The sequence below is a fragment of the Schistocerca serialis genome, chromosome 9 (genome assembly GCF_023864345.2).
Source record: "Schistocerca serialis cubense isolate TAMUIC-IGC-003099 chromosome 9, iqSchSeri2.2, whole genome shotgun sequence".
In the NCBI taxonomy this organism is placed as follows: Eukaryota; Metazoa; Arthropoda; class Insecta; order Orthoptera; family Acrididae; genus Schistocerca; species Schistocerca serialis.
Genome location: NC_064646.1, coordinates 239,207,177 through 240,360,609, shown reverse-complemented (window position 1 = coordinate 240,360,609; position 1,153,433 = coordinate 239,207,177). Strand labels below are relative to the sequence as shown.

At 42.4% G+C, this 1,153,433-nt stretch overlaps 2 protein-coding genes and 4 non-coding genes across 6 annotated transcripts; 3 read left to right on the top strand and 3 right to left on the bottom strand.

Moving 5' to 3' along the window:
- Window positions 1-229,103: 229,103 nt before the first annotated feature.
- Window positions 229,104-959,579, top strand: LOC126419513 (uncharacterized). Its single transcript, XM_050086703.1, has 23 exons — window positions 229,104-229,260; window positions 262,060-262,223; window positions 343,799-343,951; window positions 363,322-363,452; window positions 466,172-466,252; window positions 491,234-491,292; window positions 560,122-560,272; window positions 627,011-627,116; window positions 658,712-658,866; window positions 718,887-718,970; window positions 732,799-732,924; window positions 738,609-738,797; window positions 784,599-784,761; window positions 803,821-804,084; window positions 815,355-815,473; window positions 815,583-815,730; window positions 823,164-823,363; window positions 834,200-834,479; window positions 876,082-876,182; window positions 902,063-902,302; window positions 947,124-947,361; window positions 950,554-950,716; window positions 959,335-959,579. The coding sequence occupies exons 1-23, from the start codon at window positions 229,104-229,106 to the stop codon at window positions 959,577-959,579; spliced, it is 3,717 nt and encodes a 1,238-aa protein (XP_049942660.1).
- Trnas-cga (transfer RNA serine (anticodon CGA)) lies at window positions 320,698-320,772 on the bottom strand. The gene has a single exon. It is a non-coding gene; the product is annotated as a tRNA-Ser (tRNA).
- Window positions 959,580-961,777: 2,198 nt separating the features above from the next.
- Trnat-ugu (transfer RNA threonine (anticodon UGU)) lies at window positions 961,778-961,851 on the bottom strand. The gene has a single exon. It is a non-coding gene; the product is annotated as a tRNA-Thr (tRNA).
- An 11,764-nt stretch (window positions 961,852-973,615) lies between these two features.
- On the top strand, window positions 973,616-1,006,691 carry LOC126419512 (uncharacterized). Its single transcript, XM_050086702.1, has 2 exons — window positions 973,616-973,962; window positions 1,006,520-1,006,691. Exons 1-2 carry the CDS (start codon window positions 973,616-973,618, stop codon window positions 1,006,689-1,006,691), a joined length of 519 nt encoding a protein of 172 aa, XP_049942659.1.
- Window positions 1,006,692-1,028,079: 21,388 nt separating this feature from the next.
- On the bottom strand, window positions 1,028,080-1,028,153 carry Trnat-ugu (transfer RNA threonine (anticodon UGU)). Its single transcript has one exon. It is a non-coding gene; the product is annotated as a tRNA-Thr (tRNA).
- Window positions 1,028,154-1,028,591: 438 nt separating this feature from the next.
- Trnat-ugu (transfer RNA threonine (anticodon UGU)) lies at window positions 1,028,592-1,028,665 on the top strand. Its single transcript has one exon. It is a non-coding gene; the product is annotated as a tRNA-Thr (tRNA).
- The last annotated feature ends 124,768 nt before the right edge of the window (window positions 1,028,666-1,153,433 follow it).

The window sequence follows — 1,153,433 nt, the reverse complement described above, 5'->3', positions numbered from 1 at the left end:
CACGACTATATCCAGAAGCGATAGCGGATCCAGTACTACAATCAGAATTTAAAAGAGCTTTGGACGACTTAAGATTAAATAAGGCAGAAGGGATAGATTACATTCCATCAGAATTTCTAAAATCGTTGAGGCAAGTGGCACAAAACGACTATTCACGTTGGTGTGTAGTTCGGAAAAATATCATCCACACAATTCCGAAGTCGGCAAGAGCTGGCAGGTACGAGAATTATCGCACAATCAGTTTAACGGCTTATGCATCCAAGATGCTTACGAGAATAATATACACTCCTGGAAATTGAAATAAGAACACCGTGAATTCATTGTCCCAGGAAGGGGAAACTTTATTGACACATTCCTGGGGTCAGATACATCACATGATCACACTGACAGAACCACAGGCACATAGACACAGGCAACAGAGCATGCACAATGTCGGCACTAGTACAGTGTATATCCACCTTTCGCAGCAATGCAGGCTGCTATTCTCCCATGGAGACGATCGTAGAGATGCTGGATGTAGTCCTGTGGAACGGCTTGCCATGCCATTTCCACCTGGCGCCTCAGTTGGACCAGCGTTCGTGCTGGACGTGCAGACCGCGTGCGACGACGCTTCATCCAGTCCCAAACATGCTCAATGGGGGACAGATCCGGAGATCTTGCTGGCCAGGGTAGTTGACTTACACCTTCTAGAGCACGTTGGGTGGCACGGGATACATGCGGACGTGCATTGTCCTGTTGGAACAGCAAGTTCCCTTGCCGGTCTAGGAATGGTAGAACGATGGGTTTGATGACGGTTTGGATATACCGTGCACTATTCAGTGTCCCCTCGACGATCACCAGTGGTGTACGGCCAGTGTAGGAGATCGCTCCCCACACCATGATGCCGGGTGTTGGCCCTGTGTGCCTCGGTCGTATGCAGTCCTGATTGTGGCGCTCACCTGCACGGCGCCAAACACGCATACGACCATCATTGGCACCAAGGCAGAAGCGACTCTCATCGCTGAAGACGACACGTCTCCATTCGTCCCTCCATTCACGCCTGTCGCGACACCACTGGAGGCGGGCTGCACGATGTTGGAGCGTGAGCGGAAGACGGCCTAACGGTGTGCGGGACCATAGCCCATCTTCATGGAGACGGTTGCGAATGGTCCTCGCCGATACCCCAGGAGCAACAGTGTGATCATTGCTTGTACAGCCCTCTCGCAGTGTCCGGAGCAAGTATGGTGGGTCTGACACACCGGTGTCAATGTGTTCTTTTTTCCATTTCCAGGAGTGTACAAAAGATGATATGAAAATTCAGGATGCGCTAGAAGACGACCAATTTGGCTTTAAGAAAGGTAAAGGCACGAGATAGGCAATTCTGACTTTACGATTAATGATGGAAGCAACACTAAAGAAAAATCAAGACATGTTCATAGGATTTATTGACCTGGAAAAAGCGCTCAACAATGTAAAATGGTGCAAGATGTTCGAAATTTTGAGAAAAATAGGGGTAAGCTGTAGGGAGAGATGAGTCATATACAATATGTACAGCATCCAAGAGGGAATAATAAGCGTTGACGACGAAGAACGAAGTGCTCGTATTATAAAGGGTGTAAGACAATGATGTATCCTTTCGTCCTTACTATTCAATCTGTACATCGAGGAAGCAATGATGGAAATGAAGGAAAGGTTCAGGAGTGGAATTAAAATTCAAGGTGAAACAATATCAGTGATACGATTCACTGATGACATCGCTATTCTGAGTGAAAGTGAAGCAGACGTAAACGATCTGCCGAGCGGAATGAACAGTGTAACGAGTACAGAGAGTGAACTGTGAGTAAACTGAAGAAATAAGAAGGCAATGAGAGGTAATAGAAACGAGAACAGCGAGAAAGCTAATATCGGGATTAATGGTCACGAAGTATATCGAGTTAAGGAATTCTGCTACTTAGGCAGTAAAATAACGGAACAAGGAGGGCATCAGAAGCAAACTAGCAATGGCAAAGAGAGCATTTCTGGCCGAGAGAAGTCTGCTAGTATCAAATATCGGCCATAATTTAAGGAAAAAATTTCTGAGAATATACGTCTGGAGTACAGCATTGTGTGGTAGTGAAACATGGACTGTGGGAAAACCGGAACGGAAGATAATCAAAGCATTTGAGATGTGGTGCTACAGACGAACGTTGAAAATTAGTTGGACAGATAAGGTAAGGAATGAGGAGGTTCTGTACAGAAAAGGAGAGGAAACGAAAGTGTGAAGACAATGAAGAGGAGAAGGGACAGACAAAATGACATCTGTTAAGGCATGAGGGAATGACTTTCATGGTACTGTAGAGGGCAAAAAAAGTAAAGGAAGACAGATTGGAATACATCCAGCAAATAACTGAGGACGTAGGTTGCAAGTGCTACTCTGAGATGAAGAGATCAGCACGGGAGAGGAATTCGTAGCGGGCCGGATCAAACCAGTCAGAAGACTGATGTAGACTGAAGAGAAAACAATAAAAAAAAAATAAAGTAAATACATTTTTATCGATATGCAATAGAAGGGAACACATCGGCGAATGATGTAAAAGCAGAAAAAATTGTTTACAATCAAAATGGTAGTAATCTAACTACATCGTGTAAGTGGTTGTTAATATGTACGTAATGGCCATTCATATCATATCAAAGAAGCACATTGTGTATCAATGTATCTGGAAACGTTGAAATTCCATTAGTTTCTATAAAAGTTAGCAACGACAGTAAAAAGAGAATTATATTGTAACCTCAATTTTAATTGCACCACTATGCGTACATGCTTATCTGAACCAGTCACCTACTTAGGTATTGTGATTTCCGTGATTATGTATCGCTAAGAGTACTAAAACAAAAATAAAACACAAACAGATCTTGATTTAAAGTATGTTATATATAGTTTAATAAACAATGGGACACAATTCATCAGAAACCGACCAGGGAGTGCAGGAGAATTAGTTACAGCGCAATTAAGGAGCTTAATATGGGGAAAAGCGTCTTCACATCCGAATCAATAGAAGGGTGCATTGACGTGAAAGCAAACTATCAGATAAAGCGCTTTAACGATTTTAAATTCAATTATAGAAGCCCGCGAAGAATGCGTACTCCTGTTGGAGTACGCATGCTGTCCTTTGTTAAATTTTATTGAAACCAGTGGATGTGTAATATTTAATGGTTCATTTACACACGATGTACGTCTCCAACAAACTGTTAATAGCAGTTATGTACATATCAATAGCGATAGACACGAAGTAGTTTAAATAACTACCACATTGCTTGCAAAGGACCTTTATTGCTTTTGCATCACTCACCGACGTAGTCGCTTCTATTGTATATCGATAAAAAATTTATTTTCTTAAAACGGCGATTCTTCTCATAATATAAACAACCAATTACTAGTACCATATACATTGGAAAAAGTGAACGGATGGTATTGTTTGCCGGGAGGCCCCATGCGGAGGACTTCGGCCGCCGTATTGCAGTTCCTTTTTAGTTGATGTCACTTCGGCGACTTGCGGGTCAATAATGATGAAAGACACACAACACCCAGTCCCCTGCCGGGAATCGAACCCGGGTCCCCTGCGTGGTAAGCGGAAACGCTACCGCTATGCTATTTTTTAAATTTTTTTTTTACAGGCGTTGGCCCCTATCACCCATACTACCCCCAAAAACCTATCTAGCCTAAAAACAAAAACAAAGCTAGTGCCACCGCCCCTTTCATCCTAAAGCTAACTAGGACGGAAGTTCGCCACCGCTTCAGGTTCTGCCCACGAACAAGAATTAAATATGCCTCTGAATATTTTATTAAAAAATAAAAGGAGAAAGGCAAAGGTATAATACTTTATTATATTTTATTTGCTAGAAAGGCAAGGGTATAATACTTTATTATATTTTATTTGCTACTCATTTTGTTCTTATTTTGTTCTTGTGTATTTATTTGGATTCGAACGCAGGTCTCCTGCTCACTTTTTTTATTTTTGGTTTTTTATTTTATTTTATTTATTTTTTGTTCATTTATATAGATATCAGTGTGCGAACAGTCATAGTTAATCAAGCCCGGAAAACTAAAACAGAATGAGGACACCATCGAAGATAGTAAACAAAATTTTGAAATGTATGTGAAATATTATGTGACTTAACTGCTAAGGTCATCAGTCCCTAAGCTTACACACTACTTAACCTAAATTATCCTAAGGACAGACACACACACCCATGCCCGCGGGAGGACTCGAACCTCCGCCGGGACCAGACGCACAGTCCATGACTTCAGCGCCTGAGACCGGTCGGCTGATCCCGCGCGGCAAATGTGTGCCTCGAGCGGGATGCTACGGAGGCGAGCCGTATACAGTGCATTATTATAATATGACATTTGTATATATGACACCATATTCGTGAATGACGTACACTCAAGCCGACTATAAGATTACTGTGAACAGCGGCCACAGTGAATATTGAACTTTTGACATATATATAATCCAAGAGGAACTATACAAAATAACGGCTTAAAGGTGTTACCGTAGCTTTATCTGCTGGTTTGTACTGCCCACTTAAATGTGAAATTTAAGAAGATTGTATTATGTTGTTACATATATGGTATCCTAATTAGTTCCTAAATTACTTCTAGTACAGAATATGGTCACTCAGTGAGCGAAATGTAGATCTGATACAATAAACACAAGCTGCGAGTTAATGCCGTACCATCTTTCACTAACTGACATTAAATTACTGAATGTAGCATTTTCTCTAAATGTTTCAATAACTAATATCTCTTCTTGCAATTGTAATACAATTAACAGTTTTAGCACAGGAAGTTCACACTACGTTAGTTTACCCGAAACATTATGACCCCGGCCCAAATCGAGATTCCCTGCCACCTGGTGGCACTGCGGGCAAGTGACGCAGTAAGAAAGTATGTAAGCAGAGCAGAGACGAATGGCAAATAATTCTAGCGACGATACGGGCTGCAAATGGGGAAATCGATCGACAGAAACAATTTCGGCAGTGTGCTGACTACTATGGTCTTGCATCTGGAATGGGGCGTCCCGGAAAGCTGATCGGCTGTTTGTGCGGTACGGCCATCAGCAGCTGTGGAAAGAGTTTGAAGGACGGTGCAACCACTGGAGAGCCACTGGGTGTGGGACGCCCGCACTGGAACATAGAGCATAGAGGTCAGACGCTTGCCAGTTATGTAGTGCGGAATAGTGGGCAATATGTGTCACATCTCACGATGGAGTACAGTGCTAGAGCAGACACAAGTGTTGAAAATGTGACTTCGCAGCGGACAACTCCAACGAGTTCCCATATTGAGCCATCATCGTCAATTACAACTTTAGAACGCACGGCTTTGTATACACGACAAAACCTACAAAATATTTGTCACGAGTAAATAATATCCAAATTTGATCAGGTCTGGTCAAGAGTAGTTTGTATTTGAACACATGTGTATGCAATAGCAGTCACCTCCTAGTGGCAGCCAGCGAAGCTCTAGCCCTGTGCATCTTGTTCGTCACTAAAGTAAGTGTGACTGGTGGGTCGTTTCCCATAATAAAACGGCTGATCTCGTTCGAAAGTGAAATGAGTGTGACAGTGGTGTTCTCTTTCTATAGCAATGTGGTAGACTGGGCTCTAAACTGAAATAAGTGTGATATAATATCCATTTCATTCTAGTCTCAATTCATTTGGTAGCCAGTGGCTAATTGCGACATCTGTGTGGGTGACTGGTCGGAGTTCGTTCTTCCAAACTGCCCGCGCTATCGGAGTCCTGCAGCCACACAGCTCAGAAAAGACGAATGAAGATCACAGGAAGCCTTAAATGTTAAATACGCCATACTGTGTATAAGTGGTTTTTGTCTGTGCACAATATCAGCCGTATTATATATCCACCATATATACTGGTATTCTCCAATGCGACAACTTGTCTACAAGACGAAAAATATGTTTTTTCAACAATGAATTGTCACCGACACTTCAGACATATTTTCACTTTCAATATGCATTTGACAGTGGCTATAAGGCCGAAATCATGATTGTCTAAAATAAATGAACAATTAACCGTCAAATGGTGGAAATTTCTTTGGAAAAGTTTCTCTGAGTGTTTCGCTTTCTTTTGAGAACCAAGCTGTCTTTCCATCTTTGATTTTCTCATGCACTGCGTCTCTCTGATGATGTTCGTGGATCGAAAAATAAAATACAAGGTGTTGCATCTTCAGAAAATGTGAAATGAATGAAGACGTGATTATGATAGTCTTCCCCTTGTTTTTAAAAAGAAAAAAAGGAGAAGAATTTATGTTAAAAATCATACCCGAAATAAAACCAAATCTGCTAATTATTAAATGGTATTTTAATAGCTCGAATTTTATTTACATGTCAGGTTGCAATGACTTGCGTATCTTTTGAAATATGCTGGAGCAACTGTATCGAACATCAGGGTCAAGCGTTAACAGTTAGACGACGTACATTGTCTTCAGTTGGATAATGTTGTCCATATTTAAGGAAATTTAAACCGGTAAAATACAGGCTCACGTTTATATTTCGAAGTTGAGTTACTTTTTTTTGTAAATCATCTGCAGCCTTACTTCAATCGACAAGTCGCACATCGTCCAAATTCAATACTCGTATGTGTTACTGCGTATACCTGCTCTCTTCAAAATAAATTTAGTTCTGCATTAATAACTATGCATACCTCGCAAGACAACTTACTTTTCTTGTGGCACAGTAATTTCGTCCTGTGCGAAACATTCAACGAAACATCAGCGATATGGGCTTTCGGAGCCGACGGCCCACTCGTGTACCCTTGATGACTGCACGACACAAAGCCTTACGCTTCGCCTGGACGCTTCAACACCGGCACTGGACTGTTGATGACTGGAAACATGTTGCCTGGTCGGACGAGACCCGTTTCAAATTGTATTGAGCGGATGGACGTACGGAGACAACTTCATGAATCCATAGACCCTGCGTGTCAGCAGGGGACAGTTCAAGCTGGTGGAGGCTCTGTAATTGTATGGGGCGTGTGCAGCTGGAGTGATGTGGGACCTCTGATAGGTCTAGATACGACTCTGACAGATGACACTTTCGTAAGCATCCTGTCTGATCACCTGCATAAATTCATGTCCATTGAGCAATCCGACGGACTTACGTAATTCCAGCAGGACAATGCAACACCCCACTCTTCCGGAATTGCTACATAGTGGCTCCAGGAACACTCTTCTGAATTTAAACACTTCCGCTACCCCCAAACTCTCCAGATATGAACATTGTTGAGCATATCTGGGATGCCCTGCAACGTGATGTTCAGAAGAGATCTCGAGCCCCTCGCACACTTACGGATTTATGGACAGCCCTGCTGGATTCATGGTGTCAGGACCCTACTGCATTACTTCAGACATTAGTCGAGTCCACGCCACATTGTGTTGCTCTCACGAGCCCTACACGATATTAGGCAGGTGTACCAGTTTCTCAGTGTAGACTGAACAGTAGGGGCGAAATACTGCATGTCTGTCTGACATCATTTTTAACACGAGCACTTCTTTCTTGGTCTTCCACTCCTATTGTTCTCTCTTAGTTATTATTTATACTATGTAGCACCCGTCTTTCACAACAGATAAACAAAATTTTTCTGAGAAATCCGAACATTTTACACCATTTTGCACTGTCAAATACTTTCTTTCGGTCTTGAAATCCAATGAACATGTCTCGATTTTTCTTCAATTTTACTTCCATTATCAATCGCCGGGTCAGAACTGCCTCTCTAGTGCCTTTAACTTCTTTATAACCAGACTCATAGTTCTCTAACCGATCCATAATTTTCTTTCCTATACTTTTGTATATTACTTTTGTAAGAACCTCGGATACGTGAGTTGTTAAGCTGATTACGCGGTAATTCTAAGAAATATCGTCTCTAGTAATCTTCGCAATTGCGTGGATGAGGCGTTTTTCCCCGAAAATCTAATGTTATATCGCCATTCTCATAGTTCCACTTATCAAAGTGAATATAGACCTTTTGTAGCTACTTCCCCCCCCCCCCCCCCCGGCTTGAGAAATTTTTCTTCCTATTTCTTTCACCCTTGATGACTGCATGACACAAATCCTTACGTTTCGCCTGGACGCTGATTTTAGGTCGTCCTAAGCACTTAAATTCCGATTCTAGAACTACTACCGTATTCCCTATCTCTGCCCTATCGACTCATGTTTCTTTTTCTGTCTCTCCTTCCTGGAGGCCTTCAGTGTACTATTTCTATCTATCCGCTTTCTCCTCCACATTTACCAGTGGAGTTCCCATTGCCCTTCCTTTTAATATCACCAAAGGTTGTTCTAACATTTCCATATGCTGCCCTTCCGATATTCACTTCTCTTTCGATTTCTTCACATTTTTCATGCATCCATTTCACCTCTGCCTCACTGCACTTCCTATTTATTCACTCCTAAGTGAATGATTTTTTCTGAATTTTCCGTATAAGCTCTTTACTCCCTGCTGTTGTCGATCAACTGAAGCACTTCTTCTGTTACCCGTGTTTTCTTCGCAGTTATCTCCCTTGTAATTACGTTTTTCTTCCCTCTCTCAGTGACTGCCATTTTTAGAGATGTCTATTCCTCTTCAGCTGAACTGCCTGCTGAGCTATTAATTTTTGCAGTATCTATAATCTCAGACAGCACCAAGCGTATCTCTTCATTCTTTTTTTCCGTTTTCCACGTCTTTGCACCACGATCATTCCTGACGAGTCTCTTAAACTTCAGCCTGCTGTTCTTCATTACTAAATAGTGATTTGTGTGTGTATCTGCACCTGGGTATCCCTTACAATCCACTATTTGATTTTTGTATCTCTGCCTGACCATGATCTAATCCAACTGAAATCTTTCCATATTACCCGGCCTTCTCCAAGTACACCTCTTCCTGTAGTGAGTCTTGGACAGAGTATTCGCTGTTACTAGCTGATATTTATTGCAGAACTCAAATAATGTTTTTTGTCTCTCATTACTGCTATGCCTTCCTCTGGAACCGCATTTCAGTCCTCTGTGACTATTAGATTTTCGTCTCCTTTTAGTTAATGAATTACTTTCAGCATCCTCATATAGTCTCTCTTTCTCTTCATCTTCGGATTACGGCGGTGGTATGTATCTCTGTATAATTATTGTCGGTGTTGGTTTGTTGACGATTCTGATGAGAACAGCGCTGTTACTGAACGGTTCACAGTAACTCAATTTTTCCCATACCTCCCTACCCATAAAGAATACTACTCTCGTTATAGCGTTGTCTGCTGCTGTTGATAATATTCTATACTCATCTGACCAGAAACCCTTGTCTTCTTTCCATTTAACTTCACTATACCTACATTGAGTTTTAATATTTTTCTTTTCAGGTTTTCTAGCTTCCCTGACACGTTTCTTCTGACACCCGACATTTTCTCATTCTCATTCTATCTCTTGGAAACCATTCGGAGGTCTGAGTGGCGGACTAGTCCGAAAACATTTTCTAATGCAGACATTTTCATGACACTTCTTTCAACTACATGCCACATGTCCTGTGGATACACATCATGCGTTTTGAATTCAGTGGTTTCCATTGCTGATTCTTCCGTCCTTTGATGTCAGTTTCCCACCCCAAGGGCAAGAGTGTGCCCTGAAGTTCTGCCTTCTCTTCCGCCCTCTTTGACAAGGCCGTTAGCAGAACGAGAATGGCTCCTTATGCCGAAAGTCTTCGCTTGCTATTGCCGATGATTTTTATTCCGTAATAAAGCAGTGGCGGGGTTAGAACCTGAGAACTAGTACGTTTTCATTACTAATGAAAGCCGCTACCCGTAAATCACTGGTGCTTAAATTCGTTGAACTGGATATAATAAATGGCTAGTCTTTACGTACTAAAGGCAAACCTCAAAGGTCTAACCAAAACCAAGCGGTCGGAATTTCACCCTGTTTAGTACAGTATGCTTTTTGGCAATGTGATTAGTTCGAACAGTTGACTGACTCGAAAGATGAACTCTATTAATCGTTAGAATTGAGTTTAAGTATTACTATAATATTATAGCTTACAACTAATGAAAGAAAACAAGTACTGAATACATGCATATGATATAGTGTTCGTTTGGATTATTAGAATGACTTTGGAAGTACAGCGTTACACGTATAATACTAGGTTATGATACAGGGTGTAGAGTGAGGTGATGCAGTGGTAAGACACAGGGCCAGCATTTCGGAAGATGGTAACTAAAAAGTCCTCACGGCCATCTGGATTAAGATTTTCATTGGTATTCCAAAACCGTTTAAGGCAAATGTCTCAATGGTTTTTTAAGTAGTACCCAGTCTACAATTACCTCCTGAAGTCTGAACGTAGTAGGAAACCTAAATCACCTGGAAAGAGAAACGAAAAGAGTTAGTCTAATTGTGTGTGTGTGTGTTTGTGTGTGTGTGTTTGTGTTTGTGTGTGTAAGTGGCTCTTTGGACATCGTTGCACTTCAGCAGTCGTCAGAGATTTGCAAATGAACCAAACTAGTCAAGTAGCTGCAGCAAACGGTGATTACACTCAACCTTCCACCATCGCTTCGACGGATGTAGACCAGTCTCCTTCAGAAGCACATATAATCTGAATACAAAGTAAACACAATAACTAAAAACTCGTAAACATATATGTCAAAATTACGCGTCATACAGAGACTAGATCCCCACAAAGCGTTTGGGATATCACTTGTATCGTAAAACGTAACCAAAAGAATGGAAACTAGTAGTTACTAAAATTTCACATTGAAAAAACACAAATTAATGAAGCTATCTGACATCTGTTCAATTAAAATTTGCTGTGAGCGCAAGTCGTAGTATATATTACTAAATATATTGACCCCTATTATCAGGGGTTGTAAAGTAAGAATAATTAAATACCAGAAATGCAACCAATCAAATAAAACGTCACATGATGTTATGAGCCGCACGCCGAATGATAGGAAAGGCACCTGCGCCAAGATCGAACGACACCTGGGGCTTAAACAGCAAATGTGGAAATACATATGGGGGAGAGGGAGGGGGGAAGGAGGGGAACGCTGAGAAATAAAGAAAGTTAAGCGATGCTGTAGTAAAGTAAAGTGTACTAGCTTACATTAGAAAGCTTATAAAGTCACAAGTACATTATTGTACGAGAAGCAACAAAAGTTAATGCGTGAACACTCTGTGATGGTTATCGATGGTCTGTTTTACCTTATATAGAGTTTTGATGGTCGTTGACTGAAACCGGTATATAGCTCAAATAAAATATGATAATTAAAATGCATTATCTAAAAAAGATCTCGTAGCCGACGGGTTGTTAGGCCCTTGTCTTCCTTCCTTGAGATATAATGGGGAAAGACAGACGTAGATATAATTCACATGGATAACATCGTTCCATTTGGTATACCAACGAACACTGGTCTAATTTTTGTCGGGTTTCTGATGCCAGTTTAGGTATTTTTCAAGTATTTCATCTTCGTTTCACAGACTCGATAAACAAGCGGCTAAATCTTAAATACAAAATAAAGAGAATTTACCTGAATTACGTATAAGTGGCGTTAAATACCTGTCCCATTCAGCATAGGCTGCGATTTGACATAAGAAAGGCGAAGCAGCCAGAGAAACAGGTGTCAAGTGAACGGAAAGTAGAGACTCGGCAATGCAAGCAGGATAACGCTGGAACAAAAAGAAGAAAAGCAGCTTTGAGAGGATCGGACATTCGAGATCTTATCGTTGGTTAGTACGATCCAACCGCGCTACCATTCCACCGATAGCAATCCGATTCACGACTAGCAGTTTGCTTTTACAGTGGAGATCACTCCTAAAGTCTCGATTTGATGACCGTGCTATCGTGCCGTTGTTCAGTATGGCCGTGAAAGAGTTGGCGGCATCGGTAGCGAGAGGAACAGCTGAGAGAAACGGATTGTTAGTCTGTCTTTGGCTACCGAGAGTACTACGGCTAAACCTATCACAGATACACAAATAATTTCTGAACTACTTTACTAGAAATGCATACTATTCCTACAAATGTGTGTGGTGTTTGGCATACAAGCGCAAATATTTTTATTGATGGTTGAGGTCAGTGTACTGAACAACTTTACATCAGCATTTACTTCATTTGTAGGTAATTAACTCAGGGAGAAACATAATGAAATGGAAATAAATAAATAAAAGCTTGAAAATAGAAATATGTCTAGTAGATGGCACCGTAAGCGTCAGAATATGCATACCAACATTCGAGCGGCATACGGCTGTTCCTCAGTTTGCGTCCAAGGCGCCCAACATGACTGTCCCCGTGAGAGATCACGCGCACCTCCGTACGGCGACTGTGCACCAGTAGTCCCGCAGAAGCTGCGGATACTCAGGGATATAAAAAAGGCACTGTTCCGATGTCTTATTAGGATCTGTAGAAAATGATTACAGAATTCAAAAGGACTGATTCTTGTGAATTACAGTGTGGCAGAAGGAGCAAAGCAGTTGATGACCGACTGTTGCAGATGTGGCCACAGCATTGCAAGAGGGGTCGCTGTGGATTGCCCGAACGCTGGATATCCCTGCGAGCACGGTGCATAAAATCCGAAGACACAGTCTGTACAGAAAAAGCCCATTTCCGTCTGCAAGTAATATGCAGAATATGGACAACGTCAATTCCGCACGTACATTAACATTATCCTGCAAAAGGGTCTGTGTGGTGCAGCTTGACGGAATCGTTTGTCGTAGGGCCGTATCATTTAGAGAAAATTAATCCTGCGGGTCGTTCCCTGTACCGTCACGGGAAAACGCTATGAGGGACTTTTGCGAACCAACTTGATTCCAATCCTTCAACAGCGTGGATGTGTGGGTAGAATAATTTTTATCAAAGATGGCACTCCAACGCACATTGCACAGCCTGTGAAGCGGCTGCTGCAGAGGCATTTCGGAAATGCTACAATTATCTCTACAGCCTGGCCATCCTGACCATGTGTTCGTAATCCATGTGATTCCTGGCTGCGAGGCTGTCAAAAAGATAATGTGTTCAGTGGTGCAATTACGAACGTAGCTGAATTGAAGGCATGCATAGAGCAGCGCATTCTGAGCGTTACCCCAGAGCCACTCCGATCTGTTGCCGGACATGTTTCTCGATTTCAAATTGTGGCAGGAACAGCGTATTGAATATGCCGTTTGTCGTCCCGGGACAATAAAAAATTATGGCATTTAATTTTGATGGTGATTTTGGCCTCAGGACAATTAAAAGCCGGTTTTTCCCATCCGATTTGGTGCGAAAAGTACCACGAATGTTGACTGTGACTTGTGAAGTCACGCAAAAAGAACAGAACTTACGGTGTAATGTGCAACTCAAGTCATAGCGATCGTACTGTGATTCATCTGTCATGTATAGCCGGCTTCCTTTACATTAAGATTGCACCGTCTACTGGTAAAATTTTCGTAATATTGCTTTTCTTTCTACGGCGTTTCCTCCTGTGTCAATAATGTACTGTTTAAATTTGACGTCACATCTGGGCGTCTCTTCTCTTTCTACAACATCCTGAAACTGGAACTTTAATTGTGGACACCGTACGAAACACCCCGTAATTGATGGCAGAGCTGTGATATCAGTATTGTAGACCCCGCCCAAGCAATATGTCTCTGCTGATCCATTGCGCTCCACGGACAGCGGCTGGTCAAATATTTATCAAAGAAGATCGGCAAACAGATGTATCTATTTGGAAAGTTATTTTATTTTGTTTTGACTACCAGTTTCTGCATTCGATTAAGTCATATTTAGGCCGCATTTGCACTTCGTGTATATACTCAGATGTATCTGTATTGGCATACATGAGCCATCGGTGCCTGGATATCTTGAATCCGGCAACAAAATCACAGACGAGCCTAAAATTATCCCAAGACGTATGTGTTCTATTGGCGAATGTTGTGTTGAAAGAACATCTGTCTTCAAGCCACGATGACGGCCCTAATCTCTCTTTGCGGCCCCATCAGAAGCGGTTTGCAGCAGCCTATGCTCTCCCAATGTTCCCATTAAATTTCTCAGTTGGTTCCGTTTGCCGTTGGCCTGTGGTAAGCATTTCCGTAACGAACCGATGTGTGCAGCTCTTCTTTGTACCTTCTAAATGTCCTCTATAAATCTCAGTAGGTAGGGATCCCATAGTTATCAGTGATACTCCTGAATTAGTCCAACGTAATTTCTTAAGCCACATCTTATATGATTGAATTGTAGTCCCACAGGACTTTTCTTACGTACTGTCTCCACTTTAAATCACTTCAACAGCGACTTCTACGAACTGTCAGCGCTTCCAGGTCAATCACTACGTAATAGTTCCCCCCGCCCTATTTATACCCATTATATTACACATAATTAGTAATTAAGTCGTTAGATAAAATAAAATAAATTCTCAAACTTGCCGCCTCTGATATCAGATGACAATCAACTCACTAGAAGAAATTTACCTTTAAAACAGCGTAAACGCAGCTTTAAAAAGGTATTCCCTGTGCTTGTTGGAACATCAAGTCACACATATGTTCCTATTTATGGGTCAATGTTTACTGCCTGCTTTTCAGAGAACGTTTAATGTAGACTGAAAGTAATCAAATGTCTCGAGATACAAAAGAATCTCATCATTCTCTGGTAACAACATGCAATGTGGCTTCAGGCATTTAACATTTTGATGCATCTACATCTACATTTACATTTATACTCCGCAAGCCACCCAACGGTGTGTGGCGGAGGGCACTTTTTACGTGTCACTGTCATTACCTCCCTTTCCTCTTCCAGTCGCGTATGGTTCGCGGCAAGAACGACTGTCTGAAAGCCTCCGTGCGCGCTCTAATCTCTCTAATTTTACATTCGTGATCTCCTCGGGAGGTATAAGTAGGGGGAAGCAATATATTCGATACCTCATCCAGAAACGCACCCTCTCGAAACCTGGCGAGCAATCTACACCGCGATGCAGAGCGCCTCTCTTGGAGAGTCTGCCACTTGAGTTTATTAAACATCTCCGTAACGCAATCACGGTTACCAAATAACCCTGTGACGAAACGCGCCGCTCTTCTTTGGATCTTCTCTATCTCCTCCGTCAACCCGATCTGGTACGGATCCCACACTGATGAGCAATACTCAAGTATAGGTCGAACGAGAGTTTTGTAAGCCACCTCCTTTGTTGATGGACTACATTTTCTAAGCACTCTCCCAATGAATCTCAACCTGGTACCCGCCTTACCAACAATTAATTTTATATGATCATTCCACTTCAAATCGTTCCGCACGCATACTCCCAGATATTTTACAGAAGTAACTGCTACCAGTGTTTGTTTCGCTATCATATACTCATACAATAAAGGATCATTCTTTCTATGTATTCGCAATACATTACTTTTGTCTATGTTAAGGGTCAATTGCCACTCCCTGCACCAAGTGCCTATCCGCTGCAGATCTTCCTCCATTTCGCTACAATTTTCTAATGCTGCAACTTCTCTGTATACTACAGCATCATCCGCGAAAAGCCGCATGGAACTTCCGACACTATCTACTAGGTCATTTATATATATTGTGAAAAGCAATGATCCCATAACACTCCCCAGCGGCACGCCAGATGTTACTTTAACGTCTGTAGACGTCTCTCCATTGATAACAACATGCTGTGTTCTGTTTGCTAAAAACTCTTCAATCCAGCCACACAGCTGGTCTGATATTCCGTAGGCTCTTACTTTGTTTATCAGGCGACAGTGCGGAACTGTATCGAACGCCTTGCGGAAGTCAAGAAAAATAGCATCTACCTGGGAGCCTGTATCTAATATTTTCTGGGTCTCATGAACAAATAAAGCGAGTTGGGTCTCACACGATCGCTATTTCCGGAATCCATGTTGATTCCTACATAGTAGATTCTGGGTTTCCAGAAACGACATGATACTCGAGCAAAAAACATGTTCTAAAATTCTACAATAGATCGACGTCAGAGATATAGGTCTATAGTTTTGCGCAACTGCTCGACGACCCTTCTTGAAGACTGGGACTACCTGTGCTCTTTTCCAATCATTTGGAACCCTCCGTTCCTCTAGAGACTTGCGGTACACGGCTGTTAGAAGGGGGGCAAGTTCTTTCGCGTACTCTGTGTAGAATCGAATTGGTATCCAGTCAGGTCCAGTGGACTTTCCTCTATTGAGTGATTCCAGTTGCTTTTGTATTCCTTGGACACTTATTTCGATGTCAGCCATTTTTTCGTTTGTGCGAGGATTTAGAGAAGGAATTGCAGTGCGGTCTTCCTCTGTGAAACAGCTTTGGAAAAAGGTGTTTAGTATTTCAGCTTTACGCGTGTCATCCACTGTATCAATGCCATCATCATCCCGGAGTGTCTGGATATGCTGTTTCGAGCCACTTGATGATTTAACGTAAGACCAGAACTTCCTAGGATTTTCTGTCAAGTCGGTACATTGAATTTTACTTTCGAATTCACTGAACGCTTCACGCATAGCCCTCCTTACGCTAACTTTGACATCGTTTAGCTTCTGTTTGTCTGAGAGGTTTTGCCTGCGTTTAAACTTGGAGTGAAGCTCTCTTTGCTTTCGCAGTAGTTTCCTAACTTTGTTGTTGTACCACGGTGGGTTCTTCCCGTCCCTCACAGTTTTACTCGGCACGTACCTGTCTAAAACGCATTTTACGATTGCCTTGAACTTTTTCCATAAACACTCAACATTGTCAGTGTCGGAACAGAAATTTTTGTTTTGATCTGTTAGGTAGTCTGAAATCTGCCTTCTATTACTCTTGCTAAACAGATAAACCTTCCTCCCTTTTTTTATATTCCTATTAACTTCCATATTCGGGGATGCTGCAACGGCCTTATGGTCACTGATTCCCTGTTCTGCACATACAGAGTCGAAAAGTTCGGGTCTGTTTGTTATCAGTAGGTCCAAGATGTTATCTCCACGAGTCGGTTCTCTGTTTAATTGCTCGAGGTTATTTTCGGATAGTGCACTCAGTATAATGTCACTCGATGCTCTGTCCCTACCACCCGTCCTAAACGTCTGAGTGTCCCAGTCTATATCTGGTAAATTGAAATCTCCACCTAAGACTATAACATGCTTAGAAAATTTATGTGAAATGTATTCCAAATTTTCTCTCAGTTGTTCTGCCACTAATGCTGCTGAGTCGGGAGGTCGGTAAAAGGAGCCAATTATTAACCTAGCTCGGTTGTTGAGTGTAGCATCCACCCATAATAATTCACAGGAACTATCCACTTCTACTTCACTACAGGATAAACTACTACTAACAGCGACGAACACTCCACCACCGGTTGCATGCAATCTATCCTTTCTAAACACCGTCTGTACCTTTGTAAAAATTTCGGCAGAATTTATCTCTGGCTTAAGCCAGCTTTCTGTACCTATAACGATTTCAGCTTCGGTGCTTTCTATCAGCGCTTGAAGTTCTGGTACTTTACCAACGCAGCTTCGACAGTTGTCAATTACAATTCCGATTGCTGCATGGTCCCCGCATGTCCTGACTTTGCCCCGCACCCGTTGACGCTGTTGCCCTTTCTGTACTTGCCCAAAGCCATCTAACCTAAAAAACCGCCCAGCCCACGCCACACAACCCCTGCTACCCGTGTAGCCGCTTGTTGCGTGTAGTGGACTCCTGACCTATCCAGCGGAATGTGTTCAGTTCTAGGATACATTGTAGCAACGAATTTGATAGGCCTCAGAGTACTTAATACGCACTTCTACCAACGTGGCAAAGACTACTAACGGACTAATCAGAATACCCTCCCTCCTCCTCCTCCCCCCCCCCCACGATATATTTTTAAATCAGATATCTACAGTGATTTTAAAAATTAAAGCAACAAACTGCTATTTCTCCGTCCTGTGTCTAATTCACGATATAATCATACAAACTGTCATCAGATGTCGTTACGATCGTGGTCTGCACGGAAGATAGCATTCTAATCAAGAGACAACCACGCCAGCAATGACGTCAGCGCGCTAATCAAGCGGGATAGTGTTTGCCGGGTAGTCAAACATCCACAGTCGCAGTGCACTCAGTCACAGACGGTGCAGTATGGCACAGAGAAGACACCTGCTGAGTTTGTGAGGGCCATAGGCAGAACGGAAGCAGCAGAGTCGCAAATTAATGCGGTCCGTCGGCTTAATGTGAATCGTTCTGTTGTTTCTCGGCTCATCCGTCTTTATAGAGACCGAAACTGTATCGCGCAGACCAGGACAGGGTCGACCACGCGTGACATCAGAAAAATTGGACCGTTGTTTTGCTCTAAGGGCACGACGGTACCGCCTTAGTAATACACTGCAACTGGCATCTGACCTCGCAGCATTCCATGGACGTGTTGCATCGAAGCAAACGGTGTACAGAAGGCTTCAGCAAAGTGGTCTTTCTTGTTGGAGACCTGTTGTCTACCTCTTGCGTGCCTTCACTGAAGGGAATGTCTGGAGTGGAACCCTCAACATGCCACTCGTATGGTCTAACGGTAGGCCCATTCCCTTTTCACAGATGAGTCCCGATTTGGCCTGGAGAGTGATTCTCGACGGATTCGCATCTGGAGGGCACATGGTACACGATTTTGAATTTTGAAACCCAGACATTCTGGAAAGAGACCGATATCGAGTAGGATCCCTGATGGTGTTGGAGTGGATTATGTTGGCCACTTGAACACCCATTCATGAAATTGTACGGGTGAATCATCAATATCTAACTGCTGTCAGGTACCATGAGGAGATCTTGGAATCTCATGCGCTGTTATTGAGAGGTCTGTGGGCCCACACTTTATATTGCTGGACAATAATGTTCGATATCTTAGAGCACAGGTGGTCGATGTTTGTTTGGAAACGGAAGAAAATGGCTCTGAGCACTATGGGACGTAACATCTATGGTCATCAGTCCCCTAGAACTTAGAACTACTTAAACCTAACTAACCTAAGGACAGCACACAACACCCAGCCATCACGAGGCAGAGAAAATCCCTGACCCCGCTGGGAATCGAACCCGGGATCCCGGGCGTGGGAAACGAGAACGCTACCGCACGACCACGAGATGCGGGCGGAAACGGAAGATATTGCACGCTTGACGTGCCTGCTTGCTCTCCCGATTGGAATCCCATAGCGCATGTCTGGTAAGGACTAGGAAGACGGATTGCATCACGTCAGCATCTACTAACCACTCTTCAAGACTTGCGAGCAGCTCCTCAGAAAGAATGGGCGCGCCATACTGAGCACACTAACCAGTTGTCATAATGTGTGCAAATCCGTCAAGTTGGAAAAAAAAACTAACAACTTTTTTGTCTACCATTATATATGTTGTTGTTTGTACGTTATTATCATTTGCTTATTCTGTTTTGTAGCAAAGTAAGCGCAACTTTGCCAAATTTCCGTTTATTGCTTTAATTTTGGACAGCAGTGGACAGCAGTTCTCATTTCTAGAAGGTACGACGCCAGGTATAATATCTGACAAATATCCTGATATATGTGATCCCAGTCCATGTGGTAGACACTTTCAGTTCTTCTAAGACCAATCACGGCGCGATGATCTAGTTGACTAGTTGCGGCAGCCGAAAATGAGTTGCGCATTGTTGCCAGCTGGCTTTTGTCGTTAACCTGAATTCTAGGCGAAGGTTCCGGTAGAAGACCCGCCGATTGACTCTCCTGTCGACTGTTATTGTCCGACCATTACAGTCCACATAAATATCCAGCTGGCAGAAAACGCCGAGCAACGTTCTGTGTCCGCCTGCGTGATAGGCGATGCAAAGCAGTGCGCAAAGTTTTCTTTCTCTCTAGTCAACAAGAAGAGCGTCATTCGCACATCGTCTCGCCGCTTAACGCCTACGGCCTGGCAACCCAGCTCGCTCTGTTGTACCACATGGCGCATGTGTGCCCCCTGGAATATAGCACTTTCCCATCTTAAATACGCTGGTGTGCAAACCGTAAGGACGAAAGTAACTTCCACACGATGTGTCACTGCAAAGTATCATAGCTTCTTGAACCTTCGACCACGCATAAATAGAACTGCTACAGAGTTTCACAGAAGGTAACCGAAAGAAATATGAAATAACACGAACAGAAATAACACCTTTATTCAGAGACGACAATTATACCAAAGTCCCCGCGATTTTTGATTGTCTCCTCGACATTACAAAATGCGAGGTATAGTTTTTATTAGTTTGTGTGATCAACACAGCTGGCAATGCATGCTCTGCGAACTGCTCCCATGTTGGCCACAAGGTGAGTAAGTTCTTGATGCAGTTTTTACGTGCCCGTATACGGCGAGAGGTTGGAACACGTGAGGCACACAGGAGCCCTGGTGTACTGATTCGTTCTAATGGTCTAGATGTTGTCATGCGGGGAGACATAATGTTCAATGGACATACTGACCTACAAATCATTGAACACAGTTCACACACACTGGTCAGGGTTACTGTACCACTAATACCTTTCCCACGTGGTTTTTTTTTCAGGGGCGTAATCGGCCCTGACTTAATTTTTGTGGATGACAATGTGCAATCGCATCAAACGGCGTAGGTGGAAGGTCTCTTGGAGCAGCAGGATATGCGGCGATTTTACCGGCCTGCCCGTTAAATATCGTCGATCACGTGAGGGCTTAAGGGATGATTTTAGGCAGACGAATGGCAGCTAGTGACCATCCAGTAGTTGTCAGAGGAATGGAACATCATATCACAAGAACTCTTTGCCAACCTTGTGACCAGCATACGTGCACGCTGCAGAGCACGCTTTGCTGGCCGTGTTTTTTCATACATCATTTTAGAAACCTCTTTCTGCCTTATTTAATATTTAGGATTATTATGAATCGCGGTGGCTACATTAAAATAATTGTTTCTGAATAAAAATGTCATTTGTGTTGGACTCATTGTGTATTTACTCGTATTTAAATTACATTCATATACTGTAACAGATCTATCTGTGGTCCAAATTTCATCGAGCTACACTATGTTACCAAAAGTATCCGGACAACCCCAAAAAAATACGTTTTGCATATTAGGTGCATTTTGCTGCCTCCTACTGCCAGGTACTCCATATTAGCGGCATAAATAGTCATTAGATATCGTGAGAGAGCAGAATGGGGCGTTCCGCGGAACTCACGGATTTCGAACGTGGTTGGCTGACTGGGTGTCACTTGTGCCATACTTCTGCACGCGAGATTTTCACGCTCCTAAACGTACCTGTGTTCACTGTTTCCGATGTGATAATGAAGTGGAAACGTGAAGGGACAAGTACAGCACAAAAGCGTACAGGGCAACCTCGTCTATTAACTGACAGATACCGCCGACAGTTGAAGAGGGTCGCAATGTGTATTAGGCAGACATCGATCCTGATCATTACACATGAATTCCAAACTGCATCATGGTACACTGCAAGTACTATGACAATTGGGCGGGAGGTGAGAAAACTTGGATTTCATGGTCGAGCGGCTGCTCATAAGCCACACATCACCCCGGTAAATGCTAAACGACGCTTTGCTTTGTGTAAGGAGCGTAAACATTGGCCGATTGAACAGTGGAGAAACGTTGTGTGAAGTGACGAATCATGGTACACAACGTGGCGATCCGATGGCAGGGTGTGGGTATGACGAATGCCAGGCGAATATCATCTGAGAGCGTGTGTAGTGCCAACAGTAAAACTCGGAGGCGGTGGTGTTATGGTGTGGCCGTGTTTTTCATGGAGGGGGCTTGCACCCTATGTTGTTTTGTGTGGCACTATCACAGCACAGGCCTACATTGATGTTTTAAGCACTTTCTTGCTTCCCACTGTTGAAAAGCAATTCGGGGTTGGCGATTGCGTCTTTCAACACGATCGATCACCTATCCATAATTCACAGCCTCTGGCGGAGTGGTCACACGACAATAACATCCCTGTAATGGACTGGCCTGCACCGAGGCCTGACCTGAATCCCGTAGAACACCTATGGGATGTTTTGGAACACCGACTTCGTGTCAGGCCTCACCGATCGACGTCGATAGTGGGCCAGCATCATATTGAATTCAAGCATTACCGTTGGAGGGCGCCACGAACTTGTAAGTTATTTTCAGCCAGGTGTCCGGATGCTTTTGATCACATAGCGTACGTTGTTTGGCAGTAACACATTATGCTGAAGTTCCTTTCGTTATTACGTTAGGCATACCATTCTAATTTTTGACTCCTTAGGGCTATTTTTAATCCCTTTCAACCAAGACGAAGAAGAATCAAGGGCACTTGAGACAAAGGCCAACGAAATAAGCGTCTTTCGAGACAAGAGATACTTCATAAATGGTTTTGACCGTTGCAAGAGTTGACTTGCGTTCAAAGGAATCACAATCTACGTAGCTCTGGCTTTTTAGGAGGAATTTTCCAATGTATATCAAATGTGTTCTTAAATACACTAATGGCCTAATCGTTACTAGTACACGCATGATTTTCTGGAGAATAAGGCCATTCATATTATTAATTTATCTATATTTTCTAAATTTACGGAGAATACCGTCGACACATTTCAAGAGCAGCACAGCTGTATGAACTTTCTCTTACCTCGGCGACGCCGGATTCCCAGGACAGAGCCGTAATCATGACGTGTCGCTTGCCTCGACAGCTAGTTTGCATAGAGAGTGGTGTTATTTTCCATGGAGAGAGGCGTAAAATGTCCAGGCAGCGCACCACTGAAATGACCGCAAAAACTCCACAGGAATCCCCGCCTTCAATGTGTTTCTATTCCATAATTTCTCGTCAGAGCCAAAAATGTGATAACACTGAATTTTGTTCACAGCGTTCTACTATGATGACGCAAAAAATCCATAATTAAATTAAAAAATAACAATGTAGACACCGGTAAATCAGTGATTAATGGGATTTCGAAAACACATTGGTTTTTATTTCACGAGTCACTCGTAGCTATTCATCTAGGTTAAAAGAGGTTCCCAACTTCATTAACGAGCCAATAGTTATTAGAGATAACGTGGTCAGGCATCGTGTCCTTTTTCTTCAGTGTCCGGCGGGATACATGGAAATCCTTGTCAATAGAGCTGAACTAGGTATTGTTAACAGCTTCGTTTGAAAATAAAAAATATACTGTAAATGAAGTTCTGGGTCTCCCATTCTTATTGCTCCCTGGCCTTTCATTTACTTAATGTAATTTATTCTTCTTTCCCTACTACTTATCCTTATTTTAATGAAAATTTCGAATATCTTCCAGCTTACATTATCGAACAGTTCTTCTAGGGTGATAGGTTCTATGAAGGAATGTTGAGCTTTCTTAAATCTTCCTTCTCTTATGATGTAAAAAAAAGCACTTCGTCTTCAGGCCACAAGTGACCCATCGGGACCATCCGACTGCTGTGTCATCCTCAGCTGTACCTGTGATTACCTGTAAATACCACATTAATGCAATAAATGCTCAAAATGATATCCATCAACCTCAATGCATTTGATGATACGTGTAACGACATTCTCTCAACAGCGAGTTGTTCACCTTCCGTAATGTTCGCATATGCATTGACAATGCGCTGACGCATGTTCTCAGGCGTTGTCGGTGGATCACGATAGCAAATATCCTTCAACAAATGGTTCAAAAGGCTCTCAGCACTATGCGACTTAACTTCTGAGGTCATCAGTCGCCTAGAACTTAGAACTAATTAAACCTAACTAACCTAAGGACACCACTCACATCCATGCCCGAGGCAGGATTGGAACCAGCGACCGTAGCGGTCGCTCGGTTCCAGACTGTAGCGCCCAGAACCGCACTATCCTTCAACATTCCCCCCAGAAAGAAATCTAGGGACGTCAGATTCGGTGAACGTGCGGGCCATGGTATGGTGCTTCGACGACCAATCCACCTGTAACGAAATATGCTATTCAATACAGCTTCAACCGCACGCGAACTATGTGCCGGACATCCATCATGTTGGAAGTACATCGCCATTCTGTCATGCAGTGAAACATCTTGTAGTAACATCGGTAGAACGTTACGTAGGAAATCAGCACACATTGCACCATTTAGATTGTCATCGATAAAATGGGAGCCAATTATCCTTCCTCCCATAATGCCGCACCATACATTAACCCGCCAAGGTCGTTGATGTTCCACTTGTCGCAGCCATCGTGGATTTTCCGTTGCCCAATAGTGCATATTATGCCAGTTTACGTTACCGTTGTTAGTGAATGAAACTTCGTCGCTAAATACAACGCGTGCAAAAAATCTGTCATCGTCCCGTAATTTCTCTTGTGCCCAGTGGCAGAACTGTACACGACGTTCAAAGTCGTCGCCATGCAATTCCTGGTGCATAGAAATATGGTACGGGTGGAGTCGATGTTGATGTAGCATTCTCAACACCAACGTTTTTGAGATTCCAGATTCTCGCGCAATTTGTCTGCTACTGATGTGCGGATCAGCCGCGACAGCAGCTAAACTACCTACTTGGGCATCATCATTTGTTGCAGGTCGTGGATGACGTTTTACATGTGGCTGAACACTTCCTGTTTCCTTAAATAACGTAACTATCCGGCGAATGGTCCGGACACTTGGATGATGTCGTCCAGGATACTGAGCAGCAGATATAACACACGCCCGTTGGACATTTTGATGACAATAGCCATACATCAACACGATATCGACCTTTTTCGCAATTGGTAAACGATCCATTTTAATACGGGTAATGCATCACGAAGCAAATACCATCCGCACTCGCGAAATGTTACGTGATGCCACGTACTTATACGTTTGTTACTATTACAGCGCCATCTGTCACAAAGCGAAAAAAGTGGTCCCACTAAAACGTACATATTTATTTACGTACTACACCAAAATGTAATAAAAAATGGGGGTTCCTATTTTAAAAAACGCAGTTGATATCCGTTTGACCTATGGCAGCGCCATCTAACGGGCCAACCATAGCGCCGTCTGGTTTTCTCCTTCAAGCTAGACGAGTTTCGTTCCTTGTAGTTTTTTCGTTTGGTGCTTATTTCGTGAAATATTTGGCCCGGTCACTATCAATGGACCACCCTGTATAGTGTCCGTCAGGGAAGTATAACGTGATCCACACGATGTAAGTGTCCCAGTCACCGCAGGCGACGTTCCTTAAGAGTGGTGGTGATTCCCGGTAGCTTCACAGTATTCTGGACCTTCTTATTTGTCACATTCTCCCTCAACGTTATGTCTAGAACATTTCGTAAGCACTACAGATGAAAGGTGTTAAGTTTACGTTCATGTTTGACGTATGATGCTCAGGTCTCAGCACCATACAGAATGTCATTGAATTACACATTTAATATACTAGTTTCCTTGTTCTATTTTTGCCACTTTTGTTTGTGACGTCGGCACATATACCTGAACAATCCCTGCTGGCGTTGCTTAGCTGTCGATTCTGAGGAGAATAATCAGGTCTCCGAACTGTTCGCAGCCTCTCACCGTCTGTCCTACCTCATTATTCATGACGAATCATACTCCCTATACATTTTTTGTTGCTGTTGATGTTAGCATACAGTCGTCTGATCCGAAATCAATCTTCTATTCATCTCACTTGACTGAACCACACTGTATCAATATTAAGCCCCTGCAATTTCACTTTGCTGATTTTATACCTTCCCTATCACGTTCAAACTTCTGACATTTCATGCTCCGACTTGTGGTATGTTTCCCTTTCCTTCATTATTCTCCTCCCCGAGGCCTGAATGGGGGACTAGCCAGGATTATTTTAACCATAGAGAGACCGTCAAGAGAGTTATTCAGTTACAGGCCACAAATTGTGTGTCTCTAATGCAGTGGTTTTCATTGGCTTTTGAATTCCCACGTCTTAGATGATTGTTGGTACTTCATTCTTTTGGGGACTATTTTCCATCCCAGTGGCAAATGGGTGCCACGCACTTCTATCCGTCATCTTTGGCATGTCCACAGGTAGAACTAGGGCAACTCCTTATACCGTAAGTCTCTGGACACCATTGCTGATGATTTATGCAGTGTCATTGCTAGAACCCAAATCCGAGAACGTTTTTGATTACTAGTTAAATACGCTACTTTGGATCAAACTGCACGGTTATTCGAAAGAGTGGGTGAAAAATGAAGTATGGTTTTGTCTGAGGAGTCATCCCGGTACTCAACGCAATTATTTTCGGAAATATTAAATTTGCTTGTGCGGTGGTAATCTGAGCCGCTCCTATCCTGAAAATCTCTAACCAGCGTGGCATGTTGGACATTACGTTCTCAATTAGGCCTACTAATCAACGTAGTATTCATGAAACACTCGCGCGAAGATATGAAATGAAAGAAACAAATCACATCTTTCTGAGAAGCCGCCATTGATGAGTGGTCATAGAAAATACCTTGTCATAATCTATCGAAATTTCCGAAATCGGCAAAATATAGGAGACGTGCTGTATGCTTGCACCGCACAGTGAGACACAGCAAGAACTAATTTCGGTACAACAAACACTGATTGTCCAAAATTTTCTCTAGCACCCTAAGTTTACCTATTCTCTTACATGTTCTTCACATGACTATAAGGTCTTTATTCGAGTGCGAAATAGATTAGATTTCAGGTGACACCCTTAACGAGACGAAGCAAAATAACATCCTTTACATGAGCTATGAGAGTTCCTGAAGCAACTAGAAACAACTAATGATGGGAAAGGTGGCCGGCGTTGAGGTACCTGACGAGGAGGAGAGGGGAAGGAAGCTGAGAGATATCTGGCTGGATGTGAAGAGAAAGAGATGGTTTGTCCCTGAATTTAGTTCTGCAGGAACTAATTCCAAGTTGATATCACCTCGAGGATCAGTGGCGATCTACTCGGCAACGTAGAGATTTGTGATAATTCTCGGGTATCCGTAAGGCTGAGGCTGCTTCACAGAAAGAGATGCTATACTGCCTCTTCTGGTGTCGACGCTGTTCTCAGCATACTCTTCTTGACTTTCCAGGAACCGGTAATAAATCATAAGGACGTTCCCTAGCACTTTATAGAGGTTTATTGAAGTATAATATCAGTCTCTTTATTTAGTCTCTTAAACGTGGTGCCCAGTCCGCTGCTGGCTGTCGTTTGTCTATACGAACGTACAAGACGGGTGTTCTGCATCACGGTGTGGTCTACTATTAAAATTCTGAGCGTATGAGTCACTAGAAGAACATAACAATATATTGCTTCCTCCTAAGATAATGTAGTGAAAAGACCGTCGAGAGAAAAGTGATTCGAGCTACCAACAAACGCGGACAATTCGGGCAAGCGACAGGGGTGGCAAAGTACACACCTCCACACACCATAGTATGTCTTACGGAGTTCATATATAGTTGTACAGCTCCCTGAAGTACCTTGAGAGATTTTCCTTGAAGTCTTAAGATATGTCCTATCAAGCTATCTCTTCATTCTAGTATTTACAGTATTTCCTCACCTTGCCGAATCTGGAGAGACTTTATCTTTCCAGAATGAAATTTTCACTCTGCAGCGGAGTGTGCGCTTATATGAAATTTCCTGGCCGGACCAAGACTCGAGGGCAAGTGCTCTACCAACTTTTTTTGCGAGCATTCGCATTACCATTCTTTTCAATTTTTTTTAAATTTTTATTTTGTTTTTAAGGAAGGTAGGAGAAACTGAAACCTTTATTACTCACAACACCATAGTACGTCGTTATATATTGTAACCGTCCTTGAAGGAACATCCGTGCCGTCCTACCATGCAGCATGAAATAACAAAAACGTGAAGCCACCTTCGGCACCATTAAAGTATTTATAGACATTAAAACAAAATGGAAAGAAATATTCCATTGCTAACTGTCCAAGTGGGTGGCATACTCGCGTAGTTTTCCTTAGCTAAGCACTTTACTTGGTCGGTTTGCACAACGGCAGCCCCGCCGCTCATCTTTGAGCACCCGGCACGCCCCAAGTATATGGCGGGTCCGTAAAAACCGTTCCTAGGAAATTTGCATACCAGTCCATGTACTTTCGTAGCCGTAACAGTTTTGTGTCGCCATCTTGCAAGTATTGCCAGTAATCGAGTACGTTCAGACGTGGGTCTCTATATATGTAATGGACCGTCACACCTGTGATCCACGCCACAGCGTTCGTCTTATGACGCGGAAAATACGTTTCCACTGGAAAAAATATTGTGTCGGAAGATATTGCTGTATATATAGTGAGCCGCATGAGCACCATTATCTTCCTTTCTACAGTCCAGACAGGCAACGCCCCGCCGCAGACCAGCCGGTGGTGGACCCTATCCAGCACGCCGCATTACTGACACATGGGCGAACCCGTCAAATGTATTGCGTACATTTTTTGTCATTCGTTGGGTATTCCCGGTTGACCTGACTGTTGTAGGTAGGTGGGGGTGGTGTACCGTGCGCCACACCACGTGCCAATTAACGGCTGGATGTTTCCGTTCCATCCTGTTCCGAGCGATCATTCGAGGAAGCAGAGGGTACGCATCCTCCGATGACGACTGTCGGTACATCACTAAACGCTCTCGAACGTAACAGTGTTCAACGATGGACGTGCGCACATACGTTAACGGGAGTGATATATGGCCGATACTGACCGGAAGAAGATGCGATTTTGGTACTAGTTCTTCGATGATCGTCTCCGTAAGAGAGTGATTCCCACTGTGCCACCGTTTTAGCATAGTACTAATAAATATAGCTCATGCACGTTCAATAAACCAACGCCCCCTTCTCGCGCTGGGAGGGTAAGCGTGTTGTGATGTATCTTAAAGAGCTGTTCCAGGCTTATATAGTACCGGAAAGCCGCCTGAATCCTCATAGCCATCGTGCGCGTCAAGGGGAGACGGTGTGTCAAGTGGCACACTGTGGGAGCGGTATAAGGCTTGACGGGTGACACTCGCTGCAGCATATCCATCGACCATAGGGAGTTTAGTCCTACTGACTTTCGGACTGGCCAACAGCCGTCGGTAGTTGCCCGCAGCCGTTCCCGCCGTCCCCTTATGAAAGGTGATACCGAAACACCGGAGAGTTTGCACCACAAGTATGGGTCTTTCCGTTTCTGGTTCTAGTTCACGCCCCACATGCATTAATTGTTATTTTCGGAAGTTGACCCCTGTGCGAGCTGCCATCCCATATGTCTGTAGCACATCCAGTGTTTATCGAGTATCCGCCTCATTCTGGACGAGGAACACAATGTCATACACGTATGCTCTACATTTGAATGATAGACGCCGCATTGAGATCCCGTGAGACGGTGCGAAGGCCTGCGAGGCACGCTTCTAAGGGGCAACCCTGTCTTAAAAATTGTTCTCCCTCCGATGATCTGGCGTGCAGCAGCCGCATCACTGCAGTGGTCAAGAATGGCGAGACACTCATCCTATTCATCACCGCCGCGAGGTACACATGATCCACTCGATCAAAAGCATGATCGAAATCTGCAGCAACCAGTGCCTCACCGAAGGAGGCACGCAGCAGCGAGGGTGACGACTTCACGGTAGTCTCCCAAGGCTGTGTGGACATAATCACAAGGTCGTCTGCCGCCACGTGGCTTTGGTATCGGGATCATGACCCCTTCCGTGAATGTTATGGGAACCTGTACTTCTTGCTGCAGAAGCTCATTAAACATGCATGACCATATCGGTGTCATGATGGTCACAAAGGTACGGTAAAAATCCAACGGTAATCCGTCTGTACCTGGGGCATGTTGGAGGCACCTCGTGTAATCGCTTCCTCCAGCTCCTCACACTTAATTTCAGGTAACACATCCGCTTCCCCGTTCACACGCGTCGCGTCTGGGAGCTATTCTAGGACGTTCCCCAGATCTCTCTGGCCCTCCCCGTCGCTCGCATAGAATCTGCTAAAATGATCGGCGAACGCCTGTGCTATACCCCTTTGTGTTAAAAAAACAACAGCCACCGCCGAGACCTATCTATGAATTAACATCCTTCGTCTTCTTCTTCTTTCCTTTATCACATAATGCATCGAGGGAACTTCGTTCGCCAGGCAACCCTGCGACCTCACGTTTATCATCGTACCCGCCATCCTTAGCGTCGAAAGTTGTACCAGCTTCGTCTTAACTCGATAGACGGCCGTCTGGCGTGCTGGTGTAGTTGGTTGAGCGAACAGTTCCCGGAGAGCCGTAAAGTAAAAGTCAGTGGTCGTGCGCTGCCATCGAGAAACCTCCTTCCCATAACCGATCAACGTCCTTCGTAAAGTTAGCTTCGCGTACTCGATCCACCACTGTAGGACAGAACCGTAAGAATTTCGTCGACGGTGGGAGCCATGCCACGCGTCCTGCACCATGTGTCGGCATTCTGAATCACGTAGGTGGGAGACGTTCATCTTCCAATTACCACTCCGTCTCCATACCTGCTGTCTAGCAAGTTTAACCGTACAAATATATGCCTCATGGTCTGTAAACGCGGTCGTCCAGATATCCGCGTCCACCGTCGACGTCCCTGAAACGTATATCCGATCCAAACGGCTCGCAGGGAGGCTCGTAAAAAATGTATATCCTTGTTAGTTGCGATACTTCACGTTCCATGTATCGACTAATTCCATGCCGTTGACTAGCTCCCAGAGTTCTTGGCTAGGGATATAGTTAGGATGTTGGTCCTTTCTGTCGAGCACACAATTAAAATCTCCAAGTATGCAAGCATCGTATCGTTCCCGGAACAACGGTGTAACCTCATGGACGTAAAAATCTGGTCTGTCCCTTCTCTTATCCGAGTCTGACGGTGCATATATATTGATAAAATGTATTGCACCTATGGTCACGGCCGTATCACGGGAAGAAGGTAAATACTCGACTTCGTCTGCTCGCATCCGATCCTTTAATAATATCGCAGTGCCAATGCCGCTCTCGTCACACGGGGAACAGCAAATACTATAACCGTAAAAGTCCGAGGGGGGAAGCACCCGAACTTCCCGTAACAGCGCTATTTCTAAATCTGCAGCCTTTATGAAGTCACTGAGCATCTTGATTTTTACCGGCTTTCCAATGCTACTTATATTAACATATCCTATCCGATAAGCTTGTTGCACGGCTGTCAACGTGGATAGGACACCTTACGGTATCTAATTCTTCCTTACACAAGCTGCTTTCTTTCCAACGTTCCCCTCCGTCCCCTCATATGGTCTGTCGTTATTCCGTGCACTCTTCCGGTCTTACACCTGGAGAGTGTGTGAAAACGTTCTTCCAGCATCATCTGTTCCCCACGGGGGTGGGTCTTCCGATCAGTCCCCTAGCGCCCCATCGTTGTCGTGCGTTGTAGGCTCCCTAGCCTCCTCAGTAGCCTGTTGCAGTCGTTCGAACTCTTCCGCTGTTTCTGGAACATCGTCATCGGAAGGTCGTGGCGCCGTACCGCTGGCCACCCTTGCATCCACGCTAGGCAGTCGTTCTGTATCCATGGTCGTCTGCTCTTACCCCATAAGGCCTCAGCATTGCCTGCTGGATCTGGTTGGTCGTTCCCCACCTTGAGGCGCCACTTCTTCCGACGTTTTGGTGATAGCTGTTTTCGTTGCCGAGCCTCGTTTCAGAGGTCAGCATGGCCTCTGGATGCTCGTGGTGGACGTCGGAATCGTGCGCCGTCGAATTATCAACGTCTGCAAGTGCCTTATCTGAAGGAGCCTCAAGCGGCACCGAAGAGGGGGCGCCCTGTGACTGCTGCAGGCTGTGCAGCGCAACGTCGTCCTTCTTTGGCTCGCCTCGAGCTGCCTCTGTCTGAACGTTCCAGTACCTTTCTGTCGCGCGACCTACATCATCTCGTAATGTGGCGACATAGGTCGTGGGGAGCGTAGTTGGATGCGGTGTGGGTTGTGGATCATCCGTGGCAGCTGTAACAACCTTCGTTGAGAACACTCAGAACGTTCGTGTCCCTCTTTCCCACACCCAGAACACGTCCTTGGTTTCCGTCGTAGACAATCGCCCTACAACCAGCGATGTACAAGTTGACGCAACATGTTTTCGGAGTTAGATCCGTATTTGTCTGACGCCATTGAGGACAGGATAGGTTTTTAAATTAGCCCAATTTTTCAGTCACATGGGATAGGACTGTTCTGTATGGACACAGGACGTCTGTCACCAATTCTTCTTCTGGCACTTCGAATGGAAGCTCAAAGACGCGGATCGTTCGTAGTCCCATGCTGGCGTGTTCAAATGGTTCAAATGGCTCTGAGCACTATTGGACTCAACTGCTGTGGTCATAAGTCCCCTAGAACTTAGAACTACTTAAACCTAACTAACCTAAGGACATCACACACATCCATGCCCGAGGCAGGATTCGAACCTGCGACCGGCGCGGTCGTGCGGTTCCAGACTGTAGCGCCTTTAACCGCTCGGCCACTCCGGCCGGCGTGTTCAAATGTAACCGCTCCAACACTCCCTTCGGAATGACAGAAACGAAGTCCTTTCGGCGCCGGAGTAGTAGTTCGTCACATGCCGCTTCTTTGATGAACTTGACGTAGATCACGCTGCTGACTATTGATAAGTGTATTCCAACTAGAACGTCAGGTTAGATTTTTATCTCGTCCCGTAAATAACGTTCTATCTCGTAAACCTTCCCTCGAGCATATTCGTTAACAAAACTAAATTTCAGTGTGGGTTTGTGGAGCGACAAAGTGATGATTCGTTCTATGTATAACCGCGACACACTGCTACACACTTCACGTAAGCACCTCTCACGTACACGTGCGGTAGGGACGTAAACACCGTCCGAACCGCTGCGCCACTGAAGGCTGACTATTGACTGAGCTACCAAAACATGACTCACGACTCGTCCTCACAGTTATAATTCCGCCGTACCTCGCCTCCTAACTTCCAAACTTCACAGAAATCTTCTGCGAAACTTGCAGAAATAGTACTCCTAGATGAAAGGACATAGCGGGGGCATGGCTTTGCCACAGCCTAGGTTATGTTTCCAATCTGTAAAGCACTGGACCGCTAAAGGCAAAGGTCCCGAGTTCGAGGCTCGGTCCACCACACAGTTTTAATCTGCCAGGAAGCTTCATAACTTTATCTTTTATTGCAAGAACAGGTAATTTTCACCATCCTCTAGAAGTATCATATCTAAAGAGCTTCGATTCCGTTCCTTTATGGTTTTGCCACTTGCACTCCGTATAGACTCAGGAACCTTGTCGAAGCTGTTATTGCCAGTAAATGAGCGCCTTTTTCTTGATGAAATGTTTTCGGCATCCGGCCACGTCATAAGCGCATCCACGTGGACTGTATATCAGGGAAGCAAGCGGAAATATCCTCTGTTAGACATAGTTTGTTATTTTCTAGAATGCTAGCCACTTATGGGAATCTCGTTTGGATTCTACTTTCTTCTCGAGAAGAAGGTAATAAATTCGGAAATTCACATGTTTTGTTAAATGTTTTTGAGAGGGGTAAGGTAACTGCCATTATGAAAATTCCCCATATTGGACAGACGCCTGCCAAAGACCTAATTCACTCCTTGACGCTAGTTATTCTGTGTGAAATAAAGTACCTCAACGAAGAAGTGAAATAGAATAAGACGTAGTCGGATATCAATGCAGCTTCGTACATTCTACACCGTCGGCGTTTACGAGAATTATTAGAGCTGCAATTCTCTGTGACAGGTAGAACGCTCGCCCAAGTTCATTACTATTGCTGGTGTTTAGTGCTATTTTCAGGATATATAAAGGGCTTCAACAGCGTTAAGTGATCACCGTAAAGGACATGGAAATTTCGCGTTCTCGTGTGATACAGCGTTATCAGGACGTGACAGAGACTGAAAGGCGTCTCATTGTAGGTCTCCATTGGGCCGGATGGTCGAATCGTATAATATCCAGGTTTTTAATATCCAGAGACATTCAGAAGTGAGACAGGTCCGATGTTGGTCTGCGTGTGAACACATGTGAACGTGTGCTAGGGAATTAGCGTTCCATGTGTAGGCTGCCGTTAATACCACAACACACAATGCTGCGTTTAGAGCGGTGTCGTGACCGAAAAGCGTGAATTGTTGATGACTGGTGCCGCATTGTTTTCTGCGATGGAAAGCTGTTCTCGGTTCTGCTTTACCCTGCATGAGCGTCGTCGGCGAGCGCGGTTCCAACCTGACGAGAGATCCCATTTTTCCAATGTTTTGGAGATAATATGGCGGTGCTGCTCCTGGCGTAGAGATGTGCGGAACCATCGGGTATGACTTCAGGCCGAGTTTGGCAGTAACTGAGGGAATCCTAGTGGAACAGCCGCAGTCTCGGACATCCTGCGTCTTGACATCCCCTATGCAACACCACCGTAGTGACATTTTTCAACAAGATAATTCTGGTCCACGCATTGCACGTTAAGGTACTCCGGCGGCCAGCAAGATCCCCATACATGCCATCAATAGCAAATTTCTGGGACTAGCTAGAACGTAATTTCTATCATAATGGCAATATCTACGGTATCGAGAGCAAAATACAGCAGTTGTGCGCCAGTCTGCCTCGCGGGAGAGTATAACTGTCACGTGACATCCTTACCAATCGGATCAATACAAGCATACACGCCAGATGGGTTGTAACGTCATACTGATAAGTGGTTTCATATCGCCAAATTCTTTTTCGACATCGCAGTCACTGAAATATCATCACTTACCTTCTCGACCCACGAAGTTTCATTTCGTTTGCCCCTTATCTTCTGGGTGCTTCTCATTTACAAATCACGAATCTTGCCTCTCTTCTCTGGACCTTCTAAATATCTTTAATCAGACCCAACTGGTAAGGGTCTGATACAGACAACCAATAAGACTGGAGAAACTAATGTATGGTAAGCAATTTCCTTTGTTGAAGGACTGCATCGCTTCAGTATTCTACCAATAAACCGCAATATAGAGTTCACCTTACCCGTTACTTGTATATTCTGATCGTTCCATTTGAGATCATTTCCAATAGTCACACCCAGATACTTGACGGATGTGACCGCTTCCAAAGACTGGGCATTTATTTTATACTCGTACATCAATGGGGATTTTCGCTTTGTTATACGCAGTAGGTTACACTACCAGTTATTACACCGCAGATTTATTTTATGCAAATCCTTATTGATTTGTTCACAACTTCCCTGTGTTACTACTTTCCTGTAGACTACAGCATCGTCGGCAAAAAGTCTAATGCCGCTGACAATACCATCAACCAGATCGCTTATGCAAATCGTAAAAAGCAGCGGACCTATTACACTGCCCTGGGGCACACCTGATGTTACTCTTGTTTCTGTTGAAGTCTCCCCATTCAGGACGACATACTGTTCTCTGTCTGTTGGAAAGCTTTCTAGCCAACGGAATATGTCATAGAATAGATCGTAAACACGCACTTTTTGGAGAAAGCGACAGTGCGGAACTGAGCCGAACTCCTTTCGAAAGTCGACGAATATGGCACGAACCTGGGAGCCGGTATCTAGAGCCTGTTGTATATCATGCACAAAGGGGGTCAGCTGTGTCTCGCATGACCGCAGTTTCCTAAAACCGTGCTGGTTTCTGCAGATGAGCTTCTCAGAGTCTAGAAAGGTCATTATGAACACAAAATATGTCCCACGGTTCTACAAGAAATCGATGTCAGTGAAATTGGCCGGTAATTACGTGCATCCGATTTTCTACCCTTTTTATAGACCTGAAAACTATGCTACAAGATAGAAATTGTCTAATAAATACGACTTATAGCGACGAGCCTAGACCGGATCGTAAAAAAGCAAAACCAAAAACTCATGTGTGATTTTCGTTGCCATCGCCAGTATATCGCACGTGGTGGGTACTGAGGTGCCTCGCTGCAAGCAGGAGAAACACAGCGGAAAATCTCAAACAGACGGTGCTGGAGCGTTTCTCCTGAAGGCTAAATTCCGCTCTGTAGTTGGAGACACCGCCTCGCGAGCGGTCGTCTTGGTGCGGGTGCGGGCGGCCGTTTGGCTGGGACGTGGTGGCGGGGTTGCGGAATAGCCTGGCAGCCGGACCTACATAAAAGATGATCGCGGAATTTCATCTCGGGCGACGGCCGGCCCAGATGCGCTAAACCGTGGCACACTCCGAGCCGCCCAAGGCGGAGACGCGGGAGGGTGGGTAGCGGTGTGGCCGCAGCGGGCTGCACGGTCCAGGCTGCGCCCAGCGCAAGACAGCGCTGCTCACCTTAGGGTCTTAGATATCAACTCGTTCATTCATTCAGTGAGTCAGTCAGTCAGCATCGTGTTCTGTAGTTCTCTTCAAGAAAGAAAACATTTAGGGCTGTGAAACGGTCATGGGATACATTAGCACTCGATTTGTATACAATATTAAGAATAAGCCATCACTTGTCTTCCTACTGATATTCATGCTTGTGCCACATGAATCGAATGAATTAGTGAGGGACGTACTCCTTTGCGACGAGTTTTACTACACTGCTGAACAATCCTTGGAGACGAAAGTAAATTTCGCATGGTGTGTCACTCGATGTAACTTCTACCACACACAGAAAGTACTGCTACAGTGTAGTACATACGCAATGTGATGAACGGAAATGACAGTTTTGTTAAAAGACAATAACATTGAACTCACGGCGCTTTGTGATGGCACCCTGGACATTAAAAAGGGCGGAACACGGTTCTGAACAGAGTATCGGACTACTAAGGGTTACAATGCGAATTCCTGAACGTGCTCCTATGTTGGCCAGAGAAGTGGCAAAGTGTTCTTGTGGTCGTGCGTTCCATTCCTCCATCAGAGCGGTCGACAACTACTGCACAGTCATTGGCGCATGTGGACGTGCTGCAGTTCCTCTCCACATCGCAAGCCATACGTGTTCGATGCGATCACAGTCGGGGGAATGCACAGGCCAGTCCATGTCCTCTCGATCCTATAGCTTTTCCACTTTCGCTGTTCGATGCACATTGTCATCCATGAAGAACCCTGACAAGTACATAGAGGAGTCGCGCACCGGGCGTTCCGTACAAACTTAATTGTGCAAAGAGTCCTCCATGTGGGGCAGCCACAACTGTAAAAAACAATTTAGTAAAATTTATTTATTTGATCGTATGCATGTCTCACCACGAGCTATTTCACGTGGAATGGCGATTTCTACGAACAGCTGGAAGTCGTCGCCATGGGTAGTCCTGTCAGTCCAGTGGTGGCCAACTTCTTCATGGAATAATTCGAAGCACTGGCACTGGACTCGGCGACTTGCAAACCTAAGGTGTCGTACAGGTACGTCGATGATACTTTCGTGGTGTGGAGCCATGGTGAAGAACAGCTCGGTGACTTCCTAAGACACTTGAACAGCCTCCATGCCAACATAACATTTACCATGGAAGTACAAAAGGACAAGAAACTGCCATTTCTAGATGTGCTGGTCACAAGGGACGGCGAAAACCTGGGACACAGCGTGTATCGAAAACCGACTCACACGGACCGATACCTGCACAAACTGTCAAACCACCACCTGAGCCAGAAAAGAGGCATGATTAGTACGCTCGTAACGAGAGCAGGACGAATATGTGAGCCGCAACACCTCAAACGAGAAATGCAACACCTGGAAACTGTCCTGAGGAGCAATGGATACTCCACAAATTATATTAGAAGAGTAACAGAGCCAAACACTCGGCGAAGTAAGGAACCAGAAAAAGAAATGTCGGGTACGGCCTTTCTGCCATACATTCCCAGAATGACGGACAGAATCGGCCGTATATTGCGCAAACATGGCGTAAAGGCGATTTTCAAACCGACAAGGAAGATTAAAGAGTGTCTCAGATCGGCGAAGGAGAAAAGAGACCCACTTGCAATGTCGGGAATATACCGCATACCATGCACATGCGGAAAAGTTTATGTCGGAGTGACTGGACGATCCATTAACATCAGGATCAAAGACCATAAGCGACATTGCAGGTTGGGGCAGGTGGAGAAATCGGCCGTGGCAGAGCACGCACTGAATGAGACCGACCACGTAATAAAATTCGCCGACACGGAAGTTTTGGCTGTAGAGAGCCACTATCACACGCGTTTGTTCAGAGAAGCTGTAGAAATACAAAAACACGCGAACAGTTTGAAGAAGAAAGAGCAAATCCTTAAGGTAAACGGATCCTGACTTCCCGTACTGCAGCGAACGACCGTCGCAGGTAGCAAGAGGAGAACCGCACCGGGAATGACCGCGGAGAAGCCCTCGGACGTTGGCGCGCCAGGTACATATAGTCTGCGCCCACGAGCTCGGCTCCAGTTCACCACCGGCAATGGAGGGTGAAGCTTTGACAATGCCAGCCACTCGTGCTGGCGAAACGTCAGAAAAATCATTAGATGAACGTCGGCCGAAGAACCCGAAACAGAAGCCAATAGGCAGTTTGTCAATATTTCGTTAGATACACAACTTACCTTGCTCAAGTAATGTCGTAATTAAATGTGTTGATGCAAGCCAGTGTGTTGATTAATCGTAACAAGAGGATGCCGCAGATATAAAATTTCAAAGTCAAATATTTTCGACTACGGCTACAAACAACGAAATTGTATTGCGAAATACTGGGTAATTAGGACTAAAGTGCATCCTTTCACAGAGAACCAGTGTGGGCTGCAGCTGTCGCATGGAAGTGAAACTTGGTAGATACGCTAACACGTTAAGGTGGAACCGATTTACGTTGCAAAAAAATAGTTCCATATTTTGCCGTCAGGTGGAGATCTGGCGCTGTGAATACAAGAAAAAAAAATGGCTCTGAGCACTATGGGACTCAACTGCTGAGGTCATTAGTCCCCTAGAACTTAGAACTAGTTAAACCTAACTAACCTAAGGACATCACACACATCCATGCCCGAGGCAGGATTCGAACCTGCGACCGTAGCGGTCTCGCGGTTCCAGAATGCAGCGCCAGAACCGCGCGGCCACTTCGGCCGGCGAATACAAGAAAGACGCATAGAAAAGTGAGCAAAGTATAATGTTGATTTTATTACTAACTGCCGCTTATTCAGTTTGTTCAATACGAGCACCGAAGACGTCCATGAGATGCTTCATCCGTTAAAGTTGCTCGTAGCAGTTCCAATGTAATCTGGGTGATGTATTCCTATGTACTTTCTTCAGATGAATTAAGAGAACGAACGTTTCCCTGGTAAACGCATTTTTTTAGATATACCCAGAGCAAAAAGTCAGATGCATTCAAATCACATGACTCTGCAGTCCATGCACCTGGAAAACCTCTGGAAGTAACATGTTCGTGGAAGGTTGCAAGAAGTAGTTCTTACACTGGGCGACCGACATGAGGAGTTCCCTCTTCCTGCATGAAAACAGAGATCTCCATTGAGCTGTGCTCTTCCAAAGCAGCAATCACATGCTGTATAAGGGTGCCTCAAAAACATGCAGACAATATGGTACAGCTGGAAGGCCCTCTGGATGTATTCTTGTCAAAGAAGAGCGGACCGAAAACAAAGGTAGTTGTGTATTCGCACCACGCAACCACATACGGCGAGTGCAATGGCTCTTCGAGCACAACACGCGGTTTAACAGTGCCTCGAGTTCGGCAGTTCAGTGTATTCACTGCAGCCTTTAGTGTAAAAAGTGCACCGTCACTCCATTGGCCGGTCACATGCACACGTCATCAACTTTGATCTGTGCCAGAAACCGAAGAACAAATTCAGATTGTTGCTGCATATCCTGAAGTGCCAGTTTCTGCACCGTCTGGACCTTGTACGGGTACCTGTGTAGCTCTGACCGTCAAACTTTCCGTACTGTTCACCATGGAAAGCACGATTTTCGTGAGCTGCACTAGCACTATTCGGGACACGTGCTGCATAGTCAATACCTACAACCGCTATGGGACGTCTTTCCCATCCAGATGCCATATCGAGTTCACCTGTGTTTTATAATTTTGTTATCTTCTGCTTTAAGCCGTTTAATGACATCGCGCCTCTCCTCAGACGTTTCACTATTTCAATGCAACACTGTAACTTCTGCCTTTCACGTAATACAGTTCGCTACCAGTGCACGGTCTCTCTTCTCGATAGCCATACAGTTCACGCCCGTTATGGTTGGTCAAAAGACAGTTTGGATGTCATACCGTCATACAACCAGTGCACAATGCCAGATTTGCACATGGTGCCCATAATTGGAAATAATATTTTGTTTCAGTTTAAATCTGTTCAGCATTAACGTATTAGCATATCTACAAAGTTTCGCTGCCATATGCTAATTAGGACACAGACCAGACCTCCGTAAGTAGGTGCATTACTTGAAGCCTCCTCATTGAGACTAATACAATAAAATCATACTGTGGCGCATTGTAAATAATAAAAGCATCTTAGACCAGGATCTTAATAGTGTATACTGAGAGACAGTCAGAACTGGCAGGCGGACTGTGAAGGGAGTGTTGCAGAGCGAGTCATTTGCCCGGCGGGCAGCTCCCGGTACACTGCAAGGAGCAGGCCAGCGGTAAGTGTCTTTGGACAGTTGACAGTGTTGCTCAGAAGCCGAGTCTTATCAAAGCCGTTATCAGTATCCCTACTTGAATGTAACAAGCCTGACATGGCTGCTTGTCCTGTTCCAGAGTTTGCCCCTCAGTCTGCAAGATCCGGGCGGTCGCAGAGGGTGGGCTTACTGGTAGTTGGGAGCTCCAACGTCAGGCGCATAATGGGGCCCCTTAGGGATATGGCAGCAAGAGAGGGGAAGAAAACCAATGTGCACTCCGTGTGCATACCGGGGGGAGTCATTCCAGATTTGGAATGGGTCCTTCCGGATGCCATGAAGGGTTCAGGGTGCACCCATCTGCAGGTGGTCGCTCATGTCGGCACCAATTATGTGTGTCGCTATGGATCGGAGGAAATCCTCTCTGGCTTCCGGCGGCTATCTGATTTGGTGAAGACTGCCAGTCTCGCTAGCGGGATGAAAGCAGAGCTCACAATCTGCAGCATCGTCGACAGGACTGACTGCGGTTCAAAAAATGGCTCTGAGCACTATGGGACTCAACTGCTGTGGTCATAAGTCCCCTAGAACTTAGAACTACTTAAACCTAACTAACCTAAGGACATCACACACACCCATGCCCGAGGCAGGATGACTGACTGCGGACCTTTGGTACAGAGCCGAGTGGAGGTTCTGAATCAGAGGCTGAGACGGTTCTGCGACCGTGTGGGCTGCAGATTCCTCGACTTGCGCCATAGGGTGGTGGGGTTTCGGGTTCCGCTGGATAGGTCAGGAGTCCACTACACGCAACAAGCGGCTACACGGGTAGCAGGGGTTGTGTGGCATGGCCTGGGCGGTTTTTTAGGTTAGATAGCCTTGGGCAAGTACAGAAAGGGCAACAGCCTCAACGGGTGCGGGGCAAAGTCTGGACATGCGGGGACCAAGCAGCAATCGGTATTGTAATTGTTAACTGTCGTAGCTGCGTTGGTAAAGTACCGGAACTTCAAGCGCTGATAGAAAGCACCGAAGCTGAAATCGTTATAGGTACAGAAAGCTGGCTGAAGCCAGAGATAAATTCTGCCGAAATTTTTACGAAGGTACAGACGGTGTTTAGAAAGGATAGATTGCATGCAACCGGTGGTGGAGTGTTCGTCGCTGTTAGTATTAGTTTATCCTGTAGTGAAGTAGAAGTGAATAGTTCCTGTGAATTATTATGGGTGGTTACACTCAGCAACCGAGCTAGGTTAATAATTGGCTACTTTTACCGACCTCCCGACTCAGCAGCGTTAGTGGCAGAACAACTGAGAAAAAATTTGGAATACATTTCACATACATTTTCTCAGCATATTATAGTCTTAGGTGGAGAATTCAATTTACCAGATATAGACTGGGACACTCAGTATTTTAGGACGGGTGGAAGGGACAGAGCATCGAGTGACATTATACTGAGTGCACTATCCGAAAATTACCACGAACAATTAAACAGAGAACCGACTCGTGGAGATAACATCTTGGACCTACTGATAACAAACAGACCCGAACTTTTCGACTCTGTATGTGCAGAACAGGGAATCAGTGATCATAAGACCATTGCAGCATCCCTGAATATGGAAGTTAATAGCAATATAAAAAAAGGGAGGAAGGTTTATCTGTTTAGCATGAGTAATAGAAGGCAGATTTTAGACTACCTAACAGATCAAAACGAAAATTTCTGTTCCGACACTGACAATGTTGAGTGTTTATGGAAAAAGTTTAAGGCAATCGTAAAATGCGTTTTAGACAGGTACGTGCCGAGTAAAACTGTGAGGGACGGGAAAAACCAACCGTGGTACAACAACAAAGTTAGGAAACTACTGCGAAAGCAAAGAGAGCTTCACTCCAAGTTTAAACGCAGCCAAAGCCTCTCAGACAAACAGAAGCTAAACGATGTCAAAGTTAGCATAAGGAGGGCTATGCGTGAAGCGTTCGGTGAATTCGAAAGTAAAATTCTATGTACCGACTTGACAGAAAATCCTAGGAAGTTCTGGTCTTACGTTAAATCAGTAAGTGGCTCGAAACAGCATATCCAGACACTCCGGGATGATGAAGGCATTGAAACAGAGGATGACACGCGTAAAGCTGAAATACTAAACACCTTTTTCCAAAGCTGTTTCACAGAGGAAGACCGCACTGCAGTTTCTTCTCTAAATCCTTGCACAAACGGAAAAATGGCCGACATTGAAATAAGTGTCCAAGGAATAGAAAAGCAACTGAGATCACTCAACAGAGGAAAGTCCACTGGACCTGACGAGATACCAATTCGATTCTACACAGAGTACGCGAAAGAACTTGCCCCCCTTCGAACAGCCGTGTACCGCAAATCTCTAGAGGAACGGAAGGTTCCAAATGATTGGAAAAGAGCACAGGTACTCCCAGTCTTCAAGAAGGGTCGTCGAGCAGATGCGCAAAACTATAGACTTATATCTCTGACGTCGATCTGTTGTAGAATTTTAGAACATGTTTTTTGCTCGAGTATCATGTCGTTTTTGGAAACCCAGAATCTATTATCTAGGAATTAACATGGTTTCCGGAAACAGCGATCGTGTGAGACCTAACTCGCTTTATTTGTTCATGAGATCCAGAAAATATTAGATACAGGCTCCCAGGTAGATGCTACTTTTCTTGACTTCCGGAAGGCGTTCGATACAGTTCCGCACTGTCGCCTGATAAACAAAGTAAGAGCCTACGGAATATCAGACCAGCTGTGCGGCTGGATTGAAGAGTTTTTAGCAAACAGAACACAGCATGTTGTTATCAATGGAGAGACGTCTACAGACGTTAAAGTAACCTCTGGCGTGCCACAGGGGAGTGTTTTGGGACCATTGCATTTCACAATATATATAAATGACCTAGCAGATAGTGTCGTAAGTTCCATGCGGCTTTTCGCGGATGACGCTGTAGTATACAGAGAAGTTGCAGCATTAGAAAATTGTAGCGAAATGCAGGAAGATCTGCAGCGGATAGGCACTTGGTGCAGGGAGTGGCAACTGACCCTTAACATAGACAAATGTAATGTATTCCGAATACATAGAAAGAAGGATCCTTTATTGTATGATTATATGATAGCGGAACAACCACTGGTAGCAGTTACTTCTGTAAAATATCTGGGAGTATGCGTGCGGAACGATTTGAAGTGGAATGATCATATAAAATTAATTGTTGGTAAGGCGGGTACCAGGTTGAGATTCATTGGGAGAGCGCTTAGAAAATGTAGTCCATCAACAAAGGAGGTGGCTTACAAAACACTCGTTCGACCTATACTTGAGTATTGCTCATCAGTGTGGGATCCGTACCAGATCGGGTTGACGGAGGAGATAGAGAAGATCCAAAGAAGAGCGGCGCGTTTCGTCACAGGGTTATTTGGTAATCGTGATAGTGTTACGGAGATGTTTAACAAACTCTAGTGGCAGACTCTGCAAGAGAGGCGCTCTGCATCGCGGTGTAGCTTGTTCGCCAGGTTTCGAGAGTGTGCGTTTCTGGATGAGGTATCGAATATATTGCTTCCCCCTATTTATACCTCCCGAGGAGATCACGAATGTAAAATTAGAGAGATTAGAGCGCGCACGGCACGTAAAGTGCCAACCGCCACACACTGCCGGGTGGCTTGCGGAATATAAATGTAGATGTAGATGTAGATAACTGAATCTCACCAGGGAGTGGCTTCATTGCCGTCATGAGGTCAGATCTCTGCCTGCGTGTAACCGCACACGACCATCAAGGACGTTATTCGAGAAAGCCTTGCCACGCTTGACAAGTCGCTCCTCGTCTGTTGTTGCCGTCCTATACCTTGTGTGGACGTGTCGATTCATCATTTCTCCCATCGAAAAGTGCCTTTAAACCTGCAAACATCTAGTTTCTCTCCAGCCTGACGACATAGGTGTCGTTCAGACATGCATTATCTGACACATTTTAGTCGACATTACTATGGATTGTGTTGACCCTTGGCATTTATGACTGCCTGAACTGTGCTGGGAACACTTTCAGTGAGGTTGCTGAGCGTATTAGGAAGAATGGTAGGCGCTTCTTCCTCAAGAGCCGAGCTCAGAGAATGTGGTGTTGTGGGGCGCTCTGTTCTCGATATAAATCGAAGTTCTAACTAATCCCAAAGGTGTTCCATAGGGTTCAAGTCGGGGCCACGGCTTGGCCAGTTAATTCCAGGAATTTATTGTCTACAATCCACTGCCGCAAAGATGTTCGTTTGTTGCAGAGTGTGTTGTCACGCTGTTCCTCTATTATACACAGAGCACAATGCTGTGAAATTTCTTTATATCTTCCACAGTTAGCATTTTATTAAGTGCAGTAAGGAGAGCACACCATAACCACGAAACACACACTCATACCGTCGCTTTACTCTAAGCATTACACATGCTGGCAGCTAATGTTCCCCAGGCATTCGCCAAACCTAACGTTCCTATCAGACAGACTCGTTTACAGTCATCACTGTCCAGTGATGTTGTTCTCTACTTCACCTCAAACGTCACTATCAGTAACTACAGACTTATGTGGCTTATGAGGAATTGCGCTACCACTGTACCCCGTTATTTTTAATTCCTAGTCACAGCTGTTGTGCCAATTGGAGCGCGGCAGCACTTTGGCACTTTAATTCCTTCTGTTGATTTTATGTCATTTTTTTTACAACCAATCTCCGCAGTACTCGACAATTCCCGTCCGTCACTACATGAGGTCTGCAGGGTCTTGTTTTTAGCCGTGGTTGTTCCTTCTCGCTTTCGGTTTACGATCACATCCGCAACGTTCGACTTGGGTGGCTTTAGAAGGATTTGGTACTCACAAGGGAGAGACCCCACCGTACACCATTCAGATTTAGTGATAAGATAGTCGAGTGGACAACACGTCATGATCTGAACTCAGATCAAGCATGAAAGCAGGAAGAAGGTGTACTGCGCTATGAAAAAAAGAAGCGAAACAGAAACAGTGAATAAAGAAGTGCAGCTTCGAGCGAATTTGAATTGCCTACGTGTCGTGGTTGGGTGGTGACGGTCTGGAATGCGAAAGGGGGAGAACCGTGTTCAAATACTCCCCGTGCTCTAATTTTTTCTTTTCATTTTTTTTACAAAAGATACCTGAATGGCGCCAACATTAGAAATTGACGCTAAATAATGAAAAGTGTGAGGTCATCCACATGAGTGCTAAAAGGAATCCGTTAAACTTCGGTTGCACGATAAATCAGTCTATTCTACAGGCCGTAAATTCAGCTACATGCCAAGCAGCTACAGTTACGAACAATGTAAATTATAAAGAACACATAGAACATGTTGAGGGGAAGGCAAACCAAAGACTGCGTTTTATCGGCAGAAAACTCAGAAACTGTAACAGATCTATTAAAGAGACTGTCAACACTATGCTTCTGCGTCAGCTTTTCGAGGACTCCTACGCTGTCTAGGATCCTTCCCAGGTAAGATTAACGGAGTAAATCGAGAAAGTTAAACGAAGAGCATAGCGTTTCGTTTTGTCGCTAAATATGGGAGACAGTGTCACGAACATGATACAGGATTTTGGATGGTCACAATTAAAATATAGCCGTTTTTCGTTGGGGAACGTTCATACGATATTTCAGTCGCCAACTTCCTCCTCCGAAAGCGAAAATATTTTGTTGACGCCGACCTACATAGGCAGAAACGATCACCGTAATAAAACAAGAGAAATCAGAGCTCACACGGGAAGATAGAGTTGTTCGATTGTTCCTCGCGCTGTTAGAGACAGTAATAGTATAGAATTATTGTGAAGGTGGTTCAATGAACCGTCTGCCAGGCACTTAAGTGTGATTTACTGAGTATCCACGTAAATGTACATGTAGACAACTGCGAACTCTCCGTCCGATCATTGACGTGTGCGTTCGCTGTATTCAAATTTGTATATGTGTCGTGGTGTAACGTCCGTTTGCAACAGTGACGTGTAGGGAAATAACCTCAAGATATACATACTTCCGATTGTTTCTATTCAAGTACCACTTGTTATCGCTGTAGCGTTGTGTTTTGGAAATTATGATTGCTGAATTCTTTGTTGTAACATAGTTCACATTTGTTTATTTGTTGTTTTCATTTCTGTGAGAAGTCTATGCGGCATCTCAAATCAGGCCGAGCTCGGCCCCGTTGCGAGTCCACACGGGGACTAACGTAACAGCAAAAACTAGCAGTAGCTGAAGAAGACGGATGGGTCGTCCGTGGAAATATTATGCAGAAAATGGAAACAAAAAAGAGTGAACAGCCGGAAGCACGCTATTAATCAATCGCGCCAAGAAAATCAGAGAGATCACACCACTTTCAATATCACTTTTTGCAGAAAAAATCATCATATCGACACGAGGTCAAACATACAAGACATACATGATACTAGCGGCACAGGAAACATTACATTAAACACAGTACTTCAATGTTATTCCAGTGGTTTCTAAGTCAACATTTAAATAGAAAGTAAGTTATCCGACAACATAATTTTAATTTAGTTTTTCCAAATGTTATAATATTCAGTGTCGTTACTAATGACTATGGTAACAATAACTTTAAAGTAATCGGATACAGGAAGAGACACAAAATGATGCACGGAAGTTTTCAAACATCACTTCAATGCAAACATCTACATCTACATACATACTCCGCAATCCACCATACGGTGCGTGGCGGAGGGTACCTTATACCACAACTAGCATCTTCTCTTCCTGTTCCACTCCCAAACAGAACGAGGGAAAAATGACTGCCTATATTCCTCTGTACGAGCCCTAATCTCTCTTATTTTATATTTGTGGTCTTTCCGCGAAATATAAGTTGGCGGCAATAAAATTGTACTGCAGTCAGCCTCAAATGCTGGTTCTCTAAATTCCCACAGTAGCGATTCACAAAAAGAACGCCTCCTTTCCTCCAGAGACTCCCACCCGAGTTCCTGAAGCATTTCCGTAACACTCGCGTGATGATCAAACCTACCAGTAACAAATCTAGCAGCCCGCCTCTGATATGCTTCCATGTCCTCCCTCAATCCGGCCTGATAGGGATCCCAAACGCTCGAGCAGTACTCAAGAATAGGCCGTATTAGTGTTTTAAAAGCGGTCTCCTTTACAGATGGACCACATCTTCCCAAAATTCTACCAATGAATCAAACACGACTATCCGTCTACCCCACAACTGCCATTACATGCTTGTCCCACTTCATATGGCTCTGCAATGCTACGCCCAAATATTTAATGGACGTGACTGTGTCAAGCGCTACACTACTAATCGAGTATTCAAACATTACGGGATTCTTTTTACTATTCATCTGCATTAATTTACATTTATCTCTATTTAGAGTTAGCTGCCATCCTTACACCAAACACAAATCGTGTCCAAGTCATCTTTTATCCTCCTACAGACACCAACGACGACACCTTCCCGTAAACCATAGCATCATCAGCAGACAGCCGCACATTGCTATCCACCCTATCCAAAAGATCATTTATGTAGATAGAAAACAACAGCGGACCTACCACACTTCCCTGGGGCACTCCAGATGATACCCTCACTTCCGATGAACACTCGCCATCGAGGACAAACAGTTTTTACGTGCGTTATTATATTAATATATATCTGTCATGCAAATAATACGGTACTTGTAGAAATTTTATTGCACAAGAAGTTATTGGATCGTGTTATTTATTAAATCAGCGTATCGTATTTTTTCAATGAGAGTGTATCATTGAGTTGTTTCATTACAACTTAAAACCCAGTCTCTTGTCTTAAAGTTGGAATTGATGTTTCCGTTAAGCCATATGAGCGCATGAAGTTTTTGTCGACTCATTTCTCTTCTTCGGTTATTTCTGTGTAGTGAGATACGAGTTATAGTTTTTATACCTTAAACACGATTTTCTTGAAGGGTCTTGTACAGAAGCGTTGAGCGGCTGGGCCGCGGTCATCTGCACAGTGGCTGCGCCCGCCGCTTTGTGGCCTGCCGATGCTGGTCCGCTTCCGCCTCCGGCCGGAAGCCCCCGGAGGCGGCCGGGAAATTGACACCGCGCGCCCCGCTCCGCTCCCTTATTGGATTTCGCTTCCGCCGCCGGTCACTCCTACAGGTGATGCGGCCCCTTGACTCTTGCCTTCCGCTCCCTGACGGTGTTTGGGGAAACAGGCAGAAACTCTGTGTCACGTTTCTCCCGTACAACCTCCAATGCCAGGACGCAATGCGCTCTGGATACGGTGAAGTGCCAAATGCTTGATACGTGCCATAAAATAAAGATATTGGCCAAATGCGATTAGAAATTGCTGCCTGAGGTATCAGTTCAAACTTAATTATGTGTATAGATATTCATTATTTCCGGAAATGTCCGCCCCCGGTAGCAGAGTGGTCAGTGCGACAGAATGTCAATCCGAAGTGCCCGGGTTCGTTTCCCGGCTGGGTAGGAGATTTTTCTTCTATGGGGGACTGGGTGTTGTATTGTCCTCATCATAATCATTTATTCCCCATCGACGCGCAAGTCGCCGAAGTAGCGTCAAATCGAAAGACTTGCACCCGGTGAACGGTCTACGCGACAGGAGGCCCTAGTCACACGACATTTCCGGAAATAAAGAAACTTGACAGTTTGTGCCTGTTATCGATATCAATGTTGGCAAGATATCAGTCCCGGGAATTCGAAGGCTCTCGAGAATTTTTATTTTTCAGTTCTAAGTCGGATAACAAATGTCCAAGACTACTACTTCGCTACGGCAGGAAGACGGCACAATGACAGTGGGATGGAGAAACACAGCACAATATCTGCTGAACAAACTCCTCCCGGAAGATGCCACAGACTCAGACACACAGGAACAGATCACACTCAGACAAGAACTTCATGAACAGTATAACACCGACGCCGTCACCTGTCCCTTTGCGCACGAGGAAGTTGCGGTAGCGATAAGAGAGCTAAAGAATAAAAAAGCACCTGGACCCGACAGGATCCATGCAGAAGTGCTTAAGAGGCTAGCACCACAGATCACCCCATACTTAACAGAACTACTAAACGACGCCTTAAGGCTAGGCCGTGTACCGACAGTCTGGAAAACCTCAAATGCAGTCATCATACGAAAATCATCAGACAGAGACCAATCAGATCCGAAATCCTACAGACCAATATGCCTCATAAACACCATGGCAAAAATCCAAGAGAGGCTACTGTGTGACCGCTTGCAGGCTCACAGAACCCTACTTGGAATGAATCCCCACCAGTTTGGATTTCGGAAAGGGAAAAGCATCGATGATGCAATAAACAGAGCTTTAGAAATCACACAAAACACAGATAAAACATACTCTTTGGCAATCATGATAGACATCGCAGGAGCATTTGACAACCTGTGGTGGCCAGCACTGTTTATGAGGTTACGCCAGATGGAAGTACCCGCAGCCCTATACAACAGTCTTTTAGACTACTGCAGAGACAGAATAGTGGAATGGCGCGTGGGCAACCGGAAGGTAATAAGGAAAATTACCAAGGGATGCCCGCAGGGATCGATCTGTGGACCCATCTTCTGGGACATAATTTTTGAACCTCTCCTGCAACTGCTGGAGGAGGATATGAGGACAGACGGTGCTGTCGCCTATGCAGATGACCTACTGGTGGTCATCTCAGCAAATACAAGAGCCCAGCTAGAGGAGAAGGCGAGTGGCACACTGCAGACAATAACACAATGGTGCAACACAAACAAACTCAAGATAGCGGGCAACAAAACAACATACACACTGCTCAAAGGGCAACTCAGACGCAATCCATCTATTAAAATACAGAACAACAACATAAAGAGAATGACGGTAACCCGCTACTTGGGCGTATACATAGATGAGAAGCTGAACTTCCATGAACATATCAGAATAACAACAAACAAGGCAGAAAAATTACTACATAAACTGGCAAGGATTAATTCAGGACAATACAGACTTCCTCTGTCAGTCACACGAACTTACCACTGCGCACTCTTCGAATCAGTGCTAAGCTTTGCGGCCAGTACATGGGCGCACAGACTCAACCTCGTCACAAACAGAACAGCGGTTAGGCGAGGGCAGAGAAGCGTCCTTCTGCGACTATCGGGAGCCTTCGGCACTACATCAGTTGAAGCACTGTGTGTCGTGCTAGGAATTTTCCCGATAGATATCACAATCAAATATCGGGCCGCTCTGTACTGGTTAAAGATGGGTAGACTAGACCAGGTCAACATATTGACTGGTTCCCCGCTGAACAATAAGCGGGACCTCAAAAAATGGAAAATCGACACATGGCAACAGGAATGGGGCACAAGTGATAAGGGACGGAGAGTCTATACATTTTTTCCGAACATAACGGAAAGATTAAGAATGAAACATGCCGATCCTAGCCGCGGCATGGTGCATTTCTTGACTGGCCACGGACCTTATCCCACGCACTTAAATCGCGTGAGTCTTAGAGACACATCAACGTGTACATGTGGAGGTATGGGAACCCCCGAACACACAATCCTATTCTGCGGGAAATACAGACAGCACAGGAACACACCTGGGATACAACACTTACAGACAGAGGAACACATATACGACGCGATCAGAACACCTGAACTTTGGGACATACTGAACGCACTAACAGACAAAATTTCTGACGAATGCCACAAAGAATACAGGAACAGAAGACCACACAGACAATAAACCTATATGCAGCACCCAGACAGACACCATAGTGTGGAAGAACTAAACTAAGTCTCAATATAAAACAACTGACATGCAATAGACTTACATAAGTAGACCTAAAACTGATAATAGATTAATGTATAAAATTAGACATAAACAGTGTCGGCGCACCGTCGCAATTGCCATCAGCTACCACGGCACTCTAAACCTGTATACAAGTAACCAGATAGAACATAAATAGAGATATCAAACGCCACAACTAGAATAGAATAGAACTTCCTAGGCTAAGGTTAGGGGACTGAGGATCAGAGGCTTGAAGATAAATCCCAAGACGCTCATCCTCAGTCCCCTACGGTGGTGGGACTATCATCTCTTCCTTTCCTATCGTCTTTTCTCCTCTTCAGACTAAACTATTCCTTGTATTTCCTTCTTCCAATTCAAAATTAATTTTTGTAAAATTTTTGTTAAATCGGTTTTGGGAAAGCTGCCAAAGTAAAGAAAAAGAAAAGAAATAAAAAAAAAAAAAAAAAAAAAGCACAGACCCGCCTCCACGTGGCGGGACACGGGCAACGGTGCGACCGGATGCGGGAACTGGTGTGAGTTTCATCAACTACATCAGAGTCCGCACACCGGTCGTAGCGGCCAAGTGGTCAAAATAGACCCACCTTAAGCACTTAGGTGGTGGGTCGTAAAATCAGGGCGGCAAGTGAAAAAAAAAAAAAAAAAAAAAAAAAAAAAAAAAAAAAAAACTTCGCGAGATACAATTTTAAATTAACAATTATCGGATATTTCCCTTTACTTGCTTCTGGCCACATTTCGTGATTGTAGGTTACCGGGAAGAATCCCTTAGGTTTTGATGAGTAAGTTTTCGAGTTTCAAAATATGTGACATATGTGGCCGTATCTTTAGACTGCGTTTACTTAGAAACTTAGTTGTTTTACACCATTAAAGGACCATAGACTTTAGTGTATGACATAAATTTCAAAGTGATACGTTTGCCCGTTCCTGAAACAAAGGGGTCTTGAGGTGGGTAGGACGTCAAATGGGCCGACTTGGAGCAGGAGAGGCACCACAGGACATTTTTACAAGTAAATTCATAAAACTTTGGCAGCATGACCAGGAAGGATTCAGGATTCACACTCGTAGCAGCGGAAGTTCAAAAACATAACAAAATTATTTTTTTACTTGTAAAATTTCATCATTTCTTCACTTACTGTTGGCAGCATTTGTTGCTATAAGTAAACTTTTCTTCATAAGTAACAGAGACTGTTCGATGGATTTTGCACAGCATACAAACCATACTTACTGGTGTCTGATACTCTAGAATCTACTTAATTTATGAAAAAATGAATGAGCTGTTACGTTTTAAACTTTACGTTTAGAAAAAAATCAAACTATCTCAATTTTTACCACAGTTTTTAATAGATTTGGAAAATTCTAGAGTTTCATACACCTGTAAGTATGGTTTGTATGCTGTGCAAAATTCATCACTCTTACTTGTGAAAAAAATGTACCTATAGCAACAAATGCAGCCAACAGTAAGTGAAAAAATGATGAAATTTAATATCTAAAAAAAATTATTTTGCTGTGTTTTTGCACTTCCACTGCTATGAGTGTGAATCCAGAATCCTTCCTGGTCATGCTGACAAAGTTTTATGAATTTATTTGTAAAAGTATAGACAGTAGAAAATAAAATGTCCTGTGGTGCCTCTCCTGCTCCAAGTCGGCCCGTTTGACGTCCTACCCCCCTTAAGACGGACAGACACACAATCGGATATCAAATGACAAAATAATTCTCTCTTCCCATAATATAATTAAAAGTAACAACTGTCGGACTTTTCCCACACTTTTACTACGAAACCTTGCTGCTTGCGCAATTTCATGATTGTAGGTCAACGTGAAGTACCTAATAGGTTTCGAAGAGTAAGTCTGCGACATCTAAATACGTATTTGTGACATAAACAGCCGTGTCTTTTCTTGCATTCACCTAGAGACAACGTCCATCAGTTCATGAGAAAAGGGGAACATAAGAGTAGAATAGAGAGACGGACAAACACATGCGTCTGTAAGGGTTCCATTTTTTATCGACTGAGATATGGAACCCTAAACAAATGATGAAATAAATCTCATTTACAACACAGTTGAACAAGAACAGCGGATCCAAAAAAGAAAAGGACATTTTACTGTTGGTGGTTGCAATACGTTGCAGCATCGTTAGATCAGAAAAAGTCAACGTGGACGGTGATCCCCAACCAGTAGAATTCGAGACAGCGACTTACTTTATCACCGACGACACAAGTCACATGACTGCCATACGCAACTTTTCCTCAATCGGCTACTCCGTAGAGATACATACCAGTAACTTGCACCAGACATTCAGTACACCTCATTATAATCGAAGCAGTTTTACTTGTCTAGTGCCCGCAGCTGTGACTATCCATAGAACAAAGCCATTCGCAAACGCCTTCTCTGCTGCTGCCGTTGCCCCTTGAGTAAAGTACACTCCATTATGCTCAGAATTAAATGACCTGTTGCTTTCAAAATGCTGAAACACTTCCTTCCGCCACCCTCATAAAGGTTCTCAAAAATTTAACTCATATGGCCAGATTTTCCCTTTCTCAAACTGTAATGTAAATGCTCCCACCTTTTTCCCATTTACGCTTCTTGCTCTTCTCATTTCCCAACTAGTCATGCCACTTTTTGTTCATAATACTGCGTTTTATCACGTCCCTATTTCTCTTCCTCCTCCACCCATCCACTCTTCTCCATTACAGCTGGCCTCCATAGTGTAACCCGTAACTTGTCTCTGTTCTCGTTCCCATGAACGAACTGTTTATTTTGTTTTCTGTGTCTGTTCTAGTTATTAAATATTCTGCCACAATGCATATTAGATGAACTTGTAACATGCTTATAGAAATGCCTTTAATGCTAAACAAGTAGTAAAGGTTACAGCAATCAGTCGCAATGATGTTTATTGCATATCTAGATTTCAGTTCAGTGTGAACTCAACATCCAACATGAATAGTGCAATTGGGACTACATGCATTTAAAGTGTTTTTAATGTGTTAACTTACATTTAATGTCCTAAAGATGGCCACGCAGTGACCGAAATTCTAGATATGCAATAAACATCACTGCGACTGATTGCTGTACCCCCATACTACTTGAAATGAATTACGTCGCTGGCCACAACTGTTTCCCTATGGAATGAAACCTGGTAATGTTATACATTTAGAATGATTAATTAGATCTTGCTTAATCCTGCCATTCTTCTTATCACGGGCCCTCTTTCGATACTGCATCAGAGATTCAGTATCTGTCACCACATTGTAATCGAAATACAAGGTCTCATTTATCTAGTACCTTGCTGTGTCCACCCATAAAACTCATTTCCATGGCGTAAACCTACCTACCTGTAATCTGTCTCTATGGTTCTTCTCATCTGTTAAGCCTCCCAGGAACGTCACAACAATAAATATGCGATATCCAAGATTCCTCGAAATTTTGGCGCAGATATTCATTGGTGTCGCACTGACGTCGAAATTTAAGCAGTATCTTGTCTGTGAGCTGAGACATGAATCAAACATAAATCAAATATACAGCATGTCCAAATGACAGTTTCCATTCACATAGTCTTACGCAAATGTGGTCCGAACAGACATCATGATGACATCCCGGTCCGTACCATAACATGAGGGGAGATACGTTCCAACTGTTGCATGAGGGTTTTCCTTACATCACGGAACCACATTCCTCTTGTGCGATATGTGATTTGTCGTACATTCATCAGCAAAAAACACACGTAAAAAACGGGATTGGAAAATAGTGCCCACACAGCACGCAGGCTACAGCTAACTGCTCCATGTCATCGTGAGGTAACAGATCGCAAGCATTGGTCTCTATCTTCATATCTTTTTTAGAGTCTTCATACGTTTTTCTGTAACTCAATTGCACATTCATAAATGGCTTTCATTGGAGACTGTTGAGCTGATTGAACGAAGACACACGCGTCACCTTTCGCATTTCCTTTTGTCCAATACACGATATGTTCCATCGAGTCCAGATTAGGCGAAATTGATGGCCAAGACCACTGTAGCACGATTATGGCCTTATGATGCGAACTGACACATCGGACCTGCCACAAATCGCCGTCTATCCTGCTTTCAAGAACGAGCAAGCGTCCGAACTCAGCATTCTGTGATGAGGTGTGTACGTTCAACTCCTTGTCGACTACTCGTGGTTACTCAGACCTTCAAGCATTTTCCACAGTTGCTCACGATAATTGTACACGAACAACCGCCGCTTCGCCGCTTCCGAGATGCTCGACCTGAAGCGCAGAGTAATAATAATGCGGCCCTTTGTCAAATTCGCTTATCTGAGCGGATTTCTCTCTTTGATGTCATATACACGTGAGACTAAGTATGTTAACGAGGCAATAAGAAATTACTCATTTGGTATGTTTCCGCAACAGTGTTCCATCGTTGTAATTCCAAAGCAAATAATAGTCCCAAATAACGAAATAGGAAGGAAACTTCAGTTTTATCGTCCCAGTCGACGTTGATATCATCGAAACAACGAGGAAAAAATGGTAAAAGGAATGGGCTTTATTCCTTTCAAGGACACCACTCTCCCGTTTTCTGTGAGTGTTTTAGGGAAACCAAATCCCTCGCTGCTGCTGGAAAGGTATTGCGCTATGACTACTACTTTTATTTATTTATTGACTTACTGATTTTACCTACCTAGATTATGGCCCCTCTTACACCTAAGCAGGGAGTAAACATTACATTTTGTATAGTAAATGAGCAATATATTATTGTATAGTAAATGAACAATATCTTATTGTAAATACAGTTATTATAATAATGCTATTATCTACAAAAATGATTACTTGGAATTTAAGAAATGTCGTTTTTATTAACATTAAGTAATTACGTTCTTCCCAAAAGTGAGTAGTATTATCTGACAGAATTGAATGACAACAGAAGGGGAGATGAAGTTGACTGGTCAGTGGAAGTCCAAGAAAAATTGAGTCATATTAGTAGATGAGGTGGGAAAAAGGAAACAGAAGCAGAAACTGATGCTAAAAGCATAGCTAGTATACAGTGTGACGCAGATACTAGTTTCCTGTTGGACGAAGAAATCAGCTGATATATGGTGAGAGGGAAGCTACTACGATGATAAAAGTTCAAACCTTTTTACATATTAACACTCTAAGATGGGATGAAAGTTGTTAAAAATTAAAATTTATTTATCAGGTGACCGGTTTCGATCGTCGTACCATCATCTTCAGACCACTAATCGTTTCAGAGAACAAGACCTGGGTGTAAACTAATTTAAGTAATGTAAGTAATTTAGCCGCGCGGGATTAGCCGAGCGGTCTAGGGCGCTGCAGTCCTGGACTGTGCGGCTGGTCCCGGCGGAAGTTCGAGTCCTTCCTCGGGCATGGGTGTGTGTGCTTGTCCTTAGGATAATTTAGGTTAAGTAGTGTGTAAGCTTAGGGACTGATGACCTTTGCAGTTAAGTCCCATAAGATTTGGCAAACATTTTTTTTGTAAGTAAAGTACGGTTCTATAACTAGCCATGATGACGGCTGGAGAGAGTGTGAAGAGGAACCGCCCGCTATGTAACGCCGGTGAACACCGCCGGCTAACACATGGCCTATTGCAATTAAGCAGCAAAGGCTCCTACCACCGTCTCCAGGATAACGCAATTTACAGTAAATAATTACAGAATTTGATATATTTTCGTCATTAGATTGCAATGCATTGTAGTTGTTATAGGTATAACAGAAAAAAAGACACAAATGAGACGGTATATGAATTACGCAACGAAAAGAAATTTTAAACACGATATAGAGTCAAAAGGAAGATACTTCCAGTAGCATACCGTATTTCAACGTGGCCTGCCGTCTGTAGGAGGTTACAATAGCTACACGTATTCCAAAGACAGCTAACAGGACGTCATTTGGTTATTTAAGAGACGAAACGTGAATCGGTGCGAACTGGTACCGATGAGTGATGGTATGGAATCAGGGATAGCCTGACGCAAGCTAAAATAGATATATACGATCGTACTCCGTTACTAATAACAAAGTTAAGCTTAAGATGCGCATTAAACTACGTGATACTTCCTAAAATGAGAGTGAACTTGCGTAAGCTAAAATATAATCATTAACATGATAAGCAGAAGTGCAGATTATATACTCCTCTGTCAATTTAATAAAATACATGTAATGAAGCATACATGAGTATTTGACATAATATAATTATAAGAAGTGGCAATAACAGCTAAAAATGTGCGTCAAAATAAATGATGTATCGTAAAATAAAAGTGTAATGGCGTAAACTAAAATGAATCTGTAACGTTATGAGCAGAGGTGCAAGTTACATGTTCCTCAGTCAGTTTAATAAAATATGTGTAATAAAACATACATGAATATTTTGCATTTTACAGTTATAAGAAGTGGCAATGATAGAAATCACGAAGAGGTCAACAGTTATTTAGAAAACAAGAACTAAATTGATGTATTGTTTCTCATAGACTGACAGAGCACGTACAATCAAATTTACATAAGCATTTGTGGGAATGTGTCACGACGGATCAGTATACAAAGAAGTCGGGTACGGAAGTACTGAGGAATGACGGGATACGCTTGAAGTTCTTTGAGGCTGTAGGTACAGCAATAAGTGTTTTTGCAATGGGTTGTGATTATCTGTGCTGTACTATCCCTACTGGTTGCATCTTTTCCGAATGCCTCCACCTCGGCACCATTTGGACACGTGCCGCATTTATTCCCTACACTCGCCACCAGTAAAGATGTGCCAGACGGGCAACACACAAGTATTCGACACTGCAGTACTGTTAACGTTTCAGGAGCACCGTGTGCACATTACACTTACGTTCAGCGATAGGCACACAACAACTTCCCCCACTTGCCATTTGTGACGCTGAACACGAAATCCCTTCGACTTCCGGCACCTTCTCCGCCAAGTCGTCTTCTCGGATATCCGCAGCGAAAGCTCTCTGTTTGTTTTCCGAAGCGAGGTTACCCTTGCGGAGGTGAAACTTGGGACAGTTCTCCTAAGCTGCAAGAACAACAAAGTCTCCGCCGCGCCGTGGAAATCGTCTGCCCTCTTAGCTCTCTTTACACAGCCAGTTTTCATTTTACTAGCTGCACAAATTCCAGTAAGAAACGCACAAAATTATGAGAAGTTTGTAGTATGGTATGAATAGAATTTTGTCAATCATTAGTCTTTATAATTTGGCCATTTCGGACCATTTTTGAGTATTAATTTATTAGCGATGTAAGTTTCGGTGTCGTAATCGTCATCTCTTCTTCTTAGAGGCGCTTCAGTTCTGATTGTGTATGCAATTACTTGGAATCCTAAGTGCTACAAGTGCAGTCAGAACATTGGCTCATTAGCCAAAGATTTGGAAGCTTAGAGAGAAGTTGGACGACGCACAAATTGTATGTTAGAATTATTAAACCCATCAAGTTTCAGGCTAGATCGTAGAAGTGCCCTCATACTTGTAGTGTCCGAAATGTAGTAAGAACGCTAGCTAGATGTGGTAGCGAAATTCAATCTACAGAAGTTTTCATGTAGGATTTTCTGAGCTCACAAACTTCATTTTATATGAAAGTTGTTAAGTAGAGCCGAAATAAGTTAAAGTTCTTTTACTTTAAAAGTAACAAACTTTTAACTTTCATCATACGTAACCTGATGCTGTGTATCCAACTCATTTTGTTTCGATTCATTGAAAATTCAAACAGTTGGTCTCTTAAGAACGCTGGAAGTTCCCCTTAAAATTAAGTCAATTTATGATAAACAAATTTTGTGAAATATCTGTTTACATAGAAATATAGTCCTTTAAGGACCGTGAATCATATCGTACGTCTCACGAGTTTTTGAACATTACTTGCCTCATTTTACATGAACAGTTCATTCGGATTTTAAGCATATAAAATGTCTCTCGTCCATATGTTTTATCTGACCTACTGCTCTTGTGACTACACTGTCGACGAGTCGTTATACTATTATATTTTCCCTTCCACACACTTTGCTGTTTGCGTAATATTCAAGTACATCACAAATGTGTTGAGGAATCATCATTTTAATAAAGGAAATTACGAATACGCTGTCTGGATCAGTCCCGTCACAAACAAATCATATATATATATATATGTAGACTGCAGCAGGGATTTTGCTTTCAGACAGGAGGGAGTACTTTAACTTAGAAGACCGTTTAATGCAGTCAATACTATACATAGCATGAAATAGAGGCTAGGAATAAACGAAGTACTAAATGAGTCAGTAGTTAAGAAAATAGATTCGTGTCGTTGAAGTACAGGTTTCAAATAAGTTTTCTGTCATGCTGATTAATTTTTTCGTGGATTCCATAAATCGCATAAGTCGCATTTCCAGAGGTTTCCTTTGAAAAGAGCAACGTTGAGTTCCTTCCTCCTACTTGAAACATTCGGGTTTCTTCTATGCCTGTAAAACGTAATGATTGGTTGATGTACCCAAATCGTCCGTCTTCCTTTCATTAAAAACTTCAAAGGTGATAGAGCTGAACAGTAAAAGAAATCAAAATAGAGATTTTCTTGATGTAACAGTTGCAAAAGAACGATACATTGAGCAGGTTTGAACAAACGTAAATGGTGTGTCGGCATCTTTCCTGCCTTTCTCTCGACAGTTTTCTTCTGGATCTGCTTTCTCCGTCGTTGACTTTTTGTTTTGTTTAGTGAAATCAAAGTATACTGTTTCGTTAGTAAAATCCTTTACTTCTGAAATAAAACGTCTTCGTTAAAATTTAAAATTTAAAATTTAGATCTTCCTTCGTAAAATGGAATGTCTAAATTTCATCTCTCATAAGTGTGACGATTCTTTCTTCATTAATTTAATTCTGAATCGCTCTTTTAAAGAAATAACAACAGTGAGTAAATAGAACGTTTAGAGAGAAATTATGGATTTCCTGATTAAACACTTCCTTTTTTAAAAAAAACAAAAAAAAGTGATCCACTGTATTTAATTTTTTCACAATTACAATACCTTTTATGATTAAATTTTAAAGGTTTTACCTTTTCCAGAAAACAGAAAATAGTATTTCTTCTTATGTGTTCCTTGATTTACATTTCAAATTTTTGTTTATATTTGAAGAGAGGAAATGTTAAACTACCCAAGTGTAATTTTTCTAGAAAACGCGTTTCCAGTGCTGCTGTTTTCTTTATATCCTGTTGCATGTTCTTACACTTGTTCCATGTGGCAAACCACGTAGAAAATATTTCAGATATTCGTAACAATAGGGTCCATGGTCTTTGTACCAAGCAGTGCTTTTCTTTAGAATTCCAAGTGGCATGGGTCATGCTTTCTTCCATTTGGTTGATGCCAAATTTCTGTGGTAAGGAGGCTGCATGTAACCTTTTGTTTGTATCAATAAATAATCTTTCTAATGGAAAAAATTTGGTTTCAAAAGTAGTAAACTAGAACGGAGAACTGTGTCTGGAAAACGTTGTGAACAGCCGTTCTTCCTTGAACAGCACAGTGAGTTCTACAGTAAACTCCGTACCATCTGGTCCCAGGAATGTGATGTACAATAAACAGAAGTCAGTATTCAAAGAATTTTCCGTGAATTTTACTTTGGTTTTCCTCCTGCAAAAAATTTAAAATGTGGCTTTTGATGGTTACAGTTCTACCAGTCAAAACTTGCTGCTCTATTTGTGTTTTTGTATTATCACAAATAAAACATATTTCCTCAGTATTTATGGCACTTGAAACAAAATCTTCCGTGTTGATACTTAAAAGCAATCAGAGCTCTAGTACGTCACAGAGAAATTTCTTAGTAAATTTTTTATTTTCTAACTTTTCTCGCCTTTTTTGCAGTGCTGAAGCGAGATGCACAAAACTGTGGTATCCGAATATCTCCTCAATTTTTTTGATACGAAAAAGTTACGTACAAACAGCGACACTTAGTTTTTTCATTATACTGACAAATGTGGGATTTATCACACAGAGCGTCTACCATTTACACTCCTTATCTTACGAATATCAATTCTCGACCATGATAAGATGATTATTATGTAATATTTAAACATTATATTGTATCTCTCACGCTTCTACAGAGTACGATTCTTTTCCACAGTGTTCTCCATGCTTAAAAGGCAATATCATGACTAACTCGTCATCGCCCAGCCCAAATCCTTAAGGATGCATACTTGAAGTTTGGAGAGGGTGTGAGCCTTATACTGTAGGCATCGTTTAAGAAGAGATTGTCCGAAATTCCACTCCTAAGAGGATGAAACATGGGATGAAAGACTTTTTGGAAGTATGTCGCTATTAAGGAAATTTTGAAGCTAGAACTAAAAAAAGTGGTATTTGGTTTTTCAGTCAGAAAATAAAAATTACGTGTTTCAGCATTTCTGAAAATTCAACTACTGATGGGGCAATACGAGGGGCATGATGGGAATTAATACGCACATGCATGGTTTCGTTTAGCGACGAAGCCCACTTTCATTAGGATGGGTTCGTCAATAAGCAAAATTTGTGCATTTGGGGGACTGAGAATCCACATTTCGCGATAGAGAAGACTCTTCACCCTCAACTGGTAACTGTGTGGTATGCAATGTCCAGTCGCGGAATAATCGGTGCGGTATTCCTTGATGGCACGGTAACTGCGGAACGGTACGTGAGGGTTTTGGAAGATGATTTCATCCCTATTATCCAAAGTGATCCTGAATTCAACGAAATGTGGTTCATGCAAGACGGAGCTTGACACCATCGAAGCAGAATAGTGTTTGGTGTCCTGAAGGAGCACTTTGGGGACCACATTCTAGCGTTGAGGCGCCCAGAGGCCACTGGCATCGGCATCGATTGGCCACCATTTCCTCCGGATTTGAACATAATGTGACTCCTTTCTGTGGGGCTATATAAAAGACAAGGTGCACAGAAATAACCCCAAAACTATTGCTGAGCTGAAAAGAAGCCATTCAGGAGGTAATCTACAGCATCGATGTTCCGACACTTTAGCGGGTCACGCAGAATTTCGCTACTTGTCTGCGCCACATCATCACCAATGATGGCAGGCATATCGAACATGTTATAACCTAAATCCGAATACATGGAGTGACGTTTATTAGTTGAATGAAGTAGTTTGTTACTAATTTACTTTTTTTCGTATAGTTCAATAATTGTTACCCTGTACATTTAGATCCCACTAATATCACCAACTTACATCTTAACACATCGGTCCTATTGTTTCCTTTCGCTCCACAGACATGCAAGTCATTTGTTATACCCACGTCGTTTGTTCATATTAATTCAGAAGCGTGATCTTGCAGTAAGGCCTTATATTGTGCCTGGACATCTGGATTCAAACTACTCTTCCTTTTTTTGTGTAGCTCTTCAGTCTGGAAGGTAACCTTAATATCCTTTCTTTTCAAACATAATAACAGACTGGAATTGTCGTTATTGCTCCAATGTACTGTATTCAGATGAAGATATACATTTAAATAAATTCTGAGTTTGGAAGCCTGTTTAAGGATCTACATCTACATACATACTTCGCAAACCACCATAGGGTGAGTGGGGGAGGGTACGTTGTAACACTACCTGTCCTTTCTGTTCCTGTTCCACTCGCTAACACGGAAAGGGAAAAGCGGCTATCTATTTGCCTTCGAGCCAGCCCTAATTTCTTTTCCCCCAAGTTCCTGGTCCTTTGGCGAAATTTACATCGGTTACAGTAGGATCCTTCTACAGTCAGCTGCACATGCCGGTTCTCTAAATTTTCTCAATAGCGTTCCTCGAAAAGAACGTTGCCTTCCTTCCAGGGATTCCCACTTGAGTTTCCGAAGCACCTAGCATGTTGATAGAACCTAGCAGTAGCAGATCTACAGCCCGCCTCTGAATTGCTTCGATATCTTCCTTCAATCCGACCTAATGAGAATCGCAAATACTTAAGTACAGAAGAAGTAATTAAGAATGGGACGCACCAGTGTTCTGCGTGCGCTCTCCTTTACAAATGAATCACACTTTCCTAAAACTACCCCAATAAACTGAAGTCCAAATTCGCCTGCCCCCACTAAAATCCTTACATGCTCGTTCCTTTTCATATCGCTTTGCAAAGTTACGCCTAGAGATTTAATCGACGTGTCTGCGTCAAGTAGCACACTGTTGATGCAGTGTTCAAAATTATCGCATTAGTTTTCCTTCTCAGCCGCGTTAACTTAGGTTTTTCCGTAATTAGAGCTAACTAACTGCCATTCATCAGACGAATTACAAATTTTATCTAATTCATCTTGTATCCTGGTACAGTTATCCTGTAGACCACAACATCATCAGCAAAGAGACGCAGATTGCTGCTCATCCTGTCCATCATATATATATATATACATATATATATATGTGTGTGTGTGTGTGTGTGTGTGTGTGTGTGTGTGTGTGTGTGTGTGTATGTATGCATGTATATTATTAGAGGTCCTATCACGCTTCGTTGAGGTACTCCCGACGATACCCTTGTTTACGAAACTCCTTCGGCATAGAAGACGAAGTAAATATTCCTGAATTCCAATCAAGAATAACTGACAAGATGAGAAACATAGAAGTAGATATCCTCGGTGTAACAAAGAAGCTTAAATCACTTAATAAAGGCAAGGCCTCCGCTCCAGAATGTATACCAGTCAGGTTCCTCTCAGAGTATGCTGATAAAATTGCTCCATATTTAGCAATTATATAGAACCACTCGCTCACAGAAAAATACGTACCTAAAGACTAGAAAATTGCTCAAGTCACTTCAATACCCAAAAAGGGAAGTAGGAGTAATCCGCTGAATTACAGGCCTATATCACTAACGTTGATTTGCAGCAGGGTTTTAGAACATACACTGTATTAGAACATTGTGAAGTACCTCGATGAAAACGATTTATTGACATATAGTCAGCACGGATTCAGAAAATATCTTTCTTGTGAAACACAACTATCTCTTTACGCTCATGAAGTAATAAGTTCTATCGACAGGAGGCTGTCAAATTGATTCCATATTATTAGATTTCCAGAAGGCTTTCGACACCGTTCCTCACAAGCGTCTTCTAATCAAACTGCGTGCCTACGGAGTATCGCCTCAATTGTGCGACTGGATTCGTGATTTCCTGTCACAAAGGTCACAGTTCGTAGTAATAGACAGAAAGTCATCGAGTAAAACAGAAGTAATATCCGGCGTACCCCAAGGAAGTGTTATAGCCCCTCTATTGTTCCTTATCTATATTAACGACATAGGAGACAATCTGAGTAGCCGTCTTAGATTGTTTGTAGATGATGCTGTCATTTACCGTATTGTAAAGTCATCAGATGATCAAAACGAGTTGCAAAATGATATAGTTAAGATATCTGTATGGTGCAAAAAGTGGCAGTTGACCATTAATAAAGAAAAGTGCGAAGTTATTCACATAAGTACTAAAAGAAATCAGCTAAATTTCGATTACGCGATAAGTCACACAAATCCGAGGGCTACAAATCCAACTAAATTCTTAGGGATTACAATTACAAATTACCTAAATGGGAACGATCACATAGATAATATTGTGGGCAGAGCAAACCAAAGACTGCGATTCATTGGCAGAACACTTAGAAGGTGAAACAGGTCTACCAAAGAGACTGCTCACACTACGCTTGTCCGCCCTGTTCTGGAGTACTGCTGTGCGGTGTGGGATCCGCATCAGCTGCGACTGACGGATGACATCGAAAAAGTACAAAGAAGGGCAACTTGTCGTATATTATCGCGAAATAGGGGCGATAGTGTCACAGATATCATACGTGAATTGGAGTGGCAATCATTAAAACAAAGGCGTTTTTCGTTGCGACGGGATCTTCTCATGAAATTTCAATCATCAGTTTTCTCCTCTGATTGCGAAAACATTATGTTGCCACCCACCTACATAAGGAGAAAAGATCATCATGATAAAATAAGAGAAATCAGGGCTCGCACGGAAAAATTTAAGTGCTCGTTTTTCCCGAGTGCCATTCGAGAGTGGAACGTTAGAGAGACAGCATGAAGGTGGTTCATTGAAGCCTCTGCCAGGCACTTTATTGTGAATACCAGAGTAATCAGGTAGATGTAGATATAGATGTCTATGATGAACCCTCGTCTTCGAAGACAACGTACTGGGTCGTATAACTGAAGATGTCTTCATGTCATTTGCATATCTAGGGACCTATTGCTTATACTCTTATCTTCGCTAACAGCCTGCAGTGGGGCACCTTGTGAAACGCTTCTTGGAGATCTAAGAATCTGGAATCTGCGTGTTGCCCTTCGTTCATAATTCTCAGTATATGATGTCAGCAAAGAGTGATGCTGATTTGTGGACCGGAGCTTTTCCGTCTCAATGAACTTATTACATTCCAGCTGCGAATATGTTCAAGTATTCTGCAGCAAAACGATGTGAAGATTATTGGTCTGTAATTTTGCAGGTCAGTTTTTGTACCTTCCTTAAACACGTAAGTGACGTACGCTTTTTGCAGTCGTCTGGGACTTTTGCACTGGGCAAGAGAATTTCAGGCTAAATGAAGGGGCAAATATCATACTCTTTGTAAAATCGAATTAGTATTTCATCTACGCCTGGTGACATATATTTTCAACTCCTTCATTTGCTGCCTACACTACGGATATCTGTTACTATGTCCTCCATACACAAGTCTGTATGGCGGTGAAACGACGGTATGTCTGCACGATCTTCCGTCAACGATTTCTTAAAAGCGAAATTTAAAACTTCATCCGTCCTTTTGCTATCTTCCATTGCCACACCAAGCTCGTCAACAAGTTACTGAAAAGAAGTCTTCGACTCGCTTAGCGATTTAACGAAGGACCAGAATTTTCTCGGGTTCTCGGCTATATCCTTTGCTTCGGTATAACGCTACTAGTTGTGTGCTTCGAGCATGGATCTTTTGACGGACGCACGAATCTGTACTAAATTTTACCTGTCGTCATTTGTACGTTTCCTTTGAAACCAGAGTGCAACACTCTTTACTTCCTCAGCAGCTACCGAGTTTTGTTATTTAACCTCTGTGGGTCCTTATAGAACTTAATCCATTTACTCATCATATACTTCTCCAGAGCGCAATTTACAATCCGTTCAAACTTTCCAGATAATTCCACTACTTGAATCATAGTGGAACCGAGTGATCGTCATTCATTGTCTAAGTGGGACCAACTGATTCTCTGCTCTTTCTACCAAAACCTCTCGTAGGCTTCTTGACTGATTTGTTAATTCTAGCAAGCATCGTTGCTATGATGACTTCATGATCACTAATGCCTGTCGCTATACTGACACTCGATAAGGTCTCGCCCTTTTGCAGTTTCAACAACTAAAATATTTCCATACAGTATCGGCTGCCGTACTAGCTGCTCAAGCAGTTTCAAGAAAACGAATTAAAAGTTAATTCGCAAACTGCCTGTCCGTGCCGCTGCAATGGATCCGTAGCCGTCCCTGTCCAAACTCTGGAGGGTAAAGTAACTTCCTCAAACAAACGTTGCTTGATTTGGGCACTTCCATGCTACTCATTATGAATTTTCTTTGAATGACTCTAAAACGGTCACGGTACAATCGGGTGGCCAGTAAGAAATCCAACAATTTACTTGATTTCACCTTGTTACACTCATCCAGATAACTTGACAGTAACACTCAAAATCGATCTGATTAGAGATAATATTTTTGTCAACTACAATGAACATCCCCCTCTTACAGCGTATAATCTGTCTTACCGATATACTTTCCAAGACACGCTAAGCACTTTGTATCATACCTTTCTATGCCGTGTTTCAACCAAAAGTGTTGCGCTCCTTTAAAGATACGCGTGTAACCTGCAGCTTTCACTCTAATTCTACATATATACCACTCAAGCCTCCTTAGGATGCGTGGCTGGCGGTACTTTGTGAACCACTGTCCTTTCTCTCCTTTCTTGATCCAGTTGCGAATTCTTCGCGGGAACGAGGATTGCTGGTAAACCACCGTGTTTGCTCGAATCTCTCTAACGTAACGTTCATGGCCTCCTCCCGAGGTACACGATTCCTCTAGGAACATACGCTCTCGGCATTTTAGCGGCAAACCAGACCTTGATACGTAAAGCCTCTCTTGCAGTGTCTGATACTGCAATTGCTGAACCTCACCGTCACGTATCCGCGCCTGCCAAGTACACCTGTAAAGAAACGCGCTGCTATTCTTCGGATTTTCTCTATGTCCTCTTTGAGTCCTATCTGGTACCCAACCGAGAACGACGAACAACATTAAAATGTCGGTAGAACGAGGGTTTTGCAAGCCGCTTCCTCTTTGGATGGACTACACAATCCGAGGCGTCCTCCACTGAATGTCAGTCTAGCACCAGCATTACCTGCCATAAGTTTTATGTGATCGTTCCAATGTAGATATCCAATTGTATATTATATTGATATGATTCTACTAGTGATTGTTCTGCAATCGTCTAATCATTCAGTAATGAATAATGGGTATTTCTGACTATTTTTGCGCTAGTAGAGCCACTATGGGGATGACAATCAGTTTTACTTGACATACGCGCTGTAACGGTCGTCAGCATAAATAACCTTCGAGAAAGGACGTGGTAAGTTGGTATTAGTCAAGAATGCAACAAAGACGCCATTTTCTACACCTCATTGAGTTTGAACGAGGTCTCGTAATATGGCTATGGGAAGTTGGATGTTCCTTCTGCGATATTGCAGAAAGAAGTGGCTGCAATGCAGCCGCTGTATATGATCGATGGAAGCGGTGGTAGCCTGAAGACCGGGCTCCGGACAGCCACGTGATCCTTTTTTTTTTATATCACTCTTCTGACTGGTTTGATGTGACCGGCCACGAATTCCTCTCTTGTGCCAACCTCTTCATCTCAGAGTAGCACTTGCAACCTACATCCTTAAATGCTGGATGTATTCCAGTCTGAGTGTTTCTCTAGTTTTTGCAATCTATAACTCGCTCTAGTACCACGGACTTCCCTTCCTGGTGTCTTAATAGCTGTCCCTATCATCCTGTCCCTTCTCCTTGTCAGTGTTTTCCACATATTCCTTTCCTCTCCGATTCTGCGCAGAATCTCCTCATTCCTGACCCTATCAGTCCACCTATTTTTCAACATTCGTCTGTAGCTCCACATCTCCAATTCTTCGATTCTCTTCCGTTCCGGTTTTCCCACAGTCCATGTTTCACGACCATACAAAGTTGTGCTCCAAACGTACATTCTCAGAATTTCTTTTCGTTTGAACTAAGGCCTATTTTTGCTCCAAACGTACATTCTCAGAATTTCTTTTCGTTTGAACTAAGGCCTATTTTTGAATAATAACAGACTTCCCTTCGCCATAAATGACCTTCTTTGCCAGTGCTAGTCTGCCTTTAATTTCCTCCTTGCTCTGTCCGTCAGTGGTTATTTTGCTGTCTATGTAGTAGAATTCTTTAACATCATCAACTTCGTGACCATCAATCCTGATGTTAAGTTTCTCGCTTTTCTCATTTCTACTACTTCTCGTTACCTTCGTCTTTCTTCGATTTACTCTCAGTACACATTCTGTACTCATTAGACTGTTCATTCCATTCAACATATTATGTAATTCTTCTTCACTTTCACACAGGATAGCAATGTCATCAGGAAATAGTATCACTGATATCCTTTCAGCTTGAATTTTAATACTACTTCTTAACCTTTCTTTTATTTCCATCGTTGCTTCTTCGATGTACACATTGAACAGTACGAGTGAAAGACTATATTCCTTTCTTATACCCATTATAATCCGATAACTTCGTTCTTGGTCGTTAACTCTCATTATTCCCCCTTGCCTCTTATACAAATCGTACTTTACGCGTCTGTCGCCATAGCTTACCTCTATTTTTCTCAAAATTTCGAACATCTTGCACCATTTTACATTGTCGAACGCTTTTTTCAGGTCGACATATCCTATGAAAATATCTTGATTTTTCTGCAGTCTTCTTTCCACTATCAGCTACAACGTCAGAACTGTCTCTCTGGTGCTTTTATCTTTCCAAAGTCAAACTGATCGTAATCAACCCGTCCTAAATTTTCTTTCCCATTCTTCTATACATTATTCCTGTAAGCAGCTTATATGCATGAACTGTAATGCCGATTGTGCAATAACTCTGGCTCTTGTTTGTTCTTGCAATTTTCGGAATTGTGTGGATAATATTCTTCCAAAAGTCGGATAGTATGCCGCCAGGCTCATACATTCTGCACACCAACGTGAATAGTCATTTTGTTGTCATATCTCCCAATGATATTAGAAATTCTGATCTTATCCATCCCTTCTGCCTTATTCGATCTTAAGTCTTAGAAAGATCTCTAATGCTGGATCCCTGATCTCTTCTAAATCGACTCCTGTATCTTCTTCTATCACATAAAGTTTCCCCCTCAAAGAGGATTTCGATTTATTCTATCCGCTCTCTCCTCTGCATTTAAAAATGGAATTCACGTTACGCTCTCATTGTTACCAACCTTGCTTTTAATGTCACCAAAGGTTGTTTGACTTTCCTATATGCTTAGTCAGTCCTTCCGACAATCATTTCTTTTTCCATTTCTTCACATTTTTCACACAGTCATTTCGTCTCAGCTTCCGTGCACTATCTGTTTATTTTATTCCTCAGCGAGGTGTACTTCTGTATTCCTGAAACTCACTGATTAATTTTGTACCTTCTCCTTTCGTCGATTAACTGAATGATATCTTCGGTTACCCATGGTTTCTTCGAAGTTACCTTCTGTGTACCCATGTTTTAGTGTCTAACTTCTGTGATTGCCCGTTTTTAGAGATTTACAGTCCTCTGCAAGTGTATTGGCTACTAATCTATTTCTTATTGCTGTATTTACAGCCTTAGAGAACATCAAATGTATCCCGTCATTACTTAATTCATTTGTGTCTCACTTCTTTCCTGACCAATTTCTTAAAATTCGTCGTACTCCTCATCACAACTACATTGTGATCTGAGTCTATATCTGGTTCTGGATAAGCCTTAGAATCCAGTATGTGATTTTGCCATTTATGTTTGACGATGATGTAATGTAACTGAAATCATCCCTTATCACCTGGTCTTTTCCAAGTATATCTCCTCCACCTGTGATTTTGGAACAGGTTATTCACTGTTACTGAGATTTATTAGAGGACTAGCTTTTCTCCTCTCTAATTCCTTGTCCCAAACACATATTCTCCTCTAACTGTTTCTTCTAATCCCTCCGCTACAACTGCATTCTCCACGACGATTAGATTTTCTTCTATCTTTAAGTACTGTTTTACCCTTTCAGTATCCATACATGCTTTCTCATCTCTCCATCTTCAGCTGGCGACGTTGGCACGTATACCTGAAGTATCGTTGTCGGTGTTGCTTTGCTGTCGCTTCTGATAAGAGTAACCCTATCACTAAACCGTTCACAGTAACACACCCTCTACCCTACCTTCCTATTCATAACGAATGTTACTCCCGTTTTACCATTTTCAGCTGCTTTTGATATTACCCTACGGATCAGAAATCCTTGTCTTCTTTCCATTTCACTTCACAGCACCTACTATATCGAAACTGAGCCTCCTCATTTCCCTTTTCAGATTTTCTAGCTTCCCTACGTCGTTCAAGCTTCTGGCATTCCACGCCCAGCCTCATAGAACGTTATCCTTTCGTTGGTTATTCAATGTTTTTCTCATGTTCGTCTCGCTCTTGCCAGTCCCCTCCCGAAGATCCGAATGTGGTACTATTCCGGATTCTTTTACAATGGACAGATCATTATGACGCTTTTTCAGTTACAGGCCACAAGTCTTGTGGCTGCTCGATATGTGTCTTCAATTCAGTGATTTCCATTGCCATCTGGATCCCCAGGCCGTGATTATAGCTGATTGTTCCGCCTCTAGGAGGAGTTCCTCTCTGCAAGGACAAGAGAGAGCCCTGAACCTCTGTCCACTCCTCTGCCCTCTTTGACAAGGCCGTTGGCAGAATGGGGTGACTTCTTATGCCGGAAGTCTTCGACATGCATTTCAGAGCTCATATTTACTATAAATTTTTTGCTTATCTCTGTACAAGAACTCTGTCTCTAAAGTTTAAGGAACCGGCCCCTAACGTTTGGCGGTGTTTGTGATACCACTGTAAACGCTAATGATTCCTTCAGAGCATTCGCTTTTAGTACCTATTGCTATCGCACTTTCGTTAGATGTGAACCACCTGTAAAACGAAATTGTCTTTCTATCCCATATGCTGGTTTCCATGTAGTATTTAACTGAAGTGGACCAAAGCTTTTCTCCTCTGTAACCTACAGTACGCTTCGGATGCGTATAATACCAAAGGAAATGTGCGTGTAATCTCAAATGTTTCAGTTTGTCACTCTTTTCGTTCGAAATTAGAATCAGACAGATACTGATTGGTAATGAACATATTATGTTATTTTTAATATGTTTCATTTATTCTACTGCATTATCTGTACGAGGTACTAACTGCTATTGATGCTAAAACGTTTCTACGATCTCACGTATTCTAGACGACATCACACTAAGGATTAAACAGTGTGAGCTGGACCTGGCACAAACCGAAGATAGATACTTCTAATAGGACTTTTATCGGTTCATGCATGATCTATTCCATTAACAATTCCAAGCAGAGTCGCGATATGTGAATAATGAATTAGAGGGTAGTCTGTCGTCCAGTTTATTGGCTGTTTTTGTGTGGACAGCACGTGTTCTGTTAGCTGTCGCGCGCGCAAACAGATCGCTGCCAATAATGCAGATCTCACGGGCAACCCAGTTATTTACTTGGCTTTCAGCAGCACTTGGCGATTCCAGAAAATCACGCTGTAGCTAACTGGATCGATAAACTGAGACTCAGTAATCACATCATCCCAGAAAGAGTGTGAAGCTGTTATTCACCCTATGCTAAGGTGGAGAGAGTGATACACATTATTTAGGTTTATTTTGTTTGGTGTAAACTGGCAAACTAAATAACAAATTATTATCTGTCTGCCACCTGTATCACAAGACAATTTAAGCATTTTCATATGATACATTTCGATAATTTGATGTTATGAGGACGCTACTCTTTAACGGTTTTGTCGTCATCTGTCTGTCGATTGGTTTCACTTGGCTCCCATACTTCTCTGTCTCTCGCCATATTTCTAATAGCAATAGTACTCTTCATTGCTTAGCACAGAAAATTTCTTGGAACCCATAAAACGTAGCCGGCCTGTGGTGGTTATCTGGGGAGGGGAGGACTGCACCAGGGAAACTGAACATCATTAACCATGAAAACCCAATTTATTGTTCTCACGTGTGGCATTAACCAAAAAAAATGTTCTGTAGTACAGCAGCAGATAGAAAATGATCATGCTAGCATCCCTGCGCTGATGACCGATAGCGCCTCTGACGAAAGTACTCAAACTCTGGGCGCGATACAGTACGTGCTGATCACTTAACGCCAACACCAGATGATTCTGAAGTATATACGGAGGTGTCTTAAGCAACAGATCTCAAATTTTAAAAAGAAACTGACAGACGAAAGTCGTACCAGTCAATTAGTAATCACCTCAAGCACAAGCTAAATTTCGTTAGAAATGAAGAGACCCAAACAGTTTACGCACAAGGAAAGTTTCATTACGAGTACACAGAGGACACCAGTCATGGGAAAGTGATGTCCACATAAACAGACGTCAGTAGTATCGCGCACACAATGTATAAAAGGGCAGAGCATCTGTACTCAGGTAATTAATGTCAAAATGTTTCTGACGTGGCTGCTCGACGGGAATTAATAAATTTTGAACGGGGAATGGTAGTTGGAGCTACAAGCAAGGAACATTAAATTTCGGAATTTCAGGCACTTCATCCCACCACGGATAATGCAGTGGCCGACGGCTTTCACACGATGACCAAGATTAGCTGTGTTTGCGTAGAGTTATCGGTGCAAACATACAAGCAACAATGCATGAAATAACCGCAGAATTAAGTGTGGAGTGTACGACGGGCGTATCCATTAGGACAGTGTGGCGAAATTTGCCGCTTAGGGGCTATGGCAGTTGAACCTTAGACGACTGGAAAGCCATGGCTTTGTCAGATGAGCCCCGATTTCCGTTGGTAGGAGGTGATGGTACGGTTCGTGCGTAGCGCAAATTCCACGAAACCCTGAACCCAAGTATTTAACAAACATATTCGCCAAACAGCCGTGTAATTCAGAAGTTATTTCATTTTATTTTCGCAACCAGTTTCAGCAATTCATTATTCCCTCTTCAGGCCCCATAAGCACCTATCAGAAATAATCGCTACTGGCATGCTGGGGCCATATGTTTCTGGATGTCGTGAAATGTGAAGTGCTTTTTTCAAAGACTTGACTACAGTTGCAGTCTTGCCTTCGAAGGAGGCACTTTTTACGAAAATGGTAGCGAAAATAAAATAACTTCTCAATTGCACGGCTGTTTGGCGTATTCCTTCGTTAAAAATCGGACCACCCGCTGTCCCATGTGCACAATAGATCAACAGAGAATGGACCTATGTTGCTAAAAAGGCACTGAGCAAGCTGATGGTAGCTCCATAATTGTGTGGGCTGTGTTTACATCGAATGGAGTGAGACCTCTGGTCCAAGCGAACCATCTGAGACCATCTGTCGCCATTCATGAACTCCATGTTCCCAAACAACAATATGTGATGAGGTTCGAAACAGATCAGAGAAGCAGTTAAATGTCAAATGACATCAGCCGATAGGACGTAACCATTCCCACAATGACTACTGAGTTGCATACCTACCTAGCAAACATATTTTCAAAAAGGCAAGTTTACACACATGGGTTCTTGTTCAAAATGTATGTACTCACTTCCCTACACAAGCCAAAGAAGTTTGTAAGGAGAATTTCCGAAGAACCTGTTGAGTGTGTGCCGGCCGGTGTGGCCGTGCGGTTCTAGGCGCTTCAGTCTGGAACCGCGCGACCGCTACGGTCGCAGGTTCGAATCCTGACTCGGGCATGGATGTATGTGATGTCCTTAGATTAGTTAGGTTTAAGTAGTTCTAAGTTCTAGGGGACTGATGATCACAGATGTTAAGTCCCATAGTACTCAGTGCCATTTGAACCATTTTTTTTGTTGAGTGTGTCAGCTGACAAAATAACAACCTCGCGATCGGCTGCTCGGGAGGGTGGCTGAATCTGTTGCGTCGGCCCCTTGCTGCCCGACGCTGCCACGTCCTCTCGTCGTGCCTAACCAGCCTGCTCGCCCCTGCTAACGGTGAACCCCGGACCTCAGAGCAGCAGAACGACGGCGACGTTATGGATGCAAAGAACATACCGCAAGCTATCGATTCTCATGGAACAGCGCAAACTAATACTTTCTTCCCGTACTGTTTATCTGCACCCGCTACTAGCCTTCACTTGGTACTTCATATATATACATAAGGTGGTCCATTGATAGTGACCGAGCCAAATATGTCACGAAATAAGCATCAAACGAAAAAACTGCAAAGAACGAAATTCGTCAAGCTTGAAGGGGCAAACCAGATTGCGCTATGGTTGGCCCGCTAGATGGCGCTGTCATAGGTCAAACGGATGTCAACTGTGTTTTTTTTTAAATAGGAACCCCCATTTTATGTTACATATTCGTGCAGTACGTTAAGAAATATGAATGTTTTAGTTCGACCACTTTTTTCGCTGTGTGATAGATGGCGCTGTAATAGTCATAAACGTATAAGTACGTGGTATGTCGTAGCATTCCACCTCTCCTTCCCAAATCCCTCCCTACCTGGTCCTCTTCCGCGCGCCCCCCGCTCCCCTCCCCCATCTCTTCCCCTCCCTCCCTTCTTCAGGTCTCCCTCATCTCCTTGATCCTGGCAGATCCTCTGTATTGATCATCATCAGTGTGCCACATTAGTGTCGTGTTTAGTGCTGTTTCTCGTGTGCGTCAAGAGGTGTGATTTTAATTGTGTACTGCCTTGAGGTTCGCCGTCAGTGTTACGTTATGTGCTATGCCATTCGTCAACACCTTTATGCTCCAGTCATACTGTGCCTTGTGTTCTTTTAATCGTCGCAGTGTGTGGCGTTTTGTGTGTGCTACTTTTAAACAGTTTTTTATCTCCATTTTACAGTCACCCCGTTTTTTGTCTATTACCTTCCATGATGTTCCCCCTTTTTTATATCTATGTTCACCTTATTCTCTCCTTTGCTGTTTTTAAATGTCTTCTATTGTTTTGTTCTCTGTCTTTCGGCTGAAGAGCAGCGCATATGCTGCTGCCAGCCCGCCCCGATGGGGAATTGAAATACAATAAAGAAAAAAAAATAGCATTCCACCAGTGCGGACGGTATTTGCTTCGTGATACATTACCCGAGCTAAAATGGACCGTTTACCAATTGCGGAAAAGGTCGATATCGTGTTGATGTATGGCTATTGTGATCGAAATGCCCAATGGGCGTGTGCTATGTATGCTGCTCGGTATCCTGCACGACATAATCCAAGTGTCCGGACCGTTCGCCGGATAGTTACGTTATTTAAGGAAACAGGAAGTGTTCAGCCACATGTGAAACGTCAACCACGATATGCAACAAATGATGATGCCTAAGTAGGTATTTTAGCTGCTGTCGCGGCTAATCCGTTAGACCTATGGCAGCGCCATATGGTTTCCCCCTTCAAGCTAGACAAGTTTCGTTCTTTGTACTTTTTTCGTTTGACCCTTATTTCGTGAGATATTTGGCCCGGTGATGATCAATGGACCACCTTATATATATATATATATATATATATATATATATATATATATATGTACGCGGTACTGCCGCCATATATATATATATATATATATATATATATATATATATATATATATATATGGCGGCAGTACCGCGTACATAAGGTGTATATATATATATATATATATATATATATATATATATATATATATATATATATATATACCTTATGTACGCGGTACTGCCGCCATATATATATATATATATATATATATATATATATATATGGCGGCAGTATCGCGTACATAAGGTATAAATGACAGTGCACTGACGGAGCTGTGATTTGTACTCGGATGATATATGCGAAAATATTTTCGACGTGATTACAGTCACACGACTGGAATTAAAATAATTCCAACGCGGAATGTAGTTGCAACTAGACGCAAGGAAAGATTTTATTTCGGATGTCGTTAGGGAGTTCAACTAACTACAAGCACAGTGTCAAGAATATCAAATTTCTGTCATTGTCTCTCATCACGGACAACGCAATGGCCGACGGCCCTTACTTAAAAACCGAGAGCAGCAGCTTTTGAGTAGGATTGTTGCACTAACAGGCAAGCAACACTGAGATATAACCGTAGAAATTACTGTGAGACATACGACTAATTTCAAGATTTTAAACATGGCTGCAACAGCAACTGTTGAAATTCTTCACGATTACTGGGCGACGTAGAGTTGCTTCATGAAGCTAATAAAGGTTACAAACTGGACTTGCTCGAAGAATTAGAGATTTTCAAGCATCTGTCTCTAAAAGATGGTTTTGTTCTTAATGAACAGGTGCAGCTTAGAAACAAATTTTTTTAGATAGTTTCAAACCCCTCCTTGCCTTAATATAATATAGTCTGGCTGACTAGAAGTTAGTTTCTTGCTTGTTGATGCTGGTGAAATGCGCTTTTCTTGTCTTGTTGGGATTTTACGTATCTATTTTTGATGTTTGTTGTTGTGATTTTCGATGTGTATGGGTGGTTAATCGACTAGTATGTTTTTATGCAAAACGACAGATGGTTTCGTTTTATTATAACATTTTGGTTGTTATCGCTAGTATGTATTTCATAGCCTACTTTACACGAGATTCTCGCGCAATACACTAGTGCCCTCTCTCGTTAGATGTTCCATAGCGCAAGCTTTATCTGTTTGACACTAGGACACAGGTAAATTGTTTCTATATTTTTATTTTACATAAATGTTTTTAAAATGGTCTGATATGTTTTATTTATTAAGACAGAAAGTTTGAATTAACACAACTTTTAATAATTTTTGATGCGCTTATGTATGTATTCATGGATTTTAATATGCGTGAGTGTATGGCACATACAAGTGCCCTATCTCGGCGAAACCATCTGCCCTAGTGCTTTCACACTCTTGTCTCGATAGTTCATAGGCGAAGTAATGGTGCTAAACTGTTCGCTTTGACCCTGTGCCTATAGTCATGTTGTACAAATGGAGAAGATGTCTTAATTATTGACGACGCCTTTGGCACAATTGTCTTATTAATCTCCATTGCATGATGTAATTTTAGTAAGTAACTAAAGATTTTATGCCTGTATTACTCTGGTAATTTCACTATTACTTAAGCTTTTGTGTTTCTCACTTCCGATGCTAAGGCTTTTCTAATGAAAGTGTCTTCCTATTTAGGATTTTTACTTCTGATGAAGGTATATTTATATGTACCGAAACATAGGTCAATTTGGCGTTAACGGACTATGGCAGACGACAAACTCACGTACCTATGCTAGCAGTACTACATCGCCTACAACACTTTTCCTGGGATCGTGACTATATCGGTTGGACCTTAGACGATTGAAAAACCATGGCCTGGTCAGATGAGTCGCGATTTCACTTGGTAAGAGCCAACGGTAGGGTTCGATTGTGGTGCAGACCATACGAAGCAATAGACTCAGGTTGTCAACAAGGCACTGTGCAAGATAGTGGTGGCTCCATAATAGTACGGTCTGCGTTTCCTTGGAACGAGCTGCATCCCCAGTTACGTTCGGCTACTAGGAGACCATCTGCAGCTCTTCATGGGCTCCATGTTCCCAAATAAAGATGGAATTTTTATGAGTGACAATGAATGCCTCATGTTACTGGACCACAACTGTTGGTGATTATTTTGAAAAACCTTCTGGAAAAGTGAGTGATTTGACCACAAAGATCGCCTGACATGAATCCCATCGAACACTTATGGGACATAATCGAGTGGCCAGTTCTTGCACAAATACTGCTATGGTAACAGTTTCGCATTTATGAAAGGTTACAGATGCAGCATGGCTCAATATTTCTTATTTCTGTATGGTAGTCCCAACGTCTTGTTGAGTCCATGCCACATCGACGTAATGCACTACGCACGACAAAAGGACGTCCGACACGATATTAGGAGGTAGCCTATGACTTTTGGCACCTGAGTGTACTTGCTTACTTACTACGATGGCCACTCGAGTCGAAGGACTGAGCAAGTTTTGGCAGCGGCTGAGACATATGGCTGGTATTCACGAAGACCGCTGTTCAGTACCCGTCGAGTCTCCCAGGTTTAAGCGAATAATGGAATGATTCCTTTTAAAGCGATTTACAGTACTTTCCCAATCCGAACTTTTGCTCAATAAGTAACGAACTCGTCATTGACGGGAAATAAATCTTAATCTTCATTTTTTCTGCCGAATCGAAAGTGGTCCCTTTCTTTATCAACGAGCCTCCCACCATTTCTTCCTGTATATATTTTCCACTTCATCTATTTCCAGCTTTGCAATGTCTTTTCTAGTGTTCTCAAACCAGCTTTGAGATGATCTCCATCTTAGTTCTCCCAATCCATATTTCTTTTCGATACGTCTCTACCAACCGTCTTTCTTAGATAGAAAAATACTTTCATTTCTGCGGATGTATATTCCATAGTTTCGCTGTTCAGTACGTCACTATTCTTTCTTTTACGCTTATAAATTAAATAATACTTTTACATAAGTCTCAGCATTGCAATTCAACATTTTGTTACAGTGTTTAATAACAGTTATCCAGATTAAATGAAAATATCACGTACGAAATGTACAACCAGGTAACGTCGCAAAGTGAAATACAATCGCCTGTTAGGGTAACAAAACCTCGGTCTCTTAACTGGGACGAAAGCCACTTTTGTAGCTTGTTATGTGATATGTGAATGAAACGAATACCATTCCTAGAAGACTACACTTAATGTGGAGCATTAGGCATAGTCTGCTGCGAAGCAGTGTGAATGTTGAACAACGCTAAGAATTGTGAAATATCAGAGATTTATTGCAATCTTATTGAGGTTCTCGAAATACTGGGAATCCTCCATTCCATATGTTCTAAAGCCATTTCAGTGTTTCTTTCTGAGGTATTTTCGTTAAAGTTCCTAGCCTCTAAGCCTCAAATATCTTTCTTTCGTCCCAGTACACTACATTTCCAACAAGTTATTCTGGATCTCATAACTTCCTCTTATAGTGGGAAAATAAAGAAAACGTATTTCTACAGTGGCCATAAAAGCTAAAACGTCTTAGCAGAATTTTAGAAAACGAAGGATGTAGGTATCCATAACAGGTGACTAGCTCTGATTCTTCAATGTCTCCCTCATAATTCATGACGGAATAGTTCAGGGGTGATCGATCGGATATCAGCGCCCAACGGTCAAAACATTTCGGCAAATAAACACGTTAGCTTCATCGGTTGCGTTGTTCTATTTGCTTTCGTGCAAGCAACATACAGATTGTACACTGCAGCAATAGTCTTGAAACAATAATAAATACAATGAAATATTTCTGTTTAGATATTACTGTCTATTTAAATGCAAATATTTTAGGTAGGCTCTACAATGACTGTTATTAACAAATGAGACAACAAATTTACTGTTACCAATCACTGGCCGGCCGCTGTGGCCGAGCGGTTCTAGGCGCTTCAGCCCGGAACCACGCGGCTGCTACGGTCGCAGTTTCGAATCCTGCCTAGGGCATAGACGTGTCTGATGTCCTTAGGTTGGTTATGTTTTAGTAGTTCTAACTTTTAGGGGACTTATGACCTCAGGTGTTAAATCCCTTAGTGCTCTGAGCCATTTGAACCAACCAATCAAAGCTTCTCCACGACGCCTTTCAAAGGTTTAAACGTCCATCAGGTGTGTGAGTGAGTGTGTGTGTGTGTGTGTGTGTGTGTGTGTGCGTGTGTGTGTGTGTGTGTGTGCGTGTTACAATTTTCGGAGGAACTTATGGCACTGTCTAGTAGAGAGACAAAACGCTATTTCAGAACATAATTTTAGGTTTTTTGACAAAAGAACTGAACGTATATCTGCCGATAAAAATAAATAAATGCAATAGAGTACCTCCAGTGGTCACAGGTTGTATTCACTGTCGCCACACATCACATGCACAGTGTCATATTTTGTAAAAAAAATATGGCGTATGGAAACTATTTGGTGCAAGCACTATATAGCAGACGAGAATCATTATCACAAAGTACAAAAAATATACACCTTAACAACATTCTTACAGAACACGTTTTAAAGGAAATTGGAGATCTTTATTTTGAGGTATTAAATACATGCGTTGGAATACATATTTCAGGTGGTATACAAATCCGAATCTCTCTAGTATATGTAGCGTAAACTTCATGCTCGTTTACATAATCAGTTAACATGTTGCAAACTTTAAGTACAATAATTACGTGGGCTACAATGGTAAAATTAAGCATATATAAACATTTTGGTTGGGATTTACAGATAGGAATGAAGGACTGGTGGCAGAGAGAGAGAAAGAGAAAGGTAGAGAGAAGGTGATATGAGACTTTGGGTGAGAGCTAACTTTCCAAACCATTGGGATCTTAAATTACATCTGTTGCATGTAATAACTGACAAACTGCTGGAGTAATACATTCGTTAATACTTTAATATCCACACAGATGTGCAATTTCTGACATTAGTTGCTGTACATATAGTTTCAAGCTGACAGAGGTACAAGCCGTTGGTGCAATGGTATATTTGTAAATGAAGTCAAATCCCTTGCACGTTTGGGAAAGTCATGGTAACATAACTAAATATTTATGGAAAATATTAGGGTGCATGTGTGTGTGTGTGTGTGTGTGTGTGTGTGTGTGTGTGTGTGTGTATGTGTGTGTGTGTGTGTGTATGTATGCATTGCAAATTTCATAACGTAAGCAGTTGCTGAGAACACAGATGATACTATTGTAAATATCGTCATTTTTGTCATTTAGGTGGACTCAGGCTGTTTTGTTTGGTGTTTGTATATTTGGAGTGTTTCAAGGATGTCAACTTTTTTGCCTTTAAGTTGGATGTGTAGGATTTCATTTGTTGACATTACATATTCCACCACGTTCTGCATACTGTATGTTACTCAGAAGAGAATAAGTTGTCGGTTTCTATAACTCGTATTTATGATTCCCGTCTTTCACCTTAAGTTTAGCTATCCACTGTTTTCGTCATTCTTCATTTTTCGGAAATCGATTTTTATAGTCAATAGCGGAACAGCCTGTAAATGCTGCACAGTGTCCACAAAAACTACGTGATCCGTGACACAACTACGTAAGCTTCCGCGGCAGGTGTCATGATGATCAAAATTCTTCTGTGTGTTGTATTTCATCATTGTATGAAATACTTTCGTTATAACCTTAAAACCAACGTTTCGACTGTATTAGGAGGAGGAGGTTAGTGTTTAACGTCCCGTCGACAACGAGGTCATTAGAGACGGAGCACAAGATCAGATTAGGGAAGGATGGAGAAGGAAATCGGCTGTGCCCTTTCAAATGAACCATTCCAGCCTTTGCCTGAAGTGATCTAGGGATATCATGGAAAACATAAATCAGGATGGCCGGACGCAGGATTGAACTGCCGTCCTCCCGACTGTGTTACAACGGACTTTCTTATAACAAGATTGGTTTTTGTGGAGGTGAGGTGGCTCTATTAGAGATTATCAATGTCAATACGTCACATTTTTAAACTTTATCGGCCTTAGAATATAATAAGCTATTTATCACTAGGAGGAGGGTGGAAAGGAAACTATTGGTGGACTAGCAGGCTTGTCTGTGATTGTCGACGATCGATCGCGTCCCGTTGAACAGGGATAGTCGGTAGCCAGGACACTGGGAGCTTGTAGGCGTTCCCTCTGTTAATGTTGTCAGGCTGCTTGATAACTTCAATCGCCTCTCGAAATTTACGTTGGCACGTCCAAACTCTTTCGCCAACACACGGACTTCTTACAACAAGAAAGGATGCCCGCAGTCAGGATGGTCTTCCGCTATCGCTGATTGTCATGGTGCGCTAATCGCGCTTAGCGTTCATGTTTTGTTATTTGTGTGCTAACTGGTTCCCTGTCTTCCCTATATAGGCAGCTACGTACCCACAGCTTAGTTCATATACTCCTGCAGTATTTAGTTATTTACTCTGTCGACTGAATCCTTGGCAGAACCTATCATGTTGTGGATTCTATGGGTGCTGCGAAAAGTCGGTTCGAAACCTCGTCGGCGGCGGACATCGCCTAGCCGTTTACTGACGCCTTTCACGTTTGGTAAGTGCACTAGCAGAAACTTCTCGTCCTTGCTTTCTGCTCTTGTTTTACTTAGTTTGACCTTGTTCGTCTTTCTTACAAGGTTGTTGTCACAGCCGTTGGCACGAAACGTGTGGCATAGCCCTCTCAATTCTTGTTAGTTTTTGCTAGCATCACTCATCTGGTAGGCACGAGAAGCCAGTGTGTGCAAAAATGAATACTTCTGAGCCGGATAATGGTGGCTCTTCGTGGGTAGGTACCGATTTGCGTGGGTTGACTAAGGGCACAGTTTGTGTCGCAGTGATCCATCAGCTAATATCGAAAGCGATCTACACTTTATTAAACAGAGCAACAGTTTACACACACACACACACACACACACACACACACACAAACACAAACAAACAAAGGAACATACACAAAACCAGCCCCCGCCAGCAACAGAGTCATAAATAAGGAACAGAAGTCGTTGGAACTCCCGATACAATTTTTATAACCTTCACGCAATGTGAGATATATTTCTCGCAACACACGCGAAGAACACAAGATGGCATAACGTTTTGGATTACGAACAGGGTGCGATAGCTATGTTTTTCTGTGTCTAGAAATAGCTGTAAGGCTCCAACGAACGTGAGAACATGTCAGTCTATGTAACAAACTGGTATACACCGAAACTCTACGCACAACATTACCGCAGTCTCAACTGCATAAAAAAATGGTTCAAATGGCTCTGAGCACTATGGGACTCAACTGCTGAGGTCATTAGTCCCCTAGAACTTAGAACTAGTTAAACCTAACTAACCTAAGGACATCACAAACATCCACGCCCGAGGCAGGATTCGAACCTGCGACCGTAGCGGTCTTGCGGTTCCAGACTGCAGCGCCTTTAACCGCACGGCCACTTCGGCCGGCTCAACTGCATAACTCCGACAGACATAGGTTCACGTTTCTGTGTTTAACAACAGCCACTCATACAGTGGCAGACGACATGATGCAAGCAGAGAAAAACGGCAACGAAAGTCGCAGAAAATGTGTCGGAAACAGTGACAACAATCGTAAAACCATGCTGTGACGTATTGTAAATAAGATATTATGAAATTATTGACAGAAAACTATTTGGAACCAAGCAACACAGAATTGTAACGACGTTTTACAATGATTTACAACTATGCTATTTATCCATGATTTAGAATAAAGAACCAACTGCTGATGGCGAATAAATAAATAAAAGAAGTGTTTTGCATCAAGACGGACACACTGTCCCATGCTGCTGTTTAATATGGTAGCGGTTTAAAGCACCGCTCGCCGGATCCAACTCAAACCACTTCGTGCTCGCGATGGTGTTTACGCTGCTTTAAACCTCTGACGTGTGCCGCCAGGGCAATGAATATCTGAGCAGGCTCAAGTCTGGCGAGCGGAACTAGTCAAATAAATGAAATGCAATGCTACCTCTGGCGGTTTTATTTGTGCATTAATTACCATGTTCGCTGTGTCCCTTGCAGGCAATACCTGCGTTTGCTAACGTTTCTACGTTTTTCACACCACAAGAGCGAATTATCCGTTGCTGTACGTTCGCTAACTTGATAATCAACGTTGTCATGTTGAATTATCGGGTTTATGACGGCTATTCGCATCTTTGCTGCACCATATATCAACTGCGTGACCTGCTGTCTTCGTGTGCTCTCTGTCAGTACCCGACAGGACCTGAAGAAGACGGTGAGTCACGCAGATGAAATATTGTGCAAATAACCGTCAGAAACCCTATTGTTCAACATGACAATGCCTCGCCGGGAGAGCCTGAAGAATTACGTGATAAGCAGCGTTGAAACAGAATAAAAACCCCTCAGTTAACAAAACAGACAGAAGCGATTCGTTGACACTATCAGCTATCGTCTGACGTAGAACATGCACTTCTTCCTCTTACTGAACATTTACTCCTTAGGTGATCACTAGTATGTGACATTTTTTTGGCGTTAGTGCGGTTAAGTGACTAATTTTAGTGTCACATGAAGGAATGCGCACTAAATACCACCATAGGCAGTTTGCGCCATTTTCAGCAGTTTTTGTTGTTGCTAGAAACGAGGTTGTGTTTTGTGTAGCACTTGTAAAAAGTTTCTACGCATTTAAGTGTTGCATAAAGTATTAAAACTACTTGGAATATATTGTTAACTAGCGAACCTAGTAATGCTACAAACTTGCTAAATAAGTATGTGAATTGCATACACATCCTATATTCCTTGACCCCTTTCTCTGTCCACCTTCTCATTCCCCCTACCTCTCCGTACATCTTCTCCTTCCCCCCCCCCCCCCCCCCCCATAATATTCTGTACATGACCGCCCGCCCACTCTCTCTGTCCATCTGCTCCTCCAACCTCTCTCTGTCAATCTCTTCTACCCCTCCGCCCCCCTCTCTGTCTGTTTCCGTCTGATGTTGAGTAGAGTATCGTGTAAAAATTTGAAGTAAGTCTGCCAAGATCTTCTCGATATTTTCGCTATCAACGTTTCCCCTCTACATATTACACATGTATTTACCATTCATAATTACGAACATAGGAAAAAAGTGAATCGAATCGATAGAGCCGCTCTCAACTGATTTCAATTTCCGACTTTTAAGGTGGATTTTCCAAAAAATTTATTTCATACAAACCTTGTCCTGACATTTATGAAAACAACGAAAACAAAAATCAAACAAATCTGTAGAACCGTTCTTAATTATGATACCTCATACATGTAGCAATTGATATTAATTTCCGACAATTCTGGTGGATTTTCCAAAAGAATTGCTTTCATACAAACCTTGTCCTAACAGTAATAAATACGACAGAAAGAAAATCCATCAAATCGGCCACGCCGTTCTCAGGTGGTGGTCTTTCACACATGCTGCACTTGGTTGTTATTTATACAGATTATTCAGGTTCAGAATTTTGAGGCAAGTAAGACTGATTAAGCTTTCGTGGCCACTTGTCGACAAATTGTCTGATGGCTTCTGCCTCGGGTTCTTCGGTCGACGTTTGTTTGATGATTTTCCTGTCGTTTCGCCAGGACAAATGGCTGGCATTGTCAAAGCTTCACACTCCATTGTTGGTGGTCCACTGGAGTTGAGCTCGCGTCACCAGATTATATGTACCTGGCATGACAACGTCCAAAGGTTTCTCCGTGATCATTTTCTGTGCGGTACTCCCCTCGCTTCTTACAATCGTTGTTCGCTGCAGCACGGGATTCCATGATCCGTACACCTTGAGGCTTTCTTCTTTCTTGTTGAAGCTATTGACATGTTTGTGTACCGGGCGGCAATAATTAAACTTTTCTTATTTAACACCTTATAACGTGGAAATCAACTGCCGTATGAGTACTAAACTTGTTACAATTAATGTCAAGGACACGGGGAAGAGAAATAGTGCAGAATCAAGCTCGTGGTCGTGCGGTAGCGTTCTCGTTTCCCGCGCCCGGGTTCTCGGGTTCGATTCCCGGCGGGGTCAGGGATTTTCTCTGCCTCGTGATGACTGGGTGTTGTGTGATGTCCTTAGGTTAGTTAGGTTTAAGTAGTTCTAAGGTCTATGGGACTGATGACCATAGATGTTAAGTCCCATAGTGCTCAGAGCCATTTGAACCATTTTTGCAGAATCAAAACAACTGAAACACTTTTAATGTGCTGCTACAAAAGGGGCTCAATATGGCGACCATGAGTGTCGAGAAGAATTGAAAGCGCAGTATCGCATTCTGAATAGCAGACTAGGCTAGCAAAGGAGTATATGTATAATTGTCGTCAGAAGAAGAACATTATTCGAATATGTGCTTCGACGATCTGTAAAAGTTAATTGAATTTGCCACAAGAGGATGCAACAGGTGGAAAAATTATAAAAGTAGGTGAGAATTGTAGTATGTAAAGAAAACAATGGAGGGGTACTTATATAGACGTAAGGGTAAAAAAGCTATCATAGATAAAATTCTGGGAACTAAGTATTATTTACATCTTCTACAGATACCAGACTGCAGTTGTAAGACGAAGGACATGAAAGGTAAACTATAATTGAGAAGGACCGGCCGGTGTGGCCGAGCGGTTCTACGCGCTTCAGTCTGGAACGGCGGGACCGCTATGGTCGCAGGTACGAATCCTGCCTTGGGCATGGATGTATGTGTTGTCCTTACGTTAGTTAGGCTTATGTAGTTCTAAGTTCTAGAGGACTGATGACCTCAGATGTTAAGTCCCATAGTGCTCAGAACCATTTGAACCATTTTTTGTAATTGAGAAGGGAGGGAGACAAGGTTGCAGGCTATCCTATAAGTCACTCAGTTCGCACACTGAACAACAGGAAAGGAACAAATGATAAATTTTGGAATGAAATTACAGTGGAGGGTGAACATAAATGAAAAATTTGAGGTTTTCCAAGATCTTTGTAATTTGTAATTAAGTCAGAGATCGCAAGACTTCCGTAAGCAAGCTGGAAAGCTGCAGCAAACAAATCTCTGGATTGATAACTACAGCGACAATAAGCTTGTGATATGACGAATACGAAGGTAGAATCAATATTGCTGATTAGACTCATTATGTTTTCGAATGGGAGGTCCACATCCGTATAATACGGAGGAAATTTTGATAAATTTTTATTTTGTTCGTCTCAGTTGGATGAATATACAATTTACTGGTGCAGTGGTTACCTGTTTGGGGCTGAATCACCCACTTACAAAACAAGCATCTGCAGTTACAAAGTACATATGATGTTGTTGTTGTTGTTGTTGTTGTGGTCTTCAGTCCTGAGACTGGTTTGATGCAGCTCTCCATTCTACTCTATCCTGTGTAAGCTTTTTCATCTCCCAGTACCTACTGCAACCTACATCCTTCTGAATCTGCTTAGTGTATTCATCTCTTGGTCTCCCTCTACGATTTTTACCCTCCACGCTGCCTTCCAATACTAAATTGGTGATCCCTTGATGCCTCAGAACATGTCCTACCAACCGATCCCTTCTTCTGGTCAAGTTGTGCCACAAACTTCTCTTCTCCCCAATCCTATTCAATACTTCCTCATTAGTTATGTGATCTACCCATCTAATCCTCAGCATTCTTCTGTAGCACCACATTTCGAAAGCTTCTATTCTCTTCTTGTCCAAACTGTTTATCGTCCATGTTTCACTTCCATACATGGCTACACTCCGTACGAATACTTTCAGAAATGACTTCCTGACACTTAAATCTATACTCGATGTTAACAAATTTCTCTTCTTCAGAAACGCTTTCCTTGCCATTGCCAGCCTACATTTTATATCCTCTCTACTTCGACCATCATCAGTTATTTTGCTCCCCAAATAGCAAAACTCCTTTACTACTTTAAGTGCCTCATTTCCTAATCTAATTCCCTCAGCATCGCCCGACTTAATTAGACTACATTCCATTATCCTTGTTTTGCTTTTGTTGATGTTCATCTTATATCCTCCTTTCAAGACACTGTCCATTCCATTCAACTGCTCTTCCAAGTCCTTTGCTGTCTCTGACAGAATTACAATGTCATCGGCGAACCTCAAAGTTTTTATTTCTTCTCCATGAATTTTAATACCTACTCCGAATTTTTCTTTTGTTTCCTTTACTGCTTGCTCAATATACAGATTGAACAACATCGGGGAGAAGCTACAACCCTGTCTTACTCCCTTCCCAACCACTGCTTCCCTTTCATGTCCCTCGACTCTTATAACTGCCATCTGGTTTCTGTACAAATTGTAAATAGCCTTTCGCTCCCTGTATTTTACCCCTGCCACCTTTAGAATTTGAAAGAGAGTATTCCAGTCAACATTGTCAAAAGCTTTCTCTAAGTCTACAAATGCTGGAAACGTAGGTTTGCCTTTCCTTAATCTTTCTTCTAAGATAAGTCGTAAGGTCAGTATTGCCTCACGTGTTCCAGTGTTTCTACGGAATCCAAACTGATCTTCCCCGAGGTTGGCTTCTACTAGTTTTTCCATTCGTCTGTAAAGAATTCGTGTTAGTATTTTGCAGCTGTGACTTATTAAGCTAATAGTTCGGTAATTTTCACATCTGTCAACACCTGCTTTCTTTGGGATTGGAATTATTATATTCTTCTTGAAGTCTGAGGGTATTTCGCCTGTTTCATACATCTTGCTCACCAGATGGTAGAGTTTTGTCAGGACTGGCTCTCCCACGGCCGTCAGTAGTTCCAATGGAATATTGTCTACTCCGGGGGCCTTGTTTCGACTCAGGTCTTTCAGTGCTCTGTCAAACTCTTCACGCAGTATCATATCTCCCATTTCATCTTCATCTACATCCTCTTCCATTTCCATAATATTGTCCTCAAGTACATCGCCCTTGAATAGACCCTCTATATACTCCTTCCACCTTTCTGCTTTCCCTTCTTTGCTTAGAACTGGGTTTCCATCTGAGCTCTTGATATTCATACAAGTCATTCTCTTATCTCCAAAGGTCTCTTCAATTTTCCTGTAGGCGGTATCTATCTTACCCCTAGTGAGATAGGCCTCTACATCCTTACATTTGTCCTCTAGCCATCCCTGCTTAGCCATTTTGCACTTCCTGTCGATCTCATTTTTGAGACGTTTGTATTCCTTTTTGCCTGTTTCACTTACTGCATTTTTATATTTTCTCCTTTCATCAATTAAATTCAATATTTCTTCTGTTACCCAAGGATTTCTACTAGCCCTCGTCTTTTTACCTACTTGGTCCTCTGCTGCCTTCACTACTTCATCCCTCAAAGCTACCCATTCTTCTTCTACTGTATTTATTTCTCCCATTCCTGTCAATTGCTCCCTTATGCTCTCCCTGAATCTCTGTACAACCTCTGGTTCTTTTAGTTTATCCAGGTCCCATCTCCTTAAATTCCCACCTTTTTGCAGTTTCTTCAGTTTTAATCTACAGGTCATAACCAATAGATTGTGGTCAGAGTCCACATCTGCCCCTGGAAATGTCTTACAATTTAAAACCTGGTTCCTAAATCTCTGTCTTACCATTATATAATCTATCTGATACCTTTTAGTATCTCCAGGGTTCTTCCATGTATACAACCTTCTTTCATGATTCTTAAACCAAGTGTTAGTTATGATTATGTTGTGCTCTGTGCAAAATTCTACAAGGCGGCTTCCTCTTTCATTTCTGTCCCCCAATCCATATTCACCTACTATGTTTCCTTCTCTCCCTTTTCCTACACTCGAATTCCAGTCACCCATGACTATTAAATTTTCGTCTCCCTTCACAATCTGAATAATTTCTTTTATTTCATCATACATTTCTTCAATTTCTTCGTCATCTGCAGAGCTAGTTGGCATATAAACTTGTACTACTGTAGTAGGCGTTGGCTTCGTATCTATCTTGGCCACAATAATGCGTTCACTATGCTGTTTGTAGTAGCTTACCCGCATTCCTATTTTCCTATTCATTATTAAACCTACTCCTGCATTACCCCTATTTGATTTTGTGTTTATAACCCTGTAGTCACCTGACCAGAAGTCTTGTTCCTCCTGCCACCGAACTTCACTAATTCCCACTATATCTAACTTCAACCTATCCATTTCCCTTTTTAAATTTTCTAACCTACCTGCCCGATTAAGGGATCTGACATTCCACGCTCCGATCCGTAGAACGCCAGTTTTCTTTCTCCTGATAACGACATCCTCTTGAGTAGTCCCCGCCCGGAGATCCGAATGGGGTACTATTTTACCTCCGGAATATTTTACCCAAGAGGACGCCATCATCATGTAATCATACAGTAAAGCTGCATGCCATCGGGAAAAATTACGGCTGTAGTTTCCCCTTGCTTTCAGCCGTTCGCAGTACCAGCACAGCAAGGCCGTTTTGGTTATTGTTACAAGGCCAGATCAGTCAATCATCCAGACTGTTGCCCTTGCAACTACTGAAAAGGCTGCTGCCCCTCTTCAGGAACCACACGTTTGTCTGGCCTCTCAACAGATATCCCTCCGTTGTGGTTGCACCTACGGTACGGCTATCTGTATCGCTGAGGCACGCAAGCCTCCCCACCAACGGCAAGGTCCATGGTTCATGGGGGGGGGGGGGGGGGTACATATGATAGAGGAGATATTTACATCGAGCTGATCCATACAGAAACGTCAAACTGTGAGCAAAAAATACGCTCATTGATATGACAACCTACATTTAACTGTTTCATCTGAACGGCGCAATCAAACTGATAAATATAAAATGAAGTGGTCAAGAAGACACGCTCTCAAACATATATGGACTTACGCATGTGGCTGCCCATTAGTTTGCTATGGTATGGCTGTATGGTAACATTGTTATAATATAGAAAATGTCATGTCTAAATTACAATAGATGTTAACAGATTTAACTGTAAAAAATAACCTGTCATCTAAATTAAACATAAGAAGCTCAGAGGCGACGTCTAGTTCTCTCTCCCGTGGAGAAGATTGATGTTTAATGTTCCACCGACAACGGAGCCATTAGAGACGGAGCACAAGCTCGGATTAGGGAAGAATGGGGAAGGAAATCGGTCGTGCCCTTGAGGCGATTTACGGAGCTCACATAAAACCTAAATCAGGATGGTCGGACGCGGGTTTGAACCGTCGTCCTCGCGAATGAAACTCCAGTGTGCTAACCACTGCGCCGCTTCGCTTGGTGCATACCAATGTACAACCTTGTATTGTAATTGCAAGCTAAAATATCGTCGACCTATCTCTTGAAACAGTAATACATTACCAATGATTGTTACATCCCGCACAGAAATCAATGCCATTTGTATAAATAATGTAAATAAAAAAGCTGCTACTTCTTACGTCTTTCACCTTGTTATTTCATTTGACGGTACGTGAATAACATAGAATAGAAATGGAAATAGCATTGACTTCCTGTATGAAACGTAACTATATTTAGTGTTGTATCATTATTTGAAGAGGCAGGTCGATAATATTTTACCTTGCAATTACGGTACAGAGTTGTATAACAGAGGGCTTGCCAATCGGTGCCTCCTGGCTCTGTATGTTTAATTTAGATGCCAGGCAGGTAGAACCGGTATTTCGTGTGTTATAAAACTGTTATCAATTAATGACTGTCGGTGCGACAGCATCATTGAAAACAAATAGGAACCGTATGCGCATGAGCATAAGTATGATGGCGGCACCTGCGGATCGATAAGTATTGTACACACCAAAAAAAGTTTTGCATCACCTCAGTTACGAGGGTTCAGGAGCCAGTACAGAAAATTGGAATAGAGATCAACATAAACATCATTTCCGCCCTTTTTATTGCTCATGAAAGCCACACATTGCATGTTGGACCACCATACAGCGAGACCGTCAGAGGTGTTAGTCCAGATTGCTGTACACACCGGTACCTCTAATACCCAGGCCGGTAGCTGTGCCGAACGGTTCTATGCGCTTCAGTCCGGAACCGTGCTGCTGCTACGGTCGCAGGTTCGAATCCTGCCTCCGGCATGGATGTGTGTGATGTCCTTAGGTTAGTTAGGTTTAAGCAGTTCTAAGTCAAGGGGACTGATGACCTCAGATGTTAAGTCCCATAGTGCTTGCAATTATGATAGACATCTCAGGTGCCTGCGACAACCTCTGGTGGCCGGCCTTGTTCAAGAGGCTCAGACACCTGCAGGTACCGGAGTCTCTGTATAATAGTTTCATGGACTATTGCAGAGACAGAACGGTCGTTTGGCAAATGGACAATCAGAAAGTGATTAAATGAATTACAAAAGGCTGTCCACAAGGGTCGATCTGCGGTCCCATCTTCTGGGACATAGTTATAGAACCGCTCCTACAGTTACTAGAGGAGCACATCTTGACAGATGGAGTTGTCGCATATGCTGATGATCTACTCGTCGTAGTTTTAGCAAACAACCGTGCCCAGCTAGAAGAAAGAGCCAATGGAACACTTCGGACAATAACCCAATAGTGCACAGATAATTAATTAAAGATAGCAGGAAACAAAACAACTTATACATTGCTTAAGAGTATCCTGCGCAAGAACCCAACAGTCAAAATCGGGGACACAAACATAAAACACTAGCAGTCACACGCTATCTATGAGTGTACATTGATGAACGATTGAACTTCCACGAACACATGCGAATATGCACACACAAAGCAGAAAAAGATGCTACACAAGCTGGCTAGGCTAAATTCGGAACAAATCAGACTACCCCTGTCAGTCACACGAACATACCATTGCGCTCTCTTAGAGTCAGTACTATGCTTTGCTGCCAGTACGTAGGCCCACAGATTAAGTCTCTCAACCAACACAACCATTGTACGTCGAGGCCAAAGAAGTGTTCTACTTCGACTAACAGGGCCATTCAACACAACATCAAATGACGCACTATGTGTCGTCATGGGAATCTTCCTCATAGATATCACCATCAGGTACCGCGCAGCAATGTACTGGCTTAAGATGGGGAGAATTGGCCAGGTTCGGCAGATCACTGGTGTACCAATTGAGAAAACACGCCAACTCAGAGCATGGCGAGTGGATACCTGGCAGAGCGAGTGGGCCAACAGCGATAAGGGCCGCTTTGTATACAACTTCTTCCCCGACATTCGGGAAAAGCTAAAACTAAAACATATCGATCCCAGCCGCGGTATGGTACATTTCATCACAGGACATTGCCCTTATCCCACGCACCTGTACCGCGTGAGTCTGCAGCAGACTAATAGATGCACATGCTGGGAAGAAGGTTCCCCTGAACATACTGTCTTCTTCTGCGGACAACGCACGAACACAAGACACACAGAACGAACTACATGCCATAATACGCAACCCGGAAAGGTGAACTGAACTCAACAAACTAACTGACGAAATCTCGAAGATCCATCAAATAGAATACTTGCGCAACAGACCCTACCGAAGGCAAGTCGGTCCAAACAGACATCACGATGCCCAGGAGGACACAGATATGACTAGCACCACGAGTGCTGAAGAAGAAACAGATACAGACCAGGGCACCAGCATAGATATTGAAGCGTCCAGCGCGGATGTTCCATAGTGCCAACGAAGTAAACTTCAAAGTACAGTCTGGAACAACCGACAACAGGTGCACAAGTCACACACAATCTTAAAAACAGATTGCACTTTATATGTAAATAGTTAACAGCACCTCCATGTCTACTAAGAGCTTAAAGCTAGGTACCTCTTCAAGGGACCTACGCCCTCCGTTAAGAGGCAGCGCACAGTCTGGATGGAAGGATCTTAATTGTGGTCCCTCTCTTATGAGCCCAACGTGACGGATACCTATGGTAGATCGGGGAAAACCACCGTTCAGGCTGTGTTGCTGGCGGGGCCGGAAGGTGCTAACTGCCACACCACATATCATTGTAAGTCTCCCTGGCTCAGCGTGAATTATTTGTACAACCAACCTACATAGCCTATACCTCAACCTCCATTACACTAATAACTTCTGATCTGAAGCTTAAAGTTAGGCACCTCTTCAAGGGACCTACGCCCCCTGGTAAGAGGCGGCCCACGGCCTGGATGGAAGGTTCTTAATTGTGATTCCTCTCTTTTGAGCCCAACCCGACGGATACCTATGGTAGATCGGGGAAACCCACCGTTCAGGTCGTGTTGTCGGCGGGGCCGGGAGGTGCTTGCGCCTGATGTACTCTACTAGGAGCCTTGTAGGCCCAGCACAAACCGTTAGTGTCATTACCTTTATTACTTTTACCACAAGTACCCTTTCATTAGCAACTTTGAGCCAAGCACAAAATCAGTTACCTCGGTATTGTATATCGTAAATAGTTTAGCAGGCTGCACATGGAGGTCTTAGTTTCTAGCTTTAACGTACCCTAATCTCTTCTAGTTAAGTTAGTTTTTAGGATGGTAGATGTTAAAGGCAAGGCGAGCGACGGCCAGCGTCTTGAGGGTCATTCCAAGACCCGGGCCGCCGCCCACAACCAGGTGACGGGCAATATTATACCTATCTCTTCTCTATTCAATTCTCTTCCTTCCTTCTTTCTAAATATTTAATTTCGTTCCGTTTATTAATATCTCGCTTGATTTTGTATTAGTTATAAGTTTTTCTAATGCTGCACAAAGAGATATCAAATGGATGTAAACAAATAGAGCCCGCCTCCACGTGGCGGGACACGGGCAACGGTGTGAGTGGGGACGGGAGCCGGGGTGGTGTTACTTTATGTCACACTGGACCCCGGACCCAGTCACAGCGGCTAAGCGGCAACATACGACCCACCATAAGAAATTAGACGGTGGGTCATAAAATATAAGCAGCTAGTGAAAAAAAAGAAAAGTGCTTAGAGCCATTTTATCCATTAGATCTAATACCCATTTCACGTCCTCTTGCATTGATGCATACCTGTATTCGTAGTGGCATAGTATCTAAAAGTTCATCGAGGCACTGTTGGTCCAGTTTTCCCACTCCTCAACAGAAATTCGGCGTAGATCCCTCAGAGTGGTTGGTGGGTCACGTCGTCCATAAACAGCGCTTTTCCATCCACCCCAGGCATGTTCGATAAGGTACATGTCTGGAGAACATGCTGGCAACTCTAGTCGAGCGATGTCGTTATCCTGAAGGAAGTCATTCACAAAAAGTGCAGAATGGGTGTGCGAATGAAGACGAATGCCTCACCAGTATGCTGCCAATATGGTTGCAATATCGGTCGGAGTATGGCATTCACGTATCGTACAGCCGTTGCGGCACCTTCCATGACCGCCGGCAGCGTACATTGGCCCCACATAATGCCACCCCAAAACAGCAGGGAACCTCCACCTTGCTGCACTCACTGGACAGTGTGTCTAAGGCGTTCAGCCTGACCGGGTTGCCTCCAAACACGTCTACGATGACTGTCTGGTCCGAGGCATATGCGACACTCGTCGGTAAAGAGAATGTGATGTCGATCCTGAGCCGTAGATCGGCATGTTATTGGGCCCATTTGTACCGCGCCGCATGGTGTCATGGTTGCAAAGATGGACCTCGCCATGGACGTCGGGAGTGAAGTTGCGCATTATGCAGCCTATTTCACACAGTTTGAGTTGGAACACGGCGGGGTTGGACGAAAAGCATTATTCTACATGGTGACGTTGCTATCAGGGTTTATCCGAACCATAATCCGTAGATGGCGGTCCATTTCAGTAGTAGCTCTTGGGTGGCCTCAGCAAGGCACGTTATCGACAGTACTTCTCTCTCTGGATCTCCCACATGTCCGAATAACATCGCTTTGGTTCACCCCGAGACGCCTGGGCACTTCTTTTCTTGAGAGCCCTTCCTGGCACAAAGTAGCAGTGCGTACGAGATCGAACCGCGGTATTGACCGTCTAGGCATGGTTGAACTGCACACAACACGACCGTGTACTTTCTTCCTGGTGGAATGACTGGAGCCGTTCAGCTGTCGGAATCCCTCCATCTAATAGGCGCTGCTCATGCACGGTTGTTTACATCTTTGGCCGTGTTTAGTGACATCTCTGCAAAGTCAAAGGGACTATGTATGTGATACAATGTCCACGGTGGAACTGTAGACACATAGGCTGTGATATCGATGAGCGTATTAGTTGCTCACACTTTGTCTCGTATGAAGCACTTCGTGTCTTTTCTGGCCATGTTCTGTAGCCTTTTACGGTTAGTAAGAAAGTATGTGTATAATCATACAAGTACTTGTAATATGGACACGCATACTGTAAGTAAATATCTTCTATATGATACGTACTTTGCAACTTTAGGTGCTTGATTTGTGAACAGGTGGGTCAGATCGAAACAGATAACCACTGCAGCAATAAACTGTATACTCATGCAGTTGAGACGGACAAAAGAAAATTTAATCAGATTTTTAAATGAAAACACCTCCACTTGTATGTGTTGTTGTTTATTTGATTACAACCCACGATTCGGCCTTTTATGCCATTTTCAAATGATGACATAGAAGGCCGAATCCTGGGTCGTAGTTAAATAAACAACAATACAGACGAATGATGGTGTGTTAATTTAGAAATTATTGTATAACTTTTGCTCAGAAACATCTAAAACTGTTTAATCAGATTTTCGTCAAGATAGCAACAAATCAATGTTAAACTGGTAACTCAAAAATCTTTTGTAACCTTCATGTAACCCATCTCAGCTTTTCAGTGTTCTTTACAGTGGCGTTTCTGGGAGCAGATGATTTAATTTCTGTTGTTTGTAAATACTTCGATGAATCATTCATTTAGGCGCAGAATGATAATTTTACAAAAAATGGTTCAAATGGCTCTGAGCACTATGGGACTCAACTGCTGTGGTCATAAGTCCCCTAGAACTTAGAACTACTTAAACCTAACTAACCTAAGGACATCACACACATCCATGCCCGCGGCAGGATTCGAACCTGCGACCGTAGTGGTCGTGCGGTTCCAGACTGTAGCGCCTTTAACCGCTCGGCCACTCCGGCCGGCGATAATTTTACATACGCGGATGATGCTGTGTATTATGACACACTCCTATTTCGCATTTCACGGCAGCATTGCAGAGAGGTTGTACAGTTACTGAGAATTTTAGGAGTGTGTTGTACTTTCTTCAACCAAACATAAACCCTTAAGAGTGTCAAATGATCGTTCTATTGAATATATTAGTACTGTACAGCTACATCTACTCCGCAAGCCAACTGTTCCTGTCACGGCTCTATCCTCTCCCAGCTGACAAAACTGCGTGCTGCGTGCTGCGTGCTGCCAGCTCCACGCTGTACCCAAACGTGTAGTAAGCATATTCACTTCCACGTTAAATCCATACAGAATTTCTTCTTTGCTGTAACAGTGTATATTAGAGAAATCAACTTAGCGTACTCTTAGAATCACGAAGGCACAGCGGTGGGCAACAAGGTTCGTAATCGGTTGCAATTATTTCGGATCCAAGCCTTGTTCAAGTGATTTGCATTTTTTGTAGTTTCCATGAGTTGCTCGATAGCGTAGGCTTCGCTCTTAGTGTCTGAATCACCATACTGTGTCTTTAGCCAAGAAAGTAAATCTCAGTTCCTGATATACTCTTCAAAATCGAAATACGCAGTTAGTATAAAAACCTAAATTCATACGTCGCATCATACAGTGCAAGAAAAAAATGCACTTTTCACCTAGTCTGCGAGTCAGCGTAAAATTACCTTTAGACTTCAACAGATGGTATTTTCAAATTTTATGACAGCAGGACTGGAACACACACCACTGGTTGGTTAGCTCATTCGAGTTGTACAAATTTCAGTTACTCTGGAAGACTGTTCGTTTTCGTTGACTTTTGTAAATGGACAATTCGGACTGTCTTAAAAGGAAAAAACCTGTTTTGGAGTGACTTAAAGTAACTGTAGAACAAAATATTATTAGGCATAAGAATTTGTTGAGTTTCGCGCAATTGGCAGCAGATTACGGCGGCTTGCTTTTACTACTCAAGCCTCCCTCTCCGTTTCCAGCCTTGCATCAGTTTCTGAAGAAGGCGACAGGAAATTCTTTTTTCTCTATTGCAGATTGAACTGTGTGAGCCTTGTACCACACAGTATTCAGAGATAGCAAACAGCTCAGTCGTAATGTCTGTGGAAAGGAAATTTGACAGGCTACTTTTGTTATTTCGATGATGTATAGTGCATTTGATAAAGTTCACTTCAAGTAAAGTACTGATGATCTCTCCTTCTGTTGATTATTGTGGTGATGTCTGACGTCTACGTACCAATTCTTACAGGACAACTACTGTAGGACCTCCACATAAATGATAGGGTTCGCTATGTAGAGTTTTCTAATTTTATCATCGGCAGGAGAGCAGAGGACAGTTGTTTCCTGTCACAAATGGTGTTTGGTGATAGGTAACTTTCCATTTAACGCCTGTGGACCTAACGTGAGTAGAACTCGGGCAGCGATAGTCAGATGAATGGCAAATGAGTCGTGCTCATGTTGTGCGTAAAAACTCGTACCTACCATTGCGGTTTCTGTCTTCTGTTGGAAAACATGTGGACTGGCATTGCCGCGCGGGTTTACCCGAGCGGTCTATGGGCGCTGCAGCCATGGACTGTGCGGCTGGTCCCGGCGGAGGTTCGAGTCCTCCCTCGGGCATGGATGTTTGTGTTTGTCCTTAGGATAATTTAGGGTAAGTCGTGTGTAAGCTTAGGGTCTGATGACGTTAGCAGTTAAGTCACATACGATTTAACACACATTTGAACATTTCGGACTGGCATTGTGCTGCCATATAGTTTCGAATGATGAACTATCTGTACTTCGCCGCAAAGGTTTCCAAGTTGCCATTCTATGGTGAGTTTCATACTGCTTTTGTCTGCTCCTGTATCTTCGTTGCTCACTGCCAGCATTCTACGCAGTTTTGACACAGAGAATTTCAATTATGGCGATTTGAATGGAATGGGAGAAGAAATCGATGTTTCTGTTTGAGATTTCTGTATGCCGGGAAGCTCAGGTAAGCAATAAACAAAAGAAAATAATGAAGTGAAATATTTGAAATATTGTATCACTTGAAGAAACATTCGTAAGACAAATGTGGTAATAAGACGTATCAGAATTTGTTTGTAAGCGAGGAAGACTCTCGAACCGTCAGTTTCGAAACTGTTACTGTCAAAGTGACTCTAGACAACAGATGACAAATTCTGATGGCATACAGCAGACATTCCACCTCCTGTGCTCCTTTTCAGGAAATGTCTCATGTGAAGCCACTACTTAACAGCACTTCCTTGTTGATTGATTATTTTTCATTGTTTGCGCCAGACGAAATAATAAAAACAACAACACTCATTAAAAATGGCTCTAAGCACTATGGCACTTAACAGCTGAGGTCATCAGTCCCCTAAACTTAGAACTACTTATACCTAACCAACCTAAGGACATGACACACATTCTTGCCCGAGGCAGGATTCGAACCTGCAACCGTAGCAGCAGTGTGGTTCCGGACTGAAGTGCTAGAACCGCTCGGCTACAGCAGCCGGCCAACACTCATTCATATGTACTTTCGAAAATAGTCAAAAATTAGTGGCTATTGGTCAAAAGCATCAGTTAGTCATAATCCCTTTCCTGCAACAGGAACGATTTCAACCAAATTTGGTACACGTTTTAGATAAGATCTGGAGAGAAGAAACACCAAACTCTGATTTTATCCATACTGGATGAGAGGTCGTGGTTGTGAATGTCAATGTTAAAAAATATATCGGCTCAACAACTTGTTTATAGTGTAAAACACTGAGATTGCCGCGTTTCGGAAGTCAAGCTTCCATCATCAGAATAATAAAAAGTAAAAGAACCTGTTAAAACTCGCTAAAATGGAACATGCACCAGGCACAATAAAATTGGTAATAAAACTAAAACATCGTGGCTACTTCCCTTGTTACAGCCGTGTCTTCCCAGGTGCATCTCCACATAGTCGTCAAAATGTAAATAACTCTAAAATGGTGTCGCCTATGGTGTTCAACATCTAACCACATGGCTCTCTCCTCTATCGTCGTAAACCGCCCGTGCGTCTTCGTTCATACCACACACCACGTAGCCAAAGTCCGCAGCTCGTGATCGTGCGGTAGCGTTCCCGCTTCCCACGCCCGGGTTCCCGGGTTCGATTCCCGGCGGGGTCAGGGATTTTCTCTGCCTCGTGATGACTGGGTGTTGTGTGCTGTCCTTAGGTTAGTTAGGTTTAAGTAGTTCTGAGTTCTAGGGGATTGATGACCATAGATGTTAAGTCCCATAGAGCTCAGACCCATTTGAACCAACGTAGCCAAACACGACACTGAAACGCGAGTGAGCTCAAGCGCAAGTAAACAAGGAAGTCACAGAGATATCTATACAAACAGATAAAGTATACATGTTCCAAGGACCTCATGAAATGATGGTATCCTGCCAATTGCTAAAAATACAGTTATTAAAATAAAGCAGTGAAATGTTTGAAAAAGTTATTTGTATCACAAGTTAGCTGTTCATTCAGTGTGTTCTGATTATTCACGATATGTATCGTAATTTCCAATTGTTCTAGTAGATCCAGCTTTTTGCCTTTGTCCTGTCTATGTAAACTAACGAGATCCTGATCTATTCCCAACATGAGGTGTCCCGTTTCCCAAATATGCGTGGCTACAGCTGACTTTTCGAAATTATTAAGCTGGAAAGTATCGCTTTGTTATTTGTAACGTACTTTAAAGGACTAACCAGTTTGGCCTACATCGTGAAACAACTAGCCAGCGCAAACGGATATCACCAAAACGTTGTCAATAAATTAATACGACAGAAACAGCGCGCGAATGCAAGGAAGAATACCGCAAATAATATTAGGAGTGTCACAATACCATACTTCGGTGATATTTCGCAAAAAGTGGCTAACATTTTCAAACCTTTTAAAGTTGATACCGCTTTTCAGACCAATAATACGCTGCGGTTTAAACTAAGAAATAAGTTACAGCAGGAATGTGATAAATATGAGAGAGCTGGGGGTCTATAAAATGCTATGCTTTCCGGCTTAATAATATCGAAACAGTAACACCAAACACCTATTGGGGTGGGGATGATAACTTGGAGAGAGAAATAGGAAGGAGGACATGGACACAGATAGGGGGAAGGAGGAGACGAAAAGATCGAGAAAAGGCGGGTAAGGGGGGGGGGGTGAAATACGAGATTGACAGAGAGAGGGGAATGCGCAGGGAGGGGGGCGAAATGGACAGAGATAGGGTGAGAAGGAAGCGCACAGAGAGAGGGAAGAGGAGGAGGTGGGCAGCGAGAGGGGGAAGGGGATGTAGACAGAGGTGGAGGAGGAGATACAGAGAAGGGAGGACGTGGAGATCTGCAGAGAAAGGGGGTGTATCGTTGCTCTAGGGGGACGAAAATAAAAAGAATTGTTACTTTTTTTAAATGTCGAAAAAGTAAATATTTTTGGTGGGCCACTTGGCAACAGCATCAGGGATTTATTACGCTATTATAATAACATACGTTGACCATTAAATACCTGAATAAGAGCGGCATATTGATATATATATTTGAGATCGCTCGGAAGAAACGTTATCATTTCTGTGCATTTTTTTTTATAGTCGCGATGTAGTCATACCCGGAACAACACTAAGGGACCAGAAGATTTATAGACTTTAAAAGAAATGCAACACTACACAATTAAAAAAAAGTTGGTTCAGAAATAATAGGAAAACGATAATGTTCCTTCTGCCTCATGCTGCGTTCGGCCCATCAGCGTTATCGTAATTTCTGATGATGAAGTAACACAAACAATAATTATCATTCAGTTAAATAAGGAGATGGAATCATCAAGGTTAATTTACGAAAATAAGCACACTTATCTTTAACACACTTTTTTTTAATGCTACGTACCTTTTCATATTAAATTACAATAGATGACCATTGTGGTTAAATACTTTATACATAACAGTCAAAATGTCCTCTTGACGCTGTCTGTTCGATATCAGTTACAAGAAACTACATCTTTTTCTGATTGGAAAAAATAACAATTAGCATATTCACTCAATATTTTCACATAAAATATAAAATACAGTTGCGGAACGCAGCAAGTCCGCGTCCGCCTCTCATGGAATACAAACAGTAAAAGGTGAGGCGCCAAAAGCCTCATTTGTCCTGAAAACAACAGAATTCTTTTTTATACCATTAATCGATACATGTACATAGAGATTTACTGGCACCGCGCAAGAACGGCAAAGATAAAGAATAATAGATTCTGTCGCTGCTATGCGATGGTTCATTTCTTTTACTTTACAATTGTTCGATAACTTTAGGCCATCAGGCGTTTACTATTGAGCGTATATTATTGTTTGTGAGGCGAAAATTACTAATATTACAGGGGGGAGGAAATCTACATCACGTCTTTGTTGTAGGAGGTGTACAGAGAGGACAGAGGGGATGGACAGAGAGGGGGAAGAAGGAGATGAACTAATAGAAGACTGGAATAAATACATAACAGGCCACTTTTTAAAAATAAATAACTGTTCACCACAGGTAAAACCACGGGGCGAAGCTAGTACAGTCATAATTACGTCATCCGTTCCCTTCTGTCCACGATCCATTCGTATAGTATTAAAGGTTTCCTCATGAAAAGTCTACATTTCACTGCAGTGTTAAAAAACTGGTAACACACACTGTCAGAAACTTCATGTTTGAGACGCACTAGAAGCTATGTTACGAAAAATTTATTTTGAGTACCACACCCAGTTCTGCCTGTTTACACTCTTCTACAGATTTCCTTCGCTGCCCTTCCAGTTGTGGTAGGCTGCATATTCGTCACTAAACAGTTCTATCAGTAATAACTTTTTCGACTTTGAAAACTGACATTGCTTACTTGAATTCGAAGCGCAAGTAGAGTTTCTTGTACTTTGTGAGGACAACTCAATGGCTGGTAACATTTTGTCGAATGCTTGGTGCCAGATATTCAGCATTATGAGAAGAGATCTGAAGAATGACTATTCTATTCGCTGCAGTTTGCTGGTGTGAAAGTATAAATTTCCCGGGTTCGATTCCCGGCGGGGTCAGGGATTTTCTCTGCCTCGTGATGGCTGGGTCTTGTGTGATGTCCTTAGGTTAGTTAGGTTTAAGTAGTTCTAAGTTCTATTCGACTGATGACCATAGATGTTAAGTCCCATAGTGCTCAGAGCCATTTGAACCATTTGAGCCAAAGTATAAATGTTGGTTTTCCACTATGGTAGGCATAGATGCAAAAGCGAATGAAGTTGGAGCAAAACATCGTGTGCATCCGCCGACACCAAATTCAACATTAACAAATAGGAAGTAATAAGTAACACTGTAAGTATTCAATAGGTGATCATTAAGTTCAATTGGGCGAGCTGAAGACAAAAACCATGTTCGAAACTAGTAGTGTCAACTAGTATCGCGAGTCTCACTAGCAGTCTCGTTGTTACTGATGTCTGTTGCCGGCCATTTGCCCCATGCGAGCATGCGTCATGCAGTGATTCTGAAGGCTCAGATGACTGACTCTAGATACCATTTCCGATGAACCATTGAACAAGGTGAATAAGGAAAACACAGCTCACTGAAATTGACCTCTATAGCGACAAGGCCACATACTCGCCATGTGTCTGCTGGATCGCACGCTAGCAGTGAAAAACAGCTCTTGCGCCACCGCTGCCCTTAAGCCGAGTTGCCCTAGATGCAGAAATTCTGCGTAACGCTGGCAGGACAGGGCGTTTTGCGTCTGCTGGGACACGAAACTTAAGCACGTTGCGCTTTTGTGTTTTCTAAGAAAATAAAACCGCAAGCGTATTCACTTCGCAGTCCACACGTGCTGTCTGGGAAGAGCGTCCAAACTACGCATTGTTACTTATTCTTAACGATTTCTGAAGAAAGATACAGTCGTGACGATCTTACAGCTGTACTAAATTTATGAAATTTATTCGCAATTGCAGAACTTTTCTGCCATTAGCTGCATTAGATATTAGGAAGTTACCTATTTGTGACTCTTGGAAGTCCTGGTCTCCCACACATTTTTATGTGCCACCAGCAGGTAATATTTTCATACTTAATGTAACTATTGACAGAAAGATTCCACAATTGCGTATGTATTTCACAAAGCGGATTGTTACATTAACCAACGCGCTAATAAGGGGTGATTCTGCTGCCCCTACCAGTGGGTTTTATGTAGCCTGCAACAACTTCAAAGACCATGTGCAAGAGTGCTAGATTTTCTCTATTCTCTCGCTCGCTATGTGCAAGAAAAAATTAATCGGGCCTTTTTGTAGAAGATTTCATGTAGTTAAATTTTTCACTGGAAGATGTTTTCACTGGAGGCCATGGTTTTCGAGTTAATTAAGAAAAACCCATTTGAAGGTTATTTTGCTACATTTTTCTTTAATACTTCCAAAATTATGGCCTTTTAGCGAAAACGCATCTTAGTACAAAATCGAACTACATTAAAATGTCTACAAAATAGTCCTGTTCATTTTTTTCCACAGAATCAGTAGTTTGCGTGTAGCGAGCGAGAGAACTTGAAAATCTTGTACAGGGTATTTGAAGGCGTTTCAGGTAGCTTAAAATCAAGTGGTAGGGGCAACTGAATCAGCATGTGTACTGTACAGCACAGATGGCTTGCACAAGTGAAAATAGAAGTAAGGTCCTGGGTTTGATGATAACTAAACGTATGATGGACGGTGAGGAATACCATTATTTGCTCCAGACTGTGGGCTCAGAAAAAGCGTCAAAACTATTCTTTCACACTGTGGCAATTGAAACTTCCTGGAAAATTAAAACTGTGTGCCGCACCGATACTCGAACTGGGGACCTTTTGCCTTTCGCAGGAGAGCTTCTGTAAAGCTTTGAAGGTAGGAGACGAGGTACTGGCAGAAGTAAAGCTGTGAGGACGGGGGGTGAGTCGTGCTTGGGTAGCTCAGATGGTTGCGCAGCTCTGGAAACAGTCCTCACGCGGCTACAATTTGTCGACACGTGGTGACATGTTCACGGTGATCTTATGGGTTTTACGTACTACACGGCGCATTCCTCTAGCCGACTGGATCGCATCTACATCTCGCGATCCCTAATTCAATGCACTCGACGGGCTGAAATCTGGCCTGTTGCCTTCTCAGGTCATGAGGCTTACTTCTGTGATGTTGTTCTCACAAGACAGGCAGTATGGCACGGACGTGGTTTATGGAAACTGAACACGGCACTTCTTAATTCACCTGACTGTCGACTTCTAATAGAAGACACTTGGATCACATGTATCTGTCTACCATATCCTGGTGGATCCAGTGTGTAAAACCCGCTCTTCGAAAAACTTTGATCCGGTATGGCAAAGATGTTATAGCCTGGAGGAAGAGCACTATGGACTGTTACTGCAGGATCCTACGAGAATGCTCCACGATGGCAGCCTCCCCTGAGCGCCCTACACGGATGAACCATGCTAAGGGACAAATCTCCCATCTCATGCGGAGGCATTTGGAAGGAGCGATAGTACGATCTCGTTCTGCTGATCGCATGCCTCATGAACATCCGTCGATGTACCATATCATCCAAGAACGCCAAAATCGACACCGAAAATTGATTCACGTCCTAACAGACCAAGAAGGGCGTCGCTACGTAACCCAATCTGCAATAGGGAATGTGCTTCACGCCCACTACAGGCAACTCTACGCCGCAATCCAATATTCCCCAGAGTTGATCGAGGAAGTCTCACAGCTCAACTTCAGTGGTATCCTAGGAGATGCGGCGATTGACTTGATATCAGAGGTGACTGATGATGAAGTCCGCGATGCGATCCGGGCAGGAATCATCAATCGCTCCCCAGGACCCGACGGTCTTCCCCTCGAATTTTATCGCACCTTCCGTGATTTGTTAGAGTCCACCTTCACCTCCATCTGTCGGGAACTGATGTCCCCGAAAGTACCTGTGCCGGACGCTTTCATGGAAGGAATTATTATTCCTGTACATAAACCGCATGGTGGCAACAGTGATTATCGGCCCATCACCCTCCTTAACAGTGATATGAAAATCTTCACTCGCCTTTTGGCGGCACGACTTAAAAACGTTGGCCGATATGTTGTGTCGCCAGACCAAGCATCTTTGGGAGGGGATAATAATATCCTCACGGCTTTATGCCGCTACAGGGATATGATCGCCGTTACCCAGGCACAACGCCTCTCTGGGGCACTTGCGTCTTTGGACTTTAGTCAAGCTTTTGATAGGGTTGACCATTCGTTCCTTACGGCCGTTCTCCACCATATGGGTTTCCCAGTCGCCGTTATCATGGTAGTGATGCGCCTTCTGCGGGGTTCCTCATCCAGGATTATGTACAATGGCAGACTCACTCCTCCGATAAAAATAGGTCGATCCGTACGTCAAGGTTGCCCTCTATCAGCGATTTTGTACGCCTTTTCCTTGGAATCCTTGCTATGTGGACTAAGACAACGTTTGGTAGGGTTGTCCATAGATCGCAACCGATTCTGTTGCACGGCCTATGCTGACGATGTAGTCATCTGTTTGCGTAATGCCGACGAGGTTAGAGCTGTTTTGTCGTGGGTAATGACTTACGGTGAGGCATCGGGTAGCTCTTTAAACGTACGTAAGTCACAAGTTATGTTCAATGGCACGGGACTTCCCGTGGAGTGCGTTACACCTCTCACCACCGTTGATACCATTTGTTGTTTGGGAATAGATTTTTCATCTGATCTCCGGCGTTCAGCCACCAACAACTGCCGACCCCTCCTTTTAATGATCAGAGCAGGTCTTACGGACCATCGCCTTCGATCCCTAGATATTCTCCAACGAGCTCGATATGTCAATATCTATATCGCATCCCGAGTTCCCCATATAGTACAAGTTCTACCTTTCCCGCTTACTGTGTCACGTCGCATGTTGGCAGCGATGGCATGCTTCGTCAGATCTGGGCTGTTGTTCAAAGTTAACTTTGCAACCCTTACTCTTCCCCGTGAACGAGGTGGGATAGGTCTGTTTCACGTGCCGGATAGAGATCGCGCCCTATTTGTCAGCTCCCAGATGACGGTATGGACACGTTGCCCAACGAGCCTCACTGGTCTCCTCCTGTCGGCATATACGCCGGTCTCACTGTCAGCCCCAATGATGATCTCGGTTGTTCCGGACCAGTTCCATTATATACAATATTTCTTTCTTGAACTCAGTTATCTACGCTTCACCTTACCAAGACAGCCTTTACTCAAGACAAGGGCAGTATACAATGTCCGCCAATTAGGTCGTCCACCTAACCCGATTGAACAAAAGTTCCCCCAGGTTGACTGGCGTCATGTATAGCGCGCAGTGTCCGCCTGTTACCTTGACAAGAATCTTCAGTCTGTCTGTTACCTAACTGTCAATGGTAAGCAAAACAACCAGTTTCGCCTTCAACCGTATCCACCTCTCCCAATCACCTCTATGTTCCACGTGTGGAGTGCCAGACAAGATGAACATCGGTTTGTTTGCGGACCGGCGGCGGAGGTTTGGCACTTGGTTCGTCGTATTGTGGCTTTTCTAACGCGGGACATTCCGGATCGGATTACTCCCCTTTCATTATTATTCCCGGAACGTGACTATTTTCCTCTGACAAAGACCAATGCTGTGAATTTGATTCGGGAACATGCCATTCACTACCTGTTTGGACAAATTGTAGACTCTGTACTCGATTTTTGGACATACTTCAATGACCGTCATTATGTCCTTGTCCGTCACCCAAAATACAGACAATTTTTCTCGCACTTCCTTGGGAGTGCTTTCCACGACCCGCCTCGCAGCTGGAATGTGTTAAGCCAAGAGAGAAGAAGGTTTTATGTTTGAACCAATGAACATTTCTGAACAATTGAACGGAACACATCAATTTCGAGAAGACGCGACTCAACATATTACCAGCGGGGCGCAGAAGGCCTCTGATCAATTACACAACAAAACTAAACAGAAGAATAAAAAAAACATAAACAAAATAAAAAAATAAAAATAAATATAAAATTCAGAAAAAGGAAGATTTTGTTTTGTTTGTAAGGATAGCCCTAACCTTGATTTCCATATTTCCCCTGGTATATAGGTAGCTCTCTGGAGTAGATTTAGTCAGGAGCCAACGCCTGAAGTGGACCAGGCTTTTTTGCTATAGGATGAAAAGTGGGGGTGGCACTTAGGTTTTTTTTTTAGTTCCATTTTATTAATTCCCGTTGGTGAGGAGGCTTGCGTGCCTCAACGATACAGATAGCCATACCGTAGGTGCAACCACAACGGAGGGGTATCTGTTGAGAGGCCAGACAAACGTGTGGTTCCTGAAGAGGGGCAGCAGCCTTTTCAGTAGTTGCAGGAGCAACAGTCTGGATGATTGACTGATCTGGCCTTGTAACATTAACCAAAACAGCCTTGCTGTTGTGGTACTGCGAACGGCTGAAAGCAAGGGGAAACTACAGCCGTAATTTTTCCCGAGGGCATGCAGCTTTACTTTATGGTTAAATGATGATGGCGTCCATTTGGGTAAAATATTCCGGATGTAAAACAGTCCCCCATTCGGATCTCCGGCGGGGACTACTCAAGAGGACGTCGTTATCAGGAGAAAGAAAATCGGCATTCTACGGATCGGAGCGTGGAATGTCAGATCTCTTAATCGGGCAGGTAGGTTAGAAAATTTAATAAGGGAAATGGATAGGTTAAAGTTAGATATAGTGGGAATTAGTGAAGTTCGGTGGCATCAGGAACAAGACATTTGGTCAGGTGAATACAGGGTTATAAATACAAAATCAAATAGGGGTAATGCAGGAGTAGGTTTAATAATGAATAAAAAAATAAGAGTGCGGATAAGGTACTACAAACAGCATAGTGAACGTATTATAGTGGCCAAGATAGACACGAAGCCCATGCAGGGGGGTACAAGTTTATATGCCAACTAGCTCTGCAGATGACGAAGAAATTAAAGAGATGTATGATGAGATAAAAGAAATTATTCAGGTAGTGAAGAGAGACGAAAATTTAATAGTCATGGGTGACTGGAATTCGACAGTAGGAAAAGGGAGAAGAGGAAACATAGTAGATGAATATGGATTGGGGCTAAGAAATGAAAGAGGAAGCCGTCTGGTAGAATTTTGCACAGGGCATAACTTAATCATGGCTAACACATGGTTCAAGAATCTTAAAAGAAGGTTGTATACATGGAAGAACCCTGGAGATACTAAAAGGTATCAGATAGATTATATAATGGTAAGACAGAGATTTAGGAACCAGGATTTAAATTGTAGGACTTTTCCAGGGGCAGATGTGGATTCTGACCACAATCTATTGGTTATGAACTGTAGATTAAAACTGAAGAAATTGCAAAAAGGTGGGAATTTAAGGAGATGGGACATGGATAAACTGATTAAACCAGAGGTTGTTCAGAGTTTCAGGGAGGGCATAAGGGAACAATTGACAGGAATGGGGGAAAGAAATACAGAAGAAGACGAATAAGTAGCTCTGAGGGATGAAGTAGTGAAGGCAGCAGAGGATCAAGTAGGTAAAAAGACGAGGGCTAGTAGAAATCCTTGGGTAACAGAAGAAATATTGAATTTAATTGATGAAAGGAGAAAATATAAAAATACAGTAAATGAAGCAGGCAAAAAGGAATAGAAACGTCTCAAAAATGAGATCGACAGGAAGTGCAAAATGACTAAGCAGGCATGGCTAGAGGACAAATGTAAGGATGTGGAGGCTTATCTCACTAGGGGTAAGATAGACACAGCCTACAGGAAAACTAAAGAGACCTTTGGAGAAAAGAGAGACACTTGTATGACTATCAAGAGCTCAGATGGAAACACAGTTCTAAGCAAAGAGGGGAAAGCAGAAAGGGGGAAGGAGTATATAGAGTGTCTACACAAGAGCGATGTACTTGAGGACAATATTATGGAAATGGAAGAGGATGTAGATGAAGATGAAATGGGAGATATGATACTTCGTGAAGAGTTTGACAGAGCACTGAAAGACCTGAGCCGAAACAAGGCCCCCGGAGTAGACAACATTCCATTGGAACTACTGACGGCCTTGGGAGAGCAAGTCCTGACAAGACTCTACCATCTGGTGAGCAAGATGTACGAGACAGGTGAAATACCATCAGACTTCAAGAAGAATATAATACTTCCAATCCCAAAGAAAGCAGGTGTTGACAGATGTGAAAATTACCGATCTATCAGTTTAATAAGTCACAGCTGCAAAATACTATCACGAATTATTTACAGACGAATGGAAAAACTGGTAGAAACCAACCTCGGGGAAGATCAGTTTGGATTCCGTAGAAATGTTGGAACACGTGAGGCAGTACTGACCTTACGACTTATCTTAGAAGCTGGACTAAGGAAAGGCAAACCTACGTTTCTAGCATTTGTAGACTTAGAGAAAGCTTTTGACAATGTTGACTGGAATACTCTCTTTCAAATTCTAAGGATGGCAGGGGTAAAATACAGGGAGCGAAAGGCTATTTACAATCTGTACAAAAACCAGATGGCAGTTATAAGATTCGAGGGGCACGAAAGGGAAGCAGTGATTGGAAAGGGAGTGAGACAGGGCTGTAGCTTCTCCCCGATGTTATTCAATCTGTATATTGAGCAAGCAATAAAGGAAACAAAGGAAAAATTTGGAGTAGGTATTAAAATCCAGGGAGAAGAAATAAAAACTTTGAGGTTCGCCGATGACATTGTAATTGTGTCAGAGACAGCTTAGGACTTGGAAGAGAAATTGAATGGAATGGACAGTGTGTTGAAAGGACGATATAAGATGAACATCAACAAAAGCAAAACAAGGATAATGGAACGTAGTCGAATTAAGTCGGGTGACGCTGAGGGAATTAGATTAGGAATTGAGACACTTAAAGTAGTAAAGGAATTTTGCTATTTGGGGAGCAAAATAACTGATGATGGCCAAAGTAGAGAGGGTATAAAATGTTGACTGGTAATGGCAAGGAAAGCGTTTCTGAAGAAGAGAAATTGGTTAACATCGAGTATAGATTTAAGTGTCAGGAAGTCGTTTCTGAAAGTATTTGTATGGAGTGTAGCCATGTATGGAAGTGAAACATGGACAATAAATAGTTTGGACAAGAAGAGAATAGAAGCTTTCGGAATGTGATGCTACAGAAGAATGTTGAAGATTAGGTGGGTAGATCACGTAACTAATGAGGAGGTATTGAATAGGATTGGGGAGAAGAGAAGTTTGTGGCACAACTTGACTAAAAGAAGGGATCGGTTGGTAGGAGATATCCTGAGGCATCAAGGGATCACAAATTTAGCATTGGAGGGCAGCGTGGAGGGTAAAAATCGTAGAGGGAGATCAAGAGACGAATTCACTTAGCAGATTCAGAAGGATGTAGGTTGCGGTAGGTACTGGGAGATGAAGGAGCTTGCAGAGGATAGATTAGCATGGAGAGCTGCATCAAACCAGTCTCAGGTCTGAAGACCACAACAACAACATTTTATTAAGGGACTTTATAAAAAAAATTAAAAAAATTAAAAAAAGATGGTAGAGCACTTACCCACGAAAGGCAAAGGTCGCGAGTTCGAGTCTCGATCCGGCACACAGTTTTAATTTGCCAGGAAGTTTCATATCAGCGCACACTCCGCTGGAGAGTGAAAATCTCATAGTGTGGCAATTAACAGTTGATCTTCTTCGGCACTAAAACACCTTCGTAACTTTAAGTGCAATTTGTATTCATTTTGCACACGAACTCTACCTGACATGCAACAACTGCTTCACTACAAATCAGCGTACAACACATTAGACTCGTCCAGAACCACTTCGCCAGCAACATCTGGCGATAAAGCGCTGCCTTACTAAGCAGTGCGCTCTTATGGTGTTTACCTTCACTGTCTTGTCACCGTCGACAGGAAGACCGACTACGGCGGTTGCATTACATATCATGCGGCGCAAAATTCCTACTTCTAGGAAAACCAGGCTTTATTTTGCGAGTGTTCTGGGTAGAGTGCGCAGCCAACACAGCGCGCCGCGGTTCCGCTGACGTGGCGACTGGCCCGTGGGGCGTCGTGTCCGGCTCAGCGTCCGCTATCTGACGCTACATTCCGGCGCGAATAGCTGCCCGTTTCCGAGGACCATACAGCTAGAGTGTTTGGCCTGGCTGACAGATGCTAAAACTTATCTCGTCCATATCAAGACATGGTGGCAAAAAGGAAAAGAGAGGACCGCTTCACTCTCTCCAGTGACGGCACCCCCAAACACACACACACACACACACACACACACATATATATATATTTATATACACCACACACAAGCGCGCACACACACCGAGAACGATTTTTTGTGGACGAAATTCCCAGCAGCGTGCTACAACTTTTCGTCATTAATCTTCTGACTGGCTTAATGCAGCCCGCCAAGGAAGCCTTGTCCTGCACCAAGATCTGGTATGCAAATTACACGCTGAAGTCTTAACTCATGTTCTGTACCCTCTCCTTACTAATTTATAGTTTCTTTCCACATGTTTCTGTCCTCGCCTTTAGTTCGAAAAACCTCCTAATTTCTTATGTTATCAGTCCACCTACTTTCAAGTTTCCATCTAACGCACCACGTCTCAGCTCTTCGACTCCCTTTTTTTCGGTTTTCTCGCAGTCACCATTCCCTTTCACACTATAGTATCCTCCATTGGTAAATTCATGGAAACTTTCTCCTCACACTATAACCAGTATTTGATAATAGTAGACTTCTTTTCGCTTGAATTCCCCTCTTTTCCTGTGCTATTCACCCGGCAACAGATCTCCGTAAATTCACCTAGCACGTGTATAGAAGATAAGAACAACTAATCAGTAACATATAGTAGTTATGACAGTACAGAAAAATTTTCGTCGTGTTCTATTCAGAATTTCTGCGTGACAAATAACATTCAGATTGTAAAAGAACATGACTCTTTCATTTTGTCTCATGTGTCAGGCGTCGTGCACCGATGGCTATTATTTCTTTTGGTTCTCTATTTCGTACATCATTTGCAGCCTGTACTGAATAGTACTTAACAATCAGTTTCGTTATGTAAACAAAGAAGTTGAAATCCATATCAAAAAATGTTCAGATGTGTGTGAAATCTTATGATACTTAACTGCTAAGGTGATCAGTCCCTACGCTTACACACTATTTAACCTAAATTATCCTAAGGACAAACAGACACACCCACGCCCGAGGGAGGATTCGAACCTCCGCCGGGACCAAAATCCATATCAATATGCGTTTGAAACTGCTCAATTTGTATTTAATGAGGCAGTGTCCATATGAGTTCCAGTTGCTTTTCGAAAGTTCTTGAGCTGATGTAACATTATCAGTCTGATAACGTACCACGGACGCCCCACTGAGGGACGGACTCTCTGCACGATACTGCTGCAACAAATTACAGCGTATGTGTGCGGGAGAACACCCTTAGAATGATGAAACTAGTTAGTTCCTCATGCTGCCTGCCATTAATGTAGTGAACGAATTTCTGGATTTCCGCATGATGGCAAGATGTTTAATGTTCTGAGTAAAACTATATTTGGTTAAACTATTGAGCTTAATAAACTTATTTAAGTCAGTGACGTATAGTAACTACAAAATTGCACTTGGATAAAATCTTCTCGGTTTCCAAGCAGCATCAGTTCCAACATTGGCACTGGCGCAGTTTGGAAAGCGATAAGGTTTCATCCAGTCATGCCCCCGCGAAAGACTCCGAGGACACTAAATTGCACTTCATTGCAACATTTGTAGTGAATATCAACTAAAAGAATAGCTATGGCAAATACAGGGCAGAAATTTAAGCATAATGAAGTTGATTTTATTTCTACAAATAGTTCTTCTCTGGGTCACGCTAGACTGATTACAGTTACATGTAGCACAATGCTTTATGAAATAACATCTTTCCAATACAAGCTAAAAATTGAAAGGAAACGATGTCATTCCCATTGTAGTAAAAATTATATCAAGGCAACTTTCGTGGATAACATTAATCTGATACAATCAAAACAATACTAAGTCAACCATGACAAGAGTACGTCATTATCTGCCATTATCATCATAGTGAGTCGACATATTGCTGTCAGCAAGCGACTTCCTACAGTTGACAACAAGCATCAGCGTTTGCATTCCTGGGGCTCTAGCCTTATGTGGAGTGGACCTCTAGGATTGGCATCATCGACTCTGATAGCCATAAGTTGCGCCGATAGCCAAAGTCACGAGCAACTCCTCAGCAGATGTTGCAGCACCTTATATGGGGTCCCCACACTAGGAGTACCTACCTCCGTAGTGTTCTGCAAAATTCGCTCTCGGCATGTACTTATATTTGAGTGACGAACTAATATCAGGGATTATAGACTAGCATCATTTTTGTGTAGAGTTAACGTGGGAAAAGGAGGAACTGTAACTTATGTAAAAGTTAACACAAATTAAAAAATATCGGAATAAACAGGTTTTGTGCAGATAAGAACCTATAAGCATTTTCTTGTGAGTTCTTACTGCAGAATACTTTTCTAGTTATTTTTAGAGTCTACAGATCTCCTCTGCGAAACTTACGGCTAGTTGGAAAATGGAAATGTCGTGTGGCTAGGGCCTCCCGTCGGGTAGACCGTTCGCCTGGTGCAGGTCTTTCGATTTGACGCCACTTCGGCGACCTGCGCGTCGATGGGGATGAAATGATGATGATTAGGACAACACAACACCAAGTCCCTGAGCGGAGAAAATTTCCGACCCAGCCGGGAATCGAACCCGGGCCCTTAGGATTGACAGTCTGTCACGCTGACCACTCAGCTACCGGGGCGGACTGCGGCTAGTTATGAGAAATGTACTGCGAGCTACATGTTAGCAAGAAGAAACAATTAATAGTTTGGGGAGATTTCAAAGAAGTTTCATTAAAAGATATGAACAGGGAAAATGAAGTAGAATCATTATTTGGGTGTTTCAATCTATAATAATTTCAACGGTCAGTTTTCAAACTCCTATACAATAAAACAGTAGGTCCCTGATTTATAGCATTTTACTGCAAGTGCTCCAGCTGAAATTATTAATATGTACCGATCTGTTAATGAACTACCTGATCGTGATGCACAATTAAAGAAAACAAACAATATAGCACATTGAAGCCCTGAGGCAAACACATACAAAGCAGAGACGTTTATTAATGCAAACAGAATACAATATTTCAATAGTTAATTAAAAGAGGGGGTATACATAGAAAGACATGCTGATTTCATGTATTTTTATTCCAGTGTAGACTTGTGTCCATATCTGAAAGCTGCTGTGCTACAGAGTCATTCCGAGGATCCGTTAAAAAAGAAAGTATGCCATGAATAACTAACGAAATTAAAATTTCATGTAAAATGAAGAGGTAAATTTATATAAAGGTTAGAATAAGTCAAAATTCGTCATAACTTGCAGACTACAAAAGAATCTGTAATATTTTAAGGATAGCTTTTAAAATCAAGAAGTATTTATGTCTCCTCAGCCGTTAGTAATGTAATTAATAAAGTAAAACAGTTTGTTGATGTTGTTGTTGTGGTCTTCAGTCCTGAGACTGGTTTGATGCAGCTCTCCATGCTACTCTATCCTGTGCAAGCTTCTTCATCTCCCAGTACCTACTGCAACTTACATCCTTCTAAATCTGTTTAGTGTATTCATCTCTCGGTCTCCCTCTACGATTTTTACCATCCACGCTGCCGTCCAATACTAAATTGGTGATCCCTTGATGCCTCAGAACATGTCCTCCCAACCGATCCCTTCTTCTTGTCTAGTTGTGCCACAAACTTCTCTTCTCCCAATCCTATTCAATACCTCCTCATTAGTTACGTGATCTACCCACCTTATCTTCAGCATTCTTCTGTAGCACCACATTTCAAAAGCTTCTATTCTCTTCTTGTCCAAACTAGTTGTCGTCCATGTTTCACTTCCATACATGGCTACGACTTCCTGACACTTAAATATATACTCGATGTTAACAAATTTCTCTTCTTCAGAAACGATTTCCTTGCCATTGCCAGTCTACATTTTATATCCTCTCTACTTCGACCATCATCAGTTATTTTACTCCCTAAATAGCAAAACTCCTTTACTACTTTAAGTGTCTCATTTCCTAATCTAATTCCATCAGCATCACCCGATTTAATTTGACTACATGCCATTATCCTCGTTTTGCTTTTGTTGATGTTCATCTTATATCCTCCTTTCAAGACACTGTCCATTCCGTTCAACTGCTCTTCCAAGTCCTTTGCTGTCTCTGACAGAATTACAATGTCATCGGTGAACCTCAAAGTTTTTACTTCTTCTCCATGAATTTTAATACCTACTCCAAATTTTTCTTTTGTTTCCTTTACTGCTTGCTCAATATACAGATTGAATAACATAGGGGAGAGGCTACAACCCTGTCTCACTCCTTTCCCAACCACTGCTTCCCTTTCATGTCCCTCGACTCTTATAACTGCCATCTGATTTCTGTACAAATTGTAAATAGCCTTTCGCTCCCTGTATTTTATACCTGCCACCTTCAGAATTTGAAAGAGAGTATTCCAGTTAACATTGTCAAAAGCTTTCTCTAAGTCTACAAATGCTAGAAACGTAGGTTTGCCTTTTCTTAACCTTTTTCTAAGATAAGTCGTAAGGTTAGTATTGCCTCACGTGTTCCAACATTTCTACAGAATCCAAACTGATCTTCCCCGAGATCCGCTTCTACCAGTTTTTCCATTCGTCTGTAAAGAATTCGCGTTAGTATTTTGCAGCTGTGACTTATTAAACTGATAGTTCGGTCATTTTCACATCTGTCAACACCTGCTTTCTTTGGGATTGGAATTATTATATTCTTCTTGAAGTCTGAGGGTATTTCGCCTGTCTCATACATCTTGCTCACCGGATGATAGAGTTCTGTCATGACTGGCTCTCCCAAGGCCGTCAGTAGTTCTAATGGAATGTTGTCTACTCCCGGGGCCTTGTTTCGACTCCGGTCATCCAGTGCTCTGTCAAACTCTTCACACAGTATCTTATCTCCCATTTCGTCTTCATCTACATCCTCTTCCATTTCCATAATATTGTCCTCAAGCACATCGCCCTTGTATAAACCCTCTATATACTCCTTCCACCTTTCTGCCTTCCCTTCTTTGCTTAGAACTGGGTTGCCATCTGAGCTCTTGATATTCATACAAGTTGTTCTCTTCTCTCCAAAGGTCTCTTTAATTTTCCTGTAGGCAGTATCTATCTTACCCCTAGTGAGACAAGCCTCTACATCCTTACATTTGTCCTCTAGCCATCCCTGCTTAGCATTTCGCACTTCCTGTCGATCTCATTTTTTAGACGTTTGTATTCCTTTTTGCCTGCTTCATTTACTGCATTTTTATATTTTCTCCTTTCATCAATTAAATTCAATATTTCTTCTGTTCCCGAAGGATTTCTATTAGCCCTCGCCTTTTTACCTACTTGGTCGTCTGCTGCCTTCACTACTTCATCTCTCAGAGCTACCAATTCTTCTTCTACTGTATTTCTTTCCCCCATTCCTGTCAATTGTTCCCTTATGCTCTCCTTGAAACTCTCTACAACCTCTGGTTCTTTCAGTTTATCCAGGTCCCATCTCCTTAGATTCCCACCTTTTTGCAGTTTCTTCAGTTTCAATCTGCAGTTCATAACCAATAGATTGTGGTCAGAATCCACATCTGCCCCTGGAAATGTCTTACAATTTAAAACCTGGTTCCTAAATCTCTGTTTTCCCATTATATAATCTATCTGATACCTTTTAGTATCTCCAGGATTCTTCCAGGTATACAACCTTCTTTTATGATTCTTGAACCACGTGTTAGCTATGATTAAGTTATGCTCTGTGCAAAATTCTACAAGGCAGCTTCCTCTTTCATTTCTTCCCCCCAACCCATATTCACCAACTATGTTTCCTTCTCTCCCTTTTCCTACTGATTAATTCCAGTCTCCCACGACTATTAAATTTTCGTCTCCCTTCACTACCTGAATAATTTCTTTTATCTCGTCATACATTTCATCTATTTCTTCATCATCTGCAGAGCTAGTTGGCATATAAACTTGTACTACTGTAGTAGGCATGGGGTTTGTGTCACAATAATGCGTTCACTATGCTGTTTGTAGTAGCTAACCCGCACTCCTATTTTTTTATTCATTATTAAACCTACTCCTGCATTACCCCTATTTGATTTTGTATTTATAACCCTGTAATCACCTTACCAAAAGTCTTGTTCCTCCTGCCACCGAACTTCAATAATTCCCACTATATCTAACTTTAACTTATCCATTTCCGTTTTCAAATTTTCTAATCTACCTGCCCGATTAAGGGATCTGACATCCCACGCTCCGATCCGTAGAACGCCAGTTTTCTTTCTCTTGATAACGACGTCCTCTTGAGTAGTCCCCGCCGGAGATCCGAATGGGGGACTATTTTACCTCCGGAATATTTTACCCAAGAGGACGCCATCATCATTTAATCATACAGTAAAGCTGCATGTCCTCGGGAAAAATTACGGCTGTAGTTTCCCCTTGCTTTCAGCCAGTAAAACAGTAAGGGATATTATTCAATGGCAGACATGTCAGCCATTCAGTGCGCATCATACCATATCAGTTATATTAACTACGCGATGTGACTGATAATTCATAAGTTGCGACTACTTTTGACAATCACTTTGCAAATACAGCAGCAAAACTAACATCAAATGGTTCAGCTGCAGACAAGAGAGTATGTTAAAGAAGTCAGTCCACAAAACTTTAAGCAACTTGAAGAAGCACCAACATTCTTCACTGAAATAAAAAGAATTCTAAACATTCTAAGAAACAAAAGCTGACTTGGTACTGATGGAATTTAAAACAGAATTCGGAAAAGCTTTCTAACTTAATAAATAATTTCCTTAGTGACATATGTGATGCATCAATAGCTCATGAAAATTTTACATACTGATTAAAATATGCAATTGTTAAACGTAGTTATATGAACGATGACAAGAAAGACTTAAATCACTGTAATTCAGTTTCCTCACTGACACTTTATTCCAAAATACTGGCAAAAGTAATGCACTCAACAGCAGCCTCACACTGAAGTAGATACAATTTAATTAGCATTTCATACTTTTGATTCCAATAGGGTTGCTCGACTGAGAATGCTAGTTATACGTTCACTCACCAAATACTACGAGTTTTAAGTAATAAAATACACTGATCGCCAACTGCTATTTTAAAATATTCAACTGTTAAATGGCCATACATATTTATAATATCCGTAGATTTTCCAAAATAAATTTAGGTGTCGGCAGGCATTGTTTCCACCGATTTAGAAAAATTCGGCAAGCAATTACAGTGTTCAACAATCTTCTCACTGTCAGGTACAAAAATTTCCCAGCTTACTGGCGGACGTCACTGCACATTTAAGGCTAATGACTCAGTTTAAGACAGATGATGGATATGCGAGAAGTACACAATATGATGAAATGGGGTTCTGGCAGTATCTCCTCCTCCCCCACTCCACCCCTCCCTGGATTGTATAGAAGCTATCTCCTCAATCACACACATCCGTCTGAGCACTCACAATACCCTGCCAGCGAACTGTACGATAAGCAAGGCAACGCACAACTCGATTGTTCCCAAAAGATGTCAGAAGCTCGAAATTCATAAAGCAAAAATTTTTAGTACATGTGCTAACTGAAAGATCTCAAAAATTTTAACCCTATGAACTGTGAAAAAACAAACAAAGCCTAAGGATTACCACAGTAATGACGTATGGACTTCTGTTTGCTACAGCTCCCCCTTTGCCGCGCTGCGAGTTACGAGCGACGAATTGCGGCTGCTTAGTCCAATTATTGTCGAAGGCCTGGTAGAACCAGAGAGTGCGAATCTCAAAATATCAGAGCCCACGTCCCTCTAAGAAGTTACTGGCTCCCATTACACTATGAACTGAGAGATCGTTGAAACCCGTAGGAGAGGATGTGGAAATTTTGGCCAGAGCGTATATCGGAAAGACAGTTTAGAGTCCCAAAGATGAAGAGTGTTTATAATGACAAGCAGAAGTGACGGCCAAACGAGACCCAATTGCGTAAGTTATCGGTTGTAAGGGCAAACAGTCTTGAAAAGTACTACTAAAGACTGTCTAACAACTGCTTCGAACATCTATTCCGACAGCCTACACAAGAAAGTAATATTCTATATATCTGCTTAGCTACGAAGAGTCCCAGTCTTTTAGAGAGTGCCACAATTTAGAGTGGGATTAGCGATCATGATGCTGTTGGAGAATTGATGGTTACCAAAGGCAAAAAGATCATAAAGAAAGCTAGGAGAGTATTTTAGTTTCTGTGAATTGTTAGTTTGTCACTATTTAAAGGAAAAACTGTGGATGTTTATTTAATGTCCGGGAAACATAGAGCAATTACCCTTAATGCAGACCTCGTACATACAGAGACGTACAGCAGATAAAACGTACCAAGAAAAGTAATAAAAGAAGGTGCATACCCACCCTGGTTTACGAGATCTTCCAAGAACGTTGCGAAAACAAGGACCACTACATTTTCGCTACAAGAGTCACTGCAGAGGAACAAAGAAAAGTTGATAACAACTTCGTTCATCCGTGAGAAGTGCCTTATGTTGAGATCATACACAAAGTCAGTAAATGGATATAGTCTCTCGTTGGCCTATCTGATGCTGACGGCGGAGGTTCGAATCCTCCCTTGGGCTTGGGTGTGTTTGTTTGTCCTTAGGATAATTTAGGTAAAGTAGTGTGTAAGCTTAGGGACTGATAACCTTAGCTGTTGAGTCCCATAATATGAGACCTGAATTTCTCCTGGCGTATACACTTTCAAATAACTTCCGAGAATTCAGTCAGGTAACACTTTCAGCGACCGCCCATATTTCGGCGGGAGAACACCCCGCCATTTTCAAGGCAAACTACGTTGAAAATGGCGGGGTGTTCTCCCGCCGAAATATCGGCGGTCGCTGAAAGTGTTACCTGTCTGAATTCCCGGAAGTTATTTGAGAGTCCCATAATATTTCACACACATTTGAACATTTTGATGCTGACGCTAAAAACAGCAGACAGAAAACAGAAATATTAAATTCTGCATTAAAAATGTATTGAGGCATGAATATATTATCATACAAATGATTGAACTCAGCTGGCAAAAGGAAGGCAGGTTGGGGTTTAACGTCCCGTCGGCAACGAGGTCGCTAAACGGAGCACAGGGTCGAATGTTTCGAGGATGGGGAGGGAAATCAGCCACGCCCATTCAAAAGAGCCATCTTGGTATGTGCTTGAAGGGGTTCAGGGAAAACAGGGAAAACGTAGATTAGGATGGTTGAGCCGTTGTCCTCCCGAAAGAAAGTACGCTGTGCTTACTACCATCTCGCTTGGTTTTTAAGCTCCACACAAACTCGCAAACGATAACTGTCGACATTAATATTCCCAGTAATGCAAAACAAGATCACTTAAAGCAAACAAGGCACAAGACCATCACGGAAGGCCAGTTAGACTTTAAATTGAATACTATGCGCAATTAGCTTCTTTCGTTAATCGCATATCTTCCGCAGCGAATAGCTCCCTGTCACTACAAAAGAGCGCATGTCCCTTCCGTAAAAGGGTAAAACATAGGATGGGCAGAATCACATACCAGTATCGCCGACCTTCTTCTGTTGCAGCACCATAGATCTAGGGCAAATCCTAAGCTCAAATATTATGAAGTTGCTGGAGGGAAACAAGTAGCTACATGTTCTGGAAAAACACTCATATGAAATACAGCTTGCTTTTTTCCTAAACGACATGGGGCAAAGAACAGATGTAACAGGTAGCATCTGTCTTCCTATATTTCCCGTAGGTGTTCGACACTGTGCTGCGTCATCGAGTACTAACAAAGGCATAAGTGCCTCAAGAATATTTGATTAATATGACTGAATACGTTACTCTGGACAGTAAATATTCCACAGAAGTTAAAGTAACATTGCACGACCCCCGAGGAAGCTTAGTAGAAGCTTAAATGTCGTCAATATTATTAACGAATTATTACATCAGATCAGCAGCAATACAAGATTCTTCGTTGAAGAGACTGTTATCTACAGGGAAGTATTGTCGTAGGCCGATAGGAGGAGTATGTTGAAAGACTTCGACAAAACTTCCACTTGGTTTCATGAAATGCAGCTTTCTTGAAATGTGGGTGTACGTTACATAATACCTACAACAAAAAGGAAATAACCGTTTACAAGACAAGTGATTAACATGTTAAGCAAGTTACATCGTACAAGTATTTCTGAATATTACTAAAAACAGTATGTAATAGGGCGATTACGTGAAATCAGTATTACGGAAGGGGAATGCAAGATTTTGATTTGGTGTAACTGTTGTGGGAAATTACAGTACAACGCATATGTAAAAAAACTAATACAAGATGGCAGTGCTACCAAATCCAGAGCATTCTTCAATTGTTTTGAGCCATCAAACAGCCATACCAACAAATTTTAAACGAATAGGAATAGCCGCTGCTACGATTTTAATAGATGGGTATAGCTATTATAGAGATACTCGGGGCACTTAATTGGAAAGCCTTGAAAGAAAGGCAATTTATTTGTACGAAAGTCCTTTTAGTTAAACATATTTAAGGAAAAGTGAGGTCATTATACAGTCAAAAATCATTTATCTTGAGTATGGTCATGAAAATAAAATAAGAGACATTAGGACACATTTCCAGATAAATAGTTGTGTATCCGTCGCTGTAGGCGTGAATGGAATAGGACAGGAAATCGATATTACTGGTGCTGTGTATCCTTCGCCATGCGTGTGTCTTTCGGAGTGTGTATGTATAGATATATATGTAGATGTTGCTCCAGGCATATTTTTTCTGCATTATTACGTTGGCTCCACCTCCATAGCTGAGTGACTGACGGTGCGCTATCTCAACGCGTTTGGACAGGCGACTTACTGATCTCACTAATAAAAAACTGACTAAGGTTTTCATTGAGATCAACGTGAAAGACAGGCTGCAGCGTCTGCTTCACAGCACATGACATTATAGGTCATACGAGCTGCAGCCACAGTCCCCATCACTTAAGAAATGCTGCTCATTTAAAATGGACACTCACTCTCGATAACATATGACAAAGTCAAGGAACTTAGTGGGTGCCATTTTGTTGACATACTGATTTCACTCCTGGCCCCTGACGTAGCCGATCGTTCGCGATGTATATCGAAGAATCCAACTTGTGAGAGTCACAAATTCGTTACGGGCACTTATTTCCCATGGGCCCAGGTTTTCCTCTGTAGTCTTTGAGAAGGCATAATGCGAGTTCTGCACAGAACCGATCTCATAGAAGAAGAAAGACGACGAAGAGAAACAGAGAGAGAGAGAGAATAAAGAAAATTGAAAGGAAAGAGGTCAGCGTAGCTGGTTACAATGTGGAGGACAGTGGTTCGATTCCCGATGCTGCAGGGAATTTTTCCTTGGTGAGAGGAAGTGGGTGCACTCAGCCTCGTGGTGCCAATTGAGGAGGTAATTGAGCAAGTGGTAACGGCTCCAGGTCACGGGAAATGACAACGGACGCGAGAGCGGCTTGCTGACACTCCCCCACCCGTCCACCAAATCCCTTCCATCGACGGGGAATAACATGGCGGTCGGTCCATACCGATGGGTCCCCCAGAGCCTATGATGAAATTTACTACTGTTTTAGTACTCCATTACCCATTACAGTTTGAAAATTGGTTGGTGCTGAATTTCCTACCTCCACTCTTCCTTTTCGGTGACAAAGACTTTTCGCAGACTTCATTGTTGTATATTATCCCCAATAACTTTTCATTCTGTGCTTAATTTTTACAATTCTCCTCATAGATTATATTCGGGATTTCTTTTCTTTTTTAATTTCAACTTTTCCTCGTGTGAATATGTAACTTCTGAGCGTGGTTTGCACAGATTTAATTTCGAAAACATAGTTACCGACAGATGTATTTCTTGGTGTGAATTTTTTTATTTGCTCAAAACGCAGTTTCCATTCCGCTTCATGATTCTTTTGAATTTAAGCGTTTTGTAACAATTTCCCTGCCCCTTAAAACATTCAAACCGTAATTTTATTCGCGACGGATTCAAACCACTCTTTAAGAATTATGAAAGTTCCTCTGAACACTAAAGACAGTAACAGATAAAACTGAATATGATGTCGAAAGGGCTGTAGCTTTTTTCCCCATGTCCCGAAACAACATCTCAAAGCGTCTCCATTTGACGAGCGCAGCTGACGAACTGTGTGATTCGAAAATGCTCCCCTTACGCGTACTACACGAACAACCACTAGGAATTGCGAAACATCGTCGTCGTTGATCAGAGATTACTTCCGCTGCTGCACACAGTTTAACCAGCAGTTTCTGAGTGCTATCGATAGCTTCGGGCTCGACAGGCAGCCACGCGAAAGAATAAAGTACCGGAAGCAGAAAATAACTGCGACTCTTGAGGGAATAGGTGCCTCACAATTAGCGTGAATTACAACTAGTAACATTTTATCAATTACCCCAGAATACTTACAAATATGTAACTATGAGAATTCTTTTAGAGTCGGAACCTCTCATTCGAATTACAGTGCAGCATATTCATCAGCTACTGGAGAGTGTGGTAGAAATTTTGAACTACATATTACAAATTACCACATTGGACGCCAGCTTACGGAGCTTCATCTCACATACTTGTCCGAGGTGTATTACAGGCCACGGCCGTAATACAGTTTAGCTGATAACCTATTCACCTGATGGGGATATTATAGCCGGTTGCACCTTGTTATCACGCTGTATAGTAACGTATGAACATCCACATGATTTCGGTGTTTCTGTCCCTCCTTCGCTTCCTTTGTCAACCCTAGTGACGAACAAACCCGTAGCATTTCTTTACATAAATAATCATTCCAGATATGAATTGAGAAATATAAGATGTTAGTGAGATCACTAGGTGAACGATATTAATTTTCCACTTCCCTGACTGGAATATCATCAAACTGCGCTTTTAGCTACTATTCGAAGTAATTGTGATTCTTTATGTAACAAATATGGCTACCTGTCAAGGCAGTGTTCGATATCAAATCATCTAAACGTACTTTGCAGATACATTGATCCAAGTGTGCTAGGTGTTCATTCTGACATAGCCCGAATAACAATGCTCTTCTCGTTTAACAATTTCATATCTATAAATTGTTAAGAGCTCTTGGAGTTAAGATCATCCTTGCACTGCAGAACATGACTGGCAAAAATGATTTTCTGTCAGAAGTTATCTTATATCTAGGCGATACTGGTGTCCAGTTTGGGATCTTAGACTGTCACAAAAACAGAAATTCAGCTCCCTACTTAAAAATTCGTGAAAAATCATTAATCTTCAGCAGTGATATACAATGTTGACGGAGCTATGTATTCGTCCTGCCGGCTCACTAGGCCCACAAAACGACACACATGTGAAAATCTCTGTTTTACGTGATACCGATCTACTCCTCGCTCCCATTCGCTGACGATGCTCCTCTGCCTCCATACGAAGAATGTAAATAGCTGAGCAAATTTCTCACACTAGTGTGTTTTTTGCAGTATTATTATTAATAATAATAATAATTATTATTACTAATTTTTAAAAGAGTCTGTACTCCCGACGCATTGCAATTCGGGACATTATCCCTATCTTACTCCCCTCACGTCTTTATAAAGGGAGTTTATTTTGGAACAAATGTTGTGTTTCACATAGAAAATAAAATCAACATTTGGACAACTCCTGCTACATCATGACCTCCGTACTTTCACCCGAAGTTTCAAACAGTCCGCCATCCACTGGGGTATGCTGAGATTCAGCAGGACAGTCGAGATGCGATATAATGTCTGCATATACATCAGATCATCAACAAGGCTGGAAAGCGTTTTCCTGGGTAACACTTGGTCACGTAGAATATAGAAATAAGTTCTGTCGTCGACTGCGAATAATACACCGATTCTTGTAGATCCGTTGGTGGTTTGGTCATGGGAACGACAACTTCTTTCTGCCATTCGGTCGCCTCTAAAAGTCGTCCCATGTTACTGCGCTAATTCCACACCCCTGTCTGGCACGTACACTATGTGATCAAAAGTATCCGGACACCTGGCTGAAAATTACTTACAAGCCCTCCATCGGTAATGCTTGAATTCAATATGGTGTTGACCCACCCTTAGCCTTTTTGACAGCTTCCACAATCGCAGGCATACGTTCAATCAGGTGCTGGAAGGTTTCTTGGGGAATGGCAACCCTAGCTTCACGGAGCGCTGTACTGAGAAGAGGTATCGATGTCGGTCGGTGAGGCCTGGCACAAAGGCGCATTCCATAACATCCCAAAAGTGTTCTATAGGATTCAGGTCAGGGTCTGTGCAGGCCGGTCCATTAAAGGGATGTTATTGTCGTATAACCACTCCGCCACAGGCCGTGCACCATGAACAGGTGCTCCAACGTGTTGACAGATGCAATCGCCATCACCGAATTGATTTTCATCAGCGAGAAGCAAGATGGTGCTTAAAACATCATTGTATTCCTGTGCTGTGATAGTGCCACGCAAAACAACAAGGGGTGCAAGCCCCTTCCATGAAAAACACGACCACACCATAACACCACTGCCTCCGAATTTTACTGTTGGCACTACACACGATGGCAGATGATGTTCAACGGGCATTCGCTATAGCCGCACCCTGCCATCGGATCGTTACATTGTGTACCGTGGTTCGTCACTCCACAAAACGTCTTTCCACCGTTCAGTCGTCCAATGTTTACGCTCCTTACACCAAGCGAGGCGTCTTTTGGCATTTACCAGCGTGATGTGTGGCTTATGAGCAGCCATGAATTCCAAGTTTTCATACCTCCTGCGTAACTGTCATAGTACTTGCAGTGGATCCTGATGCAGTTTGGAATTCCTGTGTGTTGGTCTGGATAGATGTCTGCCTATTACACATTATGACCCTCTTCAACTGTCGACAGTCTCTGTCAGTCAACAGACGAGATCGGCCTTTACGATTTTGTGCTGTACGTGTTCCTTCACGTTTCCACTTCACTATCGCATCGGAAACAATGCACCTAGAGAAGTTTAGGAGTGTGGAAATCTCGCGTACGGACGTATGTCACAAGTGACACCCAGTCGCCTGACCGCGTTCGAAGTCCGTGAGTTCCACGGAGTGCCCCATTCGGCTCTCTCACGATGTCTAATGACAACTGAGGTCTCTGATATAGAGTACGTAGTAGGAGGTGGCAGCCCAATGCACCTAATATGAAAAACGTATGTTTTTGGGGGTGTCCGGATACTTTTGATCACGTAGTGTATACACCACTTTAGCGCCATGACTTACGTCAGCTGTGGAAGTTTACGAAAACTCATCTTACCATTTCAGCACCAGGTACAGCGTCCACTTTTAAGGGTATGATTCGCAGTTTGTATCGTGAGCATATTATACAACAGGAGAGAATAAAATATTTTGATAATAGACAAGATAGTTTATGGTAAGTTCATTGGATCTGACGATCTAAGAAAGACGTGCGATAATGCAACACATTGTAAGATGTTCAAAATGTCAGGAAAATAGGTGTAGAGGAAGGCGGCGAATATACATTATATGTACAAGATCAAAGAAGGAAAAATTAAAATGGGAAACCAAGAAGAAACTTCTTGGATTAGAATGGTGCTGTTGATATTACCCGATACTCATCTGACCAGAAATCTATGTCTTCCTTCCACTTCACTTCACTGACCCCTACTACATCTAGATTGAGCCTTTGCATTCCCCTTTCCAGATTTTCTAGTTTCCCTACCACGTTCAAGCTTCTGACATTCCACGCCCCGACTCGTAGAACGTTATCCTTTCGTTGATTATTCAATCTTTTTCTCATGGTAACATCCCCCTTGGCAGTCCCCTCCCGGAGATCCGAATGGGGGAAACATATATTTTGCTAATTTTCTACTGTTTAATCTGCATATCGAAGAAGAAATCACTAAAATGAAGGTATAGGAGTTGGATTAAAACTCGGCGTGACAGGATATCAATGATAGGACTCGCCAAAGACAGTACAATTCCCAGTGAAAGTCAAGAAGAATTCCAGGCTCCGATGAACAGGGAGAACAGTACAACGAGCACGCATTGTGGATTTAGAGTAAACTGGAGAGTCACTTACTACTGAGTATTAGCAAAAATGAGATTGGCCTATTTTTCTTGTGTCTTCGTCTCTCGTAAGCGTGGGAATGGCGCACCTATTAAGGGATTTGCATTTTTAATTTAAGGAATCGGCTGATAGTATCAAACATCGGCCTTAATCCGATGAAGAAATTTGAGAAAACATACATCAGGAGTACAGCATTGCATTCATGTGAATCATGGACTAAAGGAAAACAGGAAAAGATGAGGGAATGCAGAAGAATGCTGAAAATCGGGTGGACGGATAAAATAAGGAATGAGGCTGTTCCGAAGAATCGGCGAGGAGAGGAACATCTGAGCATCACAAACAAGGAGAAAGAACTAGGTGATAGGGTAGTGTCTACGACATCTAACAATCATTAATCATTCCCATAGTACTTGAGGTAGCTGTAGGGGGTAAAATGTGCAAGGGAATGCAGAAGCTGGAATATATCTAAGAAGTAGTTCAGGACGTCGGCTGCAAGTGCTGCTTTGCGATAAAGCGGTTGGCACGGGAGAGGATTTCATGGCGGGCCCCATCAAACCACAGATGTGAAGAAAATCGTATCTCGTCCCCCTGCCCCCCCCCCCCCCTCCCCACCACCGCCAAGGATAAGAAAACGAGATTTACGCCAGCAGTCACCCGTCAGAGTTTTCATGATGGGCGCTTCCGGAACGTCAGTGGCTGGTCCTCGGCTAGAGGCGTCGCATCTTTCTTGCAGGCCAGTGGGGCAGCGTGGCGGGTGCAGCGGAGCATAACTAAAGGGGTGACGCGGGCAGCGGGCGCCATCGACCTCCGACCTGCCCCGCGTCTCACCCTGATTGCGGGGCATACGTCTTCTCGCGCGTCCTCACAGGCGTTTTCCCTCCGTTCGAGTCAGGCCGGGAAACTGAGCAACGGCGAGAAAGTGGAGCGTTACAAGCTAACGGCTCGTCGTTGTCGAGGCCATTACACGCAGCGTCTGCCGGACGAGGGTGGGGAAAGATAGGGGCAAGGGGCAGTTGACTCACGCAGCTCACGTAGTACGTGCTACGAGACCCTAACTGCCTGTAGTCCGCTACTTCTGAACACACGTGACTAGAACGGTATTGGGGACTGCTACTTCTTGGCATACACAGCAGCTCTATGAACTGTCTGTATAGGTCGTCAAAGAGCCACTGATCTGAAGATGGTCGCTTACACGAGACGCTTACCAGGATTAATACATCGGTTCGCAAGCGACAGTATGCGCTACCTAATATGTTCCAAAACGCCGCGAATGAAAATGGGATAGTTATGGGGCTCCTACTTCGCGTCCGATTGGTGATAGAGATGTAGGCTTCAGTGTTTCGGATACACTTAGGGCTAGTGACCATTTTCTCACGCAACTTTAACTAACATATAGTACTGGGTCCCCGTCTGAATATTACGCACTTCTTATAGCTTTTGTAAATGGAGCAAATTAATTAGTTCTTCTTCGTTATACACTGAAGAGCCAAACAAACTGATACACCTGCCTAATGTCGTGTGGGGCTCCCGCGAGCACGCAGAAATGCCGCAACAAGACGTAGCATGGACTCGACTAATGTCTGAAGTAGTGCTGGAAGGGTCTGACACCATGAATGCAGCAGGGCTGTCCATAAATTCGTAACAGTACGAGAGGTGGAGATCTCTTCTGAACAGCATGTTGCGAGGCATCCCAGATATGCTCAATAATGTTCATGTCTCGGGAATTTGGTGACCAGCGGAAGTGTTCTTGGAACCACTCTGTAAAAATTCTGAACGTTTGGGTTCAAATGGCTCTAAGCACTATGGGACTTAACATCTGAAGTCATTAGTCCCCTAGACGTAGAACTACTTAAACGTAACTAACCTAAGGACACATCCATGCCCAAGGCAGGATTCGAACCTGCGACCGTAGCAGCAGAACGTGTGGGTTCCTGCTGGAATTGCTCAAGTCCGTCGGAACGCACAATGCACATGAATGTATGCAGGTGATCAGACGTATGTGTCACCTGTCAGAGAAATATCTACACGTACCAGGGATCCCATATCTCTCCAACTGCACATGCCCCATGCACTGTCTCCACCACTTTCAGCAGTCCCTTGCTGACATGCAAGGCACAAGGATTCATGAGGTTGTCTCCATACCCATACACGTCCATCCGCTCGATCCAATTTGAAACGAGACTCGTCCGACCAGGCAATATGTTTCCAGTGATTAACATTCCAATGTCAGCATTGACGCGCCCAGGCAAGACGTGCCGCGCAGCCATCAAGGGTACGCGAGTGGGCCTTCGGCTCCGAAAGCCAATATCGATGATGTTTCGTTAAATGGTTCGCACGCTAACACTTGTTGATGGCCCAGCATTGAAATCTGCAGCACATTGTTGTCACGATGAACGATTCTCTTCAGTCGTCGTTGGTCCCTTTCTTGCCGGATATATTTCTGGCCACAGAGATGTCGGAGATTTGATGTTTTACGGGATTCCTGATATGCACGATACACTCGTGAAATGATCGTGCGGGAAAATCACTAATTCATCGCTACCTCGGAGATCCTTGTCCCATCGCTCGGGTGCCGACTATAACACCACGTTCAAACACATTATATCGATAACCTGCCATTGTCTCAGCATTAAATGATCTAACAACTACACGAGACTCTTGTTGTCTTATATAGGCTGCAGTGCCGTATTCTACCTGTTTATAAATCTCTGTACTTGAATATGCACGCCTATACCAGTTTCTTCGGCGCTTCAGTGTATGTGGTCTCAGATGTGCCTCAACTAACTTATCGAGGAAACATTTAGTTCACATGCGGTCCTTGAGAAAACCCGAAAAACATGAGTTTTTCATACCAAGGTAGCTATGCCCAGAAAATGGCTGAAAGTCTTACAATAGATTCCTAAGATCCCGATCTCTAACAATCTTGATAAACGTATTGATATCTTTACCCGCTCCGAGATTTAGAGTTCCAAAATCACCGTATATTTAGGCAAAAATACTCACGTGATATCCAATATGAGACGTAAACGTAATTTATAAGGTAACGTACCAGGGAGAAATATGCTGTGAATTGTCTCCATTATCATCAGAAGGACTCTGGGAATACTATGTTGTAGCACTGAAGCACAAGAAAACCTTTTGAGTACGGTAAAATCCGGTCTCAGGTGTTAATATGTATTGCGTTATTCCATTTTCACTTAAGTGAACTACCAAAATTTTACTGTCTCACAAAGTTCTTCTCATAGAGTTACATGCCCTGTTGTACGGGGGAAAAGAAGGAACCAGCGGAAAAATACTCCCATCGGAGCAGAAAAACCGCTAATATGCTCATGTTCTAAAATACTCTGACCGAAAACTGGGGAACCAGGTGCCTCATTCCACCTTTCTCAGCATCTATAAAAATGTTCCAAGAAATTTTTCATCAGAGCGACAAACTGCTGTTTATCCGTCCTGCGTGTAATTGGCAATATAATTATACATACTCATGTCCGTACGGCAGTGTTCTGCACGGAAGATGGCACTTCGGTCAACGGGAAACCACACCAATGATGGCGTCAGGGCACCTATCAAACGCAGTAGTGTTTGTCGGTTAGTCCCACATCCACAATCTCTGTTTACACAGTTACAGACGGTGCAGTACAGCACAGAGAAGACGCCTGCCTAACTCACTGCGGTGGAGGGTCATACGAAGAATAGAAGTAGGTCCGTCGGAAACTCTTGTGACCCGATAGCTTAACGTTGGTCGTTCTGCTGTTTCTCGGATGTGGTGACAGTTTATAGAAACAGAAACTGTCTCCTGCAGACCAGGGCAGGGCCGACCACGTGTGACATCAGAAAGAGAGGGCCGTAATTTGTCTGTAAGGACATGACGGTATCTCCTAAATACTGCGCAGGAAACTGACATTGGACTTCGCAGCATCCACTGGACGTGTTGTATCAAGGCAAACGGGGTGTAGAGAACGTTTCGACGTAATGGACCGAGCGAGGTGGCGCAGTGGTTAGACACTGGACTCGCATTCGGGAGGACGACGGTTCAATCCCGCGTCCGGCCACCCTGATTTAGGTTTTCCGTGATTTCCCTAAATCGCTCCAGGCAAATGCCGGGATGGTTCCTTTCAAAGGGCACGGCCGACTTCCTTCCCCGTCCTTCCCTAATCCGATGAGACCGATGACCTCGCTGTCTGGTCTCTTTCCCCAAACCAACTCGACGTAATGGCGTTTATTGTCGGAGACCTCCTGCAAGGGTGGCTCTAACACGCTTTCACAGAAGGGAACTTCTAAAGTAGAATAGTCAACGTAACACCTAGACGGTAGAACATTGTGGAAACAGACCAATATCGAGGAGGAACACTAATGTAGTGGCCAAGGATAATGTTGACCACCCTAACACCTGTTCATGTAATTGTACAGGTGAACCTGAAAGCCTGAACTGCTGTCAGGTATCGTGACGAGGTCTTTGGAAATCATGTAATGTTGTTGCGACGTACTTTGCGTCTAGACATCGTACTGAAAGACGACAGTGTTCGACCTCATACAGAACGAGTGGCTGATGTTTCCTTGGAAACGAAAGTTTTTTGGAAACGGAAGATATTGCAAGCATGGCGTGGAGTGGCCTCCTCGTTCTCCCGATTTGAATCACATAGAGCATGACTGGGATGCACTATGGAGACGGGCTGCATCACGGCAACATCCACCAATCACTCTCGAAGACTTGCGAGCAGCTCAGCGGCAATAACGGGCGTTATCGCCCCAACATGACGTGAACACGTTAACCAGTTAAGCTGTTTAAAGAAGGCTTATTGCTGTTCGTATCTTCCTAACGAACAGAGACACGAGACAGGCAAAAACGATGATTAATATCCACCTGATAGCTAAAGAACATTTGCTTGTTACACTTCTTTTACTTTGCGTCCGGACGAGGGATCAGAATAAATGGGGACACCCTTTATATGAGCTAGTGGATAACTTCGGTGGTTTCATATAGGTCTTTGCGGCTGGTACTGTTGTGTATACAGAAGTCGCAACGATAGAATTATGTAGAAAAATGGAGGAATACTGCAATGTATCGGTAATTTGTACAGGACCTGGCAGGTGTTTCTCAATATAGACGAAGGTTACACTTCGCACATAAATAGAGAGAAAAAAGTGTTAGTGTATGATTACAAGATTACAAAGCGATCACTGGTAGAATCACATCCATGTAATACGGGAGAAATTTTTTGCATCGCTCCCTTATTTTAAATACGTGGCACAGAAAACATGGGACTTGACTATAGATTCATTTGCAATGTGTCCATGTAGGTACCACAGAAAACAAAATTTGGTACACAGACATGCGTATAGATTCATTTTCAATGTGTCCACATCACCAAATCAAAAAACAAGCATTTGTGAAACGACAAAACCGTCTGTTTCCCATGGAGGGTTTTTCACAGCATATCCACCTTCAGTACTTGGTGGAACGTCCTCTTGCTCGGATGCGGCCTTGCATCCGTCGTAGCACACCATCGATGAGATCATCAAGCCATTCCTCGTCCAAATTTTCCCACATTTCATTGGTGATTATACACACGTTTCTCAGAGTAAACGGTCGTCGTCGACGTCCAAAAATGGCTTTTTCCAATAGATCGCACACATATTTGATTACATTCTTATGCGGTTAATAGGCAAACCATGCTGAAGAAACGTGTTTTCGATATCAGCACGGTGAGCGCGCGACTTATCTTCGATCAAGATGAAATTGTCAGCAAAAGGTGAGCAGAGAGATTGCCCTCGACAACCACGATACATGCATGGAGGCCCCGTGTAATGCCACCCCAGGATATCACTCCCACATCACCTTGTGGCACAGGTTGACAGAGCGTAGGAGGAGTTCCGTATTACCGGATCATACTGTCTGCGACTCTTAGGCAACTAAAAGATCGGAGTTTCGTCCCTAAACAAAATCGGATGCGAAACTTGCGGTGTGTGTAATGGAGTCCATGGTATCGCAGTGTATGACATTGGGCTCAACATGGTCGTCGGGACTAGAGATTTGAATCGTGAAATGGTCCCATAACAACCGGAAGCGATATATGACATTCTGCAACCTCTTCGAACGCCGAATTTGATTCTGGAACACTGACATCATGGTTCCTACCGTGCGGTGTATGCCGCGGTTCGCGCGGCTCCCCCCGTCGGAGGTTCGAGTCCTCTCCTACTGGTACTGTCTCCTTCACACTCTTCCTAGCACTGTTCTACCACTGCCAACTATCTTCTACTCCCTTTCTTTCACACCGCCATTGTCTCCTTTACTTTTTCTATGCCACAACCACTGTCTACTGTCTTCGAGTGAGTATATTTCACTTTTCCATCTCTTTCCCACTGCCACAGTCTTGCTCTCTCTCAGAATAAAGAAGCGCGAATATGTTCTCACGCAGAAATTTTTGGGTGAATTTTTAAAGGTGCTGACGAAGGTAGTATGAGGTAACTGGTATTCCATTTTTCGGTGAGACTGTACTAAACAGCCGGCCGCGGTGGCCGAGCGGTGCTAGGCGCTTCAGTCCGGAACCGCGCGACTGCTACGGTCGCAGGTTCGAATCCTGCCTCGGGCATGGATGTGTCTGATGTCCTTAGGTTAGTTTAAGTAGTTCTAAGTTCTAGGGGACTGATGACCTCAGATGTTAAGTCCCATAGTACTCAGAGCCATTTTTTTTGTACTAAACAGTAGCATATCTGCCTCTTTTTTATTCCGAGAAGAGCATGTTTCTGCTGGTTCCCTCCTTTTCCATGGTACGTCACTCATATGAAAAGAGCTTTATGGTTCAAATGACTCTGAGCACTATGAGACTTAACTGCTGAGGTCATCAATCCCCTAGAACTTAGAACTACTTAAACCTAACAAACCTAAGGACATCACACACATCCATGTCCGTAGCAGGATTCGAACCTGCGACCATTGCGGTCGGGTGGTTCCAGACTGTAGCGCCTAGAACCGCTCGGCCACTCTGGCCGGCTGTTACGCTTTACACCAGATATTACGTGTATATTCTACTCGTACAATTAAGGTAATTTTGAACATCTTGAAAACAGATTATAAAATTAAGAAAATATTCATGTTTGTTCGAGATCGGCATCGTAGTTATATATCGTAAAAATTCCAGCGATTTGCTGTGTACAGCTGTCTTGGAATCCGTTGCTCGGTTCTGGACCCGAAAACGCGAGTGTTGCGGTGTTTTTACATAAAAGATAAATATTTTTGGAAAGGTAAGATGGCCCTTGGAGATAGGTGCCTCAACAGAAGAATATACGATACAATTCGCGGAACTTGCTGCAGTTATTTATTAATTATTTATATTTCGCCTCACATTGGATATTACGTGCTATTGTACTTGTACGTGTAGGGTAACTTCGAATTTCTGTACAGATATGAAGAAAATTAAGTCTATTCGAGATCGGCATCTTACGTATATACCGTAGGATTTTCAGTCATTTGCTTTTGAAAGCCGCCTCGAAGCCCGCAGCTCGATTTCGGTACCCAAAATTCAATTTTTTCGTGTTTGCTCAGGAACTGCCCATGGCCTAAATGGTGCCTCCATAAGTGACTTAAGGCGCACCATGACCAAAAATATTTAACGGATTTGATCTGTTTGCCTAAGAGGTAGGAAGCGTATAATATTCAAACTTTGAACTGTAGTATAGTTACAGTAAGATGATCTTTTGTTTGGTATACAAATAGTCCAAGAGCTATCCAAAACACTTGCCTCTAATTTTCTTTCACCAATAGAACCCTGGATAGGAGCCCCGAAAAAAAATCCCGTTTTTTTTCTTTTCGTGCAGCGTTTTGAGACACGTTAGGTAGCGCATGCTATCGCAGCTGTTTCGACGGAGAGACAGCTGCACTACGTATCTGGGAGATGCAAAACTTTTGTTGATATGTTTATCGAGGAGGATGCGTACGGAGCGATAAAAGAGAAAAGTTGTTTGACGGGGTGCAGATAAACGGGCACCCTGTACGTGAGGTGAAATGCCAAATTTCAGGGGAAACCCTCGCATCGTTCCGCCATTCCTCGACCTACTCCGTTGCTAGGCAAGTGGGTTTTGCAGCCCGGGGCACACGGGCGGTGCGCCGGCGCCGGCTCGGCAGCAGACCCGCTGCCTCGCGTCGGCCCGCCTGCCTGTGTCGCGCGGCGCTGATGGACGAGTGGGGAGCGCCCGGCATCCATCAGGCGCGCCTTTTTACGGCCTCCATCCTCCGGCTGCCGCCCGCACCTCGTGCCGAACGGCCGCCGCGCGTAATTGATTACCCCTCTTCCTCGGCACTGCAGGCACGCCCTGCCGTAATACACACACTGTAGCTGCATATGCTCTGCACGAGCTACTTCCACATACGCGCCCCACCTTACGGTGTCGCCTTCAACCCACTGGGAAACGTCGAAGTCTTTCACGTTACAACATTTCGAGGTTCGCACTCTCCACCATAAATTATTGAGAGTTTAGTTTACGTACGTTGGCGTCACCTTGGTGGGCATAACAGCCTCGATAAATTCAAAGAGTGAAATCATTCACACAAACCCTTTGTAGAAGTCCGTGGCTGGGACGTCGGCTGATCACTTTGAAGTAAACAGCACTGTATATTCTGCCGCAAATTTTAAACTCTTTATCACGCTACCGGTTTCAATGCCACACTACACGGTCATCAGGTCCCTCCACAAAAGGAGGCTGGATACAATCTGCTCGTTCTTCTCTTTCTTGTTCAAAGCATAAATTTGACAGCAATAGATGAACTCATAGGGAAAGTAGGAATTATATGAAGAACTAAAGCACGTGCTAGACATATATTTCTTCAGCTTTTTCAACAGATGAGTATAAGAAATATTACTTGACTGTGTTATAATTGTATTGATACACTCAAAATTCGATAGACATCTTTTGTTGTGTACACACAGACAGACACTACAGTACGTCAACCTGATCATGGAGGATAACAGGTGCGCCACCTGCACATCTCTAAAGAGGAACACCGAATGGAAAAAAGCACTGCGAGCTGCTGCTAACCTAACCAACATAGTAGTTGAAGACCTAAGTAGAAAAATGATATCTCACAATATATCTTGATATCGTCGCTATTTGATATCGTCGCTATTTTTCTATGTACGAGGGCGTGCTGAGAAGTAATGCATCAGAATTTTTTATACTCTTAAAATTGGTTTGAATAAAACCAACGTCATTAACATTCTACATCTTTATTCTTTATATCTACATATTTGCAGCCCTCTGCCTCTAGAGGGCTCTTAATTGTAGCGTGTAATATTGCGGTGTGTAATGTAACTACGACACTGCGAGAAAAATAGCGTGCTGTAGTATAGTTTCTAACGATCGTCCGCACATTGCGAGACCGCAAACGAGCGCTACGATATCTGGAACGCCTCGAGTTTACATCGATCTTCCTCCATAAAGCCCATCACATTGTCATCTGTTTCCAAAACTTAAAGAACACCTTCGAGGACTTCACTTTGACGGTGATGAGAGGTGCAAGTAGAGGTGAGGTTGCGGCTCCATCAACAAAACCAAACATTCTATAGTGAAGGCATCAATAGACTGGTCTCCCGTTGGGAGAAATGTGTTCGTCACCAGGATGACTAAGTTGAAAACTAAATATGTAGACATGCAGACGAAAGACGTAGAAAGTTAGTAACGTTCGACTTGCTTAGAAAAGCTTTACGAGTTTTCGCAGACAAAACTCTGAGGTATTTCTCTTCAGCATGTCCTCGCAATTGCCGTTTAAATTAACCCGTTTATCGTAGCACTGCACAAGCTACCCTGTGTCATCAGCACACACACTTTTCGCGAAGTTGTTGAACCAAAAACTAACGCTCTTTTCAGTTCGTAGTCATTTTATTACTATTTTCCGTCTGGAAAAAGCTTCAGTGTCATATAAAAATGATAATCACTCTTTCCCAAGTCCAAGCTATTAGGCGGAAGTTCAGAAACTTCCCACGTAATCTTCCGAGGTAATTCCTTCGTCGGTGCGGCAGAATGCGGGCGAGGTTCATCGTGAAGAAGCGCCGTGCAGCCGGGAAACATTCCGCACCATTTGTTTTGAAGGGCGTGGCATAGTCGATGCAGATTGGACAGTAGACTGCTGCGTTTAAGGTCACCCCGTTAGGCATAAATAAGATGAGTAGGACGCTCATTCCATCACAAAACAGTACACCTTTTCGGCGCTCAGAATTTGTTTGCCTTTCTTTACTTTAAATGCTAACATTTTAGGTTAGGCTTTACCGTGACTTATTGATATTAAATGGGACGATTAATTTACTGTTAACGGTCAATGACATTTTTTATTTTGTTCGGATCATGAAATCCAGATCTCGTCTTCAGTACCAGTGTGGTTCCATAATTGTTTTTTGTGTTCATGTGTCAAAAGTAGAGAAACCCGAATGGCATACACTTTTCTATAGTTCAAATCACCACTAACGATTTTGATAAAGTTTATAAAACAATACATAGCCCTTAGGCTGTAACGAAAAGTTCTTCCGATGAGGTAATTTTGACCATTAGGCATTTTAGAGCATCTGCGAAATCAACATGGAAGAGCATCACACTGTCTGCATACATCTCCACACATCGTCATGTTTAAATAAAACATTCAACAACTCACAATAACATACTACATTACCGTGCAATATTGCTACTTACATGCTTGATGTTACATATCGTATATTGCAGTTATGAGATTCTTTTACTCTACACATATAAAACCGGACATCATATTGCGTAGTCACATTGGGAATAAACCGACATCAAGAACGTAACAGTCTCACGTCACATTAGTAATTGTATTGTTAGTACTGAAGTTGCACAACTAATAGCTTCTGTCGAGGTGTCATAATACACATGCATCCAAACATTGCACAACTATCGGCAGCCAATGTAAAAGACAACTTACATGTATTTCTGGTGTGCCAGACATAGATGGTGTATTGCACATCAGTTAATCAGCGACTAAAGCCCATTTAAGAGCCTACAAACGGATGTAATAAAATATTTCATGGAGTAAGTCAGAAGTAGTATAAGAAGCAAAAACAAATATCACAAAATATTTAAAGCTGACCAGTCAGTTAATTGTTGGTATGCCAGATTTAACGAATACATTATATCGGAGCTCATCAGTGCCTGAAGGCTACAGGTAGACGCCCAGGAACCAAACCACTGACATTTTATATGGAAGAGTAAACCATAAAAGCACAAATTTCATGATATGTCAAAATTATGTTATCACCAACGAGCGAGCAGAATCCTTTGAAAGAGGACAATTGATGAACATAAACACTTGTCTGCATATCGGCCTATATTTCACAAAAATGGTAACTAGTGAAAGTAGGCACCAGAAGTGGAAGACTGCGAATGTTATCAACACTCATTTCCTGCTGTACCTTACTAGACACCTGAGAATGCCACCAAGATTCTCTCAAAAACATATGCACATATCTCACACTAGCGAATACACAGTAACACGTCACATCATTTTAATGAATGTATAGAACCAATTGGTAAAGTTAGAAAGCCCCATGTAGAAATTATTCCATAACGTACGTCAGGTAAAAACATGCCCTAATACAGACTACTGAAGAAAAATAAGTGATAAATACAGCATTCAATAACATTTTTTTTAAAAAGTACACAGACAGTACCGAAGGATAAAAAGTTTTTTAAAACCTAGGAACCGACATAAAAAGCAGGACAGAGTAGCAAAAGAAACGTAGAAGTAAAAACTGTGTACAAATGTAAGTCATGACTCATATTATATTGAATTATCATAATATAAAATAAAATATAACACCTTAGGCATCAGTTCAATGTCAATTTAAAGTCAGAGGAAAGATGACGTTTAAAAAAATACTTTGATAAAGAACACTGCTGTACTTGTTACCTCCGCAAAAGCGATCGACCATCCTTCAGGCACCTCGGGCATGCGTGCAGCCTAACTGGCCACTGAACTTGCAGCGTCAAGAACTCGCTCAGTCGCAGTAACGGACGGACACCAGGTGGCGGTACCAACGCTAGCAGAAGCCGCTACTTCCAAGGGTCCTATTCGCGTCTGCCACACACGTGACCAGAAAATAGTGCCGCGAGTATTCCGCCACCGACGTTTGTGAACGTCGGCGCCAGAACTGCGCAGGTCACTGTGAACGCCATTTTTGTGCTGTTCGTCAAGTTCCATTTTAACTATATGTACATTTCATGTCAAAGTGTCTCGTCAAACTGCCCCCTTTTTAATGTATATTTTAACTCCAAATATTTCCCCCCTCTCGTATGTGAACTTCTTCTTTTATCCCCATATTTTATGCATATACCTTTCTCATGTGATATTTTATATAATCTCTTGGCTGAAGAGCGACGAATCACTGGTACAGTCAAGTCTTCATGCCTGTGAGACGCTGTAATTGCGACTTTGTTAGTATCGTCAAAGCAGACGTTTGTTTCCTTAAAATTTTTGAACACTGTTTTTCGCATGTCGGTGTGAACGACACATCAAACATGTGAAATTTCAAGAAAACACAAACTCCGTTCATAAAAACTGAAACGCCTATCCTGCTAAAGATTTTCCTCAGTTCGTGACTTGAGTTCGTCAGTCGGAACTGAAGGTCAGCCTTTAGCTTTCAAGACTTTGAATATTCGTTAGTGCACCATTAAACACGAAGAACATTTTAATACACTTCACTTATCTGTCTCCAAATTGCGATAGTTTGGAGTTTTTGAGTTCCAGAAGCCGTATTACAGTACGAGCTTCACACTTGGAGGTGCCTTTAATTTCGTCACACATTTTAAAACCGCATATTTAAACAGGAGCCGACTGTTAGTATTCGCATTTAGCGTCATATTAAGGCAACGATTGCGAAGGTCTATGGTGGCGGGGATTTCAGGGAAAATTACGTTACTCGTCAGATCAAAGCGTTCTGTACTTATACAATGACTCTCCTGTCATTCTCGTCAGTAAAAGACAAAAATCACATGCCATGCCCAGGTACACATGGCACTGTCGTCAATGACCACAACCTCGGAATAAGTATCATATTTAAAACCCACGGGTGGAGAACAGGTTGCATTTAAGCCAGATGTGATCACTAGGAAATGAACACGCACTTTAAATTAGCTTGTACTGCTTAATGGAGTACTCATTATTTATAGTTATACGTCTCTTAGAGCACATTTACGACTAACGTAGTTATTTTGAACTGTCAACGGAAAACAGTTCGTTTATACTTCTTAAAAATATCTTTCTGTAGCTACAAGCTGTCAATTTACAAGTTAGTATCTACTTTATTCCATCAGAGAATTGACAGGGAGCTGTTAAGGAAAAAAGACTTTAAATTATTTGAGGAAATACATAAAGCAGGTACCTTTTAATCTTCTTCTTCACTTCATGGAGTATCCTTAAAGCTTGTTCCTTCCTCACTGAAGCCATCCCTGTGGCGGTCGTCCTACAAATCTCTTTCCCATTGACTTATATTTCAAAGGTTATCATGAAAAATAAGTTAAGCAACAAAATGTATTTTAAAGGTTATTTAGAAATAACTTCATTAAAATAACTAGAATGTAAATATTTATTCTAGACCGCAAAAATGGGCTAAGTCCACCACATAAGTGTTGTAATATTTCTGCCTCTAATTTTCACATTACTATTTTGCTGCTCCGTCTTGACGCAAATCACTGTAGAAGTGTATGTCTATCTCGGGTATGTATTGCTCTCTGAAAGCACATTTTTGCGGCACTAACCTCACTGAATCTGATCGTTTTTTAGACATTCATCATTCCACCCTTTTTCCAACGCCCTTTTCACTCCCCATCCCTATCCTTCACCAAATGTCTTTCTTATCTGAATTATCCCAAGCTTGGTGGTTTCAGTCCATAATGCAGAACTTATATGAAATTTATTTGTATTAATGCCAATATGAGCTCCGTTTTGAAAGTATTAAGAAAGAGCTCCCTTTCATCTGAACAACTTAAAATGGATATTTATAGCAAGCTGTTGTTATAGTGTTCATTACACCATCAGGAAAAACACGTTTCTTAGCCTTTGTTCCTGTTTAATTTTCGAATTAAAAATTTTTCTTCTACTTCCCACTGCCGAATTATTCACATTATTTACATTACTCATTGTATTGTCAATGAATACATGCAAGAAGCGGACAAAAAAACGGCAGGAGCGCGCGGAATTGTACAATCTCTATGTCCAATATTTACAACGCGAGTAATACATTCTGCACTTACCCCACCTAGCAAGTGGACGTTGTAGAAGTACCTCTCATGCCCTCTATTGGTCTTCATTACCCACCACTGAAGATATCGTTTTTAGTACGTAAAAGCCCTGTTCACATTCCACTTAACGAAACGAAGAAGAGCAGGCCGGGGTGGCCAAGCTGATCTAGGCGCCTCAGTCTGGAACCACGCGACCGCTACGGTCGCAGGTTCGAATCCTGCCTCGGGCATGGATGTGTGTGATGTCCTTATGTTAGTTTGGTTTAAGTCGTTCTAAGTTATAGGGGACTGATGACCTTATAAGTTAAGTCCCATAGTGCTCAGAGACATTTTTTTTTTTTTTTTTTTGAAACGAAGGAGAAAACAGAATTTATGCACAAATGACGCTTCACCTCCTTAGCATGGTGACACTTCAGTTGATTAGTAGCTTAACTACCCTGTCTCCCCGTTCTGTTGATATGTTATTTTCATTTTATACAGGGTGAGTCACCTAACGTTACCGCTGCATATATTTCGTAAACCACATCAAATACTGACGAACCGATTCCACAGACCGAACTTGAGGAGAGGGGATAGTGTAATTGTTTAATACAAACCATACAAAAATGCACGGAAGTATGTTTTTAAACACAAACCTACGTTTTTTTAAATGGAACCACGTTAGTTTTGTTAGCACATCTGAACATACAAACAAATACGTAATCATTGCCGTTTGTAGCATTGTAAAATGTTAATTACATTCGGAGATATTGTAACCTAAAGTTGACGCTTGAAACCTCCGACGTTCAGTTGCGTGTTGTAACAAACACGGGCCACGGTCGGTGAGCAGCATCTGCAGGGACATGTTTACGATGACGACCGTGTTTACGAGTGTGGCTGTAGTGCACTGTTGTGGTTTGGTCTAGCTGTCGCAGTGTCCGCATGTAGCGCTTGCTGCTGTTGTTATTCTGCATTCGGCTCCGCACGCAGACCAACTTTAGTACACCGTGTTACCAGACGTCTGTGATAGTGTAGTGTTGTAGGAACTGTGACCATGGTGTATTCGAACTCTGAAAAGGTGGAGATGATACTCATCTATGGCGAGTGTCGACAAAATGCAGCTGAAGCCTGCAGGTTGTATGCAGAACGGTACCAGGACAGAGAGCATCCAACGTGCCGCACATTGCAAAACATCTACCACCAACTGTATGCAACAGGTATGGTCGTAGCACGCAAACGGGTCCGTAACAGGCCCGTTACAGGAGAAGCGGGTGCAGTTGGTGTGTTAACTGCTGTTGCCATGAACCCACACATGAGTACACGGGACATTGCGAGAGCCGGTGGGCTGAGTCAAAGTAATGTCACGCGCATACTGCATCGTCACCGGTTTCACCCGTTTCATGTGTCGCTACATCAGCAATTACATGGTGATGACTTAAATCATCGAGTGCAATTCTGTCAATGGGCATCAGCAGAGAATGCGTTGCAGGTCTACCTGTTTACCGATGAAGCGGGTTTCACAAACCACGGGGCAGTGAATCTACAGAACATGCATCACTGGTCCGTGGACAATCCTCGCTGGCTCAGACAGGTAGAGCGACAGCGACCGTGGACTGTAAATGTATGGTGCGGAATCATTGGCGACCACCTCATTGGTCCTCACTTCATTGCAGGGGCCCAAACAGCTGCAACATACATCACGTTTCTACAGCATGATCTGCCAACGTTGCTCGAAAATGTCCCACTGCAAACGCGTCGACGTATGTGGTATCAGCATGATGGTGCACCTGCACATTCCGCAAATAACACTAGGCTGACCCTTGACAGGATGTTCGACGGGCGTTTCATAGGACGTGGAGGATGCATAGATTGGCCAGCCCGTTCTCCTGATCTTACACCTCTGGACTTCTTTCTGTGGGGTACGTTAAAGGAGAATGTGTACCGTGATGTGCCTACAACCCCAGAGGATATGAAACAACGTATTGTGGCAGCCTGCGGTGACATTACACCAGATGTACTGCGGCGTGTACGACATTCATTACGCCAGAGATTGCAATTGTGTGCAGCAAATGATGGCCACCACATTGAGCATCTATTGGCCTAACATGTAGGGACACACTCTATTCCGCTCCGTAATTGAAAACGGAAACCACGTGTCTACGTGTACCTCACCTCTCATGATAATGTACATGTGCGTCAGTGAAAAAGACCAATAAAAAGGTGTTAGCATGTGGACGTAATGTGCTGTTCCAGTCTCTTCTGTACCTACGGTCCATCACCGTTTCCTTTGGATCCCTACGTAATTCGGTGCTCTCCGATACACACGATCGAACAGCGGAGGAGTGGTACTCAAGCGTCAACTTTAGGTTACAATATCTCCGGATGTAATTAACATTTTACAATGCAACAAACAGCACTGATTACGTATTTGTTCATATGTTCAGATGTGCTAACAAAACTAACGCGGTTCCGTTTAAAAAACGTAGGTTTGTGTTAAAAAACATACTTCCGTGCATTTTTTTATGGTTTGTATTAAACAATTACACTAGCCCCTCCCCTCACGTTCGGTCTGTGGTATCGGTTCGTCAGTATTTGATGTGGTTTACGGAATACACTTCTGGAAATTGAAATAAGAACACCGTGAATTCATTGTCCCAGGAAGGGGAAACTTTATTGACACATTCCTGGGGTCAGATACATCACATGATCACACTGACAGAACCACAGGCACATAGACACAGGCAACAGAGCATGCACAATGTCAGCACTAGTACAGTGTATATCCACCTTTCGCAGCAATGCAGGCTGCTATTCTCCCATGGAGACGATCGTAGAGATGCTGGATGTAGTCCTGTGGAACGGCTTGCCATGCCATTTCCACCTGGCGCCTCAGTTGGACCAGCGTTCGTGCTGGACGTGCAGACCGCGTGAGACGACGCTTCATCCAGTCCCAAACATGCTCAATGAGGGACAGATCCGGAGATCTTGCTGGCCAGGGTAGTTGACTTACACCTTCTAGAGCACGTTGGGTGGCACGGGATACATGCGGACGTGCATTGTCCTTTTGGAACAGCAAGTTCCCTTGCCGGTCTAGGAATGGTAGAACGATGGGTTCGATGACGGTTTGGACGTACCGTGCACTATTCAGTGTCCCCTCGACGATCACCAGTGGTGTATGGCCAGTGTAGGAGATCGCTCCCCACACCATGATGCCGGGTGTTGGCCCTGTGTGCCTCGGTCGTATGCAGTCCTGATTGTGGCGCTCACCTGCACGGCGCCACACACGCATACGACCATCATTGGCACCAAGGCAGAAGCGACTCTCATCGCTGAAGACGACACGTCTCCATTCGTCCCTCTATTCACGCCTGTCGCGACACCACTGGAGGCGGGCTGCACGATGTTGGGGCGTGAGCGGAAGACGGCCTAACGGTGTGCGGGACCGTAGCCCAGCTTCATGGAGACGGTTGCGAATGGTCCTCGCCGATACCCCAGGAGCAACAGTGTCCCTAATTTGCTGGGAAGTGGCGGTGCGGTCCCCTACGGCACTGCGTAGGATCCTACGGTCTTGGCGTGCATCCGTGCGTCGCTGCGGTCCGGTCCCAGGTCGACGGGCACGTGCACCTTCCGCCGACCACTGGCGTCAACATCGATGTACTGTGGAGACCTCACGCCCCACGTGTTGAGCAATTCGGCGGTACGTCCACCCGGCCTCCCGCATGCCCACTATACGCCCTCACTCAAAGTCCGTCAACTGCACATACGGTTCACGTCCACGCTGTCGCGGCATGCTACCAGTGTTAAAGACTGCGATGGAGCTCCGTATGCCACGGCAAACTGGCTGACACTGACGGCGGCGGTGCACAAATGCTGCGCAGCTAGCGCCATTCGACGGCCAACAACGCGGTTCCTGGTGTGTCCGCTGGGCCGTGCGTGTGATCATTGCTTGTACAGCCCTCTCGCAGTGTCAGGAGCAAGTATGGTGGGTCTGACACACCGGTGTCAATGTGTTCTTTTTTTCCATTTCCAGGAGTGTATATCCAGCGGGATTGTTAGGTGACTCACCCTGTATATCTTTGCTCCATTTTTTCTTATTTATACAGGATATAGTTTTCCCTCCTGTTTTAGTTTTGATCTCTGAGGGTACATACTTTAACTTTATTTAACAGTTTCATTTCAGTTAGCTGTATTTTTGTTATTATCGAAGATTCGCTTCCCTGTGTTATATTTTTAACTTCATATAATTTCTAGTCATGTTACTCAGTGTTCTACCGGGTGATCAAAAAGTCAGTATAAATTTGAAATCTTAATAAAGCACGGAGTAACGTAGATAGAGAGGTAAAAATTGACACAAACGCTTGGAATGACATGGGCTTTTATAAGAACCAAAACCGTTATCGGGCCTTTTTTCTTCGAGGAAATGCGTGATTCTGGTTTTTTAACTGCTACCGTGACGGGTGAGAGGTACGCCGATATGTTACAGAATCGCATCAACCACAGCCTGGCTGATAAACACCTTCTGGAACGTACGATGTTTATGCAGGATGGCGCTCCACCCAATACTGCTAGACACGTGAAAGATCTCTTGCGTGCGTCTTGTGATGATCGTGTGCTCAGCCGCCACTTTCATCATGCTTGGCCTCCCAGGTTCCCAGACCTCAGTCCGTGCGATTATTGGCTTTGGGGTTACCTGAAGTCGCAAGTGTATCGTGATCGACCGACAACTCTAGGGATACTGAAAGACAACATCCGACGCCAATGCCTCACCATAACTGAGCATTTCCTGTAAAGAATATCATCTTTGCTTTGTCTTTCTTTCTTATGCTAATATTTGCTATTCTGATCAGATGAAGCGCCATCTGTCGGACATTTTTTCAACTTTTGTATTTTTTTGGTTCTAATAAAACCCCATGTCATTCCAAGTATATGTGTCTATTTGCACCTCTCTATCTACATTATTCCGTGATTTATTCAGTTTTCAAATTTATACTGACTTCTCGATCACCCGGTATTTATCTGCCGCTTGAATTTAGTAGGACGCCATTTTCATATTCATAGGTAACATCACAACATAGAAGCTGAAAATGTGACACTTGTCCTATTGATTGCTCAGCTAGTACAGCCTACTGGAAACTTCTCTTTGAAGGCCATTAGTTTGGTGTTTTTCAACATTTTCTTTTTTAGGTATTAGTTCCTACATATTTCAGTTTGGTGATGTATTGCAAACTGGAGGCTGGAGGTCGTATTCTGTATTCTGAATTATTAGTTGGTCATTGCCGGCCGGTGTGGCCGAGCGGTTCTATGCGCTTCAGTCTGGAACCGCGCGACCGCTCCGATGCTGCCTCGGGCATGGATGTGTGTGATGTCCTTAGGTTAGGTAGGTTTAAGTAAGTTCTAGGGGACTGATGACCTCAGACGTTAAGTCCCATAGTGTCCAGAGCCATTCGGTCCTCTCTAAGGAACAAAGTATTTGTGTGTCTGTCCTGGTATTGGCCGGCCACGTTGTGTCACTTCCGCTTCGACTGTCTAACAATGTCGTGTAACTAAATATTGAACATACTCATTGAAGTTGAAAGGCTACATCCTTGTCACACTTCTCTGCTGATGCTTATTGGTCCTGCCTTCTCAGCAGTGTGTGCCAGCAGTAATTCTTTGTTAGTTGTTGTCTTCGATATTTTCGTTTTTCCATGAAGTTCCAAAGCTTGCTTCTGTTCTCTCCCTTGCCGACAAACACGGTGTTACCTAGGTGTTCATTTTGACATTTTTTAATCAGAAACAAACATATTTTAATCAGAAACGAAACCAAAAAATTAACCGTGTTTGTAGTCTAACATTCCGGATAGCTCCTGTATGCTGGGCGCCGCTGCGTCTCGTGTCTACAACATAGTTTTGTAAACTCTATGGCAACGTTTGATTATAGCTCTAAACATGGTGACTGTTTCCGGTGACAGTTTTTTGCATTACGCAGTGGAAAGCTGTTAAAAACGCTGGCAGGTGTCAGGGGTTTTCGTAAGTTGACTCGTTTTTGTTGCTGTTGTTGTTGTGGTCTTCAGTCCTGAGACTGGTTTGATGCAGCTCTCCATGCTACTCTATCCTGTGCAAGCTTTTTCATCTCCCAGTACCTACTGCAACCTACATCCTTCTGAATCTGCTTAGTGTATTGATCTCTTGGTCTCCCTCTACGATTTTTACCCTCCATGCTGCCCTCCAATGCTAAATTTGTGATCCCTTGATGCCTCAAAACATGTCCTACCAACCGATCCCTTCTCCTAGTCAAGTTGTGCCACAAACTTCTCTTCTCCCCAATCCTATTCAATACCTCCTCATTAGTTACGTGATCTACCCACCTTATCTTCAGCATACTTCTGTAGCACCACATTTCGAAAGCTTCTATTCTCTTCTTGTCCAAACTGGTTATCGTCCATGTTTCACTTCCATACATGGCTACACTCCATACAAATACTTTCAGAAACGACTTCCTGACACTTAAATCTATACTCGATGTTAACAAATTTCTCTTCTTCAGAAACGATTTCCTTGCCATTGCCAGTCTACGTTTTATATTCTCTTTACTTCGACCATCATCAGTTATTTTACTCCCTAAATAGCAAAACTCCTTTACTACTTTAAGTGTCTCATTTCCTAATCTAATTCCCTCAGCATCAACCGATTTAATTTGACTACATACCATTATCCTCGTTTTGCTTTTGTTGATGTTCATCTTATATCCTCCGATCAAGACACTGTCCATTCCGTTCAACTGCTCATCCAAGTCCTTTGCTGTCTCTGACAGAATTACAATGTCATCGGTGAACCTCAAAGTTTTTATTTCTTCTCCATGGATTTTAATACCTACTCTGAATTTTTCTTTTGTTTCCTTTACTGCTTGCTCAATATACAGATTGAATAGCATCGTGGAGAGGCTACAATCCTGTCTTACTCCCTTCCCAACCACTGCTTCCCTTTCATGTCCCTCGACTCTTATAACTGCCATCTGGTTTCTGTACAAATTGTAAATAGCCTTTCGCTCCCTGTATTTTACCCCTGCCACCTTCAGAATTTGAAAGAGAGTATTCCAGTTAACGTTGTCAAAAGCTTTCTCTAAGTCTACAAATGCTAGAAACGTAGGTTTGCCTTTCCTTAATCTTTCTTCTAAGATAAGTCGTAAGGTTAGTATTGCCTCACGTGTTCCAACATTTCTACGGAATCCAAACTGATCTTCCCCGAGGTCCGCTTCTACCAGTTTTTCCATTCGTCTGTAAGGAATTTGCGTTAGTATTTTGCAGCTGTGACTTATTAAACTGATAGTTCGGTAATTTTCAAATCTGTCAACACCTGCTTTCTTTGGGATTGGAATTATTATATTCTTCTTGAAGTCTGTGGGTATTTCGCCTGTCTCATACATCTTGCTCACCAGATGGTAGAGTTTTGTCATGACTGGCTCTCCCAAGGCCATCAGTAGTTCTAATGGAATGTTGTTTACTCCCGGGGCCTTGTTTCGACTCAGGTCTTTCAGTGCTCTATCAAACTCTTCACGCAGTATCTTATCTCCCATTTCATCTTCATCTACATCCTCTTCCATTTCCATAATATTGTCCTCAAGTACATCGCCCTTGTATAAACCCTTTATATACTCCTTCCACCTTTCTGCCTTCCCTTCTTTGCTTAGAACTGGGTTGCCATCTGAGCCCTTGATATTCATACAAGCGGTTCTCTTCTCTCCAAAGGTCTCTTTAATTTTCCTGTAGGCAGTATCTATCTTACCCCTAGTGAGACAAGCCTCTACGTCCTTACATTTGTCCTCTAGCGATCCCTGCTTAGCCATTTTGCACTTCCTGTCGATCTCATTTTTGAGACGTTTGTATTCCTTTTTGCCTGCTTCATTTACTGCATTTTTATATTTTCTCCTTTCATCAATTAAATTCAATATTTCTTCTGTTACCCAAGGATTTCTATTAGCCCTCGTCTTTTTACCTACTTGATTCTCTGCTGCCTTCACTACTTCATCCCTCAGAGCTACCCATTCTTCTTCTACTGTATTTCTTTCCCCCATTCCTGTCAATTGTTCCCTTATGCTCTCCCTGAAACTCTGTACAACCTCTGGTTCTTTCAGTTTATCCAGGTCCCATCTCCTTAAATTCCCGCCTTTTTGCAGTTTCTTCAGTTTCAATCTGCAGTTCATAACCAATAGATTGTGGTCAGAATCTACATCTGCCCCTGGAAATGTCTTACAATTTAAAACCTGGTTCCTAACTCTGTGTCTTACCATTATGTAATCTATCTGATACCTTTTAGTATCTCCAGGGTTTTTCCAGGTATACAACCTTCGTTCATGATTTTTGAACCAAGTGTTAGCTATGATTAAGTTATGCTCTGTGCAAAATTCTACAAGGCCGCTTCCTCTTTCATTTCTTCCCCCCAATCCATATTCACCTACTATGTTTCCTTCTCTCCTTTTTCCTACTGACTAATTCCAGTCACCCATGACTATTAAATTTTCGTCTCCCTTCACTACCTGAATAATTTCTTTTATCTCGTCATACATTTCATCAATTTCTTCATCATCTGCAGAGCTAGTTGGCATATAAACTTGTACTACTGTAGTAGGCTGGGCTTTGTGTCTATCTTGGCCACAATAATGCGTTCACTATGCTGTTTGTAGTAGCTAACCCGCACTCCATTTTTTTAATTCATTATTAAACCTACTCCTGCATTACCGCTATTTGATTTTGTATTTATAATCCTGTAAGCACCTGACCAAAAGTCTTGTTCCTCCTGCCACCGAACTTCACTAATTCCCACTATATCTAACTTTAACCTATCCATTTCCCTTTTTAAATTTTCTAACCTACCTGCCCGATTAAGGGATCTGACATTACACGCTCCGATCCGTAGAATGCCAGTTTTCTTTCTCCTGATAACGACGTCCTCTTGAGTAGTTCCCGCCCGGAGATCCGAATGGGGGACTATTTTACCTCCGGAATATTTTACCCAAGAGGACGCCATCATCATTTAATCATACAGTAAAGCTGCATGTCCTCGGGAAAAATTACGGCTGTAGTTTCCCCTTGCTTTCAGCCACTCGCAGTACCAGCACAGCAAGGCCGTTTTGGTTAATGTTACAAGGCCAGATCAGTCAATCATCCAGACTGTTACCCCTGCAACTACTGAAAAGGCTGCTGCCCCTCTTCAGGAACCACATGTTTATCTGGCCTCTCAACAGATACCCCACCGTTGTTGTTGGACCTATGGTACGGCCATCTGTATTGCTGAGGCACGCAAGCCTCCCCACCAACGGCAAGGTCCATGGTTTGTTGTAAAGAGTAAATGAATCAAAACTTCTTGCAGGATGCGCCCTTTTTCCACGCATCTCAGTGTTTATGGTGTCACATCTGTTGAAATATGTGACGTACAATATTATATATTTGGGTAGGTACATTCAGCATTATGTGTGGATTCTGGCTGTAAAATATGTTGCGAATATAGTAGTAAAGAAGTAATAAATTTAATTGTCATGCACAATGTGGCAGTTTTTCGCTCATAACACACACATGCTCAGTTTTCCACATATGTCACTGCTTATGACGCCATGTCTTCTGAACTATGGTAGACAGATGGTTCTTATCCTGAGAGCTATTCTTGCCAACTAGTAAGTGATATGTGCGTCATGTTTGGCTGAAAAGGCCTTATACACTACTGGCCATTTAAATTGCTACACCAAGAAGAAATGTAGATGATAAACGGGTATTCATTTGGATAAATATATTATACTAGTACTGAGATGTGATTACATTTCCACGCAGTTTGGATGCATAGGTCCTGAGAAATCAGTACCAAGAACAACCACCTCTGGCCGCAATAACGGCCTAGATACGCCTGCGCATTGAGTCACACAGAGCTTGGATGGCTTGTACAGGTACAGCTGCCCATGCAGCTTCAACACGATACCACAGTTGATCAAGAGTAGTGACTGGCGTATTGTGACGAGCCAGTTTCTCGGCCACCATTGACCAGACGTCTTCAATTGATGAGAAATCTGGAGAATGTGCTGGCCAGGGCAGCAGTCGAACATTTTCTGTATCCAGAAAGGCCCGTACAGGACCTGCAACATGCGGTCTTGCATTATCCTGCTGAAATGCAGGGTTTCGCAGGGATCGAATGAAGGGTAGAGCCATGGGTCGTAACACATCTGAAACGCAACGTCCGCTGTTCAAAGTGCCGTCAATGCGAACAAGAGGAGACCGTGACGTGTAACCAATGGCACCCCATACCATCACGCCGGGTGATACGCCAGTATGGCGGTGACGAATACACGCTTCCAATCTGCGTTCACCGCGATGTCGCCAAACACGGGTGCGACCATCCTGATGCTGTAAACAGAACCTGGATTCATCCGAAAAGATGACGTTTCGCCATTCGTGTAGCCAGGTTCGTTGTTGAGTACACCATCGCAGGCGCTGCTGTCTTTGATGCAGCGTCGAGGGTAACCGCAGCCATGGTCTCCGAGCTGCTGCTGCAAACATCGTCGAACTGTTCATGCAGATGGTTGTTGTCTTGCAAACATCCCCATTTGTTGACTCACAAGGGGAGGCCGCCAATTGTGAAATTCAGATTCGATTCATACTGCGCATAATAAAAGCTCATGGCCAGAGGTGTAATGTGGTAAAGCACCAAGATGCACTTCTCAGCCTTTGTCGAGACAATCGACAGTTAAAAGAAACCGTTGCCGTGAAATACTCTCTACGATTAATAATTTTCTACAGCGTCGTGGCGCAGCGGTAAGCGCTCGGGTTCGTAATACGAAGGTCGCCGGACCGAATCTCGCGCCATGCAACTTTTCTTATTATTTGTTTTTTGTAATTCAAATGTATATATAATTCCCGCAATCAGTTGCAACAATTATGCATATAATAAGTTGTTGAAAGTCGTTTGTCGTGGAAAAATAATACTTGAAATAAAACACCAAGTGGATACAATGTATATATATATATATATATATATATATATGTGTGTGTGTGTGTGTGTGTGTGTGTGTGTGTGTGTGTGTGTGCGTGCGTGTTTGTGTGTGTGTGTATATACATTTGAATTGCAAATAGCAAATAATAACAAAAAGTTGCATGGCGCAAGTTTGGATCCGGCGACCTTCGGATTACGAACCCGAGCGCTTACCGCTGCTCCACGACGCTGTAGAAAATTATTAATCGTAGTGAGTATTTCACGGCAACGGCTTCTTTTCACTGTCGATTTTCTCGAAAACGGCTGAGAAGTGCTTCTTTGTGCTTTGCCGCATTACACCTCTGGCCATGAGCTTTTATTATGTGCAGTATGAATCGAATCTGAATTTCACAATTGGTGGCCTCCCCTTGTCAGGGATCGAGACGTGGCTGCTCGATCCGTTACAGCCATGCGGTTAAGATGCCTGTCATCTCGACTGCTAGTGATACGAGGCCGTTGGGATCCAGCACGGCGTTCCGTGTTACCCTCCTGAACCCACCGATTCCATATTCTGCTAACAGTCGTTGGATCTCGGCCAACGCGAGCAGCAATGTCGCGATACGATAAAACGCAATCGCGATGGGCTACAATCCGACCTTTATCAAATTCGGAAACTTGATGGTACGCATTTCTCCTCCTTACACGAGGCATCACAACAACGTTTCACCAGGCAACGCCGGACAACTGCTGTTTGTGTATGAGAAATCGGTTGGAAACTTTCCTCATGTCATATATAATACCTTTTCAGCCAAACATGACGCACATATCTATGCCAGGGCGCGTTTCGGGTTGTCATCCATCTTCAAAAAGATGGTTCAAATGGCCCTGAGCACTATGGGACTTAACAGCTGTGGTCATCAGTCCCCTAGAACTTAGAACTACTTTAACCTAACTAACTTAAGGTCATCACACACATCCATGCCCGAGGCAGGATTCGAACCTCCGACCGTAGCAGTCGCGCGGTTCCGGACTGCGCGCCTAGACATTCATCTTCAGTTGAAGTAATATACTTATAAGTTCGCCAGCATAACATATGTTCAGTACTTACGGTTCTGTCTTCGGTCTTTTTTATGCATAGTACAAACACGCTTAGGTTCATAGAATTGCTGGTGCAGATCAACATTCGCTATGAGGTCGACTAATACGTTTGTGCGTTTGTTTGTGTCGAAAGTGTAGATTCGGGATTTAACGATATGTTTGAATAAAAACTATTCTGTTACAGGATATGTAACATTTCCTCATCTCTACAGCAGTATGCATGCGTCATCAGTAGTATGAGGGAAAGGGAGCCGTTTTCTGTACATTGATGCGGAATTTCTGGACTCGACGAAGAATGTTCGCAAATGCATTATTCGTATGTTACGTCTCCATCAGGCAAGCGCTGCACAGAGTGCCACACGAACGGGTAGGTTTGAGACATAACAGTGAGTGAATGAGTGTGCCAGCCCTGCAAGCTACACAGTGAGCGGAACACATTGTGCTTCACATCATTTATTAGTATAAATATCCTGTTCTGTGTTCTATTATTTGAGCAGATATAAGAGGAAGGCAGTTAGACCTTTACTGTTATACACTCATCAGTTAAGTGCAGCAATGCGGGAACTAGAGCCCGCCAACTCAGCAGTTGCATACATACAACGAGGGACAACACGAATAGTTACGGGTTTATTGAATGCAAGAGCGGTCTTGAAGAAGTTTAATTATCAGACATTCACAGACATTCATAGAAGCCCTACTTCTTGTTAGAAGTCCCCCCCCCCCCGAATACACAGTCCACTCACCCACTCACATTAATGTGACCACCGCCTATGTTCGACGTCAACGAGCAATAAACGCTCACAGACGGCAGATGGCAACACTGGCAGTGAAGGGTATATAAAGCGGGGTGGAACGCGGAAACAGTGTAGTCGTTGTAGTTAAAATCTTCTGTGTTATTAGGAGTCGTCATATTTCTACTAAAATGATCGACGTTTCGACCCCTCTGCTGCGATCTTCCTCAGGATCTTCTGGTGTCCACTGCTGCTAGAACAATGTCAGAGACGAGTGTCACGTCCTCTTATAAAGGGGAGTGTTTTCGCGTTCGTGCTGGAGAAGTAATAGTATTGGTTAAAATTCATATGGCTACCATTGGTGAGCCATAGTAACAGGCTAATATTCCCGCTCTGATGCAGAAGAAGGGGCATTGTTGGCTAATCTCCTGTGCAGACCATTGGTGGCCCTTCGTTATAGGATAGAAAGGCACTGTTCCACGCTTACACTGGAGAAGGGGTATTAGTTGAAATTCCTGCTACTGCTATTGGTTGGTTGTCATCACTAGCTAGATTCGAAACGGACAGAGCAAGAGAGGGGTAATGTTTACCCAAAATAATATTGTCCGCCGAGGTGACTTGCAGAGTGTTGTTTATGCCGCTCACACACCGCGGCCGCGTATTCACTTCCTTGATGGCGGGAAACCACGATGCTGGAAGCCTATAGCCGTCCTCTCAATTGAAATTACGTGCATTCTTGGAAATTTCAAATGCTTCTCGGACTTTTCTTCTATAAATGTTTGTTTCCTGAGCCACTACACGTACATTATTAAAATCGATGTCAGAGACACAGTTCTCGTGATGTTCCGCTACCGCCGACTTTGTGCTTTGTTTTAGCCGTATGTGCCGTTCGTGTTCCTTAATGCATTCCATAACAGTTATTCCCGTTTCGCCTATATACACTTTGCCGCAACCACATGCCACTTGATAGACGCCTGCATTGTGGAAAAAATCTTTTATTTTGTTTTGACTAAAGAAAAAGCCTGAATACCAATTTTTCCTTAGAATTCTGCTTATGCGGTTAGTGACCCATAACGGAGTCAGTGACGGTAACCTAATGGAGTGAGAAGGCGGTTCCTCGTCATTCTTATTAGCGTTATAAATATTCGTCCTTAAAGCCCTGTCGATTGAATAACTATCATACCCATTTGCCTTCAATGTCCTCTTTAAAAAATTGAACTCCGACTTCAAGTTGTTGCCATCGCTTATATGGAAGGCACGTGAAGCCAGAGCGTTGAGTACTTCTTGCTTCTGGGCTGGGTGGTGGTGCGAAGTGGCATCTAAATACTTGTTTGTGTTAGTCGGCTTTCTGTACACTCTGTGACCTAGAGTGTTATCAGATTATCTGTGTACCACCACATCTAGGAACGGGAGACCGACCTTACTCTCAACTTCCAAGGTAAATTTGATTTTGGGGTGAATTACATTTAAGAAATTGTGGAACACATGGAGTTCATCTTCGCTGTGTGGCCGTATAACAAATGTATCGTCCACATAGCGGAGCCAGCAAGAAGGCTTCAAAGGAACACTACTTAATGCCTCTTGCTCAAAATGTTCTATGAAAACGTCACCAGCAACGGGCAAAATGGGTGAGCCCATAGCAAGGCCGTCAGCCTATTGATAGAATTCACGATTGTATTTAAAATAGCTCGAACTAAGACATAATCCAGTTATGTCGCAAACATCTGGAGCAACATCATCCCTTATGATCTCCATTGTATCCGATAGTGGGACGCTAGTAAATAACGATGTCACAGGGCGGCCGCGGTGGTCGTGCGGTTCTAGGCGCTCCAGTCCGGAGCCGCGCTGCTGCTACGGTCGCAGGTTCGAATCCTGCCTCGGGCATGGGTGTGTGTGATGTCCTTAGGTTAGTTTGGTTCAAATAGTTCTAGGTTCTAGGGGACTGATGACCACAGCAGTTGAGTCCCATAGTGCTCAGAGCCATTTGAACCATTAGAACGATGTCACATCGAAGCTAACAAGAATGTCACCTGCGGTTGTCCAAATGTCGAAACCGAGTGACATCCAGAAGGGCATGATCACTGACTTTCACACCAACGGTGGGGAAACATTTCCGAAACGGTTAGCTTCGCAAATCGTTCACACGCCGCCATGGCTAACGTAAGTAGTGTATGGTAACAAGGTGTTATTCTAAACCGGCACCGAGACAACTGTCGTTCAGGGAGCACCATAGATGACGACGGTTTCAGAGAGATGTACGGGCGAATAGACGTGCAACTCTTCAGCAACTGACCACCCAGATGAACCAAAGGTCCACGAACAGTGTCTCCTCAACGACCATTCAGTGAATGACGCTGCGTATGGGCCTCTGCAGCAGATGCCTGGTTCATGCACACATGCTGACTCCTGCTCAAGGCGACGAAGGCTGGAAATTTCATGCCAATACCTAAACTGTGTGGCGGCAAGTGGTCAGATGAATCGCGTTTTGTGCTCCATCGGGCAGATGGCCATTGACATGTACAGTGTGAAAAGTCGGAAAGAAAACACCCGTCATCCGTTATGGGGCAAGGAATGTTTTCGTGTCATTCCCTAGATGATATGATCATTGTTGAGGACACGATGTATGAACGCAATGCATCTGTCCTTGAGGGGGAAGTCCACTCTTTCATGCAGTTTGGTTTTCCTCAGAAAATTGGCATCTACCACCAGGATAACGCAACATGTGACACAGCTCGCAGTGTGTGTGTGTGTGTGTGTGTGTGTGTGTGTGTGGTTCGAAGAGCAGCAGGATGAGTTTACCGTAGTTCACCAACCACCAACCTCCCAGGATTTAAACCCAATCAATAATATGTGGGAACAATATAAAAAGGCTGTTTGCACCACCGGCAAAGCTATCGCAGCTGGCCACAACTTTAGAGCCAGCCTGGCCCCACATCTCTGTCAGTGGCTTCCAGAACCCCTCAGACTCTCCTCCTGCACGTCTCACGGCGGTCTACGTTGCAGAAGGTGGTTGTTCAGGCTTTTGACCGGTGGTTACATTAATTTGACTGGACGGGACTGTCTTTCAGGGCAGGTATAGTTTTTCTTCAGACTCTTACTCATCTATTTTGTAAAGATCGCCTAGATAAAATTGTGCAAGTAACTGCAGGCACAGACGTGAACAATATGAAGAGACCTAGCGAACCGTGGTCGCTACACGTGCAGCATGAGAAGCTTGGAGTGCGGGAGTGTGGCCCAACGGCACCACCCGAGAGGGTCAGTAAGACAGTGCAGACTGTGAATACATTAATTTTCAGGATTTACAGAATGCAAAGTAGCTTCTCCGTGTCGCTGATTGGCGGCGGGCGGAGCGGTGCGCTTGGCTGGGAGTTGCTAGCTCGTCCGGCTCACGTTGCTTGGCGTGATCAGTGGAGGTGTCGTCATACGGTATGGCAGTCCGGAGATCCATCCAGACGGGACGCTAACAGCTTGAAGAATTATTCCACCAAGACACTCTCGTGTTCATCGTAGTTTGCACCCTGAGCGGTACCAATCCGCTCTGCAAGGAATGATGGTAGTCAAGTAGAAGTATTTCATAGGCCAAGAAAGCCGTAGCTGCTAACACGTACAGCCAGGGGCAGCATGAATGCGCTTGTCTCAGAAGGTGTGAGGTCAACAGCTTGCTTGTCATCTTCGATTCATCGTCAGTGAATCGTTGGCCAAAAGCGCTCAAGTCCTCACATGAGTGGCGGCAAGGATTGCAGAAACGGCTGTCCGTGGCGGTGGAGTGCATCGGGCTGGCTGTTTCGTGTCTTGTAGTTGAAGTCATCAGATGGATGACTAGCGGTACGTCACAGTTTCGATGCATCCACTGTAACGAACAAGACGGTCATAACGACTGATCCTCTGCTTCAGAATAATTCCGAGTATTTATACTGGATAACTCGTTTCTATGACGTTACCGCGCTGTGCGAATGAGCAAATTTACCCGTATTTCAAAGCTTACCAGTTCTCTACAGTGTTCCAGCTGTTGCTTTCAGGCCTTCCATGTGGCACTTTCTGCGACGTCTGTATACTGTGCTGGCACTGATGTGACGGAGTTACGCTTAGTTCGCCTTGCAAAACTGGCTCTGGGCACTATGGGACTCTGAGGTCATCTGATCCCTACAACTCAGAATTACTTAAACCTAACTAACCTAAGGACATCACACACATCCACGCCCCAGGCAGGATTTGAACCTGCGACCGTAGCAGTCGCGCGGTTCCCGACTGAAGCGCCTAGAACCGCTCGGCCACCGCGTCAGTGAATGCTACTTTAAAAGGTTAATTTGCAATGAGTATCGATTAGTATGCAGAGCTTGTTTTTTATACTAGACAAACGAAAACCTTCTACATCCGTCATTACAGCTCGGCTTCCCGTAAACATTATCTCTCTATACTGTGTAACAGAAGACAGTCCACTATCCTCCTGTTTTCACTTAATGTAAAGTTTACCGTTTGATAATTTAGAATAGAAAATTGAAAGAGATCTTTCAAGAAAAAATAAATAACACCTATTAATATCTACTTAGTCTATTCATTCATACTTCATAATTTAACAGATTATCTGTGAAGATAACGACGCCATTCAATTTTTATATCCAGGGATAATAATAAAAGTATTTATTAATTATTTATTCCTGTTACTTAATGTGAAAAAGTGCTAATACTATAAAAAACGCTGATATTTAAAAGCTATAATAAAAGCAACTATCAATTACCTAACTACGAATGCTGCTGTTAATATACATATATTGAAGTGATAAAAGCCATGTGATAGCGTTAAGGATATATAATATGGCGGTTGCATCGCGTACACAAGGTACAAAACGACAGTGCACTGGCGGACCTTAAGTACAGATATATTTTCGTCAAATGCTGCCTTACCACTTGTATCTGTGTAGTCACCAGCAAATAATTTTTTGTACTTACACAGTGATCTCCAACAGTAGGAACATGTACATGAATGTATAAATACCTGAGGATGGGCGCAAGCCCGAAACCGGTCGTGTGACAAATAAATAATCTTTTATTGTGACTGGTAGCGGATATTTTTCTACGCCCTATAAGGGTGGAAGTGTTTTAGAAGCGTTGAGATAGGTGTGTCAGCTCTGTAAACTGACCAAGAAGTGACAGAAACCAAGGAGACATCTAGAATGAGAACTGCACTTCAGTGAGAAGAAATTAAAATTCTGACTTTCTGCTATGACACTGTAATTCGGTCATAAACGACTAAGAACTTCCATCAGCAGTTGAACGGAACGGATAATATCTTGAAAACAGATTATAAGATGAATATCAATAAAATCAATATCAATGTCAATAAAATGAGCAGTTGAACGGAATGAGCAGTGTCTTGAAAGGAGGATATAAGATGAACATCAACAAAAGCAAAACGAGGATAGTGGAATGTAGTCGAATTAAATCGGATGATGCTGAGGGTAATAGATTAGGAAATGAGAAGCTTAAAGTAGTAAAGGAATTTTACTATTTGGGGAGCAAAATAACTGATGATGGTCGAAGTAGAGAGGATATAAAATGTAGACTGGCAATGGGAAGGAAAGGCTTTCTGAAGAAGAGAAATTTGTTAACATCGAGTATAGATTTAAGTGTAAGGAAGTCGTTTCTGAAAGTATTTGTATGGAGTGTAGCCATGTTTGGAAGTGAAACATTGACGATAAATAGCTTGGACAAGGCGAGAATAGAAGCTTTCGAAATGTGGTGCTACAGAAGAATGCCAAAGATTAGATGGGTAGATCACATAACTAATGAGGAGGTACTGAATAGAATTGGGGAAAAGAGGAGTTTGTGGCACAACTTGACTAGAAGAAGGGATCCGTTGGTAGGACATGTTCTGAGGCATCAAGGGATCACCAATTTAGTATTGGAGGGCTTGCACAGGATAGAGTAGCATGGAGAGCTGCATCAAACCAGTCGCAAGACTGAAGACCACAACAACATCAATAAAATTGGAGCGAAGGGAATGGAATGTAATCGGATTAAATCAGATCTTGAGGGTAGAATTGGATTAGAAATTGAGACAGTAAAAGTAGTCGATTAGTTTGGCCGTTTGAGCAACAAAATAACTGACTTTGACTGAAGTGGAGATGGTATAAAATGCAAACTAGAAATAGTAGGAAAATCCTTTAAAGTAAATAGATATTCGTTAACATCGAATAAAAGTTTAACAGTTCGGGTGGCTTTTTTTAATGTATGGTGTGTGGCCTCATATGGATGTCAAACGTGGACTATCGACAGCTCAAACAACAAGGTAACAGGAACGTGTGAAACGTGGTGTTACGAAAGGATTTGAAAATTAGATGGATAATGATAGGTGAAAAAAGTCATGGGATACGTCCTAATCTCAATTGGACCTTCTTCTGCCAGGCGTACTGCAGCAACTCCACGTGGCTTTGGCTCAAGCCGTTGGAAGTTCACTGAGAAATCCTGATCCGTGATGTCTCTACAGCCGTCCGTAATTGTGATACTGCTGCCGGTTCAAGATTTTGTTCACGAACTCACGTATCAATTGTGCCTCATAATTCTCTTTTTATATGGAATTCATGTATGGCCACCTGAGAGGCCAAATCGGTCCCTCAAATTTTCCATAATGTTCTTCAAACTAGTCGCGAACAACTGTGGCCGAGTGACGGCACATTGTCATCCATGAAAATTCCAACGTTGTTTGGAAACGTGACGTACATGAATGGCTGCAAATATTCTCCAGGTAGTCGAACATAGCCACTTCCAGTCAATAATCCGTTCAGTTGGATCAGAAGACGCAATGCACTCAATGCAAACACAGCTGATAATATAATGGAGCCATCACCAGCTTGTAGAGTGCCTTGTTGCAAACATTGATACATGGCTTCGTGGGCTCTCCGTCCCACTCAAACGATACCATCAGCTCCTACCAGCTCAATTCGGTACTCTCCTGACTAGGCCACCGTTTCCCAATCGTCTATGGTCCAATCGATATGGTCGGTGCTGGCATGCTGTTAGTAAAGGCACTAGTGTCGGTCTTTTGCTGTCATTACCCATTAACCCCAGATTTCGCCACATTGCCCTGACGGATACGTTCTTCTTACGTCCCACATTGATTTCTGCAGCTATTTCACCCAATGTTAGCACTAACCACTATATGCATACACGACCGCCGTCGGTCGTTGGGTGAAGGCCGTCGGCTACTGCGTTGTCATAGGTGAGAGAAATGCCCGAAATTTGATATTCTCGACACACTCTTGACACTGTTGATTGCGGAATACTAAATTCCAGCCGGCATAGTAGCTCAGAGTGTCCGGTAAGAGGATTAGCTGCCCTCTGCAATACCAAAAAAGAAACTTAGTTAATGGATCAACAATGAACTTGAACAAGCTTCATGAGACGTCTTCCCCGAACAAACAGAACGAACAATGACGAACAAAACGAGATAAAAACAATCCCTAGCTATTTCCGAAGCAGAATGTCCCAAACGTCTAGCTCCATCTTCCATTCCGCGTTCAAAGCCTGTTAATTCTCGTCATTTGGCTGTTATGCTTTTGAAATTAATCGTTTGAGTAGAAATAACTGTTTCTCCAACGCAGTGTCCTTTTATATCTTTTGTACGCGATACTGAAGCAGTTTGAATATCTCTATTCTATGACTTTTGTACTGTGTAATGAGTAGTTACTGAATCATACAGGGGAGGAAAGAAATTTATTGCACAGTTTGCCTGAAAGAACACATAGGTTGACAGAACCATCTTCAGGCATCAAGGAATTGTCAGTTTGGTAATGAAGGGAAGTGTGGGGAGCATAAATCTCAGAGGAAGACCTAAGTAGAATACAATACACAGGTTTAAATGGACATGAGTTGGAGCTGCTATGCAAAGGTGAAGTAATTTGCAGAGAATGGACTAGCATGGATAGCTTCAAAAGTCTTCACATTGAACGTCACACAAACAGCTGAGAACTTCAGAGATCTCTATCGCAGAAGTTCGTCGCAGTTTCATTGCACTGCGCATACATGGTTATTTCTTTGAAATGTGAAGAGGTTTCTACATTTCTACTCGCTGACTTGGTTACTAATTACTGGCTCTGTTCTGTAATGTGGCCATATACTCTAACATGAGGCTAGGTGGTTTTCCATCCTCCTGCATGTTCCCTCGATACGCAATTGGCAATTTTTGATACTCTTGCTCAGTTTCTACCGTTAAATTTGGGATCTGATTCGGAAAGAAGAATTTGTTTGTGTGTTATGTACTGTGCGTCGTATCCACTGCGTGCTGCCAAGCAGAAACGCAAGGAAGGTAGGGAAGCTGTTCAGCGGCCATTTTCGTTGCCTGCTCGCTTTGAACGTCGTCTCTCGTTCCCCCGTCCTCAGCGCCCCTTTGTCAGCTCGGCCGTGTTTTCTTACGACGCTCTTTGGCGTAAGTTACTCCATTACGGAAGGGCAAACACGAAGTAATGAGGCCACAACCGCGTAGCGTATACTTTTTTTTGTCATCGCGGAGTATCATAACGTAAAAATTCACAGACGAGACTAGCCACGGAAACGACCGTCCGCTTCAAATTAAGAAGAAAAAAAATCTCGAATAACATCCTGTAGCCTTTCTGTAAAACTATTTAACCTTAATAACATTATAAAGTGATGATACACTGCTGTAAGCTTTGTAAAAATGAGGTATAGCCTTCTTGCAAATAGATGAACTTATTACGTCTTAATGTAGGGTACACCTGGTGGTAACATCGCGGAACTACTTCAAAGTGGAAGGTTTGGCGATAATTTAAAGTTGTTTCCCTGTGGGAGCACTGCGCTGAGTAGTGTACTGCTGAAGAGACGTTTTGTTATTGTTATTATTGGAAAATGTTGTCTCCTGGGTCTTACTGTGACCCCCATACAGTGATGCCACGCAATTATATCTATAACAACATCTACATCTACATGGATACTTTGCAAATCACATTTAAATGGCTGGCAGAGGGTTCATCGAACCACCTTCACAATTCTCTATTATTCCAATCCCGTATAGCGCGCGGAAGAATGAACACCTATATCTTTCCGTATGAGCTCTGATTACCCTTATTTTATCATGGTGATCGTTCCTCCCTATGTAAGTCGGTGTCAACAGAATATTTTCGCATTCGGAGGAGAAAGATGGTGTTTGGAATTTCGTTATTTAAGGTGAACTGCCACTTTTCGCACCATTCCGATATTTCTTCTAAATCGTTTTGCAGTTTGTTTTGATCTTCTGATGACTTTATTTGTCAATAAATGACAGCTTTATCTGCAAGCAACCGAAGACGGCTGCTCAGATCGTCTCCCAAATCTTTTATGTAGATCAGGAATAGCAAAAGACCTATAACACTACCTTGGGGAACGCCTGAAATCACTTCTGTTTTACTCGACTTTCCGTCAATTACAACGAAATGTGACCCCTCTGACAGGAAATCACAGATCCAGTCACATAACTGAGACGATATTCCATAAGCACGGAATTTCACTACTAGCCGCTTGTGTAGTACAGCGTCAAAAGCCCACCGGAAATTCAAAAATACGGAATCGATCTGGAATCCCTTGTCAATAGCACTCAGCACTTCATGTGAATAAAGAGATAGTTGTGTTTCACAAGAACGATGTTTTCTAAACCCATGTTGACTGTGTGTCAATAGACCGTTTTCTTCGAGGTAATTCATTATGTTCGAACACAATATACTTTCTAAAATCCTGCTGTATATCGACGTTAACGATGTTGGCCTGCAATTTAGTGGATTACTCTTACTACATTTCTTGAATATTCGAATATTCCTGTGACCTGTGCAACTTTGGGTACGGATCTATCGTCGAGCGAACGGTTGTATATGATTGTTAAGTATGGAGCTAATGCATCGGCATACTCCGAAAGGAACCTAATTGGTATACAGTCTGGACCAGAAGACTTGCTTTTATTAAGTAATTTGAGTTGCTTCACTACTCCGAGGATATTTACTTCTACGTTACTCATGTTGGCAGCTGTTCTCGATTCGAATTCTGGAATATTTACTTCGTCTTCTTTTGTGAAGGCATTTCGGAAGGCTGTGTTTAGTAACTCTGCTTTGGCAGCACTGTCTTCGATGGTATCTTCATTGCTATCGTGCAGAGAAGGCATTGATTGTTTCTAGCCGCTAACATACTTCACATACGACCAGAATCGCTTTGGATTTTCTGCCAGGTTTCGAGACAAAGTTTCGTTGTGGAAACTGTTATAAGCATCTCGCATTGAAGTACGCGCTAAATTTCGAGCTTCTGTAAAAGATCGCCAATCCTGGGGATTTTGCCTCTGTTTAAATTTAGCATGTTTGTTTCGTTGTTTCTGCAACAGTGTTCAAAAAAATTGTTCAAATGGCTCTGAGCACTATGGGACCTAACTTCTGAGGTCATCAGTCCCCTAGAACTTAGAACTACTTAAACCTAACTAACCTAAGGACATCACACACATCCATGCCCGAGGCAGGATTCGAACATGCGACAGCAGTGGTTTAGCGGTTCCAGACTGTAGCGCCTAGAACCGCTCGGCCATCACGGCCGGCTGCAACAGTGTTCTAACCCGTTTTGTGTACCAAGGAGGATCAGCTGCGTCGTTTGTTAAGTTATTTGGTATAAATCTCTCAATTGCTACCTATACTATTTCTTTGAATTTAATTCACATCTGGTCTACACTTATAATATTAATTTGGAATGAGTGGAGATTGTCTCTCAGGAAGGCGTCAAGTGAATTTTTATATGCTTTTTTTGAATAAGTGTATTTTTCGCTTATTTTTCGAGGATTTGGGGATTACAATATTCAATCTTGCTACGACAGCCCCGTGTTCACTAATCCCTGAATAGGTTTTCATGCTGGATATTAACTCAGGTTTATTTGTTGCTAAGAGGTCAAGTGTGTTTTCACAACCGTTTACTATTCGCGTGGGCTCATGAACTAATTGCTGGAGATAATTTTCAGAGAATGCGTTTCGGATGATATTTTCTGCGTACCTCCGGAATTAAACATGTATTTTTGCCAACATATCGAGGGTAAATTAAAGTCACCACCATCTATTATCGTTTGATTCGGGCACGTGTTTCAAATCAAACTCAAGTTTTCTTTGAACCTTTGAGCAACTGTGTCATATGAATTGATAGGTCGGTAAAAGGATCCATTTATCATTTTATTCCGGTTGCCAACAATGGCCTGTGCCCATACTAACTCTCAGGAAGTATCTATAATATGAGCGAATTCTAGATCCCTTAGACAAACGAAGTACTATCTAAGATAAGAAAGAACGATGCACCACGACGGAAGTACCTGAATGGAATGGAAATCAGTATATAACCCACTAAAGAGATAGCCTACATTACACTTGTCCATCCTCTGCTGGAATATTGCTGCGCGGTGGGGATCCTTACCAGGTGGGATTGACGGAGGACATCGAGAAAGTGCAAAGAAGCGCGGTCGCTTCGTCTTATCGAGCAATAGGTGTGAGAGTGTCACTGATATGATACGTGAGTTGGGGTGGCAGTCACTGAAACAAAGACAGTTTTCTTTGCGGCGAGATCTATTTACGGCCGGCCGAAGTGGCGAGCGGTTCTAGGCGCTACAGTCTGGTACCGCGTCACCGCTACGGTCGCAGGTTCGAATCCTGCCGTGGACATGGATGTGTGTGATGCCCTTAGGTTAGTTAGGTTTAAGTAGTTCTAAGTTCTAGGGGAGTGATGACCTCAGCAGTTAAGTCCCATAGTGCTCAGAGCCATTTCAATTTGAAGATCTATTTACGAAATTTCAATCACCAACCTTCTCTTCCGAATGCGAAAATATTTTGTTGACTACGCAGGGAGAAATGATCATCATAATAAAATAAGAAAAATCAGAGCTCGAACGGAAAGATTTATGTGTTCCTTTTCCCCACGGGCCATTCGAGAGTGGAATGGTAGAGAAGTAGTACGAAAATGGTTCGATGAACCCTCTGCCAGGCACTTAGGTGTGAATTGCAGAGTAACCATGTAGATGTAGATGTAGGTATATGACGTACATGTACAGACAAACAAATGGGTACTTTCTCAGAAAACTTGCATGATTTATTCACCAGAAAGAGATCCACAAACTGAGCAAGTCAATAGCATATTGATCCATCTCTGGCCTTTATGAGTTCCGTTATTCATCTTGGTATTGATCGATAGAGTTGTTGAATGACCACATGAGGGATATCGTGCCAGATTCTGGGCAGTCGCTGGGTTGCTGGGTTGGATCGTAAAGTACTCGAGATGGTAGGAGGGCCCTTCCCATAATGCTCAAAACGTTGTCCATTGGGACGAGATCTGGAGAGCTCACCGGCATATTTGGGGTTTGGGAAACACGGAGGCTAGCAACAGAAACTCGATGTCTGAGGGGAATATGGGAATCCATGCAGGGAAGGCGACTTCTTTTCGAGAAACGCTATTGAGAAAATTTAGAGAACCGGCGTTTGAAGCCTACTGCCAAACGATTCTACCGCTGTCAACAGGCATTTCGCGTAAGCACTACGAAGATAAGATACGAGAAATCAGGGCTCATAAGGAGGCATATAGACAGTCGTTTTCATCTCTCGCTATTTGCGAGTGGAACAGGAAAGAAAATGACTACGCACCGTGGCCTGCTGAGTACCTATGTAGAGTGGTGGTGGTGGAGAGGGTTTTATGTGCGCACGACGGCAAGGTCTTCTGCGCCCGCTCAGTTACAGATTTAGACAGGTGTCAAGCATATACTCAGAACAGTAAGATAAAACAGAACGTAAAACACAGGTAACAAGGTTGGAAAAATATGTGCCTACCCACATCGAAGCGTGGGACGAAGCAAGCTGTCAGCAGTAAAACATGGACAACACAAGTAGAAAGTGGTAGAGGGAGCTAAAACAATATAGCAGCTGGCTGACCGTAAGAAAAAAAGGGAGGAGATAGCCACTTTGCAATACACTAAAACCGCCAGCCTAAAAGTTTAGGCAAGAGTCCAGACACATCAGAAAACTTTAAAACACTACACACACACGTCTCATCATTAGCTAAAACACAGGGCAGATTCCCATCAACTTGTGCTTCTGCCCTTGCATCACGGTATAAAATGCAGTATCTTAAAATGTGGCGGACAGAGATGTGCACACCACAAGCATCACAAAACGGGGGAGCCTCCCTCCGTAATAGAAAGCTATGGAGAGAGGATAGTGCCCAGTCCGAAGACGCGTGAGGGTCACTTCCTCTCACCTGAGCAACCGACACGAGGGCCGGCCGCGGTGGTCTCGCGGTTCTAGGCGCGCAGTCCGGAACCGTGCGACTGCTACGGACGCAGGTTCGAATCCTGCCTCGGGCATGGATGTGTGTGATGTCCTTAGGTTAGTTAGGTTTATGTAGTTCTAAGTTCTAGGGAACTGATGACCACAGATGTTAAGTCCCATAGTGCTCAGAGCAATTTGAACCATTTTGAACCGGCACGAGGAACGCCATGGTCGAGTTGTTGACTTCACCAATCGCAATTCATTGGCCGTCACCGCAAGCCATTCATCCTCCCACAACTCCATGCACTTGTTGTGGAGTGCAGAAATGACACATTGGAAGGGAATAGGACACTGGACCACATCCTGCTCTCTGCAGGCCTCCTTGGCCGCTCAATCGGCCTGTTCATTCCCCATACTACTACATGACCAGGTACCCAGCAGAAGGACCCCTCCTTACCCCGCCGTTGGAGCAACTACAGTTGGTCATGTATCAGCTGGACCATCTCCTCAAATGGGTATAGATTCTGTAAGGCACTAACAGAATCGGAGCAGAGGAGAAATCGATTGCCACGAAAACAATACATCTGCTCTAGTGCCATCAGGATCGCGTGGAGCTCCGCTGCGAAAACGGCATGTTCATCAGGGAGGCGAATCCGGGTAACATGATCAGGCAACACTACAGGATAGCCAAGGAAATTCTCTTGTTTGGAGCAATCAGTGTAAACGACGGTTAAACCGTGGTGCACATCTAAAATGTTAAAAAACTGAGATTGGAATGTAAAATCTGGTGTACTATCTTTCTTAAAATTAGTCAAATCTAAAATAAGTCTGGGTCTCCGGAGGAGCCTAGGTGGAAATCTGCTCCAACCGCGACGGAAAACATGAAGACCAGCCATATCCATCGCAGAGAGGCAGTCCTGTGCGCGAATCCCATATGGCCGCGTCGCTCGTTGCCCGTTATGATATAGCCGTGCCAGAGGAAGCTGAGCAACGGTATGGTACGTAGGTGTGTATGGTGTGGATAAAGTTTTATACGCCTGGCGCACCGTAAGTAGCCATCGCCGCATATGAAGTTGCGGTTCACCAGCCTCTACACAGAGGCTTGGTATGCGGCGAGTTCTGAATGCCCCAGTGGCCAACCGAAGCCCTTTATGGTGCACAACGTCCAACACCTTTAAGTAAGAAGGCCTCGCAGACCCATACACCGTGCATCCATAATCGAACCGAGATCGCACAAACGCTCTGTAAAACTGGAGCAGACAAGTCCTGTCGGCTCCACATGTACAGTGGCTAAGAGCTAAGACATTTTAAAATACTTAAAGCCTTAAGTGACCATCGTTTCATGTCTTTAAGATGCGGTAACCACGTAAGCTTCGAGTCAAAAATGAGTCCCAGAAATCTCATCGTGTCTTTAAAAGTAACGATAGTGTCCCTCATCCTCAACTCAGGAAAGGTTAAAACCGAACGAGAATAGTGAAAAAGAACACATACGGACTTCTCGGTGGAAAACTTAAAACCACTCTTCTGCGCCCAGTCATCCAACCGTCTAAGAGTAAATTTCAACTGACGCGTTGTCGTTGCAAGGTTTAAGGAAGAGCAAAACAAAGAGAAATCATCCACAAACAAGGAACACTGGACAGGACTCTTCACTATGGAGGTAATGCTATTAATAGCGATGGCAAAGGCAGTCATACTTAAAACGCTACCCTGAGGGACACCGTTCTCCTGCTCAAAGCGGTCAGACAGGACGTCACCAATTCGGTATCTAAAATATCGTGGCGAGAGGAAAGACTGAATAAAAAGAGCAAGACAACCACGAAAACCCCATCCGTAAAGCTGCTCCAGGATGAGACGCTACCAAGTGGTATCGTAGGCCTTCTCGATGTCAAAAAATATACCTATAAGGTGATGACGGCGTAGGAAAGCTTGTTGTATAGCCGCCTCCAGGAGGGAAAGGTTATCGAAGGTGGAACGAAACCTCCACAACCCACACTGAAAGCGACTAAGGGGTTGCCAGGATTCTAACATCCAGACAAGGCGGCGGTTGACCATTCGCTCCTATGTAGATGTAGGTGTAGATGTAGATCCGCGACACCTATACAACATAGTCATAGTCATACGTTCTTCTGCATCATCGCGGGAATATTCGCCTGTGGCGATGACCTACCAATGGTAGCCACAAGAATTTTAACCAAAAGACAAAACACGTGTATAAGACAAAGTGACATTGGTCTCTGACAGTGTTCTAGCAGTAGTGGACACCAGTTTTTACGACTAATACAGAAATATGCAATGCCCACACAGTCCAGGTTTAAAATAATGGAGACTTGACAGCTCCAGAGCCACTTAAGCTGCCTGTATGTCCAGGCTGACCTGTCTGTGTGTTACGCCAATGTGGATGATATCAATCTGTTAAAAAAATCTGAATTTGGAGTGCACTTCACGTATGAACAAGGAATTTTATTAATGAACTATACTAGTGTTTATACTACTGATTATTTAATGTATTTTTGTATTGACAGCAGTGGTGCAGGATGGTTTTTATTTCCATTGATTCCAGAGTAAGAATTAGGCCACACAAGCTGTTATAAATAATTTCGTATTACATGACGATGTTCAAATGAATGGAATCGATAGCTATTAAAGATTTATTTCAGTATTTTTTCTTGACAGTTCTGAAATATGACTTTTAAATAAGTACATGCTGTTGGGCACCAAGTAGACAAAATAAGTCTCTTGTATGTATTAAGTAAACTATGATTCCATGTCCAGGATCTTCTCCAAGAAATCTTCATTAAGTTCAACCACATTTGGCACAGAAACAGCCTCATAACTGCCAGTAGCGCAAGGTTTATAACCTCCTAGTTCTAATAGGAGCGGAGATATGGGCAAAAATGTGTTTTTGGAGCACCTGATGCATAGGCTGCCCTTCATGCCAGATGTGTCAGCGGAAAAGTATTGGCCTGCTTTATTGATCTTTATTTTAGAGACTTGACACGCCAATGAACACGACTGGGGAGAGTTTGAGATTGATAAAGGAGCCAAATGGACAGAGCCAGGCAGAAGGAGGAAATGGACACAGAGAAGGAAATATGGGGATATGCATGAGACGGGGGACATGTAAAAAGGGGGATGGAAAGAGGTGGACGTGGAGATGGAATGACAGAGTAGGAGGTAAATAGGTGGTGGAGAAAATGGACAAAGGCAGGAAAAGGAGGAGATAAAGACGTGTAGAGAGTGAGGTGGAAGAAACAAAGAAATAGACTGATAAGCCAAAACATTAAGACCATTGCTCACTGCGTCGTTGGATTCCGCCTGATGGTATAGCGGGCACGTGACACGGTAACAGAAGTTTGTAAAGGTGGAGATACAGACGGTGGATCACTCTAACGAAGATATTGGGTGCTAATGGGGAACTCACTGAGACAAGCGACTTTGACGACAAAAAAAAAAAAAAAGGTCCAGTGGTACTGACCGGCCGCCGAGTCATCCTCAGCCCTTAGGTGTCACCGGATGCGAATAAAGAGTGCGAATAAAGAGGTCTGCATGTGGCCAGGACATCCCTCTCCCAGCCGTTGCGATTTTGACAAAGGGCAGATTAATGTTACACAGAGTTTGTGAGAGAGTATCTCTAAAACGGCGAAACTGGTCGAATGTCCATGTGCTACTCCAGAGAGCATCTATGGAAGGAGGTAGAAAGACAGTGAATCTACCACTAGGCGCTAAATGGCTGGATGTGCACGACTCTTCACAGAACGGAGGTTCAAAAATTGTTCAAATGGCTCTGAGCAGTATGGGACTTAACTTCTGAGGTCATCAGTCCCCTAGAACTTAGAACTTCTTAAACCTAACTAATCTAATGACATCACACACATCCATGTCTGAGGCAGGATTCGACTTGCGACCGTAGCGGTCGTGCGGTTCCAGACTGCAGCGCCTAGAACCACTCGGCCACCCCGATCGGCACAGAACGGAGGGTTCCGAGGCTCGTCTGTCCTGTAAAGTAGGACAGATTGTGATCTGTGGCGTCTCTGCCGAAAGAGCACATTGTTGGTGCACACACAAGTGTTTTGGGGCACACAATTTATCGTACATTGTTGGTCATGGTGCTCGGCAGCAGACCACCCCTACGTGTTCACATGTTGAACGAACGACATCGTCAGTTATGATTGCAGTGGACACAGGGCCATCGGAATTTGACCGTCCGTCAATGGAAAAGTGTCGGCTCTTTGGGTGAATCACGTTTTTGCTACTGTAGGTCGATGGTCGTCTCCACAAACGCCGTCATTGAGGTGAACGACGGCTCGGAACGTGCAGAGCCAGCGCGCCATGGACACAGACTGTTGGGAGCAGTATTATGGGAGAAATTCTCCTGCACTTTCGTGGGACATGTCGTAGTAATGGAAGCCACGCTGACAGCTGCGAACGACCTGCATCACGTCAAGTTTAATGTCTTCCCCTGTGGAGATGTCATCTTTCACCTGTATAATTGTCCGTGTCTCGAACCCAGAAGCGTGCTACAGTGGTCTGAGGAGCATTATAGCGAACTTACGTTGATGTTTCGGCCACCAGATTCGCATGATATAAATGCTATGGAACCCATATGTTGCGCCATCACCGAATACGCACATCAGCGGCCTGTTGTTTACTCGAATTAGGCGACCTGTACGTAGACAACTGAGGCGGCATCCCTCCACAAACCTACCAACAATCTGTCGGATCCCCGTGACGCTGAATGTATTTCGTTGCAAAGGCGGACGAAGAAGCTATTAGGCAGGCGGCCGTAATGTTTTGAATCATCAGTGTAGAGGCGGGAAGATGAGGGCACAAACAGAAGGAAGAAGAGGTGGTCATAGAGAGGGGGAGGAGGAGCTATGATCAATATATGTGTCTCATAAAGATGCGGGCGAAGCCCTGGGGAAAATTATAGTTAAAAAATAAAACTTGAGGTGACTACTATCTATAAGCAAGAAATTTGGTTTCAACTTTCGGTCAGACACAAAATTTTCAGTTCTCAATGGATTTATTATATCGCAGCATCCATCTACAACTTGCACTGATGTCATTTCGTGCCATATCCTCTTCAATGTTTTATGACTATCAGTGCGCTGAAATAATTCCAATGAATTACAACGTTTCATACAGTGTGTTTCAGGTTTTCCGCTGTACTCCTAAATCACTTCAAGGGACTACAGAATTGATTTCTTCGAAAAGTCTAAGGTCGATTTCCAGTCCCTCTCCTTTTCATTCATAAGTTCTATTGCATCTCTAATAATCTGGACAGTGACGTCAGACGAGACGTTAAACCGCAATATTTCTTCAATGTTTCGATTATCAGATTCCACTGTCTTTTCTATTCTTACTATCAATACACGTACTTGTCATCAGAAGTACACCGCCCAGTGCAAATAGAATATACCTATAAACAATATACCATATTTTCATTGTGACACTTGTGGCTGACAATCTGAAACTATCATTTAAATTGGCGGTTTATGTTGATATGATATGTAACCATTTACTTTTAAGATTTTGTACTATTTATTATATTGTTAACGAATTTTCGAGCCATTGAAGTAATATTATTTTCTAGACCTTATCCAGTTGGACGCTATGCTCGTGGTTTTGCCGAAAATAACGGAAATTAAGGCGCAAATCAAAGAACAGTGTACGAAACGAATAGATGGTTATATTGCATTGCATCTAGGTATCAATGATAAATTCATTCCATAATGAATAGGTGCACTTGGTTTTGCAGTAAACAAAACACATAACATAATTACACATAGTATGGAGGTGGTCGACGTTACTCTCTGCCATCTTCGACAAAAGGTACGTTAAATTACAGAATAAAATATTTACAAGCAATGGACATTGCAAGCTGCTGGTGTGTTCGAACATTGGCACAGTGCACGTACTGTCGATTTGGTGAAAAGCCTGCAGTGGTTCAAAAAGTAGCACATGCTGCAAAAAATCTTCTCAAATTCGAAAAACGACTGGTTAGCGTGTCATACCTTCATGAGCCACCAATGACCTTTTTACTTGAATCGTGCCGGAGATAGAGACGGCGTTCCATTTCTGTTACAAGTTCGGAATCATGGCAGAATATCAATCGATAGTAACGCAAGTGCAAATATGTGTAAGACAAGAATACTCCGAGCTGATATGACGTTGGTGACGAGAAATATTAGGGTAGCTTCATGTAGAATAACATGATTATTGATAGAAACGTGTGATTTTTACCTGTACGCCAGTATCAGGACAGCACATGACAAAACAGTATTGCAACATGTTAAGGTGTATGCCGACAGTTGCACGCAGCCTGTAATAACCAAGCGTTCGACCACAGATTATTCATGGTGTGCGCATTGTGGGCCTATAACTGAAATCCCAAGACACAACAGCGTGACGGGTGGCTGCAGTGCGGAATGTAGGGTACACTAATTAGTTTTCGGAAGTTGTCTCAAGTATTCCACAAATCCCCTCTTTAATTACGTATAGTTTGTTGCCTGTTAATCGGCTCTGTCTCTTCCATTGTGCTTACATGACACTTCGCAGTTTGTGCCATTTAACTTTTCGCCTTTTACACTGAAGCGCCGAAGAAACTGGTATAGGCATGCGTATTCAAATACAGAGATATTTAAACAGGCACAATACCGCACTGCAAAGAATATATAAGACAACAAGTGTCTGGCGTAGTTGTTAGATCGGCAGGTTGTCAAGATTTAAGTGAATTTGAACGTGGTGCTATACTCGGCGTTTGAGCGATGGGACACAGCCTCTCCGAGGTAGCGATGAAGTGGATATATCCCCGTGCGACCATTTCACGAGTGTACTGTGAATATCAGGAATCCGGTAAAAGATCGAATCTGCGACATGGTTGAGGCCGGAAAAAGATCATGCAAGAACGGGACCAACGACGACTGAAGAGAATCTTTCAATATGACAGAAGTGCCACCCTTCAGCAAACTGCTGCAATGTCAATGCTGATCCATCAATAAGTCTCAGTGTGCGAACCATATAACGAAACGTCATCGATATGAGCTTTCGGACCCGAAATCCCACCTGTTTACTCTTGATCACTGCAGTTCACAAAGCTTTACTCCTCGCCTGGACCCGTCAACACCATCATTGGACTGTTGATGACTGAGAACATGTTACCTGATCGGACGAGTCTCGTTTCAAATTGCATCGAGCGGATGGACAACCTCATGAACCCATGGACCCTGTATGTCAGTAGGTGACTGTTCAAACTGGTGGAGGCTCTGTAATAGTGTAGGGCGTGTGCAGCTATAGTGATATGGGGCCTCTGACATATCTAGATACGGCTCCAATAGGTGATACGCACGTAAGCATTCTTTCCGATCACCTGCATCCATTCATCTACATTGTGCATTCCAAAGAAATTCAGCAATTCCAGCAGGACAATGCGACACCCTATACATCCATAACTGCTACAGAGTGATTCTAGAAACACTGTTCTGAATTTCAACAGTTTCGCTCGTCACCAAACTCCCCAGGTATGAACATAATTGAGCATATCTGGGATGCCTTGCAAAGTGCTATTCAGGAGGGATCTCCACCCCCTCGTACGCTTACGGATTTATGGATAGCCCTGCAGGATTCGTGGAGTCAGCTCCATGTGTGTGTGTGTGTGTGTGTGTGTGTGTGTTGTAACCTCCCCACAAAAATTTTAAAGATATTATTTTTAAATGCTAATGCACATTGTGCTAAGTGTAAGCTCCCCAGAGAAATTTTGAAACACAATAGTTGAATGTTAACAAGAATACAACCTAACGTAACCTCCCAGCAAATAAATTCAATGACAATGACAATTAAACAAAAATTAGCAATATGACCCAAGTATAAGTTCCTCACAAAAAAATGAAAGTCAATTCAGTGATAATAAAATCTCAGTGATAATAATAACTCAATTAAACCAAAATATCGGTCTTTGGCCCTGTGCAAAAAATCATAATTAATTTCTTACCTCATTCAAACTGCATGTCAAATTTCTGCTCTTATTGTTGGCCACGGCTTGGAAGAACTGCATCGCAAGTAATATTTTTTTTTTTTTAAATTTAACTGAAACTTTTCTTTAAAGGAAATGGAAGGAAATCGTTCGTTCAATTAAATAGTTCTTTTGTTAAAAATATTGCTTTGAAAACCAAAATTATTATTGGGGCGATTGTTGCACAAATTAGTTACAGTTAATTTACATTATTAGCTGAGCGCATTTAAAAATAATATACCTCATCCTGAATCTTGACCAGAGTGCCATGTCGACGCCCGCCGACTCCTCACACACAACTGTACTCGACTACTACCGACATACTGCACTGCTCGCAGACTGCCCACTGACTACTGCTCGCAACTGTACTGCACGACTACTACTGACAGAGTACCGCTCGCAACTCTCACGCGGTCAAGCGCAGACTAGCCACGATAAATGGGTCTCTGGTCAGAGACTCTGCAATGCCTCGCCATCGCCGCCACACAACATACGTGTTTCAGTGTGTGTGTGTGTGTGTGTGTGTGTGTGTGTGTGTGTGTGTGTGTGTGTGTTTGTGTTTGTGTGTGTGCGTGTATGTTCTGTCGGTCATGTCCAACAGACATGTCCATTCTTGGTTGATACAACGGCCGTAAATATCAAATTTCGAACGAAAGTCGGGCATCGAAAAATAATTCTATGGTTAACCTCGTACATAATGCGAGCGACTGCCTTAACTGTCACTGCCATACGGATACGCTTCCCGTCCGACCCAAATTGTCAACTTGTCATACGCCAGTAGCGTCCACCGTCCGTTCACCCACTTGCTCGCAGCTAGTCCTGTCCAAAAATGGTTCAAATGGCTCTGAGCACTATGGGACTTAACATCTACGGTCATCAGTCCACTAGAACTTAGAACTACTTAAACCTAACTAACCTAAGGACATCACACAACACAGCATTGGCACTGATGTTATCGAGACAGTAGCGCCTGTAGATGCACTACGTATATATGTGTCTTGTCTGTTCTGTGAGACAGACACCACACCACATGCTTGAAGGATACTTAGCACTCCGTCCTCAGGCCACGAGTGGCCTAACGGGACCATCCGACGGCCGTGTCATCCTCAGTGGAGGATGCGGGTAGGAGGGGCGTGGGGTCAGCACACCGCTCTCCCGGTCGTTATGATGGTATGCTTGACCGCTACTATTCGGTCAAGTAGCGTCTTTGATTCACAATCAAAACGTCTTCGATCCCGGGTTCGATCCCCGCCACTGCCTAAAGGCGGAAGAATCACCAATGATCAACGACATGAGGATGCAGAAGGCAATGAAAACCACTGCATTAAAGACACGTAACGTGTATCCACAGGACTTGTGGCCTGTAATTGAAGAAGTGTCATGATGATCTCTCCATTGGCAAAAGATTCCGGAATAGTCCCCCATTCGGATCTCCGGGAGGGTACTGCCAGGGGGAGGTTACCATGAGAAAAAGATTGAATAATCTACGAAAAGGATAACGTTCTACGAGTCGGGGCGTGGAATGTCAGAAGCTTGAACGTGGTAGGGAAACTAGAAATCTGAAAAGGGAAATGCAAAGGCTCAATCTAGACATAGTAGGGGTCAGTGAAGTGAAGTGGAAGGAAGACAAGGATTTCTGGTCAGATGAGTATCGGGTAATATCAACAGCAGCAGAAAATGGTATAACAGGTGTAGGATTCGTTATGAATGGGAAGGTAGGGCAGAGAGTGTGTTACTGTGAACAGTTCAGTGACCGGGTTGTTCTAATCAGAATCGACAGCAGACCAACACCGACAACGATAGTTCAGGTATACATGCCGACGTCGCAAGCTAAAGATGAAAAGATAGAGAAAGTGCATGAGGATATTGAAAGATTAATGTAGTATGTAAAGGGGGACGAAAATCTAATAGTCATGGGCGACTGGAATGCAGTTGTAGGGGAAGGAGTAGAAGAAAAGGTTACAGGAGAATATGGGCTTGGGACAAGGAATGAAAGAGGGGAACGACTAATTGAGTTCTGTAACAAGTTTCAGCTAGTAATAGCGAATACCCTGTTCATGAATCACAAGAGGAGGAGGTATACTTGGAAAAGGCCGGGAGATACGGGAAGATTTCAATTAGATTACATTATGGTCAGACAGAGATTCCGAAATCAGGTACTGGATTGTAAGGCGTACCCAGGAGCAGATATAGACTCAGATCACACTATAGTAGTGATGAAGAGTAGACTGAAGTTCAAGACATTTGTCAGGAAGAATCAATACGCAAAGAAGTGGGATACGGAAGTACTAAGGAATGACGAGATACGTTTGAAGTTCTCTAACGCTATAGATACAGCAATAAGGAATAGCGCAGTAGGCATTACAGTTGAAGAGGAATGGACATCTCTAAAAAGGGCCATCACAAAAGTTGGGAAGGAAAATATAGGTACAAAGAAGGTAGCTGCGAAGAAACCATAGGTAACAGAAGAAATACTTCAGTTGATTGATGAAAGGAGGAAGTACAAACATGTTCCGGGAAAATCAGGAATACAGAAATACAAGACGCTGAAGAATGAAATAAATAGGAAGTGCAGGGAAGCTAAGACGAAATGGCTGCAGGAAAAATGTGAAGACATCGAAAAAGACATGATTGTCTGAAGGACAGACTCAGCATACAGGAAAGTCAAAACAACCTTTGGTGACCTTAAAAGCAACGGTGGTAACATTAAGAGTGCAACGGGAATTCCACTATTAAATGCAGAGGAGAGAGCAGATAGGTGGAAAGAACACATTGAAAGCCTCTATGAGGGTGAAGATTTGTCTGATGTGATAGAAGAAGAAACAGGAGTCGATTTATAAGAGATAGGGGATCCAGTATTAGAATCGGAATTTAAAAGAGCTTTGGAGGACTTACGGTCAAATAAGGCAGAAGGGATAGATAACATTCCATCTGAATTTCTAAAATCATTGGGGGAAGTGGAAACAAAACGACTATTCACGTTGGTGTGTAGAATATATGAGTCTGGCGATATACCATCTGACTTTCGAAACAGCATCATCCACACAATTCCGAAGACGGCAAGAGCTGACATGTGCGAGAATTATCGCACAATCAGCTTAACAGCTCATGCATCGAAGCTGCTTACAAGAATAATATACAGAAGAATGGAAAAGAAAAATGAGAATGCGCTAGGTGACGATCAGTTTGGCTTTAGGAAAAGTAAAGGGACAAGAGAGGCAATTCTGACGTTACGGCTAATAATGGAAGCAAGGCTAAAGAAAAATCAAGACACTTTCATAGGAATTGTCGACCTGGAAAAAGCGTTCGACAATATAAAATGGTGCTAGCTGTTCGAGATTCTGAAATAAGTAGGGGTAAGCTATATGGAGAGATGGGTCATATACAATATGTACAACAACCAAGAGGGAATAATAAGCGTGGACGATCAAGAACGAAGTGCTCGTATTAAGAAGGGTGTAAGACAAGGCTGTAGCCTTTCGCCCCTACTCTTCAATCTGTTCATCGAGGAAGCAATGATGGAAGTAAAAGAAAGGTTCAGGAGTGGAATTAAAATACAAGGTGAAAGGATAACAATGATACGATTCGCTAATGACATTGCTATCCTGAGTGAAAGTGAAGAAGAATTAAATGATGTGCTGAACGGAACGAACAGTCTAATGCGTACACAGTATGGTTTGAAAGTAAATCGGAGAAAGACGAAGGTAATGAGAAGTAGTAGAAATGAGAACAGCGAGAAACTTAACATAAGGATTGATGATCACGAAGTCAATGAAGTTAAGGAATTCTGCTACCTAGGCAGTAAAATGACCACTGACGGACGGAGCAAGGAGGACGTCAAAAGCAGACTCGCTATGGCAAAAAAGGCATCTCTAGCCAAGAGAAGTCTACTAATATCAAATACTGGCCTTAATTTGAGGAAGAAATTTCTGAGGATGTACGTCTGGAGTACAGCATTGTATGGTAGTGAAACATGGACTGTGGGAAAACCGGAACAGAAGAGAATCGAAGCATTTGAGATGTGGTGCTATAGACGAATGTTGAAAATTAGGTGGTCTGATAAGGTAAGGAATGAGGAGGTTCTACGCAGAATCGGAGAGGAAAGGAATCTGTGGAAAACACTGATAAGGAGAAGGGACAGGATGATAGGAGTTCTGCTAAGACATGAGGGAATAACTTCCATGGTACTAGCGGGAGCTGTAAAGGGCAAAAACTGTAGAGGAAATCAGAGATTGTAATACGTCAAGCAAATAATTGAGGACGTAGGTTGCAAGTGCTACTCTGAGATGAAGAGGTTAGCACAGGAAAGGAATTCGTGGCGGGCCGCATCAAACCAGTCAGTAGACTGATGACCGAAAAAGCTCCTCAATTGGCATCACGAGGCTGAGTGTACCCCGAAAAATGGCAACAGTGCATGGCGGCAGGTTGGTCACCCATCCAAGTGCCGGCCACACCCAACAGCACTTAACTTCGGTGTTCTCGTGGGAACCGGTGTATGGAAGGATATTTAGCAACTGGAAAAAGCTACAGATCATTTCCGTTTTCAAGAAGGACGGTAGAACAGATACACATAACTATAGATCAATATCGTGGTAAAATGGAATATGTTTTCCGCTCAAGAATTACGACATTTTCGGAGAACCAAAGTCCCGTCTAAAAAAAATCAACGTGGGTTGCGAAACTTGGCTCGCCCTTTTCCTCCACGAGAGCCATAGGGCTGTAGACAAATGCGCTGATCCCGTGTTGCTTGGTTTCAGGAAGGGATTTGGCACCGTCCCGCCTTGCCGATTAGTGAAAAAATACGAGGTTGTGAGGTAACGGACCAGATTGTAGACTGGATTCAAGACTTTTTTGTCGACAGAGATCATCACGTTGCCTTTACGGTACAAAATCAATAGATATGACGATAATTTCCGAAGTACACTGAGGAAGTGCGATACGACCGTTACTATTTACAATGTATATAACTGACCTAGTAGAAAGCGTCAGGAGCTCATTTAGATTGTTGGCAGAAGAATGACCACATGAAACACGTAGCAGGGAAAGCAGAGTCCAGAATGAGATTCGTAGGAATAACCTTAAGGAAATGTAACTCATCCACGAAGGAACTGGCTTCCAAGGCGCTTGTTAAACCGATTCTTGAGTATTGTTCATCAACTGGGACCGATACCGGGTAGGAGTGATGGAAGAGATAGATAAGATCCAATCAAGAGCAGCGCGTTTCGTCTCTGGATCGTTTAGTTGGCGCGAGAGTATTATCGAATGCTCAACAAACTCTAGTGGCAGATGTTGCAATAGAGGCATTGGATATCACGTAGTGGTTTACTATACAAATTTCGAGCGAGCACTTACCGTGAAGAGCCAGACAAGATATTTCCTCCCACATACGTCTCACGAAATAACCACGACGAAACAATTCGAGAAAATACAGCTTACCGATAATAACTTTTTTCTCATGGCATTCGCGAGTGAAACAGGGAAGGAGGGACCATTTAAAACATACCACAAGCACCCATCATCACAAACCGTCATGTGTGTTGCAGAGTGCGATGTAGACGTAGATGCGAGTGGAGATCCATAAAATAGGTTCGGTGTTTTTGTGTACTTTCAGCAGTTTGAAACTAACAGTTAACTAATCGCTAGCACTAAATACTGTCGAAAAATATTTTAGCACTACAAAATTACATTTACATATAGATAAATTTGTTAACTCGCTAATGAAGCGCACAGTAAAATTATTTAATTGCAGCCACGCGGGACTAGCCGAGCGGTCCAGGGCGCTGCAGCCATTGAATGTCCGGCTGGTCCCGGAGGAGGTTCGAGTCCTCACTCGGGCATGGGTGTGTGTGTTTGTCCTTAGGATAATTTAGGTTAAGTAGTGTTTAAGCTTAGGGACTGATGACCTTAGCAGCTAAGTCCCACAAGATTTCACACACATATTTAATTGCAGATGCAAACCTACCAATATAGAAATAATGTACAGACAGTCCTACATAATCCAATAATGTAGGAAAATTAAGGTAAAAATAACAACAAACAAATACTTTTTTTACTGATTTCAGTAGAATAATGATTACTTAAAAGTTTTCACATCTTACTGAACTGAATAAGGGACAACCATTGAAGATTTCCTTAAGGTGTTTGCTAATATATAAATGGTTTTTTACTTAACACGTGCACCTGATATCCAGTAATTTTGTCTGCAATGACGGCTACCGAAAGAACTGCAAAACATGCTTATTTTAAATGGAGGGTTTAACGACGGCTAGAGATTAAGAAAAATGTGTTAGTTTCTGGTAAGGAAGAGAAGTGCTCTTAAATACCGAATTGCAGTGAGAAAGGAAGAATGTTGCGTTCCGACCGCTGTCTGACCTTCATAGGTCGAACATCTGCTGAGTTGGAAGGGGGAGTTAAGTTCTGTGTCGGCCCAGGCTCATACTTAGCGTTGAAGACTTAGCCACCAGGCGCTGCATACGAATAAGTTTCTCAAGCAGGCCGCGCAAGTCTGTTGACAACTGGAAAACAGTGCCGTCTGCTCGCAGTCAAATAGTAAGTAAGTCGTAAGCGAGAATTCGTCTCTAAGAGATCGTACTAGTTCCAAACCAGGTTCTGCGCAATTGATGAGTTCGCAGTTCTGAGTATAGCGAACAGCGTTACAAAATCGTCAGTTTGACCACAACTAACGTGCGACGAACAGCTAACAACACCTTGGCGCTATTACCACTTGGTAGTCCGACGTCACGGCAGCGGTTCCTTTGAGAGGACGCGTAGGCACTGTTTCGGAAAGAGGAAAGCTACGAATAAATCTATTCTCTATTGAATATCTATCTTATTCACACGTCACATGACCCCGTGAAAATCACAAGTAGCATCTGAGACATGCTTCCTCAATGGTATTTATATTGCTAACATAGCTTTACATGTCCTTCCTTTCTCCCATCCCATAAATGTTGACGTTTAAGATTTTTTTATTTACCAGTTTTCGTTTTAGGAGGGAGTTTCCATATCTTTGGACCACCCTCCATAGTTTTCCAAGCAGAGTAAAAGGGAACACAGTGGAGGTTTGAAAGAACATTTGACGGTAAATAACGAAAAAAAAAATATATTTTCCGTAATTTTTTTGGTAGTGCAGTTCCATTTTAATGTTGAAAACTAATTGCCTTTTTACAGTAATATTTGCTTCATACGAACCGGTCTTCAATTTTTTGACTCAAAAATGGTTCAAATGGCTCTAAGCACTATGGGACTTAACAGCTGAGGTCATCAGTCCCCTGAACCTAACTAACTGAAGGACAGCACACACATCCATGCCCGAGCAGGATTCGAACCTGCGACCGTAGGAGCCGCGTGGTTCCGGACTCAAACGCCTATATCCGCTCGGCCACCGCGGCTCGCTGACAAATGACTAGCTTTCACAAGATACCCCAATGTGCAATAAACCGATTCTTTCAAACTAAAGATACAGTCAATACACGGAAATCTTTCGCCATGGAATTACGTACGAAATGTCAAATCGGATGCCCTTCAGTCATGTTGAACAGAAGCCTAAAGACCTGTCTTAGTGTGGTACAACTGCATAACAAAGAAGTTAAGGGTGGAGAAATTGCATTGTAAATATTTGCCGCTCCACGATAGTCAATCCTCAAACACACACATATCTCTTGCATTCTACTTACTAGTGTTACATGCACGTCGACAGAGATATTTTTTACAATAAGGAGGCACATTGGGGTAATAGTAATTAAAGCGAAGCTAGTTTCAGCATTCCAATAAGAGGGGCCATCTTCTTCTTTCTAAAGGCTAAGCATTATCTCGGCAGCCATAAGTTTCTCATCATTTCTACCCTTTCCACTGGTCATATTTCTTAAACTGGAAGTCCTCGGTAGTCCAGTCGTTTTAAGTATTCTCTAGCACTTTGTCTTCCAAAATGTTTCATACAAAAGTCCAATTACGGGTCCAGTGAGTTTTGCTTTGCGTTGTCATATAGCTTTCAATAGTTATTTCTTCTCTTTCTTGCAGAACGATATGTAGAGCTACATTCATACTGCGCAAGCTACATTTTCGTGTTCAGTAGAGGGTATGTATGATGTATGTACTGAACTGGGGCCCTAGAAACGATGGAGTGTCTTCGTCCCACCGCAGTCCTCAGTGGTTCACAACCCTCCAACAGGTCACAGCAGTCCACCCACCCCAGCGCCGCCCCACGCCGAACCCAGGGTTATTGTGCAGTTCGATCCCCAGTGGGGACCGGCACGCCTTCCAGCTCGGGAAACAGCACGTTAGACAGCGCTGTTAGCCGGGAGGGCACGGTGGAGGGTACTTCGAGCACCATTATCTCTTCACTCCTTTCCTGTTCCAGTTCCTTATAGTTCGCGGGATGAACGATTTCCGGCAAACCTTCGGTGGGCTTGCATTTCCCTGATTGTATCTCTACTGTGATTTCGCGAGATATACGTAGTAGTAAGGTATGTGTTGGTTGACTCTTTTATGAACGGACGCTCTCGGAACGTTAACAGTAGACCATTGCATTGTATTGTATGGAGCTGGGGATCTGGAAACGACGGAGAGGATTCGTCCCACCTAGTTCTCAGTGGTTCACAATCCCACAACAGGCAACAGCAATCCACTCACCCCACCGCCGCCTCGCACAGAACCCCGGGTTATTGTGCGGTTCGGCCCACAGTGGACCCCCCACCCCAGGAACGTCTCACACCAGACGAGTGTGACCCCTATGTTTGCGCGGGAGAGTAATTATGGTGTTCGCGTACGTGGAGAAAGTGTTTGCGCAGCAATCGCCGACATAGTGTAACTGAGGTGGGATAAGGGGAACCAGCCCGCATTCACCGAGGCAGATGGGAAACCGCCTTCAAAACCATCCACAGACTGGCCGGCCCACCGGACCTCGACACTAATCCGCCGGGCGGATTCGTGCCGGGGGCCAGGACGCTTTCCCGTGTGTTAGACCAGATGGCTAACCGAGCGGGCTAAGAGTAGACCAAACCGTGATATAGGATTTCTCTCTTACAGCACCGGTCACTGGAGTTGGAGGACCATCTCCGTCACAGTTTCGTACTTACTAAGTGCGCGTACTACGAAGCGTGTTGCTTCTCTTTGGATCTGCTCTTATTCCTCTACCAGTCCTACACGGTACGGACCCAATATTGACAATAAATATTCAAGTAATTTTAATTAGCGTTTTGTAAGTCACTTCTTTTCTTGACTGACTACATTTACTGAACATTTTTCCAACAACTCCCTCTTCGGCAACTGCCTTACTCATGATTGTTTTTATGAGGTCGTTCCACTTAAAGTCGCTCTGTACGCATACTCATATAAACGAGGGGCGTTCAATAAGTAACGCAAAATATTTTTCCTCTCCGCCAATATCGGTTGAAAAAATGTGGAGTTTGTCGTGAGACATGATGGAATATTCCCGCTCAGTCGTAGTAGTTTCATGAAGTTCTATAAGGTGATGACGCTACACGTAGCCTTCAAAATGGGATCTGTAACGACGGTACGCTCCAAGCAGAGAGCTCTCATTTAGTTTCTTTAGGCGTAAAACCAGAGCATTGCAGATATTCATAAGCGCTTGTAGAATGTCTACAAAGACCTGCCAGTGAACAAAAGCACAATGAGTCGTGGGCGAGGCGACAGTCTTCTTTGCTATAAGGTTTCTCAAACTTGTCTGATCTCTCGTTTGGTGGCCAGCCACAAACAGCTGCGACCCCTGCAGTGTTGGTATCTGCTGGCACTCTTAACCGACGCGATCGACGGATCACCACCAGACACCCCGCTGCACGTCTGGACGTTTCCCTTGGTAGTGCCGACATGCTTGTCCACCAGTTGGTGTATGCTCGCAACGAAGGATCTATGCGGAACTGCCTGCATCTTACGAATCTGATCATGAGAATTTTTTGTCGAACATCGTCACGGGCTATGATACATATGTTCATAGCTTCGAACCGGAAACAAAACGCAATCCATGGAGTGGCGTCACACCACATCTTCTCCGAAGAAATTCAAAGCCGCACTCTCAGTCGGCAACGTCATGGCGAAGTTCTTCTTCTGAAGCTGTTGACCTGTTTCATGTCGTCCTTCATGATGCAACGATCAACTCTGAATTGTACTGTGCTACCCTCAGGAAATTGGAAAAACTAATTCAGCGTGTTCTTTGTCCATGATAACCCAAGGTCTGTGAACTCGAGGGGAGTTTACGAAACTACAGTTGGACTGATCTTTCTCTCAATCCTGCAGACCAGATCCCATACGTTCCGACTTTCATCTGTTTAACCCAATGAAGGATGAAGTCCCTGGGAAGCAGTGCGTGGATGGCGGGGAGATTGCTAATACACCAAGACGTTGGCCCCAACGTCAACCAGTAGAGTGGTATCATGCAAGCATACACGCCCTCCGAGTAAAGTAGCGGAAGAACATCACATTGAACGGAGATTGTCATGAAAAATAGAGTTTAGCAGCCAGAAGAGTGAGAAATAATGTGGTGTATTGGAATCCTGAACAAAACCAACCTGCTTTCAGAAAAAAGAAATGTGTAGGATTTCATACTGAACACCCCTCGTATTTTTTGGAAGTAACAGCTTCCAGTGATTACTCTGAAACTGTGTAGTCATACAATAAAAGACATTTTTGTCTATGTGTTTGCAATGTTAATGTTGAGGATCAATTGCCACTCCCACCACCGAACGACCGTCTTTTGCATTTCTTGCATTTCTCTACAATTTTTTAGCTTTGTATTTTCTGTGTATACAACAGCATCATCCGCGAAAAGCCTCATGGAATTTCCGACATGAGCTACTAACTTATTTATATTTACTGTGGAACGTGATGATCCTATAACATTGTTCTTCGGGCACATCCGATGTTTGTTCTACGTCTCACGACTTTTCTCTGTTCAGAATGACTGTTTGCTAGGAACTCTTCATTCCAGTTGCACAGTTGATCTGATAGCCGGTACGCTCGTATTTTGTGCATTAGGAGCCAATGAGGAAGTTTTTGAACGCCTTCCGAATGTCAAGCAACATGGCACCCACCTACCCACTTGCACCTACCACGTTTTGGGTCTCATGGACGACTGGAACTAGTTGGATTTCCCGTTATCGCTATTTTCGGACCCATTTTGGTTCCTATAGAGGAGAATTTCAGTCCCCAGAAATTTACTATTACACGATCATAAAATATATTCCAAAATTTTCCAACAGACTGATGTCAGAGATATAGACCTATAGTTTCGTGCGTCTCTTCTACCCTTCTTCGCTCCTCAAGAAACGTATGCTACACTAAGTAAGAATAGGAGAAAGTTCTTTGCACATTCTGTGTAGACAAGGCTTGGTATCTTGTTAGGTCCTGTGGTCTTTCCTCTGTTGAGCAATCTGAGTTGTTTATCTATCCCTTCTTCATTTATTTCGATATCTGTCAGTTTGTCGTTTGTGCGACGGTTTAAAGGAGGAACTGTTCTGCAGTCTTCTCTGTGAAACCGTTTTGAAAAAAGTCATTTGGTATTTTTCCCTACTCTGTGCCGGCCGATGTGGCCAAGTGGTTCAGCCTGGAACCGCGCGACCTCTACGGTCGCCGGTTCGAATCCTGCCTCGGGCGTGGATGTGTGTGATGTCCTTAGGTTAGTTAGGTTTAAGTAGTTTTAAGTTCTATGGGACTGATGACCTCAGATGTTAAGACCCATAGTGGTCAGAGCCATCCGAACTAACCCTACTCTGTGTTCTCTTCCCTTTTAGTACCAGTGTGATTACAGTGGGTCTGAACAGATGGGTTCTATTTATTTAGTGATTTAACATAAGGCCAAAATTTCTCATGATTTTCCGACAAGTCGGTAGATAGAATTTTACTTTCGAATTCGTTGGAGGATTTACGCATAGCCTTTCCCTCGCTACTTTCGGCTTCGTTTATTTTGTATCCCGCCTGGATAGGTGGCGCGTGGGTCTGCTCCTGAAACTTGAAGGGTAGGCCGAATGTAGGAAACTAGGAGGAGATGGTGAGGTAGAACACTTGTCACTACAATTGAAAGTGGTTTTACTATGTACTTAACTTTGGCTGAGATAAGCACGTAGGGGCGAAGTTGTACCTCAAGTTACAAAGTTTATAGTAGTGGCTCCCCACTATGAAATAGAAACAATGCTGCATGGTCGTCTGCTCGGCATCAAATGAGCAGAATTTGGAGCGACGCTCGTAGAGCTGCACAGTCCCGGCTAGAGGTCGCTGTCGTCGGTGTAGGTGTCGTAGTGCCAACCTAGCAGGGCGCACTTACGTTGTGGCATCGGGGCTATCGATACCACAGTTTGGTTTTTGTTTGTCCGTGGGACTTCGGCTACGTTTGAATCTGCAGTGAAGCTCTCCTTGCTTTGACAGTAAATTTATTACACGATTGTCGAACCATGTGGGTCTTTTCCATTCCTGCTACATTTGCTAGGCGCATACCTGTCTAAAGTGGATCGTAGAATCAACCTTCTATGTGCTGGAAATGAAATTTTCTTGGTGACCTGTCAAGTAATCCGAAATCTGGCACTCGTCGCTCTCGCTCAACGCAAGGCTCTTCCTACCACTCTTTTTATTCGTTCTTACAGCCTAATTCAATGATGCTGCAACGGACGTATGATCGCTCTTTCCCTACTTTACCCTGAGCCGAAAAGTTAGGGTCTGGTCGTCATCTGCAGGTCTAAAATCCTATCTTCTAGAGTCGGACCACTGATTTTCGAATAAGGCACTTACAACAGTTTAACACGATTCTCTGTTTCTGCTACCCGTCCACTTGAGACTCCCGGTGGACAACTGGTAAGTTGAAATCGCTACCTGGAACTATAACCAGAAGACTTTGAAATATTCTCCAGATTTCCCCCTTAGACGTTCCACCATAACTGCCGCTGAGAGGGAAGGTCTATGAAAGCATCCGATGACCACGTCTGATCCACCTTTAACAGTCTCATTCGTTTTTTCTGGTAGTCCAAATAGTTCTTGTAATTCTCCCCCAGAACCGCGATCCCACAACTTCGAGACCAGCTTCCTCCTGCTTTGCTAACATCCAAATTTCAATTCCGGGTATCAGAACACTCCACACAAAGGTCTTTTGAGCTCTTTTATTAGTGTCGAATCCCATTTGCTTGTTCAATGCAGATTCTTCATATTGTGGAAGGCAATGTTGGCCGGTACTATTCTTCTCGTGATTTTCTTGAGACAGCCATTGTTTCCGAGCGGTTCTAGGTGCTCCAGTCTGGAACCGCGCGACCGCTACGGTCGCTGGTTCGAATCCTGCCTCGGGCTTGGATGTGTGTGATGTCCTTAGGTTAGTTAAGTTTAAGTAGTTCTAAGTTCTAGAGGACTGATGACCTTAGATGTTAAGTCCCGTAGTGCTCAGAGCCATTTTGAGCCATTGTTTCCTTCATTGCTATCGAAATAGTGAAATTCGGTTTCGTGATCGAATTTCTCACTACCTGTTTTTATTTTTTTCTCTCACTTCTTTTCTTGACTATAGTCATGACTTTTATCTTCTTAATATTTAATTTTAGTTTTCCTGTCTCTTAAGAACTCAAGCATTTTATATAGTTCCTTTTCCGCGTCTGCCGCTATTGCGATATCATCGGCAAATATGATGTAGTGAATACCAATACTATTCATTTTTATTTCAGTCATGTTTCCTTTCACTCTTGTTTCCGCCTCCTCTACGAACATATTAAATAAGCAAACTGTTAAAGGACACCCCAGTCTTACTGCCCTTCTGATTTTTGCTTCTTTCTTGCTACCCTTAATAAGCAATTCAGTACTCTGACTTTTGTGTATACTCAAAATTAATCGCTTCTCCTTCCAGTGAATAGAGCACTAGTTCTAAGACTGAGAAATGTAGGGAAAAGAAGCAAGGCACATATAATACTTGCATTGTAGAATAATTTGTTTGGTTTAAAACAATAAGTTGTTTGGTTTAAAACAATGCCAGCTGATACTTAATAATAAGTATTAGTCTATCAAAACGCAGTTAATTTGCTTTTAAACCTTAAAAATATCTTTGAATAAGTTGGAATGTTGCCTACACACCGACCTACAAAAAAAAGAACTGTTGCAGAAGGAAAAAAGTAGTAACGGCGTGGACTTAATTCCCCAGTACCTTCCTATCGATCTGACTACTCCATATCTCGTACATTAACTCAAACAGAAGCTGCCTCTGACTTTTTGTTGGGATGAACAGTCAGTATATGGCACCGCCACGTCGTGACGATATGGGAGGTCGTAATGGTCGCAAGAAAAATAGTCATACGTTACGTGAAAAACTATTGCCTTTAGAATGGATGTTCCAGCTGTAAGCCAAGTTCCGGGTTCGATTCCCAGATAGGCACGAAATGGCTTCAACATCTGTTCTTATTTAAAGTTAAATGAAAGACTGTCGTGAGTGCTTCGATCAAATCGTTTCGGAGATCAAGATAGTTTTTAGTCTGTACCTGGAAAACATACTTTAATTTTAACTTTTCCGTGTCCTCCACGTCCCTGTGAGTTTCTGCCGCTTGAGGACGTCACGGAAATAAGAAGCAAAGTTTGCCAGAGAAAGAGAGATAGAGATGGCGGTTTTCCAGATCTCATTTCACTCCGGAATTATCTGAGAAGGTTGGGGAGAGAGTGGACTGAGAGGGGCGGAAAGGGGAGGACATGTAACACGGACTTCTGAGGAAAGGCTCGGAGGCAATTCATCAAAAACTCATTACGACAAGACATCGTAAGGCGCCCGATTGGTCCTGGTGACGGGCTGCGAATATCAACCTGAGCAGCGACTGCTCTGCATTACTATTCATCGACTGGCATCGTTTCCGTCAACAGGAAATTCCAACCGGGACGCGAGGGGTTCTGAAAACGCGCTCTACATCATTTATCCTACCAATGCACGACGAACTTGGACTGGCGAAGTTCTACCAGAATGTTTAGTATCTCATTTGGGCTGATGGAGCAATAAATTTTGTAGCTACATGCTCACACGAGTTCCATTGCCTATCAGAATGCACTTTCAGGAGCCGTATTTAGCATATGTAAACCTTTGACCCGAACCTGCGGTGCAAGATACTGCCAGTGGAAATTTTGTGGTAATTAACACTCAAAAATGCATTTTCACAATTAAATATATATGTGAAAGCAGACATATTATTTACTTCTATAAAATTTTGCCATACACATTTTCATTTAATGAATAATGATACTAGCAAAAACGAAAACAATTAAAATCAGTAAGGGGCAACGTTAGGAACATCTATAAAAAAAAGGAACGTACAGTTGTACTATTTTTCACGCAAAAATCTTTATTTAAATTCTGTAAACAACATGATGTAATTGTGAGGGCTATTCGCAAGTAAACTTTCATTAATTTATTACAAAAGCGTCAATACAATAAGAGATATTTTATTACCTGCAACTTCAAGTTGCAACTTTCAGCTATTTTTCTACATATCTACCACCTACGTTAGGGCATATATCATATAGACAATAGATTTTTTCATTGCCTTCATTGTATAATTCTGCAGCCTGAGAGCTAACCCGTACTATCACACATGCTCACACGAGAAAGACCACTTCCTTCCTAATCGTGTGATAATGCCCGATCGTTCATCTCTCCTTTCCCCGTCGCAATATATGAGAAAGCTTGTGTGTCAGTATGTTTGTTACTCCTCCACGCTGAAACAGCTGAACGGTTTTCGATCAAATTTGGAACAGAGAACAGAGGTAGCTTATGTCCCGACATAGCACAGAAGCTATATGTACATCAAAGAATTGAAAGGGAGTGGGGGGAGGGGGGGGCGGCGAAACAGCGTATCCCATGATGTGCAAGCTATACTTTATTCATCTGGTATTTGAGAATGAGAGCACTTCCTGACCTGCAACACACTTTAAACATAGTATTAAACCTTTACAAAACTTTTCTCACTGACAACTCCGACAAAATGATAAATGACAAAAATTAACGCTGACAACGTTTTCTCTGTTTTTGCAGTACAACTGCTGCATCGGGTATGTTCTTTCAATTTATTACTTCTTTATTACTAATTTTGTTCACAACACATTTCGTACACAGCACCAACATATGCCAGTTGATCTACACTATGTGATCAAAAGTATCCGGACACCCCGAAAAACATACGTTTTTCATATTAGGTGCATTGTGCTGCCACCTACTGCCAGGTACTCCATATCAGCGACCTGAGTAGTCATTAGACAACGTGAGAGACGCGAATAGGACGGTCCGCGGAATTCACGGTCTTCGAACGTGGTCAGGTTATTGGGTGTCACATGTGTCATACATCTGTACGCGAGATTTCCACACTCCTAAACATCCCTAGGCCCACTGTTTCCGATGTGATAGTGAAGTGGAAACGTGAAGGGACATGTACAGCACCAACGCGTACAGCCCTACCTCGTCTGTTGACTGACAGAGAACGCCGACATTTGAAGAGGGTGGTAATGTGTAATAGGCACACATCTATCCAGACCGCGACATAGGAATTCCTAACTGCATCAGGATACACTGTAAGTACTATGACAGTAAGGCGGGAGGTGAGAAAACTTCGATTTCATTGTCGAGCGGCTGCTAATAAGCCACGCATCACTCCTCGCTTGGTGTAAGGAGCGTAAACATTGGACGATTGAAGAGCGTAAAAACGCTGTGTGAAGTGACGAATCACATGTCGAATACGCGGTGGACGTCATCTGCCATCGTGTGCTGTGCCAGCAGCAAAATTCGAAGTCAGTGGTGTTACGGTATGGTCACGTTTTCCATGGAGGTGGCCTACACCCCTTGTTGTTTTGCGTGGCACTATCACAGCAAATGTCTACATTGATGTTTTAAGAACATTCTTGTTCCCCACTGTTGAAGAGAAATTCGGTAATAGCGATTGCATCTTTCAACACGATCGAGGACCTGTTCATAATGCACGACCTGTGGCGGAGGGGTTACACGACAATAATATCCCTGTAATGGACTGGCCTGCACAGAGTTCTGACCTGAATCCTGTAGAACACCTTTGGTATGTTTCAGATAGCGCATACTCGTGCTCAGCGAGTTTCGGGAATTAACATTTTTTGCATTACTGTTGAACCACGGGTAAAACTGCGGGATGCAACTAGTAGGACATGAAAACGCGGTGATTCATTCACAGGGGGCTGATTTCGTGTTAGGGCACTTGATCAGGAACCAGAGAGCACTGTAGCAGATAACAGTGGGCAAAGAAACTTTGCAAGTAACCATTCTAAGCCACTGCTAGTCTCTGTAGCATCGACAAAAAGCTGCTTGGGTTATTGTTACAGAGCATGATAGTGGGCACCGGAAGGTAACACTGACTTTCAAAGTAGCTCGTTAAAAAGTCAATAAACATGTACAAATTATTTAATTAACTTGTAGATCTTTCTTATTAGTATATGTACCATCAATGGTATTCGGAAATGGAAACCCGAATATATGATATACATTGACATAATCGCTGTGCTAAGTCGTCCTTTATGTTACCAATGCGCACACAATGTAATGACACTCTAGGAAAAAATACTTACAACTTTTCAGCCAAATTATCAAGCAACGTAACTCAAAATTATGCTAGAAAACAAATTTACGTTCAGCTGAAAAGACCCGAAACTAATAAATAGTTGCTGATGATAAACATATTAACTATTCTCTGAATTACGTATACTAATAGCACTCAAATGAGGCTGATGATATATTTATAACTTAAAAGATAACTTGAAGAACAATTAACAGGTATTTAATAACCGAAACACAAACCAGGATGACAATCATAAGACTGGTGGTCTGGCAGCAGTATAGTCAGAAACTGTCTTAGATACCTTAAGTTACAGAAAATATGAATACATATTCAAAACACAAGAAAGTGTTTCAAAGGCGGCAGTAGGTGGATGAACAATTCTGAATATTAAAACTATCAATGAAAAGTGTATTGACGCCTGGGCAGAACAAGGAACCAATTGTACACATGGTAGTCTTACGCCGATAATCTGAGCTGAATATAACGGTGAGGTTGAACTGAAGATGGTGCATTACATATTTATTTGATCTGCATTTGCTAGTTAGTGTCGATGTTTGTATTTTTGTCAAAAAATATACCGTTTCATACAACTGAATGTAATCTGAAGAATCTGTCGACTAACAGTGTGTCCGAAATACAGATTACATTCCTCAGAAGGTGCTGCTTTTGCAAACAACATAAATGTCTGCACTTCTGTACCTCGGGAAGTTACCATTTCACAGGAAAACACACCCTTTCCCCGAACCATTCTCACTGCTTTAAAGACTCGTCACAGTTTCCTCTGTGACCCACGTTTTATTCTTCTATCACTCAACCACTGATGCTAGAATAATAATTAACTAAATTCGAAAATAGAAGAAGAAAATGGCTACGTCTTTGTAGCAGAAATTCACTGAAAGATATTTGAGGCGACGGTGCTAAAATGTTGCTCTTGCATTTTAGAAGACTAGCGATCGATTTTCTCTTTGGGCTTTTAATCTGAAACTTTCAGAGGCCCTCTTAATCACTTCATCCGAAGGCGGACACCGCTCCTAACAAACCTGGAGCTTACTTCATTCCCAGACCTTCTAAAACCGCCTAAAAGCGAGCACTCTTTAATGAATATATTGATGTCTCTTAAATACAACACGTCACTGAACACATTATAGCTACCATCGACCAAATCGTTATTATTTTCTAGATTTACATGTACATGGATACTCTGCAAATTATACTGAAGTGCCTCACAGAGGGTTTATCGAACCACCATCACAATAATTCTCTGTTACTCCTCTCTCGAACAGCGCACTAAAAAAACCAACAACTATACCTTTCCGTACGAGCTTTGATTTCCCTTATTTTATTATGATGATCATTTCTCCCTGTGTACGTCGGGGTCAATAAAATATTTTCACATTTGGAGGACAAAGTTCAATGACGCCCACCCCAAATCCTGTTTCATCTCATTAACACTCTCTCCCCTATTTCGTGATAATACGAAACGTGCTGCATTTCTATTAACTTTCTCGGTGTTCTCCTTTAATCCTATCTGATAAGGATCCCATAACGCGCTGCAGTACTCTAAAAGAGGACAGACAAGCATAGTGTAGGCAGTCTCTTTAGTAGATCTCTTACATTTTCTAAGCTTCCTGCCAATGAAACACAGTCTTTCGTTTGCCTTTCCCACATCAATTTCTCTGTGTTCTTTCTAGTTTCAGTTGTTCGTATTTGTAATACCTGGGTATTTAGTTGACTTTACGATCTTTAGATTTGTTTGAATTATCGTGTAACCGAAGTGAAACAGATTCATTTTAGCACCCGTATGGATGACCCCACACATTTCCTTACTTAGGGTCAATTGCCAATTTTTGCACATGTCGATATCTTTTCTAAATCGTTTTGCTATTTGTTTTGATCTTCCCTATGGTTTTACTAGACGATAAACGATAGCATCATCTGCTAAAAACCTAAGACGGCTGCTCAGATTGTCTCCTAAATTGTTTACAAGGATAAGGAACAGAAGAGGGCCTACAACACTGCTTTGGGGAACGCCAGAAATCACATCTGTTTTACTCGATGACCTTCCGTCAGTTACTACAACTGTAACCTCTCTGATAGGAAATCACGAATCCAGTGACATAACAGAGACGATATTCCATAAGCACGCAATTTCACTACAAGCCGCTTATGTGGCACAGTGTGGAAAGCCTTCTGTAAATCTATAAATGCGGAATCAATTTCAAATCGCTTCTCAACAGCACTCAACACTTTGTGTGAGTAAAGAGCTAGTTGTGTTTCACTTGAACGATGTTTTCTAAATCCGTGTTGACTGGGTCAATAGTAGCTCTCTTCGAAGTAATGCATAATGCTCGAGCACAATGTATGTTCCAGAAACCTGCTGCTAATCGATGTTAATTATATGGGCCTAGAATTTAGTCGATTACGTCTACTACCTTTCCTGAATATAGGTGTGACCCGTGCAACTTTCCAGTCTTTGGCAGCCGGCCACTTTGGACGAGCGGTTCTAGGCGCTTCAGTCTGTAACCGCGCTACTGCTACGGTGAAGGTTCGAATCCTGCCTCGGGCATGGATGTTTGTGATGTCCTTAGGTTAGTTATGCTTAAGCAATTCTAAGTCTAGGGGACTGGTGTCCCATAGTGCTTAGAGCCATTTGAACCATTTGAACCAGTCTTTGGGTACTGATCTTTCGCCGAGCGAACGGTTGTTCATGATTGTATGGAGCTATTATGCCAGCATACTCTGAAAGGAACCTAATTGGTGTACAGTGTGGACCGAAGACTGGATTTTATTAAGTGATTTAAGTTGTTCCACTACTCCGAGGATATGTGCTTCTAAGTTACTCATGTTGGCAGCTATTCTTGATTCGAATTCTGGAATACTTACTTCGTCTTCTTTGGTGAAGGAATTTAGGAAGGCTGTGTTTAGTAAGTCTGCTTTCGCAGCACTATTTGATAACTATTCATGTACACAGCGAATAACCACATACTGTCAAAAATAGAGTAAAGGAGTACAAACAAGTTACAATACTCTCTAAAAATATGCGCTATTTTAACAAATGAAACTGTTGGGAGGCAGGAGCGTATTTACTAGTGATATACGGTGTAGGTAAGTCCATTTATTGCGATTATACTATAGTCCCGAAGGCACTCAGGGCCTACACAGTAGGCACCAGATTAGTTCTTCTAGAAGGATTTCCCCTGAAATCCTCCATTCCTTGACTGTGCAGCATCTGTTCTGCTGTACAGACGGAGTACAGAGCCATTTGAATACGAAGGCAAAGAGAGCGACAATGATCATTTAAACGTAACTAAAACCAATAGACAAACAAAAAATGAACAAAGCGAAACTATTAGCGTAAGCAAAGTCGCGTGTGAAGTGTTCAACGAATTCGAAAATATAATTATATCTATCTGTCTCACACGAAAACTTACAAATTTTTGACCTTACGTTAAACTGTTGAACGGATAAACGTCAAATGTCCGCAAAGTCAGTAACGATAATGACATCTAAACGGAGGATGACAGAGAGAACCCCGAAATACGTAATTGCTTTTTCCAGAATTATATTACTGAAGTAGAATGTACTGTGGTTCCCCTTTTCAATAGTCCCACGAATGTCTAAATGACTCCCGATTTTAAGAAGATTTGTTGAACTGATTCCATTTCGATACCGTTCCGCATTGTCGTCTAATAAACAGAATACCAGCGTAAGGAATACTACGCCAGCTTTCTGACTGAAGAGTTCCTAGCAAATTGAACACATAAAATACATTTGTAATATCTTTAAATTGGGAAGTAACCGCAGCACACCACATCTACATCTACATCCATACTCCGCAAGACACCTGACGGTGTGTGGTGGAGGGTACCTTGAGTACCTCTATCGGTTCTCCCTTCTATTCCAGTCTCGTATTGTTCGTGGAAAGAAGGATTGTCGGTATGTCTCTGTGTGGGCTCTAATCTCTCTGATTTTATCCTCATGGTTTCTTCGCGAGATAGACGTAGGAGGGAGCGATATACTGCTTGACTCCTCGGTGAAGGTATGTTCTCGAAACTTCAACAAAAGCCTGTACCGAGCTACTGAGCGTCTCTCCTGCAGAGTCTTCCACTGGACTTTATCTATCATCTCCGTAACGCTTTCGCGTTTACTAAATGATCCTGAAACAAAGCGCGCTGCTCTCCGTTGGATCTTCTCTATCTCTTCTATCAACCCTATCTGGTACGGATCCCACACTGCTGAGCAGTATTCAAGCAGTGGGCGAACAAGCGTACTGTAACCTACTTCCTTTGTTTTCGGATTGCATTTCCTTAGGATTCTTCCAATGAATCTGTCTGGCATCTGCTTTACCGACGATCAACTTTATATGATCATTCCATTTTAAATCAGTCCTAATGCGTCCTCCCAGGAAATTTATGGAATTAACGGCTTCCAGTTGCTGACCTGATGTATTGTAGCTAAATGATAAGGGATCTTTCTTTCTATGTATTCGCAGCACATTACACTTGTCTACATTGAGATTCAATTGCATTCCCTGCACCATGCGTCAATTCGCTGCAGATCCTCCTGCATTTCAGTACAATTTTCCATTGTTACAACCTCTCGATATACCACAGCATCATCCGCAAAAGGCCTCAGTGTATTTCCGATGTCATCCACAAGGTCATTTATGTATATTGTGAATAGCAACGGTCCTACGACACTCCCCTGCGGCACACCTGAAATCACTCTTACTTCGGAAGACTTCTCTCCATTGACAATGACATGCTGCGTTCTGTTATCTAGGAACTCTTCAATCCAATCACAGAACCCAAGGGAACGTTGTAAGACCATACCGTGGACATTATATACAAAATGGCCCATTGGATAATGTACGTTTCGTGAAGCTTTCCGCTTTTGTTTCCGCTGCTCACGGAGATCTCAACGCTAGAAAATTGTAAAAATATGTTATTAGAAATGTTGAGGATCGGAGCTACGTACAGCGATTGACAATTGACCCTCACCACAAACAAATGCAACGTACTACGCATAGACCGGCGGAAAGGCCCTACTGTATGACTATAGGACTGCGGAACAATCCCTGAAAGCAGTCACATCAATTAAATGACTGGGACCATGAGTACGGAGTGTAGACAGATCTTTGGAAGAATCCTCAGGAAGTACTTGTGTCCAAGCAAAATGTAACTCGCAAAACCCTCGTTCAACTGGTATTTGAATATTATCCGGCACCCGTGGACCCGAACCCGACGGTATTTATGGAGGAAGCAGAAAGTACCGGATTTAAGGTTACCAGGCGTCTGCCTTTAGCCAGAGGTGCCCGGCTTTTTACGGTCGTCTCTGGCCAAATGTAGACAAGTGCGGCCTTTGATAGGCTTTTTAGCGATGAAGTAGACAGCAGACATCTAAGGCCCTTTCCAAACTAGTGACATAAGCATGAGGTATAATGTCGTATATTGACGACGAGTTTGCTTGTACATCGCTAAGCTTAAGGCTGTTGGAAGCCAGCTAACGCACTCCATGATAGGATATCAGTGACGGGGTGCGTTTACGTTACCGGAGGTGAACAGCAATGATAGAGGTCTGCGAAATTAAGATGCTCTGAGCAGCTGTTCCACAGGAAAAGTTTCACTTCAGAGAATTTACTATAACTCCATCCACTGCCTGGACGCTGTTTCAAGGCGTCACAGTAGAGGATGATAATGACAAGACATCTCCTAGCAGAGGCAGAAACTTGATACTTTCCCCTGAGAACCGCTACGTCAGTGGGTTTACATAGGTTGGAGTGTTGCAACAATAGTCCACACCCACGAGAGGTCTCATGATCTGACCAAGTGAATTAAAACACTGTTGTTGGTAGCTGTAAAAGAAAGAGCAGTGACATTTAACCTTCAGCTGACCGCTGTTGCTATGAAAGTGGTTTTCAAATATAAGGTCAGAAACACGCCTACCTACCCAGTACGAGAAGGGAATGAATATGATTGTGGTTGGCCAGAAGCGAGATGGAGGTGCAGAGTCCCTCGTCAGATTGGTCGAAGCTTGTAAAGTGCCCGTGGATTGATGAGCGAAGTCATCGGCCCCATCGGATTAGGGAAGGATGTCGACCGTGCCCTTTCAAAGGAACCATCCCGGCATTTGTCTGAACCGATTTCGGGAAATCACGGGAAACCTAAGTCAGGATAGCTGGACGCGGGTTTGAACCGTCGTCCTCCCGAATACGAGTCCAGTGTGATAACCACTGCGCCGCGCGGGATTAGCCGAGCAGTCTAGGGCGTTGCAGTCATGCACTGTGCGGCTGGTCCCGGCGGAGGTTCGAGTCCTTCCTCGGGCATGGCTGTGTGTGTTTGTCCTTAGGATAATTTAGGTTAAGTAATGTGTCAGCTTAGGGACTGATGACCTTAGCAGTTAAGTCCCATTAGATCACACACATTTGAACATGGTTTTTTTTTAATATGTAACCACTGCGCCACCTCGTTCGGTCGCGCCACCTCTCTATCGCTGATTGTCAGCCTCGGATAAGCTCTGGCAAGTCTGTTTTTCTCATTTGGAGTGCTCCACTCAAAGTTTGTGCTTTACTGGCTAGTGGCTGCTATTTCTGTTAGCTCACAGCCCACGGACTCAGGTACTGACCTCTATTGTGTAACCAATTTGCTTTTCCTAATGTTTGGAATGAGCGTTCAGTGTAGTAGTTAATCTGATTGCAATAAATACTGGTAATCAGAACCCTGGAAACCCCTGAGTATCCTGCTGCAAGCATCCTCTCGAGTACTAAATTATGCATCTCATGTAGGTACCATGTAACAGTGTTTAGCACTGATCCGTGCAATCAATCTGCCTTCATGGGAAGTTCGTCTCCCTGCCGTTTCTCATAACCGCTTGTAAGTCGTAGACTGGCTGTAACCCCCTCTCTTCCTCTACACAAGGTGTTACGAAAAGGCACGGCCAAACTTTCAAGAAACATTCCTCACACTCAAATAAAGAAAAGATGTTATGTGGAGATGTGTCCGGAAACGCTTAATTTCCATGTTAGAGCTCATTTTAGTTTCGTCAGTATGTACTGTACTTCCTCGATTCACCGCCAGTTGGCCCAATTGAAGGAAGGTAATGTTGACTTCGGTGCTTGTGTTGAAATGAGACTCATTGCTCTACAGTACTAGCATCAAGCACATCAGTACGTAGCATCAACAGGTTAGTGTTCATCACGAACGTGGTTTTGCAGTCAGTGCAATGTTTACAAATGCGGAGTTGGCAAATGCCCATTTGATGTATGGATTAGCACGGGGCAATAGCCGTGACGCTGTACGTTTGTATCGAGACAGATTTCCAGAATGAAGGTGTCCCGACAGGAAGACGTTCGAAGCAATTGATCGGCGTCTTAGGGAACACGGAACATTCCAGCCTATGACTCGCGACTGGGGAAGACCTAGAACGACGAGGACACCTGCAATGGACGAGGCAATTCTTCGTGCAGTTGACGATAACCCTAATGTCAGCGTCAGAGAGGCTGCTGCTGTACAAGGTAACGTTGACCACGTCACTGTATGGAGAGTGCTACGGGAGAACCAGTTGTTTCCGTACCATGTACAGCGTGTGCAGGCACTATCAGCAGCTGACTGGCCTCCACGGGTACACTTCTGCGAATGATTCATCTAACAATGTGTCAATCCTCATTTCAGTGCAAATGTTCTCTTTACGGATGAGGCTTCATTCCAACGTGATCAAATTGTAAATTTTCACAATCAACATGTGTGGGCTGACGAGAATTCGCACGCTATTGTGTAATCACGTCATCAACACAGATTTTCTGTGGACGTTTGGGCAGGCATTGTTGGTGATGTCTTGATTGGGCCCTATGTTCTTCCACCTACGCTCAATGGAGCACGTTATCATGACTTCATACGGGATACTCTACCTGTGTTGCTAGAATATGTGCCTTTACAAGTACGACACAACATGTGGCTCATGCACGATGGAGCTCCTGCACATTTCAGTCGAAGTGTTCGTACGCTTCTCAACAACAGATTCGGTGGCAGATGGATTGGTAGAGGCGGACCAATTCCATGGCCTCCACACCGTCCTGACCTCAACCCTCTTGACTTTCATTTATGGGAGCATTTGAAAGCTCTTGTCTACGCAAGCCCGGTACCAAATGCAGAGACTCTTCGTGCTCGTATTGTGGACGGCTGTGATACAATACGCCATTCTCCACGGCCGCATCAGCGCATCAGGGATTCAATGCGACAGAGGGTGGATGCATGTATCCTCGCTAACGGAGGACATTTTGAACATTTCCTGTAACAAAGTGTTTGAAATCACGCTGGTACGTTTTGTTTCTGTGTGTTTCCATTCCATGATTAATGTGATTTGAAGAGAAGTAATAAAATGAGCTCTAACACGGAAAGCAAGCGTTTCCGGACACATGTCCACATAACATATTTTCTTTCTTTGTGTATGAGGAATGTTTCCTGAAAGTTTGGCCGTACCTTTTTGTAACACCCTGTATTTTGTTAGTACACAACAATACGTGAAAAAGGAGTTCAGTAGATATACCATAAGGGTTTATACAAACAATAGTGCAAATCACTGTTTTAGGAAAATTAGACTTACCGGTGAGAAGAGTTGCGCACAGTGCATATCCAGTAGTATGAGATCCAGTATACCGACGTACTGTCGGTAGTACAGTATACAAAAAGGTATCAAGGATTCAGTTGGAAGAGGATGGAACTCGGTATGAAGGCAGTCGGCTCTGTGACTTGCCAGTGTGTTCGTATGTGACTTTGCTGAAGACAGGGAACAGGCACCATTAGAGCCAGTGCGTGTTGTGTACATGAGCGACAATTGTGAAAATGCCACGCGGAAAACAGTTCTCACATGACGAAAAAGCAAATATCGGTGCGTACAAGGAAATGGTACTGTCTAATCGTGAAAACGTCAAGATGTTGAACTGTTAAGGTACAGCGATTGATAATTTTGTTAGAGTGGGCGCATGATATGGACAGAACGGAATACATCGGCAAATCAGAAGATTATCTGAGGCACTGAAACGGTTGCTTCTGCGCAATGCACGGGCCACAAACCTTTATTCTTCTCAAGTTGTTGCTGATTTACAGTTGCCAGCAACCGCCATACGTGAACGACAAATACTTCGCAAACAGAAAACCTGCTCTAACACCAAAACATAAACAGGCTAGATTAGAGTTTGCTGAAGAACGTCTGTCATGAACTTAAGAATGTTGTAAATTGATCATTAGTGGTGAAAAGAAGTAAAATTTGGGTGTTGGAAGGATTTCAATATTATTGACCTGATCTGAGAACAGAGCAGCAGGTAAAAATGAGTAGAAATTTCGGTGGTGGAAGCGTTAAGATTTGGGCAGCCTTCTGTGATTAAGGTAAATCGCTCTTCAATTAGCTGTTTCAACAAGATAAAGCATCTGTGAAGGTTTCTGCTGCACTCCGAAAGTAGATAAAGATATCAGTGCCTTGCCCTGGCTTACACTTAGCCTGCATTTGAACCCCGCGGAAAACCTTTGACGAATACTTTCAAGGCGTGTTTATCGCAATGTTAGGCGATTTGAGGCTGTATATGAGCTGAAAAGAGCGATACGAGTAGCTTGGGTGACAATTTCATTGATCTATACACCGTAACACTGTCGATGCCGATGAAGATTTTAAAGGTAATTAGAAATAACTGAGTTGCAGAAAGTACTCACAGCGCAAAATGGTTCAGATGGCTCTGAGCACTATGAGACTTAACGTCAGAGGTCATCAGTCGCCTAGAACTTAGAACTACTTTAACCTAACTAACCTACGGACATCACACACATCCATGCCGGAGGCAGGATTCGAACCTGCGACCGTAGCGGTCGCTCGGTTCCAGACTGCAGCGCCTAGAACCGCGCGGCCACTCCGGACGGCCTCACAGCGTAATAACACAACAGGACAGTAAGTGTCTTTATACCAATTTCCATCCATGAAAAGGCAAACGCCTTATTTTGATATCCCTTTCATGAAAGAACCTGTGTAATTCCGTCATGATTGTAAATATCTTATATGTACCCAATACTTTCATGATAAATTCAATACACGTATGCTGCACATACCGTAGTATTACTTTCGTAGAAATTGTGCCTTTATACTCATTTCCACTACTGTAAACCGACCAGTGCTACTCTAGAAAACACGTGTAGTTGGGTGACAGCAAATTTCTTGATCAGTGATAAAATTTCACGATATTCAGAAATAAAAGACGACTTTGGCTTTTTTGGTTAGTGAAAGGTGGACAGTTTGTTTCAAATCCCATCATGATGAAGAATTTTATTCAGAATTATTAAAATTAGCAGTTTATTCCAGGCCATAATGCGAACGTCGAAAGCGTTTTATTTTTCATAAATGCCCAGTAGACGAAGAAACACAATAAATTCCAAATGGATACAATTATAAAGATGATGTGGTTATTGTTGAGTAATTTAAAATTATCCTCTCAAGGGTTCCAGAAAATGATTTCCAAGAAAGACAGCATCCTTAATAAGGTATGTACAAATGAGAAATTATTCTTACTTAACTAGAGATTATTGTTGTTTATTTATAAATCTATTTAAATGTCACGAGTTGTTGAATTTCTTTTTGTTTTCTGTTCGAGAAGAAAGAAACTTCACTTTACTTTGATGTAAGTTTGTGCTAGGAAAAATATTGAGCATTTAGTTGCTATCGTAAATGCCAAATGATAAGAAAATGGTTCAAATGGCTCTGAGCACTATGGGACTTAACATCTTAGGTCATCAGTCCCCTAGAACTTAGAACTACTTAAACCTAACTAACCTAAGGACATCACACACATCCATGCCCGAGGCAGGATTCGAACCTGCGACCGTAGCAGTCACGCGGTTCCGGACTGCAGCACCTAGACCGCACGACCACCGCGGCCGGCTGCCAAATGATAAGACTGTTTACTAACTTTCGTTGGTACGTTTAAGGTCGAGCTCGCAAAAAACCGGCAGTAATTAGTCATTGATAAACGGTTGAAAATACTCAGCTGACTCTTTTCCTGCTCTAAATATTAGTCCGTATATTAGGGAAAACTGTCGGGGTAAATATAACGCCGAATCCGGCTTTTACACTTATCGACTGGGCAGCCCTAACCGGATTCGTTGTCGTGCTCCTTAGTGTATCACATATTTTGTAACTACGCGAAAGCTTATTTCTGGAACAATTTATCGAAACGCATAGAGAAATGGTTCTTCCGAAAAGAATAAGCCTAATTTCGTTCTAGTTCTTGTGCGCTGCAAACTTGCCATCAGTACGTAATGCTCTCGAAGTCAACTGGAAGTTAAAATTTGAGTTTCGTTACTTCCTTGCTGCCTCAAATTCGTACTTCGATGTCCAGCTTCACTAGTAACACTTACACTCCGCTCCTACCAAACACATCTGTCAACATTGTTCCCTGCTTTTTCCCTGCTTTTTCCCGTTTCTCTTTGGTGTCTGATTGCTTTATGGTTTGTCGCATTGTTAGAGCTACTGTGTTGTCGGAAGCCTTTTCTGATGCCACCACTTCACCTAGGACAGAGTCTTGTGTAACACATCTGTATGCTTCTAGAGTAATTCTCACGTTGAAATTTGAGAACATTTTTCCAAATGTTTTCGTAGCCTGTAACTGAAGCAACACCTAGGTATGTGCCCGGTACTAGATGTGGGAAACCACCGAAAATTAGTATCCGCGGATTCGATCCATCTAAGACTAGCCTTCCTGGATCCCGAAAGTGGAGCATTAGCGCGTGCTCCTGTACGGGCGGATCCACAGACATCCGCTAATCACAAAGTTCTTTTAACCGAAGTACAATTTAATTTCGTTGAGTGATAAGATATAAAGTGATCAGAATTTGGCGGAGAGTACTTAATAATGTCTGCATGGGCTGAACAGTAACCATCCTGCTACATCTCTGGCCGTACTCCGGAAATTATCTTTACATTTGCCGATTTCGTTCCGTTAACGGCGACGTGTTGATTCCATCTGTAAGGAAATCTTGAATCATTCGCAAATCTGTTCCTATTCTCGATAAGTTCGTGTTTTTTTTTCACTAAATGACACTGCGGGAAGGTGTGGTATGCATTCCTGAAGTCACGAAACACGGCATCAGCCTGAGCGGCATTGTCTGCAGCGCTATGGATCTCATGAAGGAATACAGCGAGCTGAGTTTCGCAAGATCTCTGTTTGACGAATACATGTTCATTATTATAAAGGAGATTTTCGTTCTCCAAACCCGTCATAATGTTTAAGCACGAAAAACGTTCTATAAATCTACAACAGACTGACGTTAAAAACACAGGCATATTATTACATGCATCTGTCCTACGACCCTCATCTTATGAACTCAAACGCTGGTTGGATGCAGATCATTAAGATACTAGATACTGACATCTGTGGTCACAGTTACTAACAGAACATAAATGTGCGGAGACTGATATGCTCATCTGCAAGTAAGACGAAATCGTATAACGAAGTATGCTTCTTATGGTATCGTGCTTCAGTCGGAATTATTCAGGGATGTTGTTGTTCTACATCTACATCTACATGATTACTCTGCAATTCACACTTAAGTGCTTGGCAGAGGGTTCATCGAACCACAATCATACTATCTCTCTACCATTCCACTCCCGAACAGTGCACGGGAAAAACGAACACCTAAACCTTTCTGTTCGATCTCTGATTTCTCTTATTTTATTTTGATGATCAATCCTACCTATATAGGTTGGGCTCAACAAAATATTTTCGCATTCAGAAGAGAAAGTTTGTGACTGAAATTGCGTAAATAGATCTCGCCGCGACGAAAAACGTCTTTGCTTTAATGACTTCCACCCCAACTCGCGTATCATATCTGCCACACTCTCTCCCCTATTACGAGATAATACAAAACGAGCTGCCCTTTTATGCACTCTTTCGATGTCCTCCGTCAATCCCACCTGGTAAGGATCCCACACCGCGCAGCAATATTCTAACAGAGGACGAACGAGTGTAGTGTAAGCTGTCTCTTTAGTGGACTTGTTGCATCTTCTAAGTGTCCTGCCAATGAAACGCAACCTTTGGCTCGCCTTCCCCACAATATTATCTATGTGGTGTTTCCAACTGAAGTTGTTCGTAATTTTAACACCCAGGTACTTAGTTGAAATGGCAGCATTGAGAATTGTACTACACTCCTGGAAATTGAAATAAGAACACCGTGAATTTATTGTCCCAGGAAGGGGAAACTTTATTGACACATTCCTGGGGTCAGATACATCACATGATCACACTGACAGAACCACAGGCACATAGACACAGGCAACAGAGCATGCACAATGTCGGCACTAGTACAGTGTATATCCACCTTTCGCAGCAATGCAGGCTGCTATTCTCCCATGGAGACGATCGTAGAGATGCTGGATGTAGTCCTGTGGAACGGCTTGCCATGCCATTTCCACCTGGCGCCTCAGTTGGACCAGCGTTCGTGCTGGACGTGCAGACCGCGTGAGACGACGCTTCATCCAGTCCCAAACATGCTCAATGGGGGACAGATCCGGAGATCTTGCTGGCCAGGGTAGTTGACTTACACCTTCTAGAGCACGTTGGGTGGCACGGGATACATGCGGACATGCATTGTCCTGTTGGAACAGCAAGTTCCCTTGCCGGTCTAGGAATGGTAGAACGATGGGTTCGATGACGGTTTGGATGTACCGTGCACTATTCAGTGTCCCCTCGACGATCACCAGTGGTGTACGGCCTGTGTAGGAGATCGCTCCCCACACCATGATGCCGGGTGTTGGCCCTGTGTGCCTCGGTCGTATGCAGTCCTGATTGTGGCGCTCACCTGCACGGCGCGAAACACGCATACGACCATCATTGGCACCAAGGCAGAAGCGACTCTCATCGCTGAAGACGACACGTCTCCATTCGTCCCTCCATTCACGCCTGTCGCGACACCACTGGAGGCGGGCTGCACGATGTTGGGGCGTGAGCGGAAGACGGCCTAACGGTGTGCGGGACCGTAGCCCAGCTTCATGGAGACGGTTGCGAATGGTCCTCGCCGATACCCCAGGAGCAACAGTGTCCCTAATTTGCTGGGAAGTGGCGGTGTGGTCCCCTACGGCACTGCGTAGGATCCTACGGTCTTGGCGTGCATCCGTGCGTCGCTGCGGTCCGGTCCCAGGTCGACGGGCACGTGCACCTTCCGCCGACCACTGGCGACAACATCGATGTACGGTGGAGACCTCACGCCCCACGTGTTGAGCAATTCGGCGGTACGTCCACCCGGCCTCCCGCATGCCCACTATACGCCCTCGCTCAAAGATCGTCAACTGCACATACGGTTCACGTCCACGCTGTCGCGGCATGCTACCAGTGTTAAAGACTGCGATGGAGCTCCGTATTCCACGGCAAACTGGCTGACACTGACGGCGGCGGTGCACAAATGCTGCGCAGCTAGCGCCATTCGACGGCCAACACCGCGGTTCCTGGTGTGTCCGCTGTGCCGTGCGTGTGATCATTGCTTGTGCAGCCCTCTCGCAGTGTCCGGAGCAAGTATGGTGGGTCTGACGCACCGGTGCCAATGTGTTCTTTTTTCCATTTCCAGGAGTGTATTTATTGTGTAATCGAATTCCAACAGATTTCTTTTGGAACTCATGTGGATCGCCTCACACTTTTCGTTATTTCGCGTCAACTGCCACCTAACACACCATACAAAAATCTTTTCTAAATCGCTTTGCAACTGATACTGGTCTTCGGATGACCTTACTAGACGGTAAATTACAGCATCATCTGCGAACAACCTAAGAGAACTGCTCAGATTGTCACCCAGGTCATTTATATAGATCAGGAACATCAGAGGTCCCAGGACGCTTGCCTGGGAAACACCTGATATCACTTCAGTTTTACTCGATGATTTGCCGTCTATTACTACGAACTGCGACCTTCCTGACAGGAAATCACGAATCCAGTTGCACAACTGGGACGATACCCCATAGACCCGCAGCTTGATTAGAAGTCGCTTGTGAGGAACGGTGTCAAAAGCTTTCCGGAAATCTAGAAATACGGAATCAACTTGAGATCCCCTGTCGATAGCGGCCATTACTTCGTGCGAATAAAGAGCTAGCTGCGTTGCACAAGAACGATGTTTTCTGAAACCATGCTGATTACGTATCAATAGATCGTTCCATTCGAGGTGATTCATAATGATTGAATACAGTATATGCTCCAAAACCCTACTGCAAACCGACGTCAATGATATAGGTCTGTAGTTCGATGGATTACTCCTACTACCCTTCTTAAACACCAGTGCGACCTGCACAATTTTCCAATCTCTAGGTACAGATCTGTCGGTGAGCGAGCGGTTGTATATGATTGCTAAGTATGGAGCTATTGTATCAGCGTAATCTGAAAGGAACCTAATCGGTATACAATCTGGACCTGAAGACTTGCCCGTATCAAGCGATTTGAGTTGCTTCGCAACCCCATAAGGTATCTACTTCTAAGAAACTCATGCTAGCAGCTGTTCGTGTTTCAAATTCTGGAATATTCCATTCGTCTTCCCTGGTGAAGGAATTTCGAAAAACTGCATTCAATAACTCCGATTTAGCGGCACAGTCGTCGGTAACAGTACCATCGGCACTGCGCAGCGAAGGTATTGACTGCGTTTTGCCGCTTGTGTACTTGAGATACGACCAGAATTTCTTCGGATTTTCTACCAAATTTCGAGACAACGTTTCGTTGTGGAACCTATTAAAGGCATCTCGCAATGAAGTCCGTGCCAAATTTCGCGCGTCTGTAAATTTTAGCCAATCTTCGGGATTTCTCGTTCTTCTGAACTTTGCATGCTTTCTCCGTTGCCTCTGCAACAGCGTTGTGGTATTTAGTCCTGAGACGGGTTTGATGCAGCTCTCCATGCAACCGCTTATCTGCAAGTAAGACGAAATGATATAACGAAGTATGCTTCTTACGGTATCGTGCTTCAGTCGGAATTATTTAGGGATGTTGTTGTTGTTGTGGTCTTCAGTCCTGAGACTGGCTTGGTGCAGATCTCCATGCTACTCTATCCTGTGCAAGCTTCTTCATCTCCCAGTACTTACTGCAGCCTACATCCTTCTGAATCTGCTTAGTGTATTCATCTCTTGGTCTCCATCTACGATTTTTACCCTCCACGCTGCCCTCCAATGCTAAATTTGTGATCCCCTAATGCCTCAGAATATGTCCTACCAACCGGTCACTACTTCTTGTCAAGTTGTGGCATAAACTTCTCTTCTCCCCAATTCTATTCAATACCTCCTCATTACTTATGCGATTTACCCATCTAATCTTCAGCATTCTTCTGTAGCACCACATTTCACATGCTTCTTTTCTCTTCTTGTCCAACCTATTTATCGTCCATGTTTCATTTTCCACATATGGCTACACTGCATACAAATTCTTTCAGAAACGACTCCCTGACGCTTAAATCTATACTTGATGTTAACAAATTTTTCTTCTTCAGAAACGCTTTCCTTGCCATTGCCAGTCTACATTTCATATCCTCTCTACTTCGACCATCATCAGTTATTTTGCTCCGCAAATAGCAAAACTCCTTTACTACTTCAAGTGTCTCATTTCCTAATCTAATTCCCTCAGCATCACCAGACTTAATTCGACTACATTCCACTATCGTCGTCTTGCTTTGTTGATGTTCATCTTATATCCTCCCTTCCATTCCGCTCAACTGCTCTTCAAAGTCCTTTTCTGTCTCTGACAGAATTACAATGTCATCGGCGAACCTCAAAGTTTTTATTTCGTCTCCATGGATTTTAATTCCTACTTCTAATTTTCCTTTTGTTTCCTTTACTGCTTGCTCAATATATAGATTGAATAACATCTGGGACAGGCTACAACCCTGTCTCACTCCTTTCCCAACCACTGCTTCCCTTCCGTACCCCTCGACTCTTATAGCTCCCATCTGGTTTCTGTACAAATTGTAAATAGCCTTTCGCTCCCTGTATTTCACCCCTGCCACCTTTAAAATTTGAAAGAGAGTATTCCAGTTAACATTGTCAAAAGCTTTCTCTAAGTCTACAAATGCTCAAAACGTAGGTTTGCCTTTCCTTAATCTTTCTTTTATCTTATCGTAGGGTCAGTATTGCCACACGTGTTCCAACATTTCGACGCAATCCAAACTGATCTTCCCCGGGGTCGGCTTCTACCAGTCTTTCCATTCGTCTGTAAAGAATTCGCGTTAGTATTTAGGGATACATGTTGACTATTTACGAACTCAGCAGGGTGGCGCAGTGGTAAGGCACAGACTTCGTACCCAGGATGCTGGCAGTTCAGTTCCCACGCCCGGCCACGCAAATTTAATCTTTCCTTGTTTCCCTATATCACGTAAGGCAAATGTTGTAAAAATTGAATACCTATAGCCGTATTACGATGTTATTCATTATATGGTGCTTCAGTGATGCATCTTCAGGTCCACATTCAGACCTCAACACACGCCGGGGGGTTAGCTGCAATCATATACAGGGTGCGTCAATAAAATGTGTACACACTTTGAAGCGTCATAGAAAATTTATTTCCCGTTCTACAATGTTAAATTTCTGGAAATGGAAAGCTTAAAGTGCAATTGGTAAAATAAATGTACTTTGCAAATGTGATTAATGTTCAAACTGGTGGCCTTCAGCATCAATATATTTCTGAGTACGAGTCACCACTGATTTCGTACATCGTACCAAAGTGTCCAATGAGATTTCTGCGCACATCGCCTGAATCTCATTCCAGAGTGTGTCCAGGTTACGTGGTTTACGTTTGTACACCTCATCTTTTACTGTGCCCCATAAGAGGAAATCCAGCGGCTTGAGGTCTGGAGAGCGTGCAGGAAACTCGATTGGTCCCCTTCGTCCTATCCACTGGCCCGACACATTGTGATCCAGGTATGCTAGTACGTCCCTATGACAGTGCGGCAGGGCGCCATCTTGTTGGAAATAAAACTCATCATTACCGCATAATGCACGAATGGCAGGGAATATGGAGTCAGCAAGCATTGTTAGGTACGTTTCTCCACTAACAGTAAGCGGAAAGGCCAAATGAGTCCCCTTGCAGACAAACCACATCACACACTTACACCAGGCAAATTCACAGCCTTTTCAACTGTAATGTGAGGATTTTCTTCAGCCCAGTACACACAATTGTGTCTATTGACAGTTCCATTGAGCTTAAATTGGGCTTCATCCGACCAAATTATGCTACCCATAAATCCCGGTTCACGTGTCATCATCTTCTGAACCCATTCACAAAATTCTAACCTTCGATCTGGATCGTTGTCACTTAACTGTTGCACTAGCCTTGGAATGTAGACACGGAACTTGCCTTTCTTCAGAATGCATAGCACACTACTAGCACTTACATTACTCTCACGTGCCGCTTGCCTTGAAGATTTTTGAGGCAAACGCTGAAACAGTTCGAAGACCGCAGTTGTGGAATCATCACTTGTACCTGTACGAGGTCGCCCTGATTGACCTTTATGCACATCACACACTGTTCCATGAATTTCGAATTTGTCTCGTAGACGTGTAATTGTTAACATTGAAGGTGGTTCTGTACCATACTCACTTCTCCACTGTCTTCGAACCGCAGCTACATTCTCAAACATCCAGCACCACTTAATTATCTGCTTCCGCGCTTCAATGGTCAAACGCACGTCCGCCATGTTGCAGTTACTTCCTTGCCACTGCTACCACCTGTTGAAGAAACATAACATTACTTTCTCACAGATATTTAACCTTGTAGAACGGGAAATAAATTGTATATGACAGTTCAAAGTGTGTATACATTTTTTTGACGCACCCTGTATGTTCGATCATCATCTATGAACTGGTTCCAAAATGCAATTTTCGCTCCTCTGCAGAGCGAAAATTTCATTCAAGAAAACATCGCCCAGGCTGTGACTAAAATCTCCGCAATATCCTCTCGTGGTTCAAATGGCTCTAAGCACTATAGGACTTAACATCTGAGGTCATCAGTCCCCTAGACTTAGAACTACTTAAGCCTAACTAACGTAAGGACGTCATACACATCCATGCCCGAGGCAGGATTCGAACCTGCGACCGTAGCGGTCGCGCGGCCCCAGACTGTAGCGCCTAGAACCGCTGGGCCACAGCAATCGGCAGTATCCCTTCTTCCAGGAGTGTTAGTTCTGCAAGGTCGGCAGGAGAGCTTTTGTGAAGTTAGGAAGGTAGGAGGCAAGGTACTGGTGGAATTAAAGTTGTGAGGACGGATCGTGAGTCGTGTTGGACAGCTCAGATGGTGTTTGTTTACTTCCGCGTAACGGCTTGTCTCAGAGTCCGTCTTCATCGAACATCATGGCGTTTTCTTACTTCAAGCTACAGTTAAATGAACTTTTTCAATGGACCACGAACGAAGGCGTCTGAAGTAGGTTTTATACGGCATGAAATACCTCTCTCCCGAAAGATGTTCTCGGATCTTCGAGCACTCGACATTCTGCAACGGATACAATACGTAAATGTATATTTGGCGTCACGTATCCCCAACGTGGCACAGACACTTCCCCTTCCGCCCCCCTGTCCCGCCGCATACTCGCGGCATTGGGTTCATTTGCTTGCCACGGCTTGCTGCTCAAGATAACGTGCGACACCCTTACCTTCCCACGGTGTAGGGAGGCTTAGGTCTGTCTCATGTGCCTGAGAGAGCGGTAGCCCTTTTCATTGGCTCTCACAAAACGCTCCCAGTCCTACGTGTCTTACTAGCCTATTGCTGAAGGCCCCTGCACCGCACTCTCTCTCATAACCTATCCAGCTTTCGGAAGTCCCGCCGAACGTCTTTTGCTTCCGCCACATATTCCTTGATACTGTGACACTGCCAGCGCAATTAACATCCGCGTACGCCGTCTAAGGTATCCTTCAGCACCACAGGTCACCGAATGCGGTTTAACGGAAGCATCGTCACGTCGACTGGCGTGCCTTTTGGCGATCGGCGTGCGCTCCTTATCTTGACACTTACTTCCAATCTGCATTCTACCTTACTGTCAATGGGAAGCAAGTATGCCGGTCACTCCTTCACAGGATTCACCCCGCAGATACTACGTTATGTATCACCAGTGTTGTTTTGAACACAGACCAGCACCGCCTGGTATGTGGATCGGTAAGAGGTGTCTGGTTCTTGGTGCGATAGATATTGTCCCTAACCATCTGCACGTCTCCTCACCAGATACCTGCTCAACTGCTCTCCTTTCCGGACGCGGGATACTTGCCGCAACTGATGACGGACTCTGTCGATTTGTGCATACGTAGCTCACTACTTGTTTGCTGATGGCGAGAAAAGTATCCCTGATTTTTGGCGGTTTCTTAATGAGCGCCATTGTGTACTTGACCGCAATCCAAACTACAAACAATTTTTCTCCAGTTTTCTTTACAGTGTCTTCCTTAACCCAACACAGATTGGGCAGTTACTGTCATGAACGATTTGATCCCCGCCTCTTCCACTCTTAAAACCAATATATTCTCTGGTCATTGGAATGTTCTTCTATATAAACTATACGTTGATAGCCTCCATGAGTCTGACGTTTTGCTGCGCCCTCCTCCTCATGACGCCGCTTTCCTGCTATTCTCGATGGTATTAACGTTAAACAAACTAAATGCAGACAAAAAAATAGAAAGAAAAGGTAAATAAATAAATAAACGATGTTCATTGCACATTTACTCCACGTTCCCTACGCTTTCTTTGGTTCCTGGACGGTCGGAACGGGACATGATGTCCTGGTCTCGGATAGCGACCTCTGACCGCTTTGCCCCATCCTTCCCATTGGGCACCTGGAAAGTTCCTTAAAAAAAAAAGATGGTAGAGTATTTGCCCGCGAAAGTCAAAGGTCCTGTGTTCGAGTCTTGGTCCGGACACAGTTTTAATCTGCTAGGAAGTTTCATCTATGAACTAGGTTTCGCTGACTGCCTGTAACAACGATATTGTGTCTCCAACCATCAAGTTCTTGCAAGTCATCTGCGAAAACCAGTTCATAGATTTATGGATATCCATCTTACTGCAGGGATAAGGGCTTCAGCTGATGATATATACGAGAAAAACTACCAATACAGCTGTATCTTGAGAATGCCTTTACTCCATCACACGACTAGTTTCGGCGGCACGTTACCGCCAACCTTAGGCCTCACCTTTGCCAGAAGAGAATTTGATTTCCTTCGCCCGTTTATTGTGGTGTCCTTGTTACTAGGACACGTAGGCTAGATTCGTCAGCAGTATACACTCGATACCGTGTTGTCTTCAATGCACGGGAGATAAGCTAGTAACAAGGATCCCACAGTAAATGCGCCAAGGAAATCAAATACTCTTTTGGTAGTGGTGGCGCCCGAGGATGGCACTAATTTGAGGCCGAAACTAGTCGTGTTAGAGAACAAAGACATTCTCAAGATACAGCTGTGGTGGTACTTTTTCTCATGTAGTTCATAGATGTTGGCCACTGATGAATTATGTTTACGATTGGAGTTAACTCCCTCAGCTTCAGTTAAGACCTGAAGATGGAGCACTGAAGAACCGAAACTGGTAGTTTTACAACAAATAACATCGTAATGACGGCTGTAGGTGTTCAATTTTATGAGGTAAGTAAATGGCCGATACCCCTCAAACCTCCTTTCAGAAGGATGGACATACAAAAAAACAAAAAAAATAGTCGGCGTGGTTCCTTAGGAAAGGACAAGGTCAATTACATTTCCCACCCTTTCCCTTTCTAGATCTTAAACAAAACAAAATCCAGCACAGGATTCGGTGAACTTAATATGTCACAAGTACAGCCTCGCAGGCGCGTCGGAATCATATCTACCCCTGCAAAGCTGTGTTAAATTTTCGAGCTCAGAGCAGAAATACATCAAAGTATGAGGAGATGTGCAATTAAATAGCATCACAAAAAATCTACTGTTTTTGTTCCATCCAGCAGCGATAACGTTCGTCTTTGTTGCTTTTTGTATGTAGGTATTCTCCGAACTTGTTTTCATTGTCACGTTTTAATTGCTGCTATCCCGCGCAATACTGTTACACTAGCTGCTATCGCGTGCTAAAGCGTTCAGTCGCCGACTGAAACATAATTGTCCTCATGTTTCCCCGTACGCAGTGCGAGGGAATAAACAGAGCCGCCTAGGGAACACACAGCTTATCCTACCTGCGTGGGAGGGAGCCTGTGCGTGCTCGTGCTTAGTTTTAGTTGCCCCTACCACGAGAACACGCATCGCGACGCAGCAACGTGCGCTTAATTAGCGAAGTTCCGGACTGAAGTGCCTAGAACCGCTCGGCCACAGCGGCCGGCCTCTGCCCTCAGTTGCAGGGTAATCGACATCCAAAAGGGATTACTTCGCCGCCCCAATATGGCTGTTGGATGCGCCATCATTTTGGCTTTTCGTATCTCGTCTTTAGTGATGAAGCACCATGCTAAATTCGACTTAACTGTGACACAAAAATTAATTACAGCAACAGAAATGAGAAGTGCTACGCCATGAACCAACAGTCCAATATTTATCAAACTTCTTGGAGACGTTAATCACGCCACGGGTCTTAATTTATTATCCACTCCACTCGGGAAAAAAAACGTAAATCAAATGGCTAAAATGGCTCTAGGCACTATGGGACTTAACATCGGAGGTCATCAGTCCCCTATACCTAGAACTACTTAAAAGTAATTAACCGAAGGACATCACACACATCCATGCCCGAGGCAGGATTCGGACCTGCAACCGTAGCAGCAGCGCGGTTCCGGACTGAAGTGCCTAGAACCGCTCGGTCACAGCGGCCGGCTTCCAACGTAAATCGTCAACACCATTATGGTGTTCAGTGTCACAGGTCCGTGCAGCTATCTTGTATTCACAGTGGAATGAAAGCAAATGGGTTCCTAACATCAGCTTCAGGAGCTTTTGGCCTTGACTGAAACACATGTTGTTTCGTATCATAAATATTATTGGCTATCGACTGTTACGAAAATACAGGGCTACCCTTCCCCCGCGGTCGGGGTCAGCATGTATTTTCAAATGGTAAGCCCCATTTCATTGCACGTTCGTATTCTACGCCAAAAAGTATGTACGGCTTAATCCAACCGTTGTTTACGGGCCGTTGTAGATGGCGTTGCAATCGCCAGATATCAGTTCGACATTTCGTTTACAATGTAACAGTAAACCTTTCTGTTCTAACGGTTGATATTGATATTCAAACGTTGCCTGTGATTGTACTGTGCGAGTAATACGGCTGACATTTACATTTCTCGCAAATAAGCTACTTGCATGGTAACGTAGTTTTCTGTTCCCTACAGACTTCACTGTGGTGAGTCCCGAACCGTCAGAACGCTTAATGCCGGTAACTGTCCTCAAACCCCGCTATCATGCTGAAGTCCCATACTCCTCGACAGAGCGTAGGGGACGATGCGGGAGACCGGCACTGCTGTGCTAGGCAAGGTCCTAGTGGAAGTGGTTTGCCATTGCCTTCCTCCATCCGTAATGAGGATGAATGATGATCATGATAATGATGATGATGAAGACGACACAACAACAACCAGTCATCCCGAAGCAGGTGAAAATCCCTGACACCGCCAAGAATCGAATCTGGGACCCTGTGCTTGGGAAACGAGAACGCTACTGCGAGACCAGATTGACTGACTTCAGTGTGTGTTTCCATCCAACCGCCATAACTTTTACGCAGGCCGCTGCACAGCTGCCGGCTGAAAGCAAACCTCAGCCATTGTAATAAAGTAAATTGTCCATGACATGATAGTGACAGGCATACCCGCATGGATACTCAGGGAAAGCAACAATGGTGAGAGGCAAGGGGACGCACCGATATCATGCATCCTGACTGTAGAAGGAAACTGTTATACCCAAGTCGTTGTTACAGGATCACGCTAAACATAGTTTTCAACCAGACATTGAAACACGTAACCGTATTGTACTGTACAATGAAATTAGCAAGATTTAAATTAAAACATTTACATCCTAAATGAAATGTAAAGTCAGACGTGTTTGGGTCTTAATTACAAAACCAGGCACACTTGGTATTTGTCGATTACAGCGCCATCTACCACAACTGAGAAAAATTGTTTGAATAAACCATAAATTTTTGGCGTAGCATACGGATATGCAATAAAAATGGATGGTTCCCATTTGAAAATTCAAAGTTCACCCCGCCCACGCAGGAGGTGGTGTAGGAGGTGGCAAGTTATAGCGCAGACAGATGCCCCTTTCAGTAATACTAAATCTCCATCTAGAATTTTTTTTTTCGTGCGATGCGTCAGTTCCCAGACGTTTAACTGTCTCAAGTTAAGACAAGTACCCTCTATGTGTCTTCGCATCGAATCCGAGACATGCTACACACGTGAAAAGAAAAGGAGGCCGGGCAGGCCAGTCAAAGACCCATACGTTCCTCTAGGTGTCTGTGGTGTGAGACGCACTGTGTCACCTGGCATCATCCTACTGTAATGTGTCATTTGCTGCACTTATCATCACAACCGTGATTACCATTTCTTCCACATATTGACGAGCGCACACTCTTCTTTCATTAATCACAAAATAAGTTCTATTGTCACGTCCGATAGCTACCCTCACCAGATTCAGGACATGTAAAGGTACGGGCTTGAAAATTGATGTTTACTGTGCCGTTTCACCAGGTCGTCGATGGGCACATTGACGACGATGTCACTGCCACAAATAGAAGCGTGTCTCATTGCTGAAAATAACACTGTCTCTTTCAGTATCCAAGTTAATCATTGCTCTATATCGCGCTGGTCTTTTTGTGGTGTAGTGTCGGTAGTATATGATGCATGGCAACTCGAGATTTCAACTGCGCCTCCAGTAGTTTCTTCCCAATGCTAGATAGTGAAACTCTTTATCGTCCGAATGTGTAAATATTTTGTTGACACCGACCTACATAGGAAGAAACGATCACCACGATAAAATAAGGGAAATCAGAGATAGTACGGAAAGATATAGGTGGTCATTCTTTCCGCGCGCTATACGAGATTAGAATAATAGAGACTTGTGAAGGTGGTTCGATGAACCCACTCCTAGGAACGATTTGCAGAGTATCCATGTAGACGTAGATGTAGATTCTGCTGCCCTGTCTAGAAACTGCAAGTGAGATTTTCATTAAAAATTACATTGCTACAAGGTTCGTTGAATTGGGCAAACTGAAATTTTTTTACGTATCCTTTGGTTGTACCCATCTCCTCCAAACTGAAGATGCACTGTGCGTTTCCCAGGTTCTATAATGTGACGTGTAGTTTTTTTTTTAATATCCTCCGTCACCTCTCAAAAAAAAACGCAAGCAGTAAACATACAATGAAAAATAGAAATGCAGTTTTGGTGTTAACGATCACTATCCAATGACAGACTAATCTCTACTCAGACTATTACTTCGCACAGTCTTCAGAAGTGTTGCACAGTAGTTAAGGATACAGGGCACTGTACAAATACATCACTTCATCAAGACGTCTACATTACTTGTCACTGTTGCCTCAGAAATGCCCCAGGTCACGACACTATTCCCGATATCATTATGTCTACTACAATGTGATCTTCTTACAAGATGTTGATCACAAAACAGTATTAGCGATAAAATGGATTAGGTGTTCATGATTCTTTTGAATAAACTATGTCTTTTTACAGTGCTATTAATGATGGAAATGTTTCTGTAGATTAGTACAGGTAATATGACTAGAAAGTGCTTTTGACACTTTCTGAGCAAAAGTGTATTTCAAAGTTAGTTTTCTTATAGATGTGACTCAATTAATTTAACAGTATAAAAACAGAAATGTAGTTTTGGTGTTAATGATCGCATAAATCAGTTACGTTTTGGAGTCGTAATTTATCAATTGTGTTCAATAGGTAATGAAACACACTCTTTTTTCCAGAAATCAGTTTGTTTTTATTCATGATTTGAATACGACATATCATTATCCACCCTTTTGGCTACAAAATCCTATTTATCAACATAATTTCCGTTCTTTGCGGCCGCCTTCACTCAGCTCCCTGAGAGGGCGTGTATGCCAGCATGTCACAACTCTACTGTTCGATATGGGAGCCAACGACTTGCTGCATCAGAAAAACTCCCCATTATCGAAGCACTGCTTCCCGAAGAGTGCATCCTTCAAAGGGTCAAGCAGATGGAAATCGGTTGGTGCGACATCAGGGCTGTAGGTTGGATGAAAGAGGTCTAATGAAGTTTTGTGAGCTCCTCTTAGGTGAGAAGTCTTGGGCAATGCCTTACGTTATTATGGAGAAGAATCCTCGTAACGCGCAGGCGCACTGCCAACCCGTGGTTTAATGTTTGACAATTACCATAGTGCATTATTTAAACAAATATAGTCCTACTACGTAGCTACATAATCTTATGATAACACACTCCACAGCACTTGGCTAAAATGTACCTTTTAACGCATGGATATGTAAAGCAGACGTCATCCATTTCAGTTTCTTAATAGTATGAAACATCCTGGCAGATTAAAACTGTGTGCCGGGCCGAGACTCGAACTCGGGACACTTGCCTTTCGAGAGCAAGTGCTCTACCGACGAGCTACCCAAGCACGACTCACTCCCCGTCCTTACAGCCTTACATCTGCCAGTACCTCGTCTCCTACCTTCCAAACTTACGGAAGCTCTCCTGCGAAACTTGCAGAACTAGCACTCCTGAAAGAAAGGATATTGCGGAGACATGGCTTAGCCACAGCCTAGGGAATGTTTCCAGAATATTATGTTTGCAAAATACACTCCCTGTTACGATTTGGCAGTTTCAGTATTTTTTCACATTCTGGCAGAACGATAATAGGTACTGAAAGGATTTTTCGTAATTGTCAGTAACCAATTCTTGCTAGTTTCTCACTGTTTTTTGTGTAGAGCGGAACACTGTAGTGAGAAATCGTTCTGTAGTCGATAACCTGAATTTGTGTATGGGTGACAGCATTTAGCTGTTCGTGTTTTTCAAACTTACTCCATGCACTATGTTCATGATGTTATTTTTCATTATTTTCAACTTCACATCTGATACCAGTTCGCCTTTGTTGATGACGGGAGTCTTCTCCGTTTCAATTTCACAAGACTCACATCATCTGCGTAGGCCTTAAAAATTATGTTATGTCTGTGTATGAACAACCCTCACAGCTGATTCTCCAAGTGGCTATCAGCGATTCAATGGCAGTGTTAAACAAAGCAGTCAACACTGGATAACCTGACTCACTAAACTCGTGAATACAAATTGCCTAGTTAGTTACGATTGTGAATGCACAGTTTTATTTGCTTTTTTTTATTATACCAATGACGTTGACAAATTATTGAGGAAAACCTACTGTAAACATTGTGTTGAGAAGGTACTGGTGGTTCACATTATCGAAAACCTTCTCCAAATTAGACGTCATAACACCGCACAGAAGTACTAAAACGTATTCTGTCGCTATGATACGCCTACATTCAGAGTTTCAATAATAGATCTTTCATTACCCACACTAGTTTGATATGGACCAGTTACCTCTTGCGTTATCATTTTTAATCTTCAAGCAAGTATGCTCATTATAGTTTTGTGAACAATGTTCAGTACAGCAATTAGTCTTTGGTTTTCTGATTGACAAACTGTGTCGGTGTTTCGAAATTCCTTCTAGAATGTGCGAGATTATAGTTCACTACTGAAAGGCCATCAGGCCCCGGAGATTTAGTTTTTGGACTCTGAACGATTTCAGTTATAAGATCATCGACGTCAGTCTCCAATATAGGACTCCGAGATGTCACAGTTCTAAGTCTGCCTTCACGATATTGTAACACATTTTCTTGAACTTCGTAATTAACGGCACTGCCGCACTTAAGGTCAGCAAAATGGAAAACATTCCCTCTTTAACGTCATTATATGTTGTGAGAACAGTACTGTCACTTCTTTTAGTTTTGTGAATATTTTTCTGTGTCCTCTCTTCCAGTCGCGTATAATATGAAATATCGAAGTTCCTTTATGGAAAACGACATTCTGTGTTCTTGCACAGAGTTGAAAAGGTTCGCTTCAGAGCTACGAAACTTTCACTACCAGATGCATAAATTTGTAGAGGTCCCAGAGGCACTGGAAGTAAAATTCGGCTGTTTGCCTGTACCAATAATTCTTGCTGCTTATACTCACTTAACTTTTTCCTTGATTTCGGTTTCACACATTTAAGCCAGCAAGTCAAAGCGGAATTATAGAACGGGAGCTTACCGTCACAGTCCTAGCACATTTAGTTGAAACGTTCGCAGCATTCGACATCTTGCAAGTGTGAGACGTTTAGCATCCATTAACTCCCAGCTCCGTAGGTTCCCTGTTTCTCCATGTTAATTGTGTGGTGTCACTGCCAGACACCACACTTACTAGGTGGTAACGTTTAAATCGTCAGCGGTCCGTTAGTATACGTCGGACCCGCGTGTCGCCACTATCAGTGATTGCAGACCGAGCGCCGCCACACGGCAGGTCTAGTCTAGATAGACTCCCTAGCACTCGCCCCAGTTGTACAACCGACTTTGCTAGCGATGGTTTACTGTCTACACACGCTCTCATTTGCCGAGACGACAGTTTAGCATAGCCTTCAGCTACGTCGTTTGCTACGACCTAGCAAGGCGCCTTATTCAGTTACTAACAGATAATACAGGGTGATTCAAAAAGAATACCACAACTTTAGGAATTTAAAACTCTGCAACAACAAAAGGCACTATCTGTCGGCGAATTAAGGGAGCTATAAAGTTTCATTTAGTTGTGCATTTGTTCGCTTGAGGCGCTGTTGACTAGGCGTCAGCGTCAGTTGATGCTAAGATGGCGACCGCTCAACAGAAAGCTTTTTGTGTTATTGAGTACGGCAGCAGTGAATCGACGACAGTTGTTCAGCGTGCATTTCGAACGAAGAATGGTGTTGAACCTCCTGATAGGTGGTGTATTAAACGTTGGTATAAACAGTTTACAGAGAATGGGTGTTTGTGCAAAGGGAAAAGTTCTGGACGGCCGAGAACGAGTGATGAAAATGTAGCACGCATCCAGCAAGCATTTGTTCGCAGCCCAGAGCTAGCAGAGAGCTGCAAATTCCACAATCAACTGTATGGAGAGTCCTACGAAAAAGGTTAGTTATGAAACCTTATCGTCTGAAATTGATTCAAGCACTGTCTGCAGCTGATAAGATTAAAAGAATCGATTTCTGTGATTTTATCCTTGCTCAAATGGAAACAGATGAATCTTTCGTTTCAAAGATTGTGTTTAGTGATGAAGCAACTTTCCACACTAACGGGAAAGTCAACCGTCACAATGTCTGTATATGGGGCACTGAGAATCCGCGGGAAACAACTCAGTATGAACGTGACTCGCCTAAGGTGAACGTTTTCTGTGCCATTTCAGCCAATAAAGTTTTTGGACCCTTTTTCTTCGAAGGTGCTACTGTAACTGGACTACAGTATCTGGAGATGTTAGAGAATTGGCTGTTCCCTCAGCTCGAACAAGAAGCACAACAATTCATATTTCAGCAGGATGGAGCGCCACCACATTGGCACTTATCTGTCCGTAACTACCTGAACGTCAACTACCCGAGGCGATGGATCGGCCGCCAGGCAGCCCGTGAGAGAGCACTTCATCACTGGCCTCCAAGAAGCCCTGATCTTACCCCCTGCGATTTTTTCTTATCTAGGTATGTTAAGGATATGGTGTTTCGGCCACCTCTCCCAGCCACCATTGATGATTTGAAACGAGAAATAACAGCAGCTATCCAAACTGTTACGCCTGATATGCTACAGAGAGTGTAGAACGAGTTGGAGTATCGGGTTGATATTGCTCGAGTGTCTGGAGGGGGCCATATTGAACATCTCTGAACTTGTTTTTGAGTGAAAAAAACCTTTTTAACTACTCTTTGTAATGATGTATAACAGAAGGTTATATTATGTTTCTTTCATTAAATTCACATTTTTAAAGTTGTGGTATTCTTTTTGAATCACCCTGCATTGTGAATCATGTACCGCCAGGAGCGACGTTCATCATTAATGGATTAAAGTTAAGTATCAAACTAATTACGTCCGCTTTCTGAATTCTCATTCCTTGACATGTTCCAGACCTCACGTCAGTATAGCTCTTCCCTCTTCACGCCAGCCTGCGTGAGCTAAAACGCGTGCATTTCGGCCTCCACTAGTAACACGGTGTTGGCTCTTCTGCCAACATAACATATTGTGCATATAAATGTAGCATGGTTAGTAAATCTGATGGACCAAACTTCCGTTTGGTGTTAGAATTATTAGAAACAAGGCAGTTGCCGATTTTGTACTCCCAAGCGTCAATTAAAATGAAGGTGGGTTAAAATTAGGGACCTGTCCTCCGGGAATGAAGAAACAGTTAAAAATCACGCATTAAAGTAATATTAGACTGGTAGATTTCAAAGAGGTGGACAAACTCATATTTAAAAGAACTCTGCTCTGTTGTTACGTTTGCTACTATCAGATGGGGCACATGCATTGACGATCTGGGTATTGCGTGCGGTTCAGGCGATCCCTCTATTATTTATGAGCTTTTATACGTGCTTCACTATTATACCCTCCTTTAACATAATTTCTGTCTTCAGTTTGCTTCCGGCTCCCGCATTAATTACAGCATTGTACTCACGTATTTCGTATAGTGCAATCTCTGCTTCTTCTTGAAGTAAATATCAATACCTGCCACATAGCATGAGTATTGCAAGCTGCCTAATTTCAGTAAACTGCAGACGCTGTTTATGTTCGTATATGCAGTTCTGTAGGCTTGAGATGGGTCCTCAATGTTCTGCGCTTAATGTGTTCAACTTCTGCATCACAGGCAGTCAGTATGGAGGCTGCCAGTAAGTGTCAGATGTTTACCCGCTCATACCTACTTTTGGAGGAGACAGGTAATGCCTCCGCGAAAATTTGTAGGCCTTTATCTCATTTTCTTCTCTTACTTCGTATCATTCGTACATTTCTTTTGAAACTTAGATGTGAACATGCCATTGCTGGTTGCTTGGAGATCTGTGATACCTTTGTGGGGAGTTACACTTGTGTCATATTATCTTGCGTAGGGGTGAGTACACTATCGCCGACTCAGCTTTGAGCGAGTGCAAGCTCAATGAGGCCGTGAAATTCCTCTGGACATACATTTAAATTATTGGCTATTTGCTCGAGTTTATCTTGTATTAGTGGAACAATTTGCTCGGTAGGTGGATATGCGATTCTTCGCTTCTTGTTTTTCCTGGGGGAGCGCCTTTTCGGTGAGGTTTCAGATTTTTCTGTTGCGGTGTCTTGTTGGGGATGAGTGATGTCCTCGTCAGCAGACGGTCCATCCGGTTTGGGAATACTTACCTGAACTTACTCGACTTAGAGCTGCCTTGGAATGTCTATTGGAATAGTGTTACCACTGATGTTGCTTGATGAGTGAAGAGGACAGTGGCTGGGAAGGGAAGTAGAGCAACAGCCAAACAACCACCACTTCGTAATCGGCATGGTGGATGTAGTCGCGGGTCTAATAAGAGGGTTGTCCAGAAAGTAAGTTCAGATCGGTCGTGAAATGGAAACCACTGGGAAAATCCGGTAAAGCTTTGTACAGATGGGCTGGGCTGTGTCTCTTGTATGCCCGTCGACCGTGTCGCGTCGCTCTTTTCAGTTCTGAGTGAACAGTGTGCACGTAAAGATACGTAAGTAATAGCGTCTCCCGCCAAGTATTAGGGCCTGGTTAGAGATTTCGCCTGTGTCATGCAGCCCTCATAACACAACTGTTTAGCTGTTCCTTCTTCATGCCAATTCTCGGCCGCACGCTGCAGGGGCAATGGAGACGCTCCTGCAGCGTTTCCGATGAGAAGTGTTTGATCACCCACAGTACAGTCCGTAACTGACTCCCCCTGAGTCTCATATCTGCTCCCAAGAACCGCTGGCTATGAAGACAATTTTTTTTCATAGACAACGTGCTTCAGACCAGTGCAGAGAACAGGCGAAAAGCACAGGTGGCTGCTTTCTATGACGAGGATATTGGAAAGTTAATACAACACTACAACAAAACTCGAAGTTGGAGCGGCGACTATGTAGAGAAGTAGGTGGAAGGTGTACCTAACTGTTGCAAATAATACATTTCTGGTTTTCGCTGTGGTTTCCATTCCGCCACCTATCGGAACTTACTTTCTGGACAACCCTCGTAACTTCACCGGCCGGCAGCTGGTCTACCACGAAGTGCAAGCACGTGATACGCTGAGGCACACCCTGCACTTAATGCAGGGCTGCCCTCCTTACATGACAACAGCTCGGTAGCCACAGATGTCCATACACGACGGAATATGTTAATATCATTTGACTTAAAATTGTTTGCTACCATTCAGTGTAGCAAACGTACATGGTTTCGCTCACTAATGTGGAATATTACCGATCACTATCCAGTAACAAGATACTAAGGCACTTATTTGTTCTTTTGCAACGTCAAATAGTAGTTAAAGGAGCATTTCTATTTTATACCAAATCCGGTATGGGTAACACTAACTTCACCAGTGTTTCCTTCAGAATATTTAAATTTACTCGTTCCTCCACTAAATAAGACAGTTCAATCACATAGGTCGGCGTTTAACAATCTGATATACCAACGCTGCTCACAATCGTCATTCGGTACCAACTATATCATCACAACGTATGTTCACAACTTCTTCAACAAAAGATTTGAATTAATAGGAGTTCGACTTAACAAAGTTACAATCGACGTAAACATGAAGTTGCCTGTATTATTAGGTAGACTTACATTTGTAACTTCTAAGATTCGCACAAACACTACTGCATAACGTTGCAGTCAGCGCTCAGACTTACCATGAGCGAGCGCGACGACCGCGGTGCACAGATGATGTCCACAGACGACCGCCGCCAAAGGCATAAGGTATGGCGGGGGTATTTGAGCATAAGGTTAATTTTGCCAATCGAAATATCTCGGAAAGTACTCCCCGCAAGCTAATGCATCAAATTGCGGAAAGAAGCGGTCATGGGAGGGGAACCTATCGCGCGACCGCCAGAAGCAACTTGTCGATCTAGTGAAGTACACGCGTGCATTCTTTATTTTGTGATTGAAAAGTAAAATACTCTTAAACCGGAATATTTCTTCTGTACTAGTCAAATGTTATCAGTTTTCGATTGTCAAATTTACATAAATGTAGTACATTTTTGATATGTGCAAAAGTTCTGATTATAATTCTAACTGTTGCTTCTTAACCACACTTTTGTTTCAAATTTTTGTGTTGGGGTCTGGAACCGCGCGACCGCTGCGGTCGCAGGTTCGAATCCTGCCTCGGGCATGGATGTGTATCATGTCATTAGGTTAGTTAGGTTTAAGTAGTTCTAAGCTCTAGGGGGCTGATGACCTCAGAATTTAAGTCCCATAGAGCGTGGAGCCTCAGCACGCTCTTCAGTCGTGCTTTGACTGTGTTTTCGTGGACTTTTGTAGCTTATGTTTATTTTGTTTGAGGGAAAAAGTGTGAATGCCACCGACAAAGAATTCGGTATCAAACGAATGCTATGACAAGAAATTTGAAGAAATTAATTGAAGGTGCTAATTAAAAAATAGTTCAAATGGTTCTAAGCACTATGGGACTTCACATTTGAGGTAATTAGTCCCCTAGACTTAGAAGTAGTTAAACCTAACTATCCAAAGGGCGTCACACACATCCATGCCCGAGGCAGGATTCGAACCTGCGACCGTAGAAGCAGCGCGGCTACGGACTGAAGCGCCTAGAACCGCTCGACCACAGCGACCGGCGGTAGTAATTAATCCATGGGTTATACAACGCCGAGGCAGGTATTTTCTTCAACGCAAGAGGGCTTTTTAAGAAACTACTAGTTACAATTGCCATCAGTCTTCTATGGATATTCCCCAAATGATGTTCGTCGCTCTACCTACGAGTGCCACCGGCCGGCCACTGTGGCCGAGCAGTTCTAGGTTCCGCACTCCAAAAGTGGTGCGATAACGCTGAATGCAGTTACAGTCCCACAGTGTCCTTAGAGAAGAGCTGGAACGTCTCGGGTGTGAGCAGCGTCAAAGATTCTCAACAACATCGATCTGTCGCTTATCGCGCTACGAAACGTCATTTGCAACCCTGAAATGTTTGGGAATCAACTCCATAAGGAAAGCGATGGTTTCATTGACGCCCTTTTTGCCACAGCCTGATGCACTTTCGTGTAGGGTCGCGTGTCAGAAATGTTTTCCTCGGCCACCCACAAGAGGTCGACGTGATTTTAACGCTGGGAGCCACGGTTCTGGGTTTCATCCGAAATGCGTCACCAGAAGGGCTGAAATAAGGCTATGAGGGGCTGCGATAACCTTCCTACCGTGTGGCATGCTAAAGTTGCCGTTGAGCACGTGGCAGAATCGTGTTGAAATTGGGGACCAACGTGTCATCTTTAACGCAGCTTGGACGTCAACTGTGAACTAGTGAGCTCAATCCTTCTTTTCGCATGCTTCTACACATTACTATTTGGACTGTCGTAGAGCGCTAGGTTTGACGTCGCAGTGCGCTCCGCTTTTGCAATTTTACAGGGGAAGATTGTATTCACGTTTGAGCCCAATTTGCAACTTCTGCGTCGCACTCGGAGATAATTACGGGGGTTCGAAAAAGTGATCCTTTCATTCTGTTGACAGAATTTACTGCCTCACGTCTCACGACACGAAAAACTGTAGAAGATGGCAGAAACTGCTTACGGCACTCTCTTGCGTGTAAAAAGGGTCACAAGATCACAACACCGAACAGGAAGTATTATCTGTTCCTAGTTTCACTATCCTCAGGGTACAACACTCTCCCCTACAGTCGATGGTGAATATTATGTCTTTTAATGATGTGAAATTGCCCGCATCCGGGCGTATGCCTGTAGGGTCCTTTTCCTAGATTTGACCAGTGCCACCTCCTGTAAGAATATGGACCACCCCATATAGTAGGTATGTTCAAAAGAACAGGTACGATACAACACTGTAGGGTATAATTGAAATCTTTATTCAGAAGTAATCTTCAGAAGCCTAACCGCCACTAGCCCACTTTTTCACAAACCGAAAAATCCCTTTTCCCATATTTCCTCTGGTTGAGAGGTTTCTTTTAGCAGACTAAAAACTTAAAAGTCGCGGGGCGACATGTCTTGGCTGTATGGCAGATGCTCAAGCTGCTCCCAATTGAAGGTGGCCATTATACTTCATGTGACCTTGGAGGCGTGTTCACGCGTGTTATTGTGGAGCAGAATCATTTCCTTCATGAGAAGCCCAGGACGTTTGCTCTTCGTGGAGTTATGTAGCCTACAGATTGTCCCACAGTACACTTCAGTTCTAATTGCTTTTCTGTAAGCGACGAATTCGATGAGACTCGAATCTCTGACGCTGAAAAAGAATTAGCGTCACCTTGTCTGCTGAGGGCACAGCATCATATATTTTTAAGTGGGAGATGGTAACACTACTTTCGCGTTCCTGGATGTCTCACTACTTTATCCCAAAGCGGCACATGCAAATTCCGACCCGTTTGGTTATTACGACGCTTCGTAGCTTTTCATTTGAACGCCCGCTATAGTGCATTGCGTAGCGCAGTCGGCGCCGCCGGCTGGCCGGTGGTTCGCGCGCCTCCCCCGCTCCTCTGCCGCAGGAGACGGTGGACACGGGCGACGACGGCGACGGCGGCTCCAGCCCGACGGGCAACGCGACGCCGACGCGCCGGCGGCGGCGGCGGCGCGGCCAGCAGCGGCTGCCGCGCACCGTCGTCAACCCGGACGAGAACTTCTACTTCTACTGGCTGATGCTGCTCACCGTCTGCGTGCTCTACAACTTGTGGACGCTCATCGTGCGCCAGAGCTTCCCCGAGCTGCAGCAGCGCGCGCCCGCCTTCTGGCTCTCCTGCGACTCCATTAGCGACGCCGTCTTCCTGCTCGACGTCGCCGTCCAGTTCCGCACAGGTCAGACACGTCGCATAAACCACCTTTGTTTTACACTGAAGTGACAAAAGGCTTCTAATATCGTGTCGGAGTTTTCTTTTGTCCGGCGTAGTGCAGCAAATCGACTTCACATGGACTCAGCATGACGCTGGAAGTCCCCTGCAGAATATTGAGCCTGCTGCCTCCATAGCCGTCCATAAATTCGAAAGCGTTGCCAGTGCAGGATTTTTTGCACGAATGATCTCTAGATTATGTCCCACGGCCGGTTCTGTCCGTATATTTCGCAAACATGTGTAAAGACGATTTTCAAACCGACAAGGGAGATCAAAGAGTGTCTTAGATCGGCGACGGAGAAAAGGGACCCACTTGCAATGTCGGGAATATAATGTATACCATGCACATGTGGAAACGTTTATGTCGGAATGACTGGACTATCCATTAACACCAGGATCGAAGAGCATAAGCGACATTGCAGGTTGGGGCAGGTGGAGAAATCGGCCGCGGCAGAGCACGCACTGAGTGAGACCGACCACGTAATAAAATTCGCCGACGCGGTAGTTCTGGCTGTAGAGAAGCACTATCACACGCACTTGTTCAGAGAAGCTGTAGAAATACAAAAAGACGCGAACAGTTTCAAAAAGAAAGAGGAAAGCCTTAAGGTAAACGGATCCTGGCTTCCCGTACTGCAGCGAACGACCGTCGCAGGTAGCAAGAGGAGAATCGCAACGGAAATGACCGCGGAGAAGCCCTCGGACGTTGGCGCGCCAGGTACATAGTCTGCGGTCGCGAGCTCGGCTCCAGTTCACCACCGGCAATGGAGGGTGAAGCTTTGACAATGCGAGCCACTCGTGCTGGCGAAACGTCAGTAAAATCATTAGATGAACGTCGGCCGAAGAACCAGAGACAGAAGCCAATAGGCAGTTTGTCCAGTCACTTTGTTCATTTCCCTTTTTTGTATGCAGCGGAATGTGAAAATCACGTGTAAGTTGGTACAACTACTTTCAGCTCAGCTTTTTGAGTCTCCTGGAAGCCCATAAACAGCTGCACTCCGTTGAGGCCACGCTCCTTCACCTCAGCCATATGAGTCTAATGGGCGTCTCAAGATACACTCCTAAGATATATTACTACCTGTTTCAAAAACTTCGCTCTCTATTAAATATCGTGAAAACCTTTGACTATCATTATTAATACCGTGTGCAAGATATTCTAAATGTATTCTGATAAGTTAAATCCTGTAGCAAATGCTTGAACATTTTCAGTTGGTAGCTTCTTTTTCTTCATCAACTGCTTACGGATTTCCAATTTTCATCATCATGCCCTTGATTTCGCCACACATATTTTCCGTAAAGGCATACGATATGTAGATTGCTTAAGTATCCTGACCTTCGATATAGGCATAACGTATTTCTTCCATTCTTTTATGTTTTGTGCAGTTTTCTCTGTTATAGATTTCACACCTATTTGTGCTCTCACTTAGATATCCCTAATTTTTATCTTTCATGATTAAACCTTTTGACAGGTCTAAACCGTTATCTATGTGATGTTTCCAGATGCGTATCTTTTTCCTAGAGACAAAAATTAAGCTTATTTTATAATAGAGGGACCTGCCCTTAATTTCTAAAATTTCTTCTCTCTTACTTTCCATTTAATGGTTCAAATAGTTTTCTCACAATTTTTTGATAGGTGCTCATTCAGGTGGATTATTATCTTACCCTCCACATACGTTACGTGGCACCCAAAGTACTCATAATCTGAAATTAGATGCAATGTTTTACCACCGATTTCATCGTTGTGGTATACAGTACAAAGATTGATTCGCTGCACTTCCCGTCTATCCTGTGCTAGTATCTTTATCTCTGCATAACTACTCCAACCTACTAACATTTGAACCTGATTACTATAGTCAAGACGTGGTCTGCCTCTAAACTTTTGACCACTTCGCACTTTCCCCAGTTACTAAAATGACTGTTCCTTGATGCTTCAACTTGTGCCATAAATGTTTTTCTTCCCATTTCGAATCAGAACCTTCTCACTAGTTATCCTATCTAATGTTCAGCGTTCTCCTATAGCACCACATTTAAAAAGATATTCTCTTTTTGTGTGAACTGTTGATCTTCCATCTTTCATTTCGCTACAGCACTGCATTCCAGGCAAATACTTTCTAGCACTTACTTTCGTATTTAAAGTTAACAAATATCTCTTCTTCAAATATTCTTACCTTGCTATGTCACCCAATTACTTTACTGTCCAAATGATGGAACGCGTCCCCTGCCTTTAGTGTCTCGTTTCCTACTGATTGACTCAGTATCACCTGACGTAATACAACTGTGTGCATTACCCTTGTTCAAAAAAAATGGCTCTGAGCACTATGGGACTTAACTTCTGAGGCCATCAGTCCCCTAGAACTTAAACTACTTAAACCTAACTAACATAAGGACATCACACACATCCATGCCCGAGGCAGGATTCGACCTGCGATTGTAGCGGTCGCGCGAATCCAGACTGTAGTGCCTAGAACCGCTCGGCCACTCTGGTCGGCTTACCCTTGTTCATTTCATCGATTTTATTCTCTACTCTTTTCAAGGCACCGTCAATCCGCTTAACACTTCATCCATGTTCTTTGACGCCTGTGACTAAAGTACAGTGTCATCGGCGAATCTAAAGGTTTTAATTAATTCTCCGTCAACTTCAGTTTCATTTCGAAAGTAATCCTTGGTTTCTTCGCAGTTTGTACGATGTACAGACTGAATAACGTCAGATATAAGCTACATTCCAGTCTCTCTCTCTCTCTCTCTCTCTCTCTCTCTCTCTCTCTCTCTCTCTTCCCAACTACTTCGACTCTTATGAGTACAGTCTGATTCCTGTACAAATTGTAGATAACTTTTCATTCCCTCAGTTTAATCCATCCCACTTTTAAAATTTCAAAGAGTGTATTCCAGTCACCACTTCAAAAAGTTTTCTCTATAGCTACAAAAGGTACAAATGTTACTTTTCTTCAGTTTATGTTCGGAAACATTACGTAAGGGCAGCATTGCCTCACGAGTTCCCTCTTCTCTCAGGGACCCAAACTGATCTTCCGCGAGATCGGATTCAGTCAATCCTTCCACGTTTTTATAATTCCTGACAATGTCTTACAACAACGGCTTGTTAATATCTATCAACGACTACCGTCTTAGGAACTGGGATTATTACGCGATTAATGATGTCTGAGGGTGTTTCGATTGTCTCATAGATCTGGAATACCAGGTGGAACGCCAAGAATAAAAATTTTGATGGAATATCGTCTACCCCAGGAGAATTGTTTCGACTTAGTCTGTCCTGCTCTTTCAAATTCTTCTCGCAATGTCAGATCACGCATCCCATCATAATAAGTTTTCTCTTTTCCTTCTACAATATTGCCTTTAGACCTTTTCTCTTACACAGACGAATTATATATTCCTTCCCTCATCCAATCGAGGTCATTCAAGAAATATCACGAACATATTACCCAGACCATAACGCTCCCTCCTCGGGCCTGGACTTGCCTACTTTCTGACGTTTCAAGCTTTACACGATAACGACCATCTGTCCGATGGAGCATCAAGTGTGAGTCATGTAACAAGGCCACATGTCGCTATTCAGTGGACATCTGTGGTACTGGCGTGTAAATGCCAGACTTCGTCGCCGATGAACGGCAGTCAGCGTGGTTGCATGAATCAGGCTCCTGCCGCAAAAGCCTATTTGTTGGACGGTCATAGAGGTGATACTGCTGGTAGCCCCTTGGCTCATCTGATCGGTCAGTTAGTCAACAGTTCGCCTGTACACATCTCTGCAGCCGTCGTTCACCTCTGTCATATCAGGCCCGTTTTGCAGCCCGTTATGCCTCGGCTCCGACTTTGGTAGCGTCGTTTTGCCATCCACGGTACACCTTTCCCTCGGCGGCACCCGAACTCTTTAAGATCTTAACTGTGTGTGAAATGCTTTCACCCACTGCCCGAAGGACAATGATAACGTTGTTTCTGATTTGCCATCCACGGTACACCTTTCCCTCGGCGGCACCCGAACTCTTTAAGATCTTAACTGTGTGTGAAATGCTTCCACCCACTGCCCGAAGGACAATGATAACGTTGTTTCTGATGTCAGATAAATCGCTCCACTTCCGCATTGCTAGAACAACGTCACTGTTGTAGGCGTCCCCTAGACACGCTACGTTTTCCTTCCACGGTTGGTGCTGCCACGTGCTGTCTGTGAGAGTTTATTGCACGTAGACGTGGAACATATGTGATGGTTACATCAATGTGACTGGACTGTGTATCAATATATATTTTCTCCAAATTTTAGTAAATGTGACTTTTATCTTTCTTATAGTCATACATGCTTTAAGCCTTGCTTTGTCTTCTAACTATTTTTGCCTTATCATTTTGTACATTATGTCGATCATTTTTAGACAGTGTATCGCTTATTTCCTGATTTTCTACGAGTGCTGTATTATTCCTCGGCCGCGAATTTGAAACCACGGTGAAGACCAAAATTTTTTTCTTTGCAACATTTAGTTATACTTTCAGTTAGTTCTCAACATAGTCCCCCCTCCTACTTAAACATTTGTCGTAGCGTGATACACCTTTCCAATGCCCTCGTTATACAAGGAGGGGGCATGTGTGTCCAGCCAGTTCTCTACGCTAGTTGCAACTCCTTATCTGTGCCAAAATGATATCCTCCTACACAGCGTGTCATTTGAGTAAGTAGACGAAAATCAGACGGAGCCAAATCCAGGCTGTGTGCTGGGTAATCAGGCGCTTCTCATCTAAAACGCTGCGGGAGCGTCTTTCTTTGCAGCTGCAATCTACGGTCGAGCATTGTCATGGACAAGGACAATACCTGATGACAACATTCCTCTTCTCTTGTTCAGAATTGCCCTCCGCTGACACTGGAGAATTACGCTGCATGAGGCTTCAGTGACGGTCTTTTCACGTTCCATGAATTCCACGAACTTAACTCCTTTTCGGTCCAGAACACAGTAGCCATGCGTTTTTTGCTGTAGTAGTTTCGCTTGCTGTTGTTTAGTGTACTCGAGAATAAGAATACATCCACTGTTTTGACTGCTGTTTCGTTTCTTCGTTTTCGATATGAACACATGTCTCGTTCCCTGTGACAATTCTGGTCAAATGATCATCTCCTGCATCATGTTAGCGCTGGAGGAACTTTAATGTTCGTTTTGTGACGGTCGGACAGCATCTTAGGAACACATCTCGCATAGAGTTTGCGATAATGTGTCTCACTCACGATGGTATGGAGGAGGAAATTAAATTTACGAAGACCAACACAGAAACACTGATCTACTGGTGGAACAATATCATTGGTTGACACCTTCCCTGACCGCTTGTATCATGAACATCTGTACATCCTGCTTCAAAGTTCCTGCACCAATGCCGTACTTCTCCGTCATGCATAAAAGTTTCGCTATATACATTACTCATTCGTCGATAAATATCCGCTGCATTACACGTCTCAGAATGAATAAATCGAGTGACAGCACGCACTTCATACTTGGCGCGAGACATCATTCTCCCTGCGCTTTCGGAACTGATTAGTACAGCGTGACGCCATAGATTGGTATACTAGAGACACTGCTCAATACATCTGCGCAGAGCTTAATCGGAGTTTCACTGTGGTTTTAATGTCGCGAGGCAACGGCCTTGCTGCAGTGGATGCGGCGGATCCCGTCAGATCACCGAAGTTCTTTCGGACGTGACCGACAGTTGGATGGGTGACCACCCAGGCCGCTATGCGCTGTTGCCATTTTGCGGGGTGCACTCAGCCTCATGATGCCAATTGAGGAGCTAGTCGAGCGAATAATAGCGGCTCTAGGCAAAGAAAACCATCGTAACGACCAGGAGAGCGGTGTCCCGACCACACGCCCCTCCTACCCGAATCCTCAACTGAGGATGACACGGCTGTCGGATGGTTGCGATGGGCCACTTGCGGCCGGAAGGTGGTGTGCATACATTTAATGTCGCGACCTACTGGACCTTCGAATAAAAACATTGTTGCCCTCGTTCGTTTCGACAGTTAAAATCAGCACCTCCTGTCTTTTTCAGGGGCTTAACTCCGCTTTATGTTTATGCCCATTTCATTCTCTTTTACCTTCATTATTACATTTTTGAAAGGTAATCATTTGTCTTGTATTGTATTCCTCTGTTTCTGTCAATTATTGTCCAAAGCTCCCTCTGATACTCTCAACAATCTGTGTTTCTTTTACCTTACCCACGTTTCATCTTCTTAGCTTTGTATCCTTTTCTGTTTCGTAAGATTTAACCAGCAGTTCTTAACCAATACCTTATCATCAGAAACCTAATCTGCATAATGTTTTGCACTGTAAAATTTGGTTCCGATATCTCTGTTTTATCAATCTATCAATCCGCCCCGATAGCTGAGTGGTCAGCGTGACGGATTGCCGTCCTACGGGTCCGGATTCGATTCCCGGGTGGGTCGGGAATTTTCTCCGCTCAGGGACTGGGTGTTGTGTTGTCTTCATCATCATTTCATCCCCATCCGGCGCGCAGGTCTCCCAATGTGGCGTCGAATGTAATAAGATCTGCACCAAAGCGGCCAGACCTGCCCTGTAAGAGGTCTCCCGGCCAATGACGCCAAACGCTCATTTCCATTTCCACCTATCTATCTTATCCATCAGAAACTTTCCCACATCTGCATAAATACAACCTTCTTCCAAATTTCTTAAATTACCTGTTAGCAATTACTGTATTCTGCTCTGTGTAAAATTCTAGCAGATAACTTCCCTCTTAGCTCTCCTTATCGCTTCCCTACTTCAACTCCAGTCACCCATCACTTCAACTTTTCGTCTGCCACAATTAGCTCATTTTATCTCATCATACATTCTCTGAATCTCATCATCATCATCATCATCATCAAAGATAACAATGAGATAAGTTTGTGCTTCCCATCTAGCTTCGCTACTGAACGGATTTACTACGCTGGTCCAAGTAGCTTATCTGCATTCTTATATTCCTGTTTATTTCTAGGCCTAATAGTGTAGAAACCGTATATGATTTCGTGTTCGTAATTCTGTAACCACCTGGTCAGAACTGCTCTTCGTCCAGGCACTCTGTTCAATAATATGCATTATATTCAACTATCCCTTTCTCTTTTCAGATTCTTTAACTTAAGGGCTCTAACATTCCACGCTCTGACCCCTAGTATTCCTGTTTTGTTTTATCTGATAACAACGGCCTCCTGGTTAGTTCCAACCCGGAGGTTCGAATGGGAGACGATTTTACATCCGTAATCTTTTACTCAATAGGATTCCGTCATTATTAAGCCTGGCAGTAGACCTAAAAGTCCGTGAGAAATATGAAGCATTTTGCTTCGCCTTGGTTTCAATCTTCCGTAGAATGGGTATCGTAAAATCATATCAGTCAGCGATCCAGACTCTTGTCTCTGCAATTACTTAAAAGGCTGCGCCCCTCTTCAGTAATCATGTGTTTGTTCACGCACAACCCTCCGATATAGTTCCACTACAATGCGGCTATCTGTATCGTCAAAGAACACAAGCCACCACACAACATCTATGGTTCATGGAATATGTGATAGATAATCAAGTCCATTTTCCGGGTCATGTGATGTAGATTCTGTAATATGTAAGGTCCATAGCGATCACGTTTCTGGAGTGATCTCGGCAACTGAATACTGTTCTTACGAATGTAGGAAAAGGGCGGTTCAAGTTCGACGATAATGGAGGTAACTTTTTAAGATAACATGTGATCATCAAGATTTGTTAATGTAAGATGTGGTGTTATTAGGCACTGATGAGACGTAATAACTCGTGGCTCTACTATCAGATTTTTTTTTTGTCAGCTGCATCACAATATTCCGATAACGTAGCTCGTTGTCACCAACAGGTGTTCGGTGACGCACTGAAAATTGAGGAGGTTGCTCTCCCATTTATACATGCCGATTATCGTCCCCTTCCGTCTATCTGCAATCGTGGGTTTGGTGTTCCGTATTCCGTCAGCTCTCGAGCGCTTCTCCCCCTGTCTGACGGTCGCTAGCACTGGAGGTGATTGGCGTCCAAGTGCTGTGCCAGCGGCTGATATCCCCATCTGTACGTTGAGCTTTCTGACTACCTAAAGATGTCTTCGACGTCCGAAAGTGAGGAGCTTCGATCATTCCTCATCAGTATGGTATGTCGTAAACCAACAAATATCTGGAACAGTGGAGGTAAGAGTACGGACTCCACACTTACATCTGGTACAACCAAGCAAGCCATCTGTAGCAGAAAAGTATGTATAACTTAATCACCTCATGGATTATGGTTCTGCAAAAGCCCTGGCTCAGATGCCAAGGTTCTGGCACAGGGTTATTAATGAGGTAATGCAGATCAATTTGGATGAAAATCCTATAGAGACGGTCTCTAGCTGCAATCTGAGCAGGACATGGGATCCCGCGTTAAAATCGATCAAAGAGCGCCAGAAAGCTTAGTCCAAGCCATAAACGGAGAAATTACCTACTTATCTGCCACCTCGACGCCAGTTATTGCCGGTGGGACCAATTGCGGAACGCTTCGAACGAGTTACGTGCGCTCGGGTGCGGGAGGGATACGGAAGACCGGAACGATAATGATACAAAGGTGAAGAGAGGCGTTATTCGGCAGGAATAAAATAAGAGTATTTTCTCGCCTGGTTCAGTACGCCATGGGGCACCTGGTGCTGACAATTATCTATATTATCGGCATATTGTATCAAGAAGACAACAATCCGAAAGCATGCCTACCAGAACATTACAAAAGACCTGTTAATGGTAGACGATACGTAGTTGATATTGATAATGGTGTCTTGCTTCACCTCTCTCTGGGATAAAGACTCTAAGCTCTCAAAGCTTAGACTCCACAAGTCACTGGAACTGGACCTGTATAGTACACCAGATGTCGACCAAACAGATTACATAATTACTGTCAGTCTCAGATGTAGGTTCACGAGATCTCTATTTTCCTTCCGTAGTAATGTGGCAACACGGAAGAATTCCTCGCAGAGGTTTCCTACAGTCATATTCTCTACAACAGATCAAAAAATATATATTTCAACCACAGAGGCGTACATAATGATTTTGCTCGTGTATGTCCAGAAGAGATTTTCCTGTCTTTAATTTTCTCTATACGAAGTTAGCGCCGAATTTGTTTATTTCAGCTGGGATTATCACTTAATTAGGTATATGACAGGGTAATGCTTTATCAAGTCATCAATCATTGCGATATTAATTACGTGTTATCTTTCCTGTGAAATGTGACAGGTTCATAATGCCATGTAGCTAGGTCGTCGTTGTTGCATTTGTGGCGCATTGAGTCGAATAATAAAACACTCATCAAGAATGGTTGGTATAATGGCCTAAACACAGATCAGGCGGGTGGGGGTTTGGTTTCTCTCATCATCAGAATTATTAAGGTTTTATCTGCTATTTTATCCTAAAATCTGATCACCGAAAGAATGACATATTTCTAAGGCTGGTAACATTAGTCTTACAATCTGTGCAGGTAGCGCCCCACAGCTCGTAAGTGCTTTTAAGAGGGCGTGTCTTAAAGAATTTTTACCCTGGCGTCAAATTTATATATTTTGTTTGACACCAAAGTAAGAACTTTGCCACTTGGGATATTTTAAATAAGTTTATGTAATTTTTCACTAGATTAAAAATCAGTCGTCCGCTTCACAAAATTTTTATTAGATCCATTTTGCCTGTTTCAAAGGCCTGAACATTCATCTTCAAAATCTTGACCCGGCGTAGACGGAAAACTACCTGACAACTTTGCAGGAATGATGTTCAGACTGTGCGCTGTGGAGCTAAAGCGTTAGTGTCATGACTTGCCGTTAGGCAACGGTACCGATACGGCGACGGTATCCGTACGGCAACGTAGGATATGTAGAGTGAATAGCACACGTTATTGTTATCTGCTTCGCCAATATGTAGACTCAAACAGCAAATAGTTAACTACAAAAAAAAATGACAATAGAGAGACAAATCCATAACAACCGGAATACTAACAAGCAAAACAGAAACGTAATGAACTTAGGGACCAACGTAATACTAGCTCTGTGGCAGTAGCACAGGCCCGCCAAGCAGCCGCTACAGCATGTAGCAGAACGCTGCGTTTCTAGACAAGCAGTATTGGAGCACTAGGAAGCTAAATTATACAAGTGGCTCGCCCTCATACACCTGGACCGACGGCTGTGGCATCCCTGAGACCGATGCCGCAACATAGAGTACTGCTCCAGTGTTTGTTTCCTTTATCACGCAGGCTTGATAACGGACATCGACCAGTTCAGAGATACGCCACCTGGATCTTAACATATTGTTCTGGGCTATAAGAAAGTGTAAAAGAGACAATGATGAAACTCAAATGGACCTCTTTGGAAGAAACACGACAGTTTTCTTACAAAACAGTGTTGAGTAAATTTCTGACACTTCACTCCTTTTCATGTTTGTCAGACATCAACTAAAACACCCTGTGAGTGTGCTAGCGTGGCTACAATGTGTGATTTGGGTTAGGAGTGGACCCTTATTCTACGACAGAGTACATTGGTGTTCAGCTATAAAATTGGTTTATTCCTATTTTGTTGTTAAAGAAGCACACGAGTTTACATAGATTGTGACATGACAATTTCAGGACAGATGCCAATATAACGTATTAGATCCTGTTTAGCAGAAACAACACTGAACACAACAATATCAAATTTAAATAGAAGGTTCTCTGCAAGTTTTTTCTTAGTTATACACAGCGAAGTTGGCCAACATTACGACAAATCATCCGATTCCGGTTGTAAATTCGGTACCATTTAGGATGACAATCAAGTCTATAGAGGATGGTTCGTTTTTGTGACAAGATGAGCAAAAGATTACTTAACATTGCTCGAGTGGATGCGAGCTGGTTAGATTAGATTAGATTAATACTAGTTCCATGGATCATGAATACGATATTTCGTAATAATGTGGAACGAGTCAAATTTTCCAATACATGACATAATTAAGTTAATTTAACAACATAATTAACTTAATATAACAACTTTTTTATTTTTTATTTTTTTTCTTAATTTATATCTAAAAATTCCTGTATGGAGTAGAATGAGTTGTCATTCAGAAATTCTTTTAATTTCTTCATAAATACTTGTTGGTTATTTGTCACACTTTTGATACTACTTTGTAAGTGACCAAAGACTTTAGTGGCAGTATAATTCACCCCTTTCTGTGCCAAAGTTAGATTTAATCTTGAACAGTGAAGATCATCCTTTCTCCTAGTATTGTAGTTATGCACACTGCTATTACTTTTGAATTGGGTTTGGTTGTTAATAAAAAATTTCATAAGAGTATATATACTGAGAAGCTACTGTGAATATCCCTAGATCCTTAAATAAATGTCTGTAGGATGATCTTGGGTGGACTCCAGATATTATTCTGATTACACGCTTTTGTGCAATAAATACTTTATTCCTCAGTGATGAATTACCACAAAATATGATGTCATACGCAAGCAATGAGTGAAAGTAGGCGTAGTAAGCTAATTTACTAAGATGTTTATCACCAAAATTTGCAATGACGCTTATTGCATGAGTAGCTGAACTCAGACGTTTCAGCTGATCATCAATGTGTTTCTTCCAATTTAATCTCTCACCAATGGACACACCTAAAAATTTTGAATATTCTACCTTCGCTATATTTATTAATGGCGTCATACCATTTACTGTACGGAACTGTATGTACTGTGTCTTATCAAAATTCAGTGAGAGTCCATTTACAAGGAACCACTTAGTAATTTTCTGAAAGACATTGTTGACGATTTCATCAGTTAATTCTTGTTTGGCAGGTGTGATTACTATACTTGTATCATCAGCAAAGAGAACTAACTTTCCCTCTTCATGAATATAGAATGGCAAGTCATTAATATATATTTAGAACAACAAAGGACCCAAGACCAACCCTTGTGGAACCCCATTCTTGATAGTTCCCCAGTTTGAGGAATGTGCTGATCTTTGCATATTATAAGAACTGCTTATTTCAACTTTCTACACTCTTCCAGTTAGGTACGAATTAAACCTTTTGTGTACTGTCCCACTCACGCCACAATACTTGAGCTTGTCTAGCAGAATTTCATGATTTACAAAATCAAAAGCCTTTGAGATGTCACAAAAAATCCCAATGGGTGGTGTTCGGTTATTCAGATCATTCAAAATTTGGTTGGTGAAAGCATATATGGCATTTTCTGTTGAAAAACCTTTCTGGAAACCAAACTGACATTTTGTTAATACTTCATTTTTACAAGTATGTGAAGCGACTCTTGAATACATTACTTTGTCAAAAATTTTAGATAAAGCTGTTAGAAGGGAGATTGGACGGTAATTGTTGACATCAGATCTATCCCCTTTTTTATGCAAAAGTATAACAATAGCATATTTCAGTCTATCAGGGAAAATGCCCTGTTCCAGAGAGCTATTACACAGGTGGCTGAGAATCTTACTTATCTGATGAGAACAAGCTTTAGTATTTTGCTAGAAATGCCATCAATTCCACGTGAGTTTCTGCTTTTAAGCAAGTTTATTACTTACCTAATTTCAGAGGGGGAAGTGGGTGAGATTTCAATTGAATCAAATTGCATAGGAATGGCCTCTTCCATTAACAGCCTAGCATCTTCTAATGAACACCTTGATCCTACTATATGCACAACATTTAGAAAATGATTATTAAAAATATTTTTAACTTCTGACTTTTTGTTCGTAAAGTTTTCATTCAATTTGATGGTAATACTGTCTTCCTGTGCTCTTGGTTGACCTGTTTCTCTTTTAATAATATTCCAAATTGTTTTAATTTTACTATCAGAGTTGCTGGTTTCGGACATGATACACACACTTCTGGATTTTTTAATAACTTTTCTTAATATAGCACAGTAGATTTTATAATGTTTGATAGTTTCTGGGTCACCACTCTTTCTTGCTGTCAGATACATTTCCCTTTTCTGGTTACAAGATATTTTTATATCTTTAGTAAGCCACGGTTTGTTACATGATTTCTTACGAGTATATTTAACTGTTTTCTTGGGGAAGCAGTTTTCAAATGCATTTACAAACGTGTCATGAAATAAATTATATTTTAAATTGACATCAGGTTTACGGTACACCTCATCCCAGTCTAACTGCTGTAGGCTTTCCCTGATATTTGCAATTGTTAAATCGTTGACTGAACGTACTACTTTGGAGGACTATTTAGTAGTGCTGAATGGAGCTATGTCATATATTGAAACTAGCTGTGCACCATGATCAGAAAGACCATTCTCAACAGGCTGAGCATTTATCTGGTTAAACTTATCTTGGTCTGTAACGAAGTTATCTATCAGTGAGCTGCTATCCTTTACCACCCAAGTGAAAGAACTCAGTAATACTTCAAGGTCATTTTTCCTGTTACCCTCTTTCAGAGAATCTACATTGAAGTCCCCACAAATAATAATTTGCTTCCCCCTGTCTGACAGATAGCACAACAAGGAGTCCAAATTTTTCAGAAATAGATGAAAATTTCCTGATGGGGACCTATGTACGGTTACAATTATAAATGTGCCTTTATTTAATTTAAGCTCACAGGCACATGCTTCTATATGTTTCTCTACACAAAACTTTTTGTTTTCTGTACTTTTTGCACAATGATAACTTTTGACATATATGGCATATTTTCTCTAATTACATGTGCACAGAGCTTATATCCACTTATATTTACCTTATCCATATCAGTAACAATGTGATGCTCAGACAGGCATAGTATACCTATTTCATCCTCAGCTTCTAAATCTTCTAAACGAACCAGAAGTTCCTCTATTTTTTTTTTAACTCCAAATATTTTGGTGAAATATACTTACATTACTTTTAATTATACTTTTATGAGAACCTTTCCTTATTCTAACTTTTGCAGTACATTCCTGTCTGAGTTTCTCATTGTGCTTAGGCCTAGTTCCTATACCAGTGGTCACATGGTGTTCATGTCAACTGGGTTGGGTGATTACCTAGGACTGAGATACAACTTGGTGGAGATAAAATTTCTGGTAATTGGTGAAAATTTATAATTGACAGCTGTGATTGGTGATCCAATGTGCTAGAATTGTGCTGTTTAATTTCTTTCCTAAACTGAAGATTTGTTTCAATCCTGACCTCTCGTAGAACTTGACATCTTTCTGTCTTACCGATCCTAAAAAAAGGTGCTGCTCCAACACCTGTAACCACCGGTATTTTACCATTCATGGCAGTGCCTCCCCCCCTTAAATTTCCTGCTATTACCCCAGCCAGTTTACCCTTCCCATTCCTGTTGAGATGTAGGCCGTGCCTGGTATAGTCCCACCTACTGAGATAATCAACAGGAACCACACCAATATGAGCCCCTGCAGCCGACCCAAGCAGCCGTTCCTATTCCAAATTTACTCTCCCAACAGAAGAGTTCAAATGAGGCCGGTCATGACGTTCAACATTGGTGTGTCTCGATGCCGACGCAATCTTCACCGGGTCACACTCTATACTGCACCCAGGATCTCTGTCGATACTGTTCCCTGGCCCTCCCACAATTACCACTGTGTCTTCCCTGGTAAATTCTTTACAGAGTGAACCTAAATCCTCTGTCACCTGATTCAGACTAGCACTTGGTTTGAAAAAATTTGTGACTTGGTATTCTGGTCCTAATTCCTCCTACAGAAGTTGGCCTACACCTCTGGCATGAGAACTGTCTAACAACAAAAATTTCTTCCTTTTCGATGACTTTCCTACATTCATTTACAATTTCCTGTTGAAAGGTTCTTGTGTCCTGTCTACACCTACCTTTACTCGAGGCTCATCAGTTTCTAACTGAAGCAACAGGTCAAACTTATTTTTGACATTCATCACAAAACTGTCAGACTTAGTTCTAGGCCAGTTCCTTCTGTTACCTGTAGCCACTTCCCACCTCTCTTTGACCTTCTCCCTCCTTAACCTGTCCAGATCTTCCCTAGCCTGATCTAGCTCAGCCTGAAGGGCAGCAATTTTCCCCTCCTGTTCCACTATCTTCCTATCTCTGCTGCAAATCCTACATAACCACTGATGAGCCTGATCCACTTTCCCGACACCCACGCCACTGCAGTCCCACCAATGAAAAAAACCACTGCATCCATCACACCAAACCCCGGAACTGTCAATTCTATGGCAAGTCAGGCACTTCTCACTCATGGCAAAAATAATACTTTAGCTAGAATAAATCAATTAAATTACCGAATATCATAAAAGACGTTACAAGAAATAAGCCTATTCACAAATGTATATAAGCAAGTTTCTGATTTAAAATTCCGCTGTTTTTCTGAGATCTGTATTAAAACAATGAAGGTATACGCTATTTATTATACACTCCTGGAAATGGAAAAAAGAACACATTGACACCGGTGTGTCAGACCCACCATACTTGCTCCGGACACTGCGAGAGGGCTGTACAAACAATGATCACACGCACGGCACAGCGGACACACCAGGAACCGCGGTGTTGGCCGTCGAATGGCGCTAGCTGCGCAGCATTTGTGCACCGCCGCCGTCAGTGTCAGCCAGTTTGCCGTGGCATACGGAGCTCCATCGCAGTCTTTAACACTGGTAGCATGCCGCGACAGCGTGGACGTGAACCGTATGTGCAGTTGACGGACTTTGAGCGAGGGCGTATAGTGGGCATGCGGGAGGCCGGGTGGACGTACCGCCGAATTGCTCAACACGTGGGGCGTGAGGCCTCCACAGTACATCGATGTTGTCGCCAGTGGTCGGCGGAAGGTGCACGTGCCCGTCGACCTGGGACCGGACCGCAGCGACGCACGGATGCACGCCAAGACCGTAGGATCCTACGCAGTGCCGTAGGGGACCGCACCGCCACTTCCCAGCAAATTAGGGACACTGTTGCTCCTGGGGTATCGGCGAGGACCATTCGCAACCGTCTCCATGAAGCTGGGCTACGGTCCCGCACACCGTTAGGCCGTCTTCCGCTCACGCCCCAACATCGTGCAGCCCGCCTCCAGTGGTGTCGCGACAGGCGTGAATGGAGGGACGAATGGAGACGTGTCGTCTTCAGCGATGAGAGTCGCTTCTGCCTTGGTGCAAATAATGGTCGTATGCGTGTTTGGCGCCGTGCAGGTGAGCGCCACAATCAGGACTGCATACGACCGAGGCACACAGGGCCAACACCCGGCATCATGGTGTGGGGAGCGATCTCCTACACTGGCCGTACACCACTGGTGATCGTCGAGGGGACACTGAATAGTGCACGGTACATCCAAACCGTCATCGAACCCATCGTTCTACCATTCCTAGACCGGCAAGGGAACTTGCTGTTCCAACAGGACAATGCACGTCCGCATGTATCCCGTGGCACCCAACGTGCTCTAGAAGGTGTAAGTCAACTACCCTGGCCAGCAAGATCTCCGGATCTGTCCCCCATTGAGCATGTTTGGGACTGGATGAAGCGTCGTCTCACGCGGTCTGCACGTCCAGCACGAACGCTGGTCCAACTGAGGCGCCAGGTGGAAATGGCATGGCAAGCCGTTCCACAGGACTACATCCAGCATCTCTACGATCGTCTCCATGGGAGAATAGCAGCCTGCATTGCTGCGAAAGGTGGATATACACTGTACTAGTGCCGACATTGTGCATGCTCTGTTGCCTGTGTCTATGTGCCTGTGGTTCTGTCAGTGTGATCATGTGATATATCTGACCCCAGGAATGTGTCAATAAAGTTTCCCCTTCCTGGGACAATGAATTCACGGTGTTCTTATTTCAATTTCCAGGAGTGTATATTTCACTCGATGGAATGAAAAAAGGACAATTAAACAAGATACTTTAAGTTTGATTCTCCAAAAACGTTACGAGAATTTGGCCTATAAACAAATGTATATAAGCAAGTTTCTGATACAAAGTTACGCTGTTTTTCAGAAATCTGTATTAAAACAATGAAGTTATACGCTATTTACGGTAGTTTACTTATTTGTTACCGAGAAACTAGTCAAATTACCGTGAAACAAGGAACAAACACGTTTACAAAATTTAAGCCAAACGCGACTAAGCGAAGTTACGATCTTTTCGTGTTTTCTGAAAAAATACGCAAAGAAAAGTCAAACCTTTAACGGCAAGACTAAACGATACACTAATGCACGGATTTAATTTGTTGTCGGTGTTAAACTAAATCGTATTCCTGTCTAAATCACTTAACTTTCTGGAAATAGTTTCTGGCGTCACTTACTCGGCGGCCATCTTGGAACCAACAAGTTTACGCCTCTGCCAGTGGCGTTTACCTTTAGCCACGACGTGCTGTCGGCTGCACAGCTGCTCTCACCCTCTGAAAATCCTATAAAATGCTAATCAAAATATTTTCTGATTTTAGTAGCTGAAACTGTCCTGTGTTTCTCGTTAGGCGACAAAGCATGCACTCATCCCCAATCGGGAAAATATGACGACATACACGTGCATAGGTGGAGCAGCGTGTATGCTTAAACTCCCTCATAGTTCTCGCATGAACAATTAACTATGTGGCTGTTCCGTTTCTCCGCTATTGGGGCTCAAAGACTCTTCAGCTAATTTCTAGCTGAATGTCAGCCAAACTGAAAGCAGTGTTCAAACCAAATTCCTCCTTTGCCGTCATACAGAGCGTGATGCGCCCTGTTCTACACTTGACGCTGGTTCAGAGGAAAGTCTCTGAAGTTTTCAGTCTTGCGTCTTTCGTAGCCAACTGTCCGCAACCTGGGTCCCTCCTTGCTTCACGTCATGGCTTTTTCAGACCAATGGGAGCGTTCTGTTCATCTTGTGGAACTACCTATGCCTATCGCAAAGGGACTATCTTTAAACTGTGTCGCAATATCGGCCCTTTTTACTCCTTCCAAGTTTATTTCACCCAGTCGGACATTTTGTGCCATCTCCTGATGCGTAAAAGTTATTCACGTACATTATGAGCGCACCTTGGGTATTTCACGTGATCCATAGCTAGCAGCGCTGCGCCGCTATCTGCTCCCCTCGATGTATCCCCGGCGCGTTCTTTATCCCTCTTGCTGCAGGTCACCACCAATGCTAGAAGCCTTCCGTTGTATGTGTGCCGTGACAGCACAACACACGTCTTTAACAGAATAATAAAGCTACAACATTTCATTTCGTAAATTAAAGAATATAGTGTTATTGAATGAAGTCACATTACATATGTAAAATATGTTTTCTGTGATAAACTAGTACTCGTACCTATGTACTGAATCATTTGTTAGATTTCTTCCAGTCTCTATCGTCCCCTACAGTTTACCGCTTTCAGCTTCCTCTAATACCGTGGAAGTTATTCCCTGATATGTTAACATATATCCTACTATCCTGACCCTTATGGTTACCAGAGTTTTCCATACATTCCTTCCTTCACCGATTCTGCGGAGAACCGTGCCATCATCCTTGTATAGCAACACATCTCAGACGCTTCGATAATCGCCTTTTCTCATATCCATGATTAACTCACATACAATGCTGTACTCAAAACGTACCTTCTCACTAGTTTGCAACTGTAAGGCCAACATTTGAAATTAACATACTTCTGTGATTTCCCTAAATCGTTTCAGGCAAATGCCGGGATGGTTCCTTTGAAAGGGCACGGCCGATTTCCTTCCCAATCCTTCCCTAACCCGAGCTTGCGCTCCGTCTCTAATGACCTCGTTGTCGACGGGACGTTAAACACTAACCTAACCTAACCTAACATACTTCTCTTGGCCAATAACGTCATTTTGCATGTACTAACCTGCTTGTTATGTCACGTGTTATTTTGCTTCCAAGGTAGTAAATGTTCTTAACTTAGTCTAATTTGTGGTTCCCAGTTTTGATAATTTCATCACTAACTTCGTTTCTACTATTCTTCCTTAATTGCCTTTTTCTTTGGTTTTCTCAACCCATATTCTGTACTCATTCGACTGTTCATTACATCACTAAACACGTCTGTGCTTCTTCTTCGCTTCCACTGAGGATAGCTGTGTCATCAGCGTATCACTGACATCCTTCTACTATGAATTTTAATCCCTCTCTTGAACCTTTCCATCATATCTTCTTCAATTTATATATTGCACAGTAGAGTCGAAAGACAATATCCCTTTGGTACGCAATTGTTATCCTGAGTACATCCTCTTGGTTTTTTCCTTAGAGTTTGCTCCTATGTCTCTCAGAATTTCGAACATCTCGCACCATTTTACAGAGTAGAATACTTATTCCAGGTCGATAAACCGTGTCTTCATTCTTCTTATGTTTTCCTTTCATTATCAGTCACAACGTCAGCATTGTCCCTCTGGTGCCCTTATGCTTCCATTTTTCTGTATGTTTTTGTCAGCAACTTGAGCGCATGACCCATTAAGCTGATTCTACGATAGTTTTTGTATTTATTTTCGATGTTATTTTCGAAATGTGTGGATGATATTTTGTCGCCAAAATCTAAACAGCAACTAGAAGAATCACCTGGTTACTACTTCCTCAGATGATTTCAGAAAGTCCGAAGGAACTTTGTCCATCCCTTTCGCCTTATTTGACTGAAAGTCTTCCAAAGTTCTGTCAAACTCTGACCGTAATGCTGAAGTCCCTATGACTTCCACATCGACTCGAACGTGTTTCTCAGTCACGTCTTCTTGAAAGTCCTCAGCCACGTAAATGCCTTCAGTGCAGGCTTTTCACTCACCCCTTTCTCCAATGAGCTTAACTGTGGACTTATTATTCCATCATAATGTTAGAGCCCTTGTTTCCAATTTCTCCGAGGACTGTTTTGAATCGGTCCTGTCGACGACCATTTCATTTTCAATTTCTTCACGTCTTACAGCAGTTTCGCTTTGAGTTCCCTGCAGTTCCTGTTTAATCCATTATGATATACTTCTGTAATCATGGATTATTGTGAACATTTTTAAGGCAAAAACTGCGGTCAAATCGAAGGCCGCCGCTCAAAATGTTTGCAACACACCTGCTTCGAAATTTTTGTATCCCTGTTCATTCACACTGTTCTTCGTGTGGTAGCTACGTTATGAACGGCATACGCACTTTTCAGTAACCACCACCAGCCGTTATCACAGCTTCTTTGAATATGTCTGTGGATGTGCCTACAGTTTCAATCATTTTTAGGAAGACGGAAGATTAGAATTATGCGTTCCAGTGTCGGTTAACTCATAACAGCTGGAGACCAAGTACGGATTATACAGGGATGCAATGGGAATCAGTTTTCCCTTTTCTCCATGGAACGATCCGAGCGTTTACCTTACACTAGTTGGAGAAGAACCATTTCAGACAAAAATAAGTGAAGTGTCATGGAGAAGTGGAAATGAAATGAAACTTGTCGGGCTCCGAGGGTATGTGATGTTTTACCACTGATGATGAAATCTTGCCAAATTTACAAAGAACTTGTCAGTACGAGCCCACTTACCAGTATGACTTTGCACACCCTATGACTTGAATGCATGCACTCGTTCTTCTGGGAAGGGCATCATAAAACTTTTTTGTTCTCTTCGGAGGCAAGGGGACCCACAACAGTAGTAGCAAGTCCTTAATATCCTGGATATCGTTGCTGAAATGAAGTTGACGTCCGAAATGGTCACACACACGTGTCGCATTTGGGACCTTGCTGGTCACGGTAGTATCTCAACATCCGTTCATAAAGACATGTACAGTGTGAGGAGTGCATTGTCCTGTAGAGAAATCTCATGATAATTAGCTCATGAAGACGTAGTACGTCCATGAAGTATCTTCAGGGTTCTCCCAATCAATACCATCCGTGACCCTAAGTCATACCATTTCACTCCCTACATCACGACCCCAGGAGTAACAACGCTGTGTCTCTCCAAAACGTTGGAACAATGGGATCTCTTCCCTGGTCGCCGCCATATTCGCCGACTACGGCCATCCTGGGTAGTCCAGAAATGCGATTCATTACTGAACACAGTGCGTCGCTGTTCATCAACAGTAAGAGTCCCCGTTTGCCAGTCGTGACATCACTCTAAACGCGACAGTTGGTGTTGTGGTGTTAACGACAGCCTAAGCATGCGACGGTAAATCCCTCGTCTGGTAGCTGCTAGTCTCTGACCAATCATGTGCGATGACACAGAATGTTTCTGGGAATCGATCACTTATCCTCATATTGCAGACTAAGCTGTGTAGAAAATATGGTAGGACTGGCGCAGAACACGACGATTCCCCCTTTTTGTGGTAGGACACGAAGTGTATGTCTGCCCTTACGTTCCCATTCCGTTCAAAATCGGGTCACTGTCACATCCTCATGCTCCTCAAAACATTGTATTGGACATTTCGACCAGCCGTCTAATGGAGATGCACCGTGAGGACACTTTCGAACTCAGTTAGGTGCTGCCAACGCTGTCTCACACGAAAATGCAGCGAGTCAGTGTCCTTCACAGTGATCTCTCAACTGACGCTGCTCATGCCCTTTAGACATCCTACCATGGCTGATAGCAGCACTAAACACTAACAACACTTATACATTGGGATGGCAATACCAGTCAGAGAAAGTTGAAACATATACCCGCCGAATATGTGTACATGTATAAAGTGACATTGACATCCGATCATATCATCTGCCTTCTTCACATTTTTTGTCAGGAAGTGTTTAAATTCGGACAGTGGACGGGGATTTCAATCCCAATCCGGCCGAATAGGAGTCTCAATGTTTTGTCCTCAATGGAACTTTGTTCGATGTTACGGCTGGAGTCAGTTCAGCAACGTCTTATCGATACGTTTCATTAGTTGAATCCAGGTGAATGTCCTAAGGATCACCATAACTACCACATTCTGTCGTGCAAACACATCCCCGAAGAAGCACCATTCAAGGCTGTGAAAACATAGCGTCTCTCAGATATTGGAACTTATGTCAAAGCTCTTCATTGCATACGCTGACGATTCTTTTAAATCAAGTAAGCGTTACTTTTCATATGCAATCCTTCTCAGCCTGACATCACGCTGTTATTTCTTTAGATTCCTTTGATAAACGGTTCCCAGCCAGCGGAGTCGTCCATATTTCGTAATCGGTGATGTTACTGCACTGGGTCTTGGAAAGAACTATTCGGTTAGTAATTCTACTGTTTACATTCTATTTTGGAAACGTGCAGGTTATTAGCCTCTGCAACGAGAGGGTATACTCCCCTACTACCCACCAACAAAGAAATTTCTGTAGACTCTTAACACAGGTGCTGGTGTATGGAATAGGTTCGCAGACTTATGATTCGCTCGAATATTATTGGATAACAGAACAAAATTCGTTTTCCTCCAATGCTTCTCTTTGTCAGACCCCAAAGTAGTATGAGGAGTGCGTCAGGGAAGTGTGAAGGGAATTTCCTGTTATTCATTTGCATAAGCGATATCTCGGCTAGCTCATGACACTGTCATGCGCGGAAGCCCCTTCGTCGTTAGCTGAATGTGTGGGAATTTAGGAGGACTTTTGCAGAATTTCTGTTTGGTGCGATGCTTCATGCTTTCACTACAATTTTTGTATCAGCATTTGTGACAGAGTGCAAAATAAGGAACACAGAAGAGAGAGATTAGGGCTCAGGCCGGGCGTTTAGGCCCCATTTGCAAGTGGAATAGAAAATGGAATGCCTAACAGTGGTACAACGGACCTACAGCTACGGACTGTAACTTGACTTGTAGTGTATATACGATGATAATTCAAAACAATACGAGCGCTGCCATCCGTATAGCTAGTTAGCTGTACACCTGCCCTTCTCTCGAGCATCAATGGATGATACGGGCAGCAAGTGAGAAAATCGTCTTACAAAGAAGGATTATTATGGCTGCATGCCTTGAAACGAGCATAGCGGAAGCAACGGAGATGTTCGTCTGCTACTGTCGTGACAGACTGTGGAAAATGGTTGAAGGAATTTGATACCATAAGTAGGAGACAGTGTGGACAGTGTGTTGGAGGTACATGCTGCATCATAGAACCTGGTACTCAGAGGATTTCTGTGTCTGTAAAGTAGAATCCCCACCTGTCAATAGCATCAACTGGAATAACACTCATGTGAGATTTTGCTGGTGTCTGGAGCATTCTTTTCAGCTCAGTGTTAATATTCCTTACAGCAGTGTTTACCCAGGGCCGATCATGGCACTAAAATACCTCCACAAACCCCACATTCATGTTCCTAGTTTCTGCTCCTATTTTGTCCGTGTCACTCCTAATACTATATCTTAAATTCACAGCCAGGCTTTTTGCTGCTTCCCGAACTATAGTTACCTGATCTTTCTTCTCAAAGTCCCTACATAGCCGACCTAAGTTTTCTGTCACCTGGCTAAGGCTAGCACTTAGTTTCACAAAACTTGTGACCTGGTACCACTCACCCAATTTCTCCTGAAGCTGCTGGCCTACACCCCTTCCATGACTGCTGCCTAGGAGCAGAATCCATCTTTTCCTATTCTGATTTGATCCCAACCTGTCTTTTTTTCTTCAAGCTAATATTCTGCTTCAACCTACATTCAGCTACGTCTGGATGAAGCCCTTCCTCCACTACTTCAGATAGCAAGCCAAACTGATTTGCTAACGGTATTTCTAGAGTTTTTTTCTACAGTTTGCCTTTTTTGCCCTTCGCTTGCTACCTTTTCCCAGCACCCCATGTCTTTTTCCTCTCTTAACCTACGTAATTCCAAATTCGCGTTTTTTAATTCAGCCTGAAGGGCATAAATGTTTGCCTCCTGTTCAGCAATTTTTCTGTCATCTCTTCATAACTTACATTGCTATGGAAGGGCCTCATTATCTAATCCCATATGCTCGCTGCTACATTCGCCCCAATGAAACCATAACCTTCAATCTTCATAGAACACTCCCTCTTTCAGATTTCTACGGCAACTATCAGGTTTGTCAAACACGGTTTAATAGCAAAATTTAAACAAAATTTATACAAAAGCAAATGAATAATTTGGCACAAGGTCACTGAAATTTCTTAGCATGTACTAATACGTAAACGTTAATGTAAACAAACTTTTAAACTTACTTTCGAAAGTTCTAATTAACTACCTAAACTCTGTATGACAGACACGAATTAATTTAACTTTGAATAGCTAAGTCTAGTCAAAAAAATAAATAGATAAAGATCTACACGCGCCCGAAATTTACGCTTAAAATGTAAATAAAACTAATTGGGCTTTACGAAATACGTTCTTTTCGATATAAATTCGCTCAGAAAAGCGAACCCTTCAATTTATAGCCTATCGAAGAAGTAAATGCACTACTCTAGAATGTAATATTAACTAAATTAGCTCTTATTTCAATATTAATCACTTAACTTAGCGAGAGCTTCGTGGACGTGCGTCTGCCAGAGATATTAGACTCTTGATTTTTTCCTGACATATGTACAAGATTTCTAAGAGATGCATTATTCCACTAACTTACTTCCAGGCTGAAAATTAGATATTCTTACGCAGCACCCATAAGGCAACTTACGCTAAGTGTACACTTTTCTTGTTAAATGTTCGCTTGTAGTCACTCTTGTTTGATTTCGTCACTCTCTCAGTGGAAGGAATCGTTTTCGGAGGCCCTAGTTTTTTTGCGGATTACTTTTCCTGGTAATTTACTTTTCTGTGCCCAGAATGAAATTTTCACTCTGCAGCGGAGAGTGCGCTGATATGAAACTTCTTGGCAGATTAAAACTGTATGCGGGACCGAGAATCGAACTCGGGATCTCTACATTTCGTGGGCAAGTTCTCTACCGACTGAGCTACCCAAGCACGACTCGCGAATTTTCCTCATAGCTATACTTTTCTATTAGCATTTAAAATAGATTCAACGTAGTTTATGTTTACACCGCATACGAAACCGATTTTCGCACAGTAAACAACCAACTCCAAACAAAAAGTGCCGTTTGTGGAAATTATTAAACTCAAGAGTAATGTCTACCAACATGGTCACTTGACTAGAACACAGATGAGGCGCTGAGATCCATAAGGACCTAAGGCATACATCTGTCGATCCCACATTTAAATTAATATCAGAGAAACCAGTGATACAGCTTTTCGTGAATTTTCATTTACCTAATGTGACCTACTGCACATGCAAACCTGACTCTCCACAAGACCAAGAGAGTTCAGAAGCATCAATGAATGCTAAAATCTCACAACGGTCTGTGATGTGCTTTAGGCCCTCATGATTCTCAAGGGAAACTCCCCATCGCAACCCCCCCCCCCCCCTCACCATCAGATTTAGTCGTAAGATGGCCCAGTGGGTAGCCCATAAAAAACTGAACACAGATCAAGCATGAAAACAGGAAGAAATTGTACTGAACTGAAAGCAAACTAGGAACCCTAAAAAGTCTAAGATTAAGAAATGCAATATAGCGGGGAAATGAGCAGCCGCGGCATCATGGGTAATTGGGTAATTGGCCACGGTAATAGACTGTTATGAAGGCAAGCCGTGTTCAAAACTTCCTCATTTTCCTCTTTTTTTTTTTTTTTTTTTTTTTTTGACAACATTATGAACTGTGCGTCCGGGTTTGTTTTCTTTCTACAATCTTGGCAGCTGTCATAGTATGCATTAGTTATAGAATACGAGTCACGTGGTGATAATACGTTACCGTTGCAAGTAAGCGTTATGAATTGTGCGAGCAGGCGAGATACAACATTGATGTTTCATAGAAACGAAAACAACAACAAACGAGTGTGAACTATGTTACAACAAAGGAATTCGAAAGTCAAAACTCCAAAATGTTTCGTCAGAGCACAGAGAAACTGTGTGATTGTGAAACGATTGTGTTCATTTGTTGCGGCTTATGTGACAAACTATAATGTTTTCTTCATTTCCTTGGTAGTGACCACGTTCACCTTCATATGAACATCTAAATCGGGCAAGGAGGCATATCCCAATCACTTACCAGGCTGAAAATTAGGTGTGTCTGTAAAAGATTCCTATCACATGACAAACTTACTGTCACTAATGCCGAGTATGACACGCCAAACGTGTTTTCCAGGAGGATTCGATTGACTTGTCCCTTGACATCAAACGTTTGCGGGTCCCATTTGAAAGCCTCATAATTTCAGTTGCTAAGAGAGTAGCTTGCTGTTGCAAACGGACGTTACAGCATAACACAGACACAAATTTGAACACCATGGAAGAGAAAGAAAAATATTGCCTAACGTAGTCTCGAACACTGCTTGCCCAACATCGTAACCACTTAACCCTGAAACCACTGGTTGGCTAAGTTCCTCTACACTGCACTTTTTCGACCTTTCACTGCTTCTATTTTGATTTTTTTCACAGTCCAGTACACCTTCTTTCTGTTTTCATGCTTGATCTGTGTTCAGTTTTTGACGGGCTGTTCACTGCACCCTATTACAGCTAAATCTGAGGGGGATGCGGGTTCCATGTGAGTTTCCCACGTCAGCGCCTCAAGTGGATTATTTTTTTTTTTTTTTTTTTTTTGTCGTCGGTCTACTGACTGGTTTGATGCGGCTCGCCACGAATTCCTTTCCTGTGCTAACCTCTTTATCTTAGAGGTAGCACTTGCAACCTACGTCCTCAATTATTTGCTTGACGTATTCCAATCTCAGTCTTCCTCTACAGTTTTTGCCCTCTACAGCTCCCTCTAGTAACATGGAAGTCATTCCCTCATGTCTTAGCTGATGTCCTATCATCCTGTCCCTTCTCCTTATCAGTGTTTTCCACATATTCATTTCCTCTCCGACTCTGCGTAGAAACTCATTCCTTACCTTATCAGTCCACCCAATTTTCAACATTCGTCTATAGCACCACATCTTAAATGCTTCGATTCTCTTCTGTTCCGGTTTTCCCACAGTCCATGTTTCACTACCATACAATGCTGTACTCCAGACGTACATCCTCAGAAATTTCTTCCTCAAATTATGGCCGGTATTTGATATTAGTAGACTTCTCTTGGCCAGAAATGCCTTTTTTGCCATTGCGAGTCTGCTTTTGATGTCCACCTTGCTCCGTCCGTCATTGGTTATTTTACTGCCTAGGTAGCAGAATCCTTAACTTCATTGACTTCGTGACCATCAATCCTGATGTTAAGTTTCTCGCTGTTCTCATTTCTACTACTTCTCATTACCTTCGTCGTTCTCCGATTTACTCACATACCATACTGTGTACTCATTAGACTGTTCATTCCGTTCAGCAGATCATTTAATTCTTCTTCACTTTCACTCAGGATAGCAATGTCATCAGCGAATCGTATCATTGATATCCTTTCACCTTGTATTTTAATTCCACTTCTGAACCTTTCTTTTATTTCCATCATTGCTTCCTCGATATACAGATTGAAGAGTAGGGGCGAAAGGCTACAGCCTTGTCTTACACCCTTCTTAATACGAGCACTTCGTTCTTGATCGTCCACTCTTATTATTGCCTCTTGGTTGTTGTACATATTATATATGACCCGTCTCTCCCTATAGCTTACCCCTACTTTTTTCAGAATCTCGAACAGCTTGCACCATTTTATATTGTCGAACGCTTTTTCCAGGTCGACAAATCCTATGAAAGTGTCTTGATTTTTCTTTAGCCTTGCTTCCATTATTAGCCGTAACGTCAGAATTGCCTCTCTCGTCCCTTTACTTTTCCTAAAGCCAAACTGATCGTCACCTAGCGCATTCTCATTTTTCTTTTCCATTCTTCTGTATATTATTCTTGTAAGCAGCTTCGATGAATGAGCTGTTAAGCTGATTGTGCGATAATAGCTCTTGCCGTCTTCGGAATTGCGTGGATGATGCTTTTCCGAAAGTCAGATGGTATATCGCCAGACTCATATATTCTACACATCAACGTGAATAGTCGTTTTGTTGCCACTTCCCCCAATGATTTTAGAAATTCTGATGGAATGTTATCTATCCCTTCTGCCTTATTTGACCGTAAGTCCTCCAAAGCTCTTTTAAATTCCGATTCTAATACTGGATCTCCTATCTCTTCTAAATCGACTCCTGTTTCTTCTTCTATCACATCAGACAAATCTTCACCCTCGTAGAGGCTTTCAATGTATTCTTTCCACCTATCTGCTCTCTCCTCTGCATTTAACAGTGGAATTCCCGTTGCACTCTTAATGTTACCACCGTTGCTTTTAATGTCACCAAAGGTTGTTTTGACTTTCCTGTATGCTGAGTCTGTCCTTCCGACAATCATTTCTTTTTCGATGTCTTCACATTTTTCCTGCAGCCATTTCGTCTTAGCTTCCCTGCACTTCCTATTTATTTCATTCCTCAGCGACTTGTATTTCTGTATTCCTGATTTTTCCGGAACATGTTTGTACATCCTCCTTTCATCAATCAACTGAAGTATTTCTTCTGTTACCCATGGTTTCTTCGCAGCTACCTTCTTTGTACCTATGTTTTCCTTCCCAACTTTTGTGATGGCCCTTTTTAGAGATGTCCATTCCTCTTCAACTGTACTGCCTACAGCGCTATTCCTTATTGCTGTATCTATAGCGTTAGAGAACTTCAAACGTATCTCGTCATTCCTTAGTACTTCCGTATCCCACTTCTTTGCATATTGATTCTTCCTGACTAATGTCTTGAACTTCAGCCTACTCTTCATCACTACTATAGTTTGATCTGAGTCTATATCTGCTCCTGGGTACACCTTACAATCCAGTATCTGATTTCGGAATGTCTGTCTGACCATGATGTAATCTAATTGAAATCTTCCCGTATCTCCTGGTCTTTTCCAAGTATACCTCCTTCTCTTGTGATTCTTGAACAGGGTATTCCCTATTACTAGCTGAAACTTGTTACAGAACTCAATTAGTCTTTCTCCTCTTTCATTCCTTGTCCCACGCCCATATTCTCCTGTAGCCTTTTCTTCTACTCCTTCCCCTACAACTGCATTCCTGTCGCCCATGACTATTAGATTTTCGTCCCCCTTTACATACTGCATTATCCTTTCAACATCCTCATACACTTTCTCTATCTGTTCATCTTCAGCTTGCGACGTCGGCATGTATACCTGAATTATCGTTGTCGGTGTTGGTCTGCTGTCGATTCTGATTAGAACAACCCGGTCACTGAACTGTTCACAGTAACACACCCTCTGCCCTACCTTCCTATTTATAACGAATCCTACACCAGTTATACCATTTTCTGCTGCTGCTGATATTACCCGATACTCATCTGACCAGAAATCCTTGTCTTCCTTCCACTTCACTTCACTGACCCCTACTATATCTTGATTGAGCCTTTGCATTTCCCTTTTCAGATTTTCTAGTTTCCCTACCACGTTCAAGCTTCTGACATTCCACGCCCCGACTCGTAGAACGTTATCCTTTCGTTGATTATTCAATCTTTTTCTCATGGTAACCTCCCCCTTGGCAGTCCCCTCCCGGAGATCCGAATGGGGGACTATTCCAGAATCTTTTGCCAATGGAGAGATCATCATGACACTTCTTCAATTACTGTGTGATAAAATATAGACTTAACATGCTGTAACTCATTCAGAAACCCGCGAAATAGGTTTACTGTCAGTACAAATTTAACGTATACTATTGTCCGACCTAATTTTACTACAGTATATAGTGAATTAGCATACCGGAGGAATGTGCTATCATCTAGCAGGATTTACGCCTAGCGAACGGGGATAAAAATCTGTGGCAGTGTGCTACCATATGGTGGCACTGACGCAAACGTCTAGTTGAGTGGCAAGGGCTACCTGTGCATATCGTGAACTGTGCACGTTGTTGATTAAATCCGAATGCATTTGATACGTAAGGCGATTACTCCGTGCATGCGCCAAAGCTTCTTAAACGTGCACAATTGAAGGTGCGCTCACGACCCTCTTGCCAAATTTCACGGAGTCTAGCAGAGCAGTAGCGTGGTAGATTTTTAAGCGCTGTGTCTTCCAGATTGCGGTATCTATCTCACGTTTAACAGCATTCAAAGGAAAATAATCTATAAATCTTCAATGTGTAGAAAGTTAAGGTGTTCACGTACCCTTGCGCTCTTACACAGCAGCTCCCACTGCACACCAATTCAAATATGGTGATCTAGGTGGCCACACAGTTGAGGACGATTGAGCATCGATTCTGTTTTCTCAAGACGTGTTACGCAGTAACTGAGTGATTTCACGAGCAGTGTGAGTTGGAGCTTCATCGTATATCAAAAAAGTTGAGTCAAAAGCACCTCTTTTCTCTATAACAGGAAGCAGTATATGTGACAGCGTCCTTTGGAAAATCACCCGGGGCGTTGCTGTGGAGCAATATTCCCTCTTAAACTGCTGCTGTGTCGCTTCGTCACTATAGAAACGTATAAACTCGTCAGGAAATTTCTGTAGTAGGCATCTGTGAAGTTTACCCTTACGAGCATGATCTATTAGAACCACACCATAACAGTCCGACAAAACAGTCACCATCTCGTCCAGTGATAACTGGATCGTTACCATTTTCGTCAGTGATGAATCAGTAAGTTTCCTCTACTTGATTTTGTTGATGTCGCTTGTGATGCACAGGGATAAACTCTAGTGACCAACAGAGCAAGAAACCACCACAAATGATCACGCTAATTAATCTAAAAACCGAATACTGCCACGCAACAGAAACACCTTATTTGAAGAAATATTAATAAGGATGGTCCAATCAACCATGGAACAAATGGCTACCACAATACTCACAAGATGTACTAATGGGAGTAGGGATCTTCTAGCTAAGAACGGATACAAATAGTGTCTGTTACTGGTTTACTGTCTTTAAACATCAAAACTACTCACTGTCATATTAAAGGGAACCACTGAAAAAATGGTCATGGGATTACAACTCTAACATTAGCACAGCTGGGTGCAGAGGACGAACGAAGTTACCTTAATAATTCACTAACACAGCCAGTGTTTGCGTAAGGTGTGAATTGACTATAAAAAGCACACAGAAAGATAGGAGCGAACACAATAAGATTGTTGCCAAAATGTGCGTTGAGAGCAACAAGCTGTAAACGAGACCTAAAACTGCGTATTTGTGTCCTGAACGAAATGAGTTAACTTTCTGTCTAAACGGCGACAGCGTGTGCAACGGACGCTGATGTTACCACGGGCGTAGAATGCGAATAAATTGAACGGCTGCAGAAGCAACTAAAATTTCAGATTCAGCCATCGCCTTGTACATGATACTTACGTGCGGACATCGTTCTAGTGATAGCAAAGGCTCGTCTCTTCATTCATCTTTCCTTTCGTAAACTGAAGTGTTCACTCTGCTGAAGCCTAGATGGACGTATTTTCCTTCTGGATGGTCTGAAACTCTACTTTCTCCTGAAAGCAGGAACACGCTGACCATTGGTGACAAAGCTTGTGAGCGCCGACGAGTGAAATTCAAATGAATCTGTGTCAAAGCAATGTGCTCTTCGATGTGGAGGATAGCAAAATATCTCCCTCCCCGCATGGAATAGTTCTGGAAAGGACCTGTCCGATGCATGTATACGTAATAAAACACCGTGGTCTCTGTAGAAAATAACGGTATGACCCGATGAGAAGGCTATATTCAGGAAGTTTCAACCAGACGTTATTCCAAGGCATGTAAACGAAAATTCACATTGCCTCTGGGAAGCCACATCTGTCTAGAGATCTCTTATCTTGCTGAAAGCCTTCTGCGAAGAATTCCATGTTCCCATCAACAGAAAAAGATGTGTTCCATGTCCTGTATGGAGAGTGAGCCGGAAGAGGAGAATTTACGCAAATGATTGGCTACCTGAAGCAACAACTCTAAACGTGTGTGTGTGTGTGTGTGTGTGTGTGTGTGTGTGTGTGTGTGTGTGTGTGTAAATTCCTAAGCGACCAAACTGCTGAGGTCATCGGTCCCTACAGTTATACAATACTTAAACTAACTAAAACCAACTTATGCTAAGAACAACACACGCACGCATGTCCGAGGGAGGACTCGAACTTTCGGCGGAAGAGGCCGTGCAGTCCGTGACATGGCGCCTCTAACCACGCGACCAGTCGACGCGGCGCAGCAACTCTAGTTAAGGCTCAATATTTTAATGCTGGCTAACACCTCTTAAAAGAATTCGTATGTGATGCAGCCAGTATACTAGAGAAGAAACACTGAAATGAAAATAGCCACTGGGTATGCTAAACAAAAATCGGCGGTCACAGCACGACTACTTGGTCCAGGGAATTTGGATATCATCCTCTGAAAAATGTTAGCGGCAGTTTCAGAAAAATGACCACGTTACGTTTATCTCCTTTGTGTCGTGGTCCTAGTAATACTCCCCCACTCGAGCATGGTGAAGTTATCTGAAATACCCTTGCTTAGCTTCAAAATTTCCACTGCTGTCTCAGTTAAGCAGGCCTTTTGAAATAGGTATGAACAGTCACGTAACTAGCGGATGGCGATTTCTGTAATGTTCAAAATCATGTGCAAGATGTTTAAAACTAATCCGTGACTGATTTTCATGCTGTCCAATATCACCTCCATTGTGATACTCACGTCTTCGAGTAGCAGATTGTCAACTACTCGCTCATCGTCATTCTGACTCGTTTGACCACACTGGAGGTGTCACCAAACTACATATGATGGTGTATTTGTAAAGTGCCTTTTCACCAACTCAGCACAGACAGTTGCAAAGTTGTCCTCCTTCAAATGCGGAAAACTAATTTCAATCCGATTCTCTACTTTATCAATAGGCAGCACCAGTTTGTCGGTGGTTGTTGTAATGGCATGCTAGGGAACTACAAGGCAGGTATTTCAAAGTATACGAGAACTGTAACAATGTCTCTGCAAATAAATAACAATTAAGTGACGTAAAGTTTTTGAGTTGATAATAGAAACTTTATGATTAACCGCCATGGTTTTGGGGGAATGCGGCTACCTGACAGTGTCTGTGTTCTTTGCTTGTGCAGGTTACCTGGAGCAGGGCCTGATGGTATACGACTCCAAGAAGCTGGCGGGCCACTACCTGCGTTCGAGGGCCTTCCTGCTCGACCTGAGCGCGTTGCTCCCACTAGACCTGCTCCAGATCAACCTGGGCACCAACCCCATCCTCAGGTTCCCAAGGTTTCTCAAGGTAAGACGCCAGGGTAGCTATGACTTTACTAAGTGTCATATAATACTACAGAGGCTTTCGAGCACCTGCTAGGATGGCCCAATTAGAAGTCTCTGTCTAACTGGTCAGCGTACTTACTCTTCGTCTCCAGGTTATGGCTTCAACTATTAGAGGAACACTTTAGAATGGCCCAACTTTTGTTTTACGAATAACGGCATACGAAGGGGTTACCTGCAAAAGGTATGTAACAGCTGAAGTATCAAAGCAACCTACTTGTGTATCACCATCTTAACAACAAGGTATTTAGTTCAGAGGGAGCAGAATACTTTATCTAACAGTGTGTCGCTGCCTACATTCGGGAAACTTTCAGCATTGTTTGCCTCTCAATGCTATCACAGTGTCGAATAGTAGTCGTAGTGCCTTTCTGTAAATATGAACATTAAGAAAGAATATTTCTTTTGTAAATTGAGGGTGAACAGGGGAGAAAGGAAAGGGAAGGAAATATTGATTCCGCTTAATCGGGATTTTATGTGGAATCAGAGGGGACTCTTCGTCTCCAGGTTATGGCTTCAACTATTAGAGGAACAATTTAGAATGGCCCAACTTTTGTTAGACGAATAACGGCATACGAAGGGGTTACCTGGAAAAGTGATGTAACAGCTGAAGTATCAAAGCAACCTACCTGTGTGTCACCAACTTAACAACAAGGTATTTAGTTCAGAGGGAGCAGAATACTTTATCTAACAGTGTGTCGCTGCCTACATTCGGGAAACCTTCAGCATTGTTTGCCTCTCAATGTTATCACAGTGTCGAATAGTAGTCGTAGTGCCTTTCTGTAAATATGAACATTGAGAAAGAATATTTCTTATGTAAATTGAGGGTGGACAGGGGAGAACGGAAAGGGAAGGAAATATTGATTTAGCTTCATCGGGACTTTATGTGGAATCAGCGGGGACGAGTCAAAATTCTCTCTTGACCGGCACTCAAACCTGAGATCTCCTGCTTACGATGCAGCTGCGTTAACTACAGCGCCACTTGGATACAGTTTATTGCAAATAAGCGGACTACTTCGATACGCCCCTCGGCCGACCCACATTCCCACATAGTAACACTTTTCCACCGACTTCGTCCATGTCCTCTATACTAGCCAATTTTAGATTCCCGCTGGAGTTCGAACAAAATCTACATCCGCACGCGATTTAACTTGTCGCCGCTGATTCCGCATAAAGTCCCGATGCAGCTGATATCAATAGCTTCTTCCCTTTCCTTTCCTTTCTCCCCAATCCACCCTCAATTTACATAACATTTATCACACCTGCGGATTTCGCATGGTGTCATTCATATAAAAGATAACGTTTCACCTTATTACAAGAATACAACTGCAAAGTTGCAGCATAATATGCTAAGAGTTGTCTCGCAATTATCTTATGTCTGTTAAAATTTACATTCACGTGATATGCAGAAAATCACTGTACACTCAGCGGGCGAGGTACTTCCTACTTACATTAGCGATTTTCTATCCTATTGCAGTCGCATATAGAGAGAGGAAAAAATTACTGCCTGTGTGCCTCTGTAGGTGATCCGATGTCTCCTATCTCATTCTTTTGAGCCCGACATCAGATGTACGATGGTGACAGGGTAACCGTCGAACAGCCTTCCCAAATGCTGATCTTCCAATTACTCAACAGGGTTATGTACAAAAAAGGTAATTTTTTTTCCAGAGATGCCCATTCAGATTCCATCTTTGTCTCTTTTACGAGGTGCATTCAAGTTCTAAGGCCTCCGATTTTTTTTCTAATAAACTACTCACCAGAAATCGATGAAACTGGCGTTACTTCTCAACGTAATCGCCCTGCAGACGTACACATTTTTCACAACGCTGACGCTATTATTCCATGGCAGCGGCAAAGGCTTCTTTGGGAGTCTGTTTTGACCACTGGAAAATCGCTGAGGCAATAGCAGCAAGGCTGGTGAATGTGCGGCCACGGAGAGTGTCTTTCATTGTTGGAAAAAGCCAAAAGTCACTAGGAGCCAGGTCAGGTGAGTAGGGAGCATGAGGAATCACTTCAAAGTTGTTATCACGAAGAAACTGTTGCGTAACGTTAGCTCGATGTGCGGTTGCGTTGTCTTGGTGAAACAGCACACGTGCAGCCCTTCCCGGACGTTTTTGTTGCAGTGCAGAAAGGAATTTGTTCTTCAAAACATTTTCGTAGGATGCACCTGTTACCGTAGTGCCCTTTGGAACGCAATGGGTAAGGATTACGCCTTCGCTGTCCCAGAACATGGACACCATCATTTTTTCAGCACTGGCGGTTACCCGAAATTTTTTTGGTGGCGGTGAATCTGTGTGCTTCCATTGAGCTGACTGGCGCTTTGTTTCTGGATTGAAAAATGGCATCCACGTCTCATCCATTGTCACAACCGACGAAAAGAAAGTCCCATTCATGCTGTCGTTGCGCGTCAACATTGCTTGGTAACATGCCACACGGGCAGCCATGTAGTCATCCGTCAGCATTCGTGGCACCGACCTGGATGACACTTTTCGCATTTTCAGGTCGTCATGCAGGATTGAGTGCACAGAATCCACAGAAATGCCAACTCTGGAGGCGATCTGTTCAACAGTCATTCGGCGATCCCCCAAAACAATTCTCTCCACTTTCTCGATCATGTCGTCAGACCGGCTTGTGCGAGCCCGAGGTTGTTTCAGTTTGTTGTCACACGATGTTCTGCCTTCATTAAACTGTCGCACCCACGAACGCACTTTCGACACATCCATAACTCCATCACCACATGTCTCCTTCAACTGTCGATGAATTTCAATTGGTTTCACACCACGCAAATTCAGAAAACGAATGATTGCACGCTGTTCAAGTAAGGAAAACGTCGCCATTTTAAGTATTTAAAACAGATCTCATTCTTGCCGCTGGCGGTAAAATTCCATCTGCCGTACGGTGCTGCCATTTCTGGGACGTATTGACAATGAACGCGGCCTCATTTTAAAACAATGCGCATGTTTCTATCTCTTTCCAGTCCGGAGAAAAAAAATCGGAGGCCTTAGAACTTGAATGCACCTCGTACACTTTCTTATGATCTAGATCAACATGTTAAGATCCTGGTAGCTTATCTCTGAATAAGTTCGACATCCATTGTCATGCCTACGTGACAAGGGAACCAAACACTGGAGCAGCACTTTGTTTTCGGCATCGGACGCTGGCATGCAACAACAGCAGTCAATCAAAGTGCATGCGGGCCAACCACCTGTGTGATTTAGCTTCTTGATGCTTTAATAATGCTGGCATAGCACCGCACCGTTCCACTGGAGCAGTGGACCAGATTCCTACGTGCTGTAGCATAAAGTACTGTTTCACAGCCTGCCACAGAACAAGTATTAAGATGGTCCCTTAAGTTCGTAGCAGTTTTGTTTTGCATGTTAGTATTCCGGTTGCTATGAATTTATTTATCGATTGCCATTTTTTATTTGTAGTTAACTGTTGCTGTTTGACTCTACATATGGAGTGTGGACGCTAGAAAGTGGAGTGCAAAGTGGAGCACTCGGAACATTTCCGTCATGTTCTTGTGTTTGAGTTCAGTAGAGGGATGGCTGGAGCGGAGGCAACCAGAAACATTTGTGCCATGTATGGGGATGATACAATTGCACAGAAAACGGTAAAAATGGTTTTTTCGTTTTAAAGAGAATCGTTTTGACATTAGTCAGTCTCCACTTTGAGAAAGGCCTTCAAGTTTGGATGAGGATCGTTCAAATGTACTAATGCACAATGGTCCACGTCAGTGTACTGGAGAACAGCCAGATGTGATTTACTGTGATCAGTACATCATCGTGCGTCATTTGCATGCAATAAGGAAGTTTCAAAAATTATTTGTACCGCATGCTCTAAGCCAAAATCACAAAAATCAGCGGCTGGCTATAAGTGCATCTCTGCTTGCTCATCATAAATTTTCTCGTGGACAACACCGACCATCCATCCATTCCTATGCTGTATCGTTATTGGTGATAGGATATGGTGTGTTTAAGCTAAAATGAGGAAATGGAAGGAATGTTTGAGCCCAAGCAAAGCAGCAACTCCCAGTACACAGACTTGCGCACTTTCTCCAAAGGTAGTGTCACGCATCTGGTGGAACAACAACGGTGTGGTGTGTTACAAATTGTTTCCCCGCAGTCTAACGACTACTGACGTTTATTGTCAACAACTGAGACGCCTTGCAGAGGCAGTCTAAGAGCAACGATCAGGAAGACAGCTTGAAGTGATACTACTCCACGATAACGCCCGCCCTCTTTCTACTATACTGACAAAAAGTGCTATTCAGGAGAGGGGTTGGGGAATCATTCCGCACTCATCTTACTCATAGCTTCTTGCGATCCCAGAATTTCACCTTTTCTACTCTCTTTTCGAGTATTCTTCAGGTTATTTCCATTCCGGATGAAAATGCACTCCGAACATGGCTGGACGAGTACTCCACCTCAAAACCACGTGATTTCTACAGTAGCGGAATCGAAAACTTACCCCAATGTTGGCAGACTGTTGTAAACCGTAAAGTAGAATACATTATTGATGACATAAGTCTCTGTTACGTGTATATTGTGGTTTATTAAACTTGAGGAAAAACGCTACAAACTTATGCAACAGCCCAATATGTAAGCTTCCACTTCAGCTGGTTGGTTCATTTCACCTTCTTCGTGCATTCATCGGGAAAAGTTTGTGTTACCAGTTAGACGTACACCCGAGTCTCTTCAGCTTTATTCGCAACCAAAAACATGTAGGTGAAAGGCATCAGCTGGCCATGGTGGTTCCAGGCTTCTAACTGGTACCACCGAGACAGATCTCTCAATAGATGCCATCGCCTGAACTCCAGCCAATCTTCGAGAGTCGTGGACTCCGGTCGCAGTGTATACCAACCACCTTGGGCCACGAGAAGAGTGCGCCTGACTAGCCGAAAACGTAGCGCGCAGTGGAGAAGACGACCCTCTTTTGTTAGCGAGGCTGTCGGCACCCCAGTCGCTGGTATGCTTTTCAGCACCCCACTGCGCCAGCAGACTCACTGACAGCCGGTAGCCAGCGTCCGCACGTGGGTCGAAGCCGTCGACCTACTGTATGAGAAATGTCGTTTAATAAAAAAAACATTTTAATGAGCCAACATTCGTGACTCCGCTCTCGCCAATGCACTGGTAGATCCATTTAGCCCCCCCCCCCACCCACCCACGCACAAACATACACACACACACACACACACACACACACACACACACACACAGGCCATCCTGTAGCAATGGTGTGTGCGTAGCAGACAACACGAACACTCTACCATCACATCTACAATTATTGACAGTAACGTTTCGCCTATGACGTCTTTCACATGACGTCTTCTATATAACGTCTTTTATACAACAAAAGATGCACTGCACTTTCACAGGAGCCTTCCAGCAAGGCCGAGTGGTTCTAGGTGCTTCAGTCTGGAACAGCGTGACCGCTACGGTCGCAGGTTCGAATCCTGCCTCGGGCATGGATGTTTGTGCTGTCCTTAGGTTAGTTAGGTTTAACTAGTTCTAAGTTCTAGGGGACTAATGACCTCAGCAGTTGAGTCCCATAGTGCTCAGAGCCATTTGAACCATTTTTGAACCTTCCAGCAAATATAAATTTTCAATTTGCTGTATCTTCTATTGATTTAACGTATTCTCCTCATTTCACATCGCTTCTTAGTATTACCCCAAAATAATAAAGGATGTGACATTTCCCAGATGTTAGCCACTAATATTCTCGACGGATACTATCTATATCATTTCCTGCACTAATCCAAATTTAAAGAGATTTCCACTCATTAGACCGAATAGATATCTTATCGACATTTCAGACAGCAATGGAGATACTTCTGCAGAGAACAGCATCATCAGCAAACAATGTAGTAGTCCTGGTTACTGCCAACAACAGATGTCCTATTGAGCTTCTTTGGGAACATTCACAGTCTAATATAGCGAATTAGTTTCTACACTCCTGGAAATTGAAATAAGAACACCGTGAATTCATTGTCCCAGGAAGGGGAAACTTTATTGACACATTCCTGGGGTCAGATACATCACATGATCACACAAGACAGAACCACAGGCACATAGACACAGGCAACAGAGCATGCACAATGTCGGCACTAGTACAGTGTATATCCACCTTTCGCAGCAATGCAGGCTGCTATTCTCCCATGGAGACGATCGTAGAGATGCTGGATGTAGTCCTGTGGAACGGCTTGCCATGCCATTTCCACCTGGCGCCTCAGTTGGACCAGCGTTCGTGCTGGACGTGCAGACCGCGTGAGATGACGCTTCATCCAGTCCCAAACATGCTCAATGGGGGACGGATCCGGAGATCTTGCTGGCCAGGGTAGTTGACTTACACCTTCTAGAGCACGTTGGGTGGCACGGGATACATGCGGACGTGCATTGTCCTGTTGGAACAGCAAGTTCCCTTGCCGTTCTAGGAATGGTAGAACGATGGGTTCGATGACGGTTTGGATGTACCGTGCACTATTCAGTGTCCCCTCAACGATCACCAGTGGTGTACGGCCAGTGTAGGAGATCGCTCCCCACACCATGATGCCGGGTGTTGGCCCTGTGTGCCTCGGTCGTATGCAGTCCTGATTGTGGCGCTCACCTGCACGGCGCCAAACACGCATACGACCATCATTGGCACCAAGGCAGAAGCGACTCTCATCGCTGAAGACGACACGTATCCATTCATCCCTCCATTCACGCCTGTCGCGACACCACTGGAGGCGGGCTGCACGATGTTGGGGCGTGAGCGGAAGACGGCCTAACGGTGTGCGGGACCGTAGCCCAGCTACATGGAGACGGTTGCGAATGGTCCTCGCCGTTACCCCAGGAGCAACAGTGTCCCTAATTTGCTGGGAAGTGGCGGTGCGGTCCCCTACGGCACTTCGTAGGAGCCTACGGTCTTGGCGTGCAACCGTGCGTCGCTGCGGTCCGGTCCCAGGTCGACGGGCACGTGCACCTTCCGCCGACCACAGGCGACAACATCGATGTACTGTGGAGACCTCACGCCCCACGTGTTGAGCAATTCGGCGGTACGTCCACCCGGCCTCCCACATGCCCACTATACGCCCTCGCTCAAAGTCCATCAGCTGCACATACGGTTCACGTCCACGCTGTCGCGGCATGGTACCAGTGTTAAAGACTGCGATGGAGCTCCGTATGCCACGGCAAACTGGCTGACACTGACGGCGGCGGTGCACAAATGCTGCGGAGCTAGCGCCATTCGACGGCCAACACCGCGGTTCCTGGTGTGTCCGCTGTGCCGTGCGTGTGATCATTGCTTGTACAGCCCTCTCGCAGTGTCCGGAGCAAATATGGTGGGTCTGACACGCCGGTGTCAATGTGTTCTTTTTTCCATTTCCAACAGTGTATTATTCAAAACTTCATCGTTGAATCGTTTATCTGTGAAGATACTTTCTGTGAATTTATTTTGGTTGTTAGTCGTCGATACAGCACAGATCCGTCATACTTTCGGAATGACTGCCACAATATTTTGGTGAGTAACCGTGGCGCCACGCTCAAGCATATACTCTGAAATTAAGAATACACTATTCGACAGAATCCTTCCAATCATACAGAGGGAGACGGGGCCGTACCAATGCGGATTTCTCCCCGGAAAGTCAACTATAGAACAAATATTCACCTTAAGAATAATCCCGGAAAAAAGAAAAGAATTTCGCACGCATAATCTCTTTATAGCTTTCAAAGCAGCTTATGATAGCATAAATAGAGAGCAGCTACATCAAGCTCTAGATGAACTTGGAATCTCGAGAAAGTTGGTAAAGCTGGTGAGAATGACAGTGAGCGAAACACAAGGAGTGTAAGAAAAGGAGCAATGATGTCCAACACATTGAGTATTAAAAACGGAGTGCGACGAGGGGATACACTGGTATGTCTTCTTTCTAATGCCGCCCGGGAGAGGGTGATGAGAAACGCAACGATGTAGGGGGAACGATCTTCCATGAAGCAGTGCAGGATAACTTAACTGGCCTAAACGGATGACGTAGTAGCAAGAACCCAAAATGCAATGGAAGAGACATATACGACCCGCGAACAGGCTAGTAGGAGCATGGGGTTAATTATTAAACAACAAGAAACAAAATATGTGGCAGCTGGAAAAGCACATAGAGGAAATATGCTAAATGCAATAACAATGGGCAATTAGACGTTTGAGAGGGTTCAACATTTCAAGTACCTGGGCTCAACAGCTACTCATCTAAATGATACCTCCTATGAAACTGGGAGATTAATACTAGCCAATAGAGCCTATTTTGCCCTAACAAGACTTCTATCCTCAAGGCTCCTGACTCGTACCACTAAATTATCTATCTATAAATCACTTATACGACCAGTGCTTACATGTGCCTCTGAAACCTGGACATTAACAACTAAAGAAACTCAAATATTGGATGAATTTTAAAGAAAGGTACTAAGACGAATTACCGGCCCAATCTGTGAAAGGGAAAGATGGAAGAGGAGACACAACCATGAGTTGTATATCATATACAAAGACTGACCCGTCAGAAGGACAGTGCAATCATCCAGAATGAGGTGGGCGGGACATGTGGCTCGCATGAATGATACAGAAGTACCAAAAAAAAATATTACAAGGAAAGCAAGGAGGGCAGAGAGGACGTGGTCGACCCAGAGCCAGATGGGAAGATGGAGTAATCGATAACTTAGGAAGAAGGGCTATAGAAACTGGAGAGTATTGGCAACGGACCGAAAGAAATGGAAGGAAATTGTAGAAGAGGCCAAGGTTGACCATGAGCTGTAGAGCCAAGAAAGAAAAAGACTGAGAGCAATGTTTGATTCGATGCTTTGTATGAGCTAGAATTGCTGTGGCACAGAACGTAACTCGACCTTAGTTGTGTTTTAGTAGACACGTGTTGAAATGGAAACAGTCCATTCCACAAATGTCTCCTGGCTAATCTATACGGGAGAATATAGCCGAACTGACCTAAATTATAAAAAGTGTGTTGGTTACGGAGTTCAGTGACAGTGTGTTCAGTGCTTTGCTTTTTCGTAATAATTTATCGCATATGACTGCATTGCTTAAATCACTGCCGATTCTTTACGACTACAAATAAAAAACCTGAAGAGCTAGTTTAGCATCGTGGTGTGTTACGTCCAGTGCAATAGCTGTTGTGGGGCTGAAACGTTGTAATTGACAAACACACCATTCAGCTTTTAACTAATCATTGTTTTGACAAATGTATAATGTGTCTATTTTGGGTGGACCACAATAATACTTTGCGGAAACAGTGTTTAACTTATCCAGTTAGAACCAAGTTTTATTGGAGCATACATCGATTTAATTCTAAAATCTTGTATTAAAACAATATGCTTTTTATTAGTGGCCCGTTTCGTCTCAAGCGCCCTTCAGACGCTATTCGGTGCTCTACTGAGAAATGCTAAGGACATCTGAGGCAGGCCTGACTAGGTCGAAAATAGTAAGAAATAATGAAAAGTCGTGATTTAGATGTGTGAGTAGACTCTCTTACCCCCGTCTTTGTTTCAGTTGAACATTACCTGAGAGTTTGGCGGTGAAAGTCTCCGTTTAATGCTCCGAAAAATACTTCATTCAGTTTATATACTTTATGTGTGTGATGATTTCCGTAAATAAGAACGGCGCGGTTTAATCTTAGCTTATGTAATGAACAGTTAGGCCACTGACCATATCAACTAGTGAACACACGGGCGTTACGATTTCTGAAGCACCACTGCTATTTCGATATTCTCCCTTTAGTGAAAGTTGATCTTCAAAAAAGAAAAAAAAACGAAAGAGAATGGTGTAAAGTTAGGACGTTAGTACGATAATCAAATAAAAGGAAGATAATTCTACGGTTATTATTAGTTAACAGTTTTACTCTGAAAAGAACTGCCATTACGTATTGGAAAATTAAGTGCAGTTTTAAGGCGTGATAAAGTTGTAACTGTAGTGTTGACAGAAGAGCCAACACTGTGTTTCTAGAGGAGGCCGAAATGCACGCGTTTAATTACACGCTGACTGGCGTGAGGTCTGGAACAGGATAATATCTTGAGAACTGCAAATAAAGTACGTAGTTGATATAATACTTAACTTTAATCCACAATTGTAGAACATCTCTCGTTACGGTACATACTTCATAATATTAATTATCAATTGAATACGGCGCCTTGCTAGGTCGTAGCAAATGTAGCTGAAGGCTATGCTAACTATCGTCTCGGCAAATGAGAGCGTATTTGTCAGTGAACCATTGCTATGAACGTCGGCTGTACAACTGGGGCGAGTGCCAGTACGTCTCTCTAGACCTGCCGTGTGGTGGCGCTCGGTCTGCAATTACTGACAGTGGCGACACGCGGGTCCGGCGTATACTAATGGACCGCGGCCGATTTAAAGGCTACCACCTAGCAAGTGTGGTGTCTGGCGGTGACACCACAGTAACATAACAAGCGCTTGTGGGAAACGAGATGGTAGAAAGATAAGTAAGCACATGCAAATGATACATCTGACTAGTCAGTGATAAGTGGCCGTTCACTAATATGGCAAATGACAACGGTGCTTGGTGCAATAGGTGCGTGATCGACTGTATCAATATATATTCAACAAAAAATTACAAAAAGTTGAGAGATTATATTTTATTATGGTGTGAAATGTCGATTAGCACTGTCACAACGACGTTGAGAGCAGAGGAATCGAGAACAATAGGCTGCCAATAAACTTGAAGAAGACGATGACGCAACAATCCAACAGTTAAATGAATCGAGGAACACACTAAAATAATGGTCCAGGAGGATAAAACATTTTTTAAGAATAGAGTTCTGCTCGTACCAAATATTTATTTGGAATTCAGAGAAGAGTTTCTGGCTTCATATATTTCGTACTTATGTGCAGAATAGTGGTATGTGAAAAATAAAACTGGACAGTTGAAGACGAGAAAATAAAGAGATGTTAGAAAGAACCGAAAATTTGGAAAGTAGGGGTTAAGTCTTATGGGACCAAACTGTTGAGGTCATCGCTCCCTAAGCTTACACAGCTCTTTTGCTGGATTTACTTCGTACCATCAATAATATAATTGCACATTACGATTTCAATCAGCCTCAGATCATTAATGTGCTCATTCTCGTGGATATGACATGTCCACAAGATACTAATGCATCCAAAACTATGTTAATTCAGGGACGTTGATTTGCTTGACAATGACAGTTTTTGATATTTTTTTAATGTGCCGCCGATGCAGGTCTATCAACGGAACACGATATGCTGGTCGTCGAAAAACAGACCATCCCCACGCAATTGCCGTGACACTGTGGAGTATGAGATTATGTGGGTCCCCTCTTGCCTGCTGCGCAATGTGGCCGTCACTTACTACTGTAGTTGACCATGGCCGATCACCTCTTCTCCTACGGGCAACTTTGCCTCTGTTTCGGAACGCTCCCCAGGCACGTGAAACAATGCTGTGAGCGATACAACACTCCTGGCATACAGTCCTAACACTTCGCCCTTCTTCCAGTTTCTCGAAGATTCTTCTTCGTGTGAAGTCATCCAAAAGTTGTCTCCGGACCATGTTGTAATATCACCGCCACTGGACCGTAACTGCTCCTTGATCGAGACACACTGTCTTTCCTCGTTTCTTCAATACCTCGTGTAGGGGGGCCAGCCCCATTTGGACTTACAGTCAAGCTGATCTCAGACATAGAGCTTTCTGTGAACGACTCTGACACATCTGGAACGACGCTCTCGCACTTTCATTCATTTCTATCCAGTTGTCATCATGTTGCCTTACGTTATCTGTCTCATTTTTAAGTTTTTCAGAGCAGTGTGTGTTTACTTTACCACGTCACATTCCGGAACTTCATCAGGCAGCATTCAGTCTAGCGGTGGGTTGAGGTCAAAATGTTTAATGCCTTCTAAAGCCAGCCTGTAACATCCACAGTGTTGGGCACAGGTTTGGTAGCCGCAATTTCCTTTCTCTTATTACAGACTGTGGTATGGAGAGCCTTGCACAAGTATGTGACTTCCAGGAATTAGTGACTCTTCCAGTGTGGTGCTTTGCCTCCGCATCGCACACGCGTGGCTCCACAGCAGGGGCCGCCAGCGCCGTAACAGTGGAAGTTTGCCAACCAGCCGGTGCTAATCCCCTGAGAGAAAGACGAGGGTGTGTGTGTGTATCTGAGCGAGTCGCCCACTCTACGTAATGGCTGTCCTCTCTCTGGACAATGACAGCGATCACAAGAAGTCTTGTCCCTCGGTGCCGGCACTGCTGGCAGAATGGCCAGTTCCCGTGATACTTTGCCGACGTTACAGCAAGCACCTTTTACGAAATTTCCTTTCCGTCGGAACAGCTCGTGGCGAAATTCCGCTGCCAAGTAACGTCCGTCCTTTCGATTTCCTCGTATTCTCTGTAATAAATGGGAAACTACTGTAGTAAAAACAGAGGCTTGGCACCTATGCTGTTACCGCGAAGAATTTAGAAGAATGTGAGACACTTATTTACAGTCTATCCCCAAAACTTTAGATTTACACTGAGGTAACGAAAGTCACAAGATAGTGACATGTGCATATACAGACGGTGGTAGTAATGAGTATGATGAATGATGAGGTCCCATGCTCCGAGGAGCGTAGGGGACGATGCGGGAGAACCGCACCGCTGTCCTAAGCAAGGTCCTAGTGGAGGTGGTTTGCCATTGCATTCCTCCGACCGTATTGGGGATGAATGATGATGATGAAGACGACACAACAACACCCAGTCATCTCAAAGCAGGAAAAATCCCTGACCCCGCCGGGAATCGAACCCGGGACCCCGTGCGTCGGAAGCGAGAACACTACCGCAAGACCACAAGCTGCGGGCATTAATGAGTACAAAAGGTATAAAAGGACAGTGAATTGATGGAGCCATCATTTGTATTCAAATTTACGACGTGATTATGGGAACATGACGGAATTAACGGACTCTGAACACGTAATGGTAGCTGGAGCTAGACGCAGAGGACATTCCATCTTCTAAACCGTTAGGGAATACAGTATTCCGAGATCCACAGTGCCAACAGTGTGTCGAGAATACAAAATTTCAGGCATTACTTTTCACCACGGAGAACGCAGTGGTCGACAGCCTTCACTTAACGACCGAGAGCAGCGGCGTTTGCGAAGAATTGTCAATGCCAACAGACAAGCAACACTGCTGAAACTAACAGCAGAAATCAATGTGGAACGTACGACGAACTTATTCGTTGGAATAGTGAACCCAGATTTGGCGTTAATGGACTATGGCAGTAGACGACGCGAGTACCTTTACAGCGTCGGCTGCAACACCTCTCCTATGCTAGTCACCGTATAGTTTGGACCTTAGACGACTGGAAAACCGTGGCCTGGTTTGATGAGTTTCAATTTCAGTTTATAAGAGTTAATGATAGGGTTCGACTGTGGCACAGACCCCACGAAGCCATAGATCCAAGCAGTCAACAATGCATTGTGGAAGCTGGTGGTGGCTCCTAATCCTGGTGCTATCCACATTGTTTGCCACGTCTGTCGCTGTAAGTGTCCAACTGATCCAACAATGTATTCAGTACTCATTGTTAACAATTGTCTTTCCGGCTTCGTGTATTATTCCAGATGAGCTTCTACCTTGTCTGGGATCTGAGGTCAGGTTTCTTTTTATCATAATTTGCATGCACTAAGTTCAATTGTTGTTCAATGAATAGAGCGCAATGTAATGAGACACTGAACATGAAACACGGAACGTGTGTACAGCAATATTGACCTGGAGAAGTCTCCTGGCGAGTTTGGCCTCCTAATGCAAATCCTTTATTTGACGCCACTTCGGCGAGATCTCTTAGTAATTTCAAAAGAAAAATCAAATCTCCTTTGCAGAAGGCTTCTTTACTAATAAAACATTGCCAGTAGTTGACGCAGGTTCAGATAACATTAGCCAACAAAATTTTATTCTATAGCTGGCAAGAAAACAGTTAATATCCACGTTTTCGGGTGTGCTGATAACGAAAGTCTTAATGAAAATGCGAGAGTATCTCCATTTTTTCTCAAGTACGACTACGTTATTGCATATATAAGCTTATGCATGTATTTATCTTGGTGTTGTCGCTCGGAGGAAGGTCAGTGACGGCGCAGCCGCTTTGCCTGGCGTTTGTAGATTTCCGCTGGTAATTCTCTGATTAGTGTACACCAACAATCGGCTAACGTTGATGCACTCCACTGTCCCTGGTATTTGATTTCCATGCCAGAAATTTGCTGGTGGAAGTGTTCTCTGTGGTCGTCGGTTATAGCGCCACAGTTGTTGGGAAAAGAAAAGCAGGTGGGAATGTAGGAAATGTAAATTCAAGTATGTGTTTCACCCCAGTCTACTGTAACACTGAAGAAGATTTTCCACAATATTCTTGTGGGTTTCTTCCCTCTTATTTCCTGGAAAGTTTGTTGGCAGGTGAGCCGACCACTGTGGCCGAGCGGTTCTAGGCGCTTCAGTCCACAGCCACGCTGCTGCTACGGTCGCAGGTTCGGATCCTGCCTCGGACATGGATCTGTGTGGTGTCATTAGTTTAGTTAGGTTTAAGTAGTTCTAAGTCTAGTGGACTGACGGCGTCAGATGTTAAGTCCCATAGTGGTTAGAGCCATTTGAACCATTTGTTGGCACGTGAACAATGACATCCCAAGCTAACTTTTCATAATCTGTCAGGTTGGCGGTGAAATGCTCATGCCTGTAGAGGCTGCGTATCTGGGGATCCACCTTTTACATTTTCCTCACAAAGACGTGGGAATTTCTCGCGAAAATAGAAAAACGCTTCCTCGGTTTCGTCCGCCTCTTCACGAAATTTTCCATTGGGTCTAATTTTGTATGAAGAGCATGGAGAATTATGTTCTTCGTTGCGACAAAATGCTTCACGCATAACATTGCGAGATCCTGGTGCAGGTGATTGAAGCTTTTTATAACGAAGTGTTTTTTTACGCGTCATTCCCAAAGGCACTGCAAGCAACACAGTTGGGTGTAGCCGCATTGTAGTCCAAGTGATATCCCTATGACTTTCAAAACCCCGGAAATCTGCCATTCAAACTTGCATCGTTCATTCGCAATAAAAACTGTTTCATTTTACCACTTATTTCTTTCATAAAAGGTTAATACCCGATTTGAATCGATTGTAACACGTTGTCATTATGCAGTAGCATACATTTTAGACTTAACTTTGGAGGAGTCGATGAACAACCACCACTGATCGTTTTAACAGTCAATGCCCATAGCAGCCATTAATCCCTGCTCATCGCTACAAAATACCAAGTTCTTTTCTCTTTCCAAAGATTGAAGTAATGGAATATGGCGATTACGGAACGCAGTCACATTTACCATCTCATCAAGACTTTGCGGTAATTCCAGATCTCACACTATAGTTAATTAAGTTCACACTGTGTTACTTTGTGAATCTCTGTACAATCATCGCACCACACAAAATCAGGAACTTTTGAAGAACCGCGTGTTTAAGGTGATGTTGCGGCGATAGTTTCACTACCACGATCAGGCGGGACAGGAACAGGCAGTCCGCCTACGTTAGGCCCTGGTCGCATGGGGGACGGTATGTTAGGGTATGTTAAGGAAGAGTTTTTCGTTTTGGAAGTACTATGTGTTAATGGAATTATCATACAAACGCAATATTCTACATGATTTGATGTTTCTATCAATACCATGGGTTTAGCAAAGCCCATGGAAGGTCTTTTAAGATTTCTCTGCGAATGAAGACTCGAGTCCCAACATGCCCAGCACACATGACGAGCCCAGAGCTCTTCCTGATCCCCGATTCAAAGTTGAAGTACAATCGGTACGCCTTACGAATATGTGGCGTTACTAGCCTCCTTTGCGATTACAATTTAGCCTGTCCGCAAATGTAGCAAAAATTGTCAGCACTGTTGAAGCATTTAGTAGTCATATTGAATCGCAGGAATTACACTAACCACACACACTAACTACACTTCAGTAACACGTTCTTCCAGTACACGAACAGAACACAGGTTGAAGTCTGAAATTACGCTTAAATGAAACACGGTCCGTTCTCCCTCTCTCTTCCCCTTCCTCTTGTTGCTACGAGACCGGGAAATAAATAGCGACAAAATACACACATATATTACTGCCTAAAACTTCATCACTCTATCTACCACCAGCGGAATTTCGAAGCTTATTGTAAGGTTTCTATAAAAAATTGTTTGTATGTGAGGTAACTGAATGTATTGATTTAAAAACTTTCTTTTCATGTAACGTGTACTCTAAACATCGTGTTTAACTACTTAGCAAAACTATTTTTTGGCCGTATGTTGCGGATGTGGACAGTCTTGTGAAATAAAACTTTAAACTTCGTGAAATTCTAAATCTGAAATGTAGAAAATCTGTCCAATTAATTGCCAAAACAAAATAATCAAACTAATCAGGGTTAAATATAAACTACATAACGAAAACTCAGTATCGAAGAACATTATGAAGGCCGCGTAACATGAAGTAAGGATGTCTGACTTTGAACATCCACAAAAATAAATTACTACTCTACTAGGAAAAAAATGGTTGTTTGAAATCACGAATACTGTTCACTGAAAACGAATCTGCTCGCTAGCAAGACACCTGACAATTCCGGCTACAGATCGTTTGCTCAAGAATGCAAGGCGATATCCGTCCAGAAATAAGAGTGACACCACTTGCTCAGCATGCCATTTTGCATCTGATGTACTGACGTTCCCGAAAGCGAATACAGAGCAGCAGATGCAGCTAAGGGGAAATTCACTACTCACAACTAATTTCTTTCTTTTTGCTTGTCAGGAACAATCTGCGACTTCGTGTGGCTTAAGGTGCTATGAGCACTCCACAAAATCTTCACAACTTTACTATGAATCATGGAGGTGGGTTTTACTCTACACAAATGAGAAATCAAGCTCTGATTATTAACAAAGGGACTGCACAACATAAGAAGACTCTAACAGTTACAAAATTCTCTCATTACAAAAAAACTACAAGCAATTCAACAAACTGAGTTGTGAGTGATGTAATCAAAAAGAAGATCAAATTAACACTAATCGTGAATGTTCTTAGTTATCCGAGGAACAAAGATTTCCTACAATTAATTGTTCTGACAACATTTCATTTTTACGCATGATTCCGTTGCTTTAGAATTCCTCCAAAATCTTCCCCATCAATATAAAGAACGATAATGCAGGCTATTATAAAAGAGTTTTTATCTCCACAATAAAGTAATCCAGATAGCTTCTCCCAGATTCACAAGAAACAGATCTCATTCTCTGAAAAACTCAACAACTCGCTACTCTGCTCAAGTAGGAATGCCGCAGATCCACAACTGAATGACTAGCAAGACAGCCACAGATAATACTAAACAGAGAGTCAAGGATCTTATTCACTACTTGTGCAGGACGCTCATTTATTTTTGTCCCAGCTCAGTAAAGATCAGTGACTTGCGACAGCCGGAAACATGAAAATCTTGTATCTTGTATGGGAGGGTATTAACAATGAATACTAATAAAATGTAATTACAATGAAATGCCCCCCCCCCCCTTTAACTTCGAAACTAGAGCTAACTTGACGTTTCATTGGCGTTTTCGTTACCAATTAACAAACCTTTATTTCATCTCAGTTAAATTTTCACTGATGGTTAGTGTGACCTGCAAACAACAAAAAAAGTTTTTGTTGCACGAGCAAACGCCTACCTATGTGGACGGGCTCAACAAAATTTTTAACTTTTCAAGTATAATTTTACTCACTTCGTCATTCTACGTCTTCCGCCGACTGCGTTTTCCGCTTTAACCTTATGTTACGCAGGCTTCCCATTATCTGAATAATGCGGCTTTCGCTGTTTTAAGATGAGTACAATAATTTCTATGCATCATCATTAGCTTAATCACGGTGACTGACGTTGCCAGAGACGTTCACATATTTTCATGTAACGAAAACTTTTTTTTTTGTTATTACGTGAAGATAATCTGAAGATGAGCGAACCGGACAAAAAGCGTCATTAGCAATAAATTATTTTCCAGCACAGCTTCTTTCTTTTTGCAATAATCAGTTACTGTTGCTGAACCAGTCTTCTACTCGAGTGATGTCTTTGACTAAGGTATGGCGGTGAATACTTCAAGCATCTTCCTCTTTATATATGCAGGAATTTCTACTAACTTTGGACTGTCGTCATTTGGGCGTTCCTTTTTGAACCGTGAGTGCAACAGCTACAGCTTCAGATTGCTCTGAGAACTATGGACTTAACTTCTGAGGTCATCAGTCCCATAGAACTTTTTTTTTTTTTTTGGTCATCAGTCTACTGACTGGTTTGATGCGGCCCGCCACGAATTCCTTTCCTGTGCTAACCTCTTCATCTCAGAGTAGCACTTGCAACCTACATCCTCAATTATTTGCTTGACGTATTCCAATCTCTGTCTTCCTCTACAGTTTTTGCCCTCTACAGCTCCCTCTAGTACCATGGAAGTCATTCCCTCATGTCTTAGCAGATGTCCTATCATCCTGTCCCTTCTCCTTCTCAGTGTTTTCCACATATTCCTTTCCTCTCCGATTCTGCGTAGAACCTCCTCATTCCTTACCTTCTCAGTCCACCTAATTTTCAACATTCGTCTATAGCACCACATCTCAAATGCTTCGATTCTCTTCTGTTCCGGTTTTTCCACAGTCCATGTTTCACTACCATACAATGCTGTACTCCAGACGTACATCCTCAGAAATTTCTTCCTCAAATTAAGGCCGGTATTTGATATTAGTAGACTTCTCTTGGCCAGAAATGCCTTTTTTGCCATAGCGAGTCTGCTTTTGATGTCCTCCTTGCTTCGTCCGTCATTGGTTATTTTACTGCCTAGGTAGCAGAATCCTTAACTTCATTGACTTCGTGACCATCAATCCTGATGTTAAGTTTCTCGCTGTTCTCATTTCTACTACTTCTCATTACCTTCGTCGTTCTCCGATTTACTCTCATACCATACTGTGTACTCATTAGACTGTTCATTCCGTTCAGCAGATCATTTAATTCTTCTTCACTTTCACTGAGGATAGCAATGTCATCAGCGAATCGTATCATTGATATCCTTTCACTTTGTATTTTAATTCCACTTCTGAACCTTTCTTTTATTTCCATCATTGCTTCCTCGATGTACAGATTGAAGAGTAGGGGCGAAAGGCTACAGTCTTGCCTTACACCCTTCTTAATACGAGCACTTCGTTCTTGATCGTCCACTCTTATTATTCCCTCTTGGTTGTTGTACATATTGTATATGACCCGTCTCTCCCTATAGCTTACCCCTACTTTTTCCAGAATCTCGAACAGCTTGCACCATTTTATATTGTCGAACGCTTTCTCCAGGTCGGCAAATTCTATGAAAGTGTCTTGATTTTTCTTTAGCCTTGCTTCCATTATTAGCCGTAACGTCAGAATTGCCTCTCTCGTCCCTTTACTTTTCCTAAAGCCAAACTGATCGTCACCTAGCGCATTCTTATTTTTCTTTTCCATTCTTCTGTATATTATTCTTGTAAGCAGCTTCGATGTATGAGCTGTTAAGCTGATTGTGCGATAATTCTCGCACTTGCCAGCTCTTGCCGTCTTCGGAATTGTGTGGATGATGCTTTTCCGAAAGTCAGATGGTATATCGCCAGACTCATATATTCTACACACCAACGTGAATAGTCGTTTTGTTGCCACTTCCCTCAATGATTTTAGAAATTCTGATGGAATGTTATCTATCCCTTCTGCCTTATTTGACCGTAAGTCCTCCAAAGCTCTTTTAAATTCCGATACTAATACTGGATCTCCTATCTCTTCTAAATCGACTCCTGTTTCTTCTTCTATCACATCAGACAAATCTTCACCCTCGTAGAGGCTTTCAATGTATTCTTTCCACCTATCTGCTCTCTCCTCTGCATTTAACAGTGGAATTCCCGTTGCACTCTTAATGTTACCACCGTTGCTTTTAAGGTCACCAAAGGTTGTTTTGACTTTCCTGTATGCTGAGTCTGTCCTTCCGACAATCATTTCTTTTTCGATGTCTTCACATTTCTTCTGCAGCCATTTCGTCTTTGCTTCCCTGCACTTCCTATTTATTTCATTTCTCAGCGACATGTATTTCTGTATTCCTGAATTTCCCGGAACATGTTTGTACATCCTCCTTTCATCAATCAACTGAAGTATTTCTTCTGTTACCCATGGTTTCTTCGTAGCTACCTTCTTTGTACCTATGTTTTCCTTCACAACTTCTGTGATGTGATTTGAGTCTATATCTGCTCCTGGGTACGCCTTACAATCCAGTATCTGATTTCGGAATCTCTGTCTGACCATGATGTAATCTAATTGAAATCTTCCCGTATCTCTCGGGCTTTTCCAAGTATACCTCCTCCTCTTGTGATTCTTGAACAGGGTATTCGCTATTACTAGCTGAAACCTGTTACAGAACTCAATTAGCCTTTCTCCTCTTTCATTCCTTGTCCCAAGCCCATATTCTCCTGTAACCTTTTCTTCTACTCCTTCCCCTACAACTGCATTCCAGTCGCCCATGACTATTAGATTTTCGTCCCCCTTTACATACTGCATCATCCTTTCATTATCCTCATAAACTTTCTCTATCTGTTCATCTTCAGCTTGCGACGGCGGCATGGATACCTGAACTATCGTTGTCGGTGTTGGTCTGCTGTCGATTCTGATTAGAACAACCCGGTCACTGAACTGTTCACAGTAACACACCCTCTGCCCTACTTTCCTATTCATAACGAATCCTACACCTGTTATACCATTTTCTGCTGCTGTTGATAGTACCCGATACTCATCTGACCAGAAATCCTTGTCTTCTTTCCACTTCACTTCACTGACCCCTGCTATACCTAGATTGAGCCTTTGCGTTTCCCTTTTCAGATTTTCTAGTTTCCCTACCACGTTCTAGCTTCTGACATTCCACGCCCCGACTCGTAGAACGTTATCCTTTCGTAGATTATTCAATCTTTTTCTCATGGTAACCTCCTCCTTGGCAGTCCCCTCCCGGAGATTCGAATGGGGGACTGTCCCGGAAACTTTTGCCAATGGAGAGATCATCATGACACTTCTTCAAATACAGGCCACATGTCCTGTGGTTACACGTTACGTGTTTTTAATGCAGTGGTTTCCATTGCCTTCTGCATTCTCATGTCGTTGATCATTGCTGATTCTTCCGCCTTTAGGGGCAATTTTCCACCCCTAGGACAAGAGAGTGCCCTGAACCTCTATCCAATCCTCCGCCCTCTTTAACAAGGCCGTTGGCAGAATGAGGCTGAGTTCTTATGCCGGAAGTCTTCGGCCGCCAATGCTGATTATTTATCAAAATTTAGGCAGTGGCGGGGATCGAACCCGGGACCGAAGACGTTTTGATTATGAATCAAAGACGCTACCCCTAGAGCATAGAACTTACAACTACTTAAAACTAACTAACAGAAGGACATCACACACATCCATACCCGAGGCAGGATTCGAACCGGCGACGGTAGCGGTCGCGCGGTTTCAGACTATAGCGCCTAGAACCGCTCGGCCTACCCGGCCGGCAGCTAAAACTTCTACAGCAGCTACAGAATTATGTTACTAAACCACAGCGGTCTTTTGTATATAGGCGTTTTGTTGCTATTCTAGCACTTATGAAACACACACATGCTAGAGCAACGAAAGTCTTCAATTTATTTGGTCCTTTCTGTAAATGATCTCGTTGACTAGCCACTTTGACTGTGCTCCATTTTTATTAACACCAGTTAATTATGAAATTTTCTGAATCTGCGTAGAAAAGAAACGAATTGTAAAAAAGTAGTTTTACAAGGGTCAGGGGGTTTAAGGGCAGGGGTAGGGTGGGCGGGACGAAGAAGCTTACACAGTTCCGTTGGAGTTGGTGAGTCACCATGTTACGGCTCGGCCAAGAGCTGCTTTTGGAGCTTCATCAGAAACCATTGAAAGCTTAAATGCCCACACACCACACATAAATTCACAATTAGTGTAACTTCTGTAGTAGCGTTCGGTGAGCTGGCTGTATCTCCTAAACGTTTGCTGGACAAGTCGAAATTGTGAAGAATTTGCGACAGTGGGTCTAGGACTATACTTTTCACCTCATGCGGGAGCATGGAATGAAGGATGAGGCGAGATAGTGACTCAGGCACAAGACGATAAAGTCTACGTAGAATACTGCAGACAGTATCGTTAGTTCCAGGGCAAAATAATTAGTTACTTGTTTCGTCTAAAGAATTAACAGAACAAACATAGAATACACACACACACACACACACACACACACATATATATATATATATATATATATATATATATATATATATATATATATATATATATGATTCTCAGAAACCGTCTACATGCCCATATGAAACGTTTTATTCAGAATCATCAATGTTATCACTCCTCAAAGCATGTACCTTTATGCCTGATTCACCTTATTATACAAATATATTCATTCTAGCGCACAGAAATTTCAGGAATTCATTTGTCGGAGTAACATATTTTCGTCATTAACAGTGTAAGATCACACGTAATTGTAAGCGCGACATAAGCCATCGCAAGCGTGAACTGTTGGTACATTACTAACCGATGAAACCAACAGAATGTTGAATGCAAACAGGCAAACGTACGTGCATTGTTTTGCACAGCTTTCGGATGTTGGTTTGCGGGATTGAATTCCATGTTTGTTGTATTTGGTCGGTCAATACAGGGATGATGCTGTTTGTGAATGGCGCGGGAGTTGTCGTCCGATCATCTCCTATATGAGATCGATTGGAGACGGATTTGATGATCTAGCAGGCAAACACACATGTCGACACTGTGCAGAGAATGATGGGTAGCACGAGCGGTATCTGGGCGGGCGCTATCCGTTGGAAAACACCTCCTGCAATGCTGTCATGAATGGGAACGTAGCAGCTACGTTCACGAGACTGACGTACAAATTTGCGGTGTGGGTGCGCGGGAAAACCGTGAGAGTGCTCTCTTGTCGTACGAAATCGCACCTTCTACCGTAAGTCCAACTGCAAGTCCAGCGTGTCTACCACGCAGACAGGTTGGTTGCATGACCTCCTCAACTGGCCCCCTTCTAATCAACACACGGCCAACACTGACACCGAGGAGAACCAGCTTTCATCAGAAAACACAACAGTCACCCTACCCTCCAATGAGCTCTCGCTTGACACCACTGAAGTCGCAGACCGCGGTGGTTTGGGGTCAGTAGAATGTACGCTACTGGCTCGGAGCTGTCCTTGAAGTAATCGATTTGTAATAATTCTTTGTGTCACTGTGGTGCCAACTGCATCAGATGCAGTAGGAAGTATCACAGCCATACGCTGAATACGATGGTCTTTCCTCTCGGTAGCACCGTGTGGCAGTCCGGAGCACGGTCTTCTTGCGAGAGTACATTCTCGTGACCACCGATGCTAGCATTCACGTACAGTGGCTACATTCTTGCAAAACCTTTTTTCAATACCGCAGAAGAAAAATCCAGCACCTCGGAACCCAGTTACACGACCTCTTTCATACTCACAAGGGATCCTCCCCATCGCACCCCCCTCAGATTTAGTTGTAAGTTGGCGCAGTGCATAGGCCTTGAAAAACTGAACACAGATCAATCGAGAAAACAGGAAGAAGTTGTGTGAAACTATGAAAAAAATAAGAAAATATACAAACTGAGTAGTCCATGTGCAAGATCAGCAACATCAAAGGGAGGGTGGGCTCAGGAGCGCCGTGGTCGCGTGGTTAGCGTGAGCAGCTGCGGAATGAGAGGTCCTTGGTTCAAGTTTTCCCTCGTGTGAAAAGTTTACTTTTTTTATTTTCCAAAGTTATGATCTGTCCGTTCGTTCATTGACGTCTCTGTTCACTGTAATAAGTTTAGTGTCTCTGTTTTGCGACCGCACCGCAAAACCGTGCGATTAGTAGACGAAAGGACGTGCCTTTCCAATGGGAACCGAAAACATTTGATCGCAAGGTCATAGGTCAACCGATTCCATCACAGGAATACACGTCTGATATATTCTATACGACACTGGTGACGGCATGTTCATCACATGACAGGAATATGTTGTCGACCCACCTAACTTGCGCACTTGGCGAACGGGTAAAAAGATTCTTCTACCATGCCCGATTTAGGTTATCTTGTGGATGTGATAATTACTCCCAAAAAAGCGATGAAAACATAAGAGTTTGTCAGATAATAATCGTCTGAAAAAAAATTAAAATTTTCACTCTATGGAAGACTTGAACCAAGGACCTCTAGTTCCACAGTTGCTCACGCAAACCACGAGACCACGGCGCTCCTGAGCTCACATTCTCATTGATGTTGCCTATCTTACGCATGGATTACTCAGTTCGTATATTTTCTTATTTTTTTCATAGTTCCACACAACTTCTTCCTGTTTCCTCGATTGATCTGTGTTCAGTTTTTCAAGGCCTATCCACTGTGCCAACTTATAACTAAATCTGAGGAGGGTGCGGTGGGGAGGTTCCCTTGTTAGTGAGATGCTGACAATAGCGTCTTTTTCGGGCGAGGGGCATTCGTAACTAATATCAGCTCACCACGTCCCATTTCAGAGGTAACTGACGCTCCTGATCGTTACAGCCTGATCTGCATTCTCACAGTGGCGCTATTAGCACCACTCTTATGCGACTGGCGTGAAACTTTAATAGACATCATCTTTCAAATGTAGAAACACACCTACGAACATTAGTTCATTTCACTCAGCTCATTCCCTTTACTGTGATTTTCTTGCTGTCGGTGTTTATTGGCCATTTATAGGTTTTTTTCAGTAAAAAATTTGATTCTGGCCATCCAGATTAATTCCCTAAATCGCTCGAGGCAAACGCCTGGACGGGTCCTTTGGCAGAGCATGTCAGACGTCCGTCCCATCCTTGAAACAATCCGAGATAGTGCTCCGTTTCCAATGACATCGAAGTCTTTTTTTAAAAAAAATTGGTTATTTATGTTCAATAATTATTTTATGGTAAGAATGATTTGTCAAGGAGAAACATTTGTAATGCGTCTCCGTTAATCTTAAACTAAGAAAGATGGTTGCTAACAAATTTTATGAGTCAATAATATATTGTGAGATTGTGCTTAATATTAGCCAGCAAGGTGTAACTATATGAATCCCTCACATAATCCTAATTTCTTCCTTTGTGCAATGAATTCTTCTGCTATTTTCCGCTGGTTATTATCCCATGTCCGCCCCGACAGCTGAGTCGTCAGCGTGATTGATTGCCGTCCTACGGGCCCGGGTTCGATTCCCGGCTGGGTATGGGATTTTCTCCGCTCAGGGACTGGGTGTTGTGCTGTCTTCATCACCACTTCATCCACATCCGGCGAGCAGATCGCCCAATGTGGCGTCGAATGTAATACGTCCTGCACCAATGAAGCCAAACGCTCATTTCATTTCATTGTCCTATAAGACATCAGAATATTAGTATGCAACAGACTGCATTAAGGTCTATATCAATAAAGTTGCCAGTTACTGTTATCGCAAAAGTGCGCGAATAATAAAGTTTAAGTAGGTCTGCTATAGAGTTTCTGCACTTTAACTTTTCAGTATGCGCTGCTATTAATAATTTATCAACCTGTTTATATTTCTTGTTCGTATACTCGGTTAACAGGAATTAAGATATTTTTGTAAATAAAAAATTGAATAATCTGTATTTTTTCAAACAAGATTTGTGTAAAGCTCATTAGTAACTGCCATAAAAATCGAGTTCACAATTTTCTCTGATGATGCTCCTTCGCTCAGCTTCACAAAAATGCTTATACGACGATTGGAACTTTAATAGTGGCAACTATTTATTTACAGCTCGTACAAAATAGATACGTGTTTCAAAGTTTTACTGACTTCACAGTCGTCACCAGCATTGTGTATAATCCGCTGCCAGCGATGTAGAAGTCCGAGGATACTCTTTGTAGTGCCAGTTGTGTTGACAGTTCGAGCGGCGCGGTCTGTTGTCTGACGAATTTGTAGCAGTTCTGAAGCAAATGTTGTGAAGTGTTTCCTTCAGTTTAGAAATCGAGTTGAACCTACGAGGACTTAAGTCAAGGGAGTGCAGTAGGTGGTATAGTACATAGCAGACCGATCAGTCAAACAAATCAGTAACGGCTTGCACTGTATGTACTTGAGAATTGTCCTGCAAAATTATGGTTAGGTCCTGCAGAATGTGTCATAACTTTTGTCTCTAAGCTGGTCGTAGGATGTGTTCCAAAAGTCAACAGCATAGAGACAGAAGTGATGACACTTTCTGCAAGACCTGACCATCATTTTGCAGGACAATGCTCAAGCACATGCAGTACAAGCTGTTACTGATTTGTTTGACTGATGAGTCTGCTAAATGCTATACCACCTACTGCACTCCCTGACTTAAGCCCTCATAAGTTCAACTCGATTTCTAAACTGAAGGAAACACTTCAGGACATTCGCTTCAGAATTGCTACAAGTTAGTCAGACAATAGACTGGGCCACTCGAACTGTCAACACAACAGGCATTGCTAAGAGTATCCTACGACTTCCACATCGCTGGCAAAGGGTTATACACAATGCTGGTGACTTCTTTGAAGGTCAGTAAAACTTTTAAATGTGTAACTATTTTGTACGAGCTGTAAATAAATAGTTGCCACTATTAAAGTTCCAACTCTCGTATCATCTGTATACAGGAATAAACTTTTCTCCTGATTCAAATAAAATGGCAGATGTTAAAGTAAGAGCAGCAGTGGGGCAATGACGCATCGTTGTTGGATTCTTATTGTAATTTCGTCCCATGCAGGTGAAGTGGCATATCTCATTGTATTACTGGATATAAAACGATATTCTATCGTTTAAAGGTTTTAGTGTGTACTCAGTAAATGTATAAGAAGTGATAAAAATATTTCCGTTCGAAGACGTGTAGTACAGAATCGGTATACCAGTCAAGCTAAACAACCGTGAGCACTGAGGCAATCATCCCATCGACTCACCAATTTGAACACTGTGTCCTACGCCGTGAAGAAGTCTGTAATAGTCTGTTGCACATCCTCATCAGACAGGAATCGTCGTTCGTTTAAGGTCTTTATAAGTGACTGGAGGCCTGTTTTCTGCATGGGAGAGATCGGGACTATAGGGCGGCTTTACGGGCGACTGCCACTTGTCCGTACAATGGCTGAGGCTGGCTTCAAAGATTGACCGGTTCCTTGTTTCCAACCGCGATCAGCAATGAAGTGGGCGCACCATTCCACAACGATGGTTTTTGACGGACATAATGCCCAATACACATTCTTAATCCACCGATGGATGTCTGCCGGCCGTCGGTGGCCGAGCGGTTCTAGGCGCTTCAGTCTGGAACCGCGCGACAGCTACGGTCGCAGGTTCGAATCCTGCCTCGGGCATGTATGTGTGTGATGTCCTTAGGTTAGTTAGGTTTAAGTAGTTCTAAGTTCTAGGGGATGACCTGAGATGTTAAGTCCCATAGCGCTCCGAGCCATTTGAACCATTTGATGGATGCCTGCCGGTGTTTTTTCGTCAGCAGTCAAGAAAAGAATAACATCACCTTGGTCTTGTTTGGACGAATTTGGTATTAACGTCGCTATAGTCACGTTTCCGCATATATCGCACGGACGTTCCAAAGACAAGAATGGCACACTAATTCCTTGCCTACGTGTCGGTGCTTATATACTAGCATCAGATAGCGCAACTTTGCATGTCCACCCTCAAACGGACGATTTTTGATCGCTTCTTATATAAAGAACTGATTCAGTCGAATGCTCCCTTTGGAACCCAAACAGTTATTGGATATGTAACCTATCACTTAAAGCAGAATATACTGCAATACAAGATGGATACATAAAATGACTTGGTCACAGCTACGCTTCATTACAGAGCAGATGAACTTTCGTGAATGCTGCTGGAGAGGGGGGACACTAGGGGACTGATGCCTTTCGCAGTGTCGGCGTGGATGACTCAGCTGTAACAGAAATCAGGGTCGTTCTCAGAAAAGGCAAACAGTTTTGGCCAAGTTTCATGCCACGCTGCAGAACGGCAGACTTCTCTCGCAAAAAGCCGCATTCGCCCCGCTTTCACGGAATTCAGTCTCTCTTCCAGAAGTGATTTATCGGAAGCCGTGCAAGACGATAGCACAGGAACTAAGAACAAGAAAATATCAGTCTCGCTATAAATCAATCTCTTCGGTCTCCTGTTGCACAGTCAGACGTGAGACCAATAAACAACAAGCAAAGAACTCACGCTACTTGTCACGCCATCTTCGTGTTCTCGTTATGTTCATAGTTCCAGTTATGCACTTTAAACATCGTAGTCTAAAGTATATCAGTGAATTATAACATAATGTCACCACTTTAAGAGAGACTGACTTTTCTTTTACTATGTGACCCTTTCTTCTCCTTCCTGGCATTTATCCCGTACCTTCACGGAATCAGTATGTTAATTACTGCATTTTGCTATGTTTCTTTTATAGGGTGGCCTGTTTCCAAACCCGCTCCTCCCCTCTCAGGGACTAACTGAATCAGTGTACAACCACTGCCCATTGTGAAAGTCCGCGAATGTTTTGTAAATGTTGGTGAAACGTGTAAATGAGGGTCTACGTGTGTATCAGCCCAGTATTCACCTGGCTGGAACTGAGAAACGGCGTAAAATCCACACCCAGGCTGGCAGGCGACCCGGCCCTTGTCATTAATCCGCCGGGAGGATTCGATACGGCACATGTTGACTGATCCGACCAGTCTCGTTTCAAATTGTGTTGAGCGAATGTATGTGTACGGGTATGGAGAAAATCACATGAATTCAAGGACCCTGCCTGTCAGCGGGGGAGCGTTCAAGCTGGAGGAGACTCTGTAATGGTGTTGGGCGTGCGCAGTTGGAGTGATATGGGATCCCTGATACGTCTAGATACGACTCTGGCAGGTGACACGTACGTAATCATTCTCTTTGATCACCTGAATCCATTCATGTCCATTGTACATTCCGACGGACTTCGGCAATTCCAGCAGCACAATGCGACACCCCACACGCAGAGAATGTCCTTCAGAGTAGCTCCAGGAACAAAGTTTAAACACTTCCACTGGCCTCCAAACTCCCCAGACATGAACATTATTGAGCATATCTGGGATGCCTTGCAACGTGCTGTGCAGAAGCGATCTCCACCTCCTTGTACTCGTACGGATTTACGGAGCCCTGCAGGATTAATCGTGTCAGTTTCCTCCAGCACTACTTCAGACATGAGTCGAGTCCATGCCATGTCGTGTTGCGGCACTTCTGTGTTCTCGTGGGGCCCCTACACGATATTAAGCAGGCGTGCCAGTTTCGACGGCTCCTCAGTACATTTATCCGTTATATTCTGCTGTCGACTTTTTAACTTTTGTTTGCCAGTGTACTGTGTCTTGATGTTTTCGAAAATGTGTCCACTTATTGCTGTAAGGAAATGTTAATAATGATGGACTTTGTCAATTAAAGAATGTTTGAGGACCTGTAAAACTTGTTTTTACTTTTTTTGTGGTTCCCATGTTGTCATGATTATCTTGAAATTTCGCTCGTAAACACGCAGTATATCACTGTTTACAAAATGTTCAACGGCTCCACCACCTTGATTTATGTATTCTGCGCTGGAATTTCGAACTTTTTTTTGACACACACACACACACACACACACACCTACCGCCGGAGGTTCGAGTCCTCCCTCAGGCATGGGTGTGTGTGCTGTTCTTAGCATCAGTAGTTTAAGTTAGTTTAAGTAGTGTGTAAGTCTAGGGACCGGTGACCTCAGCAATTTGGTCCGTTAGGAATTCACACACACACATATACACACACATACACACACACACACACAGAGAGAGAGAGAGAGAGAGAATCACGGGAACGTGTGGTACTGAGGAAGACAGGAACTGAGGATGGACGGCGGTGGAAGGAGGCATAAGAAAGAGAGAGGCTATGGGGTGGGTAGAGCAGGACGTCGAAAGGGAGAGCGGGCGACTGCGCCTCATCTCGTGAAAAGAAGAAAAGAATCCCTTGTGCTGAAACCACGTGAAAGTTCTCTCTAGCTTGTGTGAGACTCTGTACTCCAGTTATGTTCGTAAACTTGCATCTTCTCCCATAGACAACAAAGTTCCGCGACCTTCTCTTTTTTTACGTTCTATTTCTGACACAGAGTTTCGTAGAAACGTGTCCTTTTATAAATCTTTGACTCCGATAGCATGTTCAACTTCTTTGAAACTTTTCCGTCTGTATTCATAAGCATCAACTTCAACCGCCTGCAATAAATCTAACGACTTCTAAAGTATCCTGTATGTCAAACAGGCAGCAAAACTTATTGGGTGAAAAACAAATTGAAATACTGAATATGAGGTACTATACAGGGTGTCCCATTTATCTTGACCACTCTAAATAACTATTTGTCCAAATACAAATTACAAAATGTTTCAAGCAAAAGTTTTTAGCCGTCAAGGGGACATCAATCAGCATTATTTCCTTCGTTGTAACTTTGTATTTTACTGTGATATAAACAGCGGTATGACTTTTTTAAATGGCACCCTGTATTTTTTATTCAGTAATTCATTTCCTCTCCTAAACACCTATTCAAAAATTTATCACAGTGTACCATTCACTGAAACACGACGTTATCAATTACATAACACTACACTGACTTTGAGCCCAGGATCACAAACTCGTCCACTTGCTGGAGTTGTCAGAAAACAAATGAAAACTAAGTAAAATCATAATACAAAATTGACTTTGACTCACCTGTACCATTATCCACGAGTAGAACATTCAAAGGTGCTCAAAGTGGTGACCCTGGACACCGATACACTGGTGCACTCATTTAATGAACAATTATGTACAGCTTCCAGTGTTGCCTGCTGAAGACAATTACAAACAATCACGATAAGTTCCTGCATGTCCTCTGGAGTTGTGGAATATCGCGATAGACAATGTCTTTAATGCATCTCCAAAGAAAAAAGTCCAGAGGATTTAAATCAGGAGACCTAGCAGGCCAAGTAACAGTTCCTCCTGGCAGGATACCTTCCGATCAGAACACGACGTGCGCGCGAGGCATTAAGTGCTGGCTATCTATCGTGTTGATACCACATAAGCATTCTGGTTCCTAGCGGCACTTCATCCAGAAGAGGAGGAAGAATTCGTCTGAGGAAGGTGGGATACTCTGAGCCGTTTAGGCTATCATTGATGAAACAAGGGCCAATAATTGTAGTACCAAGCATCCCACACCAGACGTTAACTCTCCATTGACGGTGATGTTTCACCTGTCTAAGCCATCGTGGGTTGTTGCTGGACCAATAATGCATGTTCCTTGTTTGAGAAGGGACATTCGTCGGTAAACAGAACATTGGAGAAGAAGTTCGGGTTGGCGAGGATTTTCTGCTGTGCCCACTGACAGAACTGTGCACAATTCTGGGAATCATTCCCATGCAATTCTTGATGTAGGTGTACATAGTAAAGATGGACCTTCGTTGGTGTACATTCTACTCACACAACTCTTCAACTGACGATTGTTGACGGAATGACGGGTGTGCATTCTACCTATGTTTACATTTGTCCTCTGTCAACGTCAGCACGTGGATGTGTTCCATTACCCCGAGTACCTGCACTAAGCGCTGGGAGCGTCCACGTCAATGTGTGTTATATAATTAATAACGTCGTGTTTCAGTAAAAGGTACACTGTGATACGTTTTGCAATAGGTCTTTAGGAAAGGAAATGAATTACCGAATGAAAAATATAGGGTATCATTTTAAAATGTCATACCGCTGTTCATATCTTTGTAAAAAAAACAAAGGTACAACGAAGGTAAAGAATATTGACTTGAAACATTTTGTAATTTGCATCTGGACAAACAGTTATATAGGGTGGTCAAGATAAATGGGACACCCTGTATATCACAAATCTGATGTACTGCTTGTTCTAGGAACGTTAATATCATTCCGTGCTCGCTTACTGAACGGTTGTTTTCGTAATTCCAAAGCCGCATAATCCATGACATCTTAGCACGAATTTTGCGTTGTTAAAAAAATCTATAAAATAATGAAAGACACTGCCCAACCACCATTCCTCTAAGTTCTTTGCTGTTTTTTATATTTCCATTATTACTTATAGAGCCCGTATTGTCACTTCCTGCACATTTATCAGTGCTGCTCCAGAATACTGTTTTTTTGTGTATTTTTCCGTATGTACTGCATTCTTCTTAGGAAAGCTACTTTTTCGTACTTTCCAGTTTGAAACAGTGTTTGCTTCCCGGCCTCTGATCAAAGCTACCGCTGAAAACTTATTCTAAAAAAGTAGCAATATTTATTTTGATAATGTGTCATAATTCCTTAAGGATATACTAAAGACACCAATATTTGCTCTGACATTCCAAAATATATGTTTCACTCTACCGCAGAGTGTGCACTGTTTTCAAAATTCTTGGCAGACTAAAACTGCGAGTCATATCCAGAGGCTTGCCGTTCATCCTCGACAGAATCACCTACGCTATAACTAAGGCATCTTTTCAAAATATTCTTTCTTGTAAGTGTGTAGAACAGCGAGATATGGAGGAGAGCTCTGTGACTTTTGGTAAGTATTGTAGTAGCTGTGAATGCGGGTTGTTAGTCGTGTCTGATTCGGTCGCTATGGAATATCGCAGAAAGACAGGCGAAAAGCGAATCATTCCATTATACATGGTCCAGTCACATTAATGTCACCACATGTCGAAAGTCTGAATAACCACATTTTGCAGCACGGAGGTACAGGAAGAGAATTAATGAGGTAGTAAATGGTATCGACCGGATTGAAGAGCAATGCCGGCCTCTGTCTAGCGGCCAGCTGCACTAGCTTTCACGGTTGTGGATCCATGATGGAAACAGACCGCTCGAGGTGGTCTCACGGATTCTCAACTGGCTTTTAAATCCTCAAGGTGGGGGAACAGCTGGTGGCCAGGGGCGTAAGGTACACTCAGTATGGTGCTCTCGAACCATACACGTATACTGAGAGCTGTGTGACATGTTGCATTCTCCTGCAGGTAGATGCCATCATGCAGAGGAAAAACAAGCTGCAAGTTGGGGCCGACATGGTCTCCAAAGATAATAGCTACTTTTGTTGATTCAAGACGAGACCACCCAGAGAATGCCACAAAAACATTTTCCAGTCCATAACTCTCCCTCCTCCAGTCTGTACCCTTCCGGCTATTGCCACAAGTCCGTACACGCCAAGGCCATACGTCCGATGGCGCATGAAACGTGATTCATACGAAAAGGCCACCATATCGCTACTCACTGAATGTCCTGTGCAGGTATTCACGTGGAAATTCCGGCCTTAATGGCCGATGAACTGTAGTCATCATGGGTGCGTTACCCAGCCGCCTGCTGCGGAGACCTATGCGGAAACATCCGCTGAATGGTAGTTGAGGAGACACTGTTGTTTGCCCCTAGGTTCATATGGACTATCAGTTGCTCAACAGCTACACATCTATTTGCCTGTACACACCTCCGAAGCCATCGTTCACCCCTGTGATCTACGGCCCGTAGTGCACCACAGCTCCTTCCTCTCCAGTTTTGTCATTTTGCCATGCATGGTATACTTCAACCACGGCAGAATGCGAACAATTTACAAGCTTAGCTGTTTCGCAAGTGCTTCCACCCTTGGTCCTAAAGTCAGTGATCATATCCTTTTGAACGTTAGATAATCTGCTTCGTTTCTGCCCTACAACGACTTTTTTTTTTTTTTTTTTTTTAGTCATCAGTCTTCTGACTAGTTTGATGCGGGCCGCCACGAGTTGCTCACCTGGGCAAACCTCTTCATCTAGGAGTACCGCTTACAACCTATGTTCTCAATTAATTACTAGTTATAGTCCATTCTCCATCTTGCTCTACAACTTTTACTCTCTACAGCTCTATGTAGTACCATGGAAATTATTCCCAGAAGTCTTAACTGTTGCCAGACCATCCTGTCCCTTCTTCTTGTCACTGTTTTCCATATGTTCATTTCCTCGCAGATTCCACGTAGAGCTACTCATTCCTTACCTTATCGGTTCACCTAATTTTTAGCATTCTTTTGCTGCAAAAAATGTCAAATGATTCGCGTCTCTTCTTTCCAGTTTTTCCACAGTCCCTGTTACATTACCATATATTGCTGTACTCCAAAAATACATTCTCAGACATTTCGTCCTCAAATATAGGTCTATTTTTGATACTATCAGGCTTCTCTTGGTCTGGAATGCCCATTCTGCCAGTGTTAGTCTGCTTTTAATGTCCTTCTTGCCTAATTAGCTGAATTCCTTAACGTCATCTACTTCGTGATCACCAATCCTGAAGTTTAGGTTCTCACTCTTCTCATTTCTGCTACTCGTCATTACTTTAGTCTGTCTTATCAAGTCATATTTTGTACTAATTGTAGTGTACATTCTATTCAGCATATCCTGTACAAAGTAATTCTTCTTCTCTTTCACTAAAATAAAATGTAAATGTCGTGTGACTAGGGCTTCCCGTCGGGTAGACCGTTCACCGGGTGCAAGTCTTTCGATTTGACGCCACTTCGGCGACTTGCGCGTCGATAAGGATGAAATGATGATGATTAGGACAACACAACACCCAGTCCCTGACCGGAGAAAATCTCCGATCCAGCGGGGAATCGAATACGGGCCCTTAGGATTGACATTCTGTAGCGCTGACCACATTTTTATTTATTTATTTATTTTTTGCAAGATCTCTACTCCTTTTTGTGGGGTACCTAAGAAAAAGAAATAAAACAAAATCTTAGCCGTCCCTACGGGGCACTGCCACTTGTGTCCCTGCCAAACAAAAATGAACGCTTACCTCTTCAGGCATGGCCTACCTTACTATAAGGAACCACCCCCCATCTAAAATTTGAAGAAATTATACTATACGGGACTAACGTGTGTGCGGCAACCCACAAAAACACAATGAAAGGAAGGGGGAAGGATATTTCTTGTAGGGTGCGGAAGGTTTTTTTTTTTTTTTTTTGTATAAATATCAATGTGCGAACAGTCATAGATAGTCAAGCCTGGAAAACTAAAACAGAATGAAGACACTATCGAAGATAGTAAACACAAATAACATGAAAATATAGCCACCACTTCGTAGTCAGGCTTCCCAGCGACTGCGCCACATTGATAAAGATAGTTCAATGTATGATCCTTTGCCTTTCGTTCTGAATTCATCTACCATTGCTTGGAACATTCCAACTACACGGTGGGCTGTGAAAGGCACTCCATAGGTAGTTTGCGAAGCGTGGTCGATATCTGGTATGCCCGGCAATAGCATGATGTCTTTCTTGCAAATAGAGCCAGAAATGAAGTAAATTCTTATGTCCGTCATGACAGAGGTAATGGACCGCATGTCCACTTATCCAGGTTACGGAGTTGGTCCAAGTCTTGGGGTAAAATGTCTCAACCGGAAACAATAACGTGCGTGCAGATATATGCTCCGGCGTAATTCGCAAGAGATAAGCCAACATCTGCCGCACTAGGTGCCAATCCGGCTCCGCCTCTCCACATCTGAGGCGGTGCTCGTCAGAATCTACTGTATTAAAACCCACACAATTGGGAGATTCTGCCATGTGGATATTGTAGAGACGTTCTTGCGTCACCAGCTTCCCAATAACGACTACGTACCATTGGGAACCAACATCGGAATAAAGCATGGCATCGTGTACAGTCTTCCACACCACACATCAGGGTATTTTAGTTCGACCCCGTCTAGGGGTCGGCGTTGCAGCATGTCGTGATATAGGCATCGAGTTGTGGCATTCGTAGTGTCGAAAGCGCTACACTGGAATAACTTTGTGCTAAATAGAAACTTGCTATATAAAAGAGGGGTGCTGGGATGTCGTGTAGCGGTCGCAGCGCCATCAGAGGAAGACTCGTGAGGCTTGTAGGACAACGCTGCAGCAGGTATGAATCGGAGCTAACATAGAGGGCAATGGCCCTGTCATGTACGTTAACTAGGCCGAGACTACCCTTTTCCTTGGGGGGCGGGGGGGTAAGAGACACGTATCTGATCTTCAGTAACATACCAGCGCTGACGAAGTATCCCAGTGCTTCCTTAATGCTACGCGCCAAGGGTAGCGTTTGGGCGACATGCTGTAGGCGGGACGCAAGGTATAGATCGCCATAATGCGCCCGCTGAACGATGTTGATGGACCACAAGCACTGATGTTGAATTCCGGCCCGAATTACGTTTAGAAGGCGTCGATAATTGATCGCCGTCGCGCGTCGCATGTCGTTCATGAAATCTAAGCCCAAGCACCCGGACAGTATCACTGAAGCGTAAGGAGGCAATGTGTTCCTGCGGTAGCCCAATCCCGATGCTCAAAGTGACGGACTTGACAACACTGGTTGGCTCTGAGCACTATGGGACTTAACATCTATGGTCATCAGTCCCCTAGAACTTAGAACTACTTAAACCTAACTAACCTAAGGACAGCACACAACTCCCAGCCATCACGAGGCAGAGAAAATCCCTGACCCCGCCGGGATTCGAACCCGGGAACCCGGGAGTGGGACGCGAGAACGCTACCGCACGACCACGAGATGCGGGCTGTGTCAACACTGATTTGGCTACCAGAAGCGTATTTGGTATAGTGATATAGATGGAGCCACCAAACTGTATCCCACTGAGCCTGTCTCGGAGACCACACAACAAAGGTCCTGCTTTTCCTAAGAAACCTTCAATTTTTGAACTTCTTTCTTCCTCACTAGGACTTTCGTTTTCCGCAAATGAGGAGTCCACTAACGTAAATCTACATTAAAAATAGGAGAGCCTGTTATGGACCGGTGAACTGTTGCCAAACATATCGGAAACGCCGAGAATGGTGGGTCCCTGACGAGATATCTACAGGGTGGGGCAAATAAAAGTGGCCAGGACGAGTGGATACAGTTGGACGTGAATATGTGGCAGCGTTATCGGACGGGTAAAAGAGCTGCAGATACTTCCAAGAGGATGGAGCAACAGCCCATATAGCCAGCGGAACCGTGGAGCACATTTATATAGCCCTCACGCCAGACAGAGTTGTTAGCAGAGGTCCGTTTGATCGCTGCCTAGCTGTCCAGTCAAGTCAGCTGATCGGTCAATGAGCGATTACTTTGTGTGGGGAACAGTCAGGTCTAAGTTGTATCCTAACAGCCCTCATAGTTTTCAAGAATTGCGGCAGAACATTTGGGATGAGATTCTAGCAGCCCAGCTTTCACCCACTTTCAACAGCTTGCTGACCAAGGCCCAGAAGTGCCAAGAGATCAATGGAGGTCACTTTCAAAATCTGCTATAGTCAGATTAGTACTGTATTTCGTTTCCTGTCGTGTCTTTGTACTCTGTAACTTTCTTCTATGGACCACTTTTATTTGCCTTATCCTGTATAAAGGGGTTGAAAGATGGTGAAAACAAGACTAGGCGACAAGAACGCCCAAGCATCGTCAAAGAATGTGAAGATCGGAAGGTTGCCTGATCTGTAAAACTGTTGCTTATCATAGGTACAACACTGATGCAGATACAAGTAGTTTGGAGCACACCGTTCAGGGAACGACATGGTCGGTATCGCCGAGTTTGAGCCCTGAATCAGTGGAAACGTATAGACTGGCATCTTGTTACAACAGATCAAAGGTTGTGTCAGAGAGGAGAATGGCTGTTCGGAACATGCACCACAGAAGGTCCGTAGGCCAGTGGGGGCTTTCTTATGGTATAAACAAGATTCACCTGAGTCTCCTGCTGTTCTAATCTACTGCACCATGACAGCTGTAAGCCACGTGAACTTTACTGCGGATCAACAGCATCTCTTCAAGCTTGATGTTTTCCCGATGGTGGTGTCATCTTCCAGCATGATAACTGTCCGTATCACAAGACCAGAACAGTGTTACAGTGGTTTCAGGATAATGATAATGGACTCATATTAATGTATCGGTTGCCATATTCGCCTTATCAGAACCCGAGTAAACACATCAGGGATGCTATCGGGCATCAGCTCCACTCCCTCAACTTACCAGCTCGTACGATATGGAAATTGCTTTACCTGTGCGCTTACATCTTACTACCGATCTGCTGACTCCATTGCTACGCAAAATCGTTGGTGTATTGCATACCAATGGTTGCCCAAAAAACTATAAAGCAGGTGGACATAATGTTTGGCCATCATTATATATGTTATTGCAATAATATTATAACAACGAATTCAGTAAAAGTGAGAATATATGAGCCCTTTGATGGTGACCCTTCCATATGATAAGGCAGTAAGTTAGGTAGACCCTTTGCTGCTGTTCAAGAGGTGCATTGTACCTTACATGGTGGTACTGGGCTACATTCTTCACCCTCATCAATACCACACGCTCTTCACGAACTGATTGTGGACACCTACACGTATCATTTACACTTATGACTGCTGACATGGACGCCGCCAAAGTAATGGAATGTCGGAAGATGTTCACAGAACCATGGACTACCATTAATCAATAATCTCAAAGCAGAGGTATGCACAAGTTAAAATCGTGCTCCCTTTGTTGTCGGTGTAGTGGCACACTCCTGTTTAGGGAGTCGATCGTTATGTACGCAGTATATTCATCATGAAAGGATACAAACAAGAGTGTGCAATTAAAACATAACTGGCATCAACATTAACAATTCTTCCAATGCGTTCCACCATTACCCACCTCAAACTGACACTCACTTAATGCGTGTTTATACATTAAGAATCAAACACCAAGACCGTAAGCCCAATCAAACAGTTTGGAAACATTATTAATAGACTCAACAACAAACAAACAAACACACACACATACACGCCTCCGCTTGCGGGTCAGCAATTTCAACTGTACAGTACTTTGTGTCTGCATTATTTTGCTATTAGTTTCAGTCACATGACTTACAATAACTTTCAGGACATTCCAAGGGTAGACAAAATATAAAAAATATGAGAAGAACAAAAACACAACACATCACAGTGCTTCACATGACGTAGGAAAATCGTTCGCGTACAGAACAGCTTCCAATCATCTCGGAATGAATAAATACAGGTCCTCTATGGTTGGTTTAAAGATCTTATACCATTCATTCCGTGGAATAGTGGCACGTAGAGGTAACGAAGAAGGTGAGTAGCGATCAAGCACCCTTCTCTCCAAATTAGGTCACAAAGGCTAAATAATATTGAGACCTTGTGACAGAGATGATCAGAGGAGGATCGACATTTAATACTCGAGCACCAAAAACCAGTCCTGGATGACGCGATCTGTGTGAACAGGTGTTTTATCTTCGTGGAATACAGCATTACTATTAGCTAACAAAACTGTATCATGGAATGGACCGGATGAGGCAAAACGGTCACATTCTCCTTCGCAGTAACGTGACTTTGCAAAGTGACAGCAAACCATGACCGAACCCCCGCCATGCTTCGCTCTTGGGACGTAAACTGGGCCAGAAGTTGGAAACAGTGTGAATCAAGGCCCATTCGAGTAAACGCTCTCTTCCAGGATTCCACAGTCAATGTTTGATGGCTTAAGCACCACGTTTTCATGTTGCGGGCATTTTCATCACTGTTGGTTTTCCAACTCGCCGTGCTATTCCCAGCTGATGAAGCTCCTTTGGTGTTGTTTCGGCGACATTCACGTCTGCAATGACTTGTGCAGCTATCGTTCTCTTATTTTTCGTCACAATGAGGCTCTATGACAACCGTCACAGCCACTCGCCTCAAACTGCCGTTCGTGTTGTGATTTAGCGGATAGCGCTCTTTCGCTTTTCCATTTTGTCTGTCATTGAGAAGGATGAGGTTGAAATTTCGCTCAGAGGTGCCTACAACATTCGTCTGTAATGGTGCAAAAGCTTGCGGCTCTGCTACGACGTCCTCTCCCCTCGGTCCCTCGCCCTAGGCGACGCTACAAACAGCTAGGTGTCGACACATGCAAAAAAAAAAAAAAAAAAAAAAATGTTCACGTGAGCTGTAAGGTGGATTAATGATGTCACATTGCCACCAAATTTCACCACGAATCCGCCCAACGCCAGCGTTGGAATCAGGTTATCTTTTTACGTGTGGCCGAGGAAAGCATTTCAGACATATCGCCACTCAGAATCGAAACCAAAATCCCTCAGGACGCGGCACAGAGGACGTCAGTGGAGCCACCCCTTCCCTTGCGGCGTTGAAACCCACACCTTTCACGCTCGATGACGACAGTTAGCGATGCGGTGAGCAACAGTAGCATGTTCTTCACAACGTTAGACACTACTGACCCGCCTCTGCCACCCCCCCCCCCCCCACCCGGATGATTCAAACCCACTGACGCGGATCTAATCCCTTTGTGAGCGAAGGGCGACATCAGTTTTTTCTCTGCTATTCATGGAGGAAGCTCTAGAGATCATACAAAAGCATTCGACGACATTTGACTTTATCCGATTGTTTATTCTTTTCCATCCTTCCTGTGGTGTGATCCTGGAAATGTTCGTGAAAAAAATGGCAAAAGGTCAATCTACGACCACCCAGAACAGATGCGCCCTCGATACCAGATTAAAAACGTACTTGTCAGAGACTCCGACATCCTTTCAGCTGAGTAGTACCTTGCCGCTGCTATACCGCCTAAAGGCAGGCAACTCCTTCGACATCACTTAGGTGATGTCGCCTGCTATCAGGCACCACTCAGCTGAATGGATGCCCAAGTCTCTGATAAATACAGTTGTAACATGCTCAACTATGGCGTGTGTGTGGTTGCTATGGTGTGTTGTCAAACTCGGATTTCTTATATGGACCCACTGCCGTTTTGTTCATGCACGTGTCAGTATTGCACCCCTCCGTGACAAACCTACAGGAAGGCACAAAAAAGAATGGATAAAAGGCATAAATACCGCTTTGCCTTTTTTTAGCTCCTATGGGACCAAACTGCTGAGGTCATCGGTCCCTGGGCCTACACACTATTTAATCTGGCTTAAACTAACTTACGATAACGACAACACACACATCCATGCCTGGGGGAGGACTCGAACCTCCGACGGGGGGAGCCACGCTAACCATGTCAAGGCGCCCCAGACCGCGCGGCTCTTTGTAAACTTGAGATCTTTTCTGTTGTGTATATTTGTGAATGTTGGATGTCAGTCAGCTCTGACATAAAGCACATACGACACAAAACACTGTTTTGACCACGACTGACACTTGCAACTTATCGAGGACATTGCACAGAGCCTTTCGTGATCTAATACAACAGCGCAACTTGCTGACTTTGCTAGCATTTGCATTATTGTTTAAGCATATATTTCTCGCAGAGTTTTCAAAACAATGGTTCAAATGGCTCTGAGCACTATGGGACTTAAATTCTAAGGTCATCAGTCCCCTAGAACTTAGAACTACTTAAACCTAACTAACCTAAGGACATCACACACAGCCATGCCCGAGGCAGGATTCGAACCTGCGACGGTAGCGGTCGCGCGGTTCCAGACTGTAGCGCCTGGGACCGCTCGGCCACCCTGGCCGGCCGCGGAGTTTTCATATAATCCCAAATATTATACTTCAACTACAATGTCAGTTACATGCTCTCTAACCAATGGCGTCCCTGAAAACTAACAACGTCTCCAAAGAAGTTAATAGTTTATAATAAAGCTCAACAACTTTTTTATGAGTTTACTGGTTTCCGTTAACAATTCATTTGCATTCAAGCATCATTTATATATTCCTCTCCTGTGTTGGAGGAATTTGATGAACGTAGGGATTTCAGAATGGAGCTATACTTGGCCTCTCACTTTAATATCATTACTCAACAAGAATGCCACATCTTCTCAGCAGAGAGTAGACGTGCCTGGTTTCAGGCAAGTACAGTCCTGCTACGGTATGGCTAACAGCTCCGTTGTAGTATGCGAGGAAAGTGGCAAGGCAACTGGAGTCTTAGGCCTACCCCAAAATTGAAGTGCGCGAGACAGTCCCTGTGAACAAAATGTCTAACTTGCACACAGATTCATCGAGAAATTCTGGCGGTATGTGGATCAAATGAAAGTCGCGTCCAAACGTAACGAAATGGGGCCAACAATATGATCAAGGCCGCAATGATGTTGTTGTTGATGATGATGTTGATGATACTCCGCCATGCAGTCCAGATCTCCCATCATGCGACTTCCACCTTTCCACCAAACTGAAAGGACGTCTGTGAGGAAACGATTTTCTAACGATAAGGGCGTTTACGTAGTGGTTCTCGAACGGGTTGGTGACTGAGGAGCGGATTTCTATCGGCTAGAGAACTGAGAGATTTGTATAATGTTCCGACCGTTGTTTACGGAGATTTGCTGAAAAAGATTCTGACGTATCTTGACACTTTTAAGTGTAGTGCAGTATTCAATAAAAGTTACCTGGTCTGTTATAACAGTGTGTAACTTGCTGTTCGAAGTTACCTCGTACGACGATAGTCACAGAGTTTCGATTATCACCTCGAAAAAATCACGTGCCGGCCGAAGTGGCCGTGCGGTTAAAGGCGCTGCAGTCTGGAACCGCAAGACCGCTACGGTCGCAGGTTCGAATCCTGCCTCGGGCATGGATGTTTGTGATGTCCTTAGGTTAGTTAGGTTTAACTAGTTCTAAGTTCTAGGGGACTAATGACCTCAGCAGTTGAGTCCCATAGTGCTCAGAGCCAAAAAATCACGTTGTGATTATTATACTTGGTGATGGTGTTTTTTATTGCTTTTCTAGCCGTAGCATATTAGAGCCTGAAACGCGTACGTCGCGTGTGTATTCAGTACAGCGATGGCGAGGCATGACAGAATCTCTGACCAGAGAGTTATTTATCGTTGCTAGTCTGCGCTTGACCGCGCGAGAGTTCAGTTGCGTATAGCGAGTCGCCAGGAACAGTAGTTGTGTGTGAGGAGTCGGTAGCACAAGTAGCGAGTGGACGGTTGTACTGAGAGGGCGTCGACATGTGTCGGCGGCGTGCTCTCCTTCCATCTCTGGTCACGATTCAGGACGAGGTATATTGTTATATAAGGTAATGAAGCAGCATTGCGCTCAGCTAATAACAGATGTTAATTGTAATTAATTTGTTCAAGAATTGCCCCAATAATAATTTTCTTTTAAAGTAACTGTTTTAAACAAAAAGATTCATTTCAAGTTAAATAATATTTCCCATGCATTCCCTCAAAGAATCAAAAGTAAATAAGGGCCAGCATTGCACGGAGCTGTTCCGTAAAATAAGAGCAGATATTGATGCAGTTTTACTGGTTTTGTGTTCAGGTTTAATTATTGCACAGGGCCGAAGGTCAGCACAGCTGTCCTTATAAAATTTATCAGGTTCATCTTAACGTTAATTTTGTGGGGACTTAACATTTTGCACATTATTATTATCATTGAGTTTTATTACTGTCAGAAGCTAACATTTGGCCCTATTTGCATTTTTATTCAATTACGTGACTTTTTTTTTAAATTTTGCGGGGAAGTTACAGGCCTCAAAACCATCTCTTGCATCTGACCAGGAGCAACACATACCGAAGGTATTACAAAAACCTCCAAACAATAACAACAATAATGATGATGATGATGATGATGATGATAACAATAATAATAATAATAATAACGGTATAGAGCATTTAGACTGATCCAAATTAGCTTAGCACATTTGTAGCCATGTTTAGTATTATCCGAAGCGGAATTAATAACGGAAGAGGAGACAATTGAACTTACAGTGACTACTAGAAAAGAACAGAATATGAATAAAGGACTCTGCCGGCAAGGGGCAGGAAACGTTGTGGGGAAGGGCGACTGATGAGAATGAGCTGCACAGATTCTGGGAGATATGGTTACTGTGATAGAAGATGAACCATTAGCTGTCTTTCGAAATTCGGAATGAATTTAATTTCTCCGATATTTTGAGGGAGATTGTTCCAAATCCGTGTTCCTGATTCAGAAAATGATTTAGAAAGCATATGAATGCTACTCCGTGACAGTCAGAAAATTTTATTATGTTGAGAACTATTATTTCTGCTGTGCTATTCAGATAGCATAGTAACAATTGAAGACAAATCAGACTTAGAGTAATGATTCAGAAGATGATAGAGTAAACATTAAGTATAATAGTCTCAAGTAGTAATGGGGTCTGTTTAGGACAAAATAGGACAGCCAAAAATTTAAGCAAAATTAAGTGAGCAAAGCCAAATTGTCGAGCGTCGCGCCCCTCAAAGCACATAGTTAAAAAGTATAAGCACATAACAAAACTAAATCGAAATAAATCAATCAAATCGTAAGTAAATTCAACACATCGATGAATATCAAAGAACATATACACAACTAAAGAGTCTATATTGTAGACTCTCTTCTAATATTCAACCTCACGTTATCTTTATCAATGAGTCTGGCTTATAGTCTCTAATTTTAAACCAATGAATGAATTAAACTGCACCGACATACACACACAATTAAGGCCGACTGATTTGGTCGGTCTGACATACAACGAAAAAAGAACCATATTTATATTCTATAATTTTAGACCAATGAATGAATTAAAACGTTAGCTTTGTTACTGTTGTTGATAATGATGATGCTAAGATATAGGGGGCTCCGAAACAGGCCCCCCTTCTTCAAACCAACATCCACATACTATATTTATCAATGAAACTGATGAAATGAAGCTGAGTAAGTATAACTACCACGAACAAGCAATAATATTACATGATGACAAAGAACAATTCAGACCCGTCAAAACGACTGGGTTAAAATTTAAGACCTGGCAAAATGACGGTTCTAACATATAATTAAAAAAATATTTATCAATATGGCTAATGAAATCTGAATACAAAAACCAAAAATCATTATCAAAAAGCGCAAAACCTTCGGCGCCATCTGAAGGAAACCCCAGAGGGAATTATTCCAACTTCTCTTTATCTCATCTTTACCCTTCGGAGTTTTTTCGAAGTCTTCTCGTAGTCCAATTTCCATTGCCAGGTTGTCTTCCAGCGACTTGATGGTAGCTGCCCTTCCACGTATGTCGCCCGTCGTCTATAATTGAGAGGGCAGAGCTTCTTCAGCAGCAGCGTTTTGATGAACGATGATCCCCATTACTTGGGCTGACCACACCCTACTCCCAGCCTGGGGTAACCGGAAGCACAAGCAATCCTTTGCAGTTTGTATATATAGTTGGTATTCTAGTGATAAAGTACATTCTACAAGCGCTACTTTCATCAACAAATTATGGACGTATATATGTGATATTCTTCGCATTATTGTATATCATTTGAAGAGACGAAATGCAAACTGTGTGCAAATGTTAGTATGAATACTGAAAACAGCTTTAAAAATAATTAATTATAGTTTAAAGTGAAAAAATGTTTTCCTATTACCTCAAACGGAACATAGATCAGACACCTGTTGACAGAAGTTCAAAGCAGGTACATGTCTCAGAGTATGAAACAGCGCCCCGCAGCTGTGAGAGATAGCGAGGCTAACGAGGTCACTAGTTGGTTGCATCATACATAGCGGCAGAAACACGCCAAGGCCTACAGCTATCGTTTCCTCCTACCGATTACGCAGCAACACATTGTAGCGCCTCTAATTAAAACCAGCTTTTATGGATTCAGCCATAAAAACATCGCAAACTAAACTTAACAAACAATTATTTACAAACCCCAACTCATTTTCCTTTCCGTGTACATAATACCAGCGATGCCAGCCGATGCTCACTTTTCATCCCAATCAGAATCTTTACTAAAAACATTAGCCAATGCTTTATCTTGTAGGACTTTATCTGCCTCATGTCTCTTACTTAAATCTTTATTCTCGTGATAAGCTATATAGTGTTCTTTACAAGCTTCATCTAACCTATTAATTCCTTCATCTCCTTTGTTTAATCGTTCTTCCAGCTTTGTAAACGGACCACAGTAGTTATAACCAGGAATGTGAAGCTCAGACATTTTAAGATTATTCAAAGCCCAATTTATTATTCCTTTGCCATATTTCTTATTTTCCCAGAACGATGGTGGTAACGTTTAAGAATTTTATTACGTATGACGTACCTTTACGGCTATTAATCACAAAATAGTTTAACTTCGACGTTAACATTTTCATTTTGCAACTTTCTCATTTCGAAAATTATTGTTTCCGGCTTTCTCTTCGCCATCAATAATAGCCAGACGATCAATTAAGTCTCTAACATCGTTCATCCAAACGTATTCAGTTGGTAGATCATTATATTATTTTACAAAACCTTCACCTCTTTTTGATCTTGGTGTACTAGCTTCAGAACTTGATTCTGAGCTGCTATCGTTTCTACAGTGCTTTCCAAGAATGTGTTTAATTATTGATTTGTATTTTGCTCCTCTACTCGATTTAGGCTTCACATTACAAAAAATTGCGTTTGATTCAAGTAAGATTTCTGCATAATTTTGTAAATCATCTTCATCAAATTTATCATCAAGATCATCCAAAATAATATACTTTTGGGTAAGAAGATTCATTAACCCGTCAGTGGCTTGATATTCTTTTCTTCGTACAGTTAAATAATCGTAGTGCCTTCCTCCAATAATTAACGTGTCAAATTTTACAGGCTCATCACCAACATATTTTTCGGCACCAAATGATTTTAAACCAAAAATTCCGTCATTGCATTTGTTCAGGTATCGCAGTAAACGTGTTCCTATAAAAGTTTGTTTTGGTTTTGGTTTTGGAGTTGCTAGTCCTTGTGACTCGTTGTCTTGTTGATAATCATAGGCCATTTGACTTGCTATGTATTTCATTTCTCTTTTCTTAGTTTCTTCATCATAATCACGAAGCACATTATCTATGTCCGATTCGTTTAATGTTCTGTTGTCTCCCGAATCTTCACATGTATTAAATCTAAATGGAATAAGGTCTTTACTTTTATTTTCAAGAGCTTTATCTAGTTTGCTTTCAAGTCGTTCACCAATGTTACCAATGGCATCAAACATAGGTTGTTCCTGTTTTTTGTATTTGTCATATTCATCAACTCTTTTGTTTGCAAATCCTCTAAACCTATCCCTTAAATATTCTCTCATTTTAATTGCTTCTCGTCCTTTACTTACATCAGAAGGATTTTTCATTTTACTAACCATTTATTATACAAAATAATAAAACCTAAACACAACGTAAATGTAACGGAAACACAACGTGAAAAACGTAACCACAACGTAAACTTAACATAAACGCAACATGAAAAAACGTAAACACAACGTAAACGTGACACAATCTTGAAACTTTTCTGATTATCGTTTCTTGTTCCATAATTAATTAGTGTAAACCAGGTTCTTGCAAGCTTGATGGTTATACAGGGTGTTACAAAAAGGTACGGCCAAACTTTCAGGAAACGTTCCTCAAACACAAATAAAGAAAAGATGTTACCTGGACATGTGTCCAGAAACGCTTAATTTCCTTGTTAGAGCTCATTTTAATTTCGTCAGTATGTACTGTACTTCCTCGATTCACCGCCATGATTTCATATGGGATACTCTACCTGTACTGCTAGAACATGTGCCTTTACAAGTACGACATAACATGTGGTTCATGCACGATGGATCTCCTGCACATTTCAGTCGAAGTGTTCGTACGCTTCTCAACAACAGATTCGGTGACCGATGGATTGGTAGAGGCGGACCAATTCCATAGCCTCCACGCTCTGCTGACCTCAACCCTCTTGACTTTCATTTATGGGGGCATTTGGAAGCTGTTGTCTACGCAACCCCGGTACCAAATGTAGAGACTCTTCGTGCTCGTATTGTGGACGGCTGTGATACAATACGCCATTCTCCAGGGCTGCATCAGCACATCAGGGATTCCGTGCGACGGAAGGTGGATGCATGTATCCTCGCTAACGGAGGACATTTTGAACATTTCCTGTAACAAAGTGTTTGAAGTCACGCTGGTACACTCTGTTGCTGTGTGTTTCAATTCCATGATTAATGTGATTTAAAGAGAAGTAATAAAATGAGCTCTAACATGGATAGTAAGCGTTTCCGGACACATGTCCACATAACATATTTTCTTTCTTTGTGTGTGAGGAATGCTTCCTGAAAGTTTCGCCGTACCTTTTTGTAACACCCGGTATAACCATAAAGCACTCATCTTTCAATTGGTCTAACATATAACAAGAAAAGAAGCATTAGACTAAAGATTCAAGCTGAGAGAGAACAGTTTTAAAATTACTAACTACTTGTGCTAATGTTTCAGGTTTTTTTTTGCATTCTATGCCAGATGTTGAGAAATTATATTTTTCAACATTAACCAATGTGTTTGTAAACTCATTAAAGAGGAATACTCTGCCATCTTTAAGAAAATACAATAGCCAATCAACATACCTAAATACAGACTCAGTATTCGCAGGTATGCCTGGGAAGTCTCTAAGAAAACCATATCGTTTAACCGTATAGCTACATTCATTCAGTTCAACGTAGTAAACAGCATCATAGAAAACAAAAGTTCTTCCTGTGTTCTTATTTACAATCCCATTTATTTTTGTATTCGTTTGAATTACCATATCAGGCAGGGTTTTTGGATAACCACTTACAAGACGTAAGTCTGGAAACGTTATCATGTACACCATGTTGTTTATAAAAAGAACAACTTCGCCAGATGGACGTTGATAAATAGCGGTAATCTTTTCAGAGTTACCAGGTAAAAATGTTAACCATTTGCGAATATTTTGAGGATTATTGAAGTTTGATTCGCTAATTTGTTTTATCCAAACACACTCTTTATGAAACACATACATCATCACTTTAACAAATAAAAAAGTGTTGTTGTTGTTGTTGTTGTTGTTGTTGTTGGTATGGTCTTCAGTCCTGATACTGGTTTGACGCAGTTCTCCATGCTACTCTATCCTGTGCAAGCTCCTTCATCTCCCAGTACCTACTGCAACCTACATCCTTCTGAATCTTCTTGGTGTATTCATCTCTTGGTCTCCCTCTACGATTTTTACCCTCCACGCTGCCCTCCAATACTAAATTGGTGATCCCTTGACGCCTCAGAACATGTCCTACCGACCGATCCCTTCTTCTAGTCAAGTTGTGCCCCAATCCTATTCAACACCTCCTCATTAGTTATGTGATCTACCCATCTAATCTTCAGCATTCTTCTGTAGCACCACATTTCGAAAGCTGCTATTCTCTTCTTGTCCAAACTATTTATCGTCCATGTTTCACTTCCATACATGGCTACACTCCATACCAATACTTTCAGAAACGACTTCCTGACACTTAAATCTATACTCGATGTTAACAAATTACTCTTCTTCAGAAACGCTTTCCTTCCCATTGCCAGTCTACATTTTAAATCCTCTCTACTTCGACCATCATCAGTTATTTTGCTCCCCAAATAGCAGAACTCCTTTACTACTTTAAGTGTCTCATTTCCTAATCTAATACCCTCAACATCACCCGACTTAATTTGACTACATTCCATTATCCTCGTTTTGCTTTTGTTGATTTTCATCTTATATCCTCCCTTCAAGACACTATCCATTCCGTTCAACTGCCCTTACAAGTCCTTTGCTGTCTCTGACAAAATTACAATGTCATCAGCGAACCTCAAAGTTTTTATTTCTTTTCCATGGATTTTAATACCTACTCTAAATTTTTCTTTTGTTTCCTTCACTGCTTGCTCAATATACAGATTGAATAACATCAGGCAGAGGCTACAACCCTGTCTCACTCCCATTCCAACCACTGCTTCCCTTTCATGTCCCTCAACTCCTATAACTGCCATTTGGTTTCTATAAAAATTGTAAATAGCCTTTCGCTCCCTATATTTTACCCCTGCCACCTTCAAAATTTGAAAGAGAATATTCCAGTCAACATTGTCAAAAGCTTTCTCTAAGTCTACAAATGCTAGAAACGTAGGTTTGCCTTTCCTTAATCTAGCTTCTAAGATAAGCCGTAGGGCCAGTATTGCCTCACGTGTTCCAATATTTCTACGGAATCCAAACTGATCTTCCCCAAGGTCGGCTTCTACTAGTTTTTCCATTCGTCTGTAAAGAATTTGCATTAGTATTTTGCAGCCATGACTTATTGAACTGATAGTTCGATAATTTTCACATCTGTCAACACCTGCTTTTTTTGGGATTGGAATTATTATATTCTTCTTGAAGTCTGAGGGTATTTTGCCTGTCTCATACATCTTGCTCACCAGATGGTAGAGTTTTGTTAGGACTGGCCCTCCCAAGGCCTTCAGTAGTTCTAATGGAATGTTGTCTACTCCCGGGGCCTTGTTTCGACTCAGGTCTTTCAGTGCGCTGTCAAACTCTTCACTCAGTATCATATCTCCCATTTCATTTTCATCTACATCCTCTTCCATTTCCATAATATTGTCCTCAAGTACATCGCCCTTGTATGGACCCTCTGTATACTCCTTCCACCTTTCTGCTTTCCCTTCTTTGCTTAGAACTGGGTTTTCATCTGAGCCCTTGATATTCATACAAGTGGTTCTCTTTTCTCCAAAGGTCTCTTTAATTTTCCTGTAGGCAGTATTTATCTTACCTCTAGTGAGATAAGCCTCTAGATCCTTACATTTGTCCTCTAGCCATTCCTGCTTAGCCATTTTGCACTTCCTGTCGATCTCATTTTTGAGACATTTGTATTCCTTTTTGCCTGCTTCATTTACCGCATTTTTATATTTTCTCCTTTCATCAATTCAATTCAGTATTTCTTCTGTCACCCAAGGATTTCTACTAGCCCTTGTCTTTTTACCTACTTGATCCTCTGCTGCCTTCACTACTTCATCCCTCAAAGCTACCCATTCTTCTTCTACTGTATTTCTTTCCCCCATTCCTGCCATTTGTTCCCTTATGCTCTCCCTGAAACTCCGTACTGCCACTGGTTTAGTCAGTTTATCCAGGTCCAATCGCCTTAAATTCCCACCTTTTTGCAGTTTCTTCAGTTTTAATGTACAGTTCACAACCAATAGATTGTGGTCAGAGTCCACATCTGCCCCTGGAAATGTCTTACAGTTTAAAACCTGGTTCCTGAATCTCTGTCTTACCATTATAGTCTCTCCAAGCTTCTTCCATGTATACAACCTTCTTTTATGATTCTTGAACCAAGTGTTAGCTATGATTAAGTTGTGCTCTGTGCAAACTTCTACCAAGTGGCTTCCTCTTTCATTTCTTACCCCCAATCCATATTCACCTACTACGTTTTCTTCTCTCCCTTTTCCTACTACCGAGTTCCAGTCACCCATGACTATTAAATTTTCGTCTCCCTTCACTATCTGAATAATTTCTTTTATTTCATCATACATTTGTTCAATTTCTTCGTCATCTACAGAGCTAGTTGGCATATAAACTTGTACTACTTTAGTAGGTGTGGGCTTCGTGTCTATCTTGGCCACAATAATGCGTCCGCTATGCTGTTTGTAGTAGCTTATCCGCATTCCTATTTCTTATTCATTATTAAACCTACTCCTGCATTACCCCTATTTTACTTTGTATTTATAACCCTGTATTCACCTGACCAAAAGTCTTGTCCTCCTGCCACCGAACATCACTAATTCCCACTATATCTAACTTTAACCTATCCATTTCCCTTTTTAAATTTTCTAACCTACTTGCCCGATTAAGGGATCTGACATTCCATGTTCCGATCCGTAGAACGCCAGTTTTCTTTCTCCTGATAACGACGTCCTCTTGAGTAGTCCCCGCCCGGAGATCCGAATGGGGGACTATTTTACCTCTGGAATATTTTACCCAAGAGGACGGCATCATCATTAACCATACAGTAAAGCTGCGTGCCCTTGGGAAAAATTACGGCTGTAGTTTCCCCTTGCTTTCAACCGTTCATAGTACCAGCACAGCAAGGCTGTTTTGGTTAGTGTTACAAGGCCAGATCAGTCAATCATCCAGACTGTTGCCCCTGCAACTACTGAAAAGGCTGCTGCCCCTCTTCGCAAACCACGCATTTGTCTGGCCTCTCAACAGATACTCCTCCCATCGGGTTGCACCTATGGTACGGCTATCTGTATCGCTGAGGCAAGGTCCATGGTTCATGAGGGGAAAAAAGCGTTAACATTCTTTAAATCACATAAGTTTGGTTGTTGGACAGGTGGTTTAGGTAGTTGTGGATGTTCAGGTGGTGGGCTTGGTACTGGGTTTGGTTGAGGTAATTTATTTTTAGTTCGATATAGATTTTGAATTGCTAATATATCATCAAGATCCAACCCGCTACTTCTATCATTATAAAAGGCATACATTGCAGCTTGAGGGTTATTTGAATGTTGAATTCCAAGTGCACGACCAATTTCGTGAACTAATACCTTAAATAAGCTAATTTGACCATTTGATCTGTTACCATCATTTTTCAAGTCCCATAATTCATTAGCATCCATATGAATTTCAATAAGGCAGTTTTGAGAATTAGGAAATTAAGCGTGTGTGAGTGAACCGCCTCTTCCATTAAGTATGGTGTTGTAGTATTCTCTCTTCTTCCAAAACATATGTTGACCTTGCTTGTTAGATATTAGAATGTCTGGATTGTTTTTGTCATGGTAGAAGACAAGATTCGTATATTGCGCCCACAAATCAAATGCTTCCTGAGTCAATTTTAATATTTCTCCACTTGCTAAATAATAATGCCATTTCAGAGTGTTCTTTAATCATTTTTCGCGATGTACATTAAATTCAAGCTGATCTTCAACACCACATCTTGGCGAATGAAGTAGTTTTAGTGTGTCAGAATACATTTGTCCGTTTATATTTAAATTATAGAATTCTTGAAAAATCGATAAAGAGTGGCATAATGTAGCTGCATCAACCTCATTTAAATTTGTGGAATTATCTTTTAGATAACCATAAGCGTGCAGTTTATTGATAACACATAAGATCTGGTTTGCATCACAGACTGTAACAAAGAAAATCATGAACAAAAATCGTAACATATTTATTATAAAACATATGAACAACAATTTGCCCTTCTCTTCTAATATACAATCAAAAAGGAGGGATAAATCACCCCTCCCTTCTTAAGATATGGTTTAAAGGTAAGGATGTTGCAACGATACTTGGATATGAGAACTCGAAACATCCAATCGAGAGACATGTAAACGATGAAGATAAAATTAGATATGAAGATCTTATAAGAGAAAAACAGGGTGCATCTTCTAAATATGACAAACAAGAGGCCCTGAAATGGGGCACCTCTTCTACATATGACAAACAAGGGGCCCTGAAACAGGGCTCCCTCTCAAACATGCAATGACATTATGTATTTATTAATGAATCAGGTCTGTTTTCAAACTAAACTACCATCAGCTAAACAGTTTAAACGATGGGTAATAGTGAGGTTTTACCTTCAATAATCGAAACATGTATACGACATTACTGTTGTTGAGAAAAACGACGTTAAGATATGGTTTAAAGGTAAAGACACAGCGAAAATACTCGAATATAAAAACACAGATGAAGCAATAAAATTACATATTGACGAAGAAGATAAACAAACATAAGCATGATTGAGACCAAGAGAAACACGGTGTCTAACCCATTATGAAAAACGAACGATATTTATTAATGAATCGGGCTTATACTCTTTAATCTTTTCATCAAAACAACAAAAGCTAAAGAGTTTAAAAGATGGGTCACAAGCGAAGAATTACCATCAATCAGAAGAACAGGACAATAACAACTAACAAGCAGAATGAAATAACTAGAAGAAGAAAACAAAACATTAAACAACTAACTAAGATCAAAAGAAGCAATACGTAATGTTGTTACAACTGATTTAAATGCTTCATCTCTTCCTGTATCACGTATTTATTTGTTTTCATTGGGTACTGCAGAAGAATGTAGAGAAGAACTAAACATAAAAGAAGACATAGGAGATATTTGTGGTGTTTACAAATATGGTAAGACAAAAAATCTGGAAGAAAGAACAAAAGATCACACAAAAACATTTTCCAATATAAAAGGTTTCAACTTAACTCTCAGATGCTTTTCTTATATCGACCTGCGGTACATATCCAATGCTGAAAGGTCAGTCTCTAAATACTTTGAATCACGTATGCGAAGATCAAATATAATAGAAGTACTTAATAAAAAACAATACAAAAAACACTATTAAGAATTAAACATGATGTACAACTCAGACATTCAAGAACTATTAAATGAACAAGAAGCATTCAAAACAAAACTAAAACTAAAAACTTTAACAGCAGCTAAGAACAAAGCAAAGATGGAAAAGGAAATAATGAAACTTAAGAAAGATCTCGAGATGGAAAAACTGAAACATAAGAGAGAAGTAGAAACATTAGAGCTTAAACACAAGATAGATCTACTTCAACTTATAAAATAACTACTTAGCTTTTATGGTTAAAAATAGCAGAAAAGAACAAACTTAAAATTAAAATTATTTAATCATCTTCACCACTGCTCATTTCTGGTTCTGATTGTTTTTCGTTTGATTTTCCTGTAAATTCAAACTTGTGAAAACTTCTACTGTCACTCAAATTGATTTTACCTTCATAGACAAGATATAATTGTTCTTTACCATCGTTAATTACTTTTCTGTTTTTTAATCAAATGCTTCAATGTAATGATCAGGTGAAATTACCTTGTAGTCATCTATATAAACAACCACCTTAGTACCAACTTTAGATTTGAGTAGTTCAGTCTCTTTGATCAATAGTGCTTTGTTTAGTGAAAGTTCATTTAGGTTCTTGAATGGAATATTTGGTTTACCTATCTCATTGAGTTTATTAATAATGGATCCCATGATCCTATTTATTATGTAATTAAAAATATTTTTTAGAATCATTTTCCTTCATGTGGTAATCTAGTCAGAATCAGATTCATATCGAGTTCTAACATGTATTTCACCTTCTTCATCAGTGTCCCATTCACATTCAGAAATAAGTGGATTATTAAAATCATGCTCAACATTGTTATTCATTTCTAATGGTGCACATCTTAGAAAACGTCTACATATTGGACAGGTGTTGTTATTGTGTAACCATGATTCACAGAATAAATGATAACAAACTGTTTCTACTTTGAAACTTCTTGGCAGATTAAAACTGTGTGCCGGACAGAGACTCGAACTCAGGACGTTTGCCTTTCGCGAGCAAGTGAGCTACCCAAGCACGATTCACGCCCCATCCTCATAGCTTTACTTCCACAAGTACCTCGTCTCCTACCTTCCAAACTTTACAGAAGATCTCCTGGGAACCATGCTAGACTAGCCCTCCTGAAAGAAAGAGGATGTTTCCAGAATGAGATGTTCACTCTGCAGCGGAGTGTGCACTGATATGAAACTTCCTGGCAGATTAAAACTGTGTGCCGGACCGAGACTCGAATACGGGACCTTGGTGCTTGGGTAGCTCAGTTGGTAGAGCACTTGCCCGTGAAAGGCAAAGGTCCCAAGTTCGAGTCTCGTCCGGCACACAGTTTTAATCTGCCAGGAAGTTTCATATCAGCGCACACTCCGCTGCAGAGTGAAAATCTCATTCTGTTTCTACTTTATTAGAACGACGATTTTCGAACAAACATATTCTGCAAAGTTTTTAGTTTTTCCCAACACTTTTATACATACAACGATTGATTCTTTCAATTAAAAATTTAGACACCTTGTTCTTAGTTATTAAAGTGCACCAATTAACTTTATTTGCAAACTCTATAACGAATTCATCTGAAAGTTCTTGGTTAGAGCAAATAACATTCCAGTCAACTTGGTCTTTAAAGTCTCGAATGAATTGTTCACTTAACTTTTGATATCGACAAAAATGTATACCACATATTGTTGTCATAGTTGTTACTGAAATCTCTTAAAAACTATTCTGAAAAGTCTTTTCTGAGCGTTAGAATCATTGACCAACTGCTTGGGGATTTCTATATATATATATATATATATATATATATATATATATATATTTCAACAAACTCTCTAATGAAATCTTCTGACACTTTTTGATATGCAATAAAATGTAACCAATTGCATTCTTTATCTTGAAACTCTCTGATTAAATCTTCGCTTAGTTTTCATGAACATCCAATACCATGCCAATCGACTTTGTGACTGAACTCTCTTATAAATGCTTCTGTAAACTTTTGACTATATGACACCTTGGACCAATGTAATTCGTTTTTAAATTCTCTCATAAAGTCTTCTGAGAGATTAGGATATTCTGATACATTTCTCCATTTAATGTTTTTAGTTCTAAGTGTTTTCACTACATCTTGTCTTAATTCTTCATCATCATAGAACTTCACTAGTTTGTAGTCAGGTTGTGTCATTAGAAGCTTATTAGTAATGCTTTGTTGATTCTTTACTAAAGCGTTTTGGTTGTCTGTCTTACATTGATCTTGTGGTTGTTGTTGTTGGTTTGTTACATTGTGTCTTTTGATTAAGGCAATTAGATTTGTTTTTCTAAGGTTTGCATAACCACGGATTCCATTTTCTCTGCAGTATTGTTTAAGCTCAGTTATAGTTTTATTTTCCATTATATATTGTTTATTATATAAGAAAACTTATTTATAGTCTTTCGATTTTTATCTTCACACAAAATAAATTAATCCTTTTTGATCATTTTTAGGGTCTAAGGGAGTACCGTATGACATTTTTAATTATTTTAATTTGATAGTACATACATACACACATGTTCTTTTATAAGCACCACCTATAAAAGTACTAATACTAAAACACACACATACACACTTAAAAACTAGCTTGTGATTTGAATTCATTTAATTGTGTTAACAATATGCTACTTTCATTTACTAGTTTTATTTCTTTATAAAGGATTTCGTTGATGATATGAAATATAATTATAATGAATATTAGTGATAACATATATATCAACAATACAAAAATTTTATCAATACATGAATCGACCATACAACACTAACCCATTTATTATAGAGAAACACTAGTTCCTTATAAAAGCAATAGCGATTTTCAATTTCATTTTAGTTATGTAGTTTGATTTCTTTAAGTTGATTAATATCCATATGGTTTTGTGTCAATTATGTTACTCATTTCTGGTAATATGACTTGTTTGTTGTAATCCATTTTGAATTCTTCTTCTGTTGGTTCGTTAACTAGTTCCTTTGTTTTCTTGTTTCTGTTTATTTGTTTATAGTGAAGTGTTATTTTCTCTTGTTCTTTGTTGGCAATATATTTCATACATTCTTCATTGAGGACTGTAGAGTTTTCGTAGTTTAGCGTGAAGCCTTTGATTTTCATAACTGTTTTGTTGTTGTTGGTTTTGTAGTAATAACTTTTAGGACTGGTGAGTACCATTCAGTGATGTAGTTTCCTTTACCTAATTCATCTGTCCATTCGCCAAGTTTACAACCAGTTTTGACTTTGTTGTTGTTGTTGACTATATAAACAATTGAGTTGGTGTCATAGTAAACCACGTTTTTACACAATTTATCAAACATGTCGTAAAGTCTTAATCGTGCATGTGCTGTGGTAAAAGTTGCTATGTGGATGTTTGTAGGGTTATAATTCTCAATGTAGTGGTCTTTGTACTTGTAGTTCACTTGAACCATATCATCCATTATAAACAAACATTCTGATATTTCAATTTTATCGTCCAAGAGCAGTTCATACCAGCGTTTTACATCTATAACGTATTCAGTTTGAGCTAGGTTTTGTCTTTGTCCGAACTTAACCCAAAGTGAGTTTAAGTACAACTTGGTTACAGCTCTCTTACAGGGTTAGGTTCCATTTTATGTGGTTCTAAATCGATGTTAAGTGTTTGCTTAATATCATTTATGTAATCCTGTTTTGTTTTGTAATCGTTTTGCCATGGTGACGTTTCAAGTTTTATTTTTATGAAGTCTCTTATGTAACCTGTAAAGAGGTCGTTGCTTTTTTGGTGGAAATGTTGTGCCTCATACGCTTCAATTAATTTGTAACCTATCTCAAGTGCTTTGTCTAGTTCAAGTGTTGTCCAAGAACCAGTTATCATTCTTTCTTCATCAGAGTGTGTACAGCTTTTTGTTTGGTCAATCATGCATTGGTTACAGAGAGAAAACATTAGTTTTTTTATGTTGTTATCTTTAACATGTAAAACAGGGTGATATAGTTTTCTTGGCGGTAGGACTTTACATTTCACATAACCAAAGAAGTCTTTAAAAGGATAGGTTTTAGGGCTTAAGTTTGTTATTGTTTTTGAGTGACGAATCAGAAATTGATCATAGTAGAGAACCATTGGATACAAACTACAAACATCGATGTATTTCATTTCCTTGTCGACAACTTTTAATTTGGAAGCATTTGTTATACCACCAAAGAATGCGTCTCTAAACTTAAGGTTTTCTATAACATTAGTTTTGTTCATCATTGTTTTGTATTGTTTATCTTTAGTCCATTTACATTCCCAGGTGTCAATAACTTTGTAACCAGCGTTTTCGAGTTGTTGTGTTCTTAAAGTTGTTTTATAATGCAAATCTTCTTTGTAACATTCTTTACATACGTGCCAAAAACATCCATGATATTTATAGAATGAAATTTTCATTCTACAGCAGAGTGTGCGCTGATATGAAACTTCCTGGCAGATTAAAACTGTGTGCCGGACCGAGACTCGAACTCGGGACCTTTGCCTTTCGCGGGCAAGTGCTCTACCAACTGAGCTATCCAAGCACGACTCACGCCCCGTTTCATATCAGCGCACACTTTGCTGTAGAGTGAAAATTTCATTCTAGAAACATCCCCCAGGCTGTGGCTAAGCCATGTCTCCGCAATATCCTTTCTTTCAGGAGTGCTAGTTCTGCAAGGTTCACAGGAGAGCTTCTGTAAAGTTTGGAAGGTAGGAGACGAGGTACTGGCAGAAGTAAAGCTGTGAGGACGGGGCGTGAGTCGTGCTTGGAGCTCAGTTGGTAGAGCACTTGCCTGCGAAAGGCAAAGGTCCCGAGTTCGAGTCTCAGTCCAGCACACAGTTTTAATCTGCCAGGAAGTTTCATCCATGATATTGATAAACAGTTCTGGTTGTAGAATCAAAACCATAGACTTTTGAACCACAAATTGTTACTTCACTGTTATTTAATGCGTGTTGAATGTTGGGGTTTTCAAAAGAGTTAAGCCAAGCTTTCGATTGTTTGGAAAATGTTTCTTTTTTGTTTTCTTTTATCACACCTATGGTTTTCTCTTGAATATATTTTGATCGGTAAATACCCATGCAAACACTAGCTATTGTTAGATATTGGAAAGGATCAATGTTAGTAATTTCAAGGAACTGGTTTCTTAGTTCAATACAACCTCTACGTAAGATGTCTACAACTGAATCACAGTATTCTTTAAGTTCTTTCTTAAAATCAAATATGTAATTCTCTTGTTTCTTTTCTTTGTACCATTGGAAGAATTTTACTCTTTGTTCTTTCTTCATTGTTCTTGGTCCACAGTATTTAGCAGCAGGTATTGGTCCGAAATAATCTTCATTTTCAGGTGTGTTAAACAGGTGTGGAAAGTAACCTTTCTTTAGTTCTTCAAAACCAAATGTTTTAGGAAACGAAGCAAGTGGTTGTGGAACGAAAGTAATGCTGTCGATAACTTTTAAGTTTATTTTCTCTATTTGTAGCAACATGAGTTTTGATCCTTGGTAAATCGTGTAAGGTTTCAAACCATTTTTTATACAGTACTGAAGGACAAAATGTGAATCATAAGCTTTGGAGTTTTGTGCTATACATGTGTAATTCTTGTGTTCTTCGGAAATTAACCATTTGCAAAAATTAATTGTTCTTCTGAAAGTAGTATTTGTTACCTTCAAAGTCGTGTGCAACTACATAATTAGCTATGTGTATTCCTGTTTGTTGTTGTGCTTTGTAGTCAAAGAAAATGTACTTTTCAGTGTGTTTACACCAGTTTATTAATTTTATTCGCTCAATAAGAACCTCTTTAACTCGTCGTTCAAATTCGTCTTGTGTTATGTTACCTGATTTTTTTTTTTTTTTGTCTATAAAGATTTAAGCTCTTTCCAGTTCAACATGCGTTCGTACTTCTTACTGCTTTCAACAATTTGTTTACCAAGACTTGATTTGTTACAACATTTAAATAACAATAGAAACAGCTTGGTAATCGATGGTTCTTCAGTCATATTACATACACATGCAATTTCGTCATCACATCTGGAACCTTTTTGTCATCTTTTGCTTAAAACATTGGTGAGATCCTTCTTTAGCCGTTTCGTTACAATTATGACAGTAGTAATAACCACACGTGTGTTTCTTTGATCGATCGAGAATTTTATTACAACCTTTACACTTATAAATTTTCTTGCATACTTCTTTACGATTATTTTTACAGGTTTCGTTGTAGCAGTAGCGATTGCAGTCATTGAAGTAAATCTTATTTATTTCTCTTTCTTCATGTTTTGTTTTCTTGCACATGTAACAAGCTAATATTGTTGGTTTACATTCTATGTGTCTCTCTTTGGTGTTATAAGCCTTGTCACACTTGTAGCAATAATAATTAGAACCAATAAAGGCTTGCATACTATTGATTACATCAAAGTGGTTCCCATTCTTGTACAGATATATTTGTGTTTCACGATTTTTTCCGGTGTAAATGATAGAATTAAAGTTTTCAGCACACACGATTTTTATTTGTACGTTCAATAGTTCTTCACATCGTTTAATGTCTTCAAGTGTAAATCCTTCTTCATTATATTCACTTAAACGATTACAAAGTTCCTTGGTTAACGTTGTTTGTATCTTTCGACCTCTTCTTATGTCTTTAATGTTTTGTTTTTAGGTCTTTGTCAAATATGATGTTTGTTATGTAGGTTAAAGCTGTAATTATTGCACGTGGACAACAGAGGTTATCTTTATTGTTAATAAATGTTATACACTTCTTGATTCTTTTGTCTTCAGTGATATTAAGTAGTTTTTTGTTAGTTTTAATTCCTCTTGGTATTTTGATCACTTGTATGATTAATGTTGTTTCTTCTATGTCGACTGATTCGTCTGAAGTTAAAATTCTTTGTATATGATCCAAAACGTTTCGTGCATTAAGTTCAGTTGTTACTGGTGTGGATATTGCTTTTGTCCAGAATCTACATCTACATCTACATTGATACTCCGCAAGCCACCCAACGGTGTGTGGCGGAGGGCACTTTACGTGCCACTGTCATTACCTCCCTTTCCTGTTCCAGTCGCGTATGGTTCGCGGGAAGAACGACTGTCTGAAAGCCTCCGTGCGCGCTCTAATCTCTCTAATTTTACATTCGTGATCTCCTCGGGAGGTATAAGTAGGGGGAAGCAATATATTCGATACCTCATCCAGAAACGCACCCTCTCGAAACCTGGCGAGCAAGCTACACCGCGATGCAGAGCGCCTCTCTTGCAGAGTCTGCCACTTGAGTTTATTAAACATCTCCGTAACGCTATCACGGTTACCAAATAACCCGGTGACAAAACGCGCCGCTCTTCTTTGGATCTTCTCTATCTCCTCCGTCAACCCGACCTGGTACGGATCCCACACTGATGAGCAATACTCAAGTATAGGTCGAACGAGTGTTTTGTAAGCCACCTCCTTTGTTGATGGACTACATTTTCTAAGCACTCTCCCAATGAATCTCAACCTGGTACCCGCCTTACCAACAATTAATTTTATATGATCATTCCACTTCAAATCGTTCCGTACGCATACTCCCAGATATTTTACAGAAGTAACTGCTATCAGTGTTTGTTCCGCTATCATATAATGATACAATAAAGGATCCTTCTTTCTATGTATTCGCAATACATTACATTTGTCTATGTTAAGGGTCAGTTGCCACTCCCTGCACCAAGTGCCTATCCGCTGCAGATCTTCCTGTATTTCACTACAATTTTCTAATGCAGCAACTTCTCTGTATACTACAGCATCATCCGCGAAAAGCCGCATGGAACTTCCGACACTATCTACTAAGTCATTTATATATATTGTGAAAAGCAATGGTCCCATAACACTCCCCTGTGGCACACCAGAGGTTACTTTAACGTCTGTAGACGTCTCTCCATTGATAACAACATGCTGTGTTCTGTTTGCTAAAAACTCTTCAATCCAGCCACACAGCTGGTCTGATATTCCGTAGGCTCTTACTTTGTTTATCAGGCGACAGTGCGGAACTGTATCGAACGCCTTCCGGAAGTCAAGAAAAATAGCATCTACCTGGGAGCCTGTATCTAATATTTTCTGGGTCTCATGAACAAATAAGGCGAGTTGGGTCTCACACGATCGCTGTTTCCGGAATCCATGTTGATTCCTACATAGTAGATTCTGGGTTTCCAGAAATGACATGACACGCGAGCAAAAAACATGTTCTAAAATTCTACAAGAGATCGACGTAAGAGATATAGGTCTATAGTTTTGCGCATCTGCTCGACGACCCTTCTTGAAGACTGGGACTATCTGTGCTCTTTTCCAATCATTTGGAACCCTCCGTTCCTCTAGAGACTTGCGGTACACGGCTGTTAGAAGGGGGGCAAGTTCTTTCGCGTACTCAGTGTACAATCGAATTGGTATCCCGTCAGGTCCAGTGGACTTTCCTCTATTGAGTGATTCCAGTTGCTTTTCTATTCCTTGGACACTTATTTCGATGTCAGCCATTTTTTCGTTTGTGCGAGGATTTAGGGAAGGAACTGCAGTGCGGTCTTCCTCTGTGAAACAGCTTTGGAAAAAGGTGTTTAGTATTTCAGCTTTACGCGTGTCATCCTCTGTTTCAATGCCATCATCATCCCGTAGTGTCTGGATATGCTGTTTCGAGCCACTTACTGATTTAACGTAAGACCAGAACTTCCTAGGATTTTCTGTCAAGTCGGTACATAGAATTTTACTTTCGAATTCAATGAACGCTTCACGCATAGCCCTCCTTACGCTAACTTTGACATCGTTTAGCTTCTGTTTGTCTGAGAGGTTTTGGCTGCGTTTAAACTTGGAGTGGAGCTCTCTTTGCTTTCGCAGTAGTTTCCTAACTTTGTTTTTGTACCACGGTGGGTTTTTCCCGTCCCTCACAGTTTTACTCGGCACGTACCTGTCTAAAACGCATTTTACGATTGCCTTGAACTTTTTCCATAAACACTCAACATTGTCAGTGTCGGAACAGAAATTTTCGTTTTGATCTGTTAGGTAGTCTGAAATCTGCCTTCTATTACTCTTGCTAAACAGATAATCCATTGTTAAGTGCCATTACTCTAATTTTATCACCTGCTTGAAACTTGGAGGTGTGTTTAGCTTGATCAATCATGTTGTCTAAAGTACTATGTAAACGGTTCATGGTTTGTGTTATTGTTTCTCCTTTTATATTTTTTAATTTTATTTGAAACTCTGTTGTATAAGTCTTAAATTTGTGACTGAATAGTGGTTCACTTACTTCTACTACTTTAAAGTTCTTCTTCATTTCAAATAACATACTGTCAAAGGGAAAGTTGTTATATAACTAATTATTACGTTCTTGTCTTCCAATATGTCGGAAAACTTAGATGCTGGTCCTCCTAGTAGTTTGCTTCTGTAATCTGCTGTTGTTTTTATTAATTTGGGTGTGTTGAACCTAGAAATAACATTTATATTTTGATCCTTTACCATTTTTTTTAGCTTGTCAATTGTTCGATCTTTTATGTCTTGCTGTTCATAACGACTTTCATTCATTAAGAATTTGTTCAGATAGTTCTTGTTTGTTAAATTTGTAGTAATACTTAATTCTGTATATCTTACCAAACTCTTTAGTTGTTTGAGTTTATATTGGGAGGCAAATTCTTTAATCACACGCTCATTTTCACTCACACTCTCATTAATTTGTAGATTATTATTCGACATAATATTTATTATATAAAAAACATATTTTTGCTCTTTCAATTTTTATCTTCACCAAAAATAAATTAATCATTTTCGGCCATTTTTGAGGGTCTAAGGGGTACCCTATGGATTTTTGAAATTTTATCAAAATTTTCATATTTTTGATTTATTTCCTGGTTTCCTCCTTTAATTAGATGTGTAGAGCGATTGCTCATAAGTGATCCAGCGGTTTTTTTATTATAATTTTTCTTTGTCATCATGTAATATTATTGCTTGATCATTTACTGAGCTTCATTTCACTATCTTTATTGTTAATGTACATTTGTTATTTGGTCGTGGTTCGTTGGGCAATTTGGTCTAAACATATCTCAGGGAAAAAGTGGTCCATACAGACCCCATTACTACTGTCTCTATGTTTATCGACAGGTAGCCACGATAATTGCTCGTACACTGGTGTTACGTGATCGAGAAAGTGTACGTCACAAATGTATAGTACAAAAGCATTCATTATCAGTGACAGCCTGCATGAGCTTTCATACGAAAGTGCTTGGTGATTAGCTTCACCGTAGTAGATTATGGGGAGTATTGATGTCTTTATGAACTTCTTTTTAAGCTTGAAAGGACGTTATTTTTATATTACTGTTGCGAGTACACCTTCTTACAGACTGCAGTTGTGCGTTCAGTTTAATGACGTTCAACAGTTATTCCGAATTTCTCTGCAGAAGAAGAACAGGCTATATCTATGCCACTTAGGATTATTTGTGGAAGAGAGTCTCTGAACTGAAGGGTAATATGTGTTTTGTGAGCGTCTAAAGTTATTGATGGGTTAAGTTTCAAGCCTATGCTTAGTATCCACATTGATACGGCAATTAAATCGGTATTTACATGCTTGTAATAGACTGTCGTCACTGTATAAGTGATATTTGCAATGCGAGAGAATAATTGACATATCAATAACATTTAATGAGAAGAGTGATGGGCATAATAGTGTACCCTCTAGGACCCCTAATGCCACATATCTCGTTTACGACCTTTTTGTTCCAATCATAATACAGTGTTTGCGAGATGCAGGGTATGAGTGGAACCACTGTACGGCACCTGAATACGACGCCTGAGCAAGAAATCTGACTTTCGTCCTTCCTTACACTTTCTGTCTCCAACGCAACACAGTTTCACAACTACATACAACTTGGCGGAGGCCAACAGCCCTTATGGCTGATAAGGAAACGTTCCATCTTGAAAGTCGCCTCGTCGTCTTTCTGAAAATGACTGTCACGAAATTCTTCCTTTTTCTGAGGAAACTGGTGCTAGTCACTGTGTGCAATGTTAGGAGGATAGAGAGGAGAAGAGGAGCGTCGAAGCAAAATCCGAGAGCGAAAAGGGTAGCACTGGTGAGTGTCCTGTGCCAAATGAATTGGGGTGTCATCGTGGTGCAGAAACACCCCCTTGGGCAGCTTTCTGTGAAGTTTCGCCTTCACAGCCCCATAACCCAATCAGGAGGTTTCTATTCTACACTCTCTGACGATTTGCCTCTTACGAAAGTAATCATGTAGCACCACTTGGTAACAGCTCCTGGCGTACTCAGCACCACTACGCCAGATGATGACTGTGTCTTCGCCTTTTTCTGCGCTAGTGGATCCATGTGTTCCCTTTATTGCCATTTGACTCAGGGTCGCTCTAACATACGCAGCACTCGTCCATGGTAATTAGGCAGCTCAAGACGCCATCTGGATTTTATTGATCCAGCTTCAACATTTACATTGGACCCTCGTTTGGGCGGGCCTTCTGAGTAGGTGTCATCCGTCATGGGGCCCAGCTGCAGGAAACATTTGTCATCATAATTTGCAGATCTACAGCATACCGGAGGTGAAGTGAGCCTGCAACTTTATCTTTGATGAAAGAAATCACTAGAACACCGTTGTAAGTATCATAAGTATGTCTCCAAATTGCATAATTTATTCATTCATATAATCAGTGACAGTAGCTAGACCCGTATTCCAAGCAGCACGGTCTCATTGCTGTCAAAAAGGCAGGCAGTGGATATATACACCATGTGCGAACTCTCTCATCGTGGAAATTATGACAAAGGAAAGAATTATCATCAAACTACTTTGAAGATAAATCAACAGGAAAGTGGACACAAGTGAAACACACTTGCATATATCTTTATCAGTGCAGACACTGCTGGTTAAATGCTAAACTCGATATCGAAGTTTTCATAGGTGATTTTTTTAAAGAAAATAATAGAGTTTCTCATAGAAAACAACATGCACTTCTTTTGTGAATTATTGGCAGAAGACACTGCAAAATACAAGTCACTTCGTGGTTTTCAGACTACAGATTTCAGTAATGTGAAACTAAAACGACCACAAGGCACCTGTAACAGCTTAATCACAGCGAAGGCTCGTGAATGAAACGTGTAGTTTATGAGTTCATAATTGATTTTCATCGCTAAATTAAGGTAATGAAATCCCACGTGTAATAGAAGCCAAATGGTCGGCTTATCAAATAATATACTGCTAATTTATTTATTGTCAGTGGGTTAATTGAAAGGTTTATTTTTTAAATTTTCAGTCGTATTTTAATTAGTTTCATTTACAGGACGACCGCGAACATTGTTTATATCGTAATACTGGGCTCACAAAATTCGCCTACATGAAAAACGCCGTCAGTTTGCGTTCAACTTATTACATAGAAAATTGATTTACGTTACTTTTACTACTTTCTGTGAGAAGAAGAGCAACATTAACGGTGGCGGACCAACCAAACTGCATATTTCTGATAATGACACAGACAACATAACTACAGAAAAGAAGAGAGATAGAGAGAGAGAGAGAGAGAGAGGGGGGGGGGGGGAGGGAGAGAGAGAGACAGATGCAGAGAGGAAGAAAATGACACATAGCATGTTATATTTAACTTTCAACCTGTCAGAGCCCTTTCTCTGGTTTCGCTGTAGCACGTTGGGCCCCTATGGCTTACTATATATTCTATATTATATATGCTATACTCTAAAAAGAATATGGTGATGAGAACAGAAACATATTGACCCAGGAACAAATACAAAGTACAGTACATTGTACTTACATCAGAAACGTGTAATGATAACGTGAGAAACATAAAAACATTCTTTCCACATTTCTATCTTCTCTTTCTTGGCCAGATAAAACACAAACAGATACAACCTAAATATGGTTAAATTATTATGTTCGAACTTCTATACACGTGCCCCATCATAGAATGTCGAAAAATAAAACTGGCCCAGAAAATACTTTATGCACCTTAAGATAGGCAACCCAACACTCATCGTCCAGTCCTGATGCAGGTGATTTGCATAAAATATTTTCTGGGTCAGTTTTATTTTGCTCACATTTCATGTTGGCCTATGATGGGGTACCTTCATTTAGAAACCAATCATGTGAAAATTAACTGACAGCTATAACATTCACCCAGAGTCTTCTATTTCTTTGTTCCATAACTTTTACTCTCTTCTTGTCACTCCTGTTCATCGTCCATTTTCTACATTCCTACAAGGGCACCGTCTACTCTAGCCAAATATTGTATGAAAACAGTTCTTAACGCTTCCATTTATATTAGACACTACATACCTTTCTTTCAGAAAATACTTCCTTCGTATTGCAAGGCCGTATTTAATAACTTTCTTGCTTTTGCCATCGTCAGTTATTTTTCTCTCCAACTAGCAAAACGTTCCTCATTAAATTTCCTATACATAATCTGATTTAATTTCACTACACCCCATCATTCTTGTTTTACTTTTGTTGATGTTCCCCTTATAACTTTTTTCCAAGACACTACCTGTACGAATCGATTAATCTTAGAAGATTTTTCCATCTCTAACAGAATTACAGTGTCGTCAGTAAACCGCAAAAATTTTTGTCTTCTCACTCAGCTATAATTCCTTTTCCAAATTTCTCCTCGGTTTACTTCATTCCTTGTTCAGTGTACAGATCTAATAACATCGACGATAGATTAAAGCCATATATTATTCCCATCTCAACTACTGCTTCCCTTTAAAGTCCTTGGGCTATAGTCATTCTTATAATTGCCTGCCTATCTTTAGAAACTTTATACAATCTTCCACTCACTGTATTGTGTTCGTACTATCTTGAGAATTTCAGAGACTGTATATCAGTTTTACCATTCTTCTGTAAATAATTCTTGTCAGTAATTTGTAACCACGAATTATTAAACTGATAGCTCGGTAATGTTCAGATATTTCACCTTTTTCACCTTTTTGTAACTCTAATTATTACATTCTTCGTAAGTTCTGGGGATATTTTTGGCTGCTTTACATATCAACCATACCAGCTAGAATAGCTTTGCCATGGCTGTTTCTCCCAATCATCTCAACAATGTTAAGGGAATTTTGTCTACACACAGGATACTTGTTTAGGCTTAGGTGTTAGTGCGTTGTTAAATTCTTTTCCAAGGAGCACATCCAGTACCTCATCTCCTTCTGCTTCTTGTTCCCTTTCCATAATATTGTTACATGCTTCTTTGCTTTGTAAAGCTCTTCTGTATTTCCTTTCATCTTTAAGCTCCCACCACCTTGCTTAATACTGGCTTGCCATCTGAGCGCTTAATATTCATACAGGTGTTTCTCTTTTCTCTAATGTCTCTTCTATAATGTCTTTATAGCATACAATAAGGAATGTCGAGGTTCTCTAAAGATTGCATGAAGAAATGAACATACGGAAAATCCTGACAAGAAAAAGGGAGAGTATGATAGGCCATGTGTTAAGATATCAGGGAATAACTTGCATGGTATTAGAGGAAGCTGTAGTGATCAAAAACTGCAGGTGAGACAGAGATTGGATCACATTCAACAGACAATTGAGAATGAAGGTTGCAAGGGCTATTCTGAGATGAAGAGGTTGGCATAAGAAAACAAACCGCGGCGGACCTCATCAAAACAGTCGTGAGATGGATGTCTATATGGAGGTAGCACCTTTCCAACAGTCCTCGTTTTTCTTCTAGCTGTACACGCTTTACCATTTTGCACTTTCTGTAAATTTCTGTTTTTGAAGTCTGCATTCCCGTTTGTTCCCTTCATCTGTTATATTCCAATTTTCGTTATTTCAACTCACTACCTGATGTGTTATTCAAAACTTCAATTTGGTCTTCAATTTTCCCAATTTCATCCTCTCCAGCTTTTGCTTTTTCGCCTCTCATCTTCATCTTTTATCATAGTCCTTTCCCCATTGCTCTCACCAGTTTCCTATTGCTCCCTTTGAAAATCTCTACAACCTTGAGTTTTTTCAACTTATAAAGGCCTCATATACTTAATTACCTAACTTTCTGTAATTTGATTGAGCTACATTTCAGCAGACATGTGAGTCTCAACTTCATCTTCGATAGCAGTAGACACGGAAGTAATGATTAAAATTTGTGCCATGGCCACGACTTCAACGCACGTCTCCTGTTTAGTAGGCAGATGTGCTAACTACTACGCCACCCTGGCATTGTGACACACACACCTACACAGACTGCCCTAGCCCAATGCCCTTAATAGGACAAACTTCAGTTCACGCCTTTAGCCCATTTTTCCCCTTCTTAATTCATCAGTATTGCCAAGGCTCTCCAATATTGCAACAGAAACCCAAGCTTCTGTCCTTAACTAAAATAAATTTGAGAGTCATATGTCTCCAGGAAAGTGTAATTCCACTACATCAATAGATCATCTAGGTACAGACAGGAGCTTCCGAAAACGTAAAAAGCCTGGTGTGTTATTCCGGTATCAGACATCCTGGGAAATACTGACTATTTAAGAAGGGGAAAAATGGGCTGAAGGCGTCAACTGAGGTTTGTATTAGGGAGGGCACTGGGCAAGAGTAGTCCATTCGCTTGTGTGAGCCACAATGCCAGGGTGATATAGCGCTTAGCAAACCTGCATCTACATCTACATCTACATCTACACCTACGTGATTACTCTGTTATTCACAATAAAATGCCTGGCAGAGGGTTCAATGAACCACCTTCAAGCTTCTCTCCACTCTCTGATATCTCTTATTTTATCGTGATGATGATTTCTTCCTATGTAGGTGGGTGGCAACAGAATGTTTTCACACTCGTAGGAGAAAACTAGTATTTGAAATTGCATGAGAAGATCTCGTAGCAACGAAAAACGCCTTTGTTTTAATGATTGTCATTCCAATTCACGTATCATGTCTGTGGCACTATTTCCCTGTTTCCCAATAACACAGAACAAGCTGCCCTTCTTTTTACTTTTTCGTTGTATCTGTCAGTCTCGCCTGATGCGGATCCCACACCACACAGCAATACTCCAGAACAGGTCGGGAAAGCGTAGTGTAAGAAGCCTCTTTAGTAGACCTATTGCACCGTCTAAGTGTTGTGTCAATGAATCGCAGTCTTCGGTTTGCTCTACCCACAACATTATCTATGTGATCGTTCCAGTTTATGTTATTTGTAATTGTAATCCCTAAGTATTTATTTGCATTTACAGCTTTCAGATTTCTGTGACTTATCGCGTAATCGAAATTTAGTGGATTTCTTGTAGTACTCATGTGAATAACTTCATACTTTTCTTTATTCAGCGTCAATTGCCACTTTTCGCACCGTATAGACAGCTTGTCGAAATGATTTTGCAATTCGTTTTGGTCATCTGATAACTTTACAGGACGGTAAAGGACAGCATCATCTGCAAACATTTTAAGATGCTAATGATATTGTCTCCTATGTCGTTAATGTAGAGGCTATGTGTCAACAAATCGTTTCCTTCGAAGTAGTTCATAATGTTCCAATACAGTATATGTTCCAAAACCCTACTAGAAATCGACGTTAGTGATATGGGCCTGTAATTCAGTGGATTACTCGTACTTCCCTTTTTGGGTCTTGGTGTGACTTGAGCAATTTTCCAGTCTTTAGGTACGGATCTTTCTGTGAGCCAGAGGTTGTATACAATTGCTAAATATGGAGCTATTGTATCAGCATACTCTGAGAGGAACCTGACTGGTATACAATCTGGACCGGAAGCGTTGCCTTCATTGAGATATTTAAGCTGCTTTGTGACACCAAGGATATCTACTTCTATGTTTCTCATTTTCACAGTTGTTCTTGATTGGAATTCTGGAATATTTACTTCGTCTTCTTTGGTGAAGGAGTTTCGGAAAACAGTGTTTAATAACTCTGCTTTTGTGGCTTTGTCACAGTGACTTCACCGTTGATATCGCGCAGTGAAGATATTGATTGCGTCTTGCCACTGGTGTGCTTTATCACCATCAGCAGCATCATCGATAGAACCGACTGTGGTCCTTTGGACCAGAGCCGAGTGGAGGGTCTGAATCAAAGGCGCTGCCGGTTCTGTGTCAGTGTAGGCTGCAGATTTCTTCACATGGGTCATCGGGTGGTGGGTTTCCGTGTTCCACTTAATAGGTTAGGAGTCCACTACACGCAGGAAGCGGCTACACAGGTAGAGGGGGCTGTGTGGAAGGGACTGGGCGTTTTTTTAGGATAGAGAGTCTCAGGGAACCACAGAAAGGGTGTCCGTCTAAAAGGGGGCTGGTAAAACACAGTAAGATAGTTGTAGAAACGATTGGTATTGTAGTTGTAAATTGTCGTAGCTGTGTTGGGAAAGAACCAGAGCTCCAATCCCTAATAGAAAGCACTGAAGCTCAAATAGTTATAGGTACAGATAGCTGGCTAAAGGCGGAAATAAGTTCAGCCGAAAGTTTTTTAGACGATCTAACAGGGTTCAGAAAGAATAGATTAAGTACAGCTGGTGGTGGAGTATTTATTGCTGTCAGAAGTAGTTTGCCTTATAGTGAAATAGTATGGGTAGAGGTTATACTTGACAATCGGACTAAAGTATTAAGTGGATCGTTTTACCAACCCCCGTCTCAGACGATACAGTTTCTGAACAGTTCAAAGAAGACTTGAGTCTCATTTCAAATGGGTACCCAGCTCATACAATTATAGCCGATGGTGACTTCAATGTGCCCTCGATATGCTGGAAAAACTATACCCTTAACGTCGGCAGCAGGCATAAAACGTCATCCAAAATTGTACTGAATGATTTCTCAGATAATTATTTTGAACAATTAGTTCATGAGCCCATTCGAAGCGTAAATGATTGCGAAATCATACTTGACCTCTTAGCAATAAATAATCCTGAACAAATAGTGAGTATCGTGACGAATACAGGGATCAGCGACCACAAGGCAGTTGCTGCTAGGCTGAATACCGTAAAACCTTCAACTATCAAAAAGAAATGCAAAGTATATATATTTAAAAAGCTGATAAAAATGTTCTTAACGCCATTTTAAGAGACAGCCTTCACTCCTTGGGATATGATCATATAAGGGTAGAAAAGTTGTGAAATGATTTCACAGAGATAGTATCGAAAGCAATTGAGAGATACATACCAAATAAATTAATAAGTGATGGGTGCACAAAACGGGTCAGATCGCTGTTGCAGAATCAGCGAAAATCATGCCAGACTTAAAAGAACGCAAAATCCCCAAGACTGGCAAAGTTTTGCAGAAGTTCTAAATACAGCGCGTACTTCAATGCGAGATGCTTTTAGTAATTTTCACAACGAAACTCTGTCTCGAAATCTGGCAGATTTCTTATAAATAGGAGACCTGGGCTGAAGTCTCAGCCTTGGCGCCAGTTTTAATTCATTACTTCAGCTTCTTTCCTTTTCGTAACTTTTTTAGTTTTAATCTGCAATTCACTACTAATAAACGGATGCCAGCGTAAGTATCTGCTCTTGGGAATGTTCCGCAGCTTAAAATATGGATCCTGAATTATCATTATCATTACATAATCTGTATGAAATCTTGTGGACTCTTCAGAACTATTATATGTACACAACCTCCTACATGATACTTAATGTATGTGTTAGTAATGATTAAATTCTGCTCAGGTGGGTTCTCCTTTCATTCCCTTCCCCCATTACAGTTTGTCCAACGATTTCTGCCTCTCTTCTTTTCTTAATCATCTTCTTCTAGTTCATCATCACAACTGAATGATAATTTCCTATAACAATTTTTCTTACCTCTTACGCAGTAGTTTTTCAATTTCTTCTTCTGCAAAACTAGCAGGCCACTATTGTAGTGGGTCTTGGCTTCGCGGCTATCTTGGGTAAGGACAACGCGTCCACTATTACGTTCGTATACATCAAGTTAATTCTGTGTTGTTACACTAATCTCACTAAACCATATATCCTGAACTTCCTGCCATAGCACTAGACTAATTCCCACTATGTCAAACATCAAACTATAAATTTCTCTTTCCACACGTTCTGTACCAACGTTATTACTAACTGAGCTTTGATTACAAGTTCTGACTCGTATAAAACTAGATTTATTTTCCTTGTGACGATATATCCAGAACAGTAATCAAGCAGAAACCTGCTGAATCTTTTTTTAACACAGAGAATGCTATTGTAATGTAACAATACAGTAGAGCTGCATGTCCTAGGATTATGTAACAGTTGCAGTTCCCCTAGCTTTCAATCTTTCACAGAACCAACATAACAAGTCGATGTTGGCGAAGGTTGCAAGGTAAGATTAGTCAGTCATCGCGAGTATAGCTCCTGCAGCTATCGAAAAGATAACGGTACATCGCAGTAGCCATATGTTTGTGTAGCCTATTACAGAGATCTCCTCCGATGTTATCGAATTTGCAGTATGGCTACCAGTATCGTTGAGGCGAGCAGGGCATCCCACTGCTGCAAGGTCCATGAGCACCAATGTGGTAGAAGGTTTATACGATTTTATTTCAGTGATCACAAAATCCTTCTAACGGAACAATGAAACAGGCAGCAAAAGCCATCGCTAGGCCCTTGCCTGGTCGTACTGACTGGTATGGTTGAGAATGGTGACGTACTACCACTGCATCATCTCTTCTACATCTACATATGTACTCCGCTAGCCATCAAGCGGTGTGTGGCGGAGGGCAATATTCGCGCCAAAGTCATATTCTCTCACCCCCCCCCCCCCCCGCCCTCCCGATCCCCTCGCTTATCGAACGAGGGAAAAACAACTCTCTGAAAACCTCAGTATGAGCTCTAATTTCCCTTATCTTTGAATGGTGATCATTGCGTGATTTGAAAGATGGCGGTAATTATAAATGCTCTAAAAGCTCGGCGAAGATCGGATTTTGGAATTTAGTGAATAGCCCTTGCCGTTTAGAGCGTCGTCTATCCGCAAGTGTGTACCACTTCAAACTTTCTATGAGGTAAATTGTAACTGACCCTCCATACCCTGAAAACTGCCAATGGGTTAAGGTCCAATCTGGTCCCAAAAAAATTCTGTGGTGACAGATCAAGGGATCTAACTAACCAACCGAGTACAGTACCACACTGTCACGCAGCTACCACTCCACAGGCAGCCAGCCTCATCTCTCGTAGTGTTGACAAAAGTCTACTCATTGCATGGCGACTAAGTGGCCTTGTTTCTATTAGTCTCCAGCCCATGGCGGAGGATGAAACGAGGTGCTGGAGTGAATCCACCACTTGTGACCAAATGGAAGGTCCAGATGTGAAGGGGCTATGACATGTTTGGAGCACAATAGGCCAGTTCTTTCCTGGTATCGACAGACTTCGTCAAGCGCTAGAGCGTCTAATGCTATCATGTGGTCATCACTCACTACAGCCCTTCGAATGGCTTACTAACCATCTGGCACACTACAAGGCCATTATACAGCCTGTCACAGCTGACAGCAGGATCACGTAAGGACGTTATGACGACACTAAAGCGCCTTGGTAGCCATCCCAGCCGTCACAGATCATTGCAATCTGACGTAGTACATTCTAACGATATATGCGTATAAGGAACTGCACCATGCAGCATTTCTTATTAATATATTTATATTTTTCAGTACATGTACTTCCATTCTTCATACCTGAAAAAGTAAAGGACAAAATAGAATAGTATAAAAATTTAACTAATACAGAAAGATTAATAACATATTAACTGAAAATACTGTATGGTGCAGTCATCTGAACTAATGTGTGATTTCCAGTAAAGGATAACTGGATTGTACCACAAGGAAGTCTTTCAACTTGGAATTAAAAATGTGTGGTTGACCCCTCAAAAGCATTAGTTCACCTGGATCACTATTGAAATGAAAATGTTTAGAAAAGTGCACTTCTGTCTACGTAGTGTTTACCAAAGTGTATTTCAAGCGCAAATGTTGCTCTTTTCTAATGTTTACTGTTTGAATACAGCATTTAGACACTGCTAGCAGTCTGAGATTCTTTTGGGAAAAGCTTTGATAAAGATCATCCTCAGTACCCTGTTCTCAACTAAGAATATTGATTGTGAATCCACAGAGGCCCCTCAATATATATTTCCATAGGATGCAAAAAAATGTCCAAAGTAAACTAGAGGACGTGGAGGCAGTTGAGATTGTTCTTATAGATAACAGCAGTTAATTCCTCAAAACACCCTGAATTTAGTGCTTCCAAAAATCTTTTCACGTATCTTCAGTCTTGACAGTTCAAAATTTTCAATTCGCCTAATTATTTGATCACCTTGACACAGTATAATCTCTGTTCTACAAGTGTTCCACTTCAGAAATTTTAAGCACTGAACTTTCTAGTTTTTAGGCAACATTCTATATTTTAATTTCATCGAAACCTGATTTGCTGAAGGGGAGACTCCAACCTGACACTTAAAAAAAGTACACTTTAATGGCTACTTTACATCTTTGAGTGCTTACTTGTAGATAGAAAAAGTATTTGGCTGTATTTCTATTACAAGTCTGTCGAAGAAACACTACAAGTATGAATCGCGAGAGGGGACGTGGCACGGTGACACCTGCCAAGTGGTCAGGACAGTACCTGTATATCAAACACTTGCTTCTCAGGCATTAGTGGCAAAATACGCTGATGGCGAGACTGAAAATGCAAATAAAAGTTTGCACAGTGTCATTTGGTTCAAGTGTCCCAAAGAAGGAAAAAAAAAATACTTTTTGGGGGGTCTCGAAGGAGCTGTTTCCCAGTTCTGTACGAGAAGTTTGAATTCTGAAGGAAAGTCCCAGCACTACTTTATCACCCACACAGAGGATGATCTGCTTATCTAGAGACGAACGACAGGTCAAGTAGTCCACAAGAAGCTGCTATGAAAAGGAAAAATCCAAGAAAAAGGCTACTCCTGTCTTTAAATTATAAGAAGAAAAAGGCTTAAAGGAGCAGGGAGGGGAAATGTGTGATGCTACTGGATCTGTGTCTTGTACCAGCATTCATCTTTTAACTAAATTTTAAAATCCATTTTACCATAAGTTTGTTTTTCTAAGTTAGATGCTACCTTTTTTTATCTGGAACAGTAACCAATCTTAATTAAAATTTTTCAGGAAGTAATTTTGAGGTATTTGCATACTTTAACGCATAAATACTATCGAAAACGTCATTAGTCTATTTTATTACCACATTTATGTATCGGTAATGAAGAAAATTTAAGTTTGGAACTTGAAAAAATAGAAAAAAGTTTATAGTGTTTCTCATAAAATGATTGCATGGAACTGTTCAACAATTTTTTGCAAATGTACCTAAAATTCTGGAACGTGAAAACTCAAAACTGATTACCAAAAATTGCTTTCAAAAATACCATTGACATATTAAAAATTCAGAACTCAAAAACCAGTGAAACTCTGACTTCATAGCTTCGATATTGTTACATCTTTACTTGATTAATATGTTTTTAAAATTCAGTTGAAATTAGGAAAGTATAAGAAAAGTTAAATGTTCAGGTGGAGCCCCCATTAATCTTTTACGTTACATTTCACATGTTTTACAATGGCGTGTGTCTTAGCTGCAGACAAAGAAAAACTGGTGAATTAGTATGTCTGATATATCAACTAATTAAAGGACCCAGAACAGAAACACATGCAATCACGTCTTTGTTGAAGCTGATATACATTCTTATATTGCTTGTTTCTTAGGTTCGCAATGAACCATTTGCAACATTACCTCCGTACTGCTGTCCCAGTACGAAACAGCTATATAAACCTGCAGTCAGCTTTTATAATACCACAGCATCTAGCTGGCAGACTTATGGGTGATACATCTGTGAGAGCTGGTGCTGGACATGTCATGTTCAGCGCCATACTTATCTCCTTTTCTCTTTATCCCTGCAAATGGAAGTACATATTTTGTATCTGCGATGCTCAAGAAATCGGCTCAAGAGCCATTCCCTACCACGAGTACCATAGCGCTCACCCTAGCTGCAGGGTTCCCCCTCCACCACGACATGGTGTCTGTACGTGAGGAGGGGGAAACTGTGAACATGCCACAATTTAAATGACAATGTAGTCGTTACATATGACTTGCTTTTATATTTAACATTTCTCAACAGCCCAGATCACAAATAAAATTAATTTTGATTATTATTCAATGGTTTTTTGAGTGATGAAGACATGGTATAATTGGCATCTGGCACAACCTGTCAGCATACGGAGAGAGAGTTTCACAGATTTTCGCACTGAGGTTGTCTTGTAATTGTGACTTATTTCGTTTGATACTCGAATAAAAGATCTTTCACACACGAATGTTGAGCGAAATATTTTTAGCACTTTTGCTGCCTCATTAAGGAGATAATAGATTTTATCTGAGGAAAACAATATAGACATCCTGGACAACTTTACCGTAAATTTATCGTGGCTGAAATAGGTGATTTATTATCGTGGTTCAAGTGTCGTTGACAAATGAAATAAGAAATTCATGACGCCATTTGAAAGTATAGCTGGCACAGCAATCTTGATAAACTCAATGATTTACAACACTTTCAAGTTACTAGAAAAGAATACTGTGCATATGCGTGTTGTAATGCGCACTGTAACCAAGCCAGCTAAACAAAATCTTCAGAAAGGGCCGCATGCAGATATGATCCGAATCCACTGTGAATGCTGACTCAATTGTAGCTCATTCAATCACCGGCTCAGCTGAAATTGTTCTCTGTCGATCGGCAGAAAGATAACTGTTTCCTCAAGATATTTTTCAATCCTGATTCTAAACAACATCCAAACTTTCGAATGAAATCGTTGCCGTAATTTAGCTTTTATTATTCATTTGTTTCATTTACTCGATTTCCGCATGTACACTTGTTTTCAAAGGCAATACTGAAAAAAAAACTCAGTAAATATCAAATACGTCTTAATGAGATGTCGCCGTCGAAAAATTACTAAACAATCGTCTCATCATAAGGACTGAGCAAAAAATTAAATACAGGGATTACAGCGACGTTACACGATTCAAACGATTTAACATACTATGATAAGGGTCGCTGACATACTGCTCTGGTAGGCCCAAACCATGTTCATATATGAAAGTTTTATTTTAAAGGCTTATTGTGACTGTAATGTGGAACCAAAGGAGAACCAAGCAAAACGTCACTGTTTTGATAAAATAGCATGTTTACTATTTATTTCATCTATACTACTATACAGTGACCGAATGTTGTTTAAAGCTGTTACAAAAAATCTCGACAAATTTTTGAGTGATATACTTCCAATGGTACAATAAAAGACGGGACTAAAAAATTTATACTCGATACTCTAATAACGATTCAGACGGACATTGGCTACGTATTTTTAAACAACGCTGTATAGGTCTTCTGTTGAAACCGACTTTGAAAATGGAAATTCTTTGCTTTTCTGGACAGTGAAAATGCGTGGTTAAGTTTTATTTCCGGCAGTCAGTTTTAACAAGGACAGCAGAGAATTTAAACTGTTATATAAACTATTCCGCCCTTACGTATTTGTCTTCATACGCGGTACTAAACGATCATTGTACAAACAAGTATGTGCGGTTTTGTTTTATTCCTCTGTAGTCAGTTTTGACACAGAACAGGAAATTTGTATTTACGACTCATCTTCTTATGATTAGAATACTACCACAGAATCTGAATTGTCCAAAACTTTGTAATCCTTCCGCTTTCTCCGATTAAAACCGTGCGAAATAGAGTCACTGAAACTACTATCCCAACAGGTCCAGCAACTGGTAGATGTCTTTCATATCCCGTATACCAATGGTCCCAACGGATTTATCCACTCATTTTATGTGACTGCAGTTCCAAATCAAGGTTTTGTTGCAGTAAAAATAAATAAGGCTCAAGATTAGAGGGGGGGGGGGGGGGGATAAGAGGAGATGGACAATGAGTGACGGGAGGAGAGGAGATAGAGAGGAGGAGATGGATAGAGATGATGTTAACACATCGTCATAGTATAATAAAAATGCTGAGAGATTTAAACTGATAAAATATTAAGACGGTAGATATTTGAAACAATTAATATCAGTAAAATGTTAGAAACTGTGCTCATTGAGTAACCGAGAGATAATCCGCAGATGCTAAGCTGCAGCTCACATAACAGAAGAAAGAAGGAAGGAAGATTGGCTTTAACGTTCCTTCCACATCGCGAGTCATAGAGACGGTGCATACGCTCATTTTGTGCCAAGGACGGGAAAGGAAATCGGCCGCGCCCTTTCAAAGGAATCATGCCGGCATTTGCCTGGGGCTGCTTAGGAGAATTCACGGAAAACCTGAATCTGTATGGCCCGACGCGGGTATGAACCATCGTACTCCAGAATTCGCGTCCAGTGTGCTAAACACTATGCTACCTCACTCGATCACATAATAAAATAATGTGTGTTATTAAATGTAGTGCATAAAAGTGATGAATGTAAAATACCTACTGCTACGAACTTCGCTTCACAGAGTGAACATGTATAAACGGAAAGCTAAGCACATACTCCCAGCAAAGTGGTTTCGTAACGAAGTTCTGCAAAAAATCTCTATCGCTTTGTGCTGCCTACAGCTATTCGTGCTGCGATTTTGTAAGTGCAATATGCACAGTGTTGACAAAAGTCAAAAAAGAATAAAGCAGTTCTTAGAATTTTTGTTTTATTTTACAGATATGTTTTACCATGTGACAGATACTTGCCGCTTTCAGCAACGAAAATGAATCTAAGGAGTAGTATTTCCCTAATTTTAATTCTAAAAGGATTGACTTTGCAGTGCATCGTCTTTTAACTGGTGAACTGGTAACTCAGATTTACTGAATGGCGATCTAGTTCGTTCGGTAATCAAACATTCTTGTAACTGCCAAACTTACTACTCGTTCAAATTGTTGACATCGAATTTCTGAGTTGTTAGTGAGTTAACCATCTAACACACTTAAAATTTGTGATTCTTCAACATATTCTCTTCAATGGAGAATATTTCGAACAGACGAAGGGAGCTGCAAGAGGTAGCCCTCTCTCACCTGTGCCTGCCAATCTCTACATCGAACACTTCGCGGAGAAAGCCTTGCAGTCATCAAGATGGAAATCTACTTGCATTTTTCGTTATGTGGAGGACATGCTCGTAATTTGGCTCCATGGAAGACAAAAATTATGAAGACAGAGAAAAGACTGCCAATCCTGGACGTCATGGTCAAGAAACGAGCGGATGGCCCCCTGTATGACAGTGTATACCAGACGGAAACGCTAACTGCACCCAGCTAGCTGCCACCACCTTGCTCAGAGCAGAGAGGTGCTCCGAGTGCTATTACACAGGTCGCTCACCAAATAGGATGCAGTTTCTCCCTGTAACTGTAACACCTCAGAACTGCATGCACCTACAAAAATATATCATTGTACGACGCATAGTTCAGCAGGTATGTTGTTATAAATACTGAGTTGCATGACAAACTTACGCATCATACCATAAACTTTAATTTATTACTTCTTTGTTACTTACTCTATTCACAGCAAATTTCGGAGACAACGTACACGTATACGACTGGACAAACCAGCAGAATTATATTGTACGACACACAGTTCAGGCGATATGACGTCATAAGCATTCGGCTGCGTGAAAACGAAACTGCAGGGCTAAATTCGCTAGAGATACAGATGATATATCTGCACAAATATGTTAAATATATATGTGAAACATAGGTAACATTTACCTACGCTGCCAAAGCTGTGGGCTGAAATCTCCTCCTAAACGCCAGGATATGTTCCGAAATAGGTACAATTATTACTTGCTATCTAGAAAGAAATGCAGTGTGGGTAAGAACCAACGACTGCCTATGGGAGGGGAGAGATAAAGTGGAGAGAAAAGGGGGGAGGAAGAGGTTGATAGAGTGGCGGATGGAGAGGATGAAAACAGATGTGTGTCAAATGAAAGGAGGAGAAGGGAAGAGAGTAGAAGGTAAGGGGAGTAGGAAATAGACACAGAAAGGAAAGAGGAGGAGATGGATGGAAAGAGGGTGAGAAGGAGATGGACGGAGAAACCAAAGATAAAGAGATCATAAGAGAGAACGGGAGCAGAAGATGGACTGAGAGAAAAGGGAGGAGAAGATTAGAGAGGGGAGGAGGAGATAGGCAGGAAGAGGGGGGAGGACAGAGAGAGGGGGGAAGAGATGGGCAGAGGAAAGTGGAAGAAGGAGACGAGCAAGTAGAATTGGAAAAAATATGTACCCGGGCAATACCCGGGCAGGCCACAATGGACCACTGAGAATCGCGGCACTTTAATTATAAAGTGCTATGTGATGAGGCTAGTGCTTGGTTCCTCGCTCCCTCTCGCTTTCTTACTCAAACAGGAACACACACATACACAAACACACACACACACACACACACACACACACACACACACACACACACACAAACAAACGAAGAAGAAAGAGGGGTAAGAGAAGGAGGGAGGCAAAGCGGCAGAAAGGAAGACAGAGACTGGAGCAAGAATACAGAAAGATAGAGAGAGACAGGAGTGAGAGCGTTGGATGAAAAGAAGTCATGATGTTGTATATAACACGCGTGCTTTGGCACATCTTTCGTGTCTCTTTCTTTACCAGTAGTGGTGACTCATTGCGTATGAAAGCATGCAGCCTGTACCTATGACGTCAGCTAGGAGAGTCGTTGTGTGTTACAGGTGTACCGCGTCTACGACTACTACTACATGGTGGAGTCACGCACCGTCTACCCCAACCTGTGGCGCGTCGTCAACCTCATCCACATCCTCATGATCCTGGCGCACTGGTTCGGCTGCTTCTACTACTTGCTGAGTGAGGCCGAGGAGTTCCAGGTACGCAACAGGTTTTGTTTCAGTAGTTTCCAACACTAAAGTATCATTTACCAATGCGAGAATACTACACAAATGCGAGACGTGCTAAAAATTAGTGCATCCGAAATTAACTATCGAAGATTTTCAGATAAAACAAACGTTATTAGCATTCTACATCCTTATTCGCAATGGTTACATATTTACAGATTTCTGCTGCTAGAGGGCTTCGAATTGTAACATGTATGATACTGGTATATTTGAGAGAACCAGAAGAGATCGAAATCAAACTGAGCACCATAATCTTCCGCATGGTACTGCCGGGCCACACAAGAGCGCTTGAGTTCACTGTCATCGCCCATTCCCCATACATTCCCGACTTGACCCCATCCGATTTTCATCTGTTTGCAGAACTTAAGGAACACCTTCGAGGATTTCAATTTGATAGTGCTGAAGCGTTGCAAGCGGGTGGGCGGTTGTGGCTCCCCAGTGACGGCATCAACAAACTGGTCTCTCGTTGGGAGAAATTTGTTCGTCACTAGGGTGATGACGTTGAGAAATAAACATTTAGACATGAAGAATAAAGATGAAGAATATTAATAACATTTGCTTTAATTAAAAAGTTCAACATAAAAATTTCGAAGGCATTACTTCTTAGCACACCCTCTGTTTGTGTAAAACAGATAACAAGTCAAACACAGAAGGAGAAATGCTTTGCTATAAATTTTGTGGCAGGAAACTACGGAAAGTTTTGCAGATATGGACTTAACCAAGTTCTCAATATTGCGAATTTGTAACCGCAGTTTTTCAATTATTTCATTCTGTTCTGCTGACGCTTCTTTTCAGCCTACCTTTGGATTGTAAAAAATCCCGTATTCATAGTCTAAACGAAGCACATGCACTGAAGTCTCACAATTATTTCTGAACAGTCTAAACGTCTAAAATCAAGACAGGAAGATTAGTGTGTAACGTCCAGTCGACGGCTATGTAATTAGCGACAGATTACCGACTCAGAATGTGTGTGTGGGGGGGAATTGTGAAGGAATTAAGTCATCTCCACTTGAATGTAGCCATCGAGCTATTTGCGTTAATCGATCTGGAGGAACCACGGTAAACTTACAGCCGGATGGCCGGACGAAGATTTAAAACATCACCCTCAAGAATGCTGTCTTAAGCAGTGGGCCATATCGCTCGGTGTGTATTGTCACTTATTAATGACCAATGTAAAGATATTGGTACTGCACGCTGTTGCTGTAACCGCCTGTGGCGAGAATCGAAACACACGATGTCGCAGTTTAATCTTCAGTTTCAGTTTCCTGTACGCCATGGTGGTCATAATTTTGAGCAACTGTTGAGAGGGACGAAAACGTAATTCATTAGCTCATGGATGTGAGTCGTAACGCCGGTTTACGTCTGCAATGTATACGAGAGACGTCTGTTCGTGTCACATAAGGTGTATGAAGACGGAGATATGATCCAAATAGTTCGTGGAATTAACGACCGTCGGTACACCGTTCAGTCAGGATGTGAGTTCTAGGCGATTTTTCACATCCGTCCTGGGATATGCTGATCAACCAACTCATTTCAATCACGTCACGCTGATGTTAAAAGGCCAATGTACAATAAACAAACCTCACACAAATTGCAATTTAATGGCCTATACAAGATGTTTTAAAATTACGTATCACTTACTACTACAGGAAGTAGTACTGAGTCACTCAGTAAACATCTTGGTGCCGAAAAGGAAGATAACAAAGAGAAGGCCGAAATACTGAATTTGGCCTTCCGAAATTGTTTCCCCCTGGAAGATTGCAACACGGTCCTTCCTTTCAGTCATCGCACGATTGCCGGACTGGCGGAAATTGAGATACTCGATAGTGGAACATAAAAGCAACTACAAAATGGTTCAAATGGCTCTGAGCACTATGGGACTTAACTTCTGAGGTCATCAGTTCCCAAGAACGAAGAACTACTTACACCTAACTAACCTAAGGACATCACAAACATCTATGACAGAGGCAGGATTCGAACCTGCGACCGTAGCGGTCGCTCGGTTTCAGACTGAAGCGCCTAGAACCGCTCGGCCACATCGGCCGGCGAAAGCAAATACAGACGCTTAGTAGTGGAAAACCATCAAGACCTGATGAGATAGCTTTATGCTGATGAACTTGCTCCTCTACCAACGGCAGTTTACCACAGATCGCTGCAACAACGAAGAGTACCTACCGACTGGAAAAAACCGTAGGTTATTCCAGTCTCCAAGAAGGGTCGTAGGATAGCTGTACATACATTGAAGATCCGAAGAAACTGGTACACCGGCCTAATATGGTGTAGGGCCCCGCGAGCAGAAGTGCTGCAACACGACGTGGCATGGATTCAAAAATGGTTCAAATGGCTCTGAGCACTATGGGACTCAACTGCGGTCGTCATCAGTCCCCTAGAACTTAGAACTACTTAAACCTAATTAACCTAAGGACATCACACACACCCATGCCCGAGGCAGGATTCGAACCTGCGACCGTAGCAGCAGCGCGGCTCCGGACTGGAGCGCCTAGAACCTCACGGCCACCGCGACCGGCGGCATGGATTCGACTAATGTCTGAAGTAGTGGTGCAGGGAATGGACACCATGAATCTTGCAGGGCCGTCCTAAATCCGTAAGAATACTAGAGGGTGGAGATCACTTAAATCTTGATAATCTGCCATTGTAGCAGCAGTAACCGATCTAAGAACTGCGCCCGATAGTTGTCTTATGTAGGTTGGTTGGTTGGTTCGTTTGGGGAAGGAGACCAGACAGCGTGGTCATCGGTCTCATCGGATTAGGGAAGGACTGGGAAGGAAGTCGGCCGTGCCCTTTCAGAGGAACCATCCCGGCATTTGCGTGGAGTGATTTAGGGAAATCACGGAAAACCTAAATCAGGACGGCCGGACGCGGGATTGAACCGTCGTCCTCCCGAATGCGAGTCCAGTGTCTAACCACTGCGCCACCCCGCTCGGTTCTTATGTAGGCGCTGCCGAACGCAGCGCTGTGTTCTGCCTGTTTACATATTTCCGTATTTGATTACGCACGCCTATACCGGTTTATTTGGCGGTTCAGTGTAATTATAGACCAATGTGGTTAACCTCAATCTGTTTTAGAATTGTGGAACATGTTTTATTCTCAAGAACTGTGACGTTTTTGGAACGGAAACTCCATAAAAATCAACACGTATACTGTAAAAAGAGATCCTACGAAACGCAGTTCGCGCTGTTATTCCTTGAGATCCATGGCGCTCAGATGACGACGCTCAGGATGATTCCGTATTCCCTAGCTTCAGCAAGGCATCTGATACCGTCCAGCATTGACGTTTATTGACAAACTACGAGTTTACAGGGACAGAATTCAGCGCATCTATCTGAAGTGAACAAAATCGACAGATTTACGTAAAGGTACTTTGGTGAGTACCTCAAGGTAATATGATAGTTTCTTTACTGTTTGCATTGTATATAAATGATCTAGTAGAAAGCGTAGGAAGCTCTTTAGAACTGTTGGCACCTGATGCGGTAGCTATAAGAAAGTACAGCGCCAGAAGACAGTATTTATTGGCAGAATGATCTACAGTGGTTTATTAGTGGTGGAGGTTCTAGCACTTGACACTGAACGTAAATAACTGTGACATAAAGCGCGGACATAGGAAAACATATTAACCACCAAACAACTACACTAATTACGACAAATTGTTGCAAACAGTATCTACGTATATCTAGGAGTAACTATCCAGAGCGATCTTAACTGGAAGGACTACGTAAGACCAACAGCAGGAAAAGCAGATGCCAGACACATTCATGGGAATACTCTTAAGGATAATTAACTCATTCACAGAAGAAGTGGAGTACAAGAAGCCTGTTCGATCGATTCTTGATTACTGTCCATGATCCTTCCCAGATACGACTGATGGAAGAGATAGAGAAGATCCAACAAAGAGCGGCGCGTTTCGACATAGGATCGTTCAGTCAGCTCAAGGGCGTTACAGAAATGTTCAACGAACTCCAGCGGCAGAAGTCATATAAAGGCACTGTGCATTGTGGAAAAGTTTACTATTGAAATTTCGAGAGAGTACTTTTCAGGAACAGCCGGTCGACGTACTTCGTCCTCCTATATACTCTTCGCGAAATGACTACGACGAGAAAATTTGAGAAATTAAAACTAATATTGAGGCTTAGAGACACTTATTTTTCCTGCACGCCTTTCGCGAGTGTAACAGGGAAGGGTGATCAGTAAGTGGTACCAAAAGTACCCTCCACCATACACCGTTAGACGGTTTGCGAAGTATGATGTCGACGTAGATTGGTCAAAACTAAAAGAAAAGTTAATATACTGATGTGTCTAGAAACCAATAACTATTGAGATATAGACCAATCTGTTCTCTCATTCCCATCTGTCCGTCACGCAGAAGCAGACACTATAACGGCAGCTATCTGATTACCACGCATCCTTCAGCCCTCCTTCCCAGTGAATCACACACCCTTTCAAATGCAAATGGCTGTCCACGGACTGCACGACACGCATCGATGACACTCCCCTGTAACGTCTCCAAGTTGTCGGTGGGTTGGACATTCCCATTTAAATGTCCCCATAGCCTGAAATGAAAAGGATTCTGGTCCAGTTAATGAGGAGGCCAATCCATCAACCGTGAAACGTTGCGGTGAGCTAATGTCGCACTTCCTGTAGAAAATGGAGTGGTGACCCATCGTGCATAAGACATAGCCGTCCTGTCTCTGCAAGTATAAGTTTCTCTTGTAGCGCTGATAATTCAGTGCTCAGAAATCGATGATACACAGAATCTGTTGACCTGTTGGCAAAGCGAATATCCGTACGAGTCTGTCACCGACGTTTTCTACCCGTACACTTATACGAAGCTGTCCTGATGCCTCACCTCCATGACTGATCGATGATTTGCATCTACCCACACGTGTGTATTGGGGTAATTTGCTACCTCTCGTGAAACCTGCCCTATCTCACATTTCTTGCCACAAGTAAAACGTCCCATATCTCAACAGGTATTGCTTTGTGGAGATTCAATTGTAGATTTTTGCTTCGAGTTTTGCAGGAATAACTGACATTTGCAAGATCCCAGGACATTTTCGATCACGTCAGTTTAAGAGAGACTAGTTGTGTATCCTGTGATTCTAGTTTATTAATTTTTCGTATCTCTGATACGAATGGAAAAGAAATGTCTGTCGTGGAGAAAAAACTTAAGTATATATTTTTTAAAGTATATGTAAAGTATACACGTTATGAAGTAATTTCTTTTGTAGCTTGATTGTAATATTAATGTAACCCAAAGACGGATTATACAACATTTGTACTTCGCATTCAGATGAAAGAATACATTAGTTATTAAATCAACCCAATCTTGCTCCACAAATCCTGACTTATGCTTCGCACGCCACACCACTTCTTCCTTCCACACCTAGAGTATACCTGTGGGTCAGTTGTCACATTTAACCTTCCAACCACCAATACTATGGATTCGACACCATTATTCGTGGTTTTTATATTCTTACGCCACTAAACATTCCACGCATCCACTTCAATTCCTAGGATCTGTGATGGTATTCTAGCCTCACATGAAGTTTTTGCCGATAGTACGTGATATGTGTATCAAAACTGGTTGAAATTGCTCTAGGCAGTACAGAGTCATACTACAACACACACACACACACACACACACACACACACACACACACACATACACACACACATCCGCACTTTCATATGTACATTTGCTACTTCGTTTTTGGAGTATATAGACTCAGTCAACCCCAGCAAAATGTTTCTCATCATGTGTTGCATCGTTCTCCTGGGTCACAGGAATATTCTGTTCTTTTTCGTTATAAACAAAAACTTTTTTGTAAAGTATAGTTTCGTGGCCGTTCTTTAGGGCGTCCTCAAACTAGTCAACTGTGATATCTATTCAACGATACATTCTCAAGAACATATTCTGTCGGCAAACAGTGTTTCTGATCATGAAATCCTTATCTAACATGCACCCTCTCAAGCACCGTTCTGTGTGATCTCGCCACATATCTGTTAACAGACATCGTAAAACAGAATATCACACTGTACTAAGTTGGGACCATTGTCAGAAATGAACATATAAAATTTCGCTTAAAATAACTTTAAACAAAAAGCAATGAAGAAAACGAATCGACGTTTTCTGTACATACAGGAGTCTATACTTAGCGTGTAGTAAGTCCTTGGACTGCCTCATTTAAACATTGTGTAAGAGGGGTGTGTTTCTGTGCAGTGTGTGTGTGTGTGTGTGTTTGTGTGTGTGCATGTGTGTGTCTGTGTGTGTGTGTGTGTGTGTGTGTGTGTGTGTGTGTGTGTGTGTGTGTGTGCGAGTGAGTGCGTGTGTGTGTTTGTGTGTATTCAGTGGACGTGGAATGAACCTACAAAAAAACTGACATTGATACGGAATGGTATCGATAAGTCCACCGATGAGAAGTTAATATCTATGCACCTTATGTACAATATCTTACTAATATTACCCAGACTCCAATTTTGAGTCATCTGTCTTCTGCTGGTTTAATGTGACCCACCACCTCTTCATCCCAGAGAAGCACTTGTAGCCTACGTCCTCAATTACTTGCTGGATATATTCCAGTCTCTGTCATCTACAATTCTTGCCCTCTGCAGCTCCCTCTAGTACCATGGAAATTATTCCCTGATGTCTTAACAGATGCCCTATCATCCTGTCTCTTCTTCTTGTCAGCGTTTTACACATATTCCTCTCCTCTTAGATTCTTTGCAGACCCTCCTCGTTCATTAGCTTATCAATAGACATAGTTTTCAACATTCGTCTGTAGCACCACATCTTAAATGCTTCGGTTCTCTTCTGTTGCGATTTTCCCCACAGTTCATGTTTCACTACCATACAAACGTACATTCTCAAAAATTCTTCCTGAAATTAGGGCCAATGTTTGATACTAGTAGATTTCTCCAGGGCAGGAATGCCCTTTATGCGAGTGCTAGTCTGCTTTTGATGTCCTCCATACTCCGTCCGAAAAAAAAAAAATGGTTCAAATGGCTCTGAGCACTATGGGACCTAACTGCTGAGGTCATCAGTCCCCTAGGACTTAAAACTACTTAAACCTAACTAACCTAAGGACACCACACACATCCATGCCCGAGGCCGGATTCGAACGTGCGACCGTAGCGGTCGCGCGGCTCCAGACTGTAGCGTCTAGAACCGCTCGGCAACCACGGCCGGCACTCCGTCCGACATTGGGTATTTTGCTGCTTAGGTAGCACAATTATTTATCTTTATATACTTCATGACCATCAGTCCTGGTGTTAAGTTTCTCATTCTTTATCATTTTTGCTACTTCTTATTACTTCTTATTAGTCGCAATCCATATTATGTACTCATTAGCCCATTCACTCCATTCAGAAAATCATGTAATTCTTCTTTCCTTTCATTGAGGATATCAATGTCATTAGTGTATCATACCATCGATAACTTTTCATCTTCAATTTTGATTCCACTTCTAAGCCTTTCATTTATTTTCGTCATTGATGCTTCGATATACTGACTGCCAATCGTCTAGGATCCAACCGATATGGACAAGAGTCCAGGAGAGGCGTGAAGGCGACCTCGTGCTGTTAATAAGGCGCCAGCGCAGGTCATCTGTGCGATAGCCTGTTAACACCAAATTTCTGCGCACAGTCCTAATGGAGACGTTCGTCACACATCCCAGACTCATTTCTGTGGCTATTTCACGCAGTGTTAATTGTCTCTTAGCACTGACAACTCTACGCAAAAGCTGTTGTCCTCGTTCGTTAAGTGAAGGCCTTTGTCCCCTGTTTTGTCCGCTATAAGAGGTAATGCCCGAAATTTGGTATTCTCGTCAGACCATTGATACAGTAGATCCCGCAGTATTGAATTCCCTAACGATTTCCGAAATGGAATGTTCCATGCATCTAGCACCAACTACCATTCCGCCTGGCCCGCCGGGATGGCCGTGCGGTCTAACGCACGGCTTTCCGGGCGGGAATGAGCTCCTAGTCCCCGTCCCTGGCACGAATACATCCGGCGGATTTGTGTCGAGGTCCGGTGAACGGGACAGTCTGTGGATGGTTTTTAGGCGGTTTTCCATCTGCCCCGGCGAATGCGGGGTGGTTCCCCTTATTCCGCCTCAGTTACACGATGTCAGTGAATGCTGCGCAAAGAAGTTCTCTACGTACGCGTACACCACCATTACTCTAGCACGCAAACGTAGGGGTTACTCTCGTTTGGTGTGAGACGTTCCCTGGGTGGGGTCAACCGGGGGCCGAACCGCACTATAACCCTGGGTTCGGTGTGGGGCGGCGGAGGAGTGCTTTGGACTGCGGTAGTCGTCGTGGGGTTGTGGACCACTGCGGCTCCGGCGGGGACGGAGCCTCTCCATCGTTTCTAGGTCCCCGGTCAACATACATCATACAACATACAACCATTCCGCCTTCGCACTCTGTAAATTCCTGTTGTGCTGCCATAATCTCAGCGGTAACCTTTTCATATGAATCACCTGAGTACGAATGACAGCTCCTACAATGCACTGCCCTCTTATACCTTACGTACGCGATACCAAAGCCATCTTTATACAGCTTGTTTCAGAAGTGATGGTGAATATTCAGGGATAGGACAGAATTGCATTCGAAACAAAGAAGTGAGGTAAACCTGGGATGTAAAACTCATACCTTAAGAACAAATCTTTATCTTCGATGCTGCGAAACAAATCTCTTCTATTGCAAGCACTTTGCTTTCTATATTTTGGGGAGTGGACCAAAACAAGAAAAAATGTCCAGTAAACATGTGCCCTAAAATGCTTACCGTAAAAGCTATGAGCACTTGTTCATTAGTAGAGTTGTGTTTCAAAGTAGTGAAGAAGAAAAAGGGCTCATAGTTCTTAAGGGATGCATTTTAGACCACTTTTTCTTGTTTTGGTCCATAGTACCACTTTGCGAACTATGGAAAGCAAAGAGCTTACAGTAGTAGAAATTTGTTTCACAGTATCTTAGCTCTCCAGGTATGCGTTCCAGAGAAAATTTTTATTTGACTTTTGGTTCCGAATGATCACACCTGTCGTATCTGTGAATATTTACCATCACTTCTCAAACATCCTTTATGCCCATATCGCTATCCGATTTCTTGCCTCAGTCCGTTACTGTGGTAGAAGCCACCGGTGAGTGCAGATTTCGTACATCAAAATACTAAGAAAATATCCCTGAATAATTCTGAAATTATGTAACTGGCGTTCGGATTCATTTTGCGCATATTGCAATGTGACAACCATTGTGGCACCTCGACAGGAGTATACAATAATTATCAAACGCTATGTGGGCTAAGTTCAAGATGTTTGGATCACGAAAACGGAATCATAGGATACAGAGAGAATTAAAAGTCTACGTGTCTCTCTCTTCTACGCTGTTCCCACTCTTCTTCCCAAGACCTTCACATCATGGTCAACAGTTCACCCAGGAGTAACCATTATTAAACCTCATTTATAATGAGATGTGAGCTAGAAAAGCGGTGCACGGCCTGCCAGTAATGCTTGTACATTCTGTCCTGAGTATTTTCACGTGTATGATAGTGTGGGGCCTAAATTTTGATGAGCTTAGTTGGACAACCAGCCTGACATTTGTCCAGATGGGTGTGGAAACCAGTCTGAAATCCACTTTCAAAATGGCCAGTGTTTCACACCATCAGTCGTTGACAAAGCTATTGGCTTCGATGCAAAGCCCACTGTTCCACGTAATGCATTGTACGAGAGGGAAAATTAATTTGTGCGAGTTCTCAAAAGTAATTACACGCCCATAAATAGAAATAATACGTGCATGTCATTGTTACAAATAACGACACAAAAGGAATGAAATAATGAAATAATCCGACGACAATTCCGCGTGTCTGGCAGCCATATATAACCCACATTCTCTAACGCTGTACTAATATGTCCCCACGTACAATGACTAAATACGTTTATCAGTTTTGCATTTAAAGTATAAATTTTATAATCAGTCACAAAATGGACAATCGACATATTGGAAGATAAATGTTTAAATAGTATCACTCTTCTGAGGCTATTTTGGCAGACGGTGTACGTCCACCACAAGATTATTGAAGCAGGGACTGAAGGCGCTTTGGTCGGCTTACCGTGACCTTTTATCATGATATTACACTAGGACACACTGAATTATATGCACAATTGTCCTGAAAGCATTCACAGTGTGGTGCGGTTTCCTTTGTGACACTGTATTTGTTTAGTGTAACGTCACTCCTTGTTTCCAATAACAGCCATAGAAGGTCAGGTGCAATAATATCAAATGGTTCAAATGGCTCTGAGCACTATGGGACCCAACATCTTAGGTCATAAGTCCCCTAGAACTTAGAACTACTTAAACCTAAGTAACCTAAGGACATCACACACACCCATGCCCGAGGCAGGATTCGAACCTGCGACCGTAGCAGTCCCGCGGTTCCGGACGCAATAATATCGCGGTAGGGTAGTACATAATATCATATTATACCAACGCTAATATCCGTTAGGTAAAATGAGACAGTTCCAATAACCAGTGAAATCCTCATAATGCAGTGTGTGCCGATTTCAAACTTCATATCGGATTAAAACTTTGTGCGCGGCTATAGGAAACTAAAGTTATTGAACTAATAACAATTCTTTATTGTCATCAGCGTTTTAACGCCCTTAGAGGGAGGTTTGAATTTGTTCCCGTAGTTGTAATAGCCTTATACCTTGTGTTTAAGGTAGACTGGGCTGAAAAGAACCTATATAGTAAAAAAGAGAATTATCAGTTTACAGTACTCGGTTGGACAGACTACACAAGCCATTTATGGTCTCTCTTATTCACTATTCTTTGTAAAACTGTGTGCTAAACACTTTACGTGTTACACAGCTGCTTAAAAATTGTTTAATAGCTTTTGTAATTCGTCCATATAGCCAACTTACAACATTTTAACATTTCCAAATCATGGGATATTAAAATAGACATTCAGGAAGCAAGTTACTTAAATTTATCGAAAGGCAGTCTCTATAAATTTATGTAACTTAGTTCCTGAACGTTCATTTTAACCTTGCATTATTGCGAAATGTTAAAAAAGGAATAAGGAAGCCAATTCTACAATGGTCTTGTGAACAAATTCTCAAGCTGTTGAAAGATTTTAAAAATTCAAGTAACCGTAATGCAACATATACGTACCTCTTAGTTCTGAGCAACAGAAAGCACGCCTCATCTAGTCGCCATCACAATCCATGCTTTTTTATAAATGGTTAGGGATTACATTGACCTGTCTATCGTTTCCGTTTCACCACCTAGAATTCGCGTTGTGTCATACTACAGCCTTTCAACTGAGGTGAATTTAACCTACTTGGCCGGATAGAATGAAGGCGAAAGACAGGAACTACCAATTTGTCACTGTGAAAGTTAACTTTTTCACTGTCAACTTTTGGCTTAAATCTGCGTGTCAGTCACAGGACAATAACTTCGAATAATATTTCAAACAACCATAGTGATCCAGCGTAATAGTATACTTATTTAATTTTAAATTTTTGGCATTGTGTTTCTCGGGAGTAACAAAAGAAATACTTCTGTGCATCAACGTAAGAAGAAAGAGCAAAGGGAATATATGAAAACAAGTCGCTCAGGAATGAAATAAATAGGAAGAACAGGGAAATTAATGTGAAATGGCTCCACGAAAAATGTGAAGAAATCCAAAAAGGAATGATTGTCGGAAGGACTGACTGAGCATACAGGTAAGTCAAGCAAGGGCGGTAACATAAATACTAAAATGGGAATTCCACTGTTAAATGCAGAGGAGAGAGTGGAAAGGGGAAATTGAAGATCTCTATTAGGAGGAGGACTTTTCTGATGAGGTGATAAAAGAACAAACTGGAGTCGCCAGGGAAGAGATAGGGGAGCCAGTACTATAGTCAGAATTTAGGGCTTTGGACGACTTGTGATCAAATAAGGCAGAGGTCAGAAGCGATAGACAACATTCCACCTGAATTTTTAAAATCATTTAAGCAGTGACAACAAAACGACATTCACGTTGGGGTGTAGAATGTATGAGACTAGCGATATACCATCAGACTTTAGGCAGAACATCATCCACACAATTCCGAAGAAAGCAAGAGCCAACGGGACCGAGAACTATTGCACAATCATCTTAGCAGCTCATGCATCCAAGGTGCTGACAACAATACACAGAAGAATTCAAAAGAAAATTGAGGACCTGTTAGATGACGATCTGTTTGGTTTTAGGAAAGGTGAAGGCACCAGAGAGGAACGTTGCGGTTCATAATGGAAGAAAGACTCAAGAAGAATCAAGACACGTTCATAAGATTTTTCCACCTGAACAATCCTTCGACAACGTAAAATGGTGCAAGATGTTCGAAACTCTGAGAAAAATAGGAGTAAGCTGTGGGGAAGGACGGGTAATATACTACATTTACTAGAACCAAGAGGAAAAATAAGAGTGGAAGACCAAGGACGAAGCTGTCTTTCGACCCTACAGTTCAATCTATATTCGAACAAGCAGTCGCGGAAATAAAAGAAAGTTATAAGAGTGGGATTAAAATTCAAGGTGAAAGGATATCACTGATAAAATTCACTGATGACATGCTATCCTCGGTGAAAGTGAAGAAGAACTATGGGGCCTGTTGAATGGAATGAATGGTGTAATAAGTATATGTCTTGGATTCAGAGAAAATCGAAGAAAGACGAAAATAATGAGAAATAGCAAAAACCAGAAATGGGTATCACAAAGTAGACGAAGACAAGGAATTCTATTACCTAGGAGCAAAATAACCCATGATGGAAGGAACAAGGACATAAAAAGCGGGCAATCACTACAGAAAGGGCATTCTGGGGCAAGACGAATCTGTCAGTATCAAAAATAGGCTTTAATTTGAGAAAGAAGTTCCTGGGAACGGGTATTTGGAGCACAGCGTCGTATAGTAGTGAAACATGGACTATGGGAAAACCGGAACAGAAGAGAATCGAATAATCTGAGATGTGGTGCTACAGAATAAAGTTAAAAATTATAGTGCGTTTAAAATTAGTTGCGACTTTTGACGTTTGGTTCACCGGAGGTGACTTGACGCCGTTGCTCAGGTAACACCAATGGCGAGCCAGCTTTTCCTACCACGACGAAAACAGTTCGGTTGGTAAAGCGTCCCTGTTGCCAAGCCGTGAAGAGACAGTACCACTTGGTGTCGCTCATTAGAGGCATCTACGTTCATTAGCTCACGTTGTGAAGTGATATTTTCTGGCGTTGAAGCGTTATACAGTCGTCAGGTATTCGTTTTGGCGCTGCATTAATAATAACAGTGCAGCATGTCTGAACACGAGATTCGCCATATAAGTGGGCGTCCAAGAACACATTCACCGGCTGTTAAGATAATGTTCTGTTGCAAAACATTCCTCTGAATTCGACAATAGTAATGGACAGTGAGCAGTACCACTCAGCTGTGATGGATGAAGCTCCAGCAATACAGTGGAGGAAGACAGTTATTTTACTCTAGGCACAAAGAAATGTTCGTTTGGATAAACTTCAACCTAGCTTATATAAGGCGAAGTGAATGGAACTTGTAGTACTTTACAAGCTAAAAACTCCACGCTATCAGGTCGTCGAAATGGCTAACGTTAAAGAGCATAGTTTAAATAGGATTCCTCCGCATCACGCTCATCTAAAACCGATTGAGAATATATGACGTTGCTGAAAAGTAAAGTGGCAAGAAACAACAAGAAATTTACGCTCAGCGAGGCTGAAATGCTAACAAGAGAAGCCACTACAAATGTTAAATCACAGGTCTGGTCTGAAGTTGTCAACCATACCAAGAATGCAGTTAGTTTTCATTTCTTCCACTATAGTCTCGATTGGGATATGATGGCCTTCGGGCACCTTGATCAACACTGGTGTTGCCGGATCTTCTCACAGGGATGGTCTGCCACATCATACATCGCCACTCAGGCCTATTTGACCACAATATTACCGTCACCGCCATGGCTGATTGTTGCCGTGAACTTCCACCAACTCTACATGGACTGCTGCAGCGTTGTTACCCATCTCAAGACAGAAAAAGATTTAGGACACGATATTCGGCTTTGTCAACGGTCTGAACCATTTCGTTTCTTCTCCTTTAGTGGTGATACCAGTGCCTACCACATCTGCAGACATTTACCTTGCGAGAAAGAAAAAATAGCACAACTATATGTTTTCGAGGTGACGATTGAAACTTTGTGATTGAAGGGGGTGGATAAAAATACGGTGACACCAAAAACCCAAAACATTATCATGCTAATACGGTGTACGAAAAACGATGGCATTCGAAGCTACATCCAGTCATCTCCGAATGGATAAATGCAGATCATGCACTGTTTTCAACAGAATCTTAAAACATTCCTCATCAGTTAACTATTACGGCGATGGATAGCGACCACACACGCTTCTCTCCAAAATAGACCTCAAATGATCTGGCGGCTGTGACGGCCAGGGGAGATGCCACAATTTATCCTCGTGCTCACAAAACCAGTCCTTCAGGCTGTGTGAAGAGAGGACCTGTCGTCTTACAACACAACATCACTATTTGGGAACAAACGTAGTGTCACTGATTGGGCCTTATCAGCCAATATGATGACGTCTTCCTTGTTAGTAACGCAACCTTGCAAAATAACCACGTGGCCCATGCAATTACAGCAATATGACTGCCCAAATCATCATCGAACACCCACCATGTCTCACCCCTTCGACGTAAACTCGAAGTTGAAAATACTGCGCAAAAAGGCACATCCGACGACATGAATTTCTTCGTTTTTCCCATATTCCAGGCTTTATGCCTGGAACTACGTTTTCCTCAAAAGCTCATTTCCAACGGTAATGAGCGGTTTTGGAATTCCACCACGCCCTTTAAATGCCTGCTTATGGAGCTGGAATCAACTTCGTGCAGTTTCGTTGCCGACAGGTTTTGTGAGTGCGACATTCAGTTCTGCAGTGAGATTTATAACTATCGTCCTCTTATTTTTCGCCCCAGTCCTATTCAATGACCGTCTGTCACTATCAGTCAACATACACTTCCATGCACGTTGTGACTTAGTGGATGATGTTTTCCCGCTTTCCTTGTAAGCGGAATAAATCTTCGGTGTGGAGCCTCCTCAGTCATCAAACACATTGCCTGTCTTGGTTCCAGAAGCACCCATCACGCGAGAACCAACAGTCTGGCCACTTTCGAATTCACGAAACGCTGAAAAAATGTACGCAATCCACAGAACACTGTTGAGACTATGAGTGACAGTTGCAACGGACTGCGGACGTTGCATAGTCTCCGTTCGTGTTGTAATACAACAGTGGAATCTGCAGGCTTCGCTAGCATGTGCATTTATGTAGCTTGCATTTCTCGCGGCGCTATTCATGACTGATTCGGTCGGTGAGTTGTGTTCTTGTAGTACGTGGGACATGCTATTTGAGTCCAAAAATACGACAGGAAGCAGCAGAGCCATTATTCCCACACACACACTGCTTGTGTTAAACAGTGTTTATTAGCTTGTAAAATTTAAATACAATGAAATCGATCAATTTAACAAGCACAATACAATGTTTTCTTAAATCCCTGTAGAAATCTGCATAGCAAATGCATAAAATATGAAGAAAATTTCTGTAGATCTAAATTTTTAATACACTCAAAACTGGCCAAACTCTGAAACCGCAAGGCTATCCTACACAATGACTTGTCTTTTGCAATATTAATTCATAGCAAGCTGTAACATTAAGGCGCTGCAGTCTGGAGCCGAGCGACCACTACGCTCGCAGTTTCGAATCCTGCCTCGGGCATGGATGTGTGTGATGTCCTTAGGTTAGTTAGGTTTAATTAATTCAAGTTCTAGGCGACTGATGACCTCAGAAGTTATGTGGCATAGTGCTCAGTGCCATTTGTAACATTAAGGCATAACATACTGCACACAATTAACAATAAGGCATCTTCTAAAACTTGAACTCTCGGCAATGAAAACACCGAGCACACGAACTTCTGACTAAGGAATAATCCTGTTTTTGCTAGTACAGATAGACGTTAATTAAATAACAAACAATTAATAAAAAACAGAGCCTTGGCATCTAAATATCCCCTAAGAACATGCGCACATGAAACTCTCCTTTATAAGAATTTAACTTCACAATCAGCATACAAAGTATAAATATGATAAAATAGCTGATAAGAGAATACAGAATTAATAAGGCGGAGCCTCCAGCAATCTGATCCGGCACTGATTACAGAGTGACCCAGTTTTGCAAGTTTAAATTCATACTTCGAGCGAAAGGTGTGTCCGCCGAGGTAGCGGAGGAACGAGCTACGGGGCTTAACGACCCGACAGAGCCAGAAACAAAGAGAACAGCAATACTCAACTCAACAACGACATCGAGCCAGAAGGCCAGGAACATGGAGTCCAGTCTAACGAAGCACAGTTCCACTGGCAACGGCTAAGTCGTCAAGCCCCGGTGCCACGCCCCACCGTACCGGAGGAAATACACTGCGCTCCGCCCAACTGAAACTTAAATCAACTACAACAGCACATTTCAATTGCACATTCATCTACACAGAAGAATAAAACATAACATGAAAACAGAAAGGCTCGTCAAATAGTTTTCTCTTTTCATCTTAATCCTTAAAAATTGATTCAAACATTACAATTCACTCGTAAATAAGATTGTTCCTTGAAACGTAATAGCAACAGTTGAGCATTACCTTAACCCGGAAAGAGCCCACCAGAACTACACCTTGATGGAATCTGATGTAGTTTCACAGATAGTATTTCGTTATTCGTTAATTAAGATGCAAAGTTTGGTACTTAATCACCAAGGTTACAACAATTTTAGATATACCATCACTCAGTAATGAGGAGCTCACCCGGTTTCCTTGCGTATAGCTGCAGATCCGTCATCAAGTGGTAGGAAACCAAGATGGAAAGCCCAACCCCGTTGTCATGTCACGTGTGAAACACGTTTTACGTGTTAAACTCGTCACTGAAAACAGTAATTAACCATTAACAAATATACATAAGCACACAATTGCAGCTGTTTAAATGGAACGCACACCATATGCGCAGGCGAATGGCTAATGCTAGGTGACGCTCCGGCAAGCTCTTCTTCTCAACATGCAGTGCGTGGCGAGAAAAGCCAAACACTACGCCTCGTGCCGTAACCCAAAACCTTTTCGCCGTCTCCGGCCGTAGCACTCCAGTAATACCACATGCTATGAGCATCCGCACGAAGTAAGGGCCAATCTCCCGACCGTGTTGTAACCGCCGCAACCGACAGACACCACATTGAGCGCTGCACATTGAAGGCTGCATCACCAGCCTTCCGCGGTCTAACTGTGTTGGTGAGCCAGTAAATATAAACCATAGGGCAGTGACACTGCGTCACTGCAATACTCTTTGGAGGTGAGGCGGTGGGACTTGGAGTCCCATGCCACCCTGAAACGGTGACAGTACTATTCTGTCCGGCATAAAAGCTTAGTCCGACATGGGCAGGTAGGATTGGAAAGTAGTGGACGAGGAATGGAGCGCTAATCCTGCCAAAGGAGGCAACCGTGGTGTGCATGCCAGGCCCAGCGCTAGTCCTTTTCGGAAGCCGATTCCTATAGCATGGTCAATGGAACCGGTTGGCGATGCCAGCGCCGTGGATGTGTAGTCCTAACGTGGCGTAGCCCATGGACAGTGGCAGCCACTTTCTCATAGAGCCGCCGCGAGTTGTTGCGTATGGTCTCCTTGAGGGGGACGATATTTGCTTCCTCATGGAGAGTCAAAATCCTCCTGAGTGTCCGCGCGTGTAGGCTCCACCTGAGGACCTTGTTGTGCAGGCGTTGCAACGTCCGCATCCTGGTGACACTAATCGTAGCCCATGCAGTGGAGCCATACGTGAGGGCAGGTAGGATAACTGACCGGTAGATACGGAGCTTGGTAAGCAGGTTAAGTTCCTTACTGCGGAAGAGGGGGCACAGGACCCTGGTCAGCTTTTGCCCCTTGTTGGCGACATACTCTGCATGACAGTGGAACAGCAGCTTGTGGTCCATCCGGACTCCGAGATAGGTGGTCGTCGGAAACCAGTGCACCTGCACGGCTGCAATATAAATATTGCGGTGGAGGACTGGGCGCCGTTTCGTGAAATAGACTGCCGCAGTTTTGGCGGCATTAAGAACGATTTTGTTTGTCCGGCAACAGGTGATGGTGGCGTCCACCTGTCGTTGGAGGCGGGCGATGACGGCGTCAGTCATACGTTCAGTGGTATAGAGTGCCAGGTGGTACTCGGGGATGACCGGCAAATCATTCACGTAGATGTTAAAAAGAATGGGAGACAGCACGGATCCCTGTGGAGTGCCTGCTGTCAGTGACCTAATGCCAGAACGCATTCCCCGGTGAGCCACGAGGAAAGTCCTACCGTGGAGGAAGTCATCCACAATCTTCACATAGATACCCAGTATAGGGGTGTCAGCATCTTGTGGGCGAGGTTGTCGGTCCAGTACTTATCGTAGACGTTCTGCAAGTCCAGAAAAACGGCAGCTGTCGACCTAGCGGCGTTGAATCCTTTTCTGACGTGTTCAGTGATTCGGAGGACGTGACGTTCGGAAGAGAGGTGCGAAGTAAAACCGAACTGTTCAGGTCGGATCGTCCCAGCCGCCGCTAGAAGTTGGGAAAAGGTGGAGGAGCACCGATTAAAGGACCTTCGCCATGGTGTTTAAGAGGCTGATGCGCCTGTTGTTGGTGGGGACTGAAGGGTCTTTGAACCGCTTGGGGATCGCAATGAGCTTGCTTCAACTGAGAGGGGAAAAGACCAGACGTGAGACAACCACAGAAGATCTTGGCAGGTGGCAAAGCTGTTCATTTAAAATTCCGTCCAATCCAGGGGCTGACCGGCCACGTTTCCGTCGTAGGATCCGCTGGACTTCTGCCATGGACTTCAACTGGGGGGGGGGGGGGCAGACTGAGGTGGACGTGGACGGGTGCGAAAAGCGCTGCTGCCTCGACGCTGCAGACTACTTAAATAGCAGAGCTCGCGGTGAACAACCGACTCGCTGCCGGCCAAAGATGACACTACAAGAAAAGGGTACTGGCGCCAGCCGCGCGTCGTATCAGTACCCTCGTTGTGAACTGTTGAATCTGTGGTACCCCTGATCTAGTTCCCATCTAGCACCAAATTTTAGCATGTGAGTTGTACTACACTGTCACGTTATTGCGTGATTGACAGCTTTATGGCATTATTTTTGTAGTATAAGCGAGTTACGAAGTTGCATCCGTGACAGTTTTGCACAGTGGAGGAAGCAGTTGGTATCTGACGGAAGTCGCGCTCCTTTTGAACTGCGCAGGGCGACTGGGTGTACCCGTACCGGCCGGGAGAGTACGCGACGCTGACGCGCAAGTACCTGGGCTCGCTGTACTGGTCGACGCTGACCCTCACCACCATCGGCGACCTGCCCACGCCGGAGAGCAACCTGGAGTGAGTAATCGCCGCGCGCCACCTGCACCACGCTTGCCTCGCAACCCGCTCGTAGCTGACACCCAGCTCTCTCTTTGCATGCCCTAGACTTCGCTCAGCGCATTCATTTGTAGCTACAGTCTTTTGCAGTGTATTGCATGCTCAGCCACTTACCGATTTCTGTGAAGTGAATACCGCAACGTAAGATGTGAGCAATTAGAGTGTTTTCCTCGAGAAGGCGTGAGGAAGGGATAGGGATGGGCTACAGTGGTCAGAACTGCATTTAGAGTCTGGCGTCCAGGAGCTATGAACAACTATATTTTTAAAAATTCCAGATACAAGCGAGAAGGACTTAACCACCGAGTGTCCCGTACAAACTTAATTATGTACATAGATGACTCATCCGGCCCGGAAATCGAGAATTTAGAAGATTCTTATGTGTTACCGACATTTATTCTGGCAAGATATCGGTCTTGGGAATTTCAAGACTTCCGGGAATAATTTAATTTTGTGCTTGAACTGGAATTTTTTCCTTTACGTGTATTGTGAAACCTTTCCTCTTCCCATATTTCATGGTTCTACGTTAGCGGGAAGTTCCCTATAGGTATTGATGAGAGTGTTTTTGAGTGTCAAAATATGTGATAAATAACCTGCAAAAACAATATATTAGAGAGATTTGTGAATTAACGCATCACTTCGATTGTGTTATTTCTTTGCAAAAATTTTATTTTTTTATACATCTTGAGGTTCAGTGAGTTGAGGAGGTTAAAAAATGACAAGGCTTGAGGTCACTCTGGCTTCAACACTATTTCTTGAAATCGCTATGAACAAATAAAATTAAGAAAGAGAGAGACAGAGAACAAAAAGTTGAGTCATGTTCATGCTAAATTCAGAATTCCATTAATCATCGTTTGGTTTTGGATGAAATTACCGACAGCTCACTGCACAAAGGTGCCGAAACATATTTGGACGTTAAAAAGATCACATGTTTATTCCAGAAGTGTTAACTATCAAGTTATGTGGAAGAGACTCTGCGTAGTTAGTAACGCAGATGAGAGCTACTGCCAAAAGTGAAAGCGTGAGAGCGGGTCTTGAACACCGTGCCTATGTAGCGCAATCGGCAAAATAATTTCCGTGAAAGGCAAGGTTCCATGTCGGGATCTCGTTCCGGTAGACAGTTGTAATGGGTCAGAAAGCTCTCAATCCTTTGCAGAAGAAACATTCATTCCAACTTCTCTGATTGGCTGCTGGCCGCAAGAATTGTCTTAAGCACTGGCTGTTATCCGTCTCTGTAATCACATAATAGTGGCTTTGTTATGATGAACGATGGTGAATATGTAAGTACAATATTACGACTATCAGGTCCTTTACTTGCCTGTCTGTTCCGGCACCAACAGCTCGTTATGTGCACGCGCCGAGTGGTGCGTGCAGTCGGATGCAGGCATGATCACGTATCTACGCACCGCGCTGTTCAAGTACCAATACATTATACGACATGTACATTATGCAACAAAATGAAGTACTTTATCAACGTGGCATATGTTCATTGATGTAAAGAAACATGTGCCCTCCCCCACTTCACCAAATTAGCGACTGACTTTTTATTTTTACTTTCTAAAGTAACCTATGTTTTGCTCAGGGTTAAAGGTATCTCCATTCCAAATATCATCGAAATCGGTCAAGCGTTTTACAAATGAAAACATAAGACACCCCCTCCCCATTTGCAGTCAATATATTGCAAGACTACCTCCCTTCCTTTCCGGGCTTTCCACCTGGCTGGTCTGACCGGTATAATTAGGCAACTGATCCCTCCTCAGGACCCAGTGTTGATTAATAAAATTAATAAAAACGCAATCTGTTATAGGGGATCCTAAGCACTGTATCCTGGGTGCATCTCAGTGGACTTTCTATTACTCCTGTCCGTGGACATGCGGTTCACTGACTAAGAAAGTAAAATCATAGCGGGAAATAGCTTCAGAATTTCACAAACAACTCATTAAACCTTACAAGGATTGACCATTTGTTACCAACAATTTAATTTCAATACTGTGTGGATAGTTACACTACATAACTGTAACTAGTTTTCGACACGGTTCAGAGATGGATGGGGATGGCGATTTGGTTCTGACGATTCACTATCATTGTTATTAAATCATGGAGTAGCATGGTAGGTATGCAGCGACTGCAAGGAATGAGGTTGATAGAGAATGAAGACAACTATCTCACTGGGTCAGATTGACCATTGGGGAGGTAACCGCTTCTATCCAAATTAGCATGTTATTGTACCTATCCATCCCAATCATGGCGTTACTGCAATGTAATCTAACCATAAACTTCAGTGGTCGGCGTCAAAGCACAGTGGTGTGACATGAGGGGGCCCTCTATGTATAACAGTTGGGAGTATGCCCCTCCAAATCCAAGCGTCTCCTCATCTCCAAACTCTGATCCCACATTCTCTTCGACTCCTCTCTCTGACTGTCCTTCTCAAAAAGAAGATTTGGATTTCTATAAAGAGCACTCCTCCGCGCTCAGTAGCAACTTTGCTTGCACCTGAAATTCCCTAGCCATGCACTTATTTTCTGTCATTTTTGGCCGGTGGCATAATTTTGTAATGTCTTCAATCCTTCCTTCATCAAACCTATAAAAAGTACTCTCCCAATCAATTCTCTACTGCCCTTTTCCATCATTTAATTGCAACTGACGACTAACGTCACAGTCCACCTACCAACGATAGAGCGTGCTGTTCCTGCCAGCGAGATTTCGCCACTGTGAGAAAACAAAAAGGAGAAAGAAACGTTTTACTCACTCGGCTTTGAGGGCCAGCAACCACGTAACAAAGACCCAGTCGGTGGAATTTTCTGAGCATTTTCTAAAGATATTATTTGCGGCTGGGGCCTACGCTTTTGCGAGCTTCAGATAGTGCTGCTCTGAAATCCCTCGCACCACTGACAAGTTTTTTCGTCCACCCGAGGGCGTGCTTTCTGGTACACAGACTGGACTAGGGAAAACAGTGAGGACTGCATATTTAATACCGCAACTCCATCCTGTCATTGTTCTAGAGATGGGTAGTCTGTGGTACCGATGCTGGCTTAATAACTGTCTGTCCACCGGCACAGAGCCCGTACTCCTCTTATCTCTCTGCTGTGCGTACGCCGCTCAGCTTATGAAAGGACATCACTGCATGTGTCCCAAGGGAAGGACCCCGGTGGCGGTCCCTCGCTCCCTAGCGGTCATCTGCCCCAGGCGGTGTAGCCTCCACGTCAACCGTCATGGTATGACATGCATGAAAGCCCAGCAGTCCCATCTGAACTTACGACTCTAAGTGTTTTTGTCTCGTCATATGTGTCATTAACATACTATTCCGTTCCATCACTACTTACTCGGATGAGATGTGGTAAGCTGGAAAGGTTAGCCATCTCCAACTATTGGTATGGCTTACCCATAATTCCAGTGTTACGAAAATAATTTGGATATAAATACTTGAAAAAATTACAGAAGTTTATTATATTCTAACATCTTCATATTAGTTGCACTAGCTCTTTTCCGAAAGTTCATTATCAGTCAAATGGTTTCAAATGTCCGTCCCATATCCAGAAAATTAGAGCTACTGACATTACAGGAAACAAAGACTGCAAACCTTGGAAATTTCCGAATGCAAATGTGTTTCACATTCGTACTAAGTGTGGGCTCGGTCGCTCTAACGTGAAAAGAAGTAGTGTACTGTAGTGTTTGTTTTGTTATAGACGAGTACACTATGTGATCAAAACTATCAAGACCCCCCACAAAAATATGTTTTTCATATTAGATGCATTGTGCTGCCCCTACCGCCAGGTACTCCATATCAACGACCTCAATAGTCAATGGATATCGTGAGAGAGCAGAATGGGGTACTCCGCGGCACTCAAATGGTTCAAATGGCTCTGAGCACTATGCGACTTAACTTCTGAGGTCATCAGTCGCCTAGAACTTAGAACTAATTAAACCTACCTAACCTAAGGACATCACACACATCCATGCCCGAGGCGGGATTCGAACCTGCGACCGTAGCGGTCGCGCGGTTCCAGACTGTAGCGCCCAGAACCGCTCGGCCACTCCGGTCAGCGCGGAACTCACGGACGTCCAACGTGATACGGTGATTGGTTGCCACTTGCGCCATACGTCTGTACGCGAGATTTTGGGTACTCCTAAACATCCCTAGGTCCACTGTTTCCGATGCGATAGTGAAGTGGAAACGTGAAGGGACACGTACTGCACAAAATCGTAGAGGCCGAGCTCGTATGTTGACTGACAGATACCGCCGACGGGTGAGGAGGATCGTAATGTGTAATAGTCAGACATGTATCCAGACCATCACACAGGAATTCCAAACTGCACCAGGAACCACTGCAAGTACTCTGACAGTTAGGTGCTAGGAGAGAAAACTGGGGTTTCGTGGTCGAGCAGCTGCTCATAAGCCACAAAGCACCCCGGTAACTGCCAAACGACGCTTCGCTTAGTGTAAGGATCGTAAACATTGGACGACTGAACAGTGGAAAAACGTTGTGTGGAGTGACGAATCATGGTACACAAGATGAAAATTTGCTGGCAGGGTGTGGGTATGGTGAATGCCTGATGAACATCATCTGCCAGTGTGTGTAGTGCCAACACTAAAATTCAAAGGCAGTGGTGTTATGGTGTGGTCGTGTGTTTCATGGAAGGGGCTGGCGCCACTTGTGGCGCGCGGGATTAGCCGAGCGGTCTAACGCGCTGCAGTCATTGACTGTGCGGCTGGTCCCGGCGGACGTTCGAGTCCTCCCTCGGGCATGGGTGTGTGTGTTTGTCCTTAGGGACTGATGACCTTAGCAGTTAAGTCCCATAAGATTTCACACACATTTGAACATTTTTTTTTTTTGCTGGCGCCACTTGTTGTTTTGCGTGGTACTACCACAGCACAGGCCTACATTGATTTTTTCAGCACCTTCTTGCTTCCCACTAATGAAGAGCAATTCGGAGATGGGGATTGTATCTTTCAACACGATCGAGCACCTGTTCATAAAGCACGGCCTGTGGTGGAGTGGTTACACGATAATAACATCCCTGCAGTGGACTGACCTGCACAGAGTCCTGACCTGAATCCTATAGAACGCCTTTGGGATGTTTTGGATGGCCGACTTCGTGCCAGGCCTCACCGACCGACATCGATACCTCTCCTCAGTACACAGTCCGTGAAGAATGGGCTGCCATTCCCCAACAAACCTTCCAGGCACCTGATTGAACGTATGCCTGCGAGAGTGAAAGCTGTCATCAAGGCGAAGGGTAGGTCAACACCATATTGAATTCCAGCATTAGTGATGGAGGGCACCACGAACGTGTGAGTCATTTTCAGCCAGGTCCCCGGATACTTTTGATCACATAGCGTATGAAACGAAATTCTGGAAAGTTTTGAGATTAAACCAAGTGCATTGACGCAGAGTTTGGTGAATAACATCTTTGGATTAGGAACTTTCCTCTTGTTATCAGCCAAATGGACTCCAAATATTTACGCAACCACCATGATTCCAATGAGTCTTTTCCGATTAAGCAGCACCGCAAAAGCTACATTAGCAATAAGCGATTTTGTTTCCAGTTACAAACTTTTTCAAATACACTGCAATGGATTTGTTCGTTGTCATTTATTTTTCTTACATGCGTGAGCCGGCCGGAGTGGCCGTGCGGTTCTAGGCGCTACAATCTGGAGCCGCGAGACCGCTACGGTCGCAGGTTCGAATCCTGCCTCGGGCATGGATGTGTGTGATGTCCTTAGGTTAGTTAGGTTTAAGTAGTTCTAAGTTCTAGGGGACTAATGACCTCAGCAGTTGAGTCCCATAATGCTCAGAGCCATTTACATGCGTGATGCTGTTGATATATTTTCTTAAAAACATTCGTGATATGTGGGGATAAGTCCCAATTTTCTTTTATTTGTCTTAAGAGGACATGAATCTCACAATAATTTCTATCAAATATACTTCTCCGCGCACTGGGGTGAAGGATTGCGCACAAAGAATATGCATAAGTTTTCTGCTATAAACCATGATCATTTTGTGCAATATGTCTACTTTCTTGACAGCTCATACGTTATAAACAGTTACCTCTCCATTAGGTGTAATATGATACCTGCAATGCCATCGGAGATACGAAAACCTTACCTCTTCATTATGTCTGTCGTGGGGTTTCTTAGATGAGGGTAGTACAAGCGGCCCGTATCACGTCTCGGTGACATTAAGAAAGTGAATTATTGAATATCTTTTCTCAAACAATTTTTAAGTGATTGATTTTTTCACTTTGCTCAAACTGAAAAATTCACTTAATAAAAATCGATATTATTTACGGAAGAATTACGTTTTACCTACCAGATCACTTTTCTTGGGTGTCTCAAAGCATGTGTTGAGACATTCAGTGCAGGCTATTCCTCTTTTGCTGTATTCAATTTTATCTCTTTACTTTTATAGAGGGCAGTTGCTAAACTAGGGAGTCTTTCTCGAGTTATCTGACAACGTGACAGCATTTTTCAAAGGATGGAGGAGAGTTTAGGGTTTAGTGCGACGTCACTGCCAACGTCCTTAGAAGCATTGCATAAAAGTGGGGTTGCACAAGGATGCGGCAGGAAATCAGCCATAACCAAGTTTTATTATCTTTTGTTGTGTCCCGGCAGCTATCTAAAGTCGCTTCGCGAAATCTCAGAATGCCTAAATCCATAGTATGGTCAGCCGTTATGTAAAGTCCCACCCTCTCTTGGATACTGTGTATGTCAAGAACTGTAAGACTATATCGTCGTAACTACCCCCACCCTCCCTTCTTCCCTCCGTCCCCTAAGCCTTTCCCCGCTATTCACAGGCTGATATTAAATAGTTAATGGATAATTGGTTGTTTCGACCAAATCTGTCTGAATGGTTCGTTGAAACAGACGAAGAAAAAGCAGTCATCAGACTACTGTTACTCGATGATTCCTCAATTTAATTGAAATAATGTTCACAGAAATGCTCTGGAACAAATGTCGGTTCGATCGCACTTGCAGGGCTAAACAACAATATTACGGCTATAGATCCCAGAACTAGAGATAGAGACTAAGGTTCCCACGACGTGAAGGTGTTTTAACAACCGTGTGGTGCAGGTCCTTAATGAGCTGGACGTTAGGAAAGAGACAGTGTGGCACATCAACCAGCTTGCCGTACCTGAAATTGTATCCAAAAAGGAACTCTCCTATGGTGAATAGCTGTACACCAAATATTTTGTGCCAAATACAGTAGGTCAAGATTGAAATTTATTGCCTTGGAAAGATACAGAAGCAGCACGTGAATTTTATCTCACTTTGTAGATTATGTCATCACGATTTCGAAATCCGGAATTTCAAGCATTATGACAATGAATCCGCATAACGTTTTAATACGTATACAGAGATCCTAAAGCTGTGTCCATTTGCAGCTCTTTCTTAGATCAGTACCCAACACACAGAAATTAGACGGAAGACATTAAGAATGTAGGTTGATGAGCAGAGGGAATCACAATGCAACCGACATTTCATCTAAGTTTTCTTTTAATTATTTGTGGCTTTTGGACTTGATACACTCAGTCAGATTCCGATTCATGACATGTTACAAATTATAGTGAGTAACACTATTTACTTTTATTGAAGTTCAACAATTCCTCAATATTTATTTTGATGAGTACGAATTTCAGATAGAGCAAGTCATCATGGTTTCGAGATTATTAAATACTGTATGATTTCATCTTCAATTACGGAGCATTGGAAAATGCGAGGAATTTTAATTTCTTAATTTCATTGTGTTGTTTCCGTGAGGTAATCTTTTTAGTCACTTGAACGATTGTTGTTCCATTTAGATAGAACAATTTTAATGTTTTTTGCAAGATAAATTTTTAATCTTGCTGCAAACCGATACTTGCCGTAGGAAGAACAACTAGTAGCAGTTGACGCTTTCTCAGTCCTTTAGAGGAAAAGTTGGGTTGGGTGGATTTGGCGGAGGAGACCAAACTGCTGGGTCATCGGTCTCGTCGGATGAAGGAAGGAAGTCGGCCGTGCCCTTTCGAAGGAACCATACCGGTATTTGCCTGTAGCGATTTAGGGAAATCACAGAAAACCTAAATCAGGATGGCCGGACGCGGGACTGAACCGTCGTCCTCCCGAATGCGAGTCCAGTGTGCTAACCACTGCGCCACCTCGCTCGGTAGAGGAAAAGTATTTCGAAAGAAGAGCGAATACATAGACGAGGACATATATTTTTAATCTTTTATTAAAACAACTTTTGATGCCTTCCGAATGACATCCTTTCGAACAACGCCGATGAAGCTCAAAATGAGTTAATGGCCTGAGTCTAAGAATGCGATATAAAGACGAGCATGTAGTGGGGCTGAAGGGGTGCAAGGTGACCCCATTGTAAATAATCAATTAAAAGGGAGAAAAGAGAAAAAAATATTGGAAATGACTAAGTTGACTGCTCGCCGAACACAGCAAATCTGGGATCGAGACTTGGTTTCGTTAGTCACTTTATGTTCTTACAATTCATGTTCAGAATTTGTGATAAGTTTTCAGTGACATCATTTCATGTATTTACATATCCAACGATTTCATCATATCAGTTGCTGATTTCATTTTAGAGACTCTTATTCAGTTACGTAAATTGTAAGGCCCTGATGACAACACACTTTGCCACGGATTCCTTCCTGCAATGCTCTACGTTTGGTGATGTAGGTAGCCATCATCATATTGTGGCCTGTATCAGCATCAGGGTTATGAGGGCGTGCAAAAATATAATGTCTCCAAATTTTTTAAAGTGGAAACTGTGAAAGCTTTTCAGATACAACAAAAGTTATTAACATTCTAAATCTTTATTTTTCATGTCTACTTATTTATGTCTCAACGTAGTGACATTTATTCCAAGAAAAGACCAGTTTGTTGATACCGCCACAGTAAGATGTCTTACGTTGTTAATGGAACCACAACCTGACTTCTGGTTTCACCGCTTCATCACCATCGAAGTGAATTCCACGAAAGTGTTCTTACGTTTTGGAAACAGATGAAAATCGGACGGGGCCAGTCGGGACTTTATGGAGAATGATTGCTGATAGTGAACCCAAGGCGCTGTATTGTTCCAAATGTCGCAGTGCTCGTGTGTGTTCTGGTATTTTCATGCTGAAGGAAAGAGTGTTCCTTGTGTGGACGAACCTTTCGAATTTCGATTATAGTTTCTAAAGAGGAAGATTAGGCTTTAACGCAGCACGTTGTTTCTCACGCATCGACATACTTATGTCACACACCGAAATGTTACACTCTAGCAGCAGAGGGCTGAGAAGATATGAAGGATAACGTTGCAGACGGTTAGTAACGTTTTTTTATGTAAAAAGATTTAAGAAGTTTTACCCAAAAAATTCGGAGCCATTAGCTTTCACCGTGCTCTCGTAATACCGAAATAAAATATTTACTTCCTCGCTTGAAACGTGAGTAGGTAATTGAGCGGACTGAATCACTGAGTCATTCTGCCGATCATATCTGGGTAAAAAAATTTTAAGAACACTGCTATACAGGGTGAAGTACTGGGTGCAAGTATTGTCACTAAAAAACCGGTTTATTCTGAATTTGTTTCTCTTACCTGTCTAATTACAAAGGATTGTTCCATAATTACTTCCGAAACTTTGATCTGTTTGTATTAGAAATGGTGTCACTCGGCATTACTTTTTTCGATTTTTGACCGATGTGGCTGTATGTATTTTTTCTAAACAGTAGTGGTAGCTCTCAATTAATGAACGATATACTACGAATACCTAATGGAGCGAAGCCATCCGCTTGTTTACCCAACTCTATCTCCTCACGTGAGACATCTTGACCCACAAAATCGAGTTTAGTTACTTCTGGTTCCAGTTCGGCAAATCGGTTTTTCTCCTTGTCGTGACCCTCTGGCTTTTTGTCTTCCTCCCGCCTGACTTTACGCTGCCTCTCAGCGGAGATGGCCGCTGCGCTCCTATCTTTCCTTTTCGGAGACGCATTTGTCCAGCCCGGTGGAAGTTCACGCTCGCCTCGGCAACATTTCCCCAACTACCACGCTATCTTCACCCCCTCCCTTCTCTCCCTCCCACCCACCCGCCGTCCTTCCCCCACGCACCCAACAGGCAACACTGACCGCAGGACCCGGACAAACTTCCAATTGAGTCAGTAAATCGCACTGATTGTCAAGTATCTGCGTCACAGAGTGGACAATTGACGGTCGTGTCCGGCAGTGCGCTTTCCTTTTATTACAAACATACACACCAAACATTTCTATCCTTGATTTTATCTCTGAGTCCCTTATCTTTTTGTGAGATTGCTTCTTCTTATCAGTGACCACCTTACATTATTGCTTCAAGCAAGTTTACTCGGTGCATTTCACACGTGCCTCAATCATACCGTTTGACTATCAGTTTTTCCTATTCATCTTGTATCGAACGAAATTTGAAAAGAGCCTTACAAGTAAAAATTTAGGCTGATGTTAAAATACGAAGAAATTCTAGTGTACCACAAAATCAACTCTGTTGTTTCTAAAAATTTTCCCATTTCTTTACCTTTAAAGTCCACGTATGCATCTTCCTCTCTTTTCTTTTGTCTTTCTTTGAAGGGCATATTTTTCCTCTTGTAGTTAAATAAGGAATCTTTGCAATGCTTCACCTTCAGTAATGAATCTCATTCCCAAATTCTCCCAGGATCTCTTTCATACTAGTGTCACAGAATCAAAGAATGATTTCTTCCACTGTCATTTTCGTGATCACATCCTTTCTCTCAAACAACTGCTATTATTCCTCTTAGCTATACAGTAAACGTAACTAATTTCTACTGTTCCCACCCATTGCCAGAATCAAGATACTAAACCTTTTTCGGCCCATATACATCAATTACGGAATTCAACGATATAAATTTTTCTTCATTTCCAACAACAACACTTTCAGTGTGTGGCAGCTCTCATCTTCAGGTTTTGTACAAGAAACTATATAATTAAATACCTCCTCCTCTTGTAACTCCATAAAATCTAAAACATAATCCATTAACTGCCTTTGTCTCATTCTGAAATTTCTGTCATTGCAAAGAGTATTGTGCCTCAGAGTCCAGATATTCTCTGCGGAGTAGCACAAGTGGACGTTTCGGTACATCTTTATGCACTACTCTCAAATGAATACAAAACTTTGTGTCTGTCCGAATATGTCTCTCACCGCTAATCAAATAGCTCCATACCCTCGCAGTAAACGCGTAAATCCGTTCAGGAATCTTCTGTATCATTATCGTTTGTACGCATGCAGTGTCGTCAATTTCCTATTATGCCTCATAATCTCTAATTCCTTTAAATAAGACAGTGGCAACTGCCCGGCCATCTCTTAGCTCTTATGACGTAACAAGGTGAGAAGAATTTTGATGGAGTAGTTCCTCGGACAAAACAAATTCTTACTGGCAGAGTAGAACAATTTATGTACTTTACATTTAGATGCGAACAAATTACATTAGCTTGTAGACTTAGACAGCCAGTATCATCTTGCCTAAAATAATTTTGGGTATTAGGCCAAGTTGTTGTAAAACACTAAAACAACTAAACTGCTGACGTTTATATCGAGTCGATTTAGTGTTTTACAATGACACGTCCCAAACCCGAATTATTGAATGAAAAATTTAGATTAGTTTTTGCCTGTCTGTCTGTTATGAACTAATGACTGGAACACTAAATAAATGCAGCCACTTATAATTTGTTTTATCAAATGGAACTATATTGTATTCAGAGACCTTTTCAGGTCTAAAAATAATGTCTATATGCAGACTGAAGTGACGAATGAAAATTTGTTCTCAGGCCAGGATTCGAACCCAGGTCTCTAACCACTACGCCTCTCTGTCATAGTGGCTTCGCACAGCAACAGAGGCTACCATAGCACGCCTCCTTCATCAGTCCTAACTCACACTCACATCTCATCCCACTCAGTATTCCCCCTAAAGGCAAACAGCGTTGCAGAAGCTCTCCACCTATGTTGGAATAGCATCGAATGAAAGAAGAGACCTTGCTTGAAACCCAGGTTCAGATCGTTTATACAAATAAAACTGTACTGTTGCAGAACCTTTCATCTCTCAAACATCAATGATGTACATATGGAGACTGAAGCGACGAATGAATATTTGTACCAAGCCTGGGAATCGAACCTAAGTCTCCTGGGAGACGTTTAAACTACAGTGTATGGAGAGTGTTATTCAGACTAGGGGTGGTTCTGTGATATTTTTTGGGTATTTTTAGTACGTTAAGTTGGGCGCAGACATTCATGTTGTCATGCTCATAAGACAGGATGCTTGTTTCTACGTTTTCAGAGAGCAAGTCTTATCCTTGTGAGGTTCGTTCTGATTTTAATTTATTTTATTTTCTAAATTTTACATTTACTAGAACTATGCAGATAGCAGAAGTAAGCTGCCGCCTTGTGCAGCGCTGCAAAATACGATGGCTGTGAGTGGACTATGTGGTATGCTAGTGAATCATCGAAATTGGGAGAAGTACGCCAGCTTTGAGAGCGAATCTTGCTTGGCAATCAATTCGTAGGGGATCTATAAGCGTTCTGGCGCCAAATTCAGAACTTTCTTTGTTATATGTTAGTAATTAAAGCCTACTTTTAACGTGGCGTAAACTAGCATGAGTTAATTCAATAGAATACTCGTTGTTAAATTATCGAAAAAGTTTTAAGAGCTACGAAGTTCTACGATACGAGCAAGAAATTTAGGCCGTGCATCAATCTCGCCAGTAATCCATAGGATGTTGTTATTCGGTGTCTGTTCTTATGTGATAGTAGGTATTACCATGCACTCGAATTTTATTAACTTTCTGAGACGAATCGTTTCACAATATTAAACCGTTATTGTTTTACGCTATTTGTTAATAAACCCATCGTACTGACATCCCGGGATTGATTTCAAGTAAATTAGCTACCGGCACGTTCATTTATAATCGCCGACACACTGTCTGCGTCTTATGAAATCCAGTGAGCCATAAGAACCGTTTCGTCGGACAACTTCTACGAGAGATTCACAGAAAACAGGTGCGTAGAAATCCTAGCCCAGTCATTAAGGTAATCGATGACAAGGTTAGCTTAACTAGCAAAACCTCTGGTGAAAAGGCCTGACCATTAATACCGTACATCACCTATACCACCTTTTACAAAATTACGGCTAAATTAAGAAACTTGCATAGTGGTTTAATAGATAGAGGTGATTTTGCATCCTGTCTTCTACATTTTCATGACGAGTATGATTGAACAGTACGGTATTTCAGTATGACAATAGCTCACCTCAAGGGTTTGCATGGATGTGTTCTTGGTTCGCCATACGCTAGAACCTAGACTAACCTGTCATAATACTATAGAAAATGAAACTGTGTCACCCTGGTCGCAACCGCAGGTGAAACTGTGCCGTCGATATCTCCGCAACTTTGTATTTCTAGGAAGAGAAATGCAGCATTGTGCTTATAATATCGGTTAAAAACCTACTACTTTTCATCTTATTAGCAAAAGGCGTTATTTTTGTTTTATTTTTGTTACGGCACAGTGATTACTGCAGCATAACAGCCGTTCAGCCTGCGACAACCTCACGGTTAGCAGAAAAGCTTCTGTGAAGTTTGGAAGGTAGGAGACGAGATAGTACCGGAATTAAAAGCTGTGAGTACGGGTCCTGAGTCGTCCTTCGTTAGCTCACTTGTTAGAGCACTTACCCGCGAAAGTCAAAGGTCCCGAGTTCGAGTCTCCGTCCGGCACTCAGTTTTAATCTGCCAGGAAGTTTCATATCAGCGCACACTCCGCTGCAGAGTGAAAATCTCATTCTGGAAACCTCACGGTTGCTGGATTGGAATCTTCGGGGGAGCTACCAAGTTCAAATGACTGTGATCTTGCCTCGTAAGAGATAAGACTGTGATAGACGGTATAGTAAAGTGCTATTTGAAGACCTAAGTGAAAAAGAGGATGGCCTCAAAAGATGCTAATAGATTGTATGTAGATAAAAGCTAGAATGGTGGTATGAGACGGCACAGAAACAAGTAAAATGAATAGAATATAGAAGATGCCATCATTCAGCACTGGCTCAAGAAGACGACGGAGTAAAATTTTCGCTCTAGCTGATTTAAGGCCAGTTAGATGAGACACATATATTAAATAAGGTCACACATCTAATTTATATGGAGTTGCTGTAAGTGGCATGTGCCCAGTATCTTATTTCATACTTAGTACATCTGATGATTAAAAAACAATATCGGCACATAAAAAGTACGTAATAACTGGTAAAATATTATAAAACATCTTCGTAGTCGTCCCCACAGACCTTTTATTAAATAAAGGTGCCACTTTTATACTTAGGCTTTATTTATTACGATCTCTTTGCTCCATAACTAGTCGCAGATTTCTAAATTGTTTTTATACCATTTTACATACAGATAACCCGAATGAGAGAAGTTTTCACTCCTTTCTCTCCAAGGCGATTTTTTCCCCTCAGTTATTGTATTTGAGGTGACGAGGCGCTTATGTACCACCAACTGTTCTCCACGGGAGTGAGTTTTCAGCAAACAATCCAGAGCTAATAGAGAGCATCATGACTGATACAGGGATTAGTTGTCACAAGGTCGTTGTAGCTGGGATAAGTACCGTTTCTTCCAAATCCACCAGAAACAAACGCAAAATAATTTTATTTAAAAAAGCAGATAAAGTGTCACTAGAAGCCTTCCTAAGAGACAATCTCCATTCCTTCCGAACTGACTAAGCAAACGTAGACGAGATGTGGCTCAAATTCAAAGATACATTAGCAACAGCTATTGAGAAATTCATACCTCATAAATTGGCAAGTGATGGAACTGATCCCCCATGATACACAAAACAAGTCCGAAAGCTGTTGCGGAGGCAGCGGAAAAAGCATGCGAAGTTCAGAGGAACGCGAAATCCCGAATATTGGCTAAAATTTACAGACGCGTGAAATTTGGCACGGACTTCAATGCGAGATGCCTTTAATAGGTTCCACAACGAAACATTGTCTCGACATTTGGTAGAAAATCCGAAGAAATTCTGGTCGTATGTAAAGTACTCAAGCGGCAAGACGCACTCAATACCTTCACTGCGCAGTGCCGATGGTATTGTTACCGACGACTGTGCCGCTAAAGCGGAATTATTGAACGCAGTTTTCCGAAAATCCTTCAGCAGGGAAGACGAATGGAATATTCAAGAATTTGAAACACGAACAGCTGCTAGCATGAGTTTCTTAGAAGTAGATACCTTAGGTGTTGCGAAGCAACTCAAATCGCTTGATACGGACAAGTCTTCAGGTCCAGATTGTATACCGATTAGGTTCCTTTCAGATTACGCTGATACAATAGCTCCCTACTTAGCAATCATATACAACCGCTCGCTCACCGATAGATCTGTATCTACAGATTGGAAAATTGCGCAGGTCGCACCAGTGTTTAAGAAGGGTAGTAGGAGTAATCCATCGAACTACAGACCTATATCTTTGACGTCGGTTTGCAGTAGGGTTTTGGAGCATATACTGTATTCAAACATTATGAATCACCTCGAAGGGAACGATCTATTGATACGTAATCAGAATGGTTTCAGAAAACATCGTTCTTGTGCAACGCAGCTAGCTCCTATTCGCACAAAGTAATGGCCGCTATCGACAGGGGATCTCAAGTTGATTCCGTATTTCTGGATTTCCGGAAAGCTTTTGACGCCGTTCCTCACAAGCGACTTCTAATCAAGCTGCGGACCTATAGTGTATCGTCTCAGTTGTGCGACTGGATTCGTGATTTCCTGTCAGGAAGGTCGCAGTTCGTAGTAATAGACTGCAAATCATCAAGTAAAACTGAAGTGATATCAGGTTGTCCCCAGGGAAGCGTCCTGGGACCTCTGCTGTTCCTGATCTATATAAATGACCTGGGTGACAATCTGAGCAGTTCTCTTAGGTTGTTCGCAGATGATGCTGTAATTTACCGTCTACTAAGGTCATCCGAAGACCAGTATCAGTTGCAAAGCGATTTAGAAAAGATTGCTGTATGGTGCGGTAGGCGGCTGTTGACGCTAAACAACGAAAAGTGTGAGGTGATCCACATGAGTTCCAAAAGAAATCCGTTGGAATTCGATTACTCGATAAATAGTACAATTCTCAAGGCTGTCAATTCAACAAGTACCTGGGTGTAAAAATTACGAATAACTTTAGTTGGAAAGACCACATAGATAATATTGTGGGGAAGACGAGCCATAGGTTGCATTTCATTGGCAGGACACTTAGCAGATGCAAGAAGTCCACTAAAGAGACAGCTTACACTACACTCGTTTGTCCTCTGTTAGAACATTGCTACCCGGTGTGGGATCCTTACCAGGTGGGATTGACGGAGGACATCGAAGAGGTGGAAAAAAGGGCACTTCGTTTTGTATTATCACGTAATAGGGGAGAGAGTGTGGCAGATATGATACGCGAGTTGGGATGGAAGTCATTAAAGGAAAGACGTTTTTCGTCGCGGCGAGATCTATTTACGAAATTCCCGTCACCAACTTTCTTTTCCGAATGCGAAAATATTTTGTTGAGCCCAACCTACATAGGAAGGAATGATCATCAAAACAAAATAAGAGAAATCAGAGCTCGAACAGAAAGGTTCAGGTGTTGGTTTTTCCCGCGCGCTGTTCGGGAGTGAAATGGTAGAGAGATAGTATGATTGTGGTTCGATGAACCCTCTGCCAAGCACTTAAATGTGAACTGCAGAGTAGTCGTGTAGATGTAGATGTAGATATAGATGTAGACACACCTACCATTACAAGTGACTGCATCTCATTCGTGCATCATTGACTTCACAACAGAAGTCTCCTCGCATTCGAGACAGTGCTTTGCTACTTGCCATTATTCTTGACATTTTTATTTTATTTGAGTAAATCAGTTTTTCACTCACATATATGTTCCCTAGCAATGAAAGTATTCACAGACGAAGAGTGTAATATCTTCATCTGGTAGAGGAATGTTCGTCAAAATTGCATTACAACTTCCTCGTCCTCCATATTTTCACAAGTGAAACTGGAGAAGTCTTTTAACGAAAGCCTTTTAGCGAGCTTGAATACGCGAGTGCTTTTCACCGGAGGAGCTCTGTCTAACATTTAATTATACCTTGAAAAGAAACTTTTAATGGTGCGAACATTGTAATTTGAACGCACAAAAGAATTTCGGATATTTTAATGTGGTTATAATTTATCATTTGAGGTGTAAAGTGATTATTCATGTGAAAGATATAAGAGTAGGTCTGTATAATATAACCCGTAACACTGAATGTTTTTGCAGACACTACTAGTTCACACCATTCCGAAAACTGCAAGAGCAGACAAGTGCAGGATTATTGCGAAATCAGCTTAAGGGGACGCGACCCTGAACGTGCTGCATTTTTAGTATTATCTTCACCCTCATAGTGCAACTGATCTATAAATGAGAGATAGCTCAAAATTCTTACACACAATTCGGGTCATTAGTCAAAGCATTTCCCAAAAAGTCATTGAGGTATTTATTATATTTTGGTACTGACAACAACATTTATAATAGTGTAAGAACCGGAACGCCATTTCACTGCGGTACCATTTTCTTAGGAACCACTGACTGCACAACTGGGAAAAAGATTCAGAGAACAGACAACATTCGTGTTAGTGTTTCGTGCCTTCAGTTTCCTTCCCTGATGCTGATCTGTGAAAAAGACAAGTAATTTATTTTAATACAACAAAAACATTGAAATATGTAGCTCAAATATCACCGACATCATCATCATGTTATAAATTTTTCAGGAAATAATAGGCAAGGGGAATAGAGGTGGTCATCGTAATATCTGAGCAATGTTTGTGAGTTTAACTTCAGTCACTTAGGAGAAAAGTGTACCTGAAAGATGAAAATTCAAGTTTTCGGTTAATCGCAAAAGAAGATTTACAGATTTATTAACTTAGCACTATGCTCGTTTAGAAACTTCCAGCTGCATACTCAAATTGTCCTCCTGTTTCCTTGCCCTCCATACTCTTTCTCTTCATTTTTTTCTGTATCCTTGACTCTTTGGTAGCAGCTTCTGCAGCTCTCTCCCCTTCGGTTACCCGCCAGTTAGAGCTGAAGCCATATTCCTTCCTGTCTGGATGTTCAATTTCTTCATAACATTGATCCTTGAAATGGCACAATCATTGAATGTTATTACTGCATGCATTATACCAATCTTCATCACTGTTAGCCCAACAATTACAGTTTTGGGTATCCCTCTCCCATATACTGCTGTTGAAGCTTTCATTTGCATTATGAGAGAGACCATGCATACATTTCCTAAGTAGATTTTCATTTGCCAGATCCCGATGTATAGGCCTAATTGTCTCCATTACAGCAAGTGGTAAGAAATACTTGTGGGTACATTGTATGCCTGTAGCATTGCTCAACCAGTACTTGCACCACGAATCTTCCCCTTTTGGACTCAAACTATGCTGTGCGGTTTCGTCTTTTTACACTCTGTGAAACCATGTTGCTCAAACAGCTCGTCTCATGTTCTTCAAATCTCCCACATTTCTCCTTATTGCTAGTCCATAATATTGAATCAAAGAATAAATTTCACTTTTTATAAGACGACCGGGACCTCCTATGTGTTTTCCGTGTGACAGTCTTTATCCACTGAAGTCTTTACATAATTTTCTCAGCCGAGCTCCAATTCTTTCTTTTACGTGCCCAAAAAATTCAAGCTTTTCTATGAGTGTGTCCCCATATGATTTGTCATTAACAACAGTAGTGCGTTCTTTAAAGTCTCCATTCCCAAGGTAGCCTACCTACCTCAAACCACGACTGACCTCTGATCTTCTAAATATGTTTAGAACCCTTTTCATTTCCATGTTCTCACTTGGGTCATGAAAGTTCTTTACACAAACATGGGTGCCAATGAATTTACTTCAAAACCCTGGCAGTGCTTTGTTGGACATTCATAATCTAGCATGTTACCTGTTTCAATAAATGTGGCGGTTACAACCCCATCCAGAGAAGTGTGACCCCTCTTCTTCCAAGATCCATCAAATGCTGCTACAATGTCTGTATTCTCAGGCAAGGCTACTGCTTCTTCTGCTGCTCCTTTCATTGAATGTTCACTTGCACCACATAAAGTACGATGTATTAATTTATTGTATCTATCAAACCTCAGTAGAGGTGGAGGAAAATCCATCACTGCAAAAAAGTTTTGGCAGCTCTCCTTCACCTTCCAACACATCGCATTGCATAAGCAAGCTGAATATTTGTACTGTAATGTCGACTACCAGTTATTGGCCATGTCATATTATCACTGTGCATCTTACACAAGTTACAGGTAGTCACTAAACGACTTGAAAGACCCTTCCTTGCTGATATGTCCACAGAAACATCAATACTATCTTCACAATTGCAGTACTTACATTTCAGAGCACTCTTCAAGTCTTGACAGCATATTTAGGTTCACAATAACATTTCTGTCGTTACTGCTGCTCACTACTAGGCCTGTTCTTATTACATTCAGAAAGCGAAAATTTACATATAGAAGCACCGCCTGTAGACACAGTTTCCGCGGTCGACTTTTGAAGCAACTGACGTGTATTATTCGGTTGTGTTTGAAACTGGTTGCAGCGAAACTTTCGTTTGGGGCTAAATTTCCTTACTCTCGGCGTTTGTAGCACAGGAAACACACACACAGAAACAAAACAACACACAATAACTACAAAACCATACGCGTATGTAATTCCGAAATCATATATTCTCAGATCTTTAAAAAAAATGTGTGTGAAATCTTATGGGACTTAACTGCTAAGGTCATCAGTGCCTAAGCTTACACACTACTTAACCTAAATTACCTTAAAGACAAACACGCACACCCATGCCCGAGGGAGGACTCCAACCTCCGCCGGGACCAGCCACACAGTCCATGACTGCAGTGCCCAGACCGCTCGGCTAATCCCGCGCATCCCTCTCAGATCTTTGTTTAAATTCGAACCATAGCCTTCTAGACATGCCTGTACTTTGGTTCCGGGAGTCAGTGCCTTCTATAATACACCTGTGTTAACGATCCGTAACTAATGGTTGAAATAACGGGAGAACAAAATAATACATCACGTATTCTGGCACACTTGAAACTGACAGATGGGCGTGGACACTGTGCAACATTATGTTCAACCTCAATTTTAGAACTAACGGAAAATGATAATACCCATATGCTATACATTTTTGAAATCAGCATGAAATATGCTTTTCTACAGTCCAAGAAAATTTTATTTTTCAAATTTTTCTTCATTTTTACGAACATGCCCCCTAATAGTTCATGCATCAAACTTGCGTACAAGAATAATATACACCATAATGGAAAAGAAAATTGAATATGTTAGAGGGCGATCAGTTTGGCTTTATGAAAGGTAAAGGAATTAAAGAGGCAGATCTGACGTTGCGGTTCGCAATGGAAGCAAGAGTAAAGACAAGCAAGACATATTCATAGAATTTGTCGACCTGGAAAAAGCATTCAACAGTGTATAATGTCACAAAGTGTTCGAAATTCTGAAAAAAGTAGGGGGTAAGGAGTAAGTAAAAAACGGATAATATACAGCCCGTACGAGAGCCAAGAAGGAAAAATAAAAGTGGAAAACCAATAACGAAGTGATCGGATTAAGAAGAGTGTAAGACAGGCATGTAGCCTTTCGCCCCCACTATTCAATCTACACATCGAAGAAGCAATGAGGAAGTAAAATGAAGATTCAAGAGTGAGATTGAAAGTGAAGGTGATAGGATATCAATGAAAAGATTCGACGACATTGCTTTCCTCAGTGAAAGTGAAGAAGAATTACAGGGACTGGTAAATAGAATGAAGAGTGTATTGAGTACATAATATGGACAGGCAGTAAATCGAAGACAGTTGAAAGTAATAAGAAGGCCAAGAGAAGTCAGCTAGCATCGAAATAGGCCCAAAGCAAACTCGAAATAAACGTGTACAGGAGATTGCATTAATAATTAATACTATAGAGGAATCCACAGCCGTCGGGAACATGACGATTCTTGTTATCTACCGAACTGCCAGTCAATCAGACCTCGTGCAAGAATTATGAAAAAAAGATAGAGTCGCGCGTACAGTCGATGAATGCTATGACACATAGACATACAATAATGCCGGTGACAAGGATGAGCGGATTACTGTTTCCGTAGCTGTATATCTGTCTTCAGGATCCTCAAGGGAAATTGGGGCCAAAAATAAAGGAAAAGGAGTGTTTACTAATCCAAATCTTGTAACCTACGTAGAAAAATCTGCAAATATTGGGGAGAATAATATCAGCATAACATCCGAAGTGTCTTCTTACCAACTGTAGAAAATAGTTCATTGCTTTCGTTGGACTCTTTCGCTGTGCGTAACAACACTTCTGTTTTTAGGAAGACAGTAAGACTGTTAATATAGTTCGGATTCCACCCGGAATTAATAATGTGATTCGGCCTCACGATAAAATAAATTTTTCGACAGTGAAAGCATTTTCCTGGAAATTCTCGGAAAATATAATTTCCGACAGCTCTTTCTCATCAGCTGAACAATACTGCTAAAACTCAGTCAATGTTGCATTGTCAGTTTGCATCACCATGTACGAATTGAACTAAGTGTGCGTGGTACACAGCAAAATACGCAAAGAACGTACACTACTATTTCTTACATCGTCCTAATTCTGTCTGAAGAAAACTAGTAATTACTGTGAACTACCTGAATGCATTAACTTTGCTTCTAACGGTTGTGCCTGGTGTGAGATAAATGTTCGTTTTCAACATACAATAGACACTTCGCATTTTTCTTTTTTTGGCATCTACAGGGAATAAATAGGGAATTGTTTCATTGTTCGCCGATTCATTCGCTATGCAGGAAGGGCTGAATAAGCCGCTGTTATAAGTGTTTCTTCGTGAGGCAGAAATGACCAACTAACATTTTATTTTTTTTTTTAAATAGTTGCAGTGTACCCTAACTGAGAAAATTTCTACGGTGAATTTCTTTCAATGTATTCTTTCTGTGCCAAATATTCCAAGGTAGCTATCATCGTGTCCTCAAATGGCTCTGAGCACTATGGGACTTAACATCTGAGGTCATCAGTCCCCTAGAACTTAGAACTACTTAAACCGAACTAACCTAAGGACATCACACATATTCATTCCCGAGGCAGGATTCGAACCTGCGACCGTACGGTCGCTCGGTTCCAGACTAAAGCGCCTAGAACCGCTCGGCCATCATCGTGTCCTATTGTACCATCCCATTGTAAGTGTCCCGGCACTGCAATTCCTGTTTGAAAAAAAAATTGTGAAACATAGGCTGCATTGATTCTTTCTACTGTAGGATCCTACAGTATATCCTAAGCTGAGACATTATGAAGTTTCCGAAGGTAAAGAAACTACTCTGAAAGAATTAGCGTGCACTTAGGAAAAATCACTTGTGCTTAACATAGCATGCTTTATTCATACATGATATATTATTAAAAGTAGATGCAAGTGAACAGTTCCTCTCCGTGTTCCTAGATTTGAGACAGGAGTTTGACAATCACATCTTCCACTTCAAATCAAAATATGATTACACTATTTTGGAAATAAGTGATTGGATCTGTTAATATCTATCTAAAAGAACGCAGCAAGTTTTACCTCACAGCAAATTAATTAGCAGTAGTGTAACGAACAGCAGTTCTCTTTAAATGTAGCTAAAGTGCTATTAATGACTCTACCAAAAAGAAACCTATAATAGATAATCGCTAAACATTAGAGGGGAACATGTTGAGCAACACTAAGATTCGATTTGAAATGAGAAAAAGCAAAGTTAGTATTAGGTAAAGCGAGTGGAAGAGTTAGATTTGTTGGCAGGATTCTGGGAAAATGCAGTGCAGTTGTGAAGGAGATTGTATAGAGGACACGAGATCTGCCGTTCCAGTGACTGCTGCCCTTATCAAGTGGGCATGACAACAGACATCAAACAATTTGAGAGATGTGCTGGTAGATTCGTAAAAGGTCGATATAGCCCGCATGACATTGTAACAGAAATGGGAAAAATGGGAAACATTGGGAAATAGGCAACGTAGTCCTCAAGAAACTATTATGGGAATATTTAGAGGACCTGTATTTTAGGAAGACTGTGTGACTATTCTGGTGCCGTAGTCGTTCAAGGGCGTTTAATAAGTAATAAAATACTTCTTTCCTCCGTCAGTTCCGGTTTTAAAAATGGGGACTTAGTTGTGGGACATAATGGAATATTCCGGCTCCAGGCCCTGTAATTTAATGAAGTTTCTATAGGTGGCAGTGTTATACGTAGCTTTCAAAATTTTGTCTGTAATGGAGATGCGTTCCAAGCAGAAAGCTGTCACTGAGGGTTTTTTTTTTTTTTTTTTTTTTGCGGAAAACAAGAGAATCGCAGATATTCGCAGGCGCTTGCAGAATATTTTCAGAGACTGGCAATAAACAAAAGCACGTTCATTCGGATCGACGGATCACAATCAAACACCTCGCTATACAACTAGAAGAGTTTGTTGGTAGAGCCGACACACTCTTCCATCATTTGGGTTACTGATATCCGTCAGCCTACTGGATTCCTCGCCGCCTAACAGAAGACAACAAAGAGAAACGAAGGATCATCCTAGCGGAATGTCGTGCGCTTTACGAAAATGGAAATGAAGTGGCAAGCTGCTTAACAGAGCGTAGGGTAACGATACGGGAGACCCGCACCGCGATAGTAGGCAAGGTCCTAACGGAGGTGGTTTGCCTTCCTCCGACCGTAATGGGGATGAATGATGATGAAGACGACTCAACAACAACCAGTCATCTCGGGGCAGGTGAAAATCCCCGGGACTCCGTGCTCGGGAAGCGAGAACGCTACCGCGAGACCATGAGCTGCGGACAGCGTTATGAAGCTGATCGTGACAATGTTTTGTCAAGGATCTTGATAGGCGATGAAACAAGGGTACAGCACTTCGAATCAGAAGCAAAATGGCAATCCATGAAATGGCGCCACATCATCTCTACTTTAAAATATAAATAAATAAATAAATAGAAACTCCGCCGGTAAAGTGTCACGGCGTCGGTCCCCTAGGTTTCCGAATGGGTTAGTCTGTTTTATGTCCTCCCCACTGTGCAGCGATGTGTGTTGTGCTTACGTCAGGAAACCACAAAAATGCAAACGAACTTCTTCTCCATGACAACGCAGGGCCACAAATATGAGCATCCGAGAAGACCTCACAAACCTTCACTGGACCGTTCTTCTTCATCCACCGTGCATCCCGGATCTAACGACATCTGACTTCCATCTATTTGGCCGAGTGAAGGGTGTAGTACGTGGATGAAGGGGAGGTTGCTGATGCAGAAAGGCGTTGGTCCGACGTTGACCAGCGTAGTGGTGTCATGCGGGCGTAAATACCTTTCCAGTAAGGTGGCGTAGGGCCGTTGCATTGAACGGAGATTATGTTGAAAAATAGGGTTATATAGCCAAAGGAGTGGGGAATAAAATGGTGTATTGGCATCCTAAATAAAACCGTACTGTTTTCAAAAAGGAAAGCACTGTCTTGCAATACTTGTTGAACTCCCCTCATACGTCTCGCGTAGGGATGTTAAGTATAAGATGAGAGAGATAATGGTGCCTCGGAGACATATAGTCATTCTTCCCTTACCAATTATGCAGTCGGATATTCCAGCAAAACTCTGATAATGGTATCTATTATCAGGGCTTGCGGAGTGGATGCGAAAGTGGCGCAATGAAATAATACGTTTCCAATTCGCCACCCTGTTATTTTGTAGATGCGCTCGCGCCATCCAGTGCATCTAATGTGATTCACATAGTATGCCATTCAGTTCAGTAGGAAACGTTAGCCAACACAGGTGTGCACTGAGGCAGTGAAAATAGTCCTGTCGTGTGCAGAGCGTTCCGGTCGACCAGTCCGAAATGCGCTGTAGAAGAGAGGCATTCGCCTTTCAGGAGGAGGGACAAACTGTAGGTGGAGAAAACAGTGTCATGAAACTGGTTATACAGACTATGTGGAGCATAAAGGGCCTGAAATGACAGTTCGAGCTCAGGAAAATATCCGACGAGATTGCGCAACTATTCAACGAAGCTGACAGCGTTTCCAGAATATTACAAATCCCTCATACGTCTTTGCAGAGGATTGAGAAACGGGATTTAACGTTTCGTCATTATAAATTGCAAGTGGCTCAACAGTTACGTTTGGAAGATAAGGTGAACAGGCTCAGGCCGGCCGGAGTTGCCGAGCGGTTCTAGGCGCTACAGTCTGGAACCGTGCGACCGCTACGGTCGCAGGTTCGAATCCTGCCTCGGGCATGGATGTGTGTGCTGTCCTTAGGTTAGTTAGGTTTAAGTAGTTCTAAGTTCTAGGGGACTGATGACCTCAGCAGTTAAGTCCCATAGTGCTCAGAGCCATTGGAACCATTTGAACAGGCTCAATTTCTGCACAACGTTACTGAACATACTTGACTAGGGTAATGCATTTATAACAAATCTTGTGAGGTCTAGTGAGGAAAACTTCCATCTGAATGGGTTTGTTAAAGCAAAGTATTTCCTATATTAATCGGAAGAAAACGCGGAGTTGTTTCATGAAAATGCCGGGGGCAGCCCAAAGGTCGTTGTCTGATGTGTTACTGGATAGCCTATTGGAATCTCTGGGCCCTTTCTTTTAAAACAAAAATGGTCAGGCAGTGACTGCATTTCCGACCGGTATGAAGCCATGATTAACAATTTCCTTATTCCATAGCTGCAGGTACATTAGTGTGTAAATGCGAAATGATTTCAAGACGGCTAGACTACACCCCATACGGCTCGTAATTCAATGACTACACTGAAGTGCGCCACTTGCCACATCGCCACATCGATTGCTCTAACGATTCAGTGACATCCCATAGCTAGTGACGTCACCTCATCTTCCTGATCACTTTTTCCCCACGATGTCTCCACAATACCGATGAATGCTGCAATCTCGAATAGATAGTCATTCCTCAATAAATAATTTAGAACATAATGATATGCTTCCGAGGACGTCTTCACCAATGTGTAGCCAATGACGGAAGTCATTTTGTCAAATACTTTTTAAGAAATGGTCTTGTGCTTGGGTTTTCAGTAGTAGCAGTGTGTATAGAACAGTTATCTATACGTTATATTAGTGAAAGTATGCGTGAAATCGTATAATAACCTAAACTGAGATGTACTGATTCCCGTGAGCCAGCCTGTATGTAGATGCATAAACAATGCCCTGTCTGTATCCGTTTAGAAGCACTGCAGACAATTGACGGTTGACTCAAAGATACAGGAGTTTTCAGTGGTTTTTCGCCTTAAAGCTTAACAGAGAAAGCGCTACTGCCGCACTTGTGTTATCTGACAAACCTGACCCTTTGTTCTGTGTCGGTTGTTGTCCGTGTACTGACTGTGCCCAAGGACAGATGTTGGAAGCGGCGGCTGCTCCGCGCCTGCAAGGCGGCAACCAGGCAGGCACATCAGCCAGCCGGGAAGCTGACAACTCAGGCAAGGCCGGGGCACAGACTAACGTCGACCCTCTCCTACCCCCGCTCAGCTATCCTGTTGCTGTGTTGACAGACCACTCGAGCAGATCACTCGCTTCTCCACCGCCTCAGAGAAGAACAAACACAACGGCAAGTGTCTCTGCTGCTGTCCTATTCAGCGTCGCATTATAATTTCCATTTCCTTCTCCCCCGAATACACACAGAAACAGAACACTGCAAAATAAGTTTTGAAAACATTCGAAGCATCTGAAACATCTGTTTCCTTTTTGGACATCTGATTATTTGCAATTAAACGCCAATCAAAAATATTTTACAACATTTTTTTACAACTCGTGTTTGCAATTTACTTCGTTAGTGCATTTAATGGCAACGTGGTCGCTTACCGAAATACTGTGCCTTTTGGACACTGATATCCGACCGATCACCCATGATCTACTTCGTCAAGAGTTAGAACATAAAAAACCACTGTCTTAATCTTGTCACAGGAGTCCCTACGACAGCGATATGCGGGCAGTTATTGTACTTTCTTCCCTTCCTTACTTAATATTGGTCTGCCAGTTGAGGCTTTTCGTTATTTCTGTGCGGTCCTTCTCCGTGTACGTTCAGTATCCACAGACATTTGTTTTTGGAAGTAGAATTCTAACATGTAGGCTTTGTTTTTATTGGAGTAGTTTTTGTGTCACTGTCCCATTCTCAAACATTCATTTACGTCCAGAACCAAGCTGACGAACTGAAATCTGACTTTCTAGTAGAATTTGTTATGCCTTCCAAACACTTCGTCAATTTTCTGTGACTGATCGTACAAGAGTTTTATAAGCAACAGCCGGCCGAAGTGGCCGTGCGGTTAAATGCGCTGCAGTCTGGAACCGCAAGACCGCTACGGTCGCAGGTTCGAATCATGCCTCGAGCATGGATGTTTGTGATGTCCTTAGGTTAGTTAGGTTTAACTAGTTCTAAGTTCTAGGGGACTAATGACCTCAGCAGTTGAGTCCCATAGTGCTCAGAGCCATTTCAACCATTTTTTTTTTATAAGCAACCTCCTTTGCCGACAGACTATCTTTTTCAGTATCCAGTGAACCTTAGCCTGCCACTTATTTCACCTAAACGATATGAAAAACGATAACTTATACGTCATTTACTAGTGGAACGCCGAAGTGAAGCTCAGGCTTCCTTCAGTAAGTGATCTCGTATTTTAAACGTGATAGTTCCCGTCAGGAATATACAATAATCTGTATCATTCTGCAACAGCTGTGCACCACACCGCGTGCTTTTACTTCAGATCCACAGACAAAGGCAGGACACGGAAAATTTACAACACTGCTGACCTGCATTAGAAACGTTTATCTGAAAGTGAATGGCTTATCGATTCATTTTCACTATTTATCGGTCAAGAATTATGTGTTATTTGCTGTTTCCTAAATGCACTCATGTTTTCAGATCACAGGTGGTATTGATAGACTTGATAATGGATACAGCACATATACTTCACGTTATCGAGTTAGGTTCATTGTTCGTATTATTGTTTTGTTTCCAAAGTAGACGCTATAATTTCGAACTGAAATGTCTTTGCACAAGAGCCTGCATAATCGGATAATTAAACTCTTATTCACAGTAAGAAACATAACACAAGGTGCAAACACCTGTAGATAAGGATCATGATAGTCACATGGTGCACAATCACAGCCACAAGTAGACATCTTCGCTTCTTTTTAGTCCTCTGGAAACTAAACTGGAGAGAACCTAAGAACAGCTTAATTTCTGCAAACTGCAATTGTCAGGCCCGTCCATGTAGCAAGTTCAACGTAATGATTTAACGCATCGAACATGATGATGTGGCTTCTAAGCTACGAAACCGGTCGTTTACAAGAACAGCCAGTTGGTTGTTATTCAAGATAATATTGAATTATAGGATAACAAGGGAGCCTGGAAATAGTCCGCAGATGGTAAATATGTGTGGGAATCGAATATACGTACTAATGTACTTCCACTATCTGTCCATCTTCTCCTGCCCCTCCTTGCTGTCCATCTCCTCCTCCCCTCTCTGTTCACCACCTCCTTTTACTCCTCTGTCGATGTATATTACTCGTCCGCAGCTCGTGGTCTCGCGGTCGCGTTCTCGCTTCTCAAGCGCGGGGTCCCGGGTTCAATTCCTGGAGGAGTCAGGGAATTTCACCTGCCCCGAAATAAGTGGGTTTTTGTGTTGTCCTCATCATTTCATCATCATTCATGAAAGTGGCGAGATTGGAGTGAGCAAAGATTGGGAATTTGTACGGGCGCTGATAACCACGCGGTTGAGCGTCCCACAAACCAAACATCATCATTATGAACTGTTATCAGAATTACGTGTAAAAATTTGAGGTTTATCAGTCTAGAGCTTTTCCAGGTTTTTGGAAACGACGTTAAACAATGTCTTGTTTTTACATTCACCAGCCAAAAGATTACGACCACTGCCCACTGCGAGGCTGAATGCCTCTTGATGGTGTTGCGGGCACGTGACGCAGTAAGGAAAGACTGTAAGTGGAAGAGAGAATGGGAAATCATTATGTCAAAGATACGGGCCGTAAATGCAGAAATCCATTGCTATAAGCGGTTTTGTTAAAGGGCATGTCGTTGTGTCGCTGCGGCTGGAAACAAGGATCTCTGAAACGGAGAACCTGGTCGGGTGTTTGCGTACTACTGTCGTGAGCACCTATGGAAAGTGAAGGATGGTGAAATAACGAGTAGGCCCTATGATATTGGACGACCACATCTCATCACAAAACGTAGAGGTCGCAGGTTCCCCCGCTGTGTAATCAAGGATAGGCAGCCATCTGCGGCAGATTTGACGACAGAGTACAGTGCAGGTGCAGGCACAGGTATTTCTGAGTACAGCGTTCAAAGACCGTGTTGAACGTGGAGCTGCACATCACACCCTTCTGTGTTCTTGTGCTGATCCAACGACATCGTCAGTTTCAATTGTAGTGGGCAGAGTATCACTGAGTTTTCACCGTGGATCAATAGAAACGTGTCGCTCGACGAATGAATGGCATTCTTGTTACACAAGTTCGATGGTTTGGTTCTTACACGCCGTCATCCACGCTAATGGCTGCTTGAAACGTACAGCGCCCACAGATGCAAGCCGGCGAGAACAAAATTACGCTATTGGTTATATCGAATTGGGCTTCTATGGGATCTATGTTGTACTCGAAGACACCACGACAGCTGTGGACTATGAGAACATCGAAATTTTAAACATTTTTACTAGCTGAGGACCAGCATCCATACGTTAACTTACATACAGAATATATACAGGGTGAGTCACCTAACGTTACCGCTGGATATATTTCGTAAACTACATCAAATACTGACGAACCGATTCCACAGACCGAACGTGAGGAGAGGGGCTAGTGTAATTGTTTAATACTAACCATACAAAAATGCACGGAAGTATGTTTTTTAACACAAACCTACGTTTTATTAAATGGAACCCCGTTAGTTTTGTTAGCACATCTGAACATGTAAACAAATACGTAATCAGTGCCGTTTGTTGCGTTGTAAAATTTTAATTACATCCGGAGATATTGTAACCTAAATTTGACGCGTGAGTACCACTCCTCCGCTGTTCGATCGCGTGTATCGGAGAGCACTGCAACATACATCGCGTTTCTACAGATTGATCTGCCAACGTTGCTCGAAAATGTCCCACTGGAAACGCGTCGACGCATGTGGTATCAGCATGATGGTGCACCTGCACATTCCGCAATTAACACTAGGCTGACCTTTGACAGGATGTTCGACGGGCGTTTCATAGGACCTGGAGGACGCATAAATTGGCCAGCCCGTTCTCCTGATCTTACACCTCTGGACTTCTTTCTGTGTGGTACGTTAAAGGAGAATGTGTACCGTGATGTGCCTACAACCCCAGAGGATGTGAAACAACGTATTGTGGCAGCCTGCGGCGACATTACACCAGATGTACTGCGGTGTGTACGACATTCATTACGCCAGAGATTGCAATTGTATGCAGCAAATGATGGCCACCACATTGAACATCTATTGGCCTGACATGTCGGGACACACTCTATTCCACTCCGTAATTGAAAACGGAAACCACGTGTGTACGTGTACCTCATCCCTCATGGTAATGTACATGTTCGTCAGTGAAAAAGCCCAATAAAAAGGTGTTAGCATGTGGACGTAATGTGCTGTTCCAGTCTCTTCTGTACCTAAGGTCCATCACCGTTCCCTTTGGATCCCTACGTAATTCGGTGCTCTCCGATACACACGATTGAACAGCGGAGGAGTGGTACTCACGCGTCAAATTTAGGTTACAATATCTCCGGATGTAATTAAAATTTTACAACGCAACAAACGGCACTGATTACGTATTTGTTTATATGTTCAGATGTGCTAACAAAACTAACGGGGTTCCATTTAAAAAAACGTAGGTTTGTGTTAAAAAACATACCTTCGTGCATTTTTGTATGGTTTGTATTAAACAATTACACTAGCCCCTCTCCTCACGTTCGGTCTGTGGAATCGGTTCGTCAGTATCTGATGTGGTTTACGAAATATATCCAGCGGTAACGTTAGGTGACTCACCCTGAATATAGCCACCTCGATTGCATAAAATTGTTGTCAAATTGGCAATGGTTTCGACAGCACTAAGGCGGTCTTCATCGGAAAAAATTACGTAGGATTACCTAGAAAACATAAAGACATGGCTCCAAAATACAATATACTTAACAGGATTACTTCCATAAAAGGTACAAACATGGGTGAAAAACATCTGAGCAAAAATGCTATAGTCAAATATAAATTGTCACAAGAACATAAATTAAACTTTAAAAATGTAACATGTTTGTCAACTGGAATAAAACGTTACATCGAAATACAATGGCAGTCGCGAGGCCGCTTAGCGCCAAGAACTGCATCAAACAGCAGCTACCATCATACTAGACGGCTAACAGGCCAATGCAGCCACGAGTTGGACACGAAAACAGGTTCGCGCCATCTAACAAGATGTGATCGAATTACACATAACAGAAAATGAGGCACTGCACAGACAATTTTAAACATTACAGGCAACACCAGGAACCAATGCATGGAAGTTACAATATACCTTAACGGTTTTATTTTACAAAAGTAATACAGTTCAAATAATGTACATAGAATATATGAAAATGGAAAGGAAAACGATGTTTAGGAGTCTACATTTAGGAGAGTATCGCCATTCAGGCCATTTTAATAAGCGGCTCTATACCATGTAAAAAGTTTTAGTTGCGTAACTGCAACTGTTTGTTAAAAATGAGACCGTCCTTCGATGATAGGTGTTTAAATATCTCTAGCTCTTCTAAGATGTTAATATTAAAGCCTTCTTTCTCAGAGTGCAAGATCTTGCCGTCTTTTACATCTTTATGAGTATGTCCCGTGATTAGCAAATGGTCAGCGAAAGATGAATTGTGAACATTGCAAGATATATTGAAAAACTTGTTAGCTTTCCGTAGCAATTATTCTGTTTCCAATAGTCAAGATTTAGTATATAAAATTTCCTTTGACATAAACAATCTTTACACAAATGTGCCGGTACTTGAAGCCTTAGACATAGTAGAAAAGCCGGCCGGGGTGGCAGAGCGGTTCTAGGCGCTATAGTGTGGAACCGCGCGACCGCGACGGTCGCAGATTCGAATCCTGCCTCGGGCATGGATGTGTGTGATGTCCTTAGGTTAGTTAGGTTTAAGTAGTTCTAAGTTCTAGGGGACTGATGACCTCAGAAGTTAAGTCCCATAGTGCTCAGAGCCATTTGAACCAGCCTTTCCATTTTCATATAAGCTATGTACATTATTTGAACTGTATATCTTTTGTAAAATAAAACCGTTAAGGTATATTGTAGCTTTCATGCATTGGTTCCTGGTGTTGCCTGTAATGTTTAAAATTGTCTGTGCAGTGCCTCATTTTCTGTTGTCTGTAGTTCCATCACTTAACTTGTTAGATGGCGCGAACCTGTTTTCGTGTCCAACTCGTGGCTTCTTGGCCTGATAGCCGTCTAGTATGACGGTAGCTGCTATTTGATGCAGTTTTTAGCCCTAAGCGGCCACCCGACTGCCACTGTATTTTGAGGGAATATTTTATTCCAGTTGACAAACATGTTACATTTTTACAGTTTAATTTTTGTTCTTGTGGCAATTTCTGCTTGACGAGAGCATTTTTGGTCAGATGTTTTTCACCTATAGTGTTATTAAGTGTAAGCACACTGTTTGTACATTTTATGGAAGTAATCCTATTAAGTACATTGTAATTTTGACACATATCATCACACTTTCTACGCCATCCTATGTAATTTTTATTCTGATGAAGATAGACTTAGTGCTGTCCAATCCATGGTCAATTTGATAACAATATTACTCAACCGAGATAGCTATACATACATTCTGTAATTATACGAATATTACTGTGGACCACCTGCATCCTTTCGTGGTTCAAGTCTTTTCTGATGGCGATGACGTCTTCCAGGACGTCTTCCACGACACAAGCCCACAACCATGTTGCAGTGCTTTGAGGAGCAAAGTAGTGAACTCACATTGATGTCTTAGCCAGCAAATGCCCGTGATCTCTACCTAGCTGTGTGCCCAGGAAACACCGTCCCGAAATCTGCGAGAATTTTGTGACCTGGTGCCACATACCTCTGGAAACCTATCCATAATCTGCGGGGTCCATTCCAAGCAGAATCGCTGCTGTACGGCGTTTGAAAAGTCGACAATTACCCTATTAAACAAGCGGTCATAATGTTTTGGCTCGTCGGTGTACGTAATAGTATAGGTAAGACCTTTAAATGAAGAACAAGACTTTTGACGAACTTCTTCATCCCAACAGTACGATTCATTTCCCGTTCTAGTGAAAATTAAAACAAAACTCAATTGCAAACAGATGAAAATTGTGCGAGATCTGGTTTTTTTTTCGATTCTTTCGTTTGGATAATTGGGAGCATCATTTTAAAGCATTAAACTGTACTTGATGATAAAATTTTGGCTTCGGCTCCGAACTACACGTTTTATGTGCTATAAGAATTTGAGAATGTAGCTCACTCAGTTCATTGAATTCCACTCGAGACTATGGTCTGTCGCCAAATGAATAACCTATAAAGGCCACAGAAACAACAGCGGCATCAGCATTAAGGTCTTTGTCAACAGATGAACATACTACTTTACATATCAAAGACGTACTGAGTTCAATGCTCCTTCAACAGCTCTGCACCGTTCACAACCTACGAGCGATATGTTAGCACACTGTACACGAAAGGACAAGCAGTATCACCGTGAAAGACTTGACGAGCAGCGGCTTGGCCACGAGAAGTTTTATGTGTCTCCCAGCGCCCCGTTTCTGGCTAGAATTCTCCAGGAAATCGCGGCCGCTGCCGATATTGCGTGCTCCTCGCGGGCCTCCTGGCTTCCGTCCAGACGCGTTAAAGCCGTCCAGCACACTGGGCAGCGGAGGCAGCAAAACAGTCGCTCCGAGACGCCGTAACTCACGCCGGCAACTGCAGTTCGCAGAAATTAAGCTGGGCGTAGGTTCTCACCAGTTTAGTTTCCAGAGGACTAAAAAGCAACGAAACAAGTTCTTTGCAGTCAAGTTTATGCTGACTCAGAAAGAACTTCGCTCTGCATAATCTGAAAAACTGTTGAAGTAGTACTATGCACACAGTACATTTAATAGCTCAGTTCTGACGACGTTCCAAGTGGTTATAATTAAAATGCAACTACCCACAGTAGTCTAACGTGCGCTGTTACCGAATCTTGGTAGATATGCTAATGCGTTAATGCGGAACCGATTTACGCTGGAAAAAATTTGTTCCAATTTTGGCCACTAGGTGTAAATCTGGCGCTGTACAAAATTTCGACGATGTCTCCAATGCTGATATTGTGTAAGCGCTGATTAATTATAAAATCATCCTGTTATTTGACCGTTTCTGCCCACATCCCATTCCTAATCCGTTACATATTTCCGAAATGTTTCCGAAATATACGTCTTTCTTGCATTCACAGCGCCAGATTTGCTCCTGGTGGGCAAAATTGGAACTAATTTTCTTTTCCAGCGTAAATCTCTTTTGCGGTGTAGAACATCTACCAAGGTTCACTGCCATACGATAATTGTAACCCACACAGGATCTCTGTGCACTTTAATTATATCAACATGGTACATATGTGACGAGGGATGACCGTCACTATGTAGGTGACAGCCATTCAGTGTTACTAAACTACGTAAATAACACAACAGTCTCTGATCTCAAATATCTGTCTTATCTGTCTATTCAGTTTCAATCATTATGATCATCTTCATGTTGATCTAAAAAGAGAAAATATACGTATCTCTGAAAAAAGTTTGCAATAGTAGGCTGTCAAATATTGCAAGTAGTATCATAATATACATAGTCTAGGAGGTTAAAAAGCATACCTGTCTTCATGAAGTTAACAGAGTATGCAAATAAAATATATAGCCAGACAGTAAAATCATGATAAAGTGGTAAACATTCCTGACCCGCAATGTCGGGTTGTCGCTGGCGTGTTGTGCTCACAACTACCGTTCACACAGCTGAGGGGGCATGGTCGCTAGATGTCACTGGCCGAAGACAGTTAGCAAAGGTGTGATACGAAGTCAGAAATGTTTGACCTTAGACAGTCTGCATAAAAGTTGATTGGATACGTCAAAATGGAATTCAAGAGGGAGTGAGAGTTTTAATATGGGTGCAGAGAGAGGTATTAGTTTAATTACAAAAGCTGGTTGCAAATAAATATGTGAAACATGCAGTACAATAAAATTAATTGACAGTAGCATGTCAAAGGCTTAAAAAGTCACGGGCACAGGTGCAAAGCAAATAGTATCATTTTGGCTGTATATTTTATTTGTATATTTGTTATCTTCATGAGGATAGGTACGTTTCCTAATAGTACATATGTATTTTACGATATTGCCTGTAATAGCTGAAACTCTATTATTACGCCCATTCTCAGAAACATGCACAGTTTCCCTTTCTAGATCAGTCTCAAGATGAACATAATGATTGAAATCGGTAACTGAATAGTAAAAATATTAGTGATCAGAGACTGTTGCCGTATTTACAAAATAACAAACTTCTTTGTTCCCAGTCTCACTACAGGTTTCTTTTCCCTGTAGAAGATCTTTTGATATGACTCTTTGATTGGTGGTGAACTAAGGAGTCAGAAGAAAGCTTTCGAGCGAGTACTTCAACAGCTGGCGAATTATTCTCGCTTCCATCAATAGGAAAAAACAACAAAGCAACGGTAATTCAAGGTATTGACAGTCAACTTATTTATCACATTACCTTAACAGTTCCACACAGACGAACCACGTTATAATCTCCAGCTACCCATGAAAGTCCAGTATGGTCGGTATTTATCTTATGGCAGCGAAACTTGGCAGACACTCTAATGCGTTATTGCGGAGTCGATTTACGCTGAAAAAAAATTAGTTGGAGTCTTGGACACAACATGCAAGTCTGGTGGAGTGATTGGAAGAAAGACGTATAAAAATGTTTCCATGTGTAATGGATTAGATACCGCACGTGGTCAGAAACGTTAATCAAGTGAGAAATATTGATTTCATTAGTAATCGCTGCTTTCACAATTTGTTCAATATGACCACTGGGGTCGCTTATGAGAGCTGATCAGCACCTGGCGGCCAAAACTGGAACTAATTTTTTACAGCGTAAATTCTATCCATCGCTTCCGCCTTGGTCCCGCATTGTGCGCGGTGTTGGCATGGTTAAATCGGATTTGGCATGTTAATGTGAAGGGGTGGCCGGATGCCCTTCCTGCTGCCACCCGTCCCCCCCCCCCCCCCCCCCCACCGGGACGGAATCAGAGTACCCCATCTGTCTGCGTCTAGTGTAAATCATGGAAAAGTGCGGATGTGTGTCAAATGTCTGTGAATCGTGTAACTGAGGCGGGACGTGGGGACCAGTGAGGTATTCACCTAGAGGGATGTGGAACACCGCCTAAAATCCACATCCAGGCTGGCCAGCACACCGACCCTCGTCGTTAATCCGGTGGGCGGATTCGTTTCAGGGCCGGCGAGCCTACCCGAGTCCAGGAAGAAGCGGATTAGCGCTCTCGGCTAACCTGGCGGGTGTTTTTGCACCGTAAATCTGTTCTGCATTAATCCGTTAACACATCTACTAAGTTTTGCTGCCATGTGATAATTATAGCCCATATTGGACCACCGTGAGTGGCTGCACTTCAATTATGACCACCAGTTATTTGGATAAGGCGGCTACGTGTATTATGAGCCTCCATCTACATCCAAATTTGTACTTAGAGACACGGGAACATTACACGTAGAGATCACACGGATGGTTGGCTGTAGCGTAGTTACTGCAGGAAGAGTCGTGACGCTGTGGCGAACAGTGCGACAGGAAGAGTAGGCACGCGTCTCTCCAGACGATTGTAGGATTGTCCGACTGGCTCTGACGAATAAGGCGGATAACAATTGCTGAAATCCGGGCAGAGGTTACAGGCAGAATGTCACCACTAACCGCCGGGAATGCATGACTGGAGCTGGATTGAGACGCCGATTTTCCATGCGTAGTTTACCGCTGACACCTTACCATAGACAATTACATGGCGTAAAGTCAAGAAAAATTACGACAGTGAGTGGGATTCTGTGACATCTGTGAGTGGCTTTCAGATCGAATAGACGAGCTAGGGATAGATGATGATGAGTTGGGTTGAGGGGGCGCTCAACATCGTGGTCATCAGCGCCCTGACGGGAAGTCAACATGCAATCTCATGGGTGGGGACAAAGGCTGTCCTCACATGCAGAGATGTTTATAACGTACTTAAGTCTGCCGCCCTTCCCCACCAGTTTAGGGATGAGGCCTGATAGTTCACAAAATTTCACCACTCTGTTAACGCTGGTATCGGTATCTGCGAGGACGGTGGGCAGATCTCCAGCGAGACCAATGGCTGCCCTATTATCAGTATAGAGGACATACGTAGCCACAATATGCTGAACTGAAAGTGGCACGCCACAAACTTCACAGAAAGGTGGATTCTCGCCCCGGAGGAGGAAGCCATGTATGAAAGGGCTATGCCCGAGGCGCAGTCTGGTAAGCGAAACCTCCTTCCAGCGGCGAGGCTTACATGAAGTCCGCCAAGCTTTTGTGGTCGGTTTGAGTGACCGCAGTTTGTTGTCCGACACCTGCAACCAATCAGTCTCCCACTGACGCTTGATGCATCTGTCAGAAAATGAGATAATGGCATGCAACGCGATACGGGATGGGACAGTGATGGACAGCACCATACCGACATGCTTCCTTGGCAGCTGTATCAGCCATTTCGATACCCTGTATCCCAATGTGGCCAGGTACCCAGCAAAACATCACCTCCTTGCCATGGCGTTAGAGCCGCTGTAAGCAGTCATGGATGAGCTGAATCAGCGGGTCTACCGGATACATTTGGCGAAGCGCTTGCAGTGCATTAAGGGAGTCGGAACAGACAGGAAAACTCGTAAGGTGATGTCTGTGAACCCTCTCAGGCTGGGGATAGGTCACAGATATAATTAATTCGTGACATTCATATCTCTCCACCTTAGACTTCAATGCAGGGCGAATAATTGACAGAATATAAAAAGAAGCCACCTTCCTCACAGTCTTAAGGATGCCAGTAAGACGCAGCTGCCGTCTGTTGGGATTACTCTGCTGTGGTCGCCAACTGTAACTTTCCAGAAACAATAGAGCACTTAATACTCATTGTGTACTCACACTATTATTCCTTCTTTCTTAGGAATGGCTGTTTTGTACACTGAAACTAGTGTCAGTAAGCTCTCGTAATGATATAATTTTAAACAAAGTATCAGAAAGGCACGGAAATACTGGATTATCTGGTTAATAGCTTCCGATCAAATTATTCATGATGTAACACTTTCAGTTTGCCTCTTTGTACAGTACAAGCAAAGACGGAACAGAAATCAGTAGATGTGACGTCAGATGTTGATTTGACAATTTCAGAAAAACGAGATGACTTATTCAAGACGAAGAGCTTCACAAATTGGGCAAGGCAGTAGCGAGTTGGTCCACCTCTGGTCCTCATGCAGACAGTTATTTGGCTTGGCGTTGATTGATAGAGTTGTTGGATCACCTCCCGATGGATTTCGTGCCAACGTTTTTCTTACTAGCGCGTTAGATCGTCAAAACCCCGAGCTGTATAGGAGGGCTGCCTATGCTGTTTCAAACGTTCTCAATTCGGGAGAGATGCATTCTCTGGCCAAGGAAGAATTTGGCAAACAAGAAGGCATGCAGTATAAACTCTCACCGTGCGTGATCGGGCGTTATCTTGCTGTAAAAATAAGTTGAAATGCAAGCCCAGGATGGTTTTCCATAAGGGAAAACAAAGCTGGGCCTAGAATATCGTAAGCGTACCGCGGATGACAACCAAAGGGGTGCTGCTGTGAAAATAAATGGAATCCTTGACCATCACTCTCGGTTTTCGACACGTATGGTGGCAGATAGTCTGGTTGTTACCCCATCACTGTCTTAAGCGTCTACAGGCACGTGTTCACTGGACGTTGGAGCTCAGTTCGAAGCGGGTCTCTTCCTTGGAGACAATTCTGTTCCAGTCAATGACATTCCAGGTCGAAGCCGTCGTTGTTGTTGTTGTGGTGGTTGTGGTGGTGGTGGCGGAGGAGGAGGGGGAGGAGGAGGTAGAGGTAGTGGTGGTGATGATTGTTCATATGTGTGTGAAATCTTATGGGACTTAACTGCTAAGGTCATCAGTCCCTAAGCTTACACACTACCTAACCTAAATTATCCTAAGGACAAACACACACACACACCCATGTCCTAGGGAGGACTCGAACCTCCACCGGGACCAGCCGCACAATCCATGACTGCAGCGCCTTAGACCGCTCGACTAATCCCACGCGGCGGTGATGATTGTGGTGGTGGTAGTCATCATTGCGAAGACTGGTTTGATGCCGTTCTCCGTGTTAATCTATCGTGTGAAAGCCCTTTCATCTTTGCATTACAACTGCTGACTACATCCACTAGTACCTATTTAGTATACTGATGCCTTGGTCTCCCTCTACAATTTATACTATCGACATCACCATTCATTATTAAATTGACGATTTCTTTATGCCTCACGATATATCCTCTGAATCAACCACTTCTTTTAATCACGTTGCGTCATAAATTTCTTATTTCCTCAGTTTCGTTCTGTACATCCTCATTACTTATTCCTTCTACCCTTCGAACATTCCATATTTTTTCACTGCGCCACAATTCAGAAGCTTTTATTCTCTCTTTGTCTCAGCCCTTCATCATCCACGTTTCACTTCTGTTCAAGGATGTATTCTTATCAGTACTACAGTCTGGCCTTAACCAGTGATCATGAGCGTATTTGAAATGGTACAAAGAAAGCGATCAGTGATCAGCGGAAGAGAAACAATAATCAAGACCGCGTTACGATGTCAACATGTCTGCTTATCGAAATTTCACACCATCTGGACAACGCCACAAAATTGAAAACCCGACAAGAGAAACGAAATTGTCCTCCGTGTGCGACATACTAGTTTTTCTCATACTGCCTTGCGGGTAATGTGCAGAAGAAATGTGTATTGGAAGTGAAATGGCAAATGTTCGTATTCGGACTGTGTTCAAATCTTCTAATGCGTGTGAATTCCTAAGGAACCAAACTGCTGGAGTTAGCCGTCCCTAGACTTCCACACTACATAAACTAACTTATGCTAGGGACAACGCACACACCCATGCCGGAGGGAGGACTCGAACCTTCGGAGGAAGGGGTCGGACTGTATGCTCAGGCTTATAGGTAGGTGCTTTTCTTGCTTCTACGTACGTAATCTACTAACTACTGTGACTGCATGGTACGATGTACGCAAATGAAGTACGGGGAGAATGAGTACTTTAATGTCTCCGTGCGCACCCCCCAATCCACATGGGAGCGACTATTCGGAGGCTAAATAATATCACTCGATTCAACGCGTTAATGGTTCTCGAAATTTTGTAAGTAGGCTTTCGCTGGAGAATTTGCGGATAAGCTCAGGAGCCCACCAATAGATATTTTTCATCATTTTAGTGGCGCTCTTTTGTGATTCAGACAAATCTGTGACCATTCGCGCTACACTTCTTAATACGTCTTCAGTATGCCAAGTCCTATTTGATACGGGTCTCACTCACCTGAGCAATATTCTGAGATGGTATGGGCAAACGATTCGAAAGCAGTCTTCTTTATACACTGATTGCGTTTTCGTGTTATTTTGCCAGTGGACCTAAGTATCCAGCTGCCTTACCTACGACTGATCCTCCGTGATCCGTTCACATCCCTACAGACTTTGAAAACAGGTTTGTTGTTTGATGTGAGGGCAGTGGACGAAACAGCGAGGTCATCGGACGCATCGGATTAGGGAAAAACTGGAGAGGAAGTCGGCCGTGCCCTTTCAAAGGAACCATTCCGGCGTTTGCCTGAAGCAATTTAGGGAAAACTAAATCAGCATGGGCAGACACGGGTTTGAACCGTCGTCCTCCGGAATGTGAGTCCAGTGTGCTAAACACTGCGCCACGTCGCTCGTTTGCTATCAGGTATGTATTTGTATATTTTTACTGCTGTGGCAGATAGATTTCAGCTACTGTGTAGCTATCTTCAGTGCAGTTACATCAGTTATATCCAGTTCACGATTACTCACCGTAATCGTAAATAAAATCGCTCATGGTACCGCATTCCTATTATAGATAATAAACAATTTATATATATGTCCTCTCAATCAACCACTTCTTTTAATCACGTTGTGTCATAAATTTCTTCTTTCCTCAGTTTCGTTCAGTACACCCTCATTAGTTATTCCTTTTACCCATCGAACCTTTTATATTTTTTCGCTGCGCCATATATATATATATATATATATATATATATATATATATATATATATATATATATGGTACCATATGTGATGTTATTTACAATGACTCATCATGAATTGGCTATAACTGATGTAATTGCATGAAGACGCTGAGACGCTGTCCTTCCTCCCAACTTGAATTTTATTAGGTGTTTCTATGGAGTTATGCTGAAAATTTGAATGAGACGTAATTACTGTATATAAATTAATCAAAATGCCCAGTGCTCTCAGATTTTCTTGAACTTGGTAGACGGTAGATGAGTGCATTACGTAGCTTGGTATGCGTGATAAATGCTGCTGTGTCGGCGCCTATCGAATTTGTGATGCGTCTGGTTCATTGTGGTAATTTGTGGTAACTTCCTATGGGATCAAAATGCTGAGGTCATTCGGTCTCTAAGCTTCCACACACTACATAATCTAACTTTAACTTACGCTAATGACACACACACACACACACACACACACACATGCCCGAGCGAGAACTCGAACCTCTGACGGGGCAGCCGCGCGGACCGTGATACGGTCTAAGGCGCTGCAGACGTGGACTGTGCGGCTGATCCCGGCGGAGGTTCGAGTCCTCCCTCGGGCATGGGTGTGTGTGTTTGTCCTTAGGATAATTTAGGTTAAGTAGTGTGTAAGCTTAGGGACTGATGACCATAGCAGTAAAGTCCCATAAGATTTCACAGCACATTTTTGGACCGTGACAAGGAGCGTAGGACCGCGCGGCTCTGGCTCATTGTGTCAGAGGATAGTCAGTAATCCAACTTTATGCCTGAACTCGACCGAGCTATGTCGCTGGTCTTGGGCCTGTGCGCAGGGTCTGCGTGTGCTGCATCTGTGTCTGGTTACCCAAAAATTCGTCGCAGCAGCTGTTGCACGTCGTCAACTGCACTATTAGCGGTACCTGAATGTTTATATATGCATGCTGCTGCTGCAAGGTGAGGCTGCCGGCAGAACCAAGACTTTGTCAATCCCTGCTAGTGTCCACCTAAATAAAGAACATCACTGGGAGAAGCATTCATTTCTATGACGTCATCAAACTGCAATCACGCAGCTGTTACCATGACAATTATCTTATTTTCTGCCGCAGTATGCCTACGGGTAACACAAGACCACGAATGATTTAAAGAATCAAAATTCCACACACAAAACAGCTAAAAACGTCTAGTTACTTTAGAAAAGAGACAATGCAATAAATTTTTTACTCCAAAAATGGAAAAGCTTTATGATTGAACACCTTAATTACATTGGTTATTCAGTCGTAGACTACTGAAAAAGCCGAAATAAAAACCGCTAAATTAAAAAAGTGACAATTACTTTATGTGTTCATGTACGACCTTTTTAGCAAATATGGTATAGTGGAAACGGTTTATTTGAGGCTGTGTTATGGCAAAAATAAGTTGTACATCGTACCCGACGCTTAAGGGTTACGTCATGAACAACGCGAATTTTGTAACGGATAATTTCTTTTTCCTTTCATTATTCTGTAAGAGGTGTCAGCAAGAGATCGTTTGATATTACTTAACAAGTTTTGTGGAAATCGGTAAATGGTCTTATTGTCAAATACTACATGATAAGGTCGTGGTAATTTGCGCGGTAGCTCAAGACGTGTGAACAGTTTCTAAATTTAACACTTGATTTGTTGTGTCAAACCATTCATGTAAGATTACATCCCTTAATGTGTAGTTTACAACAGCATTTTAAAGTTTTAATTGGGACAATAAATATATGAAATACTCAGAATCAAATTTTTGTTGCCACTGTAATGTTAGATAGGTAACCTGTAACTGGATGTGGATTATCGAGGGACTGTTGACTGTTTTAACTATTTACTGATATAGATATTCTCTTTTTACATTTTCTTCTTTTTTCTTTTTGCTTTATTTTAATATACGTCTTTGCATTCTTTCATACAATTAAGCTTTTAACAATTTTTAGATCGTAGTCGATATAACATAGCATCCCAAATGTAAGAATTGTAACAGGTAATGCCTGTACACAAACTTTTTACATTTTAGATCTGACTTGTCTTATTTTCCATTTTGTCATGAATGTACTTGTACCAAAGAAGTACATTTAAATACCCACATATCTTCGCTACGACACGAACGCCAACTTTCGGAATCATCACATTTATGGAATCAGTCAGATACCGCTAAAAGTTCAGTTACCAACCAGCACAGTTGTTGCGACTAGTTTTTCGTTAACCAGATACACATTTACGGTCTATTCTATTTACTTTGTTTCCCACTATATTCGTTGTTTGTATCATACAGCAAATTTTCATTTTTAATTCGTAGATCTGAAGATGACCTTTATACTGCCATCGACAACAAAAAAAACCTAAACAGTCTACTTACACTTTCTATTTCGAGTTTCAACCAGCTCTAGGTCCCAAGAATAATATGAGCTCGAGAAGTTTGCTGAAGGGTAGTAAATTCGGGAACTTTGTTAAGAATACTTCGACAATTCACTGATAAAATTTTGGCAGTCGAAGTGTCTTTTCTCTGAACGCGGTCCGACTTATCTATCTGCGAGTGGTTTGGCGAGTATTCATCAGAGGACCTCAAATCCCCGACTAGCCTGAAAAAAACCGCGTGCACTCCATTAGTACTCAGCTGCCTATGTAGCTCCTTGCTTTGGTTAGTGCACCCGTGATCTATCGAGGGGAGTCCCACAATTCCCCACACAATTCCAGAAATCTGCAGCCAAGACGGACACAGAGTCTGCGAAGACGTCGGCAGAGACCTTTCACATGACTCCAAACCAGAGGATACAGATCAACTCTGAGACCAATGCTCCTAATTCCGAGATCCGCATGCACCCTGTGTGCGAGGCCAAAATCCTTTACCACGTCCGTCAGCCGCCTGTATGAACTGAGGATGGCCTCAAAACCTAGGTGGCAGACGTCGTTGGTGCCGACTCGCACTGATACTAACCCTCAGCGGAATGCCAATTTCTTGCTTACACACACTTCAGTATGAAGGCGAGTGTCAACTGTATCACAGCTGTGTGTGTTTGGGCTTCAAGGGACGTGTTCTGACTTTGTACTTCAGCAAGACACGGTACGGAGGCTGAGCACCGTTACACGTTTCGGGCGCGGTATCTTGTTATGATAGAGATGCAACTAGCCTCCGTGAGAGACGGTGCCTCGATCCGATTACGGAACGAGAGGAAGTGCGTGGTGGGGATATAGTCAGCGGAGCGCGAGTGATTCCTCTGCGACCAGCCACTGGCGCGTGGAGGGCCCCCCACGCGTGCGGGATGTTGCCCCGGGGCGCCCGGTCCGCCGCCGTTGTGCGAAAGTAATGGTGCGTGAGCGCCTTCCGCCCCCCAAAGGCGAAGAGAGCATGCGGCGCCGGCGCCGAAGTCGCAGCGCGCTTCCCTCTTTTATGCGGCCGCCGTCCTTGGCAGAGCACAGCCCTGCGGCTAACCACCCGTTAACTTCATTCGCTTCTCCAAACTAACCTACCGCACACACACACACACACACACACACACACACACACAAATCTGCATCGACATGTATGCTCCAAAAGCCATCTTATAGTGTGTCACATTCCACCTTTCCACTTCCGGCCGTGGATACTGCACAGGAATAAAGACTGTCGGTAACCACCCGTGTCAGCTCGATTCTCTCTTATCTTACGTTCCCGCCCTTTTCGTGACATATATGCTCGTTTTATCCATATACCCTACCTGATAAAAAGTATCCAAACAGCCCGCTGTAGTGCGAGTTCGCACAGAAGAAAGTAATCCGAAAGTAAAATAGTATATCGCTTATCATATTTTCGCTGTTCATGCAGTAAACCTGACTCGTGAAGCATGATATTTTAATAATCCTTTGCTAGTAACTACATTCGCGACATATTTTTCATAGAGTATTGACAAATACCACTGACTATACCGGCAAACTAATTCAGCGTTCGATACATACACACATCAAAAAATGTTTTGCATTACCTCGGTTCCAAGAACTCCGGTACCTGTACAGAAAATTGGAATAGAGATCAACATAAACATAATTTCCACGCTTTTTATTGCTCATGAAAACCACACATTGCTTGTTGTACCACCATTCAGCGAGACCTTCACAGGTGGAGGTCCACACTGCTGTACACACCGGTACCTCTAATACGCAGTACCAAGTCCTCTAACATTGATGCATGCCTGTATTCGTCTTGGAATACTGTCCACAAATTCATCAAGGCACTGTTGGTCCAGACTGTGTCCCACTCCTCAAACGCGATTCGGCGTAGATCCCTCAGAGTGGTAGGTGGGTCACGTCGTCCATAAACAGCCCTTTTCAGTCTATCCCAGGCATGTTCGACAGTCTTCATGTCTGGAGAACATGCTGGCCACTCTAATCGAGCTATGTCGTTATCCTGAACGAAGTCATTCACTAGATATGCAAGTGGGGGCGCGAATGTCGTCCATGAAGACGAATACCTCGCCAATATGCTGCCGGTATGGTTGCACTGACGATCAGAGGATGTCATTCACGTATCGTACAACCGTTACGGCACCATCCATGCCCACCAGCAGCGTACGTCGGCCCCACATAATGCCACCCAAATACAGCAGGGGAACATCCACCTTGCTGCACTCGGTGGACAGTGTGTCTAAGACGTAGAGCCTGAACGGGTTGTCTCCAGACACGTCACCGACGATTGTCTGGTTGAAGTCATATGCGACACTCATCAGTGAAGAGAACGTGATGCCAGTCCTGAGCGGTCCATTCGGCATGTTGCTTGGCCCATCTGTACTGCGTTGCATGGTGTAGTGGTTGCAATAATGGACCTCGCCATGGACGTACGGAGTGAAGTTGCGCATCATGCAGGCTATTGCACACAGTTTCAATCCTAACACGATGTCCTGTGGCTGCACCAAAAGCCTTATTCCACAAGGTGGCGTTGTCAGGGTTCCTCCGAGCCATAATCCGTAGGTAGCGGTCACCCACTGCATTAGTAGCAGTTGGGCGGCCTGAGCGAGGCATGTCATCGACAGTTACTGTCTCTCTGAATCTCCTCCATGTCCGAAGAACATCTTTGGTTCACTCCGAGACGCCTGGACACTTCCCTTGTTGAGAGCCCTTCCTGGCACAAAGTAACAACGCGAACGCGATAGAACTGCGGTATTGACCGTCCAGGCATGCTTGAATTACAGACAACAAGAGTCGTATAGCTCCTTCCTGGTGCAATGACTGGTACTGATCGCTGTCGGACCCCCTCCGTCTAATAGGAGCTACTCATGCGTGGTTATTTACATTTTTGAGCGGGTTTAGTGACATCTCTAAACAGTCCAAGGGGCTCTGTCTATGATACAATATCCACAGTCAACGTCTATCTTTAGCAGTTCTGGGAATCGGAGTGATGCAAAACTTTTTTTTGGTGTGTGTATTTCAGGAGATATAACGTCATAAGCATGACATGCACGAAAAACAGCAGCATCTAGCAAGACATTTAAATTTATTACTTTGTTGCTACTTACTCTATTGGCAATACTTTCGCAGATAGTGTCCACATATGCCGCTGAATGTATCTACAAAAATATATCATCGAACGACACATAGTTCAAGAGATACGACTTCAAATACTGAGATGCGTGAAAAACTCCTTCTTTATGTTTGACGTTTTAATTATTTATTTTTTACTATTAACTTTATTCACAAGGCATTTTGCAGACAGTAGCCACATATACCAGCAAATGTACCTGCAAAATTATATCAGTGTACAGCACATAGTTAAGGACTTACGTCATAAGCACTGCGCGGCGTGAAAGCAAAATTGTAGAGCGAAATTCGCTAGAGATACACGTGAAATATGGCTACAAGCAAAAATGATATAAAACTTTCCGGCAGTTTATTATGTATGACATATCTTAATTATATTTCGAATATACTTGGCATCTGCGTACATGGCCGAGTCACGGGTAAAAAGCTCATCCTAAACATCTAGAACGATTTCAAGTAAATTTAGTACATATTTATATACGATCTATAAAGAAATTCTGTGGAGGAAAGAACCACCAGTCTCCTATGGGAGTGACCGTGGTAACGTGTAAAGTGAACGGAGAAAGTAGAAAATAGACGAGGAGGAGGACGAGATGGACAAACAGAGGAGAGAATGGGATGGCATCGGGGGGTGGGGGGGGGGGGGGGACGAGGAGATGGAAAGAAGGTGATGGAGCAGAGGACAGAGGACATGGGAGTAGATGAACATAGACGTCCAGGAGGCGACAGACGGAAGGGCGGTGGAGGAAGTGGGCAAAGAGGTGTGGAGGAGACGGAGGATATGTAGTGACGGAGCTGATGGACTAATAAACGACTGGAGTAAATACATACCCAAGCAATGCCGGGTACTCAGTTACTTACAAATACTAATACTGTACAACCGTCAAATTAGTCGGTACAACCATTTGGGAACAACCTGGTACACAACCTAGGTCTTCGTCTTTCTCGTTTGTCACGTTGTGTAGATACAGCCATTGGACTACAGACTGAGTTCCTCATACCCTACTACAGTCAGTCTACTGTGTCAAACTGAATGAAGTCACCTCGACGGTTCAAATGGAAACTCGCTGATGAGATCAAGATGTCTGCAAGTGAAGGGACTGTTCTCGTGGGAGATGCATGAAGATAAGCTATAATGCTGCCATACAGTGCTGGGCTTTGACCCTGTCCGTTTCTGTAGTTCATTATAGGCTGTAGAATGAAGAGAGAAAAACAAAGTAGAGATAACCTACAAATGGTGGACAAAGATGTATAAATATCCAAAAATACAAATATTTTAATGCCTAGTACGGTGCAAGAAAAGCGTTGCCGTTCAAAACATCTTCCATTTATCTCCGAATGGATGCATAAAGGTCTTATACTATTTTCATAGGAATCTTATACCATTCTTCCAGCAAAATGTAACGACGATGGAAGTGGGTAGTAATCACGCACAATTTTTTTTCACATATAGACCACAAAGACTCAATAATAGTGACATCTGGTCCATCTTCCCGCTCACGTAAGCCGCCCTGGACGATGCAAGCTGCGTGAGCAGGTGTCCTGTCGCCTTTGTGCACGGCATAGGAATATGGTATCAAACACTGTAGCATGGGAAGCACCTTATCAGTCAAAATGGTAACATAATTTTCAGCAGTAATGCGACCTCTCTGAGAAACGATGACACCCATGGAAAACCACGATGTGGCTGCCCAAATCATCAGTGAATCCCAGCTATATTTCACTCTTGCGACGTAAACTCGCTCAGAAGTTAGAAATGATGGTAAACAAGACTCCCCAGCCAAACGACTTTCCTCCATTGTACTACAAACCAGTTTTTATGGCTTCGGAACCACATCTTCCTTTTAAGTGCATTTGCATCACTGATGACTGATTCTGAAATTCCAGCTCTCCCTGAAATTCTCATCTTCTGGAGCCCCCTTTGTCTTGTTTCCATGCTAAACTGTTCACGAGTGCGACATTCTGTTGAATAGTGACTTTTGCATCTGTCGTCTTAGTTATCGTCACCATCATCTTTAATAACCGTCTGTCAACACACATTTTCACCCGAGTTGTAATTTAGCGGATGATGTTTTGCTTCTTTTCCTGTACGCGATATGGATCGTCAATGCGATGCCTCTTGAAAAACCAAACACTTCGGTTACCTTGGTTAAGAAAGCATATTACCATATTTACAGCAACAATTTGCCCATGCTAGAGTATACTAAGCTCCGATGTAGTGAATTACGGCTATACAGAACGCCGTCCTGCCGATGACTGACGCTCGCAACCTATTAAGACCATTCTACAAGTGCCGCTCGTGATCCAATGTAACGGAGCAATCATCACGCTTATCTGTCATTTGCATTTATGTTCAAGCACGAATTTATCGTGGTGTTAAAATGTATTTGTCCAATTCGTGTGTTCTGAAAAGCCTCCCCCCAACTCTACCCCCCCCCCCCTCCCCACCCTGCGCCAGTATTGCAAAGCAACGCCGAAACCGGCGCCTTAAAAAGAGAACAGTATAATATCCTGTGAGAAACCTGGCACCCAACCAAACATTGGAGTATTTCCTAATCTCCGTCTCAACCCTCGCATGCGGTTCAGTAGGATCAGAGAAAACCATTTCTACAAATAAGTGAGAATTTTGAAATTAATAAAACGTCTATCACATGCTGAGGTGCGGGGCTGGTTCCAGCCACTTCCCCACCTCCACCACCCACGCTTTCGGTCGCCTATAACTAACAGCAGAATTGGTCGGCAAGGAGAGCTCAGTGGTCTAGAAGGGACTAGCCATTTGAAATCAATAACTCATCTATGACGGACGTTTAAGCCTTTCTGAAGATGCCCTAGTGGACTGTCGATTGGTGGTGTGATTGTAAAGTGGAAATGGAAAGGAACAACTACAGTTAAACGAAGACCAGATCACCTCACGTACTTGTGGGCAGGACCGTCAGCAATGCGGAGCCTGGTTGCAAAACATAGCATGCAATTAGCTGAACGAATCAACCCTGAGTTTCAAAGTGCTACAGCTGTCCAGGGAGCACAATGATTGTGGCCAGCTTACCGGTAGGCAAAGATGTTGCACGAAGATCGATAAAAGACGCTGGATCAAGCACCCCTATCACCAGAGAGGCCAGAGGCACACCGACAAGCAAGAGGCCGCCAATATCCCCTCAACAGCAAGTAGTTACGCCGCCGTCGCTGACCAGAGGATCTCACTGGCACACGCTTCCAGTTGGCGTCTGTCACTACAAATGGCTCTGAGCACTATGGGACTTATCATCTATGGTCATCAGTCCCCTAGAACTTAGAACTACTTAAACCTAAGTAACCTAAGGACATCATACAACACCCGATCATCACGAGGCAGAGAAAATCCCTGACCCCGCCGGGAATCGAACCCGGGAACCCGGGCGCGGGAAGCGAGAACGCTGTCTGTCACTACACTCGTGGAGTGCATCATAGGCTACGACAGTACATAGCGTCCGAGTATAGCGACGCTAAAGTTTGTAAAAGCAAGATTTCCAATATTGTCTGCAAGAGAACTATTACTGAGGAGCTTGTACCACAACACATGGACTCTATTCAAGTTAATATAGAATCGTGTTAATCCATGTGTTCATTTGTGTTGTAGAAAGAGGATACTAGCCACCCATAACAATATCCTCTCCCTTACTTCCTTCCGGTAGAAGGCGTTACTGTCGCGACGATACTACAATGATCATATCTAAGGAGTTAAGAAGAATTGGCTATAATGGTGGAATAGCCCCTCGTAAGCCACAAATATCTGTAGCCAGTGCTAAGCGACGCATCAGGTAGTGTAGAGGGCGACGTCACTGGAAAGTTAATGACTGGAAACCAATGATTTGGAGTGATGAATCGCACCGTACCCTGTGGCAATTCTATGGATAGGTTTGGCACTGGCGAATCCTGGACAACGTTACCTGCCATCATACGTAGTGCCAACAGTGAATTATGGAGGAAATGGTGTTATGTTATAAGAGTATTTTTTTGTCAGATTATTGTCCTTTTATTGCGTTTAAGAAAACGATAAATGGGGGAGAATATGAAGCGATGTTAGAGCATTGTGTACTGTGCACAGTAGAGGAATATTTCAGTGACGATGATTGTATCAGCAGGACAATGCACCCTGTCATAAAGGGGTATCTGTAATGCTACGATTTGTAGATAGTAAGATTCCTGAAATGGACTGGCCTCCCATGGGTCACGAACTGGACCCAGTGGAACAACTTTGGAAAGAGAACGTCCAATACAGATCCAAGTGTCCAACATCGGTACCTTCTCTGGTTTCGACTATTGGAGAAACACTTGCTGCCATTCCTCCACAGACGTTCAGACAAATCACTGAAAAGGTCTCTAGCAGCGTCGAGGGCCTCATATAGCAAAGGGTGGGTACATTAATGCGCACTAAGAAGTTCAAATAGTTCAAATGGCTCTGAGCACTATGGGACTTAACATCTGCGGTCATCACTCCCCTCACTAATAAGTGTCCGGACACTTTTGATTAGATAGTGTATCGCTAAACTCTTATAGGCGCGTACGCTAACCGAATGTTAGCAGTAGACTGCACTGATATGCACAACACCTCTCTTTTTGATTTAGCCACTGGAGTTAGAAGAACATTTCCGTAACGTTTCCGCAGACACTAATGAAACTGTGACGAAACCCACATCTCTTCTGTCAGTCCTATCTGGTGCAGACCTAAGACAGACGAGCAATATTGAAAGTATGTCCTACACAGGTCGACTACACTTCCCGAGGATTCTTCCAATGAATCTTAGTCTGGCAAACTCCTTACCACAGATTAACTTTACGTAATCTTCCCACGCTAAACCGCTCCCTACACATACTGCCACTCACTTAATATATGTTGTACAATCCTGTAGTCATGCTGAGATGAGTATTTCCGATTGTTTATACCCAGTGTGCTACAATTGTTTATGCTGCGTGTCAACTGCCAGTCCCTACACCACATGTCGATTATCCGTAAGTTTTCCGGCATATCGCCACAATTTCCTGGCGTTGCGATAAACTTACTTAAGCGAAGAATTCCTTTTTTACTTCTGATTGTCTGCTTCTTAATATCCTCTTTGCTTTGCTTTTCATCTGCTCTTTCGCTTCGATTCGACTACTAAGTGTTTTCCAGTTTCATGTTAAGTTTATCGCTTATCTCATTTATGCTCTCCCCTCATTATTTTCGGTTTTCTTTGTTTATTCTCAGTTGGTATTTAATGCTAATTAGACTGTTGCTTGCAGTATACAGATCACGACTTCTCCGTCGCTTCCACTGAGGACAGCAATTCCATTACCTTCACTTATTATTGACATTATTTCACCTTGAATTTTAACTCCACCCTGAAACTTTATTTTACTTCCATACTGCTTCTCCAATGTATATAGGGTGAAAGACTATGTCCCTCCAGAATCAGGTTTGGGCGGTACGAGATGAGTTACTGATGGAAGTTGTGAGCGTGGATCGTGAGTGGTACTTAGATAACACAGTCGGTGGTAAATTTTTCTGCTAAAGGCGAAAGCCTCAGGTTCGATTCTCGGTCCGGTACACAAATTTGCCAGGAAGTTACGACTACATCCCTGCCATACTGCCTTTCCAATCTGAGCATTTCTCTCTTGGTCTTCGACTTACTCTTCCCTCATGGTTTTTGTACGTATTGTATATCACCCGTCTTTCCCTACAGCTTATACCCAGTTCTCGAAGAATTTCAAGTTGGCGAATGCTATTTGTATGTCGACAAATCCTATGAAGATGCCTTCGTTTTCTAAAGTCTTGTCTGGAGATAACCAGTTATTAACTGCACGTAAAAGACGATATCGAGCAGATATTACCACATTGGACTCACTCGTAACCGACGAACGGCGTTCAGTTCTTCATAAGATTATCTTGACTTCTTTTTCTTTGACTCCAGGATGGTTCCATAAGTAAAATGCGGATACTTAGTACCGAACTATTTTTCAGGCTCATCTGTGGCTTCGCCCCGTCTCTATTGACATCGACATCGACTTTATGTTGAACTCTAACCTTCATTCCTGTTCTTCCCTCACAACCACACAGAAGTAGGAAGAGCACACACAAGCGACGATTATTTCATAAAGAACAAATGTTAGCACACAACACCTCTATAAGGGATTCAGAAGACTTACAAAATCAAGCCTGCAAATGCAATACTCTGACTGTACAAGCGAAAGAAAGAGATCTGTAAGAGATAACACCGGACGTGACCTACAATAACATCTGGCTGGTGTGTTCAAGGCTGCCAAATTAATCTCCAAAAACAGGAAATATGCGGCTCTTTGCAGTCACAGACCGAAACTGAATTAATCATTGTTAATTAACGCTGTTATTAGAAACTTTGATTCCCGCCTGCATGAACCGCTGGAAACGTGGATTCGTGTTTGCATACAAAATACCTCAGCTGCATTCATGATATAATTCATGTAATTAGAATGCGTGCACTGCTCACATCTTATGCGATTGAGCTAATTTATCAGTAGCGTGATGTCGGCAATAAATGAATAAGTTTTTCACTTATTTTTAGTTATCTATGCATTACGTTCACTTGGAATGGCTGCATCTAACCAGGCATTCTTAAATAATCTGTTTACAGTTAACACTGGTTATTCATAGGAAATAAGTTACAAAAAGTTATAATAATAATAATAATACTAATAATAATGAAACCAGTGATGTCTGTTCTGGAATAAGAAAATGATGATGGAGGACTTGGAAAGCACTGACAGATAGAAGTTAAAAATAATATTAGTCTTAATATACGAAATATAGAAAAGACGTCATGAGACTGAACTTCATGCACATATTGTAGAATTACAGATATTATGAAGAAGAGGATATTTGCCTGTTATGGTTATTTTTAGAAATAATGGACCCTAACAGACTCACATGGAAATTATGTACTTATATTGCAAAATTGTAAATGACTAACTCGTGGATCAAAGAAACCAGAAAGAAAATGAGAGAGCACAATGGTACTCGAAAAGTAATCGAATTACTGGCATCACTTAAGAGATGCAAAATTCTGTAGATCTGAAGGGAAACATTAAAAGGAATTGTAAAGAAGAAAACAACAACGTGAAAGACCTAATTAAGTGTGGAGCAGAGGAAAAGAAAGAAAGAGGTAGCAGGTGAATGAAGAGACGTTGTAGCGGTAAACGTAATTCCTGCAACAATACCAGTCCTTCCAACAATGTAACAAGTATATTTGTCCTAACACAGCGCCTCTGTTCAATATACGTAATGCTGTATTTACAGAATGGTGTGGCAGCAGTGCTGAAAAAAATCAGGTCAGGAACACAAGATAGTTCATCTGAGGAAGAGATGTACTGCAGAGCAAAACTTAACGATGAATTAATTTTCGCATTATGCGTCACAGCAAACTAACATACCGCGATTAAAGAGGGGGGGGGGGGGGGGCACATAGAAGCAGCTGAAACAGTATACTACATAAGCTTAGTGAAAGACATATGCAATCAGACGAACAGAAATGACATTTTTATTCATACACAATAATAATGCTCAAGGCATCGGGATTTATGAAGGTGCCCGCGACATTACAAAAGGCGCGGCATGGTTATTTATTGGACGTGTGATCCCCACTGACGATAAGGAATACTCTGCAGTGTGCTCCCATGAAAACCACATTGTTGGTAAAGAATTATGGTGGTAGGGCATTCAGTTCCCCATCCCCACACCCCCTCCCCGAGGGCGGTTGACAGCTCCAGCATGGTCGATGGCGCATGTGAATGAGCAGCAGTACATCTCCCAAACGCATACCACATGTGTTCGGTGGGATCTGAGCAACGGGCAGGCCAGTGCATTCTTGCAGAGCTCCTCCACCTGAACTGTCTACGCAGTCGTGAATTGTCATTCATAAAACTGAAGCCATGGCTGAATGCTTCCCTGAGAATACACCCTGTGATCAAAAGTATCCGGACACCTGGCTGAAAATGACATACAAGTTCGTTGCGCCCTCCATCGGTAATGCTGGAATTCAGTATGGTGTTGGTCCACCCTTAGCCTTGATCACAGCTTCCTCTCTCGCATTCATACGTTCAATCAGGTGCGGGAAGGTTTCTTGGGGAATGGCAGCACATTCTCGACGGAGTGCTGAATTGAGGAGAGGTATCGATGTCGATCGGTGAGGCCTGGCACGATGTCGGCGTTCCAAAATATCCCAAAGGTGTTCTGCAGGATTGAGGTCAGGACTCTGTGCAGGCCAGTCCATTACAGGGATGTTATTGTCGTGTAACCACTCCGACACAGGCCGTGCAATATGAACAGGTGCTCGATCGTGTTGAAAGATGCAATCGCCATCTCCGAATTGCTCTTCAACATTGGGAAGCACATAGTTGCTTAAAACATCAATGTAGTCCTGTGCTGTGTTAGTGCCACGCAAAACAACATGGGGTACAAGCCCCCTCCACGAAAAACACGACTACACCATAACACCACTGCACCATACCCACACCCTGTATCGGATCGGCACATTGTAAACCGCGATTCGTCACTCCACACAACGTTTTTCACTGTTCAGTCGTTCAGTGTTTATGCTCCTTATACCATGCGAGGCGTCGTTTGGCATTTACCGGCTTATGAGCAGCCGCTCGACCATGAAATCCTCACCTCCCGCCTAACTTTCATAGCACTTGCAGTGGATTCTGATGCAGTTCGGAATTCCTGTGTGATGGTCTGGGTAGATGTCTGCTTGTTACACATTAGAATCCTCTTCAACTGTCGGCGGTCTCCGTCAGTCAACAGACGAGGTCGCTCTGTATGCTTTTGTGCTGTACGTGCTCCTTCACGTTTCCACTTCACTATCACATCAGAAACAGTGGACCAAGGGATGTTTAGGAGTGTGGAAATCTCGCGTACAGATTTATGACACAAGTGACACCCAATCACCCGACCACGTTCCAAGTGCGTGAGTTAGCGGAGCGCCCCATTCTGCTCTCTCACACTGTCCAATGAGTACTGAGGTCGCTGATATGGAGTACCTGGCAGTCGGTGGCAGCATAGTGCACCTAATATGAAAAACGTATGTTTTTGGGGCTGTCCGGATACTTTTGATCAGTACGTACCAAGTGAAGGAGTACAGCGACACAATAACTTTGCCTGATGAGTCTACCGTGTTCAAAGATTAGGTGGTAATAATGCCAATGGTACCCTATACGTTCCCACACAACAACACATGGTCCACCAAAACGATCATGTTCAAGAATGTTGTGGGTGCATCACGAGTACCCACATGTCACCACAACTAACCAGTCAACGTTATTGTAACACGCTACTCTTCCTCGTGTTCGTCTTTTCAGCATTACATTCGGCTCTGACTCCATTTTTGTCTAAGAAGAGGAGCGACCGCATCGTACACCGCAGATGGAGAAGCTCTTCGAACAAATTGATATTCGCGGGATTAGGCTAGCCTGCACGTTTCCCGACATGAAAGCAATCGAATTAGTGTGAAATGGGATGGAGAGACGTACTGTGGAATTTCCACGGGCACCAGTCACCATCCAGCAGTTGTAAAACGCGTAGGTGGAGGACTGGAATGCCCAACCACAAGAACTCCTTATCTGTCTTGCGGCCAGCATGGGAACATCTTGCGGAGCTCTCATTGTCATCTGTGGTGATCACACACCGTATTAACAATCATGTCTTGCCTTTTATAATGTCCACGAAACCATCATAAATTGCGAAGTTATTGTGTTTGAAGATCATTGTTCTCTCTGTTCGTCTCATTATGTCTATCATTCAGTTACCTTCTGTACTGCAATATAGCACTTCTTTCTATGTGTGGCCCAAATTTCATAGACTTACGTCTTGACAGTCAAACATCACTCAAAAATTACTATTATTCTTAACTTTTACACACCGCAGTGGGATAGTTAAATATCATCAGAAGTGATAATATGCACAAGACTACAGACAACCAACAGCGATGCAGCTATGTCAGATTTCAGGAAAATGCTCAATTTCGCTTCGACTCCATCACCGCGCGCTCACCAGGACGACGCTACAGAAGAGCAACATTTCAAAGTCGAAAAGAGCTGCCATCCTACTACGGCCCATGGACATCAGTCCACACTCATACTCATAAATTAAACGTAATTGCAGAATGTGGTGCCACACAACGTGGCACTACACAAAACTGGTGCTATTATCATAGGCACGTATGGAACACACACGACACAGATCTCTAAGTTGAGAAAACCGTTCCGAAACACATACGCCACAAAACGCCACTGTTTCCTGCGCATGTAAACAGACATCAATATGGGATAAGACCACCATGCCCACGTACACAGGCCGCACAACAGGTTGGCATACTCTGGATTAGGTGGCCGAGCAGCTGCTGCTGGAGTATAGCCACCCATTCTTGCACCAGTGACTATCAGAGCTCCTAAAGTGTCCAAGCGGTTTGAAGACGTGCAGCGATACGTCGAACGAGAGCATCCAAGATGTGCTCGGTGGCGTTTAGGTCTGGAGGACATGCAGGCAACTCCATTCGCGTGATATCTACTGTTTCAAGGTACTCCTTCACGATGGCAGCTCGGTGGAGCCGTGCGTTACCATCCATCAGGAGGAAGGTGGGACCCCCTGGACCCCTGAAAAGGTGCATATACTGGCGCAAAATGACGTCCCGACACACTTGACCTGTTACAGTTCCTCTGTCAAAGACATGCAGGGGTCTACGTGCACCAATCATAATCCCATCCCACACCATCAAACCACGACCTCCAGACAGGTCCCTTTCAAGGACATTAAGGGGTTGGTTTCTGGTTCCTGGTTCACGCCAGATGAAAACCCGGCGAGAATCGCTGTTCAGACTATACCTGGACTCGTCCGTGAACATAAGCTGGGACCAGTGGTCCAATGACTATGTACTGAGTTCTTGATACCAGGTTTTACGGGTTCTCCTGTGACCAGGGGGTCAGTGAAATGTACCTTGCAGGTCTCCGGGCGAATAAACCATGTCTGTTCAGTCGTCTGTAGACTGTGCGTCTGGAGACAACTGTTTCCTTGGCTGCGGTAAGGTCCCAAGCAAGGCTATCTGCAGTACTCTGTGGCCGTCTGCGGGCACTGATGGTGAGATATCGGTCTTCTTGTGGTATTGTACACTGTGGACGTCCCGTACTGTAGCGCCTGGACACGTTTCTTGTCTGCTGGAATCGTTTCCATTATCTTGAGATCACACTTTGTGGCGCACGAAGTTCCCGTGCTCCGACCTGCTGTGTTTGACCAGCTTCCAGTCGCCCTAATACTCTACCCCTCATAACGTCACCAATATGTGTTCTTTGAGCCATTTTCAATACACAGTCACCATTAGCACGTCTGAAAACGTCTGCACACTTACTCGCTGCACCTTACTCTGACATGCACCAACACACCTCTGCGTACGTGGACTGCTGCCTTGCTACCGTGCGACGACTGCAGGTCAAATGTACCGCATGGTCAAACCTGCAAACCGCCTACAATAGCGTTGTTTCACCATGTATCAGCATTATCCTTAATTTATGAGCATATGTGTAGTGGCAGCAATGAACTGATCGACCACACGTCTGATTGCTCTCCTGCATTCATCTGTAGAGATACACCAACATCACATCTGTAATACCATCCATTTTGTACATCTACAGGAACTTCAAATGATAGTACCAGTTGGCAAATTTCGGCGTAGTGCTCCTCTTCAGCCAGGATACCACTAAAGGACTCAATGGACCTGATAAAAAATGAGAGACCGACCTGAGGAGACTATTCGTGTTTGACCTCACCCCTCTTACTTCCTGTTTGATGGAAATTACTCGTATTATGAATAGACAGACATGGGTGCCTTGAATGTTCTCTGTCGTCGGTTTCCGTGAATTTGTTCATGGAAGATTTCTAGGAAAAGGCTCTAGAGCAATTCCAGCTAAAACCAAACTGTATATGACGTTATGTGAATGACACGTTCGTGGTTTGGCCTCATTCGTCGGAGATGTTAGCTGATTTCTCCATCACATGGACTTGATTCATCCAAACTTAACGTTTACAATGGAGGTGGAAACTGATGGCTTCCTCCCGTTTCTTGAGATTCTGGTGGAACCAAATGGCAGAGCTGGGGCACAGTGTGCATAGAAGGACTAGACACGCTTACCTCCTTTTACACGCCATCAACTGTCCCCACAACTTCCAGAGCGAAGGTGTTTTGTGCACAATTGCTCACAGGGCGCGATCCATCTGCGACTAAGACAGCCATCCAACTGAGCTGAAATACATGGAGACGACATTACGTCTACACATGTTGTATCCAGACAACAGCAGGAAGAGAAAAGTGCAGCACAAGCCATTAACGCGTATCGCAATAATTCCAGAGAAGTCAGCAGAGTCTTGGATCGACAAAATGTCAGATGTGTATTTCGCGCACGCTCTAAGATCTCTACACTGTTAGGTTCAGTAAAGGATGTTACGTCAATACCAAGATACTCAGACAGTTTTCCTCTCTTTGAGATTGCGTGACGAAACAGACCTTTGGTATTAGTATTCAAGATTGTCTAATTAACAGAGATAGCAGCCTACAACTGAGTCAGACGTGAAACCCTGCACTTATCCGAGAAAAGGCAAACCGTTCCCGAACCGTCCTGTTGGTGGCTAATGCAAAGACATTTGCTTCATCTTGTGTACTGGATCACGTCCTCTCATAGGTCTTTGAATATGTTTTCCAGCTATTTTCCACCATTAAGAAAACAGTTTGTGTTAAACTGAAATGTTACCTTCCTTAAGGTAACCTGATGTTACTTACGTTTCAGTGGAACTCGGTTGTGATAGCCCAATATTCATCGGCACAACAACGTATCTGCGAAGATAATCCTTACAATCGTATCATCATTAGTAGTCGACAGTGTAGTATTGTGTCGAGCACCTTAGGGAATCTAGGAAGATGAAATCCACCTGTTAGACTCCATCTATTGTTTAAAAGATATCGTGTACGAGTAGTTTTCTTTTTTCCGAATTTGAGCTGACATTTTTAAATAAGCTTGTTTCCCCGTGGCAACGTCGTAATGTTTTCAGCACAGAATGTGCTGTTGGATCCTGCAACAACAGGAGGTCAACGATGTCGATCTACAACTTTCTGCATCTACATCTACATAAACTACATGCATACTCCGAAAGCCACCAAATTGTGCGTGATCAAGGGTGTAAAATTTTACCGCTTATCATTTCCTTTCCTGCTGCACTCGCAAATGGAGCGAGCGAAAAACGTCTGTCTACAACCCTCTGTAAGAGCCCTAATCGCTATCATCATGTCTTCGAGGCTCTTACGCGAAATGTATGTTGGCCGAAGTAGAATCGTTCTACAGTCGACTTCAAACGTCGGATCTCTAAGTTTTCTTAACGGTTCCTCGCGAAAAAAAGTCGTCTTCTATCCAGGTATTCCCAACTGAATTCAAGAATCGTCCCCATAATAGTTACATTTTCACCGAACCTGTTGGTAACAAATCTAGCGGTACGTAACTGAATTACTTCGAAGTCTTCCGTTAAGAAGACCTGGTGGGGATCCCAAACACTCGAGCAGAACTCAAGCATGGGTTCCACTCGTGTTCTATACCCCATCTCATTTATACACGAACTACTCTTTCCCAAATTCTTGCAGTAAAACGAAGTCGACCATCCGTCTTCCCCATTTCCCAATTTAATCAATTTAACTGTACCAAGTAGCACACTAGTGACGTTACATTCAAATGTTACAGGATTGTTCTTCCTGCTCATCCGCATTAACTCACATTTTTTATACATTTGGAGCAAGCTTCCATTAATGACACCTACCAAAAATTCTGTTCTAAAGTCATTCTGTGTGCTGCTAGTCATCTGGTGTCCTCCTAGTCATCCTGCATGCATCCATTCATTACCCCACCCCTTGTTTGGTTGTAAACAGTTGTGACACTGCTCTTTTCCAGTCACACTGAACTATTCGCTACACAAGCGATTCACCACGAATGTGAAGTAGAAGTGCAGCTGATTACGAATATTATTCAGTATACAATATAACTGACATCCTGTCAGGGTCAAGTTCCCCTTTTCATTTAACCAGTCTTAAATGTTTTCTTTAATACTGTGGTTGTTAAAATCGATACCGTTTTTTTCTGAGTCTATGTGGCAGTCGAAAATTGTTACTATAGTATTCTCTTGCGTGAACACATTTTCAGATACCGAATTTTGAAATACCTGCTTTCTGCCTATCGACTTGAGGTTCGACATCGGACGGATCGACGATAGATTAAAATTAAAGTATGCATCAGCCGATTGATTTTACTTATGACCAGGACTTTCTTCGATTTTCTTACAAATCTTTCTCGTGTATCTGACTGCGAATTCACCTGCGTGGCTAGAAATCAGAGTTGCAGCAGAGCGGCTATGCTCGTGATTCGGCCTGCAGCAGCAGATACAGCAGGGGTATGGAGGTATATTGCGTTATACAGCGGCGGCGGCTGTGGCCTGCGCCGTCTCCTGAAGACGGGACCACGGCGTGGCAAGATGCCTCGTGCAGCCAGCAGACAGGCAGGCCGACCCAGTTCCCGCGGCCGTCGCCATGACAACGGCGCGACGCCAGATCCATATCGCCTCCCACTGCGACGCGCCGGGGCGGAATGGCTGCGACTGCACCGCTGACAACTGTGGGTCCACTGGGAAAGCCCGCCACTCCTTTCGAAACTCAGCCAGTGTACTCGCACATGATTATGAACCCGATTTCTGCCATGAAATATACCCCCAGGCGCTGAACACGCCCGAATAATTACCAGTCTGACTACTATAAGGGGCAGTCAAGTGAAAACGAGAGAGATGGAAACAAAGTTAGTAAACTGTTTATTGCAATGTTCAAAAGAATCAACTTCCGATATGATAAAACTATTGTTATACAGACTATACCTGTCGTCTAATTGTATGGCCTGAGTTCTTAAATTTCAATGTGGGCGTCAATGAGAACCTCTTGGTTCTGTTAACCTTTAGAGAGTCACGTGACCCCTCAGAAGGAAGTGAGTAGCGGTGTCTCAGTGTTTACCAGCCTGGTACACGGATGGCAGGTGTCATTTGTGGGTTTTGTATTCAACCAAGCACATGCAGAGCGATCTTAAATGGTTCAAATGGCTCTGAGCACTATGGGCTTAACTTCTGAGGTCATCAGTCCCCTATAACTTAGAACTACTTGAACCTAACTAACCTAAGGACATCACACACATCCATGCCCGAGGCAGGATTCGAACCTGCGACCGCAGCGGTCGTGCGGCTCCAGACTGTAGCGCCTAAAACAGCTCGGCCACTCCGGCCGGCAGAGTGATCTTAAAGCATGGCCAGTTATAATAGCAGTCTGTTTTATCCAAACAGGATTTGCTTTCGTGTCGTGTTGCTACTGATACCAATACCTCTTCATGTATCATCCATAGGTCATAGACACGCTACAGGGAGACAGGAGGACCCAAGACGAGTTGGACAAAGTCGCCGACGCACTACAATTTCATGTGAAGACCGATGTATATTTATCTCTCTATTACGGCGTCGTAAGGATACCGCCAGAGCATTGCAAGACGATCTCAGAGCGGCCACAGGAGCCGCTATTTTGAACACGGTGTGAGAAAAGACCGTACGACCCAGATTCCTTACTCGAGAATCCCGCATCAGACGACAACATCTCACGAAACGTGTTATTTACACACAAGTCTAGGCATCCTCTGACGCAATGTGGTGGCTGTGTTCGTGTGCAGGGACCCGTGGTGAGCGGTACCTGCTAAATGTTTCCCAGGAAATCGACAGGTATACAAGCTTCTGTGACGTTTCCAGAATCAGATTTTCACTCTGCAGCGGAATGTGCGCTGATATGAAACTTTCTGGCAGATTGAAACTGTGTGCCAGACCGAGACTCGAACTCAACGCAATAACCTTTCTTCCAGAAGTGCTAGTTCTACAAGGTTCGCAAAACTGCTTCTGTGAAGTTTGGAAAGTAGGAGACCAGGTAATGTCAGAACTGAAGCTGTGAGGACGGGTCGTGAGTCGTGCTTGGGTAGCTCAGATGGTAGAGTACTTGCCCCCGGAAGGCAAAGGTCCCGAGTGCGAGTCTCGGTCCAGCACACCGTTTTAATTTGCCAGAAAGTTTCTGTGATGTTGTGCGGAGGCATCGGTTCTGTCAGCCATATGAAACTTGTCACTGTCGATGGTCGCCGTGCCGCCAGACAATACGTCTAACAGATTATGATGGATGATGCGACAGCTGTTGCATAAGGTGGTGGCCCTGAATTCCTTCTAAAGCCGTGGATCGTGTTGCGGTCGCCAGCAGGGATGTTTTGCGAAGCTTGGACATTGAAGCAATGGAATGACCAACCTAGAACCCATATTTCATATGTGGGACATGCTTGACAGGCGAGTTCATGGTCGTCCTGTTCCCCCAGTCTCTCCAAGAACTAGGCTCTCACTGGAGAATGGGAACGGATATTACAGGGAGGCCTTATATGGAGCATACCACACGCCAGGCAATGAGTAACGCTAACGGAGGACATACATGCTATTGAAGTTCACGAAGTCCAAAAAAGGATCCACAGCGACGGGATGAACGATTGTTTCCACTTTGTTTCTATACCCGTCGGACATTTCAGTTCCTTTTACGCAAACGATCGAGGATGTATTTAGTTTATGAAAGATAGAGTTTGGTAACATACACACGAAGTGCATCATGGAGGAACAGATCGATCTGAGTTTCTGAAGACGTTCCTTAGCAGAATCCATGTTGATATTTATAGAGGATATTTACGTTCTTCAAAAATGTCATAATTATTGAGCATAAAATGTGTTCCACAATTCTACAACAGATGTCTGCTCCTGGTACCAGGTGTTTAAACTGTCTGCATCATCGCCTCCCAATCCCTCAAGGAAGTATAAGGGTGCGTGAATTGACGTAGAAAATGTATATGGCTTAGATTTGCAATCACATTTCTGAATAGCATTGACACGGTTCCGGAATGGGAAACAATGTCTTACTGAACTGTCAAAACGGAGGAGCTTATTGTGCGTCCCGTCAACGCCTGAAGTAGAAATATATATTCTGAAAAGGTGAAACCACATTGGTCATCTACATCAACACTTCACAAGCCAGCTTATGGGGAGTGGTGGAGGGCACTTTGTGTGCCAGTCTTTCCCCTTTTCGTGCTCCAGTCCGTATGGTTCGTGTGAAGAACGCTTGTATGTGAGCATCCGTGTGGGGACGGATGTCTAATTTTATCTTCATGACCTTTTCGCGAGATATGTATAGGACTAATGAATTTAGTGGTTCACTCTTCTAGGAACGTAAGCTCGTTGATCTTTAACAGTAGAACGCCTCTCTTGCAGCAACTGAAACTGGAGTTTCAGAGCGTCTCCGTGACGCTCTCACGCATCCTCAATGAAGGAAACGTGCTGCTTGTCCTTGGATCTTCTGAATTTTTCCTGTCAGTCCTATACTGACAAGCAGTTTCAAGTATTGGTCGATCGAGTGTTTTAAGCTAAGTCCTTTGTTGATAGACTACATTTCTTGAGGATTGTTCTAATTAGTCACAGTGTGGCTAATGTCAAAATTGCGATTAATTTAATGTGGTGGTTCCACTTCAGATCGCTCTGCACGCATAGTCCCAGATATTTTAAGCTAGTAACTACTTCCCATGATTGTTATCACACAATAAAGGAGCTCTCTGTGTACTTGCAAAACATTACATTTGTTTACGATGAGGGTGAATTGTCTTTCCCTGCAGCAAGCGTCCATCCTATTCCTGCATTCCGCTGCAATTTTCTAGCGCCGCGACTTCACTGTACAGAACAGCATCATCAGCGAAAAGCTTCATCGAACTATCGACATCGTTCACTAGTGTTTTATTAGCAGATTGAAAAGTAATGGCCCTATAACACTGCGTCTGGGGCAACCCCTAAGCTACTTTTACGACTAAAGAGTTCTCTCAGTTCAGAATGAAATGCTGTGTTGTGTTTGCTAGGAACTCTTCGATCCAGTCACACAGCTGGTCTAAAAATGGCTCTGAGCACTATGGGACTTAACATCTATGGTCATCAGTCCCCTAGAACTTAGAACAACTTAAACCTAACTAACCTAAGGACATCACACACATCCATGCCCGAGGCAGGATTCGAACCTGCGACCGTAGCGGTCACGCGGTTCCAGACTGAAGCGCCTAGAACCGCACGGCCAGCCCGGCCGGCATACAGCTGGTCTGATATTCCATGCGCTCGTGTTGTGTTCGTTAGACGGCAGTGCAGTACTGTATCGAATACCTTGAATAAGTCAAGGAACATGGCATCTACACAGCCTGGGAGCCTGTGTCTGCTGCTTTCTGGGTCTCGTAGACGAACAGCCTGTGGCTTCTAACCGAGCACCGATTGCCCTACTCCCCGCCTTGATAGTGACCAGAGATTCCAATTCATCTCCTCCTACTGGCGTGATTGATCTTTCATTCACGCAGTCGATTACACACTGAATGAAACTATAGTATTTTAGTAAACGACCGATTGATGCATTAATAATGAACCTCTCGCAAATCAAAAGACATTGAAATCGGTTGTAAAGATGCCAGGATGCGAAACAGTTCTCACCGTAATGGAATATAACGGTCGATCAACCAAAAAAGAAAGTTATTCCATTATGGTGCTTCACTATTGGGACGAAGTGGACTTCAGGCTCACTTTAGCAACCACTGAAACATGTATTGATAGCACAAGAATTCGGGGCCTTGTGAGCTCTTGCTGCGGGAGTAATTTGAAGCCTCAGGGTTTAGCACAGCCGACTGTGCTGAGGGCTCTGCTTTTCATATCCAGTATGCGCTCATCTGCATAGTTTTGGATAGACCAGACACCAACTTTTTCGAATGGCCAAAACGAGTTCTCTAGCGCTTCTCCGGTGCATTCAAGAGCGAAGGACCGTTCATCGGGCTCTTGTACAATGGAAAGTGCTATTTTGGGGACAACTACTATTGTCTGAATCAATAACAATTGCGACTAGCAAAAAGTATCGACACTACCTTTATAGCGGGGCACTACTAATAGCTATTTGGTATGTCGCGTCCCCTGTCGCAGCACACATTATACCACGAATCACATTAAAATTAAGGTTAATTATTTCATATAGTTGCATCATTACTGCCCTCAACGGAGTTGCTAATGTTCAATTAATCCAATTTTTGCGTGTTGTTGTTGTTGTTGTTGTTGTGGTCTTCAGTCCTGAGACTGGTTTGATGCAGCTCTCCATGCTACTCTATCCTGTGCAAGCTTTTTCATCTCCCAGTACCTACTGCAACCTACATCCTTCTGAATCTGCTTAGTGTATTCATCTCTTGGTCTCCCTCTACGATTTTTACCCTCCACGCTGCCCTCCAATACTAAATTGGTGATCCCTTGATGCCTCAGAACATGTCCTACCAACCGATCCCTTCTTCTGGTCAAGTTGTGCCACAAACTTCTCTTCTCCCCAATCCTATTCAATACTTCCTCATTAGTTATGTGATCTACCCATCTAATCTTCAGCAGTCTTCTGTAGCACCACATTTCGAAAGCTTCTATTCTCTTCTTGTCCAAACTATTTATCGTCCATGTTTCACTTCCATACATGGCTATACTCCATACGAATACTTTCAGAAATGACTTCCTGGCACTTAAATCTATACTGGATGTTAACAAATTTCTCTTCTTCAGAAACACTTTCCTTGCCATTGCCAGCCTACATTTTATATCCTCTCTACTTCGACCATCATCAGTTATTTTGCTCCCCAAATAGCAAAACTCCTTTACTACTTTAAGTGCCTCATTTCCTAATCTAATTCCCTCAGCATCATCTGACTTAATTAGACTACATTCCATTATCCTTGTTTTGCTTTTGTTGATGTTCATCTTATATCCTCCTTTCAAGACACTGTCCATTCCATTCAACTGCTCTTCCAAGTCCTTTGCTGTCTCTCACAGAATTACAATGTCATCGGCGAACCTCAAAGTTTTTATTTCTTCTCCATGAATTTTAATACCTACTCCGAATTTTTCTTTTGATTCCTTTACTGCTTGCTCAATGTACAGATTGAACAACATCGGGGAGAGGCTACAACCCTGTCTTACTCCCTTCCCAACCACTGCCTCCCTTTCATGTCCCTCGACTCTTATAACTGCCATCTGGTTTCTGTACAAATTGTAAATAGCCTTTCGCTCCCTGTATTTTACCCCTGCCACCTTTAGAATTTGAAAGAGAGTATTCCAGTCAACATTGTCAAAAGCTTTCTCTAAGACTACAAATGCTAGAAACGTAGGTTTGTCTTTCCTTAATCTTTCTTCTAAGATAAGTCGTAAGGTCAGTATTGCCTCACGTGTTCCAGTGTTTCTACGGAATCCAAACTGATCTTCCCCGAGGTTGGCTTCTACTAGTTTTTCCATTCGTCTGTAAACAATTCGTGTTAGTATTTTGCAGCTGTGACTTATTAAGCTGATAGTTCGGTAATTTTCACATCTGTCAACACCTGCTTTCTTTGGGATTGGAATTATTATATTCTTCTTGAAGTCTGAGGGTATTTCGCCTGTTTCATACATCTTGCTCACCAGATGGTACAGTTTTGTCAGGACTGGCTCTCCCAAGGCCGTCAGTAGTTCCAATGGAATATTGTCTACTCCGGGGGCCTTGTTTCGACTCAGGTCTTTCAGTGCTCTGTCAAACTCTTCACGCAGTATCATATCTCCCATTTCATCTTCATCTACATCCTCTTCCATTTCCATAATATTGTCCTCAAGTACATCGCCCTTGTATAGACCCTCTATATACTCCTTCCACCTTTCTGCTTTCCCTTCTTTGCTTAGAACTGGGTTTCCATCTGAGCTCTTGATATTCATACAAGTCGTTCTCTTATCTCCAAAGGTCTCTTTAATTTTCCTGTAGGCGGTATCTATCTTACCCCTAGTGAGATAGGCCTCTACATCCTTACATTTGTCCTCTAGCCATCCCTGCTTAGCCATTTTGCACTTCCTGTCGATCTCATTTTTGAGACGTTTGTATTCCTTTTTGCCTGTTTCACTTACTGCATTTTTATATTTTCTCCTTTCATCAATTAAATACAATATTTCTTCTGTTACCCAAGGATTTCTACTAGCCCTCGTCTTTTTACCTACTTGATCCTCTGCTGCCTTCACTACTTCATCCCTCAAAGCTACCCATTCTTCTTCTACTGTATTTATTTCCCCCATTCCTGTCAATTGCTCCCTTATGCTCTCCCTGAATCCCTGTACTACCTCTGGTTCTTTTAGTTTATCCAGGTCCCATCTCCTTAAATTCCCACCTTTTTGCGTGACGACAGTAATTTTTCACCCACGCATGACACTGCCTAGTGAGCATAGTGCCAACACCATATCGAAAAAACCATCTGACGCTGGTATGAACTGTTGTTCACATGTTGCACGGTGACCGAAATTTTAATTTTGCATGTATCTACAATGTTTACGCAGACTTATTTCTTAGTAACAGCAGTGGTGTTGAATTGTTGCCGCTGTGGATGCAAATCGAATTCCGTCAAAGGAGGGTAAGCTATGTTTCACAACTAAGCAAAACAAAGGAGTAATGATAGCTGTCGTCGTAGTAAGAGCGCTTTATGAGTTGATTAATATTTGGCACAGTGTACCATTTTCTTTACTTTCACGTGGTCTGGCCCAACGGACCGAGCGCTGCTACAAGTTTCATTCTCCGTTGTCTTATATCTAGGACTGCTGATATTTATAAGAATATCGGGTATCCGATCCATCGATATTTAGAAAAATATCACTGTCGGCCCTCAGTATATCTAAAAAATGTATCGTTATATCGACGGAAAAAATATCAACGTACTGGCCTACAACAATACCGGTTGAAAATTGTAAATATACTGCGTGTTTTGGAGCTGTATATTTAAGTACGAATTTATTATTAGATATTCTGCGTATCAACCTGCTTATCACCCTTAGAGCAAGAAATGAAATGAAAACGATGCACGTTCACGCTTGGCGAAATCACTTTGCTAACAATGGTTACTGCATGTAAGTAGCGCAATAAAAGGTTTTCAATGGGTCCGTCGTACGGTCTCGACACATATCAACGTGGTTCGGTTTAGTCACATATCCGATTTTTCCAGATCACATCATGTTGACTTCCTTGTATTTTCATTTCAGCAAACGCCAATGAAGTAGCACTTGTGCCAAAATTGCGTGGTGAGGTTAAATGTTGCATGTTCTGTTGGTAGCGTCCAGCACCGATTACGTCGGCATTTTCCCTCAGACCTTCCCCCCCCCCCCCCCCCCCCAGGCCAGTCTTGTCATTTAGATTTTCGTTCATAATTTTCAACAACTGTTTTTGAAGATTACCCATGTGAAGAAATAGCACACTAGTTGCATTACAAGTTTTTTTGAACACATAAGGTGTGCTATTTCTTCACATCGGAAATCTTACTATTCCACTCAGGCCGCCAGTCTTGTGTTTATGTGATCACTCTAAGCTTGTGGTTATATCTTGATACCAGTGCCTACCAATTTTAATTGTATATTACAGCACTGAGGATGGTCACTAACTGACTGAAAATCGATTTTGCTGACAATAACAAAATACGGCCAATGCCGATTTTCCTTCCAATTCTATCCACTATTTGCTCGGGAACACACAACACTCCATGGAGTCGCCAATCAACAGTTTAATATGGTGTTGGCCCACCCTTAGCCTTGATGACAGCTTCTACTCTCACAGGCATACGTTCAGTCACGTACTGGAAGGTTTCTTGGGGAATGGAAGCCCATTCTTCACGGAGTGCTGCACTGAGGAGAGGTATCGGTGTCGATCGGTGAGGCCTGGCACAAAGTCGGCGTTCCAAAATATCGCAAAGGTGTTCTGTAGGATTCAGGTAAGGACTCTGTGCAGGGTAATCCATTACAGGAATGTTATTGTCGTGTAACCACTCCACCACAGGCCGTGCATTATGTACACCTGGTACATTGTATTCAAAGATGCAGTCGCCATCCCCGAATCGTTCTTCAACAGTGGGGAGCAGGAAGGTGCTTAAAACACCGATGTAGGCCGGTGCTGTGATAGTGTACGCGAAACAACAATGAGTGCAAGCCCCACTCCATGAAAAACGGAACCACACAATAGCACCACCGCCTCCGAATTTTGGTGTTGGGGCTACACACGCTGGCAGACGACGTTCATCGGGCATTCCCCATACCCACACCCTGCCATCGGATCGCCACATCGTGTAAGTGATTCGTCACTCCACACAATGTTTTTCCACTGTTCAGTCGTCCAATGTTTACGCTCCTTACACCAAGTCAGGCGTCGTATGCCATTTACCGGCTTGATGTGTGGCTTATGAGCAGCCACTCGACCGTTATATCAAAGTTTTCTCTCCTCCCGCCTAACTGTCATAGTACTTACAGTGGATGCATTTTGGAATTCCTTTGTGATGGTCTGGATAGATGTCTGCCTATTACACATTACGACCCCCTTCAAGTGTCGGTGGCCTCTGACAGTCAACAAACGAGAACGAGGTCGGCCTGTACGCTTTTGCGCTTTACGTGTCCCTACAAGTTTCCACTTCACTATCACATCGGAAACAGTGGCCCTAGAGATGTTTAGCAGTATGGAAATCTCGCCTACAGACCTGTGACACAAGTGACACCCTACCACCTCACCACGTTCGAAGACCGTGAGTTCCTCGGAGCGCCCCATTATCCTCTCTCACGATGTCTCATGACTACTTAGGTCGCTGATACGGAGTAGCTGGCAGAACAAAGCACCTAATACGAAAAACATATGTTTTTGGGTGTGTCCGGAACTTTTTGATCACATAATGTTTAAAGAGGACCGTGTACAGAAGTCTTGTACAAATATTTATTGAGTACTGCCCGAGTTTGGGATCCCTACAAGGCTGATTTAAAGGAATACGTGTAAGTAGTTCAGAGACGTTGAGCTGGATTTGTCGCCGGTTGGTTAGATGTTACAAAAATGTGGCTCTTTGGGAATCCCCGGAATGGGAAGAGGCGTTCTTTTCGCGAAATACAGTTAAGAAAGTTTAGAGAATCGGCATCTGCGACAGACTGCAGAATGATCCCACGGCCACTAATAGACATCTCGCCTAAGGATCGCGACGACAAGATAAAAGAGAACCAGGCTCGTGCCGAAGAATATAGACAGTGGTTTTTCCCTCGCTTCATTTGCGTGTGCAACAGAAAACAGAATACTAGAGAAGACAAAAGTTACCATTCGCTACCGAACGTAAAGTGAGCTGTGGAGTATGGATGAAATTGCAGATATGCATGTACAAAATTCACTCCAGTTTTGAATTCAGTCAGCTGGTACTAGTAACGTAATGACACTTAATATCCACAGACAGCCTTCCGACATATATCACGCCTTACCATACTCACGCCAGATTTTTGTCAATGCACACTGCGGGAAAAAAATGCAACAGCCTCAAGAACAAGGCCATTTCAATGACAAATGGTGTGAAGGATAGTTGCTCACAGTCGGGATGCGCAGCCACGAATTGAGACCAAATGAAATACACGTCACAGTAAAGGACATCTTACCAGTCGCATCAGTACACAGTGTACTTACTACCTCTGACGGGAACGCAGGCATGTATTCCCATAGGCAAATAATCACGTGCCGAATGGCATCCTGCGATTGTTGGTGCCCGGTATCTTGCACCTTCTGTTACAATTAAGCAGTGATTCTTGCAGGCTCTCGAGAACGGGTAAGTTACAGCTTCATCATGTCCCATACGTGCTAAACTGGTAAGAGATCTGGTGATCTTTTTGGCCAGGGCAGTTGTGTTATATCACGGAGAGAATTCTGCGTCGTAACAGTCATATGCGTTCGCGCAGTTTGCTGCTATAAAAGCACATCACGTTCCTGTGGAAGAAATGGGAGCAGCATGGAGATAATAGTCTGTGCAATCTGGCGGGCACTGGTTGCGTTACTCTGCAGAAACACTAAACGTCACCGTAACTTTTGTTTCATCACCCCCCACTCCCTTCCCCCCCCCCCCCCCCCCTCCCAACCATACAATGAAGCCTCCGATGGGAGCTATGGGTCATGGGGCAATGCACTCCGGACTAGGCAGCTCACCAAATCTACGACTCATCAACGCATGTGCATCACTCACAAGCAGATAGACCCTATTGTTATCACTGACGACAACAGAGCGCCATTTCACTCTCCGGTCGTCTCTTTCAGGATATCACAGCAGCCATACTTGGCGGTGTCGTGGTGTCATTGGTAGCCCGGCTAGAAGCACACGTGATCTGCTGCAAGCAGACGGCTTCCAATGGTCCTTGGTGACACAGCTAGTGCGACATGTGTCCGGATTTCGTCCCTAGATGATGTTCGATCAGCCACCACTGTCGCACAATGCGCTGTATACGCAGATGTGCAAACCTGATCTACAGGTGGTAAATGTTCCAGAGACCACCGCCGAAAGCAGCGACAAACCACTGATACAATGTGTGCAACATGTACAACAATTCGTCGATAGTCCATCCAGATTGCTGCAACCTACAATTTGATCCCGTTCAGATGGTTCAAAATGGCTCTGAGCACTATGGGACTTAACTGCTGTGGTCATCAGTCCCCTAGAACTTAGAACTACTTAAACCTAACTAACCTAAGGACATCACACACATCCATGCCCGAGGCAGGATTCGAACCTGCGACAGTAGCGGTCGCGCGGTTCCAGACTGTAGCGCCTAGAACCGCTCGGCCACTCCGGCCGGCGTTCAGATGGCTGAAGCTGTTCAACATCAGTGCGTACTCGTCGTTAAGAAATCGTTGTATCCTAGAATGACTGTTGCAAACACTGCTCACCTCTAAATTCACAACAGTTGCTGCCTGCAAAGTCAAAATGGAGGGGGGGAGGGGGGGGGGGTATTACAGACAGGCCTCCTGGGCACCATCTTGTCACCGATGACCATGACAAACGAATCATTAATACTACAGCACCTCTGTAAACACATACAGGCTGACAATTATTGAACAATGTGGAATGAAATCGTAGTAACTTCAAAACTGTTGCTTTAGGTCGTTCAAACTCCACGCTTTGCCGCGGGACATGATGGAGATTAGTATACGCATGTGTGGTTTTCTTTAGCGACTAAGCCCACTTTTATTTGGATGGGTGGTCAATAAGCAAAATTAGAGCATTTGCGAGACTAAGAATCCACATTTCGCGATCAAGAATTCTCTTCACCCTGAACGGGTGACTGTATGGCGTGCGATGTCCAGTCACGGAATAATCGGTGCGATATTCCTTGATGGCACGGTGACTACCGATCGGTACGTGAAGGTTATGGAAGATGATTTCATCCACACTATCCAAAGTGATCTTTATTTCGACAATATCTGGTTCATGCAAGACGGACCTCGACCCCATCGAAGCAGGAGAGTATTTGACGTCCTGGAGGAGCACTTTGGGGACCACATTCTGGCTCTGGGGTACCCAGAGGCCACTGACATGGTCCTTGATTGGCCAGCGTATTCTCCGGATCTGAACACTTGCGACTCCTTTCCGTGGGGCTATATTAAAGACAATATCTACACCAGTAACCCCAAAACCATTGCTGAGCTGAAAACAGCCATTCAGGAGACCATCGACAGCATCGATGTTCCGACAATTCAGCGAGTCACGCAGAATTTCGCTGTTCGTCTGCGCGACATCGTCGCCAATAATGGCAGGCATAACGTTCAAGTCATAACCTATTCGGAATAACTGTAGTGATGTTTACGTGTTGAATAACATGTGTGCTCGCCGTAGTTAGTAACTAATTTACGATTTCTTCACATAATACAAGAATTGTCACCCTGTATTGTAACCAAGTGCCACTGAACACAGTCCTTGAGGGTGTTGCATATTTTTCCGACAGTTTGTGGTGGCAACAAAAATTCCGTTTTCTGGATCTGATCCGATGCAGTGACAGCCAGATAAGCAGTACCTAAACGAGAAGAAGACGGACTTAGACTGGCAGTGAATCAGTGGCGAGCGCGCAGAAGTTTATACGGTAATCCCATGCAACATTACGACCACCAACAACATAACAGCTGGACCACTAAAACGATCATGTTGGACAATGTTCCTGAGTCAATTACGCGTACTCACCTATCGCCACGTGAGGGTACGCCCAGCGTTGTCAAACATGACGCCCTGCAGGACGTACACATGCACCAACGGCTATCCAACGGTTGTCAACGGCTGTGGTGAAGGAGTGAGACACCCTAGCACGAGAACTCCTCACCATCTCCGTGGGCAGCACGAGAGCACGCTGCATAGTGTGCATTTCCATCCGTGATGGTCACACATCCTATTAAGAACCATGTCCTGCCTTTTGTAACATCCAGTAAACACCATAAGTCGCGGTGATGTCAGTCTAATTACTATCTTTGAACAAAAGTGCCATTTCTGGTCGTCCCATTGCATATTTCTTTCTGTTATCTTCTGTACTATATTGTAGCAATTCTTTCTATGTAAGGCTCAACTTTCATCGAGCTGTGTTGCTTGACAGTGACACACAATGCGAAAGTTACTTCGTCTTTAAGTTTTGTATAGTAATGTAAGATCATGAACATCACGAAATTTTCGTATGTTCGGACGGCGATAAGGATCGTTGAGGCTTATAATGTACTATTTAGTCGCCTCGCCTTGAACATTCGGATATGGGACACCGGTTTTTGTTGCCAGTCAGATTTTCAGCGATAACAAAGCCACTGTTACCGCATAGATCATTTTCCATCGACGGTCCAAAGTTGCGTATACCGGGGCAGTTCATATCATAAAATAACAACCCCCTCCCCAGCGGGTGAAACCATTCGACATAAAGAAAATACTGATGAAGAAAAAGTCAACTACACGGTCAGAGCTCTATAACGTGTTGACAGAGTGCGAATGACGTATTGTCTGAGTCCTCGGCAACCACGCAGCATCATGGACGTACTCCTCGCACGCTGCAGCTCTGTCTAGACGTCTATGCCCATGTACAAATTCATCATTGTCCGAAAGCTACTCGAAAGTGATATTCTGCATCATAAACTCTTTCCTGAGCGGCTGCTTTTAACGGCTCTGTGTTGTTGATGAGTGGTGAGGCATACTTCCATTACCATGGTACTTTGGTATCGTTATTAAGCAATTCTGACGATTTTCCTCATCAGAAAGCTAACAATAGTTACATCCGAGGCCCTTCTATAGCCTTGAAGTTTGACTCGGTATTTGTCATGTGGGGATCACACGATCTTGGTTACATGTGGAAGAGATATTTGCAAAAGTTGCACAAAACCCAGCCTCACTTCAAACATCAATAAAAACTGTAGAAAATGATAGAAACTGCTGATGGCGGTCTCTAGTGCAAGATGAAAAGCATCCTGTGTTCCTAAGTTAACTGTTCTCTACATACAGCTCTCTCCCCGACCTATTAGCTGTATTGTGGGAACACTTAACAATCAACAATCGCGCCAAACATTCACTTTAATTTGAAACTAATGTCTAACCTTTCTTGCATCGGGTGATCTGCCTGAGTCTGTTGCTACGGGTAGTGAAAATATGGGACAACTTCTCTTACAAATATTGCATTTGAGAATTTATAGTCTGAGCAATACACGGCTGGAGCAATTCTCCAGTGATGGACTGTGACCAGATGAAGGTTCCTAAGCGTCTTGAAAATTATACAGACATCGTATGTACAGGTTAATCTCTCTCCATGTGGTACTAAAACCTGTTATTCTGCTCTGCAGTCCGAAGACTGGTTTCATATGGCTCTCGATACGAATTCTGTCTTTCGCGTGCCTCTTCATCTCTGTATACATAAAGCTATCTGCCTCGATTTGAATCTCCTAACCGTAGCCAAGCCGTGATATCGTTCTACCGCCTCAACACCCCGCGCCTCCCTTCCAAAATTGCATCCCTCTCCTGTTATCAGTCTGCGGATACCTTGATTCCTCATAATGTATTCTGGCAACTAATCCTTCGTATTACAAAAGATTCTTCTCTCGACAGTTCGATTTACTGTCTCTACACTGACATCTACGTTATTACTATGCTATTCACAATAAAGTCCCTGGCAGAGGATTCAATGAACCACCTTCAAGCTGCCTCTCTACCGTTCAATTCTCGAACGGCGCGCGGGAAAAACGAGCAATTAAATTTTTCTGAGCGAGCCCTGATTTCTCTTATTTTACCGTGATGCTCATTTTCCCCCATGTAGGTGACTGCCAACAGAATGCTTTCGCAATCGGAGATTGAAATTTCATGAGAAGATCGCCGCAACGAAAAACGGCTTTGTTTTAGTGATAGCCACTCCAATTCACGTACCATGTCTGGGGCACTATCTCCCCTATTTCGCGATAATACAAAACGAGCTGCACTTCTTTGAACTTTTTCGATGTCATTAATAATCAGATCCACCAATCTAATCTTCCCCGTTTCACTTCTTTATAGTACCACAATACAGACATCAGAAAATACTTCCCGACCCTTAAATGAATATTTCATGTTTACATTTGTCTCCTACTCGGAGCGCTTTTCGTGATGGTGCTAGTTTTAATTTTAAATTTTCTCTACTAATGCCATGGTCTATTAGTTCAGTTGGTTCAAATGACTCTGAGCACTATGGGACTTAACTTCTGAGGTCATCAGTCCCCTAGAACTTAGTACTACTTAAACCTAACTAACCTAAGGACATCACACACATCCATGACCGAGGCAGGATTCGAACCTGCGACCGTAGCGATCGTGCGGTTCCAGACTATAGCGCCTAGAACCGCTCGGCCACTCCGGCCGGCGGTCTATTAGTTTGCTGCCCAAACAGCGCAGTTATAAAAGTACGTGAACAAGACACAAATATTCATAAACAGCAGATGTAGACCTATTCCAACGGAGTCACAAAAAGCCACAACGTATCATTTTGTATTACGAGACAAGCCTTTTCTGTTCACCAGAACTCTAATTGTCTGTGTAGTAGTGATCTTTTGCGCCCAGTGTGAATCGTGTTCGCTGCTGTCAGTCTTTTGTTCGATTCTCTTACAAGAAAGGTAAATACTGAGACTCTGTATTGGCCATGATAGAAATTATATGAGTGTAAAATTGAACAAAAAAGTTGTCATAACTATTATTCAAGACACATATCGTGGTTTCTTGGTTATAATCGAAGACACAAATAAATGTCTAAACTGGCTTATTGTGCAACTTTACTCTTTATTACAGCGTTCGTGTCATTATTTGAGATTGGAAGATTAACTATTTTTCATTTCAGGACAAAAACTTTGTGGCATGTTTCGTACTGATAGCTAATGGTGCAGCGATATTGAGAGTTTGCCATCGGAGATGACTTTAAATTCATTTTTTCCTTCCAACTAATTTTTCATCCACGCTAACCTTTACCTGCACAATCGAGCGAGCATTGCTCAACGCTCCATTATTTTCTAGTCACTTGATGCAAGATCATTTAACTTAAAGAATAGGGAGGTATTCTTTAGCGTTCGGCATATGTTTGGCTAGCGTCAATAGAATCAAAGGAAATGCAAGACTGTGGGCTACTCGAGGATATATGATTAACGGACATTCTTTCGTTGTGCCGGTTTGACGACATCACAGCGTTCGTACCAGTATTTCTTGTACAATCAGTATGTTCAGTTGCACTGTAAAAAGATAAAACACAATGGAATCCCCAAGAAACTGCAAAAAAGCGCAGATGACTCACGTGTACAGGAGGTGTAAAAGAACGGACACGCAGAGCTATAGACGAATATCCTTAACGTCGGTGTGCTGCAGAATTTGCGAGCTTATTCTAAATAATAAATTTCATTAACATATAAAAGATTCTCTCCACAAATGAACATGCTTTAGAAAGCATCGCTTGTGCAAAATTTAACTTGCCATTCTCCCCCACGATGTACTGCGAACTGTAGATGGAGGGCCGCAGACAAATTTCACTTTTCTAGATTTCCGGAAAGAGTTTGACAGAGTGCCACACTGTAGAATGTTAACTATGGTTCGAGCATTCGGAAAACGTTCTCAGATAGACGGATGGGTCGAGGACTTTTTAAGTACAAGTGTAATCCCAAAAGTAAGGTCTCCTATTTTTTTATAAGTACGTAGACATGTTTATTTCTATAATGGTTTACATCAGTTTAGAGCTTGAACATTTAGCTATTTTTCGACATAATCACCATTTTTGTCGATGCATTTTTGAAGATGCTGTGGCATTTTTTGTATGCCCATGTCATACCAGCTCGCCGCCATTCTGTTCAGAAAGTTACGAATCTCTCCTTTCACCTCGTCGTCGGAGCTGAATCTCAGGCTTCGTCCCCGTGAAAACTGTGTCCAGAAAGTTGTCCTGTTCGGCTATAAGGCAGTGAAGAAATGTGCCGGAAGCGTCAAATCGTAGCCACATGTGGTCCTCAGTCAGCATGCGTGGCACCCATCTTGCGCACACCTTCCGGTAGTTCAATGTTTCCGTTAAAATTCTGTGAGTGGTGCTTCGGGAAACCTCAGGAACAAACGTGCAAAGATCATCCAGGGTGATCCGCCAATCTTCACGCATTCTTTGCTCAACCTTCAACACTGTCTCCTCAGAAATTGACGGTCTCCCGCTCCTTTGTTCGTGGTGAATTTCGGTCCGATCAGCTGCAAACTCTCTACACCACTTACGAAATTTTTGACATCCATGCACGACTCACCATACACTTCTTTCAATTGGCGATGGATTTCAATCGGCACAGTGCCCATTGCGGTCAAAAACCGAATAACTGCGTGCAATTCGCACTTGGCGGTAACCTCCAATGGGAGCTCCATTCTCAACGGCTGCCTCAGCGCGGCGTGCGGATGTTTACACAAAGCGCGTGAAGCTCTCTTCATAACAGTGTGCCCAACTGCCACACAGAGTTCTGTGCTTATAAAAAAATAGGAGACTTTACTTTTGGGATTACCCTCGTATTAGGCTCCAGTACGTTGCCCTGTCCGCAGCTTGCTAATCGCACATAGAAGTATAGTCAGCAGTGCTCCAGAGAAATGTGGCAGAACCGCCTTTCTCCACGGCGTACATAAAGGATGTGACGTATAGAGGGTGCATCAATCTGCAACTTCTGATGATGACTCCTTAGTGTACGAAAATGTATCGTCGTTGGTTGGCTGCAGCAAGATATGGGATAACTTGTATAAAATTTCTGCGTGATGTGATGAATGGTAGCATGGTATAAAAGTGGAAAAATGTAAGTTAATGTAGGTGAATCGGGAAAATAATCCTATAACGATGGATTACAGTATTAGTGGTCTGCTGCTTGACACAATTACGTCCATTAATAATCTAGAAGCAACGATGCAAAGAGGTAAGAAATGGAACGGACACGACATGTCAACAGCGGGGAAGATGAATAGTCGGTTTCGGTTTACTGGGAGATTACTACGGAAGTGTAGCTCGTGTAAGAAGCAGAACGTGTGCAAAATCCTTGTGCGACAAACTCTTGACTAATGCTGGAGTTTTTGGGATACCAGTCGAGTCGGATTAAAGGAAGATGTCGAAGCAACTTGGAGGCGTACTGCTGGATTCGTTACCAGTAGCTCCGAACAACACGCGAGTTTCACGGAAGTGCTTTGTGAACTCAAATGGGAATGCTTGGAGAGAAGATGTTCATTTCACAGAAAATTTGTTGGTTGGTTGGTCGATTTGGGGAGAGGGGACTAAGCACAGTTCTCATCGGTCCCATCGAATTAGGGAAGCGTGGAAATGAAATCGGTAGTGCCCTTTCAAAGGAACCATCCCAGCATTTGCTTGGAGTGGAAATCACAGAAAATGTAAATCAGGAGGCCGGACGTGACTTTCAGCGTCATCCTCCCTAATGCGACTCCAGTCTGCTAACGACTGGACCACCTCGCTCCGTGCAGAAACTGTAGAATTAGTTTAGAGAAGCAGCATTTGCGCCAGACTGCAGATCTATCTTACTGCTATCAACATTCATCTCGCGTTAGCACAACAAAGACAAGATAAGAGAAACCGAAGTTCATACGGTAAGATATAGATCAGAGGTCGTTGAAGTGCGGCCGGAATCAAATATGCACGGGGTCCGTGGTTCTCAGTCGTATTTCATAATAATATGCAACTAGCAACCGAGTGCAGAGGACGTCAATTAACGCCGAGAGCTTCTTTGAAGCCTAGTTTTCCTTCTCTCTAACAAACAGAAATATTTGTGGAGTCAGTAATATTTTAAGATGCGCTTAATTTTAATTACGTTGGTGTATTCGGCCGTAAGCTCAGTGAAGTTTGCCGCCTATCCCAAAAGCAGAGGCAAAAGGACTGCGGTTTTGTAGGCTGGCAGAGGGGGAGTATTTTATTGTTTGTCTCTCAGCCTCCCAGCACTGTTTACTCATCTCGCGCGTGGCTGACTCGTGCCATGAGCTGCCACGGCATAAATTTTTACACCGTAATAGCTTGGATCCATGAATGCAGATTACAGAGACAATCACTTATTTGTGACACGGCGCATCATATTAATTAAGGCTGCCGTAACACATCACAATGATTAGAAGCAAACAGACGTTAATATCATTTATCAAACTTACGTGATGGTCTTATCTCAGTAATGCATTAAAATATAAATACAAACACATTCGCATGCGTTGTGTGATTTCTATCCCGTAAATCATTTCAAAATAAAGATGGAATGCTAGATTGTATTGTGCCTCAGAATACACATTTTTCTGGGGTGGAATAAATCACAAATGTGTAGGTACGAGTGAAAAATTATCATGTTTAGTTTGCAATTAAGATAAAATTTAAACAAAACTTGCCATAAAGCTGATTTTTCTCATTGCTATTCTTACTTTTCCCGTTACAGTTAAATCAGGTGCTGAGATTGCTGCAGGAGAGTGATAAGTTGCGTGATGGTTCACCATGTTAAAATGCAACAAATGCGATGTCGCAGTGCACAGCAAGAGCAATCAAACCTAGTATAACAAACAATGCAGACTGCAGATTCTAAAAGAAAAAATACAAATATGAATACCATAGCATAGCGCGTAATCTTTACAACACCTAACTTTCACTTCCCAGCGGAACTGATCTACTGAAACATGTAATAAAGTTGTACAGACAATTGGTGACATTTACGGTATGTAATCAATAAATAGTAATCCACTTTAAATAGACGGCAAGGTCATTATTTATAATGAAAGCTACAAGCATGGCGATCTTACGTGCATCTAGACCCCGGGCAGCTCTGATCTCCTTCTCGCTAACAGGACCGAAGACTCCCGATAATATACAATTTACAGCCAACGCTCGAGTATGCAGTCACGTTGGTAATATTTATCACCGTACCACAATGCAATGAATATTACGACACGATATAAGATGTGCACAGCATTTTCTGAAGTGTTACCTTAACGACCATTCTTCTGTTACACAAAAGTGCCATCAAATTAAAAAGTAATCATAGTTACCTTATAACAATTCTGACGTTAAGAAAAGCAAATGAATTTACGCAAGGGCGCACTATTTTATGTGCCTCCTCGTCCCATAAGACTTTGCATGTATTTACACAAGAGGAAAAAACATTCTAAAACAACACCTCGACACGACCAGCGTGCTCACAAAAATATGGCACATCGACATAACCACACTCCTGCGGTACCAGGAAGGATTGAAGCCGGCCGTGGTGGCCGAGTGCTTTCTAGGCGCTTCAGTCTGGAAACGCGCGACCGCTACGTCGCAGGTTCGAATCCTGCCTCGGGCATGGATGTGTGCGATGTCCTTAGGTTGGTTAGGTTTAAGTAGTACTAAGTTCTAGGGGACTGATGACCTCAGATTTTAAGTCCCATGGTGCTCAGAGCCATTTGACCCATTTTTGAAGGATTGAAACTACCGATGTACCAATCCGTGCTATCTCGGTTTATTAACTGTTTTTATAATGCCCATGGCACCGCTGGCCGTTGTGGCCGAGCGGTTCTAGGCGCTTCAGTCTGGAACCGCGCGACCGCTACGGTCGCAGGCTCGAATCCTGCCTCAGGCATGGGTGTGTGTGATGTCCTTAGGTTAGTTAGGTTTAAGTAGTTCTAGGTTCTAGGGGACTGATGACCTCTGATATTAAGTCCCATAGTGCTCAGAGCCATTATGTGTTAGCCCTTGCCGACCGCGGTGGTCTCGCGGTTCTAGGCGCTCAGTCAGGAACCGCGCGCCTGCTACGGTCGCAGGTTCGAATCCTGCCTCGGGCATGGATGTATGTGACGTCCTTAGGTTAGTTAGGTTTAAGTAGTTCTAAGTTCTAGGGGACTGATGACCACAGATGTTAAGTCCCATAGTGCTCAGAGCCATTTGAACCATTTTTGTATTAGCCCTTGGCGCCACTTATTTTCGTTAATTTTGCTCGCAGGTTAGCGCGATGCCTACACAGTGTGTTGCTGGTATATCCTGCTGGATGCTTACTTCTTTCATTTGCTCCTTATCAGAGCGACCGCACCATACTTTTGACCAGTCATTGGAGGAGCTCCACCAGCCGCAATCAACGTACGTTTCCCCAAAAAGGGTCAATAATGTTTTCTAAGCAAGAAAATATGTCGTCGTCTGCAGTTGCATTGTGCATTGGCACTAAATCATGGGTTTCCTTCATGAAGTCAAACTCAGCGTCTACCCCTCTCACTAATATCGCAAGCTGAGCAACATCCGTTACATCCGTGTTTTCATCCAGAACCAAAGAGAAAAAGACGTCTTTAGTCTTTTCTTTCAGTTTCGTTTCTACTTCGATCGCCATTTCTTCGGTACGTCTGCAAAATGTTCTCCGTGAAAGAGGAACGGTTTCGAAAATGGGAAAGGTCGCTGCACAGTAGATAGTTGGGGCAACAACAAAACTCTCTTTAACAAATTCTCCATCGCTGAATGGGTCCGCTGGTTTGGTTATTCTAACAGACATGTGACAGCTCACATCAAATGCGCCGCCATTGTGGATGACGTGTTTCTCTTTCTGCAAATAAATTAAAAGGGACAGGGAAAATAGAGAGGGAAATATTACTTAAAGCTCAATAAATAACTGGCTTAGCGCCCACTGCTTCGCTCGCGTAGACTATATGGCCTGCACAAAAATTTAATTTTCTTTTTTCCTTAATTGAATTTTTGTGTTGTTCACAAATTGCGACACCATTTAAATTTTCACTATAATTATGGCCTTAAAAGTACGGCCTCTTCCGATCCTACTAATGACCAAAAAGCGCTTCTAATAGCTGGAGTCCAAATTTTTGTTAATCATGCCTTTTACGTTCTTATGGTGATATTTACATACAAACTTTCATCCCGTAAAATACATTTCTTTTTATTTAACGAAGAAGGGAAACACCAGTGTCCATAGATTCAATGTTAATTTTTTTGTATGACGAAATATTTTATAATAATTTTTCATAACCTGCTTCACCCCCTTTGGAGCTGAATTTCCAAAGACAGTGAAACACGTATAATAAATATTTTTGTTTCTGGCAGAGAAGCCAAATATAAATTTTCATAGATCAAGTTGTGACATTGCTTTCATAACGAAATAATTTCATAAAGCTTTTCATTCCATACTTCACTGTCTTATGGGGACGAAATTTTCAAAAACACTGAACCTCATATTTTATTATTTATAACTGAGGCATCAAATATCAGTTTTCATAGACGTAGCTTTAAAAATTCTGTAATAATCTTTTAATAATGATTTATCTTCAAAATCACTTTCACCAGCTATTTTACCCCTTAGTGACTGAATTTCCAAAAATTCTGAAACACGTAATTTTTTATTTCTGACTGAGTAATGAAAAGCCAATTTCCGTAATTCTAGCTTCAAAATTGCATTAATAGCGACATTTTTCCAAAAGTCTTTCATCCACTGTTGGATCCCCTTAGAAGTGGGATTTCGAACAGCCCCTTCTTAAACAATGCCTACAGTATAAGATCAACACCTTCTCCATCTTCTCCTCAGCTGTTTGGGCTGGGCGATGATGAGTTGGTGTATCACTAGAGCTCTATTTCACCCACTTAGGGGTCGAATTTCCAAAAAGAGTGGAACACGTGTTATTTTATTTCCGATCGAGGAGCCAAACACCAATTTTCAGAGATTTAACCTTAAAAATGTTTTCACAGAGAATGATTTGTATAGAACATTCCCCCCCCCCCCCTTTAAGGGTTGAATTTTCCAAAAACCGTAAAATGCGTGGTTTTTTTTTTATTTCTAGCAGAGAAGCCGAGTACAAATTTTCACAGATTCAGCTTGAAAAATGATTCGATAGCAAAATATTTTCAAAAAACCTTCCTCCTAAGGGGGTTGAATATATAAAACAGTGAAAAACTTTTTTTTGTTTCTAACCGAATAGCCATCTAGCTTTAAAAATTCTTTCAGGATGATATATTTCATTTCAACCCCTATTTCGCGCGAGCAAGGTGGCGCAGTGGTTAGCACACCTGACTCGCATTCTGGCGGACGACGGTTCAAACCCGCGTCTGGCCATCGTGATTTAGGTCTTCCGTGATTTCCCTAAATCGCTTCAGGAAAATGCCGAGGTGAGTCCTTGAAAAGGGCACGGCCGATTTCCTTCCCCAAGAGCTCGTATTGTTAGCCAACAAACGGACTGTAATAATACTTAGAAAGTGTATTTTTTGTGCAGACATACACTGTTTTAAATAGAAGATGGCTATTCACATTAAAAAACTAAAAGTAATGTAGAGTGTCAGTAGCGTTTGTTCAAGGTTTCTAGCGCGGGCCGTTTACGAGATTTAGTATTAGAAAAGTTTCCGCACCAACACTTAGTTCATGGCATTCAACCTGCGTAATTGCTAGGTATGATGTTGTTACGTGTGATTACAGTGTGCTTGTTTGTTTCTTGAGGGAACAGGGACTTGCTAGTCAGTTGGTGTGTGACAGTCCAAGCAGTAAGTCGTCAGTCAACAATGGGATTTACCAATCCAGAAGCAACCGACATGCTCATAGTCTATGGGGAAAACAGGAAAGATGCAGTTCGTTCTCCAGCGAGGTACACTGCAGGATATCCCAATAGAAGTCAACCATTTCGGCAATTATTTGTCAACCTCTTCAACCAATTATTGAAAGCGATGGTGTAACACCTAGACAACGTAACAGAAGCAAACAAATGACGAAAGGAAAGGGGAAAATTAATGTTCAACTTGCTGTTGCAGTTGATCCGCACGTTCGCTCCCATGGAATAGCACCAGGAAATGGCATTAGTCAGGCAAGTGTCCTACACATTCTCCATCAGCACAGGTTCGATTCCTACCACATCTATTTCCATCAAGAGCTGCACGCAAAATATTACGAGAATCGTGTTAATTTCTTCACATGGGCATTACGACATAATACTCCAGATGAATCATATTGCTTGTTTAGTATAAAGCCACATGTACCAATCTTAGCCAGGTATACTGCTAAAACATGCTCCACTGTGTGCTGACAATCCCTGTTGGCTTCGCCAGGTGGAACGTCAGCGCCTGTGGCGTGTAAACGTTTGGTGTGGGATAGTGAACCATCAGCTCATTGGCCCATTTTTCATAGACGGAAAGCTGAACGCGCACACGTATCGCAGCCTCTTAACAGATTACCTTCCACGGAAGCTGCAAGACATTCCTCTATAGATTAGGAGGAACCTGCAGTACCAGCACGATGGCTGTCCAGCCCACAGTGCACGAAGTACTACAGCATGTCTTCACGAATTGTTTCCAAATCGTAGTGCTGGACGCAGAGGACCTGCACCTTGGGAAGCCCGTTCCCCGCGTGTGACGCCTGTAGACTTTCTCCTGTAGGGATAGGTACCCACACCGGATGACTTGGAACGACGTGTTACTGAAACCTTACTCTGACATCTCCGCAAAAATGCTGACATTTGTGCATTAGTTGTTCCGTACCAGACTGAAGCGTGTGTTTTCGCTGCCGATGGTAATTTTGAACACAACCTGTGATACTCAGCTGTGTCATTACTGGTCAGAATCCACATAACTGGTGTACTCACTTGCATTGTTCTTTAGCGAGTGCTACGACAGGTATTTTCAAAATACTCTGCTTTAGTTTGTCAATGTCAACAGGCATTGTTCCATATAAATATAGTATGTTTGTCCAAAAATGCCCTTTCGAAGTATTATTACAATCTGTTGATTGGCTAAAAATACGAGCCGCTGACTACCAATCCATTGCCGGCCGCTGTGGCCGAGCTGTTCTAGGAGCTTCAGTGCGGAACCACGCTGCTGCTACGGTAGCAGGTTCGAATCCTACCTCGGGCCTGGATGTGTGTGATGTCCTTAGGTTGGTCAGGTTTAAGTAGTTCTAAGTCTAGGGGACTGATGACCTCAAATGTTAAGTCCCATAGTGCTTAGAGCTATTTGAACCAATCTATTCTGTGAAAATCGCATATAAATAGTACTTTCCATTTCCGGAATATTTTCGGTCCAGGTTTTATATGATTCTCGCTCTAAACAAATAGTAACATTTTCAAGCAACGACATGTGTGTAGATGAACATTCCTCTTTTTCTGTTTACTGTTTTATCTCTAGAAATTTGGCCTTACTTTCCTCAGTATCCAAAGTGATCATGAACTTCTCACGAAGGAGATGAAGAAGCCACTTTCACATCATACTTCTTCCACGTCTGTAAAATGTCATTGCAAAACAGATCTGAGGGCCACTTGTTCAGTAAAAAGTACTCTTCTTCCCGGGTCAAGTTTTGTTTTGAGGGTCTTAACTCCCAGTCAGTCATTTTCCTCTCTCGTATTTTGTTCTACCACGAATGCCAAAGAGACTTCGACACTGACAAAAATAGCAACACGGATCAAAGAGGCCATTCTCGGCGCGCTAGCATCGGTAATAAATTAGCGATCTCAGCAGACAGGTGGTCGGAATCGACAGCGGCCGCAGACAAGCAGTGTGGGCAGTACGGGCGGCCGCGACCGCGATCGCATCCGCAGTAACGCATTTACCCACCCTTGACCTAGACAGAAGAAAGACTGTGAAGTAAGCACAACTCTAAAGAACTTCCTTTGCTTCATGTAAAAGACTAACGAAATTAATGCACCGACTCTAGCACATCGAGCTCAAGCTTATACATATCTCTCTGCATATTCATTAAAGGATAAAAGGCAATTCGTTATAATAGTAAAACCAACAGGATTTTACCACGCAACTACAGTGTCACAGCTGTTAGATCTATGAGGTTGGCAGCAATCAGAAATAGAAGAGTCGACGCGCAATGTTCTGAACGGGACAGACTTTTAACGGTCATTGATTGGGGGCTGGCGGTCAACTTATAGCGCCCTTGAGGTTCATAACACACTAATCTGCGAAGCTTACAAGTTAACAGTAAGAAGGGAAAACTTGCGGCCCAAGGTGCCGCACCACATTGTCGGTATTGGCTCTCAAGTAAAAACTTTTGAGGACCACTTATATAGATAATAGTTTTTTCATCGCTCCACTCGCGAGTGGGACAGAAAAGAGACCGACTAGGAAATGTACAAGGTACCCTCCGCTATGCGCCATATGGTGATTGACCTGCAAATGTGGATGTAAACGTAAAAACTAGGACAGAGATGAACCATTTAAGCTCAAGGCAATGGAGCGTGGCAGACGAATCTCACTTCCGTCTTGGCAATCGGGGACTTTGGAGGCCGAAGCAGTCCGTGCACGCACTTGATCCTCTCAGCACCTCACACAAACTCTACATTGCTGTGACAACAGTGCCGGTAGTTAATTAAACTCTGGAAACCACGTTGCTGCTACTAATCCGGCTGTATACTCTCCGTCAGGGAAGTGGCCGTTGTTCCTCCCGCTGAACGCTAAGCTCTTTTTCAGAAATTTAATTAACGCCGCCCACAGGGAAGTACTGTAGAGGCGAAGGCAGCCGCTACTTGCTCCTTCTGTGTCGCACAAACCACACACGACAGAAGTTCGGGCGTATCACTGCCACCAATACCAGTTCACTCTAATAGGAGCTCCTCTTCAAAGTGGTGTTGAAACCTTAAACGTGACGCTGTAGATTACTGTCACACGACGCTTCTAATTCGCGATACGTCTACATCTACTCACATATTCCCTAATCCACTATACGGTGCGCGAAGGAGAGTAGTCAATTTCTTTTAGGAATTTTTTATAATTCTTTTATTAGGTTTACCGCGTTTAAAACAATTTAGTCGTATAAAATGGTTATTAAAATACAACTCGGTACATACACCTCTAACGTAACACAATATTTAAGGACGTAAAAGAGTTTTACATTGGCTCATCCTGGATCAAGTCGAGAGTGTAAATGTGTCCCAGGTAGGGGTCAGGTTTACGCAGTTATGGGGGCAACTTTCTGCATGGAACACAATAATGACTAAACAAAACTGCCTACAATTTTTTAAAATATATATACATATTTATGCAGACAAAGCATAATGTGTTTCCTCTGGCACAATCGTCGTGAGCCAACATTTTAAATCTACGGCACTGGAACCATTCTCGGTTTCTTTGTCGTTGACTGTATCGTTTCAAGCAGTAAAACACAGGCATTTTCATCTTCTTCATCAGGCTGCTGCAGGTTATACGAGAAAGGATGAACACGATGCGAGATTCATTGAGACGGGAGACGCTTTGTACGGACTATTCTGTGACAGCAGATTGAGCCGAAGGAGCAGATACAAGATGGTAGACGACATAAAAGCGAAATTACGCCGACCTGAAGAGCGTGGCAGAAGACATGAGAGCATGGAGAGTAAGCATGCGAATAATCTGTCTTTCAGCAGAACTCTAAGGCTATCAGAAGTAGGCCTATCCACATTTCACCTTGTTCTTACTTTTATCAATTTCTTGTCCTTATCAGTCCTTGTTTTCATAGAATTAACTTTTTCTGCTAGAGCGTCAAATATTTTTTTAGCAATTTCTACCTTTTATTTTCCTGTTGCTTTGTAAAAGGCTTTTCCAACTGCTTTTATCCTACACTTTCCTTGATCTAGGTATCAGTTAGGATGGCAATGCAAAATAGTGGGTAAGCATGCCCCAACAGAACTGCACAAACGCGTCCCATCGCCAGGTTTCAGTTAGTTTTGAAACAACAGTTGTATTTTCAGGCTTTCAAATTATACAAATGCATTTTTCAAATTAGAACAATCTTCTGTAAACGAACATACATTGATCCTCCCTAGGAGCTTCGATATTTGAGTATCAAAATTTACTCAGCTCACACAAAAACATAAGTACGTAACCAAAATAAAAAATAGCAGACGGTCTTAAAGGTTTCCAATTCACTTAGCATTTATTGCTGCATCGGTTCACAACGAGTACATCTACATCTACATCTACATCCACACTCCGCAAGCCACCTGACGGTGTGTCGCGGAGGGTGCCTTGGGTACCTCTATCGGTTCTCCCTTCTATTCCAGTCTCGTATTGTTCGTGGAAAGAAGGATTGTCGGTATGCTTCTGTTTGGGCACTAATCTCTCTGATTTTATCCTCATGGTCTATTCGCGAGATATACTTAGGAGGGAGCAATATACTGCTCGACTCCCTGGTGAAGGTATGTTCTCGAAACTTCAACAAAAGGCCGTACCGAGCTACTGAGCGTCTCTCCTGCAGGGTCTTCCGCTGGAGTTTATCTATCATCTCCGTAACGCTTTCGCCATTACTAAATGATACTGTAACGAAGCGCGCTGCTCTCCGTTGGATCATCTCTATCTCTTCTATCAACCCTATCTGGTACGGATCCCACACTGCTGAGCAGTATTCAAGCAGTGGGCGAACAAGCGTACTGTAACCTACTTCCTTTGTTTTCGGATTGTATTTCCTTAGGATTCTTCCAATGAATCTCAGTCTGGCATCTGCTTTACCAACGATCAACTTTATATGATCATTCCATTTTAAATCACTCCTAATGCGTACTCCCAGATAATTTATGGAATTAACTGCTTCCAGTTGCTGACCTGCTATTTTGTAGCTAAATGATAAGGGATCTATCTTTCTATGTATTCGCAGCACATTACACTTGCCTACATTGAGATCCCCCCCCCCCCCCCCACATGAACCATGGACCTTGCCGTTGGTGGGGAGGCTTGCGTGCCTCAGCGATACAGATAGCCGTACCGTAGGTACAACCACAACGGAGGGGTATCTGTTGAGAGGCCAGACAAACGTGTGGTTCCTGAAGAGGGGCAGCAGCCTTTTCAATAGTTGCAAGGGCAACAGTCTGGATGATTGACTGATCTGGCCTTGTAACAATAACCAAAACGGCCTTGCTGTGCTGGTACTGCGAACGGCTGAAAGCAAGGGGAAACTACGGCCGTAATTTTTCCCGAGGGCATGCAGCTTTACTGTATGATTACATGATGATGGCGTCCTCTTGGGTAAAATATTCCGGAGGTAAAATAGTCCCCCATGCGGATCTCCGGGCGGGGACTACTCAAGAGGATGTCGTTATCAGGAGAAAGAAAACTGGCGTTCTACGGATCGGAGCGTGGAATGTCAGATCCCTTAATCGGGCAGGTAGGTTAGAAAATTTAAAAAGGGAAATGGATAGGTTAAAGTTAGATATTGTGGGAATTAGTGAAGTTCGGTGGCAGGAGGAACAAGACTTCTGGTCAGGTGACTACAGGGTTATAAACACAAAGTCAAATAGGGGTAATGCAGGAGTAGGTTTAATAATGAATAGGAAAATAGGAATTCGGGTAAGCTACTACAAACAGCATAGTGAACGCATTATTGTGGCCAAGATAGATACGAAGCCCACACCGACTACAGTAGTACAAGTTTATATGCCAACTAGCTCTGCAGATGAAGAAGAAATTGAAGAAATGTATGATGAAATAAAAGAAATTATTCAGAGAGTGAAGGGAGACGAAAATTTAATAGTCATGAGTGACTGGAATTCGAGTGTAGGAAAAGGAAGAGAAGGAAACGTAGTAGGTGAATATGGATTGGGGCTAAGAAATGAAAGAGGAAGCCGCCTGATAGAATTTTGCACAGAGCACAACTTAATCATAGCTAACTCTTGGTTTAAGAATCGTGATAGAAGGTTGTATACATGGAAGAACCCTGGAGATACTAAAAGGTATCAGATAGATTATATAATGGTAAGACAGAGATTTAGGAACCAGGTTTTAAATTGTAAGACATTTCCAGGGGCAGATGTGGACTCTGACCACAATCTATTGGTTATGACCTGTAGATTAAAACTGAAGAAACTGCAAAAAGGTGGGAATTTAAGGATATGGGACCAGGATAAACTGAAAGAACCAGAGGTTGTACAGAGTTTCAGGGAGAGCTTAAGGGAACAATTGAAAGGAATGGGGGAAAGAAATACAGTAGAAGAAGAATGGGTAGCTCTGAGGGATGAAGTAGTGAAGGCAGCAGACCATCAAGTAGGTAAAAAGAAGAGGGTTAGTAGAAATCCTTGGGTAACAGAAGAAATATTGAATTTAATTGATGAAAGGAGAAAATATAAAAATGCAGTAAATGAAGCAGGCAAAAAGGAATACAAACGTCTCAAAAATGACATCGACAGGAAGTGCAAAATGGCTAAGCAGGGATGGCTAGAGGACAAATGTAAGGATGTAGAGGCTTGTCTCACTAGGGGTAAGATAGATACTGCCTACAGGAAAATTAAAGAGACCTTTGGAGATAAGAGAACCACATGTATGAACATCAAGAGCTCAGATGGAAACCCAGTTCTAAGCAAAGAAGGGAAAGCAGAAAGGTGGAAGGAGTATATAGAGGGTCTATACAAGGCCGATGCACTTGAGGACAATATTATGGAAATGGAAGAGGATGTAGATGAAGATGAAATGGGAGATACGATACTGCGTGAAGAGTTTGACAGAGCACTGAAGGACCTGAGTCGAAACAAGGCCCCCAGAGTAGACAACATTCCATTAGAACTACTGACGGTCTTGGGAGAGCCAGTCCTGACAAAACTCTACCATCTGGTGAGCGAGATGTATGAAACAGGCGAAATACCATCAGACTTCAAGAAGAATATAATAATTCCAATCCCAAAGAAAGCAGGTGTTGACAGATGTGAAAATTACCGAACAATTAGTTTAATAAGCCACAGCTGCAAAATACTAACACGAATTCCTTACAGACGAATGGAAAAACTAGTAGAAGCTGACCTCGGGGAAGATCGGTTTGGATTCCGTAGAAATACTGGAACACGTGAGGCAATACTGACCTTACGACTTATCTTAGAAGAAAGATTAAGGAAGGCAAACCTACGTTTCTAGCATTTGTAGACTTAGAGAAAGCTTTTGGCAATGTTGACTGGAATACTCTCTTTCAAATTCTAAAGGTGGCAGGGGTAAAATACAGGGAGCGAAAGGCTATTTACAACTTGTACAGAAACCAGATGGCAGTTATAAGAGTTGAGGGACATGAAAGGGAAGCAGTGGTTGGGAGGGGAGTAAGACAGGGTTGTAGCCTCTCCCCGATGTTATTCAATCTCTATATTGAGGAAGCAGTAAAGGAAACAAAAGAAAAATTTGGAGTAGGTATTAAAATCCATGGAGAAGAAATAAAAACTTTGAGGTTCGCCGATGACATTGTAATTCTGTCAGAGACAGCAAAGGACTTGGAAGAGCAGTTGAACGGAATGGATGGTGTCTTGAAGGGAGGATATAAGATGAACATCAACAAAAGCAAAACGAGGATAATGGAATGTAGTCGAGTAAAGTCGGGTGATGCTGAGGGTATTAGATTAGGAAATGAGACACTTAAAGTAGTAAAGGAGTTTTGCTATTTGGGGAGCAAAATAACTGATGATGGACGAAGTAGAGAGGATATAAAATGTAGACTGGCAATGGCAAGGAAAGCGTTTCTGAAGAAGAGAAATTTGTTAACATCGAGTATAGATTTAAGTGTCAGGAAGTTATTTCTGAAAGTATTTGTATGGAGTGTAGCCATGTATGGAAGTGAAACATGGACGGTAAATAGTTTGGACAAGAAGGGAATAGAAGCTTTTGAAATGTGGTGCTACAGAAGAATGCTGAAGATTAGATGGGTAGATCACGTAACTAATGAGGAAGTATTGAATAGGATTGGGGAGAAGAGAAGTTTGTGGCACAACTTGACCAGAAGAAGGGATCGGTTTGTAGGACATGTTCTGAGGCATCAAGGGATCACCAATTTAGTATTTGAGGGCAACGTGGAGGGTAAAAATCATAGGAGGAGACCAAGAGATGAATACACTAAGCAGATTCAGAAGGATGTAGGTTGCAGTAGGTACTGGGAGATGAAGAAGCTTGCACAGGATAGAGTAGCATGGAGAGCTGCATCAAACCAGTCTCAGGACTGAAGACCACAACAACAACATTGAGATTCAATTGCCATTCCCTGCACCATGCGTCAATTCGCTGCAGATCCTCCTGCATTTCAGTACAATTTTCCAATGTTACAACTTCTCGATATACCACAGCATCATCCGCAAAAAGCCTCAGTGAACTTCCGATGTCATCCATAAGGTCATTTATGTATATTGTAAATAGCAACGGTCCTACGACACTCCCCTGCGGCACACCTGAAATCACTCTTACTTCGGAAGACTTCTCTTCATTGAGAACGACATGCTGCGTTCTTTTATCTAGGATCTCTTCAATCCAATCACACAATTGGTCTGACAGCCCATATGCTCTTACTTGGCTCATTAAACGACTGTGGGGAACTGTATCGAAAGCCTTGCGGAAGTCAGGAAACACGGCATCTACCTGTGAACCCGCGTCTATGGCCCTCTGAGTCTCGTGGACGAATAGTGCGAGCTGGGTTTCAAACGACCGTCTTTTTCGAAACCCATGCAGATTCCTACAGAGTAGATTTCTAGTCTCCAGAAAAGTCATTATACTCGAACATAATACATGTTCCAAAATTCTACAACTAATCGACGTTAGAGATATATGTCTATAGTTCTGCACATCTGTTCGACGTCCCTTCTTGAAAACGGAGATGACCTGTGCCCTTTTCCAATCCTTTGGAACGCTACGCTCTTCTACAGACTTACGGTACACCGCTGCAAGAAGGGGGGCAAGCTCCTTCGCGTACTCTGTGTAAATTCGAACTGGTACCCCATCAGGTCCAGCGGCCTTTCCTCTTTTGAACGATTTTAATTGTTTCTCTATCCCTCTGTCGTCTATTTCGATATCTACCATTTTGTCATCTGTGCGACAATCTAGAGGAGGAACTACAGTGCAATCTTCCTCTGTGAAACAGCTTTGGAAAAAGACATTTAGTATTTCCGCCTTTAGTCTGTCATCCTCTTTTTCAGTATCATTTTAGTCACAGAGTGTCTGGACATTTTGTACATGAAATGATGACATTTACAGATTAACAGCACAAGCGGTTCTTGGGTACCATGTATCGACCGATGCTGTAACACCCATACTACATAGTAAGTGGTGTAGCCTCCACGGGAGGCAATGCGGTCGCTAAATCTGACATCCAATTGATCGTACAGATGGCGAATACTGTCCTGGGACACATTATGCCACGCCTGTTAGACCTGTTTACGTAGTTCTGTAAGAGATATTGACTGACATGTTGAACGAGTCACTTCTCGTCTCTTCGTATCCGCACATGCTCGACTGGAGACAAATCCGAAGAATGTCCGAAAGGACAGATACCATCTGTGACCGTGCAACTCTCTAGAATGAAATGATAATTAAGACCCTAAGCTGCCGACAGGAGTTTATATATATCGACGGGGACAGTGGAAAATATGTGCCCCGAGCGAGACTCGAAACCGGCATCTCCTGCTTACATGGCAGACGCTCTATCCATCTGAGCCACCTAGGGCACAGAGGATAGTGCGACTGCAGGGATTTATCCCTTGCACGCTCCCCGTGAGACCCTAATACCCATCTTAATGTCCACACACTACATTCCTAGTGCCCCTGCCCATTATACTCATTACTCGCGGCAGATAATCCTACCGAGTGTGTGGACATTAAGTAGGGAATGTGGGTCTCACGGGGAGCGTGCAAGGGATAAATTCCTGCAGTCGCACTATGTTCAGTGCCCTCGGTGGTTCAGATGGATAGAGCATCTGCCATGTACGCAGGAGATGCCAGGTTCGAGTCCCGCTCGGGGCACGCATTTTCAACTGTCCCCGTTGACGTACATCAACGCCTGTCGGCAGCGTAGGGTCTTGAGATAATTATCATTTTTAATTCGAAGAACGGGCTGGCCTGGGAAATTGCTGCACGTCTCGCAGAGCTCGTTGACTTTCACGGGCAGAACGAGTGTGAGCATTATCCTGTTGGAACAACACATCACCTTCGTATTGCAACCACCACCAAAGAACACATCTAACAACATGCTGCACGTACTGAGCGCAGATTAGCGTGCCCTCCAGAAACAACAAAGGTGAAGAAGAGTCGTAGCTTATTGCACCCAAGACCGTAAGGCCTGCGGTGGAGCCAGGGTGTCTTTGACAAGTGCACTCTACGAGACAGCAGTCACCAGGTATACGACAATAACTTGCGTACAGGCAGGATTTGATTTCATTGCTGAGGATCACGTCGTGCCATTCCATTTTCCAAGGGATCCTGTGACATCATTAATAGAGTTGTGCTCATCGATGCTGTGGCGTGAGTGAAAGACAGGCTAGAGGTGTGCGTGCCCATAGTTCCACAGTAAATAATAGCTCCCAACAGTGCGTGTTGACACATATGGGCTTACATGCCCTCTTATCTGTGCTGTGGCAGCTGTACGATCTACAGTTGCTGCCCTTACAGCACAACTTTCATAGAGGGCGTGTCTGCTGTATAGACGTCCAGAATCTCTCCTATGGGTGTGAAAATGTTCACGTGACCACTGACACAAACATCATTGCACAAGTGACTGATGCAGAATGTCCAACTTGTGTGGCAATTCTCCGAAAGGACCAGCCCGCCACTCGGAAGGCTACAGGGTGACCCCTTTCAAACTCGCTCAGTTGGCTATACGAACAGAGTGCATCTCCGTGGTATCACTGCATCCTTGAAGCACACATTTTTACCACACTGTTAGCACTCCCTGTTAAAGGGTATACACAGATGGCGCTCTGGTAGCTATGACACTACGCTGTCTGCCGGCGGAAGACGAAGAAACTATTATCATTACATCTACTATCCCACAGGTGGCACATTCCGACACCGGATCAAAATCGACGACTTCGTAAATTCTGGTTCTCTAAACTTCCTCTATAGTGTGATTCTTCAACTTCCCCCAGGGTAATTCATTACGAAATAGTTCATGTGTGAATGTATGGGTGCCAGTGTCCCAAGGGCGAAATGTTTCGGGAAGCGATCACGATATCATCAGGTGCGCTCCTTTCCTTCCATGATTCGTGCCCATGCGTATCTCTTCCCTCCCCCTCCCCCTTCCCCCAACTCCCCGCACCCAATACTACCTACTTCGCTCCCAGAATTTCTCTTACTCTGATCTAGCAACATTAAAGGCCCCCTTTAATGTATATTAAATACAAAATGCTACAACCTAGCTTCACAAACAACCTAACTTTTAAAACAACTTATTTATCTGCATTTCACTGTAAAGTAGCTTCTAATATTGTGAGTAGTAGCCCAGACATCCCCAAAAATTATAGCTCATGTGTAATGTATTGCAACAACTTCCTGAAATATGCGGAAATGGTGTGTTTTAACTTAATTTAGTTGGGAATTATACAACAAAACAAAAGCAAAACGTAGCAATTAAAATGTGATTAACATTAAGTTTAGTGACTGAGGTCATAGATAATCTAGAAGATAAGAAACAGTGTAAGAAGAAAAAGTGGAAATTAAAATAAAAATTTACATCAAATTCCAAATAGAGAAGATCTCTCAGTAGTTCGCCCACCTCTCTGACAAGAGAATGAAACTTAACAACAAATAAATAAAAAGAGAAAAACAGGGAAATACAAAGACAGACAGTTCATCAGTGCACCTGATGATGACAAAGTGAATGACTGCCGAAATTTTGTGTCCAGCGACGCCGACATTCAGCCATTCACCACTGAACTGTTTCGGCGTTCCTCAACAGCGTTTCGAGAACATAACGTCTTCTTATCTCAAGGTCACACAAATCATTTCTGTCGTACTGGTGATTTGATCGGAACTGTCGGTAATAAATCTCGCAGCACGCCTCTGTATTGTTTTACTGTCTTCGTTTTCTCTGACCCGTCTGGGCTCCGCAACACCCTTACAGAATACAATAATGCTACTTAGATGAACCACACTTTCCTAGAATTCTCCCAATAAACCAAAGTCGATCATTCTCATTTCCTACAACCAACTTAACAAGCTCGTCCTGTTTCAGGCAACACTGTGCCTACATAATCAAATGACGTGACTGTGTCAAACACTACACCACCAATACTATATTTCCGGATGACTGTAATTTGCTACCTGTAATTTGCTGTAATTGTAATTTGCTACAGTGTTAGCGTAAGATGTTTAATAATTTTTTGCACTGGTACTTCAGCGTTCTTATTGCACAATGGCTGGCCGAAGCTTTATCACAGATCCGATCGCTAATAGTGTAGATCAATTATTGTTTTAACTGAGAAACATGGCATCGTATATACCATTTGGCAGTTGCGCGCGCCTGTGCTTGTTTCACGTGTATCGTATTACAAACAGTGGAAGCTACAGTACCAAATAAAAATACGTAATGCCGAATTGACCGCTAGATGTCACGAGAGGCGGATCTGCCGGTATAAAAGAAGACGGAGAGTCTTGTTTTATATCTCGAGTAGTGTAAACAGCAGAAAGGGTCGGACAAGTAAACTCAGTGACTTCGGAAAAATCCATCACATTGTATTCCTTCTAAAGTGACCCATTTCGTTTGCTTGTTATTTGCCTGTGGCGTGGAAAGGTGGGGGAGCAATCACGACTGTACCAAGATCAGACAGACCTTATGTTCTGTCGGACAACGACCGTCGAGTATCGCGGAAGGTGATTGTTAAGATTCGTACGAGATCGGACGAAGGGGTCGCTTCTAAGTGCCAAAATGCTGCCAGTATCCAGCCACCACTACGGCTCTGCATAAGGATGTTAAAGAGAATGTGGGTTAGTCGTCGAGCGGCTCCTGATAAGACTCACATTCCTGCAGTCAGCACTAAGCGACGATTGAAATGGCGTAAAGAGCGACGGCTTTGCATTGAAACAAGTGGTGTGGGGTGATGAATTACGCTGTGACACTCCGATGATAGCGTTTGGGTTTGCCGAATGCCTCGATAACGTTATCTGCCATCATGTGTAGTGCCAATAGTGAAGTACGGAGGAGATGGTGTTAAGAAGTGGGTTATTTTTCGTGGTGTGATCACATTATTGCGCTTAAAAAAACACAAAATCCGAAGAATATGTACACATTCCACAGCTTTGCGAACTGCTTGCAGTAGAAGAACAGTTAGGAGATAATGGTTATTTGTATAATCATGACAATGTACTCGGCCATAAAGCAGTGTCTGTGAGGCAATGGTCTGTGGACAAATTTTTCGTGAAATGACTGGCCAATCCGGAGTCCCAACCTGAACCCAATGGAACCCCTTCCTTTGGGATGAGTTACGTCGAATTCGCTCCTGACCCCCCCCCCCTCCCTCCCCCCACTGGTGCGATACGACTACCTTGACTGATTTCGTTTTGACGAAGAAGGCGTTGCCATTCCTCCACAGATATTCCGACACCTCACTGAAAGCATGCCCAGCAGAGTTCAAGCTTTTACAACTGTGACGGCTGGGCACACCCCATATTAATAGCCATTAGCACTTCTTATCAGACTGCAGGACTCATGCTAACCTGTAGACGACAGTGTTCACGGAACTTCAACGTCTGTGAGATGTGACGCTCACCTATCAGCATATCCTGTATCCCAGATGACCCGAACGTTTCTTCATTCTCTTTTATTTACATTTGTTTGAGGCAGCCGCTTCTACTAACCGCCCTTCTGGAAATCTTTTTCACGAAAACTTTACCAGGAAAATATGAAAACTTGCCACATATATAAAACCTGAGTCTTAGCTGACTGATCTGATTCGCTTTGCTGTGACTTCTCTCCTCCTCCAACTTCTTCACCCTAAAATGGCAGACTGTTTTCCTGTACAGCTTCTACCGTCTACGAATATCTCTAGTACCATCTGACAGATCTCTAATTTCCTGTTCCATTCTTCTGTATATTATTCTTGCCAGAAACATGGATGTATCAGCTGTTAAGTGTTCTAGCATTTATCTGATGTCTTTGCTAATCTTTGGCAGATATTTATACGAAAACTTGTTATAAATCTGATCATTCAGATTTACCCTTATTTCCCTTATCCACTTTGGACGGCATGCTTTGGTGATTCCTTCAAAGCGGCCACAAGCGTCTTGCTGCCCCAGACCCGTCCAATCCCAGGTCATGGTAGATCTCTATCGAAGATGCAAGGAACAGAATATTACCTAGACTATGGGGTTATTAGGGACAACTTGTCCGCCTCCGGTAGCTGAGTGGTCAGCGCGACAGAATGTCAATCCTAAGGGCCCAGGTTCGATTCCCGGCTGGGTCAGAGATTTTCTCCGCTCTGGTACTGGATGTTGTGTTGTCCTAATCATCACCATCATTTCATCCGCACCGACGGGCAAGTCGCCGAAGTGGCGTCAAATAGAAAGACTTGCATCCGGTGAACGGTCTACTGGACGGGAAGTCCTAGTCACACGAAGGGACAACCTGCCAGCTAAAACTGGACAGTGATGGTCAAAAAATAGTTTTCGAAGGATCCAACGCCTGAAGCGATTTAGGGCAATCATAGAAGAATTGAATGTGGGTAATCAACTGGCTACTCAAAATCAGTATGTTACCTCTAATGACACCAGTGTTCGCGAAGACGGTGGTTTAAATGTTCCTCACACTATGTACACTTATGTTATGCTCGATTTTCCTAAATCACTTCCACATCATCTGTATTTACACACATACGCCGCAAGCCACTGTATGGTGCGTGGCGAAGGGTACCTTGAACAACTACTGGTCATTTCCTGTCCTGTTCCTCTCCCAAATAGAGCGAGGGGAAAATGAATGTCTATATGCCTCCGAACGAGTTCTGACTTACCTTACGTTCCTAGTCCTTACGCTAAATGTAGGTAGCAGAATCGTTCTGCAGTCAGCTTCGTATGCCGGTTCACCGAATTCTCTCCAGGGATTCCCATTTGAGTTCACGAACAATCTCCGCAGTGTTTGCATGTTGATCGAGCCTACGATTAACTGATCTGGCAGCGCGTCTCTGAAATACTTCGATATCTTCTACGAATCTGAACTGGTGGCGATCCCAAGCACTCGAGTAGTACTCAAGAATGTGTCGCGGTCTTCTTTACAGATGAACCACACTTTCCTAAGATTCTCTCAATAAAACGAAGTCGCATTTCCTACTACAATCCTTACAAGCGCGTTCCATTTCATATCGCTATACAATGTTACACCTAGATATTTGACTGACGCAGGAAAGCACTACTGATGCTGTGTTGGAACATTCATCATGATGAGCTTTCTGCCATTTGCTGTGTGTGCTGCCGTCAATCACATCACCCAGGATCTAAAATCTCTTTCTCCTTCACCTCCTCTTTCCTTCCACGTAACCTTGTAAGACAGTTTTTGTGAGCCCCTCCTTGTTTCTTGACATATTTCCAATGCAGTTTCAATTTCTTCTTCTAGTAACTGGCCTTGCCTTCCCACTACTCTCAGTATCTCTTCATTTTTCACTCTCTCCATCCAGCTTATTCTTTCCAGCCTCCAACACGTCCACATTACAAAAACTACCAGCCTTGCTCTATCTTTCTTCCTTAGTCTCCACGTTTTATCACCATATATAAGGAAACAGTATACAAAATATTTCATTAGCCTTTTCCTCACTTCTTTGCGGTAGAGAATTCTCGTTTTCTTATAAAATGCATCTTTCGTCACAGATATTCTGGTTTTAACATCTGTAATGCTCTTGTAATCCGTTTCTATTATGCTTCCTAGATATTTAAAGCTTTACTCATGTTCCATTACTTCTATACTCAGCATTAACTTTACCTTTCTTACTTCCTTCTCGTGTCATTACTTTTGTTTTTTTTCCATTGATTTTCATTCCATGAGTCTTTCCGTTAGCTTCAGTAATATCCACTATATCCTGTAGTTGCAACATTACATCACATTCTTCTTCATTTAGAGATGCATGTTATTCACCACATGAACTAGAAATTTGGTCGAAGGCTTTTTGCGTCATCCTAGTTACTCAAGAACACCACTTTCGGGTACATCCCAGTACCATCAGCAAACAGCCGCACATTCACGCTCACCCTCTCCGTCAGATCGTTTATGTATAATTATAGAGAATAATTGAAGTTTTATCACACTTCCCCTTGGCATTCCTGACGATACGCTTGTCCGTGCTGAACGCTCACCATCGTGGACAACATACTGGATTGATCTGCTTAAGAAGTCTTCGAGCCACTCACATATCTGGGAACCTATTTCGCATGCCCCTACCTTCGGTAACAGGCTGCAGTGGGGCACGGTGTCAAACGCTTTTCGGAAATGACGAATATGGAACCTGCCTGTTGCCCATCATCCATGGTTCACTGGACACCATGTGAAAGAAGGGCAAGTTTAGTTTCGCATGACCGATGCTTTCTAAAACAGTGCTGATCTGGGACAGAAGCTAAGGATATGCATGAGTGGTTCCTCTGAAACGGCATGGCAGGTTCTCTACTCAGTCAGAATTTGTGCTCCATCTCTAATGCCTTCATCGTCTGTTCTTCGTCCCTTTGCACGTCGTTAAATCCAATGGCAATCACGCAACGAAGTAAGAACTCATGCAGATAATGACGTAAGAAGGAAGTATGTACAACGTAAATTATTTCATTGGATCAAAATAAAATTTCATCGTTGTATGAAAATTTTTACTACAGTACGTACTGTACGTAGCACTAGACTCTCTGCAATTGGAAACGTTCTCTCTTTATCTGCTTTCGTAAGTACGTTACTGACGATTTTCATTAGAATTACTCATATTTACATGATGTTTCGTAAGTGTGTCAAAAACTTCGCTTATGTTCAAACCTACACATATGTAGTCATCATGTCTCCCATCTCTGAATCATGTACATATTATTTTATAAACTAACTTAAAGAATTTTTTACTGAGATCCTTTATTTTCTGGGATTTTGTACCAAATGTCCTAGCGGTAAGAACATCATAATTAATAACTTTCTTGAGAAACAGAGTGTCGGTGTAACTTAGATGGTCGCTAATCTTATGAGACCTCACGGGGAAGAACTATTTCATTTCTGCTTTATTCTAATGGGGATCTTTACCGCCGTGAACCGTGCAGTTGGTCGGAAAAAATAGTTGAATAGGGAGCCATGCAAATAATCTAATAAAGTCCCTGACATACTAAGCACATTTTGCCCAGTAAGTTACACCAGCAATGGAACATTTATATAAAGTAGCAGACTGAATTTCAGATCCATAATTACTATCTTGCTAACTTTACGTGAAAGCATGCTTAGTATTGTTAAGGCACGTAGTATTGCATGTTAACCACTTTGACTGTGTTATCTCTGAACTTGTTAAGTAGTGTTGCACCACCGAGAAGCTAAGTACTGGAAATGTTATGCAGCCCAGCACGGCTTATGCTGTAGTGTGCCTACTCACTGTAGTTTCCAGTAAGCACAATAGCCTTAGCGGTCCTTCGACAAATGGTTCATTCTGTGGCGCTTCACTGAATTGTGTTGTGTGCTCCTGTTGCAGCGATGGATCGCCGAACGGCCCCAAACACCTGCCCAGGCGCGGTCTCAAATCCCGAATACTCCAGTTCAAATCCAACCGCGGGTCAGTATACTCAACAGAGTACTGTGTCCGGAGGCAGTGGCAGCTCAAGCGATGAGGCGAAGCTGGGATACTCTCCGATCTAGGACGAAGGATAAGCTGCTCTGGAAGCCACGCGAATTTGTGGGAATCTCGAGGGAAAGCGTTTTCGTGAATAATATTAATATAGTAACATTAGAACGCATGCACTTGACACGCGAACAGCGACACAGCGTTGACACCAGTAAATCTTATCAGGCTAACAGAGTTCATCTTTGAGTGGAACCCTAACAGAAACATTGTGGTTGTATCGATATTAGTAATTCTGTTTCAGAAAATGTCTGCTATTAATTTGTGGGGACAACTGCTATACAGTTTTCTAAAAATAATTCACTTACGGACATAAACTATTTTAAAATATCACTGATGAAATAGGTAGGGAAATGAAGTTGTCATGACATAGTTTTTATACAATGAGTTTGCGAAATATATGGGTAGTGATGCCAGACTTCAATCGACCATACTGAAATACTGCTGCTACTGAAGCTATATACTTAGGCGAAAATTTCACCCTGAGAAGAGTCATAGTCCTTGCCAACAATAACTTTTTACATAATGACCGGAAAACATAATGCTTCGAAGCAATATAAAATTATTTATTGCTCCATTATGTTTACACGGGAGCCTCTGTATTTTCAATAACATTACAGTTCCTCCTTGTTTTAACAAGCTTGAAAACCAAGGCAAAGCGAAAGCGTAACACCATTAAAAACGGAAGGGAGCGAGACAAGAGGAATAGTGACACAGTACCCACATTTGGAATGGTTACAGTATGGGTACTGGTCGATTTTGTGGAAAGAATACGCATCTCCATCAGTCTTTTATTAAGATCCAAAAACCTCCATGACGTGTGATGTGGGGAAGACCTAAAATCCGTTGCCAGATTTCACACATATTACGTTCATCGAGAAATACATTTTCCTACGATTTGAGGTTGACTTAGAAAATTCACCAAAATTTGCTGTGGGACGATCTGGACGTTTTTTTAGTTTATAACAGATTCCTTTTTCAGAAAAATAATTAGTTTTATGATTAAGGAAAACGTTTTGGAGCAAAAATTGTTCGCAGTTGACGAAGTGTAGTCGACATTGTAGACATCTAAAAGGAGATGCCAAATAGCACTGAGCAGTTACTACAAGGCCAACGAAAGGTTTGAGTAACAAAAAAGTACTTGTGTCATAAAGTGAACTTTGTTCCACAAAGTTAGTCTTATAAACAATGCATTTATTCGAGCTATTAGTTTTATTTTTCCACTCCATTGCAACTGCAAAAAAGAATTATTATTTTATTTTGCGCAAATTAGAGCACAATGTGGTCGATTCCTCAGATATTGTAGCATGTGATATAGGAATCACAACTTCATTATGTACAACCGCTGAACACTAACTTGGAAAGCTTAAATATATAAAAGCGTGAGCTAACTAGAGAGTTGTACAGACATCCTACTACACAGATTCAAGATCGAGCCATCAGAGACGAAACAATAGTTTGTCGGGAAATGATGGGAGAGCGAAATAACTTCAGTTTCTTAATAGAAGCATCCAATCATTCATCTAACGTGATTTAGAGACATGGAAAACAACTTCAAACTTTATGATTGGAGAGGGATTTAACTTGAGCTTCTCAAGTGGGCGTTCAGTGTCCTAATAGCAGCACATCAACACTCAGTAGTGATTCGATGGAGCGAATGTTCCCGAATACTTTGATGAAAGGCCTACACTAGTGGTTTCAAACCAGGAATATTCCCCCTGTGGAGTTAAATTAAATTTTTCTGCGGGATTAACAAAAGACTCGAATTGTGTTTTAATCACAGTATTAAATTATCCTTCAAAATTATCCTTCAAAAATCTCTAAGTCAACATTTTAATAGTTTTATGGCCGTCAGTATATTGTCACATACATTCAAATTCTTAGCTAAGAGCATTATGACTGGTTTGTGATATCATGTTTGCATCTTTCGTTAAGTTTTCTTATCGGCATTTTCATAGAGTACAAAAAGACTTCCCTGGCGAAACTACTATCCCTTTCCCTGACTACATTTGCTTTCCAGTTTAATTTCATTGTCATTGCAGTCATAACTACGTCTCCAATCGGTTTCCGGGTTCATTTGTTTGTCTTCTTGCCTCTGCTACTAAATCCTCCACGTTGTTCGCCGAGCAAGCGTGACGTTTTGAAATGTTTTCGCATTAACAGTACATGTCTCATTGTCGTAAGTCAGAGATAGTAAAAAAAACACTGATTTTGAATCTTCAATTCCATAAGCTTATAGGTAGGTCATTCGGCTTTCTCCCTTTATATATGTTGTCTTCGGCCAGTCGTAGCAGTAAGCACTTGTCTTTAGTCATAAATTTTACTAGCAGTTATGTTTCCGATTTGGAAAATGCCTGGCCCTTTAAGACCATTATCCGTTACTGAAGAAATATTTTCAAATAGAGAAAGTGGAGCCAGTGTATGATGTCTAGGATTCCTCGAGGAATACGTGTGAAAACAATTACGATAAATCATAACTTGTAACAAAATTTGATGGCAAGTATGTTATTATTACCCATGTCGGAAAAGATATGAGGATACCAGTTCTAATCGCCATAACTTGCAACTGTTAAAAGATAATATCGACTGTGCTAACACTGAAAATACAAGCTAAGGAAGGAATGAAAATATGCCATTTTTATGATACCCGTTGAGATTTACCAAGGGAATATAGATAATACTGCTAGAAATTATGAATAAAATGACAGCAATAAGACTCATTGATGATATTGACTTCCTCGTTGTGAAAAAGAATTTCAGGAGTTTCAGAATAAAATTAACAGTCCAATGAATGCCAAATATGAATGAGAGTGAACCGAAGAAAACCGATAGTGATGAACAGTAGCACAATTGAGATTAGCTACAAACTTAACATTAAAACTGGTGATCAAGAAGTAGACGACGTTAAGGAATTCTGCTACCTTGGGGGCAAAATAGGGCATGATTGAGGGAGGAAAGAGAACTTAAGAAGCAGACTGGCTTCAAAAAATTGGATATTCCTTGCCAAGGGAACTCTGCTGCTAATTTGGTAATTAAATTTCTGAGAATGCACTTTTGGATCGCATTGTAGTATGGTAGTCATGGACAATGGTAAAATCGAAACAGAAGACAGTCGATGAGTTTGAGATGTGCCACTCTCAAGAATGTTGAAAATTGAGTGGACTGATAAGATAAAGCATGAGGAGGTTCTCCGCAGCATCAGTGAAGGCAGAAACATATGGTAAAAACTGATAAGAGTAGGGGAGAGGATGATAATACATGTGTTACAGCATCCGGGAATAATCTCCTTGGAGCTCGAGGGAACTGGAGGGTAAAAACTGTAGAGGGAGACAGAGATTGGAATACATCCAGAGAATAACCGGTGTAGGGTAGGGTGCTATAAGTGCTACCCTGAAATGAGAAGGTTGGAGAAGGAAATGAATTCGTGGCGGGTTGGCAAAAAAATAAAATAAAATAAAATAGAACAAAACAACACAAAATATAAAAAAATAATAAAATAAAATAAAAAACCTCAGTTTTTCCTTCCTTCATATGACTCTGTGCTTAGTTTGGTGTCGAAGTGTATTGGTTGGTATTTCATCTCTCTATTCTTAACATACCAAGCATAAGTCGTCAATGTTGTTTACCAAGCTGGTATCTTTTGGGGACCCTTGTTTTCTTCTTAATTTCTCAGCACAGTAGTGTAGAAGGCTACTCAGATTAGGGTCTACGGACGTGTAAAAGCGTATTTAAATTAAATAAGCGTTGTTGATGTGTTGCTTTATCGTCAAACCTGAGAAACTGAAAACGAAGCGCATATCGATTCCGTGCCATGGCAACAGTAAAAACTGCTCTACGAATATTTTTGTCTGCTGTCCTCTTTCCAGAAACTGATTTCTTTCGGCAACGAAGAGCCCTGGCAGTCACTAGTGCTCCACAAAACACTGTCAATTTGGCAAAATCTACGTTAGTCCTAACTCTCATTCTACTCAGAGTACCATTTGCATTGTAATACTAGGCAATACTCGACGCTTCATCATTAGGGAAGTTGTCAGTATTTGCAATTAAGTAATCAGAACACATGTTGAAAACTTCAGACACTTTGGGTGCAAGAACACTTCCATTGTCACTTGCATTCGTTAGCTTGGGAGATCCTTTGTCAGTGTTATATTCACGACAGCCAGTCACGAGGACACTGAACTTGTCCGTTTTCACCCTGCCTTTGCAATAATCTCTTTTCCTTAATCGGAATCCCCATAAGAATGCTCACTAACGATACCACTTTCATCTGAATTAATGGTTATCTTCTGATTCTGATTCATCATTCTGGAGTAAAGTCTTTGTCAGGTTCGTTCAAGACATCTTCTGGGTCACTGAGATCAAATTCATCTAGCACCCGAAGCATTGTACAAAATTCAACACTACCGTCAACTGTAATCTGAATATCAATTTATTAGCAACCGGTCTAGATGGTACACTTCGTCATGATCAATGCTCTAAAACCAGTTACATTAGCAACGGAATGACATAAAAAACAAAACTGTACCTAGAATTAAAGAACGTAATACATAGCTATTCTACTGTTTCAGAACGAGCGATCTATATACAACCAGATAAGTTTACTGCATGTTTATGGGGATCAAATTGTTGTACTTTGTGTCAGTACTGCTACGATCTCTCGCCTATAGTAAAACTCAATCACACCAATGTAACGTGAATATAGAAATGAGTACCTATATACAATTAAGACCCATTACAGAACCGTTCACGTATGTGCTTGCAACGTTAAAATAATGGAAACAAATATATATCACAATGAAAGGCTTAGTTAAAAATGTGAGGTTAATGACATCACGTAAATAAATATCCACTAATCTTGGGCAGGATCATGCATACATCATAGTTACAAACATTATCTTGTGGTTTGAGATACATACACCTGTAAAAATGATTTATGTTCAACCAGCAATAAAGACAGAAATGTATATCCGTATACGGTACAGAAGTTAAAATAAAAATCGTAAAAATCTAAGCAAATACATAGGGCAGAACTAATCTTAAGACTATATCAAGAAGAAGACCAAATAATGAACTCACTGTGTTGGCTAATGAGCTATAAGTGGCTCATGTGGGCATGACCTTATAACTACAGTATCAACACTATTGGAACACAGTAACGTATGAACTCTACAATGTGAAAGTCCACATTAATATACATTAATGATAACACATATGAATATACGAAATGTGCAAGTCATAAAATTCGAAGGGGTTTGATCAGGTGAAAGAATAAAAAACACGAATGAGTGTTGGAAATATACAAGTCACGAAATTGAATGGGACCTGATCAGGTAAAACTAAAAAGCGGGATGGCTGTGTATTATGTGACACAAAGTATTACCAAGGGAACCAGCGTCGTAAAACTCCTCACAAATATACCAAGGAAGAAGGACATATCAATACTGGTTTGGCGTGTTAAGCATTTAAAACATTTATCGTACAAAATGGACATGTAGTGGCAGACATATATTATGAAAACAGTGGACAAACGGATCCAAGGATTACCCAAGAAGTAACTGAGTTTTACTATAGGTGAACATGTACATAGCAGTGCTGAAACAGAGGTACTACGTGATGATTACACTATTTGGTGAAGAAGAAGTCACGCATTCGAACTTCTCAGCGCGATTCCTAACATACTAGCAAGACAAAAATGTATCTCACAAAATTTCGTCCTGCACATATATCCACCAGTAAATGGACGATAAATATTGGCAATCTGGCAACACTGTAATGACTTGCACAGTAACTACCTCTCTCACCTCATCGGTACAGTGCTGTGCAGTTGGCACAGTAGATAGTGTTTTCGATTAGAACGCAGAAGGTCGGCGGTTTGATTCTGGGTAGATGCATATTTGTTTTTATTTGCCAATTTCATTCAACCATATAATACTGCAGTATACACAGTTTCTTAAGCCACAAGTATCTGACATTTACATAGTATGATTTCTTTTTCAACGGTGGACAAAAGTAATAAAATCGTTGTCAGACAAGTCATTTCCCTGCACATCCACACACTGCGTGACCCGCTGAATCATGCAGCTCTGAACTCTTCGCAACATGGCTGCATACACACATACAAGAGCAGTATGAACACTAGCTATCAGTTCTCCCACATGTGTAGGCGGAATAGAATACATGTGCTCCTTCAAGTGTCCCCACAGGAAGAAATCCAGGGGATTTAGGTCAGGTGAACGCGGAGGGCTTACAATTGGCCCTCGCCGTTCGAGCCATTTCCGTGGAAATGCTACCTGTAGAATGTTCGTCTCCGAATTACAGTGTCAACCGATTTTTTTTTATTAAAGATCCACTGCAGTCGCTGTGAGACGACTAAGACGCTAGATATCGTGCCACGTAGACTACATTTAGCAAATATAAACAAATACGACTCGACCCAGAATCGAACCTTCGGCCTTTTGCGTGTTAACCCAAAACGCTCTCCATTGTATCAACAGCACAGAGAAACCCCCAAATGCTGAGGGAGGTACTTACTGTACATGTGATTATAGTGTTGCAGACTGCCAATCTTTAACATCCATTTACTGCCGGAAATAAGGGCAAGACGAAATTTTGTGAGAGACATTTTTGTATGCTTGACTCTGCGTAGTCGCGCTGCGAATATATATACAGGGTGGTCCATTGATCGTGACCGGGCCAAATATCTCACGAAATAAGCGTCAAACGAAGAAACTACAAAGAAACAAACTGGTCTAGCTTGAAGGGGGAACCCAGATGGCGCATTGGTAGGCCCGCTAGATGGCGCTGCCATAAGTAAAACGGATATCAACTTCGTTTTTTTTTTTAAATAGGAACCTCCATTTTCTATTACTTATTCGTGTAGTACGTAAAGAAAAATTAACGTTTTAGTTGGACCAATTTTCTCGCTTTGTGATAGATGACGCTGTAATAGTCACAAACATATGGCTCAAAATTTTAGACGAATAGTTGGTAACAGGTAGGTTTTTTAAATTAAAATACAGAACGTAGGTACGTTTGAACATTTTATTTCGGTTGTTCCAATGTGATACATGTACCTTTGTGAACTTACCATTTCTGAGAACGCATGCTGTTACAACGTGATTACCTGTAAATGCCACATTAATGTAATAAATGTTCAAAATGATGTCCGTCAACCTCAATGCATTTGGCAATACGTGTAACGACATTCCGATCAACAGCGAGTATTTCGCCTTCCGTAATGTTCGCACATTCATTGACAATGCGCTGTGGCCTGTTGTCAGGCGTTGTCGGTGGATCACGACACCAAATATCCTTCAACTTTCCCCACAGAAAGAAATCCGGGGACGTCAGATCCGGTGAACGTGCCTGCCATGGTGTGGTGCTTCGACGACCAATCCACCTGGCATGAAGTATGATATTCAATACCGTTTCAACCGCACGCGAGCTATGTGCCGGACATCCATTCTGTGATGCAGTGAAACATCTTGTAGTAACATCGGTAGAACATTACGTAGGAAATCAGCATACATTGCACCATTTAGATTGCCATCGATAAAATGGGGGCCAATTATCCTTCCTCCCATAATAAAACACCATACATTAGCTCGCCAAGGTCGCTGATTCAAATGGTTCAAATAGCTCTGAGCACTATGGGACTTAACATCTATGGTCATCAGTCCCCTAAAACTTAGAACTACTTAAACCTAACTAACCTAAGGACATCACACAACACCCACTCATCACGAGGCAGGGAAAATCCCTGACCCCGCCGGGAATCGAACCCGGGAACCCGGACGTGGGAAGCGAGAACGCTACCGCAAAGGTCGCTGATGATCCACTTGTCGCAGCCATCGTGGATCTTCCGTTGCCCAATAGTGCATATTATGCCCGTTTACGTTACCGCTGATGGTGAATGACGCTTCGTCGCTAAATTGAATACTTGCAAAAAATCTGTCATCGTCCCGTAATTTCTCTTGTGTCCAGTGGCAGAACTGTACACGACGTTCAAAGTCGTCGTCATGCAATTCCTGGTGCATAGAAAAATGGTACGGGTGCAATCGATGTTGATGTAGCATTTTCAAGATCTTTGATATTCGCCGGCCGTTGTGGTCGAGCGGTTCTAGGCGCTTCAGCCTGGAACCGCGCGACCGCTACGGTCGCAGGTTCGAATCCTGCCTCGGGCATGGATGTGTGTGATGTCCTTAGGTTAGTTAGGTTTAAGTAGTTCTAAGTTCTAGGGGACTGATGACCTCAGATGTTAATTCCCATGGTGCTCAGAGCCATTTGAACCATTTTTTGAGATTCCCGATTCTCGCGCAATTTGTCTGCTACTGATGTGCGGATTAGCCGCAACAGCACCTAAAACACCTACTTAAGCATCATCATTTGTTGCAAGTCTTGGTTGACGTTTCACATGTGGCTGAACACTTCCTGTTTCCTTAAATAACGTAACTATCCGCCGAAGGGTCCGGACACTTGGATGATGTCGTCCAGGATACCGAGCAGCATACATAGCACACGCCCGTTAGGCATTTTGATCACAACAGCCATACATCAACACAATATCGATCTTTTCCGCAATTGGTAAACGGTCCATTTTAACTCGGGTAATGTATCACGAAGCAAATACCGTCCGCACTGGCGGAATGTTACGTGATACCACGTACTTATACGTTTCTGACTATTACAGCGCCATCCATCAAAAAGCGAAAAAAGTGGTCCAACTAAAACATTCATATTTCTTTACGTACTACACGAATATGTAATAAGAAAGGGGAGTTCCTATTAAAAAAAAAAAAACTCAGTTGATATCCGCTTGACCTATGGCAGCGCCATCTAGCGGGCCAACCAAAGTGCCATCTGGTTTCCCCCTTCAAGCTAGATGAGTTTCGTTCTTTGTAGTTTTTTTTATGCTTATTTCGTGAGATATTTGGTTCACTCACTATCGATGGACCACCCTGTATGTATATAGCTCCACCCTATATATATAAGATAAATAAATTGTACCCAAAATTAAAATCATTAATACATAACTACTCTATTTTTCAAAAACGATCTTTATACAACCTTGATAAGTGTACTGTAACATATTGTATATATACCGGATTATCAAAAAGTCAAAATAAATTTGAAAACTGAATAAATCATGGAATAATGTAGATAGAGGGTACAAATTGACGCACTATATATTAAGCATTTTTAATTCTAGGCACAGTTTGGCTTTTGATGTCATGCTGTTGTTGACGTAGATGCTTTTGTATTACTTTTACGGCCAGATGATGACTAAGTGTATCGTCGAAACCGGTTGGTGCTAAACTAATATTGAAATTTGAGCTAACGGTTGTGTTGAAAATTGTAATATTCCTGTTGGCTGGCTTTCACTCCTGCTTAACAAGGATGGACGTGGCGAAAGTAGCATCTGAAGAATGTCAACATCTGAGATTTGCTTGAGGGCCATTTTTTGAAAATTTACGACTTGCACATTTCGTACACTCATTATGAAAAAGAGAAAATATAAATCTATGAAAATATGTAACGTTGCATATGAAGCAGTGTCCTGCCAAGACGCCAAGCGTGCTTTTATTGTCTATTTTTTTTAACAAACGCAGTATAACAGATGCAAGACACACATAAAAATAAAGAATAAATTAGTTCGCACAGTAGCAGCAGTATCACCAAAAACCGTTTCTCGGGTTCCCAGAAAACCCCACTTGTTATATTGAAGGTTAACCAGGTAAACGTATCACGGGGAGTTCTGAACCACTGGCCTAGGCTGTGTCGTTGACGGAAAGTTGTTCTATAAATGTCATGAATAGCGTACGACCGGACGTCTAGTGTAATGCTGGCATGAGCCAGCGGCCACGGTAATGCCAGTTACACGGCAGCAGCTCTGCGTGCGCCGGGCACACACACACACACACACACACACACACACACACACAGAGGCAGGCAGACAGACAGGCGCGTTAGCGTGCCGCCCTGCGACGCGTCCCTTCCGCGCGAGCGCGCGCCCGCCGTGACAGGCGCGCCCTGTACAGCCCTGCAAAGCTGCCCGCCGCCTCCCACTGCCTCCGGACCAGCGTCGTCTCGGACACTGCCGCGAGTTTTCGAACAGTAAGCCGTCAAGCAGCGGCTCCCTCATTCCCGTTCTCGCTCCCGACTCCCCGTCTGCATTCCCACTCGCTCTCTGCCTGAGAAACTCCTCTGAACCTCAAAGTTTTCTCATAATTTCTGTAACACTTCGTTACACTCTCAGATGACATGTTTACACGGATTCAAACCAGATGCATGAAAGGTATCCTGTTAATAGATGGAAATATAACTATAACCTCCGTGTTATCATGCTGAAATGGGACGAATATGTAATATCATTATTAACCACTCCGTCTACAGGCCACAAGTGGCCCATCGGGACCATCCGACAGCCGTGTCATCCTCAGAAGAGGATGCGGGTAGGAGGGGCGTGGGGTCAGCACACCGCTCTCCCGGTCGTGATGATGGTATTCTTGACCGAAGCCGCTACTATTCGGTCGAGTAGCTCCTCAATTGGCATCAAGAGGCTGAGTGCTCCTCGAAAAATGGCAACAGCGTATGGCGGTCTGGATGGTAACCCATCCAAGTGCCGACCACGCCCGACAGCGCTTACCTGCGGTGATCTCACGAGAACCGGTGTATCCACTGCTGCAAGGCCGTTGCCCCAACATCAGTATTAGGCAAGGCAAATAGAATACTTGTTGGAAGGGTTTTTGGAGAGTGCAGAGTTTCCATAAAGGCAATTCCATACAAGATTCTTCTGCGACTTGTTATAACTGTTCCAAGCATTTGGGGTCGTTACTAAGAAACAGGACAGCAAACATCGAACAAATTGCAGAAATGAGCTGAATTTTTCCTAACAGTGGCAACGGCCTTGCCGAAGTGGAGACACCGGTTCCGGTGAGATCACCGAAGTTAAGCTCTGTCGGGCGTGGCCGGCACTTGGATGGGTCACCATCCCGGCTGCCATGCGCTGTTGCCATTTTTTGGGGTGCACTCAGCCTCTTGATGCCAATTGAGGAGCAACTCGACCGAATGGTAGCGGCTTCGGTCAAGAATACCATCATAACGCCCGGGAGAGCGGTGTGCTGACCCCACGCCCCTCCTATCCGCATCCTCCACTGAGGATGATCCGGCGGTCGGATGGTTCCGGTAGCCACTCGTGGCCTGAAAACGACGTGCTTTTTTTTCCCTAACAGATCTTCGTAGTATATTTGAAGGTTTGACAGAAAAGATCGATCAGGTTTGATTGTTCATTTCTCCCACGTGCTGTCGAGAGTGGAGCCGTCGAGACATAGTCAGAAAGTGATTCTGTGAAATATCTACCAAAACTGAATTATCACTTGCAGATGTAGATGTAAATGAACTCTTAATACTTTGATAAATCATATAAGAATAATAATTTACAGATACACAATCGAAATGAGCAGTCGCCATATCCATCAACACATCAGATAGCACACAAATACTATATCAGAGATGCTCAGGAAATTTAAAAGGTAATCCTCGGAAGAGAAACGAATTAGGTCTGGTGAAGCTCTGCCACATAAATGTGGTCACCTCGTACTAGAGGAAGATTCTGTAAGTATTTTCTGCTATCACCAGCATAAGGGTCTGGGTATTTGTGGCCTGCCAGAATATAGTAGGAGGCGGCATAGGACTCTACACGGATTTGACAAAAGTGATGATTGGGGTATCCCGAAATGCGTAGTAATGACTTGTTAATAATCCTGATATTGGTGACTAAGACTAGTTTATTTTCATTCACTGGTGCATAAACGGTGAATCTAAAGTAACTGTGCACACTTCGTGGATGTAACGTATGAATCGAAATAAGAGTAAAATATTAAATAAAATTGGGTCTGAAACCGCTTTATTTTCAAGTTGCGTTGCATAATGTGAATTGTGGTAGGCATTACATCTTGGGACCGTACAGGCTTTTGGCGTGTCGCGTCCGCCTGCATATCGCCTGATGTTCCTTTGTCGACGGTGTCCCTGCATATTTCAGGTAGGAGGCAAGAAATATTCTCAAAGTTGCTGATCCTGATAAGTGGACATGTCATGCAGGACCAGTTGCTTAGCTCGCCAGGCCGGCCGCGGTGCCCGAGCGGTTCTAGGCGCTTCAGTCCGCAACCGCGCTGCTGCTACGGTCGCAGGTTCGAATCCTGCCTCGGGCATGAATGTGTGTGATCTCCTTAGGTTAGTTAGGTTTAACTAGTTCTAAGGCTAAGGGACGAATGACCTCAGATGTTAAGTCCCTTAGTGCTCAGAGCCATTTGAACCATTAGCGCGCCAGACCCCTGGACTTTCATCTTTAGGGCCGTTTCAGGGTGCTCGTGTATCATGTTGCAAATGATAACGCAGCTCAACTACAGCAGCGAACTAAAAATATCAGTGCACATGTGCAGAATGAGCTGAACGGAGCCTGACAGCTCCACCAGTTACAATAAGTCTTTATGCATCTAACACCTGGATCATCATGACTATCCGATGACGGGTTAAATACATTGCTTTTTTTTTTTAACTAGTGGCATTTCGTTTACCGACAGCAATTTTGCAGCACTCATGTTAGCACGCGTTATATCCACGAACTGTGTACAGTTACTTTTGAATCACGCTGCACATACGAAAAAAAATAAAAAATCCGTTTTTGGAAGAACTCTGCGACCGTCTTTACCAGTGACCATATACTGTCTACAAAAGAAACGATGCATCACGAAGCAGTTACGCAAATTGGTCATCGATTGATATTCATGTTGGTATCTACGGAAAACGCAAAATTGTGTACTTTGTCAGCCGATGGATGAACGTGTTACGCTGTTGCGCAATTTCATTGCACTGGGGGCTAGCCTAGTAATCAAGTGGCATGTCATTACCAGGCACAAAGTCTCCTCAAATTTCATTCCGGTTACTCAGTTGGGAAGTAACTATGCCTCGGAGACAGGCGCATAAACAAGATACGCCGATATCAGCATTTGAGATAGGTCGTGTAGTTGGGCCCAAAGAAGTCGGTTGCAGTAATCGACGTATCGGTCATGTGAAAAGGACTCATGCCACTATCGACGATGTTGGTACCAATGGATGAGCCATGGCCGAACACAGCGTCAAGAAGGAAGCGGTCGACAGTGAGAGATGAAATAACGAGGACCAAGCATTCGTCAAACAGGCAATCAGAACCCCGCATTCATCATTATGTAACTGGTGCTTCAGTGACCACAAAGACGATTAAAAGGCGGTTCACAGAATGGCGTACGAGCTCATGGCGCCCCTTGCACCAACTACCATTATTCTCTGTACACCAACAAGTCCGTTTACTGTGGTGCCCAAAATATTCAGTCTGGAATCTCATTGATCGAAGTAGAAATGGCGCCAGTGATGAGTCTCGCTTCAAACTGAGCTCCAATGTCCAGACAGCGGTGGGATACCAACTTGATTGTCCCACGTTAAACTGCCCGACAACCAGACGTGGACTGCGATGGTATCTCATTTCATAGCAGGACGCCTTCAGTTGTCATCCATGGCACCCTTACAGCACGGCGACATGACGACGATATTCTACGCCCCGTTTTGTTTCCCTTCACGGCAAGCCATCCTAGGCTGACATTTCAGCAACATAATTGCCTCCCGCACAGGACGAGAGTTTTTACTGCTTCTTTTGGTGCTTTCCAAACTCTACCTTGACCAGCAAGGTTGTTAGCGCGCTCCCAATTTGGAACGGTCGGAGCATTATGGTAAGCGCCCTCCAACAATTTTGGGAATTTGACGAAATAACTCACCCAATTTGACAAAATTAGGCACGACGTCCCTCCAGAAGGCATCCCACAATTCTATAAATCAATGCCAAGCCGAATAACTATTTTATAAGGGGCTGAAGTGGATCAACTCGTGATTAACGTGCTCAATTTGTGAGGCTCTTGCTCCTGAATATATCATCCAATTTTTATGAAATAGTAATCATTTGTTTTTGTCTGTGCACGTACATCATATCAACCGATTTCCGTCCCCTTTTTGGTGCGTCGATTATGTCCTAGAGTGTACATACGAACACAATATATGGCCAAATCCGTGAATAGACAATTGGCGCACACTCTTTGACTAGTAACTAGAAAGTGGAGATGTAGCTACACCAAAACACAGTCCGTGTTTTTATGTGAAGCATACATGCATCACGGTCACGATTCACTCCGTGATTCCCATTTGGTTGTGCATAACTGGTCCGAAATAGTTATTCGTTCCCGTAAGATGAGGCTGCACCCTCTCCACAATCCACAGAATAACAGGCTCACCATTGCTCAGTGTGTGCGGCTGGGCCGATAGACAAGCGGCACTCGCAAACTGCGATAAGACTCCTCCAGAACGAGCGAATAGCCGCCTTTCCTCGTGGCTCCATGCACCAACTCATTGACAGCTTCCATGTCTCCACTGCCAAGTACAGTGAGCATACCACAAGGGATCAGGAAGTATAGCTACTTTCTAACTTAGGCCTGATAGTGTCAACCTGGGCAATACTGCCACACACGGTATCCAGACACCCGACTGAAAATAACTAACAAGTTCGTAGCAATCTCCGTTGCTAATGCTGGAATTCAATATGGTGTTGGCCCACCCTGAGCCTTGATGACCGCTTCCACTCTCGCAGGCATGCATTCAATCAGGTGCTGGAAGGTTTCGTGGGCAATAGCAGTCCGTTCTTCACGGAGTACTGCACCCAGGAGAGGTATTGATGTCGGTCGGTGAGGCCTGGCACGAAGTCGGCGTTCCAAAATATCCCAGATGTGTTCTATAGGATTCAGGTTAAGACTCTTTGCAGGCCAGTCCATTACAGGAATGTTATTGTCATGTAACCACTCCGCCACAGGCCGTGCGTTATGAACAGGAGCTCGATCGTCTCGAAAGATACAGTCGCCATCACAGAAATGCTCTTCAACAGTAGGAAGGAAGAACGTTCATAAAACATCAGTATATGCCTGTGCTGTGGTAGTGCCACGCAAAACAACAAGGGGTACAAGCCCGCTCATGGAAAACACGACCGCATCATAACACCACCGCCTTCGAATTTTACTGTTGGCACTACACACGCTGGCAGATGTTCACTGGGCATTGGCCATACCCACACCCTGCCATCGGATCGCCACATTGTGTACCGCAATTCGTCACTCCACACAAAACTTTTCCACTGTTCATCGTCCAATGTTTAAGCTCTCCCGCCTAGCCGTCACAGTTCTTGCAGTGGATCCTGACACAGTTTGTAATTCCTGTGTGATGGTCTGGATAGATGTCTGCCTATTACACATTACGACCCTTTTCAACCATCGGCGGTCCCTGTCAGACAACCGAAGAGGTCGGCCTTTACGCTTTTGTGCTGTACGTGTCCCTTCACGTTTACATTTTTCTGTCACGTCGGAAACAGTGGACTTAGGGGTGTTTAGAAGCGTGGAAATCTCGCGTACAGACGTATGACACAAATGACACCCAATCACCTGACCACGATCGAAGTCCGTGAGTCGTGCGGAGCGCCCCTTTCTGCTCTCTCACGATGCCTAATCACTACTGACGTCACTGATATAGAACACAATACACCAAATATGAAAAAGGTATGTTTTTGAGGGTGTCCGGATACTTTTGATGATAACGGCAGTATCCAACGAAATAGTTACATCAAGTGGCAAAAAACAATACCACACCACCAAAAAGAAGGAAAAACATGGTGAACAGTGTGAAGAAGGTCAGAACACAAAGTTGCGCTTGTATGTCAGTAATAAAGCGGTAGTACGATCTCCAGGCCAGATGAGAGGAAACGCAGATCACCAAATCGTAAGTAATTACTTTTTCACATAAAGAATCGCGAAGTGAACTGTTTAATGATTTAAAAATAACAAAACGGCATCTTTATAGATCCCACTGATGATGCCTTAGAACAAGAAAATGTCGAAACGCGTCTGGGATAAATAAAATAAGTTGCAGCAGGAAAAGGCGGTTTTACTTAAAATAAGTACAGACAGGACATACGCAATAAGTTGTTCATTCATTCAAACTCTTTACGAGTCAAAGTGACAACCTAAGCTCAAGCCAAGTATTCAGTGACGTCCTCGAGTGTCTACAATTTCATGAGAACGCCACATTAAATTTTGCTATTCTCTCTCAGACAAGCCTGTTGCCTGTTGCACAATGAAACAGACGTCTAACACCCAATCAGTTACTTCCCCGTCAGCTTCTACTATTCTTCGATGTGTGCAAATAATGGGCGAAGTAACGAGGGCTTACTGGTACTGGTGTGCTTTGCCAGCCAATTAAGTGCAGCGCCCAGAAGGGAAGAAGGAAACGAAATCAAAATTCATGGTTTGAGAGGGTATGTGATGCTATTTCAGTGATAAGAACATCGATTCAAATTTACATAGAACTTAGCAATCTGAGCCCACTTATCAGTGTGAAGTTGCACCAACTCTGTCAAGCGTCCACGCACAGATCTGGTTGTGAAGGGCGTCATAAGGCCGTTGTATTTCTCTCCTAATGGAGACTGACGTACAGCAGTTAAACCTGATACTTGTTTCCTGTATATCGCGAATGGTACGGAGTTGACCTACGAGCTGGTCCTGGTCCCTCACATGTTCTATATAGTACATATCTGGCGATCTTGCTGGGCACTCTATGACGTGATTGCGTGACGTACAGCATTCCGCAACCGTTAAGGTCAAAATCACACAACCAAAAGAGGTTCAACAAGTGAGTGTCAGAGATGAGGAAGCGAGCGTCAGCAATCAGTATCTGAAACTGTATAAAATGTTTTTATGACGAATGTGTGTGACGCATATTTTCTAAACTCCTTATGGTTCATGACAAATAAGTGTCTGGTGCATCGACACTGATGGTGATACGTTGACATTCAGCATGTAAGGCCCTGTCGTGTGTTCACAATGGAATCTGTCATTGTTTAAGACTGAGATGGCGTATTACTTGTTACAAGACATTGCAGGCATGCACCGAGGTGACGAAAGTCATGTAACACCTCCTAATATCGTATCGGACCTCCTTGTACCTGGCGTAGTGCACCAGCTCAACGTGGCACGGACTCAACAAGTCATCGAAACTCCCCTGTAGAAATATTGAGCCATTCTGCCTTTATAACCGCCAGTAACTGTGAAAGTATTGCTGGTGCAAGCTTTTGTGCAAAAAATTGACCTCTCGATTATGTCCCATTAATGTTTGATGGGATTCATGTCGGGCGATCATGGTAGCTATATCATTCACTAAGACTGTCGAGAATGTTCTTCAGACCATTCTCTTTGGACCGGTGACATGACATCTTTGGTTGGGAACATGACGTTCTTGAATGGCTGCAAATTGTTTATAAGTAGCCCAACAAAACCATTAACAGTCAATAATCGATTCAGTTGGACCACAGGACCCAGTCCATTCCATGTACAAATGGTTCAAATGGCTCTGAGCACTATGGGACTCAACTGCTGAGGTCATTAGTCCCCTAGAACTCAGAACTAGTTAAAACTAACTAACCTAAGGACATCACACACATCCATGCCCGAGGCAGGATTCGAACCTGCGACCGTAGCGGTCTCGCGGTTCCAGACTGCAGCGCCAGAACGGCGCGGCCACTTCGGCCGGCTCCATTCCATGTACACACAGCCCACACCATTGTCTAGCAACTCTGGGGACCGCATTCAGGCTCTGGGGTACACAGAATTCACTGCCATGGGCCTCGATTGGCTACAGTATTTTCCGGATCTGAACACTTGCAACTCCTTTTCGTGGAGCTATATGAACGACAAGATGTACAGCAACAACCCCAAAACCATTGCTGACCCGAAAACAGCCATTCAGGAGCTCAACGACACCATCGATATTCCGACCCTTTAGCGAGTCTTTGCGGAATTTCGCTATTCGTCTGCGCCACACCGTCGCCAATCATGGCAGGCATATCGAACATGTCATAACCTAAATCTGAATATCTGTAGTGACGTTTACATGTTGAAAAAAGTGTGTACACGCCGTAGTTTGTAACTAATTTACGTTTTTCACGTAGTTCAATAATGGACACCGTGTACTTCACAAATGTAATGAACTAGATCCTCAACCCAAAAAACAATAATTGAATAGGACGCTCTTTACCTTAATGAACAAACTCTCCCTCAGAACCTGTGCACATAATTATTTTAAGGACCACATTCTATCTATAACAGCAAGGCGCAAGGCGTGGTATGCCATGCGACACACGCAGAAAATGATGGTCGACTTAGCAAATCTGGCGGGAGTTTCTCTAGATCGTCAAGTGGAGATGCCGTGGAGAATTCCTGACGCTCGCTAACTTCGGTTTTCCTGGGCTCATTAACCCACTGACCGCTATCCAACCGTAAAGCGTTCAAACAATCTGCAGATTGACCGTCCTGATACAAAGCCAGCCAATCTCAGGTTTGAGCTGCAGATCGGTGATCACTGTTTTTGAACCCTCAACCATTGCGGAGTTTGCGGCTGCATTCAGTACACGTGGGCACAGGATGGTTCAGTGGTTTTTAGGAACTGAAGGATTTGTTGCTGCTCAGATAAAAGCGGCACAGAATTCAAGGGTCAAACTGACTCCACCATCACTCGAAGTCCCCATATTAAGTTTATAATTACATGTAAAAAGGAACGAACCTGGAACGCAAATTTCAAAAACATCAGAAAATGTGTCTGAACAGAAAAGATACAAAACAGAATATTAAACTATAACTAAATGTAGTAACACCAATGATGCTCAATAAGTTCCTAACCTTCACCCAAAAACACCCACACTCTGCTACCAGAATGGAACTCAATAGCTGCGTCAGGCTGTTTGCAGTAGGAACACATTCGTGTTATGAAACCTTTGTTTATGTCAACAGAACACACTAAGTTAGATTTCTTAAACATCTACTGGGAAAACACCTCCAGTAGTTCTGACTACTAAGAAACAGAATATTTTCCAATCATAAAACAATGCCACATTGATTAAAAACAAAGAGATTAAATGCAATAATAAATAATTTAGCAGTGTAACATAAGAGCTAAAAATTCTTTCTCAAAAGACACTTTAACATTACAATCCAAAATAGAAGTATACTCCACAAATAAGAACCATATAAGAAAATCACTATACCGCCGGATAACGAAGTTGCATAAGACGCACAAGAGAAATATCCAGACGAAACTGATGTTAAATACTGCGTCCCGAATGCTAGAAATAATCAGTGAAAGCCTTCATGAAATCAACAAATCTTCAATCTCCTAGCGCTTGGTCAATTCAAATACCGACAGTGCACACAAGGAGTAAGATTAGTGACTATTCAGTTGGATTAGGCACACTTGCATAAACACATTTAAGTAAATATATCAAGTAATTATGAATGCATAAGGGTTCAGGCCGGAGGATGGAGCGTTATGGTTTGGGGAATGTTATGGTTTGGGGAATAGGTGGTCTCGACATTCTGGCAGCCACAACAGAGCAACAAAAGTACGCATCTGTCCTTGAGAAGCATGAATACCTCTACATGCGGTTTGTTTTTCCTCAGCAAGATGGCATTTACCAGTAGGGGAATACACGTGTCACACGGCTAGTGGTGTAAGTACCTAGTTCGAAGAGTTATAGGATGAGTTTACCGTCTCAACCTGGCCACAACCCCCCTGGATGTAAACCCACGAGAATCTGTGGAATCTCACGACGCCATGGATTCTAAACCGTGAAACACAGCGCAGCTTGTCACGGCGCTGGAGACAGTGCGGCTCCACACCCATGTCGGTACCCTCGAGGATCTTCCTGTATGTCCGCGCTGCGAAAGCAGGTTATTCATGCTCTTGACAGGTCGTTACTTTAATGTGAATGGAACGAACAGTATGATATTGCTCCATGAGTATCGAACGAGTGGTGCCTCAGGACAAGTGCTTGGCAGTTATAGAGGCACTCATCTCTCAAATGATTGCGTCACACTAGATCGTGGGATTCTTCGATTCACTCTCGAATAGACGGATGACGAGAACTGAGATCGGGGCAGAGCTTACAGGCTGAGTGACACCACAAACCGTGTGGAACAGGTTACCGAGAGCTCAGTTCAGATCCGAGTTGCCACGTGTCCTTTAACGCTGACACCGTACCGTAGGCAACAAAGCTGTATATGGTGTTCCGCCAATCAACTGGTACACTGAACGGCATTTTGTGTTCAGCGTTGCGTTTCGCTTCCGTTTATAGCGGCCAATCTGACGCTAACGCGTCTACAAACGACCTGGTTAGAGGCCACGGAAGCAGTGACTCTCGAAACCCAAATCATGCAGTTGCTAAAACTATTATTTTTTTAGTTGATAAACAGGTCAACAGCTTCGATTCGGTGACTGCTGAACGAAGGTTGAGTGCTCACCAGTATATTGCGTTGTACCGGGTGGTTATAATTGAATTTTAACACGTTATGACACGGAAATAACTACCGTACGAGTACCAGACTTGGTAGCATTAATGTCAAGGATATGGGGTAGAGTAATAATGCAGAATCAATTCAACTGCAACACTTCTAATGTGCTGCTACGGTACATCATACCATTACGTAACGGCACCATTAATGCTAGGGCTCAATATGGTGCCCATCAATGCCCAGAAAAGTCTGAAAGCGCAGGATTGTATTCTGCAGGGCATAACGAAACATGTCCGTAGGTGTGCTGGCTATGTCTCTTGATATGCCGAGCTTCAGATCAGCGCATGTGTGAGTGTTCCACTGGTAAGCCCTGTCCTTCGCGTAGCCCGATAACCAGAAATCACAAAGGGTGGGATGTTGTACAGATACCATTTGAGAATGGTTCGAAGCACATACCGTACAGTAGACCATGGGATGTTCAACTGCGTTGTCACAGCACGTGCACTGCCTGACATACGGGAATTGCGTGCAGCGTTGTCTGCCATAGCAACAGTGATTTCGTCAACCACCTGTGGTGCAATCCGTCGTCGGCCTCTTCCCGGAGCGATACCGAATTCTCCAGTTGATTCGAACTTCTACATCATGCTCCGCTCAGCCGGTGGAGAAAGAGGACCCCTCCGTAGTCCTTCTAGGCGATGATATCCTCGAAGTGCAACTGCAAAACCCCTGTCTTTTTAATAATAGAGCTTCACCAGTAATGACCCCCTCCTTTTGTGCAAGCTCATGGGACATGTCAACAAGTGCACTGCGATTGAATCACGATGACTGGTCATGGCACCTGGTGGCCATAGCTGGAAATGGACGATGGCGCTGTGACGCATGGAAATCATGCACCCCATACTCTGGATGGTAATTAGTTTCCGTGTTATACCGTCTGAAGTAGGGTAAGTTTAATTATAACCACCCAGAACATCCTGTCGTTGTACTTTTCAACATGGTATCAACTGCGTGCTCCAGCGGGATGTTTCAAGTCATCACACTACAAATTACTTGTGGAACTTACAGATCCCTTGGTGGACTGCCCGGTTGCTTAATTTTCCACTTCCATAGCACGTCTGGGATGTGATGGTGACACGTGCTTTTACAGTAGTCTCCAGGCAGTAATCTTCAGGGGCATAGCATGTGTTTTGGGCGTGGCAGTAAATTTCTCAAGATGATATTCAGACGGTTTGCTACCATGTGACGACCAATACAAGAATGTATTTGTGCCCCTGTGATCACACCCCATATAAAAGTTGATTATGGACATCGCTTTTCAACGAATAGTCATTTTTTTTTTCATCCAGAAGACCATGTGTCGGTGGGTGCACTTGAGGAATAATAAGAGGTGTTCTGTGAAACCTTCAGCGGGACCGTGATGAGTTGAAGAAGCCGGCCATACAAGGCACGGGACATTGTCCGTTGCCACTCAAGGATTTCCCTTACGTTGCGATGAGCCCCCAGTGCGTCAGAGGCGTGAAACACAGCTGTCAATACGACATATTTTAACTGAATATATTTCGTATGACAACCTAAGAACAGATCTGGGTTCCGCACAGGACTTGCCGTCAGTTTTAAATGATAATGAGACGAGTGTGATTCGTGATCTAAGATTCTGTGAGATGTCTAGACTTCTTCCCAAAACACTGGGTACACTATGTTAACAGAGTGCGTGGGTCATCTATTACATCTCAAGTTGTCATCCAGCCACAGAGTCCATTTTTAACGGTGTCTATGCTGGTATTTTATCGTTGATTTTACATAGTAACTCTTCTGTGTTTTGTCTGATTTCTATTGTTGGTTTTCTATAAACTTCACAATGGCTCCGAGCACTATGGGACTTAACATCTATGGTCATCAGTCCCCTAGAACTTAGAACTACTTAAACCTAACTAACCTAAGGACATCACACAACACCCAGTCATTACGAGGCAGAGAAAATTCCTGACCCCGCCGGGAATCGAACCCGGGAACCCGAGCAAACTTCACAATGTCAGGGTTTCTTTCAATAGATGTGTGTGGATACAATTTGGTTTTAAACCTGATTGTCCATCCTCGATCGTTTTTGTATCAACCAAGGACGCTGATGACCTCGCCGCTTAGCGCCCTTATTTCATCATAACCTGTGTTGCGATGGAAGTCTTCGCAAAACTTGATAAATACCGAACTTTTCCTTCATGGAATAGCGCTTGCTATTTCCATCAGTGAGCTTCTGAGATACTGTCTGTGAGAGGGTTTTGGACCAAGTCCTATATCAATCTTCCATACTCTTAAAGGAACTCATATCTCACATCCAGTCAGCATAAAGAGCAGGCCGGTCAGTTATTGGTCGGCCACAATAATCCTTCATCTGGGAGGGAGGGCGTTTCGTTCGGCTTATTGTGAGTCTGGGCGTAATCGGGATTGATGGTGCACGCACTGTTGACCTGAAAGTATTGACAATGCGATGCATGCTACTTACTCAACATCGTAATTGTTTACTATAACGTTACCGCCTGTTTCCGATAACTGGCAATGCAATAACATCGTGGTTGAGTAGTGCAATGTTTTTCCTGCAGCTTTGCGTTCGACTCTTGGACGCTCTGACCCTGGCACAATTTTTTTGGTGTTCTGATGCAATTTATTAAAAATATACAGCTGCAGAAAGGATATGTAATTGATCTCCTGGTGCCGACAATAACAAACTGCATCGAATAGCGGAACACGTGACTTTTTCCCCGTACACCCTAACCTGGAAGTTGTTCTGAGCCTTCATCACCTTGGGCTCCAATCATCATAGTTTGGAGGGTTTGGTGGTAATTCACCTAATTCTGAAAAGACATGCTTAACTTGGATTCGAGTGATGACGGTTGTAGCAATATGAGGCCACGATGACCCTATATACAGTTTCGATAATTGTTCTGGATCTATGGTAGCACTGTCTCATAGTAATTCGAAGAGATACCTCTAGAAAAATCAGAGGAGAAAATCGTACACTTAGTTCAGCGCTCTCATGGAGCTCGCTTGACAGAAAAATAATGATCAGCAACACAGTGCCTGAAATGTGGGCTCCTCACTCAAAGGACTGCAGCTTAGGTCTGGCTACTCCCATAAATTTACTAATAGGTCCATCGCTGTTCTCCAGAACCCAATACCTGTGATTTGTTGATTAAAAGAAAGGATGGTAGCTATTAACACAAAGCCGTTAACCACCGCTGTGTCTTGATGCCTTGACGTAAAGCAATTAATCATTGCGCGAATAGACGTTACAAAAAGCCAATACCACAGCCTAATCCCTCATCTTCTGCTGCCCTGACTCCCTCCATGGTGTTCAAACTTTTTGTCAGGCAGCGTATATTTCACGCAAAGGAGAAGTGTTACGAAAAACATTGTATCTTAAAGCTATTCCTCGTTAAACTGCACATCGACAGAAAGTTTCCGTAGTAATTAACGTAACAGCTAACATGAATAAAGCATTACAGCAATAACGCAGTAACAGGCAGAAATATATGGTTATCTGTCAATATAACGGAAACACGCAATAGCCGTTGTGTGACGAGGAAACCTTGACCTTTGCAGACAAGTACTGAGTTCAGAAAAACAGGTATGAGAGATCTTTTGCCATTGTCTGCTGCGTACATGTTGCGCTGTTATTAAAAGAAACACCTACCCGTGGAGTTTTATTTACTTCGCCGACTCCTGCAGTGATTCGACATCTATGAGACTGTCGATTTCCTTAGTGTTTTCATTGAAGCTGTTTGCAGGTAGATTTTTCATAAAACATCCTCTACCACGTACGGAGGAACGCGAAAGATTTCTCCGTCGCTGTGAATTCATAATTATGAGACAAACTTTGTATCCTATTCACCACTTTTCCATTTTGAGATACAACCTAAACTATTCATTATTTTTTCAAAAAATTATAAAAAATGGAGCAGGATTTTGGAGGCTGTTCGTCGGTTATTCAGGATTCGATACAAATCATTTGGTCAAACGTTTATTACAAAATTTCATTCGGGAAAATATTGGCTTACAATTTAAAGCCATTAAATAAAATCCAAAGTTTTCGAACAGCCTCTTATCCTGAACTAATTTACTGTTCGAAAACTTTGTGTTTAGCCTTAAATTATGTACACTACTTCAGTTTTGCGACAGTTAACTAGCAGTAATATTTTTTTTTAAATTTTGTACTGGTTAATCATAGTTTATAGTTTATGACTGTAATTTATGAGACTATTAGATGATAACTATAACAGGAACTGATAAGTGTTCAGCTAATTATATTGCTTTTTGTTTAGTTTTTATACTTTCTCTTACAAATTATGCATTTTTGTAAGTATGCAATATTCAGGCAGCAAATGCAAATGCAAGGTATGTCTACAAAGCAAAAACCAATTAAGTACAGTTCTGGCTTATGATTATATGAAGCTCTTGTTCCTAGGCGAGACTCTGCCATAAGCGTGCTCTAGACACTGTCTGCTTATCATTCCAGGTACATCTTCACCATCGTCAGCTATCTCATCGGCGTCTTCATATTTGCCACCATAGTGGGTAAGTCCAGCAGCACACTCACGTCTAGCGTAGTTTCCTCATTGCTGCTGCCTCTATTACACAGACACCATTACCTCTCCGAAAATCTGTTCCTCGGTTTCCGGCTAGCATATCGGTAGGTGAATTAACTTTCTTTTGTAGATGTCTTAACTATTTATTTGATAACATTTTTACTGCTCTTAACTCTAGAAATTTGTTTAAAGTATTCGTTTTGAATACACACAAATAAATAAATCTTATTACACTTCATTCTTAAAAACACCCCAAGCTACAACAATATGGGAATATGGATCCGCCTAGATATAAAACACTTCTGTTTTTATTTATTTTATTTTATTTCTCAAAGTAGTTTGAGCACAATATCGCCATCATCACTGGGTTTTTATTTGCTCTAAAACATGAAAAAATATCATCATTATAAACATTAAAAAACGTTATTACATGTGTACTGACGGCCGTTATGACCGAGCGGTTCTAGGCGCTTCAGTCCGGAACCGCGCTGCTGCTCCAGTCGCAGGTTCGAATCCTGCCTCGGGCATGGATGTGTGTGATGTCCTTAGGTTAGTTAGGTTTAAGTAGTTATAAGTTTAGGGGACTGATGACCTCAGATGTTAAGTTCCATAGTGCTTAGAGCCATTTGAACCACTTGTGTACTTTTTGGTTCCATTTATTTATTCTGCGAATAGTTTCACAATACGAGGGTGGTTTGAAAAGTTCTCGCAACGGAATAGACAAAGAGTACTTACATCACTGAAACGTTTTTTTATTTCTCAATGTAGTGTCCTTTTAGATTAATGCACTTGGTCCAACGGTGTTCCTGTGCCTTGATCCCATCTCGAAAAGGAGTTTCCTCCAGCCAGCAAAATAGTTGCAAACTCCGGCTATCGATTCATCGTTTGAAGTGAATCTTCGTCCACCAAGAAACACTTTCCGTTTTGGTAAGAGAGGGAAGTCTGACGGAGGCATCATATCAGGTGGATAAGGCGGTTGTGGCAACAATTCATACCTTAGTTCGTGTAATTTCGCCATGGTGACGGAACATGTTTTTGATCCAGCATCAAGAGCCGTGGCACCCATTTGGCAGATAAAATTTTCATTTCTAGTTTTTCGGTTAAAATGTGATATACCCTTTCAGATGACATCTGGCAAGGTGAGCAATTTCACGCAGTTTCAATCGGTGATCTCCCGTGACCATTTTGTGCACTGTAGCAATGATTTTCGGAGTAATGACACATCTCGGCCGATCACTGCGCGGATCATCTTCTAAGCTCTTCCAAACAAATTTAAATTCATTTGTCCACTTGGCAACTGTTGAATATGAAGGAGCAGAGTCCCCCAGCGTATTCTGGAAATCGGCATGAGTGTCCTTTGGTTTTATACCTTTCTTTACGAAGTACTTAATCACTGCTCGAATCTCGTTTTTCTCCATCTTCGTAATCACTACACGGGAACAAAAACTGAGCCACAGCTCTCTTCCAAGAGCACTGACGAGGCACGTGTTTACAGGCAACAGTCCAGTGAATAACATGTGGACAACCCGTTGCGCTAGCGCTAATCTCTCGTGGTGATTCCAAGAACTTTTCAAACCACCCTCGCACCATATTTACTTTAAGTTACAGGATGGTTTTTGCTTTTGTTGCAATATGCGAAATATTTTCGTGACACAAGCGCACAATAAGATGGCGTAATGTTTTGAATTACGACCAAGGTGCAAAAGTTTTATCCTGTGTTCAAAAGCAACTGCAAGCTGAACAGCGTACGTGAGTACAAGACCAATTACGTAACACCCTATTGAACACCAAGACTGTATTCAGCACACTACCGCAGTTCCCAACAGCCTAACGTTGACTTACATGTGTTGACTTTCTCATATTTGTTAACAACAGGTACTCACACAGTTAGAGATGACATGCTGTATTCCGAAGAAAAGGAAACAAAACACAGAGGATATGCCGGAAATAACGGCAAAAAAAGGAAAAATCATCATCTGACTTGAAGTAAATAAAGTATTATGAAACTATTCATAGAGTACAACATTAGGAATCAAGCAGCACACATGTAATAATGTTTTGTAATGCTTATAGCGATGCTATTTTTGGATGTTGTAGAATAAAGAAAAAATCCACTGATGATGGCGATATTTTCTCTGAAACCAGGTTCCGAAAAAAATATCAAAATAAAAACAAAAGTGCTTTGCATCGGGGCAGACCGCACAATCCTATGTTGTTGTTTTTATGCAAACAAGGGCCTATGAAAGAGTTTCAGGATAAAACGATTGTGGGCACAAGATGTAAAATATGACGTACACCTAAAAACATGAATCCTGTTTCAGGAACGACGGTATAAATCAGTACCCAAAGAAAGCAGTGTCACCGTATTGTCTGAAAAAACGTACCTTTTGATATTCATCACCACTTCTCTTTTCCTACACTCATGTAAAATTTTTTTATTAATTTGCGTAAAATAAAAACTTATTTTCCTCAAGCTCTAACACATTTAAATAACTTACTTATTGGGCACGCTTGATAAGCAACAGCACTACGACAAAGCGTACTGGGAAACGCAGACGGAAAATTCTGTAGACGATATTACCTTTCGTAGCGCATAACAGACACGGCAGTTGCGCAGTTTCTGCGTATAAGTATTTTGCAGCTGTAACATCGGGCTCTTGAAACTGTGGGTCAGTAGACAGCTAACAGCTGATGTATTTACAGCACTGGTTTTTTTTTTTTTTTTTTTTGAAAAAGCCAACAAATATTTTGTGAAATGACTGGCCTAAAAGTAAGAAATAAAATACATTAGTGCAACATATGACGCACCTTTGAAAGACGCTCGAAATTGTTTAGAGCAAAAGAGATGCAATTGAGAATTTGAAGTTCAGTGTTTAAGTTAGAATGCTGAATTTTAAAGAGTGCTAGAAGACATCTGTTAGATGTATTACGTAGATTGTGCAGTCTCCAGCTCTTGTATGGCCTGAAGATCATTCAAATGCCGTCAAATCTTTCTCTAATCTGTTTTACTTCCTACTTTTAGATGAATCATTCAAAGAAATACTTATTGTTAAATATGTAGACGACGCCACACTGCTGCTGGATAATGAAGATGACCTACAAAGAGAAAAAGAGTTATTTGGTAAGGTTCATGAAGAATGCCGTTTGACTATTTCAGTAAAGAAGACCAAATCAATGGCTTTCGAAGAGATATATAATGTACGGACAATAATTGTGATCTAGAATAGAACAGATTCGATCTGTATTTAGATTGTGACGCTACATATGAGTATGACGAAGACGTAGAGCAGAATTAGCGAAGTCTGGGTATATATGTAGAAGAATAACCGAGATTTTATAAGACAATGGCAGCTCTAGTGTTCTTGTCTACGGAACTGATTTGTGGGGTACAAGTAAACTTCAAGGAAGTCGCATACAAAGTTTTCTAAGAGCAGCAAAGGAGTGCACAAGAGGCGACAGATTTCGAAGTTCGGAAACTGGAGAAGAGCTAAATGTATTTAACACCATCAATAAAATACAAGAAAATAAGATAAACTGGAGTGAACATTACAAAAGAATGAGTGAAGAGTAGAAGATTTAAGCCAAAGAAGAAGACAAGTAAGACGCAGAGAGGGATGGTACCTTAACAGGCAAAACAAAATAAGGCTTAAAGCCTTTTTTTTAAAAAAAACTGAAATTTGAAACTCATAGTTGACTGTTACCATATACGGAGTCCTCCACTGCGTGGTAATGAAATGTGTACGATAAGAGAGTGGCAACAACTATGCGACACAATGGAAACATTTATGCGGATTGGAGAAGAAATGATGTGACAACATAAAGAAGAAGAGTCTGAAAATTCAAGTGCACATGTTATGGTTGGTTGGATGGTTCGTTGGTTTTGGTGAAGGGGACCAAACAGCGAGGTCATCGGTCCCATCTGGTTAGGGAAGGATAGAGAAGAAAGTCGACCGTGCCCTTTCAAAGGAACCCGATGTGATGTAGGGAAATTACGGAAAACCTAATTCAGGATGGCCGGACCCCGGATTGAACCGTAGTCCTCCCGAATGCGAGTCCAGTGTACCAGCCGCTGCGCCAGCTCGCTCGGTCCGCGCAAGTTATCCAAACAACTGTTGTTTATAAGTGAGCATGCATATTTCAGCACATTTCTACCATCTTCAATGAATACATTTACTCAGTTGTGTAAAATGTGAATATGTTTTAAGTAGTAATAATTATAATGAGATTAGGCCAAAAACAATTCATATTTGTTGTTGTTATTATCTAAGTTTTCTACATTGTTAAGTTTTGTAGGAACTTCTTTACATTATTGTATATTGGTAGCTTATCATCAGCAACTAAATAATGTCATTATGGCTCTGGTTGGCGAGTAAATAGGTCACTTAACGTATAAAACTAATTAAGTTGGGCGAAAAGTTTAGCATCTTTATTTTTCGATTACTTGTAGTTAGTTTCGAAATATCTGTTGTGATCTGTATGCTCATCTTTCATGAAAAATCGCACACAAATAACTACAACAGACAAACTGTTTTAGGCCTAAGTTACTTAGGGTAATTACACTACTGGCCATTAAAATTGCTACACCATGAAGATGACGTGCTACAGACGCGAAATTTAACCGACAGGAACAAGAGCATTCACACAACGTTGGCGCCGGTGGCGACACCTACAACGTGCTGACATGAGGAAAGTTTCCAACCGATTTCTCATACACAAGCAGCAGTTGACCGGCGTTGCCTGGTGAAACGTTGTTGTGATGCCTCGTGTAAGGAGGAGAAATGCGTACCATCACGTTTCCGACTTTGAAAAAGGTCGGATTGTAGCCTATCGCTATTGCGGATTATCGAATCGCGACATTGCTGTTCGCGTTGGTCGAGATCCAATGGCTGTTAGCAGAATATGGGATCGGTGGGTTCATGAGGGTAATACGGAACGCCGTGCTGTATCCTAACGGCCTCGTATCACTAGCAATCGAGATGACAGGCATCTTATCCGCATGGCTGTAACGGATCGTGCAGCCACGTCTCGATCCCTGAGTCAAAAAATGGGAACGTTTGCAAGACATCAACCATCTGCACGAACTGTTTGACGACGTTAGCAGCAGCATGGACTATCAGCTCGGAGACCATGGTTACGGTTACCCTTGACGCTGCATCAGAGACAGGAGCGCCTGCGATGGTGTACTCAACGATGAACCTCGGTGCACGAATGGCAAAACTTCATTTTTTCGGATGAATCCAGGTTCTGCTTACAGCATCATCATGGTCCCATCCGTGTTTGGCAACATCGCGGTGAACGCACATTGGCAGCGAATTCCAATCCCAAAGAAAGCAGAAGTTGACAGATGTGAAAATTACCGAACTATCAGTTTAAGAAGTCACAACTGCAAAATACTAACGCGAATTATTTACAGACGAATGGAAAAACTGGTAGAAGCCGACCTCGGCGAAGATCAGTTTGGATTCCGCAGAAATGTTGGAACACGTGAGGCAATACTGACCCTACGACTTATCTTAGAAGCTAGATTAAGGAAAGGCAAACCTACATTTCTGGCATTTGTAGACTTACAGAAAGCTTTTGACAATGTTGAATGGAATACTCTCTTTCAAATTCTAAAGGTGGCAGGGGTAAAATACAGGGAGCGAAAAGCTATTTACAATTTGCACAGAAACCAGATGGCAGTTATAAGAGTCGAGGGGCATGAAAGGGAAGCAGCGGTTGGTAAGGGAGTGAGACAGGGTTGTAGCCTCTTCCCGATGTCATTCAATCTGTATATTGAGCAAGCAGTAAAGGAATTAGATTAGGAAATGAGACACTTATAGTAGTAAAGGAGTTTTGATATTTGGGGAGCAAAATAACTGATGATGGTCGAAGTAGAGAGGATATAAAATGTAGACTGGCAATGGTAAGGAAAGCGTTTCTGAAGAAGAGAAATTTGTTAAATCGAGTATAGATTTAAGTGTCAGGAAGTCGTTTCTGAAAGTATTTGTATGGAGTGTAGCCATGTATGGAAGTGAAACATGGACGATAAATAGTTTGGACAAGAAGAGAATAGAAGCTTTCGAAATGTGGAGCTACAGAATAATGCTGAGGACTAGATGGGTAGACCACATAACTAATAACGAAGTATTGAATAGAATTGGGCAGAAGAGGAGTTTGTGGCACAACTTGACTAGAAGAAGGGACCAGTTGGTAGGACATGTTCTGAGGCATCAAGGGATCACAAATTTTGCATTGGAGGGCAGCGTGGAGGGAAAAATCGTAGAGGGAGACCAAGAGATGAATATACTAAGCAGATTCAGAAGGATGTAGGTTGCTGTAAGTACTGGGAGATCAAGAAGCTTGCACAGGATAGAGTAGCATGGACAGCTGCATCAAACCAGTCTCAGGACTGAAGACAATAACAACTTTCGTCATCGCCTTACTGGCGTATCACCCAGCGTGATGGTATGGGGTGCCTTTGCTTACACCTCTCGGTCACCTCTTGTTCGCATTGACGGCACTTTGATCAGTGGACATTACGTTTCAGATGTTTTACGACCCGTGCCTTTACCCTTCGTTCGATCCCTGCGAAACCCTACATTTCAGCAGGATAATGCACGACCGCATGTTGCAGGTCCTATACGGGCCTTTTTGGATACAGAAAATGTTCGACTGCTACCCTGGCCAGCACATTCTCCACATCTCTCACCAATTGAAAACGTCTGGTCAATGGTGGCCGAGCAATTGGCTCGTCACAATACGCCAGCCACTACTCTTGATGAACTGTGGTATCGTGTTTTAGCTGCATGGACATCTGTACCTGTACACGCCATCCAAGCTATGTTCGACTCAATGCCCAGGCGTATCAAGGCCGTTATTACGGCCAGAGGTGGTTGTTCTGGGTACTGATTTCTCAGGATCTATGCACCCAAACTGCATGAAAATGTAATCACATGTCAATTCCAGTATAATTTATTTGTCCAATGAATACCCGTTCATCTTCTGCATTTCTTCTTGGTGTATTAATGTCAATGGCCACTTGTGTATTATTTGCAACCTATTTACATTTTGCAGAAGTGAATGAAAGTATTCACTCATGATGGGACAAAGGTGCAAAAACAAATGCGGTCACTTATAAACGACAGTCATTTGCATAATAGACCTATCTGCATCCCCATAATTTTGTCTCCAAACGCGTCTACTTCTAGAGCTTCAAAAACCATTTACGAATAAGGAAGATGAAGATTTGCTTTTTAATAATTGAGGTCTTTGATGAAATACTGAACGAAGAACGTAGTGGCTCATGGTGAGGCATAGACGAATCGGTATTTTTCGTCGGAGAGTGCAGGGCAGAGTTTAGAGAAAGGCAACGGTTACAAAGTAATCGCCGTTTTGCTTAGTGGTTGGGACACTGGTTACATTGAGTACAAAATCACACCGAAGATAATAACGACGCAGACCAATAATAAACATGATATTCGGGGGTTGACTGAAAAGTAATGCCTCCACCCTCGTAACTCTTCAACAGTTGGCAGAATTGGTTTTCGGCGTGTATTGGCATGTTCCGTAGCCTCTTCTCTACAGCTTCAGTTGGCGGGAAGCCTTAGCATTGAACGGTTGTGCTGTTACAGTGTAATGTATGGAACTCTGCAATGACGGTCGGTCAATGCGATTTAAGGAAGTTGCATTCAGTGAATTTTTGACAGCAAAAGGTGTCATCCCAAAGGAGATTCATCAGAGAATGAAAGCATTTTTGGTGATTGTGTTGATGTGAGTACTGTGCATCATTGGGAGAGTGAGTTTAAAGACGTTGATGCGGGAACGTCTCACCCGCGTGGCAAACAAAGAGTTGGACGTCCTGTGACAGCAACCACCGAGTTTCACAAGCAAAATGTTGACGGATAGATTCAGGACGATCATCGTATCACTCAGGGAGAAACTGCAAGCACAATCGGCATTTCACAAGAACGTGTGGGTCGCATTATTGCTTTGCTTGGCAATCAGAAGATCTGTGCACGATGGGTTCTCCGCATGCTGACTCCTGAAACGAAAGCGCACAGACTTGAAATTTGCCCGGAACTTCTCTCGCGTTACGAGAATGACGACGCACAGTGCTGACATCAACACAATCGCCATAAACTGCTTTCATTCTCTGATGAATCTCCTTTGGGGTGACACCTTCTGCTGTCAAGAATTCAATGACTGCAAGTTTCATAGACTCACCGTCTGCACAGGTTTCCGTACTTTACACTGTAGCGACACTACCGTTCAATGCTAAGCTTCCCGCCAACTGGAGCTGTAGAGAAGAAGGTATAGAACAAGCCAGTACCCGCCACATCCAATGCTGTCAACTGTTGAAGGATTACCACAGTGGAGGCATTACGATTCAGTCAGCCCCCTATAGGATTCGGGTAAGGACTCTGTGATGTTATTGTCGTGTAACCATTCCGCCATAGGACATGGATTTTGAATAGCTACTCAATCGTGTCGAAAGATGTAATCGCCATCCCCGAATTGCTCTTCAACAGTGGAAAGCAAGAAAGTGCTTAAAACATCAATGTAGGCATGTGCTGTGACAGTGCCTTGCAAAACAACAAGTGGTGTTAGCTCCCTCCATGAAAAACACGAACAAACCATAACACCACCGCTCCGAATTTTACTGTTGGCGCTACTCACGCTGGCAGATGATGATCACCGGGAATTCGCCATACCCACACCCTGCCATCGGATGGGCACAATGTGTACCGTGTTTCGTCATTCCACACAACGTTTTTCCACTGTTCAATCTTCCAATGTTTACGCTCCTTACACCAAGCGAGGCGTCGTTTGGCATTCACCGGCGTGATGTGTGGCTTATGAGCAGCAGCTCGACCATGAAATCAAAGTTTTCTCTCCTCCCGCCTAACTGTCATAGTACTTGCAGTGGATCCTGATGCAGTTTGGAATTCCTGTGTGATGGTCTGCCTATTACACATTACGACCCTCTTCAACTGTCGGCGGTCTGGGTCGGCCTGAACGCTTTGGTGCTGTACGTGTACCTTCACGTTTCCACTTTACTATCACATGGGAAACAGTGGACCTAAGAATGTTTAGGAGTGTGGAAATCTCTCGTACAGATATATGACACAAGTGACACCCAATCACCCGACCACGTTCCAAGTCCTTGAGTTCCGCGGAGCGCCTCATTCTGCTCTCTCACGATGTCTAATGAGAGGTCGCTGATATGGAGTACCTGGTAGTAGGTGGCAGCCCAATGCACCTAATATGAAAACCGTATGTTTTTGGGGGTGTGCGGATACTTTTGTCCACATAGTGTATATTCTACAGCAGGAATGAATTACAAAGACACCAAGATTTAGAATAGGTCCACAAGGCGACCTCGATCGCACACAAAAAAAGCATACAAGCTAAACCTGCGTTGATGAGTATTATGAATCCAACATCACATGTGGAGACAATCCTCAATGTTTTGATAAGCGATTTTCTTCATTTTATTCCTTCGATCTACATTTCCATATACATCCATGTTCTGCAAACCGCTGTGTAATGCATTGCTGAGGATACTTCACAATCTACCAGTTATTAGGACTTGGTCCCGTCCCAGTCATATGTGGAACGTGCAAAGAATGATTTCTTAATCTCCTCTGTGCGCTCTAATCATTCTTATCTTGTCTTCGCGAGCCCTACGGGAGCGATATGTTTTATAATATCTCAATATTCATCACTTACATTTGATTGTAGAAACTCTGAAAGGAGGCTAGAGCCGTCTCACAGAGCGGTTTTTTCAGCCTCTCCGTGGTGATGACACATTGGTCAAACATATCTGTGACCGTTTGCGCTGCCCTTCTTTGTATGCATTCATTTTACATCAACGTAAATACTCCGCAAGGCACCGTACAGCGCATGGCGGAAGGCAACACGAAGCACTACTACTCATTTCCTTTCCTATTCCACTCGCAAATAGAGCAAAGAAAAATCGACTGCGTGTAAGCCTACGTGCGAGCCCTTATTTCTTCGTGTTCCTGACGAGAAATTTATGTTGGCGGCGGTAGAATCTTTCTGCAGTCACCTTTAAATGTCATGTCTCTAAATTTTCTCAATAGCGTTCTTCGAAATGAGAGTCGTCTTACCCCCCCAGATATTCCCATTTGAGTTCAGGACTTACGAGCGGATGTGGTGGGCAAGACGTGGGCGTCCCGATGTGGGCGATGGTGAGGCGAATAAGAAGACAATACACCTTTTTTCCCCATAATTCTACCGCTAATGGCACACAAGCCTGAATTTACGGCATCTGGAGGCTACCGACAGATAAGCAGAGGGCGTGCTGCCCTGAAGAGCAGCAGAGCGCTGTGACTAGGTCGGACGACGAATGGCTGAGAAGAGAGCTAGCGGTCGGAGCTGCAGCCCGCTCACCAGTGTCCCCAGTGTACTCCAACGTGACCAGTTTTGTCAATCTGATAGATTAGCATACGTGCTTTAGACGAGCGCGCCTGCCTAGGCGACCATCTCTGAAGGTGGCATCCCACCAGCAGTACTAATCTGAGAACCTGTTCACGTGAACTGAGCATAGGTATGTGGTGATATCCAGTCATACCCGATGCTACGCCGGTCCACACCGAGGCAAAATTCTGTAGAGAAGCCTTTCTACGTCGCACAATAATCAAGAGTTGAAAAAATTAAACATTTTAAACCAGGAAAAAAACTCACTTTCCACTATCTCTTTCTATTCCACATGCGCAGCATTTTGATAATTCTTGCGTGCTGGTCGAACCTATAAGTAACAATAGAAACATGCCTCCGAATTTCTCCGATGTATTGCTTGAATCTGACCAGCTAGGGATTCCAAACAATCGAGCAGTACTCAAGAATTGGTCGCACTAGTGTTCTATACGCCATCTCCATTATAGAGGAGCTACATTTTCCCAAAATTCTCCAAATGAAACGAAATTGACTATTCACCTTGAAAAAAAAAAAGTTCAAATGTGTATGAAATCTTATGGGACTTAACTGCTACGGTCATCAGTCTCTAAGCTTACACATTACTTAACCTAAATGATCCTAGGGACAAACACACACACCCATGCCCGAAGGAGGACTCGAACCTCCGCCGTGACCAGCCGCACAGTCCATGACTGCAGCGCCATAGACCGCTCGGCTAATTATTCACCTTCCCTAGTACCAACGTGGCGTGTTCGTTCCATTTCATATTGCCTTGCAGCTTTGGGTCTAAATGTTTAATCGACATGACTGTATGAAACTAAAGCAGTACTCGAACATTCTGGGTTTGTTTTTCCTACTCATTCGCTTTAACTTATATTTTTCTACGTTCAGAGCAAGCTGCCATGCATCATAAAAACTAAAAAGTCTGTGTAAGTCAGTTTAATCCTCCTATAGTCAATCAACGACGACACATCCCCGTACACCACAGCTTCATAAGCAAACAGCCGCAGATTGCTGCACTCCCTGTCTGTTCAAATGGCTCTAAGCACGATGGACTTAACATCTGAGGTCATCAGTCTCCTAGAACTTAGAACTACTTAAACCTAATTAACCTAAGGACATCGCACACATCCATGCCCGAGGCAGGATTCGAACCCGCGACCGTATCGGTTGCGCGGTTCAGACTGATGCGCCTAGAAATCTGTCAAAAGCGCGCCCAGGTGTCAGAGATTTCTTTAAGTTAACTGGCTTGTAGGAGTTAAACAATTTAAGAATAAATGTATTAAACCTTCATGCATGATGTGGGTTTTTTTCCATCCATCTCAGTATTTATGACGTCATATCTATTGAACTACGTGTCGTACAATGATATATTTATGTAGGTACATTTAGTGGCATACCAGGTATAGAAGTATGAAACCGGGATTTGCGTGTAGATGGTGCGTTTTCAGCGCCATCTGCTTCCTGTAAAGGCTGACGACGAATGTCAACATACAATAACCCAAGTTGAATGCATCGGTATCTGTTTCAAACCTGTAAGTATGTCGAGTTTTGTGCCTACGAACTACGATTTGCGGACAGCATTGGATTTCTGGTATCATTCGAAAACAGCTGCAGAATCGCATCTAATGCTTGTTGAAGCTGTCGACGAACATTCTCTTGAGAAAACACAGTGTTTCGAGTAGCTCAAAAAATTCAAAAGTGATGATTTTGATGTGAGAAACGACGAGCACGGGAAACTACCTAAAATGTTCGAAGACAACGAATTGCGGGGCTAATTGTATGAAGATTATACTCAGACTCAACAGAAACTCGCGGAACAATTGAATGTGACGCAGGAAGTCGTTTGTCATCGGTTGAAAGGTATGGCAAAGGCGTAGAAAGTGAGAAAATGGGTTTCGCATGAAATGAATGCAAGACAGAGAGCAATTCGAATGACCACTTGTGAAATGCTGCTCACCATATACAAAAGAAAGTCGTTTCTCCATCGAATAGAGACAGGTCACGAAAAATGGAGATAGTTTGAGAATCCTAAGATTCGTAAATCATGGGTGAATCCAGGCGAACAATCTACATCCACTGCAAGACGAAATCGCTTTGTAAAGAAGACAACGGTCTGTGTTTGGTGGAACCAGAAGGGTGTCGTCTGTTATGAGCTGCTAAAACCTGGTGAAACCGTCAACATTGATCGCTGCCAACAGCAGATGATCGATTTAAATCGAGCATTACATGAAAAACGACCTGAATATACAAAAAGGCAACACCCATCACACACAGCAAAACGGGTCAGGCAAACTATCGAGGCGTTCAGTTGGTAAATACCAGGGCATGCGTCTCAGTCTCCAGACTTGGCTCCGTCCGATTATCATCTATTTGTATCACTGGAACACGTTCTCGCTGAACAACGCTTCAATTCGTATGAAAATGTACGAAAATGGCTCGCTGACTGGTTCGCTTCAAAAGAAGAAGTGTTTTTCTGGCGTGGCATTTATAGCCTGCCGGATATGAGGGACAAATGTGTAAATAACGATGGAGATTATTAAGAATAAAATATTCTTTATCGGTTTCAAACAACAGACATGAAATTATTGCAACCAAATTCCGGTCTCGTACTTACACACCTGGTACGTGGATTCTGTCTGCAAATGCTGTTGCGAATAGACTTAGTAGCAAAGTAGTAATAAAGGTTAACATCATGGTCAGTGCGGCAGTTTTTCACACATCTTATTGTTTTTGACGGATCTCATGAACTGTGGACTCGCATTCGGGAGGACAACGGTTTAAAACCGCGTCCGGCCATCTAGATTTAGGTTTTCCGCGTAAATCAGATGCCAGTATGGTTCCTTGGAAAGGACGTGACCGATTTCCTTCCTTATCCTTGACTCAATATGAGTCTGTGTTCCGTCTCTAATGACGTAGATGTCGTTGGGACGTTAAACCCAATCCTCCTTCTGCCCTGAACTACGGTAGGTAGGTGGTTCTTAACCCCACAGTGACTGCTGCCCGAAGTAACGATTTGTGTATTACGTTTGGTTAAAATTGGCCCCGTGGTTCAGGAAGAATTGTGGAACATACACACATATAAGGATACGTTTCTATAGTATGTATGGATTATGACCTTTTCCACCACTCTTATCATGACTGAATATTTGTGCAGCTTTTATCATGCAATACGTCATTACAGATCATCTTTTAAAAGGCACGATATTACTGCTGTCTCTCAGGTCATTGATACATAACATGATTAGCAAGGGTCCATAGAAACTTTCTTAGGGCATACATTAAGATTCTTCACGTACGCGTTGTGGTGCAGCAACGGAGGACAAGGTCCGCGGTGTCTAGAAAATAGGAGGGTAAAGACAGTAAGAAACTCTGAGTGTAGCTGAGATACGTTGGCAGAAAGCTTTGTTGGTAAGAACATTGTCCGTGCAAGACAATGGTCCGGGTTCAAATCCCAACACGCCACAAGAATTTTAATCCGCCAGAAAGTCTGGTTACAGCTTACACGCCCGCTGCAAGAACCATTCTGAAGGCACAAAGAATGCTCCGGCTGCAGTATCATACGCGTGCGTCCGGTTCCTCTGCGAGCCGGTCGCGCGTTGCACCCATCTTGTCTGTGGCAGGCGGCGAGACGTTAACTGCGAAGTGCGGGAGCGCCTACGTACACACAGCTCGAGCCGACGAGGTCCGTATTTCAAAGCGGGCCGGCGCGTCTGCCGGTGCCTTAGCCTGAACGCCGGGAGGCGAGCCGCGAAACAAGGCAGCAAACAGCGGGCCTTCGTGCCCTTTGCCACTCCGACAGCTGCTGCACGTCAGCGCCAGGAGTCTGCCGTCGCTCGTGAGACGCCACGGAAAACCCTTAGCGCTGCTAGCGAACTTGCCCGCATCTCGTGGTCGTGCGGTAGCGTTCTCGCTTCCCACGCCAGGGTTCCCGGGTTCGATTCCCGGCGGGGTCAGAGATTTTCTCTGCCTCGTGATGGCTGGGTGTTGTGTGATGTCCTTAGGTTAGTTAGGTTTAAGTAGTTCTAAGTTCTAGGGGACTGATGACCACAGCAGTTGTGTCCCATAGTGCTCAGAGCCATTTGAACCATTTTTTTTTTTGCTAGCGAGTTTCCTACTGCCCCGACGCGCCGGTGTATGGGAATACAAGGAAGAAACACGCACTAAAGGAAACCTGCACATCTGCCACTCCCTTTTGTTAACTTTATTCCACAGTCTACGACAAACAATCGCGGAACTCTTTAGGGCAATAAAGCAAGTCAAGCTTATGACAGGTGAAGCGATGCTCGCGCTCCGAGCAGTGACAGCAGAGTCTCAACATGTAACACAAACTCAGTGTAATCTACGGTAATATATACGGCTCACAGTAGAAGTGCTGTAATTTTGTCATCGAAAATCCTTTAAGACCAGAACTCAGTTGCAAAATGTTCTAAAAGCACTGATTACGCGTATATCATTGGGCTTGACACATACTTTCTTATGCGTTGCGCCGATTGTGGTTCATTCACGAGTTTCTTTGCGGAACTTAGAATCATTGAAAACAATGCATGGTTTTTACGTTCTTGGAGGATTAGCTGTAACTTCTTGTTATAAACACGCTTTGACCCTTGTCCTCATATGTACCCAGGGCCGGTTGGAAGATATTCTTACAAGCAAGGGACTTGCTGAAATGATAATTAAATCGTCACCGTAGCTGCAAACAGGAGTTGATATACATCATTGGTGAAATGTTGAAAATGTGTGCTCCAACCGGGACTCGAACCCGAGACATTCTGCTTACATGGCAGGGCAAACATCTGCAAGGCGCACTACGAATGTAGTGGTGTGGACATGTTGGGAATATGGGTCTCACGGGGAGCGTGCAAGGGATAGGTGCCTGCAGGTGCACTATCCTCTGTGCCCTCGGCACGGTAGCGTGTTCAGTCAGAGGGCTGCTCGCACTTTTTAATAACAAAAAACGAGTAAAGGAATCAACCACCAACTTCAACGGATGTCTTGTGACCTCCCCCTAGACCAAACGCAACGAACAATACCGAACAAAAGGAAAAAAAGGAAAGACTGTGTGGCCGTGCGGTTTTAGGCGCTTCAGTCGGGAACCGAGTGACTACTACGGTCGCAGGTTCGAATCCTGCCTCGGGCATGGATGCGTGTGTTGTCCTTAGGTTAGTTAGGTTTAAGTAGTTCTATGTTCTAGGGGACTGATGACCACAGTGCTCAGAGCCATTAAAAAAAATAAATAAAAAAAAAAGATGGATAGAATGTCTGCCATGTAAGCAGATCTCGGGTTCGAGTCCCGGTCGGGCCACACATTTTCAACATGTCCCCAATGATGTGTATCAACGCCTGTTTGCAACTAGGGTATCGATTTAATTACCATTTCATTCTAGAGCAACTGAACGGTCATCAATGGTATCTGTTCTTTCGGGAACACATACTACTTTCATACAACGGACTTGCTGGTTGATGCCGACACCTCAGCCTCTTTTCCCTTACACACTGTCACACGTGTTAGTTGTCCATACAATTAATCAAGGTAACTTCATACTGGTCACGGTATCTTTGTATCACTCTTCTGTCTCAAATGTATGCTGCTCCACCTACTTGCATTAGTTTTTTATAAAATTAACAGTTTTACTACCTTAGTCATTTCTGATTAGTGCTTTAGTTGTCTTTCCACCTTCCTACAAGCTCTTTGGCCTCTGATCATAATTTAATTTAATTGGCTGTGAAGAGAGGGAATGGGGACAGTGATTTAAGTTGAACACTGTCGGGTCTGTAGGAACAACTTGATACTTCTGTGTAAGCTGGGACCACGGAAAATTCGTGGATTCCTTCTGGCATGACATAAATTTACCCACAGTATTAGATATAGAAATAATAATATGTTTTTTAAGACTGATCTAAAGCAACCGTAAATGGCCGTGTAACTTAGTACCTGGGTTAAAATAAAAATTTTACTCTAATAGGCCATAGCTAGTGTAAATTTTCACTTTCTCAAGCACTCAGTAATTACATATGTAAATGCTACAATATATGTTTTAAGTTGGTGAACTGTTCCCGCATAGCCGTGGTTAAAGTATACTGTGCATAGGAAAGTGGCGCTACGCAAAACTAGCAACAAGGCAGCTGTAGTACACAAAGGCCAACAGATGACAGGGGTTGATGACGGCTTCTGATAAGTGTATGGGCGAACAGACGTGGAGCTGTAGAACAACTGACGGGCCCAGACGGATCAGGAATCTGCCAACAATGTCTCCTCAACGGCCATTCAGCAAACATTGCTGCGTATGGGCCGCCGCAGCGGGCGACCGGTTCATGCTCCCAGGCCAGCTGCTGTTTATCGAAAACGGAGGCTGGTATTTGCACTCCAATACCTCAACTGGACGTCCACTGAGCGACGACAGGTAGCCTCTTCATATGAATGACGTTTTATGCTCCATCATACGGAGGGCCATTGGAGTGTATGATCCTGCAACAGTCGCTGGAAGGATCCAGATGGGAGGAGAAAGCATTACGATCAGGGGAATGTTTTCGTGGCATTCATTTGGTGATCTCGTCATTGTGGAAGCCGTAGTGGGTCGGTACACCTACGCATCTGTCCCTGGGGCTATTTTCACCTCTACACGCAGTCTGTTTTTTCCTCACCAAAATGGCATCTGTCAGCAGAATACTGCAACGTGCTTCACAGCTCTCAGTGTACCTGAGTTGTTCGAAGAGGTTACCGTACTCCCCTGGCTAACAAACTCCCTAAATTTAAACCCAATCGAGAGTCTGTAATTCTTTTTGCATTTTATGTGGTCTCTGTACGTCTTACTGAGGCATCATCAGTTCATTGACGGTTCCTGTGAAAACCCCAAGAAGAGGGTTCTTTACTGTATTTTCACCGTCACCAGCTGACCAAACAGCAGCAGAGGATTCCAAAATGGCTACGCACAGCGATTGACTGAAATTTTTATAACATATTCCTAAGATGTCGATGTCGAACGATTTCCTTGATATCTTGAACCGTTTCCAAGATACATAGGTTCAAAGTTACCCTACTTCTACACGTAAAATCATGTATGAAGAGAAATCTAAATAATAAACTACCGCATCAAATTGTTCTAGTTATTTATCAAGAAGACCCATCACTCCGTTTTCAAATATCTTTATTCCTTATCGAAAAATACTCCAAAAACTTGATTTTTGGGTACAAAAGCTAGCTGTGGATTTCGAGGCGGCTTTTCACGTTAAATAGCTGTAATTTTTGCGATGTACTCCTAAGATCACTACTTCGAAAAAACCTTCAAAAATTTTCTGCAAATCTTAATCCGTGTCCAAGATACATCGGTTATCTTACTTGTGAACGTAAAATACGCACGTAAAATCCAGTGTGAGGCGAAAACGTAGTTTGTAAAGTGATATACAAACGGTTCTAGGAAAGTTTTGCTATATTTATTTATTTAATTGTTTCGAAGTACTTTCCGCAACACTGAATAAACCTCTCCATCCTCCGAAGCCAATCCCTAAAGCAGTTCTCCCAAGTTTCTGTAGGGAGTAAGACACACTTGCTGTCCCGAGCCCTGAGGAGGTCCTCATCACTTGAAAACTGCTCTCCTTTCAGCTTCATTTTCACTCGCCGAAACTGTGCGAAGTCACAAGCAGTAAGGTCTAGACTGTAAGACTGCGTCACGCAGTATGTGAAGGTTACTGTATGTGGACGGGTTACTCCTGGAACCGAAATTGCACATCTGAAGACGGTCATGTGAATAAACAATTTTGCAATAAAGGCGGGTTATAAGTAACATTCTATAACAAGTGATTGCGGTATCCCATCACACATTATGCCTGTTTTTGAAAACCTTTCCGAAACATCTGTGTTTGTAAGTTGTTCCGATGCCGCCATGCCTAATGTATACCGTGCGTGGCGAAACAATGCTACCCAAAACCGGCACCGAGTCAGTTATGGTGCACGTTGGGCCATAGATGACAGGGGAGAATGATGGCTGCAGAGATGTATACTGGAGAATAAGCAGCAACTCTTGAGCAACCGACCACCAAGAAGAATCCAGGGGCTACCGATAGTGTGTCCTCAAGGACCGTTCAGCGAACGTTGCGGCATGGGGCCTCTTCAACAGGAGCCAGGGTCATTCACCTACGTTGACTGCTGTTAATCGACGACGAAGGCTGGAATTTGCACGCCAATACAGCAACTGGACGTCTACTCAGTTGCTACGTATAGTGCTCTGTCGTACAGATGGCCTTTGGCGTGTATGGTCCTGCAACAAACGTCAGAAGGTGCCAGACTGGAGGAGAGAGCGTTATGGTCTGTGAAATGTTTTCGTGGCACTCTCTGGGTTATATCATCATTCTGGAAGCCACAGCGGATCAACACAAGTATGCTTCTATCCTTGGGGGCCATGTACACCGCCAAATGCAGTTTGTTTGCCTCGGTATGATGGCATCTACGAGTAGGACAACGCAAGTTGTCATACAGCTCGCTGTGTGCCAGCATTGTTCGAATAGCAGCGGGATAAGTTTAGCGTACTGCCATGACCGCCACACTACCATATTTAATTCCAATCGACAATCTGTGGAACCACTTCGCTCGGGCTTTTGTTCCATGGATCATCAACCGAGGAGCCTAGCACAGCTGGCCACAGTATCGGAGTCAGAATGGCTCCACAACCCTGTTGATACCTTCCAGAATCTTACTGGCTGTGTTCCTGTCCGTCTGTGCTGCGAAATGTGATTGTTGAATCATTTGACAGGTGGTCACATTAATGTGACTAGACCGCGTAGTAGTAGGCTGTAGTGATAAATAGGTTTGCTTTGTATGATTTGGGAGGAGGTAGCAAGGACAAAAACAGGAGAAATGTGTCCTCTAAACTTTGGCTCTAAATTGCATACTTTAATAGCTGTGAGCACTTGTTCATCACTATTAGTGTGAAACCCATCTCTTCTACTGAAGGAGTGCTAATAGCTTAGAGCTCATAGTATTTTAGAGCCGATGTTCTCTAGTCAACATTTCCTTCTTTTTTTCTGTACTACCTCCTACCAAAATACGAAAAGTAGTATATTAGGTCCACTTCACATATATCAGAAGGATTTTCACTTATAACTTTAGATTCGGTCTTTTCTGTACTAGCGTTCCTTATTTCATATTGATACATTTACGCTTCTCCATCACTCCAGTAAGTTTTTAACCTCATCACGGAATCGACCTGCACAGTAAAGATTTTCTTTCCTGGCAGCAACAGTTAATCCTCCATCCACTTGTTATGCACAGTTATTATTTATGAACATATTTAAACTACACCTATTATGTGTTCCATTACATGTAACACAAAATTTAAATCATATTCCTAATTAATCGTATGGCGCTAATTTTCAGTCCCTGATAAACATTAACAATCCTTTGTCGTATGCCAGATTCAACTGAAGCTCCTACAAACCGAAATACGAGCTCATTTGCGTTTCGAATGTGCTTCTACACTATATCTACCCAATCGTTTCTCATACGTGCCACCCACTTGGCGGCGCTGTAGTAGCAAAGCTGGATAAAAGCATTAGGTGTTTCGTGTAGGCATGTGTAGCTCATGAACGCACTAGTTCCTATGGACTATTCTGCGAAAGGAGCTGTTCACAGTGGTATTTTCACAGTGGTCTTTTCACAGTGGTCTTTCTATCAGTGAACTGTAGTTCTCTTACTCCTCGCTTCCGCTATCTATTTGGAGTTGAACGTTTGAACGAATTTATACTCCATTGATACCCAGTTCGCTCCACTCACCAGGACCTACGAGCTCATAGATCTGAGCTCCTACGAGTGGATTGTGCGAACTGCGTCTGATTAGTAGGCCGAAGCCATTGCGTTAGTTCTCTTAATGTAGCTTATGTCGGACCCCAGGGCCGCAGTATGAACTGCTTTATTATAATGAACTCACATAATTGAAACTTCCTGGCAGATTAAGGCTATGTGCCCGAACGGGACTTGAACTTCGAACGTTTGCCTTTAGCAGAGAAGTTGGTAGAGCACTTCCCAATTTACCTACCACGAAGTACCTGAGGTCCTGCGAGTGAAACTGTGACTGCTGCTCACCAACGCAAAACGATGCTTCAGTGGCATAATGGTGAATACAGACAGAAGATCAGTATCTACGGATTATGTGCCACTGCCGGCCCAGTCAAAGAATGTAGTTTTTTAATGTAAGATAAAAAAGGAATCCACGTTTGACTTAAAGACTAGACCTCTCTCTTTTTCTTCTTGCGTCAAGTCCTTCTGTGGGCAACATTATTGTTTCCAAATCCTTTCTTGTTCTTTCCTTTTCTTCCAGTGTTCATGTATCACTAATTTTCTGTCTTCAGACGAATTTGTGCCTGTTTCCTTTTCCATCCTGCCTTAGAACCCATACAGTTTTAAAACTTTATCTCTAAAATTCCCTCTTTCTAAAAGTACATGTTCTCTTACATGTTCTCTTATGTTAGTCCTTTCCAGACATTACATGAATGCGCAATTGCGAATAAGGACAACCATCATTCTACAGCTGATGGTTCTCCTTACCAATTGGATTTCATTTAATGTATTTCGTAAAGTCTCTAGTCCCCGCAGTGCATCCATTTCCAAAGAAACTTTGCATCGTAATCAGAATAGCAGAGGAACTGCAATATCGGACTTTCTTAATCGCTTGAATCCAAGTGGTTGTTGATTTCTATTCCATAAGATATTTTTGCAGATCTGCTTGTGAATCTATTGTCCAAAATGTAGTAATCGCCACTTCTTTATTGCCTCCGATACGTCTTCTTAAATTCCGAAATTCTAAATTATCCTGAAGACCTAATATTTCCCGTATAATTTTCCTTCCCAATATTTGTAATTTATCAGCCTTATTATATAATATTAGACATTCGCTAACAAACACTCATTCTGGTTTTAAGTTCTTGTATTAGTGCTTTATTTTGTGTGTTTTTGATAAACATCTACATTTACATCTACATGGATACTCTGCAAATCACATTTAAGCGCCTGGCAGAGGGCTTCAAAATTTTCTATTATTCCAGTCTCGTATAGCGGGTGGAAAGAATGAACACATATACCTTTCCGTAAGAGCTCTGATTTCCCTTATTTTATCTGGTGATCTTTTCTCCCTATGTAGGTCGGTGTCAACAAAATATTTTCGCATTCGGGGGAGAAAGTTAGTGAAAGGAATTTCGTGAGAAGATTCCGTCCAGCCCAAATCCTGTATCATTTCTGTGACACTCTCTCCCATATTTCGCGGTAAACGTGCTGCCTTTCTTTGAGCTTTTGCGATGTACTCCGTCAGTCCTATCTGGCAAGGATTCAACACCGCGCAGCAGTATTCTAAAAGCGGACGGACAAGCGTAGTGTAGGCAGTCTCCTCAGTAGGTCTGTTACATTTTCTAAGTGTCCTGTCAGTAAAACGCAGTCTTTAGTTGGCCTTCCCCACAATATTTTCTGTGTGTTCCTTCCAATTTAAGTTGTTCGTAATTGTAATATCTAGGTATTTAGTTGAATTTACGGCTATTATATTTGACTGATTAATCATGTAACCGAAGTTTAACGAGTTCCTTTTAGCACTCATGTGAATGACATGACACTTTTCGTTATTTAGGGTCAACTGCCACTTTTCGCACCATTCAGATATCTTTTCTAAACAGTTTTGCAATTTGTTTTGATCTTCTGATGACTTTATAAGTCGATAAACGACAACGTCAACTGCAAACAACCGAAGACGGCTGCTCAGATTGTCTCCCAAATCGTTTATATAGATCAGGAACAGCAAATGGCCTATAACACTACATTGGGAATGCCAGAAATCGCTGTTTTATTCGATGACTTTCCATCAGTTACTACGAACTGTGACCTCTCTGACAGGAAATCACAAATCCAGTCACATAACTGAGACGATATTCCATAAGCACGCAATTTCGCTACGAGCCACTTGTGTGGTACCGTATCAAAAGCCTTCCGGAAATCCAGAAATACGGAATCGATCTGAAATCCCTTGTCCATAGCACTCAACACTTCATTTGAATAAATATTTTCCACATCGAAATTCTATCTCCAAATCTGGCCATAAACCCAAAGTGACTCAGGACATACATAAAGCACACCAGTGGCAAGACGCAATCAACACCTTCACTTCGCGATAACAACGGTGAAGTCACTGATGACAGTGCCACTAAAGCATAGTTATTAAACACGATTTTCCGAAACTCCTTCAGCAAAGAATACGAAGTAAATATTCCAGAATTCCAATCAAGAATAACTGCCAAGATGAGAAACATAGAAGTAGATATCCTCAGCGTAACGAAGCAGCTTAAATCACTTAATAAAGGCAAGGCCTCCGGTCCAGATTGTATACCAATCAGGTTCCTCTCAGAGTATGCTGATAAAGTAACTCCATATTTAGCAATTATATAGAACCCCTCGCTTACAGAAAGATCCATACCTAAGGACTGGAAAATTGCTCAAGTCACGCCAATGCCCAAAAAGGGAAGTAGGAGTAATCCGCCGAATTACAGGCCTATATCACTGACGTCGATTTGCAGTAGGGTGCGAGCCCTGATTTCTCTTATTTTATCGTGATCATCATTTATCACTATGTAGGTGGGTGCCAACAGAATGTTTTCGCAATCGGAGGAGAAAACTGATGATTGAAATTTTATGAGAAGGTCCCGTCGCAACGAAAAACGCCTTTGTTTTAACGATTGCCACTCCAATTCATGTTCATGTCTGTGACACTATCTCCCCTATTTCGCGATAATACAAAACGAGCTGCCCTTCTTTGTACTTTTTCGATGTCATCCGTCAGTCCCACCTGATGCGGATCCCACTCCTCACAGCAGTACTCCAGAATAGGGCGGACAAGCGTAGTGTAAGCAGTCTCTTTGGTAGACCTGTTGCACCTTTTAAGTGTTGTGCCAATGAATAGCAGTCTTTGGTTGGCTCTACCCACAATATTATCTATGTGATCGTTCCAGTTTAGCTTATTTGTAATTGTAATCTCTAAGTATTTAGTTGAATTTACGGCCCTCAGATTCGTGTGACTTATCGCGTGATCGAAATTAAGCTGATTTCTTTTAGTACTCATGTGAATAACTTCGCATTTTTCTTTATTCAGGGTCAATTGCCACTTTTCATACCATACAGATATCTTATCTAAATCATTTTTCAAGTCGTTTTTATCATCTGATGACTGTTTTGCTTCGTGTGGTCATTCAACTTGTCACTCTGGCTAGATACTCCTATATGTTGCACGGTAGGTATTGTTTCCAGCAGTTTGTCATCAACGCCTCATTTGTAGTGGATTTATTTCCCTGTGTATGCACAATATGTTACTTCAATTTACGATCACGGTCAACGTCTAGAGCCTGCACCATTCATCGGTCCTATGCAGCACATTCTGAAAATCTAGACTGTCTTTTGGCGTTGTTACTTTCTTATAGACAACCACATCATCAGCGTTCTGTTTATCATCATCCTTTACATTACCCGTACTATCACCAAGAGAAGGTATTGAATATTTTGTAGTGTTCATAGATTTTACATACGACCAAAATTTTTTGGGGTTATTTTTAGAATCTGCACATAAAATACTGCTTTCAAATTCGTTAAAAGAATCTCTCATTGACCTTTGGACAGCTGCTTTCATTTCGCATAATTTCTGTTTCTCAGCGGGACAGTGAGTACGTTTAAGACGACTGTACAATATTCTCTGCTTTCTCAACAACTTCCTAATATGTTTGCTGAACCAAGGTGGATCCTTTCCCTCCCCTATATTTTTGGTAGGCACTTATTTCTCTAGCACGTGGTGGACAATAATTATAAATTCCGACCAAAGATTCTCAGTACCTTTGTGTCCCGCGGTGAATGCTTGGAAATGACTATGAAGATATTCATTAATGACACTTTTATTTGCTTTCCCAAACAAGAAAACTCTACTCCGCTTCTTTGGTTTTTTGCTACTTCCAATGACATAGAAGCCACAACGACATTATAGTCACTAATGCCTTCCTCTAGATTAACGTCCTCAAAAAGATCAGGTCTGTTTGTCGCCAAGATATCTATTATGTTCCCATCTCGAGTTGGTTTCATAACCATTGCTCAAGGTTGTATATTGAGAGCGATCCTAGAATAACTTCACATGAGTCTTTGCTTCTGCCCCCTGTGATAATCGTGTGATTTTCCCAGTCAATGGACGCCACCTCCACCTATAACTAGTGGATAATTTGGATAATTGTTTTCTGCGTACTCAGGACTTTCCCTGAAACGTTCTGCGACGTTTGTGACTGTTCGTAGTACCTTACCCAGGCTCCTATTATTTTATTCATTGTTAAACCTACTTCTGCATTACCTCTGTTTCACTAGTTCCCACGATATCTAGCTTTAAGCCATCCATTTCCCTTTTTAAATTTCCTAACCTACCTGCCCGATTAAGGGATCTAACATTCCACGCTCCGATCCGTAGAATGCCAGTTTTCTTTCTCCTGATGAAGACATCCTCCTGAGTAGTCCCCGCCCGAAGATCCGATTAGGGGACTATTTTACCTCCGGAATATTGTGCCCAAGAGGAGGCCATCATCATTTTACCATCACGAAAGTTGCATGCCCTCGGGATAAATTACGGCTGTAGTTTCCCCTTGCCTTCAGCCGTTCGCAGTACAAGCACAGTAAGGCCGTTTTTGCTAATGTTACATGGCCAGATCAGCCAATCATCCAGACTGTTGCCCCTGCAACTACTGAAAAGGCTGCTGCCCCTCTTCAGGAACCACGTGTCCGTCTAGCCTCTTAACAGATACCCCTCCGTCGTGGTTGCACCTACGGTACGGCTATCTGTATCGCTGAGGCACGCAAGCCTCCCCACCAACGACAAGGTCCACTGTTCATGGGAGGAAGATACAAGGTGTTAAACATAGATAAATGACTAAGTTCAAAGATCGCTTTCATAAGGTTCACCTACGAATTTTGAACACATAAAGGTCTTGTGAGATCGTCTTGGCGTTCCTCTATTAGGGCAACACTGTTTAAAATCCGATCGCTTCGTCTCTTATGTTGATAAGCATCTAAACTGAGACTCGAACAGTGAAGTGTGATCGGTGCCGGCGAAAATAGGTCTTCCTCTTCCTTCCTTTTTTCCCAGCAGAAGTTTACATTGATTGTGAAGAACTGAGTCGAAACTGAGAATGATTTTTCTAGAGTGCTTCGCACACGGTCGCAGTTTTGTGTGAAAGTTAAAGAAGCGAATATTAATAACTGCATGGAACAAGCTTCGAAAATCTGAACCGTGATCCTTCAAAAATACAATAAATTAAGAAGTATCAGGTGCTATAAAGCTGGCTGCAGTCATGAAAAATATAAAGCAGGATTCTTTATAACAAAAATCTTTATCGTAACACCTTAAAACAAACCACTAAAATACACACCACGTGAATCTTTGTTAGTGAATTATAAGTTAGAAAAATTAAAAATGTCGAAAAAGATAATTATAAGGAAACTACCGTTGACATACATCATCTCGTATAAAATTTAAAATGAACAGAAAGAATGTAGCGCCAAATATTCCTTGATCGTACCTACAGCACTGGTAATACCAGATTGAAATGCTGTAGGAAGCGAGGATCTGCGAGTGATAAAGTGGCAAGTCCCAAAAACACAACATTCGAACCACAACAGTCATTTTTCATTTTCAAAAGGGTACTCCAAATACGTGTTATGTATTTCTTTAGCCCGTAAAGTCTGAGAAACTCTACTGAATTCAAGGAAATGGACAATATAATTTTAGAATCCTAAACTGAACAGTTTAACTTCAGATATGGCACAATTTAGTTTCACACTACTCCTGTGGTTCTGTTTCAATCTAGATCAAATTAAGCGCAGCATGAACTAAACTAGAGAAAAAAGCCTTCAATTAACAACTTTTCCACAATAGTAAATCTAACAGGAATAAACGTTTAGTTATCAGATCAGAACAGGCAATGACCCACTAAAAAGAAAAAGTCACTTTGAAATGAATGAACAACGATGAAAGATGTACAAATAAAATTTGAAGAACAGCGCCCAGTTGTCTTCGTCAAAAAGTAATAAAATTAACCATGAGTGCCAAAGCCAGCACAAATAATACTGATAAATTACAAACCAGGTTCAAGCCCGATACAAAGGAATGCCCGTAACATGAACAGACAAATATTTATAAATGTACATAGTCTGATTTTAAATTGATATTACTGAGAATAGTTTCATAAAAAAGTGAATAAATAACATTTGAACGAGAACGCTCAAATGGCTTCAACTAAGACAGGAAAACTGATCTTTTGTTTGTGCTCAGCACACAATAGATTACAGAAGCAACTAATACAACAGGGCTCAAACCAAATAGACACAAATAACAGTGACGTGTAACAACTTTTGGAATGTAAGTTAGTGCGATCGGCAACTTCCTTTAAGTAAAACCAGAGTTAAGTTCATCCTAAGACACACAATATAAAGAACCCTATAGCACTAGGACTAGCTCCAAATAGCAGTTTGTACAATTTATACATTAAGGTGCTCACCAAACAAGCCAAAACGGCTGTCAGATACCAAACAACAGACAAAATACCAAGGCCGTCTTCCATCAAATCCGATTGAAATGCTTCTCAAGTACGTTAACTGACAGATTAGCAACACTCTCTCGCTCAAAGTAATATTCAGTTCCGGAAATTTCTTATAGCCTCCTCGTTACACGTAACTGCCAGCACTTGTTGTTGGATGGCCGTCCTCCAGCTCCCGCTGGTCAACGACTAAGAGAGAAATCATCCGAGATGCCGTTAAATCCGCCCGACCGAGAGATTGTCTGCCCCGTAACGGGACGCGAAAGAGGCTATTGCTTAGCTACGGATAAAGATGTTATATCGCTCCTTCGATCTGGTGCCAAAACAGGGAACGGACCACATATTAACTTAACATGTCATCAGGCACCTCTGATGAAAGAAGTGAACAACAAGCTGACTTCAAGAGGGTTAAGAAAATTTTAAAGGGAGTGTAAATAAGAGAAGAAGAACAACAGAGACAATTTTAAATTACAAGTACCACATCTGGAAAGATTCCAAACACATGGGGAAACAATAAAAACATTGGAAGTAGATCTGGGAGAGTAAGAAGCAATACAGTGACAGAGTGAAGGTATACTTGAAGGAAAGGGAGAAATAATGACTGAACACAGAACAAATGTAATTGGATCGCAGTCGTCAAAAGTTATCGACGAGAAATGATGAAGAAAAAAAATGGTTCAAATGGCTCTGAAAACCATGGGACTCAACTTCTGAGGTCATTAGTCCCCTAGAACTTAGAACTAGTTAAACCTAACTATGCTAAGGCATCACACACATCCATGCCCGAGGCAGGATTCGAACCTGCGACCGTAGCAGCCGCGTGGTTCAAGACTGAAGCGCCTAGAACCGCTCAACCACAGCGGCCGGCCACGTGTGTACTGAAAAGAAAAGTACACAGAAACTAAATAAAATAGTACAGCATGGCTGTTCGGTGCAATAAAAAGGATGAGCATGCGACTGTGCAATAAAATGTCGAGGCTAAAAGCTTACTATGGAGTCCAGGTACTTAACAAATTTGGAAGTTTTACCACAATAGTCTTGTCGTTAGCTAAGGGACAGATCATCGCTTCACTTTGCTTTTGCCCTCTCATCGAGCTATGAAGTGCACTCGGCTAAAATGTGGTGTAGAGTCGGTAGGGTGTGGGGGCCTTGAGTCCTCTCATTGCAGGTATGAAACCACGAGTTTGAGGCCAGTTCCCTGCTACGACGGGGGTCAGCGTTACTTCATCTCGCTGCGGTGACCAGTATGAGTTACACCACGGCCAGAGGGTTGGCTTCACCAGCCACAGTTGATTGTCTCCCACGGCCAGAAAGTCCACGTTCCACAACTGACTCTCTGACTCAACAGCGCAATGACTGCCCGCAGCGGAATCGCAAACTGTATCATGGAATGTTCCCTGCTTCGCTGCATGGCCTGCTTGTTCTTTTCCAGAGATCTGCTGCAGATTTCATTCAAATAATTTATTAGTGGACCAAATGTCGAATGCTGCGCAGCCTAACAGAATTTGTGATATGCTTATAAACGATGAAAAAAGGAGTCAAAAATTATATGGATATGTATTTGCAAGTTGAAGATGGGTTAAAACCCGAGACGAATCCTTACATTAAAACACGGCTATACCCTGAAAGATAGCTGGTTGCTGTATTACTTCAAGTAATTGAATCCCTCATTGAGCTCAAGTGCTATTGGCATAGGTAAATTACGATAGTTAACTTAGCAGAAGGAAAGGATTGTAGGCGCACACCAAGATTAGAATACATATCACAGCCAAGGTTATCTGCAGCTGATAGTGACATAACTGCAAGAAAGTCAAAATCAATAAAAGAAGCCATTACAAGTCATCAAAGAGCTAATATAAAGGCGAACCTACGTACATGGTGTTAAAAAAAAAGTGTCACAATGTCGTACAGGACATAGTAATGGTCATAGCTACAAGAAAAGCTCCTACAATGCCTGTGTACGAATAGCTGTTGAGATATGGGATGTTTCAGTTGTGATGAGTGATACTTCAAAGAGAGATCTTGTATAGCCCTCTGGGACAGTGAGAAAAAACGGTGTCTGAAGGAGCAGTTCATTTATGAATCATATAATGTATGCAGGGTGGTTTTGCTAAATGAAAGACGCTGAGAGGAAAAGGACATATGGCCGGAAATGCATTCAAAGGGAGGTACACCCACTGGAGGGTGGAGACGAAAGCTGTTGAACACGACACTGGTACCAGCGCGTGCAGACCTTATTATCTACGGACCTGACTCCATGGCGATGGCATTGTCTCTGGTTCGTTTCACAGGCCGCCACAGAGTCGGAATTTCTATCAACCGTCTTGTTCACCGATGAAACTATATTCATGCGGCGTAGTATCGTCAACTTTCCGAACAAACACCTGCGGGCTACGGAGAATGCCCGTTCCATGGTGATAGCGAACTATCAGCGCGTTTCAGCCTTAATATTTGGCGATCACCGAACGAAATGGTGCGGCGGTTAGCACAATGGATTCATATTCTGGGGGCCGACGGTTAAGACCCGCACCTGGCCATCATGATTTGTGTTTTCTGTTATTTCCTTAAATCGCTCCACGGAAATCCCGGGATGGTGCCTTTAAAAGTGCACGGCCGATTTCCTTCTCCATTCTTGTAACAATCCCAGCTTGTGCTCCGTCTCTGATGACCCCGATGTCGGCGGGACCTTGAACGCTAACCTTCCTTTTTTTTCATTGTATGGGCAGGAAATATTGCTGGCCGCCTCTTGAGTAGGGAGCTAAAACAGACGGAAGATTTCCACTTATATGGAGTGTTCTCGTGTGTGATTTCACTCAATGAAACCTACACTGCCAAAGATCTTTCATCTCCGCCTTCAAGTGGATGTACCTGCCTTAGCCCTTGGAACGCATTTCCTCTGTGCTCGATTTCCACAGTTTGTCTCCTTTTAGCGAACACCCCAGGAGGAATAGTCAGTGTTCGAAGATAAGACATCAACGGTCATTTGAAGCAAAGAAGACTAGTACACTGGGCTGTAATCTGTACATCTTAAGACATATGAGCAATTCTCCATTTTCGATACTCTGAAACAAATCTCTTCCATTAGAATCTTTTTGTTTTCCATATTTTACGAGGTGGTGGTATGGACCAAATCAAAGAAAAATGACAATTAACTGGGCTCTAACGAGCCTACCGTAACAGCTATGAGCACATAGTCATCTCCGCTATTGCGAAACACATCTCTTCTACTGGACAAACACACATAGTCCTTAAGGTCAGACTTTTAGAGCTCCTGTTTACTCGGGTTTTTGTTTCGAATTATCGTTTCTGTCGTATCCCTGAATACTGACTACACCTTATAGGACATAGTATACGAAGAAACAGATTGTCAGTTGATTTAAAATTAAAATACCAGAATGGATAGGATAAATACTGACAGCCAATGATAGCATGTTTAAGAAAGCAGTCATCACATGTCTGGAAAACCACAGTTAATGAAGGACAATGGTGCCAAAGAGTTCAGAACTAGAGGTGTTCGGTACTACACTGGAAATAACAGAGTAATTTTCTGCGGAAGGCTAACGCTCACAAAGGACTGTCGTGCCACTATATTTACACCTACGTCTCCATACATACTCTGCTACTCTGCAAGCAACTGTATGGTGCGTGGCGGAGTGTACTCAGCACTGCCGCTAGTCGTTTCCTTTCCTGTTCCACTCGCGTTTTGAGCGAGATAAAGACGTCTGTCTACATGCCTCCGTATGAGCCTAATTTCACGTATCTTTTCCTCGTGGTCCTCACGCGGAATGTATGTTGACGGCAGTAGGATCGTTCTGCAGTCAACTTCAAATGCTGGTTCTCTAAATTTTCTCAATAGTGTGCCTCGAAAAGTAGGTCGCCTCTTCTTCACGGTTTCCCATGTCAGTTTCCAAAGCATCTCCGTAACACTTGCATGTTGCTAGATCCTACTGGTAACAAATCTAGCAGCATGCCTCTGAATTTCTCACATGCCTTCCTTTAATCCCGCCTTTTGCGGATTCCAAACGCTCGTGTAGTATACGCAGTCACCCTTATCGATGAACCACACTTTCCTAAAATTCTCCCAATAAACCGTAGTCGACCATTCCCCTTCTCTACCACGATACTCACATAATCGTTCCATTTCATTTCGCATTGAAACGTTACGTCTAGATATTTAAGCAACGTAAGTTTGTCAACCAGGACCCTACTAATGCTGTATCCGAATATTACGGGTTTGTTTCTCCAACTCTCAGGTTCGCAGAATAGCTTCTGTGAAGTTTGGAAGGTAGGAGACGAGGTACTGGTACAATTGAAGCTGTGAGGACGGGTCTTGAGTCGTGCTTGGGTAGCTCAGTTGATGCCGGCACGGTAGCTCAGCGTGTTCGGTCAGAGGGTTAGCAGCCCTCTGTAATAAAAAAACTGAGCTAATCGATCAACAACGAACATAAACGAATGTCTTACAACGTCCGCCCCGAGCAGATGCATCGAACAAAAGCGAACAAAATGAGATTTTAAAAAAAAGGAAAAAAAAGTTGGTAGCACACTTGCCTGCGGAAAGCAAAGGTCCTGAGTTCGAGTCTTGGTCCGGTACAGTTTTAATCTTTTAGGAAGTGTCATCTGTATTAACTTATATTTTTCTCCATTTGGAGCGAGCTGTCTTTCATCACACCAACTATAAATTTTGCATAAATCACTTTATATTTTCCTACAGTCAGTGATTTTCGGCACCTTCCCATACGTCACAGCATCATCAACAAACAAGGCAGATCGCTTCGCGCCCCGTCCCCGGACCATTTTTAAATATAGAAAATTACAGTGGTCCTATCACACTTCTTGGGGCATTCCAGAACACTCGTCGTCAAGGACAACATACTTGGTCTATTATTTAAGAAGGCTTCGAGCTACCCACATTTCTGGGAACCTATTCCAGATACACGTGCCTTCGTTAACACTCTGCAGTGGGGCACGTGTCTAACTATTTCGTCACTGATGATAACAATAATGATAATGATGATGATCAAGATCATGATAACGAAACACACATTATCGTAGATATCGGGCGCAAACAAGTAGAGGTACGAAGATTAGCACAAGGTGAGAACGTTGGAGGACGGCCTGAAACCGTCAAAGATCGATTTTCTCTGACTAGTGGGGCGGTAGCGCGGTGTAGACTGGGGATGCGCCATTTACCGTCGTGGCGCGCACTGGTGACCGGGGATCTTGCGAGAGGGGTCCCGCAGGGGCTATAACTCAATAACAAGCCGGACGCCGCCCGCCGCCCACGCGCCGCCCACCAATCTCGGCCGTGGCCCTTCCCGCCTTCCGTTTTGCCCGCGGCCGTCGGTTTGCCCGGTGCCAGCTGCCGCAGAGCTCGCCTCCCAAAAGCGAGGCTGCAGCTGCCCCTCGCTGTCCTGAGGGCTCACCGAAGCGAGGCAACGCCAGCTGACAAGCAGAGGTCAGATGCGAGCCGACGTCTGATTGCGTGCCGGCTGCCCCGACTTTGCGACGCAGCTCGGGAACCACCAGAATAGTCCTCGTGCATCAGGTTTCAGTGCGACGACAGTCTCAGGCATTCTGTTCTACTTGGGAGGCAGCAGGTTTGGCGGGATGGTGAGAGTATTAATTGACACCATCTTATTACCACTGTAATAGCAAGAAATTTTCTTTAATTAAAACTTAAATCTGAGTGGACTATAACTTCTCCAGTTAAGCCTTCCGGGCTGAGAGGCCCTGGTCGATGTATAAAACTGCTTCCTGAGGGTGACATCTTCCCAGATAAAACGGCTACTGCCACTAACGACTTGAAGGGCTCTCACAATTATAGAGCGCATAGAGTGCATCATCATACGTCACATGATGCCTAGTGTGATATTATCTCTGGATGGTGTCACCAGTCTCGCCGGCCACGTGGCCACGCGGTTCTAGGCGCTTCAGTCCGGAACCGCGCGACTGCTACGGTCGCAGGTTCGAATCCTGCCTCGGGCATGGATGTGTGCGATGTCTTTAGGTTAGTTAGGTTTAAGTAGTTCTAAGTTATAGGGGACTGTTGACATCAGAAGTTAAGTCCCATAGTGCTCAGAGCCATTTGAACCATTTGTCATCATTCTCGATTAAAAATGATCGTATTGTCATTGTGTTGGAGCAAAGTCGACATCGCTATTTTATCCAGCTGCAAATCTTTTTCTTTTCTATTAAAATTATTATGGTTTTTCTCAGTCTGTGTTGCTTTTCTTTACAGGGTGAAAAGTATTTAAACCGACAAACTCTGGGAGGTTGTAGGGGACATCAAAACAAATATTTTTCCCTGATGTGATTTTTTCCTATGAGGATTATTTAAACCAGTGGAGGCCCTATTACGCTCTTCAGTTGTTAGAGACCGTATTATGGTCTTCAGTTGTTAGAGGGCGTATTACGCTCTTCAGTTGTAGGCAACTGCTGTCCACCAGTGTAGTGGTCCATTGTCTCTTTTTACTAATGGAGTGATACACCTGGAATGAGTACACAGACATGGTTGGTGCGTACTACGTAGCGCACCACAACGGACGAGCTGCACAGCGGATTTATCAACAACAATATCCTAATCGCCGTATCCCGCAACATACGACCTTTGCTGCTGTGTACCAACGTCTGCGTGAGACCGGGTCATTTAGCAGATTACCTGGACAGGGACACCGTCGCACGGTAAGAACGCTGCAATTTGAGGAATATGTCTTGCAGCATGTGGAGCGGGATCCTTCAATCAGCACTCGTGCAATTCCACGTAACATGGGGACGAATTAGACGAATGTAAGAACATTCCTTCGAGAGCAATTGATACGTCCATTTCACTTACAGCGTGTCCACAACCTGGAACGAGTTGATTGTCCACCCAGAGAAAACAGTTTTCGCAATGGTACCTGGAACAATGTGAAATGCAGCCTACATTTCCATCCTCTGTGTTATTTACCGATTAAGCAACGTTCGGGCGTGATGGAGTCTTTAACATGCACAATTCGCATGTTTGGAGTGAGGATAACCCGCATGCCACAGTTACTAGCGCTCATCAAGTCGGTGTTGTTGGGGACCGTTTAATTGGGCAGTATCTGCTGCCTAGGCCATTAAATGGCAGGCACTACTACAATTTTCTCGTCAGAGCATTGCCAGAATTGCTGGAAGACGTCCAGCTCCCTACAAGACAACGGATGTGGTTCCAACATGACGGGGCGCCGGCACATTTCAGTCGTCGTGTGCGTCGACTCCTAGACCAACAGTTCCCAGAAACGTGGATTGACAGAGGTGGTCCTGTACCATGGCCTGCTAGATTCCCAGATATGTGCCCTCTGGACTTTTTAGCGAGGGGAGAGATACGCAACCTAGTTTACGCAACCCCTGTTGCATCAGAAGAGTATCTGGTTGCCTGGATAGTAGCAGCAGCAGGAACAATTCTGGATACCCCTGGGGTTTTTGCCCGTGTGAGAGAGAACATGGTCCGACCGTGTAACCTTTGTTTACGTGTCAATAGAGGCTTTTTGAAAATCTACTGTAATTTAATTTGGGTAGTGTTAATGTGTTGTCACTTGGTCATAAAAAAATGGAAAAATGTTTGTTGGTTTAATTAATTTGCCGCCAGAAAAATCTTCCTCTACCAGTTTAAATACTCTTCATAGAAAAAAATGACATTAGGGAAAAATATTTGTTTTGATGTCCCCTACAACCATCCAGAATTTGTCGGCTTAAATACTTTTCACCCTGTAGAAGCGTGAATCATTATGCGATGACACTGCTAAGACGCTCGTCTCACTGAATTTTGTTTCATAGTTCCCATCTCGAAAAACATCTACTATGGCCGATTTTCCAGTATTTTTCCAGACGTCGGTTCTTTTTGTGTTCTGCTATGCGGGTTTTCACGCTTATTTTCATCTTTCCAATACACACTTGTCCGAAACTGCTCGGAATTTTATATAGCCCATGTGTTCCTATGGGGTGCCTTGCATCTTTTGCGTTCTTATATTTTCATTAATCTTCTTGGTGGGACTAAAGATCGTTTGCACCCCACTCTTGGCAAAAACTTTCCTGATGCCTTCCGCAATTTTATTAACGAAACGTACAAAACCTTTACCAAATGGTGGCCCTTGTTGCTGAGTATTTCTGGCTTCTTCTCTTCTCTGATGTAGTGCTCTATCAATCTCCTTTACTAGCACACCAATTTTTCTTTAAGGTGGACTGTAAGTGATTTAATTAACCTTGAAAGTAAATCGTATCTCCGATTTGTTGTCTCTGTTTATCGAGATTTCAATGACTCCTCCTTCTTATCTAGGATGACGATTTGATTCCTTGTGGAGGTATCAGTCAGTGTGTGTGTTCTTACTGAATACCTTGTGGTCCAGAGTCCCGTCTACCCGTATAATTACAGATATGCCAGAAAATTAAGTTCACCATTGCTCTCTCTCTGTCGTAAACTGTATCTTTGGATTAATATCAATGAGATGCACCAAGAGCCAGCCGTGGTGGCCGAGCGGTTCTAGGCGCTACAGTCTGGAAACGCGTTACCGCTACGGCTGCAGGTTCGAATCCTGCCTCGGGCACGGATGTGTGTGATGTCCTTAGGTTAGTAAGGTTTAAGTAGTTCTAAGTTCTAGGGGACTGATGACCTCAGAAGTTAAGTGCTCAGAGCCATTTGAGATGCACCAAGAAGATATCCAGCTCCTCTTCACCGTGAGTCCATACTACAAATATATCATTCACATTGCGGAAACACTTAACCGGCCTTTTCCTGCCGTCTGCAGCGCCCGCTGTTCGAAGAACTCCATAAATAAGATGGGGAACAAATGGAATAAGAAGGCTGCCCAAAGCCACCCCGTTGACCTGTTCGTAAAAGTCATTGCTTTACTGGAAATAAGTTGTGGTAAAGCCACAATGTCAGCTGTATAAAATATCCAGTTAAGTATGAAACAGATTTTTTTACAGGAACCATAATAAACAAAAACACTAAATCAAAACTGACCACAATATGGCTTGGGCTGACGTTAATCTCCTTTAGCTTTTCAATAAAATGCGCAGAGTTTTTAATGTAACAGTCAGTTCCGCCAAAACAAGGCTGCAGCATGGAGGCGAGATATCGGGTCACCTCACGGGCACATAAATGTACTGTACAGTATTTGACCTTTCTCTTTAAAGAAATGTGCCGTCCGATACCTTAAAGCTTTTAATTTGTCATTGCACACGTGCCGTGACTACTACCTTAAAATATCAAAAACCGGAAGGCCTTTTCTGTCCTACGTATACTTTCTGTCAGATAAAACGAATTGTGTTTGCCCAAATTATTTTACTGGAGTGGTTGATCGATTCTCTCTTTTGGAAATCCATACCAGTGCATATGTTAATTCAAGATTTAGGGTTGCGTTTTTACATGACTCCTATGACTCCCAGACCTACTTACAGGGAGGTGAATGGATGTCTTTCGAAATATGGTACCTCTTCCGCAAACTGCACTCCACAGATCTGGCAACCTGCTAGTGTTAGTAGCATTAGTAGTATTATTACGGTGAGAGAGCGCGTCATGGTGCATCGAAATTTTGGGCAAAATTTATCTTTCGCCGTGAGCTCTGTGCAGCACAGCCGCCTCCACTAAACGGATGGCACGCGTAATGGACTTTACATGGAAATTGTTTTACGCCGGCGTCACTTTTTATTGGACGACTGCGACACTTTTATTTCGCATATATATTAGGTTATCGATTTTGCATCATGTCACTAAGGGAGGTAAACATATGACATCTCTGGTTAATAGATCTGCTTGCAGTCCATGTAAGAACAATAAATTCTATGTGTGTCTGTGTTCCTACAGTCAACACTGCAAACTGATCTTTTCTGGCAGTGCAGACGGACTGCAACAACGAATGGAACAGCTTAATAGACCATCATCAACGTCATATTCACATCCAGTGGTAAAGCTAACTGTCTTATGTCTTCAAGGGCTGTAGCCGAGCCTATCTCGTTTTGGAAATCCTCTCGGACTGTATCTCAAGAGTTGCTTCGTCAGTCTTTCTTCTGCGATTCGGCTCACGTGAACGTTTCACATATTTCTATATTATATTGTTTATCCTCATAATATTCAGTTCTTCTCGAATTTGTTTATTCCTAATTCGATCTTGGCGTGTGCTACCATTCATTGTTAGAAGTCTCATTTCAGCTGATCTGTTTTTCTCGTACTTCACTTTATAATAACGCAAGTTTCACTCCCGTACAGCAGACACGTCACAGTCATAGTCTTATAAAACTTCATTTTTCGTTTTCTTTCCTACTTAGTTCCTTAAGATGCTATTAATAGTGCATCTCCCACCCCCACCCCCACCCCCGCCCCGCACGCACACGCACATACACACGCACACACACACACACACACACACACAATTCCAATTCATCTGTGGCATGAATCTGCAAACCAGAGTTTAGTAATATCCTGTGAACGTGAACGCGTTACGCAGATCTTGGAGTCACTCGTGTCCATCTAGAAAGTATGTACTGAGGTTAACGAAGCCAATGTTGGCCTGATGTACTCGACGATGCCCTTTAGCTACACTGTCTACAGGATCGTACTAATGAAATACCAAATTAAGATCAGGCTGAAGATGCCTAACACACACACACACACACACACACACACACACACACACACACACACACACACACACACACATTATATGAAGAGGCTTGTTCTCTGTAAGTTTATTATGCTGGCAACTTACTTAGATCCCAAGTAATCATATCATTAACTTGTTCGATTACTCTATTATTGATAACAAATTTGGACGTGATTCAACTCCTTTCATTTCTGTTATTTCCTATTTATTATTTGTGACTTCTATTTTATACTATTTTTTGTAGTTTATGTATGGCACATCATTGGTTCAAATGGCTCTGAGCACTATGGGACTCAACATCTGTGGTCATCAGTCCCCTAGAACTTAGAACTACTTAAACCTAACTAACCTAAGGACATCACACACATCCATGCCAGAGGCAGGATTCGAACCTGCGACCGTAGCAGTCGCGCGGTTCCGGACTGCGCGCCTAGAACCGCGAGACCACCGCGGCCGGCGGCACATCATTATGGCACATTTTAATCGTCAAATACAATAAACTGTTCGTCTGCGAAAAGGTAGGTATTTAGGGTTCCTTACTGTGGCACCTGTAACTCAGAATTTATTTATTGTTTCCATCTTCAGGATGTTAATATGTGTATTAAATAATATCGGTGATAAATTGAATGCACTCTTGCCTGGCGCCCTGATGCAATCGTTACAACTGTTTTAATAATTATTTTAGCGTCTGTGTACATACCTTTCAGGACTTTTATTATATGTTGCGACAACCTCTTTTGTCTAGTATATTCGACAGCATTTTACACTGTATATGCCTTTTACCTAATTTGTAAGAACTATACACGTTACTGTATTAAATTTGTGTCTTTTGCCTATTAACTCTTTTGTCTGGCCACGACTTTCCCTTATTGAAACCATTCTGTTCCTCTAAAAATAGAGTTTCACTTACACCCTGTAGTGTCTTGCCACCACAGACTTGTGGTGTAGGCTGTGATAGTGAAATGAGAATACTTTAGTATACAAATGGCTGAGTACTTATACGCTCCAGACTGTTCCTTTAGGGCGTAAGACTTGTATTCTAAACACTTCCATAGAGGCAAGTGAGGAAAGGCTTCCGTCCTTCGACCAGAGTATTGCAGTATCTGCAGTTGCAATACCGCGCCCAGCTGGCTCTGCTTTGCAACGGCTGTCAGCAGTGTTTTGCTTCGCAGTGCATCACACTCTTGCCTGCCTTTTGTAACTGACTTCCGCTCTGGCGTACTTTCTGTCCGAATACGTTTGACAAGCTATATTTGTATATAATATAGTATGAAAGTTGTTCCTTCATAAGGCTACACTGTTCACTTGGTATTCTCATACGTAAATTAGAAGCATTTTTACAGCTCAACTACGAGTGTTTGTCGGTCACTTTCTCGTGAACATGATCAAGTTCTTTCTACTGTGATAACTACACGCATCGTCTCTAAATATCACAGTTGTTACTGAATAATAGACAGCCCGTAAATTCTAAAATATTCATTTTGCAAACATAGGGCTGAATCAATGCAGCGTCGTACATGTATTCGAATATACACTGTTGTGTACAAGTATGCACTGATTTACTGAAGGATTATAAGAAGTGCCCACCAGAAGACAGAGCACCGCCTGCTGGCTTGGTAACTTGAGTACATGAATGGAGCATAGACTGATGGGTTCTCATTCTAGCAATAACATGGGCCGAAAATCGGGAAATCCATTGACATAAGCTATTCCGAAAAAGAGCTGATTTTTGTGTCCTTGAAGTATGAAAAAGGATCCCAGAACTGGCGAACTTGATCGGCTTCTCGCGTTCTACCACTCTAAGAATCTATGGTAAGTTCATTAAGGACCGTGAAAACACGAGTACGCGACTAGTTTTAGACATCCATGCCCCATCACAGATCGTGGAGGTCTGAGGTTTGACCGATCTATGAAAGAGAATAGACGCCAATCTGTGGCAGATCTGACGACAGACTACAGTGCTGGGGCAAGCACAAGTGTTTCGGAGGACACCGTTCTGTGTAAATCGTTGACCATGGGGCTCTGCAGAAGCTGACCTTACATGTTCCCATGTTGACTAAACGACATCGGCAACTACGACTGCAAAAGGCACAGCATCATCGAGACTGGATCGTGGAGCAATGGGAATGTGTTACCTGGCAGCATGAATCACGTTTCTTTTACAGCAGACAGATGGCTGTGACTGGATATGCAATCATCCAGGAAAACGGCTATTCGAAACGTGTACTGTTCCACAATGGATGTCCATGGTAGTATTATGTTATGGGGGATATTCACCTGGGATTCCATGGGACAGGTCCTATCACGAAGGCACCATGACACTTCAGAACATTAATGCAGGCCACCTGAATTCCATCATGCTTGATGTCTTTCTTGATAGCGATGGCATCTTCCAGCAGCTGGAATCAAATGGTTCAAATGGCTCTGAGCGCTATGCGAACTTAACTTCTGAGGTCATCAGTCGCCTAGAACTGAGAACTAATTACACCTAACTAACCTAAGGACGTCACACACATCCATGTCCGAGGCAGAATTCGAACCTGCGGCCGTAGCGGTCACTCTGTTCCAGACTGTAGCGCCTAGAACCGCACGGCCACTCCGGCCGGCCCAGCTGGAATCGTCCAGCAAGATGGTTTGAGTAACATGACAGTAATTGCACGTTGATGTCTTAGCCACCAGGTACACCTGATCTGAACCCAACAGAACACACCTTGGACGCTACCAGGCATCAGCTCTGCACCCACATGCCACTGGCGAGTACTTTACGGGAATTGTGTGACCTGTATATCTGGAAAAATACCAAGGAACTGTCAGATCCATGCCACGCAGAATGACTGCTGCGTTGCGCTAGAAAGATGGACCAACACGCTACTATGCATGTGGTCATAGCCTTTTTGGTCATCAGAGTAAATTACACAGAGGTGAAAAAAAGTCATGGGATAGCCGTATGCACATATACAGATGGCGATAGTATCACGTACACAAGGTATTTAATGGCGGTGCGTTGTTGGAGCTGTCATTTGTACCCAGGTAAAAAAATGTCTTGTGACTAGGGCCTCCCGTCGGGTAGACCGTTCACCGGGTGCAATTCTTTCGATTGGACCCCACTTCGGCGACTTGCACGTCGATGGGGATGAAATGATGATTATTAGGACTCCCTGAGCGGAAAAATACTCCGACCTAGCCGGGGATCGAACCTAGGCCCTTAGGATTGACATTCTGTCGCGCTGACCACTTTTTTTAAATCTCATTTTGTTAGTTTTCGTTCGTTGCATCTTCTCGGGGCGGACGTCATAAGACATCCGTTTAAGTTCGTGGTTGATCCATTAACTCAGTTTTTTATTACAGAGGGTAGCTAACCATCTGACCGAAGACGCTAAGCTACCGTGCCGGTGACCATTCAGCTACCGAGGGCGGACTGTACTCAGGTGATTCGTGTGAAAAGATTTCCGACGTCAATACGGGCGTACGATGGAAGTTAACAGAGTTTGAACCCGGAATAATAGTTGGAGCTGGACGTATTGCTCATTCCGTTTCGGAAATGGTTAGAAAGCTCAATATTCCAAGATTCACAGAGTCAAGAGCGTGGCGAGAATACCACATTTCGGGCAGTACCTCTTCCCCACGGACGGCCTTCAATTACCGACCGAGAGCAGTGGTGTTTGTATAGAGTAGTCAGTGCTAACAGACAAGCAACATTGCGAAAAGTAACTGCAGAAATCAATGTAGGACGTACGATGAACTTATGCGTTAGGACAGTGTGGCGAGATCTGGCGTAAATGGGCCTTGATAGCAGACGACCGACCCGAATTCCTTTCCTAACAGCACGACATCTCCTGCAGCGTCTCTCCTGGGCTTGTGACCATATCGGTTGGACCATTGACGGCTGGAAAACCGTGCTATGTATAAATTATACGTTGTCGTGTTGGAAGTCAGATCCGGAAGCTGGAGAGATCTGTAGACATTGAATAAGAGTCCCTAACCGTTCTTTCCACCAACCTGTCATACTGAAAACTGGTTTAAGTACAATGAAAAGTATTTAAATAATTAACAAAAGAAGTTAGGCGTTTTGGCGCCTAATACCCGAATGTGCCGACCAATCAGAAGCAAATTCAGTACAATTGGCGGACTCTCCCACAGCAATAGTGCATACTGTACCATCTGCTGCTTGTACCTCACTCCACTTTAGTACCATATGCTACTTCACGTGCATCAAGCTGCATCAAGGCGAGCTTCTTGCAAGATAAAATACTGGCGGCCACGGCCAGGAAAATCACATCTGGTCAGCTGAGTCCCGATTTCAGTTGTTAAGAGCTAATGATAGGGTTTGAGTGTGGTGCAGACCCCACGAAGCCATGAACGCAAGTTGTCAACAAGGCACCCTACAAGCTGGTGGTGGCTCCATAATGGTGTGGGCTGATTTAACATGGAATGGACTGGATGCTCAGAAATTTTGGTAACCTGAAGACAATTTACAGCCATTCATGGACATCATGTTCCCACACGACGACTGATTTTTTATCGATGACCATGCCGCATGCCACAGGATCGAAATCGTTCGAAACTGGTTTGAAAAACATTGTGGACAATTCGATCGAATAGTCTGACTAACCCCCGACCGCCCAAACATCGAACAGTTATGCGACATTGTCGTGAGGTCAGTCCATGCACAAACTCCTGCATCAACGATACTATCTAAAATTATGGACTGCTATAGAGCCAGCATGGCTCAGTATTTCTGCAGGGCACTACCAACGATTTGTTGAGTCCATGTCACGGCGAGTTGGTGCTCTACGCCGGAAAAAAGGAGGTCCACCACGATACTAGGAGGATCCCATGATTGTCACCTCTGTGTGGTGCTTGGGGCGGAGGATGCGGCGATGTGCTGGATACAAGATCTTTCCTGGATTCTGAGGAAGGACTTGCAGCCTAGTGATAGGTGGGAAGACTGCAGTAGAAAACCTTCTGAAGCATCCGAAACGTAGGGAAAAACAGCTATATTACCTACCCTACCTGAAAAGAAAATACTCTGATCTTGGTAAAAACGGACTCACATCAGTTTGAAGAAATCCAGAACCTGTAATGAAAATTGACTCTTAGGAAATATACTCACTACCACATACCGTAAAATCTAATACTCGTTTCGCCCTTCGCCGTTATTCTCTTTGAAGCGGAGACTGGTAACAGATTGTATTCTGAAAGATTCCAGAAACGCTATTCCTTTAATCAACGATGTTTTGTCTCATCATCTAAAATTGATGCCATTTACAAAGTGCTAGCATTAGTATGCAAAGTGATTAATGAATACAGCTTCTTGCTTTGAGTCTTTTCTATATTACTGATGGGCTCACTCGGGCCTATTTGCAGGCTGCCTGACTAACGACCTCTAGCCTCATCTGTAGGCCGGCCGTGGTGGCCGAACGGTTCTAGGCGCTGCAGTCTGGAACCGCGTGACCGCTGCGGTCCCAGGTTCGAATCCTGCCTCGGGCATGGATGTGTGTGTTGTCCTTAGGTTAGTTAGGTTTAAGCCATTTGAACCAATTAAAGTTACGTACTGACTATATTTCGCTAGCCAGCGTAGCTGACGGCTCACAGATTACTGAGACTAAATTTACCCAGTATTTCGGAATGAGAGCAATTTGTAACTTCCAACGAACTCCACTTATAATTTCAAATTTATTGAAAACAGTTTGTCGCTGATACCTCACATAGTGTAACGACAGAAAAGAAAGATTATCACATTTTCGCTGTTAAATGCAGTGAAGCTTAAGCATCAAGCACGACGTTTTAATTTACTGCTTCTTTAGTGTTAACTTTCTTCGCAACACATTTCAAAGACACTACCCCACATATAGCACTCAAAGTACCTGCAAAATTATAAATTGTATCATTCTACGAACCATAGGTCAGGATATAAGACGTAGTAAACGTTAATGTCCGTGGAAAAGCAACATCTCTTAAGACGAAGCGCACATTACGCAGATTACACTCATCCGATGTTTGAAAGCACTTGGACGGAGCAGGGTGTTGCTGGTATGTAAATAGAAAACTTTTGCAGCTGTAAACAGAATATACGTCAAAGAGCCGCTACGTGGTTCCTTTTGAATAATTACGATATACTGAGGAAGTGATCCACCTAAGGTACTAATCGAGATCTCATTTTGGCTGAAATAAAGCGAATAATGCTCAGAAGAATGGAAAATAAATTCGAGTATCTTCTAGATGATGATCACTTTGGCTTTAGTAAAGGTAAAGGCGCCAGACAGGCAGTTCTGAAGCGCTTGATAGTGAAAAATCAAGACACCTTTATTTAATATGGTTATGCAAGAAACTGTGCTTCGTTTCCTGAACCCGTCGCTCAGTACCCCTCTTCCTACCTCTGATCCCGGGTACGTTCTTGTACTAGGGCAACAAGATTGCGCGTAGTTGAAGAATGTAATATATGGAGCTGCATGGAGGATGCCATTGTACAGAAATGAATACCAAATGGCCGAGATATTACAGAATTCTTTACAACATTATGATGTTTTGTACATGAAGGGCTATGCCTGCTGGGAACAGTGAGGGGGATGTCATTGCTACCAGACTATTCCCCTTCACACTGCCTCCGTCATAGTTGCGGTAGAAAGCTGTAACTAAGCCGCTTACATAAATACGTCCCGTAACACGCACTTATAGTAACCATGTACGTTTTTGACTCGACGCATGAGATCATTCAGCGGATCTGGTACAATAAAAAAAATTTTTTTGTTCACAAATAGCTACAAATTCAGCCAAACCAAAAATTATGGGGATCAGCCTTTACTGAATCGCCAAACTGATGAACGTGTTTATTCGCCGGCAACCGATGCGACTGCAGTACGCCGCATACGGGCTGTTTTAACGAGCAAACAGCGGCCACGTCGGCAGCTTTCCGCTTGCTGTATTGCGTTTAGTTCTCCAATAGGGCCGCGGCGTACAGCAAGCTTGGAGGCTCTGTTTAAAAACGGCAGAGCCGTGTCGCCGGTTAACTGCTGTTGTTAAGGGGTTCCGGAACGCCCTATACTTGCAATGTTAAAATAACGCTTATAAATTACATCTTTCCTCACAAAGTATTTGAGGTAGGAAGTTGAACTTTTTACAGATTATTTATTGGAATATGGGCTACAACTTAACACAGGGATTTTACAAAATTTTAGTTCAGTTATTAAAGATGATTTTTTTCAATTGTAATGAAAATTCTGATGATGAAATTTCATGAGAATATCCGGTCGCAAAGAAAAATGCCTTTGTTTTAATGATTGCCACTCCAATTCAAGTATCATGTCTGTGGACCTATCTCCCCAATTTCGCGATAATATAAAACTAGCTGCCCTTCTTTGAATTTTTTCGATTTCATCCGTCAGTCCCACCTGATGCGGATCCTACACCGACAAGCAATACTCCAGGATAGAGAGGACAGTAGTGATGTAAGCAGTCTCTTTAGTAGACCAGTTGCACCTTCTTAGTGTTCTGCCAATGAATCGCAGTCTTTCTTTTGCGCTACCCACAACATTATCTACGTGATCATTCTAATTTAGGTTATTTGTAATTGTAATCCCTAAGTATTTAGTTTATTTTTTAGTCTTCAGATTTGCGTGACATACCGTGTAATCGAAATTTAGCGGATTTCTTTTACTATTCGTGTGAATAACTTCACACTTTTCTTTATTCAGGGTCAATTGCCACTTCTCTCACGATACAATTATCTTACCTAAATTATTTTGCAATTTGTTCCATAGGCACGCAGTCTGGTTAGAAGACGCTTGTGAGGGAACGGTGTCGAAAGTCTTCTGGAAATCTAAAAATGTTTAATCAATTTGACATCCGCTGTCGATAGCACTCATTACTTCATCAATGTAAAGATCTAGTTGTGTTCCACAAGAACGATATTTTCTGAATCCGTTCCGACTATGTGTCAACATATCGTATTCTTCCACGTAATTCAAAATGTTCGACCACAGTATATGTTCCAAAACCCTACTGCAAATTAACAGATTACTCCTAATTCCCTTGCTGGTTATTAGTGTGACTTCAACAATTTTCCAGTCTTTAGGTACATATCATTGTATATAATTGCTAAATATGGAGCTATTGTATCAGCATAATCTGAAAGGTACCTGACTGGTATACAATCTGGATCGGAGGCCTTGCCTTCATTAAGTGTTTTAAGCTGCGTTGATACACCGAGGATATCAATTTCTACGTTTCTCATTTAGGCAGATGTTCTTGATTGGAATTCAGGAATATTTACTTCGTCTTCTTTGGTGAAGGTGTTTTGGAAAACAGTGTTTAATAACTCTGCTTTAGTGGCACTGTCGTCAGTGACTTAACCGTTGTTATCGCGCTGTGAAGGTATTGATTGCGTTCTGCCACTGGTGTGCTTTATGTATGACCAGAATCTCTTTGGGATTTCTGCAGATTCAGAGACACAACTTCGTTGTGGAAATTATTAAAAAAAACTCGCATTGAAGCATGCGCCACATTTCGAACTTCTGCAAAACTCGGCAAATCTTGCGGATTCTGCGTTCTTTTAAATTTGGCGAGTTATTTTCGTTGCTTCTGCAACAGCGATCTGACCCGTTTCGTGTGCTATCGCGGATCAGTACCATCACTTATTATCTTGTATGTATATCTCAGTTGCCGTCGATACTATCTCTTTGAAATCATACCACATCTTTTCTACATTTACATGATCAGTTCGGAAGGAATGGGGACTGTCTCTTAAAAAGGCTTTAAGAGCATTTTTATCACCTCTTTTAAATAGATGTACTTCGCGTTCGTAACCATTTTCTGAGAAAGTGTTCAGTACAGTTCCGGATGACGTTTTACATCTGCCGTCGGCTTTAAGCATATAATTTTTCCAGCATATTGAGGGTATATTGAAGTCACTACCGACTCTAACTGTATGAGTGGGGTACCTATTTGAAATGAGACTCAAGTTTTCTTTGATACAGCCGTCACAAACTCATGTCCTGTGGCCACCACTCCTCAGTAATATAGATATTTTAGTTTCTGTCTTTCCCTATAATTTTTATCCTCTGAAGTTCCCTCAAGTATCAGGAAACTTATTACTTGTTATCTTAACACACGTTCGCTCATCCTGACCCCAATTCCTGTCATTGGTTTCTGAGTCGTCTTCTCCTCGCTGATTCTGCGGAGAACTCTTTATTTTCCATCAGTCAACGTAATTTTCAATGTCCTTCTGTAACATCACATCTAAAACGCTTCGATTCTCTTCTTTTCTGGCCTTACCATCATCGATGGTTCACTTCCATACAAAGTTGCTCTCGAAACGTACACTCTCAAAAATTTCTTCCTTAAATTAAGGCCTGTCCTAGTCTGCTCTTTACGTTCGTAATACGGCATTTTCCTTCCAAAGTAAAAGAATTTTTTCATTTCATCTACTTCCTCGTCACCTAATTTCTGCGTCTCATTACTTTCGTCTTCCTGAAGTCTACTATCAATCCATCGAGTGTAGGTGAAAGTGATGTTCCTGTCGCTTAATGTACTTAGAAACACATGATATTCCTGGCCGCTGTTTCAATCTAACGACTGGTTTTCGAGTCACGTGAAGTAGATCGTCTGTAGATCCGGTAACAACTGATGTGTTGCAGTCTACAGCATATCATGGCGCTCGTTGCTCTCCGCCAACTCAGTGCTGAATATGGTGAGAAACCGCAACTTGGCGAGCAAGGTATGAGAATCACCGTGCGTTTTTAGACGCCTTCTGAAGACTAGGCTCAATTCGCGAATCGAATGCATTTTCTAGTGACTAAACGCTCATTCATGACACGATCATTGATGTTATTTGCGTGCGTGGTTTCTTTTATTCTTCTGGCAAAGTCAGACTGTGTGTCCACCGCGCTTTTATCTTCTCATAATTCATGCATGGCTTAGGGTTTTATCCCAGTGACCAAGCTATCCGGTATTTACGATGGTAAGTGATAGATTAGCACTGTACCGCGTCAAAAATTGTTAATTTTCTTATTCTCTGCATTTCTTGTGATCGAACATATCCGCTAATAATTTGTTATTTAATCATATTACCCTGGAACTTGATAATCAACAGGGATTATTGTAGACCGCTTTTTCATTCCACCATTATTTGATCACCCCGTTTGTTGCCTTTTGTGAAGAGCAAACCCTACCTCTCATGTTTCTTAGGTCCATCCCTGCCCTGTTAGTTATCCGTTTCATTAAGCCTTTTATTAAATGGCTATGAGCCCTTGGAGAGATATCTGTCGGCTAATCCAAGCGATGAGGATCGTTCTGTCATCCACAGGAGTACTGCTCAGCTGTACCGTCACAACAATAGCACACCAAACTCAGCCGTTTGTATTGTCGTGTCAACAGCAGAGTACGTAAGAAGGGTAATTCCCTAGTCCGACTGCTGAAGGTATCCGAACAATGTTACGGGAAGACACAGAATATGTAGTACAGACGTAAAGGGATTACGATGTGTTTGGTGTACGACATGGCGATCCTCCCTCAAGGCTGCCTAACATGATCGACGAAAAACGTCTTTGTTTTAGTGACTGTAGTGATTGCCAACTCAACTCGAATGCACATTGGTGATACTCTCTCCCCTGTTTCGCGATAATAAAAAGTGTGCTTTCAACTTTTTCGATGTCCTCTGTGCCCGCATCTCGTGGTCGTGCGGTAGCGTTCTCGCTTCCCACGCCCGGGTTCCCGGGTTCGATTCCCGGCGGGGTCAGGGATTTTCTCTGCCTCGTGATGGCTGGGTGTTGTGTGCTGTCCTTAGGTTAGTTAGGTTTAAGTAGTTCTAAGTTCTAGGGGACTGATGATCGTAGCAGTTAAGTCCCATAGTGCTCAGAGCCATGTCCTCTGTGACTCAATGATCAACGGCATGAGGTTGCAGAAAGCAATGGAAACCACTGCATTAAAGACACATTACGTGTATCCACAGGACATGTCGGATATAATTGAAAAAGTCTCATGATTACCTCCCAATTGGCAAAAGATTCCGTACTATTCCCCCACCTGAATCTCTGGGAGGGGATTGCCAAGATAGAGGTAACCACGAGAAAAACAGTGAATAATCAACGAAAAGGTAACTTTCTACGAATCGGGCCGTGCAATGTCAGAAGCTAGAGCGTGAAAGGGAAGATAGAAAATCTGGAAAGTGGGAGCCAGTGAAAAGAAATGGAAAGAAGACCAGAATTTCTGGCCAGACGAGTATAGCGTAATATCAGCAGCAGCAGAAAATGATATAGCGGGACTAGAATTCGTTATGAATAAGAAGATAGAGGATGGAGTGATTTACAGAGAAGAGTTCAGTGATAACACCAACAATATAGTTCAGGTATACACGCAGAAATTCGAAGGAGAAAACTAACAGAGGAAATATAAGAGGATACTGAACGTCGTTGATAGCCCTCTCACCGATGGCGTTATTCGGTGTTGCTGTAGTTAGTTATATGCAGCAGCACTATTGTGCAAATTGCGACGTATCGTCTCTTGAGAGAGAGAGCGTTGTTAGTTATCTTGCAAGACAGCTTTGCGAATTTTCTCCGGCTACTTGTAGACTGAATTTTCATAAGGAGAGGCTAACATATCATCATATGGGACCGAACGAAGTATCGCAATGGTTAAGACACTAGGATTTGCATTCGGGAGGACTAGAATTCCATTGCATGCCCGGCAGTGCTGATTTTCTTTTTCTGTGGTTTCCATAAACCTGAGGGAGGGAGGGCAAATCCGATTTCATTCTCTATCATTATCCAGGTCGAGCCCACGTTCTGTCTCTAATGACCCCTTCGTCGACGAAGCTTTAAACCACAGTCATCCTTGCTTCGTCGAGTAGTATCCGCAACTCAAATCCGATTTCATTCTCTATCATTCTCCAGGTCGAGCCCATGTTCTGTCTGTAAAGACCTCTTTTTTCCACGGAGCTTTAAACCTCTGTCATCCTTCCTTCGTCGACTAGTTTCCGCAACTCATACGACAAAAGTTACTTTTGGTCCTGCTGATGATCATACCGGTTACTTTCCAACAATTTTCACGGTAGTACGGCGTGGATTCATTCAAGATCTGGAAGCCGTTTACCTCTATTGTAATATTCTTCCTTGCGTTATGGAAATAACGCCGACACTAATTTGAAGGAGAGCAAACGTACAGTCTTCACGTTACCTGCGGTTCTATACAAACATCTACCAACTATAGCCCGACTGATTTAAATATGGTTTCATAAAAAAATCTGCAACGAAGATGTGGCGTTTCCTATTCTATGTCACTGTATTATGACAGCGTGCTCCACCTTACCATCCATCCATAGCTTATCTTCGGCAGGACTCTGATATTTTCGTACATGTCTAATTTATTGATTTCTATTATCACTGAAAAGTGAATAAAATAATTGAACTTTTCAAAATTACCAATTATGCCCCACGCAATCAGAAACCTTAGCCAGGCTAGAGGCCTTTTCCATTTTTGCTAATATTCTCTTATATGCTCTTCACGTCTAATGTCTTCACATGTTATTTGTTGTCTTACGAACCCCTACTCATACTGGACCTGCCTCCCTGCTCCCCTGAGTAGAAGCTTCGATACCGTGAGCCTGATCTTCGTTCTAGCAATACTTTACGCTACCCACTTTCGCTTATAAGGCCTACCCCCTACGAGATTTATTCAATCTTCCTCCATCTAAAATAAAATAAGCGAAGGCTCTAGAAACTTCATATATTTTCTAGGGTGCGAAAAAGTGGAGGTAGTTAGAAATAACGATTTTTTTTGGAACATTATTAGACGGCAATTCCAAAACCGTGGCCCACACAGTAGGCCACTGGCACTTTTCAAAAACTGAATGCGTAATATTTCAATAATTACTTTCAATCTATGTATTCACTACAACAATAATAAAACACTTCATATGTAATCATTAAAATTAGAATACCTTACATACACAAAACACAAAACCGTCAACATTTTTCACTAAGAAGGGAACAGTGCCCGACACATTTTAAAAAAGTCTCCTTACTGACTGTAAACCCTCCATCGTTTGAAAAAGAAGGTTTAGGTGCAATTTCCACTCAAAGAGAAACTCGTAGAATTTAAGCACCCACAAATAAGGATCTCTGCTTACAACTCCATTATCTTAGCTACCTGATCGCACTGCAACTAGTGCTGACCTCGTTAAACAATAAGATAAACAAAAACAGAAATAATAACAAAACTATAGTATAAGAATTTGCTTCGATTAACAATTTTGTGCAATCAGAATGGAAAGGCATGTTGTCTGATTAGAACCGTTATTAGCAATTATCCCGACATTCACTACAAATTACTGAGAAAACTTAGCTAACCCGAAGCAGTATGGCTGACTGAGGTAAGCATACCTGCATCCTCAATACATAAACAGCTATCTTACTTTCTGATACTTTTCAGTGACTGATAGTCTCAATTATACACACATCAAGAAAAGTTTTGCGTCACCTGAGTTCCGAGAGTTTCGGCACCTGTACAGAAAATTGGAATAGAGATCAACATAAACATCATTTCCGCCCTTTTTATTGCTCATGAAAACCACACATTGCATGTTGCACCACCATGCACCGTGATCTTCAGAGGTGGTGGTCCAGATTGCTGTACACACCGGTGCCTCTAATACCCAGTAGCACGTCCTCTTGCATTGATGCATGCCTGTATTCGTCGTGGCATACTATCCACTAGTTCATCAAGGAGCTGTTGGTCTAGATTGTCCCACTCCTCAACGGCGATTCGGAGTATATCCGTCAGAGTTGTTGGTGGGTCACGTCTTCCATAAACAGCCGTTTCCAATATATCCCAAGCATGTTCGACACGTTTCACGTCTGAAGAACATGATGGCTTCTCTAGTCGAGCGATGTCATTATCAAGAAGGAAGTCATTCACAAGATTTGCACAATGGGGGCGTGAATTGTCGTCGATGAAGACGAATGCCTCGCCAATATGCTGCCGATATGGTTGCACTCTCGGTCGGAGGAAGGCATTCACGTATAACGCAGCCGCCTTCCATGACCACCAGCGGCGAACGTCAGCACCACATAATGCCACCCCAAAACAGCAGAGAACGTCCACCTTGTTTCACTCGCTGGACAGTGTGTCTAAGGCGTTCAGCCTGACCGGGTTGCCTCCAAACGCGTCTCCGACGATTGTCTGGTTGAAGTCATATGCGGCACTAATTGGTGAAGAGAACGTGATGCCAATCCTGAGCGGTCCATTCGGCATGTTGTTGGGCCCATCTGTACCGCGCTGCATGGTGTCGTGGTTGCAAAGATGGACCTCGCCACAAACATAGAGAGTAAAGGTGCGCATCATGCTGCCTATTGCGCACAGTGTGAAACGCAACACGACGTCCTGTGGCTGCACGAAAAGCATTATTCAACGTGGTGGCGTTGCTGTCAGGGTTCCTCCGAGCCACAGTCCGTAGTAGTTGCCCTTGTAGTAGTAGCCCTTGGGTGGCCTGAGCGAGCCATGTCAGCGGCCGACAGTTCCTGTCTCTCTACATCTCCTCCATGTCCGAACAACATCGCTTTCGTTCGCTCTGACCCTCCCGTCGGAGCTTCGAATACTCCCTCGGACATATGTGTGTGTGTGTTGTTCCTAGCGTAAGTTAGTTTAAGTAGTGTGTAAGTCTAGGGATCGATGACCTCAGCAGTTTGGTCCCTTAGAATTTCAAACACATTTGAACATTTGGTTCACTCCGAGACGCCTGGACAGTTCCCTTGCTGAGAGCCCTTCCTGGCACAAAGTAACAATGCGGACGTGAGCGAACCGCGTTATTGACCGTCTAGGCATGGTTAAACAATAGACAACACGAGCCGTGTACCTCCTATCTGGTGGAATGGCTAGAACTGATCGGCTATCGGACTCCCTCTGTCTAATAGGCACTGTTCATGCGTGGTAGTTTACATCTTTGGCCGGGTTTAGTGACATCTCTGAACAGTCAAACTGACTGTGTCTGTGAAACACAGCCAACGTCTATCTTCAGGAGTTCTGGGAGCCGGGGTGATGCAAAACTTTTTTGATGTGAGTACAATAATTATAGTCTAAACTACTCACATGTTAACAGTAATTCATTACATTGCATTAGATTTCTGTAACGCCCTTAAATGGAACTAAGCATTTCTGCAAGGACCAGAAGGACTTCGTCGGAAGGAAAACTTTCAACTCTTTTATTTGAAAATGTGCATTGTGTCAGAGACAACTCTGAACTCTCGTGCAAATCTATTGGTGATACATGTTCCACAGTGTTGCACGCAAGTTTGAATACCAGTCATCGCTGACCTCACAATGTCTTGTAGGTACTGAATGTGTGTCGGTGGCCATTTTAAACAAGTTAATATTGTCAACCATATATCTCACTAAGGAGTAGATAGGCTACACAGTGACATCAGTGTCTCGAATACCCAGCTTATAAATGCTGGTGTACATGAGTTTAGCGAACTTCCAGCAAGTATCGCCCGAATGACTCTTTCTGACACTTGTCGTAGGATATATGAAAATATGACGAAACTGCACATGGAAACAGAAGATAAATAACTGCAAAATCCATATCATGCCAACAATTAACGCACCCCGAAAACGAGAAAGTTTCCAGGAAATGAAGAGACTATAATTATGAATGATGCATTTTTCTGAACTTTCCTACATGAACTTGCCTTGTTTTCATATATTACAAGCACACAACTATGCTGAAGGTAAAGAGATTTTATCATGAGCGTAAATATCCAACAAAATAAAAAGTCTGACGACTCATTTCGAACATCTAACTGGTAACGTGAGTGTAATGTTATATCAGGATTTCAGCCACCTACAGGCATAAAAATAAATCAGTGGTGACGGTTGAACGTTTGTGCTGGACTAGACCTGCAAACCCGATGATCTGCCGGCCGCGGTGGTCTAGCGGTTAAGGCGCTCAGTCTGGAACCGCGCGACTGCTACGGTCGCAGGTTCAAATCCTGCCTCGGGCATGGATGTGTGTGATGTCCTTAGGTTAGTTAGGTTTAAGTAGTTCTAAGTTCTAGGGGACTGACGACCACAGATGTTAAGTCCCATAGTGCTCAGAGCCATTTGAACCAACCCGATGATCTGCTTTTCTAGAATTGTTGCCTTAACTACCTTTTTTTCTTTTTTTAAAATAAAAAAATTCTTGGAAAAGTAAATAAGTGGACTTGCTTTTTTTTACATAAATGGTTTAACAACAACAAACCTGAACCGCTTCTTTCAGTACAAAACAATAATGGACCGATCCCTCTTCTTGGGTGCGTTCCTCGGTAATCGCGTTGTACGTCTTCTCGTATGGTGGTGGATCCTCTCCACTGTCCTGGTCCTTTCTTGTTCTGTATATTTATATGCAAGAATTACATTCTCCTATCCGGTACACCCTAACTGGCTGGGCGATCAAGCAAGGCACTCCCTAAATAAATTTGCTTAATGTATTCGATATCACGGATTTTTCATAATCGGTGAATGATGTTCTTGTAGTAAAGCCCAAAAGTCTAGTACATTCTTACTGCCCTCTCGGAAAAGGTAAAGTACAGTCAAACCTCGAATCCAAGTCACTGCGTTCGCCTTCGTTTGGGGACAATTGATATCTGAGAGAAGTAGTATAATTGGTTCTATTGCTTGTGACACCACCTGAAGGAGGAAGGCAATCATTTTATGAACCAAACACCACACTTCCGCCGAAGGCCCGGATATCAGACGATGTTCCTCTGTGTCTATAACATTGCACTGTGGACACAGTGGCGTATCCGCCATATGAATTGTACACTCTTGGAAATTGAAATAAGAACACCGTGAATTCATTGTCCCAGGAAGGGGAAACTTTACTGACACATTCCTGGGGTCAGATACATCACATGATCACACTGACAGAACCACAGGCACATAGTCACAGGCAACAGAGCATGCACAATGTCGGCACTAGTACAGTGTATATCCACCTTTCGCAGCAATGCAGGCTGCTATTCTCCCATGGAGACGATCGTAGAGATACTGGATGTAGTCCTGTGGAACGGCTTGCCATGCCATTTCCACCTGGCGCCTCAGTTGGACCAGCGTTCGTGCTGGACGTGCAGACCGCGTGAGACGACGCTTCATCCAGTCCCAAACATGCTCAATGGGGGACAGATCCGGAGATCTTGCTGGCCAGGGTAGTTGACTTACACCTTCTAGAGCACGTTGGGTGGCACGGGATACATGCGGACGTGCATTGTCCTGTTGGAACAGCAAGTTCCCTTGCCGGTCTAGGAATGGTAGAACGATGGGTCCGATGACGGTTTGGATGTACCGTGCACTATTCAGTGTCCCCTCGACGATCACCAGTGGTGTACGGCCAGTGTAGGAGATCGCTCCCCACACCATGATGCTGGGTGTTGGCCCTGTGTGCCTCGGTCGTATGCAGTCCTGATTGTGGCGCTCACCTGCACGGCGCCAAACACGCATACGACCATCATTGGCACCAAGGCAGAAGCGACTCTCATCGCTGAAGACGACACGTCTCCATTCGTCCCTCCATTCACGCCTGTCGCGACACCACTGGAGGCGGGCTGCACGATGTTGGGGCGTGAGCGGAAGACGGCCTAACGGTGTGCGGGACCGTAGCCCAGCTTCATGGAGACGGTTGCGAATGGTCCTCGCCGATACCCCAGGAACAACAGTGTCCCTAATTTGCTGGGAAGTGGCGGTGCAGTCCCCTACGGCACTGCGTAGGATCCTACGGTCTTGGCGTGCATCCGTGCGTCGCTGCGGTCCGGTCCCAGGTCGACGGGCACGTGCACCTTCCGCCGACCACTGGCGACAACATCGATGTACTGTGGAGACCTCACGCCCCACGTGTTGAGCAATTCGGCGGTACGTCCACCCGGCCTCCCGCATGCCCACTATACGCCCTCGCTCAAAGTCCGTCAACTGCACATACGGTTCACGTCCACGCTGTCGCGGCATGCTACCAGTGTTAAAGACTGCGATGGAGCTCCGTATGCCACGGCAAACTGGCTGACACTGACGGCGGCGGTGCACAAATGCTGCGCAGCTAGCGCCATTCGACGGCCAACACCGCGGTTCCTGGTGTGTCCGCTGTGCCGTGCGTGTGATCATTGCTTGTACAGCCCTCTCGCAGTGTCCGGAGCAAGTATGGTGGGTCTGACACACCGGTGTCAATGTGTTCTTTTTTCCATTTCCAGGAGTGTATATAACGTGGACCGAGTCACGTATTTCCCATTTAATACCTGATACTACAGTGAGCGCGTCCCCGTCTCAATATGTACGTGGTCCACTGTATGCAATACCGTTGACAATGTCACTGTTGGTTGTCGCCTCTCTACGGCATTATTTGGCCGTCGTCGAGTCAAGATGCGGTATAATCAAGTGCCGTTGCCGTCCTGGTAGTCTGTAGTTCCATAAGTACGTAACTGTGGTCCACAAGAAAAATTCGTACGTGGGCAAGCGATGGTGAGATGTGAGCTACCGCTGCTGGTGTCAGACGAGAAGGTGGAGCCGTTCGTCTATCAAGGTGCCTGTCAGACTTGTCTAGTGTAGTGTCCACGTCTTTATCATCATGTTTACTTTAATAGCCACTGCTCGGTCGTGGACGTGGACTAGTCAAAGACCTCCACGACTACTTGGAAGCCAGCCTGTGTGGCCGAGCAGTTCTAGGCGCTTCAGTCTGGAACCGCGCGACCGCTACGGTCGCAGGTTCGAATCCTGCCTCCGGCATGGATGTGTGTGATGTCCTTAGGTTAGTTAGGTTTAAGTAGTTTTTGAGTCCCACAGTGCTCTGAGCCATTTGAACTACTTGGAAGGGTTAGGGTTTCGTATCAGACCTTAAATAGCAACCCTGTGCTCACAATATATCCTAACGCCGCCAGTATTCTGCAAACCAATACTACCGGCGTAGGAAGAACTTGGGCCACGTGGGGGATGCGAGAAGCTAAATAGGTGTTGGCAAAGGTGATCCCTTGTATGATGACCAGAGCCCTTAAGCTGTGACTTAGAACACTCGCACGAGCTGTTGGCAGAGTATGTCTTTAACTCAGTGCCGACGTGCGTCGAACGTCTGTAGTGAACATAATTACCAAGCATTTTCTCTTGTTTATTGACTGTAATGGTGCCAGACCCTCCCAATGTTCGTCGCTCCCGACTTTGCCATGTTCATACGACTTCCCGTAGCCATACCATACAAATTGATTCAATACAACGCCGCTGTTGCCTCGTCGCCCGACCGTGCTAAAAACACTAGCTATGCTCTGCATATAAACTTCTTGTACCATATCTTCATTCCTTGGAGTCGTTTCCGGAGCCCACAGAGCAGCGGCGTGACAGCGAAGGCGTACAGTATCGTCGACAGCGGGCACCCTTTTCAGAAAGATCGTAAGATGGTGATGGTCCCCACCGTGCCTCCATTGATGAACACTCTGGATGAGGCGCCGTGGGGTAGTCGCATAATGGCGGTGACAAAGCTCTCTGGAAACTTCATTTGCGTCATCACTTCCACGAGATAGGCGTGGCTCACCTTGTCAAAGGAGCGATCGAAATCTATCGAGAACCACGTATCCCGGAGACGACACGTCGTTGCTAGTGCGATAGTCACTGAGTGCCGTTTGTATAATGCTATCCCCTCTTAATTGGTCGAGTGATATCACTTGGTGCACGCGTTTAAAGCGTGCTGCAAGTATCCTGGTGTAGATCTTGTAGTTGCAATTATGAAGGGTCAGTGGCCGGTAGGCCGTAGTCTTCGCCGTCGGATGGGTTGTGGATAGGGATGAACATTCCTTCCACGAAGGCGGATGGAAGAGGCACGCTGGAGACATCAATTCGCAGTACATAGCAATCCATCGCAGAGTCATGAGATATTTAAATGTTCGATAAAACGTTAAGGGAATCTCGTCGGGCCCCGGCGACTTGATCGACGCTCCCTTATCGAGCCCTTCTATTACGTCGTCGTGTGTGACTTCCCTCGTTAACTCTGGGTTGGCCGTCGCATCGAGGCATGCGGACAGCGTTCGTGGGACATCATGGAAGGCCGCCTCATCGTATTCCGCTTCTGAATATAGATGGCCGTATTATTACACAAAGGCGTTGGCAATGTCTTTTTCCGTTGTCATACAGCAACCATCCGGCAATACTGCCGTCTGTATTAAGGTTCTGCGGCTACGTTGCTTTTCTCTGATAACGTGATACATCGATGGTGATTCTCCATGGACTCGTTCAAAGGCCCTTGCGCAGACAGCGACACCCTCCAGACGGCGTCGCGATATGGAAATTATTTGGGCCTGCACTCTGATGCTGTAAAGGCGCTTGTACAAAAAGTTCGCGGAGCATCGTGGAATAAAATTCCATCGTGTAGCACCTCCACATCATCAGCTCCCTTCCATAAGCAATTAACACTCGGCGGAATGCAGGCTCAACGCATTCCAGCCAACATTGCAACGTCATCGGATATGTCGGGAGGGGTCGTTCACATACACTCCTGGAAATGGAAAAAAGAACACATTGACACCGGTGTGTCACACCCACCATACTTGCTCCGGACACTGCGAGAGGGCTGTACAGGCAATGATCACACGCACGGCACAGCGGACATACCAGGAACCGCGGTGTTGGCCGTCGAATGGCGCTAGCTGCGCAGCATTTGTGCACCGCCGCCGTCAGTGTCAGCCAGTTTGGCGTGGCATACGGAGCTCCATCGCAGTCTTTAACACTAGTAGCATGCCGCGACAGCGTGGACGTAAACCGTATGTGCAGTTGACGGACTTTGAGCGAGGGCGTATAGTGGGCATGCGGGAGGCCGGGTGGACGTACCGCCGAATTGCTCAACACGTGGGGCGTGAGGTCTCCACAGTACATCGATGTTGTCGCCAGTGGTCGGCAGAAGGTGCACGTGCCCGTCGACCTGGGACCGGACCGCAGCGACGCACGGATGCACGCCAAGACCGTAGGATCCTACGCAGTGCCGTAGGGGACCGCACCGCCACTTCCCAGCAAATTAGGGACACTGTTGCTCCTGGGGTATCGGCGAGGACCATTCGCAACCGTCTCCATGAAGCTGGGCTACGGTCCCGCACACCGTTAGGCCGTCTTCCGCTCACGCCCCAACATCGTGCAGCCCGCCTCCAGTGGTGTCGCGACAGGCGTGAGTGGAGGGACGAATGGAGACGTGTCGTCTTCAGCGATGAGAGTCGCTTCTGCCTTGGTGCCAATGATGGTCGTATGCGTGTTTGGCGCCGTGCTGGTGCGCGCTACAATCAGGACTGCATACGACCGAGGCACACAGGGCCAACACCCGGCATCATGGTGTGGGGAGCGATCTCCTACACTGGCCGTACACCACTGGTGATCGTCGAGGGGACACTGAATAGTGTATGGTACATCCAAACCGTCATCGAACCCATCGTTCTACCATTCCTAGACCGGCAAGGGAACTTGCTGTTCCAACAGGACAATGCACGTCCGCATGTATCCCGTGCCACCCAACGTGCTCTAGAAGGTCTACGTCAACTACCCTGGCCGGCAAGATCTCCGGATCTGTCCCCCATTGAGCATGTTTGGGACTGGATGAAGCGTCGTCTCACGCGGTCTGCACGTCCAGCACGAACGCTGGTCCAACTGAGGCGCCAGGTGGAAATGGCACGGCAAGCCGTTCCACAGGACTACATCCAGCATCTCTACGATCGTCTCCATGGGAGAATAGCAGCCTGCATTGCTGCGAAAGGTGGATATACACTGTACTAGTGCCGACATTGTGCATGCTCTGTTGCCTGTGTCTATGTGCCTGTGGTTCTGTCAGTGTGATCATGTGATGTATCTGACCCCAGGAATGTGTCAATAAAGTTTCCCCTTCCTGGGACAATGAATTCACGGTGTTCTTATTTCAATTTCCAGGAGTGTATGTGCCAAGTGTCTTCGATGAAGCGTCTGCACTCAGGTTCCCTGAGGTGAGCTGTATTCAGTTTCCAAACACCGCGACTCTTCCACACGTCTTGACGAGTTAGGGAGACCGTGCATATGTATGATGTGTGATCCGAAAAGGCGATAGACCACAATTCTTCATCAACGATCGCAGATTCGGGACGCCGTGTTACGTAAATTCGATAGGGGCGACTTGCAGAGTGACTTGTGACATAGGTATATCTGCATCTGTCGCCATGTATCGTCTCCGATGTTTAGATTAGATTCACGTCTTGTGTGTTCCCGCAGCTCCTGGGTACTGATCCTTTAGTGTGACGACGCAGTTGAAGTCGCCTCCAAATAAAACGTGTTCATACCAGCGTAAGAATAGTGGCGCAATCTCCTCTGCGTAAAATCGGGATCGATAGCGCCTTCTGCCGAACCCCGATGGCGCGTAGATATTAACAATCCGTACTCCTAGCACTGTGAACGCCAGTACTCGCGCTGACGGCAGGTACTCCACGTCCTCGGTTACTGTGTCGTCACGTAGAAGTATCGGTGTTCTGCTGCCGCCGTCTGTAGCGGCTGTAATGTATGTATCCTACTCATACATATCAGGGAAGCTCTGGACACACACTTCCTGCAGAAGGACGAGGTCGACGTATGACGCATGCAGCATGTCTCGTAATAACTGCAATTTGACAGGCGTTTTAATTGTGTTAATGTTAATAGAGGCTGTTCGAAACGCCTGCCACTTTTCCCTAGTTCGTAAAGTGCACGTGAATGCTTATGTCAATATGTGTGCTGTTGCTCGACGACATGCCGTCTGTGCGACAGTCTGCATCGTCTGCGTGGTTAACATCCGGTGGACGCCGCATCTGCTGTTGCTGCTGTGTCGTCGATCTGCGGATCAGTAACGTACCATCGGCCCAGTTCCTGCGCTGGAGGCTTATCTCTCGTCATGTTTCTCCCGCCGGGTTGATCGAAGGCGAAGGTGTTGCTGCCGTGGATGGAGGGCTCTCCGTCCAGTGGGTCTGCATTCAGCCCCTGTCTCGTGTGATCCGCGTCGTTCTGTAGCGCCCTCCCGTTGAGGATCGTCGTTACACGCAACTCTGTCTGCCATATAATGCCTTAAGCAGGTGTCAGACGGCGCTAACTGTCGTTTCTGCTGGCGCTTCGGCAATGTTTGTTTGCGCGCGTGCGTCTTGGGCGAAGGGTAAATAAAGTTACAGCCTCAGTAAATGCAGAAACAGAGCTCCATAGTCAGCCACGCTCGGGACGTCCTGTCACAGCCACTGCTCCTGATATGCGAATCATGCGTATGCCCTTATTCGTGCCGACCGGCGCAACACAACTCGGCAATTGGCTCTACAGTTGTCAGTCAGCATTGGAAGTGCGCCTGCAATGATAGAGACTCTCGGATATTCAAAGAGGCGCTCAATTTGGGTTCTACGAATGCTCACAGCCGACCGCGAGATTCAAAGGCTATTTCATCTGGGTTATTGGAGCGTTTTGAGACCAACGGAGAGGACTTTCTGTCACGGATCGTTACTGGGCACGAAAGCTGGGTGCATTACTTTGCGCCGGAAACAAAAAGGCAGTCCATGGAGTGGTATCATCCTCATTTACCACAAAAGAAGAAATTCAAGACAACCTCCTCTGCCGGAAAAGTCATGGTGATAGTCTTCTGGGATTGTGATGGCATTGTTCTCGTGGATGTGATGCCAAGAGCGCCAACCATCAATTCAAAGGCATACGTGAAGACTCTGAATAAACTCAAGAACCGTTTCCGACGTGTTCCATCGGATAAGAATCCAGTACAAATCTTGCTCGAACACGATAATGCAAGCCCACACTCAAGTCTGAGAACCAGAGAACACATCGCCAAATTGGACGTCATTGTCTCATCCACCCTACAATCCAGCACCCTCGGACTTCCATCTCTTTGGACCGCTTAAAGATTCTCTACCGGGAACTCACTTTGAAGATGCAGTGAAAACATGGATACGCCTACAGGATAACAGCTTTTGCCAGCTGGGAATACATGCTCTTCCACAACGTTGGGGTACGGCCATAGACCGTGAAAGAGACTACTTAGAAGATAGGGCGTAAACAAGACATGTTGATGTATATTGTCACTAAATTCTGACTCTTAACAGTAAGTACGTTCTGAGAAAAACAAATGGGAATTACTTATTGAACGACCTCCGAAAATATATAAACATATAAATATATAAATATAATGGAAATTAGTTTGAGAAGCTTTTAAACAGACTCGTAATTCCACCTTTCCACCTGTTATACCTTCGTTGGTAAATAGCAGTTTGGCATTTTCATGTGGCAGGCGTACGTAAACAGTCTTATTGCATTCCATCTTATCTGTGTGAGAGGAGGGGCAGAGACACAGGAAAGAAAGCGCCACGCTGGAAAATAGAGCTCCAGGCAAGCTTCGTCTGGAGCGCAGTTCTAGTTGTGTGAAGGATTGTTTGGGCGTGAAGCATGCGCTGTTAGTGCAAAATGGACCACCGTGAGGAGAAGTAGTTTTGCATCTCAATGGAACTCTGAGCTGATAGATTCTGGCTGAGATATTGGCAAGCAACGAATTACTCTACAATGCTTTTAGAAGGGTTGTTATTCACAAGTGAGAGTTGTTTAGCATAGGAATAGAGGCCATTACTCAAGAGCAACGAATGCAGCAAAGAAATAGTTCAACTGGATAGGCGAAGAAAACAAGATGATTAACTAAATATAAGGCCTTTATCAGGAGCAAGAGGAGGGAGAGAGGAGATGGTTTTGTATTCCTGCTGTAGGACACGTTGTTATCAGTCCTGATCCAAAGATTAGGTGATGCGGAATCTGATACCGTGACGCGAACACTTTACGCCCAGTTCTCATGTGAAGCTCTGCATTTACTCAGGACTCATATTTTTAGTATAATCTGTGGCAATCTCTCAGATATAGTTGCCAAACATATGGCCCAGTTCTGGTACGCTTCCTCCACACATAAGCAACGTCCAGCACTTACTATTTCTGCTATACTTTTCAGGCAGCTATTCGACGACAGCATGTCAAACACACACCACCTGCTAATAACTACAGGGTTTTGGCAGTCGGTTTTCTGGTTGCAGCAAAGTAGCAACGGAACCCAGGCTGACCTATGTTTTAAGGATGCATGGCACATTGTTTGCTGTTACAGACAAAAAATATTTTGTAAATATTCCGTAATGGTTTATGCCCCGTTCATGGTGCCTGATACTGTAACTTGTAACCAATAGGCAAAATAAAAATTGGACTATAGACTAAGGCAAATACATTGTTCATTACGCACTTATACACAGTTTTTTTCGATCTCGGTCACATATCATCTTTTAAAAAATAAAGCGCGACCTAGGCAAAAAAAAATTTTCATAGAAACTTGTTTTCCATTATCAAGCTTGTGCCTAGTCATGTTTTAAAGGAGGTAATGTCCTTTTGCTAGGCAAAAATGAAAATTATGAGCAGCTTCAAGAAGGTCAAATTAATGAACTACATGTTACACACGCAATGAACATAAGTTACGCAAGATTAAAATCATATTCCACCACTGATGTTAGCAAATGAAGTGCGACCCAGACAAAAAATATTTGTGTATAGCTCTTGACAAAACGAGCTCATAATTGTTTTCTCTGCCTCTGAAGGAAAGATGATTGTTTCACAATACGTCTTTAAGTAACTTTATAAACCTACCATTAAATCAACTATAAAGCAGTTTTGTGCAAGTGAAAACAATTTTAGTAACATTCCTGCTGGTGACACATCTAGTTATTTTATTTGCTACTGCTGATTGATAATGCCACACTCTAGTGTTCTGTTAAGAATATTATAAATATAATTAACATAACTTACTTGCTCCTAAGTGAGAAACCATTCTAAATATATCATCACATTGATAGTCTAGGTACACATAACAAAGTATACTAGATAAATTTAAGTTCCCAACCTGAACATAGCGTAATGTGTTTTAAAAGTTTTTGAAGTCTATCAGTTCGTAATGATTGAAAAATCAATAACCACACTTAAGCAATCCGACTGGTATTATTAAACTAAATTTATCCTCAATAATATTTTATGAACGAAACAGTCTAGATCGATAAATACAATTTTTTATTGCGTTTCGGCATCTTCCATCATCAGGTATCTGCAGTTAAGCTGAAAGGAACGTAAAGAATTACTAACGTTGTCTCCAACAATTTAAAAAGTCAAACGAAAATATTTCAAAGCCTTCAATCACAAAAGAACTTTGTACTTTCGAAATAAGGTTTACTGTCAATATAAAAATGGAATCTTAATCGGGGTGTCAGCTAAAAACTGGCCTAATAATTACACGCAGATGTAAGTTCTAGCCAATAGATGGCGCTAGTTTGGAGGAAGTGGCCTTAAAATTTTAGTTATATTTTATTATTATTTTATTTTTCCCTTCCACCAATAAAAAGACATACATTAAATTACAAATATACACTGCTACATTTTTGTAATAAAATGAGTATAATGGCATACTAATTATATTAACTTTTTATATTGAACCATGTAGTCCATGTGGAGTACACCTAAACTTGACTAAAATATGAATACGACCTATACAACACCCGTAAGAGACTTTAATGTCAAATGCATTTCACATGAACAGGAAGTTTCTATAATGAAAGAAGTATTTATGTATTTGTGTATAAGATGTGAAAGAACTGTTTGTTATGAATTAAAACTTTAAAAAACAATACCTTGAAATATAAATACTTTTACAGGGTGGTCCATTGATAGTGACCAGGCCAAATATCTCACGAAATAAGCATCAAACGAAAGAACTACAAAGAACGAAACTCCGCCAACTTGAAGGGGGAAACCAGATGGCGCTATGTTTGGCCCGCTAGATGGCGCTGCCATAGGTGAAACGGATATAAACTACGTTTTTTTTAAATGGGAACCCTCATTTTTATTACATATTCGTGTAGTACGTAAAGAAATATGAATATTTCAGTTGGGCAACTTTTTCCGCTTTGTGATAGATGGCGCTGTAATAGTCACAAACGTACAAGTACGTGGTATCACGTAACATTCCGCCAGGGCCGACGCTATTTGCTTCGTGATACGTTACAAGTGTTAAAATGGACCGTTTACCAATTGCGGAAAAGGTCGATATCGTGTTGATGTATGGCTATTGTGATCAAAATGCCCAACAGGCGTGTGCTATGTATGCTGCTCGGTATCCTGGACGACATCATCCAAGTGTCTGGACCGTTCGCCGGATAGTTACGTTATTTAAGGAAACAGGAAGAGTTCAGCCGCATGTGAAATGTCAACCACGACCTGCAACAAATGATGATGATGATGAAACTCCGCTACCACCTCTTACTATGGCAACGGTGAACCATACATTTCCATGTGAGAAAGTGTCGTTTATATCCAGGCTGAAATTAAGAGAACATCCAAGAAATACACAGGGTCCATCGACGAGGGCGTCGGCTGCAACACTCTTCACTGGAATGCGATTCCTCTTGTCTCCAGATGTCGTTGTAAGTTCGATATTTTCTATCGTTTTGTAGACTGTTGTGCGGGTACGACGATACCTCCTGTAGCGCATGTTGGCTGACGCTACTGTGTATTTCTTGGATGTTCTCTTAATTTCAGCCTGGATATAAACGACACTTTCTCACATGGAAAAGAATGGTTCGCCGTTGCCATAGTAAGAGGTGGTAGCGGAGTTTCAAGTGTACCTGGACTTGAAAGTTGTAATGATAGAGATGTAATCGCCTATAGTACCTATCGTATATTTGAAATTGGTAGTAAAGATTTTGGTAAATCAGCTTATGACTCAACCTCTCCTCTTGTCTTGTATACTCGTAGTAAAAGAAAAATTAATCAAAATGAGTCTGTATTTTTATGGCTTAAAGGTAAAGGTGTATGTGAATATGTAAAATTTGTAGCGCCAACGCCAAGCGATAAGAGTGTTTTCATAAGAACACTGTTGCATCCTTGAACCTCCAGTTCTAGATGTACCCTTGACCGGTTAGTGGCTGACGCTACAGATCTTTGTTTATGAAAATATACAGTACAATTAACAACAAATTTTACATATTCACATACACCTTTACCCTTTATCCAAATAAATACAGATTCATTAGGATTGAGTTTTCTTTTACTACGTGTATATAACACAAGTGGAGACGTAGAGTCATAAGCACATTTACCAAAATCTTTATTAACAATTTCAAACATATGATAAGTGCGAAACGAAATTACATCTCTATCATTAAAACTTTCTAGTCCAGGTACACTTGGAACTCCGCCAGTACCTTTTACTATGGCAACTGTCAACCATCCGTTCCCATAGAAAAGCAACTGTAATCACTCAACAAAGGAAAGTCCACTGGACCTGACGGGATACCAATTCGATTCTACACAGAGTACGCGAAAGAACTTGCCCCCCTTCTAACAGCCGTGTACCGCAAGTCTCTAGAGGAACGGAAGGTTCCAAATGATTGGAAAAGGGCACAGGTAGTCCTAGTCTTCAAGACGGGTCGTCGAGCAGATGCGCAAAAGTATAGACCTATACCTCTGACGTCGATCTGTTGTAGAATTTTAGAACATGTTTTTTCCTCGCTTATCATGTCGTTTTTGGAAACCCAGAATCTACTCTGTAGGACTCAACATGGATTCCGGAAACAGCGATCGTGTGAGACCCAACTCGCTTTATTTGTTCATGAGACCCAGAAAATATTAGATACAGGCTCCCAGGTAGATGCTATTTTCCTTGACTTCCGGAAGGCGTTCTATACAGTTCCGCACTGTCGCCTGATAAACAAAGTAAGAGCCTACGGAATATCAGACCGGATGTGTGGCTGGATTGAAGAGTTTTTAGCAAACAGAACACAGCAAGTTGTTATCAATGGAGAGATGTCTACAGACGTTTAAGTAACCTCTGGCGTGCCACAGGGAAGTGTTATGGGACCATTGCTTCTCACAATATATATAACTGACCTGGTAGATAGTGTCGGAAGTTCCATGCGGCTTTTCGCGGATGATGCTGTAGTATACAGAGAAGTTGCAGCATTAGAAAATTGTAGCGAAGTGCAGGAAGATCTGCAGCAGATAGGCACTTGGTGCAGGAAGTGGCAACTGACCCTTAATGTAGACAAATGTAATGTATTGCGAATACATAGAAAGAAGAATCCTTTATTGTATGATTATATGATAGCGGAACAAACTATGGTAGCAGTTACTTCTGTAAAATATCTGGGAGTATGCGTACGGAACGATTTGAATTGGAATAATCATATAAAATTAATTGTTGGTAAGCCGGGTACCAGGTTGAGATTCATTGGGAGAGTCCTTAGAAAATGTAGTCCATCAACAAAGGAGGTGGCTTACAAAACACTCGTTCGACCTATACTTGAGTAATGCTCATCGTCTGGGATCCGTACCAGATCGAGTTGACGGAGGAGATAGAGAAGATCCAAAGAAGAGCGGCGCATTTCGTCACAGGGTTATTTGGTAACCGTGATAGCGTTACGGAGATGTTTAGCAAATTCAAGTGGCAGACTCTGCAAGAGAGGCGCTCTGCATCGCGGTATAGCTTGCTCGCCAGGTTTCGAGAGGGTGCGTTTCTGGATGAGGTATCGAATATATTGCTTCCCCCTACTTATAGCTCCCGAGGAGATCACGAATGTAAAATTAGAGAGATTCGAGCGCGAACGGAGGCTTTCCGACAGTCGTTCCTCCTGGGAACCATATGCGACTGGAACAGAAAAGGAAGGTAATGACAGTGGCACGTAAAGTGCCCTCCGCCACACAACGTTGGGTGGCTTGCGGAGTATAAATGTAGATGTAGATGTAGGTGTTTAGCTGCTGTCGCGGCTAATCCGCACATCAGTAGCAGAGAAATTGCGCGAGAATCGGGAATCTCAAAAACGTCCGTGTTGAGAATGCTACATCTACATCGATTGCACCCGTACCATATTTCTATGCACCAGGAATTGCATGGCGAAGACTTTGAACGTCGTGTACAGTTCTGCCACTGGGCACAAGAGAAATAACGGGACGATGTCAGATTTTTTGCACGCGTTTTATTTAGCGACGAAGCGTCATTCGCCAACAGCGGTAACGTAAACCGGCATAATATGCACTATTGGGCAGTGGAAATCCACGATGGCCGCGACTAGTGGAACATCAGCGACCTTGGCGGGTTAATGTATAGTGCGGCATTATGGGAAGAAGGATAATTGGCCCCCATTTTTATCGACGACAATCTAACTGGTGCAATGTATGCTGATTTCCTACGTAATGTTCTACCGATGTTACTACAAGATGTTTCACTGCATGACAGAATGGCGATGTACTCCCAACATGATGGATGTCCGGCACATAGCCTTCGTGTGGTTGAAGCGGTATTGAATAGCATATTTCATACCAGGTGGATTGGTCGTCGAAGCACCATACTATGGCCCGCACGTTCACCACATCTGACGTCCCCGGATTTCTTTCTGTGGGGAAAGTTGAAGGATATTTACTATCGTGATCCACCGACAACGCCTGACAACATGCGTCAGCGCATTGTCAATGCATGTGCGAACATTACAGAAGGCGAACTACTCGCTGTTGAGAGGAATGCCGTTACACCTATTGCCAAATGAATTGAGGTTGACCGGCATCATTTTGAGCATTTATTACATTAATGTGGTATTTACAGGTAATCACGCGGTAACATCATGCGTTCTCAGAAATGGTAAGTTCCCAAAGGTACATGTATCACACTGGAAAAACCGAAATAAAATGTTCAAACGTACCTAAGTTTTTGTTTTTAATTTAAAAAACCTAACTGTTACCAACTGTTCGACTAAAATTGTGAGCCATATGTTTCTGACTATTACAGCGCCATCTATCAGAAAGCGAAGAAAAATGGTCGAATTAAAACTTTCATATTTCTTTACGTACTACACGAATATGCAATAAAAATGGGGGTTCCTATTTAAAAAAACGCAGTTGATATCCGTTTGACCAATGGCAGCGCCATCCTGCGGGCCAACCATAGCGCCATCTGGTTTCCCGCTTTATGCTAGGCAAGTTTAGTTCTTTGTAGTTTTTTCGTTTGAGGCGTATTTCGTGAGATATTTGGCCCGGTCACGATCAATGGACCACCCTGTATATAAAATTATTTCGCCTATGAGATGCAGAGCCCACAAGGTGAGTATTAAAGTGAACTTTCACAATGCTGCCAGTGACGAATGTGGTTTTTGCAGGCCAGGTGGGCAACGTGATAACCAACCGGAACGCTAACCGGTTGGAGTTCGAGCGGCTTCTGGATGGCGCCAAGACGTACATGCGCCACCACAAGGTGCCGGGCGGTATGAAGCGGCGGGTGCTGCGCTGGTACGACTACAGCTGGTCCAGGTAACTACGGCGGCTCGCGACTGGCAGTCGGCGCCTACATGTAGACTATCCTGCAAGCCCTCTGTGCGTTGTGCGGGTTGCATTCGTATAGTGAAAACTGCATCTGTTACAAGGAGTAGACTATTCTCATCACAGGTTGACAGGGTTCATGATACTTCCTGGCAAGTTAAAACTGTGCGCCGGACCAAAACTCGGACTCGGGACCTTTGCCTTTCGTGGGCAAGTGTTCTACCAACCGAGCTACCCAAGCACGACTCACGCCCCGTCCTCACAGCTTTACTTCTTCCAGTACCTCGTATCCTACCTTCCAAACTTAACACAAGCTCTCCTGCAGACCTTGCAGAACTAGCACTCCTGAAAGAAAGGATACTGCGGAGAGAAGTTTCATATCAGCGCACACTCCGCTGCAGAGTGAAAATATCATTCTGGAAACATACCCCAGGCTGTCGCTAAGCCATGTGTCCTAAGTGAAACACTGCCAGATCCGAACTGCACTGCTAGCACCTCGCAACTCACTGGCACATCTGAACTAACTTGCTGTAGCGTTCCAACTCACTGCCAGATACGAACTTCCCGAACACACCACAACCGGGAAGTAATAGCAGTCAGTAAAGATAAGACGCCAGGGCTTATATCGATAAGCGCCGCTGCTGCCGCTCACGGGCAGGCAAGATGGCAACTCAGTGACACCAGTAATTGAAATTAACATAACGATGTGGTCGTGCAGTGAAAACAGGATGTCAGATGAGATATGGCACGAACACGAGCCACGCATGGCTCACTAGTCATTACATGCTGTCCCGTAATGAACACGCTATCTTTCCACTGCTGATAGTTATGCAAATTTGAAATTCGCGGCGGTAACGACGACTGTGGACTCGACGTGAGAGGGTGCGCGATTTGCGGTCTGCGAAGCAGTGAGGCAGTCGCGGATAGAATGACTTCTGGCGCCGGGCAGATGTGAAGAACACTGCGTGGGCGGCCGACCGTGATCGCTGCTGGCTCTGGGAAGTTTTCGAAGTCTTTGAACTCTTATCGAGTGTGGCGGGGTTTTTCTATGCAGCACTCAACAGGGCTGCTCAGGCAACAGTCATTAACCCAAGAAGACGAAGGCTACATTTCCATTTTTGTAACAGGTGCTCAAGAAAACACTCTTCAATCGCAAGATGGGCGTTCAATATGCGACGCAACGCGTTTTTTATTATCCACCATTCTTTTAGCTACAAAACCCTATTTTTTCAACACAATCTCCGTTCAGTGCGACGCCCTTACGTCACCTTACCGTCAGGACCTTTATGCCTGGAAGGTAACACTCCACTGGTCGACATTGGAGTCAAGATCTTGCTGCATTAATAACCTCCTCATCAACCAAGTACTGCATCCTTTGCAGTTCATCCTTCATATACCGAAACAGATGTAAGTAGGAAAGTGCGAAATACGGACCGTAGGGTGGATGAAGGAAAACAGTGTAGCTGGCCGGAGCATCCGAGCAGTTCTAGGCGCTACAGTCTGGAACCGCGCGACCGCTACGGTCGCAGGTTCGAATCCTGCCTCGGGCATGGATGTGTGTGACGTCCTTAGGTTGGTTAGGTTTAAGTAGTTCTAAGTTCTAGGGGACTGATGACCTCAGAAGTAAGTCCCACAGTGCTCAGAGCCATTTTTGAAAAACAGTACAATGAATTTCTGTGCGCTCCTCTCGGGTACACAGATTTGAGTGAGGCCTTGCGTCCTCACGGAGAATGAGAAATTTGCTTACATTTTTGTGTCAACGAATACGCTGAAGTCGTTTTTCAAATTTCCTAAGGCTAGCACAATAACTTCTGAATTGGTCGCTGTACAAAACAACCCCTTCAGAATATTTTATTTGGAGGAGAGGTGGTATGGAGTCGCTCCATGGATTGTCATTTTGTTTCCTCTGACGTTGTTCGAAAAAAACATGTCACGATCAGCCTCGCAACGAATAAGCAATTCCGCACATATGGTCCTTCGTTGCTCTTTATGGCCTTCTGTTAAGTAGCGAGACACCCAGCAAGCATACATCGTTGAGTTCCCCAACTGGTGCACGAGGGTGTCAGATCTACCAACGGAGACGTCTAGTCAAGCTGTGGGGTCGTTGAGTCTGATCCATCGGTCACCTCGAGGGAGAGTGTCCGCATGTTCCAACACTGCAGCACTCACAGATATGTGCGGTCGGCTGGCACACGGGAGATCGAAAAGGTTTATGTGACTTTGTTGCGATCATGACAGACGCATCTCCCAACGAACTCACCGTGCTTCTGTTCGTTGCCTAGTATCTGTAGCATTCAGCAAGCTGCGATGAATATCTGTGATGCTCTGGTTTTCCGTCAAAGAAAACTCAGTGACAGCTCTCTGCTAGGAACGCACCTCCGTTACAACCTATTGGAAGTCATGGAACTACAGGGGCTGAGGCCAGAATATTTCACGATGTCCCACAACAATTTTTTTTTTTTTTACGAAGTAGACTTTGGGCCTAACATTGATTCGAATTGCTTCCTGTTTTAGAGTCCCTTGTTTTCTTATTAAATTCAATATGTAATTTTTTTCTGGTAAGTATCAATTGTAAGGCACTGCGTCTCAGAATGACTCTTCGTTTTATTGATTTCAAATAAGAGATGTTAAGAATAACCCACGTAATCAAGCGGCCTTCCACTCTCTCTATGCTCTTGTTCAGCTGAGAGCTAATGAGGAAAGCTATAGAGTATAGAGCATGTTGAGGATTTTGTATTCTGCTATTTTTTAAAACAAATGTTTTCTTTACTCCAGAGTTGAACAAAATGTTATTCGCTTTTCACAGAATTTCATTTTTCTTAAATGAAGCAAAGTTTCATCAAACATAAACTGGCTTTAACATAACTTCAGTTTCACTTTTAAATCAGACAGAAATTAATCACAAGTTATCTTCCTTCAGTACAATATCTTTTAGTCTTACATCAAGTTAGCAGTGAAGAAAAATCAAATCAATCTCGATTTAGATGAACAAAAACTATGTGACTAACACTATGGAAGAAGGACTGCATGGAGACTATAGCACTAAAATATCCTTATTTATGCAGCTCGCTGAGGTAGGATTAAAGAATACAAACTGAAACTGGAGCTATGACAGCAGTTTAGGTTGCAAATTCAAAACATGTAAGAAGTGATGCAAAAAGAGACAGCCAGAGTTGCAATTAAAATGGATGTTTATTTAGTCGGTGACCGATTTTGGGTTATGACCATTCTCAAATCAACCAATGTTTGATAAGTAAAATGTCCGTCCAAAACAGCAGCAAATATAGTGATTACATATGCGTATGGTCCCAACTATTGTTTGTTAACGAATAGGACCCTCCCACAGTTCTAAGTCAGCGTCAAAGAGCTGCGTTGCGAGCCAGGTTTTCATCGCTGAAAACAATCGATAGGCACTGGGTGCAAAATCTGGACTGTAGGGCGGATGAGGAAACGCCTCCCATTTGAAAGCATCGAGTACTTCTCGAGTGCGATTTCCCATGTCTGGTCGAGTGTTGACGTGCATGAACAAAACTTTGGGGCTCAACCGACCTCTACGCTTCTCTGAATTACTATTCTTAAGATTTCCAAAGTTTGGCAATACCTCCTAGTAATGCCACATTCAAGCAAATCGACAAGAAGCACGCTCTTTCTTGTACCAAATAACAGTCGCTATAATCTCTCTTGCAGACAACGGTTACAAGCATTTCCTTTTGTCCTTCGGTGGAACTCGTGCGTCCTCACTCCATAGATCGCAACTTTGTCTCTCAGTTCACATGTTTAAGCCAGCTAAGTCTCCAGTTACGATTCGATCAAGTAATGAGTCACCATCTTTTTCGCAAGAAGCGTAAGCTGGCTTTTGTGGGCTTCTGATAAGATTTTTGGTCGGCATCTTGCACAATTTGTGGTAGCCTGATTTTGTGCAACGATTTGATGCAAAAAATTTTGTGAAATTAGTGGAAAAGTGAACGAGAGCTACATCATTGTGAATCGGTGATTTTCTTGGATCTTCACGTAGGCTTCTGCGACGAGTTCATCAATGACAATGTTTGATCGTCCATTTCGCTCTTCGCCGTAAACATTACTTCGGCCACTTTTAAACTTAATACACCATTGGCGGTCTCCACTCTCAGTTGCATCCATACATTTCCCACATTTGGGGATAAATTAAATCGGTTTACGACTTTTGTTATCAAAAACCTTTTCACTAACCGCATTTCACAATTCGCGGAATTTTCAGTGGCGGCACACATTTAAAACTTTCTTTCTGAATTAATGGGGAAACAACACGTACCTCATGCAGGCGCGGCTGGATGCCGAATGAAAGAACAAAAGCTCAGACAACGACATGACCACACTGGCGCCGACCATTGCTACTGCAGGCGGAAACTTTATCCACTTTCTGTATAGCGCTCCTACATTTTCCTTCAATTAACACTGCAGTGTAAATGAGAAAAATCTGAAGAAATTTCAAACTGTGCGTCATTATAAACAACCGTCTCATTGCCAAATTCGACTTCCATTAATTAAACCGCGTTATAAATGTTGCAGTTTTATTATATCTTTGTACTACGTATTACCTTGACGGATATACTACTTGCAAAAATAAATCGTATTCAGTGAGACGTTTTTCTGAATTAATGAACACAGCATACCGAACATCAAAATTCTATCACGTAGTATTTACTTCTTCAGCATCGATGTCAGCAATGAAGCTTTTTTTAACGTGCGTTTTTAGAACTGTAATGTAAGGAGACCCATAAAAATTTGCAAAACTGTGAAATTTTCCAAACAAAACATTTAACAGCTGGAATTCATTATTTTAAGGAATGACAGAAATATACGAAACACATTCAGTCTCCTGCACGGCCCACGTAGCAATTGAAAAAAATGGTGATAAAGTGGCGGATATGGAACTGCGAAGTTATCTCTGCATAAATATTGCTGTTAATTGGTTCGCTTCGCATTCGTCGAGACCTCCAAGCGAAAACGTAATTAATATTTTGAAGTATTGCTTTATATTCGTATTAGTGTGCCTTTGAGCAATCTGATCGATATTTAAAATTTGCTTAAAACGAAATGAGTGTCCATACCGAATAGTAATATCGCCTCATTATCTGTGTTCATTCTCTCTATAATTCTTCCATCATATTCCCTTTTTCAGTTTGTTGTGGTATTAGGGGTAAAATACAACTTGTACAGAATCCAGACTGCAATTACAAGAGTCGAAGGACGTGAGAGGGAAGCACTGGTTGAGAACGGAGTGAGACAGGAATGTAGCCTGTCCTTGTTGCTATTCATTCTATACAATGAACAAGACATAAAGATAATGAGCAAGATATTTGAAATGAAAATTACAGTTCTACGTGAATAAAGAAATAATTTCAGGCTGGCAATCACTTTGTAACATTTAGAGACGACAAAAGGCGTGGAATGACAGTTGAACGGAATGGTTACTATCTTGAGAAGAGTATAAGACGAATAACAAAGCATGTGAGCAACAGTAACCAAATTAAATCAGGCGATGCTTGGGGAAGTTTATTAGAGAATGAGGTACTAAAAGTAGCAGATGAGATTTGTAGTTTGTGCAGGAAAATAAGGTAGAATGGCCAAAGATTAGCAAAAGCTAGGGAAATGATCCTTAAAGAGAGAACCTCTGTAACATATATAAATTTCCAGAATGAGATTTTCACTCTGCAGCGGAGTGGCTAAGCCATGTCTCCGCAATATCCTTTCTTTCAGGAGTGCTAGTTCTGCAAGGTTCGCAGGAGAGCTTCTGTAAAGTTTGGAAGGCAGGAGACGAGATACTGGCAGAAGTAAAGCTGTGAGTACCGGACGTGAGTCGTGCTTCGGTAGCTCAGTTGATAGAGCACTTGCCCGCGACAGGCAAAGGTCCCGAGTTTGAGTCTCGGTCAGGCACACAGTTTTAATCTGCCAGGAAGTTTCATATATAAATTTGTTGTGAGTTAGTTGCCGAGGTTATTTGTTTAGCACATAGCTTTTTACGGAAGTAAAACGTCAACGAAAATCAAGGAACACAAGAAGAGAATAGAAGCTTTTGAAGTATGCTGCTACGGAAGGATGACGCAAATTAGATGAGTAGATAGAATAACGTATGAAGAGGTGCTACATCTAAATGGGGAGAAAATAAATTTATGCTAGGAGTTGGCTGAAAGAAGGGATAGTTTTATAGAAAAAATGCTGACTCATCACAGATACTTCACTTCGGTGAACGGAGGGTGTGTGAGGTTATGAGGCTAAAGAGTTCAGAAGGACACCAAGGCCAGAATACAGTACACAAGTTGAAGTAGATGTATACTGTGATAGTTACGCGGAGACGAAGAAGCTTGAGAAGGATAGACTAGCATCGAGAGCTACATCAAACCAGTCATACCGCCCCAAGTCCATCACTACCAACGATAGTAAGAGCAATAAATCCTCAAACATTCAAAATATTAGAACTTCGTTCTTTGTGGTCCTTCACCAAAGACAGACAACAGTCACAAAGTAAATCTTTGGTCAACAAAGCACCCTACTGGAAAATGGAAAGCATAATTGGGAAATACAGCAACTAGTAGCCTATGGAAAAACAGGAATACAGAATCTAAATCTTCTGTTGTTGCCTTCTAAGATAAGTTATAAAGTAGAGAAGACCATTTGTAGAGGTGTTTTAGAGTCAATAACAACGTACAGATTCGAGTGCTGGGAGCTTACTGGAAAAAATAAACACAAATTGAGAGCTGTAGAAATGGGCTGTCTCAGATGTAGAATATCTCGACAAGACCGCGTAAGATATACCTCTAGTAAAGAAGTGATCCAGAATCAAGAAAACACCGTAGATAGTATACAAGAATGTGAGCTGGCCTGGTACGGACAGCTAATGCGAATGACAGATGACAGATGGTCAAAGAAGATCTTGATTTGACATCCTCAGGGAGAAAAAGCGAAAACCGAAGGTTTCGATGGCGTGAAGAAGGCCAGGGAAAAAAGAGAAATAAAAGGAGACTGGGAAGCACGGCACTAAAACATGCGAGATGCGGAGACAGCTGTAGGGGTACCACATGTAGGAGGACCCGGAGGTCATAGGAAGGGTTGTCCCAGTTTGAGACGTGCCGTGTATGTCGCCTGAATATTGGGGCTACATGCAGCCTGTGCTGCGAATGACGATTTCATGTGTCGTGTTTTGTTTTCTAGATTCTGAATGACTTTGAACCCATTTAATATAATTTGTAGTTGTGGTCTTCATCCAAAGACCGGTTTTATAACCACTGCAAGCTACATCCACTTCAACCAGCTTACTGTATTCAAGGTTTTCTCCCTCTACAACTAACCCCCTCTCCCCTCCCCCCCCCCCCCCCCCCGGCGTACACATTTGCCTCCATTTCCAAACTGATGAATCCTCGGTGTCACAAAATGGGTGTCATCAACTAATAACTGATCCATCCATCTAAGAAGATGGTGCCATAAATTTATTTTCACCCAAATTCGATTCAGCACCCCATGATTAGGCATTCGACGTACCCGACCAATTTTCAGCATGCTTCTGTAGCACAATATTTAAAAAGTTTCTATTCCTCTCTGATGTGTTTATTGACTGCGCATCACTTCCGTTAAAGGCTACCTTCAAGACAAATGCAGTCAGAAAAGGTTTCCTAGCACGTAAATATACTTTTATGATAAGAAATTCAGAAATGCATTGCTTGATATTGCCCGCCTTCATGTCGCATCCTGACTACTTCGAGCGTTATAAGATATTTTACTGCCCTGTAAGCGAACTTCATGAACTAGTTGTAGTATGTCACTTACGAATCTAATTCCCAGAGTATCGTCTGGATAAGTTGTTAACGTGTTTCTTCATTAGTTCTTGAAACACAAGTTGAATTGAATTTTCAGAGAATCCATTACTGCAAGTGGGAAAGATATCGCAGAACGGCAGGGAAAGATATCGCAGGACATCAGATACACCAAATCAGAGCATCTTTTATTCTCCATTATAAACGGATTCTCTAACGCAGTGTTTGCCCTGTCTCAGGGTCCTAATTCAATGTCAAAGTGCGCTATATTCTCAGAGTGTTACGACGCCATAACATGTTTTACAGCCTTTTCTGGCCGACAGCTACAACAGGTAGTTCAAATTCCACTAAAAATATTTCATCCTAGTACCCATCAGCCATTGCCAAGTGGTACCTCATTATTATCGTGTTGTGAAACAAGTTAGTCTTTGAGGCATGGAATACAGTTCAGGTTTATCGATGAGAGATGATACTGTGATTAAAGCACTGGACTCACATTTCGAAGGAATAGAGTGCTAAATCTCACAGAGTCGTCTGGATATTTGCTTTTTCTCCCCCGTCTCCTCAAGCACCTAAGGTAAATAAGAAGATGGTAGCATGCTTGGACAGTCATCTGTGGTGAGCGGATCGGTGGCTTATGATGCGAACCACAGCCGTGGATGTTGACGTTGTGGTATGTCTGTACCCTTCTGTGGCGTTGAGCTGGACTTCACATTTCGTTTCGAGTCAATTATATGAAATGCAGTGCAGATGTAACTTAATGGTAAAGATACTCAAATGTTTATCTCCGATCAAAACCTCGTGAAGCCGAATTCGTTCGGAGTTCAATCACGGATAGACGAAGTCGTGAAAACTGAACCTCGTGACATCACAGACGTCCACTTCACTGTGGTGACATCACTCTGATTACCTGAAATTGAAAAATGTAGAATCGTGTGTCAAAATTAGAAAATGTTGTGGTGGTATCATAAAGATGAAATATTTAAGGTTATTTATTATTACTTATTTATCTTACGGAAATACAAATGCAGTTTACAGCTATATTTACACAATACAAAAGAAATGGTCATACATAACAAAAGGAATGTACAGGAGTTACGGTCACTAATTGTATCACAAACTGATATCCAGAGAGTATACCCAATCCAGTGCTGTTGGCGAGGCGTTGATTATGTCGTTCCAGCTTCCACTAAAACATCTATTGGAACATTCCTCTACAATGTGTTCGACAGACTGTTCTGCTGCTCCACAGTCGCGCAACGTGGAGTCTGAGAGTCCCAATTTGTACGTGAAGGACATAGTTCTTCCATTTCCACATCGGATTCTGTTGAGCACACACCAGGTTCTTGCAGGGTCTTCGAGGCCACGGTGAAGTATGATGGTGTCGTTTTTCCACTTCTCCTTCGACACATCTACAATCTTGAATTGACGGGTTCTCCAGCTGTCCAGAATGGTTTTCTTGATTTGAGACGCTTGCAGGATTAAGCAGTATTTACTGAGCGCGTAGCCTTTGGAAATGTTTTATGTTATTAATCTTTTCCCATTTGCGGGCCGCTGCTTCATGTCGTCTCAAATAAGGTGGGGCGGTGCTATATTTAAGGTTGAAAATCGAGTCCGCTAGTTTTGTTCTAAGTTTTTTTGTTTGTTTCTAACTAGTTTTTGGGTTATTTGGCCATCTTCAGGAAACAACTTCCCGCCGTCTGCTAGGGACGCTAGCTCTTAGGTAACCAAACATTATAAGGAAATATACAAACCACATGTACATGATGTTGTGCACCAAAATTGTTTTTTTAACGTTGCAGTTGCACTTTCGGAAATGGGAAGTATGGCCGTAACGCTAAACTTCAGCATTATAACCACATATTACTGTAATAATGTGTACTTTTATTATTTATTGCGCTTAGTATAAACCGTTGCGTAAAGCGTAATGTCAACAAAAAATAAGTATGGTGCACATTATTCTGTGCAAGTGGCCTGTATCTTTGGTTATAATGTTTGGTTGCATAACAACTAGTCCCTTTCGGACGCCAGTCGACTTTTCCTGAATATGGCTCAATAAGCCGTAAACTAGTTAAAAACAAAAACAAAAATCGTCACAACAAAATCAGTGAACTTGTTATTCAACCTTAAATATGATATTGTTCTTACAACAAGTAACGGAAGAATGCATAAATAAAATTTTAAATATTGTGGTGGTAATGTTCGTAATGAAGAGGTTGCTCACGATTGACTTAGCACAAGAACAGTTGGAGTTTTTGATCTTTCTTTCGACCCAATTAATTTAATGGTATTTCCATATGGAGAAGTTATCAATAATTTTGTTGATAAGTGCTCTAGCATCCATAAATATCCGGTATTACATGGAGGTAGATCTCTGGAAGCGCACACGCTCCCTGCTATGTAAACAAACGCGATTGCCGCGGTAGTGTCATTTCCGAGCGTGCCCACGGGCGTGCGTCGCCATGTAGCTCTCCCGGCCACGTCCGTGTTCACTGCATGCAGCATTGTGTGACACAAATACCACTTGGTGAGCCTGTGCCCCCCCCCCCCCCCTCGCGGCGGCCGGCCTTTGTCGTACGTCGTACGTATCTGTTGCAGTCTGGCACACAAACAATGAATTTGGAACCAGGAGACCACACCAAATGACGTTGCCATTCATATCACGAGTGCAAGGGAAACGAACGTCCCTACAAAAGTGATTCGATCATATCCTCATGAAACTGAGGGGATCTCCACAGCCAGAACGGAAGTAGTACTGACAAATGGTGCAAAGCTTGTAACACTATCTACAAGTGACGGAAATCCTGTACAAGATTAAACCTGATCCTTCACACTATGTAATAACTACGCAGGGCGCACTTCACTAAGCAACAAGGAGAAGAGACGGAGGCTACAACATATCGGTGCTGCACATCTAGGACCCCTAAAGCGAAGTAAATTAGTAGTAAGCTAAATGCAAAGTCTCTCAAAAATCGCGACTTGCGGAAGCTTTATTCACAGCACATGCACACCGAAATGAACCTGACCATCAAAGCTACCTCTAACTAGGAGTCTCGAGGGAAGGTTTTGAAAAGGAAGAGTGAATAACTGGGCAAAAACCCTTCCGATGAAACTCTGAACGTCACACTAGTCTCTATGCAACCGAAAGACTGTATAAATGACATGGATGGTATTATGGCAGTCAAACATATGGTGGAGCTATCATACTGCATAACAGAGACGTCGTAAGTTCACAAAGAAAAGGACCACATTTCGCTAGATTTGGTAATGAATAGAGGAGAAACACCAGATTGTTTTTCAAATGATGAATATTATTAGGAAAAACATGAAAAAAGTACTAATGAGATATTTCATGAACCATCTTAACATCAATAACACCCAGAACCTACTAAAGCTAAACATTTTGCAAGAGTTTCTGTATTATAACACCCCAAATATAGAGCCTCTAATGGCATCCCTCTTGACAACAAAAAATAAAAAAATAGTTGTCCTGACCTTGACGGTAGCTACTGGCAACAAAATATTAACACTGTTGAAAGTTCGACCAACATAAACACTAGGGAACCAACAACATCTATTCCACGGAAAGAACCAAATGAAAGACTATCAGATGATCACTTAATCTACGAAGCATGAAACTCTAAATAAAGAATTCAAATTATATGCTTTACGAAGGTTAAGACCCAGACGAGATAAAGTGATCAGAGATAACATTTATCCAAGAAAAGAGCTGTAGCCGCATCGAGCTGTAATTTCGCTGCTACTACAATGAAAAACTTCAGTGGAGATGTTAATTCGCTCTCTTGTCACGATAGAAGCACGCTTATTGTTACAGACCGATCTGGAATTTTAAGTTTTTTCAAGTATCGTCTTGACGTATTAGTCAAAGTTTTGAAAAAAGGTGATACAACATTTACCGTTTAGCCAGACAACGGAACAGATACTATACGCGAGGGAAAAATAACTCGTGTGATACTTAATCAATTCTGGGACTTAGTCGTCGTGATCTGTGATTGTCATGAACATTGAAGGACACAGCAATGTACCAGACGCCGACATAAACTCTACAAATAGACTTGAGTAGGAAATATATACACGCAATCATGAAAAATTCCAAGGTACGCCGTGTTGTCGGACATCATTTAACTGAACTTTATTGTGTAGCTGTGAATAATTATTTTCTTGATAGAAGGCCGAAGCTAAACGTGATTGAGTGTCATTGTTAACAGGGAACAGTAATTGAACATTGTATTACGACGCTTTCTGTACGTTACTTAGAGAATACATTATCTCTGGATTTACGACGTAGGGGTTGTTGAATTAGCACCGTAGCGACGCATTAACGACGCTTTAATACTTAACAATTCAACATCCTTGCATGATTATAATGTGACATCGGCTTGAATGGTGGAACTTATAATTCGAGATATCATATTATCTACATTTGAACATTCTTTTTCAAATCGGGCGAAACACTACTGATATCAAGTTTCACGTAAGCTTATAAGCCCGTCGCGAACACGCGAAGGATATTTGGCTTATTGCTTCAGATAAATCGAGTTGTTGCGGTACCGAGTGGTGCAGTCACTGTGTGTAGCAGTAAAGAAGACGGACATCTTTCGAACACCATTGCTTCAATTATAAGCGAGGGCCGCTTATCCATTTCGGCGTGCTCCTCCATCGATACGCAGATATCTGTTAAAGGGAGATGATATCTGAAACTAACGATACAAAGCGAGGAGTTTGTTTCAACAGTTACGGATCGGAGTAGTCGCGATCGAAGGACGCTGACCTGTGTCAATCAGACTTGAACATCCATTGTATGCAGCAGATATTGATATCATATTGTTGCAAAGGGTTGCTGACCGAACCGGTGCGAATAGTCAGATATAATGCTGCAAAAGACGCGTGTATTGAAACTGAATTGAGAAGTGCAACACTCAAAAAAGAAGGCAACCTCGTCCACCTCATTGAAAAGTTAACAAAAAGCAGGGGGATAGCCAGTGCAATTAATAAAAACAGAATTATTAATGTTTATGCAGGAATTAGTAACAGGCAAAGAAGACCTAAGTTTATCAAGCACCAGGTTGTACCACTGCTTGGAGCACAGTGGACAGTCCAAATTTGCAGCTGATTTTAACTACTTAATCAATCCTGCTGACCAAAACTGGCATTTTAAAATACCGTCGGAACTGGAAGATCATTAAGAGACCCCACCAAAGCAATACAAGGTACCACAAACACAACACTGTACCTACATTTACTCATGTAACAAAATCACTCAGCAATATCTTTGGACAGGACTTCCATTTCACCTCATTTCAAGAGCCACGTTCTTGAAGCAGAAGAGGAGAGGAGGTGGCTGATCTTGAAGATAGCAAGAAAGTTTGCCTCAGCTGATACTGGAATCTTAACCTGATAATCGAGGTCAAGGTCACCTAGAACTGGTAGTATTACCCTTCTTATAGGTAGTATCTTATAACGCAATACCAAAATCTTATATGGATCAAAAACTACATATCATGCTGATTTTTACAATGAGAAACAACTGAGGACAACTGGAAAGAAAGATATTTAAGATTTCACCAAATATAATTATTAATCCAATCGCTTGAAGGAAATTTTAAATGCATTCGAAGGTATGTTTCTAAGGAAGAAACGTTGGCTTGTACTTCTGTGTTGTAACGAAGAGATACAAGAATTCAGGGTCCTTTTCCTTCAATTTTTTGTTGATAAAAGAAAGCAACTTCAACTTTCAGAAGAGAGTAGTTTTATACAAAAGGTTTCAATGTTACATGAAGAAGAAATATAAAGCCCCCCAGCAGAATAAGACACCTTAGAAGGATACTAAATTCAGCAGCCAATAAGCTTCGTTATGGGAAAACATAACATTCTTTTAAAAGGACCAATTTTAAAATTTAAACCACCACAAAAATTTTATATTTCTTAAAAGATGAAAGATGTTTAGTTTCTTTTTGTCAATCTGTAAATTCTTAACACATTAATGGAAACAGTTTTTATGAGTGACGTTTTCTGTGGCAGAAGGAACTTCCATTTCCTTATTAATTAAACAAAAATAAACAACACACGTACACAATTTTTGGTAGCAAAGGTTAAAATTTTTTTCAATCAGAGGAGCGTAGAGTAGCGACGAAGCAACACCAGTAAGATAAAAATGGAAAAAGCGGTAAACTACGTGCTTGAAAACCAGGTCGAGAGATCGACTTCCTGTCTGACCACTGATTTTTCATCCTATGTTTTAATCTAGTGTCTCAAAAGGACAAAGAGGTTCTCTACTGGTAAAGCTCATATCTTGGTCTTGAGAGGTGGCGGGAAAGAAACCTCATCGGACCACATAACATTTCAGGCTGCTTTTAACTTAGCCTTAATCTCAGAACGACACGTTGTTCCGATTTCTCTTTAAACGGCAGACGCCCTTTCCACAGTAGGATTATTCGGGCAGGTTAGAGAAACCTAAGTCAGCCAAGTGGTGTCCACTAGAAACACTTCCACCAGGCTGCTTTTCTCCGTCTCCACTGAGCTTGTGGTCCACGCACGTCAAAATGCTCCTCTTCCTTCCTTCCTTTCACCAAGTAATGAGGCAGCGACCATCAAATCAATATTATCATACAGAAAGCGATATCAGTTTCGTTTAGCGACAAGTAAGTTCAGCTATTTCTGTCTTTAGGACAGCAAACATTAACAAAATTAATCAAGTGGCAAAACTAAATCCTGCACATATTTGAGGCTGCTTGTTGCACGACAATAAGCCATACAAAAGATCTCACAGAATGATTTACATCTGTTCCTCGAGGTCCATTGGTTATAGAAAGATAGAGTCAGCTATTCTGGATAGTCCATGAATTAGGAAACATTTTTAAAAGCAATAGAAGAATCATCTTACTGTAACCATCCTACAGTATTGGGTCAAAGTTGGAACATTATACACTTCCTCGAGTTTAGTCAAATGGAGCAAATCGGTATAGGTTGTGGTCATCGATGCGCCTTAAGCGGATTGTGAACAACCATTTAATTCATGGGCTGTTCCTGAGAAAACACCAAAAGAATATTTTTCACCAATTTTTCGCAGGCAGCAGCCGATATCTTAATAACTAACCGCAACAGATTGCTCAAATTTTAACGCTATATTCTCTAGGCTTTCATCTGCAAGCAAAATGTTTTAATTTTTCAAAAATCTTTATTAGTTATTGAGTTATTAGTTTTTGGATATCAAATCCGGATCCCGGATTCCAGGACGGCTATCAGCACGAAATGGCCGTAGTGTACGATATATCTGTACGATACCGGTCTGGAAGATCGTTAAAAATTTTCTTCATATCTTTATCCGATTCCTAACTACAAATTTTCAGAGTTATCCTACTTGTACACTTAAAATTGGCAAGTAAAATCCGGTGTGAGGCGAAAATGTAGCTTATAAAGTGATCTAGCATGGAGAAATATGCTGTACAAAGTCTCGGTTATCATAGAATTGTTCTGCGAACCCCATATTGTAATACTGGAGCCACGAGCGAAATTTTTTTGTACTAAAATCCGGTATGAGGTGTAAAATTAGTTTTACGATATTTCAATTTCACCTACATATTTGCTGACTCAAAGTTTTTTTCACGCGGGTGACATGCCCTGTTGCAGCAGGGAAAACAAGGGAACCAGCGGAAAATTTCTCCTGTCGGAACACAAAAAAGGCGAATTTGCTCCTGTTTGAATGATTCTGACTGACAAGTCGTAATCTCCTCACCACATTTAAAAATTTTCCCAAAACTTTTGGCGTACGCACATACTCACGCTGTTTTATGCTGAGAGAGGAGGAGGCAGCGGCAGCGGTAAAGAGAAGGAAAAGTAATAAATACTGCAAGACACAAGATTGTGATAGTGGTATAGAAAGAGCGAAGGGGACTATGGCAGTACGAGATGAAGAGAGGGACAGAGTGACAGTGGAACATAGTTGACTGTGACAGAACAGTGCTAAGAAAAGAGTGAAGGTAGTAGTGCCAGCGGCAGAGGAATAAGAGGAAGGAGAAAGAGGAAGTGGGTGACAGCTCGTGATAATGAGAGACAGGCACTATGAGAATGACAACGAAGAAGAGAGATTTAGTGGCAAGAGACAAGTGCGGTGGGAAGGAATGAATGGGATAGTAGAAGTAAAAGAGGGCAGAGGGGAGACAGTTGTTACGTTTATGTTTATTTCGGGTAACACTTAAGTATTCCACATCACTTCTTTTTTAAATGAACTGAATTAACGTAAAGTTATTTCAGTCAGAAGATCGATGAAATAAAAACAGTCTGTACGGGTGTTATAACTAAGAATACTTATCCTGCGATATACTAGCTGTCCTGGAGTACTTATCGTGAACTAAAGTCACATTTTAAGTATAATGTATGTGTGATGTGAAATATGAAACAGGAGCGCCTTAATACTTCTCACTGTAGATTTATTGCACACAGTGACGTAGATGTTGTATCACAAAACCTCCCACCAACAATGATCGCCCGCGAGCTGGTTTTCTCGCTTACAGTATATGATTTCACACAATATTTACATTATTGCTATTACTGATTCTCGCTACTTCAATTAAAAATAATTGCATCAGATTAAATGGACTGGCGTAAATTATACTTCCGAGTACAGTGATAAGTTTTTAGTCATAAAATTCAGACAAATTACTAGGTTATTAAGGTAATTTTCATAAAATATTTAAGTGTTTTCCTAATTACATGAAGACGAAAGTAGACAGAAATTTTCTAGCATATTTTTGACTTCATGCGATTAGATTCTTTTATTATCATGTACAGTAAATGTATTCTTTAACATACAAGTTGTTTTTCGTAATTTTTACACATTTCAGGCTGTATTATTACGAAAATTATTATAATTACTTTAACAATTAAAAATTTTCGTTACGTATATTTATTTACAGATTGACAGGAACAGTTCAGTGTTATATCAGGTATTTAAAAAAAAACAGATGACAATTAAATAGCGCTCCATTATACAATTTCATTATTCAGTAAGTAGGATAGAATACGATAATTTCAGATTTTCCTAACAATTAACCGAGTTCTATACGTTTGGTGCACTGCTGTTTCAAGATCATTAATATTTGATATTATTGATAAGGTAGAGATTACAGTGTATGTACATTATAATTGTACTGTTAATTGGAATCTGGGTTATCACATGTGGTATTGATTGGTGCCGTAAACCTGGAGTGTTAGCATCACAATGACTATGAGAACAGATAGTAGTATTAGGATAGAACACAGCGGACTATGGTTGTGAGACAGCAGACAGTGCTAATCTTCTACTTGGATGAGGCATGAATTCCTCTTCTCCTTCTCTGCAAACCTCTCCATCTCAGAGTAGCACTTGCAACCTAAATCCTCAATTATTTGCTGGATGTATTCCAATGTCAGTCTTCCTTTACAGTTTTTACCTTCTACAGCTCCTTCTAGTACCATGAAAGTTATTCCATGATGCTTTAACGGATCTCCTATCATCATGTCCTTTATGTCACTGTTTACCACATATTCCTTTCCTCTCCGATTCTGCGCAGAACCTCCTCATTCCTTACCTTTTCCATTCAACTGATTTACAATATCTCTCTGTAGCACCATTTCTCAAATGCTTTGAGTCTCTTCTGTTCCAGTTTTACCACAGTCCATGTCTCACTACCACACGATGCTGTGTTCCAAACGGACTTTCTCAGAAATTACTTGCTCATATTAGGACAGTGTTTTATACCTGTTTACTTCTCTTCCCCAGGTACGTCCTTTTTGCCAGTGCTAGCCTGCTTTTCATTTCGTCTTTGCTCCGTCCGTCATCGGCTGTTTTGCTACTTAGTGACCATCAGTCCTGATGTTAAATTTCTCGCAGTTCTCATTCCTGTTACTTCTCATTTCTGTTACTTCTCATTACTTTCGTCTTTCTTCGATTTACTAAAAATCTACATTCTGTAGTCATTTTCTGTTCATTCCATTCAGCTGATCCTGTAATTCTTCTTCAAATTAACTGAAGATGTCATTGTCATCAGCGAACCTTATCATTGAAAACCTTTCACCTGAATTTTAATCCCACCCTTGAACCTCTCTTTTGTTTACGTCATTGCTTCTTCGACGTGTAGTTTGAACAGTAGGGTGAAAGGCTGGATGGCTGTCTTACACCCTTTTCAATTCGAGCACTTCGTTCTTGAGCTTCCACTCTTACTATTCCCTTTTGGTTTTCGTATAAATTTATATCACCCTTGTATCTCCGTAGAGTACCCGTATATATTCCTCACAATTTCCAACATCTTGTACCATTTGACATTGTGGAATGCTTTCTCTAGGTCGGCAAATCGTATGAATTTCTCTTGATATTTTCTATAGTCATGCTCCCGTTATCAAACTCAAAGTCAGAACGTCCTCTCTGATGTCTTTACCTTCCCCAAACCTAAACTGATCGTCATCTAACACATTTTCAGTTTCTTTTCCATTCTTTTGTGTGTTGTTCTTGTCAGCAACTTGGACAGTTAGAGAAAAAAGGAGATTATGGCAGTGGGGTGAGACCTAATGATTGAGGAAGGCAAGTGGGAGTGGCGGGTATGAGCAGCTTACAGCAAGGGACTAAAGAGTGTTGACTAGTCACGGTTGGGAGAGCTTGCGGACGTGAGAGGTGAGTCGCATGTTAAAAACAGCACGAGTATGTTCGCTTGCGAAAATTTTTTGGAAGATTTATAAAAGTGCTTCGGAATGTACAATGAAGCAGGTGGTAAGTCATTTTTCAGCAAGGGTCTTTTAAACGGGAGCATATGTGCCTTTTTTGTGCTCCGGTAGGAGCATTTTTCCGTTGGTACCTAAGACTCGAAAAAAGACACCAAAAATTGTTAAAATATAGTTGACCAGAAACGTAGATCTGTGTCACAAATACAGAAAATTTGTGGAACTAATAGTGGAATAACGAGTGAAATGTAGCAATAAAATACCAGAATTTAGGTAACTCTATGGGACCTAATCGTTAATGAATGCTTTCAGTCCCATGCGGCATGCCCGAGGAAACTTGTAGACTCTCCTCCTCGTCGAGACGTCTGTCAAGACGACGTGCAGTGTTATACGATATTAGCGTGATGCCTCCAAGGAGTAACTAATGATTTCTGTGAAACACAGAACAGACACCATATCCATATAAGTATATAGTTCTGGCAGTACTGGCCATGACCTTCTTCTTCTGTGCGGATGCACACATATTCCCCAAACTCTTACGGGACTTGGTAAGATTGTCTTCCAGCAGTAATGACTGTGTTGGCGTGGGACATTACGAATATAGTGAGTGGACATACAAGGTGAGAATGTGGGTCTCGCGGGAGGCGTGCGTGTGATAGTCCCTGCAGTCGCACTATCCTCTGTATCCTCGGTGGCTCAAATGGATAGATAGTCTGCCATTTAAGCAGGAGATCCTGGGATCGAGTCCCAGTAGGGGCACAAATTTTCACCTGTCCCCGTTGATATATATCAACGCCCGTTAGCAGCTGAAGGTATTAATATAATTGTAATTTCATTCTAGACGGCTGCAGATCATCAGTGGTGTCTGTTTCTTCTGACATTTCCGAAAGAACAGACACCATATCTACATAAGTATAATGTTTTGTGTGGTGAGCTTGTTAATATCGTTTCAGGCGTTTAACTATGGTAAAAGTTTGATATGGTACACAATTTGCCGAGTATTTAGTAGCAGTTTCGTGAAGGCCAACGCCCGTATGGTTCTTCCGCAAAGATAAAAGCTGGTTCCTGTTCCTATTGCGGCGGTATCGACACTATGTCTCTACTTCACAGTATACGATAGGCGTCCGTTTTAGGTTTGGTCACATTAGTGATGTACATAAAATAACTCGTTCGTAAGCAGATGCTGATAGTATCATTCCACAATATTTGTATCCAGCTGTGGCATCTTCAATGGATCGTAATAAGACTATAACTTTTGGGTTTTTTTATTTACGCATCACGTTCCGTAGGATCAAATTGACGAGCAAATCTCCAACGTCATGGAACGTGTCAGTACATGGCATTACAACATAAAAGTAATAACAGATAAAGAGAAAACATTTATGAACCCGAAAAAAGTCAACCCATAACTTAAAGTAAACGCAATCAACAACACAACAAGAACCAGATTAATTTTTCAAGGTATAAGAATAAGAGTGACTCATGAGGAAACTCTTCAGTTTCGATTTGAAGGCGCGTGAATTACTGCTAAGATTTTTGAATTCGAGTGGTAGCTTATTGAAAACGGATGCAGCAGTATACTGAACACCTTCCCGCGCAAGAGATAAGAAAGTCCGATCCAAATGTAGGTTTGATTTATGCCGAGTATTAATTAAGTAAAAGCTGCTTATTCTTGGAAATAAGCTAATGTTGTTAACAAGAAATGGCAGTAAGGAATGTATATATATTGAGAGACCAATGTCAGAAAACCCATACTCGTGAACAGGGGTCGACAAGATATTCGTGAACTTACCCAACTTATTGTCCGAACCGCTCGTTTTTGAGGCAAAAATATCATTTTAGAATGGGGAAAGCTACCCTAAAATATAATACCACACGACATAAGCGAATAAAAAAAGAAAAGTAATTTTCGTGTCGAACCATCACTCACTTCGGATACCGTTCGAATATTAAAATGGCAGCGTTAAGTCTTTGAACAAGATCCTGAACGCAGGCTTTCCACGACAGTTTACCGTCTATCTGAACACCTATAATTTTCAACTGTTCAGTTTCGCTAATCATATGCCCATTCTGTGAAATTAAAACGTCAGGTTTTGTTGAATTGTGTGTTAGAAACTGTAAAAACTGAGTCTTACTGTGATTTAGCGTTAGTTTATTTTCTACAAGCCATGAACTTAGGTCATGAAGTGCACTATTTGAAATCGAGCCAATGTTGCATGCAACATCCTTTACTACCAAGCTAGTGTCATCAGCAAACAGAAGCATTTTAGAATTACCCATAATACTAGAGGCATATCATTTATAAAAATTAGGAACAGGAGTGGTCACAACACTGATCCCTGGGGGCACCCCCCCCCCCCCCCCACTTGACTGTACCCCTCTCAGACGCCACATCGCACCCATTCTCAACATTGTGAATAATGACCTTTTTCTGTCTGTTGCTAACGTAAGAGGTGAACCAGTTGTGAGCTACTCCCCGTATTCCTTACTGAGACTACTTCTGGAGCAATATTTCGTGATCAACAAAGTAAAACGCCTTAGTTACTTAGTTAAATCAAAAAATATGCCTAACGTTCGAAACATTTTGTTTAACCCATGCGTTACCACAAAGAGAAAAGAGAATATAGGATTTTCACTTGTTAAACGACTTCTGAAGCCGAATTGTACATTTAATAGCAAATCGTGTGACATAAAATGATCATTCATGTGTACATGCACAGCCTTTTCAGTAACTTTAGCAAACGCTGATGGAATAGAGATAGGCCTGGAATTGTCTATTTTACTCCTTTCTCCCACTTTATAAAGCGACTTTACTACTGATTACTTTAATCGTTCTGGAAACTGACCATTCCTACAGGAAAAATTAAAAATATGGCTAAATACAGGGCTAAAATGTGTAGCACAGTTCTTCCATATTCTGCCAGGCTCTCCATCATCACCATTAAGGTCCTTAGTCTTCAGCGATTTAATTATTAACTCAATATGCCCCTTGTCTGTATCACAGAGATGTATTTCAGACGACAGTGTTGCAAAGGCATTTGCAAGAAAGTTATGATTCCCTGTAGAAACTAAATGTTTATTTAATTCCCCAGCAATGTTCAGAAAATTATTGTTAAATACTGTACATATACCTGATTTATCAGTAACAGAAATATTTTTACTACAAACTGACTTTATACATTCGACCTTGTGCTGTTGACCAGACACTTCCTTCACAACTGACCCTATGGTTTTAATTCTGTCTTGTGAATTAGCTGTTCTATTTGCATACCACATACTCTTTGCCTTCCCAATAACATATTTAAGCACCATACAATACTGTTTGTAATGGGCTACTGTAGCTTGATTATGACTACTTCTAATATGTTGATATAATTCCCACTTTGTTCTACATTATATCCTTAACCCACTAGTCAGCCATCTGGCTGTCTATTACTGCTAATACCCTGTTAAGAACGCTCTAATGGATAGCAACTCTCAAAGAGCATGACAAATGTGTTAAGGAAAGTATTATATTTATCATCTATGTTATTGATACTATATACATCCTGCCACTCTTGTTCCCTGACAAGGTTTAAAAACTTCTCTGTTGCTGTTGGATTAACTTTCCTACATAGTTTGTAATTACAGGTGACATTTGCTTGAGTACAAAAGCTTTTTAATGTTAAAATTTGTGCATCATGGTCCGAAAGGCCACTTACCCTTTTACTAATGGAATGATCATCTAATAATGAAGAATGAATAAAAATATTGTCTAATGCTGTGCTACTGTTCCCTAGTTGGAAAAAAACACACTCTTCATCAGATCAAATGAATTTAGGAGATCTACAAGCATCCTTTTTCTTACACCATCATACACAAAATATATATTGAAGTCACCACATATAACTAATTTCTGGTACTTCCCATAAAGTGAATCAAGTACCTTCTCTAACTTGAGTAGAAATGCTCTGAAGTCAGAGTTAGGGGACCTATAATCAACAACAATGAGAACTTTAGTTTCACTAAATTCAATTGCCCCTGCACAACATTCAAGTTTGTGTTCAGTGCAGTGCCGTGATACGTCTATGGACTCAAATCGAATACTATTTTTTACGTACATACCCATTCACTCATACTGCAAGGAACTCCTTGAAAAACAGCCAGCTAATCTGTATCCTGATAAAGGAAGCCTCTGATTGTCAAATTACTTAAGTGGTGCTCCGACATAACAATAATTTCAGAGTCAACATCCATATGCAGTTCACTAACTTTTATCTCTAATACCTCTTATATTTTGATGAAATATGCTAATTCCTTCTCTACTTGGAAACATAACGTCCTCTGAAGGCGAGCCCTTAGTTAGAGGGACTTCCTTGAAGCAGGTATACCTATCAGTTGACTTCAATCTAATAAAGGTGCAGCTCTAACACCAGCTACTACAGGAATTTTTCCATGAGTGATCCCACCACCACCTACTACACTGTCACCTATAAGCTTTGCCACCCTCCTCTTTTATACCTACTGAGGTGCAGGCCATGTGTAGTGGAACCCGATCTACTGGTAGACCCAGCCTGCTCCATTAAGATGTGACCCATGCCCTCTGCCATCAGCACCCTCCCCAGCCCTAAGTTAACGCACCTAACAGCCGCATTAACACGAGGCCGATCATGACGCTGAAACAATTGCACGAAATGCACATTAGTGCCACCAGTTTGAGTAGTTATCTTTATCAGGTCACCACATACATCATATTCCCCGTCCCTATCAAGACTGTTCCCTGCTACACCCACTATCACTACCTGATCCTCCTTTGTAAAATTCCTACATAACCCTTCTATGCTGTAAGTCGCCTGAGATAACCCTGCACTAGGCTTCATATTGTTGGTGACCTGGTACTCACTCCCCAACACTTCCTGCAACTGCTGGCGCACACCTCTACCGTGAGAACTACCTAGCAGCAGAACCTTCTTCTTCCTGTTAGACTTTGCAACTGACCTAGGCCTCCTAACTGCTGAGGACTGCTGCATGTTCCCTACATCTACAGCTACGAGAGGCTCCTCTCCACTCAACTGTGACAGTTGGTCAAATCTATTGCATATACGCAAGGTATGACTGTCTCAATACCTCCTTCTCCTCCTAGCTGCCTTCTTGCAAAGTGCCAGTTCCCATTCCCCACCACCCTTCACCCTCCTCAACCTATCTAGTTCCTCCTTTTGCGCTTTGTAACTGCACCTGAAGGGCACAGATTGTATCCTCCTGCTCCTCTATCAACTTATTTCTACTACATATTCTGCATTACCAGGAGAGGATCTCGTTAGAATGCCCGCTAGCTTCCCAATTGCATTCCCCCCAACGAAAATACTTTGAAAAAATCCCACACAGTAACCCACTACTGACAAACCTACGACAGAGCCCACAGTTCTCACTCATGGTAAAATTTTACAGTTACTGAAAAAACTGTAAGTCTACGTTACCTATGTTCACTTACAGCAGTAGAACTATTTATAGTAACAAAGCGGTCTCAAAGTCCTCTGTCTACTAAGAAAGCAACTACTTGTATTAATAATACTACATCACAGCTAATACTAATACTAAAAATACTTCACAAAATTACTAACTAAAACCAAAAGTTCAAGTGGCAATTGGAACGCTAAACGAAGTTAAAAAAATGAATGAAAATTTTACTGAAATATTTCACTAGAAACAATAAGAAACGTCAGCTGAAAATTAAAGCACAAAATTTACTGAACGATTTCAAAGCACAGAAAAAACTAAAAAACACAGAGAGCGAACGTATGTCTATTAACTCGTTATTTCACTACAAACGGCACAAAACACGGCTGAAAACTATTACATTTAATAACTGTACAACAGTGCACAAATAACTTTGTCAGTACTTAGCTTTATAACCGCTACAGCTGCAACTGCACGCCGCAAAATGTAAATACACTACTCAAACACTTCGGCTTCTATGCGTAACGTCTGTGGTCTCTCCGCAGAAATTTCTAATATTTCACATCCTACCTTCTACGGATCAGGGGCACAAACTTTTCTATTATTGTTAATGACCAATATTTAAGAAGAAATGTGGCATTATCTACTGTCTCTCAATGTGAAACTCGCTGGGAGGCTTTCTCAGTGGGGTGACATGCGATTTTTCATAAGAGTCGCTACATGAAGGCAACCCGCATTGATGATGGACAATTTCTTTAGATACCACCGTGCAGTGCAGTTCATTAACACTTGTCTTACTTGAACTCAAACATTACGTTATTATGGTCCATCGTAGAAAACTCTTCTTTTTATTGGTATATCATTGGGCTAGTGAGAAGGTTGGCCGCTGTCATTATTCGAAGGCGGTAACTCATCAGAACCACGTAATCCTAAAAATAATACGTACACCAAGAGAATGACCAGATAAAATACCTTTCACTGGATTTCACTTTCTGTTGTAAAGCACTTAATGAGAGAACACCGACAGTTTTCGGGCGTCCATCTCCAAAAAAAAAACACCGCTAGCCTCTTCTACATTTTTTACTGAAACTCGTTTAAAAGATACAGTATAAGCGAGTAAATGAAATGGAGACAGGATGGTTGTCCTTGTGAAATAATGACCTCGAGTAGTAATGGTGAACCAAATAATTATTAAGCCAGAAAAATTACAGCGAACCCAATTTACAATTGTTCCGCACAAGCTACCATCAAGGGAAAAAAAATGAAAGGGCGAAGGTAAGTCAAATGGTCTGTCTTTTTTTCCAGTGACATTACTTTCATTTATGATACAGTTCTGGAAGATACTCAAAGTGTAAACGTTCACTGCAACTAAAGAAGTGTTCACGGAGTTCTAGATAATGACACATTTGATCACATTTATTAAGAATCACTTAGCCCATATTTTAAAATAGAGTACTATGGACTTAGATGAGAAGAAAACAATAACAATAAAAGGAAACACTTCAGAATCTCGTTATGTTAGCGTAATGGAGACTCGGTTTCTCTACCCTTGCTTTGGTCTCCAGAGATCATCCATTCTATACCAAGGGCGCAACTCTCAAATTAATGTCTCCGGTGCAGCCTAATGTCTAATTAGTTAAAGAACTTTCTCTCTGGTCTCTGATAATATTTTAGGCTACTATGACTTAAACATTCGTCTTTATCGTCAGAATCTGTGTAAATAGCAGCACACTTGTCTTCTACAACCAAAATGTCAACATGGCTTCAAAGTCGGTTTCCATCTCTGATGAAGTCCTTGTCGACCGGAAGACAGAATGTAGGTTCCGCATCACTGACTAGAAAGTGACCTACAGATTCGGCGCACCTGTGACTGAAGCTGAGCAAAGTGTCTATTTAAGAAGCCATGGCTTGGACCTCTCTTCGGGACAATCGGCCATTCACAAGCGACAGAATTTTTTAGAGCATCACGAAAATATCCGAACTGGGCTGGTCACCCTTCGTATGACACATTTTTGGAATAAATAACCTTAACATCTGTCATGTATGGCGTTTAGCCTGGGCGGTGCTGAGTGTTGGCTGCTTCTCCTTTTCCGCAATGGCGACCCGTTAATTCAATGCCTTCGCTCAGCGTACCCTACTCTAAAAAGTTGCTGGATTACGCATTTGCACGCGTGGAAGCTAACACCCACGTGTTTACTGCAGGCATTACGCAAATCACGACGCGGTCAACACAGGTTCATCGTTTAAAGGCGCGTTAGTCGGGCAGTTCCTGGGATGGAACTGTAGTCGGTGGGACCCACAAGAGCGTTCGCGTTTCTACAGTTTCTTCATCCGCATCAGTTCACCCTTCTGATTACGCCTCTCGGTCTCCCCCACTGACGACTGAAGTAGCAGATCACAACACGTTACAGTAATAGAAAGCTGTAGCATGACTAATGCTATTTCTGATAATTAGTAAAATATTAGAAATTGAAAGCTTGTGCCATAACAGGATCACAGTACCATCTCCGAACTGAAGTCATGAGTTCTTCCGCTCTTCGGCCGGTGTGCCAACATCTGTCTGTGGCGTATTGCAGTGTCATTCATCCCAGTCACTGTATTGTCTTCAGTGTAGCTTGTCGCGGGCAGATGTGGTGGAGAGGATGTTTCGCCGCGGAGCCGACCTCTTCTCTCAGACACTGCGGCCATTAGCATCAAGTAACGAGCAGTGCATTAGTGAGTCGCGCCCAGCCTTAGTTACGGCTGCGACAGATCTCCTCCCACTCTCTCTCTCTCTCTCTCTCTCTCTCTCTCTCTCTCTCTCTCATACACACACACACACACACACACACACACACACACACACACACACACACACACACACATATACATACACACACACACACAGATCACGGTGTCACGGCCTCCTGCAGACATCGTTCCTCGACTTCTTTCAGAGTCAGGTCGCGGCGCGTTTGCCACATTAATATTCATTCGCGCCTCTGGTTCAGATCCTTTTTTTTTTATCTGCGAGCTCCTCGGTCCGTTTCTCGCACAATCTCCTCTCTCGACCTCTCGTCGCCTTCCGCTCACGCATTCCCGTTGCATAAATTACTGAATACTGATGTGACCTGAAACTCCTACGTCATTACATTGAGCGATGACCTGGTTCCTAGCTTTCAGCGACTGGAAATCGTGTCACACGGTATTTGTGTCAAATTTTCCTTTTTAAATCGGTTCCTACAAAGAGATCTGCATTTTCTGAACTTATCTTCACCATGTATCACAGATTGCTCAAGATCTTCTCCATTACTTTTGACATTCAATTGAATGAAGCAGTTTTGCGAATTTAGTCTTCTAGGTCGCTTTATACAGGGCGAATCACCATAAACTGGTGCCGCAAACATTTGGGAAATGGGAAGTGCTATTGATGTGCTGTTTTCACACAATGGGTTGGTAGCCAGAGGCTCGTATTGTTAGACAATAAACAGACTGTAATAATACTTAGAAAGTGCATGTTCTGTGCAAACGTATACTCTTTTAAATGAAATAGTGCCTGTTGACGTTAACAAACAAAGAGCAGGATATATTAGAATATCAGTGGTGTTTGCTGCAGGACACTAGTACGAATCGGTTTTTTCTCTTTTTTTTTTTTGTCATCAGTCTACTGACTGGTTTGATGCGGCCCGCCACGAATTCCTTTCCTGTGCTAACCTCTTCATCTCAGGGCAGCACTTGCAACCTACGTCCTCAATTATTTGCTTGACGTATTCCAATCTCTGTCTTCCTCTACAGTTTTTGCCCTCTACGGCTGCCTCTAGTACCATGGAAGTCATTCCCTCATGTCTTAGCAGATGTCCTATCATCCTGTCCCTTCTCCTTATCAGTGTTTTCCACATATTCCTTTCCTCTCCGATTCTGCGTAGAACCTCCTCATTCCTTACATTATCAGTCCACCTAATTTTCAACATTCGTATGTAGCACAACACCTCAAATGCTTAGATTCTCTTCTGTTTCGGTTTTCCCACAGTCCATGTTTCACTACCATACAATGCTGTACTCCAGACGTACATCCTCAGAAATTTCTTCCTCAATTAAGGCCGGTATTTGATATTAGTAGACTTCTCTTGGCCCGAAATGCCTTTTTAGCCATAGCGAGTCTGCTTTTGATGTCCTCCTTGCTCCGTCCGTCATTGGTTATTTTACTGCCTAGGTAGCAGAATTCCTTAACTTCATTGAATTCGTGACCATCAATCCTGATGTTAAGTTTCTCGCTGTTCTCATTTCTACTACTTCTCATTACCTTCGTTTTTCTCCGATTTACTCTCAAACCATACTGTGTACTCATTACACTGTTCATTCCGTTCAGCAGATCATTTAATTCTTCTTCACTTTCACTCAGGATAGCAATGTCATCAGCGAATCGTATCATTGATATCCTTTCACCTTGTATTTTAATTCCACTCCTGAACCTTTCTTTTATTTCCATCATTGCTTCCTCGATGTACAGATTGAAGAGTAGGGGCGAAAGGCCTCAGCCTTGTCTTACACCCTTCTTAATACGAGCACTTCATTCTTGATCGTCCACTCTTATTATTCCCTCTTGGTTGTTGTACATATTGTATATGACCCGTCTCTCCCTATAGCTTACCCCTACTTTTTTCAGAGTCTCGAACAGCTTGCACCATTTTATATTGTCGAACGCTTTTTCCAGATCGACAAATCCTATGAAAGTGTCTTGATTTTTCTTTAACCTTCCTTCCATTATTAGCCGTAACGTCAGAATTGCATCTCTCGTCCCTTTACTTTTCCTAACTCCAAACTGATCGTCACCTAGCGCATTCTCAATTTTCTTTTACATTCTTCTGTATATTATTCTTGTAAGCAGCTTCGATGCATGAGCTGTTAAGCTGATTGTGCGATAATTCTCGCACTTGTCAGCTCTTGCCGTCTTCGGAATTGTGTGGATGATGCTTTTTCGAAAGTCAGATGGTATATCGCCAGACTCATATATTCTACACACAAACGTGAATAGTCGCTTTGTTGCCACTTCCCCCAATGATTTTAGAAATTCTGATGGAATGTTATCTATCCCTTCTGCCTTATTTGACCGTAAGTCCTCCAAAGCTCTTTTAAATTCCGATTCTAACACTGGATCCCCTATCTCTTCTAAATCGACTCCTGTTTCTTCTTCTATCACATCAGACAAATCTTCACCCTCATAGAGGCTTTCAATGTATTCTTTCCACCTATCTGCTCTCTCCTCTGCATTTAACAGTGGAATTCCCGTTGCACTCTTAATGTTACCACCGTTGCTTTTAATGTCACCAAAGGTTGTTTTGACTTTCCTGTATGCTGAGTCTGTCCTTCCGACAATCATATCTTTTTCGATGTCTTCACATTTTCCCTGCAGCCATTTCGTCTTAGCTTCCCTGCACTTCCTATTTATTTCATTCCTCAGCGACTTGTATTTCTGTATTCCTGATTTTACCGGAACATGTTTGTACTTCCTCCTTTCATCAATCAACTGAAGTATTTCTTCTGTTGACCATGGTTCCTTAGCAGCTACCTTCTTCTGTGATGGCCCCTTTTAGATATGTCCATTCCTCTTCAACTGTACTGCCTACTGCGCTATTCCTTATTGCTGTATCTATAGCGTTAGAGAACTTCAAACGTATCTCGTCATTCCTTAGTACTTAGGTATCCCACTTCTTTGCGTATTGATTCTTCCTGACTAATGTCTTTAACTGCAGCCTACTCTTCATCACTGCTATATTGTGATCTGAGTCTATATCAGCTCTTGGGTACGCCTTACAATCCAGTATCTGATTTCGGAATCTCTGTCTGACCATGATGTAATCTAACTGAAATCTTCTCGTATCTCCCGTCCTTTTCCAAGTATACCTCCTCCTCTTGTGATTCTTGAACAGGGTATTCGCTATTACTAGCTGAAACTTGTTACAGAAATCAATTAGTCGTTCTCCTCTTTCATTCCTTGTCCCAAGCCCATATTCTCCTGTAACCTTTTCTTCTACTCCTTCCCCTACAACTGCATTGCAGTCGCCCATGACTATTAGATTTTCGTCCCCCCTTTACATACTGCATTACCCTTTCAATATCCTCATACACTTTCTCTATCTGTTCATCTTCAGCTTGCGACGTCGGCATGTATATTTGAACTATCGTTGTCGGTGTTGGTCTGCTGTCGATTCTGATTAGAACAACCCGGTCACTGAACTGTTCACAGTAACACACCCTCTGCCCTACCTTCCTATTCATAACGAATCCTACACCTGTTACACCATTTTCTGCTGCTGTTGATATTACCTGATACTCTTCTGACCAGAAATCCTTGTCTTCCTTCCACTTCACTTCACTGACCCCTACTATATCTAGATTGAGCCTTTGCATTTCCCTTTTCAGATTTTCTAGTTTCCCTACCACGTTCAAGCTTCTGACATTCCACGCCCCGACTCGTAGAACGTTATCCTTTCGCTGATTATTCAATCTTTTTCTCATGGTAACCTCCCCCTGGCAGTCCCCTCTCGGAGATCCGAATGGGGGACTATTCCGGAATCTTTTGCCAATGGAGAGATCATCATGACACTTCTTCAATTACAGGTCACATGTCCTGTGGATACACGTTACGTGTCTTTAATGCAGTGGTTTCCATTGCCTTCTGCATCCTCATGCCGTTGATCATTGCTGATTCTTCCGCCTTTAGGGGCAATTTCCCACCCCTAGGACAAGAGAGTGCCCTGAACCTCTATCCGCTCCTCCGCCCTCTTTGACAAGTCCGTTGGCAGAATGAGGCTGACTTCTTATGCCGGAAGTCTTCGGCCGCCAATGCTGATTATTTATCAAAATTTATGCAGTGGCGGGGTCGAACCCGGGACCGAAGACGTTTTGATTATGAATCAAAGACGCTACCCCCTTTTTCTTGGGGGGTGGGGGGGGGGGACAGGAAGGCAGGGTAAACAAACAATCTTTATTCGTACAGGGATAAGAAAAGGATCGAGACAGCAAAAACAATTTGGAAACCAGAAAATCAACGTAAAGGCCGCCCTTTTTTTTGTGTAACATGAATAAAGTAAATGACAATCCTAGTCACGGGCGGGAGTGAAAATGAAGTTATCATCTGCATCACAATCCCTGCAGCACACGGTGTCGCATCATAAATCTGGCAGAGAGCCATATAATCTTGACCATTTCTGCCTTTGTGGGCGGCATGTATTTCTCCTGCGTTGACCAGGTAGGGGCCAGTGTTCTTCTCAGTGTGGTATATGCCATATAACTGAACCGCGCAGTATTGTCTCTAGTCGTTCTGCTGCAGTAGTCTTCTCAGTTCTGGGACACCCCAGCTGTCGGGCGGATTGTGAAAAACACTTCCTAAAAAATTGGAAAAGTAAGTCCTGTATTTAGTATGACTCCGTATGAGCTCGTGTTGTTCTTGTAAATACATCCAATAATCCATCACGGACTTAATATCGTACGAATACAAATATTTCGTCGCATTTCCAGCGATCCAATCGACCGCATACGTCTTTTGTTTGGGAAAAAAGGTCTTGTCCGGTAGAAAAAGTACATCCGATGTGATTTCTGTGTAGTTAGTGCGCCGAAGGAAGGCCAGTATTCGACGTGTCAACATCCAGACGTCCCTCGCTGCGCCACACACTAAACCATGTTCTTCCGTTGCTAACAGGCCACAGTTTGTGCAAAGAGGAGAATCAACCATATGATTTCTATGTAATCGACTCCTGGTCACAAGTTTACGGTTTATAAGAATGTACCACGTCGATCTCGCTGCTGTTGACAGTAATGGAGTATGCATTGCACACCAAATGTGGTTCCACGTTCTCGACGGGTATTTGAATTCCATTACGTTGCAGGCATGGTGATCCATCAAGCACCTGTAGACCTCTCGAGTCGTGAGTATTCTCGTCGAAGGTACTTTCAGACGAACATAACTGTAATCAACAAGAAATGAGGCAATGTGTGCAAGAGAAGGAGAAATGTTGCCCACCGCAATAGGGGGTTCGTACGAAGGCGGAACAAGTACTTCTATCAGAGCTGACGTTATGGTGTGCTTTCGTTGTTGCCAATTTCGTATCATCGCTCGCATGTAAAGCGCCAGAGCTTTGTTTCGCACGTTTGTGAGGTTGAGGCCACCGTTCCGGAATTGTAGCGTTAACGTGTCATATGTGATCTTAAATAACATCCCAGTACTAACATAGTAACCAAAGGCAGCCATGAGGCGGTCTGCAGTACCCTTCGGTATTGGTAGGATCTGCGTTAAATGGGGCAGTCGTGACGCTATGTGAGCGTTAGTGTATGCCACACGCTGGATCATGTCAAAGGCTCTCAGTGAGTTGTTTCGTATCGCCAGACGAACATTTTGCAGAAGCCGCCGAGAACTCGCCGCCGCTGACCGCCGTAGTGAACGGGTAAATGTTATCCCCAGACATCGCAGCGATTCCACCGTCTGAAACGGTCCCGGTATGTCTTCCAGACCCCGTCCAATGTGCATAATTTTGGATTTCGTCATGTTAATGACACTACCTGCTCCCGTCCCGTAAGAGTCTAGATGTTCAACAGCCTGACGCACTTCATGACCTGATCTGACAAGAAGGATCAGGTCGTCCGCATATGCGCGACAAACGAAAGACTTCTCATTAAGCGCTATCCCAGTAAGTGAGCGCCTCATAACACACATCAGCGGCTCAAGCGCTATCGCAAACAGCATCATGGAGAGTGGGCACCCTTGTCGGACGGAGCTGTTAATATGAACCGAGCCCGCTTCCCGACCGTTTACAATCACCTTCGATGTAGCCCCTCGTATTAGCCTCATAATTATGGAGATGAAAACAGGTGGAATCTCCATTCGGCTCATGACTGACGCCAAGAAGTCATGGTTTATCCTGTCGAACGCACGATCGAAGTCCACAGATATCAACGCTGCTCGCATTTTACACGTTTACGCAAGGGCGATAACGTCACGGTATTCACTTAACGCCGAGGAGATGTTGCTTCGCACCCCTATGCAAGCCTGATCAGGGGATATTGTCCTGGATATCGCCAGCTTGAGACGAGACGCTAGTAGCCGTGCAAAAATTTTATAATCGGTGTTTAGCATAGTGAGAGGCCGATATTGACTAACACTGCGACTCCCCGCCATCTTCGGGATGGGAAGAAGAAAGCCCGTCACAAAATCCGACGGTAGGCGCATGTTCGGACTCGTCGCCTCATTGTACATCGACACCAACTGTGGCATCATCATGTCCACGAATTCTCGATAAACCTCTAGCGTAATCCCATCTGGCCCCGGTGATTTATGGGCCGCTCCTTTTGTGAGTGCCACCTTTATATCGTCTTCTGTGAGTGGCTCCATAAGCGCTGCCTTATCCGTCTCTGTCAGTGTCGTTTGCAAATGTTGCAGTATCTCTTCCCCTACCTGACGGTCCGTCAGTGTACCGGCATAGAGATGGCGGAAATGCTCTAAAAATTCATTTGCAATGTCCTGTTGTGTTGTCAGTTGACGGCCATCTAAACCGTGGAGCACTGTTACCAATGCCCGGCGGTAACGTTTATGTTCCCGCGACACATGGTGCATCGAGGTACGTTCCCCAGTGATGTTGTCAAGACATCTTGCCCGTATTGGGATGCCACCCAGTCGTCGTCGCGTGATCGATAGGATTTGTGCCTTGACACGATGAACTTCCGCATGATGTTCTGCAGACGGCACCTGGAAGGACAGCTCACGAAGCATGGTGTAATAATAATCAAGAGTGTCTCTCTGCCATCTCGTCTTATCCTGACCATACTGTATTAGAGCTCTTCTTATTGCCGGCTCAGTGCACTCGAGCCACCATTGAAGCACGGAGGTATACGTTGGTAGGCGGCGTTGACATGTGGCCCATACCTCCTCGACTCTCTGACGACATTCTGGGTCCGCCAAAAGTGACGAATTGAGCTTCCATCTCCCGCGGCTTCTCCATACACTTTGCCTAGGGAGTGACATGGTACAAATGTAAGCCAGATGATCAGTAAATGCTGCAGGCCATCGTTCCGCGTCGACCACCTTATCCTGTAGGCCAACCAAAACATATATTCGATCGAGTCTGCTCGCCGAGCGACTGGTAAAAAATGTATATCCCTCACGGTTCCTATGAATCATGTCCCAGGTGTCGCTTAACTCCAGATCCCGGCATAGCACATGCAATTCACGACAGGTATTGTAATGTGATGTCTGATCTTTTTGGGCTAAAACACAATTGAAGTCACCACCTATAATGAAATGATCGAATCTGCCGGTAAATAAGGGCACAATCTCTTCCGAATAATATCTCGCACGCGCCCGCCTGTTGTCTGTGCCGGAAGGGGCATAAACATTGAGAATGCGAATTCCATTAACAGTTATCGCCAGTCCTCGTGCCGAAGGTATATAAGCCAGGTCTCGGACCGGAATCCCGTCCCGGGCCAATATCGCCGTTCCACTGTCGTTGTTCGAGTGCGGAGAGGTGTAGGAGATGTATCCATGTACTTCCTGGAACTCAGGAATGTAAATTTCCTGCACCATCAGTATATCCACATCCGACGCGTATATCATGTCCCTAAACAACTGCTGTTTCACGGGCGATCTAATGGTATTTACATTCACTGTCCCTATTCTGTATGCCTGGGGTCGAGTAGCTGTCATCTCCACATGCTGTTAAAATGACAAAGTTTCACCGTGTCGATAGTCCCTTTGCACATCCGCTGATGGTCGCCCGAGGAACTTGTCCCTGCGGCATTAGGTTTCTTGAGATGTGGACGGATGCAAGGCCCCACCAATAGAATGGTCCGCATCGGTGATTTCGTCGTCCTGCTCATACCAGCTGATACTATTGGTGTGCTCCAAAGTTTCCTGTGCGGCATTGATGTGTGACATCTGTTGTTCTTTCGCAGCTGCAGACTCCACCGCCGAAGGGGTAGCAGGCCCCTGAGCGGATGCGTCGTCTGAACGATATGACATCATTTCACTGTCCGAATTCATATGATCTGCGACATACGAAGCTTGTGGTTCCATGTCAGACAGGTCCATAGTGTTAGACTCATCTGGGCTCCCTAGAAGAGAAGGGAGTGTCTCCGCAGAGTTTAGTCGGCGCTTCTTGCGGTGCTTTGGCGAGCGTTGTTTGCGGGCCCTAACCTCGGCCTCTGGTGTTGGCGAATCTTGCATCTCCTGCGTTCCCGCCGCCGCTACAATGCCCTGGGGCCGTTCCACTTCAGTTTCCATGCCTATTGTGATGCTCTCATCCTTTTTCTGCGCCACCTGTAGTGTCTGAGATTGGAGGTTGGTCGGAGCCATTCCTTCTTCAGTGGCGTCCGAAGGCGCCTCAATCAACTGCGGCGTCGGTTCGATGGTGCGCTCCGACCTCGGCGTCAGCTCCCCGCGAAGTGCCGTCACGTAAGTCATCGGCAGTGACGTTGGTGTAGTCGGATTCTGGAAGTCTCCGCTGGGGAGTTGCACGAGTCTCCTCTGCATACACGCTGATCGAAGATGTCCTTCACCACCATACCCGGAGCATGCCCGGGGCTGTCCATCATAGATGGCAATAGCTCTACAGCCGCCGATGTTTATGTACGATGGCACATGTTTCGTAAGGGCAATTCGCACCTGTCGGACACCATTGAGCACTGGATACGTGCTAAAACTTGCCCAACGTTCGGCCGTATGACTAATAACTCTGCCATATGGCTGGAGTGATTCAGGCACCAACGATTCGGGTACCTCGAAAGGCAGCTCGAAGATTCGAATCGTACGCACGCCCAGGCCCGAATGAGCGACTAAAACTTCGCCAATACGACCATCGGAGTGTCGAAACTGGAATCCTCGTTTGGCGGCTTCAATGATCCTTTCACATGCTGCGTCGTCAATCATCTTTACGTAAAGAGTGCTGCTCACGATTGATAAATGAATTCCAATTATCTTCGTGTAATTGAGATGCAGATTGTCCCTCAAGAAACGTTCGATTTCGAAAGCCTTCGGTCTTGCATACTCGTTACAGAACGTGAACTGTATCGTGGTTTTTCGGAAATTGTGTGCCATTGCGTTCGATTCAAACAGTAACACACGCGAGTGACGACGGTGTAAACACCGCTTCTTACGCGAACGTTCGCAGCCGGGACGTAAACAAGTCCGAGCTGCTCCGCAGCGAAAGGCGGACTGTGTATAGACCACGGGTTTACGAGATATATTATTTTGTAAAGTTTCCACATCGACACTTCTTTGTGCCATTCGGCCTGCGTGGTTGCTGAGTAAGATGCTACGTTTGCTTACAGTGCGGTGCTGTGTGCCTTGAGTGCATTGCGACTTGCTAGTCAGTTAGTTTGTGACAGTCCAAAAAGTTAGTTGTCAGTGGACAATGGGATTTACCAACCCAGACGGAACGACACGCTCGTAGTCTATGGGGAGTACAAAAAGAATGCAGTTCTTTCTTCAGCGAGGTATGCCGCTAGATATCTCAATAGACGTCAACCATTTCGGCAAATATTTATTAACCTCTTCAAACAAATACGTGAAAGTGGTGGTGAAACACCTTGAAACCGTACCAGAAGGAAACAAATGACGGCAGAAGAGGGGGAATTTAATTTTCTTGCTGCTGTCACAGTTTATCCGTACATTAGCTTACCCACAATCGCACAAGGAAGTGGCATAAGTCAGCAAGTGTCCGACGTGTTCTCCGTCCAGATAGGTTCCATGCCTATCACAGCTGCATGGGAAAGATTATGAGAATCGTGCTAACGTCTGTACATGGGCATTAAGAGAGGGTACTCCAGACGTATCACGTGTCTTGTTTAGTGATGGAGCCACATTTACCAGTCATGGGCAGGTAAACCGCCGGAACATGCGCTAATGGACTGTTAACAATACTCGTTGGCTTCGTCAGAGGAACATCTGTGTGCATGGAGTGGAAACATGTGGTGTGAGATAGTGAACCGTCAGCCCATAGAACCGGTTCTCATAGGCCGAACACTAAACGCGCACGAGAAACGCAGCCTCCTAACGGACCATCTTCCGTGGATGCTAGAAGACGTTCCTCTGCATACCTTGAGGAAACTGTGCTACCAACATGATGGCTGGCAGCCCACAGTGCACGAAGTACTACAGCGTGTCTTCAAATATTGTTTCCAAATGTGGCCGGCCATTTCCACGGATTTGACTCCTGCATATTTTTTTTGGTGGGGAAAGCTGAAAGACGCTGTCTACACGGAGATATAAACTACAACCGAAGATATGCAATGGCGTATTACTGCAGCCTTCTCGCACGTCTCCGCTCAAACGCTAACACGTTTGCAGCAGTCGTTCCATACCAGACTGGAAGCATGTACTGCAGCTGCCAGTGGTCATTTTGAACACAACCTGTGATGGGCAGTTCTCTTGCTGCTGATCAGAATCCATTTGTTCTTCGTGCTACCATAGGTATCGTACAAGTGCCAGTGTAGGCACTTTGCAAAATACGATACCTCGTAAACGACTCGCTCTAGATTCCTGAAGAAAACACCACTGACATTCTAATTTACCATACTTTTAGTCGGTTATTGTCAACAAGCATTGTTCCATTTAAAAAGTGTATGTTTGTACAAAAATTCTGGTCTTATCCTGCAGAAAGGAGACATCGCCGTCGAGGAAGACATCAGGCGTGAAATGATGCATGTGATATGCAATAACGACCAGCACCCGTGATTTGGGGTAGCGTCGTTAGCCAATAAACAAAAATTCCTTGGTCCCGGAATCTACACGAGCCACTGCTTAAATATTGAATAAAAACCATCAGCAATGGCTGCCGAAGACTTCAGACATAACAAGTTACCCTCGTTCTGCCAACAGCCCTATCAAAGAGGACGGAGGAGCGGACAGAGTTTCAGAGCTCTCTCTTTCCCTTGGCGTAGGAAACTTCCCGTAAATGGTGGACGAGTCAGCAATGACCAACGTAATGAGGATGCAGGAGGCTATGGAAACCATTGCATTAAAGACAAATAATGGCTATCCACAGGACATGTGGCCCGGATTCGCAGAAATGTCATAATTATCTACCCATTGGCAAAAGATTCTGGACTAGTCCTCCATTCGAATCTCTCGGAGTGGGCTCCCAAGAGCAAGATGACCATGAGAAAAAGAAAGAATAACTGATGAAAAGCTAACATTCTCCGAGTCGGGGCTTGGAATATCAGAAGCTTTTCAAAGCTGTAGGGAACCTAGAAAATCTGAAAATAAAAATGTCAAGACTCAACATAGATATAGTGGGAGTCAGTGAATTGTAATGAAAAGAAGGCAAGGATTTCTGGTCAGATGAGTTTACTATAATATAGACAGCACCAGAAAATGGTATAAAAGGAGTAGGATCCGTTTCGAATAGGAAGGTACGGCAGGGAGTGAGTTACTGTAAACACTTCAGTGATACGTTTGTTCCCATAAGAATCAACAGCAAACCAACACAGACAACGATAGTTCAGGTACATATGCCGACGTCACAAGCAGAAGATGAAGATATAGAAATAGTGTAGGAACATCTTGAACGAGTAATATAAAAGTAAAGGGAGATGAAAATCTAACAGCCCGCATCTCGTGGTCGTGCGGTAGCGTTCTCGCTTCCCACGCCCGGGTTCCCGGGTTCGATTCCCGGCGGGGTCAGGGATTTTCTCTGCCTCGTGATGGCTGGGTGTTGTGTGCTGTCCTTACGTTAGTTAGGTTTAAGTAGTTCTAAGTTCTAGGGGACTTATGACCACAGCAGTTGAGTCCCATGGTGCTCAGAGCCATTTGAAAATCTAACAGTTATGGGACTTCATAATACTGTTGTAGACGAAGGAGAAGAAATTGTTGCGGAGAATATGGCCTTGGCAGTAGGAATAAGATAGGAAAAAGACTAATTCAGTTCTGCAATACATTCCAGCCAGAAATAGTGAATATCATGTTCAAGAATCACAAGAGGAGGAAGTATATTTGGAAAAGGCCGGAAGAGAGGGGTAGGCATCAACAGAGATTTCAAAATCAGATATTGGATTGTAATGCGTACTAAGCAGCAGATATAGACTACAATTTTGTAATTATGAAAAGCAGTCTGAAGTTTAAGTCAAGAAGAGTCAAAGCGCGAAGAAGTGGGATACGGAAATGCTAAGGAATAAAGAGATACGATTGAAGTGTCTGAGACTAAGGATACTGCGATAATGAATAGCTCTGCAGGCAGTTCATTGAATATGAATGGACATCTCTAAAACGAGCAATCGTAGCAGTAGAAAAGACAACCATAGGTAAAAGGAAGGTAGCTGCGAAGAAATCGTAGGTAACAAAGAAATACTTCAGTTGATCGACGAAAGAAAGAATTACAAAAATGTGCAGGGAAATTCGGTAACACAGAAACGAAATCACTTAGGAATGAAATAAACGGTAAGTGCAGAGAACCAAAGGCGAAATGGCTACATGAAAAATGTGAAGAATTCGAAATTCAAGTGTTTATCGAAAGGACTTATTCAGCATACTGAAAAGTCGAAACAGCCTACTGTGAAATTAAAAGCAATGGTGGTCACATTAGGAGTTCAATGGAAATTCCACTGTTAAAAGCAGCGGAGAGAGCGGATAGATGGAAATGCACTGAACGCCTCTATGAGGCCCAGATAGAAAAAAAGTCTAAGGGTGTCAAGTCAGGAGAGCGGGGTGCCCACATCCGTGGAGAGGCACGGCCAATTCATCTGCCGGGAAATGCTTGTTCAGATAATCCCGAACAACGAGGGTAAAATGGGGTGGTGCACCATCCTGCTGAAAAACAACAGTATCCACAATCCCATCAGATATCAACTGGGGCTCCATAAACTGTTCCAACATATGTGGTTCGAGTAACGGTTTGTTCTGCGAAGAAGGGCCCGTACACTGTTGACCTCGTCATCCCTAACCACACGTTCACTTTTGCTGTGTCCCGTTGCCACTCCTGCAGCACACTTGGTTGTTCGTCTGCCCAGATCCTGCAGTTGTGTGTGTTCACGTGTCCACAGGTATTAAATGTAGCTTCATCACTGAACAAGACATCTTGCATCAAATTATCATTTTCCACAGCTTGTAGCAGGTCATGACACATAGCTTGTCTGGTTGCGTAGTCCTCCGCTTCAAGCTTATGTACGGTCTGGATATGGTACGCACGTTTGTGCAGCTTGTAACGAAGAACTCTCCATACAGTGATCTGAGGAATACCAAGCTCCCTACTAAGTCCCCTGGTAGATGCGGAAGGGCTACGTGTGATCGCATCCTGCACACTTCGCACGGTGTCTGGCGTTATGACAGGCCTCCCTGGACGTTCTTCATCTGCAACACTACCAGTACGCTGGAATTTATTGACGAGGGTCTTGATAGCAAGCCTGGTGGGGCCTGTTTTCCGGAATCGACAGGCAATGTCTGTCCGCACCTGTTCATACGTCATTCCACGAAGACGAGTAGAAACAACAGCTATTCGTTCTTCTTTGGTTAGCATTCTGTCGTAGTACCTGCAAGAAACAAATATTCCGTAGCTATATCACTGAAATGTGTAGTGACTTACTATATCACTGAAGTGTATAATGACTTTAGAATCACCCTGTATATTATCCGTGCGAAGTCAGCGGTTCCGTCGTCTTGCGGCCGTCGTTGAGTCCTGGAGCGATGATGATCTTAGACTATCGATCTCCCTATCTGAAGACAGAGGAACAGCATTTTCGTGGTCAGACGCTTCTGAGTATCCAACTGAATAAGCTCTTCATGGTTTCATACTTCTTTTTGATCAACACTCCTCAGACAGGTTTGACGCGATTCGCCGTGACTTTCTCTCCTAAGCCAATCTCTTCATCTCAGACAAGCATTTACACGCAGTGTTCTCAAGTATTTATTGGTTATATTCCGATATCTGTTTTACCCCGCAATATTTATCCTCTACAGCTCCCTCTAGTTCCGTAGTAGTTATTCCTTGAGGTCTAAACACGTGATCTATCTTCATATCTCTTCTACCTGACAGTCTATTAAACACTTTCTTTTCCTCTCTAACTCTTGTCACTCTATTTTTCATCATCCTTCTATAGCTATACGTTTCAAATACTTCGATTCTAATCTAGTTTTCGCACAATGAGTGATTCACTGACATACAACGTTTTGCTTCAAATTTTTATTCTCAGAAGGTTCTTCGTCAGGTTAACGCCTATGTTTGATACTAGTAGATTTCTGCTGGCCAGAAATGTCCTCATTCCTGTGCCATCCTGCTATTTTTGTCCTCTCTGCTTCGTCCATCATGTTTTATTTTTCTTCCAGGGTAGCAGAATTCCTTAATCTACTTCGTGGTCTCCGATTTCGATTTTAAGTTTATCGATAATGTCAGTTCTGTCACATCTCATTACTTTCGTTTTTCTTCAGTTTACTCTCATTCATATTCCGTACTCATTTCACTGTTTGTTCCAGTCGGCGCTTCCAGTAGTTCTTCCTTACTTGCACTTAATAGAAGTGTCATCAGTGAATCTTATTATTGATATCCTTCGACCCTAAAATTTAATCTCACTCTTGAACCTCACTAAGCTCCCGAAGTTATGCAAGGTCTTGCGGAAGAAACGCAGCACTCTCGTATTAATAGTAATCTTTACTTTTTGATGTTCAACTGTTGTCAATCATAAACTGTGCCCTCACGCTCTGACAAGTTCCATTAAGATTGGTCAACTCAGTGGGAGTGGACGAGGAGTTTATCACAGCCCTGTTATTCTGCTAGAAAATACGCAGTAGGTGGTCTGACTGAAACATACTAGACTTATGCTACTAGTTTACTTCTTATCTGTGTTCAACTAGTGGTTCCCCTTTTTAACGTATAGCCCGTTTCTGTGGCTATTCGTGTGTGTTGCTTTCTTCCACTACTCATGTTTCCGTACGTCGTTTTCCGCGAAACTGCGATGGATCTATGCCGTTTTTACCCTCCGGTACAATACACGCAAATGTGTAGTAAACTGCATGTCCATCGCAACTTAGTTGATACATATTAATTAAACATGTCACAGGCCAAGGACAGCGGTTTAGTTCGAAATTCGGTCGTGTACTAATATACCACGACACAAATGTCTTAAATTACGAGAGCAGTTTTTTTAGTTTTCTTTCCTTTCGTACAATACGTAACAAACAGAATGATTTAGGGCGAGCAATTATTGTCTCCGTACATCCGATTTCCCATATATCACGTGATGGAGGCTGTTACTGTATGTTTACGAACTAGGTACAACACCTTCGGGTTTATTTATAGATCTTATTTCAACAACAATCGATTTCATTGTTTCATTACACCATCTTGATGCCTCTCTACAGTACCAGATGATAATGCGACATTGAATAATTATCGTTGTACGCTTTACGAGATGTATGATTATGATTCCCCGCTGTCCTCATGATACCTCTGTGAAAAGTTTAATTAGGATTACCCGGCATTCACATGCTCACCTGGCATCACAGAGGGGGCCGTGAATATCGTGCAGTGTAACATCAAAATCGATTGCAAACAAAATAAGACTGGCTGTATTTGTAGGTGCTGGGGAAGTTCGGAGCACTTGCAACGTCCACTTTTGGGGCAATCAGTGCTAGAGTGGAGGGTAAAGAAAACTGCTAAACAAGATCATCTAGCCGACAGGCCTAAAGAATTATCTCAGAGGGACCATGGAACACGAAAACGTTGTGAAACAACAAATTTCATTCATTGCTCTGAGAAGATGGAACGAGCAAACGTTGTGTGTAAGATACAGAGAAAGTTGCTGTACCTAACCTGCCCTACACTTCCAGTAGCACGTTAAGTCCATTACGTCTAGCCGCAAAAGTATCTTAAACGATCCTACTTACATGCATGAATCAAGCAGTCAGCTGTTCCACATATCAAGCTTGGGGCGAAAAGCAATTGAGTGATCACCTTGGCTTCGTCGTAGATAAAGCAAATAGTACACCTCAGGTTATTGGTAGGATATTGGGAGAATGCGATTAGTCTACAAAAGAGACTTCACAAATCATTTGTGCGACATTTCATAAATATTGGTGAAGTGTGTGGAATCCATACCATGTATGTCGAACACGGAATGGCTTTTTAACGAAAACATTGTCTTTCAATACATTGAAAAATCACACAAACTGAGGCTCGGTTATCTTGGAGGCAAATCGATTTTACCGCACCCTCCTATCCATTCTGGACATCTGTCACCTAAAAATTCAAGAACGTATAATCTGATGAGCGGTGAAACACCGTCTTGCTGCCAAATGAGGTTTTTTCGTAGAGCCCTTAATACAGAGGTATCGTCCAATTCAGTGACAACATCTCGTAACATTTCATGGTCCCTTCCGCATTCACCGTCCCATCGAAAAACTATAGGCCAATTACTCCTTTGTTGCATGTACCAGATCAAACAGTAACTCCAGAATCATTTAATTTCTTGTCAATAAAATATCGCGAATTTTCAGAAGACCAATGCACTAAGTACTAAAAGAAATCCGCTAAATTTCGGTTAAATGATAAATCACACAAATCTAAAGACTGACGTTCAGCTAAACGCTTACGGATTACAGTCCAGAATAATATTGCAGTAGTCACATAGATAATGTTGTGGGTAATGTGAACCAGAGTCTGTGATTTACTGGCAGAACACTTTCGAAGTGCAACTGGATTACTAAAGAGACTGCTTACATCACGTCTGTGCGCCCTATCCTGGAGTATTGCTGTGCGATGTGGGATCCTCATCAGATGTAACTGACGGAACTCAAGGAAGGGCAGCTCGTTTTGTATTGTCGCAAATTAGGGGAGAGAGTGTCAAGGACATGATACCTGAATTGGAGTGGCAATCATTAGAACAAAGGCATATTTTGTTGCGGTAAGATCGTCTCTTGAAATTTCAATCACCAGCTTTCTCCTCCGATCACGAAAATATTTTTTTGGCGCCCACCTACACAGGGAGAAATGATCATCATTATAAAATAAGAGAAATCAGAGTTCGTTCAAGAGTGGAACGGTAGAGAAATATCTTGAAGGTTGTTCGATGAACCACCTGCCAGGCACTTAATTGTGAATTGCAGAGTAATCATGTATACGTGAACTGTGTTTTTTAACTCTTCCGTTTAACTTAAATCTTGTTTCATTAGACCACAGGATAGTTTGGTATAAGTTAGAGTCGTTTTCACTGTGGACTGCATACCACTCACAGAATTCACGTCTGTAGCCAGATCATCCTCACTTAGGGCACGTAGTAGTGTAGGCATACAATACTTCAGACGGAAGTTTTTTAACATTCTCTTTAAAATTCTGTCTGAAAACTGTAGTCTTAAAAGACCTTCTTGCAGATTTCTCGGGTGTTTGAACGAATACCTGTGCAAAGAGCTGCACATTTTTTGTTTTTAGTGGTTACTAATTTTCGGTGGCCACTGCGTTGTAGGTCAGCTGCAAAACCTGTTACCTCGAATCTTCAATTTGGTTCGTAAACAGACTACCTGCATGGAGACTGCACAAAGCGGAAATTTTTCAAAGGCAGATAATCTTACTTCATAAATTTCCTAAAATCTGTGAAGCAACTCGCGCTGTTCTATAGACAATTTTCTGTTCATAATGTACGCTTATAGCAATTAAAATGAAAAGACAAATGACGACCAGGTTCAGATCGTCACTTGTTAATAACAAACCAGTTCTGTCATCACTCTAAACATGTCACTCCGCACAGCTTTAGCGGGATATCGCTTAATTATTTATCTAAAATTTGACCGTGAGATAAATGCGCGGTGGGAAAATAAATTATGCCGCATCCGGTATTACTTCAAAAATGAGAGGCATCTGGTCTGCAAATAGAATATGCTGGTGTTATCTCTAGAGATACAGAATATTAACTGAATAGATGTGAGTCGTAAATGATCATTGTAACTGAACAATCAACGTGCAGGCTTTATATGTAAAGTGTCTCATGTTCGATTTCATGGGAAATTCTGTTTTTTTCCGCCCTTCACTTTATGAAAGACGTTTCAGTTATGTACAGCTAATTTCGCACTGAAGATGGGACAGAATTTTGGCTATAAATCAACGAGAGTCACTGAAGAACGAACTTCATGGAATCGAAAACTGTTTTCACCTCTATTTGACGTAATACATGAGAATTACACAGTTTAGTTCATATTGCACTGTAACAGAACGACATTCCGTGGCGGAAAGTCTGGTTAGCAAGCGTATCATTCGTTCTGCAATAGGCTAGCCAATGCCAACTAACGCATCGTTTCCAGTCGAAGCAACATTATTCATGCGCCAAGCGTTATCGTCAGCAGGGCATTCTTGGGCTCGTTATTGGTCTTGGTGCAGCAAGGGAATTTGAGAGAGTCGGAGGAAGGGGTCCGGTATGCCGCTCCAGAGCGCATTGCACCACGGCGGATATAACGTTATCGAGATACTGCAGAATCCATTAAGTGTGTGGTAACTGCACTTTGGCGTGTAGCACTGCTTGTCCAGGATAATGAACTTGTCAACATCTCACGACAAAATAATGTTTTCAACAAGGTGCTGTTGAAACGATCAGGGTCGGTTGCTGTAGCTCGGCGGCGGGTTCCGAAGTCCGGACTACTTTTGAAAGGCGCGACCATTAAGGAAAAGTTCCATGATGATCAGCGACTCTACCGACTAGCGTTTGCCGAAGACAGTGTCAATCGTGACAGGCGGAACGGAATATTTTTCAACGAATAGTTATCGTCCTCAGCGAGTGCTAGTCCAGTACGAGTACACAAATCGCAAGGCGACCATTTAAATCCCAAATACATCCATAAGTTATCTCGCAGTGGGCATGTGATGTGGCAGTATGGGGGTATATATGTTCCTGTGGACAGATAGTTGACTTTATGCTGCCCAGTGTAACCACGTTAAAAAGTTATAAATTTCATTACATAATATAATATTATGATCTTACCAGTGCGAAAAATATATTTCACGTAGTAATCTGTTTGCAGGAGAACTATTCTCCTAAGCACATGCCAGCGATGGTACTGAAGTGATCTGCAAAGTAGAATGAGATTTCTCTTCTCGATTGGCCTCCTTCTGCACCAGAAATAAACACTATCGAAAAAGTATGTGCCGGGATGAAACGATAGTGCTATAAAACTGGCCCGACCCTGCGATAAGAACACTTGACGATCCTTGGAATGATAGCCTAGCTGCGTGATAGGAGGTACATTCAAATAAGGTACTTATTACTCATCCGACAGACTCTTTTTCCTCGCAGACTGCAGACAGTCATTGAAGCTGAAGGCCTCTGGATACGTTATTAAGTTGTAAGCAGGCCACACAGTGTGCTCTTTTAAGGGCGTAAATAGCTTAAGAAGAACCGTGAACTGTTCTTACATTTCATTTCTACAGATTAAACAAATTAACGGAATTATGCAAACATTCGCACTAAACCACATATGAAGCAGATCGTATCTCAAGGCACTTGTCTATTAGAACGTCGTCCACTCACTGAGATAGGAATGCTTTATGCAGCAGCTGCCGATGTTTAGATTCTTCCTACCGGTGTTGACATCGAGAAATGTAGTGCCTTTACTAGGTCTGCAGTACTACGAACGACGCGGCACTGTTTTCTTACGTGTTTTTAGTGGGTGCGTCCTGATGCTAAGTGTCGGAAAGGAGGTAATCCTTCTACTTCACACACAATTGCAAGTTTTATTTACTTTTGAGAGCAACGCGGTACATCCAGTGACGTGAGTGGCGCCTGCGTAACAAGGTGGGTAAATCAAATTCCAGCCACGGCAAATTTTCGCGCTGTCTAGTGTACTAATGCAAAGAAGAGCAGAGGTTTGTTTGACTCATTCTAGAAAGCCTGAGTTGGCAGACGACTGAAGATAGACACCAAGCTTTGCGGAATAACCTGTATTATATCTTCATCGCTACAGAAACAATGCCATTCCGTTCGTTGACAATAGCTTACCGAACGATGTGCCGCTGATATGTCTTTGTAGACAGTGACGCTACTTTCAACAAACAGTATCAGGTACGCATACATTCAGATATTACAACTTCTGAAGTAACTAGAAATGAATATGTCCGAAATACTACACTCAACTCTCGTGTGAGTGTAATGCCAGCGTCCCGTTCAGATACTAAAACCGTATCATTGTATATGACTGTTTTCTTCTCGGCCTAGACATTGCTCCATGGCAAAGTTTTGCGAAGTTTTTGGGCTGCTGATTTCCCGTCGGACTCAACTTAGGCATGTTTGGCGATTCCTTCAGCGAACTACTTGAAGGTTCTTAGAGCTGCAACAGAAATTATAAGCTCCATGGAAGTGGATCCATCCATTATACTGCGTAACATGGCATATGTCCTGGTTTGCGCTCTGATAAGCAACTGTGCAGCATTTGTTCCACGTGATTACTGACGTGCAAATTATTTCTACTTAGGGTGGTGACTTGTACGACACTCGAATTGTTAGCTGTCTCACTCCGCCTCGTGAGTAGGCTGACCCGCGCAATCGGCGTAGCTAGAGGTTATGTTAGCTTGCAGTGGAGTTGCGACTATGCGACTCGCGGCCACAAAAATGACCAAGGCGTGAATGCAACAAGCGGGGTGAGTTGGACGTAGGTTGCGGCCGTTATGCAGAGATGAAGAGGCTTGCACAGAATAGACCACGTGGAGTGCTGCAACAAACCAGTCATCGAAATGAAACGACCTAATAACTACCATCTATACCACACAGAGGGCGTTATATGCTTTCGCAGCTATTCGTTAAAGTTTGTGTTTTAGGACAAGGGCAATTTTCACCTAATTTCAGCAGCGAATAAAGTAGACAATCGGATTACAGTAGCTTGTAAGAAATTTTATGTGGGCTATTCCGAAATGACATTTCACCACCCTAACACGTAGAACGTTCATTTAATCTCGTTGTGTTTCATGAAGTGTATTATGACATTATAACATCATTCAGTCAAATATAGATATTTACTCGTGCTGAATATTCCCATTTGGTTTCTTAGGCACGCATGCCAATGAGAAATCTATGTTATTGTTTCTCCTGCTCTCTTAGATGTGTTTCACGTTCCATGAATCCATGAATCACTAAAGACGTTCAATATTTTACTTAAACTAGTGCGTGATTCAGTGGTGGCATCCCAGGAAGCTCAATTTCTTTCCTTTTTGGAGCAGAATTTAAGTAATAATTACTTTCCACGTTAGAAATATGCGATTTAATTTCCTCCGTCGCCGTAACAGATCTCACAGCCAAGTCTTAAGAGGCACGGCTTAGCATACAGACCATCACTCCAGCCCATCACATAGGTTAAGTGAACAACCGCCTACACAGCAATGTGTAGAGAAATGTAGATTTCTAAAACCCCATGCTGGCGACCAGTGTACAATGCCCGTTCAAAAAGTTGCATCACTGACTCCAGGGGCGTAAAGGACGTCAGTGCAGTACTACGTTGGCAGGCTGAACTAAACGCAAAGAACAAATATGCTTTCGACCAGTCAGTTGTGAGCAGGGTGGTTTAACTAATGAGTGTGCGACTATAGTGTGTTAACGTTACATGTATGCTTCGGCGGCCGTTGTCACTGTCAATAAAATTTTTCGGGGTGTATGACCGGATTGCCAATGCATAAAATTACTATTTTCAACAGTGGTTGAAACGTTGGAGAATTTTATATATTGTCAATGTGGTCACGTACATTGAAAAATTTATTGTGTCACCGTCGTTATGTCACAAATCAGAATCGAGAAACATCTGTAAACAAACCGCTCAGGATAGTAGATAGTAGATTTCATGAAGAGAAAAGTGTGTTCAAAGTGTGTCCCTCACAACTTTACCCTCGAAAGAAAACAACGACGCGTGGACGCGTCTCACAAGTTGAGTGAAATGCAAAAGCCGGACAGTTCTTTCCTGGAAATAATCGTTACGAATGACGATACTTGGATTATCAATGCGAACCTACTACAAAACGATAAAGAGCAGTAATTCACATGAAGGGTAAATGCTTTGACGACTTAACGGATATTCCAGCCAATGTGATGCGAGAGTTGAACGATATCCCAAAACAAGGACTTGTTTGACAGTTGAGGCATTAAGACCACCATCTTAACTGTTCTCTAAACGGATATTCCAGCCAATGTGATGCGAGAGTTGAACGATATCCCAAAACCAGGACTTGTTTGACAGTTGAGGCATTAAGACCACCATCTTAACTGTTCTCTATTTTTTATTAATCCATTCTTTAAACTTCTTTGGACTGGTGGGATATGCTCCGAAACTGACAGAATAGGTAATGAACTCAAATACTGATTTTTCTTTGAGGTTGAGTCCACTAGAAACCATAAACTGTATCGTCAGTTTTATTTGAATTGTAAGAAGTATAGGTTCTATATGATCTTATGCGTATTAAAAGGAATTTCAGTACGAAAGTATTTCCCGGCGAGGCTCACAGTTTTAATCCGTCAGACAGTTTTATTCAGGATATTATAGTGCTACTGTTTTTATTAGCTAGTTGATTTCTGTCTGGTGCCAAACTACACTCCTGGAAATGGAAAAAAGAACACATTGACACTGGTGTGTCAGACCACCATACTTGCTCCGGACACTGCGAGAGGGCTGTACAAGCAATGATCACACGCACGGCACAGCGGACACACCAGGAACCGCGGTGTTGGCCGTCGAATGGCGCTAGCTGCGCAGCATTTGTGCACCGCCGCCGTCAGTGTCAGCCAGTTTGCCGTGGAATACGGAGCTCCATCGCAGTCTTTAACACTGGTAGCATGCCGCGACAGCGTGGACGTGAACCGTATGTGCAGTTGACGGACTTTGAGCGAGGGCGTAAGTGGGCATGCGGGAGGCCGGGTGGACGTACCGCCGAATTACTCAACACGTGGGGCGTGAGGTCTCCACAGTACATCGATGTTGTCGCCAGTGGTCGGCGGAAGGTGCACGTGCCCGTCGACCTGGGACCGGACCGCAGCGACGCATGGATGCACGCCAAGACCGTAGGATCCTACGCAGTGCCGTAGGGGACCGCACCGCCACTTCCCAGCAAATTAGGGACACTGTTGTTCCTGGGGTATCGGCGAGGACCATTCGCAACCGTCTCCATGAAGCTGGGCTACGGTCCCGCAAACCGTTAGGCCGTCTTCCGCTCACGCCCCAACATCGTGCAGCCCGCCTCCAGTGGTGTCGCGACAGGCGTGAATGGAGGGAAGAATGGAGACGTGTCGTCTTCAGCGATGAGAGTCGCTTCTGCCTTGGTGCCAATGATGGTCGTATGCGTGTTTGGCGCCGTGCAGGTGAGCGCCACAATCAGGACTGCATGCGACCGAGGCACACAGGGCCAACACCCGGCATCATGGTGTGGGGAGCGATCTCCTACACTGGCCGTACACCACTGGTGATCGTCGAGGGGACACTGAATAGTGCACGGTACATCCAAACCGTCATCGAACCCATCGTTCTACCATTCCTAGACCGGCAAGGGAACTTGCTGTTCCAACAGGACAATACACGTCCGCATGTATCCCGTGCCATCCAACGTGCTCTAGAAGGTGTAAGTCAACTACCCTGGCCAGCAAGATCTCCGGATCTGTCCCCCATTGAGCATGTTTGGGACTGGATGAAGCGTCGTCTCACGCGGTCTGCACGTCCAGCACGAACGCTGGTCCAACTGAGGCGCCAGGTGGAAATGTGGAGGAGGCCCTTCCGGCAGCTATTGAACGCACTGGGTGTGACCGGCTGCAGATAGTAGCACATGTCGGAACGAATGACGCCTGCCGCTTGGGTTCTGAGGCCATCCTTGGTTCCTTCCGGCGGCTGGCTGATTTGGTGAAGACAACCAGCATCGCACGCGGAGTGCAAGCTGAGCTTAATATCTGCAGCATAGTGCCCAGAGTCGATCGCGGTCCTCTGGTTTGGAGCCGTGTGGAGGGTCTAAACCAGAGGCTCAGACGACTCTGCGACTATAATGGTTGCAAATTCATCGACCTCCGTTATTGGGTGGAGAACTGTAGGGCCCCCCTAGACAGGTCAGGCGTGCACTACACGCCGGAAGCAGCTACTAGGGTAGCAGAGTACGTGTGGCGTGCACACGGGGGTTTTTTTAGGTTAGAGGGACCCCCCCTTGGGCGAAACGATAAAATACCTGACGGCTTACCAGAGAGGACATTATCATCGTTGATAAAGAACGTCCGTCCTCAGAGACCAAAAACAGGAAAAGTCAACGTAATATTGGTAAACTGTAGGAGTGTCCAGGGCAAGGTTCCTGAATTAGTATCTCTTATTGAAGGAAATAGTGCGCATATAGTATTAGGAACGGAAAGTTGGTTAAAACCGGAAGTGAACAGTAACGAAATCTTAGACACAGAATGGAATATATACCGCAAGGATAGGATAAACGCCAATGGTGGAGGAGTATTTATAGCAGTAAAGAATTCAATAATATCCAGTGAAGTTATTAGCGAATGCGAATGTGAAATAATCTGGGTTAAGTTAAGTATCAAAGGTGGGTCAGATATGATAGTCGGATGCTTCTATAGACCACCTGCATCAGCAACCGTAGTAGTTGAGCGCCTCAGAGAGAACCTGCAGAACGTCGTGAAGAAGTTTCGTGATCATACTATTGTAATAGGGGGAGACTTCAATCTACCAGGTATAGAATGGGATAGTCACACAATCAGAACTGGAGCCAGGGACAGAGACTCTTGTGACATTATCCTGACTGCCTTGTCCGAGAATTACTTCGAGCAGATAGTTAGAGAACCAACTCGTGAAGCTAACGTTTTAGACCTCATAGCAACAAATAGACCGGAACTTTTCGACTCCGTGAATGTGGAAGAGGGTATCAGTGATCATAAGTCAGTGGTTGCATCAATGACTACAAGTGTAATAAGAAATGCCAAGAAAGGAAGGAAAATATATTTGCTTAACAAGAGTGATAGGGCACAAATCGCAGAATATCTGAGTGACCACCATCAAACGTTCATTTCTGAGGAAGAGGATGTGGAACAAAAATGGAAAAAATTCAGAAACATCGTCCAGTACGCCTTAGATAAGTTCGTACCGACTAAGGTCCAAAGCGAGGGGAAAGATCCACCGTGGTATAACAATCATGTACGAAAGGTACTACGGAAACAAAGAAAGCTTCATCATAGGTTTAAGAGTAGTCGAATCATAGCTGATAAGGAAAAGCTGAACGAAGCGAAAAAGAGCGTAAAGAGAGCAATGAGAGAAGCATTCAACGAATTCGAACATAAAACATTGGCAAACAATCTAAACAAGAACCCTAAAAAGTTTTGGTCATATGTAAAATCGGTAAGCGGATCTAAATCCCCTATTCAGTCACTCGTTGACCACGATGGCACCGAAACAGAGGACGACCGAAGAAAGGCAGAAATACTGAATTCAGTGTTCCGAAACTGTTTCACTGCGGAAAATCGTAACACGGTCCCTGACTTCAGCCGTCGCACGGACGCCAAAATGGAAAATATTGAAATAAACGATATCGGAATTGAAAAACAACTGCTATCACTTAGTAGCGGAAAAGCATCCGGACCAGACGAGATACCCTTAAGATTCTACAGTGATTATGCTAAAGAACTTGCCCCCTTTCTATCAGCAATTTATCGTAGATCGCTGGAAGAACGTAAAGTACCTAGCGACTGGAAGAAAGCGCAGGTCGTTCCCATTTTCAAGAAGGGTCATAAATCAGATGCGAATAATTATAGGCCTATTTCGCTTACGTCAATCTGTTGTAGAATAATGGAACATGTTTTGTGTTCTCGTATTATGACGTTCTTAGATAATACAAATCTCCTTCATCATAACCAACATGGATTCCGCAAACAGAGATCATGTGAAACTCAGCTCGCCCTATTTGCCCAAGAAATTCACAGTGCCGTAGACACTGGCGAGCAGATTGATGCCGTATTCCTGGACTTCAGGAAGGCATTTGATACGGTTCCGCACTTACGTTTAGTGAAAAAAATACGAGCTTACGGAATATCGGACCAGGTTTGTGATTGGATTCAGGATTTCCTAGAAGAAAGAACACAACATGTCATTCTTAACGGTTCAAAATCTGCAGATGTAGAGGTAATTTCGGGAGTACCGCAGGGAAGCGTGATAGGACCTTTATTGTTTACACTATACATAAATGACTTAGTTGACAACATCGGTAGCTCCGTGAGGCTATTTGCAGATGACACGGTTGTCTACAAGAAAGTAGCAACATCAGAAGACTCGTACGTACTCCAGGAGGACCTGCAGAGGATTAATGCATGGTGCGACAGCTGGCAGCTTTCCCTAAACGTAGATAAATGTAATATAATGCGCATACATAGGGGCAGAAATCCATTCCAGTACGATTATGCCATAGGTGGTAAATCATTGAAAGCGGTAACGACCGTAAAATACTTAGGAGTTACTATCCGGAGCGATCTGAAGTGGAATGATCACATAAAACAAATAGTGGGAAAAGCAGGCGCCAGGTTGAGATTCATAGGAAGAATTCTAAGAAAATGTGACTCATCGACGAAAGAAGTAGCTTACAAAACGCTTGTTCGTCCGATTCTTGAGTATTGCTCATCAGTATGGGACCCTTACCAGGTTGGATTAATAGAAGAGATAGACATGATCCAGCGAAAAGCAGCGCGATTCGTCATGGGGACATTTAGTCAGCGCGAGAGCGTTACAGAGATGCTGAACAAGCTCCAGTGGCGGACACTTCAAGAAAGGCGTTACGCAATACGGAGAGGTTTATTATCGAAATTACGAGAGAGCACATTCCGGGAAGAGATGGGCAACATATTACTACCGCCCACATATATCTCGCGTAATGATCACAACGAAAAGATCCGAGAAATTAGAGCAAATACGGAGACTTACAAGCAGTCGTTCTTCCCACGCACAATTCGTGAATGGAACAGGGAAGGGGGGATCAGATAGTGGTACAATAAGTACCCTCCGCCACACACTGTAAGGTGGCTCGCGGAGTATAGATGTAGATGTAGATGTAGATGTCATGGCAAGCCATTCCACAGGACTACATCCAGCATCTCTACGATCGTCTCCATGGGAGAACAGCAGCCTGCATTGCTGCGAAAGGTGGATATACACTGTACTAGTGCCGACATTGTGCATGCTCTGTTGCCTGTGTCTATGTGCCTGTGGTTCTGTCAGTGTGATCATGTGATGTATCTGACCCCAGGAATGTGTCGATAAAGTTTCCCCTTCCTGGGACAATGAATTCACGGTGTTCTTATTTCAATTTCCAGGAGTGTATAACTGCAGTACTGTTCTAGATTTAGTCTGTAATGTAAAACTGTGGTATATTATTCTTTTTATACCCATGTAATTATCATTTAATCCTGCATCGCACGACAACATTATTTTGTAGTAGTCTGACTGTGTAACTTTCGTAAAACATACTTTGCAATTCAGGGTCCACTTACGAACTTTGAATCTCGTTGTATTGATATTAAGTGTGTGTCTTGTTTTGCTTTTTTTCCTTATATATTTACACGACTAGTTCCGTAGGACCAAGTTGAGGGGCAAATTTCCAAAGTCGTGAAACGTGTCAGTACATGAAATTACAACATAAAAGTAATAACAGATAAAATAAAATGTTTATGAACCCATAAAAAGTCAAGCCTTAAGTTTAAGTAAACGCAATCAACAATATAAATTAAGAATCAGCTTAATTTTTCAAGGAACTCCTCAACAGATTAGAAGGAGTCACCTACAAGGAAACTCTTCAGTTTCGATTTGAAAGCCCGTGGATTATTGCTAAGATTTTTGAGCTATTGTGATAGCGTATTGAAAATGGATACAGCAGTATACTGCACACCTTTCTGCACAATGGTTAAGGAAGTGCGAGTATTAACTGAGTGAAAGCTGCGAATTTTTTGGAATCAGCTGATATTGTTAACAAGAAACGACAAAAAGAATATATATATTGAGAGGGCAATGTCAAAATATCCACACTAGTGAACAGGGATCGACAAGAGGTTTGCGAACCTTATACCACTTATTGCCCGAACTGCACGTTTCTGAGACAAAAATAATGTTTTGGAATGGGAAGAGTTACCCCAAAATTCAATGCCATACGACATAAGCGAATGAAAGTAAGCAAAGTAGACTAATTTTCATTCGAACGATCAATTACTTCAGATACCGTTCGAATAGTAAAAATGGCATCATAAAGTCTTTGAACAAGATCCTGAACGTGGTCTTTCCATGACAGTTATGTACCTGAACACCTAGAAATTTGAACTTTTCAGTTTCACCAATCATATGCCGATTCTGCGAAATTACAACGTCTGGTTTTGTTGAATCGTGTGTCAGAAACTGTAAAAACTGAGTCTTACTGTGATTTAGCGTTAGTTTATTTTCTGCAAGCCATGAACTTATGTCACGAACTGCACTATTTGAAACAGAGCCAATGTTGCACGCAACATCGCTTACTACCAAGCTACTGTCATCAGCAAACAGAAATATGTTAGAATTATCCGTAATACTAGAGGCCATATCATTTATATATAAAAAAGGAACAGGAGTGGCTCCAACACTGATCCCTTGGGAACGCCCCATGTGACCGTACCCCACTCACACCCCACATCACAGCCGTTCTGAACACAGTGAATAATGACCTTTTGCTGTCTGTTGTTAAAGTAAGAGGTGAATCAAATATGATCTACTCCCCGTATTCCGTAGTAGTCTAACTTCTGGAGCAATATTTCGTGATCAACACAATCAAACGCCTTAGTTAGGTCAAAAAATGTGGCTAGTGTTCGAAGCCTTTTGTTTAATCCATGCAGTACCTCACATAGAAAATACAATATAGTATTTTCAGTTGTTAAACAACTTCTAAGGCCGAACTGTACACCTGAAAGCAAAGTATGTGACGTAAAATAGTGAATTATCTTTACATATACAGCCTTTCCTATAACTTTAGCAAATACTGATGCACCCGAAACGATGGATTCTGCAGCTTGCCAATAATGGGCTCCGTTTGCCTGTATTATGGTAACGAATCCTGGTAGAGTATGTTTGCTCTAATGATGATGACGCCACTGTGAAACTTTTACACCATATTCGTGAAAAGGTACTCATGTTAAATAGGGGAAACACCATTCTATTCGTTTTTTGAGTTACTACTTATTTTTAATGACTTAGATTTTTTAATGCTCAGAACTAGTATCGAGTATATAGTCTCTAGCAATCACCTTGGCTTCTCCAGCGATCACCGAAATAGACAAAATACTCTGTCTGTTAGTCACTCGTGGTACTTGTGTTTTTCTTACATCTTCGACAAGATTTTCACAATTGTTAAATTTTGTCAATTCTGAGCACGCACTTCCAACTGTGACCACACGTCATTTGTGATGCTTCTCGGTCGCCGCTAGCTTCCGACTGCTTGTGATCGCGACCCTCGGACTACCACGGGCCTCTGTGGGATTTGGCCAGCTGCATATCGCTTCCCTTTCCCGTGAACACACATAGGTCACAATAGCTAAAAGGACGTTACTCACGAAATACTCTGACGAGCACAACACCTTTCTGCGCATTTCCTTTTCTCGCAGTACTTTCATAACCGGAAAATTAAATTAAAGCTGCACTTAGTCGACGGTAAACTTCACATAGTAAGCCACATATTAAAATTTAATAAAAATATGTGTAAATAAAAGTATTAGGTGACATCTGAGAGATCAGGATATGACCTCCTTATATCATGTGTACGTTCACTCCCCTTTGCGATAGCGCGCTCAATGGACACTGTATGTCATGTCAAGAAATGTAGTTCGAATAAGAAATTGGAGTATAAAATAAGATTTTAAATGATAAATCGCTGCACAAAACAGTAATGTATATTTTGTTATGAATATCATTGCTATGTTAAGAAATTAATCTTAAATGTTAATGTATTGGCCAGAATAAGACACCAGATTGAGACCTAGCGAAATTATTCAAGTGTGAGAAAAACCAATCGACCATTTTGTAGAAACCTTATTCGTATTTCTACTTCGCCTGAACCTTCCAGGACATATTAAACTTACGTCTGTTTTCATCTCTTAAGAATTCAGCGACCAAGGGAGGTGTCGCAATGCTCAGACAATGGACTCCCACTGTGCGGGACTGCGGTTCAAATCCCGGTACACCCATCCAACTGAGGTTTCCTGTAGTTCGCCTAGATAACTTAAAGCGAATCTCCGGACGATTCCTTTGAAATTGCGCTGCCGACTTCCAACATCCTCTCGTTCTAGTCACTGCTCTGTCTGTAATGACTCTATTGTCGACGGGACGTTCAATTCCGGACCTTCCTTGTTTCCCATTTATTAGAGATTTACTACTGCGCCCACAACTGATGGCGCAAATCACATGGAATGCAACAATACAATTTCCTGCAGTATAGCTCAATCGGTTTCTTTCACACAGGTGTCTTCCAGTTTCTTGCGAATGATGAACACTATTTTGCACCACTACCAAAATTCTTCGTCCTTAAACTCTACTGCAGGACTGAAACACTTATTCTTCCATTGTGGGAGTGAGCGGTGGGTGGTACCGATGTGAACTTTCTTCAGTGTTCAACCAGACCTCAACACGCAACATGAATTCACTGAGAAACTCAACAGCACAAGATTTATACTCGGCATAATAAGCTAATCAGGAATATTAGCAGAACAATCTATGATCGGCCTGCCGCAAATGAAAAGAGCTGTTCCTAAATCTGTTCTGCTGTCATTGGCAGGAATCCTTATTTTTCCTACCAAAGATGAGCTTTATTAAGTAAACTTTGATGTCTCTTCTCGCCGAATCCCCTAAGCTTTATACCGTCAGTTTACCCAGACTTGTTTTCAAATTCCCCAATAATATGCACACTCGAGGGATCGGTTCTAAAATAATTTTCCCCTGGGGAACTATCGTTTTAGTAACAGTTGCTTGCTACGGTCACCCGCTGTGAAGAAAGGCAAAAGACAAGATCTTTTTCCATGACGGAAAATGTGTGACCCCCCATTGCCGATTATCTTCAATACAAATAACTGACACTGTTCTTATTGCAGTCTCCAGTTCGAAGACTAGTTTCATGCGGCTCTTCACGCTTGTCCCATTTTCTGTACAAGCTGTACAAGTATCCCACTTAACGTAGGAGTACCTTTCTTTAACCTACACTGGTGTCCAAAATTGTCCGCAGCTCGTGGTCGTGCGGTAGCGTTCTCGCTTCCCACGCCCGGGTTCCCGGGTTCGATTCCCGGCGGGGTCAGGGATTTTCTCTGCCTCGTGATGACTGCGTGTTGTGTGCTGTCCTTAGGTTAGTTAGGTTTAAGTAGTTCTAAGTTCTAGGGGACTGACGACCACAGATGTTAAGTCCCATAGTGCTCAGAGCCATTTGAACCATTTTTTTTGTCCAAAATTAAAGCAACAAACCACTATCTCCCCGTCCTGTGACTAATTCACGATATAATCATACAAACTGTCAACAGATGTCCTTACGATCGTGTTCTGCACCGAAGATGGCATTCTGGTCAACGAACAACCATCCCAACGATGACGTCAGGGCACCTATCAAACGAGGTAGTGTTTTCCGGGTAGCCCACACCTGCAATCGCAGCGTACACAGTCACAGACGGTGCGTTGTGATACAGTGAAGACGCCTACCAGGCTTGAAGGGCCATGGGAAGAATGGAAGCAGGACAGCCGTAAACTGATGTGGCCCGATGGCTTAATGTGAATCGTTCTGTTGTTTTTCGGATGTGGCGACAGTTTATAGAGATCGAAACTGTATCCCTAAGACCAGGGCGGAGCTGACCACGTGTAACATCAAAAAGAGAGAACCGTTATTTAGCTGCAAGGGGATGACGATACCGCCTTAGTACTGCACGGTAACTTGGCAGCATCCACACATGTTGTATCGAGGCAAACGGTGTACAGAAGGCTTAGGATAGTGGCCTTTACTGTCGCAGACCTGTTGTGTGTGTACCTCTGACGCTCCTTCAAAGAAGGGAACGTCTAGAGTGCAACCATTAAGACGGTCGAATAGTGGGCCAATGTTCTTTTCACAGATGAGTCCCGATTTGTTTTGGAAAGTGATTCTCGACGGATTCGTATCTGGAGAGAACGTGGAATGCGATTTCGGGACCCAAACATTATGATATGAGACCGATATTGAGGGGGTCCCTATTGGTGTGAGTAGGAACTATGATGACCACTCGAACACCTCTTCATGATCTTGTACGGTTTAATCGGCAAAGAATTGCTGTCAGGTAGCGTGAGGAGACTTTGGAATCCCATGTGCAGCTGTTGCAAGGTGCTGTGACCCAGGTTACGTATTGCTGGAAGGTAGTGTTCGATCTCATAGAGTACGGGTGATTGATATTTTCTTGGAAACGGAAAAATTTGCACGCATGGCGTGGACTGCTCGCTCCCCCTGATCTGAATCCCATAGAGCAAGTTTACGATGCGCTAGGGACACGGGTTGCATTACGTTCTCGTCCACCAACCACTCTCCAAGACTTTCGAGCAACTCTGTAAGAAGATCGGGCGTTACTGCCTCAACATGACATTGATGACATCATTTACAGCATGCCCCATCGTTGTTAGGCCTGTACTGAAGCCAGAAAGTAGCCACGCACCATACTCAGCGCATTAATCAGTTCCCGAAATGCCCGACTAAATCTTTTAATTTGGGAGAACTGGAAATTTGTGGTAAGTTCCTATGGGACCAAACTGCTGATGTCATCGGTCCATAGGCTTACACACTACTTAATCTAACTTTAACTAACTTACGCTAAGGACAACACACACACCCATGCCCAAGGGAGGATTCAAACCTCCGACGGGAGGGAGCCGCGCAAACCGTGGCAAAGCGCCAAAGACTGCACGGCTAATACGGGAAAAACGAGGAACGTCTACCGCTATATACGTTGTATTTGTATACGTTCTGTATTCTTTACATTGTTTCTACTTCGCTACCGCCTGATAATACTGTTTTGTGGCAAAATAGGCACGATGATGTTACGTTTCCATTTGTCCTTCAGTTTAGGATTTTGGGCACCAGTATATGTTCTGAGAAAGCAGTAAGGGTAGTAAGACCTAGCGTATTCCCACACTTCCTCTGAATCCAAACTGATCGTCCGAGAGGTCGGCTATTATTAGTTTCCACATTCTGCTGAAAGTAATCCGTGTCTCTTCTATAACCATGACCTATTAACCTGAGTAATCAGTAATACAAGTGACATCACTCACCTTCTTTGGAATTGGAATAACTCCCTTCTTCTTGTAGACTTAGGGTATCCGCCTCTCTTACGTATCTTGAATATGAGGTGGGGCAGTTTTAGCATAGCTGTCTTAACAATCACAATAATTCTGTGTCCTTTTGCCTCTACTGGACGACCTTGATGGTGTGGTTTGATTGGAGGAACACAAAAGGTATAACTAAAGCCTGAATAAATTATTTTTACAATTAAATTTAATTTCTCAAACAAAATCTCAACTGATAAAACCTTATACGCCTTTATAATTAAAAACAATTCAACTCCTATAAAAATAAGAACACTTAGGATTAGGAAGATATTTACATATTTTAAAACTTAAGTATTCCAATATGAAATTTTGTCATTTGTTTTAAGATAAAACCGTAAAGAATTTGACAATTACTCTTTATCCAGGATCCACCTCTAGCTGGATCAGAAAAACCGACAGTCAAAGCCTTTTTTAATTCGAGCAATATCTCGGTATATAGTTTATCCTGGTATTGCTTTGTCAGCACACAGCAAACTCCTATTTCAAAACTCTGCATTTCATTAACACATTGACGATAATTATTTAAAGAAATTAGGCATTTTAACCGGACCACTGCAGCTTCCCTCTCCTGTTGCCAAGTTTGGTAGACGTGCAGCCTTACCACAATATCTGCGCGTGTGTGAATTCACTTAAACAGTGCTGTAGACTGTTACGAGGATTCTTGGAAGGCAATTAGCACCCTGGATTCCCCACAGAGCTGTGCGGATTTTGGTGTGGCCGGCAGTAACTTTCACAGACCGCAAACAGACACTGCACGGGACGAGCACTAAAATTTTCACTCTACTGGTCATGGTACGGGTACAACGTCCCACTTCACAACCATCGCCAGCCAGCACTTGGCCCAACTGACCGTCCAGAAGCCACTGCCTTTCCCACTGGCCATACAACCTCTGTCCCACAGAGACAACACTTCGCCCGCACTCCGGCTAAGCAAAGAGCTTCCGCCTACATCGTAGTGCCAATCTTCAACCATATAGTGCTACCATTAGTGCATCCCTTGTAGAGCGTTTTTTGACACTATAAGTGATAACTAAACTTTGTGTTCTGCCATATGGTAGGTCTTGTCATGGGGGAAGCCTCGTCAGAGAGGTCCACCGCATTGGTGTCTAGGGAAGCGATTCCAGTGGTGAGTTCCCGTTGCCTTCCACTGATGATGATGAAATGATAATGAGGACAACGTAACACCCAGTCCCTGAGCGGAGAAAAACTCCGACCCAGGGGGAATCAAACCCGGGGCCCTTGGCATGACAGACCACCGTGATGACCACTCAGCTATTGGGACGGACATCAATGGTAAAGTCATCGATATTTGTTAAGATTCTCAAGAAAGTTTGGGAAGACCAAGTAACATTATTGCTGTGTGGAAGCAAATTGTATGGGCATTAGAGCACTTGCGTAATATAGCATGCTGCGAGACATACCAGACGCTGTGGTGGGGCGAGATCAGTAATTAATAGTCGTCAGATAACAGTCAACCACTATACAATTTCTTCAGGAAGCATTCCCCTCTGCAGGCCAACATGAGTAGGTCGACGGACTGTTTTCATACGTGTAAGGCGGCTGTGATACGGTAAACAATTTTTAAATTGTTGTAGTTTAAAATGTGTTCTGTTGTTCTTCAAAAGAAAACCTGAATATCAGATACAGGGACGTATGAGGCTGAGGTACTTGCATCCAAAAGGACTCTGAACAATATAGTTGAGATACTGATCTATTTCTCAAGTCAAAGGACATGACAGCGAGTAAGCCGTGTTTGCAAGGTGGACGCTGCAAGGTGCTGACAAGTCAGTCAGCCTCCTGGGTGCCTATTCTGTATCTTTCTGCCATTGTGCCGATCGTTTCGGTACTCAAAAGCACCGAACGGTCTCGTACTCGAATTAGAGCTCCTGCGTTATTCAGTATGCATTTCGGAAGCGATACCGTTCGGGTCTAGAGATCCGAAGCGCTGTTGTCGTTTCGCGTCGCGCAAGCCAATCAAAAGCAAGCGGCCTTAGACGTGCGCATGCACACTGCAGCGCGCACAGCGCCACGAACACAAAGCGGCTAGCAGACGACAAAGGCGCGCTATCCTTCGAAGTACCCAAAATTGCATTTACGTTGCCATAGCGCATGACGCAGCATTCCATCGAGCTGCCGTCCCCTCCTTCATCACTCTTGCCTCCTCCTTAACTGTATCAGGCGCAGTATATCCATTTCCTTGATTCTCAGCTGAAATGCATAGAAATTTTTAAGTTTCCCTGACCACATGTTCCCAGGCTGCATAATAACGACTGCATTCTGCAGACTGTCGTAAATGCCTCATTATGTCATCTTATTCTCATTCACTGACATCGTGTTTTGTACTTCACGTTTCTGAAAATGAGTTAGGAATAGTGTGTAGTACCACATTGTACTAATACAACTATAAAAACACCCGAAAAATTGATTCTGAGATTTTCAAAGAATAAGAAGATAAACAGAATGTGGTTACAACTCGCTCCCAAAAGATCCAAATAATTAAGTAGCTTACTTCCCTATATGATACGTCAGCGATTTGGGTCTTAAAAACAAAATTGAAAAAAGTCATTTTTGAGAGCTCCTGCAGTCCGTCGAAGTTTATAACATGCATCTCATGAGTGAAAATATTTCGTATATGGTGCTACAGTGTAAAAATATTATGACGGAGATCTTTCATCTCTGTCTACTGTTGTTGAAACTATCGCAGATAAATACTTGTGACAAGCAAGATAATGAAGATGACTGCTGCTGGTTACATTCCCAGTAATTTATGTTGTGCTCTTAGATTCCTGTCTAACCGCATACTCGGTAATCGCTACATGTTCGGAAAAAATGGTGAATTATTCCTGACAAGAAAAAATATAAAGGTCTGTTGTTTCACTCACAGCAATTTCATATTTCGTGTTTCAAACACACAGAAATCACGAAATTATTACTGACGAAGTGTGCCCTTACATGTAATAACGAATATTGCAGAAAAATCTTAACTTACACGAATAACAATGTCTCAGAAAATGTTGCATATATTAAGAGGAAAAACAATTTGTTATCCACTTATGTGCGAACCCGCGTCCTTACATTTCGCATTCCCGCGCGCTAACTACTTTTTTTTCTTTTTTTATTGGCCACGCCAAACAACAGAAACATACCGCTCAATTCTTGTACTATAGCGTAGAGGAACGTAAGCTGGCTTCGTTGCCAAACGGTGCTGCATGAGTCATAAATGCGTGATAGTTTGGAAGGTTTTCAGTATCAGGCTTCACATGATTGCTTTACTTTTTTACTTGAAAGTTATAAACGTGTTTCGATAATTACTAACCAAACCATTTGTTGGAAAAAGTACACAAAGTCACTAGTAACGTCAGTTCACACTCATGTAATATACGTAAGCATAGCCGATGTCTTGATATTTATTGATCTTTAAACTCTTATTTGCACAAAAATAACATATATTTTGAGAGAATATTGACCGAAAACGGTTTTTTTAGGTGTAATCATTCACACTAGTAACTTAACCTAACCAAATTTCTAACAAAGGAAAAGAGTCTATTATGAACTCGGTTTCCAACCGGATGCGTCCTCTGGTGATTCTTTAGTTACACAGTCACTAAATCCAAAGCTAAAACCGCTAAATATGTTTGAAATAACAAATTATAGGTGTACATAAACCACAGCTCACCGATCGACAGGGCCACACCGAAATCCAAAACCTCTCGGTACAATTGTCGTAAAATCGGTGGGTGGACCGTTCGGTAACAGGTCTCAGAAGCTTACTGAATAGGATATTTCGGTAAAGAACCGAAAATGACGTAACTACCCAGACAAACCTACTACACCGATCGGTATGAACGATACAGAATAGGGCCCCTGGTCAGATACCAGAAACCGCAAACATATGCACCTAAGCAGCTGTCGAGATTTTGCAAGGAGAGAAAGCAATGCCACTTGCCGCACTCCGTCCACATGTTGCAGGGGCTGTAATTACTGGCTGTGACGACCGAGTCACCGGTTCGATTCTTTACATGTAACTGATGTAGCGTTTGATATTCATGATTTCCAGAAGAAAAAATGGGATATAGTAATTTATTGTAACATTCTATGTATGTATGTCTTCTGGGTCAGACCGTTTAGCTCTGTATGTGTTTTCATGTACGATCAGTAAATACGTTTGCATCCACATCTACAGGACGGTCGGAAACAATCTGGAGAACTTTTAAGAGTGTTGCAGGTTACGTTGCTCTGATAAATAATTGTAAAGAAAGAAATTCGATAAGTTGCGCAGTTTGCGAGCTAATTAGCAGTGAAGGTAGCCAATCAGGCCATTGAGCTCCCAAATTCAAGCAGCCTGCCACGTACTACAATTAGTGCCAGTTGTTATACCGTGGATTCTAGCACACGAGACTGCTAGTCTTTGATTCGGGTTCGATACTCACTACCGTCCCATGCCCCAATTTTGTATAGCTCTCTTGTTCGGGTTTAGGAAACCAAACGAAGTATATTTTTTGAGAAACCATCTCTGGCGGACCGCTCGAATTTGCTCGAGCAACGGCCTGACTGGCTATCATCACTGCTAATTATCTCAGAAGAGGTGTAACGTATCGAATTTTTTTTCTTAACAGTTATTTCTCAACGCATCCAACGCCTCAGCACTCAAGCTTTCCAGACTTTCTGATCACTCCGCATATTCCGTACGCTATCACACGGTGGAAAGCGGAGGGTTCCTTGTTCGATTGCAAGAGATTTCCTTCCTTGCTCCATACGGAAACGTGGCGATGAAGAAAATGGCTATCTATATGCCTCCGTACGAGCCGTGACTTCTCTCGTCTCGCGGTCATTACGCGAGATGTATGTTCCTCGCAGTAAGAGCTTTATGCGGTCTGTCGCAAACAACGGTTCTTTAAACTTCCTGAATTTTATTTCTCGAAAAAAAAAAAAAGTCTTCTTCCCCATCAGAGAATTCCGTTTGAAGTCACGGAGCATTTCCGTATCGCTCGCATATTGATCAAACCTCCTGGCAAGATATCCAGTAGCACGCCTCTGAATTACTTCAGTGCCTCCCTTTAATCCGACTTCGTGAGGGTCTCAAACACGAGAACAGTCCCCAAGAACTGATACAGCAAGTCCTCGCTATGTGGTCTCCTTCATAGGTGAGCTACACTTTCCTATAATTCTCCGATTAATCCGGAATCGAACATTCGCCTTCCTTATAAATGACCATACTTCCACATTCCATTTTCATTCTCTTTGCAGCTTAACGCACAGATATGTAACCGACCTTACTGTGTCAAGCAGCAAACCATTAATACGGCTACCGTGCTTGAACGTTAAAGGACTGTTTTTCCCACTCAACTGCATTATCTTACTTTTTTTCCAAATCTACAGCAAGATATCATTCACCACACCAAATACAAATCCTATCCACTCAAAGACGACATTTTTCACACCCTGCAGCATCCTCAGAAAACAGTCGCAGATTGCTGCTCAGCGTGTCCTCCAGAACGTTGATGTGTACACAGAAAAAGAGCGGTCCTATCACACTTCTTGGAGCGCTCCTAAATATGCCTTTGTTTCTGACGAACACTCGTCGTCTGGGAAAACATTTTGGGTTCTTGCTTAAAAAATCTTCAAGATACTCACAGATCTGAGAACTTCCTCCTCGTGCTTGAAAATCCGTTAAAAGTTTGCAGTGGGACATTCTGTGTTGCTGAAGGCCCAACTCTTGCAACTGCTATTTGACTTTGGACTCTACGTGGTGCGGTTTTCTTACACTGTTGTAAAAATTCTAAATCTCTTTGTTGTGAATATTAACAATCCAGTTAGTTCGTCTCAGAGGTCAACATGGAAACTGTGGTCTTTAGGATATACATTCCAAGACAAAAAAAAGAGACGCACCAAGAAGGAATTATCCGAACGGAACGGAAATCGGTAGATGTGAGTTACATGTACAGGCAAACAAATTATTATAATTTCAGAAAAATTATATGATTTATAAAAGAGGAAAACACAAAGTGGTTGGTCCACTTCTGGTCCTTGTTGGTTGTCCTCTATAAAGTATCGTGTCAAACGCTGTCTAACTGCCGCGTTACAGCGTCAAAACCCGGAGCTGGCAAGTCCCTAAAACCAGCTCCGGATTTTGATGATACAACGCTTCGATTGGACAGCATTTGGCGCTATACGTCCAGCAACTCTGTCAATCATTGCCAAGCCGAACAATTACTTGCATAAGACACAGAGATGCACCAACGCGTTATTGACTTGCGCAGTTTGTGAAGCTCTTTATCTAGACTAAATCATCAATTTTTTCTGTAATTGCAATAATTTGTTTGTCTATACGTGTGCGTCATATCTACTGATTTCTGTCGAATTCGAATAGTTCCATCGTGGCGCCTCACTATTTTGTTATTTTTTTCCTTAGAGCGTATTTTCTGCCTTTCTCTTCTGCCCTTCTGCGACACAGGACCATCTCTTAAAAAGGAAAACACGTATCTGACAGAGATGTTTGTTGTGTGGTTGCAGGGGGCGAATTCAGGGCGGCGGCGACATCAACACGGCCCTGGGTCTGCTGCCGGACAAGCTGAAGACCGAGCTGGCGCTGCACGTCAACCTCAGCGTCCTCAAGAAGGTTCGTACCTGTCCACCAACCCCAACTCCACAGGCAACCACACACTAACACACAGTTATTATTCAGCGTTGCCTGGCGACCGTCACGTTATATGATAACTACCTTCGGCTTCAACATCATATCATAATATGATACTGAGTCGCCAGAAGATATGGGAATGTGCTGGGACACGATTAGGGCTATGGTCACAGCGGTGCCGGCAGTAGGGTGTTCCGCCGACGATCGACATCCACCGAAGACAGCCTAACTTTTGAAGTTAGTACTCCAGTATGTGCGCAGTCTCGCTGAAACTGATCCCAACGCCCGACCGTTCACAATACGACCGACAGTCGGCTTAATTCAAATGAGTTTGTTTTCTTCAATTGAATCGACCGACGTTCATATATGCAAATATTGGACTGTTTAAAATTTTTTAAGTATAGTAGAAGATAGAAGGCGATTGCTGTATCCTCAGGACGAGCGGTATTATAACAGGGATATGTCTCTGAATCTATGGTCTGAAATCTCTGCTTCATTGTAATCCACAAGTTTCCAACAACTTAAAAATTTAATCAATCAGTCGTTACCTAATATTACACATGTTCTGTGCCGGCCGGTGTGGCCGTGCGGTTCTAGGCGCTTCAGTCTGGAACCGCGTGACCACTACGGTCGCAGGTTCGAATCCTGCCTCGGGCATGGATGTGTGTGATGTCCTTAGGTTAGTTAGGTTTAAGTAGTTCTAAGTTCTAGGGGACTGATGATCTCAGATGTTAAGTCCCATAGTGCTCAGTAGCGATTTGAACCATTTGAACCATGTTCTGTGGCTGTCGCGCCATTTTTGCAGCATGTCTATATTTACTGCTGGCAACGGCCTTGCTGCAGTGGATAGACCGGTTTCCGTCAGATCACCGAAGTTAAGTGCTGTTGGGCGTGGCCGTCACTTTTATGGGTGACCATCACGGCCGCCATGCGCTGTTGACATTTTTTGGGATATGCTCAGCCTGGTGATGCCAACTGACGCGCTACTCGACCGACTAGTCGAGTCTCGGTCCGGCACACAGTTTTAATCTGCCAGGAAGTTTAACCATCATAACGACCGGGAGAGCGGTATGGTGGCCACACGTCCTCCTATCCGCATCCTCAGCTGAGGATAACACGGTGGTCGGATGGTCGATGGGCCACATGGGGCCTGAAGACGGAGAGTCCTATATTTATTGCAGTATGTAACCTACAACGTAAGTGAAATCGGAAATTTTAGACCCATATAATGAAATCGAAAATCCTGTGTTCCAGTGAGAAAGGTGGCATATGTTAATTGTTGATGCTTAATGCTACTGTAGTAGTAGTGGTTTAAGGTAATTACTCATTAGCTGTGTACGAATTATTATTACTGCTCACTAATGTTTCGGTGCAAGTACGGTGGTGACTGTGTTGGTGGTGGTTTGCAAATGTGATGTACGTTTTTCACTTTTCAGTATTTTTGGTGTTCAGAGTAACTTATTTTGAAATTTGTGTTCTCTTCCACACATGCTGAAGGGCAGTCATTGAAATTAACTAGGGTCTGTTTGTTTTTCTGAATTTATTTGAAGGTGTGCATAGTGTTCGCCATCTTGCTTTCCTACTTCACTAAGGATCACCGCAACGTTTCTCTCTTCATCTCAAATAGTCGTAAAACTTGTCTGGTTATTTAAAACTTGTCTGGTTATTACAGTGACCGGGGTAAGAGTATACAGAACTCGCCACGTACATTTCGAACAGATATAGGATAGAATAGATTCTAACGTTATTGGCTCTGCCATAAACTGACGTAGCTCATCGGACACACCGCTACCAAACTGACGGCCGATGTTATTGGTGCCAGTGTGAATGTAGCCGTGTGGTGCCTTTTGACTCCCCAAAGCCCTGACAGAAATAGGTTTCGACATTCAAATCGATTGCCATCTGACTCACAGTACACAATACACTGCCTTTTTTGTTCCGGGAAGGTGACAAGACTACATTCGTCACGTACATGTGGTAGTCCTGTGCAGCGGTTGACGCATCTGGAAATAGTGTCTCTAAGTATTGAACATCCATCCCTGACGCTGAGTACCTCAAATACTCAAAGTTTAGTTTTATCTTTGACAGACACTGATAAGTTAAAGCATCTACATCAACATGGATACTCTGCAAATCATATTTAAGTGCGTGGCAGATGGTTCATCGAAGCATCTTCAGAATTCACTATTATTTAAATCTCGTACAGCGCGCGGAAAGAACAAACACCTATACCTTTCCGTAAGAGCTCTGACTTCCCTTCCGATGTAGTTCAACGTCAAAAAAGTATTTTCGCATACGGAGGCGAAAGTTGGTGAGTGGAATTTGACACATTGCATTATCCTGTTGGCAAATGCGATGTGCTGAGGAAAACAAACAGTTGAATGTAGGAATTAGTTTGGCCGCGAAGGATAGAGGTACATTTGTGCTGATCCGTTATGCCTTCCAGAATGGCGAGAACATACAGGAAATGACACGATAACGTTCCCCAAGTAATAAAGCTCTCCTCTGGTCTGGACCCTTCCGGCAAATGTTTCAGAGGTTTCACGTTGTACCCTCCAGCGGCCGGTAGAGTATAAAACGCGATTCGTGTGATTAAAACACCAGTCGTCACTCAGTCGACGTCCAGTTATGGTACTGAATGCTAATTCCAGCCTTTGTCACCGTTGAAGAGCAGTCAGCATAGGTGCTGCACAGGCCCATAGGTCCCTTGGTTCACACTGGCGGTCAGTTTCTTAACTGTTACATGTCTCTTTGCCAGTCCACATCTCCGCAGAAGTCATTATGGCCCGTGGTGCACCACAATTGCCTCGGCGCGTGTTTTGAAAAGCGCCATTTTGCTTTAACCGTGATGGCACGGGGAAAGTTTACAAACTTAGCCGTTTCAGAAATACTTCCACTCTTGGCTCGAAAGCCAATGATCACACTATTGCCGGCCTTGGTGGCCGAGCGGTTCTAGACGCTACAGTCTGGAACCGCGCGACCGCTACGGTCGCAGGTTCGAATCCTCCCTCGGGCATGCATGTGTGTGATGTCCTTAGGTTAGTTAGGTTTAAGTAGTTATAAGTTCTAGGGGATTGATGACCTCAGCTGTTAAGTTCCATAGTGCTCAGAGCCATTTCAACCTTTTTTTTTAATCACACTATTATGGACGTCAGATAAATCGCTCCGTTTCCGTATAACAACAACTACTGCGCTGTTACGGGTATTTGCATCACTGATGACTGGTTTTGGAATTTCAGCTCAGCCTGAAATTCCATGAATATGCGGCTCCCTTGTTGTTGTTTTTTGTGCTGACAGTGTTCGTGAGTGAATATTCTGTTCTGTAGTGACTTTTGCAGCTGTCTTCCTCCCACTTTTCGCCACAGCCCTCTTCGCTGACCTCTTCTCATTCAGTTCTTCCGCGTTGTGCCTTAGCGAATGATGCTTTTTCGATTTCCCTGAATGCTGTATTAACCTTCGATAGGGTGTCAACATTTCAGCTACCTCGGTTACGGCAGTACCTTCAATTGCTGGGGCTCGAGTTGTGACAGAAGCCCCAACACTTTACCCATACGAATTCAGTTAGCTCCGACAAAACACGCCCACGACTATACGGAACACCGTTCCGACCATGACTAACACTTGCAAAGTATTGGACACATTGTACACTGCCATTCGTGGTTCAAGTGCAACAGCGCAACCTGCAGGCATGGTTACCATCTGTATTTGTGTTCCGGCATTAATTTCTCGTGGTGTTTCCTTATTTTTGTCCAACCACTGTATGTAAGTTACAATAGTCATAAGTTATGAAGAGACCTGCACAGAACAGACTACCACAGAGAGCTGCACCAAACTAGTTTAGATTAACACGATTCATGAAATTCATTATCACTTCGCATGACACCTATGATTTGAGTTAAATGTGAGGAGTACGCACTGACAGAGTTTAAACACAAGAATCACTACTGGTAATTGCGTGTTTTGTCGCTATCTGGCGCGGAGGAAAGTATCACATTAAAATCTATAAAATGGCTAAGAAAACGTAACATCCTTGTTTTTATGAGGGACAGTCAAATTAAAACTTAACACCCACCACAACAGGACCATGGAATGGTTCAAAAGAGTTTTGTACCCGCCAATCCATTAGTGACACCAGTTCACATTCAACCAGAATGATATTTCCTATTTGCATATGCAATTCTACGATCAATTCCTAACAAAACATTTGTCCCACTAAGAGACGAGACGATCAACTACTGTTTCGTAGAATGCGGTCGGTCGCTGCATTTCCTCGTCCGACCGAAACCGATGTCTATGCCAAAGATGTGAAAATCACATGGTGAAAAATCCAGGCCGTAAGGAGGATGTTGCAGTGTTCCGCAACCACATCGCTAAAGCTTCCGGGTGATAGTGTGCGGGCGGGCGTTATCGTGCAAGTGGATGATTCAGTCCGACAGCATTGCTGGGCGTTTTTACTTAATGGGGTGACGCAGTTTGTGCAAAGTGTCTTCATATTGCTGAGCATACCGAGTGAGGTGGCGCAGTCGTTAGCACACTGGACTCGCATTCGGCAGGACGACGGTTCAAACCCGCTTCCGGCCATCCTGATTTAGATTTTCCGTGATTTCCCTAAATCGCTTCAGGCTAATGCCGGAATGATTCCTTTGAAAGGACACTGCGACTTCCTTCCCCATCTTTCCCTAATCCAATGGGACCAATGATCTCGCTGTTTAATCCCCTCCTCCGAATCAACCAACCAACCAACCAACCAACCAAGTGCAGCGCAATGATTTGGTTCCATGCTCGAGGATCTCTACGAGCATAGGTCCCCTATAGTCGAAGAAGAAGCACATCATGGCCTTACTGGAAGCTGCGTGAACAGCTTCGGATTTCTTTGCCGGTGGATATGTGGGACGTTTCCACGTCTTTGTCGTTTGTCCTCGGACCGTGACAGAATCATCCGTTGCACGATAACGCCCGCCCCCATACTGCCGATCAGACGCTTCAGTGATTTGATTGGGAAACTCTGTACAACCTGGATCTTTCAATATGTGATTTACACGTATTTGGCTACGTAAAGAAATAAATACGTAGATGTCGGTTTCAGCTGAAACGAGGGAGTGCAAGAGTTGAACGGTTGTGGAGCCGTCAGCGGCCGACTGTATTGTACGAAGTAGGGGTTGAGTATCCCGCCTCCCAGTGCTATAAATGTTTTAACGCGTATGGTGATTACTCTTAAATGGAACAATTCCATTGTCCCGTTATGGCAGGCTCTCACATTACATAAAAATTCCTGCTAATGCATTCTGTGGGGATTCCCAGTATACTAAAATAATTGCATGGCTTTAAATGGGATCTTGTCGTACGATAATCACAAACTATTTTACAGTAGACATTCTAAAAAAGGATTTACTCCTTCCTGTGTCTTAAGCGTGACTTATTAGACTAGGTACCGAGTGAAGTCACGAATCTAAGTAAGTTAACGCTGTTGCTGAATAAGAAGGGAGAGATTGAAGCCCTATGGTGCTATACAGCTAAATCATATAGAATAGCACACATCGAGCCACCTATCTTAAATCCCTATCCAGTGAATGAATTAACGTCAACAGTGACACGTTCCTTCGTTTCATAACATACTGCTTGAAGGTTTTGAAATTAACCTAGGTCGTTGGTTACGATGATCAGAAACTTTATTCCCCTATTTCTCCTCTCCTTGGTCACCAAAAGTCTGGAGGTGAAAATTTTTTCCATTAGCTCGTTTTGAACTGGCATCCATGGAGTATATCATCGTTGTACATGCGAGCATTATCAGCGCCTATTACAGTATCGGGGCCCAATTCAGAAGTAGTACTCTACAGCAAATAACTTTTAAAAAAACAAATAAGTACATTACATGCCGTAGCAGGCAGAATTCTGCTATAGTAAAATTGGTCAATTCCAACCTCTTTCTGTGAAACGTTTGATCGAAAAAATGGTTCAAATGGCTCCGAGCACTATGCGACTTAACTTCTGAGGTCATCAGTCGCCTAGAACTTAGAACTAATTAAACCTAACTAACCTAAGGACATCACACACATCCATGCCCGAGGCAGGATTCGAACCTGCGACGTTTGATCGAGAACATACGCAACTTCTCTCCTGTGATCAACAAGTCTGAAACTTTCAGAAAGGCGTGTGGTGTATTAGCTTATCAAACACGATAAATATAAATTGTGGAAATATTCTCGTAGTAGTTTTATTGATACGTGGAACAGTTTTACAAGGATTCTGGACACGTTATTGCATTACAGTTTAAGAACAAGAAAAAACATAATTCATATATAAAGGTATTTACAGACTTTAAAGTCTAGGTTGACGAAGATGGGACACATGGGCGGTGGTCTTATAATAATAACCATTCCGGCATTTGCCTGAAGTAATTTAGGGAAGGCACGGAAAACCTAAATCAGAGCGTCTAGACGGAGAGGCTCCATTCTCCCGAGTACAATGCCAGTGTATTTAAGGGGAGACAGTGGCAGTCTCGCACTGATATTTTTGTAAATCCATATCTTTGCCATTTTTTTTCAATCTCACTGAAATTTTGCACACTTATGTTTTGAGATCTAATATGATGTTTTAAAAAAATTCACAATTTTTAATAACAATCTAATTCAGTGAGATAATTTTGAATTTTTTTATTGCATTATTATTTTAAGGTACACTTTTTCATAATTTCGAGGGAAATTTGGTACATTTTTTTAATGGTAAAATAATCAACGCAAATAGGTGTACAATTAAGTTCTGTAACTTTTTGGTAAATTAATGCTACTACTTTCTGTGATATTTTGGATTCGAACATCTTTTACAAGCAGACTTTTCAATATATTATTAACCACAGAACTGTGTATAATATCTCGATTAAAATTTTGTTCCACTTAGATATTGCTCAAAGTAAAAGAAAAGGTGTGCCAAATATCATTGCAATCCTTCCAGTAGTTTCTGATGTATGTGTTCCTGAAAGCAGAAAACCTTAAGTTGCAGAAAAATCATTTTAATATTTGGATGAAATGTAAAAAAAAAGAAAAAAAGAACTATCATACCTTAGCTAAAACTGCCCATATCCATATTCCATTTCTTCCTCATCATCCTCTACAGCTCTTTTAGCTTCTATGCTCCTTTGCCTAGCAATTCTTTGTATGTTCTGGACTGAAGTCTCCACCTCACGATTCTATGCTTATCGATGATCTGCAGTATCTGCTCAGTGAAGACTCCAGGTGTAAGGCCCAACTTGCTGAGGATGTGAAGTCTTGCCACATTCCCATCATTAAATACTGCTCCAGCTTCCAAAGCAGACATATTCACCACCAAATTGGAAACACACAGTCGTTGGACATCTTTTCCAAATAAGAGCATTGAAACTTTCGTTTGGGTTCTGTGTTATCCCACGCAGACATTTTTCTAGCAGTTCTGGTGAAGCCAGTGCTCTATAAGTTGGTTTAATGGCCACTGAAACCTCATAAGGAAGGCTATTTTTATGGGTATAACCTTCCCCACTGTCCTTACTTTTCAAAAATTTACACCATTCATTAGAACAGAGGCCATGTTGAGGTGTAGTGTCTGTCGACAAGTAATGAAACCAAATGGTCCATACTGCTTTCCTCATACTGTCCAAGCTTGTGAGGTTACTTCTAATTGCAGCACCATAATAGACTTATAGGCTGTCAATTCTCTTCTTTGTTAGTCTGTTTTTACCTCCCAGTGGCTTCCGATCCTCTAGTAGCTCGCCTTAATTGTCTGCAACAAGTCTTTGGAGTCGTCTACCCATCCTCTTCTGAATATGGCCTAAGCACTCCAGTTTCTCAATAGTGCAATCTTTTCCATAGGGATGACTTTCAACTACATTCTTGAAAGCACTAGAGTCTCCATCTCCTAAATACTGTACGTATCTTACTCCATACCTTTGCAAAGTTCTATGGAAAATGAATTTCATACCTGCAGCTTCCATCCTACCACTGGAGCCTGCATAATTTCTGCTACAAACAGCTTTATGGTCTTCTTGCCATTCTGTTTCTTTACCAGCATCAATAGATTTCTTGTGCAAGGAACATGCAGAACAATATTTAGACATCACCTCTAAGTCTAATACTTCTCCAATGTCGACACTAACGAGTGTTGAAACTCCATGCAGTGAAGTATGCCCCCTCTTCATCCAGGAACTGTCACAGGAAACTGCCATATCGTTGCTATTATTGCTTCACAATTTTCTTGAATTGCCCCCAGGACTGCCATTTTCATGCTCTCTTCACTTACTTCTGCAACTGCATTGAGGAGAGCAGTATTCATTGCAGAATATTTTAGGGGAGGAACAAGCATGTTCATAATACCACATAAAAGGTTTCCGCCATCTCTTCCAATCCCTATACATCTTAGTCCATAAGCAAATCTCATATTGGCTTCATAGATTCTATTACTGGCCTTTGATGTCTTGAATGGTCTGTCAGCATCACAGTTTTGATACAAAATGTGCAATGTGCAAACCAAACCTTCTCTCTATCCATCATCAACCAAATCTGCATTTCCTCCACAAACAGAGCACTTGCATGCTTTTCTAAGTGCTTCTGCCACCATTTCCAGATCCACAATTCTGAAACCTGTATTTCTGTCATGATTTGTTTCTTCTGACAGAATCCCTGCCCCAAGTTTTATTTTAGATGCACTCGGAGACAAGCTAATGTTTGCATATGCAGGCCAGACCCTAACCTCAATGTCAGTTTTCGCTTTATATTGGAAATATTGGACTTACTATATTTTTAAATACTTTACCAGGCCTAGGCATTGTAAAAAGGGATCAACAGATTCAACCTTGCACAAATAATGGTACAATAAATCAAGCGTCACTCGAATTCCCTAGAACAGCGCAAAACTTCTTTACAACACTCCACAGCCTTCTACACCACACTGATTGAACCAGAAGATGGCTCCACGGCCTTCTTTACAACACTGCTGTTATGTATACAAAAAGTCACAGCCTTCTAAAGCTATATTTTGTAGGTTCACAGTCCAAATTCTGCAATAAAAATTTTCCTGCATTTGGTACATTGAAAAGCGGGCTTGGCGCATTAGGGTTTTAATTTTTTTATGCCATTTGTAGTTCGAATTTCAGGGGAAAAAATTCGGCTAATAATCTCAATTATATTTACTCTCAAATAAGCAAATGAAAATAATTTGTAAATTTTTCATTATTTCTGCCACCGTCTCCCCTTAAGACAACACAACCTAATTCGGGGTTACCCCTAATGTACAATAGTATTCAACAAAAAAAATTATTTGATAATGTAAAATGCTGATGTTACTGTGCACATTTATTTATCATATCAGTCACCTTTAACACATGCACATATTTCACAAACTATGCATAAAGTAATTAGTAATGTAACACTACACACGCTATCAGCTGACTTCTGGACCATAGTGACTACGTTTGTTTTCCGTGTTATCTAGAGAGCTTCCCATTTGTTTGTCTATAAATTGAACTCAACATCCCTCCATAATGAGCGAGATGTTGTGCTCAGACTAGTGAGTATTACACATTGCGCAGCTCCTGGAGTAATGTTTTCCGGAAAAGGAACAGAAAGAAACTGTAGAGCGGAAGTGTTGCCTGAAGTGATAGATACATTATACAATTATAACTTTTTTTTTTTTGGTCATCAGTCTACTGACTGGTTTGATGCGGCCCTCCACGAATTCCTTTCCCGTGCTAACCTCTTCATCTCAGAGTAGCACTTGCAACCTACATCCTCAATTATTTGCTTGACGTATTCCAATCTCTGTCTTCCTCTAAAGTTTTTGCCCTCTACGGTTCCCTCTAGTACCATGGAAGTCATTCCCTCATGTCTTAGCAGATGTCCTATCATCCTGTCCCTGCTCCTTATCAGTGTTGTCCACATATTCCTTTCCTCTCCAATTCTGCGTAAAACCTCCTCATTCCTTACCTTATCAGTCCACCTAATTTTCAACATTCGTCTATAGCACCACATCTCAAATGCTTCTATTCTCTCCTTTTCCGGTTTTCCCACAGTCCATGTTCCACTACCATACAATGCTGTACTCCAGACGTACATCCTCAGAAATTTCTACCTCAAATTAAGGCCGGTATTTGATATTAGTAGACTTCTCTTGGCCAGAAATGCCTTTTTTGCCATAACGAGTCTGCTTTTGATGTCCTCCTTGCTCCGTCCGTCATTGGTTATTTTACTGCCTAGGTAGCAGAATTCCTTAACTTCATTGAATTCGTGACCATCAATCCTGTTGTTAAGTTTCTCGCTGTTCTCATTTCTATTACTTCTCATTGCCTTCGTCTTTCTCCGATTTACTCTCAGACCATACTGTGTACTCATTAGACTGTTCATTCCGTTCAGCAGATCATTTAATTCTTCTTCACTTTCACTCAGGATAGCAATGTCATCAGCGAATCGTATCATTGATATTCTTTCACCTTGTATTTTAATTCCACTCCTGAACCTTTCTTTTATTTCCATCATTGCTTCCTCGATGTACAGATTGAAGAGTAGGGGCGAAACGCTACAGCCTTGTCTTACACCCTTCATAATACGAGCACTTCGTTCTTGATCGTCCACTCTTATTATTCCCTCTTGGTTGTTGTACATATTGTATATGACCCGTCTCTCCCTATAGCTTACACCTACTTTTTTCAGAATCTCGAACAGCTTGTACCATTTTATATTGTCGAACGCTTTTTCCAAGTCGACAAATCCTATGAAAGTGTCTTGATTTTTCTTTAGCCTTCCTTCCATTATTAGCCGTAACGTCAGAATTGCATCTCTCGTCCCTTTACTTTTCCTAAAGCCAAACTGATCGTCACCTAGCGCATTCTCAATTTTCTTTTCCATTCTTCTGTATATTATTCTTGTAAACAGCTTCGATGCATGAGCTGTTAAGCCGATTGTGCGATAATTCTCGCACTTGTCAGCTATTGCCGTCTTCGGAATTGTGTGGATGATGCTTTTCCAAAAGTCAGATGGTATGTCGCCAGACTCATATACTCTACACACCAACGTGAATAGACGTTTTGTTGCCACTTCCCCCAATGATTTTAGAAATTCTGATGGAATGTTATCTATACCTACTGCCTTATTTGACCGTAAGTCCTCCAAAGCTCTTTTAAATTCCAATTCTAACACTGGATCCCCTATCTCTTCTAAATCGACTCCTGTTTCTTCTTCTATCACATCAGACAAATCTTCACCCTCATAGAGGCTTTCAATGTATTCTTTCCACCTATCTGCCGGCCGCGGTGGTCTCGCGGTTAAGGCGCTCAGTCCGGAACGGCGCGACTGCTACGGTCGCAGGTTCGAATACTGCCTCGGGCATGGATGTGTGTGATGTCCTTAGGTTAGTTAGGTTTAAGTAGTTCTAAGTTCTAGGGGAGTGATGACCACAGAAGTTAAGTCCCATAGTGCTCAGAGCCATTTTTTCCACCTATCTGCTCTCTCCTCTGCATTTAATAGTGGAATTCCCGTTGCACTCTTAATGTTACCACCGTTGCTTTTAATGTCACCAAAGGTTGTTTTGACTTTCCTGTATGCTGAGTCTGTCCTTCCGACAATCATATCTTTTTCGATGTCTTCACATTTTTCCTACAGCCATTTCGTCTTAGCTTCCCTGCACTTCCTATTTATTTCATTCCTCAGCGACTTGTATTTCTGTATTCCTGATTTTCCCAGAACATGTTTGTACTTCCTCCTTTCATCAATCAACTGAAGTATTTCTTCTGTTACCCATGGTTTCTTCGCAGCTACCTTCTTTGTACCTATGTTTTCCTTCCCAACTTCTGTGATGGCCCTTTTTAGAGATGTCCATTCCTCTTCAAATGTACTGCCTACTGCGCTATTCCTTATTGCTGTATCTATAGCGTTAGAGAACTTCAAACGTATCTCGTCATTCCTTAGTACTTCCGTATCCCACTTCTTTGCGTATTGCTTCTTCCTGACTAATGTCTTGAACTTCAGCCTACTCTTCATCACTACTACATTGTGATCTGAGTCTATATCTGCTCCTGGGTACGGCTTACAATCCAGTATCTGATTTCGGAGTCTCTGTCTGACCATGATGTAATGTAATTGAAATCTCCCCGTATCTCCCGGCCTTTTCCAAGTATACCTCCTCCTCTTGTGATTCTTGAACAGGGTATTCGCTATTACTAGCTGAAACTTGTTACAGAACTCAATTAGTCGTTCCCCTCTTTCATTCCTTGTCCCAAGCCCATATTCTCCTGTAACCTTTTCTTCTACTCCTTCCCCTACAACTGCATTCCAGTCGCCCATGACCATTAGATTTTCGTCCCCCTTTACATACTGCATTACCCTTTCAATATCCTCATACACTTTCTCTATCTGTTCATCTTCAGCTTGCGACATCGGCATGTATACCTGAACTATCGTTGTCGATGTTGGTCTGCTGTCGATTGTGATTAGAATAACCCGGTCACTGAACTGTTCACAGTAACACACCCTCTGCCCTACCTTCCTATTCATAACGAATCCTACACCTGTTATACCATTTTCTGCTGCTGTTAATATTACCCGATACTCATCTGACCAGAAATCCTTGTCTTCCTTCCACTTCACTTCACTGACCCCTACTATATCTAGATTGAGCCTTTGCATTTCCCTTTTCAGATTTTCTAGTTTCCCTAACACGTTCAAGCTTCTGACATTCCACGCCCCGACTCGTAGAACGTTAACCTTTCGTTGATTATTCCATCTTTTTTGGGTATACGATAAATAGTACAGATATAAGGGCTGCCAATTCGACTAAATACCTAGGATTTACAATTACTAGCAACTTACTTGCGTCATATTTTTATCGTCGAACCTGCTGGTGGCATCAGTCTGCTTTGGTCCGTGACTTCATCACGATGGTGGTCGCAAATTACACATCTAGGAATCGAATGTGCCTACTCTGCCTTCACTCTTCTTTGGTATCACCCATGTCTTAATACCATGGTAAACTCGTTGTTCTCGACAAGTGACCCGTGTCGACGCAAAAAAAGACAAGAACAAAAAGAAAGGATAAACGAGAAAAAATCTGTTTGGCAGTAATCTTGGCGCAGCTGACAGAGAGCGGGTCGCTGGGAAAGCGCCAAGGGATTTGGTCCGGCGGTCGCCGCTGCCCGCCCCCGCAGTAGCGACTCGCTGTTGCCCTAATAGGCGGTCAAACAAAGATCAATGTGCCGCCATATATTGCGGTGTACGGCCTGTGTATGCGGGCTCAAATGCTGCATGAAGTCAGATCCGCTTCTGGCCGAAAGCCAATGCGATCGCGGGTACGGCGCCATTTTGTTCCGCTCACAATCGTGCTCACGGTTTATCCTCTGAGGGCGTCTAACAAACCGGCGGCAGTTCACGGCTGGTCTCGGGAAGCAAAAAGAGTCACGCACGGATCGCTCGAATCCCGTGATATATCACAGCGCAAATTAGAAAGGATACGTCTTTATGTCTTGTTTATACACGTACGACACGTATCGTATTAGTATACGCAGTTGCGCAGAATCGCTTTCACGTAGCATCACTGCACTTGCGGGAAAAGTGTGCCTTTCGTTCACGGATTTACAGCATAACGAAAGAAACCATATGGGTAGATGATGCAGGAAACGGTTAACGGTTTCAAAAAAAATGCCGATTAAGTCTTCTACGGGAAATCCTAACCCAAAAATCAGTCAGGCTTGTGGAAATCGTATTAGGCATGTCGTAGCAAAAGAAAGAAAGTCGTATGACATGTTCAACAACCTCCTCGGAAAGAATATTCTTCTTCCAGGCACAATGTCTTCTTTTCATGTGATTAGCGTGAGCTGTATCTTAAGTGTATCACTGACAGGGAGACTCAGCGACCGTCTCCTGAAAGTTTTTGTTATACACAAGGCCGGAAAAATGCAAAACCCTCAGAGACAAGGTCATTTTATTGCAAGTGACGTGACAGATAGTTCATCATTGTAGCAGTCTATGATAACAAAATTCTGACCAAAAGAATCACACATGTCAGAGTAAAGGGCGCCGAAACAGTCGCATCAATACACATTCGCATCAGTACACAGCGCAGAAATGTATTCTCGCATCCAAACGCTCTTTATTCCCATGAAGTAATGAGTGTTGTCAACAAGGTATCTCAGTTGGATTCCATATTCCTAGATTTCCAGATGGCTTTTGATACCGTTCCTCACAAGCGACTATTAATAAAATTGCGTGCATATGGAGTATCGTCTCAGTTGTGTGACTGGGTTCGTGATTTCCTCTCAGAGAGGTCTCAGTTCGTAGTGATAGACGGTAAATCATCGAGTAGAACAGAAGTGATATCTGGCCTTCCGCAAGGTAGTGTCATAGGTCCTCTGCTGTTCCTGATTTACATAAATGATCTAGGTGATAATCTAATCAGCCCCCTTAGATTGTTTGCAGATGACGCTGTAATTTACCGTCTAGTAAAATCATCAGACGATCAGCTACAATTACAAAATGATCTAGAAAGAATTTGTGTATGGTGCGGAAAGTGGAAATTGGCACTAAACATAGAAAAGTGCAAGGTCATTCACATTGGTACTAAAAGAAATCCGATAAATTTTGGGTATACGATAAATAGTACAGATATAAGGGCTGCCAATTCAACTAAATACCTAGGATTTACAATTACTAGCAACTTTTATTGAAAAGATCACATAGATAATATTGTGGGGAAGGCGAAACAAACACTGCGCTTTGTTCGCAGAACACTTAGAAGATGCAACAAACCCACTAAAGAGACAGCCTACATACACTTGTTCGTCCTCTGCAAAAATATTGCTGCGCGGTATGGGGTCCTTACCAGGTGGGATTGACGGAGGACATCGAAAAATTGCAAAGAAGGGCAGCTTGTTTCGTGTTATTGCGCAATAGAGATGAGAGTGTCACTGATATGATACGCGAGTTGGGGTGGCAGTCACTGAAACAAAGGTGGTTTTCTTTGCGGCGAGATATATTTACGAAATTTCAATCACCAACTTTCTGTTCAAAATGCGAGAATAATTTGTTGACATCCACCTACGCAGGGAGAAATGATGATCATAATCAAATAAGAGAAATAAGAGCTCGAACGGAAAGATTTAGGTGTTCCTTTTTCCCACGGGCCATTCGAGAGTGGAATGGTAGACAAGTAGTATGAAAATGGTTCGATGAACCCTCTGCCAAGCACTTAAGTGTGAAATACAGTTACGAAGTAGATGTATATGTAAGGATGCCGAATGGTATCGTGCGGTAGATTGTCCCAAGCATCTTACGTCTTTTGTTGTAGTTCGGAAATGATTTTTACACGCCCCGGGGAACGAGTAAATACCCGCTTCATGATGTCACGTACGAGTTCAATTGGCGAGAAAGCTAGGGATCTTGCTGGCCAGCCTAGTTGGTGTACTCCATGAAGAGCACGTCGATTCACAGCACCAATATTTTACGTGCTTTGTCCTGGTGAAAAAGCACATGCACACTACCTTCCAGTGGCTGAAACGTTGGTAGCACGAAGATAACAGACTGTGCTACTTAACAGATGCCGGTTACTTTACTCTGGGAAAAATCACCAAATGCGACTGGTGACTGCGAGTGGCAACTGATGCCTCCCACGCCATGATGCCTTGGAAGACAACTGTGTGTCGCAGGGCAGTGCAATCTGGACTAGGTTGCTCGCCAAGGCTACGCCACACATTTGTCCTTCCATCTTCTCATCACAGAAGAAAACGGAGGGCATTACCACTCTCCAGACGACTCTTTCCCGACATTGGAGTAGCCGTGCTTGTCGGTGTCCTGGGGTCAGTGACAGCCTTTTCAGACGCACACTTTACCTTAGTCCTAGTACAAGCGGACGGTCCTCAATGGCAACACGTGCTTGGATTTCGTTCCTGGATGATGTTCGGTATGGCACTACTGCTCACACAGTGCATCGATCTTGATGTACGTCTGAACTGTAAGGACGTGCAGAACGTGGTCTACGGGTGTGGGAATGTTCTACAGAGCACTGTTCAAAGGAACGACACACCAGCGACACATTGTGCCCAACATGTGCAGCAATCCGTCGATACGCCCGTCCACGTTTCTGCAGGCACACAGTGCGACTCTGCTCCAATGGCTGAAGCTGTTAAGCAGGAGTACGTGAATGTGGCAAACACTGCTCACTTCAAAACTCAGCACAGCTACTGCCTGTCGAGTCAAAACAGAGCTGTACAGACTTGCTTATGGCCGATGACCGCGGCAGATGAATCATAAACACTGCAACCCCTCAGCATTCACATATTATACTCTGGTGTCACTCAGCATGATCCTTGAGTGTATTGCATTTTTTTGCTCTAGTGTATTTCAGCTTCAGGTCACACAGATAGTATCATTATGGGTAGATATAGGTTCTTAGCACAGCATCATCCAGTTACTTTCACACTCTCAGTTTCAGCTTGTAAGCCTGTCACTTTTCTGAATGTGTCACATACACACATGGGGAAGGGTCAGCAGCGGACCAGTTCCCTCCCATACAAAGAAAGAGTGTTTAATGACGTAAAAATTCTAATTATGGATTAATAGAGTTTACCTAATCATAATTCCAGTTACAGTAATCAGAGGCTTATTGCATAATTAACTGAAAAGTCGATAAACATAAGTTTCTACATTAATATCAGTTTTACTGAGCTATCTAGACCATCGGTAGGTGGTTGCATATGATTTTTAACATCCACAGACCAGATAAACTAAGAAAGTCATAAGGTGCCGTGATTCAGAAAGGATCGGTAATCGTTGCGTTCAAATTTAAGTTGCACACGCGCCTTCGTGGATTAGCCACCATCCTCTTGCGGTCGTTCTCCTGGCGCAGGGAAAGTTAGCAGATGCTGTTATTTCGGCTCAAGAAATGCTGCTTTAAAATTTGTCTCACAAATTCTTCGTTCCTTTAGCTTTGTATTTGTAAGCTTTCAATACAAAACCTTTATTAGTTGTAGAGCTACAGAGGAATATATATGTTGCTGCGCGTGTGACATTTGCATGTTCTACATTCACTTCATCTGTCACTTTCTAACAGTTTTCTGGCTCTAACTTTTTTTTTACATGATTTCTCCTACTTCTGTGTCACAGAACAGCAATGTAAATTTTTCGTATCTATTGGGCATAGTCCAGTCCTTCGATTGCTGTGATATTGACTCTGTGGGTGTTTTAATGCGGTCACTAAGACGATTCTATTTTATTTGCAAATGGGAAAGCTCAAAGTATCTTATAAAACGAAAGGAGCATGCTTTCATGGAAGGAGACATAGGCGTACAGCAGATTCTTCAATGAAAAAATGAAAAACCTATTTTAGTCCTACGGAATCTCGAGCAAATTGAGGAAATGGGATTTGTATCATGAATATGACTTTCAGGGGAAAAAATTTATGGATGGATTCACTCAGTTCGCAGATGAAGTTTGGAAAATATTTCCAAGGCATGCTTCTTTTTGGAATAAAAATTGTGCCAACTCGGACTTGTGATTACTTTTAATGGTGGAGTGGAGAGCAAATTAAAAGTTGTTTGGAAACTAAAAATACTTTGGAAGCACATATGATGAAATATTTGAGGAATGAAGGCGTGCGAAGAATAAATTCGTACAAGTAAGGTGCAGAGTGATGCACCAAGGAGGTAAGGAATGCAATAAAGCGACTTAAACTACAAAATTAAGTAAGTAAGTAAGAAAGAAGAGCAAGGAGTATACTATTTATTTTGGCAGTTTTAAATCACAGAACTCATCGTATCGCATAGTAAAGCATTTTTCAAACTTCAAACCTCATTTATTTTCAGTTTACTTATTTACAAAATGGTTTCCCCGGTAATATTTTGTCACATTCGTGAATCATAATTTTAGGAGCGTACTTTGCTTACGATGGTCAACAACATACACTAATTTTTCCTAAATATTCAATACCTTTTTAAGACACAAATTTTTAATGAATGCGAAAATACTTCAAAAATTGGTTAAGGAACTTAATTTATTGTAAATCAGTTGCCACAAGGAATTACATGGTAATCCTAGTGAGTATTCAACCCATGAATTGTAGCTATAAAAACAAATTTGAATAAATGTAAAATGTTTATTATTTGTTATCAAGGAAACAATGGAAACCAATTTTGTTGCAAGATTGAAGTTTAATTGTTAACAAAGACCTTTGCGAACTATTTGCTATCCAAGTGTCTCTTTTTCTCCTTGCCCATATGCCTATTTCTTCATACAATAAATTGCAAGGAATTATCTCTCACGTATTTTTAAGAACAAAAATTAGAATGTACCCCAACTTCACTGTGCGATAACTGTACCTACTACCTACCCCCTTAATGCCAGAAGCTCTGGAACCGTTTTCACCGACCTCCCCTCCCTCCTCCGGCCCCCTGCGTAAAGTTAACTATAGGGACTACATTCTCTCGGAGTAGGCACACTACTGTGCTGTCTACGAGTCCATAAAACCACCGAGAGACGCTCACCGACATGTGTTCTGCTGAAGAACTGGGACGTTACCACTTTCTTACAGATCTTACGACGATAGGGCGGAAGTTTCTTCCATCTCCGTTTGATATGAAACAGTTTCCAGTAGCTTGGAATGAGACTTGAGGTAAATTCAGATAAGCAGTAGCTAGGTTGCGTCGCGATAGAATGCTCGTCCACATCTCGCCCGCTGTTATTAAGCGAGTAAGCAGGATGCGTCGTGAGCTGACGAATACGCGTTCATCGATGTTGATGTGATAAGAACTGTCGCACGTGTCCATATCCTGTATTTCTCAAGATCCAGCAAGACCTCTCTCGTTAGGTGCTCCAAATAGTTCATCGTGTTTCACTGAATATACCTCTCTAGAGACGGGCCGATCAAGCTCTGTTGTCCAACATAACAATAGCTTACCGGCGAGTAATCCAGATTCACGGATTGTCAAGAACCCCCACACTCGTACTAAACCGCCATAAATGTCCCAGTTTAGCCAGTGAGTCCGTAGATGGTGGTACAAGTGGCGTACAGTATGACTGGCCACGCTTTCCCATCCGAGTTTCGTAACAATTAAGTCACTCCGTCCTTGAACTAATTTATTGAGCTGCCGCATAGGAACTCTTCCTGTTTGTTATGTGAAGATACTCTCCTAGTTTTACGTTCCCTTGCAGAGCTGTAGCGGTGGCGTCGGATTCTGCAAGTGCATTCCTATTATGTTTTACATAATGAAGTTGGAAGCAGTTCTTTTTGTGCAAATAATGTTTACACTAGATGCCATTACGGTACGTTTATTTAAGAAACATCGTAAAATAAACTTATTCACACAGATAACAAGCCAACTATTAACGGTAGAGTACATGGTCTACCGCCTGACTAGATCGAAAGACATCCAATCAACGACTGCCGACCATAGCGCACAGTCTGTAACTTGAAACATAGAATCGGTAAAGTCCGTATAAGATCTTACACCTTCGGTTATGCCAAAATCATCCATTATTTATTAATATAAATGTTTCTTGGCATTGTAAAATTATTAAAAGTTATTATTTATGACCCGTAGACTCCTCCTAATGTCTGAGTGGCAAGAGGCAACATTTGTTAACAAATACTTATTAATAACAATTATTCGATTCGCGCCAGAAGAAATATACTTTCCCTGCGTATCACTTTGGTGACGTCACGAGCGATTCTGCACCGGCACCTCATCCCACTGGCTCTGAAAGCGCCAGACGGCTCTGCTAGCCAGTGTGGGAACCTACCACTCGCTCCTTACTCTGTGCTTATAGCAACGCTGATATATTCACATCACATATGTGAAATAGCAAAACTGGACATAAAGTTAAATGCGCTCATATCTGCACATAAATGGTGCCTTACAGTTTCACGCCGTTCATCAGTGTAGCATGTTCTACATAATCAATATAATTTGAGTCTTTTTCCTCTTTGTCTGTTACTGTTTTGTAGCTTTCGCTCTGTCCCATTTTAATATCATTTATTCTTACAGCGGAAGTACCTGTAGTAGAAAAAGAGGTTCAGGTCTCTCCGGTCAGTGGACGGAGATGAATTCTCGTACTTGTTGACGGGGAAAGTGTAACAGTCAGGGCAGCTGATCATTTACTTAAACTGCATCTCTTCAAAATACAAGCGTTACAAGTTTCAGGATCTTTTGAACGGTGACCTGACTAGGAGAAAACTTAGACAGATAGGTCATTGTGCCTTAGGATAACAAAATTTCCTGAAGCAAAAGTCCGACGAACATAATCCGATGAGAGATCGAAGCCGGTAAAGATACCATTTACATAACTTGAGGCAGAAGCATAAGAACTCCAACAATAAAGTATCGGAGGTTGTTCAGGGACATTTTCTGAGCATTTTGATAACAGGCCTCCGGTGTTTCGTTACATGATTTATTCAGTTTGTCACCACAGTTACCTTTAATTACGGGCAAATAGCTTCAGAATAATGACAAAATCGAAAGCAAAATACAGAGCAATGCAGGAATGCAATAGCCCTCGAACAGAAGCTAAAGCAGCGTAATGTGGTTGCCGTCGATGGGAAACCAACATAGCGTCGTTGTAACACTCTTCCATTGCTTTCACAGATCCCATACATCAGCACACTTATCCGTACTTCTGTGTATCACTGTTAACGAAAACTAACTCAGCCAGCAAAAAAAGAAAAGAAAAGGAAAGATATAACAGATCACCACTGAATGCAGTCTTGAAATTGATGGGAAAAGTGTGGTTTACCACTGTTATGCAGATATTTTCACTGAAATATAGATACAAAGACAGATGAGGGTATCACATCACACGAAATGCGATCAGTCCGTAACGAGTCACCGAAGACCACGGGCCACTTATACCAAAATACTCAGAAAGTATCGCTGAACAACTTCCGAAATTTTGTCGTTTGAGATCATTGTATCATTTAAGTGTAGCGTTTTGTCATGTTTGTGTTGTATGATGATGAAAGATGGAAGCTGGCGAAAACCTGGTCTGGCACATTCCGTCAAAACATTGATAGTGAAAATACGTGGAAGAGAATTTCTCATCAATGTTGAACCATTTTCTATAGCGTCCAACTCCTATTACGTGGCTATTTCATATATTTAGTGAGACATTGCCACAATACACCAGAAACGAAGTAGAGTGACAACAACTGGCGGAAGCAAGTAACCCTCTACCCTGATGGTAAAGTGCCTTTCATTAGTCGCAATGGTTATGTCCACTGTTTTCTGGAATGTAAACCGGAGTCCATGTTGTCTATCACGCAAATGGTTGAAACAATAACCGACGAGCATTGTACAAGTCTTCTAGACCTCTGAGATGAAAAAAAATTCCGGGAAAACAGACCTAGACTGGAGATGGAAAAAAGCACCTTCAGAGCCATACAGCTACACACGAAGCTATTTTGGTAAAGATGAAGCGGGGGGGGGGGGGGGGCTTTGACGTAGGAAATTGTTTAAACATCCATATTATTTGCCCACTCGATTTCACATCTTCTAACTTTCACCTGCTCTCACAACTAAATTTCCTTGTGAGTAACGTCATTAACTTTAATTGTATTATCGTCCGTAGTATGTCAATAACTGCCACTTTAGGTTCGTCTAAAACTGAGCGAAATGAATTTTTCCTGTCACTGACGTTTCGCTTCGCCTCGTTATCTGAATGGCATATTCAAATGGTCTTACTATAATTCGGTTCTTTCAGTTATAATTGGACAACCTAAAATAATATTATTTGTGGCTGGAGAAATCTTTGAATTCAATGGAGATTTGGATATGTACTTAACAAACTTTCCAAAACGGCATTTTGGAACTGTCATATACACGGTGAAGAAACCTTTGAGAAACCCTTACAGGCACTAAGTCGAACCACAAGTTTATGTTCTTTAACGCAGAAGTCACAGTCTTTCAGTACTACTTTTCGTACTTTATTTTCGAATATGAAACTGACAGAAAGAGAAACAGTGTAAATAAATGATTTGTGTATTTCAATGTCAATATTTATTTACAAATTTTTGAAATGCCTATAAAAACTTCAGTAAATTTTGCATCTACTGGAGACAAAGGTTGTGCTCCCAAGCGAATCTGATGTCTGTCTACTCAGAGGCTCGCGTAAAAATTAAAAACGCAAATAAACATTTTGTCCAAATTTTTGGAGGCTTCAGGTATTCGGCAATTAAATTACGTTGTGTGGTCGTCTTACAAACTCCCTCGTGTACGTCACATAACACTCGATAGTAACCTAAGACAGCTTATGACAGTCGCTGTAAGCTCCGTTTGATATGAATGCAGCAGGACTTTTACTCGTACATTGTATTCACCAATTATTCGTCGCGTCCAGCATAAATGTGCCAGGAAGAGAGCCCCATAACATCGATGGTAACTGCTGTCACTGAGGTGGCTTTCATGCACGCAGAAACTGTACAGACTCGTCACAGGGCCCAAATAGGGTTATGCAACCTACGGCAGAAGTTATGACAGCACAGATTAACAACAATTCACAGCAGTTTAATAAGATTAAGTATACATTACGTAACTTGAGAAGGAACATTACACATGGAAAGGTAGTGCAATGGCCACATGAACACGTAGCGTCCTGATCCAGTAGACGGTGAGTAGCATAACTAGAAGGATGTCCAGTTGGATTCTTCTAGGTACCAAATGTAAACAATCCAGATGCTGCCTTGAGGGCCAGACTGTCGTACTAACTTTTGATACGCTCTGAATGGAGCTGTGAGTCCCTGATGGGAACTATTTGAGTGACGTGAGTTGGAAGCGTAACATGCTCCGTGTTGCGTGCGCCCTCTGTGACGTCGACCGTATCTATGTTGCGCCATTCTGGAGGCTGGCCTTGTTGTATGGCACCCCTCTATGCGTGACTGACTCTCGTATCTTCCGGTGCACACAGTAAGGAGAAAAACTAGTACCGAACGAAGCACCTTGTACCGTCTACTAAACGGTCATTGAAGAGTGTACGAGTATATACAGAAATTACAACAGTTACCCTAAAAAAAAGAACGGCTAACTACAGTGACTGCTACAACAGCAAGCGGAACATTTACTCAAAAATGTGAATCGCGAAAGCAACTGAGCAGTCATAAAACAATACAGCTACACTCGAATGGACCAAAATTTACATCCTGAACAAACCATCCTGCTTTTGATCTTTTGTGTATTCTCCAAAATTGTCCATCAATATGTCCGTATGGTCCTGTTTAAGAAATTAGGAGCAATTCCAACACAGGGTCCTTTAAGCAGGCAGGTACAGGAGGCACTTTTTTCAATAACATTACTGCCTCCAGGAAATCAGACGCTACCGAAACAGGATAAAAAAGTAATTTTAATAAAGCATAACTACTTGTAACTAGGGAGCTTAGATCGCTATCTTGTATCTGACATCCCAAAACTAATATTGTAAAATTTGAAGGTGAAAGGATAACATTTAAAAGCGGGGATTCTTTAGTAAGAATAGTGGAGACGGAAAACAAATAAAGATCAACATCTAATTCAAAAACTACACAGCTACGTCTACAAAAGATGATAATTTTTGTGAGAAGGAGTAAATATACCATTTGAAGAACCGAAACAAAAGAATTGGATGACGGATAGTTCACGAAAGTGCCTTCTCCAAAACACAAAAGAAAAGAAACAGTACGGGAGGCGACGTCGTGACGTACACTAACTACTGCACAATAACCAATGCTGTATGAGTTATTCATTGTACAAAATAGCAGATGTTTGCTGTGTACTACATCCTTCTCCAACGGCGTACTGTAGAATGTTTTCATTCTTTTCAGATCTTTAAATTCAACGCAGATTCAAGGAGTGCTATGTTTTATTTATTCCTGATGCGTGGAACTGTTGTTCTTGCAACCGTCCATAATTTCTCTGCCTGTATTGTTTTCCACTAGGGAGGAATGACGCTGGTGATTCTTTAGGTAAAATGAACCATATAAAGTGACATGGTATATAAGCGGCTTTGTCGTAACTCTTCGTGTAGCTTCCAGTACAGAAAAATAGCAGCACGGAGTTAGCTATCCTCAATGAAAGCCAATAGCCAGTTGTCGCATGGCCGATTTTCCCATACTGCCCGATTTTATGGGGGCAAGATCGATCCTGCTACTAAACGAAAAGAATACATCATGTACTAAGCGTAACATGTTTAGGTTGTCGTCAGTTAACTCACTGATTTCATAGTGTCCACTACTATTTATTTTCTTGTGCTAATTTACTCATTTCAGCCAAGGTCCACACGAATTTGTTGCGCCGACTGCCCATTAAAACTGCAATACCAGAAAGGATAATAAATAACAAAAGTGTCCTTATCAAGCGAGTATACTAGACTAGGAAGAAAACATACCTTCCTCATTTCAGTTGGAAGTCTGTGTGTCCTGCGAACCAAAACGTATGTATCTGACTTTCTGTACTCGTATTCATGTTCTCAAGTTTCGTTTCATTGCTTCCATTGCATCTTCGATAAACAAGTTAAAAGGCGCTCGCCAACCAGCTTCAACGCGTAACAGCTTTCCTTTCTTTTTCTTTTCCTCAGTACACACTGTAAATTGTTCGTCTGTCTCTTTGTTGTATGTTGTGCTCATAGGCGAACGAGGTGACAATGACACCGCAACATCTATTAAGTGAATAACACGTTAGCATATTTATTTAGACGAGCTTCATTAAGTACGGATGAATAAAATAAATACATAACTTCGTTACTCTTAGGTGAAACTGTTCCACACTGACAGTTCGTTAGTACTGCGGACCATTGGCTGTGAGTTCGGTGTTCAGTCATTTGCTGATTACTGTCAGAAGATTTTTTCCCCTGCAGCTTCGTCCACGTACGCAATGGACACATATATGTTGAACACACTTCCTCCTCCTCCTCCTCCTCCTCCTCCTCCTCCTCTGTGTCCATCTCTTCCACCCTCTGTCTGACCACTTCATCCTCCCTCCTCTATCAGTCGGTCCCCTCCTCCCTACTCTTTCTGTTGCCTCACCTCCTTCACTTCCCTTTATCCATTTCATCCACCCTCTCTCTGTGACCTATCTTCGTGCTCCCCTCCCTCTGACTATATCCTCCTTCTACCTCCTCTGTTTTCAACTACACCTCCCCCTTTTCATTTTCCAAATGCCCACTACACTTCTACAACTTCCACCTGTCGCATGCATCTCCCCCTCCATCCCTCTGTCTGTCCATTTCCTCCCTCCCCTTAGCTCTGTCCATCCCCTCTTCTACCCATATCAACATGACTCGAGCCATACTTATTGACTCACGTAGCCCCTGCAGTACAGGTCAATTACTCCCACAAGATGCCTGCCATGCAGCCAGGGTGCGAGGCAGGGGCTTGGAAATCATTTATTTGCCCCTGTTGTACAGGTTGCCATGCAGAGCAGGTCGATAAAGTAGGCTGCAACACAACATTCCTGTCATGCAAGGCCGACTACCTATCAGGGCCCTAGAGACACTGACCTGTAGGCTAGCACACGAAGCAGGCTGATTTGGCAACCGAATGTGTCTGTCATGCATGGCAGCCTATATGCCTGGGACTGGGAAAAAAATCACGATTTTTTCTTATTGAAGGTAGAAAGTTATAAGCCCCACACTGCTGCTACTCATGAGGGCTGTTGTTTCTGTGCCAGGTTTGGATGAAATCTATCTACGGTTTTGTGAGGAGATCCTGGGCGTTTTCAGGTATGCTTACATATTTTTATACGGTGATGAGTGCGGCTCACCAAGACAACAGTATTGCATTTAAGACAGCTAACTACTTCCAAACTTTTATGTAGCTCATAAATACAATGATGACACTCAGCTTCTTTTGTTAATACTGTCTCCCATAAGAAAGCACAAGAGTTGAACTATTGGGACAGATGTCCTGTGAGTTATTTAAAACCCTCAGTTCTTTCTTCCCAGCAATTTGGAGGAATCTGATGACAAAACTGTCTCATTGTCCTCTTTCTCATGTGAAAGCCCCACCAGTAAAAATATAGTAATATATCTGCTTTTTCACACAGATGTCCTTTTTCCTCTGTCTCCCAATGTGAAGCACTTTTCTCTTACATCCTCATGTTTAGTGTCTCTATTGTCTGTCATTACTTACTACTCGATCGCTCCAACTCCTTGCTGGTCTACCTATTGAGCTTCTCCCTAGTGGTTAATAATTCATTACTATTTTAGGCATTCTATTTTCGTTCCTTCTTGTGATATGATTTCTACCTTTATTTCTATTCTTCTTGATCTATTCATTTATACTTTTTAATCTCGTTCTTTTCTGACTGTTGTGCTCCATAACATATCACATATTCTGTAGCCAGCTGCTCTTCTTAAAAATATTTCGCAACTTGTATTGTTTCATTTCCGGGTGTTATTGTTCAAGTCTCACGACCAGTATGTGTTTCTCGTCTGTGAAGGATGTGGTGTTTCCCAAGAAGTTCAATCCATTTACTCTCTCTGGTATCTGGCCTTCTACGCAATTTTGATTGTGACGGTCTGTTGACCATTAAAAACCATTACATTTGTTTTTTTGGTCGAGATTGTTAGGTTATTTCCTCTTGGCAGTGACATTTAATTTATAAGTGGCTTTTTGAAAGTTTTCCTCGCTGTGACCTATGAAAAATTGATCATCAGAAAAAAGTGTTATCGTTGGATAAATGGTTGTTTAAGGTTATCTATTTCTTTAAGCCTTTGTCTCAACATATTATCAATACAGATTTTAAAAAGTAACACAGACTTTCTAACTGATAGAACTCCAATGAATTTAAATAGTTTCAGAAGTATCGTAACAGCTACTGTGTACTTGTTTCAGCTTTTTGCTTTAACGAACTTTTCCCACAGTTCTGAATCCCTGATTTTTCGTCGTCTTGGCCTACCTTAGAAATATGAGTTAGTGATCGAGGGTAGCACTAGAACGGAAAAGAGAAAACATCCTTGATAGTGATAGTTTCTGAAGTTTAACAGAAAAAAATTATGTCAATACTTCTAGGGGTACTGCCTTGGCATTGCAAGTACGGTCTTTGAATTGTAATTTGGCTATTACTCATGGTATACTCACCTTCCATGTCTTCACTGGCTTGTTTTATTTCCACAGATCAAGCAAGATTCAGAACTTTTTCCAAAGGACGATGTACAGAGTTATCTATGAAATAAAGTCAAAGCATTATTAAATAATTCGCATCATCTAGTATTGACATCTTCGGAAATGTCATATACGTATTTTAACTCGGTTTAAAAAATTGGTATTTTAGATCACGTTCGTAAAAGTTATATGGTTTTCTTGTAGCAATTTCAACCAACTGTGCACTATAACCTTTTGTTCTAGACACGACAATATTTCTGGCGCAATATTTACAAAACTTAAGCTGCTGTATTGAGAGTGTATTTTTTGCAAGATGAAAGGGGCTTTTTAAAAAGACGTACTGTTCGTAATTATACATGGTGTTCGGAAACTTCCCTTACAAACTTCTAGGATTTGTAGAGGGGAGTGAGTACATAATATTTTGAATAGGAATCTTAGTCCCGAAAAGTCATCCAACGAGAACAGAGCGTCAAAGTTATAGACGCAGGTGTCTGTAAACGTATGTAGATGAAGGATGATACTATGATGATGTTACAAGCTTTCAAGCATGATGGAAACGGTAAATGTATCAATTTGAATTTGGGATTCCTCTACCGGAAACGAAAGAGTCGAAAGCTGTAAGCGAAAAACGTTGTGTTACCTCTGACAGTGGAATACATGTGCCATTACCGTTGCCGCTAAGAATGTGGGGTACGCAACTTTCATAGGTGGTGGTATGGATCAAAACAAGATAAAATGTCTAGTCAGCAATGGCTCTAAAACACATACCAGAGAGGTTAAGAGCACTTGTTTATCTTCGCTAGTGTGGAACACATCTACAATGTTGAACAAGTGCTTAGAGCTCTTAAGATATCATGGAATTACTTGTTATATACAAACGTTTACAAGCGCCTCCACCTGTAGCATCGTTGAAAGACGTTTCTGGAGATGAGTTCCTATTCAATATATTATGTACTCATCTCCTCCTAAAAGTCCTAGAAGTTTATAACGGTAATTTCCGATCTCCCTATGTCAGGTTGCCTATTTCGAGATGACGGATAACAGAACGGTATTTTGAAGAAAATTATATTCGTATCACTTGATAAATGTGTGTCTAAGTGCTACTGGAGTTGCGTGGGATCTCTGAGTCTACAAAATGTGGGATTTTATTCAATTAAATCGCCCCAATAATGTCTTTAATATTATGTCTTCGCGTAGCGGGTAACCACAGTATCAGCACAGAAGATCAGTGGTACTTGGGGATGCATGGAGCAGTCCATCATTTCCTTTCTAAAACAGGGATTAACTTTGGGGAAGGGATGAAGGTTGGAATTATACGCGATATTAATCAAAGATGGGGATCAGTAATTAGAGAGAATGGCAATTTATTTGTTCTTAAGACATGGCGTTGCTATGAATATTTACAAAGGGTAGATGAAAACGTATTCTACATAGGATACACCGTTAACATCGATAATTATACAATCTCAATTAGATGCATACTTAAACCAATTAATAAAACAAGATCATGGACTTGGGAGTGCTCTAGCAGACATTGTTTGCCTCATGTACACGGCAGAGATTGAGGATGATATGGAACAACGATAAATGGTGAAATCCATACAATATGTCAGAAATACAAAGAAATAATAAGCAACCAGTTTCATAAATGAAATTTAATTTCATTATCGGTTTGGGGTACTTGGTGTCCTTCTTCAGAAGGTTACGCAATCGAATTATTTGCTAATGGCAACAGCATACAGCAAAATGCCGTAGTCATATGGTACATAATGTCTGCACTTTTTCTTCTTCACAGTTACCACGGCATTTTGCTGTATGCATATTATTGTTGACACTCACAAACAATGCAATAGATATAACCTTCTGAAAAAGGGCACTAAGTGCCCGAAGGTGGCAAAGAAAATAAATTTCTTTCGTGAAACTGGTTGCTTATTATTCCGTTGTATACAACTACACTTGCTGAGGATGGATAATATACTAAACTGACAGAATTATGCATGCTAGTATTTTATCGATACTGAAGTATTGTAAAAAATCACTGGAGAAGGCAGACGGCGAACAATTGCATGTAATCAACGTATTAAAAATGAGAAGGAGTTCTTCATGCATCGTGCAAACGTTAAGCCTCTAATTTCACGTATTAGAATAATAGACTCAACGTGACTCTCTAGATACAAGGAAACGTGGCATGGTTTGGTCTTTACGACTACGTTCACCATTGAAAAGGAACATGTTAACCAGCATAAAATATTCATAGGATGAGGCGCGCGAGATAATTAAATTCCTATGTTGAAGGCGACAGTCTTTTCATTTAATCAGCTGCAAATCAACTTAGACTACCTTTATTGTTACGTGGCACGACCACGGACAAGAGATCAAGGTCAAAGCTACTGTTAAGATGTTAAAATTACTCGAACATCAAAAGAAATCTTCGGAAATAACTACATGTTTAATTTAATAATGAACCAACTCATGAGAGGCTAAATTCGTGGATCTGTAGACACACTTGGTTATATTTGACCACGGGCAAAGGCTTTGACTCTAAACCGCGCCTTAAATGCAGAATCCGAATAAATACAACCAAGAAATATAATTGCAAATCAATCTACTGAATTACGCTTCGAAACACACCGAAGCTCGCTACATGTAGAAAGGAATCCAACTGTTATCTAATTCCAAGATTACTTGAAATCTCAGAAGATTTACCGTCATATACGCACATGTTTCCGAAGCAAAGTTAAAAGACACCCAATGTATACTGACGACCTAAAACGTTTAAACATTATTTCTTCAGCAGAACACTCTTTCTCTATACACTATGGACTTTTCAGAGCCACGAGTTTCATGCTGAACAAAGCAGCGCTTGACATCATCATCTTCCCCTGAGTGCCAAGTCGTATGAAGTTCCAGAAATATTAATTAAATTTAGCCCTATTGTCAATCCCAAGAAAACATGTAACAGACATCTAACTATCAGACTAAAGATAGACCAATCAGGGATTGAACTTTACTAAATGTTTCCTAGTATCTTTCTCTTACAGGTTAGTGATCATATCAGGAGGGACGGCGTACTGGTATGCACATTGGAGCAAAGTTTGACCAACTAAATTGATGCTTAAAGGGCAGTTATTGACAATGTAAAGGGTATTCCTGAACTTCATTAAACATGGTTCCGTTAATGTAAACTATATTAATGATCGTTGTTCAACGAGGAATAGGTTGGTTCAGGGACGCAACATGGACGCTCATACACTCACGTACAAGATAATATTCACCATTTCCTAGCAAAAGTGGAGGTGTCATATATGGCTTGAGATCGGCAGAGGAAAGAAAAACGAAACACAGTCGGGATCATGATGCGTGGAGTGGACCATCACAGGACGGGAAACAAGTTAGGTTCCATCCGAATCTAGTTAAATGCTAGCTAAATTATCACTCGTGAGGACCCCATAATGCTACGAACATATGACTTTAGAATTATAGAACGTTCCTAAACCAAGATGTCTGAACTACTTTCATCCTAAATCACCGTCTATGTCCGCAAGGAAACTCCACATCACACTCACCACACACCAGGTCAGCGACTCGTCTGCGACTGACTGACTCTGTACAAAATCCAACCAACCTCACCTCTGTGCCTAGAGACCGAAAAACTACCGGCAGGTCGCCTTTCCCGTACAGTGGTGGGAAACACCGAACCATTAGTCACTCACTATATCTGTTCATTGGCGTTTAAGGAAAACGCTACGTCCTAGATTAACCCTGCTTTTTACTTCTAATCCCTAATTACTAGAATACATCTACGTTGGTACAGTCCAGACATACAGGTGATAACTCCCTGGTCCCTCGTGGAACTTTCAAAACAGACTGACTCATTCATAAAATCACGCAGAAATTATATATAGGAAGGAGTTCCAATTAAGAAGGTACCATTACATAACAGATAAACACATTTCCCTGCTCATTTCTGCTCCAGACGCTCATCACATGAGTAAAAGAATGAGAATCAGTGTGACTCGCCTGTTAATACCACGCTCGGGAATTCCAAGTGACGAACCTTATGAAACAAAACTGACAGTACCGCTTTAAATGCACTAGATTTTCAAAATGTTAAACGCGCTTAAGAAGGTAGAACGTTGTAACGTAGTCCCACAAAAAATAAAAACCGATTGAAATGTTGGCAAAATCAGAGATCCAGTGCTGTCCGACCGTTACTCAATATGACGAATAATTGAAGAATCACTAAATTTTCTCACAGTATCATTTATTTTGGTAATTGAAATGTGAATGACGATCGTCATTATATAAAAAGAATGACTGACAAAAGTAGATCGGTCTATTAAGACGGACTCAAAACAACCTTAGGGTTATTATTGCTGTCCAGACATAGATTTTGTGATTCACTTCGGGGAGCATGTAGCTGATGCATCAGTACAACGTCCCTTTTGTAACAAAACATCGGGTTAGTGGTTTCACTTACTCACCACACGTTCCCACCTATCCTTTTGCAGGTGACCATCTTCCAAGAGTGCCAACCTGAGTTCCTGCATGACCTCGTGCTGAAGATGAAGGCGTACATCTTCACACCGGGTGACATCATCTGCCGCAAAGGCGAGGTCGCCAGGGAGATGTTTATTATCGCGGACGGCATCCTCGAGGTCATCAGGTGAGTGGAGAGCTTTTGGCAATGTTCTAGTGCTCAAAGGAAGATTCAAAATTGACGCAGCAGCGAGGATCTGCAAACTCTCTACTAGTAAACTTTTATTACGATTTAAGCAGTTGAACTGTTTAATTAGTGGTAGAGCTCACATCCATTGGTCATGTTAACAACGGTTACAGTCATTATTACGAGTACGTACTATTACTGACTCAGAAACTACTCGATCTTAACAGTTCAAGTGAAGTTTACTGACTCGGAAACTACCGAGTGGTAACAGTTCAAGTCAAGTTTATTTTAATTTATCAATGATGTTTGGAAATCACCCGTAGAGCCAGCCTCAGAATGTTTCTTAACATTTAAATGTATAGCACCCAGAGACAGTTAAAAAGAAACATGCGAAACAGGTACCATTAAAGCAACAACTGTCATTTACCCTGATGTTCCATATTATAATGTAAAAAAATTACTTCACCGTATTCTGTATGTCAGTCTCCTATAAAATCATATAGGAGTTTATCACATTTAGACCTTCTGCTGCTGTAAACGTTTGAGTTCAAATGGTTCAAATGGCTCTGAGCACTATGGGACTCAACTGCTGAGGTCATTAGTCCCCTAGAACTTAGAACTAGTTAAACCTAACTAACCTAAGGACATCACAAACATCCATGCCCTAGGCAGGATTCGAACCTGCGACCGTAGCGGTCTTGCAGTTCCAGACTGCAGCGCCTTTAACCGCACGGCCACTTCGGCCGGCTAAACGTTTGAGTGTTTGTCGGTAAAATATTGCCACAGGACATGTGACGCTGCATTAGTTTTGTAGTGTATTGATATCTTCTGTCGTAGTGGAAGAAAATGTGGTAAACAATTCCCTCACTGCTGGATTTACATAAAGAATATGGGATGATTTTGAGACGATAGAGACGTTTCCGGAATCAATTGCGACTAAAACGAAGGCATGCCGTTGTCACTATAAAGTTGCTTTTGTATTTGCAAATTTGGTGCCAGGGAAATGACGGTAGATTAGATGTAACTGCGACATAATGTCTCGCTTTAATTTCCTAAGAGTAGTGCAGGTTTTCGTTCCATTGTGTCCCGATTGTAGCCCTTATGGCATGTAAGTGGCACCCTAATCGTATTTCACTAGAGCAGTGTACACATCGCACCCCGACAAGAACAGTAACACAGCTCGGAAATGCAATACCTGAGAAAAATCGATTGAAAGAATTCTACATAACTTACATTGAAACAGTATAAGGTTCCTTGTAATTTCAGGCAAGTATTTTTTGCAGTTAAGTCCATTACATTCTATACAACAGTACACTAACGTGACAAAAGTCATGGGATACCTAATAATGTTGTATCGGACCTTCTTTATCACGGCGTAGTACAGCAGTTCATCGTGGCATGCACTCGATAAGTCTTTGTAAGTTCTCTAATAAAATATTGAGCCTAGCTGCCTCTGTAGCCGCCATAGTTGCGAAAGTGTTGCCAGGGCAGGATTCTGTGCACAAACTGACCTCTCGATTCTGTCCATTAAATGTTCGATGGTATTCATGTCCAATGACGCAGATAGCCAAATCATTCGCTCGAATTATCCAGAAAGTCCTTCAAACAAATCGCGTACAATTGTGGCTTATGACATAGCACATTGTCATTCACAAAAATTCCGTAGTGTTTTGTGAACATGAAGCCGAACATAACCACTTCCAACCAGTGATCGGTTCAGTTGGACCAGGGGACCCAGTCCGCCAGTTTGCACAGTGCCTTGTTGACACGTTGGGTCCAGTGACTTCGCCGGGTCTGCGACTCACTCGAACTCTACCATAATCTCTTACCACCTGAAATCGGGACTCATCTGACCAAACCACGGTTCTCCTGCCGTCTAGTGTCCAACAGATATGGGCATGATCTCAGGAGAGGTGTTGCATTAGATGTTGCGCTGTTAGCAAAGCACTGTCATAGACCAGATTCCGTCACACTCCCCTAATGGATACGTTCATCTTACTTCCAAGATTGATTTCTGTGCTTATTTAAAGCAGTATCGCTTGTCTGTTAGCACTGACTACTCTACGCAAAAGCCTCTTCTCTCTGACGTTACGGCCGTCGGCCATTGCATTGCCCGTATTGAGCGGTAATCCCTGAAATTTGATATCCTCGTCACACTCTTGATACTATCGAGCTTGGAATATTGAATTCCCTAACGATTTCCGAAATAGAAGTCTAACTCCAACTACCATTCCGCGTTCAAAGCCTAAATTCCCGTCGTTCGGACATAATCATGACGAGAAACATTTCATGTGAATCACTTGAATATAAATGACACCCTCCCCAATGCACAGCGAATTCATAACTCGTGTACGCAATAGTACAGTCTTCTGCATATGTGCATATCGCTATCCCATGACGTTCGTATGGACGTGTAGTTGAATTGATTCTATAATGCAATATCTTAATTGGATGGAGTGTTTACTTCTTAGTTTCGGTTCATACTGTTGTGCACTTTCAATCAAAATATAAAGCTAGTCTTATTGAGGCAGCAACGCTCCTGAACTCATTCAATAATGCAGTACACGCGACGTTTTGGTTTTATTGACAGCGTAGTACTTTAACAGAATCAAATCAGAGCGTAAATGATTAAATAATGATTGTTTCCACTTTAACTTCTAAAAACGCTGTAAGTGCGTCAGTGAGTATGAGCACTACTTCGGCATGTATGAATTTACCCCTTCGATTAGTCTTGCCCACGATAAATGCCTTTCCCGCTCTGTCTTTTTGTTTAGTCCAATCTGCGTAAATCTGTGTTGAAAATGTCCATACTGCTAAATTCTCAGCTGAAATTTCCTCATACACTGTGTCTTTTATGTATAGAAGGTGCGTCTTAATGTCCAGCGTCACTAAAGTGTAACAGTAGGGCGTGCAGAAGCATTTCGAATTACTAGAAGTAGTGACGTATTGACACAAAGGTAAAGCATCGAAGTAGAAATCTACTAAGTGTGGTGGTTTCTTGTTGAACCAATACCTACGTGGCACTTCGTAGTGAGTTCCCTAATTTTCGTTATAAACTATCATGTAAGAAGTGGAAATATTCCGACAGGAATTTGGCAGTTCTGTATTTCCTGCGTAGTTAATAACAATATTGCATTTGCTTCCATGAGCAAAGTGTAAGTTGGAGTAGTTCAATCATACTACTGATTACTATTAAATATCAGTCACTACGATTTCTAGTTCTCACACAGACACTGGAATCACCATTCTACTTTTCATAACATGAGAGAATTGCCAGTGATGATCTTCTACTTGTATTAAATCATAAATAATCCATTTGTATTAAATAAACTTCATCTCTCCCTTGTTCACTGACTGTGTTACATCCACACTCGCGCTTTTAACACGACTACGTGCCTCATGTCGTCACTTCAGCACCAGACTCGACAAACTCCCTCCTTTTGACTCAAACTATATCTGTCGGCCGAACTAGTCCAGTTGCAGTTCATAGAGAACAAACGGTGGAAGAAGGGCACAATAGTGGCCACCGTGAAGGCAGTCCGTGGTGCTCTGGATGTCATCGCATTGTCCATGTGGATTCTTGTCTTGCTGCAAATAGGACATTTTCTCACTCTAGTTGCGACACGTGACTATTGTCCTGCAAGATCGACTGAACAATACGTCTGTCCTCTCGGGTGCTAGTCGTACGGAGCTGATGAATTGCGTACGACACAACGATTTCACTTTTGAATAATAGTCACGGGATCCCGGCCAACGTGAGCTGGAATATCGTGGATTTTCAGTCTCCCTGCGCCACGATGCTGCCACCATCGAATTCCTACACGTCCTGATACACACTTTTTCTCATCCGAGGCATAACACTATCATCTCAGACCAAACAACCTTTAAATGCGATTTCTGAACGAGAAATTCCCGCCGTAATATTTCCTTACACAGGTGAGGTAGCTGAGACCCAAATATGCCCAGCATGAATAAATATATCGCGGTGTGATTTTCGTCAAGTTACAACGGACAATATGGCGAATTTCATGATTTCATGACATTCGCAAGTAATTTTCATCGTTTGTCGTCACCGAATTACGACACCGATCTTTTTTTTTTTTTTCTAATGGAGCTATACACTTTTTCTGTGCCATTTGAAAAAACTTCTAAGAGGACTTCATGACATAGCATGTATTGGCTTGGTCAAATTATATCAAGATAACAGCGCCGTAAATCATTGTCCCTCTCTCTCAGGAGAACAGGTTCTAGAAACGTCTGCTCTGTTGTACTGAATGCGAGCAAGCACGTAACTCAGTACGGTTGTGTTTATCACGGCTGTCACACCAATAGCTCAAAATGGTGGCCTTGGCCATTGGTACACGCTACAGAGTGATTCTGGAGAAACAATGTAGCATGTTGAAAACATGTACCAAACGTTGACTGCACAAGACCTTTCTGTTTACCTCTTCTTTGTGTCAGCGTAGATTTTCTGCTGAATAATAGTGCATGTTTCTAGGGGTGATTTGCACGTGATTTTTAAACGATGCCTCTTCCTTAACAAAATTTTGCAGAGGTATGCCACACGATTTTGCACTTTTCGTAGGTAATATTCAGAGAACTGTAACCAATTTTGGAAGTCATTGCCAAGAACCTGTAGATGCTGCGAATGTGTAGAACATGAAAGGCGAAGGAATGAAGTGTTCGCAGAACACTCTTTTCGTTGATCCCTCTCGTACTTCCGGGATGTCTCTTGGTGGCATTGTCACTGTGTCTCACTGCTGCCAAAACGTTAGTTCCATTTCTTTCATCAGTTGCCCTTCTTTTCCCTTAGCGTATTTCATTCTCCACATTTCCAGTTCCTAGAAGTTCTTTATATAGTTTTCAAATACAGATAATGAGTGTTGGACGATTTGGATACTCTTCAGCATACAACAAAACTGCTGCTCTAACAGTTTGTCGACATTCGCCATTAGCGATGTTCACTTTTTCGACTATCATATACATTGTGAATGTCTCAACAGCTTTTCGGGCAAGTTATCTGATTGCTACAACAGCGGAACACAGATTGATGGGCACCAAGCTCGCAGGTAAACATAGTAACGATATCTGAGTTATGTGTTTGCTTACATTTGGTATAATACGGTAGACGTTTGCGGAACCTCTTCTCCTGCCAGCGGGACAATGGCTTTCAGAGCTGTGATCTTCATACTGGCTGATCAAGTCCCGTAGATATAATGTCGTTGAAGTTCTCTTAGAAGTTTTTTCAAATGTCATAGAAAAATGTGTATAGTTCCATTAGGAAAAAAGTCGGTGTCGTAATTCGGCAACTATATACGATAAAAATTACTTGCGAACGTCATGAAATTCGCCACATTGTCCGCTATAACTTGGCGCAAATCGCACATCGATATATTTAATCATTCTGGATATATTTGGGCTGTCCTATCTTAGCTGCTTCGTCCTGTACACAGGGTGTAGACAGCGTTATGCCGAACTACTCTGTGCGGTTGTGCTCAGACGCTAATTATCTGTATATGCAAGCTAGTAGTACTCTCACGCCCATTTGACTTCTGTTGCGTGCCACCCTCATAGTGCTGCTACAATTTTAATGACCAGTAATGTACGCATCAGTCGAATAAGTTTCGATACTGGATTAATGGAAGCAAAGAACAGTTAATATGGTGGTTCTAACGCTTCTGGTGTTCTGCGTAGTGTCTACCCACTAGTGTACAACACACAGAACGTTCACACAGCCATGCGAAACTGTCCGAAAAGCTCTTCTTTGGGATACTGTTCAACTAGCACCTTACATTAGCTTGAATGTCGGTTACGTCGTCAAAGCGTTGACCCTTCGTACGAATTTCTGTATTTTGTCGTTTTGTGGTAGGTTCGTACTGATAATACCAAATCTCGTCACCCGTGATGGTTTTTTTCTAGGAAAGAACTGTCTGCATTTTAGTCAAGTTCGCAGCAGTCGTCCACGCGTCGTTATTTTATTCGGGGGTCATGATGGGCAGGACAAACTTTGCACTCAATTGTCTCTTCTTCAAAACATTCTGTAGAACGTCTTTAACACTTGACTTAGAAATGCTGCATTGCAATTTGTGAGAGAACTACGCTGATACTCTACAGTCGCACATACGGCACTTAACACTGTCTGCTCCCAACTGACTGTTTGAACCAAAATGTTCTAGATACAGTTGTTAGCTATACTGCCGCCGTGCTTATGCTCTACGCCCCGGGGCTCTTTGAGCCGACACTGTAGTTATTAGTTCCTATGCCTGATTCAGGAGGCTAATCACATCGCTATGGAGCACACTAAATCGCCAAACATTGCGGCATGTTGTTCATTGTTGCAATGACTCCAGTCATGTAACTAACATCTTTGAAAACTTTGTTAGTATTGCAGCATTTAACCTGTTAGCAACCCTTTACTGTGAACTGCTATACAAGAAACAAGCAACAGCACAGTGAAACATGGACTGTGAGGAACAGAAGAGAATCGAAGTGTTTGAGGTGTGATGCCACACAATAATGTTGAAAACTGGGTGGGCAGGTAACGTAAGTTATCAGGAGCTTCTCTGCAGAATCGTCCAGGAAAGGGGTGCACGCAAAACACTCACAAGAAGAAGGGACAGTACGAAAGCACCTCTGTTAAGACATCTGGGAATAACGGGCATGGTACTAGAGGGAGCTGTAGAGGGTAAAAACTATAGAGGAAGACCTTACATCTATGAACCTAGCATGGAATTACATTGTTGTATCTACCATCCATTAGTGTAGCGGTCTTCCTCATCGAAAACTATTTTATTGTTTTCCTAGTCCCCTGGCTATTTCCCGACATGCATTTCTCACTCGCTGGGACACCGTAAGTTTCTCAGTGGTTTACGCATTAAAAGTCTGTTTCTTATTGCCGTGAGTCGAAATTAATGACACACAAAATCCTGTTTAGTTTAAGCTACCGTACTTTTCCCAGAGGTTTTCACATTAAAACTGTGTGTCTTACTGCCGTAAGTCAAAACTGGTAATACACAAAATCCTATTTAATTTACCAAAACCACTCCAAGATCAGTTTTATTTTTATTTATTTCGTTCTTCAACCGGTCCTTGTTGTTAACTGTCCTATACATGAAAACTCATCAACCAGTTCTAAGAATTAGTTGTTAATTCATACTATTTTCTTTTCGATTTGCTGGCTTTAAATTAATTTCTTCTTACTGACTTTCAGGCTCCCTGTCGCTCAATTACGTTCTTTCACTGACTTATGAAATTCACCTTCACAAGCAACAAACATGATAATGTCATAATCAGAGAAAAATTTTGTTTAGATACGTTCCATTAATACCCATTCCTTCTTCGTTTTCCCAGTTGGAGGATATGAAAACTACTTCTAGGGTGGTTGAGCAGAGTTCCTGGCTCACCCCATCATTCAGTTTTGATTCCTCACTATCACAATGAACTCTCGAGGAATCTGTATCACTAATGTATACATTCCTCACAGAGATACCTTGTTCTCAATGGCTTTCAGAACAAATTTGGTTGAAATTTGGTCAAAGGCTTTCTCGAAATCTTTGAATCACAGATTAAGTGGTAATTTATATTCATTGCTCCGATTTGTTTGTTCGTACACGATTAGAGGCTGGTGCATTGTGGCATATTCACTTCTAACGCCTCTTCATCATTTGCCTGATCAAAACTAACTCTTTTTCTTAACGGTGCAGGATAATTTTCATCAATGCTTCGTGCATTAGGGATAGGAGGCTTACTTTCTTCTTCGGTATTCAATTCATATTGAACTCCTCAATAGAATGGTGGTCGATCCGTTTTAAACGCAGTATGGCAGCGAATTCTCCTTGCGTCCATTCGATGAGTCCTTAGCAGGATTCGGAAGTATTTGGCTGAAGAAGTAAACACAGAGATCACACAGTTCACGTAAATTACAGGCCAGTGGTCTCTGGGCGCGAAGCTAGAATCAGACAGTTTCCCAAAAGTGATCCATCGGGCACAGGTCAGTCTTAATTTCTCTATAATGATCCTCAAACTACACGATAGTTATCATGCTGGAAGTTGCCATCGCCTATGGGGAACACATCGAGTTCGAAGGGATGAAGATGTTCCGCAATAATGCACATGTAATGCTCAACTATGATGTTCCCTTCCATAATCACCACACGCTCCTTAGAAGCTCACCCGAAATTCTTTGTAGTACAATAGCGTCCCAACGCCCTGCTTCCGGCGCCGCAGTGCATGTTTCGAGCAGTGGTTCGTCTGGATACCGGCGTACCCGCACAGGACCACCGACATGGCGTAGCAAGAAAAGTGTTTCATTCGTGCAGGTGGCACGTTTCCATTCCTCAATGGTGATGTCTCAGTGATCCTGTTGTGGAGGGGCCGGTATAATTTACAGTCGTTTGTTCTTTAAGTTACAACTTGAAATGTTTGGTAGTCTTGGGCGAGTTTCGGACACCGCAATGTCTTATAAGGGCATGAAAATTAATAGTGCGAACAGCCAGAAAGTGATGGAGAATAGGCTGCTGGGTAATCTTCAGTCCACAGGTCCATAATTTAACTCGCCGAGATGAAATTCAATGCAGAGGAGCTATGAACCACGATGTTAAATAAAAGTCTACCCTCGTTTAACTGGTCAGTATATTCTGTCTAAGTTTCTGGCGCACAGCTACCAGTTTTGAAAATCATTAAAAGCTTATCTTAACATACTCAGCGCTCGACACAGTCCAGAGAAGATTTCTAGTCTTTTTCCCCAATTACGAAAAGTTCTTGAAATTGGGGAATAATCTCGAGAGCTTGCCACGTTGTTTTCTACGATATAGCGGGTTGCACACAAAATAGAACATTCAGGCGAAATACGGCTCTTCCATGCAAATCATTCGTCCATGCAAGTTCACCTTTACACAGTTTCACAAGAAATACGCGATATATCATGTCTGAAACACAGTAATGTCAGTCATCCGAGGCTTAAGCGGCCACTGTAGCGGATAAAAACACTGCACATTCTGTAGCTGAGCATAGCACATTCCATATGAGTGAGAACGATCCATTAACCTTCTTTACTACAAACACAACAATCTTTATACATGCTCTATGCTGACCGCGAAACAGAACGCCTGTTGTAAAACGCTTCCAGTGTCGGCAACAGAACGCAGTTATTATTTGTATTATTTTTAGTTGAAGGCTCATAACGATCTCAATTTTCTCCAAAGTAAATATGTACTTTATTTATGTTCTATAAAAAGCTTAGTCGAGTCACTCTTTAATTTTGAACTCCAGAATTTCTCAATAGGTACCGAGGGTAGATCGTGACCTCTGAGCTGTGCGTTTTCATTTCCGTACCTTTGTAAAATTGCAATATTGTCTCGAAATTTAGCACAGTTTCATTATTACATGTATAGAAAACATAGTGCTGTCTTTTTGGGGTTTGTATCTTAATAAAAAAATATTAGTTAATCTAAACCGATTTACAAAATTTAGGTATGAAAACAGATTTATTTCTTAATAATCCAAAAAGTAGATGAGGTAGTTCCTTGAAAATTTCTACCATATACACATCCAAACAAGTTATGCATCACCCCGGATCCCAGAACTCCTGAAGATAGACGTTGACTGTGTATATTGTATCACAGACACAGCCCCTTTGACTGTTCAGAGATGTCACTAAACTCGCCCATAGATCAACCATGCATGAGCAGCGCCTATTAGACGGAGGGGGTCCAACAGCGGATCACTTCCAGTCATTCCACCAGGAAGGAGATACATGGCTCGTGTTGTCTGTAGTTCAACCATGTCTAGACGGTCAATACCGCAGTTCAATTGCGTCCGCATTGTTACTTTGTGCCAGGAAGGGCTCCCAACAAGGGAAGCGTCCAGACGTCTAGGAGTGAACCAAAGCGATGTTGTTCGGACAAGGAGGAGACACAGAGAGACAGGACCTGTCTATGAAATCCCTCGCTCACGCCGCCCAAGGGCCACTACTGCAGTGGATGACCGCTACCTACGGATTTTGGCACGAAGGAACCCTGACAGCAACGCCACCGTGTTGAATAATACTTTTCGTGCAGCCACAGGACGTCGAGTTAGGACACAAACTGTGCGCAATACGAAGCATGATGCGCAACTTCACTCCCGACGTCCATGGTGAGGCCCACCTTTGCAACCACGACACCGTACAGCGAAGCACAGATGGGCCCAACAACATGCCGAATGCATCGCCCAGGATTGGCATCACGCTCTCTTCACCGATGAGTCTCGCATATGCCTTCAACCAGACAATCGTCAGAGACGTGTTTGGAGGCAACCCGGTTAGACACACTGTCCAGCGAGTGCAGCAAGATGAAGGTTCCCTGCTGTTTTGGGGTGGCATTATGTGGAGCCGACGTACGCCTCTGGTGGTCACGGAAGGCGCCGTAACGGCTGTATGATACGTGAATGCTGTCCTCTGACCGATAGTGCAAACATATTGGCAGCATATTGGCGAGGTATTCGTCTTCATGGACGACAATTCGCGCCCCCACTGTGCACATCTTGTGAATGACTTCCTTCAGGATAATGATATCGCTCGACTAGAGAGGCCAGCATGTTCTCCAGACATGAATCCTATCGAACATGCCTGGGATCGATTGAAAATGGCTGTTTATGGACAATGTGACCCGTTCTGAGGGACCTACACCGAAACGCCGTTGAGGAGTGGGACAATCTGGACCAACAGTGCCTTGATGAACTTGTGGATAGTATGCCACGACGAATACAGGCATGCATCAATAGAAGAGGACGTGCTACTGGGTATTAGAGGTGCCGGTGTGTACAGCAATCTGGACCACCACCTCTGAAGGTCTCGCTGTATGGTGTTACAACATGCTAGGTGTGGTTTCCATGAGCAATAAAAAAGACAGAAATGATTTTTATGTTCATCTCTATTCCAATTTTCTGTACAGGTTTCGGAACTCTCGGAGCCAAGTCGATGCAAAACTTTTTTTTATGTCTGTATATTTTTGTGATAAACTGATAAAACGAACCTAATTTCTGAAGTAGAGCTCTCCAGCTTTAATATTATGTGCTTCTCAAATTTTGACAAAGGTGAATAATTAAAAAAGTAAAAGAGGTAGTTTCTCGGAAACTTCTACCATTTGTTCTTACGATAAACTGCTTCCAATTACAAAAGTAGAACTTTCTAACTTTATTATTACGCACCATTAAAATTTTACAAAACTCTGCTTTTTAAAGTAACTAATAGGCGAAAGTTGTTGAGACTCACAGTATTTAACCTTTTCATACACTTACATAATTGGAGTAAGTTTTAAAATAATATGCAAACATTTATTTTTAAATAATTAAATTGTGCAGCTCTTTGTTAGCAGCTTACGACATTCTAATCTCTGTTCGACCTTGTCCACGGGTCTGGGAAAATCAGTACTTTGCTCTACACACCAGTCCCTGCTTGCTTAACCGAGCGAGGTGGCGCAGTGGTTAGCACAGTGGACTCGCATTCACGAGGACGACGGTTCAATCCCGCGTCCGGCCATCCTGATTTAGGTTTTCCGTGATTTCCCTAAATCACTTCAGGCAAATGCCGGGATGGTTCCTTAGAAAGGGCATGGCCGATTTCCTTCCCTAATCTGAGCTTGTGCTCCGTCTCTAATGACCGCGTTGTCGACGGGACGTTAAACAGTAATCTCGTCCTCCTCCTCCTGCTTGCTTCTCCATAATACGCCAACTGCAGTCGTAACTGACGATGTCATTGGGTAAACGTGGAAGCACGTAGGGTTAGTGCTGCCAGTCACCAAGTTCAACAGTGTACGCTGAACGGTGTGTTCTGAAACACTTGTGCCTACTTCAACACTGTTCTCTGTTGTCAGATCTGCCACAGACCGCCATCTATCTGTTTTAGAAAGCGCGCAAGCCTCCGGCCTTCAAGATCAGTGGCGAGGCATGGAGAACAGTTTGTTGCCTACTCGTGGCGTTACCTTCTTTCAATCTCTCTCCAAAGAACGTGCGTTTACCTATCTTGTATTTAAGATGGAGAGTAAGACAACTGTGTGTTTAAATCTCTTTATTCAAGTCCGACAAATTCAAGTGCGACAGGTTTCGGCCCGCCATCAGGCCCACTAGAGGCAAAAATTGGACCTGTAACCAAAAACATGGCTCTGAGCACTATGGGACTTAATATCTGAGGTCATCAGTCCCCTAGAACTTAGAACTACTTAAACCTAATTAACCTAAGGACATCACACACATCCATGCCCGAGGCAGGATTCAACCGTAGCGGTCGCGTGGTTCCAGACTGAAGCGCCTAGAACCACTCGGCCACACCGGCCGGCTGTAACCAACTTTCCGTATGGCCATAAAAGGGGAAAGAAATCAAACTCGGCGTTCACAGACCAGCTCGTGCACGAAATGCCCGCTACCCACATCAAACAACTACTTGACTGGCTGAAGCTTTATAGGGGAAACTGGAACGCAAACACTATTTCCACAAAAGAAAGCCGGACGGATCTCAAAGGGAACAATCAAAGCAATACAAGGGCATACCATATGCAAGCTTGGACAGGATAAAAACAGGAGCTGGCATAAAAAGAGCAACAACAAAACAAAGAGTTAACGACCCGAAACCTCCGTACGGCTGTACTAACCGAAACGAGAAAGAAACCAAAAGGGACAAAAAGATTTTGATGATTACGTAATGGTCCACTGTGGAGTGCGTCGAACAACTAGAGCGAAGCAATAATGATTAACAACAAACTGCTATACCTTCAGAAACGAAAGAATAGTGTCAGTAAGGCTAAAAATAGAAAGAGGCTAACTCATAATAATATAGGTATGTGCCCTTGAATAGAATAGGGAAGCAGAAACTTAAGTATTCTATGAAGAACTTCATAAGAAACTAGACCGAAACAAGAAAGGTTATCTCATTATTGATGGAAACCTTGAAGCACTTGTTTGCTAGTACCTGGAACAATAGAAATCTATGGAGATCAGGTAATAAATAACAGTCGGCATTTAAAAAGTCAGTCCGTAGCATATACGAAATGAAAACTACTAATGGTTTCTTTAGATCGAACTATACTCATAAACTTATAAGTACATGGAACGCAAGGGGGGGCTTTATAGCGTTTACTAACTATGTCGTAGTGCACAGAAAGCTCGGATAACTAGAACAAGATGTAAGAGTAAGTGGATGTACCGACATAGTCAGCTCAACTTCGACTGCTACGGTCGCAGGTTCGAATCCTGCCTCGGGCATGGATGTGTGTGATGTCCTTAGGTTAGTTAGGTTTAAGTAGTTCTAAGTTCTAGGGGACTGATGACCACAGATGTTAAGTCCCTTAGTACTCAGAGCCATTTGAACCATTTTGAGCTCAACTTCCGGCTATTTCCTAAGGACACCTGATTTCTAGATGGAAGAAACAAACTGTTAGGAGTAGTAAACCAGAAGACGATGTTTTAAAAGTCTACCTTCTGTTAATATATTAATAATCTTCAGTGGATACAAAAAAAGTCAGATATGATAAACAGTCTCGTCTTCGATGAGCTAATACTTCACTCATTTACAAATTTAACGGCATGGGAGTGGCGCAGGCTGGAGGAGAGGTGTATTTGTATTTTGTCAGTAGCGTACGGAATTCGGTTTTCGCTTACAGTGGCTGACAATTGTATTCATTGGAGACGGCTTCATTCAGCGGCATACAATTTTCATAAGAGGAGCCTGAGCAAGAGCACAATGCCGTCGCCATCAGCAGTTCATTGTGCCTCGCAGACAGCGCAGCTGTGTCCTGTAATCAACCGCAATTCATCATTTTCGCAACAGCTAGTTAATTAAACTCGGTCCGTCGCTACAGGTTTGTCGGAAGCAGTGTTTGGGGAGAACTAAACACGGCAGAGAGAGCTCCGTAAATACGGAGCTGTTACCTTGCCTCGGTGCCGACGCCGAATGCGTTCGTTGACCGAACTTTTATTGGTTTTATGGAACGTCATAAATTGCAAACAAGCCGCCATCGACAGCCACTAAAAGCACCATTCATAAAAAGTTAAATTCTGCCTGACCGCCGAGCTTTCACCCATTTCACTGTCTCTCCACGGACTTCCCACCACTTTCTATAATGTTTATCTTTCTCCTCTTATACCATAACCATAGCGACGTTTTCTATTTTTCCCACTACAGCTCTTGAGACAACTCATCATCTTTTTCGCAAAAAAGTAAACTCTTTTCCTTGATGGTCCTTGTTTGTACAAATCATACTGAATGTGCATTGACATCATGAAATGGCTTAAACATATTGTTCTAAGTAAACGCCTTAGAATAGATAGTTTCTCCAGATAACTAAGGAAAAGTATAACGCTTTATTAAAGCGACACAATCTAAACTACGCCACACACATCCACGACAAATGAGTAGACAATAAAATTTAAAAATTATTTTACAGCACGAGTTTCCTTCATCATATAGTTCCTTGTTTCAAGGTGAATAATTACAATTTTATTTATTTTTTAATAAGGCGATAACGGTTATATTAGATTACTGATGCTGAGGGGATTAGATTAGGAAATGAGACACTTACAGTAGTAAAGGAGTATTGCTATTTAGGGAGTAAAATAACTGATGATGGTCGAAGTAGAGAGGATATAAAATGTAGACTGGCAATGGCAAGGAAATCGTTTCTGAAGAAGAAAAATTTGTTAACATCGAGTATAGATTTAAGTGTCAAGAAGTCGTTTCTGAAAGTATTTGTATGGAGTGTAGCCATGTATGGAAGTGAAACATGGACGATAACCAGTTTGGACAAGAAGAGAATAGAAGCTTTCGAAATGTGGTGCTACAGAAGAATGCTGAAGATAAGGTGGGTAGATCATGTAACTAATGAGTAGGTATTGAATAGGATTGGGGAGAAGTTTGTGGCACAACTTGACTAGAAGAAGGGATCGGTTGGTAGGACATGTTTTGAGGCATCAAGGGATCACAAATTTAGCACTGGAGGGCAGCGTGGAGGGTAAAAATCGTAGAGGGAGACCAAGAGATGAATACACTAAGCAGATTCAGAAGGATGTAGGTTGCAGTAGGTACTGGGAGATGAAGAAGCTTGCACAGGGTAGAGTAGCATGGAGAGCTGCATTAAACCAGTCTCAGGACAACAACAATAGATTACTGATCAAAGTGATGAAGTAAATTTATATATAAGTAATTAAAAAATACGTTTCATATTTCGCGGGGAGTACTAATAAGCTTTTTGGTAGACCATAAATTGGTTGAAACTTGTATTTCATTGAAAACACAGATAGTAAACTGCAGTAACGAAGAATTTTTCACATACGTCTCTGATTAAAATTGCAGTTGGAGGACGTTGTGAAACTATGAGAGGCAGCTTAAATTAAAATTTTTACTGTTGCATTATAAATTTATTCTGAAATTTGAGTTGCAAGGTAAGGTTGCCGCATTCATACTAGCTGTTTCCTGGGTTGCTGAATCTGTAGGAAAAGAAGGTTCGCAGTTCAGAATCATCGTCTTTGAAGCGAGCGTTGATCAAAAATTAGTCTACTGGTCTTTTAATATCTACCGGTTGTATGTAATTATAGGAAATAGAGATACATCATTATTATTATTTTAATAAAATCACTAGTTGAGTAATAAATTAGTTTCTTATACAATATTTACTTTTTATTTTATTTTATGTATTTACTGTTCATTTGTTTGTTGTACATAATAAGATATTTATCTTTAGATCCTCTCTTACATCGGACCAGAGTTTTACAGAAACAAAACTCTTGTACAGTTAAATTAAATAATATTGATTACTTTAATATCGTGAACAGTAATGTTGGTAACAGTAATGATGGTAACAGTAACCTTGCACGCTGATGGGGCTGTATGTACCTGGAGGTTCAGTGGTGGAAGCAGGTGTGACTGGAGGTGTTCTCCTGGTTTTGTGAAACATATGTCGTCATAAACCGCTGATGTATTTCGAGAATTAGCACGAGTTCTAGAATTAAGTACATTATAAACTAAGAACTCAGCACTACATAGGACCTTTGGTCATACAGTTGAGGGTTTGGTAATCTTCTACAATACGAAGCCGCATATGGACAGAATAGCAGTGCAAATTCTTGTGCAGACTTCTGATCGTTTTGAGTACATTCCACTTGTACTAACTATACCTCTCAACAATGTACTGCTAAATTCGTCCTATTACCCTCCGCAATAGCTAGTCAATGAAGTACTATTAGACGCACTTTCGTTTACCTTTTTAGATGTCTTTCATTTTTACCCACGCGGAACACCGTAACTTGTCACCCACTTGAGTTTCTTTATCTGTTTACCAGCGGGAAACGGCCTATTTCTGAAGACATGCAGCGTCAGATTGAAGCACGTTGACCCACTCTGCATCACATGAATAGTACAGCACAGCCAACGAAGCGACAGATGCCTGAATCCAACACTAAACTTCGTGCATGTCCCTTCAAAATTTCACTGAATCTCGTACTGTGTTTTAACGTTTTCAGTCGAAGCTGTGAGTAACTGAAACCGTTCCTATTTTATCAAGACACCGATCGCGTCTAAGCAATTGTACCACGTTTTTGTTTGGTAGTGTCAGTTTATGTTCAAAAGTATTTCGAAAACAAGTTTCTCAAAGTAATTTAACAGTCGTTATTAATACGTTCGACGACATTTTATTAAGTTTCTTTCGTTTTCTGCGAGTTGCTCCACATGTATTTGTTATCGTCCATCATACTAACTGAATTCTGATTTACATTGTATTTCATCAGATGTTTTGATGTGCTGTGTGCATACTCTTTATATTTGATACTACATAATCCTTGTAGTCGAGATATATAGCATCTGGTGCCTAATTGTATCACTCCAAACAATTACATCTACATGTACATCTGTATTTGTACTGGTGTCCAAAATTAAATCAACAAAACACTATTTCCCCGTCATGTGTCTAATTCACGATATAATAATAAACACTGTCAACATATGTGCGGACGATCGTCTCCTGCACGGAAGATGGCATTCTGGTCAACAGATTACCACACCAATGGTGACGTCAGGGAACTTACCAAACGGGACAGTGTTTATAGTACGAAAGCTTTCACGACCGGATGACGTATCTTCTGGTAAACCTTCCGGGATGTAAGGTCGTGGTCCATGAAACTCTTCAGCTCCTAACGTTTCGTCCAGAGCTGCGCTAGACATCTTCAGAGGGGTGTTTCTCCTCCGGAGGAGAAACACCCCTCTGAAGATGTCCAGCGCAGCTCTGGACGAAACGTTAGGAGCTGAAGAGTTTCATGGACCACGACTTTACATCCCGGAAGGTTTACCAGAAGATATGGGACAGTGTTTGCCGGGTAGTCCCACATCTACAGACGGTGCAGTATGGTACAGAGAAGACGCCTACTAGGCTCTCTGCTGTGGAGGGCATGGGAATAATGGAAGCAGGACAGTCGCAAACTGATGTGGCCCGATGGCTTTATGTGAATGGTTCTGTTGTTTATCGGATGTGGCGACAGTTTATATAGATCGGAACGGTATCCCGAAGACCATGGCGGGGCTGCCCACTTGTAACGTCAGAAAGAGACAAGCGTTATTTGGCTGTAAGTGCAAGACGGTACCGCCCCAGTACTGCACGGCAACTGGCATATGACCTCGTAGCATCCAGTAGACGTGTTGTGGCGAGGCAAACTGTGTACAGAAGGCTTTGGCAGAATGGCCATTATTGTCTGACACCTGCTGTATATGTACCTCTGACACGTCTACACAGAAGGGAACGTCTAGAATGGCCGTCAATATGTCACCTGGACGGTCAAACAGTGAACCAATGTTATTTTCACAGATGAGTGCCGATTTGGTCTAGAGAGTGACTCTCGACGGATTCTCATCTGTAGGGGACGTGGAACGCTATTTCGGGACCCAACCACTGTGGAAAGAGACTGATATCGAGGATGAACCCCAATGGTGTGGGCAGCGATCCTGTTGACCACTCGGACCCCTCTTCATGAAATTGTACGGTTACATAGGCAAGGTTTAATTGCCGTCAGGTACCGTGACGAGATCTTGGGACCTCAAGCGCGGTTGCTGCGGGATGTTGTGGGGCCCAGACTTCGTAGTGATGGACAATGATGCTCGAACTCATAGTACACGCGTGGTTGATGTTTTCTTGGCAGCAGAAGAATTGCACCCATGACGTGGTCTGCTGGCTCCCCCGATTTGAGTCCCATACACAAAGTCAGGGACGCACTAGGGACACGGGTTGCATCACGTCAGCAACCACCAACTACTCTCCAAGAGTAGCGAGCAGTGCTGCAGGAAGAGTGGGCATTATTGGCTCAACATGAGACTGATAACATCATTGACAGCATGTCCCGCCTTATGTCAGGTTTGTATCGCTGCCAGAGGTGCCCAGTTGTCGGAATGTGCGTGTAAATCTGTTAAAATGGAAAAAAAACGAAGAACATTTTTGTCTGTCACTATGCATGTTGCCTTTCTTTACGTTCTGTATGTTTTATATTATTTCTACTTTACTATCACCTGACAATACTGTTCCGTGACAAATTAAACGTGACCCTGCAAAATTTCTGTTTGTTGCTTTAATTTTCAGATACCGATGTACATGACTACTTCGTAATTCACTCTGAAGTAATTGGCAGAGGATTCAAAGAATATCTTTCAGACTACTTCTCGGCCGTTCTGATATGAAACAGCATATGGGAAGAATCAAGACCTAAATCTTCCAATTTAAGCTCTGATTTCCATTTTATTACGATGGTCATTCCTCCCTATGTTGCTGGAAGTCAAAAAGTATTTTTGTATTCGAAAGAGAATGTTGCTGATTAACGTTTCATGGAAAGATTTCACTGCAAAGAAAAGCTCTTTGTTTTCATCATTGGCACCCTGTCTCGTGTATCTTACCCGTGACACTATCTCCCCTGACACACAATAACATAAAACTGGCGTTCTTTGGCATTTTTCAATCACTCGGAGTAGGGAAGCAACTTAAATAAATAAAAGCAAGTCTTCTGCTCCAGACTGTATACCATTTAGGTTCATTTCATAGTATACTGACGAAATAGCTCCATACTTAACAATCATATACAACCGCTCGCTCTACGGAAGATCCGTACCGAAAGACTGGAAAGTTGCACAGGTCACACCAAGAAAGGCAATAGGAGTAATCCACTAAATCATAGGCCCATATCATTAATATCGACAAACAGCAAAATTTTGGAATATATTTTGAGCTCAAAAATTATGAATTTCCTCGAAAAGAACTGTGTATTGATACATAGTCAACACGAATTTAGAAAACGTCCTCTTGTGTTCCCCATCGTAGTGTTACAGGACCTCTGCTGCTTCTTATCCATATAAACGATGTAGGAGACAATTTGAGTAGCCGTTTTAGGTTGTTTGAAAATGATGCTGTTTTTCTGGTAATGTCAACAGAAGATCAAAACCAATTGCAAAGGGATTTAGATAAGACATCTCTTTGGTGCGAAAATTGACAGTTGACCCTAAATGATGAAAAGTGTGAGGCGATCCACTTGACTGGTAAAGGGAACGAGTTAAATTTTAGTTACTCGATAAACCAATAAAATCTAAAGGTCGCAACTAAATACCTAGAAACTGCAATCACGAAAAACTTAAATTGGGAAGAAACACAAAGAACATATTGTGGGTAAGGCGAACCAAAGAGTGTGTCTTACTGACAGAACACTCATAAGGTGCAACAGATATAGTAATGAGACTGCCTACAATGCATCTCTCGGTATTCTTTTGGAGTACTGCAGCGCGGTATGGGATCCTTCTCAGACAGGGTTCGCGGAGTACGTCGAGAAAGTTCAAAGCTGGAGAAATAGGGGAGAGCGTGTCATGGACACGTGGAAATTATTAACACAAAGGCGTTTCTCCTTGTGGTGTTATCTTCTTTCTAAATTTCAGTCACCAAGTTTTTCTCCAGAATGCGACAGTATCGCTGCCCTACAAAGGGAGAAATAATCGTCGTAATAAAATAACGTAAATCATAGTTCGCACGGTGTTCGTTTTCCCCGCGCCCTGTTCGATAGTGGAATAAGACAGAATTAGTGTGAAGGTGGCTCGATGGAACCCCTGCCAGGCACTTAAATTTAATTTGCAGAGTACCCATGTAGATGTAGAAGTAGTTGGTAATGATCCCATACGGCTCAACAATATTGCAGAAGAGTGTAGATAAACATAGTGTAGGCAGTCTCTTTAGTAGATTTGTTGCATTTCGAAGCGTTCCGCCAATAAAACACGTGTTTGGTTCGTCTTCTTCACAACATTTTCTATAAAATGGTTCCACTTTAAAGCAGTCATATTCCTAATCCCTATGTATTCTGTTAAATCGAAAACTTTTAATTTAGTGCAGTTTAGCGTGTAACCGTAATATAACGGATTTTCTTTAGTACTCCTGTGGAAAAAATCAGACTTTCTTTGTTTAGGGGCAGTTGGCAGTTATCGAAATATGAAGATATCTTGTCTAAATCATTATGCAGTTCGCTTTTATTTGTGATGATTATCACCTAGTAAATCACGACGGCATCTTCTGTAAACAATCTGTGAGGGCGGCACAGACTAACATCTACATTGGATTGTCACCTAGATTAAGAAGAAATGAGGCCATATAACACTTATTTGGGGAATTCTAGAATCAGTTTTGATTCACTCTATGACTTCCTGCCAACTACTAAGAACTGTGACTTTCCTGATTGCGAATCCAATGGCATAACTGAGACAATACTCCATAATCAGGCTATTTTATTGGAAGCCGCTTTCTGAGGAACGGTGTCAAAAGAATTCTGAAATTCTGTAAACAGTGGATCAACTTGAGATCGACACTCGATAGCACTAATTATTACGTGTGAAGAAAGAACCAGTCGGCAGATGATGGTTGAAAGTATCGCTATAGCAAGCAGAAATCTACTAATACCAGTATTGCTGGCCGGCCCCTGTTTTGATCAGAACCGAGGTGGAATCTTCCTATACGTCGGTCATGGGTCTGAAGATGGCGTAGTAAATCACCGAAATTGATAGCCAAATAAAATAGGTTTGCAAACTAGACTGCTGAAAGGTGTTTGCCATTCTGTATCGAACAGCCGAGACCCGCAACCGTCTCTGAAAAGATGGACATACAGAGGAAGACCCACTTGTTTATCACAAGAACTATATTTTCTGAATTCGTGCTGGTGTTTTGATATTGCTCGTAATTTTCGTATGCAGTGTATGTTCCAAATATAGATGTCAATAATATGTGTTCATAATTCAATGAACTACTTCTATTTCCGTTCTTGTGCGTTGTCATGGCCTGTGCAACTTTCCAGTCTTTAGGTACAGATCTTTCGTTGAGAAAGCTGTTGTACGAGTATGCTATTACTAAAAACGGAGCTATTTCGTCAACATACCCCGAAAGTAACCTAAATGGTATTGAGTCTGGACCGGGAGACTTACCTTTAGTAAGTGACTAGATATACGCACGTGCTTCGCTGCGGAATTTAAAGAAGGGTCTTCTCATATCATCATCGCTTTCTACGATTCCGTGCCTCAGTCGGTACAAATGGTGCCATTATGGCGAGGAACAATGGAGACCCTGATTCTGCGGAACGTTGGAGCGTTTGTCGCCAATGCATTGGCTCTTCATCCTCACCAAGCAAAGGGCCAGGGGTTCAAGGGATTCGCCCGGGGGGAGGGGGGGGGGGCAGTTGATTCTGATAACTTGCCGACGCTGCTCCACTTTTTTATTGTTGTAAAGTAACGTTTAATTAATGTTTCACCGGCCGATATTATAAGCGAAGAAGAGGAATTAGCAGTCGCTGCATGTGCAGCTTTTATTTTGCTGCAAAAAGCTGAGCATTAGAAGAAGAGCAAAAACAAAGAAGAAACGACACTGGTGTACGATCTCTCTTTTAAAAAGTAGGGAGCAGTGCGGTGGGACGAAATTAATGTCTGACCTTGAAACTGGAAAATGAACAAAATGAACTATTTTATATTTCTTTTCCGAATGAAAGCTACAGATTTCGAATTGTTATTGAGTTGTATATACCCTGAAATTTCCAAAGATAACACCTCTCTTAGGAGAGCTGTACCTACAGCAGAAAGATTAATAGTCACTGCCAGTTTTATTTGTTTCTCTTTGTCGTTCGTGACGAAAAGATGTGAGTAAAGACTCCATTTCCTTTTCCACATCTTCCACATTTCCTTGTAACTGATTATTTACTTACTTCCAAGCATCTAATCTTTTCAATTTCGTTTCATAATCGCAATTCGTACGTGCCCATATACATTCCCATCACGATAAAGATCTAGCAGCTTTAATTCTATTTCCATATTCCACTCCATACTCCAGTATATGTAAACGCAATAAATACACACCCTTAGCGAAAGCAGGAGAAACATCACCCTTGAAATTAAGTTTTTCAGGACAGCCACAAGTCGCACTCAGTATGTTTTATTGATCGCTTTAGCTCTTTAATAGCCAGCTACTGTACTTTAAATTGTAAACCCCAGACTTTCTGATATCGTATTTCAGTAAATTGAGTGTGACTTGTGACTGTTGTGAAAAGAGACACAGCAAATCGCTACTGAACCAATGAACATCCGAACGGGCGTCCACAATAGCAGAGGGGTTCCAACGCCAACCAACGACTAACGCTTTGATGTTACCGCCAGCTGGTCGAACTTCAATGGGCTCAGATTTGCCGCCCGTGCACACTGAGAAAATATCTAGCACCGAAGCGGTTGGCTGTCGTTCCTTGGCTTTTTTAATGGCCTAGTATGAATGAGCCTTTATAGGATCACTTCGTCAGTAAATTCGCTTTCTCCTGCCAAGAAGTCAAATACGAAACCTATCGGGAGCAGAAAAGTAATTTCATTAGTTTTTTAACACACAAAGATATATATATATATATATATATATATATATATATATATATATATATATATATATCCTAGCCAAAGAAATTCGATGCTCGTTTGTATTCGTAAAGATAAGAATGTGGCGCTTAATTCTGTCCGAAAATACTTCTGTCAGAGGGGGAAAAAAACGGTGGCAGCGACATCTGTTGGTACTTTCGTATACAACGAAACTAACTGCGCTACCTATTGGTTCTTAGGTGTACTAATCTGTCATTGACGAACATCCGAATTACTAAGCTTAGAAGACTCAAAGTTACGATATTTTCTTTCCCGTGATCCGATTTTGATGATAAAGAACCTAGACGTACGTAGCTCCAAGCTACACTCAATTTACTCGTGGAAAAGTCACGAAAATTTGTCTAGTGCTTTTAGAGATTAGTGTGTTCGAACACACAGACGCGACAGTTGTGTAGTTTTAGTAACCGGGGTACCGGGCTTCGCTCAGGGAGTTGATATGACTTTGTGCTGTAGTTGGATTAAAAGGATAAACTCTAAAGTTCAATAAGCAAAATAAATTATTGAAAACATATTCTAATTATTTGCAATACTTGTTAAAATATAAGAGGTAAAAATTTTTCACCGAAAACATAACTATTTACAATACTTATTTTTAAACAATATTTTTCATTTTGTTATCCTGAATATATATATAGTCAACAGAGATCATTTGGTCTAGTGCTATTTTGGTATGTGAATCAGTTGATTGTATTCGTATACGATGGTTTGTAAATCTCGGCCTACTTCTCGTCTCAATCCACTGATGCATCGTCAATCAATTTGTGCTTCTACATTTCCAATGAAATATACTTGCAGAAATTTATCGTATTCGTTGGGTAGTGGTAGTAATGATCCCATGTTAAGATAGATCTGTCCTCAGATGGAAAAAATATATCGATTTCTTCTCAGTGTTGAACGAAGCGACATCAAAAGAAGCGATCTGGAAGCAGGCGTTGTGCGCTTTCATACTCTTAAGAAATTGTTTTGATTCTGGAGTTTCGCTGGTCATGTAATGCAAAAATTACTGCGGACATGCTGTCAGGGATGGCAGTCGAATTTTTACATTCATGCAACAGAATAGTGGTGTTTCTCCACTGAATTTTTTCGCGTTGCAAAATTAGCAGATGTTATCTATTTTTCCGAGTACGGCGTGTTTTGTTTGTTATATTCTTTCGTCGAGTCGTAATGGCATGCTTCATATGTTAGGTTGTACTGTTTATTTTCACCGCTAGCTTGCGTTTGCAGTCTTTTGTTATAAGATTGTGTAGCCAGTGTTGATTCTTCAATCCATTCACTTCGTTCGGTTTCTATGCTCTTTTCGCTGTTCCTTTTGTTTTCGCCGTTCTGCTTAATAATTGCCAAAATCTCCTCTTTTACGTTGGAGCATTGTCTAAAAATATATCGTACCAACTTTTATTTTAAAAAATACACTAAGTACACTTCACTCACTTTATTTTCCATTTATATTCAGTCATTATATCACTTCGAATACTCAGACTTCGCTGTTTGTCTTTATTCTTTCACTGCACTACTTTTTAGATTCCTCCCTTTGTCAATGATAAGAAACTGACCCTCGAACCCGCGACTGGTCTTGCTTCATATATCCCGACCAATGGGTAGCCCCACCAGTGGCGAAATCCAGAAGATACGTTGAAAGTTTTGAATGATCCATAATCTTCCAGAACATTCCACGACATTCGAGTGTGTTCTAGAATGTTCAAAAATGATCTGGGATGTTCTGTGATGTCCCCAAGATAATGAAATCTTCCCGAATGTTGTAGACTATTTTCGAAGATTACAGAACGTCCTGGATCATTGCGGAACGTTTCGGAACAGTCTGCAATGTTCTGGAATTTTCTCGAATACTCTCGAAAGTTCCGTAATTTTCTCGAATACTCTCGAAAGTTCTGTAATTTTCTTGAATATTCTCGAATGAATACTCTCGAATGTTCTGAAATGATCTAGAAATTTCTAGAGGGCGAAACTTCCCAGCCCTTATGTCTTCAAAAGCGCGCCCTTCAGGTAAAAACCGCAACCGTCTTCTTTAGTGGGGTATAGAGGGCTACCATACCATATAACTACTTGATCGTACCGGGACTCTTTTGTGAGTGTTAGCGCTATGCAAATTGTACACTTACGCTATTGGTTTAAGCTGCCTCTCTACACCGAAGTTGCCTACTTCTATATTAATTATATTGGCAGCTGTTATTTAATCTAATTGTAGAATATTCACTGTATCTTCCATGGTGAAGGACATTGGGAAAACCGTGTTCACCAAATCCGCTTTAATGGTGCTGCCATTGACCATCGCTGTTACACAGTAACGTATTGTTTGACTCGTTGAAGACATTTGTGATTACGTTTCACGTAGACGAGTCACCTCGCAGTTTCGTTAATCACTTAGATCCCAATAATAACTTCGTTTAGTTTCTTTAATTTAGTAATGTATTTGATTACATGAAACAAAATTCGACATCATAACTCTTTTGCAGGTCCGATGAGACATCGAAAAACATTCCATTAAATATGGGGATTTTTGTGCTGCTGAAGCTGCAGTTTCAATGGCGTGCAGCGTGGACATTTATTCCATTTTGCATTGAGAGTGATAAAAATATCACGTATCGCTTGTCGCGGCAGCGCTAGTTTCCGTGAAAACTGGCGTAGCCCTCCGATTGGCGCCTTATACAAATAGCCACAACAACCGCAACAAAAACGTCCATATTCAGTCTGTTTTTACTCGGTAATTTCTTGATATAGTTACAGAATAGATATCATGGTTTCATACAGATCTATTCTGATGCGAGACAAACGTAATTGCGTGTAAAAAACAAAGTTAGTGTTTTTATTTACTTGAGCAATGAAATTGCAAATGTTTGTGGTTTTTTGTTTCATGTGCATCGGCCCATTATTAATCTAGGTGAAAATAGATTACAGATATTTGTGGCAAGCTAATACTTTTTGCAGACAAAAAAGTTGGGCATCTAACCCTGTGTAACTAACTAGAAACCACGAGGGTAATACCAAAAGTAAGGTCTCCTATTCTTTTATAAGTACAGAGCTCTGTTTGTGTGACAGTTGGTCACACTGTTATGAAGAGTGCTTCACGCGCTGTGTGTAAACATGCGCACGCCGCGCTGAGGCGCTCAGTCTTGACTTGGTAGCCGTTGAGAATGAATCTCCAGTTGGATGTTACTGCCAAGTGCGAATTGCGCGCAGTTATTCGGTTTTTGAACGCAAAGGGCACTGCGCCGATTGAAATCCATCGCCAATTGACGGAAGTGTATGGTTAGTCGTGCATGGACGTAAAAAATGTTCGTAAGTGGTGTAGAGAGTTTGCAGCTGGTCGAATCGAAATTCACGACGAACAAAGGAGCGAGAGACCGTCAGTTTCTGAGGAGACAGTGTTGAAGGTTGAGCAAAGCATGCGTGAAGACTGGCGGATCACCCTGGATGATCTCTGCACGTTGGTTCCTGAGGTTTCCCGAAGCACCGCTCACAGAATTTTAGCGGTAACATTGAAGTACCGAAATGTGTGCGCAAGACGGGTTCCACGCATGCTGACTGAGGACCACATGCAGCAACGATTAGATGCTTCCCTCGCTTTTCTTCACCGCCTTGCAGCTGAACAGGACAACTTTCTGGACTCAATTGTCACGGGTGACGAAACATGGGTATACCACTTTACACCTGAGACCAAGCAACAATCACGCCAGAGGCGGCATCCTTCTTCGCCAAATCCGCGGAAATTCAGACAAACAGATTCTGCTGGTAAAGTCATGACAACCGGTTTTTGGGTTCAGAAAGGGGTATTATTGGTCGACTTCATGACCACCGGGACCACAATTAACGCTGACAGGTACTGTGAGACTCTGAAAACACTCAAACGGGCAGTTCAGAACCGGAGAAGAGGAATGTTGCGCAAGGGCATACACATTCTCCATGACAACGCTAGCCCACACATCTCTCGGCAAACCGTTGCTCTGCTGCAACAGTTTCAGTGGAACATAATCACCCATCCACCCTATAGTCCTGACTTGGCGCCCAGCGACTATCACTTGTTCCCTAGGTTAAAAGAACATTTGGCCGGAAAGCGATTCAGCTCCGACGACGAGGTGAAAGAAGAGGTTCATAACTTTCTGAACAGCACGGGAGCGAGCTGTTATGACATGGGCATACAAAAACTGCCACAGCGTCTACAAAAATGCATCGACAGAAATGGTGATTATGTAGAAAAATAGCTAAATGTTCAAGCTGTAAACTGATGTAAACCATAGTAGAAATAAACAGGTCTATATACATATAAAAAATATGAGACCTTACTTTTGGGATTACCATCGTATTAACGTGACATGTCAGGCCTGGTGTAGCAAAAGTGCAATTACGATGTTCACAACTTTTCCGTTTCTTTCTGCTGTTACCAAATCGTTATCGTTGGTCTTAATCAATCGGGTGATAGTATATGGTGGCCAGTGGGAATCATTCAACCATATAATTTTGATCATCGTAAATTTGTGGCTGTTTTCTCCGAATATGTCAAAACTTCCGGGCAGCGGTTAGGTTGGGATCCAATACAACAGATTAAATTGCAGTGACTGAAACGAGCAGCAGCGAAATTTATAATCTTAGTTGTCATCGACAGTTGGATGTTCTTTCACAATTTACGAGGTTGTGATTAAGTAGGGACCTGATATCTCAGCTTAAATGCGAGTGAATTAAGTAACAATACTGCGAGTGAGACTAGCACCATGGAGGTCTACAATCACTTTTAGACCGTATACGTTTCGCTATTTATTATTTATAAGGGGACGCTCTTTCTACGTGCTGGCTAGTGTGCTATCTAATAACAGTAGAAATTGCTCGAGGAAAACAAAATACCAGCTATCTATTTTTAAAACGGATTATAGGAATCTACGAACGAGCAATGTTACTGGCTATCCGCATCCGACTCTTGATTCGTTGTGTTCACTTCCAATCATTAATCATGCTAACCGTTATGAATCGGAAGGTAGGTCAGAGACTGAGTTACTGTGACCAGTTCAGTGATAGGAGAAGGGAAAAAAGTCGAGAAAGTACATGAGGATACTGAAAGGGTAACTCAGTATGTAAGGAGAGATGAAAATGTAATAGTCATGGGGGCATGGAATGTGGTTTTAGGGGAAGGAGTAGAAAAAACAGTCAAGGGAATTGGCTCGTTAGCAGGAGAGAGAGAGGAGAAAAAATAATTAAGTCCAGCAATAAATTTCAGCTGAAAAATCACAAGAGGAGGACGTATACTTGTAAAAGGCCAGGTAACTGGAAGACTCCAGTTTGATTACATCATGGTCAGGGGAAGATTCCGAAATCTGAAATTAGGTTGTAAGGCGTACCCAAGAGCAGATACAGACTGGGGTCACATTGTAATGACGATGAAGAGGAAGCTGAAGTTTAAGAGACTAGTCGGCAACAACCATTGCGCAATTAAGCGGTATATGGAAGTACTAAGGAATGAAGCCATGCTCTGAGGCTCTAACGCCACAGAGTCTATGATAACCAATAGCTCAGTAACCAGTTCAATTGAAGTTGAATGGCTATCTCTAAAAAGGGCAGTCACAGAAGTTGGAAAAAAGAACCCAGATGCTAGAAAGATAACTGCGAAATACCCGTGGATAACAGAACAAAGAGTTGATCGACGAAAGAAGGAAGTACAAAAATGTGCAGGGAAATTCAAGAAAAGAAAAGTACGTGTCACTTAGGAATGAAATAAACAGTAATTGCAGAGAAGCTAAGGCGAAATGGCTGTGTGAAAAATGTGAAGAAATCGAAAAAAAAAATATTGTCAGAAGGACTCAGTACCTTACATGAAATTAAAGGCAAGGCGTTAACATGAAGAATGCAGTGGAAATTACATTCTTAAATACAGAGGAAAGAGCGAATAGGTGGAAAGAGTACACTGAAGGTCTCTATGAAGGGAAGGACTTGTCTGATATGATGGAAGATGAAACAGAAGTCGACAAGAAAGAAGATAGCAAGAGACAGTAAGTGCGAGAATTATCGCACAGTCAGATTAACAGCTCGTGCATCTAAATTGCTGACAAGAATAATGTACCAAAGTACGGGAAAGAAAATTAATGATCTGTTAGAAGACGATCAGTCTGGCTTTAGGAAAGGTAAAGGCACCAGAGACTAAGCTCTGATGTTGTGATTAATAATAGAAGCAAGATTGAAGAGAAATCAAGATACGTTCATAGGACTGGCGACCTGAAAAAAAGCGCTCGACAAAGTAAAATGATGCAAGATTGAGAAGCAGCCGAAATGTCAACAGAGAGAAAGTTAACATTAGCATTGCGGATGACGAAGTAGATAAAGTTAAGGAATTCTGCCACCTAGGCACCAAAGTAACCTGTGATGGACGGGGAAAGGAGAACATGAAAAGCAGACTATCACTGGCACAAAGGGCATTTCTGGCCAAGAGAAGTCTACCAGTATCGAACATAGGCAATAATTTGAGGAAGAAACTTCCGAGAATGTACGTTTGAATGTATTGCATTACGTGGTAGTGAAATATGAAGTATGGGAAAACCAAAACAGAAGCGAATCAAAGCATTTGAGACGTGGTACTACAGAAGATTGTCGAAAATTAGCTGAACGGCTAGGGTAAGAAGTTTCGAGGTTCTCCGCAGAATCGACGCAGAATGAAATGTATGGAAAACACTTACAAGACGAAGGGGCAGGCTGGTATCGTAGAACATCTATTAATACGTTAGGGAAAGACTTCCAAGGTACTAGAGGGGGCTGTAGAGGATAAAAACTGTGATGAAAGACAGAGACTGGAATAGGTCCAGCAAATAACTGGGTACATAAGTTGGGACAGGAGTGAAATTCGTGGCGAGTCACGTCAAATCATTCAAAAGACTGATGACGTTAAAAAAATTCTGAGGCTGGAGAGGCATGATGACTTTCCTTATTTCAGGAAGGTAAGAAAGTAACATTCTCCTTCCGCCTGCTATTACAGAGATTACTAAAACATGGCTTAGGGGTTTGGTAAAGAATCTAACACAAGTATGTAATAATAAAACACCTTTGTCATTTTCGCAATATAATGTTTCTTTTCACCAGGAAAAACCACAAAAATACTATCCACCTCATAACAGTCTCATGTAATTCTCTTTCTGAACACGTATTACAAGGGGAACCTACTTTACTTTTATCGGGCAGGCAGATAGGAAGTTGCGACACAGAAAATGAAAATCAGATACCATCGTCATGGTCCAGATGATAAAGTGCGTGTATTATCTGTAATGAATGATGCCGAATAATGGATGAAAAGTGTAGTATTACCTTTTTGCATTACATTTATTTATTTATGTATTTGGCGGTGGCTATTATGTCGTCACACAAGGGAACTTTCTTTCTTTAACAATACACATACAACTATTTAATATACAGAAAAATGTTCATTAGCATAGATTAATTAACTTTACAGTATTTACAAAGCAGAGAATGTCAGACAAATATCGAACTGCAGAATATATTCAACTGATGTCTTTATTGCCACCAGGAACTACTCCAGACCGCCAGAAATCATCTCTTAAGCAAGAAATTACGATATGCTGAATATTTTGTCGTTCTGCACAAAAATAATAGCTAGTTACGTTGTTAATCCCTGTTTGTAGCCGGCCGAAGTGGCCGTGCAGTTAAAGGCGCTGCAGTCTGGAACCGCAAGACCGCTACGGTCGCAGGTTCGAATCCTGCCTCGGGCATGGATGTTTGTGATGTCCTTAAGTTAGTTAGGTTTATCTAGTTCTAAGTTCTAGGGGACTAATGACCTCAGAAGTTGAGTCCCATAGTGCTCAGAGCCATTTGAACCATTTTTAACCCTGTTTGTAGATCGATTCTCTATATTGATTATTTTGTCGAGCGCAGACCAGATGCTCCGATGCTCTTCTAAACCTTGTGGCCTGGACGAGATGGAGGGGATCTTAAGTTGCTCCGGGTTAGGATTTTTCACTCATATTTCTGGCTATCGATATGTTATTGTTACTCCGTTGTTCACCAAACAATTTGCACCTTTCAGAGGTGGATAACGGGAGCGAAGTCTGTTTTTATTGAGTGCAGAAATGTCCTTATGTGCGGGAAGATGGGAAGATAAGGATTCCCGAGTTAATTCTTGCAAGCTCCCGCTTGAGAGCAGTTTCTAGCCGCAGAAATGAGAGAACTGTACAGCTGAACACAGGTAGCCATAAGTCCAGGTGTTTCTGATTGTCCCTGTGCTGTTGCGCATAGTCTGCTTGGCTGCGTGACGTCTAGTCTGTTGTATGGGCTGTGGATATAGACTACAGCGCAATATTCTGCCACAGGGTACACCTTTCCTAGAGCAGATGTTCTTAGCGTCTCCTTAATGTACGAGCTAATGAACCCCATGTCGTACACAAATTTTCTGCAAGGTGTAGTTTCTTCTCTTCATCTCAGCTGCAGTTCTCAGCAAGTGCTCTTTAAAGCTGAGCGTTAGTCAAGAGTGACCACTAGATAACGTGGACTTCTGTTGTACCGCAGCTGTTCCCCTTCAAAATGTACATTTTTTTCCGTGTTGGCGAGCTTGTTGTTAGGGTGGAAACTGGTGATCTCTGTTTTGGCAGCATTTGGCTGTAACTTCCAGTAATAAAAGTATCTGTCAGTGATCTGTAGCTCTTCCGTCAAGATAGACGCAGTCACTCCTTTGTGTTTGTGACTCGCATCAAGAGCCCAGTTGTCGGCATAACCAAATTTCCTTGATGTTGTCTTGGACATGTCTGCTATACAGGGGGAAGAAGACCATTATTAAGCTTCGTTAGAGGGCTCACCTTTTTCCCCCATTGGATCAAGGATCTTTTGTTGTGTTACATATCATTGATGAGGTTTTGCAATTTTAAAACATGACATGACTGGTAAAAGTTGGAATATTACCCCTTGCTCCACACAATATCATTATCCGCTATTATATCTATAAACACAGTTGAGTATTTGTTTGTTCCGAAATCCTGCTTCAGTAAAAGTTGACAGTGGAAAGACCTGGTCGGTGCAGCTGACGTTTGGGCGGAATCATGAGGTAAAAACAACTTGTTAGCAAACAATGCCTAAATAATGGTGGACACCAGGAGTAAACAGAAGGAAGTTGCGCAGTTCTTACCCACTGCCCCTGTTTTCGCGAGGATTGAGAATCTAAGACCCGTCGTGCCATTTCCGTTTAGATTTTCCGTAGTTTCCGTATACTTATTCAAGAAAATGCCGAACTGATTCATCTACACTGTCTCCGTCTACTACCATCTTTGACATCATTGGGTGTGTACGTGTTCAAAATATCTTGTTAAAACTGTGATATGCGTAATTTCTTCGTAAAATTGACTCATAGACGAATAAAACGACTACTACTACTACTACTACTACTACTACTACTATTACTACTACTCTGATTATTCTTCCTATGTATCTATCTTATTACCCAAGCTAAAAAGTAGTTGTAAAAAAATTGCTAAATGTGTACTGTCTTTTGGTTTCTTCCCATTACTCTTAAGCACGTATTTCGATGTCGGCTTTTACTCGTCTTACTTTTAACAGTAATTCGCACGGGAACATGATGCGCACTAAAGATCGTAAGTGCAGCCGTACAGACAAGTATATTGCGTACGATAGTTGTAACACACTCATGTTCAGAACAAAACAGAACACCTTGAGCAACTACAGACAGGACGTTCATATTCGCAGGACATGTACATCAGTACGTTCAATTGAAACGATTAGCTTTTCTGTCGCCTCAGTTCTGCATGGTCTGTTAGGCTCAGAGTCCGCCTGGTAACTTGTTCCATGCGTGATGGCATCGACACGTATAAGGCGCCGGTTCAAGATCAACTTCGATATCGCGGCTCAAAACTGGCTACCGGTAAACTGTACCTGAGGCTCTCGTTGTCGCTGTACACAGAAGGTAATGAACCAATGTGACCTGAGCAGACGTGCAGGAAGCCTTGTAGACGTGTGCGCGAACCGTACCATCAAATCAGCGAGCTTGAAAAAGGGTCATTATTGGCAGGTCGCACCACCCACACCACCCCCTGAGAAAATCGACACCTCATCCGAATGGCATTGTAGGACATATCTGCGTCCTTCTCGCCTCTGGCGCAACGGTGGAACAGTGTAACACATCATACAATATCAGGGGTGACAGTCCGCTGGCCGTTGTGGCCGAGCGGTTCTACGAGCTTCAGTCTGGAACCGCGCGATCGCTACGGTCGCAGGTTCGCATCCTGCCTCGGGCATGGATGTGTGTGATGTCCTCAGGTTAGTTAGGTTTAAGCAGTTCCAAGTTCTAGGGGACTGATGACCTGAGATGTTAAGTCCCATAGTGCTCAGAGCCATTTGAACCATTTGGTGACAGTGTGTCGCTATTTCTTATGGCGTCGGTTACGTACGCGTCATCCACTTCTCCGCCTACATTTGACGACTTTTTAGAAACGTGCTAGACGGCAGTGGCGTATGGAACGACGTCACTTGGACAGAAATAGCAGCAGATAGTGTTAGTGTTTTCGGATGAATGCAGGTTCTCTTTGTTTGAAAATCATGGCCGCATTTTGGTTCGCCACTGACAGTGGGACCAACATCACAGATGTTGCATTCGCACAAGACATACAGTGCCATCTCAAGGCCTTATGGTGTGTGGGTGCTATTGGGTACAACCACAAATCACAGCTGGTGCGTGGCCAGGGCAGTGTGACCTACGCGAATGACATCCTACGACCCGTAGCTCTATCCTTTCTGCGCGACACCCCAGATACCATTTTTCAGCAAAATAACGCCCGACCACGAGTCGCTGCAAGAGCGCGTGCCTTCTTGGTGTCACAGGATGTCAGCCTTTTGGTCCGGTCCGTCTGATCACCAGACCTGTCGCCAATCGAAAATGGGTGAGGTATGATGGAACGATGGGTGGAGTGCTGTGACCCAATACCTACCACCACTGACGTACTTTGCAACCAGGTGAATGCAGCATTGCATGGCTTTACCTCAGGACGCCATTCACCCCTTGTATGTATCGATGCCATCACGCATGCTACAAGTTATTAGGGCTCATGACAAACTGCTATGCAACAGGACACATGTTGAACTGAAATGTTATCGTTACGGCAGAATATACTAATGTACATGCCTAATGAATATTGAAAGTCTTATCTCTAGTCGTTCAAGGTGTTCTGTTATTTTCTGAACATGAGTGTAATTAGACGGGAATAAACGTCGTCTCTGTCAGTAATTCATTACCCCTAGCCTCTAGATTCCACATAGTTGCTCACTAGAGTCCACATCTGATTTTCTCCGAGAACTGGCTCTCGTGGGAAGTCCCAGCCGACTGTTATATCCTCTACTCGAACGCGGCCGGAATTTCTTCCAATAACAGTCCTCTATATTGGCTCTGGCACGCCGGCAATGTCGATTCATATCCCAGGCACGACTCATATGTATATCTCACATTCGTCGCTAACTCAACCGTGTCCAGACTCTCGTGGATAACACAGGAACCGAAATGGAAGGTAGCAAAGCAGTACCAGAAATGCTGAACTCGTTTCCAAATGTTTCTTTGTAATGAATAACCCCTAAGTGCTGCAACAGTTTAACTCTCGTACCAGCGTAGATGATATAGACAGTAGTGTAAGTAGCGCTGAGAAACAGCTGAAATCCATGAAATTTAAAATGTCCTCTGTATCCGTTCAAATTCATAATCTCTTTGTACAAAAATACGAGTAAACATGCTGACTTTCTCGCTGACTCATCGTCACCCAGCCGAAACTGTTAAGGACAGAAACTTCAATTTTTTACAGGGTGTTGAACTTATACTTAGAAGGGATTTTCCGAAATTCAACACCTAAAGTGTGAAATGGCGGATGACAGCCTTTAGGGAAATGTTTCATTATGAAAGCGTTTTTAAGGTTAAATCTATGAATATTCGTATTTGGCTTCTCGTTAGAAATAAGAGAACACATGGTTTAGTGTTTTTGGAGATTCAGCACCTAAGGGGGTGAAATACGGATGAAAACTTTTATGAAAGGATTTCGTTATATTAAAACATTTTAATGCTAAATCTATGACAGCTGGGATCTGACTTATCTGTTAGAAATGTAGAAACATGTGTTAAGGGAATTATCAACACAAGAACACGAAAGACAGGATTAACAAAAACCTCCGACTCCAGCTGACATAATCGCGTTTTGTGCAGAAGTACATCGGAAAAGTTCATACTTCTATGGTCTTAATTAGCGTGAAAATTTAGGTGATGCACTTCGTCAACTAAATCAAAGTAAGCTATTTAACAGCCACAACAACAAATCGACTTTGTCAGAATGGCATAGAAAAGAAAAGCGAGTGAAACAGCGGGTGCCAACCTAGCTCCATATAGAATTCACAGCTGAATTAAGTTTCTTTTTCAACTGTAACAGACTGCAGATCCCTCGAATAAACAACTGGGCCCAGTGACTGGTAGGTGCCCAGGTTATCCTCTTCTGTCAGAAGGATAGCAGACGTGATACACAAAACGTTTCACTGACATCCATCTCTTGTAGAACATCTTAGAATATATTCTTAGCTTAAGTGTAATGAGTTGTCTGGAACAGAAATTCCGAAAAATTCAATTAAAAACCTAAATCGCGAACTTGTCACCTGAAACCCGGAAAGCGACGGATGGAGCCGCTCAGAGGGATGCAGTATTTCGTGACCTACGAAAAACTTTCGACTCGGTAGCACACGAACGCTTTTTATCGAAAATGCGATCAAATCGGTTATCAAACGAAATTTGTGACTGTACTGGGGATTCCTCGGTAGGGAGCGCTAATTCCCTAACGCTTACGATTATGATTTAATTACCTTACGCTTACGGTTATGGTTTAATTGTTTTACACGATGGAAAATTTCTATTTACAGATGTGATTTTATTTTTAAACTTTTTTAATATTGGCTTTTACACAATTGTGTATCTTACTTTGCCAGGCTACGAGTTTCCCATTATTACGATTTGCGCTTTTTATATGGATTTTAAGTCTGGATCTAATTTCATATACTATATTCCAGTACATGTTTTATTGTCTGACGCTTATATTACCACGTGAAGTCCTTTTAATTAATGACTATGCATACTGCATTTTAAACATTTAATTTACTGAGTACACATGTGCGACAGCTATAGTAACCTCTTCTGGCCTGAGTTATTTATATAAATATTACACGCATCCAGATCATCACGAGCACTTACCACGCACCTGCATGTATAATGTGACGTTGATACCTACATCAGAATATTTCATCGTACGTATGGCTCGTATGCATGGCTGTTACTCATAGAAATACCTTTTATTTTTGTTGCGTAGCACCAGGCTTTCTATAGATTTAACTTCAGCAAATTGAACTTTTTTGGTTATACCCATCTGAAGATGGCAGTAGCAGAAACTGGTAATAGTGAAATGTGAAAGTTCATGTAATCAAGACAGACCTATAAAATAAAAAATTGTATATAAAAAAATCTTTTATTGGTTGATACGTTCTACGTAATACGAGGTGGTGAACACGGTGCTTATACATTCCTCGACTTGCTTAATCCTTACGTCCAAGTCAATATTTTAAATTTCAGGAGTAATTCTCTCTGGGAGACTCATCTGTAAATTTCTTGGACCTTATAGATATCAGTTGAAGAAGATACGTATTTAGGATTTGCATAAAAAACAGAGCTACTCATACCGTAATCCTGCAAGCTCCCAGCGTCCATACAGCCACGGACATGCAGCTTTCCATTCAATGGTACATCGCCTCTTTTCTATTCCATTATCCGAATCAGCTTTTCAGGCAGAACTACAAGCTATCAAGCAAATCGCTTACAGTAGTGGCTATAGCTCTGCCCTGACTGATAATATTCTACGAAAAAAGAAAACGGAGAAAATTACTTCACTTTTGTACGATCGTCAACAATAGTCGCTCAGTAATTACAAAGCCTGGTTCAAAATTCCAAACTTTGGCAACATTTCAGTCAATTTTGGAAAAAATTTTAAGTCCCACAACTGCAGGTGTGCATTTTATAATACCAGTAACATACCAAGATTTTTATTCAATAGTTAAGGTAAACTGCTACCACTGAGACAGAGTTGTTTGTTGTTGTGGTCTTCAGTCCTGAGACTGGTTTGATGCAGCTCTCCATGCTACTCTATCCTGTGCAAGCTTTTTCATCTCCCAGTACCTACTGCAACCTACATCCTTCTGAATCTGCTTAGTGTATTCATCTCTTGGTCTCCCTCTACGATTTTTACCCTCCACGCTGCCCTCCAATACTAAATTGGTGATCCCTTGATGCCTCAGAACATGTCCTACCAACCGATCCCTTCTTCTGGTCAAGTTGTGCCACAAACTTCTCTTCTCCCCAATCCTATTCAATACTTCCTCATTAGTTATGTGATCTACCCATCTAATCTTCAGCATTCTTCTGTAGCACCACATTTCGAAAGCTTCTATTCTCTTCTTGTCCAAACTATTTATCGTCCATGTTTCACTTCCATACATGGCTACACTCCATACGAATACTTTCAGAAATGACTTCCTGACACTTAAATCAATACTGGATCTTAACAAAATTCTCTTCTTCAGAAACGCTTTCCTTGCCATTGCCAGCCTACATTTTATATCCTCTCTACTTCGACCATCATCAGTTATTTTGCTCCCCAAATAGCAAAACTCCTTTACTACTTTAAGTGCCTCATTTCCTAATCTAATTCCCTCAGCATCACCCGACTTAATTAGACTACATTCCATTATCCTTGTTTTGCTTTTGTTGATGTTCATCTTATATCCTCCTTTCAAGACACTGTCCATTCCATTCAACTGCTCTTCCAAGTCCTTTGCTGTCTCTGACAGAATTACAATGTCATCGGCGAACCTCAAAGTTTTTATTTCTTCTCCATGAATTTTAATACCCACTCCGAATTTTTCTTTTGTTTCCTTTACTGCTTGCTCAATATACAGATTGAACAACATCGGGGAGAGGCTACAACCCTGTCTTACTCCCTTCCCAACCACTGCTTCCCTTTCATGTCCCTCGACTCTTATAACTGCCATCTGGTTTCTGTACAAATTGTAAATAGACTTTCGCTCCCTGTATTTTACCCCTGCCACCTTTAGAATTTTAAAGAGAGTATTCCAGTCAACATTGTCAAAAGCTTTCTCTAAGTCTACAAATGCTAGAAACGTAGGTTTGCCTTTCCTTAATCTTTCTTCTAAGATAAGTCGTAAGGTCAGTATTGCCTCACGTGTTCCAGTGTTTCTACGGAATCCAAACTGATCTTCCCCGAGGTTGGCTTCTACTAGTTTTTCCATTCGTCTGTAAAGAATTCGTGTTAGTATTTTGCAGCTGTGACTTATTAAGCTGATAGTTCGGTAATTTTCACATCTGTCAACACCTGCTTTCTTTGGGATTGGAATTATTATATTCTTCTTGAAGTCTGAGGGTATTTCGCCTGTTTCATACATCTTGCTCACCAGATGGTAGAGTTTTGTCAGGACTGGCTCTCCCACGGCCGTCAGTAGTTCCAATGGAATATTGTCTACTCCGGGGGCCTTGTTTCGACTCAGGTCTTTCAGTGCTCTGTCAAACTCTTCACGCAGTATCATATCTCCCATTTCATCTTCATCTACATCCTCTTCCATTTCCATAATATTGTCCTCAAGTACATCGCCCTTGTATAGACCCTCTATATACTCCTTCCACCTTTCTGCTTTCCCTTCTTTGCTTAGAACTGGGTTTCCATCTGAGCTCTTGATATTCATACAAGTCGTTCTCTTATCTCCAAAGGTCTCTTTAATTTTCCTATAGGCGGTATCTATCTTACCCCTAGTGAGATAGGCCTCTACATCCTTACATTTGTCCTCTAGCCATCCCTGCTTAGCCATTTTGCACTTCCTGTCGATCTCATTTTTGAGACGTTTGTATTCCTTTTTGCCTGTTTCACTTACTGCATTTTTATATTTTCTCCTTTCATCAAGTAAATTCAATATTTCTTCTGTTACCCAAGGATTTCTACTAGCCCTCGTCTTTTTACCTACTTGATCCTCTGCTGCCTTCACTACTTCATCCCTCAAAGCTACCCATTCTTCTTCTACTGTATTTATTTCCCCCATCCCTGTCAATTGCTCCCTTATGCTCTCCCTGAATCTCTGTACAACCTCTGGTTCTTTTAGTTTATCCAGGTCCCATCTCCTTAAATTCCCACCTTTTTGCAGTTTCTTCAGTTTTAATCTACAGGTCATAACCAATAGATTGTGGTCAGAGTCCACATCTGCCCCTGGAAATGTCTTACAATTTAAAACCTGGTTCCTAAATCTCTGTCTTACCATTATATAATCTATCTGATACCTTTTAGTATCTCCAGGGTTCTTCCATGTATACAACCTTCTTTCATGATTCTTAAACCAAGTGTTAGTTATGATTATGTTGTGCTCTGTGCAAAATTCGACCAGGCGGCTTCCTCTTTCATTTCTGTCCCCCAATCCATATTCACCTACTATGTTTCCTTCTCTCCCATTTCCTACACTCGAATTCCAGTCACCCATGACTATTAAATTTTCGTCTCCCTTCACAATCTGAATAATTTCTTTTATTTCATCATACATTTCTTCAATTTCTTCGTCATCTGCAGAGCTAGTTGGCATATAAACTTGTACTACTGTAGTAGGCGTGGGCTTCGTATCTATCTTGGCCACAATAATGCGTTCACTATGCTGTTTGTAGTAGCTTACCCGCATTCCTATTTTCCTATTCATTATTAAACCTACTCCTGCATTACCCCTATTTGATTTTGTGTTTATAACCCTGTAGTCACCTGACCAGAAGTCTTGTTCCTCCTGCCACCGAACTTCACTAATTCCCACTATATCTAACTTCAACCTATCCATTTCCCTTTTTAAATTTTCTAACCTACCTGCCCGATTAAGGGATCTGACATTCCACGCTCCGATCCGTAGAACGCCAGTTTTCTTTTTCCTGATAACGACATCCTCTTGAGTAGTCCCCGCCCGGAGATCCGAATGGGGGACTATTTTACCTCCGGAATATTTTACCCAAGAGGACGCCATCATCATGTAATCATACAGTAAAGCTGCATGCCCTCGGGAAAAATTACGGCTGTAGTTTCCCCTTGCTTTCAGCCGTTCGCAGTACCAGCACAGCAAGGCCGTTTTGGTTATTGTTACAAGGCCAGATCAGTCAATCATCCAGACTGTTGCCCTTGCAACTACTGAAAAGGCTGCTGCCCCTCTTCAGGAACCACACGTTTGTCTGGCTTCTCAACAGATACCTCTCCGTTGTGGTTGCACCTACGGTACGGCTATCTGTATCGCTGAGGCACGCAAGCCTCCCCACCAACGGCAAGGTCCATGGTTCATGGGGGGAAGTGAGACAGAGTGGTGTATATAAAATCAAGTGCAAGCTGTATGAGAAAGAGTATGTTGCTCAACTAGGCACAGCTGTGACTGTTAGGCTACGAGAACATGGGAGAAGGATTCGACATCTGCTGCCATCTCTTAGCAGAAAACCATCCATATGACGTAGAATGTGAAGTACAACAATCTGTCAAGAAAAGCAGAAAGGTGATCCTGCTGGAAATACTGAAATTTAACAAATACATGGCACAGAATTCCAGTCTAGTATTAAATGATCAGACTCACTTCTCTGCCTCGTGATGACTGGGTGTTGCGTGCTGTCCTTAGGTTAGTTAGGTTTAAGTAGTTCTGAGATCTAGGGGACTGATGACCATAGATGTTAAGTCCCATAGTGCTCAGAGCCATTTTTTGATCAGACTCAGTTTCCATTTCTCCTTTGTTAATTTAAGTTACTTTACAAATACCAGATATAAAATGTAAATTCGTCATATTTCTCATTATTTGTCAAATGTATCTCCACATAAAACTTTGTTTATACTACCGTTATTCGTTAATGTAATTATTGCAGTGTTTTCCTGTGTAGAAAATTTGTCACTTTTGTTTCTCATGTACAAATAATATATTACTTTTGAATGCATTATGGGAACAGCAGTGATCAATAAAATTGTAAATAATTACTATTAAAAACAGTCTTGATCACAATTTATTTTATAAGGTGACCGGTTTCGACCACTGCTGTGGTCATCTTCAGACCTACAAGATGTATACAAAGCATTAATTAGAGGGCTACAGGCATTAATGAAAATTCATAGAGTTATACGGCTATAAAACGTTGAATTACCATTGAGTGGAAACCCCTTTCTGTTGGAGAATCACAACTGGAGAAACCAGTGCACGTCTTACTTTATATAATGGAGGCTCCACCCACTTCTGACTGCATGATGTCATTATTAACCAATGAGTTATAAGTCGAATTACAATTTAAAATTTCTTAGTTAAAAGAACATTGTCAAGAATTAGAAATAAATATACATTAAACTTTGCTTATTTAACAGCTATTGTCAATTAAAAAGCGTTAAAAATATTTAAAAATGTAGGAAAATGAACTTCAGTTTGGCAGTACATGGGTTGCCCTCTCGTGGCCTGTCAGTGAACCATTTGAAGCCACTGGTTGCTATGGTGAAGTTAGACGCCGTTACAAAGATGAAGGAGCAAGCTTTTTCCACTGAAGTTGTTGTAGAGTCGATAGTTGAACTAGTGGTTGCCATGGTGAGGACAAACGCCAATGCAAAGATGTGGCAGCAGGCTTCTTTCCAATGAAGTTGTGGCGTCAGACGATGTATTATTGAGCAGCAACTTGTCTTTATTGAAACGAAAAGAGTAAGCTACAATAATCTGTAGCTGATATATATATATAACTCATGCTGCACAAATACGCTATGAAGTAGTTGACTGTATATATAAAATATTATCTATGAAGTTAGTATGTAGATTACCAGTGCCATTTTTTTTTTTTTTTATAAGGCATTGCTATTCTTCAAGTTACATACCAGTCATATAAGCAAATAAAATTGAAAGAATTTAAAAATATACAATTATTAAATTATGAGCCATTGTCAATAATAAAATAAAACGATGTGAATTGGCAGTCTAAAAGCATAAAAGCAATAATTCTAAAACAGGTAGTCAATCATAAAATAATGTTTGGTAAAATACAATTACAATGTAAAGATAAAATTATTTGCTAAAAGTCTTAATAATTAGAAAGACCTTTTTTTTTTTAAACAAATACAGAAGAGTAGACATTCTAAAGCAGATCATCGAAAAGCTCAAAGAAATGTTTGTCTTTGAACTGAAGTTGTTCGTTTAAAACAGATAATGGATTACTTTTGTGAAGTGAAAAAATTTCAATTTCTTCTAAGGTATTTAGCAGTGGTCCTTTTGGCACAGTATGTAATATTTTCAAATTCCTAGAAATGCAACCCTCAGAATGATTGTATTCATCAAGATGTTGACCGAATATTGATTTGATACGTGCAGCACCAGTAGTATGTTCTCTGAAACGTGTTAAAAAGTTTCGGCCAGTTTGGCCAATATACTGTTTCTCACAGTCATTACATATTATTTTATAAACACCTGACTTTTGGTATCTATTTGAGTCTCCAATTGTGTGTTTCAGTTTCATCTGTAGGGGGTTATTAGTTTTAAATGCTATTGCCACGCTTGTGTTCTTAAATAATTTATTTATTTTATCTGAGATAGGTCCCATGTATGTCATTTGTGTAAATCTCTTCTTGGAATTTATAACGGCATCATTTTTTTCTTGTAATTTTTTATATAACAGATCAACTTGATGGGAATTATAAATGTTAGCAACGGCTATCTGTTTTAATGTATCAATTTCCTTTTGGATAGCATCATGTTGGAGAGGTAATTTCAGTATCCTATGTATCATAGTTTTAAAAAATGCCATTTTGTATCTTAATGGATGGCATGATGTAGCATTTATTATTACGTCGGTTGATGTGGGTTTTCTATAAATAGAAATATTATGTCTTCCATTCTGTTTTGTAATTGTGAGGTCAAGGAAATTAATTTCCTTGACCTCACAATTACAAAACAGAATGGAAGACATAATATTTCTATTTATAGAAAACCCACATCAACCGACGTAATAATAAATGCTACATCATGCCATCCATTAAGATACAAAATGGCATTTTTTAAAACTATGATACATAGGATACTGAAATTACCTCTCCAACATGATGCTATCCAAAAGGAAATTGATACATTAAAACAGATAGCCGTTGCTAACAATTATAATTCCCATCAAGTTGATCTGTTATATAAAAAATTACAAGAAAAAAATGATGCCGTTATAAATTCCAAGAAGAGATTTACACAAATGACATACATGGGACCTATCTCAGATAAAATAAATAAATTATTTAAGAACACAAGCGTGGCAATAGCATTTAAAACTAATAACCCCCTACAGATGAAACTGAAACACACAATTGGAGACTCAAATAGATACCAAAAGTCAGGTGTTTATAAAATAATATGTAATGACTGTGAGAAACAGTATATTGGCCAAACTGGCCGAAACTTTTTAACACGTTTCAGAGAACATACTACTGGTGCTGCACGTATCAAATCAATATTCGGTCAACATCTTGATGAATACAATCATTCTGAGGGTTGCATTTCTAGGAATTTGAAAATATTACATACTGTGCCAAAAGGACCACTGCTAAATACCTTAGAAGAAATTGAAATTTTTTCACTTCACAAAAGTAATCCATTATCTGTTTTAAACGAACAACTTCAGTTCAAAGACAAACATTTCTTTGAGCTTTTCGATGATCTGCTTTAGAATGTCTACTCTTCTGTATTTGTTTTAAAAAAAAAAGGTCTTTCTAATTATTAAGACTTTTAGCAAATAATTTTATCTTTACATTGTAATTGTATTTTACCAAACATTATTTTATGATTGACTACCTGTTTTAGAATTATTGCTTTTATGCTTTTAGACTGCCAATTCACATCGTTTTATTTTATTATTGACAATGGCTCATAATTTAATAATTGTATATTTTTAAATTCTTTCAATTTTATTTGCTTATATGACTGGTATGTAACTTGAAGAATAGCAATGCCTTATAAAAAAAAAAAAATGGCACTGGTAATCTACATACTAACTTCATAGATAATATTTTATATATACAGTCAACTACTTCATAGCGTATTTGTGCAGCATGAGTTATATATATATATCAGCTACAGATTATTGTAGCTTACTCTTTTCGTTTCAATAAAGACAAGTTGCTGCTCAATAATACATCGTCTGACGCCACAACTTCATTGGAAAGAAGCCTGCTGCCACATCTTTGCATTGGCGTTTGTCCTCACCATGGCAACCACTAGTTCAACTATCGACTCTACAACAACTTCAGTGGAAAAAGCTTGCTCCTTCATCTTTGTAACGGCGTCTAACTTCACCATAGCAACCAGTGGCTTCAAATGGTTCACTGACAGGCCACGAGAGGGCAACCCATGTACTGCCAAACTGAAGTTCATTTTCCTACATTTTTAAATATTTTTAACGCTTTTTAATTGACAATAGCTGTTAAATAAGCAAAGTTTAATGTATATTTATTTCTAATTCTTGACAATGTTCTTTTAACTAAGAAATTTTAAATTGTAATTCGACTTATAACTCATTGGTTAATAATGACATCATGCAGTCAGAAGTGGGTGGAGCCTCCATTATATAAAGTAAGACGTGCACTGGTTTCTCCAGTTGTGATTCTCCAACAGAAAGGGGTTTCCACTCAATGGTAATTCAACGTTTTATAGCCGTATAACTCTATGTATTTTCATTAATGCCTGTAGCCCTCTAATTAATGCTTTGTATACATCTTGTAGGTCTGAAGATGACCACAGCAGTGGTCGAAACCGGTCACCTTATAAAATAAATTGTGATCAAGACTGTTTTTAATAGTAATTATTTACAAATAATATCTATACGAGTCGCATATCATGTATTTCTGTGTTTGCGACATTCAGTTGTCACCCGGAGACGGCCTGAAAAGCCGGAAAGCTGGTTCGTGAGCAAATAAATATTATTTTGCAGAACGTTATGAACTGTTTTCCGTATTAATATTATTATCACGTTCTGCACAGCGCCGTTGGGAAATTCAGTTAATGTACCTCTGTCTGTTACGTTTTCACGACCAAATCGCTGAACCCATAACCATCAGATTGGGATGGAGATAAATTAAACCCTGAGAACGATCATAGGCTACTTTAGGAAGAAAATATATATAATTAAATAAAATCACTCCCTAAGAGGGTGAAATATGCTATGGAACATCTTTTTTTAAGCCAACCGTGTTAAACAATTATTAATTTTTTGTTTCATAATGTGCAAGCAAAGATCTACGAGGGCGCACAGAAAAGTCATGTCTCCGAATTTTTATATGAAAGCTCTTAAATAATTCTAAATTAAAAAAGTTATTAACATTCTACATCTTCATTCTTCATCTTTACGTGACTAGGTGGCTCCGAATCGTAGCGTGTAAGATGTTGATGCGTGAGAAACAGCGTGCCTCAATCCGGTTTCGAATTCGAAGAGTTCGTCCGCGCACAGAGTACCCTCTCCTTCGCCATGACAACGTCAGACCACACGCGTGCGCTGACACTTCTTCAGCAGTCCGACACCTTGGTTTCACCGTCATCGATCAGCCTCCACACAGCTCCGATACGGCACCATCCGATTTTGATATGTTTCAGAACTAAAAGAAGACCTTCGAAAACTTTACTCTGAGAGTGATGAAGCGGTGCAAGTAGAGGTAGGTTTTGGCTCCGTCAAAAAATTCAGACATCCTACGGTAACGGTTCGACAAGCTCGTCTCTTGAGGGGAGAAACCGGGGTGACAATATTCAGAAATAAATATGAAGACATATAGAATAATGCTGTAGAATGTTAATAACGTTTGCCTTATTTCAAAAACTGTAAGAATTTTCAGATGAAAACTGCAGAGGCATCACTTACCAGCACTTGCTCGTAGAATGCAATGGAGAGTCAACATTGTAGCAAAAGTGACACAAATAGAACAACTCTCCGACGTTTTTCGAAAACCAAACCATTGGGACATGGGACATGATAGTCCGTAAGAAAATTACGAAACGTAGGGTAAAATAATAAATACAAATATTCACGTCAACTTAAATACATGGATGTTCTTTTTGTGCTGGTGTATAAGCCAACTTTAGAGAACCACTTACAGACAATATTTTTAAATGGTACCTGCTTGAAACAAGACAGAATATAATTTTAGTTTTATTATCTTTGTGCGGGCATCTATATTCTACCCAAACGTTAGGCATTACTTCTAAAAGAAATTCGGAAATTGGTTATCATACAAGTTCGCATGTGTACTACCTCACCTTCAACAAACCACATATTGTTGAGTAACTAAATTAAGGAAGCCACAGTCGCTAATCGTTGGCGTTAGCCTGAAATCGTAAATCTGTCAAGTGACACCCCTCGCTCTTACTTTTGAGAGGATTCGTCCTATTACGTTGTTTCCGTATGGATATAGATTGAACCCTGAGAAAGAATATAGGCTGCTTTGGAAAGTGTGTAGTACAATACTGGTACATTTATTTACAAACATCAAAAAAAGTTTTGCTTCACCCCTGTTCAAAGAACTCCTGAAGACAGAAGTTCACTGTGGATATTGTATCACAGACACAGTCGCTTTGACTGTTCAGAGATGTCACTAAACCCGCCCAAAGATGTACACAACCATGCATGAGCAACGTCTATTAGACGGAGGGGAGCCGGCCGGAATGGTCGAGCGGTTCTAGGCGCATCAGTCTGGAACCGCGTGACCGCTATGGTCGCGGGGATTCAAATCCTGCCTCGAGCATGGATGTGTGTGATGTCCTTAGGTTAGTTAGGTTTAAGTAGTTCTAAGTTCTAGGGGCTAATGACCTCAGATGTTAAGTCCCATAGTGCTCAGAGCCATTTGAAACAATTTTTTTTTTTTTTTTTTTTTTTTTTTTTTTTTTTTTTTTTTTTTTTTTGAGACGGAGGGGTCCGACAGCCGATCAGTTCCAGTCATTCCACCAGCAAGGAGGTACATGGCTCGTGTTGCCTGTAGTTCAACCATGTCAGTTCGATCGGATCGCGACCGCATTGTTACTTTGTGCCAGGAAGGGCTCTCAACAAGGTAAGCGTCTAGGCGTCTCGGAGTGAACCAAAGCGATGTTGTTCGGACATAGAGGAGATACAGAGAGACAGGAACTGTCGATGACATGCCTCGCTCAGGCCGCCCAAGGGCTACTGCTGAAGAGGATAGCCGCTACGGATTACGGCTTGGAGGAACCCTGACAGCAATGACACCATGATGGCGCTTTTCATGCAGCCACAGGACGTCGTGTTTCGACACAAACTGTGTACAATAGGCTGCATGATGCTCAACTTCACTCCCGACGTCGATGGCGAGGTCCACCTTTGCAACCGCGACACCATACAGCGCGATACAGATGGGCCCAACAACATGCCGAATATACCGGTTAATACTGGCATCACATTTTCTTCACCGATGAGTGTCGCATATGCCTTCAACCAGACAATGGTCGGAGACGTGTTTGGAGGCAACCTGGTTAGGCTGAACGCCTTAGACACACTGTCCTACGAGTGCAGCAAGGTGGAGGTTCCCTGCTGTTTTGGGGTGGCATTACGTATGTCCGACGTACGCCGTTGGTGGTCATGGAAGGCGCCGTAACGGCTGTACGATACGTCAATGCCTTCCCCTGACCGATAGTGCAACCATCTCGGCAGCATATTGGCGGGCCATTCGTCTTCACTGACGACAATTCGTGTCCCCATTGTGCACATCTTGTGAATGACTTCCTTCAGGATAACATCGCTCGACTAGTGGCCAGCGCGTTCTCCAACCCTATCGAAAATGCCTAGGACAGATTGAAAAGGGCTGTTCATGGACGACGTTACGCACCAACCACTCTGAGGGATCTACGCTGAATCGCCGTTGGGGAGTGGGACAATCAGGACCAACAGTGCCATAATGAACTTATCGATAGTATGCCACGACGAATACAAGCATGCATCAGTGCAAGAGGACTTGCTAGTGGGTATTAGAGGTACCGGTGTGTACAACAATTTGGACCACCATCTCGGAGGGTCTGGCTGTATGCTGGTACAACATGCAATGTGTGGTTTTCATGAGCAATAAAAAAAAGGCGGAAATGATGTCTATGTTGGTCTCTATTCCAGTTTTCTGTAGAGTTTCCGGAACTCTCGGAACTGAGGTGACGCAAAACCTTTATTGATGTGTGTTTCTGAAGAAATTTACGCAGATCAGAGACAAAAATTTGCTCTTTTAGTTTTAAAATTTATCATATTTATGAATTTTCTACGCAATACGATTCAACGTGATGAACACAGTGCTTATACACTCCCCTACGTGTTTTAACCTTACTCCCGTACCTATACTATTAAATGGAGAAGTATGTCTGTTACGTTTTCACGACCAAACCGCTAAACCGATTTCGGAGGAATTTTGTATGGAATAAGCTTCGACCCTGAGAAAGAATATGGTCTACTTTAGAAAGGGAAAAAAATGAAATCGACCTAACACTTTCTTTTTGTACCAATATGACGTTTAAAGGCAAAGGCGCATTGGAGACTTGTTACATACACGTCAGCCTAGGTACGATCTGTTGTAATAAAACGACAGTTACAAACACAGCGAGTGTCAAAATCTGTAGAGGATTCTAACATGAACGGTAGTAATGTTCGAAATTTTATGCGATCGCTGTGGTTATGCGGCTGGACACGTGGAGGTATGAGGTCGAAGAAAGTACGTTCGCGTCCTGGTTCGTTGATTTTCTTTTTTCTTTTTTTTCATCTTCACGCTACACATTCTGAGACTTTCTATTTCGTGTGACAGAAGTATGTTCTGCTTTATTCGATGCTATTTACTTGTACCAGCATGCTATATTAGGAATGAGTTTCTTCAGTTTCGTAACTTCAGTCTGATGAAAAAACGAAAGATGAAATTGCTGCAAGTGAAACAACCAGCAGTCACATTTCTATACTTTCTAGTCACAAATCTTCGACGATTTTCTTTCGAATATGTCGCGATTCCCGTGGGTGTGGTTAGGTAGGAACATAAAAGCACAGGTTAAATTGCTGCAAATGAAGGTGCAGCAGTATTGCTTGTCACATATATCTGGCTGCGATCGAATCAATAACACTGCTTACGTAAATGTGGCGGTCAAAACAAAGATCGCACCACACGGCGAGCGATGGACGTAACTTGATTGAATTGTACTTTAATGCAAACATTAGTTGCTTGCCGTGGTACTTCCTCACTTTAGTCACTGGTAAACAATGACTTCGAAAATACGGCGCATAATAGTACAGCGTGGCACCGCAGGGAGTGCTAAATAACGTGCAACAACCGCCTCTATGTCTAAACTGTGTCTTTGTGTACACGTCACATAATTTATAGCAACCTCAATAGAACGGCACACGGACGCGCACGCGCGCTCCTACTCGCGCCCCAACGCACGCACGGAAGCACGGCTCGTCGTGTGTTGGGATAGTTGCGGGGGCGGGGGGGAATTGAGGGCTGCGGAGAGAGGGGAGCACATCAAAAGCTATGCTTACCTCAAACATGTAGATACGCGAGATCAGCTGACATTACTGCACCTTCAATAGCTTAACTACACATCTTCACCTAACATAAGAAAGCTACTTATAGGTGAGTGCATCTGCGGGTAACATCTGGTAATCTACATTACTATTACGCCTATAACGCGGAGCAGGCGAAAGATCCCAGTGACCAGTTGTCTGCCTAACAGCTTCCACTTCCAGGGGCAACAAAACTGTGATTTTCAGTATTTCATACAATTTTCGACCAAATTTAAAATTTCAAAAAGCTCTCCTAATCTACTCATTAAGTGGTACTTATATACCTTACATTAACGGTTTAACATAATAAGTATTAAAGTTAGCAATTATTATGTATATTTCTTGAGGCATCAGAACTAATAGCACACATATTACCCAGAGTATATTCAATCATTATTTCAGAATGGAGTACTGAGTGAGTTTGCGGCGGAGCGGTGTTAAAAAATTCGCTAGCACTGAGTGAAGCAATCTGCTAATTAATGTAAACCTACCTCAGTACAGCATTCGCCCAGTATTCGTTGCTCTGCATCCGTAGGTACTATGTAGACGATGTTAAAAGCAGCGTTGAAGAAAACCATCGTCCATACTTACGATTGCATAGTCCGAGTAACTCAGGTAAGAAAATAAACCTGTAAATCTCTGGTAATAACGGGCAAAAGTGGATGCTTCCTTCCTTCATTGAAAATGTCCGCTTCCCGATACTAATGTTTTTTTATTGTCTTTTACTTATGGTGTCAACAAGCCCACATTTACGTCGATAGCACATCTACTACTATTTCATGCGGTTTATAGCACATGCAAGGCAGCGAGAAATGTACAAAGCCCAAACCGAAATATTACGAGATTAATACAGTCAATACTCTGCTACGAAATGAGTTTCACACTCGGTCCTTTTCAATGGATTCTTCAAAGGAAGATTCTCGCCAAAAAATGTTCTGTACATGCATACTGAACACGCCACGCAGAATTCTTCACAAAGCCCGATAGTTCCACACGCAGTTTTCTCTACAACAAACACTCCAAAATCTCCCAAACTGTTTGCAAATCCATCTACTTGCACGGTGATGTAAACCGAAAGAGAAATAACAGTCCTTCATTTTACAAATAACTGTTTCGGACACGTCTAATATGACCTTCTCGTTCGGCAGCTAGTCCACGACTCTCCGAATGCCGTTGCTTTCAGGGCATATAACTCATTCCAGTGCGTGGGAAAGACTTTACTCTGATTGGTTGATCAAAACGAACGGCCAATCAGGTCAATCTTTCAAGATCATATTCACGCTTAAACTGTTTTACTCCAATCAACATTCGCAGATGCATTTACGTCATTTCACGCTGCAAATATTAACAAAATGTTCCACCAAGCCAAACCAGACGAAAACTAAGAGAAAACTATACTTGAAATATACTTTAGAACTGATTATCCTCTTATTACCTTTCTGGCTGCCTTATTACAAAAGCAGACACTCGTAGACAACCAATTAGGAGGATTTACAGTTTTGATGACACCTTGGTGGCGTGACATTTGCCAGTTATGTAAGGTGTAATACAATATAGAAATGAAATTTGACGTATGTCCCACATATGCACTCACATTCACTCCTTTTTTAATCTCACCCTAACACAAAATATAAATATTAACTTTTAAACTGTTATTTTCATTACGAAAGAAAAACTATCGTAAGTTTAGAATTGAAAATCTTTATAAATAAAATCAGCACAATGAGAGTGCTATTACTGCTTTCAGATAACAAAAGAAATATAAACTGTTGTTGTTCCTATCTTAATTTACCTTCTTAAGTGTCGGTTAAGTACTTCTTAATGGGTTTTTGTATCTCCGAAACTATTATAGGTAGCGGTATCAAATTTTAATACAAATTTCTTCTGAATAACAAAAGGTCATGCACCAAATTTGGAATAAAACACATGATATTTAACATAGTTATTTAGTTTCTTAGGTGAGGTGAGTAAGTGATTTTAGTACGTGCCACAGTGAGCATTCTCACGGTCCGCTTTAGCGACAGGTGTGGCTATGACGCATACGGCAGGTCCCAAGTCGGCCGCCGCCGAATGCTACTATACTGCAGGCTTCCAAAACAGCTTGCCATAACGTAACAAAACTTACTGCAAAACTCTGCAGTCGCGTAATAGCTGCGTCGCTACAACTTCCAAAAAATATTATACTTAATTTCAATCATATCTAAAGCTTTTTCTCGCTGACGCCTGCCACAAAATAATGAAAAGGAAAAAAATTTATCACCTACTACGTTTACGATATTCATGCAGTAAAACTTCAGCATCAGGGGTGACCCTTTAATGTATTATTTCTTTAGTACTAATTCTATTCATAATACGTTTATCAGGTGGTATGCACATGTGCCACTGGATTTACATGCAAAATTGTATCACTGCGTGAAAAATAGTTCAGGAAATAGGATATGATAAGCATTAAAGTGCTTTCTATACAGCGTACTAGAAGAGAAGTCTGATGCGATTTTTGTTATATACACATCAAAAGAAAGTTTTGCATCACCTCAGTTCCAAAGGTTCTGGAAACTCTACAGAAAATTGGAATATAGATCAACATAGAGATCATTTTCGCCCTTTTTATTGCTTATGAAAACCACACATTGCATGTTGTACCACCATACAGCGACACCCTCAGAGATGGTGGTCCAAATTGTTGTACACGCCAGTACCTCTAATAACCAGTAGACACGTCAACTAGCATTGATGCATGCCTGTATTCATCGTGGCATACTGTCCAAAAAGTTCATCACGACACTGTTGGTCCTGATTGTCCCACTCCTAAACGGCGATTCACCGTAGATCCCTCAGAGTGGTTGGTGCATCACGTCGTTCATGAATAGCCCTTCTCAATCTGTCCTGGGAATGTTCGATAGGATTGGAGAACATGCTGGCCACTAGTCGAGCGATGTTATCCTGAAGGAAGTCATTCACAAGATGTGCACGATGGGGACGCGAATTGTCGTCAATGAAGACGAATGCCCCGCCAATACGCTGGCGAGATGGTTGCACTATCAGGCAGGGGATGGCATTCACGTATCATACAGCCGTTACGGCGCCTTCCATGACCACCAACGGCGTACGTCGGACATACATAATGCCACCCCAAAACAGCAGGGAACCTCCACCTTGCTGCACTCGTAGGACAGTGTGTCTAAGGCGTTCAGCCTGACCGCGTTGCCTCCAAACACGTCTCCGACGATTGTCTGGTTGAAGGCATATGCGACACTCATCGGTGAAGAAAATGTGATGCCAATCCTGAGCGGTCCACTCGGCATGTTGTTGGACTCATGCAGCCTATTGCGCACTGTTTGTGTCCTAACTCGACGTCCTGCGGCTGCACGAAAAGTATAATTAGACATGGTGGCGTTGCTGTCAGGTTTCCTCCTAGCCATAATCCGTAGGTAGCCATCATCCACTGCAGTAGTAGCCCTTTGGCGGCCTGAGCGAGGCATGTCATCGACAGTTCCTGTCTCTCTGTATCTCCTCCACGTCCGAACAACATCGCTTTGGTTCACTCCGAGACGCCTTGACACTTCCTTTGTTGAGAGCCCTTCCTGGCACAAAGTAACAATGCGGACACGATCGAACTGCGGTATTGACTGTCTAGGCATGGTTGAACTACAGCCAACACGAGCCGTGTACCTCCTTGCTGGTGGAATTACTGGAACAGATCGGTTGTTGGACCCCCTTCGTCTAATAGGCGCTGCTCATGCATGGTTGTTTACATCTTTGGGCGTGTATAGTGACATCTTTGAACAGTCAAAGGGACTGTGTCTGTGATACAATATCCACAGTCAAAGTCTATCTTTAGGAGGTCTGGGAACTGGGGTGATGCAAAACTTTATTTTGATGTGTGTATTTTTTTAAAAGTTTGACACGCGCTGAATTGTAGTCTTCCGCAGTATACCACTTTATAATGACTTAATGCCGAAATTGCATGGTTGAACTACAGGCAACACGAGCCGTGTACCTCCTTGCTGGTGGAATTACTGGAACAGATCGGTTGTTGGACCCCCTTCGTCGAATAGGCGCTGCTCATGCATGGTTGTTTACATCTTTGGGCGTGTTTAGTGACATCTTTGAACAGTCAAAGGGACTGTGTCTGTGATACAATATCCACAGTCAAAGTCTATCTTCAGGAGTTCTGGGAACCGGGGTGATGCAAAACTTTATTTTGATGTGTGTATTTTTTTAAAAGTTTGACATGCGCTGAGGTGTAGTCTTCCGCAGTATACCACTTTATAATGACTTAATGCCGAAATTGCTATAGTAATAATCAGTAATTTACAAATTCAGTATTTATAATGTTTTAAATGACTGTGATCCCTAAGGGATGAGAAGTTCGATTCTTTGAAGAATCAGGTGTGGAAGGGTTACTGGTGAACTGTTATGCTGAGAAAGCTCCACAGATATCGAGTTAGATCTCGGTTAGATTTCAAATTAATGCCAAGATTGACACCTTGCTGTAAGTGTTCAGATCGTTGCAAAGATTGACTTCTTACTTTAAGTGTACACAAATTTAAAATTGTGCGCGTTGTCTCCTTTGCCTTATAGCCTTTTTCTTCCGCAGTCCCAGTATTACAAGTTATATAGGCTAATGCCGTCTTTCGCGACTGCAATAGGACTTTTATTAAAATCAAACCACTTTCGCTTCATTTTGAAGCGTCTTCAGTAGTTACTGTACTGTTGTATCCTAGCCAAGACACGTAACCGTGGCTGATACGCGGAAACAGTTTCCAACTGGCGCCATGGACGGCGCTTTGCAGATTGCTGCCAATCACAAGCGCGGCCCAGTCAGCAATCTCTACAACTCCCCTCCCCCCCCTCCCCCACCAATGATACGGACTTAGACGATGTGATAAGCTACGCCCACAGGCGGCAACAGTTCATTTTCGGCGCTGGTGTTCGATAGTTCTAGTACAGAGTTCCAGGGTTGCCACTCGTAGCTGTTCGTAGTGGAGATCGACCCGCGAGACGTAGTCTGCATGATGAGTCGCCTATGGTCTTCGCATAAGGGCAAATGTTTACTACAGTGATTGACAGATTGGCACCCAGGACGGACAGTCATGTAGACATTCAGTAATGCTAGCTTGACAGGCAACTGCTCAGTCGTATCTGTCCGTGAACACACCCAACAAGTGTCTGTACAACTTAAGTATCGCAGCATAATAAAGAGTATATTTGTGCGTCACTAATTTTGTTGTACTGTCACATTCGCCCCCTCCACCTCGGAGCACCTGAACCTAATACAAGAAGTGCGAGGCATTCGTACCCAGACGACCCATACACATCAGTAACAGTATGGTTCTGTTTCCTAGAATAATGAACAGTTGTCTTGCTTTAACCTATTACCAAAAAGAGATTAAATTGCTATCTTTAAACATGTGTGCAACTGTCTTCTGCATATGTTGATAAGGTTGTTAAGAACAGCGCAAGAAACAAAACAAAAAGTGAGTAACGATAATAATTCTATACTATTTGTAGTAGTAAGTTGAGGCACAATCACTGTTCAAGACCCAAGCAAACAAAATTGTAACAAAAACTATATTGTTACAGTGATGACCGAAGCTGCTTTAAAATGAAGCGAAATGCGTTTAGTCATAATAAGACTTTTATTACAGTCGCAAAAGATGGTATTGAACTATGTAACATATTACACACTTCCCAAAACGCAGAACTGTATCATCCTACGATTACGATTGCTGTTAGTCATAATCTTTCCCAGTCAGCTTATAAATTTGTGAGAATGTGAAATAGGATTATCACTTAGTCTCAGTCGTACGTGAAGCATGTGAAAGGCCTCGCCCGTCTGGTAGGCTACAGGGAAATATAATGCGACTAGAAGGAACTGAACTGGCAGGTGCTAGAAGAGAGTTGTCAACTCTATGAATAAAGTAAGTTCCCTTACTTATATTTCCTGTTTGGACTGGAAGTGAAAATTACACTAGCTTCATGGCCTGCGGGTCATGTTTTCCGCGCTCCACACACTTAAGCAACGGGAAGAAATGCTAATACCGAATATGGTTCAAGGAGTCTGGATCTAGGTATTTTTTTATCTTTTTCTGAAGTCATCAGTTTCCTGCCTGGTTTGATGCGGCCCGCCACGAATTCCTCTCCTGTGCTAACCTCATCATCTCAGAGTAGTATTGGTAGCCACGTACTCATTTATTTGCTGGATATATACCACTCCCTGTCTTTCTCTACAGCTTTGCCTTCTAGAGCTCCCTCTAGTACAATGGTAGTCATTCCCTCATATCTTAACAGATGTCCAATTATCTCTTTTCCTTGTTAGTATTTTCCACATATTACTTTCCTCTCCGATTCTGCACAGAACTGCCTCATTCCTTACCTTACCAGTCCACCTAGTTTTCAACATTCGTCTGTAGCACCACATCTCAAATGATTCGATTCTCTTCCGTTCTGTTTTTCCCACAGTCCATGTTTCACTACCATACAATACTGCGCTCTAAACGTACATTCTCAGTAATTTCCCCTCAAATTAAAGCCTTTGATACTAGTAGACATCTCTCGGCCAGGAATGCCCTTATTCCCAGTGGTAGTCTGTTTCTGATGTCCTCCTTGTCTCTTACGTCAGTGGTTATTTTGCTGCCTAGGTGGTAGAATTCCTTAACTTCATCTACTTCGAGACCATCAATCCTCATGTTAAGTTCGCCGATTTTCTCATTTCTGCTACTTTTCATTACTTTCGCCTTTTTTCGATTTACTCTCAATCCATATTCTGTATTCATTCGACTGTTCACTCCTTTCAGCTTCTCATGTAATTCTTCTTCACTTTCACTCAGGATAGCAATGTCATTAGCGAATGGTATCTGATATCCTTCCACCTTGAATTCTAATTCCACTCCTGAATCGTTCTTTTATTTCCATCACTGCTTCTTCGATGCGCAGATAGAACAATAGTGGAGATAGTCTACATACCTGTGTTACACCCTTTTAAATCTGAGCACTTCGTTCTTGGTCGTCCACTCCTATTATTCCCTCTTAGCTCTATTGTAAATTACTCGTCTCTCCCTATAGCTTACCCCTATTTTTCTCAGAATTTCGAATATCGTGCACCATTTTACATTGTCGAACGCTTTTTCCAGGTCGACAAATCCTATGAACTCGTCTTGATTTGTCTTTAGTCTTGCTTCCATTATCAACCTCAACGTCAGAACTGCCTCTCTGGTGTCTTTACCTCTCCTAAAGCCAATCCGATCTTCACCTTATACGTCCTCAATTTTCTTTTCCATTTTTCTGTATATTATTCTTGTCGGTAACTTGGATACATGAGTCTTCGGAATTGTGTGCTTGATATTTCTCTGAAAGTCAGATTAATACATTCTACACACCAATGGGAATAATCGTTTTGTTGCCGCTTCCCCCTATCATTTTAGCAATTCTGATGGAATGTTATCCATCCCTTCTTCCTTATTTTATCTTAAGTCCTCCAAAGCTCTTAAAGTTACAACCCTTGCTTTTAATTCCATCGAAGGTTTTTTTGCTTTCCTGTATGCTGAATTAGTCCTTCCGACAATCATTTCTGTTTCCATTTCTTCACATTTTTCCTGCAGCCATTTCGTGTCAGCTTCCCTGCCCTTCCTATTTATTTCATTCCTCAGCGACTTTGTTTTCTGCTTTCCTGAATTTCCCTGAACATTTTTGTACTGCCTTCTTTCATCGATCAACTTAAGCATTTTTTCTGTTACCCATGGTCTCTTTGCAGTTACCTTCCTTGTACATATTTTTTCCTTTCCTATTTCTGTGATGGCCCTTTTTAAAGATGTCGATTCCTTTTTAATTGTACTCCCTGCTGAGCTATTCGTTATTGCTGTATTTATAGCCTTAGAGAACTTCAACGTATCTCGTCTTTCCTTAGTATTTCACTATCCCACTTATTTGCGTATTGATTCTTCCTAACTAACCTCTTAAACTTCAAAATACTCTTCATCTCTAGTACATTGTGATCTGAGTCTATATCTGCTCCTGGGTGCACCTTACAATCCGGTAGCTGATTTCGGAACCTCTGTCTGACCATGATGTAACCTAACTGAAATCTCCCCGTATCACCAGGCCTGTTCCAAGTATACCTCCTCCTCTTGTGGTTCTTGAACAGAATATTCACTATTATTAGCCGATATTTTTTACGGATTAGTTTGGATTACTTTTTCTTCTCTCTCATTCCTTGTTCCAAGCCCGTATTCTCCTGTAGCCTCATATTCTACCCCTTCCCCTACAACTGTATTCCAGTCACCCATGACCATTAGATTTTCGTCTCCCTTTACGTATTGTGTTACTCTTTCAGTAACCTCATATAGTTTCTCGATCTCTTCATATTCAGCTTTTCAAGTCAGCTGGTATACCAGAACTATCGTTGTCGGTATTGGTTTGTTGTCGTTGCTTATAAGAACAACCGTATCATTGAACTATTCACAGTAATACATTCTCTGTCCTACCCTCCAGTTCATAACGAATCCTACTCTCGTTCCATTTTCTGATGATATTACTTTATACTGATCTGACCAGAAATCTTTGTCTACTTTCTATTTCATTTCACTGAGCGCTACTGTATCTAGACAGAGCCTTTGCATTTCCATTTTCAGATTTTACTTCTTCCCTACCACGTACAAGCTTCTGACATTCCACGTTTCTGACGTTCCATGCCTGATTCCTAGGACTTTATGCTTTCGTTGGTTGTTCAGTCTTTTTCTCGTCGTCACCTCGCACTTGGCAGTCCCCTCCTGGAGGGGGAACTATTCCGGATAATTTTCCACTGGAGAAATCATCATGAACCTTCTTCAATTTCAGGCCACATGTCCTCTGGATACGCATTATTTGTCTTTAATGGCGTGATTTACATTGCCTTCTGTATCCTCGTGCCGTTGATTATTGCTGATTCTTCTGCTTTTAGGGGCAGTTTCCCACCCAAGTGACTGCCCCGGTGGCCGTGCCGTTCTAGGCGCTTCAGTACGGAACCGTGTGACTGCTACGGTCGCAAGTTCAAATCCTGCCCCGCTCATGGATATGTGTGATGTCCTTAGGTTAGTAAAGTTTAAGTAGTTCTAAGTTCTAGGGGACTGATGACCTCAGATGTTAAGTCTCTTAGTGCTCAGAGCCATTTGAACCCACCCAAGGAAAAGAGAGTGCCCTGAACCTCCGTCCGCTCCTCTGCCCTCTTTCACTATAGGCCGTTGGCAGAATGAGGGTGACTTTTTATGCCAGAAGTCTCTGTCCACCAGTGCTGATTATTAATCATGGATATAGATACAAATATAAATATAAGGACTGACCATAAATATAAGTATAGGAACACTACAATCCTGGAGGTTTGCAACACAACCGTCCGGCGAATACCATTCTTCAGCAAGGTCATATCAGCTTATTTAGGCCTCTTCGTCCAATACGAGTTTGTTCTTCATGATCTCAACGTTGACGGGACGTTAAACTGTTTCCTTCCTGGCTAGATTTCACTATTTGCCCACTGCATGTTCCTGATGTTACAATATACACGTCTGGTAAACATTCCTCCTACCGCTTTGTTCGTGCACCAAGACACAGTGGACAGCACTTATCTCTGTTTAAAGGAGAGATCAGTAGCTTCTTAGCTTCTCGCCTTAGTTGTTCTGCTGTGAAATCGTATTCTGCTTCTTTGTATTAGCATAGGACTGATTACGAAGCGGAAAGTTGTCTTAAAAAATAATACGAGGGGCGTTCAGAAAGTAAGATCCGATCGGTCGCGAAATGGAAACGACTATGAAAATCCGATAAAGCTTTGCACAGATGTGTTGGATAGTGTCTCTAGTATAACCCCAGTTAGCATCACGTCGCTCTTCTCATTTCTGAGCTCGCAGTGAGTGCGTAAAGATGTCTAGAAAATAGTGTCTGCCGCCAAGTAAGAGGGCCTGGTGAGAAATTTCGCCTGAAGCTATGCAGCTAACATTACATAACTGTCGTGCTGTTTCTTCTTCAAGACAATTCTCAGCCGCATTCTGCAGGGGCAATGAAGAGCATCATTTTCAAATGGAAATGTGAGATTACCCACAATACAGTCCGCAATTGTCTCCCCCTGAGTTTCATCTTTGGTCACATGAACCGATGTCTTTGAAGACAACATTTTGACACAGACAACGAGGTGTAGGCCAGCGTGGAGAATTGGCGGAAAGCACTGGCGGCTGCCTTCTATGATGAGGCTATTGAAAAGTTGGTACAACGCTATGACAAAAGTCTAAGTCAGAACGGCGACTACGTAGAGAAGTAGCTGAAAGGTGTAGCTAATTGTTACAAGTAAAACATTTCTGATGTTCACTGTGGTTTCAATTTGGCAATCAATCGGAGCTTACTTTCTGAACAGGCCTCGTAATATTTGCAATAAAGAAATATGTCATTCTGGAAACAGAACTATATTATATTTCATGCAATCATTTTTTGTCCTTACAGCGAGACCGGGAGGGTGCTAACCACGATGAAAGCGGGGGACTTCTTCGGTGAGATTGGGATCCTGAACCTCGACGGTCTCAACAAGTAAGTATTTTTTTTTCAAACAAAATTACAAGTGACGACGTCATTAAGGGCTGTGGATGAAGTACTACATTGCTTAAACTGCCAGCTCATTGTACTACTTGCAGCTGCTGACTACAGGCATTATCAATTTGTTCGAAACATCCACACCGAAAGTACTTAATGTTTGTTGTAGAGGGTTACATCTTAGTGCCAAATTCATTCTGGATCTTGCATTTCTGTGTTGTCTACTCTTTTGTAATTCTAATCATTTATTCCATGTATGGTTTTCCCTCAGATATTCGTCACACGTAAGCAGGTAAACGAATCACTTATATTTATGACATGTATCCCGCGTCACTACTTGGTAAGGTGTCACGCCGTTCAACATGCGCTAAGTCTGAGATTTTTTAATGTTTTCCACAACACATTTACTCCATGTTCTCCTGACCATTTACTAAATGCGAACCTGCACTTGGACTTGGAAAATTTAGTGAAGTTTTCTAAAACAAAACAGAAAATCAGTATCTCACTTAAATGTACAAAAATCGGAATATTTACCCATTTTTATGATTGATTTGATTACTTTTCGTGTAGAGAGTATTTTATTTCTGAGTGTCTTAAAAGGTTGATTGCTCTTGTGTAATGGAGTTATCTACAGTCGTTATGTGTCTGATTGCCAGATAGTAAATATATAAATAAATAATAGACATAATATTATTTTAAGGAGTCGACCACCAGAGTTTGATATTGTTGTTACATATCCAGAAAGACGGAAACTAATCATCATAGGCCACAAAAGACTTCCAAAAAATTGGAAAGACAACCCACAAAGATACTATCGATAGAAAAATTAAGTAAATTATTGACTTTCAGCTTTCATGAAGGTCGCAGTATCAGAAACTTTTCCTCATCCAATTGCACTTATGACAAACCTCATGATAGCCTCTCCTCATGGTTCAAGTATAACAACAAATTGATGGACTGTATAGAAAATCTACCTAGTTTTGCCCACACTTTATTTTTCAACCTTTTCTCATTAAAAAATATGACTGGTTGCTATTCTACAGTTGAATACAGTTATTCAACGAAATTCTTCGTAATATAACCGCTATGAAAAAACTTTTGCTAAGAAACCCATCCTCGGCGCTATCTGTTTTATCGTACTTTCAATCACAGGAGATTTTACTAGTCGCCACCCTCAAATGTTTGTAGTGCACTGACGGAAAAACTACGAGAGTAGAACGAGGTGAACTCTGAAAACACTGAAAACGATAATTGGCAAGAACACACTCCTTTATTGACGAATACTCAACTTTGTACAAATCAGCTCAGGCAGCAGATCCGGATGTTCAACTACTATTCCAGAAGCTAAGACTGCGTAGTGAACAGTTCCTGACCCACTTGAATGTTCACTGAAGTCGGGCTGGTATGGACTCGTTAGAAGCAGACGATGAGGCGCGAAGTAAACGAGTAGAAGGCGGTCTTCTCGGTAGTCGAGCTAACTTGGAACGCCCCTTCCGCTGTGGCGTCGGCGCGTATCACTTCTCTGACGGCGCCACTGTTGCAGCTTCTTGGAGCGGCAGTCACTGGGCTATACGCCGTCTCCGGAGTGGGTTGTCGAACTGTCGACGTCTAAGGTGCCGCCTGATATTGCGTACTGTGCTTCTTCCTACACCACAGTTTTTAATGATACCAAACAGCTCATTTATAAATTATATGCTTTACTTAGAAACATTTTATGTAAGCATTTTTTCGGTCCACTTGGGGCACATTTGAGAGCTACTGCCTATGTCGTTAATATGTGTCACAGATGACCACCTTCCCTGTTTTACATTGCTTGCTGGCTTCCACCTTCTGTAATGAGATGCAGACGTCAACAGCTTGTGACTTACTTGTGGTTTCACTGTCTTTCAACCACGTTCCATAGTAGGACAACAGCACGGTAACAGACGAACAGCTTTGCCGTTCCAAGAAGCTCGTTCCCAGGCTTTGCGCCATAACGGTGTGCCCGTTTTCAAAGTTGCTTAAGTCAGTGGATTTCCCTGTACCGTCTCTAGAATAATTCCCTATTCATCTCGTCTTTGCTTCACTTACGTAATTTCTCAACTACGTCACGTGTCGGCAACCAGGACCCACAGGAAGCACAGGCCCCGCATCAAACTTGTGACGTCACACTAGTTGCTTTGCTCGCGTCGCCAGGTACCCAATGCTGTCCTTGATTGTTTCGTATGTTACCGCGAGTGTGAATATAGTTAAACGGTCAGCTACAAAGGATTAAACTGGTGTGAAATAGTAAACCTCGCTCCCACTGGAGACATCGCAACAACTCAGAAACCTGTAGCGTCAGTTGCTGTGACGTACGATACAGGACCCATTTATCTCGTCGGCTCCACCCGCAACGCAACCAGACGCCATTCATTCACTTCTGCGCTTGTCGGTGATCCTAATGTTTCAGCTCATTAGCGTATGTTTTACAAGTGGGTGCTGGGTAATACTAACCTCACGTGCTTCTGGCAAACTTCATGAGTATCTTATGCTTTCATGTTTCTAATTTAACTCTGGACTATGGGAAGTAACATCGGGTTTTGGTGGATAAACTTTCCCGACAACTGTAACTATACAGTATGCCTGGTTGATTGATTGGTTGAGTGTGGGGAGAGGGCCAAACAGCGAGGTCATCTGTCCCATCGGATGAGGGAAGGAAATCGGCCGTGCCCGTTCAAAGCAAACATCCCGGCGTTTGCCTGAAGTGAATTAGGGAAATCAAGGAAAACCTGTATCTGGATGGTCGGGCGCGGGTTTGAACAGTCGTCCTCCCAAATGCGAGTCCAGTGTACTAACCATTGCACCACCTCGCTTGGTACACACTACATGCAGAGTGAAAGCGCTCATTACTTTACAGCATGGAGCAGTAGCAAGTACAAAGAAGATGTAAACAAACTCTCTCCAGCCGCATTAGTTCAAAATGTTCAAATGTGTGTGAAATCTTGTGGGACTTAACTGCTAAGGTTCAAAAATGGTTCAAATGGCTCTGAGCACTATGGGACTTAACTGCGGAGGCCACCAGTCCCCTAGAACTTAGAACTACTTAAACCTAGCTAACCTAAGGACATCACACACATCCATGCCAGGCAGGATTCAAACCTGCGACCGTAGCAGCCGCGCGGTTCCAGACTGCAGCGCCTAGAACCGCTCGGCCACTCCGGCCGGCTAACTGCTAAGGTCATCAGTCCCTAATCTTACACACTACTTAACCTAAATTATCCTAAGGACAAACACACACACACCCATGCCCGAGGGAGGACTCGAACCTCCGTCGGGATCAGCCGCACAGTCCATGACTGCAGCGCCTTAAACCGCTCGCTAATCTCGCGCGGCCGCCGCATTAGTCCCCGCCCCTTTACAATTGCTACGTGTTCCAATATTGAATGTTGAAGGAAACGGTGTGTGGTAGCTGAAGTGTGCTTACACTGGTAGCACAGTGCTACTGCGAATTTATTAGTGCAGCGCAGTTCTGGGGTTGAATCTTGAATGTCGTCGCGAAGCAACTTGCCTGCAGTAAAAGCTAGCAACGGTCTCCGCGGAGCCATCCCGTGGCCGTCCCATTACGCTAACGGAGTCGTAGGGCGAAGGCCGTGTTTATAGACGGCGAGGCACGAAGCCATAATCACACAGAAAGCACCGCCTGCGCTGCTGCTGCTGCTGCGGCTGTCAGACCAATCTGCATTTAGAGCTTCTATTCCCCAACAAAAGAGAAATGAATCTTCTAGAACATTTTAACGTTACTTGCTAACCAGTGGTGGATATGACGTACACAGTGCATTCTGAAACAGGACGGAAGAAAGTGTGGAAGAGGTCTTGGACATGATATTTTTACGTAATGCATCTTCCCGAACGGTGCTAGTAAGGCGGCGCAGGAGTGAAATTCTGAATGTCTTGAAATAAAACTTCTCGTTCGTGTCCTTTCACTTACTTTTTCAGTCCGCTGCAAGGGAAAAGCCTTCCTTCAACGAAATTGTATCACGTTCATTCCTATTCAGTCTGGACATTGAGCAAGCAGCAAAGGATATCAAAGAAAACTTTGGAGACAGAATTAACGTTCAAAGAGAAGAAAAAAAATTTTGAACTTTGCGACGACATCATAATTCCGTCAGAGACAGCAAAGGACTTGAAAGAGTAGTTGAAAGCAATGGAGTGGGTCTTGAAAGGAATATATAAGATGGCCGGCCTTAACTGCTAAGGTCATCAGTCCCTAAGCTTACGTACTACTTAACCTAAATTATCCTAGGCCGGCTGTGGTGGCCGTGCGGTTCTAGGTGCTTCAGTCTGGAACCGCGTGACCGCTACGGTCGCAGGTTCGAATCCTGCCTCGGTCATCGATGTGTGTGATGTCGTTAGGTTAGTTAGGTTTAAGTAGTTCTAAGTTCTAGGGGACTGATGACCACAGATATTAAGTCCCATAGTGCTCAGAGCCATTTTAACCAATATATAAGATGAACATATATGATGCGGAAATGACAACCAGAGGTCACAAGAGGTGGACTCGCCGGTGAAAAAGGAGGCGGGGAGTATTTTGCTGTCAGTACAGAAGCAGTAACAGCAAGATGGGACTGTCGCGAGAGTTCTGTGACTTTGAACGTGGACTAGTCACCGGGTGTCATCTGAGTAACAAATCTGTCACGAGAGTTCTGTGACTTTGAACGTGGACTAGTCACCGGATGTCATCTGAGTAACAAATCCATCAGGGACATTTCAACACTTCTAAAACCAAGTCGATTGCTGGTGAGGTGAAACGTGAAGGACCAACTACAGCTAAACCAAGGCGTAGTGTGTATATATAACCTGTTAATGTGTGTTATTGAATGGAATGTGAATGTGGAGTTTCTTTATTTTATTTTATATATATGTTATTTCTATTTTTACTTTGATTTTGGTTTCACTGTAAAGATATGAGAAGGCACGGATCGTTCTTAGATTTTACAGACACAAAAATGTATCGTCGGACTCTGTATAATTATTGAAGTTACTCAGACGAATCCGTACTCAAAACAGTTAATCATTATAGGCTATATGCACAAACAAAAAAGTATTTCACCGTTTTCAATACGTAAGGACCTACGTGTGATTTACCAGGTGTACCGGTATGAAACGAGCGTTAAGATACAAATGTGTCAATAGGGAACATTTGTTGTGAACGAGCCCTTTTTTTGTTTGTTTGTTTGGTATGACATCTGTCAAAGATATTTAGTACACATCAAGACATGGAACAAACAACATCATATGTTTTCATCGTGTTAACAATGTCGAATTTTGTACCATAAAGTGATGATTTGCGGAAAGCATTAATTTTTCGTTTTCATTTGAAAAAAAGTGCTGCCGAGTCGCATCGAATGCTTGTCGAGGCATATGGTGATTATGCTCTTTCAGAAGCAACATGCAAAAGATGGTTTCAACGGTTCAGAAATAATGATTTCAATGTAAGCAATGAAGAACGTGGAAGACCACCAAAAGAGTTCAAAGACGCCGAATTGCAAGCAATATTGGATGAAGATCATACTTTGAGTAGGAAGAAAATGGCAGCAATGCTAAATGTTGCACAACAAACAATTTCTGACCCTTTGAGAGCTATGGGAAATATCCAAAAGCGTGGAAAATGGGTGCCATATGAATTGAATGAAAGACAGATGGAAAACCGAAAAACCATTTGTCAAATTTTGCTTCAAGGACATGAAAGAAAATCAATTTTGCATCCAATTGTTACTGGCGATGAAAAATGGATTTATTTTAGGAATCCTAAACGGGAAAAATCATGGGTTAATCCGGACAACCATCAACATCGACTGCAAAATCACATCGATTCGGCAAGAAGACAATGCTCTGTGTTTGGTGGGATCGGAAAGGTGTGGTGTATCATGAGCTTCTAAAACCCGGTGAAACTGTGAATACTAATCGCTACAGACAACAAATGATCAATTTGAACTATGCATTGATCGAAAAAAGACCATAATGGGCCAGAAGACATGGCAAAGTAATTTTTTGACACGACAATGCACTTGCACACAAAACAAAACTGGTTCAGGATACAATCAAAACACTTTGATGGGAGCTGCTACCACACCCACCAGACTTGGCCCCTTCCGACAATCATTTGTTTTCATCAATGGGACACGCATTGGCTGAGGAACACTTCGATTCCTACGAAGAAGTCGAAAATTGGGTGTCTGATTGCTTCAAAAGACGAACATTTCTATTGGCGTGGTGTCAAAAAATTGCCAGAACGGTGGTCAAAATGTATGAAAGCAATGGTCAGTACTTTGAATAAATTTTTTTTACTTTTCAATTCAAAATTAGTGTTTCATTTTCACAAAAAAACGCTCATTTCATACCGGAACACCTGGTAATTATGTCTTAGTGCCGGCCAAGTCTGTGTCCTATTGCAAGTAACATAAATCGTCTGAATAAATCGTGAAGTGCTTTGAAAATTTTAGTTTCCTATAGATCATGAATGAAAGAAATAATATCGCCGATCTCCAGCGTCGCCTGTGGAAATAACGGGACAATAATTACGATAATTTGGAATTGCCACTTAATGGTGGCCAATTGCCGCCGTCCAGCGATGTTCAACTTGTTTCCGGCGCAGATTCTGAAATTCTTTTAACAATGACGGGACAAGCAAATGGAATACGTGGTGCAGTTTACTGTGAAATTAACAACAGCAATACTTTAGACATATATTGGAGCTCACTGCTCAAATAATAAAATATGTACACACTTTATTATGTAGATTGCGCACAATGGCGTCCTATCCGAACAAGACAAAGCAACAGAGAATCTGGCGCTTTTTGTTTCACGCCTATGCCAAAAACAACAAAGATGATACTAACAATTAAGTTACAGATAATAGTTTTTCTTTATAATCGCATTATTCCTTGACTTCCAGTAGAGTTTCTTTTACGTATGACAAATATAATTGCTTAATATCGTGGAAGAATATTTAAGAACTTATAGTTCCCCTAATCTAGTCCATGGGACGTCATAAAGGCCATACAGACTTCATGTACTGACAGACGTGGACCATAGAGCATTTTAGAGGTGGTTTTAAAACATCTCGTGAAATGAATAGCTCAGATGCAAGAGCCGCTAAATGCATTTTTTGTCGATTCTGAGACGAACACACCGCCGTATAGATTTTTTCTGCGCCTACACGATGTAATAGGTTTCAGGGTGCAAAACCCATACTAAACCGTTGAAAATGGCTGTAGAAAATATTGTTCAGTTGCAAAAGCCGCTAAATGCACGTTCTCTTCTTGTGCAAAGCCCGCTAAATGTCCAACGTTTGCAAAACCCACCAAGTCCAACAGGCATGTCAGTCGCCGTTCTATGTCCGGATGCAAATCACGCCAACTGACATCAGACTTTCCAGTCTAGACATTCAAAGCTATATTTCAGTTTGTTGGGATTGGAAGCGATATCTTTCTTATTCAGAGTTAGGTTGGCGCACGTAACACTGATGCTCTCGCTACCCATGAATAGTCGAAACATACGCCCGGAAGCACAGTTCACCTGATCATTAGGGTGTATGTTAACATATTTGCGTGGATGTTTTGAAGACCAGAGTGATTTTGTGGACAGTTTAAATGTAGAAGATGGTACAAACAAAGTGGTAGTAATTGAAATAATAGGTTCAAAAATGGCTCTGAGTACTATGGGACTCAACTGCTGAGGTCATTAGTCCCCTAGAACTTAGAACTAGTTAAACCTAAGGACATCACACACATCCATGCCCGAGGCAGGATTCGAACCTGCGACCGTAGCGGTCTCGCGGTTCCAGACTGCAGCGCCAGAACCGCGAGGCCACTTCGGCCGGCGAAATAATAGGTATTCTGCAAGAGGTCGAACCCGTAGTAATAGTTTAAAATGACCAGAACGAGACAGAGAGCGGCGGTTCCTCCCAGATAAGGAAGTGGCATCCTGCTCAGTGCAAAATAAATGTTCCCAAAACAGAAAGACAAGAACATGAAAAGCTTTATTAAAGCAATGTTATGCAATGAAAACTGAGTTACCATTAATTGTTATGACATACACGGAAGGTCTAGTGAAATTGATTTGTAACTGGCATTTCCAGAAAGCAAAAAAGTCATTTTCACGAAAAGCAAAAACAGAGAGATTTGTCTAGTTCGTACAGAGCCCTTCTACACTCATGCTCATAAATTAAGGATAATGCTAATACATGGTGAAACAACGCTCTGGTGGGCGGTTTGCGGGTTTAAATCATCTCGGGGCATGACCATGCGGTGCGTTTGACCTGCGGTCGTCGCACGGTGGTGCTGACAGCAGTCCACATACTCAGAGGTGTGTTGGTGCATGTCAGAGTACGGTGCACCGAGTAAGTGTGCAGACGTTTGCAGACGTGATAATGGTGACTATGTGTTGAAAATGGCTCAAAGAACACATATTGATGACGTTATGAGGGGTAGAATACTAGGGCGACTGGAGGCTGGTCAAACACAGCAGGTCGCCGTAGCACGGGCTATCCGTGTGCCACAAAGTGTGATCTCAAGATTATGGCAACGATTCTAGCAGACAGGAAACGTGTCCAGGCGCTACAGTACGGGACGTCCACAGTGTACAAAACCACAAGAAGTCCGATAGCTCACCGACAGTGCCTGCAGACGGCCACGGAGTACTGCAGATAGCCTCGCTCGGGACCTTACCGCAGCCACTGGAACAGTTGTCTCCAGACACACAGACGACTGAACAGACTTGGTTTATTCGCCCGGAGACCTGCAAGGTCCATTCCACTGATCCCTGGTCACAGGAGAGCCCGTAAAGCCTGGTCTCAAGAACACAGTACATCGTCATTGGATCAGTGGTCCCAGGTTATGCTCACGGACGAGTCCATGTACAGCCTGAAAAGTGATTCTCACCGGGTTTTCATCTGGCGTGAACCGAGAACCAGATACCAACCCGTTAATGTCCTTGAAAGGGACCTGTATGAAGCTCGTGGTTTGACAGAGGAACTGTAACAGGTCAGGTGTATCGGGACGTCATTTTGCACCAGTATGTCCTCATTTTCGTGTGTGCAGTGGGTCCCACCTTCCTCCTGATGGATGATAACGCACGGCCCCACCGAGCTGCCATCGTGGAGGAGTACCTTGAAACAGAAGATATCAGGTCAATAGAGTGGCCTGCCTGTTCTCCAGACCTAAAACCCCATCGAGCACGACTGGTATGCTCTCGGTCGACGTATCGCTGTACGTCTTCAAACCCCTACGACACTTCAGGAGCTCCGACAATCACTGGTACAAGAATGGGAGGCTATATCCAAGCAGCTGCTCGACCACCTGATCCAGAGTATGCCAACCCGTTGTGCGGCCTGTGTACGTGTATATGGTGATCATATCCCATATTGATGTCAGGGTACATGCGCAGGAAGCAGTGGCGTTTTGTAGCACATGTGTTTCGGGACGGTTTTCTCAACTTATCACCAATACAGTGGACTTACAGATCTGTGTCGTGTATGTTCCCTACGTGCCTATGCTATTAGCGCCAGTTTTGTGTAGTGCCACAATTATCCTTAATTTGTGAGCATCAGTGTTCAATACTGAAGCTGGAGAGGGGAAGAGCATCCAAAATAGAGAAAAAAATTTCAGCAAAGGAAACGGCCCAACACTAATCATAATAGGTGTTGAACTTTCAAAAGCCAAACCTAGGGACGTCAAAAACCTTTTGGAACTCCACTTTGGTGAAAACTCAGTGACCAACGACAAACTCAAATTCCACACCGAGGTGTTACACATGCAGGAAGGCACTCCTAGAGTAGCTCTTGCTGCTGCCAACCCTCAGGACGAGGAAGAAGCCGGAAGCGATATTGAGCCGATGGACAGTGTGAGGTCAGTGTCATTTAACAGCAGTTTTCAGTCAATTTCATTTTTTAGATTTCTTGTCGCTGTTGTAACTAAGAAGCAAAATCTAAAATTTTGTCGATGTTTTGGTAAGATGCAATTTGGAGCTTATTTTGCTTTCTAAAATGTGTTTGATGTCGGAAGCACGATGGATTATTTAAAGAAAAAAAAGTACGCTAATGATGAACATTCATTTCCTTTCTCTTTTTGATGTCAAATGAGTCAGTTTTTCCTCGTAAAATAATGTCATCTTTTTTTTTTGTTTTGTATGCCAGTTTTGTAGAATTTTCAGACTTCAAACCAGCCGGAACCACAATGTCAGACTTCCCCTTGAAATAAAACATAATTTCGTTTACATTCGCTATAACCTCATTCCATACTCCTGTTATTCCTATGATCACCGAATATCTGATTTTGCAACCGAATGTTAGTTTCGCAATTGGTTCGATGCGTTTTCAAAACCTGCTAACTCCATAAATCGGGTGAAAAAAACCGCTAAGTCAATATTTCACTTAAGATTATAGCGCATAAAACATAATCGAAGATTTCAGCCATTTATACCCAGCAATTTTGCTTGTTTTTGCAAAAGAAATGTACTCCTTAACTTTAATAGCTTGTCTGAGACGAGTTTTTCGCAATTATTTCAGATTCGCTTATCATGCAGTTAGCGGCTTTTGCATCTGGACTACCCATTAGGGTGACGAATCATTTCTGAATTCCAAAGTGCCGCCAACTGTCCATCTAACACAATGACTGCGCATAGGGAGTTGAACAGAATGTGGTACAACTGTCAAACAGCTCCTCACAAGCCACTCACCCATTTCTGTCATCACAGCTAGGCGAAGCTTGAGATGGTGTGACGAGCATCGTCACGGGACAGAGGATGACTGCAAACAACCGATTTTGCGTAGTGAACGTTGTCTCCGTCAATGAAGTATGGAGATGATAGTGATAAGGTATGGGTGTGTATTTGGTCAGAGTATAGTTCCCTTATTGCGCTCAAGAAAATTCAAAATGCGGAAGGATATGAACACACATTCCAGCATTGTTTGCTGCAAACAATAGGAGAACAGTTCGGAGATAATAATTTTATCAGCGCGACAATGTGTCCTGTCGTAAAGTAGGATCTGTGAGGAAAAGGTTTCTGGCCAATAACATTTGTGCAATGAACTAGGCTGTTCAGAGTGCTGTTTGAACCCAATCGAAATCTCCAGCGTCCGACTGTAGTGACAATAGTGTGACTTTATTTCCAAAAACGAAAACGAAAGTAATATTAAATCGATAGGAGACCCTATTTGAAGCCGACTCCTCACAAATAATTACAATAACATACTTTTGTTCTGATTGAAACCCAGTAGATTCCACAGCAGACTGTAAACAATAATTGTGTGACCCCGGCGCAGTCTCTCACAAACCTAAATAAACAAGAATTTGAAGCCATTTGGACTATTTTTCGACCGCGACTGTCTCAAGAAATATGTAAAGGTTTTTTTTTTAATTACCGCTACCAGTCACAAACTTTGTCAACTATTGTATTGCTTATTTATTTTTTAGCGATGTGTTTCGAGGGTATAACTCATCTTCAGGCTAAATGGCAATACAAAAACAACTTTACAGTAAGGTCATACTGATGTTACATAGTCTTTTCGTAAATCCTCTGGTCATCCTGTGCAAGAAGAGAAAACTTAATATGAGGCGATATCACTTTGGAAGCTGGACTGATGTTTGCACGAAAATGTTTTGTAACCGTCGCTCACTTTGTTCTTCTGGCTTGGCAGTCTCGTTGTGATGCGCCGAGGTGTTTCATTTCCATGGCTCTCTTGGTTACTGTTCACAAATAGTTGCTAATATAGCAGTAACCTGAAAACACGATCACAAACAGATCTGTAGTGCAGTGGACAAATTGCTCTACTGAAATCAAGTATTTGTTTCTGTTGTGCAACTTTGGCTGTATAGGGCTTCCCAGTTCTTTGGTTCACCCTTCATCATAAGATTTTGCGACATGTACGACATTAAATTGTATAATAACGGTCTCAAGTTAAATTGTTCAGTCTAGCTACGCATGACACCGACAGCCTGAACGTGTGCTGTACCGTGTCCCTCCATCTCTTATTTCGTGTTTCAACCGGTGACCATCGTGTAGCTGTCGATGGCGTACATTACTGGACGCCTGCTGATGCTGCATGTTTCTCCTGTACAGATATCTGAGAACAGGAATTACGTAGGCAGCTGCAGGGCAACATAATCTCCTGAATGTGTGAGGAGGTGGAAAGGGACAGAAACATCACTGGGTTCTCTTAAATAGTTCGCTGGCAATCGTATGGTACATAACTAGAGAGTTGGGTGGCGTGTATTTATGAAGATTACACAATTCGTCGACGTAGTACCAACGCTAGAACATTTATACTCATTAATTCTAGTATTTCTTCAGAATCAGTTACGTCTGGGAGTTAATGTGTTCGGATATTTAAGAAAATTTTCTTACATACGCTGATGCGAGGAGATAGCGAAAGGCACCCTAGCTCGCCAGCAGTGGCTTATTTACGAAGTAGGTCAGCCAGTGAGAGGGGCGAGGTCACAGCAGCAGGGACACTAACAACTCGGGGCGGGCGTCTTCGGTGGAAGTCTGTCCCAGCGATGTTAATGTGAGCCGCCTTTATGCGCTCGGCATCGGAAACTTTACGACCATCAAAAGATACTGCCTGGCATTACGACGTAGCGGCCGTATTACGCCAACTAAATCCATCGATTGCAAGTCTTTTAACGATAGCACTTTTGTCACATTCATTTCATGAGCCTGCCAGCTACGTATATAACAGCTAAAAAAGGAAAACAATCACCGATGCGAACCATGGTGGTTCAAGTGAAAGTACAGTTGTCACTTATATCTCTGCACAGCACTCTTCGCCTTTCATTGTTCCGAACTTACGAAAGACAAATGTTTTTACTATGCAGAAATTAATCCATCACTTGAAGTCACATGTACTTTAAATCATAAGAACTTCATCGAGCACCTAGATAGTATTAATCTTACGTTTCACCATGACCCTAGTGAACTTCGCAGTATTAGCAACTTAGTCTTCCATACAGACTACTGCAGAGCCACTGAGTGAATATCACAACACCTCGGGATGAAGGGTGTGAAATAGGGGCTTAACTTTCTGACGGTGACGACGTCATTAGGAACAGCACACAAACTCGGATAAGGGAAGGGTAGAAAAGTAAATCTAGACTACGACTTTTCAAAGAGACAAGATTTATCGTCGGTTTGAGCTATTTCTGTGCATAGCGAAAAACTTAAAAGTAGATGCTAAAATGGGAAATTTGAGCCATGTCCTCCAGTTTGAGAGCCCAGAATTTTAACCACTGAGCAGTCTGTCTCTGGGGTAATGGGTATTCGTAAGTGATGTCGAATATGTGCTACCTCAAATTTCAGCAAAAATCAGAATCTCCAGGACCATTTGGAGTGGCTATACAAGAAATGTTCTAGTCATTATGCGTCTGACGGAATTAGCTGCGCAGCGATGCTACTTTGAAGGTAAGTAAAACTTACGTATCTATTTTGTACGGGCTGTAAATAAACAGCTGCCACTATTAAAGTTCCAACTCTCGTAACTAGTTAAGCATTGAAGACAGTTGCACGCTAGACAACCGGCAGATTTGTCCGTATTTCTTAACGATAGGTTTACAGCGGCGACGCGCCTGTGCCGGCCGGAATGCCCGAGCGGTTCTATGCGCTACAGTCTGTAACCGCACGACCGCTACGGTCACAGGTTCGAATCCTGCCTCGGGCGTGGATGTGTGTGAAGTCCTTCGGTTATTTAGGTTTAAGTAGTTCTAAGTTCTAGGGGACTGATGACCTCATATGTTAAGTCCGATAATGCTCAGAGCCATTTGAACCATTTGACGCGCCTGTAGTCACGGAGCTGGTTCTTCTGTCGCAGGCGGACAGCGGACGTGCGCTCTGTGGGCTACTCGGAGCTGTTCAGCCTGTCGCGGGAGGACGTGCTGGCCGCCATGAAGGACTACCCGGAGGCGCAGGAGATCCTGCAGAACCTCGGCAGGAAGAGGTAAGTCTTACCGCAGTTTTCTTAACAGCTCATTAGCCTGTCTCCCTCCTTTTCTTTGCTCCGTCACTGGATGACGCTTTATTCCATTTTCATTATGTATCAATTTTCACTCTTTCTTTGTTTTAGGTCCGCTAGAGATTCTTATCTCCAGCAACAATGATAAAAGCAAAAAAATAGTTGAAGTTCTTTATATTACTGTTTAGTGGTTCAAGTCTAGTGTTTCCAACTATATTGGGGTCATATGGGTGGGTGTATCACACAAGCTATCTTAAAACTTCACTTTTTTTGTATTAGGGTCCACGAATGCCTAGAAGAAATAGATAAATATTCAAGCTTGACTAATTTAGCTAGAATTAATTAGATACCAAGTGAGAATAAAACCGTGCAAGTCCAGTTGCACAAAAAATGCCACTTGGTTTGGTGAAAAGTTCCGTAGTGGAATCTCCTTTGCCGCCATTACCATTGCAACAAGTTTTTTGAGCTGATCGTCTCTTCTATCAGTGGCCTGAGGAGAGGTGTAATTTCGTACCACCTTCGGATGCCCTAAGGACTACCCCTGTCATTCCGTTACTAGTATTCCTTTGCAATAATTGAGCAAAACGACAAATAGAGGATTCTTATTGGCTTCTTAGAGAAGATCTAGATATGATCCACACTGCTGCTGACGATGACATGATCAATAAATACCAGCTAAAGCATTGGCAGATGGATGCCTGGCGACTGGATCGAAACAGTTATGATAAAGACCATCATGCATACATTGCTTATTAAATCTTCTTAATTGTTACGCCTTGTGATATTCATCTACAAATTTGTAGAGCGCTCGATATTTCGAGTCCTCTGCAGCAGTGTTGCTTAGGATACTTGTGGTACCCTTGGGTGACCGATCACTGAACACTATACGTGAAGGAAGTCCAAGCAGAGGGGGCGTCCAAGCAGAGGTGGCGTAACTTCGAGTATTCCAGAAGTTTGAAGTGGAATATGATGTGGCGCAAGAATACAGATTTTTCCAGGGAGGACAAAGGACGCTAACGCCTGATGCCTTATATTATGTGTACAGTTCCTTCTTACAGACGTGGAGAGCGGTTAAAAATGGACCATGCGAACCTTACTTGGGGCATACGCTTTGTGGTGTTTATCGCATGTACAGAAAACTCAGTCGCTACAGCGAGGCACATGTGACTATGAAGATCGCAGAGTGGAACCATATAGGTCCTATTGCGTTGTCATTCTCCGTCTTCTGTCGGCCTAACTGATGACGAAATAGTTCACACGCAACAGCCAGAGTCAGTGTCCATTGGGCACAATATTTCGACAAGCGACCGATTTACCATCATCACGTGTGCTGCCGAACTGATGGACTGGAAGCTGTTGCAGGAATTATATATCTCCACCCCCCCCCCCTCTCCCCATCCTCTCCAACCTGGCATTCTATGCGGTATCTGACCCCAGATATTTGGGGGGGGGGGGGGAGGTGGGAGGGGGCTAAGAGATCCTGGACACAAAGGTGTGCCTGGACGTGGACCGCGTACAGAATGCCAGGCTGCAGGGGCAGTGACGGGAGAGGAAATATAAGCCCCCCCATCAGCTCCTAGGCAATTAATTCTTCAGCGCACCTGATTATGGCAACGTGCTCACTTGTCGAAATATTGAGCCCATCGTTCACTGACGTCCAGCCGTTCACCCGTGAACTATTTCGTCATACATCTTTTTCCTCTCAATTGCCCAACCTACCTGTACCTTAGCTGTTTTCATCTACCAGGCTTACTAGTCCAGACCTGACATTATGGTCCGGCATTAACGCAATAAAAATAAAATATCAAACATAAAACAAAATTAATGTTTAAGCATAGGGCGTGGATAGGTGGTTCAAGGGGGGGGGGGGGGGAGGGAACCGGGAGTCTAATCGTCGGTCGGTCCTACGGTATTTACACGCACTTTTCAGTCTTTTAACCTATAACAACGGTACACGAAAAACCTCAAGTCGCACTATGATTCGTAGTCGATGTTATTTTTAAATGCCCAGGTTACTCATTTCAGGGGAGAAAATCAATGGCCTCCCAACACCAAGAAGTCCATAGATAGTAAAGCGCAGTGGTGTGAGAAACAACCTTCAGTTGCTGACAGCTTTACTTACTATATAAATAGGATTGTGGCGGATAAGAAAGTGTGTTCAGTTGTTTCACTATACTGTGTGTTAGTGCTAACAATGTTCGAGTGACTTTCAGCGCTTCAGCCGGAGGCAACGGCAACATCCGCGGCCGTGGGTCAACTGTCACGGGGCACTTCGGACGCATCAACCCGGATCATGCGTAATGCCATACATATAGTGTTTCCAAATACCACGTATTCCTTGAAAACCGGGGGCCGTATGCTGTTGCAATCACACTAGAGTAGCAGCAGTAGAAGTACATATAGGAATAGTAGCATAATGCGAGCACCAGCCACCAGTATCAGCTTGGAGCCGAGAATTCCTGGGGTTGAAACCAAACCAGAGGGAATCATGTAAGTTTGACACGTAGTGAGTGCAGCATTCGATTTTTATTCCCAAGCTAAAACCCAACCAATGTATGGAAATATGGAGTAGAAGCACTTTTGTAACCTGTTTAAAAAAAATTATTTAGGTATATGCTAGCTGTGTAGGTGTATCTCATTTCATGCATCACAGCTAGCTGCGTAACTGAATAATTTATGCTGATGGTAACACATTTAGAGCTTTGCATAAAATTTGAATAATTATTCGGTGAGCCCTCTATTGAATGTTGTGCAAGTAAATAACTTCTACAGCGATTAAAAGACATCGTAGTCTTCATTGATTTCATAAACTATTTATTTTCACTATTGTAGTTTTAGGCTTAAAGTCATTACCAAGAGATACCCTGCAAAACAGTGTGCTTTAGCACATGTCAAACTTAAAAGGGTCGGACACTGTATTTTAAATTAACATGGTTCTGGACAAGCAGATATATCAGAATTCCACTATTGTCAGACTTAAAGCCCGGAGGTAGATTTAAAAGGAGGTTTACGTGTGTGGTCATTAAAGAGTATGGGTGAATGAAGACGTTTCCTTTCCAAATGCGACATGCGTTCTGTAAGACATTAGTTTCAGCTAAAGATTAAGTTCCGTATATACTTTACATTTACATTCGTATTTTGAGACTAAAATACCGGGGAACTGTACAAAGCTGATGCAGATCGTTTTCAATTCTTTGTCTTCCAAATAGTAGTAGTGACGCTGAACTCACTGGCATTGTTGTCTGGGAGCTTCCTCAGAATAACTTCAGTGCTCCACGTTCAGTGGCACCTTTCATTTGCAAAGTATGAGACTTGTGTTTTCAGTGTATGTCTGTGTGACGAGAGACTGCGAAGTTCAAGTGCCGCTTTGTGTTGTTATGGATAATGAGTGAGGCAAAGCAGAGGATGAAACCCACTGTCAACGTATGACTGCATCCCTCGAATAGCACCCAATGGATACCAATTCTGAAGTTCCCGTCACAAGGAGCGCTAATTAGCAACAGTGTCACAAGACGCCATCTTATGAGATAACGCAAAAGGTTCTGAATTTTAATATGGACAATATCGTAAGTTCTGATGATCGTAAATACTGAGACCATCTTCATCACCTCTTTTTAGGCATCAGTATCAACAGTTCAGTTGTTATAAAAAAATTTATTTACGCGTTTCGGGCATAACCCACCTTCAGAATACGAGATAAATGAAAATACAGAACGCCCACTGATGTTTGTCATAACACTATACTCTCTGTTAAGTTCTTTCATTTGATATTCTGCATATGGGCTATCCCCAAAATGCATAAATAATAAAGTTTCACAACAAGAGGACTCTTGTTATTAGCGACCAAAAAGAGGGAAGAACAATCCACTCTGCTCCTGCAAGTAAAACTGGTGGTCAAAAAGTTGCCTCTCTTCTCTGTCCACGACTAACGCTGGAGGTGAAAAGTAGGATGTTTCATATACGACACAAGTGCTGTCCTCCTCCTCCTCCTTCTCCTCCTCCTCTTCCTCCTCGCGTGGGGACCGATATCCCTGAAGACAGGCCACGATGCTACAGTAGACTATGCGGTCAGTGTAGGAGGTGGCGTATCGGTTTTAGCCGAGTAAATCTACACAAGTTTGAGCGGTATCTATAGTACAAAGCGACAATCCTGGAACCTTGAACCCACTTCCAGTTTTAAGTTGTCTATCTAGCGTCTCCCTGATGCAGTACAAATTTTGTTTTCAATATTTCGCGGACGTACTGGCCAAATTGAAAAATTTAAAATGTTATCATGCTGCCATAATAGCGACGGCATATCTTTATGTTAAAAGTTTAGAACAATAAGACAAGTATTATAGTTAGAAACTGTGTATATGTCTTGAGTTAGCGTAAGTGAGGATGAGCTGATATCCGCAACTTATTCATCCAATATTTGTTTGTGAATGTGGGCACTTATCGATTCCAGCAAACTTGACACATAACTTCCGTCCTTTTTCTAAACTGTTTGTCGCTTATATGCTTAACTTAAAATATTTAACACATTAATTCATCGGTATATTAATCAGAAGCCTGAAGTTGTTTCATACACGGGAGTTCGATTTTTTAAAGAATCAGGTGGTTCCAGAATTAGATTTTCACTCTGCAGCGGAGTGTGCGCTGATATGAAACTTCCTGGCAGATTAAAACTGTGTGCCGGACCGAGACTCGAACTTGGGACCTTTGCCTTTCGCGGGCGAGTGCTCTATTACTTACCCGCGAAAGGCCATTGTCCCGAGTTCGAATCTCGGTCCGGCACACAGTTTTAATCTGCCAGGATGTTTCATATCAGCATACACTCCGCTGCAGAGTGAAAATCTCACTCTGGAAACATCCCAAAGGCTGTGGCTAAGCCATGTCTCTGCAATATCCTTTCTTTCAGGAGTGTTAATTCTGCAAGGTTCGCAGGAGAGCTTCTGTAAAGTTTGGAAGGTAGGAGGCGAGGTACTGGCAGAAGTAAGGCTGTCAGGACGGGGCGTGAGTCGTGTTTGGGTAGCTCGGTTGGTACAGCACTTGCCCGCGAAAGGCAAAGGTCCCGAGTTCGAGTCTCGGTCCAGCACACAATTTCAATCTGCCAGGAAGTTTCAGACGGGTGGTTGCTGGTAGGATTGAAATCACAGGAAATTGTTAAGTCATTTAGGCGTTGTGACTCGTGTGTTGGTGGATTAATCTCACAGAAATGCGCACAGACTCGTACTAAAGCAAATGAAAGCAGCAGCAGAGATTCGCCAGACCACTCGGCTAGTGTGGTCTGAGAGATGGGTAGCGATCGGGGTCTGCATCTGGGGTTCTGATTTCCGCAGATAACACTTGTACCGTACTTGAAACACCCCGTATTTTCCGCCTCCGAGCTGTAGCTCGTCGTATGAGCATCTGATAGCGTCTTCCGGTTGGGAGGTTCCACTAAACAGCTTTAGATGGGTGCCACGATGTTTTCTTCGGTGAGCCTGTATCAGATTCTTTCCCACAGCCTTGGCGAGCACTGACTTTTGCTCCAGTTGTAATGACCTCAGTACCAGCGGGACCCTAATTTCCGCCCTTCTTCTTAGTTTAGCGGAAACTGCTCCTGTGTAAGACTGCTGCGTGGTGATAAGGAGATGTGACGCGCAGCCTGCGGCTGCGCTTTACGGGTGTGTGACGGATGTCGGCAGGTTGATGGAGGCGCGCAACATGAACAAGCCCAAGACTGCGGCCGGCCACGGCAGCGGCCACGGCCGCCACGGCGAGCACGGCGGCGGCGAGGCGGGCGACGACAGCGCCGGCAAGCGCATCGTGGACCGCCTGCGCTCCGACGTCAAGGGGCTCAAGAACGCGCTGCGCAAGAGCCGCAGGGGCCACAGGTCAGCCAGTAGCCGCGCGTCCCGCGCCGCACCCTGCCTGCACTGCACGCTCCAGTAGACGGCGCAGCAAACAGAATGTTGTCAGTATGCTATGACCCTTCAGTCCAGCCACCAATGTACAGTCGTGGACAAAACGAGCGAGACCCCTCGCCTTTTCGTTATGCTGATCCACACAGCTTTCAAGTCAGCTACACATGATAACAGGCAAGGCGACGAAGTGCTACCTGCATACTGTGCACAGGCGTGAAATTGACAAACTATCAGAACTTCGACAAACTGCCTATTGGCTTCTGTCTCGGGTTCTTCGGCCGACGTTCATCTAATGATTTTTCTGACGTTTCGCCAGCAGGAGTGGCTGGCATTGTCAAAGCTTCACCCTCCATTGCCGGTTGTGAACTGGAGCCGAGCTCGCGGGCGCAGATTATATGTACCTGGCGCGCCAACGTCCGAGGGCTTCTCTGCGGTCATTTCCGGTGCGGTTCTCCTCTTGCTACCTGCGACGGTCGTTCGCTGCAGTACGGGAAGCCAGGATCCGTTTACCTTAAGGCTTTCCTCTTTCTTGTTCAAACTGTTCGCGTGTTTTTGTATTTCTACAGCTTCTCTGAACAAGCGCGTGTGATAGTGCTTCTCTACAGCCAGAACTTTCGTGTCGGCGAATTTTATTACGTGGTCGGTCTCATTCAGTGCGTGCTCTGCCACGGCCGATTTCTCCACCTGCCCCAACCTGCAATGCCGCTTATGCTCTTTGATCCTGGTATTAATGGATCGTCCAGTCATTCCGACCATGTCTGCGCCCGCGAGCTCGGCTCCAGTTCACCACCGGCAATGGAGGGTGAAGCTTTGACAATGCCAGCCACTCCTGCTGGCGAAACGTCAGAAAAATCATTAGATGAACGTCGGCCGAAGAACCCGAGACAGAAGCCAATAGGCAGTTTGTCAGCAAGTGGCCACGAAAGCCTTAACAATTTTGTATCAGAACTTCGTCAGACTGTTTTCAATCATGTGTAAGACTATGTAAATGCTGATTAGTGTGTTAAACACAACACGTAAATATAAGACATAAATGAAAGAAGAAACGCTAACTAGTATTAACTGTACTAATAAAAATGAATTTCAGCTTATCGAGATAACACAACTGTTCTAGTAAGACAAAGTACCCCAGATCGTTACGAATTAGCAAAATATCACGCGCACTTTCAGCCCAGTCATAGTGGATTACCGTTGCTGACCTACCATGAAAGTGTGCAAATTTAGCAATGCCTGAAGATTCACAACGAAATTCAGTTAAAAATCAGTCAGTGCCACACGTAAGTCAATTCAATTATTGAGGGAAGCGGAAAAAGGAAGGCAGTAACATGTAAGAAATTCTACAAGAGGTTCATATGGACATCCACAGAGCACCAGTACAGAATAAATTTAGCAATAAAACGTATTGGGGGCGCGAGAATTTTTTATAATTGCTTTACTGATTGTCTGTCTCCATCGAGATTAAAACCGAAAACAAACCAGACCTCCCTTGCAGCAGCAAACACCTACGCTAGCAGACAACCCAGGCAAATAGCCCCTATTATTACCCCAGACATGAATAAGCCGGTGGTTTCGCAAAGAAAATGGCAAAATGATCTGCAGTTTCTGTTGCATAGTGCTTTCTGGACTCTAAAATATGAATTTTCTACCTTTATGTAACCGCTTATGTGACAATCATTCGGGATGTTTATCGAAATAACAAAATACTGTTAATAGCGAGTAACGGCAACGGGTTCTACACAACGCTGGTAACTACTTTGAAGAACAGTAACAGGTGCAAACATGTAACTCTTTTGTATAGGTTGTGAGTAAATAGTTGCCACTATTTAAGTTCCAACCCTCGTATAAAGTCTTACATATGATTGAAAACAGTCTGACAAAGTTTGGATAGTTCGTCAATTTCACGCCTGTGTATAGTATGTTGGTAGCACTTCGTCGCCTTGCCTGTTATACTGTGTAGCAGACTTTAAAGCTGTGCGGTTCAGCAAAACGAAAAGGCGAGGGGTCTCGCTCGTTTTGTCCACGACTGTACTGCCTGAGCATTTAGTTCTCCCTGGGCACAAAAAATTGTTTCTAAGGAACCACTCTAGCTACAGCTGTGCCTTTGTTGCAAATGCTTGCTTTTTTTTAACGTTAGCTCACTTATTGCCCGTGGAACGTCTAGGCGAGACTCAATTTCTCCCCATGTCTTTGCCAAACTTTCCTCTATTCCGTCGCGTCAGCATCTCGTATTCGTGACTTAAGAGCCTACAGGCCGGGAGCCGATCAACTGAACACTAACATGACACCACAAAAAGGTCAAGAGACGTTATGTCAGGTAAACATGGTAGCCACGATGTTGGACCGTCGCTACTAGGCCACCTACCTGGAAAGGTTTCATCCAATAACTGGCGAACACGTAACCCTATTGCGGCGGTGAGCCATCTTCCTGAAACGCTTCTCATCGCTGAAATTTCTACAACTGTGATGCATGAAGCCACAGCACACTTTCATTTTCTGGTTGCCTCTTACCTTCTGTACCATGATATGTGCATTTTCTGCCCCCCAATCACCCCCCCCCCCCCCCCGCCCCAATTGGGCGCAGCCCCGAATCCTCCTGCTTTCTGAAAAATGGTACCGAATCCTCGCAAGCCCGCAAGAGTCTGAAAAACTATGGGACCGAATCCCCCCACTTGAAGCAGATAGCAGTTCTAAACGATATGAATACTCCAAGCAGGCAAAGCATATGAAGATGTAAAATTTTCTTGCTTGTATTGTATGTTTATAAGTTTTATCTTTTATGTTATTGAGATAAAGCCCAGCCGGCACAGCGCCAGCTACTAAGTCTCGTCCAAGGTCACGTGCAAAGCGTGCATAAGTGAATAAATATTTTTTGTTTAAAACATGGGAGGGGTAGGGGAAGGAGATAAGGAATATGGCAGAGATAATTATATTATTGTCCATAATACAACATACAAAGTGTTAGTTTGGGAGGATTCGGTCCTGTTACCTGCTTACCTACCTGGTTTCGGGAGGATTCGCGACTGCCGCCCCCCCCCCCCCCCCCGCCCCCCTCACCGCCGCAATTACATATTGGTTGTTTAGTTTCCGAGAGATGTGAAACGTCACTTTATTGGAGAAAAGAAGAGAAAGAACCTGACAAGTGCGAGTAGGAATTGCAATCTGGGTGTTCCGTACATGCCTAATTATGCACATAGAAAATTTTCGTGTGTCTCAGTGGCCAGGTCCAAGTCTTTCTTCTGTACGCTACTTCGGCTACTTGCGTGTCCCTAACCTGGTGAAAGGGAACCTACTGCTTAACGTGGAATCCGAAGCACTGGTTGTTTCTGTCGATCCCTCACATCGTGGAGAGAAGAAGCCTTGGTTAAAACGAAGGCTGAAAAATCCATGGTCCAATCGAGATTCCATCCCGCGATCTCTCTGTTTCTAGACACGCTCCTTACTGCGATACCACCCTGCCTGAATTGTTTATAGATAGCTGATCTTCAGTTTTTGGTGAGTGAGTTTGCGAGTATCAAAATTTCTCACACATACTACCATTCAGTTAGCAGCTTCAGTTAGTTACTACACCAAGGACCATACATATTAGTATTGGACCCAAATTTAATTCGGATACCCCTCTCCGTGCGTTATAAAAAGAGGTCTTAACAGATGGACAGACAACAAAGTGATTCTATGAAGATTCCGTTTTTACCGTTTGAGGTTCGATACCCTAACGACTGCGACGTTTTCAGGATGTTCCTAACACACTCAGCACCTCTGACCATTTCATCTACCTACAAAACTTGCAGATATTGCACTTTGTATGCATGGAAATGTAGCCATTTGTCGGAAATCTTCATCGCGGTACTCTGAGATATGCCTGTTCCCCTAAAAACATGACCCATCGATTTCCTCGGATTGTGCTGAAATGCTGCACGCACGGAATCAGTGATGTCGTCACTCACTCCAGGTCTGCTGCTTCTTCCCTTGTCGCCAGGACTTTTAAATTTTTCACGCCACGCTTTGATGCTCTTCACATCTTACGAATGTAGACCACAGGCAATAAAGAACTGTTACTGAACTCGAATAGGCGACCGTGTTTCCTGAAACCACACGACACATAGCGCTTTCTCCTGCATAGACGTCATTGTGACAGCGACAGTCCTAAATTACGCTACCTGTAAAGAGAGATACTTCCAGAGCACATTTAGAAGTGTATCCTTAAAAAGCTTTACGAGTTAAACTACCATTTGTATTTAGTACAGTTCCTTAGAAACAACTTTTTGTAATCAAGCAAAACCTTCATGCTTTCCCTGCAGTAGTTGTAGTGCTCGCACCTTACCGTGGCATTCGCTCGCGGCAGTAAACTAACTATAACTTAATCCACCAGAGTGTTGCCAGCCTACACCCGTGTTTCGTGATTTTGTAAAAGCAGTGGCATATAGTCATTGGGATCGCCTCATACTCTAACTACGTGATGGAGCAGGATTAGTTCCTTCACTCATTTGAAAAAAGATTTGTCAACACACAACTAAAACAAAAGCGGTGCACACAACGCATATGGTAACGGTTGCCGCTCAATGGACTGCTAAGATTGATTGACAGTTTCTTAAACAAAACATACACCCCCCCCCCCCCCCTTTCCCAACTACACTACTGGCCATTAAAATTGCTACACCAAGAAGAAATGCAGATGATAAACGGTTATTCATTGGACAAATATAATATACTAGAACAGACATGTGATTACATTTTCACGCAATTTGAGTTGCACAGATCCTGAGAAATCAGTACCCAGAACAACCACCTCTGCCCGTAATAACGGCTTTCACATGCCTGGGCATTAGTCAAACACAGCTTGGATGGCTTTTATAGGCACAGCTGCCCATGCAGGTTCAACACGATACCACAGTTCATCAAGAGTAGTGACTGGCTTTTTGTGACGAGCCAGTTGTCTGGCCACCATTGACCAGACGTTTTCAGTTGGTGAGAGATCTGGAGAATGTGCTGGCCAGGACAGCAGTCGAACATTTTCTGTATCCAGAAAGGCCTGTACAGGACCTACAACATGCGGTCGTGCATTATCCTGCTGAAATGTAGGATTTCGCAGGGATCAAATGTAGGGTAGAGCCACGGGTCGTAACACATCTGAAATGTAACGTTCACTGTTCAGAGTGCCATCAGTGCGAAAAAGAGGTGACCGAGACGTGTAACCAATGGCACCCCATACAATCACGCCGGGTGATACGCCAGTATGGCGATCACGAATACACGCTTCCAATGTGCGTTCACCGCGATGTCGCCAAACACGGATGCGACCATCATGATGCTGTAAACAGAACCTGGATTCATCCGAAAAAATGACGTTTTGCCATTCGTGCACCCAGGTTCGTCGTAGAGTACACCATCGCAGGCGCTCCTGTCTGTGATATAGTGTCAAGGGTAACCGCTGCCATGGTCTCCGAGCTGATAGTCCATGCTGCTGCAAACGTCGTCGAATTGTTTGTCCCCATCTGTTGACTCAGGGATCAAGACGTGGCTGCACGATCCGTTACAGCCATGCGGATAAAATGCCTGTCATATCGACTGCTAGTGATACGAAGCCGTTGGGATCCAGCACGGCGTTCCGTATTACCCTCCTGAACCCACCGATTCCATATGCTGCTAAGTCATTGGATCTCGACCAACGCGAGCAGCAATGTCACGATACGATATGCCGTAATCGCGACTGGCTACAATCCGACCTTTATGAAGGTCGCAAACGTGATGTTATTCATTTCTCCTCCTTACACGAGGCATCACAACAACGTTTCACCAGGCAACGCCTGTCAACTGCTGTTTGTGTATGAGAAATCGGTTGGAAACTTTCCTCATGTCAGCACGTTGTAGGTGTCACCACCGTCGCCAACCTTGTGTGAATGCTATGAAAAGCTAATCATTTGCATATCACAGCATCTTCTTCCTGTCGGTTAAATTTCGCGTCTGTAGCACGTCATCTTCGTGGTGTGGCAATTTTAATGGCCAGTAGTGTACCACCACAAACTCTTAAAACTGTCATGTAAAAGGGTACGCATAATACACTGGAGCACGAAACTTAAGGCCGTAACTAACTTTCGCACGTTGTGTCACTAGCAAGTAACATTGTTCGATGAAACTTGCACTATACATAAAGAACTACTACAGTGTAGTACGGAAGTTAACTGTAATAAATACGCAACGAGACGAACGGAAAAGTCACTTGCACTCAAAGGCAATAATTACACTAAGGTAGATGGTCTTCTGGATATTTGAGAAGACACGACATGGTTCTTAATAGGTTGCGATACGTGGTACTTACTGGAACTAAGGAAAACGTGGATGGGAGGACCCACCAATATAACTTCCTTTTCACACAACGTGTATAATCGAAGCATTAAACCATAAAAATTTTCTTTACCAAAATGAACAATTTTGCAAAAAATCTTTTGACGTTAATCTTCGCAAAAGAATTCTGAAATGCTGCATTTCAAAACAGCAAACAACATGACAGTGATTACAAAACGGCCGGACCTGCATCCCGCTCGATATCAGGTGAAATAGCATTGTTTACTACCGCGCTGGACATAATCTATCTTATTAAAAGCCCTTCTGAAACACATGAAAACTATATAAGCACCATTGATGACAAGATTGATTCAACTACTCAGAACAGATGAGTTAACTTTTAATTTGAAAGCTGTATGTCGAAAGGTTTGGGGTTAAGATGCGCACCTGTGTTTAAAGGTGAAACAGAGTAGCAAACAATATGACAATGATAATGCTTACTTCAAAGCGACCATCCTCTTAATTTCAATCGGAAACCAAGGTGCGACTGGATCCCAACCAGTCCCTTCTGACAATTTTGTTTTGACTAAGGCCCTGGTGACAGTTGGCTGTTAATATTTTCAAAGTTAAACTGATTGTCAGTTATTAAAACCGCTCTGAAGGAACGTCTTAAAACATTAATTGTGAACACTTATCGCAAGAGAAATCATTCGGCGGAACCACAAGATCCAGTTAAAGTACAGCAATAATGACCCGGTCTTTCAAACGCAGAAACGAACAGCTTAGTACAACAGGTTGTTCAGATTATAACTAATGACTGAGAAATGCAATTACAATCAAAGAATTGAAGTGGTTAACAGCTAAATCTAACCACAAGGTCCCTCTTTGATTAATGGCAACCTGTGTCTTAGTACAGTTGTTCCGGCTGTATTTACGACCAAGAACTGTTTAATTAGAACAATAACGATCGGATACAAACCAGAAAGGAAAGGTCATATAATAGAGGGACAAATTTTCAAATGACAACTAGTGTCTTAGTACAATACTACTGCCTATATTTACGACCAAAGAGCCGACTGAGTAAAACTCTGAGGGCCGGGTACAAACCAGAAAATAATGAGGAGGCAGGTAGGCAATGACACAAATCACCATTAGGATTACAGAATGTTACTTCCCTTTATCAGCAAGCAGTTCCATTGATCCACGATGCTTCGCAGCGGTTACTGAGTGGTGCCGATGAAAGAGGGTGGAAGAGGGCCACCAGGCCACCAGCGGTCGTCCGACACGAATGTTGCCGACCAACTGACGGGATGTCGGCCTGCTGCTTGTAGTCGACGCTGACGCCAGTGAAGCACTCCTGTATCCTCGCTCTACGCAGGCCCTACTTGCGCAGCTCGTGGCTTCGGCCGCTCGGATCTCGTGACCACCTCTTGTCGCGACGCTAGCGCCAATCCCCAAACTTCGTGCCTCCCTCTCTGGGGCTTTTTTTTTCCTTTATTGTAATTTTAAACACCTATACAGGCGGGCTGTCAGCAGCATAGTACGCTTCAGCCTTAAGTGGAACAATAAACATGACAGAGAGGTGATATATACAATACAAAAAACGGCGCGCAAAAAATGGAGATACAAAAAAAAACAATAAACAAGAAGCCGTTCACGTTGGACGAAAAAAACACTAACACTTGGAGACACGGCGCACAAAACACAGAGAACGGCGACGGCACATGTGAACAGTTGAGTTGTAACTGCACGAAACACAAAACGATGCACACACACTAAACACTGATGGCGATGATCTCCGGCGCGCGAATGTTCACTGAGCGTGTACGAGTCCGGGGACCTGCCAAGAGAGGAGGTGGAGGAGGAGGAAGGGGAAATGGGAGAGGGGAGATCAGAGATGCCATGAGCAAAGGAGAGAGGGGGAGGGAGGAAGGGGGAGGGGAAGCCCAGAGGAGAGGGTAGGAGGGAGGGGGGAAAGGAAAGAGAAGGGAAGGGAAAGGGGGGGAGGGAGGGTGCCTAAAGGAAAGGACACAGGAGGTGGGGGGGGGAGGATCAAAGTTGATAGGAGGGGTAGATGCAGGGGAGGAGGATATCATCAGGGAGGGGGAGCTGGCGGAAGCCACCTTGGGAGAGGGTAAGGAGGGTTGAGAGATGGAGACTGGGTGGGACGTGGGAATACAGGAGCGGCAGCGGGCGGGGGTGGGTGTGGATCGGGGAGACGAGCGGGGGAGGAGGGTCGAGTTTACGGGAGGTGTACAGGATCTGTATCCTTTCAAGGAAAAGGAGGAGGTGGGGGAAGGGGATGAGATCATAAAGGATCTGCATGGGGGAGGGGAGACGGATGCGATAGGCGAGGCGGAGAGCATGGCGTTCAAGGATTTGGAGGGATTTATAAAAGGGAGGGGGGGCGGAGATCCAAGCCGGATGGGCATAACAAAGGACCTCTCTCGGGCCAGATATATATATCGGCAAGCAAACACATTCTAAGGACACAACCCACAAATACCAACTCTTCCTCGTAGATATTGGCAATGGGGCCGCAAGAGGGTGAGTCGATACTGCACCTGAGCCAGTGGCGCCAGACAGAACAGTCTACTAACTCAAAGGCGCCGTAGCTCAGGTTGTGTGATCAATACAGATGGCAATGTATGCTCTCCAACGTGCCCCCATGCTGGATACAAGGCTGGTAACGACTTCCATTCCTCCACCAGTGCTGCTGGCAACTGCCGAATGGTGGGTCTGCTTCAAAACGTCTCCACAAGGCATCCCGCAAGTGCCTGGTGGGATTTAAGTCAGGGGAACGAACATTCGTCGAATAACCTCTCGTTTTAAGAGCTCCTCCACGTGTTCAATGCTGAAGTACATTATCGCCCATAAAAATGAAGTCCGTAGCTCAGAACAACCAAGCAGATGCAGTCTACTAGGTCTTTCAAAATCATTTTATTGAATATTACACCACGCTTACAGCACAGTAGAAATCTAGAAATACACAAATATAAAGCTACTATAAAATATAAAGAGTTATAAAAATAAAAATAAAATTTAGCGTAAAATCTTTGAAAGTCTGGATCACAATTTTCGTATTACAATTAAAGGATGATAACTAGTTTCGGTTGCTTTCTTACAACCATATTCAGATCTTGAAACAAATATAGCAAAGTGGCCTAAGAAAATTTTGTGCAGTCAAGCAGAATATAAAAGCATTGTATTAAATGTAATGGATAGCCACTTGCAATAGGAAAAGCGAAAACTTGGCAGGTCCAAAATATGTTAATGCTAACGATATAACATATAGTTACATATATAAAAAATGGCAGTGAATATGCATTGGAAAGCATCATTAGCTGTAGTTATGCAACGATATGCATTCGCAAATACCACGATCATGACAGTACATAAAACTTCCTGGCAGATTACAACTGTGTGCCCGACCGAGACTCGAACTCGGGACCTTTGCCTTCGCAGGAGAGCTTCTGTAAAGTTTGGAAGGTAGGAGACGAGGTACTGGCAGAAGTAAAGCTGTGAGTACCGGGCGTGAGTCGTACTTCGGTAGCTCAGTTGGTCACAGTCTGCTTTAGGCAGTGGCGTGGCACGGACCTGCTGTCCCGGCCGCGGGCGCGCGTGAACGAGGAAGTGTTTACACCGCCGGTACTCGCGCGTGTTGTTGTCTGACTCGATCGCCATGGCACACAATTTTCGAAAGACTACGCTCCAATTTACGTTCGACAACGAATTTGCCAGACCCAAAGCTTTCGAAATAGAGCGTTTTTTGAGGGAAGAAGTTCGTTTACCTGCTGCAGACATAATTGGAATACACCTGTCCATTGTAAGCAGTACAATGTACGTAAAGATGACCGATGAAGCTGCGTGTGAAAGAACTCTCTCCGCTGCTCAAAGAGGATTTAAATTTCGACACTCTGATGGCCATATCAGCGATGTAACAGTAGCTCCTTTAGGATTGGGTGTGAGGGTCATTCGGATCTTCGAATTGCCGTTTGAGGTGCCAGAATCGATGGTTACTGAATCGCTGCGACCATATGGAACGGTACTTAGTCATACGCCTGAACGCTGGGCTAGTTTTAATACCTATCCTGTGCTAAACGGTGTGCGACAGGTGCGGATCGTCCTTACTAAACATATCCCGTCTTATTTATACATTGGCGGATGTCGAGCTATTGTGATCTACGATGGCCAGCCACGCACCTGTTCTGGCTGTGGTGGAGAAGGACATATCCGCTCGGAGTGCATACAACGCCGCGTCGTGCAACTGCCCCGTGGAGAAGCGTCACAGCGAGAAGTTCCCACGCAACTGCCGATAACGTACGTGTCGGTGGCCCGCCGGGAAGTGTTGCCAAGTTCGGAGCGTGACAAAGACGTGTTTATGCAAGAGCAGACCGAGTTACGGGAGCATGGAGGTGACTCGGAGAATGTCCCTGCACCCATGTCACGACAGTTGAGGGAGGAACCTTCCGAAAACTCACATGTAGCAAGAGACGTGGAAGTGGAGGTCCAGACGGTGGCGCCGGCAACGGTCCAACGAACGACCGACGAACACAGTGAGGCAGCAGAGGGCAGGGCACGCAAACAGCGATCGCCGAAGCGTCGCAAAAAGCGACGCCATAGTTCGGGTGACACGTCCCCCCCTAGCCTAGGGGACACGGAAGGTATCCTAGCCGAAGAACTGTCTGACACAGAACACGTGTCTTCAGAGGACGCTGACAGGATTCCGTCCGATGGTGACCGGATGTCCTGCCTTTTAGATGGTCCCTCTTCATTGACACCGACTGACCCAGCGCTGCCGACGAAGGAGTCAGGGACACCAATGTCCCGGCAGCCACGTCGAAATACATCAGAGGACGTTTCTCGGATGGATGACCACTGCGACTGGGCGGAACCAGTCGAAGACCTACAGGAATTCCCACCCCCAAATGATGACCACTCACCTACAGAATGCACACCACGGAACGACAACGAAGGAGGGCAGCCCGTTGGCGGGCACCCCTCTGAGCACGAATAGTGGACTAAAGCCCTTGGAGTTCTCAATGACATGACACGAGCATGACAACGACAACGTACCAAGCATATAAGGTGGGCACAGTGAACATTAACACCGCACGTTCGCTTGCAAAGATGCAACTTCTCCGGGACATGATTTACGCCACAGACGTTGATATTCTGCTGATGTAGGAAACCTTCAATGCTGCTTTTCCCGACGTGCATGGATACAACACTTATCTAGCGCCGACTCCAGATGGAGGACGTGGCACAGCGATACTAGTCCGGGAAGGGATTCCGATGTGTGACCTCGATTACCTTCCTTCGGCTCGGGGTTTGGCTATGACCGTGAACGGCATTCGTATCGTCAACATCTATGCACCCTCCGGATCTGACAATCGACAGGCGCGTGCACGATTCTACTCGGAGGAGATTGCCCCCCTATTCCATGGGAGGTATGACCACATCTTGGTAGGGGGGGGATTTTAACTGTGTACTCACACCGAAGGATCAAACTCCTAATTTCAGCTCCTGCCACGCATTGAACACGATCTGCCGGGACATGGCCCTTATGGACACGTGGGAAAAGATCCATGGGCAGCGAGAGGGCTACACGTATTTTACTAGCCACTCGGCGAGCAGGCTGGATCGGATTTATGTTTCTGACGGATTAAGAGATCACGTGTTGGCTGCTGAACGTTGGCCCACAGCTTTTACGGATCACCTTGCGTATTTATGCACGTTAACCCTCCCACGGCAGCGGGTCTGGCGGAGTCGTAGTTCCTGGAAACTTGATTCCTCCTTATTGGTGGATCTCGAATGTCGCCAGCGGATCGAAGAAACATGGCAGACTTGCACTCGCCGTCTGCCGCTGCACCGTACGGTTCTTCCGTGGTGGCTGCAGTGTGCAAAACCGGCGATACGAAGAGCTCTCATAACGTATGGCAAGGAAAAAGCGAAATGGCTCCGAGATACACTTGTCTATTACTACATGGTGCTCCGCGACCTGTCCTCCAGGGCCCCATCGCCCGAACGTCAAGCGGAAGTCCATCGCATTCAGGCCTGCATTTTATCGATCACGAGACGTCGACTGGAGGGACTTTCGATCCGTGCTTGGTGCTTGGACAACGTCGATGGAGAACGTATTGGCATGCATCATGTGTCCAAGGGACATGCGCGTAATCGCCGATCCCTAATCACAGTCATCCATGATGACGATGGTCGACCCTTGACGTCACAACAGGCCATTGCCGCCTCATTTTCACTGGGACGCCGACGGACAATCGGACAGAAGAAGAAATTTTGCGACAGATGCAAACGGAGGTGGATGGTCCGGATGCAGAGGTGCTATTGGCACCCCTAACGGAAGATGACATTCGGGGCGCACTCGCGAAGGGTGCGGTGCATAAATCCCCTGGGCCAGATGGGTTGACACTCGAATTTTACCGCGCATTTGCGGATTTAATGATGTCCCAGTTGGTATTGATGTATAACGAGTTATTGAGCTCTGACACGGATGTTCCGTCGCAGTTCATGGCGGGACTGCTTATACCATTACCGAAATCGACAGCGAGTGACAGCGCCCATCAATTTAGACCGCTCGCGATGCTCAATACTGACTATAAGATCTTTGCGCGAATGTTGGCGGCGAGGCTCAAGATTGTAATATCCAAAACAATACCACCAGACCAGGCTTGTCTAGGGGTTCGGATCAACATACATTCTATCCTCGGCGAATACCGTGACGTAATTTCCCTGACGGAAGCTTGTCGCATGCGAGCGGCGTTCGTATCGGTGGATTTTGATCGTGCCTTTGACAGGATCAACCATGATTTCCTTGACTCGACCATGCGACGCATGGCGATACCACAGGATTTTATTACCGTCCTCATGCGCCTCCTTCGCGGCGCTTCTTCGACGGTGAGAGTCAATGGCAGGGAGGTAGGAACGATTCCTGTTCGCAGCTCAGTTAGGCAAGGATGTCCCTTGTCGATGATACTGTTTACAATAGCGCTCGAACCATTGATGCAGACTCTTAGACGGACTCTAACAGGCGTCCGACTCCGTGCGAGCTCCTTCACGTGTCGTGCATATGCCGACGACTTGATGATACTCGTCCGGTCGGAGAACGAAGTAAGTCAGGTGGTTACCCTTCTTACTACGTACGGGGTAGCTGCGGGAAGCAGGGTCAACATGAATAAAATCAAGATCATGCACATCGGTCGAGGGCTGGACGCTCTGCGAAGTCCGTTTACGATGGTGGACATCTTGCGATGCTTAGGTGTCTTGTTCACCCGATCGCTACGGCAATCAGCGGCGGCGAGCTATCGACGTCTCCTCTAGAACGTCCGACTGCACATACGCAACAATTCACTCCGAACGCACGACCTGCTCCAAAGGGTGGACTACACTAATGTTCACCTGGCCTCGCGACTGCCGCACTTGGCACAGGTACTGCCAATGCCACATGGTCTCGCTGACAGATTAATGGCGGCCTTTGGATACTATGTCAGCCAAGGAATGTTGTTTAAGATCAAATACGAGACTTTAACTCTCCCATACCACTCTGGAGGACTTAACCTCACGGATGTGCGGAACAAGGCTCTAGCTCTATACCTGCGAGCGACACTACGAACTTGGAACCAGCGGCAACACGCCATCACGTCGGCCATCCTGGATGTGCTTCTTCCCACGTCCTTTGAACCACCGGTAGCAGTAGGCACCATCTCGCCCTCGTTCTCTCACGTCGCGCGATTTTTTGTTGATTTTAGTTATGTTCAGTTACAGATACCTTCTACCAGAATCTCCACTACCCGTGAGATATATCGATACTTGCGGCGTCATCATGGCAGCAATGTTGTCGAACTTAAATACCCAACACGAAACTGGCGACAGATTTGGCGAGCTGTCCACACACCTCTCCTCACCACAGCAGCGCGATCGTCATGGTATACACTAATCAACCGCAAGACAGTCAACCGCCAACGATTGTGCGACATTCGCATGGTAGATTCCCCGCTCTGCCTTATATGTGGCATGCAGGACACCGACGAACATTCTCTGCAGTGCGGTGAGGCAAAGGATGTTTGGCGGCTGACGCAACGCATCATGGCCCTCCTCCGACTCACCGACGAATCCACGATCACGACGGACGCTTTATTTTTCCCTGACCTTGTATTTTTCCCCTCACACAAAACATCGGCAATCCGATGGATTGGAGGACACGCATCACACTACGTGCTCTCGCGGACCTTGATATCGGTCATGGACTATTGGCATTATCTACTAGAACAACACGAAATCATCAGACGCCACTCTAAATATAAAACGCATTTTGCGAACTTTCTAGGCAGCATGTTTCATAACCCCCCGAAGCGGTGGGGAGTCCCAGGTTTACGTTGTTTCGAGGGATAGGATTTACTCCCAGTGAAGTGACGAGGATGTCACTTCGGCCCTATATTTATTTCCCTTCTTTTTTATATATGATTTTTCTTTTGGGACATTAAAATTAAATGAATAAATAAAATATTTTTGTTACTAAAAAAAAATTACAATATCAATGTTTCCTTCCTGCTGCCTCTCCCTTATCCTGTCAGGAGACGGGGACACCGTGGCCAGGCCTCCAAGTACGACCCCTGCCCACTCTGCCCCCTGACCTACTAAAAAAAAAAAAAAATATAAAAAAATAAGAAAAAGATGGATAGAGCGTCTGTCACAAAAAAAAAAGTTGGTTGAGCACTTGCCCGCGAAAGGCAAAGGTCCCGAGTTCGAGTCTCGGTCGGGCACACAGTTTTAATCTGCCAGGAAGTTTCATATCAGCGCACACTCCGCTGCAGAGTGAAAATCTAATTCTGGATGACAGTACATAATTTAAAAACATCACCGTGATCAAGCTGGGCAGCAGACCTGACGAAATAATTTTGGATCAGAAATTTTAAATGGCTTTTATCTACAAGAAAGCGAATTTCAAAATTATAAAGGTAACAATGGAATGAAGATCAAATTACAAGGCAGGGATGCTGTATTACATCGTCAACTGGTAACATCTAGGCAAATCCTACGTAACTGTAAATAATCGAAGAATAAAATCCTAGAAGAATATATCTAAAGCCAAACAATTTTAAAACATCAAAAATAATAGGCGAACGAAGTTAAAAATTATAAGACAGGGAAGCTGCCTTATATAGCTAACTGGCAACGTATCCTGTGTAAAATATAGATCATACGTGAGAGTCAAGTGATAAAAAAACAAAACATCGAAGTACAGCGTAGTGCCAAAAATACGAATAATATACCGTAATCTCGCAAGATGTCGGTAATAATGAAGGGAAATACCCAGTTGCATGAATGAAAAATACGTCAAAAGCTCATTATACCCAATTGTATAGCTGGTATTATAGTGAGAACAGCAAATACAAACGTTCCAAAAATTGTCAGCTTTTCCGTACCTGTAAACATGCAAATCAAGTCCGTAGTAATTTTATAAATAAAGCTAAATGTTCTATAATCACGAAACGAGAGAAAAATACCGTATTCTGGCTTACAGATAAATGATCCTGCGTGGCGTATGAAATATTCTTCTTCATAAAATATGCACAGGTTGTAAAATAACAGGAAAATCCTGCTAGCCGAACAGCCTGACGGCTGGAGAGGGAGCGCTTGCATTTACAAAGACTGAGACAGTAAATAATAAATTTTATCTTACGTGTAATGACGACCACACGTGCAGGTAATGTTTAACTTATACCTAATGTAATAACACAAGGAATTGATTACAATAAACGACTAGAGACCAAATCGTCATTAATGAAATATAGATACAAATAAAAATAGAACACTCAGATAGTCATGAGGCTACAAACAACAGAGATTACAGTGTTACTCTTCACGAGAGTTTACAACGAAAGGTGACAATGTTCGTGGCGATGAAGCGACAGCTGATGGTGATGGAGCGCCACCTCGCCTGGTGCAGGAGTAATTTCGATAGGGCAACAAAATGTGCGAACGGCGGCGGTGTTTTCACAGCCCAGGCCGGAAGATGTGCGGTCGCAGGATTAGCAGCTACTAAATTCTCTATGACTTTTGTTGTGTACATAGTTCCACGTAGTCAGCGCGTACACAACTTTCACACTAGAGCGCGCCCCGCTAAGCACAACAGTGCAGGCGCAGCGCTCGTCCGTCTTCGCACTGCGAGATAGTGCTGTCATAGAGACGGACCAAATTCTGCTTCCGCCGATCCGCCTATTAATATGTAACGCAGCCAATGAGATTGCTGCTAACGTAGAACCTTTTCTCCTCGCGGATCTCACTCGCGCAGTGATACCTCTACGCGCGAGCTATTATAACGAGTGTACAGACCTCCAATTAGTCAGTCTGCATTAGTCTGCACCTGTCTGCATTAGTCTGCATTCATCTGTAGTCAAGTTTCAGTCTGCGACTAATAAGTTATCATATTCCTGTACATAGCCATGAAGATAAATGAATAGACACCACTTTGTCAAGTATCAGAGATATGTGAGAATAAGATTAACGTACCAAGACCAAAGGAACTTCAGATTGTCAATTGTAAATAGTATCCAGAACCAAATTAAGTTATTTTTATGCTTGTTATTATTTTAATAAATGTGCGTGAAAATTAATCAAGTTCTGTTTAAAGTTGGTCACCGTCAATCTGCTACTCTAAGCGTGCAACTGGCATTTCTATCGTCTGACCTAGCGGCAGAAGATAAACACGCCACGATAAGATCACGAGACATATTGCTGACACTCGCCTACTTCGCTAGAGCTACAAGTCAAATAATCTGATGGTGTGTGCACCGAAGGTCTTACAGTACGCACACCACACATTTCATCTTAGATACTGAAAAAATAATTCTTCGTGAACTCTTCTGTTCGTTCCAAACCCTATCAGGGGCCTTCTTCATACTGCAATAAATCTCTAATTCTTCGAGCAAATCGTCTTCCCTTTGGAGCATAATGCAATATTTCTATCCTTTGAACAATGTCCTGAACCGTATGTCTTTCAGTAATATGAGAACCAAAAGCTGTTTTATTTTGAGAATTATAGTAAATGTCGCAGCCATTGCAGTTAATTCTGTGAACGCCCGATTTATGGAAATTACTAGGCTTTGGCCCTATCCGGTGTCAAAGTAAAACAGTTTTTGACTCCCAAGAGAAAAATAAAAATATACCCATTATCTTCCTACGAAATTAATACATTAACTTATCGTTAAACATTCATTGGGGCCGTTTAAAATCAACTTCCATGTATGCTCATGGTTCGTACTTTAAAACTGGAGCTATTATGTTCGTAGAGAATGCGTTTCTGTCATCTATAAACCGTTCCTGTTTATTGTGTTGCACGTGCCGTTGCAAATCGATGCACGTGAATGCCGGTCGCGCGACAGAAAGAGGATTCTCCTGTCCAAACATCAACCGGACACTTGTAACACAGCCAGGCACCAGGTGTCGAACTACACAGTCAGACCGCACGGTCCTCGGCTGCTCCGCCGTACTCCACTACCAGAACATCCGATCATTCGATACGCATTTCACACGACAGTCTCTCTGGTCCATTCTCCTCTGACAGTTCTCTTCAACCAGCACTTCGATTCACAAAAAATGCAAATCTCTGCTCGACACACACACACTTTGCAAGGAATGATCATAATTGCCTCGCAACTACATTAACATAACACCGAACCTTTACAATTAAAAACGTTACTCAACAACATTTTTTCTTACGAAGGATTTGAATGGAGACTTTGAGATGTCGTATGTGCTGAATTCGCAAATCGAATCTGTTTTTGGCTGTCTGTCGCGCGACCGGCATTCACGTGCATCGATTTGCAACGGCACGTGCAACACAATAAACTGGAACGGTTTATAGATGACAGAAACGCATTTTCGTGTGCCCTCTACGTTGTCCCCTACATATGGAAACTCTTGTAAATGATGCTTCTCAGTTCTTCTGTGGCTTAGCTGAAAAGTTTAACTGTTGAAAAATAATTGAAACGATGCCTACCAGTTTTTCTGTGGCTTAGCTGACATGTTTAATTGCTAAAAAATATTGAAACGGTGCTTATCAGTTATTCTGTGGCTTAGCTGAAATGTTTTATTGTAGAAAAATAATTGAAATACGTCCAGCGAATTAGCACTCATGACCCTAGGTTCATAACTCTGCGCAGAATGAAACTATGTTTCTTGCCATTTGAATTTCAGCGGTGACAGTTTTTCTTCCCATCACGAAAGTGACTGTTTATCGTCATAGAAGCGCTGTTTTTTCTGAATATTTATCAGTGTAAGATGACGTAGTGTTTTCTTGTGATGACGAGACCGTTATGGAGTCTCTTGGCCATAATATCAGAGTGAAGATTGCGCTGGTTCATAGAGTCCAACGACGTTAATATGAAAGCAGTAATTCTCCACAGTGGGATAAATTTCCTTTGTTCCTGATTGATGAGTTGATGTTCTTGCGAAAAAGGTTTCCAAGGATCATTGAAGCCAAAGAAAATAATATTTATAGCATCGTAAACTAGGGAATTAGTGACCGATTAACATTTCCTTGGTTAAAAATGGAAACACACAGCATAGACGTTCCACAGTAAACTGGTTTTTAGTATGTCTGTATTCTTCGAAGTACCGACGGACTATTCCATGAATTTCCTTGATGTATTGAATGATGTCGAAAAAACGGCATTGCTGTCTTTCACAGTTGTCAGCACAAACTTTTTTAGGTAACTATGGTGCAGAGAACTCTCGCTATCCAACCGATACTGAGACCATACCACAGTATGGGATGTAAAATGTAACTTAAAGTACATTTGAGAATGACCGTTGAGATTTCTCAGCGGATAAACTTGGCGCCGTTAACAACAGACATTGAGAACGGTTCCAACACGACATGTCGCAAACTGAAGAAGCATTTTCAAGACAAATGGGTTACCACAATGTTGTCCGGCTACTGATGATTACTACGAACGAAGATTCTCGAGGCAAAGTACAGCAGGAAATTGGAAAGGAAATGTTTTCTTAGGTATAATTCTTTACGTTTCGTTACTCCCATGTTATTCATTTTCTTTGATTTAGAACTTAGAACTAGTTAAACCTAACTAACCTAAGGACATCACACACATCCATGCCCGAGGCAGGATTCGAACCTTTGACCGTAGTCGGCTCGCGGTTCCAGACTGCAGCGCCTAGAACCGCACGGCCACTTCGGCCGGCGGGGGAGGGGAGGGGTTCTGTATTTGTCTGTATCCTACATTGTGTTTAATGTGTAGTTACAGCCCTCCAATGAAAATGGTTTTGTGAACCGAAAACGGTAGAGGAATAAAGCTTTGTTGGTACCGCTTGTGGTTTACAATGCTTTATTTCAAGTATTTGACAGCTGTAGACTGTTAATTCTAGAAAACTGCTGAATATAGATATAGATGTGGACAGAACGAGTGGTATGTTCTTCGAAACAAAGTTTCAGCGGATAAAACATTAGGCACCAAGAAGGACACTGTTTGCCGTCTAGAGCTGTACCAAACGGACGAGAGGTTCTAGGGGCATGGATGTGTGTGATGTCCTTAGGTTAGTTAGGTTTAAGTAGTTCTAAGTTCTAGGGGACTTATGACCTAAGATGTTGAGTCCCATAGTGCTCAGAGCCATTTGAAACATTTGAACCAAACGGACAATAAACTAAGCATGTACCTTGTTGTATTGAAGTTGTGTGTGTGTGTGTGTGTGTGTGTGTGTGTGTGTGTGTGTGTGTGTGTGTGTTTGTATGTGTGTCTGTGTGTATGTGTGTGTGTGGTGGCCGAGCGGTTCTAGGCGCTTCAGTCTGGAACCGCCCGACTACTACGGTCGCAGGTTCAAATCCTGCCTCGTGCATGGATGTGTGTGATGTCCTTAGGTTAGTTAGATTTAAGTAGTTCTAAGTTCTAGGGGACTACTGACCTCAGATGTTAAGTCCCATAGTGCTCAGAGCCATTTGAAACATTTTGTGTGTGTGTGTGTGTGTGCGTGTGGGTGTGTGTATGTGTGTGCGCGCGCGCACTGGTCGACGTCGAGATGTGACAGTAAGGCAGAAGGGAATTATCGTGTTTGAGGCTGCCCTGTGAAAGAAGTCTCCGATTTGTTGATGTACCAATGCGAACTGTTGAGCGTGTCTACAAGGGATGGTGTACCACTGTCAACAAAGTAACAAGGCATGAGAACAGGGATCGGAGATCAGTATCGATTTCAAGCCCGACAGCAACTGCTGCCGCCATTGCATGCAAGTCTATCTCCACCAGTTCCCGAACCACCGTTGCGAGCAGAACTGGTTGTAATAGCCGTTTGGAATCGGGTACCTCGCCAAAGGCCATTGTTACAACGGCAAATAAGATTGCTGCCTGACTAACAATCACGACCACTAAATCACCAGATCTTAATCTCATCGAAAGTGTCTGAGACTATTTGGAATTAACTTTCTCGAAGACTGGTAGATCTTCGGGATCCGGTGCTTTTTTCTGGAAAAAAATGGTGCCGGTACTAACAAAGAAGAAGTCATTCCAGCAACTTCCACAATTTTAACATATCCTTCGATGTACACTCATCGTTTCTAGACCGCTTCTTGCTTTTGCTATCAACTGCAGAATGATGACCTCGGAGAAGCCATGAATCTACGTATGTTTTAGGTTTGAACTTAGTGAGACTATCCTACCATCCTGACAAACAGCGATGCAGAAATTGTCCGTCCAAGCATGTGTGACCTAGATGTAGCTATAGAATTAAATTGAGAGCAACCCCTTTCACATTCGCTGGACGATGTTGCAATTATGCGCAATGCGCGCGTCAGAGGAAATTGTATCTCTGGGAACTTATTTTCCCGAAGATATTCACGCGCACAACAAACTGCTTCTCTTTCATTTAAGCAAAATTTGTGTACTAAACTTCCTAAATTCGATTTCAACATATGTCAGGTGCTTCCCAGTATTTTCTGATCAATATTTGGAACCTAAAACCCGTGCGATTTAGACAAGTCAACGTCATCGCCTTGAAGCAGACGCTTTCCAGCAGTTTATTTAAGACGTTTGTAAAAATCAGGTGAACTGTGTTTTCCATTTATGTGTTCAGTCGTTTTGTACTTCATAATCTCCATGTTTTGAAGCAATATACAGTAATATGGTCCGGGATGTTAAATTTTTCCTTCAGAAATTTGAACTGCGTTCATTATCCTCCTGTGCGCATTGTACAAGTCAATGTTTCTGTTGTAGATCTAAGTTATTGCAGAGCATCACACATAAGACCCAAATCATGAACAAACTCACATAACATTATTTGGCTCAGAAGACTCCCACAGAGACAGTGATCTGTTTCACTTATTCTACTGTCTTCGTTTGCCTCATGAAAGTGATGGATGAGTGTTGTCTTGCTACACTGCTGAAACGGCGCGAAAGCTAGATTCAATCTAGCGAGTACTTAAATTTCTAACAATTTTAAGAATCTGAAGCTCTAGAGTCACTGGTTAAGTTTGTGGTTCCCTAGAATTTTTACGTGAAGCATGATAAGTTATGTAAAATTTGTCCATAAAACTCTTGAGTCGGTTCGTTCCTGCCATTGACTGAAAACTGAACAGCTCCCAGACACCTTTTTCTGACAGTGAAAACACCACAGAACAAGAATCACTGAAATTGCATCCGAGCACGGCGCAACTTTCTGTCCATAAAACTCTTGAGTCGGTTCGCTCCTGCCATTGACTGAAAACTGAACAGCTCTCAGACACCTTTTCCTGACAGTGAAAACACCACAGAACAAGAATCACTGAAATTGCATCCGAGCAGGGTGCAACTTTCTGTTCCTGACACCTGAATGTGAACCAAGGAAAGTGTGATGGCAACTTATAAGGAATAAAACTGAAAATTTCATTCCGAAGACAGTGCCATCTACCGGGATGTTTATGCTGCATTGTGCTCTAAAGAAAAAAAGATGCACCTACTGCTTACCGTTGCGTACCGCCAGGAGAAATGCGCTGATTGAAACTGCACACCAATGAGTGGCTTAAGCTGGGTACAGCATACGATAAGAAACTGGTGAAGTCTGTTCATCGCCGAATTCGGGCCATTATAAATGTCTAGAGGCCGTTTAACTGGTATTAACAAGATGTCTCCTGGATGTTTTTATTATTTTTTCCGTTAAGATTCCTTTAGTCCGTTTATTACGTCAAAATCCGTGTGTGTGTAAGTCAAACAACTGCTTACATTAGGCAAATAGCTTTGAAACAGACTAAACAGGGGTAAGTACTGCTTCTATGTACGTCTTTGGGGTGCAGTCCTCTGACGACACTGACGACACTGCTTTGCAACTGTCTGGCACAAACATTATAAGTTTGTAGAAAAATCTCAGAGGCCTTTGTTCTTGTTCAACGAGACAAAAACCCAAAGAGCACGACCGAGCTAGCTGGTGCGGTGATTAGCACACTAGACTCGCATTCGGGAGGACAATGGATGCGGCCATCTAGATGTAGGCTTTCCGTGCTTTAACTAAATCGTTCCGGGAAAATCCCAGGATGGTTCCTTTGAAAGAGGGACAACTGGTTTCTTTCATCTTCTTTCTTAATCCGAGCTTATGCTCCGACAGCAATGATCATGCTGTCGACGGGACGTTAAATTCTAATCTTCTTTCATTCTTGTTCTCCCTGGGAGAGCACTGCTAACTTGACAGTCACCATGCGCACATTATCCAGGAAGTGAGCTCTATTGAACCTTGCAGTGTAGGCAATTTAAGAGAAGGATTTGCTTGTGACACCAGTACACGTAGAAAAAAAATCCAGTTAACGTAGGTCCTTAGTCGAGCGATATAGTGCTGCGGTTTAAGGCACTGCAATCTCATTAAGTAGGATAAAGCACAAATCCCCGTCCAGACGTCACGATTTACGTTTGCCGTGGTTTCCCTGAAGTACCCCAGAGGAATACCGGCGTGGTTACTTTGAAAAAGCCAGATTTAAAGTCCCACGTGGTCCTAGCTGATGTTGTTTGTCATCTCTAAATGTTTTCGTGATATACTCGATGTTATATTTGACCGCATCTTATTCCTTTTTAGTTAATGTGGAGAAGGGATAGTGCTAAGTTGAAGTTATAAGTTGGTCATGGAGGTGACTGAGTGCGGCACACTTATCAATATATTGTCAACAGAAGGTAGGCACTTGAACCCAAAGTCCAGTCAAAATATACTTTTAAAATTTTACCTTCCATTAGCATAGAGTATACAGGGTGAGTCAAGTGCCTCTACTGATATCGTTTTATGCAACACGCAGTGTTATATCTGGTCTTCAAAACTACACACGCGACTTTCATGTTCTCTCATTCGCTACGCGCATGCTATTAGCCGTGTAGAAAAAACGAACAGCACCCTTTTGTAGGAAATTTAATGTAGCTAAATTTTATATCGGGATATGTTTTCGCTGGAGGCCATGGTTTCCGATTTATTCAATGAAAACGTACAAAATTGACCTTCATACGCACCTTCACCCCTCACATACATCTCTCACCACTCAGGACTTCTACTATGTTGTTTGTTGCACTTCCTCCTACCACTGTACAAAAATTTGCGATCACACGACCTATCCCCAATATTCGATCTTTTTTGGCCTCTATTGATTGGGCTGTTACGCCACCAGCATTGTCGGCTATTTCACTTATAATATTCATTTAAACGTGCTCATAAAGGTAATGAAACAAAAACGACTTTGTAAATGTTACGCTAAAACTAATTACGTTGACAATTCGATCCAGACTTAATCCTTACAAGCACTGTAGTTTCATAATTAGAAGACCTGACGAATACAAAATTGCTGTTAAAATTCGCAATATTGTTAGATAAAGTTTACACAAACGTCAGCTTCACAGTTTATAAGTGCTCGACTAATCCCTTGGCGTAATAAGGACAGTCTGTGAAGACCAAAAAAGGTCTAATGTGGGAAATAATTCATGCAGTCCCAAATTTTTGTACAGTGGCAGGAAGAAGTCCCGAGAACTACATACTACAAATCTTGACCAGTGGGGGCTGAATGTGAGAGTGGGAGTGCGTTTTAATGTCACTCTTCTACGTTTATCTTGAATAAATAAAAAAGGTATCACTGTATAAAATTTAACTATATTAAATTTCCTGTAAGAAGGTTCTGTTAATTTTTTCTGTAGCAATAGTAACCTGTAATGAACATCTCCATAATGGTTTTTGAATGTCAGATATAATATTGCGGGTTGCATAAAATGACATCGGTAGTGGCAGCAGAATCAACGTGTATTGTGCAAAATTAATAAAATTCCAGATGTAGGTAATTCGTTATTTTTTGTAGTAGCTTCAGGTTGTATCCGGGCCATCCTTGCCATCCCCTTTTATGGTATTGGCATCAGAAAAAAGTACTTCGTTAGTTCTGAAACTATTATCCACGGTTCGTTCTGTCGATATAACATAGGAATTTACTCCTTTTTCCATAAGTGTTCAGACTGGTAAAACGCCACACGCTACGACTTCCTTTCCTGCGCCCATCTCTTCACCTCACTCTTCACCTCAGACTAGCACCGACAGCCAACATCCTCAGTTATTTGTTGGATGTTTTGCAATCTTTGTCTTGTCCTACAGTTGTTACCATATGCAGCTGTCTCTAGTACCATGAAAGTTATTGCCTGGTGTCTTAACACGTGGCGTACCACCCTGTCTCTCTCTTTCTTGTCAGTGTTTTCGTATACTTCTTTCCTCGCCGATTCTGCGGAGAACCTCCTCATTTCTTATCCTATCAGTCCTCTGAATTTTCAACATGCCTCTACGGCACCACATCTCAAACCCTTCACCAACGTCCTTTCCACGTTGAATACATTAGTTCCCTTCAGATCACCGAAGTTAAGAAACGTCACGTGTGACCGGTCTTTGGATGGCTTAAGGGCTGCTGACACCGCGTGCTGTTGCCTGTATTCCCTTCACCTTTCCGGCAAAGGGAAGGAAGGGTCGTGGCATTAAGTTCCCTGCCACCAGGCTTTCCGCCACACTGTTGATGGTGATGCCGCCGTCGGCTGGGAAGTTAAGCTCGGGGGTGGTCATCGTGCCTTTTGAGAGGGCTCAGCTGTATTCCGACACCATCTCGTCTCATCATCCTACAACGCGAACATGACACCACACTACACACACTCCCAGCACAGTCATTTATACGTATCGGATACACTTAACGCACGAATCTCACACTCTGCGAAGGAAATGTGGCAGTGTCCGCGAATGATAAGAAAAACCTTTTCAAGTATACGGTTGGATCAGCCCCTCTGTGTGTCCCAGTCAACTGTGATACTGAAAATTACTTTTTTCAAACTATTCGTTTTCGGTTTCCCCAAGTCCATTCAATGATGTGCTCCAAACATACATTCTTAAAAATTTCTTCTTGAAATTAAATAAAACAAAAAATGTCGTGTGACTAGGGCCTCCAGTCGGGTAGACCGTTCGCCTGGTGCAAGTTTTGCGATTTGACGCCACTTCGGTGACATGCGCGTCGATGAGGATGAAATGATGATATCAGGAAAACACAACACCCAGTCCCTGAGTGGAGAAAATCTCCGTCCCAGCCAGGAATCGAACCCGGGCCCTTAGGATTGACATTCTGTCGCGCTGACCACTCAGCTACCGGGGGCGGACATTAAACAAAATGTTTGTAGAAGATTTCTTTTCCCCAAGAACTCTCTCTTTACCTTCTCTGGGCTGCTTTATATGTTCTCCTTGCTACGTCCGTCGTACGTTGTTTTCTTTCTAAGGCAGCAGGATTCCTTCATTCAACGACTTCTTTGTCCTCAGTTTTGATGTTAAGTTCCTTACTGATCTCATTTCTGCTACTCCTCATTACTTTCAACTTCCTTATTTTAATGTTAATACATATTCTGTGTTCACTAACATGTTTATTACATTCATTATGCACTGTTATTCTTTCTGCCTTTCACTGAGGACAGCAATTTCATCAGCGAATCTTATCTTTGATACTCTTTCGCTCTTAATGTTAATCCCACTCCTGAACCTATCTTTTATTTTCGTGATTGCTTCTTCGATGTACAGACCGTATAGTGGGGGAGAAAGTCTGAATAGCTGCCGCATACATTTCGTTCTTGAATTCTTATTGTTTCCTTACATTTCGTTCTTGGTCTTAAATTCTTCTTGTTTCCTTAATTGGTTCTCATACATTTTGTGTATTACCGGTCTTCCCTAAAGCTTACAACTACTGTCTTTAGAATTTGGAACAGCTTCCAGTATGTTATATAATCGAATTCTTTATCTAGATTGACAATTGCTATGAAGATTTCTCGATTTTTCCTAAGTCTCGCTTCCGTTATCAAGTGCAATGTCAGGAACTGTCAGGTGCCTTTTACTTTCCTAAACACTAATTGGCATCTAAGAGATCCTAAGTTTCTTTCACATATATTACTGAAAAGTGATTGTCAGAAAGACAAGACCGAGAAAAAGCGGACGGAAATTTGCCAGAGGAGAGTTACCTGGATACAGCTACAACTGAATAAGTATTTATGCCCCCCGTCCCCCGAACTGTTGGAGGCCTGCCCTTGGCATTACGGATTAAGTAGGCGGTGCTGCCCCGGTTTACCACGTAATGCCGGTTATCCGCTGCGCGTCCATTGCCTTAATTAACACCAGCGTGGGTAGGCTAAACTCTGAGCTGCTCTTACCCAGACGCTGCCCCCAACTTCGTCCTACCTAACTATACCTCGCAAAACGCGGGGGTGACGCCCGCATCGTTTAGCTACAGATGGCATTTCCTAGGGATGCAGTCTGCCCCCCATGTACAATGAGCCAACTGTGAAGGAAACCAAAGAAAAATTAGCAGATGAAATTAACGTTCACGGAGAAGAAATTGAAACTTTTAATTTTATCGATGATATTGTAATTCTATCGGAGACGGCAAAGCACCTAAAAGAGACTGGGTAGTGTCTTGAAAAGAGGTTATAACATGATCATCAAGAAAAGTAAAACAAGGGTCATGAAATGAAAGTGGATTAAGATAGTTACGAGGATGAGTCAAATGAAAACCTTAAATTTGTAATAACAAATTGAAATTTTGCGCCGTTATCCTGGAAATTGGTAAGCGTGCTACAAACGGCGTACAGAATGGCCTGTAGGTGGCAGCATAGTGCAGATGCACACATACTGTCGCAGTATCAGTATAAAGAAAGATGGCCGTACCACTTGCGACTTGCACCAGGGAAGAACAGCGTTCTGTTATTCGGTTTTTGCGTAGTGAAGGTGTGAAGCCTATTGAAATTCATCAACGAATGAAGGTTCAGTACTGTGATGCATGTTTGTCACAGCAGTAAGTCTACTATTGGATTAGGAAGTTCGCAAATGGTGTGACTTCAGTGAAAGATGTTCCTCGTCCAGGTCAGGCACAACGGGTTGTGACTCCACAGAACATTGCAGCAGTTGAAGCCATAGTGAAGGAAAACCGCCGAGCGACACTGAACGAGACTGCACCATATTTACAGATTATACATGGGTCAGCACACCACATTGTGCATGATGTGCTCCAGTTTCACAAAGTGTCTGCAAGATGGGTGCCACGACAGCTGACTCCTGAAATGAGACAACGACGTGTTGATGCTTGTAAAGAAGTTCTTCGCAGCTTTGAACGAGAAGGTGATGGGTTCCTTGCAAGAAACGTTACTACGGACGAAACCTGGGTTCACTTCCACCAACCGGAAACGAAGAGAGCGAGCAAGGAATGGCGCCATTCCTCATCACCAAAACCAAAGAGATTTCGAACAGAACCATCAGCAGGGAAGGTTATGCTGGGACAAAAAAGGCGTCATTTTGGAGCATTACATGCCTAGAGGGATCACTGTCACCAGTGCATCATACACAGATCTCCCAAAAAATCATCTGCGGCCTGCAACCAAATCAAAGCGGTGTGGGTTGCTGTCAGCAGGTGTCCTTTTGCAACATGACAATGCAAGGCCCCACATTACCCGTGTAACAGTTGCAACAATCACAGACCTGCATTTTGATTGTCTTCCTCATCCACCATACTCACCAGACCTTGTCCCCAGTAATTTCCATGTGTTTGGACCACTCAAAGACGTGATGGGAGGAAAGAAGTTCCGTTCTGATGAAGAGGCACGCCACGCGGTGCATGAGTGGTTGCGCGGACTACCAAAAGAATTTTTTTCTAAAAGTTTTTATGCACTTTGTAAGCGCTGGAGGATTTGCATTGAGCGTGGCAGAGATTATGTTGGAAAGTGATACAGCTTTGTACCACTTCTGCGCAATAAATAATGTTTAATAAAATAATTAAGGTTTTCATTTGACTCACCCTCACCGGCCGGAAGGGCCGAGCGGTTCTAGGCGGTCTGGAGCAGTGCGACCGCTACGGTCGCAGGTTCGAATCCTGCCTCGGGCATGGATGTGTGTGATGTCCTCAGGTTAGTTAGGTTTAAGTAGTTCTATGTTCTAGGGGACAGTTGACCACAGCAGTTAAGTCCCATAGTGCTCAGAGACATTTGACTCACCCTCGTATAATGATACACCCCGTTTGAAAACACAGTAAAAAAAGAAACCGCTGCTCAGAATGACGTCAATACAGGTCTTATGTGGTTTTTATGGGAATGTTATACATTCTTCCTGCAAAATAATGTCAAGTTCAGGTAACGACGATGGAGGTGGACAGCGATTATTCACCCTTCTCTCCACAGTGAACCACAAAGGCTAAACGATATTGAGAACTGGTGACTGCGGTCGCAGGAGAGATGCGACAGTTCATCCTCGTACTCACGAAACCTGTCGTCCATGATGCGTGCACTGAAGAAAATCTCTGTCATCTTCGAACACATCATTAACCATTGAGGAGCAAACACTAAACCATGTGAAGGATCCGATGCGCCAAATAATCACACAATACTTGGCAGTAATACGAAATTCGATCTTGCAGAGTACCCATAGGGCACATAGAATGCCACGATATGGCAGTTCAAATCATCACCGAATGCTCGCCATGTTTCACTTTTGGGACGTAAACTTGGCCAGAAGTAGGAAACAGTGTGAAGCAAGACTCTTGAGACCAAACGACATTCTTCCATTGCTCTACAGGTTTTATGGCTTCGCCACCACGTTTGCCGCTAGTGGCATTTGCATCACTGATGGAGCTCCAGCACGCTCTGAAATTTCCTTCTTAGGGGATTCTCTCTCCGTTGTTTTGGTGCTAACAGACTTCGCGAGTGCGACATTCAGATCTGTAATGAGTTTTGCAGTTCTTGTTCTCTTGTTTTCCGTGACAGACCTCTTCAGTCACCTGTCACGATCATTCAAAACACTTTTGTCCGCGATGTGTCTTAACGGATGATATTTTTCCGCTTTACCTGAATGTGGTATCAATCTTCGATACAGTACCTCGTGAAATAGCAAACACTTCGACTAACTCGGTCACGGAAGCACCGACCATACGAGCACCAACAAAATGCCCACATTCCAGTTCACGAAGCTGCGACACAGCGCATTCACAACTACACAGAACTCTGTTCTGAACACGATTTTCAGTTGCAACATATTGAGGACATTGCACAGGTGCCATTCACGATCAAACTGCAGGCTTGGTTAGCATCTGCATTTATGTTCATGCATGTATTTCTGTGCAACCCCTGTGTAATTGTTAGGAAGACTATTTTAAAGTATTTGTCCGTAGTATAGCCTTGTATGAAAGCGAAATGTGAACTATCAGCGGTAAGGAGACGAGGAGAACAGAAGTTTTTGAAATGCAGTGATATAGAAGGATTCTTTAAATTAGAAGGGTAGATCGAATAACTATTCAGGAGATACTGAATCCAGTTTCAAAAAAAGGTAGTTTACGGCAGAGCTTGACTAAAGGAAGGTATTGGTTGATATGACCCATCATGAGGCATCAAGGAATTGTAAATTTGATAACTGAAGGAAGTTTTGAGTGTAAAAACTTTAGAGAGAGATTGTTGTAACTTTTTCGCGAATCAACGTGACTAATGTCAATGCTGTAGACAGACAATTACCTACGAGGTGCTGCTGATATATCTATACCAATAGGTGCGCAACCACCAACAAACTGTAGCAGGCACTCATGCACATAAATATTACAATTACTGAAATAAGATGTTACTTATAATCCGTCTTGATCGCAAAAATGTTTATTCACATGACTAGTTTCGGTTCCTCTAGAACCATCTTCACATCTGAAACGATAATAATACTAATTTACTATTTCACCAATGCAAACCTCTTTCATCCTATCCGATCAACATCAAATGTACCAGAACGTACCTGCAATTTCGGTTACAAGAGTAACCCGTCCACACACAGCAACCGTCACATGCTGCGTCACATAAAATTAGTTGGGAGAATGCACGTCATTTATATTAATTATAAAACTATTACCGACAGGTGCCTTCTGATACATTTGTTACATTACATATGCACATACTGTATTAAGTAGATTTTTATAATTTACTTTTATCTCTAAAAATACTTAATTAAAATCTATAGACGTCAAGGTTAAAATCTGTACTTGTCATTGCGTATTTTAATTTTGACGAGTACAGACTGTAACCTAGACGTCCATAGATTTTAATTAAGTATTTTTAGAGATAAAAGTAAAGTAGAAAAATCTACTTAATACAGTATTTTGTGTATTTTAATTTTGATAAGTACAGATTGTAACCTTGACGTCCATAGATTTTAATTAAGTATTTTTAGGGATAAAAGTAAAGTACAAAAATCTACTTAATACAGTATGTGTATATGTAATGTAACAAATGTATCAGACGCCACCTTTTGGTAATAGTTTTATAATTAATATAAATGACGTGCATTCTGCCAACCAATTTTATGTGACGTAGCATGTGAAGGTTGCTGCGTGTAGAAGGGTCATTCTTGTAACCGAAATTGTAGGTACGTTCTGGTACAGTTGATGTTAATCAAATAGGATGAAAGAGGTTTGCATTTGTGAAACAGTAAATTAGTATCATTATCGTTTCAGATGTGAAGGTGGTTCTAGAGGAACCGAAACCGGTCATGCGAATAAACATTTTTGCAATCAAGACGGATTGTAAGCAACATTGTATAACCAATGATTGCGGTATCCCATCAGAGATTATGTCGGTTTTTTGCAAAATACTAAAATAAGTACGATTGTCTGTATCCAAAACACAGATTTATTCAGTAACACAAATACTCAACTCTCATGTGGTCGTTGTACGACGTAGCCTGCGCCATTGCTTCATTCAGACACAACGTGTGAATTGTTCACTACAACTGTGTTCTTCTCGGTGTAGACGGCGATTCGTAGCGATTTCTTGCCATGTCGTTGGGCAGCTTATTTTCCGTCAGATTCGTCATAGGTGCGCATAATGATTTGTGCTGCGAAGTGGTCGATGCTAGTTGACATTAGAGTTGCTATAAAAATGCTCAGCTGGATGCAGCTGGAACTCCAGGTTAAGACGCGGAACGCGGTTTATATCCTAAACTGTGCGCTATTTGCTCCAGGTTATAGCCAACCGGAACATAGTTCCTGTTATCGTGGCGACCATTGTTGCAGGCCGCTCGAATTGGTAGTGGTCTCGCTCCAGCTGGCGACTATCCTAATTGGTGCAGTGTGCGTTGCTAGAGGTAACGCTAGCTTGCAGTGAAGTCGACCACGTGCCTTGCGGTCGCAGTGAAAAGCACGGCCTGATTACAGTAAGCAGCTCGTATGGACGTAGGTTGTGGCAGTTATGCAGAGATGATGAGACTGGCACAGGATAGACTAGGGTGGAGAGCTGTGTCGAACCCGTGTAGACAACAACAACAATCACACTCCACACCCACCAGTTTATAAAAGTCCATCACAAATTACATGGTGACACAACCAATAAGCTGAAACATATTCGAAAACAATTAAGTTACAGTAACATAGCGGAAAAACGTTAAAAGGTATTTACCACAGCAGTGTTAATAGAAGAAGTTAACGTATAATTACAATAAAAGAATACAAACATCGGCACACCCATTTAAATATAATGTTAAGGTTCAGTGTAAGTAACATACTAAGGAGAAATCACCATTAGTTACAGCGACAAGCAGAACCACAATATGATGAACGTACTGCACACGACGAACAGCTACCTGAACGTGAATGTGTACTGTTAAGGTATATACTCTTCCACGAGTGTAGTGATCATAATCCCGAACTGTATACATGAGGGTAATTTTTTGCAACATCCGATCGGTCGAGAAATTAAAACCAAAGTGAAAATCCGGTGAAGCCTTGCGCAGATGTGTTGCGCAGTGTCTCTACTATGGCTATCTAACGCGCCACGTCGCACCTCTCAGCTCTGAGTACACAGTGCGCTAGTAAATACACTCCTGGAAATGGAAAAAAGAACACATTGACACCGGTGTGTCAGACCCACCATACTTGCTCCGGACACTGCGAGAAGGCTGTGCAAGCAATGATCACACGCACGGCACAGCGGACTCACCAGGAACCGCGGTGTTGGCCGTCGAATGGCACTAGCTGCGCAGCATTTGTGCACCGCCGCCGTCAGTGTCAGCCAGTTTGCCGTGGCATACGGAGCTCCATCGCAGTCTTTAACACTGGTAGCATGCCGCGACAGCGTGGACGTGAACCGTATGTGCAGTTGACGGACTTTGAGCGAGGGCGTATAGTGGGCATGCGGGAGGCCGTGTGGACGTACCGCCGAATTGCTCAACACGTGGGGCGTGAGGTCTCCACAGTACATCGATGTTGTCGCCAGTGGTCGGCGGAAGGTGCACGTGCCCGTCGACCTGGGACCGGACCGCAGCGACGCACGGATGCACGCCAAGACCGTAGGATCCTACGCAGTGCCGTAGGGGACCGCACTGCCACTTCCCAGCAAATTAGGGACACTGTTGCTCCTGGGGTATCGGCGAGGACCATTCGCAACCGTCTCCATGAAGCTGGGCTACGGTCCCGCACACCGTTAGGCCGTCTTCCGCTCACGCCCCAACATCTTGCAGCCCGCCTCCAGTGGTGTCGCGACAGGCGTGAATGGAGGGACGAATGGAGACGTGTCGTCTTCAGCGATGAGAGTCGCTTCTGCCTTGGTGCCAATGATGGTCGTATGCGTGTTTGGCGCCGTGCAAGTGAGCGCCACAATCAGGACTGCATACGACCGAGGCACACAGGGCCAACACCCGGCATCATGGTGTGGGGAGCGATCTCCTACACTGGCCGTACACCACTGGTGATCGTCGAGGGGACACTGAATAGTGCACGGTACATCCAAACCGTCATCGAACCCATCGTTCTACCATTCCTAGACCGGCAAGGGAACTTGCTGTTCCAACAGGACAATGCACGTCCGCATGTATCCCGTGCCACCCAACGTGCTCTAGAAGGTGTAAGTCAACTACCCTGGCCAGCAAGATCTCCGGATCTGTCCCCCATTGAGCATGTTTGGGACTGGATGAAGCGTCGTCTCACGCGGTCTGCACGTCCAGCACGAACGCTGGTCCAAATGAGGCGCCAGGTGGAAATGGCATGGCAAGCCGTTCCACAGGACTACATCCAGCATCTCTACGATCGTCTCCATGGGAGAATAGCAGCCTGCATTGCTGCGAAAGGTGGATATACACTGTACTAGTGCCGACATTGTGCATGCTCTGTTGCCTGTGTCTATGTGCCTGTGGTTCTGTCGGTGTGATCATGTGATGTATCTGACCCCAGGAATGTGTCAATAAAGTTTCCCCTTCCTGTGACAATGAATTCACCGTGTGCTTATTTCAATTTCCAGGAGTGTATGTCTAGAAAATACTGTCTCCTTCCAAGTGTGAAGTGCCTGCTGTGAAGGATCGCGTTATTTCATCCAGTTCACGTAACGTAACTGTCTTAAGTTTCCTTCTTCATGATAATTCTCCACCACACATTGCAGCGACAACGAAGATGAAGCTGCTATGTTTTCTACGGGAAGTATTTAATCACCGACCATACAGTCCGGACTTCGCTCCCTCTGATTTTCATCTCTTCGCTCACATGAACAGCTGCCCATTAGTATTTTCGCAGTGCAGCTTAGGGACATTGCGAAAATCACAGGCGGCTGTCTTCTGCGGCGAGAATCTGGGAAGTTTGTAGCCTATCATTATACAACAAATGTCTAAATCGGGGCGGCGACTATGTAGAGAAGTAGTTGGAAGGCGTAGTTAAATGTTGCAAATAAAACATTATTGATTATAACTGTGAATTTCCATTGAGAGACCGATCGGCGGTTGAATAAAAAGTAGCCGGCGTATTGTCATTCAACTCTTACCTGTTGTTCGACAGAAAAAATGAACTCACTGAAACTAAAAGCTGTATTTGCTCAATACTGAAATAGTTTCACACGATAATTTTTTGAAAGGGAAGACCGACAAAAAGTCAACTTAAATCTGGTGGTATTTAACCTGTACACAACTTATCAGTACAGAAGCTTCGCACCAGTCACCGGATCACATATCTCCCCTCAGACCATGTTAGCTCTTATGAATGCTGCCAGGTGCCTCGATTAACGCGAGGTGCTCCCGTTTATAGGGGCGTCATAAGATGTTCCGAGACCCCTTTCGCCAACCTTCCGCTGTGGGGCTTTGTAGACCAAGAGACACAAAATATTGGCGTCATTAATTGGAGTCTAATAAAGAACTAGTAAGGCTTTTCCTACTACTCACTAAGGGTATTGGCTGGTTTTACTAGAATGACAGCGAGAGAAACAGTACAATAAACTCAATTTCGATGTGGCAACAGCAAGCTAAGATCGCTATTGTTCTGTCTCCTTGCTTAAATCAAATGAAATCAAGCCTAACGTGATATGTCAAATGTTCCAACTTCTGTTGACTGCTAACAATGGGAAAAACACGATGACTACATGGTAACGTTACTTACATTCAGGGACAAAGGAGAAGGGTAAGTGATCAGTTTAGGTAAGGGACCATAGTTCGGAAACGACCGAGGCAAAAGTTACAAGCGAAAATCGTTTTGACGTCTCTCACGGCGGGCTCCTGCTAATGAAAACTCTTTGCCTTCAATATTTTGGAAGGAGGTAGTATGGAGCGAAACAAAAAAAAATCTCTACTAAACATTTTTCTTGTTTTGCCTCATACTGCCTCCTCTCAAAATGTGGAAAGCAAACAGCTTTCAATAGAAGAGATCCACTTCAGAGACGAATTTCGCTTATAATTTTCGTCTCGGTCGTTTTCTAACCAGGATCCCTCACCACAAATGTGTACATTTACCCTTAATCATCCCTGAAACTTTGTAACATCATCACGGGATCACCCTGTACAATGTGTATATTCTTAAAACACGTTCGAGTACGTGAAAGTCCCGACATGAGTTTCTACACGCGTTGATGAAGTTAATCAAGGAAGAGGGAATACTATGAGCCAGGTGGTCGTGATCAACCGATTAACTAAAGAGACGCATTAGCTGATTCCTTAGCTGCTCGTTTCGAATGCACTCTGCCACATGGCTTACAGTGATGTACACTATCACCACTCCGCCGTTTCTTTCTTCCCCTTTCTCATCCATTGACTGACGGCGATTTCTCTTTTCGCGCCAGTTGATGCCTTGTTAACTTTTCAGAAACTGTTCGTTACTGTCCAGAAATTGTTGCTTTTGATAACCAGAACACCACTTTCGACTACAGTTGTACATGTGTACCAACTTTATTTATTTTTGTCTTTTGCGTCCATGCTTTAGATCCTTATCCTGTCAACTTTTGAACCACCTATTCCTAAGTTCCGATCGTCTGCGAGTTGGATCTGTCAATACTATTCAGTAAGCTCTGTGACTGCTGGACAAATTCCTCTTGCACAAAAGATTCGGTGAATGAGATCTCGTACCCACTTCGAATGGACCCAAAAGTAATGAGGTCATTGTTTTGCCTGGAGAGTAATCGCCGATATCTGTTCATTAAGCGCGTTCCTGGGACAATATTGTGCTAAAGGGAACGACACAGCAGTGTCAGTGTTCGCGTTTTGGCAGCGTCATGTTAGGACCACCAGTGCCACTACACGTATTTCCTATGAGTACTGTGCCAGCTGCCGTTTATGCTGCATTTCCGCTGGTGGATACGTATGTGGTTCCATGTGATGAGTGATATGTACAACCCCTCCCCCCCCCCCCCCCCCTGGGATGGCCTGGTGGACAGTCATGTCCAAAAAACGGTTCAAATGGCTCTGAGTAGTATGGGCCTTACCATCTGAGGTCATCAGTCCCTTGCCTTGGAACTACTTAAACCTAACTAACTTAAGGGGCTCCGGAAAGGCTCAAAATCATGAAAAGTTCAATTTTTACTTTTTTGCGTTTTCTGAATCTGCAGACTATTACCTTTTAATAGATATATATAGTTTATTCAATTCCGAAGACTACAACTATTTTTAAATTTTTTTTGAAATGTGTTCTACATGGGCGTGACCCACTGTGGCGCTGTTAAACTGCTGTCAAATGGTGTTATTATTAACGTCCGCGTTCATCAGGTACATTTTAGTGATGTGAGATAAAGTATGTGTTGTGGCTAACCTGTGATGGTTCAATATATATCGCTGGTGTGATTGTCGATTGTTTCATGTTTATTTACTCTGTCGTTATCTCGAAAATATTCGTAATTAATTCTGTTTCTTGAGTCTCTGTTTTGTTGATGTATAATAATGAGTAAAAGAAAAGTTATTAGAAATCCTCTGAAGGCTTTTAAGAAAAGGAGAAATGTTGGAAAGCCAAAGGTATGTTATTACTGTAAACAATAAAGACGATAACCAAGTGAGTGAACCTAACCTCTCAAGTACACCTGCCCATAGCAGTCAAAGTGGGAAAGAAAATACTTCACAGAAGAAGCTTGGTTCAATGAGTGAAAACTACGAATATTTTATGGGCGAATCAGATGTGAATGAAATATTTGATATGTCGGTTCTCAAAGGAATTTTTTCAAACTGTGTAAGATGTATTCATTGTAGTGAAGTTGGTCTGGAACTCTCCATAATAAAGCACGTAGGACTTGCTAGTGAAATACAACTGAAATGTGATAAGTGTTCATACATGACCACCTTTTGGAACAGTGTTGCAGTAACTGCAACTGAAGAAAATGGTAGCAAAATCTACGAACACAACAACGAGCGATGCTTGCTTTAGACAAGGAACGCCTTCGGGCTGCAGACAGGGCTGTAAAGAGTCTAGAAATACAAGCAAGAGTAAACAGGAGGAGTAACAAGAGGAAGCTGGAGGAGGAGTTTGCAGAGGATGAAGATAATCCATCCTATGGACCTGGAATGCACGAAAAAGTTAATCCAATCTTTGTCGCTCGATTCCCAAAACTTTTATTTTCTCACACTAATTACATGTTTTCTAAGGATCTTCCAAACATATTTGTTTCAAACTTTCAGTAAATGTTACACAGTACCTTCTGCATAATTTAACACAGCCTTTTTCCAAAAAACTGTATATTTTTGAATATATAAATAAAAAATTGCAAAAAAATGTTGTGAATTTTCATTACAATTGAAAAAAAATCATCATTAATAACTGAAATAAAATTTTGTAAAATCCCTGTGTTAAGTTGTAGCCCATATTCCAATAAATAATCTGTAAAAAGTTCAACTTCCTACCTCAAATACTTTGTGAGGAAAGATGTAATTTATAAGCGTTATTTTAACATTGCAAGTATAGGGCGTTCCGGAGCCCCTTAAGGACATCACACATATCCATGCCCGAGGCAGGATTCGGACCTGCGACCGTAGCAGCAGCGCGGTTTCGGACTGAAGCGCCTGGAACGGCTCGGACACAGCGGCCGGCATATGCAGTACAGAGTATTTATCGATCGCGGTGGTGCAGTAGTTAGCACACTGGACTCGCATTCCGGAAAGCGGCGTTTCAAATCTGCTTGCGACCATCGAGACTTAGGTTTTCAGTGATTCCCCCAAATCGCTAGAGCAAACGCTTTCAAAGGTAACAGACTATTTCCATCCCCATCCTTGACACAATCTGAGCATGCCCTCGTTGAAGAAATGTATGATGAAATAAAAGTATTGGAGGGCAGCGTGGAGGGTAAAAATCGTAGAGGGAGACCAAGAGATGAATACACTAAGCAGATTCAGAAGGATGTAGGTTGCAGTAGGTACTGGGAGATGAAAAAGCTTGCACAGGATAGAGTAGCATGGAGAGCTGCATCAAACCAGTCTCAGGACTGAAGACCACAACAACAACAACAACTTCCCTTTTCCTCATAGTGAACGTAGATCCGATTGCAGACAAATGGATCCACTGGTTTGAATAATTAAAGCGTTATCACCACCATCACGGACCTTTTCTCTCTACCAGAGAGCGCTTATCCACCACTACAAGGGGTTAATTTATATCTGTTATACCAATATACCATGTTGACTACCCTTAAACATTTTCTTCGACATATTAGCAACAAAACTCAAATTCTTCTGAAATCTAAATGAAATCTTGCAGTGGGGTGGTTGAGAACACGATAATACTCTCCTTTGAGAAATTATATCCCTCGAGCCAATTAGAATTTGCGATATTTATTAAGCTCATTTGTAGCACCGTCGAAAACTGCATCTTTCACAAATATCGTGACATTCTTCTAACCTACGTCATGTATCATCATCTTACAAGGCACTCCAGAAATGAAGAGAGGTTCAGAAGTGGAATTAAAATACAGGGTGAAAGGCGTCAGTCATAAGAATCGCCGATAGTACTGCTATCCGTAGTGAATGTGATGAATAACTGAATAAAACCTCTAATGAGCAAACACTTTGGATTAATGTAATTAAATTTTCCTCGATAAATTTGAGTCTTATAATGATGGAAGCCGAAGATATGAATTAAAATTTGTGCCATGGCCCTGATCTTCTTCTTATTAGGCAGGTATGCTTGGTATTACTACGGAGTGAGAGTAAGCCAAAGACAAGTAATGACAAAAGTAATGAGGAGTATTAGAGGTGAGTTTACCAATGCGCTGAGGCCCTAACTTCCAAAATGGGGACCACAAAGTAGATGAAGTGAAGAGATTCTACTTGTTATGGTTCTTGTCGTCAGTTGTTATGATGACAGGTGGACAATGCTAAATAGAAATATATATTGCAGATTTGGCAGTGAAGTCGGTAAGGAGCTGGCTGCATAGTCTGTATCTGCAACGACTGAAATAATTAGTAGTCGTTGGTAAAAAATAATATATTGTACTTAACTTATGTTACAGGCTGCATACATATGCTGCATACATATAATTACAAACATATCTAGAGAGGCATTACTTATGCCATACGTTACTAAGCGCCTTGTTAGAGGTTGCTTCCTATCAGCTGAAGGCTATGCTACATTCCTAGTTGACGTCCCGAGCAAGACTGGACGAGAGCTCGCTAGATACTTGTCACAAGCCGCGGAGGGGCGCTAGCGGCGCTAGTCGCGACTCGCAGGTCCAGCGATGTCTATTACGGACCGCGGTCGATATCTGCAACCCCTAACGAGGGTGGTATCGAATGTTGATACCACACTACTACCTTGGAAACAATATGACGTTTCACGGCCCTCCGAAGAGGATATAATAAGTAGGACTGCAACCGCTATTGCTATCGGTTCCTATGGGTCGGCTCTCTTGCCCTCAGATTCGGCTGTAACGTGACACTGTAAGAGTTCACTGTCGAAGTTTTAAACTCACTATTTGAAGTCTTTGTGATACTGATTTCGGTAAGCCGGCTCCAACAGGCTCCAAACTTGTGCTATAATTGTTCCTCACTAAGTCAGTGGTAAGTAGGTTCGTAAATGAGTCGAATTTGTGAAGATAGCAATGGCAATGGTGAACATGTTAGCAAATAAATGTTCCAATAAATTTTAAGCGAAGATAGCCATATAAGACACACCGCATAGTGTTGAAATTGATCTCTTAACCATCTCTAGATTTCGTTGAGCAGTTACTGACACGCTCCAGATATTCTTTGAATCTACATGTGTATCGTATGTTAACTGGGCAACTAGAAACGAGAGGCTCCGTCCCCGCCGCAGCCGCAGTGGTCCACAACCCCGCGACGACTACCGCAGTCCACTTCACCTCTCCACCTCTCCACCGCCCCACACCGAACCCAGGGTTATTGTGCGGTTCGGCCTCCGGTGGACACCCCCCCCCCCCCCCCCCCCAGGGAACGTCTCACACCAGACGAGTGTAACCCCTATGTTTGCGTGGTAGAGTAATGGTGGTGTACGCGTACGTGGAGAACTTGTTTCCGCAGCAATCGCCGACATAAACTGAGGCGGAATAAGGGGAACCAGCCCGCATTCGCCGAGGCAGATGGAAAACCGCCTAAAAACCATCCACAGACTGGCCGGTACACCGGATCTCGCCACAAATCCGCCGGGCGGATTCGTGCCGGGGACCAGGCGCTCCTTCCCGCCCCGAAAGCCGTGCGCTAGACCGCACGGCCAACCGGGCGGGCATCTACATGTGTAGTTTTCCGGAATTGACCAGTTTCTTTACGCAACACAGGTAATGACAGATAGCTTTATCTCAGACTCCAACACCAGTCTATTGTGGCTCCAGATGTTGCGAGCTGGACTAACTCATATCGGATCGTTCAACAATGCCTGACGATTGTAAGATCTTTAAAAATAAGTCTAGTGAACGCAGGAATGGACTGTTTTGGTTACTGATTATCATACACCCTGTGTACATATTTTGCGCTAGGGACGCCTCTCCCAGCTTGGCGCCCACAGCGGCTGCTTGTGTTGCTTGGGCCTCAAGCCGATGCTGCGTGGGTGACAGTCTTTAGGTGCACCGGCGGCGTCGTATCCCTGCTGTTGCCTCAGTAGCCTCGTGTCGTAACCACTAACACTGGTTACCTGCAGCTTTCGTCTTGCAAGGATGCATACTCTCGTGTCTCCTCCGCCACTTTGCACCCACGTAGAAACATTCTGATTAGAGGTCCGGCCCGTTGATCTTTCACTTGGAGACATTAGCTCGTTTGCGGTTCAGAGTATTGCAAAAAACAAAGTTACTTAATCAGCTGAATAAATCTTGACACCGTAACTATTAATAATTAATAATACGAGGACTTTTCATAAACTGCATTCCGTTAACGTATAAAAACAGCACATTTATTAAATACAACTTAATGCTAGAATTGTGATACATTTTTCTACATAACTGCATCGTACATTAAAGTACTTGTCATATCGAGAACCACCAAGCTTTCATCTGCTTACCCCCATACCCCCCCCCCCCACCCAACCCCCACCCCGACTCTAGTCCTCAGCTTGCATCTAGTTTTTAGTTTTATTCTATTTTTTTTTCACGGTAAATGATAATAGCCAAACAGTTGCAGGATAAAGATTTATTGAAATCCTTGATCACGGTTTCGGTATATTTAAATATACCTTCATCAGAAGCAAAAATACACTAAAATCACATCCTGCAGTGGATATGCATAAAACAACCGTGCTAAAGCGCGTCGTCGCTGTCTAGCCTAAGTACTGATAATATGCCGTGTTCGCATCGACCAGCTCTTCATAATTATGCTGTACAGATAGAGGTGATATTTTAATTTTATCTACTGATGACGCGCTTTGGCACGGTTGTTTTATGCATCTCCACTGCAAGATGTGATTTTAGTGTATTTTTGCTTCTGATCAAGGTATATTTAGATATACCGAAACCATGGTCAAGGATTTCAATAAATCTTTATCCTGCAACTGTTCGGATGTTATCATTTACCGTAAAGATTTTCAACAGTTGCTGCTTCAGCCATGTTTAAATTTTGTTTATTGTATTACTCTTGTCTTTGATATGTAGTAACGATGTATTTTAGGGCCCTATTTAATATTCTTTGTTTTTAAGTATTTTTTCCTCTGTATTTGGCGTGTCGAACACTTTCAGCGCTACCTTGTGCTACTATTCACGCCACTTGATTGCTATGTTTGTTACTTCATACATAACGTCATATTTTGTTACTCAGTTGTATTCGGAAGTTTGTTACTTGTACATGACGCCATACTGTGGTGTTTATGAACCCTCCCCCCCCCCCCCCCTACGTCCCTTGGTTTGTTGATTTATATTATGTTTTTCCACACTTTTGTCAGTTTTATTATTTGGTAGTTATTTCAAGAAAAGCTGCATTCTTCATGACTTTTGTAACCTTTCTGCAGGTAGCCTTGACGATGAGTTTACTCGAAACACGTTAATGAAGTAGACCATCAGAAAATCGAGTGACTACAATTTTTCTCCCATCATCGGTGACTCAAATTCGTTCCAGGTTTCCTGTTGGTTTTGATTGAAGCTATTATTCCCGCATGAGCTGCGCTAAAAACGTGAACACTCCACCTTTGTATCGTTTAAGCGTGTTGCGTTGGATAAAGGGAACTTCTCAAAGATACGAGGTACGTCCACAAAGTAAGTTCCGTTTGGTTACGGTATATAAAACAAACATGTACAGACACAGGAAAAATATTCATTGTACAAAAATCTAAAACTGTTAAACTACTTTTCTACATAGCTTCCGAAATTTTGTAGACACTTGTCATAGCGTGGCACAAGTTTGGTATGCCTTCTTCATAGAATGTTACTGCCTGTGTATTCAACCATGTGGTAACATGTTCTTTCAGCTCGTCATCATCGTTGAAGTGTTGACCACCAAGGACAGATTTTAGGTGTAAGAAGGAATGAAAGTAGCAAGGAGCGAGGTCCGAACTGTACGGAGGATGATCAAACGCGTTCCAGTGAAATTACCGTATGAGTTGTTTGGTCACATTCGCCGTGTGAGGTCGGGAATCATCGTGGAAAAAAGCAACACCTTTTGACAGTAATCCTCGGCGCTTGTTCTGTATTGCGCGGCGCAATTTCTTAATGGTCTCGCAGTAACCGTGTGCATTGATTGTTTGGCCTCGTGGTAAGAAATCAATCAGCAAAATGCCTTTTCTGTCCCAAAAAACGGTGCACATGACTTTTCAAGGGTTCAAGATTTCCTTGGGCTTAACCTTCGTTAGGGATGAAGTGTGCCTCCATTCCATTGACTGCCGTTTTGTTTCAGGGCTGCCGTACGATACCCAAGTTTCATCCCCCGTGACTATCCAAGAAAGAAAACAATCGTCTTCTTCATTGTAGTGTGTCAAAAACTGAAGTTCATTGCCCATCCGTTGTTTTTTGTGTTGTTCAGTAAGAATTTTTGGTACCCAACTTGAGCAAAGTTTTCGAAATTTCAGTTTTTCAGTAACAATTTCATGAATTAGTGATCGTGAGATTTGCGGAATTTCCATAGCAAGGGCACTAAGTGTGAACTTACGGTTGTGCGTAATCTTGTCTTCATTGTGTGAACCAGTTCATCAGTAACCACAGACGTGGGTCCACTTCGTTCTTCATCGTGCACTTGATCATGTTCATTGAACAGTCTGACCCATCTTCTAACCATTGAATCACTCATAGCATTTTGTCAATAAACCTCGAAGATTTGGCGATGAATTTCCTTTGGTTTAAGTTTCTTTGCGTTTAGAAAACGAATCACAGATCTGATTTCACACGCGGCATCATTTTCAATTACGGCCGACATTATGGAGAAGCACTACAAAGCACAAGTCGGCAACAGCGATCTGAAAATAGCGTACATGTCTTCTCCTTGAGGCCGACCGCGGTGGCTGAGAGGTTCTAGGCGCCTCAGTCCGGAACCACGTCACCGCTACGGTCGCAGGTTCGAATCCTGCCTCGGGCATAGATGTGTGTGATGTCCTTAGGTTAGTTAGCTTTAAGTAGTTCCAAGTTCTAGGGTACTGATGACCTCAGATGTTGAGCCCCATAGTGCTCAGAGCCATTCTTCTCCTTCAGTCAGAATAACTGCCGCGCATTCTCGAAACTGCCATCGTAGCACTGCCGCGGATAGAAATAGAAATGGGACATACTTTGTGGACGACCCTCGTATTTAGATGTCATTACGGCACGGGCATTGCAACTAGATAACACTAACTGCATGTGGACGAAAGACAGAAAAATCTCTTAGACAGCTTAGGTTGTACTACACTACTGGCCATTAAAATTGCTACACCACGATGGTGAGGTGTTACAGACGCGAAATTTAACCGAAAGGAAGAAGATGCTGTGATACGCAAATGATTATCTTTTCAGAGCATTCACATAAGGCTGGCGCCGGTGGCGACACCTACAACGTGCTGACATGAGGAAAGTTTCCAACCGATTTCTCATACACAAACAGCAGTTGACCGGCGTTTCCTGGTGCAACGTTGTTTTGATGCCTCGTGTAAGGAGGAGAAATGCGTACCATCACATTTCCGACTTTGATAAAGGTCGGATTGTAGCCTATCGCGATTGCGGTTTATCGTATCGCGACATTGCTACTCGCGTTGGTCAAGATCCAGTGACTGTTAGCAGACTATGGAATCGGTGGGTTCAGGAAGGTAACACGGAATACCGTGCTGGATCCCAACGGTCTCGTATCACTAGCAGTCAAGATGACAGGCATCTTATCCGCATGGCTGTAACGGATCGTGCAGCCACGTCTCGATCCTTGAGTCAACAGATGGGACGTTTGCAAGACAACAATCATCTGCAGGAACAGTTCGACGACGTTTGCAGCTGCCTGGAGTATCAGCTCGGAGACCATGGCTGTGGTTACCCCTGACGCTGCATTACAGACAGGAGCGCCTGCGATGGTGCACTCAACGACGAACCTGGGTGCACGAGTGGCAAAACGTCATTTTTTCGTATGAATCCAGGTTTTGTTTACAGCATCATGATGGTCGCATCCGTGTTTGGCGACATCGCGGTGAATGGACATTGGAAGCGTGTATTCGTCATCGCCATGCTGGCGTATCACCCGGCGTGATGGTATGGGGTGCCATTGGTTACACGTCTCTGTCACCTCTTGTTCGCATTGACGGCACTTTGAATAGTGGACGTTACATTTCAGATGTGTTACGACCCGTGGCTCTGCCCTTCATTCGATCCCTGCGAAACCCTACATTTCAGCAGGATAATGCACGACCGCATGTTGCAGGTCATGCACGGGCCTTTCTGGATACAGAAAATGTTCGACTGCAGCCCTGGCCAGCACATTCTCCAGATCTCTCACCAATTGAAAACGTCTGGTCAATGGTGGCTGAGCAACTGGCTCGTCACAATACGCCAGTCACTACTCTTGATGAACTGTGGTGTCGTGTTGAAGCTGCTTGGGCAGCTGTACCTGAACACGCCGTCCAAGCTCTGTTTGACTCAATGCCCAGGCGTATCAAGGCCGTTATTACAGCCAGAGGTGGTTGTTCTGGGTACTGATTTCTCAGGATCTATGCACCCAAATTGCTTGAAAATGTTATCACATGTCAGTTCTAGTATAACATATTTGTCCAATGAATACCCGTTTATCATCTGCATTTCTTCTTGGTGTAGCAATTTTAATGGCCAGTAGTGTACAACTGCTGGCGGACTAACGTGTGCTCCCTCTGGCGCTGTGTGGTGGTGACGTGTTCGTTGTGCGCTGCAGGACGAACGACGAGTCGCTGGAGCTGCAGCCGCTGAACCCGGACGGGGGGCCGGCGCCCAGCGAGCGCCACGGCTCCGGCAAGGGCGTGCTGCGCCGCATGTCGCGCGTCCGCAGCGACGAGGCCGACGACATCGGCCGGCCGGCTGCCGACAACCACCCGCAGGCAAGTGCGGCGCGCCGCGTCAGCCGGCGGGGTGGCGGGGGGGGGGGGGGGGGGGGGAGTTGGGCGGCTGGGCAGCAGGCCCTCTCCCCCACTCACTCCTGCCTCGCGGCCTTGCATGTTCTGTACTACTGGCTCGCAGAAATACGAGGGCGTGCCGAAAATTAACACTACTAAATTGTTAAGGGGAGTAGTAAGTAGGCTGTTTAGGTTTTTATGTTGGTAACACCACGTAGCGCTCTGTATGAAAATCACTATCTGTGCTGTGTGCAGTCTGTGGCTGGTTGGCATTGTTGAAATATTCTCCATTGTAGTGTTGGGCAGTTGGATGTGAACAGCACGTAGCGTTGCGCAGTTGGGAGGTGAGCCGCCATCTTTAGTAGATGTGGGAAGAGAGATGGCAAAATTTTGAGAGTGGTCAATCTTGACGTGTATTCGTCAGAAAAAAGAAATTTGTAAGACCGGATGTCATTTTTGAACACTATTAAGGTAAACTATTAAGGGAAATACATTGTTTGTTCTCCATCAAAATCTTTCATTTGCTAACTATGCCTATCAGTAGTTAGTGGTTTCAGTAGTTAGAATCTTTTACTTAGCTGCCAGTATAGGCGCTCGCTGTATTGCAGTAGTTCGAGTACCGAAGATTTTTGTGAGGTAAGTGGTTCATGAAAGGTATAGGTTATTGTCAGTCATGGCCATTCTTCTGTAGGGATTTTTTTAAGGCCAGATTGCGTTGCGCTAAAAATATTGTGTGTCATTTTATTGATGATCAGAATAAGTAAAGTGGGAAATGTCTGAGTACGTTCAGTTTTCCTCAGCTGTTTGAAAATCAAATAACGTAAGGGGTTTACCAGCACAGTAATTCATTAATTTTTCTAAGGGGACGTTTCAGAGTACGTACGTCCTAACCCACAGTGTTAAATTTGCAATATTGACGACCCATTATCTCAGAACCTGTCACAGATAGAGATCTGAAATTTTTGAGATGTATAGTATCACTCCTTTTCTCATTGCTCAACCAGAATGAAAATGTACAGAGAAATAATTAGCTAGTTATGATATTTAAAAAATGTTGTTCAATACTTTCATTTAAAAGTCCACTTTTTCTTCCGTAAGTTAAAAACCGTTAGAGGTAGAGATGTTTTGGGAGGTTCAGTAGCTGCAGTATACTAAATGGTAACATAGTGTAAAATTAGAGATATGTATCTGTAATAGTTCCTGAGATAATGGGTCAATTAACTTTAAAAATGTCATTTCCGGCAAATAAAAAAAAAAAAGGTTCGAATGGCTCTGAGCACTATGGGACTTAACTGCCGATGTCATCAGTCCCCTAGAACTTAGAACTACTTAAACCTAATTAAACTAAGTACATCACACACATCCATGCCCGAGGCAGGATTCGAACCTGCGACCGTAGCGGTCGTGCGGCCCCAGACTGTAGCGCCTAGAACCGCTCGGCCACTCTGGCCGGCCGGCAAATCAAGTTCAAACATTTTATTTGATATTAACTTGCACATGGAGGCATGCCAGCTTCTAGAAACAGCCAGGTCCATAATCAGCATTATCTGGATCCTGTTCTTGACTATGCTGCAAAGCTAGAAGCTTCCTTCTTTTCCTGCCTCTTGCTTCTTTACTCTTTACCTCTGCTGCACGCTGGGCTTTCATGACCCTAAGTTGATCCATTCGCTGAAAGGCTTGCAGTGTGTTGGCACCTGGAGTGATACCAAGTTCCTCTAGTACCCCAATTCTTCGCTTTATACTACCACTAAACGTTATCACAGCATCACAAACACCCAAGCATAGAGTTTTCCTTCCTACAAAGACATTTTTTGGTATGCGGGTCCAAATTATATTATTGAAAGACTCATTCAGGTTTTGTGTTCGAGCATGGAGATATTTGGAAAGAAGGTCAGGATGAGCTAATTCTCTATATATTGGTTTAATAGCTTCCATCACTGCAGATGGTTTGGTATTTTTGTGCCTAAATTGTTCCTCGCTACCCGCTGCCTGAGCTTTGAGGTACTTGCGCCATGAATCAGCACCAGGTGGACAAAGACCTTGTATAGCTACGTGTATCATCAGTGGAATATTTGTGGAAGAATGTAGCCCACACTGCTCGTTTCATCCCTTGTAGGTCATGTGTATTGTTTCTTATTGCCATTCCATAATAATGCTGGAGTTCATCAATGTTTTTGTCTGTAAGGCTTCCTTTACCATTTGGAGTCTTTCAATCTGATAAATGCATGTGCTATACCGCCATTTCTGTTTACACAGTGCATCCAACCTCTTAACATGAACATTAATGTTATTTCAAGGAATAAATAGCTCAAAACCACAGCCTTCTAGATTGAATAGTTCAAGAGATAGAGACACTTAGGCAAGTCAGTGCAGAACGACCGGATTATTTTACACAAGCACTATTAACTTTGAAATGATAAAAACTACACTTTGAATTGGAATTTTTCGACAAATAATGCATCAAATTATTCAGGAGAGATCAAATATTAATAACAGATAATAATCCGAAAATGTCACTTTTTGACCAATTCCGCCATGCTTACTCCCCTTAAGTGAAAACTTTACAAATAAAACAAACTTCATTAACATTCTACAACTCTACCCTCGTGTCTATACAGGGTGGTCCATTGATCGTGACCGGGCCAAACATCTCACGAAATAAGCGTCAAACGAAAAAACTACAAAGAACAAAACATGTCTAGCTTGAAGGGGGAAACCAGATGGCGCTACGGTTGGCCCTTTAGATGGCGCTACCAGAGGTGAAACGGATATGAACTGCATTTTTTAAAACCCCATTTTTATTACATATTCGTGTAGTACGTAAAGAAATATGAATGTTTTAGTTGGACTACTTTTTTCGCTTTGTCATACATGGCGCTGTAATAGTCACAAACATATGGCTCACAATTGTAGACGAACAGTTGGTAACAGGTAGGTTTTTTTAAATTAAAATACAGAACGTAGATACGTTTGAACATTTTATTTCGGTTGTTCCAATGTTATACATGTACCTTCGTTGAACTTATCATTTCTGAGAACGCATGCTCTTACAGCGTGATTACCTGTGAATGCCACATTAATGCAATAAATGCTCAAAATTATGTCCGTCAACCTCAATGCATTTGGCGACAGTCCTCTCAACAGCGAGTAGTTCGCCTTCAGTACTGTTCGCATATTCATTGACAATGCGCCGACGCATGTTGTCAGGCGTTGTCGGTGGATCACGATAGCAAATATCCTTCACCTTTCCCCACAGAAATAAATCCGGGGACGTCAGATCCGGTGAACGTGCGGGCCATGGTATGGTGCTTCGACGACCAATACACCTGTCATGAAATATGCTATTCAATACCGCTTCAACCGCACGCGACCTATGTGCCGGACATCCATCATGTTGGAAGTACATCGCCATTCTGTCATGCAGTGAAACATCTTGTAGTAACATCGGTAGAACATTACGTAAGAAATCAGCACACATTGCACCATTTAGATTGCCATCGATTAATTGAGGGCCAATTATCCTTCCTCCCATAATGCCGCACCATACATTAACCCGCCAAGGTCGCTGATGTTCCACTTATAGCAGCCATCGTGGATTTCCCGTTGCCCAATACTGCATATTATGCCGCTTTACGTTACCGCTGTCGGTGAATGACGCTTCGTCGCTAAATAGAACGCGTGCAAAAAATCTGTCATCGTCCCGTAATTTCTCTTGTGCCCAGTGGCAGAACTGTACACGACGTTCAAAGTCGTCGCTATGCAGTTCCTGGTGCATACAAATATGGTACGGATGCAATCGATGTTGATGTAGCATTCTCAACACCGACTTTTTTGAGATTCCCGATTCTCGCGCAAATTGTCTGCTATTGATGTGCGGATTAGCCGCGACAGCAGCTAAAACACCTAATGGGGGATCATTTGTTGTAGGTCGTGGTTGACGTTTCACACGTGGCTGAACACTTCCTGTTCCCTTATATAACGTAACTATCCGTCGCACGGTTCGGAGACTTGGATGATGTCGTCCAGGATACCGAGTAGCATGCATACCACACGCCAGTTGGGCATTTTGATCACAATATCCATACATAAACACGATATCGACCTTTTCCGCAGTTGGTAAACGGTCCATTTTAACACGGGTAATGTATCACGAAGCAAATACCGTCCGCACTGGCGGAAAGTTACGTGATATCACGTACTTACACGATTGTGACTATTACAGCGCCATCTATCACAAAGGGAAAAAAGTCGTCCAACTAAAACATTCATATTTCGTTATGTACTACACGAATATGTAATAAAGATGGGGGTTCCTATTTTAAAAAACGCAGTTAATAAGAATAAAAACAGCCGACCAGTTGCAAAGGATAAAGTAATCTTTACCTAGGTTTCGATAGATTTAAATCTATCTTCTTCAGAAGGCGGCAGTATTACATTAACATGGAGTGATATGTCATTGTCGTTCTTACAAACATCTGCATAGCTCCATTAGTCCAAATAAAATATAGCCCTTTGGCCTAATGGAGCTATGCAGATGTTTGTAAAAACGACAATGACATATCACTCCATGTTAATGTAATACTGCCGCCTTCTGAAGAAGATAGATTTAAATCTATCGAAACCTTGGTAAAGATTACTTTATCCTTTGCAACTGGTTGGCTGTTTTTATTCTTATTACGTGGAACCGTTGCTGTTGCGCAGCTATGTTTAAAATACTGAAACGCAGTTAATATCCGTTTGACCTATGGCAGCGCCATCTAGCGGGCCAAACCATACCGCCATCTGGTTTCCCCCTTCAAGCTAGACAAGTTTCGTTCTTTGTAGTTTTTTCGTTTGACGCTTATTTTGTGAGATATTAGGCCCGGTCACAATCAATGGACCACCCTGTATACACTCAAGGCAAAAAACTCACAAGACCAAAAAAATAATTACTTTAGAGCAGTGAAATTTCGGGACTACATTTGTTTAAATAACATGTTTAAATGATTAACATTGCAGGAGCAAAGATTAATGTAAGTACTAGATAAGCCATTGCAAATGTGAAATGATACTACACTGATAACTGGTAGAACCTCCAGAATGTTGAATGTAAGCATTTAGACTTGCGTGCATTGTGTTGTACACGTGCCGGATGTCAGTTTGTACGACACAGTTCAATGCCTGTTCCACATGGTCGGTCATTATGGGGGGCGGTTAATACTGTTTGTGGATGGTGTTGGAGTTGTCGTCCGATGATGTCTCAGATGTGCTCCACTTGACACAGATCTCGTGATTGAGGAGGGCAACGCAACATGTCGACATTCTGTAAAGCACGTTGTGTTACAACAACGGTGTGTGGGCGAGGGTTATCCTGTCGGAAAACACTCCTTGAAAAGCTGTTCGCGAATGGCAGCACAACGGGACGAATCACCAGAATGACGTATAGATTTGCAGTCAAGGTGTGTGGGATAACCACGCTAGTGCGCCTACTGTCATACGAAGTCGCACCCCAGATGATAACTTCAACTGTTGGTTCAGTGTGTCTAGTACACGACAGATTGGTTGCAGGCCCTCAACTGGCTTCCTTTTATTCAACATGTGGCCATTACTGGTACCGAGGTAGAACCAGTTTTCATCAGAAAGCACAAAAGACCTTCAGCCTGCCTTCCAATGAGTTCTCGCGTGATATCACCTTAGTCGCAAATGGCGGTGGTTTGGAATTAGTGGAATTGACGATACGGAGCGTCTGGTTCGGAGCTGTCCTTGAAGTAACCTATTTGTAACAATTCGTTGTGTCATTGTGGTGCCAGCTGCTGCTCAAATTTCTGCTTCAGATGCAGTACAATGGACCTGATCCATACGCCGAACACAATTATCTTCCGTCTCGGTAGTGCTACATGGTTGTCCGGTGCCCGGTCTCCTTTTGACCGAACATTCTCGTGACCAGCGCTGCCAGAAATCCTGTACAGTGGCTACATTTCTGCCAAGTCTTCCTGATATCACCGATGCGGATTGTCGTAGCCCTGTAGCACTACCTCGTTCAAACTCAGTGAGGTGTTGTTACTGGCGTCGTTGTCGCCTTAAACGCAATCGTGACTAACATAAACACACCACGTCTAATCTCAAAGATAGGAAACGCCCACAACCGTTACAGCGTGTATTCAAATCAAACCTGATTTCCATCCCCTCACTGTAACTAATAACGTCACTCTTATTCTACTGGCGAGAAATTTTATTGGACGTCATCTTTCAGGTGTAGATCACGCCTACCAACTTTCGTTTGTGTTGCACATCTCTTTCCTCGTGTACCGACTTTTTCCGCCAGTGTATTTATTTCTCAAGATAGTCATCCTGGCGACGAACACATGTCTCCCAAGTAGATACCAGTCTGTTGATACCGTCGCTTTAGAATGTTTGACTTCCTTGACGGAGCCACAACTCCCTCTGTAAAATTTGTAAATTTTTGGTGAAATCTTAAGGGACCAAACTGCTTAGATCACCGGTCCCTAACCTTACACACTACTTAATCTGACTTAAACTAACTTACACTTTGGACAACACATACACCCATGCCCGAGGGAGGACTCGAATCTCCGACGGAGGGAGCCGCAAGGACCGTGACAAGGCGCCTGAGACCGCGCGGCGAATCCGCGCGGCTACTCCATCTGCTAGCACCGTTTAATGGCTATCAAAGTGAAGTCGTCGGAGGGACTGAATGGAGGATGATCGATACCAATGACCCCTAGGCTGGGATTGTTGGAGATATTTCAGCGCTCTCGTATGATCTGACATTGTTATGCTGAAGAGGAGGGTGCTTCACGCGAGCATTAACTCTTCGAAGCTGGGTTACAGCACGATAATTCTCACACACTGACATATTCCACGCTACATTCTGAGCCGTTGCATCAGAGAAGTGGAGAAATCGATTCACTAATATTCATGACATGTAACACCTCAAACGCTATTGAGAACAAAATCAAAAACTCTGAAGCATTACTTTTCAACACTTCCTAATATATTGCCTTATCAGTGCATTTCATTGCCGGCCTCCTTGGGTTTCATTGTTCACCGTTTATGGTCTCCCATATTAGTTTTAGCAACAAACAGCTGCATATAAACGTTAAAATGTGATAAGCAACATAGTGAAGTAAATAGAAGGCCCAAACTTCTTAGTTAAAACCATGATGCCCAAAGGTTGGATAGTCAATAAATAAAAAGTTGAACAAGAAAAAACATCTGCATGTAAACATTTTCCCTTGTACAAACACAGAGTCATTTGCCCTATAGTACCACTTACCTGTCTGTCGGTCAGTCTGTCACAGGGACGGGTAGAGGTACCACGCTGATATTTATGTTAGGAACTAATGTCTACGGCCCCTTGCGTTGTAAAAACTATAAACTTGTAAGTCAGTGCAATCAAAAGATACGGATACTTGCATATTACAATTCTCACAAATTTATTCATATGTAGCCGTATGGAACTTCCCGCTGACCTAGAATCACAAAATTGGACAAGACGAAAGATTTCACCGTACATATAAGAGGCAAAATCCGAAAATAGTTACTTTGTAATTATATCACATAAAAATGGTTTTTTGACATTTTTCGTCAACCTGTCCGTCTATCTGTCTGTCCATCTGTTAACATCCCTGTTTCTCAGGAACGGGTAAAGGTATCAAGTTGAAATTCGTGTCAAATACCAAGCTACACGATGAGTTTGCACTTTAAGTTTCTAATTCAACGCAATCAAATGATATAGCCATATAGTGCCAAATATTTTGACATTCGCAAACTATCTCATCGATATATATAGATGAACTACCATTACACAGTCGGTTCTGTTGGTCTAGAGGTGAAGCGCGTTATTGGACACTGACAGGTAGTGGAATTGAACCTCGGTCGGACCACTCATTTTTCAGTCTTCGTATTAATCCAGCTTTCACCTGTCAGCGGTATCGGGTGTCGTTGGAAACAAAACGTGGTTCGAATTCCACTTTACACTGTAAGCTCCCTTCCCCCATTTGGATAAAGGATACACGGAAGTCGCCGAAGTCGTTCCCAACAGAAAGACTTCGACGAAATTATATACATAAAGGTTTTACGGAACATTCAGAGCGCGACCCCTTCTCGCACTCGTCCAGTTTAATATTAATTTGCTAGATTTCGTTCAGATGATGACTCATGGAGGCTAAAAATATTACCTTAAATATACCCACCATCTCCGATCGGTGCATTTGTCAATGTAATGAAATGATAGTGTGGCGTTATTTATGTGTACCAGGAACGTGCTTCACATCCACATTGCAGATAATGAACAGACGAGAAACACCCTCCTTCCTGATGTTTTAACTGAACGAGATAAACGTTTATCGTGACAAAAACGTATTTCAGTAGTTTCATACACAATGCCGTTATTATTAAACGACTGATACAGCACTTACCGTTCAGGAAAATGTTGAAGTTGACTGATATTACTCTAGAAGAATCAGTGCACTGAAATATAAGACTGTATATTTTATTTATATTGCCCGATCCTCACAAAGTCAGTCACAATTGCTCTACTGGCGTTATTACATTCAAGAAAATGTTGTTATAATGGTGCGTCTCTCCACTGCTGCACAGCAAGTCACAACGCACACCACACTCGCTGCCGCATTCTAAGCAGCGGTAGTACTCTTTCCGCCACACGCACCAGCGTGTTCCCGCCACAACGCAGCAGCAACGTGTTGGGCGGCCAATAGCGTGGTCACACACTACAGATTTCCTTGAAACTCCGGTCACAGGATTAAATATCCAAACGTACTTATAGAATCTACAACCACCATCACAGAAACTCTATGACGGCCGTGACAGAAGGTTCCTTTTGTTGTGACGTATACTGGCCCTTGTCCGTATTTGCTTATGGGCACAAAAATGGTGTTCATATCAAGAAATTCTTACGTTATCAATTGTTATTATTTTTCCTCTCGTAGGCGCATTCCAGTTCAAAATATTATCACAGCACACACGTTTCCCCTTTATTTATAAACCGTCATTAGAGGTAAAATAAGAGCTTAGGGTTTCGCGGCCGGAGCCCATTTCAAATAATTCCTCTTCGGTGCGGGACCACATCACACGTGATTCATACATTAACAAGGAAAGCAGACGAACCACTGACATAGACAGCCACTATGATGAAGCACAAAATTGACCACTTTTAACAGAAAAGTCTATGGCCAGGATACCGTAAAGAAAACTATGGCAACTAGTAACAAGGTCAAGATCACCCAGAAAGAAACGCAATGGTAAATAGCTTGACTACCATACTACCAAGGATCAGTATCAGATTGGGCAAAATTTTATCCTGAAGGATACTCAGTCCTATCTTTTATGCAATAAGAAAATAAGAAACATCTACGGTTCCTCTAGAGACTTCGTGAATGAACTTCATATACCAAGAGCATACGAGCCTAGCTTCGATTGTGGACTGGTTTGTCATCCTCGGAAGGTACGCTCCATTAACACCTGTATTTCGGAGCCTGAGTGATACGTATGATTCGGTCAGCATCCTGAATCGGCGATGGTGGAACATGCAGGTAAGTGCGCTGCTTCCATAAAATTTAAATCAGTCCGTTTTATCTCTGCAACTACTCACTCATTCGCATAAAATTAGGAACGATGTCGAGACAGCAGAACAGTCGTGATTCTTCTGTTTGTCCCGGCGTATTTGTTGCTCGAACAGGCCACGGGTATTCTGCCCGTTCATAGTGTCCAACAGGCACAATATTTCGGCGATCAGACATGTCGCCATCGTCAGGTGCGCTGACGAACTGAGCTCCTGAGGGCGCGCGGCCGATTTATATCCCCTCCCCCCGCGGGCCGCTCTCTCCGCCGTCCGCGCCCGCGTGCCGGCGGTCGCGAAGACGTGGGCGTCGGAATCTGTCGTAGCGTCGATGCGCTTGCTACGTCCGACCTGGTCGCCAGTTCGTACTTCTTTGCTGAGAGTTTTCTTAATTACATTCAATGCCGGGTCCCAAGCCTTGCTGAGATTGTAGCCGCAATCTCGTTTGATAAGATCTTCCCTGATGCGAATTTCGATAGCCTCCCTTATAACGCTGTCCCAATATTTAGACCTCTGAGCCAGGGCTTGGTACGCTCATAATCCATCTCGTGTTTCTCGGACAAACAGTGCTCTGCTACCGCCGACTTATTTGGATATTTCAGTCGAGTGTGCATTTGATGTTCTCGGTAACGGTCTTCGATGGTGCGTACTGTCTGTTCGATATAAGCCTTCCCACACTCTCAGGGAATTTGGTACATGCCGGACTTCCTCAAACCGAGGTCATCTTTCACTTCCCATTAATGCCCGTGTTTTATTGGGCGGGCAAAAGACGGTTTTAACTCGGTGTTTCTTTAATATACGGTCGATTTTCCCCGATAGTGCGTCATTGTACGGAATAAAGGCAGTGGCTACCTCTTCTTCCGTGACTTCATCCGTCTCCACAGGTTGTGCTGTGGTGGTGGGACGGAGAGCGTGTATAATCTGCCATTCCGAGTACCCGTTTTTTCGGAACACGGTTTTGAGGTGTTCCAATTTCTGGGGCAGATTCTCTGCGTCTGACATGCTGCGTGCCCTGTGTACTAGTGTTTTTAGTACTCCATTCCTCTAAGAAGGGTGGTGGCAGCTGTCTGCATGCAGGTACAGGTACAGGTCAATGTGCGTTTTCTTCCTGTACATACCATGGCTCAGGGTACCATCAGCTCTTCTCTTGACCACGACGTCCGGGAATGGTAATCTTCCTTCTGCTTCGGTCTCCGTATTGAATTTGGTGTTTGGATGTATGGAGTTTAGGTGTGTAAGGAAATCCAGGAGCTTGTCCCTACTATGGGGCCAGATGACGAAACGTGTCATCGACATAACGGAAGAAACAAGTAGGTTTTCAATTGGATGACGCCAAGGCTTCCCCCTCGAAGTGCTCCATGTACAAATTCACGACCACCGGCGAGAGTGGGCTGCCCATTGCAACTCCCTCCGTTTGCTCTTAGTATTCCCCATTAAATAGAAAATACGTTGAGGTTAAGACATGCCTAAAGAGTTCGGTGGTATTCTCGTCTTTTGATCGCCGAAATATTGTGCCCGTTGGACACTATGAACCGGCAGTATACCCGTGGACAGTTCGAGCAGCAAAACAGTCGTTCAATATGAACGGCGAGAAGGGCCGCAGGCTCACGCAGTCATGGTTGCCAGTAACCGCAAACCGACAGGCCGAACGTGCTAGAGTAGCTGCCCCACCGCGCGATGTAAACACCACTCTAGAGGCAACAGGCGACATTAAAGCCAGGCGGGTTCGTGATCTATGAGAGTGGCTGCGATGTGCCAGAGAGCGAGCGTGAATGAATTTCTCAAAGCTTTGTGGACGTCACCTAAAATGGCCGATGCTGCCTCGCCTAATGACACGTATGAGTGAGTGCTGTCCTAGGCCACGCAGGTACCATGCGCTCGCACTTACGTGTACGCAGGCTGCGAATTAGTGCACGTATGTGCACTGCGCTTCACTTACCACTACGCTTCGCGAGCCCTTCTTCCATCGGTCAGCTCAGTTAACATTAGCAACTATAATGAATCCTATTAGTTCATTTACTCGATTTACTCACGAGAGACCTCCGCGTAGCTGGACTGAAGTTGCTTTGTCAGTGATAAACAAAGCTGACCATTGTAATCAGTTATCACTTTCGTCAACCGTTGTCAGTGCGATTTTAGCTACTGACTGAATACGAGCGTTATTCGTCAACTATTCATTCGCTCATATTTACTGACCTTCAATAACATCCAGTATTCGGGTATCACTTAAATTTTGATTATACACAGTCACACTCAGTCGCTGTGCTAATTCTCGGCGCATCTCAGCTATGCAGCATTTCCGTAGAAAACGTAGACAATCGACAGCTAAAGAGGAACTCTATTTCTAAATGCACCCCAATAATCGCCGGCCCATTAGTGCCGCTACAAAATGACGAAGCTGTATAGAGTCCACGTTTCATTATCTGCATGGCAGGACCATTGTCCTACGGCCACGCAATCAGCAAGTGCTCGCCCACGTGATCGTGAGGAATCTGCTGGCTACGTGCCACTCAGATCCAGTACTCTAGGAACCACTCACATGTCCCAGGCAGCGCCACCACTTCGTTACCAGCACCACGCCACAACGGCAGCTACCACCGGATTCGGAAACAATAATGAATCAAAATTAACATCAAATTCCCCAACAATAGCGTCTTATATCCCTCTTCGAAGCTGTCAGCCAATGAAAATATAGCATTCCAAAATATCCAGTCATTTTCAAACAATAAAATGTAAAGCATCAACAGACCCACCCCGACAGCCGTGCGTGCTAAAGCGCCGTTCCATGATGGTGATTTGCGTGGCCCTGGATCGAATTCGCCTGGCGAATTAACGACCAGGTTCGATGTGCCGGCGAACCGGATGTAGTTTTAGGCGGTTTCTAACATCCAACTAGGTGAATGCCAGGCTGGTACCCAAGTCCTGCCGATTAGCAAGCACTTAGAAAACTTTTACACACTTCCACATGAATAACACTACACACAGACAGTTAGGACAAAAATATTTCGGTACAGGGATAAGGGGGTGGCAGCAGGAATGACATCCGGTCATCCCTTAAATTACACATGCCATGTCTATTCATAACTATACTGACACTGCGCTGATGAGGAACGAAAGCGCAGGGAAAAGAAGAAGAAAAATAAAATAGTAACCACGAGCCACAATAGACATCCTGATGAAGGCTGCTGCAATAGCAGCCAAAATGTTGATATACGTATTTGTCGTACTTGTCTTACACCCGGAAGGATTTGAATGAAACGCCATCATTGGTGTTTGACAATCATTACTCACCTTTTGACGTTCTGAAGTCAACAGGTTATTCTTTCTTTGATGGTAGAGATTAGTAGGGGTCGATTTTTGGCTTTCAGTAATTACACTGTCTTAAACTGTAAATAAACGCCGGCCGGGGTGGCCGAGCGGTTCTAGGCGCTACAGTCTGGAACCGCGCGACCGCTACGGTCGCAGGTTCGAATCCTGCCTCGGGCATGGATGTGTGTGATGTCCTTAGGTTAGATAGGTTTAAGTAGTTCTAAGTTCTAGGGGACTGATGACCTCAGAAGTTAAGTCCCATAGTGCTCAGAGCCATTTGAACCGCCGGCCGCGGTGGTCTCGCGGTTCTAGTCGCGCTGTCCGGAACCGTGCGACTGCTACGGTCGCAGGTTCGAATCCTGCCTCGGGCATGGATGTGTGTGATGTCCTTAGGTTAGTTAGGTTTAAGTAGTTCTAAGTTCTAGGGGACGGATGACCACAGCAGTTGAGTCCCATAGTGCTCAGAGCCATTTGAACCATTTTGAACCATTTTTTGTACATAAACACCGCATTTGCTTAGCAATTAAAAGAATTCGGAGCGTCGGTCACAACAACGTAAGGAGATTTCTCACAGATATTTATTACTCTAAAAAAATCTATAGGACCTCCGCTATACAAATAACATTTACATATCGTTATTAATAGGAAAAATAATAATTTGTCCATAATCAGTTAGTAGATTCACGGGATCATTAACAAGGTTTTGATAATGTTTGCTAAGTGACAAACGGAACTGCCAGGCAGAGTTCGATCTGAGTGCTGTATTGCAAATCATTTACCAGACGACGGCCAGGCGAAATTGATGGTTCTCCGGGATCTGATAACCGTATCCCCCGGGGGCAGTGTGGTGTCGGCGTTGCAAAATGAGTGTCTTTCTGCAACGGCCCAAGTTGGGTATGCGACACTAACAGCAGTGATGACCAAGAGCCATCACAAATGTTCCTGTAGTGGCACCTCCAAGTGATGGGTGCTCTCTAGAGTTTCATCAGGAATTGTCTCCTTTCCCATCTCGATAACAAATATCCCTCTAGGGCAGTTCTCACGGTAGGAAGACAACAGATGAGTGTCAACTTTCCTTTTCCCGGCAAACTACACTTCGTCAGTTAAAAATTGGCGTGCCGTACCCTCTGGATTCGTGTATTTCTCTACAGCGCCCTTGCATCTGCCAACGTCTTCTCATTTCCGGTCCGACAACGTGTGTTTGAGTCCGCGACCGCTTCCATACATATCAGAGCAAGAACACCGCACGCTTGGCGTCTAGAAAATACTCTCTCCTGACATACAATACCAGCTGCGTGGATGCCATGGCGGTCCTAAGCCTTTGGTCGTCTGTCTCCGACGGATGCGATGTGGCCAGGCCATTTTCTCATGTGGCTTTGGCATGTGAGCGACATGCTATCTGGCAGTGATCACTGCATTACAGGTTGTAGTCGAAAAGACTCAGCTACACTCTCACTTTTTGGCTTTTAGAAACACGTTATTTTTCTCTTTTTCTGTTGTCTCATGTGTTTGGCATTGTGGTGTATCTAAAACGCGTGAATCGACAATAACATTTATATGAAGTCAACTTAAACCATTGATGTAATAGCACTTATAAGAGTGACATAATATAGTTAAAATTGGAGAGGTTATTCTAGTAATCAATGCTGTTCGGTCAACAGAGGAAAATGTTTGACATTAAGTGCTGAAATACACGAGAAAACGATGACAAGTGAGAGAGGTCCTCTGTGAAATGTTTCTACAGCCGTTGTTGAGCTTACCTGAGCAGCAGCATGGATGACTCCTATGTTTGACTACGGTTATACTTTCAAACCATCAATATAATATTTATTAATTAAGTTGTCGCAAGGAGGGAGCAATAAGGTGCTTAAACAGCTTGCTTGTTCAGACTCGGCAATAACACCTAAATTTTCGAGGTTTCAATACTCGGGAACACTGTTCTGACGTGGCACATAAACTGTTGGACCATGTGGGGCTGAGCCTGTCTATGCCTATCCCGCGTCTACATCTACTTCTACATTTATACTCCGCAAGCCACCCACCGGTGTGTGGCGGAGGGCACTTTACGTGCCACTGTCATTACTTCCATTTCCTGTTCCAGTCGCGTACGGTTTACGGGAACAACGACTGCCGGGAAGCCTCCGTGCGCGCTCGAATCTCTCTAATTTTACATTCGTGATCTCCTCGGGAGGTATAAGTAGGGGGAAGCAATATATTCGATACCTATCCAGAAATGCACCCTCTCGAAACCTGAACAGCAAGCTACACAGCGATGCATAGCGCCTCTCTTGCAGAGTCTGCCACTTGAGTTTATTAAACATCTCCGTAACGCTATCACGCTTTGCAAATAATCCTGTGACGAACTCGCCGCTCCTCTGTCAAACCGACCTGGTACGGTTCCCACATTGATGAGCAATACTCAAGTATAGGTCGAATAAGTGTTTTGTAAGCCACCTCCTTTGTTGATGGACTACGTTTTCTAAGGACTCTCCCAATGAATCTCAACCTGGCACCCGCCTTACCAACAATTAATTTTATATGATCATTCCACTTCAAATCGTTCCGCACGCATACTCCCAGATATTTTACAGATGTAACTGCTACCAGTGTTTGTTCTGCTATCATATAGTCATACAATAAAGGATCCTTCTTTCTATGTATTCGCAATACATTACATTTGTCTATGTTAAGGGTCAGTTGCCACTCCCTGCACCAAGTGCCTATCCACTGCAGATCTTCCTGCATTTCGCTGAAATTTGATAATGCTGCAACTTCTCTGTAAACTACAGCATCATCCGCGAAAAGACGCTTGGAACTTCCGACACTATCTGCAACTGTGACACAAAGGCGCGTTGTAAAACTTACTGGGCAATGTAAATAAGATGTTCAAAATGGCTCTGAGCACTATGGGACTCAACTGCTGTGGTCATCAGTCCCCTAGAACTTAGAACTACTTAATCCTACCTAACCTAAGGACATCACACACATCCACGCCCGAGGCAGGATTCGAACCTGCGACCGTAGCAGCAGCGCGGCTCCGGACTGGAGCGCCTAGAACCGCACGGCCACCGCGGCCGGCAAATAAGATGTGTAAGGAACCATATGCTGTAAGCAGATACGTAGCAGTACTGTGGTATGACGACAGCGCACATATAACAAACAACTGAAGGCGCCCATAAAGTTTTAATCACATTTGTTGCGTTGAAATCATGTATGAACCAATCTTTCGAATGTTCAGTTGGAATTATGTTACAGTCAAATATCAGACATGCAGGTATGTCACATCCAATATGTTGCACCACTGTGATCATAGGAAGTGCTTGAAAAAAATTTATGTATTTTGAACCTTATGATATATCGAGTGCTTTGAGAATGAGCGCAAGCGTTCGTAACTAGTCACCATCAAAGATTATATAGAACTGTGACACAAAACTAAACCTAAACCAATAATAAATCTGTTTGCTTATCTGTGTTCGAACACACTATCTCCAAAATTACTGAACGAATTCTCATGCGGTTTTCGCTAGTAACTTGAGCATAGTTTGGCGTGCCGTGTAGGCTATATTTCATCAAAATCGGATCATGAAAAATAAAAAAATACTCATATATCTGATACAAATTTCTATATGTATGTTCCAAATCTCCTCCGAAACCACTGAACAGATTTCAACCAAACATGGTAGACATATCATTTACTGTCCGGAAAGAATTGCTGTGGGTGTAAGAACGACCTACCTATCCCAGAGATAGCAGTGGGATTGAAAAAGAAGTGTCGGCCACGAGGCGTGAATATCCAGACTTTATCCTATAGTACATGGGAACGAGAGCACTTAGTGACTAGCAGTAAACTTTACACATAATTCCAAACCTTTACGAAATTACTTCTCGCTACATCCCCACATAATGATGAAAGGAAAAAAGTTTGTTGCTTACTGCATTTTCGCTGTTCACTTAGTAAAACTGTCGAATCAGGCATTATATCATTACGTTTACGTTCATTGTTTCTTTGCTACTAAGTCTATTCGCGACACATTTAGCAGACAGTATTCTCACATGCTTCTAAATGCACGAGGGTTGCCTAGAAAGTAATGCATTTCATTTCTTTCTCAGCCGAAAACAATGCTACGAATGCGAACCGTTACGTATGTATTATTTGAAGTCACCTGAGAGAGCGCACCAAGTTTCTGTCACTTCCGACACATAGTGCAGCTGCAGAACAGTTTCAGGATTGCGTCTGAAGGTGATGTACGTTACAAGCAACGTGCCGTCATTGAATTTCTCACTGCACAGAAAGAAACTGTAGTGAATATTGAAGAACGCTTTTGCAAAGTCTATGGAGCGTCTTCTGTCAACCGAAGTAGTCGCTGGACGAGGTGTGTCAGGTCGTCAGAAGGTGGTTCGGCGAGCCTCCACGATTTCTAGCGGTCGGAGCAACTGTCATACCTGATATAACCGACCTAGCTCTCTCGGACTTCCACTTCTTTGAGCCATTACAAAATGCCATTCGTATAAGACATTTTGAGGACGATGAGGAGATGAGTCACGCAGTGAAGCACTGGCTTCGCCACCAGGTCAAGGACTGGTACCGATAGGACGTACAGACCATTATTTCTCGCAGGAGGAAGGCCATAGAAAGGGATGTATATCACGTGAACAAATAGGGTGTGTAGATAGAGCAAGATCCTTTCGTGTGTGCAATTGTCATTACGTTTAATAAAGAATTGTTGAAGAAAAAAGCTGTGGATTGCTTTCTGGGCAACCCTCGTTCCTATAAAATTATATCGCTGTACGTCATGCAGCTCAGAAAACATGAGGGGAAGGAATAGATAGACAGTGAGAGGGAGAGGAGATGGATAGAGAATGGGAAGAAGAGCAGAGGGACAGAGAAAGAGGGACGAGGAGATAGGAACGGATAGGGGGAGTAGCAGGTGGGCCGGCCGGGGTGGTCGAGCGGTTCTAGGAGCTTCAGTTTGGAACCGCGTGACCGCTATGGTCGCAGGTTCGAATCCTGCCTCGGGCATGGATGTGTGTGATGTCTTTAGCTTAGTTAGGTTTAAGTAGTTCTAAATTCTAGGGGACTGATGACCACAGATGTTAAGTCCCATAGTGCTCAGAGCCATGTGAACCATTTGAGTAACAGGTGGACAGAGAGCGTGGCAGGAGGAGATGGACAGAGAGAGTGGGTATTGGAGGACGTGGACAAAGAGAAGGACGAGGAAGAGATGGACGGAGAGGGGCTGAGGAGAAGAATAGAGAGAAGGGGAAGAAGGGGATGGACTAAGAGAATGGAAATAATTACATATCAGGGCAACGCCAGATACTCAGTTAGTAAATGAAAAAATAAAGTGATTTACTAGTCCCTTATGCGAATAAATACTGGTCATTTATCCCAGTCATGCTGAGGATATTAGATTAGGGAAGGAGTTTTGCTATTTGGGGAGCAAAATAACTGATGATGGTCGAACTAGAGAGGATATAAAATGTAGACTGGCAATGGCAAAGAAAGCGTTTCTGAAGAAGAGGAATTTGTTAACATCGAGTATAGATTTAAGTATGAGGAAGTCGTTTCTGAAAGTATTTGTATGGAGTGTAGCCACGTATGGAAGTGAAACATGGACGATAAATAGTTTAGACAAGAAGAGAATAGAAGCTTTCGAAATGTGGTGCTATAGAAGAATGCTGAAGATTAGATGGGTAGATCACATGACTAATGAGGAGGTATTGAGCAGAATTGGGGAGGAGTTTGTGGCACAACTTGACTAGAAGAAGGGATCGGTTGGTAGGACATGTTCTGAGGCAGCAAGGGATCACCAATTTAGTATTGGAGGGCGGCGTGGAGGGTAAAATTCGTAAAGGAAGACCAAGAAATGAATACACTAAGCATATTCAGAAGGATGTAGGTTGCAGTAGGTTCTGGGAGATGAAGCAGCTTGCATAGGATAGAGTGGCATCGAGAGCTGCATCAAACCAGTCTCGGGACCGAAGACCACAACAACAACAACATCCCAGTCATTAGTTATTAAAGTTCCTGAATTAATTTGTGGCCTCGAGTGTGTCATGTTCTTTAGTCTAATTAATTGTTTTGTTGGTATTCCCCGACGGTGGGGCAGCACACACAGAGAGGGGACTCAGACCTGAGTGAAGCGTACTTGCAGGGCGCCAGCCTGCTGCCGGGCGCGCAGCCCATGTCGCCGTCGGAGAAGCTGGGCGCGGGCCTGCCGCTGCTGCAGCGACTGCGCATGCTCAAGGAGAAGCAGGAGCGCGAGGAGCGCAAGCTGCTGCCCGCGTCGCCGCCGTCGCCGCCGCCGGCGCCCGCCCCCGGCGAGCGGGACCGGCCGGCCACCCCCGAGCGCGAGCACGAGGTGCTGGGCGCCGGCCTACCGCTGCTGCAGCGCCTCAAGCTGCTGAAGCAGAAGGAGGAGCGCGCCGCCACCGCCGCCCCCACCGCCGCCTCCGCCACCGCCACCGCCGCCACCGCCACGGCCGGCGCTGCCGCCGCCGCCGCCGCTGCAGCCGCTGTCGCCGCGCCGGCTTCGGCGCCCTCCGCCTGCAGCCGCGGGTGCGTAGTCGCTTCCGTTGCTCACTGCTCCGCTGAAGCCAAATGAGTCATGTTACTCTCGCAAGGATACGTCACCAACGTGGCCTCATATTTTAAACAGAAAGAAGCACAAATGCAAGTTATCAGTCCCACAAATCGATCCCGCTCGAAAATTTTACCCATAATTCTGATAGTACGCAGTTATGTGCTTTTGAATGTATCACTTTTAAACTACTCACCTGTCGTTTGTCGCTCACTACGATCCACTGAAACCGCTTGACCCTTTCGCTGCTGTCGGCCTGTGAATACATCCCACTAGGCCACTCCCCAGGTGGACTTGTATACAGACGCTGCTTGGATTTTCCTACAGTACCATGGACCTCTGAATGCGTCCTAATTCATCGATTTCTCACAGCTCACAACGAGTTACTTCCATATCTCTACAAAGAAAAAAACCTTTCGCCTATTTATCATACAACGTATGTGCTTCATGACGTGCTATCAGTTGCAGAAAACCTCTTTTCCATATCTTGAATCGCTTATGAGATATCATTGATATGACCACATGATTGTGATGCTCAAGAACATGAATGGCCGCGTCGTGGGCCACCGTCCTTCGGATATAAAAACGGATAATTCAAGAACGAAATGATATATTTAAGTTAAAATGAACAGTCGAGACTGTTTATTGACCGGTTTCGGATTATGTAGAAGCCATGTTCAGAATTTTTGGCCCCATGTGGCTGGTGCTGGCAGCTCCTCGGCTTTCTCGTGATATAACGATCCTAAACAGTGTACGAACGTGGTATCAGGAGAAAACAGAGGAGCCGCCAGCCCCAGTCGTAGGGGGCCGCTGCAATGTATCAGCTAAAATCAACTGCACGCAAAATTTACGCAATGCGTTTTTACCTCTGGAAAATCTTTGAAATTTCGCGCAATGTTTTAGTTAATTTTACGCAGCACAGTAAGTATGCCATATAAAGAAAAGAAATTCATTCCTCTACGAAGCGAACGTATCGCACTGAACGATGAGGAAAAAATCAGTTTTTTTCCTGCAATAGTTTTCTTGAAAACGAATGATTAATATTTCATACGGGCTGGAACGCCGACTCTCAGCACAGGTAACAGCATCTGGCGAGCAGTACAGCCATAACGTAAGCCACTTAATCACATAACTCAAAGAGCTCATTTGTAGCAACGAGATGGTTGCTTCCTGACCGCGAAGTACTGTACAGTGGACTGACAACCAGAGCGCTCCTATTCGTGGTTTTTGAATACGATGAAAGAGGAGATGGACATATCTGTCAAACAATTTTTTGAAATCTGGCTATAAAACTCATGTTAATTTACGTGAAAGATAGATCAATAATATGAGTACATAATAGTTCAGCCTCAAGCATATACAGGGTGTCCCTGAAGTGTTGCGACGAACTTCGAGGGATTATAGAGATGGACGCAGAATAGGAATCCGTCTCCGGATACGTCATCCAACGACGCTACACAGCGTCGAATTTAGAGCTGCCAGCGCCTGCCAATAGACCGTCCTTTCTGGAGCAAACGTGATTCTGCACGCTGACAGATTGTCGGCGGAGCGTCTTGCAGTGTGGTTTGCTTTTTCGTGATAGTGACATTGTCAAGATTACCAGTGTAAAAGACAAAGGTAGCTGCTGCGTAGAAAAGCGTTGTCTCCTATGAATGTGGTGCTCTGCTGCCTCAGTGGATGAAGGCTTCAAACAGGGGTTCCATCCACAGTTTACTTTTCTCTTGGAATCCTCTAAAATCTCCAATGCTTTCTACGCAGCAGCTAGCTCTATCTTCTCCAACGGCGATCTTGGCACTCAGTCACGATCACTCAATAACAAACATTATTGCGACACTCTCCGACTACGATCCGTCAGCGTACAAAGTCATGTTTGCTGCATAAGGTGTGGTCTAGTGGCAGGCGCTCACGTCTACAACTTCGACGCTCTGTAGCGTCATTGGATGACTTTCTGGACATAGGTTCCTACCATCGATTTGTTCCTTAGAACATCCTCTACAACCCCCCCCCCCTTCCCCCCAATGTTTGCCGCAACATTTGTGGGATACATTGCTTGGTTCAATATTACTTTACCAATATTTTCGTTAATATTATGCTGCCTTAATGTACAAACCTTAGCAAATTAAGAATTATGATGAAATCTAGTTAATTATTTTAGATATACAAATTAATCTTGTCATTTACGCTGAGGAATACCGCATCTCCTGCAAATGCACGTCACTTCAACAGAGTCAGCTTCAAAATGGAAAGCAGACAACGCACGGTAGCGATGTTGCTAATTAAACAGCACCACACAACTTCTTTAATGAAATACTCATAAGTTTCACTCATTTACACTCCTTTTATAAAATGCAACATAAAATTGTTCAAAGAAAGATCTCTGGCACCACCTACAAGTTAGAAACCGCGCACTTTGACACGACAAGCGAAGTATGTTACCAATGCTACAACAGCATTTTTCAAACGTCTTATGCACTCCACTGTGCACTACGTCGCAGTCACTCGTTAATCAGCTGCAGTGGGGCAGAGAAAGTCACAACTGGTGTTTACACATGTTTTAATGTATGTCCAGAAGGTCATAATTGTATGCTATCAGAATAACGGTCCAGATTTGCGAGTGGGATCGATTGCTGAGGCTGATGTCTTGCAAGCATGCTTTTCTTTTCCCTTAAAATAGTGGTCAGGTTGATGATGTTTCCTTGACAAATTCAGTCACCATCTTGTTATTTCATAATTTCATTAAAAACCAAAGTTATTCCTTTTGATCCTGTCATAACGATTTGTAGCATGGGTGGAGTAGTTGTCAGTTTCCCAGCACGGTAAGCCTAAACTGTAATCTTGCTGGTGCGGATGACCTATGGTTTAAGAGAAGAAACAGGAGAGGCTCCGCCTTGTGCTGTGTCAGGTATGCTTCTCAGTCACGCGATATGATTTGCGATACGACACATTAAATAAATATAATGCAGTGCGAGAGCTATCTATCTTCTCACAGGAGTGATATGACAAGCAACAAGACACAGCAGGTGGCAACCTCCACTAAGCCAGCCTTTGATTCGAGACATGCTACAAATTAAGAACAAAAACGTACACGCACACACACACACACACACACACACACACACACACACACAAACCCAAGACTCAAACAGAATATTTACACTGGTTGTATACATATTAACTAAGTCTTGATGTGTTCAGCTGCTCAAAGTTATATATATATATATATATATATATATATATATATATATATAGAATAGATATATATATATATATATATATATATATAACTTTGAGCAGCTGAAGTCTAATTAATTGTTTTGTTGATATATATATATATATATATATATATATATATATATATATATATGATTGTTCCATCTGACATCTCCGAAAGAACAGAAAAAAATGGTTCAAATGGCTCTGAGCACTATGGGACTTAACTGCTGTAGTCATCAGCCCCCTAGAACTTAGAACTACTTAAACCTAACTAACCTAAGCACATCACACACATCCATGCCCGAGGCAGGATTCGAACCTGCGACCGTAGCGGTCGCGCGGTTCCAGACTCTAGCACCTAGAACCGCTCGGCCACTCCGGCAGGCCTCCGAAAGAACAGACACCACACACACACACACACACACACATACACACACACACACACACACACACACACACACATATATATATATATATATGGCGATGACTGCCAATTATCTGCTCTTTTTGCATGTGAACGAGGCTCGATCTCTTACAGAAATTGGCGAAACACCCGCGAGTAATGAGGTTAATGGGCTAGGGGCACTACGTTAGTAGGGTGTGGATAAGTTGAAACTTCGGGTCCGACTGGAGGCGTGCTAGAGTAGTTCGTGTAAGTGCGATGACCATTGTGTCCACATGGCGCAGAGAACAGCGTATCTACCTAGTAAGCAAGAGACTCCCGGTCCGGCACAAGTTTACACTTCCCCTTTGATTTAAATCAAAGCCCTCTCGCAGCCAGTGTCTGCAATACGTCTGTGTTTTAATTATATATACGTTTATACAGTGACACGTCCTGTATTGTGCGTAGCGTCTCCATTCTAGTGGAAATTGTTGTCCACGAATCACTAAGCATCACAGTTGTCGCGTGGTATCGCAGTGGGCGGCCGAAAATGAAGTGTTCGATGTTCTCCTCCTCTTTACATTGTTGTGGGGGTTAGAGATCAGCTGTAATCGGCGGAAGTTCACTCGGAAACACCGGTAGTGCAAGCGGAGGCACAAATTGGTGACCAGGGACTTTCTGTGGTACATACCAAGTTAGTACCACGGTCGTGCAGGGATGCTTGATATCATATCGGCATAATGTCTTCCCCCAGACTTCAGGATAGACACCACTTACTCTTCAACGAGGCTCTCACCTGCTGCCACACGTCTTGCACAAGGTCTGTGTAAGGAGTTTGTCCGTACCTCTTTGCCTCATGGTGGATGACAGTTTTACAGAAAGGATCGGCAATTTCATTGCTCTTGGTAACATGATGCCCCTTTACCTACACTGTGGAGATTTTCTTGTTACGGCGGTGCAGTTCTGCAATAATGTTTATCATCTGGTACTTCAAGTAAGTGTTGATACTGTTGATCACATGATTCTCTAAAAGCAGCAGTGCTGATAGCAAATTTGTCGGTGTAACGACTTTATCTGTATGTAAGACGCTAGCGTATTTAAGTCCCTGTTGTATTAAAGTGAGTCCCACTGTAAGTACTGATACATACGGAGGGAATTGGCCACTATGGCATGTCTGTTCGTCATAATATGCGTTTCAAAGGCCATTTGTAGTACATGATAGATCCGCATAGAGACCGTGAGCATGTTCTCTTCCACTTAAAGCCCTTTAACAATTGCGGGCTCTTATTAGGCTCCATGTGTGGTATATCCATGAGAACGTCTAAATATGTTGTCGTATTCTCATAATATATCACGAAACAGCGTGAAATGGCTGCAACACACGTTCATATATTTAAAATCAGGAATTCACACATTGGCAAGAACAGTGAGTGCAGGGCTATTACAAACGATTGAAGCGATTTCATAAATTCACTGTAGCTCCATTTATTGACATATGGTCACGACACACTACAGATACTCATAAAGTTTTGTTCGGCTGAAGCCGCACTTCAGGTTTCTGCCGCCAGGCGACAGGAGCCGAGAAAGCGTATGTCGTGCTTGAAATGCACTCACATCAGTCAGTCATAACAGTGCAACGACACTTCAGGACGAAGTTCAACAAAGATCCACCAACTGCTAACTCCATTCGGCGATGGTATGCGCAGTTTAAAGCTTCTGGATGCCTCTGTAGGGGGAAATCAACGCGTCGGCCTGCAGTGACCTAAGAAACGGTTGAACGCGTGCGGGCAAGTTTCACGCGTAGCTCGCGGAAGTCGACGAATAAAGCAAGCAGGGAGCTAAACGTACCACAGCCGACGGTTTGGAATATCTTACGGAAAAGGCTAAAGTAGGAGCCTTACCGTTTACAATTGCTACAAGCCCTGACACCCGATGACAAAGTCAAACGCTTTGAATTTTCGGCGCGGATGCAACAGCTCATGGAAGAGGATGCGTTCAGTGCGAAACTTGTTTTCAGTGATGAAGCAATATTTTTTCTTAATGGTGAAGTGAACAGACACAATGTGCGAATCTGGGCGGTAGAGAATCCTCACGCATTCGTGCAGCAAATTCGCAATTCACCAAAAGTTAACGCGTTTTGTGCAATCTCACGGTTTAAAGTTTACGGCCCCTTTTTCTTCTGCGAAAAAAACGTTACAGGACACGCGTATCTGGACATGCTGGAAAATTGGCTCATGCCACAACTGGAGACCGACAGCGCCGACTTCATCTTTCAACAGGATGGTGCTCCACCGCACTTCCATCATGATGTTCGGCATTTCTTAAACAGGAGATTGGAAAACCGATGGATCGGTCGTGGTGGAGATCATGATCAGCAATTCATGTCATGGCCTCCACGCTCTCCCGACTTAACCCCATGCGATTTCTTTCTGTGGGGTTATATGAAAGATTCAGTGTTTAAACCTCCTCTACCAAGAAACGTGCCAGAACTGCGAGCTCGCATAAACGATGCTTTCGAACTCATTGATGGGGACATGCTGCGCCAAGTGTGGGAGGAACTTGATTATCGGCTTGATATCTGCCGAATCACTAAAGGGGCACATATCGAACATTTGTGAATGCCTTAAAAAACTTTTTGAGTTTTTGTATATGTGTGCAAAGCATTGTGAAAATATCTCAGATAATAAAGTTATTGTAGAGCTGTGAAATCGCTTCAATCATTTGTAATAATCCTGTACAAATACAATAAAGAAACCACTTCAGAAAATGACACGAAAAATATTGACAGGTACTTAGAGAAAGATAAATATTACTTGTAAACTACTAAACAGGAGATAGTAGCAAACTGGTTGACGACGAACCGTTATACTAGAGGCTAAATTCTATCTGCGGGGTAATGATTTGAAATTAAACACAGCACTGAACCCATGAGAGAGCGGTCGAGGTGACAAAGCAAAGGTGGTTGCAATGTCTTCTTACCTCAAGGCGATCCAGATGGTTGCTTTCAGCATCCAGCAAGCTGAAACAATGCACAGAGCAGTTGTTTTCTCACATTAATATGATCGCAATCCACCGCCGCTGCCATTGCGCGTCTCTGGCCAAGATAATAAACAGCAAAACTGTAACTGGACTCTATGCGGTAGATGCTTAGTAGCCGAATATGATATTTGCTGGGGCCTTTCGAACGCATCACTAACTACGACCGCTGATTTTCGAAGAGTAAGTGTCGTTGACATGGCCTAGGAAATCGGAATGAGTGCACCTCGGTGAAGCCAATATTACACGACACACCTATCGTATACAAGTCAGCACCAGCGCCACAAGCGCACAAGTCTGGAACTGCAAACTTTTTCGTTAGCTATGTTACGCAATACACCTAACATCCAAGCACATCAAGGGTACATATTTGGAAGGACAGGTTTTTTTTTACGTCGGTTAACTCGCTGAGTGTGAAAGTTACCACTTTTATGTAGCTGGTATCCACTCGTATCGACACTTCTGATGGACATAGTTTCGTATTTTTAAGCAGTTATTGTTTACATTCTGCACCTATAATGAAGTTACTTTATTATTATACAGAATTATCGACAAAAGTTTTCGTTTTACGTCATGCTGATGCAAGAAAATGATTATCTATGTTTTTCTTTTTCACAGCATTTTAGATACTGAGGATGCAATTATCTACGCAACATTTGCCGTGACAGTGTCCGCCCTAGTCTTTAGGAGAAGGGCAGGAAAACGAAGTAACGATAGCACTAGCAAGTCGGTTCGACCCTGGCTGGGCAGAAGGGACGAAGGCAGGGACATATACTCCCTGTTAATCAAGGGGCTGAGGCCCGAAGATGCGTAGGAATATAGGAAGTTCGTCGGAATGGACGTTAATTTGGTTGTGGGGCGCTCAACTGCGTGGTTATCAGCGCAAAATGGGTGTGCCTTGTCGGCCGTAGCTAACGGGATCTGCGCTGATGACACAGTATTGAGGGAAGCTATATCACAATAGTGCAACAGCAAAGATACAGACTGGCTTTTACAGTCATGACTGGTCGCGGCTGGCACAACTGATCTAAGTTTTGTTTCTATACTCTCAACTTTATTCTTTCTAGAATACTGAAATAACACAAATGATGTAATCAAATAAATCACACGCGTTATTTTTCCCAGTTAAAGTGATACGAACACATATAGAAACTAAAATTACATACACATTAAATTAAAAAATAATTTTAGAATTAAACATTTGTAGACGTACCTTATTACGGTACAGCGTATCTATAGCACCGTACAGATCTTTTTCCTTGCTGTATGCCTCAATAAGCACGCTTGTACTTTCTTTGTTTCACATCATTTCTACACAAAGAAGCTATGGTTAGATATACTTTTCTCAACAGCAATACAAAAAAAAGAATTTTCATTTGTTTTATTACCATATTTTACTCATTGAAATTTTTTAAATATCTCTCGCAATAGCTGAAAGAGTCCTTAAGAGCTCACTTATTTCCCGTCTACTGACCACGCGTGAAAACAATAACAAGCAGAACGCCCACTCGAAATGCTGCGCTCTGCACATACTGACGTACAGTTCTACTGTGCACGAGCGGATCCTCGGCGAAATAGAACGGTTCCTATTTCTCCACGATATATAAACAGTCTGCTGAAATCGCAGCTTCACCCTTTCTGCCGCTAGTTGGCAGGCACATCTGACTTGTGTGTCATGGAATACCGGCTTAAGCTTCCGACGTCAAAAGATGTTTCCTACCAACTGCTGAGATGGGCAGTGATCAAGTTCCGTCTGCTCCGATATAGAAAGCGGATAAAACCTGATTTGATGCCTACAGGAATCAGGGCGGATGTCTTCCGTACCAAGGCGCCTCTTTGAAGAAGAAGGAGCCGTTCAAATTTTTAGTGGACTCTAACGGTCGTCGCCATTTTCATGAAAACAGTACCTCCTTTCCTGTAGATCGTAACACCGATCAGATTCTTGGATCCTGCTCTCCAGTACTCAAAACATTTGACTACCATTGTCTCCTTTCCCTTCAATTCTTCTTAAAAGGGTTAATTTGCATATTAAGCATTGCTAAAGCCGAAATAAAGTTTTTATCATAATCTGAAGTGCACCGGCATGTTAGTTGCAAAGAATGAATCCATATTCCGTTGAAATAATGTATCTTTGAATAAAACTGGGTTCTCTGGCTTTCTTAATTGGTCTTAGTAACGTCACCGTTGTGCCCATTGTTTGTTTTGTAGTTTGATTGACATTAGAGGTAAACGGAACCTCACAGAGCGGAATTAAGCGTCACCGTCAGATGGTGATTTGTTCACTCTAGACGGAATATCGGCATAACGTTTAGTCAGTGCACACAGTCCTCAACACACAGTATGAGGTTATGACTGACCATAGGGAAGATAAATATACTGAAGGTCTCCCAGTAATTACTAAAAAAAACGCATTCAGAATGTTATTAAAATTAAACTAAAAGAAAAATTATCAACAGCAAAATAATGTCTAATTATACTGAAATCAATGTAAAAATAAACACTAATCATAAAAATAAAACTGGACAGAAACACTAAAGAGCGAACCACTCGTCAAGAATTATTTGATAAACAAAGAAGGAACCTAGAAAATCATTATAAATAAGTATTTTAGCATTAAGAAAAACCAAAAGAACTAAAAAATCATTAACATGAGGCTCAATTACAGGCAGTAAACTAAGACAGGTGACAATCGCAGATTTCGTTGTTCTCTATATGGAGTCCAAGCACCCTTTGAACGTTACAACCTGCGCTTCACCATAATAGTTATTTCCCGGCGCTGCCAAATGATAAAGTAGACAACAGAAATGCGTACCGAACACATACTTTCTGCCAAAAGGTAAAAACCTATAAGTATGGGAAATGACGTAAGATAAAACTCTTCACTCTAAAGCTTCGTAATGAGCGTGAATCCATGGGACAAGCGTGATTGAAGGAAAATGAGGTTGGCGTTGAATGCTGAAGCTAAAGCCTCTATCCCTACTGAGCCGGCTGCTGTGGCCGAGAGGTTCTAGGCGCTTCAATCCTGCCTCGGGCATGGATGTGTGTGATGTGCTTAGGTTAGTTAGGTTTAAGTAGTTCTAAGTCTAGGAGACTGATGACCCCAGATGTTAAGTCCCATAGTGCTTAGAGCCATTTGAACTATTTTCTATCCCTACTTATAAAATTACCAGCCTCTGTTACACGTACTGCCTTCTCTATTACACTGTCCCATACGTTCGTTCCTGCCCCACCATGCTGGTATCATGTATATCGTTTTATGCTCACAGGTGAACCGGTGGCAGCTGATTAGTTGCCTATCTGTAATACGTGTAAGATTTCCGTTTCTTGCGTCTTCGTTCCATAGTTCTTCTAGTCTCGCCAACAGACATTCTGTTCTCAGAGTAGTACATGGACACAACATAGTAGACATCGCACGACTGAACTCAACACCATTTTCCGGAAGTTTGGCATAAGACTGCGTCGAAAACCATACGGGACCTGAATTTATCCATTCTGTGAAGACTGGAAACAGTTTTAAATGTCAACGGTTTTCCTACACCGTATTTGGTCTGGTAATGTGTTGTGTTTTTGTGGTTCCATATTTTTGTACACAACGTAATAATCAGTTTTACTACGTATGTCATCATTTGGTAATGTAGCCGGTCGATACTGAGCGATACGGGAGCAAAGGTCATTATTTTGTCAGGTAGGGCGGGAGGAAATGCAACACATTGTTGGCGGTGGATTGGGTTCCTTCCTTGTGTGAGGTGTGAGTGAAACATTGGTGGTTCCACTATCAGTCATTTATTGACACATAAGACCCTTTAAACAAACAGATTAATACAGTGTGTCTTAACTCGATCAATTCCTCGCGGCAGCGGTGCGGCGCGAGATTGTGCGTACAGATTCCAGTGACTGCTGACAACGGCGACGCTCATGTTGCAACGGAGCGCCAGGCGACATATTCGTCCATACAAAACCCTACCCGTGAACCACTGCGGCGGCGGCGCGATCTTCCCCTTGTGAATTCGCTCGTTGCTTTATTTACAAGTGGCTATGGCGTGGTGCGGAGTGCTTCGTCCCGAAATCGAATCAGCGACCCTCAGGTTCGGCGTCTTCTGGAGGTGTTCATCAACCTCTAGGTTCACAGGTGACCCATTTGGTGAGGCCGCACTCCCTTCGTCCTCACCAGTCACATGGTTAAGTACCAGACGAATTTCTCTCTGGTAACATCAGCGATGGCATCTTCTGCGTTGAGCTATTGGCGCGGTCCGAGAGGCTACCATAGCGGGCAAAATTGTAGGAGAAAACTCAATTTGGAATATATCCGAGAAATGACTGATGACGTCGGATAAAAGTGGCTTCTGAAATGAGAAAGGCGGCAGTGGAGAGACATTTGTCACTGGCCACGTCAGACTATCAGAAGATCCAAAAGAATCATTCATCAGCCACCTAGCAATTAATATTCTGGAATGCAATATTACTTTTTTTATTTCAGAAAAAAGCATTGTTAAAGACCACGGGAAAACGTGTATCGAACAGTTCTAAAAATTTGGTATCGGACAATTCAGTAACTTCGAGTGGTGTCAGTTATACATCAGACTACGGCATGAATCCGTAATGCCTGTTACGATAGTTAAGTACGTATGAGCTTGGCCGATACCTCCAGGGGTCAGTACTCGTGATGTGTGCTGGCCCGTGTGAGCAGCTGCTCGGCTTTCCGCAGGTCCAGCCTGTCGCCCCCGACGACGGCGGACGACTCGCGGCTGCACTCGGGCCCCTCCTCTGAGGAGGACTCTGCGGCTCCTCGCAGAGTCGCCGCCGGCAGCTCCATCCTCACACGGCTCGCCTCGCTCAAGCACGCTGGTCGGCAGGTAAGCTGCGCAACCGCCGTCTGCCTCGTGGTCTGCCGTAGTCATCTGTATACTACACCAACAACCAATTCCACTCTGATACAATAAAGTACATAGGCTATTTTCGTATTAGTTTTCTCCTCAGCTACCTTTATTGTTTACGTTATCTGCAATGGATTTCGAAGACTTTCATTACTTTCTCTTGACGTGCTTCGGTATCTTCTAATGTGGGAGATGTCTCATTCGTCGATGAGCCAAAACATTATGATCTGTTCAATAGTGGGCTGGTCGATCTTTGGACTGTAATACAGCAGCGATTCAAAGTGACGTGGATGTGACAAGTCCTTGGTAGGTCCCTACAGCTATGTGGCACAAGATGTTAACGCACAGGTGACGCATTTACCGTAAATGTAAAAGATGATCGTATGGCATTGTTGGCCGGGAGGCCCCATTTTGGGAAGTTCGGCCGCCGTATTGAAAGTCCTTTTTAGGTGACCACACGTCGGCGACTTGCGAGTCAATGATGATGAAAATGATGATGTGAGCTGAAATGGCGCCCGATAGTCTCCCAGAGGTGTTCCAAATCTGACTAATTTGTTGGCCGAAACAACAACGTCAGAGCACTATCATGCTCGTCAAACCACTCTCACATGATTCTAGCCTTGTGGTAGGGACGTTTATTCTCCAGGAAAATGCCATTGTGGTCGGTGAAGGTGAAAGGAAGTAGCGGTTCCACAATAATACTGACGTAACAGCAAACTTGAAACGTCTCTTTGAAAAATCAAGAGTGACAATACTGGTAAACCTCTTACGTTATTTGATTTTCAAACAGCTGAACAAAACTGAACCTACTCAGACATTTCTCTCTTTACCTATTCTGATCAACAGTAAACTGACACACAACATTTTTAGCGCAACGCAATCTGACTTTCAATAATTCCAACAAAAGAATGGCCCTGACTAACTATAACCTATACCTTTCATGAATCACTTACCTCACAAAAATCTTCGTTACTCGAACTACTGCAATACAGCGTGCGCCAATACTGCCAGCTAAATAAAAGATTCTAACTACTGAAGCCACTAACTACTGATAGGCATAGTTAGCAAATGAAAGATTTTGATGGAGAACAAACAATGTATTTACCTTAATAGTTTACCGGCAGAATTTTGAGAGTGGACGATCTGGACGTGTATCCGTCAGAAAAACGAAATTTGTAAGACCGGATGTCATGAAAATATATATATTTTCATGACATCCGGTCTTACAAATTTCGTTTTTCTGACGGATACACATCCAGATAGTCCACTCTCAAAATTCTGCCATCTCTCTCCCCACATCCACCACTGCTGGCGGTTCAGCTCCAACTGCGCAACGCTACGCGTTGTTCACATCCAACTGCCCAACGCTACAATAGCCAAAAATTCCAACAATGCAAACCAGCCACAGACTGCATAGAGCACAGTCAGTGATTTTCATACAGAGCGCTACGTGGCGTTACCAACATAAAAACCTAAACAGCCTACTTACAAACTTTGCAAATAAGGCATCCGCAGCCGAAGGCACGCATTCATGAAAAATAAATCACATACAGTTCTTGTATGAACCTGTAATAGTACTGTAGGTCATACAACGCATATTCAGGCACATCTAAATAAAGAAGAATAGCACTCTGGGAATTAAAAAGTTTAAAAGAATTTTTAGAAATGTCACTAATCTAGCGAGAAGATAGTATAACGTGAATGTATGTCCGAAGGAACTTGCATCGTAATTCGTAATAGCACAGGCACTGCAAAATCATACTTATCTGGCGACATCAGGCAATCCACTTTCAAGTAAAATGTCTCCCCTGTACAGAATATACATAATGGATGTACGAGTACAGGCTGTAGAAGACACATGGTTGACGACGTATGGAAGTTTGGGTCGGGTTGCGAGACGTGCACCGATAACCAAATGGTACACATTCGGCCTTTGGCTGTGGAACGGTGCCGTACGTCCCGGCCGCTCCGAGTCGCGTTTCCGGGTCTATTCTTGTTTACCACTACGCCACGTTAGTGTTGTGTATCGTGCTAATGTTCTTGACAACCGATGGCTCTTTCTTATTGGAAAGCCAGGAACAATCTGCAGTTTGACGCAACATACTCTAGACCCAAGGCCCATGAAGTACAGAGATTTTTATGAGACGTGATACGTGTTGGTCCGGAAGAGCTGCTGGGTATCCACTTGTCTATCGTCTCCAGCGTTATGTATCTTAAGCCCACTGTCGATAAGGCCTGAGACAAACTTCTCAGACGCTCGACGGAAGGTTACAGATTCTGCCACTCTGACGCAAATGTGGATGTGGTAACGCTTGAACGCACTAAACGGGGAATGCAAAATGTGCGCGTGTTGGAGCTAGCATTTGCATTTCCAGCAGATTTCGTCTCCCTTTCTCTCCGACCTTACGGCACAGTCCTCGGTCATACGGCCAAAAAATGGAAGACATTCGAAACTTACCCTGTTCTTAACGTGTGCGACAAGTCCGTATCGAAGAGCACCGCCGTATCCGGAACCGACAAAAGGAGAGAAAGCCGCACCTTTTATGCCGAAGAAATAGCACTGCTCTTCCAGCGAAAGGTAAAGGTCCCGAGTTCGAGTCTCGGTCTGGCACACAGTTTTAATCTGGCAGGAAGTTTCATGGATTTCTCTTGTGCGTCAATAACTATATTTACACTACATAGTTACATTTGTAGCAACTGTCTGTATCGCTTTGTATTATATTTTAAGAACCGTTCTTGCTTCACTGCAAAATTCATAAAGAAATGGAGTTACGAAGTTTTCATTGCATATTGTCGATACGTAATACATGCCCCTGTCCTTTAATCAGATCCGCACAAGTCTTACGACTGCCGATAAAAGCCGAACTGATTCCAATATTCGACGGTGCATCCATGTATGCCAGCAATAACAATAATTGTGTGCTTAAAAGTCAAGGGAAAGCGTTAATATTTTGATTATCGTCTACTTTTGCATTACATTCAATCGATAATCTTCTTCTTTTGCTACTGCCTTTATCCAGCATTGGGCGCAGGGTCGACAGGGTTAAGTACGGATTTGGCATAGTTAAGTTAAGGGGTGGGCGGATGCCCTTCCTGCCGCCACCCCGTTCCCCCCCAGGACGGAATCAGTGTACCCCCGCTGTCTGTGTCTAGTGTAAATCGTGAAATAGTGCGAATGTGTTTCAAATGTCGGCGAGTCGTGTAACTCAGGCGGGACGTGGGGACCAGCCCGGTATTCATCTAGTAGGATGTGGGAAACCGCCTAAAAACTACATCTAGGCTGGCCGGCACACCGGCCGCCGTCGTTAATCCGCCGGGCGGATTCGATCCGGGGCCGGTGCACCTACCCGAGTCCAGGAAACAGCGCGTTAGCGCTCTGGGCTATTCTTGCGGGTACATGCAATCGATAATATTATTATTTAAATTATTATTACTGCCTATTCGAGACACAGTGACGCTATCAATATTGGCTGGAATGCACCATGGAGACGGGAGATGTATGATATCTACAAGAGCTACAGATCTTGACATGGTGATCTTCCTGGTTTGTCACAGAATTACATTTGCATTTTATTTCCCCTGCAACAGCAACATCGCTTTTGTAGAGCAACGGTTCTGAAAGCGTCCACTGAGTCCTGTGGCTCCACAAGAAGGGCTCCGTGAGAATAATGTCAACCTAAAGAACAAAGCACATAAAGTTTTGCAACACGCCAAGAAAAACAAGTCTTATAAATATCACATCAGCGTTGGTTTTATATCAAACAGAAGAATTTAGCTTGTACGAGTAGGTATGTGGCGCCTCATATTCGCCCCTACACACGCTCGCAGCGGCCGTGCTGATGCTTCCTCTGTCTCTCTCTCTCTCTCTCTCTCTCTATCTGTCTCTTCTACAAGCACAGCGAACATTCCACTAAGCTCTTTCCATCCCTTTCTCGTCCACAAACACTTCTAACTGCCTCGAAGGACTTCGTCGCTTTGCTATCTGCGCTTCACTGCCTCAGGTTATATAAACCCGCACAGCGCAGCACAGAGTATTCGGGTTTCCGATTGCATCGTGCAGTCCATTTCAGTACGGCGAATGCGCGCACCATTCTCCGAGCACAGTATATTCGATTCGTGTTTGTTATTGACTATCATTATAAAATTTTCTATCTTATTCTATTCTTGCCGTATCGTTAAATTAAACTTTTGATTCTAAGAGATGGTACTGAGTGGTGCCTTAAAGATGCTGCAACAAAATCTTTTGTCGAAAGTTCAAAGGTGGTTCCCCTGGAAGAGGCATCAAATGGTTCAAATGGCTCTGAGCACTATGGGACTTAACATCTGAGGTCATGCGTAGCACTAAAAGTGAAGTGCGGAAAATTTTGTGTTACGGTATGAGATTGGTTTTCGTGTTTTGGGTGTTGTTGCCTTATTCCGCTTAACAAAACGCTTAATGCGGAAGGATATCAACACACTTGATAGCATTGTATACTGTATAGAATGAAGGAACAGTTCGAAGACGATGGTTAATTGCATCTGCATGACAGGGCACCCTGCCATAAAGCAGAACCTCTGAGGACAATAGTATTTCGGAAATCAACTGACTTGTCCAGAGTCCCGACCAGAACACAATAGATTACTTTCCGGAAGAGTCAGAACGTCTATTTCACTCCAGATTCCAGCGTTCAACAACACTACCTTCTCTGGTTTCGGCTCTTCAGGGAGAATAGGTTGTCAGTCCCCACAGACATTCAGATATCTTTATATGAATGAATGTGTGGTCTCTGTTCTTTCGCACGTATCAGAAAAAAATTAACATTACACATTCTTTTAACTGCATCGCCTCGATGGGCAATGAAAAAACTACCTTCAGTGGTAAAGCACTGTTACATCCGACCTCCTGCGGGAATTTCAAAGCAGTTAGCACGGAGTACATGAATAGCGACAGCGGATAGCTGGCTCTTGGAGGGAATGTGGGTCGGCCGACAGGCATGCAGAGATAGTACGAGCAGTTGCGATAAAATTGTGTCCAGGCGGCGCAATGGTTAAAGCAAATGCCTAGAAAGTTTCCATCAGGAAGTCTCTTGAGACCCCTAAAGACAACAAAACCAGTATCTTATTAAACTGATGGAGCCTAAATCGGCTTGCGCTTCCCATTGTAATTCCTCGAATGTTTCCATACGTGGAGAGTATTGTTTAGAGTTCAGTTACATATATAAAGACCGTTCTTCCCTTTCAAGTTCCACCGGTCTGGCGAACAAGGTAGTTTGCGACTTCTGACAAAAATTACTTGTAGGCAACCGGTGGAACATAAATAGCAGGCCGGCTGGTGTGACCGAGCGGTTCTAGGCGCTTCAGTCTGTAACCGCGCGACCGCTTCAGTCGCAGGTTCGAATGCTGCCTCGGACATGGGTGTGTGTGATGTCCTTAGGTTAGTTAGGTTTAAGTAGTTCTAAGTTCTAGGGGACTGATGACCTCAGATGTTAAGTCCCACAGTGCTCAGAGCCATTGGAACCTTTTGAACCATAAATGGCAACATTACAAGTGGAACATTATCTGGAGGAATATCTTCACTGACATCCCGCCTAGTGCTGTCAGATGCACCTGGTACATGGAGGCCAATGATAGAATACCTACTAATAACAATCTCCACATCTCCTACCTGTACTACCTGTGGATTTGTGGACACTTTGATTCGCCGACTCACCTGTGGGACTGCTAAACAAATTACTGATCCTTTATCCAGGAGACTGGCAATCATCGATCGCTCCATCGAAAGACACATTGGAAGGACAGAACTTCTGTGGCCACAGAGGTTGCACTACTCCCGAACAAAATACAACGCTACGATCTGGATGCTAAGCCACACCATTGGTTACATCATTCAAAATCGGACAGCGAGTTTCGTGGACTACTGCTATTGTATTAAATATGAACATTTTAAAATCAAATACATAAGAAACTATCAGCTTCGATTGCAGTAATGAAACCAACCTTTACCTAGGTTTCAGCCCAAATAATTGAGCCTTCTTCAGAAGATATAACTGAATCTCTAATTTGCCTAAGAGGGTATGGTCTAGAAATAAAACTAAAACAGCCTAATTTCTAGACCATATCCTCTTAGACAAATTATAGATTCAGGTATATCTTCTGAAAAAGGCTCAATTATTTGGGCTGTAACCTACGTAAAGGTTGGTTTCATTACCGAAATCGAGGCTGATAGTTTCTTATATATTTGATTATCACGATTGCTGACTTTGCTGCAATGTTGAAAGTACAAAAATCAAACCTGACCTGTATTACCCTTCGAAGTACGGGAATATTTGAGACACCATGACAGCAAAATCTTGAACTAAGTACTGAGAATAAAAGAATTTAAAGTAAGCTCCGAGCGAACAGACATCGAGAAGAAGTTCCTTCATTTCATAGAGTAGTCTATGGTTTTAGCTATTTCATATATTCATTGAGAATATTTGCTTTATCATTATAGCTGAAACTTTTTACAGAAGAAGAAGGCGTTTAAGTTTATCACTAAAGGAAGACATTATTCTTTATTTCAAGAAGTGATCATTTATTACTTATTTCAAGTCTTCTGTTGCAGAAAAAACTAAAAGAACGAAAAATTAAAAGAATAAAAAAGGAAAAGATAAAAGGAAGGAAACTGCCTAAGGCGCCACGTCTAAGCTCTGATTTTCGAAAGGAACTGTGAGTTCGAATCCCACATTTAAAAAAAGTGGTAGAACACTGTAAAAAAGAAAAAGAAAAGAAAAAAAACAAAGAAAGCAGAAAAAGGAAGCAAGAGATCCTGGGTTCGAATCCCGGTAACGTCCCGATGCAATTGACATATATCTTTCCTTTTTCCACACTCCGCTTTCAATTTACGTAACTCAGATGTCTCCCCAGCAAAGTTCAAGCCGTCATAAAGGCGAAAGGTGGAGACAGACCATGCTGATGTGCAGTAATAAGCGTCAAGGTACTTTTGATCGATAGATATGTGCGACACGATACGGAGTAGCACGTGCATAGAGATTTAGGCCGTGCTAATAATAATGTTTTCGATGTTGTAGCTCTTGTTGCTTTCGGTGCTTGCCAAGAAAAAATCTTTCCGTATAAGACATGCTGTTACGTCCCAACCAGCTTGGAAAATCGCTACAGGCTCGGAAATGAACCGCGATACACCACGTACAATCGACAGTACTACCTTTCTTTTATCCATTTCAGTTTCTATTATCTCCCGCTAGAGGCGCTACATCTACAACTATTCGAAATTAATTCGTATATTGTCCGATAGAGGCGTTACCACAGACCTTGTTTATCATTATCCTTCCATCCGGACCGGTACTGAAATTTAGCGCACAAAGCGTATCCGCACAAACGCACACCCCTGCAGACGCCTACGCACGAGTACACCGTTGCTACCGGATGCGCAGCCCAGCGCGGCGTCGTCGACGGCGTCGAGCGACCGGCACAGCGACGCGGAGGCGGTCCCGTGCGGGCCGTGCTCGCCCACGGAGGCGCTGTCGCCGCCCCCCTCCGCCACCAGCTCGGCGCCGTCGCGCGGCGGCTCACTACTGCTGCGCGACAAGCTCAAGACGCTGGTTCACGCGCCCGCGCACACGCCGCCGCACACGCCCCCACCGCCCCCGCAGGCGCAGCCACCGCCCCCGACTGTGGTTCACGCTGCCACCGTTTCGGCCGCACCACCCGGTGAGTCTCTGCTGAACCAGCGCTACAGCTCCCGTAAGGGGAGTGTGTAAATGATTAATTTGTAATACTCTGTAACAGGTAGAACAGTGAAATTTATCTATTAAAATTTTTGTTAAAATGTATCAGCAATGTTGATTGTGTATTTAATGTTAAATTGTCTGTTAGATGCTAAAGATTAGGCTTCTTGTTCTAGATTGTGCAATACCAGACCTGCAAGCTGACGGTGCTTAACCGTAACTGTCGGTGACAAAATTCACCTGCGAGAGTGGATAGAGGAATCTAAATGCGATAAATGGAAAAAAATCTGAAACTTATTGTTGTCACAAAATCGGACAATGATCTTCGATGAAAAACTGATTGCTTTGAAACTAAAGTTGGTCCCTGTGAAATTTAGTTAAAGAAAGAATCTGTATTCCACACTATTTCGCTTATGTGGGTCGCCCTGAATAACGCCGTGCAAATTGCTTTCGTAGCTACAGCCCGTCTCAGTAACAGAACTGTAAAATCAAACTACTGACGTAGGCAAAGATGCAATGCGGTCTCTAGAAATATTGCTGTCATTCTTGGTTCATAATTTTTGAAAATGTTTTAAACTAAACCGAAAATTAAATGACTTGTGTTGTGGACATTGACTTTGGGATAAATGAACACAATAGCAGTTTCATATCATTTTACTTAAGAACATTCAGATAACGAAACTTCAGTAACAGTTCAGGATTCTCTGAAATCACGTAACTATAATCCAAGAATTACAAAAATTAAACTTCCCTTGAACAAAATTCCAAAATCTAATCTTAAATCCATTTCTCTCACAATGATCGATAAATCCTAACAAAAAATGAAAACCAAAAATATTCCTCATCTGGATGTCTGACGAACCCAGAATGCTGCATTATCAAACCGCTATCGCAAATAAAATAAATTTAATCATTACCTCTAATCCATTCTTCCCATAGAGTATAATTTTACCAATGTAAAAATCAGTTATTTTTCTCTCCACTTTAAATCTTCCATTAATCCGTAATTTTTTTTGAGTCATCTGTCTTCTGTCTGGTTTGATGCGGCCCGCCAGGAATTCCTCTACTGTGCCAACCTCTTCATCTCAGCACTTGGAACCTACGTCCTCAATTATCTGCTGCCCTACAAACTGGCCTCTTTTTCCGGGACTTTGGAGTAGAAACAGGTCTTTCTCTCCCCTGTATTTTCCCAGGTTTATTGGGATCGTGCCACCGACGCCTTGAAATCAAGGGGGCAGATGTCAGTTCTTGCCTGTCTATACAGCAACCAAGAGTTCACAATAGCCACATCAGTGAAATGAAAACAGACATGCAGGTATCACTGCCTGTTTCGTCGATGATTTGGATATAATCCTAGACACTCGCCCATCATATATACACCTCCCTGAATGGTTGAGGTACTCTGATGATCTTGTTCTCCTCCTTGCTCCAGAGCTGAAATTATGATTTGGGCTGTGCAAAAGCACAGGTAGAAGCAATATGCACACATTTATTGTAAAACCATTTTATTATGGTTATGCCCTCTTTACACACGACAAATACATAGTCCCCTCGTGCGCCCTTTCTCATGTCTTTCTCTGAAGAAAGTACTCACGGAGAACGTCGAAGCCGGTTTACTCGGCGTGTCCCAGTGCCCCAAATGACACTTTTTTTAGCTCCTGGAGTAGTGCGAGACTTGCAAATAAGTTGTCGAAAAATCCTTTGTGGTTCTTGTACTTCATATCGTCACAAAGTCGTAGAACCACATTAGCACAAACTTCAAACTCACTAACTGGCTCCCTCCCACCAGATCCACGTTGGTATACTTCAAAACGGTAGTCATAACTAGAAGAACCAGCTCTCACCAAGACTTTCAGTCCCCATTTCTTCGTATTGTTAGCAGCATACTGTTTCATATTCCTATGACCCTTGAAAAGTGTGATCTGCTCATCAATACACTTATGCTATTCAGCTTCTGCAGCATGGAGAAAGTTCTTTTGGCACACACTCCAGAAATGGACGGATTTTGTACAGACGATCTGTGTTGGTTTGATCCACTGCTGTATTATCCACAAAACGAAGAAAACGCAGTATGTTATCACATCAATTGACTGTTAAAGAGTTGGCTACTAAATTCATCCGTAGTCCTTCATCTGATGACCAGTATGATCGGGTTTGAGGGTATTTGATATATGTCATCACTATGTTCACACCTAGAACTGTTTTCACTTCAGCAACTGTCAATCCAAGATTCAATTTGCCATACTGAAGAGCATACAGATTAGTTTGAAACAAAGTGTGTTCCAAAATTTCGTCACAAATTATTTCTTTGAACAAATCAATAGGACTCTCTCCAATTACATTTATTTTTTTCCACACCTGTAAATTTTGGTAGTGGAACAGAATTACTGTCGATCTGCTGCCATTTGTAGTTTGAGAGCCATATTCTTTTCACTGATTAGGAACTTGCAGCATCACACGGAATTTCATTCTCACTGTCCGCAGAATCAAAACCATTGTCGTCAGAACTTGAACTTGTTTCTGCAATTACGTTTCTCGATGACTTCATCGTCAGTTTCGTCTGCTAGTGTGCACTCTGAATGACATAGCAACTCTTCGATTACTTCCTGTAATTCGAAATTTCGGGACTAATTATAGTACTTCGTGTGCCATAAATTATAAGATCTATGCTGAACTAAGAAACTATACTAAAAACTGTAAAATAAGAAACCAAATAAATGTTCCACTGTGCTGAGTTACTACGTCACGTAGTGAGACAGCTCACGACCAATGCCATTATCGCATGATGCACAGTGCGGTGGATAGATACCTTTTCCTTCATAGTGATCGTAAAAATATGTTTTGGCGATCTTTGATTATTTAGAAATGGATCAGTATCAGTCTAGATTCATTAAGAATTTTCTTACCCTGCATCTTGAATGCCCATAGAAGTCTTTCGCTGAAATACTACACGCTGGTACACGGCCACGCTTCGAGGACGCCATCTTGTCACTTGTGTTGTATTTACGCAAACAAACGCTCTAATAGTTCCGCTACCACCCTAAAGATGGTAGCACCAGGTGGACAGCGTCCACTGGAGTGGAGTGCACGCATTGGAGACTTAAAAATACAGTCACAGTGAAGGTAAAAGTTACCAATAACAGCCGTCCACTGCAGTGGACACAATGCACCACAGGGGACAACTTCAACTACTTTGTGGCAATCAAACCTGATGCTAAGTTTCTCGCCGTTCTCATTTCTGCTATTTCCTTTTGCTTTCCGGCAGGGTCAGGGATTTTCACCTGCCTCGAGATAACTGGGTGTTTGTGTTGTCCTCATCATTTCATCATCATTCACAAAAGTGTCGAGATTAGACTGAGCAAAGGTTTGAAATTTGAACAGCCGCTGATAACTGCGCAGTTTGGCGCCCGACAAACCAAACATCACCATCCTCATCATTCTCTTTACTTTCTTCTTCAATATACTCTCAGTCCATATTCTGTACTCATTAGATTGGTCATCCCATTCAGCAGATCATGTAATTCTTCTTCACTTTCACTCAGGATAACGGTGTCATCAGTGAATCTTATCACTGATATCCTTTCGCCTTGAATTTTATTCCACTCCTGGACCTTTCTTTTATTTCCATCATTGCTTCTTCGACGTACAGATTGAAGAGTAGGGGCGAAAGACTACATCCTTTTCCTCGTCCAGCCGACCGCTGTGACCGAGCGGTTCTGGGCGCTCCAATCCGGAACCGCGCGACTGCTATGGTCGCAAGTTCGACTCCTGCCTCGGGCATAGATTTGTCTGATGTCCTTAGGTTAGTTAGGTTTAGGTAGTTCTAAGTTCTAGGGGACTGATGACCTCAGATGTTAAGTCCGAAAGTGCTCAGAGCCATTTGAATTTTTTGTCCTACACCCTTTTTAATGAGAGCTCTTCATTCTTGGCCGTCCACCCTTATTATTCCCTCTTGGCTCTTGTACATATTGTATGAGGGTTGACCAGAAAGTAATGCACCACAAATTTTTTCTTCAACAGTTCTTTATTGAACGTAATGACAATTACACACACGAAAATATCGTGTTTTATCTACCACACCCTATTTTTTCACGTACTCTCTATCCCGTTCTATGATCCGCAGCTCAAGATCTAGTGGCTAGCGTTGCTGTCTCTGGATCACAGGATCATCCTGGGTTCGAGTCCCGGGCGGATTGAGGATTTTCCCTGCCCAGGGACTGGGTGTTTGTGTTGTCATCATTTCATCATCATTCGTGGATTGTGTAAAGATTGGGACTTTGTACGAGTGCTGATAATCTTAGAGTTGAGTGCCCCACAAACCAAACATCATCATCATCATCCCATTCTATGGCCCTCCTCCAGCCCGAAACAAGGAAGTGTATGCCCAATCAGCACCAATCCTTGTGCTGGTGGCGGAGCTAGTGCTTCACTGTGTGAATCACCTCCTCATTGTCCTCAAAATTTCTTTCACGAATAGCATCCTTTAATGGCCGGTGGAAGTCCAAGGGGGGCTAGGTCAGGGGTGTAGGGAGGATGGGGAAACACTGTCCAGTCCTGTTATTTTCGATGTGTTCAGCAGTCCTCACATTTGTGTGGGGCCGAGCATTATCGAGTTGCAGCAAAACATCTCCTTGGCTACTGTGGCGCCAAAGTCGCCAGAAGCGCATCTTGTGTTTTGCTAATGTGTTGGCATATGGTTCTGTATTAATGGTACCGTCTCTTGGTATCACATAAATGAGAGTCACACCCTCACCGTCTCAGGACACAGTGATTATGACCTCACCGCCGGAAGCACTTGCTTTGAATTTTTTCTTCTGTGGGGAGTGGGAATGGCGCCATTCGATTGACTGTCGTTTTGTTTCAGACTCAAAACGGTGAACCAAGGTTTCATCACCTGTAACAATCAGGGTCAACAAATCCACCCACTCAGCTTCAAAACGTTGCAACAAATGAAGACAATTGTTCTTTCTGAACTATTTGTGATCCACCTTTAGACACTGTGGGACCCTTCTTGCACACAGTTTTGAATATTCAAGAGTGCGGATAATTGCATCCACACTTCCTTTGCTGATTGACAGATGTAGCGCCAACTGCCGCGTCGTAATGCGTCTGTCCTTGCGAATAACATCAGCTCGATGCAACATGTCTGGTGTGACAGCCGTGAATGGTCTCACCGACCGCTGAAAATACTGGAGCTACACCGAAACGCCTTCTCATGACCTCACCTCCCGTGCCCAGCAACTAACTGCACTTCTGTCGACAGCAAATGCTCCGTAGACTTTGCATAAGCGTTTGTAAATATTCCCAACAGTTCCTTTCTCTGCAGTGAGAAATTCGATGACGGTACATTGCTTGAAACGTACAGCACCTACAGACGCCATTTTAAAACTGTTCTACTGCTGCGCTATCTGTCGGAAGTGACGGAAACTTGGCGCGCTCACTCAGGAGACTTCAGATAATACATACGTAACATTTAATACTCGTAGCATTGTTTTAGCTGAGAAAGAAAATGCAGTGCATTACTTTCTGGGCAACCTTCGTATACTACCCGTCTGTCCCTACAGCTTATCCCTACTCTTCTCAGAATTTTGAACACCCTACACCGTTTTACACCGTTGAACGCCTTTTCCAGATCGACAAATCCTATGAACGCGTCTTGATTTTTCTTTACTCTTGCCTCCATTACCAACCGCATCGTCACAATTGCCTCTCTGCTGCCTTTACCTTTCCTAAGGCCAAACTGATCGTCATCTAACACATCTTCATTTTTCTTTTCCATTCTTCTTTATGTTATTCTTCTCAGAAACTTAGATGCCTGAGCTGTTAAACTGAATGTGCGATGATTCTCGCAGTTGTCAGCTCCTGCAGTCTTCCGAATTGTGTGGATGATATTTTTCCAAAAGTCAGATGGTATGTCGCCTGACTCATACATTCTCTAAACCAACGTGTAGTCGTGTTGTCACTTCTCCCAATTATTTTAGAAATCCTGATGGAATGTTAGTCTTATTTGATCTTAAGTCCTCCAAAGCTCTCTTAAATTCTGATTCGAAACTGGATCCCATATCTCTTGTAGATCCACTCCTGTTTCTTCTTCTATCACATGATCTTTCCACCTATCCAGTCTCTCCTCTGAATTTAACAGTGGAATACATGATATACCTTTAATGTTACCACCCCTACTTTTAATTTCATCGAAGATCGTTTTGACTTCCCTATATGCTGAGTAGTCCTTCCGAGAAGCATTTCTTTTTCGATTTCTTCACATTTTTCATGCAACCATTTCGTCTTAGCTTCCCTGCACTTCCTGTTTATTGCATTTCTCAGCAACTTGTATTTCTGTATTCTTGAATTTCCATGAACATTTTGGTACTGCCTTCTTTCATCGATCAGCTGAAATATTTCTTCTGTTACCCATGGTTTCTTCGCAAATACCTTCTTTGCATATATTTTTTCCTTTCCTACTTCTGTGATTGTCTTCAACTCTACTATCTACTGGACTATTCTTTATTGCTGTATCTATAGCCTTAGAGAACTTCCAACATATCTCACCATGCCTTAGTAATTCTGTATCACACTTCTTTGCGTATTGATTCTTCCTGACCAATCTCTTAAACTTCAGCCTACCCTTCACACTACTACGTTGTGATTTGAGTCTATATCTACTCCTGGATAAGTCTTATAATCCAGTATTTGATTTCGGGCTATCTGCCTGACAATGATTCGTAATATAATTGTCAAAAACCTCCCTTGTTTGCTGCCTGCTGCTACGAAACCAAAACTTGACTGTTCAGATCTAAGACCAAAGCTCAACTGTCTGTCTCTCCTCCTTTATTCATGATCAACAGATGAATTTCGTGCACATCTTCCCAAAGCAAGGATCATCTGTAACTCATCTCTGTGCAGCGCTGCTTCTCTTCCGAGGCTGCGTCCGCTTGTCTAAAACGTGTAAGCAATGCAAACCTTACGAATGCCATCCCAGACATCCAAAAAAAGAAAAATTCGTATGAAAATTTAGACGCACACTTTTCAATGGCTCCACAGTGCCTTAGTGTTTCTTTTACCAGGCGAGTATGGTCGACAACGTGTGACCACCACAAGACTGACTCACCGTATTGTGGGGAAAGCGCATAGTAGCCCCTAAATATCTGCGCCTGTCATCCTAGAACATGTAATAGACTTCCTGCAACATTCTGCGTGATTCCACACCATTACTCGGAGAATTACCGTTCCATGCGAAGGCTCAACACAAAATGCTGCGTTTAGAGCGAAGCCGTGAACAGAAATAATGGAGTGTTGATGAATTGTGCCGCATTGTGTTCAGCGAAGAATCGCTGTGCTACACTACCCCAGAAGACCGTCATCGACGTGTGTGGTGGCGACCCTGTGGCACATTCCATTTTGAAGGGGCATAGCGGTGACGTGGTGTGGGTATCATCGTATATGACTTCGGGTCAAGGCTCGTACTGATTGATGGAACACTGACGGCACAGCAGTATATCACGGACGTCTCGCGTCATCCCTCATACAGTAGTGTCGTGCTCGTCCACATATGGTACGTTTCTCTGTGGTCTGTATATTGTTAATGTGCTCCCTTGTCCGACTAGATTCCCAGATGTGTTTCCAATATGGGACTAGATCTGATATCAACTCCATCCCAGTGCCGTTAACCAGGATATCACGGACCAGTTACAACACTTGTGAACCGGCTTGTCTCAGCAAAGAGGATACAGCGACTTTATGACATCGTTCTCAACTGAATGAGCGCATCCATCCAAGACAGAGGGGGCTGCAACGTTTTGCTGGTAATTGGGTTCATACTGCCCACTTCTTTGTAAATTTGACTCGATTTTCGTCAGTGTGATAACATCACATGCTCTCTCAATCTGTGTACTTTCATTTCGTCTGTCCCTCCCCTTCAGGATGCTTTAATTATTTATTTATTTATTTATTTATTTTTGTTAGGCAGTGTATATAGTCCAGCCAGGTAGATTGTTCCATCTACAGTGTATCGAACATTGCTATCCAATTTCTAACCGTATAACATTATCTGAACATTTAAAGGAGACCAACCAATCCGTAAAAGAGATTAGCGACAGCATAAAAGTAAGTCACACTGCAGTTAAATATTTGCAGAAAAGAAAAAAGCTTCAACATTTATTAAATGAGCAGAATGAGTTCAATCCGAACAGGTTGTGCCGCTTGTTTGCTGAGGTTTTATAGCAAATTATGTCAGGATGTGATTTGTAAATATAGCTATGAATCTTACGTTCCAAATGAGATGTGAAGACTTTTACAGCCGGTTGTCTCAGTTACTAGTGAATCCTTCGGGTTGAACGGTCTTGGTCAAAGAAATGTTTTCGTTCCCGAAGCTGCGTTGAACATCTTCAGACATGCTTCTGGTTCCCTGGAGGCTTGTCGGCTGACGAGAGAGACGTAGGAGAGAGGCAGCAAACTACGAAAGGGGCGTGGTAGAAGTCTGCGCGTGATCGACAATGATAATCGCTGTCATAAGTCGCCTTAACGATCGAACTTTCATGTGTCAAAGATGCAACTTACCTAACAATTCAGTACAGCTGCTGTCCAGACGTTTCTAAGTTTTATATCTTCTTTTTTTCTGTAAATACTATTCCCACGTTTATGTTTTTCAATCACTTCTCTAAAATTCCGGGGATAACACGTTGTCTTTGTAGATAAAATTTTGGTGTCGAGAAACTTCATGATTTCCTGACTGGACTAAATACGGTGCTACAACTGAGCTTTCTATTTTTTATTAGGTAAAGACTTTCATATTTCTTCGGATATATTTTCACGCTTCTCTTTAGAGTTCCAATATAGACGTTAACATACGTACTTGTACACTGCTTGCCGACAGAGGAAGTCATTTATCCTTTACAAGTATGGTGGTCTGACATATAAGTTTTATTAGTTTAAAAACCAGTCTGAAGTCACGTTTCTACAGTAAATTCTTACCGATCTGTTAAATTACTTGTTTAAATAAGGGGGAGATAAACTGTGTTCTTGCGTTGTTGTTTCTTATCCTTGTCCCTCGGTGTACTGTTATTTTAGCGCAGAACTCTACTTCCTTTTCTGTATAGCAATTCTTCTTGAAAAACTGCTTCAGATGTTTTGGTTCGTCTTGTGTATGTTCCGGTGTTAATATTCTTCAGTCTGTAGCAGCTAGAGTTTTAATGACATCCTGCTTTTGCCGTGAGTGACAGATGGTCATTAAGTTAGGATTATCTCTGCCGATCACATATAAACTTCTACCACGAGCTTAGTCAGCAATCGATGATCACGTGACAGTCTGATACCAGTTAAGGCCCCTACACAGGCACAAAGTTATCTTGCTAACGTCCCGACCGACTGCACTCAGCGATTACGGCGACACCCTTTTCTTGTTATTTGTTTGTCTGAAGTTCATTGAGTTTGTGTTCTAGAGACCCTGCCTGGTTTTACACAGAAACAAAATCGGGGCTTTTCTTTGGCTGCTTTAGAGGTAATAGGGCGAAACAAAAATAGCTGTGGGCAAAGAAGTGGCTTATGTAAGGAAAGAAATTCACCACCTTCTGTTACTGGGATCCGATGATTTCCGTAATTATCCAAGAATGGATGAATCATGCCTTAAGGAGCTGCCGAATATCACCAAAGCATTCTTAACGAAAAAGAATACGCTCATGAGAGAGGCTGTAAGCTGTGAGGGAACGTTGCTAGCTACACTGTGATTTCTATCCAGTGGCAGAAGTCAAGAGAACCTCAAATTCAGTGTTGTTGTATCCCCACAAATATTAACAATAATCATTCCTGAAACCTGCAGTGTGACTTATAGTTGACTGAGATAATACATAATGGCAAAGTGAAATAAATAAAACAAAAGACTTCTGTATAGACGTTATTAATTTATTTCTGTATATAGCATTAAGGTGGAGCTATAAGTTTAAGAAACTCACTTCAACTACACATGGTGGGGGCACACATGATCTAATAAATAGTACAACACATACAGAGGAAAAGAAGCATTTAGCAACTGTTACACATGTGAAAAAAAATGTCTCCACACTTTGCTCTTCATAGCAGACGCCCTGGATATTTGCTAGAATTTTTTAACACTTATAACGATGAAGTAAGTATGTTTTATGAATTAACGTCCATTAACTGTCGATAAGTCGGATTTTGGATTTCATTTCCAATAAGGATCGGAAATAAAACCTAAAAAGAGAAACTTCTCTGTATGGGCCTGACGAAAAATTATGGATTTGTTAAAAAATAAGAAAAAGTGCTTCATTTCTTGCATCTGTATTGCTAAGCTCCTCGCATGGAGTGTCGAACAAACATCTGCAAATCTGCATTTCTCCAGAAACTCTGTCAAAGTTTCGTCCGCCTCGCACCTTGTCATGTATATTAGAACTGTGTATGATCCCTCGCGTAGTGACAAAAGCCGAACTTTTATCGGGCGGTTGTCCTGACAGCGCTACAGTTGGCACAATTTATTGACAGAGTGGAGTATGTGTGCAGTGGAAGAGGGGGTGGGGGGGGGTTGTCGGTAGAAGATGTTCCTGCCCGCCCGACCCCCGCCCGACAAGTTTATCGGTCTGCCAAACCGCGTACACAAGTCCAATTTGTCGGTCGGTTGGTCGGTCGGTCGGTCGGTTGGTCGGTGTTTGTGCAGGGCAACTTCATACATTATCTACAGCGCTCCATAGCGAACAGTGTGTTTCTTTAAGGGGGTGACACGCTTAGTCCAGTAAGCGTGCACTGTCCGGCCATAACGCAGTGGCCCTTGCAGCAGGCGAACTTCCGCGGCCGGGGCTGGTGAAGAAGCAGCCGTCGTGGACGATCCTGAAGCGCGCGGCCATCGTCTCGTCCTCGGGGTCCCGCGAGGACGAGAGCAGCGACGCGAGCGCCGTGTCCGCCCCCGCGGCGCTCGACCGCACCGCCGCCGAGGGTGGAGACGCCGCCGCCGAATCCGACCTGGTGCCGGGGGCCACGCCTACCGACACGCCCTCCTCGCCTGCGCGCCACAAGGTAGGTAGCCGCCTGCCCTCGCTATACTGGCCACGAACTCTCATCCAGTGACACAAGACAGGAAGGGAGTTGTGACGGCTCATTTAGTGAGGCTTTAAACTCCATACCGGTCATTCTTACGTTGAAGGGGGAATGTGGGAAACCTGGTACCTTGGTTGCTAGGAAAATATCTCTCTAGATAATGGTCCCCAGAGAAAGATAAGAGACGGTGAATATTGCGCCGCATCCCTGGGAAGCCGGAATGCCGATTTACCTAAATGGGCAACCTACAGTTCACAAGACTTGGTGCCAACGTGACGTTTTCAGCGGCACGTGCAGCTATCGAAGACCGCAGGAACTGCACTTTAGTTAGCGTTCGATGCAGTGCCCTCAGGAGACTATCAGACCAATTGTGTGATTGGATTGAAGAGTTCCTAGATTACAGAACTCAGCATGTCATTCTCAATGAAGAGAAGTCTTCCGAAGTAAGGGTGATTTCAGGTGTGCCGCAGGGGAGTGTCGTAGGACCGTTGCTGTTCACAATATACGTAAATGACCTTTTGGATAACATCGGAAGTTCACTGAGGCTTTTTGCGGATGATGCTGTAGTATATCGAGAGGTTGTAACAATGAAAAATTGTACTGAAATGCAGGAGGATCTGCAACGAATTGAAGCATGGTGACAGGAATGGCAATTGAATCTCAATGTAGACAAGTGTAATGTGCTGTGAATACATAGAAAGAAAGATCCTTTATCATTTAGCTACACTATAGCAGGTCAGCAACTGGAAGCAGTTAATTCCATAAAATTTCTGGGAATATGCATTAGGAGTGATTTAAAATGGAATGACCATATAAAATTAACCGTCGGTAAATCAGATGCCAGACTGAGATTCATTGGAAGAACCCTAAGGAAATGCAATCCGAAAACAAAGGAAGTAGGTTACAGTACACTTGTTCGCCCACTGCTTGAATACTGCTCACTGGTGTGGGATCCGTACCAGATAGGGTTGATAGAAGAGAGAGAGAAGATCCAACGGAGAGCAGCGCGCTTCGTTACAGGATCATTTAGTAATCGCGAAAGCGTGACGGAGATGATAAATAAACTCCAGTGGAAGACTATGCAAGAGAGATGCTCAGTAGCTCGGTACGGGCTTTTGTTGAAGTTTCGAGAACACACCTTCACCGAGGAGTCAAGCAGTATATTGCTCCCTCCTACGTATATATCGCGAAAAGACCGTGAGAATAAAATCAGAGAGATTAGAGTCCACACAGAGGCATACCGACAATCCTTCTTTCCACGAACAATACCAGACTGCAATAGAAGGGAGGACCGATAGAGGTACTCAAAGAACCCTCCGCCACGCACCGTCAGGTGGCTTGCGGAGTATGGATGTAGATGTGGAAACACTATATTCGATTAATAAAAACACATCGCTCTTGGTACGATTTATTATAATTAAACGTCACGAAATGATGTAGAGACGGTTAAAGACTTCAATGAGGTCTAAGTTACCGTATACAGGGCGAGCAACCGCTGCTTCATTGTGGTAAAATGTAAAGGTCGTGTGACTGGTGCCTCCCGTCTGGTAGACCGTTCGCCGGGTGCAAGGCTTTCGAGTTGACGCCACTTCGGCGACTTGCGCGTCGATGGGGATGAAATGAGGATGATTAGGACAACACAACACCCAGTCCCTGAGCGGAGAAAATCTCCGACCCAACCGGGAATCGAACCCGGGCCCTTAGGATTGACATTCTGTCTCGCTGACCGATTAGCTACCGGGGGCGGACTTCATTGTGGCGTAATGGTTACAAAGCATGGAGCTAAGACTTGCAAAAGTATCTAAGGAGCTGGTTCGCATCCTGCTGGATCTAACTTTTTTTTTTTTCACCTTCGTGTTCCTATAAAGTTCTGGGACTTTCTTATTAATTGAATAGAGGTATGTTCTGTGATATTTGATGTTAGGTACATATAAGATGTCTCTCTCTCTCTCTTTCTCTCTCTCTCTCTCTCTCTCTCTCTCTCTCTCGGGTTCGATTCCCGGCGGGGTCAGGGATTTTCTCTGCCTCGTGATGACTGGATGTTGTGTGATGTCCTTAGGTTAGTTAGGTTTAAGTAGTTCTAAGTTCTAGGGGACTGATGACCATAGATGTTAAGTCCCATAGTGCTCAGAGCCATTTGAACCATCTCTCTCTCTCTCTCTCTCTCTCTCTCTCTCTCTCTCTCTCTCAGCAGTTATCTGTCATTGTCGTTAATTTACAAATTAAGCATGAAACACGCAAATGCGAATAAATATGCGAAACTCATTGATCATCTGGTAAAACAGACTACCAATCACAAGACTTGGTGCAAACGTAGAGAAAAGACTGACACACTTGCTAAAGAACTGAGAGGCAACTTAGTCTCAACTGAATATAAGGTATACAAGACAGTTTACGAATTACTGCTTCTAGAACACTCCTTTTGCAAACAAACGTCTTTAACTGAAGCCCATTTTCTACCACCAGTACTACATTTTTCGTCATTTTATTGCTTTTTACCAACACCGACCAGTTTTCGAAGGATCCTCAACATGTTGTTGTTGGTAAGGTGAAGGATTGGTAAGCAGGACACATGGGCTGCTGGAGTGGAATGCTGACCCCATTTGAGGATACAAACATTTATTTTCATCACTTTAATTAAAAGAGAGCACTGGTAACAACACAATGATTAATTTGTATTTACAAATTGCGGTGACCTACACCGATTATTTATATGTATAAAAGCAATGAGAATAATTCAAAAAAATTGTAAAGAAAAAATAGCCTTACGGCCCCAACTTTAAATTAATAAAAAAATACTTTACACAAATATAACCTTAAAATATTCAATTATCAGGCCTCGTGATTATGAAAAATAACAATTTGTAAAAGCTATGAGCTTTCAGAAATACTCAAATAGCAAGATCTCATAAATACGTGAAGTAACTATTATAGGAAACATTCGGAAATGTGATGTTAGCCTGAAAGATCTACACAGCAGTCAGAACATTCTTAACGTTTGGCGTTCACACCGGCCGCGCGTCTGAATTCCGTGCTCGAGAGCTCAAGTGACAACAACAGGCAGGAGGGCCTGCGCACACCAATAACGGCTTCTAGAACACACAAACCCAGTATTCACATGGTTCACATGACTCTGAGTACTACGGGACTTAACATCTGTGGACATCAGTCCCCTAGAACTTAGAACTACTTAAACCTAACTAACCTAAGGACATGACACACATCCATGCCCGAGGCAGGATTCGAACCTGCGACCGTAGCAGTCACGCGGTTCCGGACTGAGCGCCTAGAACCGCGAGACCACCGCGGCCGGCCAAACCCAGTATTAATACACAGTTCACAAAAACCAATAGCCAACCACTGGGTAGCGCCAAATTCAGGAAGAGCTGTTAAACATTATAGTGTGACAGTCGCAGTTACTATTAAAGCAATAGTTCAGTACCAATCTCCAATGATATGAAATTTCCACTTTGCAAATTTATAAAGCGCTACTAGCTCATGCTGATAGTGACCAGACAATCCGCACACATTCTTAAATACCAAAGCACCGTTTGACGGCGCAAAATTTTTACTATTATAGTTGCCAAGTGGATCAAATGGCTCTAAGCTTTATGGGACTTAACATCTGAGGTCATCCGTTCCCTAGATTTAGAACTACATAAACCTAACTAACCTAAGGACATCACACACGTCCATGCCCGAGGCAGGACTCGAACCTGAGACCGTAGCAGCAGCGCGGTTCCGGACTTAAGCGCCTAGAACCGCTCGGCCACAACGACCGGCTATATTTGCCAACAAGGAACAAGTTTGCAATTCCAATTTAAATTAGCGGCGGTAGTTTTATACAGAGAATAAACTTTGATTCATAAAATTGACCAATTAACACACTAACAATAATAATAAAAAAAGGAATACCCGAATACCGGCCACACTTGTAATTCAAGGTAAATGCAACGGAACCAAGGCACAGCGCAGTTACATGGACTTGCAATACCAAGTATTTCAGACCCACGTTCAAGTGGTTTAAGGAATGACTAGCGAAAATCAAAGTGGCTACACGGACCAATCACATCCGAAAGTTCCACCGCAAAATGGCTCATCATTTAAAGTTAGCCGGCCGGGGTGGCCAGTCGGTTCTAGACGCTACAGTCTGGAACCGTGCGACCCCTATGGTCGCAGGTTCGAATCCTGCCTCGGGCATGGATGTGTGTGATGTCCTTAGGTTAGTTAGGTTTAAGTAGTTCTAAGTTGTAGGGGACTGATGACCTCAGAAGTTAAGTCCCATAGTGCTCAGAGCCATTTGAACCATTTTTTTTTTTAAGTTAGTTCAAATGGTTCAAATGGCTCTGAGCACTAAGGGACTTAATATCTAAGGTCATCAGTCCCCTAGAACTTAGAACTACTTAAACCTAACTAACCTAAAGACATCACACACATCCATGCCCGAGGCAGGATTCGAACCTGCGACCGTAGCGGTCGCGCGGTTCCAGACTGAAGCGCCTTTAACCGCTTGGCCACACCGGCCGGCTTTTAAGTTAGTCCAGGAGCTCGCGGTTAACAGGGGGGCCAGGGTAAACTCCTGCGCTCTCCTCAGGATTCGAGATAGACACGACTCTTAAACAGGGCCTAAGTTGACCAGATAGCGCTTCCGCACTCCACTTCCGCTCGCCGCCAGACCCAGGCTCCGGAATGTCAACACGTGCGTCTCCGCAGTACACCAAGCGCCGACTGACTACTCGCGGTGCTCCGTGCGCTGTCTTCACTCTGACACTGCGGCCGATCGAGTCTCCGTCATTGCCCGGACCGCATGTCCGCCACTGCACCCGGCCGAGTCTCGCTTCGCGAACCGCGGCCGTCCTAAATAGCGGGCGCTAGCCAACCAGGACGCCTCGAAGCGCGTAACTTCGACAGAGAAACTATCCTGCCAAGAGCATCGCAGGAAGTCATTGCTCGGTTGTTTTGAAGCGGCACGTGTACCTGCAGACGCCGAGCAGAGCAGATGCACCAGCAGCTGTAGCAAAGCAGCAATTGTCTGATATACAGTAATTTATAATGGTTTCTGTTCTTTTTCCATGTGCATCTGCAAAGAAGTGAACTATACTTGTGTATTTTTCTATGTAGAGTAGTGGTTAGCAAATTACTGTAAGTTTTTGTGTTTACGTGTATCTTGGGGCACATCCGTGTGTAAAATGGCTTCCTAATGTCACGCCACTAAGTTTAAATCTCGTGCTGGTACACACCATTTAGTTTGGATAAGTGCATTCTAGTTTGCACTTTTATCTCGTGCAGTAGCTTTCGGGTAAGCAGAGTTTCTAGAAACATCCACTTCAACAGAGAAAATTATTTCTACTTAAGAGCTTGTCGTCTCAAGGCATAGTGAGAAATCTGCAGAGTAGTTTTCAGCGTTTCTGTTTGTTATATTTTGCGCACATTCCAAACTCAGTAGCGCCATTTGAGATCTTACATCTATTTTTACTCACTGCGATATGGCTAGGGACTGTTCTTTTTGTGAGCGGACACGAGGAGAACTGTCTGCTGTCCGTAAACAGGTGGTATCAGCGTTGGCTATAGACGATATTCTTCTCGCTAATGGACTAATGCTCAAAGCTGCGGTGACATTGGGACGCTGGGGACGAGACCTGCGATATCTCTGGGCCCACTGGAATTCCCTGGTGATAAAGGTGTCGCTGCATCTTCTGATACGCAACGTGTGACCGGACTGCCCTCACTCGTGGTGGATTCACCTATCACTGGACGACAGGCGAAAGAGCGAGCAGGTCGCGCGGCTGGCTCCCTATGCCTTAATAACAGGTACGAGGTGCTACCCAGCGTTGATGACAATACTCTGAGCCAGCACGGGATGCCTCTCCTGTTGGGCCAGCGGCCGACTTTGCTGCCCAGTCCGGAGAATTGTGGAGGGTGGGTACGCTTATCGTTGGGAACTCCAATATTAGGCGGGAGATGGAACCCCTCAGGGAGGTAGCAGGCAAGGCGGGGAAGAACGCCAGTGTGCACCTGGTATGTTTGCCGGGGTTTCATCCGTGATGTGGAAGCGGCGCTGCCGGCGCCTATAGAGCGCACTGGGTGCAACTGGATGCATGTAGTGGCACATGTCGGCATGAATGACGTCTGCTACTGGGGTTCTGAGGGCATCCTAGCCTCCTTTGGGCGGATGGCCGATTTGGCGAAGGCAACTAACATCGCGCGCGAGGTACAGGCTAAGCTGTCTGTTGTAGCATCGCACCAAGGGTTGGTCGTGGTACTCTGGTTTGGAGCAGAGTGGAAAGTCGAAACTAGAGGCTCGGACGACTCTGCGACGGTATCGGATGCGAATTTCTCGACGTCCGCTATCGGATGTAGAATTTTAGGTTGGTTCAAATGGCTCTGAGCACTATGGGACTTAACATCTATGGTCATCAGTCCCCTAGAACTTAGAACTACTTAAACCTAACTAACCTAAGGACTTCACACAACACCCAGTCATCACGAGGCAGAGAAAATCCCTGACCCCGCCGGGAATCGAACCCGGGAACCCGGGCGTGGGAAGCGAGAACGCTACCGCACGACCACGAGCTGCGGACTAGAATTTTAGGGTTCCCCTTAATAGATCGGGGGTGCACTACATGCAGGAATCGGCTACTATGGTAGTGGAGTACGTGTGAGGTGTACACCGGGCTTTTTAAAGTTAGAGACGCCCCTCTCAGGATCAAAGACGATTCGCCTAACTAATTAGCCACAATGTCCCCAGAAAACTTTCGTCGTCACTGATCAGAGATGGAGATGGAAAAGTTAATACGATTTTAGTAAACTGCAGGGGTCGCACAATTAGTATTCCTTACTGAAGGTTATAATCCACAGGTACTATTAGGAACTTAAAGGTTCTTGATTCCAGACGCTAATGTCAACGAAATCCTGAGTTCAGGTTGGAATATGTATCGTAAGGAAAGGTTAGTCGCCAATGATGGAGGCGTGTTTATTGCAGCAAAGAATTCAATAAAATCTAGCGAGGTTAACACGGATTCCGATTGTGAATAATTCTGGGTGGAGTTAAATATCAAAGATCGGTCAAAAATGATAATCGGATGCTTGCATAGATCGCCTGGGTCAGAACTTCTAGTAGTAGGGCGCTTTAGACAGAACTTTCAGAACATCGTTAATAATTTACCTGATCATGCCGTTGTAATAGGGGGGCCTCATCTATCAAAACTGGTGTCAGAGACAGAGATTCGTGTGACATTGTTCTGGACGTCTCGTCCCAAAATTACTTTAAGCGGATAGTTAGAGAACCAACTCGTGAGGGTAACATCTTAGACCTGACAGAAAACGGACCTAAATTTATCGAAGCAGTTAAGTGGAGGAAGGTGTTAGTGATCATAAGGCTGTTATAGCATCAATGACAACGGGTCTTACAAAGAATCTTAAGAAAGCTAATAAGATATTTTTGCTTAGCAAGAGTGACAGTATACAAATTTCAGAGTATCTGAGAAATCAATATCAAATATTTGGTGTTGAGAAAGAAAATGTAGAACACAAATGGAATAAATTCAAAGGAATCGAGCAATATGCCCTAGACAAATATGTTGCGAGTAAGGTCGCAAGGGATGCGAAGGACCCACCATGGTTTAATAGCCGTGTTATAAAACTGCTATGTAAACAAAGAGAACTTCATCTCATATTAAAGAAAAGTAAAAACCTAGCTAACAAAAACTGAACGAAGTGAAAATGAGAGTAAGAAGAGCAATGAGAGAAGCGTTCAGTGACTTTGAAAGTAAAACTTTGGCAACCGATCTGAGAAAGACCCTAAGAGGTTTTGGTCGTATGTGAAATCAGTAAGTGGGTCAAAATCATCTATTCACTCGCTCACTGACTATACTGACACCGAAGCGGAAGCTAACAGAGAGAAGGCCGAAATACTGAATTCGGTCTTCCGAAATTGTTTCACCGCGGAAGATCGTAACACAGTCCATCGTTTTAATCGTCATGAGAAAGTCGGAATGGCAGATATTGTGATGGCCGATCGCAGAATAGAAAAACAACTACAATCGCTTAATAGTAGAATTTTTTTAAAAAATCAATACTTCCTAATCTCTTCCTTATCTATAGCACAGTCTACATGAGTACACAACTTCCCATATTTGTAAATAACGTAACTTTGAGGTTAACGTAAAAGTAAAGAAAAATCGTAATATCCTGTTCTTTCTACTTGAGGTGTGTGCTATTATTCTGACCGTCCTGTTCAAATGGTTCAAATGGCTCTGAGCACTATGGGACTTAACTACTGTGGTCATCAGTCCCCTAGAACTTAGAACTACTTAAACCTAACTAACCTAAGGACATCACACACATCCATGCCCGAGGCAGGATTCGAACCTGCGACCGTAGCAGTCGCGCGGTTCCGGACTGCGCGCCTAGAACCGCTAGACCACCGCGGCCGGCGACCGTCCTGTTCGCCTCAAGTATTGGGAACTGAACGATCATAAAAGTCGATGGTCAGCTCCTTTCGTTTTCGATATAGCGTGTGAGGTCCAAATGGCGTCATGTAATGCACCAAGTGTTTTGAACTGTAGGTTACCCTACTTAAAGCCGTCGTTACACGACCACTCATTCGAACGTCAACGTTGGGCGTGCTGAGATTCTGACGTCACAGCATGGAAAACGCACATTGGGGAGTCTTTCTGAACGTGTAGAGCAATATCAAACATCACAGACACTGTGAACGTTGTTTGAACATAGGCTATTCAGGTGGATGAAAGCCAACTACGTCACATGAACGCCGTATAGAGTCGGGAAACCCATACTGGCTTTCAGTCAAGGACCGTACTTTGCGGGTTTTAAGTTATAAACTACGTCGTATGAATATATATTTCAAACCACAAGAAAATTGATCTCTCGAAAAATCGTCGTTTATTGGAACTATTTGTTGTAGCAAATTAACGGGAAACGTTGTACTAAAGAATTTTAGAATTTGTAATTGCCGTTTCAAAACAAAGGCAAATTGAAGATCCTACAAAAACACGTTGATCTTGGTACGATTTGTTATAAATAACGATTAATACGTTCAGAAGGTAGTAATAAACAAGGCAACTTCAACGTAGCGTAACGAATATCCGATGCACAGCTGCTCAATGAAGGTTGATGAGTATTTGGTTCGCGTCTCACTGAATCCAAGTTTTCTTTTTTTACTCACCTTCTCATTTTCTTTCAAGTTATGAGATTTTATTTTTAATTTAATAGAAGTATATTTTATTATATTCGATGTTATGTAAATATAAATGCACTCAATCCCACTAGTGTGTTTGTTCGACTGGCTTTCTGAGAGAGTTCGCATTACTTGTAGTAAGGTATTTTGCATTTTCTTGTTTTTTGTTGTAGTGGTCTTCAGTCAGAAGACTGGTTTGCTGCAGCTCTCCATGCTACTCTATGCCTTGCAAATTTCATCATCTCCGAATCACTTCTGCAACTTATATGCTTCTGAATCTGCTCACTGCATTCATATCTTGGTCTCCCTCTACGATTTTTAACCCCTACACTTCCTTTCAGTGCTAAATTGGAGGTCCCTTGATGTCTAAGAACGTGTTCTATCAACTGATCCCTTCTTCCAGTGAGTTGTGCCACAAATTTCTTTCTCCTCAGTTCTATTAAGTAACTCCTCACTAGCTATATCATCCTCCCATCCAACCTTCAGCATTCTTACGTAGTATCACAATTCAAAAGCTATCATTCTCTTCTTGTCTAAACTACTTATCGTCGATGTTTCACTTCCATACATGGCTACTGTTGTGGATGGCAAGAGAGCCAACCCACCATGAGAGGAAGCCGAAAGGCGCGCGATTTAGCTCACGCAGGCTGGCGTGAGGTCTGGAACAGGACAAGGAAGTTAGACTTTAGCAAAAAAGGACGTAGCTGTTGGAATACTTAACTTTAATCCGTAAATGGTGAACATCGCTCTTGACGGTATATGTTTTACAGCATCAATAGTAACTGGTAATGGCGCTTTGCTAGGTCGTAGCAAATGACGTAGCTGAAGGCTATGCTAACTATCGTCTCGACAACTGCACAACTGGGGCGAGTGCTAGGAAGTCTCTCTAGACCTGCCGTGTGGCGGCGCTCGGTCTGCAATCACTGATAGTGGCGACACGCGGGTCCGACGTATACTAACGGACCGCGGCCGATTTAAAGGATACCATCTAGCAAGTGTGGTGTCTGGCGGTGACACCACATTCCTCCCCCGCAAATCGGCGGACGGTTGTGGCATAAGGCTTCCGCCCGCCGTGGGGAGGACCCCATGTTGACGTATGCGACGAGGTGGGGAGCCTAACAACAGGTGAGGCTGTGCCACCAGCACCCTGCCATTCGGACCGAGGGGAGCTAGGAAACGCCTGAAAACCTGCTCCAGGGTGAACGCCAACATGCGGTGTATGCGCCCGTAGAGAGACAGGAGGGGCCGAAGGGTCGACCTCCATCGGGCCGGGGCACCCGACGGGCGAAGACGACATATGGTCCGGAGCGGGTAAGAGTTCCATGGCGGAGGACAACTGGTCACGGGAAGCGATCGGCGGCGCGTGACCCAAGGAGGCGCCCGGCGGTTGCAGCGACGCGTCCACTGTGGGCGTCGCCGGCGGGAGAACAGGCGGCGGCGGCAGCGGCGGCGGCGGCGCGTCGCCATGGGGCAAAATGAAAGGTAGCGTCGGTAACACCTGGGGCTGAGGCGAGCCAGTAGATGGGTCCCCAGGGCGCTGACCGGACGGCACCGTCGCTGAAAGCAGACGGGGAGCGGCAGATCCCGTGCGACGACAGAGGCGCAGCTGATTGAGATGCCGACGCACCTCACCAGAGGCCCCCAAAACCAGATAACATAGCGCGGCCGAGGCAGCGAAGAATGCGCCCTGAGAGCCAACGCCGTGAACCTCGATAGTTGCGATAGTAGACAACGTCGCCTGGAGCAAATGCAGGTGTCTGCCGCTGCACAGGAACCTGATGCGGCGGATGTAGCAAAGACATCAAGGTGCGATGAGGGCGACTGTGCAGCAACTCAGCCGGCGAGCGACCATCTCGGGGCTGAGAGCGATACGAGGACAAAAAGAGCAATAACGCGTCCTCCCGAGAATGCGACGCTTTCAACTTCAACATCTGTGACTTGAAAGTCCTGACTAAACGTTCAGCGGCACCGTTGGACTGTGGCGAAAACGGCGCGAACGTCAGATGTTGAATACCATTGGCCTTGCAGAATGACTGAAATTCTGCGGACATGAATTGTGGGCCACTGTCGGAAACAATAGTCTGTGGAAGACCTTCAATGCAAAAGATAGCGGATAACGCTTGAATGGTGGCAGATGACGTCGTGGAAGACATCCGGACAACAAAAGGAAAATTATTGAATGAATCTACCACAACCAACATCGACGCACACTGTTTGTGGGACGAACACAGTCACTGTTAGAGAGAGTGGCACTGGGTGGAGTGGAATGAACTACATGAATTTCCATGGGCGAAGTTTCACGAGCCAGAGTATCCTTGGTTCGATTCCGATTCCGGCGCGAAGCAAAGGGCCTGGAATGGTTGTGAGTGTCCGATCTGAGCTTTTTCTGGCAAACACTCTGAACATGTCCTTTTTTATTACAGAAAAAGCAAATAGCCTGGCGTGATGGGCAATTCTCATGCGAATGTCTAGTAGCACACCGCGGGCATGATTTTAGCACTGCATTTGCTTGCCTGCGCGGCACACGTGGCTGAGAGCCTGGTGGCAGCTGCGCGGACAGGCGCGAGGGCTGTTTACTGTTCTGTGCAGCGCGCCTGGCGGACCGGTTAATGTGACACACGGCTGGTGAAGTTTCAAATGATTCCTGAGCAAAGTGAAGTGTGTCCTGTCGATCCAATATGTCCATCACTTGTTGAAGGGAGGGATTGACTAGTTTCAAAATCTGTTCCCTTATACGAACATCAGAAACGTTCTGTGCAATTGCATCATGTACCATAATATCTGAATAAGGGAGTCCACATTGACAATCAAAAGCACAATCCCTAGTAAGGCCTTGCAAAGTTGCAACCCACTCCCTATTAGTCTGACCTGCCGTATGTTTTGTACGAAAGAAGGTATACCGTTTGGCAACTACATTGACTGATTCTTTGAAATACGCATCTAATGCAGACAAAATTTCGTCGTAGGACAGAGTTGCTACATCGCGTCAGGGAAATAATTTGACTATCACACGGTACGTGGTCACTCCGACAGAAGATAATAAGAAAGGCTGCCACTCGTTACCTTGAATTCTGTAGGCGGCGAGATGGAATCCAAATTGGCGTGACCACTCCGTCCAGCTTTCCAGTGCCGCATCAAAAGGTCGAAAAGTTGGTGCAACAGCGTGTTGTGGCTGCGGTAGTGGTGGAGCGGCGGCCGCCGCATCGTTTTGCATTGCACGTTGACCCTGGACGAGCTGTCCAAGGGCATCCAGCAAGGCCTGCGTCTGTTGGTTCTGTAAGCGATAAAATTCGGACAGTACATCTGGAGATTGTGGCGAAGCCATTACACAAGTAAATCAGGGCAGTATAGTTACGAACGCGAATTGGCCTCGTCGCCAAATGTTGTGGATTGGCAAGAGAGCCAACCCACTATGAGAGGAAGCCGAAAGGCACGCGTTTTAGCTCACGCAGGCTGGCGTGAGGTCTGGAACAGGACAAGGAAGTTAGACTTTAGCAAAAAAGGACGTAGCTGTTGGAATACTTAACTTTAATCCGTAAATGGTGAACATCGCTCTTGACAGTACATGTTTTACAGCATCAATAGTAACTGGTAATGGCGCTTTGCTAGGTCGTAGCAAATGACGTAGCTGAAGGCTATGCTAACTATCGTCTCGACAACTGCACAACTGGGGCGAGTGCTAGGAAGTCTCTCTAGACCTGCCGTGTGGCGGCGCTCGGTCTGCAATCACTGATAGTGGCGACACGCGGGTCCGACGTATACTAACGGACCGCGGCCGATTTAAAGACTACCACCTAGCAAACTAGCAAATGTGGTGTCTGGCGGTGACACCACAGCTACACTCCATACAAGTACTTTCAGAAATGTCTTCATAACATTTAAATCTATATTAGATATTATCAAATTTCTCTTATTCAGAACCACTTTTTTGTCATTGCTAGTCTGCATTTTACATCCCCTCTACTTCTGCCGTCATAAGCTATTTTGCTGCCCAAATATCCGAACTCATCTACTACTTGAAATGTCTAGATTCTTCATCCTATTCATTCAGCATCACGTGATTTAATTCGACTACATTTCATTATCCTTGTTTTGCTTTTGTTGGTGACCAACTTATATACACCCTTCAAGACATTCCCCATTCCGTCCAGCAGCTCTTCCCAGTCCTTTGTTGCCTCTGACAGAATTACAATGTCATCGGAAAATCTTAAAAGTATTTATTTCTTCTCCCTGAACTCTAATTCCTACTCCAATTTTTCTTTCGTTTCCTTTACTGCTTGCTCAATGTACAGATTGAATGACATAGGGGATAGGTACAACCCTGTCTCACTCTCTTCTCAGTCACTGCATTCCTTTCGTGCCCCTCGACTCTTATAACTGGCATTTGGTTTCTATACAAGTAGCCTTTCGCTCCCTGTATTTTACCCCTGATACCTTCAGAATTCCAAAGAGAGTACTCCAGGCAACTTTGTCAAAAGCTTTCTCTAAGTCTACAAAAGCTATAAACATAGGTTTGCCTTTCCTTAACCTATCTTCTGAGATAAGTCTAGGGTGAGTATTCCCTATTGTGTTCCTAGACTTCCGCGATATCCAGACCGATCTTACCCGAGGTCAGTTGCACCAAGTCTTTCCGTTCTTATGTAAAGAAATCGTGCTAGTATTTTGCAACCATGGCTTATTAAACTGATAGTTCGGTAATATTCACGCTTGTCAGCATCTGCTTTCTTTGGTTTTGGAATTAAGTAATTATTCGTGAAGTCTATGGGTATCTCGCCTGTCTCACATATCTTACACAGCAGATGGAACAGTTTTGTCACTTCTGGCTCTCCCAAGGCTATCAGTACGTCGGACGGAATGTCGTATACTTGGTCTCGCGGTTCTAGGCGCTCAGTCCGGAACCGCGCGACTGCTACGGTCGCAGGTTCGAATCCTGCCTCGGACATGGATGTGTGTGATGTCCTTAGGTTAGTTAAGTTTAAGTAGTTGTAAGTTCTAGGGGACTGATGACAATGGATGTTAAGTCCCATAATGCTCAGAGCCATTTGAACCATTTGTCGTCTACTCCCGGGGCCTTTCACTGCTCTGTTAAATTCTCCTCACGGTATTACGTATCCAATCTCTTGTATTTCACATGTCCTAAAGGCTCTCGTACTGGATAGAACCAGTGTCAAAAGCCTTAGTCTTTAATTGCAAAATGAGAATTATAAAATAATTTCTATCTTATATAGAAGACTGTTGAACATTTGGATCGCTTATATGTACAGGGACTTTTATATGCTTATGTCCGTACATATTGACCACAAAACTTTCCTTTTTGCCTTATAACATGTTCCGGAATATTGAGTATTTTATTTATGCATACTACAAATGCAACAACACGCCTAGCATATGCGTTTTAAAGAGCATATGTGCGTCTTCATAGATCTAACATAAGAATTTTATGCCCATCCTTTCCGTAAACATACTAAGATAGAAACAGATGACAGCTGCCGCTGGAGCGCACTCCGATCGAGTACACGGCGTTGAGGTATAGGCCTACGTATCATATGCGCAAGCAGGGTCGCTTCTTGGCGTTCACCAGGACATTAGAGATGAGTCAGTTCGTTGCACATTGAATACCGAGGCGGGTACTCTAAGGCTATTTCGAAACTCCAAACGCATATAGGTCGGCAGCTGCGAAGTGTTACTGTCTTGTTAAAGACAACAGTTGTGTTTTCTGGATGACAGCTACAGCAGAAAATTCTCAAGGGAGAAGCAAGCAAGGCAGCAGGACAGTGGGAAGCCGGTTATCCAGTGTGAGCAATCTTCTGTGAATGCTTAAGAGACGCCTAATGAAAAAAAGGTACAAAGAAGACAACTGTGAAGAAACCGTGGGTAACTGATGAAATACTTCAGCTGAACGACGAAAAAAGGCAGTATAAAAATGTTCAGGAAAATGCAGGAATACAAAAATGCAAGTCACTTAGGAATGAAATAAACAGGAAGTGCAGTGAAGATAAGGAGAAATGCCTGTGTGAAAAATGTGAAGAAATGCAAAAGGAAATGATTGTCTGAAGGACTACCTCAGAGTATAGAAAGGTCAAATAGGCCCTCAGTGAAATTAAAATCAAGGGTAGAAACATTAACAGTTAAATGCAGAGGAGAGAGCGGATAGGTGGAAAGAATATGTTGGTGGCCTCCATGATAGAGAAGACTTGTCTGACGACTTGATAGAAACAGCAGTCGTTATAGAAGAGAGAGGGGATCCTGTATTAACCTCAGACTTTAAAAGAGATTTCGAAGACTTAAGATGAAATAAGGCGGAAGGGATAGATTACATTCCATGAGAATTCCTAAAATCACTGGGTGAAGTGGCAGCAGAACGACTTCAGTACACCTTGGTGTGTGGAATGCTTGAGTATGGCGATATGCCATCAGACATCCGCCTCATCTACACAATTCCAAATTTCAGGAGTCGACAAGTGGGACAATTATTGCACAATCAACATAGTAGCTCATGCATCCGAGCTGCTGACAAGATTAATATATAGAAGAATGGAAAGGAAAGTGAGGATTTGTTGCATGAAGATCAGTTAGGCTCTAGGAAAGATAAAGGCTCCGGAGAAGCAATTCTGACATTGCGGTTGACTACGGAAGCAAGACTAAAGAAAAATCGAGAAACATTGGTAAGATTTTTTGACCTGTTTAAAGCGTTTGATAATGTCAAGTGGAGCAAGATGTTCTAAATTCTGAGAAAAATAGGAATAAACTATAGGGAAAGATGAATAATATACAATATGTAGAAGAGCCAAGGGAGAACGATGAGAGTGCAAGACCAAGAGCGAAGCGGTCGGATTAAAAAGTGTGTAACACAGGAATGTAGCCTTTCACGACAAGCAATGATGGAAACAAAAGAAAGTTTCAAGAGTGGTATTAAAGTTTAGGGTGAAGATTCGCTGCTGAATTGGCCACCCTCAGTGAAAATGAAGCAGAATGACAGAATCTGCCGAACAGAATGTACACTCTAACGAGTACAGGATATGGATTGAGAGTACATCGAAGAAAGACGGAAGTAATTAGAAGTAACAGAAATGATAACATCAATAAACTTAACAATAGGTTTGGTGATCACGAAGTAGATGTTGTTGTTGTTGTGGTCTTCAGTCCTGAGACTGGTTTGATGCAGCTCTCCATGCTACTCTATCCTGTGCAAGCTTTTTCATCTCCCAGTACCTACTGCAGCCTACATCCTTCTGAATCTGCTTAGTGTATTCATCTCTTGGTCTCCCTCTACGATTTTTACCCTCCACGCTGCCCTCCAATACTAAATTGGTGATCCCTTGATGCCTCAGAACATGTCCTACCAACCGATCCCTTCTTCTGGTCAAGTTGTGCCACAAACTTCTCTTCTCCCCAATCCTATTCAATACTTCCTCATTAGTTATGTGATCTACCCATCTAATCTCCAGCATTCTTCTGTAGCACCACATTTCGAAAGCTTCTATTCTCTTCTTGTCCAAACTATTTATCGTCCATGTTTCACTTCCATACATGGCTACACTCCATACAGATACAAGTAGATGAAGTTAACGAATTCTGCTGCATAGGCAGCAAAGTATAATCCATAGCTGACGGAGCAAAAGGGACATCAAAAGCATGCTGTCACTGGAAAAAGGGCATTCCTGGCCAAGACAAGTCTACCGATACCAAACCTATGCCCTAATTTGAAGAAGAAATTTCTGAGAATGTATATTTGGAGCACCGCGTTGTATGGTAGTGAAATGAAAAAAAATGAAATGATCGTATGGCATTGTTGGCCGGGAGGTCCCATGCGGGGAAGTTCGGCCGCCATATTGCAAGTCCTTTTTAGTTGACGCCACTTCCTTGACTTGCTAGTCAATGATGCTGAAATGATGATGAAGAACACACAACACCCAGTCATCATGAGGCAGAGAAAATCCCTGACCCCGCCGGGAATCGACCCCGGGACCCCGAGCTCGGGAAGCGAGAACGCTACCGCAAGATCACAAGCTGCGGACGGTAGTGAAATATGGACTGTGGGAAAATCGGAAAAGAAGAGATTCGTGGAATCTGAGATCTGGTGCTACAGAAGACTTGAAATTCAGTTGGAGTCGTAAGGTAAGGAATGAAGAGATTCTCCGGAGAATCTGCGAGAAAAAGAACATATGGAAAGCATTGACAAGGACAGAAGATAGAATGGTACAACAGCTGTTAAGACAGAACAGAAAAAGTTCCATGGTATTAGAGGGAGCCATAGTAGGTAAAAAGTGTAGAGGAAAACAGACATTAGAATACATCCAACAAATAATTGAAGGCATAGGTTGTAAGTGCTACTCTGAGGTGAAAAGGATGCCACAGGAGAGGTATTATTGGCGGATAGCATCAAACCCGTCAGAAGACTAATGACTAAAAAGAGATGAAATAGAAAAGAGATCAAAAATGAATATCAGAGTACGAGAGCGGGAAGGGTGAGGCGTCAGTGGGTGTAACGTTGATGTTGACCACCCAGGGGTGGACTGGTGAGCGCGAAGTCCGCCGACAGATATGAAAGAAGCAGTGGGGACACTGCACGATGGAAGAGGGTGAAGGATCTATGTGGAATGGTGGAAAGCGTAGAGACACGGTATGCGCAATTCAAGGTAGGAGCGAAAGGGAACTCGTAGTTGGTTTACGAGTTGGAGGTAACCGAGTTGGACCTGTAGTTTTCTCTTTCTGTGGCTGGCATCAAGGAGAGCTGCGAGTTATTAAGAGTGTTACTGAGACTTATCAACGTCTTCGCAACTACTTGGAGCCAGGAATTGCTAATAGTCTAATTTTCCCCCCATGAACCATGGACCTTGCCGTTGGTGGGGAGGCTTGTGTGCCTCAGCGATACAGATAGCCGTACCGTAGGTGCAACCACAACGGAGGGGTATCTGTTGAGAGGCCAGACAAACGCGTGGTTCCTGAAGAGCGGCAGCAGCCTTTTCAGTAGTTTCAGGGGCAACAGTCTGGATGATTGACTGATCTGACCTCGTAACACTAACCAAAACGGCCTTGCTGTGCTGGTACTGCGAACGGTTGAAAGCAAGGGGAAACTACAGCCGTAATTTTTCCCGAGGGCATGCAGCTCTACTGTATGGTTAAATGATGATGACGTCCTCTTGGGTAAAATATTCCGGAGGTAAAATAGTCCCCCATTCGGATCTCCGGGCGTGGACTACTCAAGAGGACGTTATCAGGACAAAGAAAACTGGCGTTCTACGGATCGGAGCGTGGAATGTCAGATCCCTTAATCGGGCAGGTAGGTTATAAAATTTAAAAAGGGAAATGGATAGCTTAAAGTTAGATATAGTGGAAATTAGTGAAGTTCGGTAGCAGGAGGAACAAGATTTTTGGTCAGGTGAATACAGGGTTATAAATACAAAGTCAAGTAGGGGTAATGCAGGAGTAGGTTTAATAATGAATAAAAAAAAATAGGAATGCGGGTAAGCTACTACAAACAGCATAGTGGACACATTATTGTGGCCAAGACAGACAAGAAGCCCACACCTACTACAGTAGTACAAGTTTATATGCCAACTAGCTCTGCAGATGACGAAGAAATTGAAGAAATGTATGATGAAATAAAAGAAATTATTCAGTTAGTGAAGGGAGACGAAAATTTAATAGTCATGGGTGACTGGAATTCGGTAGTAGGAAAAGGGAAAGAAGGAAACGTAGTAGGTGAATATGGATTGGGGCTAAGAAATGAAAGAGGAAACCGCCTGGTAGAATTTTGCACAGAGCACAACTTAATCATAGCTAACACTTGGTTCAAGAATCATAAAAGAAGGTAGTATACATGGAAGAATCCTGGAGATACTAGAAGGTATCAGATAGATTATATAATGGTAAGACAGAGATTTAGGAACCAGGTTTTAAATTGTAAAACATTTGCAGGAGCAGATGTGGACTCTGACCACAATCTATTGGTTATGAACAGTAGATTAAAACTGAAGAAACTGCAAAAAGGTGGGAATTTAAGGAGATGGGACCTGGATAAACTGACTAAACCAGAGGTTGTACAGAGTTTCAGGGAGAGCGTAAGGAAACAAATGGCAGGAATGGGGGAAAGAAATACGGTAGAAGAAGAATGGGTAGCTCTGAAGGATGAAGTAGTGAAGGCAGCAGAGGATCAAGTAGGTAAAAAGACGATGGCTAGTAGAAATCCTTGGGTAACACAAGAAATATTGAATTTAATTGATGAAAGGAGAAAATATAAAAATGCAGTAAATGAAGCAGGCAAAAAGGAATACAAACTTCTCAAAAATAAAATCGACAGACAGTGCAAAATGGCTAAGCAGACATGGCTAGAGGACAAATGTAAGGATGTAGAGGCTTATCTCACTAGGGATAAGATAGATACTGCCTACAGGAAAATTAAAGAGACCTTTGGAGAAAAGAGAACCACTTGTATGAATATCAAGAGCTCAGATGGAAACCCAGTTCTAAGCAAAGGAGGGAAAGTAAAAAGGTGGAAGGAGTATATAGAGGGCCTATACAATGGCGATGTACTTGAGGGATATATTATGGAAATGGAAGAGGACGTAGAGGAAGATGAGAAGGGAGATATGATACTGCGTGAAGAGTTTGACAGAGCACTGAAAGACCTGAGTCGAAACAAGGCCCCGGAAGTAGACAACATTCCATTAGAACTACTGACGGTCTTGGGAGAGCCAGTCCTGACAAAACTCTAGCATCTGGTGAGCAAGATGTATGAGACAGGCGAAATACCCTCAGACTTCAAGAAGAATATAATAATTCCAATCCCAAAGAAAGCAGGTGTTGACTGATGTGAAAATTATCGAACTATCAGTTTAATAAGTCACGGCTGCAGAATACTAACGCGAATTCTTTACAGACGAATGGAAAAACTAGTAGAAGCCGACCTTGGGGAAGATCAGTTTGGATTCCGTAGAAGTACTGGAACATGTGAGGCAATACTGACCCTACGGCTTATCTTAGAAGCTAGATTAAGGAAAGGCAAATCTACGATTCTAGCATTTGTAGACTTAGAGAAAGCTTTCGATAATGTTGACTGGAATACTCTCTTTCAAATTCTGAAGGTGGCAGGGGTAAAATATAGGGAGCGAAAGGCTGTTTACAATTTGTATAGAAACCAAATGGCAGTTATAAGAATCGAGGGGCATGATAGGGAAGCAGTGGTTTGGAAGGGAGTGAGACAGGGTTGTAGCCTCTCCCCGATGTTATTCAATCTGTATATTGAGCAAGCAGTGAAGGAAACAAAAGAAAAATTCGGAGTAGGTATTAAAATCCATGGAGAAGAAATAAAAACTTTGAGGTTCGCCGATGACATTGTAATTCTGTCAGAGACAGCAAAGGATTTGGAAGAGCAGTTGAACGCAATGGATAGTGTCTTGAAGGAGGGATATACGGTGAACATCAACAAAAGCAAAACGAGGATAATGGAATGTAGTCGAATTAAGTCGGGTGATGCTGAGGGAATTAGATTAGGAAATGAGACACTTAAAGTAGTAAAGGAGTTTTGCTATTTGGGGAGCAAAATAACTGATGATGGTCGAAGTAGAGAGGATATAAAATGTAGACGGGCAATGGGAAGGAAAGCGTTTCTGAAGAAGAGAAATTTGTTAACATCGAGCATAGATTTAACTGTTAGGAAGTCGTTTCTGAAAGTATTTGTATGGAGTGTAGCCATGTATGGAAGTGAAACATGTACGATAAATAGTTTAGACAAGAAGAGAATAGAAGCTTTCGAAATGTGGTGCTACAGAAGAATGCTCAAGATTAGGTGGGTAGATCACATAACTAATGAGGAGGTGCTGAATAGGACTGGGGTGAAGAGAAGTTTGTGGCACAACTTGTCTAGAAGAAGGGATCGGTTGGTAGGACATGTTCTGAGGCATCAAGGGATCACCAATTTAGTATTGGAGGGCAGCGTGGAGAGTAAAAATCGTAGAGGCAGACCAAAAGATGAATACACCAAGCAGATTCAGAGGGATGTAGGTTGCAGTAGGTACTGGGAGATGAAGCAGCTTCCACAGGATAGAGTAGCATGGAGAGCTGCATCAAACCAGTCTCAGGACTGAAGACCACAACAACAACAACAACAGTCTAATTTTAAATTGAAATCTTATAAAAAAGGTTAACTTTCAATTTATATTGACGTATCCTTATTAGCAGTTAGTATTTTATTTCTTCAAAGATTTTTCAAAAAATGGCTCTGAGCACTATGCGACTTAACTTCTGAGGTCATCAGTCGCCTAGAACTTAGAACTAATTAAACCTAACTAACCTAAGGACATCACACACATCCATGCCCGAGGCAGGATTCGAACCTGCGACCGTAGCGGTCACGCGGTTCCAGACTGAAGCGCCTTTAACCGCACGGCCACACCGGCCGGCTAAAAGATTTTTCAGGAATATTTTGTTGTCGCTGCAGTCCACCGTGTTCAGTTACATTTGTGTGTTCCAAATGTAGGTGTACGAAGAGATGTTCTTTAATTACCTTTGTTGTTGTGCTTTTTACGGCATTAACATCTCTATAGTTCGCCGAACTTTCGAACGGATCCTGCTTCTTCAGGGAATAAGCAGTGAGCAGGACCGTATGTGTCAGAATTAGTGAATTATCCTCGGCCCGCAACGAGAGGCTGGCGACCTATAGAGTTATCAGCCGAATTAATTTATCTTTATTTAGGTAGAAGGGAGGGAGCTTTGGTAAGTACAAAGTCTGAATCTGCTCGCATGGCCCTATAGCAAACTAGGAACACGGGGATCTAGTCTCAGTTCCTGGTACGGAATACAACCTTAACAAAGCATTAATTATCAGCCTCTACGTAGGACATAGGCACACTGCGAGTCTTACTAGTTCTGGAAGAGAGGTTTATTGAGAAGGAAAGAGATTCAAGCATGTATAGATACCGTAAAGGCAATAGACAATACGGGTTGAAACACGCTTACAACTATAATGAGGGAAATACGAACGACTTATGTGCGTATTATATTTAAATCAGAAACAGGTACTGAGGGTAAAAGGAGAAAGTACCACCGGAACTCGTTTAGGAACAGAAGGCTGTTGTCTATGTCCTACTCTTTTCAATTTGTAGTCAGAAAATATGACTAAGCACTGACCACTAGATAGCAAGGAGGTAGAAACTGGAAGACTCGCAGAAGAGCACATCCAGTTGGCACTCAGTTAAAGGCTGTTTCTTATAATGTTGCTTAAAATCCGTCTTGATTGCAATTTTTTTTTATTATTCATATTTGCAAAAACAGACTTAATGTCTTATGGGATAACAGCAATCAGTGATTTTATAATGTTACTTAAAATCCGTCTTGATTGCAATTTTTTTTTATTATTCATATTGCAAACAGACATAATGTCTTATGGGAAAACAGCAATCAGTGATTTTATAATGTTACTTAAAGGCCGTTTTGATTGCAAATTTTTTTATTATTCATATGAATAATAAAAAAATTAAAAAAAATTCCAATCAAGACGGATTTTAAGTAACATTATAAAATCACTGATTGCTCTTAACCCATAAGACATTATGTCTGTTTTTGCAAAGGCTGTTTCATATAATGTTTTTCATGGTAACTCACAAAATAACAAGTGAAAGGAATATTTATTTATATAGGTAAACGCAAGGAACGCTATGCTTTCCGCAGACTTATGAACGTAATTCATTTAGATTTTTTTTCGAAGAGTTACTACAACAAGTTATAATTTTTTTAAGTAGAACATCGTTTTATTTTGTCATGTAATATAAAACATAATTATATTTCCATTACGGGATCAGTTTGTATGAATCTCTCAACTATATGAGTGATTAGTGCATAAACAACAGGGATAAACATTCAGAAATGAGAGTGTACACTTCAAATCCGTTGGTAGAGACATTCTCAATCTGTACGTCGTACTGTTCATTAACCTCATCTCAGGCTCTGAGCACTATGCGACTTAACTTCTGAGGTCATTAGTCGCCTAGAACGTAGAACTAATTAAACCTAACTAACCTAAGGACATCACACAGATCCATGCCCGAGGCAAGATTCGAACCTGCGACCGTAGCGGTCGCTCAGTTCCAGACTGTAGCGCCTAGAACCGCACGGCCACACCGGCCGGCTAACCTCATCTCTCCTGATGCATCTGTGCACATAGTGGCTCTAATTAATGAAACGAGCCTATGCCCTTTTTATCGTTATTTTATTTGTATTTTGTGGTCAACAGTTCTACTGACTGGTTTGATGCGGCCCGCCACGAATTCCTTTCCTGTGCTAACCTCTTCATCTCAGAGTAGCACTTGCAACCTATGTCCTCAGTTATTTGCTTGACGTATTCCAATCTCGGTCTTCCTCTACAGTTTTTGCCCTCTACAGCTCCCTCTAGTACCATGGAAGTCATTCTCTCATGTCTTAGCAGATGTCCTATCATCCTGTCCCTTCTCCTTATCAGTGTTTTCCACATATTCCTTTCCTCTCCGATTCTGGGTAGAACCTCCTCATTCCTTACCTTATCAGTCCACCTAATTTTCAACATTCGTCTATAGCACCACATCTCAAATGCTTCGATTCTCTTCTGTTCCGGTTTTCCCACAGTCCATGTTTCACCACCATACAATGCTGTACTCCAGACGTACATCCTCAGAAATTTCTTCCTCAAATTAAGGCCGGTATTTGACATTAGTAGACTTCTATTGGCCAGAAATGCCTTTTTTGCCATAGCGAGTCTGCTTTTGATGTCCTCCTTGCTCCGTCCGTCATTGGTTATTTTACTGCCTAGGTAGCAGAATTGCTTAACTTCATTGACTTCGTGACCATCAATCCTGATGTTAAGTTTCTCGCTGTTCTCATTTCTACTACTTCTCGTTACCTTCGTCTTTCTCCGATTTACTCTCAAACCATAATGTGTACTCATTAGAATGTTCATTCCGTTCAGCAGATCATTTAATTCTTCTTCACTTTCACTCAGGATAGCAATGTCATCAGCGAATCGTATCATTGATATCCTTTCACCTTGTATTTTAATTCCACTCCTGAACCTTTCTTTTATTTCCATCATTGCTTCCTCGATGTACAGATTGAAGAGTAGGGGCTAACGGCTACAGCCTTGTCTTACCCCCTTCTTAATACGAGCACTTCGTTCTTGATCGTCCAATCTTATTATTCCCTCTTGGTTGTTGTACATATTGTATATGACCCGTCTCTCCCTATAGCTTATCCCTACTTTTTTCAGAATCTCGAACAGCTTGCACCACTTTATATTGTCGAACGCTTTTTCCAGGTCGACAAATCCTATGACAGTGTCCTGATTTATCTTTAGCCTTGCTTCCATTATTAGCCGTAACGTCAGAATTGCCGCTCTCGTCCCTTTACATTTCCTAAAGCCAAACTGATGTCACCTAGCGCATTCTCAATTTTCTTTTCCATTCTTCTGTATATTATTCTTGTAAGCAGCTTCGATGCATGAGCAGTTAAGCTGATTGCGCGATAATTCTCGCACTTGTCAGCTCTTGCCGTCTTCAGAATTGTGTGGATGATGCTTTTCCGAAAGTTGTAACCTCTCCACAAAAATTTTACAAGAATATTATTTAAGACTGCTAATGATCATTGAGCTAAGTGTAACCTTTCCGGAGAATTTTTAAAAAGACAATATTTAATAGAAATGGGAGCCAAGCGTAACCTCCTTAGCAATTAAATTTGATGACAATAAAAATGAGAATCGCAATCTGACTCAAGTGTAAGCTCTCACAAAAAATATAATAAAAGATAATTCAGTGATAATGAAACTTCAGTGACAACGAAAATTCAATTAAACCGAAATATCGGTCTTTGGCCCTGTGCAAAAAATCATAATTAATTTCTTACCTCATTGAAACTGCGTGTCAAATTTCTGCTCTTATTGTTGGCCACGGCTTGGAGGAAATGCATTGCAAATAATATTTTTTTTTTTTTTTGAAATTTAACTGAAACTTTTCTTTAAAGGAAATGGAAGGAAATCGTTGGTTCAATTAACTGGTTCTTTTGTTGAAAATTGCTTTGAAATCAAAATTATTATGGGGGCGATTATTGCACAAATTAGTTACAGTTAATTTACATTATTAGCTGAGCGCATTTAAAAATAATATACCTCGTCCTGTATCTTGACCAGAATGCCATGTCGACGCTCGCCGACTCCTCATACACAACTGCACTCGACTGCTACTACCGACATACTGCACTGCTCACAGACTGCCCACTGACAGACTGCTCGCAACTGTACTGCACGACTACTACCGACCGACTACTGGACGCAACTGAACTGAGCTACTGCTACCGACAGAGTGCTCTGCACGACGACTACTGACAGAGTACACTGCACGACGACTACAAGAGTACTGCTCGTAACACTCGCGCGGTCAAGCGCAGACTAACCACGATAAAAGGCTCTCTGGTCAAAGATTTTATCATGCCTCACCATCGCTGCTATGTTACATACGTGTTTCAAAGTCAGATGGTATATCGCCAGACTCATATATTCTACACACCAACGTGAATAGTCGTTTTGTTGCCACTTCCCCCAATGATTTTAGAAATTCTGATGGAATGTTATCTACCCCTTCTGCCTTATTTGGCCGTAAGTCCTCCAAAGCTCTTTTAAATTCCGATTCTAATACTGGATCCCCTATCTCTTCTAAATCGTCTCCTGTTTCTTCTTCTATCACATCAGACAAATCTTCACCCTCATAGAGGCTTTCAATGTATTCTTTCCACCAATCTGCTCTCTCCTCTGCATTTAACAGTGGAATTCCCGTTGCATTCTTAATGTTACCACCGTTGCTTTTAATGTCACCAAAGGTTGTTTTGACTTTCCTGTATGCTGAGTCTGTTCTTCCGACAATCATATCTTTTTCGATGTCTTCACATTTTTCCTGCAGCCATTTCGTCTTAGCTTCCCTGCACTTCCTATTTATTTCATTCCTCAGCGACTTGTATTTCTGTATTCCTGATTTTCCCGGAACATGTTTGTACTTCCTCCTTTCATCAATCAACTGAAGTATCTCTTCTGTTACCCATGGTTTCTTCGCAGCTACCTTCTTTGTACCTATGTTTTCCTTCCCAACTTCTGTGATGGCCCTTGTTAGAGATGTCCATTCCTCTTCAACTGTACTGCCTACTGGGCTATTCCTTATTGCTGTATCTACAGCGTTAGAAAACTTCAAACGTATCTCGTCATTCCTTAATACGTCGGTATCCCACTTCGTTGCGTATTAATTCTTCCTGACTAATGTCTTGAACTTCAGCCTACTCTTCATCACTACTATATTGTGAACTAAGTCTATATCTGCTTCTGGGGACGCCTTACAATCCAGTATCTGATTTCGGAATCTCTGTCTGATCATGATGTAATCTAATTGAAATCTTCCCGTATCTCCCTGCCTTTTCCAAGTATACCTCATCCTCTTGTGATTCTTGAACAGAGTATTCGCTATTACTAGCTGAAACTTGTAACAGAACTCAATTAATCTTTCTCCTCTTTCATTCCTTGTCCAAAGCCCATATTCTCCTGTAACCTTTTCTTCTACTCCTTCCCCTACAACTGCATTCCAGTCGCCCATGACTATTAGATTTTCGTCCCCCTTTACATACTGCATTACCCTTTCAATATCCTCATACACTTTCTCTATCTGTTCATCTTCAGCTTGCGACGTCGGCATGTATACCTGAACTATCGTTGTCGGTGTTGGTCTGCTGTCGATTCTGATTAGAACAACCCGGTCACTGAACTGTTCACAGTAACATACCCTCTGCCCTACCTCCCTATTCATAACGAATCCTACACCTGTTATACGATTTTCTGCTGCTGTTGATATTACCCGATACTCATCTGACCAGAAATCCTTGTCTTCCTTCCACTTCACTTCACTGACCCCTACTATATCTAGATTGAGCCTTTGCATTTCCCTTTTCAGATTTTCTAGTTTCCCTACCACGAACAAGCTTCTGACATTCCACGCCCCGACTCGTAGAACGTTATCCTTTCGTAGATTATTCAATCTTTTCCTAATGGTAACCTCCTCCTTCTCAGTCCCCTACCGGAGATCCGAATGGGGGACTATTCCGGAATCTTTTGCCAATGGAGAGATCATCATGACACTTCTTCAATTACAGGCCACATGTCCTGTGAATACACGTTACGTGTCTTTAATGCAGTGGTTTCCATTGCCTTCTGCATCCTCAAGTCGTTGATCATTGCTGATTCTTCCGCCTTTAGGGGCAATTCACACCCCTAGGACAAGAGAGTGCCCTGAACCTCTATCCGCTCCTCCGCCCTCTTTGACAAGGCCGTTGGCTGAATGAGGCTGACTTCCTATGCCGGAAGTCTTCGGCCGCCAATGCTGATTATTTATCAAAATTTAGGCAGTGGCGGGGATCGAACCCGGGACCGAAGACGTCTCGATTATGAATCAAAGACGCTGCCCCTTTTTCTTAAATCTCATTTTGTTCGCTTTTGATCGTTGCATCTGCTCAGGGCGGACGTCGTAAAACATCCATTGAAGTTCGTTGTTAATCGAGTAATTCAGTTTTTTTATTACAGAAAGCACGTAACCCTCTGACCGAACACGCTGAGCTACCGTGCCGGCTCCCCTAGACCACGTAGCTGATTGTATTGTTTCTGCATAGATAATGACGTATTTTAATGTAGTATGACTTGACATATTTTTATTGAGCCTGCTGGTATTATGCTATGCACATAACATAAATTTTCACAATTCTACATTCCATTTCTTAATAATTGTACAAATCTTGAGTTGAGTGTCACTAGACACCTTGGGTCCAGGTAATGTGGGATACATGCTCTTTATTCAACCTTGTCTTAGATTATATTTCATGTTTTCTCGAATGATGTATCTTAATGAATTACCTAATGGGCTATATTTTTCCATGATTGTAAAAAAATATTTATCATACAATAGACACGATGAACTTTATACCCGCCAGGTTAGCCGAGCGCGCTAACGTGCTGCTTCGTGGACTCGGGTAGGGGCGCCAGCCCCCGATCGAATCCATCGGGCGGATTAACGACGAGGGCCCGTGTGCTGGCCAGCCTGTATGTGGTTTTTAGGCGGTTTTCCACATCCCCTAGGTGAATACCGGGCTGGTCCCCACGTCCCGCCTCAGTTACACGGCTCGCACACATCTGAACACTTTCGCACTATTCCATGGATTACACTAGTCACAGACAGTTGGGGTACTCTAATTGCTTCGCGGGGGGTACGGGGTGGCGGCAGGAAGGGCATCCGGCCACCCCTTCAACTAACATTGCCACATCCGATTAACCATGCCGACCCTGCGTATCCGCGGCAAAAACGGCGCAAGCAAAGGTAAAGAAAGAAAAATAAAGAAACGATGAACTTTATGGTTTCCAAGGACATTGTGTTGGACATATAAGGCGTCTTATATCTGTTTATAACTACTTAACTACATCACACAAAAGATATATACCTACGTATGTATACTTAAATATCTCCATGTTGGCCAGTGTTTTTATGTAAATTTTATTGTGATTTTAATTCGATAGATGTGATAACTGCCATGGGTATATATTTGCCGTATAGTTTCTTTGGTCTGGTACAATAAATATTTGCTTTGGTTGCACTCAAAATCATAACCGTCAGTTTGTTTTTTGCTACTGAAAGTAGAACGGCCCTCTCTGTCTCTCTTCTCAAGTTGCTGAGTGATTAACTACTACGAATCGGATTAAGACCATTTTATAAAATTTCCTGGAGCTTGTAAATGGTTGATGCGCTTTACAATATGCTCCCACTGTAATCAACGACATATACATCTCACAAACATGTAATAACTCAGCACAGGATACATGTTCCACAGCAACTGGCTGACTAAATACACTCCTGGAAATGGAAAAAAGAACACATTGACACCGGTGTGTCAGACCCACCATACTTGCTCCGGACACTGCGAGACGGCTGTACAAGCAATGATCACACGCACGGCACAGCGGACACACCAGGAACCGCGGTGTTGGCCGTCGAATGGCGCTAGCTGCGCAGCATTTGTGCACCGCCGCCGTCAGTGTCAGCCAGTTTGCCGTGGCATACGGAGCTCCATCGCAGTCTTCAACACTGGTAGCAAGCCGCGACAGCGTGGACGTGAACCGTATGTGCAGTTGACGGACTTTGAGCGAGGGCGTATAGTGGGCATGCGGGAGGCCGGGTGGACGTACCGCCGAATTGCTCAACACGTTGGGCGTGAGGTCTCCACAGTACATCGATGTTGTCGCCAGTGGTCGGCGGAAGGTGCACGTGCCCGTCGACCTGGGACCAGACCGCAGCGACGCACGGATGCACGCCAAGACCGTAGGATCCTACGCAGTGCCGTAGGGAACCGCACCGCCACTTCCCAGCAAATTAGGGACACTGTTGCTCCGGGGGTATCGGCGAGGACCATTCGCAACCGTCTCCATGAAGCTGGGCTACGGTCCTGCACACCGTTAGGCCGTCTTCTGCTCACGCCCCAACATCGTGCAGCCCGCCTCCAGTGGTGTCGCGACAGGCGTGAATGGAGGGACGAATGGAGACGTGTCGTCTTCAGCGATGAGAGTCGCTTCTGCCTTGGTGCCAATGATGGTCGTATGAGTGTTTGGCGCCGTGCAGGTGAGCGCCACAATCAGGACTGCATACGACCGAGGCACACAGGGCCAACACCCGGCATCATGGTGTGGGGAGCGATCTCCTACACTGGCCGTACACCACTGGTGATCGTCGAGGGGACACTGAATAGTGCACGGTACATCCAAACCGTCATCGAACCCATCGTTCTACCATTCCTAGACCGGCAAGGGAACTTGCTGTTCCAACAGGACAATGCACGTCCGCATGTATCCCGTGCCACCCAACGTGCTCTAGAAGGTGTACGTCAACTACCCTGGCCAGCAAGATCTCCGGGTCTGTCCCCCATTGAGCATGTTTGGGACTGGATGAAGCGTCGTCTCACACGGTCTGCACGTCCAGCACGAACGCTGGTCCAACTGAGGCGCCAGGTGGAAATGGCATGGCAAGCCGTTCCACAGGACTACATCCAGCATCTCTACGATCGTCTCCATGGGAGAATAGCAGCCTTCATTGCTGCGAAAGGTGGATATACACTGTACTAGTGCCGACATTGTGCATGCTCTGTTGCCTGTGTCTATGTGCCTGTGGTTCTGTCAGTGTGATCATGTGATGTATCTGACCCCAGGAATGTGTCAATAAAGTTTCCCCTTCCTGGGACAATGAATTCATGGTGTTCTTATTTCAATTTCCAGGAGTGTATTACTTGAGGTGAAGCTCTGATTCTGTCAAAATCAGTCATGTGCAGAAAGCTTCCAAACCTGAGCAAATGTACATCTGCAAGTATTTGGCAACTTGCTTTTCTCCTTACACTTGACTGAAGTGATGCATGCGACACACTCGCCCTGCCTCAGTCACACTTACAACTAGTACATACAACGAATTATGTAAATAGATATAAATTTACAACTTTCATAAGTGCTGCTGTAGTGTTGGTTATTGATATGTAATGTTAGCAACCAAAAGTGGGGACAAAGTAATGTCAGTATGCTTTATCGAGATGTTATCCCCAGAGTAAACGAACAAAGTATACAACTGTTGAAGTGCATTAACAGATTTCTGTCGTAAGAATTGAGATCGGTCGTAATAATAAATGCTAACTACTGTTTGGGATGGAAGTATGTAGCAATATAAACTGCAACAGGAATTAAACGATTTGTAAAACTGACCAGTACTTTTATAAAAGAAGAAATGAACCACCTCAGGAGGTTATTTTAATCTGAAGTAGCTGAAGATTGAGCGCAAAGTATGTTACGTTTCGCAACTACTGTATTTTAAACCCTGGAATTTTTCTAATTATCTTAGGGAATACGAACACTGTTTTACTGTATAGTACTCTTTAGTCGAATATTAGGTAAATAGATTTGCTTTTGTGTGACCCACCAACACAAACAGCGGCGGATGTTGGTATCTGAATTCAGAGACGTGACCTCAGATACTGTCTACCTGGTGATGACAGCAGCTTACTGTCTGGAGTCGATGCTCTGCTCCGGGATAATCGTAGATCAGCTGCTAAAATGGCAAAGACCGTTTCGTCGACTTCCAAAATATTCCCCAAAACTGAAAATAAAACATTACTGTAGCTACGCCGTGCTGTTGCATAGCAAAACACACTGTAAATTGAAACTGACTGATTCGAAACCTACGGGACGGGTTATATTGGATTAATATTACGAACACGGAATTTTCACATTCAACAATGAAGGAATGCTTGACGATTTAACTAACAAGCAGTCCGCTTATTACTGTTCTCAGTATTAATGAGTGGAAAATTGGCTCTGACACTAATAAAATACAGGTTGAAGTAAAATATTTCACAGTTTGGTGGGCAGAACGTAGTCAGTCCACATCCGCTCGAAATGCCTTAGTACTACAAAATTCACTCTCTCTCTCTTTCAGCCCACAATGGTCACATGAATTGTTCGTTTTCATGCATGAATGAGCTATTATGTGGTAGCGCTGTTGTGACCTGGCTGGTGCCGGTTCTAAAACTTTACACTTCTCTTCGGTATCTTCTTCCTTTCGTCGTTTTATGCCATGAATCTTCTAAAGTCTCCCCCCCCCCCCTTGACTCTCTTCTTTCTTCTCCTGTTGTGTTCTATTCTTGCGCTTCTTCTTCTGCGTCTATTTACAGACCAGTTTCTCCTCTTATAGTGTAACGAATAGTAGTAATAGTAATGTAGCAATCGCTTTGTAGAGCTTTGCACGTTCGATTCGCGTTTACGCGTAAATAATGGCGTTCTCTGTCTAGAAAATACTGCTTTTGTCTCCTTCCGACACTGACAAAATGTTTTTAATTAACTTCGTCCGATTTTTATCGCACCCTCGATGGAGAGTCTCCAGTCCTCTGAAAAACCTCCTCCAACCTTGAATATGAAGGTATCTGTTCCCTAAAGAACAGATACCATTGATGAGCGTGCAGATTCTCTAGAATGAAATGATAATTAAATCGAAACCCTTAGCTGCAGAGTAGTGTTATTCATATGCATCAATGGGGACAGCTGGAAATGTGTGCCCCGACCGGGGCTTGAACCCTTGATCTCCTGCTTACATGGCAGACGTTCTATCCATCTGAGCCACCGAGGACACAGAGGATAGTGCGACTGCAGGGACTTATTCCTTGCACACTTCCCGTGAGACCCACATTCCCAACTGTCCACAACCTACATTCGTCGTGTTCCTAATAGATATTTGCCCGTTCACTCATTACTCGAGCCAGACTAAGCTGACGAGTCCCGTAAGAGTTCGGGCAAAGCGTGCGCATTCGCACAGAAGAAGGTCAATGGCCGGGTAGCCTTTAACTATATAGTTCCCCTTATTCTGACTCAACTACACTAAGTCGGCCATTGCTGCGCACACAAGTTCTCCACGTAAGCATATAACATCATAACTCAAAAATGGTTCAAATGGCTCTGAGCGCTATGGGACAACTTCTGAGGTCATCAATCCCCTAGAACTTGGAACTACTTGAACCTAACTAACCTAAGGACATCACACACATCCATGCCCGAGGCAGGATTCGAACCTGTGACCGTAGCGCTCGCGCGGTTCCAGACTGAAGCGTCTAGATCCGCTCGGCCACATCGCCTGGCCATCATCATTCTACACGCAAACATAGGGATTACACTCGTCTGGTGTGAGACGTTCCCTGGGGGGTCCACCGGGGACCGAACCGCACAATAACCCTGGGTTCGGTGTGGGGCGGCGGAGGAGTGAAGAGGACTGCGGTAGTCGTCGTGGGGTTGGGAACCACTGCAGCTGCGGCGGGGACGGAGCCTTTCCGTCGTTTCTAGGCCCCCGGTTAACATACAATACAATACAATACAATACAACCTCATGTTGCATGATGTATGGCAGGTGAAATCTTTATGGTTTTTTTCGTAAGTACCAAATTACGAATGGTTTATTACACGTGCTTTAGACTATGTAAGTTTTTAAGTTTTGTTCTCTTTATTTCACGATGGTGTAGTTGCTGGATGACGATCAAAGGCCGAAATCGTCGGAATAAATACGAATTTACAATACAGCAGTGTGTCATGCATTTCCTACGATACTCAAAACAGTGATATCAGCCATCTTAAGTAAAGGAACACATTGAAATAAGAAATTAGCAGTAATTTTAATTTACTTGGCGACGCTGGGATCTTATGAGAGAGCAACCAAACGATGATCAAAAAAGTAGAAATGCACGGAGTTGTGTGAATACCTTGTTTTTCTTTTTACGACGTGATGGGTTTCAATATGTCTCACACCATTCAGACAGTGTCTCGGGTCGCTGAAATGTCTTACTGTGAATCACGATCGTCTAATAAAACTGTGTCTTATCTGTGCTAAACGCATAATTTTTCGATAGAAACGAAGAAAACTTCACTGCTCATAGCACAGCTTTAAACGAACATTCAAATTGGTTCAAATGGCTCTGAGCACTATGGGACTAAACATATATGGTCATCAGTCCCCTTGAACTTAGAACTAATTAAACCTAACTAACCTAAAGACATCACACAACAGCCAGTCATCACGAGGCAGATAAAATCCTTGACCCCGCCGGGAATCGAACCCGGGAACCCGGGCGTGGGAAGCGAGAACGTTACCGCACGACCACGAGCTGCGGACTAAACGAACACTAGCACAAAAATACGTACTGACCCTTCTAAGTCCATTTTGAAGTTATATGAATGTATAAATAACCTACAGACGCATAAATTCCCGATGACTTTCCGGATCCTGTGACACGTTCAGCACCACCAAAAGTGCTTTATATCTGTGCTTTTGCAAGTACTAAATATCGAGCTTTAATCGATAAAACACTGAATCAGTTATGTTTTTTCACGCATAGCACGATGCGTCCCAAAAATTTACTCGTATTCTCACTATCAAATGCAAATATTTACGTCGGTATTTTGTGTGTTACAACTTTGCCTGTACTCCGCTTCGATTTCACATAAACAGACAATGTGAATGATGGTTCGCATTGTGTGGATTTCTGCATAAGGACGTGGACAATGTACCTGTAAGCAAACAGGCAAAAAACATTATTTCCTAATTTTAGAAGTAAATAAATTAAAGATATATTTTTTACAAATTTCCGATTGCAGTAAACCCATAAAAATGTGACTGCAAGGCAAGATAGACAAAGCAACACACACACGCACACACAAATATTACATAAACACCAATGTAAATATTTTTACTTCATAATGAGACTAAATTCTCGAAACGAGTCGTTCTATGCTTGTGCAGCGTCTTATTATTTAAATCATAAACTATAGTTGCAAGCTGATGGAAATTAGAATGCTAACTAATAGAAACGTAATTTATTCTATAACGTGCAAACAAATTTTTTGTGCGATAAACGCTCACTTGTGCTTCATTTTCAGAACATTTTTGCTCGTCACGCTCTAGAAAGATACAACACCGAAGGTAAAAAAAAGAAAAGAAAAACAGGTACAGTGTAGAGCACCAGACTCAGCGTTCCAAATACAAGTTTCTTTCTTCATGTAATTGCATGTTAGGCATAACGGAATCTAGATCAGTTACATTTCCTGACAGAGACGACAAATTTGGCAACAGATTTGGAACTCAGAATGTGTCGTTCTCAGTTGTGTCTCTTCGACTTTTATTTTTCGTATTTTCGTATTTGTGTGCGGAGCACTCCGTGATAGAGGTGGATGTTGTCCTTTAATTACTTCAGTCATTTGTGGGAGACATGCAGTGCTGAATATAATGTACTGCACTATAATTTTTATTTTCTCGTTTATTCTTTGTAGTAGCTGAAGTGTCTCATTTCATTTATCATGTGCGACTAAGCAGTACCGTGCGTCTGACTGTTACGCCTCGCCGTAACGGACATTAATTAACTTGCACAGTAACATCAAGGAGAAAGAGACAGCCGTAATGGTTCGAATGACATATGTGTCATCTCGTTTAATAATTACTCATTTTTCGGACGTAGTGTAGCGTTTATTCCATTTTGTTAGTAATATTTGGTAGCAAACGGGCGCTTTAAACTAACTTAATCCAACTACGCGTTCAGAGAGACAATTCCCTCGTCAGCAGGTTGTCAACACTCCGTGATTTCAACACTATATGAATGACATTATTTATTTGAATAACAATGTAACGCGAAGCACAGCTTTCTGTAATCCACTAAATCTCTTAAACAAGTTCGACATCTTTTCTTCCGCATGGGTAGTAAAGAGCATTTTCTTTTGGCATTTGCCTTATATCCAGCTGGACGTATCTAATCACTTCAGTGTTTACTGACCATCAACATACACACACTAATAAAGAACGGAAAAATGGGGTAATTATCTACAGACGTAGGAGTAACTTCAGGCCTGCCCCAAGGAACTGTACTGGGCCGTAATTCATCATGTTGTATATTAATGACATCACAAAAAACATTAGCTTTGAAACTTCTTGGCAGATTAAAACTGGGTGCCGTAACGAGACTCGAATTCGGAACTTTTGGCATTCGCTGGCAAATGCTCTACCAACTCAGCTAACCAAGCACGGCTCACGATCTGTCCTCAAAGCTTTACATCGGCCAATACCTCGTCTCTTACCTTCCAAACTTCTGTGAAGTTTGAAGGTAGGAGACGAGGTAATGGTGGAATAAAGCTGTGATTATGGATGCTGAGTAGTGCTTGGGTAGCCCAGTCATTAAAGTACTTGCCCGCGAAAGACAAAGCTCTCTACTTCGAGTCTCGGTACGGCACAAAGTTTTAATCTACCAGGAAGTTTCATATCAGCACGTATACCCCGACAGAGTGAAAATTTCATTCTGGAAAGATTAACTTTTTGCATAAGGTACAGTTGTCTGTAATAAAGTACTTCCGGAGAAAGGTGAACACACCTTCATGATAATTCAAACTGGTGCAAAGATTTGCGACTTGCTTTAACTGTTCGGGAATGTCGAATTCTGCACTTCATAAAACGACAAAAATACGTGTCCTGTGAGTACAATACCAACGAGTCACAACTAGAGTCAGGCAACTCGTACAAATACACTGGTATACAATATGTAGGAATATGAAATGGGACCTGTTGTGTACGGCTTCATACACAGTGCTAAGGAGAGGTGGGCTACAGAGTGGTGCGATAACTGACGTCATAAGAAAACTGGACAGGAGAAGAAATAATTAGCAAACAACTTAGCACAACAAATAGAAGATTTACTTAAGTTGTATTACTCCAAGCATACAAAGAGTCATTACAAATAATGCAGCGAGAATTACAGTCCAGCTCATACGATAGCTACTGGGATGTGGGTCGCTGTACTAATCATGAACGATGGTGTCATTATGATGAGGCTCCAAGTGCAGGTGGGGTGTGTCTACCGCCGGCCGTCATACATCTTGGCGCTTGTAGTTCAGAGCGCTGGAGGCATGGTTCAGCAGGCGCGCACCATTGGGTCCACCAGATCGCGTGCTACCACTAATGGTATCGCATGGAAACTTGCTATTCCATTGCCAACTTAGCAATGCTCGTGAGGTGGTATCGATACGCTATACTACACAACTATCGCAGGGCAAGTAGACTTTAGTTCATTGGTAAGTTACTGAGAAAATGCTATCAATTTATAAAGAAGATTGTTTACAAAACACAAGTAGTGTGTAAGTCTAGGGACTGATGACTTAAGCATTGTGGACCATTAGGAATTCACATTTAAACATTTTTAAGGCACTGCCGTCACCACTTTTTGTCAGCCAACGGTGTTTGTCCTTCAGCTTGATTACAGCGACGAATCTATCGTCTAATAGTGCTGATATCCACTTTTGCATCGGCGTAGACATTCTTCACTCTCTCCTGAATGCAGATGGGCGTTTCGCCTTCTGTATTCAAGAATTCTATCACGCAACACTGTCTAATACGAATATAGATGTCGTGCATTTTGCAGTTGACTGCAGCACTGGAATTTATTGACACAGAAACTTCCTACTGCGATGGATTGTAGATGAAGCTTTGCGGATAGCGCCAAATCCAAAATTTTCACTAACAAATTTTATTTATGTGTTCAGTTAGCCACACACGAAGGCTTTTCTGTACCCCATATCTGCATATTCGATTGTATGCAGCTTAACCTTGCCACTTATGTGCCGGGAGTGGCCACGCAGTCCGTGACGTGACGCCTCAAACCGCGTGGCCACTCCGCGCGGTACTGCAGTGTCTCCACACAACATTCACAGAGTCGACGACGTCGTTCTTGGTGACAGCCGAGCGACTGCAAATTATTTGCGTCACATTACCGTCCTCGGAAAAGGTGATGTGATGACGATCATTCAGCTGGGATACCCAAAGGCTTGTGCAACTTAGGTACCAAGGAGGCGGGACCGTCTGTTATACCACGCTGGATTACATGTCCTTGTTAAATGATGGACCAAACTTGTGGAAATGGGTAGAGATTATATTGAAAAGTCATAAATTAGTCGTCAATCTCGTGTTTTAGTTGTACTGGAACGTATTGACAAAAATAAAAAAAATTAGGAGGCATTACTTATTGACTAAAGTGTGTATGTTCTCTTTATCCTATTAAAGTTCGGGTTAAATCAGGAGGCATTATTTTATGACTGACCTGTGTATACTGTACTCTCATTAAAAGTCAGATTATTAACATTTACACTGATGAACCAAAACATTATGACCACCTTCTTAATAGCTTGTTTGTCCGTCTTTGGAACGAAATACATCACTGATTCTGCGTGCATCGCTCTGGCTCTGAGTCACGAACAGTTATACAGCTGAAAGATGACATCAAACATGAAGGGATGTAGATGGTTCGCAGCTGTCACTGTGTGCTCAATTACTACCACAAGTCCCACGCAAGCGCAGAAGAATGTCTCCCAAATAGCGTAATACTGCTTCCACCAGCCTGCGTTCGTGCCGCGCTCCATGTTTCCAGCCGCCGATCACTTCGATGACAGCGTGTGTGGGGGTGACAATCGCCCTAGTGTAGCAAAAATGTGATTTACGCGAAGAGCCGAGACTTGTCCATTCGTTGATGGTCGAATTCCGATGGTCACGTGTCCACTGCAATCGTAATTGACGATGTCGTTTAGTCAACATGTTGGGTGGCATGCTGCGAAGCTCCATGTTCAACAATGTACGATGAATTCAACAATGTACAGTGAAGGGCGTGCTAGGAAACAGTTGTGCGTCCACCAGCTTTGTGCTCTTTCGGCAGAGATGGCACAAATCACCAGCTATCCTCCTTTACCGAGTAGAGAAGCCTCCGTACCCCACGTTCTGTGAAGAGTTGTGGATGTCCAACCATTTAGCGCGTAGTGCTACCTCTTTCCGTAGACGCTCACGACGCTACCACATTAACATTGGACCAGCTTAGCCGTTTTCGAGATAGTCGTTCACAGGCTCTGCGTAATAATAATCTGCCCTTTTCAAAGTCGCTTATCCCAATGTATTTCGCCTTCTGCATCCCGTATCTTCACTAGGGTGATCCCCTGTACATGTCTGCTCCGCTTACATACTTTTGTTACAGCGTCACGTGCCCACAATGTCGTCAGGCGGCACCCGACGTGGCGGTGGGTAGTGGTCCTTATGTTCTGGCTTATCAAGTATGTTCCAGTTAATTAATATTAAATCAAAAACTTGTCCCTGGAGGAAAACCGGAAATTATGAGAAATATTATACGCAGTCAAGATGAGAAACTTTGAACATTACGCCATTTTGACGATTGACAAGAAAAAGGTTTTAGTTTGTGTGTTTAATTGTTGTGTTACACTTGCTTTTTTTCCCATTTCATCCGTCTTCTGACATGTTTCATGTGGCCCACAGCGCAATCCTCTCCTACACCAACCTTTTCATCTCAAATAGCAGGTTCGAATCCTGCCTCGGGCATGCATGTGTGTGATGTCCTTAGGTTAGTTAGGTTTAAGTAGTTCTAAGTTCTAGGGGACTGATGACCTCAGATGTTGAGTCCCATAGTGCTCAGAGCCATTTGAGCCATTTGAGTCAAATAGCACCTACAATGAACGCCCTCTTTTATCATTGGAAGTTATTATCTCATTTCTTAACACGTGTCCTGTCATCCTGTGCCATCTTGTAGCCATTGTTTCACACATGTTCCTCTCCTCACCAGCTCTGAGCAGAACCCTTCATTTCTTATCAGGCCACCTAATTTTGAAAATCCTTCCAAAGCATCACATCTCAAATACTTCGACTCCTTTTTCCAGTTTTCACACAGTCCATGAATCAGTTCCATACAATGCTGTATCTCATACATACAATCCCATAAATTTCTTACTCAAATGAAGGTCGTTTATTGACACCAGCAGACTTTTTGGGCCAGAAATATCCTTTTTCCTGTTCTAGTTTATTTGCTATGTCCTCCTTGTTTCATCCTTCACGCGTAATTGTGCTTCCGAGGTAGCAGAATTCCTTTACTTCGTCCACTTCTTGGTCCACAGTTCTGACGTTAAATTTATCACGAACCCCGTTTCTGCTATTTCTCATTACCTTCGTCGTCTTATGGTTTGCACTTAGTCAAAAGTGTGTCCTCAAGGGACTGTTCATCCCATTCAAAAGGTCACTTATACTGAGGATACCAATGTTATCAATTAATGTTATTGATAACTTTTTGCCATGAACTCTAATCCCACTACTAAACCTGTCTTTTATTTCAGTTTTCTTCGATGTACAGATTGAAGAGAAGGGGCGAAAGGCTGCTCCCTTGTCTTATTCCCCTTACTTCCTCTTTGGTCTTCTATTCTTACGCCGCGTGGTCTGGGGCGTCTTTTCACGGTCCGTGCGGCTCCCCCCGTCGGAGGTTCGAGTCCTCCCTCGGGCATGTGTGTGCGTGTTGTCCTTAGCATAAGTTAGCGTAAGATAGATTAAGTAGTGAGTACGCTTAGGAACCGATGACCTCAGCAGTTTGGTCCCTTAAGACCTCACCACAAATTTCCAAAATTCTATTCTTACGAGGTGTGATAAAAAACGGCGAATAGTTTTATTGGAAACAAAGTTATAAGCTTACATGGTATTAGATTTAATCTTTTTCGAACCACTGTCCTTGGCTACCAGTGCCCCTATCGCAACGTTGAATATATGACTGGAACCATTTCTGGAAAGCTTGTTTTGGAAGGGTGTTCAGCTGTTCTGTGGTGAGCCTCTCAATATCAGGAATATTATCAAAACGTTTTCCTTTAAGCACGATTTTAAATGTTGGGAAGAGCCATAAGTCGCATGGTGCTAAATCTGGTAAGGAGGATGTTGACAGGAACACTTTTTCCAGGCAAAAAGTCACGAATCAAAAGAGATGTGGATGGGTACATTGCCTTGATGAAGAAGGAAGCCATTGAACCATTTTTCTGTTCGCTTTCTTCTTAATCTTTTCGCAAATATTGCAGTACAACCGCGTAAGGTTAGGCAATTTCAGTTGTTCCCCTTGGAACTAACTCTGATGACACTACGCACTCACCATTGTAAAAAAGCAATGAGCGTGACTGTGATACTCTAGTTTAAATAACGTGCCATTTTAGGGTGAAGAGATTCAGTGGTTTTCCAATGAGAACTCTGAATTTTCGTCTCAGAGTCATCCCCGCTGACCCAAGTTTCACCGCAGTTACAATTTTAGATACGAACGAAGACGATCCTTCAACTCCGTGCAAACTAACAGACGATTTTCCTTCTGCTCATGGGAACAATTTTCGTACAATCTCGTCTCATTTGCAAATTATCGGTTAAAGTGCTTTGCACAGACCCGTAGGAGATGCTAAGTTCTTCGGTAAGCTGTCGAGTAGTTATTTGTGTCTTTGATCGAACGATTTTTGTCACTTTTGCACATTTTCTTCTGTTTTTCAAGTTAATGTACGTCCCGATTCATTTCCGCTTTTAAATCGCTCATGTCACTTTTAAAAAGCTTTCAGAGTTACAACCTTATCTCCATTCACCAATCTCAACATTTCGTGAGTTTTTTTAAACACTTTTCCCAACTTGAAGAGGAATTTTCACGTGTTGTTCGAAACCCATGATGTGCGATAGACACGGTCTTACTATAGCATCTCTGGAAGCTGACTTAACGCTGCATGTCTCAACGGATCGAGCTATCGGACAGATTACTTCAAATGATTGTACCTTCTGCAGTTGCAGCTATAAAGATTCATTCACCGTATTTTTTGAGCCCACCCTGTATTTTCCCTCTTGTAGTCTTTTTCCTATAGCTTGCACCTATTTTCCGGAGAACTGCGAACACCTTGTACCATTTTACTTGTTTGTACTGAAACGTAGTGTGGCCGCGCTGTTCCCGCAGGACGTAGACGACGACCAGCTGCCCGTCCCAGCAGTGCCAGGAATCGCCAAAGAAAACGACGCGTGGAGGCCGTCAGTGGAGATGGCGTCGCCCCCGCCAGCGTCCGTGGGGCGGCCGCCGCCCCCAGGGGCGGAAGCAGACCCGCAACCGCCACCCACGTGCGTCGCAGCCGCAGCCGCTGCCGCCTCCAACACTACACCAGCCGTGCCTGTCAAGTAAGACCGACCCCACGTCTGCCGTAGCCAGTGCTCGCTGCCGCTTATCTGAAGGCGTCTGCTGTCAGTGCCTTATCACGTTCACACTAGCGTGTTCCCTCGCGTTCGGTTTATAATTTCTCATTTACCTGAATTTTCGTTTGCTGGTATCCGAAGGTTTGATTATCGTGACAACATCGGACTTCGTAGGTTTGGAGCAAACGAAACACTGAAACGTAGAAACTGCACACTAGCAACCATACCAGTCGGGCTTCGAAAGTGAACAGCGATATACTGTTTTAACTCGGTCGCCGGGATATCAATGGGTAATAATCCTCTATCGTAAACATAGCGAGTTTTATAGTACGTAGTGTTCCATCTTGAAATGATTAGTGACCATGAAACCTTGTCACGAGACATTTCTCTCTCTCTCTCTCTCTCTCTCTCTCTCTCTCTCTCTCTCTCTCTCTCTCTTGTTGTATCTATGGGACAACTGAAAAGAAAAATTATGTGTTCTCTAGAAATAGTAAACAAAAACAACATTAATTCAAGACTGAAACTGATTGCTCCCCCATCGTCACACACAGACCGGCAACCACTTCTGCAAAAAAGCCGAAAAGCTTTCGGATGTCTCTTTTAACAGAAAGCACCAAACTAGTACTCTCTTTACTATAACTGCATACGTACATTGTACCACCATTGCCAAAAAAATTGGCTAGATTTCCAGTCAAATCTGAAATCTTATTAAGGTGGCTTTTTCATTACTTAACAAAGCTGTCGCTACGCTCCTATCTGAAAAGGAGAGTCGAAGTTGGCCCCACGTAAGTACAGTGTCGTGTTCCGGCTCTAAATAATTATCTCCACTTTCTCAGCATATTCAAAGTCTAGTACTCATTCTACGTAACGAAATTTTTCAAAATTTTGTGCACTCTGGTAAATAAGCGGATGTGTTTCTGTTACCAACACAGACTATATGATAGTCTCCCACAAAATAACAGCTTCTCTCTCTCTCTCGTCTCGAACAATTTTTAATGTACCTTTCTCTTTTTTGCAATCACAGAAGTCCTATTCGTTGTTATACCTCTAAATCAAAGAGCATTATACATTTTTATAATATCACGGATGCCGTTTAATTTAACTGTCACCAATGCTCTTCTCTCTCTTTCAAGTTTTCATCGGTGACGGCGAGTTGGCATTCCCGTCCTTTTGTCAGATAATTTTCTCTATAGCGAACAACAGGAATTATTTAGCGTCGTTGAAAACAAAAATTAACTTCCACGGCCTTAATTCCTATTTTAATTTCTTATAAAATAAAACATAAAATGATATTTCAAATTCTTCTCTGTGCTGAGAAGATATGTCTATGTTACGGAAATATACACGTAGATTACAACAGAAACTCGCTAATCCTCACCACAACAAAGCCTACGCGAAAAAGTGTTACCTTACAACACAATATTTCTTTTGTGGTAAATTCTTTAAAAACGTTTCGTAAAAATAAAATTCTTTCAAAGCTTTTTGACGGAGAACTCAGCTTTGTTTAAAAAAATAGCCACGGCCTATTTCGGTCCACTATGTGCATATTCAGATGGCAACCGTTGCTTTATTACATTATAATAATTGTCAAAAGCATGTCGTCTGCTCCGATACTTCCCAAGAATGATTGAGTAGTTAACTCCTCTTTATACGCTGTGTGGCTGATTGTATAATACAGTAAAATAAGATAGTGTGTAAAAGTTGAAAACATATTTCTCTATATTATACAAGTCATGCACACAGCAAATAAAGCGACGGTAACTGCTAAATTATTCATCTGCAGTTCCAGAACAGACGATACACAGTAGTCGATTTCGATACGCTACTAGTGCAGCCGTATAAAGATGGGTATCATGTCCCGAAATAGGTTGTTGCAGTAAGGCTTCTTAAAAGTACACTCCTGGAAATGGAAAAAAGAACACATTGACACCGGTGTGTCAGACCCACCATACTTGCTCCGGACACTGCGAGAGGGCTGCACAAGCAATGATCACACGCGCGGCACAGCGGACACACCAGGAACTGCGGTGTTGGCCGTCAAATGGCGCTAGCTGCGCAGCATTTGTGCACCGCCGCCGTCAGTGTCAGCCAGTTTGCCGTGGCATACGGAGCTCCATCGCAGTCTTTAACACTGGTAGCATGCCGCGACAGCGTGGACGTGAACCGTATGTGCAGTTGACGGACTTTGAGCGAGGGCGTATAGTGGGCATGCGGGAGGCCGGGTGGACGTACCGCCGAATTGCTCAACACGTGGGGCGTGAGGTCTCCACAGTACATCGATGTTGTCGCCATTGGTCGGCGGAAGGTGCACGTGCCCGTCGACCTGGGACCGGACCGCAGCGACGCACGGATGCACGCCAAGACCGTAGGATCCTACGCAGTGCCGTAGGGGACCGCACCGCCACTTCCCAGCAAATTAGGGACACTGTTGCTCCTGGGGTATCGGCGAGGACCATTCGCAAACGTCTCCATGAAGCTGGGCTACGGTCCCGCACACCGTTAGGCCGTCTTCCGCTCACGCCCCAACATCGTGCAGCCCGCCTCCAGTGGTGTCGCGACAGGCGTGAATGGAGGGACGAATGGAGACGTGTCGTCTTCAGCGACGAGAGTCGCTTCTGCCTTGGTGCCAATGATGGTCGTATGCGTGTTTGGCGCCTTGCAGGTGAGCGCCACAATCAGGACTGCATACGACCGAGGCACACAGGGCCAACACCCGGCATCATGGTGTGGGGAGCGATCTCCTACACTGGCCGTACACCACTGGTGATCGTCGAGGGGACACTGAATAGTGCACGGTACATCCAAACCGTCATCGAACCCATCGTTCTACCATTCCTAGACCGGCAAGGGAACTTGCTGTTCCAACAGGACAATGCACGTCCGCATGTATCCCGTGCCACCCAACGAGCTTTAGAAGGTGTAAGTCAACTACCCTGGCCAGCAAGATCTCCGGATCTGTCCCCCATTGAGCATGTTTGGGACTGGATGAAGCGTCGTCTCACGCGGTCTGCACGTCCAGCACGAACGCTGGTCCAACTGAGGCGCCAGGTGGAAATGGCATGGCAAATCGTTCCACAGGACTACATCCAGCATCTCTACGATCGTCTCCATGGGAGAATAGCAGCCTGCATTGCTGCGAAAGGTGGATATACACTGTACTAGTGCCGACATTGTGCATGCTCTGTTGCCTGTGTCTATGTGCCTGTGGTTCTGTCAGTGTGATCATGTGATGTATCTGACCCCAGGAATGTGTCAATAAAGTTTCCCCTTCCTGGGACAATGAATTCATGGTGTTCTTATTTCAATTTCCAGGAGTGTATTTGTGACTGACTGTCTTCTTCATGAATAAATTCTTGATTGAATAACACTCACGGAGAGCACCAAGACAGAGCATAAATAAAATATGATTAAAATCTTTTTTCTTACAAATCAATACAGAAAGTAGGACACTTTACAGGGAGACAAATATTTTTGTTGGACTCTTCTGCAATTCAGCAGGCAAAGAATAGCTGCTCACACCAACAACAACTCAAATGGTACTCTCTGGATGCTGAGGTTTACGTTTGCTTCCCCTACAGTCTTAAGTAGTTACAACTGTGGGTAGGTTCACGTTAAATAAGACAGTTAATTTCATAATATTTCTTTTCAATGACTTTTAATAGTGTAATAGTATACGAACTTGCAGCATGCTACAGGTGAAGAATAGGTTCTCAACTTGTTTCATAATTCAAAGAAATGGTCGTAGCTCCGTCATAAGTAACATCTGATGACGGAGCTACAACCATTTACTTCAAGAATGATAGTCTATTGAAATCTGATTACAGATAATGACTATTCTTCATTTGTTAGCATTTGCGCAATAGTAACATGATCTATAAGCTATGGCATTATACAAACAGTTCCTTCGACAATCAGTCAGTAATCAATATTTTCTTTCCATGGATTGCGTAAATTTATTACATAGATTAACATTAAAAATTTGTCTGTATTATTGACCAAAAAGAGCAACGTGCGCATACCATCTTCTCAGGGTCGCTGGCCATCTTACAATACACTACTGCTCATTAAAATAGCAATACGATGACGGCGGCATGCAGAAAACTTCAAAATGGCATAATGTGTACTACTCGCTTGGATACGCAAACGATCAGAGTTCCTGAGCAGTCTTACCAAGTAAGTGTGAGTAACACCGTTTACAATCTATATACGAGGAAACATTCATCAGCTTATTTCTCATCCATAAATCGCATTTAACGTTGCTTGTTTGTAAGAACATCGTGTTAGGTCTCGCCTGAGAAGTGGGAAAGTCTATTAGCACGTTTCGAAATTTGATAGCGGCAAGATCGTGGTCTATCTAGACAGCAGCGATACCGTCGCTCACGTTGGATGTGATCCCACGACTGTTATGCGAATAAGGAATCGATGGCTTCAGGAGAACCACACTCAGCGTATAGCAGACAACCATCGGTCCCTCGCGATTGACACCTGCGAGGTCCGACATGTCCGCTTTTCTGTGGGGGATCCTACAGCCATTGACACATGTGAGGCGTTTTGAGCTAGTAAATGAGCTAGTTTGCAGCAAAACAAGAATCAACTCTGGAAAAACATGGACATCCACCATGGCAACCATAGCAGCGTGGCAGCATAGGGGAGCACCGAATGCGTAAGTGTGCATGTATGTACACTCATGGAAATTGAAATAAGAACACCGTGAATTCATTGTCCCAGGAAGGGGAAACTTTATTGACACATTCCTGGGGTCAGATACATCACATGATCACACTGACAGAACCACAGGCACATAGACACAGGCAACAGAGCACGCACAATGTCGGCACTAGTACAGTGTATATCCACCTTTCGCAGCAATGCAGGCTGCTATTCTCCCATGGAGACGATCGTAGAGATGCTGGATGTAGTCCTGTGGAACGGCTTGCCATGCCATTTCCACCTGGCGCCTCAGTTGGACCAGCGTTCGTGCTGGACGTGCAGACCGCGTGAGACGACGCTTCATCCAGTCCCAAATATGCTCAATGGGGGACAGATCCGGAGATCTTGCTGGCCAGGGTAGTTGACTTACACCTTCTAGAGGACGTTGGGTGGCACGGGATACATGCGGACGTGCATTGTCCTGTTGGAACAGCAAGTTCCCTTGCCGGTCTAGGAATGGTAGAACGATGGGTCCGATGACGGTTTGGATGTACCGTGCACTATTCAGTGTCCCCTCGACGATCACCAGTGGTTTACGGCCAGTGTAGGAGACCGCTCCCCACACCATGATGCCGGGTGTTGGCCCTGTGTGCCTCGGTCGTATGCAGTCCTGATTGTGGCGCTCACCTGCACGGCGCCAAACACGCATACGACCATCATTGGCACCAAGGCAGAAGCGACTCTCATCGCTGAAGACGACACGTCTCCATTCGTCCCTCCATTCACGCCTGTCGCGACACCACTGGAGGCGGGCTGCACGATGTTGGGGCGTGAGCGGAAGACGGCCTAACGGTGTGCGGGACCGTAGCCCAGCTTCATGGAGACGGTTGCGAATGGTCCTCGCCGATACCCCAGGAGCAACAGTGTCCCTAATTTGCTGGGAAGTGGCGGTGCGGTCCCCTATGGCACTGCGTAGGATCCTACGGTCTTGGCGTGCATCCGTGCGTCGCTGCGGTCCGGTCCCAGGTCGACGGGCACGTGCACCTTCCGCCGACCACTGGCGACAACATCGATGTACTGTGGAGACCTCACTCCCCACGTGTTGAGCAATTCGGCGGTACGTCCACCCGGCCTCCCGCATGCCCACTATACGCCCTCGCTCAAAGTCCGTCAACTGCACATACGGTTCACGTCCACGCTGTCGCGGCATGCTACCAGTGTTAAAGACTGCGATGGAGCTCCGTATGCCACGGCAAACTGGCTGACACTGATGGCGGCGGTGCACAAATGCTGCGCAGCTAGCGCCATTCGACGGCCAACACCGCGGTTCCTGGTGTGTCCGCTGTGCCGTGCGTGTGATCATTGCTTGTACAGCCCTCTCGCAGTGTCCGGAGCAAGTATGGTGGGTCTGACACACCGGTGTTAATGCGTTCTTTTTTCCATTTCCAGGAGTGTATGTTTGTATGTATGTTTCACATCTCCTCCTAAACCACTGAACCGATTTCAACCAAACTTAGTACTCATATCAGTTATTGTCCGCAAAAAATGGCTATGGGAGTAAGAATCATCAACATGTCAAAGGAATGGATTGGGGGTGAAAAAGAAATGTAGCCCATAACGCTCGAATACCATGACTATATTCATCCATTCTCTGCGACTGAGAGCAGGTAGTGACTTGCAACAAACTTTACACATAATTTCTAACCTGTGCTAAAGCTTTTCTCGCTGACAACTCCCACAAGAGTATGAAAGAAAAGAAACTTCCTGGCAGATAAAACTGTGTGCCGGACCGACTTCGAGTCTCGGTCCGGCACACAGTTTTAATCTTCCAGGAAGTTTCATATCAGCACACACTCCACTGCAGAGTGAAAATTTCATTCTGACAGAAAAAGGTTTACCGCTTATTATATTTTCGCTGTTCATGCAGAAAAACTGCCGCATCAGTCATGACGCTTTAATTTATTACTTCTTTATTACTAACTGCATTCGCGATACACTTTCCAGTAAGTATTCACATATAGCTCTGAATTTATCTGCAAAATTATGTCAATGTATTACACACAGTATAGGAGATCCGTCGTCATAAACAACGAGATGTGAGAAAAACTGTCGCATCTCGAATGACATTTAAATTTAGCACTTCTTCGCTACTGTAATAGCAAAACGTTTAACAGACAGTGACCACATGTGGCGCTGTATGTATCTAAAAATGATAGCACTGTACGAAACACAATTCAGGAGATATTACTTCATAAATTTTGTGCCGCGTGAAAAAGAAACGAAAGCGGAAATTCGTTAGATACACAGGTGAAATTTGTGTTAAGTGCATGCAAAAAGTATGTGTCATGTGCATATGATGGCAAAGCCACAGATAAAAGCTCCTCGTCAGGCGCTAGGTCGACTGCTGTCGAACTTGGTACACATACTACACACATCAAAAAACATTTTGCATCACCCCGATTCCCAGAACTCCTGAAGATAGACGTTAACTGTGGATATTGTATCACAGAAACAGTCCCTTTGACCGTTCAGAGAAGTCACTAAACCCGCCCGAAGATGTAAACAACCATGCATGAGCAGGGCCTATTAGACGGAGAGGGTTCGACAGCAGATCAGTTCCAGTCATTCCACCAGGAAGGAGGTACACGGTTCGTGTTGTCTGTAGTTCAACCATGCCTAGACGGTCAATATCGCGTTTCGATAGAGTACGCATTGTTACTTTGTGCCAGGAAGGGCTCTCAACTACGGAAGTGTCCAGGCGTCTCGGAGTGAACCAAAGCGATGTTGCTCGGACATGGAGGAGATACAGCGAGACAGGAACTGTCGATGACATGCCTCGCTCAGGCCGCGCCCAAGGGCTTCTACTGCAGTGGATGACCGCTATTTACGGATTATGGCTTGGAGGAACCCTGACAGCAACGCCACCATGTTGAATAATCCTTTTCGTTCAGCCATAGGACGTCGTGTTACGACTCAAACTGTGCGCAGTAGGCTGCATGATGCGCAACTTCACTCCTGACGTCCTAGGCGAGGTCCATCTTTGCAACCACGACACCATGCAGCGCGGTACAGATAGCCCCAACAACATGTCGAATGTGCCACTCAGGATTGGCATTACGTTCTCTTCACCGATGAAGTGTCGCATATGCCTTCAACCAGACAATCGTCAGGGACGTGTTTGGAGGCAACCCGGTCAGGCTGAACGCCTTAGACACACTGTCTAGCGTGTGCACCAACGTCGAGGTTCCCTGCTGTTTTGGTGTGGCATTGTGTGGGACCGATGTACGCAGCTGGCGGTCATAGAATGCACCGTAACGGCTGCACGAAACGTAAATGCCATCCTCCGACCGATAGTGCAACCATTTCGGCAGGATATTGGCGAGGCATTCGTCTTCATGGACGACAATTCGCGCCTCCATCGTGCACATCTTGTGAATGACTTCCTTCAGTACAACGACATCGATCGACTAGAGTGGCCACCATGTTCTCCAGACATGAACCGTATCGAACAAGCCTGGGATAGATTGAAAAGGGCTGCTTAAGAACGGCCACTCCAAAGACCTACGCCGAATCACCGTTGAGGAGCGGGACAGTCTGGACCAACAGTGCCTTGATGAACTAGTGGATAGTATCCACAAAGAATACATTCATGTATCAGTGCAAGAGGACGTGCTATTGGGTATTGGAGGTACTGGTGTGTACAGCAACCTGGACCACCACCTCTGAAGGTCTCGCTTTATTGTGGTACAAGATGCAATGTGTAGTTTTCATGAGCAATAAAAAGGGCAGATTGTAGTTTTCATGAGCAATAAAAAGGGCAGAAATGATGTTTATGTTGACATCTGTTCCAATTTTCTGTACAAGTTCCGGAACTATTGAAGGAGAAGATGAACACACATATGGAGGAAGAGGAGATGGACATAAAGAGGGAAGAGGAAATGGACAGAAAAGAGGGAAAAGGAGACGGACAGAGATAGGGTGACGAAAAGATAGAGGAAATGATGAGGAGATAAAGGGAGTGAGAGGGGACGGACAGAGGGGGCAGGAGCAAATGGACAGAGAGAGTGGGGAGGAGCAGATTGACAGAGAAAGAAGGGGGAAGTAAAATATGGGCAGAGAAAGAGGCAGGAGGAGATGGACAGAAAGTGGGGTGGGATGGGGTCGAGGTGGACAATGAGAGAGGGGGGGAGGGGAAGGTGGTGGACAGAGAGGGGGCCGAAGGAGACGGACAGGGAGAGGAGGAATGAGGAAATGGACTAAGATAATTGGAATAAATACATACCTGGGGTAACGCCAGGTACTCAGCTAGATGAAATATGAATGTTACATGGAAACATTAAACTACGATTGCTTGCCTGTCGTCCCTCAGGCGGAATAAACAGAAGTGTTACCCCCGCGCGGAGTGGCCGCGCGGATTGAGGCGCCATGTGTTGGTTTGAGCGACGCCTCCCGCCGGAGATTCGTGCCTTCCCTAGGGCATGGGTGTATGTGATGTGTATGTGATGTTTGGTTTAAGTAGCGTGTAAGACCAGGGACCGATGACCTCAGCAGTTTGGTCCCTTAGGAATTCACACACATCTGAATATTTGAAGTGTTACCGGCGCTATATTTAACACTGCAACCTGAAGACAGATTGCGGAAGAACATTATTACACATACGTCTTGACTTCGTCTCTAAAGTACTTTAAGCTGGTTACGAAAAATTTTCGACTCGTAACCACGGAAAAATTTTCCTTTTGAGTTTTCATTCCAGTCCCCTTATTTCACTATTTCACAGATTTACTTCTCGCATTCAAAAGGCCTCATTCAGTGTTGTTCGCTGTTTGGAACGAAACGCCAGGAGACAAAGCGTTTCTTAACCATACTCTTGACCATTCCTACTAACAACCACCTTACTAGAGTAACACAGAACTAGGAAATGATCTTCTGTGGTGGCATTTCGTTCCATTCTACACCGCTTTAGAAGGTGCCTAAAACGCCATTACGTTAAGTTTGTTACACGCTGATTCACTTTCTCGCGTACAGTTTCATTACAAATGAAGCACCGTTAGCGTTTCCTAACTAAACTGCCGGGTATCAAAATTAGTGTTGCATAATGGATGGCAAGCAACGAAATGGTACTTACTGTATGTGTAAAATAGGCGTTGACTAATGCAGGGTGTCAATAAGCGAATTTCCAGTTTCATAAGGCTGTAGAAAGAGAACCACTGCTCTGAAGGACGTCAAATTTGAACAACATATTATTGACGCAGCGAGGAAACGTCTTGGAGCATAGGAATTAAAATTTAAAGAAAATTGCCGGTAGTTGGCGCTGTTAGCGTTTTAACGTAAATGGGGCCGGATACAAATGACAGATGAATCGTAATATGATGGCTATGGTTTTTAGTTGCACATTACTTCATCGGCGCTGTTCAATGTGCATGACTGCACAAGCTCGGCTGTCAACAGATGTGACCCTGTTAAGTAAGCCCATCCATCACAGCTCGATAGTACCACATTGGATGGAAAGCCGGCCGCTGTGGTCTAGCGGTTCTAGGCGCTCAGTCCGGAACCGTGCGACTGCTACGGTCGCACGTTCGAATCCTGCCTCGGGCATGGATGTGTGTGATGTTCTTAGGTTAGTTAGGTTTAAGTAGTTCTAAGTTCTAGGGGACTGATGACCACAGATGTTAAGTCCCATAGTGCTCAGAGCCATTTCAGCCATTTGAACCATTGGATGGAAAAAATCGGTTTTTAATATAGCATAAAAAGCAAAATGACATCGGTTTCTAACTATCGTGAGACTGGCGTAAGACATGTTCAATAAGCTGTCATAAGTTGGAATCAAGAAACGGCATGTTTCGTAGTAGATCGAAGTGTCTGACGGGATCACGTTCAGAATGGGTCTCGCAATGTTTGCTTTCAGTTCAGCTAATTGGAGCACCTAACACAACATCTTTCAGATAACCCGACAGCCAGAAGGCACGTGGATTAAGATCAAATGATCTGGACGGCCAGGGTGCAGGGAGATGACGGCTGATAAATCCAGCATTTCCGACATGCCTCTGCAGCAGCCGCTTCACTGGCTGTGCAATGTGCGAAGGAGCGCCATCTTATACGAAAAAGATTCTACCCACACATCCACGCTTTTGACGGTCTGGAATGACGCTGGTGCGCAAAAATCTCTCACAGCGTTTACCAGTGACCGAAAGGACTCATTTCCTCGAAAAATACGGCCCTACGATATACTGCCCACATTCTGCAATTCCACATATTGGCATGTGTCTTGAGATGAAAATGGGCTTCGTCTGTCCACAGATTATTTCGTGGCCATTCATTGTCCACTTTCTTGCGAGCAAGAAATTACAGAGCGAACGTTTGTCTTACTGGCAGGTCAGCGGGAAGCTACTCTGAACACGGGTGTGGATATTAATACAGGATGTTTCATAAGATTTGACGCACCGTCCTCACAAGCATTTGAAACGTTCGGGTAGTGCCTCGTGCACTGCATGTTTGCGCACCACCGCTCGACTCCTTCTGCAATGCTGTGGCCACATGTTCCACAGACGTCGCGCTACTTTCCTCCCTCTGACACACTGCAATTCAGAAGACGCTGTCTTTTCGTAATCATATTCTCCATACACTTAGCAGACATCAGACGAACGTCTTTTTCATACCATAGGCTACTGGCGCAGAGTCACCGTTCTTGTAAAAGAGTTTTATTAGTAAAACGCTATCTTTCATTAAGACAGTCATGTTCGGCGTCTCGGACGTAAACTGATGAACAGTCGGTGCCGCAAGTCTGCTGGCGTACATATTCCGACGCTTACAGCGCCATCTATTGGCCAGATTTTCGATTTTTTTGGTTACATAATGTTTCCCTTGCGTCTTGCGTCACTAATATGCTGTTCAACCCAACTCTGCCGTAATCCTGAGCAGCGCTCTCCTTCTACAGCGTTTTTAAACTGGAACATTTATTTTGGACATACTGTACGGTAAAGGGTGCGAAATTTAGCACACATCGCTGTCACTTACGGCAATCACAGTGGCTGTAACACGGATGAGCATCCCTTCAAATTGGCCATGGTGACAGATACGGCTCAGTCATTTGATGCTGCTTCATCAAAACCCCAGAGTCGTTGCTCACGAATGTTGGTGTGTCAGTTCATCCTCAACTCATGACCTGATGTTTTCAGTGGGTGAGATTTCAGAGAACATCGTGGTCAGGACTCCGTATAGGAATAGTTCAGGACAACACGGGACACTTGCGGTCTTGCGTTTTCTTGCTGAAAAACAACGTCATGCAGACATCAAAGGGGCACAGTCACCGGCCTAAATATGTCCAAACAACCGACTAAAAGAAGATCTGATGGTTTTGAGTATCCAGTGGCAGCAAGTACCATCACCCCGGGTGCTGCGCTAGTGTAACGATGACGAATGAAAGCTGATAATGCTAGTTCTCCTCGGAGCCTCCACAAACGGATACATTCATTGAAACACTTTACACTGAATCGACAAATATCAGATACCTCGAAATATCGTATCGTACCTTCTTTTTCCCGGTGTAGTGCAGCAACTCTGTGTGGCATGACTCAGTAAGTCGTTGGAAGTCTCCTGCCGAAACACCAAGCCATGCTGCCTCTATAGCCGTCTACAAAGGATTGCCGGTGCAGGATTTTGTGCACGAATTGACCTCTCGATTACGTCCCATAAATTTTCGATGGTACTCATGTCAATCGGTCTGGGTGGCCAAGTAATTCTCTCAAACTGTCCAGAATGTTCTTCGGACCAATCGCGAACAGCTGTGGTCCGGTGACATGATGCATTGTCATCCATAAAATTCCATCGCTGTTTGGGAATATGAAGACCATGAATGGCTCAAAACGGTCCCCAAACAGCCGAAAATGGCCATGTCCAGGCTAGTACCAGAAGAACCAGTTCCTTCAATGTAAACACAGTCCACACCATCAGCGCCATTATGGAGCCACCACCAGCCTGCTTGGCGTCTTGTCGACAAATTGGATGTATGGCTTCGTGGGTTTTGGACCACACTCAAATACTACCATCAGTTCTTACAACTGAAATCAGAACTCATATGATCAGGCTACAGTTTTCCAGTCGTCTAGGATCCAATCTATATAGGCACGCGCACAGAAGAGGCGCTGCAGGCGATATACTGTTAGGAAAGGCACTTGCGTCGGCCGTCTGTTGCCATAGCCCATTATCGCCAAAATTCGACAAATTATCCTAACAGATACGTTCGCCGCACGTCCCACAATGATGTCTGCGGTTATTTACGCAGAGTTGCTTGTCTGTTAGCATTGACACCTCTACGCAAACTCCGTTTCTATTGGTGGTTAAGTGAAGGCCGTAGGCCACTGCCTTGTCCGTGGTGAGAGGTAGGGCCTGAAATTGGGTATTCGTGACAGTTGACACTGTGGATCTTGGAACATTGAATTCCATAACGAATTCCGAAATGGAATGAATTATGCGTCTAGCTCCAAGTACATACCGCGTTCAAAATCTGTTAATTTCTGTCGTGAGGTCGTAATGACTTCGGAAACCTTTTCACATGAATCACCTGACTACAAATGAAAGTTTCGCCAATGCACTGCTCTTTTAATCCTGTTACGCGATACTACCGTCATCTGTATATATGCATATAGCAATCCGATGTCTTGTATCACCTCCCTGTATACATAACCGGGACTCATCTGAAGAGACGACTTGGCCTGATACCTGTGCCTCAGTGTCTCCTCCGCTGGACACTCTTTATTTAGGCGCTATTAGTATCATCTGATGCTGGCTTTCTGAATAGTCGAATCCGGCTATGACACCATTGTGCGAACAGAGGCTGAAAAATACAATAAAATAATTTAATTATAATAAAGTTTCCATGACAGAAGGCGAATTCATCACGGGCTGCATAGCATTTTCTCCGCAAGTCCCACAAGAAAGAACATTCTTTTATAGACACAGCAACAGCGCTAACTGGCTGGTAGATACATAGTATTTTCTAAACAGTTATGCCAACGCGTCTTTCCGTAACTGTCACACTACCATTTTCCTACTCTTTCTGTGACAATTTAGACAACTCTACAGAGATTCATCATTTTGAATTCTGTGGTAGTTCATATACGTAATTCGCTCTCTTCATAACCCATGAGTATATCTTGTAACAGACTTTCCTTATTTCTCCCGCACCAAGAACGTCAATCTATTCTCGTGCATTTCTTCTTACGACACACTGTGCTTAGTAACGATAATCGTGGCTGTGATGTCCTCAAAACATAGTGGCATCGCATCGGCTACAAAGAGAATTTAAAACTCGAACTTCCATTATACTAGGGTGTGCTGAAAAGTAATGCCTCCGATTTTTTTATGTGAAAGCTATTAAAACTTTTTAAAATAAACAATCGTTATTAACATTCTACACTTTTATTCTTCGTGTCTATTTCTCAACATAGTCACCGTGGTGACGAAGAGATTTCTCCCAGCGAGAGACCAGTTTGCTGATACCGTTATTGTAGAATGTTTGGCTTTGTTGACGGAGCTACAAACTCACCTCTGCTTGCACAGCCTCATCACTATCGAAGTGAAGCCGTCCAAGATATTCTTTGACTTTTGGAAACAGATGAAAATCGGATGGGGCCAAGTCGAGACTGTATGAAGGATGGTCGATGAGAATCGATCTCAAATTAGAAACTCAATGAGAGTACATTGGTTCTCAAGTACCGACATAGTGACGTTACACACCGCCATGTTACACACTATAAATTGGAGCCGTCTAGCGGCAGAGGGCTGCAAATATGTAGACATGAAGATTAAAGCCGAAGAATGTTAAGAACATTTATTTTATTTAAATAGCTGTAAGAATGTTCACAAAAAAATGCGGAGGCTTTACTGAAGACTCTATCGTAATACACATTATTCTCTGCTCTTTTCCCTGCTGTTCCGAATACGGAAATTGTAGTGAGCACCTGCTGGATTCTCTTCAGCTACTAAATGCATTGCTATATAAATAGGAAATCAGTGTACCACACGCTGAAATCCTACAGTGTTACGTGCGCCGCTAATCGTTCCTAAGTGGATTTCAGTGAGCATTCTGTCCCTACAATTACTCAGGCTGTAACGCCCTTCGAACGAAAAAAAGGAATGTGCGTTTCAGTATTACCCTTCTTTCCTTCAGTACAGTACTGTGTCATACCTTAAAGGTGCTCATTGATTAAGAAATGAACGCGCCTTGTCGTCAACTGAATTCGTTTTCATTTTTATTTTTTGAAGAAGTTGCAAACGTAGACGCTTGTAATCTAATAATACTACACTACTGGCCATTAAAATTGCTACACCACGAAGATGAAGTGCTACAGACACGAAATTTAACCGACACGAAGAAGATGCTGTGATATGCAAATGATTAGCTTTTCAGAGCATTCACACAAGGTTGGCGCCGGTGGCTACACCTACAACGTGCTGACACGAGAAAAGTTTCCAACCGATTTCACATACACAAATAGCAGTTGACCGGCGTTGCCTGGTGAAACGTTGTTGCGGTTCCGCGTGTAAGGAGGAGCAATGCGTACCATCACGTTTCCGACTTTGATAAAGGTCGGATTGTAGCCTATCGCGATTGCGGTTTATCGTATCGCGACATTGCTGTTCGCGTTGGTCGAGATCCAATGACTGTTAGCAGAACATGGAATAGGTGGCTTCAGGAGGGTAATACGAAACGCCGTGCTGGATCCCAACGGCCTCGTATCACTAGCAGTCGAGATGACAGGCATCTTATCCGCATGGCTATAACGGATCGTGCAGCCACGTCTCGATACCTGAGTCAACAGATGGGGACGTTTGAAAGACAACAACCATCTGCACGAACAGTTCAAAAACGTTTGCAGCAGCATGGACTATCAGCTCGGAGACCATGGCTGAGGTTACCCTTGACGCTGCATCACGGACAAAGCGCCTGCGATGGTGTACTCAACGACGAACCTGGGTGCACGAATGGCAAAACGTCATTGCTTCGGATGAATCCAGGTTCTGTTTACAGCATCATGATGGTTGTATCCGTGTTTGGAGACATTGCGGTGAACGCACATTCGTCATCGCCATACTGGCGTATCACTTGGCGTGATGGTATGGGGTGCCATTGGTTACACGTCTCGGTCACCTCTTGTTCACAATGACGGTACTTTGAACAGTGGACGTTACATTTCAGATGTGTTACGACCCGTGGCTCTACCCTTCATTCGATCCCTGCCAAACCCTACATTTCAACAGGATAATGCACGACCGCATGTTGCCGGTCCTGTACGGGCCTTTCTGGATACAGAAAATGTTCGACTGCTGCCCTGGCCAGCACATTCTCCAGATCTCTTACCAACTGGAAACGTCTGGTCAATGGTGGCCGAGCAACTGGCTCGTCACAATGCGCCAGTCACTACTCTTGATGAACTGTAGTATCGTATTGTAGCTGCATCGGCAGCTGTACCTGTACACGCCATCCAAGCTCTGTTTCACTCAATGCCCAGGCGTATCAAGGATGTTATTACGGCCAGAGGTGGTTGTTCTGGGTACTGATTTCTCAGGGTCTTTGCACCCAAATTGCGTGAAAATGTAATCACATGTCAGTTCTAATATAATATATTTGTCCAGTGAATACCCGTTTATCATCTGCATTTCTTCTTGGTGTAGCAATTTTAATGGCCATTAGTGTAGAAGAAAATAACGGTCATTAGCGAAAGTTGAATTTTTTCCTTTCTGAACCATGCATATGCATATGATAACTTTGCTCTTCTGAAAACTACACAAAACGTTGCATAGAAGTTTACTCTGAAGAATAAGAAAAATGTTTTTTCTTAAAAGATAGAAGACTGAAAATCTTTCCATTACTTTTCTGATATACATCTCATATTTCGCAGATAGTAGTAAGTCATTATTACGCAGTATGACCGTCTATCGCACCGTCCCGCTGGTATTTACTGTTGCATTTCGAATTGTTGTGATTGTTTACCTATAAGTAAAACAAAGATTGACATTTTTATAAGTGTTTTTCGCGTTTCTCTATGAGAAAACACTGTTCTGTTTGCAGCCGGTGTTTCCTACTATGTGTATCATTCGCTTCATCTTTTTGATCAACACAGCTGCAAATGCCTCATCATGCATTTATTTACACTTGAACTTAGTGATACATTTCAGTTTAATCGATTCACCACGTTTCATCATTATGTATATCGTTCGTACATCCATTAAGAGACTACGATACAACACAAATCAAGCTCGTTTCTGCGAGTTCTCCTGGGTGTTATCTTTCATCACTCTCACTATAAACATCCTCTGAATGCCAGATGGGTGTTGTATTATTAATCAATTTGCTGGCACTTATGAACAGTCTAAAACAGACGCCCTCAGATAACATGTAAATGATGTCAATGCTGAAATCTGAATCGTGTGAATATTGAAATGCTTTCTAAAATAGTTGCATCCAGCTTTCTAGCATATCGAGTAATTAGATTTGGCACCAGCTCCATTACGCAGCGTGCTTGCAAAGCTACATACATATTCATTGCACTTCCTGTATGTAACACGACTTTAGCGACAATAGATTAAGCTATCTGTTACTGGCCTCTTGTGTACGTGCTCTGCGCTTAGCGAACTATAAAGTTTTAATCCGCAATAAATCGCCACATTACAAAGGTCCATCCGCTGTGAAAAGCATAGAGCGTGCTTTCTGTGAACTCGAGCTGAAAGCGCTTCTAATACAGCCAGCGGCACGTTTGCCAGACCTCGGGTCTGTGATTGGGATTAGCAGCGAAGTCCTTCGTAATGAGATTTTGTTTGTCCACTGTGATGTCAACTCTACTTCCAATCACGAGTTCTGTTGTATACACGGTGCAAAATGTTGCAAATAGAGACGCGACAGAGGACACGCACTGCGCGTAAAATAAAGTATGTTTCGTAGATATCTCGCATGCCAACAATAACTTGTTTTACGCAGTTCCGTATTAAACGTTTCGACGCATTCCTTTTATTTATTTTCCAACTTTCATATCTCCAGAAACATGTCATGTTAGCATACATCTAAAATAAAGTAGCTTCATTTCTGTAATAATTTGCTTCATGGCTCTACAGCTACAGAAGAGACAGCTATCGACATGAAAACATACCGCCACAAGGACGGTTGCAGCTTGAAACAATAACAGTTTTCATACTGTGAGTTTATGGAATTCCATACATCTCATTGGTATTTTTTTCGGGAGAAACATCCCCATATAATCTGCTGGAAAGGTCAATAGCTCCGATATCGCAACAAGTTATGACTATCGTCTTTTGCTTTTAAATCCGTTGTTCAAATACGAATTTTTATACAATTTAGACAACTTTTTAAACTGTGTTAAACTACTCTGACTCCTCATCAGAAAGCCGGCCGAAGTGGCCGTGCGGTTAAAGGCGCTACAGTCTGGAACCGCAAGACCGCTGCGGTCGCAGGTTCGAATCCTGCCTCGGGCATGGATGTTTGTGATGTCCTTATGTTAGTTAGGTTTAACTAGTTCTAAGTTCTAGGGGACTAATGACCTCAGCAGTTGAGTCCCATAGTGCTCAGAGCCATTTGAACCATTTTCCTCATCAGAAAACGTATTAAAATTTTAACGTGACAACTGACAAGCCGTCGTTTCGAAGCAGGTTCTCCTCAGAAGCAAAGACTAATAATTAGAGAACCACGAAAAGTGAGAACTAATGAATCGGAAGATATGTACCCCAGCATTTCAGCAAAAGGTGGTTAATCTTCCACAGAGATGGTGTATGTGTAGGCCCATTAGCGTCCTCAAGTGTACTACGGGAAAGATTAGCGTTACATCAATGTCATACATTGATGAACGGTCAGCTATACTGTACGCCTAAAGACGTGGATCAAAGTTTTGTCCATCATAATGATGCTTTTGAGAGTCCATAGACGAAACGTTTCAGGATGACAGTGATTGAGCTTTCCACAGATGCTATTACGATATACTTCTTCAACTACGCAGCCAGTTCGAAGATTTCAAATCTCATTCTCAAATGTTTTTTGAATTATTTCGTGGTGCAATCAAAATGTTTTCATCAAAGTGTTAAAAACGTCAGTATAACGCTTATCCGGTTTGTTGTTGTTGTGGCCTCTGATTCGTAAATTGTTGTTGTGGTCTCCGCTCCGAAAACTGACTTAATACAGTTTCCCAATCTAGTCTACTCTCTACAAGTTTCTTCGTATGTGCACAGTTATTCCATCCCAAATCCTTTTAATGCTGTTTGCTGTAGTCGACTGCTGTTCGGTCTCTACAGTTTTAACCCTCTAGACATCCTTCCATCACAAAAGTAACAATTCCTTGATGCCTCAGGATATAGCCTACCAAATCTACTTCGTCTTTAAGTCAACTTCTGTCACGAAGCTCTTTCCTTCCCGAGTCGATTCAAAACTTCGTCATTGCCTATCCGATCTACTCATCTAATACTCAGCATTCTCGGCATCAGTTAATTTGCTACCTAATAGCAGAACGTCGACCATATTTAAGCGTCTGGTACAATTGCCTAAATGTCTTGTGAAGTAAAACATTAAATGCAAATTTCCAATGAAAATCAGGTCATTGATTCACATTCAGAAATGAGTAGAATTTCTTCCTCATTGTGAGAGGAAGAATAAACGTTATGAAACGATTTGCAAATATGCTCAAGTTCTTATAGTCCAGAAAATTACATTCCTTAAAATAGGTAATTAGTCACTTTTTGCTCGAAATTACTGACTTCCGTCTGTGTAAGAGAGAATTATTTTCTGGTCACCACGTGCAATCACTATGGCTTCACTAAAATTTTCTTTCCACCTTAAAAACGGTATTCTTAAGCATTAATCCTTCCAGTAGTTCCCTATTTTGTGTAATAGATGGTAGGAACATGACAATGTTAAACATGAACGCAGACGAATTTTTCAGACATTTGAATGGAATAGTGCACTTGCCAATTACGAGACTGATTCGAAAGTAAGGCAACAAGAGCTGTTGTCACAAATTTTAATCCATATGCTGTTGTGCTGACACTCTATGGAATGCCAATGAAATTTCTTTAGTTTTAAAAACTGCTCACTCTACATGTCCGAGTGTTTTTTTGATGTGTAGACGAAATCCAGGATACGCTATACTACCAATGACCCATTGTAGCAGCCTCGTATCTTCCCACTGGACGTCCAGACTGGTTGAGTATCACCTATCATTTAAAAGCTTTATTTAATGAACAAGCGATGTGGAGCAGTGGTTAAGGTGCTAGATACTAGTCACTGTTACCCGGATTTATTGTTGACTTGACCTCCGTATAGCAGTTGAGGAGAATGGAATGGTTACTTTTAAAAGTCCGCAGATGGTTTTCTTAGCCAGAGTTGTCGAATTCAGGCCTGAGGTCTGCCCCTAATCACCTCAACGTCAACAGCGCTTTAAATTTTAATTTCCTTTCTGTCTTTCTTCAGTGGGATATGGAGATGGAAATCGCTGGGAGACTCACGTGGGCTGTAGTGAGAACGGTCCCACGAGAATTGTTGGGATGCTACGGCTTAGAAATACAGTATGCTCTTCTGTCCTGCCTACAGCGGTAGATGGCTCTAACCGATACTGACGTCCAGCATTCGGTCGTGACACGATTTCAGAGGCTTGCCGCAGATTCCTTGTATGAAGCCACCTGTGGCCTGACGTCTGAAAGAGTTCGAACTAACCGCATCAATTGTAATACTATACTCAACATTTCGAGGTTTACACAAGAATAAAACTTTCCACCACTGCTGTGATACCGTCCTTAAGTAGTCACAACAACTGTAGTCATCGTTGGTGATGTTGACACGTCATCACAAATATTCACTGTGTCAACTGTTGGGCTTCTTCGTGAGGCATCAGTGCCTCATAACTCGGAGCCATGCCTTTTAATATTGCCTCTGATAAACAAAGAATATATTGACAAAAATACAAATACACGTATTATGCATTTTTTGCAGAGAGTTCGGGGGCATCTCATCAGTCTTGTCACTTGTTCGATGTTGTATACTTTCCTATCATTATCTTTCCCTTCATTTTCTGTTCTCTATATCTTCCTCTAGTAGCATACTAGTTTTTCCCCGGTACTCTAATACACGCACTATCATCCAGTCCCTTTTTTTCTAATTAATGTTTTCCACATATTCCTTTCCTTGTCTATTCCACGGCGAACCACCTCATTCCTTTCCATAACACTTAACTCTCTTCATACTTCCGCAACGTCAAAATGGTTCAAATGGCTCTGAGCACTACGGGACTTAACATCTATGGTCATCAGTCCCCTAGAACTTAGAACTACTTAAACCTAACTAACCTAAGGACATCACACACACCCATGCCCGAGGCAGGATTCGAACCTGCGACCGTAGCAGTCGCGCGGCTCCGGACTGAGCGCCTAGAACCGCTAGACCACCGCGGCCGGCTCCGCAACGTCATACCCCAAATGTTTCCGTTGTCATCTTTCCGTTTTTCACACAGTCATGTTAATGGTTCACTTATAAACAGCCATGTGCTCCAGACATACATTCTTAAAAATTTCTACTTCAAGGCCTATGTTTCAGATTACTGTGTTTGATTTTAGAAGATTTTTTATGATAGGGTTTACTCTCTTTACCTGTGTTAGTCTTCTTCTTACATCCATCTTCCTTACCCCGTTGTGTATCATTTTATTTCAAGGGAGGTGCATTCTTGTACTTCATCTGTTATGTGTCACTCAATTTTAGTACCTTTTTAACTAGTATCATTTCTGCTACTTCTGAATACATTCGTCCTTCTTCAGTTTACTCTCAGTTCATTTTCTGTGCTCACTTTATTCAACAGGTCCTATAATTCTTTCTCACTTTCACAGAGGATAGCTATGTCATTCGTGAACTCATTGATATCCATTCACCATGAATTTTAACCCCACTTATGCAACTCTTTTATTTACCTTCACTGCTTACTGAATATGTTGTTTGAAAGCTTTTTCTAACTGGAGCTCCTTTCTCCTCATTTTCCTTTTGTGTTTTTCACTCTGGTTCTGCGACTTATTGCATGTCATTCGTCTTTCGTTTTAGCATATACCTGTTTTTCTGAGGATTTCGAAATTCTTGCATCACTTTAGATTGTCGAACACTTTTTCTTAACCGGCAGAGCGAATGAAGGTGCCTTCATTTTCGTTTAGTCTAATTTCCATTATTAAGTGCAACATCATTATTGCATCTCTGGTGCCTTCACCTTTCTGAAAACCACACTGACCATCATCTAACAAATCCTTAATTTCCTTTTCTTTTCTTCTGTATACTGTTCTAGTCAGTAATTTCTGTTCATGAGCTGTCACACCGATTGTACGATAGTTTTAGCAGTTTTAACATTCTTGCTATTTCTGGTTTGTTTGGATAATGCTTTTCCAAAAGTCACATGGTATATCTCCATTCTAATAGATTCAACATCTTAACTAGAAAAATAATTAAATTGCACTTTCTCTAATGACTTGAAAAATTCTGAAGGAATGTTATGTATCCCTACTCTTTTATTCATCAAATGTCTTCAGTCGCATATCTTACTCCAGTACTGGATCCATTATATGTTTAAAATCGACACCCACTTCTTTTTTTAATCATGTCAGCAGGCAGTTCCTTCCACTCGTAAGAGAGCTCCAGTGTGCTCCTTTGACCTTAGAACACCAGTGCACAAACGCTGAAAAGGTCACTTAATAGAATATCATCTACTGGTGAATGAATGACTTTAATATTATTTGTTTCGGGATAACCCGTCATCAGATAGCAGATATATAGAATGGGCATACATAGCTTCCAGAGACAGTTTTGACCTAACTGCTTTCTCTTCCGATTTTAACACAGGAATTCCTTCCGCATGGATAATGTTACCAACTTTCCTTTCAAATCCTCCACAAGTTTTGAGATTTCAGTATAGTAAACTGTCCTTCCGACGGCCATTTCCTTTTCGATTTCCTCACTTTTTCCTTGCAGCCATTTCACTTGAGCGTTCTTTCACTTCCTAATGATTTCGTTCGTCAGTTATCTATGCTGCAACATTCCTCTCTGTTATGTAATTGTTGTTCGCATTTCATTCTTTCATCCTTGAAGTATTTGTTCTTTTAAGCACGTTTCTTCAACTGTCAGCCTTCTTTGAACACCGTTTTTAGCAATGTCGATTCTTTCTCAATCGAACTACGTGTTTTGGTATTTACTAACGCAGGATGTTCAGATTTAGAGATCTCAGAACTCACTTTACGAACCCCCAATACTTCAGTGACTTCACTGTACCTTAATTCTTCCTGAGAATTCTCTTAAACTTCAGGACAGACGTTACCTTTGTTAATTTACTATCTGAATCTGTACCTGCTCCCTGGTACGCCTTGGAATCAAACACGTCAAAAGACGAAGTAGTCTCGCACTCTGGGAATGAGAAGAATCCTGCATCGTCATTCTACGCAAGTACCTAGTAGATGTAGTTCACCATTGCCTTTTTCTGACCTATTATGAACGGTCATGCGACGTGTTTGGATCGTATGGATGACTGTCGTGAGTATAGAATGTGTTGAACGGTTTGTGTTGTTATGTTTGAAGGGAAGGGAAGGGAAGCGGCCAAACCGGGTGCAGACACCTAACCTACTCATCTCGAATAGCGCCATGGTTGCCGCTGATCTTAACGTCTCCATCCGACGAACGGATCACAGTCAATAGTGTCACATGCACTCACATCATGAGACACTGTGGAGAGGTCTAGAATATAATCCAGGACATTGACGCAAAGACTGTTGATCAGGAACTTTACGTCACCACCGCTCCTCCCACCGCCGACAAAATATTGCCAGTGAAAATTTTCCAACACTACGATTCGAACCAGCATACTTCCGAGTCGAGCGCCATCTGACAGGCGTGCGTTAGTGAGCTCAGCTACGGAGGAGGGTAGTTTGCATAACTTATTACGTTTATAGCTCAGTTTCAATGTTAACTGAATAAATGTTGACGGAAGTCCAAAGAAGAAAATCCACAGTTAAGTCTGCTACCCTGAAAGACTTTGTCAAGAAGCCGAGAAGTAGTGAGTTCACTTCCATACCATCTATGAAGTTAATTAATTGCACGTGCGCTCTTGTTACCTTATTTATTGACGAGAAGAACGTGGCAAGTCCCGTAAGCCGATTTCCCACAAACTTTGGCTTATCCGTAGTTACTCGATCATCTTTGAAAAAAGGGTGGTCAAAATTTTCGAGGTACTTTATGTGCGTTTTAGCAGTTAGTATGTTCATCTGAACCGCTCTCACAGTATCTAGGGATCTCGCTTCCCGTTTTTTGCGGCCCGTATCCGAAACCCGATTATTGTTTTAACTTTTTTTTTACTTTTTTTTATTTTTCAGTTATCTACCCGTGTGCGTAGATTACTACACGAATGTTTTGCAGTGTATGTTGAAATAATATTGTCTACTAAATGTATGTCTGGTGACTGAACTAAACCAAAAACGTAAATGAAAAGGAAAATTATTTTAAATTCTTTACATTGAAACCCCTTTAGTGTTTCTTACTACACAATCAATTGCAAGCGCCTGGTACCAGAAAAATTATCTGTTACGCATGGCCTGCCACGAGTAGTGTTCGATACATCTATGTTACGAATGTTTCAGCGGTTGGTATCGTCCAAGGAAACACAGCAAATCTTCCTGAAGAATAAAATATAAGATATTAATACAAGAAATAATACAAGAATGAATTATAAGACTATGAGAGTTCAAAGAGATTGTAGCCCTTGAAAATCCCGCATCCGCATATATTATACAGGGTGTAAATTTTAAATTTGCAAACCAGAATAACTCGAAAAATAAGCTTCACACGAACAAATGTGTGCATTCCAAAGTTGATTATTTTCGAGGGGGACATCTGTTGATGCTAAAATTGGCCCACCACCCCAGCTCCATGGGGGTGGGGCGGGAGGAAACTTTAAAATTTCAAATGGAAACCCCCACTTTTAATTAAACAATCAGATTCTACATAAACAACTACGTACATTTTGTCTTAAACATTTGTTTTGACTCTTGTTAGTTGGCGCTGTAATTCAAGAAAATCCATGTTCTCATTTTTGGGTGGAAAATGGTTACGGATAAATAAAAAATACTTATTTACTTCGTAAATTTTGATTAGCTAAAATTAAAACTCTCCCTCTCTCCCCATAGGGTGGGGTCAACATTTGTAAAACTCTATCCTCTGTCGAGTTTATATATAAACATTTTCCACGCAAAACTGAGAACATGGATTTTCTTGAATTACAGCGCCAACTACCAACAATCAAAATAAATGTTTAAGGCAAAATGTACGTAATTTCTTATGTAGAATCTGATTCTGCAATAAAAAATTGACGTTTCCATTTGAAATTTTAAGGTTGCCTCCCGCCCCACCCCCAGGAGGCGGGAGTGGGGGGCTAATTTTAGCACCAGCAGATGTCCCCCTCGAAAATAATCGACTATGGATTCTATTCATTTTTTTCGTATGAAGCTTATTTTTCGAGTTATTCTCGTTTGTCAGCTTAAAATTTACACCCTGTATAATAAATGTGTGGCAGTTATTGTGAAACACAGTTGCAGTTTTATAATTACTATAAAGCCCTTGTGTCCTGTAAATTGACAAGAAGTATTCGCCCAGCTACCCTTCACGGACATGAGTAGATAAGTGAATGAAATAAAATAAAATTAAATAAAACAGTAAGTAGATTTCGAACAAAAGTGTAATGACGCAACACTAACCACTATGGCAGCACTTTCGATGAACTTGTTGCACGCTAAAAGACGTTTAACCTACGTCGAAAACATCGAACGTCATTTCCTCAGAAACAGTTGATACGGCCGATACAGAGTTCGATTATTAGCACCCTTCTTCCATTGAGCCAAGTTTCTGGGAAATGTGCATATGGCACTTGCAGCGTTCCCCTCGTGAGTTACCGCCCTATTGCGCCGTTCCATAAGGGGTACATTCGGGAGAGGTGGTACCTGTAGTAGACGGCAGTGCTCCCCGTAGTTAAAAGAGCGCGTGATGAGTCTTGAGGTGGCTGGGCCTACAGCAGTGCGCCCTGTCCCAGCAGACGCCCTGCGAAGCCGACCCTGCTGCAAATCCAACAGCGAGAGACAAAGTTCTACACATCGATAGACGACCTGTCGCCCGAGTACTCGGGCCTGCCCTTCGTCAAGAAGCTCAAGATCCTGAACGAGCGCCAGAAGCTGGCCGAGCTGGAGCGCACCGTGGCCGCCGCCGGCTTCCTGCGCAGCTCCAGCCTCGACTCGGGCGGCGCGCCCCCCGGCTGCCTCGACGGCGGCCTCACCAGGTGAGTGCCAGGGTCCTAGCTGCGCTACTCTCCACCACTTGAGCGTCGCCAGCAAAAAGAGAGCATAAACAAACCGGCCAAAACATTAGTCACCCCTAAGAAACATCTACATTTACAGTGCACCTAAATATAGGCAACCCAAAAAATAAATTGTGTTGCCTATCCTAAGGTGGACGAACTATTTCATGCACCATAAGACAGGCAACCCAACGTATATACTTGCACCCAGGGTGGAGGACGTCAGTTGGTTACCTCTCTTAAAATGCACTACTGGCCATTAAAATTGCTACACCAAGAAGAAATGCAGATGATAAACGGTTATTCTTTGGACAAATATATTATACTAGAACTGACACGTGATTACATTTTCATACAATTTGAGTGCATACATCCTGAGAAATCAGTTCCAGAACAACCACCTCTGGCAGTAATAACGGCCTTGATACGCCTGGGCATTGAGTCAAACAGAGCTTGGATGGCGTGCACAGGTACAGCTGCCCATCCAGCTTCAACATGATACCACAGTTCATCAAGAGTAGTGACTGGCGTATTGTGACGAGCCAGTTGCTCGGCCACCATTGACCAGACGCTTTCAATTGGTGAGAGATCTGGAGAATGTGCGGGCCAGGGCAGCAGTCGAACATTTTCTGTATCCAGAAAGGCCCGTACAGGACCTGCAACATGCGGTCGTGCGTTATCCTTCTGAAATGTAGGGTTTCGCAGGGATCGAATGAAGGTTGGAGCCACGGGTCGTAACACATCTGAAATGTAACGTCCACTGCCAAAGTACCGTCAATGTGAACAAGAGGTGACCGAGACGTGTAACCAATGGCACCCCATACCATCACGCCAAGTGATACGCCAGTATGGCGATGACGAATACAGGCTTCCAATGTGCGTTCACCGCGACCATCATGATGCTGTAAACAGAACCTGGATTCATTCGTGCACCCAGGTTCGCCGTTGAGTACACCATCGCAGGCGCTCCTGTCTGTGATGCAGCGTCAAAGGGAACCGTAGCCATGGTCTCCGAGCTGATAGTCCATGCTGCTGAAAACGTTTTTGAACTGTTCGTGCAGATGGTTGTTGTCCCCATCTGTTGACTCAGGGATTGAGACGTGGCTGCACGATCCGTTACAGCCATGCGGATAAGATGCCTGTCATCTTGACTGCTAGTGATACGAGGCCGTTGGGATCCAGCACGGCATTCCGTATTACCCTCCTGAACCCACCGATTCCATATTCTGCTAACAGTCATTGGATCTCGACCAACGCGAACAGCAATGTTTCGATACGATAAACCGCAATCGCGATAGGCTACAATCCGACCTTTATCGAAGTCGGAAACGTGATGGTACGCATTTCTCCTCCTTACACGACTCATCACAAAAACGTTTCACCAGGTAACGCCGCTCAACTACTGTTTGTGTATGAGAAATCGGTTGGAAACTTTCCTCATGTCAGCACGTTGTAGGTGTCGCCACAGGCGCCAACGTTGTGTGAATGCTCTGAAAAGCTAATGATTTGCGTATCACAGCATCTTCTTCCTGTCGCTTAAATTTCGCGTCTGTAGCACGTCATCTTCGTGGTGTAGCACTTTTAATGGCCAGTAGTGTACATTTACAGTGCACCTAAATATAGGCAACCCAGCTTTCGTCCCTCACCCTTGGTACACGTAAATAAATTGTGTTGTCTATCTTAAGGTGGACGAACTATTTCATGAACCATAAGATAGGCCACCCAACGTACATGCTTGTACCCAGGGTGGAGGATGTCAGTTGGGTTGCCTCGCTTTAAAAAAGCGAAATATTTCATGCTCCTTAATATAGGCAGCTTAACTTACATAGTGCACCGAAGGTGGTGGATGTTAGCTGGGTTTCCTATCTTAAGGTGCAAGAAGTATTTTCTGGGACAATTTTATTTTTTTCTACCCTGTATAATCTGCAAACGACTGTCAAGAGCAGTACCAGTTATTACGGCATTTTCTCGTTCCATTCAAATACAGAGTGTCGGAAGTATTATTGATTAATTGTCTATATGCAACCTGTAATTAGTCTAATCTCATAATCGTGATTTTTATGGGACTGATCAGTAGAGGATCGTAGTATACGAGGGGGGGCCCAAAAGTAACCGGAATCATAATGCTGCACATCGTATACTTGTGGTAGCAGGTTGCGCCGCCAGAGGGTTGTAGTAGGAGCTCTGCTGAGTCATTCTGCCACGCGGCATCATCCAATAGTGAGAAGTGTGGTTTCTTTGGCAGTTCTTTGAGTGTGCGTACAGTGCAGACGTGACACGAGGAAATGGCTAGTTCTTACGAACAACGTGTGGCAGTGAAGTTTTGTTTCTTACTCGGCAAGAACGCAGCAGAAACTGTTACGATAATTCAGACAGCCTGCAAAGACCATGCTCTTAGTAAAACGCAAGTGTACGAATGGTTTTCTCGGTTTAAAAAGGGAGAAATGTAGGTTGAAGATCAGCCCCGTTCAGGTCGACCTCCAACTACTCGAAGCGAAGACAACATCAACAAAAGCCGTGATCTTATCAGTGAAGATCGACGCAGGACAATCGACCAACACGAGAACCTGTCTGGGTTGTCCTGGAGCTCAATTCAGCGCATCTTGACCATCGATTTGGGGATGCAAAGAGTGGCAGCAAAATTCGTGCCGAATCAAAGGGATCGTCACATTCAAGACTGTCTCGAAATGAAGGACGCGTTCAAATATGATCCACATTTTTTTCAACAAAATCATTACAGGTGATGAGTCATGGTGCTATGGGTACGATCCAGAAAGTAAACAACAGTCATCACAATGTAAGTCACCAGGCTCACCTCGACCAAAAAAAGCTCGACAAGTGAAATCGAATGTGAAAACGATGTTGATCTGTTTTTTCTGTATTTTTTTTAATCAATGGGATCGTACACTCGGAATTTGTCCCTAAAAACCAGACAGTAAACCAACAATTCTATTTGGATGTTATGAAACGGCTTCGCAGAAGTTTGTCGCGAAAACGTACGGTTTTGTGGGATTTGCACCTACATATCATATCCAGACACTCCGGGATGATGATGGCATTGAAACAGAGGATGACACCCGTAAAGCTGAAATACTAAATACCTTTTTCCAAAGCTGTTTCACAGAGGAAGACCGCACTGCAGTTCCTTCTCTAAATCCTCGCACAAACGAAAAAATGGCTGACATCGAAATAAGTGTCCAAGGAATACAAAAGCAACTGGAATCACTCAATAGAGGAAAGTCCACTGGACCTGACGGGATACCAATTCGATTCTACACAGAGTACGCGAAAGAACTTGCCCCCCTTCTAACAGCCGTGTACCGCAAGTCTCTAGAGGAACGGAGGGTTCCAAATGATTGGAAAAGAGCACAGATAGTCCCAGTCTTCAAGAAGGGTCGTCGAGCAGATGCGCAAAATTATAGACCTATATCTCTGACGTCGATCTGTTGTAGAATTTTAGAACATGTTTTTTGCTCGAGTATCATGTCGTCTTTGGAAACCCAGAATCTACTATGTAGGAATCAACATGGATTCCGGAAACAGCGATCGTGTGAGACCCAACTCGCTTTATTTGTTCATGAGACCCAGAAAATATTAGATACAGGCTCCCAGGTAGATGCTATTTTTCTTGACTTCCGGAAGGCGTTCGATACAGTTCCGCACTGTCGCCTGATAAACAAAGTAAGAGCCTACGGAATATCAGACCAGCTGTGTGGCTGAATTGAAGAGTTTTTAGCAAACAGAACACAGCATGTTGTTATCAATGGAGAGACGTCTACAGACGTTAAAGTAACCTCTGGCGTGCCACAGGGGAGTGTTATGGGACCATTGCTTTTCACAATGTATATAGATGACCTAGTAGATAGTGTCGGAAGTTCCATGCGGCTTTTCGCGGATGATGCTGTAGTATACAGAGAAGTTGCAGCATTAGAAAATTGTAGCGAAATGCAGGAAGATCTGCAGTCGATAGGCACTTGGTGCAGGGAGTGGCAACTGACCCTTAACATAGACAAATGTAATGTATTGCGAATACATAGAAAGAAGGATCCTTTATTGTATGATTATATGATAGCGGAACAAACACTGGTAGCAGTTACTTCTGTAAAATATCTGGGGGTATGCGTGCGGAACGATTTGAAGTGGAATGATCATATAAAATTAATTGTTGGTAAGGCGGGTACCGGGTTGAGATTCATTGGGAGAGTCCTTAGAAAATGTAGTCCATCAACAAAGGAGGTGGCTTACAAAACACTCGTTCGACCTATACTTGAGTATTGCTCATCAGTGTGGGATCCGTACCAGATCGGTTTGACGGAGGAGATACAGAAGATCCAAAGAAGAGCGGTGCGTTTCGTCACAGGGTTATTTGGTAACCGTGATAGCGTTACGGAGATTTTTAATAAACTCAAGTGGCAGACTCTGCAAGAGAGGCGCTCTGCATCGCGGTGTAGCTTGCTCGCCAGGTTTCGAGAGGGTGCGTTTCTGGATGAGGTATCGAATATATTGCTTCCCCCTACTTATACCTCCCGAGGAGATTACGAATGTAAAATTAGAGAGATTAGAGCGCGCACGGAGGCTTTCAGACAGTCGTTCTTCCCGCGAACCATACGCGACTGGAACAGGAAAGGGAGGTAATGACAGTGGCACGTAAAGTGCCCTCCGCCACACACCGTTGGGTGGCTTGCGGAGTATAAATGTAGATGTAGATGTAGATTTTGGCGTGTGGCTCCTGTATCACGACAACGCTCCCGCGCACACAGCTCTCAGCGTTCGCCAGTTTTTGGCCTCAACGAAGACGACTACCTTGACCCACGCGCCCTATTCGCCGGATTTAACACCCTCGGACTTCTTCCTAATCCCGAGGATGAAAAGAGACTTGAGAGGGAAGCGTTTTGCGGATGTGGAAGACGTAAAACGCAATGTCATGAAAGTGCTAGCAGGTATCAAAGAGGACGAATTTAAAAGGCGCTTCGAACACTGGAATGAACGTTTGGACAAGTGTATTAATGCTAATGGAGAGTACTTCGAAGGAGATTAAGGTTGTATTTGAAAACAATAATGTATATGCTTTCTAGAAAGAAATTCCGGTTATTTTTGGGTCCTCCCTCGTATTCCAAGATTCACGTAAAATGGTTCTAGGAACTTCCTAAATACATTTTCACACGACAGTTTTCGTCTATCTGCAATAGTGCAAGTTTTTTCATCATTTCCGTGACGCTCCCCCGTGGGTCAAATAAACCTGTGACATTTTATCCTGCCCTTCTTTGTATACTTCCATTACCCCTGTTAGTCCTATTCAGTACAGACCTCACTCACTTGAGCAATATTGTCAGACTGGTCACAAGAGTGTTTTGTGTGCAGTCTCCTTGTTGACAGCATTTCCGTAATATTCTAACAGTGAATCACCTCCTGCCACTTGCTTTACATTTGAGTGGGCCTATATGGTCGTTCCAGTTCCTATCCCTACAATATGTTATTCCCAGATATATGAGCTGACCTATTTCAGTTGTGACTCATTTATATTGTAGATATTGGATACTACGTTTTTTTCGTTTTTTGAAGGATATAATTTTAAATTTCGCAACACTCAAAGAAAGTTCAAAATCTTATCAATCTCTGGCTGAATATTTGTGCAGATTTCTAGCAGTCAGTATTTCATTATACATTGAAGCGCCAAAGACACTGATATACGCATGCGTATTCAAATACAGAGATATGTAAACAGGCAGAAGACGGCACTACTGTCGGCAACGCCTATATAAGACAAGTGTATGGCAAAGTTGTTAGACCGGTTACTGTTGCTAAAATGGCAGTTTACCAAGATTTAAGTGAGTTTGAACGTGGTGTTATAGCCGGCGCCCGAGCAATGGGACACAGCATCTCCGAGGTAGTCATGAAGTGCGGACTTTTCCGTAGGACTATTTCACGAGTGTACCGTGAATATCAGAAATCCAGTAAAACATCAGACCTCCGACATTGCTGCGGCCGAAAGAAGATCCTGCAAGAACGGGACTAACGACGAATGAAAAGAATCGCTCAACATCACAGAAGTGCACCCTTCCGCAAACTGCTGCAAATTTCAATGCTGTGCCATCAACAAGTGTCAGCTTACGAACCATTCAATGAAATATCATCGATATGGGCTTTCGGAGCCGAAGGCCCACTCGTGAACACTTGATGACTGCATGACACAAAGCTTTACTCCTCGTCTGGGCCCGTCATTACCGACAATCGATAGTTGATGATTAGAAACATGTTGCCTGATCGGACGAGTCTCGTTGCAAATTGTATCGAGCGGATGAACGTGTGCCATTATGGAGACTGCCTCATGAATCCATGGACGATGTATGTCAGCAGGTGGTGGGAGCTCTGTAATGGTGTGGGGCGTGCGCGGTTGGAGTCATTTGGGATCCCTGATACGTCTAGATACGACTCTGATACGTGACACGTACGAAAACATCCTGTCTGATCACCTGCATCCATTGATGTCCATTGTGCATTCCGACAAACTTGGACAATTCCAGCAGGACAATGCGACACCCCACACGTCCAGAATTGCTACAAAGTGGCTCTAGAAACACTCTTCTGCGTTTGAACACTTTCGCTGGCCACCAAACTCCCCAGACATGAACATTATTGAGCATATCTGGGATGCCTTGCAACGTGCTGTTCAGAAGAGATCTCCACCCCCTCGTACTCTTTCGGATTTCTGGACAGCTCTGTAGGATTCATGGTGTCAGTTCCCTCCAGCACTACTTTAGACATTAGTCGAGTCTATACCACGTCGTGCCGCGGCACTTCTGCGCCGTCGCGGTGGTCCTACACAATATTAGGCAGGTGTACCAGTTTCTTTGCTCTTCGGTGTGTATAACTGCATCACCTCCGAAATGTCTGGTGTTAATGATGATGTCTGAAACGTGATCATTACACAGCACGAACACCCATTGCCCCAACACAATTCCCCGAACACATGTGAAATTACCTCTACATCTATTGCTGCCACTCCATTGAAGATAAAATTCTGTGTCCACCCCTCCAACAAATCTTCAATCTAGTGAAAAATTTCGCTTGATATCCCATATGACAGTACTTTCGGTAATAAGCGTACGTGTGCTACTGAGTCAAAAGACTTTCGGAAGACAGGAAGCACTTCATACACATCACTGCCTTCATCCATGGCTTTTGCGATGTCATCCGAAAAAGTGCGAGTTGGTTTCCATGTGATCGATGTTTTCCGAATCCACGCTGATTGGCATGGAGAAGATCCTTCTGATCGAGGTAGCTCTTTTCGTTTGTGCTCAGACTAAGTTCTAAGATTCTACCACAAATGGATGTCAAGGATACTGAACGATTGTTTTGTGGACCGCCTCGGCTGCCTTTCTTGTAAACGGGTGTCACCTGGTCTTTCTTGCCACCACTGGGCACAGTTGTAATTAAATGAGGTGCTAACTCAGCCGAAAAACAGCATCTGATAGGGATTGCCTCAGGTCCCGGAGCTTTGTTCAGTTCAACTATTTCTCATTGTCACCGACACTAATATCCATTACGCTCATCTTTTGATTGGAGCGGGAATTAAACAGGGCAAATGCTGCTGGGTCTTTCTTTATAAAGCAACATTTAAAAAAGAGTTAAGCATTTCTGATTTTACTTTGCTGCCCTCAACTTCAGCTCCAGTCTCGTCCATGAATGACTGGACGCTATCTTTGATGCCACTGTGGCTGGTGCAATATTTTACAGACCAGTAAATATTTAATTTATTGATCTGTTATACTACAAGTGTCATCAGGGTTCCTTTAAGAATTAAATCGATAAAGAGCCGGTGTGACTAATTTTTTATGACAGAGAAACTTCGTATAAAATTTTTGAGGTTATGGTCACTAACAAATTCGACAATAGCTTTTACTTAGCATAAAAGCAGATAATGTACACTCTTGTTAAAAGAGAAAACTAATGTCGAAGCTGTGTCAATTATTTACAGCAACCGTAAATCACAAACGCTGCTTTACTACGAAATAACACTAGTGTGTAAAACGAAGGTAACCTTCACATTATTTGTCACTGTCAAGTAACGTAGTTCGGTGAAACATGGACCATACATAGAAAGAACTACTATAGTGTAGCGCAGTGCAGTGCACTCCAGTGCACATGGCAACTGAAAGAAATATGCAATAAGACGAACATAAATCACACTTTTATTTAGAGACAATAATTACAGTTAAGTCGTCGCTATTTATGATGGTCCCCTGGACATTACAAAATGTGAGACATCGTTCGTAATAGGGTGTGTGATCCCCATGGACGACAATCAATGCCCTGCAACGTACACCTATGCTGGACGCAAGGTATGTAAGGAGTGCTTGTGGTAGGAAGTTTCAATCCTCCACCAGCGAGGTTTACAACTGATGGATGATCGTTGCTGCAAGTGCACGTGCTTCCCAATGCATCCCGCTAGTGCTCGAAAGGATTTCAGTGGGAATACGGGCAAGCATGTCTATCTGCCGAATATACTCTCGTTCCAAGAGCCCCTCCACCTGTGGAGTTTGGTGCAGTGGCGCATTGTGATCCATAATAACTAAGTCAGGACCGAATGATCCGTTGAATAAACGCTCAGGGGACGCGTACAGTGTTACAATAACATAGGCCGATGAGAGTCCCGTCATAAAGGATTTGGAGATCATTACACCCAAGCAACATTATGCCTCTCCGCACTACGTGGACAACGAAATTGACCGTTTTGAGCAACGCAGGACGTACCCTCGTATGATGAGAGGTGGGAACACGTAATGCACCCAGGGACACCAACAATGAAACTTCCTGGCAGATTAAAACTGTGTGCCCGACCGAGACTCGAACTCGGAGCCTTTGCCTTTCGCGGGCAAGTGCTCTACCAACTGAACTACCCAAGCACGACTCACGCCCCACCCTCACAGCTTTACTTCCGCCAGTACCTCGTCTCCTACATTCCAAACGTAGCAGAAGCTCTCCTACGAACCTAGCAGAACTAGCACTCCTGGAAGAAAGGATATTTGCGGAGACATGGCTTAGCCACAGCCTGGGGGACGTTTCAAGAATTAGGAACGTAGGGGACGAGGTACTGGCGGAAGTAAAGCTGTGAGGATGGGGCGTGAGTCCTGCTTGGGTAGCTCAGTTGGTAGAGCACTTGCCCGCGAAAGGCAAAGGTCTCGAGTTCGAGTCTCAATCCGGCACACAGTTTTCATTTGCCAGGAAGTTTCATATCAGCCCACATTCCGCTGCAGAGTGAAAATTTCATTCTGGAAACCAACAATGAACTTCAGTCTGGCCTTAGCTGCCATTGGTTTTACTTGGTTGTTTCGCTTTAAATCGCTTCGTACACATACACTGATGAGCCAAAACATTATGACCATCAGCATAATAGATTGTTTGTCAGTCTTTGAAACGAAATACATCACCGATTCTGCATATCAGGAATGCGACATGTAGTTGGTAGGTTTTTGGAGGTATGTGGCATTAGACGTCTAGGAACCGGTTTGTAATTCGCGTAAATAACGGGCCGCTGATTGCGTGCGCTGTGATGGCGATCGATACCGACCCAGATTGGTTCCATAGGATTTAAATCGGAATAATTTTGCCGCCGAGACATCAACGTGAGTTCCCTATAATGCTCCTTAAACCACTGAAACATGGTTCTGGCTCCGAGATATGGACAATTACGCTGCTGAAAGATGACATTGCCGTCGGGGGAAACATTACGCATGAAGGAATGCAGGTGGTTCGCAGCTGTCAGCGAGTCTTCGATTATTGCCACAGTTCCCATACTAACGCAGGAGAATATCCCCCATAGCTTAATACTGCTCCCACTAGCCTGCGTCCGTGGGGCGCGGCACGTTTCGAGCCGCCGTTCACCTCGATGACGGCGTTTATGAAGACGGCCATCGACCTATTGTAGCAAACATGCGGTTTACCCGAAGAGCTGACAAGTTTCATCGACGGTCGATTCCGATTGTCCCATGCCCACTGAAATCGTAACTGACAATGTCGTTCGGCCAATATATGAGCAACTATAGGTGGTCTGCTGCAGAAGTCCATGTTCGAAAATGTACGATGAATGGTGTGCTCCGAAACACTTGTGCATGCACCAGCCAATTGTGCTCTTTCCGCAGAGATGCCACAGATCACCATCTATCCTACTTTACCGAGCAAACAAGCCTCCGAACCCCATGTTCTGCGAAGAGTCCAACTATTTAGCGCATAGTTATAGTTTCACTGTCCTTCTACCTCGTCCCATAGATGTTCACGACACTAGCACGTGAACATTCGACCGGCTTCGGCATTTTCGAGATACTCGCTTACAGGCTCTGCTTAATAATAATCTTCCCTTTGTCAAACTCGCTTATCCCAATGGACTTCCCCATTTTCAGACCATATTTATCTTAGTGTGATCCCCCGTCCGTGCCTGCTCCGCTTACATTCTTTTGTAACCGCGTCACGTGCCCGCAACGCCACTAGGCGCCATCCAACGTCGCGATGGGAAGTGGTCATAATGTTTTGGCTTATTAGTGTACACCTAGATATTGCACGGACGTAACTACTTCCAGTTACTGATCTGAAACCACGTAATCATACAATATAGGATTTTTATACCTTTGTTCGCGCAATATGTTACATTTGTTTATGCTGAGGGTCAATTACCATTCAGTGCACCAAACGTCGAACCTCTGCAGATCTTCCTGGGTGTAGCAAAAATTTTCTAGCGTTGCGACTTCTGCTTATAGACCAGCATCATCTGCGAAAATCCCCATGTCAAAAAAATGGCTCTGAGCACTATGGGACTTAACTGCTGAGGTCATGAGCTCCCAGAACTTAGAACTACTTAAACCTAACTAACCTAAGGACATCACACACATTCATACCCGAGGCAGGATTCGAACCTGCGACCGTAGCAGTGGCGCGGTTCCAGCCTGTATCGCCTAGAACCGCTCGGCCACCCCGGCCGGCGCCCCATGTCAGGCTAAATCGTTATCTATATGGTGATTTACATTTACTGTAAACAGCAAAACTCGATAACACTGCCTTGGTGCAGACCCGAAGATAGTTTAACTTCTGAAGATTTCTTTCCGTTATGAATGACGTGCTGTATTTCATTTCCCAGAAGCTCTTCAATACAGTCACAAAACTGGTGAGATATTCTATACACTCGAATTTAGTTCATTAGAGGACAGCATGAAAAATACCTGCAAAGTACACATAAACAGTGTGGGCGCCAGTTTCTTCTGCCTTTTTCATTTCGTGCACGTATTATTTGCGGAATTAATATTTCGTCTTACGAGGAAGGTTTCCGGTCTCCATTCTAGCGTTTGTACGGCTATCGAAATATGGTAACTCTATATTAAAATGCATTTACGTAAATTTTCGGTAAAAGTACAGCCTAATGAAATTGTACAGTAATTTATAAATACTCTGTGTAATGATCAGTAACATGAAGCACGAGAGCTTTGCTTACGGCATTCTCCGTGCGAAGGTCTGCTGGGCGTTAGCTGGTAGCAGCAGAGAGCGGTCCTGATTCTTGGCCGAGGCTTCGTTCCCTGCTGCCATAAACTTCTCCCGGCGTCCACCTTAACTTACAGCCCATGTGTAAGGACTTCCCTGGCCCCCGGCCAGACGCAGTTTCTCTGCTAGGCTAAAAAAACTCCACGTGTGCCCAGCCATACTTCGCCACCACAGACGTTGATCAATTATAAATGGCGGACCCCCAATCGTAACTAAAGTAACTCATGTGTACATTTTAAGTATCAAGAGAACCGCTGAAGAAATCACAACCTGTCCTCCATTTAATGTACATTTACCTTTCCTTTTCCTCATTTGTCCTGATATTTCATTATTTTTGTTTAGTCTACAATGTTGGAAGGATTATTTTTTTATTTTGTTTTTCCGTATGTGCCAGATAGGATCAGGTAACGACTCCAATTCCTATTCTTCCTTTGCTTTTCCTGGTTTTGCATTACTCCTCGTGCTGTCTTTCCGTTCTTCTGTTAATGATGTTTTTTCATTATTTCTTCTGCCTTAAAGGCTTTCTAAATTTAGTATTTTATAAAAGACTTCTTTCTGTTTTTTCTGATTCTTTGATGTCGTTTCTTCCCATATCTTTTTAGATTGTAATCCTTGCTATTTTCGATACCGTTACCCAGAAATACAGGAAGATTTGTTTTGTCAGCCTGTTCTCATTAATTCAGTCGAGATGTCCAAGAATATTAATCTTCACCTTGCGCCCACTTACGCCTTTCTGTTTTCATTTTCAATGACCTCCGCAAAAATTATTTTTTTGTTTTCCCACTAGACACTGTCACAGACTATCCAGAAATCGTATCACAATACACACTTTATCATCATATATAAATATCCCGTAATGATGGAGATATAAGCCTTTTGAGAGCATTGTGGACATAAATAAACGGTGACTGGTAACAGTAAACTTGTTGTTTCATTAGGTTTCAATCAAGTCTTTAAAATACGCAAGCTGTATAATTGGATAGTTTCTTGATACATTAAGTACCGGGGCCGCGTCCATATGAGCTCATTCTTTCGCAACCTCGTGGTGAGCTGAATTAGCGCCTCTGTTAGAAAGGCGGCTTCTATCACACAACGGCGAGTGGAATAGTTAGGTATGTTGTCAAACTGACAATGTGGCCATAGCTAGGCGGCTAATTGTTGTAAGGTCTGAAAGCAGATAACAGTCTGTTAACTTACGAGTCACTTCGAATTGCTTTCATTGCAGTACATTTTTCCGCTTTTGAAAGGAAATTAAAGCTGTCGCGATATTTACGTATTATATTTTCTAAACACACTGACGGAAGAAAAATCGCTACATCTAGATGTTGTGAGGCATAAACTGAGGTTAGTGGCCGTGTTCCTACATTTGGAACATGATGTATATTCAAATTTCGCGCCAGTTGCAAAGAGTGGCCCTAGTAGCGTCATTATGAGGATGCAAATCAGGTTTGCTTTAAACACACGCTGTAACGGTCATGAACGTATACTTCGCCAACCTGCGGACAGGACCTCCCTCGTAGACACGACGATACAATTACACATTACAGAGGCACAGTGATACCGAAGGGAGAGAAACATCGCACAGCAAAAATCAAGACCTTACTTTCGCTCAGTTGTACTCAACAAGCATGACACTTGAATCTGCTATGATAGTTCTATTGTGGAAGTACTGCACTCGACCTCACGGGTAGGAAGATGCCTGAGATAACTAGAGGGCGTAAACTTCCATATCGAGAATATCGATTCCAGATCTCAACTTAGACAGTTTTACGTGGAGGCTGAAATTCTCTCGATATAGCCCACACTACGTACCACTACGATAATGTTGTGCACTACAGAAATGCCACATATACTCTTTGTGGTTTGACGGGCTAGTGGTAGCTTCTGTAATATGATAATAATGATATTAATATCGCATCTATCAAAAGATTTATAATGTTCGTATGAATAACAACCACCAAAGACGATCTCAGCTTCAATGGAAAATGCTATGCACTATATTATACGTTGATAGAAAATCAGATACTCAACCTCACCGATCACAGCCACAAATTAAATCTTCCAGGGTGTAACTCTATTACGTGACAACGCACCTCGCTAAGCAATGGCTTAACAGAAATGTTCAACTCGTTTATAAAAATATTTACGAACCGACGTATAAATATCTTTCAATTTCAAAGCCATAATCAAATTCGCAGAACCAGCTAATTGCAGAGTGGTTGTCTGCGCTTTTAAATAATATTTATTTTACGTCGCTCTTTCAGACGTGTAATTTACTGTCTTGTTTACTTGACGATATTAATCAAACTTCTATACGTATCAGGCATGCCACTACAATATCTTTGTATAAGTTTAATACCAACATATTAATTTGTTTTAAAATTCTCCCCCGCTGAGGAGTCATTAAATTGGCTTTTTTTCAAAAATTAATCATCTTTTCCTTTAAATAAAATCGTAGAGGTAATCTCTCTTCTTTTTAACTTAAGAAATGTGAAATAATTCCTCTGTTTGCAACTTAACAAATCTGAACTAACATTCCTATTTCTTTGGGAATTAATATCTTTGTTTACTATAACGTTGTCCACTTTTCTCAGTGAAATCGTTTACTTTCTGTCGTGTTGGCAGTAGAACCAACATCGTGTTACTAGAGGAGGCCGAAATGCACGCGTTTTAGCTCACGCAGCCTGGCGTGAGGAGGGAAGAACTATACTGACGTGAGGTCTGGAACTTGACAAGGAATTAGAATTCAGAAAGCGGACGTAGTTAGTTTGATACATAACTTTAATCCATTAATGATGAACGTCGCTCTTGACTGTACATGATTCACAATATTATCTGTTCAGATTATAATAACTGAATATGGCGCCTTGCTAGGTCGTAGCAAATGACGTAGCTGAAGGCTAAGCTAAACTGTCGTCTCGGCTAATGAGAACAGATGAAGACAATGAACCATCGCTAGCAAAGTCAGCTGTACAACTGAGGCGAGTGCTAGGGAGTCTCCCTAGACTAGATCTGCCGAGTGGCGGCGCTCGGTCTGCAATCGCTGACAGTGGCGACACGCGGGTCCGACGTATACTAACGCGCCGCGGCCGATTTAAGCGCTACCACCTAGCAAGTGTGGTGTCTGGCGGTGACACCACACTTTCCTTTACCATTGTACTTTACGATATTTACAAATTATTCGTTTGCTATAAAACTGAACTTGTCTTTTAAAATATCCTTGAATATTTCATACGGGGCAAATGACACTCGGGACACTATTTTTATTATCACAACAGAGACTCGTGTCTTTATTGACTGTTTTCTTTCATGTACACGTACAAGTATGCTTTGATTCAGTGGAAAAGTAATAGAAAGAAAACTGCTTGAACTTCAAAATAAACACAAAACTAATCCCGCTTTTAGCGTTAACTTTCCGCGAACTCAGTGCTATTCAAATTATTGAAAACTCAGGACTCGTACTATAGGAGAGAATTAACGTTCCCTCAATAACAATGGTTCTCGCTTTGTCGTTTACAGTTTTATAGCAAAAGCTACTGAATTTGAGACCGAGCGTTCAAATCCCCTGCTAACTTAGGTTGGTTCTCGTAATATCACATAGAACAGTAGGATACCCGTTCTCCTCATTACAAAGGTAATACAACTCATGTATCTACATAGAGATTTCCAAACAGTAACTAAAATACATCGGGGTCCACACTGAAGTCGCAAAATAAGCCCTTATACAGTATCGCAAAGTCACTATTTCCTAAGTACTTGCTTTCCTCCAAATCGCCTAGTATAACAACGGAGAGGTACTATTTCCTTAGTGCGTGCTTTCTCCACCTACAAATTCAAATAAAGACGCCACGTGATAACGTCACTTACCCCCCACAACAAAATGGAAAATGTCCAGTACAACCGAGATACGGATCGCCAACAAACAAGTGGCTTTCGAGATACGCTTCGTACAGTAACTGTTTTGGCTTAAAATCACCAAACACGAGAAACCAACCCTAACCTACAATATATTCTAGCCACAACTGCTTCCTCAGACAAAATATTAAGTTTCCACAGAAACCTATCACTTGACGCTTTTCGACCCACTAGATGGAATCAAGTTTATCAGAGATCAGCATGAATATATTTCAAATTAGCCGATGACAATCTCACGGAATTCTCCTAAAACGACTGTAGCAGTTGACTCACACTCCCGAGTGTCAACCCGATTCGAACTGATCTTAGTCTGATTTCCAACCAACAACGACTAACTAAATTTCTCATGGGACAAACCAAGAGCGATTTACGGAAAGCAGACATAGCACGCTAATTCTCCCTTTTAACAATAGCTGGTTTGTCTTTGCGGCTGTCGTTGGCGTCTTACGGTGGCCAGCTGCGCCGTAGATGTTATCTTTGCCGCAAGCCGCAACTCTGCAGTCGTCCGTTCGTAGTAAACTCTCTGGCTTTTACCGGATCCTGCTGCTCAGATATTTTCGGACAACAGTCTCTACAACATTTTACAAAAATACACATAAGAACACGTTTCGGACAACTCATTACACCCTCGTTTATTTTCATAACAGCAAATTTCGATAATAAGATGAGGCGACACCTATAAGATTGCTGGCAGCGGTGGTCACGAGAATATACGGCCATCAAAGGACCGGGCTCCGACCAGCCGCGTCACACTGCCGATAGGAAAGTCCGTCGTGTTCGGCGTATAGCTGTGACACCTCGTACTGCATCTGCAGAAGGAATCTGAACAGCAGTTAGCACCACAGTGACACAATGAACTATTACATATCAGTGACTTCAAAAACAGCTCCGAGCCAGACGACCAGCAGCGTGCATTCCACTGACCCAAAACCACTGCCATTTGAGACTTCTGTGATATCCAGCGAGAGCTCATTGGAGGGCAGGGTGGAGGTCTGTTTTGTTTTGTGTTGAAAATTGTTTTTACCTCGGTGCCAACGGTGGCTGTTTGTTAGAAGGAGGCCAGTTGATGGCCTGCAACCCATCTGTCTGCGTTCTAGACAAACTGGACATATACACTGAGGTGTGGTATGGGGTACAATTTCGTATGAAAGCGGGACCACTCTCGTGGTTATCCCAAGCACCCTGACTGCAAATTTGCATAGCAGTGTGGTACTGTGACCTATGGTGCTGCCGTTCATGAACAACATTCGAGGAGCTGTTTTCCAACAGAACAGCGCTCGCCCACACACTACTGTTGCAACCCAACATGCCCTACAGAGTGCAGACATGTTGCCTTGGCCTGCTCGATCCCAGATCTGCCCCAAATCGAGCACATATGGGACACTGTCAGACGACAATTCCAGCGTCATCCACCTCCAGCACTAACAGTTCCTCTATTGACAGACTGGCATGGAACTCCACCCTGCAGACTGTGAAACGTCCCCTTAGAAAAATTAATGAATTTCTATGCTGATAAACCTCTTACATTATTTGATTTTCAAACAGCTGAGCAGAACTGAACGTACTCAGACATTTCGCTCTTTACCAATTCTGATCAACACTAAACTGACACACAATATTTTTAGCGCAACGCAATCTGTCTTTCAATAATCCCTACAAAAGAATGGCCCTGACTAACATTAAACTATACCTTTCACAGATCACTTACCTCACAAAAATCTTCGTTACTCGAACTACTGCAATACAGCGAGCGCCACTACTGCCAGCTAAATAAAAGATTGAAACTACTGAAGGCACTAACTACTGATAGGCATAGTTAGCAAATAAAAGATTTTGATAGAGAACAAACAAGGCATTTACCTTAATAGTGTTCAAAAGTCATAATATATATATCAGTTCATGACATCCAGTGTTACAAATTTACTGTCTCTGATGGACACACATCCAGATCATCCTCTCTCAAAACTCCGCCATCTCTCTCCCCACATCCACCACTGCTGGCGGCTCACCTCCAACTGCGCAACGCTACGCGCTGTTAACAGCCAACTGCCCAACACCACAATAGCGAATATTACAACAATTCCAACCAGCCACAGACTGCACACAGCACATCCAGTGATTTTCATTCAGAGCGCTACGAGGCGTTACCAACATAAAAACATAAACAGCCTACTTACAACTGACATCCGGTATCAGTACTACACATATCAGCCGCGTTTGGATGCCTGCATTCAACATTCTGCAAGCTATACCAGTTATTATTTTACCAGTATTTCACATTTGAAATAACGTATTTTACGCTTACATTAACCAATGATCTTGCAATGTTAATCACTTAAATTTGTTACCTACACAAATGTATTTCCGAAATTTCATTACTCTGCATAAGTTATTTTTTGGTGTTGCGATTCTTTTCCGGCAGTTTAAGATGAATGTTAGTGTAGACAAGGTGTCTAACGTAGGTGCTTCCCATCTTTGATAAGAATTGTTTGATCCTCGGTGCAAACTGTACATTTTATCCATATACACTCCTGGAAATGGAAAAAAGAACACATTGACACCGGTGTGTCAGACCCACCATACTTGCTCCGGACACTGCGAGAGGGCTGTACAAGCAATGATCACAAGCACGGCACAGCGGACACACCAGGAACCGCGGTGTTGGCCGTCGAATGGCGCTAGCTGCGCAGCATTTGTGCACCGCCGCCGTCAGTGTCAGCCAGTTTGCCGTGGCATACGGAGATCCATCGCAGTCTTTAACACTGGTAGCATGCCGCGACAGCGTGGACGTGAACCGTATGTGCAGTTGACGGACTTTGAGCGAGGGCGTATAGTGGGCATGCGGGAGGCCGGGTGGACGTACCGCCGAATTGCTCAACATGTGGGGCGTGAGGTCTCCACAGTACATCGATGTTGTCGCCAGTGGTCGGCGGAAGGTGCACATGCCCGTCGACCTGGGACCGGACCGCAGCGACGCACGGATGCACGCCAAGACCGTAGGATCCTACGCAGTGCCGTAGGGGACCGCACCGCCACTTCCCAGCAAATTAGGGACACTGTTGCTCCTGGGGTATCGGCGAGGACCATTCGCAACCGTCTCCATGAAGCTGGGCTACGGTCCCGCACACCGTTAGGCCGTCTTCCGCTCACGCCCCAACATCGTGCAGCCCGCCTCCAGTGGTGTCGCGACAGGCGTGAATGGAGGGACGAATGGAGACGTGTCGTCTTCAGCGATGAGAGTCGCTTCTGCCTTGGTGCCAATGATGGTCGTATACGTGTTTGGCGCCGTGCAGGTGAGCGCCACAATCAGGACTGCATACGACCGAGGCACACAAGGCCAACACCCGGCATCATGGTGTGGGGAACGATCTCCTACACTGGCCGTACACCACTGGTGATCGTCGAGGGGACACTGAATAGTGCACGGTACATCCAAACCGTCATCGAACCCATCGTTCTACCATTCCTAGACCGGCAAGGGAACTTGCTGTTCCAGCAGGACAATGCACGTCCGCATGTATCCCGTGCCACCCAACGTGCTCTAGAAGGTGTAAGTCAACTACCCTGGCCAGCAAGATCTCCGGATCTGTCCCCCATTGAGCATGTTTGGGACTGGATGAAGCGTCGTCTCACGCGGTCTGCACGTCCAGCACGAACGCTGGTCCAACTGAGGCGCCAGGTGGAAATGGCATGGCAAGCCGTTCCAAAGGACTACATCCAGCATCTCTACGATCGTCTCCATGGGAGAATAGCAGCCTGCATTGCTGCGAAAGGTGGATATACACTGTACTAGTGCCGACATTGTGCATGCTCTGTTGCCTGTGTCTATGTGCCTGTGGTTCTGTCAGTGTAATCATGTGATGTATCTGACCCCAGGAATGTGTCAATAAAGTTTCCCCTTCCTGGAACAATGAATTCACGGTGTTCTTATTTCAATTTCCAGGAGTGTAGTTGCTCTCATAAATTATATTACCACTCCTTAGGAAATGTCACGATTAGTAATCTATCAAAAGCATTACGCAATCACTGCTGGTATCAGCCTCTCTGTTTCCCGCTCTACATATTTACAATAAAATTAATTTTATCCAAAATAGTGGTATGTAAATTTGCGACAGCTTTCATTCCCTTGTCAAACGGCAAAAAAAGATGTACTTCTACCCAATCTATATAATTAATTGATTTAATTCTCTTGTATGGGGACGACAGCTTTGCTAAATTCAAAGAAAGACGCCATTTGTTTGGTTAAAACACGTAATTTATTTAGCACTACTGGCCAGATTCGAGCTCTAGGTATGTACCTGTTTAGTTACCAGTGCGCCTGCATTTTATATTTTTTAAATCCGTTTTATTTTGATGCGTTGCTAGTTGTACGTCGAGCTGAAAATGAGCTAAACCTCACGAATGGGTATTGATACGAATAAAGTGCTTTCTTTAACCGAAATGCGTGATGGAAATTTATTTCTTATAATATTCACAGTAGGTGACCATGTCAGCTGTCGAACCAGCGAAAAGGAGATAAATGCTAGGAAATACCTATAATGGACCAATAAGAAATTGGAACACGCCTTCGAATGTCAGACGCAAAAAATTAATGCAGAGTCGTACAGCCGTTATTGACGTGTTAAAGAAGCTCCAAAATTAGGAAAATCCTAAAAACAAAGTAAAATTCTCTTAGTGAAAGGAATCCGTCTGTTTATTTGCACCTCACCGTCACTAGCATCGTAAAATGATAAGTCTCCTTCAGTTTGCGTTTAATTTTTTTGTCAAACGACATAATACTAAAACAAAAGACCTAGTTATAAATGCAGAAATTTTGATTTTCAGTTTCAAGGATCTTTTACGCATCGGTTAACCACCGCGCCGTACGAATTTTAAAAGAACCACACAGAAAGCAGTCATAAGTTTTGAAAAATATTTTTCCTTCGGTCTGATAGATGTTTCACGCTGGTTTCATCGTGTAATTAACCCTACCCTTGTGCTATTTGTCACCTATCTGTCTTGAATAGCGCAACGGCAAGCGTTACAGTACAGTCTGAATTACTTCATAAACAAAAGAAACCAAACGTCGAGTCGTATCAACAAAATCTGGTTTCAGTTCCTCATCAGGCCTTCCTCATTTCCGTTTTCCACAGTCTGAGGAAATAACTTGAGGAGAATTCCACTATGACTGCTAAAACTAGGCGAAGATCGATTCCCATCATTTTACTAACACATTTCACTTAACGATACCATTAGCACATTGGTACACTATATAGCACGATAACTAGCTTCTTGATCGTAGCTTGATTCTCTGAACGTCGCCTTACAATAGCGCAAGTAATGAACTGCGTCTAAATCGGCCTGGGGCGTCGCTACTCATCCTTGTTGTCTCCATCGTCCACCACGTTGCAGTTAGGTAAAAAGTTTCGATAGGTCCGTCCGTTATTACGGATTATTTGCTTATTTCGGTATACAGACTTTATTTCACTGACTGTAACAATGTCTAAACAAGGAAATTACCAGATCGTCATAGAATTTTTATTAGAAGACGCTTTTTAAGCGTCGATGGACATGAAATGGGAACAATGGTTGAGAATGGAACGACACAGGGTTGTAAGCTATCCTCAATTTTATTCATTGTATATGTTGAGCAAGCAATAAAAGACACCAACGACAAATCTGAAGAAGGCACTAATGTTCAGGAACAAGAAATAAACATTTTGGGATTTGCCTATGACATTGAAATTCTGTCAGAGACTGCAAATGACTTGGAAGAGCAGATGAATTCATTGGATCATGCCTTGAGAAGAAGTTACAATACGAGCATCAACGAAAGTAAAACAAGGCTAATGGAACATGCGATGCTGAAGGAATAAGATTAAGATATGAGACATTAAAAGTAGTCAGAGAGCTTTGCTATTTGGGCAGCAAATGACGGCCATAGTAGAGAGAGTATAGAACGTAGACTGTCTGTATCACGAAAAGCGTTTTTAAGTGTTATGAAATATTGCATGGACGCTGATTTGTTCAACGAAGAAGAGAATGAAGATGCTGTAATCTCTCAGATTTTCTCTACACAATTGACTAATGGTGTTTCTTTCGGCTACGCGGTATAGCTGTTTCCAGTTTTTGCACAATACTTCGACGACCGAGTCAATCGTATTCTTCAGGAGCTATGAGATTTCCTGTTATATGTACACGCTGCCTGGACCCCAACTAGGCTGTGAACTACTATTGTTTACGAGCTGCTCTTTATACCTGAGTTCGAATGCCATCACCCCCTACCTTCTTCGACTCTCTTGGTTTTCAGAGCCCATACTTATATTGATAAGTTTATGTAAGACTCCAACGACATCAAAACTCAAAAAAAGACTGCATTATGAAGCATTCAGAAACAAAATAAAGAAAGGCCACTGTCCGGTATGCCTAATACCAACTGTTAACTCTTGTTGGGATAAATATGTGGAATATTACCAAGTGAGTGAAAGTGAAATAAGCATGAGTGACGTAGATTCCCACTTCCTACACTTACTTAGCGTAACAAGTACATGAAATCGAAGCACACATCATCAAGTTGTCGACGATAACTGTGCATCCATAAAATGTGTGTATAAAATATGAGAAACCCATCTATTTTCCACCCTTTAGCCTCTCCTTGAAGTTAGACTTTATCATTAAAAAATTAGAAAAGTTATGTGGAAGCTTTATGCATAGAAGATTTGAAATGAAATATTTTTGAAACCTTCTAAGTGAAACACGCCACAATAGAAATATTGTTTACTGGTAAGATGGTTTCTAAGTTTTACATTTAGCAGTGTACATGTTAGATGAAAACTGTGGAAAAAGTTACATGAAAAGCTGTTTTCCCATTAGAATACAAAAACATTAAAAACAGTGTCTTAATTGCTTCCATTAATTTAAATCTCTCTTAATCCACTCGTTATTTCAGCAGTTTTCCTCACAATCTTTAATAAAACGCTATCTGCTGTGTCATACTATATTGTTGAACACTGGTACCATAGGTAGTTTGGAACAGCTCACAATTAAACTTTTCTCTTTTTTAGGCTATTGCGCTTCTAAGTGTATTTGTGTTGAGGAGAAATATTAATGTTTCGTAGTACTGAATGAGTTGGTGAAGGATAAACGATGAGTGTGGGAACAGGTGAGGGAAGGTGTCAGTGGCACAAGGTTTGTGCAGTCCATCCTGCAGCTACAGAAATTTATCTGATTTTTTCATAGCTAATGGTAGTTGGACTCCTTTCGTATCTATTACTCAGAGGTATCACAATAGTAGTTGTACAAGTATTGAAACAACATCCTAACAACTTCAATATCTTACTTGTATGTAGTTTAGGAATTTCCAAGAATAATCATTTATCTCTAATTCTTTGTTTCAGTGCCAACGCTGACCGACATAACTGTTACCTTTCGATAACAGAAAGATCTTGCGATGTCTGCCGACATGACAGAGAATTCCAAAGAACTAACGCTTGGTACGCCACTTCGAAATTACCCCTTAAGGCCCATTTTCGTTATGGCGTATCTGATCAGCGCTTCAGAGTTTTTACTGGTGTTCATTAAAGTAAATAACGTTTTTCTGCGATACGGCGAAGTATAACATGAAAGGCGCCCATAATCGCACATAGAAAGTGCATATTGATCCAGCACACCTACAGCATCCTGATAGACAGTGTCTCTTGGGATCTGTTTAAAGTATTACAACAATCTTTAGCAACGTCGGGAAAGCAGAATTCAGTGTGGTTTTACGATAATATACTGAACCTTTATTTCTAAATCATTAAACTGCTTCATTTAAATGCAGCTTCTCTGCAGTTTTGTAGCTTTCAGCTGCTAAGATTATAAACGTTTTTACAGCTGCGCAAACGCTTTTGGGATACTGATTTCTGATGCGCTGAAATAGAATTTGTTCCTAATCAAGCATTAAATAATCTGTTCAGCTAATAGTACATGCTTGGCGTAGACACACAATTTGCTGGTGCCTAATTAAATCAGATGCTTAGATCACACCATAGCTAGAATAGTATTTTCCCTCACAGCAATTAATGTAGTCGCAAATGGTAGCGAGTAATTGTAACTTTGCCAGCTTTGTAACTTTTGTATATACATTGTCAGTCATTTGCACACAGTGTGTTTCTCTGTTTGCATAACTATATAAATGTCGATGACTACTGAATGAAATTCTAAGTTACACACTAAATTTTAAGGTTTCATTTTTAGAACCTAACAAAACACGACAAAAAACTAAAGAAAAAGAACATTATTATATCATTAATCATGCGACACATTTCTATGGCATACCAGTTTGCTAGAAACCCTTGATAAATATCTTAGGAAGTTTAACAATGCTAAGGCTAGTAGTAGTAAATTTTCTTGGAAATCTAGAATCTTATCCAAGTCAATCTTATCCAAGTCACCAAGTCCCTCTACGTAGGACGAAAAATAAACTTCAGATCGAGCTGCCTTGCTCAAAACTAATTTGTAAGTATGCAGCCCAGCTGTTGCTGCTCAACACGATCCTTTGTAGGACAGTAACACATAGGCTCGAGCTGCCGTCCATGACTTTTACTTACATCAGCTACCTTTAAGTGCTAAGGCCTGTTGAACCTTTACTTTCAGATATGTTAAATAAGGTAATCATGCCAATTCATCGTCTAAAGTTGAAGATCTACTCTCCTTTATTTAATTAGAATCTGGAGTTCATATGAGATTATGACCCCGGTTTTATTCCCTGAAATGTTACCCCTTTATTTTAAATCTGGTCCACGTGTAAGTGAACGCAATCTGACTGTGATGACGGAAATTTCGGAGAAGGAAGCGCTTCCTCAAAATGCAACGGAATAAAGCGGGGTTCACCATAGTTAACCAAGATAAAACTGAAATTAGGAGCCTCAATGCAGACTTCGTAAGTCTGCCAAATGTGTATGTAAATAAACTGTGTACCATAAATATAACTTGGACATTGCTATTGAATGACTCAATCTCCACTTGCACTTGTGTCAAAGTTCCCCAGCGACGTAGACTTACCTGTATAGCTAAACATTCTTACCTAATATGTGGGCATTACTTAATTCAGGGTGCTTCTACCAGTTTCATTTACAATTAAAAAGTGTGGGGTACATTTCGAGAGCGTCATTCTTGAGTGAAGATGTGTGGAAGTATGGAACACATGGAAAGCTTCATTCTACGAAGACCGCGAAGGAGGATAATAAGTTCGTAAAATCTCAACTGTACTCGTATGCAGTATAATGACCAAATTTCATCTGCAGAATATCATTCTTCACGGATAAACCCAGCAGATCGTATGCTTTACATTCTCACCGGCTATGACAGACAAAAAAAATTACCAAATCTCAATATCAATTTCTGAAGCATTGTCTTACGAGTGGAAGAATATTGAGATAAGCTAATTGAAACCTTGGATGATTAAATTGTAAATGGATACGTGTTCTAAAGAAGTCGAAAAATTGAATAAAGACCTAGTGTTCCCATTCCAAATATGACTGTGAAATATATCGCGTAAAGTAATCTCATTCTTCATTATCTGAAACGCAACGTAAACGCAGCGCAAATGTGCGAAGCCAGCAACAATCTCACGGTTATTTAGAACACTGAATGCGCCCTTCTTTATAACATAGTTCAAGCATCTATACTACGAGAAACAGTGGCCAGGCAGCGGGATCAAAAGAAGTGTGGCTTTGCGCTATCGCTGCTCCATACAACTGAAGATTAAGAGTTTCACCAAGGCGGATGAGCCACATTACATAAAAGAAGAACTGGCGCAACTGGACTTCAGTGTGCGCAACGTGACGAGAGTAAAGTCTGACGTCACACACAAGGAGTCGCCTTCTCTGCTGGTGATCGCCACCTACAGACCAGAAAACAGGCGGCTCTACCAGCTGCAGCGAGTGGCCAACACCAAGGTCACAGTTGAGAAGCTGAAACAGAAGAGGGGCCTGGTGCAGTGCTTCCGCTGCAGGGGATGGGACGCATGACTCGCCACTGCTCCTTCCCCGAGAGGTGCGTGAAGTGTTTCAAATGGTTCAAATGGCTCTGAGCACTATGGGACTTAACATCTTAGGTCATCAGTCCCCTAGAACTTAGAACTACTTAAACCTCACTAACCTAAGGACATCACACACATCCACGCCCGAGGCAGGATTCGAACCTACGACCGTAGCAGTCCCGCGGTTCCGGACTGAAGCGCCTAGAACCGCACGGCCACCGCGGCCGGCTGCGTGAAGCGCGCTGGCGCCAATGCAAGCAGAGTTTGCACGCTTCCGAGGTCGCACACTCCCAAGTGTGCTAACTGGCAGCCCACACGTGGCGAGTTATTGCGGCTGCGAGGTAATCAAAGCTGCAGTTGCTCGCCAACGTGGGCAAACAACAAAGAAGGCTGCCGACCGCTCCCACGGCGGTCCGCGCCCAGGCGGTCAGGAGGCCGGCAACCACGTGGTCCTGCCAGCAAACGTGTCCGAGAGGGCACCCCTGACGACGCACGCGCCGACACTCCCCCCCTCCCCCCAGGAGGAAGGCGCGTAAAGAAGACGCCACTTTGTCAGGAAATGGCAGGAGTGGCGCCGCTGCCCGCAACACAGCTGCATCCGGCCGAAACACAGCAACCGCTGTGCAAGAAGATCGGTTATTTGCAGCCGTCTCCACACTCTCTGCAGCAATCGAAAAGGTCTCGCACCTTGCCGACACGCTGCAGAGAGTTGCTGAGGCAGTACTGACCATCACACCAGCTCGCCTGCGACGAGCTCGGAGCATGAGCCACCAAATGGCGGCTCAAATTCAACGCAGGCAAGAGCCAGGCGGTGATTTTCACGCGGAAGAAGGTGCCAGCGGCCGTCAGGCCAGTGCAGATCATGGGTGGCCCCATGCCATGGTCACGTACAGGTCGATACCTCGATGCCTGACAGGGAAGGCGCATATTCGGGAGGTGCGGGCAAAGGCGCTGTCCAGAAAGCGCCTGCTGTACCCGCGGCTGAACCCAGAGTCGACATTATCTCCAGACTGCGGCAGAACACTCTATCTAACACTAATCAGGCCAGTTTTGGAGTACGCTGCCGTTGTCTGGGGAAACGCAGCCGACACCTCAGTGAAGATGCTCCAGACCGTGCAGAACAAAGCCCTCAGGCTCGCACTGCACCTGCCACGCGATTTCCCAACTAGGCAATTGCACGAACTTGCCGGAATACCGCCGTTTAAACAGCGCTTCCGGCAAGCAGCAGCAAGTTTTTACGCAGCAACGAGTGAAGCCGACAACCAACTCGTCAGGGGACTTGGACATCAAGTCCACTGGCGACCGACCACACGCTGGCCGGACCTGCTGCGCGAGTAGCGACCACTCACCAGCAGCAAAAGAAGAAGAAGTGACAACCAGACAACAATTCAAGAAAAAGATGGAAGAAGAATACATAGGATGCTGTAGGAACAGCAGTGTAGGCTGCTTAACATACGTATCGACTAGGCAAGAAGCCTAATAGAAGTCACGACAGGCGCTGGGCCTCCACAGTTGTCTGTCACCCAGGCAGCTAAGAAGAAAACAAAGAAGTGAGAAGGGAATCCAGAGGACAAGAAGAAAAAGAGAAACCAACCTCACACCATTCCAAAGAAGACACTGAGGCAAAGTAGGGGGCTCTTACTAGTACTCCGCCTATCCAGGGGAAGGGGGTACCACTGATGAAGCTCGGTGCGTGCTGCTCCATATTGTCAGTCTGCAATCGGGAATGGGTTCAAATGCAGACCTTCTGCAGAGGGCATTGCAAAGTTTCAGACCCTAACGGTGAAAGCAAGCTGCAACTTAAAAGCAAGCCAAGAAAGTGCGAGCTGCTAGACCCAGGCACACCACTAGTTTTACCGAAGGATGAGAAAGCATCGGCAGAATTTTCCTACAACGAAGGCAGTCTCCCGTTGCTTCTAGAAGATACAGCCACTGCAGGGGCTGTGTGAGGTGCTTCACTGTTCTGCAGTCTTCAGTGGACCACGAGGAAACCTGAAGACGACAGAACATTATAGCACCTTACACATCGGAAGCATCACAAATAAGTGGCGCATCACACGAAAAAACGAACTTATCAATGGAATTACTTACCCAAACGTGTCGTACAAATTATACTGGTGTCCAAAATTGTGCAATAAATGTAAATTCCGCACGATTGCCTCTATTTTGCCACAAAACTGTACCAATAGGTGACAGTAAAGCAGAAAAAAATTTAAAGGATACGGAACGTAAACAAGTGCAATATTCATAAGGATAGGCAAAAACGTTCTTCGTTTTATCCGATTTATCGAATTTGCACACACATCACGACAACAGGTTAATGTGTGTGTGACACCCTCTGGCACCAATAAAGACCTAACAACGGCGGGGCGTGCGGTGCACGATTTCATCAATCTCATTTTCAGGCAATAACACCCATTCTTCCTGCAGAGCTGCTCGCAAGTCTTGCAGAATGGTTTGTGGATGCTTATTTCATGCAACCCGTCTCCTCAGGGCATCCTCGATATGTTCTAGGAGATTCAAATCAGGAGAGCGAGCAGACCACCCCATACGAGCAATATCTTCCTTTGATGAATTCTTCTTGGGTTATCAGTCGAGTGGTGGCGTCGTCTTGTAGCAACGTTTCAATGAGTTTCGTACCCATCATCTACTGGCGAAGTGTCGGGATGCTGCTCGCTCGCTGTCATCTAATACCTTCCACTCTTTGGGGCAGCGTGTACTTGTGTGTGTGAATTTATCTGTGATTTTTTTTTATGTCTGTGAAATGTGATGAATGTTCTGTATGTGTCTGGTACTTGCCTGAGGTTGGCGACATGATTGTTATTTTGGGGGCGGGAAGGGGATTAGGATTTGGATGTAAGGATGTTCTATCCGAATTAGTCGTCGAAGATCGTCATAGGGCGTTTGTGCTTGTCGCGGGACATGTCATACCGACCTAAGGAGTGAATGAGGTTATTTCCAGATCTGGAAGAGCTCTCGTAGAAAGCCCTTGCCAGATCTTGGAATCTTTCTTTGAGGAGTGGGATTTCGGCAGCGGCGTGCAGATCATCAGTGGGTAATCCAAGGGGCAGGTGCAGTGCCCTCCTGAGGGCGCAGTTTTGCAGCCTCTGGAGTTTGTCCAGATGCTGCTTTGCCGCGTATCCCCAGACAGGGCACGCATACTCCATTACTGGCCGTATGAGGGCCTGATAGACATTTAGTCCTATAGAGCAGGGGAGGGAGCTGGTTGTGTTGAGGATTGGGTGTAGGATGGACATTCTGGCGCAGACCTTCCTGTGGATCTCGTCCATCTGGGGTTTCCATGTTAGTCTCGAGTCCAAGGTTACGCCGAGATACTTGACGGATCTGCACCAGGGTAGTTGGGATCCATATAGGTGCAGGTGAAGGGAGGGGGGAGGGGGGGCGTTGAGGGGGTCTGCATCTCCCGAGTCTCTGCGTGATCAACGTACCCTGTGTCTTTTCAGGATTGATGGTGATGCGCCAGCGACGGGCCCAGGTTTCTGTGTTATCTGAAAACCTTTGTAGCCTACGAATGACCAAGTCCTTATTCGCATTACGAGTGTAAAAGGCGGTGTCGTCAGCGTACTGCGCCGTGTGCACCAGGAGGGGGGGGGGGGCTGTTGGAGTGTCCGCAGTGTACAGCCTAGACTGTACTATGGCACACCAGCACGAATACGCCTTTTGATGGAGGTGGCTGTTTCTACCTTGACAGAGAAGGTTCTATTCGTGAGATAGCTTCGGATTAACGTGGCTATGCTCCCGGAGAACCCTTGTGTGTATAACTTGTATAGTAGCCCTTTACGCCATACTGAGTCGAAGGCTTTGGCTACATCAAATAGCACTATCGCGCAGTAGTCTCTGTGGTTGAAGCCTTCTGTGACTGCTTCCACTAGTCTCATGATCTGTTGTGGGGCCGAGTGCTTCTGTCGGAATCCGAATTGGAATCCGGCAAAAGTCGCTCACTGGTGATGTGGTCTCGTATGGGAATAAGCAGGAGGCGCTCATAGGTCTTCCTGAGAGCTGGTAAGAGGCTAATCGGCCTGTAGTGCTGCGGAAATAAATGGTCTTTCCTTGGTTTGTGTATCGCGACCACTTCTGCGTGTTTCCAGTATGCTGGGAAATCGCAAGTACGAGTAATCTCTTTGAAGACGTTCGTGAGGTGTTCGATAGCCGAGGGCGGGAGGTTTTTAACTAGCTGGTTGGTGACACTGTCGTATCCTGGTGCCTTTTTTGCAGGGAGGGACCTAATTACTTTTGCCATGTCTTCGGGGGCGAAAAGTGGGGGTTCGTCCACTGGGTCTTCCTCAGCGTTGAGGAAGACAGCTAGTTGACGACGGACTACCTCTTCACGCTCGTCATCCTGGGGTTCTGCCGCTTGAAACTGCTTCTCGAAGGCGTCGGCGAGGGCGTTGGCCTTTCCAACATGGCTTAGGCCAGACCCCTCTCGCCGTGCAGAGGCGGCAGCCTAGCGCTTCTTTTCGTAAATTGTTTGGTTGCTTGCCATAGTGTGTGATCGTCTACTTTGAGGGCTGTGAGGCGGTTTTGCCATTGCTGGTTTCGGTGCTCATTGAGCGCTACCTTCAACTCTCTCTGTAGACGGGTAAGCAGCCTCCTGGTGGCCTGATTTCTGGTGGTCTTCCACTCTTTTGCCACTCTGTTCTTGTGACGGATTTGGGCTAGTAGATGTTCCGGGAGTTGTACTTGCGGGGGCGGGCCATCCCTTTGTGGGCGAGTGCCATCTTCCGCTACCTGCAAGATGGTTCCTGTCAAGTCTTGTAACGCTTGTTCTACTGTTTCGGCTGTAGATGGCGGAGCGCGAGCGATATCACAGGCGACAGTTTGTCGGTATAGCTCCCAGTCAGTCTGTTTGTAGGACGTCTGGTACCGTGGGAGTGCACTCATTCTTCCACATCGACCTCTAGAATCACTGGGTTGTGATCGGAGGACATTCTGTTGATTGTCCTTGCGGCCACAAACCACTCGATCCTCCTAGTGAGGGCTATGTCTAACACGTCGGCCCTACCTCCATTTTTTGGAAAATGTGTGGGCTCGACCGGCCCCCATGATTCGAAGTGGTGGTCTCGCGCTAGTCGTTGCAGTTTGGCGCCTGCTCTGGAGGTTACTCTAGAGTTCCAATCGGGGTGCTTGGCATTGAAGTCGCCCCCTATCATGAGTTTGCCTTCAATTTGCCCTAAAGCAGCTATGTCTCCCTCGTCTATCTCGTCTTGTGGGGGTCGTAAGATTGCAACGATTGTTAGGGGTCCGGTGGCAGTGGTTACTTCCACGGCCACTGCTTCGATTTTATTGGTAGCTGGTATGAATACCTAGTGGTGGGGGATCCCTCTTTTTATGTACATGGCCACTCCTCCGCCTTGGGTTGGCCTGTCTTTACTGTAGCTAACATAGTTGGGAACTGTCGCTTTTATTCTCGGTTTTAGGTGGGTATCCCGCATCATGCGTATGTCGATGGAGAAAATAAAATGCTTGAAGTGGCTCTGAGCACTATGGGACTTAACTTCTCAGGTCATCAGTCCACTAGAACTTAGAACTACTTAAACCTAACTAACCTAAGGACATCACACACATCCATGCCCGAGGCAGGATTCGAACCTGCGACCGTAGCGGTCGCGCGGTTCCAGACTGTAGCGCCTAGAACCGATGGAGAACTCCTTCATGAGTTCTCTGAACTCGACCTCTTGATTAACAATGCCGTCTTCATTAAAGACGCACATTGACAGGCCTTGGATATTTGGTCGTCTATGCATGACGGGGTTTTGTGACTACTGAGCAAGTCGCAGAGGTGAGTGACTGCTGGACTGTTGCCTGAAGGGCAACGAGGATCTGATTGTTCTGCTTTGGGCCTCCCTGAATTCCTTCATCATTTCCATGACGAGGTCCATGGTCTGGACCATAACACCTAACGATTGATCCGAGGGGATGGAGTGTGTGTGAGGTTCCCTAGAACTTCCTCTGTTTTGGTGGACCTGCTCGTTGTTGTGTTTTTCCCGGTCTTGTTCTTGCGTTTGTGTCTCGTGTTGTGGTGACAGGTCTTGCGCCGATTTCTCGACGTTTTCGTGGCTGTTTGGTGGAGAGACCACTTCTGCATATGTTGCCCTTGGAGTGTCAGACCTTGGTTTTACCAAAGTTTTGTCTGTGTGTGTTGCCCTGTTTTGTCTCTCTGTGTGGTTTGATGGGGCAGGTGTGTCTTGTTTTCGTGTGTGTGTGTGTGTGTGGGGGGGGGGGGGGGCAGTCTTCGCACCCTTTGCCTTCTGTGTGTGTCGGGATGCTGCTGCTCTCATTACTTTCCCCTCTTTGGGGAAGTGTGAGGGGGAGTTTGTAGCCTTTCGGCTTTTAGTCCACTTTGTACGTGTGTGTATGATTTTTCCTGTACTTTTTTTGGTTTCTGTGATATGTGACGACTGTTCTGTGTGTGTCTGGTATTTGCCTGGGGTTGGCGAGATGTTTGGTGTTATATGGGCAAGGAGCTGGATTTGAGATTTGGTATTGGGATTTCCTCTTCGACTTAATCGTCAAGGATCGTCATAGGGTGCTTGTGCTTGTCACGGGACATATCATACCGACCTAGAGAGTGGATGAGGGCGTTTCCCGATCTGGAAGAACCCTCATAGAAGGCCCTTGCCAGATCTTGGAAACGCTCTCTCAGGAGTGGGATTTCGACTGCGGCGTGCAGATCGTCTGTGGGGAATCCAAGGGGTAAATGCAGTGCCCTCCTGAGGGCGCGGTTCTGCAGCCTCTGGAGTTTGTCCAGGTGCTGCTTTGCCACGTATCCCCAGACAGGGCACGCATACTCCATTACTGGCCGCATCAGGGCCTGGTATACATTTACTGCTACTGGGCAGGGAAGGGACCTGGTTGAGTTTAGGATAGGGTATAGGACGGACATTCTGGCGCAGACCTTCCTGTGGGCCTCGTCTATGTGGGGTTTCCACGTAAGACGAGAGTCCAAGGTTACGCCAAGGTACTTGGCGGTTCTACGCCAGGGGAGCTGGGTTCCATTTAGGTGAAGGTGAAGGGGGGGGGACGTTGAGGAGGTTCGCGCCTTCCAAGCCTGCGGGTAATCAGCATTGACTGCGTCTTTGTCGGGATGCTGCTGCTGCTTTCATCTAATACTTTCCCCTCTTTGGGGAAGTGTGAGGGGGAGTTTGTAGCCTTTTGGCTTTTACTCCCCTGTGTACATGTGTGTGTGATTTTTCTATATATTTTTGGTGTCTGTGATATGTGATGAATTGTTGTGAGTGTGTCTGGTACTTGCCTGAGGTAGGCGAGATGATTGGTGATATATGGGAAGGAACTGGATTAGGGATTGGGTATTGGGATTTTCTCTTCGACTTAATCGTCGAAGATCATCATAGGGCGCTTGTGTTTATCGCGGGACATCTCATACCGACCTAGGGAGTGGATGAGTGCATTTCCGGATCTGGAAGTACCTTCATAGAAGGCCCTTGCCAGGTCCTGGAAACGCTCTCTCAGGAGTGGGATTTCGGCTGCGGCGTGCAGGTCGTCTGTGGGGAATCCGAGAGGTAGATGCAGTGCCCTTCTGAGGGCGCGGTTTTGCAGCCTCTGGAGTTTGTCCAGGTGCTGCTTTGCCACGTATCCCCAGACAGGGCACGCATACTCCATTACTGGCTGGATCAGGGCCTGGTATACATTTACTGCTACTGGGCAGGGAAGGGACCTGGTTGAGTTCAGGATAGGGTATAGGATGGACATTCTGCCGCAGACCTTCCTGTGGGCCTCGTCTATGTGGGGTTTCCACGTAAGACGAGAGTCCAAGGTTACGCCAAGGTACTTGGCGGTTCTACGCCAGGGGAGCTGGGTTCCATTTAGGTGAAGGTGAAGGGGGGGGACGTTGAGGAGGTTCGCGCCTTCCAAGCCTGCGGGTAATCAGCATTGCCTGCGTCTTTGTCGGGATGCTGCTGCTGCTTTCATCTAATACTTTCCCCTCTTTGGGGAAGTGTGAGGGGGAGTTTGTAGCCTTTTGGCTTTTACTCCCCTGTGTACATGTGTGTGTGATTTTTCTATATATTTTTGGTGTCTGTGATATGTGATGAATTGTTGTGAGTGTGTCTGGTACTTGCCTGAGGTAGGCGAGATGATTGGTGATATATGGGAAGGAACTGGATTAGGGATTGGGTATTGGGATTTTCTCTTCTACTTAATCGTCAAAGATCGTCATAGGGCGCTTGTGTTTATCGCGGGACATGTCATACCAACCTAGGGAGTGGATGAGTGCATTTCCGGATCTGGAAGTACCTTCATAGAAGGCCCTTGCCAGATCCTGGAAACGCTCTCTCAGGAGTGGGATTTCGGCTGCGGCGTGCAGGTCGTCTGTGGGGAATCCGAGAGGTAGATGCAGTGCCCTTCTGAGGGCGCGGTTTTGCAGCCTCTGGAGTTAGTCCAGGTGCTGCTTTTCCACGTATCGTGTGCACGAGGGGGGCCGTTGGAGTGTCCGCAATGTACAAGCTGTACAGTACGGGCCCCAGGACCGATCCCTGAAGCACCCCCACCTTCTGTTGGAGGAGGCAGTTTCTACCTTGACGGAGAAAGTCCTATTCGTGAGGTAGCTCTTGATTAGCTGAACTATGCTCCCTGGAAACCCTTGTGAGTACAACTTGTAGAGTAGCCCTCTATGCCATACTGAATCAAAGGCTTTGGCTACGTCTAGTAGCACTATCCCGCAGTAGCCTCTGTGGTTGAAGCCCTCTGTGGCTGCTTCAACCATTCTCATGACCTGTTGTGGGGCAGAGTGGTTCTGCCGGAATCCAAATTGGAAATCCGGCAGAATTTGCTCTCTGGTAATATGTTCTTGTATGGGTTTTAGCAGGAGGCGCTCATAGATCTTGCTGAGTGTTGGCAAGAGGCTAATCGGCCTGTAGTGCTGCGGGAATAGAGGGTCTTTTCCTGGTTTGTGTATCGCGACCACTTCCGCATGTTTCCAGCAAGCTGGGAACTCGCGGGAACGAGTAATCTCGTTGAGGACGTTCGCGAGGTGTGTGATCGCTGTGGGTGGGAGTTTTTTGACTAACTGGTTTGTGACACTGTCGTGCCCGGGCGCCTTTTTTGTAGGGAGGGACCTGATTACTCTTGCCACGTCCTCGGGGGCAAAAAGTATGGGTTCGTCCTCTGGGTCCTCCTCAGCATTGAGGAAGACGGCTTGTCGGGATGCTGTGTTCTATATCTATATAGCTGTTTGGCTCTCGTCCGCTACTGTAGGCCGGCCAATCACGTTCCTCCGGAAGGGGGTACTGCGTCGGGCGTCGGTAGTGATGGTGGGGGGGGGGGAGGGGGGGGGGAGGCTGCAGCGGTGGGGACCGGCGTCGAGACCCGGTGGCTATCCAATCTGTCTGCGGACGCCGCTGCCTTCAAATAGACGTACCTCCACTGCCTCTTTGATGATTGAGTCCCAGAAACCGTTGGCGCTGTACAGATTCTTCTTTTTGCGAATTTGAAGTTGTGTCCCTCGGTAATGCTATGTTCTGCTGCCACAGACTTATTTGTCTGCCCTAGTCGTACGTTCCTGGTGTGTTCAGTACAGCGCTGGGAGATACATCGTTGTGTCTGCCCGATATATTCCATCCCACATTCGCACTCAATACTGTAAATGCCCGGCGTCTGCAACCCCAGCTGGCCTTTGGTTGAGCCAAGTATATCTTTCACTTTTTTCGGTGCACGAAAGATGGTCGTTATTTCGTGCTTCTTTAATATTTTTGCGATCTTGGCTGTTGGCGGTCCAGCAAAAGGCAGAAACGCCACACGTTTTGCTTCGTCTTCTTCTGGTTTCTCCTCCCGCCTCTTGTCTGCACGCAAGGCGTGTCTTATTTGTGTCTCTGTGTAGCCGTTCTTTCGGAAGGTTCCCCGCAGATGTGCAAACTCACGCGGCAAGCTCTCGCTGTCACAGATCGACCTGGCTCTTTGTACTGAGGTGTACAATATTGAGTTACGTAACTCAGCTACTGGCTGACCATTTTTGCTATCTGGATGATTTTGAAAATGGGCCCTGACCTGAAACTAGTCATCAAGAAAAGAAAAACTAAATTTGCAACTTTGATCGTTTCTCAAATGTATAGAAAAAATATTTTATAAATTATCCGTATGAAAAATAGAAAAGCCACACATCAGACGGAATTAACACAGACTTGCTCAAATCTACAAGACTAGTGCCGGTATTGGACTTCCTGAATGTAGTGAATATTCGTTTGAATGTGAATGTAGTACTAAAGTCCTGGACAAAAGCTTTAGTCAGGGGAGGACAAGGATTCGACTTGTCAGCTGTGCTCCGTTGACACGCCATAGCGCTCTGCCTCGCTGCAAATTTCCCCCACCACCATGCCATGTCATCTGACTTTGAGATGAGGGATAAAAAGAACGGAACAAAAACGCGCTGAACTTAAATGACAATGCAGTCGCATCGCATACGACTAGGTTTCATATTTCTCAACAACACAGATCACAAACGAAACAAATTTAATTGTATTTGGCATGCTGAAGACATAGTTTTGATCTGATATAGACAGTCGGCATATGTACAGACCAGACAATTCCACAGATTTTTGCATTCAGGTTGCCACATAATAGTGACTTACTTAATTTCATAATCGAAAGAAGGTGTTTCACAAACACATTTTGATCTAAATATTGTAACACTTTGCAACAGTATTATAGAGACGTGGAAACTCTACCTGAGGAGAACAATTTAGACATCCTGGACAGTCTGAACACAAAAGGACGTTTCTTTAAAATGGGAATTAGACTGCACATTAATCAATTAGATCTGCACATGCGCAGGGGCACTTTCAACTGAAATTGCAAATGGTCTCGAAATCAGTTTGAAAACAGGTAGTCTATAGGACTGGGAGTGTACCTGAAACGTTTAGAAAACTGTTCTTGAGATTGGTAGATTTTTTCTTTAACACCAGTCAGTTTACGGAAATGGACACTGTTTGTCAGAATTTGTTGTTTTTACAATACGATTTTCTTTTTAAATGCATCCGCATCAAACCAGGAGTCTTACTGCGGGCAGTGTGGAATCAGGTCCACTTAAAATGAGAGATGGGCCGTACACTCTGAATGTTCTAATTTCATTCCTGCACGCCTTTCTCCTTCATAAATTCAACAATATCGAGTTACGTCGAAAAATCGTTTCTTGCATGCCCCTCACCTTCACCAACGTACTTTGCAGTAATATACAGGGTGAGTAACCTAACATTACCGCTGGATATATTTCTTAAACCACATCAAATACTGACGAATCGATTCCACAGACCGAACGTGAGGAGAGGGGCTAGTGTAATTGGTTAATACAAACCATACAAAAATGCACGGAAGTATGTTTTTTAACACAAACCTACGTTTTTTTGAATGGAACCCTGTTAGTTTTGTTAGCACTTCTGAACATATAAACAAATACATAATCAGTGCCGTTTGTTGCATTGAAAATGTTAACTACATCCGGAGATATTGTAACCTAAAGTTGACGCTTGAGTACCATTCCTCCGCTGTTCGATCGTTTGTATCGGAGAGCACCGAATTACGTAGGGATCCAAACGGAACGGTGATGGACCTTAGGTACAGAAGACACTGGAACAGCACATTACGTCCACATGCTAACACCTTTTTATTGGTCTTTTTCACTGACGCACATGTACATTACCATGAGGGGTGAGGTACACGTACACACGTGGTTTCTGTTTTCAATTACGGAGTGGAATAGAGTGTGTCCCGACATGTCAGGCCAATAGATGTTCAATGTGGTGGCCATCATTTGCTGCACACAATTGCAATCTCTGGCGTAATGAATGTCGTACACGCCGCAGTACATCTGGTGTAATGTCGCCGCATGCTGCCACAATACGTTGTTTCATATCCTCTGGGGTTGTAGGCACATCACGGTACACGTTCTCCTTTAACGTACCAAACAGAAAGAAGTCCAGAGGTGTAAGATCAGGAGAACGGGCTGGCCAATTTATGCGTCCTCCACGTCCTATGAAACGCCCATCGAACATCCTGTCAAGGGTCAGCCTAGTGTTAATTGCGGAATGTGCAGGCGCACTATCATGCTGATACCACATACGTCGACACGTTTCCAGTGGGACATTTTCGAGCAACGTTGGCAGATCATTCTGCAGAAACGCGATGTATGTTGCAGCTGTTTGGGCCCCTGCAATGAAGTGAGGACCAATGAGGTGGTCGCCAATGATTCCGCACCATACATTTACAGTCCACGGTCGCTATCGCTCTACCTGTCTGAGCCAGCGAGGATTGTCCACGGGCCAGTAATGCATGTTCCGTAGATTCACTACCCCGTGGTTTATGAAACCCGCTTCATCGGTAAACAGGTAGAACTGCAACGCATTCTCTGTTAATGCCCATTGACAGAATTGCATTCGATGATTAAAGTTGTCACCATGTAATTGCTGATGTAGCGACACATGAAACGAGTGAAAGCGGTGACGATGCAGTTGCGTGTTGTAACAAACACGGGCCACGGTCGGAGGTTTCAAGCGTCAACTTTAGATTACAATATCTCCGGATGTAATTAACATTTTACAATGCAACAAACGGCACTGATTACGTATTTGTTTATATGTTCAGATGTGCTAACAAAACTAACGTGGTTCCATTTAAAAAAACGTAGGTTTGTGTTAAAAAACATACTTCCGTGCATTTTTGTATGGTTTGTATTAACCAATTACACTAGCCCCTCTCCTCACGTTCGGTCTGTGGAATCGATTCGTCAGTATTTGATGTGGTTTACGAAATATATCCAGCGGTAACGTTAGGTGACTCACCCTGTATATAGACTCCACACTTTTCGTTCAGTCCCATCAGGAACTGTTTCAATTGACAGGGAAATAATGTGAGCGACTTCAGAAATTTTATTATTGTTACCAGCAAGTTCTCCACGTGTTACATGCCTACAAATTTAGCACAAAGTATTTCTTGATGTGCAGAACAATGAATCTCGTCTGTCGATCGTTGTAATTTTTTACTCTTTCATTCATTCATCATGTAAGTAACTAAGTAAATCTTTAAATTCTTTCTGCATGGCATTGTAATGTTATTTCACAGAAAATTTGCGGTACCTGTTGATTATGCAATGTGTAATACATATTGAGAATTCTCATCCGTCTCTTCAATCATTCCCATCCATTTTTAAAGATTTCTGGCGATAGATCGCTAGACTGTCTCTTTCTATGCAAAGAGCCACTGTAGCTGTGAACGTCTTGGTACCACAGACAAATAGTGAAGACTAAACAACGCAGCCGCCACGATTCTTCCGAAGTGAAGAGAGACGTGCCGATCGAAAAATGAGCCTCCCCCCCCCCCCCCCCTCCCGCAGTACTAGGTGAAATGTCGCGCTATAGCGATCACTTCTCACTTCTGAGAAGGCCCGAGCAAAGTCGAGTTACCCGCACATCTGGCTCGCCTGCGGTTTGGCGTGCCGTGGCCGACCCTGACGTAAGCAGAAGAGCCTTAAAACAAAGCAGACCATAACACTTGCCAAACTTACTGTGAAATAAGTCCTCTTAAGAACTAATGCAAACTATACGCGTGAACTATCGGCAGTCATTTAAAAACGCGTTATTTTTCTATTAGATGGACAGAATGCGTTTATGAACGGAAGGTTTTATAACGATAATATTCACGTAACAAGAACAAAAATGGAAGGATGTTAACATGGAAACATATATTGGTTCTGTAGCGTATAAGAGAGATTTCCATCTGGTAAGTCAGTATATTTTGTGAAGTATTTTAGGATGACGATTTTACCCAGTACACTTAATACATGTCCAGCACACTCGAACACGATCGTTCAGATTGTCCGAGTGTTGTGGTGTGGTGAGGCATAGTGCTGCGTGGGTGTACTGATCTCCAAATCATTGAATGCGGTAGACTCACCGGTCAGCGTTACTATGACAATCACTCGTTTCGCATCTGCGTCTTGACAGGTTGCCCTGACTTCACGTTTACGGATGACAATTACGTGACCGCATGAAACAGCACACGTGCAGGAGGTTGCATAGTGCTGCGTCCTCAACCATCCAGAGGTCGTCAACCGCCGGCCGCTGTGGCCGAGCGGTTCTAGGCGCTTCAGTCTGGAACCGCGCTGCTGCTACGGTCGCAGGTTCGAATTTTGCCTCGGGCATGGATGTGTGTGATGTCCTTAGGTTAGTTAGGTTTAAGTAGTTCTAAGTTCTAGAGGACTGATGACCTCCGATGTTAAGTCCCATAGTGCTTAGAGACTTTGAACCAAGTCGTCAACCGCGCCGGTGGGAGAACGGTGCGCCCTAACACGAAAGCTCCTTACCAACTTTGCGACAGCATGGAAGCACGTTGCAGAGACTTCATGCCACCCGTGGTGACCGCATACCCCATTATGAAACTTGACTCGCCGTTTGTAATGTCCGGGGTACCATCACGAATTGCTGTGACTTCAGTGTGACCGTTGTTTTCGAGTAAGAGTGTCATTTCTGTTCGTCTTATTGCGTATTTCTTTCAGTTACCTTCTGAATCACAACGTAGCAGGTCTTCCTAGATATGGTGCAAGTTTCATAGAGGCATGGCATTGATAGTGATATGTCATGCTAAAGGTACATTCGTTCTTGTGTTTTGCAATGTACCTGACGGAAAAGTACAGTTGCAAGAACACACTATATTTTTGAATCGGTTTTTGAAGTAGAAAACATTGTTCTTTTCTTCAGAAGGAATATGGTCATACATACTCAGTTTCCTTTAACAGTTTTAGATAAATATCAAAAGGAGACAAGAGAACAGACCACGCCCGATTTTCTTCCAAATCTTGATCAGCTGAGTTCGCACTCTCTAACGACCACTAGGTCGACGAAATTTTTAACCTTACTCTATTCTTTTCTTTGGTCGAAGGAATGTCTTACAAGGGGACCATAAGAATAGGCTATCTTCTGTTCTATTGATCCTTACGCCCGAAAATCAGTTTTCTTTAGCACTACGACCCAATTCTCAAAAACAAAACAAAAAATCGTCTTTGACAATTAGAAGACATACGACCGCTGTTAACTACAAAACATTTCAAGCTTATTAACACAGCTGCCGCAGCTGAGAGTGTCGAAAACTCCATGGTTCAAATCTCACTGGTAGGAATTTTTTATTACTTTTATTTAATTCAATATTTACTAAGAAATGGCAGATTTCGTTAATAATTATTAAATGATATTTTAATAGTATAACGTCTTCCTATTTTTAACTAGCGGTGCCCTATATGTGTTACAATGCCTCTTTTTCTTTCAAAGTAAACACGTATCAGAGCATACACATTTTCATGTACAAAATAAATGAAAAAGAGGCATTTTTGGGTACTAAATTAAATTTGAAAAGTTTATTCAAGTGCTTCGGGTTGTACAAAATTGCCGTCTCCCGCAAAAAGAAACAAACTCTTTACCATAAAACATATAACTCTAGATCTACTTCTGTGTACATACTCCATTATCCGCGGTGTGGTGCGTGGTGGAGGGTACCCTGCGCCTCGACTACTCATGTCCTTTCCTGTTCGAGCGATGGAAAAACGACTATCTATATTCATCCGTACTAGCCCTAATTTGTCTTATCTTAGTAATACTTATGGTTCAGATGGCTCCAAGCACTATGGGACTTAACATCTGAGGTCATCAGTCCCCTAGACTTAGAACTATTTAAACCTAACTAACCTAAGGACATCACACACATCCATGCCCGAAGGAGGATTCGAACCTGCGACAGTAGCAGCAGCGCGGTTCCGAACTGAAGCGCCTAGAGCCGGTCGGTCACAGCAGCCGGCGAAATGAAATGGCATGCCGATGAGAATGATGATAATATGTGGAATCAGTTCATCTTCTCCTTCTGACTTGTCATTCTCAACTGCCGCTTCGGCCACGCCTAGCATCAGTTTTTCGACAGTGAGCCTGGGTCCACCGCACAATTTTGTCATGCCTTTTATTCGATAACCTTCAGTCACAGTAGTGCTAGGGGGCTTTTGCTATCACGGTAAGCATTTACAGATAGCAAGTGACACTTGTACCAGTTATAATAGAAACCCCTTCAGGCGTTACGGATTTACATGCTGCTGTTAACTCCTTTGCGACTCTGCTCCCAATCCCCAACTCTGGAGGTGCTAGGGAGCTCTTACAGTCACTATAATTTTTTTCCAGGTAGCAAGTGATACTTGAACCAATTATCTTAGAAATCCACTCAGACGTGACAGAGATATATGCTGGTATGTAGCTGTCTTTTTGACCCCGCTCCCTACCCCCAACTCTAGGGATGAAACGTAATCGCGAATGTCACCAACACGTCTAGCGACACCTAAAACTGCGTATTTGGTACCAGTATTGGTTGTTATCAAATAATTTTGCTTGACACGTCTTCCTACCTTCACTACCACCTCTACTGTTGGTTGAAGTATACTACCCCTCAATATTTTTATTCCAATAACTAACTGCAATACCTGGTGTTGCCAGGGTCAGAGTATCTCGCACGGTTGAATGTGTGAGAACCAGCCTCGCTTTCAGATATATGCAAACGTATATTCCATTGAACGTACGATGTATATAGTGTATACCAAATTAGTTAATAACGAGGCAATAAAATATAATTATGTAAGTAGCACAGGACACAATTAAAAGTTACTACAGTTAACAAAAAATTGTATTTACATATTTTTATTTTTTCACAACACTTGCCTATACGCTATAATTTTAGATTTATTGTTTGGACTATAAATGAACAAATTTTGTTGTGATCCAACTCATGAGCACACGACGTACAAATGGACGTTTGAAAAGCATAATTCCTCTGAGCTAACGCTGCAACATCGAAATGTTTGGTCCTGCTCTTTGTTCATGGTCATACTGTAAGCCAACTGTACTGTAAATTGCAATCCCCTTAAACTGAAGAACAGTCCAATCGATATTAATGGTATTCGCTGTATAAATATTTTCCGTCCTTTTTCTTTGTCAGTCATTATATATGCTTCGATGATGTTATTCTACAGTTGTTTGATGCAGAGTCTTGCACCATTGTACAGTTTCATCTAACTCAGATTCCGCAGTAAAATGGCTGGCGAACCAACATTCCGTATTTCGCCGCTATAATAATTCGCTCGCTATACCATTGAGAATCGGTATAGTCTTTGACGGTGTATTTCGCTTATGAGTTGCTCAGTTGTATCAACTATACCACAAAATTCATTTGTCAATATCAGTTGGCCAGAATTTTCGCCTATTGGATGGGTGCCTTCTCCTATTTGTAAAAGATTTTCTGCAAATTCTTGTGCTCTTTCGTCTGTCGAAATTTACGTTGTCATATTTGTGGTTAACTTGATTATTTTTACGTGCTACCGTATAGTTCTTTTTAAATCAGACGTTTATTCTGTCCGCTGGCGCCGATATCGGAATGACAACAGCGTTTGACAAAAAACACCTGGCATTATTAGTAATAAACCTCCCATTGCACTCGCGTTATCTCGCAAGTCCTGAGTGTTCTATTCAGTGCTTCCAAGGACTTTCTATGGGCCATTGCGCTTTCGTCCCATTTAATGGCCTTGCATTGATTCAACATTTGTTCACGTGTTGATGATTTTGTTACGATGCATAGCAGAAGTTTACGTTCAACTACATTGAAAGCGAATTTTAACGCATAATGTGCTGTTCGTCCCACTATTCTTAAGCGTAGCCGCTATCCCTGATAATGTCTGGCCAAGTACTATTTCTCTGTTTGCGCACATTTAAGCTAGGATTAAATTAATTAAAAGTGTTTACCGGTACCACCAGGTGCATCCAGTAATTTTATTTATAATAGTGTGTTATTACGTCATATGCCTGTTTTTGATACAGAATTAATGAGGGTTGTTGTGTTGAACGTAGCGCTGCAGTTGGTTGATTTTGTAACTTTTTTCTCTTAGTAATGCAGTATCAAATTGGCTTCGTCGAGGTGACTGAACTTCCAGTTGCATTAGCGTTTGGCTGTATGTCGCTAAGTCTTTGTCTTCCAGCAATATCAAAGCTTTGTTAAAAGTTCCTCGTTTAAATCGATTATCAAGTCGGGGCTCTCGACATTGCAGCCAAAGTCGATTTGGATTTGATTGATTGCATGTAGTTAATATTATCGCAAACAGTTGTCGATTCTGATTTGGTGTTCCCCTTTTGAACTATTCACTCATAGCTAAGTCCCAGCTTCAATCACGCACATCTCCAAACGTTTTGGAACTTTCTGGAAAAAAACCGGTTCAAAGGATACTTTGTAGAAAATTCCGAATAAGCCTCCGTCCCTCTCAAACACATGAAACACCACTTGACGCTTTTCATAAACACAATGTGTGAGGAAACGATTTTTGTCACTCACATCCACCCACCACGACCAAACCCCCTTACTAAAACAGGAGACAAAGGGATATCTGCCAGAACAATCGCGAGTACGTAGCAGTGGTTGGTCACGGAGAAATGTGTGCCATTACGTACACACACTTGCCAAAGATAATAAAACTCGTATATATAGAATTTTATTGAAATAGCTCCGAACGTACCTGAGTTAAGTACACCCACACCACTATGGGCAGCAGGTAGTTCTTATACCCGTAGAAACCCTTACGGACGTGCGCACAAAAACACACAAATCTTCATTGCCATGGGGTCAACCCTATAAGAAAGCATATAAGACGAACAAAGAAATAAACAAATATTCATTTTTATGTATTAGAGAATATATATTTTTATTAGAGCGAATAAAAATGCAAGTTTTTCACAATGAACTAGTTACTGCAAAAATGCGAAACATCGAACTGAAAATAAAACACCTTGCTATTTAAAGATACTGAACAGTATTATTGATGTATGTAAAGTTTTCATTTCACAATAAGGCATTTCGCATGTCTTTCAAAATTTTTATCTACTTTCTTGCATTTAGTGATTAAAAAATAGATCGATACTATTTTATCAGGAATGATTCAGTATTTGTTAACTGATACTTCCACGTTTAGTAAACATCGAGGTTAAATAAAAGTGTAAAAATTTGCCGCCAGTGAGATTCGAACCAACGACAATACGATTACTAGAGTTACACACCAGGCACTGAGCAGCCAGCTGCTGTGGTAATAAGTTTGAAATTATCTGTAGTTAGCGGGACTAAGCGGCCTTCCAAGTTTCACGAGCAATTTCTTCAAGTTATTAGGAGAACTGCAACTCGTTGCTTTATGAGACTGACATTTGGACACTGACTTTCCTATATGTATGAAGAGTATCTAAGACGTGAGGTCCCCCTGTTGGTGTAAGCATTGAAGAGGCGGCTGCTGCCGTTGGCTGTGAGCCGCGGTCAGTTCCCGGGCAGGCGGCGCGCTAACCGCCCGCGGCTGCGTGCCGGCAGGTCGCACTCGGAAGCGACGGCGATGCAGTACGTGCGCTCGCAGCAGCTGTGCCGGGACGGCGCGCCGCCGGAGCCGCCGCAGCACCAGCTGCAGACGCCGACGTCCCCCGAGAGCAACGAGACGCCCGAGCGGCGCAACCTCAAGAGCATCCTCAAGAAGCTCTCGGCGGGCTCGCTATTTTCGGCGGTGCCGCCGCCCGCAGCCGACGCGGCAGCAGGCGACGACTCGGCAGCCGCCCGCACCTCCGCCCCAGCCGCCCCCGCAGCTGTTGGCGGTCCGGGCGACGAGGCTCCACCCGCAGGCGCCGCCCCCGGTGCGCAGACCGTCTGTTCCCCCACCGCTGCCGCCAAGCAACGTCAGGTCTGTCTCTGCACCAAATTCTCTGCCTCTTTCCCTACCAGTGCGCACTGACCTGCCTCCTGGGTATTAGCGATTACCAGTAACACCGTACACTATCTGACCAACAGTTTAGGATCACTCATATGTAATGCGTAACTGACCACTATGTCAGGAGAGCCGGACCGGCCAGCATAAAAGGAGGCGAGGATTAATGTGTGGGCAGTAGAGACGCAGTAACAACTGAATGGGTCTAACAGAGGTCAGTGGCTTCGAACTTCGACTAGTCATTGCATCTCACCCGAGTAATAAATCCATCAGGGATTCTAAAGCTGCTAAAGTGGAAAGTGTAGTAGAATATCCGTTTTTCTTTGTAAACATTTCTTGTGTATTCTTATTTTCTCACATGTTCTAAACCGTGGAGGATCTCCATATTAAAAAAAAGACAAAGAAAAGACACACCACAAAGGAATCATCCGAATAGGACGAAAACCGGTAGGTCTAACGTACATGTACAGAGGATTGTTGGGTTGTTTCTGGGGAAGGAGACCAGACTGCGAGGTCATCGGTCTCATCGGATTAGGGAAGGACGGGGAAGGAAATCGGCCGTGCCCTTTCAAAGGAACCATCCCGGCATTTGCCTGGAGCGATTTAGGGAAATCACGGAAAACCTAAATCAGGATGGCCGAAAGCGGGATTGAACCGTCGTCCTCCCGAATGCGAGTCGAGTGTGCTAGCCAACATGTACAGACTAAAAAATGATGATAATTTCAGAAAAAATCGGATAATTTATCCAAGAGAAACAGCCTCCAAGAGAAACAGTATCACAGGGCCGGCCGTTGTGGCCGAGCCGTTCTAGAAGCTTCAGTCCGGAACCGCGCGGCCGCTACGATGGCAGGTGGGAATCTGCCTCAGGCATGGATATGCGTGATGTCCTTAGGTTAGTTAGGTTTAAGTCGTTCTAAGTCTAGGGGACTGATGACCTCAGATGTTAAGTCCCCTAGTGCCATTTGAACCAGCTTCACTGACGCGTTGGTATACCTCTGGCCCTTATGCAAGCACTTGTTAGGCTTGGCATTGATCGACAGGGTTGTTGAATATCCTCCAGGGGGATTTCGTGTCAAATTCCGCCCAATGGGTGCGTTGGATTGGAGTCGGTTGGAGGGTCTTGCCATATGCTCTGGCCACCTCTCTGGCCACGCTATGGTTTTGCAAGCAGGAAGACGAGCAGTAGAAACTCTTTCCGTGTGCAGACGGTCATCATCTTGTTGAAACGCAACCCCAGGATGGCTTGACATCAAGGTGAACAAAACGGGGTATATAATACCATTGACATAACGCTGTGCTGTATGGGCGCCGCAGGTGATAACCGAAGGTGACCTGCTACGAAAAGAAATGGCACCCAAGCCCATCACTCCTCGTTGTCGGACCATAAGGTTCTCGACAGTCGTCGGCCGCTGTGGCCAAGCGGTTCTAGGCCCTTCAGTCCGGAACCTCGCGACTGCTACGGTCGCAGGTTCGAATCCTCCCTGGGGCATGGAAGTGTGTAATGTCCTTAGGTTAGTTAGGTTTAAGTAGTTCTAAGTTGTAGGTGACCGATGACCTCAGATGATAAGTTCCATAATTCTCAGAGCCATTTGAACCACTTGTCGACAGTCAGGTTGGTATCACACCACTGCCTGGGGTGTATCCAGACACGTCTTCGCTGGTCACTGGGCCTCAATTCGAAGTGGGACTCATAACTAAAGACAGTTCCACTGCAGTCAATGAGATTGCTGGACGAAGACGTGTCTCGAGACGCCCCATACAGTAGTGGGATACCAGCAAGACTGTAGCCCACCAAATGGCCCGACAACCTGGAGTATCCGGACACTTATCAGTGGACGTAAATAGGATGAGGTGTTTCCACTCTTCGCCTTTATGAGGGCTTGAACTCTGCTGAGGACACGTTCCAGGCGGTGTCAGAATGTCTGTGAAGGAATGACAGCCCATTCTTCCTCAATAGCTGAAACCAAAGAAGAAAGTGATGTTTAACGCTGGGTTCTGGAGTGAAGTCGACGTTCTAATTCATCGCAAATATGTCCCATTGAGTTAAGGTTGGGAATCTCGCAGACCAGTCAATTTCACCAATGTTATTTTCCTCAAATCACTGCCTCATCATCTTGGATCAATTCCTCCACTGTACGTAGCATAAAATGCTGTAAAACGTTTTCATATCTTTGTGCGTTTAGTGGTTTTCTTAAGCCTAAGATGGGGACCACACCCTCAGCTCTAATAACATCCCACGTCGTAACATCACCTACTCCGTACTTCAGTACTGCCACTTCACATCAGGGCAGGTAACGTTCTTGAAGCGTTTGCCAAACCAAACCCTTCCAAAGGACTTTCACAGGGTATATCAGCGATTCGCCCCCAAATCACTCGTATCCAGTCGTCCACTGTCGAATGGCGTCGCTCTTTATATCATGCGTGGGTCAGAACTGACTACAGAAATGTGTGTCTTCTGACGAGCTCCTCGGCCAATGCACTCCACTTTTTTTAACTTCCTACACACAGTCATTGTGCTATCTGGACTGCTGGTAGCATTTTAAACCGAACGAGTGATTCCATCCACTGGTTTCATGCGATATTTCACAATCACTCTCCGCAATGCCTGACGGTCCTTCTCTGTCAGTACATGTGATCTGCCTGTCTTTGTACAGTCGTTGTTTTTTCATCGCATCTCCACTTCTCAGTCACGTCAGCAACAGTGAACTTGGACATCTTTAGAAGGGGTGAATGTCTCTAAGATATCTTATACTCAAGTGACAGCCACGCTGGAAGTCACCCCGAGAACTCCTGATCGGCGTATTCAGTGTGTTACTTCTTTTCTACTGACAACACAGTACTCCTCTTGTACCGGGGATGAGCCTCTCTGCATTACATAAAGGTGACTGTATACATTTGATCAGGTAGTGTATGTCCCAAATAGATCAATATCATGTACGGGTACACTAAAAATCAAAGTAAAACATGTCTTCGCTGTTTTGGCTGTAACCTGTAACGTTGCTGTTGCAGGTGGACATGCGCAAGCTGATGCGTGCGCCCACGGTGGAAGGCTACGCTGCGAGGCACTCCAAGCTCACCAAGAGCGTCACCTTCAACCGCGACACACTCCAGTCGCCTCCAGCGTCTCCTCCAGCGTCGCCTGTCGCATCTCAGCAGCCTCAAGTGCAGACAGGTCAGTATTATTCACACTGACGCATGTCCCAGTACTCGACATTCTAAATCCAAACTCTATTCCGTATTCAGTTGGGAACTGCTGGATTAGACTGTTATCCTCGAGTATTTCACACGCGAAAACAGCCAGAGCCATATTTAGAAGCAACAGACTTCTAGGCTGCCCCCGTGTTGCGAGCTCTAACATCGGAAAAATCAGTCGTAACTAAATCATAAAAACATCGTTTTAGAACAGTTTTCAAATTGAAAGCTTATAACGCAGCACTTGACATTTAATTGATGTCGAATTCCATTTGGAACCATATGCACCGCCGGCCGTCGTGGCCGAGCGGTTCTAGGCGCTACAGTACGGAACCGCGCGACCGCTACGGTCGCAGGTTCGAATCCTGCCTCGGGCATGGATGTGTGTGATGTCCTTAGGTTAGTTAGGTTTAAGTAGTTCTAAGTTCTAGGGGACTGATGACCTCAGATGTTAAGTCGCATAGTGCTCAGAGCCATTTGAACCATATGCACCACTATCGAATTATTGTCAACATATTTTGGTTAAATAGCAGCATCCATCGTAATGATTGGAATCCTTTATTTTACACGTCGACTTAGGTCACTATGTGACCATCTTCAGTGCAGACTAATCGAAGCATGTAGGCCCATATCATAATAACACGACATTTTCCATAATGTGTGACATGTACTGTGATAATTACTTCCAACAGATGTCTTCACTTTCACCTCATACAAGTGTTTCGAAATTACAGAAGAATCTATCGTGCAACCTTCACAGCTGCCGAACCAACGTACACTTTACCCAAATAACCTAAAAAATGTAGCTTTCATATCACATTTTATTGACCTTTTAATATGGTAATCAACATTAAATTAAAGAAACCTTGAAAATAATGAAATAAAAACCAGAGGCATGTGCAGATGTGAAGTTATGAAAACAAAACTCGTAGTAACGAAGTTTATTTTCTGTTTCTACATTTATAGAAGTGCCAAACAGGGTCAGTTTTTGCTGGATACTTTCGCTAATAATCAATAGGAAATCCTTGAGTATTAACACATTATTCGGCCGATGTCGCCAAGCGGTTCTAGGCGCTTCAGTCTGTAACCGCGCGACGGCTACGGTCGCAGGTTCGAATCCTGCCTCGAGCATGGATGTTTGTAATTTCCTTAGGTTAATTAGGTTTAAGTAGTTCTAAATTCTAGGGGACTGATGACCTCAGATGTTTAAGTCTCATAGTGCTCAGAGCCATTAACACATTAATGATTTACTAATAACAATACGTTCGTAGCTTGTTGGATTTAATGATAAAAAAGTGTATTTCGCAGATACTAATGAGATATGCTTTTCTTTTAGACATGAAAGTAACTTTCTATCAAAATAGATACTGAGAGAACAATCGTCAAACGTATGAGATACAATAATACTTCCCATCAGATTAAATTCTTTGGAGATAACACATTCTTAAAGCACCATAATCATTTATATAAAAATGGCAGTTTTAAGTAATTGTCCCTCCTTGGATAATTTTCCACTTACGCCCATGAATACATATAGATGTATGGTCCTATCCATGCAGTTATTAAGGACTCCAGACACTAACAACGGATGACCAGGAATATCGCCTGCAATCGATCGCTAGCTTCGACCGCGTCACACGAGCGATTTACCAGGCCGTTTCATCCAGCATTTCGAACGCCACTTCGTCATTGAGTTCTGCTACGGGAAATGAACTATGTTTAAGAGCAGTGGCAGTTGGTCACCATACGTCGAATCATATTTTAAAAGAGGGATTAAATAATAACAAACGGAATTAAAATTTTTGAAACTCATTTTGGAACCCTTTTCTTGGGTACTGTAGGCTATGTTATTTTTTTCATTCACAATAAGGGTACTGCGTGCATCTTACCGATCTGAATTTACCAAATTCCTTTTAAATTCCTCATTCATTAATCTTGCTGTTCAACTACATGTGTTTATAGATACCATAAACACAGACTAAACTAAATTAAAACGGCCGTTTAATATTCCATTATTCTCCTTTGAAGCTAAAACCTTCAATAATGCATCTAGTGGTTCCACAAATAACTCAAAACCACTAGGTGGAGACCAGTATATAGTGAATTTACATGAATTTCTATTTCTAGATCAAAAGTTTAAAAATGCTGCTCACTGCAAAATTTATGAATACCATTGTTTTCCGATTTGCAATCCTTCTTAATATTAGTGGCAGCTTTGCATTCAACTTCACTTTCCAGAATGGTTTGTGCTCTCTGAATAACTATTAATACTAAGCTAAAGTCCTAAGTAGTTGAATATTTATTGTTGCCGCCTTCGGTGTGGAAGGACTCGAGTTCGATTCCTCGTATATCCTCGGATTTTTCTAAGTTAGGCAGGTCTGGAACGGGGTTAACTCAGCCTCGTGAAGTCAAATGGGGGGCTGCTTGAAAAAAGAATCAGCGGCATTATCAGGATTCATCTGGTAACAATAATGGCTGGAGGGATTGGCGACATATTGATCACATGTCCTGCTTTCAGAGATCGCGCATTGTATTGCCTTACAAGCAGCATTCGCCCAGTCAAATCAGCCCAAGGCCTAATCCATGAGTGGTAAAGTTTAGCCTTCATAACTACTCTTAACTAATAGACAAACAAGTCGCAGCCATGCAGCCATATTGGCATACATGGCCTGTCCCTCACATATAAATCATTAGATTGCATGGTATTTACCACATGTGTGCGGTCTGCGGACAGATAGAACGATCTGACGACGGATTTCTGCAATCCGTCTCTCGTGTGTGTGGTTGTGCTGAGTAAATTCTTTAGATAGAATTCCAGACGAGCAGACCAACTGCGACTTTACCCGTGGCTACTCACGTCTTAGGTAATTGGTCAACGCATGGCTCTGTTTAAAAAGGGATAGCTTGATGAAGTAGTAATGTGGACCTGTACATGTTTGCTTTCATGCCCAGTAGCTAACTCGCTGGAAGTAATAAGCTGTAACTGCAGTCCTGCAGTGAAATGGCCTATGTATTGGACATAATTGCGAAATATTAAAAATAGTCAGAAATATTAAATAAACAAGATATGAATTAAATGGGTTCTATTCTAATGTCTGTAACTGATGTAAATGGCAAATAATTATGCTGCATAATGTTTATTCAAGAAAGTAATATTAAGTAGCGTAAAGAGGTCCTGCGATAGCCAGATGTAATACAGACAGAAAGATAACCTTATTAAAATGCAGTAAAGTTTCAGTAAGAGCGATAGGAGAGTGGTAGCAGCATCCCTAAACTAAGTAGTCATCCAAGTTCATTTCATGATCACAATACAGTGCACGAAATATTCGTCAGCTCAAAATAATTCACAGTTCACGATGGGGATTTACAATAACGAGTAGGAGCTCATACTCTCTCTAGCCTCAGTTCCGTAATGCAAGTGATTAGGTTGAAGTTCTACACTATAGCACATTCCGAGCTCGCGAAAGTGAAAGATACTTGGAAACTTAAAGTATTTTAGAGGCAGTATATCGTCTAGAATCTATCAGCTGCACGACTGAATCTCGTAAGTTACCACAGGCAGGTCTGCCTTCTGGATCTCACCGTGAATCGCTCCCTTGACTGCAACACTCAAAAAAGTATCTGTCTCCACTTAACTTCAGTAGTATTCCACCAATATCTATCTCTCACTGGCTGCAGTCATCCCTACCAAAAATACGTCGTTCTTATGTTTTACATACGTGATTTGACTGAATTTGACCACTTTCTTTGCTGAACTAATATATTATAACAATATTTAATAAAGAAAATGTTATAAAAATTTGGTAACAGACCATTCACAATAAATGTAAATAATATTTTGTTCATAAATAAATAAGCCAGCATTCTTGTGCATGTGCACTCACTTTAAATGACAGCAAAATGTTGTTAAATACAATGTCTGCTTGATGGAAGCGTATCTTGGCACCCTTTTCAATGGTGGGTTCAGCAGTACATACCGTTGACGACTTCTTAAATGACCATGATTTTATTATTATTATCGGTTATTATTATTATCAGTTATTATTATTAATTTCATTATTATTATTTAAATAAATATCCCTTAGATAACGACACAGCATCACAAGATATGAGATATTCATGGCACACTCAGTTGCTGTGTTGTTGTGAACGCTATGGTGTTCTGACAAACATTTTCATTATGAAAAGGATATAAAAGTGTAATAAATTGATAAATAAAATAGATACAGATGTTTAGCTTTCAGGAATGATAGCTATAGGACTATGATATCATCTGAGATGTCTTCTGTTGAACTTACATTAAGCGTTTAAAAGTTGTTTACGAAAATTTTAGTCATTGTAAATTATAAAATTTTATAGTTTTTAAGTTACTAATAATATTTTTGTTTAATTGGAAGCGCTTTATTTTTCTGAGTTTGCGGGTGTTTTCAGATTTGCTTTACTATATGTAAGTGTCATTTATCACTGAATTTCTGAGAGCTGTTAACTGTGTTAAACTCCGCCATTTCTGGGTCATCTTCTGTCCATCGGCTACGCGAGCTCTACCATTCAAATTCTCCCTTTTCTAGGCTTTATCCATTTCTGGTCATGCTGCTGACTGCTTTTGTACCACTGGTCGTTTGGTTGGGCTGGACACACCGCATCCTCTGCCTACTGGCTAGTGCTTAGCTGCATATACAAATTAATCTTACCTCATACCAATGTTATGTGGCTGAATAATTCACCTACATATGTGTAACGTTACACATTGTTCAGATCACAACAAAGGACAGCCTTCCAAAGACCATGCCCATTGTACAGCTCAACACATTTTTGCCATACCTATACGATTACATGCGCTAATGTGGTAGTTTGTGATAACTCTGTGATAACTTAGTGCCTAGTTTATAGACATATTCCTTACTTTATTCATTGTATCTGCTAACCCTGCACTAGTGCTTTCATATTGTTGTAGAAAATTAAATATTCATAGTCACATTCTCTGAAAACTACAGCAAATTCCTAACTATGCGTAATAGGATTTTTTCTTATTTGTTTTAAGTCTGTACTGGAAGCGTGTAAACACATCGTGATTACCTAAAAGCTTTTGCATATAGCCAGTATTCTTGAGTATAAGGGCTATGGCCTTCTTTCACTCCTGTTCCAAGGCTCTCTCTGACTTCTGTGTCTTGCTTCTAGCTTTAAATCTTGCTAGCTTTATGGCATGATTTTCGTCCATAGACTGCATTATGGTATGCCAATTTGTCTGAGATTTTCTGTGCCTTTTTGAAAATATCTCGATTTTATTCTCACTGAGATTATAAAATTCTAAAACGTCTTAACTGGTGAGTAGCTTTAGAAATTATGACACTGTGTGTGCAAGGCAGAATTCAGTGGATTTCAAGCCCTCCTAACAGAATACACTTACTAGTCCGAAATCCGAATAGTAGATACTAGCCAGATCCACTCATTCTCCTTCCATCTGCATTAACTACGTAGGTCAAATGAGCGTGTACATGTGTACAGGCTAGTCGCACGAGACGTAATACTTCTTTTACTTCGTGAAAGGCTCAAGATTTCAAAAAGAGTTTCAAGAAAATAATACTACACAGAGAGATATTGTGTAATCTTTTATAGGTCGTGATTAGATGTCCAGTATGATAGTTTAAATAAACAGAGAGATATACTTCTAGCGACTTTTTAAAGCTACTGAAATTACTGGTACACTGATAAAACATTTATGAATGTTAGCGTTGAAACTTTCCTCAAATGTATCCGAGAAATGTGCTACGACCAGAATCTACTACAGCAGTCTAAACTCAGACAAATGGAATACCAGTTGACCATGATAACTTTTAGTAATGTTTACACAGATGTTGGTAACTGTCAACGAAGGCTTCTTACAGTGCACACTGTTTTTATGTTTCCAATAACTGTGCCTGCTAAAAGGATGCCTTTCAGAAAAGGAACAGAGATAACTGACGACTTCGCATGCTGTGAATTCGGAGTGTATGGTAGATATTGGAGCAGAATTTAAAAAAAAGAAAAACCGAGGTCCTTCCGAAGACGTCACGTCGAACAGAAACCTAAGCCTGGCCTAGGTATCTCGATCTTCAGATACGAATTACTGCTTATTACGTCGCTATTAACGATGAAGGTAATCAGTATTGTCATAATGAAACGCAGGCTAGGGGCAGATGCAAGTGGATTATAACATTTTGGTATGAGACATCTTAGTTTAATGGAGACGAAGCGAATGTACGAACAGTGATTGGGAAGAGAGAGTTGTAAATTGTAACCGTGGATCGAAAGTATTCAAATAATCAAATGAGGCTGTCTTTAGACTAATGGTAATTTTACTTGGTGTTTTTTTTTCTCCAATTAACCTCCTGCCATGCCTCGAATATCATACGCAACCGGATTTGGTAGACTTTCCTCGAGGAGGAGCATACTGATCGTTCATCTATGGGTCTAAGGCGTCAAAGACGTCTTTATTCATTAAATCTAATACGATACCAGAAGTCGCCATATTATAGTAAATGACATAACATTTTTGGGTGAACCAAAATTGTATAAGGCGTACTACAAAGCTTTTTACGCTTGAAGAGGGCGGCCTGCCTAAGACATTTCACAGTACCTCACAATTCGTCATCTGTTGTCGGTAATAAGTAACGACTGATATTCAAGACTGGGCTGTTAAATCAAGAACTTAAAATTGCAGATATTAGTAGAGATATCCAATGAATCACCACATCCCAAAAGGACCTACCTCACGAAATATCCAAAATGGAGTTAAGAACGTTGACGCGTTGCTGAAGGATACCCGCTTCTTTCAATGCTAGAAGGCACTCTGTCAGATGCTTGTTTATGATAGGAAAGATGCTACAGAAATCACATTATGTGCTACAAGGATTTCAGTCACTGACTGAAGCTCTGATAGCATGTCAAGGGAGCCCTTACAGCAGAAACAAGAGAATCTACCCCACAACACACTGAAAGTTTTCCACTAAAAGTAAGTCATTATGCTGGCACGAATATAAAATATTTAGATGCCAGCCTTAACATTTTAGTGACAGAAGTTGTTTAAAGAGAAACGTCCCCAAATAAAGATCAACTTATGCAACATCTTTATAGAAAAATTGCAGTTTACATTTCGGGAACCCTCACATAGATGTCTTTTGGATACGTGAAGAGCTGAAGGTGAAAATGAGAAGCCCACACCTTAACTATGTTACAAAAGGAAGTGTCACTGGAGAGCTAACTGGTCACAAAAGAAGGTCCCAAAAATTTCGTACTAAGCTTGTAGAAGATGTTAAAAGGACAGACGAGCCCTAAGTACCTGCTATTACTTTTGACTTCCTGCAAAATGTCCAAATCTCACAGATTCTTGTCCATGATATACTTCGTTCTGTGACAGTTGACAGCTGATATATTTTGTATTCATGACATTAAAAATAATGCACAGTATGTATGCATGTAATGAAGGCAATCCAAAACAGGTGACCAACGAAATATTCACTTTCCCCTATAAGTTTCTGCAGAACGTTTTTCCATCTGTCACTGAAGTATACTTATATTCCGAAAACTGTGTACGACAGAAAAAGAATCATGTTGTATCGAAAATCTTGTTGGCTGTGGCTGAGTAATCGGTCTAAGAAAACTGAAAATTGTTTCCCTGTCAGGGGACATTCCTTCCACCCTTCTGACTGGGATTTCAGCATAATCAAAAGAGAGCTTAGAAAGCATAACAGGTTCTATACGATACGCAAACTAACAAAACTCAATAAATTCCAGCAAAAGGTGAAACATTTATTATGGCAGAAATTTGCAAGCATTGGTTATCGTTCAAGCCACTGTAGAAAGCATTTATTAAAAGAAAAAACTGTATGTAGTGTAGGAATACCGAGACTTTCTAAAACGAACTCAGTCACCGAAGTTTAAACTTTTTATGTGCACAATTTTTATTTTTCTCTATGTGAAACTAACCCTTGTATTTACACCAATCTAATGCGTTGCGGCTGCTTTTTTAAGGAGAAGCAAAAGAGTGGTTTAACTATAATTACGTTTCTACTAGTTCCCTCTAAACTAGGTTGGGATGACTGCAGCCCTTTTAGCTCGTGGTGATTCAAATAGTGTTGCTCGTAATTTCAATACACCAGCGAAATTCGTGTAATATAATCAAGCACATGCCCATCTTAGACACAGTCAGAAGCATAAACAGCACTTGAACGTGCATATTCATTTTTGCCTAGGACAGTGAACAACAGTGATCTATCAGATTTTCTCGGCGCCATTGATTAACGGTGTGCTTCCGGGCCTTTTGATGAGTCTTTGTTGCAATGCAGGCAATGGAACAATAACTCTTCAGAACACCCCAAAGCGCACTATTAATGAACAACAGAATTAGAGAAGGGTCAGCAAGCTCGACCATTGACATTAAAAGAAATCATCCCCCCTCTTGTGTTACTAGACGGATAATCTACTGCAGTTTATTTTTATTAATGATACTAAGAAACTAGGTCTCACACCATATTTCAAAATATACTGCTGTTCATGGTTATATTATACGTGTTTCAGTTTTTCACTATAATGTATTCAATGTCATTCAATTTCACACAGGTCCCACTAGTCCGACAACAACAGCGGAAGACAATCGATTGATAACTCCTCCGCCACCAGTTATTGCCCAGAAGAAGCCACAACCGCCTGCTTCCGTCTTAGCAGCGAATCAGAAAAACTTTCTGGGAACATCGCTGCTCCTACCATCACAAAATGGAGATGAAGAATTTTTTGGTGACATAATCAGTGGCATCAAGCAAGTCATCCAGGGCCATCTCGTAAGCATTAAGAACACACATTACTAGTCTGGATGTGGCGTCTCTTATGGTAATAATTCATACATTTTAACGTACAAGTTGAATGAAACTATTTATTGGAAAAATACATGAATATTGATTTAGTTCGGGTATGTTCACTTTTCACGTACCTCTAGCTGAAATATTCACAACGTTCTGTGAAAATTTATTACCGTTCCCTCCAGCATGGTTGTAACTAGCAAGTTAAGCTAGATTTTCCTGAGTTACGAACCTTAACATTGCTTCCTAAACTTATTGCGATAAGAGACAAAATTGAAACTGTACTACTTTTTTGTTTTATTTATCAAATCTCAAGTGTACGAAATTAATAGGGAGCATTAGTCACATTCTCTGGACCAGGAGCTACAAAATTTTTCCTCTTACAAAACACTTTGATAATCCTAACACTTTGATGGAATACCTTGTTTATTTTGGAGGTTAATAATATTAACACAGTTTTAAAAAAAATAGGGAAAAACTTGTTTCTTTGGTGATTACTTCAGTTTTAAACCGTAACTAATAAGGCAAAAATAATAATAAAATTTAATAAATAAAACAAGGAAAATGTCAAAAAAGTCATTTTATTAAAAGTTTTTCACGGAGCACGTATTCACTTCCTGCAGAACACTTGTGTAATGATCTGCAAAATAATTTAAGCTGACTACGAACAACGCGTCTTGTTCATAAAACTTATGTTTTCTTGTTTTTTTTGTTTTTTTTTATGTGGGATATCCTCCCCCGACTCGTAACTCAAACAAGCCAATACCTCCATTCCTCCCTTGCAGACATAATAGTAAAAATTATGAACATGTCACAGCAGAACTATATTCATTATGAGAATTCTTTTGTGGTATTTTTCCATCGGCTGCAGCTTTTATCTGTAACAAATTAAAGGACTTTTGCTATATCTGCTATCAGTGATAGTCCATATATATACCTTTTGTTTCAGGAGGACATACAAAACAAATTTCAATCACGTTTTCAGTCCTTAGAATTGGAGGTCAAGCGAAGAGATGAAATCATTCAGCAACTGCAAAAGAGAATTCACGAACTTGAGGTATTGCAATACATTTTCATTTTATTTCTACTTATGGTACCTTTCTGTCTAAAGTCAGTCTCCAGTTATTTTAAATAATGTCTATGTTGCTACCACAAAGGTATAGTCTCTAAAACTAGTCAGTTATTCTCTTACATTTGTTTCATTTGATTTTGTAACTTATTTTGTAGAACCCCCCGCAAGGAGATGCAGAAAGTCACCCTTTAGTGCCTAACGGTGGAGAAGAGAGCAGCAGTGACCAATCTGATGCCGATGACCAACCATTTATGGTAAGCGACCTGAGATTTCTTCAAATAAAGGTTTCACACGGTCATTTCGCCATGGTACTCTAAAAGTCCAATGCCCGGAAACGCCTCATTTTTATTAATTACATTGTAGAACAACACACTCAGGTGTCTGAAGACAAACTGAACAGAATTAGTTTACAAGTTATTCCAATTATTCTGGATCTTGTTGAACTCCGTAGATGTTAATCAGTTAAAACTGTTGAAGAAGAACACTCATTTGTGGCTGGTTGTGTTACGGATCAACTACACATAAAAGATCATGAGTTGTTGATAAGCCACTTGCTCAAAATAAATTTTATGTATACTGTTACTGAACCTTACAACAATTTAAATGTTGGTGTTAATAGGCTGTAACAGTTGTCATGAGCTCACCTACTTTTTGTGAATTCTGTATCTTCAGAATCTGGCCGGAGTGACCGAGAGGTTCTAAGCGCTTCAGTCTGGAAACGCGAGACCGCTACGGTTGAAGGTTCGAATCCTGCCTCGAGCATGGATGTGTGTGTTGTCCTTAGGTTAGTTAGGTTTAAGTAGTTCTAAGTTCTAGGGGACTGATGACCTCAAATGTAAGTCCCATAGTGCTCAGAGCCATATGAACCATTTTGTGTGCCCTGCCGACTGCGCATTTACCACCCACGCTATTTTGCATTTTTTTTGTATCCTCAGAATTTGTTTTCCATTACAAATTTGAAATAATAACACGTCATCCTGGGGGTGTCTTCGATATTTCTGACACTGAAGCGCTCTTTGTACATCATAAGCACCTTCTCCACTTCACAGGACATGAAAACATGTTACTACAATGAAATGAGCACCCTTACATACGTCAACGGGGACATACGTCAACGGGGACAGATGAAAATGTGTGCCCCGACCGGGACTCGAACCCGGGATCTCCTGCTCACATGGCAGGCGCTCTGTCCATCTGAGCCACCGAGGACACAGACGATAGCGCGACTACAGGGATTTATCTCTGGCACGCCTCCCGCGAAACCCACATTCTCAACGTATTGTCCCGCACTACATTCGTAGTGCCCCCTCCCATTATACTCATTACTCGCGGCGCGTTGCCGATTCCCGTAAGAGTCCGGGCACTGTTTGTGCATTCGCAAAGAAGAAGAAGATGGTCAAGTGGCCGGTGAGCCTTAACTATATATATACTAAGATGGTATCTGTTCTTTCGGACATGTCGGAAAGAACAGATACCATCGGTGATCATTACAATGAAATGAACACCCTTAGCTGCTTACAGGCGTTGACATACGTCAACGGGGACAGATGAAAATGTGTGCCCCGACCGGGACTCGAACCCGGGATCTCCTGCTTAGTATATATAAAACATGTTACCCTGTAGCAACAAAATCAATTAGTCGCAATTACACTGCGCAGCAGAATTAAAGAATCATTTTTCAGAAACCCTGCAATGTCCCCCGTTGCGATACATAAGTTTGAAACTTTTGTCAAAGGTTCCCACAACATTCCCCTTTATGGTACAAAAGCGTGGTGCCCTGCGACGTCACCCTCGGACTGACGATGCTTCACACAACAAGGTGTCAAAACATGCAAAAGAAAGACTAGAGCTCAGAAGTTCATGAGACGTGAAAAGTGTGTTACTCACTTTTCATCCCTTCTTTTGACGCTCTTCGGAGTGCTGACCACATGCCCCTCCATATCCGCATCCATCCTGTGGGCTGAGAATGACACGGCGGCCGGTCGGTACGGTTGGGCCTTCGTGACCTGTTCGGATGAAGTTTTAGTTTTTTACGTTCTTGGAATAGCGTTGAAATCACGTGGCTTTCATATGAGTGTCCGACGAAAACATTTCAGACACACAGCCGCTCAGAATCGACCTCAGGGGTTGCCATAAAAGGCGTCAATGAAACCAGTCCTTTCCTTAGGACAGGAAATGAACAGGAATCAACGTCCGAAGGACAGGGGTGGTTTCATTGACGCCATTTACGTCACCCCCCCCCCACCCCCCACCCCTCACGTCTTTTCGTGCTGATGCTGAGCGATGGTGTGTCTGAAATGTTTACCTCGGACACTCATAAGAAAACCGCGTGAATTCAAAACTGGGAGTCGAGGTTCTCACCACCATTGCAAAAGCGTCAAAAGAAGGGGTGAAATGTAATAGGAGCTGTGGCGTCCTTCCGATCATATGACACGTCCACGATGGCGTTGGGCAGAATTGTGGTGAAATTTGGCGCCAATGTGACATAATTAACCCACATTGCACGCCACATGAACTTCCGAGCTCTGGTCTTTTCTTTCGCATGTGCCGACACTTTTCTATCGACCTCGATGGCGTCAACGCAGGGCGCCGCAATTTTGCACTGTTGCAAAGAAATGTTGTAGGCATCTTTGAGCCAAATTTCAAAGTTGTACATGAGAATCGGAGACAATTGCGGGGTTTCGAAAAAGCGATCTTTTAATTCTTATGTGTAGCGTAGAACAATCGAATCATAGTAATACCTGGGAGTAACAATTTGTGAGTATATGAAATGGAATGATTACACAGTCTGAAACGTAGGTCAAGTAGTTGGCCGACTTCAGGTCATTAGTAACACAGTGGAGAATCAGTTGGTCTGCACACATCCGTCTTAATGGGGGTAGGACGTCAAACGGGACGACTTGGAGCAGAAGAGGTACCAGAGGACATTTTAATTTCCACTGTCTATACTTACGAATAAATTCATAAAACTTTGTCAGAATGGCCAGAAAGGATTCAGGATTTACACTCATAGCAGTGGAAGATAAAAATATAAGAAAAGGTTTTTTTATATTTAAAAGTTGACATTTTTTTCATTTACCATTGGCTGCATTTGTTGCTATAGGTACACTTTTCTTCATAAGTAAGGGAGATTCTTCGATGAACTTTGCACAGCATACAAACCATACTTACAGGTGTACGAAACTCTAGAATTTTCCAAATCTATTGAAAACTGTGGTAATAATTGACATAATTAACTATAAAATTTGAGTTTTTTCTAAACACGAAGTTTAAAATGTAACAGCAAATTCATTTTTTCATAAATTAAATAATTTCTAGAGTTTCACACACCTGTAAGTATGGCTTGTATGCTGTGCAAAATTCATCGAAGAATCTCTCTTACTTATGAAGAAACGTGTACCTGCAATAACAAACGCAGCCAATAGTAAGTGCAAAAAATGATGTAAGTTCACATGTAAAAAAATTATTTTTTAATGTTTTTGAACTTCCACTGATATGAGTGTGAATCCTGAATCCTTCCTGGTCATGCTGACAAAATTTTATGAATTTATTCGTAAGTGTATAGACAGTGGGAATTAAAATATCCTATGGTGTCTCTCCTGCACCAAGACGGCCCGTTTGACGTCCTACCTCCCTTAAGATTCACAGATAATTACGTCATTTGCTTAATGTGGTGGTGCTGTTCTACAGTAATAATAGGTGGAAAACTGTGCCGAAACAGTGTCCTTAAATTTTTCTTTGGCGTTTCACCGTACAACCCTTACCAAGATGCAAAAAGGGATCGGTCCAATACACCGGCGCGCAGATTTCAATGTGAATTCTTAGCTTAACATAAACATTGTAACAGTGTGGTCTATACACCCCAGCCAAACATTCCTACTTCGCATAAAGAAGACCGCTTTCGCTTATTGCACAGCGGAATTCTAACTGCAGCTGGTACCTTCCGATCCAGCCACCAGCGATACACCAGAGTGCCGCGGGTTGCCGCACAACTAAGGCGCTTGCTACGCACAAGATGCATATCAATAGTGCAGCAGTCGTTGCGGTATCTGGTGGAGCTATATCCGCCGGATGCTGTGCTGCTATCGCCGGCACTTGCTTCCCTACGCGAGCCACTTGACATTATCATGATTTCTTGATATTTTTACGCCAGACGGTTTTATACGATGCCAACCAGCAGCTCGCCTGTCAGTCGATATCGGATTTCGCAGCTACGTTTCTTTGAGCCAGGAGGTCGCAGAGCCAGAGTTCCATTCGTCGAAGTGCAGCACACACTAGTCGAAGTCTGCAGCCTTCCATACAGCGTCCAAGCTGCCGAGTCTTCGCTAGTGCTTCAGCAATTGACTATGCCCACGGCCGGCCGGGGTGGCCGAGCGGTTCTAGGCACTACAATCTGGAACCGCGCGACCGCTACGATCGCAGGTTCGAATCCTGCCTCGGGTATGGATGTGTGTGATGTCGTTAGGTTAGTTAGGTTTAAGTAGTTCTAAGTTCTAGGGGACTGATGACCTCAGAAGTTAAGTCCCAAAAGTGCTCAGAGCCATTTGAACCATTTTGACTATACCCACGTACGGACGTTTCCGGACTACGTCAGTGCTATCCAATTTAGGACGAACAGTGTGGGTAAGGTAGCAAACAGTGTGGCTCGTACATTCGAGAAATTGTCGACGTGTTTGGTGTCAACCCTTTTCACACCAGGACTGTCTTTAGTGGTATTATTTTGCAAGCTACTTTCTGATGTATTTTCTTAAGGTATAGTGTAACAAAGTTCTGTTTATCTTTTGGCTAACTGGACATATCTACGCATTGTGGTTTGCACCTCCCACAACGGGATTCAACAGGGATCACAACGTTAGTTTACTGTTTGTCTGTGTGTGTAGGAGACCCGAAGTTGCCTCACGCATTATACATTATGTTCTACACAGCAGAGCTATTGTAGCAGACTCTGAACGACACAGTTTTTGTGCGCGTCTACCTGTACTTTACATTTGGGACCAAATCCATCAGCCAAAAAAAAAAATCAAATACCATTTTATGCGTTAGGAGAAGAAAAAAAGGGAAGACTGATATTTCAATGTCGAAGCGAAGCGATTGGGAGATTATCAGTCTACTGGGAGCAACAGAATGACACGTGCGTTATGTACCTGTGAACTGTCCACATAAGAAGGAGAGGCTGCACAGTAATGTAATGAACCTATGGGACGAAGACAGGCCAGTCTGAGAGTGGTTTTGGGAATTCATCGCGTTCACCTATTCGTATACTGACCCTTAGTTAACTTTTACTCAATTAACCCGAAAATGATATTTACAAAACACATTTCGATTAATATTGCTAATGTAGATGTAGAAGCTTTCTACTGTCACATAAAAAATGTAAAACTGAAAACTTTTGCGTAAGCAAAAAACGGAAGTAGCTGAACATGTAAATTCGAGTAGCGAAACGTGACGGGAAGGATGTACTATAAGGGATGATCAGAAAGTTTCGCTTCTGAGGCCGTACAGTCCAGAACCTGTACGCCAACCAGGCAAAGTCGCCATCACCGACGCACCAGGTTGAATATAAGCCTTTGGCGAAACACCGTGTCCCGCTGCGTGAAGAAGTACTTAACTGCCTGTTGCACATCCTCGTCCGACAGGAATCGCCTTTTTCAAGAGAACGAAGGCGGTATAATCGCATGGGGAGAAATCAGTACTATAGAGCAGGTGCTTGAGTATCTCCCACCTAAGTTGGCGTAATTTCTGCTTCACGTCATTTGTGATATGGGGACGCGCGTCACCACGAAGCAGCAGCACCGCATGTCGAGTAATTTCTCCAGAGTTGCGAAGGACCCTTTCCCAGTGATGGAGACATCAGGTTTCTTGAAATCAATGAACGATGGACTCTGGTTATCAAAGACCTGGGCTAGCGTCATCTTCCCAGCATCTGGTTGGCTATGACTGGACGCATTTGGTAACAACGTCGCCTTAGTTTATGTTTCCGCATTTACCGCATACACATCGGGAAGACACGAATCCCATACTAAGCCCTTGCCTACTTTTCGTTGCTTGTATACGTGCATCGGAGTCGCACTACGTTGATTGCCCCTTATATTTTAAGATACACCTTGTATTATGCCTGTATGTTGCGCCTAGAGTGTACACTCAGTACCTGCGCAGACGCTTGAGGCCCATAGTAGCACGTCGCAAGTTAATCGATTTTCAGTATGGAATGAAAATCGGTGCAAGAAGCATTGGTCGTTGGAAAGATTTTCAGTGTGCTGAGGAAGGTAGAAAAAAGCAGCTGGTACCCCACTTTTCAGACAGGAATATATCCGCCTTTTTTGTACTCCGATAGAAGCATTTTTTCCGCTGGTTCCCTTCTGCCAAGGCAGGAAACAGCACTCATATGAAAAGAACTTTATGGGTCAGTAACATTTTGATTGCTTACGTGTGTGAAATTCAAATAAACCAAAACGAAATTTAACGCACACAAAAATTTTGAATGTGCTTCAGTGCTACAACATTGGACTTCCCAGAACCTTCTGATAATAACGGAGACACTACAGCGTACAATGATCAGGCAGAACATTATACCACCTACTTAATAGCCGGAATGTATCTTTGGTACGGATAACAGCAGCCACGCGTCGTGGCTGTGAAGTAATGAAGCCTTAGTAGGTCGCTAGAGGGAATTGGCAACACGACTGCACACATAAGTCACCTAATTCCCGTAATTTCTGGGGAGGAGGGTTATCCTGTTCGGATCTGGTGAGTTGCGGGATCAGCACATCAATTGGAACTGAACATTGTATTCCTCGAACCATTCCATCACATTGCTGTCCTTGTGACATGGCGCTTTATCCTTTGAAAAAAATGTCGCTGCTGTCGAGAAACATGATCGTAATGAAGGGGTGTACGTGATCTACAACCAGTGTACGATGCTCTTTGGCCGCGATGGTGCCTTGCATGAGCTCCATTGGACCATGGATGCCCACATGAATTATCCCCAGAACATAATGGAGCCGCCGCTGTCTCCGTCTCTGCCCGGCAGAATAGGTACCGAGAAGCTGTGCCCCTAGAAGACGACGGATTCGCGCCCTCCTATCGGTATGATGAAGAAGCTATATGGTTTAATCAGACCATGCAATGCTCTGCCACTGCGCCAACGTCCACTGCCGACGGTCACGTCCCACTTTCAGTGATATGGTGCTAACATTGTCGCTTGCGTGGGTGTCGGCTGCGGAGGCCCATAGTTAGGAGTGTCCTGTGCACTATGTCCAGGCACACTTGTACTGTGCTCAGCCTTAAAGCCTTACGTTAGATCCGCCACAGTTCACTGCCTGACCTGTTTTACCAGTCTGACCAGCCTACGATGTCCGGCATCTGTAATGAAGGGTGGGCGCTGAACCTCACGTCGTATGAACATGGCTTCATTTTGGTTTCGCTACTTGTTGAAGACACTCAGCACAGGACTTCACGAAAACCCGACAAGTCGTGCAGTTTCCGAAGTGCTTGTACCGAGTCTCCAGGGCACCACAGTCTGCTCTAGATCAAACTTAAGAGAGATCGCGAGCCCTCCCCATTCTACACACGGACAGCAAGGTCACTGAGACTACATGCACCGTGCGTGTGTCTGACTGGCAGTCATTCCTCAATAGTTGATAGTGCTATCTCCTAGACGACGTTATATCAGTAGTAGGTCGGTGGCCACAATGTTCTCACTGATCAGTGTGTAACCGCGTGACGTCATCTGTCCAGTCACGACCAGTGAATGATGTTGACTGAGTATCAGTAATACATTCTATTATTGATTATCTCATTATTTTTGTTTACAGTATCCTTTTTAATATCATAGTTCAAACTGCAATATTGTATTCATTTTATTGTGGTAACATTATTGTAAACTTGACGCTGTCTCTCCGGCCATGGCTGGTGAATGACATTAGGGAAAACTAAATTAGACGTTTGCTACCAGGAGTCTCAGAAGAGCGTGCGGCTCTATGTTTGACCTACCACATACCGATAGCCGTCAACGAAAAGACGGACGTATGTGGCCGTTTCATTAACAAACTCGACGGAGAATACCCCTCAAAGCCGTTGTTGATTTCCTACAAAATGATGGAACGGACAAAACTTCCAACAGTGGCTCGTTTTTTGAATTACAGTTTTACGTGCCGTGGCCTGAGAGAATTCAAGAAGTAAAAGTCCTTGTCAAGTCTTCAGATGCTGCGGCCTATATGTTGAAGGCTGCATTTTCCCTAATTTACATTTAATCCAGTTCACCTGTCTGGCCCATGCACTGCAACGTATTACCGTACTCTACGTTGTCACCTGAGCCAATTCAATTGAGGTGGTAGGCCGGGTACAGGGTTAAAGCTGTCGGTTTTTAATAATGAATTTTCTCAAGACGTGAAATCTGTGACTCAACCACTTTCGACAGACTCCCCAACTTCAGCACGAGAGGCAGAAACTGAATTCATTGAACATAAAAAATGTGGCACACATTCATAGGAATTTTTTTTCTTGCTAGCAGCGTTATATATTTAGTATCTACTGGCTGCCTTTGCTAAAATCTCTATAAATTGTTGAAACTGTAAAATATTAGTTGACACATTAAAGATGATATTGGCAGAGGCATAGCAATAAATCTAATTCTTTTTTTGGCCAGAACTCCAGGCTACTCGAATTTTGTACCATGAGCAATATCCTCATAGGGGAGAAGAAGACGCTCCAACTGACACCTCTCCAGGAATTAATCTCCTAAAATTAGCACCATTGTTAACGCCCTGTGATGTGGAGGGATTACTTTGCTCCTAAAAAAAAGAAAAAAAGTTGTTTCTAGCCGGTGACATTCTATGATTGCAGAGAATTTAGAAAAGTACTGCACATTCATTGCGCTTCAGAATAAAATGTAAGGTAGAGTACATCCGTAATTTCAGTGAAGATGGACACTTCATTTGACAGATGTCAACGAAAATAATTTTTTTTATTAGCGCAGTATAGAGTTTCAAGATAAAAATTAAGCTATGTAAAACGCACCTTCCTGATACCCTTTTCATGTTTATGATACGTTTAACTGCATATATAAGGTTACAGTGTAAACCAGAAGTTGATTTCAGTTCAAATTATTGTTTTATGTTAAATATTTAATAAACTATTTTCGTGATGCCATGACGTATATTCAATAATTGGAAGACACAGACCGATGTAAGGAGAAGTTTCCTACTTTTATGACTAGGCTGACATCACTGAAATGAGCTGAGAAGAGCAGACGCATAAAAATTGTTTTGTTTATAACCTCAGTATTGCATTTAATGGCAGTGTGCCCATTTGAAGTCTCAACATTATTTGAAAACGTTCAGTGATCCATTTCCCTTTTAATTCTGAGGGTGAAAAATCGGCTAAAATCTTTTCTCGAATAATTTCAGACTGTGGTGAAGTGTGGAACGTTTTAAAAGTGGGTATAACTGTTCACGAAACGGTCGAACCTCAGCGACAGTAGAGCAGCTTCCTGGCCTGCCAGTTGAACAGTTGAAGTGTCAGCTGCTTCGCTTGAAACCCGCATTGATGACCTTATTCGTGAAGACCCATATATTACAACTGAACATATAGCAAAGAAAAAGTTGCAGTAAGTGTTGACACCGTTCATAAAGTTATCTGGAACAAGATCAGGTACAGCAGAACAAGTATAAGGTAGGTACCAAAGAAGCTAACGCAACAACACAAGAACACAAGACTCAAAGTGTGTACAGAGTTGAAAGAACGCTGTGAAAGGGAAGACTTTAAAGTGTGATGAAACTCTGGTTCACCATTTTGAACCAGAGCCAAAAGGCAAAGCGTGGAATGGAAGCACATCAGCTCACCTGTCCGGAAGATATTCAGAACACAAGGATCACAGGGAAAAATCATGTTGAACGTATTTTAAAAATATTTGAGGTGTCATCTTCTGTGATTTTTGCACGATCAGCGTGCTATAAACATTGTCTACTATTCAGGCATCCTAATGAACAAAGCCAGCAATAAGAGAAAAATGCAGCAGATCACAAAGAAAATGCATGATATTGCTACACGACAACGTACGCCCTCACACCGCCCCGCTGATCCAACAAACCAATGAAAAAAGTGGGCTCGAGGATACAACTACCTCATCCTACAGTCCAGATTTTTCTCTTTTGGGGCCAGTATATTAACACTGTTGGACATTATTCTGAAAAGTAATAAAGGTCTCGTTTCGTAAAAATCTAGTTCTTTCTATACCAAATTTTCTCTTTAATTGTTGAATGCCCTCGTAAATTTTTCTACGTATTTTACCCATTTTCATTACTTTTGCATGTTGACACCAGGGTCATTCCATAAATCAAGGTAAATATGGTGTATCGTGCAAACATGTGGCATCGCTGTAATCGCAGTAAACACATTCGAAAGCCCGTGTAAAACAATACTAAAATCAACTTACAGATTGCCACCGCGTGCGAGGATGGTTCCGTACCAGCACCTGAAACGTTCAGTGTGAGCTTGGCCATGCTAAAATTTGGATGTAAGCATAGTGGAACAGCGAAAGTAGGTGAAAATTGCCGTTCTCGCTGGCAGAAATGTTACTAAGTGTCATGCGGAACTGTGAGCAGTTGTGGGTGATAGGGCATCACCCACAAAGATCATACTCTTTATGGTGTGTGATGGCCATGGTACTCAGGAGTGTCACCTTGTTAGTTACGGCTATACTGTCAATGCCCAACATCGCCGTAATTTTGTGCTGTACCATCTGCGATGTACAATCCGGCGAAAACGTCCGCCACTGCTGGATAATGAAATAATAGTCCTTGATAATGGTACAGCCCACATTGCAGTCGTCGTCCATAATTCTGTACAACGATGGGAGTGGGAAATCCTCCCCCACCCATCCTAATCGTCAGACCTCAGTTAACACGACTTCGACCTTATTACACAACTGAAGGAGAGTGGGAGACGCTTCGCAAACAGGCCATAAATCCCCAAGGCATTTCGTCTACAAGTGGTACACATTGATGGCAATACCAGTATCTTTCACCGCCTTCCTCGTCGCTCGAAACGACATGTGGATGTTCTGGGGTACTACACTCCTGGAAATGGAAAAAAGAACACATTGACACCGGTGTGTCAGACCCACCATACTTGCTCCGGACACTGCGAGAGGGCTGTACAAGCAATGATCACACGCACGGCACAGCGGACACACCAGGAACCGCGGTGTTGGCCGTCGAATGGCGCTAGCTGCGCAGCATTTGTGCACCGCCGCCGTCAGTGTCAGCCAGTTTGCCGTGGCATACGGAGCTCCATCGCAGTCTTTAACACTGGTAGCATGCCGCGACAGCGTGGACGTGAACCGTATGTGCAGTTGACGGACTTTGAGCGAGGGCATATAGTGGGCATGCGGGAGGCCGGGTGGACGTACCGCCGAATTGCTCAACACGTGGGGCGTGAGGTCTCCACAGTAAATCGATGTTGTCGCCAGTGGTCGGCGGAAGGTGCACGTGCCCGTCGACCTGGGACCGGACCGGAGCGACGCACGGATGCACGCGAAGACCGTAGGATCCTACGCAGTGCCGTAGGGGACCGCACCGCCACTTCCCAGCAAATTAGGGACACTGTTGCTCCTGGGGTATCGGCGAGGACCATTCGCAACTGTCTCCATGAAGCTGGGCTACGGTCCCGCACACCGTTAGGCCGTTTTCCGCTCACGCCCCAACATCGTGCAGCCCGCCTCCAGTGGTGTCGCGACAGGCGTGAATGGAGGGACGACTGGAGACGTGTCGTCTTCAGCGATGAGAGTCGCTTCTGCCTTGGTGCCAATGATGGTCGTATGCGTGTTTGGCGCCGTGCAGGTGAGCGCCACAATCAGGACTGCATACGACCGAGGCACACAGGGCCAACACCCGGCATCATGGTGTGGGGAGCGATCTTCTACACTGGCCGTACACCACTGGTGATCGTCGAGGGGACACTGAATAGTGCACGGTACATCCAAACCGTCATCGAACCCATCGTTCTACCATTCCTAGACCGGCAAGGGAACTTGCTGTTCCAACAGGACAATGCACGTCCGCATGCATCCCGTGCCACCCAACGTGCTCTAGAAGGTGTAAGTCAACTACCCTGGCCAGCAAGATCTCCGGATCTGTCCCCCATTGAGCATGTTTGGGACTGGATGAAGCGTCGTCTCACGCGGTCTGCACGTCCAGCACGAACGCTGGTCCAACTGAGGCGCCAGGTGGAAATGGCATGGCAAGCCGTTCCACAGGACTACATCCAGCATCTCTACGATCGTCTCCATGGGAGAATTGCAGCCGGCATTGCTGCGAAAGGTGGATATACACTGTATTAGTGCCGACATTGTGCATGCTCTGTTGCCTGTGTCTATGTGCCTGTGGTTCTGTCAGTGTGATCATGTGATGTATCTGACCCCAGGAATGTGTCAATAAAGTTTCCCCTTCCTGGGACAATGAATTCGCGGTGTTCTTATTTCAATTTCCAGGAGTGTATTTTGACGGACAGTAGTTGATTCTGATTCATTTTTGTTCCATTTTTACTTGTGCACAACAATTTTACACACAGCTCCAATGCATATGTTTCTATCAAACATTTTCCATGCCCTCCTGTAGTGGAACCCTATTTATGTTGGCTTTCCGATCAACATTACCTTACTGATTCAATGCACATTGTGGAATTCCCATGTTGTTACATTATTGCAAGATATAACATAGCTGAATGACCCTAGTATTACATAAAGTCAGGTCTATAGCCACATCATACCAAAGTTTAGACAAGATTTTGGATTTCCTTATCATCAATGTCTGGAGGCGATGCTGTTTTGGTCCTTATCCTTTTTCAGTATAAGGTCAACTGTTGCAAACAGCACTGTAATAGTTTTTAAATTGTCCTGGAAAAGCATGAGGACCAAAGCAAGCGCCATCCACTGGAACACACTGCAAGAGCAGAAAGGTAATAGTGATTGAAGATGGAGTGTAACAATGAGCATCTATTTCTGACCATCGAACTGTGTAGTACAATAGCACGTCATTTTCAGAGGGGAGACTCCGTGGACACAGTGCTGGGGTCCCCTGAGACGGCTCGGCCTCGTGCCCGTCACGATCAGGCGCCCCCAGCACCGGGCCGGTGTCGACCGCGGCCGCCATCTTGGGACGAGGTGTCCCGCGAGGAGCGTGTGGAGCTGGGCGTGCTGCCGCCACCGGTCCCACTGCCGCTGCCTCTGCCGCCAGCGCCCAAAAAGCCTTCCTGGAGGCAGGAGTCCATTTCTGTAGACCTCGGCAGTTCTTCCGAAGACTCTTCTGAGTCCTCTAGCAGGTCAGTTCCAACTCTTCCTTTATCTAGCGACAAAGGTAGATTTCATATTCGTAGATTTCCGATAAGTGTTTGATATGGTGCAATACTGCAGACTGTCAAGGAAAGTAAGAGCATGTGGACTAGGTTCCCCAGTATGTGAGTGGCTCGAAGGCTTCTTAAGTAACAGAGCCTAGTACGTTTTTGTAGAGGGTGAGTGTTCATCAGAGACAAGGTGTGCCCCAGACAAGTGTGATAGCACTGCTCCTATTCTCTATATACACAACTAACCTGATGAACAGGGTGATGATGCCCTGGAGTACGGGAAGCTATCATTGTTGAGTGACTGAAGGAGGATACAAGAAGACTTAGAATCTGTAGCCTGCTCTAAATGTGGAAAACCTTAAAGTAATGATGATGAATAGGAAAAGCAATCCTGTAGTTTTCGGATACAGCATATGTAGTGTGCTGCTTCATGCGGTCACATCGATTAAAATATCCAGGCCTAATATTGCAAAGTGATATGAAATGGAAGGAGCACAGATGTCAACACAGAAGACGAATGGTCAACTTTGGTTTATTGGGAGAATTTTAGGAATGTGTGGTTCATTTCTAAAGAAGACCATGTAAGGAACACTCACGCGATCTATTCTTGAGCAGTAATCAATTATTTGGGTTCCCCTCCATGTCATACCAAAGGAAAACATCGAAGCAATTTGGAAATGTGCTGCTAGATTTATTACCGTAGATTTGATCATCACGCGATTGTTACAGACATGCTCTGTGAACTCAAATTGGAATCACCGAAGGGTAGACGACATCCTTTTTGGGGGAACACTGTTGAAACAGTTTAGAGAAGCAGCATTTGGGGCTGACTGCAGGACGATGCTACTGCCACCAAAGTAAATTTTGGGTAAGGACCACAAAGATAAGAGATGTTAGAGCTTGTGTGGAGGCATATAGACAGTTGCATTTCCTTCGCTCTGTTTGCGAGTGGAACTGGAAAGGAAATGACTTGAGTGACACAAGGTATGCTTCAACAATTTCCATATAGTGGCAGCATTAATTGAGTAACTTTTACTAAAACCAAGTGGCATTTCTCATAATACTTTTCCTTTGCTGTAGACTTTTCTGATTTGAGTTTTTCAAGTATCTTACTTAGAATTAGACTAAAATATTTCGTCTCTAGTTTCTAGCCTTTATGTGGAATACCTTCATTGTAATGAGTTTTCATTCCTATACATGAAAATACGTTTATTTAATCTCTCACTTAACAACAATGTCAGACCATTAAACGTCTTTAATTGATTAACCCCTCCCCCCCCCCTCCCAATAAATCAAGAACCTAGTTTGAGGTGCTCTGACGAACACTAGCCAGTCGATATGCAGCAAGGGAAGTCGAACCGTATTCAGAATAAAGACACTTAGACTGTCACAATTTTATCAGTAAACTGTCGAAGTATTCGTCATAAAGATTCCGAATTTACTTCCCTCCAAAAAGTTCTCGCGCTCAAAATATTCTTGGAGCCGACATATGGCTGAAACCAGAAGTGGAAAGCTCTGAAATATTTAGCGAGTCGTGGAACTTATATCGGAAAGAAAACTAGTGGGTCGTTGGAGGGGGAGTGTTCATTGTAGTTGATAAAAATATTGTCTCTATTGAGGTCGAAGTTGAGAGTGATAGTTTAAGTCATCTGGTAGCGCATAACAGGTGTAGTAAAATCAAGTTAATTGCTAGATGGTTTTACCGGCCACCCGATTCTGATGTGACACTTCAAGAGTCATTCAAAGAAAGTCTACGGTCAATAGAGTGCAATACCCAGATCATACAATACTAGTTGGAGGCTAGTTTAACCTGCCGAATACATACTGAGATGTCTATGGGTTCATTGCGGGAGGTACAGATAGACAGACATGTGAAATAGTTTTGAACACGTCTTCTGGAAATTGTCTTGAGCAGCTAGCTCAGGAGCCCACACGCAATGCAAATATCTCAGACCTTATAGCTACAAATGGACAGCAATCTGCGGTTGTTTACTAATGCCGTGGTGTACGGTAAGGTGTCGAAGGTGAATGACTGTAGGAAGATACATAACGACTTAGACAAAATTTCCAGTTGGTGTGATGAATGGCAACTTGCCTAAATGTGGAAAAAAGTAAGTTAACGCAGATGAACAGGAAGATCAAACTTGTAACGTTCGGATACAGCATTATTTGTGTCCTTCTTGACACGATCAAGTCGTTTAAACATCTGGGCGTAACGCTGCAAAGCGAGATGAGGTGGGACGAACACGTGAGAACAGTGGCAGGGAAGGCGAATGGCCGACTTCAGTTTATTGTGAGAATTTTAGGAAAGAATGGTTCACCTGTACAAGAGACTGCGTACAGGACGCTGGTGTGACCTGTTCTTGAGTACTACTCGATTGTTTGGTATCTTTACCCAGTAGGATTGAAGGAAGATATTGAAGCAATTCAGAAGCAGGCTGCTAGATTTGTTACCAGTAGGTTCGAATAACACACAAGTGTTTTGGATATTCTTCGAGAACTCCCATTGTAATCCCTGAAGGGAAGGTAACTTTCTTTCCGAGAAACACTATTGAGAAAATTTAGAGAAACGGTATTTGAAGCTGACTGCCGTTCTATTCCACTGCCGCCAAAATATATTGCGCGTGAGACTCACGAAGATAAGATACGAGGAATTAGGACTCATATGGAGCCTCACAGACAGTCGTTTTTCCCTCGCTCTATTTGCCAGTAGAACGGGAAAGGAAATGACAAGTAGTAGTACAGGGTACCCTCCGCCATGGACCGTACGGTAGCTTGTGGAGTATCTATGGAGACGTAGATGTAGATGTAGAAAGACCTCTCTGTTAGTAACGAAGCATGCGTGCCTCAGTGATCCAGCAAGTAGCATTGTAGATGGAGCTGCAATGGAGGGATATGTGTTGAAAGGCCAGAGAAACATGTGGTTCCTGAAGAGGGGTAGCACCTTTTCAGCAGTGGGAGGGGCAAGAGACTGATGTAGTCTTGCAACATAAATCAAAACAGACATACTCTGCTGGTACTGCGAACGGCTGAAAGCAAGGGGAAGCTACAACTGTAATTTTTCCTGAGGACGTGAAGCTGTATTGTGTGGTTAAATGATGACAGCATCCTCTTGTCTGAAATATTCTGGAGACAAAACAGTCTCCCCTTCCGATAGCCCGTGGGGAATACTCACGAGGATGTCGCCATTACGAGAAACAAAACTGGCGTTTCGTGGATTGGAGTGTGGACTGTTAGATCCGTTAATAATGCAGCTAGATCAGAAACTTTAAAAAGGGAAACGGATGGGTTAAGGTTAGACGAATGGGAATTAATGAAGTTCAATGGCAGGAAGAATGTAGGTGAATATATTTATAAAGTTCAAAAATTTTTGAGAAGGTGACGTATTCTACAGTAGTATCTCACCTTAGCAACAATAATATCCTCAGCAAAACATAGTTTGGGTTTCATAAGTGTTGTTCTACTGAGAATGACATTTACAAGTTGACTTACCAGATTTTGCAAGCGTTATATAACAAAATAGCTCCAGCTGTTATTTTCTGTGACCTGTATAGATAAATTGAAATTTTATGGGATTGATGATATGGCTAACCAATGGATAATGTCATATATAGCCAAAAGAATGCAGAAAGTGATAATTAGTAATTCAACCAACATGGCCCAGGGACATAAATGTGACGGGAGAAATTACGTATGGGGTTCCCCAAAGCTCCGTCTTAGATACGCTGTTGTTCCTCACAAATGTAAATGATCTTCCGTCTAATATACAACAAGCAGATTTAGTTCTTTTTGCATTCTAACCAATCCAAACGTAAATACAGAAACAGAAGGAATGGTAAACAAGTTTTTTAAAAGTGTCTTTTGACTGATTTTCTGCAACTGGTCTCACCCTCTGTTTTAAAGAGCCACAACATATTCAGTTCTAAACGTTGTAGTATCACGTCGAGAGAATATGCTATTTCGTTGTATTCTCTGTCTTACGACTCGTGTGCGAAAGTGTCCACGAGGTGGAGATGTTTATCATTATCTTAAAAAATGTAGAAGCCTAATATTAATAACGCACATGATTTGAAATATAATGCATAATGCTTATTTGACGTCCGATCTATGCAGAGTACAAGGGTTAGAGACCAAATCATTACTTAATTAATTTTTTTTTTTTGTGATATGTTACAATGCAGCATCACCGGTCTATTGCGGTCTAACTGTGTTGGTGAGGCAGTAAATTTCCACAGGGCAGTGACTGCGTCACTGCAATTCACTTTGAATTTCCACAGGGCAGTGACTGCGTCACTGCAATTCACTTTGGTGGTGTGGCGGTGGGGCTTGTGGTCCCGTGCCACCCTCTGACGGTGGCAGTGCTGCATGAGTCGGGCAGAAGGATTTAGCTTAACATGGGTGGGATATGATTGGGGGGTATTGGGCGTGGAATGGGGGCTGGTCCCGCCAGAGGATGCGTCCGTGGTGGGCGTCATTACAAAACTACGGAGGGTAATACTGACACGCAACGATATAGTGGCTGCGAGTGACAGCAGCGATGCTAAGAAGAGACTGTTGTTCTTTGTATCTCTGACTTTGATAGCTGACTTGGATGTAATTTTTTGTCATCCTAGCGGGAGTAGAGAGAGGTATATATTGTTGTGTGAAAGGGATAGTTCGCCACTGTAATCAAAATTGTGACTTTAATGTTCGGTGTCTATATAGAAAAGACGGAAGGATTAAAAACCATTGTAATTCATAAGAGCTCATCTTGATGAATAAACGGCAAATGTATTCATCGTCAAAGACAACAAAACAGGAAAAAGTAATTCATCCATTTAAAACCCCGACATTTCACATTGTTTATGTTTAAGTTTTACCAGCAAGATTTACATCCTGTGCCGAAAATAATTTCAAGAGCCTGCATCGAATTTATAATAACACGGATTAAAACCAGTGATGAGTGGCGTTGCCGTCTTTTCTCAAAAGTAACATTCAGTTGCCCAGACGTGGATTTATTCTCGCTGCAACGATTAAGGATCTGCTGACATTTTCATTTCCCTCCCGTTTTTTTTTTTTTTTTTTTTTTTTTTTTTTTTTTTTTTGTTAGGAAAAATCCTGCTATCAACTTCACAGACATTCATAATATTCCTATTTTTTTTTTCATTTTTTATCTGCACAGTCGCCCAGTACAGTACACAGTCATTCAAGAGAGAATTGGTACATTATTTCAATTAGCTTGAGGCAGGGATATTGTAACAATTAGGGGTACTATACGAATAAATGTAACAAATGGTAAGGAAATAATGAATATGATGTTGTTTTTGTTGTGGTCTTCAGTCCTGAGACTGGTTTGATGCAGCTCTCCATGCTACTCTATCCTGTGCAAGCTTCTTCATCTCCCAGTACCTACTGCAACCTACATCCTTCTGAATCTGCTTAGTGTATTCATCTCTTGATCTCCCTCTAAGATTTTTACCCTCCACGCTGCCCTCCAATACCAAATTGGTGATCCCTTGATGCCTCAGAACATGTCCTACCAACCGATCCCTTCTTCTGGTCAAGTTGTGCCACAAACTTCTCTTCTCCCCAATCCTATTCAATACCTCCTCATTAGTTATGTGATCTACCCATGTAATCTTCAGCATTCTTCTGTAGCACCACATTTCGAAAGCTTCTATTCTCTTCCTGTCCGAACTATGAATATGATGGAACTTCAAAATTCATAGTGATGAATATGATGGAACTTCAAAATTCATAGTGATAAATTTTCAGTTTCTCACTCTTAAATAACACTCACAAAATGTTAGAGACTATCCTTAAATCATACTATTATTAGTTGGTTTTATTGAATTGAAAAAATAACTGAAGGCAACTGAGCACAGAATAACGACGGCAGCGAAGCTTTTTATCTTCAAAGTTATTTTACGTAAACCACAGATATTGATTGCACTCTCAACACCCATCTGCAATTCATTTATTTTAAATTTAACATGAATAATAAGCTATACTCAAAAAGCTTCTCAAAGCGACTAATCTAGGAGCCGGTAGGTCTTCGATGAAGATGTCTGCAATCTGATCCTCCGAACATACATGCTCGGCGGTGATTATTTTGCAGTGGTGAAGATGACGCACAAAGCTACATTTAATGTTGACATACCTCAACCGACGGTGTTCCCGTTTCTTCAGTAACCGTACACAGGACTGATCACCCTCGAATATACGAACTGGTAGCTGGAGTAGAACTTTAATGCCGTCCAGCAAACATTTCAGCCAGAGTAGCTTAGCAGCAGCTGTTGCCAGAGTTACATGTTCCGCCTCTACAGACGACAAAAAAACACCAGTCAGTCTCTTCGTTGCCCAGTGGACAGTATTTTCAAACAGTTGTAATAGGTAACAAGAGTTAGATCTTGCGTCTTGCTTTTTGTGCATGTTTGCATAACGTAGGCCAAGAAGAGCTTCATGATTCCCTTGACGATAATGTAGTTTCATGTAGAAGTTTCCTTTGATACATCTCAAAACTCTTTTCAAGCATCCCCAGAGTTCTTCCGATGGATTGTTATGGCATCTGCGTAAGAAGTTGACAGCGGCACATAAATGAAGGCTTGTTGCTGTCATTGCATACATCAAACATTCGATCAATTCTTTCCATGGCTAATATATCCTTTTTCTTTCCTTGATTTCCAGTTTAACTTCCATAGGTGCCTTGACCGGGTTACAGCCTTGCATGTTCAATCGTTGTAACAAATTCTTCAAATATGACGCTTGACTCAGTTAAATTTCTTCGTTCCTTGAAATCTCGATTTCCTAGTAAGATTGTGATTCTCCTAATTCCTTTATTTTAAACTTCTTCTGTAACTTAAATTTCATTCTCTCCATTTCCTCTCTATTATTTCCTAACATCAGAATGTCGTCAACATAGAGCACAATGTAAATGACAACTTCCTTTAAAATCATATAGTGAAGTCATTTATCTCCTTCAGGCTGAGTAAATCTTATAGAGATAAGAAACCTATGAATAGAATAGTGGTGTTTGCTTTCAACTCTATAAAGACTTCTGCAACCTGTGAACCAAACCAGTTGTGTCTTTCAGTTTTTCAGAAATAGCCACTCCTTCAGGAATAACTATGCACATTTCCTTCTTGAGTAATCCATGAAGAAAAGGGCTAGCAACATCAAATTGTTCCAGAAACAGTCATTGCTGGATTGCAATAATTAACATTATTCTAACAGTTGCAAGTCGAACCATTGGAGCATATGTTTCCTGATCGTCAAATCCTTTTGTCTGTGAGCATCCTTTAGCCACAAGTCTAGCCATGTGTCTTATTTCCATCCGTGTCCTTCTACAATTTGAACACCTGCTTACTGCCGATTGTCTATCTTCCAGTGGGTAATTTAATATACATCCGAGTCTTGTTTTCCTTTATAGAATCTGTTTCATCCAGAATAGCTTTATACCACGATTCCTTATCTTTACAAGTTATAATTTCCTTCTAGGTTTTCGCTATATCACCGACAAATTTTCAGCGTTCATTGCAAGAACAGCATAGTCATCCAGGCATTTGGAAGCGTTACTCATCCTGGTACAACGTTGAACATCTTTAACTTCAGTTTCCTTTCAGTCGCTGGACAGTTCTTGTTTTGGAATTATTTCATGACCTCCATCATTTGGTTTAACATCGTGTTCGGTGAATTAACCTCCATTATCGTATTTGTGTTTCTTTTCTAATGATTCCTGTACAGATTCCGGAATCCAGTCCTCAAATCTTCCTTCGTAGAAAACAATGTTGCTTCCTGTGACTATTTCTCCTTCTTCCGGACAGCAAAGTCTGTAGCCTTTAGGACAGGAGCCAGTGACGTAACACTTCAAAGGATTGCTGTCGGTCTTCCCTGTTCTCAATTCCTTTGGTACCAGTTGATAAGCAATACATCCAAATACTCTCAGCTTACTCAAGTTAGGTTTCTCGTTGTACTACAAAGTTGCAGAAACCTTTCCTTCCAGAGTCCCAGTATGACTTCTATTTAATGCAGATATACAGCAGTATGAACAGCTTCTGACCAGAACGTCTTAATTTACATTGAAGTATCAAACAGCGAGCCTTATCAGTAAGAGTTCTGTTCATTTGCTTCGAGACACCATTTTGCTGAGGAGTATATCTGATTCTAAACTCAAACAATATTTATTATTCATCATAGAATTGCTTCAACTCTTTCACCATATATTCACTAACATTGTCACACCGCCATCTGCTGATCTTCAAGCTGAAATGAGCTGTAGCCACGGTGTGAAACATCTTCAGAGAGCGAGTTACCTCCGACTTCGATTTCAGTACGTAGACCACTGCAAAATGAGTAAAGTCGTCGACGAACTTGAGAACGCACTTCTTACTGTCGAACGATTCTGGTGAGATTGACCCACAGGTCACTGTGGATCGTCTCATGGCACGTATTCAGTGTGATCGTATGGCAGCTGTGATTTTTTCCTTCGACACAATCTGAGCATCGTTCCTAGGGATTGTTAAAGTGTCGAGTTCCACTTGTGGCGGAAGGAGTTTATTGTTGTTGTTGTTGTTGTTGTGGTCTTCAGTCCTGAGACTGGTTTGATGCAGCTCTCCATGCTACTCTATCCTGTGCAAACTGCTTCATCTCCCAGTACCTACTGCAACTTACATCCTTCTGAATCTGCTTGGTGTATTCATCTCTTGGTCTCCCTCTATGATTTTTACCCTCCACGCTGCCCTCCAATACTAAATTGGTGATCCCTTGATGCCTCAGAACATGTCCTACCAATCGATCCCTTCCTCTAGTCAAGTTGTGCCACAAACTCCTCTTCTCCCCAATCCTATTCAATACCTCCTCATTAGTTATGTGATCTACCCATCTAATCTTCAGCATTCTTCTGTAGCACCACATTTCAAAAGCTTCTATTCTCTTCTTGTCTAAACAATTTATCGTCCATGTTTCACTTCCTTACATGGCTACACTCCATACAAATACTTTCAGAAACGACTTCCTGACACTTAAATCTATACTCGATGTTAACAAATTTCTGTTCTTCAGAAACGCTTTCCTTGCCATTGCCGGTCTACATTTTATATCCTCTCTACTTCGGCCATCATCAGTTATTTTGCTCCCCAAATAGCCAAATTCCTTTACTACTTTAAGTGTCTCATTTCCTAATCTAATACCCTCAGCATCACCCGACTTGATTCGACTACATTCCATTATCGTCGTTTTGCTTTTGTTGATGTTCATCTTATATCCTCCTTTCAAGATACTGTCCATTCCGTTCAACTGCTCTTCCAAGTCCTTTGCTGTCTCTGACAGAATTACAATGTCATCGGCGAATCTCAAAGTTTTTATTTCTTCTCCATGGATCTTAATACCTACTCCGAATTTTTCTTTTGTCTCCTTCATTGCAATATACAGATCGAATAACATCGGGGACAGGCTACAACCCTGTCTCACTCCCTTCCCAACCACTGCTTCCCTTTCATGCCCCTCGACTCTTATAACTGCCATTTGGTTTCCATACAAACTGTAAATAGTCTTTCGCTCCCTGTATTTTACCCCTGCCACCTTCAGAATTAGAAAGAGAGTATTCCAGTCAACATTGTCAAAAGCTTGCTCTAAGTCTACAAATGCTAGAAACGTAGGTTTGCCTTTCCTTAATCTAGCTTCTAAGATAAGTCGTAGGGTCAGTATTGCCTCACGTGTTCCAATATTTCTACGGAATCCAAACTGATCTTCCCCGAGGTCGGCCTCTGGTAGTTTTTCCATTCGTCTGTAAATAATTAGCGTTATTATTTAGCAGCCGTGACTTATTAAACTGGTAGTTCGATAATTTTCACATCTGTCAACACCTGTTTTCTTTGGGATTGGAATTATTATACTCTTCTTGAAGTCTGAGGGCATTTCGCCTGTATCATACATCTTGCTCACCAGATGAAAGAGTTTTGTCAGGACTGGCTCTCCCAAGGTCAGTAGTTCTAATAGAATGTTATCTACTCCCGCGGCCTTGTTTCGACGCAGGTCTTTCAGTGCTCTGTCAAACTCTTCACGCAGTATTACATCTCCCCTTTCATCTTCATCTACATCCTCTTCCATTTCCATAATATTGTACTCAAGTACATCGCCCTTTTATAGACCCTCCATATACTCCTTCCACCTTTCTGCTTTCCCTTCTTTGCTTAGAACCGGGTTTCCATCTGAGCTTTTGATATTCATACAAGTGGTTCTCTTTTCTCCAAAGGTCTCTTTAATTTTCCTGTAGGCAGTATTACCTTACTCCTCGTGAGATAAACCTCTACATCCTTACATTTGTGCTCTAGCCATGCCTGCTTAGCCATTTTGCACTTCCTGTCGATCTCATTTTTGAGACGTTTGTATTCCTTTTTGCCTGCTTCATTTACTGCATTTTTATATTTTCTCCTTTCATCAGTTAAATTCAATATTTCTTCTGTTACCCAAGGATTTCTGCTAGCCCTTGTCCTTTTACCTACTTTATCCTCTGCTGCCTTCACTACTTCATCCCTCAAAGCTACCCATTCTTCATCTACTGTATTTCTTTCCCCCATTCCTGTCAATTGTTCCCTTATGCTCTCCTTGAAACTCTGTACAACCTCTGGTTCTTTCAGTTTATCCAGGTCCCATCTCCTTAAATTCCCACCTTTTTGCAGTTTCTTCAGTTTTAATCTACAGTTCATAACCAATAGATTGTGGTCGGAGTCCACATCTGCCCCTGGAAATGTCTTACAATTTAAAACCTGGTTCCTAAATCTCTGTCTTACCATTATATAATCTATCTGAAACCTGTCAGGATCTCCAGGCTTCTTCCATGTATACAACCTTCTTTTATGATTCTTGAACCAAGTGTTAGCTATGATTAACTTATGCTCTGTGCAAAATTCTACCAGGCGGCTTCCTCTTTCATTTCTTACCCCCAATCCATATTCACCAACTACGTTTCCTTCTCTCCCTTTTCCTACTGACGAATTCCAGTCACCCATGACTGTTAAATTTTCATCTCCCTTCACTATCCGAATAATTTCTTTTATTTCATCATACATTTCTTCAATTTCTTCGTCATCTGCAGAGCTGGTTGGCATATAAACTTGTACTACTGTAGTAGGTATGGGCTTCGTATCTATCTTGGCCACAACAATGCGGTCACTGTGCTGTTTGTAGTAGCTTACCCGCATTCCTATTTTTTTATTCATTATTAAACCTACTCCTCCATTACCCCTATTTGACTTTGTATTTATAACCCTGTATTCGCCTGACCGAAAGTCTTGTTCCTCCTGCCACCGAACTTCACTAATTCCCACTATATCTAACTTTAACCTATCCGTTACCCTTTTTAAATTTTCTAACCTACCTGGCCGATTAAGGGATCTGACATTCCACGCTCCGATCCGTAGAACTCCAGTTTTCTTTCTCCTGATAACAACGTCCTCCTGAGTAGTCCCCGCCCGGAGATCCGAATGGGAGACTATTTTACCTCCGGAATATTTTAACCAAGAGGACGCCATCATCATTAACCATACAGTAAAGCTGCATGCCCTCGGGAAAAATTACGGCTGTAGTTTCCCGTTGCTTTCAACCGTTCGCAGTACCAGCACAGCAAGGCCGTTTTGGTTAGTGTTACAGGGCCAGATCAGTCATTCATCCAGACTGTTGCCCCTGCAACTACTGAAAAGGCTGCTGCCATCGCAGATTTAAGATACATAGTTTAATGTTAATATATCTCAAATCTGCGATGCCACATTTTCACAATAGTTTCAGCTGAAGTAGCTGAGAAGGCTTCGTATTACAAAAAAAATTTAAAATGTATAGCTGAGATTTATTCCTATTTGCAGTAGCAATGATTTCTTTTCCATTTGTAATTAAAGCTTGAGCTTTTTCGAACTTGATACTAAAACCATTCATTTCCAATCTTCTAACTGACAGCAAATTATAGATAAGATCAGACACAGATAAATCATCTTTAATCGTTATCTGAATTTCCATTCCTTTTGCAACACTAGTGACAATAATTTGTCCTTTTACTTTAGCCTCAAGAAAAATGCCTGACTCGGCTACTTTAACGTCAATTCGTTGTTCCACTTTCTTTACATTAGTGAGTGGTATCTTACGGTTAATCAAGTTTCTCCAGAGCCCAAGAACAAATTTATGTTGTTCGCTGACTGATCTTCACTTGATGCTGCAAAACGAAAATCATCTTCCTCTTTGACGTTAGCCACTACCACTGAATTGCTGGTTCCTGATTTCTTGTTTGATAACTTTGGAGTTATCCCTTTTATGACCAGGCTTTCCACAACGATAACAACTAAAGTTGAATGAGTTCGCTGAAGTTCCTTGCGATTTCTTGTTTTACTGTCGTTTGATGAAAGTTTTTTCTGATACCGTTGAGTCTGAAAAGCTGTAAGAGGCAGTTTATCTTCATTTTTGTTTTTCGCAAGGACTCCCGCTTCGACTATTCATCCAATAGCCTACTTTTCATGAAGCTCAGCGTCAAGTCTCTCATTGAGAGCGTTTCGATTGCAGTGACCATTACACTGTGTTCTGCAAGCATCGTTAAAAGTACAGGGGAGAGGCAAAATAATGTGAACAGTGGTAGTTATGGGATTGTTGTGCTTCACGGTCAACAACGCAGGAAGGCACGTGTCGAAATGGACGGAGCGTTTTCAGTATCGACTAGGCATCGGTGCAGGTTGTGTAGGAGCAGTGCATTCAGAGGCCGAGGTCGACGTGCAGAGAAATACGTAACAAGTTCCAAAGAGGGCAGATTGTGGGGACCCAATTAGCTGGAGCATCAGAAAGCAAGGCAGCCAACTTATTGAATGTTTAAAGAGCAACTGCTTCAACAGTCACGACAGCCTACACAAAACATAAACGTGATAATGGGCGAAAATCAAAACTAAATGACAGAGATCGTCGTACACTTACATGAATTGTGTCAAAACAACACAAAACTACGGCGGCTAAAGTAACTGCGATGCTCAATAGCCATCTTCGAGGCAACGTATCTAACGACACTCTCCGTCGAGAACTCCATAAAGCTAATATGTACGGACGAGCTGCTATACCGAAACCAATAGTGGCTACAACCAACGCAAAGAGGCGTAAAACATTGTGTCCGGAGCATAAATCCTTGACGTCTTATCAGTGGAAACACGTCATATAGTCCGACGAATAAACGTTTTCGTTATTTCAAACATCGGGCAGAGTTTACGTCTGGAGAAAGCCAAAATAAGCCTACAATCCTGATTGCTTGACTCCATCGGTTATGCATGGAGGTGGAAGTGTGATGGTGTGAGCAGCCATATCATAGTATTCTGCTGGTCCCTTCATTACTCTCAAAGGTCGTGTTACAGATCTAATGTTGTTCCCCAACAATGATGCCGTATTTCAGGACGATAATGCACCCATTCATACAGCTAGGCCAGCACAGTACAATCGTGGCACGGGGAGCATGCAACTGAACTGCAGCGTTTTCCTGACCAGCACAGTCCCCAGACTTGAACATTATCGAATCCTTGTGGGCGGTATTGGAGCGCAGACTCCGGAGCAGATTTCCGCCTACTACGTAACTAAAGGCGTTAGAAGAGGTTCTGATCGAAGAGTGGCACAACATTCCACTGGAGACTATACAATCATTATGCGCCAATATTCCAAGAAAAATCGCAGCTGTATTACGGGCAAATGGGGGTTGTATCCCTTATTAAAAAATTATTCACAACTAAGTACAGGTGTTCACGATGTTTTGCCTATCCCCTGTAGAAGGCATACGGTGTCGGTTTTTTCGACGGCAGCTCCAGTCGAAAGTAATTCTCGAATCAATTTATCAAACTTAAGAAAGTGATTAATTAGCATATAAGTTTTGCATAAAATGTCATAGTTGAGAGCTGTTTTCTCAACAGAAGTTGACTAGCAATTACTTTTCTCTCAAAATAATTGCACAGAGGTGTCTACAGATCGCAAGAGGTTACCTATCTTTCGCATATTCCAAGTGACTGTCGGCGGTGTGTTGAATAATATGAAACTGACGTTTACGTGACGTTGTCCCCCGTGTGAACCTCACCATTTGAAAGCATTGGACGAATATTTTTGAGTCACGTGACCTGCGTTGACGTTGACGTGACGTTGCCCACCTTGTGAATCGAGCCTACTTTCTGGTACTGAGTCTCACTCAACATTTCGTATGGATACAGCCAGTGCCGGCCTTAGCCATCCAGGTGCCCCGGGCGAGTCATCCAGTTGGCGCCCTTTATTGTATAAATAGCGCACCTGGCAGTGCTTTGCAACACGGTATTTGACTGTTTTCTAGAAATCGTCTAAAGTGGTTAATGGCGTCATCTTATGATCATAACATGGTTTTTTCCATCGTAAATTTGAGTATTTTATTTTTTTAAATGGAAATGAAATCCAAATAATCTGAAAGCCCGCTAAGACGCTCCATGTGAGTCCTGTGTAGCCTGTGACGTCAGTCCAGCATGCTGCTGTCGCTGCCGTAACAGTCAGTATAGCAGTGATATATTGTTTGGGCATTCACGTTTTGGGAAATTGTCTAAAAATATTGCGTAGTACTGCACTGTACATCTACAACAACTCCAGAAAATTGTTTTTGCGTGTTCTAAACAAAGAAAAGATGCGTAAAATGTGGTTGAAACAGGCTCGTATATCCCAAATACTTCTTTTCTTTTCTGAAGCACCCCTGTACTAAAGCGAACAAAACAAAACAAAAATTATTCAAATTGGTCAAGCCATTTCTTTGTTTTGGTGAGACTAACACACAACAATTGATTTTTATATATAGGAGGTAATATGTATAACGAAAAAACACTAATTTTGAATTGGGTACCATATTTTTATTGAATTTAATATAACTGTAAGCCATAAACCTATATTTTCTGTCAGTCATCTGAACACAAAACATATTACGCCTAATGAAAAACAATTATAAACGACTAAAATTTTACTTTTCTCGCTTTTCTGTCGGCAAAGTCTCTGATCAGATTAGCAAAGTCCAGGTTTTCTGCAACTTCTTTTTCAATGGACAGTGAGGCCAAACTGGTTAGTCTTGTTTGAGACATTGTAGACCGCAAGTACGTTTTTATCACCTTCAGTTTGGAAAAACTGCTTTCGCCGCTTGCGACAGTCACTGGTATTGTTAGCAAAATACGTAACGTTATCTAGATGTTGGGATATAACTCTTGAAGATTATGCTTTTTTATGAAGTTTAAGGCTTCAATAGGAGTTGCCTGGCTGTCTTCGAGATAGTGTTGCAGGCCTAAAATTTCGTCGCACAGCAAATTTCCATCAATATCTGACTTCATGTTGACAGTTAACTTTTCTTGTAATTTAGAACAGCATTGTATTAGTTCTTCTTTATTTTGATTTTTTTAAATGTCAAACAAGAAACTCCACGTCGCAGAAAATTCTTGCATCAGTTCAAATCTTTCTTTCATGGATATGTGCACGGTGTCCAACAGTGCATTGAAAAACTCTACTTTAAACTTCTTTTTTGGGTCAGTTATTTGATCATCAACAGCCTCTTCACCCGACCTGCGTTTAATACGTCTTAATCGCATTTGTGGTTTAAATAATGGCTGCGTATCAAGATCCGAAGCCAGTTCAGTTGCTGTTACAATAGCTTGTTCGAAACCTGTTTGTCTATATGTTTCCAAATAAGAGCAACATTTGTCAAGGATTCCCATAAACTCGACAAAGCTGATTGTGGGTGACTGACTTGCTTTACTCACAACGTTAATTTGAAACAGAACATCATACCATGTCACGAGAGAAACAATGAAGCGGAAGTCTTTTAATTGTCCTCCTAGTGTTGTCGCTTCGTGTGACACCGCAGCATCGCTTTGTTCAGTAGCATCGGCCAAGGAAACCAAAGCGTCATGCATTTCGCATAATTGATAACGAACCGCTTTGACGCTATCAATTCGAGCTTCCCAGCGTGTGTCACTTACATTTTTCAGGGTGTATATCTTCAAATGGTCGGTCAAAATTTTCCATCTATTTACCGATCCAGCAAATAGATTAAACATTTTTTGTAACATTCCGAACAGTGTCACGGATTTTACTGATGATTTTGCCGCATCACACAATACCTAATTATAACTATGGCATCCACATGGCACAAAAAAAGCTAGTGGATTTAACTTCTTAATTCTGTTCTGAACGCCTTTATTTTTCCCCTTCATGTTCGCGCCGTTATCGTAGCCCTGTCCTCTGCAGTCATTAATCTTAAGGTCCAGATCACTCAATGATTTTAAAATGCTTTCTGTGAGGCCTTCACCGGTTGTATTATCTATTTGCAGAAATGAGATGAAATGTTCTTTCACACTTACGGCATCCTGTGTTATGTTGGCGCATCTTAAAGTTATCTAAAGTTGTTCTTTCTGGCTTATATCTGGAGTACAGTCAGCTATGATTGCATAATACTTTGAACCCTTTATGCGGGATACGATTGTAGACATAACGTGTGATGCCATGAGTTCTATTAATTCATTTTGTATATTTTTGCCGCAATAATGGACAGCCAAATCACCATTCAATGCCAATAACTGTACAAGACCTAAGAATTTTCCATTATTTGGGGTAAATAATTTATCTGATAACCCTCTGAATGCCATATTATTTTCAGCCAAATACAAAGTAATGTGCATCAATCTTTGAAGCACATTGCTCCATCGCAAACTTTCTTTAGAAATTAGCTTTTGTTCTTCCTTGTCAATAGTTAATCCAGCTTTAAACCTGATTTCAGCTTCAGTCCATTGAGTAAATGCTTTTTTGTGGTTAGGACTATTTTCATGCAGTTTCAGAGCTTCACTTAAATGTTTCCAATTTCTGAAATCCACAGTGGTAGTCAAATTAGTAGTTGACTTTAAATCAAACAGTCGACAACAAAAGCAAAAGACACTGTCGTTTGATACAGAATAAACTAGCCATCGTCGTCTGATAGTTTCTTCGTTTGATAGTTTTCTTGTGTAATGAGTTGAAGAGAAATGACGCCCATTTTCATCTTTTGGAAAGTTATTTAGACATACTTGTGAGGGTCCACATATTATAATGCAATCTATATCTCTAGCATTAAGTACTTTTGGCCACGTACCTACATCAGAAACATTGTATTCTTTTATTGCAAGAACGTTGATACTTTCATCGACCACAGATGTCATGTGTTGATTTTGACTTGGAGAAATATCAGAGGATACATGCAAAGATGTACTGCGCTGGTCAATTTGATCACCTTCAATAGGTGATTGTATATTTTTTGTGTATAATTGTTCACAGTCTGAAGAAATATTTGCTGATACATGGACTTTTGATTCAATATCTGAAGTATTTGCCTTAGAATTTCCTTTAAGGTACTTATAAATATTCCTGTGCTTTTTAGTTTCTTCAAGAACTTTTTCTTTCTCAGCTTTTCTTTTCCGATTTTCTGAACCAGAAAGCTTTTTTCTAATCATTTCCTTCTCTTCTGGCATGATTTAATAATTTGACAAATTATTGCTTGGACACTGCTCTATTTCGCGACCGCAATATTCTATCTATAACAAATAAAAAAATTCACCTATCAGTAGACGTAACTAGAAAAAAACCTGAACTGAAAGATAAAAATGTTTTTCGCACCTACCAGAAAATTAAAATGTTGACACAGTCACGACACTCGTTTCACTCTCAATTATTCAGCCACGAAAACATGACCGCTGCCTCCGACTCTTACTGACAATTACTGACATGCGGGTGCAAATCGTAGCGCTGCCTAACAAACATTGTGTGGCGCTGTATTATTTCAGTAAGTTAGGGGAGAATTCTCTATGAATGCAGTGCATGCATTGCATAATCTATTAATTAATGTACATGAGTCATTAAGTCACAAATATTCGATATAAATACATTCGTATTAATTAAATCATAATGTAATGTACACTCCTGGAAATGGAAAAAAGAACACATTGACACCGGTGTGTCAGACCCACCATACTTGCACCGGCCACTGCGAGAGGGCTGTACAAGCAATGATCACACGCACGGCACAGCGGACACACCAGGAACCGCGGTGTTGGCCGTCGAATGGCGCTAGCTGCGCAGCATTTGTGCACCGCCGCCGTCAGTGTCAGCCAGTTTGCCGTGGCATACGGAGCTCCATCGCAGTCTTTAACACTGGTAGCATGCCGCGACAGCGTGGACGTGAACCGTATGTGCAGTTGACGGACTTTGAACGAGGGCGTATAGTGGGCATGCGGGAGGCCGGGTGGACGTACCGCCGAATTGCTCAACACGTGGGGCGTGAGGTCTCCACAGTACATCGATGTTGTCGCCAGTGGTCGGCGGAAGGTGCACGTGCCCGTCGACCTGGGACCGGACCGCAGCGACGCACGGATGCACGCCAAGACCGTAGGATCCTACGCAGTGCCGTAGGGGACCACACCGCCACTTCCCAGCAAATTAGGGACACTGTTGCTCCTGGGGTATCGGCGAGGACCATTCGGAACCGTCTCCATGAAGCTGGGCTACGGTCCCGCACACCGTTAGGCCGTCTTCCGCTCACGCCCCAACATCGTGCAGCCCGCCTCCAGTGGTGTCGCGACAGGCGTGAATGGAGGGACGAATGGAGACGTGTCGTCTTCAGCGATGAGAGTCGCTTCTTCCTTGGTGCCAATGATGGTCGTATGCGTGTTTGGCGCCATGCAGGTGAGCGCCACAATCAGGACTGCATACGACCGAGGCACACAGGGCCAACACCCGGCATCATGGTGTGGGGAGCGATCTCCTACACTGGCCGTACACCACTGGTGATCGCCGAGGGGACACTGAATAGTGCACGGTACATCCAAACCGTCATCGAACCCATCGTTCTACCATTCCTAGACCGGCAAGGGAACTTGCTGTTCCAACAGGACAATGCACGCCCGCACGTATCCCGTGCCACCCAACGTGCTCTAGAAGGTGTAAGTCAACTACCCTGGCCAGCAAGATCTCCGGATCTGTCCCCCATTGAGCATGTTTGGGACTGGATGAAGCGTCGTCTCACGCGGTCTGCACGTCCAGCACGAACGCTGGTCCAACTGAGGCGCCAGGTGGAAATGGCATGGCAAGCCGTTCCACAGGACTACATTCAGCATCTCTACGATCGTCTCCATGGGAGAATAGCAGCCTGCATTGCTGCGAAAGGTGGATATACACTGTACTAGTGCCGACATTGTGCATGCTCTGTTGCCTGTGTCTATGTGCCTGTGGTTCTGTCAGTGTGATCATGTGATGTATCTGACCCCAGGAATGTGTCAATAAAGTTTCCCCTTCCTGTGACAATGAATTCACGGTGTTCTTATTTCAATTTCCAGGAGTGTATATTTCACAGTCTGTATTTTCTTTTATTTGGAGCGACCGGTAGTTTCTGTTGTAAACGAGAGATGGTGCGGCTGCATGGGCTCTTCCTTGTTGCAGTTCTTGAAACAAATAAGAGAGGCGCTTTGGTAGAACCCGTGCTAGCCCGCGTCAAACATGGATGGTTGCAGACAATACGAAGATTGCATTCAGCATGATTTCTCTTCTGCTACCCCGAATTCATCGCGCATTCGTGAGATTAGCGACGTATGTTGAATGAAACTGAATAATATTTTAGTTTCGCGAAATGGGTGATTGTAAATTGTAATTTTTTTTATATGCGTTTAGTACGTGGCGCCCCTTGGGCCCCGGCGCCCTGGGCGACCGCCCGAGTCGCCCCACCCTAAAGCCGGCGCTGGATACAGCTTATTTAAGTACAACTGCAGTAAAAAGTTCGAACTTCCACATTCATATTCAGTGTGCAGTTGGTTCTCTGCAGTGCCAAAGTTTATGCAGGACGAACTGCAGCAGATTTAGATCTACATAACAATGGGCCATAAATTGTGAATTTTTAGCCTATAGATCAATTTGTTGATAGTGTGGAGTATTACAATAAATATTCTGTTCTATAAAATACGTAAAGGTACAGAACAGGAACCCTCAAAGGAATTGGTAAAGCTGAAGCATCAGACTCACCTCAAACAAACCATTACTTTTTCTCGTGGAGAAATTGCACGGCGCATGTTTGTGTCTGCTTTCTTGATGCTGCTGCTTATCAAAGACAGCAAATTAAAAAATTGCTGTCCCGACATTCGTAAATATTGATAAAATGACGTCGCCTCTTCTTCCAGCTCTCTATAGAATGTGTGATATTCGCCTTCACACATTCTATTCAAAATCATTTTCTTCACCCACATTCGTTTTGATTGCCTTGACAATTTCCGCTCTCTTTCCTCATCATCTAAAGCAATTGCAATCGTAGCAAGTTCATCAAGACTAAATATAATGTCCGCTATCCTCTCTCGTGAACACCTCTGCGAGTTTCCAATAACGTGCCAAAACGTGTTAGAAGTTTTGCCGTCGCTTGACGTTCCGTCCAGTGTGAATGCAAGTGGATTTTTGACGGTGTGTGACGTCACTGGCGTTGAAGTGACGTTTCCCACCGTGTGAATCGAGCCGTATACCGGCCGACAGGCAAACTGACGTTTGACGTGACGTTGCCCACCATGTGAACCTCGCCATTTGAAAGCATTGGACGAATATTTTGACGTTACGTGACCCGCGTTGAAGTTGACGTGACGTTGCCCACCGTGTGAATCGAGCCTAAATCCTACTAGATGATAGCACACTCCTAAGCTATACTAATTTATTCACTATATATTGTAGTAAAACTAGATCGGATGTCAGTATATGTTAAAGTTGCACTGACAGTAAACCTGTTTTGTGTGTTTCTGAATGAGTTATATATAGTATATTTCCAAGAATGATAGCCTATCGAAGTTGCGGTGTCCAAACGATACATATCGATTGTGCGATCGTAAATCGATCATGCGACTCAGGTGGCTGGCGTTGTGATCAATTATTTGTGATCGTCATTCTTATGTTTTCCGTCGTTCCATTATTGCTCTAAATAACATACCTTCGCTAATTATTTGTGGGTTGCTGTGGAATCCCAGACGATTTATGTCGTTAGTGGGTGGGATGTCTGGTGTTCTTGACGTTTCTTCGGCGGATTCTCTCACATGGAAAAATCTAATTCCATGTTTATCCAGCATAGAAAACTGTTCGACTATTTGTCGCAAATATGGAGTACCACTGGATGAGGAAAGAAGGAACTATATAAACTGTGATGGTGCGAAGTGTGTAAAACTTCGTAAGAACATGTAAGCGTAGGCTTCCGCGGCCGTTGTCTTCTTCAATAAAATTCTTCAGGGTATCAGACTGCATCGTCATAATTTTAAAATGCGCCAACGTTTCGGCCAGCGTTGCAGCTAGCCTTCTTCAGGGCCTTACGTTAACTGCTAAATGAACACACTTGGTTCCTTAAATAGCTGCACGAGAAAATCGTGTCGTTACTTGATTGGCTGTAAAAGGAGGAGGAGGAGGAGGGGTGAAAGGTATGCTTTATTGGTGTTTCCTTTATTATCTGTCATTGGCTGAAATAGCTGTTTTCTATTGGTCTTTATATTAATCCACCCCATTGGAGGAGACGGACGAATAGCGAACAGGTGATGGCTGTGACGTCACACTGTTTCCATGCTGTCCACAAGCCGGCTGCGGCGTGCCATTGCTTTGTGTGCTCGCGACCACTACTGCGGCTCTCCGCGTGTCTGCTTGGGCCGCCACGGCTCTGCCGCCGCTCCGTAGCCCTGCTATTGCAGGCAGCCAAGACCTCGGAAGCTTGTACCCGGCCTCTCTATTCATGTTGGCGGGTCTTTCGGCTATTTCTATCGCCTCTCTAATCTTTCTTTTGAAAGTGAGAGGCTGTTTCGCCAGGACGCGGGCTTCTTGAAAAAGTATTGCTTTCCCGCACTCGTCTCGGTGTTCCGCCACTGCTGACTTAGTGTGTTGTTTCAGGCGGATATATCTTTCATGTTCCGAGAGCCTTGTGCTAATCGGACGTCCCGTCTCACCTATGTAGACTAATCCACACGCACAACCAATTTCATACACGCCAGCTGTGTGTAGTTTGTCAACTGCATCCTTGGTAGAACCGAGCATGTCTGATATTTTGTTTCTGCTTCGGAAAATTGGTTTGATGTCGGCTTTTCGTAGAATTTTGCCAATACGTTCGGTGACCCCTTGTACATATGGTAACACAGCAATGCTCTGTGCCTCCTTCTCCTCTTCCCTATTAGTCTTCTCCCTTGTCGACATGGTACTGTCTATCATCTGCTTCCCATAGCCATTAGTTCCGAAGATGGACCTGAGGCGTTCAAGTTCTGCCTTCAGATGTTCTTCGTCGCTTATCCTGTACGCTCTCTTCGTTAGCGTGTGCAGGGCGGACTTCTTCTGCGTGGGGTGATGGTGGGAGGAGGCGTGAAGGTACCTGTCCGTAATGGTTGGTTTCCTGTACACATTGTGGCCAAGTTTACCATCAGGTTTTCGATAAACTTCCACGTCGAGAAAAGGCAGCATCCCATTTTTCTCTGTTTCCATTGTAAACTGAATTTTCCTATGCTGTTGGTTAAGGTGCTTGTGGAAGTTCTGTAACTCCTCTTCTCCGTGGGGCCAGATGACGAAAGTATCATCGACATAGCGAAGCCAACAATTTGGACGTAATGGTGCGGACTGGAGGGCTGTTTCCTCAAATGCCTCCATGAAAATTTCTGCTGCGATAGGCGATAGGGGTGAGCCCATAGCTACACCGTCAGTTTGTTCATAAAATTGACCTCTCCACTTGAAATAGGTGGTCGTCAGACAATGGCGCACAAGCTCACATATATCAGGTGCCACGCGTTCTTCTAGGATGTTCACAGTATCTGACACTGGGACATTCGTGAATAGGGATTTGACGTCGAAACTAACCATCAGATCTTGGTCCGTAACACGCATTTCCTTTGGGAGAGACACGAAGTGAGTGGAATCCTTAACGTAGGACTCGGTTTGATGCACTAGGTGTCGGAGCCTAGGTGCCAGTTCTTTCGCTAGGTAGTAGGTCGGCGAATTTATACTGTTTACTATGGGCCTTAAGGGGAAGTCGGTTTTGTGTACGTTCGGTACACCATATATCCTTGGTGCCTCTGTCACTTGCGGGATGAATCTTCTGGCCTTGTCGAAGTTGATTCTAGAGTGCTTGAGCAGTGCCTGCGTCGTTTTGATTACCTTGGCCGTCGGATCTCCCTGAAGTTTCTTGTAGATGGGTTCTGCGAGAATATCTTCCATTCGTTTGTTGTAATCAGTTGTGTCCAAGACTACAGTGGCGTTGCCCTTATCTGCCTGTACCACTACTAAGTGAGGGTTGTCCCTGAGTTCCTTGATGGCATGGTATTCCTCAGCGTTGATGTTTTGCTTCGGTGGCTTTGCTTTATTCAGAACTCTGACCGTTTCCTGCCGGATCTTCTCCGCCTCGGCCTGTGGCAGATGACGTACCGAAGCCTCTACGGATTCTATGATATCTTCTTTTGGAACTCGCTTAGGTGCGACTGCGAAATTCATCCCCTTGGCCAGAATTGCTGTGGTTGCTTCGCTCAAGATGTGGCTGGAGAGGTTGACCACTGTCCGTCGCCTGTCCAGCGTCAATGTTTCGTCCGTGGCTTTCTGTTGTAGTTTGTCGTACTTTCTCATCTGGCGGTTAGTAATACTATTGCTGGTCCTTGATGCTTGCTGCAAGGTTAACCTGTCGACTTTATCCCAGTCTTCCATCTGAAGTTTTCCTGCCAGAAATAGGTGCAGATCACACAAATTCCTGTTGTGAGCATCGAGACTTATGCGGATGTGGCGGATCCTTTCCCGTAGCAATGCTTTACTGGCTGTAACACAGATATTCCTCGCCTTGTTCGTTTTTATGTGAGACGTCAACCGCAAAGAATACGGCACAACACTCGTGTCTCTGCATCTCTTCAAAAAAGCAAGGTCATTCAGCAGTTTACTTCTTTTTAAACGCAGTGCTTCTAACTTCTTGATGTTTCCGTGGATTTCCTGCCCATACAGGTTGGTTAAATGTAAGCGTAGGCTTCTGCGGCCGTTGTCTTCTTCAATAAAATTCTTCAGGGTATCAGACTGCATCGTCATAATTTTAAAATGCGCCAACGTTTCGGCCAGCGTTGCAGCTAGCCTTCTTCAGGGCCTTACGTTAACTGCTAAATGAACACACTTGGTTCCTTAAATAGCTGCACGAGAAAACCGTGTCGTTACTTGATTGGCTGTAAAAGGAGGAGGAGGAGGGATGAAAGGTATGCTTTAGTGGTGTTTCCTTTATTATCTGTCATTGGCTGAAATAGCTGTTTTCTATTGGTCTTTATATTAATCCACCCCATTGGAGGAGACGGACGAATAGCGAACAGGTGATGGCTGTGACGTCACACTGTTTCCATGCTGTCCACAAGCCGGCTGCGGCGTGCCATTGCTTTGTGTGCTCGCGACCACTACTGCGGCTCTCTGCGTGTCTGCATGGGCCGCCACGCTGCAACGCTGGCCGAAACGTTCGCGCATTTTAAAATTATGACGATGCGGTCTGATACCCTGAAGAATTTTATTGAAGAAGACAACGGCCGCGGAAGCCTACGCTTACATTTAACCAACCTGTATGGGCAGGAAATCCACGGAAACATCAAGAAGTTAGAAGCACTGCGTTTAAAAAGAAGTAAACTGCTGAATGACCTTGCTTTTTTGAAGAGATGCAGAGACACGAGTGTTGTGCCGTATTCTTTGCGGTTGACGTCTCACATAAAAACGAACAAGGCGAGGAATATCTGTGTTATAGCCAGGAAAGCATTGCTACGGGAAAGGATCCGCCACATCCGCATAAGTCTCGATGCTCACAACAGGAATTTGTGTGATCTGCACCTATTTCTGGCAGGAAAACTTCAGATGGAAGACTGGGATAAAGTCGACAGGTTAACCTTTCAGCAAGCATCAAGCACCAGCAATAGTATTACTAACCGCCAGATGAGAAAGTACGACAAACTACAACAGAAAGCCACGGACGAAACATTGACGCTGGACAGGCGACGGACAGTGGTCAACCTCTCCAGCCACACCTTGAGCGAAGCAACCACAGCAATTCTGGCCAAGGGGATGAATTTCGCAGTCGCACCTAAGCGAGTTCCAAAAGAAGATATCATAGAATCCGTAGGGGCTTCGGTACGTCATCTGCCACAGGCCGAGGCGGAGAAGATCCGGCAGGAAACGGTCAGAGTTCTGAATAAAGCAAAGCCACCGAAGCAAAACATCAACGCTGAGGAATACCATGCCATCAAGGAACTCAGGGACAACCCCCACTTAGTAGTGGTACAGGCAGATAAGGGCAACGCCACTGTAGTCTTGGACACAACTGATTACAATCAACGAATGGAAGATATTCTCGCAGAACATATCTACAAGAAACTTCAGGGAGATCCGACGGCCAAGGTAATCAAAACGACGCAGGCACTGCTCAAGCACTCTAGAATCAACTTCGACAAGGCCAGAAGATTCATCCCGCAAGTGACAGAGGCACCAAGGTTATATGGTGTACCGAAGGTACACAAAACCGACTTCCCCTTAAGGCCCATAGTAAACAGTATAAATTCGCCGACCTACTACCTAGCGAAAGAACTGGCACCTAGGCTCCGACACCTAGTGCATCAAACCGAGTCCTACGTTAAGGATTCCACTCACTTCGTGTCTCTCCCAAAGGAAATGCGTGTTACGGACCAAGATCTGATGGTTAGTTTCGACGTCAAATCCCTATTCACGAATGTCCCAGTGTCAGATACTGTGAACATCCTAGAAGAACGCGTGGCACCTGATATATGTGAGCTTGTGCGCCACTGTCTGACGACCACCTATTTCAAGTGGAGAGGTCAATTTTATGAACAAACTGACGGTGTAGCTATGGGCTCACCCCTATCGCCTATCGCAGCAGAAATTTTCATGGAGGCATTTGAGGAAACAGCCCTACAGTCCGCACCATTACGTCCAAATTGTTGGCTTCGCTATGTCGATGATACTTTCGTCATCTGGCCCCACGGAGAAGAGGAGTTACAGAACTTCCACAAGCACCTTAACCAACAGCACAGGAAAATTCAGTTTACAATGGAAACAGAGAAAAATGGGGTGCTGCCTTTTCTCGACGTGAAAGTTTATCGAAAACCTGATGGTAAACTTGGCCCAATGTGTACAGGAAACCAACCAATACGGACAGGTACCTTCACGCCTCCTCCCACCATCATCCCACGCAGAAGAAGTCCGCCCTGCACACGCTAACGAAGAGAGCGTACAGGATAAGCGACGAAGAACATCTGAAGACAGAACTTGAACGCCTCAGGTCCATCTTCGGAACTAATGGCTATAGGAAGCAGATGATAGACAGTACCATGTCGACAAGGGAGAAGACTAATAGGGAAGAGGAGAAGGAGGCACAGAGCATTGCTGTGTTACCATATGTACAAGGGATCACCGAACGTATTGGCAAAATTCTACGAAAAGCCGACATCAAACCAATTTTCCGAAGCAGAAACAAAATATCAGACATGCTCGGTTCTACCAAGGATGCAGTTGACAAACTACACACAGCTGGCGTGTATGAAATTGGTTGTGCGTGTGGATTAGTCTACATAGGTGAGACGGGACGTCCGATTAGCACAAGGCTCTCGGAACATGAAAGATATATCCGCCTGAAACAACACACTAAGTTAGCAGTGGCGGAACACCGAGACGAGTGCGGGAAAGCTATACTTTTTCAAGAAGCCCGTGTCCTGGCGAAACAGCCTCTCACTTTCAAAAGAAAGATTAGAGAGGCGATAGAAATAGCCGAAAGACCCGCCAACATGAATAGAGAGGACGGGTACAAGCTTCCGAGGTCTTGGCTGCCTGCAATAGCAGGGCTACGGAGCGGCGGCAGAGCCGTGGCGGCCCAAGCAGACACGCGGAGAGCCGCAGAAGTGGTCGCGAGCACACAAAGCAATGGCACGCCGCAGCCGGCTTGTGGACAGCATGGAAACAGTGTGACGTCACAGCCATCACCTGTTCGCTATTCGTCCGTCTCCTCCAATGGGGTGGATTAATATAAAGACCAATAGAAAACAGCTATTTCAGCCAATGACAGATAATAAAGGAAACACCAATAAAGCATACCTTTCACCCCTCCTCCTCATCCTTTTACAGCCAATCAAGTAACGACACGGTTTTCTCGTGCAGCTATTTAAGGAACCAAGTGTGTTCATTTAGCAGTTAACGTAAGGCCCTGAAGAAGGCTAGCTGCAACGATGGCCGAAACGTTGGCGCATTTTAAAATTATGACGATGCGGTCTGATACCCTGAAGAATTTTATTTCGTAAGAACAGTTTCGATGCTGAAATATCGTTTACTATTTCACTGCCAACAGTGCGGAAAACGAACGAGTATCAGGAAGAATACATGGTTCGACTGACCCAAATTATCCATCCAGACCACTGTAATGGACTCTGACATGATGACAAGACCAATGACGAGTAAGGTAAGTCGTCTCCTTTGCAATTATAAGTATTTTTGTAATGCTCTTATTTTGTCGTTGCTGTAGCGACCACAGTAAACATACTCATAACGCCCGCCACCAGAGTCGCATGATCGATTTACTATCGCACGTTCGATATGTATCGTTAGGACACCACAACTTTGATAGGCAACCATTCTTGAAAATTACCGGATTTTCTCACACATTTGAGGCGTTGACAGGGGAAACTCCCCATCGCACCCACTCACATTTAGTAGCAAGATGTCCCAGTGGATAGCCCATCAAAAATTGAACACAGATGAAGAAGGTGTACTGAACTATGAAAAAAACAAAACAGAAACAGCGAAAGGTCTAAGCCCAACAAATGCAACACGGAAGAAATTCGAACAGTGTTGGTGCCGTCAGTCGTGGTTAAGTGGTCATGATGTAGACCTGCATCGTGGACGAACCCCTTCATGCCTTTTTTTTTTTTTTTTTTACGTTATGATGAACTGTCCGTCTGGTCATTGAAATGTTTGTTCTCTTTCTGTAGTTTTGACAGTTGTCCTACTATATATTGGTTAAAGAATATGAGTCATGTGATAAAAACATGTTACCGTCGCAAATAAATGTGATGAATAGTGAGACCAGGCGAGATACCACGTAGATGTCTCACAGAAATGAAAACAACAAATAAAGGATTTGAACTACATTACAACAAAGGAATTCAAAAGTCAAAACTTCCAAAGCGGAACACAACTTCAAAAACGCTAAAAATGTATTTTTTGATAGACGGGGAAAGCAGTGTGATTGTGAAACTGTTGTGTTCATTCGTTGCAGCTTATGTGACAAATGACTACGCTTTCATCAATTCCTTGGGAGCGATCGCATTCACATTAATCCTAACACCTAAATCGGGCAAGAAGCCATATCTCACTCATTCAACAAATTAGGTGCGTCGATAAGAGCTTCCTATTTATAATACACGTACTGTCACTATTGCCGTGTATGACACGCTAGACGTTTTTCCAGGTGGAGGATTCGGTTGACTTATCGCCTTGTCATCAAATGTTTGCGGTTCCCATTCGAAAGCCACTTCCTTTTGCCTGCTAATAGAGTAATTGTACAGACTGAACTTTCAGTACAGGTCCTTTCCTTACACCTTGCTGTTGCAAACGGATGTTACACCACGACACAGACACAAATTTGAGTACGGCGAACAGCCATATGGATCTCAGAGCCTCATTTGTATTGTGGTCTAGTGACCGTGTTGGTGGACATTACTACTTGAATTTAATCATTTATACAAACCCGCACTTTGTATGGTGGTTTTTAGTATGCAGGGATCGGCTTTCGTGTGCAATGTAAACGTGAACTACGTTGAATCTATTTTAAATGCTACCTCAAAAGTAAAGCCATGAAGAGCGGTCGTGCATGGGTAGCTCAGTCAATAGAGCACCTGTCGGCGAAAGGCAAGGTCCCGAGTTCCAGTGTCGGTCCGATACACACCTTTAATCTGCCAGGAAGTTTCATATCAGCGCACACTTCGCTGCAGAGTGTAAATCTCATTCTGCGAAGAGAAAAGCAATTTAGCGGAAGGAGTTAGCGCGCGAAGAAACTAGGGCCTCTGAAAACAGATCCTTTGGTTGACAGAGTGACGAAATCAAATTAGCGTGACTACTAGCGAACGTTTAACAAGGAAGTGTACAGTTAGCACAAGTTGTTGTGCGGTTGTAGCGAAGAATATCTTATTTTCAGCCCGGAGGGAAATTAGTGAATTAATTCATTCTTTAGGGATCATGTCCGGAAAAATGGAAAAGCACAAAAACTGCTACCTACGCAAAAAAATGGAGAGTTGCGAAATGGTTCAAATGGCTCTGAGCACTATGCGACTTAACATCGGAGGTCATCAGTCCCTTAGAACTTAGAACTACTTAAACCTAACTAACCTAAGGACATCACACACATCCATGCCCGAGGCAGGATTCGATCCTGCGACGTAGCAGTCGCGCGGTTCCGGACTGAAGCGCCTAGAGCCGCTCGGCCACTCCGGCCGGCAGAGTTGCGAAAGTTTACGTATTATTTCGTTATTGCCCTAAACTGTACTTAATTGTACAAAACAACAAAATTCCACAAAAACCAATTATTTCTTTTGTCAGATAAGGTATTCATCTTATTATTAGTACATTTGTTATTATTATTGGCAGCGGCTGTAGTTGTGGAAGCTTGTTGATTAGCATAACTGCTATACAGCAGATACTATTAATTTCACACACTCAGTTTTCTGAATGTAAAAATTTGTGAACACCCAGAATGTATGCTGACGAGCTGCCACTGCTGACATTTCAGATCTTGCTTACCAATTCAGCCAGTCTTGTTTCCTTTGCGACACGCTGCGTGTCTGCTTCTCCGTCCACAAATTTCACCTTTGTGAGATAATTTGCTTTCACAAACGGTAAAAGTTCAAGTTCCTCGAGGATAGTCTATATCCTCAATTTCCAATTGTTGAAATTTGTCCAATAAATAATGGAATACGATATTTTTCCATTTCAGTTGCCATCCTGAAAAAACTTTACATGACCGTCCACTTGTGGCCAGCTATTTTATTACAAATTCCATTTTAAAACAAACCAGAGCCCATAACCTGACAAATTTAAGTTTCTCACCTTCAAATAACACTCACAAAATGTTGGGGGCTTGTTATTGGTCGGTTTTATTGAATTTAAAAAATAACTGAAGACAACTGTGCACGTGATAACGGCGGCAGCAAAGCTTTTTATCTTTGAAGTTATTTTATGTGAAATCACAAATGAAACCACTGATATTGCACTTTCATCACTTGGGTGCCATTGTTGATGAGAATTTAAATTGGAAAATGGACTATTTGGAACACGTAAAACAACTTAGTTCAGCCACATTTGCACTTAGAATCACTGCAAATCTTAGGGAGGAACAATTCAGTAAGTTGTATTCTGCATATTTTCATTCATTAATATGATATTACTATCTCATTCCCAGTGATATAAAATGCCTGACCGACTGCAAAACGAAATTTTAAAACGAACAGAGATAGTTTCTCCTTGATAACTCCTTCTGTTCCGTAGAAGAATTTCTATTACTGTAATAGGCAAAAGTCGGTGGGTAGAAATCACTAACTCACATATGTATATCTTTTCTTTGTAATGTAGATATATATATATCTTATAAATTTCCGAAATGTAATCATATGTACAAATTAATCTGCATGCAAAATGATCCATGGAACCTGTAACTAACTAACTAACTAAATACAAAATCAAATAGCGGTAATGCAGGAGTAGGTTTAACAACGAACAAGAAAATAGGGATGTGGGTAAGCTACTATGAACTGATAGTGAACAGATAATTGTAGCTAACATAGACAGGAAACCAATACACACGCAAACACACACCACAGTATACAAGTTTATATGCCAACTAGCTCCATAAATAATGAAGAGATTGAAGAAATGTATGAAGAGGAGAAAGAAATTTTTCAGATAGTTAAATGAGATGGGGGACTGGAATTCGATAGTGGGAAAAGGAAGATAAGGAAAAATAATAGGTGAATGTAGATGGGGAGGAAGGAATGAAAGAGAGAAATCAGCCTGGCAGAACTCGGATAAGAGCATAATTTAATCATTTTGAACATTTGGTTTAAGAATCATGATCTAAGACTAAGTGACAAACAGGTCGAACACTTTCATCAAGAAACCTATACGCTGGAAATCTGTTACCAAGGCCACTGACACGATGGTAGGTGACTATTGCTGGAGTCTTGCTAGGCAGAGAGATGAAATAGTAGTCAAAATCAGAGCAACATAGTTGCATTTTTCGAATATCAAAGAAGATTAAAGTTGGAAATATGTTCTGAACTAATTCAGTTATTCTATTGGCATCATGTTCATATATACCTGTTAAATGGTAGGCCTACAGACCTGAACATGTATTTCATGTTTATTTTAACTCTTTCAATGCTCACTAATACTGTTTTCGATTCTTCTGTTTGTCTAGCAAATGTGACATGATAGAGCAAGACTGGTTTTACCAATGGATTTAGCACCCAAAATATAGCTAAATCTGTCCAGTACAAACCAGACACAAAAAAAAGTTTAGATTTGTTGTCTAGTGTAATTACCCTCTACACCAGCTCAATTGCACCAGACCACACACAACCAGTGCAACATCTCTAATACTCCGATGCCTTGGGTTTAGTAGTCTAGTAGTCAAAATCAGAGCAACATAGTTGCATTTTTCGAATATCGAAGAAGATTAAAGTTGGAAATATGTTCTGAACTAATTCAGTTATTCTATTTGAGAGATTAGAGCCCACACAGAGGCATACTGACAATCCTTCTTTCCATGAACAATACGAGAATGGAATAGAAGGGAGAACCAATAGAGGTACTCAAGGTACCCTCCACCACACACCGTCAGGTGGCTTGCGGAGTATGGATGTAGATGTAGATGTAGATGTTACTGTCATCGATCAGCCTCCAAACAGTCCTGACTTGGCCCCATCTGATTTTCATCTGTTTCCAAAACTTAAAGAACGCCTTTGAAGAGTTCGCTTTGATAGTGATGAAGCAGAGGTGAGATTGTGGCACTATCAACAAAGTCAAACATTCCACAGTGATGGTATCAACAACCTGATCTCTCACTGGAAGAAATGTGTTCACCGTCAGGGCGACTATGTTCATGAAAAAATATGTAGGAATGAAGAATAACACTGTAGAATGTTAATTAAGTTTGTTTTATTTAAACATCTTCTAGAGTTTTCACCTAAAAAAATTAGAGCCATTACACTTCAATGTCCCTCAGAATTCTGATAACAAGTATTGTATGTTATGGGCAAATCAGAATTGCACTTCTTTCTTTCAGAATTGCAGCTATAGTGGCATACAACTGTTAAAGACACAGCAAAGCATGCAGTGCTATAGTTCTGCTAATGAAACATTTTAAGCATCAAAATGGGAACTTCATATCACATGGACATATCTCTTCATTTAAGATTTGGTAAATAAGAACATTACACCAGATTATAAAGACAATAAAAGCTACAATTTTATTTTTCAGTGGTGCTGAGGAAGAAGGGTTTGACCAACGAGCAGGTGTGTCGTGGGAAGTACAAATGTTGGCTCGTGAAATGGAGAGGCAAGAGCAAGAACAGCAACGAATTACAAATTCTGAGTTGAATATGCTGCAAAGGCTTGTTGATGAACAACATCCAGAGGTAAGGAGCAAGTGAAAGATACTAAAGTTAATTGTATCTACAAGATTTTTCAATACAACTGATTTAAAACAAGTGCCTGTAACAGGAAACGAATCTACTGATAACATAAGTCTTTACTGACTTCAAGCTTCAAGGGGCATGCAGAAAACACGTCTATAAGGCAACAAGTGATTTGTGGAAAATCAATGAGAATGATATGAGCTCACAGTCAAATTTTTGGTTTTATTTTATTTCTAATGTTAGTAATTGAAATTAGTTTTGAATATGGTCACAAAAATTTGGCAGTATTTGTAATTGTAAGTTCACTGGAAATGTCCAAGAGCAGACAAGTGTATTATCCTAAGACAAAATGAGGACCAGTGTTGGTAATGCACCACCAGCTGTATGTACAATCAAGGAAACAATAGAAGAACTTCAAAATTACTGTAGAATTAAGCTTCATCACATGACTTTTCCACAACAGTCTCATTGAATTAACATTGTGGTTATTGATTGATGAATGTTGTGAAGTACAGTGAGTCGAAATGGAAAAAATAGACAGCAAAATGTGTCATTAACTTCTCCAAATCCTGGCTGAGGATCTTTAATTTAGTGTAAAGAGGACTAGAGAGAGTGTGTTTGGTATCTTACCTGTGTATTAGATTATATGGCAACTGTTGGAAACATAGCTGCTATGCTTGCTACCTAGCTCTTCACAGTGATGTTTAGACATTGTCAAGCAAAATGCACAAGTATGGTATTAAAGTACTGAATCTTGATTCGTCGACAGTCCTTAATGTCGTTTCAAGTTGATAGTAACAAATTATTGCAAGTATTTCATCCCTTCATACATGATGTTGAATAAATCCCATTATGAAGGAGAGCCACCAGAGATGTGAAATGAGTTCTGCTGTACATCAATTATTAGAAGCAACCACTGTAGACAACTTCTGGAAAGTATACTATGAACAAATGATTGGTATCAAGCTAAAAAGAAAAACAGCTACTTTAAGAAAAGGCACTGCTTTCATTCTTGCACTTCACAGATTCTGTTTTTGCTGCTGCTTCATACCAAGCATTTATGTAACCTTAGTAGTATCAGAGACAACTATAATATGTCTCCTTATTGAAAAGTTAATGACTGTTTAATATGAACATTGGTGTTGACTGAAATTTACATCTGCTGAGCCCCAGTATTCTGCTATATCATAAGAGTGGCTGGAAAGGGGCTCTTCTACTTTTTTAAAATACGTGCATATTTTCAGTTTTCTGCCTGGTGGCCACCGGCAACTTTCACCAGAGTTTAAAACTTTTTCTGTGACTCTCTTGTCTATGATAATGCATTCACTATGCTCCTTATAGCATTTCTATGTTCTTATAATTGTTAGATTTACTCTTGAATTACCCATGCTCAGTGGCTATTCAGTAGCAGCTGTTGTGTAAGAGCAGAAGAGCACGTGAACAGACTATCTTTTGACACCTAGTGGATTTATTGGTTTTTTTTCTTTGAATGGTGTTAAGCATAATGTAGACATGGCAATCTGAAATACAGGACACTAAATCTACTGCATTATGCTACTTTTTCCTCTAGATTTGATGAAACTTGGCACTTTGTGTTTGGAGTTAGTTATTTACTGTGCAGGGATCGGATTTCCTGTACAGTGTCTACATGAACTCTGTTGAATCTGTTTTAAGAGCTAACAGAAAAGAAAATCACCAGGAAAAGTTAGCCACAAAGGAACTAAGGCTTCCCAGACCAAATCTATTGTCCAAGAAAGTGTCGAAATCAAATAAGCATGACCACAAGGGAACATTTAACAAGGAAATGTATAATAAGTGTAAGTTTTTGGTGCAGCGTAAAAATGTCTGATTTTCAGCCCAGAAGTTAATTCATTAACTAGTACATGTATTAGATATCTTGTACATTTTTCCAAAAAAATAACAAAACACAAACACTTCCACTTACACAAAAATGTGAAACGGAGAGTAGTGAAACCTTAAACATTATTTCATTCTTGTGATAAACTGTACTTAATTAGGTACAAAGCAATAAAATTCCACAAAAAATTATTTATTTTTCAGACACGTTATTCATATTATTATTTATTATAACTGGTTTTATAATAATAATTATTATTATTATTATTCTTTCCTGTCTCAAATGTTACATCTGGTTATTACTATTATTATTATTAACATTGATTGAAGTTGTATAAATATGTTGATAAGCATATCTGCTATACAGCAGATGCTATTAATTTCACACTCTCATACACACCTGAATTCAAAAATTTGTGAACACCCAGAATGAATACTTGTGAGCTGACATTGCCCATATTTAAATTTTTTTTTTTTTTTTGAGAATCCTACAGTCAACTGACATGAAATCCTGTTTTTCTGTCATCACACTTCACTAATTCCATCTACGTCTAACTTCAACTGATCCATTTCACTTTTTAAAATCTGTAACGTCTCTATCCAATGTCATTTCTAATGATAACAATCTTCTGAGTAGTCCTCATCCCGAGATCCAAATGGACAACCATTTTAGCTCCAGAATATTTTATGCTAGAGGATGTAATCATCATTAAACCACACAATAGAGCTGCTTGTCCTTGGGAAATAAAATGACAGTAGTTTCCACTTGCTTTCAACCATTCACAAGTACATACTAACATACAATGATCATGATGGCTAAAGTTGCAATGCCAGATCAGACACTTCTCCAGAATGCTGTCCCTGTAATAACTGCTCTTCTTCAGGAACCACTTGTTAGTCTGGTCTTTCCATAGGCATGTTGCAAATGTGGTTGTGCATACAGCACTGGTATCTGTCATCATAGAGGGGTGTACAAGCCATGCCACCACAGCTAGGTCCATGGCTTGTGGGGGCTGTGCAAAAAGGATAGTAAACGTATTGGACTGTGAGTGTAAGAGTCCCGAGGTTCTTGAAAAGCTTCTAACTAATATTTTTATTGCAATCTTCTTTACAAGAAATAATAGAGCTTGATTTGTGACAGTACACACTGATATGCTGTGCCGGTACCTCTCACAAGGAAAAATCAGAACCACAGATTTTGAGGTATGGTACAATAGAACTTCCACTGCGGTTAAAGTGATGTAAAACAAATGTTGTCTTCACACTTTTCAAATGTTTGTAAAAGAATTAAAATGACATTTTAAGAAATCTAAATTTCAAAAACACCCTCTGGAAGGTCACAGTATCAGAAGGGTTTTTGTGTTTGTGTTTGTGAGTGAGGATACATCACACCAGAAAGCAGTAGGATGCAACTGGCTGTGAGCTAAGGCCATCCATCTGCAGCTGATAGTCACTCTCAACTTTGGATTGGGAATGGATTGATGCAGCCACAGATGTATTAGGCAGAGCTCTGACCAGTGACCCATCCAGACACATTGGTCATGGCAGCTGCACAGACTGTCCTGGCACACTTCCCATGAGACCTAAATTCTCAACTTATCCACACTCTACTAATCCACTAACCCTTGTGCATTACCCTTATTACTCATGGCATTTCACTGATTCCCATAAGAGTTTGAACCTCATGTGCATTCATACTAAACAGATCACTGGTCGTCTTCACCCTAATTCAGAAATGTCTAAAACAACAGACACCATTTTGATCCAGCAACCATATTGAATTAAGATGCAAAGGAATTACAGACATTGGCTGCAAGCAAGCATTGACTGAAATCAATGGAGAAAGTTGAAAATATGTGGTGGAACAGGATGCAAACCTAGGTCTCCTGCTTATTAGGCAGATGCTATGACCACTAAGCCATCCAGACACAATGTGTCTTAATTCACAAAGGCTGCTGGATCAAAATATAATTAAGTCAAAGATCATTGGCCAATGATCTTTTCTGTGCAGATGCACATCAGGCTGGAGCTCTTATGAAATCAGAACCAACATGAGCATAAACTTCCTCAGATTATTGCACCCTGCACATTCTATAGCTGCAGACCAGGCCGCCTCCACATCTCGCATGAGTACTCGCTCCCTCTCCCCCCCCCCCCCCCCCCCAGACCCTAGCCCACCCCTCCCCAACAGACACACCGAGTGCACACAGGAATTCTTTCTGGCCTTGGATGTTATTTCCTGAAGGGCCTCCATAAAGCACATAACACTGGAGTCCCAATAACTAATAAATCCCTCTCCCCATGTGCCTGCTCAGACCCTGCTGACAGAGTGGCCATCTGTCCACCCACAGGGTGAATGGGCAAGGCCAGATGTCCAGTGCCCACATTGACTCTCCATCTTAAGCGACGTGATCACATAATGAGCCACCAGTCACTGTGCAGCAATCATGGGCTCCCCACATTGGGTACACTGGAAGGTGCCTCAGCAGCAGAGCCCATTGGTGAAACAAGTGAGACCTGAGATGTCCCATGCAATGTGCCAATTTCTCTGCAGCAGTCTGCAAGTGGTTCACCATGGGCATAAATGTCGTCAGTTGTTCACAAACTGCAGCCAGCACCTCCTGCATCTGCACACAGCATGTATATGCCCCATCCAGCCCACTAACAGCAATCTGAGAATTCACTTGAATCTGCATATATGTGATTACGCTGCAAGTCATAATTAAATGTCTGATAGATGGTAGACAACAGTATCATCTTCAAACAATCTATGAAGACTGCTCAGGTTGTCTCTTGAATTATTTATTTACAGGATGATTAGAATTAGACTATCAAACCACTGTTGAAATAACACCATTTGTCAGAATGACATCAAATTGCAACAGAATATTATCAGAAAAGGGGGAAAACATGTGTCAGAAGAAAAATAAATAGTTACAAAATGTAGCAATAGATGGCACTGTGAGCATCATAATTTAATAGTGGTCGACTACAAATGACAAATGAACCATACAACAATGCCTAAGGTGTACATTTGACAAAAACAAACTGTACTACTCAGTAAGCATGGATGTACAAGTGTGATACTGTTAGTTACGTATACACATCCACTGCGGCAAGGCCATATCACATCAGATGGGAAAAATTGGTTTTTGACAGCCCTGAGGCCAAAAACTGCATAAAAAACTTCACTCACATCGGTTTTAATGGTCCTGAGGCCAAAAACCACGTAAAAAGCATCAATTACATCAGTTTTTAATGGTCCTGAGGCCAAAAACTGTATATCAAGTATCAATCAAAATCAAATCAGATTATTAGTTTCTGTGTGATTGGCACAAAACATATTCAGTAAGCTGTCCACCATTTTCCACTACAAATTGAAATCGATAAACAGCATGTTCTGCAATTGATTAAAGTGTTTCCAGGATCAGGTTCAGAATGTGTTGCACCGTGCATGCATTCAATGCAGCTAAGTTTGTGTTTCAAACACTGAACACAAGATATTTCAGATAGCCCCACAGCCAGATGTCACACAGATTAAGAGCAAGTGATCAAGACAGCTAGGCTGTAGGGAAATGGTGGCTGATATTTCTAGCAGCTCTGAAATGGTGCTTCAGCAGTTGCTGAGCTCGATTTTCAATGTGCAGAGGTGCACCATCTTGCATAAAAATGATCGCATCCACACTGTTGGAGAGCTGGAATGATGTGGTTGCACAGAAGACAATCAAAGCACTTCCCAGTGACAGTACAGGTAACAGGACTGTCTCTTCAAAAAAATATGGCCCTATGATAAATGATGCCATAAACCCACACTACACAGTGACCTTTTCAGGATGAAGTGGTACTGGTTCATTTGTGTGTGGATTTTCCATTGCCCATGTTCAACAATTCTGTGCATTGACATATCCTGTCACATGCAAGTGGTCTTCATCTGTCCACAAAATCTTCCATGGCTAATCACTGTCCACTTCCATGCAAGCAAGAAATTATAAAGCAAAGATCTCTCTTGCTGGCACATCAACAGGAAGCAACTTGTGCACAATGGTAATTTTTAATGGAAAGCAAAGAAGGATGTTCCACAGGATTTTATGCACCATGCTCACGGGTATGTTCAAATTTCGAGCAATTCTCCTTGCACTATATGTTTGCACACCACCACTTGTCTCCTCCTGCATTTCTGTGACCACTGCTTCCACTGACGTAATCAATTCGTTTCCTCCCTGTACCAGGTTGCACACCAAAAGAACCCATCTTTTCAAATTTCCAAATCATTTTCTCCAGACCCATGGCAATCATTAGACCATTTTCCAAACCTTTCAGTGTCCAGAACTTCTGCAGAGCAATGTGTGCACAGTCATCATTCTTGTAATACAGCTTTACAAGTGGAGCATGATCCTGCATTGAGACAAGCATGACGAAAATCGCAGACGCTTAGGAGGAATACCCGTGTACCCGGATTGTTTATACAAACTGCAATGGGTTGTGCACTTGAAAGGTGTTTTCATTTATGTATTCTGATGCATACAGTGCCATCTGTTGATCAATTTTCACACTATTTTTTTCTTCTGACATACGTTTTCTCCCTTCTCCGATAATATTACGTTGTAATTTGACTTCATTCTGACCAGTGGTGTTATTTCTACAGCATCTTAAAAGTTCAATTATAATCACCCTGTAGATCAGGAAAAACAGAGAACCTATAACACTTCCTTCGGAAATGCCAGCTATTAGTTCTGTTTCTTGGGCATTGGTGTGACTTGTGCAATTCTCCTGTCTCTAGGTACAGCTCTTTCTATGGGTGAGTGGTTGTGTATGATTACTACGTATGGAGCTATCATATCAGCATACTTTGAAAGGAACCTAACTGTTATATAATGTGGACCAGAAGCCTTGCCTTCCTTAAGTGTTTTAAGCTGCCATGCTACACCAAGGGTATCTACATCTAAGTAATTTGTGTTGGCAGCTGCTCTTTATTCGAGTTCAGTATTTACTTCATCTTCTTTTGTGAATAACTTTTGGAAAACCATGTTTAGTAACTCTGCTTTAGTGGCACTGTCATCAGTAACATTGTTGGAGTAACCTTGCATCTGTGGCAATCTGAACAAATTACTGCATGTATACTATTAGCAGCCAATATAGCGAAATAGACTCTTCATGTCAGAATCAGTAACAGTTCATTCAAATGCACAGAGTAGGTTAATGATGTGTGTAAGATCAAGGCGTTTTACATGGAAGCAGAATGAACTTGACAACTAGACCATACTTTGTATAATAGACAAAATCAACTATGTAAGTAGTAAAAATGAAATAAGAAACTATTCTAAGAGTAAATGCACTAGCATCGTAGAATACATTGCCTCTGGCAGCTGGTGCAGAAGCAGTTTCACAGTGTTACAAACATTTCACGCCAATACCATATGACTGGCATTACACTGTAGTGTCATTTCTGTCTGCCTTGTCACCATTGTTATCATGCAGTGAAGCTCTTGATTGAGTCTTGCCACTGGTGTACTTTACATATGACCAGAATCTCTTTGAGTTTTCTGCTGGATTTAGAGGCAGACTAAACTGTGCAAACAAACAGTAAAAGCTAAATATGTACTGGCTAGTCTCCTGTGCTTCAACAATGAAGGCTGGCAGCTGACTAGGCCGTGTTCGAGAGTTACAGGCCATCCAAAAACAAACTTGTGACTGTTTGATGTAGCCCACCATGGATTCCTCTCCTGTGCCAACCTCTTCATCTCAGAGAGTACCACTTGCAACCTACAGGTTCTGGGCACTGCAGTCTGGAGCCGAGCGACTGCTACTGTCGCAGGTTCGAATCCCGCCTCGGGCATGGATGTGTGTGATGTCCTTAGGTTAGCTGGTTTAATTAGTTCTAAGTTCTAGGCGACTGATGACCTCAGAAGTTAAGTCGCATAGTGCTCAGAACCATTTGAACCATTTTTGCAACCTACATCCTCAATTATTTGCTGGATGTATTCCAACCTCTGTCTTTCTCTACAGTTTTTGCTCTCTACAACTCCTTCTAGAACTGTGGAGATTATTCCCTGATCTCTTAACTGATATCCTATCATCCTGTACCTCCTCCTTGTCTGTGCTTTCCACATTTCATTTCCTCTCTGATTCTATGTAGAACCTCCTCACTCCTTATCTTATCACTCCACCTAATTTTCAACATTCGCCTGTAGTACCACATCTCAGATGCTTCCCTTCTCTTCTGTTCTGGTTGTCCCACAGTCCATGTATCACTACCATACAATACTATACTCAAAATGTACATTCTCAGAAACTTCTGCCTCAAATTAAGGCCTATGTTTGATGCTAGTAGACTTCTATAGGCCAGGAATGCCCTCTTTGCTAGTTCTGGGCTGCTCTTAATGTCCTCCTTCCTCCATCCATCATTGGTTACTTTGCTGTCTAGGTACTTTATGTCCATCAATCCTGATGTTAAGTTTTTTGCCGTTACTTTCTTCTTTCTTCAATTTACTCTCAGTCCATATTCTGTACTCATTAGATTGTTCATTCCATTCAGCAGATCAAGTAATTCTTCTTCACTTTCACTCAGGATAACAATGTCATCAGTAAATCGTATCATTGATGTCCTTTCACCTTGAATTTTAATTCCACTCCTGAGCTCTCTTTTATTTCCATCACTGCTTCCTTGATGTTTAGATTGAACAGTAGATGAGAAAGACTACATCCATGCCTTACACCCTTTTCAATTGAAGCACTTTGTTTGTGGTCATCCACTCTTATTATTCCCTCTTGGCTCTTGTACATATTGTATATTACCCATCTCTCCCTGTAGCTTATCCCTATTTTTTTCAGAATTTCGAAGACCTTGCACCATTTTACATTGTTGAACACTTTTTACAGGTCAACAAATCCAATGAACGTGTCTTGATTTTTCTTTAGTCTTGCTTCCATTATCGACTGCAATGTCAGAATAGCCTCTCTGGTGCCTTTACCTTTTCTAAAGCCAAACTGATCATCATCTGGTACATCCTCAATTTTCTTTTCCGTTCTTCTGTATACTATTCTTGTCAGCAACTTGGATGCATGAGCTGTTAAGTTGGTTGTGTGATAATTCTTGCACTTGTCAGCTCTTTCACTCTTCAGAATTGTGTGGATGATATTTTTCCAAAAGTCAGAGGGTATGTCGCCAGGCTCATACATTCTACACACCAATGTGAATAGTCATTTTGTTACCACTTCCACCAATGATTATAGAAATTCTGGTGGAATGTTATCTATATCCTCTGCTGTATTTGATTTTAAGTCCTCCAAAGCTCTTCTAAATGCTGATTTTAATACTGGATGCCTTGCCTCCTCTAAATCGACCTCTGTTTCTTCTTCTATCACATCCAATTAATCTTCCCCCTCACAGAGGCTTTCAATGTATTCTTTCCACCTACCCACTATCTCCTCTGTGTTTAACACTGGAATTGCCACTGCAGTCTTAATGTTACCACCCTTGCTTTTAATGTCACTGAAGGATGTTTTGACCTCCCTGTATGCTGAGTCTATCCTTTCCGCAATAATTTGTTTTTCGATTTCTTCACATTTTTTGTGGAGTCATTTTGTCTTAGCTTCCCTGCACCTCTTATTTATTTCATTCCTCAGAAACTTGTATTTTAGTATTCCTGAGTTTCCTGGAACCTTTTTTATACATCTTCATTTCGTCGATCAACTGAAGTACTTCTTCTGTAATCCACAGTTTCATCACAGTTACCTTCTTTGTACCTATGTTTTACTTTCCAACTTCTGTGAAGGCCCTTTTTAGCAGTGTCCATACCCCTTCAACTGTAGTGCCTACTGAACTATTCCTTATGTATCTATAGCCTTAGAGAACTTCAAGGGTATCTCAACATTCCTTAGTACTTCTGCATCCCCTTCTTTGTGTATTGGTTCTTCCTGACTAATGTCTTAAACCTCAGCCTACTGTTAATCACTACTGCATTGTGATCTGAGTGTGTATCTGTTCCTGGGTATGCCTTACAATCCAGTATCTAATTTTGGAATCTCTGTCTGGCTATGATGTAATCTAACTCAAATCTTCCTGAATTACCCAGCCTTTTCCAACTATACCCCCTTCTCTTGTGATTCTTGAATAGAATATTCGCTATTACTGGCTGAAATTTGTTACAGAACTCAATTAGTCTTTCTCCTTTGTCATTCCTTGTCCCAAGCCCATATTCTCCTGTAACCTTCTCTTCTACTCCTTCCCCTACAACTGCATTCCAGTACCCTATGACTATTAGATTTTCATCTTCCTTATGTACTGTATTACTCTTTCAATATCCTCATATACTTTCTTTATCTCTTCATCTTCAGCTTGCAATGCTGGTTTGCTGTCAATTCTGATACAAACAGCCCTATTAATGAACTGTTCACAGTAACACACTCTCTGCCCTACCTTCCTATTCATAATGAATCCTACTCCTGTTATACCATTTTCTGCTGCTGTTGATATTACCCTATACTCATCTGACCAGAAATCCTTGTCTTCTTTACATTTCACTTCACTGGGCGGTACTATATCTAGCCTGAGGATTTGCATTTCCATTTCCAGATTTTCTAGTTGCCTACCATGTTCAAGCTTCTGACATTCCATGCCCCGACTCATAGTACATTATCCTTTTGTATATTATTCAGTCTTTTTCTCATGGTCACCTCCATCTTGGCAGTCCCCTCCTGGAGATCCGAATGGGGGATTATTCTGGAACCTTTTGCCAATGGAGAGATCATCAGGATGACACTTTTTCAGTTACAGGAAATATGTACCATAGATACATGTTACGTGTCTTTAATGCAGTGGTTTCCATTGCCTTCTGCACCCTCATGCCATTGATCATTGCTGATTTTTCCACCTTTAGGGGCAGTTTCCCATCCCTAGGACAAGAGAGTGCCCTAAATCTCTGTCTACTCCTCTGCCCTCATTGACAAGGTCATTGCCAGAATGAGGAAGACTTCTTATGCAGGAAGTCTTCAGCCACCAATGCTGATTATTAATCACAATTTAAGCAGTGGTGGGTTTTGATTACTAATTGAAGATACTACCCCTTTTTTTGTCTCATTTTGTTCTATATTGTTCATTGAATTCGTTTGGGACGGACGTCCAATGACAAATGTTCACGTTGCTCATTGATCCATTCTCTCAGTTGTTAAATCTTCACCAATGTGGTGACTTTATTTTCCAAACTTGGTGAGGCCTGTCTCTCAGAGTGAAACAATAAACAATTGAATAAACATAGTAGGCATTAGTATTTCAATTACAAACAAGAGCAACACAGCTCTTCAATCATTTTCCTTTATCTTAGGGACTATTTATAAGTAAATGGGTAATAAATAAACATTGAACAAATATTATGCATCTGATACATAAAATGTTGGTCATGTAGCCGCATAATTCGACTTTTTCTTCTAATATTTTGGCTAAATACCATCCAGCCATCTTCAGAGTGAGCCGAGGTGACTGACGCTCCAGCACTTGCTCTGTACTTTTAAACCCGTGGACCGCACCACTGCACATGTGCCCACAGATACACAAGGTGCCCAAGACATTAATTTGCGGCAAAGAGGTGTGGCATATGCATTAAAATAGATGTACGGCTGCGCAGTCGATCCAAACTGTGATATCGATGTATCATTCTGAGCTGCACCATCATGATATCTTTCTCCAGCTGGAAGCCCACAGTGTTTAGGAGGTATGTTGATGACACATTTTTAGTGTGGCCCCATGGTGAAGACAAGTTAAAAGAATTTTTAGACGCTCTGAATTCCATCCACAGACAAATTCAGTTCATGATGGAAATTGAAAAAGATGGATGCTTTCCATTTTTGGATGTGTTGGTATGGCGATAAGATGATGGCACTTTGGGACACACAGTATATCAAAAACCAACCTAAACAGATTTATATTTAAGTGCAAATAGCTGCCACCAACCTTAACAGACAATGAGTGTACTCAGAACTCTAGTAAACAGAGGACATGTCATTGCTGATGAGAGCAGTCTGGAGGATGAGTTTCAACACCTGAGAAGAGTTTTTTAAGCCAATGGGTACTCTTCACAGCAGATACATAAGGCACTAAAAATGAAACCAATTGTGGATATAGGAAAAGCAGAAAATGACAAGGAAAGTTTTAAATCGATGGCTTTTCTGCCATATGTGGGAAGCCTATTGTCAAAAATAGGATGGATCCTCAGTAAGCATAAAGTGAAAGTAATTTTTCATCCTCCACCAAAGACAGCAGCACTTCTGAGTTCCGTAAAAGATGATTTGGTGCTTCAGAAGCCTGGGGTTTACAGGATCCCCTGTGAACGTTACTGTTCATACATCAGACAGATGACACATACTGTCCAGGAGAGATGCACAGAGCACCGCAGGTACACCTGTCTCTTACAGCCTAATAAAGCTGTGGTGGCAGAGCACTGTATGACACTGGGCACTCAATGGTGTATGATAATGTCGAAATTTTAGCCTCGACTTCATCTTTCTGGAACTCAGTAATGAAGAAAGCAATTGAAATTTGGTTGGTGCTGAATTTAATTAATAGAGATAGTGGCTTCAGCTTGAACAAATCATGGAATCCAGCAATTTCTGTAATAAAATAACAAAGACATCATAACAGTGCAGGTCGCTGTGATACATCAATATCACCATGTGGATCAACTGCGCAGCCATAGATCTATTTCCATGTGTGTGCCATACCTCTTTGCTGATGATTAGCATCTCTGGCACCCTGTGTATCTGTGACTGCAAGTGCAGTGGTGCGGTCCATGGATTTAAAAGGACAGAGCAAGTGCTGGAGCATCAGTCACCTTGGCTCACTCTGAAAATGGCTGGAAGGTACTCACCCAAAATATTAGAAGAAGTAGTTTAGTTTATGCAGCTGCATGCCAGAAATTTTATGAATCAGTCTTTGTGCGGTGAAAATATGAAGATGCACATATGCATCTGTCTGGTGAAATAATTAGTATGTACCACATGCTAGTATACATTTAAAAAATTAAGGACATTCAAACAATACTTTCAAATATCAATGCACAGTATACATCAGACTTTTTAATAAATTTAAGAAACTTTGAAGAAAACAGAAAAATTACTTATACAGTCCCTAACCTTTTCACACGTTGGACCCTCAATGTTGTGCGATCGTGTCTGCTTACATACATGTTGATGACAACTGAGGGTATCACTTTACTTACTTGATTACTACTAATTTATTCATGACAAATGCTTATTTCCCTGTATCTTCTTACCCTTGATTACATCTCATGTTACCACTGAGAGAAACTGTCTGTTCATAAAACAGCTATCGGTCAGAAGTGATGGAAACTCGGTGCACTTACTCAGGAAACTTCAAATAATATATACATAATGTTTTGCATTCGTAGAATTGTTTTCAGCTGAGAAAAAAAGTGTGGTGGATTAATTTCTGGGCAGTCCTGGTAGTATCATAAAATCGCATAACTGAATATAATATATATATAATGCTGTTACATTACACTGTAAAGATGAGTGATTGCAGGACCTTTGTTCCATCCTTTTCTGTACATATCTGCATATTTTATAATTTTCATCTCCTTAATTTTTTCCCACTCAATGTAAAGTTTGCAGTCTGCCTTCATTATCTTTACCGGTGCAGTTTTCACAAAGTGGGGGTCATGTGCAGTGGTTTCATATTGATATGCTTCTTGACAGCATAGTTCCATGTCCCTTACATATCAGACTGATACAACCAAAATTTTTCCATTTGTAGCAACAAAGAGGATTCAGGCTTCAGGTAAAGAAATCCTCTATCAATAAACTCTTCCAAGACTGATGAGTGGAAGGTACCTATGTACACAGCAGTTCAGGCAATCTCCTCATTATACATTTAGATATATTTCTGATGTCTGTGACACCTTGTGTTATTGTTACTTCTCCTCGCTGATGATAGCTTCCAGAAAAATCAGCAAGTGATAACACTCTTTCTAGAATTATGGACGCACATTGCTCTCTCTCTCTGTCTGTCTGTCTGTCTCTCTCTCTCTCTGTATGATGATGATAAACTTGTTCTGAATAAAACAACAGGTCTTACTACTTTCTGTCATTTTTCAGATTAGATATAATATCAACAGGAGTCCTCAGAATCTAGACACTGTTCACTTTGTGTATGTTGTTATTGCCTGATATCCCACATGAAACCTCCATCAGTTTTGGTTTTCTAATTGTTGAGGCCAGTATTTAAGCCTATGGGTAACTAGGAAAAGAATGTCTGATATGAACAACGATTTATCTGGAAAAGCACGATATAAATGTTGACGTTGTAGATGATCCAGAGGTTGCTCAGTAGCAACTGTTACAGCTCAACAGCCATCAAACATATCAGCACACAAATTATCTAGAAGTTGAGAGTTTTTGAACAGAAATTTCTCTCATCCTCCCAGCCAAGATCCTTGGCTTCTATTAGACACACCATACTACTGACACACCAAACAGTGGTCTTTGAAGCATGCCCCAAATTTATGGTGATACTAGACTTGATCGCATTGCCTGGTCCGTAGCTCAGCATTATTGGGTCTATCAGTGATATACCCCACCATTCTGGAAGACTTCTTGGTGTACATTAGTCCTCAAATATTGTTCCTTGATATAAGACAAAGTCTGTCTGTTACCATGAAATGCTCTAATAATGGACTGTGGCTTATGGTGCAGTTAATTTTATGCAGTACGTAATAAAGAGTTTTTCTACTGACAGTTTCAGAGTAATTGTCCTTATTTTAAAGTTAGCTAAATGAGTTTTTGCTTGAAAAATGTTTCTAGTCTCAGTTCAGATTGTTTCACATATCTTTTTGTAGTTTCCCATTTTAATGTCTGTTGTTACTTTGATTTTGTATTATAAATTACAAAACATTTCACTTGTGAATAAAGTGTTGAATCCTGTCTAAGACAGTACCTAACAGTGGTGTTTCATGTATCAAAAGTAAGATTCTTTTATAAATTTGTTTATGATGCAATGATTTACAGTTCAGCTGACAGGAGAAAAAAGTTTCAATCTTAACTTCCTATTGACCTATTGATACTGAGGTCATTAGAAAGAAATCACTATCTCAGATGGGCTTCAATAGAGAAGGAAATCAGCCATGACCTTACTGAAGGAACTCTATCAGGCAAACAGGGAAAAACTAAACTGGAATGGCTGAATGGAAATTACCTTACTCTTCCAGAATATGCATTTTGGCATAATGGTACAAAATACAAAGTGTTCAAAAAATTCTGGAACTTTGTCCAAAAATTTTTCTACACTTACCTTTTACTTATTCTGCTGGTCTCCTTTGAAATACTCTCCTCCACAGCTGACAAGGGAACCTCCCCATCGCACCCTCCTAAGATTTAGTTACAAATTGAGACAGTGGATAGGCCTTCAAAAACTGAACACAGATAAATCGAGAAAACAGGAAGAAGTTGTGTGGAACTATGAAAAAATAAGCAAAATATACAAACTGAGTAGTCCATGTCTAACATATGCAACATCAAGGATAATGAGAGCCGAGGAGCGCAGTGGTCCCGTGGTTAGAGTGAGCAGCTGCGGAACGAGAATTTTACTTTCTTTATTTTCGCAAAGTTACGATCTGTCTGTTCATTCATTGATGTCTCTGTTCACTGTAATAAGTTTAGTGTCTGTGTTTTGCGACCGCACCACAAAACCGTGCGATTAGTAGATGAAAGTACGTGCCTCTCCAGTAGGAACCGAAAATAATTGATCGCAAGGTCATAGGTCAACACAGGAAAACACATCTGATATATTCTATAAGACACTGGTGTCGGCATGTGCGTCACATGACAGGAATATGTTGTCGACCCACCTAACTTGCACACCTGGCGAATGCATAAAAAACTACTTCTACCTTGCCCAATTTAGGTTTTCTTGTGGATGAAAACATAAGAGTTTGTCACATAAACTGCAACAAATGAATGCAAGAGTTTCACAGTCGCACAGTTTTCCCTGTGCTCTGTCAAAACATATGTTTTTTACGTTTTCAAATGTTTCCGTGTGTAGACCGTCAAATCCTGCATATGTCCAAGCAAATCTGAAAATGTCCTGGAATTTTGGAGAGCGAAGTTGATTATGTGTGAGTGCCTGAACTTTGATAATTGTCTGAAAATAAAAAATTAAATTTTTTACTCGAGGGAAGACTTGAACCAAGGACTTCTCGTTCCACAGCTGCTCGCGCTAACCACGGGACCATGGTGCTCATAAGCCCACATTCTCCTTGATGTTGCCTACATTGTGCATGGACTACTCAGTTTGTATATTTTGCTTATTTTTTTCATAGTTCCACACAACTTCTTCCTGTTTTCTCGATTGATCTGTGTTCAGTTTTTGAAGGCCTATCCCTGTGCCAACTCATAACTAAATCTGAGGGGGGTGTGATGGGGAGGTTCCCTTGTGAGACACTACTCCCAATGACATTTCCTCTTCCATAAACAGTCTTGGTATGCCTCTTGCAATGCATAAAGCACCACCTGCAAATTTTCTTTTATCTTATTTATTGTTTCAAATATTTATGCTTTCAATGAGTTTTTCAACTTTCGAAATAAAAAAGTCTGCAGGGGCCATGTCTGGAAAGTATGGAGGTAGAGGAAGCAGAAATATTTTGTTTTTTGTGCAACAGTCATGCACCAACAGGGATGAACGTGTGGGTGCGTTATCATGATTCAAGAGCTATGAATTGTCTCGCCACATTTCAGGCCATTTCCTTCTGGCATTTTCTCACAGGTATCCCAACACATCCTGATAGAACCAATGATTACCAGTTTGTCCCTTTGGCATGAATTCATGATTAACTAAGCCTTCAAAGTCAAAGAAAACTATCAGCATGCCTTTGACATTTGATCTCAACTGAAAAGCTTTTTTTGGTATTGGAGAAACTTTCCTGTCCAGTTATGAAGATTGAACCTTGCTCTCAGCATAATAACCATAGAACCACGTCTCATCACCAGTTATGATTCTCTGAAGTAACATCCCTTTCTCATTTGCGGAATCCAAAAGCTCTTCACAGATTGCTTGGCAAAGGCCTTTTTCGTCTTGACTCATGAGCCATGGGATGAACTTGGCAGCAACAAGATGCATTCCAAAATGCTGTGTCAGGATTTCATGACATGATCCAACTGAAATGTTACATCCTTCTGCAGTCTCTTGGACAGTCGATCATCAATTCGCACACACAATTTCATTGATGTTCCTGACATGTGCATTATCAGTAGATATCGAAGGGCATCCTGAACAAAGATTATCTTTAACTTCTGTCCAGCTGTTTTTAAACTGTGTGAACCTTGCATAACACTGAGTATGGCTTAAGCACTCAGCATCATAGGCTTCCTGCATTGTTTGGTGTGTCTCTAAATGTTTTTGTGAGTTTCATGCAAAACTTAATGCAGACGTGCTGCTTCTCTAACTCTGCCCTCTCAAAATTTGCAAACTGTGTGAGATAATGTTCTACTCAACACAGCACTGCATAATAACTAAGAGACAATCAACAATAAAAGTTCTGGCAGTTGCACGTTAAATATAGGCATGTGTAGGTATGCCAACTGCATTTCACTACAACACACCTTTGGTGTTAAATTGCAAATGTTCTGGAATTTTTTGCACAGACTTCATGTAAGGTTAATCAGTCATCAACGTGAGAGATTAGCTGACACAAAATATTCCAAAATTTAAATGCAATAATACAGCGAACCAATGTACAACTAAACAAAACAGTATTTCCTTCCTCTTCATGCAAAATGCTTGCAGTACCTTTGCCCCACTTACTGGCAAAGTTCTTTACTGTAGACTTACCAACAGTTTTAATGTTATTGTTCTAGGTACCAGCATCCATGAGTGGAATGAGGGCACAGAGCTTTGAATACCCTCCACACCAGCAACGGATGCCATTGCGGGCACAATTGTCTACCAGTGGTTGCCCTTATGATGGATCAGCCCAACAGACACCACTCTGCAGTACAGATACCACACTGAGTTCGTTGCCACCTGTACCACCACGAGGACAACCATATGTGCCATCAGATACCTGAGAGTGTATAATATCTGGATGACATGCCTCATGTTTTGCTCATCCATACAGAACGCTACTCTCCACTAGAACTCTAGTGATACAGTATTATTTCATAAATGGAACAAACAGGAATTTTTTGTACAGGACAATTCACTGACTGAAAAAAAATATCTTCTTTTTCCACTTTTTTTAATGGCTTTGGTGAGAAATAGTGTGGCGCTTCAAAGTATTTAGTGTAGTCCGATTGCGGACCAAAATGAAGTTCTTCCAGTGAAACTATTGACTGTGAATGGAATGAAGAAAATAAGAAAACACTACAGACTTTTACATGGTACTGCTGTTATCCTGATAATGCCTTCACACAGTCCATTTGGTTCAGCTGTGGACTGTGAGAACTCACCAGATAGTGCCAACAGGGTATTATACTTAGAAATCATTTTCAGTTATAACTTGAAAATATATTACTATTAGTTTGTCTCTAAAAGGAAATTCTATGAGAATTATTCATTAATTCATTAATGCCTGCTTACCAGTTATATCACCGAACTTTGAACATCAGAAAACATCTATGATTGCATATCACACAGTTGTTGCTTGAAAGAGAGAAAAATTATGTATTTTGACTATCCAAGTGTGGGAAACTCAATAGTTTGTAAATTAATAAATAAATTATTGTGGAGAGAATGAAAATTATTAGTACATGATGGATGTGGCAATCCAAACATTGCATAATAATGAAAATGCGTGAACGTGAACTATCGATGATACGCAACAGATGTACCTCAAACTTAATAATTTTAATTTCTGATACTTGGACATATATTGTCTCTTTCACACATATCATTTCTTAATGTTCAAGAGAAATGTGGTGCCATCTGAAAATAAATGCTGTCAGTTTGCAGAAAAGGTAAATGCAATAAAATCCTTGGTCTGATAAGTTCAATTTTTTAAAATTGTGTGCCAAGATATGTTGCAAATAACAAGTAATAGATAAAAGACACTCAGTAGGTTCTAATGTTTCCGTATCAATAGTTCCCTTAGAACTTGTTAGCCTTTGAGAAAGGTATATAGTGAAAAGTTGGATGTAAAGTAAGATGCTAAACAGACATTAAAGAAAAATATGAATCTTCACAAAAACAGAGAAAGGAAAAAGATGAGTAGGGAAGGCTGACGATAAATAAGGTTCTTTAAATGTTAGTACATTGTCAATGACCCAATAGTAGTTTATATAACCGTACCATCAAATAATTCAATGCTGAGAGAGGAAAAGGAGAGGGCTTAGCTATACTGGTTAATTTGTCATATAAGATGTCAGGCAAGGTGGTTTTTCATATCAATTTTGGTAAGAATATATACTTGTTCACTTCAGTGAATCTAATTTGGAGAGAACAGTTCATTCATTCCTATGCTGTATTATTGTTGGATGTTTGACTTTTATTCTGCTTATGTCTGATATTGACAGATAAATGTCAGTACCAGTTAGTATTCATTTAAAGGTATCACTTTGATGGAAATTTTTTCTGCACTAATTTGCTTCATTGATAAATAATCAAAACAGATGCCAGCAGAAGATGAACTGAAAAGTTATATATCAAGATTACAATTTGTGGAAAGGAAGTGGTAATATTTAGTCTACACAAATATTGTATAATGCTAATCAGATTGTATGGGTGATGTAATACTGTTTTCACACAGAAAAACAGTAATATCACACAGATAACTTTTACAGCACGTGACAGTATGTAAAATACACTGAATAAAATTGTACTGGATTCCCACAGTTAATGCCGTGAATGCATTTTCTGCCTTAGGCTTTCCATAATTCATATTACTGATTTGCTGCAATATTCATAATTTCCATATATTACAGAAAAAGATAACTGAGTAATTGTATTGGTATTTATCAGTCCCATTACAAATTCTGCTCTGTTATCTTCATACTCCCATCACAATTATATGGTCTGTGTTCACTGATACGTATTGAGCAAGACTTCTGCAGTTTCCTTATGGAGGTATCCATTTCATATCCCACCTCCAGTAAAAGCGTCACAAATCTATGTCATAGAATTGTTGATTACCATTCAGTTTTTCACAACCTCCACCATATTTACCTCAATTTCGTACAGGTAAATTCTTTATCATCTAGTCTCCTCCCTCCCTTCCTCATTCCTCCCTCCCTCCCTCCCTCCTAATATTATCTCATTCTGTTCCTATCTTCAGAAGTCTTTCACCACCTCACGCAGTTAAAGACTGTGAGACTATGATATATCACCCCTTAACACATTTTGTCATCTGCAAAGAAGAACCTGTGTCTGTCCTATTACTCTGTTAACAAACTTTAGTTTGAAAGGTGAATAAAGTATTCTATTTGTGACATGTAATAGCATTTTCAAGATAGGTGATAAACTTGTAGAAACAACTCTTTCTTTTTTGTTATCTCTTGCAGTCAATCATTTAAGAACAGTAAATTTTCAGATATTGCTGCTGCACTAAATTAGTGTAGAAAAGAAAGTAACTACACTATTCTATTACCACAGAAAATCTTGGATGGCATGCAATAAATAACAGTAAGCACTCACTGTATTGTAGAAGTGTTGAGCAGTAGATGAGTACTTAAACTATAAACTGTAGATTATCGTACAAACTTGCTTTCGTCTTTCTGTGTGATTTATGCATAAACGCAGCCACATCAAATTCTGCTGCAATGACTGCACATAACTTTAGGTGCATCCACCTTTATGAATAGCAACTAATTAACTAGTAGAAAGTTGACTATTAACAGGGAAGTGCAGTTGGGCACAAAATGATGAACTTCAATTGCTGCTTCACATCCAACAGCATTTGAATCCTTCAGTCCCTTCCAACCTGCTAACTCTCTTTGACACCAGCTACTCTGAATTATATCATTAGAAGTTGCCCTCTAACAGATGAAGGAGTCCTGCAAACCCCTGGCCTCCAGCTTTGCTAGTCCTTGTCCTGTACCCACTTCAGTCGCACCTTTCTTTCCTCCCTCGTCACCCTCTAACTCCTCACTACTTCACTGTAGTACCCTCACCTAACAGGTTTCTTATCCTATGAATTCTCATCCACAAAACAGTTCTCTCAGCAGTCTGTATTTTCCTCTATTCTATCTTGCCCATCCTCAGGAAACCTGTCCGTGTATCTTCTTGTGCCAGAGATATGGTAAAGATCGTGTTTAAGACCTTAATTTAATTTTACACTTTTACTAGTACTCGCCCTGCTCATATTTTTATTTCTTCTCTTCTGCTGTTCATTTTCTTCTCCACTTTCCCAGAACTTTCTTTACCTCGGAACCCTTTCCACTTCTTAAATTTGATTCTGTGTATATATATGAAGACAGTAACTGTTCTCGAAAGAACAGAATACTGTTGATGACCGTGCAGCTTTTCCCTGGAATAAAAGATGACTAACTGAAACCCTCAGCTGCCAACAGGTGTTGTTGATACACCTCGATGTGGACAGCTGAAAATGTGTGCCCCGACCGGGACTCGAACCCGGGATCTCATGCTTACATGGCAGACGCTCTATCCATCTGAGCCACCGAGGACACAGATGAATAGTGTGACTGCAGGGACTTATCCCTTGCATGCTCCCCATGAGACTCACATTCCCAACTGTCCACAATTCTACATATGTAATGTACCTTATAGACATTTGTCCATTCACTCATTACGCGCACATGCTTTGGCGATTCACGTAAGAGGTTGGGCAACCTGTGCGCATTTGCACAGACGAAGGTCAATGGCTTGGGTAGCATTTAACTGTATATATGAAGACAGTACCCAAGCCATTGACCTTCATCTGTGCGAATGCGCACAGGTTGCCCAAACTCTTACGGGAATCGCCAAAGCGTGCGCGAGTAATGAGTGAATGGGCAAATGTCTGTAAGGTACATTACATATGTAGAATTGTGGACAGTTGGGAATGTGAGTCTCATGGGGAGCGTGCAAGGGATAAGGCCCTGCAGTCACGCTATTCATCTGTGTCCTCGGTGGCTCAGATGGATAGAGCGTCTGCCATGTAAGCAGGAGATCCCGGGTTCGAGTCCCGGTCGGGGCACACATTTTCAGCTGTCCACATCGAGGTGTATCAACAACACCTGTCGGCGGCTGAGGGTTTCAGTTAGTCGTCATTGATTCTATGTTTTGTTCTGCCTTCAATTTCTTGGTTATATGTGTCACTCTCATCTAGATAGTCATTCACTTTCTAAGCCAGTTGATTTAAATTTTACCTTGTCATATTGGACAATTTCTCTTTTAAGTCTTATAAAACTCATGATTTGGATGGGTTCATAGAATATTAGTGTTCTTTTACTTGCTTTTACCCACAATTTTTTGATAATGTTTGTGCACCATTGTGTTGTATCGTAACTCAGTTGTTTCTGCTGTTCTTCTGTTTCCTAATATCTTTCTCACAGTCTCCCTGTTGTTTTCTTTAATTTCCTCATTTTCTTTTATTGATCCTATAATGAGCATTTCTTATGCATATGTGCATTCTTGTGAAATTATTGACTTGTAATGAGGAATTTTCACATTCATAAAGAATGATTTTTTTTAAATATTATAAACATATTTTGTGGAGTTGGATACTAAATCCATCTTTTCAGTATTACTTTGGTAACTTCCTTTTCTCCCTACATTATGTTCGACGAGGTCTTCTAGGTACTTAAATCTACCTACTCACAATTAAAATTAAATATAAACAGTGGTCTTTCTACTTAATTTAAATGGTGAAGTCATACTGTTTGTCTGCTTTTTTTAAATTTTTAATTTTGTTCTGCTATCCTTGCTCTGTGTTCCACTCTTGCTAAATTATCTAGAAATGCTTAACAATAAATTTTGAGAGTGATCCTTTACCAGATAATTATTACTTGAATTTTAATGTTAGATTCTGCAAGTATCTTTCTCCATTCACTGACCAATTTTCAGTTAAACAAATCTGAAGATAGTCAATAACCTTCTCCTATAAAACTCCTTTCTTAATTTCAAATGCATGTTATTTATCCCACAAATTTCACTTTGTACTTTGTGTCAGCTGGTATCTCTTGTATAATCTCCTTTGTTTAGTTATCTAATCCAAATGCTGCCATGATTTTCGGAAAGGCGAAGACTATATATAGGTGTGAAACCTTTGCTTTAACCTATAAAAGAATGTCAGTAGTCTTTATCTCTTTTAATTCTTTGTAGTAATATTAGCTTAAGATTATTGATTCCTTCTGTTCAGTGCTTAACTCTCCTAAAGACTTCCAGATGTTCTGCCCCCTACATGACTATTGGCAAATTGCTATTAACCTTGCCTGCATCAAGGCAAGTACCTGTGCTGTTTTATTCTTGTGCAGTGTTGTAGACCTTGCTCTTCCCTTCCATTCTTTCATTCCTCCCTCTTCCTGTCTTACTTCTTCATTTCTCTCATTCTTCACAATGTGACTCCCCACCTCACTCACATGACAATTCCAGGTTGAGGTAGATGTGTATATGTTTACCCTCAAAAGGAACACAAGCTCATAAACAGAGGTAGCATGTTCCAGTTCTTTTTTAGCTGTTTTTCTGTTGTTGAACACCCACACCATGTTGTTGGTAGTTATTGTTATTGATCTCATTGTTCATTTTGTCCATATTTTGTGTCATTCATCTGACTAATTGATCATACAGCATGATATCTTCATGTATAATTCTACCTGATAGTTACAGAAGTTGGCTACCTTCTTCTAATAATTATTACAACATTCTGGAAATAAGAAGATCCAAAGAGATAAAATACATCAACATATTATGAAAGAGCTTTTGTCCTCAACTGGGGAAACATAACACCTTGAAATCTGAAATGACCCATAACATAATTAGCAGAAGATCAATATGTTTTGTTTGTTAGTATCAACACATTAAATTAGTTTTACTTATACTTGTTTTTTCACATTTTTTCCAGACATCATACCTTTCTGTCATTTGCTGACATTTCTATCCTTTTTGGAGTTTTTAACATTGTCCTTCCTATCATTTTATCCAAGTTTGTCTTATTTTATTTATTATTACTCTCTAAAAACTCCATCTTAACTCCTACATTTGCCATTTTGGTAATGAAACAAGTGGTACACTCACTGTCATATGTTGTCAGTTAGTTCGTTTGTAAGCTCTCATTACTCTCCTTCAAAAATTGTCTGAATAAATATCCATAGTAAAAAGTTGTTAATTCATGGCCTTCTTTAATGCCTGGAATATGAAGATTCCTTAAAAGACTGGTTTATGTAGACATTTCTCAATAACTTCTGTCCACAACTACTTGCCTCATTTACAACAATAAAAAAGTAATGCTAAATACTGACAAGAATTTATCCAAAGACAGTGCTTCCAGGCATAGGCAGAGTCATTCATTAAAGGTGAAAAAATCTATAGTTAGTTATTTCCATTATGAATATTACACAGACAATCCATCTGATGTTTGCAGACTGTCACTTGGATACCAAAAATTTGCATACTTACAATATAAGAATAAAAGTGTTAATATATTTGAGTGTTAAATATCAGTGACTGCCAGTGTTTGTAAATGCCACAGCAACTGTGTAACATGCAATATCTCTTAGATGGCTATATAACTGTCATATTCCTATTTGGGGTAAAACAAAATAGAGCTTTTAAAACTGGAGAGAAAAATTTAATCTCGTGTAAACAGCTGCTCATTCTCAAAGAAATGAGTGAATTGTTTGCAGAAAAATTAATTTTTGCTTTCTAAAAAGGCTGTTTCCTTCTCAATACATTATATTTGTTGTTTACTTCTGACTCATTTTGAATCATGTAACATGTATTATATGTTTATCTGTTAATTTTTTAGCTACTCATAGATCTTTAAAAGAAGTGTTGCAGACATGCGGCCACAAGCTTTTCAGTAATTATCTGGTATGTTGTCACATACTCTGCAGCTATGTTCCTGGTATCAGAATGACTTGACATTAAATCATTATGCTTTAATAACTTCTGTTGTAATAATAAAATGATAATTAATAATTATCATTAAGCACAAGTAATAACTAACTTTTTAAACATTAGTCATTTTTAGAATCAAGTGAAAGTTAAATGTCCTTTGGCAAAGTATCAGAGTGATGCTTAGCTACAGGTGCTCAAAATAAGAAGTGGATTTGATGATGTTTTGAGGACACAAAAGTATGGTAATGCAGCTATGCAAACCATTGAAGCAAGTCAATTGTTTCCACACCAACTGTAGTAGACAAGAATGTTGCAGCTATTTAAAATTATACTTCAGTTTTATCTTTGGTAACTTCCCCATTTAGAGGAATTTATTTTACATATTCACATTGTTTTAACTGAAAATAAAATTCTCCGAGTTTCTTCCAGTGTAGTGCAGGAGACACACCAAATATTTTATTTTGTCTTTGTATCAGCCGTCCAGAGAGAAAGATGGAATTGTGCAGCCACAGTGGCATGAAGTAAATGTTACGAATGAGACACTATGGTGCATTTTGGTAATAAGTAAAATTAACATCTTATTTTGTTGCTTGTTGAATACCTAGGATGTTCAACCTCTTTACACTCTTTCTAAATACATTATGAAAACTCCAGTCTCTAGTTACATTAATGCAATATTGTTACAATGCCTGTTATGTATAATTATTGTATGGTTAAAATTTGCAGATATATATTGAGTACATATATACCTCTGTCACAGTTTTAATGAACTATGAATAGTTATCCTGAAATTTATAGCTCAATTGTATTGAAATTATAACCAGTTTATATAGATTATTGACTGTATATAAGATTCTATATAAATTTGATGTAATGATGAAAGTCAAAAATATTAATGTTTTTAAAGTTATTGTTTAATGAAATTGTACAAGGAATGTGTCCTCTGTACAAATTAAAAATGTATAACTGTATATGTCTTTGGTATATGTATTTTAATTTCATGTACACACAAGGAATAAGACACCAAGAAGAGCCTGGATTTTCCATTTTGCTAAGAAATTTGGGAAATTCTGGGCACCAAATCTCAAGTAAATAAATATATGTACAGCAAGTATACAATTTTCATACCTTATTTCCTACCCTCAGAATCCCATCAGTTGCACCAATTTAATTTTCTCTGTTGGCATCTCTCTTATATATATATATATATATATATATATCCTCGAGTCATAGTTCTGCTTATTTGGATGTGCCATTGAAACTCTCCATAAGTCTGCTCTTAAATGAGAAAAATATGCAGCAAATTAAACATATCAAATTAAATTTAGTTAATTTACTTACAAGGACTTTCATTTTGCTTGTATAGCTTTGCGTCCTTTAAGTTATCCATATGATTTTATTCCAAAACATCAAAAAAATCATGAATGCCTTACATGTGAGACTGCCACTGGTTTTTTCTTGTTCAAACCTGTAATAAGAGGTAGAACTGTAAGTGGCTGGAGGCATTCACAGATAAAAGGCTTTGATTCTTATCAGGCAACCATGTTCTATTGGCATAATTAATTTTGTAAAAAGAAAGTATTTGTTAATTGCTTGCTATGAACAAAACTTAATTTTGGGCTCTCATAGCACAGTTGTGTTATGTTGGAATACTGATCTTCATGAAATATTTACTAACATGTTTTCAAGTTTTGTTGTTTATAAGTACATGTTCTTAACATGTAACAGGACCAACACTTTATTATTTTTTAACTACTTCTTTTTTGTTAAAAGTTGGTCAGTTGTTGAAAAAGTTGAGTAATGAACTCAGTTTTATGACAGAAGAATATCTAATGCTAAAAATAAACCTTCTGTACCAAATTAATTTCTAACAGCTGTTGAAATTCCCTTGTATCTGTAACAGCAAGTGCTTTAAAATCTTTAATAACCCCTCCCCCCACCATCCCCCCCCCCTCCAAAGAAAAAAGAATTGCTTTGAACTATCTGCCAGTTCCACAACAGCTTTTCTCAGGTTTTCTCCCTAAATAAAGCTATTGTTACCTGGAGTTATTGCTACTTAGCTATGAATGTTTCCAAACAAAAAGGTTAAGATACTTTTAATTGGTATATTATGTTAAGATTCCCACAAGATTGTTTCATTATGATGTTTGTTTTTATTAATGACATTTATTTTTATTTAGGATGATGGAAGAAGAGGTAATGTCCAGGAGGAACAAAAATTTATTTCGGGCCAATTTTTGAGCAATCCTGCAATTTTTGATGAGATTACAGTGATATTTTCAAACATAATTACAAAATTGATGCAACTAATAGGAAAATTTAAACTACTTATTATATATTATGAGGCCAGCATTCAGAGAACTTCAGAAGCTGTGCAGTTTTCCAATACAATATAATTTACTTTCAATGTAGACATTGAAATTTGCAAAATAACATTTTAGGATGTGCAATGCCATATTCCAGCACAATATTTTCTTATGGTGTTTCTTATGCTGTTGAATTCATTAAATTGTGTATATTATTTTCATAAGATAGTTGAAAGCATAAGCTTGACACTAATGTGAATTGTAATATAAGCATTTACTGTACTATATCCTCAAGAGAAACTGTTTAGTTTGGGTCATATTCTAGTATTTATAAAATGTAACATTATGTAACTACTGAAAGAAAAGAGAGAAATTAATAATATAATAAGTTGCCTTGATAAATATTGTTTTCTTTGTGTCACTGGTAGATATACAAAAGATAGTCTTACTGACCTTTGTAGTGTTTCTACATTTTTTAAATCTTCTCGACATAAAAAGTTATTTACTATTATTTAATTGTGGAATACCAAGTCTTATCAAATATCAAACAACCAAAAAGCCAGTAGTTATGAAGAAGATTTCATTTTTCTTTAAAATATTAGAAATTCAGTCACTGCAGACAGCAAAGTTTTATAGTTTGTATTCACTATATTGAAACACAATTTTTGCTGCTACTGAGTACTATAACATAAGAAGAAGTCACTGCATTTCCATTTCCAAGTCTGTGAATTTTATTTTGTGTTAATTCCAAATCAGTTCCTGAATAGTTCCTTCTATCAGGTTATTTCTACCCCTCAAATCATAATTTAACATCCTTTCGCAAGTCTCATTGTGCACAATGTTTGTTGCTTAATTTCAAGTTCTTATTGTGGAAGAATTGTGTTCAGGCAACTCGTAAATTGAATGCCATTTATTTCTGTAATCAGAATTCTTCCAAATTACAGGAACCACAAGGAAATATAAAAATACAATTAACATAAACATAAAAAAAAAACAATTTTGACAGACACTAGGAGCAAGAGACCATGAAAATAGTCAGCAAAAGAATAGTCTAAAAATATGACTTGCAAACTGTGGAATGTCCACATGCCACAGCAAGGATTAACCACAAGTCAGCACTCCTAGTGGACAGTGCATGAACTCAGTTGACACATAGTAAGTGATCAGCTGATTGTATGATGACAGCTGCATTGTCACTTTTACCACAATCCCATCAACATGCTGCTCTCCCATCTTTATCATAATGAGACAGTGCTGGGCCTATGGTCTCACATTTAATAAAGTATAAAAATTATCCAAAAGAAAGAAATATATATATCCACCACCTTACTTTTTATACCCTTACATATAGTTATTAATGTTTTCAAAAAAATAATTCAGTTGACTTCCTTGTGTCATTCTTTTAGGTCTTTCTGTCTGAATGGACAATTTACCACAAACGTTGTCATATTATTAATAAAAAAATTAATTGGAGCTGGTTTAAGAGAAGAGAAATTTCAGAGGCAACAATTATATGTAATACTAAATAAATTGAAATCAGAAGCTCTTCTCGGTATGATTGGCTTTCATCAACAAACAATTCTTTAATGTGCACTGTAATAATCAAATTATATTTAGCACAGCATTTTAAAAATTTCTACTACCAGCAATACGTCTTTTCTAGTATTTTGTCTAGAATGGTCACACATATATCAGTAGTCAATTATTTGAAATCCATTCGTCCCCTCACATATTTACCGTGTTCACGTCCATTTTTTGGGAATGCTGTAAAGAGCAATTACAAGGATATAAATCCAATGTGAATACTTAATTCAGTTTCACTTACAATTTCATGTGAGCAGCCAACAACCTGCAAATATATTCCTAGTGACAAAAGAACCTTGCAGCTTTGACAGGCACAAAATCTGTAAGTTTTGTCCAGTTTTGTTTGTTGCTAATTCTTCTGTAAACTGTTACAGATAAATGCAAGCAAACGGGATGAAATGGAAATGTGTGTGTTTATAATACAGGGTGTGGTAGATAAGTAATGAGACTCAGTCTAGAAAAACAAATTTATTGATCCAATTTGTACAAAACGTTAATATTCTTCAAAGTACTCGCCTTGGGCATCGACACAACGTTGCCAGCGCGTTTTCCAAGCTTCAGAGGCCCCACTGTAGTCCATTTGAGTTATCCCAGTTAGTGCCTTCATGACAGCAAGTTGGATGTTCGGAATATCGTCGAAACGATGACCCTTCAGGCATCTTTTGACCTTCGGAAATAGGAAGAAATCAGGAGGACTCAAGTCAGGGCTGTATGGTGCCTGTGGCAAAACTTCAATTCGGGTCAAGTAGGAGGTCACGAGGAATGCTGTGTGCGCCGGAGCGTTGTCGTGGTGGAGACGTCAGCGTTGAGCAAGGTCCTGTCGCTTCCGTTTGACGGCTCTGTGCAATTGCTGAAGGACTTCTTTGTAGAATTCGGCATTGACAGTCTTCCCCTGAGGGACAAACTCTTTGTGAATTAACCCCCGCTTGTCGAAAAATACAATCAGCATTGTCTTGATGCAGGACTTTGACAGTCTTGCTTTCTTCGGCCGCGGGGATGCCGGTGTGTGCCACTCCGAGCTCTGGGCTTTCGTCTCCGGGTCGTACTGGAATGTCCACGATTCATCGCCTGTTACTACGTTGTCTAAAAAGTGTGGATTATTTTCCAAATCATTCAACATCTCACAGCAAACGTCCACTCGTTGTTGCTTTTGTTCGGCGGTGAGCACTCGGTGAACCAATTTTGCGCAAACTTTCCTCATCATCAAATCTTGCGTAACAATTTGGTGAACCGTAAATTTATTCACGGAGACCTCATTGGCGATCATTTTGAGACTTAAACGACGGTCGGAGTACAGGAGTTCTTTCACTTTGGCCACCGTTTCATCCACACGACTCGTTGAAGGGCGTCCAGATCGTTCCATGTCTTCAACGGATTCCCTCCCGTTTTTAAATTCATTAAACCACCGGAACACTTGAGCTCTTGATAGGGAGTCTTCTTTGTAGGCCTCCGTAATCATAGCAAAATTTTCCGAAGCAGTTTTGCCCAAGCGAAAGCAAAATTTGATTGCATACCGCTGTTCTATCGAGCGATCCATCTTCGGCGTTTTCACAAGTGTCACGGGCACACAAACAATGTAATACGCGAAGCTCGACCCTCACTGCACCAGAGTCCGACGCGACTGCGAACCGGTTCTATTGTTAGATCAGATCCCCCACCACGTGACGTACAGGTGGAGACCGCCCTGCGAGCGACTGGGGCGCCGCGCGTCGGCCAGTCTCATTATTTATCTACCACACCCTGTAAATTAGCCAGTTCCTGAATAATGACAGATATGTTCCATTAATTCACTATCAAATATTTGTGCTATCAGCAGAAAAGTATATAAAACTAGTACTAATGTCACAAATGTAAACCTTCTCTAACACATCATTTTTAAGGCACTAACTAATTGAAATAATAATAATATAACAAATTTTAATTAATTGTAGAAGCTTGTTGAGAAATCTGAGTTTTAAATTCCAGTTGTAGGTAACATATTACTATTCTTTGCATATTCAAAGAAGCAACTTCTCTTACAGACATCTTGGTTCTAATCTAGATATTTAGATGTCATGGTCATAAAATTAAAAATTAATTATTGCAACTGCATTTTTGGTGAAACCTATTGTCAGTTTTGCTCAATATTAATATAACTGAGAAGAAATGATTACAAATACTAAAAGATTTCACTTATATTTTCTGGCTCACCTTAAAATCATTTGAAGGTTGGTTCCATCTCATTGTCTGTAGGGATATATTCAACCACTTTTCTGCACATGCTTTCCTGACATTTATTTTCTTCTAAAACACCTATTAGAAAACAACATGGTGAAAATATATGCCAGAAAAAAGTTTTAAAGAGCTCATCTTAACAAGAGAGTGACTGAACCTAAGGATGCAAACAACATCTATATAATCAGCATGTTTACATACTGAGAAGAACTTGTAGCATTGCATTCTGTCCCACAAATGCAAGTGTACAGTGGTATATAAAAATTCCATATGGCTAGTGTTTGTTATTACAGTTACTCTGTGACATGATTGATATAGATGATTCTATGCCTCTCTTAACAGTTAATTGTTCAGCCTTCCAAGCTTGCAAGCTATCCCTTATAGATGTGTGTTATGTAGAAAGAAATGTTCAATTCTACTGGGTACTACATATTTGATGACCCCAACGTTCCGCACCACTTTGTAACACGAGCGTTCCTTACTTCCACGTCAACCACGCCATGCTCACTCTTGTGCGAAAATGGACAATCCGCCATCAGCACAGAGCCAGCTACAAGCAGCAAAGTTAACAGGGTTACAATTAAACCCCCGCCATTCTGGCAACATGTCCCAGTGTTGTGGTTTGTGCAGCTTGACAGCCAATTAGTCCATGCAAAGATATCAGCAAACAAAACGAAGTATAGCTACGTAGTTGCAGAATAGCTTGCAAGCATAGAAGGCTGAACAGGTAACTGTTAAGAGAGGCACCGAATCGTCTATATCACTCACGTCACAGAGTAACTATGATAACAAACACTAGCCACATGGAATGTAAATATACTACTGTACACTCATTTTTGTGATGAGAGAAAGTGGTGCTACATGGCTCCCCCCACCCCTAGTGTTAATGATACCAGAGATTTAATTTCACAGGCTGCAATGCATATGTTACCACTGCTTCCTTGAAACCTGGCATTGTGCCACTGGAGCAACTGGTTCCAGCAGGATGTGAGGTATCAGGTGCCTGGCATCTGTAGTGTCTCAAGGTGGCTGTGGGGTACTGAGACGTTTTCGGGTGCTACATTCGCATCTTCTCGTTCACCTCCTGCAGTCCTTGATGTGTCCAATGCATCAAAAAATGTGGGCTTGAGTCAGTCTAGTGCAATGGTGATAGGCATACCATTTATGGTATGTGCGGCCATTTCTGCTAATCACCAGATAAAGCTGGCGTATATGCTCTCGTAATCTAGCAGTATGATGCATCGACTGTATCGTCTGCCATGCTGTACAAAAATTCTCCTGGCAGGCATAGCATTTACCCATACACTAGCTCTGCTGCTGTAGCTTTTAGATCACTTCTGAATGATGCCTTTAGTCTGAGGAGTACAATAGGTAGTGTCTCCATCCAATTCTGAATCGTGTGACATCATAGAGTTGCTTTCAGTTTGTGATGCTCGCATTCAACTATACCATTTGGTACAGGATGATAAGCTGTGGTGCTTATACACTTTATGCCTAATAATGTAGCTAATGCTCTGAAAAGGTAGGCTTCAAACTGTCATCCTGGTCTGTGGTAATCTGTAGTGGTATGCTGAATCAGGCGATCCAACTACAAAGAAATGTCTGTGCCACAATTTTGTTCATGATATCCTTCACGGGGAATGCTTCAGGTCATGTGGTAAATCGGTCCACAACTGTAAGACAATTATTATAGCCTTGGAAGACTATGAGCGGGCCTACAGTATTGATGTGCACATATTCAAAACGTTGATTCGGTGACAGAAATGTGCCTAGTGGTGCTCTGATGTGCTGTGTAATCTTGTTCCTCTGACACACAATGCATTGCTTGGGAAATGTTTTGCAGTCAGCGTGCATTCCAGGCCAGACTGATCTAATAGTGGCTTGTACTCCTGGATGTGCCAGATTGTGTACTGATGCAATTACTTAGCTGGAAAGTCTTGTGGCACATATGGATGTGCTTTAACTCCAGATAGGTCACAATACAATTCAACATTCACTTCAGGCATTGCAACATGTTGTATCTTCATTTGTCCCAGTTGTTTCAACAAATCTTGAAACTCATTGTATGTTTCTGGGCCCGTGCAAGGATATCAAAATCTATGGCAGCCATTACAGATTCAGCATGTGAGCATGTGTTTGCTATTGCATTCACAGCCTCCATACATGATAGCACATCTGCTAGTATGTTCAGCTTCCCTTGTATATAAACAGTGTATATGGTGAATTGGCTAATTCAACCTAAATGGCATAGTTGCCTCAGCGATGCTCCTCTGGTTTTACAGCAAAGGTGTACATTAGCAGCTTGTGATCTGCATAAATAGTGACCTGTCGGCCCTCTAGTAAATGCCTGAATTTCTTGGCTGTGGCGTAAGCTGCATGTAGTTCGTGGTCATAGGTTGCCAGACATTGCTGTGAAGATGACAACTTCTGACTGAAGAATGCTATGGGCTGCCAACAAACTGAACTGCCATTGGCAGAATATTTCAATAAAAACATACATCTTCAGAAACTAGTACTTTAATGTTATAAAAGAACAACGTTTGGTGACATATTTAAATTAATTCCAAATTTACATTCAAAAGTAAACAAATTTCTTTTGTAGACAATACTGTTCAGTGTAATATACTTTGGTTATAAACAGATTATTCTTCATCACTGGATAATAAAATATTTTCATTGAGGTGTATGACAATTAAGCAAAAAATCTTTTTCTATCTAGAAATTTTATTTAACCTCTATTTTCTTTATGTCATAATTTTGTGATTTTTTAAAATAACATGTCTTCAATACATATAATTAACCTACATTCCCTGTAACAGATGTGCAAATCAACCTAAACAAGGTTTACATAATTTAAAAAAAAATTATTAATCTTATTATGAATTCAATATATTTTACTCGTGTAACAGAAGAAATAGTGTTGAACAAGTAGACTGATCTGTCTTTCTTTTATTTCTAAGTATGTCCTCTGTCCCAAAATAAATGCCTAGATGACAAACCCTTATTAAGTTATTTTATGCATACAGTTGCACATGGTAGTAACCCAAATAATATGGTTCTGTCAGTTATAACCCAAACCAAATGACATGATTACTTTTATGTAATGATCTGCACCACTTTATATATATTTAAATTCACATCAAAAAAATTTTAGACTGACTACTCCATTAATGGAATTATGCATAACCCCTCCTTCCACCACATCCCAGCTCCGATACATTTATCTTCCTCCAGTTAAGGACTGATTACATAGCTAGCTGTTAATTGGTGGCCCACTGCAAACTGAGATCAAGCTAGTGTGGGCCACTCTTTTCACTGCTAATTGTGCAAAATGACACCAGTAATTAATGTCTTCTTTATTTACCTCTTCATGGCAGTATCCTAATGTCCTGATTGCCAGATTAGATTAGATTAGAGTAGATTCAGTTATTGTTCCATAGACCTAAAAATGAGGTGATTCTATTGGGTGTAGAACAAGTCAGAAAGTATAAGATAAAGAACATAAAACACCTTAATATAATAGTCACTCCCCTGATCATTGTCAGGAGACTGTCAAATTTGTAAATACATTTCAGTAAACTGGAACGGCTACTATTTACAGAATTAATACGCTATCGGAATGGAACATAGTTATGCACTTTTAATAAATGTATCATACACAAAATACCTTATTTTCGCTGTTGTGACCAAGTTCTGTCAAAACTGAAATCTAACAGACATTTATACTTAATCTGGTCTAATTGTCCCTGTTAAGAAATTTATCTATAGAGTAGAAGGAGTTGCCTATCAGAATGTCTTTCAAACTCTGTTTAAATTGTGCTATATGAGAAACCAAGTTCTATATGGTTGCTGGCAATTTATTGAAAATGTGTGTTCCTGAATATTGGACCCCTTTTTGGACCAAGGTAAGTGTTTTTAGGTATTTATGTAGTTTGTTCTTATTGTTAGTATTGATACTATGTATTGAAATATTAGTTGGAAATAGAGATATATTACTTGCAACAAATGTCATTAAGGAATAAATATACTGAGAAGCAGTGGTTAGAATAAAAGTTCCTTGAACAGATTTCTGCATGATGGTTTGAATTGACACCACAAATGAGTCTTATTACATGCTTTTGCACACAAAAACTTTTGATCGGTTTGAGGAGTTACCCCGGAATATGATCCTGTATGACATAACAGAATGAAAGTATGCAAGTTTACTTGTAAGTTTTTATCTCCTACATCTGACATTATTCTCATTGCAAATGCAGACTTGTGTTCTTGTTTTAGCAATTCTGTGGTATACCCTTCCCAATTGAATTTATTATCAAGTTGTAATCCCACAAATTTAATACTGTCAACCTCTTTGATCTGCATGTCTTCATATGTTATACACATACTGGAAGGAAATCCCTTACAGCATCTGAACTGCATATACTAGGGCTTTCCAAATTTTCATGGCAGTGAATAAGCTTTATGCCATTTGTTAGTGTCAGTGAAAATTTGATTAGCAACCATTTATAAATCTGGACTTGACTTGCTGTTTGTATCATCTGCAAGGAAAACAAACTAAGCATCTGGAAATGTAACAGATGAGAGGCCATTAATGTACACAAGAAAAAGCAACAGACTCAAGATGGGACCTTGAGGAACACCACATGCAATTGGGAAGACTGACTGCTTGCTGTACGGGTATTTCACAATGCTAACCTTCGTTTCCTGCTAATTAAATAATACTCAAAACATTTCACAGAAGTCCTGATGACACCCTGATGTTCTAACTTAATTAAGAGAATGCTGTGGTTCATCATCACCACCTAGAGACAAGGCCGCAGTGCAAAATACGTAGCAGGTTGTGAAGTCACTCAAAGTGGGCCACCATTTTTTGATTAAAAGTGGTTGTATACCTAGACATTTGTGGGATTCTGGTGCTGCATTTGTGCTTAAACTTGCAATTATAGTGTTTACTTCTAGTGAATCTACTGTGAACATGGTTTACAAATGTTGTGTACTAAAGCGTCATGGGAATTACGGAACAGGACTGAAAGTAATGCTGTTTTCCTTTCGAAAATATTTCAATCTGCATCAAAAATGGCTTTCAGTGTTTCATCGGGACATTTTCCAACCCACTCAGCACACAGAGGTATGTAAAAACTATCTACCTAGATCTTTTTTTTTTTTTTTTTTTTTTTTTTTTTGGCTAATGGAATATGTCTTTTTTTGGCTAATGGAATATGTCAAATTCTGGTTGCATTTGACTAAAATTGTGAGCAAAAGTTTGGACTAGATGGTTTTTGTTTTCAGGTGGCTTTATTTTGATTTTGAGAATTAAAAAAATTAAATATAAATTTTTGGCTCATATTACATTTTATTTGTGTTTAAATTTCTCTGCAATTTTTATTTGGTTACACATTAGCGATACATTTTGTTCTATTTGTGAGTGGGTGTTGTTTTTCTCTCTCACATTTGTTAGCATGAATGCTAACGAATGTTGAAATTGCTGTTTTTATGTTCAAAAAGCCATCTCTCTGTGTGAAGCTTATCTGTGTCATTCTATGTGTTAGTTTTTCCCTGTGTCAGGAATTGACAATCATTGGTTTTTCCAACTCACAACCAAATAATCATCTTTCAAACTAACCTACCCTTCCTGTTACGCTACAGATCAGTGTCATCACAACCAGATTTCAGTGGCATCCTGTATCACTTGAGCCAAGACATATAACAATATTCACATTAATAATGCATCCACTTACTTAATATTACCAGTATCTTAAATGTTTCAGTTGGTTAATTGACATGTCAAGTGTCATTTAGTTCATACAGCACAGCTTGGTATGGAGTGTTTGGTTGATATCTTCTTAACATACTTCCAGTTGGATACTAAAGACTGTCTTATTGAGATGTGTCATTTATGATGTCATCTGTTCAACTTTATTTTGTGTTTCTCATGCACTTGCTTTGCAGCTGTTCTTACATCCAAACATGAAATTTGTGCTACATCAAGATCCTCATTCAGTGTTACCTGTAATGACACAGTTTTAATATGTGCTGGCATAATGACACCCACAGCTCTAGATATCTCATATACCATGACAATGAAGAAACTGCAAAGTCAAAATTACAAAATAATTGCTATGTTAACATGCAGAAACCAACAGACCACTGAAATTTGGCGACACTAAATCTAAACTTCACTCTTATAGTTCCATAAATATCACAGTACTGCTGTAACACAAGCAGTTCACAGATATATTCATCATATACTGGTGCATGTTGAGGCATGTTCCTAATGTTTATAGTACTAATTAATAAAAGAATTTTACAATGCAATATGCATGTTGTTGTAGATCATGGTATGTTAATGTTAGGCCTAAATGATTTATATGCTTCTGCTATGGTGTGACCTGTCAAGCTGATATTGGTGGAAAATGAATGAATGTCCATTGCTTTTTACTTTCACATACAGACACACATCTCTAGATCATGCTGTATACTGCACTGACTCACACTACTTTGTTGTAGATTTGTGAACTTCAGTTCACCAAATCTGACATCTGCCAGCAAATAGAATGTTATGATGAATGTTATGATGATGTGAAAGACTAAGGCTTAGAGAGTGTGCTGTTCCATTACTATTACCAGGCTGCCCAAGCTATTTGTCTGCTCCATACACCAGCTCTCAAGAAAGTGCATAGGAAAGGTGAGCTAGATTAGACAGTGAACATCCCCTAAAAGCAATTACTGATAGTGTAAAAACCAAAACAGAGTATGATTTGTGGAAGTTATTTTCTGATGTGAAGCACTTCTGCTGTGCTTAGAAAGAGAAACCATTCCCAGAGGGTGGACTATTTTTAGGAGAAATGACTGTGTCATATTTCTATTGGTTACAGTATTACCTGCTCCATCTGTGTCTATATCCATAGTAATGACAAATGAGTTGCAGTTGTCCACTTATCAAAGTAACCCTGAGATTAGAAAGATAGGCAGTAGCAAAATATCAGACAGACTTTTGAACATCAAGTAACAGACAAAGTGAAAGAATTAGCCAGTGCAAAAGAAAATTCATTAAAAAGCCAGTGCCTTGTTATACAGGACATTTTAAATGATGTGTGTGCTTCTGTAGATGAAGGAAAACAAACACAAATTTAATTCTTAATTGAGCAAGTTGAGTTGCTACGTAGCAGTGAGGAAACCTATAGGTTTAATCCTCACTTTTCTGTATTTTGTTGTATCCTGCATTCTATCTCCCCTCCCTACAAATTTTTCAGGTCTTCTGGCAGTCTTATTCTTCCTCATCTAGGACTTTACAGAAAATATTTTCCTCATGTAGTAATGGTCCTCATAATGAACAAAATGTAGGTGCTACGCTCCTGTATATTAAGGAAAGATTTAAATTGTTGCAGGAAAGTGATTTTACCATTTCTTTAATGATGGATGAAATTCATATTAAACATTATTTTGATTACAAGGGAGGAAACACTGTGGGGGCAGCATTTAATAGTGAAAAGGCTGCTACTACAACATTTGTCTTTATGATATAATCATTGTTGTCTTCTTTTAAGGAAGTAGTGCATGTCCTTCCAGTGAGAAACCTTGTAGCTGAACAGTTGTTTTTGTATAAGAAGAAAATATTATGTGGCCTCCATGACATGGTTCAAAAGTTGTCTGCGTAGTGAGTGACAACAATGCTATGCGGGTGGTTTGGAAAGTTCCCGGAATCACCACGAGAGTCAGCGCTAGCGAGTTGTTCATGTGATATTCATTGGCCTTTTGCCTGTAAACATGTGCCACGTCAGTACTCTTGGATGAGAGCTGTGGTGGTGATGTGGCTCCATTGTTGCTCCTGTATAGTGATTTGCAAAGATGGAAAAAATTGAGATTCGAGCAGTGATTAAGTACTTTTTAAAGAAAGGTATGAATGCAAAGGACATTCATGCTGATTCCCAGAATACACTGGGGGACTCTGCTCCTTCATATTCCAAGTGCACAAATGAATTTAGAGTTGGTCGGGAGAGCTTAGATGATGATCTGCCCCAGTGGGCAGCCAAGATGTGTGTCTACTCCAGAAACAATGGCAAAAGAGCACAAAATGGTCATGGAGAACCACTGATTGAAAGTGTGTGAAATTGCTCACACTTGCCAGATGTCATCTAAAATAGTATATCACATTTTAACTGAAGAAGCTTTTCTGGATCACACAGGTGGGAACTCTCCCTGCAACATATCCTATATTCCCATAACGGTACAGACCCCAACCTTTGCTAGTCCCTGTCCTTCACCAGCCTATCCAATTCCCTACTGCCACTCCAGCACAATGCAGCCTTCTATCCTGCCAACCCACCCAGTTGTCCTCTCCCCATTCTCTACTTGTCTATCAGCAAGATGGGTGCCGTGGCTCTGGATGCTAGATCAAAAACGCATGAGAATGCACATATCGCAACAATGTTTGGCCCATCTTAGGAGAAACAAACCACAGATGGAACTTGGTTGTACTGCTATACCCCAGAGACAAAACAACAGTAAAAGCAGTGGAAATAGGCTGGTTCTCTGCCACCAAAGACAATTCCTTTGGCAGAAAAGGTCATGGCACAGCATTCTGGGATGCAAAGGGGATCCGCACTGGGCAAACAATTACTGGAGGATACTATGCCAACCTCCTTGACAAATTGTAACAAAAGATACACAAAAAAGGCCTGGTTGAGCAGGGAAGGAAGTCATCTACCACCAAGACAGCATGTGCCTGCACACATGTACCATTGCCATGGCAAAATTACATGACCTAAGGTATGAATTGTTACCACACCTGCATTATTCATCTGATATGGCTCCATCAGATTTCCATCTCTTCACAAAACTGAAAATTTTTCTTGATGAATGAAGATTCTCTTCAAATGGAGAACTGATAGTTGGAGTTAACAACTATTTTGCAGGCCTGTAGCAAACTCATTTTCAAGATGAGATCAAGGCACTGGAACACCGTTGGACCAAGTGCATTAATCTACAAGGAGACTACATTGAAAAATAAAAAAATGTTTTGATGATGTAAGAACTTTTTTTTTCTGTTCTGTTCCGAGAACTTTTCAAATGGCCCTCATATAAATAGGGAATCTGTGGCACTTTTTAGTTCACCTCCAAAACTCCATATAGTTTACCCTCATCCAACCGATCCAACTCAGCCACTATTTTTTAAAACTGATTCTGTCCACATCCTTAAGTGTATACATAAAAACTGTGTTAATCAAAAAGACTTAAAAATTCTCACTGTCCCACTCTTTACATTGTTGCCTATTAAACATAAAAGAAAACATAAACCACTACACTATAAGGAAATCTGTTCATCAACACAATACTCACAAACAAATATGATTGATATACCCACAACCAGGCTTAAGAAAACCCAATCTAGCTATGAATACATGGGCATAAATTTATTCAACACTTTACCGATACAGACTCAATTGGTTTCACTGGACATTTTCAAAACTAAAACCAAAATGTGGATGAAGGAAAATACTTTCTATAGTATAGAAGAATTTCAGAATAGTTGTAAAGATGACCTAATTTATAGATAAATTAAGGCTTAATGTTATGTATAGATATGGGTGTAGAGGCAGCTATAAGCTAATAGAGTACAACACTGCTATATTTTTTACCATGTAATATTTTGTTATATGATACATAATGTACAAATAGCTATAATTCATCTGACGACATTGATTGCATGATAATGTTGACAAATTAAGGCTTACTTTCATGTATAGATATGTGTCTAGAGGCAGTTATAAGCTAATAGGGTACAACACTGCTATATTTTTTCCCGTGTAGTATTTTGCTATGTAAAACATAATGTCTAAATAGCTGTAATTCTGCTGATAACATTGATTGCATGTTAATTCTGAAAGATGGATAAAATAAATAAATAAATAGACTCTCAAGTTTTGCTCAAATATCCACAATTTCATGGAAGCAGTGATTGTCAGGTGTTAATGTCATCTTTTGAAGCACTGAGGCAGCTTCATAAGATTGAATGTAATGGTCTACTTAAGAACTATTATGGTCTTACTTTGAATTCTCTGTATCTATCTTTACTTGAGAAACAGAGTGTGAGGCTCATTTTGTAGTCATTCAATGAATATACAACTGAAGCCATTTCAAATATAGGGGAACAGAAAAACTTATTACATTACCAGCTAACTGCAGAATTTATTAAAATTATACTGACATGGTGGAAAATTGTAAATGTTAAGATGGCTCATAAAGGTGTTCAACTAAATGATCATTTCCAGTGCCCACTGTCTTTAAACAATAATGATGAGAAATTAGTTTTTCGGGAGAAGTCTCTTGTGTGGTTCAATAGGTGGAAGGACTTAGGCCTGAAAAATAATACCCTTTCAATGGAAACCCATATAGCTCTGACACACAAAACCTATGGTTTGATTGAGATGGCAAGGTACTGAACTAAAGAGCTTGTTTTCACTTATTTTTTGCCTGGAAAAATTCAAACTGATTCTCTGCAAGCAAGGTTTAGCAGCTACTGATCAATGGCTGGCTCTCAGTATCTCATATCTATGAGATATATTTTTGACATGGGAAAAATATATCTAAAAACAAAGATGATGTGACTTACCAAACGAAAGTGCTGGCAGGTAGAGAGACACACAAACAAACACAATTGAGGATTATGCCAAGATGAGGATGCACAACTTGTTACCACTCATGTTGATTTCAAGTACTTTTGGTAAACTGCCTGTTGCCGAAGGATTCATCTTTAATTGTAATGATGACACAAAAGAGACTATACAAACAGACTCTGAGCTTATGGTTGACATTATGTATTTGGAGGAAGATTTCAGACAGGCAGAATCACATCTTCCATTCTTAGCATACCGTATTTACTCGAATCTAAGCCGCACTCGAATCTAAGCTGCACCCGAAAAATGATACTCGAAATCGAGGAAAAAAAATTTTCCCGTATCTAAGCCGCACCTGAAATTTGAGACTCGAAATTCAAGGGGAGATAAAAGTTTTAGGCCGCACCCCCAAATCGAAACAAAGTTGGTCCATTGTAATATGAGACACAATTTAGGTCGAATGAATGGCGATACAGCTACAGTTGTTTGGTTCGTAAGCTTAGAAGTTAAGCTTTACCAGGTAGCCATTGCTATGCGGCCGGCGCTCCATCCGTTTTTGTATGGGTACCCTTCCTTTTTCACGTGCTTCGTCTAGTTTGAATTCATTGCTTATTTTTCTTTGGTCTGATAAGTGTCGTTCTCTTTGTTATAGGTGTTTACGTCACTCTAAACTGAAAATGCATTACTGTACTGTGTCATGCATTGTTTGTCACATTCTGATAATGAGTGTTTATGGCCTGTCGCCGCTCGCAGCATGGCTTGCTTTTGTGCACGCTACTGCCGCTTACAATAAAAAAAAAGAAAAGGGAGAGAGAGAAATCATCTCATTAGCGAAACAATGGGAAGAGACTGCTATTTGTTGTTACTTACACTGCTGCTTTCTTTGACAATTATCTACAAGAACCAAATAATAGACTGCGTATGATAGAAGATGTTCTGAACGAGAGTTTAGCGAAAATTTTTCTCCGTTGAAAATCTCTGCAGACGCCTCTTTAGTACGTTACATTCTGCACAGAAATTAGTCATCGTAGATTTAAAAATCTAGTCAATTGCCGTGCTTCATTTCTGACTGTATCACTATTAGGCATACGAATAATATGAATAGAAAACATGACATGATATGTATATTCTTCCGCGTTTGCTGTTGTCTCACTCTAGTTTCGTAGTTTATTAGGCAGACAGGATTTAAATGAGATAGCAGCAAACATGAAACAAATGCATGGCAAAATGTTTATATTCGAATTATTCTTATGGTGAAGGGAATACTGCATGTGATTCACAATTCATAAAAGTTCCTGTTAGCAACCATCTCTTCTCACAGGTAGTAAAAAATTCAGAACGTAGAGTTGGCCATATTGACAAACATCCCAAACAGTTTTGCCAGTCGGATTTTCGTAGTACATTGAAATGCTGCTACATTCGAAGATGAACAATACAGACTTTGTATTTACTTCGTTGTATAATGTATGAAAATGTAGTGCTTGAAACTCGGGGCGGAGAAAAAAGCTCGTCTTTCACCTATTTTTAATTTATTTACTGACGCAGAGGTTTTGGCGACAGAATTTATCTTTGTGCCTGCAAAGCATGCCTGTGTAGCGCTACATATATTTGATGGCGGAAGTTAGTTGTGGTGGCACCTACCAAATTATTCAGAACTTTTGCTTACTTTGCACTCGATTCTAAGCCGCAGACAGTTTTTTGGATTACAAAAACCGAAAAAAAAGTGCGGCTTAGATTCGAGTAAATATGGTATTTAGCAGTGTACTGAAGAAACAGCAGTGTGAGGTGTGCAGCAAATACCTTCTCTTAGACAAAGAAATGTGCCTGCATAGTGACCGACATCTTAATTTAATTAAAAATTTGAACAGGGGTGGTCTATTTTTCCCTCAGCCTGATGTTTTGAATGTTGTTATTTACAATTACATTACTGTACAGAAATTGATATCTGCCCCTAATGAAAAGAAATTTTTGTCATTCAGTGGTCAAAATGTAACTGTAAATGTTGTTCAGGAGAAAAGTTTCTTCTTAACAGACTTGGTTTGCAATAACGGTCATTCAGCAGACAAAAAAATGAATTTGTTAGTCAAAGCATCCACCAATGCATTATTAAACAACTACATTAAGAAAAAGAATGACACCTTTAATGCTTCTTTTAAGAAATGGAAGCTTAGCACATTTTAATTTTCGTACAGTTTACATGCTAGGACATTTATCAGATGTCACAGGAAATTTCTATGATCATATTGGTGTAGTACCTTCAACTGAATGCACACTAATAGTCATTTGGTCCACATAGGCTGTAGTTTTTGGATAGTTTGCTTCCAATACTTTCAAATGTCACAAAGTCATAAATGTTTCCATGCAGGCTATTCAGCTGAAATAAATGCTTTGTCTAGCACTACTGGCTAGTTTCAACCTCATCTCTGCCCAATCTTATCAGATTGTGTACACATTCATGTGTGCTCTTGATATTGGCCTAAGGTTGAAACTGTGCCAGTTTTTCCTAGTAAAGTCTTTATGTCTTCCAGCTATTCTGCACAGAAATATTTATTTCTTCCTTTGAATTTGTTGAGCCTGTTCTGGCCAATAAGAAGAAATCTGTTAATGTAATTTTGTAGTGACCCTCATGTAGTTCATTATAACTATGTGTGTAATTAGAGGTTATTAATTTGGCATGCACGCAAATAAAACTTACATAGCATACTACAATAGTGCTGGTATTTAGGGAAATCCAAAAAATGGATTGCTCCCATTTTTCTGAATCAGAATAACACCAGAGTCTTTCCGAATGTGGTTATTTCTCACAACAGCTGTCCATCTAAATTTTGATACAAGCTGTCAGTATTGTTGTACATGTGTAACAATTAGTTATTTCTTTGTCTGCATTATTTTACTGAGACACAGTTACACTCTAGTAGTTGCTTATTCCACTGACAGTTTGGAATAGGTTAATATTAGACACAGTAGTTGATCTCCATTCCCAAAGGAAAGATGGTGCCAATAGGTCAGTGTAATAGTGCAGCTCTATCAAAAAAGAAACCATTAAGCAGTGCAGTGTGAAAGGAATGTAGAAAACGTGTTGTAAGACGAATTCTGTGTGTAAAGTGTCGCTTCTGGCTACATGAAAAGTGTGCAAAAGTGAACCTAAAATTCATAAATGATGATTTCTTGTGGTGATGCCAGGATTGTTTACGGACCTGTTTAAGTGAAGAAAAGAGTGACCTCCAAAGTGAAGTGACTGCAAAAGAAACTGTTATTCAAATGCTGCAGAAAAAAATGAATCCCTCAAGGACGACTCGTTAGTGTTACAAAATGAAAACAGCAAACTTATGCGGCAAAAAAAATGTGACTGTGGGAACTACATTGCCAGAAACGATGAATTTCTGCGGATGAGGAGTGATAAAAGCCGTGTTTAAAAAAACGGTAATGAGGCATCCTGTGAAGCAATAAAATGACAATCAGAAGTATTGAGATGTAGGAATGAATATGTGGATCTTATTCATGAAGAAAACTGTGACTCAAACAAATCCCAGAAAAAGATCGATGCAAACAAATAAGTACGCCAATTGCGGAGGGATACAAATATGAGCTCCCTGCAGGACAAGCGCTTCACGTCACTTGAATTTAAACAAAGTGCAGATAGTAGGCATAAATACTACATATAAATGGACAAGTGAAAAGTTCGAGAACAAAAGACGTCATAGTAATAAAAGTGCAGCTGAAAATGAATTTCTCATAATTGGTGATTCCATGTTGAAGAATGTCATAGTGCCAACTTGTGAAGTTGAAGTCTGCCCAGGAATTAGGTTCCATCCGCTCAGTAACTATTTTAAAATTATTAAAAATTCAAGAGAAAACATTGAAAAAGATGTGAACAAAAATTACAAAGCCGTTTTATTCATGTTGGGACAAATTCCTCCGAGGATACAGTGAAGAGGATACTATTAATGAATCAGAAAATATCATCCAATCAGCCAGAAAAATTAATCCCATTTCCAGGATAGTGATCAATGGAAGCATATGCAGGAGGTCAGTGAGTGACAGTTATATCAGTTGAATGAATTGCAGAATCAGTGAGTGTTGTGACAGACTATGTGCTATATTTATAAACTCAAATATGGTTTTGGGCAAGGAATGTCTAGCCAAGGATGGACTGCATCTAAACAGACTAGGATTGATGACCTTCAGCAAAACTTTTATGAATGTTTGTAAAATCATTAAAACTATGGGAAACTAATATTTACTGGAGAGGATGTAAAAGAAAAATGCATGTTAGCTGCAAAGAAAACCGCTGAAGAGTGTCTATAAAAATGTATGATTAATACCATTAAAACAAACAAAAATTATTATTTGATGCCTGGAATATAATTGGCTTAAATTCAAAATCTTCCAGCAGCCTAAGCTACAAACTTGATGAGTTACAAATTTTTCTCTCAGAATGTTGTTGTTGTTGTTGTTGTTGTTGTTGTGGTCTTCAGTCTAGAGACTGGTTTGATGCAGCTCTCCACACTACTCTATCCTGTGCAATCTGCTTCACCTCCCAGTACCTACTGCAATCTACATCCTTCTGAATCTGTTTAGTGTATTCATCTGTTGGTCTCCCTCTATGATTATTACCCTACACGCTGCCCTCCAATACTAAATTGGTGATCCCTTGATGCCTCAGAATATGCCCTACCAACCGGTCCCTTCTTCTAGTCAAGTTGTGCCACAAATTTCTCTTCTCTCCAATTCTGTTCAATACCTCCTCATTAGTTATGTGATCTACCCATCTAATCTTCAGCATTCTTCTGTAGCACCACATTTCGAAGGCTTCTATTCTCTTCTTGTCAAAACTATTTATCATCCATGTTTCACTTCCATACATAGCTACACTCCATACAAATACTTTCAGAAACCACTTCCTGATACTTAAATCTATAATCGATGTTAACAAATTTCTCTTCTTCAGAAACACTTTCCTTGCAATTGCCAAACTACATTTTATATCCTCTCTACTTCGACCATCATTAGTTATTTTGCTCCCCAAATAGCAAAACTCATTTACTACTTTAAGCCTCTCGTTTCCTAATCTAATTCCCGCAGCATCACCCAATTTAATTTGACTACATTCCATTGTTCTCGTTATGCTTCTGTTGATGGTCATCATATATCCTCCTTTCAAGACACTGTCCATTCCGTTCAGCTGCTCTTCCAGGTCCTTTGCTGTCCCTGACAGAATTACAATGTCATCGGCGAACCTCAAAGTTTTTATTTCTTCTCCATGGATTTTAATACCTACTCCAAATTTTTCTTTTGTTTCCTTCACTGCTTGCTCAATATACAGATAGAATAACATTAGGGATAGGCTACAACCCTCTCTCACTGCTTTCCCAACCACTGCTTCCCTTTCGTGACCCTCGACTCTTTATAACTGCCATCTGGTTTGTGTAAAAATTGTAAATAGCCTTTTGCTCCCTGTATTTGACCCCTGCCACCTTCAGAATTTGAAAGAGTGTATACCAATCAACGTTGCTGAAAGTTTTCTCTAAGTCTACAAATGCTAGAAACGTAGGTTTGCCTTTCCTTAATCTTTCTTCTAAGATAAGTCATGGGGTCAGTATTGCCTCACGTGTCCTAACATTTCTACGGAATCCAAACTGATCTTCCCTGAGGTCGGCTTCTACCAGTTTTTCCATTCGTCTGTAAAGAATTCGTGTTAGTATTTTGCAGCCGTGGCTTATTACACTGATAGTTCAGTAATTTTCACGTCTGTGAACACCTGCTTTCTCTGGGATTGGAATTATTATATTCTTCTTGAAGTCTGAGGGTATTTCACCTGTCTCATACATCTTTCTCACTAGATGGTAGAGTTTTGTTAGGCCTGGCTCTCCCAAGGCTGTCATTAGTTCGAATGGGATGTTATCTATTCCTGGGGCCTCGATTCAACTTAGGTCTTTCAGTGCTCTGTCAAACTCTTCACGCAGTATCATATCTCCTATTTCATCTTCATCTACATTTTCTTCCATTTCTATAATATTGTTGTCAAGAACATTGCCCTTGTATAGACCATCTATATGCTCCTTCCACCTTTCTGCTTTCCCTTCTTCGCTTATTAATGGCTTTCCATCTGAGCTCTTGATATTCATGCAAGTCGTTCTCTTTTCTCCAAAGATCTCTTTAATTTTCCTGTGGGCAGTATCTATCTTACCCCTAGTGATATGCGCCTCTACATCCTTACATTTGTCCTCTAGCCATTCCTGCTTAGCCATTTTGCACTTCCTGTTGATCTCATTTTTGAGACGTTTGCATTCCTTTTTGCCTGCTTCATTTACTGCATTTTTATATTTTCTCCTTTCATCAATTAAATTCAATATCTCTTCTGTTACCCAAGGATTTCTATTAGCCATCATGTTTTTACCTACTTGATCCTCTCCTACCTCCACAATTTCGTCTCTCAAAGCTACCCATTCTTCTTCTACTGTATTTCTTTCCCCCATTCTTGTCAATCGTTCCATAATGCCCTACCTGAAGCTCTCTACAATGTCTGGTTCTTTCAGTTTATCCAGGTCCCATCTCCTCAAATTCCCACCTTTTTGCAGTTTCTTCAGTTTTAATCTACAGTTCATAACCAACAGATTGTGGTCAGAGTCCACATCTGCCCCTGGAAATGTCTTACAATATAAAATCTGGTTCCTGAATCTCTGTCTTACCATTGTATGATCTATCTGATACCTTCCAGAATCTCCGGGCTTCTTCCATGTATACAACCTTCTTTCGTGATTCTTGAACCAAGTGTTAGCTATGATTAAGTTATGCTCTGTGCAAAATTCTACCAGACGGCTTCCTCTTTCATTTCTTACTCCCATTCCATATTCACCTACTATGTTCCCTTCTCTTCCTTTTCCTACTGTCGAGTTCCAGTCACCCATGAATATTAAATTTTCATCTCCCTTCACTATCTGAATAATTTCTTTTATCTCATCATATATTTCATCAATCTCTTCATCATCTGCAGAGCTAGTTGGCATATAAACTTGTACTACTATGGTAGGGCTGGGCTTCCTATCTATCTTGGCCACAATAATGCGTTCACTACGCTGTTTGTAGAGGCTTACCCGCATTCCTATTTTTTTTATTCATTGTTAAATCTACTCCTGCATTACCCCTATTTGATTTTGTATTTATAACCCTGTATTCACCTGACCAAAAGTCTTGTTCCTCCTGCCACTGAACTTCACTAATTCCCAGAATGTAAAAACATAAAAATTATTTGTTTAAATGAACACTGGCTTAGCTCTAATACAACAAAAATTTTAAATAAAATTGAAAATTGAAAATTTCAATGTTGCAAGCAGCTATTGCAGGGAGAAAAAATCTCATGAGGTTGCTGCATACTCCTGGACTCTTCTATAAGCTATGAAGTGAAAACAGAGTTTAATTGTTTAAATGAAGATTGCATATTCAAAGTTGTTGCATAGAGCTTAAAGACCTTAATATGTTAATCATTTCAGTTTATAGAATTCCAGAAAGGGCTTTAGTGACACCATTCCTCTGTAAATTCCAGTGCTTGCTAGATAAACTAAAGAAAGAAAAGAAGAAAAAAATGTAATAGCACCAGATTTTAATATAAACACTGCATAATGACAATAAAGAACCAACAAAATTGATTGATTCAATTAAAAAGTCTGGTTTTAAACTAAATTTTTCAGAGTTCACCAGAGAAAATATTCACTCAGCAACATGCATTGACCAAATGAAAAATTTAGTTCATTCTTAAACAGTTTTCTTGAAGTATTTAATGAAACTTTCCCGCCAAGATCATATTGCAACAAAATATCAAATAAGATAAGATGCATCACACCAGGAATAAAAATATCCAGTGAGAGGAAAAGGAAGCTACTCAATCAGCTGAAGTACAACAAAGATCCTGATTTTGTAAAATATGTTAGAAACTATTAGACTAGTTTTACAAAGTTGTGAAAGCTTCAAAGCAAATGGCAAATAAACAAATTCATTCTAGGGATAAAAATAAAACAAGGGCAGTATGGTCTGTAGTTAAGTCTGAATTACGTGTCTGAAATCACAAACAAGACATTTCAAAAATCAACCTTAAGGAAAAATTGGTTGTAAATCCAGCTCAGATATCTGAGTGCTTCGATGAGTACTTCATAAATGTAGCAAAATCTGCTTTAGACATAGCAAATTATGAGCAGAAAGTAAATAGTTTTGGGTTAAAAGACAATACCCGTGAATGTCAACATACTCACAGCATAATTTGTTGAAAACGCCATACTCTCCTTAAAAGACAAAAACTTTGCTGGCTGGGATGGGATACCCAACAAAACAATTAAAAAATTTTACAACATAATAGCTCATCCTCTCTCTCTCTCATAATAAACAAATCCTTTGAAGACGGTTACTTCCCTGATCTCTTGAAACATGCAGAAGTAAAACTATTGTTTAAAAAAGGTTCAAAAGATGATATGGGAAATTATCGCCCAATCTCTACAATCCCCATCATATCAAAAGTATATGAAAAAATTGCTGCTTTACAGGTACAAAGCTTCATCACACAGAATGATATCATTTCAAAAAACCAATTTGGCTTCCAACAATGTAAAAACACAGTAGATGCAATAAATGAGTTTATTGAAAAATTATTTCATCACTACATAGGAAAGCTAAGATTGCAGGAATATTCTGTGATTTTACAAAAGCATTCAACTCTATAAACCTTGCCCTGATGCTTTTCGAACTCAACAGATATGGAATAAGCGCTATTGTTTTGAAATGGTTTGAATCGTATCTCTTGGAGAGGAAACAAAGGGTAGTAATCACATCAAATGGAGCCAATTATTTCTCAGAATGGAAAATTGTGTAACAAGGTGATCCTCAATCTCAGTCCTTGGACCCATTTTATTCTTGTTCTATGTAAATGATTTGCCTCTCAATATAAATACTCATTTAACTTTGTTTCCAGATGATACTTCTGCCCTAATTGAAAATGAAATTCTGGCAATATACCACAGTGTGGCACGAATACATTAAGTAACCTGGAAACATGGTTCAGTGTAAATGGATTAAGGCTAGACATTTCAAAAACCCCCATGATGAGTTTTAAAACCAAACGGTCCAAAACTGAAGAAATCTGTATCACTCTCAAAAATCAAAAAATGGAAGAACTTGACTCAATCAGGTTCCTGGGAATAAATATAGACAGAACTTTGAGTTGGAATTCTCATATAGAGTACCTAGTAAATAAATTAAACAGCCTTGCATTTGCAATAGAAGTTTTAGCCTGTGCCATTGATAAGATCACCAGAAAATAGCATATTACAGCTACTTTGCACCAGTTATTCAATATGGATTAATTTTTGGGGGAAACTCTGGAAACATTATACGAATTTTAAAGTTGCAAACTAGAATCATTCTTAACATGTGTTCTGCATGGCCAAGGGCATCATGTCAACCATTATTTAAAGATCTAAAAATATTAACTGCCCCTCTTTATACATCTTTGAGGTGGTTCTTCTCCTAGGCAGCAGAGCTGATCTATTAAAAAAATCATTTTGAACACTCATATGTCACAAGACATAAAGCAAACTTTATGATCACCTCTCATTGCTTAAAACTGTGTGCTCAGACTCCTCAGTATATAGCCATGAAAATTCACAACATAATAAATGGGTGTGACATAATGAATATGAATATTTTAAAAAGCAAGTTACATGATTTTCTAACTAAATGATGCTACTACTCTGTGTAATATTTCATGAAGGATGAAGTGATACTTTGAGCTGGATCCCTGAAATGGAATAAAAATTTATGATGGTTATAGCAGATGTAAATACCAAAGTTTCACAAATTTTAAGTAAGTAAATTCTCCACGAAGAGTGACAAAATTTTAAAGAAGCATATTGTATCCTGACGTGTCTGCTGTATATCAGACATATGTTGTGGAATTATGTACATTATGAGATGCATAAAACACATTTCACATGCATCTCATCCAGACTGTGGCCCTTAATTTGTCACTAATCTTATTGTTTTCTTTCTTTTTTTTTTAAACTTTAGTCATAAAATACCTTGGCAGCATGAGGCTGTATGCCAGACTTGGAAGGCACATGGGTTTAATCTGCTCACACACTTTGGCACTGAGTGAAAAGGTTGTTCTTGAACTGTCTCATTAGTGTAAAGTTCATGACACTCTTGGTTTTAAGAGGAACTATTTTATTAGAAAGCAAAGTGAAAGTAGTTTTTGCCAGTTACTGTAGAACCAGGTTTTACAAAATATCACTTTGGACCAGTCCCTTCACAGCATTAAAATACAGATTAGTTGTTCCATACTCTCAGTTTAATTGAAACAATTTATTCTAAGATTTATACAGCAGGAATAAAATGAAAGAGTGTTATTTTCTTAAGGTGGTGTTTATATAGTAATGAAGGTAAAGTTCTTCCCACACATTTACATGGAGAGTATTCTTGCAAACATTAAGGAGTGTTAAGTTACTGCATTTGATTTAAATGTTTTGGATGTTATATCATACACCATTCAGCTTAATTTGGAATCAATGTAAAGTCATTACAGTTTTGATTTATGTTGTACATCTTTAGTTAATCCCAGAATTAGTTCCTCTGATTTATTTTGTTCACAAATAAGTTCATTGCAAGGAAACTGGCCTGCTTCTAGCTTATGGCAGGGTTTTCAACAAATGTTGCATACCTGTCCAATAATGATGTAAAAGAGTTGTTTCAGTTGTGGATCAGGTATTCCACAGTAATGTGAGGTTGCTCTGATATGTCGTCATACCCAGTACTGCCATTACTTATTAGTTTCCAATGACTAGCTGCATTTTCACTTTGTTGAATGTCTTTCGGTATTGCATCATCCCAGTGACACCTTTATATCATGGTGCATCATCATCATCATCACCAGTTATCTACTATATTAGCAGGTCCTTTGCCTCTCCATTTTCTGTGATCCATTGCTTCCCTCTTAAGGCTTCTGTATGTTGTACCATCCATCATGTCATCCAGTATCTGGAACCTCTTCCTTCCTCGCTTCCTTTTCCCTTCTACATAACCTTCTAAAACTGTTTTTATCAGTCCGTCATTCTTTCTTAATATATGCCCAATCCAATTTCTTTTTCTTCTCTTTATTACATCTAGTAACTGTCTTTTCTCTCCCACTCTTCTCAGTACCTCTTCATTTTTTACTCTGTCCATCCAACTTATTCTTTCCATCTTCCGCCATGTTCAGATCTCAAAAGCCTCCAGCCTTTCTCTGTCTTTTTTCCTCATAGTCCATGTTTCAGTGCCATATAGAAGAACAAGACATTTTATGAGTCTCTTTCTGAGTTCTCTGTCCAGACCGCTGCAGAAGATTCTCCTTTTCTTATAAAATGCCTCTTTTGCCATTGCTATCCTTGTTTTAATTTCTGTGGTGCACTTCCAGTCGGTGTCTATCCTGCTTCCACGATACTTAAAATTTTGCACCTGTTCTATTGTATCTCCATTCAGCACAATTTTTATTTCCTCATTTACTCCTATTGCCAATACTTTTGTTTTATTTGTGTTAATTTTCATTCCATATTTTTTCCGTTAGTTGCAATGGTGTCCACCAAATCCTGTAATTCTTTTTCCCCTGTGGCTGGAAGGACCATGTCATCAGCAAATCTCAAGCACCCTACTCTTCTTCCTCCAGTTTCTACTCCTTTGTCATCTAATGAGCATTGGTCAATCATATTTTCCAAGTACAGGTTGAAAAGAGTAGGTGATAAACAGCATCCTTGTCTTACTCCTGTCATGGTGCATACCTTCCAACAAATGTTTGTTGCTCTATTACTCTGTATGAATTACTACATTTGTCAGCAACATAAATCATCTTTAGTCACAATTAATAAATTTTATATACAGTAACACTGTTAATGTAACCTGTTATATGCTTCTGACACGTTTAGCAATTGTGTCATTTGTCATGAAATACAATATATCAAATGCATACAATAAATCAGTCATTCTTTGTAATTCCACTGAATGTAGAAAAGGCTTGCTGCCTTTTAAGATGGAAATTGTGATAATTGTAGTTTCATAACGGAACCAGGTTGTGCCCTGGCTTTTGTAACAGTTTTTTCAGGAAGTACATTGTGGTGTCAGTAGCTCATATTGACCATGAAACTTAATATCTGTGAACTCTAAGTGCTCTGTCAAGCCTCCATCTTAACTTTACTTTAGTCAGTTCTTTGTTATACTTCATTCAGTATGAACGCAGTGTCATGTGTAAATATACATGAGCTACGACATATATGGGAATTAAGTTTTCCACATCCCGATTACCGATCCCATTCCCATAGTGGTGATCCCACAGTTTTTTCGTGTTTTGCATCTTCCACACCAGTGTTTATGCAACAGGTTATATGCACTATGCAATGACCATGCCAAACAATGACTTGTTTGAAGATGTGGAAGCACAACTCCGCTCACCGAGCTTTGTCGTTTCTTTGTCAATGGCTTATTCATCATTTACACACAGTGATTCGCATTCTCAACCAACGCTGTGTGCTAACCTCATTAATTTTCAACGGTCAACAACTACACCGTCGAAGCGAACAATGGACTCAGGCTTCGCGTCACTGGATTATACTCATCCGACAGCGAAATGTAAACTGAACAATATTTCGAATTGTCTCTTTAAATTGAGTGTTTCAAGAACAAATTGATCTCCTTTTGAACACGTGTTTGACCATCCACCGGCGTGCTACATCAGTTAATGTTGGGCTCTGTGCAATGCCGCCATTACTACAAACTGCACCACATCCGTTCCGCACATGTGGTGTTCCAGTTGTGTCTAATTTACATGCATAATTCAGTGATTCGCATAACATGGACTCCTTACATCACCTCAGTGACCCGCCACATGCACTACAGGCTTGTTGTGCATCAGATAGGTTCCATGCGGGTGGTGTTCTCAACCCCCCTGCCCCCATCCCCCCCCCCAACTTGTGGGGTCATTTCCATCCAGCACTTGTCACTCACGGTGCAGTTTCTGGACCCCCCTCATGTGCCGTCCATCTGCCTGTTTCCACAGTATCGTCTGTGCCTCCTGCACCGTGTTTTCGTGACACACAGTCAGCTATGCCAGCTGCCACTACTACAGATTCGCTCACCTGGTTTAAATCCAGGCCTACTGTGCCGGCCTCTGACTTAATCTCAGTTCAGCCGCAACCCCAAGATACACCGAAGCCGCCTTTGTCACACCCTCCTATCCACCTGCCGAAGCTACCATCCTTATATGAGGACAACCCGGCATCATAGTTTGTGCTCGTTGAGCATCTGTTCGAGTTACATCATGTGTCTGATGACAACTCAAGGTTTCTCTGCCCCATCACACACCTCCATGACCACTGTGATTTGATTTGTGAACTGCTCCTTTCGCCACTGCCTGCACCAAAATACGAGTTTGTAAAGAAGACTATAATGAAATGACTAGCCTACTTACCACAAGAGTTAATAATCAAGATTCTCTATGAGGAGCACCTGGGGGAACACATCCCCTCACAACTCTGGCGCCGCCTTCGACTGCTATGCCTGATGCCACGCTATGGACTGTGGATTTGCCAAACTACCTACCGATCTACAGATCAACCTTTTACCATATTCGTTCGAGTCCACCGGCTTCTGCCTATGCATCGCTTACCAGTTGTATTCACTGCTGCTGCAACATCAGCCAGTTCATTCCACACCATTTGTCAGCACAGCTGCCCCTGCATACCAACCTTCGGCTGGCAGAGGCAGGGCTCACTCCGCCATCACCACGTCTACTTCTCCTGGCAGCATCGGCTCACTCTCTCCACTGTCCAAGCACTCCAGGATCGCCCACCTTACGTACTGGTCTATTTATCGGAATACATCAACAAGAGCAAGCTGCCCCATCTGTCACAGTCTCCAGCTCCTCCTCATCATCCAGCTCACCCTTTCTGCTGGTACCGCAAAGTGTTTGGCGACGATGCCAAGAAGTGCAGGTTGCCATGCCAACACCCACATGCCGACCACAGGAACTAAGCATTGCCAAGTCCTGCGGGGAACCTAACAGGTGACCTCTTACATTACACTCCGTTCACTCATCCGCCCAGCCGAGTAGTCATCTCTATGTGACTGACATTGCGTCAGGTCTAGCTTTTCTGCTCAACACTGGTGCTGATGTATGTTTCATACCTACTTCGATGACTCCACCCACTTCTTCACTGACTAAGTCACTTCTACAAGCTGTCAACATGTTGATGTTACCTACCTCAGGCTCAGTAAAGGTTATGGTACCCTATCTCATTTTCTACATTTTCTGTGGACATTCTACATTGCCAACATCGATGAACCGATCCTCGGTATGGATTTTTTGTCTCATTACAAACTATCTCTGAACATGGTACAGGGTTCAGTGTTCCACCATCCTACAAACACTCACATAACATGCACTCGCACCTATGTCCAACACTCTGTTTCCACCACAACATACGATATCATACGCAAGTGCTCTGCCCTCGTGGGCAACATTGTGACCTGCATTACTGACCTACTGTCAAAATATGACTCAGCGATGCAGCTCCGCCAGAACAACAAAAAGCTGAAACAATGCATCGCATCCACTTCCAGCGAGCTCGTCGCAGCTCGTACCTCACTTCTGCAACTGCAGTCCATGGTGCCGCCACCTAAACAAGATTGCCCGCCCAAGCCTAGCTTGAACTCTCACCAGGTTAGTCCACAAACTTTACTTGTGTGTGACGTTCCAACCCACCATCGTGCTCACCTCATCCAGTGCCGTGTGTTTCAAACAGTGCCACTAATGACAGTCACAGGTGTGTTGCGACCATGCCCACCTCTCGGACAGCTACCGTGCCTGTTGATAAACATTCCCCCTCTCTCACTTACCAGCCACATGACCCAGCAGCCAGCCATTTTGGCCCCATGTGCAACGCTGGTGCTGCTCTTGCCCGCACCGGTTGTCCAGTACAAGGTTGAGAGCGGACAGTCACTCGGCACTGCGCGCGCACCCACCCCCTCCACACAAGCATACGCCATGCTCCATTAAGAGACATGTGACTTTCGTGCTACCTTTCCCCACTCGTACTAACAGCTATGCCTCGTTATGCTCTACTCGTCCGAAGACTTGGTGCCAGGGCATTAACCAATCTCATGTGCAGTTGTCAACTTCTTCCATCACTGATGGAATGACACATGAGATAGTTACAACTGACGGCCCTCCTATTAGGCATAAGGTCTGATGCCTCAACCCTATCAAGTTGCGCATGGCCCGGCAGCAGATTAATGAACTTTTGGCGGCAGGTGTTCTGCAACCTTCAGACAGCAACTAGCCTTCACCAATCCACCTCATCCCCAAACACAACGGATCTTTACAAATGTGTAGCGATTACCGACACTTAAACGCTCGTACCATCATGGACAACTACCCAGTGCCGAACATCAATGACTTCTCTCATATGTTATCGGGTGCCACAATTTTCAGTGTTATTGACTGTAAACGTACCAACCACCAGATTCCTAAGATGGCTATTATCACACTGCTCGGTTTATTCCAATACAACTTCATGCCATTCGGCCTAAAGAATGCGGCACAAATGTGGCAATGTTTCATTGACTCTATCCTGCAACAGTTCGAGTTTTGCTTTGCTTACCTGGACGACATTCTCGTTTTCAGCAGCTCAGCAGAGGAACATGAAAATCATCTGTCTACGGTCACCCAGACCTTGAACTCCAACAGTGTCAAGGTCTACAAAGACAAGTTTCAGTTGCACAAGGCATCAGTCTCCTTCCTAGGTTACACTATCTCCGCTGGTGGAATAAAAACTCCCAAATCTTGTGTGCAGGCTATCACATCTCTGCCACTGCCGGCTACTTACAAAGAGCTATGCCATTTCCTCGTCACCATCAATTACTATCATCACCATCTGCCTTCCGCTGCTGCTATTCAGGAACCCCTGATGGACGCATTATCAGACAAACAAACTTCCGGTATAAAACCCGTCTCTTGGACTGCTCCAATGCTGGAGGCCTTCAAGGCTCTGAAGACTTCTTTATCTTATGCTGTGACACTCGCCCACCCCAACCCCTTGGACGAGTTATTCAGTCGGGCAGTGATGGAACAACGCAAGGGTGACATGGTTTCTCTCCTTCATTTCTTCTACAAGAAACTATCAACGGCTCAGAGAAAATATTCTGCATTCGATAGAGAGCTCCTTGCTGTTTATGAGGCAATTAAATATTTCCACCCAACGTCAAGGGAGGTTCATTTTTTGTCCTCACCCATCACAAACCACCGACAGAAGCATTCTGCAACCCACCCCCGCAACGTTACTGCCACTTTGACCTGGTTTCTCAATTCACAACAGACGTTCATTACATCAAAGGTGGAGATAACGTCACTACGGATTTCTTCACAGGGATCATTGCTGTTTCCTGCATCGTTGATCTTTGCGATCTGGCCTCCATCCAAGCTTCTGACGGAGATTCTCTGGCTCTCCTACAATACCCACAAATATCACTTGTTTTTAAAAAGGCTAAATTTCCTGGCGTTTCTGACAAGGTGTGGTGTGATTCTTCTACCAGCACACCACGCCCTTTGCTCCCACCCAGGCTGCGCCGACAGGTTTTCAACACCCTTCATAACCTAGCTCACCCAGGCGTTCGAGCCACCACATGTCTCGCATCAGAACGTTTTGTTTGGAAGAATATCAAACGGAACTGTCAAACCTGGGCACTCAGCTGTGTCGCTTGCCAGTGCAACAAGATCAGCCGACACACCTCTGGGCAAGTTCGACATTCCCGCAGGACGATTCCGTCACATACATATTTATCGGATCGGGCCTCTTCCTTCTTCAGATGGCCATAGATATATCTTATCAACTATCGACTGTTTATCTTGCTGGGTTGAGGCTGTCCCTCTCTCTAACATTACTGTTGAGATGGTAGCCAAGGCTTTCATTGGCTCATGGATCGCTCGTTTTGGGTGCCCGACCACTATCACCACCGATCAGAGGATCAAGGTCGACAGTTCAGATCCTCCCTTTTCACCATCCTCTGCAATATCTGCAGTATTAAAAAAATACACACTACCGCCTATCATCCACAAAGTAATGGGTTGGTGGAGAGATGGCACCACACCCTCAAGATGGCCCTTCGATGCCATGATTGCCTCTGGTCGGAAGCTCTCCCGTGGGTGCTGCTTGGTCTACGCTCAATCTGTAAACCTGACCTACAGGGGACTATATCTGAATTTGTTTTCGGCAAGAATCCAGTCCTACCAGGGGAACTTATTCTTCCCCATGTTAGTGAGGACCTTGCCCCCTTCCCAGATTTCATTAGCCAGATGCGCATGCATTTTCAACGAACGCGTTTGTACCCACCTATCAGTCACTCACCGCCCGAGACTTATGTTCCCACAGCACTCTCCGACTGCTCCCACATCATGCTGCATGATGATGTGGTTAGGCAGCCTCTTCAACCTCCTTATGATGGCCCCTACAAGGTCCTGTCATGGGGGGATGCAACTTCTAATATAATGATTAAAGACCGCTCACAGGCAGTTTCTCTGAATCACCTGAAACTGGCTTTTGTCGACTCAGATGATCTAACACCACCACAGTCAGTTTCTGTAGATGGTCCATCCTTGATTGAGAATGAAGATGTGCTCCCATCAACCTCACCGCACACCTCTTCCACTGAAGACTGTTCGCCACCGTTCGCTGGTTTCCCGACCTCGCCCCCTGTTTCACCCTGCACAGGTTTATTGCACTTACCTCCAACGTCGGAGACACACGCACCTACTATCAGTTTGTCCTGAAGCGTGCCACTGCACCGAGTGAACGATGTTTCTATAGTGACATTCAATGACCGAGTGCTCATTCTTTTGACAGATACTGAGGTCCCGCCATCGGACGGTCCCTAACACATCAACATTGCACACAACCTCACACACCCACGCGAGTGTGACCGAGCATCTCTACGTGCTTTCATTTCTACGGAGGATTCAATCCACTTAAGGACCACACACGCCTCCACCACGTCGTCAACCACCCTGCCCACTTACTCCCGAGCCGGCCGCTGTCTCATCCGGCCATGCTGGCTGACTGACTACAAAGTGGACCTGCTTCTCACTGCTCCACCTGCACAACCCATCTCGTTTGAGATGGAAGTACCTGTGGTGTGCCTGCCTACATACATGATTTCCACCAATGTCAACGTTTGCGTGCCCTCACCCTTGAACATCTGCAGTACTCCGTACTGTGGCAGGGGGGGGCCTTGTGTGGCATCGATAGTTTGTATCGACCACAAAATACTTAATATATTTGCGTACTCTAAGTGCTCTGTCGAGTCTCCATCTTAACTTTACTTTAGTCAGTTCTTTGTTATATTTCATTCTGTATGGACACAGTGTCAAGTGTAAATATATACGAGCTACCACATATATGGGAATTAAGTTTTCTATATCCCAGGTAGATCCTGTTCCCATAACATGTGTTTTTGTCTTAACTTAAATAAATTATTGTTCATTACTTCTAGTGTTTTGACAAACTGCCTATTGGCTGTTCACCACCGGCAATGGAGGGTGAAGCTTTGACAATGCCAGCTACTCGTGCTGGCGAAACGTCAGAAAAATCATTAGATGAACGTTGGCCGAAGAACCCGAGACAGAAGCCAATGGGCAGTTTGTCAAGAAGTGGCCACGAAAGCCTTAACAATTTTGTTCTAGTGTTTTATACATCCTACATTAACATAAAATATTAATAATTATATTATTTTAAGCATGCTGAGGACTACAATACCCATGTTACATTAATTTGTCTACATATTACAAAGAATTAAACTTGCCGTAGTCACCAGCAGTGATTTCTGATCTATCCCTGGAGTTAGTAAAGTGCAAATCGGTGGATTCTTGGCATGAGTATATTGCAGTGGTGTTGAATTATCTGAGGATGTAAACTGTCATAAGGCTTACAGTTTAAATGATATGTAAACAGATATTTGAAAAATGAGATCCAGATGCTCAGATAACTCAGATAAATTATAATAGTAAGTCACATGAACAAATATTAAGACTTACATACCATTTCATACACAAAGCATACTGTCAGTAAGTGATAGACTTGAAGCACATAGTAAGTTCACACAGAAATGCCTCAAATTAAACACAGTCCACAAACTACTACACACTCTCAAAAAATTCCTATGAAGAATAAAAGGAGCTATCCAAAAGATAAATCCAGCAGTTTTTTGATTAATTCAGATCTGCAATGAATGATAATACATGAACTGGAAGAGTTCTGTATACTTTTTTATTTGAATAACATACTCCTTTCTGAATCATGCTAAGAATTTTTTAAATATCTCTGTGAAGATCATGCTCGCTTCGTGTATAAGATCATGAGTCACTGTTTATTTTGTAAATCAGCTGATTCTTGTTAGCAAAGCACATTAGTGACAAAATATACAGGCATGGTATGGTGAGATTCCGAAACCGTTTAAATAAGTTTCAGCAAGAAAAACTAGATTTACCTCTATCCATAATTCAGATGACCCTCTTTTGTGACAAAGGCTTCATTTGCTTGTGACTGTTTTCCCAAAACATAATGCCATATGTCATAAGTGACTAGAAACATCCAAGGTATGCAGATATGCTTGTTTCGGAGTCACAAACAGGAATTTGGAATACTTGACTCAATAATTCTTTGTCACTACACTTTATTTCGACCTCAACACATGCATTAGTGAAATAGCATGACCTGAATATTTTCAACAATGTATGACAGACCATATGAAGTGAACCAATCTAAAGTTGGTTTGAACATAGTAGTTGTGTCATCTGCAAACAGGGTGAATTGTGCTTTTCGGCATGTACAACATGGAAGGTTATCGATAAAGATTAAGAATAGTAAGAGGCCAAGATTACCTTTTCTACTCCAGATTTTATTGTGATCCAGCAGAACAGATAGATGCCACTGCAGAGTTATTCAACACAACCTTATTCTTCCTGTTATCTGGATGTGATTGGAGCTACATCCCTGCTTTACCCTTTAACCCATACTGCTCAGCCTTCCTAAGTAGTATTTTGTGATTACAGTCAAATGCTTTAGATCATAAAATATGCCATCTGATGAAGTTTTATTGTTTATGGATTTGAGGAGTTGATTAGAAACTGGCCTGTTAAATTATGGAATCCTAACTGACTTTTATTGAAGATATTGTAGTTATTAAAATGTTGCATAGTGTTACTGTACATAAGTTTCTCCAGGTTTTAGATAGACTTGTCAGTAATAAAATTGGTCAGTGGTTGGAAACCGCAGGTGTACCATCTACTAGGCAACTGCTTACTTGAGACTATTAGGGACAGTACCCAGAATTAGGGACTCATTCAATATGCGATAGAGAATTATAAGAACAAATTTACTGTAGGACTTAAGTACTTTCATATATTGTCCATACCAGTCACATTTGTGTTTTTCATGTGCTTCCCTTTCAGTATCATACATAGTGAAATAGGGTACAGTCATCTACTTAATTTTGTGCACTTTACAACCAATTTGATTAGTTTCTGTCAAAAATATGATGTTGGCCATTATATAACCTTCATCTACCATACTGCCATTATGGCACACTTTGATACTGCCCTCTGAACTTTTGCCTTCTTCACTTTTTACAATCGTCCAAATTCTTTTTATTATATGAACTGTCAATTTCACTGTTAATTGTTGGTCAGTTCTTTAGGATTTGACAGTATGAATCATAGTGCCCCCTGTCCTGCAGTTTAGTAGAATTCTTCATATCATATACAGCATTCCTTCTGTTTTACTGTATAGCTTGGTTCCCTTAGTGAGTCACTGTCTCTTGCATTCATTTAGGTTGACACTTCATGAAATTCTCTTGTGGAATACGGCTTCAAATAATGCAACAAATTAATATAGAAACAGGTTAAATTTATTATTGACTTTTGTTAGCTTGTTACATTGTCCCATTGTAGCTGCTGCAAACGTCTGCTGAAGGTTTGCAGATTTTCACTGTTGTCATATATATAGGTCCTATTGATGAAAATACCATTGTTAGCAGGGCTTACAGCATGCATTTTGAACAGCTGACCATCATGGTCAGGAAGACATCTAAAATTTCAATTACACATACGTTTCTAATTCTTTTATGTACAGAGTATTGACAATCAGGCTTGTAAAGCTCTTTGCAACTCTTGTGAGAAAGTCAATTGTACTTGGCTCATTACAAGCTCACAATCTGTGGCATTTTTACAGGAAAGAAAATTTACATTACAATAACAAAGCATGGTTGTTTTTGTTTCTGAGAACAGATGAGTTAAAAGTGATTGTTTGCTTGTGGAATGTACCCAGCTTTCCTGAGGGAGCTCTATAAACAGCTAACACACAAACAGGCAGTGTATTAAGAAGGAATTAAACCCAACAATTAGCAAACTGTTGAGCAATAAAATTTTTATATCCGTAGGCTTAGATGCTAACTTTTACGTACTAACTTATACTAAACTTGCAAATGTAAACTTCCAAAATGAAACAATATTTTATTTAGGATACTGATGGGAGAGGAATTTAATATTATACACAGTATTTGTGGAGAATTTTTCAAGTGAGTGCAAATAATAGTCATCTGAACCAGAAAGACTGTAGTTTTTCATGGCGTATTTTTCACAAATGTACCCTGTTTTACCATGTATATCACAATATTATTTACATCCTGCACTCATACATTTTCACTGGCTTTTAATAAGTCTTAAGCAATTGCATTACTAGTTAAAAAAATTGTAAATTTATAAATTATATTAAAGTTCCACATTTTAACCATAAGGAACATATTCTCCTCTTTGTGTGGTATCCCTTGCCAAAATCTCGTTTTGATATCTCAAATGGTTTATGAGATATTAGAGGCGTTATGAATACTTCATTTCTGTGTGCAGGCGATCAGAAGCAAACTTCATGCAGATGCTCAATTTTTTCAAGATTGGAGGCAAATATTGATCCCGAGTTTTAAAGAAATTTCAAAATCTCAGCTGTATTTCATACTCAGCAAAAGAAGGTATAATATGTACCAAACATAAATTCATAGCAACCCCTATTTTTGTTTGCAACATTCTTGAATCTGATACCTATATGTGAAATACCACAACAGTTATGACCATTATTGAAATGATGGGCACTTCAGCATGGAGCTGGCATATAAAGCTACAAGTGTTTCAGAAATCAGTTATTTTATATGGAACAGATTCTGTAAAACTGTTTGACAAAGATTGTAGGCCGTGTGTCTCAATTCTTCCCTCGCAGTGCCACATCAACCCTGGCCTGTTTTGCATGATGTCACAAGAGTACGCCATGGCCTTCTCTCTAGGTGGTTCTGGACGCGTACAGTCAAAGGCTTTTGACAGGTCACAGAAAATGTAATAGTCTCTAATTTGCTATCTAATGAATTAAGGACATTTTCACAATATGTATAAGTAGCTTTATCTGTATCAGACCCTTAAGAAATCCAAAATGCGACTTGGGCAATGTATTATTAGCAGCCAGATGCTTAAGAAAATGCTTGAACACAACTTTTCAAATATCTTTGAAAAATCCAGCAAAAGTGAAATTGGTTAATAGTTTGATGGTATCTCTTTATTCCCCTTCTTGTAAAGAGGCTTAACTTCAGTATATTTTAGCCAGTCTGCAAATATTCTACTGACAAGAGACTGATTACACAATTAACTTAAGATAGAACTGAACTCACTTGAGCATTCTTTGACCAACTTCATTGGTATATTACCATAATCACTAGAATACTTAGATTTTAAGGATTTTATGATGGATGCTACTTCTATGGGAGATGTGAGTGCCATTTCCATTTTACTGAAGTTATTTGTACAGACTGGTCTCAGATACTCCATTGCACTGTTTACCGAACCTGATAATGCAAAGCCGTCAGTAAAATATACGAAATACTGGTTTAAGAGGCTTGCAACACCATATACACTTGTTACCAATGCCTCAGTTGTTTTTAGAACTATCTGTTTCTAATTGTTTCTGGCCCTACCTGTCTGTTTCTTCACTACATCCCACATTGCTTTTATTTTGTTGCCTGTTGTAATTATCTTTTCCTCATAATAAAGCTGCTTAGATGTCTTGCTTCAATAATTTGCTCTATTCTTTGTAATGCATTACAGTGCTAACATCAGAGCTGCTCCTCGATAGTGGATACAGTCTCCTTTTTGTCCCACATGATACCTACATTTGTTGTGTATTCCATGGTTTATTTTTAGACTTCTGTCTGATCTGAGTTACCTTAGGGTAAAACAGTTTTCAAAAGATGAAGTAAGTTTATTAATGAATGCTTTGTATTTTCTGTTTGAGTCAGAATTACTGTAAACATCGATCCAGTTCATGTCTTTGGGTAATCTTCTAAACTTCTCAATTTCTGACTGATTTATTATAGATTTTTTTATCCTGACAAGTTGCAACATTTAATACAAGCTGCTGCATGTCATTATGAGATAGCCCATTAACTATTGGTTTTGTAGCATGTCTTTTTTTCCTATATTTGTCTGCAATTATATTATCAATGGCGTTCACAGAGCATTTACATACTATTCCCTTGTTTTTTACTGTGGTATGGAACAACAGAGCTTCCATATTTTTTATGAAGAGGTTAAAGTTTCCTGTTTCTGTATATATTTACTACTATAAAGGACGTGTTATGAAATACTACTTCTGTTGCACAAGCTTCTAAGTGCTGCTCTGAGAAAAAATTATTAATATCAATATTCTTGAAATCAAAACAGTTACTGACAAATGTGACAACTCCTCCTTTCTCCATATTTTCTCTACAGAAGTAAAAAGCTGACTTGAATCATGCAATATTCAAATATATACACCAGTGGCCACATGATGTTCAGAAAGAAAGATTATATCAACTAGTTTGCTCAACTCTAATTCTCCAATACAAATAAGCAACTTGTTAAGCTTATGCCCTAGTCCTCAGATATTCTGATGCAATAAAGATAACTGATTTTGTGCACTGGCTGAATCACAATTGGACGAACAATATTTTTCTGTCAGTTTTTGAATATCTCCAGTTTAAAACAGAGGCTGTCTGCATGAATTGTGTGCATAAAATATGCTTTCTGGCTGCCTGTTTTATCAATGTGAGTGTCATTTTTAGCCTATCTCTGAACATCTTTTGTTTCTGACCTCCCTACCATAAAAAATTTCTGTTCTGTCACTTGTAACCAATGGCACTTAATCACTTGTGATAATGCCCCCTTATGTTATTTGCTATTAGCCCAGACAGTTTTCCCTTTCCTTTCCTGTTGAGGCAAAGGCCGTACCTATTATAGTCCCATGTGCTGATAGGGTCAACAGGAGCCACTCTCATATGAGATCTCACGTCTGATCCCAGCAACTGTTCCACCTCTAAATAACTTCCCTAACAGAAGAGTTTAAATGAGAGCAGTCAAGGTACCTCAGAACAGATACAAGCCCACCACCAGTATGTCTTGTTACTGAAACTAACTTTATCAGGTCACCTTCAATTAAATAATTAGGATCCCTGTCTATTCTGTTGCCTGCAATCCACTATTACCATGGTCCTTTGTGAAGTCTTTGCACAGGAACCCTACATCTTCTATTGCATGACCCAGACTTGCAATAGTTTAAAAAAAATTGTGACCTTGTAGCCCGACCCTAGGTCATCTGGCAACAGTTGGCCAACTTCTCTGCCATGTGAACTACGTAACAACAAAACTTTCTTCTTCTTCACAACTTTTTCTAACGTTTTACTTCTCAAACACTTCTTAAAAGTTTGCTGTGTTCTGTCTACTCCTACATCTTCCTGTGGCTCCTCAGTTTCCAATGGCAACAACAGATAAAACCTGTTTTCCACATTGACAACCGTCTGGGAAATCCCTATTCCTGTTTCTTCTATAGCCTGTTGTCACTTCTCCCCTTCTTCTTCCTTCTCCCCCCCTTCATCTTTGCAGATCTTATTTTGCCTTACCTAGTTCTGCCTGAATGGCAGCAATCTTCTCCTTCTGTTCCACTATCTTCCTATCTCTACAGCAGATCCTACACAACCAATGGAGCCTTGTTTATTTCCCCTGTTCCCTTGCTGCTACAGGCACCCAGAAGAAAGAACTCTCACTCCACAACCCAGAACTAACAGTCCTATGGCAAGTCATACACTTCTCACTCATGGCAAACAAATTTTGGCTTTAGTCTAAATTAAATAAGGATAATATCCTAAACCACTCAATAAATATTCAGAATGTTGTGGGTTGGCAGGAGAGCCAACACCGGTATGAGAAGAAGCCAAAAGGCACGGGTTTTAGCTCACGCAGGCTGGCATGAGGTCTGGAACAGGTCAAGGAAATTAGACTTTAGCAAAAAACAGATGTAGCTGGTGGAATACTTAACTTTCATCCATAAATGGTGAATGTCGCTCTTGACTGTACATTATTTACAATATCAATAGTAACTGAACATGGCACCTTGCTAGGTCGTAGCAAATGACATAGCTGAAGGCTATGCTAACTATCGTCTCGGAAATTGAGAGCGTATTTTGTCAGTGAACCATTGCTAGCAAAGTCAGTTGTACAACTGGGGTGAGTGCTAAGAAGTCTCTCTAGTCCTGCCGTGTGGTGGCGCTTGGTCTGCAATCACTGATAGTGGCGACACGTGGGTCCGACGTATACTAAAGGACTGCGGCCGATTTAAAGGCTACCACTTAGCAAGTGTGGTGTCTGGCTGCGACACCACACAGAACTCCAGAGAAACAGAAACAATTAAATCTGTATTGTTTTCATGATGAAACAAAAGTAAACAAAGAACTGAGCCTACACTAGATGAACTTTTCACTTATTTATTTACTTCTCACTTTGTCTACTTAGTAGTCACTCAAATGGATATAAGAACACACTAATAACACAAGCTGTACTATATCGAAATAATCAGGTAACTTATAGTACATGATAATGTACACAAAACCTAGTCCAAAATTCGCACTTTTCTTTTTCTGAAAAATACGCAAATAAATATGAAACATATAATTCATAGTTTACAATAGGTATTAATTTACTTATTTATGATATAATATTGCCTTAATTATTTATTATTTCTCAAACACATATCCTTATGAGAGCTAGGAAAGTGAATGACTTGTCAACCAAAGGTGCTACTGCCAATAATAGTATGATAGATATGAGTATGACTGCTGGACAGTGACCTTACCTGGTTCTGTTGCAATAAGTAAACATAAAGCAACTAAACAATGGCACCCACAAGCTTCTTGGCAATTTGTAACGTGCTTATCAGAAAGACATATAATCTATTAAAAGATCCCATACATCCCCTCCCTTGTACCACTAGCCTGTTGTATTCTAGGGCAAATGAAAAATTAGAATATTGAGATTCGTGGCCTCATGACACCAGTATAACAGGATGGTACTGAATCCGCCATCCTCCAACTGCTACAGTAGGATCTGGGTTTTATTTCTGGCATTGTAAAGGATTTTTCCTTGTAAGGAGGATTAGTACAGGGTGTATTCAGCCTTATAATGTCATTTGAGGAGGTACTAAACTGAAATGTAGTGGCTTCGAGATCAGAAAGTTGGCAATACAGCCAGAGGAAAAAGAGGAGAGTGATGTGCTGACCTCATACCCTTCCATAAATAAAATGGAAGCTGCGGACCTCCAATCCTGCAAGTCTCACTAAGTTGCAGACAGGCACAATTAAAAGGCACTTACACATATGTTTCTGGCAACAGCCGTCATCAGAAAAAAAGACACACATTTATTCACATAAGCAAGCACACCTCACAACGCAGATGACAGCAAATTCTGGCTGCTCGGACCAGAATGCCAAATAATGTTTGTTCATTATTATGTGTGATACAACATTTTTCTTATTCTCAAGTAAATAAATTTTCATTCTTGGCAGTGAAAATGATATAAACTTGCTGAAATTTTAAACTTTAAGAAATGTGATCAGTTCAGATGGGTTGTGTAACTTATGTATGGTACTTATCTTGTTTTCTGGTTGTTGTGGAATATTTTCCAAGAACCAGTTTATGATCTTCAGTCATTCATGGCACTATGTGAATTAAGTAATTGTTAAGACAACTCAGAAAATTCTGGTTACTGTCTTTTATTTGTATTTTAAGAGAGCACAGAAAACCACAAGACTAAAAAGAAAACAGAGTTTGCATTCAATTAAACATCAACTTTCCTTTCACTCTTTTAAAAGTAATAGTTTGGAGAGGTTTAGTTAAAGTGTCAGGATGTTGGTCCTGAGTTTGACAGTATTGTATGTTGAACCAGCCATGATTTAGTCCATCATGGTGATATGATACACCACATCAATGTGTTTAATTTTTCCTGACATTTGACCAGGTTTGATCATGGCTTTAGTTGTCCACACAAAGTGTGATTTTCATCTTTTTATTCAGCAATTCTTCCATGGAACTTTTGAAACTTTCATTTCTTGATGACATTGAACTGCATGTTTATTCTGATTCAGTAGCAGATAGTGCAACAACACACTGTTTCTTGCAACACCAAGTGACTGGAGCTTTATTGTACAAAAATATGTAACCTCCACTACTTTTTCGATCTTTCCTGTCACCTGCAGAATCTGCATCACAATAAGCCACAATTTTTTTTTTTTTTTTTTTTTTTTTTTTTTTTTTTTTTTTTTTTTTTTTTTTTTTTTTTTTTTTTTTTTTTTGAGTAGAATATTCCAATCTCTGAAGTTGAATTTAGATATCTTAACGCTCTCTTCAGAATTTAGATGTCCTAGTGATTTGGATAACTCATTGATCTGCTTTCATAGTTCACTGCATATACCAAGTCCCATTTAGTTTCATGTGCTAAATACAAGAAACTGCTTATCTCTTTACTATATGGAAAGTTTGGCTTTGCTGCATTGATTTATTTAGTTCCTCCTTGTCGTGAAATTGGAGTTGTTACAGTGTTTGATTTTTCAATTCTGTATCTTTTCTGTTCTTCAGCGTTATTTCTTGTTGAATATAAAGTCCTTCTTTCATTCATTTAATCTGAAGTCTGAGACACATTATTTGTTCTTCAATGACTGTAATATTGAAATTTTATTTCAGTTTTTGCAGTAGATTTTCCATTTGATAGATGTCTTCTCCAGATAGAATCACATTGTCAACAAGTGCAGCAAGATGCATTTTCTTCCTAGTGTCTGATTCCTAAACACAGTGATCATATTTCAGTTGGATGAGTTTTCATTCACAAGAAACTCTTTATTTCTTATTCAATTGCAAAGGAGCTTGTTTCAAACCAAACAATTCCTTTTTGAGCAGGCAAATTTTTCCAAGTGCCTTGCATCCCTCTGGAATTTCTATTATAATATTTTCTTTTAGAAAACCATTAATAAAGGCTGTTTTAACATTAAATGTCACAGTTAAATCTCCTTGTGGCAGCAAGTGCAAATAGGAATCTCAGGTAATTAGTTTGCACAGCAGGATCAAAAATATCTTTAAAAATCAATTTTTATTTGATCTTGGTGACATCCTCTTGTAACTAGCCTACCTTTGTACTTCCTTGAAAATCTATATTCCTATAATTATTTCTTTTCCACGAGCAATTCTGTATCCACCAGAGCCAATGTTTCATTTTTCTTTAATGATTGTTTCTCTTCATTTATAGCCTTCACCCATTTTTCCTTGTCTTCATCTTCAATGCACTCCTTGTATGTGAGCATTACTTAAATGTCTTATCTCTTTACCAAATGTATTTAAGTTTCATGTGCTAAAGCATACAGGCCGACCTGGACTGCTGCCTGACAGCGACTACTGATGGTTGTGGAGGATTGTAATGTGTAATAGGTACTAAGACGCTCGGAAAAAAATATGTTTTTCGTATTATATGCGTTGTGTGCCACCTACTGCCAGGTACTCCATATCAGCGACCTCAGTAGTCAGACATCATGAATGGGGCACTCCGCTGAACTTATGGACTTCAAACACTGTCAGGTGATTGTGTGTCACTTGTATCATACATCTGCATGCGAGATTTCCACACTCCTAAACATCCCTAGGTCCACTGTTTCAGATGTGATAGTGAAATGGAAATTTGAAGGGACATGTATAGCACAAAAGTGTACAGGCCGATCTGGACTGTTGACTGACAGAGACCACCAACAGTTGTGGAGGATTGTAATGTGTAATAGGCAGACATCTATCCAGACCATCACACAGGAATTCCAAGCTGCATCAGGATCCACTGCAAGTACTGCGACAGTTAGGCGAGAGGTGAGAAAACTTGGATTTCATGGTCGAGCAGCTGCTCGTAAGCCATACATCACGCCAGTAAGTGCCAAATGACATCTTGCTTGGTGTAAGGCACATAAACATTGCACAACTGAACAGTGGAAAAATGTTGTGTGGAGTGCTAATCATGATACACAATGTGGTGGACTGATGACAGAGTGTGGGTACAGCGAATGTCCGGTGAATATCATCAGCCAGACTGTGTAGTGCCAACAGTAAAATTTGGAGGCTGTGGTGGTATGGTGTGGTCATGTTTTTCGTGGAGGGGGCTTGCACCCTTTGTTGCTTTCCATAGCACTATCACAGCACAGTCCTACATTAATGTTTTAAGCAACTTCTGGCTTCCCACTGTTGAAGAGCAATTCGGGGATGGCGATTCCATCTTCCAACACGATCGAGCAGCTGTTCATAATGCATGGGTTGTGGTGGAGTGTTTGCACAACAATAACATCCCTGTAATGGACTAGCCTGCATAGAGTCCCGACCTGAATCCTGTAGGACACCTTTGGGATGTTTTGGAACCCTGACTTCATGCCAGGCCTCACCGACTGACATCGGTACCTCTCCTCAGTGCACCACTCCATGCAGAATGGGCTGCCATTCCCTAAGAAACCTTCCACGACCTGATTGAATGTATGCCTGCAAGAGTGGAAGCTGTCATCAAGGCTAACGGTCGGCCAGCACCATATTGAATTCCTATGTTGCAGATGGAGGGCGCCACAAACTTGTAAGTCATTTTTAGCAGGTGTCCAAATACTTTTGATCATATATAGTGTGCATGCTATCTAATTTTTTACTTCAAGTTATTCCTTAATGATGGCTTTCTAATTTTTTTTTTTATAAAAAGAGACATACTTTAATCATCTTTATACACTGCAGTGAACTGTTGTACAGTATGTGTCCATCATTTACACATTCTTTGTCTGTTAATTTTAGTCTACTTCCTTCTACATGATATTCATTTTCTTCTTCTTGTATTATGTTCATCACATTCTCCATTTAGAAATGCAATGCAATAAGTTTCTAAGTGTGTCTAAGTTGTGTCATAAATATACACTGATGCTACTCTTCAAATCTTTAGCTCCCTGAATTTGTTTCCGCTAGATTCTCTAGGTGATACTTTTGCTATGCATCATACAACTCCCTTTTCTAATCTTAATACCCTTTGTGTGTGCACATTTGCAGAATTTTCCCAAAAGAGAATGCCATACGAGAGGTACAAATGGCATAGTCCATAATACATCATTGTAGAGTGTGTCTATTTACTGATTTTGAAGTTTCTCTCATCAGGAATATGCTTGAAACTATTTTGCTGCAAATGTTCTTTATGTGAGTCTCCGAAGTCACATATCTATGCACTGTTACACCTAGAAATTTATAACTGTCTGTCTCCTTTAGTTCTAGATCTCCAAAACTGACAATTATTTTGTCCAAAGTGTGTTTTGTTTGCATGAGTCTGCATACATGTTGTTTTGTTTCCATTTATAAAGAGATTGTTTTCCCTGAAATAATTGTTTCCACTTTTCGAAGACTTCTCTTGCAAGTCAACTGTTGTAGAACCTGTAACAAAAAATGAAGTGTCATCTGTATACATGACTGTACTGTCAGATACTGTTTTGATCGTATCATTGACATACAGAATGAAAAATAGTGGACCAAGGACAGATCCTTGAGGAACTTCATATTTCACAATTTCAAAATTCACAAAGACACTTGTAATATTATTTTCCACTTTTTGATTTATTGCTACACACTGCTTTCTATCTTCCAAACATGATTTAATGATGTCTATTGCTTTCCCCCTTATATCAGATCAATGAAGCTTTTCTAATACGATACCATGGCATACACAAACAAAAGCTTTAGATAGGTCAAGGAAATTCAATGTGATATAACCACTGTCTGTACATCCTACAAGGACACCTCGTTCACCTTTCACACTCAGATTCTTAATACCAAGTCGATTTGCGAACACCCAGATCTAAAAATATCGTCTTGACAAATTCAGTTTTTTACCATATCACATTTGATCTGGAGCCACATCAACAGCTGTAGTAGAACTTCTGTTCATGAGATAAGCAAAGTCAAAACAGTTAACCATACATTTTATTGGCTAAAGTCTAGGTCAGGACACTCTCAGTGGTACTTACCTACCACTCATAGATTGGCAACGTGCCACCACTTCACGTAGACATTATAATGATTCTTTAACATAACCAATGAGAGGCAATAAGAGAGGCAATGTACTTCTAATGTTAAAATTGAAAGCATTGTCTCATTTGCTGTTTTTAAGTGTGTTAGCGAATTTTTAAATAAATATTTTGTGATTATAGCATCAACTGGTATAAGGTAATTTAGTTCTGAACAGCAACATTGTCCATTGGTGCATATCTCATGGATATATTGCAAAGACAATATGTATATGGTGCAATGACTATGCAATCAATCAGAGTGAGCACACTGAGTAAGTGGGTCAATGTTTTTTAATTAGATCTTGGGAGGAGGTACATAGATCATGTTTATTAATTACACAGTTGCACATTTGCTATATTAACAAACATTGATCCACCTACCATCTCCATCATTTAATGAAGAAAACATTGATCCACCTACCTTCTCCCATGAGTTAATTAAAAACTTTGATCCATCTACCTCCTCCCTTGATTTAATTAAAGAACATCGATCAACTTATTTAGTGTGCTCATGAGTACTGACTGTGTAGCAACACAGAGCAGAGATATATTTCTCTGTTTTTTCGAATACATCAGGGGTTGTGATGCTGTTCCATTTGCAGAGTTTGAGTAACTGTGGCTCAAACAAGGAGTAATTAAATTTGTAATTTTCATTTGCTTCAATGTCTCATACGTTCTGAGTGTATGCCATCTGCCTGCTGTTTTCTCATTACCTATGTGAATGGGATATGATTATCAGTAGAATGCAATAACTATCCCCATTAAATTCCATATAGAGATATATTTCGTAGTTAGTCATAAATGTGTACACAGCTTGAGATACAGAACAGAACTAAAATGTAACATGGAGGCTTGGCAGAGCAAGTAAGAGTCCAAAGGTGGTGTTAATCATGGTCAGAATGACCTATCGACGCCACAGCTGCATGACACAAACAGTTGACACACTTTCTTTTGTTCCCAACATACCTGACAGCAAGCACTGACAATGTTCCTCCATGAAACATGTAAGTACGCCGCTGCTCCTATTCTAGACTTTTACCCATTTTTAATTAAACAACATGAAACTTACTTTGTTCATTATAGTAAGATTCATTATTTCTGCCTAGCCATTGATTTGAGGAGAGTCTTTAATAGAGCAGGCAATCACTATACCTTTCACTTTACGCCATTCCTTGGAGTCAGCACTTTCGTGCTCTCCTACTATGTCAAGTCTTATTTTTTCTGTCTTCAGATTGAAAGAGCTTCACTTTCACTTACAAATTCCTTGAAATGATCTTCTGTTTCATCTTGTGTGTGTAAAAAACACACTTTCAAGAAAAGTGTGTAATCATCAAGATACATTTAAAATATTCTTCATTGAGATAAGTCTCATTGCTCTGTACTGCAGTGTGCTAAATTATTTTTCTTACTTGCTTTGCCATGATACGTGTTTCCCATGAAGGTATGTCCTCTCCAACACATTTATGTCCTCACTATTATGCAGTTCTGGTATTTTCTTCAGGTAAGACTTTAATTTAAATCTGAAAAAATAGCATCACCATTTTTCACAATTTTCATTGTTTCTCCCCCAGAAATATTGCCACTCCCCCTCTTTTAATAATGGTATTTACTGACAGTAAATTCTTGACAATTGATGGGACACATTTGTCACTGCTGTGCTTCAACTTCACTAACAAAATTAGAACACATGAAATCTCCATCTGAAATCCTAATTTAAGTATGTTTGCATCACTTCTTCACATTTGACATAATTTTCATTTCATGCGACATGTACTGATTAATTCCACTGTCTACAACAAACTTGGTATCTACTTTATCAGTCTTCTTCTCTTGCTCTCCTGTCGCTAATTCTTCTGAAAAAAAACTGTCTTTGATGCTTTCTTCATCTTCTCATGCTCCTGTTTGCAATACCATTTTTCACTTGGGTGATTTCTGTTTTTGCAGTATTGATAATGAGACAGTTCTTTTATTGTCAAACACTCACCCAGATAACATTTACCACATGTAGAGCACTGTGTTTTGTTCTTCTTATCACTAAGTTTCCTTTTATCCTCACTTACATAGTGAGCTGAACCTCCACATCCAAAACACTTCACCAACATCTCATTTTTCTTATTCTGATCTTTCATCTTGTAACCTATGTCTGTGAATGCAACGCATATTCGTCTTTATTTTTCTTCATTTTGTGTTCTTTAGACTGAAGTCTTGATTTCAGGTTTTAAGATGTCCTCCTGAGTAGTACAGTCCCATGCACATCCTAAATTTTTATATTTATTAGGCAGTTTCATTGTTATTCTTATGACTGGTGCAATTTCATCACTATTCTGCCCCGGGTGGTTTTGTTTGAATTCTAGGATTTGCACTTTAGCAATATTCGACATCAAATCCAGATTTTGTGGATTTTAGGATTGATATTTTTTGTTCTCAAAATATAGTATTTTGTAAGTGCATCTTTTTGTTCCCTTTTAGACTTTTCTCTATCTCCAGGGTTGTTGGTACTGCCAGTATCATACCCACTGAGGCCTTTTGCTCTGAACATAACATTTGTTTCCAGATCCCATTCTGGAAAACTTGCAGTGTCTTTTAATTTCACCAAACTGTTTACTGCTATATTTTCTGCTGATGAAGGCATACGTCGACACATGATACACAGATCTTCTTCTATGAAAAAGTACAGTCATCTTACACTTACAAATTACGACTTTTTACTTCACCAGATTTCCAGCACTCAGAAAATTCTCAGGATTGTCTTCTATTTCTATTTTAAGACAATACATGGAAACACAAGATGCAAAGGGAGAAGAGTCTTCATTCATTATTATCAACAGTAACCAACAAAGATCTTAAATTAATGCAGACAGATTGTTTGGATTACTATGATCTTCATACATCTCAATGCCTTTATAGTTTTCGTTGTATTTTTCAGAGGTGGAGCATCACAAAACCACTGACGAACAGCACTACTCCCATTCTTACATAGGTTTTGAGCAATTGCCGAATTGTTAAACAGTACAATTTTTAGATTTTACAATTAAAAATTATTACATGCATATACAAAATTGTTTCAGCTACTCTTATCAATTTCAGAAATACAATTTAGTCAAAAAACAATGTTATCACGCAAGTTTACATCAAATATGCAGAACCAACAATGAATTTCATAATTTTCTTCATTACATGAAGATGAAATTAAGTGCAACTTTCTTACCATGTTTTCAATATGTATTTGAATATATGTTATTATTATTATTATTATTATTATTATTATTATTATTATTATTATTTCTTTTCTCAGATATTACGTCTGGTCAAAAATGGAAAGTGACGCGGACCTTGATCAAGCATTACTTCCTTTTAACTGTACGGTATATGTTACATTGCATTTAGGAACTTTCGGGTAATTGAACATGTATCAATAATTACAGATTTCTGTAGTTGTATATATAAGTTTGGATGTAGCTGTATTGCGTTGATGTAGTGGTGGATATTGTGTGGTATGACTCCTGTAGTTGATAATATAATTGGTATAATGTCAACCTTATACTGATGCCACATGTCCTTGACTTCCTCAGCCAGTTGGATGTATTTTTCAATTATTTCTCCTGTTTTCATTTGTATATTTGTTGTATTGGGTATGAATATTTCGATTAGTTGTGTTAATTTCTTCTTTTTATTGGTGAGTATGATGTCAGGTTTGTTATGTGGTGTTGGTTTATCTGTTATAATGGTTCTGTTCCAGTATAATTTGTATTCATCATTCCCCAGTACATTTTGTGGTGCATACTTGTATGTGGGAACGTGTTGTTTTATAGGTTTATGTTGTAAGGCAAGCTGTTGATGTATTATTTTTGCTACATTGTCATGTCTTCTGGGGTATTCTGTATTTGCTAGTATTGTACATCCGCTTGTGATGTGATATACTGTTTCTATTTGTTGTTTGCAAAGTCTGCATTTATCTGTTGTGGTATTGTGATCTTTAATAATATGCTTGCTGTAATATCTGGTGTTTATTGTTTGATCCTGTATTGCAATCATGAATCCTTCCGTCTCACTGTATATATTGCCTTTTCTTACCCATGTGTTGGATGCGTCTTGATCGATGTGTGGCTGTGTTAGATGATATGGGTGCTTGCCATGTAGTGCTTTCTTTTTCCAATTTACTTTCTTCGTATCTGTTGATGTTATGTGATCTAAAGGGTTGTAGAAGTGGTTATGAAATTGCAGTGGTGTTCAAAATGGTTCAAATGGCTCTGAGCACTATGGGATTTAACTACTGAGGTCATCAGTCCCCTAGAACTTAGAACTACTTAAACCTAACTAACGTAAGGACATCACACACATCCATGCCCGAGGCAGGATTCGAACCTGCGACCGTAGCGGTCGCGCGATACCGGACTGTAGCGCCTAGAACCGCTCGGCCACCCCGGCCGGCTGCAGTGGTGTAGCCAATGTATTTATATGAGTGATTGCTTTGTGTATTTTGCTAGTTTCTGCTCGTTATAGAAAGAATTTTCTTAAATTGTCTACCTGTCCATAATGTAGGTTTTTTATGTCGATAAATCCCTTCCTCCTTCCTTTCTGCTTAATGTGAATCTTTCTGTTGCTGAATGTATGTGATGTATTCTGTATTTGTGGCATTGTGATCGTGTAAGTGTATTGAGTGCTTCTAGGTCTGTGTTAATCCATTTCACTACTCCAAATGAGTAGGTCAATATTGGTATAGTATAAGTATTTATAGCTTTTGTCTTGTTTCTTGCAGTCAATTCTGTTTTCAGTATTTTTGTTAGTCTTTGTCTATATTTTTCTTTTAGTTCTTCTTTAATATTTGTATTATCTGTTCCTATTTTTTGTTTGTATCCTAGATATTTATAGGTATCTGTTTTTTCCATCGTTTCTATGCAGTCGCTGTGGTTATCCAATATGTAATCTTCTTGTTTAGTGTGTTTTCCCTTGACTATGCTATTTTTCTTACATTTGTCTGTTCCAAAAGCCATATTTATATTATTGCTGAATACTTATTATTATTATTATTATCATTATCATTTTACTATCAGTATTTCTGTCTTTTGCATAGAAAGTATCCTTTGATGATCTGTTATGTTTTGCTTTGCATAATTCTGCAAACTGCCTTAACTGCTTTGAGAATTAGTGACTTTCAGTACATACATTTGTTATACAGACAAACAATAGCAGTTCACAGTTCATTCCAAACTCTGTTTCAGGTGTTTTGGCTAACGGATGAAAATGAGTGGCATTGGACTACACGGCTTCATGTTACGGTAATTAGAACAGAATGCAGTATTTCAGACATTCCTATCAATTAACTGAGTTCTGTAGGCTTCATGTGCCTCATTTCATAATAATTTATGTTTTATATTGTCAACTAGATAGAGATTTTTGGTATTGACATTATAATTATCTTGTCAACTGCAATCTGTATGATCACTTGCCCGTAAAGAACTGAGAGCAATGGTATCGATCAGTACAATATAGTTCCTAAACTGCTCTGTCACATATAAGAATCAACAAAAAATAAAAACATATTGTTTCACTTCAACATAGCCATTAGATGCAATATTTGTCCCAAGGTGCTATCCTCAGGCGTCATAAATAGCCTAAAAAAATAGAAGGGAAATAATGTACCATAAATTCATAGGAAAAGTGTATGAGGATATCGAATGTGTAATTCAGCATGGAAAAGGAGATGTAAGTCTAATATTCATGGGTGATTGTAAGACTGTAGTATGGGAAAGAACAGAAGATATATTTATGGGAAAACCTGGACTTGGTGATTAACACTGAGAGGGAAGAAAGGCTAATTAAGTTCCGCAATCAGTTTCATTTAGTAATAGCACATACACTCTTCAGAATTCACAAAAGGAGGAGGTATACTTAGAAAAAGCCCTGAAACACAAAGTGGACTATCTCATGATGAGTCAGAGATTCTAGAATCGGATACTGGATTGTAATGCAGGCCCTGGAGCAGTTATAAACCTAGATCACAATTTAGTAAAGGTGAAGAGTAGGCTGAAGTTTTAGAGAATTGTCCAAAAGTATCAGTGTGGAAAGAAGTGAGGCAGCAAGAAAGTATATTTTATGTACTCTAAGGCTGTACATACTGTGACAGTGAATACCACAATAGGCAGTTAAGTTGAGGAGGAATGGAAATCTACAAAATGACAATCACCGAAGTTGGACATACAAACATAGCTACAAGGAAGATAACTGTGAAAAAACAGAAGAAATAGATCAACTGACATATGAAAGAAGGGAATACAAAAGTGTTCCCAAATAGCGGACTATGGCATGTAAGTCTCTTAGGAATAAAATAAATAGGAAGTGTGGGTAAGCCAATGTCAAACGGCTGCAGGAAAAAATATGAAGAAACTGGGAAGGAAATGGTCATCATAAGGACTAACACAGCACACATAAATGACAAAACTGTCTGTCGTGAAATTTACACAGATGTGTCAACATTAAAAATGTAAGGGGAATTCGGCTGTGAAACACAGAGAGAAAAGAGGTAGTTGAAAGGATATGCAAAGAGTATGGTACATTTGAGGCTTTCTTGAGAGAGAGGAACTGTCTGATGACATGATAGAAGAAGAAATGGGAGTTGATATGGTAGACATAAGTGATCCACTGTTAGAGAGCACTGGAAGGCTTGCTCTTCCTTCAGAATCTCCAAGACCCTTGGGGGATGTGCCAACAAAATGACTGTACAAGGTTGTTTGTAGAATGGAATTGAATGGAATGGCCACTCTACTGAATAAACATTGTGGAATGAGAACAAACAAGAGAAAGACAAAAGTAACGAGGAGTTGCTGATATGAAATTAACTATATACTTAATATCAAAATTCCAAAACACAAAGTAGATGGGATGAAGGAATTCTGCTACCATGGAAGCAATAAAACATATGACAGATGATGAATGGAGGGCATAGAAAGCAGGTTAGCACAGATAAAGAGAGCATTTCTGGCAAATAGAAGTCTCCTAATATCAAACATCAGTATTTATTGGTGGAAAAAATTCTGAGAATGTATGTTTTGAGCAGAAGATTGTATAGAAGTGAACCATGCAAAGTTGGTAAACTGGAAAAAAAGAGATTAGAAGCATTTGAGATGCGGTGTTATAGACCAGTGCTAAAAAATAGGTGGAGCTGTAAGATAAGAATTAGTAAGGCAAGGCACATGTAGGATGAGAAGAAGGGACAGGATGATAGTAATGTGTTAAGACACCAAGGAATAACTTCCATGGTACTTGTGGGAGCTGCAGAGGACGACAACTGTAGGGCAAGACCGATATTGGAATAAATTAGAATTATATATTAATACCTTCAGCTGCTGACGGGCGTTGATATATATCAATGAGGACAGGTGAAAATGTGTGCCCTGACTGGGACTCAAACCCGGAATCTCCTGCTTACATGGCAGAGGCTCTATCCATCTGAGCCACCAAGGGCACAGAGGATAGTGCGACTGCAAGGACTATCTCGCGCACGCCTCTCGCGAAGGCAATCTTCAATACAAAGTTTGAAACAATATTCTGAGAATGTTGTCGGCTTCTACTTCCTCTAACATATTATCCCCGTGAAAATACCGGGACCCCTGGGAAGCTGTGATACACTAATCAGCAGTTTCTTAAATATTGATCTGTGAACATGGCGGCGAGTAGAGAAGCAGTAGTAAAGGGCTCCGGGGAAAACGTATATTTCACCGATATAAAATGTATTCTATGCAGTGAAAGTCTTATAAATGGATTAAGACTATGTACAACGAATCAAAAATGGATTCATACAAAATGCGCCAAACGCTTCGTCGCAGTAAACATGAAAAGTGACAAGGGGGAAATTAGCTACTGTTGTTTTCAACCGACGTATTTATCAAAACAAGACAACGCACAGGAAGGAAAGGCTGGCTAAACACAAGAACAGGACGTAGTTCAAAGGGTAAGCACAATTTGTGACTGTGGAGTAATCAGTTGTTGTTTACGATCAATGTGTTTATTAAAACAAGCAAATGTGCAGGAAGAAAACGTCGTACAAACTCTAGATCAGGACCTACTGCAAGCTAAAGAGTATACAATCAACCTAGAAAAATCGATCAGGGAACTAAAACAAAAACAAAAAGTGGAAAATGAGTCATTTGCTTGTCCTATAATAAGCTGGTGTGTGAAACAAGGGATAAATTGGGATCGTAAACAAAAACAAAAAGTGGAAATCGAGCAGATTACTAGGCCTAAAATAACGTGGTGTGTGAAACAGTGCAGAAATCATTACGATCAGAAAACAACGAATAAAGTTGAGCTTTCTGACACCAGGGAAGACTCGATCAAACAGGGAACTAAAAGTAAGGATCATTTGTATGAGACAAGTGAGAATAATAGAAAAAAATATGACCTGCCAGACACTAGTGAAGATACGAACGAACAGGGAAACAAGAGAAAGGAACATACATCTAAGACAAGTGAGAGAAATAAAAAGAGTGACGTATACATCTTCTCAGACAGCCACGGAAGAGGCTAGCAGAAAAAATGGCCAATATGCAAAACAAACTAAAAGTAAGCGGAATTACCAAGCCAGGCGCGCCATTAACTGAAGTGTTGAAATTCTGGGAAACATCCGTAACAAAAGGTGCGAAATGTGTCATTATAGGTGGAGGAAACGACAGTTATAGAAACGAAAGCATCAAGGAAAGAAGAGTACTGTGGGAAACTCTAGGGAAAGCCACTCATTCTGAAGTATATGTGCTAAGCATTCCTCAAAGACACGACTTGATGGTCGAGTCCTGCGTAAATAAAGAAATTACCAGAACGCATAGGATATTTAGGAAGGTATGTAGCAGCTTCCCAAATATGACATTCATAAATGCAACAAGCTCACAAAGAGATCATTTCACAAAGCATGGTTTGCACAGAAACAACCGCGGAAAAACTATTCTGTGCAAAGGAATTTTGGAAAAGTTTCACAAACTACAAGGGCAGACACAGACACCCATAATACTACAAATGAAGGAAGAGGCAGGAAAGTCTCCACTGTGCCATATAAAAGAAAAAGAACCTCATCACCAACAGAAGCAGACCCACAAACCTCACCATGCCCGATAGAGGAAAAAGAAGCAACGTCATCACGAACAGAAGAGGACCCACCACCCCCACCCCCAAAAGAGGAACAGATAACGCAAACAACAGGAAAAGAAGTAAGGTCATTAGAGACCCAACAGATAAGATATGGGAGGGGAGAAAGAAAAAAGAAACTTATCAGGGTCCAGGACTTCCTATATAACGAAGCCGGAAACCAGCCGACCTACAAGAGGCTGTCATCGAAGGAAACTCAGGATTTTCACTGGCCCAAGACCAGCAATGCCACAACATGGCAGACAATCTGAGAAGCACACCGGTACTAGAGTGTCAAAACCAGATGTACCCGGAGACGACAAAACCAGGAGAAAACGAAGGGAGAAAAAACATGAAGATAATGTTATGGAATGTAGAAGGATTGAAAAACGCAGCATGCATAGCTCCAACAGACTTTCTCGGAGGTTATGACCTAGCAATATTCACAGAAATTTTTCTCACAGATCATTGGCGACACCCGAAATTCTATAGCATAAATATGCTGGCAAAGCAAGGAGAAAGGGGGCGACCCCAAGGGCGAATAACAGTCCTACTGAAACCGTGGATAACACCAATTATAGCGACAACAGAACTAAATCACTCCATTCTAATAGAAGTAAAACACATCACATTATTAGCAACCTACTTCCAGCCAAGCGAATCGGCCATAGACATAATTGATGAACTGGTCCAACAAATAAGACAGAGCAGGAAAGACATCCCTTTACTTATCGCAGGGGATCTAAACTGTCAGTAGAATGTGCGAAATCACAAAACAAAATTAGTAATCAAATCACTACAAGAAGAAGGCCTCATCCTGTTAAACGACACAAACGTCCCTACGTACTTCTGCCGTAATGGCAAAAGTGCTATTGATATCGCCCTCATAAGAGGAAACATAAAAGGGGACATAAGACCTCTTTGGAATGCAAACCACACGCCTATAAGAAAACACATCCCGATGAACTTAGCCATACAAAGTGATTGGAAGGCAAGAGAGAACCAAGAGAAGAGACCGCTCTCGAGGAGACTGGATCCAAGGAAAGTGGAAGAATACCACGACCAGATAGAACAAATTGAGTCCTTAATCGACAACTCAAATGTAGAGGAGGCAGCGCTTGAACTGGAGAAACTCTTAAAACAAGCAACTACCCCAGGAAAGTGAGAAGAGCTAAACCATGGTTCGATCAAGAGTGTTATCAGCAAAGAAAAGAAGTACTCCAAGCTTTTCACCGACTAAAAACGGACACAGATAATCACTCACTACTACAAACATAATCTGAGAGAAGATCCTACAAAACACTAACAAGGGAGAAGAGAATGGCACACAGGGAAGAAGACTAGCCGAAGAAGCCAGGAGAGACCCATTCATTTCAATCCACCTCCGAAAGCAGGCACAGTCACAGTATATAAGCATGGAAGAATGGACGAGACATTTCAAAGACATTCTCAACAAAGATGGTAGAGAAGGAGCACAGGTAGCAAGTCAAGAGCTCACACCGCAAGAGATGCCAGCCTGATCCCCACTCACTCCAAATGAGGTCCGAAACATCATTGAATCAACAAAAAGGAAGAAAGCAGCCGGACCGGACATAATTTACAACGAATACCTTAAAGACACAGCCCATCTGCTAGGACCAACCTGGACAAAACTTTATAACAAATGCATTGAAACAGCAAAAATCCCAGGCCAGTGGAGAAAATCAATAGTAAGGGTAATGTACAAAGGGAAGGGCAACCCAAAGGACACAAATAAATACAGAGGAATAACCTTGGAAAACAACCCTTTTAAGGTATTCACAAAACTAATCACAGGAAGAATAAGACACACATCTACATCTACATCTACATGACTACTCTGCAATTCACATTTAAGTGCTTGGCAGAGGGTTCATCGGACCACAATCATACTATCTCTCTACCATTCCACTCCCGAACAGCGTGCGGGAAAAACGAACACCTAAACCTTTCTGTTCGAGCTCTGATTTCTCTTATTTTATTTTGATGATCATTCCTACCTATTTAGGTTGGGCTCAACAAAATATTTTCGCATTCAGAAGAGAAAGTTGGTGACTGAAATTTCGTAAATAGATCTCGCCGCGACGAAAAAGTCTTTGCTTTAATGACTTCCATCCCAATTCGCGTATCATACCTGCCACACTCTCTCCCCTATTACGTGATAATACAAAACGAGCTGCCCTATTTTGCACCCTTTCGATGTCCTCCGTCAATCCCACCTGGCAAGGATCCGACACCGCGCAGCAATATTCTAACAGAGGACGAACGAGTGTAGTGTAAGCTGTCTCTTTAGTGGACTTGTTGCATCTTCTAAGTGTCCTGCCAATGAAACGCAACCTTTGGCTCGCCTTCCCCACAATATTATCTATGTGGTCTTTCCAACTGAAGTCGAATTTTAACACCCAGGTACTTAGTTGAATTGACAGCCTTGAGAATTGTACCATTTATCGAGTAATCGAATTCCAACGGATTTCTTTTGGAACTCACGTGGATCACCTCACACTTTTCGTTATTTAGCGTCAACTGCCACCTGCCACACCATACAGCAATCTTTTATAAATCGCTTTGCAACTGATACTGGTCTTCGGATGACCTTACTAGATGGTAAATTATAGCATCATCTGCGAACAACCTAAGAGAACTGCTCAGATTGTCACCCAGGTCATTTATATAGATCAGGAACAGCAGAGGTCCCAGGACGCTTCTCTGGGGAACACCAGATATCACTTCAGTTTTACTCGATGATTTGCCGTCTATTACTACGAACTGCGACCTTCCTGACAGGAAATCACGAATCCAGTCGCACAACTGAGACGATACCCCATAGACCCGCAGCTTGATTAGAAGTCGCTTGTGAGGAACGGTGTCAAAAGCTTTCCGGAAATCTAGAAATACGGAATCAACTTGAGATCCCCTGTCGCTAGCGGCCATTACTTCGTGCGAATAAAAAGCTAGCTGCGTTGCACAAGAACGATGTTTTCTGAAACCATGCTGATAACGTATCAATAGATCGTTCCCTTCGAGGTGATTCATAATGTTTGAATACTGTATATGTTCCAAAACTCTGCTGCAAACCGATGTCAATGATATAGGTCTGTAGTTCGATGGATTACTCCTACTTCCTTTCTTAAACACTGGTGCGACCTGCGCAATTTTCCAATCTGTAGGTATAGATCTATCGGTGAGCGAGCGGTTATATATGATTGATAAGTAGGGAGCTATTGTATCAGCGTAATCTGAAAGGAACCTAATCGGTATACAATCTGGACCTGAAGACTTGCCCGTATCAAGCGATTTGAGTTGCTTCGCAAACCCCTAAGGTATCTACTTCTAAGAATCTCATGCTAGCAGCTGTTCGTGTTTCAAATTCTGGAATATTCCATTCGTCTTCCTTGGTGAAGGAATTTCGGAAAACTGCGTTCAATAACTCCGCTTTAGCGGCACAGTCGTCGGTAACAGTACCACCGGCACTGCGCAGCGAAGGTATTGACGGCGTCTTGCCGCTTGTGTACTTTACATACGACCAGAATTTCTTCGGATTTTCTACCAAATTTCGAGACAATGTTTCGTTGTGGAGCCTATTGAAGGCATCTCGCACTGAAGTCCGTGCCAAATTTCGCGCGTCTGTAAATTTTAGCCAATCTTCGGGATTTCGCGTTCTTCTGAACTTCGCATGCTTTTTCCGTTGCCTCTGCAACACCGTTCGGACCTGTTTTGTGTACCACGGGGGATCAGTTCCATCTCTTACCAATTTATGAGGTATGAATCTCTCAATTGCTGTTGCTACTATATCTTTGAATTTGAGCCACATCTCGTCTACATTTGCATAGTAAGTTCGGAAGGAATGGAGATTGTCTCGTAGGAAGGCTTCTAGTGACACTTTATCCGCTTTTTTAAATAAAATTATTTTGCGTTTGTTTCTGGTGGATTTGGAAGGAACAGTATTGAGCCTAGCTACAACGACCTTGTGATCACTAATCCCTGTATCAGCCATGATGCTCTCTACCAGCTCTGGATTGTTTGTGGCTAAGACGTCAAGTGTGTTTTTGCAACCATTTACAACTCGCGTGGGTTCGTGAACTAACTACTCGAAATAATTTTCGGAGAAAGCATTTAGAACAATCTCGGAAGATATTTTCTGCCTAACCACCGGTTTTGAACAAGTATTTTTGCCAACATATCGAGGGAAGGTTGAAGTCCCCACCAACTATAACCGTATGAGTGGGGTATTTATTTGTTACGAGACTCAAATTTTCTCTGAACTGTTCAGCAACTATATCATCGGAGTATGGGGGTCGGTAGAAGGAGCCAATTATTAACTTAGTTCGACTGTTAAGTATAACCTCCACCCATACCAATTCACACGGAGTATCTACTTCGACTTCACTACAAGATAAACCACTACTGACAGACACAAACACTCCACCACCAATTCTACCTAATCTATCTTTCCTGAACACCGTTTCAGACTTCGTAAAAATTTCTGAAGAACTTATTTCAGGCTTTAGCCAGCATTCTGTACCTACAACGATTTCGGCTTCTGTGCTTTCTATTGGCGCTTGAAGCTCAGGGACTTTCCCAGCACAACTACAACAATTTACAACTACAATTCCGACTGTTCCTTGATCCCACCCTTTGAGATTGCAGCCCACCCCGTACTTTCCCGAGGCCTTCTAACCCAAAAAACCGCCCGGTCCACGCCACACAACCTCCGATACCTGTGTAACCGCCAGCTGAGTGTAGTGAACTCCTGACCTATTCAGTGGAACCCGAAACCCCACCACCGTTTGGCGCAAGTCAAGGAATCTGCAGCCAACACGGTCGCAAAACCGTCTGAGCCTCTGATTCAGACCCTCCACCCGGCTCTGCACCGAAGATCGGCAGTCGGTTCTGTCAACGATGCTGCAGATGGTGAGCTCTGCCTTCATCTCGTAAGCAAGACCGGCAGCCTTCACCAAATCAGGTAGCCGCTGGAAACCAGAGAGAATTTCCTCAGATCCAAAGCGACACACGTCATTAGTGCCGACATGTGCCACCACCTGCAGCTGGCTGCACCCTATGCTCTTCATGGCATCCGGAAGGACCCTTTTCACATCAGGAATGACTCCACCCGGAATGCACACGGAGTGCACACTGGATTTCTTCCCCTCCTTAGCCGCCATATCCCTAAGGGGCCCCATTACGCGCCTGACATTGGAGCTCCCAACTACCAATAAGCCCACCCTCTGTGACTGCCCGGACCTTGAAGGCTGAGAATCATCCTCTGAAACAGGGCAGGCAGCTGCATCTAGCCCAGCCAGAGACAGTGCCTGAAACCTGTTTGTCAGACGCACCAGGGAGGCTTTCTGATCAGCCTCCGGGGACGTCTTTCACTGCCTGCCACGCCTTGGAACGACCTCCCAATCAACCACAAGCTAGGGCTCAGCCCCACTGCGGACAGAAACCGGGGCAACCACAGCGGCAGACCAATCTGGGGACAGACGGGACGAGGTTGACATCCCCGTGATACCCAAGTCCGGCTCCCCACAATGGTGCCCATTGGCAACAGCCTCAAGCTGCGCGACTGAAGTCAGCGCCGCTTGCAGCTGTGAGCGAAGGGATGCCAACTCAGCCCTCATCCGAACACAGCAATCACAGTCCCTGTCCATTCTAATCGATGTTGAACAACAGTTACTGAAACATGAGTCCATGCCTAGATAACGCAAGGGAAACACGCAAAGAATGTATTAACTAACCTGTACAAATGTCTAATGACTGCGCTACAATCTGCCTGAATTTACGATTACAGTAACTAAAACTCGAAATTACACCTCCTATACGAAACTCACACGCAATTTAAGCAAGAATCTACAAAGTAAACACTAAAGCGCGATGCTACAACTGTCAAATACTATAATACGCCAGAAATTTATGAATTAAACAATGCAAGTACCCAAAAACACGCAAAGAAATTAAGAATTAATCTATGTAACAAATAAGTAATCTAGGGGTATACGACTTGCTGCTACAGCTGCTTATCCAACGGCGGCAGGGAGCACACTGGCTGTGATAAACCGACACTGGCCGTTCAAACCAAAAACAGAAGACAGACGACTACGCGAATTTTCACTATTCAGGTACTAAAGCGCGATGCTACAACTCTCAAATACTATAATACGCCCGAAATTTATGAATTAAACAATGTAAGTACCCAAAAACACGCAAAGAAATTAAGAATTAAACTATGTAACAAATAAGTAAGCTAGGGGTATACGACTTGCTGCTGCAGCTGCTTATCCAACGGCGGCAGGGAGCACACTTTGGAAGACCACCTCCCAGAATCTCAATTTGTGTTCAGGGAAAAAAGATCCACTATCACAGCAGTGGAGCTGCTTTTAAAAAACATATGGGAAACCATCGATAAGAAGCAAAAATACCTGAACCAATAAGGCAAACAAACGGAGTACTCCAAGGAGACCCACTAAGCCCGCTCCTGTTCATTCTGGCAGCAAAGGACATTATGGAAATCGCTCAAGACGAAGATGTCGAAGCATATGCCTACGCGGACGACATTGTGATAGGCTCAAAAAACTTAAAGAAACTACAGGAAACTATAGAGAACGTGGAAAAATGGTGCACAAAACCCAAGTTCGTAATCAACACCGACAAGACGGAAATGATGGTATTCCGACCAGGCGGCAAATCCCCAAAACGACAAGAATTGCACTACAAGGAAAGTAAATATCTATCACAAAAGATTGTAAATATCTAGGGATAACACTCCAGCTGTCCGCAAAGTGCTTCACTAAACACACAACAGAGAAAGTGACACAAGCCATCAGAGCGATAAACGAAATAAGTTCCATAAATTCCATCAGAACACTAAATCTAGACACAGCTATGGCACTCTTCAAATCAAAAATAATACCGATACTGGCTTATGGGATAGAAATCATATGAATACACCTAAATGAAAAGAACTTAGAAACATTGGAAAGAGTAAAAGCAATCTATTATCAAAAGAGCATGAGGGGTAGCAAAAACCACAAGTTCAAGATTAGTCTACCTTCTCGCCCGAGAATCTTTCCTCATAGAGGATCTAAGGACAAGGTTCTTACTTCCCAACACATCAGCATCGGAGGACCTACTAATATCACTACTCAAGAAAAGAGAGGAAGTACCAACGGAATTCTACGGATCCGGGGCCAAGATCGAGCGCACTTGGACAGCAGCAAATTTTGAGATGAGACACGAACTTACAAGACTCGCAGTACACGGATTCCACCATCAAATTTGTGCAAATACAACATACCACGAACCGACAAACCTTTGCAAGTGTACACTATGTGGACAGTCTTGAGAGAGATACCATATAGAAATATGCAACAAGAGGACCAGATCAATTAGAGACTACGCAATAAATAGTTCAAATGATAATCAATTATAATACCTGCACTGAATGTAATCTACTACTAAGAATTATGCAGACACTCAATACATCCTTGTAATTCACTCTCAAATGATTGTAATCTAATGTATAACTATAAGGCTATTTTGCTGCAATAAATCGTTTATTAAATGCTGTAACGTGTGTGGGCCTCAGTATGTAAATCCCGCTACTTGAATTTCTTGTAGAAATTACGGGGAAGTGTCATGCCAACCCTCCATTAGTGTAATTAATGTGAAAACTCTGTTGTCTTCAATATCTGAGCTTCGATTTAATGACACCCGTTAAACAAAACATGTTGATACTGGGCATGTTTTACATTTTTAAACTCATGCTTCTACGAAAAGAACATGAGCAGAATATCTAATAGTGTGTGAAATACGCTTCACAACACTTTAAAACATTTATTTATTTACTGGGTTACTTTTTTTGGCGAAAATGAAGAAGAAACCAACTTTCGTTAGTCTTATTTATTATGCTATAGCCTGCACGATATCAAAGTTCCCACACTCTGCAATCGAAAAATACGTGGCATTGAGGATTTTATATTAAAATTCTTCACTAAGCTTATTTCCTCGAGTAAAGGTATTTTTATTTTATGTTGGAGCAAAAGGCGCATTTGTGTGCAGACATAACAGTAGTGTTCACAACACACCACATCAACTGCCCACAGAAATCGCTAAAATGGTATAAGAATAAATGGGATAAGAGTCGATCCACCTCACTGCAAAAAATTGCAAAAATTATTTGCTTTTTAAATTAGAAGTACAGTGTCAAGAATATTCAGAACACGTTTGATTCCCAGCTAAAATTTCGGCGACGCGGGAAACAGAAGCTAAAAAAAAGGGACTATCCTGTTTTCTTTATGAGACGAATTCCAGCCAGCAGGTGTGCTTCTACCGTTCATTGACAATTGAGAAACAGGCGACAATGAAATTAAATTATTCCACATTGTCGTTCTTTCATAGCACAGTTACGTCATAATCCGAGTTGGTCAGTTCATCGCTCCTTGTTTAAAGGAAAAAAACTTTATGCTCGTGTACCGCGTTAAAAGTAAAAAACTTTGTGGTCATGTGTGGTGTAGTACGATTGGAACTGAGTACAGTCTTTCTTTCTTTCCTTTTACATTTTTTTCCCTTTGTTTTGACTGTTGGTTGACAATTTTGTAAGTGCCTTAACATGAATAACAGTGAAAAAATCAAACGTGCAAAAGTATGTGGGGTGGCATTTTGGAAATTATCGAAGGAAAGGCGAACGAGAAGCCAATGTTCTAAAAACGCTTGGCAAAGTAAATAAATTTTTCACAAAAATGTTGCTGGTTCATCTTCGAGTTCAAGTAGTACAGATGATATTTCTGGCAATGCAGTTGTAAAAGAAGTAAATACAGACGAAACAAAAGTTAAAAATGAAGAAAAGCATGTTGTTCCTGATTCCGAGTTCCCGAAAAACGTAAGTGTCGAGCCAGACATTACAAAAAGAAATAATCTCGTTAGTGATGATCCTGCAGAACGGTATCAATGTATCAACAATCGATATTCTCTTACAACGTGGCATTAATTAAAATTGTAATGGCTATTTTTCTAATTCAGTAAGATCAATAGGCGATAAAACTAGATATTTGACCAAAAATGTATTTTACTGTAAACTTTTAAATGGTGAATGAACTTTCCGTGATTTTCTGGTATATTCCTGTAGACCGGTGCTGTTTTTTGTGCACCATGTAAATTTTTCAGAGATAAGATTGCGATTGCTACTAATGGTATTGCAGATTGGAAATATTTCTAATATTTTATCTCATCATGAGGATTCACTTGAATACAAAAATTCTGAGTTATCACTCTTAACAAGAAAAAAGTCACATGTACTAAGGCAGTGTGTTGAAAAGGGTGTTTGCAATAGTGAAGAAGCTAACAAGTTGTGTACTTCCCCTATGTTGACACGTTGAAAGATTATTCATTAGATAATGGTCAATTTATGATGACTCTTGAACTTATAACCGAGTTTGATCCTTTTCTCACAGAGCACATTGAACGATATGGAAATCCAGGGCAGGGACATACAAGTTATCTTTCTTCAACAGTCTGTGATGAGATAATAGAGTTTCTTTCTGAACGAATAAAAAGAATTATCATAAGTGAAATAAAACAGGCAAAATATTTCTCTGTAATAGTAGATTCTACTGCGGACATTTCACATATTGATCAGTTACCTTTCATGTAAAGATAAGTGGGCGGGAATGGTGAATCTGTTGAACGTTTCCTTCCGTTTTTATCGAACCCAGGACACAAGTCCGAAAACTGAGCTGAGGCCGTACTAAAAGTCCTGTCTACAAATTCTATTGATATTACTGACAGTAGAAGCCAGTCATATGACAATGCAAGCAATATGTCAGGAACCTACAATAGTTTGCAGGCACGCATTAAAGGACGAAATCGGAAATCGTATCGTGTGCCCTGTGCAGCACATTCTTTGAATTTAGTCGGCAATAGTGCTGCAAGCTGTTGTCGGGAAGCATGTTCATTTTTCAATGTAGCGTAAAACCTGCTTCTGCACAGCCCTGGGATAAACATCTTTCTTTCATGAAACCAGGAAGCAAAACGGTAAAAAGTTTATCAAAAACACGTTGGTCAATAAGAGAGGAAGGATAAGTCTACATGAAAACTGGGAGGGCGTTTTCAATACCAATAAAACATTTGAAAAACCACTAGTGTGAAATGAGACTTCAGTTTTATTGAATCAACTCAACAGACTTGAAACAGTATTCATGGCGACAATTTGGAAGGACATACTCCAGAGATTTAATAGTGTAAATCAGCAGACTTGAAACAGTATTCATGGCGACAATTTGGAAGGACATACTCCAGAGATTTAATAGCGTAAATCAGCAGACTTGAAACACTATTCATGGCGACAATTTGGAAGGACATACTCCAAAGATTTAATAGTGTAAATCAGCAGACTTGAAACAGTATTCATGGCGACAGTTTGGAAGGACATACTCCAGAGATTCAATAGTGTAAATCTGAAATTTCAAAGTGTAAGTATTGATACTAATATAGTGCATGAATTATATGAATGACTTGCAGGATTTATTGCATCTATTCGTGGCATGTTCGATTATTATGGAAATAAATCCATGGAGATTGTGACTGACATAGACTATGAATGCAACTATAAAAGATCGCGAAACCGCAAACTTCATTATGACGAAGAAGCGGACTCTGAAGAAGTTTTCCTGACTGGAAGGGAAACATTTAGAGTCGAAAAATTTCTCCCAGTACTCGACAACTAGTACGCCGAATTAGTGGGGAGGAAGGAAAACTATAGAACACCGTTGGACTCCTTCACAGTTTTCGGTAACCTTAAGAACAGTTCGCCTGACGATACTGCGAAAATGCAGCAAACCTCCAAGGTCATATGACAGATTTAGAGCCTTCCTTCCCTAGTGAATGTCTACATTCCGCGAAACTTTTGAAATTTTCTGAGATTAGTGGAACTTTTGAAATTTTCTGAAATTAGCGATATACTAGTCGAAATGAGTAAATTTTTGCGAAAAGAAAGGTTACAGTCCGTGTTTCCGAATGTTGACATTGCTCTTAGAATATTTCTATGCATGGCATGGTTCATGGTGTGGGTTCCTGTTGTCATGTCCTAGTTCATTAACCACGGGCAACGTATGAGTGGCCAGGTAAGTGGTCCTGACAGTCGGGATACCAGTTACTTTGGAATAAGGCTGGGCATCTCGGACATATTCTGAGTCGTGGTCACCTTTGTGCTCAGACGGCAAAGACTAACAAATCCACCGGTTGTAACCTCCCCACAAAAATTTTTTTTATTATAAATTGAAATTAATAGTAATTATTATTATGGATAGCGAATCTCATTTGTGTGACCTCAGAACAAAATTGGTTCCCATTTATAATCTCCGTGCATAAATGCATTCACATTTAATGTACCCACAAAATTCTTTTCTCATTTAATGTAAGCACGAAACAGAAAAATTCCTAAACCTCATAATTAAAAAATTAATTCAGTAAGCTGGTAAAATTTGGACGACAGCAGTGCTGCGTCGTGGCCCTGTAAGATCATTCTGAATAAAAAGCAAAAATTCTTACCTCAATAAAAACGGCGAATATATCTGCTCTTACTTAACATTTTTCCGGCACAGCTCCGTGCAATGCTGCCCTATGCATTTGTGAAAGGAAGCAACTGATTTTTTTGAAATGAATGCTGGCCTATGCATTTGTGATTTGTGAAAGGAAGCTACTGATTTTATTTTAATTGAATGCTTTTTTTTAATTTACTTTATATTGCAAAAATTATTATTAGGACTTTTTTTTAACATTTGGAAGACAGTTCAGATACATTACTAGATGTGCGCGACGCTGCTTCTTTACCTTATACAATAATACCCCATCTCCAGAATCCCGAGCAGAGCAGACTGCAGACAAGTGCAGACAACCTCAGACTAGCGACTAGCAACAACTAACTGCTACAGTTACACAGTTCTTACTGCAGTCAACACTGCTCTCTGGTCAGTGATTCTCATATCACAGACAGCGCATACCTCTTACATAACCCTCCACTAGGGGGGGGGGGGGGCAAAAATTCGGCAGCGATGGTGAGTCAATTGGACTTGCCATGAGCAACAAATTTTTCTTAATTAACTAAGTTTACAGCCACAGAATATATACATATATATAAGTGCAGAACATGAAATAAAATATAGTGCACATGCACTGAGTACAGAACATATCAAGCAATGACAAAATTTATACGCAATGAGTACAAAACATATTAACAAATGACATAAAGTGCACATGCACTGTAGTACAGAACATATCAGGAAATCACAAAATGTATACGCAATGAGTACAAATCATATTAACAAATGACATAAAGTGCACACGCACTGTAGTATTTTTTTTACCAATTTACAAGAACTAGGATAGGAAAGGGAAGGATTGCATCATGGTTGTAGCGCAGTAGGTTGCACATAGCTGCACTGAAAGTCCATATCTTTCTACAGAAGCATAACACCAAGTGAGACAATCTGAAGTTCTCTTCCTTGAAGAATTAATCATTGTAACCAAGACACTGAAATCTCGTATTAATATTCAATGTTATCATTTTGGTAGTACATTAGGTACACCAAACAGTGGGACCATAATAACATCTCCATCGCTCAAGGTGGTGGACAGCATGTCGTGTCAACACCACGTTCTTGTAAGGTACACCAACGTAGAATTAGTGCAAAAACCAAATATAGTGCTCCATGATCATGAGGATAGACAGGACAAACGGATATTGCAGTAATTCCTGGTAATTAGGTCAGAAGGTGAAGGACATTAAGTCTTATGACAGTTATAATTGAGAATTACAGTAGTCTATCAACTGATCTGAGTAATTGGTGGCACTCATTGCCTAGTTACTGAATATTTCTGTACTATGTATGAAGTATTACAGAATAATGTTCATAAGTCATCTGATTATAGTGAACATTGCCACTCATTGCCCCGTTACAAACCATTTTATGCATTATTCAAAAGTGATCATTCAACAAGAGTTAATTAATGGCATACTATTTACATAATTCAGCTAGTTATAGTAATCATTGGCACTCATTGGCCAGTTACAAAACATCAGAAGTCATCCTTCAAAACAGGAGCTAATGAGTGTAGCATCAAGCTACTAGTATTCATATATATAGCATGTAAGTAACATAATACAAATATAAGAAACAGTGGCATTCATTGGCCAGTTACTAAACATGTAGCAAGTATTGAATATTACAAAACATTTTTCATCATTCAAGTGACATACGACATATTTAAAATATAACACACTGTAACTATTACTCAAGGTCTGTGATTAGAAAAACATCATTCAGTATTACTCAGAACTCCTTTCAACTGGTAGCATTATTTGGGACTGTTAATACATTTTTTTATAATAGCAATGCATTGCCTTCAGATCGATTATTAATTGCTGGGGCATAACAATATTTACTCTTGACTTATTGCTGCAAATGAGGATAGGTAACGTCATTCGCCATGAGTCAGCTGTAGCAAGGTTATGAAACAAATAAAGTATATGTGATCACATTCATGAATGACACACACAAATGGGTAAAAAAAAATGCAAGTACTAGAACAGGTTTAATGACCAACTGCTTATAGCACATTAATTTCATGAATAGCTTCTCCTGGAAAAAAAATACAAAATGGACTATTAAGCTGAAAGGAGAAACGCATATTATGCTGAAAAGTAGTGAACTTCGAATTAACAGGTAATGAAATGTGTATTAAATATATATGTTCTCTAGCTGGTCTTTCCATAACCTTCAGTCATCATACCATCCGACATAAGACATACTGTTAAAACGAACTGCAACAAAAAATTAAATAACTACATGGCATAAATACATAAACTTCATCATTGTCCTCATCTGCAAAGAAAAACTTAAAAGTGGTGCGTTTAGTGGCCATATAAACTTTATCACTATCAACACCTGTAAACAAAAACTTCATTATTCATATCACCTTAACTCCATTATCATCACCTGTAATGAAAAACTTCATTATTCATATTACTATATTCTTCATCACTATTCATCACCATTCATATCATCTGCAAAAAGACATTTCATCATACAACTATTCATAGTATAGAGTTCCTTATTTCTAGCATATTTCATCACTAAAACTAAGATGTGCAATTGTGTCCGACAGCCTGCATCAATCGCCCCATATTCTGAAAGAAAAAAAATTAGTTAAGACCGCTATCATACGATGTGTATAGTATATTCTTGCGTTATTGCTTTCTGAAAATGATGAACAATGATTAATGTCTTGCATTTAAATCATATAACCATTAAATAAAAACTGGTTTCTAGTGATATAATTGAGCATACAGCATAGCATGACAGAAAACGTAACATGTCAAAAACATAGACAGTGTGCAGGTGCAAAAAATGTACACAGAGTATCACAATGTAGCAGCAAAAAAAAAAAAAAAAAAAAAATGTAAAATAGTCACGATGTTGAGATATCAGAAGGCAAAATGTTAAAGTCAACTGGTGTTTGTTATATCTTAAAGATTTCATAGTGCATACAAACAAAACAGGAAAACAATCATACATACATGAAGAATGGAAAATGTGCACGGTCTGATGTGTAACGACAAGAAATGCCTTTCTTTGTTCAGCTTGTATGTTGTGTAGTTGATAGAGGCGAGAGTTTAAGACTTTAATGGAGAAAGAATTTGATAAAATTAATATGTCACTAGATAGAATTGCATAATTGGTCATAAAATATGTAAGCTTATCTGGAAAAATGTGCACGGTCTGATGTGTAACGACAAGAAAAGCGACCTGCTAACCTTACCTTGCCGGGCACTTGCCAAGAAAAAAATACGATAATCGTCAGTAAGTAGTCACATAAATATAATTGCATCATTGGTCATATAAAAATCAGGAAATGGCATTAGAGTGTGATAAATCATAAAGTATATTCATTTAATAAAGGGTTTAATATTGGAGACATGGTGGTTGCCTTTACTTTTTCTGGTTCTCAAAGTTTCGACGTGTACTACATTGGGGTGAGGAATGCTGCGAATTCGATATGGACCTGCGTATAGAAGCTCAAATATACTGCACCCGTTCTTTCCTCTGTTGGATAAATAATGTGTGCGTACTGATATCTTCTGTCCAATGTGAAAGTCACGGCTTGTACAAACCTGTTTTTGCTGTCTTCTCCGGCGCTCTGCGGCACGTTTGATGTTGTTCAGCGCAATGTCAATTATTTCATGGTGTCGTAGTCGACGAGATGTAGGAAAGGTTACTAATTCTTTAATTTTGTTAGGTGGTTCAACATTTTTCAGTATAATAGTCGGAGATAGCATAGTAGATTCATTTGGTATGGAATTAATTACATCCTGGAATGAGAATATGTGTGTGTTCCAATCAATATGTTTTTTATGGCAGTATATTCTACACAGTTTACCAATATCTTTCATTAATCGTTCACAAGGGTTCGAAGAAGCATGGTACCTGGATATATAGATCGGAGAAATGTTTCTAGCTCGTAACATACGTGTCCATATAGCAGATCGAAACTGTGATCCAGTATCGGAAATTACTTTCAATACATGCCCTACATGAAATAAAAAATGTTTTACAAATGTTTTCGAAACAGTTATAGCAGTAGCTTTGCGGAACGGAGTGAAGGTAACAAATTTTGAAGTGAATTCAATAGCAACAAAGATGTAGCAAAAACCTCTATTAGTTCTGGGAATCGGACCAAAAATATCTACAGCAGCCATGTGTCTCAATTTAACAGGTACAATGGGATGTAACGGAGGAATATGTGAAGTCGTATCTGACCTAGCTTTCTGGCAGATTTTACATGACGCTAAAACTCGTCGAATACGTTTCTCCATGTTGGTAAAATAACAGTTATGTCTCATTATAAGAAAACATTTTCTGGCTCCGTAATGTGCGTAACTTAAATGAGTATACCAAATTAATTTGTTAACAAGCTCGTCAGGAATACATAATAACCAATTGTTGCTGTCAGGGCGAGAGCGGCGAAACAATATTATTCCGTACAATGTAATGGTTTCTAATGGTAACATTATTCCTATCTTGCCAAAGGTGTTTAATTTCTTTCCATACGTTGTCTTTACTTTGCTCTTGTGCTATGTCTTGTAATGACGACGAAATGAAATTTTCAAATGCAACTTGTTGAATGTACATGACGCTGAAATTTGCTTTGCAGAAGTTGGTTACGATGTCTTGCTGATTGTTGCTGAGAGAACGGGATAGTGCATCTGCTACAGTATTTTGTGTACCGGGAATGTGAACAATTATAAAATTAAATTTCTGTAAATAAAGTTTCCATCTGCTTAATCTGTCGTGTGTAAATTTAGCGGAAAGTAAAAGCTGTATAGCTCTATGATCTGTGTAAACGGTAGTGTGTCTTCCATAAAGAAAATGCCGAAATCTCGTAAATGCCCAAACAACACATAGTGTTTCAAGTTCTGTAACAGAATAATTGCGTTCAGCAGGTGACAGAATGCGACTTGCAAAGGCGATGTTTTTAATTACTGTAGTGCCATCTTCTTCAATTTCCTGAAAAATGTGTAGTTGTTTCTTCGTCGTAGGAACAGTAATGTCACGTAAAGCTTGAAGTTTTTCCGGGTCAGGCGCAATGCCTTCTGCTGAGATTACATGTCCAAGAAATTTTATAGAAGTTTTGCCAAAGTGCGATTTACTGAGATTAACTGTGAGTCCTTGTGCACGAAAAGTTTGCAACAGTTGTTCAAGAATCAGATTGTGTTCAGACCAGTTAGGTTCTGCAATAAGAATGTCGTCTACGTACGTTGTGATTCTGTCTTTAAGTTCTGTCGGAAGTATAGTATTCAAACCGCGAATAAATGCTGCTGAAGAAATAGTTAAACCGAACGGTAATTTACAAAATTGATAAGTCACCAAAACGGAGAAAAGCCGTGTACTTTCTGCAGTTCGGATGGAGTTGAATTTGCCAAAATCCCGATTTCAAATCTAATGTGGAATAAACAGCAGTACCATGAAATTTCTGTAGAAAGTCTTCTAGTGTCTGTGGGCGATCTGTTTCATTAATAATAATGTCGTTGATGTGACGCGAATCAAGAACGAGACGAAGTGAACCATCCTTTTTCTTAACAATATGGAGTGGATTTATGTGCGGACTAACTGCCGGTTCAATAATACCTTGGTCAAGCATAGCTTGCAATTCTTTCTTAACTTGTTCTCTGTGAATATACGAATGGGATAATGTTTGGCTTTAAATGTGTCGTGCTGTTTAACCTGAAATTCATACATAAAACCGGGCATAGTACCAGGAACGTTGTCAAAAACTGGAGCTTGCTGTAAAAGAATTTTGCGTAGTTGCGTGCGTTCGTCGTCTGTATTTGCACTGCTCTGTTTAACTTTATCAGAAATCATTTGCAAGACGTCATAGTCAGCTTCGTCTGGAGTATTATAGTTGTGTACGGACGTATCTGTGAACAATGTGGAATGGCAGTCTATGTTACGTGATACGGAAATGACCTCTGTGCGATTAATTGTTTATTCTTCTGCAGATAAAGAGTGCTGAAATTCTGAAGCCAGTTGTACATTTTCATCCTTTAACATTAAATAGGAGTTTTGAAAGTCAATAATTGCGTCGTGTTGTACCAGAAAATTCGTACATAAAATAACGTCTGTCGTCAATAAGGGAACAATCCAAAAATTTGAGTGGAACGTATGACCTGCAATACAAAATGATAAGTGTGTCTGTAATTTTACATCTACTCCTTTACTAGATACTACTCCTTTTACTTTAGTTTTGCCTAATGGTAACGTAGGATAGGTATTCTCTTTGTTACATTCGTTGAAAGGTTCCTCATTTATAATTGACATAGGAGATCCAGAATGGATTACTGCTGAAAATTTGGATGATCCAATCTTTACTTCAATGACAGGGTGGGAAATGGTTTTTTGAATAACCGGTCTTTCCTGCAAAAGAGTGTCTCGGATGTCGTCAAAAATAATAACATTTTCGTGAACAAGATTCTGCGTGTCAAAAGCATTGCTTGCGTTGCTGGAAGATGCAACCTGTACTGTATCTAGTCAAATTCTATCTGACGTGCTGTTATTTTCGGGAGGATGCTGTGGCATTTCCACTATTTGTACTGTTCTGTTATTTCTTCCTGACGTATTACGTTCGGGATGATATCTACTGTCTGGTTCATTCATGATAATTTGTTGTTGCGGATGATTTTGCTGCTGGTAAGGCCGACTGTTATTATACGTACGCTGAAAATTGTGCTCATTACTTTTACGTCTGTCATGATAGTCATTTCTATACGGTGCATTGCGATAGGAATTGAAATGGTGTGTTTTCTGTACGTACTGATTCCCTTCTTGCTGTGCGTTACTATTTGTAGGAGCTGACGCTATACGTGTAGGCGGCGAAATATTAAAGCTTGATTGACCTTGCAGACTACATTGTTGGTTAGGTATGCTAACCGGCTGGTTTTGATGCTGTTGTTGAGAAAAACTTCATTGTTACCAAAATGTGGCTCCCGTTGCTGATAATTTTGACGATACTGATAATTAAAATTTTGTCTGTTATTAAAGTTCTGGTGGTTGTCGTTCCTGGACCGTCTACTACCTTTGCTATTGAAATAGCGTGACTGATCGTAATTACTATATGTTGGTTGTCCTTGGTTTTGATGTGAAAAATTTTTGTTTATGAAGGCATAATCTGATTGCTGAACTTCCAAAAGCTGTAACAGATCTCTAAATGCCGAAATATTTTCTTTCTGCTGTACTGTTAAAAGTGATACTCTTAATGATCGTGGTAATTTAGAAATACATAATTGGATAAGTGCAGATTCACTGTATGGCTCACTTAAGTATTCGTTTTGTTGGACCATGTGTTCAAAAAATTGCGTGACAGTGGGAAAATTTGAGTTCTCATAATTCGGTAAACTAATTAGTTGATCCTTGATTCCGCGCTGTGTCGTCTTCGACCAATACGCTGACAGAAAAGCGTTCTGAAATTCTTCTACCGAATAGCATTGTCTCGCGATCGGTCTCATACGAGTTGCCGGTTCGCCTTCCAAAAAACGGGCCAAGTCGGTGGAAAAGCAAAGCTAAATTGTTGTATCCAATCCAATGGGTGAATCTGTGTTCTGTCATTTTTAAATACTTTAAATTTTCTCACGGATAGAAAATGCTTGTAATCAAAATTATCGTCTCTGTACGTCTGAACAGGTTCAGGATTGTATGACAATCTGTTTGACTGTGACTGTTCGGAATTTAACTCACGTACTCTCTGTAACTATACAAAACAGGTGAAGTTCCTGAAGACTATCAGAAATGCATCATATTCCCCATACCTAAGAAAGCATCTACTATGGACTGTGAAAACCATCGAACACTCAGTCTTCTTTCACACGCATCAAAAATTCTAATAAGAATAATTTTGAAAAGAGTTGAAAACCAATTGAATAGCACTCTAAGTGAAGACCAATTCGGTTTTAGAAGCGGTGTAGGGACGAGGGAAGCAATCTTATCTTTAAGACTAATAATTGAGAAACAAATTTCCAAAAACAAACAAGTATTTATAGCCTTCGTAGACCTCGAAAAGGCATTTGACAATGTTGTATGGCCAGAAATGTTTAGAATTCTGAAGAAGGCTGGTCTGAAATATAATGATAGAAGGATAATCTTTAAAATATACCAAAATGAAACAGCCTTAGTTAAGAAGGAAAACAAAGAAGAAACAGCAAGAATAAGGAAAGGAGTGAGACAGGGATGCCCACTATCTCCAGTAATTTTCAACGCATATATCCAAGAAGCAATAGACAAAATAAGAGAGAATATTGAAGTAGGAATAAAACTTAACGGAATGAAAATAGATATGTTGCGATATGCAGATGATATCGCCATAATTACAGAAAGGAAAGAAGATTTAGAAGCCGCACTCAATGAAATGGAAAACACCTTAAAAGAACAGTATGGAATGAAAATAAATAAGAAAAAGACTAAAGTGATGGTGAGTGGCGCCCTGAACTACAATGAACCCATACGAATAACAATAAAGGGAGAGAAACTAGGGCAGGTTACAGAATTTAACTACTTAGGTAGCAAAATAACAGCAGATGGAAGGAGCAAAAGTGACATTAAAAACAGAATACAACTTGCCAAAATAGCATTCAATGGAAAAAGAAACTTACTGACGAGTAGAAATGTTAGTTTAGACGTAAGAAAGAGAGTCATGAAAACCTATGTGTGGAGTACAGCCCTTTACGGATGTGAAACTTGGACTAGTGGAAAAGAAGAAAAGAGAAGATTAGAGGCATTCGAAATGTGGTGCTACCGGAGAATGGAAAAAATCAGCTGGCGAGACAAGGCTACAAACGAAGATGTCCTCAGAAGAGTGAAAGAAAACAGATCTCTTTGGCGAAATATACAGAAAAAAAGAATAACCTTCATAGGTCACATTTTACGGCATAACAATTTCATTAAGAGAATATTAGAAGGAATCATTGAAGGAAGAACTCGCCGAGGACGACCTAGATTAAGCTACATTCAACAAGTAATAAATGACATCGGGTGCCAGACCTATGCAGATATGAAGAAGAAAGTTGACAAAAGAACGGAATGGCGTGCTGCTGCCAACCAACCTGTGGGTTGATAACCGAAGAAGAAGACTCTCTGTAAATTACCTAAATTATACTGGCTGTGTGAGTCTGACAAATGTTCGCAAAGTAGCGTATGCTGTGATGCGTTAAAGGCTGAAACATTTTTCATCTCTGTCACTTCTTGCTGTAAAGATGACAATTTTCTACGTAATGTATTATTGGACGAACCTATCTCACTGATCGTCTGCTGTAAATTTTGAAATTCGGCTGTTTGATTAAGCGAAACTGGTGACGCATCGTCTGATTTGGTGTCATTATTATTTTCGATAACATCAACACGACTGGCCAATTCATCATATTTTTCAGTCAGTGCTTTTACCTGATCATCGTTTTTAGTATCACAAGCATTAATTTGTTTTTGTATTTTACGTGTGGTTTCGTTCAATTTCTTAATGTCTGCTTTGATGGCATTTGATCCTGTATTAGTTCTAACTGTTCAAGTCTGTCGGTCACTATCTGAAAGTCTACTGTGTATGTGTCTGTTTTTGCTTTAAGATCGGAGATTTCATCATGCAGTTCGGTGTTCAACTGTTTGATAGCATTAATTTCGTCTGATACTGTAGCAATATTGTTGTCTACGTATGTTTTCGCTTTCGTAAACAATTTACGCTTATCTTCCTGTCTCTGTGCAGTAATTGTTTCCATTACTTGTCGCTTTACTTTATTCTGTTCCTGTATAAATTTACGGTAACGCGTTTCACTGTTTTGTAGGAGGTGATTGAAGCGTTCGTCAATTTGGCTGTTCTGTTGGTCAAATTTCGCGTCTACATTCGCATCCATTGTGCGTGAAAGTTCTGCTGACATTAATTTAAACTCCTCGCGTAACTGTGTTGTGTGTTTGGAGAATTGTTTAGCGACTGCACTAATTTTGTGTCTAAGTGATTCTGTTGTGGGTGCTTGTGTATTACTTAATTCTTGTGCAACAGATCTAATTTCTTCACTACTTTCTTTTACTAGCACAAGCCTTAATTTCTTCACGTAATTGTTCTTTAGTATCATGACATTGCGCGGCAACGGCTGCAATCTGTTCACTAAGTTGTTTGTTCTGTTCATTTAGGTGGTCATGTTTTTCATTCAACTGTTTGAAATTTTCATTAAGGTTGTCTTGTTTTTCATTCAACTGTTTGAAATTTTCATTAAGTTGTTTGTTCGATTCATTAAGTCGTTTGAAATTGTCGTTTTGTTTTTCATTAATTTCATTAATTTGTTGTTTGAGATTTTCATTATTTTCATTAATTTGTTTGTAATTGTTGTCATGTTCTTTCTTAAACTGTAGCAATACTGCCATAATTTGATCCAAGCCAAAATTAGCGACTCTATTTTCTATGCTGTGTGTTGGTGTATCTGCATTTGTCACGTGTATCTGCATTTGGTCATTCCGCAATTCTTCAAAAGGTTTGCCAATCGGATGTGCACTGTTAGTCACTACCTCGGAATCAAATAAATCTGACGTATTTTGACTACATTGTTCATCTTCGTGAGAAAAATTTATCTGCTCACAATTCAAATTTTGCAAACCGGGTGTGTCAAACTGGGCACCGTTCATTGTATCGGAATGCGCCGCGCCATCAATGGTTACATTTACTCTGGGCATAATTGCATATGTTTGCTGATTATTAGGATTAAAATCATTACTAGTAATCGGCACACACTGATTGTCTGTAAATAAGGGATTATCATTATTACACTGAGTGTTGCTAGTATTATCGGTCAAATTATTCGAGTCGGCTGTTTCACTCATTGCACATCGCGACGTACTGTTAACAGTTTTTCGCGGCATTTTTCACAAATAAAAAAAAAACAAATGAGCACAAAAAATGAAACCAAGACAAAGCAAAAATTGAACAACACAATTACAACAAAGAGCAATAAATTGCCGATGATCTGTGAAAGAAAGAGTGACAAATTAGTGAATGCTTTGCGCCAGATGCAAACTACATTTAAGTAAATAAGAGCAGATATATGACTACTTCTCAGAGATTCACAAAGAAATACGATCCTGGCTGGATGTCGCCAAGTGTAACCTCCCCACAAAAATTTTTTAATTATAAATTGAAATTAATAATAATTATTATTATGGATAGCGATTCTCATTTTTGTGTGACCTCAGAACAAAATTGGTTCCCATTTATAATCTCCGTGCATAAATGCATTCACATTTAATGTACCCACAAAATTCTTATCTCATTTAATGTAAGCACGAAACAGAAAAATTCCTAAACCTCATAATAAAAAAATAAATTCAGTAAGATGGTAAAATTTGGACGACAGCAGTACTGCGTCGTGGCCCCATAAGATCATTCTGAATAAAAAGCAAAAATTCTTACCTCAATAAAAACGGCGAATATATCTGCTCTTACTTAACATTTTTCCGGCACAGCTCCGTGCAATGCTGCCCTATGCATTTCTGATTTGTGAAAGGAAGCAACAGATTTTTTTTTTAATTGAATGCTTTTTTTTAATTTACTTTATATTGCAAAAATTATTATTAGGACATTTTTTTAACATTTGGATGACAGTTCAGATACATTACTAGATATCTCCAGATTCCCGAGCAGAGCAGACTGCAGACAAGCGCAGACAACCTCAGACAAGCGACTAGCAACAACTAACTGCTACAGTTACACAGTTCGTACTGCAGTCAACACTGCTCTCTGGTCAGCGATTCTCATATCGCAGACAGCGCATACCTCTTACACGGTTAGTCCCTCAACCGTTGTGGGTAAAACTCAATGGGACCCGGGGCAAGTAAGGCTAACAACCTGCTTCCCGGGTACTTTAAATATAATGCTGGCAACAATCAGAGCAAAATGCCTCGTATCTTTGGAGGTGACGGAGTCCCACCTCTAATTGACAAACCAGGGACTCCTAAGATACGACTCGGCAAACGATTGGTAACCAAATGGGGAGCTATTAATATCAATGGGGGCTACTCTGGGAAGAAGGTAGAGCTGGCAGAGGCTGCAAGTAAGATGGGGTTCGACGTTTTAGCTGTTAGTGCCATTCGGGTAAGGGGTGAGAAAGAGGAAGTGGGAGAATACAAGGTCTACCTGTCAGGAGTCAAAGCAGGAATAGCACAAGGGGGTGTAGGGCTTTATATCAGCAAAGAAATGGAACCCAGTGTAGTTGCAATAAAGTGTGTAAACGAACGACTGATGTGGATAGATTTGACAGTGTCTAGCAAGAAAATTGGGATTGTGTCAGTATATTCGCATTGTGAAGGGACAGATCAAGATAAGATGAATAGTTTTTATGACACACTCAGTGATGTAGTTTTTAGAGTAACGGACAAGGACAGTGTTCTACTCATGGGTGATTTTAATGCCAGTATTGGAAATCGAACAGAAGGGTATGAAAAGGTTATGGGTAAATTTGGAGAGGATATGGAGGCCAACAGGAACGGGAAACAACTCTTGGATTTCTGTGCCAATATGGGCTTAGTAATCACAAACTCCTTTTTTAAACATAAGAACATTCACCGGTATACTTGGGAAGGCAGGGGAACCAGATCTGTCATTGACTATATAATAACAGATCAGGAATACAGGAAGGCTGTGAGGGACACACGTGTATTCAGGGGATTCTTTGATGACACTGATCACTATTTAATCTGCAGTGAAATTGGTATTGTGAGGCCGAAAGTGCAGGAGGTCAGGTCCATATGTAGGATGATAAGAGTGGAGAAACTTCAGGATAAGGAAATCAGGCACAAGTACATAACAGTGATCTCAGAGAGGTACCAGTTAGTTGAATGTAGTCAATTCAGTCATTGGAAAAGGAATGGACAAGGTACAGGGACACAGTACTAGAAGTGGCTAAAGAATATCCTGGAACAGTAGTGTGTAAAGGTAGGATGATGCAAACAGCTTGGTGGAATGACACAGTCAAGGCAGCCTGTAAAAGGAAAATGAAGGCATATCAAAAATAGCCACATACTAGAACTCAGGTAGACAGAGAAAGTTATGTTGAAGAAAGAAACAAAGCCAAACAAATAATTGCAGCATCCAAGAAGAAATATTGGGAAGACTTTGGAAACAGTTTGGAGACTTTGGGTCAAGCTACTGGGTAACCATTCTGGAGTGTAATTAGCAGTCTTCGAAAGGGAGGTAAGAAGGAAATGACAAGTATTTGGGACAGGTCAGAAAAACTGCTGGTGAATCCTGTTGATGCCTTGGGCAGATGGAAGGAATATTTTGAAGAGTTGCTCAATGTAGGTGAAAATACGATCAGTAATGTTTCAGATTTCGATGTACAATGGGATAGGAATAATGATGGAAATGGGATGACATTTGAGGAAGTAGAGAAAATGGTCAATAGATTGCAGTGCAATAAAGCGGCTGGGGTGGATGAAATTAAGTCGGAACTCATCAAATACAGCGGAATGTCAGGTCTTAAATGGCTACACAGGATAATTGAAATGGCATGGCAGTCGGGACAGGTTCCATCAGACTGGACGAAAGCAGTAATCACACCAATCTTTAAACATGGAAACAGAAAAGATTGTAACAACTACAGAGGTGTCTCTTTAACCAGCATTGTGGGTAAAATCTTCTCAGGATTGTTGAAAGGAATGTGCGAGTATTAGTTGAGGACAAATTGGATGAAAAATGAAAATCAATGTGGGTTTAGGCCTCTTAGAGGGTGTCAGGACCAGATATTTAGCGTACGGCAAATAATGGAGAAGTGTTACGAGTGGAACAGGGAATTGTATCTATGTTTTATAGACCTAGAAAAGGCATATGACCGGGTTCCTAGGAGGAAGTTATTGTCTGTTCAACGTGATTATGCAATAGGAGGCAAACTTTTGCAAGCGATTAAAGGTCTTTACATAGAAAGTCAGGCAGCAGTTAGAGTTGACGGTAAATTGAGTTCATGGTTCAGAGTAGTTTCAAGGGTAAGACAAGGCTGCAACCTGTCTCCACTGTTGTTCATATTATTTATGGATCATATGCTGAAAACAATAGCCTGGCTGTGTGAGATTAAGATGTGTGAACAGAAAATAAGCAGTCTCGCATATGCGGATGACTTAGTTGTGAGGGCAGATTCGATTTAAAGTTTGCAAAGTAATATTTCAAAGCTAGATCAGGGATGTAAGGACTATGGTATGAAGATTAGCATCTCCAAAACCAAAGTAATGTCAGTGGGAAAGAGATATAAACGGATTGAGTGCCAAATAGGAGGAACTAAGTTAGAACAGGTGGACGGTTTCAAGTACTTCGTGGTCGTGGTCTTCAGTCCTGAGACTGGTTTGATGCAGCTCTCAATGCTACTCTATCCTGTGCAAGCTTCTTCATCTCCCAGTACCTACTGCAACCTACATCCTTCTGAATCTGCTTAGTGTATTGATCTCTTGGTCTCTCCCTACGATTTTTACCCTCCACGCTGCCCTCCAATGCTAAATTTGTGATCCCTTGATGCCTCAAAACATGTCCTACCAACCGATCCCTTCCTCTAGTCAAGTTGTGCCACAAACTTCTCTTCTCCCCAATCCTATTCAATACCTCCTCATTAGTTACGTGATCTACCCACCTTATCTTCAGCATTGTTCTGTAGCACCACATTTCGAAAGCTTCTATTCTCTTCTTGTCCAATCTGGTTATCGTCCATGTTTCACTTCCATACATGGCTACACTCCATACAAATACTTTCAGAAACGACTTCCTGACACTTAAATCTATACTCGATGTTAACAAATTTCTCTTCTTCAGAAACGATTTCCTTGCCATTGCCAGTCTACATTTTATATCCTCTCTACTTCGACCATCATCAGTTATTTTACTCCCTAAATAGCAAAACTCCTTTACTACTTTAAGTGTCTCATTTCCTAATCTAATCCCCTCAGCATCACCCGATTTAATTTGACTACATTCCATTATCCTCGTTTTGCTTTTGTTGATGTTCATCTTATATCCTCCTTTCAAGACACTGTCCATTCCGTTCAACTGCTCTTCCAAGTCCTTTGCTGTCTCTGACAGAATTACAATGTCATCGGCGAACCTCAAGGTTTTTACTTCTTCTCCATGAATTTTAATACCTACTCCGAATTTTTCTTTTGTTTCCTTTACTGCTTGCTCAATATACAGATTGAAGAACATCGGGGAGAGGCTACAACCCTGTCTCACTCCTTTCCCAACCACTGCTTCACTTTCATGCCCCTCGACTCTTATAACTGCCATCTGGTTTCTGTACAAATTGTAAATAGCCTTTCGCTCCCTGTATTTTACCCCTGCCACCTTCAGGATTTGAAAGAGAGTATTCCAGTTAACGTTGTCAAAAGCTTTCTCTAAGTCTACAAGTGCTAGAAACGTAGGTTTGCCTTTTCTTAATCTTTCTTCTAAGATAAGTCGTAAGGTTAGTATTGCCTCACGTATTCCAACATTTCTACGGAATCCAAACTGATCTTCCCCGAGGTTGGCTTCTACCAGTTTTTCCATTCGTCTGTAAAGAATTCGCGTTAGTATTTTGCAGCTGTGACTTATTAAACTGATAGTTCGGTAATTTTCACATCTGTCAACACCTGCTTTCTTTGGGATTGGAATTATTATATTCTTCTTGAAGTCTGTGGGTATTTCGCCTGTCTCATACATCTTGCTCACCAGATGGTAGAGTTTTGTCATGACTGGCTCTCCGAAGGCCATCAGTAGTTCTAATGGAATGTTGTCTACTCCCGGGGCCTTGTTTAGACTCAGGTCTTTCAGTGCTCTGTCAAACTCTTCACGCAGTATCTTATCTCCCATTTCATCTTCATCTACGTCCTCTTCCATTTCCATAATATTGTCCTCAAGTACATCGCCCTTGTACAAACCCTCTATATACTCCTTCCACCTTTCTGCCTTCCCTTCTTTGCTTAGAACTGGGTTTCCATCTGAGCTCTTGATATTCATACAAGTGGTTCTCTTCTCTCCAAAGGTCTCTTTAATTTTCCTGTAGGCAGTATCTATCTTACCCCAAGTGAGACAAGCCTCTACATCCTTACATTTGTCCTCTAGCCATCCCTGCTTAGCCATTTTGCACTTCCTGTCGATCTCATTTTTGAGACGTTTGTATTCCTTTTTGCCTGCTTTATTTACTGCATTTTTATATTTTCTCCTTTCATCAATTAAATTCAATATTTCTTCTGTTACCCAAGGATTTCTATTAGCCCTCGTCTTTTTACCTACTTGATCCTCTGCTGCCTTCACTATTTCATTCCTCAAAGCTACCCATTCTTCTTCTACTGTATTTTTTCCCCCATTCCTGTCAATTGTTCCCTTATGCTCTCCCTTCAAGTACTTAGGATGCATATTCTCACAGGATGGCAACATAGTGAAAGAACTGGAAGCGAGGTGTAGCAAAGCTAATGCAGTGAGCGCTCATCTACGATATACTCTCTTCTGCAAGAAGGAAGTCAGTACCAAGACTACGTTATCTGTGCACCGTTCAATTTTTCGAAAAACTTTGTTGTATGGGAGCGAAAGCTGGGTGGACTCAGGTTGCCTTATCAATAAGGTTGAGGTTACGGATATGAAAGTAGCTAGGATGATTGCAGGTACTAGTAGATGCGAACAATGGCAGGAGGGAGTCCACAATGAGGAAATCAAAGAAAAACTGGGAATGAACTCTATAGATTGTAACGGTCAGGGCGAACAGGTTTAGATGATGGGGTCATGTTACACGCATGGGTGAAGCAAGGTTGCCCATGAGACTCATGGGTTCGGCAGTAGAGGGTAGGAGTCGGGGTAGACCAAGGAGAAGGTAACTGGATTCGGTTAAGGGTGATTTTGAAGTAATAGGCTTAACATCAGAAGAGGCACCAATGTTAGCACTGAATAGAGGACCATGGAGGAATTTTGTAAGGGGGACTATGCTCCAGACTGAACGCTGAAAGGCATAATCAGTCTTAAATGATGGTGATGATGGTCCTTACAAATTGTTCAGCAGAAAGCTCGTTTTCGGCTCTTAAGAGACTGAAATCGTACCTACGTTCTACGTTGTCTGAGGAGAGATTGAACGCCTTGTCCATTCTTCACATCGAAGCCGACCTCCAAACGGATAACTCGGAACTATTAATATATGACCAACAATTGTTCTGGCGTCAGAGCCAGATGCAAACTTTGCTGACTGGTGAGTTTTTTTTTTTTATTTACTCATATTAGTTTTAAAAATTTCAGATTATAATGTGATTTTTATTAGAACTTAGAGCACATTCATTGGACTTACAAACTACGTATTACCTGTTTATTTTACAATTGCCGTTGACAGAACGCGGAACTAAACTTCGTTTACGTGCAGATGTGACCGACGGCGCCTGACTGTACTAAACAATACCCGAATGACCCAAGCCTCTCGGCGCTGTATAGTCAAGTGATACTGATACTATAGTATATTGCAACTGATGCGTATTCTTGGCGTCTGCTGAAATGTACAGTTATCGAGGAAATAAACGTTATCGGAGAGTACGCTCACATGAAAAAGAGTTAATAAATAACGTAGTTCAGTTCTGTCGATAAAACCGAGCGAGGTGGCGCAGTGGTTAGCACACTGGACTCGCATTCGGGAGGACGACGGTTCAATCCCGCGTCCGGCTATACTGATTTAGGTTTTCCGTGATTTCCCTAGATCACATCAGGCAAATGCCGGGATTGTTACTTTGAAAGGACGTGGCCGATTTCCTTCCTCGTCCTTCCATCATCCGAGCTTCTGCTCCGTCTATATATATATAAAATAACGTACATGGATTAATGGTGTTGTGTACACTTATTGTGCAGCATTTAGCTACACAGTTCCTAATGCTTTACACGTTAACTATTAGATTATAAAACAAATTTGATTTTTCCACAGTAGTCTGAAAAATTATGTAATAGCTATTCCAGCTCTGTGTTTGTTTGTCTGTATTTATTTATTAGTTCGTGCACAGAAATCTATTTCATATTAATTTCTTAAGCTTTCTTATAGATTCACGTATTAATACCGAACGTGGTTTTTTATCTGCTACACATTCAAATTATTAGATTGTAACACGACAGTTTAATTTTAATTTTGAACGCATCTCTGCAAAAGTATGTATTAATTTCTAATATATGACACGTTCGCTTCAATTTTTAGATCGTAACACAACTTTTTTATTTTCAGCGGTTTCGTTTGAAAGAACATATAAAAGTGAATGTATAACAAAAATCCGTTGTCTCCTACATGCTCTGCTGATTTCTTAAGCCATAAAAGAAAAGTTGTTTTCCTTGTGTTCGTTTCTGTTCTCTTTCAACAGAAGAATGCGTTAACACAATGTAGTTTTAAGATTGTTTTATCTGCTGCCGTATACCAAATACAGTTCAGGAACCTTATTACATTTTGATCTAGCGCCACTAGACCGCTGACGCGTCTTTCAGAACAACGAATAGCTTACAGCGCTCCCACCCAAAACGGCAATTGTGAAGTGATCGGGTAATAGTTATTATTTAAAACATTTTTTTGGTGGGGTGCGGGGGCGCATATAATATGGTGTGCCTAGAGGCGCAAAATTTTTAAATCCGCCACTGATTACAAGTTTTTCAAAGTTTTATTCCTCGGTGATGTAAAGAGTGAGGTGTCTAGTCTCCATACTAGTGTGACCGTCTGGTTTTACCCTATTTACGTGACCCTCATCTTTTTAGTGAAGCAAGAACCGATTAGCAATTGTCTCAGGGAACAATTTGATGTGCGCAGTGACTATCTTGAAAGCGTTGTTAGCCCTTTCTGTCAATTGCATTGACTAAATTGTGGCACTGAATGATTTGTTAACTGCATTTTGTTATGTATGTATCCGTGTTGCTATATTTGTATACTTTCGTGGTATTCCTGTATCGCTACCTCACTATGACTGTAGACTGTACGTAGACACTGGCCAATCAGTCTCACAATGTTCGTATAGTTGTTACAACTATAGGAATTATGTTTTACATCATCTACGTGATTACTCTATTCACAATAAAGCCTACGAACAATTATTATGGTTAAATGCCAATAAGTGTTGAGACTATCATAATCTATGTTTGCTCTATCGTTTTCTCAACGTCCCCTTACACTATTGTCTGAGCAGTATAGCACCAAAATTTATTCTCAACAAAGCAAAACTCTCTTTGTGTCATAACATAACACTGTCACGTTCTACAAATCATTTTCTGTAACAGGAACCCGACTTTGAAACAATCTTCCACAAAATATCAAAGAAATTAAATTCCTTCCAAATTTCAAAAGACAGCTAATGGTCCTCTTCTCATGAAAATAACCATCTCTCCCAGATTCCGTGCAGCTCACTCTCGTCATTCTCCTTCCCCCACAACTTTTCCCTACCTCTTGTCAGTAGATTCCTCTATTCATATTCTGTTCTTTCCCGACAGCCACCGTCACAGTTATTTCTACCTTCACCTGTTTCTTTTTACATTTTACATCTGATAATACTAGACATTTCTTCAAAGGTGCAAATCCAATCTACACCTTTCTAAATGCCCTTTACTTCTTCTTCTTCTTCTTCTTCTTCTTCTTAGCGGATGGATCACTTAGGACCACGCGTAATCAACATTTGTTGGCCTTCCTTTTCGCCCAGTATTCCTTCATAAGCAACGAATGGGCTAGCTTTCGTTGTGTATACCACATATGTCGGTTAGTTTTTCTGTCTTCTCCCTCAAAACCCCATGTGTTTGTGATTTTTCTGATTTCATTTCTGTTCAAATGGTTCAAATGGCTCTGAGCAGTATGGGACTTAACATCTGAGGTCATCAGTCCTCTACACCTTAGAACTACTTAAACCTAACTAACCTAAGGACATCACACACATCCATGCGCGAGGCAGGACTCGAACCTGCGACCGTAGCGGTCGCGCGGTTCCAGACTGTAGCGCCTAGAACCGCTGGGCCATTCCGGCTGGCTCATTTCTGTTATGTAGATTTGGAGACCCTAATTCTCTCAGGTCTTTTTCCGTCTGTTTGTACCAGTTCGGTCTTGTAGTTTTGTTCTTTAAAAATGTATGGATTTTGTGCGTTAACCTGTTGAAGTCCATTCTTTCTAAACCCCCATGAATTGGATTCTTCTTATGAGCATTGTGTCTGTTATTTTGGAGATATTTTTTTATGTTTCTGCATTGGGTTTTAGACAATGCACACCATCTTTAGTTCTTGGTCCTAGGATTTTCCTCATTATTTTACGTTCTTTCACTCCCAATTCCCCTTTTAGTGTTCTGTGTTGAAGATTTAGTGTCTCTGATACGTAGAGAGCTTCGGGTTTAATTACTGTTGTGTAATGTCGTATTTTGCAGTTCCACGAGAGACTCTTTTTGTTGTAAACGTTTCTTGTTTACTGAAACGCCGTCTGTATTTTCTGCGCTCTTGATCTGACAGATTTCTTTTCATTACAATTTTCCGCCAATCCATTCACCTAAGTATTTAAATTTTTTTACTCGAGAGATATAGTTATTACCAATTTTGAGAGTAGAAGGTGCATCTCTGATGTCAGTCATAAATTTTGTTTTTCAAATGAAATTTCTAATCCTATTTTTGCTGCCTGCTCTTGTAATAATTCTAGCTGTTTCTGTGCATCGGTAATGTCTTGGGCGATCAGTGCCATGTCGTCAACAAATGCTAAACAGTCTAATTTTATGCCCTTACGTTTTGGTCTCAGTCTCTGTGCTGGCGCACCTGCTTTTCTCCATTCTCGAACAACTTTTTCAAGAGCACAATTGAAGAGCACTGGGGACAGTCCATCCCCTTGCCGCACTCCTCTGTCTATTTCAAATTCTGTGTTCAATTCTCCCATAAATTTTACTTTGGATTTGGTCTGCTTGAGTGTTTCTTTTATGATGTTTGTTGTCTTTTGATCTAGTCCAAATTCTGCTAACACTTCAAACAGGTATTCTCGGTCTATACTGTCATATACTTTTTTTAAAGTCGACAAACGTGATGACATAACTTTTGTTTGAAGTGCTGCGCAAATATTTCATCGAGCTTTTCAAGTTAAAGATTTGTTCTACTCATGAACGACCCTTCCTGAATCCACCTTGGTATTCGCCTAGTTTTGAATCCAGCTGAGGTTCTGCTCTTTTTTTTTTTTTTGCAGAGGATGTATGATTGCTGTCTTCCAATCTGTGAGGATTTTTTTCAGTTTTCCAGATTTCATCTATAATTTCTTTGAGTTTTGCTACAAGATTTTCTCCTGCATTTTTCCATAATTCTGCGATGATTTGGTCTTCTCCTGATGCTTTGCTATTTTTCAGTGACTCAGTTATCTCTAATCTCCTGTAAACTTGGTGGCTTTGAGTCTGGGTTTCGGTGTGTATGACAGAACTCAAATTTTTCTGCAGGCTTTCCACAATTCAGTAATTTAGAAAAGTATTTTGCAAGAATTTCACTGTTTTCGGTGATGGTATGGGCAATTTCCCCATGTTCATTTCTGAATTGGAGTGATGGAGGAGAGTACTTTGTTAATTTTAGTTTGAATATTCTGTAGAAATTTCGGGAATTATATTTCTTGAAATCATTTTCTACGACTTGCAATTTTTTGTCTTCGTGTTGTTTACAGACTGTTTGTATTGCTTTTGTGACTGTTTTCCTGGTATCTTTGAGATCTTCCAGGGTCTTTTGATTTTTGTTGCACAACCAATTTTGCCACGCCTGTTGTCTGAGATTTATCATTTGGTCATACTCATCTGTCCACCATGGGTGTTTACGTGTTCTTGTTTGCGGTGCTACAGTTTCAGCTGCTTTTAAAAGTCCTGCTTGCAGTTGCCAATTTTGTGGTTTTAAATTTTGTGTTTCTTTTATAAATTGTTCATTACCATTTATCTTTTGAACATCATATTTACGGTATGGAGATTAGTGAGTTTTCTCTTCTCTAGAATGACATATAGGAAGGATTTTGTTGGATAATGGTCGCAATCTGGGTCTAGTCCGTTAAGGACTTTTAAGTTTCATAATTTCTACTGCATTTACGGGGGAGATTATTAAATGATCCAACTGATATTCACCTAGTAATGGATTGGGTGAGATCCAAGTTTTGGTTTTCGAGGTTCTTTTCTTGAAAAATGTCGATTTGAAAATTAGGTCCTGGTTTTTGCAGATTTCAATGCCATTCCGGTTGGTCTGTATATGCCCTGACCGTTTACCTACCCAATATCGATATTTCTTTTCTTTAGCAATTTGTGCATTGAAATCGCCCATAAGGATTTTGACATGGTTATTAGGGATTTTTTGGAGAATATTATCTAATTGATTCCAGAATTCTTCTACTTTGTTTTTGTTTGTGATGTTAGTTGGTGCATGTCCGTTGATTGGAGTGTATATCTTTGTTGTCATCGTGGAGAGCCGATTCGAGTAAGATTTTATAAGTCTTGACTGAATCAAGTATTTGATGTCTCTGCTATAAATTCGGTACCAAACTGTGGATAATTTGCCATTGCTCGTTTTCGAGTTCGTCCTTTGTATGTCCTGTCTCCCTCTGAATCAAAAGGATTTTCATCTGTATATCATGATTTCTGAAATGCGATAATTTTGATTTTACGTTCTCCGGATTTGTCCAGGACGTTTTTTAGTTCTTCCATTTTTAAGAGAGAATTTACATTAAATGTCATTAGCCAAATTCTCGATTTTGGTTTGATTTTGTTATTACGGGGTTTTGAGCCATTCCGATTTACCTCCATGGTTCAAATGGCTCTGAGTACTATGGGACTTAACTTCTGAGGTCATCAGTCCCCTAGAACTTAGAATTACTTAAACCTAACGACATCACACACGTCCATGCCCGAGGCAGGATTCGAACCTGCGTCCGCAGCGGTCGCGCGGTTCCAGAGACTGTAGCGCCTAGAACCGCTCGGCCACACCTGCCGGCCTTACCTCCATGCACACACTTCTGTGGTCTCTCGAGAATCCGAACAGACCACTTGCGGTTTTCCAACCGTGGGATTTGACCCACTGGGGTAATTTGTCTTTGAAGGTGCTGTATCCATGTTGATTTATTTGGACTAGGTTTGTGACTGAAATTGAGATTTCAGTCTGGTTAAGCTCAGTGTTCCATTCCTCAGTTTTATAGATCAGCCGCCACTAATATGTGGAACATACGCTGTAGGGGTACCGCCACTAACCTGTGGAGCTGTCTTGCCCTTTTTCCAAATAACCTTGGACGATAGCTTTTATAGTATCCCAAAAAGCAAGGTTGCCTCTTCCGCCAGTTCCGCCCTTTACTATTATTATTATTGTTAGTGTCAGCTATTATTATCACTATGGTTATAATTACTATTATTATTATTATTATTGTTATTATTATTGTGTATGTTTTTTAATATCTCCAGTTTGTATTGTTCGCGGTCAGATGTAAGAGAGGGCCTTTAGACGCTAGTCTGGTCTGCCTAAATAAGCAATAAATAAGTATGTAAATAAAGAATAAATTTAAATGTTAGGAAATCTTTTCTGACGGCAGCTGTCATCTGTGGTAGCCGGATACCACTACCGCTCACGGAAAGCGCCTACGTCGGCACACCCGTAAGAGTGTGCTCGAGTCCGAGAATCACCGCCGGTCGCCTGCAGACTGTCTGTATCAAATATGCTGAACTATGCCTGATCGTTGTCATAGTAAAGTGTTCCTTCAATTGATTGGCTGCCTTCTTCACGCACTTAATCAAAAAATGGACAAGAAAGAATTCAGACAAGAAAAGAATAGATGCCTTTGAAATGTGATGCTGCAAAACAATGCGGAAGATTAGATGGGCAGAACATGTAACTAACGAAGACGTACTGAAAAAAAGTTGGAGAAAAACGATATTTATGGCACAATCTTAGGAAATAAAAGAAGAAATTAACAGGACACTTCCAGAGACAACAAGGAATCATTAATTTGGTAATATAGGGGAGTGTGTGTTTGTTTGTGGAAGAAGGAGAGGATTGTAGAAGGATTGCAATAGACGGAAAGGGTTAAATGGATATAGGTTGCAGTAGTTACACGTGAATGAGGAGGCTTGCGCGTGGCAGACTAGCTTGGCTGTCTTTGGACTGACGCACACAACAGCAACTTCTATAGGAACCCTCATTACACACTGAATTATGCTGACACAGTCCACCGTTTACACAACACAGAGGCCGTGCGCTTGTTTGGTTGGTTGCCAATGATGTCGTGGTTGTTTCTCACTCTACAATGACTCGTCGTTTTTTACTGGGCACGTATGTTTTCATCAGCTAACTGGGTGTTAGATGTGCTAGTGAAGCTTCCACGGATTCAACGATATTGCCACAGCCCAAGCACTGACAGATGGGACCACATTCCCGCAACAGAAATCAGGGCGCAGTTACCGGACAGTACCTTGGCAGCTGAGCAGCATCAGCAGACACAGTTTCTGCAACCAGTGCTTGCACCTGACGGTCGCCACGCGGACTCCTGTCGCATGAGCGACCGGCCTGTCGATTACGCCACACCAAGCCATAGACCCCACTCCAGATGTTTCGACACAGGAGGCGTTCGCAACTGTTAGCATGTGCCAACGTGAATTAAACCCGCAGGACCAGCCCGTCAGCAAGATAGACCATCTGATGACACAGAGCCTGTGTCAGTCGTCTCCGCAACTAAGAAACGGTCTCGACCGGGCCGTGAACCAACGACCACTGCCTGAGTGCCGGCACAAGCAGGTCGCCGTGCTGGCACGACCACAGCTGTCAGCTGTTGTAGCCGGATACCACTACCGCGCACGGACAGCGCCTACGTCGGCACAGTAAGAGTGTGCTCGAGTCCGAGAATCACCGCCGGTCGCCTGCAGTCTGTCTGTATCAAATATGCTAACTATGTCTGATCGTTGTCATAATAAAATGTTCCTTCAATTGATTGGCTGCCTTCTTCACGCACTTCATCTCCGTCCTCCACCAGAGGAACACTTGTCCACTCCTACCCTGCAGCAAAAGCCTATTACAATAGATTTTCAGGGCGCATTTCGTTGCCAAAGCTAGGGGGTAGTTCCTTGGTCGAATCATCTACAGCGGCTTCATTGACATTTTGATTGGAGAAAATGACCACTGTCTGTGAGATGTCCAGTTTAACTTTGTTTCCTTCTTCTTTCTGTTGACGATCGTCGAACTTGTTCTTGCCAGTTGATGATACACCTGCTCGTTCAGATCTCTTGTTGGTTGATCAGCCTATCCTTCTGTTATTAGGAAGTTAGCCCGGAATGTGTAAATGCTCCTCTGAATTCAAAGACGGTATAATGTATGTGATGGAGGGCACTTTGTACCAATATTAGCAAACATCTGTTGTTTTCTACTCGAGTATTGAATGAGAGCTGAATTGTCTCTATTTCGAATACCGGGTTTCTAAATTTACCCAACAGTGTTTCGCGAAAGCGAGTCATTTCCTCCAAACATTCCCATTTAAGTTTGTCGTGCATTTATTTTAATTTTTTGTGGGCTATACCAACTCTAGCAGCGTACCTCCGAATTCTCTCAACCCATGCTTTCATGACTACTCGACTAGGACTCCAAACACTGAAGAAGTACCCTAGAGGTGATTGCACTAGCGCAGTGGTTGTCAAATTGCGGCCTGCAGTCCTCATGAGACCTGAGAAGGAGGATGTCAGTGTTTAACATCCCGTCGACCACAGGTTGCTAGAAACGCAGTCCAAGTTTGGAGTAGGAAAGGATGGGGAAGGAAATCGACCATGCCCTTGCAAAGGAATCATTCCGGCACTTGCATTAAGCGATTTAGGAAAACCTAAATGAGGATGACTGGACGCAGGTTTGAACCGTCGTCCTCCTGAATGCGAGTCCAGTGTGCTAAACGTTGTGTCACATCACTCGGTGCATGAGGCCCGAGTAAAGTATTCGTGCGGCCTGTGGATCACCCGTATTTTATTATAATATTCTTCTAGCAATTGCAGAATCCAAAAATGTCAACTATGAAAGAAATATGGAATCAGTACTTTTGTTGGCAGCGATATTTGCTTTTGACTGAAGCAGCTTATAACACCTACTACATTCTGTCCTCTCCCTTCGTCCCATTTTTCTGTCTCCTGTGTCAGTATGCTTGTCCTGGCTCGCCGTTACGACAATGTTCGTCGCAATCTACGACAATCCAACATTTAAAAAAAACAAGTACAACGTGATAACCTAAATGTGAGGAGAGGCAGTATTCTAACAGTCTGGTCTTTTGCCACCATGTCTTCGCGCCGTAGCTACATCGCTATGCATTGTTGCCCTTGTAACGAACGTGAAATGTGTACAGAGTAGCCAGGGGTTTTTCTGCGGTTATCTATACAGAGACAAAGACACACACATTTGATTTGCAGTTTAGAGCTGATATGAGTGAACCTTCGTGGTGAAAGGTATGTAATTAATTTATGACATTTGTTTGTTATAAATCTGCTAGCTCAATATTGATTGTTCTCGGTAGTTCATTGAAGAACGTAAATGAAATTATATTCTCACACTTCACACTGGGGAAGGGGATGGCTATGGGGTCCCCGAAAGTATTTGCAAAAAAGATGTCAGTTATTTCCGATACAGTGGAAATGATTATGAGTTGAAGGAGGCACCAAATCTCAATGTAAATGCGACAAAACAGTGTTTGGATCCACACTGGAATAGTCAGAACTCTCTTCACGATCCGTGTCAGTGGTAAACAGGTGAGCCCCAAGGATTCAAGCAGGGAAAGCGAAGAAATTTCCAGAAATAATTAATAACGGTCGGTGAGTAAGCATTCCCTACCACTACAACAATTCAAGTAGAGGTTCAAACCAACAAAGGTGTCGATAATCATTATGTAACAATATAAGTTAAACTCGTACAGGAGAAGGTGCAAACTACGAACATATAAAATCGTACCGAGAACTAAGATGGAATAATTCTTGTCAGTTGCAAGAAAACTAGTATTTGGATGCGTGCGTTTGAGCTATGTATAATGTTGCAAGAAAATTCCTCCATAGCCTAGTTCAGCGTGTCCTGAAATTAGGCATCATGACAGTTTACTCAGATCATCGTTTTGTTCCACAGCACGAGAAAATCCACTGCCTTTGCAGGATCAGAAAAGTGAGGCGTATGTGCCGAAACACTAGATAGCAAGTTGTTATATAGTTTATTGTTCATGACACACACTACATTCCCATTTTAGTATGAAAATTTTAATTAATATTACTAGTTACAAATATCCCTCATTTATTTCTCATAGAAATACATAATACATTCATGATTTGACACACGCTGCTTTGTTTAGGGGCCACATTTTCCATAATCAACACAGCGGTAGTGGGTAAGCAATGCACTCAATCAGTCGTGACAATTATTGCTTAGATAATGTCTTTCATGCTAAAAACAGCCTTCATTTTAGTAAGACATTATAGATAATTTTATCCCAAGGCCTAGTACGCACTGATGTATTATCCAGACTCATTATCGCAATTCGTTATCCCTGGCTCATAGACGCGGTATTACTGTTGCGGACTTTGTGCGGAAAACTCTTTCTCGCCCTGCAACACGAAAGAACCGAAACGGAAACCGAATTTTCAGTCATATGGATCATTGTTATAGGGGTGTACACAAAGTCTCTCCGCAGTGCCGTATGATTGTTAGCCGCAAGTGTCGTATGCCGCAGTGAATATACCGAATTGAAACTCAATGAAATACAAGTTTTTAATTTATTGAATATTCATTTGTACTTACAAATTTTCACATTAAATGTTGAAAGTGTCCCCCCTGTAATTGAATACACAATTAAATTCGTCTAATCATGTTTTCAAACACAAGCTGTAACATTTCTTCTGTAACAGAAGCAGTGAAAGTGGATAATTGCAGTTTTCAATTCATCGATGGATTTTGGACGGTTTTTATAGAAAGTTGCCTTCATTGCACCCCAGAAGAAAAAGTCAGGTGGTGTTAGGTCAGGCGATCGTGGAGGCCAAAGTCCCTGTGAAATTATGCGATCACCAAAAACATCACCAAGCAGTGACATTGGAACGCGAGCTGTATGTGCGGCTGCACCATCTTGTTGAAAATAACCGTTCAGTTTTTCACTTAAAACAAGTTCTCCTATGAATGGATTCAGAATATCACTGCAGTATCATTGTGCGTTTATTGCTTCGTTGAAAAACCCAGGCAAGCGAACAATCATATGGCACGCGCGGCTAACTATCATACAGCACTGCGGAGAGACTTTCTGAACACCCCGTATATAAATGAGCAAAGCTACATCCTTTTCTGGAATTAGTTTGTGTGGGAAACGTTTTACTATTAGCACACAAAAATTAAGAAAATAGAATTTTTTGATTTGCATGGGGTTTTTCTTTTCGCTATGCAACGTGTCTCATGTTATTTCATAAAAAAAATTGATATATTGTAGCCAAACATTCGTGCTTGGCAGTGAAGTGGCTACCTTTTCGTTATGAGTCATAATTTATACGATGTTTATAAATGAAGTACCATACACACATTGAACGTAATTTGAAGAATTTTCAGTGAAGAATGACCTTACGTTTTGTGCACTTCAGTCATGTACTGCAGCGTACCAACTGAAGCTAACGCACTGAAATAATTTTGTGTCTTGACAGGAAAATTGTATCTTTCCAGTTACGAGTAGGTGGATTCTGTGTGTTGATGATACGCCGGATATGATAAGTTTCTGAACGCTATGCAGAGTGCAGCGTGACAAGTCACTACACATAAACAGATTAAGATACTGAAACAAGGTTTTCAGCAAATGCCGGCCGGGGTGACCGAGCGGTTCTAGGCGCTACAGTCTGGAACCGCGCGATCGTTACGGTCGGTTAGGTTTAATTAGTTCTAAGTTCTAGGGGGCTGATGACCTTAGAAGTTTAGTCCCATAGTGCTCAGAGGCATTTTTCAGCAAATAATAGTACGCAAAGAGATGGGTAGTTTTCTGTACAACGAATACTGAGATGTTTTTATCTATCATAACACTGAATTATATTAATGCCATTCGTTAACTTATGAAAGGAAAAGTGTAGTGATATAATGCAAGTCAATGTTTACAATAAAACCAGTAGCAAAAACCGCAGAAAGTAAAAATATACAGTCACTTCTGGCAAGAAGTTTTAATATACTGCGAGTGATGCTTCATTCTTGCCTGTTACACAGCCACTGAAAAAGCGTCCATACACAGAAAACCATATTTGAATTCTCTTTATTTCATACCAGTTTTCCACAAATGTTACATGTAACGGTAGAAACACTGTTCAATTTACTTAAATTGATTTAACAACTGAAAATTAAATGTCAAATAAACATAAAAACACAGTGCCTTACACGGTAGCTCATCATTGAACAAATATGGTAGTACACATCATCTTTACAGCTGAAAATTTTTTATTTACCATGTGAGTTTCCTTCTAATAAATCATCAGTCTCTATCGATCTGTTAATTGTATAAGTTCCTTTGTTATGTCTGATGTTAACGTTCATCTATTTACACTTCAGTGTTGCTTGAAGGTCTGATTTGCAACCTCTTTTGTAATTCATTATATATAAGTTCAGTAATGTTTACAGTGATTTCTCTTATGTGCAACACTTACAATTAGCAAGCTATAGTGTCATTTTTAAATTTCAGTATCTAACTCTTTGTTGACTTTTTATGTCTACATCGATCCATGGGTCATGGCTGATATTTGTGTATGATTAGTACTATTTTGTTATTTTAGCTGTTGTACTGCACAATGTCCCAAAAATCTATCAAGGAATTTTCTGAAGGTCGTAGTAGCACCGAAAAGTCTCTGATCGTTCTTATTAGCATTTCCCCTTAACAGCAGCCAGTCCCAGTCTGATAGTACTAATACTAATCGAATATACTTACAAGAAAGCAGAAGCATTGATACTGGTAAGCTAAATATTTTATGGTCATCTATGAGTGTTTCTTCCTGTGCTTGTGCTATTATACTATGTGCTCACCATTAACTTATTTTGCTTGCTGAAAACTATTTTTTGGTAGTGTGATGTGTGCAGGAAATAAAGAAGAGAACGTAGAGGTTTTTCTAGAGGTATTAGAGAGTATAATTAGAGATGTGGAAGCAATAGCAATGGGTGACCTAAATACGCAAGCAAAGAAAGGTTAGGGAAGGAGGAGATAATTGGCCCATATGGATATGGGAAGAAAAATGAGGAAGGAGAGAAACTGGTTGACTTCTGTGAAAGTAACGGGCTGATTGTGGTCAACACATGGTTCCGTAAAAAGAATAGCCAAAAGATAACGAGATATGAATGGGGTGACAGACAGACGAAGACAGTCATCGATTACTTTCTGGTGGAAAAGAAAAATCGGAGAGAATTGACAGATGTAACTGCACTCCCAGGAGAGGCTTTTGATGGAGACCATCGAGTGGTGGTGGTAACGATGAGATTCGATGAATTGAAAGACACAAAGGAAGAAAGGGAAAGGAAAATAAAAGTGTGGAAGCTAAAGGATGGCATGGCACAAGAAAAGTTTAAGAAGTTACTTAAGTGTAAAATCCCTAACAACGAGAATGGCAATGTGGAAGAGGAATGGGGTAAGTTCGAAGAAGCGTTTGTAAGCTCTGCTTAGAAGACCTGAGGCAGAGTGTCCGGAAGGGTAAAGGAAAAGGAGACACAATGGTGGAATGAGAGGGTGAAGGAGGCAGTAAAAGAAAAGGAGAAAGCCTGGCATGAATGGAACAGAGACCGAACAGCTGAAAGAAAAATTAAATACCAGGATAGTAAAAATAAGTGTAAGAAAATGGCAGCAGAAGAAAAGAGGAAAAGCTGGGAGAAGTTCACCCGAAAGTTGGAAAAAGATGTTACTTGTGGTAAGAGGATGATATATGGATTTACAAAGAGTATGAGGAAGGAAAAACATACACAAAGCTAGTGAAAGGGGAAAGCAGAGAGCTATTAATGTAACCAGAGGAGATAAGGAAAACATGGAAAGAGTACTTTGATAATTACTAAATGTGATGAACGGCAATGGAAATGGAATAGAAGTACGGCAGGGGGCAGGGGTCTGGAAGAAGAGGAGTATTTAACGATTTTGGAAGTGGAACTATCTCTGGGAAAAATGAAAACAGGAAAGGCACCTGGGATAGATGAAATTACTGTGGAGATGATAAAGGCAGCTGGACCAGTTGGGCTACTAATAAGTCCCAAAAATGTGTACCTGAAGAAAGGAGAAAGGGAATAATAATCGCAGTTTTCAAGAAGGGTGACAGGAAAGTACGTGACGACTATCGAGGGGTCACACTCAAATCCGAAGTAGCAAAAATAATGGAGAGGATACTGGAAAAAAGAGTGAGAGAAAAAGTGAAAGGGCAGTTTGAAGCGCAGCAGTATGGCTTTCGTCAAGGTAGATCAACAGTGGACCCAATCTTTAGTATGAGACAGTTGATGGAAGGCCATAGGGAGTATGGGAAAGATATGGTGAAGACATTTCTCGACCTAGTGAAATCATATGACAGTGTTGCCAGGGAAAAGGTATGGTCAACCTTGAAGAGAAAAGGAGTTGGAAAGCAAGCACCTGAAGTCATCCAAGCAATGTATGAAGAAAGCTCTAGTTGTGTGCAGACACCAATTGGAAGAACTGAATGGTTTAAGAATGTCACGTGACTAAGACAAGGAAGTGTGATATCACCACGCCTGTTTATAGCGGATGAAATAGTCAAAGAGTATGAGAAAGGAAAAAACATACACAAAGCTATTCCCCATAGAGGAAAGGGCATGAAGCTGTTACTATATGCTGATGATATTGTGGTGTGTGGAACAAACAGTAAGGAGGTACATAAACAAATAGACATCCTAAATGTAAGGCCGAGAAATATGGAATGAAATTTAGTGTGGAGAAAAGCAAGACCATGGTGGTAACCAGAGGGAATAGAGAGGGCAAGGGACAAATTCATATTAAGGGGCGGGATATTGAAATAGTGGACTCCTTTAAATATTTGGGAAGTGTGTTAACGGGGAATGCTCGTTTGGAGACAGAAATTAGCAAAAGAAAACAACAGAGTAGTACATTTTACCTGTGTGGAGTGGCTTGGTGTGGGGAAGGAAAGTGCCAATGAGGTGCAAGCTGGTGCTATAAAATACTTATTTCACACTCATGCTAATTTTGGCTCAGAGTCTTGGACTATGACTGGAAAAGAGGAGAGTAGGATACAAGCCAGTGAAATGAAGTTTCTGAGAAGTATGCTAGGGAAGTCGAGGAGAGACAGAGTGAAAAATGAATATGTTAGGAAAGAAACTGGAGTGGAGAAGTTGACAGAGAAAATTGAAAAGACTAGATTAAAATGGTTTGGGCATGTGAAGAGGATGGGCGAGGGAAGAATACCAAGAAGAATGATGGAGTTCAAGATGGAGGGCAAGAGGCCAAGAGGAAGGTCTAGAACAAGATGGATTAATACAATAAGGATGTTTTTAAGGAGGAGAAACGTGCTATGGAACCAAATTGTGGAAGAAGAATGGTGGAAAGACCGAGTAAAGTGGCGAAGTACAATTGATACCCCAACTCGATCAAATGTTGGATAGAGGGGAAACGAAGATGATGATGATGTCATGTGTGTAAGATGCTTCAGGTTGCACGTTTTTATCCTTAACGATTACAGGTAGAGGCGACGGACATAAAAATTGTGGCACAGCACTGACAGAGCATGCATATACACCATTCTCACAAAATAGCACAATGGGCTCTACTTCCAGTGTACCTGTCTGAAACAAAATTTCACCCATACGAAGAAAAGAGTGCAGTGTCTTCTGCTATGACTGCATTCAGTCCATCCACTTAGTGAAAAATGGAAGGTCACAGAAGGAGATGGCTTTCCTTAAAAAAAAGTTTTCTGTAACTGGAGAAAAGCGAGACTCTCTCACCTGTGATTGCCCAAGTTGAGCGACATCTGCTGACCGATCAGGAGAAAGCTAGAACCGCTTTACTAGTAATTATCAGTTCACTCAGGTCCCTGGACGAACAGAAAACGCACTGAGAGGTCATTAAATTGTCTAAGAATGATGTGCCACAACTGAAGATATGGCTGAAACGCCGTGACACTTGCTTGGCGCCAGCGATACAAAACGATGTCTTGGAAATTATGGCTTGCGTGATCCAGCGAGAAATTGCGTAGCAAATAAAAAATTCCCCATTTTAAGGAATTATGACAGATTCAATGACGGACGTGGTTAGCCGGGAGCATTTCACTCCTTGTCTACGTTGTGTTGACACTGAGACGCTGGAAGTAAAAGAAGTCTTTCTGGGATATAGTCAACCGGACTCCAAGGTGCAGACGCTGGCAACTACCAATAAAGACATTCCCAAAGATTGTTCTAAAAACGTTAATATGAAAGATCCGCAGCTCGTAGTCTAGTGGCTAGCGTTGCTGCCTCTGGATCTCTGGAGTCCCGGGTTCGATTCCCGACCGGGTTGAGGATTTTGTCCTCCCAGAGACTGAGTGTGTTTCCTGCTCATTTCATCATAATTCGTGAAAGTGGCGAGATTGTGCAAAAATTGGGAATTTTATGGGCGCTGACAGCCGCGCAGTTGACCGCCCCATAAACCAAACATCATCATCATCAAATATGAAAGACCCAAATATCTCACGGATATGAAAAATACTAGCAAAATTACAAAACACAGAAACATCGCCTGTTCCCAAAGAATTGTCACAATAACGAAAATTTAGGAAAGATTTGTTTCAAATTCTTGATCTCCATGTGATTGAGACTGAACGAAGGTTCAACCAAGAGGATCTAAAGCGACTATCCCTTCTTGAAGAGATACTTGTTACGTCCTCCCAAACACATCCTCAATCTACACGGCGATTGGAAGAATTGCTTGGAGTACATACAACAGACTTTAACCTGGACAAGATTCGTGCACAGTTCAAAAATGCTGCGAACCATTACGACTGGTATACAACCATGTAATATAACCTCTATTCCAAGAAAACTTATTCCTGAACCTGGTAGGGTTAAAGAACTCTTTCAGGAAGTTATTCGCCTCATCATTCTGACAGTTCCAGTATCGTAGGCGTCCTCTGAGAGGTCATTCAGCGCCTTGGGACGACTCAAAACTTGGCTCAGATCAACATTGACTCAGTCGAGACTCACCCACCTATTCCTCCTCCATGTTAATCAAGACAGGACTGGAAAAATTAATTTTATGGATGTCGTGAATGATTCTATTTCCCGAACTTGTGGAAGGAAAATTACATTTGGAAATTTTGCGTAAAATTTTTCAGTCTAACTAAAAACAAAATATATACCTTGTGCTTTCAAACAAATTATGTTTTTCATTAAGATGTGATGCACATTGTTCGTAAAAAAATAATAATAGCAAAAGGTTTCCATCTGGCCGATTGCTATTGCACTACAGTAAATGTAAATCCCTTTTCGCAAATGGTCTCAAAACAAAGTAGACCAATGTCTTCCCAGATAAATTATGTCTTTTTAAAAATTAACTCAATGAAACTGTTTTCAAGAGCACCACCTATAAAATTGGGTCCATATTACTATTAACGAATTGTTTCTCTCTATAGAACAATATAGTGCTGATTATCTAATACACCTTAGCACACTATCGATATGCACGTATTCTTAACAGTTTTGCTGAACGAAGATATCAGTAAAAGGATTTGCTTGCCCCCTCTCTGAAGAAATAGATGGTGCGCCACTGATTAAGGCGTAATACCGTTGTTGTTTTTGTGGTCTTAAGTCCTGAGACTGGTTTGATGCAGCTCTCCATGCTACTCTATCCTGTGCAAGCTTCTTCTTCTCCCAGTACCTACTGCAACCTACATCCTTCTGAATCTGCTTAGAGTATTCATCTCTTGGTCTCCCTCTGCGATTTTTACTCTCCACGCTGCCCTCCAATACTAAACTGGTGATCCCTTGATGCCTCAGAACATGTCCTACCAACCGATCCCTTCTTCTACTCAAGTTGTGCCACACACTTCTCTTCTCCCCAATCCTAGTCAATACTTCCTCATTAGTTACGTGATCTACCCATCTAATCTTCAGCATTCTTCTGTAGCACCACATTTCGAAAGCTTCTATTCTCTTCTTGTCCAAACTATTTATCGTCCATGTTTCAGTTCCATACCTGGCTACACTCCATACAAATACTTTCAGAAACGACTTCCTGACACTTAAACCTATACCCGATGTTAACAAATTTCTCTTCTTCAGAAATGCTTTCCTTGCCATTGCTTGTCTACATTTTATATCCTCTCTACTTCGACCATCATCAGTTATTTTGCTCCCCAAATATCAGAACTCCTTTACTACTTTAAGTGTCTCATTTCCTAATCTAATTCCCTCAGCATCACCCGACTTAATTCGACTACATTCCATTATCCTTGTTTTGCTTTTGTTGATGTTCATCTTATATAATCCTCTCAAGACACTATCCATTCCGTTCAACTGCTCTTCCAAGTCCTTTGCTGTCTCTGACAGAATTACAATGTCATCGGCGAACCTTAAAGTTTTTGTTTTTTCTCCATGGATTTTAATTCCTACTCCGGACTTTCTTTTGTTTCCTTTATTGCTTGCTCAATATACAGATTGAATAACATCGGGGATAGGCTACAACCCTGTCTCACTCCCTTCCCAACCACTGCTTCCCTTTCATACCCCTCCACTCTTATAACTGCCATATGGTTTCTGTACAAATTGTAAATAGCCTTTCGCTCCCTGTATTTGATCCCTGCCACCTTCAGAATTTGAAAGAGAGTCTTCCAGTCAACATTGTCAAAAGCTTTCTCTAAGTCTACAAACGCTAGAAACGTAGGTTTGCCTTTCCTTAATCTAGCTTCTAAGATAAGTCGTAGGGTCAGTATTGCCTCACGTGTTCCAATATTTCTACGGAATCCAAACTGATCTTCCCCGAGATCGGCTTCTACTATTTTTTCCATTCGTCTGTAAAGAATTCGTGTTAGTATTTTGCAGCCGTGACTTATTAAACTGATAGTTCGGTAATTTTCACATCTGTCAACACCTGTTTTCTTTGGGATTGGAATTATTATATTCTTCTTGAAGTCTGAGGGTATTTCGCCTGTCTCATACATCTTGCTCACCTGATGGTAGAGTTTTGTCAGGACTGGCTCTCCCAAGGCTGTCAGTAGTTCTAATGGAATATTGTCTACTCCCGAAGCTTTGTTGCGACTCAGGTCTTTCAGTGCTCTGTCAAACTCTTCACGCAGTATCATATCTCCCATTTCATCTTCATCTATATCCTCTTCCATTTTCATAATATTGTCCTGAAGAGCATCGCCCTTGTATAGACCCTCTACATACTCCTTCCACCTTTCTGCTTTCCCTTCTTTGCTTAGAACTGGGTTTCCACCTGAGCTCTTGATATTCATACAAGTGGCCCTCTTTCCTCCAAAGGTCTCTTTAATTTTCCTGTAGGCAGTATCTATCTTGCCCCTAGTGATATAAGCCTCTACATCCCTACATTTGTCCTCTAGCCATCCCTGCTTAGCCATTTTGCACTTCCTGTCGATCTCATTTTTTGAGACGTTTGTATTCCTTTTTGCCTACTTCATTTACTGCATTTTTATATTTTCTCCTTTCATCAATTAAATTCAATATTTCTTCTGTTACCCAAGGATTTCTACTAGCCCTCGTCTTTTTACCTACTTGATCCTCTGCTGCCATCACCACTTCATCCCTCAAAGCTAACCATTCGTCTTTTACTTTATTTCTTTCCCCCATTCTTGTCAGTTGTTCCCTTATGCTCTCCCTGAAACTCTGTACAACCTCTGGTTCTTTCAGTTTATCCAGGTCCCATCTCCTTAAATTCCCACCTTTTTGCAATTTCTTCAGTTTTAATCTACAGTTCATAACCAATAGATTTGGTCAGAGTCTACATCTGCCCTTGGAAATGCCTTACAATTTAAAACCTGGTTCCTAAATCTCTGTCTTACCATTATATAATCTATCTGAAACCTGTCAGTATCTCCCGGCTTATTCCATGTACACAACCTTCTTTTATGATTCTTGAACCAAGTGTTAGCTATGATTAAGTTGTGCTCTGTGCAAAATTCTACCAGGCGGCTTCCTCTTTCGTTTCTTACCCCCAATCCATATTCACCTACTACGTTTCCTTCTCTCCCTTTTCCAGTCACCCATGACTATTAAATTTTCATCTCCCTTCACTATCTGAATAATTTCTTTTATTTCATCATACATTTTATCAATTTCTTCGTCATCTGCAGAGCTAGTTGGCATATAAACTTGTACCACTGTGGTAGGCGTGGGCTTCGTTTCTATTTTGGCCACAATAATGCGTTCACTACGCCGTTTGTAGTAGCTTACCGGCATTCCTGTTTTCCTATTCATTATTAAACCTACTCCTGCATTACCCCTATTTGATTTTGTGTTTATAACCCTGTAATCACCTGACCAGAAGTCTTGTTCCTCCTGTCACCGAACTTCACTAATTCCCACTATATCTAACGTCAACCTATCCATTTCCCTTTTTAAATTTTCTAACCTACCTGCCCGATTAAGGGATCTGACATTCCACGCTCCGATCCGTAGAACGCCAGTTTTCTTTCTCCTGATAACGACATCCTCTCGAGTAGTCCCCGCCCGGAGATCCGAATGGGGGACTATTTTACCTCCGGAATGTTTTACCCAAGAGGACGCCATCATCATTTAACCATACAGTAAAGCTGCATGCCCTCGGTAAAAATTACGGCCGTAGTTTCCCCATGCTTTCAACCGTTCGCAGTACCAGCACAGCAAGGCCGTTTTGGTTAGTGTTACAAGGCCAGATCAGTCAATCATCCAGACTGTTGCCCCTGCAACTACTGAAAAGGCTGCTGCCCCTCTCCAGGAACCACAAGTTTGTCTGGCCCCTCACCAGATACCCCTCCGTTGTGGTTGCACCTACTCTACGGCTATCTGTATCTCTGAGGCACGCAATCCTCCCCACCAACGGCAAGGTCCATGGTTAAGGGGGGTAGGGTTGTAATACCATGCAATGGGTAAAACAAAAAGACATTCAGAAGTTAATTAATAAAATGTACTAATTTATGTAGGTTACCACTTAACAATAATAAACGTAAGGGAAGATGTTGTAAAGTCGCCTGGAAGGTTCAAATGGTTCAAATGGCTCTGAGCATTATGGGACTTAACATCTATGGTCATCAGTCCCCTAGAACTTAGAACTACTTAAACCTAACTAACCTAGGGACATCACACAACACCCAGTCATCACAAGGCAGAGAAAATCCCTGACCCCGCCGGGAATCGAACCCGGGAACCCGGGCGCGGGAAGCGAGAACGCTACCGCACGACCACGAGCTGCGGACGCCTGGAAGGAAACAGTGGTCACTGCATAGCTTCTGCCCTGAACACTGCTGCTGCCTGTTGAGAACTGGTGGCTCTAGTTGTAATACACATCACCATTTTTGTCAGTAGAATTGGCCGAGGAAGCCTGTTAAGGTGATTTTGTCGCAAAACCTTTTTTGATTTTGAGTTGTCTGATGTAGGGTAACTGATTTACAATAATCTTATTGCCTTACTTGTATGGAGAGCGGCGGTTTTTTGCAATATCGATATTCAAAAGGCATCTTGTCATACAAATGTAGTTCCCTGATATTTCTTTCAGTTTGATAGTTTCTTCTGAGGATCACGAATTTCTATTTGGCTTCCTACCGGGATAAGCGACCGAACTGCTCATCGAGAAATGTGGCCAAAGTGTTTGCCCCAATAAAAGCTATTTATCTCTTAAAAACATGCAAGAAAATTTGTTTTTCTCTCACCAGAAGCGTTTCGCTTTGTTGAGGTAAAGTATCATCAGTGGTCTGTAATTAAAGATATTTACAATTTGATTTGTTGTTAAGATTGAAAAACAGTTCGTTAACAATTTGTTGGTTTTTACTTAAGGTGAATTCTGCTTGGTTTCTCGCCTACACCAGGAAATTTCGTCTGCTAGCACGTCTACATCTACATCCTTACTCCGGAAGCCACCTGACGGTGTGTTCATTAGAGACTGACACTTGTAGTCTAATTTTTCGCTGCTCCGCAGAACTATTCATTTCTGTGTTATTCCATTTTAATTACGTTCCTGTGTATTTACATACTGTGTGAGAGTAATGAAGGATTAGTGATGGGGTGTTTTTTATGCGTGGACGTAACTGCTGAGTAGACAAAAGTACATAGCAGTATGATTGATGGAGAGTAAGTTGAAGAAAAAGGTGAGGGCGAGACGTGAAATGAAATTGGGGTGGGGTGGGGGCGGCGGGGGTAAGGGGTACGCTGGGTGGGAGAGGATAAAGGATTGTAAAAGGTCTTTTCTTTTTCATGCGATTTCTTCAATTATTTGATATAGTGTCTGCTTTTCAATATTTATTTTGTCAATGGGCAACTGTGTAGTTTGTGTTAATGCATGGTGCATGTGGAAATTTTCTTGGAAATGGAGGACGTATCTGTCTTTGCTGATTCTTATGATGTTCATATCTTTCAATATAGCTGATTTAGCTGATCTGCAAATGTTTAATGGTTTGTACCGTTTTTCAGTGCTCTACTGTATTCTTTTTATCTTCTGTCAGATGTCCTGCCAGTCATTCCAATGTATATTTTTTCACAATCTCTTCAATTGAGCTTCTGTTTTCAGGGTCATCTACAAAACTTAAAAATCTCAAGAAAAAACTACAAGCAGAAATCACCATTACAACAAAATCTGACAAAGTTAATAATGTTGTCCTCATGAAAACAGAAGAATACAACGAAAAAACAGAAAGTTCTGAGCATAAGCAACATGAAAAAGTTAAAATCAAACTCAACTAATAGATTTCAAAAAAATGTTGAAAAAACATTCAAAAACATAGAGTATACGTTCATTTGCAGACAAAGAAAAGCACAGACGTAGAAAAAATCATTTAGCCCCTAACATGAGATGTCAACTAGAAGTCCATAAAAAAAGTAGCTCTGTCTTGCTGATGTAAACTTCACAGCAGCTCCCACATACCTACTTTTAAAAGAAATGCAGGCACAGCTCACTCAATACCATAAACTTGAAAATGATAGAAAAATAACAGAAACCTGCCAGCTAGTAGAACATGTAAGAGACATGCAAATCCCTGACACAGTAAAACTACTCTCCTTTGAGTAGAAAGTATGTACAGGAGCATACCTGTTAAAGAAACCCTAAAACTAATTGAAGAAAACCTGAAAACACGCAACCAGCTACCTCATGAACACACAGATGAAACAGTAAAACTGTTAACAGTTAGTAAGACGACAAAATTATTTTGAATTCAATCAAGTAAACTACAGACAAGAGAAAGGGTTACACATGGGTCCATATATATAGGGAACATTTCCCAACATTTTCATGAATCATATAGATAATTAATATTTGAAGACATAGTAACAAAGAACATCATCTACCAGTGGCGGCCTCTGAGGCTTTCCATTGGTGGTGCCAAAAAAAACTTAGTTTCGTAGCATGGAACGTATTACGGAATTTTGTCGATAATTCATATGTTTCATAAGATATTACATAAAACAAAACTTATAGAGAAGCAGAAATAAACTCTTATTACAACAGCGCCGTTCTTACGCACGGTAAGAGATTGATATATTCCTCCTGGAGAACATGATAGCAAGTATTTGTATAAGAGAGAGAGAGAGAGAGAGAGAGAGAGAGAGAGAGAGAGTTGCTGCTTTAGCTATACTTTCCGCATGTCTGCGTGAGATATAACACGTAACGCCAACTCTGAAAACCTCTCTTGCACACACAAATGCCCACGCGTACATCCAATCAACAGCACAATTCTTCACTCCTCACAGGTTATGTTCGGTCACTTTTACGTGGCAGTCGTAAGCAGGGGGTGTTTTGATGTATAGTTGTTTAAGATACCAGTGGATATCGTGGCTGAATCATCACGTAACGACACCACCAGCCTCATTTAACAACTGCGCTCTAGCCGTTACAACATGATTTATGTCCTCCGCTTTGCTTTGAGTTGTGCTTGCTGGTTGTTTCCTTTTCTTATTTTGAAATGTGTGCCGAGAGAAATCTCGCTCTGCCACTGGGTTCGAATATGGCTTTCACAACTCCAGATGGGATCAGTGATCCATGTGCCCATTATTACATCGGTTCTGAACTCCAAAGAGCACGGGACATGGCCGTAGGTAGGCAGCCGTGTGAGAGGGAGGCGTGGCTTGCCTCCCCCTTCCCCCCCTCCGCCGCTCTGCTCTTCTTCCCTCGTCAGCCAAAACTCCTAGTTTGTTGTACGTTCGTGGACGACTGCCAGAAAAGTGTCCGCTACAATATGAGTGTCAGTACGAGAAATAATAGAGCACGTATAAATTATTCGAACGTGTAATCTGGATTCTGCGAAGCAAATTTAATCAAATTACCAACATTTAAAACTAAAAGCATTGTACTCACCAAAAGCAGCAAATCCATGTCTTTAGGAAGACAGCTCCAAAGCAATTAGTAGCAACGATATTGTAAATCGATTCATTGCTCCTTCTTGTTGGCAAGTAAATTTATCTTCTCAGACTGAAATGTTGAATTTCACACACGAATGACTTTTCATAGGGCAGCATCCCTAAGGCACTCAGTCCTCCTTTCATGGTGGTTCGTAGGAACGTTTTCATTCTCTTGAGCACTAAAAGCACCGCTCAGCCTCTGATGTCGAGACTTTAACAGTCTCGTCGAATGTGTCACGAAGTTAATCTTCTAGAATCTATAATCAATGAAAGAAACGGAACTGTGTCAACAAAAAAATTGTTCAAATGGCTCTGAGCGCTATGGGACTTAACATCTTCGGTCATCAGTCCCCTAGAACTTAGAACTACTTAAACCTAACTAACCTAAAGACATCACACACATCCATGCCCGAGGCAGGATTCGAACCTGCGACCGTAGCAGTCACGCGGTTCCAGACTGAAGCGCCTAGAACCGCACGGCCACCACGGCCGGCTCTGTGTCAACAACTGCTCTCAACTATGGCCTAGCATAGAAGACTTGAAGCTTACCCTTCAACTTCCTTTTTTCCAAACATTTATCTGTGTCTTTAATGTCAAGGTATTTGTCAGTAAAATCTGTGATGTATTTGTCAAACTGATTTACATCAAATAAGTTGGTTGCAGTGAGGTATCCAGTGTACTGAAAACGTAATTTTATTTCAGAAAGGGCGGCATCGCACACTTCCTATGCGCATCAAAAATCCCTGTCTTGGCAGGTATCGTTTCATTATTTTAGAAACTAATCTCCGTAACGATGGAGCCAATGTCATCTCCGATGGTTTGCATTACCGCTTCAAAGTTCTGGTTGTCTTGCGTTGCTGTGATCGGTTCGGTTATCTTCTTCGGTAGCTGATTAAAAAGTACTTCTGCATGAGGCATTATCTTATAGAAAAATGATGTCCAGAAGATGAATTCGTTATCTTGCAGTCTTTGTTTCTTTGAAACAGCTTTTTCACTTGTTTCAGTGAATTCCATAACAGCAATAAGATTTTTTCCTGTTTTCAAGAACATCTTGTACTACTCGCGAATGGTAATTCCATCTCGTCACACACGGGGCAAGCTTTTTTGAATTACGGTATGCAACACTTTTGATCTCGTTGGCGAGTTAGAAAATAAAGAAGAATTGCGTGAAAGGTGTGCAAAAAAGATGCGGGCTTTGCGATTAACAGAGGCTGCCGTAGACATAAGGTTGAACTCAAGCGCGTGGATGTAGTTTGCATTTGGATATTTGTCTTTAATTAATTTCTGAACCCCGATCGACTTGCCGCTTATACAGTTTGCACCCTCATATCTCTGAGCTGTTAGTTTTGCTCAGTCATCGCCAAATAATGGCTCAATTTCCTTCTGAATAGGCTACTCTCAGCTATACAAGGTGCAGTCAAGTTCTAAGGCCTCCGATTTTTTTCTCTGGACTGGAAAGAGATAGAAACATGCGCATTGTTTTAAAATGAGGCCGTGTTCATTGTCAATACGTCCCAGAGATGGCAGCACCGTACTGCAGATGGAATTTTACCGCCAGCGGCGAGAATGAGAACTGTTTTAAATACTTAAAATGGCGACGTTTTCCTTACTTGAACAGCGTGCAATCATTCGTTTTCTGAATTTGCGTGGTGTGAAACCAATTGAAATTCATCGACAGTTGAAGGAGACATGTGGTGATGGAGTTATGGATGTGTCGAAAGTGCGTTCGTGGGTGCGACAGTTTAATGAAGGCAGAACATCATGTGACAACAAACCAAAACAACCTCGGGCTCGCTCAAGCCGGTCTGCCGACATGATCGAGAAAGTGGAGAGAATTGTTTTGGGGGATCACCGAATGACTGTTGAACAGATCGCCTCCAGAGTTGGCATTTCTGTGGGTTCTGTGCACACAATCCTGCATGACGACCTGAAAATGCGAAAAGTGTCATCCAGGTGGGTGCCACGAATGCTGACGGATGACCACATGGCTGCCCGTGTGGCATGTTGCCAAGCAATGTTGACGTGCAACGACAATATTAATGGGACTTTCTTTTCATCGGTTGTGACAATGGATGAGACGTGGATGCCATTATTCAATCCAGAAACAAAGCGCCAGTCAGCTCAATGGAAGCACACAGATTCACCGCCACCAAAAAAATATCGGGTAAACGCCAGTGCTGAAAAAATGATGGTGTCCATGTTCTGGGACAGCGAGGGCGTAATCCTTACCCACTGCGTTCCAAAGGGCACTACGGTACCAGGTGCATCCTACGAAAATGTTTTGAAGAACAAATTCCTTCCTGCACTGCTACAAAAACGTCCGGGAAGGGCTGCGCGTGTGCTGTTTCACCAAGACAACGCACCCGTGCATCGAACTAACGTTATGCAATAGTTTCTTCGTGATAACAACTTTGAAGTGATTCCTCATGCTCCCTACTCACCTGACCTGGCTCCTAGTGACTTTTGGCTTTTTCCAACAATGAAAGACACTCTCCGTGGCCGCACATTCACCAGGCGTGCTGCTATTGCGTCAGCGATTTTCCAGTGGTCAAAACAGACTCGTAAAGAAGCCTTCGCCGCTGCCATGGAATCATGGCGTCAGCGTTGTGAAAAATGTGTACGTCTGCAGGTCGATTACGTCGAGAAGTAACGCCAGTTTCATCGATTTTGGGTGAGTAGTTAATTAGAAAAAAATCGGAGACCTTAGAACTTGAATGCACCTCGTAGTGTGAGCATTCTAACTTTATGGGTTAACAAAGTTCCAAAATCTTTCAACAGGCTTTTCTCTCATCAACACAAAACAAAACAAGAACCAATTGAAATTCACAAGACACATCTGCACTTTCATTCGCGGTTATTGCATCCTAATCAGCGCATTTTATTTCTTAACGAACTTCATCATAGTACACTTCCAACGTGCATTGCAATAGTTCTGAACAGTCTTAGAGATGCGTTTGAACACTGATGCTTGAATGGGATGAACTGGAAGAACTTTAACCAGTTCCACACTGAACTGAATTAGCTCGCGAAAAACCCCTGTATTTTGAGAGACATCAGATTTGTCGTGGTTCTTGAGAGCCAGTTCCAAAGCACCGCGGAACGGTATACAGTTTACAGTTAAATTCAATATATATCTATTCTTTTCTACATGGTTGTTGTGGCTGTCATTTTTTGTCTATATCGCGAATCTAATTTCTGCTGAATGTTGGTTTTGTGTAGAAATGAGAGACTAAGCACATTATTCGTGTGTCGTTTTGACATTTCATGTACTTTCATTTTCGACCATATATGCCCAATATCAGTTATTCCGGTCTTAACGCCAATGGTCATCTCTCCCAAATAATACACAAGGAAAACAATAAACATTCTTGCTTTCTTCACAACCACTAATCCATTTGTTCTTTTGGAAAATTCCTGGATTAAACATACGGCACCGATTTTTTGTTTGCATCTACAGATTCAGATTTGGGAGTGGCCTACCTAGCTTTTACTTTGTTCATGTTTGCTATTTTCACAGTCAACTGAATTTTCCCTTGGAAATGACGCTCTGCATACAGCTATATACGATCAATTGCCTGATCTCGCAATAACAAAAACGTGTTGCACAGAATTGTATCACACGAACGTAACGAGTATAAACAGAAATACTACACCTTTGTTTGGAAAATAGATGCTCAACTGGTGGTGAATACGTTAGATTTTTTGTTCCGTAGCAATAAACCTGCTATTGTGAAAATACCAATATTGAAATAATTGCTCTTAGTTACGAAATCTAAGGGCATAATTATATTCAGATTACATATAGCTATTTATAACGATATTTATTTCTGTATTCGATTTAATTAAGCATCAATTAGCGTTTAGGGATGCAATAAGCATTCTCTTGCAGAAAGATTGTAAAACTGGATTACAAGAAATCCGGATCGCTAGATGACAGATCGTGCTTCTATAGGTCTTGCACTTTACTGCTCTCTCGCGGAAGGAATGTGAAGCTCTGAGTCAGACTAGCTACAGACTCCACCTTCGCCATAAGAGGCGTGTAGAAACCAACAGCCGAGCGTTTCGCACTGCACTTATGAGGACAGACGGTGGCAGTGTGCAGTTGACTCCAAGCTTCAGGTAACTACCGCGAGAGCGCGTGTGGGGAAACCCGCCTCTAAGACTCAGAAAATATACACTCCAAAACAATGTTTTAAGCGCAGTTCGCAAAGGTTTCTCTTTCTTTCTTTTTTTTTTATACAAGTGGTGCCAAAGCACACCAGCACTAGCTCAGAAGCCGCCCCTGTCATCTACTGATACAGGCACATGGATGATGTAATGCGCATGGTAGATTAACCTAAAAACAGTACACAGCAACTACCCAAAGACATAAATACTGCACACAAAGACTTTAAATTCACAACAGAAGAAGAACAAGACAATCACAAACACAAATTTGACATAAACATAAAAACGACAACATGTAACACTATCTTAAATGCAGCCTCAGACAACCCACAGAATCAGAAACAGGCTGCAATTGGATAAATGTTGAACAGACTGAACAGTATCTCCCTAAACACTTCTGATTACCAAAAAGAGCTGACCATTATAAAACAAACAGCATTAGAAAATGGACACAAACAAACAGTGGTAGACAAAACGAACAGAAAAATAAAGATGGAAATAATGAAAAACCTAGCCAAACCACACCAACACATACAACTTACCATTGCCACCAGAATTGGCATACAATAACCTATCATGAAAAATTCACACATAAACATATTCAAAAAGCAAAGCACAAATATTGCTTACAAAATAAATAACTCGGTACAAAAGCACATGCCAAAGCTGAAATCAAAGCCAAGCACTTACCAATAATCTAGTATCCATCAGCTCAGTTGCAGGTATTGTAAAAAAATATGCATTGCAGAGACTAGCAGGACATTTTATGCAAGAATATATAAGAGCAATGAAATTCAAACCATTCAACATTTGCAGATCAACTAAAATAACAATATTGATAAAGATATGAACATCATAAGAATCAGCAAAGACAGATACTTCCACCCTTTCCAAGAAAATTTCCACATATGTGGAGAATTAACAGAAAATAAACAGTTGCTCAATGATAAAATAAATATTGAAAACCAGACACTGTATAAAATAATTGAAAAAATAAAATGAAAAAGAAAAGAGGCTTTTCCATCCTTCACCCTCTCCAACCCAACACCCTAAATTTCGCTCTTCTCCCCACCCCCTCGCCCTCTGCCACCCAGTTTCATTCCACTTCTTGCTCCTCACATTTCCCTCCAACTCACTATCCATCAATCACACTGCTATGTACTTATGTCCACTCATTAAAAAAAACACTATGTCACTAACCCTTCATTGTTCTTACACATTACGTAAATACACAGAAATGTAATTAAATGGAATAACACACATATAATTAACTAATAAAAATATAGGGGAAAGACAGACTAGTGACAATGCTATGTTGGCAACATTACAAAACACAGTACACGCCACAGTCTAACATAACAGTTGGGACGCACTGCTGTAAAAGTTGTTACCATTTGACACCTGGAGCGACAGGAGCGGAGCGGAACATCAGATGTGTCGTAAGCATAATGTTTTTCTTCTTTTTCAGCGTGTCCGCAGCTCGTGGTCGTGCGGTAGCATTCTCACTTCCCACGGCCGGGTTCCCGGGTTCGATTCCCGGCGGGGTCAGGGATTTTTTCTGCCTCGTGATGACTGGGTGTTGTGTGATGTCCTTCGGTTAGTTAGGTTTAAGTAGTTCTAGGGGACTGATGACCATAGATGTTAAGTCCCATAGTGCTCAGAGCCATTTGAACCATTTTTCAGCGTGATTTACAAAATATTTAAGTTTTTTTGCCTCCAGGAGTTTGTGTAATATTAGAAGACATGGATGATTCTAAAATAATCGCGAATAGTGATAAAAAATAAGGAATCCTCTGGCAAGCTACAACGTGTTTGTGAAGGAACACTTGTGACGTTGTATAGAACTGCAGCTTATCACGTTGGTATGGAAAGAATATAAACACACATATTCATACCTAAGAAGCATATACCGATGCCTAATTTGTCGTTCTGTAGATCTACTGTGTTTTAGTCACTGGCGCCTGTTGCCACAACTACGACCTCTATATTATTATAAGTGTGACAAGGGAATGTCAAGGAATGGTAGATACATGATGAAAATATTGTAGTGAGCTGATTACACTGCATTTCACACAAGAAAATATTTGAATAATGTTCAAGCACTCTGCCAGTGAGCGAGATTCTAAACAAAACAATGTCACAATACGAAGGAAAGAGGGAAAAGTAAGTGACTAGGAACAGAAATGAATGAAATACATACCAAAGAAATCATCAACCCAAATGAGTTGACTTCTTTAGTTTCTTATTTGGTCTCGTTAGAAAGTAAGTCTTGCTTCCAATATTTGAGGAGGTAAAAGAGTCTCACTTGGACAAATAACCTGGTCAACAGCAGCTTAGTTTCTCCACTACATCAAAGAGCAAAATTTGGGATACCCATCAACAGGTCCACAAATAATGCACCACAGTTTTTCTTGTGAGCATTTGCATCGAAAACCGAAGCCATCCGATCTTCACAATCCCTCAAAAATAAACTGACATTTTCCACTGCAAATAACCAAACTTCCAAAATTATCTTCACAACTTTTTAATGGCAATAAAATTTGTCATTTGCATCTGAGTCCTGGCTGTTGTCTACAAGTAGAGTCCTGCATTTGACACAATCACGTAAAGACAAAAGTTTCTTCAAAATGTAGCCAAACACGTATCTCATCCTGTTTTGTTCTCCGAGGTCCGCTGGAACTTCCTTATTTGGTAGCTTTCTTCTGCATAACAGCGGTGAGACCTGTAATGTGTGAGCAGATTTCATCCCCAGTATTACCTGACCTCAGTCAATTCCTTCACAATTACTGCTTGTCGCACTGAAAAAGTTTATCAAGTTAATGTACAGTTGTTAAATGCAGCAAAAAACTGCTTTGGAAATGGGTTGCTGTAAAAACCATCTTTCTGCATTACAGTCGAAAAAAAGTTTTCTAATGTGTCTTGGTTAACTTTATGAGAGAATAAGTACAACTTGATTCCACTCAATACCACATCAGCAAGCATTTCCAATGCACATATATTACTTAGAAGCCTCTTCACATATTTTATCCTCATGGAGCAATCTCTCCCATCACAGTCTACAAATTTCCAAGAGTGAATCCATGGCTTCATCGTAAGTACAACATCAGATGCTCTGAATCAGTTCTGCTACAATTTCTTAAAGGCAGATGCCCTTTGACAATGTATGCGTTAAAGATATCAAAAATGCCATTAACTTTATGACAAAATTCTGAAGTACCAATTGCTGATAAAGGCATACTATCACAAAAAAACAAGTGTTCGAGTACCAGTGGCTACTGTGTTACTTTACACTCGAACTGTAATACCACCTTCATTTTTGAAAAAGCTGGCAGCTCTACAGTTTTTTAGTGAGCTTAGTAGCTAACTTGTATTTTCTGTGCAAGTTATTTGAAAAGAACCGGGAAATAACCTTCCAAGAAGCCGTACCAATGAAACCATCATTCAATGTATAAATTAAGTCATATCTATACAGATTGTTCCTGATGTTCTTTAACAAATGTGGAGTGTCATAGAAAAAATAAATCTTCTGCTCCTCATATTTCAAACTTGGACTGTCTCGTGTAGTTCCTAGTCTATTTCTCCATTCACCAAAATTTGAACCCTGGTCAGTCACACAAGTCTTCACAACCAACCCAATTTCTTAAAGTCCTTTGACTACTTCATAAAATATAGCAGTCAAATGGATAGCTCCCAGTGTTCCTTTACAAAAATGGTATAGTAATGGCTGCTTGAAACATGAAAAATACCGTTAATCATTATCACCAACACATATTGGCAATTTTAGCTGTGCATGTTAACCGCAAGTCCCCAAAGCTAATACTGCCAGAAGTACTGTTATACTGTATGTTAAATTTGTCATTAGCGACATTTCATCCAATGATACATTCACTAGCTTATCAGTATCAGAGAAATGCTGTACCTTCTGCTTTAGAAGGTGGAAGATATTGTTACTTATCCAATATTTTATTTGTATGCCTTCCACATACCTCAGTAATGTACACACTGACGGAAGCATAAAACATTGTGAAAAAAAACCTGTATGCCTGAGTGCTGTAGTATAATAAACTTAGAGCAAGCAGCTTATTTTCGTCTTTCAATCTTGCTGCACATTTTTCTTTCGATGGGGTGCTGATCTGACTTAACAAGAAGTGAACAGCTTTTTTTTTTAAATTTTGAGATCCTATGGTCTTCAAAATTTGTTTGTCCTCCTTCACTTGATCCTTTCTGTTGCTGTCTGTACTTAAAAGCGATAGTCACTTACTTTTTCCGATAATAGTTTCGCACGAAGTCTATCGATCTGCACATTCTAATACTTCACACGCTTTTGCAAGACAAGAATAATTGTACTCAATCTAACCACTTCATTCTCAAAGCAGGTCTGCATTGACAATTCAGATGAATCTGGCACTGACATATGGAGAGTTGAACTGGCTGCTTCTGTGCGATAGGACTGTTTTACAGCTTTAGACGTATTGTCGGACCTTCGTGGCAGTTTGCTCTTCATCAACAGTTGAGGTGGCTTGTTTGTGATGTCAAACAGTGTGGGTGCTGCGTTCCTCACGTGTTTATTATTGTCTGCGTTCATGAACTGCTTTTCTTCGAACTGTATTGAACCAAACGTAACATTATTATAAAGGTAAACAGGGTCTTTTCTCATAATGTCCCATTGTCTGCTATTCGCTAGCCATTTTCTGCTCCTAAAAGGAAACATTAATCATTAATACACATGTAGTCTGCAAGCGAATCCTGACGATACAGTTTAGGGACCTGATTTTACATATCTCTCAGGGTCCTTAGGGAACCAAAAATAAGACATATGCGGTGTCTTCTTGTTGTTGCTGCAATTTACTGCGCTGCAGACGCTCCCGTTCGTAAAAATCATTCCACAAACCAAAATAAACAACTGCTATTCGCTTTCACTTTCACAATTTTGCTGAGCTCAACAGTTTTGCTTGTTGGCTGCTTAGCGCATTGCTAGTGCAGTAGGCAACAAAATCGAGGCGAAGTGTCGCGACTGTTATGTTAGACTGTGATATACGCTTGAAAGTTTAAAAATAAACAGCTATACGAAAATGTGTGTTGTGTAAAACGCAAGGAATGCATAGTTCTGCAGAGCACCGAAAAGTTGGACTATAAGTATCAGTGTCTAATGAAGAAAAACACCAAAGACGTGTTAGCAGACAGCATTTACTGATGACGGCGGAAACCAAGCAGAAAAAGTAAAAACCAGCAAATTGTTACTGATCTGTTTTTCGATCTAAAAAACAAATCAGACGGTGAATATCTTTCATTACAGCCACTGATGGTGCTTTACAAGAAAGCGAAACGCGTCTGGCGAGAAAAACACAAATTTTTTTGTAGCTGTAACGCCGGAACGAAAATACCCCCAAGAAATGGTACCTTATAATAAGTAAATTAAAAACGCGTAATTGGTAAGTTTCTATCAATAACGATGATTTGGTGAATTCAGTTCCCCTTTGAGTTGTCACCCCTTCACCCACATTTCTGTCACCCCTACTCCCCATCGGGACCCCGCTATCTACGTAGCCCGAGGTGTTGGCCTACAATGTCAATATTGGCTCTTCTGCAAAAACGTTTGACGACCACTGCACTAGCGTCCAATATACAGGTGCAGCGCACTTTTGGTAGATCTCTTTGAACTACAATTTTAAATCTTCATTCTCCTTCTTTACGACTGCCACCGTTTCATATCGATGTCTATTACCCTTAAATACTCATACGGTGCGTCGTGCTCCAGATATTCACTACTAATCTCGTAATCGGACACTATCAGCCTCTATCTGATTGTTATTGACATACTACTAATTAGCAGTCAGAAATATACTCTTATCCTATTCCAAAGCCGGATGAATTCTTTGTGTGGACGTATGATTGCAAATATTATCTTAATAGGATATAGGACGTATATCTCAAGCAGCCTTTAAATAATAAGTGAAACATGTTGTTGATTAACGTGCGAAGACAAGACAACAGGGCTACTTCCCCCACCGACCTCAGTCCGGACATTGATTCCCAGAAACTGATCTGTTTGCAGACTGGAAGTGTTTACCTGATCTCTAGGATTTTCCTATCACAGATACGCTTGTCGCGCAGGCCGCAGCTAATGACCCAGTCCGCAAGGTCGTGAAGTACATCAACCGTGTTTGGTCCAATGATTCTTCGTTGTAAACCAAAACTGTCTGGAACGAATATCTTCCTTTCTGTTACCTGTACCATCTTGCTTGCAGAAAATATGTAAAATAATGAATGGTCATACTTCCATGCTATTCTATTGCTTCTTGAATGAGTGATGAATAAATGTTTTCGAACATCCATCACTCTTTCAGCCTGGAACGCCTACATAATGTCGTTCTTGTGATAGTTGTTGGGACGCCAAAGCAGAGATTCTTACAAAATACAAGTGTCGCTCTCGTTGCAGTTAGTTCTAGGTATGAACTTGTCAGTTACTGGCTACCTTGAGGACAGCACAAATGGTTGCTTGAGAAATACGTTGTTACTGATGACAGAAAACGTTGTTTATTTTGGTGTGAACTTCCGCAACAATTAAATACTGTACACGCGTGAAGAGCAGAAGAAACTTGCACCAATTTTATGTTGGAAAACAGGTTTACTTTGTTGAGAATGAATTATCATCCTCCGGTGTCTTCGGAGCAAAGTGGCCGCAACGTTCTGTTTGTGTCTCACTTATCACACTACAAGTTCCTACATTCTGCCTCAACAGCACCCCACAGTGTTACACAATATGTGTACCAGAACTATGTAAGTCACACATATAGATTGTTTTCTTGCAGTTGTAACGATGCGCACCATGTGACGCGAAGATAGCCAGCGTCCTCTATTTTTGATCTAGTGAAACCAGCAATTAAAATAAAAAAAATATGTGTATAGACTGATGTTTCCATAAAATCATAAAACAAGATCACAGCTATCTCCTACGAAAACATGTCGGCGGTGTTCAATACGCAGGGTGTTCAGAAACATACCGAAAAGCTTGTAAAGGTGTTGCAGAGTAGGTTATGCTGCGAAACAATTCTTAAGAAAAAAAATTCGAACGTTGTGTCGTTTCCAAGTTAACTAGCGTTTAAATTAGCCAATCAGTCTGTTGAGTATGCAAATTCAAGCGGCCAGCCATAATTCGGTGTCGCCGGTGTTCGTTTCCTTTCCTAAAACCGAACAAGAGAGCGATACAAAAACTGGTCCTGGGATCGAATCCCAGCCAAAGGCTGAACAGTCTCGTGTGCTATCATCTACGTTATGAGAACAATTAACACTAACTGTATATTGCGGTCCACTTGAATTTGGGCGCACAAGGGCCTGATTG

Bases quoted from the DNA above. Each gene is read 5' to 3' on its own strand.
- LOC126419513 (XM_050086703.1), top strand. From the start codon at position 229,104: ATGCTGCTCACCGTCTGCGTGCTCTACAACTTGTGGACGCTCATCGTG. The intron at 718,971-732,798 runs GTAAGTATTTTT...CTTCTGTCGCAG, and splicing joins AACCTCGACGGTCTCAACAA to GCGGACAGCGGACGTGCGCT. The intron at 950,717-959,334 runs GTCAGTATTATT...AATTTCACACAG, and splicing joins GCAGCCTCAAGTGCAGACAG to GTCCCACTAGTCCGACAACA.
- LOC126419512 (XM_050086702.1), top strand. From the start codon at position 973,616: ATGGAGTGTAACAATGAGCATCTATTTCTGACCATCGAACTGTGTAGT. The intron at 973,963-1,006,519 runs GTCAGTTCCAAC...TTTATTTTTCAG, and splicing joins TCTTCTGAGTCCTCTAGCAG to TGGTGCTGAGGAAGAAGGGT.